The 1,113,903-nt window shown below is 36.6% G+C and overlaps 23 protein-coding genes and 10 long non-coding RNA genes across 73 annotated transcripts; 17 read left to right on the top strand and 16 right to left on the bottom strand.

Annotated features, from left to right (window-relative positions):
* The first annotated feature begins 8,621 nt into the window (after positions 1-8,621).
* On the top strand, positions 8,622-10,683 carry LOC129745953 (protein male-specific lethal-1-like). Its single transcript, XM_055739352.1, has one exon. The coding sequence runs from the start codon at positions 8,835-8,837 to the stop codon at positions 10,476-10,478; it is 1,644 nt and encodes a 547-aa protein (XP_055595327.1). The 5' UTR covers positions 8,622-8,834; the 3' UTR covers positions 10,479-10,683.
* A 19,535-nt stretch (positions 10,684-30,218) lies between these two features.
* LOC129746223 (voltage-dependent calcium channel subunit alpha-2/delta-3) lies at positions 30,219-57,928 on the bottom strand. Its single transcript, XM_055739784.1, has 13 exons — positions 57,521-57,928; positions 39,474-39,555; positions 39,202-39,408; positions 38,599-39,132; positions 38,391-38,516; positions 34,160-35,169; positions 33,940-34,097; positions 33,374-33,876; positions 33,062-33,304; positions 32,892-33,003; positions 32,607-32,829; positions 32,335-32,548; positions 30,219-31,640 (listed from the first exon to the last, which is right to left on the bottom strand). Exons 1-13 carry the CDS (start codon positions 57,637-57,639, stop codon positions 31,521-31,523), a joined length of 3,651 nt encoding a protein of 1,216 aa, XP_055595759.1. The 5' UTR covers positions 57,640-57,928; the 3' UTR covers positions 30,219-31,520.
* Positions 57,929-91,979: 34,051 nt separating this feature from the next.
* LOC129746978 (protein rolling stone-like) lies at positions 91,980-278,727 on the top strand. Of its 11 annotated transcripts, none has more exons than XM_055740966.1 (8): positions 91,984-92,484; positions 120,881-120,981; positions 144,509-144,948; positions 219,281-219,371; positions 233,583-233,826; positions 244,987-245,109; positions 245,483-245,663; positions 276,081-278,727. In XM_055740966.1, the coding sequence occupies exons 4-8, from the start codon at positions 219,285-219,287 to the stop codon at positions 276,403-276,405; spliced, it is 960 nt and encodes a 319-aa protein (XP_055596941.1). In that variant the 5' UTR covers positions 91,984-92,484; positions 120,881-120,981; positions 144,509-144,948; positions 219,281-219,284; the 3' UTR covers positions 276,406-278,727. The 11 variants fall into 11 exon arrangements, with proteins under 11 accessions (XP_055596950.1, XP_055596951.1, XP_055596949.1 ...); XM_055740970.1 differs by having other exon boundaries at positions 91,984-92,206; XM_055740971.1 differs by lacking the exon at positions 91,984-92,484 and adding an exon at positions 119,962-120,517.
* Positions 278,728-290,514: 11,787 nt separating this feature from the next.
* Positions 290,515-291,339, bottom strand: LOC129749970 (uncharacterized). The gene is made up of 3 exons (XR_008738231.1): positions 291,118-291,339; positions 290,820-291,054; positions 290,515-290,741 (listed from the first exon to the last, which is right to left on the bottom strand). It is a non-coding gene; the product is annotated as an uncharacterized LOC129749970 (long non-coding RNA).
* A 2,156-nt stretch (positions 291,340-293,495) lies between these two features.
* On the bottom strand, positions 293,496-296,666 carry LOC129745571 (protein adenylyltransferase Fic). Its single transcript, XM_055738714.1, has 4 exons — positions 296,112-296,666; positions 295,177-295,765; positions 294,519-295,112; positions 293,496-294,459 (listed from the first exon to the last, which is right to left on the bottom strand). Coding segments are annotated over exons 1-4 (1,542 nt in total). The 5' UTR covers positions 296,470-296,666; the 3' UTR covers positions 293,496-294,458.
* Positions 296,667-308,912: 12,246 nt separating this feature from the next.
* Positions 308,913-625,413, top strand: LOC129748896 (serine-rich adhesin for platelets). 7 transcript variants are annotated; one of them, XM_055743680.1, is made up of 12 exons: positions 308,913-310,077; positions 422,574-423,442; positions 555,740-555,887; positions 555,953-556,116; positions 557,806-558,098; positions 558,168-558,478; positions 558,703-558,785; positions 595,250-596,572; positions 615,111-615,212; positions 621,251-621,661; positions 622,349-622,563; positions 623,543-625,413. In XM_055743680.1, exons 2-12 carry the CDS (start codon positions 423,267-423,269, stop codon positions 623,662-623,664), a joined length of 3,348 nt encoding a protein of 1,115 aa, XP_055599655.1. In that variant the 5' UTR covers positions 308,913-310,077; positions 422,574-423,266; the 3' UTR covers positions 623,665-625,413. The 7 variants fall into 7 exon arrangements, with proteins under 7 accessions (XP_055599655.1, XP_055599653.1, XP_055599656.1 ...); XM_055743678.1 differs by lacking the exon at positions 308,913-310,077 and adding an exon at positions 381,603-382,483; XM_055743681.1 differs by lacking the exon at positions 308,913-310,077 and adding an exon at positions 381,603-382,483 and having other exon boundaries at positions 595,253-596,572.
* LOC129748898 (uncharacterized) lies at positions 454,490-455,422 on the bottom strand. The gene is made up of 4 exons (XR_008737862.1): positions 455,351-455,422; positions 455,036-455,285; positions 454,691-454,979; positions 454,490-454,596 (listed from the first exon to the last, which is right to left on the bottom strand). It is a non-coding gene; the product is annotated as an uncharacterized LOC129748898 (long non-coding RNA).
* Positions 625,414-646,360: 20,947 nt separating the features above from the next.
* Positions 646,361-647,071, top strand: LOC129750108 (uncharacterized). The gene is made up of 3 exons (XR_008738291.1): positions 646,361-646,509; positions 646,568-646,748; positions 646,863-647,071. It is a non-coding gene; the product is annotated as an uncharacterized LOC129750108 (long non-coding RNA).
* A 13,383-nt stretch (positions 647,072-660,454) lies between these two features.
* On the top strand, positions 660,455-661,323 carry LOC129743585 (uncharacterized). The gene is made up of 3 exons (XR_008736621.1): positions 660,455-660,568; positions 660,637-660,767; positions 660,845-661,323. It is a non-coding gene; the product is annotated as an uncharacterized LOC129743585 (long non-coding RNA).
* Positions 661,324-671,348: 10,025 nt separating this feature from the next.
* On the bottom strand, positions 671,349-691,597 carry LOC129745681 (uncharacterized). 4 transcript variants are annotated; one of them, XM_055738954.1, is made up of 3 exons: positions 690,741-691,597; positions 675,097-675,678; positions 671,349-674,096 (listed from the first exon to the last, which is right to left on the bottom strand). In XM_055738954.1, exons 1-3 carry the CDS (start codon positions 690,829-690,831, stop codon positions 673,174-673,176), a joined length of 1,596 nt encoding a protein of 531 aa, XP_055594929.1. In that variant the 5' UTR covers positions 690,832-691,597; the 3' UTR covers positions 671,349-673,173. The 4 variants fall into 4 exon arrangements, with proteins under 4 accessions (XP_055594929.1, XP_055594930.1, XP_055594932.1 ...); XM_055738955.1 differs by lacking the exon at positions 690,741-691,597 and adding an exon at positions 676,174-676,604; XM_055738957.1 differs by lacking the exon at positions 690,741-691,597 and adding an exon at positions 675,812-676,037.
* Positions 691,598-708,408: 16,811 nt separating this feature from the next.
* Positions 708,409-714,468, bottom strand: LOC129743487 (uncharacterized). Of its 2 annotated transcripts, none has more exons than XR_008736612.1 (4): positions 714,422-714,468; positions 714,284-714,350; positions 713,567-713,769; positions 708,409-708,813 (listed from the first exon to the last, which is right to left on the bottom strand). It is a non-coding gene; the product is annotated as an uncharacterized LOC129743487 (long non-coding RNA). The 2 variants fall into 2 exon arrangements; XR_008736611.1 differs by having other exon boundaries at positions 708,409-708,816.
* Positions 714,469-733,335: 18,867 nt separating this feature from the next.
* Positions 733,336-736,269, bottom strand: LOC129745507 (uncharacterized). The gene is made up of 10 exons (XM_055738611.1): positions 736,051-736,269; positions 735,886-735,947; positions 735,710-735,780; positions 735,529-735,641; positions 735,008-735,469; positions 734,739-734,947; positions 734,034-734,260; positions 733,854-733,964; positions 733,549-733,785; positions 733,336-733,482 (listed from the first exon to the last, which is right to left on the bottom strand). Exons 1-10 carry the CDS (start codon positions 736,201-736,203, stop codon positions 733,346-733,348), a joined length of 1,782 nt encoding a protein of 593 aa, XP_055594586.1. The 5' UTR covers positions 736,204-736,269; the 3' UTR covers positions 733,336-733,345.
* A 1,670-nt stretch (positions 736,270-737,939) lies between these two features.
* On the top strand, positions 737,940-740,570 carry LOC129746112 (protein SDA1 homolog). Its single transcript, XM_055739574.1, has 3 exons — positions 737,940-738,256; positions 738,325-739,154; positions 739,287-740,570. The coding sequence occupies exons 1-3, from the start codon at positions 738,065-738,067 to the stop codon at positions 740,527-740,529; spliced, it is 2,265 nt and encodes a 754-aa protein (XP_055595549.1). The 5' UTR covers positions 737,940-738,064; the 3' UTR covers positions 740,530-740,570.
* A 28-nt stretch (positions 740,571-740,598) lies between these two features.
* On the bottom strand, positions 740,599-747,978 carry LOC129746111 (RING finger protein 10). The gene is made up of 6 exons (XM_055739572.1): positions 747,430-747,978; positions 742,192-743,355; positions 741,733-742,134; positions 741,517-741,671; positions 741,333-741,452; positions 740,599-741,273 (listed from the first exon to the last, which is right to left on the bottom strand). Exons 1-6 carry the CDS (start codon positions 747,503-747,505, stop codon positions 740,851-740,853), a joined length of 2,340 nt encoding a protein of 779 aa, XP_055595547.1. The 5' UTR covers positions 747,506-747,978; the 3' UTR covers positions 740,599-740,850.
* A 7,850-nt stretch (positions 747,979-755,828) lies between these two features.
* On the top strand, positions 755,829-772,528 carry LOC129742326 (uncharacterized). Its single transcript, XM_055734216.1, has 9 exons — positions 755,829-756,114; positions 757,791-757,924; positions 758,022-759,515; positions 764,193-764,253; positions 764,498-764,653; positions 764,706-764,824; positions 766,979-767,171; positions 770,421-770,573; positions 770,637-772,528. The coding sequence occupies exons 1-9, from the start codon at positions 755,989-755,991 to the stop codon at positions 772,494-772,496; spliced, it is 4,296 nt and encodes a 1,431-aa protein (XP_055590191.1). The 5' UTR covers positions 755,829-755,988; the 3' UTR covers positions 772,497-772,528.
* LOC129749541 (nucleolin) lies at positions 759,694-762,367 on the bottom strand. Its single transcript, XM_055744534.1, has 5 exons — positions 761,946-762,367; positions 761,745-761,868; positions 761,493-761,678; positions 761,124-761,429; positions 759,694-760,878 (listed from the first exon to the last, which is right to left on the bottom strand). Exons 2-5 carry the CDS (start codon positions 761,853-761,855, stop codon positions 760,501-760,503), a joined length of 981 nt encoding a protein of 326 aa, XP_055600509.1. The 5' UTR covers positions 761,856-761,868; positions 761,946-762,367; the 3' UTR covers positions 759,694-760,500.
* On the top strand, positions 763,719-766,483 carry LOC129749545 (uncharacterized). 4 transcript variants are annotated; one of them, XR_008738077.1, is made up of 4 exons: positions 763,719-764,088; positions 764,193-764,998; positions 765,379-765,474; positions 765,540-766,483. It is a non-coding gene; the product is annotated as an uncharacterized LOC129749545 (long non-coding RNA). The 4 variants fall into 4 exon arrangements; XR_008738076.1 differs by having other exon boundaries at positions 764,193-764,648; positions 764,706-764,998; positions 765,379-766,483; XR_008738075.1 differs by having other exon boundaries at positions 764,193-764,638; positions 764,706-764,998; positions 765,379-766,483.
* Positions 772,529-772,818: 290 nt separating the features above from the next.
* Positions 772,819-818,482, top strand: LOC129749540 (choline/ethanolamine kinase). 11 transcript variants are annotated; one of them, XM_055744528.1, is made up of 10 exons: positions 772,859-772,873; positions 773,154-773,409; positions 792,084-792,116; positions 800,987-801,244; positions 805,922-806,074; positions 806,137-806,510; positions 806,616-806,771; positions 816,183-816,444; positions 817,019-817,195; positions 817,263-818,482. In XM_055744528.1, exons 2-10 carry the CDS (start codon positions 773,389-773,391, stop codon positions 817,365-817,367), a joined length of 1,539 nt encoding a protein of 512 aa, XP_055600503.1. In that variant the 5' UTR covers positions 772,859-772,873; positions 773,154-773,388; the 3' UTR covers positions 817,368-818,482. The 11 variants fall into 11 exon arrangements, with proteins under 11 accessions (XP_055600504.1, XP_055600503.1, XP_055600501.1 ...); XM_055744526.1 differs by having other exon boundaries at positions 772,870-772,903; positions 773,127-773,409; XM_055744523.1 differs by lacking the exon at positions 772,859-772,873 and adding an exon at positions 772,884-772,903 and having other exon boundaries at positions 772,982-773,409.
* A 999-nt stretch (positions 818,483-819,481) lies between these two features.
* Positions 819,482-831,642, top strand: LOC129749538 (peroxisomal acyl-coenzyme A oxidase 3). Of its 2 annotated transcripts, XM_055744521.1 has the most exons (6): positions 819,482-819,769; positions 820,185-820,255; positions 828,782-829,722; positions 829,778-830,368; positions 830,911-831,065; positions 831,119-831,642. In XM_055744521.1, the coding sequence occupies exons 2-6, from the start codon at positions 820,230-820,232 to the stop codon at positions 831,515-831,517; spliced, it is 2,112 nt and encodes a 703-aa protein (XP_055600496.1). In that variant the 5' UTR covers positions 819,482-819,769; positions 820,185-820,229; the 3' UTR covers positions 831,518-831,642. The 2 variants fall into 2 exon arrangements, with proteins under 2 accessions (XP_055600496.1, XP_055600495.1); XM_055744520.1 differs by lacking the exon at positions 819,482-819,769 and having other exon boundaries at positions 819,915-820,255.
* Positions 831,643-872,823: 41,181 nt separating this feature from the next.
* Positions 872,824-904,538, bottom strand: LOC129749537 (bridge-like lipid transfer protein family member 1). Of its 6 annotated transcripts, XM_055744515.1 has the most exons (23): positions 904,406-904,538; positions 903,265-903,430; positions 901,118-903,205; positions 899,591-901,059; positions 898,849-899,406; positions 898,197-898,788; positions 897,743-897,844; positions 893,164-893,762; positions 886,728-888,411; positions 886,514-886,636; positions 884,860-885,028; positions 884,255-884,613; positions 880,693-881,323; positions 880,210-880,623; positions 880,010-880,148; positions 879,688-879,947; positions 879,573-879,597; positions 877,354-879,508; positions 874,264-877,162; positions 874,004-874,207; positions 873,817-873,947; positions 873,408-873,745; positions 872,824-873,342 (listed from the first exon to the last, which is right to left on the bottom strand). In XM_055744515.1, the coding sequence occupies exons 2-23, from the start codon at positions 903,370-903,372 to the stop codon at positions 873,126-873,128; spliced, it is 15,264 nt and encodes a 5,087-aa protein (XP_055600490.1). In that variant the 5' UTR covers positions 903,373-903,430; positions 904,406-904,538; the 3' UTR covers positions 872,824-873,125. The 6 variants fall into 6 exon arrangements, with proteins under 6 accessions (XP_055600490.1, XP_055600492.1, XP_055600489.1 ...); XM_055744517.1 differs by having other exon boundaries at positions 879,573-879,947; positions 884,255-884,478; XM_055744514.1 differs by having other exon boundaries at positions 879,573-879,947.
* Positions 889,468-893,828, top strand: LOC129749542 (uncharacterized). The gene is made up of 2 exons (XM_055744535.1): positions 889,468-890,205; positions 892,928-893,828. The coding sequence occupies exons 1-2, from the start codon at positions 889,512-889,514 to the stop codon at positions 893,116-893,118; spliced, it is 885 nt and encodes a 294-aa protein (XP_055600510.1). The 5' UTR covers positions 889,468-889,511; the 3' UTR covers positions 893,119-893,828.
* Positions 904,539-935,262: 30,724 nt separating the features above from the next.
* LOC129742327 (uncharacterized) lies at positions 935,263-941,382 on the bottom strand. Its single transcript, XM_055734218.1, has one exon. The coding sequence runs from the start codon at positions 941,380-941,382 to the stop codon at positions 935,263-935,265; it is 6,120 nt and encodes a 2,039-aa protein (XP_055590193.1).
* A 9,379-nt stretch (positions 941,383-950,761) lies between these two features.
* LOC129749544 (sarcoplasmic calcium-binding protein 1) lies at positions 950,762-978,088 on the top strand. The gene is made up of 6 exons (XM_055744536.1): positions 950,762-950,829; positions 951,301-951,389; positions 967,080-967,246; positions 968,865-968,945; positions 977,029-977,181; positions 977,572-978,088. The coding sequence occupies exons 2-6, from the start codon at positions 951,338-951,340 to the stop codon at positions 977,692-977,694; spliced, it is 576 nt and encodes a 191-aa protein (XP_055600511.1). The 5' UTR covers positions 950,762-950,829; positions 951,301-951,337; the 3' UTR covers positions 977,695-978,088.
* A 10,110-nt stretch (positions 978,089-988,198) lies between these two features.
* LOC129742328 (uncharacterized) lies at positions 988,199-990,114 on the bottom strand. The gene is made up of 2 exons (XM_055734219.1): positions 988,876-990,114; positions 988,199-988,369 (listed from the first exon to the last, which is right to left on the bottom strand). Exons 1-2 carry the CDS (start codon positions 990,112-990,114, stop codon positions 988,199-988,201), a joined length of 1,410 nt encoding a protein of 469 aa, XP_055590194.1.
* Positions 990,115-998,421: 8,307 nt separating this feature from the next.
* On the bottom strand, positions 998,422-1,000,379 carry LOC129747821 (uncharacterized). The gene is made up of 4 exons (XR_008737582.1): positions 999,469-1,000,379; positions 999,329-999,392; positions 999,194-999,264; positions 998,422-999,133 (listed from the first exon to the last, which is right to left on the bottom strand). It is a non-coding gene; the product is annotated as an uncharacterized LOC129747821 (long non-coding RNA).
* A 5,950-nt stretch (positions 1,000,380-1,006,329) lies between these two features.
* LOC129747957 (uncharacterized) lies at positions 1,006,330-1,008,635 on the bottom strand. Its single transcript, XR_008737613.1, has 4 exons — positions 1,008,188-1,008,635; positions 1,008,048-1,008,111; positions 1,007,913-1,007,983; positions 1,006,330-1,007,852 (listed from the first exon to the last, which is right to left on the bottom strand). It is a non-coding gene; the product is annotated as an uncharacterized LOC129747957 (long non-coding RNA).
* A 588-nt stretch (positions 1,008,636-1,009,223) lies between these two features.
* LOC129745876 (tudor domain-containing protein 5-like) lies at positions 1,009,224-1,024,292 on the bottom strand. 2 transcript variants are annotated; one of them, XM_055739246.1, is made up of 6 exons: positions 1,023,900-1,024,292; positions 1,023,680-1,023,819; positions 1,022,757-1,023,612; positions 1,022,571-1,022,693; positions 1,009,868-1,009,917; positions 1,009,224-1,009,806 (listed from the first exon to the last, which is right to left on the bottom strand). In XM_055739246.1, the coding sequence occupies exons 1-6, from the start codon at positions 1,024,089-1,024,091 to the stop codon at positions 1,009,410-1,009,412; spliced, it is 1,758 nt and encodes a 585-aa protein (XP_055595221.1). In that variant the 5' UTR covers positions 1,024,092-1,024,292; the 3' UTR covers positions 1,009,224-1,009,409. The 2 variants fall into 2 exon arrangements, with proteins under 2 accessions (XP_055595221.1, XP_055595223.1); XM_055739248.1 differs by lacking the exons at positions 1,009,224-1,009,806; positions 1,009,868-1,009,917 and adding an exon at positions 1,014,821-1,015,372 and having other exon boundaries at positions 1,023,900-1,024,291.
* Positions 1,024,293-1,039,023: 14,731 nt separating this feature from the next.
* LOC129745877 (ATP synthase subunit gamma, mitochondrial) lies at positions 1,039,024-1,041,318 on the top strand. The gene is made up of 4 exons (XM_055739249.1): positions 1,039,024-1,039,184; positions 1,039,394-1,039,568; positions 1,039,654-1,039,790; positions 1,040,592-1,041,318. Exons 2-4 carry the CDS (start codon positions 1,039,405-1,039,407, stop codon positions 1,041,182-1,041,184), a joined length of 894 nt encoding a protein of 297 aa, XP_055595224.1. The 5' UTR covers positions 1,039,024-1,039,184; positions 1,039,394-1,039,404; the 3' UTR covers positions 1,041,185-1,041,318.
* Positions 1,041,319-1,044,000: 2,682 nt separating this feature from the next.
* On the bottom strand, positions 1,044,001-1,046,992 carry LOC129744792 (inactive selenide, water dikinase-like protein). Its single transcript, XM_055737495.1, has 2 exons — positions 1,046,123-1,046,992; positions 1,044,001-1,045,195 (listed from the first exon to the last, which is right to left on the bottom strand). The coding sequence occupies exons 1-2, from the start codon at positions 1,046,633-1,046,635 to the stop codon at positions 1,044,512-1,044,514; spliced, it is 1,197 nt and encodes a 398-aa protein (XP_055593470.1). The 5' UTR covers positions 1,046,636-1,046,992; the 3' UTR covers positions 1,044,001-1,044,511.
* A 5,474-nt stretch (positions 1,046,993-1,052,466) lies between these two features.
* On the top strand, positions 1,052,467-1,053,951 carry LOC129747091 (CDK-activating kinase assembly factor MAT1). The gene is made up of 4 exons (XM_055741106.1): positions 1,052,467-1,052,516; positions 1,052,595-1,052,710; positions 1,052,774-1,053,628; positions 1,053,770-1,053,951. The coding sequence occupies exons 3-4, from the start codon at positions 1,052,790-1,052,792 to the stop codon at positions 1,053,867-1,053,869; spliced, it is 939 nt and encodes a 312-aa protein (XP_055597081.1). The 5' UTR covers positions 1,052,467-1,052,516; positions 1,052,595-1,052,710; positions 1,052,774-1,052,789; the 3' UTR covers positions 1,053,870-1,053,951.
* Positions 1,053,952-1,057,624: 3,673 nt separating this feature from the next.
* LOC129748899 (Bardet-Biedl syndrome 2 protein homolog) lies at positions 1,057,625-1,088,026 on the top strand. The gene is made up of 11 exons (XM_055743686.1): positions 1,057,625-1,058,044; positions 1,058,468-1,058,651; positions 1,058,761-1,058,880; positions 1,066,418-1,066,527; positions 1,067,206-1,067,611; positions 1,067,674-1,068,225; positions 1,071,809-1,071,912; positions 1,072,176-1,072,388; positions 1,072,527-1,072,690; positions 1,073,746-1,073,894; positions 1,087,692-1,088,026. The coding sequence occupies exons 1-11, from the start codon at positions 1,057,919-1,057,921 to the stop codon at positions 1,087,790-1,087,792; spliced, it is 2,229 nt and encodes a 742-aa protein (XP_055599661.1). The 5' UTR covers positions 1,057,625-1,057,918; the 3' UTR covers positions 1,087,793-1,088,026.
* A 5,166-nt stretch (positions 1,088,027-1,093,192) lies between these two features.
* On the top strand, positions 1,093,193-1,095,423 carry LOC129747501 (uncharacterized). The gene is made up of 4 exons (XR_008737514.1): positions 1,093,193-1,093,640; positions 1,093,717-1,093,780; positions 1,093,846-1,093,916; positions 1,093,977-1,095,423. It is a non-coding gene; the product is annotated as an uncharacterized LOC129747501 (long non-coding RNA).
* A 9,343-nt stretch (positions 1,095,424-1,104,766) lies between these two features.
* LOC129747572 (uncharacterized) lies at positions 1,104,767-1,106,908 on the top strand. Its single transcript, XR_008737534.1, has 4 exons — positions 1,104,767-1,105,524; positions 1,105,601-1,105,664; positions 1,105,730-1,105,800; positions 1,105,861-1,106,908. It is a non-coding gene; the product is annotated as an uncharacterized LOC129747572 (long non-coding RNA).
* The last annotated feature ends 6,995 nt before the right edge of the window (positions 1,106,909-1,113,903 follow it).

Raw genomic sequence — 1,113,903 nt, forward strand, 5'->3', positions numbered from 1 at the left:
CGATGATAAAATACATCCTTGCCTCACACCAGCAGTTACCGGGATTGGATCGGACAAGACACCGTCGCGCAAAATTGACTAGATTCTCTAGGACTCCTCGTCGTCTAAGAGCAGCCCAGATGTTTTCGTGGTTCACTCGATCTAATGCATGTTAGAATTCAATGAACACCAGCAAATTAGAGTCCTGGAATTCGTTGATTTGTTCCAGTATAACTCGTAGCTTTGTGATATGGTCCACACATGATCGTCCGGATCGGAATTAGGGTGGTCTAACCGGTTTTACCGAAACCGGTAAAACCGGTAAAACCGTCCATTTTTCAATACCGGAAATACCGTCGTTTGGGACGGTAAAAAACCGGGATTTCCGGTAAATTTTTCATCAACTTTTCATCATCTTTTCATCAACGGCACTGTAATAAAATTGACACAGATGAATGTTTTTTTTACCAAATATGTATGAGTACTAATACTTATATTTTGTTCAATCAGTTTCAAACTCTAAGCTCAATAAACCTTGCTACAAGGTTTAAGTATGTGAGATATGATTGTTGCTGAAACTTGCCGATGTACTTTTTGAATTAAAGCTAGAGCTGAAAAGCTGCCATCTCTCACTCAGATGAAATATTTTCATGAAACTTTAAACATTCCTGTTCAGCTATCGAACTAACGCTTCACAACATTTCAAGACTGTACGAGTGAACAATGACTGAAAAAAGAAACAGCCATAAGAAATTTAAGATTGCTTGATTATTATATCACAGTAGATTTAATTGAAAAACTGGAATTTGGTCAAGAGATGCGAACATGTTTTATCTATAAACAGGCCAAGTTTTTCAAAATCGTTCTAAACGGTGGAGGGCTTTCAAAAATTAAAAACCAAGAATGTTGATTAGAAACTTCCTACTTTGTTTTAAAAATTAAAATGTTTCAATAAAGCCAGCATTTAAACTAAGGTTGCCAGAATTTTTTCCACTCCCATCCGGGCCTAGCAATTCCGGGCATTTTTTCAAAAAAACCTGGCAAAATCCGGGCATGAATTTCAATTTTTCAAATCCAATAACCGGGCAAAAACCGGGCCAAATTTAGGTGTTATTATATATAAAAGCACAGAAAAAATGCAAAAAAAACATGAAATTAATATTTTATTAATGTAATTGCAGACTTCCAAAAACTTTTTGGAACACTTAAATATTTAAAGGTTTACAAAAGTAAATCAGCGAAATTATTTGAAACAACCGTTGAAAATTTCCATACCGTTAATCGATTTTGCTGAAACTTACTCAAAAACTTTGATTTTTTTTGGTTTCTTTGTGAAAATTGTGAAAAAATCCTGGCAATATCCGGACTTTTTTCACGATATCCGGGCAACCGGGCCGGACCGGACTTTCTCGAAATTTTGCATCAAATATCCGGGCAAACCCGGATAAAACCGGGAAATCTGGCAAGCTTAATTTAAACACATGTTGAAATATTTGTATGAAATTTCTCTATCGATATTTTCAAGTTAATTGATGAAACTCTGTTGTTTTTATTTTTAATGCTGTTGAAGCATTTTCTTTTTCCGACAAAGCAGTAAAAAAGTTTTTATAAATTTGCAACAGTTTTATAGCAATAAAAAGCGTATGGATCAGATTCAAACAACTATATTTATTGCTGAATTTTGACTGATTTTTTAGAAGATTTTCTTTTCTATTTGTTTGCTTTAATTTTGGAAAGGCAAACATAATGCTATCACGACCTAGGTTGCGAGGAAAACATCCGTATTCAAGACAACAATAATCTGTAATTTTGTGAGTCAACCAAAAACTTTGTGACAGTGTTTGAGTTTTGTTTGGTAATTGATTAAGTCAAATTTTGTATCATTTTCATGAAAGACTATAAAAACTTTTACTAAATCTGTAAAATCTATTCTTCAATACTGTTCTACAGAGTTTAGGACAAAAATTCGTCGCAAACTGTATGAAACTTCTATTATTTCTGCATCCTAGTGAACCTTCATATAGGAGAAGCGACATCTGATCCCTCTTAAAATAAAATATGTGGCAACATCGTCGAAATCTTGGACAAAAAAATCCCCAGCACTGTTTTCTGGCTCGATGTTCAAGCTCTGAAGTGAACGCTCCTTCAATCCAACAAAACAACATTGAACTCGATGCCCGAAGGATCGCGATAAACGGTATGAATGACTTGAATTTCGTTAATAATCAGTTAGTTTTCTAACTAGAAACACGATTCACCAAAACATTGAAACAAATTGCACCGTATCATAAATTCATATGACCAGCTAAAAAATTATCTGTTTGAACTATAACAACAATCACAATACCTTCCTTGGTTGAGTTTTCAATAAGAAAGGTAAAAGCTCTGCGACAAAATGCTCGGATCGATTGGAATCGATTTTGACAGTTCTTGTGCTCGATTGGAATTTTGTGTTTCAGATGTCACTTCTCTTATATACAGGTTCACTACTGCATCCTCAATGTGTAATTAAAATAATAAAATGACGACGATAAATATCATGATTATCATGAGGGTGATGATAGATTTATTACAAAGTGATAATTTTAAGGCTTAATGCAATATTTTTCAATTGAAAATGATGCAAAATCTATTGCGTTATAAATTCTGCGCTTTTTATGCCATTACTACTGCAATTAAACGAAACCTTTTCATGAATTCGAAATATTTTGAAAAATACCGGTTTTACCGGTTTTATCGGTTTTGAAAATTCCAAATACCGAAATACCGGATTTGAAAAAAAACCGGTAAATCCGACCACCCTAACTTTTTCGTATGTGGAACAAAACTCCAACTCAATATTTTTGTGCCCTATCAATCCAAATGAAGATAAAAATATTATTATGGAATTAAAAATAAGAAAAGTTGTGGACCTGATAAGATACCTACAGCACGTCTTAAATCTAACATTGATTTTTTTTGGAAATATACTCTTACAATGCTTCAATTTCATAATAGAAAATGGAGAATATCCCGATTGTCTGAAAACCGCGAAGGTCCCCAGCAAACATTTAAGAGGGTATATCGCAGGAACAACAGAATTATTCAAACGAATATACCAGATGAAAAGATTGTATTAAACTTACCAAAATAGCATATAGCTACAAAAGTGGAGGTGATATATCTACAATGACAAGATTTCAACGATTCGATTTCCCCACAAAAAGCAAAATATACGATTTGAAATAATTTGAGTAAAACGAAAAAAAATTTCCCCGACCGAGATTTGAACTCCAGCTTTCGAGTTGTCTGTCCGGTATCTTACCACGATGCCAAATCATCAGTTGAAATGATTCGAGCTATAGCTCTATATGTAAGATTTTCTGTTCACGAACCGGTCAAAGGAAGAAAGAAGGAAGGATCGCCCATGTATCGTAAATCAGTTCACTCAAATCGTAAATGTCGAATTTGCGTATTCTCAACTATTTGGAGACATATTTATGAATTGACTAAACTGCTACTCGATTCAACTTTTTTTGGGCAAAGTTTGTCGTAAATGAATGATAGAAAATCACTCAATACCAACTTGTTTACGATGGTTATTGAAAATGTCCAAATATTCGATTTGTATTATCATTTCTATTACGATTTCATGTTAGCTGGGTCATACCAGTTTTTAAGTCAGGAGATACTGCCAACGTTAATAACTATCGACCGATATCTACTTTGAGTGTTTTTAACAAATTTTTTGAAAAACTATTAACAGTGAGGTTGAATAATTTCTTCAATGACAATAATATACTTTATTGTAGACAGTATGGTTTTAAATCTGGGTCCAGTACTTTGATTGCTATATGCTAATTAGTTGACTCAATTATCGAAAATATTGATTCCAAGAATATCATTTGTGGTCTGTTTCTGAACTTAAAAAATGCATTTGAAACTTTAGATCATGAAATACTGCTGACCAAACTAGAGTACTACGGTATACGAGGTGTAGCCAATGACTTAATTCGTAGCTACTTATCAAATCGAAAGCAATTCGTGTCCATTGACAACACCAGCAGTGCACTTGAAAAAATTGATATATACACAGGGAAGTAATATTGGACCATTACTGTTCCTGATATACATCAACGACTTAAGTAAGCTTCCCTTACATGGAACTCCTCGTCTATTTGCCGACGATACTGCACTTTTTACCCTGACATAAATCTTAATACAATAATAAGGAAAATGAAGTAAGACCTTGAATTGCTATTTAACTATTTCAACAGCAACCTTTTGTCATTGAATTTTTCAAAAACTAAATATGTAATGTTCCACTCAGCACGAAAAATTGTGAAATTCTGTGGAAAATTAAACAATTTGTTCCACGCCACGTTCTTTTCAAGCTTTACTATGCGTTCATACATTCCCATCTAAATTGTTTGATATCTGTTAGGGCAGGGCCTCTATATCGTCTTTATCTCGGCTTCAGACCTTACAAAACAGATGCCTGGAAACTATTTTAAATTTGCCTTTGCTTTATTCGACATCAGCACTATACTCAGACGCGTCGCACAATATATTGCCTTTATCTCAGCTTTGTGACTTGCAAACAATGATTTTTGTGTTCGATAATCTCCGTTTCACTGATACCTCTCGTAATTTGAAATTCACTGTAGTATCGCGCACCAATAATACCCGACAATCAAACTATTTACAATGCAGTAGATCTAGCTCGGCCTTTGGTCAACGTAGAATATCTTTTACCGGACCTACTATATATAATTCTTTGCCGCTGGAAATAAAAAATTCTCAAAACCTTAACATATTTAAAATAAAACTAATACAACGTCTTCAGGCTGAACCTACAACTACCAATCATCATGCCAATTTTTTTTATTTGTAATATTTTTAATTTGTATTTCTCATTTTGATTTGTAATTTTTTTGACAAACATAATAATCAAGCAGTAGTGTTATGTTATTAAATATATTTTTTCTGTTATTTGTTATATTTACTAAGTAAGCAAGAAGGATCTCATAAAAGGAAATCATTTTCCACTGAGATCCCTTCTCTAGAATAATACTTTAATCTTAATATACATTTCCTTGCAATAAATATATTTGTGTTCTCAACATGCTTAAATTTTTGCTCGCGTTCATTTGTAAATTTTTGCTGCCAGACATGTTGAGAACTGAAGTGTCCATTACCAGGGGACTCAGTTGAGTTTTTTGGTGTGGGGGAGTGTGGCGGATCAATAAAAAAAAAGTTTTCCTTAACAGTCATTATCATATCATTGTGATCTTTCTGATTGGTAAGATTGAGTTGATGTTTTTGATGAGAACGCTTAATATATTTGTATACTAAAATATATTAATGTTTTGTTTACTTTTCAGTATGCTGACCGGCAAAAAACGCAAGGTCGAAGAATCGGATGCGGCAAAAAAAACTTCGTTGGAACCGGGGTGTTAATGTGCTGCTGATAACACTATGAATAATTTTATTTGAAACAAATTCGGAAAACAATAAAGTGAATGTTTTCAACGTAAAATATCTTAAATTATTCTTATTATCAAAAATGTCATGCCGACAGTCAGAGGACCAACAGAATCTTCACACATCTTGTCACAAGTCAAAAATGTTATCGAGAGGAATAATTCGATGACATTTTTCTGAGCGACTGTCATTGCAAAACTGAATAACATTTTCTCCAGTCGTTTAACAATTTTTCGGATGACCGTCAATGTCTTTGAGTAATTTTCGAATGACATTGGAAAATGTTATGCGACTGTCACGATCCCGTCTTATATACATGACATTCGTATCACTGGTCGAAAGTGTTTGTGCCAAAAAATAGTGACAATAAATTCAATTTTCTATAAAATATTGTATCATTTTCATTTTTATACCAACAACCATATAATGAAAAAATAAATAGTGTAAACGATTCAAATTTAATTTCGATTCTAAACACATTTATTGTAGCTTCCTTCGTCGAATCACGTTGAACTCATTGAACATTCATGTAAATTGTAAGTGATATTCCTAATGCAGCCATTCTAATTAGGGGAGTGATTACTTACATTTCGTACAATTTACGTGAAAATCAATTGAATAAAAATAATATAGTTTTTCACGTAGCTACTACGTGCAGATTTTTTTGTGTGGAGGTTTTTTTCTTTCGAAACGCATTTCAACATGACTACAAATTGATGAGAGTTCCAAATACCTAAATTTCAGGAAAACATATATCCCATAGCAATCATGTGATGATACATAGGCAAAAATAAACCTACCAAAATATTTCCTCAAGGACTATCGTTCCCATTCATTGAACCTGCCATTTCATTGTTTAGTATCGAACAAAATAAAAAAAAATTCTCATACCCCTCGCTGCACACAAAATGTGCTACCTGCATATATTGCGGAAATTGCACCTATTTAGACTCCTGTGCAAATAATTTCCACGCAGAAATATTTTCGCACTGACGCACACATAGACAACCCGTGTCAGTTTTTCAAACCAGCCGTTGCTCGCTTCTGATTTTCGAATCACATTTCCAAACGGCATAATCGTTATTGTTTTGGCGAAAATTATTATGAAATGCGATTCAATAACGAAAATTGACCGATCAACAAATGAAAAGAAACGAGCAGAAAACAGAATGCATTCTGTACATTCGGGTACAGAATGTAAGTGGAACAAATAAATCATGCATTATTCGGGCTATTACCAATTACTGAAAAATTAGCCAAAAAATTATGGATTCACTGACCTTTTTTACTGACACACCAGCTAGTCGCAATTGTTTTTAATTCAATTTTATCCAAAGCTGTAAAGAATATCAATATGTGTCATTGTCTATCCGTACCCTGGGTTCCCATGGGTCACGGCGGCGGTGTGCATGCTTGTGATAATGATGGTTTACTATCATTGTCCTGAGAGGGTCGTTGCACACATCTTGTCAAGCATGGATCATAATATGACTCAAATTAGAAGGCGTGCTGGACACCTTTATTTAAATTAATTTAGCGGTAGGTTCAATGGTGTCCCAATTTTTCATGATCCATGCTGATAAGATGAATGGGAGTTGAAACACTTGCCATCCCTTCCGTTGAACAATGGGAAAATTTTGTAGTGAAAATATCACATTTTGCCGACATAAAGTGATACTTTTCAATAGGGCAGAATCTGTTTGGTAAGGTAGTTAGCTAGTTGAGTTTCATAGAATTAGGATGTTTCAAGTATTGCTAGGTTAGGTATAGGTAATGGTATTCGCCTCCCCAATGCTCTAGAAAGTGTGCATTTGCGGTTTATGAATTTCGTTGGCTTATTCTTAAATCAAGCATTTTACAAGAACTAGGGGCTCATTGGACGGGAATGCTGTTTTGACAAATATAATATTTTAGTTTGTAATACACTTTCGACATTTGTTTTTATTTATTTATTTCGGTAAGGATTGAAATTCATAAATCGAAGTTTAAAATAGAAAATATGATTTCGATAAGCAAGAATGAGTAGATAGTTCAGATAATTTATTTCGGGCATTTAAACACAGGCACACGGTTTATTTGAATTGAACCCCTATCGTGTAGATTGAGTATTAAAGTTTGTTTGAGAAGTTGACCACAATTAGTGATAAGGTTTTAAAGAACAGCACTGTTATTTTCCTGTTCCATTGATAAGTTGACGATATTAATAAAGCTATTGCTATTTAAGCTTATAGTTCATTGTTGATGAGTTTAAGAGACACCTTTTCTAGATTCTGTTTTTATGATATCCTAATTGAGTTATCGAATAACCGTGTAGTCGCGTAGAATCAATCACTTGAATATATATTTTTTACTTAGCAAATCTATGATTATTTCTAAATCAAACTAGGAAGAATCCAAATTTATGGAAACGAGTATGGTAGATGACAGGTAGGGAAAATTCAACTACGGTAAGATAGTGAACCCTTCTGACAATGATATCGAGGCGTTAGCATATGATATCATATTATTTGATACCATACTGCTATTGCTCGGTTGAATTGAAGGTTGGGTTAACTCGAAGTTCATATGGGGCCCACCAACCGTCCTAGTCCGTCGAGCACTATCTTAACGCTTCCCCTAAACTGGTGCTTCAGAACCCTCGGGCTCTGTTGCCGCTATCCTTTTCTAAGCTATACTACTCTCATTTAAAATTTTCCTCTTCTGTCCCCCGTTCTGTTTTTCCTTTCCGGGTCAGCCAGGCGCTCATAAACCCATAAACAAAAAAAAAAAAAAAAAATTTTATCCAAAGCTGTAAAGAATATCAATATGTGTCATTGTCTATGTATAGGTCTGTGAGCAGATTTTACTGCGCGCAAATTATTTGCACGGGGGTCTAAATAGGTGCAATCTACGCAGTTTGTTGAAGACGGCAACGGTGCGTATGAAAGTTGATTTTTTGGTAGAAATAATTTGAAGTAACTGAACTCTGATGTTGGTCCTTTTTTTTCATATAGTCCCTTTTCAACTTTTAGCACATGGTAGTTTATATATAGAATGTGATTGTGTTAGTGAGTGCGGAATTGTTACCTGTCAAATCAGATTCTCTCAATAGTCTAAAAATTCATGCAATTGACAATACCTTTGCTCGAAACTGAACTGTCAGCCAGTAGAAAGCCACAGTTGATCGGGACAGACGCTTTTCTCCCTTTCGCTGACAGTCAACGGCTTTTGTTACTGCGTTGTTTTCGGCTTTCTGGAGTGGAAGAAAAAAAAAGATTAATTGCGGCGTTTTCAGACATTTGTAAATCAATTTTAAGTCAAATTTCGCGCATAGATAAGTGCCGATCAGTTTCGCGTTATTGTGCATTTAGTGGAAAACGTCGTTAACTCGGCTGCCGGACCGGAAAATAACCATGATGATGGAAAATTTAGACCACGTCTACTGCAACACGGCGTCTACTGATGTCGGGGGCAAGGATACTTCGGAGCAAATGAGCCTTTTTAAGGAGGTTAAGCAACTGCAATCGATTCTATTGCTGCATTTGGATTTGATACAGGAGCAAAGTGATCAGATATTGGCCAAAGATAAATTGATTATTAAACTAAAGGATGAGAATGAAATGCTGAAACATCAATTGGAACTAGTCAACAAGCAACTCCAACAAATGAAGCAGAGAGAACAGCAGCGGGAAATCAGCAACCCAATAAGGAACATAACATTCGACAAAATTTATGATTACGAAAATTCGATTGCTTCTCGAATGGTTTCGGAACAAATAGGCAGGGCAAGAGAGCCGTCGGTTAGCGGGAGTGTTGCAAATATCAAGAAGGAAGTTATTTCCAGTGACTATGATCATTTTGATTCTATGTGCGCCGATTTTGATGGCGACTTGGAGTCTGATATCAAGATTGAAAATAATGAAATCGAGGAGGAAATCTTCCTCAATTATTCCAAATCAGACGACGAATCTGTACCCTCGAATGACGTGCCGGTAATTGATATACGATCGGCCGTAGAGCTGCGTCCGCCTAGTTCCAGCACGCCGATCAGCTGTGGCGTCGGTATTTCGCAACCTTTGGATGAAATGGTAAACAACGCACCTAGCGACAACTATGGAGCGTGCACAACTACAAACACAAACAACAAAAACAACTCGAGCGCTAATGGTGTGAGTATCAGCAGCGATAATATTGAAAAGGCTCGGTCCTCTTCTGTTGACTGTGAACCGGCTAAAGATGTAATATTTATCAGTGAAGAAGTTGGAAAAGCCGGCTCTTACAATCCAACATGTTCATCTGGAAATTCGTCGGATGGAAGTTTTATGAAAAAATCTTATAAAGCAAAATACATAACCACTAATAAGGAGTATATAACGTGCAATTGGAAAGATGAGGCAATTACAAACGATATTGAGAGATTGATGGAAAATGAAGCTGCAGAATTGGAAATTCCATGTTGGACCGTGATCGATGAAAACCTCGAGGCGTCCCGAAGTTCTAGTGATCTCGTTACGGAGAACATCAGCGATGAAGCGTACATGAAACGACATGCCAAGCTTGAACTGGATGAGAGACGACGGAAAAAGTGGGATGTGCAAAGAATAAGGGAACAAAAAATGGTCGAACGACTCAAAAAACGTCACCTCAAAGCGGAAGCCGAGGAACAGAAAATTATTTCCTCATTCTATCCGTCAATCGACTCCATCAAGTACGTGCAAATTATCGAAGACATTCCGGTTCAGGCATTTGGTGAGCTGATTCCAGATCTACATCCGAGCAACTTTAGTCTTCCGTGGATGAGAATGAGCATCGAAACAACAGAAACGATCACACCGCCAGAATTCGGTCCCGGGCCCCTGTTTAACTCGTCTACTAATGACGGTCTATCGGCAACACCTTCCTCCTCCTCTTCCTCTTTGCTAAACACTCAACCGTCAGCCGGCAACAGCAGCAGTTCATCTTCGCAAGAGCAGAAAACAAAGTTCCTCCACCGGCTGGCACCGAATCTCATCGCTCAAAAGCAGCGGTTTACGAAGCGAATCAAGAAGGAAAACTAAAAACAAACCACAACATATAGAAATCCCATCTTATCTAGGTAATAGTGCTTTAAAAGTGACGAGACCACTGCAAGTGGAAACGATTTTTTTCTTTTGTATGACAAATGTGTAAATCTGGCTAGAGCATGTCTATCTTTGCAGTTAGTGTTAAGGCGCGTGTTGTAAATGTTGAATGTAGAGTGGAATAAACAGATATATTAGATTAGTTGGTGGTGTAATTTATTGATCCGAAAAACATTTTTGTACATCTGAGATAACTCTCTTCAGGTTTCTGATTCTTGTGCCCATCACTTGGCTTTCGATTACAGTCGTTTCTTAAACAGTTTTATTGATCCTAGAGATCCTCAATCAACTTTGAAACGGTTCCGGAAACAATAAATTACGAAAATAAACCATAATACAGAACTTTGTAAATAAAGGACAATAAAATCTCCATAATTTCAATTTATGGTTTGTGGTAAAGTGTGTGGAAAAGTTTCATCTAAGTCATGAATCAAGTTTCAAACTTTTTTTTGAGGTAAACGTCTAGTCTGGGATAACGAACTAATTTTAGACCGGGTGCATATTTTGGATCACCTTGCGAATATTTTCCAATACTTCACTTAAAAATCGAGTTAATCATGAATAATTTGAAAAATTATAGTTCAAACTCCTTTATATCATTCAAATCATATCTAACATTCCACTTAAATAAACTGATAAGGAATAGAAAATTGTAAATAAAGTTTTTATTTTTCAAAGTTGAGCCGAATCATCCCATTTCAGGAGGACATGCTATTGGAGTCAACTTTTAAGAGGTTTTCTGCATTGCTGTGATGAATTTAACAATTACAATCATGTTCATAGCTATGATGAAACACTCAAAAACCTGGCAGAGGCAAATAGAAATTTTCTGCAGCATTTTTTTTACTTTTCAACAAAAAACTGAGCAGTTTTCGCAGTGCATCAAAAGTTTGAGTACCTAAATCGTTTAAGATAAAAATTCATGCCGGAAACAAACAAACTCAAAAAAAAACTTTTGTTTTATGTATAAGGCATGCTCAAATTGATGAAATGAAATGAAATTTTCAATGAAAAACCCTCTCAAAGACTTAAATAAAGTATTTATTACGATCATTTTCTTCTTCTTCTTCTTCTTCTTCCTCTATTTGTGGCTGCGATTTGCGAGTCCACGATTGGATCGGCGACTAAGACCATATATCCACGATCATTTTCAAGAAGCAAACTTTGTTACCCATGCACTGGTCGGTGCTTTAATCAGACCAATTTGACACTTGAGCGTTTTTTTTATTTTTTTGTTTTCCAGCCCTGATTCAAAACTAGTTTGCAAGCTCGAAGAACCTAAAAAACTTGTTTCAATGTCAATTTGACCCATGTCGAAAATAGGTGCTACTTAATTTATTAATTTAACTTATTTTTTGCGCAGATTAAACATGTTAATCCTTCAATTCATACCAACGGCAGCTGTTTGACAGGTGCAGTTCACAAAAGCTATAGCTTAAAGAAACTGAAAACATGAGGAATCTGGGAATGGACATATTTTTTGATTTTTTTTTTATTTTGGTAGCTTCTTAACAAAAAAAGAGAGTTGTTTAAGAGTAACAACCATTCAGACTTGATATTTATCGAAAAACATTGTCATAACTGAGGTTGAAATGATGAAATATAAACCAAAACACGACGGTTGGGAAAACACGACAAAAATCAACAAATATTTATGTACCTAGTTAAATTTTGGTATAAACTATCTTAATTAATATCTTAGTAATAGAAATTATTTAACAAAAACTATACAAAATTAAAGCTTTGATGCAATCTTTATATGTTTCGAATTATGGAAAAACGGATGAAATGTTTAAAAACTGAAACCAGGAATACTGAAAATATAATTCTTCAGCCCCTGTAGTTATGCAATTATTGTTGTTTTTCAAATTTTCCCCAACTTCAGGGATTTTTGTAAAACAAAAGTTGTTTGTTATTATAAAAGAAAACTTCTGTAACTTTTAAGCGTTAAACAATCTCGATTTAAGATGGTTAAAAGGGTTTAAGTTGCTTGAATCTTTATTGGTATGCTGCAGTACAAAAGCCAAACAAATCCACTGAGGTTGTGGAAGAAAAGATATGATTGAGTCGCCTGAAAGTAAGTTGTGTTGCCTTTTGAAATTTTATCCTGAAGTTAAGTCAACTGGCCACAGAAAACTGATCAGTATTTTACAATGCACAACAAGTTTATTCGAGATTGCGATGTGTTTTCGGAATTTTAAATACATTTTAAACGAAGGTCCAAAATACGTCTCGAGGAGGGTACATACATGGTGGTCCAAAATACAAACCAGAATAACTATCGAATTAACGATTTTAAATGCTTAAATCTTGTTGCATTGCAACAATAGACTGTGTCGATTTGGGGTCATTCTTGAATTTCTCAAACCCTGGGCTCTAACAAACTTCGTTTTGGTTCATAACTCATCCATGATTTTTTGCAGAATTTTTAAGTTACGTTTACATGAATAAATTTGAACTTTTAGGTTTATATGGGAAAATGAATATTTTGTACTGAAAAATCAACATGATTTTTGTTTCTTCTGTGGAACCGAGCCTGCTAATGGTTTTTGAGCCAATTTATAAATTCTCTTAAGGAAATTTTCCGTTGAACAACTTTGCGAAAGACCGTAACTTCGTATTTTATTAGACAAAAAGTTGTTAGCTGTTAAACAGTGGTATGTGTTTTGGCATTGATAAACAATAAATTCAATTGAAACCACATTGCTGGGCAGGGACCGAAAACAACACGAACACAGTAAATGCAACACAATTTGTTGGCACGACACATCCAGATCACTGCAACGTTACACGATTTGTCTATGTATCGTGTGACCAACATCTTTTTAATATGTGCTCGTGAATCTCGTTTTTAAGCTTTTTTCCTCAGATTTAAGCTTTTTTGCCTTGAGAGCATAGGAGACGAAAGCTTAAATCTGAGAACAAAAAGCTTAAATCTGTCAAAACGAGGGGAAAAAGGGGAAATCTGATAGATGTGCTCCATACGGTTTGAATAGCGTTGCCGCCGCCTGGACACATCCGAAACGAAGCTGTGCTGTGTCTGTGTTGATCTACTTTTTTTGCGTGTCGGCAGTGATGTCAACCTTCCAGATTTTTTCTGGATCTTCCAGAGTTTTTGGATTTTTGCCAGACATTTTTTTAGGTTTCTAGACTTCCAAACTTTTGTCGTTTCTTCCAGACTTTTACAGACTTTTGAGTTCCGACATGAATTTTCTGACAAAACAATCAAAATTCACTATTTTCGTTGCAAAATGGCAGGAAATGATTCGAATTAGTAATTGAATAGTGAGAAATGCCACGAAGATGGTAGTAAAAAAGGAAGTAAAGCCTAAAACGTAGTACCGCCGACATCACCACAATAGTCTCATATGAAGTAATGAGTGTTATTCCCTAGACAGCAATATTGCGATCTGGCGACCAAAAAAATAAAAAGGTCATCACCTGTAAAGAGTTCGCCATCTAAACTTTTCCAGATATTTTTTCAAAATCTTCCAGACTTTTCTGAAAAACAGTTGGCATCACTGCGTGTCGGCCGCAACACATCACAGTACTGTGTACGACACAAAATCTGACACAGTTGACGACACAGTGTTTTTGTGTGCCTGTCCCGAAATGACGACTTGATTATCATTGTTGCTCCTACCTGCCAGCAGTCGAACTAGAAAGAATTTTTTACGTTTGCTTTCAAGGTTCTTCCTCAAAACAAAGTGAGCAAGGTTGCCGAAATCACAGAAAAATCTATAATTTCACAGAACTTTGAGCCAAATTTTATCACCGAATCTGTGTCACAAAACACAGAATTTTAGAAACATTCACAGATTTCACAGAATTTTTAAATGTTGGACATTTTTCAAAATTTAATTTTTTATGTCAGTATAAAATTGTGGATGAATATCTTTAAATTGGAAAATTATTATTAATTTTAGATTGATTATACTTAAGTAAAATATAGAAAACACGCAATTTGACATGACTTTTGAATAAAAATAATGGAGAAAGCATCACAGAAAACCGTCACAGAATTTTTAGGTAAGATCACAGAATGTCAGAATTTTTTTTCGTCATAAAGCCCGGTTTACAGTTCTTGTGAACTCGGACGCGAACGTGAACGTGAACTCACCACAGTGAAAAAATATTCCGCAGTGAAATGTCAAATCGGTCAAATCTCCCAAATTGGCAACTAGTTTGTTCAATGACAGACCGAAATTGGTTTCGATCGGTAAATGATAGATCATTCAACCAATGTTTTGATCGATACTAGTCGAACCGATGCACACAGGGGTAAAACATGAAATAGGCGACAAAACTGTTTTCTGCCGAAACTGTACGTTTTAGATCTATAGTGCCTTCGAGACAATTGACCAACATCACAAGGGCTAAAAAATTAGTTCTTTGAAAAAATGATTAATCCACCTAGTAGTGAGTTAGAAAAACTAACTTTTTTAATATCCATTTTAGAGCTATATTGTCCGAGAAAAGTTTTTAGCCTGTACCAATTCTTGCAACTTTGCTAAAGAAGTCATAGCTGTGACATTAATCGTTTTAAAGTTATGACAATTTAAAAAAAAAATAACATCAATTTTCAGTTTTTTCAACATAACTCTTTTGCGCGTGTTTTTTCATATAAAATATGTTCTAGAGAGTTTTGAAGACAAAAAAGTTGTACACTTTGCTGAATATATTGTATAAAAATTTTGAGGTTTAAACGAGATATTTTAAAAATACTTAACAAAAATAGTCATTTTGAACTGATTATATCTCCTGAGTTCGGACGAGTTCGGTTACATATTTTACAGTTTTGCAATCAGAAAAGTATCGCCTTTCAAACAATATACAACTCAAAGTGGCCAATTGTGACCTTCATAGCGTAAATGCCAATAGAAGTGAGATAAAAATGAAGTTTTTATACTAATTTGAGTGCATCTACCATCTCAAGTCCAAGTGGTTCAAGACAGGTCCGTGCGAAGGACCCGTCCATGGGGGGGGTTTTCGAATTTCAAATTTAGCTAAAAATAATAGCAATGCCAATAATAAACAATAAAAAAATTAAAGAAACTTCTAACACCGTTTTTCACATATGATTCACCACACAAACTAAAAATAAATCGGACTGATAAAAAAAAAACAAATTTTCAAATCATACCAGAATGAAAGTTTTCAATTTTTGGTAAGTCATTGATAATTTTTTTCTTAAAATTATGCTCTTTATTTTGAACTATAAATTAGTTTTAAAAGAATTTCTAAGCTAATTTAAAATAAACGTTTTCAAAACACAGAGCTTAAAAAATCTGGATTCTAAAATAAATATCCAATCAGGTAAAAAACTAACCATGATTAGTTTTTAGGAAAATGATAATAATTGTTAATTTTTATTCATCTTAATTAAAATTTTGTTCTTTATTTTCAACTGGAAGGTGATTGAAAAATTTCCACTGTAGTGTTTTCAATTTTAACCAAAAATATTCAATCGCGATTAAAAATGGGAATTTTCGATTACTAAAAAAACCAGTTTGAACTTTGGAGAATTTATTCAATGAATGATGGTTTAATTTAATTCGATAAAAGGAAGAATAGAAAACCTATTTATAGCAAAAATAAAAGGCTTAAATTGTTCATTTTGGAAGTTCAAAATAATAACTTCATGTTCATTTGTTGCTTACTAGGAAATGTATTGATAAAAATTGAAAGATAAGGAGTTCCAAGTTACAACAATACAAAGTTGGTTAAAATTTTGCATTGAAATTAAGTTTAAAGTTGCTACCTACTTCAAATCATGTTTCAAACTTTTAAAGATTAATGTAAAAATCATGATTGATTCATAAAAGACGATTTTATCTAAAAAAAAATTATGAATAGTTTTTAAATTTTCAATCACCAGTTTTAAAGTTTAAAATTACATGTTTTGAGTATTTGGTCACTTTTGATTGAAATATTGGGTCCTGGAAAGAACAGAAGATTGAAACTTTGTTTTTCTTACTAAGAATTAAGCCTTAAGGGCTAATGTGTCAAGTACACAAAAATTCAGAATTAAAAAAAAAAAATTGTACAAATTTTTTCTAAAATTTAAATATTTCGACTAAAAAATTCGGCAAGTTAAAAAAAGAATTGGAAAAAACTATACTTTTAAATTCCGTTAATTTATTTGAAAATTTGAACAAAATATAAATTGAATAAGATAAGTTTTTTAAACATTTCAGGAGGTATTTTTTAATAAACACGTTTCACCATAAGAATTTACATAATTTTTTTTGATGACTCAAAGCAACAGCATTTTGGTGCTTTTTTAATGATTGATTTGGTAGATTTTAGCGTTATGAACTCGAATTTTTTTATCAAATTTGGTCGAACACTTTGAGTTTTGGTGTTAAGGAGTTTTAAAATGTATCAGTTTGAAGTAAAATCAAACATAGAAAACTGATATACTAACAAACCTACATATACGAAAAAATCTGATTCTGATTCTGTTTATCATACTTCATCCAATTAAGGGATATTATTATGATGAAAATGATGCATGATCTAAATATCAAGTTCTTTTGACATAACTGTACTGCCGTTCTAAGCAAGAATGTCCCATGTGACTTTTGGGTCATTTTCACTTTTTTGCTGGAAACGGTCTTTTTTAGTGTTAACTTTCGAATAAAAATACAAACAAGTATACTTTGTTCTGAACTTATACGAAATTTTCATCAAGGTGGTTGTCTCTATATTGGTAGTTCTACGCAAGAATGTCACACTAGAGAAAATTCTATGAAAAATGCAAATTTTATCAAAAAATTGTCTTAAGATGAGTTCAAACTGTTGAATTTAATGTTATTCACTGAAAAGAACACTAAAATAGAGGGCAGAGGAGGAGCGAGAAGACTTGAGTGTTTTATTCAGAGAAATTTTCACTTTTCGGTAGGCACTACTTACAGGATCCATACTAAACTATACATTTTTATTAACAAAGAGAAACGTATTACTCAAATTACGGTTTAGCATGTTTTTGGGAAAAAAATAAACTACGCAAGCTTTTAAAATGATAGAAAAATTGTAGCCGTGTGACAGTTTTTCGTAGAACTAGCATCGGCATGCGTTCTGATTCTACGCAAAAGAGTCACACGGAGCATTTTTGGCTCTAATTCGCTGTTTTTTCGTAGGAAATGTAATTTTATTGGCAGAAAACATTGTAAAATGATTAACTTGAACTGTTCACTACAAAAAAATTGTCGGTGAATTTTTAGTTTGAGAGAAAAGTTGGAAATATAGCTGATATTTCAATCACGTTTTTCTCGTTTGCACGTTTTTCCACATGGGACAATCTTGCTTAGAACGGCAGTGTAGAAAGTGTAAAAAAAACTTGATTTTATTTAACACATTTGTTGAAACCTGCAAAAAAATTACATGTTTTCTGAAAAATGTCTAAAATTTAGTTTAGTTTACTTCTTTAAAAATTGATAAATGAAAAAAAGTAAAAAAAAAATTAAACTTCTTTAACTTTTTGCAGAACTCAAAAATACTTGAATTCTTGAGGAAAGTTGATAGTTCATTAAAAACTTTTATTTTTTATTGATAGATTTTTGATATGAGTTTTTGTATAAACAATGCAGAAAATTCTCAAATACTTTTTACTAATTTAAAAGTCATTTTAATAATAAGCTGATAGAAATATTGCATATTCAGATTCAAGGTACCCAAATTAGTCGAAATGGCCTTTTTAATTCATTGCACCTCCGAAAAATGTAAATTTTGTGGCCTTGTGTAAATTATGTGTTGTGTTGAGCATTTAGGAAACCAAAAAACACTTAATAATTTTTCATATCAGCATAACATTTGAAATTAAAATAACGATTTAAGAAAAATGGTTCGTTTCAAAGTCTGTTCTTATTCAGTTACACTTCTTAATAAAAACCAATTCTGAAGACGAGGTAGGGTTTTTGTATGTCAAGTTTTGAGTTCCTATATAAAAGATTAATTGAATTGCTATTTAGAACCAAAGTTATTTTCAATTCGTAAACGTCGAATAGTATCGTAGATCGAAATGTCTCAAGCCAAGGGTGATTGAAGACTAAAATCCGCCGGAGGCGAGAAAAATTTCTGACTTTCTTGTTAACACTCATTTTCAAATACATTTTAACATCAAGTAATTTTCCGTTAATCCGGTGAAAATTTTACTTGGAAAAAATCTTCATGGGGGGGGTTTAACCCCTAAACCCCCCCCCCGTTCGCACGGCCTTGGTTCAAGAGGCCTACACTCAGAGGAAATCTTATTATAATTTCCATAAGACACGTCTTATGAACCGCTTTTTTGTGTCCAAAATAATCTTTCATAAGAGTCTTATGAAATTCTTTCAGTTTTTATAAGAAGTTCTTATGAAAAATAGAAGAAGTGACATTGTGAAAAAACAATGAACACGTTCATTCCTTCAGTCAATTTTTCACCGTCTTACCAAGCACTAACCCGTTGTGGAGCCATTTGTTTTTTTAAAGTTAAAAGTGATTTTGTTATTTTAATTGGTAAGTTCATTTTGTGTAAACGTTTAAATTATTTGTTAACTTATAGGTACACATTGTTTTTGTTCTCTATTTAGCATGATGACCGTTGGAAAGGACGGCGGAACGGCGGAACGGCGGGGTGCGGCGGGGTGCGGCGGAATAACTGTTGGAATCTGGCGTTGATGTGCTGCTCATAGTGACCATAAAATATGTTTAAACAAATTACGCAGAAAATAAACTGAAAGTCTTTAACATCAATTATCTCGATATTTTCTCATCACAGGTAAAATTTTCTGTTTCCATAAGACCCTCTTATGAAAAGCAACAACCTCTCATTGAAGCAGGTGTTCATCTGAAGAATTCATTCGCTTCATAAGACAATCTTATGAATTTCATAGAATTTTCTTATGGCGCCACTTCATAAGAGAATCTTATGGTAGACATAATAGTATTTTTCTGAGTGTACTGTTAAGGCGCCCGCACAATAGCCCGTCAGACGTCGCGTCGCGTCAGCGTCACGTTGACATTTCATTTTGGGGATACCATTTTCAGTTTGAGCCACCACAATGGTGCGTCGCGTCATTGACAGCATTGTACTAAAACGCAAAACATATTCTAAACAACAGCGTTCTTCGGCGTCGACGATTTGGTTTTGGAAAAAATCAAAACTGTCTCGCCTCAGCCAGCGTTTTGAGTACTCCGTATTTATGTTTTATGCCAAATTTTGATACAAACAGACCCAAAATTTAAATAAAAGTCAACATTCTCGTTTACGTAGAAATTATCAAATTTTATCATTCAAATTATTTTTCAACATTTAAATGTTCTTTTTTTTTTTTTTTTTAAATATGTCTTTATTTGTATCAAATCATGATTACACTTATATTACATTATTGCATTAAACTAGGTGTTCAGCTCAATAATGAACTGTTCATAGCCCTATAAGTAACTAGATTATAAAAATTTATTTATAAGATTTAAATTTGCTGAGCGCAATCAAGTTTTTAATGTAGGAGAACATCCTGTAATAGCAAAAATATTTTATACTTAAAACTAAACACTATCTTAAAATTAAACTAAACATAAAGAGAACGAATCTCTGCGATGGAAGACTGCATCGATTTGCCTCTGAAGTTGGAGATGATTTTGTTGGCCATCTCTTCGATCGATTCAATGCCCGCAATCCGATGAAGATCTTCGGTGCTGTGCCAAGGTGGAAGCCGCAAAATCATTTTCAGAACTTTGTTCTGAATCCTCTGGATGACTTTCTTCCTCGTCGCGCAGCAGCTAGACCAAATCGGAACTGCATACATGATCGCTGGTCGGAAAACTTGTTTGTAGATGAGCATCTTATTTCGCAGACACAACCGGGATTTCCTGTTGATGAGAGAATAAAGAGATTTAGTGTATTTATTACATTTAGATTGAATATCTTCAATGTGATTTTTAAAAGTAAGATTCCGATCAAGTGTAAGTCCCAAGTACTTCACGTGATCGGACCATTCTAATGAAACCCCATTAAAAGGTATTGAATGATTTTCATTAGGTTTTAAAAAATTTGCTCTTGGCTTATGGGGAAATAAAATAAGTTGAGTTTTGGAAGCGTTAGGAGAAATTTTCCACATTTTCAAGTAATTCAAAAAGGAATTTAAATTTTGTTGCAATCTACTGCGTACCACCCGTAAATTTCGACCTTTTGCTGAAAGCAAAGTATCATCAGCAAATAATCTTCTACCTTTTCCTTCTGGTACATCAGGAAGATCAGAAGTAAAAATATTGTATAAAATTGGCCCAAGTATACTGCCTTGAGGGACACCAGCTCTAATGGGTGTCCTTTCAGAGCATGAATTTTGATAGCTTACTTGTAAGGTTCGGCTAGTCAAATAATTTTGAATAATTTTGGTGAGATATACAGGAAAATCAAATCGAGCTAATTTAGCTACTAAACCTTTGTGCCAAACACTGTCAAAAGCTTTTTCAATATCAAGAAGAGCAACACCAGTTGAATAACCTTCAGATTTGCTAGCGTTAATCATATTAGTTACACTCAAAAGTTGATGTGTAGTAGAATGTCCATGACGAAAACCAAATTGTTCATCAGGGAAAATAGAATTCTGATTAATGTGAATCATCATTCTATTCAAAATAACTCTCTCAAATAGTTTACTTAAAGATGGAAGCAAACTAATTGGTCGATAACTTGAAGGCTCTGAAGCACTTTTTCCAGGTTTCAAAATTGGAGTTACTTTGGCATTTTTCCATTTATTGGGAAAATAGGCCAAGTGAAAACATTTGTTGAAAATTTTAACTAAAAAATTTAAAGTGCTTTCAGGCAACTTTTTAAGAAGAATATAGAAAATCCCATCTTCCCCTGGAGCTTTCATATTTTTAAATTTTTTGAAAATCAATTTAAGTTCATCAATATTTGTCTCACAAGAACTTTCAAACACATTTTGCTTAGAAAGAATATCATCAAATTCAAGGGAAATTTGAGCATCAATTGGACTTACAACGTTTAAATTAAAATCATGAGCAGACTCAAATTGTTGGGCTAATTTTTGAGCCTTTTCTGAATTAGTTAAAAGAAGTTTATCCCCATCTTTCAAAGTAGGAATTGGCTTCTGGGGCTTTTTCAAAATTTTAGTTAATTTCCAAAATGGCTTTGAGTAGGGTTTTATGTCCTCTACTGCTTTAGCAAAATTTTCATTACGAATGAAATTTAAACGACGTTTGATCTCTTTTTGAAGGTCGCAATAAATAAATTTCAAATAAGGATCCCTAGTACGTTGATATTGGCGTCGACGAATGTTTTTCAGTCGTATCAAAAACTGAAGATCATCATCAATTAAAGGTTGATTGAATTTATGTTTAACTTTAGGTATTGAAGCGGCTTTAGCATTGACTATTGCAGTTGTCAAATTTTCTACAGCCAAATCAATATCTTCTATTGAATTCAGTGGAACGTTTACATCTAAATTACGTTCAATAAAATTCATATATCGCTCCCAGTTAACCTTTTGAAAGTTAAAAGTTGATTTTAAAGGGTTTTCAATGGGACTTTGGGATAAAGAAAATGTTACTGGAAGGTGGTCTGAATCGAGGTCCGCATGAGTAACTAATTGACTACAATGCTCGCCTAAATCCGTTAGAACCAAATCAATAGTGGAGGGATTTCTAATTGAAGAAAAACAAGTATGCCCATTAGGATATTCAACAGTATAATAACCTGCAGAGCAGTCATTAAACAAAATATTCCCATTTGAATTTGATGAAATATTATTCCAAGATCGGTGTTTTGCATTAAAGTCACCAATAATAAAAAATTTAGATTTATTTCTGGTGAGTTTTTGTAAATCTCCCTTCAAAAAATTTTTCTGTTCACCGCTACATTGAAAAGGCAAATATGCGGCAACAATTATAATTTTCCCCATAGAAGTTTCTAATTCAATTCCAATTGTTTCTAAGACTTTTGTATTGAAAGAAGGAAGAAGTCTAAATTTGAGACGACTATTGATGACAATAGCTACACCCCCACCTTGTCGATCAAGTCGATCATTTCGTAAAATTTTAAAGAAAGCATTGCTTTTCAAGTTATTGTCTGGCTTTAAAAAAGTTTCAGTGATGGCAGCAATATGTATGTTTTGAGTTTTCAAAAATAAAAAGAACTCGTCTTGGTTAGCCAGCAAAGATCTAGCGTTCCAATTCATAATATTTAAACATCTATTTGGATCCATGAGGGAATCGTAAAGTCATAATAATTTTGTTAGCATAATTAAAAGAAGTTTGGAAAGCTTCAAACATTGAATTTGCTTTCAACATAAGTTGCATCATTTCCATTAAATTTTGATGCAAAAATTTTAATTTTTCCTCAGTAATCTCACCCAAATCAACAAAATTGTTAGAATCAGAAGAGAAAGGAGAAGAAAAAGTATTTGAATTTCGGGGATTTTCCCAAGCCTTCGCATGAACGTTGAGACTTGGTTTTTTCCCATTTTTATTAGTTAAACCTGAAGAGGGCAACCCATTTTCAACCACCTCTGAGAACGATAAACAACGAGTCTGGGGCGCAGAATCAGCCCAGGTAACATTAAAATCACTTCGGGTATTACCCAGCCGTGATTCCAATGTAGGCCGAGGCTGAATGCGAACAGGCAGGTTGTTTGCCGGCCCGACGTGTGAAGACGAAAAAGAGGAAGGAGGAGAAGAAACTTTTCTGGAAACTTTGGGATTTTTCCTAGAAGCAACAATTTTTGTCCTAACAGTCTAGAGAATTCGAGGAATGATTACCTGCGCAATTCGCACACTTGAAAAATTCTGTTTTTGGCTTATCACCACCAAAAAGGCATTTAGATTTTTCATGATCGAATGAGCCGCAAAACATGCATCTGGCATTCATTCTACAATTTTTAGTGCCATGACAAAAAGCTTGACAACGACGACATTGCGTAATATTTTGAAGAAAATTGGTAGAAGATTTACGAAAAGGTTCGAATTTGACTCGACAATGAAACATAAGACGAGCCTTTTCAAGAATTTGCAAATTATTAACCTGATCCTTTTTAAAATGGATCAAATAAAGTTCAGGAGCAAAACCAACACTACTGATATTATTCGTGTTGGTTCTTTTCCTCATTTGAATTACTTGAATTGGAGAAAAACCTAACAAAGAATTTAATTCAGCTGTGATCTCATCCGGTGTCTGATCGCCAGTGAGACCACGAAGTACAACTTTAAATGGACGATCACTTCTAGTGTCGTACGTAAAAAATTGGTGTTTTTTATTATTCAAATAATTTAAAACCTTTTGAAAATCATTAAAGGATTCCGCCAATATACGAGCAGTTCCCCTTCGACCGATCTGAAAAGAAATCTTCACATCCTTGACGGAAGTGACGATTTCTTTTCGAAAGGCATTGAAGTCAGGAATCGTGACCGTTATTGGTGGAATCTTTTCGTTTTTAAGAGTATAAGAAGAAGAAGAAAGTTTCTTAGTACTCTTATCAGAATTAAATATGAATATTTCCTCATCACCGATGTTATGAAGGACATCGAATGAATTGGAAATTTCAACTTTTTTGGCAGATGGCCCTGGATTAGGTTCAGCAATCCGTTTTCTTCCGGCCCTTGAGCCGGCCAAAGACTTCCCCATGCTGGAAAGATAAGAGAAAATATGAATAAAAGAAAATGAAAATAATTTTAGCACTGAAAAGTGCTGATTGAAAGACAGGTAAGGAAAAAATAAATAATGTAAAATGTTCCTGCAGGTACACAGCAACGATACGATGCTCCGGCGTACGTGTTGACGGCTCAACGGTACAGATGGAAGTAATTTAAATGTTCTTTGATACCTTGGGTAACCAATGGTATGGAGCCGTCTCATGAAAATATTGTGGTTGTGCCAATGGATTTTCGGATATTTAGTTTTTCTATAACAATAGTTTGAGTCAATACATTTATTTAACTTTACCAATCAGATGATAATTTGTGCCAACCTTTATCCTGCCTTTCCGTGCAGTTGAATAGTTGAACTAACCTGGTCCGTTCCACAGTTTAATCTTTCCACCGACGCGACGGCTACCCATCGGCTACCGAATATGCTTTAAAATAGCTGGAGGCCGTTTCCTATGATGTGTATTTTAACCTGAAACAGAAAAGAAATAGTTATTTTGCTTTTAAAATAAATTGGTTTCAATATTTCAGTAGTATTTCAGATCCCTTACCTGCTGTATCTCTTGATGATGACCCAATTTTCCAAGAAGAACCTTCCTCTTGTGAGGCAGCAGCCGTCCTTCAAGCAGCGTAAATACCGGGGAAACAAAACTTATTGGTATCTTTTTCCGCAAAAACGACGAAAACAAATCAGACACAAAAACCAACTTCGTCCCGAAGCAAATCAAAACAAACTTTTGGTTGCTATGATTCTTGACGCTGTATTGTGATGCAAATTTTTTCGGTTGCGTCGCGTCGTCGTTTTAGTACTCGACGACGGCGTTGACAGCTGACGTGACGCGACGTTCGACGCGGTATTGTGTTCCTGCCTTTAGGAATCCTACATGTTGCAGCCTAATAGTAATAGCTATGCTCAAATTAGTACAAAAACTTCACTTTCGTCTCACTTCTATTGACTATGAAGGTCACAATTGGTCACTTTGAATTGTACATTGTTTGAAAGACGATCCTTTTCTGATTGCAAAACTGTAAAATATGTAACCGAACTCGTCCGAACTCAGGAGATATAACCAGTTCAAAATGGCAATTTTTGTTAAGTATTTTCAAGATATCTCGTTTAAACTTCAAAATTTGTATACAATATATTCAGCAAAAGTCTTTTTTGTCTTCAAAACTCTCTAGAACATATTTTATATAAAAAAACACGCGCAAAAAAGTTATGTTGAAAAAACTGAAAATTGATGTTATTTTTTTTTTAAATTGTCATAACTTTGAAACGATTAATGTTACAGCTATGACTTCTTTAGCAAAGTTGCTAGAATTGGTACAGGCTAAAAACTTTTCTCGGACAATATAGCTCTAAAATGGATATTAAAAAAGTTAGTTTTTCTAACTCACTACTAGGTGGATTAATCATTTTTTCAAAGAACTAATTTTTTAGCCCTTGTGATGTTGGTCAATTGTCTCGAAGACACTATAGGTCTAAAATGTACAGTTTCGGCAGGAAAAAGTTTTGATCGCCTATTTCATGTTTTACCCCTGTGTGCGGTGTTCAAATTTAAATTCAAATTTCTTAAAACCAAAAATAAAAATCTATTCTTCTTCAAGCCATATTCATCTTTGAAAACGATTGATTAAAAAAAAATAATCCAAAAGTCTTTATCCTAGAATACAATGAATTTAAATTTGAATTATGAATTTTGAGTACTCTCAAAAAGTATTTATCGATCAAAGAGTAACTAGCTTAAGCGATTTGTTTCTTATTGAACTTATTGAAAAAAACGTTATGAATAACTTATGCAAAATAGCAATTTTTTGGTTCTTGATTAAAAATTTGCTTAAAAAAAGGTTTCTAAAATAGCTTTTTAATAAAATGAAACAATCGAAAAGTTTTTATGTAATTCAAATGCGTCGGTTTTCTTTTGCTCATGATTTTACTTCTTTTAAGTTCTTTTTAAAAAACATTATTTTTGAAACATTTCAAGAGTTTTCCAATTATTTCCGTATCTTTCTGAAGAACACATTTGAACAGAGCTGATTCTACTTTTTTTTTTATTTCAATAGACTCTGGCCATTCGCATGGTTCTTGTTTACATTTCTTCGTTAAGAAACTCTCCCAACAGGTACAATTAAATGGTGCCCAAGCGAGTTTTTAACATGAAAAAAAATAATCTAATGCGGTCATTTAAAACTCGTAATATTTTTAAGCTTTTCATTGCCTTCAGATGTGCCTGCAATTAAAAAACTAATTTTTATGGAGCAAAAAAAATTTTCCGTCATCGGTGAAATTTTTTTCAGAATGCACATTGCCATTTTTTTTTATTGATTAAATTTTTTTTAACCATTCGGACGTGAAAATGAACGCGGAATTTATATTCACCCCTTTTGTTCGTTTTCCGTTTTCACGTTCACTCAGTGCGTTTACACTTTGAGCGGAATGTTAGTGAACGCGGAAAAAATATTCCGCAGTGAAAGTCGGGGGAATTGAAATAAAACCAATTTTAAAGGGTTTTGAACAAAAAAATCAAATCAAAAATAATCATTCAACTATTCCGCATCTATTCCACATAATTTCGCAGCCATGAAATGCAGCATAGTCGAGTTTTTCAAGAATATAAGAATTTTCATTTTCACGTTCGAAAGAACTGTAAGTGCACCTTAACACAGATTTTTTTCGGCAACCTTGAATGTGAGTGAAGAGCTTTGTCATTGAAAATACGGAGAGATGCTTTCCAGTAAAGCGCGACGGGTGAAAAAATAGCCTTGCTCATAACAACACTGTGTTGCGTGCTGAGCACAACAGTTTTTTTTTTCGACACGACACAACTGGATACTGTGTCGTGTTGATTTGATGTCACACAACACAATTGAAGTGCGTGCTGTACCCAGGCGGCGGCAACGCTATTCAAACCGTATGGAGCACATCTATCAGATTTCCCCTTTTTTCCCCTCGTTTTGACAGATTTAAGCTTTTTGTTCTCAGATTTAAGCTTTCGTCTCCTATGCTCTCAAGGCAAAAAAGCTTAAATCTGAGGAAAAAAGCTTAAAAACGAGATTCACGAGCACATATTAAAAAGATGTTGGTCACACGATACATAGACAAATCGTGTAACGTTGCAGGGATCTGGCTGTACCAAACCGAAGTGTCGCACACAGAAAAAAATAATGCGTCAACACTCCAGGTTTTGTGTTGCTCGATATGTTTTGTGTTGTGTTTGTGTTTTTTGTCGGTCTCTGCTGCAGGGTGCCTTGCGAGATACCTGTTTCATTACTATTTTTTATGCAATACTTCTCGGGGCACAAGCAGTGGTGTCAATTGAATTTATTGTTTTTCAATGCCAAAAGATATACCCCTGCTAAACACCTAATAACTTTTTTTGCCCCATATAATACGAAGTAACGGTCTTCTACAAAGTTGTTCAGCGGAAAATTTCCTTTGGAGAATTTATAAATTGGCACAAAAACCATAAACAGGCTCGGTTCCACAGAGGAAACAAATATGATGTTGATTTTTCAGTACAATTTATTCAATTTTCTCATACAAACAGATTCGTGGGAAGTCAGGTCAGCTTCATGAAAAGACTGTCTACTATGAACCAGATATTCACACTACGGCAAATCCCCAAAAAATACTATGAACACCAATTCCTTTCGCACCATCTTTTCATCGACTTCAAAGCTGCATATGGCACGATCGACCGTAACGAGCTATCGAAAATCATAGACGAGAACGGCTTCTCTGGAAGCTGATCAGACTGAACAATGCGACGATGGATGAAACGCTGTGCTGTGAGCGGATTTCGCATAAATTGTTGAGTTCATTCGAATCGCGCAGGTGGCTTCGACAAGGTGATGGTCTATCCTGCATGATGTTCAACGTGGCGCTAGAAGGTGTTATTCGACGAATGGTGGACGTAATGCGGGACACAATTTTCTACGGATCCAGTCAACTTATCTGCTTTGCCTACTACATTGACATAGTCGGCAGATCATCTGCGGTGGTGGAAGAGTTCTACCGTAAACTGAAGTACGAAGCAGGAAGGAATGGGTTAATGATTAATACGTCCTAGACGAAGTGTACATCCAGTAATAACAAGGTCGCGATCGACGGCGACGAGCTGGAGATAGTCAAAGACTTTGTCTATCTCGGCTCACTGTTGACCGCAGACAATGACACCGTGAGATCCGGCGGTGAATGATCAGTAGAAGTTGTATCACTTTGTACTCCACAAGCAACTGCGGTCGAGAAGACTCAGTCCTCGTACGAATTGTAAACTGTACATTACGCTTATTAGACCGGTTGTCGTCTACAGGCACGAGACGTGGATATTGCTAGAGGAGGACCTGGGAACATTCGGAGTATTCGAGCGGCGAATGTTAAGAACCATCTTTGGTGGCGTGCATGAGAACGAAGTGTGGAGACGATGGATGAATTATGAGCTCGCGCGAATCTACGGTGAACCCAGCATCCAGAAGGTGATGAAGACTGGACAGACACGCTGGGCAAGATATGTTGCGAGAATGCCAGACAACTGTCCTTCACATCAGGTGTTCGCTACAAATCCGGTAGGAACAAGACGATCAGGGGTGCAACGAGCGAGGTGATTGGACCAAATGAAGCGTTATCTGGCGTATGTAGGATGTCCAAGGAATTGGAGAACGGTTGCCATGGACCGAGTGATTTGGAGGTATATGTTTATCAGGTTATGCCGTGAGACGGAACACTATGTAATAAAATAAACAACTGGTTGAATATCGGATGTACCCAAAGAACATTACCGCGTTCTATTGATGAAGAAAATTACCCTCGGTCAGCTAGATTTCTTTGTTGTTCACAACATACTTCGCAGCAGAAGACAACGCACTAGCTGAGGTTAAATATAGGATGGAGCTGGTCCAGAGCCTTGCAGTTGATGTCCTTCGTTGTTCATCCATGAGACATTATTCTTCGGTCTTACACACAGTGGTGTTCTGTCGAAAAGCAAATCCAATCGACTTATCGATTCAGCCGATGACATTGATATTGTCGGCAAATTATCTATAAGTAATAGAGGTGAGATTCCGCCCGTGAAATATAATCAACGGAAGTAGTACTTACTACTGAAACAACTATGATCGAGAAGAACAAGACATCGCCGAAAGTGTTACCTGTGCAAGACGGTTGTCATTCAGAACCACGAGACGAAGATGTTGTTCAAAAAGGACCTGTGTATACTAGAGTGCCCCAAATTACCCGACATTTGAAAAAGTTATGCGCTGCAGGCTTAAATTAATCCTATGCCTAGTACAAGATCTCATGCCAAAATTGGGTCAGATCGGATCACGGGAAAGGGCCGTTAAAATGCAGTCTTCGGATGAAATATTTGTCATAGTTAAGGCTTCAAGAAAAATCTTATTCAAAAGAAATCATCCGAAGAGATCCGAAGTTATTAATGACAAACTGGTTTTCATGTTTCTCCCGAACAAAAAGTCAATACAAACTTCAGGTTCGTTGAGCTTCCCCTTCCCGTGATTCGTTCTGGCCCACATTTGGCATGAGATCTTGTACTAGGCCTAGGATCAGTTTTAGCATGCAGCGCATAACATTTCACAGGTTTTGAATTTCCCATTCAAATTTGGGACAGTCTAGTGTACACTCGGAGTATTTGAGCATCAAATGTTTGGAACCATCTTTGGCGGCGTGCAGGAGGGTAGGATGGAGTATTCAGATGTAAATATTGGACGGATATGATGGACACCAAATGTTGCAAGAAAGCCCTTCCGGCAAATGAGTTATGGCAATGAATCCAGTATGCATCAGAGATCAGGGGCTCAACGAGCTATGTGGTTAAACCAGATGGAGAAATGTAGGATGCCCGAAGGATTGGAGAGCGGTTGCCACATACCGTGTGATTCGGAGAAATTATTATCAGCAAGTTCTGTAGGAAGTTGAAACACACAAAAAATAGATATCTTATTGAAATTAACTTATCCAGCACATCATTCATCAAGGCAAGGTGATATTTTTCACTATCAATAACAGGCACAAACTATCAACATGGTTATATTTCAAATATTTGGGCATTCCGTTATACATCGTTCAGTTACACACACGTGTCCCTAACACATGCAGCAACAGTAAATAAAAAACGCATCCTTCTAAATATTCTTTTTATATGCAAGTGTGTGTGTTTTGAGTCATGTTTCGATTGCGTTAACTGATTAAAATTCCATTACAAAGTGACGGCACGAGTTGGAAACAGGTTTATGTAGTTATACAGTGAGTTTTTTTTTACTTTGGTTTCGATCTACAAACAGTTTTAATTTAGCCTACATTTCAAGTATAACGGGCGCTTAGCTCTTTTTTTTTATTCTCGTGGTATTTGGTGCACATCGAGTTTTCTATTCGGTAAAGAAGTTTTAAAAATAAACCTGAAATTTTTAATATTCACTAGTAACAAAATCTTTTTTTTTTATTATTGCCACTTCTATGGCTTTATTGTTTTAATATACAATTTTTCACCTGTGTCTGCAGTTCACAACTGGTGTTAAAAAATATTTAAATTTTCGAATAATAGGTCTAAAACTTGAAGATTACACAAAAATATATACCTATTCTTAAATTGTTCACTTAACATAGAGTAACAACTGTTTAATATTAACAGAATTGAAGAGTGTAATCAACTGAGTTTCGGAATATCAGCATTTTTTTTCTATAAAATCGTTTCAAACCTAACAGCAATGAAATACGTCACTTCAGAGTGCTTTTATCGATGAAAGGAATGATGTGATTGAGTTTTTTTAGTTATTCAAATGAATTCAATCGTCAATAAAACAATGTGTTTGAGGAGGACAATCTTTGATGTTTGCTTTTATAACGTGGATGATGTCAATAACGGTAATGGCACAGTATGGAAATGGAAGTCAGTGTATAATCGAATTGATTGTAGATAATTGTTGATTGTAAATAAAGCTGTACACAGATCTCAATCAACAAGAAAAATTCAAAATCGTTGGCTCATTTTGATTGTAAAGTTTCAAGGGTCCTCTCACGTGGTGAATGTGCGTACAAAAACAGTGCTACACACTAGTTTCAGAGCTTCCAATAAATGTGTTTGTTCCGCTATTGTAAGATCTTTACAAAAAAAAACTTTCAATTTGACTAGTTTTCTCTACAGATATATGCCTTTTCGAAAAATGTTGTTTCTCACTAAATCTACGTTTAAGATTTTTCCCGATTTCATCAAAGATTTTCGGATTTGCTGCCAATGTACGTCACGTGTAGATTGCACAGCAGCGGCATAGTTGTGTCTTTCATGTTTACTTATTCTCCCGTCGGCTTCAGAATCATTTTTAAAATTGGACTAATGTTTGGGCACATCGATATAACAACAGTGATACTAGAGACGATATCACCACAGTCAGTTGGATAAGCGGCCTGGAGGCGTCGCCACATTGAGCAACCAGTTTTTCCTGGAAAGAAGCAGACAAAAATGAATACCTACATGAGAAACGATCTGAATTCATTGCTACATTAATCAATCATTGGAACAACGCCGGTACCATGTTCATCCCAAAAGGAATCTTCATAAATTCATATTGACCGCTTAGTATATAAATAACTCAGAATGAAATATTGATTGATGAGAATCGATTTTTCTGATTATCCATTATTCAGCGATGTGTTTTTAGAAAATTTGAACTTCGTACATTGTATGTTATGTTTGTATATTGGTTATCCACCATGGGTGCACGGATACACCGCTGTTTCTGTAAAAGTATGTACTCACATGCATTCTTGGATTATTAAGTTGGACAAATCTCCAAAGCAGTGCGTACACCATGCCCGGACTCCGTGGCTTCGTATGAACTATTATGGAGTTGATGTATTGCGTGTGTCGGTGTAGGCATATTTTGGAAGAACGAGTCAATCAGGTGGGCTAGTTTTCTTATAGGTATTCCGGCATCCGTCTAAAAACCTTGCCAGCGGGCCACTTATGAGATTCGAACCCAAAAGTTTTCTTGCCGATACCGGGACTCAAACCCGGTATGCCGGGCATACCAAAACCAGACTCGCGCCAGCCTATTCGCTAGACCACATCGGCGCTTAATTTAAACCTTGTACAACGTGGGTACAAACCCTAAAAAATAGATGGACTTTACTCACGTTCGCATGCTCAGTGAAGCACTCCTCCAGCCGTCGGCGGGGCAAAAAGTTGAGCCGCGTTTTGACGCACGGCAACCCCTCGGTGATGTTGTGGTTGATAACCTGTGGCGCCGCTGACAGGATCACCCGATCCGAGGGATACTCATTCTCCACGATAATCATCAATAGATTCGATCGGGGAATGCGCTTCGCAAAGTACGGCCGGTGCAGCAACCTGAAAAGAACGATAGCTTTAGAACCTTCTGAGGAGAAATTCTAAAAGAAACTCGTACTCCATTGGATTCGCAGGCATCGATTCATAGATAAATCCATCGCCCTTGATGAATTTATCCTGCTGCATCACATAAAGGTTGGATTTTTTATCACAGGTTTTGTAGACAATTTCCGTTTTGATTTCTTTCGGACGACTGAAGTATTCTTCTTCCTCGTCGACCATTGGCTTCTTTGGTTTTCGTGGACGTCCCAAATCCTCGTAATCAGGATCGTCGTAATCGGCTGAAAATAAATGAATCTTTGAGTTAGGATTTGTTCCTCAGTTTTCAAGCAAAAATACTCACAGTCGTAAAAATCAGAACTTGGAATTCCGTGAACCCAGAAGTCGAATTTTGATAACGTTATCAAAAATTCCGTCATCAACCATTCGATACCAAGCAACAACAGTTTCAGTGGCTGTGAAAAAGAATTTTTCGATCATTTTGATCATTGTCAGCACATCACAAATACTTACATGCATGATTGAGAGAGCAGCGTTTTCTACAACCTTCTCTTCATCGCAAAGACCCTGGAGATCAAATACCGTTATCATGTAAAACAGTTCATTGTCAACCATGGACTGCATGACGGCTCCCTCAACTTCTCCGAAGAATCTACCCGTATCGTTTGATGATTCGGACAGCACGACATACCCGTTATTGTCTATCACATAACAGTCGCGAGATTCCGAGGCACACGTTTCGATGCAGCCGTCACACTTTTAGGAGAAAACCAATGTTAGTTTAATATAGTTAGGGTACTTAATCTTCTGAAAAAGATAACTAACCGTTGTTTTCGAGGTAATCTCCATGAATCGCTCAAACATCAGTTCCTGGGAGAATTGGAATCCTGTCACGCAACCCGGAGCCTCCAGACCCCCATCCCTAGGGAAGATAGCCATCGAAGCGGTAACCTTCAGTTCCGTATCTTCAGGATCATCCGTAGCATGAGGAACCGAATAAACGAAACTTTTTGGATCGATCTTGTGCTGCAAAATCGCCGAACGATACCAAGTCTCGTCAATGGCCTTCTTGTGGAAATCACCAAACTCGTTATCCGATTCAACTTCCACTTCACCGAAGATGAACTGCCATCTCGTCAACCCACTCATGGTTGCCACGAATCTTAACGTAGCATTGTACATATCGATGATCTTACGTTCGCGATCGTTCTTGAACTCCCACTCTCGGTAGCTGTTATTAGTAACTTTCGCATCGAACACCAACAGTTGAACTAATTCTTTGTTGCAGTAATAGGCATCGTCGTCGAGCGTCTTTCTTCCACAATTCGCTGAAAATGTTTTAAAATATGATTGAATATTTGAATTGAAGATTATCTAAATTAGTAACTTACGTTCATCGAGACCGTCCTTTTCCATATCGTCCGGCTCCGGTTCGTATTGCTGGGACCACTTCCAGTTGGGTTCATACAGACGAACCAAAAAGTGGCGGAGCTCGTCTTCAGGTGTTTTGAACTCATGACCTTCGAGGTAGTGATACTTGCAATAGACCCTGAGGGAATTCATATCAATTAGTTAAGCAGTTCTATCTTATAACAAAATTAGCTTAAGTACCATTCGGGATGAACCTTCCAGTTTTCTCCAACGAAGAAGTCAGAAATGTTCTGTCCCATGTGCTGGTTTCGTTTGATTTCATCTCCCACCTTGATCCAAGTATTGCCGTAATCGTGAGGAAGCGCGAGGCCCAACGAGAATGGGGTAGTATTCAGAGGAGCGAAATAGTAGTCTTGGTATTCCAGCGATACTCTTCGCATCTGATCGTAATGGAATCTCACCGGAACCTTAAGCATCTTTCCGAAATTTGACAATACCAGCTCTTGACGCAGTTCTTCCATCAAAGGGTTCTCCTCTCGACCAGTCAAAGACTCGTCGTTTGCATCGGTCAAATTATTCAACACTTGCTCGATTTCAGTCAGATCTACACTGTTGTAGTTCTCTTTGAGACGACCTTTGTAAACTGGTCGTAAATCGGGATGCATTAGCACATAGCCGTTGTTACTTACAATGAACGAATACCCGTTAACACCCAGCTTATACGGAAGCGTGAGCTCGTCCAAATCTTCAACCGGAATATCCGTACCAGCAACCCCAAGTAACCTCGCCGTGACCGTGTCGTTATTGTTTTGGGCTTTCCTATCGAATGCCGGCGCCCCCACAGCTATCATCAACCGTGGAGGCTCATCGTCGTCAAGATCCGTTAAAAGATTTTCCGCCGTATCCGTGAAAGCGTGCGTCCACGTGGGAGGATGTTCTTCTTTCTGTAGTACCAAAGGCATGGCTATCACAGTGACGTACTTCAGCACCTCTTCCTGAACCTCATCCAGCGATTGGATGTGCGAATAGTGACCGCGATTCAGGCAAGCCATCCACTGGATCTCACGTACCTTGGTCACTTCACGACCCAGCAGATAGGTGAAAACTCGCACCGGGATCTTGGTTCCGTTCTCGTACCAATTGTACTGCTCGAATACCTCGGTTATATTGCTTGGGACGCCATCCGTGATTAGCATGATGGCCTGGTTGCAACCACTTCTCGACTCGTTACAGCGACGTAGCTCTCGGTACTGAAAAAAAGGTTAAAATTCTTACTTCAACTAAAACAGTAAGGGTTGAACATGTTAAAAAATAAAAAGTCCCATCTTTTCATGAATTAAAAAAAAACGTGTGATGTGGACCACATCACAACGCTACGAATAATACTGAAACAAATCAACGAATTCCAGGACTCTCTTCTGCTGGTGTTCGTTGATTTCGAGCAGCTGAACGACCTTGACCTGGCAGACGATATTGTTTTGCTCGCCCAAAGACAACAAGACTTGCCGAGTCCGTCGATGGACCTAGTCGATGGAAATCAACACAGTAAATCCTTCCAATTTAGTGGTAGCTGGGCAACAAGTTGAGAAAGTGGAGTTCTTCCAGTATCTTGGTAGCCACATAACGTCTGATGGTGGTACCAAGAAAGACATCAAAACTCGGATCAGAAAGGCCCGATTTGCGTTTGTGAGTCTCCGAAACATCTGGTGGCAGCGCCAGATCTCTGTACGAACTAGAATCTGAATCTTCAACTAAAACGTCAAATCCGTATTGTTGTACAGGTGTGAAGGTTGGTGCATATATGCGATGACGACGCGAAAGCTGTAAGTATTTGTGAATCGCTGCCTGCGGAGGGCACTAGAAATCGAGAACCAGGAACTAGATTTTCAGAGAGCTGCTTGAATGGAATCCGGAAGGACATCGAAGGAGAGGCCGACCCAGAAACTCTTGGCGGCGAAGCCTAGCCGCCAAAATCCGATCTGTCGGCGGATATCTTGACTGGGATCAAGTACGGACGCTGGCTCCAGATCGTCAACAGTGGAGGTCTTTTGCCACGCCCCTATGCGCCAGGGAATCGACGCTGGACCATTAAGTAAGTAAGTAGGTGGGGTGTGCGCTCCACGGCCATACTCAACTGCGAATCCCCGTCCAACTTATGCTCTCTTTTCGGATTCAAGGCCTGATTACTCCTCTAACAATTGAATGTCCAACGTTTTTAACGATTAGGACCAAACCCACCAAGCGTTGCTATTTCGGTCGGTATTTTAGATGTTTTGATTGGTTGCGTTTTTATCTACTTTCTGATTTTCGCACCCATTGTTGCCATCCAGGTTGGAATTTGTGTTTGTTTATTTTCTTATAGCGACGACCGGCTGTGTTGCTACCGGGTTGCTACATAAACGCATTCTGTAACAACCTACTGCTCGAATGCTTTTTCTCGAATCAAGTTAGCGACTGTTGGTGCGATGATGGGTTGATGAATATGTTGCTGAATGTACTTGATTCAAGGTTTAGCAACCATTGGTGGGCTTGGTCTAAGAGCGTGACCTTTGTTCCTAAAGACTCCACAAACGGACTTTTGTCCGTCGTAACTCGCTTCCGACTCATTCTACATCGCCTGAAGTGGTACTTCTGGCATTAAAAGCTTGTACTTTCCGTGAGTAACAGCCGAGATAGACAAAGTCTTCGACTATCTCCAGCTCGTCGCCGTCGACTGTGACCTTGTTATTGCTGGACAAGTGGGCTCGGATCCGCAGGCCAGCATACACTTCGTCTTGGACGTATTAATCAGTAACCCAATCCTTCCTTCGCGTTACAGTTTGCAGTAGATCTATTTCACCGCCGCAGATGATCTGCCGACTATGTCAAAGCAGTAGGCAAAGCAGATAAGTTGACTGGATCTGTTGAAAATCGTACCCCGCATCGCCTCGATCAGTGTGTTCAGCTTCCCGGAAAAGTCGTTCTCGTCCATAATTTTCAATAGCTCGTCACGGTCGATTGTGTCGTATGTGGCTTTGAAGTCAATCGATAGATGGTGCGTAGGGATTTGGTGTTCACAGCATTTTTGGAGGATTCGCCGTAATGTGAAGATCTGGTCCGTCGTTGACTGTCCTACCATGCAGACGGCCTGATGACTTCCCACGAATCTGTTTGCTTGTGGCGTTAGGTGGCGGAGTAAGACTCGGGACAACAGTTTGTAGGCGGCATTGGAGACATTGATCGCTCGGTAGTTCTCACAGTCCAATTTGTCGCCCTTTTTGTAGATAAGACCCTCTCCTTCCATTCTTCCGGTAGCTGTTCTGTGTCTAAGATCCGGACTATCAACCGATGTAGGCAATCACTCAACTTGTCCAGGGCCATTTTGATGAGTTCAGCTGCGACGCCATCCTTCCCAGCCGACTTGTTGCTATTCAGCTGTCGAATGGCTTCCTTAACTTCACTCATCGTTGGGAGTGGCTCCTCTACGTCATTGGCTACGCTGGCGATGTTCCTGCCCTCACAGTTTTGATCTCATGCATCCACGCTTTTGATGTCTGTCTTGATGGTATCCCAACAGTCCTTGAGAGGGGCTTCGTCAAGCTCCGCCCTTGGCCGGCAACGCTGCTTCAGGTAGTCTGCCGCGACCTCATTTTGCTTCTGTCGTGCGATATTTAACCGAGGCGAGCGTCGGTTTCGTATTTTGTTCACTGCGGAGAGTTTTAGGTGCATCCTCATCATCACCAGATAGTGGTCTGACTCGATGTTGGCGCCTCGACAGGATCTGACGTCGATGATGTTCGAGAAGTGCCGATCTGTGATAGCGTTTCTTACGGTAATTTCCAAGTGTACTTGTGTGGGAGGTCGTGCTGGAAAAAAGTACAACGTACGGCCATTCGTTTGTTGGCGGCGAATTTATTAGTCTGAGGCCGTTTTCGTTGGTCAGCTGGTGCGCACTGAACCTTCCAATTTTCGGTTTGAATTCTTCCTGAACGATCTTGATATCATGTTTTGGGCAACGCGTTGCAACGGTCGTATTCGCGTTCCAGCTGCGTGTAGAATTCGTCTTTGTCATGACCGGACTTCTGAGGTGAGGGCTGTGCACGATGATGATGCTGATCTTGATTTTCAACCGGAAAATTCGTGGGGCCCGATCACGCGCTTCTATATCATCCCCATCACTATAAAAGCTGTCCCAAGCACGTGTGTGTTGTCTCAGCTCTGGTAGATGGCATGACCATATTGATACGTTCGTACCGTGAAGCCCTTCCGTAGGTATGTTGGACAGCGCTGCGATGTCGAATTTGCGGCTCTTCAGTTCGTTGGAGAGCACGTGAGTACTGCCCATGACATTCAGAGATCGGCAGTTACATGTCCCAAGTTCCAATCGCTGATCCTTTTTCATCTTGTGGGTCTTTGTCGAATTCCATCCGAAATTTCTTGATCTTGATAATTTATCCATTAATGAGCATATTTTTTTTTTATCTATACTTACATATTGCAGCAGCTCGAACGCCTTTATAAACCCCTTTTTCACATTTGCATAACCATCCGGTTGCAATTCCTTTACGTAGTCGTTGAAGAACCGAATGTTCTCCGGAGTAGCTTGTACCAAAATGTCCTATTTTGAAAGAGAAAAAAACGGTTATATTATTTCTGATCTCACACTAATCATTTCATAATTCAAATTTTCTCCAGCTTACCGAAAAACAAGGAATCAGCGGCTCCACGTCATTGGAGTACTTGTAAATGTTAATAAAATCGTTGTTGGAAAACGTATCCAGCACGCTTTTAACGGTCAATTGAGCTATATAGTTTCGATAACCGGTCATCGACCCAGAATTATCGAGCAGAATAACAATATCCTTGGAGCAGGTTGCCGTCTCGATGTACCAGGACCGCTTGCGGCAATCGAACGTATCGACAACATCTCGGTTCCACTCCAAGGCCGGATAATGCCTCAGCAGCCCGGTCGAGGAACCGAAATATTGCCAAGACAGTGCCGGGTCGGATTTATAGTTCTGCTTGAAAACATCATCCAGTTCTTCGGACCACTGCAGCGCCTCCAGAACCCACGGATAACGATCGTACACATTCTGCGGCACGTGGACCGAGCTGTACGATGTATTCACTGAGATGTCGAAGAAGTGGGTGTCCGGGTTAAGAGACATATTTCGATACATCCAGATGTTTTCCAGCAGGGTTTCCGGAATTTCCGGCTCGGGACGACCATCGATCTATAAAAGGTAAAATAGATAATTTGAGGCATTTGCGACATAATAACTCAATTCAAAAATACAGCTTACATTAGAATATTTACTCGAATAATAAGTAAAGTTATCGGCAATGGTGTCGTTGAACTCGAACTGTTCCGAAAGCGTTTCCGCTTGGTTTATGATACATTTGATGGCGTCCATTTTGCGTGTCAACATCCGGCTCGCATTTTCGACGATCGATTTGATCAAGCTGGTACCGTCCTTGTGCTCGACGCGGGCGTTGTGGGCTTTGTATTTCTAGAAGAATATGAAAATTTGCATCCAGTGATCATCGCTCGAAGTATACTGCTTTTGAAGTGTACCTGAGTAATTTCGCTAGCTTTGGTCATCGTTTCGGCTAATTCCCACAGTTCTTCGCCAAAGTGGTCACCCCATTTCGACATACTGAAAAAAAAACATCATTAACATTATTAAAGTTATAACAACTACGAGTCAATATTTTGCCAAATAAATATTAATGTTTTCAGAAATCTCTTGAAACAGGATACTGATTTTTAAATGTTTTCTTTTTCACGAATTACACGAGTTTTTTTTTTCAATATTCTCAAAAATTTGTATGGTGGCCCTCCTTTCTACGAGGGTGAGGGGCTTCATACTTTGTAGGAATAATTCCCGGTGTCAAAAACTTCCCTACGCCAATATTCACGCCCGTCTGTTCATTAGTTTCCGCGTCGCTTTAAAATATTAAATTCCTCGAGAAATTCATTTGCCTGAACTATTTTTTGCCAGCGAAAATCTATTTGGAGATTTTTTAATACGTAAAAGAAAAATTATGTTTTCTGTCTACTGCTCAACAGACAAACCACCTACCCACCTACTCACTTATGGTTTTGAAATGAGATTTAGCAGAATTTTCGGTGCTCTTTTTACACGTTGTATAAAATAATAATGTTGATTCTTAAAATTCGTATTGAGTTAAGTACAACCCCTTCTGGTTCCTAATCATCAAAATCGAAATTGTATTTCTGTTTTCATATGTCGCGTTCTGTATCTAGTTTAGCATTCTTGATTTTCTTGAATTCTAGAATTTCATTTAACATTTTTTACATGATTTTTGAAACTCAGCTTATGGGCGTAAAACGCTTGTTCATAATTACCCCCTTGTCTATGGGGTAGTTATGAATACTGTAACCACAAACAAACTGTAACGATTCTTGTTATGTTATGACTTTTAACATTTGCTTTATTTCTGGGTTGTAACACATCTAAACAGTGCATTGTAGTGAGACCTGTTGATTTTCAAAATTTACTGTTGAGAAATTATGGATTATTTTCAGTTTAACATAGGTAGGAGGCATCCTTTCGTATAATCACAGATTCACAATTCTAAAAAAATAATAATATAATGTTTTAGGCTTATTTTCAAGATTTGAATTGTTAGCATAGCATACTATTGGGTGACTACACACATCTTGAATTGGCTGATACACTAGGTACAACTAACAATCAAGCTCAACACTACACTCAGAAAAATACTATTATGTATGCCATAAGATTCTCTTATGAAGTGGCGCCATAAGAAAAATTAATGAAATTCATAAGATTGCCTTATGACGCGAATGAATTCTGAAGATGAACGCCTACTTCAATGAGAGGTTGTTGCTTTTCATAAGAGATTCTTATGGAAACAGTAAATCACTTTCTAATAAGAAAAATTCTCGATATTTCATGCTGAAAACATTCACTTTATTGTTTGCCAAATTTGTTTAAAATTAAATCCACCATGGTCACCATCAGCAGTGCATCAACAGACGGCTCCATCAAAGTTTTTTCTTGCCGCATCTTAATCTTCGATTCTTCGTTTTTTTGCCGATCAGCTTGCTGAAAAGCAAACAAATAATGTATTTTAGTTTACTAATGTATTCAACGATCACATCAAAAACATCAAATCGAACTTACCATTCCGGAGATAACAATAACATTTAACATTTAAGAAAAACTATAATAACTTTGAACTGGCGATTGCTTCGTACTGTTAGATAATGAAAAAAAACTGATGCTATATGAATGAATGTGTTCATCATTTTTTCACAATGCCATTTCTTCTATTTTTCATAAGAACATCGTACGAAAATTGAAAGAATTTCATAAGACTCTTATGAAAAATTAGTTTGGACGCAAAAAAGTGGTTCATAAGATGTATCTTATGAAATTTATAATAAGATTTCCTCTGAGTGTAGATGCCAAAATGAGTATCTGGATTCAATACTCATTTCAAGTGTTGCTATTGAGAGTCAGTGTGGTTAGCACACCGTGACAAGTCAATGTAATCATACAGGGATAATCTGAACAGCGAAATGAACTTTTCAGGTGAAAGAGAACTCATGCGACTCTACAAACAAGGATATAGGAAATCCTACTTGGCAGGTACACTCAGAAAAATACTATTATGTATGCCATAAGATTCTCTTATGAAGTGGCGCCATAAGAAAAATTAATGAAATTCATAAGATTGTCTTATGACGCGAATGAATTCTGAAGATGAACGCCTACTTCAATGAGAGGTTGTTGCTTTTCATAAGAGATTCCTATGGAAACAGTAAATCACTTTCTAATAAGAAAAATTCTCGATATTTCATGCTGAAAACATTCACTTTTGTAGAGAATATTGGAGATAGGTAAATAATAATTGAATAATTTGAAGATATTATTGAGTAACTTTTGAATATACTTATAAATATATATTTATAGATAATACGAAATTCAATGTGTCCCACAGTGAGCGACTTGCTCAAAGAGCAACAAATAATCAAGGAGAGTATATACATGCAGGAGAGAGTTTTTGGTGAGTTTGATTGTGGTGAGTGAGAGGAGGTTGAAAGGAAAGGCAGTTGATAAAGAGTAGTAAAGGAATGCAGTTGAAAATAGGTTAGATAGGATAGATTAGTGAATAAAGAAAATATGATGGTTGTGTTTAAATATTCACAATCTCTTCTGGATAATAACCGGCCAGACACGACAACTTTATTGTTTGCCAAATTCGTTTAAAATTAAATTCTTTATTGTCACCATCAGCAGCGCATCAACAGACGGCTCCATCGAAGTTTTTTTTTGCCGCATCTTAATCCTTGACCTTTCGTTTTTTGCCGATCAGCTTACCATTCCGGAAATAACAATAACATTTAACATTGAAGGAAAACTATAATAACTATGAACTGGCGATTGCTTCTGAGTCGCCACCAGCGCTCAGAGCTGTCAAACCTCATGATCAAAGTAACAGAGAAAACACAGAAAAATCAACAAATCATGGCACTGTGCTGTATTATAAGAAATCACGCGGACAGAAATCGGAAAAAAATTTCAATTAAATTTTTGTTAGGAAGAAGACACTTTGTTTGAAAAAAAAGCTCGCATTTCATTCTTAAGATATTGAAAAATGAGGAAAAATTGCAAAGATATATGTTTTATAGAAAAGTAACAAGGCAAATTTACGATCACTGATTACAAAAAAATACTTCTACGTACAATACATTGATGTAAACGTAATCTCTATGAAAATACAGTGTTGAGAGGCTTCAGAACCACTAATAAGAAGATGAAGTATTAGTAAATGAAGGAAGTCAGAAAAAATGAAATAATTAAAGTTTTCGAACGAGGTCATTTAGATTATGCTGATTTTCTTCATGTTTTACATGGATATTTAACAAGTTCTGAAAAGTTCAGTTCCGATTTTAAGATTTGAAGTTTTTTTAGAATTTCACCAGTGTCAGTTATTTGGACCTGTTCAGATTGACTTTGAAACTAAATATCCTAACGGGCTACCTTTATTGTCCTTACTTTTCAAACGTGTTTTTTTTTACAAATTACAGCTTGCTAGAAGTGTTTGAAAAATAAAAGGACAGCCACTGAAAGGCCTGAGTTCCGCTCAAATACATGTATAATTTTTCCCATTTTTTATTAAACAATTAATTTAAATTTTACTATTTAATTTCCAAAATGTGATCGTGAAATATAACCTTATGATCTTGCGATCGTAACCAAAAGAAATGACAGTCAAATTGTTGAAAACAATTCAATATATGTTTGTATTTCGAAATAATCGAAATTTTTCGGTGAGTTTTAATAATAATCATACAAAAGCTACTCTTCGAGTAGCTCGAAACGTATAAACAACTAGTAAATTTTGTTTGATTGTTATTCAAACTAACCGGAAATCGTCGATAATTTCGAAGTACAAACAAAAGCGGTGATAAAACCAAAACTCCAGTTAATGTAAGTTTGTCCACTTGCTTGTATGACTATCTCTCATAGTGCGTTACCATAGTTGCCATTGTTACCACAGGAATTGTTTTATTTTCATAATACACAAAAATGAGCGCCAAGGATAGGCATGAAGTAAACATGAAAAGTTAGGCTGGCAGATATTGATTCATATTAAATTATTTTTTTTAAACAATGTAAAAATAATTATCTGATTGAGCGATTCTATGTAAGTGCTTGTTTTAATGAAACGAGTGCGAGTGGTGCGAGAAACAATGCTTTCCAGAACTTTTCAGTGCGTTTTCGAGCCTGGCCATATTTTTAAACGGGTGAAAACCCGTGCATTCCATTTGAAATTTTTTAGTTCAAAAACCGGATATTTAAACCCGGACAAATCAGAGCAAAATTTATCCATTATTCGAACAAAATCAGGAAAAGATAGGAGAGACTTGTACCTTTATTTTTTCGTCGAAACACATCAAATGAGTTCAATGCTTCGAAAAAAATTCTTATAAATTTTGATGATGAACTAATTATGAAATATCCGTTTTCGGATCAGAAGTTAAAACAAATCATTACTCAACCGGACCATTGTAATAAAATCCGAAAATCCGAAAATCTAATATGGATTCGCCTCGATATTATTCTTGAATATTTGGGCACACCCGGATAAGACCGGAAAATCTGGAATGCTATACGTTCTAAAAACCGACTAAAAAATATATTAAATTGATTGCTAAACATAAGATAAAAAAAGCTAAATTGAGAATCATTATCATTGTTTTGAGAGTAAAGGTAAAAATGGACACTTGTTAAAAAAAAACATTTGAATAGATTATCTAGCTTAATTTCAATATAGCTGAATGGCAGTTGAAACATCTGAGAAGTTTTTTTTATATTATTAAAAATAATCTTTTTCATTCCATTGAAGTAATCCAAAGGTTTTTTATTCAACAGTTGAGAAATGAAAATGATATTGCTAGTCATTTGATAAATTTACTAGCATTCAGTTTACAGTTGAATTTATCTAAAATTTGAATGATTTCATGTCACCCTAACCTGATTTGCTTCAGTACCGCCATCTGATAAAAATAAAAAGGTATTTAATAAACACGACAAATGGCAGATTTGTATCTCTCTAGCGGAAAACTACACAGGAGGTGCTTAAAGAGATCCATTTGCGGGGGACCTAATGTTGCGAATGATGCTGCAATGCATTAACATTCCGCTCTGGAATCGTTAACCAAGTTCCTATTTCTTGCAATTTCCGGTACGTCCAAATGAATTCTTGTACTTATATGACCTTTTCTCAAATTTCTTATCATCCGGAACCGAATTTCGTGTGTAGCCAGCTAATCTTGTTCGAGACTTGACGACATTTAATGACGCTGCGGCGCAAAAACTATCCGCTCTGCTATCGGAAACCAGAACTGCGCGGTTTCCTGTTTCCGGGATTCGAAGATTCCAACACGATAAAAATGCACTAATTCCTTCTCTAATTTCTTGCTTTTCGGAACTTTTTCGACAGCTTGAAAACCAAACACGTCACAACGCAACAAAGGATTGCTTCGATCCTCTCTTATCTCAAGATTTGAATGGTTATCGTAAAATTGACTGTTAAAAAATAAATTTTAATCATCAACCAATGCTCAGAAAATAAGTGTTCGTAACCACCCCGTATCTTAAAAAATATGGGGTACATATGATCACTTCTTTGTGCGGGGGGGAATTTTTTTTTTCAACAGGAGATAAAATCACACCTTCATGAAGCAATTGATTAGTTACGTCTCAAAACGATTTTCGTTTCTCAGAAACATAAATTTTGTTAATAACTGTAACTACTAAATTTTTATAGTTAGGTTTTCAAGTTATAACTGTCATGTTATCTTATGAATAGCATGATGTTTAGACTATCATATTTGATCAGTTTTGAGACAATACTATGACCCTTAAATAAAAGCGTTTGTTCGGAATCACCCCACTTAGCCCTACTTGATTACTTTTGTGACGTGAATTCACGATAGAATTGATCATTTTTGACTTCAGCACACATCAGCTCAATTTCCTTCTCTTCCTGAAGAAATAGAATATCAATATCTTTGAATAAGTTGTAAGCGAATTATTTACCCATAAATTGATATACGTAACTTTCCGATTGAACTACGACAAACAAAGTTATGTTTCTTATAAGTTGTGACGTGAAATCATTCAGTTTAAAAACAGCAGGGTTGTGGACTGAATTTACGTCACGAAATTTCAGGCTATTCTGAACCATTCATTACAGGCTTCAAATTTTGTAGACACTTTTAAAGTGATATTTTGTTATTCCGACTTGTTCAATCTTAAATTGTCAGTATCTTTTTCTAACTTCTTCCTTGTTTTGACTCGCAATTGACTATGACTACTGTTTTTCACAATCCATTTTTGAATACTCGCCTAAAAATCATTTTAGCACAGACAAACAGACTCCGTTTTCATTCTTCGCAAAACTGCTAAAAAATTTGATGAAGCTAGGTAATGTTGACACTAGAGGCGCTGGTATCATTAAAATGAAAAATCTAAATATTTCATCATGGTAGCTGTGTATTTTTGCATCTCCATGGTTCTTATGTTATGGTTATCGTTTGTTTTCATTCAGTTCTAATTCAGGAAGCTTTGTGTTCAAGATTTTGGTCATAAGTTCCCACGATCTGGCCTTATTAGAAGACCTACCAGCCGAACCGAGCAACAAGAGCTGCTTGAATCAGTGTATGTAAGGCATTCCTTTGAATCCTTCCGTTATTCTATTAATGAACTGAAGTTCAGACCAATGGTCCTATTTTCATTTCAGAACACGCGATGGTTACGATGCGGATAAGTTGGTCACATCTCGTTTTTAAAGCGATGGAGATTTGGAAAATACCCTAGCTTGTGGAGAGCTCAACTGGAGCAAAATGAAAACTGTTTGTTGAAGACCAGTTAAATGGCAAAAAGGCTCTTCGCAGTTATTTCCTTTGAATTGGTCCGGAACATACAATTCTTAAATTGCGCTCATTCGAAACTATACACCCATAGCAGAGGTAACAGAAATCCAATGCCTTTTTAGCAAATCTCTGTGCCGATAATGCTCAGAAATGTGCACTGTGCCGAAGACGGTATGTTTGAATCCCCGTAACTGGCATAAGGACTCGGCTTCCAACCAAAATTATGCATGTACACTACATTCAAGCGAAACAAGAAAAACATTTTATGGGATTTCGTTCCTATTGGATAATCCATCCCAGAAACAAGAAAATAAAAATAACAACCACAGCGCCGTGGGGAGATTCGAACTCAATTCACCATTCAAATCGTCTTACCAGTCCGACATCTTAACCAGTGTACTATTTGAGCTTCATGCAGGATGAGGGATATTTGTCATAGGCTTTCTGTCACCGATCAATCACAAAAAAACGCACAACGGCGGCTTCCCGGCGTTTGGCCTCCTTTCAATGCATTCCTTTGTCTTTTGATGGAAACGGGAAAGGGAACGGGAGTGAAGGAAACGGGAAACCCATTGAATGAGAACTGTGTTTGCTTACTGCCTGCTATTACATACACACGCTACATATACACAGCTGCTAAAGCTGGGCGGCTTGGCCGGCGATTGTTTGCCGGTGAATTGAAGGAATGTTTTTGTTGTTGCTTCTGCTACATACACACGCACAGCTTAGACGTGGTTGTTTGCCGGTGGATTGAATTGAAGCAATGTTTTTTTTTTGTGATTTTGCTGCATACACACGCACAGCTTGGCCGTGGTTTGTCGGTGCCGGTGGATTGAATTAGAAGGATATTTTTGTTGTTGCTTTTGCTACATTCACATGCACAGTGCTCGGTTCGCTGGCTGCCTGGTGTTGGCCGGTATTTATTTCCATCCTTCTTCGTCTTGTGATGCGATAGGGAGGGACGTGCAAACGTTTTTAATTTGTTTCTTTCAGACATACGCAATTCGGATAACTTGGGAGATTAATGCCAGTGGGAGCAAATCGAATCAGCACCGGTCGCGTTATCTTCTTGTACCAATGATGCCGTCATTGGCACAGAGGCTGAATTGTGGGTGTATAAAATCAAACCTCACTTGAAATAATACAAATACTCTCGCATTACCGGTGACGACAAAGACGAATTCTACGCGCAGCTGGAGCGTGAATACGACCGTTGCCCAAAACATGATATCAAGATCGTCATCGGGGATTTCAATGCTCAGGTCGGCCAGGAGGAGGAATTTAAACCGACAATTGGAAGGTTCAGCGCGCACCAGCTGACCAACGAAAACGGCCTCAGACTCATTGATTTCGCCGCCTCCAAACGAATGGCCGTACGTAGTACCTTTTTTCAGCACCGCCTCCCACACAAGTACACCTGGAGATCACCGTACCAAACGGAATCACAGATCGACCACGTTTTGATCGACAGCCGGCACTTTTCGGACATCATCGACGTCAGATCCTGTCGGGGCGCCAACATCGAGTCGGATCATTATCTGGTGATGGTGAAGATGCGCCCAAAACTCTCCGTAGTGAACAACACGCGAAACCGGCGCCCGCCTCGGTTAAATATCGCGCGACTGAAGCAACCTGAGGTCGCGGCAGACTACGCGCAATCGGTCGAAGCAGCGCTGCCGGCAGAGGGCGAGCTTGACGAAGCCCCTCTCGAGGACTGTTGGGATACCATCAAAACAGCCATCAACAGTGCTGCGGAGAACGTCATCGGTTATGTGGAGCGATCTCGACGGAACGACTGGTTCGACGAGGAGTGTAGGAGGGTGATGGACGAAGAGAATGCCGCGCGGGCGGCAGTAGTGCAAAGAGGCACCCGTCGAAATGTGGAAAATCACCGACAGCGGAAGAGGCAGCGAGTTCGACTTTTCCAGGAGAAAAAGCGCCGCCTGGAGGAGGAGGAGCTCGAGGAGCTGGAGCAGCTGCATCGTTCCCAAGAAACACGAAAGTTCTATCAGAAACTCAACGCATCCCGCAAAGGCTTCGTGCCGCAAGCCGAAATGTGCCGGGATAAGGACGGGGGTATCCTGACGGACAATCGTGAGGTGATCAAAAGGTGGAAGCAGCACTTCGATGAACACCTGAACGGCGCACATGCAGGAGATCAAGACGGTGGGGGAAGGTACATCGCCGGCGTAGCCAACGACGAAGAGGAGCCACTCCCAACGATGAGTGAAGTTAAGGAAGCCATTCGCCAGCTGAATAGAAACAAGTCGGCTGGGAAGGATGGCATCGCAGCTGAACTCATCAAAATGGGCCCGGACAGGTTGGCCGATTGCCTACACCGGTTGATAATCCGGATCTGGGACATAGAACAGCTACCGGAGGAGTGGAAGGAAGGGGTAATATGCCCCATCTACAAGAAGGGCGACAAATTGGACTGTGAGAACTACCGAGCGATCACTGTCCTCAATGCCGCCTACAAAGTGTTGTCCCGAATCCTACTCCGCCGCCTCACGCCACAAGCAAACAGATTCGTGGGAAGTCATCAGGCCGGCTTCATGGAGGGACGGTCTACGACGGACCAGATATTCACATTACGGCAAATCCTCCAAAAATGCCGTGAACACCAAGTCCCTACGCATCATCTATTCATCGACTTCAAAGCCGCATACGACACGATCGACCGTAACGAACTATGGAAAATCATGGACGAGAACGGCTTTTCCGGGAAGCTGATCAGACTGATCAAGGCGACGATGGATGGAACGCAGTGCTGTGTGCGGATTTCGGGTGAATTGTCGAGTTCATTCGAATCGCGCAGGGGGCTTCGACAAGGTGATGGTCTATCCTGCATGATGTTCAACGTGGCGCTAGAAGGTGTTATTCGACGAGCGGTGGGCGAAATGCGGGGCACGATTTTCAACAGATCCAGTCAACTTATCTGCTTTGCCGATGACATTGATATAGTCGGCAGATCATCTGCGGCGGTGGAGGAGATCTACCGCAAACTGAAACGCGAAGCAGGAAGGATTGGGTTGATGATTAATACGTCCAAGACGAAGTACATGCTGGCCTGCGGATCCGAGACCGACCGAACCCGCTTGTCCAGTAATAACAAGGTCACGATCGACGGCGACGAGCTGGAGATAGTCGAAGACTTTGTCTATCTCGGCTCACTGGTGACCGCAGACAATGACACCAGCCGTGAGATCCGGAGGCGAATTATCAGCGGAAGTCGTGCCTACTATGGACTCCACAAGCAACTGCGGTCGAGAAGACTTTGCCCTCGCACGAAGTGTAACCTGTATATGACGCTTATTAGACCGGTTGTTCTCTACGGGCACGAGACATGGATATTGCTCGAGGAGGACCTGCGTACACTCGGGGTATTCGAGCGACGAGTGTTAAGAACCATCTTTGGCGGCGTACAGGAGAACGGAGTGTGGAGGCGAAGGATGAACCACGAGCTCGCGCGACTCTACGGCGAACCCAGTATCCAGAAGGTGGTGAAAGCTGGCCGGATACGCTGGGCGGGACATGTTGCGAGAATGCCGGACGACTGTCCTGCAAAACAAGTGTTCGCTACGAATCCGGTAGGAACAAGACGAGCGGGGGCGCAACGAGCGAGGTGGTTAGACCAAGTGGAGCGTGATCTGGCGAACGTGGGGTGCCCGAGAAATTGGAGAACGGTTGCCATGGACCGAGTGAATTTTAGGAATTATGTTCGTCAAGTTATGTCGTGAGACGGAATACTATGTAAATAAAATAAAATAAAAATAAAAACTCTCGCATTACGGTGTTTAGCATGGAAATATTCTTTGTCAAAAATAAATTATTTGAATATGTATTAGAAATTACCACTGATTTTTTTTTATATACTGTTTTGGAACTTAAGGAAAAGTGCGAAAATAACTGGAATATCCTTTATTTTAAAAATAAATAGCAACTTTTTGCAAATGGCTTTTTTATTTTAAATTCTTTATTCGTTTTCAATAAAACCGGAACATTTGAGGTAACAATACTTCAAGTCCTGATCTGGTAAGTTGTTGATTTTTCTGGTTAGAGTGTTGCTGTCACTGGTCGGCAATCCGTTTCTATAGAACACAACTGATCAACATACGTAATGTTCTTCCCTCTGAGGGGCGCATACCTGGAAGGACAAGGTCGTTTTTATCACTTTCGGAAACCTAATCTCAACTAAAAGTATAAAACTTTTCTTAAAACCCTTCTTATTGCAACAGCTTAAAGAAGAAAATTCCAAACTGCTTGCTTACGGTTTCAGTAAAGATTGTCAAGATTTCATGGCTACCTTCAATGGAATATTCTACTATCTCGATATTGGTAGGCAATATCGCCAATAGATGGCAATGTAATCGCTTTGCGAAGAAATGACCAGATTTCCTTAAGAGTGTCCTGTCTGTTTATCTGTGATTTTAGTTTCTCCAAAATTATATTCTTTTTCAGTTACCAATTATTTAAAAATTATTACAAATTCTCCTACCTACAAATCCCCAGGTGCAAATTATCATCTCAATCAGATGCAAAATTAAGTAACTGTACACACAACGAAAAAAATCTGTAAAATCACATCACATGTGATGTAAATAAAAAGAAGCATCATATATGCCGGAGTTTTCAGTGCTAGTTGGAAATTACACTCCAGTGAAATGTTGCAACGTGTAAAATAAAAAATGATGTAAAATATGGCAACATGTAAAATAAAAATGATGTAAATTATAAAACCACTGAATATTGGAAGAAAAACTTTCCAATTGGAATCTGTTTTGTTTTATTTATTGGTATTTATGATTCAATAATGGAATTATCTCATGTCTTAATAAAAATAAAACCTTTTTGTAATTGATTTAGTTTATTTCATTTGGTGACAATGATGTTTTTAATCTCACAATTTTTTTATATTAGGAGTCACATTCACACTTTTATTTTTTCTCGAAGACCGGATCCAAAGTTGAATAACTTGGAGCTGCTTCTAGAACCGCTTCCTGCTTCACGAAGATCTCGGGATCGCGGGAAAACTGCTTAAAAAATACTTTTTGGTGCACGACTTTGACTTGACACTTTGTTTAAATTTGTCTGGTCCTATTAAATTGAAATTCAATGTCCTCATCACATTCCATGTCGTGTAATTTTAAGAAATTTCTATTTCCATTACATCACATATGATATAACAAAAACGAAGCATCACATATGATGGGATTTTCAGTGCGAGTTGAATATTCCACGTCTGTAAACTTCAAAAGACGTGTAAAATTTAAAGACATGTAAAATATTAAAGACGTGTAATATTTAATTCGCATTCGCAAAATTCCGTCGTATGTGATGCTTCTTTTTATTTACATCATATGTGATGTAAATTTACATCAAATAATCGCGTTCCGTGTCAAGTAATATTTGTGTCATACGAATTCAGTGCTGTTAAGGATTCAACTTTTTTTAATTTGTAAATTTACATCAATAAATCGAGTTCCATGTCATGTAATGATACAGGTTTTCAACTTCAGTGTTGTTAAGGATTCAGATTTTTTTTTCTGTGTATATATACACAGTGAACAATTATTATGGACCACGTTTTAGCCGACCTTTGACACTCAAAATAGAGTGCTCGTCCCTCAAAACTAAGAGATGCCAATTTTCATATCAATCCTATGCATTGTATGCATGCAATGTATGGTAACGTCAATATCGCGAAAACAGTGAACAGCTAATATGGAAGACTCCTTTGGCCGACCCTTAACTCAACATTTGATAGTTGGAATCAATTGTTTGTTCTTAAAAACTCTCATGCACAAATTTTCATCTCAATCCGATGTATAACAACGTCAAAATTGCTGGACCAACATTTGCTTTGTATGGACGACCTCCTTCAAAAGGAGTCATACAAAAATCAAATTAAGGTACACCAGGGTAAGTGTGGACGATGGTTATTAAAACAATACTGTGCACTATTTATTCTAACTTTTAGTGCAGAATGTTCAATTTACTTGTAATCTATCCAATCACTGTGGAAAAGGTACGATTCCAACAATAACGGATGTTTACAGCGACTTTTTGCGAATTCTCTATTTTCAACTACGATGTCGAGGTGATGTGCATCTTCTTAAATTGCAAATTTCTCGTAAACTAGCAGGCTCTTGACGAAAAACTCTACATCGAAACAATCCTTACATTCGGAACAACCAGTTAGGAAAAGAAACGGCGATTAAAAATGAAGAAAAAAGAGTTTATTCACAAAAAAACTAAAATTTTGTCTCCAAACCGTACATGGGGTAAGTGTGGACGGCTTTATACAGGCTTAATATTTACATATATTTTCAATTTTCTGTCCTTCGTCCAATACAATTAAGCTATATTTAGCATGCGGATCATGAAACGTTGGGTTGTTCTGGAATAATTACATATTTTCGATTAAATCGGATCTCGTGTGTTGCAACATAAATTACACACAATAATCATTGAAAGATGCCTTACTAATAGCACCATGAACTTTTTTCAACATTTTGGACGGTTCGAGCAATAAAGTAACGTATTCAACCAAGAAAACACAAATTTGATGAAAATTTCCTGAAAAACCAAAGGGAAAATCTACCGTCCACACTTACCCCATAAACGGGGTAAGTGAAGACACCAGCAGTCCATAACAATTTACGTGAAAACTTTTCTCGCTTTGCTTCTTTCAAGCTCATCTCTTCAGCGTTTGTAAAAAACATGTTCTGCATCATATTGAACGTAATTTTATCAAAATTGATCAACTGCTGATTTTTTAATGATTTTTTAAAGTTAACCTATACGAAAAACCGTCCCCACTTACCCCGGTGTACCTTATATTTTTCATCCTTTCTGGTCCTAATGAGCACATATGTCAAATTTCAGCTCTCTAGGTCTTAAGACACCTGAGTCGATTGAAGATAAACAAACCACAAACAAATAGAAATTTCTTCATATAAATAGGACAGAATGAGGATACTTGATCTCTGGGGATACTTGATTTCTCATCTGTATCTCGAAACTGGAATGTCTTACATAGATAAAATGTTCTAGAAAAAATGCCAAATAAAAGAAACAACAAACCTGTTATCGAAAAAAAAATTAAAATATATTTTTTTGAATTATTGCCTTTTGTTTGAAAAGTCTAACAAACTGTGACTTTAAGATCTTTTTTCATCATTTTAAAAAGTTTCCCACACGAAAAAAACAAAAAAAATGATTCCTATAAGTCAATCGTTATAATTTAAAATGAACTTCTCAATGCAACATTTTCAAATCAATAGTAAACACATTCAAGACACGAACGCTACAAACGTGGTAAAGTGTCTATAAAGCTGGAACAAATATCAATTTCTAAAATAAATAAAGGGTGAAGTTTTTTTTTTGTTTCGGTTATAGTCGTTTACCATCTTTATGGCCTTCGTGACTTTATCAACGTTGCAGTTGGCGGATTGTTATTGAAAAACTATCCGGTACAAAAGTGTTCGATGTTTACTCTTGGGCTCGAACTCATGGACATCGGCTCAGGAGACAACAGACTTGCCAACTGAGCTATATCACAAGCCCTCAAAGGATGAAGTATTTTATGTAAATTTCGAAAAAAAACTCGGAAGATCACAAGACCAAAAAACTAAATTTCAGAAGATAAGAGTTATTTCACCTTTTGTATTCTTGATTTTATTGAATTTTTCGATAAAAAATTACTCGATTTGTATATTTTTTGCAATGATAGAGTAAGCAATTTTGTTGCATACAAGACTTTGTGCAATTTATTCCAATTTATTTGTATTTCGCATTATTTTTTATTGTCCCCCTCCCCCGCGATGCTGCAACTCCAAGTGACAAAAGAAGGATTTGAAATTTGTTCCGGCCTAATTAGAAAAGAAAAGTAAACACTGATTTCGAGTCCAAATAGATGTTATTTTCTTCTGAATTGATGATCATTAATATATATATCCAAAGACATATATCTATATGTATTCAATTATTTCTTCATAAAAAAAGGACTAAAAAAACTGCTTTTATCTAAAAATTAGAAAATTGGGCTTTAAGTATGCAATGATTATAGGGTAGTAGACCAACTTATAGAATTCTTCTTGTCCGACACTTATAAACTGTGAAATGAGAACTAATTTGTTCAAAAAATCAATAAAACTATTATCTTTAGATTTTTCATGATTTTTGCCAAAGCTTAGGGCACCCTGATTAAAGGATCAAGTCTCCTTTAACTTTCAAAATATCACAATTTTGTTAGTCATTTGAAAACGCTTCTAGTTCATGTATCGATCTAACTTTTGCTGCATATAACCTTGAAATTAAACGCTGTCAGAAAATGCAAAAGATAGCGATCTACAAAATTTTTCCAAAAAGATTTGATGACAATATGAAAAAGGGATCAAGTATCCCCATTCTCTCCTATAAAAAGCTAAAAATCGTACAATATTTCTTGAAAGTGCCATTTTTTGTTCGATATTGTAGCTTAATTGAGTTTTTTTTTCCTGTATTATGATTGCTATGCGTTATTTTTTTAAGTAATTTCATCCAAAAAAATGCTTCTCTTAAATTTAAGAAGCTAACTTCATCTTTATTCCGGTTTACTGTTCTCTTTTTCCTTTCACATCGAAAGATCGACAAAAAATTTTGTTTTCTAAAATTCTTAGTGATTTTAAACACCAAAAGCTTCGCATCCTTCGAAATAATTACGAATTTATGGAATAACCACTTTTCAGCACATCATTTGTGCAAGATTTATTCGCCTAACGATGAGTTTTCTCTAACTTTGCCAGATTTATTTCAACTTTGTTTCATTTCGCTCTTGGTTGATATTTTTTCACTAAATTTTCGAACAAATTAGTTCAACTATTCAACCAACGCTCCACAAAATGTTAAGTCTTTACAACGACTGAAAACAAAGATACAGCTAATCCCGTAAAGTTGGAAATTTAGAGATGCTTCACTTAACTCGCTATATCTTTGACCATTTCCATTGAAAAATCTTGAAATTTTGTCCAAAGATGTAAAAATGTATGATCTCGCACTTGGCCAAGTTTCATCACCATTGAAACACGCAATCAAAAGTAGTACCGGTTTGAAAATGAGGTTCATTACCGCTTTTTCGGACGGATGTTTGTGTAGAAAAAATCGATATTAATTTATAATTTTCCTGATTTTATCTTTCACAAAGTTAAAGTTCTTATTTAATTTTTGGCATTTCGGCGAGTTGTGAAAATTCAAGGTAGAATATTTAGAAAGAACATGAAAGTATTATAGGTGGAAAGATCAAAGCTAGAGCGCTTTGGGTAGAAGAAATTGAATAGTTGGTGAAAATGTGAGCAGGGCTTTTTGTTTTGTGAACAGCTTTTGAACTACTTGCTTGATTCTTTCCGCGCGCCGTTTCAATGTTGATAGGAAGCGATGAAGAAACCCATCGCATTCCTACCCACATTGAAACACGGACGGGTCGAACACATGAGATTGTGTCCGACCGGGCAAAAAATCACCCAAGCAGCGCTCACATGTGCTGTTCTATTGCTAAGCCAATTCTATCGATGCGTGCTACTTTTTTAGGTACATCAGATGGTTGCTACTTTTTGTTTCGCATATTATCCATCCGATGCCTTACTTTTTTGCCAAATGCATCGTGGTGAATTGTGTTGTAATTTTTGTTATCCCATTTGTTCGACCCGTCCGTGTTTCAATGTGGGTAGGAATGCGATGGGTTTCTTCATCGCTTCCTATCAACATTGAAACGGCGCGCGGCAAAGAATCACGCAAGTAGTTCAAAAGCTGTTCACAAAACAAAAAGCCCTGCTCACATTTTCACCAACTATTCAATTTCTTCTACCCAAAGCGCTCTAGCTTTGATCTTTCCACCTATACCTAATACTTTCATGTTCTTTCTAAATATTCTACCTTGAATTTTCACAACTCGCCGAAATGCCAAAAATTAAATAAGAATATATCCCGACGGCGATTAAAATAAGATAACAAAGTTAAAGTTAAGCACAAAAATTGTTGTAAATTGATAGAAATTTCTTCCGTTCTTTTTCAGAATAGAAAATGTTTCCACAGAGTTCAGAGTTTCAGAAATGACCTGCTGAATATACTGATTAACAAATAAATGAGTTTTTTATTCGCTCTTGTGTTTAAGTACCAGTTCTGTTGGAACAATTTCTTTCTAAAAAAAAGCAGGAATGAAGAAAACTTTGTTTAGGATGTTTTCCATACAAACATCCGTCCGAAAAAGAATCGTCTGTTTGGCGATAATGCACCTCATTTTCAAACCGGTACCATATTTGATCACGTGAATCAATGTGGATAAAACTTGGCCAACTGCGGGACAATATATTTTTACATCTTTGGACCACATTTCAAGATTTTCCAATGGAAATTGTCAAAGATACAGCGAATTTAGTGAAGCAAATTGAAATTTCCCTTTTTTACGTGAACAGCTGTATTTCTGTTTCCAGTCGTTGTAAAGACTTCAAATTTTGTGGAGCGTAAGTTGGATAGTTGATCTAAATTTTGTAAAATTTCATGAAAACATATCAACCAGGAGAGAAATGGCAGCTTGTCAAAATTCGAAGAATGTTCGCAGCTTCATGCGACTTCATTCTTTTCTTAAAGCAACTGTACATGAAAGTAAACTTTGTGACGCAGGCCTGCTTTACTATTCGTTTCAATGAAATTCTGTATCCAACGTAAATTCTGAATGAAAAAAAAAACAAAACAATGACTGTTACACAAGAAAGCAAAGCAACCATACCATAACATCGAAATTGTTTATAAACATAACGCAGTTGTGAGTACGCAAGTCTCGCGTTTCTGTATGTAAACCATTTTTTTCTTATCCAAGAACGCCCGCACTGTTTACTAACAAGTGGCCCCAAACGGACGACTCAAAACAAAACTGCTAGCAAAACATCTCACCAACTCACGTTGCCGGCAGACGCAACAAGTTCTTTAGATGAGCGCCGAGAAAACCGACACGAGCCGTGAGCGGGAAAATTCTCACGCGTCCCAAAATAACTCCGTTTCGTTAAGTTTTCATTTTTCCCTCCATGGTTGATTTTCCGCCCAACTGACAGCTGTCATTGGGGGAAAAATTAATGAAATTTAGATGGGAAATCGCCTATAAAACCACATTTTGGACTAATTTACGATTTTCGGGGTGCTCTACTTACATTTCAGTCTGTACAGTTGCATTTGCGCTTTGGTCCGGCAATTTCATCCATAAAAGGAAAAGTGCGATGCTCAGCATCAGCCATTTCCGGATGCTCGGATTTCCTACTCTGGCACCCATGGCCGGACGAAAAATTTCTTCCTTGCACTGGTCCGAATATTAACTAACACTCATATTTCCTGGTGAAAATTCTGTTGGCTCCTCCCGTCGAACTCGATCCCGATGGTTGTTGAATGAAATTTTCCTAATCGATCATGAACAACGACGAAATAAAAAGCAAGAACGAAAAAGAAATATGGATGAAAAATGGTGCCCTGGCAATGATGGGATGATTGGCTGGCTCCTTGCTTTCCCGGTGTGGCGAGAAAAAAACCCGTTCGCGACCGCGGCTCAAACGACACTGGGGACTGCCTCGGTGAGGAAAGCTATTTTCGGGTCCAATTGTCCCAATCCCTCTAGGAAAGGAGGGATGCGAGCATGTGAGCGATTGCGTCGCCTCGGATGGGCGGGCAATTTGTTGTGGTTCAGTTTTCCTTTTTCCAACAACAAACTTGACGAATGGTCAATTGTTGATGGGGACTGTAAAAAAATTCCAACGATTTTATCAGGACGAAAATGTCTCAACGTATGTTGTCTTGTCAATATGAAAGTTTAAGATTGGTTTTAAAATATTCAATCGAACTCAAAAAAATGATAACAAAACATCATTCTTTATATTTAATGTTTAAATAATAAGTCTATCAGGGGAGGTTTGATTTTTCGAGAATTAGAAGAAACAGATATAAATTGTGTGAAAAATGTTACCAAAATGCATTGAGTAAACCAGTGCTACATTGAGTGAAACCGACACTTAGGTAACGATCGGCTGACCTATCCGACTGAATGTTCTTCGCCCAAATATTTAGGGACATAGACCAACTGTAGCCTAATTAACGGTTGGCTAAATCAAAATAAAACCATACCAAAGAATTCCGCTCCGTGATCAAAACTAATTAAGTATTCAAAGTTTAATAAATTTAAATGAAATAGAAATATCAATGTGCAGATCAAATAGAATCAGTATCCGATGATCAATACAAAGTCAAAATCACCATTCGATGTGTTGTGTTGTGAGACTACTTGGTTGAATGACTCAACTGAATCAAAGCAATCGAAAGATTCACCATTCGATGTTTATATTTGAGCTGCTACGGATAATTAACTTCCAAGACTCTCACTAATACTTTTAAGAAACAATAGATATACTCATTACCTAAACAGTAAGGATTTCATATGACTGTGAAAAATATAAAGTAACTTTTTTCTGATGATTTTTTCTCTTACCTTCTGATTCGGGCTCTAAAAGGTTACATCAGACTAAGTGAAGAACTTGAACTTATTCCTTAATATTTTCTTGGCTTCGAACTGGCGTCAGTGGAGTGCTTTTGACAAGACTATTGATAAGCTGTTAATTTGCTCTATAGTTGTTCATTTAAATAGTCCTTTTTTCCTGGGAACACTGACATAAAGGAAAACTTATTTTGTGTCTTTAGGATTTAGGGTATTTTCAAAATTTTCACGCATTGGGCTAAAAAGCCGCTCCATAACACCCAAATAGCCGCTGCTATAGCATATTGGAATTAGTTGAAAGCTTTATATATCGATATGAATACTACTTAAAACTATAAAGAATACAAAAGACTTCAGAAGATGTACGAAAGGGTGGAAAAATTTACATTATTAAGATTATTGAAAATCAACCTCTATTTGATACTTGGTGCATGAGACGCCCATATGGCGGTAATTCAAAAATTATTGTTCTCAGTGCAATTGAATCGATTTTTTAGTAAAAGACTTTTTTGACACTTTCATTCAAATAAAATTCTCAAATCATTAAATTGTAGGAAACATGTATTTACTTACCTACTTAATGTTCCCGGGCCGTGGTAAAAGACCTCTACTGTTGACGATTCGGAGCGTCTTCAATTGGTCCCAGTCAAGATTCTGAGTTAAAGATTCGGATTTTCGTTCGTAGAGATATCTGATGTGACCGCTAGATGTTCCGGAGACTCGCCAAAGCTAATCGGGCTTTTCTGATCCGGGTTTCGATATCTTTTTGGTACCACCATCAGGCGTAATCTGGCTGCCAAGATACTGGAAGCACTCCACTTTCTCAACTTGTTGCCCAGCTACTATGAAACTGAAGGTATGTCCTGTGTAGATCTCTATCGACTTGATCTTTCCGACATTGCATTGGCTTTGAGACCTGCTGCCTTGGAGCTTTCGGTGAGGTCGTCGAGTTTGCTCTGCATATCCGGTTGTGTTTGGGCGAGCAAAACAATATCGTCTGCCAGGTTGTCTAGTTGCTCCATTGTTGAAGGATTCCAGGGGCAGACCTGACCAATCATAACTTTTTAAAATGAAATCCTACTGGTTTGAAGTCTTCTGAAAAGTTGTTCATCTGATCAAAATCTTTAATTTGATGTAATTTTTTTTCATCTAGAATATCCAACTAACAATCCCTCCTTCATTCCTCATTGATTACTAGGACGTGGCCGGCGCCGTTATTGATCATTTTCAAAGGGAGAGCATGAGTTTTGTGCATTGAGAATGAACCGTTAGTCCCAAGCACCATTCTTTTGGCCCTTGCACAAAGCTGATGGCCTCGATCAATCACGGAGTAGTAACCATTTGCGAGGTAGAACTTGTTCTGCTTAGCCACGCCAGCGATCATGGAATATGAAGTGCGTAAGTTGAATACATTCTTATTAAATATGTTATCTGAAGTTTTAAATGAATTATCATATCTAAGTCTTTCAAGTTCAATGATTTAAGGTGGATATGAGTAGTCAACTAAGCTAAGCTAAGCTAATTTTTTTCATCTAGATCTTGTGAAATTTGATCTAGATAACTTTGTTTAGTAGATTTTCCTTATCAACTTGAAGGTTACTCAGTCAATCGGCGTGAAAATGATCATGTAAGGGTTTTTAGGACATTTAATAAGTTAAATGATGCTTTAAGATCCCTCCCCTCACAAGAATGGGGGGTCCCCATGCATAAGTTACCTGAATATCTATAAAACTCTTGAATAAATAATGCAAATGGACCCAAATTTGTTAAGATAGAAAAGCATGTTATTTAAACGCTAGTTTGAGACCAATCTCTTTTCTGAAAGAAGGAGATTTAATAGAAATGGTACCAAATTTCTACATTTCAAAAAACGAACCAAGCAACCACAAAAGATCTAACAACTGGTAGGAACCAAATTGAACCGAATTTGACCTCTGAGGATTTCGGGGTACGACAAATCGTTTATTATGATGGCTTAAAACTTATTCCATCTATGAAACGAATGCTTCCATACAAATTAAATTTGAAAAATATGAACGGAATTTTGTTCTAAGTGTCATGGCAGTGTGATCAGTGGTAACAGAACAAATAAGTACAGATAATAAAGCCATAAACTCATATTGGTACCATATATAAGTAGCTAATGGATAAAGCAGGCTGTTACTCAATATGACAGCAAAAACATGGTTGCATTGTTTTTTTTAAATATCCAAACATTCAGTGTGTAAATAATTTCTATTTTATTTTTGAGTAAAACTTTAAGATCTCTACATTTTATAGAAAAAAATGTTGAATAGAAATCTAAGTTAGTAAACAGATAGGTACTTAACATCTGACCGAAAAGGATTTGAGAAGGTTATAGAAAGTTCATATTCCAAAGAATGTTATCTGCTTGTCTGTAGATAAATATAACTTTTAAAAACCGAAAAAGTATTATCAAACTAAGAGGAAAATAAATTTTGAAAAAATATTAAATTTAAATTTTTTAAATTCGATTGAGCTCAAGTTTTTCTAGCAAAAACCATTATCAAAAGCAATTCCACGAGTACGAAAATTGTCCAAAAACATGTTTTACCAAAACGTGAATAACTTTTGAATAGGCAAAAAGTGGCAACAAGTTTTTGTTGGATACCTGAGACTACCATTTAAATGTTCGAGTAGAAGTGGGGTAACGTGGGGTAACATGTTTTCCAGATGTCCCAATATGATGAACATTCGTAATTTTTTAACGTTATACGTTTATGCTCGTAAAAAAAAAATTACGATTTTTTTTTCAATTCTTCAACCTCAAATAAATAAATTTCATATTATTCTGAACACATCCATGTTAATTTTTTTTTTCAAGAAATAAAATTTTATTGGAGTATTGAAAATATTTTTTTGTTTTTGCGATAAAATGCAACAGCATCAAACCTCAACTTCACGTACGTAGATAATTGTATGAAACAACGAATTTTAAGTTTTGTTTGACAGATTTGTGATCGGTGTAATGTCCAGTTTCTGAAAAGCACAAATTTATGATGATTTTTCGAAATTTACAAAAAAGGGTTTTTGCCATTGCAAGCTTTCACAGGTCCTGCCCCACTGTGCGGCGTACTTATTGACGGCTCAACGGTACAGATGGAAGTGAGAAATATCTATGTTGTTGTTTTTGCTCAAAGAGAACAAACGGCTATTTGTCATAAATTTTACGAAATATTAAATTTTGAATAATTTTGAAGGTGAAGCTTCAGGAAACAGAAAACGTTATAGTTATCAAAAATAACTTCCATGTTGAAAAAGGGTGGTTCTTAGTATATATAAAGTTGAAAAACCTCTTCCTTAGACACTATTTTGGGAACCGCTTGACAGAACGTCACTAAAATGTCACATGTCAACATTATACTACTAAGCAGCTTTGCTGAAAATTTCATCAAATTTCATCAATGCATTCAAAAGTTATTCACAAAACAAAGTGTTGCATTTTTTTTTCGAATACACTCCTCCTTGGAATCTTGGTTGTAGAAATCACAGAAAAATCTGTGCCACAGAACACAGCATTTTAGAAAAATCACAGATTTCACAGGATTTTTCAATTTTGCATGTATTTACAAAATTGTTTTCGTAGGTGATGGAAAGAATTAAAGAAACATAAGCTATCAAAGAACGTAAGAACATAAGCCGATAATATCATGAATTTTTCGAAAAAGATACAACAACTCTTTTTCGAAAAATTTATGATATTTACGGCTTATGTTCTTTCGTTCTTTGATAGCTTATGTTTCTTTAATTCTTTCCATCACCTACGAAAATGTGATTATTTTCAGGTACAAAGATGTACCAAAGCGATTTCATAACATCAGTATTGATTACAAAATTGTTATTTTTTATGGCAACATAAATTTTGGATTTTAAACTTTGATTTGGAAAAACATGATTAGATTGATAATGTTCAGGCCCGTGCGAAGGGCACGTCCATGGCGGGGGTTTTCAAAATTCAAATTTAGCTAAAAATAATAACAATACCAAAAATAAACAATAGAAAAGTAAAGGAATTTCTAACACCGCTTCTCACTCATGATTACCACACAAACTAATAAAAATGGACTGATACAAAAAAAATCATTTCATATCACAATGGAAGTTTAAAATTTTCGGTAAGTCATTGATATGATTTTTTTTTAAAGTGATGTTCTTTAATCCGAACTAGAAATTTGTTTCAAAAATTTAAAAAAATCGTTTCCAAAACACAGAGTTTAAAACAAATCTGAATTTTAAAAATTAATGTCCAATCAGGTAAAAAACTTACCATGATTAGTTGTTTGAAAAATGATAATTATTGTTAATTTTTATTCATCCTTATTAAAAATATTAATCGCGATTTCAAATGTGTATTTGAAAAACAAATGAATTTAAATTTTAGAAAATTTATTCAATGGTTGATGGTTTATTTCAATTTGATAAAAAGAAGAATATATTTATTATTATTTGAAAAATGCCTGTGATTGAAGTCAGAGATAAAACCGTTTAATACAAAAATTTCTTTCAGTTATCAGAATAAACGGCTTTAAAAGTTCATTTTTGAAGTTCAAAATAGGAACTTCATGTTCAATTATACTGACAAGGAAATGTTGGAAAATGAGTAATTTCGTGAATTATCAATAAAAACTGATAAAAAAAAGAAGCTCCAAGTTTTGTTGTAAATATTGAAAGAACAAAGCAAATAGAAAATTAGTTTACATTTCGCAATTAAATTAAGTTTAAAGCTTCTATTTCGAATCGTTTTTCAAACTTTTAAAGATCAATTTCAATTGATTCATAAACACAATTTTGTATAAAAAAAATTAATGAAAAGTTTTCAAATTTTCAATCGCAGGTTTAAAAGTTTCAAATAACAAGCTCTAAGTATTTTGTCACTTTTGATTGAAATATTCGGTCCTGGAAAGAAAAGAAACTTGAAACTGTGTTTTTCTTATTCAAAATTTAAACTTCAGGGCTTATGTGTCAAATACACAAAAATTCAGAATAAAAACACAAAAATAAAATTATTACTAAAGTTTAAATAGTTTGACTAAAAAATTCTGCAAGTCAATTAAAGATTTGAAAAAAAACTGTTCTTTTTAATTCGGTAAACTGATTTGAAAATTTAAACAAAATATGATAATGAAAAATATAAGTGTTTAAAAACATTTCAGAAGATTTTTTTTAATGAACACGTTTTACCATAAGCTTTTACAAAAATCAATTGATGACTCGAGGCAATAGCATTTTGGTGTTTTTTAATTATTGATTTGGTAGATTTAAGCGTCCTGAACTCGATTTTTTTTATCAAATTTGCTCAAACAGTTTTAGTTTTGGTGTTAAGGAGTTTTAAAATGTATCAGTACAATCAAACATTGATAACTGATTAACTAACAAACCTACGTACATAAATGAAAACATCTGATTATGTTTGTCATACTTAAGGTTGCCAGATTGCCAGGTTTTGCCCGGATATTTGATAGCAAATTTGGGAACAGTCCGGTCTGGCTCGGTTTCCCGGATTTCTTTGAAAAATGCTCGGATTTTTTCACTTTATTTGGCAAATCAAAAAAAAAATTGTATAGTATTTTTTTTATTGAGTCACAAAAACAAAATTTATTGAGCAAATTTTGCAAAAATAATCATGAAAGGTTTTTTTGAGGCCTTTAATTAAATTACGATAATTACGATAAAATATCTGTTAATGAACTTTGATGAAAAAAATATTTGTTTTCACTTTTTTTATCTTGATTTTTGTTGAGGAATTTCTGGGTTTTGACAAGATTTGAAAGAATATTGCCGGATTATTGGTCCTCAATTTAGAAATGAAATGCCCGGATTTTTATAGGTTTTTATATAAAATTGTCCGGTTTGTCTGGCCCGGATACGTGCTGAAAAAATTTCAATTAAGGAATAATATTATGATGAAAATGATTTAAAAAAGTAAAATTCAACAATTAAAAAAAATTAAAAGATATCAACAAGTATTTTTGACATTGCTGCAGAAAGTGTAAAAAAACTTTATTTCATTTATCATATTTGTTGGACCCCGACGTTGTGTAATTCCTAAACGTTCCAGGTTTACGACGTGCAATGGTATTTTACGTTAAACTTCCGTACCAGATGGCGGGCTAACTCAGCTGAGGCGACAACCAAACTTGGTTGTGAACACTTTTCGAGGGGCTCAGAAAAAAACACACCGGTAATGGGGCCGTTCAGATACCACGTGGACAGAAAAATGAGATTTTTGACCCCCTCCTCCCCCTCCGTGGACAAGCGTGGACATTTTGCAAACTCCTGCCCCCCTCCCCGAATGTCCACGTGGGCAGATTTGAATAAGTTTTTATTTTAAATACCTATATTTTTACAGTTAGAAAACACCACTTTTTGCCTTTTTGTTATAGAAATGGCTGATTATGTAATACCGAATATGAATTTAAAAAATTAAAATTTCTTAGTTATTATTTTTATCTACTTATTGTTACTTATTGTTTAGCTACTTATTGTTTAAACTTGAACTGGAAAGGTATGCCATTTTAAGATTTTGATTTAAACATCTTAATATTTATTCACCTTTAGAAAATATTTTGAATGTAAGTATGTCCACGTGGACATGACCCAAACCCCTACGCCCCTCTCCGTGGACAAGCGTGGACATTTCCATACCCCCCTCCAAGCATGGAAAAAATCGGATCGAAGTACATTCAATCTGCAATCCGTGGTGAACTCATTCAATTCTAACTGCCAATCGAAGCAATCGGGAAAGGAAAAAGTTCACACACCAGAATGAACACTATCGATTGCAATCCCGAATGAATGAACTTTTAATACGTTTGGATGAACGAAACGAAGCCCGAAACATTCACCGCGTTCAATTGGATCGTTTTTTATTTTCACCACGACGTTCGCAAATGATTGTCGAAACACAATCGCCAAACGATTGTAAGATTGCATTCGCGAATTTTTCCGTAACCGGTAAAGGATTGCGCCATCAGGTGCTTGTTTTTCGGCTAATTTTGTGCGTGTTATAGCACGTTATAGCCCCCGCGCTCGTTGATGGTTTGTTTTCTCATAATGTCATTTTTAATTTATGTTCGAATAGGAACTTTCAACATATAATTAGTAAAAGAGTGAACTTTTGCACATTGCGTAGAAAACTAAACTGACAATGGGGGGTTTGAAAATAGGAGGCAAGGACGTCGGCCTGGTGTCGATCAAAGCCGTCGATATTGTTTCAGTCGAATAAACGTCGTCTTAGCTGCTGATTTTCCGGTGCGGAATTCGCTTTTATGTCCCAATGGGATACGAACGCGAAACATACGTATTAGGATTAGCATTTTTATAGTTAGGTATTTCAATTAACAATAAAAATTTAAAAAACATTTCGAGCCAATACCTCACAATTTTTTATTTCCTTCCGAAAACCAATTCGAACAAAACAAAACGCCTTCAAGTAGGCAAGCATGTAATCGCCTAGATGTAGGCAGATGCCTGTCGGCTTACAATATTTATGTGTGGGATTTTATAACTTTTATATGACGCATATAAAAGTAATAATTTTGTATTCTGTATTCTTGCAATCTCAACATAATTAAATGATTATTTGGCAATTTTGTTTAAAAAATGTCCCAGTAGCCAAAAGCTAAATCCCTAGGCTTCGTAAACAAGAGTGGACATTTTCAAACCCCCCATTGTCAGTTTAGTTATCTACGCAATGTGCAAAAGTGCTGAATGTTCTTATTCGAACAGAAATTAATATAAAATCATGAGAAAACAAACCGACAGCGAGCGCGGGGGTTATAACACGCACCAAATTAGCCGAAAAACAAGCACCTGATGGTGTAATCCTTTACCGGTTACAGAAACATTCGCGAATGCAATCGTGCAATCGTTTGGCGATTGTGTTTCGACAATCATTTGCGAATCAATTCACCCAACGAACGTCGTGGTGAAAATAAAAAACAATCCAGTTGTGGTTCACCCGAACGTATTTAAAAGTTCATTCATTCGGATTGCCAATCCGACCAATCAGCGGTCGTCTGTTCACGCTCGCATCGCCGATGCTATCATCGTGAACGGAGCGGTGATTGAGAATCAGTAGCGTTCATGCTGGTGAACGAATTTTTCCATCCTTGCCCCCCTCCCCCCCCCCTAAGTAGTCAACGTGGTATGTGAACGGCCCCTAATTGGAAACGAACTTTATTACTTGGAAACGAACCTTACTGAGTAAAGGCGGCCGCACAATACCGCGTCCGTCGTCGCGTCGCGTTGACAGTTGATTTTGGGGATGCCATTTTCTGTTTGAGTCACCACAATTGTGCGTCGCGTCAGTGAAGTCATTGTACTAAAACGCTAAACTTGTTCTAAACGGCAGCGTTCTCCAGCGTCGACGTTTTGGTTTTGAAATAATTCAAAATGTTAGCGCGTCAAAAAGGTTTGAACTATTCCTTATAAATGTTTTTCGTCAATGTTTGACTCAAATGGATTCGAAAATCATATCATTGTCATTTTGTCTTCTCGATTATACAAATTTGTTGAATAACGTCATTGATATTTATTTTTAACATTCAAATACATTTGACATAATGATGAAATAATAAAGGATTAATTATAAATATGAGCTTGATTTTTATGTTCCTGTTTTTCAAAAATAAAAATAAATTCAATGCAACATTTTGTGTTGGAGTATGCCGAGATTTGCCTCAAAATTTCTCTGTCAGCCCTCTCAGTAGACGCTGTATTGTGGTGCGAAAATTGTAGAGTGCGTCGCGTCAGCGTTTTAGTACTCAACGACGGCGTTGACAGCTGACTCGACGCGACGTCCGACGCGGTATTGTGTGGCAGCCTTAACGATTGCGTCCTAACTAACTTTATTGAAATCATTCTTACTCTCTATACATGACAGCTGGCGTTGATCTGTACCGTGTGTATGTGGTTGTTTTGATATAATTATGGTTAACAATACTTGGGATGTCAGTGCTTTCTTGAGAGATAAACTGCTCGAATCCTAACATGTATGCCTAAATAATATCTAAAATTCGATTTGGTTTAGAACTTCTAAAAATTTGATAATGAGAAAAAGTAAAAAAAAACATAAAACGTACATAACTTTTATCGCAGAATTAAAAATTACATGAAGTCTTAAAGGAAAGCTGATAATACATTTTAAACTTTAATTTTAAAATAATACGTTATTGTAAAAAAGTGCAGAAATTTTCAAATACTTTTTACTTATTTTCAAAAGTCATTTTAATAACGGAAACTGATAGAAATTACTTTTGAATTCAATGCACCTCAGAAAAATGTAAATATTGAGGCCATGTTTAAATTATATGTTGTATTGAGCATTTAGAGGAACAAAAACATGAAATAAAATTAAGTCGGAAATTGGTTTCTTGAAGAATATTTCATATCAGCATAATATTTGAAATGGAATAAACAATTTTTTTTTAAATGAAAAAAGTGGATCGTCTCAAACTTTGTTATTATTTAGTTAGATACACTTCTTAACAAACACCAATTTTGAAGGGGTCGGGTTTTTGTATGTCAAGTTTTGAGTTCCTATACAAAAGATTAATTGCAATTAAGAATCTAAGTTAGTTTCATTTCGTAAACATCGAATAGTGTCGTATATCGAAATGTCTCAAACCAAGGGTGATTTAAGATTAAACTTCTTAAAATTTCTGACTTGTTTGCTAACACATACTTTCAAATAAATTTAAAATCATGTAATTTTCCGTTACTACGGTGAAAATTCTACTTGGAAAAAATCTTCATGGGGGGGGGGGGGGGGGTTAAACCGCTAAAAACTCCCCCGTTCGTACGGCCTTGATAATGTTAATTGATTTTTCTCAAGTAAAAAGTTAAAAAACACTCAATTTTTCAAGACATCACAGGTTTTTTGGATTAAATCACAAAAATTCAGAATTTGTTTTTGCAAAAACACAGATTTTTCTCGGAAACCTTGCTTAGAAGTCGCGACACGTCAAGTGACAAACTTGTTATGGTACAACAAAAAAGTCCAGTAGTTTGACATGATTCTTTCTGGTGATTCAAGAAACGATTAAAAGATGTTAAAGTTAATTAATTGCTTTGTTATTTAATTATAAGCTTATCTCAAACATTCAGTCTGTTTGCCAATAGCCAAAGACTCCAAAAATAAATAAAAAAAAAAGTTTGTTATCATCGTCATCACAATAAGAATAAATTCTTGGCACAAATTTTAAATTGGAAATTTTTCACACTTTGAAAAATAGGTCCTATGATTTTTTAACACTTGAAAGCAGATCTACAGCCTGTTTCCAAAGCAAGTTTCTATGATTTTTCTATGATTTTACTTTCAATAGCTAGAAATGAACAACGGTAGCTGAACAATGCTTGAAATCATACTTGAATTACATTAAAAAGTTTTTATAATTTTCGGAAGTATAATTTTTTTTTAAATGGGTTCTGGAACAATAAAGATATGACGATTTTTTGAGAGGAGTGTTTCATTAGGGATTTTCGTTTGGGCTTTAGGGAGCGGCCATAAAAAAGTAATAAGGTTATTAGGGTTCCAGATTTTATTTTCATTTGGATGTGATTGAAAAAAGTATTGTATTGATTCTTTAAAACGGATTAGGGTTAAGTTAGGAAAACCGATAAAAAAAACCTTTTTTTCAAAAACCAAATCAGTGCCATCTCTGAACTTCATTTTTCTGAGTCGGTGCTACATAAAATTTACGTTCTGAAAAGCTTAGCATTCATTTGGAGGATGAGCCCAGGCCCCCTGAATTAAGAAACGTAACGCAATTTGGGGCCACCTTGTATATAGAAAGTGATTGCGAAAAGGTATGCTACTACATTTCACAATATACAAGTAAACAGGTTACATCAATGTTATAAACTGGAAACGGTACCTCAATCAATAAAACATAAGATCAATTTCCTACCATCTATGGAACCAAAAATTGGCTTGTTACTAGAACATTGAATCTGAATGTCAAGTTCAGGAACGGAACACACAGTACATAACGCGTCGACCACACGAACTTCAACCAATCGATTAGCGGAGCATAAATTGGCAATACATGACTTGGTACATACGCTGCTGTGCTAAATTATAACAGCAGAAGGAAGAAAACGATACAGATCGGCATAATTCCAGTCCGGCAAACAGAAGCAGTCCCTTCCGAAAAACGCGGGAGAGCATGAAATGGTTGGCTCCATTCCGTTCCAGAATCGCCAAGCGTGATATCGATTTGAGTCCAATTTAAAGTATCACACCACCCATCGTACGATTCACCAGTTAATTATTACTAACAGCAGCGCCTTTTTTCCATGAATCAGCTGTTCTACCAACAACGGCCAGCAATTTCGATTGCATGACCTACATGTGTGGTGGTGGAAAAAAAACTGAATGGTTGTTAGTGGGGTGGCTCAACCAAAACAAATGATAAACGGTTGGTAATCGGATGATCAGATAATAATTTTGCAGAACTCTTCTAGAAAATTATAATATGGTACAGAAAAAGATTAAGCATCAAATAGTTTTTAAAAAATGATCAGTTTAAACGCGTTTTCAAAACAGAACGAAAATTGATTTTAACTAAACATTGGAATATAATCAAAACACGTTAAAATCATTTAAGTAAAAGATAGCGAAATAACTTTCTCTGGAAATAAAATTTGGAAGGAAACATTTTACGTTTAAATAGCGTCGGGAAATTCCAGATCAGTTCATGCGAAAATCATCTGACCAGCTTTTCCTCTCGAATTTCCAGCAAATGATGGATGGCTGTCGAACGCTTGCAAAAAATTCTATTCTCCAGCCAGAAATCTCCCCCAACCGACGACCGATTCGATGGCTTGGTTTATTTTGCGTGAAAGACAACTTAGCTAGCAGCAGGTTATAAGTAAAAGCAAATGAAGGAAGAGGGAGTTTGGTTAGAAAGGAAATTTCAACTAAAGTGAAATGGGAAAAGGTGAAACAGCACAGCACAACTCTCTGCTTGGCTGCCAATCAGTTGTCTGTCTTTCGTAGATAGGGAATTGATTTTTGTTTCAATGTTGCTTTTCCGAAGTAAGAATTGAAGTTTTTTGTAAAATCTATGTAGGAAACACAAAAGTCTGTTTTTCTATAAATTCATTTGAGCTGAAACAGCATTTAACAGCAAAAAATATTTGAAAACAGTTTTATTGCAAAAGAAAAAAACTGCCTTCGACAAAATGACTAACATGACCACAATGACAAAATACAAAATTGACCAAATCAGACGACAAAATTGCAAATTTCAAAATTTAAGTGTATTTTGATTACGAGTTCAGCTTTCAATCGAACCGGTTTCAAAAATTGAAGCTGAAGCCCCATTTAGAACAGTTCATAATGATGATTCCATCAAGGGATTGTACGTCCTCGGTGGTCGAGTGGTTAGCGTGGTATCACGGTAATCGCTGATCCACTGATGGCATGGGTTCGATTCCCATCTCGGTACTGGGTGTTTAAATGTTAATCTTAAGTTGTCCACGTCATTTATTCAGTTTGTAAAGCCTAAGTCGGCTAAGACGGTGTATGTCTTTTCAAAGGGATACTATCCGATTTTTTTAATAATAATCACATAATAGCGTCACCAAGTCCTCTATAGTAGAATTTAGAGCAAATCAGAAGGTTTTGGGAGCATGCAAATAATTAAAAGGAAATAGAATCAAAATGACAAAAATGACAAAATTGACAAAAATGACTAAAATGACAAAATTAACAAAAATAACAAAAATGACAAAAAAGACAAAAATGACAATAATGACAAGAATGACAAAAATGACAAAATTGACAAAAATGACAAAAATTACAAAAATGACAAAAATGACAAAAATGACAAAAATGACAAAAATGACAAAAATGACAAAAATGACAAAAATGACAAAAATGACAAAAATGACAAAAATGACAAAAATGACAAAAATGACAAAAATGACAAAAATGACAAAAATGACAAAAATGACAAAAATGACAAAAATGACAAAAATGACAAAAATGACAAAAATGACAAAAATGACAAAAATGACAAAAATGACAAAAATGACAAAAATGACAAAAATGACAAAAATGACAAAAATGACAAAAATGACAAAAATGACAAAAATGACAAAAATGACAAAAATGACAAAAATGACAAAAATGACAAAAATGACAAAAATGACAAAAATGACAAAAATGACAAAAATGACAAAAATGACAAAAATGACAAAAATGACAAAAATGACAAAAATGACAAAAATGACAAAAATGACAAAAATGACAAAAATGACAAAAATGACAAAAATGACAAAAATGACAAAAATGACAAAAATGACAAAAATGACAAAAATGACAAAAATGACAAAAATGACAAAAATGACAAAAATGACAAAAATGACAAAAATGACAAAAATGACAAAAATGACAAAAATGACAAAAATGACAAAAATGACAAAAATGACAAAAATGACAAAAATGACAAAAATGACAAAAATGACAAAAATGACAAAAATGACAAAAATGACAAAAATGACAAGAATGACAAAAATTACAAAAATTACAAAAATTACAAAAATTACAAAAATTACAAAAATTACAAAAATTACAAAAATGACAAAAATGACAAAAATGACAAAAATGACAAAAATGACAAAAATGACAAAAATGACAAAAATGACAAAAATGACAAAAATGACAAAAATGACAAAAATGACAAAAATGACAAAAATGACAAAAATGACAAAAATGACAAAAATGACAAAAATGACAAAAATGACAAAAATGACAAAAATGACAAAAATGACAAAAATGACAAAAATGACAAAAATGACAAAAATGACAAAAATGACAAAAATGACAAAAATGACAAAAATGACAAAAATGACAAAAATGACAAAAATGACAAAAATGACAAAAATGACAAAAATGACAAGAATGACAAAAATTACAAAAATTACAAAAATTACAAAAATTACAAAAATTACAAAAATTACAAAAATTACAAAAATTACAAAAATTACAAAAATTACAAAAATTACAAAAATTACAAAAATTACAAAAATTACAAAAATTACAAAAATTACAAAAAATACAAAAATTACAAAAATTACAAAAATTACAAAAATTACAAAAATTACAAAAATTACAAAAATGACAAAAATTACAAAAATTACAAAAATTACAAAAATTACAAAAATTACAAAAATTACAAAAATTACAAAAATTACAAAAATTACAAAAATTACAAAAATTACAAAAATTACAAAAGTTACAAAAATTACAAAAGTTACAAAAATTACAAAAATTACAAAAATTACAAAAATTACAAAAATTACAAAAATTACAAAAATTACAAAAATTACAAAAATTACAAAAATTACAAAAATTACAAAAAATACAAAAATGACAAAAAAAATTACAAAAATATCAAAAATCACAAAAACGACAAAAATTACAAAAATTATAAAAAAGCAAAAATTACAAAATTTACAGCGATTGTCATTTTATCCAATTCTGTTCTCAATAATCTCGTTTTCGTCACTTCAGAGGTCAATCCGGACAAACGTTTAATTTTTTTTTATACTGTTTTCTTAATTTTTACATTTAAGTTTTCATATGCTATAACTCCAAAAAGAGTACTATACTTAAGAGATTGTACTTATTTAAAAAAAAATTATAGAAACGGGATCATACAGCGTATTCCAGTATCTAGTTTTATTTTTTAAAAAGTTCTGGATTTACCGTGTTAGAAATTCTCTGATTATTATATGATTAAGGTTGCCAGAATTATTCCCACTCCCATCCGGGCCTAGCAATTCCGGGCATTTTTTCAAAAAAAAACCTGGCAAAATCCGAGCATGGATTTCAATTTTTCATATCCAAAAACCGGGCAAAATTTTGGTGTTATTAAATATAAAAGCAAAGAGAAAATGCAAAAAAAAAATGAAATTAATAATTTATTAATATAATTGCAGACTTCCAAAAACTTTTTGGAACAATTAAATATTTAGAAGTTTATAAAAGTAAATCAGCGAAATTATTTGAAACAACCGTTGAAAATTTCCATACCGTTAATCGATTTTGCTGAAACTTTGATTTTTTTTTGGTTTCTTTGCATCAAATATCCGGGCAAACCCGGATCAAACCGAGCAATCTGGCAAGCTTATATATGATGATTCAAAATTATAAAAAAAAAAAATTACACTAGTTTAAAGCATTTTTGAACTAAGAAACAGTTTTTGAGTTACATATGTCCAAATATAAAATTTTAGAAAAATAAAAAATAGTACTTGTGCTTGGATTCAAATATCTCGGACTGCGTAACATTAACTTGAAATCTCATTTAAGCATATTTAAGGTGTATAAATTTGCTATCGATTATTTCAACATCATTTTTGCGTATGATCAACAGTATTGTTAATATTAGTGACTTTATGATCGAAAAAAATTATTAAAAAAACGCATTTTTTTAGAGAAAATTTTGTTTCAGCGGAAGTTTTAGACTCGATGGTAACATTTAAAAAATCTGATTTTCTCTTGACCTTAGATTTCAACTCAAATCGAAGATTTCAAGTGGTTATTAGGCAAAATCAGTTGAAAATTAATTATGGTTACTTTACCATAACAGTATTTTTTGCATTTCTGAATAATTTAACGAATCGCAGTGTACTAATAAAGTTTACTATGTAAAAAATAAAAAATAATAAAGTTTATGAAGAATTGAACATGGTAAATTTTACTTGCTAAAAATTAAAATTAATTATTAACTTACCCGAATGTCACATGTCAAATTTCAGAAAGATCTGATCACGGGGCTGCTGGAGTCCTAAACGTGAAAAGGATTTTAAGGTATGTTGCTCGAGAATGCGGAAATACGTTTTTTTTAATTTTTCTCGATCATAAAGTCAGCAATATCAACAATTTTTTAGATCATACACAACAATGAAGTTCAGATGATCGATAGAAAATTTATTCACCTTAAATTTGCTAAAAGTAGATTTCAAGTTTATGTTTTGCAGCCCGAGATATTTAAATATAAGTACAAGTACTTTTTTTATTTTTTTTTCGAAATTTCATATTTGGAGCATAACTCAAAAACTGTTCTACTGGGATTTTTTTGAATTTCATTTTCGGATTAAACGCCCGATTTTACATTATAAATGTCGGCTAATAGAAGTCAAGATTTTTTATGAATTTTGTAAACTAGTGATATTAAAGAACGTAATTAAAATTTTTTTGGCTAACTATGGATATTCTTCAAGAAACAAATTTAACTTCATCTTTATCTGTTGTTTCTTGTTCTTTTGAATACTCAACTCCACATTCAAAAAGGTTTTCATAAATTATACAAGGCCACAAAATTTATACTTTTCCGAGGTGCAAAGAACTTTAGAGCTGATTTTCATAAGATCCACTAAGTTCAAAAATGCATTTTTTTTATCAAAACAAAAAAAATAAGAAAGGATTTCATTTGATTATCAGCTTTCTATAAGACGGCAAGTAATTAAGACTTCTGCGAAAAAAGTAAGACACATTTTCTTTTTGTTTACTTTTCCCCATTCTGTTTACTATTAATTTCCAACGAATTTTCAAAGAAGTTTAAACCAATTATAAGTTTTAGATATTTTTTAAAAGCAAACATTTAATTAATTTTGCAGCCTTCATCGAAAAGGCTTTATTAAATTAAATCTTTTTTCTTAAACTTTCTTCGGTTATGTCAGCAATATTTGTTATAATATATTTCCAATTTTTAAATACTGTAGAATTTTTTATTTGAGTTTTTTCTTCCATGTAGATTTTTTTAGTTCATCAGTTTTCATTGATTGATTTCACTCAATGCTGATTTATTTTTTTACTTGTAAACTCTATATCACCAAAACTAGCGACGATAGACAAAATCTGTGTAAAGATTCGAGTTCTGGAAATTTCGGGAAAAATTCTAAATCTACCAAACTATCATAGGCACCAATATGCTGTTATCAATTGGATTCTATGGATGAACTTTCAAAATGGAAAGAAGTTAGAAGATAAAAAAAAATCGTTTAAAAACATATCTGTTTGATTTTTATATTTTATTTTTTTTTTCAAATTAATTTGCCTAAGCTCATTCTATAGTTTTTGAAATTTTCAAATTTTTTGACCTCATATCTTGTTAAACTGTTTGAATTAAGCGATATGTTTTATCAAAAGTTTGTCTTTGATTTTGAATTCTGAATTTTATTTTCTGAAAACAAAATCTTCTTTAAATTTTAATAAGAAAAACACAGTTTCTACCTTTTGTCCTTGACAGCATTCAATATTTTTATTGGCAGCGGAAAAGTATTCAGAGCTTGACATTTTAAACTATACGATAAGCATTGGAAAGTTTATAATCGTTTCCCTTAAGTTAAAATTATTTTAAATCATGTCTTATTTATCGATCATGATTTCTTAGTTAATCTATGGAAAGTTTAAAAAATGATTAAAAGTAGCAACATGAAATTACATTATTTTGCATTTTTTTCTTAATGATTTACCGGATTTGATTGTACATTTTTGGTATTCTTATGATTCTGCACTTAATTGAATTTTATAACCCACCGCAACCTTAATATAATACAATATATGGTAAGCAATTTTTATCCTCTATAAATAGACCAATCAATCAATCAATTTTTATCCACTTATCTTGAAATCTATTACCTACGATGCTTGCTTGTCGGACCTCAGTTTAGCCTTGGGGTGGTCCGGAAAGCGTAGTTCAAAACTAAGTCAATTTTTCAGATTACGTCCGATCACTTTTAACTGATTAATGTTACATTTCTTCATCTTGTTACGATAAACAATAATGTGTAATTTCAAAAAGGAAACTTTTCTCAAGACAATGATTTCGACACAAGCGAGAAAAAAAAACTTCGTCCTATTCTATCCAGTTCAATGAATATCTGCATCGTATTGCAGATAAAATAATGATAGCTCTGAATTTACCGTTTCCTTTTCCCCAAGGCCGGATTAAAGGGGGGCAAAAGGGGCAAATGCCCCGGGCCCCCCGGCTCAGGGGGTCCCCCGAGGGAAAAAAAAGATTTAACTTTACTTTAATCATACTACTACAAATTAATACTTGAAATATCAAAACTAAAGAGCCCTCGTGAAATAATATCTAGTTAGACTAGTCTATGTCTTAAAAAAAGTTAAGGGGCAGTGAAGGAGCTCTCCAACATTTTGCGAGCTGAGAATATCAAAATCTTCTGGACAAATCCAAATTCGAAAAAAATAAGAAAAATATGAGGCAAAGCACCTCAAATTTTGATTTTTTTCGAAACTTATCAGTTACGATATTCTGTACAGAACAGGTAAAATAAAGAAAAAACATCTCTTCATTTTCATAACATTCAAACGTCTTCAACAACAATTATTTCCAAGTTATTATTTACTGCACTTAAATAGCAGATAATTTCGCCTAATGAAAAACATTTCAGAATTTTACCCGGGCTGTATCAGGGCAGTATCCGGGTTAAAACCGCGCATTATGATAACTTTTCACCTTTCAATCATAATTATTGAAATTTTCATTGGTTTATAAATTCTAAGCCCTTTTCCTCCCTATTTTTGAAAGTAAAATATTTGAAAAAAAAAACTGTAGTTTCTTAAATTGGGCCAATTGACAGTACAGGGTTTCTGTATTGAATTTCCGTCCCAATTTCTGTCTTAGACTTGAAATTTGTATTAGAACATTTTTAACTGATTCAACAAAAATTTTATCATCTACTGAAGTGAATATCCTGAATTCAGTATATCATTTTCCAAATGATCATTCTCAAATTATCATAAAACGATCTGATAGTTGAGTTGCTAGTATCATTGAGTGATTCTCTGAATATGAATATTTCTATAATCTTAATCTTATCATTTTCTAGATTAAATTCATTGAGATTTTCAAGTCTTGTGTTGTTTCTTCAGTTACTGAAGTTCAGTTTCATCATTTTTCTGAATTTAAAACATTCAGGATCTTTGTTTAAGGTACTAAACTCATTTGGATTCCTTATCTGATTTTTTCAATGATAACTGATTCTGTGTTTCAAACATTTGTTATGAAACTTCGTCACCTTTAAAATAACATTTTAATAAAAAAAAGTTTTTAACTGATGAGAATTATAATCAAAAACATCTCAAGAAAGGTTTTTTTTTGTGTTTCAAAGACATAGAATTAAAATTATTATTTGGTGCAATTTCTGCTTTTGCTCTGATTGTAACTTTGTATCTTTTTTTAAATTTAATTCATATTTTGTTTCTTAAAACTTGATTTGAAATTAAGATGCATTTGAAACACTGAATTTTGATTCTGAATATTACGTTTTAAAAGTTTTGAATTCTTAAACTCTTATATCTGAATCTCTATGGAATGTGGATTTAATTATTTTGTTTTTTTTTTAATTTTGTTTTCTATGTTTCAAATCTTCATGATACTTCCTTATTGCCACTAGGTAAATATTTTTCGAATGAGTACAAACCAAACGATCAATGATTATATGAAAATCATTTATAATATCTATCCGGTTATTTTTTTTTTAATTGAAGTATTTTAGTTGGTGATAAGGTTTAAAAAAAAAAAGAAAATTTAAATTTGGATTTTGCAGCTTAAATCAGAGTTTTCATTTCTAAGAAATCTCTAAACTGTTCCCCAATGCTTGCACGTGATTGATTACCAATTTTTATTTGAAGATACCAAAAACTATGTTTTACGCAGACAACAACATGGCTATTTTAAGATAGTATACTGCACTAATCTCCAGTTTTTTTACACGTTTGAAAGGTTTTGTGTTTTCTAGGTAGCATTTGAAAAAAAAATCGAATTATAGGGGCCTCCCGAGAAAAATTGCCCCGGGCCTCCCGATGGTTTAATCCGGCCCTGCATTTCCCTTTTTACTTTTTTTAAGTGATAAGAAGTTTTTGTTTGGATGGTAAGTAATTTAGATGCATTTTTATAATAACGTTAATGTGGACCATCTATGACTTTTTTGGGAGTGCTGGGTTTAAATATGAAATTAGTATTTTTTTCAACAACTCTTGTATTTTGAAATTCAAGGGTTAACTTTTCGAAAAAGGAAAACAGTCATAAGAAATTTGTATATATATATATATATATATATATATACTTTTTGGCAAAACTGTAGACTGTTACAAAGATATTGAAAATAATCATTTCAAATAAAAATTTAACTTTCTCGCGAGAGAAAAGATACAGAAGTTTTCTTTTTGTAATATTTCCTCGGATCGGTAAAATACAAGAGTTTCGACCAAAATTTGAAAAAGTTCTTAACTAAAAAATATAAGATGCTTTTTTAACCATAAGTCACAACGTTTTGTATTCTTCAACAGAATTTCAAATAAACTAAAATCTTTAATATCAAAAACTTAAAACCGTCCTTTATCCTTGTTATATGAAGTTTTATGTGTTGAATTTTGTAAGAATTGTGGAATTCCAGTGTATTGTATTTTTTTATAATTTTATAGAATATTGAATAAAAACCTGAATCATTAATATCTTGTTTTTCACCATTTATTAGTTGGAAAACTGTAGTCTATTTTAATTTGATGTTTCATTTATGTATGAAACCTCTACATTAAGGCATAGGAGCATTTTAAATTAACTCAAGAATCTTTTATGAGCAAATTATGTTTCAAAGAACCTTGTATGTAACGTAACATGCCCACAAATCGCTTGACCTTGACAAACGTCGATGTCGGGTTGTACCCAAATTGATTGACACGTGGAGACGAATCAATTTCGCAAAATAATTGAATGAACTCACATAAACCTGAATACGCTGGGGAACATAATGCTAAACCCAAACACCTTTTCGTCCGAATTCCGGTCAAAGATTCTTCCCCCCAACAACTCACCCCGGTTGTCGAATCGTGGATACAGAAGCTCCAGTCGGAGTTGCCTTATTCAGTGTGTCGGGTAGTTGTTTTTTCGCTTCTTCTGTTGCCATACCCTTTGGTAGTTTGCAAAAATTCAGTCCGAAATTCTCGGGTGGGTCGAGCCTTCTGGAGCTCTCCGGAAAATTTTCGCTCGAGTGCTCTCCATATAAACACCGTTGCTGCTGCTCAGTTGCAGTGGTGGAATTTTCGATGGCAGCAGAATTTCGAGAGGGAAAACCGCAAAAGATCATTAGCATCAGCAAACAAACAGAACCAAGTGGCGGAGAAAATTTCGGGTATTTGCCCGTGTTGCTGTTTTGGCTATTTTTCTTCAGCATGGGGTGATTAGTGATTGTGTGGGGCAGTTGAGAAACCATTGGTTTCTGAAAAATACAGTAGGGGAGGAGCGGGCTATATGCGCCTATTAAGCAGAACACTGATTTTCTCAAATATCACGTCGAATATGTGTACAAAAACTATATACACCTGTGCAGGCATCTGATTTCTATACAATGGAGTAATTTTTATGTTAAAATTTTCTTCTGTTTCCAAGAAAACGATTTTATTGTAAATGTTGTCTAAAATGCCGAACCTCAAACCGTGCGGGCTAAATGCGCCTATTTATGTTTTGAACAAAATTTCTGTTTTTTGGCAATATTTCCATATAATTTCATTGAAACTGCTAGAAATTTATAATTTCCGTACGACAAAGCTGAAGTTTTATAAAAATCTATGTATATTATAATTTTATGGAATAAAACAAAAGTTAGGGTTGTCATACTATGGAGGCAGTTCATCCATGAGAAAAACTTTATCAAATCTGTCTTTAGATCTTCAATTCTTCCTTAAGATGTTATTCAGAGCTTAGATTTGAAGGTTCAGTGATAAAAATCATTTATTTATTCTATTTAACCTGTTATTTTAGGATGGAGGCATTTTACAAACATGATGGGGGCATACAAAAACACTCTATTATTCCCATATATAATCATTATTTAACCTCCACAAAAGCTGAAATATGTTGAATTTCTTAAGTTCATTTGAGTAAGAAACAAAAACCATCCTAAATTTTGTTATAAACTTCTTTACGTATAATTTTTAAAAGTCGAAATATTACATCAAAATGTATCAAAACATTGTATGATTTTTTAATTTTTTTTTAAGTTTATAAATTCATAAAATTCTTTCTTGCCTTATGTTCTAAGCGTAGCACCCTCAAAATGCATTGGTCAGATAAGCTGTCTAGTCAGCCATTTCGCCAAACAGCCGTAGGGTCATTTAACCCGATAGGCCCATTTAGGAAACCTTTCCCCTACTCTTTTCTTTCATGAAATTTCTTCTGTAGATTGATTGAAGCAAAAAAAAAGTAAAAAAAAAATAAGTATTTTGCTTTATTTTAATTTTACGATACGAAACAAACATTCTCATACATAGTGAACAATAATAAAAATAAAATTTATTAATGAGCCTTTAACCTTGTATCCTACATAATTACTTAAGTTACGAAAACAAATCATTTTCAATGTACCGTTTATTATACGAACGATGCTGCTGTTTACCATTGAGCTGCGAGAATTTTTAGCGATCTCAGTATTTAGTCGTAATAATGTTTATTTCTAAGCCTATCAAAACACATTTCCAGGCATGAGAGTTGTTAAGGTAAACACGGCCATTTGTATAAACCCGACCACAGATGCTATCTCCGATTTCGAAGATTCTCGTGTCAAACGATTTCCCGTTGATGGTTTCCATCTTGATGTAGGGCAGATGTGCCAAAACACAGGTGGCCCGCCGAAAACATTTATGTCAATAATACCATCTCTTTACCGATTGTATCACATTTACCCGAAAACCATTGCCCAGAATGAATTTTTCCCAGAATGGCAAATACCCGAAATTAAACCCCAGAGTGAACCATTTCCCAGAAAAAAATTCCCCAGAATGCACCATTTACCAGAATTTTTTTTCCCAGAATGGACCATTTCCCAGAATTTTTTTTCCCCAGAATGGAACATTTCCCAGAATGGCACAAATCCCAGATTTTTTCCTCTAGTATTTTTTTTGTTTTTTTTTTTTTCTAAGGAATTCTTGTAAATTTCATATGATTCGAAATTCATTTCTTCAAAATTATTTTTGAAATAAAACTTCAACTTTAAAATTTACCAACTGAATTTATTTAAGAACCAATATTGTGCTGCTTTGTTTATGGTTTGAGTACTTTAATTGATTCAATGCTTACCATAGTCCTTTAAAATACCGTTTTGGTATCCGACTCCTCACGCTGCGCGTTCGAACTTGAAAGACGTTTTGTCCTTCACGCTTTCGCGTGGCGGACGGGGCTAAGGGATCACCACTAGCTTTCACGCAGACCTAGGAAGCCCCGGCAGACCTAGACCAATGTCTTAGGGCCGCCGCTTCCGACGGCGGGTCAGCGGCCACCTCGGATTTGGGAGCTTCGGCGGCTTTGTGCCGCCTCGGTCCCTTCATCCTCGTTGGCTGCGGCTTTGCCGCAAAAGAATAAAGTTATGAAATCCCATTTTTTGTAACAATTCCTTTTTTTTAAATAATTTCTATTAAGGATAAATGATTTCAATTTTCTGGGAAATGGATCTTCTGGCGAAAAAATTTCTGGTAAATGATTCATTATGGTGAAAAAATTTCTGGGTAATGGTACATTCTGGCGAAAATTTTTCTGGGGAGTGGTTCGCCTGGGGAAAAAAATTCTGGGGAATGGTTCTTTCTGGGGATTTTTCATTCTGGGCAATGGTTTTCGGGTAAATGGAGTACAACCCTCTTTACCTCATTAGTTTTAACCCTCATCCGTCCTCGTTTTTACCCGTCACAGTCCCTGGAGGATTGTATCCCATTTACCCGAAAACCATTGCCCAGAATGACTTTTCTCCAGAATGACAAATACCCGAAATGAAACCCCAGAATGAACCATTTCCCAGAAAAAAAATCCCCAGAATGCACCATTGACCAGAATTTTTTTTTCCAGAATGGAACATTTCCCAGAATTTTTTTCCCCAGAATAGAACATTTCCCAGAATGACACAAATCCCAGATTATTTCCTCTTGTATGTATTTTTTTTGTGCTGTTAAATCTAATGAATTCTTGTAAATTTCATAAGATTCGAAATTAAATTTTTCAAAATGGTTTTTCAAATGAAACCAATTGTTTGAAAGTTTCCAACTAAAATTATTTCAGAACCGATATTATGTTTTGTGGTTTGGGTACTTGAATTAATTCAATGCCAACCATGGTCCTTTGAAAACCGTTTTGGTATCCGACTCCTCACGCTGCGCGTTCGAACTTTAAAGAAATATTGTCCATCACGCTGGCGCGTGGCGGACGGTCACCCCTAGTTTTCACGCAGACCTAGGAAGCCCCGGCAGACCTAGACCAATGTAATGGGGCCGCCGCTTCCGACGGCGGGTCGGCGGTTACCTCGGATTTGGGAGCTTCGGCGGCTTTGTGCAGCCTCAGCCCCTTCATCCTCGTTTATTGCGGCTTTGCCGCAAAAGAATAAAGTTATGAAACCCCATTTTTTGTAACATTTCCTTTTTTTTTTAATAGTTTCTGGTAAGGATAAATGTTTTCAATTTTCTGGGAAATGGTTCATCTGGCGAAAAAATTCTAGTAAATGGTTCATTCTTTTAAAAAAATTTCTGGGAAATGGTGCATTCTGGCGAAAATTTTTCTGGGGAATGGTTCGTCTGGGAAAAAAAAATTCTGGGGAATGGTCCTTTCTGGCGATTGGAATTCTGGGGATTTTTCATTCTGGGCAATGGTTTTCGGGTAAATGGAATACAACCCCCTGGAGTGTCAATTTGACACTCCTGACTTAAACCAACATATCTCTTGTTTTCCAACCGATTATACAAAATTTATAGTTTTGGAAACCTCGTAATGTATCTCAAATACGCAATATTCAGCTACAACACTTCAGTTTTCCATTATTCAAAATCCAAGAAAAACATCCGGAAAACAGGGAAAGAATCAGCTTCAGAATGCTCAAAAGTGGGGTGAGTGCTCCTACTTTGGACCTAGAGCCTATTTTAGTCCTAAAATGCCGAAAGTTGTAAATAATTCATTTTGCTGGCATAGAATAAAGATTATCCTCTGCACACAATGAACTCTTATTCTTCCTGAGCCCCACCATACCGTTTTTTGCCATCAAAAGTCTTTCTAATAAAATTTTCAACGTTTTTAAAAATGCACTTCCTCATCAGTGGTAAATCAGACAGCTCATTTAGTGGGGCGCGTTTTTATAAATTAGAGTGTTTAAGGAAAAATCACGATTTTCTACTGTCCAAGCCAAAGTTTAAAGGAAAATTACTTTCACTGGGAAGAATATCAACCATACTACCTATTTTTGCTAAAATTCATGATAATCAATGGAAAACTCGGAAAATTTGTAATGGGTCCAAATATAGGAAACTTTCGACTTTGATGTTCCATGTTTGGACCTGACATCACCAATACTTTGTATCAATACCAACAAATCAACAAAGGTGCGAATTTTCAATTGGGGCATAATTCTGAACCAACCAACATATTTCTAACATTTTTTGCCAGCTTTACGCAAATAAACTACAAGTAAGTAAACACAAACAAGCTTCAGCTATTGTTCTACTGATAGAGCTGACGGGGACTGAAAGTGTTTGTGATATTCATAACAGAAATTTTAACTTTTTAAATTTAGCTGTAATATTTTTTTATGATAATATTTAATTGAACATTACATTATCAATTTATTTGTTCATTTATTTTCGAAAAATCATACTTTTCATAGGAATTTTAGTTCTAGGTCCAATAAAAGGAACCGGTCCAGTACCAAAATAGGAACAGTAGGGGCAATGTTGGAAATTTTGATCATCCATATCTTTGCAAATTTCTCTATAACGGCGAAGCCTATGTTGAAAATTTTCATTGAAACTTGCAGATAAGATCATGACTTTTAAATAAATTTCCAAAAGGATATAAATTTCCCGTCCATTTATGAGAAAATCATGATTATTTAAAAACCACAGCTTAAAGGGTCTAAAGTAGGGCAACTAACCCTAACTAAGTGTCCAAAAAAGCTAAAGTTAGAAGCTATCCGTTGCACATGACGAAATATTTTTTTTTTCAAATTTCTAAAGCTCATGACCACAAAAATTGTAAAAAAGTAGTGTAAAAACCGTACTTTTCAATCAATGAATCGTCAAAATTGTTATAGTCACACCGGATATATTTCGAAGAGACGATTGAAAGTTGACGTAACTCGGCACATTTTTGCATTTTTAGATTTTTAAAATACGAAACACAGATGACCCATTCCAGCGTGACGTCACAACATTCACACATTCAAAAAAATTTTACCTGTAAGTTCAGAATTTAAATCGCCACAATTTGGAATCAAACGTATTTTAATTGAAACAATTTTTTTAGAGATATAAGCAAAAGAAATCGTGACGTCACAACGCTTCATTTTTACACTTTACTGATTGTTTTTTACCAATCCGTGTTTTTCTGCTCTTCTATTTGATCAAATTTCATGAAAATTTCAGAAAAGTATCAGTTAATAACCACCAACAAATCGCGGTTTTTGACTTTTTTCAATTTTGATTTCAATTGATTCTAGAGCGATTTAGTTTGTGACGTCACGAAATTTTATGGTCAGCTACATGAAATGAATCAAACTATAACATTAAAATTAATGCTTGATTGACTAAAAATGCTTTGAAACTCAACAAAGAATGTGATTCGGTGATGGAATAGATCAGGGATGAGCAACCCGCGGCCCTCGAGACATCTTTGTGCGGCCCGCGAAGCCTTTCTAAAATTGAATTTATTCCATTTTTTTCTAAGATTAATTATTAATCATCACTGAGACGATTATTATTTTTCGTTCCAAGCCAAGATAAATTTGCATCATAAATATGCACAGCAGATTTTTTTTGAAAATTATTTCATTAAGGGGGGGGGTAGGGTCTAACGGGTATAAAAAAAACATTATTTTCACGATTTTTTTCTAGAGCTATCGTTCAAACAAATGTATTCAAATTTTTTGCATTATACAAAGCATTGTTAAAAGATCATTTAGTAATTTTTTCGTAGAAAAATATTGAAAAATGAGCCGGTGACGGAGCACTTTCGAGGATGCCTTTTAGAAAACAGGATTTGCGGTGGACACTGTATCTCAGCACAGAATCATCCGAAGTCAAAAAATCAGAGCAAAATATTTTTAATAGATGTTTTTCTAGACCCCAACGTTTTTATTTAACTTAAAAAAATTTTTATGAAATTTTTGTGGCTGTTTGAAGTAAAAACTACGATTTTTCACGAAAAAATCCGCCATTTTTCACCTGTAAAATCTCCCCAAAGTATAAAAAACAAAAAAGAAAAACGTTGGGGTCTGGTATTTTATATGTAGAAAATATGTTCAAAATTTGAAAAGAATCGGATAAGTAGTTTTCAAATGACGATGTCCACGGACTTTAAAAATGTGCTTTCGAGAAAAACGCGTTTGAAGTTTCTGCTCTTGCTTTCTTGCAGTATTAGACAGGAGGAGATAAAGGCCTATAATTTCTACAGTTTTGCTTCAATTGACTTGAAAATTTGACACAACATTCTTGAAATGTTTTACAATAAGAAAATAAAAAAATAAAAAAATCGATTTTTCGAAAGTGTTAGACCCTACCCCCCCCCTTTAAATAAGGAAAAAGGCTAGTTCCGGAAGAAAAAAAAAACATTAACAAGTGAAATGTTTTCGTTCTTGAATATTGGCGGCAATAAGGAAAATGCAATAAGAAAGACTGGATGAACGATTTTAGATTTCTTATAAACATGACCCAGCTTCAAAGTCTTCGACAAAATTTCTAAATTTTCAACAAAAAGAACATCTATAATTCTGTAAATCAACCCGTTTCCAAAACTTTTCTAAGGTTTGTGACGACTATCGGGGATGCTTTTTTCAATAATTTCTACGTAAAATCATCCCAAGCATCGTTAATTTGTGTGATATTACTTGAAAACAATCAATTCCCATTACCAAAGTCAAAAGATTTTAATGAATCAGCTTTAGAAAGCCTATCAAAGTGGTTTCAAATTTAAATTAGATTAATTTGGACGAAGTTTGCATAAAAATCTGTAAAATTAGGAATTTTTCACCGTTTGTAGAAAAAACGTCGGGTCTTTGAGGGCAAAATTTAAATTGTGAAAATACTTTTCAAAAATGTTCACAGGAAAAAGGATCCAAGTCTAAAAATTTCTATACGATTGAACTTCTAATGCCGAGAAGGCATTTTTTTTTGTTTCGATTATAGTCGTTTTACCATCTTTATGGCATTCGCGACTTTATCAGCGTAACAGTTGGCGCGGACATCGGCTCAGGAGACAACAGACTTGCCAACTGAACTTTATCATAAGTCACCGAGAAGGCAGTGATTTTCTAAAATATATATATTTTTCATTTTAAGTTATAATGTTGTGCCTATTTAATTTCTGCTATTATTCTTCTGTATTTGAAAAAACGGTATTAAATTCGAGTTTAGTTTTATTTTCCATTTCAGTAACTTTGTTGTCTAAAATTGGCCACTTAGAAAAATTACGTTAAAAATTGTTAAAAATTTTATATAAAGTGCGGCCCGCCGACAATATTTCGAATTCAATTTGGCCCGTTGCTTCAAAAGGTTGCTCACTCCTGGAATAGATCCATTCATTCAATTTAAGTGCTTTGAATCTAAAAGGTCCATATATAAGCGGATAAGGTTTTCTGCACTGCGCACATCAATTTTATTAGAAATTTTTTGTGCGATCAAGTGAATATTATTCAAAAAAACTAAATCTAGGAAAAACTTATTCGTAAAATTTTCTGAATCTTTTTTGAATATTTAATTACAAAAATTAAACAATATGTATATGATAATTTCAAAAGCTTTCGTTCTATTGAAAGTAAATTAAGAGTGCAAAAATCAGCCGACTTATGAAAATCTTATAAGTTGCTAGCTATTTTGTAATTTGTATGGAATTATGAGAAATTTGGTTTGATAGGAACATGAAAACCCAGTTTCGCATCAATTTCTTAAGTATCTCTCGGCCGATTTGTTTTCATTTTTACTATTCACGAAGCTTTAAGTATGACAAATAATTCATCCCATTTCCTATTCCTATTTAGATAAGGGTTATGGTAAAAAAAAAGATATTGAGTTTCAAAAATAAGCTTCTGAAGGGTCAATACCGAAAAATACATGAATGGTCGTTAATCGACGATTATATACCCGTTTTTTGATGCTTAATTACTGTTCTATGATAAATCAAATCGAAATGCTTTCTTCAGATGAAATATTGTCATAATTAATGCTTTAAAACACTCAAATGAAAAGAAAAATCGGTTGATGAAAACCTGAATTATTAGCGAAAACTGATTTTTTTTATATCGAATAAAATCCACAAAAGTCCATACAAACTTCAGGTGCATTGCGCGACCTCTTCTGTAGTATGATCTGGCCCAAATTTTTCATGGGACCTTGTGCTAGTACATATTAAAATTTGTTTAATTTTGCAATTCAGTCAAATGTCTCTTTAGTGAGATTTTATGTGAACACGGTTTTCGATTTGGATTTTCTAGAAACATTTTTATAGGTAAAAATTTCAATAACTGAATAAATGTTTTTTTTAAATTATTTTATTAGAAATTTATGTTCTATAATTGCCTTATGATTTTTTATTTAAAAATCAATCTATTAAGTTTATCAGGTTCAAAGATTTTTTGAATCTCATTACATTCATATCATGGAACTTATTTTGATTGAACGAAATGTCAGCAAGTAATAGAAGCTACTAGCAGTATATTTCATTCTAAGATATATGAAGAACTTGATCTTTTTGCAAGATTTTTATTCAAATCACAAATGACTAACTGCTTTATGGTTCACAAAAATATTCTTTTAAAAAATCGACTTTCATTTTTATGATAGTTTGTTTAAAGGGTGATACGGTCAAAATTTGGTCAATATCAACATGACGTGTTTCTTTCAATTTTGCATGTGTGTGTGTGTGTGTGTGTGTGTGTGTGTGTGTGTGTGTGTGTGTGTGTGTGTGTGTGTGTGTGTGTGTGTGTGTGTGTGTGTGTGTGTGTGAGTGTGTGTGTGTGTGTGTGTGTGTGTGTGTGTGTGTGTGTGTGTGTGTATATGTGTGTGTGTATGTGTGTGTGTGTTTGTGTGTGTGTGTGTGTTTGTGTGTGTGTGTGTGTGTGTGTGTGTGTGTGTCTGTGTGTGTGTGTGTGTGTGTGTGTGTGTGTGTGTGTGTGTGTGTGTGTGTGTGTGTGTGTGTGTGTGTGTGTGTGTGTGTGTGTGTGTGTGTGTGTGTGTGTGTGTGTGTGTGTGTGTGTAGAATGTTGCTCCTATTTTAATTTTGGAAAACACTCTTCAGTAGTCAACATGCCGTCCAAGGCAGAAGAGTTATTAAAGTGTTTGGGAAACGTTTGTCGGCAGCAAGGAAGTCTGGATCGGAGGGAAAACGAAAACCGGAAGCCACTGAGGCGACAAACACAATTGCCGGTAGTTTCAAGCGAAACCCTAACCTCTCTCTCCGAGATGCCGCAAATAAGCTGGGTGTATCGTCTACAACCGTGCATCGAGCCAAAAAACGAGCCGGACTATCGACTTACAAGAAGGTAGTGACTCCAAATCGCGATGATAAACTACTATTACGGCCAAAGCGCGATCCCGAAGGCTGTACACGACGATGCTGACGAAGTGATACTGCGTGGTAATGGACGACGAAACCTACGTCAAAGCCGACTAGGAGCCGTTCAAATATGACGCAACGCAATTGTCGAGCATTTTCAATCCCCCCTCCCCCTACGTAACACTTTCGTCTCTAAATTTCTAAGCTAAATCCACAATGCGTAACGAACTGCTATACCCCCTCCCCCCCCCCCCCCCTAAAAGCGTTACGTAATATTTGAATGGTCCCCTAGAAGCAGCTTCCGGGACAGGAATTTTATACGGCAAAAGGAAGGGGAAAAGGTAGCAGATATTTTCAAGCACATGAAACTGGTTTGGCAAGCCATCTGTACCTGTGGCTTGAAAAGCAGCATTTTCATAGCTTCCGGGACTGTCAACCAAGAAATTTACGTGAAAGAGTGTTTGAATAAACGTCTGCTGCCTTTACTGAAGAAACACGGTTGTTCATTACTGTTTTGGCCGGATTTGGCATCTTGCCATTACGGTAAAAAGGCCATGGAGTGGTACGCCGCCAACAACGTGCAGGTGGACAAGAACCCTCCCAACACGCCAGAGCTCCGCCCAATTGAGAAATACTGGGCTATTGTCAAGCGGAACCTAAAGATGACCAAAAAACCGCTAAGGACGAGCAGCAGTTCATGGCAAACTGGCTTTCTGCGGCGAAGAAGGTGGACAAGGTGGCTGTACAAAATCTGATGGCAGGGGTTAAGCGTAAGGCCCGAATTGCCGGGATTTGGAAAAGCGGAAGCCTAGCTGAATATTTTTCCTGAATTTTATATTATCTAAACTTGAAAAAGAAATTTAATTTGATTTTTTAAATAAACAATTTCACCGATTTACACGCGTTTTCCCTTGACCAAATTTTGACTTTATCACCCGGGTATATTTGTGCATTGAATGTTCGAAGACCAGCCTTAGTTTTGGCCTTCTAGACAAAGCTTCGGCTTAAGTGCAGCTTCTTAGCCACATCACGAGCGGCAGCGTTCGGGTTTCGGTTGAAGGTCCCAACTACGCTGTTGTGGTTTTTGGTGCTGTACGGAATATTTTTTCAATCACCTCTGAGCTTCCGATCGGTGGCCAATCGTCCCTCGAACCGCTCAGTTACTCGCGACACCGTGGAATTCGCGATTCCAAATGTTTAAGCGATGGAATGATGCGAGAGATCCTTGTTCTCGTGATGAATGCGCAAGATTTTATCATGCGAGAGCTTTTCTTCCGACTCCATTTCCGCGAGTTTTGATCACAGGACTTTAAAACTTGCATGATGTAAACAATGCACTATGAACTTAAACCACCCAAATTTTCATTAAATTGTACCCAACGGTTAAAAAGTAAGAGCAATTTCATAGTGTGGCAATTTCATCGTGGACACCCTTTGTGGGTGTAAAGAACGCATGAAGCTATAAAAACAGATTAAAAATATCTGATCTTGAAAATCAAATTTAGAGATAAAACATTCAGCAAATAATATGAAATCATTTTTGTTTTGTAATTTGAAACTCCAGCTGCATCCCTAATATTAAAGTTTTTGCTTTTCAGTTATATTAAGATTTGATTAAAAAATAAAAAAAAGTTTTTCTATACTTCAATACAAAAAAAAGCATTTTCCTAATATTTGGGATTCATAATGGAATCTCATCTTTAAAATAAGTAACTTTTGTGACTTTTGGTGAGTAAACAATGCGGCAACAAAAATTAAAAATGGATATAATGGTGAATCTTGCCGGGTAAAATTTGTCATCAAGAATCTCTTTTTACAGCCACCCCTAGTCGAATGCATCGAGAACACACCACTGACCACACCAGCAAGAGACGACCGGCAGTCCCAGAACTGAGAGAGAACAACGAAAACCACCTTTTTTGCACAATAGGAAAAATGGAGAGCGAGAAATTCAATGTCGCTTCACTCACAAAATGCTCCAAAACGCCACCCAACATTGCTGGCAATAAACCAAAACATTCAATCGAACCGTTCAGCAGCGCCCAACGCAACGGAGCCGGTCTACGCCTAGCGGTTCGCTAACCAGCATGCTCCAAAAGCTTCCAACCACCCAACCCAGCCCAGTCTGCTCGCCATCAGAGGTATTTTTCCTTCTCAGAAAAACGATAGCACACATCAACGGCGTGGCGCTAGCAAAAAACGGCCGGGAGACAGCAGAATCAAACAAACATTCGACGGTAGCGGTTCTTCCCGATCGGATTTCGTCTAACTTTGCAGGAGAAGAACAAACAAACTCACGTGAGTTCCCGGCCAACCAAACGCCATCGTTCCCATCGTTCACCGGCTATTACTAAGTAGGAATCCTACCTTCTCGGTTCGTGAAGTTTCGCTCTCTGCAATCTCCGATTCCAATTCCGACTCCGACAGCAGAGTTTTTCACGGTCAACGGGCGGCGTTGTTGTTGTTGTTGTATCGAGCACTAACTGGGTGTTCTCTCGCACTTTTCCCGGTCTTGGGAGTCGACCACCCCTCAGAGCTCGAATGGGAGGCAGGATATAGCCCAATTGGGTCGGCCAGGCTGCTACAGTCAGACTTTGATCCGCGTGTCGTACGGCTGGATTCCCTTGAATCGTCAAGCGGCCTCGTGAGGTTGTTCCGGAACACACCAACCAAGAGCAGCAAAAAAACAAGAAGAAAAATAAGGATTAGTGCGTGGATTACCAGCCCTGTTTTTGTGGGAGAGCCACTGCATTCCCATCGTGCTTTGATCCCGTCCCCTTTCGGTTTGTGTGCTTGCTGTCGTTTGTCATACCTACCTATTAGTTTCGCCAGGTTTTCCGTTCGGCCGGGCTAATTCCCTGCCTTTGGTGAATGTCTGTTTTTCTTCTGGCCCTGTGTTGTCGGAATGGAAAATAAGGGAAGGCAAAAAATCGTTCAATAGTGCAAAACCCGGGCGTTGACGGGAAAGAAAGTCAATAAGCACAGCTCCAGTTATATCATCGGCTACCGGAAAACGAATCTTCACAATTCAGACCATCTTTTTAAGGGGCGAAATTTCAAGGTGAAGAAGGAGTCAAATGTCATAGCGGATTTTTCTGGTCACATAGCTGATGTGGTGGGCTCTCCGAGAATCGGTTTTGGATACGTTTTGTGGTGAACTCCACCCGGAATAGGGGATTGTGACAGAAAAGGAAACAAAAGTGTCACAAACACGTGCCAACGATATCAGAAGTGATTGATCCGTTTACAATTCTGCCTCAACACCCGTGCCCTTTTTCCATCCCGTGAAACACCCATATATTAATTCATACGTCAATAGCTGGGTATCGGTGAAGTAAATTCTCGCCAGCGCACAACAAAAAAAAAGTGTAAAGTGTGGTGGCAGCTGGATAGTGACGAAATTTATCTATACCATGTAGTCCACAGCATCCAAAATTTCGGGGTGATGCTCTAAAAAGAGAGCTTACTACACTGGTGGGGCAGAAAGAAAAAAAAAAGTCGCAAGCAGTCGTGTGAATAAAGTCCGCCGATGCAGTGCAGCAGCAGCAGCAGCAGTCTTTTCGATCCGAAACCTACATATTTTGGGAGATTTTTGACGCAGAATACGAACACATACATTCACACAAACTTGAGCAAACTGGAACCGGAACTGAGTGGATTAGAAAAAAAAATCATAAACAAGGCTTCTATTCAATGAAAAGTTGTTCTAAAGAAGGATGGGCTTGTTAAGTGCGCTCGCTTATTGAAAACTCAATATTATAGCATCCAGTCTAAAAAAAGAATAAAAGTATAAAACATCTTAAACCAACATTACAAAAAATCCTTTACAAAACCTTAAATTGAAAAAACTTCTGAAATTCATAAACGAATAAATAATCAAATAAAACCATTATTCTATAAATTTATGTATCTAAATACAAAAATCGTAAAAAATTGACAAGTTTTAATTTAAAAAAAAATGTTAATATCCAGAAAAAGGATTAAAAAAAACCATTACTGTACATCAGAGATGAGCAACTCGCGGGCCACATGCGGCCCTCGAGACATGTTTGTTCAGCCCGCTAAGATTTTCTCAATTTTTTTTTTTAATTTTTTACGATAGATTGTAAATTATCATTAGTACTGGTTCATACCAATAAAATGAAAATCAAATGTCAGAATCATATATGCATTTCACTAGTATGCAGGTGCATTTGCCCTAAATTCAGTCAGATTGTTAACTTTTTCAATAATTTCAAGCATGTATTGTGTCATGTGTTGTAAAAGCAAAGATGTCATTGTCAAAAGTTAGTGAGATCATATTTTTTTCGTTTTAACTAGGCAAAGATAAAGTTTTTATTAAGAATATGCTCAGCAGATCTTTTTTCCATAATTTTATTATTTATTTTAATTCGGAAAAACTGCTTGTTTTGTTAAAACAAAAACCCGAAAATTTAAAATACAACCATATAAAAGTGTGTTTTTTTTTATTTTGAATAATAAAAACTGGGAGAACGATTTCAGATAACTTATCGACATTACTAATCATTAAAGTCTCCTACAAAAGTTCCGACGAAGTTTGCTTGAAAATCTGAAAAATTATTACCTAAATTACCAATTATTAAAAAAATTGGACTTCGCGGACAAAATTTTAATTTCGAAAAAACTTTTAAAAACTGGGCACAGGAAAAGGATTCCACCGTAACGTGAAAACCGCTTTTCCGGAATTTTCGGAACTGTTATCATTCTAGAAGTCAGCCAGTTTACTTGAAAATTTAAAAAATAGTAGCAAACGGTCGAAAATAGAATTTCTTTCAAAATGGATATAATTTGGTCAATCGAAAGTTTAAGTTGTTTGTGTTGTGATCGATTACTTTAGTGACATGAATTCACGCTAGAATTAGAATTGACTATTTTTCACTTCAGTACATACCACTACAACTCCTGTTCTCGCTGTGAAAATAGGATATTGGTGTTTTCACATAAGTTGTAGAGGAAATAATTTCCCACAATTTGAAGTTCATTGCTTCTCCATTGAATAACAACTGACGAAGATATGCCTTTTTAAATTTGTGACGTGAATTCACCCAGCTTAAGCAGAATAGGGTGGTGTACTGAATTTACGTCACGAAATTTCAAGTTATTCTGAACAATTCTTTAGAGCCTTCAAATGTTATTTACTATTTCAAAAGTGATATTTTGTTGTTCCGACTTGTACAATCATTAATTTTCAGAATCTTTTCCTTACTTTTTTCTTATTTTGACTGTTTTACTACTGTTTCTCACAGTCTTTATTTAAAGATTCAATAAAACAAAAAAAAATATTTTTTCCTCAATACTTTTTTTTAAATACCGAATAAATGAAAAATAAACTAAATTGTGTTCAATTTGTAAAAATCCGACCATTTAGAAGATAAAACAACTTTCAGAGCAAATTTCCCTAATAAAATTTAAAAAAAAGTAACATTTTTTGACGTAAATTCACTCATTTGCGCTGTTTAAACTCAACTGGATTCCAACTGGTTTCAGAATCGTTTCATCACTTTTAAAGAAGATCTTATTTTTTATTGCTATACAATGTTAACGTTTGCTCTTGAATTTATAAAGTTTCCTTTCTTGTGACGTTAATTTTACCATTTGCGATTGTTTTTGTTCGCTTTTTAAAACAACCTCATTGGATTTTGAAAAGAAAAAAAATCTACACAATGGAGCAGTATTTGTTAGCTTCAAAATTAAATTAGTTAAAAAATTAAACAAAAAATGAATCCATATGTTTTAATTCATTTTTTGTTAAAAGTTGTCAACATTTACATTTTTTCCAACCAAAAAATTGACTTTCAAAATTATATAAAACATGTAAAAAAAATTGTCCTCTTTTTCCATTGGTTTTGTGTGATTTGAATTATCGAAACTATTGACAAGTTTGGTTTTTTTGATATGCTAACGGATAAAAATCACTTGTGAGCGGTACAGCACATGGAATGTGTCTAAACCTACTAATTTCAATAACGATTCAACGTCAAACGAGCTTTCCTAGAAAAAAAGGGATTGAAAGAGCTTTCCTAGAGAAGGCTTCAAACCTTTTTCGAACCACAAAAAGACTTTTTAAATTATCGTTTCTAATAAAAAATAAGGGAAACAAACAATGATTCTGTTTGTAAGGAAGATCAGCAAAACAGTGCAATTGAAAAAGTACGATAAAAAAAAATTTAAGTTTTAAAAAAATGATCATGATTTTGTTATGAAATTTCTGTTTTCGTTAAAAACTTGGATTTATTTAATTTTCCCTTTTAACAAATTAATTTTTATAAAAACATGACAAAAGTTCAGTAACTGCTAACTAATAATAAATATTATTTTGATTGCGGTCCGCCTTAAAGATTTCCAATTCAATTTTGCCCGTTGCTTCAAAAGGTTGCTTCAAAAGGTTGCTTCAAAAGGTTGCTCACCCTTTCTGTACATAAAGAAAACAACCCAAAGAATCAAAGGCTCCAAAAAACGGCCTCTGAATTTGAAAAAAATTATTATTGATTATTGATGTTTCTGTCACACTTCTGAAATTTTGTGTGCCCTCAAGTCTTCATATCTTGGGGTAAAACCATAAAAATGGTTTTAATAAAATAGCCTTGAACCATGCTCTATTCTTAGATAGCAGTCTATTTTTCTAAATTTCAGAATACCTACTGATAGTAACAATACCTTCCAAAATGTCAAGGGTAAAATTTTCAAAGCAAAAAAAGTATTGATTTTAGTTTTACTAAGGCAAAATAACTTGCATAGATTACAAATTTTTGAATGGCAGTTCAAAAGAGAAAAAATGGAAATAACATTCATGAAGAAATTTTTAACTTGAGCCTCAACATGAACCTAAACTTATTGAAGAAGTTGTGAGAGCGCCACAGTATAAGAAATCAAACGATGTTGCACACTAAAAGTGGGCTCAAAATGACAAAAAAAAATCGGGAAAATGCAGATTATAGGAAGCCTTAAAAAGGCTTGAATAAAAAAATCACTCATTTCTATCTGTTTTACATTTAAGAAATATAACAATAACAAATTTTGTCAACAATGATTTTTGTTGAGTAATTTCTGGGTTTTGACAAAATTTGCCGGATATTGCCCGGATTTTTGGTCGTTCATTTTGAAATCAAATACTTTTATGAATGGATTGACTGTTTTGGTAGATTTTTTAAGTATTTTTAACGGCTATCAATCTCGGATTTTTAAGTAAAAACGCTTTTTTTCACTCCAACGTTTCGATCCTTATTAGATCTTCATCAGGGGCGATAAAGTTTCGTTTTCTTGTTTAGTTTGATTCGGCTTATCGAAACATTATCACTCCTGATGAAGATCCAATAAGAATAGAAACGTTGGAGTAAAAAACAGTCGTTTTTATTTAAAAATCCGAGATTGATAGCCGTTAAAAATACTCAAAGAAATCAAATGCCTGAATTTTGTCAGGGTTTCTATATTAAGTTGCCAGGATACATGCCGAGAATAATCTGGCAACCTTAATACAGACTGCTGTTGATTCAAAAGGAAGGCTTTCACATTTTGCATCATCAGCATTGGATAGCTGTTCTATAGTAAGGTTGCCAGATTTCCCGGTATTATCCGGTTTTGCCCTGATATTTAAAACAAAATTTGAAAAAGTCCGGTCTGGCCCGGTTGGCCGAATATCATTAAAAAAAAAGCCCGGATTTATTCAATTTGCGTGGATTTTGCCCGGATTTAGGTAACCAAATTTGAAATCAAATGGCTTTGCGCCAAAGTATGTTTAGTCGGATTTTTTATTAGAATTTTAAACATTTTAAAATGAATAGTTGTAGCCATGGCCGTAGGAAGGGGGGGGGGGGGGGGGGGTTTGGGGGTTAAACCCAACTCATGAGGGACAAAAAAGCAAGCGAGGTATTCTACTCTACACTCAAAATTTTAAATTCAAAATGAAATTATGATAAGAGAGCAAAGATATTCAAGAGTTACTATCTGAACTAAAAACTAATACAGAAACCTCAAAAACCCATTTCAAGTTCTAAATTCTGGTACAGTTTTTCAAAATTGTCTCACTTGTTCATAGAATAAGGTTGTCAGATTTTTTTCAGCACGTATCTGGGCCGGACAAATACGGGCTGTTTTTTTTTATAAAAACTTGGCAAAATCCGGGTATTTGACTTCAAATTTGTCGACCAAATCCAGGCAAAACCGGACAATTTTGGTCAAAACCTAGGAATTGCTTATCAAAAAAAAAAAACTTAAAAAACCTTTCATTTTAATTTTTTGAAACTTGCTCAAAAATGTTGGACGCATAAATAAAAAAACTACAACACATTTTTTTTTTAAATTTGATTTAAGAATGAGAATGAGAACAAACCCGGGCAAAATCCGGGCTTTTCCAATGAAATCTGGGCAACCGGGTCGGACCGGACTTTTCCCAAATTTTATATTAAATATCCGGGTCAAACCGGTTAAAACCGGGCAATTTGGCAACCTTATCATAGAAATTCAGGTCTGGATATTATCTGGATATTTTAAATTAAACCCATTTTAGATGTTCTGGTTCCATATTTCCATAAACAAAATAGTATTTTTACATATTTTCGTATTCCTGATTTTGTATCATGTTTAGGATTCTTGATTTTCAGTTCGAATAATCATAAGAAATTACGGAAAGCTGCTTTGAAATCCTTGTTCAAATTTGGTTTTGCATTTCATATCAAATTTGAATCATGTTTTTCGAAAATCAAATGCATTTCAAATATTTTGATAATAGTTTTCCGAATATGGAAAAGAAGACATTTGTTTTATATTCAAATTCGATTTTCTTGAACTTTATTCAAACACAAACTTAAACATTTAAAGCTTCTAAGTGACGATCCTAAATTGAAAAAAAGATTCTGATTCATCCTTCGAAATTCTCATTTTAAATCAGATTCACAAAACAGATTAAAAATAAATAATTGTAATGATGAATTAAGATTTAAACTGCACTAAAGAATTCAAATAATAGATTCATGAATGAGGGCTCTGAAATTTGTCTCATGAAACTCTGATCTGGAATTAAGATTCGGAAATCGTATTTTTTGTACATTTCGGAAAACGCATAGAAATTCGGAAACAGATGAAAAGTTCAATTTTTGAATTCAGGTTTAAAATTCAGAAAAGGCAAACATAAAATAGTTGAGAAATTCAAAAGAAGATAAACTTAAAAATTTGCTTGTAAATTCAATTTCCAGATTTCAAAGTTGTTAATAAGAATAAGTTTGTACACACAATTCAGCTGAAAGTCAAAAAACTAAAGTAGAATTTGAGTTAATTTTCTTAGTTTTAATTCAAGCAAAAATCCCAAATTATGTATGTTGATAATCCACCATGGGTGCACGGATTCACCGCAGTTTTGCCAAAGTATGGTTTCGTACGCATTGTTCTGGTAATTCGACAAATCTCCAATGCTGCCACCACCATACCCGGTACCATGGCTTCGTGTGAACTGATATGTGATGAATGTTTTTCGTGTATATGTCAGTATATATTGGAGAAATGACTCAAACAGGTACACAACCAGTTCAAAATTTATAACATCTTCTGTTATAAATTTAGCACAGGTATTCCGGCATCCGTGTATATACCTGGCTAGCTGGCAACTGATTGAACATTCTAATATATTCAGTAATATGGAGAGACACATCTTACCCATCGGCCGATATAATAAATCGAGCCTAATACCAACTGCTGATATCGGGATTTAAATCCCATACACAAGACAATCTGAACATCACACTCGTTTCATGATTTTTTGTCAATCTTCATGCACGTGTACAGCTCTCATTTGCAAACATGGCTCTTTTCTCTCACAGATTGCACACAACGCCGATTACATTAAACGACACATAGTAGGCGATGCCTTGACTCAATTTTTCTTCTTTATATCTTCTCTTCGCTCTTTTGCTCACGCAACCCACTCAAACTCTGGGATTATTTCGGCCGTAAGCCGTGAACAGATTTTCAAATCAACAAATACCTAAATTATAATCTGCAAACCCAATCAACATAAAACAGTAATCAACTGCTTGAAAAGCGCTTTCCAACTATTTCACTTCTTCCAAAATGCTCTTCCGTTAAAATATCACACTAGCTCTTGCGGTAGTGGCAAAAACAATTGCAAATTTTCTCGAAATTCATCTATTTCACAACCATCATCCCCCGTCACTATTAATATTGGAATAACTTTTGAGTTTCATTTTGCCTCCTTCTATTTTATTCCGGATTTTCATCCTAACATTTCGCGCTGAATTTATCAGCTCCCATTTCACACGAACCGAAATTATTTGCAATAAACGCAGCGCTTTTCAACAAGAACGCAAACTACGGCATCACTTAATTCGTCAATATTCGATAGAAATTCTGCTTGATTGAGCTTTTCTTCAAATTTTTATCATCATTTTGCACTTTTTTGGCGGAATCTTTTTCAGATAGACTGGTAAATAAGCATCATTTCTATAGCTACCAAATTAATGTCCATTCAAACCATGTAGAATGTCCGCTTTTTGCACCACGAGAAACTTTCACCCCACGCCATTGGAAATCAATTCTTTTTCCACAAGCCACTCATTTTCGAAAGGTTTTTGGTGCGATTAAAACCAATTATATTCGAGTTTGAATAAATAACTTTTATAATGCTGTTCGGAAGGGTAATATTTTCCGTTTTTCAAACATCGTCAATGGTTTTTTCACCAGCCTCCAAACAAACACGGAGAAAGTAGAAAACAAACCGAATACCTGATTTTCGCCTAAAAAATCTGCATAATTTTTTTTTCGATGTATTATTTAACATTATTAGTATCCAGCTTTATTTAAAGTCAAATTTCAAACAGAAATCATAAATTTAGTTCAAGTTGGCATCAACCAAATTTGATTCGAAATTTTTTTTATCTCAAACTGTTTCTTTTTGGAAAATTTTAATTATTTTCATCAAAGGTTAGAATCTTGGAATTTGCCAAAGAGTTTAAAAGATTGGGCTTGTTTGATTTGAGTATAGAATAAGTTTTTTTTAAGAAATTGAAGGCTACCCTGAACTTTGATCTACCAAACTTTGAAACAAATCCAAAAATTTAAACCATCATAAAAGCAAATTTCATAATGTGTTTCTAGAGGTTTTATTAAAAAACAATTAGCTCACCTTCTAGGCTAAGGACCACTTTTCTAAAGTTACTTTTTTAAGGTTTTATTAATGACACTTTACCATCCTTGTGGCATTCGTGTCTTCTCTTAAGTTACAAATTCCCCCCCCCCCCCCCCCCCCCCCCCCCCCCCATGTGACGGTTCTTCCTACGGCGCTGGTTGTAGCTAAATATGGATCAATGACACATTGAAATCACATTACGAGTTTTTAAGAACTATAAATTGTGTAAAAATCGGTTGCACAATTTTAGCGATGTTTAGCTAGGAGTGTCGAATTCACACTCAAGGTCTGGTTAGGGAGTTTTTTTTTGTCTGGGATTTCGGGGAGCGTCGATAATTATAAAAAAGTAGTGATGCAAAATGTAAGCTTTTATGCATTCAAATGTGGTCCCTGAAAATTTTTTTATTCGGATGCACCTGAATAAATATAGAATCCGCCAAACTTTCAATAGTGTCATATTGACACTCAAGAGATAACAGTTTTATCATAAAACTAACCCGAGCAGACTTCGATGTCTGAATCGATACTAAAATGCGACCAAATTGAGCCATCGTCGCCAAAACGATAGCAGTTTTCAGTATTTTTTGCAGGCGATATCGAAAGAGGGTAAGGTATTGAAATCTGGTAAGGTATTGAATAGCAAAATGAAACGTAAATGATGTATCAACAGCAAAATAATAGCATTATTTAGTGTTGTTTTCCACAAAATAAAAGCTAGGTATCGTTTAGGTTTCAATGATTATTCATGGATAGCAAAGTAAGACCAAATTGAGGTTCCAATAACAAGGCGACACTTTCAGAATTTAGTTTGGGAGCAGAAGCAGGTATATGTGGTAATTCCAACCTGAGCCAGAAAAAATAAAGCCTTCCAAACAACGATGCCAAATTTTAGTAGTGAATAATACCTAAAAGTGGTATCATTATGTCCCCAAAACTTGTTCGAAAACGTCATTAGGGCTTCGGTGAAACCTACACTTGGGATATTCGAGGTATCCGTATATGAAAAGTGAGACTCAAACTTGGCATCAAACCACACTAATTTGTGCAAAATGATACAAAATTTTGCTTTCAAGACATGTTAGCAAAATAAGGTATGGTTTTTCCTTATAAAGTCTGCCTGGGAATACAATAAAACCGTTCAAAAATATGGCTTATTCTGCCCTATAAACGCTTTTATCGTTGAATTGAAAAAAAGGAAAATATAACCATATTGCTAAATTTCCTAATAAATTCTAATTTGTTCTTCAAAAGCCACTCACCAGTCTTAGACGATTTCGGCTTTTCAGATTGAACAAACGTTGACAACTTAAGATTAACATAAAGCATCCAAGTACCGAGACGGAAATCAAACCCACGTGACCAGTGGATCAGCGATAACCATCTAATCACGGCCACCGAGAAGTAGATTTTGAGGAGTCACCAAGATTTTCAAAGATTTTTGTTTTTGATTTCACTCCAAAACATATGAAAAATTATGGAATTTGGATACTCAGAATCCACGTAGAGCTCATTCTTTATTAAGAAACCGTTACCACTAGAATCAAACATGAAAAAAAGCACAAACCACTCGGAAAAAGCTTTAACGCTTCAATTTTAAGTAACATTACATCGTCTATTAAGTTCGTAGCCTTTAGTCTGTTTGAAATCTTCAAATCTATTGATTTTGATTGAATTACCACAGGTACAGTATACACCTTATTCCGGTTGGTTCAGTGTGTGTGATTTTGTTTTACTTTTTGATGGCCGTTTTTTTTCCTTTGAGTGTCGTTGATTAGATTTCGATTGATTTTTTTTTGGGGAAAAGCGAGGGTGCATTTTAGATTAGCTTTCTCGAACGTGTTCTGATATGATGAGGCCCCTAAAGCCAAAGAAGTATAAGTGCAAATATTTGAGAAAATAATGTCTACCATTTTTTTTAATTAATATTTTCGTGTGATAAAATTAACCGATTTTTTCGATTCAATTTTATTTTGAATTTACTTAGTTGAACAACAGCCATAACTAAAAAAATCATTTAATATCGCCCAACACAGAGTTTTTATAGAATAATTTCTCGAAAGTACCCTTTTGAAACTGAGGATTTTACATCATACTGAAAGTTTCGTAGGCTCTAATGTGTTCTGTTAGCGACTACTAGCTACCAGGTTGAATATTCCACTGATTCATCGCAATCGAAAGATTTTTTCAATTTAACCTACGAAATCGTGGTTGGATTAAATTGAATCTTTTGACTGCTTAGATTCCGCTTTAGAGGGTCTAGGACCCTATTCTGTTTGACCATTTTAACAGTTTCATCATTAAGTATTGTAAATTAACCAGAATTTTATTATTATGGGATTTAATAATGATAGTGAGTCAATATTGATAAGCAACCACGTGCTGCGCATGTACAGTATTGACCTAGATAAGTGTGTTATCTTTCATATTTGCATAATTTCCAATTGGATTTTCCCTATCTGCATCATGCTTTGAGCCTATCTTCTATATTATATTCCACTTAATCTCTCTATCGTGTACATACTTTTCCACTATTGGAAAAAAATACCCAGTTTTGGGGAAAACGTTTTGTTTTGATTTCTAGTGCTGTAGATATGTTGTATAATATTCTGACCAGCTGATTCACGCTGAAGGTTTACTCACCTCCTATTCGTACCGGGCATACGGTATCGATGAGTGGTTTTTGCGATAGCCAATTAAGATCAATTAGCCATCGTTCCCGGTACCTACTCAAACTGCTAATCATCAGCAGAACGGTATCGACGAATTCGATTCTGGTCTAGAACCAGATAAATCCACTCGCTCAATGCCAAAACTGCAGAAATTTAGAGCCAACCTAGACCAGGTTATCTATTTAGTATAACACAGCCTATCAAATATTTATTATTATCAAAACATTTATTTTTATTTGACAAACAAAGTTGCATCTTGAGATTATTGCAGACTATTTTTCTATTACTGCTTACGAGAAGATTATTTATAACAAATTATCTACAGTTTATTTATCCTTTGATTCTCCAGAGATGATTCGCTAGAAAAAGTCAGCTGTTTTAATACAGTTATCTAAGGCTGCAGACATCTATTCGCTCGAGTAAAAACAACAAATAAATACAGCTGAATATGGTAACCAACCTGCGCGCAATACGTTTGATATACAAACATTTCAGTAACAACGTTGTTTTTTTTCTAAAACTGTTTTTTCAGACTGTTTTCAAAGCGATGCAACATTTTAACAACAATTGATCCGTTCATGACATTTTTTTTTCTTTCAATGCATGTTATTTGTTAAGAAAAAACTGCAAAATTGTGATAACCTAGACAACTTGTAGGCCCGATAAAGGTATTACTTAGTAAACAGATGGTTGTGGACCGGAATCTTAAATTTTACTTTGGAAGGTACAATTTATGGTACGAGCTTTTATAAACAACATTGTTTTTAAAGAAGTTAGAACTCTGAAGAAAATACGGAAACATAAAAATTTATGTATGAACTGTTAATCTTACATGTTATTCTAGTTTGTAATAGCCATGCTACTCCCCAATTTTCTGCAAGTTTTTGAGCCAATATAACAATGAATTAAAAAAAAGTTTAATTAAGTCCTAATGCTTTCAACTTACGAGTTCGTTTATATATTATAATACAGATATTTTTATATGCTTGAGGGAGTTAGAATCCCGAGCAGTCTTTGTATGTACATACAACCGCTGCAAGCTTTGTATGGAAATTCTTAAGTTTTTACAACTCCCATAACATGTTTTGGATTTTTGGCTGCCATAAAAAGCAATAAAATTTTTGGAAGCGATCCATCCAGTCCTGAATAAGCACAATGAGTTTCAATTATGCATGGAAATTTGTATGTGTTTACAAAATTCTTCACTCAAAAATCGCCCGAGAGATACAAAAAGTTCCAAAAAGTATAACTTCGGATTACAAATATTCCTTGATTCTTGAGTATAATTCATGTAAACAAATCTCAAAACAAACTTTTATTTGCATAAAGATATTTGATGTTATGCAAAATAAAGTTTTAAAAAATCTTTTTTTTTTTCAATTTTAGTGTTTTTGACTGCTATTTAGCTGTTTAATCGTAGGATGAAAATAAAAAACCGGAAAAAAAATCAGTGCATAGCCAACGAGTTTGTTGATTCATTCAATCAACCATAACAAAAAAATTTCATGAAATAATTGTATGCTCTAGCAAGCAAAGCCTGCCATGTTGAAAGATTTTTCAAAAAATTCAGTTTTTTTTTAAATGGTAATAACTTTTTTCAAGAAAAACTTAGCTTCTTCTTATGTAATCAAAAATTGAGATTTGAAAAAAGCAAAACTATTAATTGAGGACAAGCTTCATTTTAAGCAGCACGTATTCACCGCAGTTTCTGCCTAAGTATGTGCTCACATTCATTCTTAGATTATTAAGTTCGACAAATCTCCAATGCAACGCGAACACCATACCCGGACCTCATGGCTTCGTATGAACTATTATGGAATGAATGTATTGCGTGTGTTGATATAGGTCTATTTTGGAAGAACGAGTCAATCAGATGGGATAGATTACTTAAAGGTATTCCGGCATTTGTGTATATACCTGGCCAGCTGACAACTGATTGAACATCGGCCACTTATGGGATTCGAACCTAAAAGCTTTCTTGTCGATACCGAGAATCGAACCCAATACGCCTAGCATACCAAAATCAGACTCACACCAGCCTATCCGCTAGACCACATCGGCGCTAGAATGTTAAGCATTTGTTGTGTTCTGGTAAAGGCAAAGATGCAGAAAAAAAAAACTTTTCGAAAATAGGCATAAAAAATTTCAAGCCTAAGAATGTAATAACGATTCAACGTCGAACGCTGGGAGGACAGTGATTTGCTTAAAAATATTTTTCTGACTAAAAGTTTTCGCTGTGATTTAGCTCCATAGATTTTACACCTTTTTTAATCCACAGAAAGTTGAAGGTCCTTTTGTGGTTCAAAAAAGGTTAAAATTTTTTTTCTTATAAAAAATAGGGACAAGTGATGTTTTTGTTTGCAAGAAAGATCAGTGAAAAAGTTCAAATCGATTAAAAAATTACAATTATCAATAAATGATCAAGATTCAGTTAGAAAGGTAACTTCTTGTTCTATTTTGGCTGATAAAGGGTGATACGGTAAAAATTTGGTCAATATCAACTTGACGTATTGCTTTCAATTTTGCATTCAAAAAACCTGAACACCCCTAATTTTGAAGGTGTGTGTGTGTGTGTGTGTGTGTGTGTGTGTGTGTGTGTGTGTGTGTGTGTGTGTGTGTGCATTGCTCGCGCATCGCGAAAATCCGAGCCACTCGCACGAAAAAGCTGGCAAAATCGCTAAAAGTTGCCAAATCAACCGTTACAAATGTAATTAAAGTGTTTGGGGAACGTTTATCGACAGCCAGGAAGTCTGGATCGGGGGGAAATCGAAAACCGGAAGCCGCTGAGACGACAAAGAGAGTTGCCGGTAGTTTCAAGCTAAACCCTAACCTCTCTCTCTTCGAGATGCCACAAATAAGCTGGGAGTATCATCTACAACCGTGCATCGAGCGGGACTATCGACTTACAAGAAGGTAGTGACTCCAAATCGCGATGATAAACAAAATACGACGGCCAAAGCGCGATCCCGGAGGCTGTACACGACGATGCTGACGAAGTTTGACTGCATGGTAATGGACGACGAAACCTACGTCAAAGCCGACTACAAGCAGCTTTCGTGACAGGATTTTTATACGGCAAAAGGAAGGGGAAAGCTAGCAGATATTTTCAAGCACATGAAACTGTCAAAGTTCGCGAAGAAATATCTGGATTGGCAAGTCATTTGTACCTGTGGCTTGAAAAGCAGCATTTTCATAGCTTCCGGGACTGTCAACCAAGAAATTTACGTGAAAGAGTGTTTGAATAAACGTCTGCTGCCTTTCTTAAAGAAACACGGTTGTTCCGTACTGTTTTGGCCGGATTTGGCATCTTGCCATTACGGTAAAAAGGCCATGGAGTGGTACGCCGCCAACAACGTGCAGGTGGTTCCCTAAGACAAGAACCCTCCCAACACGCCAGAGCTCCGCCCAATTGAGAAATACTGGGCTATTGTCAAACGGAACCTAAAGAAGACCAAAAATACTGCTAAGGACGAGCAGCAGTTCAAGGCAAACTAAATTTCTGCGGCGAAGAAGGTGGACAAAGTGACTGTACAAAATCTGATGGCAGGGGTTGAGCGTAAGGCCCGGCAATTCGAATTTGAAAAGGGAAAGCCTAACTGAATATTTTTCCTGAATTTTATACTAATTAAACTTGAAAAAGAAATTTAATTTATTTTTTTTAAATAAACGATTTCACCTATTTACACGCGTTTTCCCTTGACCAAATTTTGACCGTATCACCATTTATTATACATCTTTCAAAAAACTATGTGGTCGTATAAAGAAATGCCTCATGGGGGAGGGGGTGGGGGGTTTGCAAAATTTTACCCAGTGTTCTGAATATCACTCAATTTCAATGAATGTTGCTGATTGCACTTCGCAACTGAACGTACAGGGATCGGGTTTTGTTATTGATTGCTACTGGACTTATCCGATCATCGATCGTTCTATTCATCGCTAAAATACAGATCACCTCGCACGATGTTTGCTGTCAAAACAGTGCAGCACTATCATCAAATTGGAATCTCACCATTGAGCGATGCATACGGCAAATTATGTTGGGCTAGGATCAGGAGTGAATGGTTCAGGCAGTGAGCGAGTGATACATGTAACCGGTCATTAGCAAATGTTGTTTGATTTTAAACATAGCCAATTAATAAATTTATTTGATTTTACAGCTTTTTTTACTACAGTAAGAATAAAATCAAACTGTAGTTGTGTTTGTGATGGAAAGAGGGTCACTTCCACCGTCTTTTCAATTTCTAATCAGCCAGGCGGATACTGAGTGAGTGACATTCGGAATGGATCAGTTTGTATCTCCCTCATCTCCGATATGCGATGTTTGCTAAACCGATGATTCTGAATGATGCGACTCGGTTTGCATAGCTGATAGGAGCGCTGATCGAGATTGCATACCAGCCAGGCGAATCAGTTGCGAGAGGCGCTATCCCATTATACAATCAGAATGTATCCAACAGGAAACGCATCCTGATTGTTTATTTTGATTGATCTTCGGAACATTGATTTTACCTATAACATTTTTGGTCGAAAAATGAATACATACATGCATAAATGCGTAGGAAAAAATGTATTCCCTAGAGTTTCTCATTTTTCGGGTTATAGTTCCTTTATATTAGTCTTCCCAAAATCAATCATTTTCACCGAGTCATGCTTGACTACATTCAGAGCCAAAAAATCAAAGCAGTCAAATTTTCCTTCTTCAACCAAATCATACAAACAATCATGCATGACAACGACGCTTCCGTATTTGAAACACTTTTGCGATACATGATGAGGTAAAAAAGGACGCAGACTATCAGCAACGAACGTCTCTATGCTGATTTCTTTCCCTTGACGACGTTCAACCTTTAGGATCATAACTGATATGTATCCGTTCTGAGCGATCTATGTAGGCTATCAGATGATTTTTTATTTTTCGTTTTGCCTAGAAGGACAAAAACATGACTAGGTAACCGCAATGAACTGTCCAGCATGTGCTACAGCTTTTTTGAACATGTAGTCCTGGTATTTATTCAGATTTTTCCTTTTGAAACATTAATGATCGTCTATCAATAACGAGCATTATCAACAATGATGCGAGGATAGACGTTCGGGAATGATTGAGGGAGCGACGTTCAAAATGTATCACCAAGTATGTCGATCACCGTCGATAAGCCACGTGACGAATAGCAACGGTAGCCTCCGATGGGGCATGGTATATCTTCTTGTATCAAGTTAGTGTTGATTTTCGACATATGTTCAATGGGTACTTTTACCACGTGCGTATCACAGCACTCGGAGGAAGCATCATTCTAGCTAGAAACCATTCCTGATTGCTTTTCTTGAGCGATTTTCCAACCATTGCTTTATATCAAAAATTATTAATTTCAAAACATAATCTACTTTCGAAAATAGGTCCAAAAAGTGCCAAGTTTTTCAGAAGTTTCAAAACTAAATGAGGAATCTTGAAGGCTTCATTTGAAAGAAAAACTTTGGTCTGGATGTATCAAATATCAAGGAATAAAAGGAAAAGAATAAGTTTGGGATTCAAATCAGATTTATTTTCAACTCTTGTTAACTCGATGTCTTCTGATTTCAGATTTTTTTAGTTTAGTTTTGATGTATCTACAATATTAACTACAAACCAATAAAATATAATTTCAGCTAAATTTTTCTAAACTCGAAGATCAAATGCAAATTATTTTAGAAACAAAAATTATCATTAACAATTTATTTCATTATCAAAATCCTGTGAAAAAGTTTAAAATTAAAATAGAGATTTTTCAAACAACGCTATCTTAAAAATTAAGTCAGATCTCATTTTATCTCTGCATATCTGGTTGTGTTTGGGCGAGCAAAACAATATCGTCAGCCAGGTCAAGGTCGTTCAGTTGCTCCATTGTTGAAGGATTCCACGGCAATCCTCGGTTTGGTGCACAGTCAATCGATCCAATCAGAATCTCATCCATTACGATTAGAAATTGTAGCAGTGATAGAATACATCCTTGTCTCACTCCAGCAGTTACCGGGGTTGGTTCGGACAAGACAACGGCGTGCAAGACCTTGCACGAAAATGCCTCGTACTGTGCTTCGATGAGATGGACTAGTTTCTCTGGGACCCCTCGTCGCCTTAGAGCCGCCCAGATGTTTTCATGGTTAAGTCGGTCGAATGCTTTTTCGAAATCAACGAACACCAGCAGAAGAGAGTCCTGGAATTCGTTGATTTGTTCCAATATGATTCGTAGCGTTGTGATGTGGTCCACACATGATCGTCGAGATCGGAATCCAGCTTGTTGCCGTCGGAGTGTAGCGTCTATTTTCTCCTGGATCCTGTTCAGGATCACTTTGCAGAGTACTTTGAGGGTTGTACAGATCAACGTTATGCCTCGCCAGTTACCGCACTCTGTCAGGTCTCCTTTCTTGGGGACCTTTACGAGGATATCCTGCATCCAGTCGGCCGGGAATGTTGCAGTATCCCAGATTTCAGTGAAAAGACGGTGCAACATTTGTGCTGACAGGGCAGGGTCGGCTTTCAGCATTTCAACAGGGATGCAATCGATCCCAGGTGCTTTGTTGGCTTTCATGTTTTTGATTGCCGCTTCTATTTCAGCCAGCGAGGGCGCTTCTGAGTTGACGCCATTTATGCGACTCACTGTTGGCGCTTCGAGCTGCGGGTTCTGTTGGCCATCGCTATTCGTGACTCGGAAGAGTTGTTCGAAGTGCTCAGTCCATTGTTTGAGCTGATCTGATCTGTTCGATCGGTTAATTGCTGACCTGCTCGGTCTTTTGCGGCATTCTTGCGTTAGTCCTTGCACCACTGAGGCGGCGAGAAATGTCATAAAGTAATCGGATATCTCCATTGGCGGCGGCTCTTTCTCCCTCTTCGGCTAGGGAGTTTGTCCAGGCTCTCTTGTCTCGTCTACAAGCTCGTTTAACTGCCTTTTCCAGCTCCGCATATCGTAAGCGGGCGGCTGCTTTGGCTGACCCGGTACATGCCTGCTCAATTCCGACTTTCGCCTTTCTCCGATCATCGACCATCCTCCAAGTTTCATCCGACATCCATTCACTCCTTCTTCCACAAACTTTACCGAGAGTACCATGGCTCGTCGTGATAAAGGCATTCTTGATTCCACACCACTGTTCTTCGACTGTTCCGTCTGCCGGCAGCTCCGAGGCTCGGGATTCTAGCTGTTCAACGTATGCCCTTTTCACCTCTGGATTCTCCAACCGGCGGACGTCGTATCGACACCCGACTTTCTCCTCGCGCCGTTGGACACGCGCAACTCTCAGTCGTATCTCGCCAAGGACGAGGTGATGGTCAGATGCAATGTCTGCGCTTCGTTTGTTGCGGACATCCAGAAGGCTCCATCTCCATTTTCGGCTGGTGCAGATGTGGTCAATTTGATTTTCTGTTCGGCCACCTCGGGATACCCAAGAGACCTTATGTGCTGGTCGATGGGGGAAGAGCGATCCACCGATCACCATGTTGTTGTTGCCACAAAATTCTACAAACAGCTGGGGCCATGGCGTCCCATGATGCGCTCAAGGTCCTGATTGTCGGAGCCTATCTTTGCGTTGAAGTCGCCCAAATGGATTTGAATGTCACCCTTCGGAATTCTCTCTACCACGCTGTTCAGTTGACTGTAAAGCTGCTCTTTCTCCTGCAAGTCGGCAACGTCAGTTGGCGCATAACACTGGACCATTGTAAGGTTTCTAACCCGTGTTCTGAATCTGGCTACGATTATTCTTTCGTTTATCGGTTCCCATCTAATGAGGGCCGCGTAGGCCTGCGGGCTTAACAGGAAACCAACTCCTCGTTCCCGAGTAGCATGTTCTCCTCGTATGCCAGAGTAAAGCAGGACTTGCCCGGATTGTGTCTTGTGTTCTCCAGAGTTAGGCCAACGGACTTCGCTCAGTCCAAGAATTTCAAGCTTGAGGCGGCTAGCCTCTCTAGCAAGTTGTTCTTAGTAGTTTGCCTTGTTGGGCAAGGGTTAAAACATTCAAACCCAAGCTTACCAGATACTTTTCCGCACTTATCCGGGTAGGGCAAATCCGGGCAATTTTATCTAGAAACCATTCATTCAAAGAACATTCGATTTCAAAGTTTACAACTTAAATTCTGGGCAATATCCAGCCAAATTAGGTTATTCTTCAAATCAAGAAGAAGAAAACTCGAAAAATAGTTTTTGTTTTCATCGAAACACATCCACCAGTTTATTTGGATAAAAGTCGCTCAAAAAATTGTTTTGGACGCAAAATACATAATTGTGATCAAGCAATTTTAATTTTTGATAGCCTAATCTTATAATCTTACTGAAAATTCGATATTCTGAACTAAGGAATATACCCACCCACTTCTTTTGTGAATTACTTTTGAAAGCGATTTTCGAGTACAGTCTTTAAATATCTATCAACATGTGAGAAAAATAACTGTAGTAGTATTGTGAACCTGGGATAAGATTTAGAGGTTTTGGCCTTATTATGAATCGAGATTGTTACTTTTGATTCACTTTAGTCGTTCATCAAAATTTGAATAAGAATTTTAAATTTGGAGTTGAGAGAAGAACATTTTGCTTGTCATTTTCAAACTTTCATAGGGGGGAGGGGGGGTTTTTAACCCCCAAAACACCCCCCATCGTTATGGCCATGAGCTTTTGGTACCCATGCCTTAGAGACCATTGAAGTTGAAAGCTGTTGCATGTGACCTCAGTTGGCGGTACTCTTACTAAGGCACTTTTGACGACGTCTCAAATGACCTCTTCAAAACTGACATTTTTAAACATGTACTGAGATAATGAAATGATTGTAGATACTCGTTCAAGATGGCTATTTAATTTGTAGCACAATCAAAGAAAAGAATCGCTTTAAATTAACACATTCAGTAAATATAGTGTAAACTTTTTTAATCCTGATGAAAACATTAATGTTAACTGTACAGAATAATGTTTATGGACTAACGGTTTCATTTGGAAGAGTTTATTCGACACATGAAACTTTCATTAAAAGTCGATTTTGACACCGTGTGACGCATAGAAATATACCATATGTACATATATGTGATACAAATGTGCACGAAAATGCCCGTCAAAACAAAATTAACGAACGTGACCCTTTAGGCAATGAAATTTCCGCTTATTGCGTAAATATTATTTTATGTCGTTCAGTCGTTGTGCTTTAGCAAACAAACGATTATCATAATTATGGGATCAGTCAGTTAATAAACGCCCACAGCATTTTGCAAAACGGTATCATTTTGATCACCGTTTCGGTCGATTTTATCACCCATGAAAAAAGTGGGATTATGAGATTGGCACTCAATAAAAATACTTGAAACGCTGTTCACAAACAGCAAGTTTTGGTTGATTTTTTGTTAAAGTCAAACTAAATGATGCTCAGATAAGATGACTAAACGTCTGAGATTAAGTGCCCTTTTGTAATAGTCGCACCAGAATCTAACACAGCACACAATATCTCCACGTGGATGCTGAATCTTGAACACCCTAAGCACGTGATAACTTAGCACTTAATTCCCAAAACGCCATTATTCAATGTTAGGTTTTCTCAACACATTTGCTCCCAATGGATTTCCGCTGCATTCAAAACGCGTCTTTCACTTGTCTCGAGAAACCAAACAATCGCGCTGAAATAGGATGCTCCAACAATATTGATCATGACGCCACGGCTTCAACACAGACAGACTTGGACGACAATCCATTAGCCCGCATTTAGGGAGAAGTCCAACGGAATGCTCACTCACTCGTTGGGCTAGTCTTTTGTATAGCTTTATATGCGCTTTGAAATGCTCAATAAGTAGTCTCCTGTATAGCTTCATATGTAACCGCTCACTGAAACGGTGCAGCAGCAAAAGTACCATTCAAGGGAAGAAAAACTAAAATAAAAAATAATAGCTGTCCTGTCAGCCGACGAAAGTTCTGTCTCGATTGGGCAAAGAAGTCTAGAAAATCGAAGCTACGGCCAGGCGAAAACTTGCCAACAGAAATCCTTGAAAATTGCAGTTTAAATTCGAAGGAGAGCGCCATATTCCTGGCAAAGTGGTGTCTGAATAATGGGGGTCCTGCATCCTGGCGGCGCCTTACATTCGGGAGTAATAGCTTTGGTTCGGAAGCTTCGAGGTGCAACATTTCGGTTTCAGCTATGAGGGAAGTATAATTTTCCAATCCATTCCAGGCGAAACTTTTTTCCGAACCAAAGTCCGCATGGGGCTGCTCAGGAGAGAGTTCTCAGCTGCTGTGGCGATTTTCGCCAGCTAGTGGTGCAATCAGTGTAAGGAAAAGTTTTGCCAAAAGATACGCCTTGCCTTGCTTGAGGTGCAAAGGTATTACGAACGGCTCATAAATTTTAATCAGCTTAAACGAATGTAATAATACAGTTTCCTGGGCAGGATCGCTCCCACCGAAGCCGGCTGAATACTGACTGGCTGGTGGGAACTGAGAATTGGTAATTAACACCAGTGAAGCCCATGCAGCGCCACCCTACCCATCAGGAGTTGTTGGTATTGGATGAGAGTAAACCCGGGGCGGAAAAAAACAAATTGATCAAGCTTAATTTTGTGCATATCGTCCGTAAAATGCTTTAATTAAATGTTGATCGCAACCCGATTTTAAAGCTTCGTAAATAGGTAACTGTAAATATTCATGTTCATGGAAAATCTCATTTTAAATTTAAAATTATTCCATTTTCATAGCACAGATAGTTTAAAAAACTAAAGTTTTTTTTTGAAAAGTCATAGGATATTCGAGTCTGATTGCACTCCTAGAAAAGTTCCAATATCTTGTATAAACTTCTTTTATAAGGATTGGACTCGCCATATTTAGTATCTACAAAGTTCGAAAGAAGCCGCCGGAAAGCTTTAACGCGAGTGGTATGTTTTATGTCAGTTTTCCAATTATGTACCTAAGCAGTTCTAGAAGAAAGTTTTAATAATTTTCTAATAAGTATTTATATAACCCAATTGACACCTCTTGTAAATTGTTCTATCAAGTGTATGTGAGCTTTGATATAAATAAGTCTGTATAATATTGAGTTTTTTAAGACCGTGATTAGGCAACATACATAAATATTGAAACGGAAATGCACTTTTTGACCCCCTTTTCTTAGCAGTCAATAACGATTACTTCCTATTCACACTTGTTGATCGCCTTATTACGAGTTTATCTATGCCTGTTAATTGAAGGTCTTGCGAATTTATTTGATTATCCTCATAATTCGTGGTGCAAAATATATTTTTCTTCATTCCGTTTTTCAAAGATTAATTCACAGAAATGTTCATAAAGAGTGATACGGTCAAAATTTGGTCAAGGGAAAACGCGTGTAAATCGTTGAAATCGTTTATTTAAAAAATCAAATTAAATTTTTTTTTTTTCAAGTTTAATTAGTATAAAATTCAGGAAAAATATTCAGTTAGGCTTCCGCTTTTCCAAATCCGAATTGCCGGGTCTTACGCTTAACCCTGCCATCAGATTTTGTAGAGCCACCTTGTCCACCTTCTTCGCCGCAGAAAGCCAGTTTGCCTTGAACTGCTGGTCGTCCTTAGCAGTTTTTTTGGTCTTTTTTAGGTTCCACTTGACAATAGCCCAGTATTTCTCAATTGGGCGGAGATCTGGCGTATTGGGAGGGTTCTTGTTCTCGGGGAACCACCTGCACATTGTTGGCGGCGTACCACTCCATGGCCTTTTTACCGTAATGGCAAGATTCCAAATCCGGCCAAAACAGTACGGAACAACCTTGATTCTTCAGGAAAGGCAGCAGACGTTTATTCAAACACTCTTTCACGTATATTTGTTAGTTGACAGTCCCGGAAGCTATGAAAATGCTGCTTTTCAAGCCACAGGTACAGATGGCTTGCCAAACCAGATATTTCTTCGCGAACTTTGACAGTTTCATGCGCTTGAAAATATCTGCTACCTTTTCCCTTCCTTTTGCCATATAAAACTCCTGTCCGGAAGCTGCTTGTAGTCGGCTTTAACGTAGGTTTCGTCGTCCATTACCACGCAGTCAAACTTTGTCAGCATCGTCGTGTACAGCCTCCGGGATCGTGCTTTGGCCGTCGTATTTTGTTTATCATCGCGATTTGGAGTCACTACCTTCTTGTAAGTCGATAGTCCGGCTCGTTTTTTGGTTCGATGCACGGTTGTAGACAATACACCCAGCTTATTTGCGGCATCTCGGAGAGAGAGGTTAGGGTTTCGCTTAAAACTACCGGCAACTCTCTTTGTCGTCTCAGCGGCTTCCGGTTTTCGATTTCCCCCCGATCCAGACCTCTTGGCTCTCGACAAACGTTCCCCAAACACTTTAATTACATTTGTAACGGTTGATTTGGCAACTTTTAGCAATTTTCGCGATGCGCGAGCAAAATTGTGATACGCTGCTCTTCTTCCTTGGACGGCATTTTGACAACTGAAGAGTGAATTCCAAAATCAAAATAGGAGCAACATTCTACACACACACACCTCCAAAATGAGGGATGTTCAGGTTTTTTAAATACAAAATTGAAAGAAATACGTCAAGTTGATATTGACCAAATTTTGATCGTATCACCCTTTAGTAAACTGAAATAACCGAGTTCGGCAATTTATTAAACGAACCATTTCTGCAATTTGGAAAAAAAATCGGAAGTTGATGATTTCTACCGAACTTCGTTGATCGGTTCTTGAGTAACCGAACATCGTTAAGATACATATAAACAAATCGGTTTATCATCAATTGCTCGGTAAAAACCGCATGCAAACTGTAAAACAATCCTGCTGTCAAAAAAAACTTCGAACATGTCTCACTCCCGCATCCGTAATTAGCTAATCACATCTCGCTTTCGCTAAAGAAAAGCAACGAATATTTTCATTTTTTTAAAGCTTACCGGTATTTCATTAAGAATTTCAATTTATCGATCAACCAGGAATAATTTATATGTTATGTATTGGCTTTTCGGTCTTATCAGGTCAATTATAACACTTTTTATATGTGCCTCATCTAACGTTTCGAATTATATTAACTCTTTATCAAGGAACTAAAATTAATTACTTACTCGGACATTCGTGTTCTTGTCCAAAGCAGATGAACTCCTGAAACGTTCATAAATCGTCGAAATTCTTGCTATAAATTTTGAATTTGACTTCTCATTTCATGTCGGAAGTGAGGAGGAAAGCTTGCGTGTGACTTACGTGCCAAATATTCTGGTATCGGCCAGGGCGTCGGCGCCTACTCCGTCGTTTTGGAATACGTCCGTGGTAAAACTTCTATCACTCGACTCACTGTTTGTTATTATTGTTTGGGTTTTCATAGCGTTTGCGAGAGAGTGAAACACCCCACCGTACGAGATTGCTCTCCCGTCTGTGTCGCTCTGGATGTTGACGGTGTTCGGAGTACTTTGTGTGTAGCACATTTCCAGTACCCTTAGGTGCCTACGGTGTTTACTGGAGCTGTCTAGGACGGTGGATTTATTGAAGTCAAACATGTGCTCCTGTTTAAAGCAATGTTCGACGACGGCTGATTGTCGCAGTTCTGTCGCAGTGATGCTGGGATTTGACGCTGTGGCCCCTGTTGCTAATATGCGTTTTAATTTGGTGACATCACATCTATGTTTCGACATTATAGTCCGTAGCTTATAGCTGGTCTGCCCAACATAGCATTTGGAGCATTACTCGTCTCGTTCGGAAGCGCCTTTTTTTATTAGTTGATCACCCAGGTGGTAAATCCTTTTTACGGATTGCATTCCAAGGCACGGCGAGCGACCGAGTCTCCCAGTATGCTACTCTGGGTCCATAGGTGCAATTGGACGACTCATGATACTATGTACCCCTACGCCATAAAGTCCAGCTGGGGCCTCTGGCCATAATTCCCATGCGGACCTGCATCGAAGGCTATACCCGAGATGGGAGACCAAGTCCGCGCTTAAGCGCTCATCGGCAACTCTAGTTCGAGTCAAAACTCCAGCATGTATACCCTGCCTCTTGCTACGGTTCAAGACTAAGGACCTTTCCTCTGACGACTCGAGGTCCGGCCTTTACTCGCAACTCGAGACTCGCTTAGTTCCCACGACTATCGTGCGCTCCGCCTTTCTTTGAGACCACTGCAAGAGACCAATGACCTCTCCTCTAACGACTCGAGATCTTGGCTCCGTTTGGCTTGGCTCGAGGATCTCTCCTCTTTGCCCGTCCGTGTGCCGATCGAGAGCAGCTTATCCTGGACACGCGCTTATCACAGCACACGTCCGGGGCTTTACGAAAGACTACTCGGATGATTCCCGGCGAAAAATTCATCCTACACCGACTCAGGTGACTCGCCCGCCGACGACGTGAAGTCACCCTACCCGAGAGTATTTCGCGGCCTAAATACTCTTTCCCCTATAAAAGTTACAAAATCCAAAAAGTTCCTCAAATAGCCTTTTATGTGACAAGTCAATCACATCCATTCAGTATAAAAGTTCCAAATTGGGTGTCGATTAGCCTTCTTCGGACTTGGAATTTCAAAAAGTTCCTTAAATAAGCTTTTTGTGACATGTCAACCGCATACATTCAGTATAAAAGTAACAAAATGGGTCTCTAATAGCCTTTCATGGACTCGAAGTTCCAAAAAGTTCCTTAAATTTCCTTTTTGTGACATGTCAATCGCATACATTCAGTATAAAAGTTACAAATTAGGTCTCAAATAGCCTTTTATGGGATCAAAGTTCCTAAAAGTTCCTCAAATAGCCTTCTTTGAGACATGTTCGCCATTTCATGAATATGAATGTGAACGGACATCACAAAAGGGCATAAAATCAATAAATTATTTTTATAGCTTGCAAATTTTTGAAATGTATAATTTATATTGAAATTGAAACTCTTGAAACTAACTCGCAAAGTATTGTTGTAATTCTGGTTTTCTCAAAAGTTATCAGCATTCAAAATTTGAGCGTGAAACACGTGGTCTTGCGGGCATTATGTCCCAATTTTTATACAGTGAGCGAAATAAGAATAGCACCACTATGTGTTTTGCTTGTAAAAATATGAATGATTGAAAATTAAGAAAATTTTCTTCCACGGTTTGTTCTGAATTGCTTAACGGATAAATAGGATAAGTTTACTTTTTTTGGACGTAGCAATTGGCGTTGAGAACCAAAAATGTGAAAAAAGGGTGCGAAATAAGAATAGCACCACTTGAGTTTTTCAACAAAAACAAGATTATTTTTAAAAATTTACGGTGTAAAAGTGAATAATAATGCTTCTACGATTTATTTGAATAGATAACTGCATTCTAAGGAGTTTTCCAGGATTCCAAAGGTTTTCAAAGGTATTAAAAGGGGGTTTTAAGATATGCTTCATTAGCGTTCAGGAATTTGATATTTTAATCCTCAACGCCAATTGCTACGTCCAAAAAAAGTAAACTTATGCATGATTTATCCGTTAAGCAATTCAGAACAAACCGTGGAAGAAAATTTTCGTAGTTTTCAATCATTCATATTTTTACAAGCAAAACACATAGTGGTGCTATTCTTATTTCGCTCACTGTATGATTGTTTTAAGTGAAAATTTTCGGGAAGTTCAACTAAATATTTATAGTCCTACGAAAGTGCATACGAGTGGAAAACGATAAGTTGTAGTTTTATAAGATTGCGCAGGCTGGTTGATCATAAAACCTTATATGTTAAACATGAAAAATAACAAGATTCACGCAGAATCGATTAATCTTTCTGTTTCAAAGAAATAAAGTCGTTTCAGTGACTTTTTAAACGAGACTTTTAGTTGGTTGTGTTATAGCTCAAGTGTTGAATTGCTTGGTGCGAGAGGAAAATCTATAAAAAACCTCTTCAAAAATTTTGGATTACTAGAAAACGCCTCAAAATGCAGTTATCTATTCAAATAAGTTATAGCAGCGTTATTATTAACTTTTCCACAGAAAATTTTAAGAAATAATATTGATTTTTTTGTAAAAATAAACATAATTGATACTATTCTTATAACGCACAATTTTTATATATTTCGGGTCCTCAATTCATCCGTTGAACAATTTGAAACCAATGGTAGAAAAAAAATTGACGATTTCAATCATTCAGATTTCAACTAGCAAAACACACAGTGGTAATATTCTTATTTAGCAAACTGTATCTCCGCAGTGCATTTCAGAAAACCTCTAGGTACAGCCAATCGAAAACCGAGCTCTTCGGCAATTCTCGTTTGAGAAATTGCACGTCTGTGTAAAAATTTAAAATGCAATAAAAAACATGCAATAGTCAAAACCGACGCGAATCAATATTTTGAACAACGAAGGTATTGATTTGTTGATATAATGATTTTAAAAAATCTAATTTTTGTCAATGATATAGCCCTGTAAATGATTTGATTGAACTTATTCAAGTTTTTGTTTATTTATTTGATTCATTATTTTCTTTTGAAAACTTATTTCGTAAAAATCTAGTTTAAATTTAATAAACTTTAAAAAAAAAGTCGCTTTAATTCTCTTGAAGTCCTAATCATCACCATAATTCATATACTCAATTTACGAGTTGATAAGTGACTTTTGATAAATAAAGGCTAAAAAGATTTAAGTTCTCAAAATAAATTCTATACGAAAACCAAAAACTAATGAAGTAATTCAACAAAAACACATAATAAATCACAATTAAAATGGATAAATGCGCTTAAAAGTGAAAATTCACACCGATAAGCAATAACCTGAAAAACACATCAAAGTAATAAAGTTCTTTCAGCAGAGTTTTCCACTCCAACGAGCAGCAGCAGCTAAATTCCGCTATAGGAAACGGATTCATCCATCAGTTCCTACTTCCATGCCATGTACCTAGCACTTGGAACTCGGTTTGTTTAATAGTGCACCATAGAATGATGGAATCCGCAAACCGTACTCGGAGAGCCCAAATTTCTTCGCCTAAAAACTAACTAACAAGAGCCAGAGCCAGCAGCAGCGGATTCTGCACTCGTCGTCCATCCACCGAAATCCATTGGTTGGTTGCTCGCTGGACCATCGGCTGATATCTCGGTCCAATGAGAGCCCACTAACTCGGGGAAAAAAAAACTTCCCAAACCAAAAAAGAAAGAACCTACCGAATCGTACAGAGGCAAAGCCTATAGTTTAATGTGTGGGCTCTGCCGTTTGCGAATTGTTGGTTGAAGTCTGGCTGCCCGGCAGAGGGAGAGAGTTAGTGCCAATTTAGCCGGCTCACTAATCGGGTGCTCTGCAGTGCAGTCAGTGTGATATGATGAAGAATAAATATCGGTGAAATTTGTGCGACGACCTCTAAGAGTGCTGTGTGGTGAATTTGGTCAAAATTTTGGGTTGGTGCTACAAATTGAGTGGTTTTCTGGTATGCGTAACTAAAAGGGGCCGCCCACACGTGTCGGTGATCTTCGGGAAAACAAATTGCTCCTCGGGGGGGTTATTTTATCAATCGGTTTTGCCGGGCTAGAAGTGAGCAACCGCAGGCAGTGACAAATATCAGAACTACTCAGCTAGAGTAATACGGTGATTCCTATACGATTTCTTAGCAGCAGTGTTGGGTTAGCGGCTTCCAAAATAGGAATAATCTGCCCCAGCTGGATAATAACTTTCTAGCGAGAAGAAGAGTTTACGCAAATTGATCATCCTTATTATTAGTTCATTCTGTGATAGTTTTTTGTTCTATTCTCTTACTTTGGCAGCATCCGTTCGTTCTTTTTTTTGCCAATCGCCAATTTTTCGTACTCCACATTTTCGCAACCACAAAAAAACACCCATCCGCTTCAATTGCTGTTTGTTAAAGGTATGTATGTTAATTTGATTTCGTTTTTTATGTATCCTCATCTCTTCCATTTGCGTCTGTTTTGCTCATTTTATCCGGAGTATTTTTTTTTTCTCTGCATTTCAAATTTTTCAATTTGATGTACCATCGTTTTTTCATTCGCATTCACAACCATTTACCTCCCTCAATTCACAAACCAACATCGGACCCCAGGTGGGCACACACAGCAGGTGAGATGTTAAGGTGCACCCATCTCGTCTCGTGGTTGAGTTTTGCACATTTTTGTGCCACCGGAAAATTACACTGATTTTTTGCGCTTCTTTCTGCATGCCTTCCGCAAAATTTCGGTCCAAAGCGGATCTGCAGCCAATTTGCCGCAACAGCTGATCGGAGGCTGTCTGGCGAAGGCACAATGAATCAGTAGCCAGAATAAGCAAAGCAAAAAGGGATTAAGCTAAAGCCTTTTTTGTTCAGTATACCTTTTCGAAAAAAAAAAATTAAAAAAAAAATCTTCTTCGTAACAATACATAAGCTTGAAAACTGAAAACATTAAATATACAACAGAAAAAAAATTAATTTGAAGACTTTAAGTTTTTTTTATAATCAAGCCTCTATGATTTTGAGAAGTTATTCCATTTGTCGTAAACTTCTAAATTTAGGAAAAACAAATCGTTCAAAAAGAAAGCCATTTTAAAATTTTGAGATCCTATCATATTTGATTGAATTTTTTTTTAAGTTTTAATAGATAATATTTTTCAAGCAAATCGACTCAAACTCTTATAGCTAAACTGACTCGAATTCCAAATAAAAATCGAAACTTTCCTTTCATTTAAGTTAAGTAAAATTTTGTAGGTTCAACGACCAACCTTATATTAACATCGTAAGACATTTCGTACCAAATAAGAGATATCTCCTTGCTGCGGGTGTGGTTCATTTAGAGGTATAATTCGAATGCTTTAAATTTGACAATTAAATTATTTTCTACAAAATTAAACCCCATACTTTAGGTAACAAATTTCCTGGTCATGAGTGTGTCAATTAAAATACTGAAATTGTTCGCAAGTGAAAGTTGAAAAGCATGGAACGCTTTATACTTTTGTTATGAAGTTGAGTTTTACAAACTTATTTACAAATAGCTTTTAGTATAAAAAAAATCTGTTACAAAGAGTTTGAGAAAAAAAAACATTTGAAATTAATTTAATTATTTCGCGATTAAAACAGCTTGCATTGAGAGCTGATTCTTGTATACCTTCATAATTTTTTTTTATCCGTTTATTACACCAACCAGTTGGCAAAGCTTCAAGTAATGTAGAGAGTTTTTTTTAAACAGATTGCACTGAAGTTTGATATTTTGAAAATATTTTCGTTTTTAAATGAATAATATATTGTCTAATTGTGTTATTTATTATCTGTAGTGTAGTGTAAATGTAGTTTTATATAAAAAAATATATAAAAAAATACGCCCGGGAGACAATATCGAATTTATGTTTTTCTTAATTGAATAAGAATGAACATGTTGTAGGTCAAACGAAGTCATAAAAAAAGTCATCCTTTGATTATAAGATACTGAAACATTAAAAAAAATTCTTACCTTTTTTGCTAACAATTACAATTTCTTTAACATTTGATTAGTTTGAAGGCTCTCAAACCTAATTTCTCACAGATAACAATCCGTTTATTTGTCAATATCATTTTATACACTTTTAATGAAGATCAATGAAGATTTTAAAATAACAGTTAAGTGACCTAATTTTTTTACGACATACGAATTGATTCTAATGAAATTATTTTTAGAATATTCTGTGGGCATGCGAATCGGTTTATATCGAATAAAAACAACACAAAGTCCCATCAATTGTTCGTAATTATTAAATTTGTAGTTTTTTGAATCAAATAAAAGTCATGGCTTCCATTTCCCGAGATTTTCTTTCGCTTGGGCGCCGGGCGGTTTGTTTTTCGTCTCCATGGTCGAGGCGTCGCGAGCAAACGTCGAAAAAGGATAGTAACCATTGCATAGCATACTGATTAGTTGGAATATTTGGGCGCGCATTTCTTAACCAAGCACAATTCAATACATGTGGTGGCGCTATGAAGCCTGGATGTGATTTTTTTTTATTACCAGCTCATTTGTACAGCACATATTAATGAATGAGGTCTACCTGTGACCCAGTTTGAAATTTTGCCGATCGAATCAGAAACATATAAACGATTTTAAAAATTCAAACTATTTTGATTTCGTGTTAATTAAAGCAGCAATTTTTATCTAAAAAATATGAAGTTCGTACTAATGCATATGACATAATGATTCTTCATGGACGTACGAAAAAAAGAAAGTTTTTCGAACATGTACAAATGTACTTGATTGAAGATGTATCAAGCGCTTTTAAATTTTTAGAACAACAACAAAATCCGATGAAAATGAACAGACACATGAACTGAACAAGAGCCTGTCCTTCAAAGTGGATTATATAAGATTGATGTTTATTTAAAGGCCGAATGCAAAGAACTTTTCGATTTTTTGCAAGCATAAGAGAAACTTATCAATAAAATAAACCACTTTTTCATAACAAAAAGTGAGTGAGGATATGCATATTTCGGAAGAATTTTCAATTAAAAATGTACACCAGACCAAATGCAAACGTTCAACATTTACAAAAAATGTATAAACTGTTTCTTCACTAATAAATGGTTGGGTCAAACGAAAATTTTTTTAAGAATCATTCACCGAAAAACTGTATACAGGTTCACTGTTGGTTTACACACAATTCAAGTGCGTACTTAACATGAAAGTGTGTTTTTGTTTTGCATATTTTGGCTACATAGAAAAGACTTTAGATCCGCTTTTTTGTTGAAAAGTTTTTTGTGATTGATATTCCAGAAGCAGAGTGTTTTTTATAAGATTTTATTATTACTTGAAAGAGAATGTTGTAGATAATATCAACTTCTGTCATTTCATACGGTGAATCAAGTGCAACGCGCTTTTTAGCCATAAAACATCTACCTTTTGAAAATTTTATCTTTTTTTTTCTGGTCAAGAAGAGTATTCCGAGTGATGAATATGAATCAAATATTCAAAACTATTAAACGTTTTTGTTAATGAAGGTCTTTTGGTTAAACAGTATTTAGTGAAATTCAATCATAAAGTATAATTTTATTCTGGAGAAAAACTGCAGATATATCAATGAAAGTTGATAAAAAAGACAAACAGGAACAAGAAATAAATTCAATTGAAAGTTTTTATACTGACGCATCTGAAAAAGACCTATGTGTTTTCACATGCACCAATAAATGGGACAAATGTATACTAAGACATTTCTTTTTGAAATAATATGGAAGTTGAACTATTAAAATATCACATAATCTTAAATGGAATCGCAGATCACCTCCAACACTGTTCAGGGAATTTTGAAATCATAACACCCCAGTGCTTCACTTAGAATTTTCAAAAACAATGGGCTGAATTGGGCATATATGTCCTATAGGATCAAAAAGAAAATGAATGCTGTGATTCAGTTGAATAACAAAAAATCTAAACATATTTTCTACCTCCTTTCAAAATATTATGGAGCACGGCACCCTTCCAAATAAACGAATTTCAAATCAAATCAAAACCAATCGATTGCTTGATTAATTGGATTAAAATTCAAAGGAATTTAATTAGCATTTTTTGCTTGAAAAATAAAAAAAACGGCGTTTTTTGGACATGATTTTGGTGAAAATATGTAGCTCAAACTGCTTCTATAGGTGAGCATGGTGAACAAAAGGCTGCTTGAAAATAGTTAGTAAAAATCTTCTCTACTGTTTTTTATTTCTTCAGATCCAGAAAATATACCATCCAAAGCTAATCGGGAGGTAAAGTGCTGCGTTAGGCAGAATATTAGGCAAATACTCCAAAAATTGTCCCGATATTCAAAATTCTTAGTCAAATCTAAATTCCAAATAATGAGAAACTGTTGAATTCGATTTAAACCTTAACCATTTAATGCATAGTGTTGTTTTAAAACAACATTAATCAAAATCCAAACATCTCTAAAACGCGTGGATATTTTTGAGTGATGTATTCACAAAAAATATTCTATATATTTAATGAAAATAGCCATGGTATTTTTATCACGATATTTTAATGTATGTATGAGATATTGAACAATCCATGCGGAAAAATTGCAAAAATCAATTTTTTCAATTTTTTTTTAAGTTGTTTTTGGAAAACTGCTGTTATTTCTTAATATTTGCAAATTCTAACAATTTTTTTATTCTCAATCAATCACAATCACCTTCCTGCATGCAATTAACAAAGTTTTTAAGAAATTAGCAAAATCGTATTGAAATGAACTAAGAATTTCAAAAATAATTTTTCATCTTTGATGGGCCATAATTTTTATAATACTCAAAATAACGACTTCAAACCTGTTGAGTTTTGTTTTTCGAGTTAAAATATTATTATTTCACTGAATCAATAACTGAAATTAAAAAAAAATTAAAAAAAGTCATGCATTAAAGGGTTAAAGTGAACTCGAGCAAGGCGGAGTAAATCAATTAAATGGTATTCAATAAATGAAACAAAGATATTATCAACATGTCGTTACACATGGAACAAGTTACAAAAACGTGGATTTAGCTGTAGGCTTTTTAAGTTTGATGGTTACGTTTAGTGCTGAAAAAAGCTATTTTGCAACGGGAAGCTGAGAGCTGATACCATTAAGCAGAACATCCAAATTAAAGAAAAGTAAAAAAAGTTTTATTGTAAGATGCATGTGAGATTTATTTGAGGTAATTTTATGATAATTTAAGTAAAGACCCGTAGAATTTGAGTAAACGAAAAGGAGGGAAATGTAAAAAAAAACTAGGACATGTCCACGAAAGTGAAACGATCAAAAACTCAACATTTGATGCTTTTTTAAAGTGAAACAGCAAAGAAAAAATGGAAAATGGATGCCAAATTAAAAATGGTAAGACGAAGTTTACCGGGTCTGCTAGTATACATATATGTATATTTAAATAAAGGCTTTGAAAGTTACATATTGGCTGACAAAGAAAATAGTAAATAATCAAGAGAAATTGATATGAACCGATAGCTCACAAATTAGTTAAAAAAATCAAGATTTCTTTTTATGATATTTTAATTTTGGATCTTTTCCGAGTTTCAATACGATTTCTGAAATGTAAAAAAACGATTTCTGAATTCAGATTTTAGATCAAAATTTCTAAATGAGCAAAGAATTGAAACTTGTTTCAGAGCCCCCAATCACGTATCTTGTATTATATTTGGTGTTTTGGGTTTCAATTTGAATTCATTATTTCATTTTTTTCATTTTGAATCTGAATTAAAATATGAATTTCGAATGATATATCTAATTTTAACTTTTCTATTCTGGATCGTCATTAAGAAGTTTTGAACTCTCAAAAGAATAAGTTTAAGAACTTCGGATAAGAATATGAAACAAAACTCAGGCTGATTTGTAAAACTATGTCATTTATAGTCCGGGCACTTCATTTCGTCAATAACTACATTCCTAGAGTTCTGATATGCAAAATTTAGGCAGCGTTGTGTTGGTAATGAAAAGGACTATCCTGCCTTTTATTTCAGATGTATAAGTTTACGTGATTTTGGGAAATTTACGATGCAAAATGACGTGGTAAAAATGTTTTTGTACAATCATCTCGAAAATCTTTCATTGTCGACTTGAAAGCTCATGAACTGTTGATTTTTTCTGAATTTTTTTTTGCCGAAAAAAAGGAGGAACTAGGAGACTTACTAGAATGCTCACGTTTTTTGATCAAACGAACAGTTTCTAAAATACACGCGTTTGTAACTACCAAGTTTCTAAATGATCAAAGCTTTAAAGTTATGTTTTCTTTTTCATATTCGGAAAATAATTTTTTAATGCATATGAGTTAGAAAATTATGGATAAAATTATGAACGAAAAGCAAAAAAAAAATTGTGTAACAATTTCAAAACTTCTTTCATTTCTATTTTCTGATAATAATGCGAACTGAAAATCAAGAATCCTAAAAAAGATACATAATGTGAAGTACGAAAACAGAAATACAATTTAGGTTATGATAATAGGGATCAAAAACCCTGAAATGAGTTTAATCTGTAAAAATTTAGTATTCAGAAATGAATTTCTAACATCAAGTGAGACAATTTTGGAAATCTGTAGCAGAATTCCGAACCTGGGTTTAGTTTTCAAGGTATTGGCATTAGTTCTGAGTAAAGATTGATAATCTTAAATAACCTTACTCAATCATCAAAATTTGACAAAAAATTAAAAAATATGAGTTTAGAGAAGAACACCTCGCTCGCTTTTCCAAAACCCTCGAGGAGAGCGGGGGTGTAACCCCCAAACCCCCCTCCCCTTCCTACGGCCATGAATACCATATCAGTTATAACCATTTTAAAAATAAAAAGAAAATCTGTGTTACTATTTAAAAATTTGTAAAAATGCTTTCCGGTCTTCAGCCAAGTTATCAAGTTCCGTAAACTGGGGAAACTTTGATCACTATTTTTTTTTGTTTTCATTTTTAAATATTTTGGAAAGGATTGCTTTTTCGATACACTTAAAATTTTTAAAACACTTACTGGGGAAAGGGGTATAAATCATAATCGTTGATTGCAGAATAAGTAAACGACATAAGTGGCTCAAGTTTATTTATTTATTTATTTACTTGTCTTCGAATTACACTTATTCGCACAGACTGCTTATGACCTACTTATTCTAAGTCTAAATGCATATTTGGAAATGTTAAAATCAAAGCGATCACTGATTTCATTGAGTTCAATGTTTATTGAAAACCAGAACTCATGTTTCTGAACAACTTTGATCAGATTTTTTTCTTTTAATCTTATTAGATAGGATATCAACTTAGTGTTCATTCAAGTCTTGATCAGTAAGGTTTTATCGTATTCCATCATTTTCAGTTGGTTTTGGTGCCATCCACCAAAGAAGGCATAAAAACCTCAATATCAGTAATTTTTGTTGAGACCAAACTGCTTTTTACGTTTTCTAAGGAAGACAATTATAATTGCTAAATGAAAAATAGTGCTGCATACATTTAGGGGCACAAATTATAAATATGGCTAAATATTTTTAGCTAAAAAAATCTAATGAGATTTGACCTTCATACAATTTCCCCCCATTTTCTTTCTTTTTTTTAAATTTTACCATTTCATGGGCTTTTTGTCGTTTGTCCTATGCAGGCTGACTCTTGGAGAATGTCCCGATTTCTTAAATATCATAAATTTATCACAAAATGACAATTAAAAAACAACACTAAAACCTTACATATACAAAGGAAAAAGTACAACTTTCAAATAAAACAACTGGTTTGCTTCTCAATTCATCTTTTTTATTGGGAGAAATTTCTGTTTGCAAGCCTTAGAAAAAATAGATATTGAAGATATGAGCGGAGAACATAAGCCGTGAAATATCATATATTTTTTGGAAAAGATACTACTGCTCACCCAGGGGTCTTGAACCCACAAGTTCCGATTTAGTACAACGGTGAGTCATCCAATAACACTACGGTGATCGAGACGGAACAGGCGAAACAGATATTTTCAGATTAAGAAATTGCATTCTTATTAACTGAAGTAAACACTAGACTGAGACGATATGGGGTCATTTTTGAATTTCTCAAACTCTGGGGTCTATAAAGCTTTGTGTTGGTTCAAAACTCATCCATGATTTTTTGCAGAATTTTTAAGTAACGTTTACATGAGTAAATTTGCACTTATATGTTTGTATGGGAAAATTGAATATTTTGTACTGAAAAATCAACATCATTTTTTATCTTCTGTGCAGCTCAGTCTGCTTATTGTTTATATGCCAATTTATAAATTCTCCAAAAAAAATTTTCTGCTGAACAACTTTTGCGAAGATCTTAACTTTATATCTTATTAGGCAAAAAAAGATATTAGCTGTTTAAAAGGGATATGTCTTTTAGCATTGATAAACAATAAATTTAATTGACATCACTGCTTGTGCCTCGCAAAGCATTGTTTGAAAAGTAGTAATACAATACCTCGTTAAGCCAATTGAATTTATTGCTTATCAATTCCAAAAACCATACCCCTGTTAAACAGCGAATAACTTTTTTGCCTTATAAAATACAAATTTAAGGCCTTCGACAAAGCTATTCACATACAAACCTAAAATTTCAAATTTACTCATGTAAATGTTACGTAAAAATTCTGCAAAAAATCATGGATGAGTTTTGAACCAAAACGATTTTTTTTAGAACCCAGGGTTTGAAAAATTCAAAAATGACCCCAAATTCAGTCAGTCTATTAAACAAAAACAAACCAAATTTTGCCTATTTGAAGTTCAAGTTATAGGCTTTCAAACAAAGCAAACAGTTTTCAAATATTTTAACTTTAGAATTAGTTATTGATGATTTATTAATGTGGAACAATTTCAAGTTGATTAAAGTTTCCCTTGTGATCAAAGCGACCCAAATTTACGGTAATAATCTTTACAGTTAGTTTTGCTGATTTTTCAAAAAGTGTGTATTTGCTTCAAGGGTTTAATTTTTGAACTTTAGGAACTAGAAAGGAATTACTATTTTGTTATTTTGATATTTAAAATAAATTTACAATGTGTGAGCTATTTCGAGAATGTTTCATTATTTCAATAAAAACTCATTAGTTATCCTGAATTGATAATTTTTTTTTTTCGATTATAGTCGTTTTACCATCTTTATGGCATTCGCGACTTTATCAACAGTGCAGTTGGCGGATCGTTATTGAAAAACTTATCCGGTACAACTGTGTTCGATGTCTGCTCTTGGGCTCGGACTCGCGGACATCGGCTTAGGAGACAACAGACTTGCCAACTGAGCTATATCACAAGCCCTGAATTGATAATCATTTCTGTTACTGATTTAAAAATTGAATAAAAAAACGATCTAACCAAGTTTTTTTCATTATATTTTGTCCTTAAACCAATTGTCAGCTTCCTCATGAATGTATTGCTCAGGTAAAACTTTCCAGTTTGCTTACTGTACTTTCCTTTGTAAAGCAAACCTAACTTAAAAACTTTCGAAATTTTTCAAATCCTTGTTTCATTAAAAAAAAAAATTATCTTCCAAAATAAATGATTTTTTTTCCCTTTTTTGTACTCAGTACACCAAAAGTACACGCTTCATTGAGCCACTTTGAGTAAAAATAACTAATAAAAATACTATCAAGATTCTTAAAAGTCTTGTTTCTTTGAAAAACGAGTCAAAAAATTATCCATGCCGTTTTTCAAGCTTTTTGGATTGTCAGGTTGAGAAAACAGTATCAATCAAAAATCATCAGTATAAAATTAAGTCTTGTTTTCCTTGAATTGGATGTTGGTGTACTTTTGATGTTTTGAGGACTCAGGTCACCAGAGTCTTCTTGAAGCTGGCAGCACTGGCATGAAAAAAAGCTGGAATAATCGCATGACCAGGGGTCGGTAATCTTCTGTCTCAAAGATGTGATTTTTTGGTTGTAGAGATTTTTTTTTTCAAATTTGAAAATTGGCAAAATCTTTAGTTTGAACATACACGACCCTAGTTTCCCATCTTAGTCAAGCGTATGATTTCCTCAATTCAAAAAAGAACTTATAGGATCACTAAAGAACAGCTTCAGTGATTGATGAATTAAATAAAAGAGCCTGATGATCGCCAAACTTTGTTTTTCGCGTTCAAAATGTTTTTTAAAGTTCATTCACATTCCTGTGTTCAAATTTTAAATGTTATTGTTGAATTGTAAAGGTTGAAAAACTAATAAAAAATTTATAACAAATCTGAATTATAACAGAACGGAAATAATAAAAAAAACGATGGAAATCCTGATTCAATTCAAAATTCTACGAGTCTAATTAAAATTTATAATAAATTCATCGAATATCCATCGAGGACCAATGAATAATCTTGGAAAACTCAAAATTACAAAATTAACATTACAATTCATATGACTTTCAATTTTTCCCAGCGATTCCACTGGATTATAAAATTGCAATTTACAAATGAGTCGTGTTTATTTAAAAAAGCTATCATCAACCTCAAAATTAAGTTGATTCTTAATTCAAATTCTGAACCTTTCATCGGATCGAGAATAACGTAAAGTTTTAAAAATTGAATGTGTTGAATAGCACAAGTAAAAAAAATAACGTTTTTAAGAGGTGCAAAGAATCTCAAGGCTAATTTTGAATTAAAGGACGCTGAATCGAAATATGTTATTAGTTGTTTTTATAAGCTCTACCTAAGCAACCAAAAGGGGGCATCCATAAATTACGTAACGCTCCTAGGGGGGGGGGGGGGGAGGTGGTTAGCTCAAACGTTACGAATTGTGACATAGGGGAGGGGGGGAGGTATGCTCATCGTTACGTAACGATTTTATGTCATGCAAATTTTGGCAGAATGATATGCAAACCAATATCAGTTTACAACTTATATGCTTCAACATTATTGAAACTGGTTTAAACTCTTTAAAGATTATGAAATAGACTTCTTGAAAGGTGTATTAAATATCCGGGAAATAACCGTTGAAAAAAACCTACATTTAGGTACATTTACCTCCTAGAACTCAATTCAACCTTAAGACGTAAATTTTACTATTTTTTCTCAATTTATTCAAAATATGCAATTTTGATTCTTGCGACGAATATTACTTAGTGGAATATATTTCGCATAACAAGTTAGGCTTCTTGAACAAATGAAAGTAAACAAGGTAGATCATCAGTTTACAAGCAAAGAGCAACTCATAACAAGACAATCAATTTATTTTATGAGAGAGTTATCATCAATGAGTACTAAGAAGCGATTTGGATAGATCGATATTAATTCCGTTTTTAAGACCGTTAAAAAAATTATGTTGAAATATTGTTTTACCTTCGAAAATCAGTATTCAAAATCATGAGAAGATGAGGGGGTGGGGTAATTATCAGCGTTACGTAATTTTCATAGGGGGGTACGTCGAAGCGTTACAATTTTATTATTATTATTATTATTAACATTTATTCATCTGACATCCTTGTCTTCATGAAGCTTAAAACTAACACTCCCTTTCGCTATGCTTATACTATTAAAATGCTTGATTTTTTAAAAAGATTCACTAGATTTGAAAGCGATTCTGACGATCTTATTGAAGTCTTGAAGACGCCGGTAGAAACGTTAAAGTCGTTTAACTCGGAAAACCAGTTGAATATTTTGCACATAGCACGCAGCGGCTCGTTTTGACCATAATTGGTTCGTTGGTATTCGATCTGAAGAAACTCGTACCTCCTTAATACCCTGGGTCGGATATTCAGATTTATGAGACGTAGAAGTTCTGGGGAATCGATATCGCCATCGATGATTTTCTTAATAAAAATGGCGCGGGCGGTCAGTCTTCTTTCCAAGAGTGTTTCCATTCCAAGCAGGCGGCACCGGTGGTGGTAGTCAGTGAGCTCTTGTGGCTGGTTCCACGGGAGGAAACGGAGTGCGTATTTGACAAATCTAGATTGAACGGCTTCAATTCTTTTGGACCAATAGGCAGTATGTGGGCTCCAGACTATCGATGCAGTTTCTAGGATTGATCTCACTAAAGAAAAATACAGAGATCTGAGGCAGTAGCAATCCCGAAATTCTTTTGAGATCCGTGTCATGAATCCAAGGTTCCTATTCGCTTTCGAGATTATGTAACTGTAGTGATCACGAAAAGTGAGTGGTTCGTCGAGTATAACTCCCAGATCTTTGAAACTAGAGACCCTCACAATGGGTGTACCGCTGATGTTATAGTTCCATGTTATAGGGTTGACTCTTCTGATAAACGAAATAACAGCACATTTCTTCACGCTTATGCAAAGATTGTTGTTCTGACACCAGTTATTGAAGAGGTCGATGAAGTTCTGCAATCGTAAACAGTCGTGTTCTTTCTCAATCGGGGCAAAGATTTTTAGGTCATCAGCGTATGCTAATCTGGAATCAGCAGGTAGCGCTATTAGCACGTCGTTGAAAAATATTGAGAATAGTAGAGGGCCAAGATTGCTGCCTTGGGGTACGCCTGAACAGTTGCTGAATACTGATGATTCGCTGAAACCCAGTCTCACCGACACGTTCCTCTGAGTGAGATAAGATTCCATCCAATTGACGAAAGAAGTTGCTAGTCCCAGTCGATCCAATTTTGCAAGTAGTATCATGAAGTTCACACGATCAAAAGCTGCCTTTAGATCTGTATATACAGTATCAATTTGAAGTCCCCGTTCTATTAATTTTAAGCAACTGGACGTAAACAGAGTGAGGTTGGTACTGATCGAGCGTCCCGGAAAGAAACCGTGCTGATCAAATGACAAATATACGATTTCGCTACAGTCATTATTTGTGACAAACGGGGGGGAGAGGGTCAAAAAAGTGCAATTTTTGCGTTACGTAATTTATGGATGCCGCCAAAGTCACATATTAACTTGAATGAAGGCTTTGAAAGTTACATATTGGCTGACAAAGAGAATCAACTGCCCAATTCCCTGGAGTGAACTTTATGTACTCATTAATGAACTTGAAAGTTGCAAAAGTGATTATTATGTGCGTTGTATTTGACTTATTTTGCCCAATTCCCATGAGTGAGCTCTATGTACACATTGATGAACTTGAATGTTTCAAAAGTGATTTATATGTACGTTGTAAGGGGCTTAAGTCACATAAAGGGTACAAACGTGCTTAAATCAATCCGAGCAAGTTTTTTTAATATGTAATTTAGTACTTGAGTGACCATTCTGTTGCGATATAAGAAATGAAGGAAAAAAGCATTTGAGCAATTTGTCGAGTGGCATCAAGGCGGCACCATGTACTGAACATAGTAAATAATCAAGAGAAGGTGATATGAACCGATGCCAAGGTTTGCAATTGAGAAGGAGAGAGAACTTTCTTGCTCATTTCACATTTTTTTTGGAAGCAGAATTAAAAAGCCGCTGGAAGTTGAATTCAAGATCATTGAGACTTTTTTTTGGACATTGAAAGTATCAATAAGAACTTACATTGTGAGCTGCATAGAACGTACTTCAAATCAATGATGGGACTGAGTAAACTTTTTTGGAATCATGAGAATTTTGGTTGCCTGGGTTATAAATTCAAATCGTTATTTGCAAAACCCCTAAAATAATCTTTTCTTTACGTCATTCAAACGAAAAAAAAATGTCAATCGTTTTAATTTTTTTTATGAGTCAAGAATCTAGAGTTTTTTACAATTTGTCCTCGAAATCTTTATTTTTTATTCACGCATTTGCAGTTGAACTAATCTATAGCAGCAGTTAGGAATGATCATGCGGGCAAACTCGAAATGGTGAGTCTATTCGGATTGACAGTCACTAATGTGTGCAATCAGACATTAAATCAATGGTCACCTGGGGCAGGCAATAATTTAAACCATTTTTTTCCCTTTACGGTGAAACGAATGGAGTTCTTGTCAGCTTCTCCAATGTTAAATGTATATTTGCACAAATTAAAGCCACTTACTCCTCTGAAAGAGACATTTCTTGAAAGATTCAAAACTAAAATAGGCAGGACATAAAAACATTTGATCTTCCATTCAGATCTCAGAATGCTTCCTAGACACTATAGAAGACAGACAGTTCAGTATTTAGCAACACCTTTTCAGATGCTGGAAACAAGCAGCAGCAACATCCGAAATGCCAGGAAAAGCTCATCTTGATACTTAATAGTCGGATATATAGGTACCTACCCGGTTTAGTTCTTTTATGTTCGAATGACTCCGTCTCTCTTCAGTCATCGTTCTTCGTTTTAATCCAGAATGGCTGTTTTCATTCCAGAATGGCTGAATGGATGAATAGGAAGAAAGTAGGTGTGTTCAAGCGCCACCTTCATCTGTTCTTGATTTGGTGCTTCTTCGTTTTCGATTTGAGAATACTCGCCTTTTTGGAAGGGGTAAGCCATCCTCAACATTATGGATTACGTGTGTTTTTTTCTAAAATTTTCCATCATTTAACATTTTTTTAAACCATCTACGAACATCGTTTCGTGGAAACAAGAATTCGTTCCGAAACACTTGATTAATGGAATTTCTGAGAGTCCCAATCGCCCAGGTAGTTCCAGGAATCAGCTGCCAGTTGGTGCCACTTCCATCATGTCCTTGACACTGGCATCTATTTTTTCCCTGAAAACGAGAGAGACACATCCTGACATGAACAAAGCTCTATTCTCGTATCCGGTCGGAATGTCGCAGAGCCTTGTCGGTTTTTTCTTTCGTCCACCCAGGCAGGGAGTTTGCAATTATGAACAATTCCGAATGAGCGCGGCTCCACAACACGGAGAGGCAAGCAGGGAGAGATAGCTGAAAAAAGAAATCCGGAAATTCCGGTTGCTAGCTATACTATTATCAGCAACAGCAGCAGCAGCGAAAAATGACAAACAATGATTCCGGGCTTACGAAAAGAACATCGCTCGTAGAAGGGAGTTTAACGAACCGAGTTTTCATCTGGTTGATGAATGAACATTTGAAATAGTTTGCTAGCTCTAATGAATAACAACATAATGTATAACAAAAAAAAATAAGGATGAACATTTCGTTATTCTAAATAAGCAAACTATTCAACTTTTAAGCGGAATATCACTGGCTTAAACCTTGAAAGGATATGAAACCATTTTAGGCCAAAAATACACTCCTATCTCAATACCACTGATTGCAGAGCTGTAATTTCATCAATTTTCTACTGAAAGCCGCATTAATAAAGCTTTGCAAATTCATCCGGTGAATCCATTTGGTGTCTTTACAGCAGACACATGGCAGAACGTTCGGATAGATAGATAGTTAGGAAAGCAGTTTCTGCTTTTTGTTCTTTTTGAGTGGGTGGTCACTATAAATTGCAAAAATAGCAAGCAACCGCAGGACTATCAGAAGGGAAACCTTATGCCGTCGGAAGGTTTTTGGGGTTTCTTGCTTTGCATTGGCTGCCACCGCTCTCATAAATCTGTTTTATGGGCGGAAGCAAACAACCAAAATTTGCAGAAAAGGTTTCCCTTTCGCAGTCCCGGTCGAAAATTGCACTGGTTGGTACCTCTACTGTAACCACAATCGTACTTTTTGACTGTTTGGGCTAAATTGGGGCAAAGAAAGAAACACACGAAAAAAAACTAGCACGAAAAGGTGGACGAAAACGTTAGCTGAAGATTGTGCTGCTAGCAACTTTTATTAGATTAGTTTGTGTTTTTATTTGTGTTGACGGAACATGTTGGGAAACAACATTTACACAGGTTCGTATTTGAAAAACAGCGCATAGTTGATGCGAGAGTTTCGCGCAAAGTTGCAAATTACATGTACTGGGTGTGCTTCGAGGGCTTTGACAGACTCCTACATATGTTGGCTTCCTCAAAAGTTAAACTTACGTAACTAGTTCTGGAATTCTCGTACTATAGGAAAAGGCACTCAACATTTTCGACAATTTTTCGATATGGTCTAGTGGCGAATGAGAAAATTTTTGCTGATCGTATAGAAAATTAAAAGGCCAACTAAACGAATGATTTTCTATGTACGCTTTAATAAAACAAATTTCGAGGTGATTTTATACTTTCTGTTCGAAAATATTCTGAACCCAACTTTTCGGAGAATTTTGTACAGAGGGTATTTTTTCTTATAATTATGTTTAAACACAAAGAGCAACAACTGTCAAATGTTGATCAAATAACAGTGGATCAATAAACTTTAATTAGTTTCTGTAATACTACACTTTTAGAAGATTTATTTTGCAATCCTTCATTCCGACCATTAACTAAAAATTTTAAATTCTGCAAAACCACTGTTTCTTAAATTTCGAGATGAGTTGTTGCATCTACAAAAAGAATTCTGAAAAAATTTGGACCAAAAATTTCCAAAAATTCAAAGTCGCAGGTTTTCCGAACTCAATATCAGCATATTTAAAACAACCTGTTTTTTACTATGCTCCTTCTCTATCGTTATACTTGGAAAAAGCTGAGCATTTTTTTTTATTAATGAAAATTATTGATGAATTTCAGTTTGGATGTTAGTGATTTTTTAAAAGAATAACTCAATTAATTAATTAATTAATTAATTAATGTTTCGATTATAGTCGTTTTACCATCTTTGTGGCATTCGCGACTTTATCAACGTTACAGTTGGCGGAAAGTTATTGAAAAACTTATCCGGTACAACTGTGTTCGATGTCTACTCTTGGGCTCGAACTCACGGACATCTGCTCAGGAAGCAACCGACTTGCCAACTGAGCTATATCTCAAGCCCTAGAATAACTCAAGATTTTGAAAAATTATTCCCCTTTAGACTAAGCATTTCAGATCGCCTAGATTTACCCGAGCCTGCCAGAAATGCAATTCAAAATTCTGGAAAACTGCAGTCCAGCCTAGTTGCCTGAGTATTGTTTGAAAATTCAAAGATCATGCCCGATTTTATCTTGATTTTTTGAATAACGTTATGGGTTGTTTTCAGTGGTTTCAGTCTGTTATTTAAGTGATAAAAAACGGTTTCAATCACAACATCCAACGATTCGGCTTATATTAAGCCTTTATCAAGGAATCTAGCAAGTGTGTAGAAAGTGTGGGAGAGAAGTTAGATGATTCCACATTATTAAATACCGTCGCTATAATAAAAATAGTGTTTGTGTACTTACAATGATGATTCGTTTTTTTTTTTCGTCCAGTTGTTTCGATAATCTATGAATTTGTCATTAAGTCAAACTGTGTATTTTTGTTCATATTTTCAACTATAGTTGTATGATTGATTTTATGCATTCAACTATAGATAATCGCGTGACAGATGTTGTGCTTCCAGCAATAAACATAGTAAATTCAACTATACCGGTATTGTTGATTTAAATGTTAATATAATAGACTATAATTCTATGATGATTCTATGATTGATTATGGTCGTTCAACTATATAGATTATGTTTAAGTGTACTTTAGAGGTTATCATATTTAAGAAGTTGGTTTTGGATCAATCTTTATTTGTTTTTCGTTTGTTTTTTATTTACATTTTTATTACATTTATTCAGAAGAGCTTTTCACTTTTTTCACTTCCTAATTTTCCCGTTTTTTGTCTTCTTGTCAATTGACGACTCTCAAGAGGGGACCGCCGTCAGCATTGAGTGGTTCGCTTTGATAATGGTGATGATGCCTTGGAAATTTGATGAAAGTGCTACAAAGCTTGGAACGGGATAGTCGGGTTAAACCAGCCACCAGTATCAGTTTCTTGTACACAAAGGACTATATTATCAAATAGATTAAGAAATAAAAAAGAAGGAAACTTACAAACAAAATTTTGAATGTCGGCATCCGGCGGATGAAAACTTGTTCTTTGAAGCAAGTGTCCGGCTTTTTACATGAGCAGTCAATAGTCCGAACTTTGTGCCAGGCAGAGGCAACCCATAATCCATCTGCCGAAAGATTGATTGGTAATCGGATGGCGAGGACTGACCGCTTCCGGTTTAGTCTGCTGCACAACCAGAACGTCCCCCGACCACTGCTATTCATTATGTCTTGCCCAGCTGGCGTAAATCAACCTTAAAGAGTGAACAATTTGAAGAAACATAAAAAAATAAATCGAAAAAACAAACAAACATTTTCACAATTTTACCTGTTGCCATCGCTATTTAGCTTAGGATTTTTTTTCTTTTTTCGTTGCTGAAGATTTTATACACTCATATGAAAGGATACCCAGATTTCTATGAAAATCTACCTGATAGAGAAAAAAATCAGGTCGGCTTTATTCTCCGCAATGCAATCAATCGTAAAAATATAGTAGAATATATGATATTTAGAGTTTATGCCTAATATCAATCATACAATTGTAGTTCAATCATATTCACAGTTGAATCAATTATACCATTACAGTTGAATCTATTATATTTATAGTTGATTGCGTAAGTTGAATCTATTATATTAATAGTTAACTGCGAAAATTTGATGATTGGTATAACTAGCTGAAATAATTGGAAAAACAGTCGTCTTTTTTCTCCCTGCACGTTCACTTCTTGCATGTTGAAAAAATTATCCTGTTTCATGCAGTGATGAACGACTGCTGTTGTTTTCTTTAATTTATCATATCGCCCGTCGTTTTTTCCGATTCCTTACTTCCGTTATTTCTCCAATGCATTTGTGTTAGATTTGTGTCCGCTCTTTCGTTCCTTAATGGTGTTTGTTGTTATTCCGATGTATTGTGATTTACAATCTTTGCACGGAATGCTGTAGATAACTTTTGACGTGTAGCGCTAAAGTGATCTATTTAGCAGATAGGTTGGTACGAGTCTGGTTTTTATGTGCCAGGCGTACTGGGCTTGATTCCCGGTATCGGCATGAAAACTTTTGGGTTCGAATCCCATAAGTTACCGAGAAGTAAGATGCGTTTCCTCATATAACTGACTATATAATAAAAATGTTTGATCAGTTGGTTGCCAGCTTTCCAGGTATGTACACGGACGGATGCCGGAATACCTGTGAATAAGCTAGTCCACCTTATTGACTCGTTATTCTAAAATAGACCTACATCAACACACGAGACACATTGACTACACAACAGATCGCCCAAAGCCATGGGGTTGGGGTATTTTTTTTTATTAGTTGATCACCCAGGTGGTAATTCCTTTTTATGGATTGCATTCCAAGGCACGGCGAGCCACCGCGTCCCCCCAGTTTGCTACTCTGGGTCTATGGGAGCAATTGGTGACTCATGGTCCTATGTACCCCTGCACCATAAAGTCTACCTGGGGCCTCTGGCCATAATTCCCATCAGACCTGCAACGAAGGCTATACCCGTGATGGGAGACCATACTCGCGCAAAGCGCTCCACGGCAATACTCGTTTATTCGTGCTACACCAGCAATCATCATCCCCTCTACTGTCACGATTCACGACTCACGGGACAGCCATCCGTTCGCCACTACTCGTGACTCGAGGCCCACATTCGGCCTCTTGTCACAATTTGAGGCACAATGGCCTATGCCTCTCCTCGTGACTCGAGACCCCCTCACGCTCATCCCTCTTGACACAATTCGAGACGAGAACAACTCGCCTCTCCTCGTGTCTTGAGGGCCCTATTTCGCTCCGTCTCGTGACCCACTTCGAAAAGAGAACAACTCGTCTCTCCTCGGGTCTGAAGATACTCGATCACCTCCCCAAAAGGCAGGTCGATCAAAACCCGCTCGAACATTTGGTCGTCCCGCATATCGGGGTCGTGACTACCCGATACGCGTTACATCCCCTCCCTCTTGCAACTGAGCACTGGTACCAAGGTACCCAGTCGCACCACGTTTGTGCCACACTCGGCACGCAGCTCGTCGGTGGGCTGGCTGCACCTAGTGTGACGTGTAGTTCTCTTGGCCGCACGCCTACAGGTGACGAGTCTGTAGACACGTTTCCACTCTGGACCACGGGGAGGTTGAACTACTTCGCAGAGCCTGAGGTTCGGGTATCTTTTTTTATTAGTTGTTAACCCAGGTGGTAAATCCGTTTTACGGATTGCATTCCAAAGCACGGCGAGCCACCGCGTCCCCCCAATTTGTTACTCTGGGTCCATGGGTGCAATTGGACGACACATGATACAATGCTAAGGAACACTGTACCCCCTACCCTACGCCATAAAGTCCATCTGGGGCCACTGACCTTTGTTCCCACCTCGAACTGTTTGACATACTTTGCTTCAATAGTGGGAGGTCAAATCACGCTAGTGCGCTTCTCGTTTCCAAATCCTCTGTCAGCAATACCTCATTCTAACACAACTTGATGCGCAACCCCTCCTCTGATGAGTTAGGACCCGACATCTCATTGTGTGAATGAGGTCCCCATGTAGCGCAACTACTAGCTTTGTAGAACGAGTCCAGGAAGTCCAGAAACACAAAGCGAGTTGTCGACGACACTTTCTCTGTTCGAACACGCGGGTCAGGGGGAGTAAGCCTCCTAAGCCACGTGTGGGACTCAGACTCCTCCGAACTCACAAGTAGTGTTGACTTAAGTTACCACTCAGCCCAACTACTCAATCTTTAAGTGGGGTGCTTTACTCCCCGAAGCGCAGATCGAGCTGTAGACCGCCCTCATCAGGTCGCACTCGCGGTTCAAGCGCAATACCTCCTGAAACGCGTGTCTAACCCTGACACCTCCGGCATACTATGCTTCTCTGACACTGACGTTTAAAGCACGTCCCTAGGTGATCGGCCCACCATTGGTCACCACTTTGCGCATCTACTCGTTTTGCGAGTCGGGTCTATACCCACCGAAACGCAAAACGAGTTGGCGATCGTTCTCCCTCCGGTCACATCCGCATTTCAGGGCCATGATCCCCCGAACGCGTGTTGGACCCTCACCCTCACACCCAAGTACTGGTACCTACAGGGTGACACAAAAGTCCGGTCACACTTTTTTGGGGTTGTCTGTTGCCTACACGTTGCATCTCTCTGGTGCCTTCTATATGTCAAATGAAAGGGCTAACTCTGCTGCCCAAAGTGGCAGAGTTTCGTTTCTGTGCAGTTTGTTTACATTGAGTTGTGAGCCATGGCAGAGTTAAGGGCAGCTGTTATCGCTGCTCGGTTTGGCGCGCAGATAATGAGATTATTTTTTCGGTTTAGAAGCTATTCGTTTTGGAGCAAACAGTCAATCGCCAAAATGATCGAGTTTGGAGTGTGAGCCTCCAGCAAGCTCCTGACGACAAACTGAACGTTTCCCGGTTCCAAAATAAGACGTCAGTCTTGCTTCCAGACAGATGGCGCCCCATCCCACACCGCAAAGGTTGTTCAGGCGTGGTGTGAGGAAAACTTGACCGATTTCATTTCGAAGAATGAATGGCATCCGTTGTCTCCGGATCTGTATCCACTGGATAATTTCGTGTGGGTATACATGATGTCGAAGCTGAACGACTTTAAAATAACACATTTGGAGGAATTCAAGCGAGTTATCACGAAAATCTGGGACGAGATGCGGATGGAGTACGTGCGCGCCGCTTGCGACGACTTTCCGAGACGTCTGAAGCTGGTTCGATCAGATAAAGGTGGTGTAATTCCGAGATATCATCTGTGAAGTATCTTTATGAGTTACTGAAAGCCAGATTTAGATTTTCTTCTTATTCTTTGAAATTTAGAGAGTTTCCTGTGTGACCGGACTTTTTTGTTACCCTGTAAGTGCCCAGGTGCACCACTTCTTCCGCGCGGTTTTGGCAGACCCGTCGACGGCCTCTAGTGGGTTTAATGATAGTTCTCTTGGCCGTACATCTGCAATACGCCGGACTTGCAGACACGTTTCCACCCTGGACCACGAGGAGGTGGAACTACCAGCCCAGAGCAATGGAGAGGGGGTTTGGGTATGGTGGCTCCCCAAGCAACCAAAAGTCACATATTTACTTGAACGAAGGCATTGAAAGTTACATATTGGCTGACAAAGAGAATCAACTGCCCAATTCCCTTTAGTGAACTTTATGTACTCATTAATGAACTTGAAAGTTGCAAAAGTGATTAATATGTACGTTGTATGTGACTTGTTTTGCCCAATTCCCATTAGTGAACTATATGTGCTCATTAACGAACTTGAAAGCTGCAAAAGTGATCTATACGTACGTTATACGGGACTTAAGTCACATAAAGGGCACAAAAGTGCCCAATACGGGATTTGGTAAGTCACATAATGGGCACAAAAGTGCTCAAACGGGTTTTGATAAGTCACAAAAAGTGCATTGATGTGCTTTCAAAATCAAATCACCTCTTCGAGTTTTAGTATCAGTTAGAACAACATCTAGGCATGGTCTCGTGGTAGCGTGTTCGATTCTCATTGCGATATATGTAGGAAATGTAGGAAAGAAGCAATTAAGCAATTTGTCGAGTTTGAAATCCGGCGCGTGGCATCATGGCGGCACCGGTACAGAACACAGTAAATAATCAAGAGAAGGTGATATAAACCGAAGCCAACGGTTCAGTTGAGATAGAGAGAATTTTTTTGCTCATTTTGCGATTTTTTGGAAGCTGAATTAAGAGGCCGCTGGAAGCTAAATAGAAGATCATTAAACTTGTTTTGGAACTTGAAAGTATTAATAAGAACTTAAATTTTGAGCTGCATAGAGCGTACTTCATATCAATGATGGGGCTGAGTAAGCGTTTTTGTACCTGTTTTATGAGACTTTTGGTTGCTTGGGTCTGCATTGTAAAGTTGTCGAACTAATCAATCTAAAGAATGCATTTAAGCACATACTTTGGCAGAAACTGCGGTGAATCCATGCACCCATGGTGGATAACCAACAACAATAACAATAAGAGTTACAAACAACAAAATTGATTGAGCAAGTTCCATAAATGCACATCAGTAAATCCGAGATATAATAAACGCTGCAATGAAAAATTAATATTTTCATTTAGCTCTCTTATTGATTTTTTTCATGAAACCGGTATATGACCGGATTTTTCACCGGTTTTTGTGTTGTGTTGTCGTAAAAAAATCTGGAATATTTATAATAGACGGAAATGCAAAGTGATTTCTTCTAAACCTTCTATTTTATAAGTGTCGAAACTGTAAATGGTTCTTATAAGAAGTATACTCAAGAAACATAACATTCCCAGCTAATTGAAAAATTATAAACAATCTCAGTATAATTTGTATTCGGTTTTTTTTTCAGTACGAGGTAGATTATAATTCATAAAATATTAGACTTTATTTTTACGCTTCAAATTGAGCATTTGGTAATCGACAGATCCAGAAAGACTATACCTAACAATAAACCTTCGTTTGCTAACCGACTCAGATGGTCCACTGGGTAAGATATCTGACTGGTAAGCCGAGAATGTTGCTGTGAGTTCGAATCACGCCATTTTTTTTGGGATTAATTATCCAATAGGATGAAAATTTCTTGTTCGGCTTGAATGTGGTGGTCGTGCATCATTTAGCTTGGGAGCTCGAGTCTTTATGCCAGTAGTGTTTTTCCAATCATATCATCTTTGGTACAGTACACTTTTCAGCGCAGTTTCGGCACAAAGTTTTGCTAAATAGGCATTGGATTTTTGCAACTTCTTCTATGGGTGTACTAAGGTTGACGCCACTCGTGTAATCTCCTTTTTTTAAATAGTACGCATCTGAAAAGCTTCGTTTTATTTATTCTTGTCTAAAATTTAGTATTTAAAATGCGCACAACGCAATTGGATAGAAATCCTCCTTAGAATCCATAATGAAAATATGGGACATTGAAAACATTTAAGTGCTTTCGGAACTTGTAGCTGATTGGGTAAACTTCTGTAAATCTATTCGATAAACTTAAAACGTTTTTTTAAGTTTTTTTGTTTTTTTTTTATTGAAATGACTTCATTTTCTTCCAACTTCTGTTGGAATCATAAGATTTTAAAAACAAAAGCAATAATCTTGTTTTTCCTGAAATGCAAAACACTCAAGATCACTCACCATCAACACATTGTTTTGTTTATTAAACATTGATGATTATTTTTAAATTATGTTGGTTTTTCGTATTAGTTTTGTATCGATATTATTTTGGTTTTATTTTATTGCTTCCAAAAATGGAAAATAGTTTACAGGAACAAACAAAATGCTCGATACCAATTTGTTCACGTCATAAAGTGTATTAATCTTGCAGAGTCCACAGCACAAAATAGCATACGAAAACGTAAACAAAACAAGTTATTTATGCTTCGACCGGAAATCAATCGGAACACGATAAATGCATCCAATAACGTTCGCCATCGATGAGATGAGAGTGAGTGCTACCGGTGGCGACAGGATTGTCCAAAGTATCCATCTTGGTGTGGGAGGTGCAGTGATGGTGTGAGTGAATCGGTTTGTTTGTATACAGGAAAGAAAGTTTGGGTAACGTGAAAAATCGGAAAAAAAGTCGACCTCAAGCTGTGTTTCTGGCCCTTGGAATCAGGATTCACATCGTCAGCAAAACCAATAAAAAGTGGCCCGCCAAAACGGAATTTTGTGAGCACCAGTACAACAACAATCCTTCACAGTGGAATACCAGGAGCAACAGAGCTGTGCGTGTTCGCACAGCGAAATCAAACCTTCTTGTTTAAGGTAAATTTTTCACATTGAATTTTTGTATGACTTTTCCCCATTTAAGAGTGACTTTTTAAGTTGTTTTTGTTGTCAGTAGTGAGCAAACGCCGACACTCTTGCGCGATCAGCTTTCTAGCCCCGATTATTTTAGCAGACACTTGAACAATACTTCAGAAATAATTCAAATTATTTTCTTCACATTTTATGATGTAACGATATTAGATGCCATTGTCGTTCTTCCTAGATAGCGATTTAATTTGAGTGTCAAATTATCTAAACTGCTGATAAATATGAAATACGTGTTTGAGTCCAACAAAGAAAAAAATCGCTTCAGGTTCATTTTTCGTTCGTTCGAAAAGCTTAATCCTGGCAAGTGTATTTCGTCTAGGCGCCTAGCAAGCGTCCCTAATCCGCACGCCACATCCACCATTTTCCCAGAGTTAGGTTCCCTTGGAAAGTTGTCTGAAGTTGAAAGTCAAGGGCACCGAAGCGAATGTCTGCTTTGAATGACTGCCGCCTTTAGCTCGCTGCTGCTGCCTGGAGCATTTGGCCCCTGAATGGCGGCAATCAGCACCAGGAAAAGCTCCATCATAACTTCTGCATTGGATATGAATGAAAGCCCTCTTGAGCACCTGATGATGATGTTGTTGCTGTTCGGTTTGGGTGAAAATGATGATGATGAGGGGCTAGGTTGGAGTGAGTTGTCTAATGGTTGGAAAAATGGTGTCAGTTTAAGGAAGACAGTTGTTAAGGGATGGCACTAAAAGGTTAATTTAAATTTATTTTGTTCGTGGACCTACACACCTAATGCAGGGAAATAGTAATGAATACTAAAGGAATAGCAAATTGTGAATGCCCATTTAGCAATCTAAGAGTGACAGTCTAGTTAAATATGAGCTCTGATTTGGAATTCGCCAAAAAAAAAACCTTTAAGCGAGTCAAATAGCAATAACCGAATCTAACTCAATTAGTGACAGCTTCTAGTCGGCGAAACACGTGATCTCCGATTGATTGACACAATTGTAGTAGGCATTCTAGCAAGATCACACGCCCAGAACCGATGACATTTGGCCGATGTTGTTGTTTTTTATTGGCCATACACTCCCTAAATGACAACGGCAACAAACGACGCGAAATGTCACGCGAGGCCAATTGAATAACGACAATCTCATCGACATAATTTAATTGATCCAATCTAACTATCTGGTTTGGCCACCGACACCACATTGCCGGCCATTGGCTGATCGGAACCGGCACGATTTACAGTGTCGTTATGTTTGAATTGCAACTTATTTACCGGCACCGGAAAGTTCCAGACCCGTGGGAGTCGGAAGAAAGTTGCATTCCTGTTCATTAGACTGAGTCGAATTGGGGTCCATTTTGAATTTCTCAAACCCTGGGGTCTTAAAAGCTTCGTTTTGGTTCAAAAAAGACCCATGATTTTTTTTGCAGGATTTTGTAGTAACGTTTACATGAGTAAATTTGAACTTTTAGGTTTGTATGGGAAAATTAAATATTTTGTACTAAAAATCAACATAATTTTTGATTCTTCTGTGAAACTGAGCCTGCTAATGGTATTTGTGTCAATTTACAAAAATTTTGATGGAAATTTCCACTGAACAACTTTATCCAAGACCGCAACTTCGTATCTTTTTAGGCAAAAAAGTTGTTAGCTGTCCAACAGGGGTATGTCTTTTGGCATTGAAAAACAATCAATTCAATTGACATCACTGCTGGACGTCTAGCGAGGTATTGCATGAGTATTTTTCATGCAATACTTCGCGAGGCACTAGCAGTGATGTCACTTGAATTTATTTTTTATCAATGCCAAAAGACATACCCCTGTTAAACAGCTAACAACTTTTTTGCCTAATAAGATACGAAGCTACGGTCTTCAATAAAGTTGTTCAGCGGAAAATTTGCTTTAAAAATTTATTAATTGGTACAAATACCACTATCAGGCTCGGTTCCCCGGAAATGACCTTGATTTTTTAGTACAAAATATTAAATTTTCCCATAGAAACCAAAAAGTTCAAATTTTCTCATGTAAACGTATCTTCAAAATTTTGCAAAAAATCATGGATGAATTTTGAACCAAAACGAAGCTTTTAAGACCCCAGGGTTTGAGAAATTCATAAATGACCATAAATCGACTCAGTTTATTGTCCATTGCAAGAAAAAAACTCTTAATTGAGTTAATCAGAAGATTGGCCAAGCAAAATCTTTCGGAGTCTTATTTCAATCCAAAAGTTAAACGTAAGAATTCGTTTTCAAATAAGTTTTTTCCTTAGCTCAGCTGACATAACCTCCCAGGAACGCCACATCCAGCTGATTTCTAATGAGCTGTGTTGAATTATCTTCCACAAAAAGAGTCCTTCTGGTATGAAGATTTATCGACTTACCGCGATTTATTATTATCGTTCTTTTGAATCGACAAATATATAGAAACTTCTGTTAAAAAAAATACACACCCAACAACCTGCAACATCAACCGTTTATGCTACCGCACCGTGCTCACATTTTTTCTCGAGAAGAGACTGTTTCGCCAGATCTGCCAAGCGCATCGATGCAAGATGCAAGCGAGCAAAGTGGCATCAGTTTGTTTGTAGGATTGTTATTTTTCCCTCGTGCTTTCGTTCCACGCGATAGCGTCTTCAACTTTTTAGTAGCACTTCATTTCTTCCGAATCGGATGACTTTTATGATCAATGATTCAGCGAGGTTTTTTTTCCGCTCGCCAAATATTCACGCAGTTGAAGTGAAGAGCTTTTGGGGAGTAGAGTAGAGAGAAACCGTTGAAAAGGAGTAAATCTTACAGATAGCCAAACTTGATAAGTTCTAACTTTCAACGACATTTTTTAACTATTTAATAGCAATAAGTTTAATAGATTGAGAACCGGTTTCAGATCATTAAACTATGTGGAATGACAGAAATAGCATCCCTAACGACTTGGAACCAACACAGATTTGATTTCACGTTGAGCGAAAGAGAATAAGCAAAGTCGAACATGGTCCCAAATAAGGGCATTAATTACCGCATTCCGTGGACTTTGATGATAATTAAAGCATGTTTTTGACGTTTTCGACCATTTTTTTCCTTTTAAGGATCGGATTTTTTTTGCTATACAGGGTGACAATAATGTTCCCATACTTTTAAAAAATGATTCAAAAACGTTACGTTGCTCGCTAATTAACAATGTTCGGCATAGCTTACTGAAGAACTAGCGCTGCTAACTGTTTATATTGTTTTGAAGTTCATGTTGTTAGAATTTTCATGATTATTGTCAATTGCTCAAGCCAGAAATTCAACAGATGTGTATGTGAAAAACACTTTTCGCCGCAAAATTAAAATACAGATCTGTAAAATTCCTTATACCAGCAACACAAAAATTATCGTTGCAACTCAATTCTTTTGACTCAATTACTTCACAAACATATGCCATATTGTTTATTTTGCCCAGTCCTATGCAAAATTGTTAATCAGTTTTCACCTTTTGCAGATTTACTTATTGACAAACGAAGACATTTATACAATTTCTATTCAAACCTAGGCTAAAATGAACAATTAACATTATAACAATGCAAATTTATTCAATGATGATTTATTCTCATACTTATATGAACTGCTTTGTAAAATCAGTAAAAAAAAAAGCTCATTAAAGGACGTTAAAAGTAGTTCAGTATTCTTCTCCTGTAAATGTTGCAAAAATAAGTGCTCAAAAAGAGAAAAACTCTCATCCAGCAGACAATTCGAAGTAACAATTTTCGCCTGGAACGCACATTGGAGTCAGATTGATTCCCAATGTCATCTTTAACATGATAAATGACAAAAAGTTAGCTTCTAACAGTAATATATTGTCAATGCAGTGTCATATCAATTCAACAAACACCTCGGCAATCGCCAACCCTTTCTTATTCCCCTATGACGAAGTTTCTATGTATACATACATATAAGAATCAATGTAGAATTAGATCTCTTGGGTTCACTTAAAAACGTTCACACACACATAGGATCTCAGAGAAACTTCATGTTTCTTTGAAGAGATCTTCTTTCCTTATATCTAAGCGTACATTTTTCGAAGTAGCATCTTAGCAGTAGCGGCTAGCATCTTACAAATGCTAAAACCACCAGACCACGGAAAGTGTACTATGTATGCCATGACCGGGATTCGATCTCATGAACTTTAGCGTAGATGACTTGAACTCTAACCACTACGCCAAAGCCGCTAGCACCGGAATCTTTCTGGCTAGGACACGGATGATTCTTGAGCGTTCTACACGGAATCAACGTCAAAAGTGACTCTGAAGCAGTGATTGAATTTTGCTGAGCATGAGTTGATCAACCATCTCTCGCTCAACGCTCTACTCGGAAGCAAAGGTTGCTTTGAGGCAGCGAAAACGACAAAACCGATGATGTATACGCTCTCAACATGGCCCGCCTTCATGAAGCAATATACATTCGAGGCAGCGAATCCAAAAAACCAAACGAATGGCTCTCACTCATCTCCTGTTACATTCTTGATGGAACCGAATACAAAAGGCAGAGCGAACCCGAGTCTCCTCGTTTGCGCCTGGATCGAATGCGTGAGGTTTTTCTGCTATTGCTATTATTGCACAGCAACCGCACGCCGGCAGCTAGTTTTTTCGTTTCTTTTTCCTCCCCTCTCTTTGCATCATACGTTGCGGGCCTGTGCAATGCAATAAGTTCGGTTGTTTTTGTTGTTGCCTCAACCTTTGCGGCGAGGTTGAAGATGTTCTCCTCAACGACAGCTATCGGCTTGAGTCCATCAAATTCAATAACGTAAATGAGTATGTGTGCCTCGTCTTCTTCATGCATCATGTAGCAACCGAACGTTGAGAGAGTTCGTTCGGGGCAGCAAACGAATAGTGTCTCTCAGAGCAGATCCTCCTCATGGGGGGAGGTTTGAATGAATGTATATGTATCGTCTCCTGTATAGCTATGCGAGGGCTCAGAGCGTGTATTTTGAATGCCTCTGATGAGAAAATTGGTGAGGATTTCAATCACTGCTCTGAAGTGATGGTATCGCCGACAGTAATTACCTATTCCAGTAAATTCCACAGCAGAGAAGATCATAAGTCTTATTCCTGCAACTTTGTCAGTAGGAAACGACTCTTCTTGGATATATCCATGGCAGAGATATTCGACCACACATGCAAAGTATAAGTAAAGCCTTATTTTTGCGGTTTCACCCGAATGATCAGCAATCTCCTCTCATGAATCAGGTGAACCCATCGCGGACGACCATCTCAGTGACTTCGTTATTTTTGGGATCAAACTATGAGATCACTTTTCTGCCAGAGAGTTGCCCCACAGCTGCTGCCAGTTGGTAATGGTGAGTCCTCTGGCTTTCCTTATCACGTTAGTTATGTATCTCGTTACGTCTGACGAGACGGTGCGATTCATCCATATTTGTGTAGTGCCAGGCTTTCGCTGGTGACACTGCTGCTTGCCGAGCCGCTTCTCCGTATCAGATAATAATCGCAACTATGCTCGAAAATACTTTGAAAAATTGATATTATCTGCGGTTATGCTTGGCTTTTGAAATTTTTCCAGTAGCGGATTATCACGTCCACCATCATTCAAGTCAAAAGGGCTTGGGATCGAGTTCTCTCCAGAGAAAACGGAGATGGTGGTTTTCTCTAAGAAGCGTAGACCAGCTCAGCCTAGGTAGAACGATCACTCAATCGAGGTGTTTTAAGTATCTTGGGGTTTGGTTTGATTCCAAGTGTACTTGGAGAGCTCATGTTGAATATTTGAAAGGAAAATGCCAGCAAAGAATTAATTTTCTCCGATCAATCACTGGCACCTGGTGGGGAGCCCATCCTGAAGATCTCATAAAATTGTATCGAACAACGATCCTCTCAGTGATGGAGTATGGTAGTTTATGTTTCCAATCAGCTGCCAAAACACATCTCATTAAACTCGAGCGTATTCAGTACTGCTGTCTTCGAATCGCTTTGGGTTGTATGCCCTCAACGCATAATATGAGTCTCGAGGTTTTGGCAGGCATCCTCCCACTGAAGGATCGGTTCTATTCATTATCACTTCGATTCCTCATCAGGTGTGAGGTCATGAACCCTTTGGTGATTGCAAATTTTGATCAGCTTCTTGAGCAAAATCTTCAATCAAGATATATGACCATATATCATGAATTCATGTCTATGCAGGTTAATCCTTCGTCGTATTCTCCTATTCGTGTTTGTCACCCTGACTACGACAACTCTTCTGTCCAGTTTGATTTGTTCATGCAGCATGAAATTCGTGGAATTCCAGAACAACATCGTTCTCTAATTGTTCCTAGGCTTATTGATGCAAAGTATGGACACGTCAATACTGATAAAATGTACTTTACTGTTGGATCCGTTATCGATGAATGTATCGGGTTTGGAGTGTTCAACCAAATTTGCAGTGCTTCCTTCAGTCCTCAATCTCCGTGTTCAGTGTATATCGCGGAGCTGGCAGCTTTACATTGTGCACTAGACATCATAGCATCAAGACCCGCTGATCACTACTTTATTGTAACAGATAGCCTCAGCTCCGTTGAGGCTATTCGTTCAATAAGACCAGGGAAACACTCCCCATACTTTCTCGAGAAGATACGGGTAGTGTTGAGTGCTTTATATAGACGTCACTTTTTTATCACGTTTGTGTGGGTTCCTTCACATTGCTCAGTAATGGGCAATGAGAAGGCAGACTCACTGGCGAAAATGGGAGCTGTAGAAGGCGACATCTATCAAAGACAAATCGCTTTTAGCGAATTCTACTTTGTAATTCGAAGAAATGCTCTTGTCAACTGGCAGCGAAAATGGAACGAAGATGAGTTGGGCCGGTGGCTCTACTCGATTATCCCAAAGGTAAGCCTTAAACCATGGTTCAATAGGTTGAACTTGAGTCGAGATTTTATTAGTATATTTTCCCGTCTCATGTCCAATCATTGTTCCTTAAACGCGTTACTCTATCGTTTTAATCTTGCTGGCAGCAGTTTATGTGGTTGTGGTCAAGGTTACCATACATCGAGCATATTGTTTGGTCGCCAGGGCGAATTTAATAGACTCCCTTCGGGCCCGAGGAAAACCACCCAGCACCCCAGTGATAGATGTATTAGCTGCGGTAGACATTGAATACATGCTCGAAATCTACCTCTTGCTCAAAGCTATTGATCTCCGTTTATAATTTTTACTTTCTTCTTCACTGTATCTATATCTATCGAAAAACTATGAAATATAATTACACAAATCAGACATTGGCTCTTTAAAACCTACGGTACGAGCCGTTTCAAATAAACGAATTGTAAAAAAAAATCGGAACAAAAAAAAACATTCATGTCCTTCTATGTGGTTAATTTCGGTAGGTTAGCCACTAATTTTCAATCCGGCTTGCCAGGGCTATCAAAAGACATTCTCCTCTGGCGTTTGTAAAGATCTAACCACGTGTTAAAATCCTCTAAAATGACTACTAAATTTCGTCATATCAACGCTACCTTCAAAATTTTACCTTACAACCGTCTACTGCATAGGTTTTTTGGTGTCACATGGTTGGAGCCCTTCGAAGTACTACCAACAGGAAGCCTAACTATGCCGTTTTGTGTCTTGCTTTAGGAAGGACCGTCCCTCGTCGTGATTCCATCCAGATTTTTATACGGATTTTCTCTTTCTGCTAAGTGCTTGCAGTTCTGGCTTTTTCCCATAGATTTCCGCAATCAAACTCTTAAAAATTTTGTTTCTTTCTACCCAACTACTCTACAGTTCGACGATCGTCTTACGGGAACTAGTCCAGTGATTACTCTTGACTGCTTTCTCAACTACAATAAGGACAGAATAAATATCAATTTTTTCTTTTGTCAAATCCCCCCCCCCCCCTTTTATTCTGGGAAAATCCCGAGGGGGAGGAGGAGGGGGTGTAGATAAATAAATTTTAAGGTTTTTTTTAATCTGATAATTACTTCGAAAATCCAAACAATTAAAAGAGTGAAAGTCAAACTGTAGAAGATTGAAAGTGTATAATCTTTTGGATTCGAAATTTTTTCGAATTATCGATCTAAAATAACAAGATATTTAGATTTTGTGCACTGTAGATTGTATGCAAGTTTGTTGCATGTAAGCATTTGTCCAATTTAATCCAAACTATTGAAAATTTGGATTTTTTCTACTATCCTCCCCCTCGTGATGTTTTAACTCCAAGTGACGAAAGAAGGATTTGAAATTTGTTCCGGCCTAATGGTAGAAATTCAGATAAGCGCACACACATTTTTTAGATTTATTCTCATCAACAATCGAATATCACCAAAATAAAATATACCAATTGATTGATCTTTCAAAAATACACTTATTTTATCAAAACACAACTCAATTCTATCCTCATTAGCTGAGTTAATTAAAAAATAAACATTTTTGGGGTAAAAATTCCTATAAGCGCACTTCATGTTGTGTTAAGAGAACATTGAAATTAATGATTGAAAAACCAAAAACTGGTTGCAATAAATATCGTTAAACATTTGGTTTAGCATTGAGTCAAATGGATTATCCAAGGCTTTTGAGACTTTTTGTTCTAGCCGACTTAAAAATTGTTAATCTGAGTTCCTTCGTATCTTTCACATGTTTGCAACTGTTCCTATCTTCTGATAATCACTTGAAACACATAAAATCTATTCTTAAGTGTAGGAAAATAGATTGGTGGTTGAAATCATAAAGAAAACAAATAAAATAATTTGCGAATTTAAATAAGAGAATTTCTAGTAGCACTGGTAGGTGATTTGATTTGTGAAGAAAAGTAAACAAAAAAGGGGACATAAACGGCTGAGGAAGAGAGTGCCTATCCTGCCGTTAGTAGGAAGGGATATTTAACGGAACGAAAAACGGTGGTGGATAGAAAGTAAAGAGAAATAAAGCAGCTTGTACAACGTTGTTGACAGGAACGGTTGTGTTTTGAGTGGTATCCGAAAATCCAAAAGTCGAGAATCTGAAATTGTTTCAGCTGGTGAATTTGTGGTTAAAATGGAGTGCGAAAATCACGACATTAAGATTTTAAAAAGGTTTCAGAGCTAGTATTAGACCTAGCAAATCCGAAAAAATATTATTTCTCCAGGAGATCACTTCTGATTTTTAAAAGTTAGAATCCATAACCTCCTTAAACAGTCATGGGATCAGTACACGGTTAAGCAGTTCATTTTGAAATGGGGTAGTTTCTTTTGCTTATAGCTAAGTTTTGACAGCCTGTATAAAGAATATTTACAATTCAAGAATACCTCACGGTGTCTTTCAAGGTTGGTCGGCTCCTCTCAAACAACAAAAAGCCGGGAAAAAACAACACTGTTTTTAGTACGGCTTCCGTCCGAGTATAATACTCTTTCGCTGATCGTGCTCCATTCGTCATCCGAGTTAACACGAGCTGTAAGCAGGGATGCCAGGTGTTGAGCAGTAAAAATCTGAGCAATTTTGAAAAAAAAATCAGTGTGTGTCTGTGCATAGGGAAGATCACAAAATTGGTACTAGGGTAAATGTACCCGACCTTGGCACCTAAGGCACGGTTTACCCTTTTTTTCAAGATTCCAACCTTCCTGTTGAGTGCACCATAGAACATCCTTTGAAGAATTTACTTGCTAACTTGCTTAGAGTTCAACAAAAATATGTTTTCTCTATGGAACTTTCATTAATGTGAGCAAAATGCATGCAAAGTACTCACTGCGGTGCTCCAATTACTTGGCCGCCGTACCAATTGTTTGCCGTTTCGATGATCCGATTCTTGGCCACCAGCAATGTACAATAGATCTTTACCAACAATGCTCAATTGACAGTTAACAGAATCGTTGGCTATTCTGAATATAAGGCCACTGAGAGAATGACGTCAGCAGAGCGTAAAGTTCTATGCGACGATGGAACACCGGGCTTCACTCATACAACAAAAAGGCTTTTGAAAACATTGATGAAATTTGGTTGGAAGGGAAGCACAAAATAAGCTTTCATTTCAAAAAGTCGGAAATCCAGAATTTTCGCAATTTTTTTTTTAATTTTTAAAACTTTTAAACTTTTTACTCATTTAAACAAAGTGATTATTATAAACACTTCAGGTTGTTTCAGAATATTTGTGTATGAACCAGGGGCGGTCCTAGAGCTGGCTCTTGGGGGGGGGTGATTTTCCAAATTTCAAAAATTAGTCAATAACGTAAATATAGGGCGAAAAAAAGTTCATTTGGAGAGAGCGAGTGGGAGAGAGGGAGAGCGTGCAGTTTCAAATGAGACTTTAATATTTGCTCCACACCAGACCCGTGCGATGGACACGTCCATGGGTGAGGGGTTTCGAATTTCAAATTTTGTTAGAAATTATAACGATACCAAAAAAGGACAATAAATAAGTAAATTGAATTCTAAAACCATATTCAAACCCATAATCATCACACAAACTCGAAAAAATGATACTGATACGAATCAAAATAAATCAGAATCAAAATTTCAAATCAAGTTTATTTCCGGTTAGTCATTAATAAATCAATCGAAATGTTGATTCTTTTTCTGAACAAAAAAAATCAAGCAAGTATTTTTAAAACATTAGAAACAGAATGCGAATTAAAAATTGGAATAGAGCCAGAATTTGAAGCTTCGGACATAACAATCAGTGCACAGAAGAAGAATAGATCGAATATAACACCAGGTTTGTGAGAAATTAAACTCGAATTCTTACCAAAATCAGATCTGGTCAGAATAATTGATAACAATTTAAATTATCAATCATATTAATTTACATTTCTTTTCTTCAATTTCAATTGAAGTTTTGTTTGAAAAGTTCCTTTGTAATGTTCCATTTGAAATAATATTCAATCACAATTTGAAATGTGAATTATCGTTGAGGAAAATATATCCGTTTTGAACTTCAGAGAATTTATTCGAAATTAGTAGATGATTAATTTAAAAATGAAAATAATTAATTCTATCAAGTTATTAAGTTATCAAAGATAAAATCCCTAACTTATATACAAATTCTACCAGTTATTATTATAAAAGGCAAGGAAAGTTAATTTTAGATTGTGGTCGCAGTTATAACTTTATGGATTTAAAAAAAAAACGATAATTAATCATCACTGAGTACAAAGTAGAATTTGGGAAATAGAAGAGTTCTTGAATGATCAAACACGAAACTGTTCCCTTTTATTTGGGTATATATTCATTTATTTATTTGTTTATTTGTTTATTTGTTTATCCATGAAGAATGAATTGATGACATGTGATTTAAATGCTTCTTATAAAATTTTACTCTCTCATTTTCAACATCCATACATTTCTAACTTTCTATTTGCAAGAATTTTTATAATGTTGAATTGTTCTTAGTTATGTTATTTTAATTTCCATCGATAAGGTCGATAAATAAAATTTACAAACAAAATCACGGTGATTAACTCTTCATAAATTTTAATATAATATGAAGATGAAAAAGGTTAGTTTTCACATATGGAATGTTTTTTTCTAATAAAAAGGTCTTACCAAAATAATGCAAGATCGCATTTTGGTGTTTAATTTTTGATGATTGATTTAGTAGATTTTGGTGCGCTGAACTCGAATCTTCAACTAGATTTTGATTATCACCTTTCGTTTTGGTGATATGCAGTTTACGTGGAGTTTTAAAAACAATCAGTTTTGAGTGAAATCAATCATTGATAACTGATGAACTTACAAGTTAACATGAAAAAAAAAACTGATTCTGAACTTGTTTATTATACTTTATTCAATTAAGGAATACTACTTTCATGATGATGAATAACCGAAAAAAATCTACAGTGTTTAATAATTCTGGAAGACCGGAATTTCTGACATAACTAAAGAAAGTATTAAAAACAAATATTTTATTTCATTTAAGAAAATTGCTGAAGTCTGAAAAACGATTAAGTTTATGCTTTGAGAAATATCTTAAATTCTATGTAGTCATTACATCCTTAAACATTCCTTAAAAGTCTATTATTTTACAAAATAGGGAACAGTTAATGAACAGAAAACTTCAATAAAAAAAATTTCACAGAAGTCAAAATTACTTGTTTTCTTACGGAAAGAAATGTGATATGAACCTTTATTCCGAATTTTAATTGTAATGTTTTAAAGTTGTCAGAAAAGTGCAGAATTTCCTTGAATAACTTGTAACCTATTTGAAAATAATTTAGGCCCCAACATAAATCAAGATTAGCTCTTAAATTCATTTCATCTAAAAAAGTATAAATTCTGTAGCCATGTGAATTTAGAAAAACCCTTTTGAATGTGGAGTTGAACATTTAGGTAAAAAATAGAGGCTGAAATTGGGTTCTTTAAAAAATTCATATCAGCATAAAATTTGTAATGATTCAAAAAAATTTTTTTAAGTGATTAATCATCAAAGTAATGAATGAATTTGATTAGATATACTTCTTTAAAAAAAACAATATTTCAAGATCATGGTGCACACTGCTTCTCCACTTCCCTTTAAATTTCATTAAAATTAATTAGAGTTTTATATTTAAAAAAAATGAAATGAGAGAAGTTTAACCAACTTTCTCTACATTCTTATTTGATATCCTTTTAAACAGCTTATACATCCTTTTATAAAACAATCTGCGAATCTTTAATATTCACGGCGAACAATTGTTGACAAAAAGATAATTTTCGTCATTTGTATATTGAGTAGTTTAAAAATTATCAATTTAAGAACTCTTTAAAGAATCTTCCGATGTAAATGTTATTTTACAAATGAAAAAATACACACATGTGAAAAAATTCTCAGGTTATCTTATATTTTTATATCACCGCAAAACTCTCACAAAAATTTTAGAGATTCTCGTTTTCCAACAATACTTTTGGAAATTCAAGCATTTATTTGAGAATGTGTTAACAATTTCTATGAATTAAAAACTGAATGTTTTATTATTTTTCTGGAGTATATTGCTGAATCGTGATTCGAAAACACTAATTAATATAAACTCTTGTTTCGATTCTTCAATTTCTAAATATAAATTTAACTCTAAAACAAAATCATTAAAATCAAACTCTTAGGTATGCAGCTTTTGGAACTTTTTTTATAAATTGTTTTCTCTTAAACTTCGAGCACTCATAGATTTGAAAATTACAAATTTGAAACAAATGATTTAGTAAAAAAGTGAAAAATTGTATTTTTTCTTCATGCATTCAATACTTTCAAACATAATGTATGTATAATTTAAAATGAAAAAAAAAAAATAATAAAGGGTAATTTCTTAAAGCTTATACATTTTTTCAATGAAAACTCCTTGTGCCCGAGAAAATAGTCGAGTTATGACGGGATATTATTATCACTGGTTTTATCTCATCTGGGAAAACTTAATACATAGGCAAGTTTTTGAAGCCTTTGTTCAAAAACCTTTTTTTGGAGGTACACCCTGAACTCAATTTTCGTTCATCACCTCTAATTTAAGATGTTGTATTTTTGGTATTTTTAGAAAATTGTATGGATATGATTGTATAAAAATGTATAAAAGATGCATATATGGTCAGCAATTTCGAATTAAACACTGTAAGTGCCTTAACAAAAGTAATTTGGTGAAAATAAGTCTAGAGAATTGCAAAGTACAGCTAGTTAGTTTGACGTACGTATTACAATTTAAAGAATTTACGAAATTAATAAAAACTTTTACTTAACAATCACCCCCACGGAGTGGAAAATTTTGAAAATTCCAAAGAAGACTCACTAGGAAATGTTCGAACTTTTCATAGAAATTCCAGCTTTTGCGAGTATTTTGTAACGGTTTTTTGCCGCTTGGGGGGGGTGATCACCCCGATCACCCCCCCCCATAGGACCGCGCATGGTATGAACAAGAATCATTGGTTTATGAATGACAACCAAACCTTCATCAGAGGGACCGATTCTGAAACGAATTATGTCCGCGAGTGGTTTGAACTTTCTCTTCTTTATGAACATTAAATCCCTTTGATGAAATCTAAACCAACATTTTATGTAAGCAAACTTTTTAAACTAAACCCTTCAAAAAATTTCTCCAATATGTATACAGTAAGTTACTTATGAAGGACTTATAAAATCTTAATAAAGCCAATCAATCTAGGAAAAGTATTTCAGATGGCATGGGCTTATCTAGACTAGTCCAGGTTTTCAACGTAGAGTTTAAAAAAAAGTAAGTGTGGTCCAGCTACCAGAATATTGAGGAAAATTATCCGTATCTGACGCCGATTGATTCACATTCCTCATTCCACATTCCTTTTTTTAAAAAGATTTCACAGTTCATCATTTTTGCGAAGTTTGTTGAGACAATTTTATCAAAATAAAAATCAAATACTACTTCAACGGGAGTAATACTGAAAGGTTTGAGCCGTGTCAAATAAACGAGTTATTAAATAAAACGACTTGAACGTGGTTGTTGTGAAAGTGGTAATGTAACGTTGAATTGAAATATCTTATTTTTAAATTCAGGAATTCTAAATCATTGTTTAAATTATTTCTTATGATTTTTTATAGACCATAAGGTTATAAGGGTTATTTTCACTACCAAATAACTATCTTCATATTGTGGAGTTTGGCATCATAAAGTGAGAAATTGAAAAATTATTTGAATGGTATTTTAAAGTTTTGCCCTTTTGAATTTGTTAGCTGAGATTATGAGATTCTAGCAAGCTCCATCTCGAACGCCCGGGGCGTTGCGCAGTGGTTTGACACGCTAAATAGATGTTAGAATGTAAACCTTGCTAAAACATTTTTTAATTCGACTTACATCAAATATTTTAAGGAATAATTGGAAACGATATTTTCCCGAACTTCCAACTTCTGTTTCCAAGAAAAAAGCTAGAACGAAAATCCAAAAAAATTAAATCTGAGTATATGGTTTCCAAGCAATAGAAAACGATTCCAAAACTCAATTAATTATGTATTAATTAGGTATTATGTATTATGTATTATGTATTATGTATTATGTAAAGTCATAAGTTTAGATCGATCTTACAGTTTTTGATAAGAAAAACATCTAAAATCTTGTGAGTTGCTTAATTTCACCAAGTGTTTTTTTTATATTTCGAACCACTGTGTTCTGTAGGAGACCACGTGGTCTCTGTTCGGCAGACTGCAATGCAAATGCTGTTGGCACGCATACCAATGTACCTTCGATTCATGGTTCCCAAATAGCGATTTTTGCATTTAAAATGCTTGGATATGACTTTTAGTTAGTCGAATCACTTATGTTCTCCAACTTATTTCAAAGCTTAAGTTGATAGAAACGATCTTATCATACAACCCAATTAGTATAAAAACATTTGTGCGTAGTTTTAAATGAATTTTTAGGGAAAACATCAGCCCAAAAATACCTCTTTAATGAACATGTATTTTTATCCAGCTTCCAACACTGGTGGTGTATTTCGATTGAAGTTGCATGCCAAGAAAAGGAACAAAATTAGTTTTAAATTTTTATTCAAAACCTAAATAAATATTCATTTTTTTGTCTTTCTAGTATTTTTTTATTTTTTGCCGAGTTTAACTGTAGGCTTCAGTATTTATTGCAAATTTTTCAAATGAATGCCCGCGTTTGAAATCGCATGTGAATTTAACAGTTGCACTAGAAAGGTGAGTTCTTCTGATTTTCATACGGTGGTTTCCAACATAATTGCCTCGGATGCAGATCGAAAAAAATTAACTACTTTAATAAAGTACAAACAATTAAAAAAAATCGGTATGCAAAGATTTGAAACAAATTATTCTCTTCGCAATTAAAATGTATTCAAAATTTTTTAGCTCAATTTGGACCTGAAAAACACGAAAAGGCATGTTGGCATGCCAAGATAAGGACCATGCCAAAATAGGGCTCACTTACCCTAAACAAGAACTTTCACGATGCGTGTGAGCAAGGGGTGGGGGGGGGGGTGTTGGAGGTTTCCTGTGGTATTCGGGTTACTTTCGAATTGAGAACTATACCACGTGCCAAACCGATCTTATTTAAAAAAAAAAAAGGTTTAGGTGCGCTTTAAGGTAATATTTATTAGCGTCAAATCTCCTTCAATGATTTTTTCTCTTTAGTGCGTAAAAAAGCTCTCGCCAATTGGCAGCGCAAATGGAATGCAGATGAGTTGGGCCGATGGCTCCATTCTATCATCCCAAAGGTGAAGCTTAAACCTTGGTTCAAGGGTTTGAACTTGAGCCGGGATTTTATTAAAACATTCTCCCGACTCATGTCCAATTACTGTTCCTTAAACGCGTTACTGTATCGTGTGAATCTGTCTAGCACCAATCTTTGTAGCAGCGGCCATGGCTATTACGACATTGACCATGATGTTTGGTCGTGCGAGGTCCACTTGATCGCCAGAGGGAAATTAACAGATTCGCTTCGGGCCCAAGGAAGGCAACCTTATGTACCTGTAAGAGATGTGTTGGCTGCCCTAGATCTAACTTACCTTTCCGAACTCTATCTATTCTTCAAAGCTATCGATCTTATTCTGTAAACTTTTTCTTGAACTTTTACTAACTTTAGCTTTAGCTATGAAATGTAAACAGTGCAAATAAAAAAAAATTGGTTCCTTTAACCTAATGGATTGAGCCGTTGCAAATAAACGAATTATAAAAAAAGGTTAATGAATTATTGCTCCAATACCAATGAATACAAGTGAGATTTCAGTCCACTTACGGATCAAATCCGATGCAGGAATATTAATTTCATCGCTCAATTTTGAAAGTCTGTCAAATCTGGGCACTCTTAGCAAAAATCTGGGCAAAATCTGTGTCTGGCCAATATCTGGACGAAGGGTCAAAAGTCTTGGTTTTACAGACAAACCTGGGCATCTGGCGACCCAGACTGTAAGTGACTCGGACGACAAGTGTGAGAGCTTCCGCATCTGAGTGGGAGAATGAGCCCTAGATGAAATCAACTTCTTAGCTGGCTTGCAGTTTATATCGAAAAACACCGTTTAAATATCATATGAACCGAATATTACCATCGGTTTGAGAGTTTTATTACATATTCGTTTGATGTTCTCATCATTTAACTACAAATTCAATGTTCTTCTCCTTCATTTTCTGATCCTAACAATTTTGTTGATTTGGGTGAGATTACTGAGGAAAAATTAAAATGTTTGCATCAAAATTTAATGGAAATGATGCAACTTATGTTGAAAGCAAATTCAATGTTTGAAGCTTTCCAAACTTCTTTTAATTATGCTAATAAAATTATTATGACTTTACGATTCCCTCATGGATCCAAATAGATGTTTAAATATCATGAATTGGAACGCTAGATCTTTGCTGGCTAACCAAGATGAATTCTTTTTATTTTTGAAAACTCAAACCATACATATTGCTGCCATCACTGAAACTTTTTTAAAGCCGGACAATAACTTGAAAAGCATTGCTTTCTTTAAAATTTTGCGAAATGATCGACTTGATCGACAAGGTGGGGGTGTAGCTATTGTCATCAATAGTCGTCTCAAATTTAGACTTCTTCCTTCTTTCAATACCAAAGTCTTAGAAACAATTGGAATTGAATTAGAAACGTCTATGGGGAAAATTATAATTATTGCCGCATATTTGCCTTTTCAATGCAGCGGTGAACAGACAAATTTTTTGAAGGGAGATTTACAAAAACTCCCCAGAAACAAATCTAAATTTTTTATTATTGTTGACTTTAATGCAAAACACCGATCTTGGAATAATATTTCATCAAATTCTAATGGGAATATTTTATTTAATGACTGCTCTGCAGGTTCTTATACTGTTGAATATCCTAATGGGCATACTTGTTTCTCTTCGATTAGAAATCCTTCCACAATTGATTTGGTTCTAACGGATTTAGGCGAGCATTGTAGTCAATTAGTTACTCATGCGGACCTCGATTCAGACCACCTTCCAGTAACTTTTTCTTTATCCCAAAGTCCCATTGAAAACCCTTTAAAATCAACTTTTAACTTTCAAAAAGCTGACTGGGAGCGATATAGGAATTTTATTGAACGTAATTTAGATGTAAACGTTCCACTGAATTCAATTGAAGATATTGATTTGGCTGTAGAAAATTTTACAACTTCAATAGTCAATGCTAAAGCCGCTTCAATACCCAAAGTTAAACATAAATTTAATCAACCTTTAATTGATGATGATCTTCAGTTTTTGATACGACTGAAAAACATTCGTCGACGCCAATATCAACGTACTAGGGATCCTTATTTGAAATTTATTTATTGCGACCTTCAAAAAGAGATCAAACGTCGTTTAAATTTCATCCGTAATGAAAATTTTGCTAAAGCAGTAGAGGACATCAAACCCTACTCAAAGCCGTTTTGGAAATTAACTAAAATTCTGAAAAAGCCCCAGAAGCCAATTCCTACTTTGAAAGACGGAGATAAACTTCTTTTTACTAATGCAGAAAAAGCTCAAAAATTGGCCCAGCAATTTGAGTCTGCTCATGATTTTAATTTAAACGTTGTTAGTCCAATTGATGCTCAAATTTCCCTTGAATTTGATGATATTCTTTCTAAACAAAATGTATTTGAAAGTTCTTGTGAGACAAATATTGATGAACTTAAATTGATTCTCAAAAAATTTAAAAATATGAAAGCCCCGGGGGAAGATGGGATTTTCTATATTCTTATAAAAAAGTTGCCTGAAAGCACTTTAAATTTTTTAGTTAAAATCTTCAATAAATGTTTTCACTTGGCTTATTTTCCCAATAAATGGAAAAATGCCAAAGTAACTCCAATTTTAAAACCTGGAAAAAGTGCTTCAGAGCCTTCAAGTTATCGACCAATTAGTTTGCTTCATTCTTTAAGTAAACTATTTGAGAGAGTTATTTTGAATAGAATGATGATTCACATTAATCAGAATTCTATTTTCCCTGATGAACAATTTGGTTTTCGTCATGGACATTCTACTACACATCAACTTTTGAGTGTAACTAATATGATTAACGCTAGCAAATCTGAAGGTTATTCAACTGGTGTTGCTCTTCTTGATATTGAAAAAGCTTTTGACAGTGTATGGCACAAGGGTTTAGTAGCTAAATTAGCTCGATTTGATTTTCCTGTATATCTCACCAAAATTATTCAAAATTATTTGACTAGCCGAACCTTACAAGTAAGCTATCAAAATTCATGCTCTGAAAGGACACCCATTAGAGCTGGTGTCCCTCAGGGTAGTATACTTGGGCCAATTTTATACAATATTTTTACTTCTGATCTTCCTGATGTACCAGAAGGAAAGGGTAGAAGATTATTTGCTGATGATACTTTGCTTTCAGCCAAAGGTCGGAATTTACGGGTGGTACGCCGTAGATTGCAACAAAATTTAAATTCCTTTTTGAATTACTTGAAAATGTGGAAAATTTCTCCTAACGCTTCCAAAACTCAACTTATTTTATTTCCCCATAAGCCAAGAGCTAAATTTTTAAAACCTAATGAAAATCATTCCATAACTTTTAATGGGGTTTCATTAGAATGGTCTGATCACGTGAAGTACTTGGGACTCACACTTGATCGGAATCTTACTTTTAAAAATCACATTGAAGATATTCAATCTAAATGTAATAAATACACTAAATCTCTTTATTCTCTCATCAACAGGAAATCAAAGTTGCGTCTGCGAAATAAGATGCTTATTTATAAGCAAGTTTTTCGACCAGCGATAATGTATGCAGTTCCGATTTGGTCTAGCTGCTGCGCGACGAGGAAGAAAGCCATCCAGAGGATTCAGAACAAGGTTTTGAAAATGATTTTGCGGCTTCCACCTTGGCACAGCACCGAAGATCTTCATCGGATTGCGGGCATTGAATCGATCGAAGAGATGGCCAACAAAATCATCTACAACTTCAGAGGCAAATCGATGCAGTCTTCCATCGCAGAGATTCGTTCTCTTTATAATTAGTTTTATTTTAAGATAGTGTTTAGTTTTAAGTTTAAAATATTTTTACCATTACAGGATGTTCTCCTACATTAAATACTTGATTGCGCTCAGCAAGTTTAAATCTTATAAATAAATTTTATTATCTAGTTATGTTCAGTCCGACGAGTGGACTGAAAGTTGGAAAGAGAGCGCGAGAGAAGAGAGAACACAGTCGTGGGCCAATCAGCGAGCAGCAGCCGACAAACCGAAGGTATAAAAAACGCGCGCTGCCGCGCGTATGTCGTCATTCGTTATTAAACCGCCAAACCGTCAAGATCGGCGGAAGTGAAAAGTGTAAATAGAAATTGTAAATAGAAGTGAAGAGAAAATAAATAGTATATAAGTTGAGAAATAGTGCCTTCTTTCTTCGCTGCTTCGTTCCGACGCCTTGCTCCCGAGTCCAGCTGCCACAATCGGCTCTTTTCAGAGCCCCTCCATCTGAAAGAGTTTTGGATATCGGTCAACCAGGCGATCGAGATCCCTCCGAGCCTTGGCCGCCAGGCAGCGTCAAGAGGACCTGCCTCCACTGATGGGACAACCATGCGTGGTTGTCTCTTAAGGTCCAATCCCACGAGGGGAGCGGACCATCAGTGGTTGTTTTCCCAAGCGCTCACGTTGACGCGGCCTTGGCCTCCAGGTACAGTCCGAGGACTTGCCTCCACTGGTGAGACAGCCACCAGGGGTTGTCTAGGAGAGGCTCACTCCCACGAGGGGAATGAGTCCCACCAGTGGTCGTTTTTCCAAGCGCCGCACCCACAGTCCACCAATGGCTTTTCATGGCCACAACAAGTTAACTATAGGGCTTTGAACAGTTCATTATTGAGCTGAACACCTAATTTAATGTAATAATGTAATATAAATGTAATGATGAATTGATACAAATAAAGACATATTTAAAAAAAAAAACTACAAATTCAATTTTAATTCAAATATTTTTCTTAAATCAGGACAATTCGATAGTTTTTGAAAAAAACTAGGGCGGCTTTTCCAAAATCAGGACAAATCCTGAAAAATCAGGACATCTCTAGCACCTGTGGTTGGAAAAGCAGCGTCTTTTCTCGTTAATTCACCAAAAAAAACTGTGTTAGCTATCAGATTTCTCCTCAAGACAGTGCGCAATAGATTTTTCCGGAGAAGGGAATTCTCTTCATCAGCAGATGTGAATGCTCTCGTTCAATCTTATGTGTTGACATTCTCACACTAGATTGCAGTGCGATTTATCTCTCCCCGCACAGCTTGGGGGGAGTAGACGAAAAAAAATGCACTTTCTTTCACTGGACAAGCCGATCTGAGGAGTTTTGCCATCCATGGGCAAGGAATGTTTAAAAATAAGGTAATGCCGTGAGCCGTATTGGGTTTTTTGTGATGTCACAAAAACGAATGTATCGAAAATTGATATGCGAATGGCAGAAATTTTAAAGGAAAACAAATTTTAGAAAAAAAAAATGAATTCAGGTGGAACGGATGAAAGGTGTTTAAGAAACGGTGTCTTTATTAGAAGAACTTCAAGATTAAGAATTAAGGCTTCGAGGAAAATATTCATATAAAGCAAACACCCTAGAATCCTATTCACGCTTGAGCCTCTAGTAACCCCTCCTTATGGTTAGATCTTACTGAAATTTGTCATGTGACTTTTTGGAAAGCTAATGATAAATTTTGGCTTGGATCGAGGGAGATTCATAATGTTTCCTTCTTCCTGTATTAATTAATTAATTAATTAGTACACTGCGGTTCGTTAAGTCATTCATTCATTCATTCATTGATTTAGTAGAATAACCATAACTTCTTAAATTTTCAACCAATTTTGATAAATAACCACCTGAAATCTTTGTTTTGAATCGTTGTTTAAGATCCATAGAATATCAGATTTTTAAGATGCTAGAATCGAATCTAAAACTGTCGATTAACCAAAATATTCTCTGAAAAATTCATTCTTTTTTTTTATTTCTGTCATAAATTCACCAATATCAACAATACTGTTTCTTAGTACAAGTATGTTTCCTCAATTCCATATTTGGAACATAACTCATAAACTGTTCTAATAGATTTTAAGAATCCCATTTTCTCGATTTCACATTAAAAGTGATCGTCGACTTATTTAGTTCAAAAATGCTGTAAACAAGTGTAATTGTTCCAATTAACTTTCGATATCATTTCGATAAAAATTCAATCTTTATAAAACATTTTGGCAAAAATGTTAGATGGTCTTAAAAATAGCTGGCAACATTGTGGAAAACTAACAAAAGCACGGTTATAAAGGTGTAATCTCAATAATCAACTTCATCGAAAACAGAATACATTTTCAGAGATTTTTTAATGATATAAAAAAAGACACCGTAAAGCGTTTATGATTCGTATAATTTTATTATTTTTTTTGTATGGAGCTGGAATAATAACGACCAACACTATTGAAAATTTTCGAAAACAATGTTCCAAAACCTTTTTTGATTGTGGTACTATTTTTTTAAAGAGCATTACGTTACATTGTCAATTTTGTTCTACTGTTACACTCGTTTACTAAAAAGATTGTTGAACAATCTACTCATTTGTTGGATCCATTACTAGAAGATTTTAAGTAGGGCACGTTTGACTTTTCTAATGCAACGCTCATAATTTCCTTCCCTAGCGAAGCACGAAAAACCAAGACGCCGGAAGGTCTCTGCAGCAGTGTTGAGTGCACTCATAATTTAAGTGACAAATTCTTTTCTCCAGAATGATTAACCGTGTGCCATGAGTAAGAAGAAAGTTAAACTAGATCCGGCGCCTGGGAAAATTTATAGCACCCCCAACCGGCTCACGTTCTCGTAGTCGCCGTCATTTTCGTCTTTCGGCTTTTGTTTAGCAGTTGAAAACGAGAATTCTTGCACGGTTTGAGAAAATTGGTATCCTGTGAACTGGAATGGCGCTTGTTGTTTTTATGTAAACGACTTGCCGGCGATGTCCGTAATCCCGTTCAATGGGCCAAATGTTGTAAAAACTGTGCAGCTGACATTGAATAAAATGTTCGCGACATTGAAAATTTGTGACCCCCATAAAAGGGAGGAAATTTTTCAATTCTGTTCATAAAACGGGCTTCGATCCTAAGCCCAAAGTCATACTGAGTAGTGCTATCTACACAGTTCATCCGCAACTGTGTTTGCCCTCCCGGAATCAAATCAAAGTCCTGGCTGGGCTGGATTCGACCGAACGATATCATTCAAACAGCACACGGGAGCTGCCGGAGGATACACTAAAACTTTTGTGGCCGATCATGAACCGGAACATAAATTTATTTTACTCGCATAATCGGCCACCGACAGGCTCCAGCGGTCATTCCCAGTATCCTTTTTACGACTTTAATATGGCTCATTTTTTTTCGGAGACAAACTGTTTTTATCGCAGCTTCGGCCGTGTTGCCCGAGGAGGACTTCAGACTACATCAAAGCTAACGTTAATATTGGAGGTATACATTTCCAGAGGGAGGGTGATACGAGTAGTTTAATCGAAAAGGATGGTGGAAATATCAAAATGGTTCTTGTTCATTTGTTTGTCTTCCGTTACAGCGTTAAAGCGATTAAATTTTCGCTGCTCAATTGCGAGCTTATGTGAATGAACATAACTATGATCAGACCTTTTTTGATAAAGGGCACATTGCGAATATTGACATATTTCTCTAGATATTTGTTATGTTATGTTATGGCTCATGATTTTCCTCAAACTATGATTTGCTCTGAGTGGCTTTCGAGTTACTTGTTGATATTTTATAGGAAAATCTTCCTTCTATAGGAGAACGATAAAGAAAAAAAATGAATCATTAGAGCAAGTTCACTGGTGTTGGGAAAAAGTGGTAGAAATTTTGACACTTGTGGCACATATTGAAAATTTTACCATGCAAAAACATTTTCAAGATTCTCAATTCAGTTCGACCTTCATTTTTTTCTACAAAACGTGTTCTATTTTCGCATGCTGTGATGTAAAAATAGCTCAATTTCTATCACATACGGCTGAAATAGAAACAGTGCTGTAAAAAATACAACGCCCAAAAATCTTGAAAACATTTTTGCATGGTAAAATTTTCAAAATGTGCTACAAGTGTAGAAATTTCTACCACTTTTTCCCAACACCAGTGCTTGCTATTAGTACAGTTATGTTTAAACATGGGTTTGTTAACAATTAACACTGATCCAAGTTAGCCTTGTTGAATTACATGAAGTTTCTAATTTAAGTTTGTAGAACTTTCTCCATAATCAAAGAATTTTAAGATATTGGTTTGTTTATCATCTGGCACTTTGCACCGGGGGTCTTCAAATCTTTCCCAAAATTGATAATTTGGATCATTTTTCACGACTCACAACACAAAACACATTTTTTCAGATTTTCGAAAATATTGTTTTTCGAGTTAGTTCGGATCGATTTTTTAATATAAAATAAAACCATACCTATTTGAAAGCTTCAGAACTCTGTTATTTTTCAACAAAAATCGTAAAATCACACATCAAAATGCATTGAAATTTTATCAGCTTTCCAAATAAAATATTTAAAACTATTTAGGCTTCATCATGGAAAAACTGTAAAAAAGCGTTGTCATATTTGTCATTTTTGTCATTTCATTCTTGTCTTTTCATTGTTGCCATTTTTGTCATTTTTATCAATTTTGTAATTTTTGTCATTTTTGTCATTTTTGTCATTTTTGTCAATTTTGTCATTTTTGTCATTTTTGTCATTTTTGTCATTTTTGACATTTTTGTCATTTTTGTCATTTTTGTCATTTTTGTCATTTTTGTCATTTTTGTCATTTTTGTCATTTTTGTCATTTTTGTCATTTTTGTCATTTTTGCCATTTTTGTCATTTTTGTCATTTTTGTCATTTTTGTCATTTTTGTCATTTTTGTCATTTTTGTCATTTTTGTCATTTTTGTCATTTTTGTCATTTTTGTCATTTTTGTCATTTTTGTCATTTTTGTCATTTTTGTCATTTTTGTGATTTTTGTCATTTTTGTCATTTTTGTCATTTTTGTCATTTTAGTCATTTCTGTTATTTTTATCATTTTTGCCATTTTTGCCATTTTTGTCATTTTTGTCATTTTTGTCATTTTTGTCATTTTTGTCATTTTTGTCATTTTTGTCATTTTTGTCTTTTTGTCATTTTTGTCATTTTTGTCATTTTTGTCATTTTTGTCATTTTTGTCATTTTTGCCATTTATGTCATTTTTGTCATTTTTGTCATTTTTGTCATTTTTGTCATTTTTGTCATTTTTGTCATTTTTGTCATTTTTGTCATTTTTGTCATTTTTGTCATTTTTGTCATTTTTGTCATTTTTGTCATTATTGTCATTTTTGTCATTTTTGTCATTTTTGTCATTTTTGTCATTTTTGTCATTTTTGTCATTTTTGTCATTTTTGTCATTTTTGTCATTTTTGTGATTTTTGTCATTTTTGTCATTTTTGTCATTTTTGTCATTTTTGTCATTTTTGTCATTTTTGTCATTTTTGTCATTTTTGTCATTTTTGTTATTTTTGTAATTTTTGTCATTTTTGTCATTTTTGTCATTTTTGGCATTTTTGTCATTTTTGTCATTTTTGTCATTTTTGTCATTTTTGTCATTTTTGTCATTTTTGTCATTTTTGTCATTTTTGTCATTTTTGTCATTTTTGTCATTTTTGTCATTTTTGTCATTTTTGTCATTTTTGTCATTTTTGTCATTTTAGTCATTTTTGTCATTTTAGTCATTTTAGTCATTTTAGTCATTTTTGTCATTTTTGTCATTTTTGTCTTTTTTGTCATTTTTGTCATTTTTGTCATTTTTGTCATTTTTGTCATTTTTGTCATTTTTGTCATTTTTGTCATTTTTGTCATTTTTGTCATTTTTGTCATTTTTGTCATTTTTGTCATTTTTGTCATTTTTGTCATTTTTGTCATTTTTGTCATTTTTGTCATTTTTGTCATTTTTGTCATTTTTGTCATTTTTGTCATTTTTGTCATTTTTGTCATTTTTGTCATTTTTGTCATTTTTGTCATTTTTGTCATTTTTGTCATTTTTGTCATTTTTGTCATTTTTGTCATTTTTGTCATTTCTGTCATTTTTGTCATTTTTATCATTTTTGTCATTTTTGTCATTTTTGTCATTTTTGTCATTTTTGTCATTTTTGTCATTTTGGTCATTTTTGTCATTTTGGTCATTTTTGTCATTTTTGTCATTTTTGTCATTTTTGTCATTTTCGTCATTTTTGTTATTTTTGTCATTTTTGTCATTTTTGTCATTTTTGTCATTTTTGTCATTTTTGTCATTTTTGTCATTTTTGTCATTTTTGTCATTTTTGTCATTTTTGTCATTTTTGTCATTTTTGTCATTTTTGTCATTTTTGTCATTTTTGTCATTTTTGTCATTTTTGTCATTTTTGTCATTTTTGTCATTTTTGTCATTTTTGTCATTTTTGTCATTTTTGTCATTTTTGTCATTTTTGTCATTTTTGTCATTTTTGTCATTTTTGTCATTTTTGTCATTTTTGTCATTTTTGTCATTTTTGTCATTTTTGTCATTTTTGTCATTTTTGTAATTTTTGTCATTTTTGTCATTTTTGTCATTTTTGTCATTTTTGTCATTTTTGTCATTTTTGTCATTTTTGTCATTTTTGTCATTTTTGTCATTTTTGTCATTTTTGTCATTTTTGTCATTTTTGTCATTTTTGTCATTTTTGTCATTTTTGTCATTTTTGTCATTTTTGTCATTTTTGTCATTTTTGTCATTTTTGTCATTTTTGTCATTTTTGTCATTTTTGTCATTTTTGTCATTTTTGTCATTTTCGTCATTTTTGTCATTTTTGCCAATCTAGATCATCGGTTAAAATATACTCGTTTTGTTAATGTGCAGAGAAACGTTCAATGTAAATTATTCAATTTCTATAATGGCAAAATAAACTTGTTGTGCCAATTTTCGGTTCATAAAACATGAATGTTGGAATCTGGTTCAAGAGGTATGCATCTAGTCAAGCTAGGTTCTATGTAAGCCACCCACAACTGACTAGAAAACAAAAGACGCACAAGGTTTGCGGAAATGCTACTCGAATGCATCTGAGCGACAGCCGTTCCTAATGAAAGTCCCTGAAATAATTACGCAGAATGTGTACAGTACTGTGGCTAATATTATTTATTCTTAAAAATACATATTTTCAAAAATGTTACATAGACATATTTCTTTGTCGACAAGAACAACATAGTTTCGAAAATACAATAGAAAATCAAAACAAATTTTAAAATGAATCTTAAAATTCCCATGACGTTGCCACCCATTAAACTTTAATACCATTGAACTTAATTATACATCCGTATCGCACGATGTGAGAATCGTTCTTCCTTCTGCTTGGGGTTCCGGTTCTGGAAGATTCTTGCATCGAAAAACAACGCTCCTTCTCGTGGTGACGTCGTTCCGCTCCAGTTGATTCCTACCAGGCGAGGCGTGGGTGGGCTGAATTGTTGTGGGTGGCATGCCGGAAGTTTTTGTGTGTAGTTTTCGGGTCTCTCCTCCTGCTCCTTACCCTAAACGTGCTCTGTTCTGCCTGCGTTCGGCCCTGTCGCTCCCCACAACGACCAAAAAATAACGGCGGATATTATTAGCTAACTGCAATTTCTCACACGTACCGAGAACCAACATGTCTTGAAGCGAGTGAAAAACACAGAGAGAGAAAGTGGTGGCGCAACCCCATCATCATGTGATGACTACGTGGCGACCGAATGTGGGCGATTCAATATTAGCTAGGGTGGAGCTTTTTTTAAGTGACATCGATTTGTTTCCTTAAAAAAATGAAAAAATTACTGAATTTACGAGTTTGATGAAACTTACACAAGTTAACTAAACTTATAAATTGAGATTGCCCCACAAAATCAGCTGTAACTTCGCAAAAATTCGCGTTTTCATCTCAAAATTTTGTGAGATAATGAAAAAATTACATTCTAGTATCAGGCCATTGACATTGTCGAAAATGAGACGTGTGGTATGTTATTTTATTAATTTTTTTGACCGTGCCTAGTCATACAGTATGACCCATAAAAAATGCGAATATCTGTCATCAAGTTTCAAAACACTTTTCTTGATATCAAAATTTAATCATTTTATTCATTCAGGCTTGTATAAGAAACAATAATCCGATGTGTCCACTTTTCCAGCAAACATTTTTGTAGGTATATTTCTTAACAACTTTGTTATACGTTTCATATACATTATAGAATGGTCGCATTAAACTCGAAAAAACAGCTTTTACCTACCAAAGCGGAGGCAATATACACACATAGAAAGAATGCAAGATAGTACAAGTTTGTTTTCTCAGCGCATGCGAAGCGTTGCCAGCGATAATATTTGCTGCTTCTGTCATTGGGCAATTCTTGCAAATACACCATCTGATTTTTATCAATCTGGTTGCACTGCTGGTCGCTGAGAGAACATCAAAGCTGTTCTCTCACTTGACTCAGGCGGGAGAAAAAAAGGAACGAAATCGTCTTAAAAATTTGCAAACATGGCGGACTTTTTATCATATCCGATTAAAACCATTTAATCCGAGTTCGAGTAACGATTTTCACGACCTTTTACTTGCGTTAGTTGGAATTAGGATTCGCAGTAACATTTTTAATGACTTGAGTTATCATTTTTAATGCGATTTTATGTTTGCTTGGTTCGCTCTTAACTACTCCCTCCAGGCGAGATCTGCATTGGAAGCAAACATTTAAAATATAAGCCTCTGACATTGAAACCCATGCCTCAGATATGGAAGCCTTGAGAGAATCGAGACTTGGGTGAAAGGGTTCACAGGCCTTCACTTGAACTATGAGTCTAAAGATCCTTCGGTCGAAACTTCATAGTCTACTCCTGTCAGGTTTGGGCCTGTTTCGAGGTATGGCATGGGCTCCAACTTGTTGGAGAACATCATTCTCGGGTTCACCGAAGTTTGCCCGAATTCACGGAAGCGCCTGATTATTCAAAATGTCTGTTGACATGAGTAATTCACCGCAGGTTTCAGTGGTGGAATAGAGTTTTATATATTCATATTTCGTCAGTCTAGCCATTACATAACTACACAATTCATAAGCGATTGCTATTGTCGCACTTTCCACTTATCATATTCCCTATTCGGGAAAGTGCTTATTTCTTAGAGTACATGAGAAACCACTCATTCCTGTATGAATATTCTGTGGTATCCCCTCAGAATATCTGGCATCACTGCTGAGTTACCACGAACTCAGTTTGAGTCGTTCAGATTTACCGTGTGATGATGTAAACATTTGTACCGTGTTTATCATCATAACCTGTCATCAAGAATCATCGATCTATTTCTCAATTGCGATTTGACCAAAGTATGTGGAGAACCAAAATACTGCTCGGTGGATTAGATTATCTCTGCTGGTGGATCGTTCCGATCCACTAAACGTTGCCCTGTCGGAGGATCCGAACGGTGAGTTTCAACATCTACTCTCAATTCACAGATTGAACAATGCACGCCTCGCCCTTGGTTACGCCCTCATGAACGCATCAGCTGGCTTGTCCCTTAGAGATGTGTCGCAAAGAGAGCTGACCGCTTCTTAAGATCTCCCTGAAGAACTATTCATACATTATCCAAGTGTTTTATCCGCTGATTGATCCGCTCCTCTTCTAAGACTGCATGCAAAGGATGTTGTCACCGGTTAATGCGATAGAGGTGTTAACCACACCTAATTCACTGCACAAAAATTTCAAGCTTGCACGAAGCAAGTAGGTTAAATAAAGTCTTAGCCAAATCAAAAGATTATCAGGATTCATACCTTAAAACCCCTAGTGGTGATTATACATCAAACGACGAAGAAACATTAAGTTGTCTATTCAATACTCACTTTCCAGGATGTGTTGATCAAGATTCATCGATAGAGCCTGAGTTCTTTTCTGGAAGTCTAGATTCTTTGCATTTTGCTCGGAGAATAGTTACTACAGAATCAATCAAATGGGCAATCGATGGTTTTGCTCAATACAAATCTCCTGGAAGTGACGGTTTATTTCCAGTTTTGCTTCAAAAAGGTTTCGATCATTTCAAACACATATTAAGAAAAATAATGATAAGCAGTTTTGCTCATGGATATATTCCTAAACTTTGGCAGCAGATAGCCGTGAAATTCATCATTATACGACGAAGCCAAAAGCTTTCGTCCTATTAGTCTAAGTTCATTTCTATTAAAAGCACTTGAACGTTTAATTGATTATCATATCAGGCAAGAATGCCTTGTCCAACATCCGCTTAATACGACACAACATGCATACCAAACAGGAAAATCAACATGAACTCTTCTGCACAACGTAGTACATAATATTGAAAATAGTTTTTCACAGAAAGAATCATGTCTAGGAGCGTTTCTAGACATAGAAGGAGCATTTGATAATGTCTCGTTTACATCAATAATGGATGCGGCACTACTTCATGGAGTGCCTAGTGTTATAACTAACTGGATTAGCGCAATGCTAAGTAACAGGAATCTTCATTCGTCTTTAAGACAGGCTTCAATTACAAAAGTTAGCACACGTGGTTGCCCACAGGGAGGTGTACTATCACCTCTTTTGTGGAACCTAGTTGCAGACGGCTTGTTGAGAAAACTCAATGACCGTGGAATACCAACCTATGGATTCGCAGATGATTATCTTCTGCTGGTAAGAGGTTTGTGCATAAGCACATTATTTGATATAATGCAACAAGCTCTGCGCTCTGTTGAACGATGGTGTTCTCATGTAGAACTTTCAGTTAATCCTCTAAAATATAATATTGTTTTATTTACTAAAAAACGTGGTTCTCTAGTGTGGTGGCAGAAAGGAGAAGTTGCAACAGTTCGGACTAAACTAAATCACCTTCAAAGAATGTGTCTTTTGGGGATGTCCGTATCGTTCACTACAACTCCTACTGCAGCACTAGAAGCTCTGTTTTCTATCAAACCTCTACACTTGTTCCTAAAACAGGAAGCCTTCTCATGTGCTTTTCGTCTACAGGCAGTTGGTCTCTGGCTGTCAGGAAATATCGAAAGATCATCGAGTCATACAGATGTGTGGCCTGAATTAGTTAGATTAAACAAGTTCAATCTAGCGCCAAACGATTTAACACTCTCGAGTAGTTTTCCCTACATGGGGTTTAAAGTCAAATTTCCTTCTCCTCAAGAATGGTTATCAGGTTTCGTAGAGGACCAAATGTCCTCTCATATTGTATTCTATACTGACGGTTCATTATCAAACGGCCGTGCAGGTGCAGGAATTTACTGTCACGAGTTGAACATAGAACATGCTCAACCTCTAGGAAAATATTGTACAGTCTTTCAGGCTGAGCTATATGCTATTATGTATGGAGTGCAAATTGCACTTCAAAAGAAGATTATGTTCAGAACAATTTACTTCTGTTCAGATAGCCAAGCAGCTATCAAATCACTCAGTGCTTCCAGTTCTAGATCAAAACTGGTAATCGCATGCCGGAAAGCAATCGAAGAACTTGCTGAAGGCAATGGATTAAACCTTCTATGGGTACCCGGACATAAGGGAATTTTTGGAAACGAATGCTCCGACGAACTCGCTAGAGCTGGTTCGGAAAAGGAATTTTACGGACCAGAGCCGGCTGTCCCAATATCGCCATGTTGGTTCAGAAACCAAATTCAAACTTGGTCCTCTAACCAGCATGAACGATACTGGGAAGAGTTGGACACTTGTCGTCAAACTAAATTATTTTTAGAAAAACCATCTCCAATCATATCGAGTTACTTATTAACTTTAAATAAATCTCATTGCAGCATCTTGATCAGAGCACTCTCCGGTCATTGTAAACTCAACTATCACATGCACAACATTCAGCGTGCTGAATCTCCAGTATGTGGTAGTTGTGAATCAGATGTGGAAGATCCCTTCCATCTTATATGTAACTGTCCCTCATTTGCCAGACTACGTTTTTGTACTCTGGGATCTTACGCTATAAGCGAATCTGATTTAAAAAAATTAAACTTAAAAAACATTCTATCATTCCTTACCGAATGTAGAAAAGAGCTTTAATGCTAATAATCCCTAGTGGAAAGGCTTTATGCCATCTTAAATAGATTGAATTTATTTCTTCCTTTTATAGGTTTTTCAGGTTTCTCAGGTAAATGATGAAATCTTGGATAAAAAAAGGCTAGGCACAATTTTCCCGTATGTTTGGATAACGTGCCGCTATTAAGCCTACCCCCATTCTGATACCTGAAGACTGCATGCAAAGGATGTTGTCACCGGTTAATGCGATAGAGGTGTTAACCACACCTAATTCACCTAAAAAGTATGTCGTCGATGATACACTGACCGTATGCTGACATTTCTTTAACCACGAAATTAGATTCTGTATATCCAGATCTGTATGTGGATATCCGCAGAGTATTTTCGTTTTTGCGTTTCTGAGAAATACCAGCGAGATATCGGTCATACCTCGAAGGTATCGCAGAACACGCTTCAGGCATTGCGAGTGGCTATCCGCCGGGCTGACCTGGTTTATAATTGGTGCGCAAACCTCAGCACTGATGTTCGGCTTCGAAGATAACTGCAAACTACCGATCAATTCATTGAACGGCTGCTCGGTGGTAACCTCCCCATAATTCAGATTCGTCCAGCCCAAATCTTGTTCCTCTCCAGGGTTCCGGCATCCATTTCCTTGTTGTTAACCATGGAGCCCTAAATAGCTTATTCGCTGTCTTTGTCTCAAAGCCGATCAGGATTGACGATATCTTGACTATCACCGTCATTGTCATCTTCGCTACTCTCGTAGTCGCTCTCGTCTTGCATCATATGTTGGCTTGATTCTGGCTGATAACCACAGCATACGTCAACACTTTGACCATTTCGGCAAACTGGAAGGCTAAATTCAGCAGCATGCGACCCATCTGGATCTAATACATTGCTGAAGTTGCTGGCAACTAACCGTCGCACAAAATATCTCCACCAAAGCCACAGAAAAATCATACTGTAGGCTTGGATCAGCTAAGGCGCACTATCTGCAGCGAAGCTCCACATCCCGAGAGTAACCCTCTCGACATCCAGTTTCTTTCAACCGATACGGACAAATCCTCTATCTGGAGCATTCGGAACTGGTCAATCCTAGTTACAGATCCCGAGATCCCATCTCCCGGCCGTCGGAAATAAACTCACGTGACTCGTGACGACATCGAGAGTAACCCTATCGAAACCCGACTCGGCCTCGAACTCCAGTAACACCTTCTGGCCGATCTGGAGCATCTTGTGGCTCCGCACTGGCGATCCTCTACGCTGGTGGTCGCTCTGTGCTTTGATCATCACCCAATTAATCCAGGGTGTTGCTCCAGCTAGACCTGTCGACTTCTGCGCTGCCTGGTTGCGGATCCTGGGTCTCCTCCCGGCCGTCGGACGTGGGCTCACGCATGTTGACCGCTACGTGACGACATCGAGAGAAACCCTCTCGGTCCTCGAACCTCTCCAAACGTGCTGACCTGGAACATCTCGCTGACTGGTGACTGACCTCGACCCGAGCTGTTCTTTCTTCACTGGTAGCTGGAGCATTAGCTAACCGTAAGTTTAATGAACATGAGAGTACCCCTCTCACCAAATCGCAAGACTTCGGTATAAACTTTTACTACAGCTTTTACGAAAACAGGAGGCATCTTCTATCGATTCGAAGCAACCGCTTCAAATACCATGACTCCAGCGGGATGCTTGTTACATTATTTGGAACATCATTAGCCTTCCGGGGTGAAATATACCGATCCGTACATGAATTGGACGCCGAATCCTTCGAAAAAAAGTTTCTCGTCTGAGAACACGACGATCAGCTGCTTCTTGAACTTAAACAGAAATCGCTTCAAGCGCTCAAGTCGCCGTGGTTGTTCTGTTGACAAAATGGCGCTGTCATCTTGTCTTTGATGAGGCATTGAAGTCATCTCTAACCAATCTTTGCTTGAGGGAGTTCGAGATATTCGCTTCTTCAGTTAGCCTCCGAATTGATCTTACTGGATTCCGTTTCATTTTCGACTTGGAAAATTTTCCACTTTTACAGTGCCTGCAGACCGTGGCCTTCCGCTACCCGGCTTCCGTGGACATGGTCCATCAAGGAGAGAACGTTTCACGCGGTTTGTATTCGCTAGATGCGTTCGTACAGCCGCTGCAATTTGCTTGGAAGATTTTTGGGCGAGAAGCAAACTGGTCACTATCTCCTTTGTGTACATCTTGCCAACATACCGTGTGTGTACTGTACTGTACTGTACTATATCAAAGAAGTAATGATGCTGGACAATAATATCGATCAATCGAAAACGCTCACTGAAGAAGATAGTAAGTTGCTATCGAAATACCGGTATCTGAACTTTTTTTTACCGTGGTTGAATTAAAGGGAATCTTTCGATTGCTGTGATTCAGCAATATTGAGTTTTTTTTTGCTTTTAAATAAATAATGAGGCAAAATCGGGACAAAAAAAGGGGTAGGCAAAATTGAGGACACACAAAATCGCTTCATTGTATAAGTAATGTAAGTTTAAAACGTAAATTAATAATCAACCTGTGTGATATTGAGAAAAAAAACATTCAAAGCTTAAACTTAAAGGGTGAACACGAAATTTTTGCGACACTTTCAACAGGGCATAACTTTTTTACCATTGGGTAAAAATCAATAAAATTTTGCACACTTTTTCATTGATGTGTATTGTTTACATGCTGTCAAACTCGAAGTCGAGTTTTTCGATTCAACGAAAATGGAGGTGATCCAACGCGAGTCGAGAGAATAAATTCTGTCCAAACACTCCTGGAATTTCCTGATTTGTCGCACCGCTAATTGGGATAAATGTTGAACATTCATTTTTTAATTGTCTCCAGAGTGTTGAAGCTGTTCTAGGAGCGGTTGACGTTGGATCACGGCAAAGAATCAGGAAGAAAACCGGGACCGGAGTTCAAAAAGACGAAGGGAAAGGTGAAGCGGATGACTAAAGCAAATCTAAACGTCTCAAGCCGTGATTTGGCTAAAAAGATCGGCATGTCGCAGAGCTACGTCCAGAGTGCAAAGAAGAGAGCTGGACTACATATATAGAAGGTACAGAACTTCCCAACAAACTCGGGCACGGAAGCTCTACGAGAAGATGCTGACAAAATATGACTGCTGTGTGATGGACGACGAAACGTATATGAAAGCCGATTTTATGCAAATTCCGGGGTTGGAGTTTGTCACCGGCAAGAGTAAGTTTGATGTGGACGACATATTTAAGAAGACGAAAATGTCGAAGTTCGCCTCCAAATATCTCGTTTGACAGCCCATCTGCTCTTACGGACAGAGGAGTGACAAAGGGCACAGTAAATGGCGAGATTTACAAATCTGAGTGCTTCGAGAAGCGCCTTTTGCCGTTCTTGCAGCAGTACGACGATGCTCCGCTATTTTGATCAGATTAGGCAAAAAAAAATCATAAGAAAGACCTCAATGTATATTTATTTTTTTATTTGAATGATTCGATTACATATATATCTTCTAGACTGTTTGCTGAGCCAAAATGTCAAATTGACACTTTTTCGTAAGGGTGAATGAAAGTATTTCAATGTATCGATTGGATAGCAAAAATTTTAGTCCGGCACAATAATGCTAGTAACAAGGTTAAATGGCACACAACCACTAGTAGTTCTTTGTAGCTTAGGCACTCCAGAAGTGCTGACTTCGTTTGACCCTAATCTGCTTGTTGATTCTCAACAATTTGGTCACTCTATGAACGAAAGTCACACTTTTGTTGTTCAACTTGGTGAAGCGTTTGTCTTTGTTGTTATTCATTAAGTGTTGCCTGTTTTATGATTTTATACAATTTTTACGCGGGAAAAATTGTAATAATTAGTCGATGGCCAATAAAATCCTTCTTTAAGTTTTAGACGGTAACAAGACTAGATGTCTTTTTCATCCGAAAATAGCCCATCTTTGGTCTGGACATAACACTGATCCTGCTCTTGTTTATTTTTCATCTTGATATGACACACGGAAGCATCCAAATGAAAAAAAAATCTTCGGGGGCCCTCAATGAATTCTTGTAATCTTTAATTTTGCATCATTACTTTTTTATGGACGCACCCTGAAAGCCCAGGAAAAAACTCCCTAATCAGACTTATGCCGTATTCGTTTTCAGCTGGTGGCCAACCGGTTGTGCACCAACTACAGTCATCTTCATATAAAAAAAGACGCTTTGACAGCACTTGGTGCACAACCGGTGGACCACCACGGTGAAAACGAATACGGCATTAGAGTGTCAGTTTGACACTCCACCCTTAAAATTAAAATATGTATCTCTTTTGTTTCTCAACAGATTTTTACAACTAACTCAAATATCCGACATTATTCACCTACATTTCTTCAGTTTTCCGTTATTCAAAGTCTAAGAAAAAAAAAACCGAAAAACATGCATTGGAAAAAATATAGTAGATCAGCTACGAAAGGCTTATGGAAAATCACTTAGTTTCCAAGAAAGCTGAAGTTAGAAGCTATACGTTGTACATAAGGATATATTTTTTTTGAAATTTTCAAAGATCAAGACCACAAAAAATGTAAAAAAGTGGTGTTGAATTTAATCCTTAGAAAATCTAAGAAATTGTAAATTGACAAATTTGTCAAAAGTTCTATGTTTCGTATTTTGAAAATCTAAAAATGAAAATGTGCCAAATTACGTCATCTGATCAATCCCTTTTTCAAAATTCATTGTTTAAGTCACAAACAATTTTTACGATTTATTGATCGAAAAGTACGCTTTTACACCACTTTATAACATTTTTTGTGATCATGATCTTTGAAAATTTCAAAAAAAAAAATCCTTATGTACAACGTATAGCTGAAATTTCAAAAAATGTATCCTTATGTATAGCTTCTAGTTTCAGCTTTTTTGGAAACTAAGTAATATTTTATTTGAGCATCCCGTAGCTGATCTACAGTCTTTTTTCGAAGCATGTTTTTTCAGATTTTTTTTCTCAGACTTTGAATAACGGAAAACTGAGATGATTTAGCTGAATATTGTCTAACATTTTTGTATGCCTTTTTTCCGACAGAGCATTTGAAGCCAACTTTTCATGGTGAATTGTTATAGCGCAATTTCGACGCTAGGTGCCTTTTTTAGATAAAAATTGAATCGATTTTTTTCTAAGAATTATGTAAGTATAGTCAGTGATTATATGATGATCCACTCTTTTTCCAAAGATCTTTACAAAACTCGATTTTTTGGGCATCCATCGTTGGATAATTGTACGACTACTGCTGGCAAAATTTTCATTTTGCAACTTGTTCCACTAATAAACCTATGAAAAATAATGTCAGAAATTATAAAAAATCCACGTTAAAAGGCACAATTTTTCCGTATGCAAGAATATCGCGCCACCTCTTTTCTGATACCTGAACCAGGTAAATTGTTGAAAATGTTAGAAGGTTTTGTTAAAACTTGTTCAATGTTATATTTGAATTCCTGTTCTTAATACTCTCTAAGTATAAATTGTCCGCCTTGTGTGAAATAATCCCATAGGTACCTCCGGACAATTTGAATATTTCACAACGGAAAAAAGTTAACCAAAAACAAAATAAATATAATTTATTACCCATGATCCTGCCGGGCAGGTCGAAAAAACTCGGAAAGTTATTTACAATGCTCTTTACGCATTTTCATACTTTTTTTGGGACTGTCCTCACTTCCGTCAGTCAGCCGTACTGATTGGCCTTCACGGAGTGAGTCTTTTTTTCGGCACCAGACCAGACTGATGGGGACATTTTCCAAGCGGAACACGTTTGCCTTTTATGCATTTTTGATTAGCAAAATAATACAAATGCAAGCAAACCAGCAAACAACAAACCACACAGAGGAAGACGAAATGGATTGAAAGTCACGTGATAGGGTACTTTTTTTGCTCGTCCTTGTTTTATGACTCTGTAACATATAATTCGGTTTTGACCAAATTGTTATTCGTAAACTTTTTGTGAATGGATAATTTTTTGGCACAGTTTTGGATGAAGAACCACACCGGGAAATGAAAAATTTACAATTGATGTTCGCTAACTGCTCTGGAGACAATTAAAGTCATGGCGAATTTGTTTTACAACAAAATGTTATTGAGTTTAACTCAATTACTTTTTTAACTAACTTTTTTCTTTAAAAAAAATGTCAAAAGTTGGTGACGAGTTTTCAAATAATCGGACCTCCTTGGTAACTTTTGTTTGCCAAAGACCAACAGTTACACACATATGGAAAAGTCTTGTTCCACTCAATTGAATTTGGAACTAGGATATGGAATGTTTCCGGGATTGGTTGAAAAGCATTTCAATGCCCAGCTCGAAAACTGTCAAATCAAATCGACTGAGATAATCTGAAACATAATCGACAAGCACGTGCCAAAAAACGAAACTATACGATGACCGTTGTGGTGTTTTGCCCAAATAGTGGAGTAGATATTAGAAAATTCTCGAAACCCATCTCGATCCGGAATGGTTTAAGACTCCCGCTAGGTTGGAGCTACCAGATTTTTTTATAATTCACTATGTATATTCAGATATCCATAACATCGCCAGCAATGAAGTTAGATGGATTCTAATTTCAATCAATCCTGAATTTAAATTTTCAAATTTATTAATTTAATTCGATTCCAGAATCCTAAGTAAACCCTAGGAGATTTATTTTGACATTTCAGAGTTAAGTTGTTAATATTGTTAAAAAAAAAGTTAAAAGTTTAACATGATTCTTCTCAAAAATTCTTTTTATTTTAATTTAATATTAAAATTTCCCAATTCAAATTTCCAATCATCATTTGGTCACCCCTTGTCATCACAGTTTCTGTTTCTCGATCACGTCCTCGCCTTCGCTCCAACAGCATATAGTGGAGCGCCACGTACGGGATCTAAATTTTCCGACACGGAACTAATTTTTCGACGTTGCCCTTCGATTGGACTGAGAAAATGCTCCCTTTCTCCAGATGGAGCGGAAGCAGCATCACAAAGGTTTGCACCCTATTTCTCCGGATTTTCCGGTGCGAAAAGCACATCGGTTGGCCGGGTTGGATGGTTGACAATTTAAATATGTATGCATGCATGCATTCTTGTGATGTTTTCCGTGCATAGTTTGGTAACGTTTTGCAGCACGACAGTCACCTGTCGGTAAGGAAGATTATAAGAATATTTTCAATTATGCTTGCCTTTTTCACGGGAAAGCAAGGATTGCTGAAAAAAGCTTGAAGTTTTAAACTTTTCCTCATTCAATTTTTTAAGACATCCACTGTCTTAGCCGGTTTAGGCATTACAGAATGATTAAAAGCGGACAACTTAAGATTAACATTTAACACCCAGTGCCGAAATGGGAATCGAACCCATGCAAGCAGTGGGCCGCGGACTACCATATCTCGCTGACCACTTGACCACCGCGACGTATGTAGACTAGGGTGTCCCAAAATTGCATAACTTCTGGGAATCTGGGGGCTCACCCTCCAAATGGTAGATTAGGATGTGCAGAACAAACTTTTGTATAGGGCCGACTAAAAAAAAATCATGTTTAGAGGTTCCGCAAGCGCGATCTTTGAAAAAAGTCCACTTTCAAAAGATTTGATTTAAAATAAATTCTGGGTCCAAAAATTTTCATATAATTTATATATTTTATATTTTTTAAATTTTTTTTTGAGCTACACGTTAAAAAAGAAAAATGAACCGAATTTGTATCAAAATGTAAAACAAGCAAGCTTTTTCCATGAAAAAAAATATTTTTGGTCCAAAAATTTTGTATTCAACTGACCAAAATGTGTACCAAGCGTAAAATATTTTTGATACCAATGCCATCAAAAGATGCGGATTTTTGTGCACTTAAACTTTGCTCAACAAAACATGTTGTTTGTATCATCGTGTGAAGAGCTATTCACGGTTTAATCCCTAATAAAAATCACAATTTAGGATATTTTTTGTTTAATTTATCAAATTTGTCTCAATAAATACCTACTTTTAAATCAAAATACCGTCAACTGGGGCAACATGCAACAATTTTCAACTTCAATGGCCTCTAAAAAACTTATGTTCACAATAAATCCTACCCCTTATGCATCAAAAGTTTTTAGGATGCTGGGGTATCAAATTGGCGTAGCTAGAAATATTATAGGTTTCTTCAGTTATTCTTAATTTTCTAAAAACATGCGATTTTCACCCTCCTTAGAAAATGGGGTAACTTGCAACAAACTTTGTTTTTAATGAAAAATCTTATGAACACGTACGAAAATTTATGGTTTTTAATATATTAGCGATGCCTTAAAAATCATTACGCATGACAACACCAATTGCAGTAGTTTTTGGGTCTGTAATAACTAATTTTCACATTTTTTCTGAAAATGAAGATGCTGCATACATTTAGGGGTTAAATAATACTACGAAAAATTCTAGAAGCTGAAATCATTAAAACAAATGTTTGGATCAATGAAATTCCAATGTTTACAAACGCGTGATGCAAGACATTCATATTCCAACACATGGAAACGAGATTTACAAGGGGTTGCGATTTGTATAGACTTAATTCAACTTTCGGATGGATTCGAGAAGCGCGAGTTGTTTTTAAGAACACTTTATTTTGTCTTCAAATGTTGGCCACTTTATTCTGATTAGAAAAAACTTCACTTAGCGATTTAGACTTAATATTTATTCTGGCTGTATGGAACTATGTCCGACCACTTTGACTGTTGGTTTAGAATGATCTTGTTTGTCAGCTGATCGGATGTGGAACAGCTGGGTGGTAAGAGAATGTGAGCAAATAACAGCACACATACTATTATATGGCTAGATTACTAGCGTGGCTTGAAGTTATGCGTTAACATAAGGTATTTCTTTGATTTGCATTTTGTTGCATTTAACCCCAGACACCTAACGGAATTTTAAAAATATTTATTTAGAAAAATTGGGTGATTGTTCGAAAAATATTTTTACACCAACAATGTTGGTATAACATGAGGAAACCAGTAAAAAGTTTGTAGGTAATATTATCAAGCCGATCCGTCATACTGGGTAAAGTTTTTTTTCGGCATAAAAACATGTTTTTTTTTTTTAAATAAGTCTTTATTAGCCTTTTAATCATTACATTCAAGTTATATTATTACAGTATATTAAGTGTTCAGATCAATTATGATCAGTTCAACTCTTTAATTAAGTAGATATTAAACATTATTTATTTGATTTAAATTTGCTAGAGCAATAAATTATTTGATTTATAGGAGAATATCCTGTATAGAAAAAAATATTTATATATAAACTTAAGCCTAAACTATATCCTAAAAACTAACTTAATTGTAAAGAGAACGAATCTCTGCGATGGAAGACTGCATCGATTTGCCTCTGAAGTTGGAGATGATTTTGTTGGCCATCTCTTCGATAGACTCCATGCCCGCAATCCGATGAAGATCTTCGGTGCTGTGCCAAGGTGGAAACCGCAAAATCATTTTCAGAACCTTGTTCTGAATCCTCTGGATGGCTTTCTTCCTCGTCGCGCAGCAGCTAGACCAAATCGGAACTGCATACATTATCGCTGGTCGGAACACCTGTTTGTAGATAAGAATCTTATTTCGCAGACACAACTTCGATTTCCTGTTGATGAGAGAATAAAGAGATTTAGTATATTTATTACATTTAGATTGAATATCTTCAATGTGATTTTTAAAAGTAAGATTCCGATCAAGTGTGAGTCCCAAGTACTTCACGTGATCAGACCATTCTAAAGAAACCCCATTGAAAGTTATGGAATGATTTTCATTAGGTTTTAAAAAATTTGCTCTTGGCTTATGGGGAAATAAAATAAGTTGAGTTTTGGAAGCGTTAGGAGAAATTTTCCACATTTTCAAGTAATTCAAAAAGGAATTTAAATTTTGTTGCAATCTACTGCGTACCACCCGTAAATTTCGACCTTTGGCTGAAAGCAAAGTATCATCAGCAAATAATCTTCTACCCTTTCCTTCTGGTACATCAGGAAGATCAGAAGTAAAAATATTGTATAAAATTGGCCCAAGTATACTACCCTGAGGGACACCAGCTCTAATGGGTGTCCTTTCAGAGCATGAATTTTGATAGCTTACTTGTAAGGTTCGGCTAGTCAAATAATTTTGAATAATTTTGGTGAGATATACAGGAAAATCAAATCGAGCTAATTTAGCTACTAAACCCTTGTGCCATACACTGTCAAAAGCTTTTTCAATATCAAGAAGAGCAACACCAGTTGAATAACCTTCAGATTTGCTAGCGTTAATCATATTAGTTACACTCAAAAGTTGATGTGTAGTAGAATGTCCATGACGAAAACCAAATTGTTCATCAGGGAAAATAGAATTCTGATTAATGTGAATCATCATTCTATTCAAAATAACTCTCTCAAATAGTTTACTTAAAGAAGGGAGCAAACTAATTGGTCGATAACTTGAAGGCTCTGAAGCACTTTTTCCAGGTTTTAAAATTGGAGTTACTTTGGCATTTTTCCATTTATTGGGAAAATAAGCCAAGTGAAAACATTTATTGAAGATTTTAACTAAAAAATTTAAAGTGCTTTCAGGCAACTTTTTTATAAGAATATAGAAAATCCCATCTTCCCCCGGGGCTTTCATATTTTTAAATTTTTTGAGAATCAATTTAAGTTCATCAATATTTGTCTCACAAGAACTTTCAAATACATTTTGTTTAGAAAGAATATCATCAAATTCAAGGGAAATTTGAGCATCAATTGGACTAACAACGTTTAAATTAAAATCATGAGCAGACTCAAATTGCTGGGCCAATTTTTGAGCTTTTTCTGCATTAGTAAAAAGAAGTTTATCTCCGTCTTTCAAAGTAGGAATTGGCTTCTGGGGCTTTTTCAGAATTTTAGTTAATTTCCAAAATGGCTTTGAGTAGGGTTTTATGTCCTCTACTGCTTTGGCAAAATTTTCATTACGAATGAAATTTAAACGACGTTTGATCTCTTTTTGAAGGTCGCAATAAATAAATTTCAAATAAGGATCCCTAGTACGTTGATATTGGCGTCGACGAATGTTTTTCAGTCGTATCAAAAACTGAAGATCATCATCAATTAAAGGTTGATTAAATTTATGTTTAACTTTGGGTATTGAAGCGGCTTTAGCATTGACTATTGAAGTTGTCAAATTTTCTACAGCCAAATCAGTATCTTCTATTGAATTAAGTGGAACGTTTACATCTAAATTACGTTCAATAAAATTCCTATATCGCTCCCAGTCAGCTTTTTGAAAGTTAAAAGTTGATTTTAAAGGGTTTTCAATGGGACTTTGGGATAAAGAAAAAGTTACTGGAAGGTGGTCTGAATCGAGGTCCGCATGAGTAACTAATTGACTACAATGCTCGCCTAAATCCGTTAGAACCAAATCAATTGTGGAAGGATTTCTAATCGAAGAGAAACAAGTATGCCCATTAGGATATTCAACAGTGTAATAACCTGCAGAGCAGTCATTAAATTTTTTTTTTTTGTCTTTATTATAGATATTTTCAACTTTTGTTGGTTCGTCTCTTTGAAAAATGATGATAGTATTTTACAATTCATTAAACAAATAACTCTCTTTCAGGAAAAGTCATTAAATAAAATATTCCCATTTGAATTTGATGAAATATTATTCCAAGATCGGTGTTTTGCATTAAAGTCACCAATAATAAAAAATTTAGATTTATTTCTGGTGAGTTTTTGTAAATCTCCCTTCAAAAAATTTTTCTGTTCACCGCTGCATTGAAAGGCAAATATGCGGCAATAAATATAATTTTCCCCATAGAAGTTTCTAATTCAATTCCAATTGTTTCTAAGACTTTTGTATTGAAAGAAGGAAGAAGTCTAAATTTGAGACGACTATTGATGACAATAGCTACACCCCCACCTTGTCGATCAAGTCGATCATTTCGTAAAATTTTAAAGAAAGCATTGCTTTTCAAGTTATTGTCTGGCTTTAAAAAAGTTTCAGTGATGGCAGCAATATGTATGTTTTGAGTTTTCAAAAATAAAAAGAATTCATCTTGGTTAGCCAGCAAAGATCTAGCATTCCAATTCATTATATTTAAACATCTATTTGGATCCATGAGGGAATCGTTAAGTCATAATAATTTTGTTAGCATAATTAAAAGAAGATTGGAAAGCTTCAAACATTGAATTTGCTTTCAACATAAGTTGCATTATTTCCATTAAATTTTGATGCAAAAATTTTAATTTTTCCTCAGTAAATAAAAACATGTTAAAATTTGTACATTTATTGCTCCTTAAGAAAACTAGCTTAAGATGTGAGAAATTATGTCATCATCATTTTTAGATCATTAAAAGATAACTTTATTACAATACATTAAATTAAAAATTGATTTAATGTAGTGTTATATAAATGTTGCATCGAACCCCGCTGTTGCATGATGCCCCGTTTGACGGTACTTGCAAAAAAGACTTGGATGGTTTAAGGGAGTCATCAGAAGGTCATATGCCAAATTTGAGCGGAATCGGACAACAGGAAGGGGTTGCACTGAATCTCAAGTGGGAAATGAATTCTGAGACATAGTGTTTTAAAGAAGCATAAAAAACTGGTTTTTCATCATACAGTTTTTTTCTTCACCAATCGATTGCTTGATTATGTTGATTTTATTAAAATTTCAATTAAGACTAATATTTCACCTGAAGACTGCAACTCGATTGGACTTAAAACAAAAAAAATATGGCTGTTCAAAGGTTGTATTTTTGTAGTAAATTGTCGTTTAACACACAATGAGTACATTTTGCTCATTGCGTTTTACAGGCCATGCTTTAAGTTTAACCCAAGTCTACGCTAAACAGTCTGTTAAACATCTTAAAATACATATCACAAGGAAACAGGCTTTAAAATTTGTGATATTCTTCAAGTTCAAGTACTGATTGTTTAAGTTAGGTACTCCGATCCTTTCCATCTGATTCCAATGGGATGTTAGCCAACAGTCTTCCAGAGGTCCATGCGATTTACTCTTGCGCGGAAATTTGTTTGAAGAAAATGTATAGGCACGCTAATACATGCATATTCTCAGACATTCAAGCAGAGTTACAAGCTCTAAAAGCTCCAATGTGCAGCTCAAAACTAGTATGGCTAATTCTAATTCTAATTTGATTTATTTAGAGAGGATTTTAACAGCAGCTGTCATTCGTCCTCTGTACGTGTTTCTTACATTTCAACTTAATATTAAATTTTTCGAATTAAACTTGCACTGTTCAAAAATTTTATGAGGTTTTCTTCATTTGCTGGGTTTAATGCTGCTTCCACGTTGTATCCAATACCGCTGGTTCGTCTTTCAGTTTCATGTTCTCTGCATTCTCCAATAATATGTTGAACAGTGAGTGGCTCGTTACAGGTAGCGCAAGTTTGTATCCCTTTTGAAAAGAATTCGGCATGGGTGATTGCAGTGTGACCAATCCGCAGTCTGGTCAATGCTCGTCGCTCCATTGGGTTTCTCCTGTCATTCCAAGCTAACGTACTACTTTTGACTCTTCGAAGGAACAGTTGTCTGTTATCATTCCAGTCTACCTCCCATTTCATTCGTACTTCATCTCTCACCCAGTTTATGATATCTTGAGCTGGAATATCCGTTGAGATCATAGGTCCAATTCTGCCTTGCGCAGCTAATTCATCCGCTTTGGAATTTCCATCAATCCCAACATGGCCAGGTATCCAACATAAAGTACCTTTTAGTTTGCGCAACTCTTGCTCTATACTTTGAACCCATGGATGTGTTGATTTTCCCGATTCCACTGCAGCCAACACGCTGGCAGAGTCAGAAAAAATTACACTTTTGTACCGAGATTTACTTGAAAGATTTTTCAGTGCGTAGAGTATCGCCATTGCTTCAGCCGAAAAGATAGTACATACGTTCGGAAGTTGGAAGTAAAAATCTCGCGAATGGCTAGTAATGCCAATTCCGACCTGGCTGTTTGCTACAGAGCCATCAGTATAAACAGCTAGATAGTTCTGGTACCGATCTTCAACATGATTTTTGAATATTTGGACTGCTTTGTTGTTATTTTCGCCAACTTTAAATCGTTTTTTGATTGTCCAGTCTATACTTGGGGTTCCTGAGTTCCATGCTCTCGTACCAATGGTGTTAAAACAGCAAATGGGAGGGATTGGTTTTCCAATTACTGATCGGAAAATTTCGAGTGATCTCTCTGTAGTAGAAGTGATTTTTCGGTGTGGCTTTTCCAAGAGTCGTATTGCATTGCAAGTCAAGCGTTCTGTGAGACGATAATTCCATGGCAAAGTACCGCTTTCAGCATGGATGGAAAGTACAGGGCTGCTACGCATCGCGCCAGCTGATATGCGCACTCCTGCATTGTAGCAAGCCATTAGTGGTTTAACTGAGTTTAAGCCTTTTCTAGACATTGTGCTAATGGCGTAAAACATTTTCGATTCGATAATGCTCTTGAAGAGATTTAATAAGCATTTTCTTTCACCGCCATATGGATGACCAGCTATAGCTCTAAGAAGATTTATTCTGGATTCGAGGGCTGATTTAAGGGCGAAGATTTGGGGGGAAAAATTCATGATTTTGGTGAACATTACTCCAAGGATGCATGCTTTTTTAACTAGTGGAACTCGGTTGCTGTGTATAGTTAATTCAGGAATCGTTTTATGTTTTCTCCTCGTACAGACGTGTAGGATACTTGACTTTTCAGAAGATATCATGAATTTGATTTGGTCAGCCCAATCGGAAACTGCAGAGACGGCATTTTGAAGTTTTTTTCTGATACTTTTTGCTTGTGATCCCGATACCATCAGGACGATGTCATCAGCATACACGAAAACTTGTATTCCACGGGGAATCCGTTCAAATAATGGTTCCATTGCAACAAGGAATAAGGTTACTGCTAGAACCGATCCTTGGGGTACGCCGTTTCGTTGGTATTTTGCTTCAGATAATTTCCCACCCACAAGAACTTTGAAGGATCTATTAGTTAAAAAATCTTCTATGAATTTGTACAATTTTCCGTTTATCTGCCATTTAGCTAGCGTTTCTAAAATCGGTGCCCTTTGAGCCGTGTCATAGGCTTTACTCAAATCAAGAAGGGCCAATTCTGAATGTTGCTTTTTCTTGAGGGGTGTTTCTAAAGCATCTTCCAATTCAGACAGATATTGTTCAACTCCCCTACCTTTGCGAAAAGCGTACTGTTTTGGGCTCCATAGCTTCCGTTCTTCTATCCACTGTACTAATCTACGATTGACCATGCGTTCCATAGTTTTGCCAATGCAGCTAGTTAAGGAGATAGGTCTTTGGTTTCCTAAAACCTTTGGGTCTTTTCCTACTTTTGGAATAGGGATCACGATTGCTTCTTTCCATTCTGAGGGAAAAGTACCATTTTCCCACAGCTCGTTGAAACAGGTCAGTAGTTGCGTTTTTTGTAGCAATTGGCATTCGGCGTATCATTTCATTGCTTATAAAGTCTGGTCCTACAGCTTTTCCTTTTTTGGACTCCGTGGCAACGAAAAATTCTTGCATGGAAAACTTCTGTTCTAATTCTGTGATGGCGTTCCGACCTCGCCGGGTGGTTTTCGGAGCAGCTGGGAAGGGTAGTTGGGGTTGATCGGAAATTGACTGAAAGAAGTCTCCAAGACAATCGGCTATTTTTTTCGGCTCATTTATGATACCATCATGAGTTTGAAGTATTATTCTAGAAGATTTTCTTTTTCCAGAGAAACGGTTAAAATTTTGCCACATGGTTGAGATAGGTGTTTCAGAGTTGAATGAGGAGACAAAACTTTCCCAACTTTGTTTTTTAGCTTCAGCTATTTTAAAACGACAGGTGTTTCGTGCTTCTCGAAAATTTTTGAAAGCCTCCTCACGTAAAGGGTCGGTATATGAGAGCTTGCGCAGCCGTCTTAACTTTTTCCGCCGGTCTTTGATTGCTTCTTCTACATCTTCGTTCCACCAAGGTACGCATTTGTGATGTGAATTGCCTTTGGTACGAGGAATACTTAGTTCAGCTGCCTTGTATATTGCGCCTGTTAAGGAAGCTAGATTTGGGGTAGCATTATGAGGGACTTGTTCGAGAATTTTATTTTCGAAGAGCTCCCAATTAGCTCTGTTCTCCAACCACCGAGGGCGATTGATGCCAGGGGGTGAAAGCGCGTTTACCATAACTCTAATTGGGAAATGGTCACTGCCACACAAATCATCTTCTACTTGCCACGAAAGACGGTTACAGATGAATATGGAAGCCATGGAGAGATCTATTGCACTAGTTGTGCCATTTGGGAGGTGGAAGTAAGTGTGTTCTACCGAGTTCAGCAGTATAAGAGCATTCTGACTAATGAATTGTTCAATGAACCGTCCGCGGTTGTCGGTGCGATTTCCACCCCAGGTGGTACTGTGTGAATTAAAGTCTCCAACAATTAGAAATGGGTGAGAGATTGTTGACAGTACGTTTTCGAGTTCTTCCTTGAACGTAGGGAGTGTAATGCCATGTGGGATATAAACAGAAAGGATGGTAACTTTGATCGGAATTTCGATGGTGACGGCGCAGACAGGGAGGGTTGTATTAAGGGTGATTAGACAGTGCGGGATGTCATCTCGAATACCGAGACCAGCACTTGATGTATGGGGATATGAACTGGGTGTTGAGTACCAGGTGAAGTTGTTTACGTACCCTTGAAGATTTGGTGTTCTCAGCTCTTGGAGTGCGAGGGCTACTGGGTCGTATCGGCTTATCAAGTTTTGCAGCTCAGCTTTACGTGGGCGGGCACCGCACACGTTCCATTGTAATACAAGTGTTTCAGACTGAGGCTGATTTCTGCTGTTTGTTGTATGCTGTCTACGATGATTTCTTGCTGGTGATGTTGATATGTTGTTGGAGTCAGTGGTTGGCTGGAGTTCTTCAGACGGACGAGGTTCTGTTACGTCCGGTACAGATAACGATTGTGGTATAGTTGACGTTGATGGGTTTTCTGGGCTCGATGTGTTCACGATGGTTGTTGGATTTTTTGGAGGGTCGGTCATTTTGATGTCATTAATTTTGTGAGAACAAGTCCTGGCTGGCGTGCGTCGTACTAATTTCCATTTCGATTCCAATTTCTGCAGGGCAGTCGGATTCTAAGCCTGGACGTGTTTTGGCGTATCTTTTCTCTGGGGGATGGGCTCGTTTCGGGGAGTCGCTTTGGGTTCTTTTGTTCGGAGTTATCGATCGGTCAGTTAACATTTGATTCGGTGCTAGGGATCTACTATGACGATTGGAGGATTTCGATTGGGTGTCGGAAGGGGTGGATGATTTTTCATCTGTTTCTTTTGCAGGGTGAACGGCTATTCTGACGGAATTGGTAGGTGTTGGTCGATTTCTGTCCTGTGTTCGATTTCGTTCCTGACTTTGGGATCGCTGGATCCATGACTTCGCCTTCTGGAAGTTATTTTGTAGTATTTTGCATGTTTCTTCTAAATCCGAGATTTTTTTCTCTAACTTTTCAATCAGAAGATCTTTTTCGTCGATTTGGTTCTGTAATGGCAGTTGTGTTGAACTTATTTCGGCATACGTAGGCTGATTTTGTTTCGATTGATAGATTCGTTGGGCTTCTGGAAAGCTTATTTTCAACTCAACTTGCATTGGACAAATCTTTTCTTCTTTTTCGAAGCGTGGGCACTTTCGATTTATGGCTGAGTGTCCACTTTTGCAATGCTTGCAAAACGAGGGATTTTCACACTGTCCGTCGTGTTCTTGGGAGCAATTTTGACACACTTGATTTTCAGCATTACATCTGGCTTTTGTGTGTCCGTAGGCAAGGCATTTGTAGCAGAGCATTGGCGAAGGATAGTAGGGCCTCGTTGGTATGCGTAGTAGGCCAAAATTTATGTAGTCAGGTTTTTCAGTACCAGCTACGGTCAGGATAAGGGTTGCGGTTTTTACTGGTTTATTATCAATCTTTCTGGTGATTCGACGAATGTTGGTGACGTTTTCCTGTTTCAATTCTTTCAACAGCTCATCATCGTCGAGATCCATTACTTCATAGCAGGAGACAACGCAGCGAACAAAATTTAATTGCGGATGAGGGGTTATGTGAATTGGTGTGCCGTCGATAAGGTTTTCCAATTTCATCAGTTTTTCGGCTAGTTTTCTCCCACGCACCTTAATTGCATATTTTGTACCTTTGGATTCCGTTTTCGCATATTCTATGTCACCTCCATCGAGTTTCAGGGATTTGCTAATTGTAAACGGGTTCTTAGGTAATATGTTTCCTTCAGTCGGGCTTAGTTGCAGTATTATAAAATCGCACTGGGGTCCGAACCACTCGGGAAGATTTCTATTATATTTTACAACCAGGGGAGGTTTGTCAGACCCCCCTGGGGGGTCCTCCGTACTGGCCATTAGGCCAGCTGGGGCTTAGATTGCAACGGAATTTTGTTTAACAATAGTCTATCCTTACAAATAAATCCAAAGGAACTTCAGTTCTCCTTGCCTTTTAACCTGCCGCCAATCGTAGTAGCAAGAGGCTAAGGTACTACTACTACGACACGACTTGAAAATAAACCCACTCAATAGATGAGTAGTGCAGCCCTTTACCCTAGGCGGCAACGAAGACGTGAAGGGCGAAGGTACCGCGTCTCGTTTTAGTTTCGGTTGCAGTAATATTATATCCCAAAAACGTTGCGATTTAATTTGCCAGTTGATCTTTGAACTTCAAAGATTGGCGGAGATGTGGTGAACGCTCCAACTTGGGAAACGCCTGAAGATAGACACGGCTTCAGCACGGGATAGCGCCCAAAGGTATGTAAGGCTACGTAGCGTCTTCAGGAAGGTTTTATGGCACCAGAAAAATTATAGCAAGCCACAGCCAAAACAACTAAACAATAACAATGCTTTCCAATAGTCTATTCGTTGAATAACGTTGGATGGTTGTTAACGTTATGTTTCAAGTTGGAATCGATATAACTTCACCACTATGAGTTACTTCCGTCCACTCCCTGACAGGAAATCGATAAATCGCACTTTTTAGGGTATGATAACGTCCAAAAAAAGTAAGATAAAAAACCGCTTATTCACACTTGCCGTATTGCTCGTAATGATATACTCGGAATGACTAGTATGGCATTGTATTAATGCTTTAATTCAATTATCAATACAAAATCAGGTGAACCTTTATTGGGTTCCAGGTCACCGCGGCGTAGAAGGAAATGAAAAAGCGGATATACTGGCTAGGAGAGGATCGGTAGGGCCAATGACCGGACCGGAACCTTTTTGTGGAGTATCAACTTGTGCACTTAACAATGAATTAACTTGGGAAAATTTAAAAATAAAATTCAAATGGCTTATGGCTATTGATGCTAGGCAATCAAAAACATTCATAAAGCCCGATTCAAAGAAAACTCGCGACCTTTTAAGCCTGTCGAAAAGTGATCTGAAAACATTTACAGACCTTGTAACAGGGCAAAGTCCCATGCAATTACCACCTTAAAAAAATTGGCAAACTTAGTAATGATATGTGCTGGTTCTGTAAAACTGAAGTAGAAACTGCAGAGCACTTAATGTGTGACTGAGGATATCTTATGACACATCGACTAAAAGTTCTTGGTAAGCGAATCCTAACGCCCGATGATATTTGGAAGATGAAGCCCAGTAAGGTGGTGGGATTCATAAGAATAACCATCCATGGAATTATGTCTCTATTTCGTCTACAACTGACATTTCAATTACTGATGACAGTACGACGTAATCAGACAAATATTACATTGGGTTATTCCACAATAGATCAAATAAATTGGTCGCAGTGGATTTGCTCATACAAAAATAAGAAAGTTAGGTACTAAACAACCAAAATAAATGCTAATGCGTGTTGCAAATGTCTGTCCTTTTGCTTGCTTTTTTGGATGTCAGGTGTTTTGGATGTGTTATGTAAATTGTAAAATGTATCAGTTTTTTAAAAAGTCACTTTTTAAGCTTAGCTTAGTTTGCTTTTATTAGTCTTCAACAATACCACCATTTTCTCATAGTTTCAATAACAATATAATACTATATTGGGTCAAATCATCCAATGCATTTCGAATTTCATGATCGCTGGCGTGCCTAAGTAGAACGAGCTCCACATCGCCAATGTTTGCTACTCCGCGATTGATCGAGGCCATCAATTTTGTACAAGGGCCAAAAGCTTGGGATTAGCAACTCATTTTCAATGCAAAAAACTCATGCTCCTATTTAAAAAATATGGATCATTCCATACCAATTGACCATGAAAATGCAACGACCCTCTTCGATTTCGCTCAATATCAGTAGGGTTACATATTATAACGTTTATAAGAAAAATCCAAAGTTTTGGGGGAATCGGACCACCCTACCTCAAATGGCAGCCCCCCCTTTTTTGAAAATTTGGCAATGTTTGCCAAAAAAACTGTTTTTGTTTTTTTAATATCTCAAAAACGGTAGAAGCTACAGATAAGATAAGACCATCCCTATAAAGAATATGTTATAAACTATCAAATGAATTGATAGAAAATTTTCGGCAGTGTTGCCAAACTAGAAAATTTTGCATTTTAAAACTTAAATGGCGATTATCTCAAAATGCCCCCACTTTAATTTTTTATTTAATAGCGCCAATGGATTTAGCATGAAATTTTACATAAAAATAACTCATTCACTCAAAACAATATGAGCCGTTTCGGAGATATCAAGTTTTTAAGATGGGAAGTTCGTGAAATTTCACCGTTACGCCAATACATCTTATAAATACGCCTTCGAAGGATGGAGCTGCTTCCGCATATACTACAGAGTCCGGCAATTGAACTGCTACATTACTTCAACAGTAATTATTTCGTTGCACACGAAACAGTATTGAACGACCCTTCGTAGCTTTGTTTACATAGTCTTAGCTATCATTGCACAGTGCGTGGTGCAGAACATCAATCTAGCTGTACGAAATTAATAGATTGTTCAATTTTACATGGAACATATTCTTGCATCAAAATTTTTGCCGAGGGGTCCACCGATAGCGATATAAAAATGCTATCTTTTTAATTTTTCAAATTAGCGCTTTGATGTCTTGGACAAAGTTGTTTATCTGATCAAAATTCATAAGTTTGATGAATATGTCAAAGTCCTATCACATCACTCTCTGGAGTTACAGTCAAAGTAAAAAAAAATCTCTTGAAAAAACAGATTTTTAAACCTGACACGTTGAAGATTGGATAAAATGGTTCGCTGTCTTCGAAACAAAGTTGTAACATACCACGATCTATAATTGTCTCATATATTATAATGGTTTTAGAAGTAGCTGAAGCCCTACAGAAAGCATTCAGTGTATTTTATTGGCAATTTTGGAAGGCTCGAAAAGTGCACGTTTTCACAACACCCCCTTTTTGTGGTTATTGTTGAGGATAAGCGAAACCATTTCCATTTGAAATGAGCGGGGGAATCGGTGGAACTAATATAGATTTGAACGATTGAAAATACACTTTTTATATAAAAATTACCTATTTTACTTATAGAAAAACGTTGAAAACATTTAATTTATTTATAATGTGTTGCAGATTTTTTAAATATTTTTTGTTTTTTTAAAAGACATTAAAATTCGATTTTTCAAATAATTTAAACTCCAAAAACAATTAATGGAACTAATCTATTAAATTTGGCAGAGCACTACTGTGTACTGGCAAAACCGGTTCTATTATTCATTTATGTGGTATCAAATACGAATTTAGTGCTCTACCAAATTTAAGGATTAGTTCCATTTTTTTTTATTTAAATCATTTGCAAAAACGAATTTGAATGCTGTGAAAATGTGCACTTTTCGATGGACGAGCCTTCCAAAATTGCCAATAAAATAAACTAAATGCTTTCTGTAGGGCTTCAGCTACTTCTAAAACCATTATAATATATGAGACAATTATAGATCGTGGTATGTTACAACTTTGTTTCGAAGACAGCGAACCATTTTATCCAATCTTCAACGTGTCAGGTTTAAAAATCTGTTTTTTCAAGAGATTTTTTTTTACTTTGACTGTAACTCCAGAGAGTGATGTGATAGGACTTTGACATATTCATCAAACTTATGTATTTTGATCAGATAAACAACTTTGTCCAAGACATCAAAGCGCTAATTTGAAAAATTAAAAAGATAGCATTTTTTTATCGCTATCGGTGGACCCCTCGGCAAAAATTTGTATGAAAGAATATGTTCCATGTAAAATTGAACAATCTTGCTGAAGACTTCAAACGTATATTTCTTCATCTCTGGGCGCTATTAATTTCGTACAGCTAGATTGATGTTCTGCACAACGCACTGTGCAATGATAGCTAAGACTATGTAAACAAAGATACGAAGGGTCGTTCAATACTGTTTCGTGTGCAACGAAATAATTACTGTTGAAGTAATGTAGCAGTTCAATTGCAGGACTCTGTAGTATATGCGGAAGCAGCTCCATCCTTCGAAGGCGTATTTATAAGATGTATTGGCGTAACGGTGAAATTCCACGAACTTCCCATCTTGAAAACTTGATATCTCCGAAACGGCTCATATTGTTTTGAGTGAATGAGTGATTCTTATATAAAATTTCACGCTAAATCCATTGGCGCTATCAAATCAAAAATTAAAGTGGGGACATTTTGAGATAATCGCCATTTAAGTTTTAAAATGCAAAATTTTCTAGTTTGGCAACACTGCCTAAAATTTTCTATCAATTCATTAAATAGCTTATAACATATTCTTTATAGGGATGGTCTTATCTTATCTGTAGCTTCTACCGTTTTTGAGATATTAAAAAAACAAAAACAGTTTTTTTGGCAAACATTGCCAAATTTTCAAAAAAGGGGGGACTGCCATTTGAGGGAGGGTCGTCCGATTCCCCCAAAACTTTGGATTTTTCTTATTAACGTTATAATATGTAACCCTACTGATTTTGAGCGAAATCTAAGAGGGTCGTTGCATTTTCATGGTCACTTGGTATGGAATGACCCATATATATATATATATATACTAGCTGACCCGGTGTGCTTTGCTACACCTTTCAAAATCAAATGATATTTTCAGAAATTATTCAAATTTTTATTGTTTTATTGGCATTACTTTAAATCAAATTATAACATAATTTATAAGCAATCGCTATAAAATGAGAGCTGCAGCTGGAGTTTCGAATTTCAACACAAAGATAACTTAAACGAATATTCAAAATCTCGCTCTATAAACTTGTGTTAAAGATCTGATAATTTGAAGCTGTCTAGACGGTCTCAAATTAATCGCAAACCATCTAACTTATAAAATATGGTTGTTTTTTCTTGATATGTTCTGGATTTATGCTGAAAAACTGAAAAAAGAGAGTCCTCCCCTGTCCTTACCTTCACCCCCTGCTGAATGCAGGTCGTGATTTTTATTGTCAATTGCATGTATTTTTAGACTATTGAGAGAATCTGATTTGACAGGTAACAATTCCGCACTCACTAACACCATCACATTCTTTATATAAACTATCATGTGCTAAAAGTTGAAAAGGGACTATATGAAAAAAGGACCAACATCAGAGTTCAGTTACTTCAAATTATTTCTACCAAAAAATCAACTTTTAGACGCACCGTTGCCGTCTTCAACAAACTGCGCAGATTGCACCTATTTAGACCCCCGTGTAAATAATTTGCGCGCAGTAAAATCTGCTTACAGACCTATACATAGACAATGACACATATCGAATTTCTTTACATCTTTGGATAAAATTTAATTAAAAACAATTGCGACTGGTGTGTCAGTAAAAATTGTAAGTGAATCCATAATTTTTTGGCTAATTTTCAGTTATTCGAAAAGCCCGAATGATTTATTTGTTCTGTACATTCTTGTACCCGAATGTACAGGATACATTCTGTTTTCTGTTCGTTTCTTTTCATTTGTTGATCGGTCAATTTTCGTTATTCAACTTCTTGGTTCGCATGCATTTCATAATAATTTTCGCCAAAACAATAACGATTATGCCGTTTGGAAATGTGATTCGAAAATCAGAAGCGAGCAACGGCTGATTTGAAAAACTGACATGGGTTGTCTATGTGTGCGTCAGTGCGAAAATATTTCTGCGTGGAAATTATTTGCACAGGAGTCTAAATAGGTGCAACTTCCGCAATAATTATCATACCTAATTTTTTCGTTCCCAAAAATCCTCTTATATCAAATATAGTTCCATTGGTTGATAAGTTTTTAAGCTTTACAACAAAAATTTATATGGACCCTTCTACTTTCTTCCCCTCTCTACACTGTAAAGCGTAAGGATCTATAACAATCGTAGAAAGATATCTCGTAACCAAGTACCTTTCCATGCCATATTTGTTTCCATTTGTTGGCTTCGTTAGCATAAATTGAGAACATATGCTAACACAATTGTATTGGGCTCACCTCCCTCCTCCTATGTACCTACTCACTGAAAGGAGGATGGTGTGTCAGATAATCATAGAATCATACCAAAATGATTGTCCATGTTAAGTTTTGTCCATTTCTCGGATTTTGTAAAAAAAGAGTTAAATGTAAGCCTCCTCTTCCCTTCCTATATTCCCAATTCTATCATCTTACTGCAAGAAAGGAATTGTTTCACATAGAAAAAGTATTTTTCGTACTCAAAAACTTTTTGATGCCAAATTTGGTTTCATTTGCTCGATAAATTCTCGAGTTATGCAAAAAAAATTACATGGAAGCTCTCCTTCCCTTTTAATATCTTTCCGCTGAAAAAAAGGTGGAGCTTCAATTTATGACAGAAACATTTCTCGAATCCAAATACCCTCATATGCCAAATATGGTTAAATTTTCTCGATCAACTCTCTAGTTATACTGAAAATTGTAAGGGAGACTTTTCCTCCCCCTTTTCATCCACCTCTTTGAAGGAGTGAGGGATACCAAATATTCATAGAAGCACATCTCGTACCCAAATATGGTTCCATGCCAAATTTGGTTCCATTTGCTGTTGTAGTTTTTTAGTTATGATGTAAAAATTGTATGAAACTCCCCTCCCTCTTTCCTTTCTCCCCACTGGAAAAAAGAAGGGTTCTCAAACAATCATTAGAACATGTCACGTTCCCAAATACCCGCCCATGCCAAATTTGGTTCCATTTGCTTAATTAGTTTTTGAGTTGTGTAAAAAATTATAAAAGAGGCCCCCCCTTGTTTATTTTTCCTCACTGGAAAGAGCGAGGGGTCTCAAATAATCATAGAAATATTTTTCATATCCAAATACCCTCCCATGCCAAATTTGGTTCCATTTGCTTTATTAGTTTTTGAGTTATGTAAAAAAATATGAAAGAGGCCCTCGCCCCCTTTCTACAAAAAAGGGGGAGGGGTCTCAAATAATCATTGAAATATTGTTCGTATCCCAATACCTTCCCGTGCCAAATTTGGTTCCAATATCTTGATTAGTTTTCGAGTTATATGAAAAATTGTAAGGTAGCTCCCCTCCCCCCTTCCTATCACCCCACTGAGAGGAGGGAGGGGTACCTAATATTCATAGGAATATTCTTCGTACTCAAATACCACCCCATGTCAATTTCGATACCATTTGCTTGATGGGTGCTCAAGTTATGCAAAAAATTGTCTTTTGTTTGGGAGGCCCCTCCCTCCCTTATTGAGAGAGGGAGGGGTCTCAAACCATAATAGGAACCTTCCCCGGCCTCCAATACCCCCACCTGCCAAGTTTCACGCAAATAGGTTCAGTAGTTTTCGAGTCTATAGGGAACAGACAGACAGACAGACAGACAGACAGACAGACAGACAGACAGAAATTCATTTTTATATATATAGATATAAAAAAACAATAACGGCGCCAGCCACGTCCTAGTTGTCAAAGAGGGATGAAGAAAGGATTGTTAGTAAGATACTTATTAGGATCAACCATAAATCTGTTGTTTCCGTTTTCTTGAAAAGCTTGTTTTGAAAAACTATGAAACAATAATATTTAAGTCCGCTATAGAAACCATCTATACGTCTGTGCATCTATATTCATGTATCTCAGGGAGGGTTGTGTTAGTAAGGTAGAGGTTTGGATCAGGAGTCATTTTTGGAAAGTGGTGCGATTTTTGATTTACCTACACCTCCTATGCTCCTAGACATTTCTTGAGGAAACTTCTGTTAACATCTACGAGGCGTTATTAGTTTTAAATTTAAAAAGAATGATGAACACTCAAATAATTACAAAATCATCTCTAACATATCACTGATTTTCAAAACGACTCTTCAACCAAGGAATGGGTTGTGATAGTTAGGGAAAGGTAAATATCCATTTTGGTATGGTGCGATCTTTATTTATTCCTACACCTACTATTCTCCTAGATATGAGTGAACATCATTTAAAACTTTATTAAAAATTTCTAGCTTTTTCCCTTTTCTGTTATCTCTGTGCAATTCTCTAATTTATAGAGCGGCTTTAAAAAAAATTATTTAGCTCGCCAACTATTTAAATATACCTACTAAGTCTTCAAGAAGATTTTTGTATTTAAAAATTATTTAACACTTTTATATGATAAACATTTTTTTTTTTTTGTTTCGATTACAGTCGTTTTACCATCATTATGGCATTCGCGACTTTATCAACGTTACAGTTGGCGGATCGTTATTGAAAAACTTATCCGGTACAACTGTGTTCGATGTTTACTCTTGGGCTCGAACTCGCGGACATCTGCTCAGGAGGCAACAGACTTGCCAACTGAGCTATATCACAAGCCACATATGATAAACACGGTTTGAAGCTTTTATATGAAACTTTCAACAATTTGCTAATTCTGAATATTAACCTCCTGTGTTAAGGATAGAACCGTTCTATAAATTATCGAATTTTTAAAAAAAATCATTTTAATAAACATACAATTAAAAATAAATATTTTATTAGACAATTTAAAAAGGCGGTATCTTCAGACCTTATTGATTCATATAATTATGTAATGCACTATTTTTTCTGTAATAGCTTCATTTAAACCAAATTTAAATTATCACAAAATTCCCTACTACACAGAAGTACGCTGGCTTTCCTGCCACAAAATATAAAAAAAAATTTTTTTGCTACTAGAGAAAATAATATTATTTTTTGGAAATGAAAGATTTTTAATGCGGCCCGCACACTTAAACGAGTTTGACATGCCTGATTTAAACCTTAAACCTAAGTGTTTTAAAGATAGAGCCGACTAGAAAACTAGGCTGATTTATTAGCTTAAAATATCAAAAGAAGCGGAAAGATCAATGGGTAATTTGGTTTTCGGATGTACACAGATGAGCAATATTCGGATGTTGTGTTTTCGAAAAAAGAGTGTAAAAATGTTCAGCTGTTACTTGATTTTCAATTCGAATCATTATTTAAAGTATGTAGAAGAGAAGCTCTTATGGAATTCTGGTTCAAATTTTGGTTTGCATTTCATTCAACATTTTAATCATGATTGGACCATCCTGAATATTTTCATAATCAGATTCAAAGTTCTTATACTTTATTCTAAAATATGCAGAATTCTAACATATCATAACATATTCTAAATTATCAAGTTGGAAATGTGAATTCTCAATTATAATTCTCATTTTGTGCTTAAGAAATAATATTCAAATCCATCCAGTTATCAAAATAAAAGGCTAAATAATTTCATTTGAAGTTTTCTCAATAATAGCTTTATATATTTATACTAAAACATGATGAAATCATCATTGAAAGCTTATACTAAAAAAGATTTAAAATATTAAAAATAAATTAAACATTACATACCTAATAAATTTTTAAACTTAATTTGTAGAACTATAAATTTCGGTAAATTTGCATGAAAATTTGAACAAAATATGAAAATCAAAAAGGTTTGTTAACATTTTAAAAGATTTTTTTTCAATCGAAACGTCTTGCCATTTGAAAAACATATTTAAAAGACAACTCAAGGATGCAGCATTTTTTATGCCTATGTTTTAATGATTGATTTAGAAAATTTAAGCGTCCTAAACTCAAATCTTTTGTCAGATTTTGTCTATCACCTCTAATACTTATAAGTTCAAAAATGAATCAGTTTTGAGTGAAATCAATCATTGAAAACTGATGAATCAACAAACCTACATGAAAGACAAAAACAGTTTTTTTATTATCATCTATTCAATCAAACAATAGTATTTAGCCTAGAAATTCAAATTCCAGATATACAATGATCTTAAAATAGTTGGGATCTTAATAGCTTCATTTTTGTTTAAAATTCATCCATGATATTTGATAAATCTAAGTAACGTTTACATGAGTAAATTTGAACTTTTATGTTTGTATGAGAAAATTTAGTATTTTGTACTGAAAAATCAACATCTTTTTCAGTTTTTTTCTGTGGAATCGAGCCTGTTAATAATGGTTTTTGTACCAATTTATAATTCCTCTAAAGGAAATTTTTCGTTGAACAACTTTGTCGAAGACTGAAACTTCGTATCTTATTAGACAAAAAAGTTGTTAGTTGATTAATAGGGGCACGAAAAAGAAGACTTTATCCTTTACTAAAGAAGACTTGATCCTTAATGCAGGATGCCCTGACCCTAGACAAATCAATCTCTGGATATGCTAAATATTTTTGAACTATGCCAGTACATATACAAAGTTTTAAACAATCTTATCAAACATCAACTAGATTTTTCCCTTACATCTGAATCTCATAGTCATAATACTAGAAGTTCGGCACACATAAATCTGTTAACAAGAAGACTACGAACCACTTCCGCCCAAAAAAGTGTTGTGAATAGAGGAGTTAGCATGTTCAACTCACTTCCAAGTGAACTAAAAAGTTTACACAGTTTTTTGATTTTTAAAAAAGAAGTGAAATTATTCTTAAACCTTAATCAAAACAATTACCCGTTTAACGAAAATCAGCACAGTAGAGTTCTCCCGCTCTTACGAAACCACACTGTACATAGATAGTATGGCTAGTGGAGGGGTGTGATTTCACTATGCTTCTACAACCAAATACCAAAATCTATACTGCACGGACATCCCAAGAAACAGTTTGCCACAAAAGTAACGCGTGACAAGCGCGGTAAACCTTGTCATAACCATTGGCTCTTGGGAGGAGAGGACAGGAAATGGTCTTCACAACCGTGTGCAACCTGGCGTGGGAAATTAAAGTATCACCCCAAATCCATCCTTTACCTTTCCTTTTCCAAACATTTATCCTAAGCCCCATCCCCTATTCCTTCCTTCTCTTTCCCTTAGAGGCAGTTAAGAGAGTTTTAAACTTAAGTAGTATTTAAGGAAAAGCAAACACACACTGCACTAAAAATGGTATCACCGTTTAGAGACCGTCAACAGTTTTTCAAACTTCTTCGGTCGTAATAAAGTCGAATAAAGTAAAAAAAAAAAAAAAAAGTCTAGCGAAATCCAAAAATGAAAGGTTCGATGACTATTTTTTGCCACATTATTTTCATTTCAAAGTTTGTAAGTATCGGACAAAGAGAATTCTTAAAGTTTGTCTACTACCCTAATGTCATTGCATACTTTAAGGCGCATTTTTTTTATTTCAGATAAATACAGTATTTTGAGTCCTTTTTAACAGATAATTAACAGGACAAATATTACCAATAATAACCAATGATCACTGTCCATTCAGAAGAAAAATGTATCTTTCTGGACTCCAGGGATCAATTAATCCCTTAAATACATTTTGGGGAAATTTTATTTTTAAAAATAATAGAGTTTACTATTGCTTTGAAAATATTTTTTAAAAACAGGAATCTAGGAATCAAAAATTAATTATTTGTGTCTGTCACTTAAATCATCGAGTGTTATTTCTTCTTCGGTTTTGCTAAATAAAATATTCCATCCATTTTTTTTTTGTTGTTGCTAGGTAAAGACAAAGATTTTTGTACGAAAAGTGTTCACAGTAGATTCTATAAACTTACATAACATCATGGATGAAAAGCAAGTTTTACCATGAGTTAGGACTTTTAAAAAGAACTTGACAAAATGAATTTCGCTGTTTCGCGTTCAATACAAGACTTCTACTAAAAGAAATAAAAAGTACCTTATCTACCTATAGATTCAAACGATTATTCATCCGTGTCGCTATTGTTTTCAAACTAACTTGTATACCTCCATATTGGATGCGCTATATCCGGTTCGCCAGAAGCGGCCCATTCGTGGTTTAACCTCTCAATATCTATCCGTTTAGATATATGTAGGTATCAACTTATGTAGGATACCGTTTGCTATGTACCTGTTCCATAAAGCGCAGGATGATAGGGGAGAAAATCAATGTTTCCGGGTATTATTCCGCTTCCGGGAATTTTAATCATCTCTTTTCCTGGAGTTTCCCGATTTGCGGAACAACTGATGAAATAAATAATGTGATTCGAACAGAAACAAAATCCATTGTATTAAGTTTTTCACAGCTCTGATTTTGTATTAGACTACAGAAATTTGATACAAATTTATTGAAATTATTTATATCTTTAGTTACCGAAAATTGTGAAATACTAGGGCAATCCAAGAAGATACAATTAAAAAAAAATTCATTCAAACCGCCTTCAAGAACAGCCTTTCGAACCCCGAGAGAGTCCGATGATTAAATATTCCCGGGATTAACCCGGACGGGAACTCACCTGATAACTCTCACTTCGGCTGGCTTCAGCAGCCAACCACAAAGAAGACGGCAAGGAAAATCAATTTCCTCGCCACAAAAGACCATAATGAAATTCGCATCAGAGTCCTGGAAAAATGGCCAACGGAAGCGGCACGAAACGGCGACGACGACAACGACGACGGAGTTATTCGGATAATAAATTTTCAAGGAACTCTTCCTGTGCGGAAGGATTTCAATATTGTTCCAGATTTCGGGGAGCCGGCTTCTGGCGCGGATGCTTTAAAGCGTTTTGGGAGTTGCTTTCTGTTAGCAATGGAGCTAGTGGAGTTAGCTTGCCAAAAATATTAGGAGTATCGCGAGCGGAGAATATAAGTGGGTACTTATATTCTCCGCTCGCAAATTGATGGTTCAATGTCTATTTCTGGAAGCATTTGAAACACTACTAAAAATCATTAAAAAGCATTTTTGATTTATTGGCTAGAATTTTTTTTAAATCAAAGTATGTTAAGTTACTATTGATGTGACAGTTCTAAACAGTTCTAAAATTTTGCACAGGGTAAAAAAATGGCATAATGGCATAATTAAAACACAAAATGTCATGTTTGTAATTTTTTGTTGAACAGGTTCAGTCAGTCTATCTACTTTATGAAAACCTTACTGCTAGAAGCATTATTGGATTCTGTGTGTAAATTTATAACAAAAGATAGCCTCATTCTCATTTTTGAACTAGATCAATCCTCCAAACAAAAGGTTTCACTTCATTCATCCAGCCCATCAAGCCATGGGAAAATCAGAAATCTCCTTCCTATCAGGTCGGGGAATTTTGTCACTATCCGGAAACTATCGAACGTACTTCCGGGCACCGAACGAGGATACGACCTATCCATGGGCTCTTCACCAAAACGGGAACAAGGATGCCTCTAGAGGTGAATGTCGATAGGAGCAAATTCGCGGAAAGAGCTCTACAGGAGCCACCGTTTTGGGTTCTGAAGTGAAGTGTCAAATATTCCACCCTTTTTTCCAAGGCAATATGCAAACAGGAAAAAAAATTCAGCCTATTTTTTCAGGTATTTTCATCCCTGGTATCTAATGAAGAATTTACTAGAAATGGATGAAATGTTGCAAGTCAAATAAATGAATAAATTCTTTTTTCTTCTATTCTATTGGGTTGAATAATAAGCTCAGAGCGATTTTAAAACTTTGTTTTGTTCACAACGGACGGTTCATTTTTCTACAAAGCGATAACATTCATTCGATCGATTTTAATCTGTTCTACAAAACTATGCTAGTTGGATTTTAAAAATAGTCGACTTTTTATAAGTTTGGAGGCTTAGAAATTGAAAAATCAGGAGTCGTTAATCAACATTTCAGACAACTGCTTATTTTTACAACACAACGTCTTCATTTTTTAACATTGTCAAAATCTTCAAATAAGTTTTTTTTTGTGTATTAAGAAGAATGTTAATTTTTTTTCGAGCCTTCAAAAATCAAAATTTTGAAAAAGGCATGGAAGGAAGAAGATTTTTTTTAGCGTTACGTTATTTCCAAGGGGGGTACGTAGCAACGTTACAATTTGTAACATGCGGGGGGAGGGGGAAAAAATGCATATTTTTCGTCATGAAATTTATGGATGCCGCATTAACGACAACGAAATGATGTTGAGTTTAAGGTCTAGCTGTGAATAAAAAACCTTTGTTGAATAATGTGAAACAATCAAGGCCGTGCGAACGGGGGGGGGGGGGGGGGTTTAGGGGTTTAACCCCCCCCCCCCCTGAAGATTTTTCCAAATAAAATTTTCGATGAAGTAAAGAGAAATTACTTGATCTTAAAAGGTGTTAAATAAGTGTTAACAAGAAAGTCAGAAATTTTTCTCGCCTCCGGTGGAAAGCAGTCCTAAATCACCCAAGCCTGGAGACATTTTATTTTACGACATTCCATAGTGATACGACATCACTATTGAATTGAATTGAAACTAGTTTAAAAATGGAAATTTCGATTTGCCATCCAATCAACCTTTAGCATTGAAACTCTAAACTTGACATACAAAAACCCTACCTCGTCTTTGGAATCGGTTTTCATTCAGAAAAAATAAGAATTTGAAACATTTTAAATGCAAATTAATTCATCGAATACTAATATTATGCATCAACAAGTTGGAAGCAATGTATGACTCACGATGGTCATCAGAATTAGTAAATTAAAATTTTAAACCTTGTATTCTCTACTTTTTTATAAAAAATTTTGATTTACAAAAAATGTGCTGATATGAAATATTCTTCAAGAAACCAATTATAGTCTCAATTTTATTTTGTGCTTTTTGTTCTTCTAAGTGCTCAACATCATATTCAAAAACGTTTTGATAAATTACACACGGTCACGAAATTAACATCCTTCGAAGTGCAAATAATTAAAAAGCTAATCTAGACTAATTTAGGTGCCTTGGATCTAAAGATGCAGTTTTACTATCAGCTTTTGTTTTTTGATTAAATAGCTTTTGCAAATATTTTAAAATCATTTTAAAAATTTCTGCATTATTTTGACAAAACCTTTAAAACAAAAACACAAGATTTAAAAATAAAGATATAAATCAATTTTCAACTTCCTCAATACTTGAAGTGATTTTGATTTCTGCGAAAAAGTTATAGAGGTTTTCAATTTATGTACTTTTCCCCATTTTTAATGAAATTTTAAACGAAATTGAATTTTAAATATTTTTTAATCAAAAATCTAAATGTTTTACAGGTTTGAACAAATTTTTTTAAATGTATTAAATTTTTAAAAAACTTGAATTAGTAATGTTAGAAATACTTGTAATAAATCTTCCCAAACTTTTATAATCTTTGGAATTCCTTATATGAATTGATTGGGTATGATAAAAAAATCTGAATTAGTTTTTTTTCTGTAACCGTAATTTGTTACTTCATCAGTTATCAACGATTGATTTCGCTGAAAACTGATACATTTTAGAGCTTATAAACTCCATACCACCAAAACGGAAGGTGATAGACAAAATTTAACAAAATATTCGAGTTCAGGACGCTTAAATCTACCAAATCAATCATTCAATCATAGGCATCGAAATGCAGTTCCTTTAAGTCATCAATTAAATTCTTTTTTTAAATCTTCTTCAAATGGTTGAACGAATTTAATGAAAAAAATCCTTCTAAAATTAAAAAAAAAACTCATCTTTTTCTTTTTCATATTTTGTTTAAATTAAGAAAAAAAAAAAAATTTTCTAGTAAAAATCTTCTTAAGTTTGTCTTCGTTTTTCAAATATGAATTTTTGTGTTCTGAAAACATAATCTTAACTTAAGATTCTTAAGCCTTTGAAACTAAATTTTCAATAAGAAAAACTTAATTTCCACTTTCTTTCCTTTTCAGGACCCAATTTTCCAATTGATAGCGACAAAATATACAGATCTTAAAATTTTAAACTTCAAAACGGTTGATTGAAAATTTTTAAAAGTTTCTCTTTTTCTTCATTATATTAAATAATGTTTTTTTAATCGACCATGATTTTTAATTTATCTTATCTAGAGTAGATTTGATTCGAAGTACCAATTTCAAAGTTAAATTTTAATGCGCAATTTTAACCAATTTTTTTTTATTATCTTTGTTCTTTGAATATTTACAACAAAACTTGGAATTCATTATTATTATTTCATCAGTTACTTATTGATAATTTCTCAATCTGTAATTTGTGAGTATAATTGAACATGTTTTATTATGAATATACGTATAAAGTTATTATTTTGAACTTCATAAGCTTGTTTGCCTTTTATTTTAATTACTGGACAAATTTTTATATAGAAAAGGGATTTATCTTTGACTTTGATCACTGGCAGTCTCGAAAAAAATTCAAATATATTCTTCTTTTTATCAAATAATATTTAATTATCAATTATTAAAGTTCAAAATGTTTTTTTCCTAATCGAGATTTCACATTTCTAATCGTGATATTTTTTTCCAAATTCAAGATACTACAGTGTTTTTTTTTTAATTTATCCTTCAATTGAAAATGAAGAAATATTGATTCCAAATTTGGTATCTCGACTGCTTAGAATTCATTTTCAGTCAAATTTCTAGTTCAGAATAAGGAACATAATTTTTAATGATTTATCAATAACTTACGGGAAATAGCATTGGTTTGGTTTGGAACATTCATTTTGATTCGTTTTGAAAATGTTGATTGATTTTATTAGTAAAATGTATCATTTTTTGAGTTTGTGTGATAATTATTACACAGAAAGAAAAATGTAAATTTACTTTACACGTTTTCGCATCGCCGCCGACAAAAAATGAAAAAGACTATAGCATCTTGGCGACTGCGAAGAAATTCTCTTGCTATTTCATGTAAATCTCAGCGTTGGCAACGTTCGTCCGTTTTTGTACCTGTTCGTGTGCTGCTGCTGTTTGCTTCTGTTCGAGTTGGAGGTGGTGCGAGCAATATTTTTAGCCAGCCACGTTCGTGGAAAACTAAAAGCAATCCTATTTATGAAGGTATGTGTGTGGAAAGGTAGGTTCAACCACAACTTGTTTTAATTGTTAATTTGTTATTTTGCAGAAAATCACTACGATGGATTCAATGTTTTCCAGCACCTGTCGTGGTTTCCGTCGCTGGGGGCAAAGTGAATGCTGACAAAGTGAATAAGATCAGTGTAGTATATGTAAACAAACTGAATAAAGGTTCTTTATTAATCAATATTGCTGATTTATTTATTATTTTCAATCTCTCCTTTAAACAAAACATCAATAAAAAGAGGTTGAGCATGTAAATCTACAGTAGACAATCAAAATCAATGGGACTGGGAATTTACGTGTAACGAACAGTATTGATACATGTAATAACCCGATTCCCTTCTACCCATGCAGTTGCATGTAAATCTACGTGGATTTTTCTAACTGTGTAGTAAAAAAAGGCCCCCCCTCCCCCCACCCCCCCCCCCAAGGACGGGTCGTTCGCACGGGCCTGAGAACAATACGCAATTTCTCGTTTTTGACTTTCATGCTGACTGTAACACTCAGAAGGCTCACTGAAAGCTTACAGTTTCAACAACGAAAAAATATTCTTAAAAACAAACATGACACATTGAGGAACTCAAAAATACTTAATTTGTAAAAATGTAGAGGCAAATAATACAATGATACAATTTCTATAATGGAAACATAAAATTTTTGTACCAATTATCGGTTCATGAAACATTGATTTTCCTTTGGAAAGGTTTTTTCCCGATTTTTAATGTGTCAACACCCAACCAAAAAAAAAAGTAATTTTGGGAAGCTTTTATTAGGCTTATATCTAGCGCCATGGCCCATGAGTTTAAATTTTGCACAGACTTTACTACTGGAATCGCATATATTTATTTAAAAATTACTAAAAATAATCTGAAGATCGAGAAAAAAAAATATAAATGCCTACTTGTTAATTTTCCCAATCCAATATATGTAAATAAATAAACCTTTGTATTTTAAAAAAATTTACTTTCAAGCTGATTAAACACTTTAACGTATTGTTTTCATCAGTTTTTCAATCAACTTCCCCTTTTGCTTTGGGTTGAATCATCCCGTAGGATTAATTCTTTTGCTTACCGCAAGATCGTTGAAAACAACTCATTTTTTTGTTTCACTGTTCACAGTTAGTAATTAAGTCAACAGTTCTTACAATGTACTAAAAGGCAGAAAAATTCAAATTCTACTTATTTCAATTCCACCCAATTTGTTTCTAAAATCCCCAAAGAGAGGAATAAATCAATTTAAAAATGCTCTATTTAAAACTCGAAAAATTAATCGAATATTCTTACAGTTACAAGAGCAAAACTAGACTTTGGGAAAGGAGAAATTTATTACCTTTTGTTTTTCAGATTTTAACAAATTTTGGAAACTAAATAATTGGATTGTGTTTATATGCAATTTGTAACATAATGCTTTAAATCAATTTTTTCCAAATATTTTTTTCCGGAATTTAAAATCACTATCCAACCCCACATTCCTCGTGATGACCTCGTGACTTTTAACATTTTAGTTTTACTATGGAATAAATTTTTCATTGAACTTCAATATGGCAATGACACATGGGTTTTATTTTTTCCCAAGTATGAAATAAATGAGTTGCATCTTCATTGATTCGGCCATCAAATAAGCGACTAGATTGTGAATCCCTGCTCATGTCTGGCTCCTCACTTTTATATCACACTTTGAGTTTCGCGTCTTAAATCTCATATTCACGCATTGAACTTCTCTGGATTCTCGTTTTCAAATCTCATTTCTTCCGCGTCTCACCTCTCGCGTCTTACCTTTCAAGACTTATGTACGCCTCTCAAATCTCAGGTATCATGTTCACTTTTTGCTGCCTAAGTTTCACCTTGCTTTTTCACGTTTCAATGCACAGTGGTGCAGAACAGCAATCTAGCTGTACGAAATTAACAGCGCCCAGGGATGAAGAGATGAAGAGAAGACTTGATGTCTTCTGCAAGATTGTTCAGTTTTACAAGGAGCATATTCTAGTATCAAAATTTTTGCCGAGGGGTCCACCGATAGCGAGATAAAAATGCTAACTTTTTTGTTTTTCAAAATTTGATGTCTTCGACAAAGTTGTTTATCTGATCAAAATACATAAGTTTGTTGAATATGTCAAAGTCCTATCACATCACCCCCAGGAGTTACAGTCAAAGTAAAAAAAATATCTTGAAAAAACAGTTTTTTGAACCTGACACGTTGTAGATTGGAGAAAATGGTTCGCTGTCTTTGAAACAAAGTTGTAACAAGTCACGATCTACATTTGTCTCATACATTATGATGGGTTTAGAAGTTGCTGAAGCTCTATAGAAAGCATTTAGTGTATTTTATTGGCAATTTTGGACGGCTCGTCCATCAAAAAGTGCACATTTTCGCAACACCCCCGTTTTTGTGATTATTTTTGATAATTAGCGGAACCATTTCCATTTGGAATTATCGCGGAAATCGGTGGAAATAGTAGAGATTTGAATGATTGAAAATACACATTTTATGTAAAAATTACCTATTTACTTATAGAAAAAACGGTAAAACATTTAATTGATTAATAAAATTTTGCAGTTTTCTTTTATATATTTTGTTTTCTTAAAAGGCATTTAAATTCGGCTCATCTCACGCTCCACGTCACTTTAGAACACGACATTCGATTTTTACATTTTTATCTGATACCCATATCGTAGGAGTTAAATACTACTTATAGAGGGCTTGTGATATCGCTCAGTTGGCAAGTCAGTTGCCTCCTGAGCCGATGTCCGCGTGTTCGAGCACAAGGGCAAACATCGAATACAGTTGATTAGGATTATTTGTTCAATGACGAAACAAAAGAAACTACTTATAGATATACAGTCCTCCCACAATCATGGGTCACACGCAATTGTTAGTCAGCGACCATTTGAACTGCTTATATCTACTAAACTAAAAGAAAAATTTTCATACTACAATTTGTAGTTTATCGATAATATCATCAAAATGCATTAAAAATATTATGTGTGCGCTTAATACCAGTAAAATTGCTGTTTGAATAGTTTTTGTCATACGTTAATAATTATCTGTTGAACTATCGCAAAAATTTCTAATGTTATAAGGTTGACATCTCAAACCGTAAAGCCCCTTATGCGTGTATTTGGAAAAATCCAACAAAATAAATAGGTCTCATATAAGCAAAAAGGATAAGTTTACGTTTTCCAAAAGAAACTGAGCGAATAAAACGCGAAATTTAAAAATTATTTACAAAACAAAATTGACCCATAATGGTTACAACTTCTACCAAATTTCACACAATCATGGGTCACTTTTTTTGCTAGCAAAGCAAAATATTTCTTGGTTGCTATAGCTCTACCCAAATGCCCCTTAAATTTATACTTTAAAAGAATGCCCCTGAATGTTTGCCAGAATCGCGATGATTTCCATGTTTATATTCGGGTGTTGCCATGGACTTCTATGTGACTAATAATTGTGAGCAATTTGACTAATAATTGTTACGTGCTACAATTTTGACCCAGTATTGTGGTTTTGAAAAACGCTTATTGTTTCGGTAAATTATGATATTTAAAAAAAACACTGAAAACAAAAACACATTTGAACTCAAAGAGGAAGCATTTTATGACTGAAATTCATGCAAAGCTTGGTATTTGGTCAACTAACACCCGAATAAACAAGCATTTTGTGGTGAAAAGATACGTTAAGTGATTAATGATTGTGGGGGGACTGTACATATTTAAAAGCTGTTTAAAGAACACTTCTACCTGTCTTATAACTATATTGTTTTGTATTTTTTGTCAAAATTGTACCACTAAGAAATTAAATATTTCAAATCATTCTTATTGTATCGATATTATAGTCCTTTAACCATAGAAAATTTAAGAAAATACAAGTTAGGTAGGTAGCCGAAATGAAACATAAACCTCGTCTAAAGGCGGGGTTGAAAACAATAACAACTCAAAAATATGTTAATATTATTTTTTTTAAAGGGTGATACGGTCCAAATTTGGTCAATATCAACTTGACGTATTTCTTTCAATTTTGCATTAAAAAAAACCTGAACATCCGAGCTACTCGCACGCAAAGTTGGCAAAATCGTTAAAAGTTGCCAAATCAACCGTTACAAATGTAATTAAAGTGTTTGGGGAACGTTTGTCGACAGCCAGGAAGTCTGGATCGGGGGGAAATCGAAACCGAAAGCCGCTGAGACGACAAAGAGAGTTGCCGGTAGTTTCAAGCGAAACCCTAACCTCTCTCTCCGAGATGCCGCAAATAAGCTGGGTGTTGAAACGGTCGGCTAGCTCAATCGGACTTTTTTTTCTCAGGGTCGGCTCTTGCTTGTGTGGAATACTCACCAATACACGACGCAGTGGAGGAGGACTAGCAAACCAAAGGGAATGTAATTAGGTGGAACCCTTCCCAAAATATATCGGCTCTTACTTTGATTAAAGATTGAAAGTTCGAAATCTACATTTTTAAGTTTTTATATTTTTTTTTCTACCAGACAAACACTCAACAGAAGGAAAGGAATTTGTTGCGGCCGATCAGCTACCTGGACATCTTGGACACGTGGCTCACCTTCGGACTTGGGCTTTAGGATCAGCAATAGGATCGGGCTAGAGGCACGTGTTTGAGGTACAGCTTCGGATCTAGGTTTGAGATTCGGCTCCCGAACGGGTCTTGAGGTACAGCTTCGGATCTGGGCTTGAGATTCGGCTCCCGAACGAGTCTTGAGGTTCAGCTTCGAGGGTGGGCTTGAGTTTCGGACGCCTGATCTTGGCTTGGAGCTCGAGCTTGAGACTTGGGCTAGAGGCTCGAGCATGGGCTTGAGACTTGGGCTTTTTACCTTTGTTTTTCGAGGTTCCGGCAGCCTTCTCCAAAGCCTAGCACCACGTGGTCGAAGTCTAATCCCGCTGATGAAACGCAGAGCACGTTTGAGTCGGACCTGCGATCAATAGCAACGATGCGCCCGCGTTGCGATCGACAGCCGATGCTGGACCTGGTCCCTGGGTTCGGCGTGTATGGCGGTTGCCTTCGTGGGTCAGAGGCACCACCGATCAGCCGAAATGCTTCCTTCCAATCAGGTCGTCCTTGGACGAACGTTGTCGCGACCGGTGTGTATTGTCGACACTGGATCGGAGGGATATTGACTCCCCAGCAGTGGTCCTCCTGGAGTCGAGGAACCCCTGCCGATTTGGTGTGGTGTGTGTTGTGGCCTTGGATCGCACCGATGGATGCTTGCACAGTGCGAATTTGGGAATCTGATAATACCCGACTTTCGGGCCACTTTTCACACGCGGTCTTGTTTAATTTTTTTCGTATCACAATTTACGTCCGATCACCAGGACGGTTACGACAACTCCCCCCGATCTTGCCCGCCTAAAGTTGTACGATCCCTCTGATCCTCTCTCCTTCTCGCTTCCTCTCTCAGATCTCCCGGATGTAGAATTCTCTGACGAAACGCAAACTCGATTATGCGATCCAGCTTATCGTTTCGCAAAGTTTAGACGAGGTAGGGATTGGACAATAGGGTGACCACGGACTCAGTCACACGTTCATGCATTCCTCCCGGGCACGGAAGCAGGCCCGCATCACGTAACCGGTCCGGGTGGAGTGTATCACAGGGCATCGCGCTCTGTAATACCCCGAACAAGCTATCTTCCGTTGCAATGCTTAAATGAACGTGTTACTGCTAATCAAGTACCTTCCTATCAGACAACACAACTTATTTTACAATATACCTAACTATAAAGAAACAAAATGAGCCTATACAAATTGACAATAATTTTAATTTAAACTAATAAATATATTGTGAAATGGGTTCGAATACAAAAATAAACTACAAACTAAATATGGTTACCATGATCGGTAACAGTGTATCGTCTACAACCGTGCATCGAGCCAAAAAACGAGCCGGACTATCGACTTACAAGAAGGTAGTGACTCCAAATCGCGATGATAAACAAAATACGACGGCCAACGCGCGATCCCGGAGGCTGTACACGACGATGCTGACGAAGTTCGACTGCGTGGTAATGGACGACGAAACGTACAGGGTTTCAGGGTCAGGGACAGGAGTTTTATACGGCAAAAGGAAGGGGAAAGGCGATTGTTCCGTACTGTTTTGGCCGGATTTGGCATCTTTCCCTTACGTTAAAAAGGCCATGGAGTGGTACGCTGCCAAAAACGTGCAGGTGGTTCCCAAGGACAAGAACCCTCCCAACACGCCAGAGCTCCGCCCAATTGAGAAATACTGGGCTATTGTCAAGTGGAACCTAAAGAAGACCAAAAAAACTGCTAAGGACAAGCAGCAGTTTAAGGCAAACTGGTTTTCTGCGGCAAAGAAGGTGGACAAGGTGGCTGTACAAAATCTGATGGCAGGGGTTAAGCGTAAGGCCTGGCAATTCAGATTTGGAAAAGCGGAAGCCCAACTGAATATTTTCCTGAATTTTTTTCTAATTAAACTTGAAAAAGACATTTGATTTGATTTTTTAAATAAATGATTTACACGCGTTTTCCGTTAACCAAATTTTAACCGTATCACCCTTTATGACTTTCTAACACATTTTAAAATGATCCGCTTTTTTGGCTGTGTCATGCTTTTTTTTCAAAATACCCCGCTGTTTTTTTTTATCAACCATCTGGTAAGCTTGCGATATAATTAGTCATATTTAAAGGCTGTGTAAAGAATATCGGAAACTGCCTTTTACACTTTTAATCTCTTAGTCAAATTCTACTAGTACTAGCCGCAAAGGCATTAAAATAATATTTACATTTTGAATTTCAAGATGGCCTCTAATTTAGGATTTCAGTCTTTTTCATCACATCACTTTAAGTATTTTCGCGGTTTTTATTTATTTCGACGGTTTTTAGCACAATATTTTTAAATAATAGTATGCATGTTTTCGTATTCATATGTCGGACAATATTTTAAGCATAACCCACATACCAGAGAGAGAGAAAAATTACTCAACGAGATTAAACACCTGAACTTTAACCTGAATGTATGTTTTTTTTCCAAATCCAACCATATCATGAACATCACACACCATATAACTTTCAAGGTGTTGATAAACTTCCTCATCGAAGCTCGCATTGAACATAATTCCTTCCTGTCTGGGAAAAACTTTTCTCACCAACGACGGACCGATTTCCCCATAGATTTCGGTATTTTACTTTCGGTGTAGCTTACATAGCTTGGCCTTCGTTTGAACTGTATACTGGGCTGGACTACCAAAGTTTAATTAGATTTTCTCACCATCGTAATGGCAAATTTATGGTTAAGGTGTTTCGAAAATTAGCGAAACACTCAAAGTTGGAAAATGTATAACTATGAACGGGTGTTAGCGTACAATCTCTTCAAAATGGAAAAGCTGTTGATTTCAAGCAAATGCAAAAAAATGCACTTCCTAACACTTGGCCAATATTTACTCCGTAAACACCATAAAAGGCTTACATTATTTAAATTCATTCTTTTATCCATCTCATCTTTCTCTTTCTCTTTCGTTTCAGGATCATGGTTACCAAAATATGGCGAAGTTGTTTTCCCGAGCCGAGCAATTCTCCAAACCGCGTCGAGCGGCATCACTTTTACCTGTGCCAGGTGAGATTTTTTTTTCGCTTCCGTTTACCTTTACCTTCAACAACTGGACTGATGAACTAACACTCCTAACCAACAGGAGAAGCAGAAAAAATACCCAAGCTACCTACTTGAACATCAAAGTTAAAGAACACGAAGTGAGCCGAATTATTTTTCCACTCTTAGGATTGTAGTCTGGTTGGGTTTGTAAATGGCTAACATTGTTGAGCTGAAATTGAACACTCGGTCTACTGTTTACAGAGAAGTAGTGGTTATTATTTATCTTTCGAAAAAAAAACCAACAAAAATTAAACTACTTTTGTTGCTGAAACAAAAAGAACTTGCAAAGGTGTATACGTTGGACATGCTCGACAATTTGAATAGAAACAAGGTTTTGTTGTGGCACATTATCTCCATGCACTGATATTTAAATTTCAATTTTTGATAAAAATGATACTTGAATTTTTGCGCAAAATTGAGACTCACTATGCAGACATTTTATGTCTGCATTTAAGTCATGAAAATATCCTTCTGGGGGGATATAACTTTTCACGAGATCCGTTTTTTAACACTAGAAAGACCGCACCAGTCAAAATGACTGGTTGGACACTTTGTTTGTTGAATATCTTTTGCATACTTCGCTTTAAAAATTCGCAAAAAATACGACTTTTCATGAATTTTGAATCTCTACAAAACTGTGTATTTTTTATTTCACTAGCTCTTTTAGTAAGCGAGAAAAATTTCGCCATGGACACTCGGACCGTGACCAGTCAAAATGACTGGTAAAATTCACAACCCTATAACTCAAACAAGATAAATTTTTTTCGCTTGCTTTTGGTTTCATTTGCAAGCTACATTCAAGACAAAGAGTCCTAGTTGATTTATGGTGGGCAGAAGTGTGTCATTCGTTATGAAATTATTGATTTTCGATGCGAAGTCGTGGAGATTTGAAGAAAAAGTTCTCGAATTGGCCACTGTGTGGCCCTCCATGCACTTGACTCCCAATTTTTTTGGTCTGTTTTGTTGCTCAACTATAATCGAACTTTCTGTCAAAATTTGGCGAAATTTCATCAAGATTTGTAAAAGTTATGTTAGATTTAACACATGTCCATTCGAGTAATCGAGTAATTTAAGGTGATAAATATGTTTTATACAAAACTAGAATGAGTAAAATTATTATGAATTGAGTGCTTATTTATTCAAATTTGAAGACATAAACTATGAAACTGAACAATTTAAATGATTTTTTTATATATGATTATTTTTCATGTGTTGGTTATCCACCATGGGTGCACGGATTCACCGCAGTTTCTGCCCAAGAATGTATTCACATGCATTCTTAGATTGTTAGGTTCGACAAATTTCCAACGCAAGTTCACTTACAGGTATTCCGGCACCCGTGTATAAAGCTGGCAACTGATTGAACATTCTTATTGAACATTCCTATTATAAGAGGAAACACATCTTACCTGTCGGCAACTTATGGGGTTTGAACCCCAGAGTTTTCTTGCCGATACCGGGAATCGAACCCAGTACACCTGGCATACCTAGACTAGACTCACGCCAGTCTATCTGATAGACCACATCGGCGCTAAGATATTTCAACATAGGTGCACGGAATGGCTGTAAATTCGCCGTTGTTAATTATATAAAAATAAATAGTTTTCAACTTGTTTCAGAACCCAAAATACTTTTGAGTTAGATATGATACGTATTTGAAATGCAATATTAGTCAATCGAAAAACTTTTAAGGAAAAACAAATCAATGTGTACATTTGACAATGTTGATTCATTATTTTTATATCCACTGTTTTCCGTCGCACGACATAACTTGATGCATATAATTCCTAAAATTCACTCGATCCATGATTAACGTTTTCCAATTTCTTGGATGTTGATCAGATCTTATCAGATAAATATACGATTGCAAAAACCTGTTTTTTTTAATAATAAATAAATAAATTTATCATTTCAAGATATAATTGAAATTTTTTTTTCCCAGGAATGAAAAAAACGGAACTTAAAATAAAAGTCGTTATTTAAATCATTATGTCTCAACATGAAAGACATGGTTTCGACTTTGGTTTAGTTAAGATTTGTAATAATTTAAGATTTATAAAATTGCAAAAAGTCCAATATTTTCTAAAAACGCGGTGAATCTGTGCACCCATAGTGAAAAACAATGTATATAATACAAATTTTCATTTGAATCTTTAAAAGTCTTTATTCTTTACCTTTAACATGCAAAAAAAATGATTTTGGATGAATAGCAGTGAATCTGTGCACCCATGGTAAATTGCTCTACTTATATAAAAAATATGCTTTAAAACCTACACTATCAGGTAAAATTTACAGGCATCGGGTTGAAAATTTTCAGGGCGATGGATGCTAGAAAATATCTACTAAAACAAAACTGAAGTGAAACCGTGCACCCTTGGTCAATACCCATAGCCATCTAACATGTTTTTATTATTAGATTGATAATGTGTTTTAGTTTTTTGATAATTATTTGACATATTCATTTTATGACATACACGCATTCGTCAACTATACCAAAATGAGGTGATTCCGGGCACCCATGGTGAAAAAATATTTCCATTTTATAAGAAAAATGTTATTGAATAAATAACAAAATAATTTCAAAAGAAAAAAGTTAAAACTATTTTGATAGAAAAAATTTCCCCTTTACCAGTCATTTTGACTGGTCACGGTCCGAATAGGTATATTCAATTTGCCGGTCTTTCTAGTGTTAAGAATCCTTTCCAAAACATTAGGATTTTTTTTAAAAACACAATTCTAATCTAAATGAAAATTTAGTTTCGAGATAAAAAAAACTTAAACTCACTTTCAAGTTTGATAAACTGAAAGACAATTCATCTTTAAATTCATAATCCAGTACTTCCAGAACAAACTTTAAATAAATATTTGGAGTCAATCTTAAAATTAAAATAATTATCCAGGTGCGGATTTGAGCATCAAAATTCAAAACATCCAAATGAAAATCATTTTTTTGTTTGTTAAAGCCAAACTTTATTCATATAAGCAGCAAATAGGTTCTTGGAAAAAACTTGAAATCAGATGAATTTCTACTTTTGGCATTTGAATCTTGTTGTGAAACACAACGTAATGTTTTGAAACAGTATTCAAATATTTTCATCTCGTCAAAAGCTTGAAGTCAATAATGGAATATATGCAATAAAATAAATTTCATATACACATGTTGCCCGAACTTTGAGATTTGACTAGAAGATTCGAATCGATTTAAATTTTTCGATTTTAAATTTATGTCCAACTTCTAATTAACAAAATAAACCGTTCGATTATGAAATTTATCCAAACCTCCATAAAATGTTGTAAGTCACTGACATAATTGAATTGTTTTGTACAAAAAAAATTTCTATCATACAATATCATTAAAATAGATAACACATTTTGGAGCTTTTTTTCACTTTATTTTCAAATCAAAATTACTAATTTTGTGGTACAGCGATTTCAGAACCTCAACAAATGTTTTACTAATTCATAATTTTACCTGAAAGGTAATACAGTTTTTCGATTTTATTACTGTTCGATTTTTCAACACTCGCTAAATTCACGCTCGATTTTATCACGGTAAGGTATAGTTTCGATTTTATCACGTTGTTTTAGGAAATCATTCAGAAATCATTTGCCATTTTTCTATTTTTATTTCAAGTTTCGCCAAATTCTCGATTTTGCCATTATCACGGTAAATTAAGCGTGATTAATTCGAAAAACTACTGTAATTAGAACGGATATGGTTTGTTTTTTTAATTCGTATATATATCAGACATGTCTTCCAGAAAACATCTATAACTAACTATTTTTTAATCTTTTAAAACCTTACGGTTCTGGGGATTATTTCCCGGCTTCCATTTGATGAGTTGATGTTTCGTTAAAAATCCATAGGGATTTTTTTTTTCAAACGAACTTATTTCCGATAAAATTTTCAGAATATATGTTATTAAACCAAAAAACGTAGCTTTGAAAATAAAATCACTTTTCCCTTTTTTTCTGCTGTCAGATTTTGCTAAATATCATTCCCTCCATAATTCCCTCAAAACTTGCTCATAGAAGCAAAAACAGCTCTCGTTTCTGTCAGAAGTGAATTCTAATCGGCCCAAAATTTGAGTTCTTGATCAGACTTTAAAGTTTACCCAGCAAACATTTTAGGAGGTATATCGCAGGAATAACAGAATTATTCAAACAATTGTACCAGATGAAAAGATTGTATTCAACTTACCAAAATAGCATATCGCTACAAAAGTGGAGGCGATATATCTACAATGGCAAGTTTCCAACGATTCGATTTCCCCACAAAATGCATTATTTTGCATTTTAAGTAAAACAAAAAAATTTCCCCGACCAAGATTTGAACTCCAGTCTTCCGAGTTCGCAGTCCGGTATCTTACCACGATGCCAACTCATCAGTTGATATGATCCATGTTATAGCGCTAATTATAGGTGAGATTTTCTTTTCACGAACCGGTCAAAGGAAGAAAGGGAGAGATCGGATAGAGTTTCAATCGATGGACCGCACATTTATCGTAAATCAGTTCACTCGAATCGTAAATGTCGAATTAGCATATTCCCAACTTTTTGGAGACATATTTACGAATTGACTAAACTGCTATACGACCCAACAATTTTTGGCAAAGCTTGTCGTAAATGAATGACAGAAAATCACTCAATACCAACTTGTTTACGATGGTTATTGAAAATGTCTTAATATTCGATTTGGAATATCATTTCTATTACGATTTCATGTTAGCTGGATATTTCAATGGTTGAAGATAATGCTATTCAGCCACTTAGGAAATATTTTGAACCCTCTACGCGCTGAAAACATTCCGGTTGATAGATCGCTCTGAGAACCGGATGACAGATTGCTAGATTGCCGGTCTATCATAGTCTTTCTCATTGATTTTAATATTCATTATAATTTTGATTACAAAAGCTACTTACGCTTTGAGAGTTGAACCGCTGCTCTCTGGGTTGTAATGAGACTCACCATCCTCTCGACCAATGCAGCAAAAGTCCATTGCCACTGTCATAATAAGTATTTAAACTTAATTTCATTTTGTTGAAACTTACGGTTTCCTCCGACGTCCGGATCAGCAGCAGACTTCTGCTGCCACGATCAGAACCAAAACATTATTTGTTTTGGTTCCTCCCGCTATGTCCAATTCGCAATCGAGAACAATAGATCAATGATTGCTGATGGCAGGTGATGATGATAAACACGGTATAAATGTTTACATCATCACACGGTTAAGCGAGACTACTCAAATTGGGTTCGTGGTAACACAATAGTGTTGCCAGATATTCTGGGTAAGCGTATCAAAGTACTCATTAGGAAATGAGAACTTTCCCGGTTAGGGAATATGAGAAGTGGAAAGTGACAAATAACTATCGCTAATGTAATGGGTAGTTGTTTAAGGACTTGTTGAACAAACCTGAATAAAGATAACTCTATTCCACCTGCGTCGTAACTTAGTTTTCAACACATTTGAAAATGGGTATTAAAAATGATTGAATGGATTGGTCAAGAAATTATACATTTAGGTTTTTATGGAATTTCAGTACACTTAGGTAATAAACAATTATAGAGTTTTTCGTCGAAAAAGTTTATTCAAACAAATGTTTATGAGCATTATCTATTACACAAAAAAAAATTCAATCTTTAAGTAAGAATGCGACTTTTGGTCGCTTGGAAATAAGGTAATTGAAATTTTTTTAATACAAGACATGAAATTATAAAACACCTTCGACACAACATTGAAATGACATCTATAAAGAGCGTCATCAGGATTTTGAAGAACGGCATTTAATGATATCAATATAATAAACAAGATAAACAAGATAAACAAGAAAACGTTCATGTTATCGTTTTCTTTTCAACAAATTGTACAGTGAGGGGCAAAATAAAGTGTCCAAATTATTTTTTTTTTCCATTTCTTTTATTTTTCTGGTTAAAATTCAACGAAAAGACATCGTAAACATTTTTAAAATATTATTTATTATGTTCTTTTCAAGTTTTGTTATTGTTGCACTGATTGAAAAGAAATTCTTTTTCTGATAGAAAAAAAAACAGTTGATATTCCAAAAAAAACAGGGGCAAAATAAAGTGTCTAGAACAGTACAGCTTCAAATAATTCAAACTGAAGGCAAACAAGAACGATTTAATAATGGGTATGGCCTCCTTTAGCCTGCAACACCCCCTGCAAGCGCTTCGGCATACTTTCAACAAAGTTGTGCAAGTGTTGTGGGTCTAGTTCTTCCCACGCAGGCTCCAGGGCATCAAAATAAGTATTTTTATTTGTCACACCAGTCCTATAAATCCGAGCATCGAGGATGGCCCACAGATTTTCGATGGGGTTCAGATCAAGACTTTGTGGGGGACATTCAAGGGGTTTGATGCGGCAGGAACGGAAAAATGACTTCATCAGACCCGTCTTGATTAGGGATACTTCGAGGTTTTCCCGCAGGATATTGCAATATGACTCAGCTGTCATGATTCCGTCAATTTTTACCAAACTGCCCACCACATCCCAAGAAAGCAGCCCCACACCATCACGTTACCTCCTCCGTGCTTGACTGTTCCTTGGATATGGCGGTCTTGGAGCTCCTCATCCGACTTGCGCCACATATGATCCCGCTTCTTCCGGTTGAATAGCTCGAATTTGGATTCGTCGGCCCACAACAATGTTTTCCAGTACTCGAGCCGTTTATCGGCGTGTTACTTGGCGAACTTGGACCGCTTTAGCCTTGTTCAGCTGGCTGATGAAAGGCCTTCTCACTGCGATCTTGCAATGATACTCCTTTGCATGGATGCGGCGACGGACAGTACGACGCAATACAGAAAATTGGAGCTGTTCCTTTATCTGCCGGATCGTTATTATTACGTTTTTCTTCACTTTAAAAATGATTTTCTTGTCCGTTCTGGCATCTGTCTTGGGCTTAAGTCTTCTTCATGATTTTTGATACCGCTGTCTTACTGATTTCGTAGTGCTTGGCCACTTCCCGGTGCGTTTGACCGTTATTCATATCACGAACAACCAGTTTCCGGATGGACAACGGAATGGAACCAGAAATTTATGTGTTCTCCATATTTTACAACTTATTTGATAGTAGACATCTGTTTGAACACTCCAGAGCCAGGCCAGTTGTTTATGAAACGTCAAACAAATTCGAAGGGCCTCGCGATGGAAACTTATCGAAATTATATTGATTTTTGAGTTGGACATTTATTTTGCCCATTATTTTTATTTAATGTGAATTGTTTTTTTTTTCTATTTGAAAAACTTTCTTTTTTACCAGCGTAACATTCACAAAAATTGAAAAAAAACATAATAAACAATATTTGAAAAATCACTACGATGTCGTTGAATTACAACCAGAAAAATAAAAGAAATGATAAAAAAATAATTTGGAAACTTTATTTTGCCCCTTACTTTATATACGTTGTTGAATTTTATCGACGTTTTTCGGCGAGTTTAACAAATTAAAAACTGTTTTTTACCAGTTGTCCAGACGTTTCGAGCTACTTTGGCGTTCGCTCCTCTTCAGTGGACACTAAAATATATTTTAAATTACAATTTAATACTACAATTACAATTTTTGATTTCAAACTTACAAATTACTGGCTTTCGTCCATACTAATTTGTTGTGGCTCAGTTTGTTTTGTTTTTTGTTTACATTTGTGTGTCAGTGTCTGTGTTAATTTGGAAATGACGGGGTCGTATGCTGTTTTAAAATTACATGAATCTCGTTGTCTGTTTACAACATTGTTGTCCCCTCTTAGTTTTATGTAAAAGGTTTCTGTAGTTATTCTTGCGTTGTATCCTGCTACTCTTTCTAAAATTTTGGTGTTTTCAAAATCAAAAATATGACCGGTTTCTAAGCTGTGTTGTGCTAAACCAGTGCTCATTTGTTTAGTTGATACATTTGTTTGATGTTGTTTGTATCAACGAAACAAATGAGCACTGGTTTAGCACAACACAGCTTAGAAACTGGTCATATTTTTGATTTTGAAAACACCAAAATTTTAGAAAGAGTAGCAGGATACAACGCAAGAATAACTACAGAAACCTTTTACATAAAACTAAGAGGGGACAACAATGTTGTAAACAGACAACGAGATTCATGTAATTTTAAAACAGCATACGACCCCGTCATTTCCAAATTAACACAGACACTGACACACAAATGTAAACGAAATACAAAACAAACTGAGCCAGAACAAATTAGTATGGATGAAAGCCAGTAATTTGTAAGTTTGAAATCAAAAATTGTAATTGTAGTATTAAATTGTAATTTAAAATATATTTTAGTGTCCACTGAAGAGGAGCGAACGCCAAAGTAGCTCGAAACGTCTGGGCAACTGGTAAAAAACAGTTTTTAATTTGTAAAACTCGCCGAAAAACGTCGATAAAATTCAACAACAATACATCGCGGCGATTAACCAACATTCATTACTGTATATACATACATACGAACACCATTGAAAAATAGGTTTAACTTGGAAAGAAAAATAATCAGAGATGTTAAAGGAACACTAAAAAACATCAAAAAATTGTTTTATTGTTTGACACCGTGCAAATCTCGGTATCGCAATTTCTAAGTTTCTAAGGCAAAGCCTTTCCTAAGTCTTAGAATCTCATGGCAAAGACAGAAAACCGGAGATCAAATGAGCTCATTGTAAAATTGATGAAAAATCAAGGAAGAAAGAGTTTAAAAAGTCTCTCAGCTACTTTTATTTTTTTTAAATTAGTATACAATCAGGTGTCTCCTAGTATGTTGTCTTTCTTCTGACAAAAAGATATCCTGCTTTTTAGGCTGTAAACAGTTTAGCTCGGTTAAGCTCTGAAATTTCATGTCAAGAATAGGCGAAAAAATAGTTTTAAACATTCGTCAATCATTAAATGAAATGGTTCATTGTTTTGCATGGATTATAATGTTATATTTGTTGCCATGTTTGAATGTAGCCGGTACTTTTAGTGATTTTTCCAAAAAATAGCAGGTGCACTAGCAAGGTAGATTCGATTTGCGAAGATTTTAGTATCTTAAGAATGCCGTTTTTAGAATTCAATTTCAATCTTCAATGTATGATTTTTTTTTCTACACTACACCTAAATTTGACGAGTAAATCCTCAGAATGTATTTTGACATGCAATGCAAAGAAGCATGCCAATTAATGGCTCACTTTTCCTAATCTCAAATGTTTTTCATTCAGGTCGGCGATTCAAGATAAAAGTTTTAAAATGTATATTTCCAAATTGGAAAATCGAAATGAAATATCCTTTTTTTGCTTTATTTCGAGCAATTAAATAAATAATCAAACAAAACGATCCTTTCGTTTATTATCGAGAATTGAACCTCCTTTGAGAAAGTTCATTATGGGTCTCGATCTGCCCTAAAAGCATTGAATGGATTTTAAGTTTTATCACCGCGATTGTTTATACTTTGAAGTTATCGACGTTTTTCCGTGAGTTTTAAAAATAATCAAAACAAATTACCAGTACCACACGTTTCGAGCTACTATGGCATTCGTTCCTCTTCAGTGGACACTAAAATTATATTTTACGTTTTAAAATTACACATTAAATCTTAATTTTTATTTAAACTTACAATTGACTGGCCATCGTCTAAACTATTTTGGTTTTAGACAGTTTGTTTTGTTTTGCGTTTACATTTGTTTGTCAGTGTCTGTGTTAACTTGGATATTATTGGGTCACAAGCGGTCTTAAAATTTAGGGAATCTCCTGCCTATTAACGACATTATCGTCTCCTCTCAATTTTATATAGAACGTTTCGGCAGTTATCCTAGCGTTGTATCCAGTAACTCTCTCTAAAATTTTTGTATTTTCAAAATCGAAAATGTGGCCAGTTTCTAGACAATGCTGAGCTAGACCTGTGCTTATTTGTTTTGTGGATACATTTGTTTTATGTTGTTTTAATCATTTTTCTAAAAATTGGCTGGTTTCTCCTATATACGATTTTTTACATCCTCCGAACGTACCAGTTGATTTTACTTTGGAATAAATTGTGCTACGTTGGGAGGAATTAGAACCGCACACAAAAATTCAAAAAGAGGATTTCCTGAATTTATTGAAACTCGCGTTGGAATCAACTTTTTTCCAATATTGCGGATAATTCTACGCGCAGAAGTTTGGGGTTCCGATGGGCTCTCCATTCTGGCTCTTTCGATGTCGCCAGGAGCCAGGATTATCGACAGGGGAAACAACCAGGAAAAATTGAAGATTTTGGAAAGCTGCCACATTAAAACAACTAAAAACACAGTAAACATTAAGAAAGACACTGAAAACATCCACTCTTCATACGCCAACAGATTGTATCCCATTTACCCGAAAACCATTGCCCAGAATGAATTTTTCCCAGAATGACAAATACCCGAAATCAAACCCCAGAATGAACAATTTCCCAGAAAAAAATTCCCCAGATTGCACCATTTACCAGAATTTTTTTCCCAGAATGAACCATTTCCCAGAATTTTTTTTCCCCAGAATGGAACATTTCCCAGAATGGCAAAAATCCCAGATTTTTTCCTCTTGTATTTTTATTTGCTTTTTTTTTCTAATGAATTCTTGTAAATTTCATATGATTCGAAATTCATTTTTTCAAAATTATTTTTTTAAATGAAACTACAACTTTGAAATTTTCCAACTAAATTTATTTTAGAACCAATATTGTGCTTTGTTTATGGTTTATGGTACTTTAATTGATTCAATGCTTACCATGGTCCTTTAAAAAACCGTTTTGGTATCCGACTCCTCACGCTGCGCGTTCGAACTTGAAAGACATTTTGTCCTTCACGCTATCGCGTGGCGGACGGGGCTAAGGGATCACCCCTAGCTTTCACGCAAACCTAGGAAGCCCCGGCAGACCTAGACCAATGTTATGGGGCCGCCGCTTCCGACGGCGGGTCGGCGGCCACCTCGGATTAGGGAGCTTCGGCGGCTTTGTGCCGCCTCAGCCCCTTCATCCTCGTTGGTTGCGGCTTTGCCGCAAAAGAATTAAGTTATGAAACCCCATTTTTTTCTAACAATTCCTATTTTTTTATTAATTTCTTGTCAGGATAAATGGTTTCAATTTTCTGGGAAATGGTTCTTCCGGCGAAAAAATTTCTGGTAAATGGTTCATTCTGGTGAAAGAATTTATGGGAAATGGTACATTCTGGCGAAAATTTTTCTGGGGAATGGTTCGTCTGGGGAAAAAAATTCTGGGGAATGGTTCTTTCTGGCGATTGAAATTCTAGGGATTTTTCATTCTGGGCAATGGTTTTCGGGTAAATGGAGTACAACCCACCAACATTTTCCAACTACTCGGAAAAATAAGCGAACTGCCAGATAATCAAAAAAAAATACACACACAAAAAACTACACCATCAATACACATACACAACAACTGATTTTTGATAAAAACAAAAATTAGTGAAAAGTGAAGACTGTGCTAAAAGTTCGATGCTGTGGAAAATTAATCCCAAAATCACTAGACAAACGGATTTTTATCCGCAAACATCTGTACGCAGGAGGTCGATACACTACACTTATATCTAAAAACACGAATTAAATTAAATTATTCGGAAAACAAATCAAAAGACAGCTATACACGACCAGCCGAGTCGACACTCACGAGAAAACGGCAACTAACTAAATAAACACTATTTTAGTCCCTGAAGAAGATCCAATAAGGATCGAAACGTTGGAAATGTAAATCAAGCCGAAAAAACTCCCCGAAAAAACATATTTCCAGTCAAATTTTTCTACCACAAAAACGTAAAATATAATTTTAGTGTCCACTGAAGAGTAGCGAATGCCATAGTAGCTCGAAACGTATGGACAACTGGTAATTTGTTTTGATTATTTTTAAAACTCGCCGAAAATCGTCAATAACTTCAAAGTATAAAAAGCATTGAATATACATTTTAAATTCAAGATATAAGTTTAAGGTTCCAGTTCGTTCATAAACTGATCCTGAATGTCGTTTAATTTAACTCGGAATTTGTTTGTATCATACTTGTGTAACAGAGCTTGAGTAAATAGGGTGAGTGGCCCTTTTTTGTATGTACCTAGAGCCTAATTTGGTCCTAAAATGCCGAAAATTTTAAATAATTAATTTCACGATTTGAGATTCTCTTATGCTAATAATGAAGTTTAAACCTTTTCACATGCTATCGCACTGCTATTTGCCATAAAAAGTAGCTCTTATGAAATTTTCAACGTTCTAAAAAATGCACCTCTGCTCTATTGGTAAAACAGACAGCTGAATTAGTGAGGACATTTTAATAAATAAGAGTGAATGAGAAAAAATTAAGTAATTCAACAATCTATCACTGTAAAGAAAATGAACTATTCTTGATATTTTACCTAAAATAATGGAAATTGTTTGGAAAATCCGGAAAATTTGTATAAGGTCCAACAATAGGAATCTTTCAACCATGGCGTTCCATTTTCAAACCCGACAATACCAAATCATTTGTGTCAATATAAACCAATCAAATAAGGTACAAACTGTAAGCAAATAAGCTACAGGTAGTCACGAAAAAGTTCTTATGATCGTGCTTCTGACAATACTGACAAGGGTATTTTTTTTTAAATATTCATAACGTTTTTTTCTGAGTTCATTTGAACCGTTAACAAGCTATAAAACTATTTCAATTTAATTTGTTGACTAAATTAAATATTTATTTTGTTTTTTTTTTGTGTATTTTTGAACAATCTTATTTTTTCGATATTTTACCATTACTTCCAGGTCCAATGAAGGGCACCTGTCCAGTACTAAAGCAGGAACAGTAGGTTCATAGTTGAAAATTTTGGTCATCCTCTTTTTTTGTAAATCTACCAATAACGGCAAATCCAAAGCACAAAACTAGCAGATATGATCTTGACCTATAAAATCATTTGCTGAAAAACACAAAACTCCCTTCCATTTGTAAGAAATACGTGGATTCAGTAAAAACCACTGCTTAAAGGTCCAAAGTAGGAAAAAAAAACCCCTCTTATAACCTACTGTATGATTCAATCAATTCAAAACTTATCAGCTAAACATTGGCAAACAATGAAATCAATCTTTATTGACCGATATCCCGATAATCTCAAACATATGTAAGCTCATATCCGCAACGCACATTTTCTTATGAATATAGACCAGAGCACTGCGAAAGCATTTAGCTATTTAGTAATATTTACAGTCGAACTAAGCTACAACCCTCTTTAAGTGAGAGAAATCGCCAGGTCCCGTGCTCGTTAAGGCCCAAAACCTCTATAAATGAGAATGTAAAACCTCTATAAGCGAGAGTTTTTTTCCTGGCTAGACTAAGGAAATTCAATAAGATAACGATTCCGAACTCAATTTTTTTTTGGTAAAGCTCTGATATCGTGGTGCGAAGGGAAACTGAAATTAGCAAAAAACCATAAGAATAATTATAACTTGTGCATCTTTAATAAGTTTGAATGGATTTTTTTTTTTCAAATCCAGTAAATATTGAATGTGTTTGTTTTTCGTCATTTCTAAGAATTAATCAGCATTTATATGCTTCAAACCCTCTATAGTAGCGAACCTGGATAAGTGAGAAACCTCTTTAAGCGAGAAAAAAGTGTTTGATGGAGCAGAGCACAATCCGAAATATGATTATATCTATTTGTTTTGTATCTTTAGTTTTTCCAACACGAAAAACTCGGTACCGAAATTAATAAGAATAGAATGTGGACTTTTCTCAGGTTCTCTGCTAAATCAAATGTTGGAGGTATGTACGTACATATTCGAAAAAAAACAAAAAAAAACATGACAAACCATCACATAGTGTTTGAACTTTACCTGCGGCATATTTTGTCAATTGATCTATATCTTTCTCCATTCCATACACATTTGTCACTGTATATAATATGACCTTTCCATATTGTTCCCACATAAATCGAAATGGCCCCTCGACTTTAAACCGCAAAGCTATCGTGTAATCTCATGTGAATTTCCAAACTGCATTCATGTCATCAATAAATCAACCACCTGTACTTCGACACTGTACCTACTGGTGGAATGCCATTCCTCACTTCGCTCAGAGGCTTCAGCTTGGTCTCAAAACAACAGCCTTTAAAGGACCAAGGACCAAAGCAAAGCGTCAACCGAATCGATCGTTCCACATCCGTTCTCATCCTTCTTCCGTTTCATCTCTTCTCTTCTCTTCTCTCTTTTCAGTGGCAAAGCAACACCCAGGTCGGAATATGCTACCTGATGTATCGGTTAATCGTGGCCATCATGTTCCTGGCGGTGTTGGCTTGCTCACTGCTGGACATCGGCCGATCCGAACCAATGCTGGAGCATCACTACGCCAAGTGGTGGATCTACCTGACGCACTGGGCCCTCATAGCATGTGCAGTCCAGGCCTGGCTGGCGGCCATCATCGTGACCAAGGGCCTCATGATTGACCGGAACGAGTTTGGTAAATGTCTTCTTCCGTTTTCGGAATGTGTTCTGTCCTTTCCAGTTCGGTTCCTATACCTACATTCATCTACATAGTTACATGATTCAAGGCACACCACCATCATGATGACGATGATGCCGCCTTTCCCCGACTCGTGTGGTGTGTTCGATGCATGGAAAGTGGTCAGCATATCACACAATGTAATTTCATGCAGCTTGACCGCAAGGTTGCAGCATCCAATCAACCTAACAGGGCTGCCAATCATGTCAATATTTGGTTACGTCAATGCAATCAAGGATACTCTACTAGCTACACATGATCGCATTGACGGTGCCTTCAGAGGCGGAAATTGAAATACAAATATCAAAGCACTGCGAGCAATAAGTGCGACCGTTTGAGAATAGAAACCAATTTACTTACCCTCAACCAATCATAGGATGTTGCCATCGGATTTCAACAAAGGAAGGTTTTTCAATCGAAAAATCATGTGTAATTTTTTATGAGTTTTTGAAAAATGGATTACATTCAATTATGTCGAAGACGCGTTTTTAATTATAACGAAACCAAAATCTGTTGAAAGAAAACAAATCAATTGAACCATATATCAGTTTTGAAAAAAAAAACTACAATGAAGAATTTCAAAATTTTCAATTGTAATTGAGTTTAAACTTACATTCATTCCATCCTAGTAGCATTGGAAACACACTGTGAACAATTGCAATTACAGTGTCGGACAATAGAATAGGACCACAGCTCAATCCAAAACAGAAAGTGACAAAACTTTGAGAAAAAAATTCCCATTTAAGTGCATCAAACCATTTACAAATTGTAAATTCCATTCTTCAAAAAAATTAAAATCATTCGTAGTTAAAACAATTGTCCTTTATTTGAAAATGCGTTTTAAGCATCTTACTGACTAAAATAACGCGACATAAAATAGGACCGCTTTAGAATTCATAGTAAAAAAAATTTAAAAAAAAGGAAATTCATACCGTGATCGATTTGCAGGGTTAGTACTTGGTGGTATAACCCTTATTACGCATCACTTCTCGCACCCGGTTCGGCATCGACTCCACCAGCTTTTGGCAAGTTCTCACCGGGATAGCATACCACACCGCCTGGATTCCCTCCCACAGCTGCTGCTTGTTTTTTGATTTTTCGGTGTACACCTTACTTAGAGATGCTGGTACAAGGGACCCACCCCGTACCAAGAAAAGCACCCCCACACCATGATGTTACCTCATCCATGTTTGAATGTTTTATTTGTATACTGGGGCATATACGCACAGGTTGTACTCCATTTACCCGAAAACCATTGCCCACAATGAAAAATCCGCGTGGGCGATGGACCCAACTCTTTCCGTCCGAGCCGATGAGGTTTACTTTGGTCTCATCCGACCACAGCACATTTCTCTATAGTTTCTCCTTTTCCGGGCCGACCCAATTGAAGGGGTCCTTCGCATTCTTCAGCCACGCCTTCAAGTTCTTCGGTGTCAGCATCGGCACCTTCCGGGGACTTTTTCCTCCTAGTCTCCGCCAACCGTCGCTGAACCGTCCGGGAACTCACAGATGAGTTCAGCTCGTCTCTGATCTGCTTGGATGCTATGAAAGGGTCCTTTTGCAAGGCCCGCTTGATTGCCGAATCGTCCTTCGGCGTCGTTTTGCGGGGGCGGCCGGTCAGTTCCCATTTGCCGGTGCTGTGAAGCGCGTTGAAAACGAAAGTTTTCGACCTTCCTAAGTAGTCGGCAATCTCGCGTTGGCTTTTGCCAGCCTTGTACAGATTCCGGATGATCGCTCGCTGGACCTCCCTGCAGTGCTGTGCCCGACCCATCGCTTTTTCGCTGAGAACAGAGCTGGAGGAAGGAAATCTTTATTTTTTGTTTGTTTTCATGATTTACATGATTAATTTTATGGGAAATACTTACCAGGACACGAAAATGGACAAACAACACCGAAAACAACACCTTTTCTTCAAATTTAGAGCACTGAAAATGCCGGAACAGCCGAACCGATGAGCTGGTCTTATTTTATGACGCGACTTTTTTCCCCTCTGACAGCTTTCTGGTCGAGTAGAACAAACGGGATGCTTTGATTGCAACAAACGTGCAGTATACAAATACGTGCAGTATACAATAAGTGCTTGCCCCTAGGTGTCGCATATTATTATATTTGAATTTGCAGTTTAAAGGTGATTTGAATATTTTGCATTAGAGCGGTCCTATTCTATTGTCCGACACTGTATATACAACTTTTTTTTAGTATGTTCAAATAGTATTGTAGATTTTTTATATGATCCTACGGATTAGGGTCTCAGCAAACCCCCGTTTTATAAACGTTTTTTCAATGGTTTTGGATTATGTGTTTTTGAAAACAGTTACAAGTTTTCGAAAAAAAAAATTATTTAAGTTTTTATCGTTATCTTCAAGATAGTTATGTTCAGTAGACTTAGTCCATTTGGGGTTATTTTTGAAATTCTCAAACCCTGGGGTCTTTAAATCTTTGTGTTGCTTCAAAACTCATCCCTGATTTTTTACTGAATTTTTAAGTAACGTTTAGGGTAAATGTATCCAAAATTGTCCCCTAAAACTTGGTTCACTTTATCTCCCATGATTGTAGACTTCCTGTAATATGCACCTTAGAATATCCTTCGACAAATACGATTGCTTACTAACCTGAAATACAGAAACAAATATGTCCTAGCTTTGAAGCTGTGGATAATTTTAGATCAATCTGATCAAACTATAAAACGAAATGCTCCTTATTGTATCCCCCGATCCAATTTATGACCCTTTTCCTAAAATTGGCCGTCTCTAGACAAAAAAAACTCGCCTTACTAATACAACAACGGCCCCTTAGAATTCGTTGACAGTATCCTGGAAGGTAGCAGAACAATGTAGGGTGTCATCATTTGAACTTTGTAACAATTTACAAAGCGACACATATGCAGCAAATCTTCATCTTCAACACAAATTGATTTAAATCAAAATACGATCAGCCCTTAAAAAAACGAACAAACACCTATGTATAGGTCTCAGTGAACTTCATGTTTCTTTGAAGAGATTTTAATCCAAACTTAACATTAAAGCGTACATCTTCAAGGACATGATGGCCAGCATCTGACGAATGCTAAAACCATCAGCCCACAGAAAGAGTACTATATATGCCGTGACCGATATTCGATCTCATGACCTCTGGCTTAGAAGACTTGAATGCTATCCTCTAGACCACGGTCGGCGGCAAAGCCTTTTTTCAAAATGTAGAATTTTTAGTATCACGGAGAAAAAAGAGCACAGTTGTTCCAATAATTTCAGCTGTTTCTACCAATCATCAAAGCGTAGTTGATTTTTTCGCATCCTACTATAAATAAAATAGATTCAACTACAAACTGCTAATTGACCTTACACAATCAACTATGAATATAATAAAATCCACTGTAATGGTATAATTGATTCAATTGTCTGAATGATTTTTGGCATTCAACTATAAATATACTAGATTCAACTATACATTCCTGGTTGATGTCTCACATTTAACTATAAATACGATGGATTCAATTGTAGAGGTATAATTGATTCAACTGTAAATATGATTAAATCAACTACAATTGTATGATTGATTTAATTTTTCAACTATAAATATAATAGATTCAACTATACATTTCTATAAACAATAAACTATAAATATGAAAGATTCAACTGTAGTGGAATAATTGATTCAACTGAAAATATGGTAGATTCAACTACAAATGTATGATTGATTCTAGGTATTGAACTATAAATATAGTAAATTAAACTATATTGTAATGATTTATTGAGTGATACTTGAGTACTATAATGTTCATCCGTGTTCATCAGCAAAAATTAAAAAAATCGTAAATGTGAGACCAGTACGTGTTCCCTGCAGCGATCGTAGTGCTGTTTTAGGGCTCAGCCGGCAGTGCCTAACATCGGTGGTAAAGCGCAAGCGCTCTCCGGCGATGAGGAAAAATTTTTCTCTACCATTTCCTGGCAGCGGTCGTGTAGTAGGCCGACAGTTCCTGGATTTTTTTTTTCATGAGAATTAATATGTGATCTGTTGATGAACAATAAATAATAATAATATCAGATTTGGTTCCATTGCACAATGTGGAAAAAGGGTATAGACCGCGGAGGAATCCAATATCTTCCCTCCTACATGAACCAACTCTATGAAAACATACTTTCCTTTAGTGAAAATGTCCGTAGAATCGGTTAAACATAGCTTCAGACGCCGCATCGCTTACGCTTACGATCGGAGATATAGTGCCTTTTTAAGTCCTAATTCCCCTTTTTTATAAACAATCCAAAAAAACATTGACTTGGACTAGAAAATTTTGAACAAAAATAGAGGCATTTATTGTGTGATGTAAGTAAGTTTGAACTTGAAAATTTGGAACCAAATAAGACTCATCTTATGTGGTTTTTTTCAGCCACCGCACGCATTGTAAAATGAAGTTATGGCTGTGTTTACCCTCAATTACCTCAAAGTATGCTCGGACTTGAAAATTTTGAATTAAATGAGACCAGTAATTTTTTCCGAGAAATCGAATGAAGGCTGTTTACGCAGTTATGGTCGTTTTACTCTCCAATGGCCAACATTTTTAATATAAACAGTTCAGAAAAAGCATGTTCGGACTAACCATAACTCCATTTTCCGATGACTCAAACATCTTTCATTCGACTCCTCGGAAAAATCACACAAGATAGGTCTCATTTGATTCAAAATTTTCAAGTCCTAACATGCTTTTTTCTTAACACATTGAAAAATGTAGGGGACTTAAAGATAAAACGGTTATAACTCCATTTTTCGATGTGTGCGGTTGCTCAAATAGCCTTCATTCGATCTCTCGAAAAAGATAACGCAAGATAGGTTATTTTTTGTTCAAAATTTTTAATTCCAAGTCAGTGTTTTCCTGTATTGTTTACAAAATATAGCGGAATTAGGGGTAAAAAGACAACAATCACATATGGAACCCCCTCTTTCCCTCCCCTTTCCTCCATGCAAAGCGAAAGGCTTTATAACACCCTTAGAAACATATATCGTACCCAAAAAAAACTTTCCACGCAAAATTTTATACCATTCGCTTAGTTAATTCTCAAGTAATGCCAACAAAATTGGCCATTTCTTTGTACTTATTGGTAGAAGAGTGGTTTCTCAAATAATAATAAAACATAAAACCATTTCTTGTACCCTATTCCTTTTCCATGTGAAACTTGATACCATTTCTTGGATAAGTTCTCGAGGTGTGCAAAAATTATATGGGAGCCTTACTTCTCCCTTCTTGTATCCCCAATGCACAATGGTCCAGAAATGAAATTTAGCGGGTAACAACTGTCTGCGTCCTTCCCTGAAGTTTGATGCATTTAATGTCTTAGACAAACTTTCACAACATCTAAAGGCGGTCATTTTGAACGAAATAATTTTAGGGTGGTTCATTAAATTCTAAGATATGAAAATTGTTTTCTAACTGTGATAAGGTAGAGCCCTACATTGTTCTACAATATTGAAGAACCTTATAATTCATAAAACTTTGTCGAAGACATCATACATCTAAATATCTCTTGAAATAAAAGTTTTATGGCAATTTGCTTTCATATGGTTAGGGTGATCTACACAAACAGTTTTTCCGTTATATCTTTCAGGGTGATATTCAATCAAAACTATTTGATAGGCCAGATTTTAGATAATCATCATGCGCATATTTTGCGGAAAACGGATTACCAAAATTTGCTTTGTTTTGAAGTTATTAGGCAATTGAAAAATGACTCTTTTTGAAATACGATAATTCCAAGGAGCAAGTCAAAAATGTTATCGTTGAATACATTTGAAAGTTTAGACAGATAAAAATTATAGAGAAAATTTGTATCTGTGTTCTTCAAGAAGTCAGAAACTACTGGACCGATTGATGTGAAATTTGGCATGAAGTGATTTTTCGAGTGAACAATTGTTCCAGTGAAGTTTAGAATCCCTCCCAGCAAACATTGAAGATTTTACTAAACTTACCAAAATAGCATATAACTACAAAAGTGGAGGCGATATATCTGAAATGACAAGGTTAAAACGTTTCGATATTCCCCCAAAAAGCAAAATCTACGATTCTAAGTTATTTGATTAAAACGAAAAAAAAAACCCTGACCGAGATTTGAATTCCAGTCCTGCGAGTCCGCCGTCCGATATCTTACCACAATGCCAATACATCAATAGATACCATCCACGCTATAGCTCTATAGGTGGGATTTGCTTTCTACAAACCGGTCAAAAGAAGAAAGGAAGAGACCGAATAGAGTGTCAATTGAAGGACCGCCCATTTATCGTAAATCAGTTCACTCAAATCGTTTATGTCGAATTTGCATATTCTCAACTTTTTCAAGGCATATTTACGAGTTGACTCAACTGCTATCCGATTCAACTTTTTTGGGGCAGAGCTTGTCGTGAATGAACGATAGAAAATCACTCAATACCAACGTGTTTACGATCGTTATTGAAAATGTCTCAATATTCGATTTGGATCATCATTTCTATTACGATTTCATGTTTTCTGAGCTCTCATGTAGGAGAGGGAGGGCGCCCATACATAATAATTGGAAAATACGATGAAATTCATTCAAATTCAATCGATAGACAAGCGATTCTTATCAAGTTTTATGAAAATGTAGGGGAGAATGAGGATACTTGATCCCTGGGGATACTTGATTCCTTAGCTATATCTCGAAACTGGAATGTCTTACAAAGATCAAATGTACTAGAAAAATGTGCCAAAATGAACAAAATAACAATGCTTGTAGTTTAAAAATTTTAACAAAATAATTGTTTGAGTAATTGAACTTTGATTGAAAAATTTCACAAAATGTAACTTGAAGATCTTTTTTCCTCACTTTAAAATGTTCCTTACATGGGAAAATTATGAAAAAAATATTTGTTCCAATGTATCAATCGTTCGAGCGTAGATTGAACTTCATAATGCCATATTTTCAAAGCAATGGAAAACTCTCAACTTTTTTCAGAAAAAGTTTTCTAAAATGTTGATTATGGGTATAATTGATCCCCTAAAGTTGGGTACAATTGATCTCCCTTCCAAACGGCATATTCTTCTTCTGAATTGATCGTTATGATTGCTGATCACGAAATTACTAATATTTATCCAAAAACTAATATTTATCAAACAATTGTCTGAAGATAAGACCAAAAATAATTAATTTTCTCTTAATTATAAAAAATAGCGCCTTTAAGTATGCAATGTTATAAGCGTTGAGACAAAGTTATAGAATTTTCTATTTTTATAGAATTGTGAAATGAGAACAAACATGACCAAAATAGTAAATTAACATTCTATCTTGGGGTTTGGTTTGATTTTTATACGAGGATTAGGGCTTCCTGAATAAAAGATCAAGTCTCCTTCAATAGGGGATCAAGTCTCCCCTAACTTCAGAAATATTGTAATTTTTTAACTCCCACGAAAATGCTTCTTGTTCATTAACGGGTTTAAGTATCGTTCTAATTTTTTGAGCACAGAAACTTGAAGTTACAAGCTGTCAGAAAATGTCAAAGACAGCGAGTTGCTAAATTTTTCTAAAAAGATATGGTGAAAATAAGAAAAGGGGATCAAGTATCCCCACTCTCCCCTATACATTTGCATGTTAGAATAATTTATAGTACACAAAAGCCCTCCTCATCAAAGAAAGGGGGCCTCATTCAATATAAAGAAAACATGAAAGAAAATTTGCCTGAAAACACCCAGGGTAATTTTCATTGAGTAATAAATTAAGAATATGTGATTATTTTATTACATATAATGAACACTCCCACTTTAATATTGGGTGCATGGGGTGCTTCACTCTATAATTTTTTTTATACCTTATAAACATATTGATTTCTTGCAAATGCAAGGAACTGACGATTTTTAAACGGTACTTGGTTGAATTTATTTTATTAGATTTTGAGTTATGTAAAAAAAGTTGTATGAAAGTTATTCATCATATTTCCCTACTGGAAAAAATGAGGGGGTTGATGGGAGGGGCTTTTGTGTACTATAGATGATCTTTAAATGCAAAAGAATAAATTTTCACTAAACTTAATGAGAATCACTTGTCAATTGATTGAATTTGAATGAATTTTTTATAGTGTTTTTCGATTATTATGATGGAATGACTCAAAACTTCGCTGGAACAATTGTCTACACAAAAAAACCACTTCATGCCAAATTTAACATAGATCGGTCCAGTAGTTTCTGAGTTCTTGAAGAACACAGATACAAACAACGATTAAATGTTTTAAACAAAAAACTTATCTTCAGTTTTTTTATATTGTGAAGACTGTAATATGAACTATTAAATGCAAGCAACGATGAAATTTTTGACTTGCGCCATTTGGAGTTATTGTAGCTCATAAAGAGTCGTTTTCAAAACAAATTGCCTAAAAAATTCAAGACAGAAAACAATTTTGGTAACCCGTTTTAAAACTGTTTTTGTAGGACCACCTTAACCTTAAGAAGACAAATTGCCTAAAACTTTAGATAAATGAATAAATTGATTTTCGGCGATTTCAGTCACGAAAAAATCATAAAACGATTTTTATTTCTTCATCCGACGTTTTGGCATTTATTATGCCTTTTTCAAGGAGTTGAAATTTCTCGTTTTAATTGTCCAAAAAGTTTTTTGAATCTGCTAAACTGTCTAATTGTAAACGGTAATTGTAAAATACAACAAACATCAGTAGTGGCTAGGTGGAAAACAACATCCAAAACAGTGAAAATTGTTTTTATATCCATTTTCGTTTTCAAAACTTTCAAAGTGTTATATCCATCGCAACCAGATCAATAACAACTGGACTTACATTTCCCGATTAGACAGTTTAGCAGATTCAAAAAACTTTTTGGATAATTAAAACGAGAAATATCAACTCCTTGAAAAAGGCATAATAAATGCCGAAACGTCGGATGAAGAAATAAAAATCGTTTTATGATTTTTTCGTGACTGAAATCGCCGAAAATCAATTTATTCATTATCCATCCAGTCGATAGAATTTTAATATTCATTAGATAAATGTTTAATGTCTTAGACAAAGTTTTACGAATTATAAGGTTCTTCAATATTGTGATGTAGGCCTCTACCTTATCATAATTTTAAAAAAACACATCTCAGAAATTTAATGAACCACCCTAAAATTGTTTCATTCAAAATGACCGCCTTGTTGTAAAAGTTTGTCCAGGACATTAGATGCATCAAACTTATGAGAAAGACGCAAACAATTGTCACCCACTGAATTTCATTTCTGGGCCACTGAGCAAAGGAAAAATGGAAGGATTTTTAATAATAATATAACCATTTCTCGTATCACATGCTCTTCCGTTCCAAATTTGGTTCCATTTGATTGATAAGTTCTCAAATAATGCAAAAAAAATTGTAAAGGAACCCCTTCCCGTTTCCTATCTCCTAACTGAATGGGTACCAAATATCAATAGAAACTATTTTTGTTCTCAAATACCCTTTCATTCCATATTTGGTTCCATTAGCTTTAATTGTTCTCGAGATATGCAATGAAAATTGTATGGGAGCCTAACGCCTCCCTTTCTTTCTTCCCAATTGAAGAAGAGAGAAGTTTCAAATAAGGCCGGAACAAATTTCAAATCCTTCTTTTGTCACTCGGAGTTGGAACACCACGAGGGGGGGAGGACAATAAAAAATAATGCTAAAACAAATTAATAGGAATAAATTGCACCGAAGCTTGTATGCAACAATATTGCATACTATATCGTTGCATAAAACCTATGAAACAAGTAATTTTTATCGAATAATTCAATGAAATCAAGAAAACAAAAGGTGAAATAACTCCCATCTTCTTAAATTGTTTTTTTGGTCTTGTTCAGTCCACCAAGCGGACTGAAGAATGGGAGAAACCGAGAGAATGGAGAAAACCCGTTGCGCGACGCCCGAGTAGCGAGCGCTATAAAAACAAGCGGTCGCGCTCCGGTCGAGTGAGTTTTGATCCAACCGTCGAGCGAGCAACATCATCGTGGGAGAACCGAGAGCGGCTTAAGAGAGCCAGCCAGCAGTGGGCTGCATCAAGGCCACCGGAAGAAATCAGCAGCAAATGTTGCTCGTCGAATAAGAAGAAGTGAAGTGCATTTGTGTAAATAGTTCTCAAGAGAAAATAAAGATGAATCAACACCAGCAGTCAGAGATGCCAATATGCCTGATTTTCCAGGGATTGCCTGATTTTTACAAAAGAAGAAATTGATATTTGTTCCAGCCTTATTATAGATTTATTTCTCGTATAAAAATATCTTCTCATGCTTAATTTGGTCTTAACTTGAATGGCTCTCGAATTATGGAGAAAAATGTACAGGAGCCCCCCTTTCCCCTATCTCCTCAGTGGAAGGTGAGATGGATAACAATGAAACAGGGAAACATGTTTCGCACCTCTATCGTAATACTTACACCATCCCATGCCAAATTTGGTTCAATTTGCTTGATTTGTTCTTCAGTTTTACAAAAAAAAATGCCTCGTTTGCCAAATTTGGCTGAATTTACTTTATTAGATTTTGAGTTATGTAAAAAAACATGTCAGAAAGGCCCCTTGTCCTCTTTAAAATATCTTCAGAAATATCTTTCGTACCCAAATATTTTCTCATGCCAAATTTGGTACCATTTGCTTTATCGGCTCTCGAGTTATGTAAGCATTTGCCTTTTATTTGCCTCCCTCCTTCCTGTGAGCGAGAGGAGTCTCAAACCATAATAGGAACCTTCCCCGGCCTCCAATACCCGCACCTTCCAGGTTTCATGTAAAACGGTTCATTTGTTTCCGAGTCTATAGAGAACAGACAGACAGACAGAAATTCATTTTTATACACACTTAAATAGATTTACAAAGTCGGAAGGAGTATTTTACGATTCTAATTTCAACGACTGGCAGCCCTAGCAAACCAAATAGCTTATGCAACTTCTCTTTTCCGACACGACGACGAGTGCAGGGGGGCGGCTGCTCTGCTCATGAATGGTTCCTTTTGATAAAATTGATGGCCCGTTATCTGCACCACTATTTCCGTGTGTGCCTTCGTTGCTTTTCGCAATGGCGTTCGTTTTTCGTTTCCCAACCCAATGCCAAACTAACCCCACCTGTAGCAGCAAAAGAGGAAACTAATGAGCTATGTACACATTTCAGAATGGAACATCCACGTGGCCCGGGGAAGCCACCTGAACGCCATCTACTGGGTGGTCTACACAATCGCAACCGTCTACTCGTTCATAGTAACACTCGTCTATTGGACGTTCGTGTACGATCCGGGTAAGTATTTATTATTTGTCTAGTTTCCTGGGAGAGGGAGTGTGCAGACTGCATTGTCGAATGACCGAATGGCCAAAATGATACTCCATCGTACCAGCATCATCAAAACGTTAATGTCTTATTCTGGGACCACATAAATGGCCACTAGACTGGCGGACAACTTTATTTGCTACCTTTGAGGCATATTTTGGAACATTTATCAAAACATGAATAAATCCAGGATGACTTTTCTCATCTTGTCTCAATTTGAAGAAAGTTTGGCCCCAAACAGTTTCCAATACCTAGTGGTCGTTCAAGACGAATAACTTTCTAATGATTGCCGATGGCAATTGAAAACATAATTAATCCACCTGACTGCAACTCTTAATTGCAGAAATTCACCGAATCGATGCTGTCAACCTGATGGTGCACGTGCTCAACTCGGTCGTGATGATGATTGATCTCACCATCGTAGGCCACCCGATTAGGCTCAACCATGCCTACTGGACAACCGGAATCGGGGTGGTTTACGCAGTCTTCTCGGTCATCTACTACTTGGCCGGCGGAACTGACAGGTAATGTACCCATCTCTAATGCCAGCTTAAATTGTCCTTTATCGAATTTCAAACGAATACCCACCTACAGTGATATTTGATTGAGAATGAAACCTATAACAGAAAGAATTCCAACCATTTTCAATACTGTAAAACTAATACTGATAAAAAGTGTAACTTCTACCCTAAAGCAACCGGTTCGTATACTTTTTTCCAGAACTTTGACTTTTGTTCTAGAATCTCAATGGATTCCATCCGTGTTTTCCATTCTTAGAAAACACTTTTCTCGAAATTTGTGATCCTCCATTGGAAAATTCCGTAGAAACGCCTGTTGAGATGATGCGGCAAAAAATCCGCTCATTAACTCCTTCTGTTCACCAAGATTGTGTTCACCTGAGCTGCTTTACCGCTAAACTGGGGCACTTAAATCTCAAAAGGAACATTGAGAGCTTCTCGGAGCTTCCTGGAAAAGGGGATTTATTTAATCAAAAAAGGAACCAGACCAGTTTCTCGAAGAAAGTGATAGCCTTTAAAGTTTAAAAAAAAGTCACCAAAAAAAAACAAAAAGATATAACTAGGAGGAATTTTAGAATGTAATGTATGAGTTCACAAATAAAAGGCGTTATTCATTATTGATATGTATTCTAAGTTGTAAAGAAAAGTGTATCGAATGTTCCATGAAAACAATCCAGCAGTGTTTTTAGGTTAACTTGAGAGGAGAGGAGAAGAGCATTGTCATTTATATTTCTTCTATATGTTTCTAAAGGGTGATACGGTCAAAATTTGGTCAAAATCAACTTGACGTTTTTTTTTTCAATTTTGCAACCTGAATACCCCTCATTTTAAAGGTGTGTGTGTGTGTGTGTGTGTGTGTGTGTGTGTGTGTGTGTGTGTGTGTGTGTGTGTGTGTGTGTGTGTGTGTGTGTGTGTGTGTGTGTGTGTGTGTGTGTGTGTGTGTGTGTGTGTGTGTGTGTGTGTGTGTGTGTGTGTGTGTGTGTGTGTGTGTGTGTGTGTGTGTGTGTGTGTGTGTGTGTGTGTGTGTGTGTGTGTGTGTGTGTGTGTGTGTGTGTGTGTCGAATGTTGCTCCTTTTTTGATTTTGGAATTTCTTCTTCAGTTGTCAAAATACCGTCCAAGGAAGAAGAGCAGCGTATCCAAATTTTGGTCGCGCATCGCGAAAATCCGAGCTACTCGCACGCAAAGCTGGCAACATCGCTAAAAGTTGCCAAATCAACCGTTACAAATGTAATTTAAGTGTTTGGGGAACGTTTGTCGACAGCCAGGAACTCTGGATCGGGGGGAAATCGAAAACCGGAAGCCGCTGAGACGACAAAGAGAGTTGCCGGTAGTTTCAAGCGAAACCCTAACCTCTCTCTCATAGATGCTGCAAATAAGCTGGGCGTATCGTCTACAACCGTGCATCGAGCCAAAAAACGAGCCGGACTATCGACTTACAAGAAGGTAGTAACTCCAAATCGCGATGATAAACAAAATACGACGGCCAAAGCGCGATCCCGGGGTTGTACACGACGATGCTGACGAAATTTGACTGCGTGGTAATGGACGACGAAACCTACGTCAAAGCCGACTACAAGCAGCTTCCGGGAAAGGAGTTTTATACGGCAAAAGGAAGGGGAAAGGTAGCAAATATTTTCAAGCACATGAAACTGTCAAAGTTCGCGAAGAAATATCTGGTTTGGCAAGCCATCTGTACCTGTGGCTTGAAAAGCAGCATTTTCATAGCTTCCGGGACTGTCAACAAAGAAATTTACGTGAAAGAGTGTTTGAATAAACGTCTGCTGCCTTTCCTGAAGAAACGCGGTTGTTCCGTACTGTTTTGGCCGGATTTGGCATCTTGCCATTACGGTAAAAAGCCCATGGAGTGGTACGCCGTCAACAACGTGCAGGTGGTTCCCAAGGACAAGAACCCTCCCAACATGCCAGAGCTCCGCCCAATTGAGAAATACTGGGCTATTGTCAAGCGGGACCTAAAGAAGACCAAAAAAACTGCTTAGGACGATCATCAGTTTAAAGCAAACTGGCTTTCTGCGGCGAAGAAGGTGGTGGACAAGGTGGCTGTACAAAATCTGATGGCAGGGGTTAAGTGTAAGGCCCGGCTATTCGGATTTGGAAAAGCGGAAGCCTAACTGAATATTTTTCCTGAATTTTATACTAATAAAACTTGAAAAAGAAATTTAATTTGATTTTTTAAATAAACGACTTCACCGATTTACACGCGTTTTCTCTTGACCAAATTTTGACCGTATCACCCTTTATAAGATAAAATTTGGATTCCTTTTGAAGATCCCATTCTTTGAAAAAAAATTTATTGGTTATCATATTGCAAATTAAAAACATACACCGTCTTAGACGATTGAAAGATTTTATATTTATCACTGTTAATCGATTTTTGAACCTTGGACACATTTACTACAAGGATGTTAAAGTGTCATATATAAAATTTAATATGGTTCAACCTTTTGTTGATATTCGATTGCAAAATCAATCCTTTTAGAGGTATTCGAGTATGTAAAAATGTGGTCGAATTTGAAAGTGAAAATTCAAGATTGTTCATTTTTGTCAAAATTTCACGAAGTGAACCTTATGTTTCTTCTTGATTTTTTCGACAAAAAGAAAAAAAGAAGGTAAAACAATTTCAACTTTGTTTTCATCAATGTTTCAGTGGTTGATTTGATTTTATATAATTATTTGAAATCTCTTGGTAGACTGGACTTTAATTTATCCGTTTTTTTTTGCGAATTCTTAAATTTAATTTTTAAAAGTCTTGTATTTGTTCATTTTTTTTCCTAGATGAAAAAAACGCTGGTTTTTATCTGGTAGAGTTCTATATGAAACACTTCATACCATTTTTCACCTCCCTGGAATGTCATTTGCTAATTTTCATAAAAAAAAAAACACTCCTAAGAGCTGATCGTGTCATGAACAGAATCTATTGGAGTGGCTTGAAATGCTTAGAAAGGTTTATAGAGTTAGTTGTGGGTTTAGTTGATCCCCACAGTTGAAAAATATATTTAAAGTTTTTTCTTCTGCATTGATCATGATAATTGTTTATCACGAGATTGTATATAATTACCCAAAAACTGATATTTATCCAATTGCCTTGTAAAAATACCCAAAAAATGATTTTCTTTTAAAAATAAGAAAAGAGCACCTTTAAGTATTCAATGACTTTAGGGTTGTAGACTAACTTTAAGAATTCTCATTGTCTAAAACTAATAAACTGTGAAACAAGCACTAATATGGCCAAATTTAGTAAACGGACATTTTATCTTTCAATTTTGCTTGATTTTGCCAAGGTTTAGATTCACCTGAATAAAGGATCAAGTCAGGGACGTAGGAAGAACCGACTCATGGGGAGGGGGGGTTTGGTGACTTAATTTTACCTATGATTTTGGACCAACAATGCACAAATAAAGAAAAAATAAAACAAATTATGTTTGGAACTATATATGTATATGATTATTCATTAATAAATACACATTATTTGTTTCGTACTAAATCGAAACTTTATAAAAGTGGTTCCTAACCTAAAGGCCTTAATTTTTATAATGAAACCTTAAGAAATAAAATATGGAATTTTCTTTCATCGACGGTAAAAATCTTTGAATTTGTTTAAGCGTCTAGTAAATTTGAAGCATAAAATAAGTTCATTTTAAATAGAGTAGCCTTCGATTTTTTAAAAAAAACTTTTTCTTAATATACTCAAATCAAGTCCAATCTTCCAAACTCTTTTGCAAATTCCTAGATTGTATCCTTCGATGAAAATAAATGAAATTTTCCAAAAATAAAAAGTAAGCGATTAAAAAATTTTTGGATCAAATTTGCTTGATGCAAACTTGAACTAAATTTATAACCATAGTTTGAAATTTGGCTTTTAAAAACTGAAATATTATAAATGTTAGACAATACACCGAGAATATATAGGAATTTCATGCAGATTTTTAGGTGATGATCGGATGTATGTTTCTTTAACAAAAAATATTTTTCATTAAAAAAATCAATTCCATAATGAAAATCCCATGAATGATTTTTTAATTTTGAGCATAAAATAAAACCTAGAAAATTAACCCAATTCTGCTCTCTGAATCTGAGATCTGAACTTGAATTCAAAAATTGAACTTTGAATCTGTTTCCTAATTTTTATACAATTTCTGAAATGTACAAAAAATATGATTCCCAAATCCTAATTCCAGATCATAATTTTATGAGGCAAGTTTTAGAGCCTTCATTCATGAAGGTATAATTTAAATTCTGTAGTTCTGGTTTAATCTTAATTCATTATTATTTCAATTATTTATTTTTTTATCTGTATTATGAATCTAAATTGAAATGTGAATTTCAAATGATGAATATGAATCTGAGTTTTCAATTTTCGATCACCATTTCGAAGCTTTCAATGTATAAATATTGTGTAAGAATAAAGTTTATGAACTTAAGAACTTCGAATTTGAATATAAAACCAAATTTTTCTTTTTTCATATTTGGAAAATTATTATCAAAATATTGAAACTGCATATTTACGAATAACATGATCCAAATTTCATATGAAACGCAAATCCAAATTTGGACCAGGATTTCAAAGCAGCTTTTCATATCTAATTTATTATGATTATTTGAACTAGAAATCAAGATCCTTAACTGGATACAGAATCAGAAATACGAAATTAGAAATACAGTTATGGTTACAGGAAAATGGAACCAGAACCTCCGAAATGGGTTTAATTTAAAATTTAATATTCAAACCTGCATTTCTATGAACAAGTGAGAAAATTTTCAAGAACTGTAGCAGAATTTTGAACTTAAGATGGGTTTTTAAGGTTTTGGCATTAGATTTTAGTCTAGATTGTTACACTTGAATAACTTCACTCTATTATCATAATTTGATTATGAATTTAAAATTTTGAGTGTAGAGTATATAATACCTCTCTTGCTTTTTTTGGACCCTCATGGGGGGGGGGGTTTAACCTTTCCCTTTGCCTCATAAATTTTCGTGCAAAAACAAATTCAAATTTGGCTGGAACATCCCCCCGAACATTCACCAAGTAAAATTTTTGCCCAGGGAATTGCCTGAAGTCAGCCTTGACATAGGTTTCATCGTCCATCAGAAGACACCCGTCGAACTTGGTCAGCACCTGGTCGTATCTAGCACGGATTTTGTTTTATGGTCCGATTTGGCTGTTTCCTAGCTCGATACGACTTGATTCCTTCCCGGAGTCGAATTCTCCTCCTGAGTGGTGGCTCCAGAGAGTCAATACCATATCTGTTCAGTACTATATCTCAAAGCAAACATGTATGGCCGTGTGGCCGTTCGACGTTGCTATCAATCATTTGTTTCTAACAACCAAAAAGGCCATTACATAAATTTTAACTTTAAGGCTTCATTTGTATTCAACTACTAAAAGACTTCCTCCTGAGCTTAGGTTTCGAAGTATGGATTGAAAACTCAAACAACAGAATTTCACTTATCCCATATTAGTCTCCACTCTGTCCACTCGGATGTCAACAGTTGGTTCATTAGTGGTTGACCACAGAACAAAAACCGAAACTTTTCCTCCACTCAAAGATAATCGAATTAGATGTAACAGGTTTAGTTAATTCAACCTCATCCGAGCCATGAAACGTTGCCTGCCTGCCTGCCTGTCCGGAATATTTAAGCTTCACTTTCACCATATCGGCCCCCATTTCCCATATCCGACACCCATGTATGAACTTGGTGACATTGGGTCACATTTCTGAAATCCACTGTACATAATTGCACTCTGTGGTATTGGAATTGGAAGGTACTCGAATATTGTGGCCTTCATCCGGATGGTCATTTGTGGAAACCCGAGTGCAAATTGTATTGCAAATCATGTGGGTTGAATGTCGAACGTCCCATGCCTGCTCCCGGGAAAGAATTCGAAACACCTAATTAGGCGGAAGCCAAGGTAATCACCTGCTATTGAAAACGTAGATCGCTTTACAATTCGGAATCAATCGATTCGAATCGAATCGAACGTGACTTTTCGATAAATTAAAGCTTTCATTTGAATTTGATGGTCCAGTTTTTGAAAATTACACTTTTTGTTGGAGAACATTTGCATGAACCGTTAAAAAAATATGATGATGAACAAATCCAAAAGATAATTTTCTAGCATTCGGGTTCATACTGCATGGTTTAAATTGTCTTAATTTTAATAAATGTAAATGTAATCAAATAAATCATCATATCAAATTGAGGTGTCTAGGAAAATAAATAATCATAAATAGTGGTTTCAAAAGTGCTTAACGGTTTCCCAGAAGATTGCGTAAATTATCCTGTGACTGATGGGCAAAGCTTGCCTCAACACAAAATAATGCTAATTAATTAGTCTTAAGGATATCATAACAGAGCCACGTGCTCTTCTCATATCAACTAAATACTGACGGTGGTCTTCGCCGGAAAACGGAACACCGATGCGCCTTACGAGTTGGGACGCTTCCAGATACGTTTCCAAGTAATTATTTAAAGTTTTCCATCGTTCTCGAATCGGCTGCTTCCGAGTTTGACAGACTTTTATATTCTGCTTGAGCGAATGAAGAATGTTGTGGTTTCAAAGCTCCTTTGCATTTCCTGATGTGAATTATGCAAACGAATAATCCCATCGCATAATGGATCGACATCGTGAGTAGAGAGATAAACAACAGCCGAACTCAAGTTCAGAACTGCGAGTTTATATTTATGCCAAAAAAAACTTGATACAGAGTATATGCAGAAAATATTCTTATTTTTGGACAATAAATGTTACGGTACAAAATATTTTAATGACACAATTTTAAGATAGCCATTTTTTGGAATATAGACACACAAAATGGATTATTTTCAGCACAAGATCAGCGACAGGGTGAAAAAACACTTGTTCTGTTATTGATCGGATGTTCAAATATACCATAGAATTACCTCCAACAATTAACAATGCTGTTGGAACGCGTATCGCCCAACTAATGCAATTTTGTTGATGAACGAGCAATCAGAATTTTAAAAAATTACTTGAAAATTTTCTTGACATATTCTAAATATTTCCTTGAGAATTAGAATTAAATTGTTCTTATTTTGAACATAAAAGTTTGTTGAAGATACGAACCCAAATTTACCAAAGGTTTACGATGTATAAAACTATTTTATTTTCGAAATTTCTTGAACAATGTGTCATTTTTTGTCAGTTCAACATTTTAAGAATCCAAATGAAATTTGGCATAATCCTGGAAATTCTACATAGAATTGACATACAAACATTACCACATTAAATTGTCATGTAGGAACAAATACAAAATTTTTTTTTTAAAGAATCGGTTGATAATATCATAAGTTATTCCAACTTTTGGAACACTGTTCAAAATATGTTAAATGGTTGTGACTATGGGTCAATCAAATGTTATAATGTACACAACTTTAAACAACTTTTCAAAAACAACACAGATTACAAATGTTACCGTTTACAGTAGGGGCATTGCATATAACATTGCATATTAACATTTAAAAATATTTTGATTGGGGATTTACCAAGTTCAACAAACGGATTTTTATAATTATTGAGCAATTATTTGTCTAATGGTGAATTCTCACTCCAAGCATTGTCGTTTCGGGCATTGTCAGTCCTTGTGTATTCCTTTCAAATTCTCATTTCGTGTATAACACTTCTGTAGTTCATAGATGTCTTGATTTTACGATTCTTATGAATCTCAGTTCAGAGACTCACTCAGACACGTCTTTCACTCACAAGAATAGATCAATAACTTTGTTATGTTTGTTTTGCCTAGTGTTTCCAAAATAACAAACGTTTCCGTAGACATTTATTTTATTTTATTTATCTTCAGTGTTGCTGAATACAACTATTATTTTATTTATTTTTAATTAAATGGTCAAATCAAAACAATCGGCAGTAGCAGCTTCAAAAATCTGCGCTTCTAAAGCCAATTCCTTCTTACTCTACCGAAAGGCTGATTCAAAACAATCAGCAGCAGCAGCCTTAAAATTTGCGCTTCTAAAGCCAATTCCGTCTTATTCCACCGGAAGGCCAAAACAAAACAATCAGAAGCAGCAGCCTTAAAAATCTGCGCTTCTAAAGTCAATTCCGTCTTATTCCACCGGAAGGCCAAATCAAAACAATCAACAGCAGCAGCCTTCAAACATGCTCTTCTAAAGCCAATCCGTCTTATTCCATCGGAAGGCCAAATCAAAACAATCAGCATCAGCAGCCTTAAAAATCTGCGCTTCTAAAGTCAATTCCGTCTTATTCCGCCGAAAGGCCAAAAAAAATAGAAACAGCAGTCTTAAAAATCTACGCTTCTAAAGCCAATTCCGTCTTATTCTACCGGAAAGCCAAATCAAAACAATCAGCAGTAGCAGGCTTAAAAATCTGCGCTTCTAAAGCCAATTCCGTCTCAATCCACCGGAAGGCCAAATCAAAACAATCAGAAGAAGCAGCCTTAAAAATCTGCGGTATTTGTGCTTATTCTACCAACAACGCCATTGTCGTGATTTTACGAATCTCAATTCAGAGATTTACTAAAGCACGTCTGTCACTTACAAGAATAGATCAATGACTGACTTGGTTTGGTTTGTTTTGCCTAGTGTTGCCTAAATAAAAAATGTTGCCATAGCAATTAATTTTATTTTATTTATATACAGTGATGCTAAATACAACCAATACTTTTTTTTATTGGATTTATCTCCTGCCTTTCCTTCATCTCAATTATTTTGATTCAATATTGAAAACTTGAGAGAACAGAAAAGTTATCAACAGTCAAACAAAATTAAAAAAAAAATGCAAACTTTACTAATAGTTTCCACTGAGGACCCGAACTGAAAACAGTGTTGATTTCTCCCGGCTCTTTGTTGTTTGGGAGGAGCCGACCAACCATGCGTGTTTATTCTGAGTAAAAATAAAAAATATATATATAAATTGTTGAAAAACTTCAAATCACCGGAAGGGACATGAATATCCCTACAATATGAGTATTGAATTAAAGGGCCCAACTAGTAGGAAAAAAAAATTGCTAGACGCCATCATTAACCCAAAATGGCGGCTTCCGCTTTTATTTTCAAAGCTGTAAATTACTGAAAATCTCATGAAGCATCCACAATATAGGTTTTAAGTGAAAGGGCTAAACGAGTAGACTTCGTATTTCACTGTCCGACTCCATCTTGAATTCTAAGATGGCTGCTATCACTCAACTTGGAAATACTGTAAATGACTGAAAATCGCATAAAACCCTCACAATATGGATATTATTTGAAGAAAGTATTATTTGAAAAGAATAGCGAAAGCCGCCATTTAGAATTAATGATGGCGTCATATAGAGAAATTCGAATTCTTCTAGTTTAGTCCTTCCACCCAATACCCATATTGTGAGAATTTCATGTGATTTTCAGTGATTAAAATCAAATTCATGTTCAGCGAAAGCCGCCATCTTGGATCTCATTATGGCGTCTGATAGCGGAATTCGACTTCTTCTAGTTTAACTCTTTACCCAGTACTCATTTTTATTTTGGGGTTTCATGCGATTTTAAGTCATTTACTGCATTTAAAGTTCAGCGGAAGCCGCCATCTTGGATATCAAGATTGCGTCACATATTGAAATACAACTTCTTCCAGTTTAGCCCCTTCACCCAATTCCCATTTTGTGGGAGTTTCATGCGATTTTAAGTCATTTAAAACATTTTAAAGTTTAACAAAATCTGCCATCTTGGATTTCTAGATGGCGTCAGACAACGAAATTCGACTCCAAATCATGGTTTCATTCCATCGACTATTCACAACCATTCATTTTATTTAAAAAGTCGGTCCTCATTTACTGTACTAGTGATTAACAATTCAGAAACGATGAACTTATCCTACGCGTGTTATTGGTTAGCTTGCGAAAGGAACGTCAAAATTTAGCTATTTGTATGACTCTCATAAAACTTTTACAAATCTAATAAGCCATCTTGCCGACCATAATAAAGCTATTAAGCATGGGATTATTTATTGCACAATCGATGAGCACAAAATGACGCTATGTTGATGAATTTACTATGACAAGTTTTGGAAAATATTTTTTTCAGGCTTATTTTCAATAAACTCCATTGTGTTTGCGATGTCATAATGTCGTACATTAAAATTATTTATTTTAAAAAGCGTTTTTCGCTCGATGAAGCGCATTATACTCTAATCAAAGCACCACAAAAATAATGTATGTGTGTGTAAAACGCTTGTATGTGTAAATATGTGCCGTGATAGTGTAATGCATGAATTTTTCTCGAACGTGACTCATAAGCTTCTGCACAGTTGCATTATTCACCATTTTCACCACTTTTGGCCAATCCTTTTTCCAGATGTCATCAGTTGGTTTTATGTATTTCCGTTGCTTTGCTTTGGTCAAAGCCAAAAAAATCTCGATTGGCCGTGCCCGTGCCGTACCAAAACAAACATTTTAGCTTTTCTACCACCCTAGTGTGTAATTACATGATGCCAAATCGGGCCAAAATATAAGGGGTCCATCATGCTGCTTGATCATCGGCGCCTCTGGAGGCATTCCTTGATATAGTTTCTGGGTGTTCATTGTTGCCGATGTGACGAACGGGCTAGATTTTCTGCAGCACTTGCAAATTGCCTACCACACTATCATCTTCTTGCCAAATTTTTCGGTGAAAAAGGCCTTCTCCGACAAATATATCGGGGATATCCTTGTCCTTCCGTACAGTGAAGTATTGTGGCCCAGGAATGGTTTTGTAGTCCAATTTCACATACGTTTCATCGTCCATGATAACCCAAACAACCAGAATTCTCTTAAAAAGGTTCCATAGAAGCTTAATCAGCTCTCGTTTGTGTCTGAAGAGAATGCTAATCAGCCCAAAATTTAAGTTCTTAAAGCTACTTTCAAGTTCGTTTAGGTGGCTGTAGAGAACGCTATTCAGCTTCTAAGAGAATGTCAAGAAACTTCTACGCGCCGAAAAAAAAAATCCGATTGACAGATTGCTTTGACAACCACATGTCAGATTGCTAGGTTGCCGGTCTATCGTGGTCTATCTCATTGATTTTTTTTTATTGTTATTTACAAGTAGTTTTATTAAGGCATTTAACTCATAAAGTTTTTTCCTGAGTAACTTTTACGTGACAAGAGTCACTTGAAGTACCCGTAATACATTTTTTCAGCCAAATTTTAACTTCGGAGTTCGGAGTTAAGTAAAAACGCGACTTTTGGTTGCTTGGGAATGCACCCAGAATTTTTGCAAAATATTGAATCATACAGTTTTCGGGCTCTTGGTTTGACAAAAGCGGCTTGATTTTGGTTTCTATAAGGTTTTTTCTGCTTCCGGTACGTCTTGATCCCAAGTCGCACTTTAGCAGGCATCACGTTAGACGTCGAGGTTCCGACTTTTCTCACCACATCCCGAACGGAAGCCGATGGTTTCTGTTTGTAGGCATCCCTGACTTTTTTGTCGATAGCAGGACTTACAGGATCAGATTTTCTACCACCCCTCGGTTCATCTTCAAATGTACAATGTTCACCATATTTTTTTGTAGCTGTCCGTATCGCTCCGACGTTCACATCCTCTTCGTTGGCCAATTTTCTCAATGAGATTCCACTCACAGTACACCACTTGTGCACGATACATTTTTTCTTCTCCGGAGTAAGACCAAGAAATTTTGAAATGTAATCACAAGCTAAATGTTTTTTAAGGTTATCACGTACAGAAATGTGTCAACAAAAGGACGCAGACAGTAGAATTTGAAAAAAATATTCGATTTAAAATTACCGTTAACATAAGGTGTGCTTATAATTTCTGGAACAGTCTATATAAATGTTTTGAATGGTTGAATAAACGTTTTCCTTAAAGTGCCCATTATGCCCTTATCTCCCCTAAAAAGAACAACCTTCTTGTGGTTTATATTTAAAATAATTTTTTTCAATGATTGATTCTCGATTATGGAATAGAACGTACTTAAATGTGCGAAACATTTTACTCGCCCAGGATCTGCACCGCACAAACATTTTACAGTGACAAATGAAAGTTTACTAACTATGCTATGCAGTACTATCTGTATGTCAGGATAGTCTCTATATGTATCTTCTATCTGTGCCACCATCATCATCGGTCTCAACCCATTGGCAGAATCACCATGTTTATAAATTATTACGTTGTGCTCAGAATTGATGCCAGAAACAACAACTAACTCGAGCAACTACATGTTTTACGGTAATTGAATAATAGTCTCATATCACAGATTTAATACTCAGCAACCAAATTAAAAGTATCCTTTATGCTTATCCCATGACACAGGACAACTCTGCCACCACCAGCATGGTTTAGAATTTTCGAGACACAAAAAGTTTCCCGCATGGCAAAGACCGCGCCCGGCGATATTTATTCATGGTCGCAAATAAAATTGTGCCATCCTGTTTGTCATCCGTGTTCTCTCTATGTATGAAGATATGTGTGTATGTGAAAATTTATCTGGTTGCCTAAAATCCGGCCGGATTATATTGACGTCTTCTTTGCATAAACGCATAAACCACGAAATTGACGCTCGACTCTCGACGACAAACGGAAAAGCTGGCTGCTGCCTCACGTCATTCGACCGTATAAGCGAGATCATCCTTGTTTTGAGCGTTGATATGATTACAAACTGTATAATTTTATGCACCAAAAGTCAATTTCCACCCGAAACGACTTTTTTGACGGTTGGAAAATTTCCGATTGAGCCTGCCTCCGGCTATATGGATTGCGATGGATGGTTTGTTGGAAAATGCATAGGAAGTCATGTGGCTGGCGGGCAGAGTGTAAATAATCGAAGGCCAGAAGTTGTCAACAAGCTACGGGACCTATAAACTCTATAACAGCCTCTCGCATTAAAGATAATTGCATTGATGGAATGACATTCGAAGATACATTCGATTTAAATACCTGTATTTTGGGGGGGGGGGGGGGGGGGAAACAAGCTCAATTTTATGTTTGTTGATCGGAGACATAATCGTCTATTTTTTTACTTTTCTCAATCAATATGGTCCTTAGCGTTTGTAGTACCTTATTGTCACAATAAAGCAGTTCTAAGAGCTATATTGGAACGGAAAATAAAATTGAAATAAGTAGTTGAATACTTATTTATCTTCATTCACAGATCCAAAAATCGGTCCTGCTGTGTGTGACTGTATCACACTAAGTTTGCCATTATTCCGCTCGGGATAATGATTCTTTGAATTACAGGGGCCTGTCATCATTTTTACAAAATTCGTATGAAACCCACCCTAATCTCGCGACTCTCCATTTTCCCTGTGATTTTGAAAGAAACTCCTACGAGTCTACAGGAACTTCAATAAACGTCAATAATTCAGGACAGTGTTTTCCGAATCACAGTGTTTTCTGATTGCTCTTTTTCACCAGTGCAGAAAATTTAACCGCCAAATAAATTCTCCAGGTCCGAGCGTTTGTTCTCCAGGTCAGGTGCAACTCAAACAGCCTCTGTCTCGCAGCGAGCGGCTGAATTTATAAAATGCGGCTTCCGCCAGCTACGTCTAAGATGGCAGCCTCATCGCGGAATAGGGACCTTAGGCTAACAACCTACTGCTCCCGATTTATGCATTAAACCCCAACGTGGAACATTGGCGACGATTTTTAGCATGAAATCACGGACACAGATTGGAACTTGGAACGTTTCGACTCTTGCCCGACAAGGCAAGCTGGCGTGGTTCTGAAAATCACCCTTCGGAACATTCAAATCCACTAAGGTGGCTTCAACGCAAAAATTGGCTTCGACAATCAGGACCTTTAGCGCATCATGGGGCGCCATGGTCTAGGACAGATGAGCGAAAACGGAGAGCTGTTTGTAGAATTTTGTGAAAACAACAACATGGTGATCGGTGGATCGTTCTTCCCTCATAAGGTCACTTGGGTATCCCGAGATGGCCGAACAGAAAATTGAAATTGACCACATCTGCATCAGCCAACAATCTAGAAGGAGGCTTCTTGATGTCAGCAACAAACGAAGCGCAGACATTGTATCTGACCATCACCTTGTCCTTGGTGAGATACGACTGAGAGTGGCGCGTGTCTAACGGCGAGACAAGAAAGTCGGATATTATACGACGTCCGCCGGTTGGAGAATTCAGAGGTGAAAAGAACATAAGTTGAACAGCTTGAATCCCGAGCTTGCCTTGAAACTGCCGACAGACGGAACAGTCAAAGAACAGTGGTGTGGAATCAAGAATGCCTTTGCAATGTGTGTGGGAGACAAAGTGAATGGATGTCCGATGAAACTAGTAGAGAATTCGTTTTCGTGTGGTGGTGCACCGGGGCACTACCGGTAGTGCACTTTTTGCTGTTTTCATGCTCGTTTTCACGATGAGTAGTCCACTGGTAGTGCACCATAAAGTGGAGGGTGGAACACTCTGAAAATATTCGGTGTTGCTTGCGCTCTCACCAATACTATCATGAATTTTGACAGCACGTGCTTCCCGATGTAAACAAATATCAGCTGGTTGGTTTATTTCTATACCGCGAAAATTGCGTTCGAGCTGATTTTTCTCTTTATTATCCCGAAGAACGGAAACTTGTTCCGGATTCAATACCAGTGCCGTTTCCAACAGAGGCGGAGAATTTCACCTGGATGGCACGTTCCAAAGCAAACAACGCTCCCAAGAAGAAATGTGCCCAGAAGGCTTGCTGCAATCGGTTCCGGGCGATGCTGAAAAAGGGCAGCAAATCCGAGTGCAAAAAGGCCAACCCAAAGATCTGGTGTTGTTCGGGAGGGTCCTATAAGTTGGTCTCCACAGCAAGAAGCGTTCAGCTGCGCCAAGTCCCGGATTCCCACCCGTTGCCCTTCAAAAACGGTAGTTCGAGACTACACCCGCATTGGGAGCTTGAATTTCGTTCGTTTCGGTCTGTTAGCAAAATTTTCTCCCCCGATTTCCGCGATCTGAGTTCGCCAATTTGACTTCCAAGAATTTTCTTTTGTCATCTGAAAACGGAAATAGGTACTCGAGGTATTTGCGAGGAATAAACGTTCAAAATACCGGAACCCTCAAGCTGGGGTAACTGCAGTCTAGCAGCAGTAAACATAGACCACCCAGAATCAGCCGGTATTGCAGTTATCATCAGAGCCAGAGGCGAATCTATCAAGCAAAATAAATCTGAAATCTTCACAATTCAACATAGTATATAAATTCATGCTAAAATTTTCATATTATTTAAAAGATAATGATCAACTAAAGTAAATTTCATTTCAATTTTCGAAGTCAAACGAAAACAAATACCAGCTGTAATGGATTGTTGACAGCTTGATGTTTTCTGTTGACACTGTCGATTTCACGTACACCAACAAAGGTGGGTGCAACACTCGATTCATGCTCGTTTTCAGCGTGGAAGGTGCAACACTTTCGGGTGGTGAAAACAAATACGGTATAGGAGTATGGTCGATGATCGGAGAAAGGCGAAAGTCGGAATTGAGCAGGCACGTACCGGGTCAGCCAAAGCAGCCGCCCGCTTTCGATATGCGGAGTTGGAAAAGACAGTTAAACGAGCTTGTAGACAAGACAAGAGAGCCTGGACAAACTCTCTAGCCGAAGAGGGAGAAAGAGCCACATCCAATGGATATATCCGATTACTTTATGACATTTCTCGCAGCCTTAGTGGTGCAAGGACTAATGCAAGAATGCCGCTGAAAGACCGATCAGGTCAGCTATCGACCAACTCAAGATCTCAAACTCAAGATCAGCTCAAACGATGGACTTGCGAGTCACGAATAGCAATGGCCAAAAGAACCCGCAGCTCAAAGCGCCAACAGTAAGTCGCATTAATATGGCGTCAACTCGGAAGCGTCCTCGCTTGACATTCAACAATGAAATCCAACAAAGCGTTTGGGATCATTTTCATCCCTGCTGAATTACTCAAAGCCGACCCTGCCTTGTCAGTCCAAATGTTGCACCGTCTATTCGCTGACATCTGAGATACTACAACATTCCCGGCCGACTGGATGCAGGGTATCCTAGTAAAGGTTCCGCAAAAAGGAGACCTGGCAGAGTGCGGTAACTGGCGAGGCATAACGTTGATCTGTACAACCCTCAAAGCACTCTGCATGGTGATCCTAAACACGCTACACTCCGACAGCAACAAGCTGGATTCTAATCCCAACGATCATGTGTGGACCACATTACAACGCTACGAATAATACTGGAACATACAGTGAGCGAAATAAGAATAGCACCACTATGTGTTTTGCTTGTAAAAATATGAATGATTGAAAATTACGAAAATTTTCTTCCACAGTTTGTTCTGAATTGCTTAAATGATAAATCAAGCATAAGTTTACTTTTTTTGAACGTAGCAATTGGCGTTGAGGACCAAAAATGTGAAAAAAGGGTGCGAAATAAGAATAGCACCACTTGAGTTTTTCAACAAAAACATGATTATTTTTCAAAATTTACTGTGTAAAAGTTAATAATAATGCTTCTACGAATTATTTGAATCGATAACTGCATTTTAAGAAGTTTTCCAGAATTCCAAAGGTTTTCAAAGGTTTTAAAAGGGGATTTTAAGAGATGCTCCTTTAGCGTTAAGGAATTTGATATTTGAGCTGTAATTCTTTACCAAACTACTTACTTTCTTCATTAAAATGACGTGAAATGATGAAACAAACATTCGGAATTAATTTTGAATTAGAAAAAATAGGTTGGAAATCAAAAACTTTGATTTTGTTCAGTAAACCACACTTTTTTCCAGTTTCAAGTCGTAGATGGCAGCACTATCTTGCAGTTAAAACCAAATTTAGTCTCAATATTGATTTTACAGGTTTATTTAGGCCCATATTCATCATTTTGAGATATTTTCGCATCACATTTTTGTGGAAGTTCACGCTGCAGAAAGCTTTTCCGGATTTGCAAAAGAATCACTAGCACAAAAATGAACAACCGCCAAAATTTCTGCTCATTTCAACTTCCGATTCAATTGCAAATCATACCAATAATACTGCTAGCCGTCTGGTCCATCAAGCTCCATCGCAAAGTATAGCTTTATTCTGATAATCGGTCCAAAAAATTCACTTTTAGCGACCTTGATGCAATTCTATTTTTTTTTGGATTTAATGATCTTAGAATTCCCAAAGCGTTCACACGGTACATGTATTTATTTCTTGACCAAAATCATCCAGCACTCACTAATTAATTAAAGATAGTCGAAGATGGGCATGAATTTGGTGAAATGGTAAGATAGTGCTGCCATCTATGACTTAAAACTAGAGAAATAGTGATTGACTATTAAAAAACATTAGTATTTTTGAATTCCAACCTGCTTTTTGGATTCAAACTCAGCCTCAAATCTATGTTTCATCATTTTGCATCATACTTATGAATGTTAATGAAAAAAATCAAGCATCTTGATAAAATTTTATAACTCAAATGTCAAATTCCTTAACGCTAGAGGAGCATCTCTTAAAACCCCCTTTAATACCTTTGAAAACCTTTGGAATTCTGAAAAACTTCTTAAAATGCTGTTATCTATTCAAATAATTCGTAGAAGCATTATTATTCACTTTTACTCAGGGTATTTTTAAAAATAATATTGTTTTTTGTTGAAAAACTCAAGTGGTGCTATTCCTATTTCGCACCCTTTCTTCACATTTTTGGTCCTCAACGCCAATTGCTACGTCCAAAAAAAGTAAACTTATGCTTGATTTATCCGTTAAGCAATTCAGAACAAACTGTGGAAGAAAATTTTCGTAATTTTCAATCATTCATATTTTTACAAGCAAAACACATAGTGGTGCTATTCTTATTTCGCTCACTGTATCAGCGAATTCTAGGACTCTCTTCTGCTGGTATTCGTTAATTTCGAAAAAGCATTCGACCGACTGAACCACGAAAACGTCTGGGCTGCTCCCGAAGAAACTTGTCCATCTCATCAAAGAACAGTATGAGGCATTTTCGATACGACGCCTTGTCCGATATCTGGTCACCGCTGCTTTTTCTCATCGTAATGGATGAGATCATGACTGGTTCGATTGACTGTAGATCAGGCATGTCAAACTCGTTTAGGTGTGCGGGCCGCATTAAAAAATTTCTATGACGTAGAGGGCCGCACCCAAAATCAGTTAAATCGGTACATTCAGCTTTAGTTTTTTTGCAGTAATATTTTACATAAAATTCAGTGGTGTTTTTTTGTGACAATTTAAGACGGGGCTCCGCGGGCCGCATCGACCTTGGCCAAGTCCAAGTCAATGGAAATCAACGCAAAAAAAATCTACCAATTTCGTGGTAGCTAAGCAACAAGTTGAAAAAGTGGAATGCTTCCAGTATCTTGGTAGCCAAATAACGCTTAATGGTGGTACCAAGAAAGACATCAAAACCCGGATCAGAAAAGCCTGATTTGTGTTTGCGCGTCTCCGAAACATCTGGCGCTCACACTAGATCTCTCTACGAACTAAAATCCGAATCTTCCACTCAAGCGTCAAATCCGTATTGTTGTACGAGTGAGAAACTTAGTACACATATGCGGTGACGACGCGAAAACTGCAAGTATTTGTGAATGGCTGCCTGCGGAATATCATCCGCGCTAAGGGGCCTGGCAACTGGATCTCAAACGAGGAACTACATCGCCGGTGTGATTGCAGATAGACGCTTGAATGAAACCCAGCAGGACATCGATGGAGAGGCAGACCAAGAAACTCGTGCAGCGAAGCTTAGCCGCCGAAATCCGAACTGTAGACGAGAATCTTGACTAGGACCAAGTTAAGACGCTGGCTCCAGATCGTCAAAAGTGGAGGTCTTTTACCACGGTCCTATGCGCCCGAGAATCGGCGCGGGGCCATTAGTAAGTAAGTTAAATAATGAAATGTGTCACAAAAACGAAACACAAGAAGCGAAAATTGTAAACTCTATAGAGTTGTTAAAGAATGTAAAGTATCTCTACAGAGTATAAAAGATTGTAAACTCTACGGAGTATAAACGAATACGTTGGTAGGTAATAGGGTTTTCAGTAACAGGAGCTAGCCGATAAAGCATTTCCGAGTCGTGCTAAAATAGCATCGACGAGTAGAAATAAGAAGAAGAAGAGATTCTAGCTGCTCAACATAAGCAAATGTACCATTTTAACTCCTAAACTCTCAAACCGAGGGACGTACAGTCGTTTCTAATAATACATCCTTCATTATGTACTAAACGCTTCACCAATCACAATGCAGTTGTTGCCACAGAACTGCAACCTGATCTCGCTCATCCATCTTTCTAAGACCCTGGCTCCCCATGATGTAAACAAAGTCCTGATTACCAATATCAATCTCTGCGTTGAAGCTCGATTTTTTATCTAATAAGAACTTCATACGCATAACAGAAAACCAACTCCTCGCTTCGAGTCGCATTTTCTTCTCTTACACTTACTTACTTAATGGTTCTGCGTCGATTCTACGGCGCATAGGGCCGTGGTAAAAGACCTTCACTGTTGACGATCCGGAGCCAGTGTTTCTCTTGGTCCCAGTCAAGATTCTCGTCGACGAATTTCTGGGTCTTCCTCTCCTTCGATGTCCCTCTTGATTCCATTCCAAGCGCCTCTCTGCAAATCTGGTTCTCATCTTTTCGCAGCGTGTGCCCTGTCCAGCTCTACATAAATACCATCCTGAATCTCGATTTCTAGTGCCGGGCGATGTAGTTCCCCATTTGTGATACAGTTGCCAGGCCACCAAGCGTGGATACGTGGATACTCCGCAGGCAGCGATTCACAAATATTTGTAAAGTCTGTTTCACATATAATCTGGTCGCATCTTTTCATTTACTGCAGCGCCCCTAGTTGTCACATCGCGAATCTATTGACAGTGTTTTGATCCGGATGGTTTGTTTACTTAGTGGTGAAAATTTCATCAAGATTGAAGCAGTCAGTCAAAAGTTATCGACGATGGAACGCGAAAGGCGAGAGAAAATTCTGCACACTCACGTAGAGAAACCGACGTAAAGATCGCGAAGTTCCTGAAATATCCTAAATCGACTGTGAATTCGGTGCTGCAACGTTACTGGGAGACCCTTGCGGTGGATCGAGAAAAAAAAACCAGGCGTAAAAGTGGAACATATGACCGAAGCTGCGAGCAAAGGTAATTCGATCACAATAATCCTTGAATCTCCTTGCGTGATTTGGCGAAAAAGATCAAGACGAACCACAGTACAGCTCGACGAATTTGTTTGCGAGAAGGCTTGCGGTCGTATCATGCAAGCAAACACCCCAACAGGACGCTGAAACAAAACCTGGTTGCCAAAACGAGACAGTGTTGACCAAGTACAACGGATGCATTTTGATGGACGACGAAACTTACGTCAAAATCGATTTTGGACAAATACCCGGTAACAAATTTTACTTTGCGAAGCGTAAAGGGAAAGTTTCGGGTAGATTCAAGTTTGTTTTCGCCGATAAATTTGCTCGTAAGTTGATGATTTGGCAAGGGATCTGTAGTTGTGAGAAGAAGACTAAGATTTTAATCACTGGGGACACAATGAATGGAAATGTTTACAAAGAAGAATGTCTCCAGAAGAGGGTTTTGCCATTCATTCGGTCCCACAAAGGTCCGGTGAAGTTCTGACCGGACCTGGCAACTGCCACTACAGCCGGGATGTCGTTAAGTGGTATAAGGAGAACAAGATCGATTTTGTTGAAAAAAGTATCAATCCACCAAACTGTCCGGATTTTCGTCCCATCGGGGGCAATAGTTAAGGGCAAACTGAAGAAATGTGGCAGAACCATGAAAAAACCAAATGGAAAAGTGGTGGAACAAGATGGCGAATGAGGTTACCAGCAGCACTGTGCAGAAAATGATGGGTGGTATCACAAAAAAGTTCGAAAATTCATCGTCAGCGCATATATGCACCAAATTTCTCACCCGTTGAAAGTAACGGCCATGGCCAATACTCCCAGCTAGCTCTGTCGATACTTACGGTTCTCTCAGGGTCGCTATTCCGCCCTAGAGAGAACCAATCGACAACAACCAATCGAATGAACAAAGCGGACAAATCTTTGGCGGACAAAACAAATACAACCTATGGCTCGACAAATATTACAAAATGATACGGTAATTATAGGGTTTATTTTTTAAATTCCCGTTTGGTGTCAGTCTTTGGGGTCGGCGAACGTGATGGTCATTAACAGGGTAGCGGTCGGATTCAGAACCAGCGTCGTGCTTGAACGATCCAGGTTGCGGGAACGTTTCGATGGACGTCTTCGGAGCTTATTTACATCCACCAACCGGTTCGGAAAAGGGATGTTGGCCGTCGGCGGGTTGGCGGATTCTGGTGCCTCGGATAATTTCACCAGGTGTGTCGATTGCCAGTGGTATCGTTCGGGTCCGCTGTAGGCTGTCTCAGCGGGTGCGGTCGAGACTGTAGTAATCCGACGAAGCGCTGGAAAGCAGCGTGGTGCCTCCTCGGATAGGGCGGGAAGGCACGGGGTTCAGCCTGTTGTACCAACGTTGACGGTGGTCGCAACAGCTCTTAACAGGGTCCCGGGATACGGGGATAGCTCACCAGAACGGACTCAACTAACCACTAACTGACTGCGCGCGGTTACTGTGCAATAATAGCAATAGCAAAATCCTCGGGCATTCGATCCAGGAGCGAACAGAGAGGCTTGACGTATGCTATGCCTTGTGAATTCGGTTCCCTCAAGTTTGTAACAGAGATGAGTGAGAGCCATTCGTTTGGTTTTTCGGATTTGCTGCCTCGAATGTATATTGCTTCGTGAAGCCGGGCCATGTTGAGAGCGCATGTATCATTGGTTTTGCTGTTTTCGCTGCCTCGAAGCATTCTTTGCTTTCGAGTAAAGCGTTGAGCGAGAGAAGGTTGCTCAATTCATTCTCAGCCAAATGCAACCACTGGTACATTTACAACAAAAATTTAAATAGACTTCAACGGATCGAGCTATTATATCGAGAAAAAAAGAGGTAAATTAACGCGAACAAAAGAACAAAAATATTTGTGTCATCCGTAGGACTTGTTGCCGACTTTGATCATCAGATTAAAGTGACACCGTACAATAATACGGATTTGACCTTTCAGCTGAAGATTCGGATTTTTGTTCGTAGAAAGATCTGGTGTGCCCGACAGATGTTACGGAGACTCGCAAACGCAAACCGGGCTTATCTGATCTGGGTTTCGACATCTTTCTTGGTACCACCATCATGTGTTATCTGATTACTAGGATACTGGAAGCACTCCACTTTTTCAGGATTTTCTGTGTTGATTTCCATTGACTTGGTCTTTTCGACATTGATTCTCTTATACCAAAATTAAACCCGGACTTCATATAGTGTTCTCTAGTGTCAGGCCTATGGGCTCGCTCAGTTCCAAATTCTCTAGCGTTAGGTGCTTGCCTTGTTGGGCCTTGTCAAATCATCCCAAGTTCAAATTCTATTCCGTGTTTTGAGGCTTGAAGTCGTTGCTAAAGTTCCAGTTCGATTATTTACAGTGAACTACAAACTTTCTAATCGTTCTAATATTTCAATCTTAACTGTTTTCCTCTCATCCAGAACTAAAAGAAACGTTAATAGGATTCTCGGATTACTCATGACGTTCCATTACCGAACATCATCCCTTCTGAGAAGTGAGCGTTTGTTTTTCATTATAATCCCCGGCAATTTCTGCACAAAGATTAAGAGTGTCCCGAGTAATTGCTAACAAGTTTTGTGGAAGCTTCCCCGTGCAGCTAATCGATAGAGCACACGCAACGCAACACATGCCAACGTCAGTATTGGAATCCATTTTTACCCCAAGTTCTGTTTGTGGTTGGAAGTTGTGAACTCACTTTCCTGGAGAAAATCATTGTGTCCTCCTAACAACAAGATATATGGGTATATGTCTAACTATTGGCCGAGGGAACTTGCTTCAGGGATTATGTCAGTTGGCACATGCATGTTCCAGTTCTATGTTACTTTTCTCCGATGCTCGGATGTTTATCGTTGGGCTGTGTCTGTTTTTTCGAGATTCATAAATGATGCACATTATCAGTGGATTTTCGTTAATTGTTGTTATTTTTGTACTTTTCCATTATTTTAAGTAAAATTTTCTCTATTCAATTAATCTGTCGAATGTAACTAGGTTTTAGTTTAACTTTTATTGTCCAAAATTCCCCAGAGGCTTCGAATTGACCTATCCTAGTGGGAACATCCAGAAGTAAATCCGTTCCAATGTATGAACAATTTCTTGGAACCATTTCTCCCCGTTTATAGTTTACATGTGTACTCAAAAAGCTGACTATAATCCTATTATATAACTTAGAGCCAGACCAGAAGAAGCTAGCTGGATGGAACATCGCCCTTACATGGGAACATTCTGTACATCATCATTCATCTGTGCTTGGCTAAAGGGTCTTGTTTTTATTGAATTTATGACACTTTTTCTTCGTCTTAGATACACAGGCACAGGACTAAACCCCGTTCGTCCTAGCTCCATCGATATGTGTAAAATAAGGCGAAATTTTAGCACTGACAAGCACTTACAGCGAACAGAGCGGCGAGGTGAATGGGAAATCATTAAGGCTTTACTTGTCATTGTTGGGCTGATATTACAAGATTAACCCTCATTTGCGAGATAATATTTCCAGAGTATGGGACCGGCTATGATCCAATTTGGATGGTTACATTAGCAGCATGTTTAATTGGTCCCTTCAGTGAAGGATTTAATCTTAATTAAGATCTCCCGCGAAAAACTCGTTTGTTGGCTAGCCAGGTCCTTAAAAGGAGCGAAATTTTAAAGCTTATTAACCTATCATCGCTTCATAGGAAGCCCACGTTGAAAACATTTCTAGAAACTTTCCACTAACTTTAGGTATTCTATAAACTAAAACAAACAGTTCGGTTTAGATGCCCTGAATATTACACATGCAATAAGTTAATAATCATCATCACGATAATCATCTCAACATTTATAAAAGGGTAATTATACAAAAATCTGTCTTTCTTTCTGGTTATATTGTGTAATTTGGTTTACAATCTGAAAGGCCTCAAATCAGAATGCTACATTTTCAAGTTAATTCCAATAATGAAGATAATGGCTAATCATATGATGTTTCATGAATTTTTAATGATGAAGGTGCCAAAACGGGGGTTATTTTGATCACATGGGTAGACCACAGTCAAAAATTATCAAAACATCATCAATTACTATTTCTAAAGTTTATGTATCTCAGCTGATACTGAACATTTACTGTACGCTAAGTTTTTCCATTTCTTTCTGCGTGAAGTAAACGGATAAAAAAGACCACAGTTGTTCTTATTATTTCAGTTGATTAGACCAATCATCAAAGTGTAGTTGATTCGCATCCAACTACAAATATAATAGACTCCACTACAAACTGATGATTGACTTCATGCAATCAACTATGAATATAGTGGATTCAACTGTAATGGTATAATTAATTCAACTGAAAATATGATAGATTCAACTACAATTGTATAATTGATTTTAGGCATTCAACTATAAACATATTTGATTCAACTACAAACTGCTTATTGACCTTACAAAGTCAACTATGATTATAATAGAATCAACTGTAATGGTATAATGGTTCAATTGTTAATATGATAGATTCAACAACAGTGAGGGGCAATATAAAGAGTCCAAATTTTATTTTTCAATTTCTTTTATTTTTCTGGTTTAAATTCAACAAAAACACATCGTAATCATTTTCAAGATATTGTTTATTATGTTCTTTTCAATTTTTGTTAATGTTGCGCTGGTAAAAAAAGAAAGTTTTTCTGATAGAAAAAAATCAGTTAATGTTCCAAAAAAAAAAACAGGGGCAAAATAAAGTGTCCAGATCAGTACAGCTTCAAATAATACAAACTGAAGGCAAACAAAAACGATTTAATAATGGGTATGGCCTCCTTCAGAATTCAACACCTCCTGCCAGCGCTTCGGCATACTTTCAACAAGGTTGTGCAAGTGTTATGGGTCGAGTTCTTCCCACGTATGCTCCAGGACTTCAAAATAAGTATTTTTATTTGTCACACCAGTCTTATAAATCAGAGCATCGAGGATGGCCCACAGATTTTCGATGGGGTTCAAATCAGGACTTTGTGGGGGCCATTCAAGGGCGGCAGGAACGGAAAAATGACTTCGTCAGCTTGGCCGTATGTTTCGGATCGTTATCCTGCTGGAAAACGAAGCGCTCTTCGAGGCCCGTCTTGATGAGGAATACCTCGAGGTTTTCCCGCAGGATATTGCAACATGACTCAGCTGTTATGATTTCGTAAATTTTTACCAAATTGCCCACCCCACCCCAAGAAAGCACCCCCACACCATCACGTTACCTCCTCCGTGCTTGACTGTTCCTTGGATAAGGCGGTCTTGGAGCTCCTCACCCGACTTGCGCCACATATGATCCCACTTCTTCCGGTTGAATAGTTCGAATTTGGATTCGTCGGCCCACAACAATGTTTTCCAGTACTCGAGCCGTTTATCGAGGTGTTACTTGGCGAACTTGAGCCGCTTAGCCTTGTTCACCTGGCTGATGACTCCTTTGCATGGATGCGGCGACGGACAGTACGACGCAATACCGAAAATTGGAGCTCTTCCAGCGTAATTATTGCGTTTTTCTTCCAGATCAGTACAGCTTCAAATAATACAAACTGAAGGCAAACAAAAACGATTTAATAATGGGTATGGCCTCCTTCAGAATTCAACACCTCCTGCCAGCGCTTCGGCATACTTTCAACAAGGTTGTGCAAGTGTTATGGGTCGAGTTCTTCCCACGTATGCTCCAGGACTTCAAAATAAGTATTTTTATTTGTCACACCAGTCTTATAAATCAGAGCATCGAGGATGGCCCACAGATTTTCGATGGGGTTCAAATCAGGACTTTGTGGGGGCCATTCAAGGGCGGCAGGAACGGAAAAATGACTTCGTCAGCTTGGCCGTATGTTTCGGATCGTTATCCTGCTGGAAAACGAAGCGCTCTTCGAGGCCCGTCTTGATGAGGAATACCTCGAGGTTTTCCCGCAGGATATTGCAACATGACTCAGCTGTTATGATTTCGTAAATTTTTACCAAATTGCCCACCCCACCCCAAGAAAGCACCCCCACACCATCACGTTACCTCCTCCGTGCTTGACTGTTCCTTGGATAAGGCGGTCTTGGAGCTCCTCACCCGACTTGCGCCACATATGATCCCACTTCTTCCGGTTGAATAGTTCGAATTTGGATTCGTCGGCCCACAACAATGTTTTCCAGTACTCGAGCCGTTTATCGAGGTGTTACTTGGCGAACTTGAGCCGCTTAGCCTTGTTCACCTGGCTGATGACTCCTTTGCATGGATGCGGCGACGGACAGTACGACGCAATACCGAAAATTGGAGCTCTTCCAGCGTAATTATTGCGTTTTTCTTCACTTCAAGATTGATTTTTTTGTCCGTTCTGGCATCTGTCTTGGGCTTAAGTCCTCTTCCCGGGCGATCCACCACCGATCCGAACGTTTTCATCTTCTTCATGATTTTTGATTCCGCTGTCTTGCTGATTTCGTAGTGCTTGGCCACTTCCCGGTGCATTTGACTGTTATTCACATCACGAACAACCAGTTTCCGGATGGAGAACGGAATAGAAACAGAAATTTATGTGTTCTCCATATTTTACAACTTATTCGAATGTAGACTCCTGTTTGAATACTCCAGAACCAAGCCAGTTGTTTATGAAACGTCAAAATACACTAAACAAACAAATTCGATGGGCCTCGCGATGGAAACTTATCGAAATTCTATTGATTTTTGAGTTGGACACTAAATTTTGCCCAAAATATAAAATGTAATAAACAATATTTTAAAAATGATTACGATGTGTTTTCGTTGAATTATAACCAGAAAAATAAAAGAAATTGAAAAAAATAATTTGGACACTTTATTTTGCCCCTCACTGTACATTTGTGTGATTAATTTTAACCATTCAACTATAAATATAATTGATTCAACTATACATTTCTGGGTGACCCCTTACACTCAGAGAAATCTTGGTGTTTGAATCAAAAAGAATTGATTTCAATTCAAAAAAATACTCTATCGAAACAAACAATTTTTTATTTGATACAATGTATTATGAGTATGATTCTAAAGAAATTTTTTTGAAACAATTTATTTATTCTTTGAATTAAAAAAATACTTTGAATCAAAAAATTTGTTTAATTTCAAAGGTAAAAAATTCTTTGAAATAAAGTAAAACAGATTAGAAACAAAGGATTTTTTATTTGTCGCAGAATCAAAGTTATTTACCTTTGTTTGGCCATTAAACATAGAAAAATTCCTTTGTCCTAAAAAATTTTTTCGCGGCGTGTATAAATATAATAGATTCTATTGTAATGGTATAATTGATTCAACTTTCAACTTTCATCAGTTTTCATCAGCAAAAATAAAAAAAAATCGTAAATGTGAGACCAGTACGTGTTCCCTGCACCGGCGATGGTGGTGCTGTTTTAAGGGCTCAGCCGGAAGTTCCTGACATCAGTGGCAAAGCGCAAGCGCGCTCCGGCGATGGGGAAACATTTTCCTCCTCCAGCTCCTGGCAGCGGTCGTGTAGCAGGCCGACAGTTCCAGGAATTGGAAAGATACACCTACGATCGACCAAGGGTATGGCATCCCTATGCTTTGTCATTGAATTTGACAACCATCAAGACTACGGGCCCACGATTTTCTGGGCCCATAACAAACCTGACGTTTTGCTGTCAAGTGATCGGACTAAATGTCAAATCCTAGAGAATTATGAATGATTAAACACTACACGGTAATTTTGAAATATTCAGAGACTGATTTGATTCGATTCAAGAGTCGCACCATGTATGAAGACGAAAACAACTGAGTGGAAAACCTTCAAAATTCTGAGTTGTTTTCATCTAGCGAGTTCGAAATCCTGGGACTTAGCAAAGACGCACACTTTTTCGAGAAAAATAGATGAAAACAACTCAGAGAGGTCCAAAACACAAAATGATTGTTTGGGTGCGATGCTCGGAACGTAGTTGACGAAAAAATAATGGTAAGTGTAGCTGTGTATTTAAAATTCAGATAATTATGATGTGATTTCAAATGAAAAATTCAACAAATTAATCTTTTCTTAAAGGAATCGTTACGGAAGCAGGTGCAACGAGTAAGATTTTAAAATTCACAAATTTTGTTTATTTTCAGCCATACTTAATCTAGGTTTTTCTCTCCAGGTCTATTCCAGCCGGATACCGCAGGGGAATCTTGTTCCCATCCGCAGCAATTCTCATTCGAGCCAGATCGACTATTTCAATGGTGGCAATAATGGAGACGATAGCAGCGGCAGGCTCCCTTCCCTCCGAGGGAAAACAGTCGAGATGGAGGAACATTTACCGCGAAAATATTATAAACCGGGTCGCCTATGACAGCAAGTGGCGGCGACAAAAGTTGGGAGTCCCGGCTGACCAACAGACCAATACGGACGTTCTCCAGGATACGCAATCGGAAAATTTGTCTGTTGGCAGGAGGACAATGTTGGCTGCCACTCACCAATTTGTGCAAAAAAAAAGCGACGGAAAATAAACTTATTTCACGCATTAAATTGAATTTAATTTATTCCGAAATTTCAATTAATTTCTTAAAAAATCGAAATTTTAAAAATTTTGAGTTGTTATGGCTCAGATCGTTCAGACGCTCATTAAAAATGCCTGATTGAAAACAACTCATAATTCGCGAAAACCCCTATTATTCATTTCTGAGTTGTGCCGTTCTAATCAAAATTTGAGTTTTCCCAGTTTTGGCGCATTTTGAATTGTTTTCCTTCAAATCTGAGTCAAGGAGAATTAGAGTGTAACACAACAATCATTCTGGTTCCTCATTGGTTGAAATTATGACTTTTTCAACTCCGTACTGCTTTGAGATGAAAAAACCATAAACGTTTCTCCCGATAGATGCCATCCCCCTGCTATATACAGATATATGTTTAACTTCTGGTTTAAGCGATAAGAGTTATGTATACAAATTGGACGCTATTCAACACCTTATTCGTACATCCTGAAAGTACGCGAGAAGGCGAAAGTTTTGCTCTCAATGTATGCAAACCGCTGCCAGCGACAATATTTGCTGCTTCTCTCATTGGACCTTTTTTTTCAAATGAACCATCTGATGTTTAGCAATCAGGTTGGACTGCTTATCGCAGAGAGAACAACAAGCTTGTTTTCTTACTTGAATCCCTCGCAGGAAAACAAATTTGCAACCATGGCGGACTTTTTATCATATCCGATTTACACCGATCTTAAGTAATCATTTTTACGATTGTTTACTTATTTGATAGGAATTGCGACCCGCTATGTGCTGTTTTGCTTCCGCAATTTATTCTACTCTCTATGTGCTGCAGTGACGATATTCTGGCCTGGCCTTAGTGGCTTTTGCCCAGGTGCACAGCTATTCGTAACAATCGTCACCCGCTTTTCGTGGCTTCTCTCAACCTGCTATGCGCGGTCTCTCTCGACCCGCTATGCGCAATTCACCCAATTTGTTCATAAGAAAAACTAATGTGATGACTGCCTTGGGGAACGCTGAACAATGTCAAAAAGTGATCCTAATAGAAGGAGTTAAATATAACGAAGGCTAAGCAGAAGTTCAAGTAGGAGACACGCCACTTCCTTATTCATATAGGATCTGCCTGATCTAGATACAGTGTCCATTTGCTTCCGCTTTTCAAATTCAGGTATCATCTGCCTAAAAAAATTTCATACGGGATTTTAACCCCTCTAGAGGCGTTCGTTCCTACGGAGCGCCGATGTGGTCTAGTGGATAGGCTGGCGCGAGTCTGGTTTTGGTATGCCAGGCGTACTGGGTTCGGTTCCCGATATCGGCAAGAAAACTTTTGGGTTCGATTCCCATCAGTGGCCGACAGGTAAGATGTGTACCCTTCTGTAACTGACTATATAATAAGAATGTTTAATCAGTTGCCAGCTGGCCAGGTATATACACGGATGCCGGAATACCTGTAAGTAAACTAGCCCACCTGATTGACTCGTTCTTCCAAAATATACCTACATCAATACGATACATTCATCCATAACAGTTCATACGAAGCCCTGGGGTCCGGGTATGGTGTACGCGTTGCATTGGAGATATTTCGAACCTAATAATCTAAAAATGCTTGTGAGCACATACTTAGGCAGAAACTGCGGTGAATCCGTGCACCCATGGTGGATATCCAACATACAAAATCTAGAGGCGTTCGTTCCTACGTGTTTATGTATCTGATTGAAAGACTAAGGACAGATTAGATCAATCCTTTTAAAGTAAGTTTTATAACATACAAATTAGAATTGTCGGCAATACTGTTTTTAAAGCTGATAAAACTCACTACAGTTGTGTATTATCTTGATGACTTAAGATTTATTGAAATTACTGGTTATTTACAAAAATAAAAACGATGTTTCTCCTACTGAACAATACCCATCTCATTCTTGTCCAATTCTAGGAGAGACGAACCGAGCATCTACAAAATGCTGGACTGGCAGAAGCCGGGCAAATCGATCGTCGTCTGTGCCCTCGGCGTTTTCTTCGTCTTCGTCGTGCACTTCCTGTGCTACTGCATGTACTGCTTACGGGTGTGGCTCTACACTCGGATATGCCTGCCACAGTCGCTGGCCCTGTCCGATTCCGAGAGTGGCCGATCCTCCCGGAGGCATGGGGCAAGCGAAAGCCGGGAGAAGATCACCTCCATCACCCGGTCCCTGTCGGCCATGGAGGAAACCCAGCGCGAACACTTCCTCAATCCGTCGACCGTCGTTGATCTCAAGTGATGCGAGACTTCCGCCAAGGATGGCGGTGGTTGCCGGCAACCCCAGCCGGGCAGTTCCAGAGGTCCGCAGTTGCTGTTGTGTCGTTAGGGTGGGACTGGTCCTGTTAATGGCCGGAGTGCGCTGATTTGGAATTGAAGTTTTGGAAGAGGTTGCCACAGATTTGTAGCTAGTATACGAAAATTGTTTGGAATTTTTTTCCTATATTTTGGGAAGTTATTAAGTTTTGTTATTCAGAAATACTCTGAAAAAAGTTATTTTGAAGTTTTTTTTGGGAATATTCTTTGATTAGGTGCAACCTTTAATTTGTAATTATAACTTTAGGATAAACACACTTGAATTTAAGAAGAGAAAAATTCAGTTTATTAATTTCTAAAATAAAATAGATCGACTAATTAGTTCTTAATTGGGTTTAATGGGTTGCATAAACAAAGGCGATATATATATTGGGGTGTGTCGATTTGCAACCTTTGAAATTTTGTTTCTATTTTCTCGCTACTTCTACCGCTTTGCCATCTTCGACAAAGTTGTAGCCAGAGAATTTTCCAGTAAGCTCCATATATTTGAATTTCAGTTGCATTGCGTGAGAACAAAATATGCATACAAAAACAAAAGAAGTGACATTTTATCCGAACAAATTTTAGTGTTTTTCCATACAAAATTTCAAATAAAAAACCGGATACCTAAATCTGATTTTGAAAATCTACAAAAATTCTGTCATGTGTTTTGATAAAAAAGGAAACTATTTAGACTACAGGGTTTCTGAAATTCGAGAAAAATTGCTATTCGACACACCCTAATACACAAGATTGACGTTGACTTAATGCGTTTGTATGTGAACGTCTAATCTTATGTAATCCAATGCAACAATGTAAAGTCAATATCCTGGTTGAGTGAGTTTTTTTAAGAAAACGATCGTTTTTTTTCAATTATATCAGCATTGTGATACTTCTCCTGTTTTTGGTCTACAAATCTGTGAGAGCAAACTTTTAAGTTATTCCAAATTCAGATGTTAACCCTCACGACTCACAACAACAACTGGAATGAAATTGAAGAAAAGTTATTTCATGTATAATTTGTTCATATTCAGTTGTTCAGCAGTTTTGAAATAAAGTATTCACAAATTTGCCTTGTGTTGCTGAAGAGATAAGTTCAGTTTAAATTTAAGAACATACGAAGCAGATTCACAATGATTCAAACACAAATATTGCAGTATTTTCGTCGCAGAAAAAATAGAAAACAAATGTTGCTCAACTGAATATGAATAAACTCAAAATCGAATCAACAATTTATGAGTGGACGATTCCAGTAGTATTCCATTCTTGAAAATCAAATTAGAACTGTGTGAAACTTTATGTAAGAGAAAGTTAAAGGCCAAATTTTAGTGAAAATAGAGCAATACTGGAATCGTCCGTTAGAAAATTGTATCGAACGATCCCAACTAAGAACGGGTGTCGTTCCTCACGTGTCCTTTTCGTTTGCTCAAGTTTTTTGTAAGAAAGCCGGGCGTGAATTTTTGTCCGGCTCCTCGAATAGTCATTAATTGTACTGGATTGGAATTATTGATCAACAAAGAAGTAAACAGCAAAACAAAATAGTAAACACAAACTAACAGTGTGCATTGTTTCGAAATAAGTAACTGTACGATGAAGATTACTATAAAACTAGCAAACCAATTTTCGTAGGATGTTAACAGAAAAAGAGGAAGTCAAACAGTCAAAATTTTTGTATACATAGCTTGTAAGTTCAACAATCGGAGAATCAGAAAATCTTCGAATAATTTTGAGTAATGCTACACGTTTGTTTCGGGACATAAACAAAAGTATGTACAAGACGTAGACCAGTGATATTATGATAACCATATAATGTTTGAATTGTTCTAACCATTTAGCAGAAACCATACAGAAAAATTGAAAAAAAAACAAAATCGTAAATCGCAACAACTCAATTCGAAATGGTTTTGGTGAACAGAAGATCTCACTAAAAATTAGTGACGAAAACTACACTTCCATCTCAGCGAAACAGTTGAAAAATTGGTGTAAAAAATGAGGGAATGGAAGATTCGAAACATTGAAAAAACAAAATCAACAAAAAAAAAATAGGTTTAAAAAGGTTGAGTGCATGAATCTATCCTTTCCCAATTTTCAACGCCTGAAGCCACAATTCAGATAAAAAAAAACTTTCATAAATTCAGCAATTTGTCAAGCTTCAAGCAGAAAATCATATATTGAGGTTAACGACATTTTGATTATTCTACTCAGCGATGATTCAGAACTCATTTTCATCAATAATGAAATAATTTGGAATACTGATTCTTAATTCTTAATGGGAATTCTGATTCTAGAAATTCTGAAATTCTAAATTCTGATTTCTGATTCTTATTCTAAATCTGAATTCTGATTCTGAACCTGAATTCTGATTCTGAATTCTGATTCTGAATTCTGATTCTGAATTCTGATTCTGAATTCTGATTCTGAATTCTGATTCTGAATTCTGATTCTGAATTCGGATTCTGAATTCTGATTCTGAATTCTGATTCTGAATTCTGATTCTGAATTCTGATTCTGAATTCTGATTCTGAATTCTGATTCTGAATTCTGATTCTGAATTCTGATTCTGAATTCTGATTCTGAATTCTGATTCTGAATTCTGATTCTGAATTCTGATTCTGAATTCTGATTCTGAATTCTGATTCTGAATTCTGATTCTGAATTCTGATTCTGAATTCTGATTCTGAATTCTGATTCTGAATTCTGATTCTGAATTCTGATTCTGAATTCTGATTCTGAATTCTGATTCTGAATTCTGATTCTGAATTCTGATTCTGAATTCTGATTCTGAATTCTGATTCTGAATTCTGATTCTGAATTCTGATTCTGAATTCTGATTCTGAATTCTGATTCTGAATTCTGATTCTGAATTCTGATTCTGAATTCTGATTCTAAATTCTGATTCTGAATTCTGATTCTGAATTCTGATTCTGAATTCTGATTCTGAATTCTGATTCTGAATTCTGATTCTGAATTCTGATTCTGAATTCTGATTCTGAATTCTGATTCTGAATTCTGATTCTGAATTCTGATTCTGAATTCTGATTCTGAATTCTGATTCTGAATTCTGATTCTGAGTTCTGATTCTGAATTCTGATTCTGAATTCTGATTCTGAATTCTGATTCTGAATTCTGATTCTGAATTCTGATTCTGAATTCTGATTCTGAATTCTGATTCTGAATTCTGATTCTGAATTCTGATTCTGAATTCTAATTCTGAATTCTGATTCTGAATTCTGATTCTGAATTCTGATTCTGAGTTCTGATTCTGAATTCTGATTCTGAATTCTGATTCTGAATTCTGATTCTGAATTCTGATTCTGAATTCTGAATTCTGATTCTGAATTCTGATTCTGAATTCTGATTCTGAATTCTGATTCTGAATTCTGATTCTGAATTCTGATTCTGAATTCTGATTCTGAATTCTGATTTTTAAATCTGATTCTAAATTCTGATTCTGAATTCTGATTCTGAATTCTGATTTTTAAATCTGATTCTAAATTCTGATTTCTACATTCTGGAATTCTGATCCTGATTTCTATTTTAAAATACCAAAACGTGAATCTCTTTTTTGGTACTGAATTTTTATGATGAATTCGGGATTTCAATGATGTATCCATATTCTTAGCATGAATTTCTACTGTGGAATTCAGTTGTCCTTTCTTGAATCATAGCTAAAATAATTTATTTATACAATCAATTTAATAAATTTTCATTTTTTGAATGTTTAGTTTTCATGTATCGCAAGCATTATCCATCGATTACCATCGAAAAATGAACCTAATGAAACATAAAAAAAACAGCAACATTTCACTCGTAACATCTCGCATCGGACCAAATGAGATAAGAAATGCATTACTAACACTCATCGATTCAAAAACGATATAAAACATGAAAACCAAAGAGTTTAACATTCCATTAGCAAACAACAACAAAAAATTAAAGATTGACAATTAGAACTCAATCGATTAAGCACTCTTAACCTATTTCAAAACATCACCTAGACTTATCCGGTCGATAGAATGTTCAAAATAATTATACCCAAGAAATTTACCTTTCAACGGTTAATAAACAAAAGCCAGCAGTGTTACAGACTCAATATTTGTTGCACGTGCCACCACATCGAGGGACACGTGTGACACTAAGAAAGCAAAATTCTAACTTATCCCAACCTTAACACACATACGAAGAATCCATTGTTTCATTCGAATTTTTCCGAACTTTTATGAAACAAAATGAAGGAAATAGATTTGTCAATCAACATAGAATAGCACATGCATGCCCCATAGGGTCGTGATACGATTTAGCGTTTCCAACTTTTCCCTCCAAATACAGAAGATCTCATTTTAAACCTTCTACGCTTCAACTTAGTTTATATTTTAACAGTATTAAATATTCTACCGTTCTTTGAAAACCTCAAATCGTGATTAAAGATCGGATAAAATCGAATGAACAAATTCACAATTCCCATCCCCTAAAGGTAGAAGAGCTCATCTTGGATTCTAATGTATGATAAACAAAATGACTAGCAAACGTTTTATCTTACAATCACACAAAATGTGAGAAAAGTTTACATTCCATTTGCTAAGGACTGCAGAGAATTGTAGATGAATTATTTATTATACCTACTATATTACTCAAAACGTAATAAGACTTGTTCGAATAATAGTCCAACTAAAGAAACACAAAAGCAAATGAATTGGGAGAAGCAATAAGAAGAGAGATGAAAACGTATTCTCAATAGTGGAACGGAAATTATTCCTTCAGTAGTAAATTAAAGTTTTTAAAATAGATCTGCATTTATCAGTATCGACAGCATTATTTTCATTCCATTAGTAAACTTCTTGGTATCATTAAAAAAAACAAGCTCCAATTTTTCCGAAAAAAAAATAAAACTTTTAAATCCACCTTTTTACAGGCAGCTCCTGCTAGAGCATTACTAAATAAAAACATTTTATTACGAAGTTCGCAGAAGCAAAGTTACACATACATACTTTAATGAAAACTCAAAACTGTTATACACATACACACACACAAAGTTCAGAAATAAAACATCATATCATTCAGTTTCATTGGCATAGAGAAATATTAACATAAAAATATATATAATCAAAAAAAAACTCTATACTTGTTTCAAATAACTTTGATCTATTTTAAGTAACACGACGTAAAGCAAAACAAATGTAAACAAGCACCCGGAGAGTTTCCTTATAAAGTTGAAACAATCCGAACAAAGAAAATGATAAACACGTAAAAGCCAACGGAGATTGAACAAAATTTAAAAAAATACAGTTTTATTGTAGAGTATAAAGAAAAATCAGTATGAAACAGAAGGAATGATTAAAACAAACAAACAAAAGAGAAAAAACTTACAAACAAACAACAAACTGTCAATAAATATAGATTTTAAATGGTTAACAAACAAGTGGATAAAAGAAAAAAACACAAAATGCTACTATATTGATAGAAGAGAGTGGAGAAGAAGATGCGTTTAAAAAAAACAGAGAACTCAACAAACCTAAATAGACAACAACGTTTGAATTAAACTTCAGTGCAGAAACAACAGCAAACAGAACACAAACAGTAAACGTTTCATGAACAAATAATATTGTTGAGTCTTTTTATTGTATTCATTTTAATATCACGTTTCCCACATTTTATGAAGGATTATGCCTCTTCTGCATTGATTCAAGAATAAGTTCTTTGTTAGTCAAAATAAAAATTTGTCCTCGGGATCGCAATTAGTACAATAGAGCTTCGAGTAGAGTGGTTCTTACTAAAAAGGACATCACTTTTCACCGATAAAGCCGATAATTTATTTAACAAAAATAACTATCAGAAAAATTAAAAATAAGACTACATAAAGTACACTGTTTTAAACGAAATTCCAATTTTACTTCGGAATAAATCCCTCGAGACATCCTAATCAAAGTGTTCCGTATAACGGTTGAACGTCCTGAATCAGGACTCCTGATATTAGTGCCGCAGTTGTTCTAACGAAGGGAATGAAGAGCTGTAAATTAGTTCTTGCGATATGTACTGATTAATCACCATTATTTTTTTTACACTTTAATTTATCGGCCTTATCCGTGAAAAGTTATGTCCTTTTAAGTAGGGACATCTTGAAAGCACCTTCACAACTTAGAAGCGCGTTTTCTCAAAACTATCATTTAGGCACTTGCACTCATCTGATCCCAAGTACCTCAAATGAAATATTGTAAAAATGAGCAAGTAGAATTTATTTAGAACTAGAAGCATTATCATCACATATCAAATTTTTGTTACGCACGGGCCAACTACTATGAAGTGGCAGATACAGAGAGTGTTGCGTCTACCACCACATTTAGTAGGCCAAGCATGGTTCGCCCCACACATGTCCTTTTTTCTACTAAAAAGGACATCACTTTTCACCGATAAGGCCGATGAATTAAAGTAACAAACATAAATTACGGTGATTAATCTCTTCATAAAATTAATATCAGTTTTAATGGAAATCAGTAGAAAAGTTGAATGCATCTATCAAATTCTACACAAACCGCTGGATTTCGCTACGCCTTTAGGATTCATCACGGACATCACTAATAACGGGTGTTAAATAAAAAATGAGAATTTTTTCAATCACATATAAAAAAATTGTTATTTTTTTCATCGATTTTAGTATTTTTATTAATAACATAATGTATTTTCTTCAAAAAAATGTCAGTGAATGTTTGAGTAAGGGCCGTGGTCTGATGTTCGACGCAACTTTGTCGCGATGCTCTCACAATAACGTTGTACGGCACTTACGTCCATTTTCCGGATTCTTGTAGTCAGTTGCTTCGTGTCCTAGGCCCTCCAATTGTTTTTATACACTAGGGCACTGAGTGAGCCAAAGAAATCCTCTATTGGGCGGCACTGGGGTTTGTTGGGTTACGATCTTTCGGCAGACAGCGGAAAATAGCTTTCGTCATCCAGAACGAATGACGTCCTGCGGTATTTTTTGGTCATCCACCGACACTGTGATTTAACCGTCTCAATCTGCTCCTCCGTATACTCCGGCGACCTCGTCTTCTTCCTGCAGACGATTCCTTCCATCTTGAGGGTACGATGGATCAATACGGGGGAGCAGCCATATTTCCGACCTCCTTCCGCTCTACGTTCAGGGAACCCAGGATACGATATACTGTACTGACAGGTATATTTTCTTCCTTAAAATGTGCCACCGTGAACATTTTTCCTTGCTGGAAATACGTTTCGTAGAACCGTACAATGCGTTCGCGGAGCACGTGCTGTTTCGACGCCATATTTGCTTTGACTAAATTCAAACTAGCAAAACTAAACACGCCTACTGTTTCTAGGGAGCCCAAAGAGCAATTTTCTTGGAGAAAGAAAATTTTACGCTCTTTATTTGGCTGGTAAACGGTGGATAATGTGTAACACGAGACCCCATAGTGGTCATATCACCTCTTATTCACAACTCCTATCTCTACCTCCCCGTGGTACCGGCTGGGATGCGAGTAACCTAAGCGGAGATCGGGTACCCAATCCTGGTGGATGCTTTGGTCGCATGCAGACTGAGAAGGTGGCCACACGCGTCTGTTTCCCAGGTCAGGGGCGGCGTGCAACAACAACCGAGCGTCTGTTCTCCAGGTCAGGGGCGGCTCAAACAGCGTCTGTCTTGCAGCAAGCGGCTGAATTTATGAAATGCGGCTCCCGCCAGCTAAGTCCAAGATGGCAGCCCCATCGCGGGATAGGGACTTTAGGCTAACAACCTACTGCTCCTGATATCTTGTATTGTTACAGAAACTGAGAGAAGAAATAACCGAATTGGAACTTTGGCAACGACTTTTAGCATGAAAACACGGACTAGAATTGGAACTTGGAATGTTTTGACCCTTGCCCAGCCAGGAAAGCTGGCTCAACTTGCTAGAGAAGCTAGCCGCCTCAAGCTTGAAATTCTGGGACTGAGCGAAGTCCGCTGGCCTAACACTGGAGAACACAAGACACAGTCCGGGCAAGTCCTGCTTTACTCTGGCATACGAGGAGAACATGCTACTCGGGAACGAGGAGTTGGTTTCCTGTTAAGCCCGCAGGCCTACGCGGCCCTCATAAGATGGGAACCGATAAACGAAAGAATAATCGTAGCCAGATTTAGAACACGGGTTAGAAACCTTACAATGGTCCAGTGTTATGCGCCAACTGACGTTGCCGACTTGCAGGAGAAAGAGCAGTTTTACAATCAACTGAACAGCGTGGTAGAGAAAATTCCGAAGGGTGACATTCAAATCCATTTGGGCGACTTCAACGCAAAGATTGGCTCCGACAATCAGGACCTTGAGCGCATCATGGGGCGCCATGGTCTAGGACAGATGAGCGAAAACGGAGAGCTGTTTGTAGAATTTGGTGGCAATAACAACATGGTGATCGGTGGATCGCTCTTCCCCCATCGACCAGCACATAAGGTCACTTGGGTATCCCGAGATGGCCGAACAGAAAATCAAATTGACCACATTTGCATCAGCCGAAAATGGAGAATGGAGATGTCCGCAACAAGCGAAGCGCAGACATTGCATCTGACCATCGCCTCGTCCTTGGCGAGATACGACTGAGAGTTGCGCGTGTCCAACGGCGCGAGGAGAAAGTCGGGTGTCGATACGACGTCCGCCGGTTGGAGAATCCAGAGATGAAAAGGGCATACGTTGAACAGCTAGAATCCCGAGCCTCGGAGCTGCCGACAGACGGAACAGTCGAAGAACAGTGGTGTGGAATCAAGAATGCCTTTATCACGACGAGCCATGGTACTCTCGGTAAAGTTTGTGGAAGAAGAATTGAATGGATGTCGGATGAAACTTGGAGGATGGTCGATGATCTGAGAAAGGCGAAAGTCGGAATTGAGCAGGCATGTACCGGCCCAGACAACCATTTCATGGGTATTTCGAATTTGCAACGCAAATATACATGTAAATATACGTGTAAACATATCGTATATAATGTTTCAAAACCAGTATATACGTATCATTTTGGAGGCCATATAGGTACATTAGCAAACATATTCTTGATTTGGATTGTATTAAATTACGATTTGCACGACTTGTCATGCGCATCATTTACGACTACCCTGATTCTTTTTGGAATATACTATGACAATTTACATCATCATATAGATGATTGATGTTGTAATATACGACATTTTTCGTAACAATATGGAAAGTTTGACGACTTATTTGGTCTTCTTTTGCGACTTGAGTGCAGGGCTCCCATTTTCCGTCAGTTGAAATAAAATAAGATTATTATTTTTTTTTTGTACTTTAAACCAATTGGTTTATTCATCCCCAAAAATAATAAAAATAAGATTGTTTCAAAGAAATGCGTTTTTTGCTGTCAAGTTTATATCATACAAATTTATTATTTGCCTGATTGCTGATTTTTTTCAACGTACATGAAGTTATTGTCAGTACCTGGACTTGATCCCCTGACCATACGATCTGCAGCTCATGACGGTTCCTCGACGCTATCTGGAATATATAATTTCGAGAGGATTTGCTTCAAAGGCATTAAACCAAAAGTAAATCGTATATTTCTATAACTTGAATCTTTTAAATCGTAGAACACGTTATCGATGATCTAAAAATAGACCAACATTTTTAAGCCTCCTTTAATACGATTCCAATCATCGATGTCCCATTATCATAAACGATATTATTGAACTTTTTTGTATTCTTTTACGATTGCCAGCAAATACGTTTTACGAAAATCAGACATGCGAATTAATTTGCAAAGGTATACGATTGCATGCACATTATTACGAATCAATGCAGTTATAGGTATACGTTTTTTATTTCGAATTATTTTAAGCAAAGCACGACAAAATCTCTCAATCACGGCTAATCACCGTATATCGGTCGTTTCAAGGATTTTTTGCGAATTGTCGTACACAAAGGTCGAGTTCATATGTACATAAATACGAGTCTCTCTTCTTGTCGTAATAAAATCATGCAATGCTTTTAAATACGATAAAGAATATGCATGGACCGCACATTGTGAGTGCAGATATACGAAAATGAGTATAAATAACATTCTATACGATGTAATCTGTAAAAGAAAATACGACTTCTGGTTGTCTGGGGGGTCAGCCAAAGCAGCCGCCCGCTTACGATGTGCGGAGCTGGAAAAGGCAGTTAAACGAGCTTGTAGAGGAGACAAGAGAGCCTGGACAAACTCCCTAGCTGAAGAGGGGGAAGAGCCGCCGCCAATGGAGATATCCGATTACTTTATGACATTTCTCGCCGCCTCAGTGGTGCAAGGACTAATGCGAGAATGCCGCTGAAAGACCGAGCAGGTCAGTTATTGACCGATCAAACAGATCAGCTCAAAAGATGGACTGAGCACTTCGAACAACTCTTCCGAGTCACGAATAGCGATGGCCAACAGAACCCGCAGCTTGAAGCGCCAACAGTAAGTCGCATAAATGGCGTCAACTCGGAAGCGCCCTCGCTGGCTGAAATAGAAGCGGCAATCAAAAACATGAAATCCAACAAAGCACCTGGGATCGATTGCATCCCTGCTGAAATGCTGAAAGCCGACCCTGCCTTGTCAGCACAAATGTTGCACCGTCTTTTCGCTGACATCTGGGATACTGCAACATTCCCGGCCGACTGGATGCAGGGTATCCTCGTAAAGGTCCCGAAGAAAGGAGACCTGACAGAGTGCGGTAACTGGCGAGGCATAACGTTGATCTGTACAACCCTCAAAGTACTCTGCAAAGTGATCCTGAACAGGATCCAGGAGAAAATCGACGCTACACTCCGACGGCAACAAGCTGGATTCCGATCCGGACGATCATGTGTGGACCACATCACAACGCTACGAATCATACTGGAGCAAATCAACGAATTCTGCTGGTGTTCGTTGATTTCGAAAAAGCGTTCGACCAAGTCGGTCGAACGCTCGGTTAAGTCAACCATGAAAACATCTGGGCGGCTCTAAGGCGACGAGGGGTCCCAGAGAAACTAGTCCATCTCATCGAAGCACAATACGAGGCATTTTCGTGCAAGGTCTTGCACGACGGTGTCTTGTCCGAACCAATCCCGGTAACTGCTGGAGTGAGACAAGGATGTATTTTATCACCGCTACTTTTTCTAATCGTAATGGATGAGATTCTGACTGGATCGATCGACTGTGCACCGAACCGAGGATTGCCGTGGAATCCTTCAACAATGGAGCATCTGAACGACCTTGACTTGGCTGACGATATTGTTTTGCTCGCCCAAACGCAACCGGATATGCAGAGCAAACTCGACGACCTCACCGAAAGTTCCAAGGCAGCAGGTCTCAAAGTCAATGTCGGAAGGACCAAGTCGATGGAGATCAACACAGGAAATCCCTCCAGTTTCATGGTAGCTGGGCAACAAGTTGAGAAAGTGGAATGCTTCCAGTATCTTGGTAGTCAGATAACGCCTGATGGTGGTACCAGGAAAGACTTCGAAACCCGGATCAGAAAGGATCGATTTGCATTTGCGAGCTTCCGAAACATCTGGCGGTCACGCCAGATCTCTCTACGAACAAAAATCCGAATCCTTAACTCAAACGTCAAATCCGTATTGCTGTACGGGTGCGAAACTTGGTACACATATGCGGTGACGACGCAAAAACTGCAAGTATTTGTAAACCGCTGCCTGCGGAACGAATGAGGCAAAGGGCGCTAGAAATCGAGATTCGGGAACGTAAGTGGAGATGGATTGGGCACACGCTGCGAAAAGATGAAAACGAGATTTGCAGAGAGGCGCTAGATTGGAATCCAGAAGGTCATCGAAGAAGAGGCAGACCCAAAAACTCGTGGCGGCGAAGCCTAGCCGCTGAAATCCGAACTGTCGACGAGAATCTTGACTGGGACCAGGTGAAGACGCTGGCTCCGGATCGTCAACAGTGGAGGTCTTTTACCACGGCCCTATGCACCGGAGGATCGGCGCGGGATCATTGAGTAAGTAAGTAAGTAAGTTTATTTGAGTTACTGAAAGGTATTGAAAACATTCTCATTTTTTATTTGACACCCGTTATAGTACGTACCAGTGAACGAATTGATAAAATATTAAGCAATCTGAGGGTATCATCAGTTTATTGGCTAAATCAGTTTCATCTCTTATGTATTCGAAGGCGCTCCTGACCCATCAGGATTCTTGGGAGCAACTATAGCTATCTGACTACACCCAGACGGTGGGCAGGTGGTCATCACTGCAACAATATGTGGATGAGAGAGTCTTCCCAGACATGTGGAAGCGGCAGCGATTGATGCTCCTGCCATAACCGCGTGTAAGCCACCAGGTGACATGTAGGATAATGTACAAGAGCTAGAAGTAATAAAATAAGAAATGCAAAATAAAAAATAAAATAAAATGAATTTAAATAAAAAAAAGTAAAATTTAATGCACATATTGCATTAAATTTTACTTTTTTTTTTAATTTATTTTTTTTTATTTCTCATTTTATTACTTCTAGTTCTAGTACATTATCCTACAGTGACCCATCAGTTTTTCGCCCGATATGTCTCCTGAATACTGCTGAAAATGTGCTAAAGAAGGTCGTCAAGAGCAGGATACAGTCAATGTTCCGAAAATCACTGATTTTCACTAAGCCATGCCTGACTGCATTCGGAGGCAAAAAATCGTAGCAGTCAATTTTCTCCTACCAAAGCATACAAACAATTATACATGACAACGCTTCCATATTTGGATGGAAGGCAGCCTTGAGCAGGCAGTGTAACCTGCAAAAGCTCTGCAGTGTGCAGCGGCTGATAAACCTGCGAGTAATCAGCGCATACCGAACGGTGTCCTCGGTAGCTGCTGATGTTGTGGCGGGGGTCATGTCCATCTCGGTCTTGCTAGAGGAAGATATCTTCTGCTACGAGCACAAGGATATGCCCGATGTGCGGAACATGCCAGAGAGGCCTCGATGTCCAGCTGGCAACACCAGTGTTATAGCTCGGAACGCGGCCGGTGGACCCATCGCTTGATCTTTAACGATGGATCGAAGACATGGAGAGGTAGATTTCTACATGACACAGTTCTTGACTGGTCACGGATACTTCATGCAGTGCCACCATCGGTTTGAACACGTGGCCTCGCCATTCTGCCCGTCCTGCGGTGACACAATCGAGACACCAGAACACTTAGTGTTCGACTATCCGAATTTCGAAGGGGAAGGCGCTAACATGCTTGCCGCCTGCGGACCATACACGACAGCCGACAACATCGTGCGGAGGATGTGTGAGGATGCCAACACTTGGCGCGTGGTTAGCGATGGGTTCACCCGGATCATGACTGCCCTGCAGAGGAGTTGGAACCAGCTCCAGTCCGCGATCGGTGTAGGGTGACTCCTTCGTCGGGGAGCATCTGAGTAGTTTGCGTCCGACCCTGGCAGTAAAGCATACAAAGGTAAGACTATACCTTCTGCGGATGCCGAGCTGCCTGGTACGTCGCGCGTCTGTGTGTAGGATACCTCCAACGTTACCGTTGCGAGTATCCGAGTCGAACGCGCCCTCTGCGACGGAGGCTGTGGGGATATTTAACACAAGACCATCTCCGCAGTCGAACTCGTAGGAGAAGAGTATTCACGTCGCGGAGTACACGGAGAAAAAAGTATAGTATTTCCAACAATAATCCACTTATATTCTATCATATTTCTGATTAATTCTCGGCTAACTATAAATATTAAATTTTCTACTATATATATAATAGACAATTTGAGTGAATTTTTGCATTTAACCAAACCTATAATAGATTCAACTATACTTCTATGATTGATTTTATGCATTCAACTATAAATATAATAGATTCAACTATAATAGTATGATTGATGTAGTGCATGTAACAATAATTATAGTAAATTTAATTATATTGGTATGATTGATTTAACTGTAAATACAATAGATTCAATTATATTTCTATGATTGATTTTTTAAAAATCAACTATAGATATTGTAGATTCAATATTTGTTTATTTAAGAAGTCATCGTATTTATTGTTAATTACTTTCTTTCTTGTAGGAAGAAACTATTCATAATTTTCAAATTTTGTATTTCATTTCGATTATTTTTTTAAACTCTACTATAAACACTATCCTATCCCCGGTTCCGGTTGATTGCTCGGGGTCTCACGGCAAAGGAACTCTCGCCTAGATTGTCCAGGTGATCCAGTTTGGCTTCGGCAGCACCACCAGTTCCGCCCCGATAACGAACACCTTGACATTTGTTTACGGGCCATGTCTAGCAATATGTGCTCTCGGAAGAAGGAGGAAGGGAGGTCTTCGACTCTGCTACCGGGGGTTGGTTTAGAAAAGAAAAAAAAAGTTGAGTTACTGATAGATTTATTTTTATAAATTCCACAATTTTACCTGTCGATTCATGACGTCACCAGCCGATCCTCGGTTCCTTTTGATTGATCGGGGTCTCACGGCAAAGGAACTCCCGCCTAGATTGTCCAGGTGATCCAGTTTGGCTTCGGCAGCACCACCAGTTCCGCCCGGATATCGAACACCCTGATATTTGTTTACGGGCCATGTCCAGCAACATGTGCTCTCGGAAGAAGTAGGCAGGAAAGTCTTCGGGACTCTGCTACCGGGGGTTGACCTAGAAAAGAAAGAAAGTTGAGTTAATGATACATTTATTTTTTGTAAAGTTCTACAATGTTACCTTGCTGATTCATGTCGTCGTTTTTTTTTTCTTTTTTCCCGCCGGGAAAGTTCGCTACACGCATACCTGGATATACTCAATGTTTTGTTAAAATATAATTCGTTGGAGAAAATCAGTCAAATCTTTCACAATTCATTAATGAATGATAGATATATAACAATATTTACTATATTTATAGTTCAATGGCTAGAATCAATCATACATTTGTAGTTGAATCTATTATATTTACAATTGAATCAATTATACCACTACAGTTGAGTCTATCATATTTACAGTTGAATCAATTATACCACTACAGTTGAATCTATTATATTTACAGTTGAATGCCTAAAATCAATCATACAATTGCAGTTGAATCTATCATATCTACAGTTGAATCAATTATACCATTACAATTGATTCAATTATACCATTACAATCGAATCTATTATGCTATTATATTCATAGTTGATTGCATAAGGTCAATCAGCAGTTTGTAGTTAAATCTATTGTATTTATAGTTGAATGCATAAAATAAATCATACAATTGAATGTATCATATTGATAGTTGATTGCGTAAGGACAATTAGAAGTTTGTAGTTGAATCTATTATATAAGTAGTTTAATGCGAAAAAATCAACTGCATTTCGATTATTGGTATAACAAGCTGAAATAATTGGAACAACTTTCGTCTTTTTTCTCCGTGTATTCTCGGGAGAGTGGTCTCACGTTGCCGTCGGATGAGCCACTCAAGTCGGGTAGGATGACATCACCGTCGAGATTCATCTGAGCCGCAAGCGTTAAAGACCCGTACGTGTGCTGTGACAGGCGCGAGTCCAGGATAAGCCTAGGGTTGCAAGCCAAAGGAAGGAGGAAGACCGGACCACGATCGGAGTAGAATGCCATTTCGGTGGGGGGCATTCGAGTAGTGTGCGTCCGATCCTAGCAGTAAAGCATACAAAGATAAGACTCTACTTTCTGCGTGCCGAGCTGTTAGGTATGTCGCGAAAGTTTCTGTAGGATACCTCCACCGCCGCGGAGTATCTGAGTAGAACGCGCTCCCTACGACGGAAGCTGCGGGGATAAGATAGACCTTCTTCACAGTCGAACTCGTAGGAGAAAGAGTATTCACGCCGCGGAATACTCTCGGGTAGAGTGCCTTCACGTCGTCGATGGGTGAGTCACTCGAGTCGGTGTAGGATTACGTCTTCGCCGGGAATCTCACGAGTAGTTTCGTAAAGCTCCGTACGTGTGCTGTGATAGGCGCGTGTCCAGGATAAGCTGCTCTCGATTCGGCACACGGACGGGCAAAGAGAAGACGGCCTCGCGCAAAACCAAGCGAAGCCAAGATCTCGAGTTGTCTCTAGCAGAGATCTCGAACAGAGGCGGAGCGCACGATAATCGTGGAAACCAAGATAGCCTCGAGTTAGAGTAAAGGCCGGACCTCGAGTCTTCCGAGGAGTTTTGAATCGTAACAAGAGGCAGGGTATATATGCTGGAGTAGCACGTATAAACGAGTATTGCCGTTGAGCGCTTTGCGCGAGTATGGTCTCCCATCGCGGGTACAGCCTTCGTTGCAGATCCAAATGGGAATTATGGCCAGAAGTCTCAGGTGAACTTTATGGCGTAGGGGTACATAGTATCTATAGTCGACCAATTGCTCCCATGGACCCAGAGTAGCATACTCGGGAGACGCGATGGCTCGTCGTGCCTTGGAATGCAATCCGTAAAAAGGATTTACCACCTGGGTGGACGGTGGGCAGCTGCCATTACATTTATGGAGTATGCATGGATGTTAATAAGAATTTAATTTTGGATTCGATAACCTTGACATGTTATATTTTTTTCTGTTAACGGTTACAAAATCATTCAAATTTTCGATTCCTGAATGCTCAAGGAATGACCGAATAGGCTGCATTCCATATTTGCTGATGAAACTTCTTTTGTGTCTCCACTGATAACCTTTTTACGGCATTTGCGAGTCTTGTTACAATATTGTGAGTATTGCACAGTGCATCCGAAAAAAACTGTGCCGAATGTAGCAGGTTCTACTTGCCACAACCTCTAAAACGTTCATCGTTTTTGTTCTTCTCTTGGAACTGCCCTTTCCAAACTTAAGAGCAGATATTCCAGCGCCAGTGCATGCAGTCGACGCTAACTGGAAATCTTCTTGTTTGAGGCTTCCAGCTGTTTAATTTTAGAAGGATTTGGAAAATAGCATAGCTCGGAAATACCTTTATAAAATTAGCGGACAATTTCCAAGCTATTAGTGGAGTTTCTCCACAGTGAAAGAAGATTGCATTCTATTCTTCTTGAGTCTTAAATCCAAACTTTTTTCTCTGAACTGTTTGTTTTGTTTTGAGGGTGAATGACATCCAGGTGTTCAAATCCTAAGGACCAAATAAATTAAAAAAAAAGAAAAAAGAAATCTGAACCGTTTTGATGTTTTTTCTTCTTTTGTCCTTAAAACAGGCTGATTCTCGTGAAAGAAGTCAGTTTTGTAGCTTTCCTTCGTTTTTAGGATCTTTGTTGGAGAATCAACCTTTAACTAAATAGCTTTCTCGTTTAGAATGAATCTAATGTTTTGTGTGCAGACACGCTTGATTGTAGTTTTATTAATTTAAAAACCATCGTAACAAAAACTTTTTACACATTGTTCATATTACAAATCACAGATGCTGGTAGTTTTATACACTGTTTACAATATCAAATGTTAAGGCAAAACATTGCAATAAATAACGTTTTATAATTTTAGCTTTACTAGATCATTCGCTTCGTTAAATCAAACCAATACTACGTATACTATACTCATTGGATCGTCATTAACGAAATTGTGTGCGTTTGATTTTTCTTAAATTTCATTCCACTCCACACGTTAAACAAAACTCGCTTTAACAACGGTAAATGCTACTTTTTATTGGAAATCTGTGGTGTGCGTCTGGTATGATTGGAACAACTGTTAAACATTATAGTTTATTGGATATTTGTAACTATTTCAATACTAGCATTTTAATGTTGTTTATTGAAGCTAATTTGTTAAAACTTCGAAGTCAGTTTGAGTTAACTACAGGTAACTTTTCCTATGTACACTTCGTGACTCTATCTAATACAAAGGGTTGTAAATGTGTGTTTACATAAAATGATAATAATATCTACAAGCATAAAAAGCGTTTTACTGACGACAACGCGCGTTCATCCGAGTGGATCTTTTTTTATAAAAAAATATCTACAAGATTTTGGCTTCGAGTGAGGAACATTTTTTTGGTAAACAATTAGACTGTAACCAGCATCACGACTGGCTGTGTACTTTTTATCAACATCAAAATGACTATTGCTATCAAAAGTACCGATGCCAGTAGATATCTAAAATTAAAAAAAATATCGTTATAAAATTTTTAATTTTACCCGATCAATTGTCTTACCAAATGGCTCCTATTCGAATGGTTTCACCAGTTTCACGATCGTCCAGCCGATTTGCTTTTTCAAACTGCTGAATTAGAGGTGTTTCGCCTCCGATGTTTTCCTGTGCTAGCAGCGGAATCGGATTGGACAGTTCACTCGTTGCCCACAGGTACAAATCCAACGTTCGTTCCGTACAGTCTGCTATGAACCGAACGAACGGTCGGATGTCTCCTTCATTGGCAATCTGCAGATAGTCGTAGTATTTGTGCCGGTGTTGCTTTTGAATGATCACCGGTGGATAACCGGCTCGCATGAGCAAAGTATTCATGAGCAACCGCGAAGTTCTACCATTGCCATCACTAAATGGATGAATGTGGACCAGTTTGTAATGCGCGATGGCTGCGTATCTAACCGGATGTAACAGAAAAGCTTGCTCCGAGTTCAACCAATGCTCGAATCGACTCATTAAAATTGACAAATCACCTGGCCCTGGTGGAATGTGACCACCTACGTAGACCTGGGTACGTCGGAACTCACCACCCTCGATAGGGTCAACGTGACCCAGAACTCGTCGATGGATCTCCAGGATGTCCTTAAGGGTTATGAAGTCGTTTCTGAAAATAATTTGGCCAGTAGTTACATTTAACTGACGATGAAAACTATAAATTAAACACTCACTTATTAACCAAAGATGCATTTATATATTTCATGGCAGCATCCAATCCCAAAATTTCGTTATGCTCATCAATGCTCTTCCCATCGACTGCCATTTTAGTTTCCAGAATCGATCGAGTCTGCGCGAGACTCATCGTATTTCCCTCAATGCCCACCGAATGATAAATGTGCTGTATGTAAGCTTCCTTCTCCGCCCGTTTAAGTGCAGCATTCGAAGCATGAACCGAAGATAGTGCATCTCTCTTGGTGTCCAACCTTTCGAAACGTTTCTGATCCAACAGCTCCACAATCTGCGCCGTTCTTTGACGATTGGCCAGCGCTTCCGAATTTCCGGGACTCACTGTTAGTGCCTGGTAGTAGTAGTGATCAGCCGTAACCACATCCTGTTGATTGTGCTCCAGGAATTCACCATATTTTACCAGAATTTCCGGATGTTTTGGGGACAGAGCTAGGGCGTGCTGAAATAGTCGCAGAGCCTTGTCATCTTTTCCCATCTGTTTCATCTCCAGAGCTACTTTCAAGGAGCTAAGCGCTTCCTGTTCGTTGCTGTCATGCAGGGTATCAGCTTTGGTGTGTCTCGAAGCGTCCAATACTGTAATCGATAAATTTCGCAGATAAAATAATGTCGATTTTTTTTAAGTGATAAATGTGATTCTACATAAACCTCAAAGAATGTTTAAATTTTTTCCGAATTTTTGTAAAGTTTTTATTCTACTTTGTTATTTTTTTAAATTAAATCGTTTTTTTTTAAATTGTTGTCTAACTTTTAACAATTTTCTGTTTCATTACACACAATTGACAAAAATTATTGAAAATAAAATAAAATCTATTATATTAAAAATTCTGAAGAGAAAAACAAAATTAATAAAAACGCAAATTTTAGTGATTTCATTTTCGAATCCAGTTGTTAACTTATATAATCTAAGTCCGGAGCTTACCTCCCGGAAGTTTAACGGCCGCCATGTAAGGTTCCATGACCCGGGCTTCGTCGGCAATTTGCAGGAACCCAGAATCCGGTAAATGATGAGGCGCCACCCGTCCTCCACTTCCAGCCACCGGGAGGGATCGATAGTTGGGAATATAGTTCAGCAGCGCAAACATCAACCCGGACAGCAATGATCCGCTCAGGAAAACCACAAAACATTGACATCCTCCCAATCGTTTTCCCCATTTGCGACTGGATCTCCTCTGCTGCTGTTGAGCTGTGCCGTTTCCCGAAGCTCCGGTTCGAATCCGTTTCCGCATTCCATTGTTTAGGTCTTTTTTCTGCGATGTTTCATCACACACGCAACACATTTTTGCGAAGTTTAATCCCGTTTCGAGAGCTTCTTACTCGGGGTACATCGCCAAATAACGTTGAAACTGATGATAACGGACGCGCTGATTGCAACTTCCAGCAAATTTACTGATAAAACGTTTCTTAAACCATCAAAAAAACATTCACTTTTCGGTTCTTGACGTGGTACTATCCGATTGTTGATGTTTATTTTCCATTTCTGTCTCTCGCCTTTGCTTTGACTTTTCGTTTGTTTACATTCTCACATCAAACAAAAAATATCGATTTCGCATGCACTGAGCAAAATTGCTTGACGAAACATCAAAAGTCATCACAGAATGCTCTTTTTCATTTGCCCACAAAAAAATTCAAAAATATTTCACCTCTGCAGTTAATCTGAAAAAGCTGGCCATGCAAAAAATAAGAACAAAAAGAAAGAAAAAAGAAATGACAGTAAACTTTACTGCATCATTTAAAAACTGCAATTGGAAGCTATGTCACACCTTTGTTAAATTTGGAAATTTTTTGTGACATTTTTTACAATTGTTACACTTTGTATGGGGGCCATTCAAATATTACGTAAGGCAATTTTCAATAATTTCGACACCCCTTTTTCTATACAAAATCACAGACCGTAGCTGTTATAAAATTCCAAAAATGACAAACATAGCAAAAATGACAAAAAATTTTAAAATGACAAAAATTTCAGAAATTCTAAAATTACAAAAATTAAAATATGAAATTTAAACAACAATGAAAAAATTGACAAAAATGATCAAAATTTAAAATATATAAAAAATTACAAAAATATCAAAATAACATTTCTAACAATAACAGTCATTTTATGAAAACAAAAATGAAACAAATAACAGAAAATAACATTGATCACAAAGACGATAAAAAGACAAAATAGGCAAAAATGACAAAAAAGACAAAAATGACAAAAATGACAAAAATGACAAAAATGAGAGCAATGACAAAAATTACAATAATGGCAAAAATGACAAAGATGACAAAAATGACAAAAATGACAAAAATGACAAAAATGACAAAAATGACAAAAATGACAAAAATGACAAAAATGACAAAAATAACAAAACTGACAAAAATGACAAAAATAACAAAAATGACAAAAATGACAAAAATGACAAAAATGACAAAAATGACAAAAATGACAAAAATGACGAAAATGACGAAAATGACAAAAATGACAAAAATGACAAAAATGACAAAAATGACAAAAATGACAAAAATGACAAAAATGACAAAAATGACAAAAATGACAAAAATGACAAAAATGACAAAAATGACAAAAATGACAAAAATGACAAAAATGACAAAAATGACAAAAATGACAAAAATGACAAAAATGACAAAAATGACAAAAATGACAAAAATTACAAAAATGACAAAAATGACAAAAATGACAAAAATGACAAAAATGACAAAAATGACAAAAATGACAAAAATGACAAAAATGACAAAAATGACAAAAATGACAAAAATGACAAAAATGACAAAAATGACAAAAATGACAAAAATGACAAAAATGACAAAAATGACAAAAATGACAAAAATGACAAAAATGACAAAAATGACAAAAATGACAAAAATGACAAACATGACAAAAATGACAAAAATGACAAAAATGACAAAAATGACAAAAATGACAAAAATGACAAAAATGACAAAAATGACAAAAATGACAAAATGACAAAAATAACAAATTGACAAAAATAACAAATTGACAAAAATGACAAAATTGAGAGAAACGGCAAAAATTACAAAAATGGAAAAAATAACAAAATTACAAAAAGACCAAAATAACAAAAATGACAAAAATGACAAAAATGACAAAAATGCCAAAAATGACAAAAATGACAAAAATGACAAAAATGACAAAAATGACAAAAATGACAAAAATGACAAAAATGACAAAAATGACAAAAATGACAAAAATGACAAAAATGACAAAAATGACAAAAATGACAAAAATGACAAAAATGAGAAAAATGAGAAAAATGACAAAAATGACAAAAATGACAAAAATGACAAAAATGACAAAAATGACAAAAATGACAAAAATGACAAAAATGACAAAAATGACAAAAATGACAAAAATGACAAAAATGACAAAAATGACAAAAATGACAAAAATGACAAAAATGACAAAAATGACAAAAATGACAAAAATGACAAAAATGACAAAAATGACAAAAATGACAAAAATGACAAAAATGACAAAAATGACAAAAATGACAAAAATGACAAAAATGACAAAAATGACAAAAATGACAAAAATGACAAAAATGACAAAAATGACAAAAATGACAAAAATGACAAAAATGACAAAAATGACAAAAATGACAAAAATGACAAAAATGACAAAAATGACAAAAATGTCAAAAATGTCAAAAATGACAAAAATGACAAAAATGACAAAAATGACAAAAATGACAAAAATGACAAAAATGACAAAAATGACAAAAATGACAAAAATGACAAAAATGACAAAAATGACAAAAATGACAAAAATGACAAAAATGACAAAAATGACAAAAAATGACAAAAATGACAAAAATGACAAAAATGACAAAAATGACAAAAATGACAAAAATGACAAAAATGACAAAAATGACAAAAATGACAAAAATGACAAAAATGACAAAAATGACAAAAATGACAAAAATGACAAAAATGACAAAAATGACAAAAATGACAAAATTGACAAAAATGACAAAAATGACAAAAATGTCAAAAATGACAAAAATGACAAAAATGACAAAAATGACAAAAATGACAAAATTGACAAAAATGACAAAAATGACAAAAATGACAAAAATGACAAAAATGACAAAAATGACAAAAATGACAAAAATGACAAAAATGACAAAAATGACAAAAATGACAAAAATGACAAAAATGACAAAAATTACAAAAATTACAAAAATGACAAAAATGACAAAAATGACAAAAATGACAAAAATGACAAAAATGACAAAAATGACAAAAATGACAAAAATGACAAAAATGACAAAAATAACAAAAATGACAAAAATGACAAAAATGACAAAAATGACAAAAATGACAAAAATGACAAAAATGACAAAAATGACAAAAATGACAAAAATGACAAAAATGACAAAAATGACAAAAATGACAAAAATGACAAAAATGACAAAAATGACAAAAATGACAAAAACGACAAAAATGACAAAAATGACAAAAATGACAAAAATGACAAAAATGACAAAAATGACAAAAATGACAAAAATGACAAAAATGACAAAAATGACAAAAATGACAAAAATGACAAAAATGACAAAAATGACAAAAATGACAAAAATGAAAAAAATGACAAAAATGACAAAAATGACAAAAATGACAAAAATGACAAAAATGACAAAAATGACTAAAATGACAAAAATGACTAAAATGACAAAAATGACAAAAATGACAAAAATGACAATAATGACAAATTAACAAAAATGAGAGAAATGGCAAAAATTACAAAAATGGCAAAAATAAAAAAAAATTACAAAAATGACAAAAATGACAAAAAAAGACAAAAAGACAAAAATGACAATAATGACAAAAATTGCAAAAATGACAAAAATGACAAAAATGACAAAAATGACAAAAATGACAAAAATGACAAAAATGACAAAAATGACAAAAATGACAAAAATGACAAAAATGACAAAAATGACAAAAATGACAAAAATGACAAAAATGACAAAAATGACAAAAATGACAAAAATGACAAAAATGACAAAAATGACAAAAATGACAAAAATGACAAAAATGACAAAAATGACAAAAATGACAAAAATGACAAAAATGACAAAAATGACAAAAATGACAAAAATGACAAAAATGACAAAAATGACAAAAATGACAAAAATGACAAAAATGACAAAAATGACAAAAATGACAAAAATGACAAAAATGACAAAAATGACAAAAATGACAAAAATGACAAAAATGACAAAAATGACAAAAATGACAAAAATGACAAAAATGACAAAAATGACAAAAATGACAAAAATGACAAAAATGACAAAAATGACAAAAATGACAAAAATGACAAAAATGACAAAAATGACAAAAATGACAAAAATGACAAAAATGACAAAAATGACAAAAATGACAAAAATGACAAAAATGACAAAAATGACAAAAATGACAAAAATGACAAAAATGACAAAAATGACAAAAATGACAAAAATGACAAAAATGACAAAAATGACAAAAATGACAAAAATGACAAAAATGACAAAAATGACAAAAATGACAAAAATGACAAAAATGACAAAAATGACAAAAATGACAAAAATGACAAAAATGACAAAAATGACAAAAATGACAAAAATGACAAAAATGACAAAAATGACAAAAATGACAAAAATGACAAAAATGACAAAAATGACAAAAATGACAAAAATGACAAAAATGACAAAAATGACAAAAATGACAAAAATGACAAAAATGACAAAAATGACAAAAATGACAAAAATGACAAAAATGACAAAAATGACAAAAATGACAAAAATGACAAAAATGACAAAAATGACAAAAATGACAAAAATGACAAAAATGACAAAAATGACAAAAATGACAAAAATGACAAAAATGACAAAAATGACAAAAATGACAAAAATGACAAAAATGACAAAAATGACAAAAATGACAAAAATGACAAAAATGACAAAAATGACAAAAATGACAAAAATGACAAAAATGACAAAAATGACAAAAATGACAAAAATGACAAAAATGACAAAAATGACAAAAATGACAAAAATGACAAAAATGACAAAAATGACAAAAATGACAAAAATGACAAAAATGACAAAAATGACAAAAATGACAAAAATGACAAAAATGACAAAAATGACAAAAATGACAAAAATGACAAAAATGACAAAAATGACAAAAATGACAAAAATGACAAAAATGACAAAAAATGACAAAAATGACAAAAATGACAAAAATGACAAAAATGACAAAAATGACAAAAATGACAAAAATGACAAAAATGACAAAAATGACAAAAATGACAAAAATGACAAAAATGACAAAAATGACAAAAATGACAAAAATGACAATAATGACAAAAATGACAAAAAATGACAAAAATGACAAAAATGACAAAAATGACAAAAATGACAAAAATGACAAAAATGACAAAAATGACAAAAATGACAAAAATGACAAAAATGACAAAAATGACAAAAATGACAAAAATGACAAAAATGACAAAAATGACAAAAATGACAAAAATGACAAAAATGACAAAAATGACAAAAATGACAAAAATGACAAAAATGACAAAAATGACAAAAATGACAAAAATGACAAAAATGACAAAAATGACAAAAATGACAAAAATGACAAAAATGACAAAAATGACAAAAATGACAAAAATGACAAAAATGACAAAAATGACAAAAATGACAAAAATGACAAAAATGACAAAAATGACAAAAATGACAAAAATGACAAAAATGACAAAAATGACAAAAATGACAAAAATGACAAAAATGACAAAAATGACAAAAATGACAAAAATGACAAAAATGACAAAAATGACAAAAATGACAAAAATGACAAAAATGACAAAAATGACAAAAATGACAAAAATGACAAAAATGACAAAAATGACAAAAAAGACAAAAATGACAAAAATGACAAAAATGACAAAAATTACAAAAATTACAAAAATTGCAATAATGACAAAAATGACAAAAATGACAAAAATGACAAAAATGACAAAAATGACAAAAATGACAAAAGTGACGAAAATGACAAAAATGACAAAAATGACAAAAATGACAAAAATGACAAAAATGACAAAAATGACAAAAATGACAAAAATGACAAAAATGACAAAAATGACAAAAATGACAAAAATGACAAAAATGACAAAAATGACAAAAATGACAAAAATGACAAAAATGACAAAAATGACAAAAATGACAAAAATGACAAAAATGACAAAAATGACAAAAATGACAAAAATGACAAAAATGACAAAAATGACAAAAATGACAAAAATGACAAAAATGACAAAAATGACAAAAATGACAAAAATGACAAAAATGACAAAAATGACAAAAATGACAAAAATGACAAAAATGACAAAAATGACAAAAATGACAAAAATGACAAAAATGACAAAAATGACAAAAATGACAAAAATGACAAAAATGACAAAAATGACAAAAATGACAAAAAATGACAAAAATGACAAAAATGACAAAAATGACAAAAATGACAAAAATGACAAAAATGACAAAAATGACAAAAATGACAAAAATGACAAAAATGACAAAAATGACAAAAATGACAAAAATGACAAAAATGACAATAATGACAAAAATGACAAAAAATGACAAAAATGACAAAAATGACAAAAATGACAAAAATGACAAAAATGACAAAAATGACAAAAATGACAAAAATGACAAAAATGACAAAAATGACAAAAATGACAAAAATGACAAAAATGACAAAAATGACAAAAATGACAAAAATGACAAAAATGACAAAAATGACAAAAATGACAAAAATGACAAAAATGACAAAAATGACAAAAATGACAAAAATGACAAAAATGACAAAAATGACAAAAATGACAAAAATGACAAAAATGACAAAAATGACAAAAATGACAAAAATGACAAAAATGACAAAAATGACAAAAATGACAAAAATGACAAAAATGACAAAAATGACAAAAATGACAAAAATGACAAAAATGACAAAAATGACAAAAATGACAAAAATGACAAAAATGACAAAAATGACAAAAATGACAAAAATGACAAAAATGACAAAAATGACAAAAATGACAAAAATGACAAAAATGACAAAAATGACAAAAATGACAAAAATGACAAAAATGACAAAAATGACAAAAATGACAAAAATGACAAAAATGACAAAAATGACAAAAATGACAAAAATGACAAAAATGACAAAAATGACAAAAATGACAAAAATGACAAAAATGACAAAAATGACAAAAATGACAAAAATGACAAAAATGACAAAAATGACAAAAATGACAAAAATGACAAAAATGACAAAAATGACAAAAAATGACAAAAATGACAAAAATGACAAAAATGACAAAAATGACAAAAATGACAAAAATGACAAAAATGACAAAAATGACAAAAATGACAAAAATGACAAAAATGACAAAAATGACAAAAATGACAAAAATGACAAAAATGACAAAAATGACAAAAATGACAATAATGACAAAAATGACAAAAAATGACAAAAATGACAAAAATGACAAAAATGACAAAAATGACAAAAATGACAAAAATGACAAAAATGACAAAAATGACAAAAATGACAAAAATGACAAAAATGACAAAAATGACAAAAATGACAAAAATGACAAAAATGACAAAAATGACAAAAATGACAAAAATGACAAAAATGACAAAAATGACAAAAATGACAAAAATGACAAAAATGACAAAAATGACAAAAATGACAAAAATGACAAAAATGACAAAAATGACAAAAATGACAAAAATGACAAAAATGACAAAAATGACAAAAATGACAAAAATGACAAAAATGACAAAAATGACAAAAATGACAAAAATGACAAAAATGACAAAAATGACAAAAATGACAAAAATGACAAAAATGACAAAAATGACAAAAATGACAAAAATGACAAAAATGACAAAAATGACAAAAATGACAAAAATGACAAAAATGACAAAAATGACAAAAAATGACAAAAATGACAAAAATGACAAAAATGACAAAAATGACAAAAATGACAAAAATGACAAAAATGACAAAAATGACAAAAATGACAAAAATGACAAAAATGACAAAAATGACAAAAATGACAAAAATGACAAAAATGACAAAAATGACAAAAATGACAAAAAATGACAAAAATGACAAAAATGACAAAAATGACAAAAATGACAAAAATGACAAAAATGACAAAAATGACAAAAATGACAAAAATGACAAAAATGACAAAAATGACAAAAATGACAAAAATGACAAAAATGACAAAAATGACAAAAATGACAAAAATGACAAAAATGACAAAAATGACAAAAATGACAAAAATGACAAAAATGACAAAAATGACAAAAATGACAAAAATGACAAAAATGACAAAAATGACAAAAATGACAAAAATGACAAAAATGACAAAAATGACAAAAATGACAAAAATGACAAAAATGACAAAAATGACAAAAATGACAAAAATGACAAAAATGACAAAAATGACAAAAATGACAAAAATGACAAAAATGACAAAAATGACAAAAATGACAAAAATGACAAAAATGACAAAAATGACAAAAATGACAAAAATGACAAAAATGACAAAAATGACAAAAATGACAAAAATGACAAAAATGACAAAAATGACAAAAAAGACAAAAATGACAAAAATGACAAAAATGACAAAAATTACAAAAATTACAAAAATTGCAATAATGACAAAAATGACAAAAATGACAAAAATGACAAAAATGACAAAAATGACAAAAATGACAAAAGTGACGAAAATGACAAAAATGACAAAAATGACAAAAATGACAAAAATGACAAAAATGACAAAAATGACAAAAATGACAAAAATGACAAAAATGACAAAAATGACAAAAATGACAAAAATGACAAAAATGACAAAAATGACAAAAATGACAAAAATGACAAAAATGACAAAAATGACAAAAATGACAAAAATGACAAAAATGACAAAAATGACAAAAATGACAAAAATGACAAAAATGACAAAAATGACAAAAATGACAAAAATGACAAAATGACAAAAATGACAAAAATGACAAAAATGACAAAAATGACAAAAATGACAAAAATGACAAAAATGACAAAAATGACAAAAATGACAAAAATGACAAAAATGACAAAAATGACAAAAATGACAAAAATGACAAAAATGACAAAAATGACAAAAAATGACAAAAATGACAAAAATGACAAAAATGACAAAAATGACAAAAATGACAAAAATGACAAAAATGACAAAAATGACAAAAATGACAAAAATGACAAAAATGACAAAAATGACAAAAATGACAAAAATGACAAAAATGACAAAAATGACAATAATGACAAAAATGACAAAAAATGACAAAAATGACAAAAATGACAAAAATGACAAAAATGACAAAAATGACAAAAATGACAAAAATGACAAAAATGACAAAAATGACAAAAATGACAAAAATGACAAAAATGACAAAAATGACAAAAATGACAAAAATGACAAAAATGACAAAAATGACAAAAATGACAAAAATGACAAAAATGACAAAAATGACAAAAATGACAAAAATGACAAAAATGACAAAAATGACAAAAATGACAAAAATGACAAAAATGACAAAAATGACAAAAATGACAAAAATGACAAAAATGACAAAAATGACAAAAATGACAAAAATGACAAAAATGACAAAAATGACAAAAATGACAAAAATGACAAAAATGACAAAAATGACAAAAATGACAAAAATGACAAAAATGACAAAAATGACAAAAATGACAAAAATGACAAAAATGACAAAAATGACAAAAATGACAAAAATGACAAAAATGACAAAAATGACAAAAATGACAAAAATGACAAAAATGACAAAAATGACAAAAAAGACAAAAATGACAAAAATGACAAAAATGACAAAAATTACAAAAATTACAAAAATTGCAATAATGACAAAAATGACAAAAATGACAAAAATGACAAAAATGACAAAAATGACAAAAATGACAAAAGTGACGAAAATGACAAAAATGACAAAAATGACAAAAATGACAAAAATGACAAAAATGACAAAAATGACAAAAATGACAAAAATGACAAAAATGACAAAAATGACAAAAATGACAAAAATGACAAAAATGACAAAAATGACAAAAATGACAAAAATGACAAAAATGACAAAAATGACAAAAATGACAAAAATGACAAAAATGACAAAAATGACAAAAATGACAAAAATGACAAAAATGACAAAAATGACAAAAATGACAAAAATGACAAAAATGACAAAAATGACAAAAAATGACAAAAATGACAAAAATGACAAAAATGACAAAAATGACAAAAATGACAAAAATGACAAAAATGACAAAAATGACAAAAATGACAAAAATGACAAAAATGACAAAAATGACAAAAATGACAAAAATGACAAAAATGACAAAAATGACAAAAATGACAAAAATGACAATAATGACAAAGATGACAAAAATGACAAAAATGACAAAAATAAAAAACATAACAAAAATGAAAAAAATGACAAATATGACAAAAATTACAAAAATGACAAAAATGACAAAAATGACAAAAATGACAAAAATGACAAAAATGACAAAAATGACAAAAATGACAAAAATGACAAAAATGACAAAAATGACAAAAATGACAAAAATGACACAAATGACAAAAATGACAAAAATGACAAAAATGAGAAAAATGACAAAAATGACGAAAATGACAAAAATGACAAAAATGACAAAAATGACAAAAATGACAAAAATGACAAAAATGACAAAAATGACAAAAATGACAAAAATGACAAAAATGACAAAAATGACAAAAATGACAAAAATGACAAAAATGACAAAAATGACAAAAATGACAAAAATGACAAAAATGACAAAAATGACAAAAATGACAAAAATGACAAAAATGACAAAAATGACAAAAATGACAAAAATGACAAAAATGACAAAAATGACAAAAATGACAAAAATGACAAAAATGACAAAAATGACAAAAATGACAAAAATGACAAAAATGACAAAAATGACAAAAATGACAAAAATGACAAAAATGACAAAAATGACAAAAATGACAAAAATGACAAAAATGACAAAAATGACAAAAATGACAAAAATGACAAAAATGACAAAAATGACAAAAATGACAAAAATGACAAAAATGACAAAAATGACAAAAATGACAAAAATGACAAAAATGACAAAAATGACAAAAATGACAAAAATGTCAAAAATGACAAAAATGACAAAAATGACAAAAATGACAAAAATGACAAAAATGACAAAAATGACAAAAATTACTAAAATTACAAAAATTGCAATAATGACAAAAATGACAAAAATGACAAAAATGACAAAAATGACAAAAATGACAAAAATGACAAAAATGACAAAAAATGACAAAAATGACAAAAATGACAAAAATGACAAAAATGACAAAAATGACAAAAATGACAAAAATGACAAAAATGACAAAAATGACAAAAATGACAAAAATGACAAAAATGACAAAAATGACGAAAATGACAAAAAATGACAAAAATGACAAAAATGACAAAAATGACAAAAATGACAAAAATGACAAAAATGACAAAAATGACAAAAATGACAAAAATGACAAAAATGACAAAAATGACAAAAATGACCAAAATGACAAAAAATGACAAAACATGACAAAACATTACAGAACGAGGAAGAACGACCTTAATGGGTTAAATTTCCATAAAAATGAGAAAAACATAACAAAAATGACATAATATTAATAATTTTACAAAATTTTCAAAAAAAATAAAATAACAAAAATATCAAAAATTACAAAATATATAAAAAAAAATTTGGAAATTTTAAAAAGACTTTCAATTGCAAAATTCACGAACTTAAAAAAATTATAAAAATTCCAAATTTTATAAATAATAAAAATATAAATTCTATTTTAATGGTACACTTAAATGTAATGATAACGAAAATTTTAAAAATATCGACAAAATTAATGCAACGAAAACGTTAAAATAAGAATGATTTGGTTTTTGATTTCAAAACCGTGTTCTTTATTTATTAAGAACCGTGAATTTTTTGTTTGAAATTAATTTTTACGGCCTTATCGATGGATGTTAAGTTCTCATAGTGAGAACATTTCAAATTTTGAAAATTATAGATGGATAGAAGAAGATTATAAGAGAATTTGAGGTGTCAATTATCAAAATGTTGAATTTTGAATTGGAAATCGGTTTGTGCATGAAATCAAACTTGAATTACGAGTTCTAAAAATAAATGTTTTATATTTTCCCTGAATTTGAAATGCAAACCAATTTTTGAGCGTATTTGTTCATTACTTTACCGTCTCAGAATTCTATTTAGTAAACTGAATGCAAGTTTTGAATCATAACATTTTAAAATTTTAACCCGCTGGTAAATTACAAAAATTACATCTTGGATCTGTGGTATCGTGCTCGCAGCAAACAAGAAAATTTATTAATCATGTTTCCATTTCAAGAAAACATTTTGACAGCAAAGCGATAACTCAGCTGTCAGTGTCAAATCGAACTGATCGTTGTTTTGTCATCATCATCATTTTCGGGTGAACACACGCACACCAACGCAAAAACTCCGAAAAATCGTCGTCGCTTTTCAACGAACAAACTGCTGTGATGATTTTCTTTGCTACAGTCGCAGTCAGTGTTAGCGCAAACGACGACGACGGGAAAATTCTGTGTGCAGCCAGTCAGCTTTTTCGGGACAGAGTGAAAATTATTATCATTCATTCAGTTTTAAACTTTGGTGGATAGGTCGCTCCCTTCCCGTGGAATATTCTGGGTAAACGGAAGATTTGTTTTCTCGTTGGTAGGGAATCCGGAATAGTTGGTGAATCTGTGAATCGATGCAAGTTTGGAAGATTGGGCGATTTGGCCAATAAATAATTGCTCGAGCAAATTTGGTTTCTGTGTGTGCTGTGGCGGGAGGAAAAGAGCAAAAAAAGTTGGTGCGTTGGAGCTGTCGAATGGTTTCGCGAATTCGCAACCGAAAGAGGAAGATAAAAGGCCAAATTTACTGAGAAACAAAAAAACGAGATCGAGTTGAATCGTTTCTTTCTGCGGAAGGATTTTGGGGCTACGCCACCGCAGGTTTTTTTTCGAGGAAAATCGTGAAGAACGAAGAAAAATATGTAGATGGTGATAATCATGGGGAAAACCTTTGCCAGTCGCTTGTGTCCCGAGTTTATGAAATCCATTGAAGCTTCTTTGTGGCAAACGGCCCACCACTGAATGTCCACAGAATATTATCATTAAAATTTATTGCCATTATCTGTCTGCCCCAACTGAAGAGCTACTCTAGCTAGATAGCATCCGGGACATCCAGAAGGTGTTCTGTCTGGAAGCGGGATTAAAAAATTTCTGTCCAATAAAGTGTTCTGGACTGTTACCAACTGGTAGTTATCAAAATTGAACTGTGGAAGCCAGAATAAGTGAAGTTAGAGTGATTAATCGGAATACAAAATAATTTGGTACCTAGTATCTGTGAGGGAGTGTATGGTAGATTGTGGAAAAAAGAGGAAAACCCCCTACGTTGGTCTGTCTGGTCGATTTCCATTCATGCATTGAGCTGAGTGGGTTTCGGTTCTGTTTAGAAGGAGTGAACAAATATAACATAAACGGCACCAGCCATTCAGTCATTTGGAGACCTAACAGTGTATAATCCATTTGGTGCAACGTTCAAACAATAACAAGTAAGGCCACCTTGTGCAGCAAACAGTTCGCTGGGAGTTGGATCCGAGTAATAAAAAAGCGACTAAGAAGTAAACCCTCGGTTCGGAATTAATTAAGGTAGGTTCTGTTTTTTTGTTTATTTGTTACCCAGACTCTAAGATCAGAGTTTGTTCCGGCTGACGATACTTAATCGCTGAAGAAAAAAACAAACAAACCATACATAATTCTAGTTTGAAAACATTTACAGCTTTTGTTAAGTAAGATTCGCCACTCGTAACAAGTCAACCAAAACTTGTTTCTGGTTTTTGTAGAGATGAGATGAAGGATATGCAGAAGATCCATCAAATTTAATAAAAATAGTTGTATTCGACATCTCTTCACTGAAGATAAATAAAATGAAATAAATTTCTTTTTCAACGTTTGTTATTTTGGCAATACTAGGCCAAACAAACAAAACAAAGTCAGTCATTGATCTAATCTTGTGAGCGACAGACGTGGCTGAGTGAAACTATGAATTGAGAATCGTAAAATTACGACAGTTTTATAAATTTAAAATTTCAGCAGATATGGAAAATACCTTGGATACTTTGAAATCTGATTTTTTAATTCCGATCTCAAATTACAGATATCTGATTTTTTTTTATTTTGATTCCTGATTCTGAATTCTGATATTCCATTTTAGGATTTCAAATTAAGATTTAAAATTTTTGATTTCTGATTTCCGATTTCTGATTTCGATTTTTTTTTCTGATTTCTGAATCGTGGTTTCTGATTTCAGACTTTGTTTCGTTTTTGCTTCATTGTTTTTTTTTTTTGTAATTCTTATTTCTACTTTTATCTCGGAATTTTAATTCCGACTGTTGATTTCAATTTTTGATTCTTAATTATCATTTTGATTTCAACATCTATTTTTTTTCAATTTTTCAGTTTACAATTTCATGTTTCCGATTCTTGATATATGACTTTTGATTTTTGATCTATAAATCTAATTCTTGTTCCTGTTTTTTTTTGTTTTCCTTTTCTTTACATTTTGAAAACTGTTTTTTTTATTTATGTTTCCTGTTTTTCTCAAGTTTTGTTCTTTCATTTTTTCTTTTTTCAATATAATTTTTTTTTAAATTTCTTTTTTATTTGATTTAAAATTTTCAAATTTGTTGTTTACGATTTTTTAATTTTTTATTTTCTTCAATTTTTGCCTTTTGATTCAATTTCAATTTTTCAATTTCAATTTGATATTTTTGCTTCCTCGATTATTTATGTTAGATTTTCAATTTTTTTTTAAGTATTCATTTTTTATCTTTGATTTTTAGTTTAAATTTTAAATTTTGATTTTCCGTACCCTAAGTTGCAATGGGTTAACGGCTGCGGTGTGTATGTTTGTGAAAATGATGGATCAACCCATCATTTTCCTGACAGTGTCGTTACACACAATCTTGTTAAACATGGTGTCATAATATGGCCTAAATTAGAAGAGGAGCTGGACATCTTTATTTAGTTTAAATTCAGCAGTAGGTTCAAAGATGTCTATTTTTTTTTTCATGATCCATGTTGATAAGATGAATGGGAGTTGAAACACTTGCCCTCCCTTCCGCAGAACAATCGCAACATTTGGTAGTGAAAGTATCACAATTTACCACAATAAAAGTGGATACTTTCAATAGGGCATAATTCGTTTGGTTAGGTAGTTAGATGGTTTAGTCTTGTAGAATTAAAAATAGAGAAAACGTGTGAAAAGTATTACGATATTAGGTAAAGGTTATGGTATTCGCCTCCCCAATGCTCTAGTAAGTGTGTATTTGCGGTTTATGAATTTCGTTGGCTTATTCTTAAATCAAGCATTTTACAAGAACTAGAGGCTCATTGGATGGGAATGCTGTTGTTGGAAAATGTTATATTTCATTTGGTAAGACGTTCTTTTGCTTTTTATTTAATTATTAATATTTAGCAAATCTTTACGTTTTTCGGTTTAGTTTGAAATTCATCTATGGAAGTATATATTAGAATGTACGGTTTTGAAGAATAACAATGAGTAGGTAGTCCTAATTACTGATTTCGGGCATTTTACAATAGGCATGCGGTATATTTTAATAGAACCCCTATGTAGATTTTTTGTAAATTATGATGGATTTTAACATTCAACTATGTGAGGTAGGTAGGGTACGGTAAGATGTGCTCTTATATCCATATTCTGGTAAATTTTCATGATTTTGTGATGTTGTGATAGGAATAAGGTAGCTTACTTCTACTATTAATTTGAGCTAGAATTTTTATTAGTTTGAAATAGGCTTGCTCCAAAAAGCAAAACAAACTCTCACATCCATATTTTGGTAAAATAGTATGATTAGCAATGAAATGGAAAAACTCTAAAAAGAAAAACAAAAATTTCAAAATTTAGAAAATGAAAGGCAAAAAATTAGGGAAAACAGCAAATAACACTTCAATTACTTCATGCAAGAACTAATTCCTTCCTTTATATTTCTCTTTCCTCTCCTTTTCTCTTTCTTTTATTTTCATATACCCCTGCGCATACGATTCGGAGTCATATGATGACTGGACCCCGAGACAACTATCACGAAACCCATCACACATACCAGTGGAATTGGGGCGGAGACACGAAGCAGACGTTCAACAGACGACGACGAAGGAAGGAAAAACATATAAGATAAGTCAAAATGATTCCTTTAATAACACAAAAATTAAATGTAGTTAGATGCGTGGGGAGTATGCAGAGGCCAGTCTCGAACCCGCCCATGTCCTTCCTCCAACTGGTATCGGGAGGGGTTGGTTTATTATCTTGAACTGCATTTTATCCATATTCCATGGATATAATGAAGTGCTTGATGGTTTAACCAACGTCTCAAGATCGCTTACTATTCTACGCTGCCTTCTCTAAACTTTAAATTTTCTTCTCCAAACTATTCTAATTTTCATTTCCAGCGTCAGCTCCCCGAGCTATTTAAACGCCATAAAAAAAAAAAAAAAAAAAATTTAAATTTTGATTTTTGATTTTATGGAGCGCTGCTGATGTGGTCTAATGGATAGGCTGGCGAGAGTCTGGTAACCCAGGCGATGGGTTCGATTCCCGGTATCGGCAAGAAAAACTTTTGGGTTCGAATCCCATAAGTTGCCGACAGGTGAGATGCTTGGGGAGTAAGTAGAGGCCAGTCTCGAACCCACCCTTGTCCTTCCTTCAACTGGTATCAGGAGGGGTTGGTTTATTATCTTGAACTGCATTCTGACCATATCCAGCCGGAATGAATATAATGAAGTGCATGATGATCTAACCAACGTCTCATGATCGCTTACTATTCTACTCTACTTTAAAATTTTCTTCTCCAAACTATCTCTAATTTTCATTTCCAGCGTCAGCTCCCCGAGCTATTTAAACGCCACAAAAAAAAAACAATGTCACTTAAATTTTTGGAACAATCTTTGAAAATATCATATTTGTTTCTTTTCTTAGTATTTGGGACGTAAGATCAGTTTTTTAATAGAAAAACAAATCGATAACAGTCGACAAGAACCGCTAAAAACATAAGTTTGTTAGTTAATATCTGTTTTATTTAAAATAAAAATTAAGCGAAAAAAATCTGACAAATCGTTAAAATGTCACTCATCATTTTATTATAAACTTTGTTATTTTGTTTTAATGAAAAAAAGTATCAAATATACCATCAAATACACTGCCGTTGGAAGCATAATTGCCACATATATGTTACAAAAAGGCAAAACGAGAAAAACGCGATCAAAGTTTCATAAAAAGATTTTGTTGTTAATACACATTTTCGCAATATACTTTTTTGACTTCAATACCGAAGATCACTAAAGTATACTTCTATCATTTGAGAATCGATTAAACTTTTTCGAAAATGATCTATTTTTTCAATGAAAAACCGTGTGTCACAATTTTGCCGCGAAATTCTACGAATAGTCGAAAAATGGAGGCATAATTGTCACACCACCAACATTTTCCAGTAGTCGTTTGGTTTGAAATTTTTTGAGCGGCGCTTGTGTTTGATTCATGAATGGTACACGGTGTGCCAAAATACGTTATTAAAAAATAAAAATGACCACCAAAACGGCATTCGGCATTCGAAAGATATAGTATTCAGGCATCCATCCTGAAAATTTGGAAATGTTTCATTGGGCTTTTTTGAAATTAGAGCGATTTTAAAATTTTAAGTCAATTTGCATTAGATTTCCAATGGGGTTTTTCGACCTTATGTTCTATGACCATGGATTATTCTGACTACATATTTTATGACAATCACCCAGTTCAATGACTTTATAGAAAATTTCATGCCCGACAACTTTTTCGAATAATGGAAAAAAATTGAGATGATCCTGAAAAGTTATTGGCAATTTTTTAAAACTTTATTAGACTGATTGAAATTTTTCCATGTTTTTGAAGATTTTTTTTTCAATTCAGCTTCACTAAAAAGCGAATATCTTTCCAGGCGTAGTTTGAATCGTTTTTGGGTCTTCGATAAAGTTGTTTTGGATAGAATTTTCAGCACAAATGTGTATGTTATAGTAGATGTATGGGTAATAGTCATCATACGAGCAAGCTTCTACTGTTTAACAAAAAGAGAAAAGGTTTTGACAGCTAGATTAGTTCTATTTTTTGTTGTTGTTGACGTAGGAACTACAAACTGATGCCTGACATTATTGAAAGCGCATTTTTTTTATTTAGGATCTCATAGGCAGACGCATCCAGGTAAGGTGAAAATGTGTTCACAAACTTTATATAGATCACATAACGCTAATCGCCACGTCGTATGTGCATTATGCATTTCAAAATAAAGTTGTATGCGAAAGATAACAGAAGGTCAAAAGGAGGTCATCAGTGCTAGCTTAATAAGTCGTTTTAAAAGTCGTGAAGCATATTACCCTGACGTTCTTTGCAATACTTGTCGAGTTGTCTGCAATCAATACGCTGCAGGCAATTTTAAACGAAAAAAAAAACAATGCATACATATTTTAAATATGATATTTATGATATTTAACAGTGATAAATATCACCGTAGAAAAAGTTAGCCCATTTTTGAAGCCTTATAACTTCTTTATCTTAACTCTTATCGATATGCAGTCTTGGGATGAAATATTTTTCATAGTTTAGACTTTAAAAAACCCGGTTTTGAAAGAAATCGGTCGACGGGAACCAAAGTTATTGATAAAAAAAATGGTTTTTCATGTTTCTCCCGAACAATATGTCTAAAAATCTCATACAAACTTCAGGCTCGATGAGCGGTCCCTTCCCGTGATCCGATCTGGCCCAAATTTGGCATGAGGTCTTGTACTATGCCTAGGATCAATTTTAGCCTGCAGCGCATAACATTTCACAGGTTTTAAATTTTCCATACAAATTTGGGGCAGTCTAAGCAACACCTTTTGTTTGCTTTTCTTATGGCAGGTCTTTTATGTGAATATGTATGCACTGATATTTTTCGTTCAAAATTGCCTGCAGCGTATTGATTGCAGACAACTCGACAAGTATTGCAAAGAACGTCAGGGTAATATGCTTCACGACTTTTAAAAGGACTTATTAAGCTAGCACTGAAGACCTCCTTTTGACTTTCTGTTATCTTTTGCATACAACTTTATTTTGAAATGCATAATGCACATACGACGTGCACGGTAACCAAAGTTACTCTAATCTGTATAAAAATCCATACAGATTCGAGAAAAGTGTCTCCACTTAGTTTTATGTTTGGGCACTTTACACAGAGCGTGAGCAAAAAGCTTTTACACATTCGAAAGCTTTCAGCCAGTTAGTCAATTCTGTATATTTTGACATGCTTGTTAATAATTCGTTCAAAAAAGTAAAATATAATGAAATTTCTCAAAAAAAAATACAAAAATGATTTCTCATGCGTAGCAATTAATACTTTATTGTCTATTCAATATATAATAGCGGTCATCCTTGTGCCGGAACTTTGTTTTTTTTTTTCATTTTGTTTAGATATAGCCAACTTTTTTTCTGCCAGCACACTTAATACATGACAATGGCTCAACAGATATCGTCTCCTTTTTTCCAGTTTGGTTCCGGAGTTTCTGAAACCCAACACCATTGGTGTCAGGCACATTACGATTTCGGGTTCAAGTGACACCAGAGTTCCGTTAATACCGTCGAATAGTTTGGTCTTTCCTGAAAAATAAACTAATTAATATGATAAGGAAAAACTGGATGCAATAGAGCTACTTATTTTGGCAGAATTGGTCGATGCCGGTCCGTCGAAGTTAGCACTGGGTGACGATGCGGATTGACTTCAAAAAATTTCCGGACAAATCTATAGTCCCTTCTGGATCGTTTCCAGCTTTACCTGCGATTTCTCTCTTCGTTTTCTTACGAATAGCTTCCTCGGCACTGGTGCACCCCATCAAACATCTATGCTGCAGGTCGAAAAAAACAAATTGGAAAGTCAGAACAAATGGAAGCAACTAATTTGAAGTGTCTTACCTTTTTTAACTAGCTGATTACGCCACCGTCAGAAAACCACCAAATCCATCACTGATGGCATCATCCGAATCACCTGCATAATCATAAACTGCCGAACCTACTGTTTCCGGATCTTGCCGGCTCTCTTTTGTCATGTACGGATCTCAATATTCTAAAATTATTCTTTGATATTTCGGTTCCGGAGAGTTTGCCAGCTGAACATCTAAAAAGAAAACTATTTAGAGGCGGAACAGTTTGAATACTTTTGTATATGTTTTCCTCCGCATACGATTGATGTTTTCAATTTTACTTACCACAATTTCGTTAACAATTTTCGATGCAAACACGAACAAGGGCCCGAAATAAATTATTAAGCCAACGAATAAATCATCCAAACAATGATTTTTCCGGCTATCAATTGCCAAATTTAAAAAAAAAATTAGCAGCTAACTTTTCGATGGCGCCGCGCGAATAGTTTTGACATCCAACACTTTCTACATAATTCCAACAACAGCTAACTTTTTATACAGAGCTGAATAAACGAGTTTTAGCTCAGATTTGTATATCGGCAATCCAAAGTTACCCAAAATTGAATTGGGAATATACAAATTTTGAACAACAACCGATAAGTTATTCTGAAGGTGTAATCGCAATACATTTTATGCATAACTCGATTTTTCCGTGTGGCGATTAGCGTTATGCGATCTATATAAAGTTTGTGAACACATTTTCACCTCACCCGGATGCGTCTGCCGATGAGATCCAAAAAAAAGCACTTTCAATAATGTCAGGCATCAGTTTATAGTTCCTACGTCAACAACAACAAAAAATAGAACTAATCTAGCTGTCAAAATCTTTTCTCTTTTTGCTAAACTCACGAAGATTGTCACAGATACTTGCTTGCTTGCTTGCTTGAAGCTTGCTCGTATGATGACTATTACCCATACATTTACTATAACAGACATATATGTATGTGCTGAAAATTTTATCCCAAACAACTTTATCGAAGACCCAAAGACGATTCAAACTACGCCTGGAAAGATATTCGCTTTTTAGTGAAGCTGAATTGAAAAAAAATCTTCAAAAACATGGAAAAATTTCAATCATCTAATTAAGTTTTAGAAAATTGCCAATAACTTTTCAGGATCAACTCAAATTTTTTTCCATTATTCGAAAAAGTTGTCGGGCATGAAATTGTTTATAAAGTCATTGAACTGGGTGATTGTCAAAAAATATGTAGTCAGAAAAATCCATGGTCATAGAACATAAGGTCGAAAAACCCCATTGGAAATCTAATGCAAATTGACTTAAAATTTTAAAATCGCTCTAATTTCAAAAAAGCCCGATGAAACATTTCCAAATTTTCAGGATGGATGCCTGAATACTATATCTTTCGAATGCCGAATGCCGTTTTGGTGGTCATTTTTATTTTTTAATAACGTATTTTGGCACACCGTGGGTAGTTTAAATTGATAGAATAAGGTCTGAATCGAATTAATCGGAAGTTTATTAACAATCGAGTGACAAAAATTAAGTCATTTACGAGTTCGATCAATAAAACGGCTTGGGGTAGCAATTTTCGGCTGCGCCAACAGTTTACAGTGAAGAAGAATTCTTCAACTCATTGTCAGCCGCCATGATGAAAATATCGCAACAACGAGAGAAGCAATAGAAGAAGAGGCCCTTCCCCATTTTATATCTCCGTGAAGCCCTCCCTACTATCGGGGACACGTATTCCAAGTTTGGTAAAAATCTATTTAGACGTTCGGAATTTATAAAACATTCATTTCTTGAGTGTGACAGTTATGCGTCCATTTGTCCCAGTGTGACAAATTGACTTGGAATTTTTCTAGAAATTTCTAGAATAAACCTTATGTTTTGACAAAGAATTTCAAAAATACGTATCAAATTATAACAATTGGCATCAAAAACTAAAAATCGTCGAAATGTCACATGTGACGATTATGCGTCGAACGGCAGTTTACAACTGAGCTAATTTTTATACATTTTTCTTATTATTTAAAAATTCCGTTTTATCATCTCACTCGTTACTCGTTTCAAGACACTTAGTAAGTATTTATCAAGTTTTACACTAGAGTTACGTCAATTTGACGTGCTCCTTTTTTCCCTTTCGTTTGTGAAAACTTCACACAATCCTTATTGGATAAATGATTCAGATCCAGTAAGCAAATTGATTGTTTTGCCTTGATATATGGCTGAAACTTGAACTTTTTTTTTGTTGAAAAAAGTTAAAGAGGTTGTATATAAGACACAACCACAAGAATTACGTAGAATTACGACTTTTTTCATACCTTTTCACGAAAACCTAATATTTTTTTACTACAAGTTGGTCGTTTTTTTAATCATTTTGACTTTAATCAGATATACTAGAACCGATATACACCACTTAACGAGAAATCGGGAGACACGAATAGCGCTATCTGGCGACAGAAATGGAAGTATTACACTGTGAATTTTTTCGGAGCTTTGATCAGAGATGCCAGGTGTCCTAATTTTTCAATTGAAAAAAAATGAGTACTTTTTGAATAAATATGAATTATTAACAGTGCATATTCTTACAATTCTTAAAACGTTATACAAACCCTTAAAGCATCGGCAGCGGTAAGTGCTATCGAAGGTGTTAACCCGGGACACATACTAATACTAGGTCCTTTTTTGGCTTTAGCAGCTCATTTGCGCACCGGTAAGTGCTCAACTGGTTTCCATTTTTGCCACTGGTGACGCTCCGATAGGTGTTGTTGTTTTATGTTGCTATTTTCTTTTGTAAATTTTTCCTAAACACTTTAGCACCTGTCAAATCAGGACCTTGTCGGTATTCAGACCAGGAGCCATAGGCTTGCTTTTTCAATACATACCAAAGAGCAAGTGTCAAAAATGAGTGTTATTATAGCTTTGACACCTGACAGCTGCTGATACTCTTAAACATCGTGATTGTAATATTACTATCGATTTGACGCAAAGTTTAAAAAAGAAAGAATGAAATGGGAATGTTATTAGACTCTAAAACTTTTAGGTTAAGCATTCGTTATAAATGACTAATTTATTATGCAATTGCAAATTTCCGCCAGCACTTTACGAGTAAACAAACAAACTACGTATTCTCAATCAAACATTTGCGCCTTTTAGTTTCATTAAATCGAATTCCATAAAATTTATTTCATCTTTGTCTTCATTTCGAGTTTTTAACACCAATCCGTTAGCTAGAATATGTCATACAAAACGGCAAATCAAAATAAGCGGAAGCTTAATACAAATTTTAAAAGCTTAGCTAAGAGACGAAAATTAAATATAGATAAATAAATAAAAAATAGAAATTCAAAAATTCAAATTATTATAAATTTTTCCTAGTTATATTTAAATAGTTTTTTTTTTGTGTTTTGGATTATCATTTGTTTTGTAATAGTAAAAAATAATAAATGTTTCATTTCAAAACCAATATAAATGCCATTCGGAACCTGAGATGAATTTTCATTTAATTTCGTCACATTCCATGGCGGGAACAGAATTTTTCCTTCTTGGGAATAACAAATGACTTGATGCTTAATGTGCACACAATTTTCGTGTTAATTAAAAAAAGTGCTTAAATTTTGTTTTCTCCTTGATAATCGTTTCTGTAAAACTTTTTCAGCTTTGATTTTTTTATTTTTTTAGATTTTTGTTTTGCGTTCACGTGCACAAATAAATGATAGAAAAACATTGAGAAATATATCGCATTCCGATTATTAATTGAGAATCGAAAGAGTTTTTTCTTATTTATTTCAGTACAATTGGTTTAAATATGAAAGAAAAAACAATTCTGTTGTACACATTTGTTTCATTATTAAAAAAATCAATTTGTGCCCTTTCAAAATGTTAATCTGGAACTGTCCAAATGCTGATCAGGGATGCCATCCGAACATATTTTCATCACTTTCATGTTTAGTTTAGGAACACATAAAAAAAATCCGTTTATTCAAGAAATGAATTCAAAATTCGCACCACCAGCCTTCTCTTCTTTCATGTTTTTCAGAAGATATGTCACAAGTTTCTTAGGCATAATTTCAAGTCCATTATCAGAAAACATGGATATTAGTTGTTAGCCATTTTTTTGGAGCACTGGCATTTCGGAAACGATTTGTTAGAATTGATTTTTTTTATCAATTAATTAATTATGAACATTTAAAGGAGATTATTGTCATGATATTGCTGGATAAAAGCTCGGTATTATATCCTTTGACCTGAGATCTAGATTTGATAAATGTTCTAACAAACTTTATAGTTTGATGATGATAAACCAATTTGTTTGAAAATGTTCAAATATCAACAAGAAGCATCCAGCATGAGACAATTACAGTACCATCTTTTTTTTGGAAATTCTTTATTTTAAACGGCTCATACCATCTTTAAATACGAATCGTTTAAAAAACCCATTTTTTGCCAAATTGAAAACCGACACCCGTCATCTAGTTAAGAGAAAATAACGATATTTCTACGTAAATATTTTTTTCTTTAACTATTATTAGTTAGCAAAATTTTTATAAACAGTTAAGCAGTATTTTACTATTCTGACCAATTGAATTTAAAATCCTTTTCTTAAAAAAGACTTTATGCGCACCCAAATCTATGTATCTTTTGAAACAATTAAATAAGGAAGGTGATTGAAAGTAATTTCTCCGCTCCATATTTTGTTCAGAAATATTTACAAGTATGGAATGGAGATATTATCTTAAATTCCTTTTTGTTTGTTTGTTGATATACTGAAATTTTTATGGTGCACACTGAACCCAAATTCACTCTTAAAATACACATGATTTTTCACTTAAAAACAAGGATCCAGTGATTTTCTTTCAATCAAGTGCGACATAAACATTTCACTTGGCAGTCACTTAAATTTCAAGTGAATTCATCCACATTCACTTCAGTCGTCACTTAAATGTGAAGTGAGAAAAAATATTCACTTCCCCATCACTTGAATTTCAATTGAATGTCGGGTTGTAATTGTGTTTATTTTCAGAGTTCCAAATGGCAAATTCTGAAGAGCAGCGTTTAAAGCTTATGCTGGATTTGGAGTTTCCCATCAATTCTTCTCTAGGCGATTTTGGTGGTAGTTTGTGTTAAACGTGATGTAAGAAAAAGTTATTTAAAGGTGTTATCATAGGGTTGTCATCCGTCCCGCAAAAGCGGGACATGTCCCGCTTTTTTGTTGAATGTCCCGCTGTCCCGCTTTTTCCTCAAAATGTCCCGCTTTTTTTCTTGGAAAAATTTTACAAAGTTAACTGACTGACACCGAATAAAATCATACTTTTGTCTCGATTTGAATTGTATGATGAACACAGAATCTTTCAAATAAACTTTTTCTCAAAATAAGCAGCATTTTTCATAGCTTATATAAGAAAATACAGAATAAATCTAAAGCTCTTAGCATTACAGTAAGATTCTGATTCAGTTAAGTGTTCCTGCAGCACGTAAGCCAATGTTTGAATAAATATATTGTTGAAGTTGCCTCCACATAATAATAAATTAAAGAATTTTAGAGAAAAACTTTTTCGCCGGAATCTTAGTTGAATTTCCAAATATTAAACACCACCTTTTTCGACTCAATTGTCCAAAGTATATAAATATGGAAGTTTTCTTGATGTTTTCAAATTTTTGAACAGATTACCAAAAATACTAATTTCTATAAAAATTACACAATGGTTTTTAACACGGTGATAAATCTGCCGTTCACATGTAGGACTTCAAAAATTTTTTCTCAAATTACGTGTTAATTTGCGAGAACCATGGAAAAAAACGGTGCAAATGGCAAAAATCACTGTAAATAGAAATCATGTAAGAAAAACTGAGCAAAATCAATCTGCGTTAAAAAAATCCTTAGTGTACTTTCTATGAACAAATTAGGCTGATGGTAAACGTATCAGTTTAGCTACACAATTCAGCTTTTTTAAATTTTTTTAAATGTCCCGCTTTTTTCCGCTGTGTCCCGCTTTTTATCGTGAAATGTCCCGCTTTTTTCTGAAAGTATCTGGCAAGCCTATGTTATCATTTTGCAGCTTGTGGGTTGAACGGGACAGATTTTCTGGTTTGCAGCCGGGAAGATTTAGAAGTCGCACTATCCGCAGTAACCGCAGTAATTCACTTGACCGGTCACTTAAGTGAATTTCACTTGACCCATCACTTAAAATTCAAATGAAATTACGTATGGCGAGAATTTACGTAAGATGTCACTTATTATTTAAGTGAAAATTAATTTGCGTGCAAGAATAGAAACAAACAATTTCATTTATCATAACTGGCATCCCTGATCAAGTCGAGTCGGAATACACGCTATTCACAAGTTAGACGAATTTCTCGAATTAGTGATTCCATTTTGTCCGCTAGAGGATGCTGATGGTGTCGCCTTCTCATTATATGAAGAAAATAAGTGTGGTGAATATTGATTTCAATTATATTTGCTTTAATATACAATTTTTTGTAAGATTGTATAAAAGAGAACTTTATGAATTCACAATGAATAAATCATTTGTTCTTTTAATTTTTAATTGTTATCGCAAGTGGCGTTTCTAGTCCGCCTAAACACCTTAAAGCCTAATCCATACTTGCAACTTGAAATGCGATTTTTTATGTGAGAAGAGCTTTTTTGTCAGTTGTTGTTGGAAACTTGAGACAATCTCAGTGCCTCCCGAATAAAATGGGAGACATTTAGACCAACTGTCTCCTAGTGGGGACTAGCCTTAACATTGCAACATGTAAAAGCGCCAGCTCCAGCGTCAATCTCATAAGCATAGCTTCACTATCGCAAAAGCGATAACGCCTAGTTCGAGTTGAACTTGGATGTTTTTAGTTCAAAAGTTCGCTCAATTTTGTATTTTATATGCCGAAAATATCATAGTGTACGCAAAATATAGGCATGGTGCAAAGCATAATAACGAAAAAAAGGTGGACACACCTGCAGAATATCGAAGAACAAAAGCTTGCTTTGATCCGTTGGTTTTTCTTCCAGGTCAATTGAAAGTATACTGCCGGCCAAAAGTTTTTGTTCTCCCCTTCTTATAAAAAAAAATTGTTAAATTTTGAGCAATAAATTGAATTGTACTTCAAATTATCAATCCGCTACCTAAGTTATCGATCAAAAGTTGGGGATCACCCTGCAGTATGGTGTATCGGCCAAAAGTTTGAAATCGGTCTTCGAAAGCTTATAATTTAATTTCACCTGTATCTTATTTTTTTGTTATTTAGTTATGTTTAATCTAGTCATGTTTCATGAAAACTTCAACTAAAGATTGATTATTTTTAACCAAAATGCCTGACCTTAAAATACCTGGACATTTTTTTTGATCATAACTTTTCCGTATTACGGGTTATTGAGGGTCTGTTGAGCTAAATATTTACTTGTTGAAAAATACATATGAAGAAATGATATGCAATGTATCATAAGTTGGCTAAGATATGGCCGCAAAAAAAATGTTTTTGAAGGGGTGATTCCAAACTTTTAGCCAGCAGTGTAGGTAGTAGGTACACCTACTATTCTAGGGAAGAATGCCTCTCAATGCTGGAAAAAAGTATACCGTAAGTTGTCATTAAATTATTTAAAAAAAATACAACTGTTGCTAGTGTCGCCAGCGTTTTGCATTTTTTGTGTTGTCGGCTATATCATTTTAATTTTTTTCAGAGTATATAGTCTCAGCTCAAGAAGGACTGGTTTTGATTTTTGTGGCATTTTAACTAGAAATTTGCAACGTGACCATTATGCGTACCCCACTACTAGGTTGCTTTCACCGGGGTAGATTTGCTGACTTGAAAGCTTTCTACATGGAGGGTAATGGCCATGGTAAAAATCCTGAAAAAAAAGTTCATACGGAGAGACGACTCGTTGCGCTTCTACAAAGTCTTATCGTGATGGCTGCCAACATCATTTTCCTTATCTCCGTGAGAGCCTTTGGATTCTTGCTCTCGGCTGGGCAAGCAGCACCGGCCGCACAAGTAATTTCGGTAACACACATTCGCAACTCTGAAATGTTTAAACACAACTGGCCAATTGATTTTCGCGGCAGGTATATTTTTCTTAGCCCGATTCGTATTTGCGCTTTAATGGTATTGGTGTACCACACACAACCATCCCGAAATGGTGTTTGGAAGAGATGTCCGTTAAAGAGGCTTTTTTCGCGGTTCGCGAATTTTAATTTGTACCCCTATGGTGTTGCCGTAAGACGTAATTCTACGTAAAAAAAATGTATTTAAACAAAAATGGGTTTGTTCTTCCGTAAACCTAGTGTTAATAATTGCTAAATACGAAGCACACCTGCGCAACGTCGATGCTGTGAACTTCGCAAAGCAACGAGCACTATGAAAACTTATTAATGAATATGTCATATACTATGGTGAAAACGAGTGCTTTGTCGGAAAACTGCAAAAAGTATTAGAACTTTTAAAAATGGCATGGCAGCATTTGCCATGCTATGAATGCTCTTTGTTGAATTGAATATGGGGTAAACTTGTGAAAAGTGACTCAACCGAATCGAAAAAATCAGTTGATTTATTTCAAAGTTTGCATATCTATAGACATTAACCTTTGAAAGATAGCTTAGTTTCAATTGATAATTTCAGTACATATTTCAGTTGTCTCTCCACCTTTTTGGAGGTTGGCTCCTGAATTTTCTACAGAATTCTGAGGAACTTCTGAAATGTTTCCAATAACAATTTTAGGCGCTTTTGTCAAAATTTACGAAGCATTCTAAAACTTCATAAAACCTTTCAAATAGTTTGGTGATTTTTTTCTTCTCAATTCTGCTGGATGTTTCATTATTATTAGCAAATGTTCTTTGAGTTAGTTTTGAAATAATAAATTATATTATACGTAAAACATTATTCTAGTGAAATTTCTACGATATTTTGTTTGAATACCTGGAACCTTTCGTTATTTTTTTACTATACTTCTGTAAGACATTTGTCAATCTTCTGTCAATATACTGTTGTAAAGCTATTTTTAATCTTGTATCAATGTGTTGTCACATTTTTTGAGGATCTTCCAGTTTTTACGTCATGACTTTCTTTAATTATCTGTCAATTTTTTTTTCAATATTGAGCCAATTTTAACTTAACCCCGTGTCTTTTTGTATGTTTGTAGGTTGGTTTTTTTTTGTGTGGATAAACTCGAAGTTCCTATCGAACTCAGTTGACGTAGTACGGGTACGATCTTTCACTTCTCTCCTACTGGTGTTTCAGAACTTTAAGATTCTGTAGTCGCTATTCCTAAATCATCAAAACTCATTTTGGTAAAATGTTCTTTTTTGTCCAAAATATGAATGAAATCACCACTGAGTTCATTTTCGATTGATCTAGCCACTATTTTTACTCTAATTTTACTTAAAAGCAACTATTTTGCCCTACTTTTTTGCTTCATGATCGCTTCGAGCCCTGGTATTGCCTCGGTGGCTGCTTGGCGTTTTTTCCATCCTCCTTTACCTTGAGATGGTATAGGGAGGGACATGAAAACGTTTTTATTCTGTTTTCTTCAATTATACGCCATGCGGTTGCGCTGGGAGGTTAATGCCGGCGTTTTCAAATCGAATTATCGTCGCTGGTGTTCACATCTTATGCCAATGACGTTAAAATATTGGGAAATCGTGAGTGGAGCGAAGGCTGTATTTTGGATGTAGCCATCACTGCCTGGGCACCAAAACCACAATTTGATCGGTATTTTGAAAAAAAAAACTGGAGTCTTTTCCTCTAAAATATGACGTCTATTCTGCATTGGAATCATTGTTCTGGCATCACTTTATTATGCTAACGATTACCAGAAATAAAATATTTTGTTTTTCGTTTGGGTCAAATTGTAGAATTCTTAGTTCATAAAGGGTTTTTGTGTATGTACTAGATAGTACATATTTGACCTAAAATATGTAAATTTTTTTTGTTTTTGTCGCATATTATGTGTCAAATGTGTTAGTTATAAGTAGTATTTAGTTTGATTATGTCAGAAAATGATGTTTTATCGCTTAAAGTAATCTGAAAGCGTACGTTTTTCGCATTCCAAAAATTTTCTTCAATTAAAAGTAGAACAGTTTTGAAAAAGAAAGTGAATAAAAAATCGGACATCGTTTGTTTGAAGTTGAAAAACCTCTTAAATGGTCGGCGGATATGGTGACTTGATAGTACCAATTTTGTAATACGAATTTGGAAAAGCTGTTCGCAACGTTATCTACTTGCGAAGGATATCTGAGCACTTTGCTGGTATGCTTCAGTGAGGTGTCCATTTTGACAAATCGTTAAACCTCGTGAGATTTTAATTTTGATTACAATGCTTTTAAAAATAGATTGTAGACCTTTTTTAATTGAATTTATGGACTTATGCCTTTATCGAATTTTAATAATTATTAAAATTTCATATCATATAAGACTTTTAGCAGGAATTTGAATGTCTAATAAAAATTGTATATTAAAGTACTTTGTACATTGCAACACAAGAGTTTTAATTTAATTCGTGCAATTAAAAATCATTCTTTTGGTATGTTGTCTACATTAACCACAAAATTTATATCTGTTGAAAATAATCATAAGAGTTGAAATGATATGTAAGAAAAATAATATTACTGAGCGTGATAGAGTCAAAAGAAAGGACATTAAGTTAAATTTCATGGTAAGTTTTGCTTTCAAATAAATAGTATTTTGAAGCTTTGAAACTTTGGAGAACATTTTGGACGTTTAAAAATCACTTTTGAGAAGAAAGATATTCAGTAATACAAATGATGATGTTATTTGTATGTAAATGAATATATTTAATAAATAGTGTATATTTTATAAAAAGTGGAGTAAAAGAAGACATTCGCCATCCGAAAAATTGGAGAACGTTCGCCACGGACCGAGTAAATTTTAAGAATTATTCTCATCAAGTGATGTCGTGAGAAAGAAAACAATGTAAATCAAATAAATAAATTAGTAAATATATTTGATGATGAGATTTAACTAGAACCTTCTGTTAGCTGTAAACTTGTTACATAAAATTAACAAATTTGCGGTAAAAAAAATTGGTGAGGGTCAAATGGAGAGTGATAAATTTTTTCAGATCTTTCTGAATTTTTTGACTACTTATATAATGCACGTGCCCTTAGGATGCGAACAGCAACATTTCAGGGCCTGGTTCATTCCCTTCCTTTTTCTTCAGAATGATGCCATTAAATACAATTTCATTTTGTAGTAGATACCGAGATACAAAACGAGTTGATAGTAGCAGAGTACGGTGGGGTAAAAGTGTGTTTTCAGATTTCCAATAACTGAGAACAATAAAATTCAAAACTCTGACGTGGATTAAAAGTGAGTTTAAAAGCTTGTATTTTGGCATAGGTTTTATTTATTCATATAGGCTGCATAATTTTCGAAAAATGAGCTTAAGATGATTTTTAGCATTAATGATGTAATATTTGAAAATCGGCAAATGTGTTTTAGTAGTCGAAATTTTTTTTTCTTTAAAAAGTGCAAACTTTTAATTCTAGTAGTTTATAATCACTTTGAAATTTCGGAAAACGAATTTCATTATTGTATCTTCACTTTGCACAAAATACTGTTGAGTACAAGGAATCATTATGAGGCACAAGTACGACCCGCGAATGGGGTAAAAATACGAATAATGTGCAGGTTCGACCGATGGTAATCCGAACGGAAAGTTTGAACTTTTTTAAAAGATACTGATGATGTACTGAGATGATACTGAGATGTTTGCAAACATACAAGCTGATAAATAATTCTACGGACCTCTATTTTCGCAACACATAACTCATACAATGGGAGCTCCAAAAATGTCGAATATGGAATGAGCCACAAGAAATTCTGTAAGGTCGTACTTTTGCCCCACTTTACTATGATATAGTTAGTGATGATACACTTTACACCATTTGGGATAGTTTCGAAAATATGAGCTCAAGGTTGTCATAGTGCTCGATTTTTCATTTATTTTTGGAATTTGAGTAGTTTCTTTAAATAATAATAAAAAATTCTTTGATCCTGAGACAAAATCAGAGATTGTGTTAACAGATTATGATTTTTCATTAAATTATTAATGGCAATATAATATAATTTTTCTTATTTTATGTCTGTAGAAATTTCAAACATTGCTGATATTTTAATAAATCACTCCACTTAATATATATGAGTACCAACGTTCCAAAAGTTCAATCATGCAGGTACTTGAAAAATAATTAGATTACCTTACCGCTTTCAACGATCGATTTCAAGTGGCTTTTATAGGGGTCCAAAACTATCCATAGATACCGATAAGTTTCTAAAGCAACGGAACGCGCTATAAACTACCTACCCGGCATATTTGCACCACTTATCCCATCCATTCCTTCTGGAATTTCTTCGGTTCAGTATCCATAAGACACTCACTCCACTTTCGATTCAAATCAGCAGCAGCCGAAAATGCAAATGAATGATCCCCGGTAAGAAAACGAATCCAAAAGGGGGATATTTAGAAACGATAGGGGAAAAAACAAAACACAAATTCATTCAACTCGAAAATGGGAACTTGGGCAGCCGAAAATCCAACAAGATTTTTTTTCTGATTCAAAACCACTCCCATTGGAATGATGGAAGGAATAAGAAAAAAAGGTTAAAAAACACAAAACATGGAAAGGAAAAACACTCAACCTGTTCCCCATCTCTTTCAATTGATTCGGCAATTGAAACGAGAAAAAAAACGAAACAACTAAGGAAAAGGTGTAGATCCGATGAGAAAATTCAAACTCAATATTCACGGTGGATCGTTTAACTGTTGTTTTGTTTATTTTTTTTAACGTTCTGTTTTGAGTGGTCTGGTGGTCGACCGATCTGATACGAGCCCAATCTGGCCCAGAAAGATACCCCATTTAGTGGAATCCGCGCGCGATTCACAAGAAAACGTTCGCTCAATGATTGACGCATAAAGATAAAGCTGAAGTGCATTTTCTTTCCTCTGATTATTCATTCTGAAGTATAAATTACACCGAGTGGAAATAAAAGTATAATTTAATGAAATGGAGTATGATGTTTCTATCCTTTCACTTTTGTTCTTTATACTACTAGGATGACAACAAACTGATGATTTGTTACAAAGATTCTTAGATATTCAACATTCAGAAATCAATCTAACAGTTCAGTTGTAATTTATAACTAATTTGCCCGTGAATGATAATGTTTTACAGAAAAATTTTATTTCAAAATGCAATCAAAGTTCAAACTACCACAACCGCGTCATGTTTATCTTTGAAATTCACCAAAAAAAACGAACCAATGACCTCGTCTCTTTCGGCTTTGGATGCTGATGTCCGAAAATATTTCAACGCTCAAAGTGCCGAATACGAGAGGTGTATTCGAAGAGGTCAATAACGAAAAAGCAAAAATAAATAAAAGGAATAAAAAATATTAATGAAGTAAACAACGGAGGTAAAACGCACAGACTCCTCCCAAATATGCACTTGAATGTTTGCTAAATTCGTTAAATACGACAGCTCAAAACCGAGATGAAGATGGTCGAAATAAACAAGAAGGTTACAGTGAAGGTGTCAATTTAGTGTTCATTGGCTTTATCTATATGTAGTAAACAAATTCCATGTAATGATTGATAAGCTTGTGACCTGAACGGGATAAATACATTTTTAATGTTTATTTTCTAATTTTCTGATGGGAAATCGTCAAATACGGGCATCCACCCTAGAGCGCTGCTTCGTCTGTCAATAAATAGACTTAATGGCTTTTCCCAAGCTTTGCAAAGCGCTGAAAACAAATTGAATTGTATACAATGAATTGCGATAAAAATCTGCTCGATAGAACAAGATGTTCGTCGATGGTTTGATTCGAGGAAATCCAGATGTGGACTGGGGCAGATGATTCTGAGAAGTGTCTGTTCATAGAAAAAAAATGTTAAAAATATTAGTTACAGTACAAAATGTTGGAAAGATCAGAATTTCATTTAATGGCTGACTTACTTGTCAATAGACAGTCTGATTGATTTACTGGATTACTAATTTGAGACCTTCCTACCTTCTTAAGATAGACTTTAGAATGGTTTCATTCTGTTGATACTGTCTTGAGACTGATAAACTGATTGTTGCTGATTTGAAACTGACTTGAGAGTCAATCGGAACTGACTAACGACTGCCTTGAGACTGACTCGAGCCGACATGAGACTGACTTAGAACTGCCTTGACACTAATTCGAGACTGTTCAGAGATTTTAAGACTGATTCAAGACTGTTTTGAGACTGCCTTAAAACTATCTGGAAATTAATTCTGTAGACTTAAACTGCCAGGAACTTATTCGAGACTGCCTCGAGACTGACTCGAACTGACTCGAGGCTGACTAGAGACTGATTAGAAGCTGCCTTGTGTTGAGAATGTATTGAAACTGACTCGCGATTGCCTTGATACTACCTTAAGACATCAGGACATAAGACTGACTTGACTGTTTGGAAAATGCCTTGCTTGAAATTGAATTTAAACTGATTCATGGAGACTGATTTTAAACTGACTTACGACTTCTTAAGACTTCCTTCGGACTGACGGGAAACTGACTTGAGACTGCTTTAAAAACTGCTTTGAGACTGCTTTCAAACTGCCTTGAGACTTTCTCGAGATTGCCTTCAAACTGCCTTCGAGTAGACTTGAGGCTGACTCGAGACTGCCTTGAGACTGACTTGAGAAGTTGAGACTGACTTTAAACTGACTTGACTACATCAAGAATGTCTTAAAATTGAATTTAAACTGATTGGAGGCTACTTTAAGGCTGACTGAAGACTGATTACCCAAGCAAACAGAATTCCCTTCAAAACGGTGCATAGAAGCTTATTCAGTTCTGAAGAGAATGCAAATCAGCCCAAAATTTAAGTTTTTAAGTAGACTTTAAAGTTCATTTCAATGGCTGAAGAGAACGCTATTCAGCCTCTAAAGGAATATGTTGAACCTTCTGCGCCCTTAAAAATAAAAAATCCGGTTGAAAGATCACTCTGAAAACCAGATGACAGATTGCTAGATTGCCGGTATATCACGGTCTATCTCATTGATTTTAATGTTATGTTTTGATTACAAAAGCTACTTACGCTTTGAGGATTGAACCGCTGCTCTCTAGGTTGCAATGAAATTCACCAACCTCTCGACCAATCCAGCAATAGTTCATTGCTACTGTCATAATAGTTTTTAAATTTAATTTCATTTGAGAATTCATATGAGCGACGATTGAATGGGTTGGTCATTGACCAGGAAAACCTCTTGTTTTTGACAGTTCACGTGTCATTTTGAGTTGTTTTCCTGTAGTTCAAAGGGTTATGGTCCCGAGCAGAATAATTGCAAACTTAGTGTGTACTTATTTTTCCATGGGCAACATCCAGAGATTTAAGTTAGCAGATCAATAATTGTAATTTTCTTTTCCGCAGTTTCTTCCGTTCCGGGAAAAACTACGCATTCATTTACCTAGGTATTCCTTCATTTAAAGTAGAAATAAAGCCTCCGAGGAGTGACTTTCAATTTTCAACTCCTGTTTGCTGGAACTAGCAGCCGGGGAGGATACGTCGAAATGGAAAATCAATACTTCCATCACTTTCAACGACGATGAAGGAGGATAAGGGGGCGGATATTCAGCTTTGTAGTTGGGGATGATGGGTGGATAGCAGGCAGGGTGGCCAGCGAACCGGGAAAACCGAGAAAAAAACCGGGAATTGAAAATAGCACCGGGAAAACCGGGAAATAACCGGGAATTTGACATTCAAACCGGAAGAAATCTTATGCAGTGCAAATCACTTTTACTATATAAATCCTACGTATAGTAAAAGAATTTATTCAAGATTAATTTTTATCAAAAATTTGACATAAAAGTTGTAGTTGTAGTTCTTTGATGAAAACACGAAATGAGAAAAGTTTATGCGTGTTTCCATTCTTCAATGTTCGCTTTTCCACCGAATGTTAGAAATGAAATTATTATTCAAATTCTAATTTCAGAATCCAAATTGTGGATTCAGAATTGATATAGAAATTTTGATTAAAAATTCAGGCTCAGTATGATATTTGAAAGTGAGATTCTAAATACAAACACAAATTCTGAATACAGATTTCTTTCAGAACTCAGAGAAGGGCGAATTAAGTTCTCTTTGTTAAGACTTGAATCAAGCGTTGAGTAAGAAGCTAGACAGAAAATGCAGATGAATTTTCAAAAAGATTCTGTTACAAGTTTGACAATTCAAGTTTCGAAATCGATCTCAAATTTAAATTTTAAAATGTAAAAATTATCGAAGCGGTGATCGAAAATCGTCCCCATCAAAATGTGAAAATATAACTTAGCTTGAGATTCTTAATTTTCACTCATTATCTGGATTTAAATTCTAATTTTAGAACAGAAATAAAACTAAAAACTAAAATCTATTCATCTAAATTCAAAAATATACAATACTATTATTTCAGAAATTATTGTTCAAATAAAATTCGAAAATCATGTACCCATATTCAGAATACAAATAAACAAAACAATGGTAATGGTATTTATTGATGATTGATCTAAATTTCTGAATTTAAATCCTAGGATTAGAATTCAAAATTTAAACTCAAAGTTCGAATTGGCAATTCAATTTTGAAACTAATATCGACATTTAGAGTAAGGTGGGGTAAAAGTACGAGTCGGGTGATAGTACGTTTTTTGATTATCACAAACCGAGAACAGTAAAATTCAAAACTCTGGCATGGATTGATAGTGATTTGGACTGCCAACAACCAGCCATAACTTTATTTGTAGAAATTGAAAATACTCCGAAAAATGAGGTAAAGTAGCTTTTTTGCTTGAATGATGTAATATTTCAAATAACGGCAAACATGTTTGTGCAATCAAAAGTCTGGCTTTCAATGCAAGTTTTAATGTGTCTTTTTAGTTGTTTTTAACAACTATCAAATGCCGAAAAAAGTATTTGATTACTTTGTGTCTGTTCTGCACAATAAACTGTGAACAATAAGAAACCTTGGAGGGGCAAAAGTACAAACTGCAAATGGGGCAAAAGTACGAAGGGTCTACTCAAATAAATCTGAATGGACAATGTTAACTTCTTTTTTAAATGCTCTGGAAACATCAGCGCATATTTTTGTTTCTACAAGACTTGCTCGCGCGAAAAATCGCTCAAATACGATGACAACTGGATTTCGAAAACCTGCTGAATATGGACAGTTAGTGGAGAACTCCGAATTCGCGCATGTTATATGACCATGTTTTGGATTTGTATCAGAAGCAAACAAAAAAGCTGCTGCTGTAAGCAGAGATTAATACAAAATAATTATCCTGTTGACTTCATGCAGCATTGTAGAATTTTGAAAGGTCGTACTTTTACCCCACATCATTCGAACTTTTGCCCCAGAGGTGGGGTAAAAGTACGTTTCGATAGCAGTTAGGCATTTTCACTACTGCTATCAAATGCGTCGATCGATTATCTTCGTAATTTTTTAGAAGAGAGATAAAAGTCTAAAGAATCAAATGCTGTTCTTGTTTTTTTGGAAAACAACCGGCAAAATTTTTAAAAATAGGATAGCACTAAGGTCGTACTTTTACCCCACCATACTCTATGGATCATAAATGTTTTAAGTCTGAGTATAAAAGTAAAATACATGAACAGCACAAACTAAGCTTGTATATTAATCTGAATATACTGATATATCAAAATTATTTAAAATTTTTAAATCTGGTTCATTCTAGCGATTTTTATAAATTTTAGATTTTGAAATTTTTGAGATTGATGAATTTAAATGCACATTACTTTATAACTATATAACTTCCCAAGTGAAATCAAATAATAGCTTTGAAATTTCTTCAAGTTTTGAATTGAAATATGGCAAACTTCTATATAGAAATGAGAAATCTACAAAAAAGTATCATCTGTATCATCAAATATTCGGCAAAATACATCATTTTCCTGCCCTTATAATGTTGCAGATATCATTTTAAGACACCGCTTTTCATTCCTTTTAGAGTTATGGTGGAAATAATGACAACAAATCTCTATTTTTGCGTCCAATTCTTATAAATCCAACATGATTTTTCTAAGAATCCATAAAGTTTTTCAATAATATACCTTAAACATTATTAATTCCCCTCGCAGTTTAAAAATCACAAAATATTTGCATTTCAAATATTGTTTGATTATTTTCACGAAAAAATCTTACCTTCAATGTCTCGGAAAATACATTTTAATCACAATAATTCTAAAGATTTTAGAAGCATTTGAATCCCAATGTTGTTTTATTGACAAGTGAAAGTTTCAATTCTGATTAGTTGAACGAACTTTGAAATCTCCCAGAGAATTTGAGATCCGGAACGTCAACGACATGATATCATAATGTGGTTTTAAAATGATACAATCGGTGTTTCAAGAATCCAAGATGACGTCCAAAAAATTCAAATTATAAAAATAAAGAAGTTTCCGTTAAAAAAAGTTGGAAAAAGGTTGTTGTCAAAACTAAGACGATGGTGAAATTTTTCGTTGAACAAATGGAACACTGGAATTATCCCTTTTACATTTCAACATTTAAATAGTTTATTATCGGTACGAAATCCAACAAGTCTCACCGCTGTTTTTGCAGTTGTGAATAAGTTTTAAATCACATAGATGATTCACTGAAAATTTTCAGTTTTCACGCACTTTCACTTACAAATATCATAAAATATCTATTTGTTCGGTCAAAAAAATCTTGTAAAAAGCCATAAAAAGATAAAATCTCACAAGGGAAAACCGGGAATAACCGGGAATTTGAAAATGGAAACTCGCTGGCCACCCTGGTCAAGCAAAAGATTATACATTTCGTTTTTCAAGGACTTTCAGTACACTTGGGTTATAAACAGTTACAAAAATTTCCATCGAAAATGTTTATTTAAACAAATCTCTTTGAAAATTATTATTTACACAAAAGACTTACTCTATTTAAATTCCCAAATAAGTTCTTCAAACACCAAGAAGTATCTTAAAGGTTCGTTAGAAAGTGCTTAGCGAACGCAATCGACTTTCTTAAAAAAGTTCCTTTAAAGGCGCTTAGAAGTTCCGTTAACGATATTTTAACCTTTCAAAAGGCGATAGAAGTTTCTGAGTAACTTTAACGTGACATAAGTCACCTGAAGCTCCCGTAAAACATCTTTTCAGCCAAGTGTGAACTTCAGAGTTCCATCTTTAAGTAAGAACGCGACTTTTGGTTGCTTGTGCTCTAAGCCATTTCGCTTATCATCATCGTGAAAATTATCATCGTTTCATGGAAGTTTATCCAATTTATCACAGTTTTATCAATGTTTTGTGAAATCTGTAGGAAATGCTAGAAATTTGTCGTTTATTTGTCTTGTTAAATTTAAAACAGTGTAAAAAGTTCTGCTAATGCTCGGATAAAACATAATCATATATGTGTTTTACGAGTTACGAAAGCTCTCTTAAAGCTACCATTAACACATACTTTTCTGTTTGCTTCAAAGCTTTATCGCCCGTTTTATCATAGCACTCCATGTTGTAATTAAAACCATTAAGCACTATTACAAGCTGCATTTTGGCTGTATTTTAGCATTTCAGTGCATATAAGCTGTTGAGAATATTTTCAAATGCCAAAAGGCTCCGTGACATTCAAACGTCAAATAAGCCCTGTATGAGCTAAGAGAACAAATCTCAGTGCCAAGAACCGGCTTGTGTATGACATTTTGAAAAATTAAACAAAATTCAAGTGATAGTTTAAGTAAAATGCGAAAAAAATTTCCTATCGAGAGAATTTTTGAATTAGAGGATTCTATCGACGATCAAAATTGGATTCGATTTCCGTTGGACTGAGAAGTCTTGAATGCCAAGAAAGTAAAACAGCAGAAATTCTTTGAAGAGATGATTATGCAGCGGATCTTCCGAATAATACCACCCGATTTATCCTGAAGGAGCAGAAAAAAACAAGCCATCAATGAAATTTATTGATGTTAGTTTTCCTGCTAGAAAAGTTGTACAAAAGAAAATAAAGAAAAAAGTGAAAAATGAAATTTGAACACTGTGAGTGATATAAAATTATGTACCTATATTCGAAAAAATTGTTTTGGGTCATGAAAAATAGTTAAGATAATGTTTCTGTCGAGGGCTCAGGGTTGCAGTGGGTGATTCCCAGACATTAATGATGCGGACACTAGCTCCCAAATTTTCGGGTGAGTTTTTCTATTCACTTTTGCGACTGTTTTGTCAAATGATGACACAATTCCACTTAGAGTTCAAACAGTTTTATTGTGAACAATTAACACACTTTTATTTAAACTTTAACTAAAACTTTAACGACTTATATTTAACTTTATTTCTAACACTTAACAATTAGTAGAACATTAATTATTGGGACACCTTTCGGCCTGGCCGTCTAGTCGTCGCGCTGGAACAAATCGAACTGAAGGAAAATGGTGATTCGAAATCCAAGCCAAGCTTTCTTTTTCGCTGGTGAAGAAAGCGTCCTTTCTTCCGCCAAACAATTCGCTGCTTGCATAACAATCATTTGAAAGGAGATGAAATATTTCACGCGCCACGCGCCTTCGCGTACTGCGCCGTGTCGAATCTCGATGCCTCGCTCGCTGCTCGATTACCATGCCGGAACAGTTTCTTTGTTTAAATTGATAAGTGTTAAAATAAGTTTCTACTTTATCGGACTTCTTGATTTTTTTTCGAATCATATAACAATTTATCAAGGAAACGAACTTCGCACTATTCACAATCAAATAAAAACTACATTTGCCAAGTCAATCGTTTCAGATTCTCATAAATCATTTGAACTAATGAATACGCAACCTTGCCGTCAGCAAAAAAGCTAATCAAAACAACATTCGCACCTCCAAGTGCATCAGTGCCATATCAAAATGTTACCCAGTTTCGTTCCTCTCATTGTGATGTCGTCATTCAGTTTCTGTGAGCAACAAGCGATTGGTCGGTCGATCTCGTCATCTTATATTTTTTTCCTTCGTTCGTCCGAATCGCCATCCATCCCGACTTTGGCTTATACGAGAATTCAATGATTCGCCAATTGACTTTATCCGCAAAATACCACCGCAATGCCATTCGGTCGTCAGTGGTTTAACGTCCGAATGAGGAATCCGGCGAAAAACACCTAGAAGAAGAACAAAAATGAATCTCAATCCTGAGTGTTGTTTTTGTTTTTTTGTACTGCTGAGCTGTTCATAAAATCGCAAATTGTGAACCATAAAATAACACTTGAAGTTGTGCGATAAAACAAGGTCGTGACCTTTTGCTAATTGACTGGGATCTTTTCCTAGAACCTGAGATTTTTTTTCAAAATTCATCGAGCTTTATCCAGTGCATTTCCTATCAAATCATTCGAAAAAAAAACAAACAAACATTATCTCACAGATATTTATTGTTACATCTATTTTTACCTCACATGTTCAGTGTTAATCAAACCAAAATTTTAAAATGTGTTAATTCATTTTCGACGTTCGGATTCGATCACTTCGATTAAAAGCAAGCAGCAATCATTAGTAGTCAGCTTCAAAACGAAAAAAAATCATTCAATTGTCACGACATAATGACAGGGTAGTGTTAAGGCGAAAAACGTGGTTCAGAGCAAAAGAGAACCAATCACCTCCACACACAGATGGACGAACTCGCTTGGCAGGAAATCAATGTCGCGCTTGATGGCGACAGCAATTTCGGCGTTAGGTGCCGCCGGTTGAACTTGTGCGTTATGATGACTGATATAATTCGAAATTCATAACATCATTATCAGTTGAATAACCATGGCTTGTGTGTTATCACATTGCGGCGGTGTAGGTTCGTCCAAATTCGTCCAACCACTTATTACGACTGACATCTAAACACGTGCTTAATCGGAGTTTTTTTTTGTTTGAAGCAGCAATATTGATAGTTCAATTGAACACATCAGGTAGAACTTGTAGTTGCTCTCTATCTCTTGAAAATCCAAAATCAAAGGATGGGTTAGTTTGGATCCGCGAATATTTTTGCGATTGGGAACGGGATTAGCTCTGAGGCATGACACCTGACGCATGTTTAATGAGACCTGAGACGTGAAACATGAAACATCCATAAGATACATGAGACGTGAGACCTAAGACATGAGATCTGAGACAGAATATCTAAGACCAGAGACCTGAGACCTGCGAATAAAAAAAAATAACAGGCCAGATGAAAAAAATGACAAACCGACCGAGCTGATTTTGCAGCAAAATCAGGCGGCAAAGGATGTCCGGTTTACCTCCCTTTAAGGTACCTATAGGACTGCTCGATCTTCAGGAAAAGAGATCTCAAGGTTCAATTCAGATAAAAGGTCGTATGATTGATGCACCTAAAAATCGGAGCCTTAGAGTCGATCTTTGAGAGATCGATTTTTTTCTATTTTGTACAAGAAAGACCTTATTTAAAAAAAATGCCTGTCGATGCTAGTTCTACGAAAAACTGTCACAGTTCCTGTAGTTCCTATTTCAAGTTAACCGTAATTTGTGAAATCCTCGTTCCTCTTTGTTTATAAAAATGTTTAGTTGAGTATCAATCTTGTAAGTACTGCCTACCGAAAATTGTTGGTGAAAATTTCTCTAAGTAATTCACTCAAGGCCCCTCGCTCTTCCTCCACCCTCCATTTTAATACTCTCTTTGGTGATTAACATTATTATATTCAACAGTTAAAACTCATCTTAAGAGATTTTTTTGATTAAATTTGCATTTTTCATAGAATTTTCTCTAGTGTAATATTCTTGCGTAGAAATATCAACATCGAGACAACCACCTTGATGTAATTTTCGTAGAAGTACAGAACCAAGTGTACTTGTTTGAGTTTTTTTTTCGAAAGTTAACACTGAAAGAGACTATTTCCAGCAAATAAGTGAAAATGACCCTAAGTCACATAGGACAATTTTGCTTGGAACGTCAGTAAACTCGATTAAAATTGAAGATTTTTGTTTGAAACTTTGTTTAAGAAGAATCTGTAATATAAATCATGTTTAACCAAAAAACCAGTAAACATGTTTACCCTTTAATTTTTTAAATATAAAATCTAGGTTTTCTGGTTTGGAATAAGGTGGGTTACATCTGGAGGTAAGCTTTGTTAGTCTTGAGGTAAGTTGGGTATTAGAGTAGGGTTATTTTGTTGTATATTTATTTCATTTATTGATTATATTATATAAAAACGGTCAATCAGTTGCCAGCTGGGCAGGTATCTACACTAGGGTGTCCCAAAATTGCATTACTTCTGGGAATCTGGGGGCTCACCCTCCAAATGGTAGATTAGGAAGTGCAGAACAAACTTTTGTATGGAGCCGACTAAAAAAAAATCATGTTTAGAGGTTCCGCAAGCGCGATCTTTAAAAAAACTCCACTTTCAAAAGATTTGATTTTAAATAAAATCTGGGTCCAAAAATTTTCATAAAATTTATATATTTTATATTTTTTTAATTTTGTTCGAGTTAAAAACTACACGTAAAAAATACAAAATGAACCTAATTTGTATCGAAATGTAAAACTAGTAAGCTATTTTCAAGAAAAAAAAATTTTTTGGTTCAAAAATTTTGAATTCAACTGACCAAAAAGTGTACCAAGCGTAGAATATTTTTGATAACAATGCCATCAAAAGATGCGGATTTTTGTGCACTTAAACTTTGCTGAACAAAACATGTGGTTTGTATCAACATGTGAACAGCTATTCACGATTTAATGCTTAACAAAAATCACAATTTAGGATATTTTTTATTTAATTTATTAAATTTGTCTTAATAAATACCTACATTAAAATCAAAATACTTGCAAAAAAAGACTTTGATGGTTTAAAAGAAGTCATCAGAAGGCCATATGCCGAATTTGAGCAGAATCGGACAACAGGAAGGGGTTGCACTGAATCTCATGTGTGAAAGGGATTCTGAGACATAGTGTTCTAAAGAAGCATAAAAAACTGGTTTTTCATCATACATTTTTGTCTTTACCAATCTTTAATTGCTTGATTATGAAGGATTTATTAAAATTTCAATTAAGACTAACATTTCACTTGAAGACTGCAACTCGATTGGACTTAAAACAAAAAAGTTATGGCTGTTCAAAGATTGTATTTTGGTTACAAATTGTCCTGTAAAACGCAATGAGTAAAAAGTACACAGTCACTTGAAGAGGTTTTGTGCTTTAAAAAGCTTGGGATTTCGCATTTTCTCTCACTTATAGAGGTTTCTCGTTTCAGTTTTGTTAAAATAAATTTATGCAAAGAGCAAATAATTTGACAGCCTAAGACGTTTTCAAGCAGAGTTACACCTTTTTATACCCGAAAAAAAAAAGATTTTTCAATGTTGTTGTTGTTGTGCATTTCGTTTAAATTGGCCTGAAGAACGAAGCATTTTATCGCAAGTGTTTAGTTTTTAATGCATCCTACGTTAAACTTTTGCTTAAAGTTTCCTATGTATTATGTAAAAATTATATTGAAAAAGCTCCTGTCAAAATCCATCTTTAATCCAAGGTCTTTACCCTTTTACAAAATGATAGCTTATATTCAAACGATTAAAGTTCAGACCTGTGTTATATGCGATTTTCTATATTTTCACGAATATTTAGTTCAAATGACTAGAGCACTTCTAAAGTTACTCATTGTTTTTTTTTGTATTGGAACGAAAAACTTTTCTAAAACATGTCTTAGTATTTTTACAAAAAAAAATATAACTGCATGCAGAAAATAACTAAATATTTCCTGCAACCTGATGATTTGAAGTTCTGTTAGACAAATTCCCATTCAAGTTGATAAGCTGATTTGAAAATATGTTTCGATGTATTTTTTTTACATATTTCTATACAAACTAAACAATTTTTTTCTATAACTCTATTAAAATTCTAGAAAATTTCACAGTTGGGGATTTTTTTTTATTATCTGACAATTTGCGCCGGGGGTCTTCAGATTTTCCCCAAAATTGAAAATTTGGTTCATTTTTGAGACTTAAAAACACATGTAGTAGGGAACACAAACGAATTCATGTCCAAATTCTTCCAAAAATGTCAAAAATTGGCGATGATTCAAGCCACGGGAACGGATAAAATTTATAATATCTGAAACTGGTTTTAGCACATATTGGAACTTTAATTGCTTTGCGCATAATGCCTCTTGGTGAATAATATATTGAAAATGAGCAAATTTGAAATTGCTGCGGTCTCCCTTATTTTCGCAAGCAGTTTTGCATCATTAGTTGTATTAAAATCTTGATTCAGTGCTTATTTCAGATTTTTATAACTTTAACTTCATACTTTTTTGAACGAACAAACACAACTTCTCAAACACTATATATAGAAAATAGCACAAAAAAGAAACTTTGAAGCGGCTATCTCGAAAGTAGCTTTTGTGCGTTCCTTTGGCTCTGAGAGCCTCATATGATGTGATAGCAATTGTTTACAAAACTTCATTTATTGACATCAAGTTTCAAATTTAAAATCTAGCTCTGAATCCGAATAGAAGTCAAAAAAATATCTGTGAAGAGCAGTTTATTGGTCAGATTACAGAAAAAGATAATTTTATGAACAATAGCTGGTATTTTTTAAAAAACACGATTATTTTTATCATTTTACAAAATTTCAAAAACTGCTCTAATCAGATTTTTTTTCTATTCAGTGACTGATATGGTATTAAAAATGACTCTCAATTTACGAATAAAACATATTGTTTACTAGTGTTATTATAAATGTATGCTGTTTATACTCACGTATTTGGATAGATTTGAGACAATGAGAAGACTCCAGCGGTGGGATATGTTATGGTTCAATTCCGGTGCAACCAACACAATTACCACGAAATTAACTGAACGTCAGACAAGTGGTCACTAAAATACGCGTGTTTTTTTGAGAGAAATGTTGAACATCGAAAAACATTTGCATTCAGGTGAAAACGTTACATTGAACTTTAGTTTTTTACAGTAATACTTTACACAAAAATCAGTGGTGTTTTTTTTGTGACAATTGAAGACGGGGCTACGCGGGCTGCATTGACCAAGACCGCGGGCCGCATGCGGCCCGCAGACCCCCAGTTTGACATGCCTGATCTAAGGCAATTTGGTATTAATGTTGCTTTCCAGCCATTAGACAAAATAAAAAAACGTAATTTTCACAAAAACCAAAGATAAAATTCCAAAAAATAAAAACATTAATGTGGTTTACGAAATAAAATGTGGAAAGTGTAAAAAATCATACGTTGGTGAAGCGAGCCAGTTTTTAGAAAAACGAATCAAACAACATCAAACAAATGTATCAACGAAACAAATGAGCACTGGTTTAGCACAACATAGCTTAGAAACTGGTCATAATTTCGAATTTGAAAACACCAAAATTTTAGAGAGAGTAGCAGGATACAACGCAAGAATAACTACAGAAACCTTTTACATTAAACTAATAGGGGACAACAATGTTGTAAACAGACAACGAGATTCATGTAATTTTAAAACAGCATACGACCCCGTCATTTCCAAATTAACACAGACACTGACACACAAATGTAAACGCAAAACAAAACAAACTGAGCCAGAACAAATTAGTATAGACGAAAGCCAGTAATTCGTAAGTTTGAAAACAAAAATTGTAATTTTAGTAATTATTAGTAATTTAAAATAAATTTTAGTGTCCACTGAAGAGGAGCGAATACCAGAGTAGCTCGAAACGTCTGGACAAATGGTATAAAAACGTTTTTTAATTTGTAAAACTCGCCGAAAAACGTCGATAAAATTCAACAACGATAATGAAAAGGATAAAACTTGCCATAAAAAAACCGTTTTGGACGTAAGAATGAAAAATTATTAAAAACTCATCTTGAATTTTTTGTCTGTTTTTTTTTTTGCGAATTGTGTTTTTGATTCAGTGGTTTGCTTAAATCATTTTGTAAGGCTAATTATATTAGTATTGAATACTGTAAAAATTATATTTATGAATTATTTTATGATCAATCTAATGAAATGCCATCGAAAAACGCAAAAAATAAATAAATTGAAAAATATTTTTTTGTCAAAACTTTTTAAGGAGTTGCTCTGCAGTTTGTTTATTTGTGACACTTTACCAACGCTTTGGGATTCGTGGGTTGCTCTGTAGTTTTCTGATCGAAGTACAGAGATTCCCTCTAAAACTGTACTCACTCGCTTGTAGGTCTTTACCACTAATAAAGCAACCATTTAATTTGATTTGATTCTCAGAGCAGTTTAGTAACGTTTAATCACAAAACTCGCAGTTGCAGCACGACTACAAGTTGTTTCCAAACATCCCGTTGAAATAACTGAGTATTTTTCTGAAGTTTGCGCGGAATAAATTTTCACTATTGCTCTGTATTTTTTTACAACTTTCAAAATACAGGAAAAATAAAAAAATACGCTGTAAACCATACACTTTCAGCTATTCATATGCAAATTTTCAAGAAAAAATACCAAATGGGTGGTTTTATAGAACGTTTGCAAATGATGCAATTTGATGTGGCAAAATAATGCATATTAATTTGTTAATTTTTTTTATGGAAATCTCTAAGAATTGTTCAAGTTTTGTTGTAGTTTAGTTCATTCTCTGGCTTAGGAAACGTATGGTACTGGTTTCTACGTTTCTTCCTCCCTAAGTTCCAGTTGTCTTGGCGCCCAATACAGCACAGTGGGCCGGCCGAGTTATGATGTGTAGTAAATGTACTTTTACTAATCACCGGAATGCTGACAAGATATGGCTGTGTAGAGTATGGTGGGGTAAAAGTACGACCTTAGTGCTATCATATTTTTAGAAAATTTTGCATTTATTTTTCCAAAAAACCAAGAACAGCATTTGATTCCTTGGACTTTTATCTCTCTTCTTAAAAATTACGAAGATAGATGATCAACGCATTTGATAGCAGTAGTGGAAATGCCTAACTTCTATCGAAACGTACTCTTACCCCACCTCTGGGGCAGAAGTTCGAATGATGTGGGGTAAAGTACTTTTACCTTTTTAGCTTTTAAAATTCCACATTTCTGTATAAAGTCAAGAGGAACATTATTTTATATCAATCTTTGCTTACAGCAACAGTTTCTGTGTTCGCTTATGTATCGTAAGCATAACCATGATCAAGTTAAGTTCTTTCTCTGGCTTCAAAAAGTAGAACGTTATTCAGAAAAAAAATTCTTATTTCAAAACTTGTTTTTGAATTGATTGAATTTAATTGAAATCTGTTCGAGTTTTTTCGGGGAGGACTTCTAACTACTATACAAAATACTTGGCCCAAAAAAAAAACCTTCGAATAAAAATCTTCACATTATTCTGATGATCCGTTCAAAGGTTTTAAGATCCGTAAAATATATCAACAAAAATAATAATTTAATTGAGTCATAACGGTGCTGTAGAAAGCACTCAATTCCTACAACAGCAGTTACAATTTAATAGCAATTAAATTACAAGTGTGCTCCATTGGACTCACCTACCTGGATTGCATGTTCAAAGTTTGACTCACACTTTTCCAAATGGATTTGTCCAGTACCCTTGACAGGAAAAGTTCTCATATGCCCCCGGTGTGTACACGAATAACAGTTACTCTGACTTCGAATTGGATCTGGAGATGCAGTTCACAAGTGCATTTATTTGCGTTTTGGGTTGCAATCGAAAACTGGAAAACGACTTGGTATTATAAGTTGACATAAATTATTTTCACGGACACAAGCTCAAACTTTGTTTTAGGAACGTATTCAATTTTCTTTGCATGAATGCCGTGAGTTTTTTATCCAGTCATTTTAATGGACCCTAAATGCTTTAAATTCGGGCCATTCCAGGTGTTTTCTTCTAACAATCGTCATTTAGAACATTTTTTAAACAGCTTGTGTTCAAGAAAGCATTTCTACTTCAAGCAGAATCTCTGGAGCCACCAGAAAATCTGCCAAAATTTGGCATTTATCAATTCCAAACTAATCGAGATACACATACCTACCAGCAGTTCAACTTAACCTCGAACAGGCCGCTGCATGCTGACAGGGGGAACTTGGAAGCCTGTCCGTCAACAATGGCCTGATTTGGTTTTCATTATCATCCATCCATTTATCAATGTCACCAATCAGGAGGCAAACACTTTGATCAGCAGCAGTGTCGTTTATCGATCGCAAAAATTGTGCCGCACCCGTCGTATTGCTCTTTTCCCGGATGGACTGCGCCACCATTTGTGGATAAGCAAATGTGCACAACAGTGACATTGCACATGAAAAGCGAAATAGGTCACTACCGGTCTTATATTCGTATAGGTACATACTAACTGCTGATGATGATGGCTCCTAGTGGATCTCCTATACAGGTGCATGTTTTTTTTTAAATTAATATTTGTTGGCCGATTCTCGCAAGGTTCGGCTTTGTTTTTATCTGGTGTTATTAATCTCTTTAGGGTGTGCACACATTCTTGCGAAGCTTATCGTGATGGAAGCGGCGACCTCGGTTCCTAGGTTCCCGATGGCTCCTAGCCAATAAGTACCTATTCGTTGCAGAAGTACGTAGTACTATGGCATTTTAGTATTTATGTCCGTAAATTGATAACAAACCAACCCGGACGTTTCATTGTAGAGAACCTTGCCACAAACACAATCCACTGGACCTTCAATACCTTATCTAAGTGACATCATTAGTTATTCTGCTGAGGATAATAATACTGTGATCAGTAGGTAAATCCTAGCAGGTATAATGTTTGTTTTTGTTTTTCATTATAACATCATGTTGAAGAAGATTTGGTGAAAAAAAAATCGGAATTTGAAATTTTTCCGGAATGTACGGAATGGAAAGCGGGAATTCTTTCAAATAGTCGGGAATTTTAGGCTGAAAATTTTAGACAGTAATATAAAAACTATCAAACAACTTTTGGCATTTTCTTTTTATTCATACTTCGAGCCCGAGCCCGTATGCTCGCACCTTCCTCTTCACCCCGTCCATAAGGTTCTGTACAACGTCAGGTTGTAGTTTTTTTTAACAGAAATTCAAACGCATTGCCTAGTAATGGACGACGAAACCTACGTCAAAGCAGACTTTCGTCAGCTGCCGAGCCTGTTGTTCTTCGCCGCAGAGGACAAATTCAGCGTTCCGGAGGAGATTCGCAAGCAGTAGCTATCCAAGTTTGCCAAAAAGTACATGGTGTGGCAAGCGATTTGCTTTTTCGGAAAGCAGAGCACCCCCTTCGGCACGGTAAACGGGCAGGTTTACCTTAAAGGGTGAAGCAGCACGAGGGCTTGACCATCTTCTGGCTGGATTTCGTTTCGTACCACTATTCAAAGGACGTGTTGGAGTGGTACGAAGCCAACGGGGTCACCTTCGGTAAGAAAGCATAAATTACGATCAGCAGAACTAACTAAATAAAAACTGTTTGAGTCCCTGAAGAAGATCCAATAAGGTTCGTAACGTTGGATTGAGTTGCAAGTTTTCAGATAATCATTAGAAATTGATACTCACCGCAATGAGTATCAATTAAGCAGCACAATTAATTTCATTGTGACGCTCAAAGCTTTCGATGTCAAACGAAATTCGCTGAACATCACATCAAGAAAAAAAAGCTTTCGATGTCAAACGAAATTCGCTGAACATCACATCAAGAAAAAAATTCACAAACCCAGAATCCCACGAGAGAAATCTTCAGCGAAATGCCCCACTTTTTCCCCTACTATTTTTTGATGACAATTTTATTTGTAAAGAATCATTCCGAGAGAGTTCGTGAGCAAGTGCACACGCGTTTTTCTGGCGGCGATAGAAATTTGTTTGCGAGTGCTATTTCGGGCTACGATCGGGGCGTTTACGATACAAGTGGTTAACCAGTGGATAAAGTTGGTGATTTGGGAAGTGTGGTGCTGTTCTAAGAGCAGGAATTAGCGTTACGCGAAAATAGTGGTGCGGTTGTCGCGTGGAGGGCATTTTCGGTGGCCATTTTTGCTATCAGTTCTGTGGGAGCGGGGATTGTGTGAAGAGTGTTGGGTTACAGAAAAGAAGAAGAAAAACAAAAGCAAACAGCTTTACAGCTATTAACGACTCACTGTAGTATTGAGAAGCCTAATTGAGTCTAAAGAGTGTAGCGAAAGGCTCTCTGTGTTAGGAGAGGGCGGGGGCGGCTGATTGAGCTGGGAGAGGACGGCTGCTGTCGTTCGTTAGCGTATAGGTGTACTTCTTGGATCGGTCGGTTGCTTAAGTACGGTGGTGTGAACGCGATATTAAAAAGCGTATTCGAAAAGCGGTTGGTTATTGGTTGGGTGCTGGTGGCGGTCTTGAATGTGTGTTTTTAAAGGGGGAAGAAACAAGCAGTTAGCTTTCAGTTAGCTGTGGTTGACAAGCTCGTCAATCCTAGTGTTGGTGGAAGCTAAGTTGGGTGGAAAGCTAAAGTTGACCGTTTGCCAATTTGGGTGGTGGTGACCGGGGCTAACCAACCTGAAGCGGGCCCAATTGAAGTACGGTAGTGTATGTGTGAAACTCATAGGCTGCTTTGCGCAAGAGTGGGAACATAACTGTTGTGAGAGAGCGATAATTTATATCATATTCGAATAACTACAAATAAAAGGTTTGGGTGTGTTCTATTTTGAATGAAAGTGCGTGTAACGGTACCAGCTTTACGTTATTGGTGTCGATAGAGGTGAGGCAGGCGTAAACGGGTAAGTCAATCATCTTAAGGTACAGCAATATGAGTCAGCCAGCGATGGATTTCATGTCACAGAAGAGATTTATCTCTCTAAGCAATATTTTTATAATGACTCGTGTATGTGCCAATAATGACTTTGCAATAACAATTTTGGATCATGTCTCACTAAAAATCGGAGGAAATTTTAATGATGAGAACATATCTGAGCTAAAATCTATCATTTTAAATGTTTATAAAATCAAAAGTTGGATTGATGATTCTTTTAGCTTAATTTTAAGAAATTCAAATAAAGCAGACGATCAGGTTCTAGTGTTGCGTAGTTCAACTAAAGGCTATAAGCTAATGGAGGCTCTGGCATTAATTTTTGAATGCGAAGTGTCGTTATATTCTGAAAGTGAAGAAATAAGATATTTAGGAAAGGGAATGAAAAACCCTATTTATGGTTTTGATCTAAAATTTTTCATCGACAATTCAGAAATGCTAGAAACTGTTTTAAGGGTGGTTAAGATTTTGTTTGGAGGAACGAAAGAAAAAAATCCTTTAGATTTGTGGAATCTTATTGATCGTAACGAGAAAATGGAGTTCGTATCCGAAAGACAGGGCAATGGGCAGATAGAATTCAAAACACCAACTGAAGAAGTGAGTCTAGATGTTCGTAAACATACATTGGAAAAATAAAAAAAAGTGTAAAAGTACAATAAAGATGATTGACATTAAACCGTTGGTGTGAGCGAGAGAGTGTATCCTATCTACTTCCATTACATCATAAATCGAATTAATCAAAAAGTTTTTTTTCAGCTCGATAACCAGGTAATTAAGTAAAACTGTATCTACATAGAACATTATAAATCTGTATATTTTCTTAAAATTGGGGTTCGGGGGATCCATCCGGGCATCTGATTGAAGCGATTCTTTGAGGAGAGCATTGGGCTACCTCATTTTATGGAATCGTGGATTGAGGACGGGCTCGTCTCCACACCCAGTGGAGCGCTCTTCATTATGACGGCTCGACTCAAAGATTTTTTGTTTTCAATATGTTCTTTCGATGGAGAAAACTTTATCCTATCCCTAACTAGAAGTTCAAGTGCCTCTGCTTGCACTTCTTATCCTTTGGAACAGTCCATTCGAAGGCATATTGGTTCATTTGATCTTTGAATCTTGAACAAGTTATAAGGAAAAAGTTGCTCGCTGCTACTGGCTGCGCCTTGCTAGCTGGGTGGTAGATATACATACATACATACACTGCCGGCCAAAAGTTTGGGATCACCTGCTAAAAAATATGCAAATTTTGACCGTTCATATCTCAGCCGTCTCAGGACATATTGCAAATCTTCTGATCTCATTTGAAAGATAATGAGCAATAGCTTTTTCGGAGCCCATAAATAATGTTTTAGTTTTGCACCTAAAACTTAACCTAAAGTAAGAACATTTTCAAAAAATCGCACTCAATAATCAAAGCCAATCATCTCGCGATAGGGTGAACCAAATTTCAAAATTTGAGTTGCATTAGAATCCTTATTCTATACTTCTCAAAATACAATCAAAAAATTTTGTGCAAAAATTTAAGAATGTACTTTTAATTAATAAAATAGACACTTGGGTTATCGTCCAAAAGTTGGGGATCACCCCTCAGTATGGTGTATCGGCCAAAAACATGCAAATTTATCTCATTCATATCTTTCTCATCTAACATCGTATTGCAGATCTGAAGGGTGCATTTGGAAGCTTAGGAACTGTTGTTTTTCCATAAATTCATACAAAAATTATATTTCAAAGTTATAACCATAAACAATTTACTTGAAATTAATTGTTTTTTGAAAATTCACACTTATGATTGTGAATTTTTTATGGTTATGGAATTAAAATATATTTTTTTAAGAATTTATAAAAAACAACAATTCCTAAGCTTTCAAATTCACCCTTCAGATCTGCAATACGATGTTAGATGAGAAAGATATGAATGAGATAAATTTGCATGTTTTTGAAAAAATGATCCCAAACTTTTGGTCGATACACCATACTAGGGGTGATCCCAAACTTTTAGACGATAACCCAAGTGTCTATTTTATTAATTAATAGCACATTCCTAAATTTTTGCACAAAATTTTTTGATTGTGTTTAGAGAAGTATAGAATAAGGATTCTAATGCAACTCAGATTTTGAAATTTGGTCCACCCTATCGCGAGATGATCGGCTTTGAATATTGAGTGCGTTTTTTTGAAAATGCTCTAACTTTAGGTTAAGTTTTAGATGCAAAACTAAAACATTATTTCTGGGCAAAATAACTCCAAAATAGCTATTGCTCATTATCTTTCAAATGAGTTCAGAAGATTTGCAATATGCCCTAAGACGGCTGAGATATGAACGATCAAAATTTGCATGTTTTTTTAGCGGGTGATCCCAAACTTTTGGCCGGCAGTGTACATACATACAATTTTATTTGTAAAGAATCTATGGAATATTTTAATGTATCATATAATGTGATTTACTTCTCACACTAGCGACACGCCAAGTTGAACGACTCCAAACGCTTCGATATAAAAAAAATACGAAAGCGCTTTAATGATTGGAGTTTATGGAAACTTTCTTGAACTGGAACTGGAAACTTATTTGATCTATCTTAATATTCAATGGCACATGATTATTTTCGTCATATTCTTTTTTTTTCTATTTAAAATTCTATAAATCTTCTAGAAGCGCTCTTAATAGAATAAGTGGATTTATCGGACATTAGGATAGGCTGGTATGAATTATATCCTACTTTTTGGTGCAACGATCATGTTTTCTACTTCAGAAATTTCCCACAGGGAATTGCAAACATCACGCGAGTCGAGATAATATTTGGAAAAGATTTGTGAGCCGGCGCAAATAAAACCGGCTTTCGTTCTTTTGAAAAAAAAATCATTAAAATGCATAGAAAATAAATAAATGTCTTTTTTAAATTGAAATAAAAAAAGTTTAACCGTTATGATACCAGCTACAAACCGCCGCTTCCATTTAAAAGGGAAAATTTTGATATTTCTTTATGACATTTTATTTGGTTGATAATTTCTTTTCACATGTTGCCGATTCCAGCCGGTTGCATAAGCTGGGATAAGCGTTTTAATTGGAATGGTTTTTTCGTTGGTTATAATCTTTTTTTATTTTAAAATGCTATAAATCTGTTTCTTAACTCAATAATTTATTTAAGATTAAGAAACTATTTTCTTCATTTATATTAAAACTCTACATAGCTTTCTAAGAATTTCAACTTCGTTATTGAGGTTGCTGCTACAAGTAGAAGCAAAGCATAGCTCGAATGCTACAAATAACATAATGAAACTTTTTTCTGCAAAATTGACAAAACACTTTCGGTAATTCAAAGATACTAAATTCGTAAATTTAGGCCCATTGGATCCTGAAAATGTTAATGCTGAATTTGTGTGTTTCCCAGCTTAGGTGTCTTTGCGGTATTTATAATATTTATAATAATCAAATATGTAGCTATTCAGATTTTGATAATTTTGTTTCTAGTTTCTTAGACATTAGTCCAGGAGATTTGAGATGTTTTTTTTCTGGCAAGCACATTAAGTCATTGGGGTTTTATTTGAAAAATTTTGAGCTTGGGTATTTCAATGTTTGCGTTTCTTTGTCCATGATGAAATTGCAAAAACTTTGCATCAATGTCTGAATACAAGCGAGACTTATCACATCAGAATAACATATTTCAGTGCTAAGTTTGGTCATAAATACCTTTTGCTCATCCTGTAAAACTTTCATTAACCTAAGACAGAAATATTATAAACAAATTCTTACAAGTCATGATAATACATTCATCAGAAAGATGTTTTAAGATGAAAACTTTCATTCACAATCAACGTTAACGTTTCACACTGAGATTCAAAATGGAAAAACCTCACTCGATAAAATCTCAATCTAATGAGATTTCGCAACCTTGCTTAAGACAGAAATAAAATAAACAAATTCTTATTATTAACCTGATTAAACTGAACTTTTAACAGTATGTTCTCTAAAAAATGTTTTAAAAATGTAAAACTGTCCTTTAACATTCATCAGGTGTATCTGACAGTGTTTTAAAAGTGGTATATTCAGATTTTTCTTAACTAGAAAACTTGTTTTATTGTTCAAAAGTTTGCACAAACATTATTCCATGGCATCACTGCCCTCAAAAAAGTAGTTTTTCTGCTTGTGACTCTCAGGCTGAGAAGGCGTCGACATTCAAGACAAGAACCGTTTGTGATGCTTACGATGAGGTTACCTAACATCATACTGAGATTCAAAAAGGGAAAATCTCACTCAAAAAAATCTCAATCTCATGAGATTTCGCAACCTTGCGGTTGAAAACGTAAATCAATACGTGGTTTTTGCTTAAAACAAGTATGAAAACCGAAAAAACTCCCCGAAATAACATTTTTCCAGTCGAATTTTCTACCACAAAAACCAAAAAAAAAAATATAGTGAGAATCGAACTTACAGCAACATCTCATCTCGGCTTGCCAGTCCGGTATCTTACCCAGTGCACCAACTGGGTCGGTTAGCAAAACAAAAAACGCACTGCATTGGCCGTCTGCAGTTTGACCGGTGGATTTTTTTCATCCTCCTTTGTCTGTTGGTGGGTCGAATGGAAGGGGAATGGGAAACTTGAAACTGTTTTCTATTGCCGGCCGGTTTACAAACACACACAGATCATCTTGGCTGGTGTTTTTTTTTTGCCGTCGGTTGGAAACGAAGATTTTTTTTTCTAATGCCGGTTAACATATACACACAGTGATCTCGTTTGACAATATCCTTGCCGGCTGAGTCTTGTGATAGGATATGGGATAGGTTTTTTTTTATTTTCTTTCAGACATATGCAATGCTATTGTGCTGGGAGGACAATATCGGTTATTAGAAAGCTTGTTAATGCCAGTTCGGCATAGAATCTTATACCGATAATTCCACCTCTAAGGAAGTTCATTATTGGAGTAGAATCTGATTTCTGGATGTAGCAAGTAGATAGCATCATACTACTCGCAAGATAATCTGCACTTAGCTGCTACGTGAAAAACTACATATTTTTTATCCAATTTATTTTCATGTAGCTTATAAGAATAAAACAAGTAAACATTCTTTTTTTGCTTTTGGAACACCACGTACAAATAACGTGAATTTCTAGTGTGTTCGACGTGATACGAGGATGAATGCTACCTGAAATGTTTTTAGTAACGGAATTATTTTTGGATCTTTTCTATAATTTTTTTCGTCTTTTCTTTTAGTAATGAAATGAAAATCAACACAATTTCATCGTAAATAAAATTTATTCTTACTATTGTTAGACACACTGTCACAACACTTCACTTGTAAATCAATTCCGGCACCTCCAACGAATTGGTTTGTGAAATTCTGTAGAAAAAATATTTAATAATAAAATTAAAATCATCTAAACGATAAATAATTTACCTTGTTAGGACTCCAAAATGAGTAGCTGTAGCACTGGCTGTGAACAACAATCTTCTATCTGGGGCCACTTGACTGCATTTATCCCTGACAACTCCAAAATCTTCCTGGTTGGAATCGTGTCCCCGTTTTCTTTCGTGGTGCTCCGAAGGTGGAAACAAACAAACAAACCATTAATTCCTAACTGTAAATCAAATTTTGACAGGGAAACCAATACAACATCACTTACCTTCACGCTCCCTTGGGCCTTGTAGGACGTCCAGAGGGATTATCCCTTTGAAATATAATTTTTTAATGAATTTATGAAAGAAAAAACAACAATTTCTAAGCTTCCAAATGAACCCTTCAGATCTGCAATACGATCTCAGATAAGAAAGATATGAATGAGATAAATTTGCATGTTTTTAAAAGAATGATCCCAAACTTTTGGCCGATACACCATACTAAGGGGTGATCCGAAACTTTTAGACGATAACTTAATTGTATATTTTATTAATTATTTTAATTTTTTTTTAATGTTTTAAGGTTAAGTTTAAGGTACAAAACTTAAACATTATTTCCGGGCAAAATACCTCCGAAATAGCTATTGCTCATTATCTTTCAAATGAGATCGGAAGATTTGCAATATGTCCTAAGACGGCTGAGATATGAACGATCAAAATTTACATATTTTTTAGCGGATGATCTCAAACTTTTGGCCGGCAGTGTAAATCGTCCGAAAAGGTAAGATGGCCCGGTTTCACAGTAGAAATAAAAATCATGTTGATTTATTAGACGAAAATATCAAATTTTCCTTTGCGTATCCTCTGATAAAAAAATTTGAGTGTGTTAATAATGGTTAAATTTTCTTATCCACTGCCACATGGAGATTTAAAATTTTAATTTTTTTAAATGGAATGTTGGTCTTCATAGATCAATGTTGCGAAAAGAAAGTAAAATCTGATAGTGTCAACATAAAATATTACCAATTGAATCGGGGTGGGGTCACTGTTTCTTTCGATTTAGAAAGAAAAGTCCATTGTGATTATCCGGAGCAGCAAACCAATATTGGAAAACGATTGACTTTATCTGTACAGCAAAGTCATCGAAAAAAAAACAACATTTTTTTCAGTTGGTTTATTCAGAGTTAAGATTAACTGCGTCTCTTTTTGTTGTGTTTCAATTTTTTCCCTTTCGAGACGTTTCAGAAAAGGAATTGCTGACACGACACGGTTTTCTCGAAAAATTGGGGTGAAAAATTATGAGAACTTCGTAGTGGCAAAGACCCCTGCCCAATAGACAAAGCCGTTTCTGGCAAATGGGTGTGCACGAGATTTAGTTCCAGCAATCAGTTGCTGCTGCCAGAAAGTGAAATACACTATTCGTCATTTGGGGGTAAAAAGCAGAAGCTGAAGTGTCAGAGCGTAAATAACGAAAGCATCGTTGCGTCGACGGTCGTTGTCATAGAAAAGTGCCATGCCAACTCGGAAGGTGATAGATGTCCAAAGTTGTTTCTGGAGCAAAGGGAATTGCGAAGCAATTGTGGTGACATCCTTGCCGTTCGTTTTGTGGATTGTTCGAGAAAAGTTTTCTTGGAAATTCAGCACAAATTTTAATGATTTATGTGTCTCCTTCACATAGTTTTGTTTGATTAAAACGAAAACGCCCATTACACTTCATCACTCTGGAGACTGCAGCTGAATATGTACAATTTTACTAAATATATAGTAGTATTCAAAAGAATGTGATACTGGAATAAAAATGGTTGTAAATATCAAAGGTTCTGCACATTTCTTCACGATTATGATTAAACATTACGATTTCAATAGGATTATGTTATCTTACGTATTTCATACGGTTGTTCTATTTTAAAAACCTCTTTACAATAAAAATTGATTGGAAATCTGATGCAGCCGATCAACGTTAACCATTTGTAATTTTGTTACGGTGCTAAACCGGTAAGTGCAGGGATACAAACTTTGAATAGCTAGACAGTAATAAGCACCGGAAATTTGAAATGCTGACGTTTTTTTCGTGTCCCCACCTCGTGTGTCAATCGATTTGGAGTGGCGTTCTGCGTAATCTTTGGCTTTAGCGATTATCTGTTATTTTTTCGTTTTTTTTGTATTGTCCCATCAATCTATCTATATATTTATAAAAAGCAATTTTTGCTTGTTTGTTTGTTGTTTGAGAACTGAAATTTGTCATGGGTGCTCATTAGGACCAGGAATGATGAAAAATGTTTTTAGATTTTCGGATGATAACTTTCGAAGGGGGTCGTCCAAACAAGACAAATATTGTTTTAGAGATATTGACATTATTCTACATTAGATTGAGGTGAAAATTTGTACATAGGTGTTTCGAAGGATTGATAATAGATTTCAGGCATACAATTTTGTGTCAGAGGTCGGCAAAAGAGGTCGTCCATATTACCTGTTCACTGTTTTTGCTATTTTTAAGTTATTGTACCTCGGATTGAAATGAAAATGTGCACATGTGGGTTTAAAAGGGACGAGCAACTAATTTGAGGTGTCAAATAAAGTGTTAAGGCTGGCCAAAAGGGTCGTCCATATTAACACATTGCGGATCAAATACGAGATATCTCGTTTTTTCGCTCGTTGCAAGTGTGCTAAATACACTTAGAAGCATAACTCAAATGTTCTATTTATTCATTAAACTATCTTCGATAAAATTGAACACAACACTTTCCGTGACTCAAAGAAGCTTAAGTTGTAGGATTTGGTTCAATGATTTCTGAGACATAGAGTGACGAATTTCGGTGTATCTCGGATTAGATTTTTTCGCAGTCTGTAATGTGTTCACTGTTTATGGATTTTGAGATATTGACGTAAAGCTTAGTGCATTTAGAAATGGGCCAGTTACAAATGCGTGTATTAAAAAAACCTTTCGTTTGATCGAATTACTTTCTTTGAAGGCAATGAAGGTAATCTTATGGTTATTCATAAAAAAAAAATTAATAAAAAATTTTTATCGTTTTTTGTGAGAAATATTTGTACTATATTCTTGGTATCTCCCATCGGTCAGCGCACACTTTTTTCCGTCATGATATTGATCAGTTTTTCCAACTTATACTTTGTCACATCTGTATATTAGGTAGCTGCATCCTACTCCTTCCATTCCTGCTAGTTTTCGGTCTAATATTTTTTTTTAAGAAACTAAGGGCAATTTAGTGGATTCAGCTGTTTCAAACTTAATGGAATTTCTGCTGCAAAAATCTGTCAATAACGAAGCAAAACCATCATGAGATTGAACTTAAAGTATAATCGGTTAGTATAGATTAGGGCGGTCTAACCGGTTTTACCGAAACCGGTAAAACCGGTAAAACCGTCCATTTTTACAATACCGAAATACCGAATTTTGGGACGGTAAAAAACCGGTATTTCCGGTTAATTTTTCATCATTCTTTGTTACTGTAATGAAATTTACACAGCTTAATTTTTTTTACCAAAAATGTATGTGTACAAATACTCATATTATGTTCAATCAGCTTCAAAATCTAAGCTCAATAAACCTTTCTTCAAAGTTTATGTGAGATTTGATTATTGCTTGTCGATGTAGCTTTTTTGAATTATAGCTATAGTGGCGTTTAAAAGAGCATTGACAAGCTGCCATCTCTCTCTCAGAGGATATTTTTTTCATGAAACATCACATTTCAGTTCAGTTATCGAACTAACGCTCCACAATGTTTGAAGACTGTACAGTGTACAATGAACGAAAAAAGGTACAGCTACAAAAAATTTAAGATTGCTTCATAATAATCACTGCATTTTTCATTGAAAAACTCGAATTTCGTTAAAAGATGCATAAATGTTTTATCTATAAACAGGCCAAGTTTATCAAAATCGTTCTAAGAGGTGCCTGGCTTTCAGAAATTTACAATTTAAACCCAAAACTGTTGAAAACTGAATATGAAATTTCTACTTTGTTTTAAAACATAAAAGGTTTCAACAGAGTCAGCAATGAAACACATGTGAGAATGTTTTTTTTTTAATTTTTCTATCAATATTTTCAAGGTAATGATTAGAACTCTGTTGCTTTATTTTTAACGATGTTGGAACATTTTCTTTCTCCAAACAAAGCACTTACAAAGTTTTTATAAATTTTCAACAGTATCATAGCAATAAAGAGGGTATGGATCAGATCCACACAACTATATTTATTGCTGAATTTTGACTGGTTTTTTGATAGATTTTTATTTCTATTCGTTCGTTCTAGAGGGAAACTTAATGCGATCACGACCTAGGTTGCGGGGAAAACATCTGTATTTTAGACAATAATAATGTTTAGTTTTGTGAGTGAACCAAAAACTTTGTGACGATGTTTCGAGTATTGTTTAGTAATTAATTAAGTCATTTTTTTAACGAAAAATCATTTTGTTTATCTAATTTTATATCATTTAATTTTTTGAAAGACTATAGAAACTTTTACCAAATCTGTAAAACCTGTTCTTCAATCTGAATACTGTATTACAGAATTTAGGACAAAAATTCATTTAAATTATATGAAACTTCTATAATTTCTGCAACCACAGTGCGAAGTTATAATAATAAAATGACGATGATAAATATTATGATTATCATAAAGGTGATGAAAGATTTACGACACAGGGATAGTTTACAGGCACAATACCATCTTTTTCAATTGAACATGTTGCAAAATCTATATGGTTATAAATTCTGAGCATTGTATGCCATTACTACAACAATTAGACGAATCCTTTTCATGAATTTGATAAACTTTGAAAATACCGGTTTTACCGGTTTTATCGGTTTTATAAATTACAAATACCGAAATACCGGATTTGAAAAAAACCGGTAAATCCGACCACCCTAGTATAGATCGTAGGTTGCGAAGGGTACATACAAGATTACTCTTTTTCGGCTTTAAAAAACAGCGAAAATCAAAGTTTTCTTTTTGATTTTTTTTTGTTTTTTTCCACAAGAGCGGAATCTTGACAAATCATTATATTTTATACAAAACAACCAGCAAATGCATAATGCTAGGGACCTAGCCAAGAGCGTACATGGTATAGGATTCAAACGCTGGAATATGTTTGAAATAGGGTTTTTCATAAGTTTTGTCGTTCATCCTAAATCATCTGTCATATAGCCTCGGTACCACTCTACAGCTTACGAGCTCTGAAAGAGGCAAATTTTTTTTTTTTAAGTTAGGTTTGAATGGCTCATAACTAAGCAACACTTTCCAGTTACCAGGTTATTTTTTTTTCGACATTTCAGCGATCTACACTTACTTTTCGCTTATTAAAAATTAAAAACTCTGTTTATGACACTTGTCTTCCCTGATGACCCTTATTCGTAGTTGCCGATCATTTGCTGTACTCTCATACTTGATTTGAACTTTGTGGAACATTTTTGACAGTATTTGCATACTTTTCCACCACTCAAACACAGTAATTCTTTGAATAATCTCAACGGTTTTGTCAGCTTTCAATTGATGGGTTTTGAAAGATACTGTGCAATTTTTTTTTCTTTTTCTTTTGCATCGTAAACGTCTCAACAACGCGTAAATTTAAAATTTGAAAAAAAAAATAGGTCTGAGAGAACTTTTTACAGGCTGCAAAACGGTGTCAAAATTTTGAATGCCCGATTACTAGTAAATGAGCTATCAGCAAAAGAAAGTGTCCCATTTCTAAAAGAACTAAGCTTTAATTATGCAACTGATTGGGATTAAAAGTTGCATATCGGATTTTAAGAGACGTATCCAAATGTGCTTAAAAAAATAACAATAAAAAATAAAAATGTAAAGAAAATAAAAATGAAAAATATAAAAATTAAATTAAGAGTTCACTATTCTGACAAATAAAAAATAGAGAATGCATAGCATCGATGTGGAAATTTGTGCCTTTATATTTTTTGGGAGCTTTTAGTATTTAATGTCGGGTAATCATGCCATGAAAAAGGGTCATTCTCATAAACCATTCACCGTTTTCGGGACATTTTTGTGGAAAGATGCTGGTAAATGTGCGAATGAAAGAACGGGTTTTGGAAAGAAGCAGTTACGTCATCGTTTATTGGGGTACATTTTCAGCTTTTTAAGAAGAATTTTTCATTCAGTGTGAGAAATATCGTGATTTTATATGTTTGAAAAACATCACCTTATTTTATTACATTTTCCTTTCATTCTATTTGTTGAGGCTGTTTCGGATGTTCTTTAAGCAGCAACGTTTTTGATTGGCGTAGCTAAAGGTTAATTATTCAATTTATTAGTTTTGTTTTACAATTCAATTTTTTAGAAGGAATTTCATTGTTTAATTATTCCAAATAGTTAAAGAAAACTGGTCGTTTATATGAAATTTACCTTGAAAATTCACCGATTATCACTGATCATGATAGATGAGAATATGACGAAACAATTTTCGATCCTATCTAAGAGCACAAGGGAGTGGCCAAAGATGCGGCAACACTATTCTATTTTATTTATTTAGAGAAGATTTTAACCAACATTGTCATTCTTCCTCTTGGAATTACATTTTTATAGTTGCTAGCGAAACGAAATTCTTACGGGATCAGCTAATAATATTGTGATACTTATTAAAATTTACAACCAAAAGTTGCAAAATAGTTAGAAAACACTCATCTTGCATCACCCCAATCCGCTTCTTCGGGGACCCTCAATAAATTCTTAGAATCTTCAATTTTGCATCATTACTTTTTTTATGGACGCAACCTGAAAGCCCAAGAAAAAATACTCCCTAATCATACCTTGAGTCTCAATTTGACACTCCTCGCTTTAAACCGCTATATCTCTCATGTTTTTCAACCGATTTTCACTTAATTTATAGTTTTGGAAACTTCGTAATGTAATTCAAATGCGTTTTACAGGCGATATTCACCTACAACACTTCAGTTTTCCATTATTCAAAGTTTAAGAAAAAAAAAACGAAAAACATGCTTCGGGAAAAAAAACTGTAGATCTGATACGGAATACTTAAAAAACATTTCACTTAGTGTTCAAAAATTCTGAAGATAGAAGCTATACGTTGCACATAAGGATATTTCTTTTTAATTTTTTAAGATCATGAGTAAAAGTAAAAATAGAAAATTGATGTAAAAGCCGTACTTCTCAATAAATGATTCGTCAAAATTGTTTAAGTTATACCAGATAAATTTTGAAAAAAGGGTTTGGAAAGTTGACATAGGTTGGCACATTCTCGCATCTTTAGATTTTCAAAATACGAAGCACAGAATTTTTGAAGAATTTTCAAAAGTAGCTGTTTTTGTCAATTTGCAATTTTTCGGAATTTTTAAGACTTACTTTGCACTGGATTTTCCGTAGCTGATCTACAGATTGTTTCCGAAGCATGTTTTTCTTATTTTTTTTAGACTTTGAATAACCGACAACTAAAGTGTTGTAGCTGAATAAACTATAAATTTGTAAAAAAAACGGTTGAGAAACAAGAGAGATATATTGGTTTTAGTCTGGAGTGTCAAATTGACACTCCAGGAACTGTAACGGGTAATAATTCCTGGGACGGATGAGGGTTAAATGTTGATTTTATTTTGAGAGAAAGAATACATTTGCAAAAAGTTAAGAAAAATTAGTCGCACCATAACATTGATCTTTTTTAACATATAGGAGTAAGACGTCTACTATGTCACTTTCCAGCAAGCTGCCAACATAATTCAAATCATAAGAACTACTGATTAAAATTGACTAAATTCACTGGGTACGGGGCATTCTGGAAGTTCAAGAAGCAATTTTAATCCCCAAAGTTTTGATGGCTTAATACACTTTTTTAAACTCATATACACAGTTATGTAATTAGATTTCTCTTACAATCCATTCTATATCTGACTAATTTCTGTTTTCTTTCTATTTCAGTGAGTATACGGTCCGGTTAAATAAAACATGATGATCGATTCAACTGTTTTGAGTAAGCCTTTTTTATTTCGTTATTCAAAAATAACATATTTACGTATAATCAAATTGGTCCAAATTAATAGAAAAATGACTAAAATTACTTAACAATAATTATTGAGTTCTTTAGGGTTTCGGTTCACTTTCATAAAAAGTGTATGTGCAACATAAGATACAGTTCTTTTGCGTTCATTAGATGCATCCAGATAAGTATAATTTTTTAAGAAGTCCTTGGAAAAGTTGCAGCTTCCAACAAAACTTCAGAGCCAAAGGACTCTCCCTACAAAAAAAAAACACAAGTTTTATTTCAAAAAAGCGTATGTTTTAGAAAGAGTAAATTAGGGGAAAAAATGAGAACAGCTAAAACATAGAACTAAAAAAAATAAACAAAGCCAAATAAGACGCAATTGAAATTTCTAAATTTTGTTAGTAAGGTATAACTTTCTTAGTTAGAGGTCAGGGATGAATCATCCTTCGGGATGAAAATCCCGAGAAAAAGAAAAAAAATAGTTAGAGGTCAATAAATTTATTTCGATTCGTTGATCCTTCTGTTTTCAACGGCATTCTTATGCTCTTTGAGCCGAACTTTAAATTTACGGCGAGTTTGGCCGATATAAATCGCTGGACAACTCATACAATTTGTTAGTCTCAGATGAAATGGTATACTACCTCTGTAAGATTCTTTTTTTCCGGTCTGAAGGTAGTTGTATCACTTCTATGCTTTTTTCGAATGTGTTTGTGAAGGATTTTTCTAATGATGGCTGAAACGAAGCAAACGCACTCGTCAAACGAATTGTTTAAATTTGATTTCATATTCACCTGAAAACATAAACCCAAAATCTAACAATATTGTCCAAGTGTAATCCCAACCTGGATAACAATTTAAGCCAGTTAGTTTTACACAGAATGCTTTAGAATAATTTCAATCAAATTTAAAGTTTTGAAGTTTCAAAGTTAGGTGTCATTTAAAACCCTTTTTATATTGCTTTTTCTTTTGATTAGTTGGTTTGAATCTGATAAACAGAAATTTGTTTTCAAATGAATAATTCTAAGCCGTTTACTTTACTAAGTACAAATATATTAAAAATATCCAATTAAGCAAACTGTTATGTACAATCAAATACCAACATGCAACTTAGCAACTCCGCAATTCATTATGCACTGTAGTCAAAATTCCATTCGATAAAGAATGATATTTAATTAACTTAATGACGCCACTTTGTCAATGGCCTATATTCTGTGTGGCTTCACTCCCGTAGACACGAAACTTTGGCAGTGTCCTTCCTCTATAATTGTCACTTGACGACGACGGGAAAAAAAACTTCGAATGACACTTGTTATAATGACACCGGGAATATCCTACGTCATAGAGCGTTGCTACTGGCGGCACCAGATAAAAATGGTGATGTGCTGCTCCGCACAACATTTTTTTGGGCACACAACACCAAGGTGCCGCTCCTCATGGTGATGGTTCTCTGTGAAGATGAATGTCGCCTCGCTCGCTTATGCCATTTGCTGTGCACTGATGTCAAAACGATTCGGAACTGGAAAGGAAATGGAATTCTGCCATTGCATTGTGCAATTAAATTGAAGACACACCACCGAAATAACGTTGGCCATGTTTGCCCGGAGAACATTCGGGTATAGAAGTTTTAAGGTTCTTTGCCGGAACCAACAGGGTTGATCTCAAACTGGAGGTACCATTTTTGTAATCACAATCTTTTAAACAAATTATTGTACAAGCAAGGATTGAAATATTCGAAATTCAGATAATAAATTGGATTTGTTCACAAGAATTTCTTCCATTATCCTCCTTTATCCATCTTCAGTAAAAAATTTCTAAAGACTCGTTAATCTGATTCTCATAAATAATTGTAAAACCCAAAAGTTTTTAAATCAAGGTTTCGAAAGTTTGAGACCGACCCTGCGGCTTCCAAAGTGAAGGAAAGATAGAACAGCTAGCTAGATAATGGACATATAACTAGGTAAGGGTCATGGTTTCGGTAAAATTGTTATTTTTCCTTCCTGTGGCTGCATCAGCAAGGCCACAGCCTTGTTTGTTGATGTTGTTACCACTTCTTGGTTGTTGTTTCGTGTTCCGGAAGGACTAAAACGATTTACCCCCCTGCTAGAAATGGGACGCCGTCATTTCCACCGAAGCACCCATTCATTCTCGTCGTCGTTAGTCCTCGGAAAGTCACTAGGCCGAGTCGCGAAAACTTTCCTCAGAAACCGACCGACGGCGACGCCTGAACCTGTAGGCTGTAGCTAAAGCGTGAAAAGTATTAGGTCGGATTTCATTCAAACAACCAATCGTCATGGCGATATGGCTGTGATGTGAATATGTGGAGTCCTATGAATTTCCTTGCTTCGCTCGGCTGAATGGCACCATATCCATCTGACCACCACCAGCACCAGTTGTTGTCTTTCGGTCGTCTTCGTTCGGTCCTCAGGGCGCATGAGCATTGTTTTGATTGAAAAATTCACTTGCTCCGTTTGTTTGACTTCGTTTTCTTGCTATAGGAGTGCCTTTATGTAATACTGCATAGCATACGGTAACAAACTATGAAAATTGTGATCCTGATGGCATGGTTGCCATCGGGGTGTTTTATGTTTCCTTTCCTGAAATCAAATCTGTTTGTTTTAGCTCAAGACACTCTTCACTTAACATTGGTATAAACAATATTACTCGTTCAATTTTATAATTTCCATCCTCGGAACAAGATTCCGGAAGAGTTATAAATACTTCTGAACTAGAGTCCTTTTCCCGGGAATTCCCAGGAATTCCCAGGATTTCCCGGGTTTTCGGGAAAAATTGAATAAGGAAATTTCAACCCCCTACGGAAACAAATGAAACCAAACATATGTATATATTTGTTTTTTTCACATGTTTTCCATTCAAATATTAAAAATATTTATTATGATTTCTTTTTTGGCATAAACTTCTCAGCTTAGCTTAGCTCAGCTTAGTTGACTACTTATATCCACCTTAAATCATTGAATATATTTGATAAGATTGTTCAACTTACGAAAAACTTTCTATGGAGAAAAAGAAGGTGTTAATATGACATTAAATGTAAAAATATAAAAAAAAAATTATCATTGATTGCAAGAAATATTCTTACGTTATCATAAAATCCCTTTTTTATCTTTGCACACTTTTTTCAGTCATGTATTGATCTATTATTTTAACATTAGAAGCAAAATCATGATATTTTACACAAACTCACCTGGAAAAAAGCAATTGGAATCTGGTTGGAATCTCTCCATGAGTAGGCATCTCGAAGAACTTGACCTCTTAAATCCGGTTTTAAAATTAATTTTTTTTGTCCATCCGAACACATCTGTCACATTGCGTAAAACCCGGTTGCACATATTGTGAACTATGGAACTGCTCATTATTAGTTATTTGGTGGGTGTCTACTAGTCAAGAAACACTTTTTACCTGCCGGAGACGGATTTACTGCATACAGTGAGCAAAATAATAATAGCACCACTATGTGTTTTGCTTGTTAAAATATGAATGTTTGAAAATTACGAAAATTTTCTTCCACAGTTTGTTCTGAATTGCTTAACAAATAAATCAAGCATAAGTTTACTTTTTTTGGACGTAGCAATTGGCGTTGAGGACCAAAAATGTGAAAAAGGGGTGCGAAATAAGAATAGCACCACTTTAGTTTTTCAACAAAAACAAGATTATTTTTAAAAATTTACTGTGTAAAAGTGATTAATAATGCTTCTACGAATTATTGAATAGATAACTGCATTTTAAGGAGTTTTCCAGAATTTAAAAGGTTTTCAAAGGTATTAAAAGGGGTTTTAAGAAATGCTCCTTTAGCGTTAAGGAATTTGATCCTTTACAATTTGGGCCATAAAAAAATTGAGAAAAAATTAACAGTTCATGAGGTTTCAAGCTGAGAATGAAGAATTTCCGAAATTATTGTGCAAAATTATTTTTACCATGTCTTTGAATACCTGCAATTTTTTTTCAGTAACAAATTTAAAATATAATTTCAGTTGATTTGCTATCTTTTCAATGAAAACCCTGTTTTTTAAATCATCATCAGGATTTTAAATATGGAATTCATTTTCAATGAAAAATATTTTCGATAATCTTCCTATAAAACAAATTTCAGAGAATTCTATGTTTTTGGTGTATGTATTGTTTAACATTATAAATATTGCAGTTTTTTTTAAAGCTAAAATTCATACTAAAATGTGTACCAGCATATTATAAAAAAATACTCTAATTCAAAATATTGTCCCTCTTTAAAAAGATAAACCTTTTGCAAATTCTTTGATTAAACAGGGATCACTGTTAGGGAAAAAGCTAGTTTGTCATGGTTGAAATGTGGGTGGTATTAATTTTCCTTCAACACTTCACTCAATATATAGTTTTTTAACATTTATCGAATGCCTCATAGAAATAGGAGTTTCCTTATGAAATGTATAGGAGCATAGGAGGTGTAGGCAGGGCCGGATTAAGCCATCGGGGGGCCCGGGGCAATTTTTCTCGGGGGGCCCCTTTGATTCGATTTTTTTTCAAATGCTATCCCGGAGAATACAAAACATTTTTAAACGTGTAAAAGAACTGGGGATGAGCTCAGTATATTTTCTTCAAATAGCCATGTTTACTGCGTAGAAGATAGTTTCTAGTATCTTCAACCCTTATATCCCCAACTACAATTCTCTGATTCATGAAAATTCCCGGATAGATTTGAAACATAGAATAAAAAAATCAAAAAATAAACAAAATAATTGAATTCAAATTTTATAGATATACAGATATGAGAGTTTAAGAATTCAAAACTTAAAATCAGGTTATATTTACAAATACAATTCAGTGTCTCAAATCTAAATCATAAATTCAAATCAAGTTTTGAGAAACAAATTAAGAATTAAATTTAAAAAAAATCTAAGTTACAATCAGAGTCAAAGTAAAAATTGTATCAAATGTGAATTTTAATTCTTTGAAACACGAAAAAACGTTTTCATGAAATGTTTGATAACAATTTTTTTCATCTGATGAGAATCATATTCATTCTCATCAGATAACAAAAAAATAATTTTACAAATTGTTATTCTACACGTAACAAAATTTTTATTCCATACCCTCAAAGCCAAAGGAGTATAAGTGCAAAAATGATCGATTGAAATAAAATTCAGAATAGATATTAAATATTTAATACACAGAATGAGTAATAGTTGAAAACGTCAGATAAGGCATCCAAATAAGTGTAGTACCTTAAAAAAAGATCCTGAGTTCTCAAAATTTAGAAATACTATGAAACTGAACTTCAGTTTCTGAAGAAACAACACAAGACTTGACAATCTCTATTTATTGACTCTGGAAAAAAAAAGATTAAAAACATAAAAATATTCATGTTAAGAGAATCACTCAATAATATAAAAAACTCAACTGTTAGATCATTTTTATGATAATTTGAGAATAATCAGTTGGAAAATGATATGCTGAATTCAGTATATTTACTTAAGTTGATGATAAAATTTTTGATGCATCAGTTTAAAATGTTATCAATCGAATTTCAAGTCAAGGACAGAAAAGAGAGAAATTCAATAAAAAAAAACTCTGTATTATCGATTGGTGCAATTTAGGCAACTACAGTTTTTTTAAATTTTATTTTCACAAATAGGGAGAGAAAAGTGTATAGAATTTATAAACCAACGGAAGTTTCAATAATAATGATTGAAAAGTGAAAAGTTATAATGATACCGTAATCCGGGGGTATATTGATCACTTTTTCAATATTTTTCGATTATTTTTCTTGTTAAGCAGAATGTGGCATGTTTCATATTTTTAAAACCAGTTCTGGACTCTTATGAACGTAAAACATGGTTGCGGAAATTTATTTGACTGCTTTAAATTTGGTTTAAAAATCGATTTCGTCGCTGTTCAGGAATTAACGCTTTGGGGTTCTATGATCAGTCTTCATTTTGACGGTTTTAACGAATTTTCTTGATCATAAAGGATACAAAACACCTTCAACATTATTTACAAATACTAATTTCTCAATTTCACCTTGATTTTTATCGTTTTCTTTTAAAACATTTATAATGGAAAAAAGAACAATGATGCTGCATACATCTAGGGGCAAAAATTATAACGATTGCTTAATAGTTTTTCACATATTGCCCATATTGCCCATATTGCATTTGCATTTTTTTCTTCAAAGTCAATGATTTGATAGAATTCCTATCCCTTTGTCCAATAGGGGCTTACTCTTGGAAAATGTCCATCCTTTTAAAATATCAAAAATTTATCATTAAATGACTAAAAAAATAGCACTATAACTATACATATACAAAGAATAAAAGTTGATCTTTCACATTCAACCTGATAGTGTCCGGGTAAAATTCTGAAATGTCAATCATAAAGCTTCTCTGCTCTCTCTTAGCACTGTTGTCCAGTTTTGGCGACATTATTTGCTATCGAAGTGCAGTAACCATTACTTGGAATGTTGAAGTAATAATTAAGATTATTATTGTGTATGTAATGAAAATGAGAAGATTTTTTTTATTTGTTTTTCCTTTTCTGTACAGAATATCCTGACTGATAAATTTCGAAAAAAAAAATGAAAATTTTATGTTTTTTTAACTCTAATTTTTTTTCGAATTCAGTTTACATTATTTTTGTCCAGATTTTGGGTTGAAAATTTTGAAATTCAATATCACGTTTTTGATATTTTCAGCACGCGAAATGCGGGAGAACTCCTTCACTGCTTACTCTAGGGGGCCCCCTCAACTTATGTAAGAGAATAATTATTCTCGATATTATTTCACGGGTGCCCCTTTAGTTGTTATATTTCAAGTTTTCATTTCGATTTTCTAGTGTTGATTTCTTTTCATAGATTTTCAGAAATTAAACTAGTATGATTAAAGTTATGTTAAAACATTTTTTCCCTCGGGGGGCCCCCCTGAGCCGGGGGGCCCGGGGGCAATTGCCCCTTTTGCCCCCCCCCTTAATCCGGCCTTGGGTGTAGGAAAACATGATCGCACCATTTACCAAAATGGATCCTGATCTTTACCTTTCTCTTACTAACACAACCCCTTCCTTGGATACTTGAATATAGATTCGCAGACGTACAGACGGTTTCCATAGTTAGTGACACTAACTATTTCTGGTTCTGACTATTTCAAAATTATTATTGGATTATGCAGGAGCAAGAGGTTGCTAGTTGAACCTAAAGAGTATCAAACTAATATTCCTTCCTTTTCCCCAATTGACTACTAGGACGTGGCCGGCGCCGTTATTAATCATTAAATAAAGTGGAGAGCATCAGTTTTAAACATTGAGAATGCACTACTAATCCCAAGCGACATTCTTTTGGACTTTGTTCAAAATTGATGGCCTCGATTAATCACGGAGTAGCAACCATTGGCGATGTGGAACTTGTTCTGCTTAGCCACGCCAGCGATCGTGGAATTCGAAGTGCATGAATGAAAGATAGTTATGAAAAATTTCTCAATTAATTATTATTATAAGTGAAATTGTATTTTGTAGTACTTCGGGTTCAATGATTTAAGGTGAATATGAGTAGTCAAACAAGCTAAGCTAAGCTAAAACTAAAATTCATACTAAAATTGATTTGTTTTGACGGCTTTCTTAAAAAAAACTTATTCTTTGTTTAGATCAAATAAACTAATCCCACCAGGTTTTTTATTTACTAGTTAACTAGTTTCTTATTTTGTTACAAAATAAATTCTTATATAAATTTCTTAATTTTCCATTCTATATGAAAAACTTTAATGTAAAAGAACTTAAAAATGAGTATTCAAGTAGGTACATATATAGTAGATATAAAAAATCTTTTTAATGTGGATTATTCATGCGTTGTTTGAGCAAAAATATCATTGGAGAAAATTGGTCACCAACCCCCCATGAGGTGGTTCTTCCTACGGCCCTGGTTGTTGCTCACATAATTCAAAGTTTGAAATGATATTTATGTAGGAATTTAAAAACGTATGAAAAGTGTAAAAGTTCAAATATAGAAAAATATTGAATTGAACAATTGGAAAATATTAGTTTCAAATTGAACGATTAATCATTGTTTTCAAGGGAAATGGAGAAAATGTGATCACTCATAAAAACTGTTATTTTTTTCGCCAATTTTATTTGAAAGATTCATGTAACGACTTCCCGCACTTGATCAGAAAGATTAATGTTTAACTTGTGCCCTGTTTATGATTTAATCATGATATAAATAAATATTGATTGCTTTATAGTTTTGAAAATTTGAATAAGGAAAAATTGAAGAGAAATTTATAAATTATAAAGAGCTATTGAGTCAATCCTTGTTCATATTTGATACAAGAAAAAAATATTTTTTATGCCAGAAAAGGTGAAATTTTGTAAAACTGATTCACATAGACCCGTATTATTGTTTTGAATAGCTATTTAATCGATTTACATAAATTCTAACACTTTGAAATCGTCCACTGTCTACTATCAGATGCTTCCATTTTGGTTATGATTTTTGTGGTCTTCATAAATCGACCTTAAATTAGAAAAAGTCCTCAAAAATTACTGTTTCGCATCAAATATAACTCATCGTTTTGAATTCTCATTGAGAAGCTTTTGATTGATATGAATTCAGATATATTTATTGAAACAATAAAAATGCTTGGTTTTACAGACAACAACTGGTTCTGTGAAAAGTTCATAAAAAAAATTTCTAATAATTTCATGATTCTAATTTGATGAGAATCAATGAATATTTATTTTTAAAAATTATTTTCTGCTTGATTACTTTCATTTGCAATAGTAAGTGATAAATTAATTATAATGATACTGATAGGGTGACAAATTTAAATCATAGATTCCAATATATTGAGGACCAAATGTGAATTATATCGATATTTGCTTTAAGATGTTCGCCACACTAAATAAAATCATCAATTTTAGTATTAATATAACTAACCTAGAGGAATTTTGGGGCCCATACTTAATTTCAACAAAAATATTCATAAATAATTGAAATCTCTTCAGTTTTCCAGTATAAAGCTAAAACCCCGTTTTGGAAATTATGGAAAAAAAATAGAAAACTTAAAAAAATCGAATTTTTTTTAACTGTATGCCTATAATCTATAACAAAAAAGCTTTTCAATAATTTTTCCAACTTTTTTTGATTATTAACCAGCGTGTAGTGTTTTTGTGCAGGAAGAAAGCTTTTCTGCCTCGTAGAAATAAAGCGCGCCTGTTTATTAGTTAGTGGTTCATTTGTTAGTTAGATGAACCTGTCAGAAAAAAATATTTTTTATGACTTTATTAAAATTTTCGGATTGCGCTCTCACATTCATTACTTTCATGGAAACCCTTATCTTCACTTTTTTCAAATTCCAGATGGTCACTAAATTGTGTATACGATCACATTACATTACTAGGTAGCTTAACTGAAAATATCATCAATTTCCATCCATGCATTCAAAAGCTATTCACTAAATAAAGTTTTTCATTTGTTCGAATGCACTCCTTAGTAAACATGCGAAAATTTTAGTAAACATGTTGAAATCTTGTTGGTGGGCTGCACTTTTTTTTGGCGAAAACAAATCTGAGAAAGGAAAGAAAAAACGAATTTACGTGTTTAAAAACAGAATTCAACACGACTTTTTTAAATTCCCGATATTGAGAAGGTACATCACTAAATCTTTGTCATTTTTTAATTCTCTCAATTGTACTTCTTGGTGAACATTCGTTCTTAAAACTTTCCTGTTAAAACCGATGGCAATATTCGTCATCTCTACCATTTAAAAATCTTCTTACCTCAGTGATAAGTAAGAGTGTGAATAATATATATTCACAGAAATCACCGTTTTCTAAGCGTTGCACGTTGAATCGCTAGTTTACTTACTGTTATTTTTCCCCACAATTAAAACTTGTCCTAAAAACCTAGTTTTTTCTCCTACAAACGGTAAAAACTTTGTTTTTGAAATTGAAGTACTGCATTGGATCATTGCATTGAGATGTTGAGCAAGGTTGTCGAAATGACAGAAAAATCTTACGTTTCACATATTTCTAAGCAACTATCTTCAATGTAACATTCTTAATTCTAGATTTTTTTTTTCTAATTTTCATAATTTGAATTTTTATCTTATCTAGATATCATTGGGATAGGATTTCCAATGCTGTATTATGACTTATGCAATGTGGAATACGAATTATAAGTGAAATAACTCAAGTTATCGATGTTTGTTATAAATTTTCAAATTACTGAAAAAAGCATCAAAGAAAATCGTCCAAGACCTTTTGGGTTGAATCACAGAATTTTAGATATCTTTTGTTTTTATCAAGAACTAAAATTTTTGTCGTCATCTTTGTTGCATGCTGAGTGCTGTTCATGCTGATAGAAAATCTAAAATCGTTCACCTAGGCTTTATTATTAAACCATTGAAGAAAAGTATTATACATTGTAGAAAAAGTTAAGGCATACAAATTTGAAAAGGGCTTCGCAGTTCAATAGTTTAGAATATATACTGTATGTATATAACAAAAACCATTTTTGAAAGAAATCGACCGAAGGGGACCAAAGTTATTCATAAAAAACTGGATTTCATTGTTCCTCCCGAAAAAAATGTCTCAAAATCCCATACAAACTTTAGGCTCGTTGAGCGACCCCTTCCCGTGATCCGATCTGGCCCAAATTTGGCATGAAACCCTGTACTAGGCCTATGATCAATTTAAGCCCGCAGCGCATAACTTTTTCAAATGTTGGATCATTTGGGGCACTCTAATTTACAGCCATATAGTAATCCGGATCTATACGACTCTAAACTAGGGTTGCCATCCGTCCCGCAAAAGCGGGACATGTCTCGCTTTTTTGTTGAATGTCCCGCTGTCCCGCTTTTTTCTCAAAATGTCCCGCTTTTTTTCTTGCATAATTCATTACAGTAAGATTCTGATTTAGTTTAGGGTGCTTGGAGCACGATTTCAAAAATTTTCTCACTTGATGATAGAAATATGAAAATTGTTGTTTTCATATTTCGCACTATGTATCTGGTTTAGGATTCTTGAATTTCAGTTCGTATTTCATTAAAAATTTGATTCATAATATTTGTAACTCATATGCAATACATTTTTTTCCGAATGTGAAAAAAAACATACAATTAAGGCCATGATCATCTGGAATCCAGGCAGTTACAAACGTGTGTTTTTTAAAACCTTTTGAAAACCTTTGATCGAAAAACGTGAAAATTCTAGTGTGTCTCCTCATAATTCTGATCTAATTGAGCCAAAAAAAAATCAGAAAAAGTCACTGTTCATGAGTTTTCAAGCCGACAAAGAAAGATTTTCGAGGTGGTTGTGTAAAAATATTTTTACCATATCCTTTTTCATTGTAAATTTCTCAAATACACGTAATTCAGACATCTGAAAAAAATAAGCCAAGTAGTCCTTTTCATAACCAACACATCGCTGCCAAAATTTTGCATATCCGAAATCTAGGAATGTAGGTATTGCTGAAATGAAGTTCCCCTACTCTAAATGATCATAGCTTTAGAAATTATCCTGAGTTTTTGTTTCATGTTCAGATTCGAAATTCTTAAACTTAATTCTTTTGCAGAATCCAAAACTTCAAAATGGCAATCCAGAATTGAAAACTTTAAATTAAATTCATCATTCGAAGTTCATATTTTTATTCAGATTAAAAATATAAAAATGACATAATGAATTCAGATTGAAACCTAAAACATCAAATATAAAATACTGGATTAAAGATTGAGGGCTCTGAAAAAAGCTTCAATTCTTGGCTCGTATCAAAACATTCATCTGTAATCTGAATTCAAAATTCGTTTTTTAACATTCCAGAAATCGTATTGGAAACTCGGAAAAAAAAATCCCGAATTCAATTTCATAATTAGTAAACTTGATAATGTTTACTCATTCATGAGCTTAATATTAATTATGAATATTAATTCTGAATCCTGAACCTGAATTCATATTCCGGTTCAGAATTCAGATACAAAATAAACATTCAAAACTCAGATTACAAATTGCAAGAGATTGCACACTTATAATTTTGAGTGTTATTTCAATTTTAAAAATTTCAAGCTTTTAACCAAAGTCAGTTAGTTTTTATTTTAGAAAAAAAAACAACATCCACAGGATTTAATTTAGGGAATTCATTTTCACGAAAAGTATTTGCGGATGAAGAAAAATGTATCTTATATCCCGTAAAAAAATCTATTAGAACTAAATATTATTGCAGTTTTAGCAAAATTTCAAACTTAAACTTGAATTTGGATCGAGATTGCAAGTAGATTTAGATTGTTTTAGGAATAGAGTAAGATTTTTTTTAACAAATCGAATGTTTTCTTTTCTTAGGTTTTCAAATTATGGAACAAATTACCAAACATACAAATTTTTATACAAATTACACAAAGGTTTTTTACGCGGTATCAAATCTGCCGTTGACACGTACGACTCGAAGTATTTTATCTCAAATAACGAGTTAATCCGTGAGAACCATCTTCTAATATATAAAGATGAGTTGGACTATATATGTTTGTTTGTTTGTATGCACCTTATACAAATCCACACCGCTTAACCGATCAGCCTGAAATTTGGTACAGTTATGTATTTGAACCATGGTAAGGTTTTAGTAATAGTTTTGAGCCCCTCCCATCTAAGAAAAGGGACCCTCCCATACAACTTTCGTTTTTTCTCCCACGAACCAAAAGTCATGGCACCATTTTGGCGACCGATTTTCGTTTCCTTTGGCGGGGTTGTTTTCACCATCACCATGGGCTGGACATTAGCAGCAACCATCCAGCAGCTCATGTGCACTGGACAGCAAATCAAAGCTTGCTCAGAATTAAAAATTTGAAAAAGGAAATTTTGGCGGGTGTTTTTTCCTCATACTGTTCAAAGTACGTGGTACCGGTGGTATTAGATTGCAATAAATGAGCTTTCATTAAGGATTAAAAAAAACTAATTGCCCGTTAGAAATATATTGATAAGAACAGTGGTTTTCAAATCGGTCTCAACCGTCGCTGGGGGGCGTTGAGAATCTACTACAATATGCAGTGTGTAAAGTATGGATACAATAATTCATTTTCATTATGAATTGACTTCTTCAGTTGAATAACTATTTGGACTGAAAACTAATGTTCCATCTTTGATTTTTTTACATGTTACAGCTTTTCAAAGCCAACCATTTTCATATTTTTGGAATTCCTCATAGGGAATGAAAAATTTATTAAGCTGATGCTGGGATCTCAATACTTTGATTGAAGTGTAGGAATTTAATTTACAATAGGGATAAGACAGTTACACTTTCATTTTAAGGAAAAAGTTAAAACCAAAATTCAAGCTTCCTAAAAACGACACAGACAATTTATTCTAAAAACCTGGCAAAATCCAGCATTTGATGTCAAAATGTTCAACTCAATATCCGGGCAATATCCGGGCAAACTTGGCCAAAACCGCGGAATTACTCAGTAAAAATCAAAAAGAATACACTAGAATTTTTTTCATCAAACCACATCAGCAGGTTTTAAATTGTACATCAAGTTTTCAAACACAAATAATGATTATTTAGATAAAACTTGCTATTAAAAATTTCTTTTTGGACGTTAAAATGAAAAATTAAAATAATTCAATTTAAGTTTTATGTTACATTCTAAAAATGAAGTGAATAAATCTGGGCTTTTTCCAACGAAATTCGGGCAACTGGGCCAGACCGGACTTACCTGAAAGCTTGAGTCATATGTGCAGGCAAGTCCAGATAAATCCGGGCAACCTCTTAACCTTAGATTAAAATGTTTTTCGTGATAGAATGAATAAGCATTCAAGCAAACATAATCGTATAATGTAATAAACCTAATAAATAATCTAATAATCTAATAGATCATTTTTGTTTCAAGGGAAATTGTTTCAATTTTTTATCAGCAAACCTATTAACTATTATTTATTTAAAATATGAAAACGATGAACTTTTCTCCCCCTTTCTCCCAATTAAAACTTTAAGGAGACATGGCCAAACATGGTAAAATTTGTTATGATGATAAACAAAAATCCAAAATTTCAAAAAGTCAAACGAATCGTTTTGATTTATATTTTATGTGAACCCGAGCAAGGCCGGGTAAAATCAGCTAGTCTAATATATAAAGATGAGTTGGACTATATATGTTTGTTTGTATGCACCTTATGCAAATCCACACCGCTTGACCGATCAGCCTGAAATTTGGTACAGTTATGTGTTTGGACCATGGGAAGGTTTTAGTAATAGTTTCGAGCCCCTCCCACCTGAGAAAAGGGACCCTCCCAAAGAACTTTCGTTTTTATTCCCACGAACCAAAAGTCATGGCACCTGTTTTGCCAACCGATTTTCGTTTCCTTTGGCGGGGTTATTTTCACCATCACCATGGGCCGGGCATTAGAAACGACCATCCAGAGCTCACGTGTACTGGAAAGCAAATCAAAGCCTGCTAGCGATTTAAAAATTCATAGCGAAGTTTTTGGCGGGTTTTTTTCCTTCTACTGTTCAAAGCACGTGGTACTGGTACGAGGTATTTGATTGCAATAATGAGCCTTAATTAAGGATTAAAAAATACAATTACCCTGTTAGGAATATATTGACTAGAATTTCAGTGGTTTTCAAAGTGCTCTCTACCGCCACCCGGGGGCTTTGAGAGTCTAAAAGGATACACAGTGAGCTGAAAAGTGAACAGTGAATAACTATTTCAACTGGAGGCTGAAAAACTAATGAACAGCGTTTTCATAGACTCCAGCTTTTAAGAACCAACCATTTTCATATTTTAGGATTCCTTATAAAGAAAGAAAAAATAATAAGATTCAGAGTTATACTTTGAAGGCTGCAATTTCAATGCTTTGATAGCCGCCGGGAAATTTAAACGGGGGAGTAGAAATTTTATTAGATAATAAAATCTGAGGTTATAAGCTTTATACAGTTCTATTTCATTGACCAATTTATAACTTTTGATTTATTTTTGGCCATCAATGTGTTCAATTCTACCATCCAATTTGGAAAAAAATCGTTTGGTAATGCGAGTTCAAACAAATGATTAAAAAGAATTTTAACATTGATCATTCTTCAAAATAATAAACAGAATGATAGTGTCCGAGGATAAAAAACTTAAAAAGAACTCAAATAAGACCATTTCAATAACATTTAAATGGTAATTTCGGTTCAGAGATGATTTATTTTCGATAACTCAAAGAAACTTTTAGTAAAACATTCTACATTTAAGAAAAACTAATCATAAAACAGTGTTCAATTAAAAAGCGAAAAAAGCACACATACAATTGAAAACATGCAAAATGAGTCTAAAACATAGTTCCACAAGGTTCGGAAGTGTTTTCTGAAAATTTTTAAGTGAATAAAACTTAAATATACCATTTTACAAGTAGATCATCCATCTTGAAAAGTGGAATAATCTCCAAAAGAGATTTTCATCGAATGGAGGATGGGAAAGATAGAAAATTATTTTATCATTTGCATTTAAAAAATTAAAGGGCAAATCTATTCGAGCTTCTTAGAAAAAAACTGGGTTAAAAAAAAAGTTTTTCGTGATAGGGAAAGGGAAAGAAAATTATTTTGAAAATCTATTGATAATCCTCAAAACTATATGCTTCTTCAAAAAAAAAATTAAATCGATAAACACAGTGAAACAAAACATACGTGGCCAAACATGAGCCAAATTTCTTTAAATGACGAATATAAAGCTTCCAACATTTCAAAAAATCAAACAACTCATTTTGATTTATATTTTTTGTGAACCCGAGCAAGGCCGGGTAAAATAAGCTAGTAGAAAATAACGGTGGATATGGCAAAAAATTATGTAAATAGAAGTCATATAAATGGGCAAAAATTGGTTGGGCAAAATAATATCCCCAACCCTTCCGCGATCAAAATTGTTAAATATGCCCAAAATGTTAAGTTTAACACGAACCAAATGTTTGCCGTGCTGGAGCCAGATGCCCTTAACTTTGAAACGCTTCTCAAATACAAGAATGTCAACATCGGATGGGAACGGTGTAGGGTCACCGAATTCGTAAATGTTCGTCGTTGTTTTCAATGCTCTGAATATGGTCACATCGCATCCGCCTGCAGAAAACCAAAATGCTGTCCTAAGTGCAGTGAAGCCCACGACGTAACCGAATGCCAGTCAACGTTTGAAAAGTGCATAAATTGTGTACTTTTCAACACTCAGAACCACGAAAAACGAAACGTGATGCCTATCGACCACTCCGCATGGAGTGCTGCCTGCCCTACGTACCAGAGACAACTGAAATGGACGAAGCAGAAAACGGACTACTCAATGTAGCAACTAGCAGTACCAGTCGAATCTCCTGGTCTCCCAGGTAATGTGAGAACGAGTATATGTTTAGTCGAAGCCTCAGATTCCGCACCTTCCCTAAATGACCCTCAATTGCAGCTGCGAGGTTCAAGTGCGAGCAAATCCACCCGAGCCAGCACTCACTCTCCAACAACTAACGACCACGATACCCCAGCCCCGGACACTCCATCCTCGCCGAAATCTGCACCATCCGCTAACGGCCGAATCCAATCGGGTTCCATCAGTTTCTATTACCAGAATGTACGAGGACTCCGAACGAAGGTAGAAGAGTTCCTGTTGGCAATCGGTGACGATGAATATGACGTCATCGTTCTGACCGAAACGTGGCTTTGTGACTACATCAGCTCGCAACAACTCTTCGGTCACGAATATTCTGTTTTTCGCAACGATAGAGACGCAATATCCACCGGGAAGAAACTTGGTGGAGGAGTTTTGATAGCTGTCTCCAATAGGCTGATCTCACAACTTGTAGTAACTCACACGACCGGTCTCGAACAGCTGTGGGTGAAAATCGACGGCGAGCAACAGAACATCTGGGTAGGTGTCGTTTACTTAAGTCCTGATATTTCTAACTTAGAATCTCCTATGAGTTTGCACTTAGACACGCTGACGTCTGTAGTGAATTCCATGAATGAACACGATGCTCACGTTATGTTTGGTGATTATAACCAGCCTAACCTAGTATGGAATGCACATCCCGATGGGTTTATGTACTCAGATTCAACTAAATCTTCATTTTCGCAAGCAAGTACTCTTTTGCTTGACAGTATTTCGATGATTGATTTTCTACAAGTTAACTCGATCAGAAACTACAGTGGTCGCATTTTAGATCTGATTTTTGCTAATTGTATCGCATCTCAAAACTTGCAATTGTGGCGCGCTGCAGAATCACTGGTACCGGAAGATAAATACCACCCCGCTATTTCCGGGAAAATTGCCATTGCCCTCCTGTCACTTTCTACGAGCCGACGCTGGACCTTCCACTGAATTTTAAAAAGGCAGATTTTATTTCGTTGAATAATCTACTTCAGTCAATCGATTGGGACTTTTTACAAAACGCCGACTGCATCGACTCTGCGGTTTTGTGGTTCACGACGGTAATTAATGAATTCTTCCGTGACACAGTTCCCACCCGCCGCCCTCGTCCTAAGCCACCCTGGTCGAACCACCATCTTAGGACACTCAAACGCATGCGCGCTTCCGCTTTGAGACTTTTTTCGAACCATCGTAACCTGGAAACAAAACGTGCTTTCTCAAGAGCAAGCAATGAGTACAGAAGATACAATCGGGTGCTCTACGCGAAATATTTGACTTTTAAGCAACAAAGTCTGAGGGAAAATCCTAAGAGTTTCTGGAGCTTCGTTAACGAAAAAAAGAAAGAATCTGGGCTCCCATCGAAAATGCACCTTAATAACCAAATAGCCGATTCTGCCTTTGCTCAATGTGAGCTTTTTGCTGAGCATTTTTCTAGTGTCTTTGTTGAATCTTACATCGGACATGCGCAACTAGAAAAAGTGCTTGAAACTGTTCCTTCTGGAGTCGTTAACATGACGCTACCCGTTTACACTGAAAATGATATCTGCACTGCAATCGCCAAAATGAAATCCTCTGCATCACCGGGCCCGGATGGAATACCAACTCTGGTGCTTAAAAGATGTGCAAACAATTTATGCAGACCACTGACTTACTTAATCAATCTATCTCTGTCGACTGCCTGTTGCCCGACCCTTTGGAAAAAATCAGTCATGTTTCCCGCATTCAAAAAAGGAAACAAGCAGGATATAACGAACTACAGGGGAGTAACTTCGTTATGTGCAGGATCAAAACTCCTTGAAATTCTTGTATCGAAGGACTTAATGTACAGAGCAAAGACCTACATATCAGTAGACCAGCATGGGTTTTTCCCCGGAAGATCTATTAGCACAAATCTGACGCACTTTATATCTTTTTCTCTTAAATGCATCGAAAAAGGTTATCAAATCGATACCATTTACACCGATTTGAAAGCAGCCTTCGACCGCGTCAACCACAAGATTTTGCTAGCTAAGCTAGACAAATTAGGTGTAGCAGACGTTATAGTAAAGTGGATGAAATCATACCTAACCGGTAGAAGAGTATCAGTGAAAATTGGGTCTCATGAATCTAAGGAATTCCAGAACAACTCAGGTGTCCCACAGGGGAGCAACCTTGGTCCGCTTCTTTTCTCTATTTTTTTCAACGATATCCTGTTAGCACTTCCCGAAGAGTGTCGGCTGGCATATGCTGATGACCTAAAAATTTATTGCAAGATAAAAACGAGCACCGACTGTCAGGACTTACAACGATATATTAACAAATTCAGCGATTGGTGTAACATGAACTGCCTAGCTATCAGTATTCCAAAATGTGCTATCATTTCCTTCAGCCGCAAGACTAATACCATTAGCTGGCCCTACAACATATGCGAGTCACCCATTGAACGCTGCACGTCTTTCAAGGATTTAGGAGTTATTCTGGACGATAAACTCACATTTCGTGAACATTATTCGACCATCATTGCGAAAGCCAATAGAAACCTCGGCTTCATCACAAGAATTTCTAAGCAATTTCGTGACCCCTACTGTTTGCGATCCCTCTACTGTTCGTTAGTCCGTTCTATTCTGGAAACGGCCTCTGTCGTTTGGAGTCCAAATTCCAAGTTTTGGTCTAATAGAATCGAAGCCGTCCAACGCAGATTTATTAAATACGCTTTAAGATTTCTGCCATGGAATAACCCGTACGATCTCCCCAAGTATCATCAGAGATGCCAATTGCTTGGCATGGAAACCCTTCAGGAACGCCGTATAATAGCACGAGCCGTATTTGTGAAGAAAATTCTGGATTGCGAAGCCGATTGCCCCGCTTTGCTCCGACGAATAAACATCAACGTCAGTCCTCGGATATTAAGAGGCCGAGAGTTCATCCGTATTGATTTCCAACGAACGAATTATGGTCAAGGAGAACCGCTTCGAATGATGTGCAGAATCTTTAATTGGTTTTATGAAGATTATGATTTTGACACATCCACTGCTGCATATAAATCAAAAATTAGAAAATCTGTAAGATTACGAGAACTTATCTCTTTGATGAATAGTCTGATTTTTTGAATTGTTTAAACTATTTTCAATTGCTGTCATGGAGACATTAATGTCAGATGATTAAACTACAAATAAATAAATAAATAAATATAAGAAAATTTGAATTTAGTGTACTTTCTATGAACAACTTTGGCTAATGGTATACATACGTAAATATAAGTTTGCTATACAATCAAGCTTTTCTAAGAGTTTCTAAAATGTCCCGCTTTTTTCGGCTATGTCCCGCTTTTTTGTCGTGAAATGTCCCGCTTTTTTCTGAAAGCATCTGGCAAGCCTACTCTAAACGGCTAATTGTCCTTTGTTTTAATCGAGGGATTGCAGTGGAGAGAAAATTCTTTGCATTTGGAATGGTAATGATCAAAATTCCACAACTGCTTAACAAATTGCAACAATTTGCAACAATTAGCACATTTTCACTCTTTCTGAGCACCGGTTTCTCTCATTTTAACTTGAACCTTCTAATTCTCTTGCAACAATTACCACAAATTACCATAAATTCTATCATTGGCTGCAAAATTTGTTTGATCATTGACGATGATTCTCCGTTTATCTCAGTCCCCTGGTTTTAATCGTAAAGGAAGGTTAAGCAACTAATCATGAAATTTTTTAGCAAATATAGTTGAAGCTCGGGCTCTAAATGTATATATTTTTCATGATTCATTGCTTTATAAGAGGGATATGCAAGGTGGTCTAAAATAATTCCCCTGGTCTAAAATAGGTCTGTTACCCATACAATTAAGTAGGATTTCACAATTTTCTAGTTTTTTTTTCCATCGTCCTACAGTTCTGGCAACGCGGAAAATTCAGTGTATTCTCCTGCTAAGGTTGGAGCCGCCGAATGTCCGTGGGCTCAGTATCGTCAGTCTTGTGGTTCCAGTGTGGCGCATCGGGTCGGCATCGGTACCGGTTCCACGCACGACGACGGCAGTCGTCTGTTTGGTTGTTGGTTAGGTCGCGGTCGTTCAGCTAAATCCTGCTAGAGCTCTGCTGGATTACAAGTGTTACAGTCTCGGTTGATCGCAGGGACGAACGAACGGACGATAGGACGGAAGGTTTGCTCCTCCAAGTCCACTCATCGTGTAAACACATTCTGGAGGAAATATGTGGGTCGATCCCTCCGAATAACTTTCAATGATGATGATGATGGATGTGATGATGCTACCCGAGCAACAGTAGCTTTACAATCAATGCTGGAATAAGTAGAAGGATATAGAGCAGCAACTAGGACGAGCCGACTTTCTGGCCCTGGTTATGAATGAACTTAATCACTCCAAGAGCAAACTTTGCTGCTCCTGTGTCTTTGGTTTATCAAACATGTATTTACACTCGGCGGCAGCATGTTTGTTTGTGTGTGGGTAGACAACCATGTGCGGGGGCGATTGGACAAAGGCAGCAAACGTGTGTGAGGTCGCGATTGCTGGAAGGATTATGTAAGAGAGCTGAAAGGCTTTGTCGCGGTTCCTGGCAGGATATTACCCTAAAGAGGTGAAGAGACCCCTTACGTGTCTATTTATCTCCGTCACGGGACGTTGTGCTGCTTGCTCCCTTTCCGTGATTCATTTCGCGGTTGTGGGCGTTGTTTATATACAACCGATACCACGCAAACGATGATGGTGAACTTAAACCAGGACAGGTGGTGATCCATACTAAATATTGGAGGGCGCGCGGACGGAACTTGCATGGTGTGCTGTCAAATGAACGTAAATAACGTGAAAAGTTCGCCTTGGGTCACCGGCTCTGCCAGAATAAGTGAGAAGGTAGGCAATTGTGCGCTCCCTGTCTTACACATATTTGGTTTTTTTTTCGTATGTTTACTGAATGTTTAACGAGGGTTCCCTTCTGAAGTACGTGCTATTCCCTGGAGTGACCTGCTTATCATCGCTATCATCACTGTCAAACGATTGTTGAATGGCTAGGTACATGAATGTTAGATATTAATCAGCTATGTGTTTTCTTCGTTATTTTTCCTGTTGTCGAAAACACGTAGTAGGTGGTCCCCGTAGTCATTCTCATTATTTTTGTATTAGTTTTTTCTTGCTTAGAAGACAGTTTCAGCAGCAGTGCAGTGCATTTTTTTTTTGTGGTACCCTGCTTGGACACAACAAAAGCCCACTTGTTAGACATAAGAGGTGGTGCCCAGAATACGCCAACGCAAGCACCACTTTACCTTTTCTTTTCGGGAACGGAAGTACTTCTTTTTGGCAAGTTTCCCAAGAATGACTACGGGGCAGCAAATTTGTTTGCAGAAGTGGATCCAGCTTGTTGATTCATTTTTTATTCAGCGCTCTCAGACAGAAAAGTTTTATGGTAAAACATTTGCATTTTGTATCACTTTAAGGCCGTCGTTTAAATACTTTTGCTTGAATGCATTCCGAAAAACTCCGGAAACAAGCGAAATAAACTACTTTTTTGAATAGTTTCAATAAAAATGAAACAAATCGATTAGAATACCTTATAATTTGGAAAATCACTACAACCCTTAATGTTTTATCCTAGTATTGACCTTTAAAAAAATGAACTTACATATTATACAGGCGCCTAGCTCTAAACTAACGAAAAAATTGATGGAAAAAATTAAAATTCTGAAATTTTCTCCAGTTACAAACATACATTACTGGAAAAGTCGAAAAACGCAAATTTTTAAATTTTTGCACTTCTATGGCTGTCTCATTGCCCATGTCTCATTGCTCATGATGTTATCTAATGAACGCCAAAATTTATGAATTCCAACGTTTGAATCCTACACCATGTCTGCTCGTGGCAAGGTCCCTAGTATATTATAGTATGTATTTGCTGGTTGTTTTATATCGAATATAATGATTTGCCAAGATTCTGCTCCTGTGAAAAAACAACAATTTTCAAAACGAAAACCTTGGTTTTCGCTGTTTTTAAAGCCTTAAAGGAGTAATCTTGAATGTACCCTTCGCAAGCTACGATCTATAGTAATCGATTTTACTTTAAGTTCAATCTATGGATGGTTTAACTTCGTTATTGTCAAATTAAGCCAGCAGAAATTCCATTAAAAACTATTTAAAGTGGTTCAAAAATAATCAAGTTTTGTTAATTTGCAAAAGCTGTATCAACTAAATTGCCCTCAGCTTCTTTTAAACGAGAAGTATTAAACCAAAAAGTAGCAAAAATTGAAGGAGGAGGATGCAGCCAGGCGAAGTATAAATTTAAAAAACTGGTCAAACTCATGACTCAGAAAAGTGTGTGCCAGCCTATGGGAAGTACCAAGAATAAAGTAGATATATTTCTTATAAAAAATGATAAATAATTTTTTTTAATTTTTTTTATGAATTATCATAAGATTATACCTTCATTTTCTTCATAGAAAGTATTTCGATCAAATGATTGGTTTCAGAGATACACGCGTTCATAACTGTCCCATTTATAAAAGAACTAAGCTTTACACAAGCAAAACATTTTCTTTTAAAAAATTTCCTTATTGAATTTTCCTATTAATAGCCTGATCCATATTATGTGATTCTATTGGTTTTCTCTCGTTTCAATTTTCAAGCTGATTGCGTTTGTGTAAGTTTCCTTCATTTTCTCAGTGATAGGATGAAAATCTCCTTGTATTAGAATGAATAGGAGGTATGAAAAAAATAGCTTGTATAGTAGAAAACTCATTTATAAGAAAAATGAAACAGAGATGAAGAGAGAAAAATTAAGAGAGAAACATCAAAGAAAGAAGAAGATACGCCTGAAGATAATGAAAAAGCGCAGAATGATAGAAATAGATAAACCAATTCATAATGGAAGAGAGGTCTATGTTTATACATACATGTATTATTCTATTTTTGTTTGTCGTCTGTTTATTATTCTCAAAGGCACAGCTATCAACATTCCAAATGTATCAATCAGAAGATAGGTAAGTAATAGGCGCAAAACAGAAATAGGGAATGGGAAAAAATGAGATGGAAGGAACAAGAAATAAGGAGAGAGACAGAGAGACAGAGAGACAGAGAGACAGAGAGACAGAGAGACAGAGAGACAGAGAGACAGAGAGACAGAGAGACAGAGAGACAGAGAGACAGAGAGACAGAGAGACAGAGAGCCAGAGAGCCAGAGAGCCAGAGAGCCAGAGAGCCAGAGAGCCAGAGAGCCAGAGAGCCAGAGAGCCAGAGAGCCAGAGAGCCAGAGAGCCAGAGAGCCAGAGAGCCAGAGAGCCAGAGAGCCAGAGAGACAGAGAGAGAGAGAGAGAGAGAGAGAGAGAGAGAGAGAGAGAGAGAGAGAGAGAGAGAGAGAGAGAGAGAGAGAGAGAGAGAGAGAGAGAGAGAGAGAGAGAGAGAGAGAGAGAGAGAGAGAGAGAGAGAGAGAGAGAGAGAGAGAGAGAGAGAGAGAGAGAGAGAGAGAGAGAGAGAGAGAGAGAGAGAGAAATAGAAGAAAAAAATTATAGGGGAGAGTGGGGATACTTGATCCCTTTTTCTTATTTTCACCATATCTTTTTGGAAAAACTTAGCAACTCGCCGTCTTTGACATTTTCTAACAGCTTGTAACTTCAAGTTTCTATGCTCCAAAAATTAGAACGATACTTGAACCCATTGATGAACTAGAAGCATTTTCGTGGGAGTAAAAAAACTGCGATTTTTCTGATGTTAGGGGAGACTTGATCCCCTATTGAAGGAGACTTGATCTTTTATTCAGGAAGCCCTAATCCTTGTATAAAAATCAAACAAAACCCCAAGATAGAATGTTAATTGACTATTTTGGTCATGTTTGTTCTCATTTCACAATTTATAGCAGACATAAGAAGAAAATTCTATAACTTTGTTTCAACGCTAAAAACATTGCATACTTAAAGGCGCTATTTTTTATAATTAAGAGAAAATTAATTATTTTTGATCTTTTCTTCAGACAATTGTTTGATAAATATTAGTTTTTGGATAAATATTAGTAATTTCGTAATCAGCAATCATAACGATCAATTCAGAAGAAGAATATGCCGTTTGGAAGGGGGATCAATTGTACCCAAATCTAGGGGATCAATTGTACCCATAATCAACATTTTAGAAAACTTTTTCTGAAAAAAGTTGAGAATTTTCCATTGCTTTGAAAATATGGCATTATGAAGTTCATTTTACGCTCGAACGATTGATACATTGGACCAAATATTTTTTTCATAATTTTCCCATGTAAGGAACATTTTAAAGTGATGAAAAAAGATCCTCAAGTTACATTTTGTGAAATTTTTCAAACAAAGTTCAATTACTCAAACAATTATTTTGTTAAAAACTTTAAAACTACAAGCATTGTTATTTTGCTCATTTTGGCACATTTTTCTAGAACATTTGATCTTTGTAAAACATTCCAGTTTCTAGATATAGCTAAGGAATCAAGTATCCCCAGGGATCAAGTATCCTCATTCTCCCCTATACAAAAAGAAACCATATACTTGTCTACCTAAAGGTTACGAGATTGCCGGTTCTATCCGGGTTCGCTCGAATTTTAACTAAAAAATTTGGAAAAACTCCGGTCCGGATTTTACCTGGTTTTATTCACATTATTTGCCAAATCAAACCAAAAAAACAAAACAAATTCAATTGTAATTTTTTTATTTACACTGCCGGCCAAAAGTTTGGAATCACTCATTAAAAAACATGCAAATTTTTATCGTTCATATCTCAGCCGTCTTAGGACATATTGAAAATCTTCTGATCTCATTTGAAAGATAATGAACAATAGCTATCTCGGAGATATTTTGCCCAAATATAATGTTTTAGTTTTGAACTTAAAACTTAACCTAAAGTTATAACATTTTCAAAAAATCGCACTCAATATTCAAAGCCGATCATCTCGGGATAGGGTGGACCAAATCTCAAAATTTGAGTGGCATTAGAATTCTTGTTCTTTACTTCTCAAAACACAATCAAAAAATTTTGTGAAAAAATTCAAAAACGTATTTTTAATTAATAAAATAGACACTTGAGTTATCGTCCAAAAGTTTGGGATCACCTCTTTGTATGGAGAGTTTTGGCTCATTCTTTTAAAAACATGCAAATTTATTTTATTCATATCTTTCTCATCTAACATCGTATTGCAGATCTGAAGGGTTCATTTGGAAGCTTAGGAACTGTTGTTTTTTAATAAATTCATTCAAAAATTATATTTTGAAGTGATAACCATAAAAAAATCACCTGAAATTAATTGTTTTTTTGAAAGTTCCCAGATTTTTTTTATAGTTCTCACCTTAAAATATAATTTTTGAATGAATTTATTAAAAAACAACAATTCCTAAGCTTCCAAATGAACCCTTCAGATCTGCAAAACGATGTTAGATGAGAAATGTCCAAAGTGTCCAAAGCAACTTTTACAAAAAATATTATGGATGGTTTTTTGGAAGCCTAAATACAATTTAAAATCAGCTGCCAGATTTGATGGATTTTTTTTCATTTCCTTTTTCTTGATTTCTGTTGAGTGGCTCTTGGGTTTTTCACCTTATTTGCCCGGATATTGCCTGGATCTTGGTCGACAATTTTCAAATCAAATGCCCGAATTTTAACAGGTTTTTAAATAAAATAGCCTTGATTTGTCCAGTCCGGATACGTGCTGAAAAATTTCTCGCAACCTTAGTCTAACTATCTGCTTAGCATCAGTTTTCTCTGATTTAGAATTAAAAACGATATTTACTGTTTTTTTTGTTTTTTTTTTGTTTATCAAAATTGAATGTATTAAAAAAATCACTTTTTTATTTTTCTAGCCATTAGTCGTATACGGATTTACTTTTGGAAAATAACCGTATAGGTTTTATGTAGATTTATATCATATATTAGATTTTATAGAACTGATTTTTTTTATTTGTATGCGCTTATATTACACGACTTATTTCTAAGACCAATGAGATCCAACTTGGCTCTGTATGTGTTCTATATTACAATGGTATTGTATTTTGGTATTGTTTGTTGTGATCAATCTATTTTTTGAATTCGAGTCTACTTTATCGGTAGCTATTATCTGTAGTCTATTTGGCTATGTGCTCGATCTTCTTCTGATTACTCCGTGGAGTTTACAATTTTGTCCTTCGAGATCATTATGTATCATGATTATATTTTTTCTTCTGGTTATTATGGGCGAGGACCTATTGCTTTTCTTGTGTTTATACTCCAAGAGATTTCTGGTTTTTTTGCCGAAACCTTCAGCTTATTCTGTTTTACTCATAAGAGTTTACAACAAGTCTGGAAGATCCAGACAAAATCTGGAAGGTTCACATTACAGCTTAAGAGTTGACAAAAAAAGTAGTAGTAGTAGAGTAAAAACTAAAGAGAGCAAAATAGTAAGAAGAGCTAAGAAGTTTTTAAAAACGTAGAAAGAAAAAGAGTTAAACAGTGTAGAAAGTTTAAAGATCAAGAAAAGCTAAAGAATAGAGAAAGAGAGAGAGTTTAAGAATAGATTGAATAAGTTGAAATGTAGAAAGAGTTTAATTGCAAGAAGAGTTATAGAGTGAGGATAGTCAAAGAGTCGAAAGAGTTAAAGTGCAGAATGAGTTGAAGTACAGAGAGTTTGAAGTTCAGACAGTTTTAGAGAAGAGAAAATTAAAGAGTGGAATAGTCAAACAATAAATGTGGAAATGAAGAGGAAAAACTTCAACGTTTTGATCATTTATAATTTTTGTTAATTTTCAGAATTCTGCATTCTTCAAGGATAATTTTTCCTCTTTTACTTTACAATCCAGGTATGGAAATTCTACTTTTCAGGGTGAAGGAATGTAAAATGTAAAATTAAAAATTATTCAGAATTCTGAAATTCAACAAAAAAATGCAATGATCATAACGTTAAAGTTTCCTATTTAAGATGAGACGGTCCCACGTTTAGATCTGAACTAATTTGAAGTTGGTTAATTGATCTACATTACTTCAAAATCATAAGCCCAAGTCATAATACAATTTCACGTAGGCACTTCACGTTCCATGCGTCTCTCTCATCACAGCGGAAACCAAAAATTTTGAAATTTCTCAACACTGACCGACCATGAAGCTTTGTTTAGGCTAGATGAAAATTTTGTTTATCAAATGCAGGAAATATGCCTGCAGTACGGCTGAAATTCGTGACCCAATATGTACTCATTCATGTTACGAAGTTTATTTATTTTCTTGCTCAATGCTCTCTAGACTGACTGCAATATACAGGTACGTGGTACATGCAACTTTGTTTAAATTAGTCGGCAGGTTGCGGTTCGTTGATGGTATGGAATTGACTTTGAAAAAAAGATTAAAAAGGGATAATCAAAACGAATGGCGATTCGGAACCCCGGTTAAAAATTGTAAACATGCTTGCTCGTTTGAATCAATCGAAACATGGCTGCAGATGCAAACGTTTTCAGCCGATTGTAATCGAACCAACCGAAACGGGATGGTGGGTGAATCACACTAAACAGACATTGACCATAACAAATTAATTGAAGGTCGTTCGTTTGTTGGAGCGTTGTTTGAAAATGGTCAATGAATGGAATTTCTTTGTGGCCCGGGAGACAAGAAACAGAATTTGAAAAACCAAAACCTTCACAACTCCCGTGTATGTAAACAAAAAGATCCCCCATTGATCGGAACACCACCGCGAATTTTCAACACGTTGTCGTGTACACAGTAGAAAAAAGTATAACATACAACATGGATCATTATGAACGAACTTATTTAAAACGGATAAGTAACATGACAGGCTTTTTTTTTAATTGTACATTATACTTATGTGAAGTGTTCATGTGTTGTTTATAGTGTTTTTATTTTATTTTATAAACAACTTTAATGATCTCTTGTTCATGGCAGCACGCGATGAAACCTTGATATTGCATGTTTGGAAATCTGTGAATTGAAAAGCAGTTAGGGAAACAATCTGATATATTGAAAAGAAGTTTTCACTGCCATGGAAAACTTTTGTACCTATACCGCACAAAGGAGAAAAGTTGAAGGGGAAACCACACAAACTCCATTCAATTAGGATAATTAATGTATGCGTGCTGGACCCAACCGAACCTCTGCCCACACTTGATGCCACAGAAATCTCTGTCTGAAATATAAACTGACTTCCCTTTCAATGTCAAATGTTACCAGGCAGCCATGCCTAATTGTTTCATTATTAGTATTATTAGATTTTGCCATTAGAGCTCAGCTTCAATTGCTCTGCAACAAATAACGATTCCGCTAAACAGAGAATGCTTGCTTACTGACCCTGACCGGACACAAACGACGACACTATGTAGCAGTAGCAAAGCGAACCACAAGAATGGTCATTAAAAGTGTTCGAAAAGAAAACGCTGGACGCAGAGCGAGCGCAAATTATGACAAATTGCTTTTTCTGAAGCGCTGCTGTTCATTACTCTTTCCAGTTTGGCTGCAACACTGTTTTTGAAATTGGGTTTCTTTGCTGTTCATTTAAGAAACAAACCGACAATTTCATAACATTTTCCTTGTTTTTTTTCTCCTAATAAAGATTTCAAACTTAGTAATTGTTAGGGCAGCTCGAACGCTGAAAAAACCACAGCTCCACCAGATAAAAAGTTCAATAACTCTTCGAGTTAAACACCGTATTTATTTAGTAGGTAGTAAAATCAACAAACATAATACAATAATCCCTCCACGTTTCTTTCCAATCGATGGGGTGGGATCGATGCCCGGACAAATCGTTCCCAAATTACCTTTCCCCTAGATTCGTTTAATTGACATGTTTGACAAAAGTACCTGACTGCACGGTGACAGCTACTCGAGGCTATCAAACTAGCTCGTTGCCTTCTTTTTGCGCCTCGAAACCCACCCAAAGCTCCATCCGACTCCGACAGACCATTGAATCCGGCGTTTGGTGTTGTAGATAAGGTGAACGACGGAACCGTGTTGGCTTCCGATTGGATTTACTCGGTTTACTTTTACAGTGTCGTACGATAATACGAAATATCTTTCTTTTAAAAAATATCGCGCAAACGATTTAAATTTGTTGAAACTGCATCCAGAGTTCTTATACAGGAAAATATTCTTTACGAAGCCTCTTTCAGGCAAATAAACTTGTTCTATACCGGGTGTGTAACCTTTTAAACGACGCTGTAAATGCCGGGAAAATTCTAGTAACAGCAAAAACGCTGCATCCACACCATACCATCATCATCCAATCGATCAACCGGATAATCGATGGCCAGTTCATTCCGGTTTGTGGAGAGGAAACATCAAACCTTCTTCGGTTCGATGGTGCGTATCAATAGCTAGATCTATTGAGTATGCTTTTAGGTCAGAAGGTGTAACTAATGGACAAATTGTGAGCCAAATTTGCTTGTTGAAGAATCAATCATTTTGTCTAACTTTTTACATATTGCGTTTGGAAGCATGGGCAAGTAGGTTCAAGAGTTTAATTATTATTTGTAAATATCTGCCTAACTTCAAAGTTGTAGTGATTTTTTCATCATAGATTTTTACTTAAAACAGTGATGTGGCCTAATTTTTCAAATTTTTTAATTCATTTAGCAAAATGTTAAAAAAACGTGTGTTTTCAGTGTGCCTAGTTTTATCAGGGCTGGCTCGGATATTTAAGGAAAAATTCTAGGCGAGTCCAATCCGGATTTCATGAAAAACTGTCCGGACAATTTGAATCCGAATATCCGGTTTTTGTTGTGTTAAAAAAAGCCCGGAATTGCCCTATCCGGATACGTGCAAGAAAAATTCTGAAATGCTTATTTGAAATTGCGAACACACTCTGTACTATACCTTCTCATGTGAATAAACTTATAAACCATTGTAGCTTTTTTGGAAAAAATTCAAGAAAAAAATCGGCATCTATGAAAATTTGCCACATTATAGAGGAAACGTTCCCCTACATCCTTAGAAGAGGTTGCAAAAATTCAATGCCTATTTAGCAAATCTCTGTGCCGAAAATGCGCTGGAAAGTTTACTGTACCAAAGATGACATGATTGGAAAAGCACTACTGCCATCAAGACTCGAACTCCCAAGTAATATGATGCATGGCCACTATATCCAGGCGAAGCAAGAAAAACAATTTATGGAATTTTCATCCTATTGGATAATTCATCCAACAAAAAAAAATATAGTGAGAATTGAACTCACTGCAACATCGCATCTCGGCTTGCCAGCCCGATATCTTGCCCAGTGCACCATCTGAGTCGGTTTGCAAACAAACGTCTTCCTGCCATCGCCGATTGTCAGAAAAGCAGGTATTTTTTTATCACTCTTTCTCTTTGATGGGAGAGGGATGAAAATGGGAGAGTAATAAGGTGGGAATGGGAAATTAGAAATTTTTCTATTGCCGGCCAATAAAACATACACACGCACAGCTCATCTTGGCTGGTGGTTTTTTGCCTTCGGTTTGAAACAAAGAATGTTCGTTTTATAATTACGGTTTATATACACACGCAACCGAGCGCTGTGTATAGTATGCGAAAATATCATTGATAGCTGATTGTTTCGAAAGCAAAAAGCAGGAGTCTTGTGATAGGATATGGAATATGTTCTATTTGGTTTCTCCCAAACATATGCAATGCGGTTGCACTGGAAGGTCAATGCCAATTGTTCGAAAGCTTGTTAATGCCGATGCGGCATAGAATCTTTTACCGTTAATTCCACCTCCTAGGAAGTTCATTATTGGATTAGAGTCTGATTTGTGGGTGTATCCTTCGCACTATTCACGAAAAATAATAAATCGTAAGGGCCTAGAAAAATCTTTTCTTTTTTGAATTTGCGAATAAAAACTCGAGAAAATGTTTAAAACTTTCACTAGTTATTTTTTCCAAAAAATCCAAATTTAACTTTTCCAAGCTTAGATGTATCAAGATTTTTTTCAAAAATAAATAATATGTATGTATGTATGTAAGGGGCCCCCATCGGTAGCAAGGTCCTGCCTATGTCTGTGTGGTTGGCCCGAAGGCTTCCACGGCCGATGGTTCGTCGAAGGAAGGCATCCAACCCTCAGAAACCTACAATGGTTGGCTACCACTCCGCTTGTAAAAGTTTCTTTGGGCTATCCCCAGATGCATTCCCTCTGGTTAATATATAAATACAAAGAAATAATATTATTATACATATGTGATGCAAATAATATGAAATATAATCAATATGAAATGTGAATAAATGTAATAGTATGAATTTAGATATAATAATCAAGATAAATTAAAAAATTATAATCAATAACAATATCACATTTAAGTAAAAGTATCATACAATAAAACAAATTAAAGTGATTAAAAAAATAATAAAATATTAAACATGTATAAAAGCAATAATCTAAACAAATTTCACAATACGATACAATTTTCAAAATAATATAGGCACTGCAATAATTCGCGCATCGCAAAAACATTAACTTTTTTTGTTGAATGAACTGAATGAATCGAATATTGAACGAATGAACATTTGCTAACTCTTATTAGGACTCACTTCTCATCAACTAAACTATTTTTCATATTATATATTACACTTCGACACAAAACAAAAATAGAAATAAGGGAATTCAATATTACAATATTACAATTTGAAACAACTTTATTTGAAAACATTTTTATAATATTCGTAGAAATTCCAAATAAAATAAGTCTTTTGTTTACCTATAATTTGTATATTTGAAACGGCTTCAGAATAAAAACGGGGTTTAAATCAGATAAAAATTTCAAACGACGAACGAAATAAGGCTGTATATTTAATAATGTGTTGCCTTTTACATCAATACATAATAGAAATACAAATTTAAAGCTAAATTTTAACGACATAAATTAGAAATAAACATTGAGCAGTAAATGACAATTTTTGTACGCAATAACAAATAATAAATATGATTATAATTTTTGCCGTTAATTAATGCTCTTGTTAATTCTGATCATGTCAAAACTAGTAAAAACAATAAGTGTTTCCAATAAAGTTTGATGTTTTCAGTCAATTAAACATTTACTGCATGAACTGGAAAAGCAAACAGTGATTAAATAATATAAATTTAGAAACTTCCAAAGTGAACCAATCTAACAGAAAGCACGAAAACATAAAACAGCGCTAGTAGCGATGACACGAACCTGCACAAACGCAAGCACATAAACGACGCTGATCAGAAACTTTCACCTGTCAAAGGTTACTGCGATTGAAATACTTAAATGCGTCCTTTTGTCCGACTACGTCTTGCACAGAGAAAAAAAGAACAAAGGCAACTTCTATTCTCCTGCAATGATCTGTTCCATGATTAAGAACACAGCATGAAAAAATTGTTAAAATATGAAAAATAAATAGAATCGCTTAGCTACATATAATGGAAACTTCTCACCGGGATTGCATTTTATATCGCTGCTCGCCAGGCACGTCTCCGGGGAACATGTACCAACATGTTTCGGCGTCTGCCAAACCACAGCACTAAACAGAACTTTCAGCAAAATCTTGTTCACTATCATCCTGATATCAAATCTAGCACTTTGGAACAATCACACTCGACAAAGAGAAATCCATTCGAAATGAATATACGTAAATTTCTTTTTTGGTTTCATCACTTTAAATCACTGAAACATCTATCGGTACTTATTGCGATCGAATCGGAGCAAAATCAAACCGAACCGTTCACGTCGAAAGCTCAACGAAGACTGATTTTTTTCAAAAATAAATAATAGCTCCAAAAATTGTTATGGAAAAGACTGACCAAATAATTTTGGCAAAAAAAGTATAAAGTGCGAAGATAATTTTTCAGTTGCCACTAAAAAATGTCTACAGCTATACAAATTTCTGGCAACACTGGTAACACTTTAGGTAAATTTACAAAATACACTATTATGAAGGTGTATAAGGATATGTATATTTTAAGATAATCCAGGTGTTCTTAATTTCTTAAAGTTGTATTACTTGTTTTAAGTACGACACTGTTTACATTTTAAACATTCCCCAAAATCATGTAAAAAACTTTATTTTGGAAAACAATTGGTTAGATAAACTTAAAATTTGCTCAGTAGCTTGTTCCATATTTAGGGACACTTAGCTATATTTCTTTCCCACAATAATTTGAATATAATACTTCAATCAGATAAGGAGTTATTTGCATAAATTTAATAGCTGGTTATAAATCGCGTAATTTCATCATCATCATTTCATTTCAAGTGGATACTTTTCTGCATTCCTGGTAGGTACTTTTATGGCATTCGATTATCTGAAAATTTTTATGCATTTTAACTGATAAAGGCTTTTTTGGTAATATTCTTAATGATTTAAAATGTGTCAACCTAAAAGCATCTCAACTTCTCTAAACAAATCGATAGAGTAAAACAAATTAATACACTCAAAATATCCAGTCTGCATTAAATTAATTCTGAAATTTTTCAAGTTATTCGAAGCAAACTAAATTTTATTTCTGGCATACTACATGGCACAAATTCGATGCTCGAAAGTAGCACTTTTCGATACTATTTTCAGTGTCGAAATTTTCGTTTTCAACCCTGAATTGCATAAAATGAATTTTATGGTTCGTTTTTTTTGAGGAGAGACAATTTAATGCTGAATGATTAAATTGTAACTTTCTCCCCTCATCATAAACGTGTATTGTGATTTCGAAACAAATGAGCGTAGATACTACACCTTTATAACAGTGGTTTATTATTTTTTACAGTGTTGCCAGTAATTTATTATTTATTGTTAATTATTTATAATTGATAATTTAAAAATTTTCTCTGTAATTTAAACCATGGTTGAAAATATTATTCATCAACATGTTTTGGCTTGAAAATGTAAAAATTGGAACAATTACTTATGAAATTTTTCAAAATGTTCTCGTGTATAATATTGTTTGCAAATCTTTATAAAAAATTGTTCTAGACTAGGGTTACCATATCTTGAAACGCCAGAACGAGTACATTGAGATCAATTTTCAGAAAAGTTAGAAGAAATACCAAATGGATAAGAAAAAGGATATATTAAGCCATTCAGATACCGAAAATGAATTGGTGATTACATGACAATTATGAATTGTTCTTTGAAATACTTTTATTTTATTTTTTTATTCACGATCTCAGATTTTGTTTATTTCAAGGCTCAATTCTGTTGGATTTCTCGAAGGGATAAATGAAAGTTGTGGATTTTATGCCGAGAAAACATACCAGAATATTTTTGCTATTCATACGTTTTTGATTTGTGTCTTGTGTACGAGTATTTTAAGCAAATTTTTGTTGTGTTTGCTACTGTTCGAGGACTATTATAGGGTTACCATATCATGCATGCAACGATAAAAAGAGAGCTTTGAAATCATATTTCAAGAGATTTATAAGGAATGGGAGAAACCAGAATACTTTTAGCCATGGAAATCCAGTCAATAATTTGCCAGTATTTGCCTCACTTGGCAATTAGGATTGTTTAGAATACTTTTATCCAAATATTTCCTATTTCAGTTATTGTCATTTCCTTGTAGTTTTTTTTTAATGAATAGTAAAAAGCACTTTCTATTTGGCACGATTATTTGAAGCAATTTGCGGAGGTGTATATTGACTACTGTTTGGGCGTTTTTTGTATATTCCAAGACGCTGTTTGCATTCACAGTTTAGTCGACGTCTGCAATAAGTCTTTCTTAACACATTAAGGACCGCGAAGAAATCTAAGCTGGGAAACACCGAAATTCTGCATATTATACCTGAGAAACCAAATTCTAAAAAGTTTAGTATCTTTGAGCTACCAAAACTGGAATGTTTAATTTAGTTGAATGTAGTTTCATAGGTAAATTTCCAACATTTGAGTTATGCTTCTAAGTGCAGCACATTTGCGGGAAGCGAAAAACGAGATATCTCATACTTGGCCTGCAATGTATTAAAACAGGATTTATTACTACCCTAGATTGATGTATTTGACTAATAGAAAAGTAATGTTTACCAAAAAGCAAACTTGTTTTGAACAAAATTCCGATTTAAAACGATTTGTGGTGCTTTCCATTTTTATCCATCGTAAAGAGAATTCAAAAAGGAGAGAAAATTAAAGTATGCATAACATTTTTAAAAAAAATTCGGAATTCTTGTAGAACCAACAACACAAACTTCTTGAATTGGGAGAAATACGTTCTTTTCTCTGGAAAAATATCTTTCAACAAAAAAAGAGTACATTTCGTAAAATTTCACAAAAAGAAAAGACTACATGAACTTTTAAAAGAGTACGTATGGTAACCCTAGACTAGTAGCTTATTTAAAGGCGCTGATTGCTTTTACAGATAAGTACAACGCCTTTTCTTGAAACTAGATATTTCAGAAATAACTTATCTTTTTTTAAAGAAATTGTAATGCAGAATGAATGCATAAGAGCTAGGAATTCTTTTATCTTCATGAATTGAAAGAAATTAGTAGGTTTCTCTAATAAATAGTCTTTCACCAAAAAAAAAGAGTACATTTAAAAAAAAATTCACAAAAAAAAGATTACGCTCATTTCTCAATCGAAAAAAGTAAATGTACCTACTTTTAAAAGAGTACAGTACCGTTCATAATTGTATAGAAATTGGAAGCACGCGCACTGTCACTTCGACTTTGAACTTCCATAACTTTTGACTCTGATGATATTTTATGATCAAATTTTCTGCGTTACATAGATCAACTATCACACTATTATATCACAAAATTTGAGCTTTCTGGAGTTTGTGTGGCCTGAGATAAAGTAATTCTACGAAAATCGGACTTTTTGGACTTTTCTCATTTAAACTGTAATATCTCAAAAACTACGCTACATTTTTTTGTTGAAATTTTGCAGAGTGACTGTTGAAATGTAAAGCTATCATGTCTGAAGTTTTTAAAAAGTTTTATCGACGGGAACAAAAGTTACACGAGGTACAATTTTTCAGGCATGAACCTTAAAATGCGATTTCTATAGAATTATGGACGATTGTTTTCATAGGAAACTTCTATTTTATGTTTAACAACCAGTAAATCTATTTCAACCAAAAAATCAAAACAATATTGCGAGATTCTGATTTCAAAACACAAATAGTTATTTAATTTCATTTTTTCATTTCATCATTGCTTTTGCCAGACATTTTTTGACTTATTTGTGGATGGAAACGATTATGTTCTCATGAATCGTCCAAAATTCTATAGAAATCGCATTTTTAGGTTCATGCCTTAAAAATTGTACCACCCGTAACTTTTGATCCCATCAATAAAACTTTCCAAAAACTTCAGACATGCTTACTTTATATTACAACAATCACTCTGCAAAATTTTAACAAAAAATGTAGTTTAGTTCCTGAGATATTGCAGTATGAATGAGAATAGTCCAAAAAGTCCGATTTTCGTAGAATTACTTTATCTCAGGCCACACAAACTCCAGAAAGCTCAAATTTTGTGGTATAACAGTGTGATAGTTGATCTATCTAACTCAGAAAATTTGATCAAAAAATATCATCAGAGTCAAAAGTTATGGAAGTTCAAAGTCGAAGTGGCAGTGCGCGTGCTTCCAATTTCTATACAATTATGAACGGTACTGTATATCCCTACTCTAGACCTCCCGATTGTTTTTTTTTCTCAAAATAAGTCGCTCAGCGAGAATAAACTGTGTATTGCATTTGGAAACGAAAGTTGTGAAAGGAGTGCCGAACTCACCAAATTTACTGAGGAGTTATTTTCATAAATTTCACATTATTTGTCTAGCTAAAATCCAAAACCCATTTTCTTGACTCTTCCCCCATACACATGCATCGATAGCTTAGATTTTTTTTATTTTAAACGTAATTTGCTACATTTTCTTCAAACACGATAAAAAAGTTTTTAAGATAAGAAGCGAGCTAGGTTAATCTCAAGGGTAAGCGCCTTGTTGTTCCACATTCGAGGAGCAATGAGGCTATTCGGTGTTGGTGTGGCATACCCTTGAGATGGACATATTTTTTTCTTCTTTATAACTTTTTATCGTTACTCGTATTATCTTACTGTCTTTGAAGGAAATGTGTACATTTCGAAAAAACAGACCTAAATTTCTAGAACAACTTTTGCCAACCAAATAAGCTGAAATTTGGCATTGGGCCTTCTGGCATGCCCAGGGGCGATTCCAGCCCTTATGGTCTTAATTCCGGAACATACCTCCATTTTTGAACCACCCTTATACTGGTGTTCTGTTGACCACGAATTAAAATTCTCATAAATCATCTATGCGATACTGATCTTAAATGATTGAACTCGTTGGAAACATCTGCAGTTACATATCCGTTAAGTTACTACGTTTGTTTCTGTGATATACTTACGCAACCGTGTATGTCGTTCCTTTAAGGCATCGTAGAATATTTACGTTCTAAGATACGTCTGTGCCTTTTGGGCTTACCTGGCATTTCCTGTAGTCGCTAACCCCAGCGTTGAAGGTTTTCACCTCCAGCAGATTTTTGATCCTGGTAATCTCTATACCTTTTTTCCGTCAATCAGGATGTTAACTACGTAAAGGATAAGAATGAATCCTGTGGTTCCAAAAGGTACAAGAGTCTCATATAATAAAACCTCTTCGCCCCAAATTCCACCTAAAGCATGTGAATTTTTATACCGCCTAGAATCGTGATGAAACTTTTGCAGATAAGAGGTCGTGCTAGTGCGCTGCACGGAAATGCTCATGATTTATTCATCAGACCTTGCCCTAAATTTTAGCTTTAAATATGGAATCGAACGCACTCTTCTTGAAAATCCTCAGTCATTGAGGTCAATCTACTCCGACAGTGTTCCGGTCTTCTATTTCTTCAATGACGTCATCCATCACCGACCTAAGTGACAGACCCGAAATCGAGAGCTTCTTTACTCCGAGGGTATCTCCCGGCAGTGGAATACCCCTTTCAAACGAAATTTACTGTGAGGAAGATCATATGTCATATCAAACTACGGGTTTAGACGACATTTTCAACGTTTCAGTGAAGACAGCAATCATTCTGGTACTGATTACTGATATAGAAACCTCTTACACATTCGCCATCTACATTGTGTATATGGACCACAAGATTTTTGACCGTTTTAGACCTCCGAAGAAGCTCACATTTTTCTCTTTTGAGGGACACAAACAGCCTTCAAGTGGATCCATGATGTGAAATTATCCAGAAGAAATTCATAGTCTGCTGTTCGCAGGCTTCAGAATAAGACTTTTTCGGTGGAAATATTGGCCATCCGTGCACTTGACTAAAGCTTTTACTCACATCCAATGTGCCAGAACAACAATATTTGCACACAAATACTTATTTACCAAAACAAATGCGGTTGCCCCAACTCCGAAATAAAAATAATATAATAAAATTATAATAATGTTATAACTAATACTGTATTTGTTTTCTCCACTCGTGGAGTGTTCCACCGTACCCGATAAAAACAAACACAAATCGTCGCCAGTGTATTGCTATCTCATTCACTCACACGCTCTCTCGCAACACTGGCAAAATTATCGGTGGGCCACCGTCCGTAAGCAGAACTCCGACAGGTCAAAACCAGTGCAACACCGTCCGAATAAACAAACAGTTTGACAGCACCTAGTGGTGCACCAGTGCAACACTAGTGCAACACTCGGCATAAACAAATACGGTATAAGACAAATTAGGTAAAATAAATGTTCGCATACACCACACAAACCTTTTTTTTTAATTTTTCCTTATTAATGGTTAAGTTGATACACATCTACTTATTCAGAGGCTTAGGGAAAATGTTTAACAAAAATAATCTCCTTCACCTAAATCTTTCGCTTAGTTAAGATAAGAACATCCTATTGAAATCTGCCGAGCATATCATAATTTTTTTTTTGTTTTTATTTGATTAATATAATTTAAGATGGTCTTTCTATTCTCAAAAACCTTGAATGCCAAATTTATACATCCGCTGGAAGCACACATTAGAGCTCGCAACCTCCTCAGTTCTATGAACATAAACGGATACGCTACATAAACCTCGTCGTCCTCGCGATAATCTTCTCCCAACGACGCTTAGCCTATCTTATATTAGATTTTATTTAGACTTCTGAAATGCACTCAAACGAACCAAAACATAAAAAAAACTTCTTATCAAATGCTGCGATTGCCTGCCTTCAGCACTACATCAACATAGACTGGTGGAGGAGTAGCTCCTTCGCGCTTCTGCTTTTATTAGCGCCGATGTGTGACCATAAACGGTAGAGCTGTTATGAATAATTCAACTCTAGGAAAACAACAGCGATGCAGCTGCTAGGTATAGAGTTGGTCGCTCAATTTACCGTATAATGGAGTGGCTTTATATGTGGGATTATGGTGCTGTATCTTAGATATTGTGTTTTCTTATTAAATAAATTTGAATTAAAAGTATTATGAAGCTGTGGTTTTTTTTTTTGAAGTACTTCATTGTGTGTGTTTTTTTAAATTTTTGTCCATTAGACGGTTTTTACTAAACCGCATTTATGTATGTACGCATGTTTCCAGACAACTGCCATTAACATGCATTTAATCATATTCAACACCATTTGTATGATTCCACAACACATATTTTAATCGGAAAACGAACCGGTTCCAGCTGTTTTTATTCCAGCAAACTCAAACAATCTTTCGAGAGTAACTTTTTTCTTCACCGAACGAAAACATTACCTTTCACATTCTCCGAAAGTAGAAAGAAAAAGACCGCCAGTACCAATTTTCCATTCAACACTTAGTTTTGCACGTGATTTGGGCAAAATGAAATCGCCAATTTCTGTTCGGCCGGCATCGAGCGCCGGAAGGAAGTTTCTAGAGAGACAAACACGTTCCATCTTGGTGTGTCGAAGAAGTGTTGATAGTCTCTTGTCGGTCGGCGATACCGATTTGTGGATGTGCTTGTTGCCCAAAAGAAAATTCGACTTGTGCCATCCGAAACCCCAGGGCCAGGAGCTTTTCCGAGAGCCGGCAAATGGTAAACAATCAGGGTCACGTGTCTTTTTTGCCGGGGGACGGGGCTTTCGAACCCAACTTCTTCGAAAAAAAAAAAAAAAACACGGGACCTTCACGTTGAAAAATTGTTTACGTGTTGTTTTGCGAAGTTTTTTTTTTTTATTTTTCTTTCTAATGTTAATTAGTTCTGAATGTTTCTCTGATTGAAACTTGGTGTGTCCAGTGAAAATGAACATTTAAATCTGAAAGTTTTTCGATTTGAGTTGAGTCATCTATTTTGTTCAACAAATTTCTAATTGAATTGAAGGCGTCCACTCCTTTGAAGTTTCAACCTAATGGAATGTAATAAAAAAAATCTTATACATACCCGGGATCATGTTTTTTTAATTTTGTTTCGTCGTCAGTGTTTTTCCTTTCGGTATCGATTGGAATTGGAATGTTTTGCTGCTTCTGTTATCTGAACCTCTTCCTATTTGCCAATCACATTTACCAAAAAGTAGGTACATATCTACCTAGGAAGCATTTTGCTGCACATGGCCTGGTTTTATTTCAAAAGAGGCCCGTGATTAGCTTTAGGCTCAGCTGGAGCATTTGGCGGTAAACGAAAAAAGCTAAGCTTAGTACCATACCATAGATACCGTTCGGTATGGAAAGTTTTGCTTCGCCTATATTGTTGTGTTTTGTTCCCTCTCAAATCGATCATAATCTTGCTGCAGGTTGAACAATGTTCGGTCGGGAAAGTATGAGCTTTCAACAGTTTTTTTTTTGCTTCCCTGAATCTGAACAGCTATACTTTTGACCCCATGGGCGGAATTGGGTTGCGTTGCATATACAACTTCACTTTCAGCAATGGCCGGAAAATTAATCATGCCAAATTTAAATTGCTTTTGCAAATAAAACCAAATGTTTACGATACTTTCAACTTCATCCCAGATAAACTATTTTTTTGATTGACTTCCTTTGTTTAGTTTTTTGTTTAATAATCCTTATCCGAATAGACGAAGTGTGAATTTGATAATTATTTAAGACTGAAATCACTGTGTGACTCCTAATTCTCTACTGATCTTAATGATCTTTACCATAAATAGGTGTACAGTTAGGATGGGGAAAATTTCATGATCGAATTTTGAAAACCGACCATATACATTTTGTAGACTGGCCCAAAAAACTGACCTGTGCAAAATTTCAGCTCAATCGGACTTGATTGAATGAATTGAATGAATTGAACAACGCGCTCAAAGTTTCGGTTTTTTACCCTCAAAAATCACCAAAAGGGGGACCAAAAGAAATCGGAAAAATTGAAATTTTCATTTTGATGCCAAATGACTAAGAAATGCATGAAACTGGTGTTATCTCGAAAAAAAATTGTGGCCAGAAATCGACTTTCTGGGACTGGGGAAACGGTCGATTCAGCTTAGCTTAGCTATATTGACTACTCATATCCACCTTGAACCATTGAACCCGAAATGGTCCTTAAGATGTCTAGATGAAAAATTTAAAATAAATCTAGTATACTCTGTGATTGATTTCTAAATTTGGTTTAAATACAAGTCAATACATTCCGGATTCCAAGATCGCAGGTGTGGCTCAGTAGAACAAGTTCCTTGACCTGATTTCTATCTTCATATCTCTAATATTTGTTGCTCACATAATTCAAGATTTGAAATGATATTCGAACTGCTGTTCTGAATCATATTTATGAGGCATGCTGGCATGCTGGCAAAAATGTATCAAAAGTGTAAAATATTTTGGAGAAAAATTCAGAAATAGATTCAAATTTAAAAAAATAGTGAATTGAACCTTTGGAAAAAAAAAACTAGACCAAATAGAACGTTTTATCTTTTTTTCAAGAGAAATGTAGAGAATTTGATCACATATAAAAACTATGATGATTTTTTTCAGCAGTTTTGATTGAAAAATTCATGTAACGACTTTCCGCTTATGACCAGCAACATAAGGATTTAACTTGCGCCCTGTTTATGATTTTATCATCATGATATAAATGAATATCGATTGCTTTGAAGTTGTAAACTTATGAATAAGGAAAAATTGAAGAGAAAATTTGGATATTCTTAAAAAGTTATTGAATAAGTCAATGCATGTTTAAGTTTGATACAAGGAAAAAAATTTCTCATCCCAAAAAAAGGCAAATTTTGTAATAAAACATTTTCAATTTATAATTTGGTTATAAAACATTAGAAATCATTCTATCGAAACTATGTACTCATGCTGATTTCTCAAAGGCATTCGACCGAGTTTCACATGTAAAACTTATCAAAAAGCTATTGGATCAATTTATGTTTTCTCGAAGTTCTGTTTGATTACTTGAAAAATCGAACACAATTTGTTAATTTTGGTAGTTTTCCATCGCGACTCATGCTTATGTTTTCAGGGATTCCTCAAGGATCCATTTTGGGACCTATTCTCTTCACAATTTTTTTAAATGACTTGCCAACGGTTTGTAGAAGTTGCAAAATCCATATGTTTGCTGATGACGTTCAATTATATTTTTCGGTAGCTAGATCAAATTCAGATAACATCAGTGAGGCTCCAACCTAGTGAACATACATAGATAGATCAGTAAGTTTATTTATAACAAAAACATAAGAGAATTTTAGTGTAAGAAAAGTCCTGTTTTTTATCTCAGAAATACTAAATGTAGTGAATTTGAACGGGAATAAAATGGAAATAACATGAACATGGAAATAAAATAAATCTTGCGTGAGCTTTCATTACGTCGTATGAAACAAAATGCAAACAAACACTTTTATTGCGAAAAATTACAAAAACTGACATGAACTAGTCGGAATTTCTTTCCATTTAGAATATTTGTAGCCTGGACAATATATTCTATATGTGAAATACAAACTTTTGCAGCAGTTTTCTGTGAATTCTTTGGATGCTTCATCCCAAGTAACAATTTTAGCTTAATTATAGTCAGCAAATTTTCGTTAGGACTATAGCATTAATCTTCTGAATCAAAGCAATCGAAAGATTCCTTTTAATTCAACCACGGTACCGTGGTTGAATTAAAAGGAATCTTTCGATTGCTTTGATTCAGTTGAATCATTCAACCAAGTAGGCTCATACCACAACAGAGCATTAATCTTCATAAAAAGCTATTCTCCAGAACTCTAATAAAGCCAAAATCTGGCTATTTGGCCCTATCCTAGAAACGTCATCATGACCGACCATTCTGGTCACCAAAGCATTTAAAAAGCTATTATTAAACATGTTAGCTTTTTTTTCGATTCTGTGAGTTTTTTTTATTTTTCCAGCAAGCATGATGGTTGATGAATGATAATTGCGTTATTGAGATATGATCTGGTAAAATTAATAGGCGAAACACCAATGTTTTAACCATATTATGAGCATCTTTTCTACTGCCATTCGAGATTTTAGGATAAATGTGTAAGCAATAGTATTTTAAAACAAATGCGCTTCGTCAAATCTGAATATCAATCAGGTGTTGATGAAAAATAGGCCTGAAAAAATATTTTCAAATACTTGCATTGTGAATCCATCAACATGGCGTCATTTTGTGCCCTTCGGTTTTGCAACCAACATGGCGTTAGTCAATTCAATGCTTAGTGGCTTTTTTATGGTCAGATAAATGGCGAATTAGTTGTATAATGGTTTAATGATTACCACATAAAGAGCTAAAATTTGACGTTTCTCTCGCAAGCCAACCAATTACACGCTTAGGGTAAGTTGTTTATATCTCAGATGTTAATCATTAGTAAAGCAAATGAGGACAGACTTTTTGAATGAAAAGGGATTGGTTGTGAATGACCCGTGGAATAAACCATGAGTTGAAGTCAAATATCGTTATCTGACGCCATCTTGAAATTCAAGATGGCAGCTTCCGCTAAACTTTAAAATGATGTAAATGACTTAAAATCGCATGATGCCCCAAAACAATTGGTATTAGGTGAAAGAGCTAAACGAGTAGAAGACGAATTTTGCTATCTGACGCCATCTTGAAATCCATGATGGCGACATTCGCTTAACTTTAAAAGCTGTAAATGGCAAATAGTCGCGGCTTCTGCTGAACTTTAAAGTGCTGTGGATGACTTAAAATCTCCACAATATAAGTATTGGGTAAAGGGCTAAACCAAGAGAATCCGAATTTCGCTACCAGACGTCATCTTGAAATACAAGATGGCGGCTTCCGCTTAGCTTTAAAAAATTTCATCCCAATACCAATGTCATAATAAAACCATAATAAAACATCCAAATGCTAGTTAGTTTAATTTGTGTTACTTGAGTTACGACGTAATGAAAACTCACGCGAAAAATATAGATTTGTTTCAATCATATTTCTCTTTTTTTCATACATTAATTGTTGCAAATTTGTTACTTCATGAAACCACTTCATGAAAATTATTTACCGACATTTGGCATTTTTATAGGAAACTAGCTGACCCGGTAAACTTCGTTTTACCCGTTGCTTAATAAATTGTTGGGAAAAGTTTACAGCTCTTCAACTTCTTCGTGCTCGTGAATCAGTTTTCTTGAAAATCGTCTGGAAGTTGTTCGAGATTTGTTCCGTTTCTAGTTGATTTTGTATAGAAGCCCCCTTCCATAAAGAGTTATAATCTCGAAACTGTTATACAAACCATCTCTGACCCGAAAAACCATCGGATACCAAATTTCACTTCATTTCGACCGATCATTTATACGTGATGGTGTTACAAAAAAAAAATGCCTCGATTTTAATATATAAGATGAAAAAAGAGATAATATTGTATGGGGACCCCTCTTCCATAAAAAGTGAGATTCTTGAAACTATTACACAAACCATCTCTGACCCGAAAAACCCTAGCATACTTTTTTTTTTTTTTTTTTTTTAAATATGTCTTTATTTGTATCAAATCATGATTACACTTATATTACATTATAGCATTAAACTAGGTGTTCAGCTCAATAATGAACTGTTCATAGCCCTATAAGTAACTAGATTATAAAAATTTATTTATAAGATTTAAATTTGCTGAGCGCAATCAAGTTTTTAATGTAGGAGAACATCCTGTAATAGCAAAAATATTTTATACTTAAAACTAAACACTATCTTAAAATTAAACTAAACATAAAGAGAACGAATCTCTGCGATGGAAGACTGCATCGATTTGCCTCTGAAGTTGGAGATGATTTTGTTGGCCATCTCTTCGATAGATTCAATGCCTGCAATCCGATGAAGATCTTCGGTGCTGTGCCAAGGTGGAAGCCGCAAAATCATTTTCAGAACTTTGTTCTGAATCCTCTGGATGACTTTCTTCCTCGTCGCGCAGCAGCTAGACCAAATCGGAACTGCATACATGATCGCTGGTCGGAAAACTTGTTTGTAGATGAGCATCTTATTTCGCAGACACAACCGGGATTTCCTGTTGATGAGAGAATAAAGAGATTTAGTGTATTTATTACATTTAGATTGAATATCTTCAATGTGATTTTTAAAAGTAAGATTCCGATCAAGTGTAAGTCCCAAGTACTTCACGTGATCAGACCATTCTAATGAAACCCCATTAAAAGTTATGGAATGAATTTCATTAGGTTTTAAAAAATTTGCTCTTGGCTTATGGGGAAATAAAATAAGTTGAGTTTTGGAAGCGTTAGGAGAAATTATCCACATTTTCAAGTAATTCAAAAAGGAATTTAAATTTTGTTGCAATCTACTGCGTACCACCCGTAAATTTCGACCTTTTGCTGAAAGCAAAGTATCATCAGCAAATAATCTTCTACCTTTTCCTTCTGGTACATCAGGAAGATCAGAAGTAAAAATATTGTATAAAATTGGCCCAAGTATACTGCCTTGAGGGACACCAGCTCTAATGGGTGTCCTTTCAGAGCATGAATTTTGATAGCTTACTTGTAAGGTTCGGCTAGTCAAATAATTTTGAATAATTTTGGTGAGATATACAGGAAAATCAAATCGAGCTAATTTAGCTACTAAACCTTTGTGCCAAACACTGTCAAAAGCTTTTTCAATATCAAGAAGAGCAACACCAGTTGAATAACCTTCAGATTTGCTAGCGTTAATCATATTAGTTACACTCAAAAGTTGATGTGTAGTAGAATGTCCATGACGAAAACCAAATTGTTCATCAGGGAAAATGGAATTCTGATTAATGTGAATCATCATTCTATTCAAAATAACTCTCTCAAATAGTTTACTTAAAGATGGAAGCAAACTAATTGGTCGATAACTTGAAGGCTCTGAAGCACTTTTTCCAGGTTTCAAAATTGGAGTTACTTTGGCATTTTTCCATTTATTGGGAAAATAGGCCAAGTGAAAACATTTGTTGAAAATTTTAACTAAAAAATTTAAAGTGCTTTCAGGCAACTTTTTAATAAGAATATAGAAAATCCCATCTTCCCCTGGAGCTTTCATATTTTTAAATTTTTTGAAAATCAATTTAAGTTCATCAATATTTGTCTCACAAGAACTTTCAAACACATTTTGCTTAGAAAGAATATCATCAAATTCTAGGGAAATTTGAGCATCAATTGGACTTACAACGTTTAAATTAAAATCATGAGCAGACTCAAATTGTTGGGCTAATTTTTGAGCCTTTTCTGAATTAGTTAAAAGAAGTTTATCCCCATCTTTCAAAGTAGGAATTGGCTTCTGGGGCTTTTTCAAAATTTTAGTTAATTTCCAAAATGGCTTTGAGTAGGGTTTAATGTCCTCTACTGCTTTAGCAAAATTTTCATTACGAATGAAATTTAAACGACGTTTGATCTCTTTTTGAAGGTCGCAATAAATTAATTTCAAATAAGGATCTCTAGTACGTTGATATTGGCGTCGACGAATGTTTTTCAGTCGTATCAAAAACTGAAGATCATCATCAATTAAAGGTTGATTGAATTTATGTTTAACTTTAGGTATTGAAGCGGCTTTAGCATTGACTATTGAAGTTGTCAAATTTTCTACAGCCAAATCAATATCTTCTATTGAATTCAGTGGAACGTTCAAGTTATTGTCTGGCTTTAAAAAAGTTTCAGTGATGGCAGCAATATGTATGTTTTGAGTTTTCAAAAATAAAAAGAACTCGTCTTGGTTAGCCAGCAAAGATCTAGCGTTCCAATTCATAATATTTAAACATCTATTTGGATCCATGAGGGAATCGTAAAGTCATAATAATTTTGTTAGCATAATTAAAAGAAGTTTGGAAAGCTTCAAACATTGAATTTGCTTTCAACATAAGTTGCATCATTTCCATTAAATTTTGATGCAAAAATTTTAATTTTTCCTCAGTAATCTCACCCAAATCAACAAAATTGTTAGAATCAGAAGAGGAAGGAGAAGAAAAAGTATTTGAATTTCGGGGATTTTCCCAAGCCTTCGCATGAACGTTGAGACTTGGTTTTTTCCCATTTTTATTAGTTAAACCTGAAGAGGGCAACCCATTTTCAACCACCTCTGAGAACGATAAACAACGAGTCTGGGGCGCAGAATCAGCCCAGGTAACATTAAAATCACTTCGGGTATTACCCAGCCGTGATTCCAATGTAGACCGAGGCTGAATGCGAACAGGCAGGTTGTTTGCCGGCCCGACGTGTGAAGACGAAAAAGAGGAAGGAGGAGAAGAAACTTTTCTGGAAACTTTGGGATTTTTCCTAGAAGCAATAATTTTTGCCCTGATGGGGCAGTCTAGCGAATTCGAGGAATGATTACCTGCGCAATTTGCACACTTAAAAAATTCTGTTTTTGGATTATCACCACCAAAAAGGCATTTAGATTTTTCATGATCGAATGAGCCGCAAAACATGCATCTGGCATTCATTCTACAATTTTTAGTACCATGACAAAAAGCTTGACAACGACGACATTGCGTAATATTTTGAAGAAAATTGGTAGAAGATTTACGAAAAGGTTCGAATTTGACTCGACAATGAAACATAAGACGAGCCTTTTCAAGAATTTGCAAATTATTAACCTGATCCTTTTTAAAATGGATCAAATAAAGTTCAGGAGCAAAACCAGCACTACTGATATTATTCGTGTTGGTTCTTTTCCTCATTTGAATTACTTGAATTGGAGAAAAACCTAACAAAGAATTTAATTCAGCTGTGATCTCATCCGGTGTCTGATCGCCAGTGAGACCACGAAGTACAACTTTAAATGGACGATCACTTCTAGTGTCGTACGTAAAAAATTGGTGTTTTTTATTATTCAAATAATTTAAAACCTTTTGAAAATCATTAAAAGATTCCGCCAATATACGAGCAGTTCCCCTTCGACCGATCTGAAAAGAAATCTTCACATCCTTGACGGAAGTGACGATTTCTTTTCGAAAGGCATTGAAGTCAGGAATCGTGACCGTTATTGGTGGAATCTTTTCGTTTTTAAGAGTATAAGAAGAAGAAGAAGGTTTCTTAGTACTCTTATCAGAATTAAATATGAATATTTCCTCATCACCGATGTTATGAAGGACATCGAATGAATTGGAAATTTCAACTTTTTTGGCAGATGGCCCTGGATTAGGTTCAGCAATCCGTTTTCTTCCGGCCCTTGAGCCAGCCGAAGACTTCCCCATGCTGGAAAGAAAAGAGAAAATATGAATAAAAGAAAATGAAAATAATTTTAGCACTGAAAAGTGCTGATTGAAATACAGGTAAGGAAAAAATAAATAATGTAAAATGTTCCTGCAGGTACACAGCAACGATACGATGCTCCGGCGTACGTGTTGACGGCTCAACGGTACAGATGGAAGTGACCCTCGCATACTAAATTTCACCTCATTCCGACCGTCCGTTTCTACGTGATGGCGTTACAAAGAAAACGCCTCCATTTTTATATATAAGATCTGAAGAAGAAATAATTTTGTATGGAGACCCCCTTCCATCAAAAGTGAGATTTTTGAAACTTTTATACAAACCATCTCTGACCCGAAAAACCCTCGGATACCAAATTTAACTTCATTACGACCGACAGAGATAATTTTGTATGGGAACCCTCCTTTCATAAAAAGTGAGATTCTTGAAACTATTATACAAACCATCTCCGACCCGAAAAACCCTCGGATACCAAATTTCACTGCATTACGACCGTCCGTTTATACGTGATGGTGTTATAAAGAAAACGCCTCCATTTTTATATATAAGATTTGAAGAATCGGAATTACTAACAAGTTTACTAATTGAAGTTTCAACTTGCTTGTGCTGAGTTTTGAATTCAGAACAGATTATTATTTTTTTATGTGTTGACTGCACATTAGCACATTATGATCCATCTTGTTAAAAAAAGTCGATCTAAAATTAAACCTGTTCTAAGTAAAAGTTAAAATTTTTTAATCTAAAGCAAGTTAAAAAAATAATTACCTTAATATCCCTTCAAATCATCTATAGAACATTCATCTGTTCCTATATATTTGACTAAAAAGTTTCCAGAGTTGAAACCAACTTGAAAAATTGGGTTTACATTTACGAAACATTAAACATAGTAGATTTCGGCTAAATCTTGTCATTTGATTAATCCATTTATTTAGCGACATGAATAAGGCTAAATAAAGATAAACCGAATAAAATTGCAAAGGAAAATAAGCTGTATGAGGTTATGAAATATTGGTAATTTAGGTTGAAACGCAACAGTGCTAACAATTTTGTTTGGTACTTTCCTTTGTGTTTTGATAGATACAAGTTCCTCAAACACAGGATGTTGTTCGCTAAAATTACAAATGTTGCAGTAGAACAAAATTTCCATTTCATTTTATGAAGGTTATTCAAAGAGTTTTTCAACTTTATCATTACTTACAAGAAGTAATTGTTCATTTAATTTCTCATGCTTAAATTTTAAAACAAGTGTACGATAAGTAAAATATGAATATTGTCAAGCTTAAATATGTAATCAACTCAAGAGAGAGTTCTACTTACGTGGTTTTGAAAAATAGCTTCAAAAAATGTAAAGCGCTTCTGGTACCATAATCATGGCTTTTCATCGAAAAACGCCAAACCAAATCGAAACTCCAAACCGCAAGGCTACACTACCAAGAGGTCAAAAGTGAAACCATGGCATTGAACACTGTACTGCGGCTTAATTTTGCCGAGATACACATATATTTATTCGGCGGCAACTGGTCCAGTTGCTGGATATCAAGAGAAAAACACAGCCAAAAACACAGCAAACCGAAACCATAAACCGGAGCGAGTATGATTATCTGTTCACAACCGCTGAAAGAGCGTGCCAAAACTTCCGCTCCATGATGTTATCGGCTGTAGCGGTCCCAGCACGGTCGTTAAATTCGGTTCCAATATAACCTTTCCCCTGAAGCACACGCCCTTGATTAACTTTGGTCTCGTTTTTTTTTTCTTCAATCATTTGCAACTGCCGCCGTTTTTGCGGTCTTTTTGTAGTTGCCCAAAATTTTTGGCACAGTCACACTCACAACTCAGCAAGATTAGATAGATAAGCGAGTTCGAACCTGACAGTGAATGGTTGGTTTTGTTGTTTATCTGTTTGTTTTCTGAGAAAACAAAAGTTTCTAACCCCACCAAGTTTCAAATTGGTGTCAACAAATTCAACAAATATCTGTTTACGTGTTTCATAAATTATAATTACTTTATAATGATATCTATTCATACCGAACGTTGACAAAAACGGGAACATAATGGTTCCGATAATGAACCGGAGACAGAACTTCAAGTTCAATACCGCCATTTGGAGGAAACGCAAACAGCCTGCGCAATATTTTACCACATTGCACTGCGAGCATTTTAAACATTGGGCGATAAGATAAGCGATGGTATTTTATTTTTCGAGTGCTCTGATACCAAGTGCATGGTGAATCATTTCCAGTTTGGCAAATTATAGCTTAATTACTGGTCTTTGAAATGATCCGCTTCAATATTTTTATTTTTTTTTTTTACTTTTTTTTTAATGGTTCTTTACTTTCAATTTAGAATTGATTCTGCAAACAAGAAAAGAACCAATTTAAAAATATGCTTACAAGAGAGACTACAAAGACAGTTAGATTGATATCTTTATCTTGACACTCGATCGGAATTGGCCAACCTTAACCCATGGTCGCTGATCTCCAACTTACACCTTTAAAACCATAGTTAAACATTCAACCGATAGTTAAAAAGATAAAAGTATTGAACAGAGAGTTAATAAAAACCATATCCAATATTTGGTAAAGGACACTGAGCAAGCATTTATGAAATTTGGTTGTCTGGTGTACATGGTTGACCAATATACCTTTCAAAAGATCTTGACTTAAGGAGGGGGTAGGGTCTAACGGGTATAAAAAAATACCATTTTCACGATTTTTTTTCTAGAGCTATCGTTCAAACAAATGTATTCAAATTTTTTGCATTATACAAAGCATTGTTAAAAGAACATTTAGTAATTTTTTCGTAGAAAAATATTGAAAAATGAGCCGGTGACGGAGCACTTTCGAGGATGCTTTTTAGAAAACAGGATTTGCGGTGGACACTGTATCTCAGCACTGAATCATCTGAAGTCAAAAAATCAGAGCAAAATATTTATAAAAGATGTTTTTCTGGACCCCAACGTTTTTATTTAACTTAAAAAAAAAATTATGAAATTTTTGTGGCTGTTTGAAGTAAAAACTACGATTTTTCACGAAACAATCCGCCATTTTTCATCTGTAAAATCTCCCCAAAGTAAAAAAAAAAACAAAAAAGAAAAACGTTGGGGTCTGGTATTTTATATGTAGAAAATATGTTCCAAATTTGAAAAGAATCGTATAAGTAGTTTTCAAATGACGATGTCCACGGACTTTAAAAATGTGCTTTCGAGAAAAACGCGTTTGAAGTTTCTGCTCTTGCTTTCTTGCAGTATAAGATAGGAGGAGATAAAGGCCTATAACTTCTACAGTTTTGCTTCAATTGACTTGAAAATTTGACACAACATTCTTGAAATGTTTTACAATAAGAAAATAAAAAAATCGATTTTTTGAACGTGTTAGACCCTACCCCCCCCCCCCCCCCCCTTAAAAAGAAAAAAACACTATGGAGACAAATTTAACCAAAAATGGGAGAAAAATTTTATGAAACAGAAGTTTTCTTCCTCTTTCATTGTAGCCGGGAAAACTGACTAACAGGAGCTAAAATTACTTTAGAACAGATAGATTCTAAAATTCACTTTAAAATGTTGAGCACTAATTCAGAATCTTGTAGGTTACAAGTATGAAACTTAGCTTAGCTTAGCTTGATTGACTACTCACATCCACCGTGAATCATTGAACCCGAGAATTGTTATTCAAACTAAACGCATTTAGGATTCCATGATCGCAGGCGTGGCTCAGTAGAACAAGTTCCACATCGCCAATGGTTGCTACTCCGTGATTGACCGAGGCCATCAATTTTGTTCAAAGGTCAAAAGAATGGTGTCTGGGATTGACAACACATTCACATTGCTCAAAATTGATGCTCTCTCTTTAATCATCAATAACGGCGCCGGCCACGTCCTAGTAGTCAATAGATAGTTTGGAAAAGAGAGAAAGGGAAAAAAGAATAATGTTGTGCCTTAGGACCGAGGTCACCTCTGCATCCTAGCAAAAAAAATGTTTTTGGAAGTATGGGTGAAAGGATACGATATGGAAGCACTTTTGACTAGTGCAACTGATAACTTTCCTCTTAATTTCATGTGGATAACTAGTTCAGCATTTAAATTTATAGTTGAGACTCATTTCAATGCTATTTGAATGAAAATATTTAACCGAATAATAGTAACGCAGAAAAGAACACAATAATAATAACAATAAGATTTTCGTCGTTTATTAAAATTCTTCAACTGCTTGTTTTAGACATTCTTATCATAATATCTCACAATTATAAAAACTTTTTTTTTTCACTTTTATGGCTTCCTATATGTCTAAGCAAGTTTAAAGCAGAATGCCCTGGAATTGGAATTAGCTTTGCTTAAATTTTATTTATCTTTTTATTAAAACGCTAATGAAATTCAACTTTTTCCAAACTTGTCTAGGAAAATTGAAAATAATATCCATAAAAGAAATTTTATTCAAACGAAATTCATATCCGATATTATTTGATATTCATTGTTTTAAGGTAAGCTGTATATTCTTGTTTACTAAATCTCTGGTATAATGAAATGTATTTGAAAAACTTAATATTTTCTTCAAACCCTATTCAATTCTGTTATAAATATTTGCGTTTACAAGGTTTGTATTGCCACATGTCAAATATGTTGTCTTTTTCGAAACTATAGTTTTTCTTAAAATAAACCCGTTAAGAAATCATGAATTGCGCATAAGGGATATTAAATTATTTTTTATCTTTCTCATGAGGAAAAATTACAATGTACAATTTTATCACAAGACAACAATTATTTTAATGTACAAAAAAATAAATTAGAAAACATTATTACCATTGTTTATTTCTTAGATAAATGAGCCTAGACAGAATAACGGCAAAGAGAAACAAACATTAAGCTGAAATATTAGAAATTGAATCCATGTATTGTGGTTTCTCAATTGCTCTTCTTTTATACACAATCAAATATTGGAGATATCAAAATTTAATTAACTAAACACTGAAAACAATTGTCTCTTCTTCAATTAAATTTGTTGGATTGTAAATGCTTTTAATCGGTATCAATTACTGTTCATGGAACTTTTTTCAAAGCATGATACGCAATAAAAATTCAATCTGACTATCAATATTTTTATGAGGAATAAATACTTGTGTTTGAATTATCATTATTTTTAGTTAGTAATAATTAGATATATTATTTATCTTTCGAAGAATCTCATATCAATGTAACTGAATACTGGATAACGAGAATGTTGATCCTTAACTACGCAAAGCTGAATCCATAATTTATTTAGTGAGATTATTACTGGATACGCATAGTTATTGTTTCAAGAAAAAAAACAGTACTAGAATTTTCGTTTCAAACCTGCTTTAATATTTTAGTAGCTTATCAAATAGTCAAAACTTTTATTCGGCGTGTCCATGTTACCTAAATACTTACAAAAAAAATATGGAGTGAAAACATTTTTCATTCATACATTTGAAAAAAAAAAACCACAAAAAAATGAACACAAATTTTAACAACCTAAACTAAGCCCGTCTTTTCTTCTCCCTAGTAGTGCAAAGTTTCTGTTCGAAAAGTGCTTTGGATGGCGCCTGAAGATATACTTGTTTTCGAATGTATAATAGAAGCGTTAATACGAAACTCTAATACGTAACGCTCATACTGAACGCTAATGCTAGTCGTGACACTATTCATCTGATTCCTAGCGCCATCTTCATTTATTTTTAGCTTCGATATTGTATTTTTACATCAGAAAATAAATTGGGAAAAACATTTAAGCGATCCATCGTAATAAATGAAATTCGCTTTTCAGTCGATATTTATAATACTCAATTTAAATTAATTTGTATTTTTCCCAAATTTAAAAAAAATATTTGAAAAAAAAATATTAACTAAAAAACAAAACATATGAGAATTGTTTTTGCTAGAGTAGTGTGTTACGAGTATTGAAACGTATTTATTATTTTTCCCTGTAAGGCGGACATTCAAATACTGATGATAAGATAAAAAGGTAAAGGATACTTAGCTTGCTGGTATTATTATAATGGAGCATTGGACTCCTTCCAGCTTCCGTTCTTAGCTTGTTGTCACACGCGTCAAAATATACTCAAACCGTTACGCTAACGCTAGCCAAGATTCGGTTCTTTTTAAAGCGCCATCTCTACCCATTTTTATTATTTTCTCGAAGCGCTAAAATTCTGTCACCAGCGCGTCATCCAACAACCAAATCGCACGAACCCAAAATACAATTTTCTCCGAATATACCGAACTATTTCACTAAACATCACGAGTAATACAATTCTTAACACTTCTTTCAGCCGTTTCACGAAAAATTTCAAATTTTACGATGCTAAAACCTCTGAAAATAAACTTATAAATCTCCTCAAAACACCTCGCGTTCATCCGAAAGCAGTGTTACCAGTCTCTTGTAGGTTACAAGTATGAAACTTCGTTTAAACATCTTATGGAGACTGAAAACGTCGAAAATACTTACATCATTACCTTACCAGTCAATAGGAAAATTAACCATTTTATGGGATTTTCATCGTATTCACTTATCTTAAATGATATGCGCTCACGTAAGAACTTCTTCTTGACACAAAACACACGATGTATTACAGGACACGACGCTTAACGTTCTTACTTAACGGTAAAAGAGTTTAAAATTACCTTTTTTGTCGAACGGTTTCGGGCTTGATGCCATCTACAGGACGATGTCCGACTGATTACTTGAAGACAATTAACGTAACCAATTTCCTACGTTGCTGATGTATTCGTCGAAAGAGTGTCGCATCATGCGAACTTTTTGTTGATCAGGTTGAAAAGTGGGGATATAATCGGCGGGTCATCTTCGTCCATCAACGGTTTTTGATGTGCTGATGAATATAGGCTCCCAAGAATTAAGGTTTCCAGGTTTGCATAAGCATTTTTTAAATTTAACTTTTTCCCAGTCAATGGAATGGTAAAATTCTGTTGTAAGGGCGGCCACGCTTTATCGTATTCACCCTAAAAAAATATAGTATGAATCGAACTCACTGCAACATCTCATCTCGGCTTGCCAGTCGGATATCTTACCCAGTACACTATCTGAGTCGGTTAGCAAACGAAAGTTAATTATCATAGTCTTTCTGCCACTGGCAAAAACCAAAAAAGGCACATATATACACAAGCACAGCTCATGTTGGCTGGTGGTTTTTTGCCGTCGGTTGGAAAAAAAGATTTGGTTTTTCTAATGCCGATTTACATAACACACAGTGCATGCTAATGCCTATCCGGCATAGAATCTTACACCGATAATTCCACCTCCAAGGAAGTTCATTATTGGATTAGAGTCTGATTTGCGGATCTATGTATATTGTATCAGGTTTATGCAAAAGCAGTTACCCTCGTGAAAATTGGGGTTCAACAACTCAAGCTTGCGTTCTGAAGCTAAGAACTTACATGGTGTTTGAAAGGCCTCGTAACTCGTAAGCAATGTTTCTTAACATTTGTATGTACTTTTTTTTAAATTATCCTATTTTATTGATTGAGCTGATTGAGAAGTGTTTCCTCTAACGACTCTCATGTCCGTTTTATCATCTTTAAGTTTCACCCAGCGCCATGCTTTACGAAAGAGAGTCGCTTATCTTGGGCTCTCAACCGAAGATGTTTGACCGCACGTAGAGAGTAACGAATCTACTCGGATGATTCCCGGAGAATGCCTCATTCTACATCGACTTCAACGATTTATATTCATACTTCGAGGTCATTCTCACATAGCGAACTACCTTTTTCCCTAAAATGTCCAATATAGAGAAAGAGTCTTATCTACACGGCTTCAATCGTAGAAAACGACACTAGTTACGCAAATACTCCCCAGAGTTAGGGTTAATTTACCCAAGCACATGACATACCCACTCAATCCACCACCCAGTGTTCCCTGAACTTTGTAGTTTCGCGCGGATTCGTCCGTATCACCGTAAGTCAGACACAGATGTGAGGCCACGTTTTCTTTCTTTTCAATTCATGACGTTCGGTATCAGGCGATCGACATATTTACATATCATATCAAAGCTGTCGTCCAGCAGCTGCTGTTACTGGTCACCAAAACCTCCAAAGTGTATTTCTGGTTCTACACTGTCCATTTTGCCCTAGCAATAGACATCCTTTTCCCGCAGAACCGAAATAGACATGACGCTCACTATCGAACAATCGGCTTCTGAATGGACAAAATTTTGTACTGAAAAGGTTGCTTGTAAGGCCACTCTACCGTGTCGCGAGTTGGGTAAAGTCTCAAACGGCCATATTCTCCGATCGCCGAGGTGTTCGAAATGATCCGCATAAGATGTAGCCGTTGGTACTCTTTTGGTTTTTGAAGGTACATTCAGATACTTAAAGCACGGAAACCAATCTTCAATTGTACCTGTTTGATGAACAGCACCACTTCGGCTTTGAAGTTAGTAACTGCCTTAATACCTACAGTGACATCGGTTTTGAATCCTTACGAAGTCGTTGGAGGAGAGAACAGGCCTCGATTCGTCAAGAGAAGAGGTATTGCTGGAAGGGGCTTTATTGAAAAGTATCGCCGCGCCTCTTCTCTTGATGACTCGAGGCCTGTTCTCTCCTCTTGACAACTCATTCTCTCATCCAACGACTTCAAATTACCTGGGTAATCCTCATTTTTTAAAACCCTTTTCGATCTACAATTTTCAATTTTCAATATTCTCTTCTACCACTACGCCTCCGGTACTGCATCTGCTTCGATAGCTAACTTTAAACGTAACTGAAAAAGCCGCGTCAAAAACCCTCTATGGCCTGACTATTTCGGCTTGCCGTATTGTTGAAGCTAGAGTTCTTGTAGTTACCAGACTACATGAGTATGCGGGAGTGTCAGTAGCCAAGCGAAGACACGAACGCTTAACTGCTGACACTGTTGAAGAAGTTCCGTATAACTCAAGCAGCTGACGCACAAAACTAGCCTTATCTGATTATCGTAAGCATTCCCTCGGTCCGCTGGCTCTGTTTCAAGATCAGTTTCTTAAGCACTTTCAATGCTGTGCCAAAAAGGCTGTATACTCACTTACATATCCCTTTGCATGTTTTCCTATTTGACCAGGAAGAACCAGTATTTCAATGCTCGACGAATCCAAAGGATGTGACCCAGATGGAATCCCGAACTCACTCCTTAAAAAATGCGTGAATGCGCTCGAAAAGCCCTTACTGTTTTTTTTTACTGCCTCGATCCATGAAGGACTTTTTCGTAAGTTCTGGAAGACTTCATGCTCTGTACACCGATATGTCCAAAGCCTTCGATGTGATCAACATAGAGGCTCTTCTATCGGCGCTGTACAACAATGGAATAAGCGGTACTTGCCTACAATGGATTCGCTCATACTTATTCGAAAGAAAGCTGGAGAACATGAGATCCAGGATTTACTCGGTCAAAAGATGTCTACCACAAGGGTAGAACATGAGATCCAGGATTTACTCGGTCAAAAGATGTCTACCACAAGGGAGTCACTTGGGACCCCTTTTTTCATCACTGTTATAAACGAGTTTCCTGAAGGGCTTGTTTATGCCGATGATTTAAAGATGTTTCTGCCAATTCGTCACCCAAAAGATTGCACGACTCTGCAAAATGCATAGGTTTGCAGAATGCTGCAGCAGGTTAGGTTTAAAAGTCAACGACTCTAAATGCAATGTGTGACTTTTTCTCGGAAAATGAGCAACATCATGTACGAATACCGCCTGGGAAATGAGTTGATTGTTGCACGGCAGGCTTCAATAAAAGATTTGGGAGTAAAGTTGAACTCAGAGCTAAACTTTTCGAAGCATATAGAAAAACTTGTAACAAAGGCTAATTCAATGTTCGGAATGGTTAGCAGAATTAGTCTAGAGTTGAGTGATCCCTATACGATTATATCAATTTACGTCGGGTTGGTTCGGACCGCAATAGAGTATTGTTTGGCGTAAATACTATAGCATTCATATCAACAGACTAGAGAGAGTTCAAATTAAGTTCCTGAGATACGCCTTGAGAAACCTTGGATGGCAAGCAGAAATGCCGGAGTATTGAGTGTTGTGCATGTTGGTAGGATTGGACACCCTGGAAACCTGTAGAAATCGTTTGACGCACTTTTTTTTAAAGATCTGACCAGTTGAAGATATTATTCACCGTATTTAACATCTCAAATATGTTATAACAATGGCAGCAGTAGTCTGAGTAGCGTAAGGCCATTTCAGTTAGCTTATCGGATTCAAAATTATGCTAGGAATGAGGCGAATCATGTACCGAATCGGGAACCTTTATAATGCAAACGTTGATATTATCAAATGAAATATGGCCAGAGAACAAATTAAAATTAGAAGTATGCAGTGTTAATTCATATTCATTATTCGTGTTGTTCATAATATTACATAATTAAACTCTAAAATAAGATAAAGGGCTGAAGCCTAGAACCTAAATAAATAAATATATAAATGGAGAATAACTTTTTCATTTGAACACTTCCACCGATACGCTCCTTTAGAGTTAAGCTACGTAAATAGTTCTGGAATGTGAACCCCCGACTATTTAAGCGCATTTTTATAAAATAAAGGTTCCATAATGCACCGTCTTACTCTCGGGAATACTTGGTAGGATGTTTATGATTATAATTTTGATGGCATGTGCGGCGGAATGAAAACTAGAGAGAATTTATTTTATAGAAGTTTGAAAGAAAGGTGGATAGACAGGCATTAGTGCGCCAATAGGAGAAAGCTTGATAGGTGTTGAAATTTTAGGCTAGAGGGCATGTTGATGAAAAATGAAGATGTTTAACGTAAATGTCATCAAAATATAAGGAGTACAGTGATTATATGTGATATTCGACTGAGTCGATTTGGGGTTATTTTTTTAATTTTTCAAACCCTGGGGTCCCGAAAGCTGCGTTTTGGATCAAAACTCAGCCATGATTTTTTGTAGAATTTTTCAAGTAACGTAAGTTAATTTGAAAATTTAGGTTTGTATAAGAAAAATGGAAATTTTGGTCTGAAAAATCAAAATCATGCACTGCCATCGGGCGGTAGTACCCCGAAAATTTTGTCTGCGTTGCAAGAGAGCGTGTGAGTGAATTAGGTAGCAACACTGGCGACGATTTGTGTTTGTTTTTCTCGGGTACGGTGGAACACTGAACGAGGGGAGAAAACAAATACGGATAAGAGTGGGCGAGAGCATTCATATCCAACGATGAAGAGAATTCCCTTCTCCAGAAAAATCTATTGCACAAAGTGTTGAGGAAAAACCTAAGAGCAATCACAGTTTTTAGTACGTTAACGAGAAAATACGCTGCTCTCAAAGAACGCTACCTTATGAGGTGCCAGGTGTCACGATTTTTCAGGATTTGTCCAGATTTTCGAGAGATCGTCCTGATTTCCAAAAACTCTTGAATTGTCCTGATTTTTAAAAAAAAGTTCTTTAAAATGTCCTAAATTGTCCTCATTTTGCAACAAAACAACTCAATTATAATCGATTAAATGATGAGAACATCGAACTAATCTGTAATAAAATAGTTTAGCTAATTTAGATTACCGGTGGTAATCTTCGCTTCATACGATATTTGTTTGGTGTTTTTCTGTCCGCACATAAGATAGATTTTTAGGATTTTGTTCAAATTAGTTCTGATTTCAATTAAAAAAAACCTTTTGAAATAGGAAATAAAAACCAAATCGATTGAACAATTTATTAAGAAAAAACAGATTTCAGGTTTGTGTGAAGGTGCGCAATTATGAGAAAAATATCACAGTTGAAAAAAGCATCCGGATCTTTAAACACCTTTTAGGTAATTAATTAATTTTGAAATGGGTAATCTAAATAATAAAAAAAAGGTTTCTTGAATATTTCCACTGATGACCTTTTCGGTTGTTGGTGCACATTTCGGTGCAGAATTTTGACTATTTTTTTCCTCTGAGAACGCTGGCAACGCTGAGCTTGAGGAAGAAATTGTTGTTTTTTTTGCACGTTGACTGGTTGGAGTCGAAATATTTTTTTTTCTCCACTTACACTGAGGTGTATGACTGAAACACTAGGGCGCTTTTTGCTAAAATTCTCTTCCTTTCTCTCAGATGTGAGCTAACAGCTCGTGTAAACAACTCGGATAACAAGTGGAGCATGACCAGCGAAAGAGGATTGCACTCGGGAGCCGAATTGAAAACAGTGCTGTTTTCTCCCGGCTCTTTGTTTTTCGGGAGGAGCCGACCAACCATGCACATTGATATCAAAGATAAATAAATGATTTTATTAACACATTTGAAGAAAAATGACTTTAACTTGCAAAAACCCAAACAAAACCGAAAAATGTCTCTAAAAAATATTTGATCCATCCACAGCCGTTATTAATCGCGTGTAAGCATCTTCCATCAGCAAAAATAGATTCGATGACCGCAGACCGAATCGTGCTAATAAAAATTTCGAAGCTACACGATAATTTGTTGTTTACGCCTCAACCCAACCCTAGCCTTATCGAAACGAACCGTCTGTCTGTCGGTACTAACTAATGCTTATCTACGTTTATTTTTTCTTTCTTTCTATTTCCAGACTAAATTGCCGAGTATCCATTTCCAGTTTCCTGTGTGGAATGTTCAACGAATGCCGTAGCTCGTAATTAAGTCCCCGGTGGATTTGCAAAGTGCGTTTTGTTTTGCCTACGTTCGATTGGAGAAAAAAAATTGGCGCAAATCCGTATGATTTGACGTTTTCCCCTATCAGCGATTAAGGTTCGTGAAAATGTGCCACAATTGTGAAGCTTAGAGATATGGTAGCGGAGTTAGCTCTTTTGGGTCCGGGGATGGCTTATTTCGGTGGCTGAGTGAAGGTTTGAGCGAGGTGAATTTTTGATGAAGATAAGCAAAGGCCGAGGTTACGCGATAGCAACGGAGTTGTGAATTTAGTATCGCCGTTGTGACGGCCCCGGGAAGCCAACTCGTCATGACTGCTTTGCAAGTGCTGCTGAATTTATGAGAGTGATAATCGTCGAGCATCTGCATCCCATAGAAGAGCAAAAGTTTGCAATCGTTTGACGTAGCCTCCGGTTGTTGTGACGTGTGCCTAGAGGGAGATTAGTTCGTTGAATCACTTCCAGCAGTGCTAGTTTTGAGAAAAAAAGAAGTGATTGATCGACGTTCAACGTTTGGCAGCCGAAATTTTTTGTCCCAGGCAAACTTTGTCAAATTCGCTGCCAGTTTCCAGTGAATTGCCGCGACAGCCAGTAGTAGTGGGTCTAATCAGTGAATGACACTGATCGGGCCGGGTGCCCCAGGAATGGCATTTATGATGAAGAAGAAGAAGTACAAGTTCACGGTCGAGCTGCACCTGGAAGAGCTGGTTGAGGTGCCGTTCCTTAATGCCGTACTGTTTGCAAAGATTCGACTGCTGGACGGTGGATCTTTCCAGGAGCACAGCAATAGGTGAGTTTAAGTTGATTGCATTCCCTGCCTAATGAGGTATAAGAGATTGCATTTTTTGATATACACATCTTGAAGGTTAGCATTGATATTTGCAACATTTTTTCATGTCGCTTGTTTGAAAACATTCCTGTTTTACAAGATGATTTGAAATATTGTTCTTGTACACATCCACTGTATTTCGAATGATATTTTTCACGTTGGAAAGAGTTAGTTTATTTAATATCAACGAATTTCAGAATTCCAGAAATAGGCATTAGAATTAAACCTGTTTGCCATAACCAACAACCATAAACCTCGAATTCAAATGGTTATTAAACCTCGTTCAAGTAATTATATTCAAGCATATTACGTTCGAAAGGGTGCAAAAATCTGCATCAAATCAACATCTGCCCCACAAATGTGATGGATGACAGCTAATCGTATCCATTAGGCGCGATCCGTGACGATGTGAGGCAGGCAGCAGTGGCATTTTATTGCGCTGGAGAAGGATCATTGAGCTCCCACTCGCACATCAGCATGCCTAGTTAATAGACAAATAATCGGCCCAATTTGACGGCCTAATGAATGGGTGGTTTGTTCCGCCCTGTAAATCGTAACCCGATGAAAGCTAGTTTAAGATCTAATGAGCTGGATCGAAATAAAGCGCGCCCCTGTTTGGTACTGTTTTCTGCGACTGAGCCTTGTCTCAATTTAAATTCAAATCAATGTGATCAAAATTCTAGAAACTTCCGTTGACCTTTCTCGATGGCAGAGCAAACAACCAGTGTTCGTCAATAAATTCAAAACCCCATTCGAGAAAGTGGAACCCATAATGTTTGTTACTTCACGCTAAACAGTACACAATTATGCGAACCCAAGAGAAGGTGTCCGAGACGAAACATCTGCTCAGTTAACCGATGCCAATTTCATTTGATTGTCCAATCATTAATATCAAATCAATTTCGATGCCGGGTGTCGATGAGATGTACTTTTAATTGAATTATTACTCAAGTAACCTCTGAGACATTGAACGACTTTTGATACATTGCAAACATCCAGACTTCCAATTTAAGCATTTTTTATTTCTTTTAGGGGGCATCCATAAATTACGTAACGCTCCTAGGGGGGGAGGGAGTAAGCTCGAGCGTTACGAATTGTGACATAGGAGAGGGGGGGAGGTATGCTCATCGTTACGTAACGATTTTTTCCTTTAAAATTTCAGTTTTGATATCATGCAATTTTTGCAGAATGATAAGCAAACCCAAATCAGCTTAAAATATGTAAGCTTCAACATGATTGAAACTGGTTTGTAACCTTTCCTCTTTATAGATTAAGAGGTAGACTGTATTGAATATCCGTGAAAAAACCGTTGTAAAAACGAATATTATGTACATTTACCCCCAAGAACTCAATTGAACCTTAAGACGGAAATTTCACAATTTTTTCTCAATTGATTTAAAAAAAAGCAATTTTGATTCTTGAGACGAATAATACTAAAGGGAGTATATTTTTTGCATGCTCCTTGAACAAAATAAAGTAAACAAGGTCGATCATCAGATAACAAGCTCAGAGCAGCTCTTAATGAGACAATCAATTTATTTTATCGGAGAGTTATCATCAATGAAAACTAAGAAGCGATTGGATAGATATCAATTCTGTTCAGAAGAACATTGAAAATTTTTATTTAATTTTTTTTTATCTTCGAAAATCAGCATTTAAAAAAATGATAAGATGGGGAGGGGGGGGTAATTATCATCGTTACGTAATTTTCATAGGGGTGTACATCGAAGCGTTACGATATGTGACATACGGGGGGGAGGGGGTCAAAAAAGTGCATTTTTTGCGTTACGTAATTTATGGATGCCGCCTTATCGAACAAATTGTATTATTTTACAGAACTGCACAATTTCGAATTTCTATACTTTATCTTTCCAGTGAGAACATATATTTTATTGTATTTCATTTACCTGGAATTTATGTGTGTTTGGAAAACGTTTTAATTTACACAGTTGCTTTCATTGCTTTGTTTGATTATTGAGTCAAAGTTTTTGAAAATATTTTCGAATTTTGCAATTTAGCAAGGTGGAAAATTTTCTTCTCTGAAATGAGTCTTTTTTTAAGAGTGTCATAAACGATGTCTTTACTTGTTCAAACTGTGCAAACATAAAACAGTTGTACAATTGAATTAAATATTTTTAAGTCTGCTTCTTTCAAAGAACTTTTGCGACTGTTGTTTGTTAATTTTGGAAAACTTTTGGCTTTCCAAAGCTGATCGAACAAGGATACACAGCCCAAGACGAGAAAATGCAGGCGATGAAAACTACATCTACTGCTCTCATTGCACATTGTATCGACCACCAACATAAATTCGATTTAAGTTCGGTAAAAATACTCGACCACACATACAAACAGAAAAGTTTACCCATCCTTGAGATGATACACATTTTCAACGAACCTAAATCTGTTAACAAACGCACTGATGTAGCGAATTTAAACTCAACTTACGCAGGAGTTTTACATTCCATACACAGACATACAAAAAAAGAACATCATAATAAACAAGATAACCAGGAAACCAACAATTCTACATCCAGTATACAAAGCACAGTTGACAGTGACACAGTGTAACTACCGATAGCAGTTGAAAACAAATTCAAATTTACGCTGATGTGGACAATTAAGAAAACAGGACGGAGAGAAGTTGAGACACTACATTTTTTGACAAGAAATAGCACCCTAGTAAGTAAAACCAAAATCATATTACACAACACCTTTCATTGTTACACTCACAAATTACAGTAAAACCCTGAAGAAGGCGAAATACATTACCCCGAAACGTCGGATGAAATAGGAAAACGCTGTTTTTCTTAAACAATTTGACTGAAAGTCAAAAGTTTTCCAAAATTAACAAACAAAAGAACTTTTATTGTGAATAATCATTCGAAAATATATATGTAGGTATTTTATTTTCAAAGAATGTTCTTTCAACCTTTATTTCGTGTGTTATTTTTTACATCACCTGTATTCAAATGCATTTTGCGCGATTATAATACATTCAAAATAGTCATTTTTAGAAAACGCTTTTAAAATTATTTTGCAGTGCCAACTAGGGGAACTTGACGAGCAACTTAAGCTTACGCGTTGTGTAGGCGTAGAAATTATATAAAAACTTACTAAAATGGGATGACACCTTCTGAAAATTTTAGTAAGCACAAAACAATCCGATAGTTTTCAGACGCACGGGGTAAAATAGTCTCTGGATTGGTGTACTTCGTTTGATTGATGTTTCTCTTGCTCAAAAATGGCCTTTTCTGCTGTCAAGGCTTCTATTTAGTATTAGGTCTGAGTCCTAGCGATTATACAAAGTAGGGATTGCAAAACAAAAAAGTACAATTCGCTCATATCCTTAAGAGAATATTTGGTTTATTTTTCAATTTTTTTTTCATCACATAAATTCATTTTTTTTTCATTTACGCATTTACCAAATGAAACTCAAGTAACCCAATTACAAAGATATAAGAGTAAAAGAGCCCCCTGGCTTCGAAAAAAAAACACTCAAAAACCCTCAAAGTTCTCAAAAACTTGAAGTGCCCATTAGACCGCTGCAAAAATGGACTTTTTGCTCCCATATCTTTTTTCGATGCCTTTTGTGTCACGAGGCAGCGATGTAATATTTGAGATGGTTTATGTAATTTCTGAATTAGTGCATCGTGCTCCGATTTCGTATGGACATTTGTAAGGAAGAAGAAATTTTCGCATTTTAAATCATTGAGGAAAGTGAAATAAGCTTCAAATGTAGTAACCCCCTCCTTCCATGAGTGTCCAAAAAAGTCAAGCAACATGTTCTTTTCTAAACTCAAAATTTTATATTCCTAATCATATTTTGATGAACGACTAAACCGAGGTTAACAACTATACTGCAGTTTTTCAAAAAAAATCTCAAGTGTCCTATTTAAGAACTGTACTTGAAATTCATGCTTCAAATTATATTGTGAATAACTTTTGGAATTGAATGACGCTAGTGATGTATTGCTTACGTATGCACAATTTGGTGGCAATCTGTCGGCTCGAGATTTTTCCAGCTCGGGTAAGTGCAGAAAAATATCTGGTTAGCTAAAGCTGGAATCATTCCAAATGGTCTGGTTCCAAATTTGGTTATAAAAATAGAAATTCATTGTCTGTGATCGGATTTTGGATCCTGTAAGCAGTTTATAACTCTTGAAATACAATTAGGATGATCATTGGGACAAAATCATAATACTCATCATTTCGGAATATGTAAAAGGAAACATTTAAAACTACAAACCATTTTCAAGATTTCGGTTTAAAATTAACTCTTAACTTTAATGCACAATTGAAACTTGGAAAAGTTCCACACTGGTGATCCCAAATGGAAATATCAGAAACAGTTCCTTCATTCGGAACTTTCATTCAGATTCACGATTCAACTCGTGAACGAACGAACGTGAACGAATAAATAATTCAAAAAGAATGTTGAAATATATTGGAAACCAAAAATTCAAATTAGAGATTTCAGGTTTAGGATTCTGATACAAAACTCGGTGTTTCTGCTATGAATTTCCGGGAATGTTCATCAGGAATTAAGATTCTGAAATCGATTTTAATTCAGTAATTCAACATTTTAAATAAGGTTCACAATGCAGAATTCAGATTGGAATTAAAATTTAAAATTCAGATTCAGATTCAGCTCGAAGTATTTTTAATCAAGATTAAAATATCAAACTGTGATTTGAATCATCGACGTTTTTCGGCGGATTTTAGAATCAAAACGTTATTACCAGTTGTCCAGACGTTTCGAGCTACTATGGCTTTCGCTCCTCTTCAGTGGACACTAAAATTATATTTTAACAATGAATTTTTATCTAAATTTACAATATTTAAAATCTTACAAACTACTGGCCTTCGTCTATACTAGTTTGATTCGGGACATTTTGTTTTGATTTTCGTTTACATTTGTATGTTAGTGTTTGTGACAATTTTTTGATTACAGAGTCGTAAGCTGTCTTAAAATTACAGGAGTCTATCTGCCTATTGACTACATTGTTGTCACCTCTAATCTTAATGTAAAAAGTTTCAGCTGTGATTCTTGCATTATAGTATTATAGTATTATATAATGCAAGAATCACAGCTGAAACTTTTTACATTAAGATTAGAGGGGACAACAATGTAGTCAATAGGCAGATAGACTCCTGTAATTTTAAGACAGCTTACGACTCTGTAATCAAAAAATTGTCACAAACACTAACATACAAATGTAAACGAAAATCAAAACAAAATGTCCCGAATCAAACTAGTATAGACGAAGGCCAGTAGTTTGTAAGATTTTAAATATTGTAAATTTAGATAAAAATTCATTGTTAAAATATAATTTTAGTGTCCACTGAAGAGGAGCGAAAGCCATAGTAGCTCGAAACGTCTGGACAACTGGTAATAACGTTTTGATTCTAAAATCCGCCGAAAAACGTCGATGATTCAAATCACATTAAAGCGCGGCGATAAACAAAATTTCAATATCAAATTGTAAGAGATTGCAGGTTCAAAATTTTGATTGTTTATTCATTGTTCATTTTATATTCAATCAGAGTCAGTTTGAAACACAAAACATCATTATAAAATACTAGCTGACCCGGTAAACTTCGTTTTACCTTTAAATAAATAAATCGTTATAAATCTTTTATTTTATCTACACGACTTTAACTTCATCGTGCTCACGAAATGATTTTTAAAAAAATTATAAAACAATTTTACGGCTTACGTCCCATTGATTTTGTATGGAGACCTCCCTTCCATAAAAAGTGAGATTCTTGAAACTATTATACAAACCATCTCTGACCAAAAAAAACCCTCGGATACCAAATTTCACTTCATTCCGACCGACCGTTTATACGTGATGGTGTTATAAAGAAAACGCCTACATTTTTATATATCTTCTTCTTCTTCTTAATATATAAAGATGAGTTGGACTTTTTTTTTTATTAGTTGTTAACCCAGGTGGTAAATCCATTTTACGGATTGCATTCCAAGGCACGGCGAGCCACCGCGTCCCCCCAGTTTGCTACTCTGGGTCCATGGGTGCAATTGGACGACTCATGATACAATGCTAAGGAACACTATACCCCCTACGCCATAAAGTCCACCTGGGGCCACTGACCTTTGTTCCCACCTCGAACTGTTTGACACACTTTGCTTCAATAGTGGGAGGTCATTTCGCGCTAGTGCGCTCCAAGGCAATACTCGTTTCCGAACCCTCTGATAGCATAGCCTCATTCTAACACAACTCGATGCGCGACCCCTCCTCTGACGAGTTAGGACCCGACATCTCATCGTGTGAATGAGGTCCCCACGTAGCGCAACTACTAACTTTGTGAATCCAGTCCAAGATCCAGAAACACAAAGCGAGTTGTCGACGGCACTTTCTCTGTTCAAACACGCGGGTAGGGGGGGTAAGCCCCCTAGGCCACGTGTAGGACTCAGACTCCTCCGAACTCACAAATAGTGTTGACTTAAGTCACCACTCAGCGCAACTACCCGATCTTCAAGTCGGGCGCTTGACCACCCGAAGCGCAGATCGGGCTATAGAACGCCCTCATCAGGTCACACTCGCGGTTCGGGCGCATCAATTCCCGAAACGCGTGTCGAACCCTGACACCTCCGGCAGAATGTGCCTCTCGGACACTGACGTGTAAACACGTCCCTAAGTGATCGGCCCACCATTGGCCACCACTTTGCGCATCTACTCATTTTGCGAGACGGGTCTATACCCACCGAAGCGCAAAACAAGTTGGCGATCGCTCTCCCTCCGGTCGCATCCGCATATCAGGGTCATGACCCCCCGACAGCGTGTTGGACCATCACACTCACACCCAAGTACTGGTACCTAAGTACCCGGGTGCACCACTTCTTCCGCGCGGGTTTGGCGGGACCCGTCGACGGCCTCTAGTGGGTTTGGTGTAGTTCTCTTGGCCGTACATCTGCAATACGCCGGACTTGCAGACACGTTTCCACTCTGCACCACGGGGAGGTGGAACTACGTCGCAGAGCAAGATGAGTTGGACTATATATGTTTGTTTGTATGCACCTTATACAAATCCACACCGCTTAACCGATCAGCTTGAAATTTGGTACAGTTATGTGTTTGGACCATGGTAAGGTTTTAGTAATAGTTTTGAGCCCCTCCCACCTAATAAAAGGGACCCTCCCATATAACTTTCGTTTTTATTCCCACGAACCAAAAGTCATGGCACACATTTTTCCAACCGATTTTCGTTTATTTTGGCGGGGTTATTTTCACCATCACTATGGGCCGGGCATTAGAAACGACCATCCAGAGTTCACGTGTACTGGAAAGCAAATCAAAGCCTTCTTCTAATGATCAAAAATTTAATGGCGACACTTTTGGCTGGCTTTTTTCGTCTACTGTGCCTAGCACAGGGCACAAGCACGTGGTTCTTGGATGAAATAATAAGTCTTCTTTTGGAATAAGAAAAACTTATCACATGTTAGGAATAAATTGATTAGAACAGTGGTTTTCAAAGTGGTCCCAACCGCCGCTGGGGGGCGTTGAGAGTCAATAAGAATATGCAGTAGGTGAAGTATAAATACAATGCATGATTCAGCTTCATTATGGAATTGACTTCTTCAGTTGAATTACTTTTTTGAATGAAAACTTATGTCCCAGCTTTAAGAAACCAACAATTTCCATATTTTTGGAATTCCTTATAGGGAAAGAAACTATATTAAGGGATGTGAATTTAAGGCTGCGATCTCAATGCTTTGAATTCCATGTGGGAATTTATTCAAAAGGCAGGTTAGACAATTAAACGAGCATATTCTGGAAAAAATTGAAACAAAATCCAACGCATAAAACTTTATAGTAATTAAATCTGAGGTTGTTATTTCATACAATTTAATTTCAGTGGTCACTTTATAAATTTTGAGTTATTGTTGGTCATCAATGTGTTCAATTCTACCATTCCATTATAAAAAAAAACTAGAGCCTTTAGTAGTGCAAATTCATACGAATGATTTCTAAGGATTTTTACATTGATCACTCTTAGTGATAATCCATGGAATCAAGGGCGTGCGAACGGGGGGGGTTTTAGGGGTTTAACCCCCCCCCCATGGAGATTTTTTCCAAGTAAAATTTTCAGTACAAGAAATGAATTTATGGGAAACTACTTGATCCCAAAAGGTGTTTAAAAATTAGTGTTGACAAACATGTTAGAAATTCGGCTCGCCTCCGGCAGAATTTCGTCTTAAATCATTCTCAAGGCCTAAAACTTTTCGTTTAACGTCTCTATATGACGTTCACAAATTTAAACTAATCAATTGTAGATTTAGATTTGCAATTCAGTTAATACCTTTTGTATTGAAACTCAAATCTTTACTCACAAAAACCCTAACTCGTGTTTAAAATGGGTTTTTACTAAGAAGTGTAACTAAACAAGTATAACATTTGAAACCAACTATTTGAACTTAAAAATTCATTCATAGAATACTAATTTTACACGATAGTCAATATCCTAGTTTCGATGACTTTATAACTAACCACTTTGATTGTAAAAAAAGGTAAATGTCATTCTTAATTTTATGCTGTTATGAAATATTCCTCATGAAACCAATTTCAGCCTCAATTGTTTTATTGTTTCGCAGTCGGCAGTCGCAGTCGGACATGCTTGTAATGATATATTCCAAGTTTATAAAAACTGTAGAATTTAACTTTTTTAGATCATGCTTTATCATCATCATCAACATTATTATTCCTGAATAAATTAAATGTAATAAGCAAATAAGGAATCATTATTTTTTTCAATTTCATGAAGATTTGTGAGAACATCAGTTATTAATGTTTGATTTCACTTAAAACTGATTCATGTTTTAATTTATAAACTCCATATCATCGATACTAGAAATGTATTATTTTAACGTCTTATTATGTTTTTATATGTTTTTGTAAATTATCAAATTTTATAGTTCTTTTTTTTTATTTTAAATTTTTACATGAGTTTTCTAATTTTTATAGTAAAACATTTTTCATTTCTTTCAATATAATTTAAATAATGTTCTCAATGTTTTTTCAAGTCTGAATTTTTGTTTTCTGAAAACATAATAAGCCTAATAATCTTATTTTTTTAAAAGAAAAACTTAGTTTTCTCAAAATATATGAAGTGATGTTGTAAACTTCAGAAATGCACAGGTTGATAACTGGACGAAATAAAAAATGATGTTATCTCTGATTTTGATCACTGGTACTCTTGAATTAAATTGATATTCTTCTTTGTATCAAATTAATTTTAATCATCAAGTAGGTATGTGTTTCTGATAAATTCTCTCAAGTTCAAAATGGATTTTTTCCTTATCAATATTTCACAATTCAAATGGCGATTAAATATTTCTTCGAATTTAAAATATTACAGCGAAAATTTTCAATCAAACCATCAATTGAAAATGAAGGAAAGGGATGTTAACTAAGACGATTAATAAATAAAAGTTATTATAGTTTTGCTGAACAATTTTAAATCATGATTAAATTCTTATCTTTTCTGAAATTTATTTTAGAATTTGGATTTAGTTTCTTTTTAAATCTGGGTTAAATTGATGAATTTTATTTCTTTTATTCTTATGCCCGAAGCTTTAAACTCTATTTTAATTCAAAATTTTAAATCGCATTCGTTTTCTGTGTTTTTTTGAAATATTGATGTTAGATTTGTCAACTTGATTGCTTCGTATATATTTTCAAGCAAATGTCTAGTTCAGAATAAGGAACATCATTTTCAATAATTTATTGATGATTTGCCGGACACAAACTTTGAAAATCTGGATTTTTAATTTTGGATTTTGAAAACCCCCCCCATAAGCGGGTCCTTCGCACGGGCCTGCATGGAATAGTTCTGTCAAAAAATAATAAAAATTGAAATGTAACTCAAATAAATTTTTCATTATATGATAAAATGGGTGAAATCTAAGATTATGTGTTTTGATAACTTAAAAAACTATTAATGAAACTTTTAACATAACAACCTCGTTTGTTGTGGGAGGCGAGTGATGCAGGTGCTAAACTCTTAAATGTTACACCGATCAGTGCTGCCGCCAGCTCCTTGATAGATGGAATGAATTCGCTCAATCTGAATCAATTCAACGCTATCAGTAATCATCTCGGACGAATACTTGATCTCGTTTTTGGCTCTTGTGAGGAACAAATCGTAATAAGAAATGCTCCCGATATTCTCGTACCGATAGACTTGCATCACCCGCCCATCGTTTTTGATTTACCCGCTGCTCTGTCAACAAATTACGGTTCTCCAAATACCTCCGAACCCAGGAACAGGCCTTTAAATTTCCGAAAGACGGACTTTGCGTTGCTCATTGAGTACTTGAACTGTGTTGACTGGGATGCAATTTTTGGAGACTTGTCAGTTGATGCAATGACAGATTCGTTCTGCAATTTGATCTGTACCTGGTTGAATTCGCACGTTCCGAAGTTTAAAGCACCTATGTCGCCGGCTTGGAGTACGCCCACCTTGCGGCAACTACGACGCGAAAAAAATGCTTGTCTACGGAGACTTAGAAAAAATCGAACTGAGGATTTTCAACGACAGTTCAAAGCAGCAAGCGTTGCTTACCGTAGACTGAATGAATCCTTGTATAAGTTCCACGTCTTACGCTTACAGTCTAGTTTACGCAGTAATCCGCGAAGTTTTTGGACTTTCGTAAACTCAAAACGCAAAACGAGCCCCTTACCGACCTCCGTTTTTTACCATGATGCTGTTGCTAGCTCTCCAGATACCTGTTGCAATTTATTTGCTGAGCATTTCCGATCGGTTTTCTCGGACACTGTTTCCTCCGAATCTGAGTGCAGCGTAGCCAACTCTTATGTTCCAGTTGATGCAATAGAGCTTAACATTTTTGTAATTAACCAAGAGCTAATTGTAAATGCTGCGAAGAAATTGAAAGCCTCATTCGCTCCCGGACCTGATGGAATTCCAGCTGTGATTTACTGCCGCTGCATCGAAGCTCTTTCAATGCCTCTAGCACGAATCTACAACAGATCTCTTCAGCAACGTAAATTTCCTGAAAAATGGAAAAATTCATTTATGGTTCCAATATTTAAAAATGGTGACCGAAGAAATGTCAAGCAGTATCGAGGTATTACTAGTTTGTCGGCAGGTTCTAAACTTTTCGAAATCATCGTGAGTGGCGCTCTATTACGAGCTTCATCCCAATATATTGCGGCTGAACAGCACGGGTTTATGCCTGGTAGATCGGTGAGTACAAACCTTTTGCAATACACATCGTTTTGCCTGAACCAGATGGAGTGTAAAAAGCAAGTAGATGCTGTTTACACCGACATCAAGGCTGCATTTGACAGGATTGATCACAGAATATTGCTTGCCAAACTATCTAAACTTGGTGTTCATGAGAACATGGTTGTTTGGTTGGAATCCTTTCTCACAGATCGGTGTATCAGAATTAAATTTGGTGACAGCATATCCTTTCCTTTCATAAATCGGTCTGGTGTGCCTCAGGGAAGCAATCTTGGACCTCTGCTGTTTGTATTGTTTTTCAACGATCTGATAATCAGTTTGGATGATGGAACTAAGATTGCATACGCTGATGATTTGAAAATATTTGTCCCAATAGAATGCTCCGAGGATTGTGTTCACCTCCAATCGCTGCTCGATCGGTTTAGTGAATGGTGTAGACTGAATAAGTTATCTGTCAGTGTCCCTAAATGCTATGTAATTACCTTCCATCGAAAAAAATCACCCATTCTATACGAATATAGCATCGATCATCAGCATCTTAAAAGGGTATTGGAAGTTGACGATCTAGGTGTTACCCTTGATGCACAGCTCACGTTCAACAGCCATCGAACAACCGTCATAAATAAAGCCAATCGACAACTTGGTTTCATTTCAAAAATAGCACGAGAATTTACTGATCCGCTGTGCTTGAAGTCGCTGTACTGTGCACTCGTCCGGTCCATAATAGAACATGCTGCAATCGTCTGGGCCCCCTACCAGCTGTGTTGGATCCTACGAATTGAGCGCATACAAAAGCGTTTTCTAAGATTCGCCCTACGACATCTGCCATGGCACCATCCTGAGGATCTTCCCGCTTATCCCAACCGCTGTCAGCTTTTGGGTATTGAAACACTGGAACGCCGCCGAAGGATTCAACAAGCAACATTCGTCGCTAAAGTATTGAACGGTGAGGTCCAGTCACCACACTTGCTGGAAATGATATGCTTTAGTGCGCCATTAAGGACCTTACGATCTCACTCGTTGCTATCAACTCGAGTCCACCGAACATCCTACGGCTATAATGAGCCATTGAGTGCGATGATGCGAGTATTCCAGGACGCTGAACATCTGCACCAGTTCAATGAACCAGCTAGTCGATTTATTCGTCGTGTTCGTCAGTCCAGTCTATTTAATTCTATCTGATCTGTTTTTTTTTTATATATATTAGAATTCATTTAAACAAATATGTTCGATGAATAAATGAAATAATAATAATAATAATAAAACATCTAAAACAACTTATCATTCTCATCATAAGTACAAATTAAATTTAAATATACTACTCTACGATAGATCATTCATTTTGGTAAGTGAGATAATTTTCAAAAGAGGTCGTGTACACATGTTTACAAGACTAAGATATTGAATTTTCATTAGATAACACATGGAAAAGATGAAAAATACAATATTATCATTTAAAGGTTATATAAAAGACTAAATCTATTCAAGTTTCCCAAAAAATGTAAGGTTAATAAGGGTGCCAGAATTTTTCCGGACGTATCTGAACCGAAAAAATGTGGTCAATTTTCTGGCACAATCCGCGTAGTTGATTTCAAAATGTTTAACCCAAAATCCGGGCAATATCCGAGCAAATTTAACTTAATTTAATTTTATGCTTTGTTTTACTAATAAAGTGAATTAATCCGGGTGAAATCCAGGCTTTCAAATTTTGTGTCAAATATTCGGGCAAATCCGAATAAATCCGGGCAATCTGGAAACCTTAGTTTAAAATGTTGTTCTTGATTCGATGAATAGGCATTCAAGGGACATTATTTTAGCAAACCAAATAACTATTAGTTTTTCAAGAATCTTAAAACGATGAACTTTGTCAAAAATCCAATCAAAATTTTAAAAAGGCTAACAAAACTTACAGAGCTTACATGGCAAAACATGGTCATATTTGTTAAAATGACGAATAAAAAGCTTTCAAAATTTCGAAAAGTCATGTTAATTTTTATTTATCTTTTAACTGAGCCCGAGCAAGGCCGGGTAAATTTGCTAGTAAGATCTAAATTTATTTTGGATATTGCGTTCTTTTGATAATCTAGATTAAAATAAATTATTTTTACAGGATTATCATACAGAAATAAATGAATGATGATAATTTTTGTTGATAAAAGAACTTGTACTTCAGGTGATAATTCAGCTGGAAATATATTTAGGTAAACTTGTAAACAATGTTTTAAACTAGAAACTCAAATTTTAATAAATCTGATTTGAACCGCAAACTTAATTTCTTTTTTATTTTTAAATTTTTGATACATTTTCATCGATGTTTTTCTCTCAAATAATGTCTTCAAGAAATCTCATTTATTTCTAAAAGCTTCATAACTGGAAAATTTTAGGATCTAAATGTTTTAGAAAGTTATTATTTTAAATGAATAACTGATAATTTAAAATCACTTAAGTGGTGGGGTGTTGACTCACGCGGACGTCATCATTTTTACGATACGAATTTACGGTCTTCGACAAAGTTGTTCAGCGGAAAATTTCCTTTGAAAAATGTATTAATGTATGTAGATAATCCACCATGGGTGCACGGATTCACCGCAGTTTCGCCAACGTATGCGCTAAATTGCATTCTTTAGATTATAAGTTCGGCCAATCTTCGATGCAAATTAGCACATACCCGACACCATGGCTTCGTGTGAACTGTCATGTAATGAATGTATTTCGTGTATGTGTGTGTCTTATTTGTAGAACGAGCAAACAGTTTCGCAACCGTATTAAATTCATAACATTCTCAGTGTTATGAATCTACGACAGGTATTCCGCATGCGTGTAGATATCTGCCCAGCTGGCAACTGGTTGGTCGTTCTGATAAATATATTTTAAAGGCATATAGTTGGTTAATAAAGCAATCTTACCTTCGTACCAATCTTACCTCATGTCACTTAAAGTTTACCTGTAGCTGTATTTTTTACCGACCAAATTAAATATAAAAACAATTTTTATTTCGACCAACTGCGACTTGAGATCCGACCAGTACCCCCAGCAATCCAAACTGCTTAGCGCTTTCACTTCCATTTGTTGTATCAACACTCCGCTCTAGCTCCAAGGTTAGCACCAACGGCAACCAATTAATTATTTTCCTACATACACCCCCCATTACGTACCCCCACCCCCTCCCAGCTTCCACCCCAAAAAAATTTTCCCCCGCTTCAGGAATGATTTATTTTCATTATTGCGTGACTCTTGAAACTATATGGATATAATGCAACATTTTAACCTTCCTAAGCCGTTCGCAAAATTTTGAACAAATTAGCTACATAAACAAACCTTATATCCATTAAAACTTTCAATATTTCATTTAACAAATAAACTTTCTAAACAATAAAAGAAACTGATTCTAAATTTTTCCATTACTGAATTATTAAGAATATATGTGCATCCCTACCAATTTCGATCATTTCATCTGTAGAAGAAAAAATACGTCTGATGATGATATAGGGGAACAGGGGGTATAATGCCCAGTGTGGGCAAAATGCCCCACTGCGATATCTAGCTCGAAATACACTTATTTTAAGAATTCTGTACGTCATTCCCTTCTAATTAACAGTAGAAACCTGTTGTACAAAAAATTAGCATCAAATATGCGATAAATACCTGCAAAAATCTTCCTTTGAAAAATGTATTAATGGACACAAAAACAATAAGCAGGCTCGTTTTCAGAGAAGAAACAAAAATGATGTTGATTTTTCAGTACCGTCAAACGGGGCATCATGCAAAAACAGGGTTAGATGCAACATTTGTATACCACAACACTCATTCAATTTTTATTTCAATGTACTGTTATAAAGTTATCATTGAATGATAACAAATTGATGATAACATAGTTTTTAACATCCTGAAAGAGTTTTTAAAGTTTCTGATTTTCATAAACAATTTAAAAAATCGAGCAATAAATGTACAAATTTTTGCATTTTTCGATGCCGTAGAAAACTTTACCCAGTATGACGGATTGGCTTAATGACCTACAAACTTCATATTGCTTTCATTATCCTATACCAACATTGTTGGAATAAAAATATTTGACGGACAATCACCAATTTTTTTAAAATAAATACTTTTATAAGGCAGCAAAATGAAAATCAGAACTAAACCTCATAAATCTCGTTTCTATATGCTGGGATATAATTATTTTGCATTATGTGTTTGTTAACATTCAAATTTCATCCATCCTAAGATTTATTTTCATGATTTTAGCTAATAGAATATTTGTAATATTTTTTACCCCTAAATGTATGCAGCAAATTTTCACTTTTTCCTTAAAAACATTTTTGATAGCAAAATCTAAAATTTAATTCGAACAAAACAAAAAAAAATCCTGCAATTGGTACTTTATGCGTTATGACATCACAAATGTATCAAAAACTGTAAATTTTCAAACGTTTTCATTTGATTTTTCATTAAAAACTAAGTTTGTTGCAACTTACCCCCTTTTCTAGGTAGGGTGAAAATCGCATGTTTTTGAAATTTTAAAAATAACTGGTAAAACCAACAATTTTTCTGACTACGTCAATTTGGTGTCCCATCAACCTTAAAACTTTTGATGTACAAGAGGAATGATTATCTGTAGGCATTAAGATTTTAGAAGCCATTGAAGTTGAAAAATGTTGCATGTTGCCCCAGTTGACGGTACCAAATATTCAATATTTCCATACAAACCTAAAAGTTGTAAACGTTACTTAAAACCTCTGCAAAAAATCATTGATCAGATTTCATCCAAAATGAAGCTTTTTAGATCCCAGGATTTGAGAAATTCAAAAATGACCCCAAATCTACTCAACCAAGTGCCCGAAGACGCTTTTTCATCCCTTTGAAATCTCATGTTTGATGTTGATGTATCAAATGTAAGATGCATTTTCAGGTTTCTAGGATTTTTTCAGCATGTATCCGGGCCGGAAAAACCGGGGATTTTATATAAAAACCTATAAAAACCCGGGCATTTGATTTCAAAAGTGGCGACCATAAATCCGGGCAATATCCGGGCATATTTTCTCGAAACCCCTCGATCGATTTTGAATCCGCAGCCCGTGGCGTTGACGAGACGTACCCTCGAAAGATGTACGCTTAGAGTTAAGAAAAAGGAATCTCTTCAAGGAAACATTAAGTTTCATTGAGATCCTGTATGTGTTTGTGTTCGTTTAAATCGTATTTTAGGTTCCAAAAAACTTCCAAACTTAAATAAAAAAAACTAGTAATGATTATTTTTAGAAAACTTGCTCAAAAAATTTCATTTTGGAGACGGTTGTTGTTTTTTTTATTGATTTGTCAAATAAAGTGAATAAATCCGGGCAAAATCCGGGAATTTTTCAATGAAATCCGGGCAACCGGGCCGGGCTGGACTGTTCTCAAATTTTTAATTGAATATCAGGGCAAACCCGGATAAAACCGGATAATCTGGCAACCTTTTAAGCATTAGATTAATAAGATCCTAATACAGATCAAAATGAGGGATGAATTGACCCCATAGATGTTAAAATCCCAATGATCAAATAAATAAAAAAAAAATCAAAATTTAGATTTTTTTTCTGTTGATCCTTATGATGAAGCTTGTTTTATACACAGCGCGAATTATACACCGAAAAGCAGTTATCGAATTTGATGAACTCCGTAGACATAATCCTATTTCAATTATACAGCTTCTCTTTATTAGATCCCCATTAAATCTATTACAACTAGGTCATTCGCTAAAATTCGAAACCGTGTCCGTCGAACCCGGGTCATTTAAAATGTGGAAAACACCTTTTTCCGTGAACCAGCATCTTCTATCATCTTCCCCCAATACGCAACCTGAACGGGTCATTAAATGGTTTCGCTGAAACATTTCACTTTCGTTTTCTGCGGAGAAATTCCTTTGCCACCGTCATGGGGAGAGTGAAAATCCGGATCCTCCTCCTCCTTCAAACAAGGAGGGGACACAGATGTTGTATAAACATTGCGTACATGCCAACCTCCGGAGTCTGGCTCTGGAAGTGCAGAAGAAGGCAGTTTTCCCATCTGCCATCGACATTATGTGATGACCGATCCGGCTAATAGGAAAGTAGTGCGAATATGAACGTTTTTATGTTTATGGGCAAATCCCATCTGGGGGTTTGAATTTTATGGAGCTTTTCTCTGGACGGCAAGAAGCAGCAGCTCCACACAATTTCGTACGTGATTGAAATCGCATTCATTATGGCGCGAACGTTACGAAAGTGCACATCATCTTACGTGGCCACGTTTACATCTTCTGCGGATTTATGGGACTGTAAAATGGGGTTCTTGTTGTTCTTGTGTGCCCTGAATTTCTGGCGATTATCTCCGGTGAAAGATGAAACACATTGCCACCTGAAGCGCGAAAAGATTTAATGGTTACGTGCAATTTAGCAAACAAAGACGAAGGAGGAACATGTTTAATCGCTCCGAAAATGCTTATTTTGAATTAATAAAACCGAGCTGAGATTGATCGAAATGTCACATAAACACAGGACAACTTACTTAGAAAAAAATAATGACTATCTGATAATTTGGGTCTGATTCATTTTCGGAGATATTATCCTAGTAACGCTTAAGCCTCTAAAATTAAAAATAAAGAACTCAAATGCTAAGTGTTCTAGGTATGTGAAAACCAAACAAACATAACACATAACCCAGTTTCGATCGCTTTCTAAATCATTCAGTCATCGCAAGTAGAAAAATCCATCAATCTTTCGTCTTCAGGAGGGGGAAAAACTATATTTGGGCCGAAATAGCCAAGTGACGTTCTCTTCAAACTTAAAAAGCACCTTCGAGAACCATTGAGAATATTCCCTTCTTACTTCATAGGGCATCAACCATCCGACGAATGAAGCAAGTTTTTTGTTTTGATGCTTGGGGGGAAACCGAAAATCGCATCTTGTATGCCGAGACCACCCGGAAAATATACAACTAATTTGACACTGATTGTCATTTTCTTTCGGTGTGGATTAGCTGGTGGAATGCATTCCTGCATTCCCTAGTGTCGAATAATATCAACAGACTTAGGCGGACTCATATGTTTAGTCTCTCAGAATTGCCTTCGATAATCAACTAGTTCCTAACAAAAAAAATAAACCGTCTATAACATTTTGATACGGTACGACTGACGTAGTATAGCTTCCCGGTGAATGTCGACGCTAGCAGAAAGCAGATGAAATGAATGGCTCTTGTTGGTTTCGAAGAAAAACATGCGTATTTTTAGAATCACTCATATTACAGCGTTCCCCGAAGAAGGAAGCGAGCATCAGAATATTCGTCATGGTAACACTGAGCTCGCGCATATGCTGCCGCCGGTCGTTTATGACATTTTCCTGTTTTTTTTTGCGTTGTTTTTAATTCACATTATGCTGATCATGTTATTCTAGGTCTTCTTTGAAAGAAAAAAAAACATCACTGCTCCATTACAGATACAAATAACCTTCACACTTCAAAATTTCCAGAGAGATTATTGCGCAAAATGCCATATCCAGGTTATTTTCGTTCGTGATATTTAAACTAGTTTGAAATGGCACTGTTATGTAGAAGGGATATCAATATGCTGCTATTTACAAATAAAATTATTGATGATTTTCGTTTCATCATTCTTGATTTGGGTAATGATACTGATTTTCAATTCACAGATACAATTGCAATATGTTTTGATTTGAGAAATTGAATTCAAATGCAATTACTTCAGAAATATAAGATTTGTCGGTCTACTTTTGAGAGCATACTTAAAAAATTGACATTGTAAGTTGTCTGCAGTTTTCACTTTTTCAGTCTTAAAGTCTTCAATATTCTGTGCTAAAATTTTCGAAGAACCAGCTCCGAAGTTTTTCTTCCGATTTACACTTTCTTGGCGTTTTTCTCGGATCCGAAATCTCTGACGCCTTTTTCTCGGAACGGCCTTTCTTATTTTGGAGATTCGTAATTTGGATACATTCCTGGTATTACACTGGTTGTTTCGATTCTTCCGAAGCCTAGATTTTTCTTCTTCTGAAAAAATTACGATAGCCGGATGAATGAACGTGAAACCAAATTTGGTTCGTTAAAATAAAATAACTACTTCGATCTTACCGTTTATGCGAGCTTCCCGATCAGGAGGGAAAAACAAAATTATATCAAGATGAGATATTTTGATACTAATTTTGTTCTATCTAAATGAGTTATAATTCAGTACTCGTAGGATGTTAAAATATCTCAAATTATATCAAAAAATCTATACGATCATAGCTAAATTATATCAGTTTTTGATATGCTCCTATCAAGATTATATCTAGTTCAGATAGCATAGTTTGATATTAAGCAGAACAAATCCTATCAAAATTATAACTTATCAAGATATGAATGCTTCGAGAAAAATTTCTAGTGGAATGTCAGTAACCCACACTATTTGCTAAAATCATGCTCCATTTTTGGTATCCCAAAAATTTGATTCAATTTTATGAATCTGCTGAGCGAAACTAATTAAAGAACGGTTTGGGCCGTTGACTTCGATGGCCGTGTTTCATGGAAAGTTATATGCATATCAAAATAAGATACGGTTATAATATATTATAACAATTTGAAACAAATTCTTTATCGTTGAAAGTGAGTTCGATCCTATTCAAGAATGCCAATCAAAATAAGATATAACCAAGATTCAAGAAACTAAGAGTCGAAAATTATGAGAACAATATTCTAACTGAAAAAGATATAAATATCTCGTTGAGATATGTTTAAGTTCTTATTTTAATATGCTCTCCTGATCGGGTTGACTTCGATGTCCGTGTTTCAAGAAAATTATATGCATATTAAAATAAGACACGATTATAATATATTATAACAATTTGAAACAAATTTTTTATCGTTGAAAGTGAGTTCAATCCTATTCAAGAATGCCGATCAAAATAAGATATAACCAAGATTCAAGAAACTAAGAGTCGAAAATTATGAGAACAATATTCTAACTGAAAAAGATATACCTAAATATCTCGTTGAGATATGTTTAAGTTCTTATTTTAATATGCTCTCCTGGTCGTGTTCCTAAGTGGATTTGTAATAGATTCTCAGAAAATCCAGTTCCGTTTTCCCTTCGAAATAAGACACAAATTTGGTAATGAATTGGTAAAATTGGTTGCGTTCTAAATGTTTATTTATTTTTGTAAAGTTAGCTCAAATATCTTTTAACACTTCGCTTCTTTTTATTTTATAATCCATTTAGGCATCTCTATCATAATTAGTTTGGATAAACCAAAAAAATCGGAAACTCCTAATTTTAACCCTTTAATGCATAGTGTTGTTTTAAAACAACACTTATCAAAATCCAAATATCTCGAAAACGCGTGAACATTTTTAACCCTTTAATGCATGACTTTTTTTTAAATGGGAATATCAGTTATTGATTCAGTGAAATAATAACATTTTAATTCGAATAACACAACTAAAGAGGTTTGAAGTCGTTCTTTTGAGTATTGTAAAAGTTATGGCCCATCAAACTTGAAAAATATTTTTTAAAATTCTTAATTCATTTCAATACGATTTTGCAAATTTCTTCAAAACCTTCTCAATTGGGTGCAGGAAGGTGTTTGTGATTGATTGAGGTTAAAAAATTTGATAGAATTTGCGAATCTGAAGAAATCTCAGCAATTTTCCAAAAACTACTTTTTTTGAAAAAATAAATAAATTTGAATTTTGCATTTTTTCCGCCTACTTTGTTTGATATCTCACAAAAACAATAAAATACCGTAATAAAAAATACCATGGGCTTATTCCTTTTAATCTCAAGAACTTTTTTTGTCCATACATCTACAAAAAATTTCCGCGCGTTTCCGAGATATTTGGATTTAGATTAGTGTTGTTTTAAAACAACACTATGCATTAAAGGGTTAAGTAACGTATTCACAAAAAATATTCAAGAGATTAAAAGAAATTAGCTCATGGTATTTTTGTTTCGATATGTTTATGAATGTGTGGGATATCGAACAAACTATGCGGGAAAATTGCAAAAATCAAATTTATTTATTTTTTTGAAAAAAAGTAGTTTTTGAAAAATTGCTGTTATTTCTTCAGATTTGCAAATTCTAACAAATTTTTTAATCTCAATCAATCACATACACTTCCCTACACTCAATAAACAAAGTTTTGAAGAAATTAGCAAAATCGTATTGAAATAAACTGAGAATTTCAAAAAAATATTTTTCAACTATGATGGGCTATAACTTTTACAATACTCAAAATAACGACTTCAAACCGATTGAGTTTTGTTTATTAACGATTGCTGCTATCTCACTCTCCACTTATCATCTTCTCTAACCGGGAAAAATCATTCCTGAATGAGTAAATGAGAAACTTCTCATTTCTGTGCGTATATTCTGAATTGTTCGCTCAGAATATCTGGATATACTGCTGAGTTACCACGAACTCAGTTTGAGCAGTTCGACTTAACCGTGTGATGATGTAAACATTTATACTGTCATCATCATCACTATCCTATTGTTCGGCAATCATCAATTGCGAATTGCTTAAAGCAAGTTTGGAACCAAAACAAATATTATTTTGGTTCTGTTTCAATCGACAGCAATGTGAGAGCGGCGGATCGGAATGATCCGATATATTTCTTACAAGGACCCGAAATAGGCCAAAACCGTGAGAATCAACACCTCTCCTCAATTAGTAGATTGAAAATGCTGAACAGCTTCGCCTGCTTCGCCCTTGGTAAAGCCTTCGTGAACGCATCAGCTGGCTGATCTTTAGTGGAAATGTGTCGCGAATCGCTTCTTATGATGTCCCTGATGAACGCATACTTAAAGTCTAGATGCTTCATCCGCTGATGGGTTCGTGACTTTTCCGGATGCTGGATGCAAGGGATGTTGTCCTCCATTAAGGTGAACCATATTCACTTAGGAAGTTTGTTAACCACAAACCTTCCTCAGGGTTGCTAGCGAACCGGGAAAACCGGGAAAACCGGGAAAAACTTTGGAATTTCATCACGTCACCGGGAAACCGGGAAAAAACCGGGAATTTCGGCACCTCACCGGGAAAATTGACATTTTTGAAATTTTTTCACGAAGTTTCAAAAATATGTTTAGAATTATTTCAAAATTTAAGAGTATTTTTGAGAGTCTCGATATAGATTTATCTCATAACCGCTTATTTTCGTTCATTAGTAAAATAAGCGTTTATGTTATCACTAATTGCGGAGAAATATGAGTTATGTTGTTTTTTCGCTCTCCGCAAGTGTGCTACACTTACAGCAATAACTCAAATGATATTAATTTAATAATGAAACTATTATCGACAAAACTAAACACAAAACTGTACTTTTTTCCTCCCTTAAATAGGTTTCTAACTTAACCAGGTTCTCTTTTATAGAGGGTCAGCAACATACAAATGAATTAAAGTGATCTAGGAATTCAACTATTCAATATGTATTTGATAAAAATCCACCTTACACGAGTTGATGCATCAGTTAGAAGTTTTCTGAGTAAGTTTTAATATGGTACAAAAGTAATTTTCTCTAACTTCCTTGGTCTAGTCAGGAAAACGACTCTAGCTTATGGGGGTATTACACTCTCACTTGAAGAGGTTTAATAAAATTATTTTATGTAAAAAGCTAATAATTTGGCAGCGTGAGACGTTTTTAAGCAGAGTTACACCTCTTTTTCATCAGAAAAAATATTGGTTTTTCAATGTTGTTGTTGTTGTGTATTTCGTTTTAATTGGTTTGAGGAAGGAAGCATTACATCGCAAGTGTTAAGTTTTTAATCCATTCTACGTTTAGCTGTTGCTTATAGTTTCCGAAATCTAAGGTCTTAACCCTGTTAAAAATTAATATCTTGCACTCAAACAATTAAACCTCAGCCCTGTTTTATACATGGTTTCTATATTTTAACGGATCTTTAGTTCAAATGACTATTACTACAGTTATTCATTGTTTTGTTAAAAAAAAATTATTTTTTTGAAAACATTTGTTTAGATTTGTACAAAAAAAACTGGATTCAGAAAATAACTAAATATTTTCCGGCAATCTGATGATTTTAAGTTTTGTAAGACAAATCCCCTTTCAAGTTGATTTTATAGTATGTTTCGATGTATTGTTAACATATTTCTATAGAAATTATACTTTTAGAACTCTATAGAAATTCTAGAAAATTTATATAGGCTGAAAAGTACTTACATTCTTATTTCAAGATCAATTTAACCGGACTTGTTTTTGCAAAATTGTTGAAATTGTGGAGCAAAACAACGAATAGATGCCCAGTTCGTTAGATTTGTTTTCAAAAAATCATGAAATCCTGTAAATTTGAAACGAAAAGACTACGTGTTACAAGACGCCGAAGTGTTTGCCATGATTTCTTATCGGTTAACAAGTTTTGGGATACAATTATTAGAAATTTGAAGCCTTTTATATTGATGTTTTTTATTTGTCATGATTTTAAATGAAAAAACGAGTATAATAAATATCGGAAAAATCATCATTTATAACCGGGAAAAAACCTGGAAAAAACCGGGAAAAACTTTGGAATTTCAAAACAAAAAATCGCTAGCAACCCTGCTTCCTTGACTGCATGGCAAAGGGCTCCTATCTCAGCTTCGGTCGACGGCAGACTGGCCGTCTGCTGACGTTTCGTTGACCACGAAACTAGATTCCCGATGTGAATCCGTGTTCGCGTTTCTGCGGTATACCAACGGCATATCGGTCATACGTTGAAGGTATCTCAGAACACGCTTCAGGCCTGGCCAATGCCTATCCGCTGGGCTTGCCTGGTATTTGCTAAATGCGCTAACCGCAGCACTGATGTTTGATCTCTAAGATTACTGCAAACAACCGATCAAATCGTAATAACCTCACCGATTCGAACATTCGTGTCAGAAACAGAATGGGTTTCCGGTTACTTGAGTTAAGCTAACCGCTTTCCAAATCTCGTTCTCATCCGGGTATCTGGCACCCAACTCCTTGTTGGTCCTTCATCTTACTAATGATTTGAGTAGCTCTTCATCTGCCCTGAGTAGCTTTGAATCGCCGCCCGCGTCTCAGATCCGGTTCAGGATTGGCGGAATCTTGGCCATCATCGTCATCGTCGTCATCGCTAACCTTGAAGTCGCTCTCGTCTCGCACCACACGCTAACGGGCACCAGACTCGCGAATCTTTCGTTGGCTCTGGTAGCTGATGACCTCAGCATGCGATCGTACAACATATCTTGAATGTTGTGTTCTGGTAACCCCAGAAAAGCATCCTCTTGTAGCTAACAAATCTCTTTCTCGGTTGCGCCGAAAATTAGCCAGACTTCGGTCGGCAGCACTCGTGCAAAATGGCGTATAAATCAAGAAGTGTTTGAAAGCGCTGGCAACTAATTGTCGCCTGAACCACCTCCTCCGCAGCACTTGGAACAGCTTCCAAACATCGAAGACAAGCTCGCGCATTCTAACTACAGCGCAGATAAAAAGCACGAAAATGATTTTCTCGACTTGCAGCTCATAGACTTTCGTCCAGTTGCGTCAACTCTTTGACATTTCCTGGAAGCCGAAGAGCAACATTCAGCAGCATGAGTCCAATCTGGCTGTGGTAAGTTGCTGAAGTTGCTGGTAGCTAACCGTCGCCCAAAACACCTTCTCCAAAGCCGCTGAAAAATCGTAGTGCAGGCTTGGATCACCTTACACGTAGCTCCCTATCACGAGAGAAGCCCTCTCAACAAACAGTCTCTTCCACCCTCTTATCCGGGCTGGATCTGAAGATTTAGACGTTGACTCTTCGTTGCAGATTCCGCGAGTCCTCGTCTCGGCCGTCGAAAATGATGTCGTGACGGCATCGAGATCTACCCTCTTGGTCCACAAACCTCCCCAGACTCGACATCTGGCGAAAGCACCTGGCTGGCCTGGGACATCTCGCTGGCTGGTCTCTGCGCTGGCGATCCATTGGCTGCTGGCTGGCTCTCTCCGGTGGTCCTCTGGCTCGGCTCTGGGCTGATTTGTCCCTCTGCGCTCTGGCTGCTCCGAACCGCAAGTCTAATATACTTGAGAGTACCCCTCACTTACTCGTTTTTCAATTTTCCAGACGTATCTGGGCTCATAACCTGTTGAAAACGCAGGTTTCAGTGGTGGCATAGAGTTATCTTTTTATTATTTTTTGCCAGGAATTTACCACTTCGTGGCATTCTTCCCCAGAATTACCTTTATTCAGTTTTGTCTGTGAGGTCATTACAATACAACTATATTTATTAGCGATAGCTAATTGTCACTTCCCACTTCTCATATTCCCTAACCGGGAAAGAACTTATTTGTGAATGAGTACCTTGATACTCTTACCCAGAATATCTGGCAACACTATTGTGTTACCACAAACCCAATTTGAGTAGTCTCGCTCAACCGTGTGATGATGTAAACTTTTGTACCGCGTTTATCATCATCACCGGTCATCAGCAATCATTTATCTATTGTTCTCGATTGCGATTGGATATAGCAAGAGGAACCAAAACAAACAATGTTTTGATTCTGCTCGTGGCAGCAGAAATCGATTGCTGCTGTTCCGGATGTCATAAGAAAACCGTAAGTGTCAACAAATATAAATTTGGTACAGATTAGGCACAAGCGAGATACAGCAGTTTAAGCCAGAATGTTTAAATTGACATTTCGGGAACTTCTTAACTGCTAAGGCTATGATCATTTAGTATCCGGGCAGTTACAAACGTGTGTATTTTAAAAACTATTCATTTGATAGAAAAACTTTCTATTGAAGAAATGAAGGTATTAATATGACATTTAATGTAAAAATATAAATAAAAATATTTATCAATGATTTCAAGAAATACTCTATTTTTTTCATAAAATCTCTTTTTTATCTTTGCACACTTTTTTCAGTCATGTATTGATTTATTTTTTTAGCACAGAAGCAAAACGTTCGCAAAACCATGATATTTTACACAAACTCCTCTGGAAAAAGCAATTGGAATCTGGTTGGAACCTTTTCATGAGTAGGTATCTCTAAGAATTTGATCTCTTAAATCCGGTTTTAACATAATTTTTTTTTTGTCCATCGGAACACATCTGTCATATTGCGTAAAAACCGGATGCACAGATTGCGATCTTTGGAACTGATCATTATTAGTTATTTACTTGGTGTCTACTAGTCAGGCAACACTTTTCGCCTGCCGGAAATGGATTTTTTGCATTATTGAGGGACTCTGCATTCAGTTATCCCCAATAACCATAGACTTTTTACCATATTTAAGATCATGGGTTGCACTCCGATGGTTGGTTTGAACTTCGTGTGGATCCTAAAGTGGATCGTCATACTTCTTAACCATTTGGTCCGAAAAAAAAAATCAGAAAAAATCGACAGTTCATGAGCTTTCAAGTCAACAATGCAGAATTTTCGAGGCGCAAAATGCGTAAAAGGAGCAAATTTGTGCAAAATTATTTTTACCATGTCTTTTTGCATCGTAAATATATCAAACACACGTTAACTTAAAAATCTATCAAAAATAGGCAAGATAGTCTTTTTATAACCAACACAACGCTACTAAATTTTTTCATATCCGAGCGCTTTTAACGTAGCTATCACCGAAATAAATTGCCCGGATACTAAATGATCATAGCCTTAATAGCTTTTACGTTAAATATTCTTTGATGAACGTTAGAGTTCTTATGTAAAATCTGAACAGTTGTAATCTGAAACCTTTTAAATTAACTTTTAAATATGAAATTTTGGGGTGAAAATAGTGTTTCTGCAGTTGCATTTGGCGGACAGTTATTGAACATTTATCCGGTACAACTCTGTATTCGATACTCTTGGGCTCCAAGTCATGTACATCGGTTCAGGTGGCAACTGCTTTGCCAACTGAGCCATATCACAAGTCAACTGATACGGTGACACATGGTAAACAAAGACTTTAATGACTTTTCATTGGATGCATGTTTAATCCATAAATTTTGGCTCATCAATTCCACAAGATAAAGGTGGGAGAAAAAAATTAGCACCGTTTCACTCGGAAATATCACTTAATTCAACAACTACCACGCGGAGCAATTATATTCGCGCTAGTGGGTTCATTTTTTATCTCTACCCAGCTACGTCTGACGTTTCGTCGCATCCTCTTTAGTTGAAGTGCTGCTGCTGCTACTACTTTCGGAGAACGTGATTCAAACAGCACGTGACTTTCATTATCTTCATGGCTTGAATTGTGGGTGAAATGTTGGTTTTTTTCTCTACTATTTATTTAACATGTGGATTATCACGATTGGAAGCTCTGTGGTTTTTTAGGAGGGTAGTGGGTGTTTCAGAGCTCTCTTGTGCTATCTTATAATTCATACTCCTTGGCAATACGTCACGTACCTAGCAAACTTTAGCGTACGGATGATACTGATGATTTATTCTTTAAAAAAACATAGCCAAAGTGAACCAAATTTTGGCCAAGGAGTAACTACACTGAACGTGAAACGTTTTTAGTAGCCAATGACAGAGGCAAATTGTCTTTGTGTAAAACACTGCAGTGTTTTCAGCTTAAATTAAATTAGATGACACATAATACTGGGTGGATTCACCCTCAGAGGACATTGATCTGCGTGCAGTCAGCAAAGTGGCCATTCGGGTCGATACAACCAATCAAGCGAGACACGCTAATCACTATTTAAATACCGCCAGTTTCGCCTCCCCCGCCTTTTCGCTAGACTCTCCGATTAAACTCTGTGTAGCCCTCTGTGAAGCTTCTCAAGCTAGTCTATAGTAAGTAATAGTAGTCGAAAATCCAACACAGGCACATGACGTTGATGCTAATCGATTAGAGCACGAGGCGGTGTGTTTTTTATATGCCTTTTATACTCGGAAGAGAAGAAAACCTCCTTCGAAACACCTCCAACAACCAAGACACTTACATCGTAAACGAAATACCAGGGCAAAACAGGTGAATATAATCGTAGCCGTAAATTACTGTGTACTATTATTGGCGAATGATAGCTATTTCGGTAAGTGTGTAATCACGCGGAAACAGTACCGAAAACATACTTGGCTTCTACACTATTTACTTTTCACCGTAGGTTAAGCGTAGCCTGTAGCCTAGGCACATTAGCAAAACGGTGATAACATTTCGAAAGGTCACAAGTGCTAAACTTTTTCCTTAACGCCCCAAATTGTTTCTGACAAATTCTTCAAAGCAGCTACAACTTCAATCGTTTCATATTCAAACAGTCATAACCATTTGGTTATTTAGATATGCTCAGCCAGCGGAAAAATGTTGGGATTGTGTTTCCAATTTATGCAGGAAAACATAAACCATCACTCTTTGCCAGGCAGGGTGTCGGAATGCTCCGGCAGGTTGCTGAACTTAACTATTGAAGTCGGCTAGCTATCCATCTATGAGCCGAGGAGGTAAACATGAAAAAGAACGTTGCTGCACGCGTCTCACCTTTGAAGCGAGCAAGACATGGGAAACGGGAAAATGAAACGAAACAATCGCAGAAATAAACTGAACAAACCATCAAACCGAAAATGTCGATAATAGCTTTCGGAAGTCGTTTTTAGTTTCCTGGTCAAACGAAACGATATCCAGCGGCAAATAGTTTCCAATTTTAACGTCTTAAATAGTACAGAAGTACGACTTCAAATTTAAACGGACAAAACGCTGTTTTAAATTTAGCTGAGCTTTTACATTAGACTGAGTCGGAACTAAAACTATAATGATTTTTTAGAAGAAATTAATATTCAATTTTTCCATACAAACATAAATGTAAAAATTCACTCATTCAAACGTTCCTGAAAAAATCTGCAAAAAATCATGGATGAGTTTTGAACCAAAACGAAGCTTTTTAAGAGGGGGCTCCTATAGAATTTGCAGTATTAATAAAAAAAAATAATCAAGCAAACGGAACCAAATTTATTTTGGGAAGGAATTTGAATACTAAAAATGTTACTATTATACTTTAAGAACTCGCTGTTCTTCCAGTGAGAAAATTTTAAGGGGAGAGGAAGCTCCCATACATTTTTTACATTACTCGAGAACTTATCCAGCGAATGGAACCAAATTTAGCATGGGAGGGTATTTGAATTCGAGGAATGTTTCTATGAACATTTAGCACCACTGCATCCTCTCAGTGAGGTGAGCAAGGAGAGATGGAGGGATCCTCAACAACTGTTTGCATAACTTTAAAGCTTATAGAGGAAACGTAACAAATTTGGCATGGGAGGGTATTTGGATACGAGAAAAGGTTATATGCTTATTTGAGACTCCTTTCTCCTTCAATTGGGGTTAAAGTTAGGTAAGAGATAAGCTCCCATACAATTGTTTTGCATAAACCAAGAATTTATCTAACAAATGGAACCAAATATGACGTGGGAAATCATTTGGGTACGAGAAATGGTTCTATGATTATTTGAAATACCACTCTTTTTCCAGGGAGTACACAGAAAGTTTGTAGGTATAACTGAAGAAGTAAGTAAGCCAATAGATCAAGTTTGATCAAATGTTACAGACCCTTTTGCCTTGCAATGTGGAAAGGGGAGGGACGGAGGTGTTGTATTCAGTGTTCCGAAAATCCCTCAATTGTCATGAGAGACACTGAAACGTTTTCAACAGCGAAAGCAAAACCTAAATTATCGGTTGGTTTATCTCCCAGCGGGGCAAATATTGTGTTCGACAGCGCTGCTTCGAGAATCAAAGATATAAAATTTGAAAGAGAGACGTTTCTTTTCCAGTTGGAATTCTCAACTGAGTGAGGAGCTACCTGATTTTCAGATTCTTCTTTCAGTCAATAATTTTTCTTGCTCAATCACTCACTGACTTGTTTACTGATCGATGATCGAATGCTGTCTGCCTGATACATCTTGCTTTGGTGTTGCTGTTGTTGGGGAGGACCAAAATAGCCATTCAAACACGCAGGCAGTATGTATGTTCAAATGAATCTGCTGCTTTGTCAGAAAGAACGCAGGCAGTGTGAACCGATGCAAGGCCGCATTGATTGAGTTTGAGTGAGTTAGTGAGTGGATTTTCGAATTGGATCTTGTATCAGTAAGTGTCTCAATCACTTCTGATACACCAGGTAGTGAGCTTCAGAGATCAACTTTGATGCGCATCCGCTCTCGCTTTTGAATCTTGTTTACATTGACTTCGCATTGTGGCTCTGCCGACTCTCTAGAGAACTACAGGCAGCAACATTCGGCTTTGAATTTTTCCAAATAGAAACCTATCATGAGCGTTTCTTCCGAGTGATTTTCGTAACACTGGTTGTATTGCTAAAGAAATTATCATCCAATCGAACCAATTTTGATATGATAGGGTTTTTGATTACGAATAAATGGGATCCCTATCTCTCTCCAGCAGTTGCAGATCGAAAGGGTTTACAATTTTGTTTTGGCATAAATTGAGTACCTATTAACAAGGCTGTTAAATTTCAGTAAATATCGTTTCCTCCTGACCAACGTCTAGTACACACTACCAAAAAAATCTGTGAAATTACATCATATATGATGTAAAGAAAAAGAAGCATCATATGTGACGGAATATTCAGTGAGAGTTAAATATTACATGTCTGTAAAAAAGAAGACGTGTAAAATTTAACAGACGTGTAATAATCAAACCCGCACTGAATATTCCGTCATATGTAATGTTCCATTTACATTACATCATAAATGATGTAATTTTACAAATTTGTTTAGTTTTGTGATATGAATTAAAAACAAAATATTTATTTTAATAAATTGCTTTATTCTTCATCGCGACATTACTCTTAATTTTTCGCATTACAATTCTATACATATTTTAAAAGAAACTCACCAGAAATTTCTTGTACCAGAGAGTAGATCATAATAATATTTATATGCTGCCGTATGAATCGACCATTCGGATTAGTCTTCAGGATGATATTGCAAGCAGATTGTCATGGCGAACACTAACACCTGAAATTATTAATAAAAAACGTATTAGAGTACTTCTTTTATCATAATAAAGAACAGAATCGACCCGTTTATGAAAACAAACTGAGGTACCTACCAAAATTTCCTCCCACTACTTTAGGAAATGCAAAAATCCAGAGTCCTTCAGCTGGATAATTACTCATTTTGAATATGTACCGCATTGACCGTATCCTGGTAGCCAGCGGCGGCTTTCAAATTTGCCTCAGTGAATGCTTGTCAGAGTCAAAAACTTCCACTTTCTTGTTAGCACTTCCGGAAGAACCGTTGTTTTCACAATTTGTACTTAATGCTACATTCATCTTTGAAGGAAGCTCCTGCTGCCGTTTCAAATGGATCTTCGGAAGATGTCATTCTACCGATTTGAACTGAAAATAAGAAAAGTATTACCCTCCGGTTCTGTAGTCTTCGGTGTATTTCTTACCAGCGCAGGAATGCAAGAGAATCTTTTCTTTCCACGAATCGTTGCTCTCACTTGTTGTTCTCGATTTTCGTCAACACGACCTTGTTTTGCCGCCCGTAGGCAGAACAGATACGATTCGAACAATCGAACGCAGCAGTCTGCATGGACCGGATCGCTTGGCAAGTTCCTACCAGAATCTCTACTTCTCACAGACACGGCACTGCTCAGAGGGTTTAATCTCTGGTGCTCCTGGGAAGAAGTTTTTGGGTGCCTATGAGACGGAATAAACGGTTATTATCAAAGATTTTTAATAATCACTTAAAATTTGATACTTACGACATATTTGGTTTCTTAGCGGTGTGATTTTGTCTGTAATTAATACAGATTACTAACCGCTGCGTAGTTTTTTGTCCGATAGAAATTTTTGTTTTAGTGTGTTGAAATTTTGGAAAACAAAACTTTTGTTTTGTTTTGTTTGTACGGTTTGTACCGTACAAAAGCTATATGTGCCCAGTGCACTGCAGTGATATTCACATAGATTAAATTCAAGCCCTGACTATAGTTGAAATTGCTGAAAACTAAACAAATAAACTTCTGAACGGAATACCGATGCACGACACAGAAACAGTTTTTGACATAACATTTCTTTTTATTCATTTGCGAAATTTTACATGCGGTTAGATTATTCCACCGCGTGTAATTTTATGTAACTTCGTAATTCCATGTTTTTGAGAATTCAGATTTATGTCCATGACATGTAATTTTAAGAAAAATTTTTATTCAGTGCTGTTAATAATTCATATGTTTGGTGCATACGGAAAAAGTCGTAAAATTACATCACATATGATGTAAATAAAAAGAAGCATCATAAATGACGGAATTTTACATTAGGAAATCGTGTTCTGCGTCATGTAATATTAATGTGATTCAATTTCAGTGCGATTAATGGTTCAATTTATTTTTATTTTGCAAATTTACATTACGAAACCGCATTCTATGTCATGTAATGTTGTGGGTTTTCATTTTCAATGCTTTTAAGGATTCAGATTTTTTTGCTGTGTAGTTAATGTTATCGAAAGAATATCAAAGTCGTCTACCAGTTGAATGACCAAACTACAATGTCAGTCAGACAGCAATGCGAATATTGAATGACATTTTTGCACTCCACTCGCATAACACATACAATCGTCTTTCTATTTCATTTTTCGGTTGTGTTGGGAGGGATTTTACGTTATAAGTTGTGCAACAGTTGAAAAAAAGATAGTTGTTAGCTGTAAGAATGATGTCGTTCATTCAACTTGGTCATAACATTTTAAGCTTATGTCGCTAACCAAAAATCAGTATCACATGACATGGACATGCTAAGCAGTATCAAAGTCAGCTGATATTGGCCGTCTGACATTGATAATTTGCAGCTCTGCCTATAAAAAATATGATAGTTGTTGTTTGCGTACGAATTATTTGAGACCCTCACTTTAAACTCGAAAATTTATCAGAAAAATTGAGTAAAATGAGACGTTAGTAACGATACTAAAAATGTGTTTGCAGTTCGTAAGCCCTTCCCGCATAATTTGGCATAATTGAAGAATCAATTTGAAGCTTATAAAACAGTTCAAAAATTGCAGATCTTTGAAAACTAATTTAGAAATCAAGTTTCAGAAAATTAGATTAAATCATCTTTGCAGTGCAATTCTAAACTCCAGTTGAAGCTCTCATTTTAAAACAGCTGCTTTTGAATTATGTTGAAATTTAGATTTTTTAGATTGATTTAGAATAATGTCAACAAAAAAAAAACAAATTCGAATAATTTCCTAAAATTTAATTATTTTTGGAAGGTGTAGCAAAGCACACCGGGTCAGCTAGTATGCTAAAAACCTTGGGTGGAAAGTCTGGATGAAGAATTAAGTTAAAGAAATCCAAGTTTTGATAACATTGCATTCATACGTTGATACTTTTTTCTAAATTCTTATTTCGAAACTTGATGCTTAACACCTTTCTTAAAACTGACTAAGAATTCATTATATTCAAAATTTCATGAGAGACAAGCTATGCTGAATCAAATCTCAAAATAAGCGGAACTGTAGAAAAAATATTTCAAATGAACGGAAAACATTTTTATAGAGTCCGGCCCTTAAAATCGAATGACTATATTGAACAAATGAGGATGAAATGAAATTGACTAATTTTCGGCTATTTTTAATTGGAAATACGAAAGCACCATACTTCAAGTTTCCATTTTATTAATAATATATTTAGAAAAAAATCGGATAACACTGTTTTTTTTGTTTGTGTTATTTATAAATGTTGCGATTTAACTGAGATCCGCATTCTTTATTAGGATAGAAATGAGAAAAATACTAATCATATGTGTACGAGTTTCGGAATCATATTTATTAAGAATTAATTTAAATAATCCAGAATTTTAAAATTTCACCCTTAGCACGGTTTTGAAAATTTGGATAAAAATTTGAAATTTCAAGTTTTCATTAATATATTCAATATTCATACGTTTTTGGGACCGAATTGAAAATTCTTAGATTTCTCATTAATTTCCAGAATTCCAGAAGTCATCATCCAGAGCTCAGACTCTAGATACCGTCAAACAAGGCATCATGCAAAAGCAGGGTTAGATGAAACATTTGTATACCACAACACTCATTTAATTTTTATTTCAATATACTGTAATAAAGTTATCATTGAATGTTAACAAGTTGATGATGACATAGTTTTTAACACCGTATAAGAGTTTTTTAAAGTTTTTGATTCTCATAAAAAATTAAAAAATCGAGCAATAGATGTACAAATTATTACATTTTTCGATGACGTAAAACACTTTACCTAGTATGACTAAGGTTGCCAGATTTTTTTAAAGTACCTATCCGGGCCGGACAAATCTGGGCAATTTTTTATAAAAACCTGGCAAAATCCGGGCATTAGATTTCAAAATTGACGACCGAAATCCGGGCAAATTTTGTCAAAACTCAAAATTTTTTGAACAAATATCAAGAACAAAAAATATTGAAAAAAAAAAGTTTTTTCATCAAAGTACATCGACAGATTGTAAATCGTATTAGAGGCTTTCAAAAATCCTTTCATGATTATTTGTTTATAAAATTTGCTCAAAAAATTCGTTTTGGAGGCATAAATTATCAATTTTTAAAACACAATTTGTTTTTTTTTTTGTTTTATTTGCCAAATAAAGTGAATAAATCCGGGCAACATCCGGGCATTTTCCAATTAAATCCGGGCAACCGGGCCGGGCCGGACTGTTTCGAAATTTTGTATGAAATATCCGAACAAACCCGGATGAAACCGGGCAATCTGGCAACCTTAGCTATGACGGATTGGCTTAATAACATCACCTACAAACTTTATATTGCTTTCATTATCCTATACCAACACTGTTGATGTATAAATATTTTTCGGACTCATGATCATGGATTCATGATCATATTACAAATATCAGGAGCCAGAGCTCAATAGTAATATTCAGTAAATGGACAGCAAAAAATAAACGAATTTTTCATTGAAACTTGAACTTGAAACTTTCAGATCACATGGCGTTATATTAAAGCAATATTTTATCAAATCCAAACCATGAAAATAAATTTTACATTTTTTTTGTAGAGAAATGAATCCAACTTAGATGAAATTTCAAGGACTAGATAAGAGAAAATCGATGTTGAAAAACATGCGAAAAAAAATTCGCCTTGTGTCCCGGTGAGACTTGAACCCACATCTCGCGCCTCTCCGGGGCCCATGTATTAACATTCTACTACAGGAGACCAACCTGGCGTATGAATATTATACTGGTTGAGTGTCGATGTCTATCGGAATGAAGGGAATAGTTCTCCCATGTGATCATAATCATTTTTCTTGGTCTATTTCTATTCCCATCATTTCATCTTATGGTAGTTGGAATCAAGTTTGGACATTTTTAAGCACGGCAAGATTTGCATTGCCTTCTCATATCCTGCACGGGTTGTCAGTTATGATGAGAAATGATGCGTTTGGCGTATTTGAATATCCAGCCAATTTCGGTGTTTGGCACCGCCTTATTTCTATTTTTAAAACTGCGACCCAGAGATGGGTCTTGACTCAAACATTCAGTCAGCGAAACTTTTTTTGTAGAGAAATGAATCCAACTTAGATGAAATTTCAGGGACTAGATAAGAGAAAATCGATGCGAAAAACATGCGAAAAAAATTCGCCTTGTCTCCCGGTGAGACTTGAACGCACATCTTGCGCCTCTAGAAATAGACCAAGAAAAATGATTATGATCACATGGGAGAACTATTCCCTTCATTCCGATAGACATCGACACTCAACCAGACTTGTAAACCATCGACATTTTCTCTGACAGTCGCACAGCCTGCTTTTATCAGTATCATTGTTCGTGCCATTAAACGAATGCGACCGAAAACTTGCCGAACAGTCGACTACCATCAAACGAAACGACATTCATTCTTCTTTGTGTGATTGTCGAACAAAATTTCGTGTCTTGGTACACGAGAGGGATAATTTGATGGTCAAACGACCATCATTCCCGACAGTTTACGACATCGCCTATCTCTTTCACGCAGCAGAACTTACAGACTCAATAAGCAAATGCAATCTTTTCTATTCACTCCCTCCTGTTGAAAAAAAAATTCGTCACTCTGCAGCGCCGGGTGATGTTTGGATGTGTTGGTCGAACAATGTGGAATGATTATCTCGATTATCTACGCAAGAGGGATGACAGTCAAACGACTAATCACAAAAAAGATCAAAATTTCGTTTTACATTTTTTTGCTCTCCGATCAAACGATTGCGCTCTCCACGATTGTCACGAACGATGTGTGGTGGTTGTCTCCGGAAAAATTCAAACGATGGTGACCAATTACAAGCCTGCACTCAACCAGTAGAATATTCATACGCCAGGTTGGTCTCCTGTAGTAGAATGTTAATAGGGGAGAGGCGGGCTATATGCGCATATTAAGGAAAGCCCTCATTTTCTCCCATATACCAATAGATAGAAGTCTGAAAACGATATGCACATGAGCGGACATCTGTTTTCTATACATAAGAGCAATTTTTCTGTTAAAATCTCTTACAGTTTTTGAGAAAATAATTTTATAATAAAAGAAGTGAAAATAGCCGATTTCCGAAACCGGCGGGCTAAATGCGCATATTTATGTTTTAAGCTATATTTCATTTACAATTGCAATATTTTGAAATTATTTAATTGAAAATGGTAGAAACGGATGTTAAGCATACGTCAAGGCTGAAATTTTGGTGGAATTTTTCACATCACTAGTTCTTTTGCATGAAACATAGTTAAGAATGCCATATGGCCATATTTCAGGGTAATATTTTGTTCATATAGTATTTTTATCGGATCAGTAGGAAGTTCTTTTTTTTTCGCTGTAAGATCGTGATTTGAGCGTAGATTTAATGTTTAAATGATAGAAAGTAAAAAATTTATAATACTAATCTATTTTTCTTGATATAGGCATTTAACCTGCCTTGATATGTGCATTCAGAACCTGTCTATTATTCCAAAATCTTTTCATTTACAACTTTGCCAAAAGCTTTAATTTGTTGAATTTCCTATTTCCAGATGAATAAGAAAGAAAAACCACTAAAATTGTTGTTCACAGAATCTGTACACACAATAATTAAAGTTCAATATATTATAACAAAACTGACAAAAATCTTGTTTGAATTTTTAAATTTTTTTGACTTTATATAACAATTTAATTGTTTAATGCCGTGTGTTAAAAGCGTATTACCCTCAAACTGCACTGATTAGATATGATGAATCTCTAGTCATATCGTCAATCGGCTGTATGCGCATATTACCCAACATGCGCATTTAGGAACACTTCCCCCTACATGGGCCCCGGAGAGGCGCAAGATGTGGGTTCAAGTCTCACCGGGAGACAAGGCGAATTTTTTTCGCATGTTTTTCAACATCGATTTTCTCTTATCTAGTCCCTGAAATTTCATCTAAGTTGGATTCATTTCTTTACAAAAAAAATTTCGCTGACTGAATGTTTGAGTCAAGACCCATCTCTGGGGCGCAGTTTTAAAAATAAATTTTACAGTAAAGCCAAATTGTTGTCAAAGACTGAGAAGAAGGTGGAAATATTCGTGGAGATTTCGCAGGATACTAAAATTACTTTATATTAAAACTATTTTCTCGAAGCTTTACATTTAAATTTGTTAATATTTTATTTTCTGTAAAATATTCCTAAAAAAATTCATACATATAAATGTCTACTTCTTTGGCAAAAAACGATGTACAGATTGCTTTATGTTATTTAAAACCAAGGAAATCATAAAATATCTTACGGAAAAACCGGGGAAAAAACTGGTTGAAAATGGAAACGCGCTGGCCACTCTGGCCATAAAATTTGAATTCAATGCTTTTATTTAATTTTTTTTAAATTTTATATTCTTAGTCTGAAATCTTCATGTTACTTCCCAATTATAATAAGGGATATATTATTAATGCTTTCGATGAAGCACATGCCAGGCGATCAATGAATCAATGAAACACATATTAAATATCTATCCTTGAATATTTCTAAACCAGAGAATTTTAGTTGGTGAGGTATTAAATAAATTGTGAATTTAATTTTGCATTTAACAGCTTTAATCATAATTAATGATGAATTACTTAACTGTGTCGTAATGTTTGCACGTGATGAATTACCTATTTTTATTTGAAGATACCAGAAACTACCTTCTATGCACGCACACATAATGGTTATTCGAATGTAACTCATTTCCAGTTACTTTGCTCATTTAAAGTTATATGTATCTATTGAGATGGTATTAACAAAAATCGAATCATAGGGCCCTCCATAGACTTAATCCTACCCTGCCCCTTACACTCTGAGGACCCAAATGATCAGAACGTTAAAGTGCAGGTTAGTGTTTGGAAACCATACAAAACTGCATTTTTATTCGCTTACTGTGTACACTGTAGATCAGTTATTGTGTAATCAATTATTCAATCAAATCTATTGATTTATTCGATTGCCGCAAAATGTACCCTTGAACGTTTGACCTATCGTTTCGCTTTACGTTTAATTTCGAGCCAACAAACTCGTTCGATTAACACTTATGACCGAATGCGAACCAACAGGCAAAGAGTGAGTAGGTATTACATGTAAAACCGCAACAGCCTTGAAGTCAACCTTGCGTCATACATACTCACATGTGTAAGGCGCATAATGTTTGGGGCCCGGTAGCATTATTGTGATACTTGTTGGTTAAACGAGCCTCCATTGACTGACTGCACACAACACTCAGCAATGCATTTGACTGATCGAGTTGCACCCAAGTTCAAACCTGTTTGAATCGAGTCGCCCCAGCCATGTCATACCATGCCATGGCGATGTGCGTGCCGATGCCTTCTCAACTCGAGCAAGAGTATGGCTTCACAGCAAGCACCACAGCTGTTACAGATTAACGCGTCGCTAGCTGGTGTGGTTTGTCTTGTGGGAAACACACATCATAATTTGCGTTTTGCGTTGTTGCAAAGAGTTCAATGCGACCGGGTGCTGAACATTTGCTTGCGGTGTCGCCAATGTGTTGATGTGTGTCTGTCCTCTGGTGCGTGCCGCAAGGTTTAAGCTCGAAAAAAGCGTGCTCGAATTCTTCGCACTCTGAAGGCAAACGTATGGGTTACATTTTTTCGTCATTGACCATTTGTGTCGCCTTGGCCAAGTCAGACTAGTGACTAGGACTCGAAATGACTTTGTCAAATATCACCTCGCTCGTATTCGTAGAAAACATCGCACTGTATAATTATCGATTGTCCTAGTATCTATTGCTCGTATAATTCCACAGAAAGCAAGCATGAAAATAGTAATCAAATTTAAAGCACTGCTGAATACTTGACTTTAATGGCACTGCGTAGAAAAACATCGATACCTCAAAGTTCGACTGGTAATTCGGATTAGAAGAATAAAAGTATCGTAGCTGAATTAAGAGGAAGCAAAAAACTGAACCTCTAAATTGACCTTCCGTCATCGGTGCTAATACAAACGATGGTTTCGTCAAGCATCTCGTCGTTTCTACGCTATAAGACCGGCGATTGGCTTAGCCAGTTTCACGGCACAAATTGGTACTGCTACAAAAGTTCCAATAAAACATCAACCCAAATTTCCGTGAAACCACTCAGATTCACACAGTTTCCTTTTGCCTTCAGCTGCTGCAGCGTTTGTTTACTTTTTCGTGGATCGTTTTCGCGATGGTTGGTAACCTTGAAATTCGCACCGGAGTAGGTTTTTTTTGGCGTTAAACGTTCCCAAAACCTGCTGTTCGATATACTAAACTCCGACTAAAAACCTGTACCATTGACGGATGGGTGGCCATAAAATTCGGAAGTGTTTTTCGTTGGTAGTTCACCTTACTCTGTGAATGATTATTGTTTTTCTTTGTGTTCGGTTATTGAATGTTAAATCATGTAAGTTGAAGTGAATAAAGATAAAAAAATTCTTCCCAGTTTGTACCATTGTAATGGAATGAAGTCTTCATTTAACTATGCAAAATATGATCCAAACAAATGCATCATTCAAATAATTATAATTTCAGTACAGCTGGTTGAGAAGGTATAATGATCACAAAACACCACTACACTAAAAAAATACTAAAATGTTTACCAAAAGATATTCTAATGGAGTGACGCCGTTTGAAAAATCATTTGAATTCTGAAGATGAACAACTACTGCATTAAGGGGTTGTTGCATGGCCGTAGAAACGGGAGTTTTGGGGGTTAAACCCCCCTCGCCACATGAGGGTCCATCAAAAGCAAAAAATATTCTACTCTACATTCAATATTTGTTATTCTTATGCAAATTTTGATGATGGAGTAAGATAATTCGATAGTAGCAATCTTGACTCAGAACTCTTGTCAAAACCTCGAAAACTAATCTAAGGTTCAGAATTCAGCTTTAGTTTGTCTAAATTTTCTCACTTATTGATAGTAATTCATTTCTGAATATTAAATTTCAAATAAAATTTAACTCATTTTAGAGGTTCTGATTCCATACTATCAAAATCGAATTTTGTTTGTGTTGCATATTTCGTATTAGGATTCTTGATTTTCGGTTCGAATCATCATAAAAAATGGAAAAGAAAAGCGGTGTTTGAAATCATCGTTCAAATTTAAACATTTTTCATTTCCTTCAAAATTTAATTCATGAATTTCGAAACTCACACGCATTTTCTAAAGTTAGTTAATATTTTCCCGAATTTAAAAAAAAACTTTGAAATCATTTTGAGTTTCTGTTCCATATCGGTATTGATTTTGTAAAAGGGCATACACGCCAAGAGCTTTGTTTTGAGAAAAAACGCATTCTAAGTTTCAGAAAATAAAATCAATTTCCTATTTAGCTGCGTACAATCATTTTCCTAATAAGTCGCTAAAATGCTTTCAAATTGATTAAATTTCATCACCCGATCGATAAATATAGTTTTTCGTATTAATTACTTAAAAAATAATTAAATATAACTGTGGGCCCTTTTACCACAGCTTTTACTTTCTTATTTTGTTCATTCGCCAAATTGGAGCGCCCTTTTGAATTGCAGAATAACTGTTCGCCTTTTGAACCACTCCTTTAAGAAGCAATATTCAAGCAAATTTCGGCTTGAAAGCGGGTCCAAATGATCACATTAACACATAAGCACATTAAACTATCTTCTAAATACTGATTTATGTATCTCCTCGTCCTGGAAAACAAATTTCAAAAACTTCAATGCCCTTTTTCCATCTCGAAATAACGATTCGCCTTTTTGTTCGCGACGAAATTTTGAAGTGAAAAAACCTTGATAGAAGTAAACAAACGAAATTTACTTTTTGCCCCCGGGATGAAATGAGCGAATGAACTGTGGGATTACACACTCATCAAAAGCTATTCGCCTTATTTGAAATATTAAATTTAACTTCACTAAAATCAGAAAAATAAAAAGAAAATCATATTTTCGGATGTAAAATAAAGAGTTAAACGCATTTATGTGATTATCTGTGTTCGTATACACGAAATTGAGTGCAGTGGCGCAACCTAGTTCTGAAACCGATTTGAAGTTGAGTTTTGGCCGATGAGGCGTGCTGTCATATTGGCGCGGATGACATAAACCAAAGCTGCGAAAGGCAGTTTCCGCCAGGCCCCGATATAAAAGGCCCTTCGGGAAAGGCGTGTTGCTTTTTCATTTGCTGGCAGTGGAAGACGTCACCCGAGCAAAACAATCTGTGATAGAGTGCGTGTTGAAAGTCTAGAATGTTTATTTAATTTGTGAAAAGTTGTTGTTATTAGATTGTTAAAAAGTGGAAGAACTTACCTGGCCGCTTTTAATACTTACCTGCATACCTACCTGTCTGGAAACTTACTCTTCTGGAGAACTTACCTGCAACTGGATCCCGGAACTCTGGAACATCAAAATTCTTAACCGACGAGGCGCTGAAAGTTTAAGGTACTTACCATATGGTCCTTCGAACCGGATGCCCGTCGAACTCCGAGCGTCCGGAACCCTACGTCTTTGAACTTCATCGTTGGTGTGGATTCCTGTTGAAATTATACAAGGCATTCTAACTGCCTTAAGAAGATAGCCGACCGAGTGATGGCTTCGGAACGCCGAATCAAGTCGCTGAAACTGCGATTGCGTAGCATCGAGACGTCGTTCAACCTCATCAAAGTGTTTGTGGACAATTTTGATGAAGAAACCCAGTCGATGGAAGTCCCTGTGCGACTGGAGAATCTTGGTGTCCTATGGGCGGATTTCGGCAAAACTCAAGCCGAGCTTGAAGCTGCTGATGTCGAAGATTCCGCTGTAATCGATCAGCAACTCAAACAGCGAGCACAGTTCGAGACGGATTACTATCGTGTCAAGGGTTTTCTGCTGTCCGTGAATAAAATAACAACAACAAGTTCACAATTTTGTCAGTCCAGTTCGCATTTCCCTGCTTCTTCCCAGATTCGACTTCCAGATGTGAAACTCCCCGTATTTAATGGAACGCTCGAACACTGGCTAAACTTTCATGATCTGTTTATTTCACTGGTACACTCCTCCAGTGAATTATCCAATATTCAGAAGTTCTATTACCTTCGATCGTCGTTGGCTGGGGATGCGTTGAAACTTATACAAACGATTGCGATCAGCGCCAACAACTACCCCGTGGCTTGGAACTTACTCATCGATCACTTTCAAAATCCGGCACGACTAAAGCAAACTTACGTTGACTCTCTGTTTGAGTTTGCTCCGTTGAAGAAAGAATCCGCCGCTGATCTTCATTCGCTAGTTGAACGTTTTGAAGCCAATGTTCGTATTTTGAAGCAGCTGGGAGAAAAAACGGAATTCTGGGATGTCTTGCTCATTCGCATGCTTAGTATTCGTCTCGACTCTACCACACGAAGAGACTGGGAAGAATTTTCATCATCACATGAAGCCACCACCTTTCAAGATCTGGTCAGCTTTCTCCAACGACGGGTCACCGTTTTGCAGAGCGTCAGCAACATGCCTCTGGAAACTTCTTCGGCTCCGGCTCCCAAAAGGCAGGTTCAACGTACATCGATCATAAGTAATGGTGCTACGCAATATTCGTCCCGTCAATGCTATGCCTGTTGTGAACATCATCCCCTCTATATGTGCTCCACCTTCTCAAAGATGTCAGTCGAAGACAAGGATAAGCTCGTGCGTCGCCAACAACTGTGCAGAAATTGTTTACGCAAGGGTCATCAAGCCAAAGCCTGCCAATCGAAAAACTCCTGCCGCAAATGTAGAGGGCGCCATCACAGTCAACTGTGCAGTCAAGAAACCTCTTCTGCCGAATCCAGCCAACCTAGAGCGGATGCGATCGTTCCCAAGGATCCTGTTCATGTCAGCGGAGAATGTTCTTCTCTATCAGCAGCAGTTGGAAAGCCTCTCAATAAGGGTCACCCCCACCAGGTGCTCCTTGCAACGGCCGTGATCAAACTTATCGACGATCATGGCAACACTCATCTCGCGAGAGCACTTCTCGACTCGGGCAGTGAATGCAGTTTCGTTACCGAGTCATTTTCGCAGCAGCTGAAGTCTCGTCGAACTAAGGTTCACCTATCAATCTCTGGAATCGGCCTGTCTTCCACTCACGCTCGTTGTAAACTTCGCACCACCATACAGTCTCGAGTTACGCAATTTTCCACCATCGTAGAGTTTTTAGTGCTGCCGAAACTCACTCTCAATTTGCCGTCCGCAACACTAGACATTTCAAAATGGAATCTAACGAAGGAAATAGAGCTTGCAGATCCCACCTTTTACCAAAATTCCCCCATTGACATCATCTTAGGTGCAGAAGTGTTCTTCGACCTGTTTCAGCCTTCTGGAAGAATTCCTCTAGGAGAATCACTACCTGTTCTGATAAATTCCGTCCTGGGATGGGTCGTGTCTGGCAAGGTTACAAGCTTCAATACAGTCAGCCCAGTTGTTTCCAATCTTGCAACAGTAGCTGACCTTTACCAACTTATGCAGCGTTTTTGGGTAATTGAAGAAGAAGATTCTACTCCTTGTGTGTCGGTGGAAGAAGCAGCCTGTGAGCAACACTTTGTTCGCACTGTTCAACGCAACTCGGAAGGTCGATACGTTGTTCGACTGCCCCTGAAGGAGCCAGTATTCGCCATTGGTGACAATCGCAGCATCGCCCTACGACGGTTTCACATGATCGAGTCCCGTTTGCAACGAAACAAGGATCTACGAGCTGAATACCAAGAGTTCATGTCTCAATACGCTGCCCTAGGTCACATGCAACGAGTGGATCACACAACGCACTCAAGCCCGCAGTACTATCTTCCACATCACGCAGTCATTAGAGAAGAAAGTTCCACGACCAAGGTGCGAGTCGTCTTTGACGCTTCCTGCAAGTCGGTAACTGGGAAATCGTTGAACGATGTACTCATGGTCGGCGCAGTCATCCAAGACGATCTTCGAGCCATCATATTGCGAACCCGAATCAACGCAATTTTGCTCATCGCAGACATCAAGCAGATGTATCGCCAGATCCTAGTAGACGAACGTGACACACCTCTTCAAAGAATTCTATGGCGGAACTCACCCGATGAACCCATCAGCACATTCGAGTTGAGAACCGTCACCTACGGTACGGCTAGCGCACCTTTTCTAGCCACTCGAACACTTCAACAACTCGCCGAAGACGAACAAGCAGATTTCCCGCTGGGCTCAAAGGTTCTCAAACGTGATGTGTATGTAGACGATCTTGTGACCAGCGGAAGGACGGCCGAAGAATTGCTGGAGGTACGGAAGCAGCTTGACCAGATGTGCAGACGAGGTGGATTCGAATTTCGCAAATTTGCTTCGAATTTGGATTCAGTATTGGAAGGGGTTCCTGCTGAAAGACGTGCGCTCCAATCTTCTGTTGAACTCGCTACCGATCAGTGTATCAAGACCCTGGGATTGCATTGGGAACCAACTTCGGACCACTTTCGTTTCAAAATTCATCTACCCGAACAATCCCAGTCCACCCTCATGAGCAAAAGAATGGCCCTTTCTCAGATTGCTCAGCTCTTCGACCCGTTAGGATTGGTAGGTCCAGTCATCGTTACAGCGAAGGTGTTCATGCAGACTCTGTGGAGTCTCAAAGCAGACGACGGCAAAGCCTGGGGATGGGATCAACCTTTACCACCCTCACTTACAACGTACTGGCAAAACTACTACTCGCAGTTACCTCTTCTGGAGCACCTTCGAGTTCCTCGTTGCATTGTGCTACCCCAATTCGATACGATACAACTGCATCTGTTCTCTGACGCATCGGAACACGCTTATGGTGCTTGTGCATACTTCCGGTCAACAGATTCCTCTGGCGCCATTTCTGTCGGTCTCCTAACAGCCAAATCTAAAGTTGCCCCACTGAAGAAGCGTAGCATACCAAGGCTTGAGCTTTGCGGAGCACTCGAAGCAGCTCAATTATACCACAAAATATCCTCAGCATTCGGGCAAAAGTTTCAGACGTTTTTCTGGGTCGATTCAACTACTGTGCTCGCTTGGCTGAAGGCAAGCCCTTCAGTTTGGACAACATTTGTCGCAAACCGCGTTTCCAAAATCCAGCTTTCGACAGAGGGTACATCCTGGAATCACGTCTCTGGTCAGCAAAACCCAGCTGATCATATCTCGAGGGGTATCGATGCTCAAACGTTGATTTCATGTGAGCTATGGTGGCAAGGACCAGATTGGCTTCGCTCGAATCAGTGGCAACCATCATCGTCGACATCCTCCTTTGAAACCCAGTTAGAATTCCGTACATCGAGGCCCGCAGGTCTGATGACCACAACCACAAAGACATTCCTCGACTCTTACATAGAACGATTTTCAAAATATCAAACCATGCTGCGCGTGACAGCATTCTGCATGCGGTTTTGCCACAATTCTCGGAAGGGGGCGACTCGGAAGTGCCAGGCTTTTCTATCAACCACAGAAATCCGTGATGCTGAAACAACTCTCATTCGGTGGGTTCAAGCTCAAGAGTTTCCAGAGTGCATTGAAGCTCTGCGAGCTTCAAAATCGATCCCCGCCAAATCCCGCCTTAGATGGTTTACACCGTTTCTGGATCCGAGCCAAATAATGCGCATAGGAGGACGAATTGACAGATCGCCGCTAAACTACGACGCTAGGCATCAAATTTTGCTTCCCTACAATCATCGTTTTTCCGCATTATTGGTCGAGTGTCTTCACGAAAGAAATCTGCATGCTGCTCCGCAATTGCTCGTGGGATTACTCCGCCTGAAGTACTGGATCATAGGGGCCAGAAACCTGGCCAAAACCATTGTCCATCGCTGCCTAATCTGCGTCCGAGCTCGCCCTAAATTGGTGGAACAATTTATGGCGGAGCTGCCAAAGGAACGCATAAGCGCAAGCCGTCCTTTTACGATAACGGGAGTGGATTACTGGGGCCCTATTTTCCTGAAACCTCCGCATCGTCGTTCAGCACCCATCAAATCGTTCGTAGCCGTTTTCGTTTGCTTCAGCACAAAGGCCGTGCACATTGAAATGGTTTCGGACTTAACTACAGCGAAATTCGTTCAGGCTCTGAGACGCTTCGTCTCGCGTCGGGGTCCACCCTTCGATCTACATAGCGACAATGGCAGAAACTTTCTCGGTGCTAAAAACGAGTTGCACCGTCTTCTTCGCAATCCAGAGTACAACGAGAAAGTAGCAATTGAATGTGCCGATTGCAACATCCGTTGGCATTTCAATCCACCGAGGGCATCGCATTTCAGCGGGCTGTGGGAGTCTGCCATCAATTCCGCACAAAAACACTTCGTCCGTGTGGTCCGGGACCGCGCTCTGGCATACGACGACATGTACACCCTATTATGCCAGATAGAATGCTGCCTTAATTCACGGCCAATCGTTGCCTTGAGTGACGATCCTTCCGATTTCGAACCGCTGACACCTGGTCACTTCCTGGTTGGTACATCTCTTAAGGCGGTACCAGACGAAAATCTATCCGCAGACACGGTTCATTATCTGAAGAAGTGGCAACTCGTTCAGAAACTCTTCCAAGATGTGTGGCGACGCTGGCACCTGGAATATTTGACAACGTTACAACACAGAGTTAAATGGTGCAACCCACCTGTTACGATACGGGAGAACCAGCTTGTCCTATTGAAGGAAGAAGGAATTCCACCGATTCGTTGGCCGACAGCTAGGATCACAAACATCCATCCAGGGGCTGATGGAATCACTAGAGTGGTAACACTTAAAACTCCCAAGGGCTCGTGCACTAGACCGGTGGCGAAAATTTGCCTGTTGCCGATTACATCAGCATCGGAGGAATCAAAATTAACTGTCGACGCTGAGCAATCAACATCAGACAGAATTTGGAAGAAATCATAGAGCCTCCTTCAACACTTGCACGCGTAATGGTTCCAGCTAAAATGTACAATACAAGGCACATTTTAGTTTGGAACAGGTGAGTACCTTTCCAAACTGCACCACATTCAAAAGAATCCGCTACCGGGTCTATTTTTCTAGGCACTTTCGCACGACAAATTACACTCCAGCAGCAACAATTCATCAGTGTTCCAGCATCGGTTCACATCGTCAAAATATTCGGGTTCCAGCCAATAGATCCTTTCCAAGGCACATGATTTATTTGGACTAGGTGAGTTCCTGTCCAAAGCGACTATTTTTCTCCGAAAACCGCTACCGGGTCTTAATTTGCAGGCACTTTCGAAAAATTTCCGGACTCCGCGGCGACAACAAACAACGAAAGGTAAACAACATCTACACGCTCCGGGGGAAACAACTCATCTCGTACAAAATTTGGTCCAGTCGGATGCTGTCAGAAAGGTATCTTTCTGAAGGGGCCAGGATGTTCGTATACACGAAATTGAGTGCAGTGGCGCAACCTAGTTCTGAAACCGATTTGAAGTTGAGTTTTGGCCGATGAGGCGTGCTGTCATATTGGCGCGGATGACATAAACCAAAGCTGCGAAAGGCAGTTTCCGCCAGGCCCCGATATAAAAGGCCCTTCGGGAAAGGCGTGTTGCTTTTTCATTTGCTGGCAGTGGAAGACGTCACCCGAGCAAAACAATCTGTGATAGAGTGCGTGTTGAAAGTCTAGAATGTTTATTTAATTTGTGAAAAGTTGTTGTTATTAGATTGTTAAAAAGTGGAAGAACTTACCTGGCCGCTTTTAATACTTACCTGCATACCTACCTGTCTGGAAACTTACTCTTCTGGAGAACTTACCTGCAACTGGATCCCGGAACTCTGGAACATCAAAATTCTTAACCGACGAGGCGCTGAAAGTTTAAGGTACTTACCAATCTGGATTTGTTTACAGTTGGCGCATTCGCCGTATTCAAAAATCGATACCGATATGCAGATTCGAAGATCATGAACTTTATTCTTAAGCAAAATTCAAACATAACAAAGCTTCCAAATGGCGATAAAATTTTCATTTTTATTTAGATTTGCAGGTCGGATTTTAAGTATTTGAGTAATTGAAATCAAGAATTATCTTTGAAACCCGATTTCATTTCTTTGCTCATATTTCTAAATTCAGAAACAGTTTCTATGTTCATTTCAGAAAACGTAATTAAATTCCGAAACAGATTAACAACTCAAATTTTGAATTCAGGTTCAAGATCAACATGCAGCTCGTAAATGAGTTCCACAATCAAAATAAAATTAACAAGATGACTATTTCGGTAAACAATTTAAATTACAAAATATTAGTTCGATTCTTAAAATTAACCAAAGGCAGTTCGTTTGCATAATATAGCTCAAAATGACATAAATGAAGTAGAATTTGGGTTTATTTTACAAGTTTTGTCTGCTGAGAAACTTATTTAAAAAAAAACCATCCACAGTAATTGATATGATGAAAAGTTATTGCTGATAAAGAAACATGTATCTTCTCTTAAAGAAATTGCAGGGAATTCCGTATGTTTTGGTATATCGTTCAACATAACTAATATTGCAGTATTTTCAAGAAACATACTCAAATCTTTAACTAGGATCGAGTTTGCCTAAACCCGATTTGAACCGCAAAATTTTAATCTTTTATTTCTACTTTTGAAAATTGGATTTATTTTTTAATTTTTTTTTTCAGAAATTGAACTCTTTCTTTAAAAAAAAACTTATTGTAAGTTGAAATCAAATAAGCAAAGTTATGCTGGCCAGTTTTTATCAAATTTTCTCGGATATTGCCCGGATTTTGATTTTAATTCTTTGAATAGAATGCCCGAATATTGCCAGGTTTTAAATGAAATAGCCCGCCCAGCCCGGATACGTGCGAACTTCTGGCTCTTGAGAACTTCTGGCAATCTCAAGCTAAGTTCACCAGATTTTGATACAAATTTTAAAATTTCAGTCATTGATGAAGGTTTTCTTATTTTTTTTACTAAAGGATTCTTTATACAAATCCTGATCATTCGATGTATGGTTTTTTTTTTTTTTTTTTTTTTTTTTTTTTTTTTTTTTTTTTTTTTTTTTTTTTTTTTTTTGGTTTTTTGGTTTTTTGGTTTTTTGATGACGTCGAGTGGCGAATTTTCACCCGATACCGTTGCCCACAGAAAAAATGCCTTTCAACAGGATACTAAGATAAGTATATTTTTCATTTCAATTCAAATTTGCTTAATGTATGTGAACCTTACCTTTATCAAGTTTTAATTAGCTTGCCAAAAATTCGAAAGAAAAAAAGTTCGTTTGTTGTTAGTAGTGAGTTTTTTGGCTACCCGCCGAGAAATCGAAGGCTTGTACAGTGTTCGGTGATGAATAAATTTCCCGCGTTTGGACGTGTTTTCTCTTGGTTTACTGCGCGCGATAAAAGTGTTTTGTACGTGTATGATAATTCCAATTTTAAATATTTCTAATGAGGTTAAATTCGGTTAGTTTTTTCTCTCTCTCCCTCTCCCTTTCTCTCGTTCTTGCTCTTCTCGTTTTAAACGCGTGATAAAATTCGGTGAGTTGCACCGGTGCCAAGTGCATTGTACTTGTATGACAATGCCACGTTAGGACGTTTTTGCTCTAAATAAAAACGCGATGTACTCGACAGTGTGCGACGCGACGATCATTAAATATTTAACTTTGCTTTGATCACATCCCTTCCCAAAGGGAATCCAGATCTTACATATTTACCTTCCCCACTAACAAACCACCCTTCCTGTGACGACCGTGGAGATTTAGAGGTGTATTCGGTCTCTAGTAGCAACGGAAGTCGAACTAACAATCCTTCCCTTTCCCCGATGAACCGTAAGGACGTGGCCGGCGCCGTTATTGACCATATAAGATAAGGAACCTTCGAAACGTGTACACAGAAAATGGTAAGCTAATCCCAAGCCCCATTTATTTGGATCTATGTACAATTTTGATGGTTCTTGTCAATCACGGAGTAGCAACTACTGAAATGTACGGTTTATCTAAGCTCAAGCTCAAGCTCAAAGGATTCTTTATACAAATCCTGATCATCATTTGAAAAATGTATTTTCAAAAGTTTCTATTTAACACGAAAAACTATTTATGTAAAAGAACTTAAAAATGAACAATCAAATAGTATTTGAAAATAATATTCATGCATTGTTTTAGCAAAAATGTCAGAAATTAATAGGTCACCAAACACCCCTCCTCCCCCATGAGCCAGTTCTTCCTAAGGCCCTGGGTTGTTGCTTTTCACAAGAGGCTCTTATGAAATCAGGAAATCACTTCTAATAACAATAATTTAAGATATTTGATGCTGAAAACATTTACTCAATTTTTTACTTAATTTGTTCGAAATTAAATCATTCATGGTCACCATCATCAGCCTATCAACACCCGATTTCAACATGATTTTTTGCGAAATCCGATCCTTCGACCTTGCGTTTTTTTACCGATAAGCTAGCTGAAAAGTAAAAAAAAAATATGTTTCAGTTTACTAATAAATTCACGTTAACAGCAAAAATATAAAATACTATTATAAAAATACTATACTTTTGAGGAAAACTAATAACTATCAACTGGGGAGTACTTTGTACTGTTAGAAGATGAAAAAACTGCTGGCATGAATCAGGGTGGATAAAAATCAATGATTTTTTCAAAAAAATCAGATTTTTTTATTTAAAACAGATTTTTTTGATTTAAATAGGATTTGTTTTATAAATTGGATTTGAGGGAAACATTTTAGCATCCGAAGGTTCTTCAGTCATGTGATAAAGCTGAGTTGTTACACTCAGCTTTATAAAAGCTGTATAAGTGTAACATTATGATTCATGATTTTCAACATTCATCAAAGACCAAAGCTTTTCAAATTAAATCCACATCGATTCGACTTTGTATCTAACGACTCGAAACAATTGACGGTTGTCTTGGAAAATGTTGTTAAATTCCTTCGTAAGCTGTCTCCTTTGTTATGCATGTTTTCCACTGTCCTCGTTTAATTTTATAGTTTGAATAAAATTTTTAAAAGTTTTTTTTTTATTAAAATGGTTCATTTCATTAACAAATGAGCAATTCCTTTACTGAATGAAAATATTATCGTAATTCACCAAACACTTTTTATAGACGGACTACACGAGTTAGAATTTAGCACTCAATCAGCCTTCTTGCTTCAGAGAAATCAAAATAATCAAATATGTAAATAGAATAAATTCTTATTCATAACTTTTAAAAACGTTGAGCGTTGAAATATAAGCAAAAACATAAAAAAATCAGATGATTTTATAAGAATAAGAAAAAAAAAATGATTTCAGTTTTCTTGAAAGAAATGAACAAACATTATTTTGAGCAGACTTAAGCGGACATTGTTTGTCAATGCGAACTTCATATTAAATTATATTCATTGAATTAAATTTGAGTGATATTTATGAAGTATGTCCACGAGGACATTATCCAAACTCCAACCGCCTTATACGTGGACAAGCATTCGGCATTCTCATCAATCACGGAATATCACAAGGAGCAAGAAAAAAAACAGTTCTAAATTCCCGAGGGGATGCTTCGATTCTTTAAATCGTGGAAAAATGAAATAAAAACCATTCCATATTCGCTAAATTTCAGGTATTTTATTCACTGGGGAACTTTGATTTAAATCACTGATCAAAAACAAGTAATTTAAATTGTGATTTAAATCATGATTTAAAACACTTTGATTTAAATCAAATTCACCCTGGCATGAATGAATGTGTTCATAACTTTTTCACAATGCCGTTTCTTCTATTTTTCATAAGATTTTCCTATGAAAAATGAAAGAATTTCATAAGACTCTCATGAGCAATAAGGTTGCACTCTTAAAAGCGGTCCATAAGACCAGGATGGCCAGCGAACCGGGAAAACAGGGAAAACCGGGAAAAAACCGGGAATTGAAAACGGGACCGGAAAACCGTGAAAAAACCTGGAATTTCAAATTAAAACCGGGAAAAATCTTTATGGATCATTTTTCCCTTATATAAACCAATTGAATTCTAAAGTTAAATCATATTATCATTTTTTTCTCAAAAGCGATATAAAATTGGGATCCAAATTCCATGAAGAAAATGTAGACAAAAGTCGATCATTTCTTGAAAAATCGTGATTTTTCAGGTCAGCACATACCTTTTAGTGCTCTGAAGTGTTCGAGTTCCAAAATAATTGAGTTTTTTTTTGTTAATTTACTTATTTTTGACATTTACAAATTTTTGAAAAGCCTCAAAAGCGCGAAAAACTTATCTCTCTTATGTTCGAAAAATTTGTTTTTCACATATAAATTCAAATTTTATAAGATACTAGCTTACCCGGTAAACTTCGTTTTACCTTTTTATAAATAAATCGTAATAAATGTTTTATTTCATCTACATGTCCTTTATATCATCGTGCTCACGAATTGCTTTTTATGAAAATCGTAATAAAATTACACTGTACGACTTGTGTTCCATTTAAAGTTGATTTTGTATGGGAACCTTCCTTCCATAAAAAGTGAGACTCTTAAAACTATTATACAAACCATCTCTGACACCAAAAACCCTCGGATACCAAATTTTACTTTATTCCGACCAACCGTTTATACGTGATGTTATTACAAAGAAAACGCTTCCATTTTTATATATAAGATAAGATAGCTGATCCCATACGAACTACGTTTCGCTTTCAACTTGGAATATGTCATGAACAGCCAAGCATTTTCCAGATGCACTTCTGAATTCATTGTTAAGTTATAATTGCCACTGCTACTACATTGGAAATCAGGAATCCTTTGACCGTGCCAAAAAAAACCACGTGTATAAATTTCGATTCGATCATTGCATAACAACGCAATTATTGCCAAAAAGCTAAACCCCTTTCGGGGGCTCTTATACAATCTTTGATGACTGAAATCGATTGCCCTTCCCTCAAAACTCCCGTGTGCAAATTTCCAAAGCAATCCATTGTATAATAACGTCAATATTGTTAAAAATAGTTTTAAATTTATATGGACGACCGTGTGCAAATTTTCATCCCAATCCGATGTAAAATAACGACGATATTGCAAAAATATTGAAAGGTTTATATGGACGACCCCCTTTGCCGGTCCCTTACATTGAATTTAATACCTGAAATCCATTGCTCATCTCTCAAAACTCTTGTGTACCGATTTTCGTCTGAATCCGATGTATAATAACGACAATATTGCATGAACAGTGAATAATTGATATGGACGATCCCTTTGGCCGACCCCTGATTTTAGTTTGGATAAGTGAAATCAGTTGTTTGTCCCTAATAACTCCTATGCGCAAATTTTCACCCCAATCCGATGTATAAAAACGTCAATATCACTAAGATATTGAAAATTTAATATGGACGACCCCTTCTGCCGGCCCCTTACACTGAATTTAATACCTCAAATCGATTGCACGTTTCTCAAAACTATCGTGTACCAATTTTCATCTGAATACGATGTATAATAACGTCGATATCGCAAAAACAGCGAACAGTTAATATGGACGACCCCTTTGGCTGACCCCTTACACAAAATATGACACCTGAAATCGATTGCTCGTCTTTCAAAACACTCAAGTGCAAATTTTCAACACGATCCGACGAAAATTAACGTCAATATCGCAAAAACAATATTTGTCTTCTATGGACGACCCCCTTCAGAAGGGGTCATCCGAAAATCTAAAAACATTTTTCATCCTTCCTGGTCCTAATGAGCATCCATGCCAAATTTAAGCTCTCTAGCCCTTAAGACGGCTGAGTCTATAGGGGACAAACAAACAAACAAACAAACATACAGAAATTGCTTTTTATATATATAGATATTCATAAGATTATGCGGGGAAAAATGCGAGAAAACAGAAAAGTTCGAAATGAGTGGCCACCATGTTACATGGTTCTTTGATAAAATACCCTAAAAGTAGAACGAGATACAAAATGTTTATGTGATTCTATTTAACATTTTGCGCTTTTATTGGTAATCGCATTCTTTATTGATTTAAATTCAAAAAATACAGATCGTAAAATTTATGAGCTGTTTATCACTATGGGATATTATCTTAATAAAAAAGTGAATTTGAAAAGCAGATAAAATCCTTAGAATAATTTTCAAAATTTGTGTTAGAACTTCAAATTTGAAGTTTGAATAACGATATTCAAATTTTCTGGTTGGATGGCAAATTCAGACTCAGAGTTTCCAGAGTCAAGCTCTTAGAAATCAGCCTCAAGCTCACTCAGTATTTAAGACGAGAAAAAAAATCAAAATTTTAGAATAATAGGAGTAATAGAATTTAGCGGATTCTGTTCTCAAAATTGCAGAGAAAAAATTAAATAACAATATCAATCAGTACTAATTAGTTAAAATTTGAATCATGAATCAAACTTAAAATTGTTTAATTTGATTTTATAGATCCGTATGTCACCCAAAATTCATCGTTGATGATTATACTTCAAATTTTATAATTCAGAAACCAGAGCTGCGATGAAGTAATTTTTAATTGGAACATCATCGTTTTAATTAAATCAAAAAGTGTTGAATAAATAAGTAGATCGAGATATGAAGAATCGATTGGTATTTATACTTAACCTAAAATTGGTCATCCGTCTGATTCTAAGGGCCCCAATTATTTTTTTCATCCTTTGTTTAAACTTTTTTCTAAAAATAATCAAAAAAAAATCATCGTTATCAGAAAATTCTTACTTTAAAATTGAAAAAAGGCTTATTTTGGTTTAAAAAAAACCCTGATTATCACATTCATGTATTTAAAAACTGGGAAAATCATAAAATCTTGATCGAAAAACCGGGAAAAATCGGGAATTTGAAAATGGAAACTCGCTGGCCACCCTGATAAGACGAATCTTATAAATGTCGTTATCAGAATTTGCCTGAGTGTAGAATCGGGAAAACCGTTAATTGAAAATGGCACCGGGAAAACTGGGGAAAACCCTGAAATTTCTAATCAAAATTGGGAAAATTCTTTATAGATTGATTTTCTGATACAAAGAGCTATTTTGTATCCTCTAAACTTCATTTATTTCATCATGATGACATTTTTTTCTGAATTTTTTAACCTATTGAGTATTGGTACACGTTTTTCCGAGAAATAAGCGAAATCTCTATTTCATGAGTAGAGTATGGTGGGGTAAAAGTACGACCTTAGTGCTATCCTATTTTTAGAAAATTTTGCCAGTTGTTTTCCTAAAAACCAAGAACAGCATTAGATTCTTTAGGCTTTTATCTCTCTTCTACAAAATTACGAAGATAATCGATCGACGCATTTGATAGCAGTAGTGAAAACGTTTAACTGCTATCGAAACGTACTCTTACCCCACCTCTGGGGCAAAAGTTCGAATGATGTGGGGTAAAAGTACGACCATTAAAAATTCCACAATTCTGCATGAAGTCAACAGGAAAATAATTTTGTATTAATCTCTGATTATAGCAGCAGCTTCTTTGTTCGCTTTTGATACAAATCCTATACATGAGCAAATAACCTGCGCAAATTTGGAGCTCTCCACTAACTGTCCATATTCAGCAGGTTTTCGAAATCCAGTTCTCATCGTATTTGAGCAATTTTTCGCGCGAGCAAGTCTTATAGTAACAAAAATATGCGCTGATGTTTCCAGAGCATTTAAAAAAGAAGTTAAAATTTTCCGTTCAGGTTTACTTCAGTAGACCCTTCGTACTTTTGCCCCATTTGCAGTTCGTACTTTTGCCCCTTCAAGGTTTCTTATGATTCACAGTTTATTGTGCAGAACAGAGACATAGTAACTAAATTTTTTCTTCTGCATTTGATAGTGATTGAAAACAACTAAAAAGACACATTAAAACTTTCATTGAAAGCCAGACTTTTATTTGCACAAACATGTTTGCCGTTATTTGAAATATTACATCATTCAAGCGAAAAAGCAACTTTACCTCATTTTTCGGAGTATTTTCAATTTCTACGAAAAAAAAGTTATGGCTGGTTGTTGGCAGTCCAAATCACTATCAGTCCACGCCAGAGTTTTGAATTTTACTGTTCTCGGTTTGTGATAATCCCCAAACGTACTTTTACCCGACTCGTACTTTTACCCCACCTTACTCTATAATGCGGGGAAAGTTGGGAATTTCTTAAAAATCGGCATTTTTGAGCTCAGCGAATACATTTCAGGGCTCTGAGTTGTTCCAGTTCCTGTTCGAAAATATTTCAAATGTATGTGTTTTAAATTACCGAAAAGTTGTAGAAAAATATATCGAACATATATCTACTATTTTTAGACTCAATTTCCTTGAAAAATAAAATTTTACGATGGGAATTTGTCTACGTTACTGTACTTATTTTAAGCTGTTTTGATTTGAGTTCACAAAATGGGGTGGGAAATTGTTCTCAGAATTTAGATTAATATACAAATTCAAATTCCCGCACTGAACACTCAGGTTCTTAAAACGTATTTTTTCAAGAAACGAACACAAACACATACAGGATCTCAATGAAACTTGCTGTTTCCTTAAAGAGATTCTTTTTTACTTAACTTTAAGCGTACAACTTTCGAGAATATGATGGCTAGCATCTTACAAATGCTAAAACCACCAACCCATAGAAAGTGTACTATGTATGCCGTGACCGGGATTCGATCTCATAACCGTTGGCTTGGAAGACTTGAAGGCTATCCTCTACGCCACGGGCTGCGGCAAAAAAAAATTTAATTGTTATTTAACCGAAAAACCTGTTTCATTTTTTAGGTTACAACATTTAAAAATCTTAGTAAGAATAAGATTCAGTGGAATACGTCTCCAGAAGTAAGTATAAGAAGCAAAGTTGGTGTGAAAGACTGAAAAGAAATTAACAATTTTTGACAAGATTTCGCAGGATAAAGTTAAGGTTATGATAACTAGAGTTATTTGCTTATTATTTTTGATTTCATTCTGGAAATACTACAATTTTTTGTAGAAATCCCAACGAACATCACTGTAATCTGAAGTAGTTTTTCAACTTTAAAATTTATTTACTGAAACTGACTACTTTTTTGGTTAAAAAACCTGATAACTAATTTATCTATGTATTTTAAAGCTGGAAAAAACAATGGATCGGAAATGTTGCGTTAATATACTCAAAATCCAGTCCAAAGTTGAGATTTAGCGCAAGAAAATCTGAATAAAAATTGACAAAAATTTGAAAAATTGACCATATTTTGACCATTTAAAAATGTAAAATGTGAAAAATTACGTCAATTTTTCTTTCATTCCTCTTTTCAAAATTTATCTGGTGTGACTTGAACAATTTTGACGGTTTATTGATTAAAAAGTGCGGGTTTTTAAACCTAATTTTGGCCATAATTTTAAAAATTTCAAAAAAATATATTTTTATGTGCAACGTAAAGCTTCTAACTTCAACTTTCTTGGACACTAAATATTTTTTTTAGCATTCCGTAGCTAATCTACAGTCTTTTTACCAAAGCATGTTTTTTCGGATTATTTTTCTTAGACTTTAAATCACGGAAAACTGAAGTGTTGTAGGCAGGGACCGACAAAAAACACAAACACAGCACAGTACATATCGTGCAACACAAATCCTGGAGTGCTTACACATAAATTTTCGTGTGCGACACTTCGGTTTGGCACAACACTTCAATTGTGTTGTGCTGCGTCAAATCAACACGACACAGTTCCCAGTTGTGTAGTGTCGAGAAGAACACAGTTGTGCTAAGCACGCAACACAGTGTGTTTTACGAGCAAGGCTATTTTAACCCGTCGCGCTTGATTGGACAGCATTTCTCCGTATTTTACATGGCGAAGTTCTTCACTCACATTGTGTCGAGTAAGAAGCTTGAAAGCAAACGAAAAAAATCTATCCAGTTCGCCTGCTGGCAGATTTGCAACAATTAAAATCTCATCGTTTCGGGACCGGCACACGAACACACTGTGTCGTCAACTGTGTCGGATTTTGTGTCGCATGCAGTACTGTGCTGTGTTGCGCCCGACACGCAACAAAAGAAGATCAACACAGACACAGCACAGTTTCGTTTCGAATGTGCCGTGTCATCAAATTGTGTTGCACTTACTGTGTTCGTGCTGTTTTCGGTCCCTGGTTGTAGGTGAATAATGTCTGAGTTGCATGACGTTAAGTTCGTCTCGGTGGTCGAGTGGTTAGCGTGGTAAGACGGTAATTGCTGGCCTAGTGATGACATGGTTTCGATTCCCATCTCGGTACTGGGTGTTAAATGTTAATCTTAAGTTGTCCACGTCATTTACTCAGTATGTAAAGCCTAAATCGGCTAAGGCGGTGTATGTCTTAAAAAAAGTTAGGTTTTTAAGCGAGTAGTATTAAATTGACTTTTAAGGTCTGATTAGGGAGTTTTCAGGGTGCGTCCATTAAAAAGTAATGTTGCAAAATTAATGATTTTAAGAATTCATTGAGGGTCGCCGAGGATTTTGTTTCTAGATACACCTGAATAAAGTTACAAGCTGCCAAACTTCCTATAGTGTCATTTTGACACTCAATAGCGGATTAGGGTTAACCCATCGAACGAAAGAAAACTATTTGATTTTTCGAGAAGTGCCACAGTACAGAAGTGCTAAAGTAAATTGTAATATTGTCTTTGCATTGTTTTTTTTTTGTCTTCTTCCCAGAGGATGAAGGACTATTTCAATTAAAATCCTTTTAAATAAATCTAATAACATAATTATTACGAACAAAAAAGTTCTTCTACCATTTGGCATCAGCTTGTATTGGATCAGTTTCGCTACAGTGCAATTGGTACACTACTATTTGCTGTTTCAAGCCTTCTTTCGGCTTCATCATTGTTGAGTGTTTACCATTCGGATCTGTCTAAATATTCACTCCTACAGTGCACATTGCATATTGGCCAAACTGAAAATTAGACCAAGTAAAATGGCAACATATGTACGCTGTACGTTCGTCGTACATACTACTCTCATCTGCAGATATGTAGCGTGTTGTGTTTCGGTTCATTTCACACCCACCCATCTACTTAGAAGGGCGGCGGCAGCCACTCGGTTTGTTATGATTACCATTATTTGGGTTGAACCAACAACGAACGGCACCCTAAATTGGAGGAACGTGCTCGTATATAGATGGATTAATAATGCTTGCGCTTATGTATCGTGAAACTTTTCTACAACGGTGCCAGAGTGATGACGACGGGAGACAATTTTGTTGTTAGCCGAAAGAGCCAATCATTGGGTTTATCAACAACGTGTTCGAGTACCCTATAACTACAGAAATTCGTGTTCGACCAACCTACTTAATTTACAAAAAAATGGTTGTTGGTGAACTTTTTAATTGCGATGAAAATGAGTAGTGTAAAATTATACTTCTGACCATGCACCAACTTTTTTAAATTAGTGCTCCGCCGCTTATTGTACTTGTAAATCGTTTTCATTTCAATATTTTGCCATTTTCCATCACCTACTCGTGATTAGTTTCAATCGTTTTATATGAACAACCGGGCTTCGACCGGCGAATTATGCGTTATCACGGAACGGAAGTCTCAACTTACAATATCACTCTCTACTCTATGTGGGTCGGAAAGTCTACGAATGTATGGTTGCCGTGCTGTTCGGCTGTAAAACGCCCACACGTAGGTTTTTTTTTCCTCAGGCGGAGGAAGCACATAAACAATTTATCAGAATCAGAATAATGAGAAAACTTTGACCGGTATGATAATCCTCCAAGAGAGGGTAAAAACACTCCGTTGAGCGCACTCGTTCATCAGATTGTTTTGATGCGGAGGAATTGTTTTCGAAATGTTTGCTCCAGCACGCACAATAATTGTAACTGCTGCCTCTCCTGCTCCTTAGTAGAGCAGTAGCAATGACTTTAGTACCTTCTGCTTGAGCGTGCCGTTGATGCCCCGGTTTATCGTTGTGATTTGCATCGGCTCCGTCCGGGAAGATAGCATTCATTAATTGTTCGTGGATTCCAGTAATAATCCCGTGGGAGGATAATTTCTTAAGCCGGTGCTCACACCATTAGCGTCGTGGTATTGTTAAGCCGTGATCCGGAACCATCGGGGAAATGTTGTTCCGCCCGAGGGCTGACAAGGTCAATGATAATCGGAAAAAAGGCGAACTAAAATGGAGCAAGAGCAGGGCGTGTTTAGCGCCAATTATATGGCTAAGGAAATACTGGTAGAAAAATGTGCAGAATATCTACAGGTCGATATTGTGTTTTAAAATAAACGAAAAGGTTGGATTATTCGTTTCGATGAAAATGATAGTTTGAAGTTTTTTTTTCAAATAAATGATTGGCCGAGATCACATTTCATGTTTTTCCCCTGATCACAACTTGACTTATGAGGATTGATTCTCATTCTTTTTTAAGTATTCTGGCCAAATTTCAGCACATTTGTTGAAGCTTCCAGTGCACTGCAATATGTGCTAATGGTTTTAGTGAAAAAAATCCGTTTTTCTAGATTTTTTTTCTGTAGAAATATTTTAACAAGACGTTGTCAATGTAAAGCGATGCTTTTATTATGCACGGTGGTTGCAAGGTTTCCGAAATCACAGAAAACTATAATTTCACAGAATTTAGAGCAACTTTTCATCACAGAATGTTTTATTCAAAATCAAATTTAAATATGAATATAAATTTAGGATAAATATATTTGAATTAAAAAAAATATGGTAAAATTGGTAATGTCCAAAACTTTTTCGTTAGGGGAAGTAGGGTCTAACCCTTTCCATTAAAAATTGATTCTTTTTGGTTTTATTTTCCTAAAGTAGAGCATTTCAAGAATGTTGTTTCAAATTTTCAAGACAATCGAAGCAAAACTGTAGAAATTATAGGGCTTTATCTACTGTGAGGTAATACCGGAAAAAAGAGAGAGAGAGCAAAAACTTCAACCGCGTTTTTCTCGAAAGCACATTTAAAAAGCCAATGGATATCGTCATTTGAATACTATTTCACCGATTCTTTTCAAATTTGGAACATATTTTCTACATATAAAATATCAAACCCCAACGATTTTCTTTTTTTAACTTTGTGGAGATTTGGAGATTTACTTCAAACAGCCACAACAATTTCATACATTTTTTTAAGTTAAATAAAAACGTTGGGGTCCAGAAAAACTTCTATTAAAAATATTTTGCTCTGATTTTTTGACTTCAGGTGAATCTGTGCTGAGATACTGTGTCCACCGCAAATCCTGTTTTCTAAAAGGCATCCTCGAAAGTGCTCCGTCACCGGCTCATTTTCCAATATTTTTCTACGAAAAAATTATTAAATGTTCTTTTAACAATGCTTTGTATAATGTAAAAAATTTGAATACATTTGTTTGAACGATAGCATCACGGAAAACCGTCACAGAATTTTAGGGTAAAATTACAGAATGTCAGAATTTTGTTTGGTCAAAACACAGAATTTTTTTCGGCAACCTTGGGTAGTTGGTAGTGCATGCATCTATATGAATTTGTTTTGAATATACGTTCAAATCAATGGTGTGCGTGTATCTTTGTATGTAAACTTTAAACTTAGGAATTTGGAATCAGCTCAATATATCCACGCAACCGTCCATTTGGCCCAACTCTATCCACAAGATTTTGCGCAACATCTGAAAGCATCTTCTTCGAAACAGAATATTGTTCGTCATTTTTTCCTCGAATTTGATATATTTGAGATTCTCACTGATTGTCTGCTTCGAAATAGCTCAGTATTTTGCAATGGGTCTTAGTTCCGGTGCGTTGAGAAATTTTATGTTCTTGGATAGAACTTCTTTGGCTTCGTATAATTTTAGAGCATCCTTTGAATAGTGGAACAAATAAAAATAGGCTGAAATGATGCAGAAGTCAGCCCTTCAGCTTAGTTTGGACTTTTAACTGACCAAAGAATTCAAAGCCAGCTGATAAGAGCTTTAAAAGCTATTTCTACGATGCGTCGGGATTTTGTAAAAACTCAACATAATTATTGAACCATTTTACATTTATCATTTATTTTACGATGCCAAAAATTTGATAACCTTAGAGCAGCTATTAAAACGATTGCAAAACGGTATATTGATTAAAATCGGTCTAGTTTTGTAGTTAAAGCAAAAACTGTAAACCGCAATCGAGCAAATTGTGTTTTTCGTCCAGAACTTAGCTTAAATAACTTTTAAATTATAGTTACACGTACTGAATTCTGTAAAAATTATATTTAATTTTTTTTCATCATTAACTTTATAAAACATTTAGGTATTTGATTGCAAAATCATTGAAAAATAGTTTTGTATATGTTGTCGATCTAAAGTTTCCTGATAGAAGTATAGAGATTCCGCCCAAAATTGTATTCACACACTTGTGGGTCCTAACCTCTAATATAAGGTAACTATTTTATCTTAAAACCTGGCAAAATCTGGGCATTTAATTTAAAAATTGTCAACCCTAAACCCGGGGAATATCCGGGCAAATTTGGTAAAACCCGAGAATTGCCCAACAAAAATCGAGAAATTTTTTTTTCATCATAACAGGGTGGCTATCGAACCGGGAAAACCGGGAATACCGGGAAAAACTTTGGAATTTCATCTCGTCATCGGGAAACCGGGAAAAAACCGGGAATTTCAGCACCTCACCGATAAAATTGTCATGTTTGAGATATTTTCACGGAAATTCAAAAATATTTTCAAAATTATTTCTAAATTTAAGAATAGTTTTTGGCAGTCTTGATATAGATTTATCTCATAAACGCTTATTTTCGTTCATTAGTAAACAAACAAAGTTTGACAATTTCGGGGCAATATGAAATATCTATTTTTTTCGCTCTCCGCAAGTGTGCTATACTTACAAGCATAACTACAGTCGAACCTGGATAAGTGAGAGTCCAAGGAACTGCACCTTTTTTCTCGTTTACATGTTTTATGTAAAAATTGTATCGAAAACAAGCTCATGCCGAAATCTAATGTCTTGATGTCCCTGATACAGAATAATATCTCACATTCAAACGATTAAAGTTCAGCCCTGTCTTATACACGATTTTTTATATTTTCACGAATCTTTAGTTCAAATGAATAGGGCACTACTCAAGTTATTAATTATTTTGTATTGAGGAAAAATAAAACAATTTGTTTTTCAAACATGTCTTTGGATGTGCACAAAAAATTTAACCGCATTCAGATAATAACTAAATATTTTCCTGCAATGTAATGATTTTAAGTTTTGTAAGACAAATCCCCATTCAAGTTGAAAAGCTGATTTGATTTTATGTTTCGATGTATTTCTTTACATATTTTTATACAAACTATTCATTTTTTTCTAGAACTCTATGAAAATTCTAGAAAATTTCACAGTGGCTCAAAAGTCCTACATAACAGTTTCAAGATCAATTGACCTCATTTTTTTTGCAAAACTATTGAAATTTTGGAGCAAAACAACGAATAGAGGCCAATTTCTTTAGATTCGTTTAAAAAAAATCATGAAAAAATTTGACGCGAAAAGACTACGTGCTAGAAGACGCCAAAGTATTTGTCATGAATTCTAACCGTTAAACAAGTTGTGGGATACAATTGTAAGAAATTTGAGGCCCTTTACAGTAATTTTTTTAATTCACGATGTTTTTTTTATTAAAAAAACCAGTATTTTTAAATTGCGACCCAGAGATGGGTCTTGACTCAAACATTCAGTCAGCGAAACTTTTTTTGTAGAGAAATGAATCCAACTTAGATGAAATTTCAGGGACTAGATAAGAGAAAATTGATGTTGAAAAAAAAACATGCGAAAAAAAATTCGCCTTGTCTCCCGGTGAGACTTGAACCCACATCTTGCGCCTCTCGGGGCCCATGTATTAACATTCTACTACAGGAGACCAACCTGGCGTATGAATATTATACTGGTTGAGTGTCAATGTCTATCGGAATGAAGGGAATAGTTCTCCCATGTGAAATTTCTTCTAAGTTGGATTCATTTCTCTACAAAAAAAAGTTTCGCTGACTGAATGTTTGAGTCAAGACCCATCTCTGGGTCGCAATTTAAAAATAGAAAATAAGGCGGTGCCAAACACCGAAATTGGCTGGATATCCAAATACGGCAAACGCATCATTTCTCATCATAACTGACAACCCGTGCAGGATATAAGAAGGCAATGCAAATCTTGCCGTGCTTAAAAATGTCCAAACTTGATTCCAACTACCGTAAGATGAAATGATGGGAATAGAAATAGACCAAGAAAAATGATTATGATCACATGGGAGAACTATTCCCTTCATTCCGATAGACATCGACACTCAACCAGTATAATATTCATACGCCAGGTTGGTCTCCTGTAGTAGAATGTTAATACATGGGCCCCGGAGAGGCGCAAGATGTGGGTTCAAGTCTCACCGGGACACAAGGCGAATTTTTTTCGCATGTTTTTTCAACATCAATTTTCTCTTATCTAGTCCCTGAAATTTCATCTAAGTTGGATTCATTTCTCTACAAAAACCAGTATATTAAATGGGAAAATCATCATTTATAACCGGAAAAAAGGAATAAAAAAATTTGGAATTTCAAAACGAAAAATCGCTAGCAACCCTGTCATAAATTTCAGCAGATTATAAATAGTATTATAGGCTTCCATAAACGCTTCATGATTATTTTTATAAAACTTGCTCAAAAATATTCGTTTTGAACGCAAAAAAATCAAAATTTGTTTTTTTTTTTGTTCGATTTGGCAAATAAGGTGAATAAATCCGGGAAAAATACGGGTTTTTGTTTTCAATGAAATCCGGGCAACCGGACCGGATTTTTCCAAAATTTTGTATCAATTATCCGGGCAAACCCGGATAAAATCGGGCAACCTAGCAAGCTTATCTCAATAGTACAATTATATGGACCACAAATCTTCTTCATTTGATTCGCACAATTGCGTAGTAATGTTTTATCACAAAACTCAAAGTTGTCGCACTGATACAAGTTGTTTTCCAACGTCCAGTTGAATGAATTGAGTATTTTTCCAAAGTTTTTTTCAACTTTAGAAATTAAGAAAACATGAAAGAAACATTGGTCACACTTTCAGCTATCTGTATGCAAATTTCGATGCAAAAATGCGCAATGGGAATTTTTCTACAGCGTGTGCAAAGTGATGCTATTTGATGTGGGACCACCGTATTTGACAGTGAATAATACTGAATAACTTGGCAAGATTAAGGTCAATACCATATTATTAACGCATTATACTAGGTTTGCTGAGTTATCCTATGAGAAATTAAGACTTATGAAAATTATTCTATTGATTATATTAAAAGTGATAGAGAGCTTAGATCCTAGGAAAAAATTCCAAAAAAATTAAATACCAATAAAAACTGAAATTTTTAATCAACGAGAAATCGAGGAAATGAATTGAAAAATAAATAAATCAGAAGTTGTTGAGCAAATAGGCACCTGTTTTTTATTGTAAATTTAAATATATAAAAAATTCAAAAACTTTGAGTGAAATTTCGTAAAATAGTGTATATTTCAACAGATGCATGCCATAATGCATGCCAAATTTAGAGCCATAAAAGATTTTGTAAAATTTTGCACAACTTTGATTGTGACTTTAAGTGTCAGACTGAAATTTCCTCAAGTTTTTCTTATTGTTTGTCTTCTTTACCATATTTCTCAAAACATATATCGATAATAGGCCAGTGCTTTTCATTACGTCGCAGTTTAGGACACATTGGTAAATTTCGGTATTTCTCGATAAAATATTCTTTTAACTGGTGAAGCCGTTTAACGAAATAGGTAGTCAAGTGATTAGACCACAAATCAGGGTATTGCAATGTCACCAATGTAGAAACAATCAGAGCTCTTCAAGCCGTAAATACAATTTTCGTATCACACTTACTTTTATTTTTATTATTTTGTCGATTCAATGCATTGTAGGTCATCAGAACATCCCATATTCAAACAACGTTGAAAAACAGTTAACTACATACAGTGCTAACTCGTGTCAAATTTGGTAAAGTTTTATCGTCCTCCAGAATGCTTGGTCTCACATCAAAAATAAAGTCTGTTTTAACATTGTGATCTTAATTTTTTTTTAAAATATTTCTTTGAAGTGCATATTGTTTACCTAATTATTCAAGCTCAAACTATCTTTTTTTAATTTTTTTGTTTGGAATTTCGTTGAAAAAAACACGCTTTTCTGAAATTTGAGAAGTGAGTTTTCCATTCAGCTTTTGGTGGATTTTCAAGAAAATAAATTTTACCAAACATCCTAATTACTTTGAACATCGAATCCGTCGAGAATTTAACCAACTTATGGAGTAACAACTTTTTCACACATCATTTTTGCTGAAACAATTCGCCAAACCATGAATTTACCCCACCTATGCCAGCATCAATCCGAATTTTTCAACATTTTTTCACATGTATTGCTTAAAGCCGAGTTAAACGAACAATTTAACATAATTTTCACAATTTTAGCTAGGGTACTCTACCAAATTAAATACCCAGTGTCCACTTTCTTTCGTGAACAGTCCTTTTTAATGTCAAATATTACTAAAAATGTAGAATACCCTACAATTTTTTGCCATTTTCATTGCATTATTTATTGTACAGTATAGTATTGTGGAGTACATGAAAAGGTGGCTCAAAACACCTCACATGCCTCTATTTTATAATAGCTCGCCAATTTTTCATCAAAATTGATCCACGCAATCTACGGATTTCAAAATGGGGCTCAATATCAACAAACGATTGTTTTTGTTCTGGACGGATGTTTGTATCGGAATCATTAAAATCAACGTTCATTTGCGATCTTTTCTTTGCGGTGTTTCTTACTTCACATTCAAAATGCTTTGAATTCGGGCGGATTTAAATTTCACAATGTTTTAAGTTGACATAAATAACTGCGTAGAATTTGATTTACTAACAATTTAAAATCAGCGACGTTTTCGACAAATAGTCATAACACTGAATGTAACTAAACTAAAAAAAAGAATTGAAAAACATGAAATGACAAACCAAACCAAAAATAACATTTCAGCATCAACTTTTTTTACTCCACAACAAGGCAAACGGTTCAGATACGAAACATTGAAATGTGAAAAATGCGAAATGCTATTCACTCACTCCTAAATGAGACTCATAAGCGTTTGTCAAAAAATAGAGCAAATTTTATCTTCATCTCGCTCACACAAATGAGACATACAGTACAAAGAAAAGGGTGTATTAACATTTAGACGAAATTCATACACCAGCTAGGTGCTAAAAGCAATTTCCAGCATTTTTTCCATGAAAATACATTTTAATCCATAAAAACATATATTAAGAATGATCCTACGCATCGTTTGGGTTATATAAACTTGAAAGATTTTACGCGAATTTCAATAAGCGGTTTAAACAAGGTTACAAAATTTTCAAACGCATTTTTCTCGAAACGTTACAAATGAACGTAGAGTCAAAGACCCATGAATTTGAACAATTTTTTAAAGTATTTTTAGTATGAAACCTTTACTAAAATCCATCTGCAGAACCCCAAAAATCCATATTTTAGGTAGCTCCAAAACACAAGAAAGCAGGAATGGCTTCGCTCGAAATGCTCCAGACAAAACAGATAACGATCCGGGCAATGTGTTGGATAACATTTCAATATATTTTAAACGCCGGGCTATCAACAATCATCCAAAGAAGATAAACCTTTCTCAAGTGCCATCTTCATTCCGTTTTCCACACCAAAGGATTGTTCCGACTGATAAAAGGAAAAAAAACTCTTAAGGGTAGTTTCCTCGGGGCAATAAGGTTTTCCTTTCTAGTCAACCTTTTTAAACCGTTACGAAGAACAGATTTCTAAACGATTGAGGGAAAAAATCTCAAACAAATTTAAATACAGTTCTCTCTTCGGGGGAAATGGTTGTTTCCTTTAAAGGCTCTTGTAACTCTTCTAACTAACTTCAAATGGTAGGAAAATTTAAAAGGTCTTCCTGAGTGCAACAGAAAGACGAAATTTGCATAAAATTCTGCCGGCACCATACTTTGTTTTCGTGCAAGTAATCTGATTTGTTTTTTTTTTCTTGCCGGCATCCCAAAGACAACCAAAGGAAGAACGCGATAGGAGTGAACTATTTCTATTTATGTTTCGAGCTATTTTTACGTTGGTCACAGCGAAGGAAACAACGAGTTGGCTGGAATGCAAACATTTTCAAACAAACCAACTCTCCGGAAGACATTTCCAAACTAATTTCCGTTTGACCTTTGACGGAGTCGACTTTCGTTTTGGAAAAGTTCACCTTCAACGCCGGGATACGGTGAGACTTGATTCGTAGCCTTGAGAAATTGCATAATTTTCGCAATTACAAAAAGATTTGAAACAAACGTTGGTAATTGTTGCGATTTTTCTGTTAAATCTCCGATTGATGAAACTATCATTTGAACAGAATTGCTCATCGGTTCAATATATTGAATTTCTATTTCAACCAAATATGCATTTTTGTGTTGGCAATTTGTTTTGACGGCCAAACCAAACAATTCTCCATAAGTGTCGAGCATTCCATGTTAAAGTTTTTTACAGGAATTTAGCTGTTCACAGCTCGCGTCAATCGTTGATATACATTATACATGCTTCTAGTTCGCAGTTTTTTTAAGCATTTGGTATGTCTTCCACCACCACCTCCAGCAGCAAACATTCTCCGTCTAACAAAACCAAAATAAGACAACTTTGGCGAACACTTCGGGGCTGGTTATTATTATTTTTTATTATTGCTCCGCCGATTTCTGTTGATTCGCGGCCGGTGTGGCGGTGCTGTAATCGCGTTTTCGTTGTATCCACTACTAGTAATTCTTTTTTTTTCTTCGTTGTGATGATTCGTCGTTTATGGGCCATGTTTTTCTGACACCAAATGTGTTTTGACTTGGCGGTCGCCATGCCGCCGGTTTAGTCCATGGAGCAGAAGAGCAAAAAATTTATCTATAAGCTGGAATCCGTGGTATTTATTAATAACACATAAACAACAGTGTGCAAAATGCTGCTGCTCTTCATCCAACAACCGTATTGATTCCCTTCAAGATTAATGGCCAGTGTTCGCCCCGAACAGATTTTAGTGGGAATTACTATTTTGGTGGGATGTGCTTGGGGTGATGATGGGGAAACTTTTCTTTGAAATATGCTAACAATTTTGGGTTGAACATTAAACATGTGGAAGCTTGCCCACCCGGGTTTGTTTAGTGTTTCGCAAAATCTAAAGGACTCAAATCTGGGGCGAACGTAGCGTTTAAATAAACAATGTTCTGAGCTGCAGATGGATATTAAAAATTTTATTACGAAATAGTCGAACCAGCGCAAACATTCTTGAGGAGTTCTTCAAAGCTACCAGTATTTTGAAAACCAACTTATAGTTACGTCTGTATGTTTTAGATTTTACAAGTGTTTTTACTATGTAATGACATAACGTTGAATATTTATTACATTGTAAACACTACTAAACTCATTTTCGAAATTCATATTTAGCTAGAAATAATAATAATACCAAAAATGTACAATAAATCCGATACGCCATTAATTTTTTTTTTTAATTCTGTTCCTCATTCTGAGCTAGCAATTTTGTTGAAAATTAATCAATAAAGCCGTCTAGTTTACAAGTTCATATTTCGAATAATATTATAATTAAATTTTTCGGACGTAAAAATCAGTGCATAGAAATGAGGCCTTAAAAAAAAGTGCGAAAATTATCGATTTTGAGTTAATAATGGCAAAAAAATTTCATATATCAAACTATGTTTGGTAAGTTTTCAAAATTTTTAGATTTTTATATACATACTTTTACACTCAAATACAAAATGTCGAAAAATATATGCAAAATGGCCAAACACAACAATTTAAAAGCGTAACTTTCTCAAAATCAGATTTTTTTTCTTTAATAACCCCCTCCCCTTTGGCTTCAAAGACCTCAAAAATAACGCAAAAATATAAAACCAGATTACAGAAGAAATGAAATCCGAATCCTCAAATGAATTTCAGATCAGATCCAAAATTAATCACGATTATAAATTGTTTAGCAAAATGATAATATTTGTTAATTTTTAATCATGTTAATTTACATTCCTTTTTTTATTTTTAATAGAAGGGTTGCTTGAAAAATTCCGCTGTAATGAACGGAATTTGAAAAAGTATTTAATCATGATTTGAAATGCGAATTCCCCAAAAAAATACATTTTTAACTTAAGAGAAAACAAATACTTAGATAGTAATTAAATTCAATATGATAACAAATTTAATTTATTTCAATATCGCCAGTGATTAAAGTCTTAGATAAATTCTTTTTTATATTCAAATTCCTACTATAAAAATTGATTTTTAAATTTCATAATAATAACATTTTGTTGTAAATATTGAAATAACGAAGCACTTCAAAGGCATTGAAATTAAGCTTCAAAGTCACTACTTGTAACCATTTTGGAACCTTCATAAATTAACTAAAAAATCATGATTGATTAAAAACAGATGATTTAAAATAATCAAAATAAGCGAAACGTTTATAAACTTTCAAGGGCAGATTATATAGTTTTAAATTTCAAGCTCTGAATATTTTTCCGCTGCCAATCGCAAAATTGGGCCTTGGCAAGGACACAGGATAGAAACTTTGTTTTTCTTATTAAAATTTAAAGAAGATTATGTTTTCAGAAAACAAAAGTTCAGAATTAAAAAAAATATTGAAAAACTTATTAAAAATATTTCAACAAAATAAAATAGTTTGACTATAATATACGGTCAATTTATTTGAAAATCTCATAAAAATATGCTATGAAATTCGGTAAATTTATTTTAAAAACAAACAAAATACAAAAATTGAAAAGATAAGTTTTGATAAATTTTAGTAGAAAACTTTTTCAATAGTTTGTTTACCGTTTTAAAAACTCATTTATAGGATTTAATTGATAACTCAAAAAAAAAAACTGCATTTTGGTAGAAAACATGATAATTTGGTAGATTTTGGCGTCTTAAACTCGAATCTTCACACAGATTTTGTCTATTACTTCTTGTTTTAGTGATATAGAGTTAATAAGTTTCAAAATGAATCAGTGTTTGTTAATTATATTTCATTTATTTAAGAAAAAATATTTTGTGCATGATTCTGACGAATGGTATAAAAATTAAATTCTACAGTTTTTAAATTTTTAAGGATATCGTAACAAGTAGTTCTGACGTTCCTGAAGAGAGTTTTAAATCAAGGTTTTATTTAATTTAACCTATTTTTTAAAGACTGCAAAATTTAATTAATTTTTGCTTTAAGCAATATTGAAAACTGAATTTTGGGTTGAAAGTCGATTCATTTATGCACATTAGAAAACCGTTAAAATTCCTTAATTTAACAGAATGGGGAAAAGCAAACTAATAGAAAACTTTTCAAACTTTTTGTCACTGATTTTTACCTATGAGTTTTTGCTCAACAATGCACAAATACAATGAAAAATGGAACAAATTATGCTTGTAACTATATTATTATTCATTTTTAAGTACTTCTACTTTAAAAGTTTTAGAATTAAAATCATAACTTTAGAAAATTGGTCCAAACCCTTAAAGGTGAGCTAAATTTACTTTCATCGATGGTTGAAATCTTTGAATTTTTTCTAAGAGTCTGGTAGATCAAACTTGTTTTGAGCATAAAACAAGCTTTATAGAGCCTTCCATTTATTTAAAAAAAAAACTGATTCTATACTCAAATCAAACAAGTACAATCTTCCAAACTATTTTGCACGTTCAAAGATTTTAACCTTTGATGAAAATAAATCAAATTTCAAAAAAACAGTAAGAGATAAAAATCATCAGATTATTAGATCAAATTTGCTTGATGCAAACTTGAACCAAAATAGATGATTTCAATTTGAAATCTGGCTAACAAACAAGTTCAATATTTACACATTGCGGATCAAATACGAGATGTCTCGTTTTTTCGCTTGCCGCTAGTATGCTCAAAAGCATAGTTCAAATGTTATAAATCTTATAGTAAGTTCTTAATAAAGAATTTTGTAAAGATTTAACAGGTGAAATTCGGTTACATGTTTCTTTAACAACAAATATTTTTCATAAATAATCAATTCGATAATGAAAATCCTGTGGATCATTTTTCTAAATAAAATTAGGGTTTTTCGCATAAAACGAAAAACTCTAATTTTACTTTTTATTTTTGGTTTTCAGATGAATCGTGTTTTTTTCACATCTATTTTGATCAAAAATATGAAAGCTGGAAATTGAATTGACAAGCAATCTTACGTTCACGATCTCATGAATTCCTCATCAATTTATGTTGATTGTAAATTTTTTTTTGCATTCTGAATCTGAATCATGGACCTCAATTCAAACGTTGTGCTTTGAATCTGTTCAAAATTTCCATATGACTTCTGAAATGTACAATAAATACGATTTTTGAATCTTATTTAATTATGATCTGTATTGTCAATCTGAATTAAGATATGAATTTCAAATAATTTGAATCTGAGTTTTCAATTTTGGATTGCTATTTCGAAGCTTTAAATGTTTGAATTTTGTTCAAGAACTAAGTTCAAGAACTTCGAATCCGAATGTAAAACAATTTTTTTCTTTTTTTTCATATTCGGAAAACTTTCATCAAAATTTTAAAATTGCATGTGATCTACATGATTCAAATTTGATATTAAATGCAAAACCAAATTTTAACAAGAATTTCAAAGCAGCATTTCATTTCTAATTTCCTATGATTATTTGAACTGAAAATCTAGAATCCTGAACTGGATACAGAATCCGAAGTACTAAATTTTATACTTAAATTCAGTTCTCGATCTTAATTTGAATCAAGGTTGAGTTCAGAATCAGGAGCAAAATCAATATCAGGATATGGATCTGGATAATATTTCAAATCAAGATTCGGATTTGCATCAGGACCTATATCAGAGTCAGTATCAGGATCTGGATAAGGAACAGAATTTAGTTCTGGATCATATAAGAATCAGCAAGATTAAGGTCAAAATCAGGATCAGAATTCTTATCAGGAATCGGGTCTTACTTATTCTAGATCAATATCAGAATCAAGATATCAAGAATATCTGAATCTGTATCAGGAACAAGATCAGAATAAGGATCTGAATCAGAATCTTGAAATGATTGAAATTATAATGTAGTTCTGTGTAGTTCATTGAAATGAGAAAGTTTAAAAAGGTTCTGTATCAAAATTCGCAATGTGAAGGTAGAAACAATATTTGATTTGGCCCAAAACATCATACAATTGTTCAACTTGAATCGAGTGTACTAATTTCAGGGCTTGGTCACTTTTTAGTAACTTTGTCACTTTTTTCAGGCTGGTAACTCAAAAGTTACTTTTTTCGAAATTTGGTCCCTAAAGTCACTTTTTTTATAATTTCCTTAGCTTATTTTTTAATTTTTTTCTTCTTTTCTTTCTTTACGAGTCCTGTGCTGTCCTGTCCTGTCGTGAATTTAAACAAAAATCGTTTTTCACCTTAAAAAATATGTATTTTTTGTTTATTTGTGTCACTTTACAAACGTTTTAGAATTTCGTGTCAAGAAAAAAAAGTATTATTAATAAATTTATTACATAGAATATTTCCTAAAGAGTCACTCTTACCTAGATGTTTCACCAAGATTAAAAGTGTTATGACTGTTAAAGCTTGAATTTGTTAAAATATAATTCTCAACTTAATTTTAAAAAATCAATCAAAATCTCTTCAGTACACTTAATCACATGGCAGGAAATTTCCATGCTATTAATGCTCTTGTTTGTATTGAATGGAAGGTAAACTTGTGAAAAGTGACTCAAATGAATCGTAAATATCAGATATTTAATTTCTAAGTTCCTTTATTTCTAGACATTTTTGAATCATTTGAAAAATTGGTAGATATACATAGATATCAATTTAAGAGTTCAAACCCTATTTGAAGTTTTCGATAACTTCCAGTAATTTCTGTACCTTTTTAGAGATTTACTGATAATAAATTTCATAAAATATTTTAAGAAATTTCTGAGGTGTTTCTTGGATCTGTTATTGTTGTCGTGTTAAATCCTTTGTGAATATTTTTTCAAATTCCTTCCTTTTGAACCTGATTTTTTTTAGTAAATCTTTCTCAGTAATCATGCAATAAAGTCTGCAGTGAATCTCTTTGAAAATGATTGATTTTTGACGGTAAATTCTCCTTGAGTTAGTTTTAAATTTCAAAAATTTTATTTTACCTTGAAGATTAGTTTCGTAAAATTGATTAGACTTTTTTTGTGTTATTTTCTTGAATTCTCAGTCAATTTTTCGCTAAACTTGTCAATCTTCTGACAACGTTATGTCGTTTATCTATTTTCAATCTTCTATGATTATTTTATCACTTTTTCATGAGGACCTACTAATTTTTAATTTCATGACTCTTTCATGAAATGAAATTTCTGTAAATGTAAATCTTAACTCAATTTCAAGTATATTTTTTAAACTTGAACATGAGCTGGTTTTTCATTTGAATTTGAAGACTTCTCACATATAAACATTTTGTATAAAACTTTTGGTTTCTGTTAATTTATTTCGATTTGTTAACTTGTTTTATTTAATTTTAGACATTTTCAATTGTTTTAGTTACATTGAAAAAAAAATCGAATTTGGGTGTAAACACTATAGAGTGAAGTCTCAAAATTTGTGGGTTTTTTCAATGAAAATCGATAAACTCGAAGTTCTTGTGGGACTTAGTTGTCCTAGTCTTTCGGCTACGATCTTCTGGTTCCCTCCGATTGTTTCCTTAGAACTTAAGGATTCTGCGGTTGCTATTCTTAAATTATCTAAGCTAATTTAAAATGTTCCTCTTCTGTCCAGCGTATTGCTTTTCTACTAGTAAGACCAAGAGCCTTTCAAAAAACGTTTTTCAATTAACCGAATTGTCTTTGAAGCGTTTTATTTTTCGGTTTTCGTCTTGACCTGGTCATTAATTTTACCCTAATTTCACTTCAAAGTCACTATTTTGCCCTACTTTTTTACCGCATGGTCGCTTCTAGCCCTGTAATTTATTATTGACATAAGACAAATTCTGTTAATACTACATTTACAGTACTCATCTGTAAATCGGACGATTTTTAATCCGAAATTCTCTGTACTGGAAAGGTACTGTACTTTATATCTTGTCTTATATATAACTTCTTCAACTTTTACTACAAGCTTGGCTCGTGATTTATTCATACGTCTCCTTCATATGTGATTCTAGCAAATACAAACTTATGTTACTGGCTTCGGATAGTACCATTTAAAGCTTATTATATTGAAAATAACTGCTTCATTTGATTTCGGCGATCTTGTAGTTATTTTCCATATGTATACATAAGCCAAATTGGTCATGGACATTATGTAGATTGGCCCAAAAAACTGCCCTGTGCAAAATGTCAGCTCAATATGACTTGATCTAGGGATACCCCAAAGGAAATCGAAAAAAAAATTTAATTTGATGTCAAATGACTTGGAAATGCATGAAACTTCAAGATCTGGTATTATCTCAAAATAGTAATGTTGGTCAAAAATCTACTTTCTGGGACTAAGTCAGTTTTTCGAAAACCGGCCTATACCAGAAAGTCGATTTTTGACGAAAAAATCAGATCTCGACGTTTTGTGCATTTTCAAGCCATTTGGCATAAAAATAAGGTGATTTTTGAGGGCGAAACCGAAACTTTGAGCGCTTTGCGGCACCCCTAAATCAAGTCTGATTGAGCTGAAATTTTTCACAGGTCAGTTTTCAGGGCCAATCTACAAAATGTTTATGGTGGGTTTTCAAAACTCAATCAAGAAATTTTTTCTATACATCCATTGTATAGTATATAGTATAGGCTACAAGAAATTTTAGCTTTACAACGTTGGTAAAAGATTTGTATCTCTAATTGTTACCCACAGGTTACTTGGTAGGATCATAACCAAAGTCTATGAACTTAAAGTTTCAAACACATATATTGACATTGAACCCTTACGAGGTTCCCCCTTATTTTTCCTGATTGTGTGTAGGGTCGTTACGAGACGGTTCAAAATACCAAATTTTGTGGTACGCTGCTTAAGGCATGCCAATGCTTAAGTGCTTAAGGCCAAGCAAAACAAGCTGTTGATCCTTCGAACCGGATTGCGGTGAAGTTCTGAAGTATAAGGCAAAAGGCAAAAACTAACTGCTAGGAGCGTCAGGCGGTGACCACTCTGCATACTTGTTGATCAATACAAACAATATATAAATTAAATAATAAGCGACAAAATGAAAACTCACTGTTAACTTTGGTCAATCTATTCTAAATCTTTTCAACCGTGTAGCAAAGTAGCTGTATGTATATAAGACTGGTCCATAACAAGAAAAAACTCTTATTTTCGACGTAACTTTCTTCAGATTTGTGCCTTTCAGTGAAAAAAATGACTTTCTGAAGGTTCAGTTCAATTGATAGAAGCAAAAGCTGACCCAATCGATTTCAGATTTTTATGGAGATTCTCGGCAAAATGTGTGAAGAATCGTCATACTTTCAGAATTTCAGTATTAATAGTTCAAACAGTGAGGAACAAGTTTGTAGAAGATTTCAAAGCGATACGAGTTTACTGGGGTGAGACATCCGCAATTGAATATGTGAGTTGGTCGCATTTCGTTGATATTTCGTATACGGGGTAGGGGTAGACTGAGTCGATTTGCGGTCATTTTTAAATTTTTCAAACCCTGGGGTCTTCAAAGCTTCGTTCTGGTTTGAAGCACATCCATGATTTTTGCAGAATTTTTAAGTAACGTTTACATGAATAAATTTAAACTTTTGGGTTTGTATGGGAAAGTTGAAAATTTTGTTATGAAAAATCAACATAATTTTTTTTTCAGTGGAGCCTGGTAACAGGTTTGTGCCAATTTTTAAATTATTTGAAGAAAGTTTTCCGTTGAACAACTTTGTCGAATCTTATTAGGCAAAACAATTGTTAGCATTCTGAATGTCTTTTGGCATTTAAAATCAGTCAATTCAACTGAAACATTTTTCATCAAAGTTCACCAACCCGTGGGGGGTGCCGCGTTGAAAAAATGTAAACAATTCGTCCCATACAAATATGGGTCAGTCTAATGTATGTTTATCGCTTATACAATTGTGAAGAAGAAAAAAACATTTGTCCATATTTTCAATCTTTTGAAAACTATTCAGCTTTTGATAATATAACTTAAGTTTGAAAAATTCACGTCAAAAGCATTACTAAAAACAATGCTTGAAACAATTAAAATTCCTTAGGTAATAGCACCTTTGTGACATATTTTTAAAGAGCTTCACATCCGCTTATACCCTTATAAACGACAATCAAACCTGTTTCTATCGGCTTCGGTTTTCAACCGAAATCAAAACAGAGAAGAGACTTGCGATAAGTAGACAAAACGTGCGTGTCACTCCACAAGCCACTTATCATTCCCGGTAATTGTAATTTATCTGTGCTGACATTGAAAACACTCGGCCCAGCCAGACTTCGTCTTGACATTCAACACAATTTTGTCGGCAACCTGTCAGTATATGTGTATAAATGTGTGTGTGTTCGAGTGCTGGCACACCAATATCTAAGAACAACTAACGATGAACAACCTTTTTTTCTCACCACCCTCTATCTCTTTGTCTCTTTCCAGGTAAATTTACACTTCAAGCTTCTCTACCTACTATAAACCGGCAAATCAGCGGTAAAACGTCGCTAACTTGTGAGTAAGTACACGCGAAACTTCTACTCCACTTCTAATCACCATAATACGCGGATAGGGCCGCGAGAAGCATCTCGTTTTCTGCTGCCCCCGTGAATCTCGGTGTAATGTGATGTGTGTCGTGTTCCGATCCGATATGCAAAAAAAAAGAACAGCAATAAGATGCGTGTTAGTAAATGATTTCGGGGGAAACCGGTAGCAAGCTGTCCGTACTGCAATCAGGCCTGAAAACTGGTCGTTCAAGTTCAAGGTGCTACGGTGATATCCGGCCCAAGTATGTTATTATTGGCAGTGGCGTCGATGCTTAGAGGGGACTTGTTTGTATGGAGAATTAACTTTGTAGTAAGGTACACCGGGGTAAGTGGGGACGGTTTTTCGTATAGTTCAACTTTAAAAAATCATTAAAAAATCAGCAGTGGGTCAATTTTGATAAAATCGCGTTCAATGTGATGCAGAACATGTTGTTCACAAATTCTGAAGAGATGAGCTTGATAGACGCAAAGCGAAAAAAGTTATCACGTAAATTGTTATGGACTGCTGGTGTCTTCACTTACCCCGCTTTATGGGGTAAGTGGGGACGGTAGATTTTCCCTTTGATTTCTCAGGAAATTTCTTGTTATATTGGCAAAAGTAACATAGTATACTTTTTTAAGGCTAGAACTGTAACAAATAATGCGATTTGGTTAACCCTATGCTTATTTTTCACTATTCTGTTGAACATGAGGTCGAATAGTTAAGAGAATAACATGCGCTTTTTTTTTAATTTACCGGTATCTCCATTAAGGTTTTCTTAAAAGTGTTTGTGTAGGTTTTTTTCAAAAGCAGCCAAAAATTTGAACCGAAAAAATACAAAGTAGCCCAAAATACCAAAATACCAAGTGTTGAAGGTGGTCATTTTCGACGCAGCGGATTACCATTATTTAGAAGCGTACGCTTCTAAACGGAATAGCTTCAGGTAGAGCTGTCAATTTTTCCTGCTGATTTTTTTTTTGTGATGGCCCCGTAGGCCCATTTGGGTCCTTCCTCCACCACATACGCTTCTTTAGAAGTGTGAGGGATATTTTATCCTTAGGATAATTTTATATTACATTGAATTTTCTTATTCTGTACGACTTTTTTCGTCTTACTCCCGCGTATGTCCATCACCGTACAATTCTTTATCTGAATCCTCGTCAGATTTCCATCACTTTCATCATATGATCCTTGTCAGGATTTGTCATATTTTTAGACAGTCTGTTTGATGTATTTTATTGTCATTTTCTTAAAAGTGTTTATGTTCACAATATTTTTTATGCTTGTCGGTAGGTTGTTGAACATTTTGAATCCGTTGTAGAAAAGAGAGCGTTTGCTCATCTCTTTTTTAATATTCGGCAGTCTGAAGTCTTGTGCTCTTCTTGTGTTGTATCTGTGAATGTCGATTCCGTAATGCAGGCCATCCATTAAATAATATGGTAACATTCCATTTTTCATCTTATATATAAATATTAGACTGTTATATGCAATTCTTTGTTTCACTGACAACCATTGAAGAATATCGAGCATTAAAACACTGGGAGTGTATCGATTACATCGAATCACTACTCGCATAATTTTATTTTGTATTCTTTGTAGTCGATTCGTTTGTGTGTCAGATGCGTGAAGCAATATTGTAGCGCAATAATCAAAATGTGGCATGATCCCAGATTTAACATAAATTACTTTTGACCAGAAAGTCATATAACGGCTAATTCGGCTCAGTATGCCATATTTTTTGGCGATTTTCTTGATTGTATAGTCAATATGTGCTATGAAATTCAGCTTCTCGTCAACTTGTATTCCCAAGTATTTGACCTAGCGCACTCTTTCGATAGCATGACCCTAAATCAGCAATTCTGAGCAGACTCTTATTCTTCGATTACCAATAACCATCCAGTTCGTTTTATTAAGATTCAGACACAATTTTTGATGTTTAAAAAACTTAGAAATATTTTTCAAATCGGCATTTGCTTTTTGGATAACTAGTTCAAAGTCATTACCACTCCAGTAAGAGACTGAATCATCTGCAAACAGTTTGAGACGACCATGACGTAGACAGTTTTTCATGTCGTTGATGTACAATATGAATAACAAGGGACCCAGAACACTTCCTTGGGGGACATCTAGATTATTTTCTCTATATCGGGAATACGATGTTCCATATTTTGTTCTTTGCATTCTACTATTCAAATAGTCTTTAAACCAGTTCAATACCGTTCCGTTGATACCTATTCTTTCCAATACGTTTACCAACTTTAATCGATAAATCGTTTCAAAAGCTCTCTTGAAATCCAGAAACACAGCAACTGTGTAACTATCGTTTTCAATATTGATCTTCCAATTTCTGAGTATCAAGTTCACTGCAGACTCCGTTGAATACTGTTTTCTGAATCCAGGTTGCTCGTTAATCAATATTCCTTCTGATTCAATAAAACGTAGAAACTGGTTTTTAACTGCTAACTGCTAACTTGTAATTCCAACATGTTTATCGGACGATATAATCTAGCCTCTCGTGCATTTTTCTCTTTTTCAATCGGAATAACAGTCGAATGCTTCCATGTAGAAGGTATCATTCCTAATCTTAGACTCGTATTTATAATTTGTGTCAACTGATCACCTAGTACCGGTAGAGCATCTTTAAAGACTTTGAAAGAGACGTTGTCGATACCAGTCGTAGATTTCATATTATTCACGATTTCGTCAAATTCTTGACAACTTATTGTTTCAAATGAACTGAAACTTCCACTATTGCAGCCAATATAATCCTCGAACACGTTAGAACTTGCCGGAATGCTGTCATGGATTTCCATGACACTGTCAATAAAGAAGTCATTAAAATTCTCTGCAATTTCAGTTTCATCTGTGATTTCAACCCCGTCAAAAGAGACCGAATCTACTTTTGCAGCATTTGGACTCACTAATCGTTTAATAGTTTTCCATAGCAGTTTTCCATTATTTTTATTTCTTACCAGCTCATCTTGAATTGATCGATTTTTAGCCAGCTTTATTTCACGCGAATATTCATTGCTTGCCAATTTGTATTTTAGCCAACTTCGTTCGCATTTCGTTCTTAGAAACTTTCTATAAAGATTGTCTCTTCGATTTTTCGTTTGCTTAAGGCTACTGGAGTACCATTTAGTACCCCAACCTGTACCATTTAGTACCGGCTTAACCTTTTTTGAACCACAAGTACATTCACACTATCTTTCAATAATTAGTCGAAGCGTCTTACTAACTCATTTAAGTCTGCGCATCTCAAGGTTGGTAATCCTACCTCCAGAAGCTGACTAAATACGTTGTTATTATATCTACTCCAATCCTTCACTATGCAATCGTTTTTGGAAACCCATTCGTTATCTCCAAAACCAGCATAAATATTTATTGTCTCATGATCTGATATGCGACATTCTGGAATGATAACTGCTTCAGCTCTGTCCACATTAGTGAAAACAAGATCAATTCTAGTACTGCTGGTTACTGTTATTCGAGTGTCATCTGTAACAATTTGTCGAAACCCGTATGCCTCCATAACACGTTTCAAGTCTCTGCATTCTGCTTCTTTATTAAAGTTAATATTGAAATCGCCACAAAAAAGGTTGTCTATTTCATCAACTACAATATCAGATCCACCCAAAGATTTTCAAGGGTATCCATAAAACGAGCGTCATTTGCGCTTGGCGAATGGTAAATTCCACCAACGATGAAACTTTTCTTTCGATACCTTAATTTTAAGGCCAACTTCTAGCTCATATCCAGATAGGCATTCAATAAAACATCTATCTTAAATAAATTTTGCACAAACATAGTAACACCACCAGTGTGTTTCGAATGCGAAAAACAATATTTCATTGTATAACCTTCAATATCGAGTGTGTTTAAATTTGCGTCTACTGTTAAATGGGTTTCAACTAAGACTATAAGAATTGGATTTAGTTCCTCTAAAACAATAACAATTTCTTCGAAATTGTTTATCAATCCACAGATATTGAGATACAAAATCTCTGGCGTGTTTTGCTATTTGCCGTAATCTATAAATTTTATGAAGAGATTAACCACCGTAATTTTTGTTTGTTACTTTGATTTATCGGCCTAGCGGTGAAAAGTGATGTCCTTTTTAGTAGGGACATCTAAAGATTATGAAATTTTTATATAGATGGATAGAAGGTTAGAAGAAATGAAAGATGGTGAAAATGAGCGGGTAGAATTTGTCTAGAAGCATTACCATCACATACCAAATTTTTGTTCCTCACGAGCCTACTACTATGAAGTGGTAGATACTATCTGTATCTACCACTTCATAGTAGTAGGCTCGTGAGGAACAAAAATTTGGTATGTGATGGTAATGCTTCTAGACAAATTCTACCCGCTCATTTTCACCATCTTTCATTTCTTCTAACCTTCTATCCATCTATATAAAAATTTCATAATCTTTAGATGTCCCTACTAAAAAGGACATCACTTTTCACCGCTAGGCCGATAAATCAAAGTAACAAAGTAATCTATAAACTGATTCATGGTTTACTTACTTACTTATGCCGCAAGAGTAGTTCGTGAGTGCATGTTAAGATAGACCCTTGAAAAATCGGCAGCATGAACCCAACCTCGTGTAGTCCACCAGAAAGGAGAAATTTTCAGCTACACGTTGTGGTACGGGAGATGCTCTAAAAATTGTACTGAAATAGATCCGGAACGACATTACGGTTTAAAGGTTTACTAGCATTGTTGGAGGCATTCGCAAGTGGCTAAATGAATGTATTGATGTCGTATCTTAGGGGACGATAGAGCATACTAACTAGCTAGATAATTAGCTTAACACTGGTTTATTGGTCATTACCATTTCTGTGGAGTATCGAGGAATGCCTTAAATTTGAAACTAGAAAACTGGCAAAGAACTGTTATTGTTTTCCAACAGAAGAGCAGCGACGGAAAAAGTTCAAGCAAATAGTTCTATAGAACCAAGTACACGACTCGCTAAACACCTTTTGAAGTTTAGTTAAAGTAAGAGAAAAATCAGGTCGTTCCACGGTATTTGATAAGTCTACATCGTCACTGTTCTAGTCACTTTGTTTCTGACCGCTTCCCGTAGCACGGAAATGGGAGAGTATTTTTAATTTAGGCCTTTTTTATTTATTGGTTATCCAGTTGTTAAATTCTTGTCTACTACAGATTGCATTCCAAGGCACGGCGAGCTATCGCGTCTCCCCAGTTTGCTAGTCTAGGACCTAGGTCCATGGGTGCAATGAGGCGAATCATGATATACTCCACGTATAACTCCTACTCCATAAACTCCACCTGGAACTGCAGACCTGGGTTCTCACCTCGAACTTAGAACTATCCTTTGACAGAGGAAGGTCTAGTCGTGCAAGTGCTCTTCATGGCATACTCGGTACGAATCTACTCGACAGCAACGACTTCAACTCAACATGATTCGAGGCCTAAACCTATCATCTAACGACTCAAGATCCGACCTCTCCACTTGTTGACTTAAGTCGCCTCTTTGTGCAACTTCTCGCATCGCGGATCGAAACCCTGACATCTTTAACATCATACTGTTCCTTGTCTGACACCTCTTGTCCCTGACACATCTCCAAGTGTTGACTTGAAGTCAGCACTTTGCGTAACTACTCGTTTTACGAATCGGGTCTAGGAGGTCCCGAAAACGCAAATCAAGTTTTCTTGACCTCCTGAAACGCGTACCTAGTTCCCATCTCGAACTGTTTATCACACTATCCTTCAATAGTGGGAGGTCTATTCGCGCTAGTGCGCTCCCTGGCAATTCTCATAGTCAAGACCACTTTCAGCAAAATCTCTCATGATGACGACTTGAAAACATTCCCACATAAACCTCTCCTCTTCGCAACTCGAGGCCTGATCTCTTCCCTTACGACTCGAGAGCCGACCACTCCTCGCATCGACTCGAGGTTGACGTACACATACCTCTCCTCTGCACGACTCAAGGCCCGATCTCTCCTCTAGCGACTGACCTTTCCTCGTAATGACTCGAGGTAATCACTTATACCCCTCCTTTTGTTGATAAAAGGCCTGATCTCTCCTCTTGCGACTCGAGACCCACCCGACCTCTTTTCGTGAAGACTCGGGGTTGACCACACAAACCTATCTTCCTGAAAATTCAAGGCCTGACCTCTCCTCCAACGACTTGAGACCTGATCTCTTATCTTCAGGATTCGAGGTTTGCCACCTTTATGCCTGTCGTGTTCCGATCGAGAGCAGCTTATCCTAGACTTGCACCTTTCATAGCACACGTGCGGGACTTAACGCAACTAATCGGATGATTCCCGAGGAAGACGTCATCCTCCTCCCCGGCGTCAAGATCCACTCTACCCGTGGGTATTCCCCGATCGTGGAATAACCTTTTCCGAAGGATTTCCGCTGCAAAGAAAGTCAAATCTTATAACGCGGCATACCCACGGCATTCGCAGAAGATGTTGCCTTATCTTTGTAGCTTCAAACCGTGGGGTCGGACGCACTCTACTCAACAGCCCCCCGTCGATGGGGTCAGTCTCGACTTGAAATCAGCACTTTGCGTAACTACTCGTTTTACGAATCGGGTCTAGGAGGTCCCGAAAACGCAAATCAAGTTGTCTTTACCTCCCGAAACGCGTACGTATCGAACCCTCACACCTCTGAAACCTCTTGTGTCTAGCGACTGAAACCTGGATATTGATACGCGGAACCCAGGTGCATCACTTCTTCTGCGCATATTTGGCGAAGATCTGTCGACGACCTCTAGTGGGTATTGGCAGGCACGTTTCCACTCTGGACCACGGAAGGGTTGAACTACGTCCTAAAACCTTAAAACAACGAACCAGCTTGACGAAAGGTAGTAGAAATAATTTTTCTAGGCACTCTTACGCCTCGCTGTCAACAATTTTTTTTGAACATATAGAGTTGTTGAAGTTTCAGACACGTTATATGTACAACATTCAACGTTGCCGTGATTTCTAATACCGTATTCGCTTTCGTTTAGTTTTGCACCGGTTCACTACTCGTACTGTCTTGCTGTGTTGCTGTCTTCGTGCTCGTTTTCACTATGAGCGGTCCACTAGTAGTGCACCATAATGTGGACGGTGGTACACTCTGAAAATATTCAGTGTTGCTTGTGCCCTCACCAATACTATAGTCAATTTTGACAGGTTGTGCTTTCCGTTGTAAACATATTGTATGGACGCGAAAACATATATCAGCTGGTGATAGATTTTCACAGCTCGATGTTTACATCTGGCACTATCGATATCACACACACCAACTAAGATTGAGGGCAAAACTTAATTTATGCTGCTATCGAGTAGTATACGGTATAAGCATAGTTTCGATTGGTTGTTTCTTTTGATCCTATTTCAGATTTTAAAATGCCATCCGTCAAAATTGGACTGCTGAATCAAGCAAAACTTCAAAATTTAGCGAAAAATCTAACATTTTTTTTAAGTTAAAAAAAACTTGTTCAGCTCACTCACCCGAGAGCGATGAAAAAGTCGTGCTGAAAGAACAAATTTTAAGTTTAACTTTCTTAGAATTTTAAAGATTCTTTCTTGTGTGCTGTTTGGGTGTTGAGTGTTCCACAAACCGTAACGCAGTACAACGAAGCCATCGCAACATAAATCATTGAACATCAATTTCTTACTGGGTGTCTCAAATGTCAGCTGCACGTTTGGCAACAACTTCAAGTTCACTGTTGTAGAAACCCAAACCCCCCTTTATCGATTACCAAAATCTCTGCCAATGAATTCACCCTATCCTACATACATATGAGCCACCTAAACGCCGAGCAGCGTTACTGGTTCCGGTTCGCGAATCGTGTATAAGCGTGTGTGCTCAGCGTTTATGTCCGCGAAATATGCAAAACTATTCAAGAACACCGCACGACCTTATACGAGAGGCACCCGGCGTCCCATGGCGTCCCATGACGTCTGCCCTGCTGTGAGCGAACATACATGCATATTCGACAAATGCCTCGGCGGAATGTCGACGAGCCCATCAGCTGCTCTAAGGCTATAAGGCCAACTGAACGAACGAACGAACGATGGCTGCTAAGCTCCCCGAGCCAAGAGATGAATGAACTTTGAACGATTTTACTTCTGACGGCAGTGTTGTTGATCGTGAACTAGTTCCTTCTCTGTTGTCGTAGCGATATTCGAGAGCTAGTACGTTATTTGCATATAGAAAGGATAACAAAGTTTTCCTATTCAATTCGGAAAACGAATTGTTTGTGCCCTAGACTTTTAGACTTTGGGAGCTGGATAGAACACTTGGAACGCAGTAGAGGCAGTGAAAGATTAACCTAGTTTGACTTCCTGGAATGCTAATTTCTAACGTGACTTGCTGCCTACATGCGAATTCGTTTCGAAGCGCGTTACATCTACAGATGTTGGTGAGATATTTGCCATTGTTAAGGGCGTTCTAACGCCTGCCATGCACGACATATGCATGCATCATCGTTTGATGCAGTTTCCCGGCTAGAATTAACGATGACAGTGTAGGAAGTATATTTGCATCAACAAACTGTCAGTTATACGAGGGAACCAATCATGGCCCAAAGAAGGTTTTTTGTTTCAATTTTAGCCCCAGCACAAAGCATTCATTCACTTTCGTGTTCCGGTGAGGCTGCAAATAAAAAAAAAGGAGGGCCGGGTGCTGTGAGGTTTTGTGTTTATTGATGGTTCCAAACAAAAGCTGATGTCATTGGCAAAAGTTGCATCAGCAGAGTGTCGTAAACATCTGTACTTGTAACGCTGATTGGTCCGAGGTCGGTACGTACTCGTGACATTGTTTATCGAGAAGAGATCTTAGATGCATTGTTGACCTTTTGTTCTGTAAATGTAGATATAAACAAATAATATGATCATTTTATTTCTGTACCGATACAGCAGCGAGTAACTGTTAGGAGTCATGTTTATACTTATTATTTCTCAAATTTACTTAAGTCGTGTTTCACCCAAAGAAATGCTCTATACATAAATAGATACATACATTTCTTACAACTGTGGCCCTAGGAGGGCCGCCCAGCTAAACCATGCTCATAAAAATCACAGTTATCCTAAATCTTTTTAATGTAATGGTCCTACTGCGGGGTTTTTTGCCTCTAAAGCGGCGTAAAATCATTATAAAATACACGAAAATGCTCAAATGACTTTAAAACTCAGAACTTTTCCTAGTCGGCATACCTTTGAGTTTTCAAAATTTTCTAAACACCTAAAACCCATGCTGAAAAAATCACAGAAGTTTAGTTTTATGATTACATACCACTTTAGTTCTCAATAACTTTGTCGTTCAGGAAACATTTTTACTTTTTTTCAATAATTGCTTAACCACGCGTGCTACATAACTTAACATCAGTAATTCTTGGGTACCAAACATTGAATGTTTGTTAATTGAATATTTTCCAATTTGCTGTCGTTTTTCCAAATCCCGCCTTGAGGCGGGTTTTATATTTCTTCTTTTCTACCTTACATAGGATCATTATTTTTTCTAAAAATAATATTGATTGGAGGTTACTTTCAGACCTAACAGTCAAAAGCTATTTTAGCTCAGAAAAGACATTAAGCAATGATTTCTGACGCTACCAAAATGATAATTTTTCAACAAATAGGTTCATTTCCACTTTTCTCATGTTTTTAAACGTTTCTGAGATGTAGCTTTTGGCAACTGCTTGTCAAATAAGGAATGTATTCGAAAAAAGCAACACTTTGTTATGTCAATAACTCTTGAATGCATGGATGGAAATTGATGAGATTTTCAGTGAAGCTTCTTATGTAATGTTTACTTGTACAAAATGTGGTGAAATCTACCTTGTGGTTTTTGAGATAGCGTACAATACTGGAGTTAATTGAAAAATATTTTTGGGCACAATCGAGAAAAATCCAGAAAAGTTCCAGTGGGAGAGCCAAAAACAGCTGGAAATAAACTATTTGACCAAAATTTACATGGTAAATCGTTTAAGAAGTCCAAGAGTATCCAATAATGATCTAAAATTTTAATATAAGTGTAGATGATTGTTGCCATGAAGTGAGAAGAATGTAAGAGGTTTCTTCAAACTCAATCCGAAAATATCAATAGACGAAGCTATAAAAAGTCAAAATTTTTTGACTGGTTCGTCTAGCTGGCTTATGAATAGGCCTGACTGCATTTCTACAAGATAGAAAAGCTGGTCACCAGTAAAATAAATAAAATACGGTGGTCAAATCGTGCGCAAAATATTAGGACTGCTTGTAGGGAGATATTTTGAAAAATTTCGTAATAGACAGCAAAACGAACTCTTTAGTGGTTTCGCTTGTATTTCCCGGTTATAAACAAGGAAAAAAATTAATGTCTAGGAGGAGGCTAACGATCTGTGAAAACGGCAAATAACTCAGTCTTTCATAACGATTGACACGATGAATGGCTAAAAATCAAAAGAAGACTGTCTCCAAATTCAACAGTTTTCTCTGAAAAGCATTTCAATAGATCCCACAAAGTGTTTACACTTTGTGTAAGTTGAATCTGAAATGTTGTCATTACGCAAAAACGGTGGTGGAGCGATAAATAGTCAAATATGTTGTTTTTGTCTGAAGGAGGACAATCGGCAAAATTTGTTATAGCTTCACCAAATTCAAAATTTTGAGTTATTTTGAAGGTCAAGCATCAGGAAACAGAAAATAGCCTCAAAAACCACTTATAGAACTTCACGATAATTTGCACATGTAAACATAACATTACCAGGTAACTTCGCTGATAATTTTATCAATTTACATCCATGCATTCAAAAGTTATTCACAAAGAAAGTGTTGCATTTTTTTTCGAATACACTCCTTATTTGCCGTTAGTATTGAATGATAGATTAACATATTTTGAAAAATTCTGCAAGTAAATTAAAATAATGATTAGTTTTGGTTTTATTCTGGTTTAAGTAAATCCCGTCTAAAGACGGTGTTTTTAGATGGGTAGTAAAATAAAAATTTTAATTTTTTTTTTTTTCATAAAGTAACAAATTTAAAACAGACATGTATAACATTGAAAGGCAACAGCAGTTTTCTTTATCATGTTTCCATTAAAGCATATATGGTTTTAATGGAACTGTTAAAATTTTCGAAATGAAGGATTGATTTTTTTTGATAACCTTTAAACAAATAAAATTCAAAATTAATGTATACACTTTAAATTAAGTCCCGCAATGCATTTCAAAATCCCATTCTATTTTTTTAAATAAAAGACAATAAAACTTACTAGACAATTTCAATTTGGATGATGTATTGAAATTTTAGAATCACACATGTAGTTAAAATGTGCACAACACAAAAGCCCTGGTGAACATTTTTCCCCAACTATTTGATTTTTTCTTTCCATCGATCGATTCTTTCAATTCCGTCTAACAATTCTAATTTGAATTTCAAATACAATAAAAGAGAATTTCAAAAAAGAATAATTTAAAATCATTAAAAATTAGCACAGATCGAACGAGTATGACTTTAAAAACTGGTAAAACATATTTCGGGGAACATGCGAATACGGAAGTGAGCGCAAACAAGGCTTCCCGCACACAAAAAAAACACAATTTTTATGGTTGAGATTTTTATTTTGAAACTCTTTTAAATGGAGAAAAAGAGCTGTGTTTGCATTTTCCGATAAATGCTCTGGTGTGCTTGTTTTAAGTATATTTTGTTTGAGCCAATCAAAGCAGACAACAACAAAAAATTATCATGGCTTCCAATTTTTATCATAGTTGCTTGCCTACAAGTTTTTTTTGTTGTTTACAATATCATGAAAATCATGAAGCCAAAGTAAAAATCAAAATATTGCAGCAAAACTTTGGTTTCAGATTTAAAGGGAATACATGAATTCGAAAAAAGAATTGAATTTTCATTTAAGTATCATAACTCAGATTATGAATTCATAATCAGCTATCATTCAATTGAAAAATTAGGTATGAAACTGGAAAATTAACGACCATTTTAAATCACCGCTAGATATAATTTTTCGGGTTTGCTTTTGTTGATTTTGTTCGGTGATGTTTTCGATAAAAAAAATCCCTTGTTTAACGTTTCAGTCTTCTTTTATTCGACCATCCTCAGAAACTGTGTTGAAAAAGATATAATTTTTTTAACAACAACAACAATTTGAAAATTTAAATGAAATTATTATAAAACGCAGATTGGGAACACTAAAAAAAGGATTTTTCCGCCTGCTAGGGTCGTGTCCATGATACCATATCATCAAATTCATGTGTTTGTTCGGTTTGAATTCAATTGATTGTTACTTCACGTTAAAGAATAGTATTCACTACACAAGACAACTAACATTTTTGGAGCAACTATTTTAACAACTGATTTTGAAAGATTTCTACGTCATGCATTCGAATATTCTGTCAGATTTTGACTAGCACTTCTCGTTTCGGTGCTATGGCTCGTGGGAATTTAAAAACTAACCTTGTTTTACTGAAATCATTCATTGATAGCTGATTAACCAATAAACGTAGATTAAAACTAAAAACTGATTTGAAATCCTTCAATTTCCTTTATTTAGGGAAGAATGAGGATACTTGATCCCTGGGGATACTTGATTCCTTCGTTATATCTTGAAACAGGAATGTCTTACAAATATCAAATGTTCTAGAAAAATGTGCCAAATAGAACAAAACACAAATGCTCTTTTCTCACTAAAAATTGAAAATTTTATTTTTTGTGTTATTGAACTTTGTTTGAAAAATTAAACAAAATGTGATTTGGAAATATTTTTTTACCAATTTAAAAGTTTCTCACATGTAAAAATTATAATATTTTTTTCTATTCCAGTATGTTAATCAATAGAGTATAATATGAACTTTATAATGCCATATTTTCAAAGCAATAGTAAACTCTCAATTTTTTTAAGAAGAATTTTTCTAAAATGTATGTCATGGGTATAATTGATCCCTAGAGCTCAAGAGCATTTTTCTTCTGAATGGATCGTGATCATTGATTATCACGGAGTTACTAATATATGTCTAATAACTTATGTTTATCCAGTAATCCAGTAATCTGATAAAAAGGACTAAAGGAGCATACATATAAACTTGAAATTAAACGCTGCCAGAAAATGCAAAAGACGGCGAGTTGCTAAATTTTCCCAAAAATGTATGATGAAAATAAGAAAAGGGGATCAAGTATCCCCATTCTCCCCTTATGAACGTTCTTATTTTTGTCTTAATGTTATAGTTTCAGAACGCCATCACTAACGTTTTTGCTATTAAAGATTATCGGAAGCGGAAATTGCGGGTTCAAGTCCCTAACAGTGAGCCGTTCTATCTTTTTTTTTCTTGATATTCACGGCTTATGCTTTTTCTTTCTTTGATATCTCATGTTTTTCTAATACTTATCATCGCCTTTGAACAGATTTTAATGTATTAAACAACTTTTGTAAAGACTACAAACCGTTCTGGTTTCAAAAATTTTAAAATTCATTTTGGTTTTTGGTTTGTTAAATTCCTAGATTTCCGTAGAACTGAAAAAAAAAATTTAAAAAAAAATTAAGTAAATTTTTCTTAGAAGTCGAAATTACTCTCAGTCATCGAGGAAGTTGATCATTGATTCAAAACTTTACAAAACTTTATTTTCAAAATATTTGTATTTTACACAAATGTATTAAATGAATTTTTAATTATTTTAGAATTTTGGCCTCAGAATTTCAGAATCAAGAGCTGATTGAATAAATTTTTGGTTGCAGCACTCCCGAATCAGTCAAAATCAGCTCTTAAATTTTTTGCACCTTGGAAAAATATGTAAATTGTTTCCTTATGGTATCAAAAATTGATCCTTTATTTCATGATTTTTTAATTTTTTTTTTAAATTGTTTGAAAAAGTTCTGAATAATGTGTCCTTTAAGAAATAAACAACAATTTTTCGATTTGTTCATACATTCTTTGTTCAAATTTGTTACAATTCGAAATGATGGGATGAAATTTTACTTCATTTGTTTCAGTTTAAATAAAGTTAGGATGGTATCTTCGAAATGCAATAGCAGATCACTAAAAATATTCCGAAAGCTCCAGGACTCAGAATCAAGGCCGTGCGAACGGGGGGGGTTTTTGGGGTTTAACCCCCCCCCCCCCCATGAAAATTTATTCCAAGTAAAATTTTCACCGTAGTAACGGAAAATAACTTGACCTCAAATGTATTTGAAAATAAGTGTTAACAAGCAAGTCAGAATTTTTTCTCGCCTCCGGCGGAATTTAGTCTTAAATAACCCTTGGCTTGAGATATTTCGATCTACGACATTATTCGACGTTTACGAATTTAAACTTACTTTGATTCTAAATTGCAATTCTATTAATCTTTTGTACAGGAACTCAAAACTTGACAAACAAAAACCCTACCTCTTCAGAATGGGTTTTTATGAGGAATTGTAACTAAATAAGAACAGAGTTTGAGGCGAGCCATTTTTTTGTATTTAAAAAAATCGTTTGTTTCATTACAAATGTTATTCTGATTTGAAATATTCTTCAAGAAACCAATTTTAGACTAAATTCTTTTTCGAGTTTTTTGTTCCTTTAAATACATAATTTACACAAGGCCACAAAATTTACATTTTTCTGAGGTGCAATGAATTCAAAAGGTAAATTCGACAAATTTGGGTACCCTGAATCTTAATATACAATATTTCTATCAGCTTAGTTATTGAAATGACTATTGAAAATAAGTAAAAAAAAAAATCGAGAAATTTCTGCACTTTTTTTACAAAAAACTCAAATCAAAAACATATAATTTAAAAATAAAAGTTTTAAATACATTGTCAACTTTCTTCAAGACTTCAATTAATTTTGAGTTCTGCAGAAAAAAGTTATGGAAGTTTTATGTTTTTTTTACTTTCTCTCATTTATGAAATTTTTAGGAAGTTTTAAACCAAACTGATTTTGAGTTATTGTTTAAGCATTCATGTTATCTTTTTGCGGGTTTAAACGAATATGATAAATTTAATCAAGTTTTTTTTACACGTTTTTTTTTGTAGAGAAATGAATCCAACTTAGATGAAATTTCAGGGACTAGATAAGGGAAAATTGATGTTGAAAAACATGCGAAAAAAATTCGCCTTGTCTCCCGGTGAGACTTGAACCCACATCTTGCGCCTCTCCGGGGCCCATGTATTAACATTCTACTACAGGAGACCAACCTGGCGTATGAATATTATACTGGTTGAGTGTCGATGTCTATCGGAATGAAGTGAATAGTTCTCCCATGTGATCATAATCATTTTTCCTGGTCTATTTCTATTCCCATCTTTTCATCTTACGGTAGTTGGACTCAAATTTGGATATTTTAGGCACGGCAAGATTTGCATTGCCTTCTCATATACTGCACGGGTTGTCAGTTATGATGAGAAATGATGCGTTTGCCGTATTTGGATATCCAACCAAATTCGGTGTTTGGCACCGCCTTATTTTCTATTTTTAAACTGTGACCCAAAGATGGGTCTTGACTCAAACATTCAGTCAGCGAAACTTTTTTTGTAGAGAAATGAATCCAACTTAGATGAAATTTCAGGGACTAGATAAGGGAAAATTGATGTTGAAAAACATGCGAAAAAAATTCGCCTTGTCTCCCGGTGAGACTTGAACCCACATCTTGCGCCTCTCCGGGGCCCATGTATTAACATTCTACTACAGGAGACCAACCTGGCGTATGAATATTATACTGGTTGAGTGTCGATGTCTATCGGAATGAAGTGAATAGTTCTCCCATGTGATCATAATCATTTTTCCTGGTCTATTTCTATTCCCATCTTTTCATCTTACGGTAGTTGGACTCAAATTTGGATATTTTAGGCACGGCAAGATTTGCATTGCCTTCTCATATACTGCACGGGTTGTCAGTTATGATGAGAAATGATGCGTTTGCCGTATTTGGATATCCAACCAAATTCGGTGTTTGGCACCGCCTTATTTTCTATTTTTAAACTGTGACCCAAAGATGGGTCTTGACTCAAACATTCAGTCAGCGAAACTTTTTTTGTAGAGAAATGAATCCAACTTAGATGAAATTTCAGGGACTAGATAAGGGAAAATTGATGTTGAAAAACATGCGAAAAAAATTCGCCTTGTCTCCCGGTGAGACTTGAACCCACATCTTGCGCCTCTCCGGGGCCCATGTATTAACATTCTACTACAGGAGACCAACCTGGCGTATGAATATTATACTGGTTGAGTGTCGATGTCTATCGGAATGAAGTGAATAGTTCTCCCATGTGATCATAATCATTTTTCCTGGTCTATTTCTATTCCCATCTTTTCATCTTACGGTAGTTGGACTCAAATTTGGATATTTTAGGCACGGCAAGATTTGCATTGCCTTCTCATATACTGCACGGGTTGTCAGTTATGATGAGAAATGATGCGTTTGCCGTATTTGGATATCCAACCAAATTCGGTGTTTGGCACCGCCTTATTTTCTATTTTTAAACTGTGACCCAAAGATGGGTCTTGACTCAAACATTCAGTCAGCGAAACTTTTTTTGTAGAGAAATGAATCCAACTTAGATGAAATTTCAGGGACTAGATTTTTTTTCGCATTTTTTTCGCATGTTTTTCAACATCAATTTTCCCTTATCTAGTCCCTGAAATTTCATCTAAGTTGTATTCATTTCTCTACAAAAAAAGTTTCGCTGACTGAATGTTTGAGTCAAGACCCATCTTTGGGTCACAGTTTAAAAATAGAAAATAAGGCGGTGCCAAACACCGAATTTGGTTGGATATCCAAATACGGCAAACGCATCATTTCTCATCATAACTGACAACCCGTGCAGTATATGAGAAGGCAATGCAAATCTTGCCGTGCCTAAAATATCCAAATTTGAGTCCAACTACCGTAAGATGAAAAGATGGGAATAGAAATAGACCAGGAAAAATGATTATGATCACATGGGAGAACTATTCACTTCATTCCGATAGACATCGACACTCAACCAGTATAATATTCATACGCCAGGTTGGTCTCCTGTAGTAGAATGTTAATACATGGGCCCCGGAGAGGCGCAAGATGTGGGTTCAAGTCTCACCGGGAGACAAGGCGAATTTTTTTCGCATGTTTTTCAACATCAATTTTCCCTTATCTAGTCCCTGAAATTTCATCTAAGTTGGATTCATTTCTCTACAAAAAAAGTTTCGCTGACTGAATGTTTGAGTCAAGACCCATCTTTGGGTCACAGTTTAAAAATTTTTTTTACACTTTCAGCAGTAATGTCAAATATACTTGTGATGATATCTTTCTTTTTTTCTAACTTTTTGACTTTTCCTTTTTTAGATCATGCATCATTTTTATCAATGAAGTTTGATGAAGTATTTTTTTTTTTTTGTTTCGATTATAGTCGTTTTACCATCTTTATGGCATTCGCGACTTTATCAACGTTACAGTTGGCGGAACGTTATTGAGAAACTATCCGGTACAACTGTGTTCGATGTTTACTCTTGGGCTCGAACTCGCGGACATCGGCTCAGGAGACAATAGACTTGCCAACTGAGCTATATCACAAGCCCTTTTGATGAAGTATGATAAACAGAATAAGAATCAGATTTTTTAATATATGTAGGTTTGTAAGTTAATCAGTTATCAATGTTTGATTTTACTTAAAACTGATACATTTTAAAACTCCTCCTCCAAAACTAAAAGTGTTCGACCAAATAGCACCAAAGGCACAAAAATGCTGTTGCCTTGAGTCAATTTTATTATATAAAGGCTCATGGTGAAACATGTTTATTAAAGAAAAGCCATCTGAAAAGTTTTAAAACACTTTTATTTTTGATTTTCATATTTTGTTTAAATTTTCAAATAAATTTTCCGAATTTTAAAGTACAATTTTTTTTCAATTCTTTATTTACTTGCCGAATTTTTAAGTCAAACTATTTAAATTTAAGAAATAATTTTGACAAATTTGTCTTTGTTTTTTTTTTTCTTAATTTTTGTGTACTTGACACAGAAGCCCTTAAATCTAAATTTTTAATAAGAAAAACATAGTTTCAACCTTCTATTCTTTCCAGGACCCAATATTTCAATCAAAAGTGACAAAATACTTCGAGCTAGCAAATTTCAAACTTTTAAACCTACGATTGAAAATTTAAAAACTTTTCTTTGATTTTTTTAAATCAAATTGTGTTTTATGAATCGAACATGATTTTTATTTATTGAAAAAATAAAAAAAAACATTCGAAGAAGCAACTTTTAACTTAATTTTAATGCAAAATGTTAACTAGTTTTGTATTTGCTTTGTTCTTTCAATATTTACTACAAAACTTGGAACTCCTAGTTATTAATTTTTTTATCAGTTTTCATAGATTATTCACGAAATTACTCATTTCCCAATATTTCCTAGTCAGTATAATTGAACATGAATTTATTATATTGAACTTCAATTTTTGAAGTTGAACTTTTTAAGCCGTTTAATTTGACAACTGGAGGATTTTTTTTTATAAAAAGGTTTTATCTCTGAAATCTATCACTGCTACTTTTTAAATAATAATTTATTTATTCTTCTTTTTATCAAATTAAATTAAACCATCAACATTTGAATAAATTCTCCAAAACTCGAAATTGATATTTTTTTTCAGTATCAAAAATTCACATTTTAAATCGCGATTAAAGTTTTTTGTTCAAATTCAAAATACTATAGCGGAATTTTTCTATCAACCTTCAGTTGAAAATGAAGAAAAAAATTTAAATAAAGATGAATAAAAAATGACAATTCCTATCATTTTCCTATTTAGATTATTTTCAATTTGCTTATTGAAAAAAAAATTCTAGTTCAGAATAAAGCACATCATTTTGAAAAAAAAATCAATGACTTATTTTGTTTTTTTTTCTTAATCAGTCCAGTTTGTGTGGTAATCATGAGTGAGAAACAGTGTTAAAAATTCCTTTCATTTCTATTGTTTATTTTTGGTATTGATATTATTTTTTGCTAAATTTGAATTTCGAAAACCCCCCCCCATGGACAGGCCCTTCGCACGGGCCTGCTCAGAATCATATTTCATTATTTTATATCAGAATAAAATTTAGATTCACAGCTAAAATTCTTAGACCACAATTCAAAATAAGAAATAAATTTCAGAATTTATTTTATTTCGTGTGTATCTCTGTCGTCAAACAACGTATTGTTTATTTGGTAATCTGATTTAAAAGCTTTTGAGTTGTACATGGTTTGTAGATAGGGGAGAAGCGTAAGCATATTAAGGAAAGGACTCATTTTCTCCCATATTCCAATGAAGAGGAGTCTGAAACCTATATGCACATGAGCGGACATCTGTTTTATACACGTTACAGCAATTTTTCTGTTAAAATCTCTTACAGTTTTTGCGAATATAATTTTAAAGTCAAAATAGCTGATTTCCAAAACCGGTGGACTAAATGCGCATATTTATGTTTTAGCTTTATTTCATTAACACTTGCAATATTTTGATATTATTTAATTGAAAATGGTAGAAACGGATGCTAAGCATACGTCAAGGTTGAAATATTGTCGAAATTTTAGTTATCACTAGTTCTTTTGCATGAAACATAGTTAGATACGCCATATGGCCATATTTCATGGTAATATTTTGTTCATATCGTATTTTTATCGGATTAGCATTAAGCTCTTTTATTTTCACTCTAAGATCGTGATTTGGGCGTAGATTTAACCACTGACCATACTGACTGGACACTCGATTTCGTTTTCTGGATAATTTTTCCAACAGTGCGCAGTGTCGATTCCAGAGTGCGCATCGATCGATTTGAAGAAATGCTATCCCAGTTTGGAATTGCCACCCAACTTTAAAAATAAAACACACAATTTCTACGATAAAATCGGGCTAAACAGGACCGTTTTTCTTACAGGGCATTTTTTGTCAAATTTTTCAGGTTCGCCACCTGCCGTCGGTATTGCGAACCTGCAAAATCTGACAACGAAAAATTAGACAGAAAATTGTTGAATTTTTGTTCTAAGTGTCATGTCAGTGTGGTCAGTGATTTAACGTTTCAATGATAAAAAGCAAAAAATGTATAAGACTTATCTGTTTTTTCTTGATATTGGCATTTAACCTGCCTGATATGGGCATTCAAAGCTTGTCTCTTATTCCAATATCTGATCATTTACAACTTTGTCAAAAGCTTCAACATGTTGATTCCAAAATTATGACCGGCAGTGTAATAGTCAGCAGAGTTTGATTAGCGATTTTAAAATGACCTTCATATGTCAAATAATAAGAGAACACGCAAAGTAAAAGACTAATACCAGTTCGTGCCTTGCCACGTTGAATCTTGATCTAGCGCTAGAACGTTGACTAATCAAATCACCTGCTTTCAAATGCAGAAAGTACAGTTAGCTTTTAACACAATCATGATGTGCCGCTGCAGCACTGATGCAGTTCGCTGTAAAAAGCAAACATGGAACATCTATGTAAGTAATGATAAATAAGTTGCAGTGATCTGTAACTGCTGATAACTGCTGATGCGATGCATAACTATCCTACACGGAGTAGCGTGCCATCATTCATCAATTTCTTATGCTAATATTCTAAACTTAGGAAATTACATTACCATGGTGCTACAACTGGCTAGATATACAAATGCCGTATAATATATATTTATCAACATTTTTACAACTTATTAAACAAATTTATTTCCGTAAAAATGTAAAAGAAATTTATAAAAATCAGTTCAGTTTAATGTTTCAGTACCGTCACTAACGTATTTTTCCTCAAAAAATGCCATGCCCTCGAAAATCATCTACCGAATTTAGGTCACCAGTCAAGGCTTACCACAGCCGAACATTTCATGAACCTACTTCCCCAAAAAAACCAGAACAGACTGCCGATCAATGTTCATATGGCCAAAAAAAAAAAGACTTCTGCTCAAGTGAATGGCCAGCAGCTGGAATAAAAATCACAAAAGGGCCCCTAATTTGACCGTCATCGTCGTCGTGGTCTCCATTCGGTCATTGTGCCAGCCAGCCAACCAGTCTTCCGCTGACGACCGGCCAAATTCATTCAGTCAGTCAGTAACTTTTACGACTTCGAACTATGGGGGGCCATGTGACTGCGGCATATAGACTTCAATGACTTCCATCAGAAGCGGCGTTGGTGACTTGTCCCATTGACATCTAGAAACTGTCGCCGCCGTGATTGCTTGCGGTAGTTTTGTTTCAGGTTGATTGGATATCGATACTTTCGATACTGTCATTTTTTATGACGCTTTTGTATGACGTCATTAGTGAGTTTAAGAAGCGTAAATTTCTAGACGTTTACAAATTCATGCAAAGGAACAGCTTTTCTATATTGTATTATGATCTTGATACGAGAAGATCCAATCTCTTGAATATCCGTAATTCGCATTTGATTCCGATGTTCATCACTCGAAACCGGTTCCATTCCAGGCTGATGCCTAGCCCTATGAGGAACAACCTTTCACGTGCTTTCCTTGCTAAGTGATTGGAGATTGGATAACCGCATGAAAGTTTGCACCAATGTATCTTATTTTGCACGAACCTCGGTGAAATTGAACCAGATATCGGCTCCGGTTACATTGAACTTCTGGAGACATTGAACTTGTTCCCCGGAGTCACAACTCGAAAGTCATTGCTGCTGCTGCTGCAATTTGTGAACGTATTCGTTCGGTTATTATTAGCATTGGCACTCGGGTGGACCTAAGAGGTTGACTCCACCGTTTATTTATAGAGGATTGCAAAACTGTGAGCTCACGCGTGCTATCGATTTGCTGCTGCTGGTAAGTTGTCTCAATCTGTCTGAGTCAAGTCGAACGAAAGTAGCCACACTGAATGTTGTGGAACACGGGACAAATTCACCCGAAAACAGTTCAATGAACGATTCCAAAGTTGGTACGTTCGTCGGACAAAGTTAACGTTGTGACGTGCAGCACACGTATCTATCAATCGACCAGCTGGGCGAAATCCCATTAAAGCGTAGCCGACTGTCGGCGACCCCATCGCGTCGTCGTGTAGTACCTCTAGTAGTAGTCGGTCAGTCACGTGATTTAGCAATTAAATAGTACCTGCTATGCGATTAAATCGCTGCTGTTTTACTGCTGCACTAACTACACTGGATTAAGTACACGCTTGCTGTCGCACTCCCCAACAGGGCAGGTGTTGTTTAATAACTGGCGATTGATTGTTGCTTTGAAAGTGCTGGACGTTGGAGCCTGACATTTGATCAATGACATGTTGTTTGAAAAATTTAGAATTTAAATTTTATCAAATACTGGGCCGGCTGATCTGGCGTTATCTAAAAATTTCTCTACGAGATAACACCAGATAACGGCGTTTTATGCATTTTGAAATCATTTGGCATGGAAATTGAAATTTGGATTTTCCCGATTTTTAAAGTCCTAAAAGCCCCAGAAAGTCGTTTTTTAACCAAAAGTTTTTTTTTCGAGATAGTACCAGATTTCAATATGTTATGCATTTTTTAGTCATTTGGCATCAAAATTAAATTTTCGTTTTTTTCCAATTTGCTTTGGTTCCCCGCTATATAGTGTCCCATTAGACTGAGTCGATTTTGGGTCATGATTTTTAGCAGAATTTTTGAATAAAGTTTATATGAGTAAATTTGAACTTTTCGGTTTGTATTAGAAAAATAATGCTTGTGCCCAGTAGTCATACAATACTTCACTAGGTACCCAGTAGTGGTGTCAATTGAATTTATTGTTTATCAATGCCAAAAGACATTTCCCTGTTAAACAGCTTATAACTTTTTTGTCTAATAAGATACGAAGTTACGGTCTTCAACAAAGTTGTTCAGCGAAAAATTTCCGTGAGCTCCATTTCTCATAATTTTCGTGAAAAGGAGAAGCATTTGTATTTTGTATTTTGGTTATTTTTAAGTTGAAAACTACATTTAAAAAAACTATTTTCTACCACGTACCACACGTACTATACCGATCTATTTAAAAAAATTAAGTTTTAATGAATGACATACCAGTGCACAGTCAATCTGGTGCAGAACATCAATCTAGATGTACGAAATTAATAGCGCTCAGGGATGAAGAGATAGACATTTGATGTCTTCAGCAACATTGTTCAGTTTTACATGGAGCATATTCTAGCATCAAAATTTCTACCGAGGGGTCCACCGATAGCGAGATAAAAATGCTAACTTTGTTGTTTTTCAAATAAGTGCTTTGATGTCTTCGACAAAGTTGTTTATCTGATCAAAATACATAAGTTTGTTGAACACACACTATTGAATTTTTGGTGTAAATTTATGTCAAATTGGATGCACAAAACTGAAGCATCACTTATGACATAAAATTACAATAGAACAGATGCAAACGCTTGAAGCCATAAATTCTCGAAGACCTAAATTCAGATCATAATTGATGTATATTTACAATAAAAAAATTACAATATATTTGACATAAATCTATAGAGCCATATATCAAGGAAGACATAAATTGATAAGACTTAAAATAAGGAATTTTTCTTAGAGAAATAACAATGAAGGCCACATAAAATAGATTTTTTTGTCTATTTGGGATCTAAACTTTCATCACTTCAATCAATTAAAGTTATACACTTAATCACTTATAAAATGGATCATTTCTGAGCTGAATTTAAACAATTCTGATGTGCCATATTTCGGTCGCATGGAAGCTTTTCCTCCCAGAAAATAATCGATCTGATGGTGGTAACATGATAAAATGTATATTAGGCGATGTTTTCCTTGAATTCGTTCGGGCAGAACATCCATACGACCCAATTTAAAAACAATGATGCCTGTGCGTCCTGTATGCGAAAAAAGCAGCAGCCGTTTGGGTAAGTATTGCGATACGGCTTGATACATGTTTGTAAATTTTGTCATGACTGGATTCCGGGATAAAGTCGGTAGGCTTTCTAAATTATCGTTCCACTTTACAAAAACATCTTAAATAACAATCAATCGTTTATTATCACGAATGAGACAAATAATATAAAAACAATTAACTACCCGAACAACATTGTAGCCGATGTGCTGCGATTATCGATTATGTCATGCAGACGAATAAGGATGAAATGGTTCGTTTTCGACTATCAGCATCGTATCACCTGGAATGATTGAACAGAACACTGGATTAAGATGTGATAAAATTACTACTGGACATTATGATGACCACTAAAAGTACTCACTATTTGCAAGATTAATTCAGGAGCAACGTCGAAAATTCCACCGTGAATGTGATCAGTCCTCTACTGTTAAATGGTCCCGTATCGTTTCTGGAAAATCTGGGTAGATTCGAAGTTTTAGCGACTGCCAAAACCATCAGAAACTGTTAAAAACTACAATCCACTCACTAAAATATAAAAACCAAAACAAACAAACTGAAAATGAAATTGGGTGGAGTGGGAGAAACATATAGATGCTTTTTCTCCATGGGCGTACTGTTATGGGAGAAAAATGGGCCCGACACTTTCATATGATGTTCCATTTTTTGCTGAAATTAGAAAATCATTATTTTATTTACGAATGTTAGAAGCTATTTTTAAAATCTAACTGTATTAAAATTGTTAATGCTTAGTTTTTAATTAAAATGAAATGATTTAGAATATTCAGATATATGGAATAGCCCACTGTTCGTTTAAACAGCTCCATACATGAGACGAAAATGTGCTCAACTTCTCTCAACCTCTCCGTTTGCTCCTTATCGGCATGCAGTCGGCAACTGCATTTAAAAAGAGAGAAGAAAGGATGATGTAAACAAAAAATGGCAATAACTCGAGTTAGATGATCAGATCAATATTAAATTTTACAAGATAACAAGTTTAAATAGTTCAGTCAGGAAACAGTGTCGCCGCGTTTATCAACTCTATTCAGAAAGTCTTATTGGCAGGTCAAACGAATTATTTCTCCCGTTGTGTTGTGGCCAGGCTTGTAAGTGGTCACCATCGTTTGAATTTTTCCGGAGACAACGACCACACATCGTTCGTGACAATCGTGGAGAGCGCAATCGTTTGATCGGAGAGCAAAAAAAATGTAAAATGAAATTTTGATCTTTGGTGTGGTTAGTCGTTTGACTTTCATCCCTCTTGCGTAGATAATCGAGATAATCATTCCACATTGTTCGACCAACACATCCAAACATCACCCGGCGCTGCAGAGTGGCGAATATATTTTCAACAGGAGGGAGTGAATAGAAAAGATTGCATTTGCTTATTGAGTCTGTAAGTTCTGCTGCGTGAAAGAGATAGGCGATGTCGTCAACTGTCGGGAATTATGGTCGTTTGACCATCAAATTATACCTCTCGTGTACCAAGACACGAAATTTCGTTCGACAATCACACAGAGAAGAATGAATGTCGTTTCGTTTGATGGTAGTCGACTGCTCGGCAAGTTTTCGGTCGCATTCGTTTGATGGCACGAACAATGAAACTGATAAAAGCAGGCTGTGCGACTGTCAGAGAAAATGTCGATGGTTTACAAGTCTGGTTGTGGCTAAGTGTCTCATAGGTAAAGTGTAGTGCTGTGTTTATGGATATTGTTTTTTTTATTTTCTTTGCTAATTGCTCAATTTAAGCACTCAACTGACCGAAATTGCCTAATCGATGACATATTTTCCCTGCAGGGAATGACCGTCATACTTTGAAGGCTCCATCCATTTGAATAGGTTCGTACAAAATTAACTCCGATCTCTTAAAAAAGATACTAAGTTTTTCCCCTTTTATTAACATAGTTTTAAATGTTTCAGGTAATTGATCGGTCTTTGATTACTCTTCAAAACCTCTACACGATTCTGTTCTATTCAACAGTTAGGGGTTTGCGATGCACAAACATATTTGAATCGTGCGAGATTATTGTTAGTTGCAAACAATATACAGCAGACATACCAAATTAATTTTGAAGACGTTTTTTTCCTCCAAATGATCTAACAAAGATTTGTTTAATTTTCTGTCTGGACTTGTGCAACATTAATTTTTCTTACATCTTTCTTCATTAGTTTAAAAAAATCATTCTAGTTGGATAAATTATTTTGCTATAATGATAGGTACCTGCTACCGCAAGTGACTGCAACTCACTCGTCCACTGGACCAAAATAATTCAAAATTTTAACAAAAATAGTATAAATATTAAGTTATTCCCGCGCAATGTAATGGATAACACCTACCAGTGACGGTTTTAGTGTCCTCAGTTTAACTGTCAACTGCGAACCTATCTTCCGGAACGATAATTTTGTTCGTTGTATGGATTGTTGCCGCATAAGTAGTGGTGTTTCTTCTTTCAAATCCGTACGCGAGATGCGTACGTGTCAAAGGAATAGGGACAGCCACTGTCGCTTTTACCAAGCTGGAGAATAATAGCTGTAGGACAATATACCAATTTGCGTTGTCAATTTCAAAAACAAAGAAATGACAGAAATTTGCCGAATATAACAGACGGTATGCCCAGGCATATTTTTGATGGTATTACTCACTTAATTATTGGCCTCAAATTTCGACTATTTATAAAATTTGTCACGATAACAATGACACCACTCCAAGCTGCTATATTTCTCGCAACAACTGTCAAAAATTTTGCAGGAACAATCACATAATTTTATGTTTCCATGTTCAAAATTTTACATCATTTCGCACATACTTGGGGAGTTTAGGTTGAAAATCATGTAAAATTAGATTTTTCTACAGATGGATCGAGTCATACTCGGCAATTGTGTCAAAGTGTTTTTGATTTAGATTATAAATGATGTAAAATTAGAAGTAGATTTGTTTATATCGAAAAAAATTAGGTCTTTAAGCGTTTCCGTCTCATTTAATTTTATAAAATTTTTGGTGTATATGTCAAAGTCCTATCACATCACCCTCTGGAGTTACAGTCAAAGTAAAAAAAAATATCTTGAAAAAGTTTAGAAGTTTCTGAAGCCCTATAGAAAACATTTAGTGTATTTTATTGGCAATTTTGGAAGGTTTGTTCATCGAAAAGTGCACATTTTCGCAACATCCCCTTTTTTGTGATTATTTTTGATGATAAGCGGAACCATTTCCATTAGAAATTAGCGGGGAAATCGGTGGAACTAGTAGAGATTTGAATGAAAAAAATTGAAATTCATTTTGGAAAAACGTCAATTGAATTAATCAGTTTGAAAAATCCGATCCATACAAATATAGTGTAAAATTGTATAATTTTTGTTCTAAAAATTCTACCGAAACCTATTTTTTTAATATTCGCTCTGAACACCGATATTTTGCGAATTTAGTTTTGATTTGGAAAAGCCACATAGTTAAATTAAAGGTGTCTGAATTTTTCGCGCACGTGTATAAAAACCTGACAAAATCCGGGCTATGAGTTCAAAATTTTCAAACCAAAAACCGGGCAACATCCGGGGGCTTACTTGGTCAAAGCTCAGGAATTATTGAACATAAATCAAGAAGAATATCACTTGAAACTTTTTTATTCTCATAAAAACACAGATTACAAATCTTTGCTTCCAGAAACCCGGTCATTATTATTTTGATAAAACTCATTAAAAAAATCGTCTTGAAGCAAAAAACAAATAATTCTCTTCGATTTTTGTGTCTGTCTTTGGGGAATCCGGGTAACCGGACCGGATCGGACCGACCTTTGATAAATTTTGTTTCAAATATCCGGACAAGTCCGAACAATTTGGCAATAGACTGAGTTGATTAGGGGTTGTTTTCTAATTTCTCAAACCCTGGGGTCTAAAATGCCTTGCAACCAACATCATTTTGTTTCTTCTGAGAAACCAAACCAGTTTATAAATTTTCAAGAAAATTTCGCTAAAAATTTGTCTAAGAACGTTATTTCGTATCTTTTAAAACAAAAAAAGTTATTAGCTGTTGAAAAGGATTCAACCAATTGACATCACTGCTCATGCCAAGCGAAGTATTTCTTGAAATGTAGTGATACAATACCTCGCTAGGCACCAGCAGTGATGTCTATTGAATTATTTGTTTTCAAAGCCAAAAGTCCCACCCCTGTTCAACAGCTAATAACTTTTTTTCTAATAAGATACGAAGTTTTGATCTTCGACAAACATGTTCACCGGGAAATTTCCTTAAAAGAATTAACAAATTGGCACAAAAACCATTAGCTGGCTCGGTCCCACAGAAGAAACAAAAATCATGTTGATTTTTCAGAACAAAATATTCAATTTCCCATACAAACATAAAAGTTGAAATTTACTCATGAAAACATTTTTTTTTTAAATTCGGCAAAAAATCATAGATTAGTTTGAATCAAAACAAAGCCCCAGGGTTTTAAAAATTCAAAAATGACCTCAAACCGATTGAGCTTAAGTTGGAGCTGCAAATCGACAACATTGGCAGTTCATAGAATTCGCTTTTCGTTTCAATATTAGATACGTACTTTACTTATCCTAATTTTGGATTAAATATAAAAATTTAGCAAATTCTTGATTTGAAAATCTTTCATCTTCTTGTTCAGAGTTATTTTCTAATCTGGTTTAAATCGAGTAAACGCTTATTGATGTTTATAATTTCCATTCACTAGAATGGCTTGCCATCATTATCTTCTTCACACTCGCCATGTCTGTGATCTCCAAAAATAGCAACTGGTTTTCAAATTACTCGTTAACCGCATCGATTTGAATCGCAGATGTTGGAATGGATTGCCTAGTAGCTTCCGAGAACGTGGAAACTTTTGTAGCCAATTAATTCGGTGTCAAATTCACGATTGAAATGATGCTCCATCAACACTTCAGTTTCCAAATTTGTCACTTGATTGAACGTTATTCATGATGTCTAATAAGTAAATGTGTTCTGTATGCATCAGACTGAAGAATGATTAATATTTTACATTCTATCAACATCAGTAATAATCAAGCAACTGTCAACAGAACCAATGTGTTGTCGTTCCTAAAATATAAGGTTTACATTTTGAATAAAGTTTTACCTAAACAAAAATGTGACATGTAACTTCCTCAACACACATTAGCTTATCGAAAAACCACAAATTCTGCAGAAATGGTAACTCAATGCACGCTCCCCAGAAGCACGGAAACATCGAACATTCATTACAGATCACTAAAACACAAACGCGCATCAAAGATAGGTCACGTTATTCCCCTTCATGCTTATACAGTACTGGACAAAATAAAGTACACACTGGCTGCTATCAAAATTTTTAAAATCCTTTATCTATTGTCACATAAAGAATATCAACTCGAAATATTCTGATGAATTGTAGATTTTTTCCCTTTTTTCTAAGGGATTATTGTAGAATTTTATTAACACTATCGACTGATGAATAAATTCATATATATGCTGCAGTACTTCCGGATATAGAACATGAAGTAAGAAGGAGAATCTCTTTATGTACTTACATCATGATTTAAATCACTAGTCAGAAAGACTTGATTTAAATCAATGATTTAAACAAAAGTTTCTACTCAAACTCAGTTAATAAAAAAACTCACCTACAAAACTACGTGATTCTGTTTGTTGCGCGAGCTCCGTTTCCTGCGTAAAATTCGAATAGTTTTCACATATTTTTTTGAGTGTATGAAGGAATTTAACATAATTCTTCAAACGATCGTCAACTCGCTGATCAGAACTAGGCGTGTCTTTTTGTTTCGAGGTGTTGGATGTAATTTCGTTTGGAAAGCATTGGCTTTCTCTGCCTTTGGTGAATGTATAAAATCATGAATCTGGAATGTTACACATATACAGCCTTTATTCTATATCTCAGCTGTGTTCATGCTGGAAGAAACTTTGGTAGGTAGATTGGCTTTTCCTTAAATAGCAGTTTATTGAAAAAAACTTTTATTTGAATAAAAAAAAAACTGATTTAAATAAAAAAAAATCCGATTTAAATCAAATAAATCCAATTAATTTAAAAAAAAATCATTGATATTTATCCACCTTCATATTTGATGATTTTTTCATATTTTGAGAATTTTTTCACATATTTTTACGCTCGAAAGAAAAATTTAAAAAAAAAAATCTAAAAATATATGGAAAATGACCAAACACAACAACTTAAATGCGTGTTTTCTTGTGTTTCATGTTCTTTATGTGACAATGGATTCCGGAATTTTAAAATTTTAATAGAAAGTGCATATCTTATTTTGTTCAGTACTGTAAGTGAATATCACACCATACATACGGGGGATATTACCCCGGGACATGGCTTGCACGACCGAGTGATAAATAATTGAAACTGGCTGATGCCCGATGGCAACCTACTTTCGAGTTCTCGCAAGGATTCAACAAATAAATTCATATGAACATCGTTGTTCCGGCTGGCACGCGAGTTGGTTGCTTTGGTACGCATCAGCACAGCACCATACGCCTGGAGAAGCAAGGCGACCGAACCGGGGCCAAGTATTTACGTATTAGCATTAGGTCGGAATGTTAGAACTGATGACACGCACCGACCATAATGCGTTGGTAATATTTTTGTTGCAATAAAGCTCGTTTCAATGGCGAATGGTGAAGGCGGCGATTGTCATATGACCCAGTCGAGAGAAATCGGTGGGTGGATCTTTCAATTTCCTGTAATAAAATTTGCTTCAGGAAGGGCTTCTCATTTCCTTGTTTTAGACTTGTTTCAATGATTTTAAACGGAAGATTGGGGGAAGTTTTGTGGATTTAAGTTGAAATAGATTTAAACTTTCTCTTATGGTAGAAAACCATTTCGGGAAAATATTACAATTGGAAGAAACCAATAATAATTATTGATAATTTGTACAGTTTGGAGATATAGCAGCAAGTTTCTTGTTTGATAGCAATTTTCAAATAGTCTCTCAAGTGAAAAATTTCGTTTCAAAATAACATTCACTCCGTTCTCCGTTTATCTATTCCAACCATCATTTGCTATGGAGCATTGAGGATTAATATATTCTCCGTTATCCTTGTTGCATGGCACTAGATTTGTATCGCTCGACCCCTGGGAGCTTTAAATCAACCTTTATTTCCTAACGAGTACCATCATTTGGTATTAAAACAAAGAACATTTTTAGAACTCATGGGAATCATTTGGAGATCATCTGGATGAATAAATTGAAAGAGTTTATCATTCCTGGTTGAATGAATATAGATTAGGGTGGTAGCCAGATGGCTCATGTCGAATTTTGAAAACCAACCATATATATTTCGTAGATTTTCCCAAAAACTAACCTGTGCAAAATTTCAGCTCAATCGGTCTTGATTTATAGGTGCCTCAACTCGCCCAACTTTTCGGTTTTTTACCCTCAAGAATCACCGAAACAAATCGGAAAAGTCGAAATTTTAATATGATGCAAAATGACTTGAAGATGCATAAAACTTCGAATTCTAGTGTTATTTTAAAATCGACTAAAATTTAAAAAATCACGTAGGAGGTTCGGAAAATCTGAATTTTAATGTTTATGCCAAATAACTTAAAAATACGTGAAACGTCTAGATCTTGTGGCTTATCGAAAAAATTATTTTCCAAAAATCGACTTTGGAAAAATTGTCCAACAAAGTCGATATTCGGCAATTTTTTTTTTCAAGATTATACCAGTAGACTGAGTCGATTTGGGGTCATTTTTGAATTTCTCAAACCCTGGGGTCTAAATAGTTTCGTCTTGGTCCAAAACTCATCCATGATTTTTGTAGAATTTTTAAGTAACGTTTACATGAGTAAATTTGAACTTTTAGGTTTGTATGAAAAATCAACATCGTTTTTGTTTCTTCTGTGGAACCGAGCAAGCTCCGCTGAACATCTTTGTCGAAGACTTTAAATTCGTTTCTACAAAAAATCATGGATGAGTTGTGGACCAAGACGAAGCTTTTTAGACCCCAGGGTTTGAGAAATTCAAAAATGACCCCAAATCGACTCAGTCTATTATACCAGTTCTGGACGTTTCATGCATTTTAAGTTGCTTGGCACTAACATAAAAATTTTGCAATTTTAGAAAGTCGATTATGGACAATAAAAAATCGAAATAACACCAGATTTCCACGTTTTATGCAGTCATTTGGAATCAAAGTTGGAATTTCGATTTTTCCGATTTCCTTTGGTCCCCCCTGAGGGTAAAAAATCGAAACTTTGAGCGCTTTGAGGCACCTCTAAATCAAGTCCGATTGAGCTGAAATTTTGCACAAGTCAGTTTTTTGGGACAAAATGTATAAGGTCGGTTTTCAAAATACGATCATGAAATTTTTCCAATAAATCCATTGCCACCCTAATGTAGCTACAAAGTTGGTTTCATCAGTGAAAGTTTGTATAGATATGTAGGGGAGTGCGGGGTATCAGGGGCCACTTTTTTTTCCTTTGCTTCATAACTTTTTTATTATAAAAGAGAAAAACAAAAGGGAAGGGAAGATTTTCTACTTTTCTAAGGTATCATTAGGTTTTTTTTTTTTTAAACTAATTTCCCCGGGTTCTATCTATTTAAAAAAAGGTATTTTTTTTGGGTTTTGGAAAACAGTGGGGAATTGTGGTCCATCAAATAAAAATTGACTAGATAACGTTTATGAGTTGACCCAAAACTGGAATTTCATAATTCATCCAGTTATTTTAAAGCCATTTTAGATGAGGAAATAAAAAAGAGAGTTGTGTATAATCGAATAATTCCTAAAACTTGGCTCGCAAACGTTTGAACAAAATATTTTTCATAACTCTTCATTTGGCATAATAAAACATTACAGATAGGAAAAACGTATTTTAAGTTCTGGATGTGTATAAAAACATTAAAATATAAGTGGCCTAAGATATCCCACAAAATGTGGCCCACGATTCCCCACAAGCTATGATTTGCAAATTGGTTGCGTTTATGTGACTTCTTGATGTTTCATCAAAAATTCCTTTTTCACGTGAAAGAACATGACGAAACTGAGATCATAAGCGTATGAGCATATTTTTGTTATGAACTTTATGTTCCCCGTCGATGCAATCAGCGGGTGCTTGTTTAATTATGCAAGTAAATTTTTTTAAGCTTAAGCATTCTAGTTCGCCTGGACATTCATGAAGATTTCGAACACAAGTTCGCCCCGCCCAAGATTGTTCGTTTTTTGGGTGAAAACTATCCGCATATTGCCCGAATTTATTAGCATCATTTTCAAAACTTGGCAAAGTACTTAAATTTCGTGAGTTTTGATTTTTGGGTCCAAGGACGATTTTTAGAGTAATTTGTATTAAAATAAATAACAAAAATATTGGAGCTTTCATTATGATTTGAACACTGCTGATGTGCTTCGATGAATAATTGAAATTTGAAGTGATTTTCTTTCATGATTCATTAGATTTTTTTTTTCAAATAATGTATCGATTTTACTCAGATTTGCCTGGATTGAAAAATTGGAAATCAAATTCCCAATTTTTGTCAAGTTTAAAAAAAAAATACCCGGAATTGCCTGGCCTGGGAACGTGCATGAATAATTCTGGAATTCTTAGTGTAACATCCGGCCTGGTTTCTATCAAGTCTATCATCCATCCAAACGGCCTGGCTTTCTAACGTCGGCCTAAAGCAGATTTTTATCGAAGTATTTTACCACCTATTTGGAGCAAGGATGCCATAAAAAATTGTGTTTTTGACTAAATAAATTCTAGAGTAAAAGCTGTTAAAAATTCTGTGATTTTTAGTAGAATTTCGTAAGAGTAATCTTTAATGCTATTTTATATAAAATCCATTTTTAAAATTACTGAATCCATTTTAATGAATTTCTACTCTGTGAAATCTGTGACACAGATTTTGTTTTGAAAATTTGCTCAAAATTCAGTGAAATCACAGATTATTCTGCTTCCATGGGTTGAATGGAAACCTTTTATGAGTGAAACATTCTTTTCTTGTCCCTAAAAGATAATTCTGGTCTGTTGATCAGTTTAAACTAAGGGTTGCCAGATTGCCCGGTTTTATCCGGTTGCCCGAATTTTATTGAAAAAAGCCCGGATTTCGCCCGCATTTATTCACTTTAATTACCAAAAAAAAAAAAGAAATTGTGTTGAAATTTTTTGAGCAAGTTTTATAAAAATAATCATGAAAAGTTTTTTGAATGCCCAAAATACTATTTTAGAAACTGCTGATGAAAAAAAAATTTTTTTTTCAAGTTTTTTTAATGATTTGTGTTAAGTTATTCCTGGGTTTTGACCGAATTTGCCCGGATTTTTGGTCGACATTTTGGAATCAAATGCTCGGATTTTGACAGGTTTTTAGATAAAATAGCCTGGATTTGTCCGGCCCGGGTACGTGCTGAAAAAATTCTGGCAACCTTAGTTTAAACCTTGATTGTGACTCGTGATTGGTAAGATTCTGTTGTTCAAAATTCTACTTTTCTGTCGCGTTTAACGTATAAACTATATTAGACAAATAGTGACTGGGTCATAAGTAGCGGGAATGAAGTTATTATACGGTTTCGGCCTTATTCACTCGAAAACCACCCGTAACTATGTGTGTGTTATTTTGTTGTCTTTTTTGTGGGTGCATTTCTTATACTGATTCCAATTTATTTCGAACAACACAATCTGTATACCTACTTTAGTAGTAAAAAAAACAACCTAGTTTTTTGGAAAAATGTTTTTCTGAAACACCTTTCACTGATGTAGCCAACAAAAATGTCCATAATCTTCCCCAAATTTGACTTAGGGTGTTCCCGTGCGTCCAGAGACGACCCGCCAAACGCGCCAATCCCAAATAGCTGCTTTGAAACCATTTCGAAGCATATGCAAATGAGGGTTCACCCTTGCAGCTATCCGGACCGTGCAAGAATCGACAGAAGATCCAAAGCAAGGCCAGACGCGGTGAACGGCTGCAGGCAAGGTACAAAAGTGGGAAAAATGATGCCCAAAGTAAACGAATTCAAACGAAACCATAAATTGAATCAACCTTGATTAACGGTGAATCCAATTAATCTGCGCTGATACAAAAAATGTGTAAAACCATCAAAGCACAGGTTAGTACGGGGGTGGAGGAAACGGTGGACGAAGGTTCATTGAAAGGTTGATTTCGGTGGTTTGATCTCGTTATGGAAAGGTCATCAATCATATTTTTTAAAGCTTGATAAGATGGCAATGAAATGACCCATTCAAAACGGTGCCCTAATATTTTTTTTATTTCTTCTGGTTATTTTTTAACAAATTTTGCTTCAAATACTTTTTTTGATTCATTTTGTGTAGAAAAACATTTTAAACTAAAAGCTTAACGCTTAACAGCCATTGCATAGTCTGTATAGCCGTTTATAGCTGTTGAAAGTAATTTGAAAGAATTTACCCAATCAGTGGCTCGTTTTGTTTCTAGAAGCTCGGAAACGAACAATTTATGATTCCTGGGAAGGTAAACGACCATCTTGAAACTGCTGATATGAAACTCCTGCAAACCAATCTCTTCTAGAAAAGTTCGGAATCAAACGATTTGCATACACTCTAAATTGATGAGACCGGGCCGTGCATAAACCTATGTATACCTACTCTTAATTTGATGATACTGCCGGCATTCGAGTCAAATGTGAGCTCCTACAGCAGGCTTACTTGCCCATTCTTTTATCTGTACGTATGTAGAAACTTGAGTTGATCATGAGGAGCCTGCACACTGCACATCTGTATAGAAGCCTTTTTCCCTCCACCTTCACACATGACTTTACAGTTCTTGGAAAATGATTTCCTCAGCTTTGAAGCGCTGTAACAACGTTCAACTGCATTGAACGACGCTTTGAAAAAGCCACATACGAGTACCTACATAATTGCACCTCTCGAAAACTTGTTCAGTGGGTTGGGAAACAAGGTTGTCCGGATGATGACAATAAAAACCGAAGAGCTGATGTTTGCTAAGCTGTTCGATTATGGAAGCTCAATCAGATAAATGGAAAGAGTTAGCTTGCAAATCCCGGGCTTAAGGCGTTCTCAACTATGTTGACACATGCCAGCTGGAGTAATTGAAAGTGGCCGTAATGTATGCTTTTGTCGGTTGATTGGGTGTTATGGGTTTGCTGAAGATACATTCATATACTGAAACAGGGATCGCTATGATGGATTTTAAATCGACCTGATTCTGATGGTTTTCCAACAGGCAATACTTTTTTCTAGAAAGTCTGGTCTGGAATTCCTAAGCATCTTAACTTTTCTATTAAATCATGATTCTTGGGTTTGACCCGAATTACAAAATAGTTAAAAGGTCTCTAATAAATATTAATAATAATAATATCAATAATAATGGTTTTTGATAAGTTTTAATCGCCGATAATTTTATTAATTTTAATATGTTCATTGTCACGTGCGGCGAGATGAAATGCTAGGTAGAAGAATTTGTTAAGGAATTAAGAACAGGCGGATAGGCAAGCATCAGATGAGCTTCGTAGGATAAAGTTTTGGATAGGTGTTGAAACTGTAAGGTAAGTCTAGGGCATTTTTGTATTGGAAAGCATGAAAGTGTGGTGGTACGCCTTTGCCGTACAACAGACTACTCTGCATAGGGGAAGCGTGATCGACTTTTGACTTGGGAATGTGTTGATCAAAGGCGATCACGCTTCCTATGCAGAGTAGTCTGTTGTACGGCAAAGGCGTACCACCACACTATCCATTAATATTGAAGATATTGATTTGAAATTTTTACACATGATAGCTGGCAAACAACTTCATCTATAAGTTCAAAAGCTACTTCTAAAAATATTCAATTTTAATTTAATTCATAAAAGTTCTGTATAGAATTGACATACAAACAACACCAAAAAAATTGTCATTGCGAAACATTACAAAGTAATTTTTCTGTCAGATAGGGAAGATAAGGGCATAAAGAGCACCCGGGACATAGTAAGCACTTCTCTTTTCTACAAAAGTACGCCTTTTCTAGAATAAATTTTCATGAGGAATAGTTTCGTACTTCCTATTGATTTTTCACCAAAAAAAAAATCTTCTTATCTTCTTAACAGAAATATTTAAACAAAAATATCTAGGTTCTCAAGTGAAGAAGATATTATAATTTTCAAGCACCAGGAAATAAGCTTTTATGATCATTGAATCATCTTGATGCAACATGATGCAACATGATATACACATTGTTCCTTAATTTTCACCATAATTATTTTTTTTCACTAAAATAAATTTTAAAACGCGTTTTTACTATAATTTGTTGACTCGGGGCGAACAGAGCACAATTTATCGGGGTACGATAAGCATATACTGCCGTTGAATGTAGCAGGGAATTCAATTCGATGTAGTCAACTGAGTGATAGAGCCGCAACCTCACCAGTTTACATCTGACGATTTGGCCTATTGGTTTGATGTCGAAGAGGTAAGCTCGGGTTCGATTCCTGATCGGGGAGATTTTTTTTCATTTACCGTTCATGATCTATTATTATAATTATTGCTGTTTTATGACTAATAGCATCTTGGCGGGTGACGCAAAGCACCAAAAACACAATATATGAGTGTGTGTGAATTGCTTGTATTCTACAAAAAGTCATACATTATTTTAGTATTGCTTTCTTTGATGGATCTACGTCTCACCGTTTAGTGTAAAATGCATCGATCATGAATGACAAATGAAAAAAAAAATCACCTCGAACAGGAATATCGAACTCGAGCCTACAGATTACCTCCCCGACATCTAACCAATAGGCCAAATCGTCAGATGTTAACTGGTGAAGCTGTAGCTCTATTATTCTGTTGACTTCATCGAGTGTAATTTGCTGCTAGATTTCACGGCAGAATAAACTCATCGTGCCCCGATCAGGGAAAATGTTCCCGAACTTGGCCCCTAAGGCATGGTTGACTACATTTTCCATGATTGTAGTCTTCCTGTATCATGTACCTTCAAATTCCATCGACAAATATGATTGCTTAATAGCCTGAAATGCAGTAAAAATATGTCCTTGCTTTAAAGCTGTGGACAACTTGAGATAAATCGGATCAAACTATTGATTGAAATGCTCCTTATTGTAGCCCACGTTCCGAATTGTTGTCCTTTATGAGTTCCTTAAATTGGTCGTCTCTAGAAAAAACTTGCCTCACCAATACAACAACAGCCCCCACGAATTCGTTGATAATATCCTGGAAGGAAGCACAACAATGTTCTGTATTGTTTTCAAAAAGTCGGAAGTACGAAATGTCAATCAACTTTTAGAAATGATATTTGCGTGTAGACAGAATTATAATCTGTTAATGTTCCTTTCCTACGGCAAACAAACGTTGTCACTTCTGCTGATGCACAGTGGTCCAGGGCCGTAGGAAGAGCTGATTCATGGGGGGGGGGGGTTTTGGTGACCTATTTTTTCTATAACATTTTTGCCCAAACAAAGCGTGATTTAAAAAAATTAAAAATACTCTTCATTTTTCAATACTCTTTAATTATTCATTTCAAAGTTCGTTTTTCTAGATAAATTGAAACTAGTATTTGGTGTTAAATAGAAACTTTTGAAAAAAAAAACATCTGAGAAATCTTTGAAATGATGATTTAAGCACAGCAGATGATAATCCTTAAGCACCAAAATATGATACCTACTTTCATAGATGGTTGAAATCTTAAGTATGCATCAAAATCTGGTGAGCTTAGCTTAATATTGCCAGAAGTTTTCCCGCACGCATCCGGGCCGGACAAATCCGGGCTATTTTATTTGAAACATGGCAAAATTTGGAAATTCTATTTCCAAATTTTCAAACCAAAATCTGGTCAATATTCGGGAAAATTTACAAAAATTCAAGAACTATTAAACAAAAATCAAGTGAAAAAAAATTGAATAATTCTTCTTTTTTCGAGATTTTGAATCGTATTTCAGTCCCCCAAAAAATCGTTAATATTTATTTTAATAAATCAAGCAAGTAAAATTCAGTTTTGGGCGAAAAAATTGAAAATCATAATGATGCAGTGATTTTTTTTTAATTTTTCCAATAATATTTGAAAGAATCTGGACAAAAACAGGTTTTTTTATTAACAATATTTGGGCAGCCGAACCTTTCCCTATTTTTTTAAATAAATTTCCCGGACAAGTTCGTGTAAAACCGGGTGATCTGGCCAGCTTAATTTTGCTTATTGTATTTGAACTTTCAATATTTTTTTTAAAAGAAAGCCTTCAATTTCAATTTTAAGAAAATTCCAAAAATACATCCAATTTTCAAAGATAAAAGAAAAAGATTCCAATTTTGCATAACAAATCTGATTTATGCAAACTCGATTTCAATTAAAGATTGTAGCCTGCAATTTGATTCTTGAAAATACTGCAATATTAATAATGTTGATTATTTTATTTTGATTGCGGAACTCATTTACGAGCTGAATCTGAATTTGAATTTTTAACTTGAATTAAAAATTTGAAAATCTGTTTCGGAATTTCAATACGTTTTCTGAAATGAACATAAAAACGGTTTCTGAATTTGGAAATATGAGCCAAGCATTTAAATCAGTTTCGGAGTCCTCAATCAGGGATCCATAATAATAATTGGATGTTTCGAATTTCATTTCAATTAGGATGTATTTCCAATCCGACTTACAAATCTAAACAAAAAATAAAAATTTGAAATGATGAATCTATATCGCTATTTTGAAGCTTTTTTATGTTCAAATTCAGCATAAGAATAAAGTTCATGAACTTCGAATCTGAAACTCTATTTTTTCATATTCGGAAAACCATTAACTAAATGTAAAAAATGCATATGAGTTTCGAAAATCATGTATCAAATTTTAAAGGAAATGTTAAGCCAAATTGCAACAACGATTTCAAACACAGCTTTTTATTTAAATTTTTCATAATGATTCATACCGGAAACAAAAATCCTAAACTGGATACAAAATCCGAAATTTGAAAACACAAATACAATCTCTATTTTGATTGTAAGGAGCCAGAATCAAACATAGTATTAAGAAATGAATTACTATCCATAAATGAAAAAAAATTGAAAATCTGTAGCTGAATTCTGAGCCTGAGATTAGTTTTCGAGGTTTTGCAGTCAATTTGGAGTCAAGATTGTTACTATCAAAAAACCTTACTCCATCACTAAAAATTGATTGAAAATTTAAAATTTTGATTAGAAAACCTCGCTTGCTTTTGATGGACCCTCATGGGGGGGTTTAACCCCCAAAACCCCCCCGTTCCTACGGCCATGCAGTGGTCCATAATCTAAAACAAAGTAGGTCAAAATATTATTTTTGATTTCACATGAAATTGTAAACAATAAAAATTCAAGCTCGTAATAACATAATATTTCAACAATGTAATGCAATTTTTTTTTTAAATAAACATCATATTTAGAGTATCATAATTTGCACTTTGTAACCATCCCTTTCAAAGCGACACATATGCAACAAATGTTTATTTTTATCACAAATTAAATGATATCAAAATACGTTGAACCTTATTACCAAACGTTTAATGTTTTGGTTATGGATATAGGAACTTCAACATTGAGATCCAAGATATCGGAACGGATCTGGATGCGGTTGATTTAGTGCTCACAGGTAAAAGGGCAGTTCAAATTGTAGCATTCCAACTAAGATGCCAAATAAGCTTGAGAGATATATAAAATTGCTTTAACCAATAATACATTCACGACATTTTTAAGTTATTTCAATCATTTTTTTTTTACTTTCGACCAGCTTCCAATTACCAGACCACTGTGCACTAACGGCCGCCGAATGACTGCCGGCTGCCGACTGCCTGTTAATGTCGTTCTCACACATACATACAAACTTCAGTTAGTGGAATTTCAGGCCAAGATTAGGCAAAAAAGATGTTTATTTTTTCTTCAATTTAAGATAGAAAATGTACGTTGTTTGGAGTAGGTTAAAAGTAACACAATCTAAGGAAACAAAATATTCAATTCAAGAATGGAATTCCTTTTAAATTCTCACATTTTTCCAAATAAAGATAAGGAATTGAAAAAAAAACTTTCATGATTTTCTCTACAAATCCAAAATAATTTGCATTCTACGAAAGAGCTGCTGACTGATTGAAAAACCAATAATCATAAACATACGAGTCTTAATACTAAGAGAAAACAATTCCGACTAAGGTATTTTCTAAATTCCTAATCCAAAAATCTAATGTTTGCTCACTAATTAGCATGCAGGAGCTTCTTTTTTCTCCCTCCCTGTTTGTGCTCATAAATAATTTTTTGTTGATGTATCTTCGTAAATAAATCAATTAGGTCAATCTTATTGATACTATAGATAGAATAAAATTACATTGAAATGTTAAGACTATTCAAGGCAAGTTACATATCAAACAGTGAAGAATGAATTTCCATACCTGAAACAATTTCTGTACACTTAGTATTGCTTAAGCAAGCGTCTTTTATGAGATACGAAATTACATAATTCAATTCCGGGACGTATGCTTTGATAACACCTTATCCGTTACACAAGTAACATCGTGGCATCGGCATCATCCTTTCAAGAGTTCCACACTTGATCCAGAGAACCGAGCCGAGGTCCCACACGTAACATTCATTCAAATCATCCGATTGAAGATTCCGTTCTCGTGTGTTACTCGCCGTCGCCGTGGCCGCTGCTTACATGTGCTACTCAAGCTACTCAATTCCAGAGAGCAAGCTATGCAACTATCTAGACCACGAAATGCTCCAGTTCACATAAGTGAAGTGAAGTGCCGTTTTACACACTAAACGACCGACCCGGCTAGTTTACATTCCACTGAGATATTCACCCCGATTATAAAGATGTCTCCCCAGTCGTCCGTCGTAAGCAGGTCGCGTTTTTTTATTGATCCAAGTAAATGCGTAACTTAGCGGCTTGGCGTTGGCAGGGTGTTGTAGTCGGTCACCACCTTTGTTCCACAGCTGACTGGGCCTTTGGCCGAGATTGCTTGCTGAAGTACCTCGCCGCGGTAATAGGTTGACACATAAACTGGATTGCTCGATTCAAAGAAAAGCTTTTATTATGTCTTTTTTTCTTCGAATTACAACAGTTTGGTTCATTTCCTATCCTCATTAATTTTTCCCATAGTTTATTTGTTGCCTTCATGCGTTTATTTTACATGGATCAAAGCGAACTGAAGTTCAGTATGGCATTTTTTTCTATATTGTAGACGTTTCAAATATGTAATCAAATGACTAGTGATTGTTGTTGCAGTTCGAAGAATTCAGCCAAGGCTTTGCAAATGCGAATTTCACATCTTTACCACGCTTTCATGATTGGCTAAAAAAAATATTCAGTTTTTTTTGTTTATCTTCATATTCTTAGAAACTACTGGTCCGATTTGCGTGAAAAATTGAATTTGGGAGTTATTAGAGCCGAGTAAGGTTCTTCTTGGGGTTTGGGACTCCTTACAATGAGGTACTGGAAGGAAGAGAAGTTGTGATCTTGTAACATATGATGAATTAAAATTACTCACAGCAAATTTCCCAGGAAGAAGAATCGATTAAAGGCGAATGCTTTTCGGAAAGGAAGTGTCTTAGAAAACGAATCGTTATATTTAATGTTGTCCTTAAGCTTAAGGGATGTAAATAATTTTTCCACACCTGTTTGAATGTCATAGTAAGCCACTAGACTATACTAAATGCAACACTTTCATTTGTGCATAACTTTTGAGCGGATGGATAGAAATTGATGAAATTTTCAGAACTACTACCTAGTAATGTAATGTTTACATGTGCAATATTTGGTGGCGATCTGTCTAGTAGTTTTTGAGATAGCTTCTAATGAATAAGTTTACTGGCCAAAATGTTCGGGCAACATATGTGCCATCTATATTGCATACTGTGAACCAAGCCAATGTTATTTTTGTTGACGTTTTTATTTTATTTCCTGGAGCTTGTTCTTCTAAAGAACTCATTTTTTTTATATTTTATCAAAGTTCTGGAAAATTAAGCAGATTTTCTACCTTTTGCAGAATGGCACGATGTCGGATCCAACCAAAATAGAGTTTAAGCTTTTAGTAACCTTTGAAAGTGCTATGGAAGGAAAACTGTCGCTTTTGTATGCTTTTTTGTACATTTGGCCGTTAATTGTGCAATCGTTATATACCATCTACCGATTTGCATCTTCCACAGAACGTCAGCCAAATTTATTACCTACTAGATATATATATACACTCAAAGAAGAGGTTGCAAAAATCCAATGCCTATTTATTTAGCAAACCTCTGTGCCGATAATGTGCTGAAATGTGCACTGTGTAATGTTCGAAAAACCGTAACTGGCATAAGGACTCGGCTCCCAACCAAAATGATGCATGGTCACTACACTCAAGAGAAACAAGAAAAACATTTTATGGCATTTCTTTCCTATTGGATAATTCATACCAGAAACAAGTACATAAATAAAACCACGGCGCCGTAAGGGAGTCGAACTCAAATCACTAATTATACCGTCTTGCAAGTCCGACATTTTAACCAGTGAACTATTTTAGCCTTATGCGGGATGAGGGATGTGTCATAGGCTTTCTGCCACCGATCAATCACAAAAAAAAACGCACAACGGTGGCTTCCCGGCGTTTGGCCTTCTTTCAAGGTAGTCTTTTGTCTTGTGATGGAAACGGGAAAGGGAACGGGAGTGAAGGAAACGGGAAACCCATTGAATGAGAACTGTGCTTCGCTTACTGCCTGCTATTAGGCTGATGTCAAGCTGAGGCGACAAGCATCGCTTTGCGTTATAAATTCCAATAAGAAAGCAATGCAACGCATTGGTATGTCATGCTGGCGCGCCATGGCGCTTTCTTAATTCACTACAAATTATCACTTCTCTACATCTGATAATGCTTGGAATCGTCTCCTATCTTTCGGGAGCAACTAAAAACTCATCAGATCATGATCCGGATTGTGAAAATGCCGAAATTTCAACCGACAAAATTCTTTGTTTTTTTTTGCGGGAACTAAGAATTTATGAAAATTTTCTCGTCGATTAAGATATTATTTAGTTTATTATCACAAATTTGGACGGATCTACGAACTATTGTGGTTAAAACCCGAAATCACTGCTTTAAACCGAGAAAAAACAACATTCCCATTGGATATTCTACTTGTCGCGCTACAAAACACCCTGGCATCAGCTTTGTCGCGCTTTCCAAAGCGCTCAGCATGACAGGTCTGCGCTTTTTCCATGGAGATCAAATGAGAGCAGGTATGTCGTGTGAAAGTGTTGCGCTGCTTGTCGCCTCAGCTTGACATCAGCCTTACATACACATGCTACATATACACAGCTGCTAAAGCCGGGCAGCTTGGCCGGTGGTTGTTTGCCGGTGGATTGAAGGAATGTTTTTGTTGTTGCTTTTGCTACATACAAATGCACAGCTTAGCCGTGGTTGTTTGCCGGTGGATTGAATTGAAGGAATATATCAGCACCAACACGAGAAAAGGGTCTATGTTCATTTATGACATTTCGAGAAAAACGCGTTTGAAAATTTTGCAATCTGTTTTAAATCGCTAATTTAAATTCACGAGGAATTTGTCAAGTCTATATGGTCAAAAAGGTGCGTAGGATAATTCTAAATATGTTTGTATCGATACGACGGTGTTATCATGGAAAAATAGCTCGCAATTGTTTATAGACCCTAGCTGGAGTATGAAATTTGTCTAAATGATTTATACACCCTTTGCTTTGTACTGTATGTCTCATATGTGTGAGTGAGATGGAGATAAAATTTCCCCTATTTTTTGACAAAGGCTTATGGTTCTAGCTACAGGAGTGAGTGAATAGCTTTCCGCATTCTTCCCCATTTAATTTTTTGCATCTAGACCGTTTGCTTTGTTGTGGAGTACAATCTGTGTGAGGATAATGTCATTTTATAGCTCTAAATTTTTTAGATCCTTTACTCAAACTGCATAATAAATCTTACGAAAACTGAAAAGCTAAAAACAGTTTTTGTGTTAAGTGGAGCTCATATTGGGCTATTTGAATCCCCTGAAAACGGGTTTTGTTTACTTTGTCTTTTATACCCTTTTCACATGTTGATGCTGATATATATTTTTTTGCTTTTGCTACACACGCACAATGCTCGGTTCACTGGCTGCCTGGTGTAGGCCGGTATTTATTTCCATCCTTCTTCGTCTTGTGATGCGATAGGGAGGGACGTGAAAACGTTTTTAATTTGTTTCTTTCAGACATACGCAATTCGGTTGCGCTGGGAGACTAATGCCGGTGGACGCAAATCGAATCAGCACCGGTCGCGTAATCTTCTTATACCAATGATGCTATGTAATTGATAACACGCCATTGGCACAGAGGCTGAATTTTGGGTGTATATATATATATTTAATTTTTCTTCTCGTTCTTCTCCGGAACATTCAGGCGAAAATTTCCAACGAAAAATTCTGACAGGAGATTCGCCAGATGCCCGCTAGAAAATTTGTTTCAATTTCCTTTACGATATTATTCAAAATTTGACCCCGCTAACGGGTCCATTATTTTGCTCATGATTTAGCCACCGTATTCTGTTTATTTACTTTTTATGATTAAAACACGATGCTTCGTATGATTTTTTGTCCGTAGGGCGAATCAGACAGAAAAATTGACCAGCTCTACCACATCCAGAATTTGAAGGTTTGGATTACGTTTTATTAAACCCCTCACTTTAGAGTTTAGCTCACTGTTAGATCCTCTAGGACTTCTAGAACGATTTAGCATCTGAATTTTGGTCGCATAGTTGATTTCCAGCTGTTTTGGGGTCTCTCAATGGGAATTTCCTATATTTTTCACGATCCTGCCCAAAAAATTTGGTTGATGAATTTATTCATTAGACTCTATCTCAAAAACTACCTGACAGATCGCCATAAAATTTGGCACGTGTGAACTTCACATTACTAGGTAGGTAGTGTCACTGAAAATTTCATCGATTTCCATATATTCGTTCAAAAGTTATTCACAAAGGAAAATGTTGCATTTTTTTCGAATACAGTTCTTAACCCTTTAATGCATGATGTTGTTTTTGAAACAACACTAATCAAAATCCAAATATCTCGCAAACCCGTGGATATTTTTAAGTGATTCACAAAAAATATTTCAAAGATTAAAAGAAATTAGTCCATGGTATTTTTGTAATGATATATCGTTACAAAAATACCACGTTGATTTATGAAAGTTGATTTCTGTTTTAAGTTTTTATCTTGGATTTTTATTTTATGATTTCTGATTTCTTCTCTTTTCAGAATTCAGGATTTAAATTTCTGCTTTCTAATATGGTCACTGAACCGACCTGAACGCCAAATTGAAAAAAATGGGGTTATCTATTATATATGATGAAAAACATGTTAAACTACCTACTCTGTGAAGATCAGAACATTTTTCCTATTTTTGAAGGTTTTATTAAAAAAAAAAAATGTTGCTTGCAGTGGAAATGGCAAAAATGCGTTGTGCCAAAGTGAATTGAGAGCCACCTTAAAATGAAAAATAAAAAGCACGTTTTGCTCAAGAAAATTGGTTTTGTACAGAATTATTATAATTTGTTCGGTTTTCCAATTGGAAACTGCTCTTCGGCTCGGTAAAATCTGAAAACTAATTGTTTTAATGATAAATTACGCTCTCGTGGCCTAAAATTTCATGCTGCGGATCGTCAGCATTTGACCGAACTGAGTTCTTTTAATTTTATTTTTCATTTCTCCTAATGGATTGGTGAGATTTTTAACTTTTAATAATAAAAGAAGCTTATTTTCATTGCTTACCATCGTTAAAAACACAACCGATAAGTTAAAATCTAAAATATTTCTTATTTAAAAAGTGGGAAATTTGTATGGCTCTGTTCACTCTGGCTCAATGAAAAAAATCATTTTTTTAAGCCATAATCCATGCTCTTTGGATGCCGCTTTAAAAGCGCCTATTAGTAGGCTCTTAAGTTTAGAACAAATTGCCCAGTCAAATAATATAGCATGGCAGGTTTTTAACATTTTGGTTCAACTAGGAGGAACTGAGTGCAAACATATCAGCACCAACATGTGAAAAGGGTATAAAAGACAAAGTAAACAAAACCGGTTTTCAGTGGATTTAAATAGCCCAATATAAGCTCTACTTAACACAAAAACCGTTTTTAGTTTTTCAGTTTTCGTAAGATTTATAATGCAGTTTGAGTAAAGGATCTAAAAAATTTAGAGCCATAAAATGACATTATCCTCACACAGATTGTTTTATACACCCTTTACTCCACAACAACGCAAACGGTCTAGATGCAAAACACTAAAGGGGAAGAATGCGGAAAGCTATTCACTCAATCCTATAGCGAGAACCATAAGCCTTTGTCAAAAAAAAGGGGAAATTTTATCTCCATCTCACTCACATATATGAGACATACAGTACAAAGCGAAGGGTGTATAAAATATTTAGACGAATTTCATACTTCAGGTGGGTCGAATTATCAGCGGAAGTCGTGCCTACTAATGGACTCCACAAGCAACTGCGGTCGAGAAGACTTAGCCCTCGCACGAAGTGTAACCTGTATATGACGCTCATTAGACCGGTTGTTCTCTACGGGCACGAGACATGGATATTGATCGAGGAGGACCTGCGTACACTCGGAGTATTCGAGCGACGAGTGTTAAGAACCATCTTTGGTGGCGTACAGGAGAACGGAGTGTGGAGGCGAAGGATGAACCACGAGCTCGCGCGCCTCTACGGCGAACCCAGTATCCAGAAGGTGGTGAAGGCTGGCCGGATACGCTGGGCGGGACATGTTGCGAGAATGCCGGACGACTGTCCTGCAAAACAGGTGTTCGCTACGAATCCGGTAGGAACAAGACGAGCGGGAGCGCAACGAGCGAGGTGGTTAGACCAAGTGGAGCGTGATCTGGCGAACGTGGGGTGCCCGAGAAATTGGAGAACGGTTGCTATGAACCGAGTGAATTTTAGGAATTATGTTCGTCAAGTTATGTCGTGAGACGGAATACTATGTAAATAAAAAATAAAATAAGGTGGGTCTATATACAATTGCGAGCTTTTTTTACATGATAAAACCGTCGAATCGATAAGCACATATTTAGAATAATCCTACACACCGTTTTGACCATAAAGACTTGAGAGATTCCTCATGAATTTGAATTAGCGATTTAAGAAAGATTGCAAAATTTTCAAACGCGTTTTTCTCGAAACGTCATAAATGAACATAGACCCTTTTCACGTGTTGGTGCTGATATGTATGTATGTATGTATGGGTCCCCCATCGGTTGCAAGGTCCAGCCTATGTCTGTGTGGCTTGGCCTTCGAATTGCTTCTCAGGCTTCCACGGCCGATGGTTCGTCGAGAGAAGGCATCGAACCTTCAGAGACCTACAATGGTTGGCAATCCACTCCGCTTGCAATAGTCTCTTCAGTTTTACCCCAGATGCATTCCCTCTGAAATATATAATTATTTGTACAATGAAACACATCTTACCTGTCGGAAACTTATGGGATTCGAACCCAAAAGTTTTTCTTGTCGATACCGGGAATCGAACCCAGTACGCCTGGGTTACTAGACTTGCGCCAGCCTATCCACTAGACCCAGGGTGGCCACAGAACCGGGAAAACCGGGAAAACCGGGAAAAAACCGGGAATTGAAAATCGAACCGGGAAAACCGGGAAAAAACCGGGAATTTAGACCCAAAACCGGGAAAATTGACTAAAGGAAACCGAAATTCAGTTTTGGTACCATGATCAAGGATTCAACCCAAAATTCAAAATTCAGAATTATAATATAAATTTCCCACACAGAATTGAACAGTTAAAAAATGTGTTAGAGGAATATCATGAGTTTTGAAATTTATTAACTACTCTGATCTCTCTTCAATTAACTCTTCAAGTAACCCAGAGTTTAAAACTGCTTCGAAGCACAAGATGAGAAATTCAAAAAGTCTCCTTATTTTTTTTTTAAAGTATCGCACATCATACATCATTGAAAAAAACTATCAATCATGTAAACACAAACGAATCTAAGTTAAATTTTTTTTGTTTCAAGTTTGGAAAATTTAAAAAGATGCTAGTATTTTAACTTTCGAGTGATAATGCTTAATTCGAGAGTTAAACACAAGACAATCTTCTTTACGCCCGGCATGGTGTTTTTTGTAGCTAAATAATAATACATTTGACATTGCTGAGTTAAAAAGGAAATCATCTCTTATCAAACGCACTGTTTGAAAAGAAAAACCATCACGGGGTCCAAACCAATTTTTTTTAATTTGTGCTTTCAAAATTTACATTTTTAGATAACTGGTCATAATTTAGGATATATTGAGTTTCTTTTGAGAAATTGCTCAGAATTGAATTTTTACGAGCTTTTTAATGGGGGTCGTTTATATCGGTAGAAGACACTAAGTAAATTCTTTAAAAAATTTAAAATTATTAAAAATTGTATGGTAATTCACTTAAAATATGCATATTTGTGTTTCGAGTAAAGTGTTAAAACAAAATATTGCGATAAAATTGATTATTTTAACTTTTTTTTCTTTTCGATGGCAACAAAATTTACGTTTTTCCGTTTGAAGAGGGTTTAACAGCTGATTTTGACTGATTTAAGGGCGACATATCCAAATATGCAGTTTGGTTTTTTTCTGCTAGCTCTAGTTTTTGAAATTCAAGGGTTTATTTTTGAATTTTTCTAAGATTCTTAAATCGAAAGTTTCGAATCAATGATCAACTTCTGAGAAAACTGAGGCGTCCTTTAAGTTTATCCATCACAGTATTGTAAAATATGAGAATTAAAAGATGTTTTGGATTTTTCTTAAATCAAAATCAATCAAATATTTTTTTCCAAAGCATAAGTTATATTATTTCTATTGTATTTTAAACACTTCAGGATTTTTTTTCAAGTATTGTTTCTTTGAAACTAGAAATGCTAGGTAGTATATTAATCCTCTATCAAATGAAGGATAATAAATAGACTTTCAATCAGTTTTGTTTTTTTTTTTTGAAGAGGGTTGTCGGTTTATAAGTTATCATTGATTAATTTAGCTCAAAATTTAGTAAAACCAAATATCACTAGATTTGATAGAATCTGACAAATGATTCGAATTCAAGACGGCAAAGTCAATTTTTAAAACAATGGCTTTATTTATTGTAATCTGCATTTTATAACTAAGCTTATAGACAAACAAATTTTTAAGTACACTGTTGAGCAACTTTGATTTCCAAAACTTTATTCGTATACTTTTCCAATTTGTTTAAGCATAATTCTTTAGAGTTAGCTTAGCATGTGTTTGCAAAAACTTATAAGATTTTTCTCCCTGATACAGGGGTTGTTTCCAATTAAACACTTCAAAATATTTTATAACTTTATCATTAACCGCAACAGTTCTTTGTTCAAAATTTAAGCCCAATAAACTGACTCAAAATAAAAATATATGTTGATCAATTAATTGTAACTTTTTCACTGAAATCAAATCCACATTTTTCAGCATAACAAATATAACTGTCTACTGAATGAACCATAAAAACGTTGAGAATTTTTTATTAATAAAATAATTTTATTTTGCGAAAAAAAAGATCTTTTTTTTTCATTTTAATTGTGTAAATAATGTATGAAATCACTTTTTTTTAAATTATAAATATATTTTTCAATTATCTACAGAACTGAATCATGCTAAAAATATTTGTAAAAAAGTTCGAGTCCATATATGCAGTAGAGGAACAAAGTTTTTTTGAACATTAATGGCTGCTACAAAAAATTACATTGTTCCTTTTTAACTTCTTTCGAAATTTGCAATTTCAATTTTAAATCAAAATTTTATCTTGACCTTAAAATTCATGGGTTCTAAAGTTCTTTTTTTTTTTTTTAAATAGTAGAGGTAGTTTAATTCAAGTTTTAGTCAATTTGAACTGCAAAATTATAAATTACAATTTTTCTATGCTTTGAAAATAAAAAAAAAAAGATTTACGATAATAAATTTGAATATTCATTTCCAAATTGAAATTCCTTAATTTGAAATACATAAATACAATAAGTGAAACTGAATTGATTAAAAGATTTTAATTTTTCTTTTATCTGAAAGATTGATATGCTGTTAAACAATGCTTAAAACTGTTAAATCAAAACTAAGTAACACGTTGTCCATATATTTTTTTAAAACATTTTAAGTCAGAATTCAAAATAGAGATCATGATTCCCATGTTCTGCATTAAGAACTTAGAAAGGGTGCAAAAACAATGTTTGTAATTAGTTTCTTATTAGTTATTTATTTCAACAAGTTGCAAGTATTGATTTCTTTAGCACGAGTTATAAATTTAGCCAACGGGGCTTGAAGAGTTTAATAATTACGTCGAATACTGAAAATGTCGAATCTTTTGTGAGTGGCATACACAATTTATGCAAATTCAGAAATTCCTTTGAAAAAATATTGATTGACCTACAAGACTCTCATCCTTACAAATAACCACATGTGACTAACCATGCAAAACTGTAAGTTTCTGATCAAAGAGATCGTGGACTGCAGGCAAAAAATAGCAGGTATCGCTTTTCGATACAGTTTTCAGTGTCTGAAAGTTAATTGTGCTAATACTCAATTGCATAAAAAGCAATTATAACAACGATACAAAAATTTAATTTTTTAGCTTTTAATGATTGGCCTGTTCAATATAAAAAATCTTCATTGAATAATAAAGAAAATCTTTTTAAAACTTGGCTGAAAAAAGAAGACAAATTTTTCGAAAAACGGTAGGGTCAACTGAGGTTATTATGTACAAATATTATTCTTTTTTTATCTTATATCTGTTCATAATTATCCAGGTGAACATGGGGTAATAATGAACACTGTTAAGATACATATTACGTAATAATTTTTAGTGTTGGCAATATTTTTAGATGAATCTAAACACTGCGACTAGATAGGATTAGTGGTTTTTCGAAGTTTACCTTCAATTATTCATGGGCAATTTTTGAAGGAACAGGGGATCATGTCCTACAATCTCATAATTAAAAATTTTCAGAAACTGATAAAATTATGTATAACGGTTTATTTTCAAAATCTTGATGATTATTGGTACAAATTTCAACATTAAAGATAAGTTTTGATAATCAAACAATGCCTCAAAACTAGTGTTCATATTTACCCCGTATTTTGAAAAACATGGGGAAATTTCAAACAATCCAATGTAAATCAGTAAGATAAATTTCCTATTACTTAGCAGGCGGAAAGATAGCTTTCTTTTTCTGAAGATGGTTGAAATAAATAGTGAACCGAAACGTTAAAACTAAAGCGAGTCTTTTCATCTAAACATCACCGAACAACATCAACAAGCGCCCTCAAAGATAAATTTTTAGTAAAAATTTATATTACACTTGAAGATGCATTTATTACTGAATGTAAAACTTCTGAAAACAACATTATAACTGTATTTACTGTGACGAGAGATTTACATGATTGAAGGCCCTCAGAACAATTTTGAATACTCTCAGACACGAGGATTTAGTATTACACTTGGTATCTGTAACTTATGAAAAAAATGATTGAATGTCACATGACAATTGATTGAAAAGTCCTGACACACCATTTTCAAATTTTTTGTAAACATGATTTAAAAAACCATAACGATTTTGTGTAGGATGTTTTTTCTATCCTTTTAAGAAAATGTAATGAAAACCTATAAATAGAATCGAGAATCATTATTCGAGTGTTATGAAACAACTAAATTAATGAAATATGTTGAAAATTTTGCTATATTCCGACGAAAATGGATAACCAAAGTCTGGAAAACCTTGTTTTTTTGACCGGGAAAACCGGGAAAAAACCGGGAATTTGAAAATGAAAATGTTGTGGCCACCCTGACTAGACCACATCGGCGCTCACAAGGAACTGAGTGCAAACATATCGGTATTGAAATCCAATCTGCTGCTAAACTGGGTATGATTTTTCAACCATTATAGCCTCAATGCCTTCAAAAGAGTCTAAATGTGTTGATAAAATGATCTTATAAGATATCTTATGAAATGGGGCATACTGTAGTACTGTGAACTTTGAAAACAATTATCTCGAAATCAAGTTCATGGCGACCATATATGATCTTTTATTTCTGATTTTTAGGTGTGATTAGTATCTTGTAGTTTTTAATTTATGATTACCGATTACTGATTTCTGACTTATAATTTCTTGTTTGTAATAATCTGAATTTTTTCATTTTCATTTCTGGTTTCGGATTACAGGGTTATTTTATTTCTTATTTCTTTTTTATGAGTATGTTTTTTTTATCCATTTCGGGTTTCTGCTCTTCGCTCTAAACCAAAGTAAAGAAGAAGTTTTTAGTTTTTTTTTATTTCTATTTACAGTTTTCGGTTTTTGTTCTATACTTTTGAATTCCGACCTCTTATATTCTAAATTCTGAAGTTTTATTAGTTTTATGTAAAAAGTCGATTATTTTTATTTCTTTTCTGTTGATTTGAGTTTTTTATAAACTTTTTTTAAGGTTTTTAATTGATGATCTTTTATACTGATTTGGATAATTATGGACTGATATTGTGACTTGCTATTCAAAGATACACAAAATAATTTAACTCAGTGGTTGATTATTTTTATTTCTTTTCTGTTGATTTGAGTTTTTTATAAACTTTTTTTAAGGTTTTTAATTGATGATCTTTTATACTGATTTGGATAATTATGGACTGATATTGTGACTTGCTATTCAAAGATACACAAAATAATTTAACTCAGTGGTTGATAAAAGTTTCAACCACAAACAATTTTTATTTATACAAAAATTAGTTAGAGGCATTTGAAATTCAAAGATATGACTAAGATGACAATCAATTTAAAAATCTGTCCAAAAATATGAAAATGAAAAACAAAACGAGAATTATGATGATGCATTGAGCAAACTGTCCTTCTTGTTTGGGACACAGGTTCACGATCAGTTTTGATTAATATTGTCATCATAATTATATCACTGTTTCAAACACTCAAAGTAGTGATTTCTTGACCGTTTTACAAGAAAAGGGTGTGTTTCCAGTAACTACTGAAGTGCAATTTGAATTCTTCTTCTCTTATTTCCTCTAGTAAAAGTGAATAATGATGCAACAATTGGAAACAGTTGATTCAATGGAAAGGCAGCTGAAAGACACGCGACCTCTAGGTAACTCGATGGAAAGCAAAGAAAACTCGTGGAAAAACGTGCTTACGTTTTTTCCTGTGGCCTCACTCCATACAGATGTCAAATTGCATTAGTTAGCCCACCAGTGCACTAAACTAGTTTTCAAGAAAAGTGCAATCCCATCTCGCGCAGCATAAGATTGGCGTTAGCTAATGGCAGACGCGTATTTTTATGCTTTCGTTTGCCCACAAAGTGCATCCAAGCTTTCACTTTCGCTCCATACGCTTTCCGTTTGCGCAAAAAAACGGGAAAGGCAGCGCTGTAAGACGATCATCAATCAATTGCCCCCAGTGTTTTTACCGGTTTTACTCTTTTGCCGGAGTTACCAGAAAAAAAAAAACTATATGGATCTAATGAAATACTAACGCTTTCCCTTCGTTTTCTTTCAATTTCCAGGGAAGAGGTGAAAAACCATACCGTCAAATGGGGCCAGAAGTTCGAGTTTCCCTGCAAGATGACGTCGAATGCGTCGACTGGAGTGCTGGATCCTTGCACGGTTCGCGTTTCGGTGAGGAAGGAGATCAAGGGAGGTCGGAGTTATCAGGTATGATTTTTTACGCCATTTTTGTTAGATCTGAAATTAATTTTGACCTTTTATTTCGTCAACAGAAACTAGGATTTATAGATTTAAATTTAGCCGAATTTGCGGGATCCGGACTGACGTCGAGGAAGTGCCTGCTGGAGGGCTACGACACCCGGCATCGGCAGGACAACTCCATGCTGAACGTCTCGATCCGGATGCACATGATCCAGGGTGATATTTTGTTCAAAGTGTGAGTACGACTTCATATTTTTATCAGGGAAAGTTCCTCCGACTTTAAAGCAAAATTTTCGACCAAAATTCGACTTTCTGGAACTTAGCGGTTTTGAAAAACCGGTGACTTTATATGGAAAGTTTCAGAGTTGTTTTTGAAATAAATCACAAATTGATTTCATCAAGCTGTTAACCATTCGAATGTTTATAAGGCAGTTAACATTAGGCTATTTGAGCCTTGAGCCATGTTTCATTATAGTGGCCCTAAGAACCATTGAAAAACTTTGAAAAAAGTAAAAATAAAACCGTAGACAAAACGAAAAAAATTAAAACAACAATTACAAAAATGTTCAGTAGGAACCGTGGAGTATAGTGAGGTACAGTAAATACTGGAGTTGAGTAGAGAGTATTTAGAGCAGAGCAGAGCAGAGCAGAGTAGAGTAGAGTAGATGAAAGAGTAAAGTAAAGTATAGATAGGGTAAATAGTAGTGTACAGTAGTGGAAATAGAGTAGAGTAGATAAGAATAGAAGTAAAGTAGTGTAATGTGCAGTCAGGTATTGTAGAGTGTAGTATAATAGAGTGAAGAGTACAGTAGAGTTAAGGAGAAGAGAGTAGAGTAAAGTAAGGTTGAGTAGAGTAGACTAGAGTTGAGTTGCGTAGATAAGTAAACTGTTGAGAGGAATAGTGTAATTAGTATACTCTATAGAGTTGAGTTGGGTTGTGTTGAATTCAGTAGAGGAGAAAATAGGGCCAAAAAACTGAAATGAAGTGGAAATGGAAGGAACGAAAAGGTGAAGAGAGAAAGGTAGAAAATGATATGATGAACTTTTTCAAAAAGCTGAAAAGCTAAAATTTTTCATGAACTGAACATTAGACCGCTGCAAAAAATGACTTTTTGCTCCCATATGTTTTTTCGAATTTGAGATGATTTGGTTGATTCCTGAGTTAGCGCAACGCGTTTCAATTTTGTATGGAAATTTGTATGGAAGAAGAAATTTTTGCACATTAAATCACCAGAAAATTCAAATAAGCTTGAAATGAAGTCGGTCTTTAATTTTTGGTTTTGACTATTCGTAAGCTTCATTTTTTGCAGCTCAGAATTTCATGGAAAAAGTTATAACAATTTCAAAATAAAAAATCTGAATCCATTGAAAAGTATTCAAAAATGGCAGACTTTGCTTGCTAGAGCTGATAATAATTTCATGAAATGTTATGGCAAAGGTTATATTAATCAATAAATTCTCTGGCAATGCAAAGCAGTTTTTTGAGATTTTTTATATCCATCCTACTGTTACACAGCTTTCAAACAAGCAGTCAAAAACGATATAATTAAAATAATGATTTTCGAAAACATAAATTTTATATAACATTGAATATCTTTTCTGGGGTACAATTTAGGTTTGTGCTTTGTTCGCAAGAAATGTACTGCAAGAATCAAGGAACATTTTTCATCCAAAGTTATATTTTTTGGAACTTTCAGAAAATCTCTGGCGATTTTAGAATGAAAAATTTTGTTTTCCCATACAAATTTCCATACAAAATTAAAGCTCGTTGCGCTAATTCAGGACTGGATGGCAAAAACAACCAAAAAAAGTTACGGGAGGTGTAAAAATTTAAGAATTTGAAGTTTTCATACAAAGCTTGCAGCGGTCTACTGAACATAGAGAAAATATCTAAAAATTTAAAATTCATTTTTGTTATTTGCAGTCCTTCGCCAAGCCCAAAGTCGAAAACGACCCTGCCGCCGGATAACCTTGGGGTCGGCCTAGGGGGGCTGCAGCCATCGAACGCATCGTCCGTCACCCCGGTGGCTCCCGGAGTGATACCGCCTTCGATGGTTGCCATTCCACCTCCGGTCGGGGCCGGTGGTACCGGATCTATCACCGTCGTCACCGTCGTTCCCGCTGCCAATCGCATTTCTACCAAAGACGATTCATCGATAGCTTCCGGCTCGTCCGGGTTCGATTCGTTGACGAAGAAGAAAAACCCGATGCTGGCTGGTAAATAAATTTAATTTGAGTTCAGTCCGACATTGTTACTGATTTTGCTTTCTTTTGACTTTTTTTCAGAACACCAGCAATCAATCGAGATGGATCCGCAATCTTTCCTGATAACCGACTCCGGGATATCTGAATCTTCCGAACCGCCATCGTCCATGCTGGATTCCATCGCATCCCAGACGACGCTTCCTTCCCTGTCCACGCACCTCGTGACGGTGAATAGTGTGGGTGGTGGTGGCAGCAGCGTAACGACGCATTGTGCATTGACCGGCAGTCAAACCGGCACCGGAAGCAATGCAGCAGCCCAGCAAACGGTCACCGGAACAGTGCCCGGTGGAATCGAAATGGGCCATTCCCGCAATTCGAGTAATACTAGTCAAGTAAGTGTACTGTTCCGTTAAGGTAGAATACTGAAAACCAAAGAATGTAGATGGTACTTACAACTTTTGTTGGATTTTTGAACTCCTACTGAGTTTGTAAGCGATAAAAAATACAATGAACCTGAACTGGGTCTTGGCAAGCTAGCCAGTGCTGTCGAAGTTTAAACCAGCTAGATGATTGTTTTAACAAGTTTATTTAAACCTTCAATTTCTCACATTCCCAGATGTCCAAAGGCTCCGGTTACAGTAGCTTTTCCCACAGTCAACATTCGCGGCAAAGTTCTGAGGGTGACTCCGGCCACCAAAGGTAAGTCATTCAGTCCACTTTCCTACTCCGGCTCCTGGTCAGTGTGTTAACACCTTTCGTCAAACTTTTTATAAACTTACTTTTTACTCTCTTATAAACTTAGACACTGCAATCAATATTCCGTTTTCCTTTGGTTTCGTTTTTTTGTACTCTTTTTTCTAATTCGTAAAGATTGGCATAGTTTTGTTTCACCAGTCTTGTATCTATACTTTCGTTGTTGTTTACTTTACTCTTCTTAAAACATCATAAAGAAACTTGAAACTCTTTAGTGTCAGTTGTGTGCCATATTGGAACGCTGGCCGTAGCATTGCCCAAAAAACTAAAACAAGGTCAGATAGTGCCAATGCAAAGTACTTTCAAGCGCCGAAATGATGCTTTTATGATCCAACATTTTACTACCGGTTAATCCCGAAGCAGAACAACAGCCCGTAATGTATCATATGTCGCTAAAAGCGGGACCGAGCTTGTTTGCAGATTGTAACTATAGTTTAGGAGCATCGATTGCCGCAGATACCAGCTGCTTTAGACGATGTTTTGATTTATCCATAAAACTTTACAGTAGTGAAGTAGCGAGAAAATTTCTGTTGCGCTAATCTTATACTATGTTTGCCACTCCAATAACGTGAGGCACATACAAACAAGTCGAAAATTTAATGGCCGTAGGACGAATCTTTTACAATTAATATTGGACCGTAAATCGATCTCATCAATTGCTTCTGTAGATACATTTTCTTTTTTGTTCTGACATTCCTAAATTTTTGTTTAATTTTAAAGAAATAAACATCAATCGGCAGCTTCCTTCCATTAACAGCATCCGAAGGTAATACACCTTTTTCTTATTAGCAACAACCCAAGAAAGAACCGAAACCCTTGAAAAGCGGAAATTGTATCCCTATCCCCGTGTAGTTCTTCCTTGTAACAGCTTCCCATACCTACAAACATTTTCATGCATTTCGAAATCACTCCCTACAGGAAATGGTGTTCTATTTTTTTTCTCCATTATACCACTTTGCTAATACATGTTATTTAACAATGGGCTCCCCGTTCGGGCACTTTCAACTTCTCTTTTTTATTCTTGAAAGGTGTATGTGCGTGTGTTCTAACATTTTCTGCATATTTCTAATATACATATGTACAGGTGTACTAATGAACACATTTACTAACCGACGAATCGGGGCAAAACAAAATGCTCGCTCAACATACGATAACAAGTAAAAACTTCTATCCTCAACGATTTTTATTTTTTGTGTAATCTTATCCAGATAAGACTTTTATTAATGATGGCTTATACTTTTTGTGAATGGGTTTTGGAGTGATCCTTACGGTGACTTCCAAAAGTCTTAAATTTATCCTTTTTTTTAAATAAGACACAACAAAATTTCACGTAATTGATCAATCAACTTGTAAGATAATAAAATTGCAATTTCCATTGAAAAAATCCTAATGATTACCGACAATATGGTGAAAATGTTCAAACATGGTTAAAGTAAAGATGTTATGTCTAGAAAATTAAAAGTAGTTTTGAAATCAGCCAAAAATGATTGAAAAAAAAAACTTCATCGGAGCTACCTTAGCTAGAATTAGCATCAACAATTTTTTATCTATTCCTACATTGACTTTGTTAAAAGTACATTTAAATGACTTATGATTTTATTTCAAATGACAAATTTTTACCAAAAAAAGTTCATTCTTCATTGAAAATCCTAAATGCCAGTAGAAAAACACATTGTATGTTATCAGCAACACAAATGATTTTTCCTGTGTATCTTCTGTGAAAATAATATTGTATTTCTGACTAAGCTCGTTGTGTTTATTCTCTCCTCAGCCTTACATTTTAGCGTACAACTATGTTCTGTTTTTGACGTCGCTGTAAAGCAACATAAAAAAACAATTTGAAACAAGCTGCAAGTCACCAATAGATGGTTCAAACTACAGCATAATAATGAACACCAAAAAATAGTGTAAAAAAAAAATGCAACACTTTGTGCTTTGGATAAGGTTTGAAAGCATGGATGGAAAGTGATGAAATTTTAGGTAAATCTTCCTCCCAATGTAATTTTTACATATGCAAAATGTGACGATCTGTCAAGTGGTTTTTGAGACAGCATCCAATTAAGAAGTGCATCGGCTTTCACACTATATTTCACACTATGAGCCAACCCTTTTACAAATCAAGGATTTTTTAGTTGATTTTCTCTACTTCTTGGAGCTCGAAGGACTCTAAACTCGTTTATTTTTATTGATCGAAGCTATGTAAAGTTAAGCACATCCATCCGTTTCCAAATCCAACCAAAATAGGATATCAACTTTGTGAGACCTGTGGAAGTGCTATGGCTAATGGGTGATACGGTCAAAATTTGGTCAAGGGAAAACGCGTGTAAATCGGTGAAATCGTTTATTTAAAAACTCAAATTAAATTTCTTTTTCAAGTTTATTTAGTATCAAATTCAGGAAAAATATTCAGTTAGGCTTCAGCTTTTCCAAATCCGAATTGCCGGGCCTTACGCTTAACCCCTGCCATCAGATTTTGTACAGCCACCTTGTCCACCTTCTTCGCCGCAGAAAGCCAGTTTGCCTTGAACTGCTGCTCGTCCTTAGCAGTTTTTTGGTCTTCTTTAGGTTCCGCTTGACAATAGCCCAGTATTTCTCAATTGGGCGGAGCTCTGGCGTGTTGGGGTTCTTTTCCATGGGAACCACATGCACGTTATTGGTGGCGTACCACTCCATGGCCTTTTTACCGTAATTGCAAGATGCCAAATCCGGCCAAAACAGTACGGAACAACTGTGTTTCTTCAGGAAAGGCAGCAGACGTTTATTCAAACACATTTATTGGTTGACAGTCCCGGAAGCTATGAAAATGCTGCTTTTCAAGCCATAGGTACAGATGGCTTGCCAAACCAGATATTTCTTCGCAAACTTTGACAGTTTCATGTGCTTGAAAATATCTGCTACCTTTCCCCTTCCTTTTACCGTATCAAACTCCTGTCCCTGAAGCTGGTTGTAGTCGGCTTTGACGTAGGTTTCGTCGTCCATTACCACGCAGTCGAACTTCGTCAGCATCGTCGTGTACAGCCTCCGGGATCGCGCGTTGGCCGTCGTATTTTGTTTATCATCGCGATTTGGAGTCACTATCTTCTAGTAAGTCGATAGCCCGGCTCGTTTTTTGGCTCGATGCACGGTTGTAGACGATACACCCAGCTTATTTGCGGCATCTCGGAGAGAGAGGTAAGGGTTTCGCTTGAAACTACCGGCAACTCTCTTTGTCGTCTCAGCGGCTTCCAGTTTTCGATTTCCCCCCGATCCAGACTTCCTGGCTGTCGACAAACGTTCCTCAAACACTTTAATTACATTTGTAACGGTTGATTTGGCAACTTTTGGCGATTTTGCCAGCTTTGCGTGCGAGTAGCTCGGATTTTCGCGATGCGCGAGCAAAATTTTGATACGCTGCTCTTCTTCCTTGGACGGCATTTTGACAATTGAAGAGTCCAAAATCAATATAGGAGCAACATTCTACACACACACACACTTTCAAAATGAGGGGTGTTCAGATTTTTTAAATGCAAAATTGAAAGAAATACGTCAAGTTGATATTAACCAAATTTTTATCGTATCACCCTTTATACACCATTTACTGATTTGATGCTACCACGAATTGTCAGCTTTATCATAACAAGATGAAAAAAATTTAAAGTTTTCATCTTGTTTTTTCCGGAACATCCAGCTGAGACAAAAATTACTGGCTGCAAGATATTTGCTAAAAAATTCGTTTTGCAGTCGATTTCGATATTTTTTTTAAATTAGATTTTTTTTAAATCCATCTCGCAAACTGCTTAACTGCTTAGGTGGCATCCATGATTCACGTAACGCATAAAATACCCACGGAAAATAAAAAAAAAAAGATTTAATTTTCCGAAAAGCAGATGTAATTTTTTTCCACCCAGTTTTTTTTTTGGTAAATTTTACTATTTTTTCATTCACCTAGCAAAAAGGTAAATTTAACCTTTTTTAATTCACCTACCAAAAAGGTAAATTTTACGTTGATTTGAAGATGTTGACTGGATGATTTTAATGTGAATATTTTTCGGCAAAGCAGTCCAAATTGTTTTTTTCTTAACAAACGAAGTTTATTTTTAATCCGACGTTTCGATATCGTATGTTTGTATCGTAAATTCATCGTTTTTTTTTGTAGCGGCCCACCACACTCCCCCACACCAAAAGGCTCAATTGAGCCCCCTGGTAATGGACGCTACTATTCTCAGCACGTCTGACAGCAAAACAAAGAAACTTCAACGCGAACAAAATTTTAATCATGCTGAAAACACAAAAGTTTATTATCATCGTTGTTTCTGCTTTTGTAAAAGCGTACTGTTTAGATTTCTTCGTCACTATAGTTTACTTTTACAAAAGCAGAAACAACGATGAATTTTCAATCCCTGAAGATGATATCATACGATATCGAAACGTTGGTTTAAAAATAAACTTCGTTTGTTAAGAAAAAAAATTGGACTTCTTTGCCGAAAATTATTCACGGTAAATTTGACCTTTTTCGCATTCACCAGGTGATAAAAATAGTGAATAATAGTAAATAATAGGTTTACTCACTGATTTAAAAGGTAAATGCCACCTGGGTTTGTTGGTATCTACAATGAAAATAAAACAAAATTCATTCTATAATTGATATTCATTTAAATTAAATAGGGACTTCTACCTTACAATTAATGTTGAAATGTACCACCTTGTATAAAAGAAAATGTTGAGGCAAGTGCAGGCTAACTTTCTTCACTAGGCTCGTGGCAACTCGGTATGGTGATCTTCGTTTCGCATCATTGCCGGGCAAATACTTCTGCTTCCTCACGGTCACCTTTTTCACGTTCTTCTGGCGTGAACACACTCATGCCCTTCTCCGTTCGACTAATTCGGTCAGGTCCGGCTTATCCGGATTGATATCTGAGGGATGTTCCGGAATGACGTGGAAAACACTTCTAAGCTCTGTTGGTCAATCTGTAACAAAAGCTAAGTTTTATGACGAGAACTAGTAACACTAAATGAAATTTAAGAAAACATTCACTTTTCTGTTCCGATTTTCACATATTGAGCATGAAGCAAAACTTGTTCTTGAATGACAAAACAGCTTAACCTCAATAAACGGATTCGGCAAATAGTTACCTTTTTTCGGAATGAATTTTACCGTTTTAATTAATTCAATCCAGGTCAATTTCGCCTCGCTTCGAGGTAAGTTCAACCTTTTTTTGGCTTAACCTTTTTCTAAATAGGTAAATTGTACCTAATTATTCAGCTCTATTCAGATGAACTTTACCTCGCTACGAGGTAAGATTTACCTTTTTTGGATTCACCTTTTTTTAGGTGAATTGTACCTTTTTCCAGCTCGACTCAGCTAAACTTTACCTCGCTGTGAGGTAAGTTTCATCTCGAAAAGGTAGAAGTTAAATTTAATACTTCCACGAGCATTCACCTATATCGGTGAATTTTACCTTTTTATAACGTGCACCATTTTTACCCGTTACGCTGCAACGTAAATTACGTAAGCTGATAAATCCTCCCCCCCCCCCCCTCTTTTTTGTTTTTGTTTTTTTTTTGTCGGAGTAAAAAGGGAACATCCATGAATGACGTAGCTTTTTTTTAGAGTTTTTATACCCCCCCTCTCCCCCCTCGTAGCATTTCGTCACAAAGTCATAGACCCTCTCTATAATAACGTAGCTTTAATAAACCCCCCCCCCCCTCATTTTCAAAAATCGGATTTAAATTTTTCTTTTATTATCAGCATTTTGCAAGAATGATAACAAAAAAAGGGAAAAAAGTTATAAATGGAATTTTAAAAAAGCATATCAATCAGTCCAAAACAATCAAGCTACCTTTCAACAAACCGGATAGCTAGTATTTAAGTATTCAATTAGTTGCGTCGGTCCAAATTATCTCCATTCTGGATTCCAATGAAATCGTTGGGCAGCTTTCCCCCATCGTCTGTTCGGCTGGAATAATTGCATCTGCGATGTCAGCTGCCTCCACCCACTCTCTATCGTCCTCCGGAGAGATGACCAGCACTTCGTGTCCTGTTTAAATTACTCAAAACAATTTTGATTTTTTTTCGATATTTAATTAAAGCTACGTAGCTTTACTTGAACCCCTACCCCCCCTCTCGTCTCACATCGTCACACAAAGTCAAACCCCCCCCCCCCCCCCCCCTCCCCCCAAAATGCTACGTCATTTATGGATGTTCCCAAATAGGCTATTAACATGGTATTTTTTCAAAATACATAAAACAAAAATAAATGGAATAAATATCAGTCCAGATTGCTTCGCAGTACTCAATAATGATCTTTCCCTGCAACACTTATTAGTTGTTTTATCACAAGTTGCCTTGTGCTTGAAACTAATTGTTTACATTTTTTTGCTCAAGGAGCATAACTCGTTACGCAAAATATACTTCACTTAGTAATATTTGTCAGAACATTTTTTTCAATCCATAGAGAAGAAAAAATAGTAATATTCCTGACTTAGGAATTGAGTTCTATAGGGTAAATGTACTAATTTCGGTTTTCCAACGATATTTTTTACATATATTCAATAGAGATCTTAACCCTAATCCGCGCTTGATTGTCAATATGACACTTTTGGAAGTTTGGCAGCGTGTATCTTTATTCAGGCCCATCCAAAAAACATCGTCTCGACCCTCCATGTATTCCTGAAATCTTTCATTTTGCATCATTACTCCTTTTTATGGAAGCACCCTGAAAGCCCAAACAAAAAACTCCCTAAACAGACATTGAGTGTCAATTTGACACTTCTCGCTTAAAATCGCGGTATCTTTCTTAATTTTTAACCGATTTGTAAAAAAAAAATAATAGTTTTACGAACCTCGTAATATAACTCAGATGTGTTTTTTCAGACATTATTTAGCTACACAACTTTTTCGTTAATTAAAGTCTATGAAATATTTTTCAAAGAACATGCTTCTCAAAAAAGACTACATCGGTCACGAAATGTTAAAAATTTTTACTTAGATAATGTTCAAAAAATCTAAAGTTAGAAGCTGTACGTTCGCATGAGGATATATATTTTATTATTTTTTTAAGATCATGACCACAAAAATGTAAAAGGTGGGGTAAAAAACGTGCTTTTCAGTCAGTGAACCGTTAAAATTGTTTTAGTCACAGTAGATAAATTTTGAAAAGTTTAGATTCTTTAAATACAAATGGGTAGTTTCACTGAAAATTCCATCGATTTGCATTCATGCATTTTAAAGCTAGTCACAGTGTTGCTTTTTTCTAATTCACTTTTTACAGCAGTCTGTAAAATGTTTAACAGCAACAAACTAAGAAGCCATCTGAATTCAGCTGAACGATAAATTAATCAACATCCTCGAAAGAATGACGTCTTTGCTAGCGTATGACGTCACACAATCGCGCCGCCTGCATGTCTGAATAACCATAAAAAATCGCCTGCCAATGAGCCTGGCTCCCTAACGTCCCACGGTTAAAAACTGCAAAATTTTCCAAAGGACCTAACGTGACGTCAATAATGTAAATCTTGACAAATTTTCAGAAGTGTCCTGTGTGCCTATTGCTGAACTTATCTTTTTTTGCGGTTGTTCTATCATTCCTTCCGCTTCGGTGGAGCAAATAAATGGAGGTGGTTTGTTCATTTGAAACGCTCTAAAATTTTTTTTTGAAACTATCCGGGATCTCGTTGCAATTTCTCACACAGTTATCTTTCCTATGTTACTACCGACCAAGGGTAGTTGACCAAACAAGAGTGGTACCATTTAGTTTTCTTCAAAAAAAATTACCCACAGTTCTGTACCAATGACATAAATCGAAACACCATCAAGGTCTGAAAAAAAAATTAAATATCGATACGTTAGAACAATCACGCTTTAACAAATTACTCCTGCTGCTGCTCCCAGCTTCCAGTAAAAAAAAAGAATGTGAACCAAACAACTCCGCAAGGGCAGAGGAATTTGAACTTTTCGCTATGCAGGAAATGCTTCGGTTCCCGGGAAAAAAAATTACTTCAACATGGTGTACCAACCAGCTAGGCAGGCAGCTTCACCACGTGCGCTTGGGAAATTTTCCCTGTTTTTTTTTTGCAACTGATAGTTTAATATTTATGTGGCCTACGTCAGCAATGACGTATTTGATGATTTTTTTTTGCATAAATGTTTGCAAAAAAGTTGCCTAGAATGTTATCGTGAGTAAAGCGAAATTTAAAAGTTTCAGGGTTGGGGTCAGGGTGCCACTTCTCAAATAAAAATGAAACTTCCTTGAAACAATTGTATGCTTTAAGAGTTGAAATTGAGCCCTCCAGATAAAAGCTGAACGTTATTTACATAGCTGAACGTGTATTTTTGTACCATGCCCTATGGCTGGATTGATGGTATTAAGAATACCAACTAAAACAATTTCTTTAGCCTTTGGTTGAATTTATTCAATCAGCAGGGCCGGATTCCGAACGAACATTTTTGCTGCTTTAAAACGCCAAATCTCTGAACATAGTTGTGTTAAGGTAGGCTTGCCAGATACTTTCAGAAAAAAGCAGGACATTTCACGATAAAAAAGCGGGACACAGCCGAAAAAAGCGGGACATTTAAAAAACTCTCTAAAACATCTTTTTTTCCTTTAAAAAAAAATAAAAACAGCTTAATTGTATAACCAAGCATCATCCAAAGTTGTTCATTGTACACTGAGGTTTTTTTTTCACGCGGATTGATTTTGTTCAGTTTTTTTTCTTACATGACTTCTGTTTTCCCTGGTTTTTGTCATAAACACGTTTAATTTTCACGTTTCTCGCGAATTAACACGTTATTCAAGAGAAAATATGTATAAATATTAAATATAAGCCCTACAAGTCAATGGCGTATTTGATACCGTGTATAAAACCATTGTGTAGTTACAAAAATATTTCAAATTTGTTTTAAACATTTGAAAACTCAAGAAAACTTCCATCATTGCATACTAATTATTAAAATCCGGCGAAAAATCTTCAATCATTTGAAAGCAACCTTCACAATATTTTCTCCATACTGAATCAGAATCTTTCTGTAATGCTAAGAACATTAGATTTATTCAGTAATGCCTTATATGAAATATGAAAAATGCTGCCTATTTTGAGAAAAAAAAAGTTTTTGAAACCGTTTCTGTGTTGAACCAATGAATTAAAATTGAGGCTAAAGTTTGATTTTTTCAAGTGTAAGTTAGTGAACTTTTTAAAAATTTTCCAAGAAAAAAAGCGGGACATTTTGAGGAAAAAGCGGGACAGCGAGACATTCAACCAAAAAGCGGGACATGTCCCGCTTTTGCGGGACGGATGGCAACCCTATGTTAAGGTGCTGATTGCTGTTTCAGCTTGCTGGCTGAAGAAAGAAATAATTCAGCACTGTTTCAGCGTGTATAGGGAAGTTTTATTTCAGCCAATAGAAAGTAGGGAAAAATTGGCTAAAGAATAACTTGTTCAGCCTTTGTTCAACCATTTTTGACATTATTAAGTTTTATCAAACAATAACTATTCATTTATTTATTAGTGGGTGACGGATGTGTTTTTTTTTGCTGCTGGAAAAAAATTATTTTCAAACTGTTTTTTCTGTGTGTTGAAGAAATTGTTCAGAAGTTTGATGCTTTGATTTCTTGTTTGGTTGATGTTTCGAGGTGAGCCTAGTTCATTGCCAAAATTGGTGGATAATGTCTAGTGACCGCTGCGACAGCTGAATCAGGTGCCAGAGCTGATTGGAAATTACGAAGAAGCTTGTAACTAGAGCATCGAGCATCTACACATAACGACCGATGAATCGTACTAAAAGCTCAAGCGATGTACTCGGGAAAAAAATTTGCATGAGGTACAAAGTGAACAGTGGCCAGGAATCGCCGGTTCAAAAATGTTAGCAATTGTAATACAAAATTAATAAACTGAAGGAAGAGATCATCTTCCCAGGCCTGTCTGGATAAGCGTCAACCCAAGAAGTTTCTGGTGAGATCAACCCATTTTTTATTGTTTTTATTTCTGATTTAAACTGAACATTTTAAACATAATCATTTTATAAACTAACCCTATATAATCATAAGAAGCGTTTGGTAGGGATCTCCACGCTTCATCTCCCCCTTGTTCCTGTATCTTTTGCGTTTTCATGACATGGTTGGCCTGGCCGTAGTAGTATCTGCAATGCATGTATCAGATACAATGTTGAAAAGAAAAATGAGGAACGCAAGTTTTTCATTTTCCAGGATGCATTCAAGTTTTGGCCATGTTGGTGTTAGAAGAAGAAGAAGAAGAAGAAGAAGAAGAAGAAGAAGAAGACAATAACTATTCATTTATTTATTAATCATGATAGCTAGTTGATCGAAATAAAGATTTTTTATCTTCTAAATTCACAATTTCTTACTCTACTTCATAAGATGGCCTAGTCAAAAAATTCACTTTTTATTCTAAAAGCATTTCAACCTTGGTTGGAAGATATTTCGGTCGCTTAAGAACGACACTTTTCTCATGCTCCACAGAATTCATAGTTGGTTCTGCGTTCTGCGGCATGAGACCTACAAGTCGAAGGTTCGAAATTCAAGACAAGTTTCAATGAAGGAAAAACGACAAGAGAAGGGAAAATACGCTGGCAAACATCTGACAGACATCGGATATCATCTTCGCTGATTGATTTCTCCAAATCCAGATGTCTTCAACGATGTGTCACACTTGTTTGACTTCAATGTATCCAAATCAATGTTTAAATGTGCAATCCGTGACGTTCCCTAGCCTTAACATAACTTTAATATAATCATAAGTTAATTTTAATACTCGGTCTGTATGACGGCAGTCAAAGACTTAAATAAATAAATATGTTTAAGAGCTGAAAAGGCGCTTCGCTGTGGATTTTTATTTCCTTATTTCAGCCAGATAGCTGATTAAAAATTATATCTAGATATTGTTTCAGCGGGTTGTCGGTAAAAAATATTTGTTGGGTTAATTCTTCGGGGAGCCCGGAGAAATTTTTCTCAGGGAGGGAAATAGGGGGTCTATGATTCGATTTTTTTCTTTCATGTGCTAACTGCGTAGAAGTTAGTTTCTCTGGTATCTTCAAATAACAATGGTCAATCACGTACCGTCAACTGGAGCAACATGCAACAATTTTCAACTTCAATGGCTTCTGAAAAACTTATGTCCACAATTAATCCTACCCTTTATGCATCAAAAGTTTTAAGGATGCTGGGGTATCAAATTGGCATAGTTAGAAAAATTATAGGTTTCTTCAGTTATTTTTAATTTTCTAAAAACATGCGATCTTCACCCTCCTTAGAAAATGGGGTAACTTGCAACAAACTTTGTTTTTAATGAAAAATCTTAGAACACGTACGAAAATTTATAGTTTTTAATATAATAGCGATGCCTTAAAGACCATTACGCATGCCAACACCAATTGCAGTAGTTTTTGGGTCTGTAAAAACTAATTTTCACATTTTTTTCTGAAAATGAAGATGCTGCATACTTTTAGGGGTTAAATAATACTACGAAAAATTCTAAAAGCTGAAATCATTGAAATAAATGTTTGGATGAATGAAATTCCAATGTTTACAAACGCGTGATGCAAAACATTCATATTCCAACACATGGAAACGAGATTTACAAGGTATTTCTTTGATTTGCATTTTGTTGCATTTAACCCCAGACACCTAACGGAATTTTAAAAATATTTATTTAAAAACATTGGGTGATTGTTCGAAAAATATTTTTTTACCAACAATGTTGGTATAACATGAGGAAACCAGTAAAAAGTTTGTAGGTAATATTATTAAGCCGATCCGTCATACTGGGTAAAGTTTTTTTCGGCATAAAAAAATGTTAAAATTTGTACATTTATTGCTCGATTTTTCAAATTTTACATAAAAATAAAAAATTTAAGAAAACTAGCTTAAGATGTGAGAAATTATGTCATCATCATTTTGTGATCATTAAAAGATAACTTCATTACAATACATTAAATTAAAAATTGATTTAATGTAGTGTTATATAAATGTTGCATCGAACCCCGCTGTTGCATGATGCCTCGTTTCACGGTACATTAAAGCAACTTATAAAAAATTAAAGCTTTAAGCCTTTAAATGCAAAATGAAATTCGTTTTTTATATTATACCTCTTTTATAAACTAGAATTATCTGGTTTAGAAAAAATCAAGGATAGATTCTTAATAAGTTTTTAGTTTAATCATTGATCGCCAGGTACAAATTTCATATAATTTTATATTATTAATAATCATCATTATCTCATCAGACAAAAAAACGGATAATTTGGTCATATTGTTTTTCTAAATTTGACAAAAAAAAACATTTACAGTCCTTAGATCCAAAGAGGTATGTATAGTAAGTGCAGCTGATCGATTTTGAGAATGCCAGAACAATTTTTCATATCTTAAACTTTTTTTTAGTAATTTCGGCTGATTGTTTGAAACTTTTTACATAATTTTACGCCTTAATAAATTTAAAAAAAAATGAATGGAAAATGGCAAAATACTTTGTTTTGCGAATAACTTTTAAATGCATGGATTGAAATTTATGAAATTTTCAGCAAAGCTGCCTAGTAATGTAATGTTTACATGTGAAAATTTTTGTGACGATCTGTCAACAACATAAATATTTTCTATGCAGGAAAAATCTTCGCCTTTGGAGGCCGCCTTCTTTGTATATTAGGTCATTAATCAAGTCAATCGTTATGAAACATTGACTGATTTGCAGCTTCCACAGATAGTCAGCCTTCTCAAGTACTAGACATCCTTTTTTCCAATTTTTCTCCTTGTTGAACTCCGTATCATACAGGCGATACCTGCCAGGTGCTTACAAGAGAGTTCGTTTTGCCGTCCATTACGATTTTTTTTTAAGTAAAAGGCGAACACAAAATTATTGTGACACCGAAAATGTCATGCCAATTTTCTTATAATGTTTAGAATCAAACCAAAGTTTCAAGGTAGTTTTATACATACATTTACTTCAAAAATCAAAGAAAAATTAGTCGATGGAGCCTTGAGTGCAAAATTGAACGCATTTTCGCTCGATGTCCTCCATCAAAGTCTTTACAGTGACATTCGGTACCAGTTTTTCAGTTTTTTTTTTCATTATCTTAACATGTTGTTCTGGTCTTTGAATGTCTTCTTGCTCTTCCGAAGTTACCGCTATATTATTGCCCAGTACTGCTCCGGGCACAGTTCCGGACGGTTTGACAGGTTTATGTCCTTTGGAACTAAATCGACAGAATTTTCCTCATACCACTCCAGGACAATTTTAGAATAGTGGCATGATTCCAAATCTGCCCAAAATAGCAGAGCTTCGTCGTGCTGCTGCAAGAACGGAAAAAGGCGCTTCTCGAGGAACTCAGATTTGAAGATCTCGCCATTTACTGTGCCCTTTGTCACGAAAGGCTCACTCCTCAGTCCGCAAGAGCAGATGGCCTACCAAACGAGATATTTAGAGGCAAACTTCGACAATTCATTCTTCTTAAGTTTGTCCACCACATCGAACTTGCTCTTGCCGGTGAAAAACTCCAACCCCGGAATTTGCTTAAAATCGGCTTTTATATACGTTTCGTCGTCCATCACACAGCAGCCATATTTTGTCAGCATCTTCTCGTAGAGCTTCCATGCCCGAGTTTCAGCCGTAGATTGTTGCCGCTCATCGCGATTTGGGAAGTTCTCTACCTTGTATGTATGTATGTAGTCCAGATCTCTTCTTTGCATTCTGGACGTAGTTTTGCGACATGCCGATCTCTTTAGCCAAATCACGGCTTGAGACTTTGGGATTTGCTTTCATCATCCGCTTCACCTTTGCCTCCGTCTTTTTGTTCTCCGGTCCCGGTTTTCTTCCAGCTTCTTTTTTAGGTCTCCCACTGGGACTTTTCTGGGACTCTTGGGACAAAGTATTGGATTTTTTTTTTCGAATATACTCCTTAATACGTAACACGATACGAGACGAGATTCTTACGATTTTGATCAAATGTCTATGGATTTTATTTCGAAACTAACGTAATGTGGATGTGTCAGTAAATTGATACAAATCAAGTCGTATCAAATGGATGATACGAGTGTCGGAATGTGTAACTAAATGTTGTCCAGACAAAAAGCTCCTTCCGTATGAAAAGGCGTCAAAGAAGCTTTTCTACAGAAACATCGTTCAATTCAATATCCATCCCTACTGGCGTGAGGTGGTGTGATCACATGTCGCCGCCCATTACAGGACGACAAAATTACAACAATGGAATCAGCCATGCAACAAATGAAACGAGCATGAATGAAAAGCTTTTCCATTGAGTTTTCATCACCCACCACACACAAGTTAAGTGTCATTTGCTAATTCCGTTTATTCCACGTTGTCTGTGGCGTTCCTGAGAGATGGTTTCTGCACGATGGTAAGGGTAAAAGAACATTTTTTTTACCAAAAAATAAAACAGGTTAACAGCTTTCTTAATCAAAATATCACACCGCTTAAGTTGAAATCTTTGCGCCAACTATGAATCGTTGCTATAAACCTATGTCTTTAAGGCAGATTCAGTCGAAAATTTTCAGTTTTAATTTTCCAAAGATGGTACCTTCACCTTAGCTCATTCTTGTTTCATGATGTCGCATTCTTCCATTTGCCTTAATCGAATTTGCCGAAGTCTTTTACTTTCCAGTCTTCACAAGACCGACACATGTCGCAAATATTAACCTACCACACATTCGTCTGACACACATACACACACACACCCACGCACGCACACACAAACTCCTCACACTCAAAATATGCTTAAAAGACACGCACAAATTTCCCCGAAAAGTGATTCCTTGGGAAAGGCGGAAATTTTGGTATCTTCGTTGTCAAGATTTAACAAGCAGCACACGTGTTTGCTCTCTCGTCTTCTTGTGGGTAGGGTTCAGGTGTGTATGTGTGTGTGGGTGTTTGTGTGCTTCTGCACACACAGTATTGTAAGGTTATGTTTAGACGATTCACGTGAAAGATTGCGGGCTTGTAAATATTAAAAGTCGTTTAATTTCTTGGCATCGAAAAATCCCTTATCTAACCTTTTTTTAAAGACTTGCGATTTGTTTTCCATCAGACTTAAGCTCCTTGCAAGTCTGCTAAAGTTACCACCTCGGATGAGTGAGGAGTTGATCTTGAGCAAGAGAGCCTAGATTGTTGATTTCATTTTGATTCAGCTCTGTCCGTGTTAGCTTGAGCGGATTCTCCACGCAGCTCAGGCATTCAAAGGAAAAATTGACTCGGCCAAAAATAAAATAAAAAATTCGCAAGCTTTGTCAGGACTCCTAACTTAGGAGTGTTAAGGGGTGGTTAAGCCATGTTTGAATCATGAGGTCCTTAAGTAACAAATCAATACAGCAAAATGGAAATTAGAGTCGTATTGGAACTTATTGTCAACATTTGATTAATCTCTAGTATTAATCAAGAGCATAGAGAGAGTGATATACCATTTGATGTCTATAATCTCTTGCATTTGAATGAGGTTTTTTAACCTTCACGATTCAAAATTGCAAAAAATTCTTATAAATAAAATACCTAAAAAAAAACAATTCAGCTACCAGAAAGCGTGAAACTGTAGATGATTGCGAAGTGTTTCTCGTTTTCTATAAGAACAAGTAATTAATTATTATTGCCCTATCTGCATGGAGATAATGTATAATTTGTGCAAATTTAGTTGCCGTATTACTTCTTTTTAACGAAAGATATCGTTCATGTTTCGGCCCAGGAAGAAAAATCAACAAATCCTGGAGTTAAAAATTTTAATTCATGAACCCTACCCAATCTTTGAGCTGAGAGTTCCTTTTCAATGTAAGAAATTCCCTAGGTAAATCATTACATTTTTAATAACTTCGGTGAGATACTTTGTAGAAGAGCCAAACCTGTGGGCATAAAATATGGATTACTATTGGCACTTTGCCTATTAGCACAAGAAACTGGCACCCCCTCTTTCTTCGCCGTCTGTTGGTCCAAGACGATCCGGGAAAATGGGGCAATCTCCTCTATATATTTATATCCGCAATACGTTTCGGCATCCGGCAGCAGCCAAGCGATAAGATGACGAGACGAGTAGGACAATACCGACTTCGGAACGGGAATTCTGCTGGTGCAGCTGTTGTCTAGCGTGGGTGGGTCCTTTGTGTGCCGCCATTTATTTATAATACAGAATTCTCCTAGTTTGCAGTTTTTTTTTCTGTCTGAGAAAATTTGTTCGGAAGCTCTAGCAGTTCTTTTGCCGTCCAACGTGGGGTTTTATCACCAATAATCCATTTCAGAAAAAAAGTGCTGAAAGACTGTTTTTGAAAAACGGTGAAAAAGGTAGGCCCCCTCTTAGGCTGTTTGCCAAATGCTGGAGGGTTTCATTGATCCAAATGCTACGTTAAACATCGAAGTTTTTTCATGAGATAAAAATTAAGTTTATTCATAGAAATTAGAGTTATTTTTGGCCATCTTTCCAAAAACAATATATTTTATTTCTCTCAATTGGCAATAATCATTAACTTTTAAAGAACATACATTAATTTACAATCACTCAAGGATAACAATTAAACACCCTTTTTTGTGTCACTGTTTCTCGTTTACTCGAAAACTTTGGATAAGGAACTTCGACGACACTTATTGGCTAAATTAGAAACTTATAACTTAACCTTATAATCTTGGTACTTTCTTTTTCATTCCTAAGTAAGCAGTTTTAACTTCTTGTATATTGCTTTCTAAGGTGCTGTACTCAAAACTGAACTCTAAGATACTTCTTCTGTAACCATCGCAGTGTATTTAAAAAAGTACTCCTAGAACAGTTTGCGAACCGAGTTCTAAAAACATCGGGGATGAGAAAAAAACAAATGTGCCAAATAAAATCTATCAGATAATTTTTCGATGCTTTCCGGATTTTTTTTTTTCGAACAATATAAACTGAAGCATTTCACAGTTCAACATTTCCCTTCTTTTCTAATCATTGAAGACTCGACTTCTTCATTCTCAGATTATTTAAGTTGTATTAGTGTTCAGACTTTTGTCAACTGTTAAAGCCGGTTATACAGATGTGTTGATGAATAACATTTTAAGCACACTGTTATTTCGGAACTTCATTATTGTACTTCTCTACTCAACATTCTACAATCACCGAAGCGGCTTTGGCGTAGTGGTTAGAGTTCAAGTCATCCATGTCGAGGTTCACCATAACTTCGAAAGATGTACGCTTAGAGTTAAGTAAAGAAGATCTCTTCAAAGAAACATAAAGTTTCACTGAGATCCTACCCAAGTAACCAAAAGTTCCATAAAACAGGTTCTTAAAAGCTTACTCAGCTTTGTTAAACGAATGAGTAGCATTCTACTCAGCCTCAAATTTAAGTTCTTATCGATACTTCTAAAGTCCATAATAGAAGCTGAGTAGAAGGCTATTCAGCCGCCACATGAGACCTAAAAAAAGATTAATGAAAAAAGAAAAAATCCTTTTCTTGCTATGGTTTTTTATACCTTTTAATATTAATCTGATGTTGCTTTGAATGTGAATGAGTTTCATACTTACTTTAAAAATTTTCATGCTTGGAGATTTGAACCTGAACCAGCGGGGTGAAAACTGAACACGCTACCTCTGTACCATGGCCAATGCTTAGATTGCTGTTATTTTAAACATCAATATGAAATAAACTTTGAATTATCGACTTTTCAAAGCAGGCGATAATTAAAAATGTAAACATTCGTACTTGATCACCAAAGGATGTTTCAACTTTTTCCAAAACAAACTAGGAGGAATTGAAATTGAACGTGAGTATTTTTATGTTTTAAGTTGTTTTTTTGTGATTAATTTTCTTTCTATCTGTTTTCTATTTTAGTTTCAAAAATGGAGAGCGTTTGATTCCTCATCAAGAGTTCTCCCAACCACGATAATGAAACTTTGCGGACCTTGTTCAACTATAAAAAAGGCATACAGAAATTTCGAACCCTGCTTATCCTATCTGTTTGAGTGTAATCTCGCACATTTCGCACCGCTCACTAGTGGTAGTAGGACAGCTGAAAACATCGCAAATGTCAAAGTCAGATCCATCCGAAAGTGATCTAAAAAGACTTTCGGATGGATAATAAGCTCTGTTCACTGCTCGAATAGAAGCTTTTAGAAACATGAGAATCAACACTTATATAAAATGAAGTTGTGTGAATCGTATGCAAATAGGAAAGTTTTATTGTATTCTTTTCTACCATATTCTCCACTTTTTACACAACACAGCTGACTCGACACAGTTCAAACCAATCCGCCGTGTTGATAAGATCACCCCAATAAAACGCTCATTATTCGCTAATCGGAAAATAAAGTGTTTCGATTTTGAAGTTAAGTTTAAATTCGCGAGTTCTTAATTCGGTCCGAAATAGTGTTCCGGTGCCTAAACATTTGGTCCTTCGAACCGGATGACCGTCCGGAATAGTGGTTCTGGAACAAATATCGGACTTTAAGTGAAGACCACCGATCGCTCAAGAAGTCAAAGTGTGAACCATTTTATGTTCACAAATTCGCCATAGCACTCGAAGACAATTGAACTGAAGTGATTGTGCAGAACAATAAAAGTGCATCTAATTGGACGCTAACCAAGCTTGGCTTGAGTGCAATAAAGTGCATCGGACTATATTGTCAGCCATCGCGAATTCGGAGCAGTTGTTACCGGATACCAGAAACCAAGAAGAGGAGTGAAGCTGAATTCTGATTGCCATCCGTGAAGCAGCATACTATCCCCCCACAGCTGAACATAATCGGGACTCATCAGGAAGCAGTTTACAACCAGCAAACGGCTTCAGCAGTTTAAAAAGCAGTTTTCGTAACTGAGCAAGGAAGTATTATTCTGGCTTGTTGCATGTGGCCAAAAGAAAGTGCTTTTAATAAAGAATTGATTGTGAATTGAAATCTTTTAGTTGCATGAAGTGTGTGCCCTGTCCGTAACTCTAAATTGGTCTTGGTATTCTTTTGGCAGTTTGCTTTGCAATTTTTCACTGGTTGTGCCCACTCGCTGCTGTCAATATTGGGTTGCTAGTCTCGGTAATTCGCGTCGCGATCGGATGGAACGTTGAGTTGATCATTGTTAAGTGCAAATATCCTAAGTCAGAAGCACATTAAGGTGCAAGTCAGAAGCACAGAAGGTGCAAGTCAGATATTTTGGTCAGAATAATTCAGTACTGGACGGATTGGGTCCAAGGTGTTAGAATTTGTCGGAAAATCACAAGTTTGTTTAAGATTTTAAGACTGTGTCAGAATTGGAAACTGAGTCTAAGTTTGAGTTTGAAACTTGTCAGAATTAAGTCTGAATCAGAAATTAAGTTTGTGTCGAAAAAATTGTCAGAATCAAGTCTGAATTTGTCAGAAAATAGCAGTTGTTGAAGTTTGAGTCGGAAAACTTGTCAGAATTAAGTCTGAATCAGTTTGTGTCGGAATTCTTAAGTGAATATTGTCTAAAATTTTGTCTGAAACTTATCAGAATTGAGCCTGAGTCTGAAAATAAGCTTGCGTCAAAAGTCTTGTCTGAATATTGTCAGAAATCTTGTCTGAAATATTGTCAGAAATCAAATCAGAAGAAATCTTGTCAGAAATCGAGTCTGAATTCAAATCGTTTGAAATATTGTCAGATATTAAGTTTGTGTCAGAAACAACGTTTCAGTTTTAGAGCTTGTCTTAAGGTACAAGTCTGAATTCTTCAAAATTTTGAAGCCTGTGTCAGATTACAAAAAGTGTTGCAATGTCGAGAAGTACGCTGAAGGCTTTGCAAAAACGTGAGCGGCAGTTATATGTGATTTTTGATGGTACTGATAGATTCATCCAAACCTATCAGATTGATAGTGATCGGTGCCAGTTAAGCTCAAGGTTGCAAGTGATTGATACTGTGTACAGTGAATTTTTCGAAGTACGGAGCAAGATTGAAATGTTGCTGGATGAAGCGGCCGAGAAAGAGCAGAAAGATGCTGACAGCGAAGTCAAAGGAGAGATTGCAAAACAGCGCGAAGAAGAGAACGACAAAATTCTGCAGCAGTTTGATGACCGATACTTTGCAATTCGAGGTGACCTCCTAAGACTTCAAGGCGATAAGGATGCCTTAGGGGTAAACACAATCAGCAACAGCCAGAGTCAGTCTGCGTCAGGGAATACGTCCAGAGTAAAGCTGCCAGAGATTCGTTTGCCGTCCTTCAGCGGAAGTATCAGAGAATGGGTTACCTTTAGAGATTCTTTCCGTAGTCTCATTCACGAAAACGAGCATCTGACGAAAATGGACAAGTTCACGTACCTCCGGTCCTCTCTGCAAGGTGATGCACTGAAGGAAGTAAACAACATCGAGCTGTCAGAGGCAAACTACGACGTCGCCTGGAAAATGTTAGAAGTCCGCTATGAAAACAAAAAGCTGATTGTCAAGGCTCATCTCGACGCTCTCTTCGCCCTCGAACCGCTTAAAAAAGAGAACTACGACGGTCTGAACTTCCTCATCAGCGAATTTGAGAAAAATTTGATGATGTTGCAGAAAATCGGTGAGCCAACGGAGTCTTGGAGTACAATACTAGTGTACATGTTGTGCGCTAGACTAGATTCTGCAACATTGCGCCAATGGGAGACGCATTACGGGTCTAAGGAGGTCCCAACGTACGAAGAGCTGTTACTGTTCTTGCAAGGTCACTGCTCAGTTCTCCAATCAATCACCTCTGCAAGAAGTCCACCATCCGAAACACGTCAGACAAGATCAACAGTTTGCCATACAACCATCCGATCGGATTCACGATGCCCGTTCTGTACCGAAGCATGGCACTCACCGTTTCACTGCCAGAGATTCCTTCGATTGAAGATATCGGAACGAGTGAAGCAGCCAATCGAAGTCGAGTCTGTCGAAATTGTCTACAGCCAGGACATTTTGCGACGAACTGCACTCGTAGCAGTTGCCGACTATGTCAACAAAAGCATCACACTATGTTGCATGCTACGCGATCCTCCGTTCCATATCCGTCGAATCCGAGACTCAGTCAACAGTCAATTGCACAACCCTCTAATCAAGAAAACACCCATATTTATCCACAGCAAGCCTATCAACAGCAAAGTCACACCATGCCAATAGTTACGGAAACACACACTCAAACACAAAATGCAACACACAATTCACCAAATACAAGCACACGAAACGATTCACCAACGCCAAGCACAAGCCATAACTACGTCGCACTACCTGTTAAGTCTGCTTCGAATATTCTGCTCCCTACCGCTCTTGTTAAGATTAAGGACCGTTACGGTAACGCTCAGATTGCTACAGCCTTGTTAGATTCTTGTTCGCAGCACTGCCTAATGTCCCAAGAGTTTTCGAACAAGCTGAAGTTGATAGAAGCGCCTACATATTTGTCAGTTCAGGGTATTGGGTCATCTGAGTCAGTTTCAACGAAAACCATACGTGCTGAAGTCTGTTCACGTTCGCCAAAAATATCGGGTTTCCGAGAAACTATGCAGTTCTTCGTTTTGCCAAAACTTACAATACAAGTACCCACAACATCGTTTGATCCTTTGTCCATGTCGATTCCCGATTCCTCTTTGCTAGCTGATCCTTACTTCCACGAATCAAAGCGGATCGATGTCATCATTGGCGCCGAGTACTTCACAGATTTGTTGAAGGATGAACGAAGAAAAGAGGTCACGAAGAATGGTCCCACGCTTCACGATTCTGTTCTTGGTTGGATTGTGTCAGGTCGAATGGTTGAATCTCCTCAAAAAGTTTCCCACACCTTTGTTTGTTCCACAAGCAACTACAGAAGTAGCGAACAATGTTTTGGGAGCTGGAAACATGCCGCGTTTAACGCACAAATTGAATTTAAGAACCCACAGTCAGAAATGAGGCGAGTTTTTGTCAGATACCCTACCAAGAATGAGTCAGTTTGTATCAGTAATGATTGTCGAATGAGTAAGAAACGCTTACTGAAGTCGATCTACAGTTTTGGGAGAAGAAAATGGGTCAGCAGTGACCATTAAGCGTAATATTCTGTCAGATGTTTTAATACTAATTGATCATTTAGGCCTTATCGGGCCATCATTGCTCAGTAGATGAATTCAAATAAGTTGGAAAATTCTCAAGCCTTTAAGTTTTTCTCGATCCCCTGAAGCCCTAACCATTTCCAGCACTCGGAATTGAAGTACAGTTTGATTTATACTCAAAATCGGTTTAAATTGATTGCGCATTAAGTATTCTCACATGAGAGTATGAAGGCTAAGGTATACATGTTGGAGTTAAGTCCGCTCTTCACAACCTATTGCCTGAAGAATCATACATCCCTATCGCTTGAAGTCATCATTTCGTTTAAAATATCCAGATCGTTTTAAGAAAATATTAGTCCCATCTCTTGAAGCTCCCATCTTACTTACTGAAACACTTAATCAAAATTTTCGAAATTTAATATCGTATGAAAAATTGTCTTGCATGGAGTCTTCCTGAACAATTTGATTTGACGAAAACCCTAAAAGGCTTCGCTATGTCTCAAAGAGACTCCCCAAGGTTTGCGAGGATGTCATCAATATAACAAGGGTCATCAGATGTTTGTAGCAGCTCCGGCGGAGGCCCTGGCCTCCGCAAGCAGGGAAGTTCAATGTATATTAAGCCATAAAGCAAATGCTAAGCACCGTCCCTTTAACACTTAGGTGCTTCCATCGGTCGATTCATGCTTATCGAGCATCCACCCACCCCAGCAGGTGATCGAACAACACTCAGCTTTGGGCAACTGCACATCACCGGGTCAACTTGGACGAAACCATCCCATCGGACTCGCAGCGCTATCATCGCTAAGGATTCATCCATCCATCGAGCACTTCAAGAATCGAACAGGCAATTCAACTAATTGTCAGCATCACCGTTGTGCACCGTTGTGCTTGAGTCCCACAGCGTACCACCAAACTAAGCCGGAACAACGTCCATCCACTTTGACGCCAACCGGTAGTCAGTCAGACCATCGCAGCGCATCAACCCATTGTCGTCCAAGAGCCTATCCCTATCAACAGCAAAACCTACGGTTGGACAAGAATGATAGAGTGAAAACTACGAAATCTCGTCGAATAGGTTTTCGCTACTCACCTGGTAACTCCGATTGCACCCGATTTTCGTCAATCTTGTACACTTCCGTAGCCGAGTTGATCGATTCCATTACACCAAGTACATTGGTTCGATTTAGGCAGCCAAATCAACATCGAGGCAGCAACAGCACCAGCGGGTCTGGAAGACAAATTCTAATCAGATCGTATCAGATCTCACCGACATGTTGTTGTCACTTACCTTGGCAATTTCGTTAAAACGGCGATTCTGTTCAGTGGGTAGTGGCTGGCAGCAACACCCAGGTACCTTCAGGCCACGAAATACATCATCTAGTTAGTCCAAAATCAGCAGTGAACATCGCAGTTTCCACACCAGCCAACCGTCGGTTCGAGAACCACCATCGAACAAGAGCTGTAAGCAAAAAAAAAAAAAACACATCACACACCACCATTAACATTTCGCCGACGGAAACTTAAGATTGCCGATGCAGTATGCAGATTGCCGATGCAGTATGATCTTCGAGAAAAACAATAGATATACTCCTTACCTTGGTAGTTCCTGGTCCAAAACATCCAGCAGCAGCTCCAGTTTCTCCAAATTGCTGGTGTATCATCCGTCCCCAGCAAGCGGCTCCAGTTTGATGTTCACCCAGCAAAAAACAACACTACTCAGACTATACAACACATACCTACAAGATAGGAGAAAATTATTATACGAAACAGTGAGCAAAGCAAAACAGAAGTTCAATATTTACCGTTAGGAAATTTGCACAGTTTCATTCCAACACACTTCTAACTTTTGCAAACAAGTACCGTTAAACTTGTTTTGAAATAATATTTCAAGGCGGGCGGCGTATGTTTGAGTGTAATCTCGCACATTTCGCACCGCTCACTAGTGGTAGTAGGACAGCTGAAAACATCGCAAATGTCAAAGTCAGATCCATCCGAAAGTGATCTAAAAAGACTTTCGGATGGATAATAAGCTCTGTTCACGCTCATTTTTTTCTAACCATTTTTGCCTGTTTTTGAACCGTTTTATGGTTTTGCTTGAAGAACTTCTAAAATTGTTATTTTTCAACCATAACCAATTGTTGAATTTTAACCATTTTTGAAGTTCTAATCGAAATCGCAGAAAACGGTTAAACTCGAACGGGAAAAAGTTTCACTATTGTTGTTTTCCAAACATTTCAAAAGAGTTTGTACATTTGATAGCGTATGAAATATTCAGGCTTGATTATTTTCCTTCTTTTAATCTACCCGCCGCTGATACCGAAAAAGTTCGCAATCGAGAAGTAAATCCGAGAGCCCATCAGATCCGGCGGAACAAATGTTAAGAAAAATTAATGCTGTTAACATAACCTGTCATATCCGATTTAATCATTTAGGTCAAACATTCCCGTTCAGATCGCAATACAAACCGTGTGGTAACAGGAAATAAAAATCTCCGAGAACAAAATATACACCAACTTCTGAACCATTGGCTCCACCAGTCCAGCTGTGGAAAAATGCTGCTCAAATCGAGGCTACAGGGTTCCGGTCGGTATACCGATGGCAGCGAAGAGGCCCACAAATTCGAATCCTTGACAATTATGATAGAGGTGGGGTTCCAGGAATACATTTGCTGAGGTAATTCGCTAATTAATAATTTCTGGTCTCAAATTCTAACCCCGTTCTAAATTCCAGATGACCCGTTCCGATAAAGTCGATAAGCGTCAGCTTATATTAAACCTGGATTCCATGAACCGGCAGTTACGTAGTATGATACATTGGTGTCGTAATATTATTTATACTTATGTTATTCCCTACAATTGGGAATAGCTGTTCCGGAAAATTTACAACGTAAAGGCGAGTGCAAAGCGAGTTTTGATGATTTGCCGACACCCGGATCGGCCTGGATGGTGCACAGGAAGTCATTCTGGACGTCTGTAGTGTAATCATCGATGCATATTTTCGTCGACACCTTTCCTAGATCTCAGAGCAAGCCGGATACGAAAGACTTCATTTCGGATCCTCATTTTATTACATTTAATTATGAATTACCGGAAAAATAATATTTCTCATACTAATACTACGAAGTAACTAATAAATTTGATAACATTTATATGACAGATTTTCGTCTAAGATTGAAATTCAATTGAAAAACTTTCGTTATATTGCTTGAAAATTGAATCTGGTTCCCTTTTTTCTGAAAACGGTTGTTTTTCAACCATTATTGCCTGCGAGAGCATGTTTGAAAAATAACCATAATGCAAGTTCTCCTTGAAATCCCATTTTATGAGTTTTCAGGGAAAACTCATAAAATGACTTAACCCACAAAACTGCCATTATGGTTATTTTTCAAACATTAATGGTTCAACATAGCAGAGCGTGTTCACTGCTCGAATAGAAGCTTTTAGAAACATGAGAATCAACACTTATATAAAATGAAGTTGTGTGAATCGTATGCAAATAGGAAAGTTTTATTGTATTCTTTTCTACCATATTCTCCACTTTTTACACAACACAGCTGACTCGACACAGTTCAAACTAGAGGTGGGCAAAACGGCTCATTTCAATGAGCGGCTCAGAGCCGTTCGCTCAATTCAATGAGCCGGTTCATTTGAACGGCTCAAAAATGAACCGTGTCACGTGGCTAACACTGGAGCCGTTCACATACCACGTGGTCAACCTAAGGGAAGGTGGTGGGGGGGGGGGGGGGGGGGGTGGTTTGGAAATTTCCATGTAGAGGGGGGTAGGAGTTTGAGTCATGTCCACGTGGACATACTCACTCCATAAATATTTTTGAACAATGAATAAATATTATGAAATTGTAATTAATATTTTAAAATATCTAGCATTTTAATTGAAAATTATAAATAACTTTTTTTTAAAGTGCTAAATTCAAAGCAGCATTACGTATTAAACTTCTACTACGAATATAAACTCGGGATTAATGTTATAAAAAAACATGTTCAATTACACAGAAACATGTTCGCTGGAGTCCTCAATTTTCGTTCATTTATCTCTAGCACACTTTAGCAGCTTTCTCACATTATCCAAATTAAAGTTAAAATTACATTATAGGCTCACATTTTTCAAGTGTCTGAATTTTGTTAATTTTGTATACGAATACGTATACGGAACACGAGATATGGCTGAAAAATCAAAGAATCCAGCGCATCCCTCTTTTGTGTGTTGATCTGCTTTTGCTTCAAATTAGCAGCTTTTGGTTCTTCGCCCATCAAATCACAGGTAACATAGACTGAGGAGCGGAGAACAGCAGAAAGCCGTTCAATCGTTCTCTCGAACCAAAGGAACCGTGCTGGGTGGTGGTTCAAAAAAGAGTCGAAAAACGGCTCGCAAAAGAACGGCTCGAAAAAGAACGGCTCAAAAAAGAACCGCTCAAAAAAGAACCGCTCAAAAAAGAACCGCGACTCGCTCAACTCTGGTTCACAATCAATGTTGCCACATCCAAATCTGTACCGCTCATCGAAAAAATCTTTTTCATCTGTACCGAAAACTCAAAAATCTGTACCGAAGAAAACGAAGTGCTCCATTCAGTTTGTTGATATGTGAAGATTTTGTTTCCTTTTTTAATTAAAAAGAAGGTAGATACTTTATTGCACATACTACAGTTTTTTAGTTAAACACTGTTTGTGAATCTCATTTAATCATTTTTATTTTCTCTCTTTGAAAAACTGACATTGAAAAATATTTTTCATAATAAACACTTCCTGATGTTCATAATTTTAATACATAGTTTTATTAAAACGATTTTTGAGCGTCATATTTAATACGACATTTTTAGATCCACCGTTTAATCTTAAATACTAACTTTTCGTTCTAAAGATAGCGTGTTAACACTCAGACGCCTACGAATTTTGGTTTAATTGGCATTTACTTATGAGAAAATGCGCTCAACCACTGCTGACGAGTGGGGGATTATAATCAGATATTTAATTATGTCTGTCAGCGTTACAGTTTGATTTTTAACATCCTTTATATGAGCGTGTACTTCCCAGTAAGGAACTCCTATCGTCAAAATAATAAAAGCAAACTTTTGACTTTTTTTTTATAAAGATTTCAATAAAATGGATGAAAGCAAAGTGTAGATACTTTTTTCAATTTTGAAAAGTCAAAAATCTGTACAAATCTGTACCAAATTTTGAAAATCTGCCATCTGTACGTACAGATTCTGTACCAAAAATGAGCTCAAAAATCTGTACCTGTCTAGATAAATCTGTACATGTGGCAACCATGTTCACAATGTGAACGGCAAGAGCGGAGTATGGAGAGCCGTTCAATTTGATCAAATAAACGGCTCGGCTCGGATGCTCTGTTCGGTTTTTTTTTTCGAGCCGTCCTGTAGCTCTTTTTTAACCACCCACCACCCACCTCGGTTCTTTTGGTTCGGGAGAGCGAACGAACGGATTTCTGCTGTTCTCCGCTCTTCAGTTTGTGTTGCTTGTTTGGTGATGGGAGAGCAACCAAGAGCTGTTTATTTGAACCGGCTCTTTTGGAAAAAAAACGAACGAACCGTACTCGTTTGATTCGAAGAACGGACGGCTCTCCACTTTCCGCTCTTGCATATTGTAGCGGTTAAATATTTCAATCGGTGTTGAGCGGCGGGTCACGGTTCATTTTTGAACCGCGGCTCTTTTTTTAAGAGCCACGGGTCGTTCGTTCTTTTTGAAGAACCGGTTCAAATGAGCGGCTCTTGAGCGCTCGCGCATTACTAGTTCAAACCAATCCGCCGTGTTGATAAGATCACCCCAATAAAACGCTCATTATTCGCTAATCGGAAAATAAAGTGTTTCGATTTTGAAGTTAAGTTTAAATTCGCGAGTTCTTAATTCGGTCCGAAATAGTGTTCCGGTGCCTAAACACTATCAAAGAATAAATTGCCGCTAGTTGCAAGAGGCTACCGTCGATACAAGCCGGTAATTACGTTGCTCCAGGTGCAAGGAGAAAAATCGAATTGTAAACGAAAAGATGTGTTTTTCGGTTAGTTAAATATGAATATTCCTTAAAATTCAAAACAATGTGAAAAATATATAAGATTTATGTCATTTTTCCATTTTGATTAAAATAGTTGATTTATTTGTGGGTTAAATTCGTTGTTCTTGTAGAGACGAACCAGCTAAAGGCTGAATAATAAAGACAAAAAAAATCGTTGCTCGTACATTCGAAGTTCTGATATTCTGTTATTCACTCTTGTGAAAAATCTCAACGCTAACGTTTGTATTGAAGTTCTATATAAGTTCCTCATGGAACCAAAAAGCTCGTAACAAGTTCTGTTTGGAACCAAAAAGTTCGTAAGAAGTTCTGCATTGAACCAACAAATTCGTAAGAAGTTCGTAACGAAGCACGATGAGCCTTATTGAATTCTAGATTTTTTAAGGTACTTGGAACGCACAAAAATGTTCTATGCTACTTGTTCAGACTTTTTATGTTCGGTCAGAAGTCCAAATAAAGCACCTATTTTCATTTCTCTTGAGTACCTTTTACTCAGCCAAATGTGAACTTCTAATGCACAGGGTTAAGTATCTATGTGACTTTTGGTTACTTGGGTATGTATGTATGTGTGTGTGTTCTACTTGAGATTGTATGAGAGAAGGCGAAGCCTATTGGTATGGTTTAGGGATTGCAAAGCTTATGGATAATTTTTCTATCCCCTTTGCTAAGCTTTCTCGACTTTCAAACACTTTCTTCTACATTTTTTTTCAGTCGTCTCAATGATCAAATCGGAATTAGGAATGCGCGAGCGCTCAAGAGCCGTTGATTTGAATCGGTTCTTCAAAGAGAACGAACACGTTCGTCTTTCTTTAAAAATGAAAAATAGCCATATTTTATATTTTCTTGCATTATGTTATTATGACTTCTTTAGGCGATTTTTATCGATTTAGAAGGATGCTTGCAGATTGATAGAAAGTGGTGTGCTCCGTTTGGATAGTAGCCTAAAACTAAAACTGTCTTCTTTATTACAAACTACTTTGGATACAATGTATGTTTCTATTGTTTGTTTTTGCATGTGTATTGATTTACAAATCATTATTTTAATCGGGTGCCCAAGTGTGACAACGATGACGATTGTGATGATGATTGTAGCAATAGTGATGATGTGCTACATAGCTCCCCTCCTAGACGATTAAAATCCGTTTAGCGATAGCGAAGAGGAATAACAACTCTTCGACCAGAACGTGTAACCCTAGTCGGAGAATTTGAGGTGGTTGAAGTAGTTGATGGAACAGGATTACTCGTTGATTGTTGCTCATCCGCGGAGTAAGCGGGTTTCAGTCGATCAACGGAAACATTCACAATCCGCCCTTTGAGGTTCACCTTGAAAAACTTTTCGTTTCTGTCCATCACCTCAAATGGTCCCTCGTACGGAGGCGATAACGATGGTCGCACAGAATCGTTACGCACGAACACGTTTTTGCACGTTTGCAGGTCTTGATGAACAAAGACTTTCCGTTCACCATGCCAGGCAGGCTCCTTCGGGCGCAAGTTACGCATCGCTTTGCGAAGATTAGCGACGAATTCCGCTTCGTTCGATTTATCCGAATTGTCGACGAAAAACTCGGATGGTATTCGCAGAGTCGTACCGTAAACCATCTCTGCCGGCGACGCTTTGATGTCTTCTTTGTAGGCCGTCCGCAGCCCAAGGAGGATCATCGGTAGGTGTTCGTTCCAGTGATCGGGAGCGTGGCATAGAATTGAGGCTTTCAATGTTCTGTGCCACCGTTCTATGATACCATTCGATTGGGGATGGTAAGCTGTTGTGCGGAGATGTGTGGTTCCAAGCAAACGAGTTAGCTCGGAAAACAAAGAAGACTCGAATTGCCGACCTTGATCAGTCGTGATGCAGATGGGAACACCGAAACGAGCAATCCACCCGGTTACTAGGGCTTCGGCTATCGTTGGAGCTGTCATATCTGGGATAGGGAAAGCTTCGGGCCAGCGACTGAACCGATCGATGACAGTTAGGCAATATCGGTTCCCTTTACTCGGTGGAAAAGGTCCAACAATGTCAGCGAGTTACAGTGAGTAGCGAGTTACAGGTGATTGTGTGTGGCGATTGACCTTCGACTGTTGACATTTCAAACAGTTTCTGGCAAAAGCAATACTTTCCTTGCGGATGCTTGGCCAAACCAATCTCTCCGTCATTAACTTGGCCGTTGCGCGAGTTCCTGGGTGAGACAGTTGGTGCGTTGCTTGAAGTGCTGCCTTGCGGAAACTTTTTGTAACAAATGGGCGAATGCGTTCGCCGAAGCAATCACAAAATAACTGTTTTGCGCTGCCTGGAACGGTAAAAAGTTTTAGCTGAAGAGAAGATTTCGATTTACCTTTCAATATATTTTGAAGTTCCTCATCGGTTTTTTGGTCATCGGCAAGAGCGTCAAAATCGAGCGGCTGAATACCTTCGATGGAAGCGATGCGAGAGAGCAAATCAGCCACAATATTTTCCCTGCCAACAATGTGCCGAATATCAGTCGTTATTTGACCAATAAAATCCAAGTGACGAGCTTGTCGATTGGAAGCTTTATCGAGCTTTTGACGGAAAGCAAAAATGATCGGTTTGTGATCGGTATAGATGTGGCAGCGCCTTCCTTCTAACATAAACTTGAAGTGACGAACTGCGAGGTAGATCGCGGTCAGCTCACGATCATAAGTGCTGTAACGGAGCTGAGCTTTATCGAACTTTTTCGAGAAAAATCCCAGCGGTTGAATTTCCCCATCGACAATTTGGTGTAGGACAGCACCTGCGGCAATGTCAGAAGCGTCAACCCATAGGGAAAGTTCAGCTGTTTTCGCGGGATGTGCTAGAAGAGCGGCCTGCGCAAGTTGTTGCTTACACCGATCGAAAGCTTTCGTGGTTTCCTCGTTCCAAATTAACGGCGTACGATCGTTGCGTTTGTTCCCTGGGATCATTTGAAGCAAGGGAATTTGTGCTTCGATGGCCTTAGGGACGAACCTTCGATAAAAGTTAATCATGGCCAAAAAACTTTTCAAATCTTTGACCGTGGTTGGTTGTTTGAAATTTTGCACTGTCTCTACACGTTCCGGTAACGGACTAATGCCCTGGTGAGAAACAGAGTGTCCCAGAAAATTGAGCTTTTCGCGACCAAATTCGCATTTGGCAACATTTATTGCCAATTTGTGATGCTGGAGTCTTCCAAAAAGCAGTCGAAGGTGCTCTCGATGTTCTTCGGGCGACGAGGAGGCGATGAATAAATCATCGATATACGGAAACACGAAATCGAACCCTCGGACGACCTCGTGAATGAGCCGTTGGAAGGTTTGAGCAGCGTTTCTTAAACCAAAGGTCATGAATGAAAATTCGAATAACCCAAATGGCGTCGTGATTGTCGTTTTTGGAATGTCGTTGGGATGAATCGGCACTTGATGAAACGCTTTCTGCAGGTCAACCTTTGAAAAAATGGATTTACCCTGAAGAATGGTCGTGAAGTCCTGTAAATACGGCAAGGGGTACCGATCAGGTATAGTCTGGGCGTTCAGGGCTCGATAGTCTCCACATGGACGCCAAGAGCCATCGGCTTTTTTGACCATGTGGAGAGGGCTGGCCCAATTGCTGCTGGACGGTCGACAGATACCCAATTTCATGAGGTTCTCAAATTCGGTTCGAGCTGCTTCGAGTTTATCCGGCGCAAGGCGTCGTGGCCGGGAATAGACAGGCTGCCCGGTTGTCTCAATGCGATGGACAATCGAAGACTGACTAATAGTTCCTGGAGGAGCAAGCCGAGTAATACCCGGGAATTCTGCTAGTATTTCAGCATAGGGTGACACTGCGTTAAAGGTCTTCAAAGAATACTCACTAGTGACGGCGAGGGATCCCACTGATTCGAGACGAGTCATATTGTCAATAAGGCGGTTTCTTTTCAAATCGATTAATAGATCAAAGTTGCGTATGAAGTCTGCACCGATTATGCCCGAAGTAACATTGGCAATAAGGAAAGACGACAAAAACTCACGACGCAGACCGAGATTTACTTTTAGTAACACTTCACCGTACACTTTGATTTGAGTTCCATTTGCGGCGAACAATTTTATTGTTGTTGGTTTCACTTTTGCTGATTGCAATCCTTTCGGCACTACTGACACGTCGGCACCAGTGTCGATTAAAAACTGCATGGAAGTAGTAGTGTCCGAAATCTTTAGACGGTAGATTGCAGCTGTGTTGGAATGCTCGCCCGTTTCCACCACAGATTCAGCAGAGATATGTCATTGTTGGTTTGAAGAAACTTGGTGCTCACTTGAGCAAGGTTGAAGGCATCTTCGGGCATTGCTCCCGAACGTGCGATGATACCAACATAGCCCAATCGATGGCTCTCTTGAGTGTCGAGAGTGCTGCTGTTCATTTCCCCGAGAACGAGAACGTGGACGGCTACGTGAATTCCACTGGCTTGGTAGCACCTTCTCGAGCCTTCTGGATAGTTCAGCAATCTCTCGTTTAAGCTCTTGGATCGGATCGCTAGCTGATGTCTCTGCAAAATGTGGAGCCGCCATTGCTGAATTATGCCCATTGTATTCGACGGCGTGGATTTTACGTAGTCCCATCGAATCCACAATGGCATCGGCGATGGTGATTTTATCGTTCGTGTCACCTCTTGAGGCAATAACTGCGGCTTGAGCATGTGGAGGGAGTCGAGTTGCCCACAAGTCGATCAATACCATGTCAGCTAGAGAATTACCCGCAACGCGTTTCATCTCGTTGAAGAGTTGACTGGGCTTTAGATCCCCTAACGGCATGTCTGACAACACACGCTGAAGGCGCCGCTGTTGGCTGTCGGCGAAATACTCAATGAGCTTTGTTTTGATGTAGGTGTACTTTTCGTTTGGAGGAGTGGCCTCGATAATCGATCTCAGCTCGGTCAATTTATTCGGCGGCACCTGTGCCATAACAATGTTGAATTTACGGGTGTCATGCTGCGATCCGATTCCAGAGGCTGCGAACCAGAACTCCAACGACATGAAGTAGGTTTCGATATTCGCGTCGGCCATACTTGGAGGGTTTAGTCGCGGCGCGTGTATTGTTTCAACGACGGGCTGCAGGTTAGAAGTACTGCTGGATTTATTATCTTCCATTTCTCGCACGCGTTATCGGCCGTAAAACTACTTGAAGATTAGCGAAACGCGATACCGGTTTTTGTCTGGGGTCACCAATCTTTAGGCGATTTTTATCGTTTTAGAGGGATGCTTGCAGATTGATAGAAAGTGGTGTGCTCCGTTTGGATAGTAGCCTAAAACTAAAACTGTCTTCTTTATTACAAACTACTTTGGATACAATGTGTGTTTCTATTGTTTGTTTTTGCATGTGTATTGATTTACAAATCATTATTTTAATCGGGTGCCCAAGTGTGACAACGATGACGATTGTGATGATGATTGTAGCAATAGTGATGATGTGCTACACTTCTATATGTCTAGACATAAGTAAAAATTGTAAACTTTTTAAGAGGACTAAAGACCGAGTTGTTTAAAATCCTCTATAAATAAAAAATAAGGAATATAAATATAGAATGGACTTCTATATGAGAACCAATAAAATGACTTGGGAGGAAGTTCAAATTTTGTTTATTTTCCAACCGTGTGAAATTTTGGCAGAAATGCTGGAAAAATTGTTATTTTCAACCGGATCCTGAAAAAAATATATTTACATGAATCGCAGGAATTGAGCAGTTTTCGGAGATAAAATAAAATAAATCCGAAAAATCTTCCTTTTAAGAGTTATTTGTATATTTCATCGCGAATCAAACAGGCAACATCACTGTGAACAGCACCGCACAGACGGCAGTACACAGGATCAGAAACCTTTTGTTTGATTGCATCAACGAGAATGTCCGTCATCTCAGTGCGCCCATTTGGAGTGCTCTAACCCGATCCCTGGTGCAAACCCGGTATTTTTCCTCGAAGGCCTGTTTAAGATATAGCAGAAGATGGAATAATCGATCTCAATTTTGTGATTTCAGATTTCACTTACTGAATCAATTTGTTTGTGCCTACCTTTTTGAGAGCTGTCTGCAATTCGTCCTGTCCAGTGGCCTGAATTTGAACCGATCCATGCAATGAGAAGCAAGATTAAAGGTATTGCGACTAAGCAACTACGAATACCTGCAGGCATTAGGGGCTGGTATCAAAACAATTTTTGGGTGGAATCGGATTTAGTCGGTTTACAGTACAGTACAGTACAGTCGCTAAAATGGCGGACATGAAAAAGCTCTTTCGTTTGTTGATCAAATTTCTAATTATTTCTTGGTTATTGCATGGGAACTAAAAATATGGTTAAAAATGCACTTTAAAATACTATTAAAAAGTAACCATGTTGGCTGTTCTGCATCGAAAACCATAAACTGGTTATTTTTTAACAATAAATGGTTAAATAAAAATGAGCGTGAACGAACCGAGGCTATTACACGCAAAACAATCTGCACGTAGCGGGTACGTGAAAAACTTCATAATTTTAATCCATTTGATTTTCACGTAGATGCTACGAAATAAACATGATGTGATAATAAAAGATTAGTGAAATTCGTTTCCACTTGTTTCATTTGATTTTCTTTTTATTTTGATTACACAAAACAATAAATTTCATTTAAAATAAATGTTATTCAAAACTTTTCCGCCCAACACAAACAGAACACCATCTCTTTATCCGCATAAATCCGCATTCTGAGCCTGGTTGAATTGTGTGAAATGAATTTTATGAATAGTAAGTAAGTTACCTTGCTCGGATAAGTCAAGAATTCGTCGTGAAAGGTATTCGGTTCCGTCAGCATGTCCGGAAACCAAACACCAACCTTCCGCAAAAGAATGTTCCGTGGCATAAAAAAAAACAATTTATTTGATTAGGAATTTAAATTTCTCGGTTCAAATCAACAGTAAATCTATTCGGCTACGAATGCCGAATATTGTGACAACTCACCTTCCAAATAATCTTGAGGCAACTGACAGAAGTTACGGTTCTAGGTGTGGTCCTAGCGAAAAAAATAAACCTATCTTTCATAAACATTTTTCCCCAGAACGAAAAAAGTCAGCTGAATGACCTTTTCTTATAAGCATTTGAGAAAAAATAATACTCGAAACCGGTTTAAAGCATCCACTTAAATTTTACGTGAAATTCAAGAGGCAATTATGTGGAAGTAAAGTAGTTACTACCAGGGCGCACTTGAAAAACTCTAATTACTACAAGATTAACGTAGAATCGATGTGATGCAACAAAATTTCATTTTACGTGAAAAATCCCAAAAAAAAAATTCTTAGTTATTTTTGATAAAAAAAGAACTGCGGTTTGAAAACGAGCCGCACGCTCCTTTTTTTCAACTTAAAATTAAGTAGTTTTGGTTCAAAACAGCACTCAGTGGCAGCCCTCAACTTTGAGTTCGGTTGGGCAATCGCAAAACTAAGCTCTGATAGGCATACTCAATACTAAGTTCGGCAGCCGAACTCAAATTTATCCATTTTATTTGAGGGTTGCTTATTTTCAGGGAATTAAAGGATGGTTAAAATTTTTTGCCCGGATGTTGCTGTCCCTGTACATTGCATTGCAATTACAGAGCGGTGGAAAATTTTGACACTCCCGGTCAAAGAAAACTTCCGGATGTTACTTCCTACTTCCTCGATTGATGGCACGTCCTCATTCTTGTTGAACCGACATTGATCATAGAATCAAATCGACAGAATAATAAACCAAATCGACACCGTAAAACCTTATTCTTAACCTGTTTAAATCTTCTTAGTAATTATCTACCAGTTTAAATCTTCTAGAATCTTACATCTTGCTGCCGAAATCATTGATTAACTCCGGTTTCGTTAAGATAAATTAAAAAAAGCTGTAAAAAAAAGTTGATACCAAAACTTATCTTATTTTCAGATAGAATGTATGAATTGGTGCAGTTTTTTATAATTAAACAAACAAAGAGATCGTTTAAACTATCTATGGTGCTACTCTATTTGTGTCTAACAATCTAGAAATTTTAGTAATAATTCTTCAAACTGATATTTAATAACATTTTTGGTTGAACATGCGACGCTGCTTTCAATCTACGGATACCACTCGAACAACTCTCAAATGTTTTCGATTTTTTAAAGAACACCTTTCCTTCATGCCAAAATCATCCCGGTATTTTTACGAACCCATACTTCCCTTTAGTTTTTGGACTTCCCGTGTAGCTTTTTTTACCTACCGCTTTAGTTGTTTTCCGTTAGTTTATCAATATTTTGCTCGTTTTCTTTTATTTTATTTATTTCTTTTCTTTTTTGTTTCAATTTTACCCTTTCCTCCCCCCATGAAGGTTGCGTTCGACATTGCAAACGAAAGGCTTAGAGACCTCGAAGAGACCGAAATTTACCACCACTTCTAGCTTTCCCCCCATAGTGGTAGTCGCTGCTAATGGTCCTAGTCGTTTTGCTAATGCGAATAAAAAATTCACCAGCAGTGTCACCACCGGTCCGGCCACCGCCACTTCCGTATCGGTGTCCAACGGAAGTAGCACCGGAAGCAGTAGCGAGGGAACGCCTACCAAGATTATAACGGCTAACCGGTTGCTGTCCAGGCTGCGGATGCCCCAGAGTCCATGCTCGGACTCCGGGGACGAAGTGTTTGCCACACCGGATGTTACTGTCATGTCGGACGAGGGCGCTTCGAGCGAGGATCGCACAGATTCGGGTTTGGATGAGTTCGGTACACCCACCTCGGATATCCCGTTGGCCACTTTGGTTAAGATCAAGAGTATGAATAACCTATCAATGGGTAAAAATGGGTCGTTCTTCCCGGATGATCAAGGCGATAGTGGAGTGGATGAGAAAGATAGATACTACGGAACTCCGGGTCAGCAGATGAATTTGAGTCGAATGAAATCGCTGGGTAATTTGAGCGCCTACGAGCGAGAATTCGGTGCCACACCAATTGATTTGCTCAAATTGAAGAAAGATTTCGAGTTCAAAAGGTTCAGTTTCGCTAAGATGAAATCATTATCGGATTTGAACGATGATAGCGAAGATGTTATGGTGCAACGTCGGAAGGAAGTAACTAAAGAAAGCGAGCAGATCAAAGTGCCTCCAACTCCGATTGAGGAGAAGAAAATGGCTTTCCAGCGGAATGGAATCGACTTCCCAAATCGGCACCATCCATTTCAGGTACGGAATTCTTTCCATGGTGGTATCTACCGGAAGAAAGCTGGCGTTGGTTATACCCGTTACATAGGTATAGAGGACGAAACACCATCACCGCTCACAAAGATGAACTCCATTCCCACTTTGAGTGCCATGGATCGTGTTGATCACAATCCATTCCTTACGCCCAACATCGGTCGTAAACGATTTTCCTCCTCGAGTAACAGTCCGGACGAGAACGACCAATCGCCGGTAGAACTGAGAATGTCCCGCAAACTTGCCGAAGACGTAGTCGATTCCGCCAATTTACTCCGCACTCCATTCGAACGTAACTTCCGCAAAAGCTCGCCTACCGAAGATTTACGATCCTCGCAAACGATGGCCCCCTTCCGGCAGTCTGACAGTAACTTTTACAATATAATCCGAAATTACCCCATCGGGAAGTCATCCTCCACCAACCTGGAGTGGCTAAAACATCGCTCTTCCTACAATAATTTCCCTCTCAGTGTAAAATCGTCAACGGCCACCTCTCCCACGGCACCCGTTAGACTACCGGTAGCTTCCACAGGATCCGCCACCGAAGGGGCCGGCACAGCACCCAGTTCGCCGTCTTCGAATCAGTACAGTTCTCGCGTCTATCATAGGTAATGAACGCTCTCGGCCCAGAGAGTGATTTTCAGAAAAGAAAAAAATCAAACCGCTTTTCACCCGATCCAATAACTAATCGCAAGTTCATACTTACTATCTGTGGTTTCGTTCTGTTCATTCGAATTTCATTAAAATCGTCCGCATTCGCTTTCGAGCCACATTTCTGGGCAAATGCTTGTTTGTGCATTGCGATTCATTAGTGCGAAAAAAAAAATTAGCATTTGTTACGTTATGATTGGAGCTTAGATGATGCAAAAATCGAGTGAATTTTCGCTTTGTTAAAAACAAATCCACCAAGGTAGTTTTTGTTTTTGTTGATTTTCGATATGATATACCTACTTATTGGAAGAAGACTCTAAAAAGCAGTCGATATTGTAAAAAAAATGTAAATTGAACTTAATCGTTTATTTCATGGAAAAATGCTTATTTTTTATTGCAAAATATTTACCTAGTGAGTTTTGTTCATATTTTCTCTCTATGTTGATTAGTTCAAGGGGAAGCTTTGTTTCTTGCTACAATGTTATATTGGGTTCTTAAAAGCTTACATTTTTAAACTGCGTTCTAAGTTTGCACTTTGTGTGATCTTGTTAAGCAAATTCTTCTCGATTGCTACCACTTTCACTGATGTGTCATTGCTTGTTTTGTTAGACGTGTTTTTCTTAAAACAGAACAGAGGAGGTTTCTGCTAGCTAACTCTTCATTATTTTCTTTATTTTTTTTTATGAACTCACAGACTTTTGATCTGAACTTTTTTATTCAACTGTGCCTATGGATTCCAAATTTCAGAGATTATTGAATTTTTCTTTGGGTTTGGTTCAATTTTACAAAATACATCATCTTCTCTGATTTTTTGTTTAAGTTTAACAGAGCTGAATTGGACCTAAATATCACGAATTCCTACAGAAACTACATCACCTCTTTCATCTAATTTTACCAGACCGTTTATTATAATATGTAATTAGTATTTCAATAAACGTAAACGTGTTCTCCTATCTTTCTGTTTTCGTGTTCTTTCTTTGTGAACATGTATTCACAGACACAAATGTTTGCTTCGTGTGTAAGAGAATAGTTTTTTTTTGTTTTCGATCTCGAACATTTGATGATTTTTTAAAATTTTAAGTTTTTAAAATTAATCACACATTTTAACCTGGAGCCTGTGATATAGCTCAGTTGACAAGTCAGTTGCCTCCGCTAGTTCAAGCTTAAGATTAAACATCGAACACAGTTGTCCCGGGTTTTTTTAGATTCGTCGTTTTTTTTTTAATAATAAACGTTATGTTTAAAAAAAAAGCTCATAGCTGTAATACAACGACGTTACAAAAGAGTTAGCTGTATCTAAATTCGATTCTTGTTCGAGAGGATTTTTTTTGCACATACCATTCATGATTGATTTTTTTTATTGTTACATTATACGGCTAATAGCATCAAAGCATCATCCGTCAAACAAAACACCAGAAACATAATGTATGAGCATGTGTTAATTCTTTGAATTCTACAAACAGACCTTGATTATTTTGTTATTGCTTTATTTGATGAATCTACACCTTACCGTTTAGTGCAATCATGATCATGAATGATAAATGAAAAAAAAAATTACCTTCACCAGGAATCGAACTCGAGCCTACTGATTACCTCTCCGATATCTAACCAATTGGCCAAATCGTCAGACGATACAAGTTAAGCTGTAGCTCTATTACTCAGTGGACTTCATCGAGTCGAATTTGCTGCTAGAATTCTCGGCAGAAAACGCTCATTATGCGTTCATTAATGGTGCTCATACTGCCTCGGGGGGTTTCTCATTATGCCTCTACAGTGATTTGTTTTCAGCTTTCGGCAAAATTTTTTAAAATGCATTTTAAAAACGTGTTTATCTACTTTTTCAAGTTTCGTCCAATTAGGCAATAGACTATTTGAGTGTCTGAACACGAAACAATGATGTAATTCACATATTACAACTATTCTCTATGGTTAAATAAGCGTTTTCCTTAAGGTGGCCATTATGCCCCCATCTCCCCTAAAGCATTTTGGAACGTCAACATGCAAGCTACAAATGATCCTCGAACTTTGTAAATAAACTTCACAACAGACATAGATCATAGAACTTTTATTCTTGTTTCAGTGTACATAGTTTGTTGATATTTTTTTTTCTTAAGTTTAATAGTTTATAAATTTCTGAAATCTCAATTGTAAATAATCCGTTGTAATTTGGAAAATTTACAAAACCACTCCGTTAAAAAAACGTCTCAATAGTTGTTGAAATTTTTGGGATAAGTCCTACCGGCGCAAATTTACCTACATTTTTTAATCATTTTTGATTGGTTTTGATCGTGTTTATATAAAAAAAACTGTAGAAAACAAAACACATGTATTTTTTCAGATTTCAAAAAATTTTATTTTTCGAGTTAGATTCGGTTAGATTTTTTGTAAATATATTAAAATTTTATTTCAGAGCTACATAACTCTGTTATTTTTCAACGGAAATCATAAATTAGCACATCAAAATGCATTGAAATTTTATCTTTTCAAACAAAATATTAAAAAAAGTAATGGTGTTTAACACGAAAATTTGTAAATGAGCTTTAAATGGTGTCTTAAAGTACCTTCTGCATCACCGAATATTCTGAAAAAAATATCATTTGTATATGAAGTCAGTTTTGCTGCAAACACAAAAATAGTGTTGTTCGTTTTAGATGCCCAAAAAAAATGTTCTGTCATTATTTCTTTCATAACTCCTAAAGGAGTTGTTGGCCCACTGGTGTCTTCAGATGAAAGTTGCATCATAAATTGGGCTACACAATGGTATTTTTTAGAATATTCGGAGATGCAGACGGTACTTTTAGACACTATTTAAAGCTCATTTTCAATTTTTACTGTTTAAAGCCTCGGCTTAATTTAAATATAATTATTTAAATACTTTATTTGGAAAGCTGATAAAATTTCAATGCGTTTTGATGTGCTATTTTATGATTTCCGTTGAAAAATGACAGACACGGTGGCCAGCAAACCGGGAAAAAACCTTATGCTGTGAAAATCATTTTTTCTATATGGATCGTTCGTATAGAAATGGTTGAATTTAATCAAGAGTAAATTTTTATTAAAAATTTGGCATAGACGTAAATTGTATTTCTTTGATGAAAATACGACATGGGAAAGTTTATGCTTGTTTCCATACTTCAATGTTAGCTTTTCCACCGAATGTTAGAAATTAAATCCAGAATTGTTTGCAATTATAATTTCAGAATCCAAATTTTGGATTCAGAATTGATATGGAAAAATTTGATAAAAAATTCATGCTCAGTATGATATTTCAAATTTTGATTCTGAATACAGATTTGATTCAGAACTTAGAATTAAGAAAGTCGATTTTAGTTCCTTATGTTAAGACTTTAATCATGCATTCAGAAATTAGACTGAAAATGCAGATGAATTTGAAAAAGATTCTAGTATAAGTTTGAAGTTTCTAGTTTTGGAATCGCACTCAAAATTGAAATTCAAAATGTAAAAATATAACTAAACTTAAGATTCTAAATGCAGCCTCATTATCTGGATTTAACATACTCATTTTAGAACAGAAATAAAACCAAAACTAAGAAACTAGTAGCCTAAATTCATAATTTATTTCTCCTAATGCTAATTTATTAGTAGTATTATGAATTCAGAAATAATTATTCAAATAACACTCAAAAATCATATATCCATATTCAGAATAAAACAAAAAAAAAACAATAGTAATGTTATTCATGCATGCATGGGTTGGAATTCAAAATTTAAATTAAAAGTTAGAATTGGCAATAAAATTTTGAAACTAATATAGACATTTATGGATTAGAATTTCATTACCAAGTTGGTATTTCAGAATCTGAGTTCAACTTATCAAGTCCGAGTTTAAAAGTAAAATACATTTACAGCACAAAATAAGCTTATTTATTTATTTATCTAAAAAAACTGATTTTTCTAAATTATTTCAAATTTTAAAAATGGTTTTAAAATTGGTTTATTGTAACGATTTTCATAAATTTCATTTTTTGAGATTTTTGAGATTGATGAACCCCTTTTTAAAAGCACATTCAAGCATTGAAATTTCACCAGGTTTTGAATTAAAATATATTAAACTTCCACATGAGTAATCCATAAAAAGTATTTTTTTATTGATTTGGTGCAAATCTATAAAAAAGAAACACCTTTATCATCAAATATTCGGCAAAATATATCATTTTCCAGCCCTTTTAGTGCTGCAGCTTCAATTTAAGACATCATTATGGGCTTTTAGTTCATTTTAGAGTTTTGGAGAAAATAATGACTAAAAATCTCTATTTTTGCGTCCAATTCTAACAAATCTAACTTGATTTTTCGAAGAATTCATAAATTTTTCACCTTAATTTTATTAATTCTTTCCGCAGTTTAAAAATGACGAAATATTTGTATTCCAAATATTGGTTAATAATTTTCTTTAAAAAATCTAACCTTAAATATGTCGGAAAATATATTTGCCATCACCATAAATTTAATTATTTAAGAAACCTTTGAACCCAAAAATGGTTTGGCGTTAAAATTGTTTTATTGACAAAAAGAAGTTTCGATTCTGATTAGTTGAACAAACTTTTAATTCTCCCTCAGAAAAACGAGAAAAATTTAAAAATATTATAAAAATAAATTTTTCGTAAAAGAAAACAGTTGCCAAAGTTGGAAAAAGTTTTTGTCAAAGACTACGACGAAGGTGAAAATTTTCGTTGAACAAATGGAATACTGGAAATATTTTCTTACCCTTTTACATTTCAACATTTAAATACTTTATTATCGGTACTAAATCCAACAAGTCTTACCGCAATTTTTGCAGTTATGTTATGAATAGGAAACTTTCGAATAACAAAATTGATTCACTGCAAATTTTTATTTTTGACACACTTTCACTTACAAATATCAAGCGCTGTTGTGGTCTAGTGGATAGGCTGGCGCGAGTCTGGATGCCTTCCCTCGACGAACCATCGGCCGTGGAAGCCTGAGTAGCAATTCGAAGGCCAAGCCACTCAGACATAGGCTGGACCTTGCTACCGATGGGGGAATCATATATACATACATACATACATACTTTCACTCAAAAATATCTTAAAATGTCTATTGGTTCGGTCAGTAAATGTTGTAAAAGGTATTAAACAGTTTATTCTGAAACCATGAAAAACATAAAATCTCACAAGGGAAAACCGGGAATTCGAAAATGGAAACCCGCTGGCCACCCTGAACAGAGTTATGTAGCTTTGATACATGGTTTTATTTTATTTGAAAAAAAATTCTAACCGAATCTAACTCGAAAAATAAAAATGTTAGAAATCTGAAAAAATACATGTGTTGTAAAAATGAACGAATGGACGCATAAGTTGTAAAAAAGAACCAAATTTTCAATTTAAGGAAGAATCTGGAGACCCCCGGCGCAAATTGTCAGATAATAGAAAAAATACTCATCATTTCGTGACTGGTCCAAAGTTAACAGCATTCAAAACTTGAGCGTAAAACACGTGGTCTTGCGTGAACTGCCCCAATTTTGATATGATTGGTTTCAGTTAAAGTTTGTGGGAAGTTAGTTAAATTCAACAAAACAATTATAGTCTTCCGAAAGTGCATACAAGTGGTTGTCTCCTGAGCCGATGTTCGCGAGTTCGAGCCTAATAGTAAACATCGGACACAGTTGTACCGGATAGTTTTTCAATAACGATCCGCCAACTGCATCGTTGATAAAGTCGCGAATGCCATAAAGATGGTAAAACGACTATAATCGAAACAAAAAAAAAATAATAAGCTGTAGTTTCATCAGATTGCGCCGACTGGTTTAACCTCATATGTTACCCAAGTTTCACATTGATTCCATTAATCATTCTGTTGCTAAGAACTAAAGTCGTTTTTTGTGAACTCTTCTTATAATAAATGATGAAAAAGCTTGTTTGCTACAATAAAAAATGAAGAAAAACATTATTCGAAGCCAAAGGTTACTGAAATTTTAAGAAAGAATAGCATGGACCATCTTACCCCGCGCTGGTGCGTCTTGTACAGTTTCCCCTACATTTGGATGTCGAAGTACAATTTTGACCTTTTAAAATCTTCAAATATGATTTTCAATTACCGTAGAAACGATTGATAGGAATCATACAGACAACGAAAAGGATGATGATCACATGGGAATAAATAACTCTCTTCCTTCTGAGTGACATCGAAACTCGACCATTACCAATCATATAGGGTACTTCTGTCCACAATGCCCTTGCGGGGTAAAACGCCAGCGACTATATTTTTATGAATTTTTGGAGATTTGCGATGTTTTTAGTGGATTCTTTTTACACAAATGTGTTCTTAAAACCAATACCTTGTAATTTTGATAAAAATGGTTACCAGATATTCGTTAAAACACGAATAGCAATTAAATTAAATTTTGAGGTGGCTATACATCAATTAAGTTGTAAAAAGTGATCAAATGAAATAGGCTTTTACACCAAGATGATTGCTTAAAACATCCTCACCATTAATTTTACTGATAGTTCAATTAATATATTTGAATCATCAATTAGCTTAGCTTAGCTTAGCTTAGCTTAGCTTAGCTTAGCTTAGCTTAGCTTAGCTTGATTGACTGCTCACATCCACCTTAAATCGTTGAACCTGAAATGCTTTATCAACAAAACTCAATTTATAATGCATGTAATTTTCTCCCTCTTTTCAAAACCTTACTCGATTTTAAATAAATTCCTTTTATAAAATCATCATTACAAGCTTTGCATTTCAAATCCCACGATCGCTGGCGTGGCTCAATAGAACAAGTTCCACATCGCTAATGGTTGCTACTCCGTGATTGACCGAGGCCACCAATTTTGTTCAAAGGTCAAATGAATGGTGTCTGGGACTGACAGCTCATTCAAATTGCCCAAAACTGATGCTCTCTCTTTTAACATCAATAACGGCGCCGGCCACGTCCTAGCAGTCAATAGATAGATTGGAAGAAAGAGAAAGGGATGACAGAATGATTTCGTGCTTTAGGACCGAGGTCACCTCTGCATCCTAGCAAAATATTTTTGGTTTGGAGTATGGGTATAAGGATTTGATCAGGAAACACTTTTGACTAGTGCAATAATTAAAAAAAAGATATATAATCTAGTAAAATGGAAAATTGTACTGAAAATAAATTCTATTTAAGATCCACTGAAGAGGAGTGAACAGCCAAAAGTAGCTCGAAACGTTTGGACCAACTGGCAAGTAATTTTGTTTCATTCCTCGCCGAAAAAAGTCGATGAAAACAACAAACAATTCATCGCGGCGATTGAACCAGTTAATCAATAATTTTGGTTGTAAACCTTATCTTATATGCTTCTGTTGTTTCATATAATTGAACGAATAACGAGATCTAGAACTTTTAATTTCTTACTGTTTATTTATTTTGATAGAAGAAGATTTTATAGGTATTTTTAACTCTGTTAAAGTTTAAAAAATAATAAATTCAAACCTGATCGAATTCAATGGTACTTTATTTAAACTTTGACTAAAATAATATATTTGAATCATCAATTGATGAAAAACTGTAGTAAATTGTTGTTTAATAGTAAACTGAAGACATATTAAATTTCAAATATCCGATCAAAATGCCCCCATGAATTTATGGACAAATCGCCCTCCTCTCAAGGTGCTGTTTAGTAAGATATAAACAAAACCACGTGTTTTATTCTAAATTTTGGAGTGCAGTTTTTCATGAATACAGACCGATTATCGAAATAATATATCGATCTTCTTCTTTGCTTAGTCTTAAATTATTATTAGGATGCATAATGATTTTAACTTTCGATCGGATTTGAGTAAAAAACGTGCACAGAAAATCGAACCGGTTCACTAAATTTGTCGCCAAAAGCAGCAGAAAAATTTGGTTGAAACTGACACAGTTCAAAATAAAGTCAAGAATTTCAAAATTTTCCATTTTTTCATTGAGAAATGTTCACAAACCACTTGTTTTTGTGTGTAGATAATCTTGGAAAAAAATATTTTTTGCAATTTATTCCGAATCAAATAACAGAATTAATTCATTTTCACTGTGAATATTGTGTTGTTTTCGAGTCGTTTTGATCCAATGTTTTGGAGCATCATTTGCCTACACAGGGGCGTTTAACATCCAATGATTTAAAAGGTTGCTTTTAAAGGCGTTTGTAAAAAATCGAATATTTTCATAGTTCTTACAATAAAATGTAATATTTTTGACAGAATATGAGTATAAGATAGAAATACGAAGCAAATGCTGCAATGTATACGCGTTTTCAGCTTATGTATTCCGCATACTCGGTCATTTCCCTTAGCAGGTGCATATTCCCCCGAAATACCCTAGGTATACCAGGTCGTCTCCTATCGTAGAATTCAGTACATGGGCCCTAGAGAAACGCAAGATGTGTGTTCGAATTCCTCTACGGGACGGTGAATGATTTTTTCTGCATGTTTTTCAACATTAATTTTCGCCTGTTCTGTTTCCAAAAGTTGCAAATTACTTATATAGATTTAATTTAATATTGATACAAACTTTAGCGTCATCTAGTGAATAAAATAACTTGTTCGACAAACTTTTAAAAAACATCATTAAATTCCTGAGGTGAAAACATTTAAAGATTGATATAATTCGCTTGTGGTGGAAATTTGGGTCGACATATATTATCCTTTTTTATTCTCTGGTTAGTGGCAATTGGGTAAAAGTTACCACAAATACTTGAAGGAAAAATGTAGAATCGAAATGAAAATGGCAGATAGATCGAAGTGTTGAAAATTTGTAGCATATTTTATGGAAAGCTTCAAAGGTGCGTTAGAACCTCTGTCCCGCATCAATTTACTGACATCTGCGTTTTTCATGAAATTTGTTTAAAATCATTCGCAGTCTGTAAACCTGGTGGAACTTTTAGCATCGCGATTATTCACTTGAATCTGTGTCATCACACGAGACGAATGTGTAGCCTATGAAAAAAAAACTAACATTAGTTCATAACAACCGCATAACGATAGACTAATCGTAGCTCGGTATGAGAATAACATTTGGAAATGTCGGGACTTTCTCAAATATAGCCAAAGTAGTGCAATGATAATGTTTACTAGCATCTAAGGTAGTGTGATGTAGGTATCTATATAAAGTGCATCTCTTGTGAATTCGGTATCAAAAAGAAGGAAGAAAGGTGAAATAAACGTCTAACTTATTCATGAGCTGCTGAGAAATATGCGACATAAATCAACAGCAACCGTTGGGGAAAATTTTGCACGTGTATTTGCCGATAATGTCATCATTGGTATGACGTAAGAAACGTCCTACACTTTCTAGAAATAAACCGAAGCAAATCATCAGCGTTGGTCTCGAATTTCAACAATCTCCATGTCAGGCTACAGGACATAAACACATATTCCCATAAATAATTTTTCCTATGATCAGAGTTCAATACAAATAAATTCAAACGGTTTATTTTATTGAGTCAATATGGTCGTTAACATTGCACGATATGTTACAGCGTGGGAAAAGTCATGCCACATGAATACATCCAACAATTTTTTGTGCAGCAGTAATCGGATCAAAACAAAGTAAAGGAATCGCTCACTCAAAAATATTTTGCACCACTTGTCCAAATCTTGACACAAAAAATGGCCCGCAGAAACGAGCTGTTGTGTACAGAAAAAAGCGAATATGACAGAAAATGGAGAAACCATATGTGCAAATTTTATTGCTTGGAAACCCGATGCATCATTCATTTGTAATACCATTCAGAACTGCCGCTGCTGTTGCTGTACAGATGAGCCCAGTTGTGTTGTGTGTGTTTAGAGGATTTGAAAACGTGTTGTAGAATCTGCTGTGCGTTTTGATTCCGGTCAATGTGCTCTCCCAGCATAGCTCTTTCGTTCGTTGTCGTCCATTTGTAATTTTTTTTTGTTTTTAATTTTTTGAGTCCCTTCTTGTTGTGATGTTCCTCGTCCGAATTTCCAACATTTTGATGATGTCCAATGTTCCTTTCGTGAAAAACATTGCTGTAACTGGGAGCGAAAAATAATGACGTTTTTAATTATGACAAATACAAATTAAATCCAATTACCTTACTTGTATATTTACTCTCTGGAGCCACTTCTACCTGGACTTGACTAAGAAATAAGGTAATAAGGTAACAGGAGGGTTGCCACTTGATTTTTCTTTCTTCAAAATATTCAATAATAATTGCTCTTATACAGTGGCATTCTTGTCATCAGATTATACGGATTTGGTAAAATCATGCTTCTAATATCAGAGTTGTTGAGTTTTTAACACGATTTTTTACCTATCGAAAGTTCTCATATTAAATTAAAAATCCATAACACCGTAAGAGTTCATTGGCGCGGAACAAAAAAAAAATCATGAACTTATTCACATTTGAGAGTTGTCAATCTCAAATGTGAATAGGTTTATGAAATTTTTCGTTTCGCGCCACAAGTTTTTATATTCACTATCTCGACTAGTCTTCGAAGAAAAAAAGGCTTAGTCAACTTAATGTTCCCTGTATTGTGTATTCAATTTTTCTTAACCCTAATCCGCTCTCGAGTGTCAAAATGACAATATTGAAAGTTTGGCGGCTTTTAGCTTTATTTGGGTGCATTTAAATAAACAAATTTCTTCTGGAACTCTCAATAAATTCTTGAAATCTTTAAATTTGCATCATTAATTTTTTATGGACGCACCCTGAAAGTCCAGGAAAAAATCCTAAGCAGACCTTGAGTGTCAATTTAACACTCCTAGCTTTAAACCGCTATATCCCTCTTGTTTCTCAATCGATTTTTACAAAAATTTATAGTTTTCGAAACCTCGTAATGTAACTCAAATATGTTTCTCAGACAATATTCAACTAAAATATTGCAGTTATCCGTTATTCAAAGTCTAAAAAAAATCCGAAAAACATGCTTCGAAAATATGTCGGTAGATCAGCTACGAAATGCTCAAAAAATTTTAAACTTAGTTTCCAAAACAATCAAAGTTTTTTTTTTTTTTTTTTTTTTCCTTTATTAGCTAAAAATACAATATATAGGCTCATTGGTATTTACCATTACGAAGCCGGGAGTCTGAGTTACTATTTACATATAAAAGGTTAAATGCTATTCGAATAAAATGTTGAGTTTTTCATAATATTTCAATAAGTTATCCGTATATCCGACTTGATAGGATAAATAAAACAGCGGCGGGTTTCCCTCCATCGTCTCGGTTTCAGATCATCTCGTTTCAGGAAAATCGTTTGATGCTACAACTGTAATTTAGTTGCAATGATGAATCTGTTAATAGCTGTCATCGTTGTAATATCCTGGTTGGCGATGATATCGCGAAGAGGGACGTCACTCGGTTTTCCAAATCTCCCAAGTTCTGCTAATAATTCTTGACGGTGTGTACTAAAACGTTCGCAATTCCAAATAAGGTGATCGATTTCTCCGTAATCTTCGCCACACTCGCATAGGTTAGAAGTGATAAGTTGGATTCTGAACAGATGTGCATTCTGAGTAATATGATTCGATATAATGCGCGACATATTTTTGATGAATAATCGTTCTACGTTAAATTTTGCGAACCAAGGAGCTTTACTGACAGCAGGCAAGATACTATAACAATATCTACCAAGATTACTACTGTTCCATATTGACTGCCACGAATCAACCAACCGATTTCTCAACATAGGATAAAAGTCTCGAATTTCTTGTTCCCGATGATAAACCTCTCCATTCAAAGCACCATTCTTAGCTAGGGTGTCAGCCATCTCATTACCAAAAACTCCGTAATGAGAGGGAACCCATAAGAACGAAATGGAGTAATCTAAATTGTTCAAATTAGCAATTACATCCCTGGTTTTCAAAACCATCTGTCCAGTTTTACCAGAAATCTTGAGTTTCTTCAATGCTTCTAAAGCACTAGCCGAATCTGAGCAAATGAGATAAGAGTCAACAGGAAGACTACTGATATATACACATGTGTAATATATTGCCATAAGTTCCGCAACAAAAATAGAACATGGAGATTTGAGAGAAAAACTAGCTTCATGATCAACATTAAAAACCCCAAATCCTACACAATCCTGATAGGCTGAGCCATCCGTGAAAAAAACTTTTCGTGTTGGATATATTGATATTTTTTCCAAGCATAAATTCCGTAAAAATATTATATCAGAGGGAGGGGGAAGATTCAAGTTTTGATGAATGAGGGATAGATCAATTGATGAATTTAAATTCAATACTAGAGTATTTGATTCATAATAATGTGAAAGATTTGAATACGAGGAATTGATTGTTAAACAATCTCTATAGGAGGTCAACAATTTACATTCCGGATTACATTCAAATAGTGTATCTAAGCGATCCATTAATAATGAATTAGTTATGTGACCATTTATCAGAAACCTACAGTTCAATTCATTAAATCGAAGCTGCAGTGGAGGAACTCCAGCAAGAACTTCAACTGCTAATGTATGAGTTGATGTCATTAATCCCAAGCAAATGCGTAAGCATCGAAATTGAATACGTTGCAACTTAATAATGTGACATTTTGCTGCTGATTCAAATAAAAAACAACCATACTCCATGACCGACAAAATTGTTGTTTTGTATAATTTAATCATATCGGTTGGATGCGCTCCCCACCAAGTACTAGATATTGTTCTCAAAAAGTTTATCCTTCTTTGACATTTTCTTACAAGATATCGAATATGACATCCCCAAGTGCATTTTGGGTCATAAAAAACTCCTAGATATTTGAAACCATCCGCCTTTATTATTTCAGATCCATATAAATTAAGTTTTATTTGAGATGGATTGTGTTTACGAGAGAAGACAACTAATTCAGTTTTAGTTACTGATAGTTCTAAACCAATTTCTGTAGCCCAAGAAACTAGATTATCTAAAGATAGTTGTAAATCAGATTGGACTTTTTTCGATACTTTACCCGAGGACCAAATACATGCATCGTCAGCATATTGGACCAATGAACAGTTGCTTGTTAAACATGAATCTATGTTTGATACATATAAATTATAGAAAAGGGGACTGAGGGATGAACCTTGAGTGAGACCGATCATGCTGTGTCTAACTATTTTAACTTCATGATTCTGAGAAAAATGTAAAATTTTCAACGATAACAAATTTGAGAGAAAACTTAGCATTGTTTTTGGAACCCCAAGACACGATAATTTTTCACAGAGAATATCAATCCGAACTGTATCATATGCACCTTTTACGTCGAGAAATACAGCAACCAATTCTTCGTGTCGAGTGAAAGCAATTTGTATGTCAGAAGCAAGTAATGCTTGACAGTCTCGTGTGCTCCGATTCTGTCGGAATCCGTATTGAGAAGGTGAAAGAATTTTATATTTCTCAGCCCAGCAATCTAAACGAAAATGAATCATTTTTTCAAAGGTTTTCCGGAGGCATGGCAATAAACCAATTGGTCTATAAGAGTCTGGTTTGGATGAATTTTTTCCAGGCTTTAAAATGGGTACTATTTTGACAAATCGCCAGTCATCGGGAATAGAATTATTTTTGAACATCCAATTTAAAGAAACAATGAGTAGTTGCTTAGCGTTTGTCGGAAGATTTTTGATTAGTGAAAATTTAATACCGTCTATTCCTGGAGCTGTATTATTGCAATCTGATAAAGCCATTTCCATTTCATTTAAAGTGAAATCATTTTCAAGATATTCGAATGTTGTTGAGGAATGTTCAAATGTTGGTATATTTGGGGGTACAAAAGGTGGACAAATAATGTTCGAAAAATCTTCTAACCAGTCTGCATTATACTGTTGTTCATTATTTATACTTGGTTCAAAATTTCGAAGACGACGGGCTGTATTCCATAGAACTGACATAGCTGTTTCTCTATTCAATGATTCAACAAATTTTTTCCAATATTCCCTTTTTTTAGTTTTAAAGATTCTTCTACTCATCGCTTCTAATCGTTTATAATTCAGATAGTCGTTTATACTACCGGAAGACCTAAAGAGCTTAAAAGCTTCTGACCGCTGGGAGACAATTTTATTACAATCACTATCCCACCAAATATTCGGAGGTTTACGTCTAGTTTGATTCTCACAGAATGGTTTCGTTTGAGCTTGATGTGCTGCAACCAAAATCAACTTTGATAGATAACCATAAATATTGGAGGCAAGGAGCCCCTCTGTATTATCTACTGCATCTGAAATAATAGAATTATATTTGTTCCAATCAATGTTTTTGCAAATGTCCATGGGAATCAAAAAAGAACTGTTTGCTCTTTCTACAAATTTAATGACAATAGGTAGATGGTCGCTACCAGCTGGATCAGATAAAACTGACCATGAAAAATTAAAAGCAATTGATGATGAACATAGGGAAAGATCAACACGACTGCATCTGGAGGGGGGTGAAGCTACACGTGTAATTTCTCCCGTGTTAAGAATGGTTAATCTGAATTCATCTAAAATATCGTATATTATTCTTGCTCGAGCATCATCGTCAGGCTCACCCCAAGCACAACCATGGGCATTGAAATCACCAAGTAAAAGATATGGGCTTGGAATACTGTTTAACAGGGTTTGAAAAAAATTGACTGAAATATTACAGGATGGAGGGATGTATAAGGAAACAATCGATAGTTTTTCATTATCTAACTGAACGGAACAAGCCACAGCTTCAATAGGATGGATATCAGGTAAATTTATTCTATGGAACGAGTAGTTATTTTTAATAGCTAATAATACACCTCCAGCTCTGGTTAATCTATTACTGCATATAACATTAAAAGACGGAATATTTAAAGTGAGGTCATCTGTTAGGAATGTTTCTGAAAGAGCAATGCAATCCGCGGAAGTCTGATTAATAAAAAATCTAAGGTTTGATTGCTTTTGAAGAATACTTCTGCAGTTCCATTGTAGGAACGAAATTTTTTTTAATTGATTTGATCTAGCCATCGATATTAACAAACATTCCAATGGGTGGCCAGTAAGAGATGATCTTCTTAACTATTATTTTCAAAATGGGTGTCAGGTTAAGTAAAAATTCTTTCCAAAAATTATCCAAATTCAAAAAATTTGAAAGTAATTCTATTATTTGTGTGAGTGAAAACTTTTGTGAATGCTCCTCGGATTTTTTTTCTTTAGCTTTTTCTGGAATTAACGGAGGGAATTCAGTATCATTCAATGGGAAACCTGGTGGATTGATTACAGCATTGTTTCTTGGAATAGGTTTCGGATTTTCAACTGGTTTTGTCTTCTTCTGGTGGTTTGAAGGGTGAGATCTTTTTCGTCTTGGAGGCTCATAAGAGCAGTGAGCTATCTCACTATCTTCTTCTGAAAGATCTTCCAATGAACTAAACGCATTACTGTCAGCAAAACTCTCTAATCCAACAGATTGAACAATCTCGGCGTATGAAAGCTTTGAATTTTGATGTAGTCTAGCTTTAGCAACTTTGACTCTCTGCTTGTAGCTCGGGCAATCTTTTTTGGACTCATGAGTTCCTTTGCAATGCAAACACAAATTCTCAACAATCTGACACTCACTCTCATCATGTAAATTCCCACATTTCCCACATCGTGGTTTGTTAGCACATAACTTCTCTGTGTGACCAAATCTTTTGCATTTGATGCATAACATAACTTTCGGGGTGTACAAACGTACCGGAATGAGAACCCCGTCAATTTCTAGATTACTAGGGAGTATAGTACCTGCGAAAGTAACTCTTATCGCATGGGACGATGGAACAAAGCTTTTGACTCCATCTTTGATTTGCGCTTCTAATAGTTGGTTGCATTCTAGAACTGGAACACTAGCAACACGTGGATCCTTAAATCTTCCCCGACCCCTCTCCATAATATCTTTTAGAGCAAGTTCATCTTGGTTAATCACGCAATTTATTTCCACTTTAAGGCTAGGGATGTAAACTCTATATAGATCAGACAATTTTTTATTGGACACCACGTTGTTGGCATCTGCTCGTCTGGCAAACACCATGCGAACCTTACCATAAGACACTTTCTTAATTTCTTTAATGGATGAAAACAAACTGTACACTTCAGCTGAGATTAATAGGACATTGATAGGTTTTGTAGGATGTTTCTGACGGACAAATACTTCAAATGGACCTGTTACAGATTCTGGGTATTGTCGAGAACGATCTTCGATTGGAAGAGACATGACTTTCAAAGATGGAAGTGAAGATTGAGATGGACTATCAATTTGGATATCTGTATCTTGAGAGGCAACAGTATCCTCACGGACCTGTTCCTCCATGCTTTGGCCTTTAGGGCCAAGCCCTCTGGTTCGCACTTATTGAAACTCAAATCTATTTATTTTTATTTGGGATACTTCTTGAAAATCGAATCGAATACTTAGCTTGATTGAATGCGGGAACAAACAATAGGGGCACAATCTGTTAAACTTATCACCACACAACTACCACACGAGGCGCTCGATGAGAAAAAAACGACCGTTACCCACGAGTGATGCGAAACGAATGAAAAAAAAACAATCAAAGTTAGAAGCTATAAATTGCGACCACACGAATATAAAAAAGTTGTGTAAAAACCGCACTTTTCAATCAAAGAATCGTCAAAATATTTTAAGTCACACACCAGATAAATTTTGAAACAAGGATTGGAAAGTTGACGTTATTTGGCATATTTTCGCATCTTTAGATTTTCGAATTACGAAATACAGAGTTTTGGACAAGTTTTCAAAAATAGCTATTTTTGAAGTTTTTTTTCAATTTGTTGATTTTTCAGATTTTCTAACGCTTGAATTCAATTTTGCACTGGATTTATAAATATATTATAAGCGCTGCAATACGCTGCAAAATATGATAAATAAAAAATGTAAAGTATTTCATGGTTTTACACAACTTTTTTTACTTTATGTTGAGGTCATGATATTTAAAAAATCAAAAAAAAAATATCGTTGTGCGCGATTTGTAGCTTCTAGCTTCAGTTTATTGGACACCAAGAGAAAAAAAAATTTGTGCATGCCGTAGCTGATCTAAAGTCTTTTTTCCAAAGCATGTTTTTTCGATTTTTTTCTTACACATTGAATGACGGAAAACTGAAGTCTTTTAGCTGAATATTGTCTGAGAAACACATTTGAGTTACATTGAGAGGTTTCCAAAACTATAAATTTAGTAGGTATAAATCGGTTGAGAGATATAGTGGTTTTAGGTTGTGTCTTGTGTTGTTTTTGAATTGAAATTCCAAGTTTTGATTTGTTTTTTTCATTTAAATTTCTGAATTTTTATTAATATTTCATTTTAGTCAAATTTCAGTTTTCAGAGTCAAGTTGTATATATTTTTGAATCCTAATATGAGTTCTGGATTGAAAATAAACCTCAACACCAGTAGTTCTACATTTTTAAGATAGTTATTGGTCCTGCGATTCAATTTGACTGGTCTGAATAAAAAAATATATTACGAAATTTGCAACATTTTATAACAAAAATCCTATTTTGTTGCAGTTACCGAGAACGTTATTTATTAAAACCCTTAATTTAAAACACTTTGTGGTAGACAACAGTTTTGTCAAAATATTAATAAATTTTAAAATGGGTTTCTAACTCTACCTTCTTTTTAAATCAACCATTTTATTCGAAAAACTACAGCTGTATTAGAAAAATACATGGCTTGTTTCAATGTTTACAGCATGATTATTCTAATGCAATCGACTTGAAACAAAAACAACATCCTTATCGAAACTGTAGGTTTATTACAAAAATAATTAAATGGATGTAATAAGAATCTGTGCAAAATATTTGGATTGAATTCGTCTAATCCGCATTGAACAATTGTTTTTTTTTTATCGAGAGGTCAATTCAGGTTTCAGTTGAAAATTTTGTTTTGACGTGGAATTAAATTCCATTGAAATTAATCGTACCAAAAACAGAGGCTCCAGAGAATAGCTACACGGACACTGGAAAATGAAAATTTTACTCCTAGATGGTGGCTCCAGAGAGTAAACTCTTTTTTTTAAATATGGCTAAGACTTTAGTCACTGCTATTTTGCCGACTTCTCCTCTTACTTAAAATCGGATTAACCTGACCTATATCTTATTCAGATAAAAAGCGGTAAAAGCATTTCTCTCATCCCTTTGCTCCTGAGACTAAAAATGACTCCGTTTCGCATCGGTTGAACGCATAAAATCATCCTCTCCTCTTTTTTTGTGTCTATTCATTGGTTCACGGTTGATGTCAATCTTACTTTTTAGTTCCTTTGGTTTTACCCCGATTCCATTTTGCCAGATTCCAAGATTAATCGAACGTTCGTTGATCTACTTTTGAAGCTTTATTTCACTTCAAATCACCCAAACATCGATAGACAGTGCTAAGAGCCGTTAACTTTGCTCCAACAAACCAAACTTGATTATCTCATGTGTGCGCTACTGTGTTGCTCCCACCCTCCAAACTGCACGATTGGTTGCGTTGTTGTTCCTGTGAAGAGTAACTAAATAAAAAAACAAAATCAACGGAACCTCCATATTTGATGATCTTTTTCTTTCTTTCTCTTCTTCGTTTTATTTTCTTTATTTAGATTCCGATCACTAGTACGGGTGATCCTTAAAGTAGTTATAAAAAGACAAACCAATCAGTCGTCAACAAGCGTTAGCAATAGCAATAGTGCGACCAAATTGAAGTAAGAAATCAAAGCGTATACTTTCTATTGTTGTAGGAAATCAACCTGTTAAAATTTTGTGTGTTTCAAAATTTTGCAAATCTCCATTTTTTTGTTTCCTCAAACACCCCCTATCCCTTTTCCTTCCCTATCCTTATGAACAATTCGTTTTTTTTTATCTTTCCACATACTCACAGCAACCTTATTATGCAATGAATTAATTACCGATATGTGGAGTGTGTGGTTGATTTTCGCTCAAATAGAAACACGTAAAGGTCAACACTGATAGTTGAAGTGAGCTAATAACAAAAAAAAAAATCATACCTTCATTCTGGCGATAAAATAACATTTGATATCACCATACGATAGCGCTCCCCGATGTTTCCCTTCAACAGTTGTAAATACAAAACAGCAGTTTATAAACCGAAATCACAATTGTCGCACATAGCTCACCGAATTTTGTACCTTAGAATAAGTAAGCTGGAACTGATGTCCAACTAAATCATGTAGTAGACTACTCAACATCGTTTCTAACATTCACCACGAAAATTGTAGAGTAACATAAAAGTCCAGTTCTTTCTGGTTAATTAGATGTCGAAAAATCTACATTATGTATTTTTCAGATGGTAAGCAATCATCGAAATTCAATATTTTCAAGCGATATTGGAAGGGATATTAGATTCTCGAGTTCCCTCTTGTGGTCGTTTTTTTGTAATTAAATCATTTGTATAAAAATTTGAATATCTTTTCTCCCAAGGCTCGAAACTGTACCTTTTTCAAAACAAAGTTTCTTATTTCAAATTGTTTTAACTTCCAAAATTTCATTCGAAAGTAAATTTCTAATAATTTAATTGAAAAGGAAAAAATGCGAAATTAAATCTGGGAAATTCTTTCGAATAATATAAAAAATCATAGGTTTATCACGACACTTGATATCTGGGTTTTTTGAATTTCTCAAACCCTGGGGTCTAAAAAGCTTCATTTTGTTTCGAAACTCATCCATGATTTTTTGCAGAATTTTTTAGTTAAATTTACATGGGTAAATTTGAACTTTTAGGTTTGTATGTGAAAAATTAATATTTTGTAACTGAAAAACCCACCTCATTTTTGTTTCTTTTGTGGAACCGGGCCTGTTGATAGGTTTTGTGCCAATCAATAAATTCTCTAGAGGAAATTTTCCGCTGAACAACTTTGTCCAAGACCTTTACTTCGTATTTTATTAGACAAACAAGTCATTAGGTGTTGAATAGGGGCCTGTCTTTTGGTAATGAAAAACAATAAATTCAATTGACATCACTGCTGGGTGCCTAGCGAGGTATTGCATGACTACTTTTCATACAATACTTGTTTTTCTTTGCCAGAAAACATACGCCTGTTAAACAGTTAATCACTTTTTGCCTAATTATATACTAAAAACTGTCTTCAACAAAGTTGTTCGGCGGAAAATTTTCCTTAGAGAAATTATAAATTGGCACAAAAACCATAAGCAGGCTCCGTTCCACAGAAGAAACAAATATGATGTTGATTTTTCAGTACAAAATAGTCAATTTTCCCATAAAAACCAAAAAATTCCAATTTACTCTTGTTTTTTTTACCCATTGTTAACGTTACCTAAAAATTCTGCAAAAATTCTTGGATGAGTTCTGGATCAAAACGAAGCTTTTTAAACCCCAAGGTTCGATAAACTCAAAAACGACCCCAAATCGACTCAGTCTACCATGATATATCCCCTACTCACAAAAATCCATGTGGGACCTCTGATCCCACATCGAATTGTGGCTAAGCTTTTCTTCGATTGTGGAAGGGAACCTCAACGGCAATGCTCATAGAAGAATTCTCTACAGCTTCTTCCTTCAATGACTCAAAGCCTCATCTCCATCTTAACAAGGTCTTATCTCTCCTCGAGCACCTTTAAGTCCCCTCCTGCTTGTCTACGGCTACGACTCAGATCATTTCCGACGAAAACTTCAACCTAAACTCACTCGTCTGGTCTCGAGAGTCACTCTTCTCTGAGGGTATTCCCCTCTAATGAGGTTTTCTACGACGTCTATTGAGGCGAAATTCAAGTTTCATCCTAACAGCTTTAATCGTATCAAAACATCATTTCTCAGATACTCCCCGGAGCTGTAGTTATTCTACCAGACAGTTTCATTCGTAGGATCGGAGGCGCCGTTTCCATATTACAGGTGTTTGCGTCCTCACACATCTTCTGTACCAAGTATTCGACTGTTATATCCGGTTCGCAAGAAGTGAGTTCTATTTCTAGTCTTGGTGATGTTTCATGAAAAATTCATGATTCATGAGTCGATTATTCAGAATCTACAAAATTTAAAAGTTTATTTCATCATGCTTTCTCCTCTCTACTTTTTTCCGTCCCGATTTTCGGGATTAGACAATGCGTCCACCCACCTCTCCTTAAGCTACCCCACTACAGCTACTAATCAACTAATCAGGCCGCCGTAGCATATTTTCTCAAGCAGAACCAAGAAGAGTATGACCTCGGTCACTAATAGCTGTACTGACCCTTGACAGCATCTTCGTTTCAGTTTGGAATCCTCACTGAACCGGACTGTAACATCTTCGGAAGAATGCCTACACGCTTCTTTTTTTTAACTCAAAATTAAGTTTAACCGAGGTTCACAATATAGTTCGATTCTATGAACTTGAAGTTTAAAGGGTGATACGGTCAAAATTTGGTCAAGGGAAAACGCGTGTTAATCGGTCAAATCGTTTATTTAAAAAATCTAATTTATTCAGTTAGGCTTCCGCTTTTCTAAATTCGAATTGACGGGCCTTACGCTTAACCCCTGCCATCAGATTTTGTACAGCCACCTTGTCCACCTTCTTCGCAGAAAGCCAGTTTGCCTTGAACTGCTGCTCGACCTTAGCAGTTTTTTTTGGTCTTCTTTAGGTTCCGCTTGACAATAGCCCAGTATTTCTCATTGGGCGCACAATAATAGCCCAGTATTTCTCTGGCGTGTTGGGAGGGTTCTTGTCCTTGGGAACCACCTGCACGTTTTTGGCGGCGTACTACTTCATGGCCTTTTTACTGTAATGGCAAGATGCCAAATCCGGCCAAAACAGTACGGAACAACCGTGTTTTTTCAGGAAAAGCAGCAGACGTTTATTCAAACACTCTTTCGCGTAAATTTCTTGGTTGACAGTTCCGGAAGCTATGAAAATGCTGCTTTTCAAGCTACAGGTACAGATGGCTTGCCAAACCAGATATTTATTCGCGAACTTTGACTGTTTCAAGTGCTTGAAAATATCTGCTACCATTCCCCTTTCTTTTGCCGTATAAAACTCCTGTCCCGGAAGCTGCTTGTAGTCGGCTTTGACGTAGGTTTCGTCGTCCATTACCACGCAGTCAAACTTCGTCAGCATCGTCGTATACAGCCTCCGGGATCGCGCTTTGGCCGTCGTATTTTGTTTATCATCGCGATTTGGAGTCACTACCTTCTTGTAAGTCGATAGTCCGGCTCGTTTTTTGGCTCGATGCACGATGTAGGGTTGAAACTACCGGCAATTCTCTTTGTCGTCTCAACGGCTTCCGGTTTTTGATTTCCCCCCGATCCAGACTTCCTGGCTGTCGATAAACGTTCCCTTTAAATTCCATTTGTAACGGTTGATTTGCGTGCGAGTAGCTCGGATTTTCGCGATGCGCGAGCAAAATTTTGATACGATGCTCTTCTTCCTTGGAAGGCATTTCGACAACTGAAGAGTGAATTCCAAAATCAAAATAGGAGCAACATTCTACACACACACACCTTCAAAATGAGGGGTGTTCAGGTTTTTTAAATGCAAAATTGAAAGAAATACGTAAAGTTGATATTGACCAAATTTTGACCGTATCACCCTTTAGTTTCCTTTTTCCTCCTTGCGATGGTTCAAAACGGAGTTCGAATTGCGAACTAAAACTAATCCCATTTTTTCTTCGGCGAAGTAGCAAAACTGAGATCGATCTCATAAACTAAAAATTGAACCTTCCTTGTGTATGTTGAACTGAAAGCACTCAGCGAGTTCGGCTGCCGAACTGCATTTTGAGTAGCTACGAATAAAGGCAAGAAGAAAGTTCGAATTGGAGTTCGGCTGTCGAGCTTAGGTTTGAGTATGCCAGTCAGAACTAAGTTTTACGATTGCCCTATCGAACTCAAAGTTGAGGGCTGGATTCGATGTTTCTTTACACTGTTTTCTTACTTCTTACTTACTTACTTAATGGTCCCGCGTCGATGCTCCGGCGCATAGGGCCGTGGTGAAAGACCCCCACTGTTGACGATCCAGAGCCAGCGTCTTCACTTGGTCCTAGTCAAGATTGTCGTCGACAGTTCGGATTTCGGCGGCTTCACCGCCATGTTTCTGAGTCTACCTCTGCTTCGATGTCCTTCTGGATTCCATTCAAGCGCCTCTCTGCAAATCTCGCTATGATCTTTTCGCCGCGTGTGTCCAATGCATCTCCACTTGGGAACTTAAGTGGAGATGGATTGGACACACGCGGCGCGAAGATCATATCTCGATTTCTAGCGCCCTTTGATGACACCGGCGATGTAGTTCCTTATTTGAGATCCAGTTGCCAGGCCACCAAGCGCGGAGGATATTCCGCAGACAGCGGTTTACAAATACTTGCAGTTTTCGCGTCGTTACCGCATATGTGCACCAAGTTTCACACTTGTACAGTAATACGGATTTGACGTTTGAGTTAAAGATTCGACTTTTTTTTTCAGAGAGATATCTGACGTGAGCGCCAGATGTTGCGGAGACTCGCAAATGCAAATCGGGCTTTTCTGACCCGGGTTTCGATTTCGATGTCCACCATCAGGCATTATCTGGCTACCAAGATACTGGAAGCACTCCACTTTCTCAACTTGTTGCCAAGCTACCACGAAATTGGAAGGATTTTCTGTGCTGATTTCCATCGAATTGGTCTTACCGACATTGACTTTGAGACCTGCTGCCTTGGAGCTTCGGGTGAGGTCGTCGAGCTCTGCATATTCGGTTGTGTTTGGGCGCTTGTGTTACTTCAGAAAAAACTTGTTAAACGGAACGAAAGTTTTGACATCCTTACAAGGCAACGCCTACTTGGAGAGGTTCCATTTAAACAAGTTTAGAGTTTTCCTCGCCTAACATAAACTGTGTCTGCCTAGGTTTCTTCTTTAGATCCTTTCTTCTTGCTTTCTGTACAACTACAGGAATCTCTAACTTCTGTTTATACTCTTCAATTTCTCTTCCGTCGATTCTATACACCTCTGAAGGTTCAAATTTGTCTACAAATGTTAGGACACTTTGCCTGCCTATCCTCAAGGTCCCTTCATGACATACAGGTGCAATGCATAGACCGTACTACAATTCGATGCAGATTCATGCAGTTTATTGACCGGAAATTTACAACATTTCCGTATTAGGTATAAACCTGCAAACAGTTTGTAATCTTTAAATAGTTGACATGAAGCAGGAAGTTGTGACGCATTTATACGATCGTCTTGTTGACAGTAGTAATCCAGTAGCAGGAACATTTTTTTCGTTCGAAAACAGAATTTTACAATCAACGTTCTTAGACACAAATACCACAAGGACGGTAAAGTGTTGTAAATTAAGAAAAAAAACAATCACTGTCCTGCTCTAGCAGACTCATCACCAGTTCCCTTTTTGCGGTCATGATTGTCATGAAACAATGACACGAAAGAAAATAAAAACCTGAACTTGCAAGCTGTACTGGTATTTGAAAACACTGTAAACGAAAAAAAAATTCATTCAAATTTGGGATCCACCCATCTTGATTCAAATATGTCCAAAACATTAACAGCTATTACTACTCCCCTGTATTTTCAACTTCAGTTTCAAATAATATGTCATCAGTTTCCCCAAGTTTTGTACTTTCGTTTTATTCATCTGTTGATAAATTTTTTTTTTAAATTTTTTATCCAATCAAACCAGAAATCAACCCAACGACTCATTTGCTAGTGTCGAAACTTTAATTCAGATATCAACCCGTTCGAGAACTACCGTGTCCGACACTATGTTTCTACTGTTGTCTGTTATGTCCTTCCATTCATTTTCTGTAGGAATATTTGCGGTTTGCACCGCCGCTTGCTGGACGGAAGTACCCGTCAATTAACCTCACTAACATTCGCCTCAACGACACAGCCATCGTCGCAAGCTTGTGGTGGTGGATCATCCGTTGCATCGTCCATTGCTAGTACCAGCCCTCAGTCATACACGGTGTCGGCCTCGACGTCGGATCAACTGGCCGGCTCCACCGGAACCGTTTCGACGACGGCCATTGCCGAGATACCGTGCTCGGCCCAGTACTGTGATTTCGCTACCAATACAACCAATGCCACCAACAATAACATCAACAATACCATCAACAATAACAATGGCTGCGCCGCCAGTAGCATTACTAACACGATCGGTGGTGGCAGTTGTCTTGTGGCTCCCTCGTCGCTTGCCTTGAGACGGCCCAGTGCTAACATGTTGGTCCCCTTTCTTCTAGCAGCTAACTGCTACACTATTCTTCTTTAACCCTCTATGTTCCAATAGTCAATAGATGTCCTTTTTCTCTCTTGGTCTGTTTCTGTTTGTGTAACATCTGAGAACAATTTTATCTTCCTTTCCTGTGCCTTGATAGCAATAGATGAATAAATAACACTCCTTAAATTTTATACTTGTGATGTTTATTCGTCTATTCTATCGACTACTCTCTTGTTAACCTTTTGTGGGAACGCCTCAGTTTCCATCAACTCCAATAGAATAGAAGCTGTCTTCCCTCGCCTTTCATGATGTTTGCCATTCTCCAAACGAGTGCTGCACGAATTTCGCCGATTAATCCATCGGAAACCTCTAACGATGGAAACTGGAATCGATCATCGATATTGAACTCGATTATGCATGTGTGCTTCAACGGCTTTTTCTCTGTGTACATATGTAGTTAACTATTTGCATGTTTAGTAACAACTTTAAATTTTTCATAATAGCACTTTTAACATTTCATCACCAATTTTTGTAAATTTATGTAGAGGGTTGTTAGATGTCCATTCGAATGTTACCGTAGAAAATGTATTTGTTATTCTGATTTTGTACCACTTTTAACACAATAGATAAACTCTATACTTATCGACAAACCGTTCTTCCATTCTCTTTTAATTCCCACCCCCTCTAAGAAATCCAAGTTCCAGCTCAATTCCGATGAGCGAAACGGGTTCGCTAGATCGGATGAAGTCGGCAGCCGAGAGACGGAAGAAGGGTGCGCTCGAAAGTGACAGCGGGACGGCGCCTACGGTATCTGGACGAGTCGAGGGAACCCGGGTCAATGCGGGCCTGTTTATCGATGAACTGTTGAAGAACACAAAGCTGGACCACCTGGAGGAATCCGACAGTAAGTGCCATGTTTGTCATCTAATCAATAAACACCAATCCAAATAAAAAATGGCCTCGGTAGAGTTGTTCGTTGCCAGTATGACCCTTTGTCATATTCCCATTCAGTTCAAAAAAGTGCAGGGAATGCTACATTATAAATTTACGTGAAAAATCCCTTAGAAATAATTTCTAAATTATTTTGCGTGTAGAGGTTGTTCAAGCTATAACTTAAACTCGAAGTGATGATAAGTTTTTGCAGCATACCTGTTGACGCAACCAGCCAGAAAGAAAGCATCTCCCGTTTTGAGTACTTTTGTGAACTTTTCGTATCTTAAGTTACTTAGAACGTACATATAAATCACTTTTGAGCTGGGTGGAGTCCGTCTTCAACCTAGACATACCATACAATGTAACTATCGACTATAGGGATGTGTGGAAGTCAGGTGGGCCTGTGTTTCCTTTCGGTCCGATCCAATTCTTTACTGATGGATAAATAATAGAACTAGGACAGAGGTGTTCGGACCTAGACACAGGATCTCTACTGACGTTACTAGGTACTTTGAAGAAAAAATACATATGTTAAACCAAACTCTTCTGTCCCAATTTTTAAGTTCATGTTTCAGGTTGCTCTTCAAGATGCATACTAGAACATGTGGCTTACCATTCGAGATGCGAACCTCAATATAACTATTGATTCGGAAACCTTCCAGGTCTCTCCTGTTATCCTGTTCCATGTGGAGCATCTGTTTAAATTTCGGAAGTCTGCCTTGATGGAGCTTTCAACATCCTGTTCTATATTAAGTCGCGAATGCCATAAAGATGGTAAAACGGCCATAATTTCCAAGAATTCCAAAGGTCCGGATAACCGTATAGGCTTACGACGGGCAATGTCATCGTGCATGCGTTTCTCATTTTTGAATCCAGATAGACATTCTGAATCCTTCTTCACCGGATTATTGTTTCTATTATAACAACTCTATTTTTGTATCACATTTCAGCCACTCCGGGTTTGGCGCTGTACATCAGCAGCGATGGCACCACGACGCTCGGCAGTCACGAGGTCAAATCCCGAATGCCAGCCGGCGTGTTTAAGCAGGTGGTCATGGAGAATCCAAGATAGTAGCACCAGAAACCGAATCAGCCGAATTAGTTGCAGTATGAGAAGCAGACAGTGTGTAGGTGTAGCAATACAGCAGCATTAGTAGGAAAATAACTAGCCGTATTAGAAGGTACTCTACCGATTATTTAGGACTGGGGAGAGCACGGGGTCTTTAACAGTAACGCAACTACACTGCGGTCATAATGAACTGATTTAAAAACAAAAGAAAACAAACCTATCCCTAGGAAACTGATAGCGATGACTGATATCGAGAAAACTGTCGCCGCGCAATATTCCTACAGAAGTAAGAAAGAAAAAGTCTTCGCATTCGTCGTGTTTTATATTCTACATGTAGGGTCTACAAAATTGTCGCTGCTTTAGCGTTTAAAACATGCTTCCAACAAATCAACAGTAGGAAAGTAAAATTCGTTCCGGAGCTACGCGCATAACTGAGATTTTAAAAAGTAGCTGTATGATTTATATCAGTTTTTTTTTCGTTTTGTTTCGGAAAGCATTGCTGGCAAGAGATTGGAATCATCGCTAGTTTTACTTTTCCAATTAGTAGGGATTACTAAAAATTTTCAAATTCGACACTTTTGGAGAAAATATTGTCCTTAGGAACAGAAAAAACCAAACCATATAAAATCGTACATGAAATTCAACTTCCTTGAGTCACTGTTATCTAGCATTCAAACAATTTCATTAGTATTTATTTGGCTTATTTTCTTACGTTTTGTCAAAATACACAATTAAGAGTGTATTTCTAATATATTGAAAATACAATAAACACTACAGAGGAAGGATCTTTAACCTGGGATTAACAAATTAGATAAACAAGCTGTGACTATTGAAAAGCGCGGATCGCACGCGTTCCGCTGCTATTCATCCGATAAAACCGTACATCTGTGAATAGTTATCCGAGATAGGGTGAAACCAATTTAACTTTTTCTATAGTTTTCATCAACGGTTATTTGTTTAGGTTTTCGAGATTTATTTTGTTTTAAATATCCTTTTTTAAACTAATTTTCAAATTGTGTACAGTCTGAAGGAAGCGATAAGAATAACTAAAGTTAGCATTCGCAATAAACAAAAATTCGTAGACATTTACGAACGAAAACAATTTAAGTTATTACTCGTTCTAGCTTTGTATATAAGTACAGTGTAAAGTATTTAATAATGATATTTTTAAATACACTCTAGGATATAAGCCAGAATAATTGTTGTGATTTTTAGAAACTAGTATGTATTATATCAAATCAATGCAGTTCTTGTTGCAACAACACATCGGAACAATAAAGCAAAAGGCAATGGAGTGATCAATAATAAACAAAATATTTAAAACGAGCAAGAAAAAGTATCATGACATTGTTTTATCGTGAAAAATAAAATTGGATCGTCGTCTAGCGCAAATAAATTTGATAAAAATAACTGTTGCGCTTGAAGTTCACCCTCCCTAAATCCACAAAACTGAATTGCGCGTATAGTTTGAGCTTAAAATCCGATAGCAAAACTTCAATAACCTTATCTGTCCTTTGAATACAGTAAATCAAATTCCAGAAAAAACAACAACAGAAAATACAGAAACGCTCCGCGTGCAGCTTGGCACGAAAAGTGCAAATTTCACATGATGCGTAAAATTATGAAAAAAAATAGTTGCGGCTGAAAGAAACACACAAAAATGAACGAAATCATCCCTGGTAACAAAACATCTAACACAATAAACTGCAAATGAAGTAATAAAACAGAAATAATACGAGGCTCAATCGAAAAGTAGAGTTTTTTTTCTTTAAAAAAAGAGAAACTTTGTCCTTTATACGAAAAAGCTGCAGGTATTTGTTCCCCTTGGTTCATTGTGATGCAGGCATTCATAGTTCAAAACCAGTGGTCGTTGAACATCTCAGCTTCAGCTTTCTTTCCGTTGGTAAGTACTTGATCCAAACATAACTCGTATTAACACAACCTAACAATTTGAAGTTTTATAGCTAGCTACTAGACCAAGGTTAGATCTAATAAGAGGCTTAAAGAGTCTTACAAAACAATTGGTGTTACTTGGGAATATTACCTTCAAGTCTGACGTTTATTTGTATCTTATTCTCAAATGTTGCAACCAAAGTTACATCATTCAATAAGATACTTCCTGGCAAAAAAAATCAATAAGATTTCAAGAACTTCTACTTAAATCTATCAGGTATCAGGTATCAGGTATCTTTCAGATCTCGAGGCAGATGACGTGACATTCCGGACATTCTGAACTACATCATTGACGCTATGTGCAGGAACGCAGCATAGTTACTGGTCAACGGGAACACCGTTTTACTAAAAAAAAAAATAGACAACTGAAGACGGGTCCATTTGTTCAGAGCAACTGACTAGGATTGTGAAAAATGCATTTGGCGCCAGAAGGAGCTATAAATGACAAAATTACTGAATCCGTGTTAAGTACTACATGGAACAAATCCTTGAGTACCAAACATCATTTTTAAATAAGAATTTTATTTCATTGTTTTATACAGTTTTATACTGCCGTTCCAATGAAGATTGTCCCGTATGAAAAAAAAACGTGCAGTCGAGAAAAACGCGATTTATTACTGATAGGTCCTACACCCAAAATAATCCGCACGTCGGGGCTACGTGAAAAACTACATAATTTTTATCCAATTGATTTTCACGTAAAATGAACGAAAAAAATAAGTAAACGCTTCCCTAATAGGAATTTTTGCTTGGTGAATATCGCGTGCAACTTACGTGAATTTCAAGTGAGTTCAACGCGATGTGATGATGGAAGCTTCGTGAAATGTGTTTAGTATTGAAATGATGTTTGAATCTTTTCTATTGATATTTTTTCGTCTCTACTTTCGGTAATAATAAAAAAAATTAATTTTATCGCAAACAAAATTTATTTCAACTACCATCACTGTTCATACCATAGGGGAGATGGGGGCATAATGGCCACCTTAAGGAAAACGCTTATTTAACCATAGAAAATAGCTATAATATGGAGGTTACATTATTGTTTCGTGTTCAGACACTTGAAAAGCCTATTCCCTAACGGGCTGAAACGTGAAAAACTAGATGAAAACGTTAAAAAATGCATTTTAAAAAATTTTGCCAAAAGCTGAAAACCAGCCACTGTGGAGGCATAATGAGAACCCCCCCTGAGGCAGTATGAGCACCATTAATCAGAGCAAGATGTGCGTTTTTGCCGGGGAATCTAGCAGCGAATTCAATTCGATGAAGTCAGGTGAGTCGTAGATTCATCAAACAAAGCAATAACAAAATAATCTAGATCTGTTTGTAGAATACAAACAATTCACGCACGCTCATACATTAAGTGCTACTAGCCGTATAATGTAACAATAAAAAAATCGATCATGAATTGTGAATGGAAAAAAATCACCTCGAACAGAAATCTAACTCTAGTCTTTTGATTACCTCTCCGACACCTTACCAATAGGCTAAATTGTCGGATGAAAACTAGTCAAGGGGTGGCGCTATAAATCAATTTTAATTCGCTGCTAGATTCTACGGCAGAAAATGCTCATTATGCCTCGATAATATGGTGCTCTATATGCCCCTAGTCAACAAATTTAAGTAAAAACGTGTTTTAAAATTGATAAAAGTGAAAAATCAAAAAAATTTTGATGGTAAAAATTGAGAAACAATGTGTACATCATGTTGCAGTGCGTACATTATAGATCAAGGTTATTTTAAGATCATAAGAGCTTATTTCGTGGTGCTCAAAAATTATAATATTTTCGTAACTTGAGAACCAAGCTAGTTTTTTTAAAATATCTCTGTAAAGCTGATAAGGAGATTCCTTTTTTGTGAAAAATTAATACTATAGGAAGTACGAAACAAATCCTCATGAAAATTTATTTAAGAAAATACGCACTTTTGTAGAAAGCGTAGTTCTCATTATGCCTCGGGTGCTCGTTATGCCCTCATTTCCCCTACACTTAGAAAACTCAATACCAGGACCTCTTGCTATGTGGAATCCTGTGGAACGAAAAAATTTTTTAAGTAAAAATGAAACTGCTTAATTGATGAATAATTTACCTTGTGCGCCATTCCATTGCCACTTGAAATACACCTCCAACACCTGCGATATCTACTTGACTGGGATCGTCTCCTCGATGCCGACGGCTCCTTCTCTTGGTCGTTCGTTTTCTACTCGGTGGAGCTTCCAGAAGCATTCTCCGAAGCTGGAAACAAACACAAATCTCAGCGTAGAATTAATTAATTTCCGACGGGGAAATCAATATACACTTACCTCCACGCTGTCAACGCTCGAATTTACATTGCTTGTGCTAAGGCTTGTGTGGTCTTCTGGTCGACTTCCGATGACAAAAAAAAAACAAGTAAGCTGACTGACAAGAAGTCCCTTTCGAATAAGAATTTATTATCACTATCACCCGCTTGGAATTTACGTGAAATTCATGTGTAAGTTATGTGAAAGTAAAGTAACTTTTACGAGAGCATCCTTGATACTCTGTGGTTACACAAAACTCACGTAGAATCGATAGGATGCCACAAAATCTAAAATTACGTGAAAAATCCCGTAGAAAAAATTTCAAAATTATTTTGGGTGTAGGCTTCAGCCTTTTATCATTAATGGTTTTAACCAGGCTTGACAAATATCATCGTCATGAGGCGTGAAGCTGTGACTGTGAAGCCTCTTGGTCCGTCAAACTCAATTGACTGTTCCTTAACGACCAGTCACTTCGTTTGCCAGTCATTCATTCCCCATTCATTTGAAGCTAAAATAATAACCTAGTCAAGGAATCGCATTCAAACGACCGATGACGAAAAAGAAACGCATTTATTATTATTGTTGCTCCTGCCAGCAAGCCGAAGACGACCAAAGAGGAACAAGAAAAGCATTTATTATTATTGTTGCTCCTGCCAGCAAGCTCGTTTTCAGTTTTTTATTGCTATTGTTGCTCTCTGCCAGCAAGTCGTTCAATTAGTTGTACCTGCCGTCAGCAGCCGATCGAAGTGTGAAGAGATTTGCCAGTCACTCTCATGAGAAATTTTGACCATGTGTAGGAGCTTCGCCAGTCGATGATGGAGAAATGTTGATTGTTGTCGTGCTTTGTCCGTCATGCGAGTAGTGAGGCTCCGTCAATTGAGAACAGTGCCAGTCGTTTGATGAAACAAAACTAATCGGGTCAAGCGTGACGGGCGAAATTTACCATCACTGGTTTTAACAATATTTTTATGAAAAAACTAATTAATGTCTTTTTTTGATTTGTTCTCTGGACATTTTCAGTTTTATATATGCAGTACTGCGAAGATAACCTAAACCGATGATCAACCAACAACTTATTTCAGTCCTTTTTTCAATTTTCTTAGCGATTAATTTAATTTAAATTATTTAGTTTTAGTCGTATTCTTAGTTTCTTTTTTATATATAAATAATTCTATTAAATCTTAGTTATCTCATAAGATCTCTTAAAAGGAATATTCTTCCACAGAGATTCAAGTTTTAACAAATATTGTTATATTCCCTCATTACATTTCCTCGCATTTAATAATCACTTTGAAAGTTCTCAGCATTATTAAAATTTTGCTCGCGTTTTCAAGCGCGAAAATCCGAGCTACTCGCACGCAAAGCTGGCAAAATCGCTAAAAGTTGCCAAATCAACCGTTACAAATGTAATTAAAGTGTTTGGGGAACGTTTGTCGACAGCCAGGAAGTCTGGATCGAGGGGAAATCGAAAACCGGAAGCCGCTGAGACGACAAAGAGAGTTGCCGGTAGTTTCAACCCTACATCGTGCATCGAGCCAAAAAACGAGCCGAACTATCGACTTACAAGAAGGTAAAAAAAAAATACGACGGCCAAAGCGCGACTCCGAAAGCTGTACACGACGATGCTGACGAAGTTTGACTGCGTGGTAATGGACGACGAAACCTACGTCAAAGCCGACTACAAGCAGCTTCCGGGACAGGAGTTTTATACGGCAAAAGGAAGGGGAAAGGTAGCAGATATTTTCAAGCACATGAAACAGTCATAGTTCGCGAAGAAATATCTGGTTTGGCAAGTCATCTGTACCTGTGGCTTGAAAACCAGCATTTTCATAGCTTGCGGGACTGTCAACCAAGAAATTTACGCGAAAGAGTGTTTGAATAAAAGTCTGCTGCCTTTCCTGAAGAAACACGGTTGTTCCGTACTGTTTTGGCCGGATCTTTTCATCTTGCCATTACGGTAAAAAGGCCATGGAGTGGTACGCCGCCAACAACGTGCAGGTGGTTCCCAAGGACAAGAACTCTCCCAACACGCCAGAGCTCCGCCCAATTGAGAAATAACGGGCTATTGTCAAGCGGAACCTAAAGAAGATCGAAAAAAAACTGCTAAGGACGAGCAGCAGTTCAAGGCAAACTGGCTTTCTGCGGCGAAGAAGGTGGACAAGGTGGCTGTACAAAATCTGATGGCAGGGGTTAAGCGCAGGGGTGCCAGGTCCTTTCGGTGAAAATCAGGACACAGGCATTTTAAAAATCAGGATTTTTCAGGACGCCTTCTGTTTAATATTTTTTTAATAATTTCATACCATAGAGTTGTTTTATCCAAATCAAGGCCCATTCAACTAAACAAAAAAACCAATGATGGCCTATCTGAGGTGACAAACATCTTATTGTTTATTATAAATACCTTACCAGCAAGTATTTTCAGTTTGAGTTTTCGTTGATGAAAATAATATAGGTTTGTTGTTAGTATTTTGATATTTGAAACATCATTGGAACCCATTTATTGGCAAATTAATAGATTAACTTTTTTTTTAAATTCGTTTAGAATCCATGAATTTGCTTGTATTAAATTTCGGTGGATTACCTTCAAGTTGCTTTTTACATTTAATAAAAAAAATCACTTATTAAATAAATCGATTGCCTTCAAAACATTGATGGTCTTCAGAATATTATATGATAAAAACTAATGTAAATTTATGATCCACGAGCTTAAACTAATAAACGTACCTGCAATTAAAAAGGATAATAAGCTTTTGTTTTATTATGGAATTTGTTCAAATTACCTTTACGTTGTGTTATAAATTTCTTGTGTAAAGCTCTTTTTGGCTGTGTTTGTTAAAACAAGATTTCCTCCATCGTCTGTATGCATTCTCACATAATCTTTCGTAGCAAGGATACCCTCCATGTTATCCACTGTTAACCGGCTCCGCAACTTTGTCTTGTTATAGTTGTACTGGGAAAAGAGCCTTTCGACAGCGGCCGAGGAGTGGGGTAAAACCAATAATGCTGGGATAATTTTCCTCAGATGTGGGAAAACATGTTCGCCGTCACCTCTCACCATGCTTAATGTCTTTCCCCAGAACTGCACCGCATTTTCTTTTTCAATTACAGAAAACATTTCAAAATTGAAGTTTCTCAATAATCTAAACTCGTCGTCTACTCGTTGATATTGATCTCTTGAGATCAATTTTGGGAATCCTTTAAGAAGTGGAACGATTGACTCATTTTTTCGGTTGAGTATATTGAGTGGATCAATTATAGTCATTTTCTTCAAAATTGGACTGTTAAAGTCAATTCGTTTTTTTATTTGATCACATAGAGAAACGTAAAACTCTAACAGATTAAATAAAAATATTTTCTGATCTTCCATGGAAATCTGTTTGTTTTCCAGGAGCTCAGTAACGTATTCTTTTGTGAGTGATCCAATATACATTTCTTCTGGGTCTTTAAAGTTTCTGCGTTCGAATGAGACTGAATCCAAATCGGTGATACACATTAAATATTCAATTTTGATGAAATTGTCTAGCAAGCTTCTGTATAAATTATTCACTTCACTATGAAGTTTATACAATTCTGGCGTTTCTGATTGGAAAAGTCTATTCATCTTATTTATCACCGGTAATATATACGCCAGGAATAGCAGGTACGCTTTCACTAGCGGATTTTGTAGCCCGTTGTGTATTGCTTCTTGTTTGATCTTGGTTGTCTTATCAGCTTTCACGTCCATATATCCGAAAAATAGTTTCAATATTTCAAAACGATCCAACATGCGGCAAACCACTGCTTCCAGGGAAAGCCACCGTGTGGCCGATGGATGCAGCATTCGTAGTGGCTTCAGATCAGCAATTTCTTGCAGCTCATGGAACCGTGCATTCCGCAGTCCATATTTCAAAAAATTATAAACGTCTCGGCACAGCTGTTCGACTTCTTGAGGTATGTGCTTACAAGCGTATGATGCACAAAGCGCAAATGAATGGCAAACACACTTCATTATATACATGTCAGGACGAATGTCCAATAATTTTGAAGCAACGGAATTGTGCTTCCCCACCATAACGTTGACACCATCAGATCCAAATCCAATCATATTGGATTGATAATCAATTTCATCTTGCTCAAATTTGGAAATTATGTGATTGAAAAGTGTTATTGCATCAGCATCGGCGATGGTAATGATGTGGTAGAAAAAATCGTGAATTACTAATTGATTACAGTTCCATAAGTAACTCCTCACAATCATCGCTAGTGACTTTTGTCCTGATACATCAGTAGTAGATTCATCAATCAAAAGACTCCAAACATTTTCTTTCATAATTTTGACAAGCTCAAGTTTTTGAGCTTTGCCAAACACATTTCTTTGGATTGCTGTTACTTTGGTTTTGCCAAGTCTAATTTCTTTTGCTGTTTGAGAGTCTTGAAATATAGTTTTGGACAATTTGACAAAGCTTTCAACAGTTGTTGCAGCCAAATTATGTTGAGCACCCCAAGCGGCCAACTTAAGTTCAGCCTCTTTAGTTTTGTTTTTTTGAGTTAGAAATTTTTCCAGTTTAGGGCTCGGTGCTGGTAACGTAATTTTTTTTTGCATTTTCACGATGCTTGGATGTAAGTCCATGCTTTTCTACATCAGCAAAGCCAGCAGTGATTTTAATATTTGAGAAACAAATTTTGCAATATGCATGAAAATCGTCAGTGTTGCTACCAGTTAACCAACTTAATTTACTTTCCCATTGCCGCGAATACTTCTGAATACGTTTTTTCAGTTTCTTTTTCATGGGAGATGTGTCTGTAGTGAAAAGCAAAAATATTGTACTTGAAAACAAAAATTTTCATTTATAATTGTTTTAATGAAAATATCTAAAAATATATAAATTGAAAAAAAAGTTGTATGTTTAAACTTAAATAAGGTACACCGGGGCAAGTGCAAACGAATTTCACTACAATTCAACTTTCGTACGTCCAAAAAAAAAATGAAGATATATCTTAAAAATTATCAGATGTTTCGTTGCATCACTCGATTAGTTTTCAACAAATCCCAATTGAAAGTAAAAAGTTCAAAAATATTGGTAAAAAGATATGGCAATTTTGTAAAAACAATTTTCTTTATACAGCAACGGGAGGCAGTTGGGCGTGGGAGTAATCGAGGGTGCTAAGCGGATGATTTAGATGCGCCACTCCGAAGAGACCATCCCCCTGTTTAGTGCTTGCCCGGCCAAGAGACCCATCAATAGGGTGGGTGTATTTTGTATGGCCCTGGATTACCGATCACCCCACTGTTCCTCAAACCGTCGACTCCAACCAAAGACCTCTGAACAAGCTACTTGGAAAATAATAACAACTTCGAAGATAAGGTCTTTGTTGGTCACAAAAATACCAACGCAAAAAGAAAATCAATTTTCTCAAAAATCCTCATTCGACCCACTTTACCCGAACAACTTCCTTAGGACCGCTTAGGAGGGAGAATTGGGGGCTGAAAATTATCGGAAGTCAACCCAATCTTCCAGTAAAAAAACGAAACCCGAAAAAAAACGAAATCTTCAACTCATAAATAAAAGCTACTGCAACAAAGTTTCATTTGACTTGTAGATCTATGTATTATATTACGCCATCAGAATAGTTTGGTGGTTAGTGGGTGGGTTTACATTTCAAATTTTCAATTTTCCAACTGCTAGCTGCTACATTTTATTTGGGTGTTTCCCCCTAACTCTAAGCGCTCGCAAGCGCTTCCTGGCTTAGTTTATTTCCCTCAGAATTAACGGTGGTAGAGTGCTATTTTCAGAATGGCCAATCTAAGAATTTTTCCTAGGAAATTCTCATAGTGCGATTTTGGGGTTTGGTTATTGGTGGTTCAATTAATTAACGATCGTTATGTCATCATCAAATTTACATCCGGATCGATCTCAGATCCGCTCAACGAGTTTGGTGGAGTTGCAAAGCAACACAAAAAAAATTGTAAATTCAACGGGATTCGAACTCGTGATCTCACGATTGCTGGGTTCGAATACTGCAGCGACCCAACCGACTGAGCTATCGCAGTTGGTTAATCACTTGATGACCTAGATAGGTAGAAGAAAATGCTGCGGTTGATTTGGATCATGAGTACTCACTCGTTTGTCAGTTGCTCAAACCTTATTTTTACCCGGAAGAAGCTCGGTTTCCGGGAAAATCCTGGTCGTGGGTTCTCCTGGTGATGGATTCTCTAAGCTGCTCAGCTGCCGTCTCGCGTATGCCGCTTCGCCGAACCTACGGTGTTCTTGTCGGTCGAAACGTACCACGTGTTGTTGGGTGGCTCTCGCAAGTCGGTATCGCTTTCCTATGGACTTGTCGTACGGAATTGCAGGACAATCGGCACCTCCAGTGATCTGAGAATACAATTAATTGAACCACTACGCACTTTCATCTCAATTAAAAACCAATTACCCTTTCTTCAAATTCTGATCGCACTTGAAAAACTAGCACTAATATGGGATGCACTCGGAGGGACAACTGAGGGAAAAAAGTAACTTTTAATACTTGTTGAAGACCTAGTTTTTAAATTAGTACCTTTTTGTACTAATGCACGCGCGAAACTTCAAATTATTTCCGATCCTTCCTGCTTCACAGTCCAAAGAAAAGTGAACGAGAAAAGAATCAGCCCTCAGATCAAACTGGTTATTGATCTTCGTGACCGGAACTACGTAATTATTAGCGAACTAATAATTACGAAATTCCCCGAAGAAAATATCTTCTTATTAGAATTGTTTTCCTTTCACCCATCCGAAATCAAACCTCCTATCTCGGGTCTAAGTTCGGGTGGAGCGATATCGACAAGCAGGTTCACCACTACATTCATACTATCCCCGTGCTGGGGTTGTTGACCGGGCGCCTACCAAAACAGCTGGTGATAACTGGCTTCACCTAAATCCTACGCTAAGCGATCACATCCCAGTTGCAAAAATATCTCATTATGGAATTCCTCCATGACGTCATAGGTGGAATTCCCTCGGAAGGAGGGTTGACGCCGTTGAGTGCCTCGGTAGGCAGCACTCTCGTGAGTTCCTGGAGTAGGAGACCTCTCTCGGAAGCAGAACTCGCAATCTAATTTTAGATTGAGTAAAACGGGGATGGTCAAGTGAAATATGTTCTTTGAAGTCGATATTTATCGAAATGAAATCGGGATGTTCAAGAAGAATATTTTCAGCAAAGTCGATACTGTTACATCATTCCTCACTAAATTTTCGAAAATTTGATTGGAAAATACAGAGTATTTTTCCAATCAAATTTTCGAAGGTCAAATGCAAAATAGTGTCCAATAAAATATTTTAGTTTCCGGGGTCATATAGGTTCATCACCAATAAATTGGCTCCTTCTCAATTTGCAGGAAGTAAAAGAATTACCATCATGTCACCATCTACCGCCCAGTTAAGCGGTTTTTCAATTTCAAACATGTGTAATAAAAAAACGATGGCAGATTTTTTTTCGCTTTCTTTTCCAATACATCTCAAAACTGCTCTACTATCAATAAAAAATCTAGTGGAATGCGAAAAATGTACGCTTTTCAAAATAATTAACTAAATTTGGGGGAGTTCAACTGGCCCTATTACCGCCCACTCGACTTTTTCCGTTACCGATACTGTTTTCTTAAGGAAAAACTATCGTAACAACACGGAAATGGTTCTTTTTAGTATTTTTCATGTAAGGAACTGTCAAAACCATATTTTGGATCTTGAGAGAATACATTTTGTGAAAAATTTTCCGTAAATTTTTTTACAAATTTAACAAAGTACGTTGACTGACAAAATGATGATTACCGGCAAACAGCCTCAACTAACGGTTTACTTTCAGCGATAAAACATCATTTTCTAACATAATCAAACTAAATGCTACTTAAAGTTTACACATTTGACACAATATATGCGTTAAAAACAAAGAAATTGTGCGTGACCGGTCATTAGGAGCAAACACTTTTGTTTACATACCAATTACCGCCCAACACTAAACGCTCCAAAAAACAACAACTATTGAAAAAATCGAGAATTTTCCAATGCAAATCTATTCTACGAAAATGAAACTATCGTTTCAAGTCGCTTTTAGATCAAATGTGTACTTTTTAGGCAACAAAAACCCTTTTTGCATCAGGAGCACATGAATGCTCAGTTCGCTAACAGGCGTCGATTTTAATAATTTGACCGGAAACGAAAAACCAAATATTTTATTTCTGGCTAGCGTTAGCATAATTAAGTGATGTTTTTTCAGTGAAATGGTCGAAAACTGATGCCAACACAGAATAGAAGTCTTATTTTTGGGAAAAACATTCCACTTTTTTCGAAATACACATAAAAGGGTGATTTTGGGCGGTATATGGTGACTGGGCGGTAAATGGCTACTTGATGGTATTACTCCTGTTACTGACCGTCAACGTATATTTCAACTCTGGTCTCCAGCGGATCTAAAATATTTAAAGAACCATTTTCCCATTCGAACAAAATCCGAAAAAGGTGTTATAGAGTACGCAAACGGTTGTCGATGACATTTGGTGACGCGAATTCAACTGATGAACGGAACTACGGTTTCTATAAACAACGAGAGAAAAAAAAAAACTACTTATCACTGACAACCCTAGTTGAAGCAGAAATTAACTCTAACCTCAAAAAAAATGTCGAGAAAAACCGAATTGTACCCCTTCAACTAGACACCGATCAGTGACAAAAAATTAAAATTAAACGCTGGCGGAGATTTTAACATCAAATATTTATTTGATAAACAAAAAAAAAACCTACGTTCATTCAACGAAAAAAAAAACCGTTTCTAATTACAATCTCGAATTCTTATTCGAGCAACGCTCATCGAAACTTGGTTTCCCTGCAAAAGAAATATCGATAACATCCCTAACTTTCTTCTCTCTTTTCCGTTCAACAGTAGATCTCATGCACTCATCTGGCACCAACACCGGAGAGGTGAGAGCGGTTCGTTCAAAAGTAAACAAACCGGCCAGCAAAATCTATCGCGTGTGATTTTCAGTTTGTAAAATATGTTAAAAAGTGACGAAATCGGTGTTAAAGTATCGTGGTGGCATCTGAATTTTAAAAGGATAGTTGTTTTACGTCGTTCCTACCAATCAGTTTAAGTGAAAAGAGCTTTTCTCCCTTTATTTTCAGCGATAAACACTTCAGGTGGGTGGTGACGTCACGTCGGCTGGGAAGAATCGAACCTTTGAAATTTACATAACTGACTGGATCGAAGAAAAAAAAACTATTGCGCTGGATGTTGGACTAAGTGGATGGAAGTGAAACTAGAGGGAATTTATCTATTGGACCTAATCTTGAAGACATAATATGGAAATTCAAGCATGAAAAGGTAATTATAAACTAATTTATCAAAAAAAAATTACACTGTGGCTATCAAAAAACTAATCCTAGACTCCAGTCTTTTAGCTCTCCGATGGCCAAGACCAGCAGGACCAAGGAACTAAACTGAAGACGGAAAAAGGAAATGGAAAAAAAAGGACCCAAAAACCAATTTACAAACGACCATGGAGGTTCATCCCCAAGAATCGTGAGTTTTTCTTACTCTTATTACTAATCCTAGAGCGTAAAAACAACTAATACTAAGCTTAAGTTTAGGACCGATTGTAGGAATCAAAATATGAAGAAAAACTAACTACTAACTAACGATAAATATTTACAATAGCTATTTACACGCCTGTTGGATAGGCTTAACGAATTGTTTTGAAGTTGAATTCGGGTTTTTCCGAATGTTAAGCTGTTGCTAGTCCGCTTTTTCGAATCATTGACGCGTTTAGTATCTCATCCTCGCTTCAATCATTTACTCATTTTCTCCTGGGATCGACGCTCGCTTTTCACCGTCGTGGGCAGTCCCACTACTTTGTTCAGGTCATAGCTTGATCCCATTCAATTTTGAGAAGCGTTTAGTTATTTCGGAATCAACGATATCCAACCGGTCGACTGATTGATTGCGTCCTAACGTGAGCTCCCTAACGTTTTGGTTACCTAAGAAGGATCTAATTTGGTTAACGAGTTCTGGGAAAAAAATCGGCCCTTTAATTCAAAAAATCTACTGCAGTTGAAGGTGTTATTTGATTGCCTGCCAGATAGCTTCTCCTCCTTTCTTCTCTTCTCAGTAGAGTCTATCCATGGTTAAGCTCGCTCTTTAGTTTTAGAAGATCACTTTCCAAAACACATCAATTTAGTAGAAGATAACGAAAGTGCTCTAATACTAAATCGACAAATTTTAGACAGCTCTCCTCAGACTTTGCATATCCCTATTCGTCTAGATTCGTCGGATTTCGCGGCGTGATTTTTCATGCAAGCAGAGGAGCTCTTTCACCCTGAAATCGTCGATCCTAGGGAAGGTGATTCTACGTTCGTGCTTGTCGCATTACTGTGTCTGTTAGGTCATCACTTAAACCACTTCAATATCTACCAGAAACCTACTTGCACCGGAATCAATGAAGATTATCTAGTGAACATTCATAATGTTGTCAACTGAGTTGATTAATTGACCCTGAGGTATTTCAATGATCTCGAAGATTCTTTGTCCTTTTTTTTAAATTGAAACTACATAGCTGAATAAGAAATTGAGATTTAAGAGTCAGTATGCAACTTTTTGATTTGGTTCGCAAAAAAGACACCGAGACGTTTCCCCTGGCAATCTTCCAGTTCATACGTGTGAGTACCCAATACTTTCCGAACTACACATGGCTCGAATTTTGGAGCAAGCTTTTTACAGAACCCTTTTGCTTTATCCGAGAGTTCGAAGGTTTTCTTCAGGACTTTTTCTCCAGCAGCGTATCGGGGACAGTTTTCATTGGAACGTAAATTGTATGTTTTTTCGTGGCGTTTGTATGCAGCAGTAAGGTTTTCCCTAACTTCCTCGAACAGTTTTTGGCGGTCTTTCGACACACTTTCTTCAGTGCGTTCTTCACTCTGGACCTTGTCCCTTATTTGTGCGTATTCCCTCCCATCAGAAACCTGATTTCGACCAAAGACTATAAAATACGGACTGTATTTCGTTGAATTATGGACCGCGGTCCGAATGGCATTGGCTATCGCCTGAATGTCATCCGCCCAGTGCTTGTGTTCCTTTTTCAGAGTCGCTCTAATCGCTGTTGTTATTACACGATTAACTCGCTCTGTGTTATTCACCTGTGGGTGGTATGCGGGTGTTAACCAGTGATTAACGTGATAGCTTTTCAGTAAATCCGTGAACATTTTCGACGTGAACTGTGTTCCATTATCTGTCAGGATAATCTCAGGAACCCCAAATAATCGGAAAATCATATTTTCCACGAATTCCGAAAGAGGACCAGCTTTCGCTTCTCGAAATGGTTGCACTAATACAAATTTTGAAAAAACGTCGGTCGCAACTAGCAGGCATGTTGCTCTATTTTTGCCGGAAGCCGGAAGTGGTCCAACAAAATCAAGCGTGACAAACTGCCACGGATATTCGACTGGCTTCTGCGAGCCCATGGGTGGAGTGGTGTTGATGTTCACTGCTTTGCTCGTCTGGCACGCCAAGCACTGCCTACAGAATTTCCGGACCTCTGCGTTCATTTTAGGCCAGTGGTAGCGTTCCTTGAGCGCAGCCAGTGTTTTCTCGTAGCCGAAGTGTCCTTTTTCGTGCTCCTGTTGGATCAGCTGCTTTCTTTCCGAACCTGGTGGGTAACGTTTCCAAACGAATCGTGGATCAGTCTGATGGTTTGACGTCTTTGCGTACTTCCAAATTTCCCCGTTAATGATACGAAAGTCATGGTATTTTCCTGAATTTAACGTGATGTCTTCAACCAACTCCTGGTAATCTATGTCGATGGATTCCAATGATACAGCTTCAATCGACCGCGACAAGCAATCGGCTGTAATATTATTTTTCCCTTTTCGATATTCAAGCTCGATGTCGTATGATTGAATACGAAGAGCCCATCGAAGAAGTTTTGAATTTCCCGATTCCGCGCCAATTTTAAACAGCCAGAGGAGACTCCGTGCATCGGTAACTACTTTGAACCGCGAGCCTTCCACATAGTGTTTAAAGTTGTCGATCGCAAGCAGGACACCCAAACACTCCTTCTCGACCGCCGAATATTTCCGCTGAGTTGCGCTAAGTTTTTTGCTAAAATACCCAATAACCCGTGTCTCACCATCCTGGACCTGAACTAACGCAGCTCCCACTGCGTTATCCGAAGCATCAGACTCGATTGTAAAAGGCTTTTCAAAATCGGGGTTGGCGAGTATTGGTGCTGAAGTAAGAACTGCTTTCAGTTCTTGAAACGAGTTTTCCGCCTCAGGCGTCCAGGAAAACTTCTTCTCTTTTTTCAAAAGGTCGGTTATGTTGGCGGTTATCCTACTATAATTTGGGATAAATCTTTGGTAAAATCCGGCAAGTCCCATCAAGCGACGAACGTCTTTTACCGATTTCGGTCTGGCGTAATTTAGGATAGGCTGAATCCTAGACTGGTCGATACGGATCCCGTGTTCTGTAAGCAGGTACCCTAAGTACATAACCTGCTTACGACAAAATCTTGATTTTTCAAGGGAAATGGTTAATCCTGCGTTTTTAAGTCTTTTTGCGACTTCCCGCAAAAGTCGGAAATGTTCATCTAGGTTCTTCGTGGCAATCACTATGTCATCTAAATAGACAAACACTTGTGGCTGTAAGTCGAACCCTAGTGCTTTGCCCATAAGACGACACATCGTAAATGGTGCGTTTGTTACCCCAAATGGACACACCTTGAAGCGAAACAACCCTTTAGACGTCCGGAAGGCTGTGTAGTTCCGACTTTCCTCCTTGAGGGGTATCTGGAAATACGCATCCTTCAAGTCAATTATTGAAAAAAATTTTGCGGATTCCAGTCGGTGGAAAATGTCCTGCATATTTTGCATCGGATAAGAGTCCTTTACAGTCATCGAATTGATCCTTCTTGAATCCAGGCATACTCGGATTTTCCCATTCGATTTTCGAACAGGAACCAAAGGATTGGTCCACTCGCTGTAACACTCCTCAATCGCTCCCAGCTCCTTGAATCGATCAATCTCTGCGTCTATTTCGCGTTGAATGTATGGAGAGCATTTGTAGATTGGCTGGTTCCTCGGCTTCGCGTCATCTTTCAGGATGATCTCGTGCTCGATGAGATGAGTTCGTCCGAGTTTCCCCGGGGCCGTAAATACAAAATCCTTAACTGCTTCAATAAGCTCGCCTCTCTCGTGATCTGAAAGATCATGTTCCGTCTCAATATTCTCCGGTACAGGTTCTTCTGGCGGATCAAACGTCGGCACGTCTAGTGTTCCATCCGGTTCATTCTGGGTGAGTTTTGGAATTTCACCCGATGGTTCAATATTGAAACAGATCAGAGCGTCTGTCACCGCATTTAGGGTTTCAATCGACTCCGGTCCGTTCCCAATATCAATCATTGGACGAATTCCAAAACTTTCCCAGAAATCCGCTCCTAGGATGAGTTTTCTCGAAATTTGTGGTACGATAAGCGTTGGTATGATTTTGGTAACTTCTTTGTAACGAAATGGTAGGTTGAGGTATCCTAAACACCGATACTCTGTCCCATCTGCTGTGCTGACTCTAACGGCTGCTGGAAGAATTTTCAGACCGTATTTTTCTGCCATTTCCGCCGAATTTGTTACGCTGATGGCAGCCCCTGAGTCCAACAAAGCATCGATTTCCGTTTCGAAAACATGTACGCGGATGTGAGGACATTTGCTTGGATTTATACGGATGTGGTGGATTTTAAAGAGTGGGTCAAATTCGTGTATTTTGGGAATGACTTTATTTTTAGGAGTGCTAACATTCCCATTTCGACACCCCTGACTTAGTTTCCCTGTTGAAATTTACTATTGGCATATCCTGTTCTTGAACAACGTTCACAAGAACGGATGGTACGGCCAAGGTTTCCACAACCGTAGCAAAAAATAACCCTTGATTTGGTACAATCCCTCCAACCATGACCTTCTTGGTGGCAATTCCAACAGGCCGATGCCGAGGGTAAATTGTAGTTCGAAAATTGCTGTTGTCGCGGTAGCTGTTGTTGTTGGTTCGATTGCTGATTGGATTTTGATTGATCCTGGCCCTTATCGGATGATGTTGTTGCTCGTTGATGACTTGAATAGTTAGAGTGGGGTTGAGCTGAATTTGCACTCTGTTTGAAAGGACGACCATTCAATGTATTAACACCCGCTGACTCCCCGTCTTCCGAAAACTCCTCTCCGGAATCTTCCCCGACTTCTGCATTGTTAATCGCTCGTTTCGATTGTGGTTCCCACGAATTTTGTAAGGAAAGATCCGTAGCGTCAATTTTACGGTTGATCCTTATCAACTCTTCCAGCGAATTGATGTCTACAACAGAAACCTTTGATTGGTAATGATGTCTCATGTTGTCCCAAATTGCCTCAAACTTCGCTCTTCTAGACATAGGTCTAGTAAGCATTCGATTGAGTTTCTCAATTTCTGTCACAAAGGATGCAAACGACTCCCCTCGATGCTGTTTTCTATCTTTGATCTTTTGGCGGATGCCTTGATCCTTATTAGGGTTCCCGAACCTATTTTTAATTTGTTTTTCGAACTGTTCCCACGTCTCAAAATTATCCACGTAGGTGAAGAACCAATCGGACGCCGAATCTTCCAACAGAAGATGAATATCTCCTAACAACCTTTCTTTCGAAATCCCTTCTCTCTCTGCTAATTTATTAGCTTTGTAGAGGAAGTCTTCCACACTTAGAGAACGAGGATCCCCCGAAAACTTAATCTTCCATTTCTCTACCCTGTAGAAATGATCTCCCCTTTCCCTAACTTGGGTTCGTCGCCTGCCATTTCGATGCGTTTCTGGTTCCGAACCAGTGGGTCTACCCCTCCTAACTAAATCGCTGACCCTGCTGTCCGCGTCGCTATCCATCATCGACTGCTCCTCCTCGCTGTCGCCGTCGCTGTCACTATGGTGCGCTCGTCTACGGTTGAATCGATCGTCGTTCCGCTGTCGTTGCTTAAGCTTAGTAGGAGTAGATGCACTGTCGGAATTTCCCCCATTTAGGCCACCTTCTTGATCGGCCATTAACGCTAACATCGCCTTCATCATGTCCTCCATCTGTTCCAACCTCTCAGTGACCGCATCGCTTGGTTTGGTTTCTGCTGAAGGCCTGATTTCCTTCTGGATTGCTCCAAGACTATTGCGTTGATTTCCTGTCTGAATTTGGGTCATGCTAGTATTCCCGGAAGGCCCCCCATTCTGTGTTAACAGATCCCGTATCTGTTCTTTCACCGGTGTTGCTGGAAGTACTACCCTATTGGCACTCATAACGCTTTCAATCCTACGAACCAAGTCCCTTCTCATTTTCTTCTGATCCTCAGATGTTGCCTGAAGTCTCTTTGAGCGATACCAATAATGTAGTAAGCGTGATTCGCTCTTGGCATCCATTTTCTTACGTTGAATCGACCTTTCGATACTTGACAACTGTTCCCCAATATAACAGAAAAAGTCCGAAACTGAATCATTGGATTGATAGTTTCGCCTTTGTGCCAAATCTTCCCGAAAAATTGTCCGTAGAATTCGTTGTTTGCTCGGCAATTCTAGCTTACGAGCAACATCTCCTAAACGATCTCGAATTGCGAGCTCATAATCGACCTCTTCTAGACTCAAATATTCAGCGCATGGAAAACGATCCATTTTAACAATAGTAGTATTAATTTATCTTAAAATGTAATAATAATGCAACAGATTTAATTGCGAAAATAATAATAAAATAAATAGATAAATAATAATATGATCTGTAAATGAGCACAGAAACAATGTAAAAATAAAAAAATTATAATCTAGCCATGAGTATTGAAAGAGCATCAAAATTCATTATGTTTGTAGAAAAAGAGTTCGACGAAGGAAAAAGAAATAAAAATATAAAAAATGAGATGCAACTGTTCTTTTTTTTTAATAATTTAATGAAGGAAAAAAAATTAATGATAAGTAAGTTTTTCGAGCCACTCTAAAAGTTGGGCGCCACTGCAACGGGAGGCAGTTGGGCGTGGGAGTAATCGAGGGTGCTAAGCGGATGATTTAGATGCGCCACTCCGAAGAGACCATCCCCCTGTTTAGTGCTTGCCCGGCCAAGAGACCCATCAATAGGGTGGGTGTATTTTGTATGGCCCTGGATTACCGATCACCCCACTGTTCCTCAAACCGTCGACTCCAACCAAAGACCTCTGAACAAGCTACTTGGAAAATAATAACAACTTCGAAGATAAGGTCTTTGTTGGTCACAAAAATACCAACGCAAAAAGAAAATCAATTTTCTCAAAAATCCTCATTCGACCCACTTTACCCGAACAACTTCCTTAGGACCGCTTAGGAGGGAGAATTGGGGGCTGAAAATTATCGGAAGTCAACCCAATCTTCCAGTAAAAAAACGAAACCCGAAAAAAAACGAAATCTTCAACTCATAAATAAAAGCTACTGCAACAAAGTTTCATTTGACTTGTAGATCTATGTATTATATTACGCCATCAGAATAGTTTGGTGGTTAGTGGGTGGGTTTACATTTCAAATTTTCAATTTTCCAACTGCTAGCTGCTACATTTTATTTGGGTGTTTCCCCCTAACTCTAAGCGCTCGCAAGCGCTTCCTGGCTTAGTTTATTTCCCTCAGAATTAACGGTGGTAGAGTGCTATTTTCAGAATGGCCAATCTAAGAATTTTTCCTAGGAAATTCTCATAGTGCGATTTTGGGGTTTGGTTATTGGTGGTTCAATTAATTAACGATCGTTATGTCATCATCAAATTTACATCCGGATCGATCTCAGATCCGCTCAACGAGTTTGGTGGAGTTGCAAAGCAACACAAAAAAAATTGTAAATTCAACGGGATTCGAACTCGTGATCTCACGATTGCTGGGTTCGAATACTGCAGCGACCCAACCGACTGAGCTATCGCAGTTGGTTAATCACTTGATGACCTAGATAGGTAGAAGAAAATGCTGCGGTTGATTTGGATCATGAGTACTCACTCGTTTGTCAGTTGCTCAAACCTTATTTTTACCCGGAAGAAGCTCGGTTTCCGGGAAAATCCTGGTCGTGGGTTCTCCTGGTGATGGATTCTCTAAGCTGCTCAGCTGCCGTCTCGCGTATGCCGCTTCGCCGAACCTACGGTGTTCTTGTCGGTCGAAACGTACCACGTGTTGTTGGGTGGCTCTCGCAAGTCGGTATCGCTTTCCTATGGACTTGTCGTACGGAATTGCAGGACAATCGGCACCTCCAGTGATCTGAGAATACAATTAATTGAACCACTACGCACTTTCATCTCAATTAAAAACCAATTACCCTTTCTTCAAATTCTGATCGCACTTGAAAAACTAGCACTAATATGGGATGCACTCGGAGGGACAACTGAGGGAAAAAAGTAACTTTTAATACTTGTTGAAGACCTAGTTTTTAAATTAGTACCTTTTTGTACTAATGCACGCGCGAAACTTCAAATTATTTCCGATCCTTCCTGCTTCACAGTCCAAAGAAAAGTGAACGAGAAAAGAATCAGCCCTCAGATCAAACTGGTTATTGATCTTCGTGACCGGAACTACGTAATTATTAGCGAACTAATAATTACGAAATTCCCCGAAGAAAATATCTTCTTATTAGAATTGTTTTCCTTTCACCCATCCGAAATCAAACCTCCTATCTCGGGTCTAAGTTCGGGTGGAGCGATATCGACAAGCAGGTTCACCACTACATTCATACTATCCCCGTGCTGGGGTTGTTGACCGGGCGCCTACCAAAACAGCTGGTGATAACTGGCTTCACCTAAATCCTACGCTAAGCGATCACATCCCAGTTGCAAAAATATCTCATTATGGAATTCCTGCATGACGTCATAGGTGGAATTCCCTCGGAAGGAGGGTTGACGCCGTTGAGTGCCTCGGTAGGCAGCACTCTCGTGAGTTCCTGGAGTAGGAGACCTCTCTCGGAAGCAGAACTCGCAATCTAATTTTAGATTGAGTAAAACGGGGATGGTCAAGTGAAATATGTTCTTTGAAGTCGATATTTATCGAAATGAAATCGGGATGTTCAAGAAGAATATTTTCAGCAAAGTCGATACTGTTACAATACTTGCCCCGTTTATGGGGGCCAGTGCGGCAGGTATACGTTCGTTGTTTCTCCGGCAGTGTTATTTGCACTTGCCCCATAGTTTCAATACACAAGAGTGGATGTTTTCACCACTTTCAGGATGAAAAAAAATCTGTACCTTTTTTATTTCCAGCCTTAACACCAAAATATGTTCTCAATTTTTTGTATTAAGTGTACATAGACCGAAAATTCAATCATATATTAGAACTTACCCTGACTATTCTCGTCACTGGATGATTTCTCTCCAGAATCATTAGGTTCACGCTCGTTTTTTTATAACCATTTTCGAGTTTTATTTAACCGTTTTATGGTTTTTCTCTGAAAACTTCGAAAATTGTTATTTTTCAACCAGAATGAATTGTTAAAATTCAAGCATATTCAAAGTTTTGGTGGAAAACCAAAAAAATGGTTAAAATTTCAATAACAAGCGAAAATTTTCGTTCCGCCATTGTTTTTTTCAGCGACTCAAAGGATCGGGCTCCGTTTTTCTTCCTTAAATTTCGCAACACAGTTTCAAAGGTAAATTATTTTCTGTTTGCATTGTGTTCATTATAATGTTTACGATCCACATCTCTAGTTTCATTTTAGGCAGTCGCTGTTAGAGCGCGGAGGAACGCGGAGCAATCGAGTCGAGGAACATGCTGAGAAAATTTGTCATCAACTGCAGCGGAAAAAATGCACCAAAAAGACCACCCGATAAGAACAAAAAAGTTCCGGATTTGGAACTCAAGTTTGAAGCGCTATTCGAAGAGTAAAAGGTGAGTTTATTTTAAATACTATTGGGCATCTGCAGGAAATTTTAGGAATTAGAAAATGTATTGAGAAGGCGGATAGATTATTTATAACCTAAAACGTCTTATGCTTCTCCGCAGGAATATGAATCAGCTCAACCGAAAATCGATTTGAACCCAGGAACCTACAGAAAATTGGAAATCGATTTTATGATCTACATACAGAAAGAGACAGCTTCTTCCGGCAACCCAAAAACACTCCCGGAAATGTCCATAGTACTAATCGGAGGATCAACACCTACTGAAAATTGAACAACATCATCTTCAAGAACTGATGAATGTTATTCTATATTAACTTGTTCAAATTAAATAACAATAAAAAACTATGTGTTTCGCAGAAAACTCATAAAATGACTTAACCCACAAAACTTCGATTATGGTTATTTTTCAAGCGTTAATGGTTTAACACGGCCCAGCGTGTTCATCATGAAAATCAGGATCGTTCAACCGTTGTTTACAAGATGGTCCAGGGCTAACTACCGTGACCGGCCCTAATTCTGCGCAGTCCCAAACTCTGCGCATTTTCATATTCAAACAGAAATATCTCAAGATGTGATGAACAAAATATCCATGAAACAAGCTGAAACTCTTCAGTTACTGTTTATCTTCAAAATGCTTCCAATTATTTTGAAATCTGATGAATTGTTCGTGAGAAATGGAAAAAATCAAAATAAATGTAGTAAGCAAACGTTGAAAATGGCCGCCGTTAGCAGTCCAGCTTAAGTGTTAGGAAAACAAAAAGATCAAATGAAACAGTGTTAAGCAGAATTTTCTCATTGGAAATGCCTCTACGGGGAAGATAAAATCATTCTGAACATGACTTCTGAAATAATTTGAGAAAAAAATGGTTTTTCAAATCAAAACAATGATTTTACCAATGCGCAGAATTTGACACCATTTGTTTACTTATGTTCCTAATGCGCAGAATTAAAAGCACGGAATTAACTGATGTTAAAGCTGCAAGGAATTGAACGCAGAGAGTTAGGAGACTTTCAATTACAGTTTTCTAATAAGTTTTTATGAAGATTAGGTATCCGTAAAGTTGTTGGGAGTTTCTTAAGAATCTCTACGAAACTTTTGTTGACAAAAAAAAGAAAATCACGATTTGCGTTCTCTATCGTGTTCGCGTGTTAATCGTTTAGTCCCAACTGTACAGACTGTTCCGACGTATGGAAGTAGTTCCGGCAAGCCACAAAATCACCCCAGCTGGGGGAACTACGCGAAGCTTCTCTCGGTTCACCCGCTCACTCGCACTCGTTGACTAACTGATACTGACTGATAGTAAACCAAATGAAGCAGCGCGTAGTTCCCCCAGCTGGGGCGATTTTGTGGCCCGCCGGAAATTCTTCTGTATGTCGGAATAGTGTGCACTGCACACCAACGAAACAAGTTAATTTGACCAGATCCGGCGAAGAACGTGATCGGTCAACAAATAGGTATTGGGTAAGCGAGCAGCAGGAAAAAGCATCTGCAAGTAACATATAGCAAGTGTAAGAAATAGTGAAAGAAAGTGTCACATAAGGTTCAAAGATCCAAGGCTTGAATTGGCCCCTTTTCATCATTTGCAATAGTTTACTAAGCGTAAAACATGTTTTTAAGACTTTTTAATTAAATTCAATGTTTGTCTTACAAGTACGGAATGGTATACTGGTTTTATTTGGGTGCGCAGAATATGGGACATATGCGCAGAATTAGGAACAAATAGAAAATAGTGCAGAATAAGGGCCACTTGCATTTTTTTCCAAATGTTGTAAATAATCCACATTTTTGCTCCGAAATTGAGCTCTCATTATTTTTGCCGTTAAATTTGTTAGTTAACCCAACTGTACACGAAATTTTGAGGAAATTCATTGAAAGGTAAATTTTTTATAACTTAAAACATTTGAAAAATCCTTAACTGCGCAGAATTAGGGCCGTTCACGGTATATCCTGTTCTAGGTTTTCAACAGCCAATACTGGCTGTGATATTGATGGATCTGGTAATTCAACCGGTTCCGGTTGTTTATCAGATGATCCTGGGAAAACGAATTCTCGTTCATTGTTTCCAACAGCTAATGATGGCTGTGATGGATCCGGACAAACAGTCGGTTCCTAGAAAATAATAACGTTAACCATTCGTCTAATTACGTCCATTCATCAACTTACCTTACGGAACTGATCAGTTCGAGAGAAAAAGCTTAAAAGATTTTTTTGCCTTGGTGCTGCTCTTTTCATTTTGATTTTGAATTCAACGCTTCCGGTTCTCACTGCACACTTGAAATAGATTTAATGGCGCTGAAAATTACTCCACACTTTTTCAAAACGTTCCGTTAATGGCGTTCAAACGATTCAAACTCACTGGCTTTCACGCTCGATTTTAATTAACCATTTTTGTTTAAAATGTAACCATTTTTTGGTTTTCGATGGAGAACTATCAATTTGGTTACTTTTTAACGATATTTTTCGCATAAATTTTAACCATAGTAGAAGTTCTTCAGCATTCAACCAAATTTGGTTAAAAATTCATCCATAAAATAAACGAACACCGCCATTTTGGAAGTTTGACCGGTCGCGATTTCCTATTTCAGTGAACGAAAAATCAAATTTAAAGCATTTTCACACATTGAAAACCTTCAAGACACGATGGCCTAATCCTGAAATTTGCAGTCTTTTTAAAGGGAGGTGTTTTTTTTTCTGTGAATTCAGTAGAAATGTTGCAATTGAATTTATATTTTTCTTTGATAGTCCCTAAATTGATATGATACGAGCAATTGGCATTATTAACTCAATAAAAACCCATCCCCATGTAGATTTTTGGAAGCGTGCACAAAAATAAAATAAAAACCCCAAAAATAAGTGAAATATACTCCGCATGTAAAAGGAGTGAGTAAATTAAAATCAGCGTGCAGAAACCGAAAGAAAAAACAAAACAAAACAAAACGACCGAAAACCGCTTTGTCGTTTTCCGGTGAGGAGAGATCACCACACCACACAAGTTCGTGGTTGGAAAAAATAGTTCTGTCGCCCGGGGGAGAACCGCGTGGGAAGTGCGCCGTAAAAATCCGAATTAAGCCACTACACGGCGAAAAGCCAGGCCAGGCCACGTGCAGCCACTGCACCGATCTATTCGAGGAGGAAAAGGCCTCGAGCCTAAAAAAGGGTAGCCCCAGCTGGGAATCCCGGTCCGGGAGAAGCAAAGGAAGAACGGCAAAAGGGTCGCACAGGCGGCCCTTTTTTCCACATCTGCATTCCCTATCTACCATCACTATCGGGACCTCGGTGGCAAACTCCCAGGGTTGGCTAGCGACATCAGTGCTCCAGGAAAAGAGCAACCGACAAGGAGAAGTTGCACCAGCAGTGTTGTTCCTCTTCGGTGCGCCAGGGCGGTCGGTTTTGAAGAAGAGCATCTTCAGTGGTTCGCGATAGGAGCTCCCGGTGACAAGCAACTGCAGTCGGAAGGAAGACGAGCAGGAGAAGTTCAACCAGCGCTAGCAGATTGTCGCTCCGTGCGAAGAGCGGCAGGAAAAGGGGAAGAAGCAGCTACTACTGGACCCCAGACGGCGCTGCAGGTAGGAGGGCGTCCGAGAACGGAAGCAACAGCACCAGCGGTGCTATTCCATCAGTGCGCCAGGTGGCGCAGAGTGGCTATAAGCAAAACAGCACCAGTTGTGCTATTCAGGTGGCGGCGGAGGTGGCCGAAACCGAAACAACCGCCGTGCGTATCCATCGGTGCGCCAGGAGAAGGAGATCCTAAGGGAGAATCGGCATCTGTTGTGCTTCACTGTCGAAGCGAAGGGCGTCAAGCGGTCAAAAGGAGGACGCAGTACCACTAGTGCCCACAGGTGGCACTCTCGAGCGAAGATCGGAGGAGCCGCTCGCAGGCAATCTTCAGATCCAGTTCCAGCTGGAAAATTGCCGGCGCACATCAGCAAGTGTTCTGGGCGAATATCAAGCGGAAGGGAAGCAGCTACGCGAAGACACATCCACATCGTTGCAAGGGCGACGTGTCGTCGAGCAGGCGTGATCAACACGGGGCGAATGCCCACAGTGGGACCGGCGAGGCCGAGGCGGAGGAGATCCCTCCAGGGACGACGATATGAAAAGCGGTAAGTGCACGCAAAGCGGGGAAAAGTGGGAGAGTTGAAAACAAAATGCCATAATATGAGCAAAAATTTAAAGAAAATTCATCTTCTAATTTAAGTGGCATCGACCACAATTAGCCTCCATTACAAATGGCGCCCAACTAAATCGAACCTTATGATTTAGTTAGATAAATTTCAATATCATTAGTAATTGCAATGATATGAGTATGATTTTTGAAACAGTTTATTAGTTAAAGGAACTGTTATGCTTATTTTGTTTATTATCGCTCGAATTATTCAATCGTATCAATTTTGTAATCTGTAAGTCCACTTATTGTTAAATTATCTGGTTTTTTGGATCCAAATAAATAATCATGAACAAACTAATTGAATTGTATCATCTTAATGATGAGGAGATGGAATATGAATTGGCCTTGCGCCATGTTACAAATCTAGCCCCATCTAGAAGAGCTAGGGTGGTCAAGTTGAAAGCCCTTGTCCAAGAGGACACCCTTAGAGACACCATTTATGTTAATTCGGAACACGTAATGTCGCCGGAGTTGAACATCGAGGTCTGCCAGAGGGCAGTTGTAGAATTGAGAAATCATGTTGATTTAGCCACGCAGAATAGAAACGCCGATCAAATGGCTTGCGCGAAATCGAGATTGCTTCATTACCGGCAAAGATTATCACTGATTCCAGTGGTCGCGAGTTTAGAGGAAACGCGTAGGGTCGTGTGCGAGCTTGTAGAGACGCTGCTAGCTCAGATAGAGTGCGTGAACAGTGCAGTCAATATGGTGCTAAGTGAAACAGAAAACACTAGCCTTTCAACTAGTGTCCCAACCATCCAGGCAGAGAACAGTAGCAGTAGGGATGCCTGCGATGCGTTGACGACTCCACCGAGGCCACAAGCAACCGGAAATGATGAAGGAGCACGAGCACGGATGCAAGAAGCGGATGTCGAGCCGTCTTCTCTTCCATTCCAAGGAGGCAGACAAGGACAGAGGGACTCGGAGGAAGTAATCATCCGGAGGTCGGGTAGTTCGGCTGGTCTGGCTGCTGTGAACGTTCTGGACGAACTGCGGTTCGACATTCAACAACGACAAAGGAGGCAGCAGCAGTTGAACGACAGCTTTACAAACCGAAGTGGTAGCAATTACGACAGGCGGATGCAGAAGGCGATTCACAATTGGCCTTTCAAGTTTCGAGGCGAAAAGGACACCACGTCCCTCAACATTTTCCTAGACCGAGTGGAGACGTTTGCCAGATCAGAGGGAATCGACGATCAGACACTTCTGGCTTCCATAAAGCACCTGTTGCTTGAAGACGCCCTCGACTGGTACTCCAGAGCACTTGCCCAACGTCGTCTGTATTCCTGGCAAGCATTCAAGCAAGAAATTCGACGGGAGTTTCTGCCAAGCGGGTATGCGCAGATCCTGAGGCTGGAAGCCAGCTTCCGTTTTCAAGGTGCCAACGAAACGTTCGATAAGTTCTTCCGTGACATCTCTACCCTATTCCGCTTCATCGATCCACCACTTACGGAAGAGGAGAAGTTGTTCATAGTCAAGAAAAATATGAACATGGACTATGCAACAATAGTAACAGCAGCTCAGCCTAAGACACTGATGGACCTGGTCAACGTCTGCAGCAACTTCGACGAGACAAGGCTATTACTGAACCAGCAGCGCAGGATTCCGATTCCGCACAACAGCTTACTAGAACCGAATTTCGCAACACCAGCAACAACAAGTCGATCTCAGCCACATCAGCAGCAGCGCTTCGGGAGATTGCAAGCAGTGGAGGCGGACGAGCAGTTGTACGGAGCCACGTCATACTCAGCACCATCGCATCGGCTTCCAATACAACAGCCACGCTTCAACAGAGTACACGCGGTGGAGAACGAGGCCCAGCAAGGTGCGGCTTCAACGTCAGCTATCCAAACTGAAGCAGATCTAGTGGATCCAGAAGAAGCAAACGGTTTGCAAGGGGACTTCAACCAGCTGTACGAGCAAGTTTGTGCCATGAAGCTTCAACTGGAGCGCAGATCGAATCGTTTCAATACAGGACTACAGCAGCAGCACTCTGTACAACGACCGGAACAGCGTCAACAACCGCCTACAACTTCGGCAGGTCAGAGCAATTTGGTGAATCGGCAAGGCAGTCAAGCGGAGAACTATCGAATACAACATCCGTTGCAACAGCAAGCTAAATGGGCGCCGCGGCAGCAGCTTCAACAACAGCAGCAGCCTCAACAGCAGCCTCAAGAGCAGCAGCTTCAACAACAGCAGCCTCAACGGCAATTCCAACAGCACTATCAACCACAGCTCCAGAACCAGCAGCTTCAGCAAGCAGGCAGCAATATGTACGATCTAGATCCTGTTCAGCATGCAGCGTACCGTCCAGCGCTTTGCTGGAACTGCGATGAGGAGGGGCATAGGTTTCCGGATTGCACAAAGGCACAAGCAATTCTTTTTTGCTACAGATGCGGTCGAAAAGGTTACACGTTACGCAGCTGTCTTGTTTGTAACAGTGAAGCGGAAAACGCCGCAGCGAGGAGGTGGTAGATGAAGGGCCAGATTCTTCGCAACACAGCTATCAACCTTCAATACCTCCCGACTTACTAGACATCAACTCTATCATTATCAATCCCGGACATGACAATCGTCCACACGCCGTTTTGGACGTTCTTGGAAAGAAAGTTACAGCTTTGTTGGACAGTGGTGCAAACTGTTCTTTGTTAGGTGGCAGTAAAGCACAGATTGTAGAAGAGCTTGGACTACGAAAAGAAGCACTGAGCGGTGGGATCAAGACAGCGGACGGAACGCCACACCAGATCAATCACTTCACACGTCTGCCAATATCGTACAACAACCGAAGCGAAATTTTGCCGGTTCTACTCGTGCCTAGCCTGCCAGATTGCGCTATCATGGGCATGAACTTCTGGCAAACGTTTGGCGTCAAGGCAGTGTGCTTCTCGATAATGAGCAGTGAAATTGAACAAGATGCAGAACCTATGAAGGCGCTTTCACCAGAACAGCAAAAGCGACTAGACCAAGTGGTACACATATTTCCGAAGGCAGAAGATGGTAAACTAGGTAGGACGCAGATCTACGAACATCAAATCGACGTCGGGAATGCGCCACCAAGGAAACAACGGTACTACCCAATGTCGCAGTACGTCCTAGCGGAAGTTAATAAAGAAGTCGACCGAATGCTATCCCTAGACGTGATCGAAGAAGCAGTGTTCTCACCGTGGAACAATCCACTGGTAGCGGTGAAGAAGAAAGATGGCAGATACCGGGTATGTTTAGACGCAAGACACCTGAACTCAATCATGGTGAACGAAGGTTATCCGATACCGCAGATCTCCGCAATCATCAATAACCTCGGAGGATGCTCGTACATATCTTCAATTGACTTGAAGGATGCCTTCTGGCAAATGCCGCTCCAACAAAAGTCACGACCCTTAACAGCATTCACGGTACCATCCCGTGGTCACTACCAATTTAAGGTTGTTCCTTTTGGCATCTGTACGGCAAGTCAAGGACTCGCAAGACTAATGACACATCTTTTCGCGGACATGGAGCCATTCGTCTTTCATTATTTGGACGACATCATTATCTGCTCCAAAACGTTTGACGAACACGTAGCAGTTCTTCAGGAAGTGGCAACCAGACTACGTCAGGCGAATCTCACCATTTCTCCGGAAAAATCCAAGTTCTGTCGCCAACGCATAAAATATTTGGGCTACGTCCTCAGTGAAGGAGGATGGAGGGTCGACGAGGAAAAGGTGGAGAGCATCGTCAAATTTCCAGTTCCAAATACACGAAAGGAGGTTCAAAGATTCCTAGGCTTATGCGGATGGTATCGACGCTTCATTCCGGAGTTTTCACGAATTGCTGCACCAATCACGGAACTCACGAAAGCCAAGATCAAATTTCGATGGACAACAGCAGCAGAAGAAGCTTTTCTCAAACTCAAGTCAGCTCTAGTCACCGCGCCAGTACTTGCGATGCCGGACTATACAAAACCGTTCTCAATAGCATGCGACGCTAGCGATGTCGCGATTGGTGCTGTATTGACGCAGGACATCGAGGGAGAAGAACACCCGATCAGTTATTTTTCCCAGAAGCTATCTTCGTCGGAGCGAAAATACACAGTTACAGAAAAGGAGTGCTTAGCAGTTATTCGTGCTATAGAAAAGTTTCGTGGGTATATAGAAGGGGTACGCTTCGTCGTCTATTGTGACCATTCCGCCCTCAGCTACCTGAAAACTTTAAAGAACCCCACAGCCTTGATGAGCAGATGGCTTTTGAGACTCAACGCGTTCGACTTCGAAATCAGGTACCGGAAGGGCAGCTGCAACACCGTACCAGATGCGCTATCCAGAGTAGTCTGTTCGCTAGTGTTTTCGATTTCCGAGGAAAATGATCCATGGTACAAGAACATCGTCAAGCAGGTGGAAAGGAAAGGCGACAAATATCCCGATTTCCGTATCGCGAACAACGAGCTCTACAAAAATTGTCATTGTAAGGATGAGGCTGGTTTAATCACGCATCGATGGAAGAAAGTAGTTCCGGAAAACCACCGAGCAGAACTCATTCGGCGATACCACGACGCACCATCAGCAGCGCATCTAGGCTTCCAGAAGACGTGGCACAAACTACAGCAGCACTATTACTGGCCGAAGATGCAGGACAACGTCGCCCGTTACGTCAAAGCATGCAGTACGTGCAAGGCTAGTAAAGCGCCCAATATAAGAATGATGCCGCAGATGGGGAAGCTCAAGCCAGCGAAGGTCCCGTGGGAGCTAATTTCTATCGATTTCGTCGGACCATTAACCAGATCCAAGAAAGGCAACACTGTGCTGCTAGTAATTGTCGACTGGATCACGAAATACGTCATCGCTCACCCGATGCGAGCCGCTGATTCGAGCAAGATGGTCGAGTTTTTGGAAGAAAAGGTGTTCCTCAAGTTCTCCAGACCAAGGATTATTTTATCAGATAACGGCAAGCAGTTCGAGTCGCAGGTGTTTCGAGCGCTGCTAAGCCGTCACAACATCATCCACATGAAGACCGCTTTTTACGCACCACAGGTCAACAACGCCGAGCGAGTGAACAGAGTTCTAATCACTTGTGTTCGATCGTTGTTGGAAGAAGATCATCGAGAGTGGGACAAGAACCTGGCCGCCATCACCGCAGCCATCAACAGTGCGAAGCACGAATCAACCGGAGTCAGCCCGCACTTCGCCAACTTCGGAAGGGAACTTCTGTTGCACACGGACCTCTACACTCTGCAGGACTTAAACGTGTCAGACGATCCAAAGGTCGCGCAGGAGATGCGGTTATCCACGATCAACAGGATTCACAAATTCATCCAACAGCGGATCAAGAAGACCCACGAGAAGGCAAAGAAGCGCTACGATCTACAGAAACGTACTGTGTCCTTTCAACCGGGCGAACTAGTATGGCGCCGCTCGTTTGTTCTTTCTTCGAAGGCGGACCACATCAACAAGAAACTGGACCCCAAATTCATTCCGGCTATCGTTAAAGAAAAGCTGGGAGCCAATCTTTACACTCTGGAGGATGTCCTCACCGGAAAGCGAGGTCGCTACCATGTGAAGGACATCAAACCAGACTAGTATTCAAGCTATGTAAGCAACAACGCTGACCACAAGCTCACTCGGAGCACAAAACACGAAATGGAGAAGGCTGAAGGACCAACATCATCTTTGAAACCTCGCCCCCAACAACTCGGAATAAATTATGCAGAACTCTTCTATTCGAACAACTCGATGGAGCACAGCTGATGCAAATTCGTCGCTAGGACACCGACGAACACAACTAAGCAGGCGTGTATGAAGGAGACAACGGCCTTGCGCGGGACCAGCGTCGGCTGAATGGACTCTGAGAACTCTGCCAGGAAGTTCGTCAGAATTTGGAGAGGGCTGGCAACCTTGCGTGGGATTGCCGCCACTCATTGTCCAGAATGCAATCCTGTCATCTGAAGCAGCGTAGCAGCGCTGGGGATAGTAGTACTGGTGAGCCACCGTAACCAGGCGCTACACACCATCGCAGAGAACCTATCCAGGTTCGGGATATTGGAATGTTCGGAAATTCAAGTACAGCAGCTCCAAACACCACGTCGCTGCAATTGAAAGGATTGTCAGGACATCAAGAAGAGGATTCAGCACCAGAGAACACAGTTATGCGAAGAAGTTGTGAGGAGTAGACATCATGACGGCCGCTACTACCATATCGACTCTCTCTCGCTAACTGTCAAAAGCCACACGCCCATAATCCAGCTATGACCGCTACCCAAGGTAGTCAACAAGAGCCTAACGAGGTCAAAACACGCCAGTCGTTACTACCACAAACAGGAGATCATCCACCAACCCCAAAAATCTCCGAATCAATACAAAAACCCTTCAGCTATGACCACAGCCAAAGCCTGTCAACCAAGCGCAACAGCGCAGGAAATACCGTTAGGCCGATCGGGAAAAATCGTGCATCTGGAAAACGCAGTGAGCAATATCTCTTATCTACCTCCTCGTGAGTATAGTAACAAGTCTAGCTATGTCCGCTACCCAAGGTTGCCAACAAAAGCATCGCCGATGCGAAAAACACGTTCATCGTCAGCACCACAACCATCTGCTTTGCTCGACGACTCCGGAAGAAGGGCCCGTCTGAGGGAGCTCATTCGCAGCAGCAGCAATATCCGATTTTGTCCCGCTAACACGAACCCTGCTTATTCAGCACAGTATCAACAGGACGAATCAGGACAACGCCCAGGGTAGCTTGAAAGAGGTTGCAAGATTCCTGCTGACTTTCTCCTAGTCCGGAGGACCATAGCTGACCAGGCTTCCCAGAAATAAGAAAACCGAACAAGTACATCCACAAGGACCTCCCGATTAAGACTACCCGATTAAGACCTCCCGATTAAGACTACCCGATAAAGACTACCCGATAAAGACTACCCGATCATGACTACCAGATCAAGACCATCTTCAATCAACCATGACAACTCCCGATTAAGACTTCCCGATCAAGACTATCTTCAACCAGCCATGTCAACTCCCGATTAAGACTTCCCGATCAAGAACATCTTCAACCAACCATGTCAACTTCCGATTACGACTTCCCGATCTAGACGAAATTATCAAAAGCTATCTACCAACTTTGTCAAGACCACAAGCTATGAGAACACCATCTACCACGGTCCACACCCCAAAATACGCGCAGCGGAACCACAAATTACCCTCGCCTGAAATGGTGTCGACAGTTCAACTGTCCGATTCAGACTTGACCACAAATCACCAACCTCATAGAATGATACATAATGGATCATGCACAGTTGTCAAGGGGGTTGCCAAGGAAACATCAAAAGGAACGCGATCTGGAGGCGCGGTATAACCTCTATTCCGGGCCCTTGGTAATTAAGAGGATTAAATCCCTCTTTTCCTTAGACTTCTGTTGCTCTTAGTATAAACCAGTTAAGTTCCCACCTAAATTTCGTTTGTTAAGTTCTATTTGTAAGATCTAGGTTATTATCTCTATCAATAACCATTTGATTTTGGATTTTTGTATGCTGCTGAGGTGGATGTTATTAAGTAGATTGTTTTAAGGATTCGAAGGAGTTTCTTTCTGCCAGATATACTGGTAATTATCGACACATTTGCCATAACTCGTTGGCTTTGATTTTGTTATAGATTTTGCCAAGACTCGTTGGCGTAGAGATCTAGTTTATTGATTCGTCTTTAGTTTTGAAGAAGCTCACCACTGCAGGGTGAATACAAGTGCGAAGTTTTCTCGACACAGCCGTCGATTTTCATGTCTCCTTCGAACTCCTAGTGGCGTGATTATGAATTTTTCATGGATCCTTGTCATGATCCATGAAAAATTCTACCAAAGCAGCAATGTTGTGTTGCAATTGAATTTATATTTTTCTTTGATAGTCCCTAAATTGATATGATACGAGCAATTGGCATTATTAACTCAATAAAAACCCATCCCCATGTAGATTTTTGGAAGCGTGCACAAAAATAAAATAAAAACCCCAAAAATAAGTGAAATATACTCCGCATGTAAAAGGAGTGAGTAAATTAAAATCAGCGTGCAGAAACCGAAAGAAAAAACAAAACAAAACAAAACGACCGAAAACCGCTTTGTCGTTTTCCGGTGAGGAGAGATCACCACACCACACAAGTTCGTGGTTGGAAAAAATAGTTCTGTCGCCCGGGGGAGAACCGCGTGGGAAGTGCGCCGTAAAAATCCGAATTAAGCCACTACACGGCGAAAAGCCAGGCCAGGCCACGTGCAGCCACTGCACCGATCTATTCGAGGAGGAAAAGGCCTCGAGCCTAAAAAAGGGTAGCCCCAGCTGGGAATCCCGGTCCGGGAGAAGCAAAGGAAGAACGGCAAAAGGGTCGCACAGGCGGCCCTTTTTTCCACATCTGCATTCCCTATCTACCATCACTATCGGGACCTCGGTGGCAAACTCCCAGGGTTGGCTAGCGACATCAGTGCTCCAGGAAAAGAGCAACCGACAAGGAGAAGTTGCACCAGCAGTGTTGTTCCTCTTCGGTGCGCCAGGGCGGTCGGTTTTGAAGAAGAGCATCTTCAGTGGTTCGCGATAGGAGCTCCCGGTGACAAGCAACTGCAGTCGGAAGGAAGACGAGCAGGAGAAGTTCAACCAGCGCTAGCAGATTGTCGCTCCGTGCGAAGAGCGGCAGGAAAAGGGGAAGAAGCAGCTACTACTGGACCCCAGACGGCGCTGCAGGTAGGAGGGCGTCCGAGAACGGAAGCAACAGCACCAGCGGTGCTATTCCATCAGTGCGCCAGGTGGCGCAGAGTGGCTATAAGCAAAACAGCACCAGTTGTGCTATTCAGGTGGCGGCGGAGGTGGCCGAAACCGAAACAACCGCCGTGCGTATCCATCGGTGCGCCAGGAGAAGGAGATCCTAAGGGAGAATCGGCATCTGTTGTGCTTCACTGTCGAAGCGAAGGGCGTCAAGCGGTCAAAAGGAGGACGCAGTACCACTAGTGCCCACAGGTGGCACTCTCGAGCGAAGATCGGAGGAGCCGCTCGCAGGCAATCTTCAGATCCAGTTCCAGCTGGAAAATTGCCGGCGCACATCAGCAAGTGTTCTGGGCGAATATCAAGCGGAAGGGAAGCAGCTACGCGAAGACACATCCACATCGTTGCAAGGGCGACGTGTCGTCGAGCAGGCGTGATCAACACGGGGCGAATGCCCACAGTGGGACCGGCGAGGCCGAGGCGGAGGAGATCCCTCCAGGGACGACGATATGAAAAGCGGTAAGTGCACGCAAAGCGGGGAAAAGTGGGAGAGTTGAAAACAAAATGCCATAATATGAGCAAAAATTTAAAGAAAATTCATCTTCTAATTTAAGTGGCATCGACCACAATTAGCCTCCATTACAGAAATAGCTGTTGAATGCTTTTTTTGGTGTTGAAAATTTTGTTTACGTTTTAGCAAAAATATATTGGAAACTTTCATTTGAATAGTTTGAAATAGTTTTCTCACTGCTACTTTCAATCCTTTAGGTATATAGGCCTATAGGCTTAAATCACGGAGCCTGGGGTTGGCCTGGAGCGACCGTAAGAATGAGATCGGGAAAAATCTTCAGATGCAGAAAGCAACCGGAGGTGGCTGGCAACGTAGAGGATTCGAATTTGGGTTTCGATCCGGGTTCGCCCGGCGGTTCGGTAAGTTGAAATAAATCCAATAAGTACAAACAGTGAAGATCAATTTATTTATTCCAACTCCCCCACAGGGTTTGCCTGCAATCTTGGCCTGGTCACGTTTGGTTGGGTTTGTAAAACATCGAAATGTGCAGTAAAATCACAATGTCCGCCGACGATTCGATGGTGCTAGATGTGCCCCGCAACGAAAATCATCAGACAGGTAAATATTTGCTTTTCAAACCCTTTTTTGATCATTTTTTTTATAAAAATCTAAAATTTTCCTCTCTTTGTTTACAGTTGCGAGCGTATTTCTTGCAAACAATTAGCTGATAGCCAATCAACACATTTGCCAGTTCGGTCACTTTGATCTTCCCAAGGCCTGAGAGTTTTGGTGCAGCATCCCGTACAAATGCCAGCAAGCGGCGGAAGCTACTCTGTTCCGCGGAAATGTTTTTCTTCTGAACTGACGATGTGATTGAGGGTGGAGGTATCAATGGTAACAGCATCGTTTTTTATTTATTTTTTACATAGTAACAGCATCGATGGTTATTGAATCCTATCTAAAGAAACGAATTTCGAAGAGGTTCACAAATTTTCGGTTTCCCCACACAATAAATCATCTCTTCAATTTGTTCCTTTGAAGATGATGGCACCGATCGGTATCGAGTTCTGGATGTGCGAGATAAATACGCGCGTTCGATAAACGCATCAGAAAAAAACAGCAATGTCCGTTGTGGCCAGTGTGCTTTCGCATGAATAGGCAGTTTTTTATAAAAATGTACACAAAAATAAAATAAAAACGTCTTTAAAATCCGAAATGTATTTTCATTTATGTAAAACTTTCTAATTCCAGCATTTTTAATAATAAATTCACCCGCTTTCTTTCCATTTTGTGATATGGTTCAAAATTAACCGTTTTTCAGCTTCTTCGCAATAATTTCTTGCGGTTAAAAAGTAACCATATTTCCACTTCTCAAGAGAAGTCAAAAAATGACTTCTATGGAAGAAACCAAAAAATCACTTAACGCGGAAAGGTGTGAAAATGGTTACTTTTTAACGATAATTGGTTAATTAATTTCGAGCGTGAAAGTTTCATCAACTTTTGACAGATCATACGGGTTTTTCTTAAGGAGAGAATGAATAATCAAGGAATATTTAAATATTTATATATTTAAATATATATATTTAAATATTCCTTGATGAATAATGGCCCTTATTCTGCGCCTCGAGTGACGTGACGATAGTCGAGTCACCCAAGTCACTCTATTCCCGTAGTCGGTTTAGGTGAGGATTGTCACTTCGGATGAACTTTGTGAGTTCTTACCCTATTCTCGTAGTGACCGTGGGTGAGAATCGTCGCATTCGGGTGACGATTTTAGGTGACAATTGTCGGTACCTTTTCAGGTGGTGACAAGATAGAAATTCAATGAAAATTTTTCATAAAGCAAACTTAGTTAGGCTTTAAATAGTTCACCACAGACAACAATGGCAATTTTTAGAAAACCCAGATAAACTTATTTACCTTTTTAAAGAAAATCAATTTTTTCACCCCGTGAAAAAAAAAATTGTAATGAAAAAGATGATTTGTAAAAAGATGATTGTAATGAAGATGATTTAAAGAGCTGATTTTCAAATCCAAATCTAAAGTTTGTTTCTGCATGTATAAAGTTATTTATTTTAGAAATCAAAATCCAAATTTTAATTTTACAATAATAGCACAATATTGGTATGAAGGTGTTGATGATAATATAATCCTTTCAACGAGTGATCATCTCCAGTTTTGCCCATCTCCAATTGGATCCATAGAAGCCTGGAACTGAGGCTTTCTGACGAACATGTTTCCTGGATCACATCCGCATCTGATAGCCGATAGGTTGTCCGGTTGCTTCCAATTTTCGGCGGCATTCCATTATGCTGACAAAACCTGCCACCTTCAATTCACCCCTACGAAAAGTGCAAGAAAATATATCCGGATTAGCTCGGATCATTTCTGTTTTTTTTTTAAACTTACTTGTTGTTAAATCCTTTCTTATCCAGGGACAATACAATACCGGTTTGTCGGGACAGCAGCCGACGACTCCTGCATTCGTTTTGCATATTTTCCTCTGGGTATCATCGTATCAGCCAACTACATGGTTATGTTTTCACACCATCCGCTGCACTTCTGAACTTCTTATCTAGCTTGAATGCCTTGCTTAGATCGTGCAATTCGACGGTAGCCTTTTTCGAACCGAAAATCTTACTAGTTGAATTAAAAACTAATTTAAAAGTTTGAAAGCGCTTACAAAACAAAACAAACCAAGCCGGTTAGACACATAAGTTCATTTGGTCACTCACCCACAAATGAGCACCTGTCACTTCACCCACACAGACTCCGGGAATAAGGTGACAAATCTCACGGTGACTCGAGGTGAGGTGACAATCGTCACCTCATGCGCGGCGCAGAATAAGGGCCAATAACTTTTTGCTTCCATCGGCCCCGTGGGCTTGCGCTTCGTTTGAGTTGGTATCTGTCATACTCATACTGTTTTTCAGTTTCATGCACGGTTAGATGAAAATCAGGACAAATCAGGACATTTTAACCAATGTTTTTCAAAAATCAGGACATTTCAACCATTTGAAAAAAAAAATCAGGACGGCACCCCAAAAATCAGGACAAATCCTGATAAATCAGGACACCTGACACCTCTGGTTAAGCGTAAGGCCCGGCTATTCGGATTTGGAAAAGCGGAGGCCTAACTGAATATTTGTCCTAAATTTTATACTAATTAAATCGAAAAAGAAATTTAATTTGATTCTTTAAATAAAAGATTTCACCGATTTACACGCGTTTTCCCTTGACCAAATTTTGACCGTTTCACCCTTTAATTAAGATGATAGAGTTTTCGTGGAACTTCAAACGAGTCTGTGGACTTGACTCAGCGGTTTTGAACTGACTAGACGTGTGTTGCCAATTTTAGTAGATTTAAGCTGTGACTGTGCTATTTATTACTAGAATTAACCAATTTTGATCCGTACTATCTTTTGTTCGTCATCATATTTATAAGAGTGCTGTTAAAAAATATATTTTATTGAGTGGTATGAACATAAACAAAGCTGCCCCCGTGGGGGCAGCGGCTACAGGTGAGAATGTTAACCTCAAACCAAAGCATATCCCAGACGACCAAGAGATGGTAGATAATTCCAATAAACCAAATGAACAACCAGAACAAGTAAGTCAAAATAAACCAGAACCAAAGAGAATATACCAAAGATTTAGTTATTGTGACGACGATAGTAGACCTTACAGAGTAATCATAGAAAATACTGACTTAGACAACAGAAAATACGTCAATAGATTACAAATAGGAATACTACTTAACCAAATAGGATTTGATAAATGTATCGACGATATTAAAAAGACCGGACGCAACAAAGCTACTGTATATGTTGGAAACATGAAAGATGCCAACAGACTGGCTGACTGTCAAAGTTTACATCTAAAAGGTTATAAAGCTTACATTCCTAAAAAATTCGTCACCGTAACGGGAGTTCTTCGTGATATTCCAATAGAATTGGAAATAAATGAAATTTTTGAGAACGTGATAAGTGATGTCAAAGTGGAATCTGTGTTTAGAATGACAAGGAAATTCAACGAAGAAAAAATCAAAACCAACAGAGTAGGTATAGTGTTCAGGAGCAATGTATTGCCAAGGTTTGTACGTATGTTTTCTGTGATTAATCGAGTCGAACCATTTATACCACGTCCCGTTATCTGTTTTAAATGTCTTAGGTACAACCATATGTCTAAAAACTGTAAGAGTTCCGTACTAAGATGTAAGAATTGCACTGCCGAAGCAACAGAAGACCACGAGCCTTGCTCAAGGAAATCATATTGCTTCCATTGTAAACAAGAGGGCCACATTACGACGGACAGGAATTGTCCCCGTAGGAAAAAGGAGTCGGAAACGCAAATACTTATGGCAAGACGAAACATCACATATCAAGAGGCGAAAGAATACTTCAACATCCCAACAGTCAACCAATTTGATGTACTCAGGAATGCAGAAGAATACCCGGTGCTACCGGAAACCTTTGCTCAGGTGTTAGTTAAAGGGACTCAGGGCCGATCAACAAAAAAAAAAATAGTGAAGCTTCTTTAATCACAAAACCAAATTACCAAAAACACAACAAAATATTCACAAATAGTAGAAAAAATAAACCAAACGAAACAGTAGAAGAAGAAGCTGGAGTAGCTAGCTTGTTAGGGTTATCTAGACGAGATTTTTTGAAAAAGAGGAGGCTTGAGGAAGAAGAGGAAGAACACAATAACAAAAGGACTGTAAATAATCATCGTACTTCGGAAGCAGAAAAACTTAGACACGAAATACAATCACAATCAGTGTTAAAGCAAAACTACGAAGTCATGATCGCAGGTATAATACAAAAGATTGCAAAGATTCTTCAGAATCACGGCATAGCAGGAGAAGAGATTACAGCCAGCATTGTTGGGGAGTTGAAAAACATTGCTGAAAGCCATAGTGATGGCACATAAACAAACACAAACATGGATACAAAATTTAAAATTCTACAATCAAACATTCAAAGTTTATCAAAAAACAAAAATGAACTCATCCACGAACTAAATACAAATAAATTTGAAGCCGTACTTTTAACAGAGATATGGGTAGATCCAAACCATCTTACAACAAAACGATATTCCATTTCAGGATATCATAATATTTTAGCACCACGTGAAGATTCTTATGGAGGAGTGGGAATTTATTTGCGTGATCAATTTCACTTTACTAGACTGAATTTAACTACAACAGAAAAGTTTGAAACATTAGGCATAACATTGACCAAGTTAGACCTTGTGTTGGTAGTTGTCTATGTAAATCCTCGCATAAACGTACAAGAACTTAAAACTTGCATGACAATTCTCCTACAAGAACTCAGCAATTACAGTAAAGTTGTCATAGGTGGAGACTTTAATAGCCACCATGAGCTATGGGGATGTGAAACAACCCAAGGAAAAGGTAGAGTAGTACATGAAGCTATCGTTGACTCAAACCTCGTGTTGCTTAACACAGGTGATAAAACTTATATCCCTGGAATAATCAATCAAAATTTCAGTGCAATTGATCTTTCTTTATGTTCAGCAAACTTGTACAACCTCACAAAATGGTCAACTCAACCAAAATCCTTTGGAGGAAGCGGACATCTTTTTGTAGTAATATTACTTGAACTCCAATGGAGTAGAAAAATTAAAACTTATTATGACAGAAAATCGATTAGAGAACAAATTGCCAAAATACAACATTGGGAATTTGAAAATCTTCAAGAACTCTCAGGAAAAGCCAAAATGATATTAAAAAATAATAAAAAAACAAGTGATTATACTGCAAAATATTACTGGAGTGCTGAATTATCCACTCTATATGCAGAAAAACAAAGCGCATTAAAGAAATACCACGAATGTTGCAACAGCATAAATTTAATTGAGTGGAAAAAAAGCGCAGCCAAGTTCCAAAAAGCTAAATTAAAGCATATAAGAGAGAAATTGCAAGAACTAGCAGGTTCAATAGATCCACTTAACATGAAACAAAACTGGAAACTTGTGAGAGGTTTAAAAGCTACACCAGTAGTTAATATAAAAAACAATCCTATCAAAGAACAAAAACAACTGGCTAGCGAATTTTTACTGATTAATTTCGGAGAAAGTAGTAGAGAAGCGACAGCACAACCACATGAAAGTACCAGACATTGCATAATAGACTTAGCTAAATGGACTTCCATAATAAATAAAAAACCGAAAAGATCTTCCCCGGGAACTGATCAACTAACATATGATATGCTTCGAATGTTAGATTGGAAAAGTACGACAAAAATCATAGAATGTTTGAATGAGATGTGGAGAAAAGGATGTCTCCAAGACCATCTCAAAGAGATAAAGATCATTCCTATACTCAAACCAGATAAACCAGCAAACGAAGTTACTTCCTTCAGACCGATAGCGTTACTTTCTACCATCACAAAAACACTAAACACAGCAGTGCTAGAGGATATCAATAAAACTCTTCATTCCTCCAAAATACTACCTGATACTTCCTTCGGTTTTAGAAAAAATATGTCCACAGAAAACTGCGTGACATATGCCACAAATTTTATAATGGAAAGCAAAAGAAAGGGAATGACGGTAATTGGAGTATTTTTTGACTTCAAAAATGCTTTCAATTCAATAAACGTCAGCAAACTGAGAAATATAATGACGACAAATAACTTCAGTCCCGATAGTATCACGTGGATCTACAATTTTCTAGTAAATAGAAAAACTATTATCCACACAGAAGAAGGACTAGTGGAACATGTAGTTTCAAGTGGACTACCACAAGGTGATGTTCTATCCCCCACTCTATTCAACATCTACACCTCAAGCCTCCATGAGACTAATCTAGACCCTAACGAAGCAACACTTCAATTTGCGGACGATTTTCTCAAATTGGTTAGACTTAAGAACGAAAATCAAGCAATACTGAAAATGCAAGAAAAAATTGAAGTATTTGTAAGAAAAGCCACAAACCTTGGACTCGTCATAAACTGCACCAAAACAAAAGCTATGATCTTCAAAAACAGTGCGAAGGTTCTTAATCTTAGAATAAACGGAGAAATATTAGAAACAGTTAGAAGTTATAAGTACCTGGGTATAACCCTAGACCAAACACTAAGATACGGCATGCATATAAAAACAATGATCGACAAAATACACGATAGACAGAAAATGCTCAAGGTCATCGGAAGCATAAAAAGTGGAGCAAACCCCCAGGTTATGATGCTATACTACAAAGCTCTGTATGGAGGTTTTCTCAATTACGGTTCAATATTCTATGGAGGAGCTAGCAAGACTTACATTGAAAAACTGGAAGTAACTAATAGACAATGTCTTAGAATAGCTACAGGTTGTTCAAAATCAACACCTTTGAACACACTAGCAGCAATAGCAGGAGAAGGTCCCCTATACCTTAAAAGGATCTATTTAACAAAAAATCGTATACTAAAACACATATTTAGAAACGACTTGATTGCTCAACAATTACAAAGCCTAGACCAAAGTAATGTAAACTACAAAAAACAAAATACCTTCTTGGAACAAATATACCTAGAAAACAAGAATGAGTTTCAACAGCTATACTTACAACACACTACAGAGGTTCAAATCTCCAACGTTTCAATTTTGGATCAGATACCAGAAACACAAATAAGGAAAAAACAACAGTCACCAGAAGTAATGCGAAAAGAAGTCATGCACATGTTAAACACTCAATACCCAACCTTTACACAAATCTATACGGATGCATCAAAATATGCGAATAAATGCGGAATTGGAATATTCGAAGCAGACAATAGCAGAGAAATTAGCATGCATCTTGAAAATGAAGTTTCTATAACCACAGCAGAACTCATCGCTATAAAAACAGCGCTGGAAAACATCAACACTGAAACAACAGTCAGAACATTAATCCTCACAGATTCTCAAGCATCTTGTTGCATTCTAAAACAACAACAGGAAACAAACGAATTTGACGAATTGACTTTCCAAATTCTCAAATTAGCTGATACAAAGAAGACCACCATACAATGGATACCTGCCCATATAAACATCCCAGGAAACGAGAAAGCGGATACCGCGGCCAAACATGGATTATCGAATCCGTGTATATTAGTAAATAAAACGAGATTCAGTGACAAAACGCTGAAGGCGAAAAAGGAATGGATGAATTCTATCGATAGATGGTATAAAGAATATACAAACACAGCACAAAAAGGATCAAAATTTTATAGATTCCAGTCATCGTTCAACAAAAAACCCTGGTACTGGAATAGTAAACTGAAAAACACACAAATTCGAACCATGAATCGTATATTAAGTGGACATGATTATTCCCCTTACTGGCTCGGAATAATGAGAATTCGCGACACAACATATTGCGATCTCTGTGAAGAACCCTTTACAAGCGAACATATCATCTTATATTGTATTAAATTCAATCATCTACGCAATTACTACGATTGGGATAAATTTACTAATCTTCTCGAGCTATTTCGAGATTTCGATGAAAATCGTATGAAAGAGGTCCTATCTTTCCTTGAAAAAACGAAACTTAAAATCTAAAAATAATTGGCAACATTAAACACGAAAAAATAGTCATATAGTGTCAAGTTAGTGGTGTTATAGAGTAACGTTCTCTGGCCAAAACATTAAAACGAAGAAGAAGAAGAAGAAGAATTAAGATGATAGGTTGCGAAATAAACATAAAGGTGTTATTTTGAGCTTCTGAAAACACAAATCCAAAGTTTTTGTTTTAAAAATTGTTGTTTTTTCAAACAGAAGCAGAGTCTTGTCGTCAGAGTCAGAGTCGTCATTTTTACAAAATAACCAGCAAATACATACTATATTCTGTAAGCGACTTTGCCACGATCAGAAATGTTATATAGGATTCATCCGCTGGAATTTGTTTGAAATATAATATTTTGTTGTCGATCAAAATCACATGTCTCACTGCCTCGGTACCAGATATACAGCTTACAAGCTCTGGAATCTGCAAAATTTGTTGTTTGAAGTAAGGTTATAATGACTTTAAGCTAGGCAACACTTTCATCTTATGGAAGAAAAAATTTGCTGGACATTTCATCGATCTACACTTAGTTTTTTGCATATCAAAAATTAAAAATTCTGGTATGAGCCTTGGCTTACCTGATGACCCTTAACCGTAGTTGCCGATCATGTGCTTCACTCCAACACGCATGATTCGAACATTTTGAACATTTTCGACAGTGTTTGCATACTTTTCCACCATTCAAGCACAGATTTTTTTAAATTAATCAACGGTTTGCCGGCTATCGATTTAATAATGATGGATTTTGAAGGAAACTGCAAAAAAAAAATTCTTTTTCTGTTTCATCGTACATATCTCTAAAACGAGTAAATTTCAAAAATTGAAAAAAATAGGTCGGATAGAACCATCAAGTCACCATTCACCGCCCAGACACCATTTACCGCCCAAAATCACACTTTTGTTTGCATTTTGAAAAAAACTGGGATGTTTTCTCCAAAAATAAGACCTGTGTTCTGTGTCGGCATCATTGTTAGACCATTTCACAGAAAAAAACATCACTTAATTATATGCTAACTATAGACAGGAATAAAATGTTTGGTTTTTGGTTTCCGGTCAAATTGTTGAATTCGACGCCTGTTAGCGAACTAAGCATTACTGTACTCCTAGGGCAAAAAGGGTTTTTGTTTACTAGATAGTCACCCTTATTCTCATTTTCGATCGAATGACTCGTTCGAAAGTTTTGCCATATCGCATTCTTGTTTTCGTTCGAACGAATGAGAACAGTTCGATTTTTCGAACATCGTTCGTACGAATAAAACATGGCATTCCCGTTTTCGATCGAAAGTATTTTTTCTATGGGATGTCAAACGCGAGCCTGTTGCTGCGAACCATGTCCGTTTTAAAGCAGTTGGCGAATTTGGACACCGATATTGCCACTCAGAGTCAATGCTACCAAATTAATTTTTTTTAAATTAAATGGACGGAACATTCTAATTATTCTTAGTTTTATAACAAACAAAAAACACGATTCTGATGTTGCGAATCTCAAACGTTCAAAGAAAAAGTCAGTGAAGTTGGCCGGTCGGGGACAGATAAGTGATTCAAAATAATAAAAACTTTTTTACATATATTTCACCCTAATTTTGGGAATTGAATAAATTAGATTTTTCTTTGGTACTTCTTGTCTATCAAATGTTCCCTCTTCCTCATAGCAACGGGTGGGATTTTAAGGATTGGCAGCGAATGCAGTATCACCATCACTGGTGATTGGTGTATTAATAAAAAATATGGGTTCCTAATGACCGGTCACGCACAATTTCTTTGTTTTTAACGCAAGTATTGTGTCAAATGAGTAAATTGTAAGAAGCATTTAGTTGGATTATGTTATGAAATGATGTTTTATCGCTGAAAGCAACCGGTTACTTGAGGCTGTATGCCGGGAATCGTCATTTTGTCTGTCAACGCACTTTGTTAAAATTTGTACAAAATTTCACAAAATGTATTCTCTCAAGATCCAAAATATGGCTTTGACAGCTCGCTACATGGAACATACTCAAAAGAACAGTTTCCGTGTTGTTAGATAGTTTTTCCTTAAGAAAACATTATCGATACCCGAAAAAGTCGAGTGGGCGGTAATAGGGCCAGTGGAACACCCCAAAGTTTAGTTATTTATTTTGAAAAGCGTACATTTTTCGCATTCCACTAAATTTTTAATGAAATTAGAGCAGTTTTAAGATGTATTGCAAAAGAAAGCAAATAAAAATCTGCCGTCGTTTTTAAATTATACATGTTTGAATTTGAAAAACCGCTTAACTGGGCGGTAGATGGGGACATAATGGTACTTTTTACAGGCAACAAAATGCTGTCAAAATTTTGCACGTACGATAAATAAGAAATGAGCTATCAGCAAAAGAAAGTGTCCGATTTCTAAAAGAACTAAACTTTTTTATTTATGTATTTTTATTTTATGTACTTATTTTTTTTTAAGAACATGACCATAGAAAAATGTTAGAAAGTGGTGTAGAAACAGTACTTTTCAATCATTTATAAATCATCACCACTTTGCTGAAAAGTCGAATTTTAAATTTGAAAATCGTTATTGCGTTTGGCTGAGAATTCGGCAAAAAGGTTTAGAAAGTAGGTTACCTAGATATAGATTGAAATGACAGGTCTTTTTCTTTCGGCAAACAATAAAACCATCTACGTTCATTTATTGGTATCGCATTTCTATTTCAACAAAAATAAAATTAACTTATCAAACTACAGGTCCGTTGACGGTATGTTCCTTATCACAATTATAATTTCCGTTCTGTCCGATTTATATATTGTACAGATTCTTCGAACGGACTACTTTAGCACAGTTACTTATTTATTTGTCCTTTCATTACGGAGCCTCAATCAGACTATTTTTACCTGTGGTTTTATGGTTTCGTTAACCCTTTATTAAAACGGCGAACGTCTGTATAGAACGATCGCCGCTGATATTAAAATCTGCTGTTAGTAGAATATAATAATGGTAATTTAATCGCTAAAACTACTTGTAATGCCACTCGTTGTTGTACCAGTTTGTTGAAGACTAGTATTGGTTACCCAATCGGTTAAGATATGTCGTTGAGAAACGAGCTACTCAATATTGTTAATTGTAACGTTAGAGTCAAATAAATGGTATGTTAAATCAAGTTGGGTTTTAATCGTTAAGGTTTCAGCACAAATTAAATCTACTGCTGATATGTGTTTGTCTTACAATTCTCACTCTACAAAGGTAGTCATAGGACTTTTTTCCTTAGCTTTATTGCATGTTTATGAGTCGAAAAGAGTTTTGCCATCTACATTTCCTGATATTGAACAACTGTCCCGACACCCCATTTAGCTCGACTGACACAATGGGTCCTTTTTAACGTACAAGAACCTCAATTTCTACGAAACAATCTACTGTAAGCTTTTGTTCGAATATTTTTAGTACATTCTAAATGCAGATTCAAAAGAGCACTCCTCTTGCAAAAAATGTTTCAATGAAATTTTCCACTAGTAAGTCCAAACAAAGGGACGATGCTAATTTGGTAAACTTGTTTTCGAACAGTTAACAATCTTCATTTTTTAAATACTACGTGTCTGAGCACTACAATTACATAGCTTTTATTGAGCAAGTGGATAATTAATTTAATCCTTGGTTAGATTTGCATACTGTTTACAATATATCTAAACTACATATTAGATTAATGGCACGTGTGACGAATATTGTAACTTGGTAGCACTATTTTAAAATTTGAATAAATAATTAAATTTTTTTTTGCAAGTTTTATTTTTAACCGCGAACTCATATTGTTTAGTTGAGAAACGTTTTTTGATAATTGAATAATCTTTTGATCTTACGTTGTCAAATTCACTTTTGATTACGTTGTTCCCGCATTAGTAAAATGTTAAGATTCCGTTCACTCTTGCATTATGGTAACAATAATCTAACAGGATTCATATGTGCTAGGTTTTTAGACCTGAGAGGATCATTATGTCTATGGAATAACCAATATCTACCATACGGAAGATTACATTTATTGAAACACCTCTAACTTTCCGACCCAACACTTTGTTTTTTAATTAAAATCAACACATGAAAGATTTTAATGAAAAGAAAAGGGTTTACTATTCAATTGGATCGCATGTCTATTTATAAAACAACTAACTTTTCAAAAATTATTGATTCTCTCGATTCGATCATGAATTTAAAAAAAATATTACAAAAGTATATAAAAAACATATTTTCCGAGTCTTTGAAACCCTGAAGTGAGTCATACAAATGTTCAAAACCCTGTCAAAAGTATTTCGAGCCAAAAAAATGAAAGAATTTTGTCAAAAATACTAGCATACTTACAGTGTACTGTTGTCATACAGTGTTACGTGTGAAGAATAAAAAGTGCAAAGGAATCGTTGTTAGTTTCGTACACCACATAGACTTTGTAACCATTGTTGGAATTCTATGCACTTTAGGTCAAGTCAAGTATTAGTTTAAAAACTCTCACTATGAGCAACTTTCTACAAGAAAGCGCACGTGAGCACTAGAAATAAAACAGATATCGGGAATACAATGTAGATGGCCATCCGCGGTTGACAGGTAGATATCAGATTTGAGATGTCGTCTTCCTCGTGTTCGATTCCGTCCCTCGTAGGCACTTCCACGATCACGTGCTCATCAGACCAGAATGGAATCGGAAAGGAACAATTTGTACTGTTCACACAGTTTTTGGATTCCGAGATGTTCGAGTATTGGAAGGTCGGTTTGTAGATGTCAAACACGGCGTGTATGTCGTTCTGCACGTAGTCGTTGTCGCTGTAGAATATGTAGTAGTAATAGCCGTCGGATGCGACTTCGTGTTTCGTTATCATGTGGACTCCACTGTCCAGATACTGTACATCTTTACAGTTCTGGCTGGGCGGAAAACTCTGTGCCAGCAGAATGTCACCATTGTAGCATGCTAGCAAGCTGTTTTCGAAGCTGGACACTGAATCCGATGTGTTGTTGGAAAAGTTAAGCGCATTGCCGCCATGGTTTATCGCTCGATCGTAGATGGCATCACGTTTAGCTCTCGTGCCTTGCGATTCCGTAGGCGTGTCATCTCGCGTGAGCGTTTCCTGCAAAGTGCTCGTGCCCTGATTTACTTTATCATGGTGCCCATGCTTTCCATGGTGACGTCGTTTGCGATGATTCTGCACATTTTCCTCGTCAGTTATGCTGTCCGATACGTTATTTCGTCTGGTTGCGTTAATTTCAGCCAAATCGGATGGCTCCGTTGGCTTATGGGAGGAGTGTGCGGTTGATTGCTCACTTTTTCGTTGTCTGGGATCTACTGAATTCCTCGTCGCAGAAACTCGTTTCGAATGCTTTGTCGGATAAGATTGCGCGTTGATGTTCGCACTTTCGGCTGTTGTCATCATCTCGTCGGTTAAGTCTTCTCCTCCTGAAAAAAAGAGTAAACATACGTAAGTATTCATATGAATGAAAAAACCACTCCATAGCATAGGATGTGCAATTATCTGATAATAAGACCCTGTAGCTTAATTTGTAGTGTCAATCAGCGGGAAGCGTTCTAAATAAATTAATTCGCTTAAACCATCCGCTCTTTCTTTAAAAAAAAAATTAAAGTTACATGCAGTCTTCTAGTAAGTTGATCCATGATTTAAAACCCTAAAACTGGTCAATAATTTTGTAGTAGCATTGCCAAAATCATTCATACCTGTGTTAATGGATTCTCAACCGTTAGTTGTTTTTAACCATTACTAAACCCTTCAAAATATTTTTACTGCGCAAAAAAAACATTCAAAACTATCCAGCTTTTTTGTTCAGCAATATAATTTTTTTTATTCATCAAAATAGGTTTCAGGACAATTTGACATCATGAATTCGAAAATTTTGTCAAATTCCTTTTTATCGTCATAATACGTTTAAATGATATGGCGCTAATAAACACTTCGATTCAACGTCGATTCTGAATTTTCTTAAATACCTATTAGTACCATACTTTTAAGAAATAATTCTGGCATCACTGAATGTTCTTGATTTTGAAGATTCTTTTTTACTTAATTACTTTATTTTGTTGGAGAATGCAAAATGTTTTTTTTTTTGCATGCTTTATGAAATACCTAAATTTCTTCAAATTTTTCCTATTTTATCGAATGCACAAGAAAAAATATCTTAGTAAGAAATGTTATGTTTTTTTTAGAAATCAAAATTAACCGTTGTATTCGAGAGTGTTCATCATTGTTTTAAAACCTTCCGTATTTAGTAAAATTAGTAACATTCTTAAATTTAGACAACATGTTTTAATGTATTTTGGTCTATTTTCAAAAGGTTTTTTCAAAGCTCAAAATTAGAGCTTTCAGAAATTAAATCGCTAATTTGGAATCAGGGCCTCCAAATAAGTTAGAATGGTGAAACACCTGTAATTGTCCGATACGTACCGTGATTGCCTACATCAGGAGCTAAGTATTCATCGTTCTGTTTCGCCTGCAGGTCCCTAGAATTGACTATTTCAGCCGCCGACTCGAACGTTACGACTACGGCGCCATGATTCCGATTGACGTTGGCGCCTATTTTGTTTTTGTTGTGTTCCAACAGGCCACACGTTCTCAGATTGCGTTCTCCCTTGACCACCAGTATGCGAGATCCATCATAACGGGAGCAAACCTTCAGTGCCACTGTCGCCCCCCTGAGCAAATAAAAGCCCCAGTACTCGAGAGTATCATCCGGCAGGGACATTGATTTCTTCAGTCTAATGTGTTTGAGATTTTTCGATATTTCCGGCTTGTGGTTCAACTGGAACGCATTAAAACTGGTATTCATCTGTAGAATATGGCGCTGACAGAAAACGGATGATATTCCATCACGAATTTCTATGATGTCTGATTCGGCTATTTGGTAGGTTACATCGGCGAAAACCGTGTGCCTCAGGTAGAGCGGAAGAATAATGAGGCATGCCGGTAGCACTGCGGTTAGTATGCAGAATGCTATAACACGCTTAACCCCATGCATGCTTTTCGGTTCTGAAATGATAAAGAGAACATTATTTCGATTAATAAGTAAAATAAATTAGGCAAACACATGAACCTCAAACAATCGAACTGCTTTAGCTGCTCTAATTTGCATGCAATCTTCGTCGCCTCAGAGACAAATTACCGGTTTTTATTTTTCCACAATTATTCAAAACAACATTGTTGGACCTGTTTGAACGGGATATCACCCGTATCTAAACATGTTTCAAAATGATACTGTTTATTCAAAATATTTTTATTTTTAGAAAATCTCAAACAACACGATTCAGGGGGAGACATTTGAAACTATACAATTTGGTCTGTTGCTGCGGCCTCATTCGGTCGAGATTAATTGCGCAACAAAGGCACTGTGACTCTAATCAGAATGACAATGTTATTAAAACCGGAATCACAAACTTGCACCAAGAACAAGTTCCTCGAAAGGATGCAGTAGCCAACCACAATATAAATTTGGTGTTAAAGATTCACTATCCTGATGATGCTTACCTGTGAGGTTTGTATTTTCAAATGGACAGATTTTATGACTTCAAACTTTTGATGCAACGATATCAGTGTTTTCGACGCAGTCTGCCTTATCATATTTTAGTATGGTCCTCCACTTGAAAGTATATACTACTGCTTAAGTTGCTCGAAGACGGCCAATAGCTCAGCACGTACCTATGCACATCACCCTTACTGAAGCTGAATTCCAGTCAAACCATACCACGTCCGCGTCCGAGGAATAAATATAACAACAGCAGCGCAGAACATTACTGACTGATTTTTCTTGGAGCTGCTGCTAGCATTACACTGATTTGATTTAATTTGGTTACGCGACAGAGGAATAATGATATCACTTTTCCACAATTCATTATCTGAATACTCTGCTCTTTCTTAAGGTATTTTGGTGTTTGTTCGACGCGAAAAAACAACGTTATTCCTTTTAAAACCAGAACAAAAGTATGTGGCATTTCTTCTTCTTCTTCTTCTTTTCTTTTTATGGCGAGTTCGTGTGTTTACGTTACGAACTATGTTGCCAAGTCTTGTCAATTTCGTAAAAGGGGAAGTTTATGTTGGGCCTTTTCGCCTCTTTTATGTTATTATCGCGAAAGTTGTCAAATTTTTCAGACTTGAACTGGCAGTTGCATATTTATTTAAATTTTAGATATTGGATCCATATCAGATAGAGTGACTCAGAGCGAAATGTTGTTGAGCATAACAAATCTGGCTACTTCATTGTAAGTTTTCTTGTTAGCGTTGGTTAGAAGGGTAATTAGGTCGTCGTTTAGAATGAGACTGGGAAAGTTGTTTCTAGAAAGTGTATATTTGTAACACCTGAATAATATGTGTTCTGTGTTTTCTGTCGTGTTGCAAATTTCGCATTTGTCGGTGTCTGTTAATTTCCATAGGAAAAGCCTTTGTTTGTCTAGTGTGTGGAAAGTTCTAAGTCTTCCAATTATTGTTATTTGTTGTGTTCCCAAATCAATATTTGAAAACCAGGGTTTAAGTGTTGGAATTTGTAGTATCTTAAAATGTTGTTTGCCTTTGTTTAAAGATAAATATGAGTATTCTTCTTGCCATTCTTGTAAGGTTTCGTGTTTTGCTAAATTTAGCGCGTCTTTAATGGGAATTTTTGTATATATGATTTGCTGCGAAATACATCCTTGTTTTGAAAGGTGATCCGCGATTTCATTTCCGTTAATGTTCGAGTGACCAGGGACCCACTGAAGTTTTATAACTTTTTCGGAGTTAGATAATTTATTTAGTATCTCGTCAATGATAAAATTATCTTTGATTTTTGACTTTTTTAGTGATTGTAGGCCTGATTTCGAATCCGTACATATTAAGAAATTATTACCTGATTTGTTCATTATCATATCTATAGCTATATTAATTGCGATTAATTCTATGTTCATAATTGAGAGTTCTTTGTTAACTTTATAGCTTAATTTTTCCTGTTCCTTTTCAAAATATATTCCAATTCCACATCCTTGGGTTGATTTTGACCCATCTGTGAAAATTTTTTCATAATTTTCGTAATTATTGTTGAGAACTTCATTTACTATCATTTTGATAGTATTTTTGTTTAGTTCATTTTTATTTAGATTTTTGATGTTTTCGTCTATGTTCATAAGTATTTTTGTTTTTGAATTTTCGTCAATGTAATTTTGATTATTTACGGCTGTTTGAACTATTAGATAATTGTTTTGATATGTTATTAATTCTAATAAGGTAACTTTTTTTGGTAATGTGTCTAGCTCTAAAAACTTATATAGTAATTTAACTATTGGCTTGTTGTTAGTAAACGCTTTGAGGGCTTCTTTCTTAGCTAGCCATTGTGCTCTCTTTTTAATTGGTAATTCACCTGCTTCTGCAAATAGGGCATTTATGGGGGTGGATTTCAAGAGTCTGAGGCATGTTCTAAGGGCGTCATTGAAGGAGGTGTTTAATTTGATCAAATTAGATTTAGCTGTGTTTCCGTATATTGTAATTCCGTAATCGATTTGCGATCTAATAATGGCTTTAGTTATATTAAGGGCTGTTTTAGGGTGAGCTCCGTTGTTCTTCTTACAGATTATTTTCAATACATTGTTCCTTTTTTTGATTTTATTATTAAGATAATTGATGTGGGTTTTATTTGAAAGTTTGTAATCTATCATATATCCCAAATATTTGTGATTGTTTACTTGTTGAATGGGAATATTGTTAATTTTAAGATTTATTTGCTCGTCAATTCTTGCATCGAATAGTATTGCTGCTGTTTTTTCAATGCTTATATCAATTTTAAGGGTTTTTAGTTTGTTTGATAATTCAGTTAGCACAATATTGCTTTCTTCTTCAGCTGCTTCTTTAGATTTGTTTGTGACGATAATTACAAAATCGTCTGCAAATTGCAGGATTTTTTTGTTTGTTTCATTGATATTGTGCAAATCTTTTGTATATAAGTTGAATAAGATTGGGGATAATGGGCAGCCCTGAGGAAGACCATGATTGTTTTCTTTTGATATAGTTTCGTTACCTATTTGGAGAATAACTTTTCTGGAGGTAAGATATTGTTCCAACCATAGTAGGATTTTTTTTGGTAATTTAACGTCATCTAAAATTCTGAGTAATGTTTGAGTTTCCACTGAGTCGAATGCTTTCGATAAGTCAAGAAATATTGCAATTGATCTCATTTTATTTCTTTTTGCTTCCATAATCGTTGAATTAAGATGATTAATGCAGTCAATCGATGAGTATCCTGAACGAAATCCATAGGAATATTCAGGTATGAGATTGTTTTCATTAATAAATTTTTCAATTCTGTGTTTTATTTCTGAGTTAATAATTTTTAAGTTAGTATTGATTAAGGCTATCGGTCTATATGAAGTTTCTAATTCTTTATTTTTATTAGTTTTGTATATTGGAATTATTTTGATTTTCAACCAATCTTCTGGAATTGTACCTTTCATCCAGACATCATTAGTGATTTCGAGTATTCTTATTAGTAATGTTATATTGATTTTTTTAAGGAAAAAATAAGAAAGTTTATTTTCTCCCGCTGCTGATCGATCTTTCTTTTTCCTAATATTTCCAATCATATTAGCTATCGGAATGTTTCCTGAATATTTTTCTTCGTCAGGTTCAAAATTGTTGGAATAGAATCTTTCAATGTTTGTTTTCTTGAAGTTAAGATCCATAAATTTGTTTGCGAGTAATTCATTAGTCATTATTTCTGTGTTTTCCTTATGTTTAAAGTTTCCTTCAATTGCTTTAACTATCTTCCACATTTCGTTCACTGGAGTATCGTTGTTAATTTTTTCTAGCATATCTTTTCTATAATTTTTTATTTCTTTTTTTAACTCTTTCTTAAAATTGTATTCCGCGGTTTTATACTCTTTTTTATTCTCTAAAGTTAAATTATTTCGAAAGATAATGTGTTTTTTGTTTTTAGTTTCGTAAAGTTCCTTAATTTTATCGTTCCAGTATGGCTTTATTTTTCTCTTATTGTCTAATTTAAAACTGTATGTGGAGTTAGCTATTGCCTCTGTGATTTTGATGTTCATGTCATCTACGTCTCTAATGTTATTTGGATTTATATTATCTAAGTTGCTGATAGCTTTCTTTTTGTTTACTAAAGTAATTGTTTTGTTTTCTTCAAATTTATTGTAATCAATCAACGTACATTCAATCAATTTGTGGTCCGAATCAAAGTTTTTATTGCTTATTTCCCAATTAATTTTCCCTGCTAAGTTTATAGTGGTTAGAGTCAGATCGATGGCCGAAGCTGTATGATTCAAATCTGCCCACGTAGTAGCTTGTCCGTTGTTAAGAAAAATTAAATCCGTATTTGCTAATAAATCGCTTATTATAGTTCCTCTTCTATTTATTTTATTTGTAATTCTGTCCCATATGGGGTGGTGAGCGTTAAGGTCTCCTCCCATTAGGACTGGTGTTGAGCAATTTTGTATGAAGTGGAAAAGGTTTTTCATCTGTTGTTCAAAATGGCTTGTTGCAACCTCTGGAGGTACATATATTGAAATAAAAATTGTGGGAGTTTTAATGTTTTTGATTTTGACAGCAATTATTTCCAAGTCTACATTATTTATAATAATTTCTTCTAGGATCAGCGTAGGGTGGATGAGTATTCCTACTCCTCCATATCCTTCACCTCGACATTTCTTGACAAATTTATAGTTAAAAAATCTAAAATTTTCAGTATCTTTGATCCAGGTTTCTTGCATCATAAGAATATGAATTTGGTTTTCTATAAGGTATTTTTTAATGATTTCTCTTTTGTTAGTTGGCCTTATACTACGAATGTTAATTTGAGAGATATTTAAGTTATATTTGAACATAGCCATTTTTAAGTGAATGAAAGTGTAAAAAAGTTTTGTTTTGAAAAAATAGACTTAAATAATACCTTAGTTATTTCGAAGTGTTTTTCTTTTTCAATTTTTATTTTTTGTAATGTGATTTGGATAAGATGATGAGTTCTTGTAGTTTTGATAGATTATTTCTTTTATAATCGTTCCAATTTCAATTTCTAAAATATCGGAATCAGAATTAGTTATGTTTTTATTGATGGATGTCAAAGCATTCATCATTTGTTTGGTAGCTTGTTGAATCATTTCAGCTGTAGTTTTCTCTAGCTCAGTAGTTTTATATGGGTTCGATGTTATTGGTTTCGTTGGGTATTCCACGTTTGCAGTTGTTGTTAATTTTTGTGTTTGTATTTCAGAGAATTTAGGCCTTTGTTTCTGGGTATTGAAGTTTTTAATTACGTTTCGGTATTGAATAACTTGATTTTCTGCTGGTCTAAAACCTTTCATTGTCGTACTTGGACGTTCCATTTCCGGGAATGCGTCGGTAGACTGGAGAAGAGAGAATTTGTTGGATGTTCTGGGGTAATATTCATTTGCTTCTAAGAAGGTCATTTTGTTAAGAGCCATGATTTTGTTAATGTTTTGTCTTCTTTTCTTTTCAGGGCAGTCTTTGGAGTTTGGGAGATGTTCTCCTCTACAATTTTTACATTTCGGTGTGTTATTTTTACAATCTTTGTGGTTTTCATCAAGTGTATTCCCGCAATTTTCACAATTTTTCTTGCTTTTGCAAGCTTTTTCATTGTGGCCTATACGCCAACAGTTTTTACAAATTCGGATTGGGTAGATATATAATTCCACTTTACTGTTTACACCATAGATTTGAATTGATCTTGGCAAATCTGATCCTTCGAAGGTAAGTTTTATGGATTGAGTATTAATTAACTGTTGTTTTTCATCTTTTCTTTTAATACGTTCTACTTTTATTATTTGTTTTTCTGATATTGCGAAATTTAGAATTTCTTCTTCTGAAATAGTGGTTGGGATATTTTTAATAATACCAATAGTTTCTCTGAGCATCATTGGAATCGAAGCTCGATAATTATTAGCTTTAAGTATTTCTGTAGAATTTAATATTTTCTCAGTATCTTTAGGGGTTTTATATGATAACTTAAATCTATGTTTGCCAGCTTTTTTAATTTCGCTGAATTGATTTAATTTCAAGTCGAAGAGGAATTTTCCTACTTCTATCGCAGCAAGTAACTTATCATCAGAATTGGTGGAAATTGGATCAATAAAAATAATTCTATATTGATCGTTTTTAATCCATGTTTTGTTTAATTGTTTGTTGTTTGATGAATCCATATTCATTTGGTTTTCATCCAGTGTTGTGTTTAATTTTGTATTTTGATGTTCATTATGTGTATGTGTGTTAGATGTTGAGTCTTCTGATTGTTCAATTGTTTTATTATTTTTGGGTTTGATGTTCATTTCTTCATTTATATTGATTTGTCTTTTTCTAGGATTATTTATGGTGTTTTGTTGATAGGAATCTTGAAAGCCGTGAAAATCTTGTTCTTCGTCACTTGAGGATAAGTCAGGTAATGTATTAGACTGTTTTTTGTCTGGAGGTAAGTTTGATTTCTGTTCGTCTTCGTCCATTTTGTTTGGTCATACGTAATTACGCTTCTAACCTCACTTTCGCTTACCTTCGCCTAATCTATTATTCTCCGCAAATTCCTTCCTTTTCCTTTCTCCAACACTTCACTTTTATCTATCTCTACTCTTTATTTTCTTTTAAAAAGCTATTTCTGGCTCTGCCACTTCATTTGTACTGAGAAATCCGAAAACTTTATATTTTTTAATCCGCGTCGTTTTAATGAAAAAAAAAACTTCCCGCTTCCACTATATCAACCGGCTGGCTTCACGGTATGGCGTCGAGTGTGTATGTGGCATTTAAACCTTTGTAAATACGACGCCTCTTTGGAGGTTTGTTTTTTAAATTCACGCCAAACAGATGAAACTCAAATGTTGAGTTTCCGCAAGCTAATTTCGGACAAGGGCGTCGTCAGTCTGCATTTTTAAATAATGTGTTTTTAAACTGTGATAAATCAAAGATAACAATTCTTTTTATCAGACCACCGATTGTATTGAATGAAAATAAATCAAATCACTATAAAAATTATTAAAATAAATCAAATTATAATGAAAGTTTCAAATCAATTATATTTTCGGTAAGTCATTGCTTCATTTTTAAAAACTATTTTTCTTATTCTGAACTAGAAATATTCTTCAAAATAACATCAAAACAGTCTAACAATAAAATTTGAAATAAATATTCTAAAAACACAGATTTAGAAAAAAAAAAATGAATTCTAAAATAAATATCAGATCAGGTAAAACATTAATCAAGATTATTGTTGGGAAAATTTTAATAAATGATATTCATTATTCATCTTAATATACATTTATTTTCTTATTTTTTTTACTGAAGGGTTGATTTAAAAATTCTGCTGTAGAGTTTTGAACTAAAAAAATCAATCGCGATTTGAAATGTGAATTTTTGGTGAGGAAAAAAATTAAAGGTTTATGTTTTTAGATCAACAAAAATTACGAATCGAAAAACCTAGACAAACTTATCGAAAATATTTCAAAAAATTGAAATACCTAATCTGACTTTAAAATTCGGTTAATTTATTTAAAAATTGAAAAGAAAGCTATACTATAAAATTCGGTAAATTCATTTGAAAATTTAAACAAAATATGAAGATCAAAAAGATATTTTTTTACCATTTAAGAAAGTTTTTTTTTTCAATAAACACCATTATAAAATTTAATTTATAACTCCAGGGAAAAGCATTTTGGGCTTCTGATCTTTAAACGATTGATTTGATCAGGGCCGGATAAAATAGTCGCGGGAGGAGGGGGGGGCATTTTTTCTAGGGGGTCTATATGGTTTTCTTATCATTTTAATTAAAAATATATCTGTAGCAGTTAGTAAAAAATATCCAGTTTATTTATTCTAAAAACATGTTATATTTCTGCTTATGAAATGCAAAATAAAACTGCAGATCGTTTATTTAAACTGGAGAGATCAACTTCATATTCATCCTCACAATAAAGTTTCAGTTGAAATATCAAAATTCTCCTTCATAAATATTCTCGTGAACTACACAAAACTTGAGAGTTCAAGTCTCAAATCATTGTGCAGAGTGAAAATTAAAAAAAGCAAGTGGCGCCAGCATTTAAAATTCAAAATTTGAATTAGAAAATCTCAGTTCAAATTCCGCATTAAAAATTAATCTGATAAAAATTCAAAATCTAAAATAAAACCATAAATTGGAAGTCAGTTTAATTGAACGAAATTCAGTATTGGAGAGAAAAATCTTAATTACGTTCGAAGGAATGATTCAAATTCAAATCACAAGTTAATAATTAGGATGTAGAACATGATTCCAATATTAGAATTCAAATCGATTCAGTTAAACGATAAAATAGAAAAAAAAATCAACAATGAAGAGTTTCTAATAAAAATTCAGTGCTAGAGCTAGATTCAGTCAGTAAGATTCAGATAAGAATTCAAAATCAGTCTATTATTTTGAAAACTTACTCAAAACGCACTTTAGAAAATGAATGGACAATTTGAATAAAGAGCATTTTGTCGTTTCCTTATCAACAACGGCTGAAACTTTAGGAAAATTAAAGAGCATTGTATTTTATCAAATCATTGATTGAGCAAACAAGCAAAACCATACTTCAAAATCCAGTTATCGAATGTTGGCAGATATTAATTTAATAATTGAAGAATGAAAGACCGTATTCGTTGATGAATTTAAAAAAAAGAAAAATTATGAATTAGGATTATTGATAAAATGCAGAATGAAATTTGGAATTTATCTCATAACAGTGAAAAAAAATTCTTTTCAAAATCAAAGGAATTTTGATCCGTGCCTCATAAAAATTATGATTTGTAAATATTTGTCAAAAGTTTGAAGGTATGAAACGTAACTTTACCATTTTACCGTTAACAAAGGGGTGCAAAAATGGTGTATTTTGAGTTTATAATACACAACGATTTTTCATGTTGCAAATTATATCAGATGTAATTTTTGGATTTATAAATTTTTTCCTTCATCCTTTCATAATGTATGATTGAAAACCGATAACAAGAACTGCTTAGAGCTAAACTTTTTTTTTCTTCCCGGAGGGCCCCCTTGAGTCGGTGGGCCGGCGCAATGCCCCCCCCCCCCCCCCTTAATACAGCCTCGGATCAAGTTAATTTTAGCGCCCTGAACTGGAATCATTAGACAAATTTATAGTCCAAATTTAGTTTTGGTGGTATGGAATTTAAAATGTGTCAGTCATTGATAACTGATAAACTGTCAAACCTACATTTAAGAAACAATCTGAATCTGATTTTGTTTTGTTAAAAAAGTGCATATATTTCTCAAATGGTTTTCACCTGTTTTCAAAAGTTATTTCAATAACAAAAGCTGATATGAAAATTTGCATATTTAGTCAGGTCAGGGCGTCAAAATTAATCAAAATTACTTCATAAATTCGTTGTTTCCAGAATGATGAAAACTGTAAGGTTTTGTGTAATTTATCAAAACTTTTTTGAATGTGATGTTGAGCATTTAGAAAAACAAAAAACACAAAATCAAATTGAAACTGAAATTAGTTTCTAGATGAAAACATATCAGCATAACATTTGTAACGGCATAAACGATCAAAATTTTTAGTAATAAAGTAGAGGATATTAGATTTTGGTTTTTATTTCTTGCTAGTTCTGTTAACCATCGTGAGAGGTGAACGTCTGTTAAATGGCTTCCAACTTTTGATGTTTAAAAAAAGTGTTCGATTAAATAATTTGGAAGTTGAAGTTTAATTACACTGCATAATAAAAACCCTTTCTTAAGACAAAGTAGGGTTTTGGTATGTCTAGTACTGAGTTTCAATAAAAAGATTGTTTGAATTGCAAATTGAAATTTACAAATAAAAATTAGTTTCATATAGGTAGTGTCGTGAAATAGAATGTCTCAATTGGTGATTTAAGACCAATTCCGAGCCAAATTTCGAACTTGCTTTTTAATCCTTCATTTCATGATTTTTAACAGTTGACAACAGTTAAAAAAAAAAAAAAATGAAATACTATTTTTCACTTTTTCCATACATTTATTATTGCAAATTTGTTACTTTATGAAACGAAGGGTGTACACTTATTTTTAAACACCTTTTAAGAGCAAGTTACTTCCCTTTTACTACGGTAAAAATGTTACTAAGGAAAAACCTCCAGGGGAATTAACCCCCCCCCCCCCTTCGTACGGCCTTGGACCCTGGTGCTTATTATGATCCAACTTCCCCTACAAAAATTGTTTTACTTTTCCCGATTTCAGAAAAGATAACACTACATTGTGCACAGTCACGTTTGAATTTGATCTTTACCTATAGTGATCCTAGCCAAAACAACGTTAAAATATATGTAAATAAATTATCTTCATCAGTACTTTATTGGACGTGCTAATACATATACGATGCGAGAGAAAGAAATCCGATTAGGGTACAAAAAAACAACAACAAACATGCATTTTACACCGAATTTCCGTTTGCTGCTTGAACAGATAAGGTTAGATAATGTTCACAAATGCGACATCCGATGTCCAACAAAAACGTAGAAGAATTTTGTGTATGCATGTGTATTCAATCAAACCATGATCTGTTAAAATCAGTTTTTTTGAAATGGTATAGGGTAAGTGAGCCTTAACTTGGCATGCTCCTAATCTTGGCATGCCAAAATGCATTTTGGTGATTTTCATGTCAAACATACGCCTAAAAATGAAACAAAAATTAAACATAAAAGGAAATCGCATATGCCAACATTCTGCATAGCATTTGTCTACGATTGAATCCAAATGACTGCGTAATAATTTTTTTTTTCGCATGACAAACTGCAAATAAAATTATGATCTTCGGAAAAAATCTAAAATGAACCTACCTTGCTAGTGCATCTGCCATCTTCGGATTGAGTTTAAAAACACACTTCTTTATGGAAAAATCACTAAAAATTACCGTTGGTTGCATCAAAACATGGCAAAAAATATAAAATAATAACTTACTCCAAACAATGTACATTTTCTATCTAGAATTCAAGAAAACATAAATATATTTTTTGCCTAATCTTGGCATGCAATTCCACAAATAGAAGTATTTATGCATGTATGTGTGAAAACGACATCAGCAGGCAGTCGGCAGCCGGCGGCAGTTCGTCGGCCGACGGTACACAGTGGTCTGGAAATTGAAAAGCCGGGCGAAAGTAAAATGAATGATTGAAATAAATTAAAAATATCATGAATGTATTTTGGACTATAATCAATTTATTTATCTTTCAAGCCGACTCAAGCGTATTTGGCATCTTAGTTGGAACCATGATGCCTCTAGATATGGTGGTCTCTCTTTGGCAAAAAGTAGACGAGGGTTGGATGCGGAGGAGGAGCCGAAATTTGACAGCTGGCTGTTCGGCTGGCTGCTGGCTGGCTGGGATGCCAGGTGCTCTGATTTTTTGTAAAACACGAAGTTTTGCCAATCACCAAGATATTGCTTAGACAAAGATTTCGCCTTGATTTTTGCAAATATAATTCATAGAATCGAAACAAAATCTTCCGGCTGAGCTCCGGGCTGGTAAGCAAAGCTGGAAGAAGTTGGACCTATAAACGACGGTGCCAGCTTTGTCGGTAGCAGTGAGTAACATTAATTTTGCATGACAAATTTATGCTTATTCAACACTTTTTTCTTTCAAGAGCTATCTAGAAGCAGCAGAAAGTCATCGAATCGGATGGTAACATGGCGAGGCGTTACATTCCATCGTCCGAGAAGCGCCCTCCTGCAGGAACATCCGATCTTCATCGAGATGAAAAAGCTGCTTCAGGAGGACCCCCGTCTGTTGCCATCGCTGCTCCAGAAGATCCAATCGAGTAATCCGGATCTGATGGGTAGCATTTGGGAAAATCAGATGAAGTTTTTGGCACTTTTGAATGATGGGACCGATGAGCTGAAATAGGAAAATAGGCGCAACGTTAGGCGCCTGAGCAGCATGACGATAAGTCCGATGAGTGGGTTGGGGAATCAGTTCGATCCACTGCAGACTGTTGATTTTCATCCAACACTTTTCGATTGGAGGGAAACAAAATAGCTCTTTGGATAAGGTAACAAGAATAAGGAACAAGCAACACCCGGTTTAGGGTTTTGGTTATTTGTTCCACCCTTTAAGATCCTTTCGATCATAACGGTCAATGAAAAGTTTTTCTTTTTCGGAACATACGGATAGACCGAACTGTATTGTAATTTTATTATAAAAAAGTGTTTAGAATACAAATTAATTCATTGAATATACTCATATCATTGCTTTTTTTCCGAAAACTCAATTTAAATATAATAAAATAAACTAAACCCCAGTACGGTTTTGAATCTTTTGATCTTTCGTTTACGATTGGCTTGTGCACATACACACTTTTTTGCCATCTGATTTTTTATCTCCAATACCTGGCATCCCTGGACCCCCTTTTTCGTAAACACTACAGCCAGCTGTCAAAACTTTTTTCAATATGGCGGAATGGCGATTTGGCATATGAGATCACCATACTAGAGGCATCATGGTTGGAACTATAATGCTACAATTTGAGCTGCTCTTTCATGGTAAATTTCGAGAACTTTTCTTCTCAATAGAATTTACCTCTCAAAAAATTAATTTACCGGATCCGAATCCGAATTGATATCTTGGATCTCAATGTTGAAGTAACTATATCCATACCCAAAAAATTCCACATTTGGAAATGAAGTTTAACGTATTTTGATTTAATTTGATTTGTATTGAAGATGAACATTTGCTGCATATGTGTCGCTTTGAAAGAAATTGTTATAAAGCTCAAATTATGACACTCTATATATTATGTTTACTTAAAAAAAATAATTGCACTGCAATGTTGAAATACTATGTTGTAACGAACTTGAATATTTATTGTTTACAATTTCATGTTAAATCAAAAATAGTATTTTGACCAAGTTTGTTTTTCATTATAGATCACTGTGCATCAGCATGAGGTGATGACGTTTATTCTCTGTACGAAAGGAATATGCGAAAGAAGCGCTGCCGAGGTTGGGTGATGATTTTGCATGAGTGCGAGGGAGATGCAGCTTGAATTTCACCCAGCTTTTGAATTTGCTTTTCGCTTCTATTGCCCATAGTTTCCAAACGAATGAGTGAGATGCAATCTATTTCTTTCAGGCTGGCTGGAGTGAGCGAAAGTTTGTCTTGTTTTGCTATAGAGTGTTTCCTGAGACAGATTGTGGTAGGGTAACTTTTTGTTTTTGTTTTGAAAAATGTAAACACCAACTGGTCGCCATTTTGATCTTTGATGATAAGCACTGCTCAATGCTTTCTTTTAAAAACTTCTTCAATTAAAATTATTAACATACCTTCATGTCTTAACTTCTTATGAATTTACAATTGATTAGAAGAATTTATATTCTTCTCATCAAGGTGCACTTGCAAAATCACTACACTTGCATTGCCCATTTAATTTCGTTACTATCTGGTCATTGAACATGCGTAATGTTGTTGTTATGTTTACCCTACCACGATATGCCGAGAAAATGTAAACATGAGAAATCAGCTGTTCGCTTGACAAGTGGGGAAATGCCTTATCCCGGTGTACGCAAACGATTGCTAGAAAATTCCTAAGGGCGTCATTTTAAATATGTATGATTCAAAAAATCGTTCGCTGACTTAAGTTTTGGCTTTATTTAGCTTGCTTCTTGCCTCGATCATAATGGTTTTTAAAATGTCGGTCCTCCTTTCATGGGAGTGGAATAAAAAAAGAACATTTACCATCTTATGTTAACCTGTTAACTTCAATGGAAACAGATCTATCATGATTGCATCTTAAAGATTTAGCAAACGATTTGTTTGTTTGATTAATGAACATATTTATGTTAACCAATGCAATAGTTTGGAACTTATAATAGAAATTATAAGCACACAAAAACTGAATTAAACAAGTAAAGGTTTTGTACGTAAGATTATAATTCTACATGCAAACATCAATTATGAAAATTGATTGACATTTCGTACTTCCGACTTTTTGAAAACAATACAGAACATTGATGTACTTCCTTCCGGGATATTTGCAATGAATTCGTGGGGGCTGTTGTTGTATTAGTGAGGCAAGTTTTTCCTAGAGACGGCCAATTTAAGGAACTCATAAAGGGCCAAAATTCGGCGCGGGGGCTACAATAAGGAGCATTTCAATCAATAGTTTGATCAGGTTTATCTCAAATTATCAACCGCTTTCAAGCAAGGACATATTTTTACTGCATTTCAGGCTAGTAAGCAATCATATTTGTCGAAGGAATTTTGAAAGTACACATTACAGGAAGACTACAATTATAGGAAATCTAGTCAACCATGCCTTAGGGGCCAAGATTGGGTACATTTACCCTATTAAAGTCAGTAATCATGGTCAAATTAAGCAAGAAAAAAAACCTAAATAAAATATAATCTTTCCCTTCTTTTTTCAATTTACGCCTTCTAGTCTGGTACACCTGTAAGCGAACTCATGCTTCTGATTTTCCACATCATAATCACAAAAGCTTTTCGTTTCGATAGTCCTTTGCTTGTTCCAATATTGTTTGCTACGAACCAATTTATCAAGTTCCATAAATATGAAGATTTTTTTTTTTCAAACAATCTTCGTTCTGTCATTAAGTGGACACTGATCGCTGTCATCATCACGAGATTGAAGAATAAACAGCTACCTGAGCATGTATACATAGCCTGTCGAACTTGGCTTTATCAGTTGCACCATGTGAAATTAATAACTGAACCACGCTTAAGCGTCATGTCAAACATCTTGTTGATCGATTGCCTACCTAGGCTTGCCTGTAGGTTGGGTTTGATGATAGCGAGAACGTCATATCACAATCTCAGCACAACAATACCGTTCCCAACCGACTGCAATTCCTGTTTTGTTCGGTCAACAACAAGATATTTGATCGCAACAGTCGTTAAATTTAAGTTAAAAAGAACTGTAAAAAAATTGGACAGTTATACTTGGTTCTAACAACTTATCTCTTTTGTCTAGGTCAGAAGCGGGCGGATCTGACCGTTGGACAAAACTTCGTATTGAGAAAAGTTATGCATTGATCCTTAACATACTTCTAATTATGGCTACCTGAACATATAAATTTGTAACATAATTACACTGTACACATACTTACTGTTGAGTCTTTGTAGCGAGTTATACTTGTAGGTGTGATAATACGCCACATGGTCCACGTGGACGCCTTGCCTGTTCCTTTTATCCACCATGATGATAATCCGCTGTTAGTTACTGATGTATTCGTCCAGCAAAACAATTTCAAAATTTCAACTCTAACGTTTCACTTTAGCAGATAGATTGGTTCTGACAATAGAAGCTGCGAAGACAATTTTTGCATTTTGTTTTGCCAAGATTTGTTCCCGTTAAGAGCTCGGTACACTGACGTTAAGCCACAGATAGATCACCTGATAACGCGCGGTTCCTTCAGTTGTCTCTTGTAACTGTCGCACCAATATTGACTATTTGAACAAACTCTGACGACGAACCTTTCTCGGCCAAGTACAGAACATGTTGCTCTCCTCGGCAATAAAGATTTATTTCACTCCGACTGTTGGTAAAAGTAATGTACCGTTGCTGTGTTACTACACTTGAGGATAGCAAGGGCCGAATTGATATATTCCGTTCAAAATTTTGTCATTGCTCGACAAATCGTTTGCGAAGATTGAACCATCAATGACCACCTTTTTGCCACAACAGCCAACCAAATGGTAAAGATTATCTTCAAAAAGATTCTCATACATCTAAGGTGATGCAGTTTTGGCGGTAGGTACTGGTTTTTGTTGATAAAATTATTTCAAACAACAATAAGTCTCATACGAAGCGTCTGGGCGGTGCTGATAATAATTTATTGCTGCCATTTAGCTGCGAACTACACCCACAATTAAAGAAAAAACTGTGTTACAAACAATAATTCTGTCGATGTTTGATTGAATGACTCGAGTGGCCCTTGTGAGTTTGGAACGAACGTCTCATTCGCGCTCCCAAAATCAGACTGTTCTCATCAAGGCAATCCTTCTTAAATACTGTTTCTATTGAGCGATTCCGAGCGCACGAAATAGTTTGTAACAACCTTGATAGGAAGTGGATGGACCAGTGAGATTTTCCCAACTTAAGCGCGTTGTCTAGCCGACCAACAACGGTCAAAACCGTTTGAGCTCTGTTGACACCGAACGATTAAAACCGGACTTCAAACACCACTAAAACCAAAGCGTAACGTAATGGATTCATCTTACAACGCACACAAAACTGGCTTCTTCCATCGATTTAGAAAGGATGACTAAATATATAGGGTAGGTGCGTTGATTCTCGTTTCCTTATACATCTACGCCTGGGGAAGATCCTACGCTGTGGCGTATGCAGGAGATTGAATATGCTTCATATTAGTTCCAAGACAAAAATATATATTTTTTCTATTCACACAGTGATATCACAAACCTTGAGCTTACTAAAGTTTGTGTGGTCTGAGACACAGTAATTCTACGAAAATCGGACTTTTACTATTCAAACTTCAATATCTCAGAAACTACGCTACACTTTTTATTGAAATCTTGCAGAATGATTGTTGAAATATAAGGTTTGTATGGCTGAAGTTTTTGAAAAGTTCTATCGATGGGATCAAAAGTTACACGAGATACAGTATTTCAGGCATGACCGTAAAATGCGATTTCTATAGAATTTTGAACGATTCTTGAGAACTAAAGCTTATTTCTTTTAGAAAAGGGACACTTTCTTTTGCCAATAGCTCGTTTACTAGTAATCGGACATTCAAAATTTTGACAGCATTTTGCTGTCAAAATGGTACTATCTGACCTATTTTATTTTTTCAAAATGTAAAATTCCCACTGAATCAAAGCAATCGAAAGATTCCTTTTAATTCAACCACAGTAAATGAAAAGTTCATATACCAGTATTTCGATAGCAACTTACTACCTTCTTCAGTGAACGTTTTCGATTGATTATCAATCGAAAACGTTCACTGAAGAAGGTAGTAAGTTGCTATCGAAATACTGGTAGAGTAAGGTGGGGTAAAAGTACGAGTCGGGTAAAAGTACGTTTTGGGATTATCACAAACCGAGAACAGTAAAATTCAAAACTCTGGCGTGGTTTGATAGTGATTTGGACTACCAACAACCAGCCATAATTTTTTTTCGTAGAAATTGAAAATGCTCCAAAAAATGAGGTAAAGTAGCTTTTTTGCTTGAATGATGTAATATTTCAAATAACGGCAAACATGTTAGAGCAATCAAAAGTCTGGCTTTCAATGAAAGTCTAAATGTGTCTTTTTAGTTGTTTTTAATCACTATCAAATGCCGAAGAAATAATTTAATTACTATGTCTCTATTCATCACAATAATCTGTGAATCATAAGAAACCTTGAAGGGGCAAAAGTACGAACTGCAAATGGGGAAAAAGTACGAAGCGTCTACTGAAGTAAATCTGAACGGAAAATTTTAACTTTTTTTTTAAATGCTCTGGAAACATCAGCGCATATTTTTGTTTCCACAAGACTTGCTCGTGCGAAAAATTGCTGGAATACAATGAGAACTGGATTTCGAAACCTGCTGAATATGGATAGTTAGTGGAGAATTCCAAATTCGAGCAGGTTATTTGCCCATGTATAGGATTTGTATCAGAAGCGAACAAAGAAGCTGCTGCTGTGAGCAGAGATTAGTAAAAAATAATTTTCCTGTTGACTTCGTGCAGAATTGTGGAATTTTGAATGGTCGTACTTTTACCCCACATCATTCGAACTTTTGCCCCAGAGGTGGGGTAAGAGTACGTTTCGATAGCAGTTAGACATTTTTACTACTGCTATCAAATGCGTCGATCGATTATCTTCGTAATTTTGTAGAAGAGAGATAAAAGTCTAAAGAATCAAATGCTGTTTTTGGTTTTTTGGAAAATATCCGGAAAATTTTTCTAAAAATAGTATGGCACTAAGGTCGTACTTTTACCCCACCATACTCTATATAAACTTTTTATTTACCGTGGTTGAATTAAAAGGAATCTTTCGATTGCTTTGATTCAGTTGAATCATTCAATCAAGTAGGCTCATACCACAACAGAGAAAATTCCCACGTTTTTGAGATATTAACGATGCAAGAAAAAAAGAAAAAAAATAATTTTGCACAATTTTCTTCAAAATCCACCATTATCTGATTAGCTGCAAAACCGTTGATTATTCAAAGAATTACAGAGTGTGAGTGGTGGAAAAGTATGCAAACACTGTCAAAAGCTTATACCTACCAAAAGTGGAGGCGATATACGTACATGTTTTGATAAATTTATGATTTACGACTTTGACAATATCATATACGATGTTATTACGATGATTAATTTACTTTGTTACGTTATGTTGCATTGGTGGTATGTTGTACGTTACATTATACAATTCGATTCATACAAATTTACGACGAAGGGATGATTGACAGTTCCGACCGCACTTTATGTGATAGCTAAGGGTAGATTGCTCGAATGGCCAAAAAAATTTTCTCCGATAAGCTGAAAGTGTTGCCTAGTCATTCAAACCTAACCTCAAACAACAATTTTTTGCTAGTTCCATAGCTCGTAGGCTGTATAGCCGGTACCGAGGCTATGGGACAGATGATTTCTGATGAACGACAAAATTTATGAATACCCTATTTCAAGCAAATTCCAGCGTTCGAATCCTATAACATGTCTTCTCGTGGCAAGGTCCCGAGCGTATTTAAGTGAAGGGTGATACGGTCTAAATTTGTTAAAAGTTGCCGATTCAACCGTTACAAATGTAATTAAAGTGTTTGGGAAACGTTTGTCAACAGCCAGGAAGTCTGGATCGGGGAGAAATCGAAAACCGGAAGCCACTGAGACGACAAAGAGAGTTGCGTGTAGTTGCAAGCGAAAGCCTAACCTCTCTCTCCGAGATGCCGCAAATAAGCTGAGTGTATCGTCCATCGAGCCAAAAAACGAGCCGGACTATCGACTTAAAAGAAGGTAGTGACTCCAAATCGCGATGATAAACAAAATACGACGGCCAAAGCGCGATCCCGGAGGCTGTACACGACGATGCTGACGAAGTTTGACTGCGTGGTAATGGACGACGAAACCTACGTTAAAGCCGACTACAAGCAGCTTCCGGGGCAGGAGTTTTATACGGCAAAAGGAAGGGGAAAGGTAGCAGATATTTTCAAGCACATGAAACTGTCAAAGTTCGCGAAGAAATATCTGGTTTGGCAAGCCATCTGTACCTGTGGCTTGAAAAGCAACATTTTCATAGCTTCTCGGACTGTCAACCAAGAAATTTACGTGAAAGAGTGTTTGAATAAACGTCTGCTGCCTTTCCTGAAGAAACATGGTTGTTCCGTACTGGTTTGGCTGGATTTGGCATCTTGCCATTACGGTAAAAAGGCCATGGAGTGATACGCCGACAACAACGTGCAGGTGGTTCCCAAGGACAAGAACCCTCCCAACACGCCAGAGCTCCGCCCAATTGAGAAATACTGGGCTATTGTCAAGCGGAACCTAAAGAAGACCAAAAGCAACTGTCAAGGACGAGCAGCAGTTCAAAGCAAACTGGCTTTCTGCGGCGAAGAAGGTGGACAAGATGGCTGTACAAAATCTGATGGCAGGGGTTAAGCGTAAGGCCCGGCAATTCGGATTTGGAAAAGCGGAAGCCTAACTGAATATTTTTCCTGAATTTTATACTAATTAAACTTGAAAAAGAAATTAAATTTTTTAAATAAACGATTTACACACGTTTTCCTTTGACCAAATTTTGACCGTATCACCCTTTATGTATTTGCTGGTTGTTTTGTATAAAATATAATGATTTGTCAAAATTCTGCTCGAAAAAAAACAACAATTTTTAAAGCGAAAACTTTGGTTTTCGCTGTTTTTAAAAGCCCAAAAAGAGTAATCTTATAGGTACTCTTCGCAACCTACGATCTATACTAACCGATTATACTTTGAGTTCAATCTCATGATGGTTTTACTTCGTTATTGTCAGATTTTGCCAGCAGAAATTCCAGCTTTAAATTGACTAAAAAATAATCAAGTTTTGTTAATTTCGAAACAGCTGTATCCACTAAATTGCTCTAAGTTTCTTTTAAAAGAGAAGTATTGAACCGAAAAGTAGCAGAAGTTGAAGGAGGAGGATGTAACAACCTAAAACACAGATTAGACGAAGTATAAGTTTAAAAAAATGATCAATAAATATCACGATTGAAAAAAGTGTGCGCTGGACGATAGGAGGTACCATGAATAAAGTAGAATTTTTTCTTACAAAAAACGATAACATTTTTTTTTTAATTTTTTCATGAATTATCATAAAATTACCTTCATTTTCTTCATAGAAAGTATTTAGATCAAACGAATGGTTTTTGAGATACAAACATTCGTAACGGTTCCATTTCTAAAAGAACTAAGCTTTATATAGTTTCCATCCACAAATCAGTCAAAAAATATCTGGCAAAAGCAATAAGAAATAAAAAATGGAATTAATGTACCATTTGTGTTTTGAAATCGGAATCTCACGATATTGTTTTAAGTTTTTGATTGAAATACATCTACTGGTTGTTGAACATAAAATATAATTTTCCTATGAAAGCATTCTGCAAAATTTCAATAAAGCAGCGAAGCGTAGTTTCTGAGATATTAAAGTTTGAGTGGTAAAAGTCCAAAAAGTCCGATTTTCGTAGAATTACTGTATCTCAGGCTATATACACAAACTATAGAAAGCTCAAATTTTGTGATATAATAGTGTGATAGTAGACTGAGTCGATTTGGGGTCATTTTTGAATTTCTCAAACCCTGGGGTCTTAAAAGCTTCGTTTTGGTCCAAAACTCATCCATGATTTTTTGCAGAATTTTTAAGTAAGGTTTACATAAGTAAATTTGAACTTTTAGGTTTGTATGGGAAAATTGAATATTTTGTACTGAAAAATCAACATCATTTTTGTTTCTTCTGTGGAACCGAGCCAGCTGATGCATTTTGTGCCAATTTATAAATTTCTTACAGGAAATTTTCCGCTGAACAACTTTTTTTTTTTTTTGTAAATTCTTTATTTGAAACGGCTCATACCTTTAGGCTTTGAGGAGCCAAACTCATTTTGTTTGATTACAATTGTGTGCTTATATCTAGTTCACTTTTTGAAGAAAAGATAGAAGATAGAAAGGGAAATGTGAAAATAAAAAGAACTATAGACGAAGATCAATAGCTTTTAGGAAAAGATATATTTCGAACATGTAGTCCAAGTCTATCACAGCCAGCACATCTCTCACTGGAACATAGGGTGGTTTTCCTCGGGCCCTAAGGGAGTCTATAAAATTCGTTCTGGCGACAAGATGGTCCTCGCACGACCAAACAATATGCTCGATGTCATGGTAACCTTGGCCGCAAGCACATAGATTGCTGCCAGCAATATCAAAACGATAGAGTACCGCGTCTGAGGAATAATGATTCGACATGAGACGGGAAAATATACGAATAAAATCCCGACTCAAGTCCAATCTATTAAACCATGGTTTAAGGCTTACCTTTGGGATAATCGAGTGGAGCCACCGACCCAACTCATCCTCGTCCCATTTGCGCTGCCAGTTGACAAGAGAGTTTCTTCGAACCAAATAGTAAAATTCGCTGAAGACGATTTCACGTGGATACGTGTCGCCTTCCATCGCCCCCACCTTTGCCAGAGAGTCTGCCTTCTCATTGCCCATTATCGAGCAATGAGAGGGAACCCAAACAAAGGTAATGGTAAAGCGACGTTTTGATAAAGCACTCAAATTATTACGTATCTTCTCGAGGAAGTACGGCGAGTGCTTTCCCGGTTTTATCGAATGGATTGCTTCAACAGAGCTCAGACTATCCGTTACAATATAGTAGTGTTCTGCTGGCCGTGAAGCGACACTGTCCAAAGCCCAATGAATAGCTGCTAACTCCGCTACATATACAGAGCATGGTGACTGAAGACTGTGAGAGGCGCTATATATTTCGTTGAACACTCCAAATCCTGTTGTTTCCTCTATAAGTGATCCATCGGTAAAGTACATTTTATCAGCATCGACGTGTCTATATTTAGCTTCGAAAATTCTTGGAATCAGAAGAGGACGATGCGAGACCGGGATTCCACGAATTTCCTGCTGCATAGACAAATCAAACTGGACAGAAGAATGATCGTAGTCTGGGCTACAAACACGAGTTGGAGAATACGAAGAAGGGTTTACCTGTAATGACATGAGGACATGGTATATAGACATAAATCTAGTTTGAAGATTTTGCTCAAGTAACCATTCAAAATTCACAATCACCAATGGGTTCATGACCTCACACCTGATGAGGAACCGGAGTGATAGTAAATTGAATCGATCTTTAAGAGGAAGTATTCCTGCCAAAACTTCGAGACTCATGTTATGCGTTGAGGGCATACAGCCCAGAGCAATGCGGAGACAACGGTATAGAGTTGTTTTTGACATTTCTTACGCACACTTGCTGAGCGTGTACAGATGAGACGGGACAATTAACCTCCAAAACTCTCGGTACAAAAAACGGACAGCCGGTCGACAAACATGGTCGTTTTTGAGGTTGATTGTCCCAAAACTAAAAAGTGTTGGTGAAACAACCAGCATAATATCACCAACACTATCAGCGGCAAATAGGACTATTGGATACGCTCAAGTTTGATAAGGTGAGATTTGGCAGCTGACTGGAAACAGAAGCTACCATATTCCATCACTGAGAGAATGGTTGTTCGATACAATTTTAAAAGATCTTCTGGATGGGCTCCCCACCAGGTGCCAGTGATTGATCGGAGAAAATTGATTCTTTGTTGGCATTTTCCTTTCAGGTACTCAATGTGGGCTCTCCAAGTACACTTGGAATCAAACCAAACCCCAAGATACTTAAAACACCTCGATTGAGTGATCGTCCTGCCTAGGAGTTGAAGCCTAGGTTGAGCAGGTCTACGTTTCTTAGTGAAAACAACCATTTCCGTTTTCTGTGGAGAAAACTCAATCCCAAGCCCCAAAGCCCAGGAAGACAATCTGTCTAAAGTATCTTGTAAAGGTCTGTGCAGATGAGACTCAGTATTACCTGTTACAGATACTACGCCATCATCTGCAAGTTGTCTTAGAGTGCAGCCTTCAGAGAGACAACTGTCGATGTCACTTACGTAAAAGTTGTACAAAAGTGGACTCAAACATGAACCCTGCGGGAGGCCCATGTAAGAGGTTCTTCTAACTGCAATATCTCCGTGAGCAAAGTTCAAATGTTTCTCACAAAGCAAGCTGTATAAGATGTTGTTCAACAAAGGAGGCAGACCCCGGGAGTGCAACTTGTCTGACAAAACCTCTATTGAGACTGCATCAAAAGCTCCCTTTATGTCTAGAAACACTGAAGCCATTTGCTCACGGTTTGCGTACGCCATTTGTATCTCTGAAGACAGCAAAGCAAGACAATCGTTTGTTCCTTTGCCCCTTCGAAACCCAAATTGAGTATCTGAAAGGAGACCATTTGTTTCCATCCATTTATCCAATCGGAACAAAATCATTTTCTCCATCAATTTCCGAATACAAGACAACATCGCTATTGGACGGTACGAATTGGGGTCAGACGCTGGTTTTCCGGGCTTTTGGATAGCAATGACTCTCACTTGTCTCCACTCTTGGGGAACAATGTTGTGCTCCAAGAATTGATTAAATAAATTTAACAAGCGAAATTTTGCGTCATCCGGAAGGTTTTTCAACAAGTTAAACTTAATTTTATCAATTCCCGGAGCTGAATTGTTGCAAGAGAGGAGAGCAAGTGAGAATTCAACCATCGAAAAGCTGGAATCCAGATCGCACCTGTCTAGGGACACATTCCGGACAATTTTTTGGTTCGGTGTGGAATCGGCACAGACTTTCCGTGCAAAGTTGAATATCCATCTATGTGAATGTTCCTCACTTTCATTTGTTGAAGATCGATTACGCATGTTTCGTGCTATTTTCCACAAGGTATTCAAGGAAGTTTCTCGTGATAAACCCTCCACGAATGTACGCCAATATGCCAGTTTTTTCCCTTTAATCAATTTTTTGAATTGATTTTCAAGGGTTAGATATGTCTGAAAATGATCGAGGGTTCCATGTTTTCTAAAATCTTTGAATGCTTTTGATTTGTCCTTATAAAGCTTGGAACACTGGTTGTCCCACCATGGATTAGGAGGCCTTCGACGTACAGATGAATCTGGGATGGGTTTCGTTTGAGCACAAATCGCACTATCATGAATCAAACAAGCGAGAAAGTTATACTCTTCCAAAGGAGGTAAAACATTCATAGAATTGATGGTTGTTGTAATCGTGTCCGCATATTTTTTCCAATCGATGTGTCTTGTAAGGTCATATGCCATATTTGTTTGATTTGAAGTGCTGGCCCCATTGGTGATTGTAATTTTGATTGGTAAGTGGTCACTACCATTGGGATCAGGGATTAACTTCCACTGGCAATCCAATGATAGTGAATTTGAGCAGAGTGAGAGGTCAATTGCACTTTGTCTTGCAGGAGGTTTAGGCACCCGTGTTTTTTCACCCGTATTCAAAATTGTTAAATTGAGACTGTCACAAATGTCATAAATAAGAGTAGAACGACTATCGTCAGTTTGTTCTCCCCAGACAGTTCCATGTGAATTAAAGTCAACCAGGATCAACCTTGGCTCAGGGAGCACTGAGCATAGGTCCTCTAGGTGACTTCGATCCACTGCAACTCTATGAGGCCAGTACAAACTGACAACACATAAGTCCTTACCTCTTATAGTTGTATGACATGCAACAGCTTCAATTCCTCCTGATAAAGGGAGGTGGATTCTATAAAAGGAGTGGCGCTTATTGATCCCCAAAAGCACCCCTCCATAAGAATCGTTGCGATCCAAACGGATAATATTAAAATCGTGGAAAGTGATGTTTGATTGAGAAGAAAGCCATGTTTCAGAAAGGGCAAAAATATTGCAACTAGTTTCATGAATAAGAAATTTGAACGGATCCAGTTTAGGAATGAGACTACGACAATTCCACTGTAAAACAGTGATATCTCCGACCTCTGGGCGTAAATTAGCCATCGAGAGAGATAAACACTGAAATGAGGGGCCAAGTTTGCATCAATTGCTTTAAAAATGTCTTTACTATAGGAAGCATTGAGATTACAATGCCTCTTATGGATTCTGATACGTTGAAAAACGAAAAAACCCCATTCAGAATATCCGACAGCTTGAAAAGTCCAGGTTGGGAGGTTGATTCTGGTGAAACTACGTTGGGGTTGAAGCTACTAGAAGTTCCCGCTACTTCGGGTTTATACTGAGGTGTAATATTCATTTGGAATCCAGGAGGAGATGGTTTTTCTTTCTGTACAGTTGGCGCTTTTTGTCTTTCGACGACTGGAGGGTTCAACGTGACTATTTTTTTGGGGATTCTGGTGTTCTTAGGAGCTGGTTTTGGACGTTTCCGGGAATTAGCAGTAAACACAACTGGAAGTTCTTCGTCGGCTGTGTCCGTGTCTACATTGTCAACTGGCAATACAGCAAAAATATTACTCGAATGAGTTTGGATCGGAGGCGCCGCGCCCTTTAAAATGGCGGCATAAGACCGCCTTGACCGTTCCTTTAAAGAGCGCTTTTGGTTATCCCAGAGACTCTTAAATGCCTCACACGAAGAGATTTCATGAGGTGAGCCCCCGCAATAGACACATTTCTGTTCTATTGCTGAGCACGCTCCATCCCCATGATTCTCCCCGCATTTGGGGCACCGCGGCTTGTTGCAGCAGTGCGACGCAGTGTGCCCCAACTTAATGCAATTTTTGCAATCCATTGGGCGAGGCACAAAGAGTCGCACGGGTAATCTTAAAACTCCGTCAATCAAAACGTAGTGAGGGAGGGCGGTACCCGCAAAGGTCACACGAAATGAGGCCGAAGGGGAGTACTTTTTAACTCCATTCACGACGGTGGCAGTTTGGAGTTGGCGACAATCCAAGATATCGACCGAAGTCGAATCAAGGCTCCTAAACTTACCAACGCCGTTGGATTTAACGTACTCCGCCTGTAGGCTCATTTCAGTGATCACGCCCTCGATCTCTACGTTTCGAGACGGGATATAGACGTGATACTCTAGGTTTACGAATTTGCTGGCCACAATCTCATTTGCGGCTTTCCAGTTAGCCACAACAACGCGCAGCTTGTTCGGACGCAGTTTCGTAACACTGGTTACAGAGGGCCACCTCGCCAGATCTTTGGTGATCTGAACCACATTAAGCTGTTTACCGTTCGCTTTGGGCCGGATGAAAACCACCCATGGCCCAGAGGAAGATGAGCCCTCTGTATATTGTCGGAGCCGGGTGACTCTACTCTCAACTGGGGATGAATCGACATTGTCATCCATCCGAGAACGATTTGCATCTGAAGGACCAGCATTCGCCGAATCCTCCAGATGCTCCTCATCTTCATAGGTGACATCCGCATCATCCCCAGTTGGAGGGTATAATCCCCCGCCTTCGCTCATATTTCTCAACGGGAACACGAATGCCCTCCGTGTTCAAAATATAAGCGAAGCACAGAATTTTCGAAATATATATAAAGGGAAGTATGATAGAAAAAGAAAAAGTGAAAAATGAAATAAAAAAGAACTTACAAATTATTTTAGCACTTTTTGGAATAATATTTTTTCCAGTGTATATGGACTGATCCAACCACGTGGTTCTGCGTTGATCCTCAAGGATGACGTCAACCGAAGAACCCAACCAAACGAGCGCTGGCCCCTCCTCGTTGGTTAAAGATGACCGCAACGTCTCGACTAGGTCTCGGACGAGAACGACCAATTCGATGATGATGATGATGATAATGAAGCACTTGGTTCGCCAAACAATGGCGGCGGACCTCGTGGCGATTGATCGACCCTTCTTTGAGCTGGGATTAATCTTCTTGACCTGATTTTGGCAGGAAACGAATGTCACGGAACAAAACACCGCTGTAACCGTCCGAACGGCACAAATACCCGGATTTACTGGACGAGATCACACTCACTTTTAGTTCGCGAAAATCGGGACGTTTGAAAACGCGACTGTTTGATACGAGTGGTGCGATACGAATGATCCGCTGAACAACTTTGTCGAACATCATAAGTTCGTTTCTTTTTAGACAAAAAAGTTATCAGTTTATCAGTGCTTCCGTCACATTTTTTTTCTGTTGGACTCCCTGTCTCAACGATTATTCAAACTGGTGATTCTGAACAGACGTTTTTTGGCTTTCTTACAGAAAGGCATAGCGAACGGTAAGTTGGGGCTATCATTAATTGGGGGTCCAAGACCCCACCTTATATATACCAATCGACTCAGCTCGACGAGTTACAAAGATGTCCGTTAATTCGTATGTTCCAATTGAAATGGTCTTACAACCCTTTCTCCTATTCTGGGCTTTACATTTTTTTATACCTGCAGACCATCTTTCTTCAGACAAACTTTAATCTACCGCGAAGGCTACAACATCCCAAGAAGCTCTTGCCCAAGGTCGTGGTGAAGATGCGAATTGAGCACCGATGGATGGCGAAGTTCAACTGGAGATGCATAGGGGAGATGAGGGCATAACGAGCACCCGTGGCATAATGAGAACTACGCTTTTCTACGAAAGTGCGTATTTTCTTAAATAAATTTTCATGAGGATTTGTTTCGTACTTCCTATAGTATTAATTTTTCACAAAAAAAAGGAATCTCCTTATCATCTTTACAGAGATAATTAAAAAAATCTAGCTTGGTTCTCAAGTTACGAAAATATTATAATTTTTGAGCACCACGAAATAAGCTCTTATGATCTTAAAATAACCTTGATCTATAATGTACGCACTGCAACATGATGTGCACATTGTTTCTCAATTTTTACCATTATAAAATTTTTGATTTTTCACTAGCGCCACACCTTGACTAGTTTTCATCCGACAATTTAGCCTATTGGTAAGGTGTCGGAGAGGTAATCAAAAGACTAGAGTTAGATTTCTGTTCGAGGTGATTTTTTTCCATTCACAATTCATGATCGATTTTTTTATTGTTACATTATTCGGCTAGTAGCATCATCCTCCGAACAAAGCACTTAATGTATGAGCGTGCGTGAATTGTTTGTATTCTACAAACAGACCTACATTATTTTGTTATTGCTTTGTTTGATGAATCTACGACTCACCTGACTTCATCGAATTGAATTCGCTGCTAGATTCCCCGGCAAAAACGCACATCTTGCTCTGATTAATGGTGCTCATACTGCCTCAGGGGGGGTTCTCATTATGCCTCCACAGTGGCTGGTTTTCAGCTTTTGGCAAAATTTTTTAAAATGCATTTTTTAACGTTTTCATCTAGTTTTTCACGTTTCAGCCCGTTAGGGAATAGGCTTTTCAAGTGTCTGAACACGAAACAATAATGTAACCTCCATATTATAGCTATTTTCTATGGTTAAATAACCGTTTTCCTTAAGGTGGCCATTATGCCCCCATCTCCCCTACTTTGGTTGAACCGTTTCATTTATCTTTTATATTGAATTATATTCAAATGACCCAAGTATATAGATGCTTGGGGGTACCATGAGGGTTTAGTTCATTATCTTGTACTGCATTCTGTTCATATTCATCCGTAGTGGATTTAAAGCAATACATGATGGTCTAACGTGTCATGATCGCTTACTATTTTAAACTATAAATTTAGCTTCAACCATCCACCTACATTTTCTGTCAAGCATTTTGTCCGAGCTTTTAAGCGCTAAAAAAAGATTTTTTAACTCAAAAACTGCTTTGCACGTTTATCAATTTATGAACTTTTTAAAATTCAAAAGTAATATCAAAAGGTTGAAATTTCGAGGCATACCCAGCAAGTTTTTACAATAAGTAAGACAAGAAATACGAGGGTAAAGTAGTGATCATTTTTTAAACACAAGTTGCCTTGCCATTTTAATTGTGAATCGCCGAAGAATGAATGAAGAGTCCTTGTCCGAGTTTTTAATAAACAGTGTATTAAAAATTTCCTGCAATTATTCTAGATATAACTTTTGTTGTTGGTTTTACAATATGTTTTACTTACGTTTACTAATTTTTCCTCTTCTAAAGTAATCCTTCTTCAATTCAGTTCAACGTACTAACTTCGGACGTTCCTGGAGTGTTTGTACAATAATATTGGGTAAGTATTTTGTTTATATAAAAGTTTCAGGTAACCTCACTTTTCAACGGTGGATAGGTAAGTATGTTAACCTTTTACGAACCGGCGCAAAGATGCCGTTTGGGCCCTACGGGATGCTCAACTTGCAACTGTTCTACGCGTTGGATGTCTGTTGTAATTTTACATGTTAGAAATAGTTTGCATTCTACTATGACATTTAACGTGCTTAACAACTTACATGCACAGCTCGAGAATTCTCAACGAGACGTTGTGGTGATATCACTACGGCGTTGAAGTGTTTCAGTTTCCTAATAATATTATAAATTAACTGGTTTACTAATTCTCTTTTTTTTTATCTTTTCAGATGCGGTTACCTGATAACTTCCACTTAGTTATAAGTTTAATAAATTTTAGACTTCACAATGTGCCACGCTTTTCAATAAATTCCTAGATGGCTTCTCCTAACTATTCTTCTTTTCTTTTTCTGAAATGTTCTCTCCAAACTATTTCCTCACACAAGTAAAAGGTCTTTTTCAGCTGGCCTTTATATGTTGATTCAAAATTTCCCTTCCTACTCTACAAATTTTTGAAAATGATTTTGATGGAGGCGCGCCGTCACACTCCCCCGGGTACACCAGTTCCTGGTTTACTTATACATCGCGTCGAACATCGAGTACAGCAAGCTTCACTGCGGGTCGCTCATAAATTCCTTTCGCAGTTTGAACTACCACCTCTCTGACTTCACCGTCTTTGCCTGGGATAGCCGAAATTACTCTACCGAGTGGCCAGCAGTTTCGCGGAAGGTTGGGGTCAACAATCACAGCAACATCATCTACCTTGATCGATGCGTTTGGAGTGATCCATTTCGATCGCTTAGTGAGGTCGGGAAGATAATCACGAATCCATCGTTTCCAAAATACGTTTGCTTCGATTTGAGAAGTTCGCCATGTATTTCTCAAAGCTTGATTGCTATCATTGAATAGAGTCGTTGGCTTCAGTCCGTTTGAAGAACCCAATAGAAAATGGTTGGGAGTCAAAACAGGAGACGATTCGGTTTCCAAAGCCAAGTGTGTCAATGGTCTGGAGTTTACGACGTTTTCTATCTCAATTAAAAGATTCTGAAGAACTTCATCAGTAAGTTGATGACGTGGTTTAATTTGATTGAGATTTCTTTTCACTGTCTGAATCATCCTTTCCCATGAACCACCCATATGCGGCGAAGTTGGAGGGATGAATGACCAGGTAGTATTAGGACTTGCTATCTCTTTAATGACGGTGTTTTGATCCATTGACTTCAAAGCCGCTAAAAGTTCTTTACTAGCCCCCACCATGTTAGTACCACGATCGCTGTATATTTCTATGGGAACGCCTCTTCTTGCCATGAAATTTCTTAAGGCCATGATGCAAGATTGTGCTGATAGTGAATATGCTATTTCGATATGGATCGCCCGCACCGTTAGACAAGTTATTAATACCCCCCATCGCTTCTCTGAGCTGCGTCTTACCGTCACGTTTATTGGTCCGAAATAATCAATCCCAACAAATGAGAATGGTCTTGAAAAGGCTGCTAATCTTGCCGAAGGAAGTTCGCTAATCGGAGGGGGTAATGGAACTGTTCGCTGATTTTTACAAATTTGACATTCTTTACGTACCTGCCAGAGGAGGCTGGCAAGGCGGGGTACTATGCAAAAACGTTGTCTAATTTCGTTCAACACGGTGCGATGGTTTCGATGGTAAAATCTTACATGGTAATGTTGAACAATGAGGATCGATATGTGACTGGTTTTCGGTAATATAATTGGGTTTTTGGCGTCCATACTAGTCATCACGCAAGCGCCAATACGAGTTTTTTCTCTTAATACTCTTTCGTTATCTATGAACGGCCAGAGTTTGTAGATAGAGCTAGATTTGGGTAACAGTTTGTGAGAAGCATTATCGTCTGATAGAATTTCAATTTCCGCTGCAAACCTTTCGTTTTGTGCCTGGCGAAACAAGACCATTTCTGCTCGGTGGATTTCTTGACCAGAAAGCGGACCTCTAACAAATGGTTTTCTCTGCCATCGGTTTCTGAAGTTAGTACAGTATCGTTGAACCCAAGCTGATGTTCTTCTTAGATGATTCCAACTCCTAAATCTCTTTGTGTCAAACAAAACGACTGGCGCCCGGTGGACGAGTTTGTGGTAATAAACAGTTGCCCTGAGTTCTTCGTTTGTCGGTTTTAAGATCACTCGCTCGATTGGCCATGTCACCTCGTCTTCTTTAAGAAATTCAGGTCCGTTTAGCCAGCGACTGTGTAACCATGTGAAAGTTACTGTTCAAGATTACTAGGATTCGTCGCGGTAACGTTAAATCTAACGCTAATATTTAAATGTCGAAGAAGTGCTAGTGATTCAGTGGAGAGTGAAACGGACCAGCCTTTAGACCTCAAACATCCCGGATGCAGCCCAGCAGCATAAAAGTGACAGGCAGGAGCTAGCATGCAACAGAGGGCAGCATGAGCGTGCTATAATGGAGCAGGGCCGCAGTAAGGATGAAAGGATCACGAAGCAGGATGCGAGAGAAAGGGTCAGCGACGCAGGGAGGGGCGGTCATCGGTCGGGTATGAGGGGCATTGTACTGGTCCAAAATGGCCATTTCATGGTGCAACGCGGAGAAAGACAGGTTCAATGCTAAAAGTTTTCTCTCGGCAAATAAAACCATCGCTGACGCTGTTCTAAAAGTTGAAGTTAAGGCGCGTTAAGCCAAACAGCAGTTCGCACCGTGAAAACCGATTTTAAGTGTGCGTGAAAAACCGGCCAGGTAACCGTACAACCCCGTGGATACCTATATACCCGACCTGACGCCATTTTGCTTCCTTCCACTGTTCACCAGGACCCCGAGGTTTTAATTCGGAGTTTGCACCGCTCGTGTTCCTCCAAACTCCTCTAGAGGCCTACCAGAAGTGCCTCCGAGGAACCCTAGCAGCCCGCCGTAGCTACTTGGTAAGCTCCACCCCACCGTGCCGGAGTCTGGCGCTACGAACCCACCTAAGCCACGAGTGTACCTCCTTCAACAACTACGAGGAGACACGGGACATCCGACGGCGTGAGAAGGGGTAAACCAAAGACGAAGGGCCCGAAGCAGAAGAGTAAGGTAGGAGCGTTTATGCACAGTCACTTGGGGATAGTTGGAAAATTTGTCGACAAGTCGGAATAAAGGTTGGCGAGCGAAGCTCGAAATTGTATTGCTAGCGTTTCCTTGCAGTTGTTAATTTGCGAAAAGCCGACCCTGGGGCTCATTGAAGGGGGGGTCTTAGTAGTGCTGGGCAGTAGCCAACCCTTGGTTACACTTTGGCGTCCATCTAAAGTAGTTTCGAACTTTTGATGTGCGAGGGAACGCTTGGAACTTCCAATTACTGATTCCGCTGCAGAATTCTCTGGGAAAACATCCGAGGCAATTCTGAACCCTTAACTTGTGTTCAAAAAACGATAATCGAAAACTTGTCGACGATTTTCTTCAACCAAAGAGGGGTCTTGGTTCGTTCTTAACAAAGAAAGTGTCTTACCATCCAACAAAGGAGATTCATCATTATTACCTAGAAAAATTTTCACGCAAAAGATCAATTTTAAATACCGGAATACTTTTCAAAACCTAATGTTGATTTTCGAATAGGGGCAGATCAAAAAACAAACAAATACAAAACCTTTATTTTACACTGTGATACTTATGATTAGCTAATAGATTTTAAACTGTTTAATTATATAGTTGTGTTTTCATTCGTGTCGGTTTTATCTATTTTTTATTTTGTGTATCAGTAGTGTAAATTCAGTGTTGCGTTTGTTAATTATAGTATATAGGTTTCCTGTTAATTAATTGCTTCCTGATCAATCATAGTGTATGCTTAGATTTTAATTCAGTTTAACTTATTGTTGCATCACACAAGATGGAAATGTCACACCTAACCTTACAGTACTATGGTATGAATGTAGCACATCTAACCGTAGATGAGCTAGAATACGAGTTGCGTATTCGGAACGTGTCGCTATCGCCTCAGAGAAAACAGCAAGAAAGGTCTTTGCGCATGCTGCTGAAAGAAGAAAAACATAAAAGCATTACTCATCAGTTTGAAGGTTCATGGGAAGAAGAGCTCAGCACCTGTGAAGATAAAATTGCGAGCATCAAACTTCACCTGGAAGGTAGGAGATCAAAGAAAGCACCAGAACAATCTTACAAAACTAGGTTGGTTCATTTTTTCTTCCGGCTAAATAGACTCCGCAGCATAGGTACCAATGAAACTGATTTACAAAACATAGCCGAAGTGGCAGCAGGTATTGTAAACTTGTTCAGTGTTTACTTTTCTTTGACCTCCCACCTCCCAGAAGTGAGGAGAGCAGAGATGGACATTGTAAATGCTAGTCTCAATAATCTGCTTCAAACTGATGAGGGTGCTGAAGCGCATCCTGAAACACCTATCGACCTAGAGGGGGAGTTGCAGAATGAACCAACTGATGGGACTTTGGCAAGTCCACGTCAGGAGGTGAATAATCCTAACCCAAATAATTTCGCCTTAGAAGAAGGGGCAGTGGGTGGTCCTTCTGTGGGGGTTTCATTGACCGACCATCAAGAACTTGTTAGACAAAACCAGCAAATGATGGTCATTTTAGGAAAAGTTTTAGAACGTCTACAAGTCCTTGAGGTGGCCCAAAATGAAACTCGCTACAAAACGGCCAACAGCACAGGGATTGAAAAACCGAAAAATGCGATGAGCTCGGAGAAAGCCTCCAAATCCTGATTTCCTAGACTGGATAAAACAGAAAAACGAATCGCTTAGTAGTGTTAGGACTCAGGATGAAAATATTAAGAAATCTGAGTTAGTACCCGAAAGTAACAGAGAACCCATTCACACAAATATGAATGGAAGACGTTGGCCCATTCATAAATGGAAGATCGTTTATGATGGCATGGACAACGGCCGCAGACTGAATGAGTTTCTTAAGGACGTGGAGTTCAACGCCAGGTCCGAAGGATTTTCGGCTGAGGAGTTGTTCCATAACGCCCACCACCTTTTCATTCATAAAGCAAGATCGTGGTTAATGGAAGTCAATTCCAATGAAGAATTGGGTTCGTGGGAAAATTTGGTAAAGGAATTGAAAACGGAATTTTTACCGTACGACGTCGATTTTGTCCATGAACGACAAGCAGTGGCCAGAAAACAAGGCCCAAGAGAAAAGTTCCAAGACTTTTACTTGGACATGGTCAGGATCTTTAGGAGCATGTCTCACTCTTGGGATGAAAAAAGAAAGTTTGATGCACTCTTCCGCAACACGCGCGAAGATTGTCGAATAGCCATGCTTGCCGCGAATGTAGACAATATTGCCAAAATGAAAGAGTTCGGCAAAAAGTTCGACTCAATCAATTGGCAATTATACAAACGTCGTGAAATCCGGTCCGGTACAAATATGATCGAGGAACTTGGTGAAAATAGGCGCCACTTCCAGGCCAATAATAGAACCTCAAATGCTCACCAAAATAAGCCTCCTAATAAACATTTCAATTCCGGTTTCGATAAGCAGCCTCCTAAAAGAGAATGGAAAGGAAAACAGTATGATAAAGAACCATTACCACAAATTAAAATCTTCCCAAAAGAAAACCCAAAACCAAAAACAAATGACTTCCAAAACCCTGGTCCTAGTGGTGTAAACAACACGAACGCGCTTCGACGCATCGTGCAAGCCTACATCCCAGTTAAAAGGAACACATGCTTCAATTGTCACGAGCCTGGGCACAACCATAACGATTGCCGGCAGGAGAAGAACATCTTTTGCATGAGATGTGGTTTTCCAGGATTCGTCCTTTCAGAATGTCCGTATTGTGAAATAAAAAACGGGCCGGGGACTTCTCAGTGAGGCGAGATAGTCAGCAACACTCCACAAGACCTCACCCAGTCGCCAGCGCGGCGGAAATACTCAGCAATCTAGGCTATTCGCAGGTGATCGAGGAATGCACCGAGGAGGAAGAGATAGCTTCGATGCTCATCACCCTCAGTGACGATCCTAGGCCATTTGCGAAAGTCGAGATCCTGGGTGTTTCTGTTGTTGGGCTTCTGGACAGCGGAGCAGCCAAAACGGTATTTGGTGCAGGCGGAAGAAGAATTGTAGAGTCTCTAAAATTACAAATAAAACCCACGAAATTATCACTTAAAACAGCTTCCGGTCAAACGTTAAACGTCTTGGGGTACTGCGATGTCCCGCTTACTTTCAACAACGTTACAAAGATCTTGCCGGTAATAATAGCTCCAGACCTTAACCGAAAATGTATTCTCGGATACGACTTCTGGCAACGTTTTGGCATTCGGCCAACAGTTACCCAAGAAATCGAATCATTAGAAAGAACTATAGAAAATGAGAATCAGAAAGAAGTAATCAATGAAGAACAAAAGGTCAGATTGGAGGAAGTTAAAAAGCTTTTTCTGGCGGCTGTGCCAGATCGGCTAGGCCAAACGGACCTCCTTGAACACAAAATTGAAATTAAAGAAGAATTTCTGTCAGCTAACCCGGTGCGAAAGAATCCGTATCCGTGGAGCCCGGAAATTCAGAAAAAAATCCACACAGCCGTCAGAAAAATGCTAGAAGAGGGGGTGATAGAACCTTCCAATTCTGAATGGGCACTTCCGGTGGTACCTGTGAGTAAGCGCAATAGTGAGGAAATCAGGTTATGCCTAGATGCGCGAAAACTTAATGAGCGAACAAAAAGAGACGCGTATCCGCTTCCGCATCAAAATAGAATTTTGAGCCATCTAGGACCGTTTACCTTTTTATCTACGGTCGACCTCACGCAAGCATTTCTGCAAATTCCCCTGGAAAAAGAATCTAGGAAATATACAGCGTTCTCGATTCCAGGCCTCGGATTGTTCCAGTTTTGCAGGCTACCATTCGGACTGGTCAACTCAACAGCGACCCTTTCCAAAGTACTCGACCGCGTGTTAGGTTATGGCGCCCTAGAACCTTCGGTTTTCGTGTACATAGACGATATTGTGGTGGCCAGCCACACGTTCGAAGAACACCTGGAAAAACTTACCGATTTGGCAATTCGATTAAGAAATGCCAACCTACAAATAAACGTTGAAAAATCAAACTTCTGTTGCTCTGAGCTACCTTATCTAGGCTATGTCTTAACCAGAGAAGGCTTACGACCTAACCCGGATCGAGTCCAAGCGATCCTGGGTTATGAGGTCCCTACTTCAGTGAGAGCACTTCGTCGATTCCTCGGTATGATTAATTACTACCGCAGGTTCATCGACAAGTTCAGCCAACTCACTGGACCGCTCACTGATCTACTTAAAAGTAAACCAAAAAAAGTCCAGTGGAACAGAGCAGCAGAAGAGGCGTTCACAGCCATCAAAGAACGGCTTATTTCAGCACCAGTCATGGCAAACCCCGATTTTGCGTTACCATTCTCAGTGCAAACCGATGCCAGCGACATCGCTATTGCAGGAGTGTTAACGCAAATTCAGGGCGGAGAGGAGCGTGTGATTGCATACCACTCTGAGAAGCTTAGAGGGGCGGAATTAAACTACCACGCAGCCGAGAAGGAGGGATTAGCGGCGCTCCGCTGCATCGAAAAGTTCCGAGGGTACATCGAGGGAACTCGATTTACTCTCGTCACTGACTCATCAGCTTTGACCTTCATCATGAAGGCAAAGTGGAAATCGTCCTCTAGGCTTAGCAGGTGGAGCATCACCCTCCAACAATACGACATGGAGGTGAGGCACAGAAAAGGGAAAGACAACATCGTGCCGGACGCGTTGTCACGCTCCATCGAAACCATTGACATTAATCAAGACAAGTGGTACACTCACCTTCGAAAATCTGTGGAATCAGATCCAGAAAATTTTATGGATTTTAAAATCGATAGTGGAAAGCTGTACAAGTTTGTTTCAGCAAGGTCTGATATACTAGATTATAGATTTGAATGGAAGGAGTGCCTTCCAGAATCATCTCGCCTAAGGGTTATAAGGGAAGAACATGATGATAATCTACATATTGGCTTTGAGAAATGTGTGGATAAAATAAAAAGGCGTTACTATTGGCCACGGATGTCGGCTGACATCAAAAAGTACATCGCTAATTGCGAACCATGCAAAGAGAATAAACATTCAACAGTCTCTACAGCTCCGATGATGGGAAAACAACGAGTCGCAACCAAGCCCTTCCAAATTGTTGCAATGGATTATATTCAGTCACTTCCCCGGTCCAAGCAAGGTAATGCTCACTTACTGGTAATAATGGACTTGTTTTCCAAGTATTGCCTGCTTGTACCGGTGAAGAAGATTGCTAGCAGTAGTCTTTGCAACATTTTGGAAGAGCAGTGGTTTCGTCGACTCGCTGTTCCACAAATTATAATCTCGGACAATGCGTCCACCTTTTTATCAAAAGATTTTCAGCATTTACTAAAAAGATATGAAATACAGCATTGGGCCAATGCCAGGCATCGCAGTCAAGCAAATCCGGCAGAGCGCCTTAATAGAACAATAAATAGTATGATTCGTTCTTATGTACGCCTCGATCAACGCCTCTGGGATACAAAGGTTTCAGAAATGGAATGTGTACTTAACAACACCGTACATAGTTCTACAAAATTCACACCCCACCGCATAATTTTCGGCCACGAAATGGTGACCCGAGGGAGCGATCATCGTTTAGAATTCGACGACGAAAATCAACAGAACGAAATGGAAAGGATGGAAAAAATTAAGTCCATCAGCAAAAAAACGTTCGACATCGTCAAGAACAATTTAGAAAAAAACTATAAAAACGTACAAAAACAATACAACTTACGTCACAAAAGATATGCTCCGACCTTCGACATAGGGCAACGGGTCTTCAAAAGGTCCTTTAGGCAGTCGGCTGCAGGTTCGTCCTTCAACGCCAAGCTGGGGCCGCAATATACCCCGGTCGTCATCACAGCCAAAAGAGGAACGAGCTCATACCAGGTCGCGAATATGCACGGCAAGGACCTCGGTATATTCTCAGCATCAGACCTAAAAGCATAAAAAAAAAACAATATTAGTAAATAAACAAGAATTCTGCGTCAGAAGTAAACAATATTGTTCGCAAGCTGCGGGCTATTGAGATTCTCAACAAATACTTTCGTAAACAAAACAGTCAAAACAGTCCAAAAAAAAAGGCCAACGAGTTGCACAATAAACTTTTTCTGGCAGCAAAAATATTCTTCAGGTAATCGGTCACAAAAAAAGATAACGATGGTGCAATTTCAGTAGAATCCAATTGGATTCGGCACCAGCTATCAGCCCAGGTTGATTGAGCTGCATCTGAAGCATATGTTCGTAAATTCTAATAAGAATTCTCAACATAAGCTTTTGGGTGATCGATACAATCAAATGGAAGTAGCACATATATAAATTCGATTAACCACTACTACTTCAAGGCACTGACCTTGACCTAGATAAAAAGAAAAGGCAGCTGACCTTGACAAAAAAAAACCACATGGCACAAGGATAGCACCGTTCACACTGCATATTTGAATGCACTTACCTGTCTGAATCCATCGTTTATGTTGGTATGCACCCGGGGATTTATCGACTGAACATGTCAGCGACAACTGTGGAGAAAGAAAAATAACGAAAAAGCCATTAAAATTGTAGGATCAGACTTCCCACGGTTAGTACTTACGAGTTCAGTCCGTAAATTCCTGGTCCGTTGCATGATTGTCACAAATTTTCTCACAATGACAGTTCTTCAAAGCAGTGTTCCCATTCGAAAATCTTCGTTAATCATTTTAGCTCAAATAGGGCTGGGCGAAACGTCGATAGAGTAACGTACTATTTTGCGTGTAATGTTTGTCACGGTTTAGTTACGGTGGTGCGTTTTTGATGTTTATTATTAAAATTTTTTTTTAACGCGTTTAGTTTTAATCATTTTTTAATTTGTTTATTTATGTATTCCGGAATAAAACTAGTGCACTAGGTAACAGAGTAAAGTTTTAAGAATTAGTTTGTAAATTTTAAAGAATAATAATTAGGATAGGTCGTTATATTGTGGTATAAAGTAGTTTAAAGGTAAATAATTTTGCAATGCTTCCCGAATCTCTTAATGTTGGTTAGTAACTAGTTGCCGTGGATACGCTGGAGACCGGAGTCGAAAGACGTTGATGGTCAGTAGAGGCCTGGCCTTGAAATAGAGAGGAGTTGGCTCGCCAACGATGATAACTTATGACCCCGTTCCACAACAGGCACTATGAATTGGTTTCACTTCCTTAATGAACCTATCTCGATCTTTTCGGAGGTTGGAGGAATTCCGAAGCGGGTTTTTTGGTTAAAAAAAATAGAACGCAGTCAAGTTCGGTTTAGAGTCCGTCTGGTTCAGAGCTATGTGTTTTAGTATGGCGGTTTCTTGCGTGGTAATATGAAAAAAAATATTAGCTTGCTAATATTTTTTTTTACCCGAGCTGGAGGAGAGTGTAACCATGTGAAAGTTACTGTTCAAGATTACTAGGATTCGTCGCGGTAACGTTAAATCTAACGCTAATATTTAAATGTCGAAGAAGTGCTAGTGATTCAGTGGAGAGTGAAACGGACCAGCCTTTAGACCTCAAACATCCCGGATGCAGCCCAGCAGCATAAAAGTGACAGGCAGGAGCTAGCATGCAACAGAGGGCAGCATGAGCGTGCTATAATGGAGCAGGGCCGCAGTAAGGATGAAAGGATCACGAAGCAGGATGCGAGAGAAAGGGTCAGCGACGCAGGGAGGGGCGGTCATCGGTCGGGTATGAGGGGCATTGTACTGGTCCAAAATGGCCATTTCATGGTGCAACGCGGAGAAAGACAGGTTCAATGCTAAAAGTTTTCTCTCGGCAAATAAAACCATCGCTGACGCTGTTCTAAAAGTTGAAGTTAAGGCGCGTTAAGCCAAACAGCAGTTCGCACCGTGAAAACCGATTTTAAGTGTGCGTGAAAAACCGGCCAGGTAACCGTACAACCCCGTGGATACCTATATACCCGACCTGACGCCATTTTGCTTCCTTCCACTGTTCACCAGGACCCCGAGGTTTTAATTCGGAGTTTGCACCGCTCGTGTTCCTCCAAACTCCTCTAGAGGCCTACCAGAAGTGCCTCCGAGGAACCCTAGCAGCCCGCCGTAGCTACTTGGTAAGCTCCACCCCACCGTGCCGGAGTCTGGCGCTACGAACCCACCTAAGCCACGAGTGTACCTCCTTCAACAACTACGAGGAGACACGGGACATCCGACGGCGTGAGAAGGGGTAAACCAAAGACGAAGGGCCCGAAGCAGAAGAGTAAGGTAGGAGCGTTTATGCACAGTCACTTGGGGATAGTTGGAAAATTTGTCGACAAGTCGGAATAAAGGTTGGCGAGCGAAGCTCGAAATTGTATTGCTAGCGTTTCCTTGCAGTTGTTAATTTGCGAAAAGCCGACCCTGGGGCTCATTGAAGGGGGGGTCTTAGTAGTGCTGGGCAGTAGCCAACCCTTGGTTACAACTGTTGTTCGTCAGTACCGATGATCTATGCCATTTGGTGCCTTCGTCCGCAACATTTTCGTCGGTTGGTATCCACCTCCACTCCGGAATTTGAGTTAGCGCAAGGATCTCACTAACGCGATGTCCTACGTAGTGTGAGTAGCGGCGATGATCTGACCGGATCCAACAAAGGACATCTCTAGAGTCGCTCCAAAAAATCGCTGATCAACATTTAGGCTCCATGCTTGGCATACAGAATTTGCAAGTCTTGCTCCAATTAATGCAGCCTCAAGTTCCATTCTCGGAATTGACAAGAACTTAAGTGGGGCTACTCGAGATTTTGCAACAACAATCGTACATTCAACCCTCTCATACTGCTTTAAACGTAAATATAATACTGCTGCGTAACCAAGCTCACTTGCGTCGACAAACGTGTGCAATTGAACATTTGTATTTGGTCCAATTGATACATCTGAGCGGAAACATCTCGGGATTTGTACGTCTTTGACTTTTGGTAGAACAGCTACCCACTCCAGCCAACGATCGAAGATGCCTTTTGGGATTTGTTCATCCCATCCTAGCGAAGTTCTCCATATTTCTTGTAGAATAATTTTCAATTGTATCAGTAAATTCGATAAAAATCCTAGGGGATCGAAAACGGACATGAGTGTTCGAAGCACCTCTCTTTTCGTCGGAATACGCCTCCCTGCTAAAAGATCATCGTCGTGCCTTTGGGATAGCCGGTAAGTAAAGCTGTCGGTTGCAGTACACCACCACATGCCTAAAACCTTCTCGGTGGAAAGCTCTGAATCAAGGTTTAGACTTTTTTCTGCGATGTTTGGTTGATTTAAAGCGGCCAACACTTCTGTAGAGTTGGAAATCCAATTTCGCATTTCGAATCCAGCTCTTCCGTGAATAAAACGCACCTCTTCAGCCAAGCGAATGGCTTCCGCCTCGCTCTCAACGCTCAGCAACATATCGTCAACGTAATGGTTGTTGATGATTGCTGTTGCTGCTTTTGGGAACCGTCCTGCGTAGTCTCTTGCGTTCATGTTTTTTGCGTACTGTGCAATGCTCGGAGAGCAGCATGCGCCGAAGGTGAGAACCTGCATCACATAGGTGCTAGGTGTTTGATCGCTACGATTTTCCTTCCACGTCCACAAAAATCTCTGGTAGTGTTGATCCTCTTCAGAAACCATAACCTGGTGGAACATTTCCCGCAAATCACCACAAACTGCAATCCTGAATTCCCGAAATCTGATAAGAACGTCAATTAGTGGAGTATTTTGGTCCGGACCCTTCAGGAGGAGTGAGTTGAGTGCTATTCCGTGACTTTTTGCTGCCGCGTCTCATACGATGCGAATTTTGTTGGGTTTGTTCGGATTGACTACTGGGAAAATCGGAAGATACCACGCTCGTTGACTGTTCTTTTCAATTTCGTCATCATCCAGTTTTCGTATGTATCCTTTCGATATATAATCCTGCATTTTTGTATGAAGAACGATTGCTAGTGAGTTGTCCTTCCTCATTCTGGCTTCTAAGCATTCATACCGGCGCATAGCATGCGGTTTACTATTTGGAAGCCGAAACTTGTCGTATTTCCAGAGTAGTCGACCTTCGAAGCGTCCGTCATCTCTTCGCCTGAAACGTTCAAGGATCTCCCGAGCTCGACGATCATCGTTAGATTCCAAAAGCGCTGTGGATTTAGTGATGCCTAGCCCGTCTATTGAGAAATACTCGTGCATCGCCTGATGAAGCGCGTCATCTTGAGTGCCGTTGCAATTGCACTTATGAACACCGTGATAGCTTGAGAATTGTTGGTTATGTAAATTGCATCCACCGTAGACGATCCAACCAAGACGAGTCTTAGTCGCTACTGGCTCGTGTATTTTTCCCTCGCGGCCTTTAAGGACATACCCTAGGTTTGCATAGTTACATCCAATCAATATACGAGGTTGTACATTATGGTATGACTCGACAGGGATCCCTTTCAAATGATTGTAATTTTCAGTTAAATTCTGCATATCCAGTGATTGATGAAATAGTCCAAGATTGGCTACGGTGTGCACTTCCGGTAAACAATACCTTTTATGTCCAGCCCCTGTTCCGGAGATATCGACTGCCAGGTTTTGTGAATCGAGTTCATTGCGAGTGTTGTGGCCGGTCCATCGAAGACACAATGGTTCCGCCTTTCCGCTCACTCCTAATTCTTCCGCTAGAGCACTTTCCATTAATGTCAATGATGAGCCGTCATCCAGGAACGCGTAGGTTTTTACCGTCTTGCTTGGTCCGTACAGAAATATGGGTATCACACGAAAAACAGCTTGGTTCGAGTTTTGATAATGTGCGTTGCAATCCGCAGTGACTACCTGACCGTCTTCTCCATCAACGCGACTGTCGCTTCGAAATTTATGGACTAGCGGATGGTGTTTATATGAGCATCCGTTTTGACCACAAAGCTTTTGTGACTTGCATGGTGTTCTGGGGTGTCTTCCCAAACATCTCTTACATAAACCATACTCGTTGATAACAGCCCAGCGACCGTTATATGTGAGCTCTCCGAAACGCTTACACCTCTCCAGCGAAGTGCAGTTGCCTTTGCAAACTTTACACGGTCTGTTCACCTCAGCAGGTGCCTGAAAGTGTTGTTTCTGCTTCTCCTTCAGCTCGGTATTCTGATGATAATGTAGCATGTGATCCTTAGAATCTATCCATTGATCATCGTCGTATTCGGAATGAGTATTCAAAAATGCTGGTCCTTTCCTCGAAGATTTAACCGTTTTGGATTCGGCTTCTGTGAAAGATGTTATCGGTAAAATAGTCTCCGCGAAATCGTACAACCAATCCGAAAATGTTGTGAGTTTCGCTTCGCCTATCGATCTCCGATATTTAGCCCATTCAACCCTATATTGCATAGGTAACTTCGCAACTAATTCTCGAATCAAAGCAACGTTATACGTATATTCATCCAATCTGCATGCATAAATGGTGGCACACAAATTTTTCACCTTAAGTGCAAATTCTACCATAGTTTCCAATCGATCTTCTCTTGGGGAAGGGGGGGAATGAATTTTCGAAATCAAATTATGCACTATCACCTCGGGACTGCCAAATAGCATCTTCAGTGTTGATATTATACATGCTACATTCGATGGGTGCATCAACATGCATTTCACAGCTTCATATGCTTTCCCTCGTAAGCATTTCTGAAGCCTTATCAAATTTTCTTCCGGCGTGAACCTACACATAGTTGTTGTAGTGTCGTATGTCGACAAGAATAACGGCCATTCTTCCGGCACACCACTGAAGGTCGGCAATTCTTGGGACACTGCTTTTCGGGCGGCTACTTGACTGTTAGTCAGATCACTTTCGAAATCAGCTTCACCATAAACGTTTCCTGTCATAAAGCGATGTGCAGGATACTGCGGCGTAGATCGATGTCTGGGAGTGAATTGTCCATGAACGGAATACACTGGTGGTCGAAAATCATCCTGTTTACTTTGACAATCGGCTACGGCTGGATTAAGACCTGAATCCCCTGCGATCCTACGTGGATGTCTTCTCTCGAAAGGTGGCTGAGAAAAGTGAGACTGCGATTGAGGCAAATGACTACTTATTGTTGGTTGAGTTGTGGGGTAACGTTTTTCTACAGCATCGAGTTGGTACATTTGACGATCGTTCGATGGGTTTCGTAGCCCTACGCCCGATTCCATACGACGCAGTCGTCCTCTCGCCCTAGTGTCAGGTTCGATATCAACTTGCTCTTCCTCCATTTCTAGCATCAATTGGTAGCGCCTCTGAAGTAGTTCCTTCTTCCTAGCATATTCTTCTTCGTTCAACCGTTGTTCTTCTTCTAATTTCTGCAATTCCAATCGTACGTTTCGTTTCACCGGAGGCCGTGGGAAAACAGGTACGTCCAGCTTTCTCGGTTGATCCACAACTTCAAAATGTAGATGACTGTGACGATCTAATGAGGGCATTGCGCGAAAGTTTTTCATGGTGGCGGTGGTGTGAACTGGTTGGGTTGTGGCTGCAGCCTCTGCTCGAAAGGAAGTAGGAGAGCCTGCCAGAGGCACAGCGCGTTCGCGCACTTCACTGAACACAGCACTCGGGAGCGAGCTATTTACCTGGTAAGCATTTGTCGCACTAGACAAATAGCTTTGAGAATTCATAGTAGCCAAGGGAGCGAGCGTATAAGTCAAAGCGAGGGTGGATGCAGGGGTAACCGATAGTTGAAGCTTTGCATGAGGGTTTGTATTTGTTGGAAAAACCGTCGAATTTGCGGTAGTAGTTTGATCGCCGATTGACAACAATGAAACTCTAGCTTCTAATTGAGGATTTGATTGGGGTACAACGAATTCACTTCTAGTACTTACAATATGTTCCGTAATATTCTCATGTTGACAACCAGCGCACTTCCAACTCATGTCAGCAATTTCCTCTGAGACACCTACGCATTGAAAATGGTACCAGAGGTCGCAAAAATCGCATTGCACCATTTCTTCCGTTTCCGGACCACCGCAGGCTTGACACTGGCTTGATAATGCATCCCTAATTAGTGCAGATAGATTTCCAGGCGCCGCAAAGACGGTACGAACGCAGGACTTGCACGTCCAGGCTCTCTTGATAGCATCATTCGAAGCCCCGACACATTTCAGATGAAACCAGATTGAACATTTGTTGCACTGTAACATTTCGGCGGTTGATCCGGGGAAACTGCAGGAAGCACCGATGCACGATAGGTTTGAAGCACCTTGGACTACCTTCGGAGTTGTTCCAGTTTTTCGATTGGCATCCTTTGCAATAGTTGCAGCTTCCGACATCATCGTGATAAACGAAATTTTTAATGTGAATCGCCGAAGAATGAATGAAGAGTCCTTGTCCGAGTTTTTAATAAACAGTGTATTCAAGGATGGAAAAATTCGTTCACCAGCATGAACGCTACTGATTCTCAATCACCGCTCCGTTCACGATGATAGCATCGGCGATGCGAGCGTGAACAGACGACCGCTGATTGGTCGGATTGGCAATCCGAATGAATGAACTTTTAAATACGTTCGGGTGAACGAACCGATGGCCGAAACGTTCGCCGCAGTTAACTGGATCGTTTTTTATTTTCACCACGACGTTCGTTGGGTGAATTGATTCGCAAATGATTGTCGAAACACAATCGCCAAACGATTGCACGATTGCATTCGCGAATGTTTCTGTAACCGGTAAAGGATTGCAGCATCAGGTGCTTGTTTTTCGGCTAATTTTGTGCGTGTTATAACCCCCGCGCTCGCTGTCGGTTTGTTTTCTCATGATTTTATTTTAATTTCTGTTCGAATAAGAACATTCAGCACTTTTGCACATTGCGTAGATAACTAAACTGACAATGGGGGGTTTGAAAATGTCCACTCTTGTTTACGAAGCCTAGGGATTTAGCTTTTGGCTACTGGGACATTTTTTTAAACAAAATTGCCAAATAATCATTTAATTATGTTGAGATTGCAAGAATACAGAATACAAAATTATTACTTTTATATGCGTCATATAAAAGTTATAAAATCCCACACATAAATATTGTAAGCCGACATAGCACTCAAATATCTGCCTACATCTAGGCGATTACGTGCTAGCCTACTTGAAGGCGTTTTGTTTTGTTCGAATTGGTTTTCGGAAGGAAATAAAAAATTGTGAGGTATTGGCTCGAAATGTTTTTTAAATTTTTATTGTTAATTGAAATATCTAACTTTAAAAATGCTAAGCCTAATACGTATGTTTCGCGTTCGTATCCCATTGGGACATAAAAGCGAATTCCGCACCGGAAAATCAGCTGCTAGGACGACTTTTATTCGACTGAAACAATATCGACGGCTTTGATCGACACCAGGCCGACGTCCTTGCCTCCTATTTTCAAACCCCCCAGTGTCAGTTTAGTTATCTACGCAATGTGCAAAAGTCCACTCTTTTACTAATTATATGTTGAATGTTCCTATTCGAACATAAATTAAAATAACATCATGAGAAAACAAACCATCAACGAGCGCGGGGGCTAAAACACGCACAAAATTAGCCAAAAAACAAGCACCTGATGGCGCAATCCTTTACCGGTTACGGAAACATTCGCGAATGCAATCTTACAATCGTTTGGCGATTGTGTTTCGACAATCATTTGCGAACGTCGTGGTGAAAATAAAAAACGATCCAATTGAACGCGGCGAATGTTTCGGGCTTCGTTTCGTTCACCCGAACGTATTAAAAGTTCATTCATTCGGGATTGCAATCGTTAGTGTTCATTCTGGTGTGTGAACTTTTTCCTTTCCCGATTGCTTCGATTGGCAGTTAGAATCAGCGATGCCACACATACCGATTTTCCGGTATTTATACCGATTTTTGAGCAAAATTTTGACCAAGAATCGGTATATACCGATTACCGATTTTTGGCAAAACATACCGATTTCATACCGATTTTTAAGATTTTAACTCAAACTACATTCCACTTCCACATTCCCACTTAATTCAAGCTATCCTCGTGAAGATCCCGTAAAAAGGAGACAAAGTGCGGGCGTGGCGTAAGTTGACCTGTACAACTTTTAAAGTACCCTGCAAAGATCTCCACGGCTCACTTTCATAATTCGTTCAGTTGTTCGCGTTGTTTTGTTCCTATGTTCTGTCAAATGATGCACTATTATAGTGCTCAACCTCAAAGCCATTGGACTCAGCTCAAGGCTGATATTTGACCTTCTGCGACTGCCAGCAAAGGTAGAAGTTTCTAAAGACATTGACCGTTGACAATGCTCTTGTCTCCTGAGATGCTAACTTTTCTAGGGAAAATATACATCGTTCGAATATAATCCTTGTTCAACTTGTCGCCAGATGTGGTATGTCAAGATTTGAAGTGTAATCAGATACACGGTTTGTCATATCATCGGTATAATCTTCAATCCTTCTCCATCTTGTTAGCCAAATAAATGATATCACATGTACCTTACTGAAGAGATCGCCAGGCCACGCCAGGCAAAATGGGTATTTTCAGTTTTAGAAAAACTATGTGTTTTAAAATATTTTTCTTGTGAACAACTACTTTTAGAACACATTTATTTTCGCATAAAACTCTTGGGTTTTCATATGACTAATGCGTGATTTAAAAAAAATAAAATTAATTTTACATCGGCTGAAAAAAAAAATTGAAGCAACAACTCTTTCAACTTTCTGCAATCATTTCTTTTATTAATCGCTAGAACTCTTATCTAATACTTAAGGCTGAAATGGTCAGTGTGGCAAAAAAACCATCAACCAAACAAAGAACATCAACTTGGGCCCATATTTACCTAGAACATCAAAAAGCCATTGGATTTTTAAGTGCTTATACTAAATTAAAATATACTTTAGGTTGACCTGGTTCTATTGCCTTATCTAATTTATCAAATTACCATCCCACTTTAGCTAAACATCAATTAAAATATCAAGTTTTTACTTCATTAATATGCCTGAACCACATGTAACCTGAAGGTGATCGCCATGCCCTTATTTTTTTATCGAACTGTAACTTATAAATTAGATTTCCATTCAATTATGAGTACGGGAAAGAAATATTTTCATTTATGATTTTTACTTTTCGTCTACAAAAGTAGATAGTTTAAAAATAAAAAAAAATATAAGTCCTTACAAACATAAAGTTCTGTTAGAATTTCAAAACTGTCTTTTTATGTAAACTTGCATTACATAGAACCAAGTTACGGAAAAAATGGAATAATGTATGCTAGTTAGCTAGTTTTATATTATAAATTAACATTCCTAAGAGTTCTTAGACTTGCTTTTGATTGCAAGCTTCCATTTATAATAATAATACGTAAGGAAGTTGAAAATATAAACATTTTTGAGTAGCCACCTCAAATACCGATTTTCATACCGATTTTTGGGATTTTCATACCGATAAAAGATTTTTTGGGTTCCAAAATACCGATAAAAATGTGGCATCACTGGTTAGAATTGAATGAGTTCACCACGGATTGCAGATTGAATGTACTTCGATCCGATTTTTTCCATGCTTGAGTGTATTAAAAATTTCCTGCAATTATTCTAGATATAACTTTTGTTGTTGGTTTTACAATATGTTTTACTTACGTTTACTAATTTTTCCTCTTCTAAAGTAATCCTTCTTCAATTCAGTTCAACGTACTAACTTCGGACGTTCCTGGAGTGTTTGTACAATAATATTGGGTAAGTATTTTGTTTATATAAAAGTTTCAGGTAACCTCACTTTTCAACGGTGGATAGGTAAGTATGTTAACCTTTTACGAACCGGCGCAAAGATGCCGTTTGGGCCCTACGGGATGCTCAACTTGCAACTGTTCTACGCGTTGGATGTCTGTTGTAATTTTACATGTTAGAAATAGTTTGCATTCTACTATGACATTTAACGTGCTTAACAACTTACATGCACAGCTCGAGAATTCTCAACGAGACGTTGTGGTGATATCACTACGGCGTTGAAGTGTTTCAGTTTCCTAATAATATTATAAATTAACTGGTTTACTAATTCTCTTTTTTTTTATCTTTTCAGATGCGGTTACCTGATAACTTCCACTTAGTTATAAGTTTAATAAATTTTAGACTTCACAATGTGCCACGCTTTTCAATAAATTCCTAGATGGCTTCTCCTAACTATTCTTCTTTTCTTTTTCTGAAATGTTCTCTCCAAACTATTTCCTCACACAAGTAAAAGGTCTTTTTCAGCTGGCCTTTATATGTTGATTCAAAATTTCCCTTCCTACTCTACAAATTTTTGAAAATGATTTTGATGGAGGCGCGCCGTCACATTAATAATTATCTCAAAATCCTTCGAACTTAATTAAGGGGATTTTTTTTATTAGCTGACGGGTTTGCGCCGGGGGTCTTCAGATTTTTCCCAAAATTGAAAATTTGGTTCATTTTTGCGACTTAAAAACACATGTATTTTTTCAGATTTCTAACATTTTTATTTTTTGAGTTACCTTCGGTTAGATTTTTCTGTCAATAAAAAATAACCATTTTTCAAAGCTACATAACTCTGTTATTTTTCAACGGAAATTATAAAATAGCACATCAAAATGCATTGAAATTTTATCAGCTTTCCAAATAAAATAGTTGAAAAATATTAAATAATTACCTTCAACATGAAAAGTTGTAAATAAACTTTAAATGGCGTCTAAAAGTACCGTCTACACCACCGAATATTTAGCAAAAAATACCATTGAATAGCTCAATTTATGACGCAACTTTCATCTGAAAACACCAAAGTGAGCCATCAACTCCTTGAAGAGTTATGAAAGAAATAATGACGATAAATCTCTTTTTTGCGACGAAAACAAACAATGGTCTAACAACTGCACTCACATATGGAGGTAGCGCGCACTTCTAACAACATGGAAACAAAAGAACTTAACAAACCAGGTAAAAAACACTACTTATTCGTGCTTTGTAGACTGCCCCTACTCGCATGACAGTCTCATATGAGTTTTCGTCATTTTAGGTCAACATAGGGATTCAAAATAAAACACTAAAAAATGAGGTTTTGTTCTACAAATTTCGAAAAAAATATCAACTTATGGCTGTCCTATATGAAATATACCCGAATAACAGTTCCAAATTTGAAATACCGCGGATTTGGTTACTTTTCAATGCTTCTTTCGGCGAAATAGTCTTTGATTTATTGCTTTAAATCATTTAAAAAAATTTAACTCACTTGATGTCAAATGATGCACACGAGTTTTCGAAGGCAGGTCTAACTTCCTTAGGAATGACTTCCTGAGCGAAAAACTATCGGATGCAATCAAAAATCGTAAAAAGATTCAACTTACAATGTGGAATTTACGATATTTTGTATGTTTCTTTTTCTGAAAATTGCATTTAGAAGTTCAAAAATGATCAAATTTAAGTCTTAGAAAGTAGCTTGGTGAGAAAAAAATGTTCTGTATGGGACTGTTATGCGAGTAGATTTGAAAAAGGTTTTAAATATGGTCGATTAACATTCCCATAATGAATAAAAATGGTGCTCTCGACCTTACCAATAACCCAATTTCGAAAATTTGAGGTCTTACGATTTATTATGACAACCTAGAAACGATTTTCATGTATGACGAAGGTGGTGATCACAATTTAAGAATGTATTCCAAAACAGGAAAAGCTGATTTTCTCGCTTGCTTGTTTTTGCATATGGGACTGTTATGAAAGTAGGGGCGGTAGAGTGTTGCAGCTAAACTGACTTCATGTTATATCCCAAAATTTTATAACGTATTCGTTTATACCCAGTTTTGCACCAGGTCACAACAAGTTTTACAAATTTTGCTGTCAATTTTAGAAGTTTATGCGCTCAGTTTTGCATCCGTAATTCTCCAGATTTGATTTAAATGGACAGTGAAACACTGAAGATTCGTTTGTGAGCGATCGAGGTAGCAAAACACTGACGACGAATTATGTTCGTTCTAGTATGGTAAACCTCAAAACTGGACGAATGGAGAAAACGAATACGGTAAAAGTATTATATTTTCAATGTCATATTACCTAAAATGGGAATGATGCTTTTACAGCCTCGGCTGGCCATACTGAGCTTTTCGATTATTTCTACATTTGTGCAACACTCTTTGTTTTTGATCAATGGGAAAGGATTTTGGTGTCCAGTGCTTAGCTTCCGATATAAAAACTATACCAAGCACGTCTATATTTCATTTTTTAAACACATTTTTGTGATCCCAAACACAGGGACTGAACCTTATACTGGGCATTGGCATTGATTATGCTTCACAATGATCTTTGATCGAAAAGTTAATAAGTTATATAGCATATAACCAGGTTGTAAAAGCAACATTTCCATTATTTGTTATATCACATTAACAATACGATACCAAGAATTTTGGTTAAAATTTAAAGTCAGTTATGCTGTAAATAATCCACAAAGCACGAAAAAGTAGTGTTTTTTACCTGCTTTGGTAAGTTCTTATGTTTCCATGTTGTTAGAAGTGCGCGCTACCTCCATATGTGAGTGCAGTTGTTCGACCATTGTTTTTTTTTTTTATTTCCTACATCTATTTGGCTTAACCTCTGTTACATAGCTGGCCAAGTGGGTATTGGAAGCAGAGAAAATTACAGATCTATTTTACATTCTACGAAAAATTTTGCTACTGTTTTATAAATTTCAATATCACGTTTCTTCAACAAAATTTGTGTATCAGGAACAACGCTTTTGTTCACAAGAATCCTCCATAAAGCATTTCTTTTCGCACTGAAGTTCGAACAAGCAAACAGGAAGTGATCAGGGTCTGCGTTTATCGCGCCACAGTTGCAAACATCACTGGGGATTATCCTATTCCTAAACAAATGTGCAGGTCGTCCTAAATAACGGAAGTCCAACTAGATTCGATGTAAACCGGTCGTGGAGCGCAATCGATATCACGCTGGTTTCACCTGATTTTAGTTTGGATTGTGATTGGAACGTTTTGGAATCCCTGAATGGCAGTGATCACTTTCCAATCATCTTTGGTACCGATTCTACACCGATAGAACTCCGCAATGCGAATTTGAATTTAAAAAAAACCGATTGGCAAAAGTTTTCTGATAAAATAGAAGAATCTTTACCTGATACTCACGACACCCAATCCTTCGACACTTTCTTTCGGAAAATTTGGTCTGCTTTAGAGTTTTCGACTCCGGTTCCAAAACGTAGTACTCATCTGCACAAATGCCCTCAACCATATTGGGATGAAGAGTTGACTGCTGCTAAGGATGCAACCCCAGGGTGTCGACTACCTGAAAAAACCTGGAAAATCAGGGAATTAAATTTGTATCAGGGAAAATCAGGGAATTTCAGGGAATTTTTCCACCAATCAGGGAAAAATAATGATCCTGATTTTATTTGAAGAAATTGAAACGTCATAGTATCGATGCAAGTATCGATGGATGGGCAAAATTCTTATAACTGACTTATAACGACTGGCAAAATAGTTTATAACTGACAGGCTCACGTACTCCTAACAATAAACATTAAACATTAAACATTAAAATGTAAATTGAGCCTTTTTACGTGTGTTAACACGTTCGTCGCCAAGAGTGGGTGACGCAAAATACGTCTAAATTTGAAAAGTCAAAACACAAAATTGGAGATATATTCTTTATCCAAAATTATCTCGGATTCTAACTATATTCTTCTCCGTTCTCTAGCCAAAATTCGGAGCCGAAACGATATTTCCTGTTGATGATATGGCCTTTCAAAGTTGGACATTTTTTGAGTGGGTGACGCTTGGCGACGAACGTGTTAAAGCAGGATACCCAAAATAATGACGAGAAGCTTCTGGACTTGGGAAGTTGCGGATTACATATTTTACATGGCGCATTCAAAGATGGTATTCGCGCTACTGGCTGAAATATTCTCAAATATCTGAGAGGAAGCTGCAACCTGATGAAGGATGTACCTACATCCATACGCGTTGGTTAGAGAACGTGAGCACTCTACACATGAAAAAGTTTGTTGAAGGTGTTCAAATTGACAAGATAGAGCCGACATCCGATTCATATCGAGACGTTGTTGCATGCCCCAAGAATCCGCTTCTTCTGGTCAAATTGGATTTCTTCGTATCCGTTGGGGGCGAAGTGGAACCACTTACAAGAATTTCAGTCGGACAGCCCGATAGTACCTTTTCTGTACAACTCGTTGAATCAAATGGTTCGAGGGATAATGAAAGATGAAGGTTGAGCAGCTAAAGAATATTAACCAGGTTCGTTTAACATATATTTTTATTTTTTCTGTAATACCGTAATCCGAGGTGAGATTGTTTTTTTTTCCTTCCAAAACATCTGATTTTCAACATGTTTGACATGCAGTGTATGCAGTGAATGAAATAAAAAAATCATCTACCATCGAAAGACATTGTTCTCGGATATGACGCTAGGAATGCTAGTAAAAAATATCTTAAGCTCAGCGAAAAGTAAGTTCTGAATTTTCGTATCGAATGCAAAGGAATGCTGATGGCAATTGTACTTAAGTTAATGAAGCGATCGCTATTAATTTATCCTCTGACCAAGGCCGCCTCTTGCCTTGATCCGGCAGTTATCAGCAGCGATACCAAATTGGCCAAAAAACGATTTGATAAGACTTTGACTATATTGACAGATACTGGACGCGTTAGTGAATCCTCGGCAGATTTAGCAGTACGGCAGTATTCCGAAGTGATTGCCAGAGGCGATAAATTTGATAATTATGACCGTAGCAAAGAAAGGCTGGATCATTTTTGGAGTGGAGTGCTAGCAAATGCCAAGTGTCTAGAGTTCTTCAACATCGTCAAAATGATCTGCTGTCTTTCATATGGCAACGCGAATGTTGAACGTGGTTTTTCTGTAAATTCCGAATGCCTCTTCGAAAATATGCTTGAAGAATCAGTGGTGGCTAAACGACAAATCTATGATGCTGTTTTTTATGCTGGAGGGATAAAATCAGTCCAAATTTCCAACAAACTTGTTCAGAGAGTTCGAAATTCACATGCTCCGTATTTGGAAGACAAAAATTGCCTCAAAAAGGAAGTTCTTGAATCAGATCAAACAAAGCTGATGAAGCGTCATCAAGAAGCGGAAGCAAAATCGCTTGAGGTGAAACGGAGGAAAATTTTGGAAGACGCACAGAAGAAGGCTGATAGCTTGCAAGAGAAAATTGTTATGTTGAAATCATAGAAATTTCTACAAGTGGATCCGAACTGGCTGACTTATCTTAAAATGTTTAATATCACCAATAATACTTCCATTAAAATGATCGTAATAAATTAGTGTTCTCTACTCAAAGCTTCCTGTGCGTTTATTTTCGGGGGAAATATATTTTTTATAACTTTAAGTTGCTCCCTCAGGTTGTTTTTCAAACCTGGAATTTTCTGGAAAAACGACTGGAAAATCAGGGAATTTTATTACCAGATATGAGTCGACACCCTGAACCCGCAGAGCTTTTCGCGTCTGGAAAAGAACTCTGTCCGCTGATGCATATGATCACTATGCAATCAAGGAAAGATTGTTTCGAAATTTGGTAAGAAAGAAAAAATCCGAATCATGGCAGTCTTTCTGCAACAATTTCGACAATACAACAACATTACAAACATCGTGGAAACTCGCCAAAAAGTTTAAAAATGGTACCTCATCTGCAAATCGAACTGTTGATGACAAAACTCTAAATATGATGTTGAACAAAATAGCCCCTCAATCAGCGAAAAGACCAGGATTGACCTTTTCACAATGCGAATGTGATGATCATTCCAGCAATCTGTCATTCAATGTTTGTGATATTAAATCGGTGATGAAAACCGGTAAAGACTCGGCGCCAGGATTGGATATGATACCATACTCTGTTATCAAAAATCTCCCCTTAGTCGCTATTCGATGTTTAGCCAGAATTTACAGTGATATCTTCTCCAATGGAATGATTCCTCCCACCTGGAAGGTTTTCAAAATAGTAGCAATTCCTAAACCGAATCACGATTTACCTACAGTGTCCAGTGTTCGCCCAATAGCATTAGCATCATGCTTCCGCAAAATCTACGAGATGATGGTTAAGGAAAAATTAGAATGGTTCATTGAAAGCAACAACTTGTTTCCTAATGAAATTTGTGGTTTCAGGAAAAACAAAGGCACTATGGACGCGTTGCTTCCACTCATAGAAGAGTCATCAAAAGCTCTGAACATGCAACAACACGTTGTCGTGTGCGCTGTGGACATCAAAAGTACCTACGACGATGTTGAAATTGGAATACTTGTTCAAGAATTGAGAGCACTAGGGACCCCTGAATGCTTAACTCAAAGTATCTACAAACTTTTTGAAGAACGAATTTTGTCAATCACTGGGAATTCTGGTTTGATAGAAAGGACTACCTGGAAAGGCCTCCCGCAAGGATCACCCCTCAGCCCTATCTGCTTCAACGTCGTTTTGACAAGACTTCTGCGAGATTTACCAGATGATGTTATTAAAATAAACTACGCCGATGATACAACGCTTGCTGTCAGAGGAAATATTTTAAATAATAGCTGCCGAGCACTTCAATCAGGGATCGACACGTTGGCTCACGGTTTAACGCTTCTTGGGTTTGAAATTTCTCAAACTAAGAGTAAGTGCCTCCTTATTTCGAAACGACAAACTGAACTTGTACCGGATATAATAATTCATGGCGAACCTGTAGAATTCGTTAATTCTATAAAACTTTTGGGAATGAATCTATCGACAAATCTCTCCTGGTCACATCATATTCTACAGATCAAAAAACGCACAGCACCGTATCTCAATTTCCTTCGCAGTATTGCCGGCCAATATTGGGGAGCCCACCCTTCTACAATGATACACATATATAAAGCATGTATTCGGTCGATCATTGAGTATGGTTCAATATTTATGACACAACTGAATTATAAGGATGGTCTAATGCTAGACAGAATTCAGTGGGCATGTATCCGTGTATGTTTACGGTCAACCAAAACTACTCATACAGGATCGCTAGATGTCTTAGCTGGTTTATGTCCTCTAAGCATAAGAAGAGATTCCTCGGCGCTGCGGTTCGTTAACAGAAGAGCATGTTTGAACACATGGCATCAACAGTTTGTAAATCGAAATTTGGAAACAAGATCCTTCACCACCGGTTTGCTACGAGCTCTCCACCACGTCAACGATTTTTTTCCTCTACAAAACACGCTGGAACAACTGCCCTGTTTTTTGTACAAACCGAACGTACGGAAAACAGTGCTTTCTATCGATCTTTCGGTGATGGACTTACGATCACAAGAAGCTTCTACCGCTGCTTTAATAGACACTTTGCTAGAGGAAAAATACTCAGAAAGTTCTATTATAGCAACAGACGGTTCCAAGGATCTACTAGGTACTGGTTATGCAGTCGTCAACAATTTTGGTGCTCCAACATGTAGTATCAAACTCCCTTCCACAATGAGTGTCTACACGGCGGAACTGCTTGCTATCAGGAAGGCAGTTTCCATCATCTCTGATCTGCCAGCAGGTAAATATGTGATTATCACTGATAGTATGAGTTGTCTTTCTAGCCTTCAAAACAACAAAATGAGTCCATCGAACCCCGTTGCATGGTACGATATTAAAAAGATGACTACAATGGCTCAACAACAAGGTTCTGAAATCCATTTTCTTTGGGTACCATCACATCGAGGAATCCAGATGATTGAATGGGCTGATCAAGAAGCAAAACTGGCCTGCAGACATGGTTTGCCGGACGATTACACGTTCACTGTGCATGATGTCTCCTTCCCAACTGTTCAACACGCTAGACAACGGTGGCAAAGTGCTTGGAACGCTGGAGTTAAAGGCCGTGTCTGCCATAGTATCCTTACCAGCGTTACAAGTCATCCATGGTTCCATCAACTGCAACTCGATAGGAGAGAAATAGTTATTTTGTCAAAACTTATAAGCAACCGTTCGACCATTGTTTGTTTTCGTCGAAAAAAAAGAGATTTATCGTCATTATTTCTTTCATAACTCTTCAAGGAGTTGATGACCCACTTTGGTGTCTTCAGATGAAAGTAGTCATAAATTGAGCTATTCAATGGTATTTTTTGCTAAATATTCGGTGGTGCAGACGGTACTTTTAGACACCATTTAAAGTTTATTTACAACTTTTCATGTTGAAGGTCTTTATTTATTTTATTTCAACCATTTTATTTGAAAAGCTGATAAAATTTCAATACATTTTGATATGCTATTTTATAATTTCCGTTGAAAAATAACAAAGTTATGTAGCTTTAAAAAATGGTTATTTTTAATTGACAGAAAAATCTAACCGAAGGTAACTCAAAAAATACAAATGTTAGAAACCTGGAAAAATACATGTTTTTAAGTCGCAAAAATGAACCAAATTTTCAATTTTGGGGAAAATCTGAAGACCCCCGGCGCAAATTGTCAGATAATAAAAAAAAATCCCCTTAACATAAAGTGGTACTAACAAAATCAAGACAATTCAAACATTCCACAAGGACAAGCTCGGCTCAGTGGATAGCAGACGTCGAGAATTGATAGCAGAGTTGAAATAGATATTTTTATACATTTTCTAATATTAATTTCTTTTGTTCAAATCGAATAAAAATATATCAGCTTCTTCAATTACCTTGGTTTATTCATCTACAAATTTGAATAAATTTTGATTTCAGTCCTACGAACAATCCATAGCCCGGTAGAGTTGCCCATTTTATACAATTAATTTCCTTGTAATTGAATGAATCAATGGGAAGACATGCTTCGAGACCAACACGCTCTGTGAACAAACAATATTGGTAATAGACTGATATGTTTTTTTCCCAACTCGAAAATGAAAATTTACCATTTAGTAACGATCGATCTGTATCGTCAGAGGGTATGAGATTTGTGTTATAATTGACACCTATTTTCCATTTGGTATCCTTATCAAGTATGTACGCAAACTTGAGCCGTTTCTTACATCGCAGTCCGATTACTATATGTTTGCTGGATGGTGAAAATGATAGCGATACAAAATTGGCAGTGAATCTGAATACAAAAAGACATTCCCCAAAATTTGCCCGGTTTAAGCTGCGAACCTCTGAAAGAAGGGAAAAATAATACGATATTTCAAGTCATTGATGTAAAATTTCTTGAGACAAAGCTTACCCATTTCTTTTACCGCTTTCAATCGAACGGATGCAATGAAGTTTTCGCACTGCGAAATAGCCACATTGGAATCGTTGTTGATTAAACAAATAGCGATTACATTTTTCCAATCTAAAAAAAAAAAAACAATCGTAACAACATGATGAGAAAGGTAAACAAATATAGATTGAAGGTAAGTACCCTCTTTAAAATCTGGCAGTTCTGAGGATTCCCTAAAGTGGGCCAGCTCCCAAGCTTGGAGGATAAATTCATTTTTTTGCGCGGTATTGCGAGAAGTTCGATATGCATCTATTTGGAGATCACTTAGCAGGAACCTGCCGGTTCTATTTTCTTGATGGTCATAATTCAGGAAAAGCTGGAACATTTTGTTTAGAATATTTTTCACTAATGACGTGTCGAAAAGATACCTGAAAATATAATGGTAAAAAGGTTGATTACCAGTATGATTTAGATTAGATCATTTGTGTTATACCTATGTAAAAATGTTATCTTATTCTAATGCTATTTTCAACGGTTCATATTCAGCCTTAGTCTAGACTCTATAAAGTTGAAGACAAATTTGTGCATAAAGTAGGCTACATTACGTTAAAATTTCCTTTCACTGATAATTAAAATAATCATGGGAATTTTTTTTTTGCTCCACTCACGATATGGTAACGTAAGTTGGAAAAAAAAATAATGCGGATTTATTGATGTTCATAGAACATCAGTATAACATTGCATAACTGTAGGCGCTATAAAAGTATTATGCGATGTCAATGACATGAGTTTGTAGATTTCACTTATACAACCTCAACAGTTCATCGAGATAGATCGAGATCATTTGTAACAGATTTGAATTTTAGATACTTTTTCTTAAATTACATGAAGCATCAAAAAACATACCGCAAGTATCCCCGGTGTCTATGTTCCACAAAATTGTTACTTATACGTTCGAAGTAGATCATCATTTCTCGACAGTGATTCTCAATCGTGTCTGCATCAACAGACGATGATCCCATTTCAGGTGGTAACCGATGTATCCGTTCCACACCGGTAAGTACATTACTGATCCTTCTGTTGAGTATCGTCAAAGTGGTATTCAGGTGAGATATCTGTAATATAAATTGATATAGTTGAAGTTCTCTTGATATTCTCAAAACTTTAACACTAACCGTATATTTTTCGTCTGGTTTAAGCGTTGCAAAACATTGCATTTCATCTTTTCTTCTAATAATAGTAACTGCTAAGTGGTTCCAGAAATGAGCCTGTTTTTTAATAACGGCTGTAAAACTATTGCCAATGGTGAAACCTTGCTCTAAATCATTAAGCATAAAATTAAGCGTTCGTAGAAAGGAACATATCAAATACTGGGGTTCTACGATGCTAAGATTTATTCCAATAGCAACGGAGGAAAAAAGTGTGGTTTGTGTGATACCAGTAATGAGCATTGAGTTGGATGTTATCTGTAGAAAGCGACACTTGCAGTCGCTGAATGTGCCAGTTGACATAACACGATTATTCTGCCAATCCCAGAAGATAACCTCATTTCCACTGGTAACAACGAGGTAATGTTCGATTGGATGGAAACACAAAGATCCTATCGGTTCTTGTTCATCCAGCCAAGCTACTTCCTTCTACGGAGATAAGAAAATATCTGTATCTAGCAAGAAACAAAGTTCCTAAGCCATCTTACGTTGTCGACGTAGACAAAGACTTTTCCGCCTAATGTTCCGAATGCCAAGATATTAGGATTCGATGGATGGAATGATAACGTCCATACCGATCTTTCGTTTGTGTGGTACTCAGCTAAAATAATTTAAAAAAATATATTAACCTGAGACGTTCTATTGCTCAAGCAAGTTTGTAACACTTACCAACTTTTTTCATGCATGTTACTTGGAATATGTTCACACTTTTGTTCGTTTGAACTGTGGCAGCGTAACACCTAAAATGTTTGGAAAACTTCATTTTAAAATCAATAGCTTATGCAATTATAACGATTAGTCTCCTTTTAATATAGTTCTTAATCATAATATGGATATTATCTTACCCATTGTGGCTTTGTTCAACATTGAAAACGGAATCGGTTTCATTCGATAAATCATCCAAAGGCTGCAAAGAAAACATCGTTTTTATTAACTTTTGATAAACCAAAAAAATAATACCTAATTATTCGCGAATACGGCCTTTAACTAACAGGTTGAAAAATACTTACCTCGAACAAATCCTCTGACTTGAGCCGCTCTAAAAGGCTGTATTCAGCAAACTCTAAAGCTGTTTGTCGAAACGACCCGAAACAATTCTGTCGTACACCAGATTCCCTACTTATTAAAGCACTTATTATGTTGATTCTCTTTTTGTTAGCCATATTGCTGCTGCATTTTTCACCGCGAAACTTTGCGCGTCCAGAAACTGGATGGTTCCAAAGTTTTGTTTACGAATTTATAACAATAATGACGTCATAATCTAGCGCGGTGTAATGAAAAAAAGGTGTGTTCAACGAAACTCAATTGAAATCAATTGAAATGGATTGACATTTGATCAGCTGTTTTTCCAATTGACTTCGATTGACTTCTACCAGGCCGTTGATTGAACAGCCATTCACTAATACTAACACGCAGCCGCAGTGTTTTCAGATGTCATTTTCTTTATCAGCTTTGGAATTTGAAAAAGCGGTTTCCTCAAGGCAATTTGTAAGAGTAAAATAAATCAATTCTTTGACAAAAACGGATTTTTTTTTCAAACATGCAATTGTGATATTATGAAATAAAACTCAGTGGTTTATTTTTATACTTTATTTGACATTTTACCGTATTTTACAAGTCAGAAAAATTCTTCCGTGTCCCTGGGGGTCTTGAATTTCACTTCTTTATTTGATTATTATATAATCATTAGCGCATATTTTTTCTCCTGTTTTTGGATGTCCTTCATCGGGTCATATGTTTTTCTTCTTCATCGGTTAGGAATTGGTCGACGGACAGATGCATGATCAACATCTAGTCCAAATTCGTATATATTTGCTTCACAATTCTTGCGCAACTGAGGCAAGGTGCGGCAAGTGCATCGACTGATACCGATACCTATACGCAGCAACATCGACACAGCATCGACTGATACCACTAGCACCGCACTACCGACACAACACGCACTCCTGACACCACTTTCATTTTCACATGTTCAAGAGCAGCTACAGCAACTGATTCGACTAACACCTATCACACCACTATAACACTGCACCACCGGCACAGCACCACCGGCACAGCACCACCGGCACAGCACCACCGGCACAGCACCACAGGCACACCACCGACGCTGTGCCGATTGACTACATTTTCATTTGCACTGCAGTTAGTAAAAACAAACCAAATCAGCTGTTTTTGACAGTAAACAACTGCATTTGTGTTAGTGCGATAGAAACCGATAGAAACTAATCCTGCTCTCGGGCTTGATCGATTTCGATTGGTTTCGATCGATTCCGATTGGCTTCATTGAACGTCAATTGGATTAGTTTCGACCAAAACATTGGCTGAGTGAACAACCATTTACCAATCGAAATCGATTGAAACCAATTTCAATTGGCTATTGAACGGGCCCATGGCCCTCTGCATTCGAGTAGTACAACTATTCAATGTAAACAGTGTTTTACACTTTATACTGAAAAAACAAAGAATGGTTAGTATAAAATTTTTGTACATTTTATTAAATTAATTTTCGAACAAAAATTTTGAAATTGACCTAGTTAGTTATGCTTCTATAATGTAAACCTTTTTTTCTATATGACAGCACAGATGATCCAGGTATCATGATCACGGCTTGTACAAAAGAACAAAATCGACGTTTCCTGAATACTTAGGAGACTTAAGTAAAGTCTGTGTATCCAGTCCAGACTTAACTCTTTTAGTTGCTGCAACAAGTTGAATGTAGACTATGAAATTAAATGTAAAGCATAACAAAAAAGCATTGTGGAATCTAAAATGACTGAAATTGAATTTTGGCTATTTTAGAAGTCTTCTATTTATGTGTGAAACTGTGTAAATTAAATTCGAACAGTTGGACAACACCATTTTATAAAAAAAATGACAGATTGAAAATATTCTTCTTCTTTTTCTCTCCGTGGTGTTGATGGTCGAAAATATTCAGAACATGTGGATATTTTGGTCATATTTACTGCGTATTCTATCGTAATAACGTTTCTATTTAGTTGTTAACTCTTCGTTTTACGGAAAAACATGGTTCGTCACAATAATCAATTGCCGGACAATCTTCCGCAACTGCAGAACTTGATAAAACGGGATGCGGAATCATATAAGGATGAATTCCTGCAACAATATCAGCATTTCCTCAGCGTGTTGGAAATCTTTCGTCTGGAGCCGGACAAGGAAAACAAAAGCCTCTGTGAATCTATCATGTTTCTGGCTCAGGTTTGTAGAATAAAAGACCAATTATTTTGATTTTCAGGTTAAATGTTTTTTTTAATCCTCGTTCCTAGGTGGCTCAATGTTATATAGAGGAGTTGAAAACTTTTCCCCAAACGATTGTTGACCTTCTTAAAACGCACTCCACAACTCTCGATCCGGAAATGAGGAACACGTTTTGCAGAGCTTTGATTCTACTGAGAAACAAAAATTTGATTTCGCCCTTGGATTTGCTCGAATTATTCTTTCAACTTCTTCGATGTCCGGACAAGGCACTGCGAACATTTTTAGAGAACCACATAATAACGGACATAAAAAATATGAACGCCAAGCACAAGGATATGAAACTCAACTCCACCTTACAGAACTTTATGTACACCATGCTCAAGGACGCCAATCCCAAGGCAGCCAAAATGTCCATTGATATAATGATCGAGCTCTATAAGAAACGGATCTGGAACGATGCCAAAACTGTTAATGTCATCGGTTCCGTTGGATGTTTTTCAAAGATTACCAAAGTTATGGTAGCGTCTTTGAAGTTCTTTCTGGGAACTGACGACCAGGAAGAAAAAGATTCTGATGAAGACAGCGATAAAGAGGTTGACCTGAAGGGTATCATGATGGCAAACAAGGTTAACAAAAAGACCAAAAAACGCAAGAAACAGTTGGAAGCTGCTAAGAAGTTGTACAATCAGGCCCAAAAAAAGAAAACCAAAGCGGTTGCCTTCAACTTTTCGGCCGTTCACCTTATTCACAATCCCCAAGGAATGGCAGAAACCCTATTCAAACAATTGCAGAACGGAAACGAACGATTCGAGGTCAAGTTAATGCATTTGGATGTTATTTCTCGGCTAATAGGAATTCACGAACTTTTCCTGTTCAGCTTTTATCCGTATATAACAAGGTAAGTTCGATTTATCACCATATTTAATTGATTTTTTTTTATCGATGTTAAGTTCAGACCTCATCTTTTATTGTGTTACAAAAACGAAAATTTCTTCGGAATAACCATTCCTAATTGGTTTGTCTGTTTCAGATTCATTCAACCACATCAGCGACAGGTTACGAGAATTCTTCAGTTTGCTGCCCAGGCCTCACACGAACTGGTGCCACCGGAGCTCATAGAACCGGTCATCAAAGCTCTGGTTAACAATTTCGTCACCGAACGGAACTCCAGCGACGTAATGGCCATTGGACTGAATGCTGTTCGTGAAATTTGCGTACGCTGTCCGTTGGCCATGAACGAAGACCTGTTGCGAGATTTGACGATGTACAAAAATTATAAGGAACGCTCGGTGATGATGGCAGCCAAATCATTGATTTTACTGTATCGTGAACAAATTCCGACGCTTCTTGCTAAGAAGGATCGTGGCCGCCCGACGGAGGCGAGCGTCGAAATCAAGCCGAAAAAGTACGGCGAAGTGCAAGCTTTAGACCACGTGCCTGGTACAGAAGCGTTGTTAAATGCTGCTCCCGATTTGAATGTTGACGAAGGTGATTCGGATGGTGGTGATTCCGATTCAGATGGTAGCTGGGTCGATATTGATAGTGATGAAGAAAATCTGGCGGAGCCCAAGAACAAGAAAATCACTATGGTCAATACTAAGCAACAGGATGGTTCTGCCGAAGAAGAAGTGGAGGAAGGCGATGAAGAGGAACAAGAAGACGAAGAGGACGATGGAGAATGGGAAACAGATTCGGAAGCTGACAGTGAAGAAATAAGTGATGATGAAGAAGAAGAAAAATCCAAGGAAGAAATTGAAAAAGTCCGTTCTAAAAAAGGTAAAAAACCTAAAAAATCAATCCCCTTGAAGCAAGATACTAAAGAAGAGCAAACTGATCGCAATTTGACCACTCTAACGTCCAAGGAAGCAGTTCAAGATCTTGCATTGAATAAAATTTTCACCGACGAAGATTTTGCACGCATTGAGCAGGAACAGATAAGGAAAAAAATGACTCACAATAATCGAAAACGTCAGCTGGAAAAGGAAAAGAGCGAATTTGTTAAATTGGATGATATCGAAATGATTTACAAGAAAAGAAAGACGGACAAGGCATCCCGTATCGAGAGTATGCAAAAAGGTCGGGAGGGAAGAGAAAAATTCGGCTATAAAGATAACAGACATGATCCGTTCTGTTCGAAAACGAATCGCGAAAAGAACAAAAATAAAAACTTTAACATGGTCCGGCACAAGGCTCGCGGTAAGGTCAAGAAGTCGTTCCGCGAAAAGCAACTTGCCTTAAGAAAACATCTGTTGAATCAGAAAAAAATGAAATAAGTTTTTTGTATAGAAAATATACAGTTTTATTACAATCGAAATATGTTTGTGATCATAGAAAGAAAAAACTTATTCTCGTTGTCTATATAATGGTAGATATATTATCCGATTAAGATACATTTTGAATGCGTTGCGACTTGTTCTCTGAATTCATCGAACTTATTTGTTTAAATTAACAAAACCAACCGTGCTTAAAAGTATACGTTAATTAGATAGAACAATTGGAAAAGAACTTGTATTTTTTCTAACATTTTCAGTGTTTTTCGTAAAATCAATTTTCCTGTGAACAAACCCAAATCAGTTGTAAGGCAAAATAGGTTTTCAATTAAGGGTCATGCCGGAAGCAAACAGCAATGTTTTTTTGTTTTTCTTTTTCTTCGCACTCTGGTTCATTCCGGATCCGTTTCCACTAGCCGATTTCGTTTTCTTGGTGCATCCGTCCATCGTGGAGGAATTTCCAGAATCGCAATTTAGCGTAGCCCGTTCTAAAGCTGCTTCGATGGCGAAACTTAGATCGTTCCTGAATTCCGGCACACGAGCTTCGTCCAACAAGTTTTCGGGATCTTCCTCAGCATCGCTATCTGTTGCAAGTTTTCGTCCTGCAGAGTATGTGGCCCCCATTTTGGATCCGGTTATTTGCAACAACTTAGGTGGAGGCGTTGCTAGCGGGGCAAAAGTGTTCATCGATCCACTACCTGATGGGAGCGAAGGCCAGCGAGATCCAGCAGATGTAGCTGACAGCATCTACAAAAAGGTTTTAAATAACATTATCAATTGATTGCGTAATATGTTTTGAACATTACTTTTGACCAAGAAGGTCCCACACTGGATGAGCCGGGCGAAGCAGACGATATATCGCTCACTGGAGGACTAGCAGCCGAAGACGGTTCATACCGGAAATCAAACCCGTCGCCGGCTCCACACTGGAAAAAAGAAAAATTTTTTATGGATAAATGATGGGAATAAGGAACTATAAAAGCCTATTACCGAAGGAAATTGTTTCGTCGAACCGATATTGATTTTGGCTGAACGAGCCAAGGATTTTCCCAATTGCCTTTCGTTGAACTCAAATATTTGCTTCTCACGAATTCTTTCTGCTCTGGCACGCTTTTGGCGATCTTTGTGACGACGGTTCAATTCATCTTTAAAAAAAAAATATTAATTTGAGTGGCCTCAAGTCCATGTCTATAATGATACGCTTACCTTTGAATTCACACAAAATTTCCGGCGCAATTATGTCTTCACCAAACTCGATTTCAGCCACTTCAAATTGAGTACAAACAGGCAAATGCTGCAAATACTTCAACTTTTTGCGTAACATTTCCGACATGGAGCAACTATCCTTTTGAACGATTTTTCCTGTAAGCTTCGGAGGGGCTCGGTCCAAACCCCCATACATGGCCTGTAACATGCGAGTATTGATTGAATGCAAAAACAGCGGTTGCCCGTCCATAGATTGGTAAAAGTATAAGTAATCCGAGGAAGCACACTGTGTAGTTTGGACAATCTCAATGTCGCTTAAAGAAAAGTTACTATCTTCATCAATTAGATAATCGATGGCTGAGGCTGGATTTCTTTCCTGTTGTTTCATGGTACAATCGACAGCTGTGAAAAAAAATTATTATAACATAAAAAATATTTAAAAAAAAGGACTCAAATTACCTTCTGTGTTTATTTCTTCAACCATTCTCGGCTTGTTGATGCTTGAAGCTTCCTGCTGTTTTTTCTTATCAGAAAAAAAGATGGGCTTAGCTCCTAGAATTGTTTCCTTCCTCTCCTTCAGCTGATCAAGGGCTTGCTGAACAAATACATTTTCCGGGCAATGTATTCCATCGGTAACGATTTGATTTTCCAATTCCTGTTGTTCGCGCGCAACAATATTCAGTATTTGTTCAGTATCGGCCAGCAAAAGTTTGGAAAGAATTGTGTTTCCAGTTTGAGCTTGAAAATGCGGAATTTCTGTTTTATGCTCTTGAACAACAGTGCCGATGGCCACACCCATCGAAGCCTTTTCGCGCCGCATTAACTGAAAGGTCACGAATTCATCCAGTGCGTAGCAATGGAAAGGTTTAGAAACAGCGCTCCTTAAATCTGGAATATGAATAGCATCATAGCAGATGGGACATTTGCGCCAAGTTTTATCCGAAAGAGCCAAATAATGCAATATGCAAGGCCAACAGTAGACATGACCACATTTAGTCATCTTTGCAGCAACCGGAGGGTACAAACATATGGGACATTGCGGTTCCTCAGAGCTAAGAATGTGAATCTGTTCAATCTTGGCCCAGTCGACTAGTAGATCCGGTGAAGCAAGAAAGGCTCCGTAGTCTTCATTGGCGCGTACAACAAATTGACAATTAGCTTGCAAAAACTGCTCCTTGTTGTAACTCATCTTTTTGATGTGGCTCCGATTGTTGCCGGTCTTGGTGAACCGAACCGGTTGATCACGCTCTCGGGGAGCATAGTGGAAGTTCAGAAGATGGTTCAAACTTTGTTTTTTCGAACCAGAGCTGAACACCGAATGTAGTTCATGCCTGACGGGGATCGAACCCCGAGCATCGTAAGCCGACACTAGTCCGGCTCCCTCAAACTGCTCGTCGAATGGATCACTCGACTCCAGCAGCGATGTCTCAGCGTCCAGAGGTGGTGAAGGACGTTGTTGCTGCTTCGTGCGCTTGTCATTGCTGTTGTAACTGTAGTTGGTTTGATTGCGAGCCTTTCCCGATGCGCTCGCTTTGCCGTTGCCGCCTCGATAAGTATCTGCCTTGGAGTCACTGAAGTTGGGTTGTTCACGTCGCTTTGAGTGGCGAGGCCACTTGGCTGTTTCTGCGGGAGAAGAGACACATTAGAATGTATTCCGTCATCTGTTGTTGGTATTTATAAATTTGGTGATTGTAATTCGGTAAATGGTTTGGATTTAAGGATTTATTGGTTTGTGATGTTCCGTACTTAATTGTTATTTTTATTTAATTAACGTTTATTGAACTAATAAAAGTAATAATGTGCCGAGGATCATCTTTAATTAAATAACTAGGAAAGTGGTAAGGAGGAAGTAGGAAGTTGAAGGATATGAGGGGAAGGGGTTATTTAGGTATCTCTGGTGGTCGCACCTGCTGCATTCTACGTGTCACGCAAGGTTGCCGAAATCACAGAAAAATCTATAATTTCACAGAATTTTGAGCCAAATTTCATCACAGAATCTGTGTCACAGAACACAGAATTTTTGGAACATTCACAGATTTCACAGAATTTTTAAATTTTTGACGTTTTTTCGAAATTATTTTTTTTTATGTCAATTCAAATTTTCGATAATTATCTTTGAATTCAAGAAATATGATAATATTTATAATGTTGATTTTTCTTAAGTAAAATGTAAAAAAGACGCAATTTGACATCACTTTCGAATGAAATTAATGGAAAAAAGCAGAAAATCGTCACAGAAATTTTGGGAAAAATGACAGAAAGTATACTATAGGAATTTTTTTTCGTCAAAACACAGAGTTTTTTTCGGCAATCTTGGTCACGATTGATCGGAAAGAGGTTTTTTTTTAAACCATATCTTCACCCAAGGTGTGTATATATACAGGAGGTGTTACCGAATATCGAATTCCCGATTCAGCCATTTTGGCTATGTAGGCTATGCAACTATGCGGAACTCATGAAGTTTGTTTACCAACAAACCACAGAAAAGCTGAGCAAAAAATAAACAAACTCATTGAGAGCCCCGCTCACTCCTCGCCAACTTACTGTGAAAGTCGGAGAACCTAGTGTATCTAAAGACCTTGATCTTCACCGACAGTTTTTTTAAGGCCGCACGCTCTTTTTTTTAAACTCAAAATTAAGTAGTTTTGGTTCAAAACAGCACTTCGGTGGCTTCCCTCAACTTTGAGTTTGACTGGGCAATAGCAAAACTGAGTTCTGATAGGCATACTCATTACTAAGTTCGGCAGCCGAACTCGGATTTATCCTTTTTTTCGAGGGTAGTTGATTTTCAGGGAATTAAAGGATGATTAAAATTGGTTGTACCCGGATATTGCTGTTCCGGTACATTGCATTGCAATTATAGAGCGGTGGAAAGTTTTGACACTTCCGGTCAAAGAAAACTTCCGGATATTACTTCCTAAGGGAAGTAAACAACATCCGGAAGTTTCCGGACATTCCAAGCCGCTCACCATATGATGACAATGACGGACAGAGTTTTACGCTGACACGGTGAACATGCATTTCATTATTCATAGTCTTCCGGTAATTGTTCCGGAACAACAAAATTTTGCGACGTGTTCGTTGGTTGCTGTTCCGGTTCGAACTGAACTCGCTAAGTGTTTTCAGTCCAACAAAGAGAGTTCAATTTTTAGTTCATAAGGTCGAACTCAGCTTTGATCCCTCGCCGAAGGAAAAAAAAGGGATCAATTTTGAGTTCGCAGTTCGAACTCCGTTTTGATCCATCGCAAGGAGGAAAAAAGGGTACTTAACTTTAAGTTCATAGAATCGAACTATGTTTTTAACCTCGGTCATACTTAATTTTGAGTTTAAAAAAAAGAGCGTGCGTCAATCTACTTTTTGACCTCCACCAATGTCTTTAACGCAGTTCCGTACGTATTTCCAAAAATTAGGGAAAACAGAGGCTTATAAGGTTAGGCCTCTAAAAACCAGGCAATGCAGATGAGTGAAGTTACGCTTGACTTTCAAAGTATTAATGTGATGATGTGCTTGAATGCAAAGCTGCAATGCTTGAGTGGAAAGCTGCAAAGCTTGGATCCCATCTCGCAGGGCGGCAGCACCATAAACATTGTTTAGGTGACGCCAACGATTTGTCCGAAAAAAACAACAGCCCGACTTTCTTGATACTTGGAGATCTTTTTTTTCAGGATTTTCATCCTTTAGGATGATTCATCCCTTCATTGGAGATCTTTGCACTGAGTCAAGCGTTTAGATCAAAGCAGTCTTCGTAAGCATTTCTCGCACGCGTTTGATATAAAGCATCGCGTCCGTTGCATAACTGTCGGGCGCCAACATTTCGACTACATGGCCTTGAAACCGTTTATGTTTATACTTATAATTAATTCGCCTTTTGTTATGCAGCTGTAAAGAGTTGAAACTATTTTCATTAGCTTAGACCACCAAAAGGTATTATTAAATCGACAATCTATGAAAGAGTGGTTTTGCTTGAAGTTCAATTCCTGGCAAAAAATTGACAGTTTATTCGAGTAAGCTAATTAAATACGAAGCACATTGACACAAGATAAACTATCGTAATTCTACGTTAACTCGGTCGTTTGTTATATACCGGAAGTCCGGATTTTCGACTACCGACAAAGAAAAGTGAAATACTAGATTGTCGAAAGTCTGCAACTTCATCAGCGACGTTTCTAAAAATTTGATTTAAATGCACAATATCTACTGTAGTTGAAAGATAACCAACTATAAAGTTTAGAGCAAGTTCACTGATGTTGGAAAAAGTGGTAGAAATTTTGACACTTGTAGCACATTTTGAAAATTTCACCATGCAAAAGTGTTTTCAAGATTTTTGGGCGTTTTTTTAAAGCACAGTTTCTTTTTCAGCCGTATGTGATAGAAATCGAGCTATTTTTGCTTCACAGCATGCGAAAATATAACACGTGTTGTACAAAAACTTAAGAGGCCGCAGATCTTGAAAATGCTTTGCATGGTAAAGTTTTCAAAATGTGCTGGAAGTGTAAATTTCTACAACTTTTTCCCAACACAAATTAACTTGCTCTTACGTGCAATTTCCATTTTAAAATCCGAAAAAACTGACATTGGTTTACCTTTACAGGTTGGATTACCATATTTCAAACACCATATCAGGCTGCTATTTACTTTATTTCCCTGATGTTGATAATCAATGTTGTTCGGCCTTAGACAAGTAAATTCCCCCTAGTTGTTATTTTAGTGAGATCAATCAGAAACTATTTTGATGAAGTACATTGATTAGATTAGGTCCTAGGCCGTTTGGCCTAAAGTCATTTGGCATAACGCCATTTGGCATAACGCCATTTGGCATAAAATCATTTGGCATAATGGTCATTTGGCATAATAGCCGTTTGGCATAATGTCCGTTTGGCATAATGGTCGTTTGGCATAAAAATATCAAAACTCATAAGGTAACATAAAATGTTGCTTAAAATTAAAATACATTAATTTTTTTCACTTAACCGAGTTTTTAGGTTTATTCAAAGCCCTAGGAAGGCCCCGTGTTTCTAGGTTTACCCAAAGCTAGGGACAATCCCCTAGCCCGGTCCGCAACGCGAAGCGTAAGGACCATACATCATTTTAGTTCGAACGCGAAGCGTGAGGAGGCTTTCTCGAAAATTTGATCCATTATTCAAGGACAGTCCCGTCTTTCCAGTTGTATTCTTTATTGCCCATAGAAAATGCATTATTTTATGCCAAACGACCGTTATGCCAAACGGCCATTATGCCAAATGACCATTATGCCAAACGGCCGTTATACCAAACGGCATTATGCCAAACGACTTTTATGCCAAACGGTTTTATGCCAAATGACTTTATGCCAATCGGTATACAATCATTAGATTATGTTCATATTTGAGGTTTTTGGAAGCTTAAATTGCATAAATAAAGGAGTTAAACGTATCAACCAGAGGCTAAGTACTCGTATAATGCCTTTATTTATGCAACCATTGCCGAATTTCTTTTATATAATAGTGAACTGAAAATTACTGATTTTAGCAATCTAATAGTTTCAGAAGCTTTACCTAAAATTCAAAAAAAGTACTTCGATACGGAGAATCTCCGAAATCTTGTGAATTCATATTGGGTAATGAGAAAAATTACCGTAAATCAAAATTCTTTAATATTAATTTTAACAATACATAATTTACAAAACAAGATGATCAATTTTTAAAACTAACAACTAACCTTGAGTTTTTTTCGGCTCAGTGTTCGCCCCCTTCGAGGAGAGACTCTGGTTCGAAAAGCGATGATTCTTCTCCATCTGGGGAGATGTTTCTTAAAACTAAGTTAAACGAAGGATAGAAAGCAAAGGCAAATTGATCCGGAACAGGGTCCACGAGAAGGAAGCGCCCTGTTTTCTCCCGGGGCACGTATGCTCCCGACAACGAAGCACTGCTGCTGTTGCTGCTGTCAACGACAACGAACGGTGACACTCTTCGATCAGACATCTTTTTAATTGGCCATGGTTGTACAAGTACGATGAAAAAAACAGAAAAATCTCACTAGATTTTTCTCTACTGGTACAAAAAAAACTGGACTTTGATCGCGTTCAGAATAAAACGAACCGGAACCGGGTTCGTATGGGTCTACTTTTGCAGTTGGGGTTGGTGGCCACACGATGCACCTAGATTGGGCCTGGAACCGACCGTCGGTACTACGGAATTTTAAAGAAAAACACTGCAGAAAAATCGCACACGGACCGTCGCTTTGCAAATGGCGACGAATGAAATGACGTTTCAACATAAAAGGAAATTCAGGAGTGTTCATTAAAATTTCAGGTCCACATTTGGCAGACAGAACCAGCCTTTTCCAACAGGGTTAAAAGGGAAACTGTAAGAGACATCTGCCGGTGACTAGCCAAACTGTTATGGTGCTGGCCCGAAAGTCGAAAAGGGTTTTACACCGCTACAATTAATATCAGCTGATAGCCATTTTTAAAGAAAATGAAGATAAAAGAAATTCAAAATTAAAGAGAATTTTCAACGTTTGTCAAGTATTTATTAACAATTTGTATAAACATTATACGTTTTTTGTTATCGCTTTCTCATTTTTTTTTTTTTTTAAACATAGGGTAAATGTACCCAATCTTGGCCCCTAAGGCATGGTTGACTAGATTTCCCATGATTGTAGTCTTCCTGTAATGTGTACCTTCAAAAGTCCTTCGACAAATATGATTGCTAACTAGCCTGAAATGCAGTAAAAATATGTCCTTGCTTGAAAGCGGTTGATAATTTGAGATAAACCTGATCAAACTTTTGATTGAAATGCTCCTTATTGTGGCCCCCGCGCCGTATTTTGGCCCTTTATGAGTTCCTTAAATTGGCCGTCTCTAGGAAAAACTTGCCTCACTAATACAACAACAGCCCCCACGATTTCATTGAAAATATCCCGGAAGGAAACACATCAATGTTCTGTATTGTTTTCAAAAAGTCGGAAGTACGAAATGTCAAACAATTTTTTTAACTGATATTTCCATGTAGAATTATAATCTTACGTGAAAACGCTTTACTTGTTTATTTTAGTTTTTGTGTGTTTATAATTTCTATTATAAGTTCCAAACTATTGCATTGGTTAACATAAATATGTTCATTTATCCAGCAAACAAATCGTTTGCTAAATCTTTAACATGCAATTATGATAGATCTGTTTCCATTGAAGTCAACAGGTTAACATAAGATGGTAAATGTTCATATTTTTTTTATTCCACTCCCATAAAAGGAAGACCGACATTTTAAAAACCATTATGATCGAGGCAAGAAGCAAGCTCAAGCTAAAACTTAAGTCAGCGAACGATTCTTTGAATCATACATATTTAAAATGTCGCCCTTAGGAATTTTCTAGCAATCGTTTGCGTACACCGGGATAGCAAAACAAGACAAACTTTCGCTCGCTCCAGCCAGCCTGATAGAAAAAGATTGCATCTCACTCATTGGTTTGGAAACTATAGGCAATGGAAGCGAACAGCAAATTCAAAAGCTAGGTGAAATTCAAGCTGCATCCCACTCGCACTCATGCAAAATCGTCACCCAAACTCGGCAGCGCTTCTTTCGTATATTCCTTTCCTACAGAGAACAAACGTGATCACCTCGTGCTGATGCACAGTGATCTATAATAAAAAACAAACTTGGTCAAAATATTATTTTTGATTTCACATGAAATTGCAAACAATAAAAATTCAAGTTCGTTACAACGTAGTATTTCAACATTGCAGTGCAATTATTTTTTTAAATAAACATAATATTTAGAGTGTCATAATTTGAGCTTTATAACATTTCCTTTCAAACACACATATGCAGCAAATGTTCATCTTCAATACAAATGAAATTAAATAAAAATACGTTAAACCTCATTTCCAAATGTGGAATTTTTTGGGAATGGATATAGTAACTTCAACATTGAGATCCAAGATATCAATTCGAATTTGGATCCGGTAAATTAATTTATTGAGAGGTAAATTTTATTGAGTAGAAAAGTTCTCGAAATGTACCATGAAAGAGCAGCTCAAACTGTAGCATTATAATTCCAACTAAAATGCCAAATACGCTTGAGTCGGCTTGAGAGATAAATAAATTGATTATAGTCCAAAATACATTCATCATATTTTTAATTAATTTCAATCACTTCATGACTTTAGACCGGCTTTTCAATTTCCAGACCACTGTGCACCGTCGGCCGACGAACGGCCGCCGGCTGCCGACTGCCTGCTGATGTCGTTTTCACACATACATGCATATTTCTATCTGTGGAATTGCATGCCAAGATAAGGCGAAAAATATGTTTATATTTTCTTAAATTTTAGATAGAAAATGTACGTTGTTTGGAGTAAGTTATAATTTTATATTTTTTGCCATGTTTTGCTGCAACCAACGGTAATTTTTAGTGATTTTTCCATACGGAACTGTGTTTTTAAAATCAATCTGAAGATGGCAGATGCACTAGCAAGGTAGGTTCATTTGAGATTTTTTCCGAAGACAATCATTTTATCTGCAGTTTGCCATGCGAAAAAAAAAATATTACGCAGTCATTTGGATTCAATTGTGGACAAATGTTATGCAGAATGTTGCCATATGCGGTTTCCTTTAATGTTTAATTTTTTTTCATGTTTAGGCGTATGTTTGACATGAAAATCACCAAAATGCATTTTGGCATGCCAAGATTAGGAGCATGCCAAGTTAAGGCTCACTTACCCTATTAGGTACTTGACTCAAAAATGCCAAAAGAGAATCAATTTTCTTCGAACGATTACTGGAACCTGGTGGGGTGCTCATCCACAGGACCTCATCAGGTTATACCAAACAACGATACTGTCGGTCATAGAATACGGAAGCTTTTGCTTTGGGTCCGCCGCGGATACCCACTTGATTAAACTAGAACGAATACAGTATCGTTGTTTGCGTATTGCCATGGGTTGTATGCAGTCGACACATACGATGTGTCTCGAAGTACTGGCGGGAGTAATGCCGTTGAAAAATCGATTCTTCGATTTATCGCTACGTTTCCTAATTCGAAGTGAAACTATGAATCCTTTGGTGATAGAAAATTTGAAAAGGCTTATGAATATTAATTCGCAAGTAAAATATGTAAATGATTATAAAACTTTTAGTCAATTAGAAATAAATCCTTCTTTATTAAATTCGGACACGAGTCACTTTTACCCGAGTAGCAGTTCCTTGATAAGATTCGATCTGTCCATGACCGCTGACATCCGTGGAATACCAGATCACGTCCGACCCAACATCATTTCTTCAATCTTTGCTTCAAAAGTTCGTGAAATTGATCCTTTAAAAATGTTCTTTACTGATGGTTCTAGAATCGACAACGCGACTGGCTTCGCAGTGTATAATGAGGGAGGGCTTTGAAGCTTCGTTCAAGCTTCGAGAGCCATGCTCCGTTTACACTGCTGAGCTAGCCGCTATTTACTGCACCTTGGAACACATTCGCACACTGCCCGTAGACCACTATTTCATCTACTCGGATAGTCTCAGCTCCGTTGAGGCAATTCGATCGATGAAACTGATGAAGCGCTCTTCCCATTTCTTGCTGGAAATTTCAGGGTTATTGGGCGCTTTGATCGAAAATTCGTATAGGATTACCTTAGCTTGGATCCCGTCTCATTGTCTTATACAAGGCAATGAGAAGGCGGACTCATTGGCTAAGGTGGGCGCGTTACAAGGTGAAATCTTTGAGAGGATTATAACTTACAATGAATATTTTTCAATACCTCGCACTTTAGCGATTAACGCTTGGCAGTCTAGCTGGGATGTATAGTGCGCCGAGGAGCACTACAGGAATTGTACACTGTTCAGTTTCGCGTTCGTTAAACGAGCGGCTTTAGCGCCACCTCTTTTAGTCGAGGACCGCTCGTCGAGTCCAAATTGCCCGGCGAGAACTTTGACCTCAGGGCAGGTCGTTCCTAAAAGGATCCAAGAATGGATACGAAAGATCAGGTTTTATACAATCAGCCTGAGTAGGAACTACTCGTATCGGCCACCTTTGCCAATTAAGTAAAAACGTTATGGATACAGCGTTCTATCCCCTTAGAAACACTCGCTTGTGCTTCTCATCACTGGCTTAAAAAGACCAAATCACCCTAGCTTAACACGTGATACGAAGCAGAAGCGAGCAGACTGATTTCCCGGGCAGTCCTCCCAGAGTAAAAGAAAAACTAATCGGGGAAGAACACGTGAACCACCTTTTAACCCAAGAGCTCAATGTTCGGGGAAGCACAAAATAACAACTTAGAACATTTTGTTGGAAGAAAACATAATAATAACTTTGTATTTAACGTTCATTTACATATATTCGGAGAAACGATTATTCTATTTTCTGCATGCTTAATTTTGGTTTTTATTTTTCTTATCCTAGGATTACATAAGTTCGATTTGAATAGTTCCTTCCCTAACTTCCCCTATTCGTGTGCGGTTTACATGTTCTGAATAACTTTCTGGCGAGTTTTCAGAAGTGGAACCCTTCAATGGTTGGCGGTTCCGAAATAAACTGTGTGTGTTTTTATGTTAGTTTTACATGAGGAGTTTGCTGAGTGTAATTCTATTTTTATATGCGCATATTTTTAACTCTCACTCATGCGGTACCGATTTAGATTCCGGCCGATAAAGTAGGCCTGCTTGCGATAGTAAGACGGTGTTACTTTGAGACCGTATTAATGACGATGATAAAGATTTCAGCAACAACGAGCCGAAGAATTCAACGGCCGGAATGATGTTTTCTGGAGGTTGGAAAAAACATATTGTGCATACTCGCACTACATATTCCTGTAGAAATTTTCAAATGGGTACATACCTTCGGTGGAGTGATTACCAAGCACGTGGTTACTCGACACCGTATCGGGTCCAACGTTTACTGTAGGTGGCGCTTCAAGGAGAATGGTGGTGGCTTGATGCAAAAGGAAATAGGTCATCCAAGTGACGGCTGACGACCTCGTCCGACTCTCAGTGGCCGGGGTCCGAATCCTCACCGTGGTGTTGTACCGGAACTGCTGGGCTGTAGCGGTGTTAGCAATCGCTAGATGTGCGTCGGCTTTTGAGCTGTATATAATTGCCAGATTACGGCAACAATTAATTACACACAGAACCAGGGATGCCAGGTGTTAAGGATTAAAAATCTGGGCAATTTTGAAAAAAAGTCTGTGTGTGTCTGTGCATAAGAAAAATCACAAATTGGTACTAAACAAGAAATCAAATTTGGTGAATCGTGTGAGCGGGGGGGCGGTTGGTTCTGTTTGTGCTATGGTGTTCGGGTTATTTTCTAGTTAATAACTATATATATATAAATAACACTGTTTCCACGTACCATGCCGATCTTATTTAAAAAAAAAAAGTTTAATGATTGATTGGTCATACCAAAGAATACAAGCCAGATTTTAGTCTAAGCAGCCACTTTCATATTAAATCTGATACATTAATATTAATTTTATCTGCCAATTTTGAAAATCTGTAAAATCTGGGCACTCTCAGTAAAAATCTGGGCAAAATCTGTGTCTGACCAATATCTGGACGAAGGATCAAAAGTCTTGGTTTTACAGACAAATCTGGGCACCTGGCAACCCAGCACAGAACACACATTTTGGGCAATTGGGGTTTACCTTTTATTTTTGGTAGCAACGCACACGACTATCATCTGACCGCACACAATTTCTAGTTGGCTGGCTAACTGGAGGGACTTAATTAATTTCCTGGGAAGGAACATGGAACATTAAAACACTCAAATCAAAAGGCACTTAACGTGTTCTTACGGTACAAAGACGCGGAACAAGAACAATCTCGCTGCTGATTTTTACCACGGTTAAATTCGGAATAACCCAGTGGATTCAAGGGATTCCTCAGATTCGCACAAGGATCATCGGTGTTCATTGGGGAGTCGAAGATTTCCCGAAGGAAGTCGTTGACCTTTGGACACAATAACCAATGGGCTTCGACCCAATTGAAAAAGGTGGCTTCTCTTTCCCTCCTACCCCGTCTAATCGTTCCATCTCATAACGATCCACCCTTGGAATCCCGATTCCTTAAAATAATGGGGTCAACTCGAGAGATGACGCTGAGCGCGCAATTCTCATTGAGATAATTTCTGTAGAGCGCAAGCTTCCTCCACTTCCTTTTAAACACGTGCATTATCAAATGCATTACATAAATACAGGCGTTTCTAAGTTGTAAGTTCTAAGTATGAGTTTACATATTATAGCATGCAATTGACTACAGTAATGAACGATTTAATTGTACTAACGAAACTATATATGAAAATGATAATTAGACAAAAACGAAAATGTAACCCTGTTACAGATGATGGCACAAAGGGACGTTGGCTCCATACGATTATCCCTAAGGTTCCGACGAAGGCATGGTTTAAGCATTTCAACATGAGTCGCGATTTCATTCGCGTGGTTTCTCGGCTCATGTCAAATCACTGCCGGCTTGACGCGCATTTGTTTCGTATACAACTAGTTACAAGCAATGTTTGTGTTTGTGGGGATGGCTACCACGACATTGATCATGTTGTGTGGACGTGTGAACGGTTTGATCGATCGAGGACTTGGCTACTGGATACCCTTAGGGCCCGACGTAAACCACCCGATGTTCCAATTCGAGACATCTTGGTAAAACTTGATCTGGAGTATTTGTACCCTATCTACAAATACCTTAAAATGTCTGACTTGGTCGTTTAGTCCTCTTTCCTTCGTAACTTTTTCCCTGTATATGTACCCTTTTAATGTTCATTTATCTATTCAATAGAGCAACCTACCATCTAATGGGTTCCACAATCTCTACCAGAAGTCTGGCCAGAAAGACGACAATCAAGAGTAGCTACAGTATCCACAGCTACAGGAAGCCACCACCGAGTCCAGATGGAAAAACGTTTTCAAAAGTGAACCATAAATGCTCCCCTTCCCTTCCTTAAATTAGTATACAACTAACAGTTGAGTCGCCGCGACTATTACGGCTCCCCTTTCTACTAACATAGATTAATTAAGTGATACACTCGGCAAAATTAAACTTTATCAGTAAAATGCCTTAATAAACAAACCTATGATTATTAAAAATTATTATTCTCATTTTTTTTTATTATAGCTTGTAGAAAAATTACATGCTGGGTAGGTGTGTGTTTGAAAAAAAAAATGTGTTTGAAAGTTCAATGTGCTTTTTTTTTAAGTCTTTCATATAACGACCATAGTTTTAGATTATAAAATTAATTTATATTTGATGGTAGAGGGTGCGTAAAGCCTATAGTCCACAGTAGGCATCATGAACTGTGATTTTTGTTACGAGACGAACTTTGTTGTCTGTTGTTGTTGTTGGGAACCTGAGACGGTCTCACTGTCTTCCGAAGAAAATGGGAGACCGTCTCGAGACGAGTTTGGACTAGGCTTAAGAGCGTAATAATAATATACAGGGGGGTGACATCCCTATCCTTTGTCATTGATTTTGCCGATTTGGGCCCATAACAAACCTGACGTTTTGCTGTCAAGGAACCGGACTAGATGTAAAAACCTAGAGAATTATGAATGATTGCACACTAACACAACAATCATTCTGGTTCCTCATTGGTTAAAATTTTTACCGTATTTGTTTATGTCGAGTGTTGCACTAGTGTTGCACTGGTGCACCACTAGGTGCTGTCAAACTGTTTGTTTATTCGGACGGTGTTGCACTGGTTTTGACCTGGCGGAGTTCTGCTTACGGACGATGGCCCACCGATAATTTTGCTAGTGTTGCGAAAGAGCGTGTGAGTGAGTGAGGAAGCAATACACTGGCGACGATTTGTGTTTGTTTTTGTCGGGTACGGTGGAACACTGATCGAGGGGAGAAAACAAATACGGTATTTGACTTTTTCAACTCTGTACTGCTTTGAGAGAAAAACACCATAAACGTTTCTCCCGATGGATAGAAAAAAAGAAAAAGATTCTTGTTTGCAAGAAGAACCAGATTACCACCCCCCTGGTAATATACGCATATATGTATACGCTCAACACCGAACACAAATCAAAAAGCACAAAATTGAGTTTCTGTAGTTATTTCTAGAATAACCATGTAATAAGCACTTTCCAAGTATATTCATCGTAGAGTGTTTAAATTCGTCGATGTTGTTTTATATACAAATAAGAATAAGATCGTAATTTTTAATTTAAAAATTTTCCGCTGTATGTTACCTGTTTTGTGAAAGCTATTTAGAAATAAGTTTCAAAATAGTGTAAAAATTTGAGGTTTGTATTGCAATAACCGAGTCAGAGCGATGTCCCTTGATCTCCGAAATGTCTGCAGAGTGTGTGTACAATCGTCAGAAAACTTCGTTCCGTTGTTCGATACCAGCTACGGGTTTAGCGTCCCAGAGTTGATGCTGAGGGTCACACATGTTGAGGTAAAACATAATGAATAATTAATTCTTCATTGATTGTATAATCATCAGTAAACTTCTATACAGCAAAAGACAATTTGGTATGGTTTCTTTTACCTGCGGGTAATTCGAAAATCTGGAGATTCTTCCATGCTACCGCGAAACTCGGATGATGATGAAACCAGGCTAGGAAACGACAATGAATTTTTGAATGTCAGGTTTGTGTCCCGAAAAACATGCGCTCTGGTGGTAAACTTGTTTGGCGAATCAGTTCCATCACTGCCCACTAAAGCGCTAGAGTCCACGTAGGCATGAGCAGGTAGCGATCCGTCAGCGTCATGAGGCATGAAGCTGTGACTGTGAAGTCTTGGTTCGCCACACTCAATTCAGTTTTCCTTAAACGGGTTCCTCTTCGTTTGCCGGTCACTCATCCCCAAGTCGTCAGGACTCTCCCGTATGCCATGCCTGTGATATGCCACTAACAGTTTAATCACATCTTAACGCATGCCTAATTCACCAACAAGCCCAAACAGCTGGGCAACTTGCAACCAGCCTACGAGAAATTCTTTAAAAAGACTCAGATGAGAGGAAAATGTGCTGTCATTCCTTCGTAAATGCAATCTTTTTGCAAAATTGTAATGTTACTTCCAAAATATTAAAAACAAAACAACTGGAAGGAAGAGGGATGATTCATCCTTCGGAATGAAAATCCCCAGTAAAAAGAAAAAAATCCCCCATTTGTGTGAAGCTAAAAGAATGTCAGTCAAAGCCAAGCATTCACCTATCGCATTCAAACGACCGAAGACCGAAACGCCTACCAGAAGACGAACTGGAAAGGTTTTGCCACTGACCACTGGTCAGTGGTTTTGCTTTCAAGGTCATTTCTTCATTCGAAATGTATTAGAGCTCTGCAAGTCACAAGCCGGACAAGTGCTTTTTCCGTCATGTGAGTGGAAACACAGGGAAAGGTTCCGTCAATCGATTACGGAGCCGTTTTGTTGAGGGAATATTGCTAGTTCAGTCAAGCGTGACGGGCGAATTATCGTAACTGTGAACATGAGCATTCTTCATTGGCAATGAATTTGCTTTATAGGGACTTCAGTTTAGCACATGTCGAATTACAACCAGTTTTACACTTTTTCAAATAGTCATAATTTTTAACTTGAAGGACAAGAACTAAAACACTGAACTGATTTGAAAATTCAAAGCACTGATCACATCCAAAGCCTGTCAACGATTGTTCGAGTCCGTATGCGATTCTGGACCGAACACGTGATGGCGCTCGGAACGGTTTATTAGAAAGATTTCCTTTCAGGTCGGTTGTAGCGCCATCTGATCTCTGTTGCCAAAACTATAAAAACGTATTTTTTTAGAAATTTTATCGAAATACAGTACACGCTCGTTAATTGGGCAAACCCATATACGGATGAAACAAACATGAAATTTTGTGAAAAATATAGTAAAACAACAGTGCTGCCTGAAACATAACCGAGCCCCAAAAATTGATCGATAAGTGAATATTAAAACGTCTAATTATAAAACAAAATTGAACTTGGTCTGAGCTCCCAAAAATATCAGATTACCGAGCGTGTCCGATTAACGAGCGAGTACTGTATTGTAATTATAAGCACTGTTATTAGGATACTATTTTTTGTACACTAAAAAAAAAAAATCATGTGTTATCTCTCCTTTTTTTGTAGGTCCTCAGCGATGATCCATATCCACAAATGATATGTGAAAGATGCATCAAACAGTTCGAAATCATGAATATTTTGATAGAAAATTGTCAAACTGCTGATAGATACTTCAAAAGTACAATCCGACAATTTGATGTGTAAGTTGATTTATAAGATGAATGGGATATATGTATTCATGTATATGTATGAAATTAACAACCAACAAACAAATTAAGTTTTTCCTTCCAATTCTAGAAAACATTTTGATATCCCCGTTGTGACCACAGAGTGCCCTCCAGAAGTCACCAATGGATCTGCTGAGGCAAATTGTGATGCATCACAACAAAAACTAAACGTAGCAAATGAACACCCTCCGACCGAAGATGTATTTAGCACAAGATTAGATTCCAACGTGGAAGACTTGGTTCAAGTAGATCCAATCGGCGCGGTTGATATTAATCGTGAACCAAACTACACTCAATGTTGTGGTTGCGTTGAACATTTTGAGAACTTCGATACGCTTCAAAAACATTCCCAGATGACTCATTTGAATGAGAAAGGTATTTGTGGTCCTGTGGCAGTAAATTTGATAGAATGTAGCATCTGCTTCAAAATGTTTTCGGGAATTTCCTATTTGGACTCCATGCATCGCCTGAATGCTTTTAAGCATCGCTTGGTTTCCGTTGGCGTACCCTCAGTCATGCAATGTTGTTCGTGTGAAGTAGTTGTCTCGAATCACGACCAAATGCTCGAACATGCAAGACAACACGAAATAAACAAGACGCAAGATGATGGATCTCAACCATACGAATGCCGGTATTGTTTTAAACGTTACAACAAGCGTCAAACGTTAAGCTTCCATCAAAAGTTTAGCTCGAGCTATAAAAAACACTTGATCGCAAAACAAAGAGGCTGCAGGGCTATCAAAAAGCGAACCGACATTGAATCTACCAATGAGAGTCGCATTTGTTGTGGCTGTTCAGCAGAATTTCCTTCGGTAGACTCGCTGACTCAACATTCTCAAATGCACCACGAACTATATAAACGAGAACCGGATACTGAAAACCCTTTCGAGTGTGAAATTTGCTTCAAACAGTTTCCAACATTAATACGTTTAGAACAGCATCGCTTGGTTCCGTACATGCGATCTCACAAATGCACGGTTTGTAATAAATCATTTCCTAACCAGACCCTGCACAAAAAGCATATGGAAATGCATAAAAAACAGGATATAGCAGGTCCTTCGCAGGATAATAGACAGTCACAGCAATCTTACTCTTGTGAGGAGTGTGGAAAACTATTCAATAGTAAGTATGTTCTACAATCGCATTTAAAATCGAAGCATTCAGAAATCAAACCCTATGGATGCAGCTTGTGCCCACGTCGGTTCAAAGGCAAACAAATGCTTCAAACTCATTTACGAGTGCACACAAAGGAAGAACCATATACGTGTGCTTTTTGCCCGAAAACCTTCATTCAGCTAACAGATAAAAAGCGCCACGAAGTCAATACTCACAGCAAACAGTACCCGTTGCGTTGTTCGGTGTGCGACAAAGGTTTCCCCACTGGGCGTCGAAAGGAGCTGGAAAAACACGAACGACTTCACCAGAACGGCGAGGAATACCCATTGACTTGTCAGTTTTGTGATCGCACGTTCACCCGGATAGCACAACGGAATCGACACCAAGCGAGGCACGTGGCCGAGAGAGATCGGAATATGAAACAAAAGCTAGAGGAGATTGGATTGGTGTGAACATAATAAGCGATCGTTACTTTAATTACTGGCACCCAAGATGCAGACTTACTGATTCCAAGTTGTTGGGAAAAGGAACGAATGCCTTCTGAAGAATTAATCCTAGTTGGGTAGGTCCATGCGTCGGTTTGAGTTATTCGGTTGAAAAAAAACTAAGAAATAAAATAAAATACATTTACATAGTACTCACATTTGGAATAATATAAGGATTTATTTGAGAAGTCATTTTCTAGTTGCAGGTTTCATTTAGAACAATGAATATTAATTTGGCCGCAGAAATTATTTGAAATTATGTATTATGATTTTTCACTTGTCATGCCATTTCCATGCTCGACTTCGTTTATTTGCACGTGTTAGAAGACTATCGAAAATATTACATATTACGCTGTTTCATTTTCACTTAGGATATGCCACGTGATTACTACCACCGCATCCCAATTAGAAGGATAAAACTTTCAAAGTCATATATTATCAAATCATATATCATCGAATTCATAAATAGTCTTATATACCGGACTTTGATAGGTAGTTGAATAGACGTTTACCTAATATTATTCTAAAACATTACTGGTAAAAAGATCGATGTGTGTCGTTAGTCTCATAGTAAGATAACCTCGAAATATAAGATAAATTCAAGCACTTTATCGTTCAGATAATTGTAGGTCATTTACAGGGACAAATCTTAATCTTTTGATAAGATTTCAGCAAATATAAGGTTTTCTATCAGTTTTAAATACACATCAATAATAAAGTCCAGAATCTTTTTTTAATTTTAACTTTTACAGTTCGTGTTTGTTTAATGTCAAGCATTTTGAGTTTGTTTACCATGAATTCGAACTAGAATTCAAAATACAACTTATGATTTTTCAATTTAAAAAATATCTCTTTTCAACGTGACTTTGAAATATCCTTCTGATCGGAACTTTACTGGATGCGCAGATCTGCGGCGATGTCTTATCAAATTTAAATTATATCTTCATTTCACTCTTCTTGCACGTCGTCTTCACTTTCTTCATCTTCATCATCATTACCTTGACCATCAGCTCCGGTTCCTTCGCCGTCTTCGTCATCTTCATCCTCCTCGTCATCGTCATCCTCGTCATTGTCATCGTCGCCATCCTCTTCATCATCCGCGCTATTGGCTCCTTTTTTGCGTTTGTTATTGCTGCCCGAAGATCCTGCTGAAGAACGAGGTTGTACTTCTCCGTGTACAGCAACGAAGCTCTCATACTCGCCCCTGGCTCTCGCCTCCAACTCTTCAACGTTCGTGAGCTCCACCCGGATTTGCTTCGCTTGCTCTACACAGCGCACCTTGACCTCAAGGTATTCGTCGGAACGTTTGTCTTCCCAACATGAATACTATGAAAAATAAACAAACCCATTAATAGAAGTTTAAAAGCTGAATGAAAGTACTTTTTGCGTTAGAAAGAACATCTACTGAAGAACGTTAAGCATTCATTTAAATTTTGTTCGCTATATATTCTCGAATCGGGCACTGATGTCTCTATCGTGAAAACAATTAATCGAGACGTATCACTGTTAAAATTTGGAATATGATTGAATTATACTGTTAGCCGATAAAAACTACAATAACTGATACTTACAACCATGCTCGAATTATAGTGGGGTACGTCGCCGGTAATTGTTTTGTCGCGAAGATACTTCTGAAGCAAACTAGAACCATCTCGGCGCCACAGACAAACTTGATGATTGTTTATGATTCCCTCCTTGAGATCGCCCTTGAACAAATACAATGTTAGGAAACCGCCCTTGTCCGGGAAACTCTTCACGGGAGTCGGGGCCACTTTGCGTTGAAGCGGTTCTGGTTTAGAAACAGCTGACGATGAACTTCCGGATGTGCTAGCTTCGACTTTGGTATTGGGTGCCGTTCCAGGCTCTTTTTTGACAGACTTTGAAAATAAAGAGAGTTTATAGTGCTCGTCGTAAGTTTTTAATCATATAGGATCACTTACAAGTTTCCTAGCTTTCGGTGGTGGGATTGTTTCCTCAGATTCCGAAAAATCATCATCATCTTCCTCGTCAGATGATTCCTTGCGCTTGGTTCGTTTAGCCGGTTTTCGACCAGGTTTTTTCTTCCCATTTTTGCCAGCAGCTGGTGCTTTCTTAGCGCGCGTTGGAGATTTAACCTTTTTTGGTTTCTGTGGGACGAAAATAATTTAAATTTCAGGGACAAATTGACCTATTCTATTATTTTTATACACTACCATATCATCCTTGGTTGGCTTCCAGTCTTCTTCAGAAGCTTCGAAATCCGATTCTTCGTCAAAGTCTGAGCCCTCGAGTTGGGTTGTTACCATTTCAGTTCGGCTGCGCATTATGAAAACTTTTCTGAAGCAAAACAATCATAATTTAGCATCGATAAGGTGATGTTAAGTGCAAGCTTGCGGTACTTTTTTGATACTCACCTTTCTAGAAATATGAGGTTAATGGCGGAGAACCTGACCGGTTGTCAGAAAGTTCAATGAGCGATCAAGAATAATACAAAATATTTAGGAGTTTTGCGGTTCCGATACAACTGGCACTGTTAGTTGCAGCTTTTATGAGGTAGAAAAATTTTTCACTTTTCTACTTCGAATTCTATTTGCAAAGGCGTGCATGCAGAGAGCAACGCGCAGAACCGGACTGAATGGATATAAAGCCGAAAATTGTTTCTGGCAGTGTGTTTATCTACTGTTCTTATTTGTTCAGAATGATTTTTTTTTATTTTAGAATAAAAATTTTGACTTTCAAGAAATATAAAAAAATGTTAATGGATACTGTGCATGTGTCGTTTAAAAAATATGTTTTAAGATTTAGCCAAATAACTAGGTTAAGACAATTGAGAATTCATAAAATTAGTTTCCTTTTAGCTGAAAATTTCAAAAATTGCTTTTAACACTGATAGGTATATACACTGAACCCAAATTCACTCTTAAAATACACATGATTTTTCACTTAAAAACAAGGATCCAGTGATTTTCTTCCATTCAAGTGCGACATATACATTTCACTTGGCAGTCACTTAAATTTCAAGTGAATTCATCCACATTCACTTCAGTGGTCACTTGAATTTGAAGTGAGAAAAAAATATTCACTTCCCCATCACTTGAATTTCAAGTGGATGTCGGGTTGTAATTTGTTTATTTTCAGAGTTCAAAATGGCAAATTCTAAAGAGCAGCGTTTAAAGCTTATGCTGGATTTGGATTTTCCCAATTCTTTAATAGGCGATTTTGGCGGTAGTTTGTGTTAAACGTGATGTGAGAAAAAGTTATTTAAAGGTGTTATCATGTTTCAGCTTGTGGGTTGAACTGGACAGATTTTCTGGTTTGCAGCAGGGAAGATTTAGAAGTCGCACTATCCGCAGTAACCGATCTGCCTTGGGATTACGATGAAATTTTCCAACCAATAAATTTATGGCGAAAGCGTAATGTAAGTATTTGAAATCGAAGTGCTGTTCTACAAATGTTATTTTATTTAAAAATGTGAGAGATAATTAACTAGAAACTTACTTAGAAATTCAGATAAATTTCACTCGAACGTCATAGTGTAATTCACTTGACCGGTCACTTAAGTGAATTCACTTGACCCATCACTTAAAATTCAAATGAAATTACGTATGGCGAGAATTTACTACAGATGTCACTTATTTTTTAAGTGAAAATTATTTTGGGTGTAGAGTTCTCCAGCAAATTCCAAATTTTGACAAACCGGCAGGAAAAGGGAACTTAACAGATAAATAAACAAAAAGTGAGAACAAGAACACGCTCAAACAATTTTCACTGTTTCAATGCGGTATTGATAAAGCCCTACACGCTCATTTTCATTTAATCATTTTCGAATGAAAAATAACCATTTTTTAGTTTTTTCTGCAGAACTTCCAATAGAGTTGTTTTTGACATTTCTTACGCACACTTGCTGAGCGTGTGCAGATGAGACGGGACAATTAACCTCAAAAACTCTCGGTACAAAAAACGGGCAGCTGGTCGACACACATGGTCGTTTTTGAGGTTAATTGTCCCAAAACTGAAAAGTGTTGGTGAAACAACCAGCAAAAAATCATGAACACTACCAGCGGCAAATAGGACTATATGGTTATTTTTCATAAATAATTCATGTTACAATTTTAACCATATTCCAACTTTTGGATTATTAACCAAAAAAAGAATGAAAATTTAACCTCAATCGAAAAAGACATTGTATACCCGCATAATCAAATATCATACACTGAATCGTCAATATCATTCATTTATGATTACCATAATAGTGACTATACAAGTTATCGTCTTTAAATCATCTAATTTTTTAAGAAATTTTCATTCTTGATGCGCCTCCGCTTGTAATGATAACTAATTATTGCTGGAAGATACAGTTTGTGATCCGTGAAATCTGATTCGTGTCTTAACTATATTTGCATCATTCGCAAAGAAAATAGAAAATGGCGTTTTTGAGCTAGCTCTCCGACATCCGATTGGAAGAAAAATCGTTTCCTCGTGAAATATTTAACACTCAAGTAAAATCGAACTGTCTAAAGGAAGCAGTATTGGAAACCGCAAATATTCGTACTGGTGGTAAGTACTACGATTTCGCACTAAAGGCACAAAGTTCGTAATACTTTTTTGTAACATGCCTAATTTTTCATTTTATTGTTTCTTTTCTTTTTATCAAATTTCAGATACTTTGCCGTTCACAATCTTCCGGCTGGAGGTGAACTGGAAAGGCCGGGAATTTGTTTGGTGTGAATGTGTACAATATTAAGCGTACCAGTGCCGTTATCCCCCAGCGGAGGTGGAAAATATCTCCGAGGGAAGATTAACATCCAACATCAGTATAAAAAGGTACAAAACTTTAAGATGAAAGAACCTTCCGAAGAAAAGGAACTGTCTAGAAGTGTCTGGATGTCTTCCCTGTACTTCAATTTATGGATGGCATTATTAGACCTAGTATTGAAGACTACCGCAGGTGATTCAAAATTAATAGGAAGAAAAAATCCCAATGAACCCCTTCACCGTGCACATGTCCAAAGGAGTCACAGGGTCCAGTTACGGTGGCAACGCACAGGATCCAGTTCCGGTGGTTTGTTCCAGTGTCACGCGAAAGATTGTTCCGGATTTTCCCTATGTATTGATGTGTAATGTAAATAGAAATATGTATTCTTTACATATTTATTGTTTTTTTTTCATGCTAGGTTAACATTCAATCAGCATCATCCGGTTCTCGGCACTGGCTTGTTTCGAAGGCCAAAAATAATTACCTGCAGCTGGAGAGCAACATAGTCGATGGAATGGCACAGGAATCCAAAGACAGGTTTGATTTTGTTCGGTGGGAACAGTAACTGGATTCTGAAGCTGTACAAATCGAATACCACCAAGCTACCCTGTCCCTGCAAGCTTTGCCTTTGGCTCACCATTCATCCCATGTACGTTGGATATACAGAATACATACACAGATGGATTTCGAAGGAGCATCTTTTACAGCAAGGTAAACGTTACATTTTATACATGATCAAAATCAAAATTGGACTTGAGAATGAGATTTGATTTTTGCAAATAATAAATTAACAAAAAAAAATCTGTAAGAAGAACAAAATAGTAACACATAAGAATGTTAAACTAAAATTAAAAGCTCAACATCCATTTAAGAATTCCAAATACAATTCAAAATATATTTTAAAATTTTAATGAGGAGTGAATTATCGTGATTGTCATGGTATCACTAACCTCATTTGCTACAAGATATTTAATGCAAAGCTTTAAATACAAAATTCCGTTAATTTTTTTTCTCATGCGTGACGGAAATCCAGCTTGAAATTACGACTATAATTTCCAATTTTCATTATTGTTTATTTTATTTTGTTTCAGCTCTTCAGTAGAAATCTAGGACTTTCTTCGTATTAATGTAGGCCACACTATTAAATTTTATGTATGAATTCGAGAAACAGGGTCGATTTATATCAGGTGTGATTTTTTTTATTTTCATATTAGTATTGAAAACATAAGTAATTTTCTATTACCTTTCCAAGAATCCTCATTATCAATTTAAATAGAACAGCATAGAGCTAATATTTGTTAAATGGCCTAATAACAATGATGATGAGAGCGACAGCGATTTTCATATGTTTTCATGACACATACAGGCAAGGTGACGAATGATTTTATGATGGCTGGATTTGGATTTGGATTTCAATACTCAAAAAGTTCCCGTTTTGATATACTGGCGTGTCTTCGAACAACAAGAGTGCGAACCAATTTGAACAGCCATTGATGCTCAAAAGTGTCCAGTAACCCAAGTACATTAAAACTATTCTAATAGAAAGACGATTGCAACTCTATTGGTTCGTTAGCCTACCCATAGAAAATGGACTCTTATTGAGATTCTTTCGTGGCAAGAAAAACAATGAATTTTTGTAATTAACAACGTAATGTCTTTTTAATATTTATCATTGTAGGTAATGTTGCTGAAAAAATATCAGTGATCTTTTATAGAAAAAACAAAATTTAATTCAGTGTCGAGATCAATGTATATATAAGAATGTATCAGTTGAAAATGTTACTATTGAAATAAAATTGATAAAAACTAACAAATTTTTAGTTTAAGATGTGTTTAATTTATGATTAATTATCAATCATAACCCGAATCGTCCAACCTAGGTGGTTGTGTATCTTTTTATTATTATTCAGCGATACGTTCGATCATCAACATTTTCTAAATGGATCATTAGGAAAAGATTACACGTATCATATATCCCGGGTTGCGTCCGATTTGAAAAAAGAAAAAAGCAAAAAAAATGAATGGTTACTCTACTTAACGACCCGTTCGCTGTATCGTAAAGTGCGTCCAAACGATTCCATTCCATGGAAAAAAGACTAGCTTAATCGTACATTAATAATCCCAAACTATATAGCTTATCTTTCGTGTGTCTTGGGAAGAAGATAATGGAAATCGTTATTGTATAATACTGATTTATGCGGGTAATGGCAAAGTTGTACGCGTTGTTCAGAAGTTTTTTATTCGATATCTGATGGATTTCTGTAAGTGTTAAAAGTATTTCAATTGTAGGATCAAAAAACATAGCACACCCGCTGCTGGAAGGTAATTCAATGCTAATATTATCGTCGAATTCGACAGGTAACGAAATTTATTTGTAGGAAACTGCTATGATCATCCTGTGTAGGATCACAAAAATGCCCACAGGTACATCCTACAGCGGGCTATCGCTGGCAGGCGATATGTGGATCGTCAGCAGTTACGCTTGTAACGGAAGTAAACTCCGCGGTCAGTCGGAAAGAAAAACTGGCATTGCTTATGCCATTTCAGGATGGCAAATCAGAATAACTTCCGGACGGAGATCTATTGCGACTATCATGTTTATCAAAAATCTCTAAAAATTTGGCCTCAGGAACAGTAAATGTACCTTATGACAAGATAAACATGTTTTGGTATCCCGTACGCTACTTCCAGGAGCCGAATCATCAACTACAAGCTACTTCCTCTTGCGTCACGTTCACCGATGATGGCTTCACCTCCTGTACCAGCTACTGGTGCCAACAATCATCCGGCCCAAATAAATTTGAAAGCACCTAAAAAGAACGTCCTCCAGTCAGCCAATCCGTTTGAAGGCTTCCATTTGTCTAGGCCCAACAGCAACCTTCAGGTAACAGTTTGTAGTGAGCCTATTCTACAACCGATGGCACAAAATCAATGTACCGTCCCAGAAGGACTTTGATTCCTGTCGTCAAAAAGCTATTTAGAATAAAAATATGCTAAATACCATCACTAATCTTTTCTTTGATTTTGCTATTGAACGTAAAATGACGATTTTTATCGAAAATTGTATAACAAATCCTCATGAATCTAAATAAGCAGCTCATTTGAATTTCGGTTGAAAAATAACCATTTTTCAACTTCTCCTCCAGAATCGCATTCGGTTGAAAAATAACCATATTCGAACTTCTCCCCTAGAAGTCATTTTATGACTTCTCATGGAGAACTCATAAAATGACATTTCCCGGGAAAAGGTCAAAAATGGTTATTTTTGAAACATAAATGGTTTAATAGTTTCTAGCGTGTACAGTAAAAGTGCGGCAGACTGAATTTCTCACCGATTCGGCAGCACTGAAAAAGCTTCTGTAATCCTTCAACACTGCCAATAACGAAAACATTCGCATGACTTCTTGTTGATGTGCAACTGTGTCGCAGATTGTGAAGTTGATTTTCGTTTTGTGAATATTATTTAATTTGTTCTCCTTTGTGTCGATTGCTAAAATAAAAATTAAGTGCTTCTTTCCGTTTTGCTCCAATGAATTTTCTCTGCATTCTTGATTAATTTCAATTAAAAAATTGAAAGTCACAGTCACACAGATTGCAATACTTGCCACGAACTTGAAATGGTAAAAATGGTTATGCTCGATTGGAACACTCTAGGCCATCCTAACCCAAAACTAAGTTGAAATGCCGCAAAATCGGATGAAACTGGCTCCCGACGAAAATAAGTTTGGAGGTGTTTTCCCAAACTTGAGAATCGAGCTCTTTCGCACACCCCAAAATCGAGAAAGCCATTTTGACGAGAAAACGATATTAATTTTATTATCATAGCATTTAAAATGGACATATAATAATTAAAAAAACAAAAGCGGTGTTGGTAACGTTTTTATTTTTAAATTAATTTTAAATTAGATGTGTTATATTCGGTTGCTATTTATTATACTCGTGGTGCCGCAATTCAAGCTCTGTAATGAAAAAAAGAAAACAAAAAAAATTAATATTCAGAGGACATCTTGAAGTGTAAAACAAGGCAATTTCCAATAATTAATTTAATAAAATTTTGGAAATAATTTAAAACGATAATAGTAAACTTTAAAATTAACTCTATAGTCAAAAATCTATTTTCAATAAGTTAATCTTTCTTGCTGTCATCTCACCTTTTCATTGGTTCCCCGTTTAATTTGTGAGTCCATATTCCTCCAAGTTAATGTTTTTTTTTTCATTTGATAGTGCCTAAAAATAAAAATATAGTGTTTTGATTATCACACATGACTTATAAAATGACTAATAATTTATGTTTTAAGAAGTACTTACGATTTTTCACCAAATTTTCCTTGAAGAAAATTGACCACAATTGACTTCCAACAAATATAACAGCATGGCGACAACCAGGGACCGAAAACAGCACGAACACAGTAAGTGCAACACAATTTGATGACACGGCACATCCGAAACGAAACTGTGCTGTGTCTGTGTTGATCTTCTTTTGTTGCGTGTCGGCCGCAACACAGCACAGTACTGCATGCGACACAAAATCCGACACAGTTGACGACACAGTGTGTTCGTGTGCCGGTCCCGAAACGATGAGATTTTAATTGTTGCAAATCTGCCAGCAGGCGAACTGGATAGATTTTTTTCGTTTGCTTTCAAGCTTCTTTCTCGACACAATGTGAGTGAAGAACTTCGCCATGTAAAATACGGAGAAATGCTGTCCAATCAAGCGCGACGGGTTAAAATAGCCTTGCTCGTAAAACACACTGTGTTGCGTGCTAAGCACAACTGTGTTCTTCTCGACACGACACAACTGGGAACTGTGTCGTGTTGATTTGATGCAACACAACACAATTGAAGTGCTGTGCCAAACCGAAGTGTCGCACACGAAAATTTATGTGTCAGCACTCCAGGATTTGTGTTGCACGATATGTACTGTGCTGTGTTTGTGTTTTTTGTCGGTCCCTGGCGACAACAAACGAAACAATTTCCGAACGATAAAATTTTGGGGCAGTCAGTTCAAGCTGCGAACTTTGTTTTTGGGGTGTTGACAGCAACCCAAAATTAAGAACGTCAGACGAACTTTGTTTTGATGCCTTGCCGTTCTTAATTTTGGGTTGTTTCGTTTCTGAGTGAACGACTTTTGACAGTTCGATTGGAACTCCGCGGTGACAGTCTGCCGCACTTTTATTTTAGGGCTTTAGGTATTGAGCGGTGGGTAAAATTGCATTGAAACTTAGACAAAAAACCTGCAGGCTCGCGAAAAAAAATCCCAGAAAATGTCAAGTAGTTCATTCAAGCCAATTAAACCAAACACCAACAACAAAAACAACAACAAGAAATTCGTATTAAATTCCCAGTAAAAACTACCTATACCTAAGGGGGCCTATGGATAACGATTGTTTGACGCATAGGGCCGAGATTAAAGAATATTTTGAATAAAAGGCATGATTACTAAACTAAATTTCAAAGGTTCTCAGTCAATATATTGCACACAAATATCAGTTCAAGGAGATTTTAAGGTCAGTCAATTTATCAACTGTTTTGAATTTATTGTAAATGATTGGAAAAAAGAGCATCAAAATACTTCATAAATATTTGATTACAACTCAATCTCAGATTATATTTATAAATTTCGAAGACATAAAAAAATTAAAAACCATGAAGTGATTACTTTTTTCTTCTGAAGGTTGCAGTACATACACTTCAGGTAAAAATCAAAAATCTTATATTGTCAATAACTCAAAAAAGCGACACATATTGACTTTTTAACATGGGAATCGAAGAGGAATAGTTCAAAGTTGAATTTTAAACCGGTCTCACAGTGTTGAAATTTCTTTAAAAAACAATATTCCCTCCCCCCTTCCCCACTTAGACTAATTCAAAATTCATCTTTAACTATTCTCCATCGATTCTACCCATTGTTACAAAACCAACTTATGTCGCTTTTTTGAGTTTTTGGCGAAATAAGATTTTTCATTTTCACCCGAGATGTACCGCGACGTTATGAAAATAAAGCTGTTGAAGTAAAAAAAAATTGAACACCCCTTGCTAGCCAATATTGGCAAACATAAACAGATAAACAACAACAAAAATCAAGTTCAAAAACGATTGTTTTTCACGTTTTTCCTCAAGTTATTAATTAAAGTTTAACATTAACGTAGGTGAAAGAATGGACATCTGCAGGGCTTGCATGGAAGATGACGGGGTAACATATAGCCAGTTATTCACAGCACCTGAAGATAGTAACTGTGAAAAACTGTGCCCAGCTGAAATGATGGCCGATTGTACCGGAATCACGGTAAGTTCTTTATGCTATTAATCCTTTTTGATTAACGCTAACGGGTTTATTTTGATATCGAAGATACGAAAATCCGACGGACTTCCAGAAGTGATTTGCGGGGATTGCTTCAATGCGATAAAGATCGCCTACACCATTCGATCAAAATGCAGGAACTCGGATCGCAAGCTGAGAAAAATACTAAACATTATCAGTAAAGCCGACGGTGGCTTGGAATCTGCGGAACTAGAAAACAATGTCATGAATGTTGCGATCACAGACATAAACTACGAGAGTTCTTATCAACAGGAAATTGTACCGGAAAATTCTGCGGTTGAAAATGTTTCGTCTAAAAACACCGAATTATTTCAGAATGATCTGATTTTGAAAACGGAGACATTTGTTGGATCAGTTGAGAGTAGCCATGAGTGTGTGGAAAGGGAATCTGTAAGCCCCATATTTATGAAACTCGAAATACTACCAGAAGAAAAAAATTGTATCAAGGAACAATATATTGTGGAACAGTTTGATGAAATAGATAATGAAACCCAGTTTCAACAAAGTGTTGATCGGGATGACCAAATGTCATTGAAATCAATCAACGAAGCTGATACTGAGACAGGAGAAGAAAACTTTGAAAAGCAAACGATACCAGATGAAAACGAATCGGTTCTGATGCAAATAGAAATGCTAGAAGATGATGAAACAGAAGAAGAAGAAGATCATTACGAAGATTATGAGGCAATAGAAGAAGAGCTAGCAGTTGAAACCATCAGTAATTTACAGTCGTGTGGTACAGTTTGTTGCTGTGGGTGTCCTTTGGAGTTTGCAAATGAAGAGCAACTAGTTGATCATGCTCAATTGATTCATTTACAGGATAAAAAACCAGAGCTTTTAGAAAATAGTGTATTTTGCGAAATTTGTTTTAAGATATTTGGGTCGTTGAACGCACTAAAAATGCATAAAACTCATCGTTTTAACAAAATCTCAAGAACCTGTAAATGTTGTACTCTGGTTTTAAGCAGTATACAAAAACGGAAACAGCACGAAAAAATGCATGAATTCATACCAGAAACTTTTGAAATTAAATGCTGCGGATGTAATGAAATGATTACTCTCGAAGAACTAGGAAATCACATTGATGAGGCTCACAAGAGAAATGATCAATTTAGTACAAAATTCATATGTCCCTTTTGTTATGAAGGGTTCGAAGAGAAGAAAAATCTGGAAAATCATTTATATTGGCAAGAGATTACTAAACTTTTCAAAATGTCTAATAAACAAGAAATGCCTGTTGTAAAACTAACATCAGATGTCGACGGAAAGGAAAGATTTGTTTGCGATTTATGCGGGAAGGACTTCTCCACCAAGGGGAATCTTAAATCACATCGGAATCTGCACGATTCTGCTCAAAGGCAATTCAAATGTGAACACTGTGAGAAAGATTTCACTAAAAAAAGCAACTTAAACGTCCACATCCTCCGAGCCCATACGGTGGAAAGTATGTTTCCGTGTGCAGTTTGCAACAAAAGTTTTAAATATTCATCCAATCTGAAAATCCACATGCGTGTTCACACCAAAGAACGGCCCTACTCTTGTGAACATTGTTCCAAAACTTTTATTCACTTGTCTGACAAACGAAGACATGAAATATTGCACTCTGGGGATTATCCTTTCAAGTGTCAAAACTGTGGAAAACCGTTTGCTAGGAAAACGTTATTTGATCGTCATTCGACTGGATGTGGCAAACGAGGGAGAAGATCTGAATCCGGAAATGTTAGAAGTGAAAAACATAGGCTACAGCCGGCTGAACTGACCAAAGTGAGGTGTGATCTTTGCAACAGCTGGTTTACATCTGTGCAAAATCTGGCTGATCACCGTGCAGATATGCACATTCAATCGCTGGATGAAGGTTTGTATGATACTGAAATCGAAGTGGAATAGTGAGTTTAAAAACAATAAATTTTTAACTATAACCAGAAAATTTTCAGTGAATCCGAAAATCTGAGTCTATTTCTTAACCAATTTTTAAATATGTACCTTTTTCCGATATAAACGTGCGTGGTAAAAATGCAACACAGACACGTCCTATTGAGAAGGCTGGTTTTCCGGAGAGAGGAAATGTGGGCAATGTAGTAGTGTTCTTTAACCTTTGTAACGCACCAGCAGCGTATTTTGTTGGTTGAAGAAACCCCCTATCCGCTCTATTTGTATGCGGCATGCGACCGGTCGTCATCACTCGCCCGTCGTAGGAAATGCTAGCTTTCATATGGTTCGACCAGCAGTTGGTCCAAAGCAGTCGACAAAATAACACATCATCGGTATTTTCTTTGCACCCATCCGCCTGGCTGGTAGACGGTTTTTTTTGTATATGTGTTAAACCAGGAGTCTAAAAACAGACTGTGCTTATCGGAAGGTTTGGTCTTCAGGTATTTTCCTCGATCGTTCCATGATCGGACCATACTGTGTACTTACGAAGAAACTGAACAACTGAGATTGTTGCTGGCTGATATTCGATTACGTACCATACGCGCTACTTCAGTATTACAATTCAACAGTGACTGTTTTCTACAGTATAAACTTGAATGAAATTATTATTAGAAAAATATCCAACGAAAGCTGCGAGAAGGAATTAGAAATTTTATAAATATATCAAGCATTGAACTACAGAGAAAACTGCAAACCCATTTTTTTTTCTTGTTGAGTGTTGGTGAAAAGATTCAGTGTGCAAAGAAATATTCAGACAAGGCAACGTGCAACTTTTGATTATCGGCATACGCTGGTTGGTGATAGATTAGATTTTACTGTCTCGGAGGTCTATCAACGGAAATCAATCATGCACTCTATGATGATAAAGGTAAGTTTAATAATCGTAATATTTAAACACTTGATTGCGATTGAAGATAACGAATCAACTTGCAAAAAATCCAATCATTATCATTCACCTGACACGATACTTGAATAGATACGAGCGTCATATTTTTCTTTATTGCTAGAGGATCACCTTTCAGAAGAAAAAAAACACGACTAACGTGTCCTTGTGGTCGCTGTTGGTGCAGTTGCTATATTGCGTATTGGTTTTTTTCTCTGCTATTCTCAATAGTTCTATGGCGCGGTAAATACAATGTTAGATATAGGGGGTTTTGGCATTTTGCGGTAAATGTTATCTGATCAACTCATAATCTTATCTTGCGTCTGGCGTTCCAAGAAGTATAAGTATTCCTATTGGTGCCCCATAATTTGCAAAGTATGTAAGACGGCTGCTGTTTGAAGGCATGTCAGTATACTTCTTGAGCATTCCGATATGTTATAATCAGATGCCTCAGATAAGAAGACAATTGACACAACCACTACTAGGCTATAACGGATGAGCTTATCAGATTTTGTAAGATTTTGAAAAAAATTTAAATTTGAAATGTTTTTTCCTTGAGGTTTTTTGACCATTTCATTGTTATTGCCACTAATTTCTCTGGTTCTGACAAAAACATTGTAGAAACGATAATCTTAACATGGAGGATGTGCTCCAGGTGAGCAGCATTAGTGTTTACACGTGTTTCGGTATTTTGAAATGAGTTAGGCAGAATCAGTTGACACCAGATATTTGGTTGATACCAAATATTTCGGTTACTGGGCTACTGCCTCGAAATGGACTTAGAATAATACAATCTGTTGGGACCCCCCGTCATCATCGTCATCAACCAACTTACCCAGACGTTTTCCTCGGTAAATTTCACCTTTTTTTCAATTACCTAGCAAAAATGAGCAATTTCATGCATTTTCTTAGAACTCTTTTTCAAAATCGACATAAAAGATAACGACTGTTAAATTTTCATAAAAACTAAATAATACACTTTTATTAGATGTAGACTGTCAAATTGATAATCTACATGGGTTTATTTCAAGAAAGAATCTTAGAATTGCTATAGAGAAGAATAACTTGAACTAAATTCGATCCTTTGTGTTAAGTAATCTTTGATAATTACATTTTATGATCAAAATTTATTGATATGATATGTTTTCAATACTGAAAACATGATAAATTATTGATTAAAGACAATAAAAATACTTTTTTTAACTTTAATTTTTAGTTTCGCCAAATTCACGGTGAATTTTTTTTTGACCGTGATAAAATCGAAAAACTACTGTATCCAGGGCTGCAAATTATCAGTGTCAGACAGCCAATGTCAGCCGACTTTGATACTGCTTTACATGTCTATGTCATGCGATACTGATTTTTGGTCAGCGACATATGCTTACAATGTCATGACCAAGTTGAATGAACGACATAGTGCTTACTATGACTTTTTCCTTTTTACAGCCAACAACTACATTTTTTCAACTGTTTCTCAACTTATAACGTAAAATCGCTCCCAACACAGCCAGAAAATGAAATAGAAAGACGACCGTATGTGTGATGCGAGTGGAGCGTAAAAATGTCATTCAATATTGACATTGCTAAATGACTGACATTGTAGCTTGGTCATTCAACTAGTAGACGACATTGATATTCTTTCGATGACATTGACTACTAGACGATGGTCGGGTCGAACGAAATTGACTGAAAATCCCCGATTTTGTCACGCACCGATTATGTCTGCACCCGATTTTGTCTACCCCAGATTTTGTCCCCTTTTTTGACCCGATTTTGTCACTATGTTTGATTTAATGTAAAAATACTCAGATTTACAAATTCTCCTTTTGGGATGATTATTAATTGATATCGCGTCAAATGACAACATGGTTATACAACATGATAACATCAATAGCGATAGTGAAGATGACTTACAAATGACATTAAGAAAAGATGTCCGATTTCAAGTAAGAATTTTTTAATCACATTTGAACAGTTATAAAGTTGGTAAATACAATCAAAACAAAAAATATAGCGATACAACAAATCGTTGATATGATCAAAAAGCTTGTTTAAGGACCCTTGGAGCCAAAGGGTTATTAAAGCGTAAAAGCTTATTTCGAGAAAACATGCTTTCAAGTGGTTGTGCTATCCCGATTTCCAAATAATTTTTCGAAAACCTGTATTTTTCTTTTGAGTGCAAAAGTACGTGAGTTATGTTCTGAAAATCTGAATAAAATCAACTAATCAAAGTTTGAAAAATGAAATATCGGATGGCATTATAAACAAAATCGACCATTTTTACTCTTATACTAAGGGTGATAGAAAATTTTCAGTGCGTGTCTAGGCCGGACAAATCCAGGCTATTTGATACAATCCGGGTAATATCCGTGCAAATATTTCAAAATTCAGAAATCATTCAACAAAAATCAAGAAAAAAAATGAAAATTTTTTTTTCTAAATTTTCATCAAAACTTTTCGACAGATTTTAAATTCTAATTTGGTGTGGTTTTGGAGGCACAAATAAAGAAAAATACAACACAATTTGTTTTTTTCTGTTCGATTTGCCAAATAAAGTGAATAAATCCGTTCAAATCCGGGCATTCTTCAATGAAATCCGGGCAACCGGGCCGAACTGTTCCCACATTTTGTATTAAACATCCGGTTAAACATCCTTACAGTTTCATTCGAAATAAGCAGATGAAATGTTCCTCAGTTGTCAGTGTTGATGTTTTTTTCATTTGAAGTATTTGGAACAATAAATTTGTTACTTTTATGTTAGGACCTATTGTTATTTTATTAAGTCATCGGGATATTACCACTGGGGGTCATTCGTTTTTCTTGATAAAACCGGTCGAAAAAAAGAGTTTTATGAAACATAGAAACAAAATTTTGTGATTGTTCTTTGAAAAAAAAAAACCTAACTTAATAATTATTAACTAAAAGCGCACAAATACACCGAACACTGTTTTAAATGATGCAGTTATTATATTTTCTGACTAATTTCAATAAAATTATTTAAAAAGTGCCTTTTAAAAAACGACCCGATTTTGTCACTGTCCCCAACTTGTCACCCTACACAGCAAGAAAAATTCGTGTAATTTTAGATTGAAAACGATGCACGAAAACGGAACATCGATTTTGACCTAAAATTCTATCACAGTGTATTTTTGCAATGATGTAATTTTGGGAGCATGCACGCTAGAAATAATTAAACCGTTTATGTTTCAAAAATAACCATTTTTGACCTTTTCCCGGGAAATGTCATTTTATGAGTTCTCCATGAGAAGTCATAAAATGACTTCTAGGGGAGAAGTTCGAATATGGTTATTTTTCAACCGAATGAGATTCTAGCGGAGAAGTTGAAAAAAAGGTTATTCTTTATCCGTTTTCAAGGAGCTCCTGGATAATTTGCAGATTTAGAAGAGTTTGCCAGTAAAATTTTCATTAAAATCTCCGGTTTCTATTTAGTATTATTATTAATTGAAACCAATACACTATATTAAAACAGTTATCGCTATTAATCGAAAATGCAAATTAAAATGATAAAAAAAAACTAATATAACGCCGGTGCTGGACAACGTCGGAAGTGGCGATATACCTTGGTGACATTTTGAAGAAGAAAATGGTCAAAATATCATTGACTCCAGTACTGTTCGTTCACGAGGGGTGAGGTATTAATTTTTGACTGGCGGGTGATGTTTTTAAAGGAGTCCAGCCCATTCCCGCTTCTTTCGGATGGTGAAAAAACAGTCGGAAGAGTAGCTCGCATTTTCGCACCAATACCTAAAACAAAAATACTTTATTAGGTACCCAACCCTTCCATCCTTGGAAGGATTCAAAAGTATTTTAAGGAATGTTAAAGCTTACCGGAAGTGTAATCCGAGTTCTCCTTTTCGTACGGGGTCATATTTCATCGATGTCCTGAAATTTAATTTCATTTGTTTATTGTAAGGTTGCAATTTTTAGATAACGAATATTAAAATATTTACCTTTGATCACCACCAACAGATTCGATGTGTTCCGAAATTACAAGGACCGATTTAATCTGGAAATCGATCCAGTTACGCGGAATAATGGAGTTTCGAAAAACGCGTTTGTCTGCAAATTGGCAATTTTCAAAATGGCTACGATAGGAAAACCAAAGTATTCAAACATTTTGTGGTTAATGCTCAAGAACTACAAAAAAGGTTAAAATTTGAGAAGTAAAAATTCTTTAAAAATAACCATATAGGCAGTTTTTGGGCCAAAGCTATAAAATGGTTATTTTTGAACCGAAAATGTTTGAATGAAAATGAGCGTGTGTAAATTTAGATCGAAGTCGATGCACGAAATCCGACGAAGAAAGCTCTCGTGTAAAAATACACAGGGATGTAAATTAAAATTCTTTTCATCGTTAATATTAAAAAATTAAGGTTTTCGGTGTTACGACTCTGATTATTGAAAAAAAAATCATGGGATTTAATTTTCGTGTGGTATATATTTACAAAATAGCACCTAACAAAAAAACGGTCATCCAGGGTTAGGTTGGAGATGTTGTATGTGATGATTCCTTTATTATTAGTATTTTTACGGGTCAGTGTTTTCAGCATGCTCGGATTGTACCTGACTACTATGATAATTGAAGGAAATTTCACATCATTCCCCTGGTCGATTCTCAATAATTGGCCGTTTCTATAAATAAAAAAGAATTTTAGTAATTTCATATTAAAATACTTTTATTCAATTTCATATACCTACCACTTTGTAATACATCTATCCGACAGAAGCCTGGGCGGATAACCGATACTTCCGAGACTTCCGAGCAACAGTTTTGGGCTAGTCGTGCAAGAACCACCATCTCGAGTCAAATTAATAAACATTTATGCCGCAAAAAAACATTGCATCTGTTATGTTTCAAATAGTTATTGATGTAATTTTAGATCAACCTTGTGATATCTCATTCAACAAATGTAAATTTACACTATTTGTTATATATAAATTTCATCGATCGCTTGAACTTTGCATTCCGGAATGTAAAATTAAACCAAAACAGTTTATTTCTATTCACTTTTTGAAAAAAGACTAATAACATCAAAAGGAGTTGAAAATTACATCTTTTTAATTACACTTGCGAAAAAATAGATCACCCGTGTTTTAGATTCCGTATACTTTTAGAAATTTTTTGCTGTGTAAAGTGCATCATGGGGGTGACAAAATCGGGGATTCACTGTAGTTGAAGAAACTTTAAAAATATAATTTTGATTATGATGTGAATGTGGTTCGGAGAATTTTTAAAGTTTGATATGATCTGTTATCCTCAGGCTCTCCAAACTCCCCAAAATTAAAGGTACACACTTAATCTTTTTGCCTGTGGTCGGGACGATTTCGTCCTGTATTTTCAACAGCTGAAATTACAGGACGATTTCAGGACAGCAAAACAGCTCAGGAAAACAACTGTCAAAACGTCCTGTGAATTCGAAACGCGTTCTTCCTGAGAGTTATAGGGAATTCGTAATTAGTTTCCTGTACATTCGGGACTGTTTTTTTTCCAAAATGTTATCGTGCAAGAAAATTAAAGAAACGCAACACAGACTATGAATGAATTTAAAGTATTTATTTCCAAACACTCCAAGCTATGTTAAAAATTTTCACATAAGGCCACACAACAACTGAAAGATTTGATAAAAAAAATCCACACGGAACACTGATGACGAAAACGCGGATTATGGGACCTGTTCCGGAAATCCGTCTCCTCTTGCGATTTGGAAGCGTTCTTTTTTCAAAATTTTCACTGGTAGTTGAACCGTCCCTTTTCGGAGAACTTGCTAGTGGACTTGCGTTTGCCAGATGAATTGTCTGCGTGGTACCTCTCATGATGGTTTGTGCTCCGTTTGCCTCCTTTGAACCATTTGCTGCAGCTGCTCGACTATACCGAGTTGAAGGAAGTCGCTGTTTTCGTTGCCTCCACTTTTGACTTGATCCTTTCGATGAAAAAAAAAACAGATTTCAAAATCAAGGTTTAAGAAACAAAAATTACAACTTACTTGCAGATTAATGTGCTTTTCCCCTTTTCGTTCGAAAACTTACACTTACAGTCCGAAACTAACCTTGACTACTGAACGTTGCAATGTCACACGATAGAAAAGGATAGAGGACAGTTGTATAATCATACATCGGCAAAAACGCGCGAAATCGGATGAGCCAGAGGTGATACAGGAGATAACTGTCCTGAATTCAGGACGATTGATCAAGTACCTGTGCATTCATAAACGTTTTCTCCTGGATTTCAGGAAAAGTGAGTCGTCACGAGATTCGGTCGGGTTTTCATTCGAATTTCGTGTATATGAAGTATGTCCCCTGTGATTCGTGAAGTCGTTATCCCGAGTGAAATAATTTCAATCTTAGTGTATAGAGTCCTATTGAAAGCTCATAACGTTCAAAAAACTGTGGAGACCACTTCAAAAACCAATAATGGTATGAAATAACTAAAAACAGTTGTAAAAAACTGCCTAATATGTGATGAAAAGTACAGGCAACAAAGCAACAAAACTTACATTTTTCCGAGGTACAAAGACTTCAAGAGCTAATTTTCACTAATACAGTGAGCGAAATAAGAATAGTACCACTATGTGTTTTGCTTGTTAAAATATGAATTATTGAAAATCACGAAATTTACGACGTAGCAATTGGCGTTGAGGACCAAACATGTGAAAAAGGGGTGCGAAATAAGAATAGTACCATTTAAGTTTTTCAACAAAAACAAGATTATTGTCAAAAATTTACTGTGTAAAAGTGAATAATAATGCTTCAACGAATTAATTGAATAGATAACTGCATTTTAAGGAGTTTTCCAGAATTCCAAAGGTTTTCAAAGGAAGGGAGGGCAATTGTTTCAACTCCCATCAGGCGAAGGACCCGCTCAAGGGGGGGGGGGTGCTTTTTCAAAATTCAAAATTCAAAATCAAGATTGTCAAAGTTTTGAATCAGTGCTCTGTCCGCAAATCATCAATACATTATTGAAAATTATGTTCCTTGTTCTGAACTAGACATTTGCTTAAAAATAAATACGAAGCAATCAAGTTGACAAATCTAACACCAATGTTTCAGAAAACACAGAAAACGAATGAGATTTAAAATTTTGAAGAAAAACAGAGTTTAAAGCTTCGGGCATAAGAATAATAGAAATAGAATTCATCAATTTAACCCAGATTTAAAAATAAACTAAATCTGAATTCTAAAATAAATTTCAGATAAGATAAATAAGAATTTTATCATGATTTAAAATTAGCTTAGCTTAGCTTAGCTTAGCTGAGCTTGATTGACTACTCACATCCACCTCAAATCATTGAACTCGAAATGCTCTATGAAATATATATGTTAAAACTCAATTTTTCTTATCGGTTCATCAGCATATAACTTTGAAATGTTTTTTTTTTGAATTTTTGTATGATCGGAACGTGACTAAAACATACACATTTCGAATTCCATGATCGTAGGCGTGGCTCAGTAGAACGAATTCCACATCGCCAATGGTTGCTACTCCGTGATTGACCGAGGCCATCAATTTTGCCCAGAGGTCAAAAGAATGGTGTCTGGGATTAACAACACATTCACAATGAACAAATTTGATGCTCTCTCTTTAAACATCAATAACGGCGCCGGCCACGTCCTAGTAGTCAATAGATAGAGAGGAAAATAAGAGAAAAGGATGATAGAAAACAAATTCATGCTTTAGGACCGAGGTCACCTCTGCATCCTAGCAAAACAATTTTTTTGTGGATGGGGGAAAAGGATATGATCAGGAGACACTTTTGACCAGTGTTATGCGATCTGGATAAAAAAAAACTATTCTCCTTAGCTTTGGTGATTTCCTAGTGAAACTTTTCATTTTATAGATGGTGTACCAAGTTGTATTAAAAATATTTACCAAACAAAAGAGCTGTAAATTTGCTACACTACTGGTACATGCACTATTTCAACTAGATTTTTTTTTCAATTTTATTAACCATTTTATGTTAACTGCAGTGACAATTCGTGACAACTATGCAATGAAATAGATAACTTGTTACACTGTGAGTTATGTCAATAAATTTAATACATTCTCTTTAACTATTCATGAGGTTGATATCCTCCAATGTTTTAATTTAATTGTTCTCATCATCCAATCATCCAGACTCGAATGAACTGTGCGACGAGAAGGGCACTGGTAAATATAGTTAACATCGAATTTTTGATAAATGACGTGCTAGTTTCAAATTATATTCAAGGTTATTCCATACATTTGTGATAAACGAAGTGAATGTGTTCTGAGTTGTAACTTTGAAATCGATATAAAATTTGAAAACTAAATAGTAAACCTCTAATCAATTGAACTGTCATTAAAAATAAAGGAAATTTATCTTTCCCAAAAACGCAAAAAAAAACCAAACTTTGTGAAAAAGTTTGATGTGGTTTGTTCTTTATGCAATTTTTTCTTATGCAAATCAAAATATTCCCTTCCAACAGTTTAAATATTTTTTTATCTTTGTATCATGGCTATTTTTAAGAACTTTTTCAAATTTCGAGGTTTAACAGTTTTATTTTAATGTTTATGTCGTGACATGTCCTTTATGATATAAATTTCAAACTAAATTTTCAAATTACATGAAACCAGAATTTGTTCAAACTTTACGAGTAAACTTTCTAACATTGTTGGGCTGGGAAAAAAATATTGCAGAACTTATTATTCACGAAACGACTTCTTTTTTTTGAATATTTTGAAAGATTAAGTTAGTTAAATTTATAAATTAAAATAAGTCGTTCTTTAAAAAAAAAAAATCTAGGAAAAAAATACAGGCTACTGTTTAATATCACGAATACAAGTACAAGTATACTACGAAAACATCAATACGCACCCACATAAAGAAAGATTAAAAAAGATGCAAATTTCTAAAAATTTCAGCTTGTTTAACCTCCCATTGATTTGTCATTTCTTGTTTTAGTAATATCAACATATAAAATGAAAAAAAAGGTGTAATAACATAATCATATAATCCTTTATGAAATTGAATATATCAACAAACTCTATTTGAACCGCATATTTAATATTTAAACTCCACCTTCTTTAATGCGCTGATTGTGCAAAACCATCACTACGTGCTACTACAAAAAAGATACATTGCATCAAACATACATGAATTCGGTATCAAATTTTGAATACGGCGAATGCGCCAAGACCTTTGTTTTGAGAAAAACGCATTCCAAGTTTCAGAAAATAAAATCAATTTCCTATTTAGCTGCGTACAATCATTTTCCTAAAGAAGTCGCTAAAATGCTTTCAAATTGGTTTAATTTCAACACCCGATCGATAAATTTAGCTTTTCCGTACTAATTACCACAAAAAATTAATAAATATAACTGTGGGCCCTTTTACCACAGACTGGTGCTCTCATTTTGTTCATTCGCCAAATTGGAGTGCCCTTTTGAATTGCAGAATGACTATTCGCCTTTTGGATCACTCATTAAAGAAGCAATATTCAAGCAAATTTCGGCTTTAAAGCGGGTCCAAATGATCACGTTAACACATTAGCACATTCAACGATCTGATTTGTGCATCTCCTCGTCCTGGATTTTTTTTTTTCGAAAACTTCAATGCCCTTTTTCCATCTCGAGATAACTATTGGCCCTTTTGTTCGCGACAAAATTTCGAGGGGAAATGGGCGAATGAACTGTGGGATTACACACTCATAAAAAAAAGCTATTCGCCTTATTTAAAAAATTAAATTTAACTTCACTAAAATAAGAAAAATTGAAAGGAGATCATATTTTCGGATGTAAAATGAATAGTTTAACGCATTTATGTGATTATCTGGATTTGTTTACAGTTGGCGCATTCGCCGTATTCAAAATTCGATACCGAATTGTTTTGGATTTCTAGTTTCATTCAGACATTTTTAGTCTTTAGACAGCTAAAAGACTTGTATTTTTAAGGGAAAGGGGACATTAAATTACTTTTGATAAAAACAATACTAGATTGCGTTAAATGTTTCTTAAAATGTTTAAAAAAATCAATTCACTCAATTAATAAAAAAACAAATGAAAATTTAAAAAAAAAAATCTACATGTCAGGCAAAGACTTGCGAGGTTTGGCGTATCTAAATAAAACTTATTACTACGATAGTTCCATGACACTGAAACATTTGCAACTAAATCTAACATAAATTACATCTATAATTTAGAATGTACAATTTTTGAAAGAGTAGCTATCGTAAAGAATACAGTTAAAACTTTCCTAACGCTTTCTTGCTCCAACTCAGGCAATTTTAAGCTATCTACAGAGCAGCAAAAGATAACATAAACTCAATCCGAAGTACGAAAATACACAGTTAAAATGTTAAAAAAAATGGTTTTTTGAAAATGATAGCTTGGTTGAAAATTTAAATAAAATTTCAGTTCCTCATTCAATATGTTATTGTTTTTTACCAAATTTGTTTTGGATAAAAATGTACTTAGCTTGCTTGGGGATTTGATGATGAAAATAACTCGACCGATAGATCAACCGGATTTCCTCCTGAGTCCTGGTCTGGTAAACTTTCATAACAGGTCGTGTCACTTAGAAAGATGTTTTCCAAGCGTAACGCTAACGTTAGCTTTGACCCGAACCTTTTATCAGCGCCATCTCTATTTATTTTTCGCGAGCATTATCCAAAAATTTGGAGACATTTTTCGCTACCGCGTCATCCAAAGACCAAATTAGGAAAATAAAATTTTAAATTTATGCCGAATGTACAGAACATTTTTTCCATATTTTGCACTGAATGAAATCCCGCACACTTCATTTAGCGATATCACGTAACTTTTCAAATTTCTTTCTTCTAAAACTCGCACAAATTCACAAAGAAATTCCTACAAGAAGAATCGCGTCAAGTTTAAAACAGTGTTCCCAAAAACTCTCCAATTTTATCATGATTTAAAATTAATAAGCAAAACTATAAAAACTTTTGTTTATTAATCGTCTTAATTATCATTCCTTTCCTTCATTTTCAATTGATGGCTTGATTGAAAAATGCCGCTGTAATATTTTAAATTCGAAGAAATATTTAATCACCATTTGAATTGTGAAACCTGGATTAGAAAAAAAATTAGTTGTGATCTAGGGGAAAGTGGATAATTGATTTGAAGCCTTTAATTTTCTTTTTATGTTTCACAGATTTGTCAAAAAAGTCAAAAAAAGAAATTCTTACTCGATTTTCACCTATTGTGATAAAAGTGATTTCAAAAACAAAGTTGTTAGACAAAAACCTAATCGCATATTTGGATTTTTGGCACCTAAATTGTATAAAATTATCTTCTCAATTTTTTGCGCCTAGGAAAAATGTTAAATTTGATGCCTTGAGTAATTTGTCAAAAACTTTTTGGATATGGAGTTGAGGATTCAAAAGAATGAGAAACACAAAATACATACGTCATTTAGAGCCGTAAAACGAAATGTCTTAATAGGCCTTGAGAATGATTTGAGACGAAATTCCGCCGGAGGCGAAGCGAATTTCTGACATACAGTGAGCGAAATAAGAATAGCACCACTATGTGTTTTGCTTGTAAAAATATGAATGATTGAAAATTACGAAAATTTTCTTCCACGGTTTGTTCTGAATCACTTAACGGATAAATCAAGCATAAGTTTACTTTTTTTGGACGTAGCAATTGGCGTTGAAGACCAAAAATGTGAAAAAAGGGTGCGAAATAAGAATAGCACCACTTGAGTTTTTCAACAAAAACAAGATTATTTTTTCAAAATTTACTGTGTAAAAGTGAATAGTATTGCTTCTACGAATTATTTGAATAGATAACTGCATTTTAAGGAGTTTTCCATCATTCCAAAGGTTTTCAAAGGTACTAAAAGGGGGTTTTAAGAGATGCTCCTTTAGCTTCAAGGAATTTGATATCTGAGCAATAAAACTTTATCAAACTGCTTTATTTCTTCATTAACACTCATAAGTATGATGCAAAATGATGAAACATAAATTTGAGGCTGAGTTTAAATCCAAAAAGCAGGTTGGAATTCAAAAATACTAATGTTTTTTAATAGTCAAACAGTATTTCTCTAGTTTTAAGTCATAGATGGCAGCACTATCTTGCCATTTAACCAAATTCATGCCCATTTTCGAATATCCGGGATTAATTTAGGAGTGCTGGATGATTTTGGTCAAGAAATAAATACATGTACCTTGTTAACGCTCTGGAAATTCTAAGATCACTAAATCTAAAAAAATATGAATTGCATAAAGGTCACTAAAAGTGAATTTTTTGGACCGATTATCAGAATAAAGTTATACTTTTCGACGGAACTTGATAGACCAGACGGCTATCAGTATTCTTGGTATTATTTGCAATTAAATCGGAAGTTGAGATGAGCAGGAATTTTGGCGGTTGAACATTTGTTGTGCTGGTGATTCTTTTGCAAATCCGGAAAAGCTTTCTGCAGCGTGAACTTCCACAAAACTGTGATGCGAAAATACCTCAAAATGATGAATATGGGCCTAAATAAACCTGGAAAATCAATATTGAGACTAAATTTGGTTTTAACTGCAAGATTGTGCTGTCATCTACGACTTGAAACTGGAAAAAGTGTGGCTCACTTAACAAAATCTAAGTTTTTTATTTCCAACCTATTTTTTTTCTGATTTAAAGTTAATCCCGAATGTTTGTTTCATCATTTCACATCATTTTAATGAAGGAAGTAAGTAGTTTGGAAAAGAATTACAGCTCAAATATCAAATTCCTTTACGCTAGAGGAGCATCTCTTAAAACCCCCTTTTAATACCTTTGAAAACCTTTGAAATTCTGGAAAACTCCTTAAAATGCAGTTATCTATTCAAATAATTCGTAGAAGCATTATTATTCACTTTTACACAGTAAACTTTTAAAAATAATCTTGTTTTTGTTGAAAAACTCAAGTGGTGCTATTCTTATTTCGCACCCTTTTTCACATTTTTGGTCCTCAACGGCAATTGCTTCGTCCAAAAAAAGTAAACTTATGCTTGATTTATCCGTTAAGCAACTCAGAACAAACTGTGGAAGAAAGTTTTCGTAATTTTCAATCATTCATATTTTTACAAGCAAAACACATAGTGGTGCTATTCTTATTTCGCTCACTGTATTTATCAACACTAATTTTCAAACACCTTTTATGATCAAGTAATTTTCGGTAAATTCATTTCTTGTACTGAAAATTTTACTTGGAAAAAATCTCCATGGGGGGGGGGGTTAAACCCCTAAACCCCCCCCCCCCCCCCGTTCGCGCGGCCTTGACTCCCATCCATCTTATCAACATGGATCATGAAAAATTGGGACACCACTGAACCGCTAAATTTTATTAAAATAAATATGTCCATCGCGCCTTCTAATTTGAGTCATATTTTGAATCCATGCTTGAGTGACAAGATGTGTGCAAAGACCCTCTTAGGCAGGACAATGCGCAATGATAGTTAACTATCATCATTGCAAACATGCACACCGCCGCCGTGGCCCATGGGAACCCAGGGTACGGAGTGTTAAAATTGAAAGTGTTGTATTATTGTTCTACTAATTCTTTAGCCTTAATTCACGTACCACACGTTATCACTGAATCAACCAAACCAGGAAATCTAGCACGTTTTCTCAACGCTACGGAGGCGGTCTCTCTGTAGCAGCGAGTCGTTCTCCTTGCGTGATTCACCGGTTACCCTAGGCACCTGCATAGCCTACCGGGCGGATGATATATACGACTTTAGGTATTAGCTGATGCAGCTGATAAGATGTTGTTTTTAATTTTTAAAGAAAAAAAAAGTAAAGCACGTTTGTCTATATAACTATTGCTAGATGAAATTTTTGTAGTATGAATAATAAATTTTCCTAGATTCAAGTTCAAGCTACGTTAAGTTACAGAAAATATTCAAATGGTTGTGGTAATCGGATTATCAACTGATATAAGCAAAAGAGAGTTTTTCAGAATTTGTTTCTTGAATCATTTATTTGAATTTCTCATTGTCTGATGTTGATAGAAAATCTTAGCCATCGGATAAAGAGTTTAAAATGAGGCACTTTCTCATTTATTCAATATGATGGAAAGCAAGTGTCAATCAGGATAATTGCATTAGATTTAGAATGGCATTATTTTAAACTGACTGATGTTTCTAGTAACGGAGAACGGGGTAACATTGATCACTGGGGTAACTTTGATCAACATTAAATTTTCCCACATAATCATCAATAACTAAGTCTAAAAATAAAATATCTCAAAACTGTTTTGTACGTTTAAAAACCTATAAGTTGAGTTCCAAATTGGGAAATACTTGGTTTGTCTTAGAAAATTTCAAATGTAAATAAAAATGTAATTTATATGAGAGTTCAACTTAAGCGGGCCACAGACTACAAAACATTTGTACAAATGCGATGAAATTCGATGAAATTTTGTCGCTGTAAACACGATTTGCATAGTGTATGGCACTGCTTGAATGAGCGCGCAAACGGTTGGAGTAAAATCGGTCGGGATCGAAATATTTTGTACAAAACATCCTCCCAGCCGGGGTGGAGATGGTTTTTTTTTGTTGCTGTTGCTGTTTTCGCCAGCAATCGTTTGCGTTCCATTTTTTTCATAATTGCCTTTGTCAGACATTATTTGGCTGGTTTCAATGGAAAAAAGATTGTCCCTATGAATCGTCCAAAATTCTATATATGTAGATCATATTTTTCGATTCAACTCTAAAATATTTACCTCTTTAAATTTTTACTATATCGATAGAACTTTTAAAAATCGTCAGATATGCTAGTTTAGAATTTCATTTTCTGCTTAATTTCAATAATAGGCGTTGTGTAGTTAATTGCAGTTTGAATGGCAAAAGTTCAAAAAGATTTTCGTAGTCTTACTGTGTCTCAGGCCATACAAACTCTAGAAAGCACTTTTTTATTAAATAATAGTGTGATAAATGATCAATCTTACGCAGAAAATATGATAGAAAAATATCATCATAGCGAAAAGTTATGGAAGTTCAAAGTCGTAGTGACAGTGCGCGTGCTTCCCATTTCTATCCAATTATGAACTGTACTGTAGATTCGTTTTTGCTATATAATGTCTGTATAATTTCAAAGCGATTTCTAATTTATCCACAAGGCGTAGAAAACGGTTAAAATACATAATTCTCGCGTGAGCTTTCATTACGTCGTATGAAACGAAATGTAAACAATTGTTCAAAGCACAAATGCTAAAGACCGGTTTACAGTTCAAGTGAAAATGAACGCGAAAAATCTTATTTTGTCAATAACTCAAAAACACGACACAACAAGCATGTGTAACATGGTGGAATCGATAGGGAATGGTTTAAAGATGAAATTCCAGCCGTTCCTTAAAACCAACAACTGTTTTTATTTCGATTCCCTCGGTTTTCGCCGCAGAAATTTCATTATGATGGGGGAACCGGAATAAAAAAGTTCAATCCGGTTTTAAGGAACGAGTCCGGCTGGAATTTCATCTTTCTACCATTCCTCATCGATTCCACTATGCACTCTTTCCACTATCCACTATTCAAAGGAATGAAGATTCTACTACTTTGAAAACATAATTTCATTCAGCTAAGAGGTTCCTTTTTTTCCAAACCTTTGAATATAAGTAGCCATGGGTCATAATTTGGAGTGTGCAGTGTTTGAGAAAGTAGTTGATACACCGTTTTTTATTTTAGTTTGTCACTTACTTGATTTATCAACCAAGTATCATTCGTGTTCAAGGATCAATACATAGTTGTTGGTCAAGAATGGCATCAAAATTGAATGTTTGTTAGTGATAAAAACGAAAATGTCTTGATTATTCTGACGATCACAAATAGAATATCCCTCCATTCTGCACATTCGTGAGGTATTAAAACTTAAAATTTTTAAATCACCTTCAACCACGCACCAGATTATAATTGACTCTAACTCTATACCGTGGTTGGTATTTGCTTAGTAGGATGAACTTGGTGAAACGGATTGCTAAATAGGCAATCGTGACAAGTAAGCTTCAATACATTGAAAACGACATCATTATAGAGTTGATAGCACAAGGAAACAAGTAAATCCGTTCCATGGAATATCACAATAATAATGTGCTTCTCGGTAAACACAAGGATGCTCAATTATCTGTTGATTACACTAAGCAGCAAGAAAGCAAAGATGGTCAATAATCAATACTGATAACTTGAGTCCAATTGTGTTTCTGTATGTCAATAACAGCGGCAACATTCGACAGTTATATTTAGTTATCAACTAACGTTTTGATGATCGCCATTTGGTCAATTTTTAATTTTGCTTAGACATTAGACTAGTTCACTTTTCGGCTTTTTTCGCTGATCACAACGCCACTTACAGGGTTTGTTCCTCATTCATTTTCAAGTACTCTGGCCAAATTTTAGCTCGTTTGAGTAAGTTTCCAGCGTGCGCTAGGAGTTTTATTGAAAAAAGTCCATTTTTCTAGAAAATTTTCGTAGATGTGTTCCTAGCAAGCTGTTGTTAATATACAATGATAGTTCTATAGTGCACGGTGATTGGTATGATAAGCATCTGTGAGGACCTGTTTTAGATAATTGACTAAATCGAACCGAAAAAATTTAAAAATTCATAAACTACCAACTTTTACAGATAATTTACTTACAAGTTAAGAGCTTAAAATCAGTAGTAAATAGAAAAAAAATATTTTCGATATTAACTTTTCATTAAAAGATAGCTTTATTTATAACCTTTAATTTGATGTATAACACTTAATGATCGCAATATTACAAGCAAAGATATTCAAACATTCACATCACATTCTTTGAATCATAATGATGTCTCCATTCAAGTTTTAGCATCATGCAACCTGCAAAACGTGGCATCAAGAGGACTTGCTTACAACTTGATCAAAGTGCGCGCTTTTTTTAACTCCTGGCCCCGTCATGGGGTACTTGATTGAATAAAATATCCTTTCTTGTGCACAAGTTGGTGTGAAGCAAACTTGAATGAAAAATATTTTATCAAATCAAATTTGTTGCATAGATATTTGAATAACTTTGCTAGCACTCTTGCGATCATTAAGTGTTATACATCAAATTAAAGGTTATAAATAAGGCTATCTTTTTATAAAAAGTTTATATCGAAAATATTTTTTTTCTATTTACTACTGATTTTAAGCTCTCAACTTGTAAGCAAATTTTCTGTAAAAGTTTGTAGTTTATGAATTTTTAAATTTTTTCGGTTTGATTTAGTCAATTATCTAAAACAGGTCCATACGAATGCTTGTCATACCAATCACCGAGCACTATAAAATTATCATTTTATATTTACAACAGCTTGCTAGGAACACATCTACGAAAATTTTCCAGAAAAATGGACTTTTTTCAATAAAACTCCTAGCGCACGCCGGAAACTTACTCAAATAAGCTCAAATTTGGCCAGAGTACTTGAAAATGAATGAGGATCAAACCCTGTAAGTGGCGTTGCGATCAGCGAAAAAAGCCGAAAAGTGAACTAGTCTATTAGACATTCACGCAACGAAAAGGTTTTTTATTTCAAATGAAAATGCCGCAAAACGAAGGAAAAAATCCTTTGATTATGGGATAAATAAAAATTACTTTGATTCAAATATATTTTCCTTTCTTTCAAAGAAATGTCTTTCTTTGAATCAAAGAATGTTCTTTTTCCACGGTTTTGAAATATTTCCATCACAATTTTTTTCATCTTAGCCATGATGGTTTCAAAGAAAATGTAATCAAAATCAGAAGAATTTTCATGGCGGCAAAGTTTTTTTTTGATTTTAAGTACGGAACATTATTTCAATATTCGTTTACATTGACTTAAAATAATGTTCTTTTCATTCGATAAAAAAATTAAATCAAAGAAATAAGATTTATATTTAAGAACACCAGAAACTTGATTCAAATGTGTGTTTCTTTTGTTTCAATGGCACAAGTTTTCTCTGCGTGTATGTTTAACACGTTTGTCGCCACGGCACCCATATTCGGGTGACCGGTGTATTTCCTAGGGGGGCCCGTCACATCAAAAAGCGTGTGACGCTCTCTTACTAGAGTTACCGCTCAGCTTCGCCACACGTTTCAAATATGGGAGTTCTCCCTCTTTGCTTTCTCTCTCTGAAAATTTCTTTGGGCCCGGCTAGTGAAACTACCCAAATGAGCGTGGCGATGAACGTGTTAAGATGGTTTAAATTGACGGCTAAGCGACGAACTTGAATGGACTCCGATATTCTAAACCTCAAGTGATTTGTACGAATTATTTACGTTTCTATCGACTTATCCGTAAAATCAATTTATCGTCAATAACCAAAATTCAGAATACGAACCGAAAGTTTGTACGAACATATTTTTTCTGAAGTAGGTAAATATGTAGGTACTGTACAAAATACGCTAACTCACTTTTTAACATTATAAAAACCTCTCAACCATTTAAAGGGAATTCAAATTATACAAACGCAGCTGCTATTCGAGGAAACAATGAGTTGTCTGTCCGGCTAATCATCGTCATTACCACACAATATCAAATTACTGGGAATGTGCATCATTCAGGCTTTTTATATTTTCACAACAGCTACAGTACATTATGCTGTCAGTTTAAGCTACGACGATCAATTATAATGATTTGAATTGCAATTTAATAAACGAAACTTTGTTTGCCTATCTCGAACTCTTTTCAACTTGGTGAATACTTCTATCTACCAGCAAATGGAACAAACACAGGATCATTTCGTTCAGGTAAGTTTGTTATTATTCAGAAAATGCAACAACTGATTTACCCTTCGTTGCTTCTAAATTATTTATCAAAAAATCCCCACTGACGCTTCCTGCTAGAACCAAGCTTTTAAGACTGCTTTTAAGCAATGCGCACATGTTATGGCTATCTGAGTTCGAAGGTTAGCACTAATGCATATCATACTTATCCGAGACATTTTTTCGTTTCACAAGCGAATTAATAGAGTGAATGCAATAATTATTAGTTGTTAGTAACAAAAAAAAAAAGTTTTAATGAAAGCTACTTATGTAAAGGGCCGTAAAATGCTAGATAGTCAATAAAATTGATACCGTTGCAACTGGTAGACAATTTTACAGTCTGTGACTGAAACTTTGTTGCTGTCGTACGATCGCTGAAAACGGCTTATCTGATCTGGAAAAGTAGTGCCTTATACACCCACACACCGAGTAATACAAATATTTGTGTTAGCCTTCCAGAACCGAGCCGGCCTAATCGGTGTCAAAAAAACATCGGCAGTATCGTTCGACAAAATAGAGTTCTGTCGAATGCTTCTTGGAATATGTATTAAAAACATATGGAAGAGAAATGGGATGTATTGATCAAACAATTTCATCAGCAACAGGTGATTGAGTGGGTGTGTTGAAAAGTTTTTTTTCGTTATTTGGCAACGGTAGTTGAAATCGGATGCGTTGGCTACATCATTAACCGTTTCGATTTATAACTCGATCGAAAAAATACAATACATAAATCCGTTTTATGTAAGGCTAAAGAACCTATGCTTTTATATCACTTGAAAATTCTGTTAAAATTAACAACCAAGTATTAAAAATATATTCCCAAATTTACCATTTTTTAATAAATTTTTATTACCTTTACCTTTGATAAATTTCATGTGTCTTTAGTAAGAGCAAACTCTTTCATGCACGTGCTGTTGTTTACGTCTGCGGCTTACGTCATCAACGGATAAGCTAGCCATCACACCGCATGGTAGAAGTAGAAAGATCCTGTTTGGACAGCTGCTGCTTATCAGTCGGTTATTTTTTCCGCTTTGTTTTGACCATCGACTTCATTCGCGATTCGTAACGTCATCAACGCTGTTGAAAATCAACCAGGCAGCAGCCGAACCGGGAATCGAAAAGACACGACGAAGTTTATCTCGTGTGTTTGTGTTGTTGTGCAGTAGAAATAGCCATTCGCTCGGCGGGAGCATAAAAGTCTGCTGTTGTACCTACATTTTCCTAGGGAGCGCATGCGTCGAATTTTCCGCTTTTCGCCAGTCCTGAAAGAGATTGGGGGCCACCCGAAAAGGGGAAACTATCGTGCTTGTTGCAGATGGTTTTATTGACCTATCTACCCATCAGTATTAAATGTTTGAAATTTTCAAACAGTTAGTTAAGTATCCGAAATAAACAGTCGGTATAAAAGCTTTTCAAAATCAACCCCAAACAAAAATGGCGCTACCATCCGCCCAAAATGGGATCAAGCAAATCAAAAGCAGCGGAAAAACATATACCACCCCGTGATAAAAACCGAGCATCAGGACAGAATACAACGGATAACAAAAACCTTAAACTGACCTAATAGAAACGGAATGATGAACAACAACTACGATACAAAACAACCAAAACCCAATCGAAATGGATAAATAGATTAGCACCCTTCTTCCTTTTAAATTCTTCAAATCAATAAAGATAAAAATGTGTTCTGGCTGTTTGTCTGTCTGTTCCCTACACTGAACGAAATCGGGCGATTAATTTTATAGGGTCATTTCAATAATTTCAATCATTCAGCTTATATGCGGACCTATAAGCTAACGATTTACTCACTAAAAAACTCCGGAAAATTCAATAAATTTTACAGTTGAATCCTAAAAGAGATTAACCCATTAAAATTTATAGGAAAATCCAATGAATCTTATGAGCCACACTCGATCGGTAGAACGTATAAGAAAATCTGATAAATAATACAGTTTCGATTAATGATACATTATAAATTTGCTGAAAAATTTTATTCATTTTTTGTGCTGAACGGAAATTGAAGTTGATTAATGTCAGCTCATCCGTACAAAAAAGTGAAGCTCAACAAATCCAACGGTATGTATTCTGTGTATTTTTAAAAGATGCGTGCGAATTTTTCTAATGATCACAATAGTTTTATATTTCTTTTGTGGTTTTCAGGATATACAATTGAGAGCGAACAGTACCAAGATGAAAATGGACGCCTCAGATCCCCAAATGAAGGAGATGATCTATTATTGGTTTATTGGAAATGGGAATTCACGGAACCAACTCACCCATCAATGGTATTGACCGCGAAATTTCGATTCTCTGTGCTAAAGAGGTGAGATAATGTAAAACTTTGTTGTTAATATCTGAAATTAAATCATTCCTCTTGATTTCAGGTTTGTTTTGTACCAACTTTCCTACGCTGAGAACCTAAGCCGGAAGTTTGGGTTTCGGATCATCACCATTCTATAACGTTAGCACTGGCGACTGTGCCATAGTAATTGCTAAGTGTTTAATAATTCGAAATTTGATAGCGACTAGACAAGAAACAATAAAATTTTCAAAGTAAACAAAAATTAGTTGCAAGTTTTCGGAAAGAAAATACGAATAGAAATCATAAAAATGAAAACCATAACACAAGCCACCCCATGTATTTGTATTCCATCATTTCGAACTGAAATCATTATAAACTTGACGTTCTAGAACATTCATTGGAATTTCCGATAAATTTTATCAAAAACTAAAACCTTGCATTGCATTCGATGAGCAAACTTGTAAAAAGTATTAGATTTTCTATTAGTGCAAAAACACTAGAATTTCCGATATTGTTCATAGCCCGATTTCGTTCAGTGTAAAGGCTCGGAAACTTCAGAACTGATTTGCTTGAAATGGATGCTTCTGAGGCTTGGGAAGGTTCCTATTATAGTTTGAGACCCCTCACTCTTACTGGAAGCGGGGAGTGGGTCTCTCAAGCAAAAGAGAAATGTTTGCATAACTTGGGAACCATTCAAGCAAATGGTACCAAATTTGGCATCCTTCTTCAAATGGGGAGATAGGAATGGGGGAGGCTGGCTTTCTAACAATTTTTTAAATAACTCGAGACATAATCAAGCAAATGGAACAAGATTTGACATGCGTGGGTATTTAGATACGAGAAATGTTTCAAAGCATATTTAACCCGTTCGAGACCGATTGCACACCGTGTGTGCAATGGAATTTTTGTGCCTTTGTCAGAACAATCTTTCATTGTGAGTTAACTATTGCTCGGAAAAATAATATTCTTATACCAATGGAATCCGCAAATGTTAGGCAAAATGTATTGGGAAATGGTTTTGATGACAATCAAACGACGAAAAAGTTATCTAAGAGTAAAGTACTATGAGTACGAATGTCGTGAAAAGGCCTCCGTCTCGAATGAGTTAAGTTAAGACCTCTCCTTTTTCCAGTGGGGAGAAAGAAAGGGGGAGAGGGGCTTCCATACAAAATATTCTATAATTCGATAACTATTCGAGCAAATGGTACTAAATTGGCATTGTGGGATATGGTTCTATGATCGTTTGAGACCCCTCCCTACTCTGATTGTTAGGATAGAAAGAGGAGAAGAGGCCCATACAATTTTTTTTTGCAATAGTCGATAACTGATCAAACGGGGGAATAAAATTTAGAATGCGAGGATATTTGGATAAACGAAATGTTATCAAGATGGTTTGAAGCCCTTTCCACCTTCTGTTGGGGAAACAGAAAGAGGGGAGCGGGGCTCTCATACTTTTTTTTTTTCTTATCTGGAGAAATAATCGAGAAAATGGAACTAAATTTGGAGCATATTTGAATACGGAAAAATACTCTATGGTTGTTTGAGACCCCTCCTTAATCCCAATGAACAAAGGGGCCGTTCACATACCACGTGGACAACTTAGAGGAGGGGGGGGGGGGGTATGGAAATGTCCACGCTTGTCCACGGAGAGGGGGGTAGGGGTTTGGGTCATGTCCACGTGGACATACTTACTTTCAAAATATTTTCTAAATATGAATAAATATTAAGATGTTTAAATCAAAATCTTGAAATAGCAAAGCTAGAACTAGAAAACTAGAAAGCAAGTGATAAATATGATAATCTAGAAATAATATATTTATATCTGGAAATTCTTATTCTTTTTCTTTCAAAATCAGCCATTTTAATAACATAGAGGCAAAAAGTGGTGTTTTGTAACATTCAAATTAGGCTGGAACAAATATCAATTTCTTCTTTTGTCACCCCCCCCCCCCCCCCCTCTTCTAAATTTCCAAAATCCCGAAGGGGGGAATAAATAAAGTTTGAAGTATTTTAAGTAAATTTCAAATAAAAATTCAAATATCCGAAAGATTACAAGACAAAGAACCAACTTTTGGAAGATGCAAGTTAATTCACATTTTGTATTCTTGATTTTATTGAATTTTTCGATAAAAAAATACTTGATTTATAGGTTTTATGCAACAATATAGTATGAAATTTGGTTGCATACAAGCTTTCGTGCAATTTATTCCAATTTATTTGTTTTTGGCATTATTTTTTATTGTCCCCCCCCCTCGCGATGTTCCAACTCCGAGTGACAAAAGAAGGATTTTAAATTTGTTCCGGCCTTATTGGTATTTAAAAAAAAAAAAACTATTTCAAATCTGTCCACGTGGACATCCGGGGAGGGGGGTAGGGGTTTGCCAAATGTCCACGCTTGTCCACGGAGGGGGAGGAGGGGGTCAAATATCTCATTTTTCTGTCCACGTGGTATCTGAACGGCCCCAAATAGGAAGAGGAGAGGTGGCCACCACAATTTTTTTTTAGATCTTGACATCTTTAGTTTAAATACACCGAATTTGGTGTGGGAATGTATGTTGATACGAGCAATGTTACTTTAATTATTTGAGACCCTTCCCTTTTCCCATTGAGTTAAATAGGAAGAGACGGGAGCCCCATACATTATATCTATAGAATAATTCACAGTAAAGAAACCGACTTTAGTAGGAAGAATATTTGGGATGGAGAAATGTTTCTTTGCTTATTCGACAACCCTTCCTCATCCTCGTGGGGGCTGAATAGGGAAAAGGGGGCTCCCAAACGATTTTTTGAAAAACTCGATAACATTTCAAGCAACTGAGGTCAAATTTATCATAGGAAAGTATATGGAAATTAGAATTTTAGAATCTTTCTTTCTTAACAGGGGGAGAAAGAAAGGAAGAGGAGTGCACCCATACTGTTTTTTTTTTCAAATTATCTCGAGAAATTATCGAGCAAATTTTACATAGCAGGGATTTGGGTACGAGAAATGTTTTTTTTTATTTTAAAACAGGAGGACTTTCATACTTTTTTTCATGCCTCGGAAACTGATTAACACTAGAAAGACCGCACCAGTCAAAATGACTGGTTGGACACTTTGTTTGTTGAATATCTTCTGCATACTTGGCTTAAAAAATTCGCAGAAAATACGACTTTTCATGAATTTTGAATCTCTACAAAACTGTGTATTTTTTATTTCACTAGCTCTTTTATTTCGCCATGGACACTCGAACCGTGACCAGTCAAAATGACTGGTAAAATTCACAACCCTATAACTCAAACAAGATAAAATTTTTTCGCTTGCTTTTGGTTTCATTTGCAAGCTACATTCAAGACAATGAGTCCTAGTTGATTTATGGTGGGCAGAAGTGTGTCATTCGTTATGAAATTATTGATTTTCGATACGAAGTCGTGAAGATTTGAAGAAAAAGTTATCGGATTGGCCGCTGTGTGGCGCTTCAAGCACTTGACTCCCATTTTTTTTGGTCTGTTTTGTTGCTCAACTATAATCGAACTTTCTGTCAAAATTTGGCCAAATTTCATCAAGATTTGTAAAAGTTATGTTACATTTAATACGTGTCCATTCGAGTAATCGAGTAGTTTTAGGAGATAAATATGTTTTATACTAAACTAGAATGAGTAAAATTATTATGAATTGAGTACTTATTTATGCAAATTTGAAGACGTCAGCTGTGAAACTGAATAATTAAAAGGATATTTCAACATGGGTGCACGATATATTCTTATATGTTGGTTATACACCATGGGTGCACGGAATCGCCGCAGTTTCTGCCCAAGTATGTATTTACTTGCATTCTTAGATTATTAGGCTCGACAAATTTCCAATGCAAGTTCACTTACAGGTATTCCGGCACCCGTGTATATACCTGGCCAGCTGGCAACTGATTGAACATTCTTATTATAAGAGGAAACACATCTTACCTGTCGGCAACTTATGGGGTTTGAACCCAAGAATTTTCTTGAAGATACAAGCAATCGAACCCAGTTCGCCTGGCATACCTACACCAGACTCGCGCCAGCCTATCTGATAGACCACATCGGATGCGGATATTTCAACATGGGTGCACGGAATGGCTGCAAATTCACCGTTGTAAATTATATAGAGTGAAATAGTTTTCAACTTGCTTCAGAAAACAACATATCTTTGAGTTAGACATGATAGGTATTTGAAATGCAATATTGGTCAATTTAAAACTTTTAAGGAAAAACAAATCAACGTGTACATTTGACAATGTTGATTAATTATTTTTATTTTAACTGTTTTCCGTCGCACGACATAACTTGATGCATATAATCCCTAAAACTCACTCGGTCCATGGTAAGCGTTTTCCAATTTCTTGGAAGTTGATCAGATCTTATCAGATAAATGTACGATCGCAAAAACCTGCTTTGTAATAAAAAATAAATAAATTTATTATTTCAAGATAAAATTGAAATATTTCTTTTCGAGGAATGAAAAAAACGGAACTTTAAATTAAAATCGTTATTTAAATCATTATGTCTGAACATGAAAGACATGGTATCGACTTCGGTTTAGTTAAGATTTATAAAAATGCTTTTTAAAAATTTGCATAAAGTCCAATATTTGATTAAAACGCGGTGAATCCGTGCACCCATAGTGAAAAACCATGTATATAACACAAATTATTATTTAAATCTATAAAAATCTTTATTCTTTACCTTTAGCATGCTAAAAAAATGGATTTTGGATGAAAAGCGGTGAATCCGTGCACCCATGGTAAATTGCTCTATTTATTGAAAAAATATGCTTCAAAACCTACAATATCAGGTATAATTTATAGGCAATGTATTGAATAATTTCAGAGCGATGGATGCTAGAAAACATCTACTAAACAAAATTGAAGTGAAACCGTGCACCCATGGTCAATATCCATAGCCGTCTAACATGATTTTATAATTAGATTGATAATGTGTTTTAATTTTTTGGTTATTATTTGAAATATTCATTTTATGATATACACGCATTCGTCAACTATGCCAAAATGAGGTGATTCCGTGCACCCATGGTGAAAAAATATTTCCATTTTAAATATAACAAAAATGATATCGAATAAATAACAAAACAATTTCAGAAGAAAAAAGTTTAAAATATTATGATAGAAAAAATTTCCCTTTTACCAGTCATTTTGAATGGTCACGGTCCGAATAGGTATATTCAATTTGCCGGTCCTTCTAGTGTTAAGCAAATTGAACCAAATTTGGCATGGGACAGAAATTTTCATACTTTTTTTTGTTTTGATTATAGACGTTTTACCACCTTTGTGGCATTCGCGACATTATATCAACGCTGCAGTTGGCAGATAGTTATTGAAAAACTTATCTGGTACAACTGTGTTCGATGTTTACTCTTGGACTCGAACTCGCTGACATCGGTTTAGGAAGCAACTGACTTGCCAACTGAGCTATATCATAAGCCGAAATTTTCATACGATAAACATATATTTTGGTAGAAATTGAAAAGTAATGAAAAAATTAATACAGAGGCCTAATTTAAGACACAAACAAATGGAAAACAAATTCAAGTAAGGTTTTGAGAACAGAAAATTAGAATTAATCTTTTTTGTATTGCAATTGTTTTCGCTCAATTTAAAACTTTCATTTCAAAGGGTTGATATACAATGACGTTGAAATTTAATTATAAAACAATTAAACAACAAATTGAAATTTAAATTATTTATCAAATTTCCATCAATTTTAAAAAGTGTAGCAAAGCACACCGGGTCAGCTAATATCATCTAAAAGTGTGATTTACAATGCCTTAGTAGTCAGAAGAGTTTCAGAGAAAATAAAATAAGGAATACCTAGCATAACTAATATCTTCAAAACGAGTCTGGCACCATTCCGTTGACCTGTGCTTGCATGATGCCCCGTTTGACGGTACTGTATGAATATTATATTCATTTCATTTTCAAATAGATTAGTTATTAATTGTTTGCTGACCAAAAACTATATTTCGTATGGTGAATTTGTCATATTTTCAATATTTTATTTTTATATATTTAAAAAAAATGTAAGGAAAATCACGCAAAACGTAAATTTCAAAACGCGTTTTCTTGAAAGTAGATTTTATTCACTTATACCTTTTTTGGCTTTCGGGGACTGCGCTGTTATCGAAAACTTGATAAATGACGCAAGATTGGCATACAGAAACCCCGGGAAAATAATTTCACAGAACACAATACTAGCTGGTTGTTGCAAAATAAAACGAATAATGGTTCGTATTGATTTTCGCTCACTGGGTGGTGTTTTTCACGTTCGAATCATGCATCGAGAAAACAAACGTTTACATCAAAGAGTTTTAGCAGTACATTAGAAAATAAAACCCGTTTGAAACCTAAGTTCCTCTGCCATCGCTTGGACAAACTGCTTAGATATTCGATAATTAATTCGTAGAACCTAAGGCAATTCTCGAGCACCAGTTTTCCCCGATTCGCACAGGTCTAGGAGTTTTCCATTGAAAATCGCAATACTCTATGCAAATCTAACGATAGAATTTTCTTTAATCCATCCCCAGGCATCAAAATCGCCCACTGAAATGCGGGACATTGCGGCCAGGATTTGTCGGGACTACCTAACCGGAGCATGGAAGACTATTCCGGCTGAAGAGCTGCAGCTCAAACGGATCAGCGGGGGGCTTTCCAATTTTCTCTACTATGTCAGCCTTCCCGATTCCCTGGGTGGTCACAGCTCGCCGAAGGTAGGATACCCTAGCACGGGCAGTTCCAAAAGGCCACGCAAGGATAGCTACAACAACATGCTGGAGCCTAAAGAGGTAAATAAAATCGCTGAAGGTGGTTTCGTTTAGGTGTTTTCGGTTCGATTCATTTGCTTTAAAGAAAAACATTTTTAACTACGAAGTGCACAACTGTGACCATGACACAAAGAAAATAGCCATGCATGAGCGTTTTCTGTGCCAAAGGGTAGATGCATGAGCGTTAGGACCACATTTTAGCATTTTTTACAATCGGTGGATAATGTTGTGATTTTTAGGCTCATTTTATTTTTCTTGAGAACTTGGGGATTTCTTTCATTGGGGTAATTTATTAACCGATAATGCACCGTTTACCGTTTTCTCAAGTGCGTCCGGTCGCCGTCGTGTCTCAATCGAAGTATTTCGATTCACGTGTGTAAAATATATGAATTTAGTTTGGACTATAAATAGCTTAATAGTGATTCTGTATTTGAATACCTTTAATCGAACGACCGTTTGAAATGGCATGTGGAAAGTTGCGCTTATTATGCATTTTAAAAACATTAACATGACAAAATTTTTCTTCAAATCTGAAACAAAGTAAGACTATACTTTAAACTTGATTATTAAATTGATCTTTTTTGTTAACGAAAAAACAGCACTTCTGAAAAAGAGAGGCAGTTGAAGTTATCTCGACCCAGCATCGACCAGCATAAATTTGATATGTTTTGCGTGTTTCCATACAAAAATTGATTTCCATGCTACGCAATAAGAGCGCGTGGAGACAAATGGCGCCAACACCAATTTGTTGCACTTAGTGCAAGCTTCAACGCGATTTATTAGTTTTAAAAATCCACTTGCACGTTTTTGCAATAAACACTCGTGATGTTGAGAAAAAATAAAACTTAAAATTGCAATAAGTTGGCTAGGAAACGTCTTAGAATTGTTGGAATCTTGTGCAATACGTGTGATTTGAATGCCCCAACAAGTTATTAGATCATTTCATTAATGTTAATCCTCATTAAACTATAGTTAAGTTTAAAAACCTAACTTTTAAATAACTTTTAAAATGCTTTTAAAATAACTGCTCTGAAAAGAGATAGAGTTTTGAAGTTCCCAACAAAGTTTCATATTTTAACGTACTCTACAACTTTGTAGTATAAAGTGAAGCTATATCTATTGAAATAAAAAAAGTTAGAAATTTCAATTTTTTTATAGAAGACTTGGACTAATTTTGAATACTTTCAAGTTATGAAACATGTTTGAAGGAGCAAATGTTCTAAAGACACTCAAGAGATTAGATGAAACACAGAGGCGCTAGTAAAAAAGTTCATTTTTTATCCCTTTCGGAACACTGTGCATTGGTATCGACTGGTAGAGGAAGGGAAAATCCCCTTTTTCATGTGTTTTCTGAACAAACTATCTAGCAATTTCTTAAAAACTTTGAGTATTCTCTCTGTTGGACTGGTCTCGTTTAAATTTCGACGTGCTGGCTTATGCTTGTTCTGCCATCAATCGTGGAACTTGCCGTTAAAATCTCACATTTATCCATTCCCTAAGTGATGAATAAGTCCAGTAAATTAAATTGAAACTATGCGGTCATGTCGACATAACACATACAGTTCTAAAAACAGTGAGTCAAAAGCAGCGGGATTTTTTTTTATTATGGAACAGAATTTTCCGTGAGTGCATCAAACCTCCGAATGCTCGACAGTTGTGCCGTTGTCTGTGTTTTGGGTCTACCTACCCTATTTTGTATGTTTTCTATAATAATATAAGGGATGATACACATTCATCAATCGAAAACGATCCCTGAAGAAGATAGTAAGCTGCTATCGAAATACCGGTATCTGAACTGTTCTTTTACCGTGGTTGAATTAAAGGGAATCTTTCGGTTGCTTTAATTCAGTAGATTTATTCAAATTGTCAAAATTGTCAAAATTTTAAAATTTTTCATTTTTTTAAATAATTGAGTATATCAAGAAAATTATCAAAATTATGGATAAAGATTGATAGTTTGGTTTATTGGTAACATGCCCTTTTGTGATGTTCGTTCACATTTCATATTCAAGAAATGGCGGACATGTCTCAAAGAAGGCTATTCGAGCAACTTTTTGGAACTTCGAGTCCATAGAAGGCTGTTTGAGACCTAATTTTAACTTTTATACTGAATGGATGCGATTGACATGTCACAAAAAGGCTATTTAAGGAACTTTTTGGAACTTCAAGATTGAGACCTAATTTGGAACTTTTATACTGAATGGATGCGATTGACATGTCACAAAAAAGGCTATTTGAGAAATTTTTTGGAACTTAAAGTCCATAGAAGGCTATTTGAGACCCAATTTGTAACTTTCAAACTGAATGGATGCGATTGACATGTCACAAAAAGGTTATTCAAGGAATTTTTTTGAACTTCAAGTCCAAAGAAGGCTATTGTAGACCCAATTTGGAAATTTTATACTGAACGGATGCGATTGACATGTCATAAAAAAGCTATTTGAGGAATTTTCTGGATTTCCCAAGTCTATAGAAGGCTATTTGAGACCCAATTTGTAACTTTTATACTGAATGGATGCGATTGTCATGTCACAAAGAAGGCTATTCAAGGAACTTTTTGGAACTTCGAGTCCAAAGAAGGCTATTTGAGACCCAATTTGGAACTTTTATACTGAATGGATGCGATTGACATGTCACAAAAAGGCTATTTGAGGAACTTTTTGGAACTTCAAATCCATAGAAGGCTAGGCTATTTGAGGCCCTATTTGTAACTTTAATACTAAGGGATGCAATTGCCGTATCAGAAAAAGGCTATTTGAGGAACATTTTGTAACTTTCATGCTCACATTCGAGAAAATTCGGAACCTATTCCCTTTGGAACCTTTGTTCAGCGAAACTCGAACTTTGGAGGCACGAGTTTAAGTAGATTTGGGACTTTTTGTTGCTTGGGAAATGCTTAAAACCAGTGCTCAAAACTGTTGACATTCTTGGATGAAAGTGAAATAATTTTCCTTTTAATGTCTACGTTTCACGTTTCCATCATTGCGCCCAATTAGTCAAAATAGCAATCTGTGACTTACTGTCAAAAAAAAGTCACTTCAATTTCTTACTCGTGAATGTGAACTTTTGAAAAACCCAGTCATCTAAATTTGGAGATCATAACAGAGTTGGAATTGCAAACAACGCAGGATTTTAACGCCTGGGCGTTTTTATCCCTTACAAACATTGCATGACGGGGATCTCCATTGTTTTTCATCCAGGTCATAGTCTATTAAGAAATTATTAAGCCAACCAATTAAAATCATCGTTTTTAGAGGCATTTTATCATTTAGACACGCCTATTCGTGCTGGGGAAGAGTAGTCACGTTGAAATGATTTCGCAAACGTCCAGACGGCATTGCTAAGAGTTCGGAAGAGAAAATTTTTAGTTTTCTGGCAGTATAAAAAGTACATCCAATCATAAAAAATCCAATTGACATGATTGAATATTTGTTGACTGTCACGACTTTGTGTATTGAATGACTATGGAGTAAATGACGAAAAAAAATTGTTTTCACTGTCATTATGAAGTTCGTCTATGCTAATATGGTTTTATTTCATCGTCTATCGAAATACTTGGGGATGAAATTTATTTTCTCTCATTCGTCCCCTCCTGCGGTCAACGAATACGATTTCTTCGAGTTCTGCTTAAAACATTGAAATCTGGTGTTATTTCGAAACATTTAATTTGACAAAAATCGACTTTAAATTTTAAAAGGAAATTCGGCAAATCTAAATTTTAACTTTGGTACGCAATGACTTAGAAATACATGAAACGTCGAGATATTGTGTTATCTCGAAAAAAATTTTTGCTCAAAAATCAACTTTCTGGAATTGTTTTCTGGAAAATCAGTCTTTGTGAGCGCCTTGAGGCACCCCTAAATAAAATCCGAATGAGCTGAGGTTAGTTTTTGGAGGCCAATCTACTAAATGTATGTGGTCGGTTTTCGAAATTCTCGTGACCCATTTGACTGCCACCCTAATGTTCATATTCCAAGCCTTCAGAGCTAGCGCCCTAACACCCTAGCTAGGTTCGGTGAAAAGATGGATCTCACACGACCAAGCAATCTGCTCGATGACATGAAAACTTAGGAAACCCCCACATAAATTGTTGCCAGCAAGATCAAAGCTATAGAGTATCGAGACAGGAAAATACCTATTTAAAAAAAATACCGCCACAACCTTTCAAACCATAGTTTAAAGCATTTCGGATAGTTGAGTGAAGCCACCAACTCAACTCATCTTTATTCTTTGCGCTGTCAGTTGACAAGAGCGTTTTTTGAACCAACGAACATTCGTTGAAGACGATTGCTCTCGCAAAACGCATATCCTGTTACTTATGACTATGAATCAAGTTTTTTTTGCTGTTCGAAAGAGAGAAAGAGAGTCAACTGCGATCATTAACGCTAATCTATTGTGGTATTACCCCGGATTACATTCAGATGCAGTTGTTTACTAGCACTACTAGCACTCAAATATCAAGGTTCCGAAGCGTAATCTAAGTTTCCTTCAATAGATCCATCCACATGTATGTTTCTGCATCAATAATGATTCAAGTATATTCGTACCAGATTTTTAGTTTGTCAATTGTTGAAAATAGTATTTCGTACATTTAGTGTATTCATAGATGAATAATATGATCTTTCTTGAATTTACATTTAGATATGAACTACGTATAACGAAAAAATGGAATGAATGACGGATTCCGCTTATTCACAGGTATTGCTGCGAATCTACGGACAAACCCATGGGGAACATGCTCTAGAAACAATGCTCACTGAATCGGTTGTATTCACGCTCCTGAGTGAGCGTAAACTGGGACCAAAACTGCACGGAATATTTCCCGGTGGAAGAATCGAGCAGTACATTCCGGTAAGCAAAAACCTAGTACGGTGGAAGAAATATGCTTTAACTTATGTTTGCGATGATTTCAGGCCCGTCCGTTACAAACGTCAGAACTTAGCGATGAGAAGATCTCTCTAAAAGTAGCCTGCAAAATGGCAGCAATTCATAGCTTGGACATTCCGGTGTCCAAGGAACCGGATTGGTTGTGGAATACTATGAACCGTTGGTTGAAGAGTGTCGATAAAACGTTGGAAACGTTTAGGAAAGATAGCGCCAATGGCAACAAACGCATTGAAGGGGATGACATTCTTATGGAACTTGACCTAAGGGCAGAAGTTGGGTGGCTCAGATCTATCGTGGACAAAGAGGATCATCCTGTCGTGTTTTCGCATAACGATCTGCAGGAGGGCAACATTTTGCTGCGACAAGACTACACCGTGGCATTCACCGGCAACAGTTTCTGGTAAGTGAATCATTCCTTGCATATCGTTCGCCTAGCTATGCATAACAATAAGTACAATGAATCGCACCAGCCATTTAGCTATAATACGCTGCTCAAAATTTTCAGCACCATGGACCAATTTGACGAATCCGCGCAGTTAGACTCACACTTTAGTTCAATTCTAATTTCAAATTCTAATAGCAGTAACAACACGACGGCTTCATCAGCTTCCTTCGCCACAGGAAGTGACAATTCGAGCAATGACTGCAGCAAAAATTCAAGGTAAATATGCAACTTTTGAAAACGACATTCTTTTCCAAACCTCAAAAATCTTGTGAGGAAAACGTTTTTCATCAAATGATGAGATTCAAGCCAGGGAGATTATGTTTTTACTCATTTAGATGTTTCAATGTTCAGGATGTCATACGAAATTTAAAATAAAGGTTATTGGGACCGGTTATGAAAAAAATGAAAATTTACCCACACCCTTAAAGTTTTGAACAAATTCATATCCATTCGCTTTTAGCATATTTTAGTATTTAATTTTGAGCTTGATTTAGCATTTACTACGATTCTTGAACGGCGTTGCTTTTCCTTTTCCTAATTTAAGAAGGTTTGGAATTCATATAGAGCTAGCAGCCTTAAGAAAAAAAAATGAAAATGGCGAAGAATAAATGGCGTGATATGCCAAAGCAGTAGATAATAAAAAATCTCACGTTTCACCCATGAATGTACCATTAGCAATTTTTATTGACGGCAGCAGAATAACAATACAATGTTGCTAGCTATTTAGAGCTGTAAGACTTAGTTATCAGCTTGCCAAACAATTGTCTCAATTGAACTGATAACCATTGAAAAAGCAGCTATCAAACGGGAAAAAGAAAGGATGGCGATAATTATGTTTTTGTGTATGAAGAATGTATTGCATGCTATTGAATAATATCTGGTAGAATAAACTCAAACATCTTTTGATTGACATAATACACACATTCACAATCTACTGTAGAAAAAAAAGAATCATAACACTCGTCGTATTAATCCGGGCAAATTTAGTCAAAACCTAGAAATTCTTAACAAAAATCAATAAAAAAAAATTTTTTTTTCATTAAAACTTATCGACATATTTTAAATCGTACAATAGGCATCCAAAAAACGTTTCATTTTTATTTTAGCGAAACATGCTGAAAGTTGGATCAGGAGTATTTAATTGACCTTCCTAACATGCTCCCTCCAACTGGAATCATGAGAAGATAATTTCTCAAAATCGCTTACTAAGCTGTCTTCCTTAACAGTAAATTTCTCTTGAAATGTGAACCCTTTTTCAGCATCAGCATCTCACAGCTATTTTAAACGCTAAAAAAAGTCATTTAATGAAAACTTTTTTTAAACTTGTTACCAGGACATCTACACGCGGATCAAACTTTTTCCTTTGATTTTCATTTTTTATATTTGAAAACATAAAACATTTGAAAACTTTGTAGTTCTATTGGTTGAGTTGCAGTTATTTACCAATAGCACTACGAGCACACACATATCTAGGTAGGATCTCCAACAATTTAAGTTCCCTTGAGAAGATCCGTCCACATGCATGTGCTTCATAATTGAGGAGCTCAACTGGTACAAAAGACCTTGAGACGTGTGCCGATTAGATAACGCTTTCAAAATATGTAAAATATTGGATGCCCGTCACAGCATCCACTTCCGTAGGATTTCTAACCACCAAGGCATGGATGATTGAGAAACTGCCAAGCTAGAATCCCGTCACGTCACGATCACCCCTTGATAGGGTTATAACGCTCCTTAAGATCGCGTTACTTTTGAATTGTGGTTTCATACGAGGCCCAAGACCTTCCTTTGGCTTGTCAAGTTTGGTTGACTATCTCTCTCTCCGTTCATTATCTCTCTTGATTCGTGGTAGATCGGGCATGATTTGCGAGATTTCGTCGACTAACGCCACGAATGTTCGTCGCGACACATCTCATTCACAAAATTTTCAGCGTTCAAATTTAGAAGTTGATGACGCCTTTAAACGAACCTGGAGCATAAAAAAGATAGCATGTTCTGCCGATTCCTCCGTATCCACGCATTGCGGGCAGTATGGTGAACTGATAAGCTTAAACGGATGAAGGTATTGCTTAAAGCACCCATGACCCGAAAGGAACTGAGTCAAAGAGAAGTTGACCTCTCCATACTTCCGATTTATCCGGTCTAAAATTAGACTATGCGTCCATCTTGCGCTGTTCGATGCGTTCAATTGCTCCTGCCACTTGAGCTTTGACGCTACTCGCACTCCTCTAACAGTTCTTACTTCGTAATATTCCTTATCCTCTGTAAGAGTTATGTCAATGGAAATCATGCCCGCTGTTCGGGCTCGGCCGATGGGGGGGGGGTTCGGATTTCGGGGTATTTCTTCCCGTCTCTCGTCGACGGCATCCACCAGCAGCAAGAATGTCCAGGTAAGTCGTCTCCACTTAGCACACAGCTGATTCACCCACGGGGGAGAGAATTTGTTTTCACAGTTTCGGGTTGATTAACGAGTTAGCATCACTCAGTATGTACGATGATCGATTATATGCCACAATTACTTTCAGCCCGATTTCGGATTCACTAGAGAAAGTCGCTTAGTTGGACTTAAACTTATTAATTTATTAGGAACGAAGTGAAATTTCGTGCTTCTAATTCAACGTTTTCTAACTTATATCTAAAATGGCTTACTACACTATTATGTGAGAACTCTCTCGGCGTTATGTTTGGTGTTGCGAGAGAGTTAATGTTATTCTAGGGTACATGTACAGATATTGATGTTTTCGAACAAATTGATTACAGTGTCAAGTGAACATAGAGGACACATATTACAAACAGAAACAATTCAGATTTCCTGATCGGTGTAGTATCGATCATTCCGGCCACCTTGAAACAGCTGTTTCAACCATCTTTGCGTCCGATAGGCTGCTGCATTCTTCTCGATTTGGGCAGAAAGGCACCTCGCACTGGGCACGTCGCACATCGAAGAACCTGCTTTGTCTCAGCGTTGGAACTGGTGCAGAAGCTGTGAACGATAATGGGACCCGGTAGATCGAACGGAGTATGATAAAGTTATAGGAACGCTAATCACCTGGTAGCGCTCCTTCAGCGCGTTGAGACACGTTCGGCGTGCTCTACCGATCTTTGCAGAATCTGCTAACGCCGTAGATAGAGTTGACCATTCTCGAAGTGGGCGTGGGGAATTGGCTATGATGTACAATGGGCATTCTGGAATCGAGAAAAGACCCGGTAGATCGAACGGCGAAGGATAATAATATAGGAACGCTAATCACCTGTTAGCGCTCCGTAAGCGCGTTGAGCAACGTTCGGCGTGCTCTACCGATCTTGGACGATTCTGCGTTGTGGTGGCTTGGTATATTTTGACGAATACTCGATGAAAATGTTGGATAGTTGTAGGAGAGGATCTGCAATCGACAAAGAACCGGTAGATCGAACAAGAAAATGTGACAACTTGGAACGCTAATCACCTATTAGCGCTCGACATGCGCAGTGAGTCACATTCGGCGTGCTCTGCCGGTCTTTGTAGAAGGATCTCGATGATGGCGGGTACAAAAGGACGTCTAAGGAACTGTAAGCAACAAAGACCCGGTAGATCGAACGATATGGATGGAATGATAGGAACGCTAATCACCTGTTAGCGCTCCAATAGCGCGTTGAGCACGTTCGGCGTGCTCTACCGGTCTTTGTAGCTTTCTAGTTGTCGGGGTTGTCGCGTTGACCTGTTGACTGCTGGCGGTGAGTTAGATGACAATCTCGCTTGGCTGGCTTAATGACTCCATCTCGACCTGGATGAAGCCGCGAGGCGACGGAATAAGGCCAGCTTTCCAAGGATGAGGATTGCCATGCATGGTCGTAATACCAACCAGGGTTTTCGGGAAAGTTGGAGGAATGTAGATTCCTGGACAGTTCACTAGCTGTGATGTGCACTTCCGGAACGCGACTCCTACTGAGCCCATCAGTATCCTCCTCTGGCAGAACAGGTGCGCATAACTCCAGACAGGTAACAGACGGCTGCTTGACCAAAGGGGCAACGTAGCAGCAGGATCCACAGGCAGCGTCTTCTCGTTCATCGTTGACCTTAGCGGCGCTTGAAGGAGTGTTAGACAGTCGACTTTGTTGAGCGACGGGACCGACGAGCAGCGTATCGTTGAGCGCGTACCCTGAATTGGGCTCACAGGATGCGTCGAATACCACGCGTTCATTGGTGGTTTTGCTGGCTTCCTTGAGCACCGGGTGATGTGGCCGATAGCAGTGTGGATTGTTGTCAACAGGATCGATGTCGTGCTTTTTTCCGGGTTGAACGTGACTTCCAGGGATTTTGTGGTGTGCATTTCTGGTGGAGTTTCGTTGTGTGGCCTTCGTGTTCGAATCTCCAAGGGTGGTTTTGGGATTATTGGACCGGGAATGGCGGGCGATGCATCCTTTTTTGTGGATTTGAGTGGTGGAGGGTTCAACGTCCATCCTTTGGCTCCCATCGGTGGTGTCCATTGGCCGGAACTCCCCAGGGATCGTTTCTCGGGTTTGATCAACGGTGGAGAGGAAGCACGCTCGCGGTGCGGTGGTGGAGCTGGAATCCACTTTGCCAGAAACTGTCCAGCCAAAGAGGGTGTCCACCAAAAACGGGAGACCGTTACCAAGGGAGTGGCGTACGCCTGTGTGAAACTCATGGTAACATTCTCCACCGATGATCATGTCGATTGTTGCTGGAACGTTGAACTGAGGATCCGCCAATGGAACCTTCGGCATTCTCCAGGCAATTGAAGCGATCGGGGATGTGGGGAGATATGATGTTGGTTTCTTCATGACGAGGAAATCGAGTGTGGTGGAGAAGTCGCTGTTCCTGGATATGATCTTGGCAGCTAACTTGTGCTTGATACGCTTGACTGACTCTCCAATTCCGGCAACTGCGATGTCCACGGGGCTTTGACGGGTGGCGAGCTCGTTCGCCAGCTTCTTGGTGATGAAATTTGACATCGCTGCAGAATCAAGTAGAGCTCGTGCTTGGATCTTTCTGCCGTATCGGTCGACTACTAACAGCGAGACTGTCTCCAAGAGAACGGTTGAATCAGAATGCACGGAAAGATTTACTGTTGGGGGGCTAAGCAATCTACTGGGGCCTGGATTCGCTTGTACGGGATGTGGTTCCTCAGTAGAGAGTTGCTCTAGATGTGATATTTGGTGGTCGTGCAACATGGTGTGGTGTTTTGCTTGACAAATCCTGCACAGAAACTTAGATTTGCAGGATGTTGCCCGGTGGTTTGCGCGAAAGCAATTCCAGCAAAGACTGTGCTGTGTCACAAACTCTCGCCGTTGGGAGCTTGACAGGTTCGAAAATGCTGGACATTGGTGAAGCGGATGTGTTCTCAAACAACAGTGGCATGGCGAAGTACTGGATTGAGTTTCGGACGTAGCTGTGTTCACGACAGATCGGATGGGAACTGGTTTCTTCGTGATTTGTCCGGCCACCTTGGAAACGGTGGGCACTGAGGAACGATGCTGGAGATCGCTGTCCACGGATTTCAACATCCGGACCTGGTGGATGAGAAACTCGATGAGCTCGTCGTATTTCACCTCGTCCTTCTGTCGAGTATCTTGCTCCCATGCACGAATCGTCGCCGAATCCAACTTGTTTGACAGGATGAAGATGAGCGGAGTGTCCCAATGCTCGATCGGTTCGCCTAACTTCCCCAGAGCCTTAACGTGTCGCTGGAAATCATCAACCAGTGTGTTGAGGTCTTGGGCTGACTCATACTGGATCGGTGGAAGGTTGTACAGGCCTCGAAACAGCTCCTTTCTGAGGAATCGCTTGTTATCGTAACGCTTCTTAAGCGCGTCCCACGTCGACGAATAATTATCGGCTTGGATATCCACCGACTCGAACGGTTTCTTGGCTTCTCCTTCAAGCGACTGTAACAGGTACTGCAGCTTGTTGACAATCGGTATGTCCTCGTTGCAGTGAATAATCGAAATGAAATTGTCGCGGAATGATATCCATCGCGATTCATCCCCGCTAAACTTCGGTAGATCGATTTTCGGCAACCGATGATGGAAACTGGAAGACATGCTATGAGAAGTCGATGCGTGCATGATCGTCGAACTCAGAAGATGCTCCCTGTTTTCCAGTTTAGACAGCAAAAAACCTTTCGCTCTGCAAAATCGATCCTCGAAATCCGCCCGGAACTCCAGATGTGTCTCGAACCGTTCTTCGCTGTCACCCATCTCGATGTCGTTCTGCACGTTCAAGAAGAGTTCGTTGCACTTGTTGAGCGCCTCTAAACGTACCGCAACCTGACAACAATCCCGTTCATAGGTGAAATCCGCTACGAACTTCTCCACCACATCTCGTTCGGCACACGCTCGTCGTCTCGTTAGAAGGTCCGCTGCTAACTTTTTCTCCGCCTTGCTAGTCATCACTCAACACCACTCAAATCACACGTAATTGTACCAATAAAGACCGTAAATGCCACCAACGATTGACTTTTCGGATGCGATTTGTAAATAAAAATCTCCAAAATATTCTTATTTTATTCGAGTTGCTATCTTTTTGGACGGTACTGTAGTCAGCAACTTGTATAAACGCCACCCAGCAATGCTACAATCGCCTCAAAATTAACAGGTAAAGCGATTTTGAAATTTTCCAAAAATCCACCAGTGTCGCTATACCTTTGTACGGTACTGTTGTCTGGCCACTTGCCCCAATGCGTATCAGCAATGCTTCACAGTGTCTCAGAGACCACTGGAAGTGAATTCCAATTTTTCCAAAAAACTTTCAATTTTTCAAGTGTCGGTGTATTTTTGAACGACACTGTAGAGTGCACCACCCTCAATGCACTTGCACTTCCGCCTTGAATCGACTTTTGGCCACAAAATGCAATTTTGTTTAAAAAGTTATTAAATTTTTCCTTGTTGCAAAAGTTTTGCGCTGTACTGTGTTGCAAAATACTTGTACTGTAGTGTAATTCTCAGTTTGTTTTGATTCGACAACAAATCTAGCGTAACATTTAAAAAGGGCGAAACTAGCAGTTAGCTCGAAACGAGAAAAACGCGTTTGAAAATTCGGAACACCTATTCAAATCCTATTTATAAAATCGACCACTTTTTGTTCAACAAAATCAAAAAATGTGCATTATATTCACTTATTGTTCGATGGTTATCAAGAACTTCAACTTTTTTCGCGTAATTTCAGAGATTTTCGAGTTTCGCCCTATTATTGTTTTCGATTTCAGTTACGCCTGCAAGTTTCGCCCAATTGATCGGCCGTTTTTGTTTTGGTTTTGAAGTTACGCCCATAGAGTATTTCCTGAGACAGATTGTGGTAGGGTAGCTTTTTGTTTTTGTTTTGAAAAATGTGAACACCGACTGGTCGCCATTTTGATCTTTGATGATAAGCACTGTTCAATGCTTTCTTTTAAAAATTTCTTGCATTAAAAGCATCAACATACCTTCATGTCTCAACTTGTTATGAATTTTTCAATAAATTAAATAACGAATTTATATTCTCCTCACCAAGGTGCGCTTGCAAAACGACTACAATTGCATTGCCAATTGTATTTTGTTATTATCTGGCCATTGAACATGCGTAATGTTGTTGTTATGTTTACCCTACCACGATATGCCGAGAAAATGTAAACATGAGAAATCAGCTGTTCGTCTGACAAGTGGGGAAATGCCTTATTCATCCTACACGCAAAAACTAATTAGGCCGTTTTGTCACACACGGTCAACTCAGTTACGCCTTTTGGCCCTACACGAATAGAAAAATTCACTCCATTTTGAATAGGCGTAACTTCACGTTCCAACGAAAATGCATCAACAGGAAGTTTCGCCCAATTGAATTTTATCAATTTTTTGAAAGTTTTAAGTAATTTTAAGATGAAACCGCGTTTGATAGGTGAAGTGCAACCGCGTGCATCCGGAATGACCGTTAACTCGATTTGTTTACATTTGGCAGTTTCGCCCTTTTGAAATGTTACGCTAGAAATCATCAATCAAGTGATGAACTATTCGTGTCGGTTAGTTTAGAGCGCAAAATTTGCGGAATATTCCGTTGGCCAAGTGAAAATAGGCCACAATAGTGTTTCAAAGTGAGAAAATCACAAAGCTGGCCTACCTTGGTGTTGATTTCGTACAAACCACAACTGCTATGGCGCTCGGAAGATGGCGATTGATGATTCCTCTGCTGGTCCAGATGAGCTTCCTGTCCTCGAATCCGGCTTCGAAGGACCAAATGTTCGGGCTCGGCCGATGGGGGGGGTTCGGATTTCGGGGTATTTCTTCCCGTCTCTCGTCGACGGCATCCACCAGCAGCAAGAATGTCCAGGTAAGTCGTCTCCACTTAGCACACAGCTGATTCACCCACGGGGGAGAGAATTTGTTTTCACAGTTTCGGGTTGATTAACGAGTTAGCATCACTCAGTATGTACGATGATCGATTATATGCCACAATTACTTTCAGCCCGATTTCGGATTCACTAGAGAAAGTCGCTTAGTTGGACTTAAACTTATTAATTTATTAGGAACGAAGTGAAATTTCGTGCTTCTAATTCAACGTTATATTCTATTCTAACTTATATCTAAAATGGCTTACTACACTATTATGTGAGAACTCTCTCGGCGTTATGTTTGGTGTTGCGAGAGAGTTAATGTTATTCTAGGGTACATGTACAGATATTGATGTTTTCGAACAAATTGATTACAGTGTCAAGTGAACATAGAGGACACATATTACAAACAGAAACAATTCAGATTTCCTGATCGGTGTAGTATCGATCACCCGCGATGTCTAATGCTGCATCTGCTGATATGGTCCTGTATGCACAGAAAACTCGCCGATGTGCACTCCATAATTTGGATCTGTTGCGCCCTCCACTCCAGGTCGTTCCTCCGTATCGTAGTTTCGACAGTGCCATGCTCGCAAGAAGACGTCTCTTGCTACTCTTTGGACCATGGCTGTTGGTCATGATCCAGGCCAATGAATCGATGACTTTCGATGCACTTTCACAACAGTATTTGACATGCGCACCCAAACTGAAGCAATTGTCGAGCATTACTCCGAGGTATTTCAGCTGCTGTTTCGAAGGTGACTCTCCACATGCGGCACAACTCTTTTGTTGGTCACGAGCAGAACTTCGGTTTATGGTGAGCTATCTGAAGCTAAACTCCTTCCTTCCAGATGCCAACCCTTTCTACGGACACCGTTGCAAGGTCTTCTACCTCCTCGATTGTTTCGCCGGTGATCATGAGCACGATATTGTCTGCAAATCCGACTATCTGCGCGCCTGCTGGTAGTTTCAGTGTTAACACTTCATTATACGTGGCATTTCAAAGCACAGGTCCTAGTATAGAACCCTGTGGAACATCCGCTGTTAGGGCAGTAGATCGTAGCCCGGTTTCGGTCATAGGGTATTGAGAACACGCATCCTGTGAGGTGCTTTGGCAATAGCTTCCCAACTGGCATTGTTGAAGGCATTTTCAAAGTCGATCTTTTTATATGTGCCTCTTGCAATTGACCAAAATGAAAATATTTGGTTGGAAGTAAGTCCAGAGCGTTTATAAGATTTTGTAGTGTTCACAACGAATGATTCTTCGATAGATTTCAATGTGCTGCTATAGCTATTTTGCTCTACTAAACGGATAACTATTTTACAGAAAACGATCGCGAGATGAAAACATTGACCATGAGCTGGACAACACTCGTGACTCAGTTCTCAGTGGAAACTCACAGACACTCTCGGAACAACAAGGTGATGGCGAGCCGGAACTGATGATTATCGATTTTGAATACTGTGCCTACAACTACCGAGGATTTGACCTAGCAAACCATTTCCTCGAGTGGACCTTCGACTACACAAACCCGGAAGCGCCTTACTTCTACCACAGGCCGGAACAGTACCCCGATCAGCAACAACAGGTATGTATTTCTTGATTCTCGAGGTAAAAGAACAAATTTACGCTATAGGGTTTACGTTATTTTTAAGTTATTTTACAAAATTTGTTCTCTTACAAAACAAGTTGAATCAAGAGTCATGAAAAATCATTGAACCATACCCAATACCCTCATCAAAATGCCTTTTACAATGCAGATTACTATTAGTCGCACTGAGCATGTCAAACTGTGCCCTCCAACGGCTGGTCCCGTCCGCTGAGGTCTGTATCTGTTCTTGGCCACAAGTGGCGTTGGTTTGCCCCTATAGAGCAGATCGTCTCACAGTGCAAGAAGGCTTCTGTCCATTGGCAGGAGTCGACCGGATGCTACTAGGTTTTTTTTCTTGTCTTTGACCTAACTCCACCCATTATATTTTGTTTGACCCATCAGTGATCCAACATTCGTCTAGCAAGAGTAATTATTTTTATTTTCTTTCTAGAGCAGCTGAATTGCGTCTGTGTAAACTGTTTCATTATTTTTTCAATCTTCTGTGTAAAAGTACTACACTTTGGAATATCACTAATATCTATTCTATCTTTTGATTATCAACTCCCTGAAGGAAAAGTTCATTGCAGCTTATCTAACCAACTCGATGTGTGAGGATGGATTTGAGCCATCTCCGGAAGACATTGCTGGCATGCGACGTGAAGTCCAATGCTTCACTATGGCGTCGCATCTGTTTTGGAGCCTCTGGGGTATCGTTAACATTTATCAGGAGATCGAGTTTGGATATTGGGTAGGTTTACTGAGCCCTAGACTTCCATTCTTATACACTTAAGTTAAAACTACAACAATCTTCACAGGAATACGCCATTTGTCGGTTGAACCAATACACCCAATGCAAGAAGCGATACTCCGAACTAACATCCAATGCTGAAAATCTCCCTGATGCCGATCGCGAAACGTAAGCATGCTGATGCAGGACTCATTGCATTCCGGTATTATCGCAAGTTTGCACTCAAAAAGGTGTGCGGTTGCACTGAATCGGCCTGGGCGTTAGCTATTGATCGTTTAAGCTAAGTCGGTCATCGAATGACTCTGGATATAACACTTTTGAGCCGCCAGCTTGCTGTCTTTCAATCTTAGCGATACACATCTTACACTGACACTTTTGTTTAGCAATCGAGACAGAAAGTCTTGCAGGTTTCGACAACATGACTTTAACAGTATTAGGAGTCATTATTTCCTGTTGAATGAATTGTATATGTTACTTAGTATATTGATAGCGAACGTTTCAGATTTGAAAAGTGTTTATGATTTATGTTTTTTTTTATCCAGCTTAAACATTACCAAAAACTTGTAATATCATTGTGATTTACCTATTTTTTATTTTCTTTGTATCAGTTAAGAATGGAAAAAAAATATATTTATATGTCGTGATAGCCATCCCAGGATACTGAGACTTAAAAATGATCAAAATGTACGACTGAGCGTAGCTATGTAGTTTACAAGTATCGATACGCACTGTGAATCAGCAGAAGAATCTTAATGACCAGTTTAACAACCTTTTGCATTAAAGCTTCTAGTTCCACCTCAAGCAAAAACAAACTTGATGCTCTTAACAATGAAAAATGAACAAACAAATTGTGCTCTTTAGCTGTTAGCCAACACACGAATACATATCGGCCACTCGACCTTAAATATTAAATTGTAGATTTTTTAGATATATATCAATTTAACTGCATGTGATGAACGAACAGTGAAAGCCAAATAGTAATCGGATTATGAGCCGCGAATGCAGGAAACGCAATACACAGATTGTAATTGTCATTTTAACGTTTGAACTGTCAAAATATTTGATTTCGGTTATAAAGAGAGTTCATTGAACTGCAATCATATTTGACATACAAATGTGGTGATATTGCAAACACTAAGCTAGACTAAGTATGATGAAGCTCCATTTTTAAGTAACTATATTCGACGCTGTACGGAAATGAAAATCTTTGAGATATTATAAATTCACGCAATTTCTTCAGAGTAATTTTGATGTTTATTCAATAAAGAAAATCGGAGAGTAACAATGTTTCGAGTTTTTTTTTTGGTAAAATATCACAATAATCACACGCAATGTGTTTGGAGGTGTTTTTGGTTTTCCGAAACTAGATGCATTTACCAACATATGTAGAGCCCAATGCTAGAAAGTTATTAAAAATGAAAAAGAGGTATTTCTCATGAAAAGTTAATTAGAAGTACTGTCAATACAAAAAATCTGGAATTTACATGATGCGAGAGTTTAAAGATGTACAACCTTGACGTAAAGCTTAAAAGAAGCGAAATCCAGCATTGAATATGGCGAATGCGCCAACATCACTGTCTCGAGAAAACCGCGTTCAATGTTTGACAGCTCTAAAAGGTCCCAGCAAAAATATTATTTTCTTTTTTTATTTCTCGGAAACCAAATATCCTTCTGTAGGTCTCTGGGCGTACTTTTTCACCCAACTGAAAACTCCGTTTGTTCACCCTTTTCAAAATTGATTTGCTGGGTTCTATATGGTGAGTTCTTAACTGCTTTGAAACTGAAACTTCTTCAAGAATTGAGTCTTATGATCATCAACTTAATGCTTACCATTTAAAAACTCTTTTCAGCTCAAAGAAATTTAAGCCATTGAACTACGTTTACAATGCAGTGTCGTAACAGAAAGAAAATCGAACGAACGATTTGGCTCGCTGGTTTTAAAGGCATTGAAAGAAATTAGCTAGTTAAAGTTCATAGCGGTCAAGTCCAAATGTTATAAAGAAGAAATGTTTTAAGCGAATGATCGTAAAACTTGCATGCAAGGTTAATGAGTGAACTACCGAAAAAGTTCATCGATTCCATTTCAAATTCTCTTTCTCTCTCTCTCTCTCTCTATTCATTTTGCTGAGAGTAAACATTTCGTTGCTTCAGATGAACTTGGTCTAACTAGCAAGCAGGGCAGCAGCTGTACCAGAGCAATGTACGGAAATATGAACCAACACACTTCGTTCCATTTGAAACAAGCCACAAGTTACGAATTTAATAACTCTCAAGTACATTCACAGATTGCATCGGAGAGGAACACTTTTTGCATTGATTAAATCCGTTTAAATAATTCAGTCGGGGTTAACCGGTCGCCCGGAGAAGAGGTTGAAGTGCACCTGACAGTATTTTGAAACAAAGTTTCGTGGCTACAGTTAAACCCAATTTTAGTACCACCTACTTTCTATTTACTTTTTAATATTTTTTTGGTAGTGAAACAAAATTATTCTTAACTAAAAAAAATTAGTTTGTTGTTGTCAACGTTAAAATTCGAACGAGCGATAGTGATTTTAAAAATAACTCCATATCAAGGTAATAAATGTTATCAGTAGCTTATCGTTCTATTATGTTCCTTAGAAACGTTTAAGCTTTTTTTTCGATTTGCTTTAATATTAGCGTTATAACATTCGAACAGAAGTAGTCCAATTTTTAAGTTGATTATAGGGTAGCATACCTCCAATGGTTCATTCATAGCGTATTACATTCAGTCCACTAGATGGACAAGTCGGGCACAAAGTGTTATTATCAATGATATTCTCAAAACCCTATTATACGTAATATTCAAACCATCTTCGATCGAATCAGTGTAGTTCTGGTGGAATAAATGATTCTGAAACGGTTGACAATAAATGTATTCACAAGCAGGAGCTTAGCTGTCGAAAAAATTGCTTATGATAGAATAATCACTAACCCATTAAGTCTTGAATTTGGAACCATACGCAAACAGTGTTCATCGGTCAACCTTCACTGGCGGTTCAAAACGGGAGAGAAGATGAATGAATTCAATACAATAAACAGGTAAGTAGAAGTACCAATACATAACGAAAGTGAACTTGGAACATTGATAAGGAGAACTGCATTTTTAATTTCCACAATTTGGCTGACCGAAAAATGGAAAATAATCTTGCACGCCTCAGTTGTCTATAAAGACCGATTTAGTAAATTCCATGCACTGGATATGGTGTTCGTAGGACTTGTTTTTACCTTTGAACTTGTGTTTAATGAAATGCTTGTCATTGGTCAGTTATCTCTATACATGGTTAATGTAATCAATGTGTGTTTGATAATAGTAAGCATAAATACATATATAGAAAATTGAACCAGTTACAAATTAAATAGCTCACTGTGGATAATAATAAGGATAATATAATTAAATAATAACACTAGTTTACACCATTTTTGAACTTAGTAAACAGAAGGTCATTTTAAATGTAAAATCGGGCGCTGAATCCGAAAATGAAATTCAAAAAGATCTCAGTAGAACAGTTTTTGAGTTATGCTCCAAATATGAAAGTTTGGTAAACTAAAAAAAGTACTTGTACTTAGATTAAAATATCTCGAACTGCATAGCAGTAATTCGAAATCTCTTTTTTGCATATTAAAGGCAGACAAAGTACTTGTACTTTGATTGATATAGCTCGGACTATACAACAGTAAATTGAAATCTCTTTTTTGCGTATTAAAGGTGAACAAGTTTTCTATCGATCATCTGAATATCATTTTTGCGCATTACATTATTAGAGACTTTATGATAGAAATAAAAATATAAAATACGCAACTTTTAGAGAAAATTTTGTTTCAGCGAAAGTTTTAGACTCGATGGTAACATTTAAAAAATCTTATTTTTAATTAGCCTTAATTGTCAATTCAAAACAAACATTTGAAGTGGTTATTTATCAAAATCGGTTGAAAATTGAAGAAGTCACGGTTATTTTACCATAACTGAAATTCTTGCGTTTTTTAATAATTTAACGAACCGCAGTATACTAATCATAGTATAGGAAGAATCAAACATGGTAAATCTCATTTGCTCCAAGTCAAAATTATTTATTAGCTCACCATAAGGTCATATGCCAAATTTCAGAATGATATGACCATGGGGAGAGGTTGCTTGAGTCTCAAACGTGGAAAGAATTTTAAGGTATTCTCGGGAAGAACCAAAAATACTGGTTTTTCGTTAATAACTTTTTTCTTCAATAGCCGATTGTTTTTTATGATTGACTTTATTAGAACCTCAACTGAGACAAATATTTCACCCGGAGACTGTAACACGATTGGACTTGAAACAAAAAAGTTCAAAGATATACAATCTTCGGCCGAAAATTATCGTATAAACCACAATGCGTAAAAAGTACTCATTGCGTGTTAGACAAAATTTGCGGCCTTTGAACTGCAATAACTTTTTTGTTTCAAGTCCAATCGTGTTACAGTCTTCGAGTGAAATGTTTGTCTTTACTTAGGCTTCTATAAAATTAACCAGAAAAAACAATCGGCTAGTGGATAAAAAAGCTATTAATGAAAAACCAGTATTTTTTGCTTCTCCCAAGCATAATACCTTAAAATCCTATTCACGTTTGAGACTCAAGCAACCCACCCCCCCCTATGCATGGTCAGATCTTTCTGAAATTAAGCATGTGATCTTTTGGTAAGCCAATAAATAATTTTGATTTGAAGCGAGTGAGATTTACCATTTTTAACTCTTTACATACTATGATTAGTATACTGCGGTTCGTTAAATTACACTAGTTTACAAAATTTAAAAAAAAACGTGAACTTGATTAACTGACCAACATTTTTAATGTAAAATCGGGCGCTGAATCCGAAAATGAAATTCAAAAAAATCTCAGTAGAACCGTTTTTGAATTATGCTCCAAATATGATATTTCGGAAAAAATTAAAAAAATTCTTGTACTTAGATTAAAATATCTCGGACGGCATAACAGTAATTTGAAATCTCTTTTTTGCATATTAAAGGTGAATAAATTTTCTATCGATCATTTGAACACTGTTTTTGCGTTTGACCAACAGTATTGTTGATATTAGTGACTTTATGAGGGAGAAAATTATAAAAAACGAATTTTTTTAGAGATAATTCTGTTTCAACGAAAGTTTTTGACTCGATGGTAGCATTTAAAAAATCTAATTTTCTTTTGCGCTTAAATGTCAATTTAAAACAAAGATTTCAAGTGGTTATTTAGCCAAATAGGTTGAAATTTGAAGAAGTTATGGCTACTTTACCATAACTGTATTTTTTGTAGTTTTTCATAATTTAACGAACCGCAGTACATTGATCATAGTATAGGAAGAATGAAACATGATAAATCTCACTCGCTCCAAGTCAAAATTATTTATTAGCTTACCAAAAGGTCACATGCCAAGTTTCAGGAAGATCTGCCCATAGGGAGGGGTTGCTTGAGTCTCAAACGTGAATAAAATTTTGAGGTATTTTGCCCGGAAGGAACGAAAAATACTGGTTTTTCATCAATAACTTTTTTCATCACTAGCTGATTGTTTTTTATGGTTAATTTTCTTAAAGCCTAAAATGAGACAAATATTTCACCCGAAGACTGTAACTCGATTGGATTTGAAACAGAAAAGTTATTGCGGTTCAAAGGCCGCAAATTTTGTCCAACACGCAATGAGTACTTTTTACGCATTGCGTTTTATACGACAATTTTCGACCAAAATACAATCTTTGAACCGCAATAACTTATCTGTTTCAAATCCAATCGAGTAACAGTTTTCGGGTGAAATATTTGTCTCATTTTAGGCTTTAAGAAAATTAACCATAAAAAATAATCAACTAGTGATGAAAAAAGTTATTGATGAAAAACCAGTATTTTTTGTTCCTTCCGGGCAAAATACATCAAAATTTTATTCACGTTTGAGACTCAAGCAACCCCTCCCTATAGTCAGATCTTCCTGAAAGTTGGCATGAGACCTTCTGGTAAGCTAATAAATAATTTTGACTTGGTGCGAGTGAGATTTATCATGTTTCATTCTTCCTATACTATGATAAGTGTACTGCGGTTCGTTAAATTATGAAAAACTACAAAAAATACGATTATGGTAAAGTAGCCATAACTTCTTCAAATTTCAACCGATTTTGATAAATAACCACTTGAAATCTTTGTATTGAATTGACATTTAAGCGTAAAAGAAAATCAGATTTTTTAAATGCTACCATCGAGTCAAAAACTTTCGTTGAAACAAAATTTTCTCAAAAAAAATGCGTTTTTTATAATTTTTTTTCCTCATAAAGTCACTAATATCAACAATACTGTTGGTCAAACGCAAAAACAGTGTTCAGATGATCGATAGAAAATTTATTCACCTTCAATATGCAAAAAAGAGATTTAAAATTACTGTTATGCCGTCCGAGATATTTTAATCTAAGTACAAGAACTTTTTTAATTTTTCCGAAATTTCATATTTGGAGCATAACTCAAAAACGGTTCTACTAAGATTTTTTTGAATTTTTATTTTCGGATTCAGCGCTCGATTTTACATTGGAAATGACCTTCAGTTTACTGAGTTCAAAAATGCTGTAAACTAGTGTTATTAAAAATGCAAAAAATTACTGTTATGGTAAAGTAACCGTGACTTCTTCAATTTTCAACCGATTTTGGTAAATAACTACTTGAAATCTTTGTTTTGAACTCACATTGAGAGCCAACTACCAAAATCAGATTTTTTAAATGTTACCAAGTCTAAAACTTTCGCTGAAACAAAATTTCTCTAAAAAAATGCGTTTTTAACATTTTTTTATCATAAAGCCACTAATATCAAAAATACTGTTGATGATGCGCAAAAATAATGTTCAGATGATCGATAGAAAATTTATTCACCTTCAATATGCAAAAAAGAGATTTAAAATTACTGTTATGCCGTCCGAGATATTTTAATCTAAGTACAAGAACTTTTTTAATTTTTCCGAAATTTCATATTTGGAGCATAACTCAAAAACGGTTCTACTAAGATTTTTTTGAATTTTTATTTTCGGATTCAGCGCTCGATTTTACATTGGAAATGACCTTCAGTTTACTGAGTTCAAAAATGCTGTAAACTAGTGTTATTAAAAATGCAAAAAATTACTGTTATGGTAAAGTAACCGTGACTTCTTCAATTTTCAACCGATTTTGGTAAATAACTACTTGAAATCTTTGTTTTGAACTCACATTGAGAGCCAACTACCAAAATCAGATTTTTAAAATGTTACCAAGTCTAAAACTTTCGCTGAAACAAAATTTCTCTAAAAAAATGCGTTTTTAACATTTTTTTATCATAAAGCCACTAATATCAAAAATACTGTTGATGATGCGCAAAAATAATGTTCAGATGATCGATAGAAAATTTGTTCACCTTTAATACGCAAAAAAGAGATTTCAATTTACTGTTGTATAGTCCGAGCTATATCAATCAAAGTACAAGTACTTTTTTTTATTTTTCCAAAATTTTATATTCGGAGAATTACTCAAAAACTGTTCTACTGAGATTTTTATAAATTTTATTTTCGGATTCAGCACCCGATTTTACATGAAAAATATTGGTCAGTCAATAAAGTTCACGTTTTTTTAAATTTTGTACACTAGTGTAATTAAAAACTATACAAATACACAAAAAAAAAGTTATACTTAATAGTAAAATAGGTCATGAGTTTTTTAATTTTCAAGAAATTTTAAAAGTCTTGTAAGACAGGAAGGAAATACGCAAATTTTTTTGGGTTCTTCCCAAGTAACACTTTATCCTTGTCCAAACCTGCCTTAAAATCTTAAAAACGAGAAAATGGCTCATTTTACTAAGAATAATCATTTTTTGAGAAAAACATAGTATTATATAGTTTTTCTTTTTGAAAAAAAAAAAAAATAAATATGTAGCCTCAAATGTAAAAATCATGCTGGATTGATTTTTCGAAAAAAAAACAACCGGAGTTGGTTAAACACGATAAAATAAAAAAAACTTGATTAAATAATTTTGTTTGATAAATTAAATATTTTCCATCAATAAGTTTTTTTTGTGGAACAAAAGTTGTTTGTAATCATAAAATACAACTTCTGTGATTTTTTTTCAGCGAAAAACAAATTAGATTTAAGCCATTTGGTTTTATTGAAATTTTAACATTGTTTTATAAAGGTGTATTCAATGTATCACAGTTTTATCATTGTTTTCTAAAGATTCACTCCCAAAAATGTTTGAAATATTTCATTAATGTTTTTTTCAACAATGCTCAATGTTCTATAAAAGCTTGGATAAAACATTTGTTGTTACGTAAGCTCTGCTAAAGCTAAAATTAAACACTTACTTTTCTGTTTGCTTTACGTTTTGTTGTCTGTTTTATCAAAGAAATCTATGCTGAATAATTAATAGACATCGTAAAACCGAGAGATAGGTTTCAATCGTGACAATGGAGTGTTTTTGTTTGCTTTTAGAGCAGCTCCAAACAAATAGGTGACTAATCTGTGATAAAACTCTGATAAAGTTTGTTAGAAAGAGAGAGGGTAGATGCACAGGCAGAGAGATTTTCGTTTTTTTTTTTCTTTTGAGAGAAACGTCTAACAAAGCTGTGATGAAACTCTGATAAAGTTGGTTGGAGAGAGAAAGTATACTCGATGAGAGTATTGGGAGAATGTTTCATCCCTGTAATGGCTCTGCTGGCATAAAACTAGGATAAAGCAAAGATACATTTTTTTAAACTTGCTTAAAAATTATCAGTTGTTGGTCATCTTGCTGAATTTACAACTTTGTTAACTGAAACTATACTCACTTCAAACAAATATCTCAATGTTCGCCATGCCATGTTTGGATATAACCAACCAGTGTCAAACCGAAAGTTATTTTCGCGTCGTTAATCGAGATTATCTTTTTCTCTGAAAATAATATTATTGGATTTTTCAAGTCAAAACTCGTATATTGTGGTTTTTTTTCGAGGGGCGATTATTTCTATACTACATTTTCATATACAGACCCCGTTCGATTTTGGCAACATTCGATTTTGGCAACATCCGAGCAAAAACCGTTCGATTTTGGCAACATCCAAAAAATAAGGTTTTTTTTTGTAACTTTTTAATTTTTTATTTTCATTTCAAATTTATCAAATTTAATGTAAAACGTAATATTAGCATGAAATTTTTCAATTTGGCTAACGTATAAGAGTTTTAAACTGTAAAAACACGAATTTTTCCATGTTTTACTGCTTAAAACTAATATAATTGAACCAAATTAAAAAAAATTATGCTAATATAAGGTTTTACATCAATTTTAAATAATTTGAAGTAAAAATTTGAAATAAAAAAGTGACAAAAAAAACCGTTCGATTTTGGCAACATTCGATTTTGGCAACATAAAATTTACGGGCGTGTTGCCAAAAACGAACGGGGTCTGTACCGTCAAACGGGGCATCATGCAACAGCGGGGTTCGATGCAACATTTATATAACACTACATTAAATCAATTTTTAATTTAATGTACTGTAATAAAGTTATCTTTTAATGATCACAAAATGATGATGACATAATTTCTCACATCTTAAGCTAGTTTTCTTAAGTTTTTCATTTTTATGTAAAATTTGAAAAATCGAGCAATAAATGTACAATTTTTAACATTTTTTGATGCCGAAAAAAACTTTACCCAGTATGACGGATCGGCTTGATAATTTTACCTACAAACTTTTTACTGGTTTTCTCATGTTATAGCAACATTGTTGGTGTAAAAATATTTTTCGAACAATCACCCAATTTTTAAAAAAAAATATTTTTATAATTCCGTTTGGTGTCTGGGGTTAAATGCAACAAAATGCAAATCAAAGAAATACCTTGTTTATCTCGTTTCCATGTGTTGGAATATGAATGTTTTACATCACGCGTTTGTAAACATTGGAATTTCATTCATCCAAACATTTATTTTAATAATTTCTGCTTTTAGATTTTTTTGTAGCATTATTTAACCCCTAAATGTATGCAGCATCTTCATTTTCAGAAAAAATGTGAAAATTAGTTATTACAGACCCAAAAACTACTGCAATTGGTGTTTTCATGCGTAATGATCTTTAAGGTATCGCTAATATATTAAAAACTATAAATTTTCGTACGTGTTCATAAGATTTTTCATTAAAAACAAAGTTTGTTGCAAGTTACCCCATTTTCTAAGAAGGGTGAAAATCGCATGTTTTTAGAAAATTAAAAATAACTGAAGAAACCTATAATTTTTCTAACTACGCCAATTTGATACCCCAGCATCCTTAAAACTTTTGATGCATAAGGGGTAGGATTAATTGTGAACATAAGCTTTTTAGAAGCCATTGAAGTTGAAAATTGTTGCATGTTGCCCCAGTTGACGGTACACTTCACCAAAAATCTTTGCTAAACAAATTTGCTTTCAAAGTTGATTTCGTAGTTTTAAGCAAGCTTTGACTCTGAAGGTTAGTTTATAAGCCCCCATAAAACAACATAAGGAAGCTTTACTCAAGCATATAATGCGATGTGGCTTTCAAAATGGCTTAAAGTAATATTTTTAAGGAAGTTGTGCAAGCTGGCATGGAATAAAAATTGTTCATTGTTGGTACTGAAGGATCTACAACAGAGATGAATATTTGACATTTTTCTTTCAATTTTAGCCTTTATCGTATATAAATGGTTTTAAGGCCAAATACAGAAAAATTGATTTTTTTAGAAACTATGTATGAGTTCAACATCATCTGGATTAGTTGCGTTTATGGCAAAACTGATAATTTATAGTGAATTTGTATGTCCATCGAAATATGCAATGCATACAATGTGACCTGTGCCAAATTAAAGCTCAATCGGACTTGTTTAAGGGGTTTCTCAAAGAGCTCATAGTTACAATTTTTAAACCCTACAAAATTGCCTAAAGGGGAATCAAAGGAAATTGTCAACATGTTAATTTTGATGCCAAATGACTTAAAAAAAGCATTTTCCAACAGGTCAGTTTTTAGGTTAATCTACAAAATGAATAAATTCAGCCCGTTTTAAAAATTCGATTATGAAATTTTTCCCATACATCTATTGCAACCCTAATGCACAGGGTGTTTTCTAAGTTGGAATACAAATCAAAAGCGCGTTAGTCCTGAACCAAGTGATCATAATTAATATTTTTTTTTTCGATTTGTAAGGTTTATTGATAATGATACCATCGTATGCGTTGAAAACATACCATATGCTGTACCCTTATCTGTTATCCCATTTACGAATGATAACACTTTTGAATGCAGCCAAAATAGGTATCCTGTAATTGTTTATTCTCGAAAAATTTCTGATTTTACTAGTTAAATCAAGAAAGTCAGATGTTGAGGTCTGAGGCAAGATTGCCGGAATCATTGAATAATCTATAACTTCACAGAATTTTGAGCTAATTTTCGTTATGTTTCTTGATCTGATAACTCTAGTTTATGAGAGATAACTCCTGTTTAACATCGTCAATCAATTTCGATATTATTGAGTTTATTTAAGCGATAATTATACTTCAATGTTTTATTGTCGTTATAAATGTATACAAATTCACTGTAATTGAATTATTTTATCCCGAAAGGCCATCCCAGCAAACGGCACTGCTGAACAACGTGAACTACTTCCCAGAACTGCCCAAATCCGGTCCGCTCACGCACTACCGCCAGAAAAGTTCAGTAGATTGGCGTAAGTTGCGACTAGCACTGCATGATGCCGATTCATTGGAGTTGCAGCACCAAACATGGAGCTTTCTCAAAGGCCATCCTGTCTTCGCTCATCCAGATCGAACGCTCACGATGGACGAAAGTCGTCACTTGGCCGTGAAGCGAATGCATGTCATCAGGGAGGCGAACCTTTTCGGCATCGAGAGATTCATCGAGAGACCTGACCTGATGGGATTCTTCCACAACATGCTGATGGCTTTCGATGCAAGTTTTGCCATGAAATTCTCACTGGGATACGGTATGTTCCCTTCAGTTATCCAAACACTCGATGTAGGTCGGCTTTCACACTTGGTGGACGCAAACCAAAGGGGAGAATTTCTAGGGGCATTTGCACTTACGGAGTTTTCCCACGGAACCAATGCCAAAGGAATGCGCACTACAGCGACGTACGACGTAAAGAGCAGAGAATACGTCTTAAATACTCCGGATTTTGAAGCTGCCAAATGTTGGATCGGTAATTTGGGAAAGACCTGTTCGTATGCTATATGTTACGCCCAGCTTTACACTGGTGATGGTAAACATCATGGGTTAAACGCATTTGTGGTTCCCATCAGAGATCCGAAGACACTGAAAGCGTACCCTGGTGTTATCGTAGGCGACATGGGTGAAAAGTCGGGAGTTCACGGTATGGACAATGGTTTTGTAATGTTCAAAAACTATCGTATTCCACGGGATAACTTGCTGGCTAAAACTGGCGACGTTAACGAAGAAGGAGTTTTTGTTTCGCCATATAAAGACCCAAGTAAAAGATTTGGTGCTTCACTGGGTGCTCTATCTGGTGGACGAGTTAATATTTGCGGTAAGGGTTTCGCATACTTTCAATGATCATCAATAACTATCCCTTAACATTTCAGGTATTGCCAACGCTTATTTGACCAAAGCCATAACGATTGCTGTTCGATATTCTGCCAGCAGGAAGCAGTTCGGTCCATCGGATGACTCAGAAGAGTTACCGGTGTTGGAATATCAATCACAGCAGTTCAGATTGTTTCCGCACCTTGCAAATGCCTTCACGATCACCATTTTCAACAGATGGTTTGCGAAGGTATACGGCGATGTGATACTGAAAACTTTGATGGGAGAAAAAACCGGAAACGTTGGAATGGAAATACATGGCCTATCGTCAGCTGCCAAGCCTGTGTGTGCGTGGGCTGCCCGGGATGGAATTCAGGAAAGCCGCGAAGCTTGTGGTGGACACGGATTTTTGAAACTTTCGACACTCGGCGATATACGAGGCGATAACGATCCCAACTGTACCTATGAAGGAGAAAACAATGTCTTGATCCAACAGGCATCCAATTGGTTACTCAGCATGAGAGCCCGAGGATATGAAAGCTTTGAGAGTGATTCACCTCTAGGATCGGCAGCTTTTCTCAAGCACACTACGCTGCTACTGAAAGCGAGGGCAAACTGGAAGACCCCATGTGATGCAACGCAAATTGATGGTAAATATTTTCCTGGTTATGATCATTTGGTATTGGCAGATTATAAATATCGAAAATGGTTTTCACAAATATACTTAACTACATAGAAAAAGGCAATCGCGGAAATAAGAAGTTCTTTACCGAATTTAAAAAATACGGAGTACATCTATCACTTTGGTTGTTTTTTTTTATAACTCACGTACTGTAATTTTTCACAGAGGCTATTGTCTATGCAGCAAAAAAGACTCAATGAGTAATTAGTCAGAATAACTGTTGCTAAGTAGTTATTACCGAAAAATCGCATTATTTACCAAACAACTGTATAAATTCGGTGTTTTTTTTATAACCGAGCGTTCCATAATTTTTTACAAATGTTCGGTAATTTTAACCGAACAACAAAAAATGTGAAAAGTCGGTAACCAACAAGTTCATGTTTACACTTCAATTCTTGTAGAAGTATATATACAAGTATCTGAGAAAGTGATTCAGGGATTGAATAGAGCTTTAGCAAAATTTCCCTGTAGGTTTAAAGTCCTAATAATTGTTTATCTAACATCCCACAGCTTTACTGAACGCGCTCGAATGGTTGGTGGCCTATTTGCTGGAAGAAACACATGCAAAATTCGTCCAACTTAAAAAGGAGGGGAAATCATCATTTGAGGCACGAAATGATTCCCAATCGTTCTATGCTAGAACGTTGTCCATCGCCTATGGAGAGGTACTTTGAAAATTTCGTTGATTTTACAAAAAATAAACTTAATCGTTTTTCAGAGAATGTTACTGGCTGTAGCAGGCAAGTTTTTGCGAAACTTGGAAGAGGGTCCGGAAAAAATTGCTATTGGTCGCTTGGTGTCTTTCTACGGAACCAATGTCGTTTTGAAGCACATTGGATGTTTCTATCAGGGTGGATACTTTGGAAATATTCCCAATGCTCTAGGCCTGTTGCAACAATCGCAGCTGAACTTGTTGTCGCTGATCAAACAAGACGCCATGGCGATAATAGATGCGATTGCACCACCTGATTTCGTTCTTAATTCTCCGCTAGGAATGAGTGACGGCGAGGTTTATAAACACATGGAAACTGCTATTTTACAGGCTCCGGAGGCCCTCCAGAGACCCAGCTGGTGGCGCGACATGGTATTCACGGACTATGTCAAAGCTAAGCTGTAGATTGCTTGCTCGAAGAGCGTTGGTGTAGGATTACAAAATACAGGTCAAAACTGTGAAGGTGATTAAGAAATTCTATTAACGTATGTGATATGAGGTGTAATGGTAAATAAAAAGCTATACTTTGATATTAATACTTTAATTTTTGAGTATGTTTATAAAGGCCAGGTTCATATATCAAGAGCTAATAAAGCTGAAAAAATATTGTCGTGTTTTGATAAACTCGTTGAACGAGTATGGACGACACATCGTTTGAAAATAATACCACCGGAAGAAGAATTGAAATTCAAATAAAAGGCAGTTGGAATTACGCTGTCTAGCAAGCAACATCTCGACTTACATTTATTTTAATCCGAATCTTAAGAGTAATTGTTAAAACACTAAAGTGGCGACGAGGCTGTTAAGAACCCGTGCCTCAGGGATAGTTTTTGATTTTAGAGCATAACAGTTAGAAGTCATAAATCGTTATCGTGGACTTCTGTGCCGGTTGTAGGTGAAATAAAACTTGAGCGGATTCCAATGTTTACATTGAAAGAGTGTGGATGCTCGTTTTTTAAATTTGGATTTTTGGCTATTTTAAACTGTTGTATTGTCATTATTATTAAGAAGAACTGTGATAATTTTAGCGATAAATTCACAAGTATACCTTCTGTGATAAATAAGTGACCGTACTAAGATGAGTGGCGAGGATGCTGCTCCAGATGGAGCAGCATCAGTACTTAACCTCAATCAACCGACACTAAATCCAGGACAAGAAAGGATGGAAGAAGACATGGAAACAACTAGCAGAGGAAAGGATCACGTCGACGCAGCAAGTAGAAAAACATTTAAAAACTACAATTACCAAAATGGGGATTGCCGTCCGTATCGCGTAATAGTAGAGAACACAGATGTAGAAAAACGAAAAGTTGTTAACAGGTTACAAATAGGAATAATGCTACACCAAAATGGTTTTGACAAATGTATCGATGATATCAGGAAGACAGCTAGAAACAAAGTAACAGTGTACGTAGGGAATATTAAAGATGCCAATAGATTGGCAAATTGCCAGAATCTAAATCTACAGGGATTCAAATCTTATGTTCCAAAACAATTCGTCACGGTGACAGGAGTTATTTCTGGTATACCACTTGAAATGAAAGACGAAGAAGTAAAACACTTTATCAAGGCCAAAGCAGAAATAGATTCCGTTTTTCGTATGCATCGCTATAAAGACAAGAAAAAGGAACCCACGTATAAAATGGGTGTAGTTTTCCGTACTAATACTTTGCCAAATAACATCAGTATATATTCTGTGATACACAAAGTCCAACCGTACATTAGAAAACCGATAATCTGTTTTAAATGTCTTCGTTATAACCACTTGTCCAAAAATTGTAAAGCGTTGATTGAAAAATGTATGTCATGTGCTGTAGAACACTCGACAGAAAATTCTTGTAACGTTTTAAAATGTTTGTACTGTCCAAATTCTAATCATAAGACGACTGATAGAGTGTGTCCTAGATGGAAGAAAGAAAACGACTTACAGGCAATAATGGCTAAGAAATGCATGACTTACCAGGAGGCAAGGCAGTACTACGAGGTTCCAACTGAAAATATGTTTGACGTTTTGAGGACTACAGAAGATTTTCCAACAATTGCAGAATCATACTCCAGAGTTGCAGCTAGCGGGCGTAGTTTTCCACAACAACTCCAACCAAAGCGAAGTGAGTGGAGTTCAAACGACAAGAGAAATAGATCTAAAAAAGAAAATAAAGAACCAAACAAACTTAATGTAGAAACAGATAGTGTACCAGGAGTGGCTAGTATTTTGGGATTAAATCAAAACGAATTCGCCAAAAAACGTAAAATGGAAGAAGAAAAAGAGGAAACAAGAGGCATAGGGATGTTCAATAAGTATAAAACAGGAGAGCTAGAGAGGTTTAAAAATGAAATTGAGGAAACAATTAAAAAACAATCACAAGAAGAACTGAAACAAATAATTTCAACAATTAGCATGAAATTAGAAACTATTATGAAACCACATGGCACAAAAGGAGGAGAAATATCAGCTTGCATCTTGGGTGAATTAAATAAAATGCTAGGATCTGCAGGAGACAAATAATGTTCACCGGCGATTTCAAGGTGTTACAGGCAAATATTCAAAGTTTATTTCGAAACAAAAACGAACTAACACACGAACTGTATACCCAAAACTATGATGCAGCATTGCTTTCGGAAATCTGGGTCAAACCAGAACAGATTTCTACTTTACGATGGAATATTCAAGGCTATCATCGACATCTGGCACCCCGTGCTGACGGGTATGGAGGAGTAGCAATATTCTTGAAGGAGGAATTTAAATTTGACAACATTCAATTACAAACAACAGACGATTTTGAAACGCTGGGAATATTCATACCTAAATTAGATCTGGCTCTAGTAGTCGTCTATGTGAACCCAAGAATATCAAACGATAATTTAGAAACCGCCATAACAACACTCTTTAACGAAACAGCTAGATTCGGTAAAGTAGTAGTAGGAGGTGACTTTAACAGTCATAATGTAATATGGGGATGCCAAGAATCAAACGGTAAAGGAACAATTGTACATGATGCCATAATAGGAGCTAATTTATTATTATTGAACACTGGAGCTGTAACTTACATTCCTCCAGTTTCCAATCAAAGATCTAGTGCTATAGATCTAACGTTGTGTTCCCTAAATTTATTTAATGTGGTTCAATGGAAAGTTGTTGATAAAAATTTCGGAGGAAGTGGACACTTATTTATTGAGATCTGTCTGGATTTAAGGATAAACCGTAAACAAAAATACTACTACGATAAACAAAAAATATCGGAGGAAATGGCACAGGTTGAGCACTGGGAATTCGAAGACTTGAAAGATCTGTCTAAACTTTCCCAGAATATAACTAAAAAACACAAAAAAATAAGCAAACATACACCAAAATATTACTGGAGCTCGGAGTTGTCACAGCTCTATGAACAAAAACAAAACGCACTACGCAGTTACAATCAATGCTGTAGTAGTGAAAACCTAGTTTTTTGGAAAAGATCTTCTGCTATTTTTTTGAAATCCAAACTTGAACACATTAAAAACAAAATGATAGAACTCTCCAGCTCCATTGATCCTAGAAATTCACATGAAAATTGGAAACTCGTTAGACGATTAAAATTCCTCCCTGTTACCAACCCTAAAAACAATCCTATAAACACCTGCAAGGATATGGCTTCACAGTTTCTCACCAGCAACTTTGGCCCATCAAATTACAGAGAACCTCTCCCACCAGCAAACAATACAAGAACATCCATATTAACCTATCGACATTGGAAAAACTTCATAAGAAACAAATCCCCAACATCATCACCAGGTACAGACTATATAAACTATAATGCATTAAAAAATTTAGATCTACATTCAGTTACAAAAATAATAGAATTGTTAAACGGAATGTGGCAAAAAGCAACTCTAGACGATCACCTAAAGGAAATAAAAATTATCCCTATATTGAAGCCCAACAAACCACCAAACGAAATAAGTTCCAGCCGACCTATAGCGCTTTTACCAACCGTTGTAAAAATATTAAATGCAGCAGTATTAGTAGACATCCAACAAACGTGTGAAAAGAACAATGTCATCCCAGATTTATCTTTTGGTTTTCGCAAAGGTATGTCTACTGAACATTGTATTACATATGCAACAAACCTAATCAAAGCAGCACGAAGAGCCAACTATACCACAATTGGTGTCTTCTTTGATTTTTCAAATGCTTTTAACACAGTCGACATTGATAAATTATACAGTATCATGATACAAAATGGTTTCAATGAAGATACATGTACATGGATCTACAACTTTTTAAACAACCGGAAAACCCTCATTCACACCGATCAAGGAATTATCAGCCAAACTATTTGTACTGGAGTACCACAGGGCGATGTATTGTCACCTGTTTTATTCAATATTTACACAGCTTCTTTGCATAATACAAACCTTGACCCAGATATAACAACTTTACAGTTTGCAGATGATTTTTTAAAAATTGTCAAAGCAAAATCTTTAGAAAAAGCCATTAAAAAGATGCAATCAGAAATAAACCGATTTATGACAAAAGCTACGGAGTTAGGATTACGTCTTAATAGCTCAAAAACAAAGGCAATGCTATTTAAAGAAAGTGATAAACAACTCCACTTAAGAATGGGAGGAGAAATCCTAGAAACTGTGAGGAGCTACAAATATTTAGGTATAACACTTGATCAGGCACTCAGATACGGTATACATGTTAAAACGCTTAAACAAAATGTGTTGGACAGACAAAACATGCTAAAAATAATCAGTGGTATAAGATATGGTGGCACACCAAGAGTGATGATGCTGTACCATAAAGCTTTGTACGGGAATTATCTGAACTACGGCGCAGTAATCTACGGAGGAACAGCTAAGAAATATTGTGACATGTTAGAAGTAACGAATAGACAATGTCTGAGAATTGCTACAGGATGTACTAAAACTACACCAATTAACACACTAGCAGCAATAGCTGGAGAAGAACCGCTGACATTCAAACGCACCTATTTAGCAAAAAAACGTATTGCATTGCATATCCATCGTAACGATCTAATTGCACAACAACTACACTCTTTAGATTTGGACAACGTTCAAAGTGAAGTAAAGTACACTTTTCTAGAAAGAATCTACATTAAAAACGTACAAGAATTTCAAACGATATACACAGAAACAAAACCAGAAATAGAAATAAGAGTCGAGATAGAAGATCAAATGATAGGCTCAACAATGAAAAAGAATGAAACATCTCCAATCGTTATGAAAAAACTGGCCCTAGAAATGATAAATAACCATTATAGTCACCGTGACCAATGGTACACTGATGCTTCTAAAAGTACGAACAAATGTGGCATTGGAATTTATGACGCTTCTTCCGATACAAAGATAAGCATTTCCTTAGTAAATAATGTTAACATTGCAACTGCAGAACTTTTAGCTATAAGAGTAGCTTTAGAACAAATACACAACGAAGAAAGAACTGGAGTTGTAATTTTCACCGATTCCCAGTCGGCCTGTAAAATTTTAAAAAGGGACATAACAAACAAAAAATTTGATCAAGTCACGCACGACATATGCTCACTAGCTACAACAAAAAATGTAAAAATACAATGGATACCATCACATGTCGGAATAGAGGGAAATGAACATGCAGACGTTCTAGCGAAACAAGGATTAGACGGACCAATATTACTCGAGAACAAACTGAGACTCGATGATGCATACATGAGATACAAATCAGAATCACTCGAATCCACGAATTTATGGTACAGGAACATGGTGCACAATGAAAGTAAAGGAATCAAATTTTATGAACTACAATCAAATTTCTCTACCAAACCCTGGTATTGGGATATCGAACTAAGCAACATTCAAATTCGCACTTTGAATCGCTTACTAAGTGGCCATGACTATTCACCCTATTATTTAGGAGTGATGAAAATTCGAGACACAAAATTGTGCGAACTATGCAACACGAATTTTACCACCGAGCATGCACTCCTCAAATGCATTCAGTTCAATCATATAAGGAATCACTATGATTGGGATCGATATTCCAATCTGATCGAAATTATTCAAAATTTTGAAGTAACAAGACTAAAGGAAATCCTCAGTTTCCTAGAGAAAGCTCGCATGAAAATTTAAAAAACAGAAAGTATGATCGAAAATTATGGAAAAAAGGAGCATCCCTACGAAAAAACGAAAATCAACATATAAACAAGTAGTGGTGATATAGAGTATAAAACTCTCTGCCAGTCAAACAGATCCATACATACATACATACATAAAACTTGAGCAATAGTGAAGTGCTGAACAAACATTGTAGGATTGGCTCAAAGAAATCAGTTGCGATATCGAAGTGGAAAACTGTGAACGGGTGATATTCCGGATAGTTTGGCAAGATCAGCAAAAAAAAATAGTTGTTAAAAGCTGGTAACAGAAGGCTTCGCAGACATTAATTGTTTCAATTATCTGCCGACGTAGCCATTCTTTTTTTTTCGCGGCTAGGACAATAACCAGCATCTCTTCTGATCAAGAAGCTGTAAATCGAGAAGGTATCTCGTGAGCATAAAAGAGGTGAGTGTATTGCTATTTTACTGTGTTCACTCTTAAGATTTGCTATAAAACGCTGTTGAGTGTGTGCAACAAAGAGGTGCAACATATAGCCGCAACAAAATAGAAACGCGTGACACAAAAATTCGTATTGGTTTCACCCGTTCCACCCATCATCATCATCATCATCAGTAGAATCACTGATTGTTTACATTTGGTTGCTATTGCAGTGTACGAAACGAAGTGACGAATTTTTCCGAGAAAATGTCCACTTTCATCGGATCGGTGGAGCCGTACGTTCCAGGAACATCGTTCAGCGATTATGCGGAAAGGTTGCAGTATGTATTCAACTATAATAATGTACCGGCTGGAAACCGAAAATCGCTTTTTATAACCGTGGGAGGTGCATCAGTGTTTGGCGAAATTAAGAAGTTGTATCCAGGAGTGGATCTTGATTCTCTGGAGTATGATGACATCATCAATCGACTGAAGAATCGGTTCGACAAAACAAGAGGCCTGATGCAAAAACGAGATGCTTTTTACGGTCGTAACCAAGCAAAAGATGAACCTGTGGAGGACTTCATCTTAGATGTAAAATTGCTGGCTGAGAGTTGTGCTTTTGGGGCGATTAAAAGCAGTTTGATTCGTGATCGCGTAGTTTTCGGTGCAGTTGACAAAAAAGCTTTTGAAAAGCTTTATGAGATGGAGGATCCGAGTCTGGAAGAGGTGGAACGCATTTTAATAGCCAGGGAACATGCTGTAAAAAATGCCTTGCGAGTTGAGCAACAATCCGAAATGCGCGTGAATTTAATTGATCGTCTTGGTCCTCGACAGAATTCTGGACGTTACACAGAGCCTTTCAATGGTAGGAGGGAAAGATACCCTGCTCCTGCTCGTGGTCGCTATGATCAGAATCAATCCGCATACAGGAATCGCAGTCGCAGCCGTTCTCGTAGTGATAGGAACAATCGTTTGGGGGTGTTATGCAGCTATTGTAATATGCGAGGACACACCAGACGTAATTGCTACGAACGTCAGCGTTCTCGTCAATCAATTCGATTTTTGAATGATTCACCTGATAAAATTGCTTCGACTTCTAATTTTAAACGAGTTGAAAAAGATTCTGATCATTCGGATGAAGATTTCATGTGCATGAGTATCACGGAAGGCATTAAGGTAAATAAACCTGTGTTTGTTTTAGCTAAAATAAATGGGATTGGTTTCCGAATGGAAATAGATACAGGGTCTGCAGTTACAGCTATAAGCAAAACGATTTTTATGCAAAATTTTGCTCATTTGAAACTAAATCCATGCCACCGAAAGCTTTCGGTTGTTGATGGTAATAAATTGACGATTCTAGGTAGCATTCCTGTGAAGGTTTCTTTGAATGGTTTGATTAAAAATGTCGTGTTGATTGTATTAAATGTTTCTAAAATGATAGTTCCGCTAATTGGTCGAGATTGGCTGGACATATTTTACGATGATTGGAGGACACAATTTTCGTGTACTGAAATTGTTAATAACCTGGAAGAAAGAGTTTCAAATGATATGATAGTTACCGAATTGAAACAAAAGTTTGAAAGCGTGTTTAACAGTGATTTTTCCATTCCCATAAAAGGATTCAAGGGAGACCTCATTCTTAAAGATAACACACCCATTTTCAAAAAAGCTTATACTGTACCTCTGCGGTTGAGGGAAAAAGTCATCGAACATTTAGATTCACTAGAGGAAAATGGAATAATTACGCCCATTAAAGCTAGTGAATGGGCGTCGCCAGTCATGGCTGTAGTTAAGAAGGACAACGATATTCGTCTCGTTATTGACTGCAAAGTATCAGTGAATAAAGTTATTGTACCAAATACCTATCCAATTCCGCTAGCGCAAGACATATTTGCCACCTTATCAAATTCTAAAGTGTTTTGCTCACTGGATCTCGCTGGAGCATACACTCAGCTAGAACTGACCAATCGTTCAAAGAAGATTATGACTATAAATACCATTAAAGGTCTTTACACCTACAATCGTCTTCCACAAGGAAGCTCTTCTTCAACGGCGATTTTCCAGTCTGTTATGGAAAGAGTGCTTCATGGTCTTGAAGGTGTATCTGTTTATTTGGACGATGTCTTGATTTCAGGTAGAAATAGAGACGAATGTAAAACCAGGTTGTTTTTGGTGCTGGATAGGCTTAAGGAAGCAAATATTAAGGTAAAACTTAATAAATGTAAATTTTTTGTGGACCAGCTTAAATTTCTTGGACACATTATAAGTTCAGAAGGTTTGAAACCATGCCCAGAAAAAATCGAAACTATTGCTGTGGCAAAACCTCCTAAAAATACTAGCGAATTGAAAGCCTTTCTAGGGTTGATCAATTTTTATGCAAAATTTATTCCTAATCTTTCCTCGAAATTAAATTGTTTTTATAAACTACTCAAAAAGGATGTAAAGTATGTGTGGGATGAAATTTGCAAATCACAATTCGAAAAATGTAAAAAATATTTGCTGAAATCACAAGTTCTCGAATATTTTGATCCTAAGAAACCACTGGTTCTGGTGACTGATGCTTGCAGCTATGGACTAGGAGGAGTGCTAGCTCATGAGATAGATGGTCAAGAAAAACCAGTATGTTTTACATCTTTTAGTTTGAATGATTCGCAAAAAAAATATCCTATCTTACACCTTGAAGCGCTAGCAGTAGTAAGCTGTATAAAAAAATTTCATAGATATTTATATGGACAGCATTTTGTCGTTTACACTGATCACAAACCGCTTATAGGAGTTTTTGGCAAAGAAGGGAAAAACCCAATCATCGTGACGCGGCTACAGAGGTATATAATGGAATTATCCATTTACAATTTTGAAATTCGCTATCGACCTTCTAATAAGATGGGAAATGCAGATTTCTGCTCCCGATTTCCACTTCCCATTGAAGTACCAAAGAATCTTGACAGAGACTTTATAAAAAGTTTGAATTTTTCTAACGATCTTCCAGTTGATTTCAATCTAATGGCTTCAGAAACAAAAAAAGACGTCTTTTTAGCCCAAATTATTAAATATCTTCAGGATGGATGGCCGGATCGAGTTGAACATGGTTTCAAAGATGTTAAGGCCCAGGCTCATGATTTTGAGTTATTATCTGGTTGTCTCTTGTTTCAAAATAGAGTAGTTGTGCCAAAATCATTACAATTAAAAACATTGCAGTTGCTACATGCAAATCACTCGGGAATTGTAAAAATAAAACAATTGGCCCGAAGAACTGTTTTCTGGTTCGGTATCAATTCTGATGTGGAAAAGCACGTAAAGAACTGTGATGTTTGTAATCGCACCTTGATTGTTCCAAAAAATCAATCGATAACATCGTGGACTCCTACCACGCGTCCTTTTAGCCGCGTCCACGCGGATTTCTTTCATTTCAAAGAGAAGGTGTTTTTACTTATTGTAGACAGCTATTCTAAATGGGTAGAACTGGAGCATATGAAATATGGAACAGACGCGAAGAAAGTAATAAAAAAATTCCTAAATGTTTTTGCTCGATTTGGTTTACCAGATGTATTAGTGACGGACGGTGGTCCTCCATTCAATTCGAGCGAGTTTTCTTCATTTATGTCTAAACAGGGAATATTGGTATTAAAAAGTCCTCCATACCACCCTCAAAGTAATGGACAGGCAGAAAGGACAGTTCGTACAGTTAAAGAAGTTTTTAAAAAATTTCTATTAGATTCGCATACAAAGAGTCTGGAAATGGATGATCAAATTAATTATTTTCTAATAAACTACAGAAACAGTTGTTTAACAAAGAGTGGCATTTTCCCTTCTGAACATGTTTTTCGATATAAGCCAAAGGTGCTTTTGGACTTGATAAACCCTAAAAATGATTACAAATATTATTTGGATTCTCCGCGAAAGGTAAAAGGTTTTGAAAAACTTCCGGTTGTTGAACGAATTGATAAGGCGTTCGATTGTTTGAAACCTGGTGATTCTTTGTGGTATCGAAACCATAGAAAAGATACTGAAAGGTGGTTGGATGCCGTTTTTGTAAGGCGCTGCTCGCTTAATGTGTTTCAGATTTCAATCAATGGTCATGTTTTATCGGCACACAGAGATCAATTGAGAATACGATCCAACAATAAACACATGAATTCTTTGACCAAAGTTGTTAATTTGAAAAGACGCTGTGAAGACGATGACGAGCCAGACTTTTTGGGATTTCCTGAAGAAACCAAGCCCGACACTCGAAACTCGAGGTTCAATCAATCGCAAAATAATAATTTCGTTGCAGGCATTAGAAGGTCCGAGCGCATAAAAAGGAGACGTCAACAAACTGAAACAACGGATATACCAACGGATACACCAGGCTACCGATAACAAATATATAAATATTAAAACAAAATAAACTTTGAACTCGAAGGGTGGAGAACTGTCGTGTTTTGATAAACTCGTTGAACGAGTATGGACGACACATCGTTTGAAAATAATACCACCGGAAGAAGAATTGAAATTCAAATAAAAGGCAGTTGGAATTACGCTGTCTAGCAAGCAACATCTCGACTTACATTTATTTTAATCCGAATCTTAAGAGTAATTGTTAAAACACTAAAAATATTACATTCAATCAACAGTTTACGTTTTGTTTTCTAATTTATGAATTTCATCCATGACGGGAATATATAAAATACAACCCCCCCCCCCCCCTTTACTTGCAATAAAATTTCTAACTTCTCTGTTATTGGTCTTTAGAAAACTTACAATGATCCAGTGTTATGCGCCAACTGACGTTGCCAATTTGCAGGAGAAAGAGCAGTTTTACAGTGAACTTAGCAGCATGGTTGTGAAAATTCCGAAGGGTAACATTCAAACCCACTCAGGTGACTTCAACGCAAAAACTGGCTCCGACAATCATCATGGGGCGCCATGGGCTAGGACAGATGAGCGGAAACGGAGAGCTGTTTGTAGAATTTTGTGGCAACAATAATCGCTATTCCCCCATCGACCATAAGATCACTTGGGTATCCCGAGATGGCCAAACAGAAAATCAAATTGACCATATCTGCATCAGCCGAAAATGGAGAAGGAGCCTCCTTGATGTCCGCAACAAACTAAGGGCAGACATTGCATCCGACCACCACCTCGCGCTTGGTGAGATACGACTGAGAGTTTTACGAAACAAGTTTAGCACCACTGACTTTCAGTGCGTGCTGCACGGCTATTACTCAAAACACAAACACGCAAAACCCACATCTTGTAAAAGTTATAATTATTTACTAACACATGACAATTTTAGAATTTAAGCTAGCTTAATATTATTCACTCACGGGCCCGTTACTGCTGGAGTCATTTATTAGTAAACAGAGGAACTTGGAGTGAAACAATAATGAAATGAATTTAGTGGTTTATCATGACCAACGGACAGTTTCTGGCAGCCCAACGCCGCGGCTCGAGGAAATGGTCGGGTGTTGATAAGACGTCCGCCGGTTGGAGAATCCAGAGGTGAAAAGAGCTTACGTTGAACAACTAGAATCCCGAGCCGGAATTGCCGACAGACGGAACAGTGGAAGAACAGTAATGTGAAATCAAGAATGCGTTTATCACGACGAGCCATGGTACTCTCGGTAAAGTTTGTGGAAGAACTGAATGGATGACCGACGAAATCTAGGTGATGGTCGATGATCGGAGAAAGGCGAATGTCGGAATTGAGCAGGCATGAACTTGGCCAGCTCGCTTCGATATGCGGAGCTGGAAAAGGTAGTTAAACGAGCTTGTTAACGAGACAAGAGAGCCTGGACAAACACCTTAGCCGAAGAGGGAGAAAGAGCAACCGATTTTGGAAATATCCTGTTACTTTATGACATTTTCCGCCACCGCCGTGTTGCAAGGACTGATGATAGAATGCCGCTGAAAAACCGAGCATGTCAGTAAGCTGTTGACAGATTGAACAGATTAGCTCAAACGTTGGACTGAGTATTTCAAACAACTCTTCCGAGTCACAAATAGCAATGGCCAAAAACCCTCATAGTACTCTGCAAAGTTATCCTGAACTGGATCCCCGAGAAGATTGACGTTAAACTCCGACGGCACCAAGCTGGATTCCGATACGAATGATCATGTGTTGACCACATCAGAATGCTACGAATCATACTGGAGCAAATCAACGAATTTCAGGATTCTAGTCTGTTGATGTTCGTTGATTTTGAAAAGCATTCGACCGACTGAACCATGAAAACATCTTGGCGGCTACAAGACGACGAGGAGGGCCAGACATACTAGTCCATTTCATCAAAGCACAGTACGAGGCATTTTTGCGCAAGATCCTGCACGACGGTGTCTTGTCTGATCCAATCCAAGTAACTGCTGGAGTGAGACAAGGATCTATCTAATCACCGCTACTTTTTCTTATTGTAATAGATAAATCTTGACTGGATTGGCTGACTGTAGACCAAACCGAGAATTGGCGTGGAATGCTTCGACAATGGACCAACTGAACGACCTTGACCTGGCTGACGGTATTGTTTTGCTCGTTCAAAGACAATAAGACATGCAGAGCAAACTCTACGACCTCACCGAAAGCTTCAAGACAGCAGGTCTCAAAGTCAATGTCGGTAAGATCGAGTCGATGAAAATCAACATAGAAAATCCTTCCAATTTCGTGGTAGCGTGGCACCTAGTAGAAAAGGTTTAGTGCTTCCAATATTTTGGCACCTAGCTAACGTATGATGATTGTTTATTGTTTATTGTTTAAAACATCAACGGATCACATGTTGATCCTAATGATTACTAACTAACAAATTAAAATTAATATCAACATAAGACTACACAATACTTCTTACACTTAAATTTTTCTTCGGAATACGTTCCTTGAGACGTCGAAGTCGAAATGTTCGGAAAACCGATTAAAAGATTTTAGAATGCCGATGAAAGCGCTGTTAGCCCCGTAATTGTTCAGGCGAATCGGAACGTAGAGCTGCAGGTTCTGGTTTCGTAATCCTCGGGGTCGTACGCTGAGAGGTATGGCCTCCAACAGTTCGGGGCAGTCGATTCTAGATGTTAGAAGGTCCGCTACAACTAGAACACGTGTAGCATTTCGGCGTGCTTGAAGCGTATCTAAGCCTATGAGACGGCAGCGGCTTTCATAGCTTGGTAAACGAAACGGATCCTGCCAGTTTAAGTGTCGTAGAGCGTACCGCAAGAAACGCCGCTGGACAGCCTCGATTCTTTCAGCTCCGTTCTGGTAGAAAGGGCACCAAACAGCTGAAGCAGTTGATATCACACCAGTGAGCAAAAGCGGTGAATTGCTGTTGGAGGAAGTTGATGTCGTCTTGGCCGTTTATAGTGTGAAAAAGTTTCAGGTCATCGGCATAAGCGAGCTTTGTGCCACCGAGGAGCGAGAGTACATCATTAAAATAGATCACGAAAATGATCGGTCCCAAATGACTTCCTTGAGCCACTCCTGAAGAAGCAACGAACTGCCTAGAAAAGGATTCACCAGTACGAACGGATAACTTTCGTCCCATTTAGTAACTCCGGAACCAATCCAGTAGGGAACCACAGAAGCCTAAACGTTCGAGCTTTGCGATTGCAATTTCGTGGTTCACCTTATCGAACGCAGCAGAGAGATCTGTGTAAATGGCGTCTGTTTGACTTTTCTTGGCAAAGCTGTCCTGCACGAACGATGTAAAGCTCAGTAGGTTTGTAGTCGTGGATCTTTTAGGCATGAACCCGTGCTGATCGTTAGAGAAGTGATGCTTGCAAAATGAGAAAATGGGATCCAAAACAACTAGTTCAAACAATTTGGCGATCGCGCATAGAGCGGAGATTCCACGATAGTTGCTCACGATGATGGTACCAAATACGAAATCCGGAAATCAGAAATGCCCGATTTGCGTTTGCGAGTCTCCGAAGCATCTGGCGATCTCACCAGATCTTGCTGTCTCTACGAACGAAAATCCGAATCTTCAACTCGAACGTCAAATCCGTATTCTTGTACGGGTGCAAAACATGGTGTACATATGCGACGACGCGAAAACTGCAAGTATTTGTGAATCGCTGCCTGCGGAATATTATAAGTGGCCTGGCAACTGGATATCAAACGTGGAAATACATCAACAATATCATTAAAAGGCGCTAGAAATCGAGATTAAGGCACGTAAGTGAATATATTGTTTGGGCCCACGCTGCGCTGCGAAGAAATGAAAACGAGATTTGCAAATAGGCGCTTGACAAGAATCCAGATGGTTATCGAAGAAGAGGCATACCCAGTAGCTCGTGGGGACGTAGTCTAGCCGCTGAAATCCGTACAGTTGGCGAAAGCCTTGGCTTGCAGCAAGTGAGGTCACTGAGTGCGGATCGCCAACAGTGAAAATCTTTTATCACAATTCGGACAATCGGCACCAGTTGCTTAGGTAGGTAGGTAAAGGTCTGGCTGTCAAAATCGACCAGCACATTCTGGTGGAGTCATCTATTAGTAAATAGGGGAACTTGGCAACAATAATAAAATGAATTTAGTGGCATGTCACGACCAACGGACAGTTTCTGGCAGCCTAAATTAGGTATATATTCAATATTAAGATTAAATGGAGATGTGGGAAAGCGTTATCTACTAATGTGGCTTAACACTCAGAAAAGCTTTATATAAGCAAAAACGGTTCATAACGCCGTTCCCGACATTTTCACGTTGAATCAACCATCGGAAACGCACAAGATAACCATCAAACCGCATAAATTTCTTTCTATTATTATGATGATGAAGAATAAAGGGAACAAATATATTTTTAATTTGATTTTGAATTTATTAAATTAATTATTAAAATAGTCTCCAATTGTTATTTACAAATTTACAAACGGTATAATATAAGGAACAATTCACAGCTCCTCGTAGAGGAGCTCTTACACCAACAATCACGGATCACCTAGTTTTGCCGGCAGTTGATTGAACTTTGGGCCAACAGTTCAATACTGCGGAAAATCGACTGCTTCGGGACCGGCGACGAGGGTACGACATTATGGGTTTTGTGTTGTTTGTTCATCTGTACGTACTCTTCGGAGCCAGAGCTGCTGTCGGTGAAAGTGCTTAACTTCCGTTTAAGGCTTTCGGGTGATGCCGGTTCCAATCCTGATGGCGACGGCGAGGGAGATTTGGCGGTTTTCTTCTTGTAAGGTCCTCGCTGCTTCCGACGCTTGGTTTTCGGCATCGGTTGGTCGGTCATTCCAGGTAGGAGCGATTTCTCCAATATTTTGGCTTGCTGGTTCAGAACGTACAATGCCGGGGTCATTTGATAATCCAGGGTGTTGTTCGATTGGGTTGGCTGGTACATGGCAGGATTAGGATGAACAGGCTGATAGTTTTGGTACTGCGGGCTGCCGTAATACATTGAAGGATCTTGCTGGTACTGATAGTTCATAGGAACACTCTGTGGTTGTTGTAGGTACAAATCCTGAAAGTATCCGCCGTATCCTTGAGAACACTCCATAACTTGGCCGTACATGTTGGTTTTCACTTCAAACTTGAAACTAGATAAGCTAGCAGAGCACACGATGTGACTTAAAAGGATCTCAAAATGCTAATGAATACCTCCAGATGCGTGCGAGCTTTTTATACCAGAGACTTTAGTTTTGCCTGTCCGAGGATCGAACGGTGTGGAGTTAGGCACTACCTAAAAAGTTTTTCCGTTAGGAGGTCCCACAGGTACAAGTGGGTGTGTTTTGAAGCGCTTGACTTTTGTGAGCTATGCCTTAAGCAGGCTTTTAAATTCCGGGCAGGCATCCGGCTAGCTTTGCTCCGATATCTCCAATATCAAAGAAATTTGAAAAGATATTTGTCTTTTCTATATTACGAGGAAATATGAGCAGACTATTTGTGTGAAGATAATTAAAATTTCATTAAATATTTCAGAGCTTTTAGAACTTGAAACAAAGCGAAACTGTTTAAATTTTTGATTCAAATTTAAAACGTAACTACATTTTATGAGGTGAATAAATGTACCGATAGACTTTCAGCACATAAATTTTCCGATAGTCTGTGACGTTCTCTACCCTCAAACGCCCTGAAAGGATGCCGGCTAGCCGCTAAGCAAACACGAGACGGATTAGATCCCTGCAAAACCGGCGACCAATGTTTACAGGAAAAATTAACTCTTTAAACCGAAAGGATAACATCTCGATAGCAATTGCCCCTTGCAATTAGTCTGCTATCGAGGCTAGTTCGATCCTTCGGGTAACGCCTCCCATGCCTTTAACTTTTCCCAATTCTATTGTCTCCGCTTCTGACCGAGTGGACATCAGGTAGATCCCGGCCAGACTCTTAGGGCAAGCTAGGCTAAATAGAGGACTGCCATAAAATTTGACTCTCAGGGGAAAGTACTCAAATGTAAGGGAAAAAACGACGACTGAACAAATAATATAATTTCCTAGCGGATGGAAATTCCATCCCTTAAAATCTAGAATCTAGCCTTGATTGGTCACGATTGTCTGGGGTGTACGCCTCAAACGGAATAGCTTACAGGGCTATACTTAAATTTGCTGTTAGTGTCTGGGGGTATACCTAGACTTATTTTAGATTGTAAGACATGTGAACAGTGATTTTGATATATAGAATGCGTTACCTGTGCTCTGATCAAGTCAGCATTCAAAATGTAAGAGAAAGTTTGGTACTCGTTTCATGTTTTCAAGTAAGTTTGTTGCAATGGTCGAACGAGACATGTAATTCGTCAAACCCGTAGAATAGATTCGTTTTATTAGAAATTCATACATGCACATTTGAAATTTTCTTCTCAGGTAAATATTGATCTCTTTTCACACAGTAATTTTAAGTAATCGAAAATCATCTCAAATTTAAAAGTTTATCAATGCTTATTATTATACAGTAAATCTTTGACGATTCAAGAACAATTGTTTGAAGAAAAGATGGGATGAAAGTTTGAGGCTTTGATTACTCCGATTACTTTTAATAGCTTGCAGGATTGGATTTGATTAACAACACCTCGGCAGAGTTTTTTGACGAAATTATTTTTAATTAAAAAAGAAGCTTATTTTTGAAAGAGATGCAGGTTCATATCGTGGTTTTCTTTTCATAATAAGTAACTTACAATCAAGTAAATAAAACATCTCGGCAATGATATTTTGAATTGAATTGGATAATAAATATAAGATCTTCTAGCTAAAGGGCTCCTAATACCTTTCATACTTGAACATATATTTTTTAAACCGACAACTGAGGCATAGCTCAGTTGGCAGAACACAAGCTTTTCCATTCAACGTACTTGAAATTAAACTAGGATTGAACTTCAAAGAAAGTTGAAGGTAGTAGTAATTTCGTGCTTAGCAATGATCACGATCCATTCACAAGAAAAAATATATCTTCTAGCTAGACTCTAGGGATCAATTGAACTCATATCATACATTTTGGAAAACTTTTTCTTAACAAAAATTGAGAATTGACTATGGCATGGTTAAGTTCATATAATACATTAACGATTGTCGTATTGGAATAAATATTCTTAACATAATTTTCTCATGTGGGAAACATTTTAAAGTGATCAAAAAAGATCTTCAAGTGATATTTTGTTAAAATTTCCAAACAAGGTCCAATAGCTCAAAAATCAAATGTATGAACATTTGTTGAGATAACAGCATTGTTGTTTTGTTCTGTTTAGAACATTTTTCTAAAACATTTGATCTTAGTAAGACATTCCGGTTTCGAGATATAGCGAAGGAATCAAGTATGGGAGAGTGGGGAATCATGGGCCACTTTTTTTCGTTGTTCCATAATTTCTTTATTATCTATATCTATATATATACTAGCTGATCCCATACGAACTCCGTTTCGCTATCAACTTGGAATATGTTATGAACAGTTTGTATGAAAGTCAATAGCCAAATATTTTCCAGATGCATTTCCGAAATAATTGCAAAGTTATAATTGCAAAAATATTTGACGAACACCTCTTCTGTCGTCAGCTACTTCATTTGAAATCAGGAATTGATAGCCCGTGCCAAAAAAAAAACCCCGTGTTATTGCCAAAAAGCAATTATTGCCCAAAAGTTAAACTTTTTTTGGTGGCCTCTTATACAATCTTTGATATCTGAAGTCGATTGTCCGTCTCTGAAAACTACCGTGTGCAAATTTTCATCCCAATCCGATGTATAATAACGACGATATTTCAAAAATATTGTAAGGTTAATATGGACGACCCCATTGCCGGCCCCTTACGCTGAATTCAATACCTGAAATCGATTGATCGTCCTTCAAAACTCTCGTGTGCCAATTTTCATCTAAATCCGATGTATAATAACGACAATATCGCAAAAAACAATGAATAGTTAATATGGACGACCCCTTAGGCCGACCCCTGACTTTAATTTGGATAAGTTTATTCAATTGTTTGTCCCAAATAACTCCTATGTGCCAATTTTCAACCCTTTCCGATGTATAAAAACGGCAAGATGACTAAGATATTGAAAACTTTATATAGACGACCCCTTTAGCCTGCCCCTTATTTTGAATTTGATACCTCAATTTTTTACAAACATCATTTCTTAGGAAGCTTAAATAGATTTGGCCTAATAGTTTTATCTTCAAAAGATTAAACTGCTTTTTTATCTTTTCCATCCATTATCTAATGAAAATATCTGTTGAGATTATACCACTTTTCAATATGGATGATTTTTTTGAGCATGTTGAAAACTCACTTTGCATGTTTTCAACTGCATGTGTGTATTTTTTTCGCTTTTCAATTTCGCACTGTTTTATTATTAGTTTACCTTAAATGTTGGAATTTCTACTAATAGTTTTTTGATGTTATCTAAAACAAATCATCTCGAAAACACAATTTTTATATTATGAAAAAGTTTTTTTTTTAGTTCTGTTTTTTTCATGGGCACAAACATCCGTTTAATAGATGGTAGAATCGACCACATTTTTCATCAATGGTAACTTAAAAGTTAGAAATTGGTCAGTAAAATCGAATTGTATAAAACTCAAAACCTCAAATTTTATTATCTTATCAATTTTCTAATCCCCCATCAAAATTCCAATTGAAGCGTTAAAATCGCAGCCTTGAACTTATAACTTCAAATCTAAAAAAAATTCCTTTTTTGAGGAATTCCAAAAATATAAAAATGGTTGACCCTCGAAGCCCCCAGCGGCGGTAAAGAGCACTTAGAAAGTCACTACTATTCTAGTCAATATATTCCTAACAGGCTAGTTGTATTTTTCAATCAAAATGTTGGCTTATAATTGTATCCAAATATCTCGTACCGGTAGCATGTGCTTTGAACAGTAGAAGGTACAAAAAACACCCGCCAAAATTTTCACTTTCAAATTTTTAATGCTCAGCAAGCTTTGTTTTGCTTTCCAGTACATGTGAGCTCTGGATGGTCGTTTCTAATAGCCTGCCCATGGTGATGGTGAAAATAATCCCGCCAACGAAACGAACGGAAACGAAAGTCGGTTCACAAAATGGGTGCCATGACTTTTGGTTCGGGGGAATAAAACCGTTGTTGTATGGACGACCGCCTTCAAAAGGGGTCATCCGAAAATCTAAAAACATTTTTCATCATTCCTGGTCCTAATGAGCACCCATGCCAAATTTCAGCTCTCTAGCTCTTAAGGCAGCTGAGCCTATTGAAGACAAACATACAAACAAACAAACGGAAATTACTTTTTATATATATAGATAGATAGATAGATAGATAAAGCAATTATCTGTATGTTTGTTTGTTTGTTTGTTTGTCCTCTATAGACTCAGCCGTCTTAAGAGCTAGAGGTCTGAAATTTGGCATGGATACTCAATAGGTCCAGGAAGGATGAAAAATGTTTTCAGATTTTTGGATGACCCCTTCTGAAAGGGGTCGTCCATACAAGACAAATAATGTTTTCGCGATATTGACGTTATTTTTCGTCTGATTGTGTTGAAAATTTGCACATGAGAGTTTTAAAAGACGAGCAATCGATTGCAGTTATCAAATTTAGGGTCAGGAGTCGGCCAAAGGGGTCGTCCATATTCACTGATTAATGTTTTTGCGATATTGGCGTTATTATACACCGGATTGTGACGAAAATTTGCACATTAGTGTTTTGAGAGACGAGCAATCGATTACAGTTATCAAATTTAGGGTCAGGGGTCAGCCAAAGGGGTCGTCCATATTCACTGATTAATGTATTGGCGGTATTATAGTTCGTTTTGTGATGAAAATTAGCACATGAGTGTTTTGAGGGACGAGCAATCGATTTCAAGTTTTGAATTGTGGATCAGAAGTCGGCTGAAGGAGTCGTCCATAAGCAACTTTGATGTTTTTACGATTTTGACGTTATTCTACATTGGATTGAGATGGAAATTTCCGCATAGGAGTTTTGAGGGACGCTCTTTTGCTTTCAGGTTTCAAATCTTGACTCAGGGGTCGGCAAAAGGGGTTATTATCTGTTCACTGTTTTTACGATATTCTCTTGGTTGAGTATAGAATTGTAATGAAAATTGACACATGGTAGTTTAACAGAAAAGATAATTGATTTCAGGTGTCAAGTTTTGAATCGTGGTCAAAAAAAAGGCCGCCCATGTTAGTTGCTCACTGTTTTCGCGATATTGTCATGATCATGCATCGGATTGAGATGAAAATGTTCAGATGAGGGTTATAAACTATGAACAATTGACTCCACGTAGCATGTTCCGTGTCAAGGGTCGGCGAAAAGGGCGTCTATATTCACTGTTCACTGTTTTCAAGTTCCTGACGTTATTTTACACATAATTTGAAAAGAAAAAATGGCACAAGGGAGTTTTGAGGAACGTAAAATTGGTTTCAATTATCGAATTTCGGGCCATGGGACAGAAAAAAAAAGGTTTCATTGAAAGTTCAGTGTTTTGTGCAATAATTTTGTTGGAGGCAGTTAATTGATACCAATTTAAGTGTGAAGGTCAAGCAAAAGAGTCGTGCACATAAACAAATAGTACACGTTTCTGTCATAATGTCTAGATTTTGCAACCGATCGAGAAGAAAACACTCTCACATAAATTTTAATAAAAAGCCAATCAACCGTTTAATTTGAATTTCAAGTAATAGTAATAGTAGCGACTTTAAACACTGTTGATTTTTTTTTTTCCCCAAAACTGTCGAAAGAATGTTTTGAATTCATTTTCCTAACTCATTTTGACGTACCAATGATTTAAAGCAAAACGTAGTTCGTACGGGATCAGCTAGTAAAAGATAAAATGAAAATAAAAAATGGTATGGTTTTCTACATTTTCTAGGTATCATAAGGTATTTTTATAAAAAAATTTATATGTTATTTTCCCCAAATTCTGACTGTTTGAAGAAAATATTTTTTGGATTTTGAAAAATGGTGGGGAATCGTGGGCCACCAAATCCAAATTGACCAAATAAAATGCAAAATTTATGAGTTGACCCAAAACTGTGATTTCCTAATTCATTTCGTTTTTTTAAAGCAATTTCAGATGCTGAAATAAACAAGAGAGCCGTGTATGATCGCATAGATTCCAAAAGCTTTGGCAAAATTTCTTATATAGGATGGACAAAATTTTTTTCATAACTCGTCATTTGGCTTAAGAAAACTTTACAGATAGGTAAAACGTATTTTAAGTTCTGAATGTGTATAAAAACTTAAAAATATAGGTGATTCAAGATGTGTGGCCCACGATTCCCCACAAGCTATGATTTGCTAATTAGTTGCGTTTGTGTGACTTATTGATGTTTCATCAAAAATTCCTTTTCCACGTGAAAGATCATGACAAAACCAGTGCTGCAAATTTTCTTAAAGCACAAATGATACTGACTGTGATTTTCTATCAGTGTAAAAAGCTTCAACTGAAATGAACGGAATAGAAAAGTCAACAAATATAAAAGCTTCTGATCGGCTCGGTCATCCTCGTGCTCACAGGAACCTGTGTGAGTATGTCTATCAGTCAGTAGAAAGCTCACTCGTAAACACGAACTAACTTGTTTCACTCGAAAGCTACGAAAGCGTCTTTCGCTTAGGCATTTCTGTCACTCACTGTTTTTGATCAGTGGCTGCAGTTTAAGCATTCAATCAGTGTCAGCGAAAGTTGCTGATAATTTCAGTAAGCATTTGTTTTTGCCATTTTTGCAAATTATGAATTGGGATTCAAAAAGAATACGCGAATTGAAAATCTCTGAGACTATACGATTATTTGAAGGGGGGACAAGAGGATGGATGAATATAAAATTCATGAGAATTGAATTTATGGTAATTAATAATGACAAAAATATGACAAAATGTAGTCAAAAAATGACAAAATTATTACACAATGTGATAAATATGTTGAAAACATGATAAAATTTTGACAAAAGTATGAGAAAAATCTGACAATTATGACTAAAATTTGACAATAAAATGACATCAATCAAACAATTATGTCATAAATATGACAAAAAATTGACAACAAAATGACAAAACATAACAAAAATAAGACAAATATCCGACAAATGAGACAAAAATTTGACGAATGTGATTAAAATATGAAAAATAACACAAAAATGAAGCAAATTATTTACAATTCAGTGACAAAACATGACAACAAAATTACAAAATTATGACAAAGTCTGACAAATACGACATAAATTTAACAATAAGATGAATAAACTTCGAGAAACCTTTGTCAAAAACATGTCTGATGTGATGAAAATAAGACAACATTATGACATAAATCTTATTATTAAAACAAAACTATCACAAAAAATTGACAATAAAATGATATATGTGGTTAAAAAATGACAAAAATATGCAAGATACCACATTTGCAATATTTAATCATTTTGTAAAATTTTTACATAGTTTGACAACATAGTCGTATTTTTGTTCTTTTGATATCAAATTTTCAAATATATAAATTTGACTGATTTTATCACAATTTCATGTCATGATTTTGTCAATTTATTGTCATATTTTTACCACGCTTGTCATAATTTTGTTATATTTGTCATATTTTTGTCAATTGTTTATGACATTTATCATTTTTTATGCCATGATTTTGTCTTTTTTTGTCATATTTTTGTTAAAATATTATCATATTTTAATCAGATTTAACATATTTTCGACAGAGTTGTGTTAGTAAATATTTTTCCATTGTATTGTAAATTTCAGTCCTATTTGTCAGATTTTTTTTGTCATAATTTTGTCATACTTTAACCACATTTGTCATGTTTTGTCATTTTATTGCCAACTTTTTGTCATAATTTTGTTCCCCACATTCGTCTACACGCTCCCTCGCCAGCGTTCGTCTCGCCAACCCGAACACTCATTTCTAAACCTTCCCACCTCTTCACACCATTTGAAAAAGACGTATTTTTTATCAGAATCCTTCAAAAATAGCGATCTCAGCAGTAATTCTGAAATTTGCGCATATCTAGCGAGTCGAACAATCTTTGTCACCATTCAACTAAACTTAATGATAATAGAAGGAAGCTTTTTTCACTTTCAGCAATGTTCGCTTGAAACTGAAAATGAAGATTGGATAACCTCATGAACCTGCAAAGAGCCTGAATGTATACTAAGCACCGATGTTGCCGATTGGTGAATGAGTGTGCAGAGAGCTTTCAGGACTGAGCTTTCTGTTCATTCTCTTATGAATCTAGTTGGAATTGAACTGACCGATACACTGCAATAAAGTCAGCTGATAATTTCTCACTGACACTGAAAATTTGCAGCACTGGACAAAACTAAGATCATAAGCGTATGAGCATATTTTTGTTATGCACTTTAGGTTCCCCATCGATGAAATTAGCGGGTGTTTTTTTAATTATGTAAGTAAATTTTCCTAACTTTTTTTAGCTTGATAAATAAGAGAAGCATATGATGCGTATTTCAGTCAACAACATATAGGAATACATGCTCACGCAAAACGACGACGATGACAGTTGGTTTGAGATTTTTATCTCAACACACATCTGAGATATTAAAAGTGGCCCACGTTTCCCCATGGCCCACGATACCCCACTCTCCCCTATCTCTATTCTTCCTATAGATAAAATGAGGTGCATTCTTGAAGAGTGAATATTATTTACAAAATTAAATCCCGTGAGGTTTCGTGAAAAATTTGTTAGAAAACACCGATGAACAGACAAAAAAAATATCGAGCTGGTGTATTTTTTTATCCATGATCTCGCTTTTTCCTTTTTGATTTTCTCACATTTCTCTCAATTTTTCCCATCACCTTTGAAATTTTTAAAGCCTTACTGTAAAGAGATATAGATAAACATATTAGGACACAATACTCGATGTGTCCACCTTCGTTCCTCTCTCCAGGCGAGATCTGAATCGGGTTAAACGTAAACCCCCCATGAGGTTCCAAAAAGCCAAGCGAAATGTTCTTCTCTTAACTTCAAGTTTTAAATTCTCAATCAAATTTTGTTAAACGATTTAAATTATTCAAGTGTAATATTCTCGACTTAGAACTAAAGTCAAAACCTAGAAATCTTATTCCAGGTCCACCATTCTACTACAGTTCTTCAAAAATTTCTCGCTCGTTGATGGAAATTGAGTCCCGAATATCGGATTTGAATCTGGCAATCCCGAGATGTTGCCCGATTTTGTTCATTTAATAGCAAAATCTAACTAAAATTTGTATGGATTCATTAGAAATGTGATTTCGTATTTTGCGTTCAAATTTTTTCACCAAATTTCATAAAAATTTACATGAACGATTTTTTAGAAACATAGAGTTAAAATTGATTGATGTGTTTTGTTATGAAAAAAGGTGTTTAAGTGCTTTTCTTCATGATTTTTATTAAATAATTTTAATATATCGGCGGATATTGGGGAAAATAACCCGAAATTGCACGGCTCCGAATACAGGGTAGCCACAACCTTTTCATTTTGAAATTCCCGGTTTTTACCGGTTTTCCCGGTCAAAAATTCAAGGTTTTTCAGCCTTTTATTGTCCATTTTCGTCACAATATAGCAAAATTTTCAACATATTCCATTGAATTGCTTGTTTCATAACATTTTTTTTCGATTATAGTCGTTTTACCATCTTTATGGCATTCGCGACTTATATCAACGTTGCAGTTGGCGGACAGTTATTGAAAAACTTATCCGGTACAACTCTGCCGCTCATAGCAAGTCCGTCCCATTTGCGTTTTTGTTGAAATGAGAAAAACGGCATTGAAAAATCGTAAAAAGTCCAACGGTAAATCAGCACTTGGATGCGTTTGTATACGAAATAATCAACAGAATCTGTCACTGCAACGGCCAATGAAAGATTTTCACTTTATGATGATATTTTTTTTGTTTTGATTCTGTTGAAAATCATTTGCTGGGCCCTTATGGCTGTGGGACTGACATGCTATGATTTATGCCATATGGGACCGACTTGCGATCATTTGTTCAATGGGACAAAATTACTTGAGGTTTTTTTCAATGTTCATCAGAACAAAGTACTGAAAACAAAGTTTTCTCTTGAAACTATAGATAAAATTAAAGTGATTCCAGTGATAAACTGAAAAATGATGAAAATGCAAATGGGACGGACTTGCTATGAGCGGCAGAACTGTGTTCGATGTTTACTCTTGGGCTCGAACTCACGGACATCGGCTCGGGAGGCAACTGGCTTGCCAACTGAGCTATATCAGAAGCTCTGTTTCATAACATGATTTGAGCATTGAACACTCGATTCTATTTTAAGGATTTTCACATTTTCTAAAAATGATAAAAAAAAACATCCTACACAAATCGTTATGGGTTTTTAAGCCATATTTACAAAAAAATTAAAAAAGGGTGATAGTCAGGACTTTTCAATCAATCATTTGTCATGCGACAATCTATCAGTTACAGTTCATAAGTTGCAGATACCCAGTGTGTTACTATAGCTCACAAAATCCACGTCTCTGAGAATATTTATAATTGTTCTGAGGGCGTTCAATCATGTAACTCCCTTCATTTTCTAAACTTATCTTTATTGTTTAAAATACCAATAATCATTAAGATCTTGAAAATAAACCTTTACCTATACATAACTTCATCAGTTTCTAAAATCTGTGAATATATGATTGTAAGACAAGATTTCCTGTTCCTTTGTGAATGCAGAAAAATCCCCATGACTAATTAACGGTAAATTTTGAAAAACCACTCATCCTATCTAGACGCAGTGTTTAGATTCCTCTAAAAATATTGTCAACACTAAAAATTACACACGTAAAAAGAATCTTAACAGTGTTCATTATTACCCCATGTTTAATGGGTAATTATGAACAGATAAAAGAACAACAAAGAATGATCTGAAAAAGATTTAGATTGCTTATACTGAAAAAGTAAATATTTGCTTAAAATAAAATTTTGAATGTTTATTATGATTGTTTTTTTTATGCAATTCAGTGCTACAAAGTTAACTTTTAGACACTGAAACCACTGACCATACTGACTGGACACTCGATTTCGTTTTCTGGATAATTTTTCCAGAAAAAAAAACAAAAAAAATCATTTTTCCAACAGTACGCAATGTCGATTCCAGAGTGCGCTTCGATCGATTTGAAGAAATGCTATCCCAGTTAGGAAATGCCACCCAACTTTAAAAACAAAACACGCAATTTCTACGATAAAATCGGGCTAAACAGGACCATTTTTCCTACAGGGCATTTTTTGTCAAACTTTTCAGGTTCGCCACCTGCAGTCGGTATTGCGAACCTACAAAATCTGACAACAAAAAATTAGACAGAAAATGGTTGAATTTTTGTTCTAAGAGTCAAGTCAGTGTGGTCAGTGCTGAAACGGTATCGAAAAGCGATAGTTTTCGAAACCTACAGTTTTTTGCCTGCGAAAGTACAGTTCATGATCGACTTGATCAGTAATTTTGAGACATTTGGAAAGGTCGTTAACATGTGGTTATTTGTTAAGATGCACTTCTTGTAGGTCAATTAATAGATTCTCAAAGGAATTTTTCAAAATTGCGTAAAATTTTGTATGCCACTCGTGGCAAGATTCGACTTGTTGAGCACTCGACATAATTATCCAACTCGGCAAGCCCCGGTCAATGAATTTACGACTCGCGTTAAGGAGAACCATTTTTGCAACTTGTTGGAATAATTAACTAATTAGAAACCATTCTTCAAATATTGTTTTTGCATCGTTTCAAAGTTCTAATTGCAGAACTTGAAAATCACGATCTCTATTTTGAATTCTGACTTCAAAAGTTGAATTCAGATTCCCCCGAGTATTTTTTATTTTAAATTTAAAAATTTCAATTTCGAAACGAATAATAAAAAAAATGCAAAAGGAATTCAAAATTATGATTCTATATAACAAAATCAAAAGTTTTGCAAATGAATTAAAATGGGAACCATTCATTTTTGTCAGATTACAATTTCTAATTTTGCAGTTAAAATTCATCAAAACTTGAATTTAAACTTAATTAAAAAAAAAAACATTAATTTCAAGTTCAAGATAAAATTTTGATTTATAATAGAAATCGCAAATTTTGAAAGAGTTTTTAAAAGGAACAATGTAATATTTTGTAGCAGCCATAAAAGTTTTAAAGAAAACATTTCTAAATTCTCTATTGCATATGACTCCATATATGGTCTCAAATATTTTCTTAAATGTGTTTAGCATGATTCTGTTTATACTGTAAAATGTTCAATATTTAAAGTCACAAGTTAAAAACCTAAGTTTTATAAAACTTGTTGTTTTTATAACAACTTGTTTCATGAAGTTGGGGTGGTCCTATAAAAATCAGTTTTTTCTTGATATCCTTTCATGGTTATATTTTATCAAAATCATTTAATCAGCAACATTTTAGATAATTATAATGCGCATCTTTTGTTGAAAATGGATTACCAAAGTTTGTTTTTTTAAAGTTATGAGGCAATATGTGTTCAAAAATGATTCTTTTAGAGCTTCAATACCTCCAAATAGAGCAAGCGGAAAATTTTATTTTTGATTGCATTTGAAAGTTCATGTTATAATATAAAAAAAAAATTGGAAATGTGTTTTTGATTAATGCGTTTAATCGTTGTATGAAATTTACTAAAAATCGTCAAAATCTCTATACAAATAGAGAGAATTTGTACATTTGTTCTTCAAGAACTCAGAAACTACTGGACCGATTGATGTAAAATTCGGCATGGAGTAGTTTTTTGAGTAAAGAATGATATCCGTGGCGTTTTGAGTCGGTCGCACTTAAGGGAGGGAGGACTCCCATACAAAATAACCGTAAAGTACGCTAAAAAGCAGTAAAATTCAATCTATTGACAAGTGAATTGCATCAAATGTTGTAAAAATGCTTACATTTACATGTTCAAAAAAAAAGTACACAAAGGCCCCTCCCGTCAAAGAAATGGGGGGTCTCAATCCAATATAAAGAAAACACGAAAAAACCTAATCAGAAAATAGAATAAAAACAGAAAAATAAAAAAAAATATATATATATATATATATATATATATATATATATATATATATATATATATATAAATCGACAACTGAGGCATAGCAGTTGAATTAACGTCCAAGATTTAAATTGTTTTAGTCAATTTAGGCTTTGCTGACTGAATAACACTCAGTACCTAGATGGGAATCGAACCCATGCTGCCAGTAGACCAGATTACCGTCTTATTACACTAACCGCTCGGCCACTGGACCGTACTCATCAAAGCTCTCATTTTCATTATATTTGCCAGCATGAATAGAGTAATTAGGTTTACTGTAAGAGTCACATAAGATTTGTTTTAGGATTGAGCACATTTCAAAACTATAGAAATTTATATACCAATCAAATAAATTAATTTAAGTGCAAAATAATCAGCAGTCTTCCACTAGCATTACAAAAAATCTTCAAATCGAAATCTTATTGGTAATGTTTTTTTTTAATTTACTGAACAGGTAGAAATTTTGCCATGTCTCAAAAATTGAAAGTTGCCATCGAAGAGGCTCTAAAATTGAATCAAGTAGAATATGTACATTATATGATGTAGAGATGAGTCATGATGCATTCTTAAAGAAGAATTAATATTTCATAATATCATTTTCATATTTCAAAGAAATCAAATCAAATTAAAGAAGGAAAAGATATTTTTTTTTGATTGAAAACTTTCTAGAAAAAGAAGCGGAATATTCCGAGTAAAAAGCGGGACGGCGCACACAGGGGTAAAACATAAAAAAGGCGATCAAAACTGTTTTCTGCCGAAACTATTCGTTTTAGACCTATAGTGTCTTCGAGACAAATGACCAGCATTACAAGGGCTAAATAATTAGTTTTTTGAAAAATTGATGAATCCCCCTAGTAGTGAGTTAGAAAAAAATAACTTTTTTATTATTCATTTTAGAGCTGTATTGTCTGAGAAAAGTTTTTAGCTTGTACCAATTCTAGCAACTTTGCTAAAGAAGCTATAGCTGTAACATTAATCGTTTCAAAGTTATGACAATTTTTAGAAAAATAACACCAATTTTCAGTTTTTTCAACATAACTTTTTTGCGCGTGATTTTTCATATAAAATATGTTCTAGAGAGTTTTGAAGACAAAAAAGTTGTACACTTTTGCTGAATATACTGTATAAAAATTTTGAAGTTTAAACGAGATATCTTAAAAATACTTAACAAAAATAGTCATATTGAACGGGTTATATCTGCTGAGTTCGGTTACATATTTTACAGTTATGCAATCAGAAAAGTTTCACCTTTCAAACAATATACAATTCAAAGTGGCCAATTTTGATCTTCATTGTGTAAATGTGAATAGGAGTGAGATAAAAATGAAGTTTTTATACTAATTTGAGCCCATCTACCATCTCAAGTCCGAGTGGTTCAAGTAGGCCTACTGTTAGGAATCCTACATGTGCCAGCCTAATAGTAATAGTTAAGCTCAAATTAGTATAAAAACTTCACTTTCGGCTCACTTCTATTGACATTTACACTATGAAGGTCACAATTGGCCACTTTTAATTGTACATTTTTTGAAAGGCGTTACTTTTCTTATTTGAAAACTGTAAAATATGTAACCGAATTCGTCCGAACTCAGCAGATATAACCAGTTCAAAATGACTATTTTTGTTAAGTATTTTTAAGATATCTCGTTTAAACTTCAAAATTTCTATACAGTATATTCAGCAAAAGTGTACAACTTTTTTGTCTTCAAAACTCTCTAGAACATATTTTACATGAAAAATCACGCGCAAAAAAGTTATGTTGAAAAAACTGAAAATTGGTGTTATTTTTCTAAAAGTTGTCATAACTTTGAAACGATTAATGTTACAGCTATGGCTTCTTTAGCAAAGTTGCTAGAATTGGTACTAGCTAAAAACTTTTCTCAGACAATACAGCTCTAAAATGAATAATGAAAAAGTTAGTTTTTCTAACTCACTACTAGGTGGATTAATCAATTTTTCAAAAAGCTAATTATTTAGTCCTTGTAATGTTGGTCATTTGTCTCGAAAACACTATAGATCTAAAACGAACAGTTTCGGCGGAAAATAGTTTTGATCGCCTTTTTTATATTTTACCCCTGTGTGCGGCGGGACATTTACTAAAAAATGGGACATGACCCGCTTCTGCGGGACTGATGGCAACCCTACATAGAGGTATCACACGATTGACTTAAGGACTACTCGTTAACCTTCGAACGCGTTACACCTGGAGTCACATGTAAATATCTCCAAACAAAAACGTGACAAAATTGGAGCTTAGAAAAATTTCAATCAAATCCATGGATCTGAAAATAGAGCGTTATGAAGTTCCAACGATGTCCAACGATCGACGTATTGGGATAAAGTTGCTAGTTGCTAGTATTTGAAAATTATGAAAACAGATTTTTAAGTCACATATGTTGATATTTTTTAACTACAGCCAAATAAATCAAAATAATATGTTTTTGGAAAAAAAACTTAGGTGTACAGCGTATTAAAAAAGATCTTCGTAAGAGATTCCTACTACAAAATAGGTCTGAGAAATCAAATCGAGTTTCAAGTGTCCTCACTTTCCTCTTTTTAATTCACTCGCTATCCTTGTTACGACAAGGTCTATTGTTTCAAGTCAGGCTTTTATGGCTTCTGTTGGTTTATAGTTCGTAGGTAATTATTGCATTGTAATTATATTTAGGTACCGAATTCACCCCTGCTAGTGAGCTTTCTGCTATTTACCCGGCGCACACTGGGGTAAAACATGAAAAAGGCGATCAAAACTGTTTTCTGCCGAAACTGTTCGTTTTAGACCTATAGTGTCTTCGAGACAAATGACCAGCATTACAAGGGCTAAAAAATAAGTTTTTTAAAAAATTGATTAATCCACCTAGTAGTGAGTTAGAAAAACTAACTTTTTTAATATCCATTTTAGAGCTGTACTGTCTGAGAAAAGTTTTTAGCTTGTACCAATTCTAGCAACTTTGCTAAAGAAGTCATAGCTGTAACATTAATCGTTTCAAAGTTATGACAATTTTTAGAAAAATAACACCAATTTTCAGTTTTTTCAACATAACTTTTTTGCGCGTGATTTTTCATATAAAATATGTTCTAGAGAGTTTTGAAGACAGAAAAGTTGTACACTTTTGCTGAATATACTGTATAGAAATTTTGAAGTTTAAACGATATATCTTAAAAATACTTAACAAAAATAGTCATTTTGAACTGGTTATATCTCCTGAGTTCGGACGAGTTCGGTTACATATTTTACAGTTTTGCAATTAGAAAAGTATCGCCTTTCAAACAATGTACAATTAAAAGTGGCCAATTGTGACCTTCATAGTGTAAATGTCAATAGAAGTGAGCCGAAAGTGAAGTTTTTATACTAATTTGAGCATAACTATTACTATTTGGCTGCAACATGTAGGATTCCTATAAGTAGGCCTACTTGAACCACCTGGACTTGAGATGGTAGATGGGCTCAAATTAGTATAAAAACTACATTTTTATCTCACTTCTATTGACATTTACACAATGAGGATCAAAATTGGCCACTTTTAATTGTATATTGTTTGAAAGGCGATACTTTTTTGATTGCAAAACTGTAAAATATGTAACCGAACTCGTCCGAACTCAGGAGATATAACCAGTTCAAAATGACTATTTTTGTTAAGTATTTTTAAGATATCTCGTTTAAACTTCAAAATTTCTATACAGTATATTCAGCAAAAGTGTACAACTTTTCTGTCTTCAAAACTCTCTAGAACATATTTTAAATGAAAAATCACGCGCAAAAAAGTTATGTTGAAAAAACTGAAAATTGGTGTTATTTTTCTAAAAATTGTCATAACTTTGAAACGATTAATGTTACAGCTATGACTTCTTTAGCAAAGTTGCTAGAATTGGTACAAGCTAAAAACTTTTCTCAGACAGTACAGCTCTAAAATGGATATTAAAAAAGTTAGTTTTTCTAACTCACTACTAGGTGGATTAATCAATTTTTTAAAAAACTTATTTTTTAGCCCTTGTAATGCTGGTCATTTGTCTCGAAGACACTATAGGTCTAAAACGAACAGTTTCGGCAGAAAACAGTTTTGATCGCCTTTTTCATGTTTTACCCCTGTGTGCGGCGTGTGAAAAGATGCACAATTCTGAACAGTTAGCGGACAACGATAATCAATGTTTCTATCACATATCCAACGGCATTTGTAAAATAGATTTCAATCAGTTAATCCGGCATAGATTACTGATTCAACAATCCCCTCGTGGTTCCAGAAGTGTGCTGAAACGAAAAATCTGTACAAATGCATCGGGCAGCAGTCCTCGAATCGATTTTAGGCAATTACTTCATGAAAGGCTACAGAAGCTCCAAGACTCGCCAGAATCGAGCTGCGATGGGAATACGCAGGCACTCAAGTTCTCCATCTTTCGTAGCGTTGAGCTGATGGCTCAAAGTTGTTACAGTGAAAGTGGTGTGAATTGAAACGAAGTAGAGAAACTGATTGGTATCGTCACTAATGATGGTTTACTATTCAGAAATAATTTTATATTTAATTGTAAATCGTTTTAAAAGGAATACATTATGTAATACAGTAAAAAGTGCCTACAATTAAAAAAATTCGAATGGTAAGGAACATTTTTGATGATACATTATTTTTATTCCGGTGATATTTTGTTATAGTCTGTGAAGCGTTTAGAGTATTGTTTGTAAATGATAATCAAGGCCAACATTTGATCAAATCTTTCAATAGGGGAAATGAGGGCATGATGGCCACACGAGGCAAGATGGCACTTTAATTTTTAGCTGTGTTTTAGAGATTTTTTTTCTAAGCACATCTTATTTAACAGTTCATTCCTTTGTTTTACTGCCGTATGAAATACTTGGATTTTCATTTGGTAAATTCATGTTTTCTTGAATAACATTTTCATGCGATTTCGATGTGATGAAAAATAATTAATTTTGAAGCAACTCCAGAAAAAAAATAACAAACAAAAAAGCACATCAACTTAGGGATCATCTTACTCCGTACGTCGGAAAACCGTCAGGTTTGTGAGTGTTAAATGACAGTTTGACCAGATAGTTTGGGTACTGATCATCTAGCTTAAGTTTACTTTTTTTTGGGCGTAGCAATTGGCGTTGAGGACCAAAAATGTGAAAAAAGGGGTGCGAAATAAGAATAGTACCACTTGAGTTTTACAACAAAAACAAGATTATTTAAAAAAAATTACTGTGTAAAAGTGAATAATAATGCTTCTACGAATTATTTGAATAGATAACTGCATTTTAAAAGAGTTTTCTAGAATCCCAAAGGTTTTTAAAGGGGGTTTTAAGAGATGCTCTTCTAGCGTTAAGGAATTCGTTATTTGAGCTGTAATTTTTTACCAAACTATTTACTTTCTTCATTAAAATGATGTAAAATGATGAAACAAACATTCGGGATTTATTTTGAATCAAAAAAAGTAGGTTGGAAATCAAAAACTTAGATTTTTTTTCAGTAAACTACATTTTTTCCAGTTTCAAGTCGTAGAAGGCAGCACTATCTTGCAGTTAAAACCAAATTAAGTCTCAATATTTATTTTATAGGTTTATTTAGGCCCTTATTCAGCAATTTTAAGGTATTTTCCCATCACAGTTTTGTGGAAGTTCACGCTGCAGAAAGCTTTTCCGGATTTGCAAAATAATCAACAGCACAAAAATGTTCAACCGCCAAAATTCCTGCTCATCTAAACTTCCGATTCAATTGCAAATCATACCAATATTACTGCTAACCATCTGATCCATCAAGTTCCATCGCAAAGTACAACTTTATTCCTATAATCGGTCCAAAATATTTACTTTCAGTGACTTTGATGCAATTCTAATTTTTTTTTTTTTATTTAGTGATCTTAGAATTTCCAAGGCGTTCACACGGTACCATGTACTTATTTTTTAATCAAAATCATCCAGCACACCCTAATTAATCCTGGATATTCGAAAATGGGTATGAATTTTTTCACATTTTCGTAGGTGATGGAAAGAATTAAAGAAACATAAGCTATCAAAGAACGAAAGAACATAAGCCGTAAATATCATGAATTTTTCGAAAAAGATACAACGGCTCACCGGCAGGACATGAAAGAAAAAAAGCAATACGAGAAACATTCCACTTGAGGCCCTTTTTAACCACTGTGCTTTGGTCAGAGAAGTGGGGTAAAGTTGTGTATTTTTGTCATAAATAATGTAATATTTAGCTTAACGGTAAACGGAAGGCGCATTTGAAAAAAAAAAACAAGAATTGTCGCGATTTGATTGCCGAGCTATGAAGCATTTGAGAGGCAAGTACATAGGTTGCAGCAAAAACCGAAAATCGAAAAACATAAATTATTCTACTTGTCTTCATGTTTAGTTTACCGCACTTGTAGAGCAAAGGCACATTTAGAGTAAGGTTGCCAGATTTTTTTCATCACGTATCTGGGCCGGACATATCCGGGCAATTTTTACTGAAAATCTGGCAAAATCCGGGCATTTGATTTCGAAATTGTCGACCAAGAATCCGGGCATTATTCGGGCGAATTTGGTCAGGACCCAAGAATAACTCAACAATTTGTTTCCTAAGATTTCTATCAACATCTATTAGCAGAACAATCAATTCAACTGACTTCACTGCTGGTGCCTAGCAGGGTATTGCATGACTACTTTTCAAGCAATATTTGCAAACGATCTTGCACAAAGTTGTTCGGCGGAGAATTTCTTTCGAAGAATTTAAAAATTTGCGTAAAACAATAAGAGCAAGTTCACTTGTGTTGGAAAAAAGTGGTTGAAATTTTTATACTAAACATTTTGAAAAGTTTCAAGATCTGCGGCCGTCAAGTTTCTTTAGAACACTTGTTCTATTTTCGCATGTTGTAATGCAAAAATAGTTGAATTTCTTTAACATACCGGTAAAATTTCTATCACTTTTTCCAATACGAGTAAACTTGCTTATAGTAGACTGTATTCCACAAAAGAAAAAAAAAATAATGTTGATTTTTCTGAACAAAATATTCAATTTTCCCAAACAAACTTAAAAGTTAAAATTTACTCTTATTGTCGTTATTTAAAAATTCTGCAAAAAATGATGCATAAGTTTTTTGAACCCAGGGTTTGAGAGATAAAAAAAAAATCCTATACCGACTCAGTCTAATGTGCCATACTCGCAACGATGAAAGCCCTATCCACATATTCTTTAAGCTCCAAGGTCATAAGAATTATTTTTTAAGGAAAACGATACTTGCATTCCACAAGAGCTGCAATTTTGAGGATTTACCTGGACACTATACGCATCCCGTAAAAATTTTATTGCTTGCCTGTGAGAGCCGTGCTCGACAAAAAAACGAAGACTTTTTTAAGTCGACGTAAACAAACCATAAATCAATAAAAGTGTTCAATTGCGACAAGAATGCTTTACAGTTTTTTCGTGGGCGGTCTGTTTATGAAAATGATTAAGCCTCCTCAAGGTAATAAAAACAAAGTTCTAAATTGGTCTGTTTCACTGAAATCCAACGTCGAACTTCGTCCTGATGTTTCATGTTTAAATGTTCTTTGCTAGAGAAAATTGAGAATTGTATTTCTACAGACTGCGTTACAGGACATAACTATTTATATGCGTAGAGAACAGGAAAAAACCCGACATTTAATTTGTCAAAATGTCATCATTTATTTATACTCTAATATGTGTTGTGAGCCTACTTGGTTGAATAATGCTACTGAATCAAAGCGATCGAAAAATTCAATCACGGTATAAGAAAAATTCAGATACCGGTATTTCGATAGCAACTTCTTCAGTGAGCGTTTTCGATTGATTTGAAGAGAATCTTTCGATTGCCTTGATTCAGAGTACTTATTTATAGTTTTACTGTAAAATACTTTGTTGTATTGCAACTTTGAAAACCTGGACACAACCTTTTTTAGTTTAATAATTTTGAAATTAATCATATGCAAAAAATCGTTAAAAATAAAGCACCTTTTACACCTAAAGTGAAAATGAACAATCACGAATCTTAAACTCAACAAAGCGACTTAATACAGTTATTTGACATGATGGAATCAATGTGGAATAGTTTGAACATGAAACCGATCTCAATGTCTAAATTTTGTTTAAAAAACTTAAAAGTTTTCCAACTTGTCAAAGAAGTCTAATCATACGGTGTTTTAAAACAGTTGTAAGAGGTTTTCAACGCGGTATTTTTCTCCCTAGGTCTTATCGAAGCTTAAAGATTTTGAAGCTCGCCAACGATTCTGCGTAATGTTTCATCTAACGCAGGCACTTTCGAGTCCAAAAACTTACAATAGAAGAAAAGAGGCGTGTTTGTTTACGGAAATCATAATCGAGGTTTGAATAACGGTCAATTTGCTGATGCAGTAACCGACATACGGTAATAAACTTTTGCATACATTTTCTGCACAGGTAATACCCCAAAGATATTTCAGCAATTTAAAAAGTAGAGCACCGGTAAGCCCAGCTCGATTGCTGGTCATTTGGGAAAATCTTGTTCGGATCTGAGATTTGAGACAAGAAAAATCAGTGGGCGTTATTGGTCGCATGCTGGATAAAGTAATTTTTATGCTCTGTTTACGTTGGGATCTGACCCCTGGCGACGCCCAGTCAGTAAAAGGAGCATAATTTGCCTGGAATTTACAGCAAAGTACTTGCCGGCAGTTTGTATACCATGTCTATACATACGTATAGACGCTACCATAAATCCGTTTATGACTTGCCGGGGATAACTGAGACGATTGTCGGACACATCAATCTGCTACCTATGGTACCGCATATGGTTTTACAGGAACATAACTATATTTTCGTCCGTATCGTCCCGTCAAATTGGAACCTAATAAATGTAGCACAAACCAGGTGCCTGACTGCTCTGTATAAGGATATATCAAAATTACGTATTGTTGCCTGTTCATTGCTTTTTTCAATTACGTGACGGAGTGCCGTTATTTTTTTTATCCCACATGTCGTTCAGGTAAAACAAACGATTCAAACTTGAGGGACTTTTTTAAGTCGACGTAAACAAACCATAAAATAATTAAATTTTTGAATGGTCGCTGGTATCATCTGAGCAAAAGTGGGCGGTTTGTTTTGGGAAATAATTATTCCCCTATGGTAAAAAAATTATTCTCACACAATTCATCTTTTTGAACAAGGTTCGGCAATAAAACTCTATACAAACTTCAAGCTAGTTCAACGAAAACTTAGCACAGATGGTTTACAGTAACAGATACATATACATATGTGTACGAATTAAAATTAATATCTTGGCATAAGATTGTTTGAATTACATTTTTTTTTAAATCTCGTTAAACTTAATACAATGCGGACTAAATACGAGAATTCTCGTTGTATCGCTTGCCGCGAATGTGCTACTGCTTAAAAGCATAACTCGAATGTTAAAAATTCAATCATAAAACTCTATTCTCCAAAACTAATTGAAACACTTTCGGTATCTCAAAAATATTACATAAGTAAGTTGTTAATCCAGTGAGTTTTGAGATATAGAATGCCGAACTTCGATGTTTTATGGCTTAGATTTTTTTGTGGTCCCTAATGTTTTAAGTGAAAATTTATAAAAACTATGCGAATTGTTGCTTGCGATTACTTTAAGAAAAAGGTTGCCAGTTTACCCGGCTTTATCCGGGTTTGCCCGGATATTTAATATAAAATTTGTGAAAAGTCCTGTTTCCACGATCGGTCCATGGCACGGTTGTGGATTTTATTTGCTGAAGAAAGTGATCCTGGAGATTTGCCCAGTCTCTTTTTTTTTCTCTTTGGTTTGCTTAAAGTTTCTTGTTGCGTCTTGAGCTTTTGAACTTTTGAAAAACGTGGGAAGAGTGTCTGGCTTCATTGGCTAAGCAATCAGTAAATTCATCCCGGGAATTCCGGCGTGCCCCGGGAAGCATGTGTAAAGGAGCAAATAATCTGAAGACACTTAAGAGATATATGAAAACCAGAGGCTCTAGGAAAAAAGTTCCACTTTTAGTCCGTACGGACCACTGTGCAGTAGATTGACATCAAGAATGCTTATATATTGTGAATTTTAATAAAAATTTTAGAAACGTCGTTGGTGAACAGGCAATAAAACACCGACTTCCGAAAATTTAGTACTTTACTTTTCTTTGTCGGAAGTCTTTCGGAAGTCCGTACTTCCGAAGTAAAATTTAGTGCTGGCGCGTTAATATGCAGAAGTGAATGGATTTTCGATGAATCCTGGAGGATATACGGAATATACTACAATACCGCTAAATGACCGAGCAGGTCAGCTAATGACAGATCGAATTGATCAGCTCAAACGTATTTATAATAGGACAGAGCTTTTCGAATATCTTATTCCGATAATAGTTGAAGTGAACCAACGATTTTTATCAATTCTACTTTTTCTCAATGCAATGAGATGACAAGATGACTGGATTGATCGTCTGCAGATCCGAATACCAGGGGTTTCTTCGACAATGGGGAAGAAACATGATCTTTAACAAGCTGTTTTTTTTTGTATTTTTCGCTCAAAGGCAACTAGAAAACCTCACCGATTGCTTCAAAGCAGCTGATCTCAGCAGGAGTGCCGGTTGTGGGACCAAAGAAGACATCGAACACCGGTTCAGATAGGCTCGATATGTCTTTGCAGGTCTCCGAAACATCTGGCGGTCACGTCAGATCACTTTACCCACAACAAAAATTTGAATCATTAACTCAAACGTCAAATCCCCGCTGTTGTAGGGACAACAACGCCGCCACGAGCTTCTGGGCCTGCCTCTTCTTCGATCTTCATCTGGATTCCAGTCAAGCGCCTCTTTAAAAATCTCGTTGTCATCTCTTCGCAGCGTGTGCCTAATCCATCTCCACTTATGTTCCCGAATCCCGATTTCTAGCACCTTTTGATCACACCGGCGATGAAGTTCCACGTTTGAGATCCAGTTGCCACCAAGAGCAGATGATGTTTCGCAGGCAGTGATTCACAAAAACTTGCAGTTTTCGCTTTGTCACCGCATATGTGCACCAAGTTTCATACCCGTACAGCAATACGGATTTGACGTTCGAGTAGAAGATTCGGATCTTAGTTTGTAGAGATCTGGCGTGAGCGCCAGATGTTTCGAAGACTCGCAAACGCAAATCGGGCTTTTCAGATCCGTCTTTCCTGGTACACCACCATCAGGCGTAATCTGGCTACCAAGGTACTGGAAGCTCTCCACTTTCTCAACCTGTTGTCTAGCTACCACGAAATCGGAACGATTGTCTGTGTTGATTTTCATCGACTTGGTCTTTCCGACATTGATTTTGAGACCTGCTGCCTTAGAGCTTTCGGTGAGGTCGTCGAGTTTGCTCTGCATGTCTTGTTGTTCTTGGGCGAGCAAAACAATATCGTCTGCCAGGTCAAGGTCGTTTAGCACGGCAATCCTCGGTTTGGTCTACAGTCAATTGATCCAGATCTTATCCATTACGATGGGAAAGAGTATCGGTGATAAAATACATCCTTGTCTCACTCCAGCAGTTACCGAGATTGGATCAAACAAGACACCGTCGTGCAGGACCTTGCACGAATATGCCTCGTATATTGTGCTTCGATGAGATGGACTAGTTTCTCTGGGACTCCTCGTCGCCTTAGAGCCGCCCAAATGTTTTCATGGTTAGGTCGGTCGAATGCTTTTCCTGGAGTCCTCGGAGTCGGTCGGAGTCCTGGAATTCGTTGATTTGTTGCAGTATGATTCCGGATCGGAATCCAGCTTGTTGCCGTCGGAGTGTAGCGTTGATTTTCTTCTGGATCCTGTTCAGGATCACTTTGCAGAGTTGTACAGATAAAAGTTATGCCAGGCCAGTTACTGCATTCGGTCAGATCTCCTTTCTTCGCGACCTTCACAAGGGTATCCTGCATCCAGTCGGCCGGGAATGTTGCAGTATCCCAAATGTCAGCGAAAAGACGGTGCAACATTTGTGCTGACAAGGCAGGGTCGGCTTTAAGCATCTCAGCAGGAATGCAATAGATTCCAGGCGCTTTGTTGGACTTCATGTCTTTGAATGCCGCTTCTATATTAGCCAGCGAGGTCGATTCTGAGTTGACGCTATTAATGCGACTTACTGATGGCGCTTCGAGCTGCAGGTTTTGTTAGCCATCGCTATTTGTGACTCGGAAGAGTTGTTCAAAATGCTCAGTCCAACGCTTGAGCTGATCTGTTCGATCTGCCAACAGCTGACCTGCTCGGTCTTTCAGCGGCATCTTGGAAGCGAGAAATGTCATAAAGTAATCGGATATCTCCAACGGCGGCGGCTCTTTCTCCCTCTTCGGCTAGGGAGTTTGTCCAGGCTCTTTTGTCTCATCTACAATCTCGTTTTTCTGGTTGACTGACGATACACATTGATAAAGGGGCAAACCTAGAAACTTGTGGCGTGGAAGCCAAGCCGCAGAAATGATGACAAGAATCTTGAGCAGCGGCAAGTAAAGACGCTGACTAAGGATCCTAAACAGATGAGATTTTTTCTTGGTTTAACCCTATGCGTCGGTCAATAATTGGTAGATCTTTAAGAAATTAGATACATAATTTAATAGTTTCATTACTCATGCAATGAAGAGTTCATGAACTCCAATAATCCATAGATGTTTCTAGTCTGGAGCGCCAACTGCAATCGTGCGACGCAATTATGACGATTTGTCATTCATATAACTGGTAAACCATTCACTGGTGTCGTCGTATATTGGCAAAACGTGACTTTACATTTGTATTCCGAATAAAATGCAACAAATTGTTGAGTAGCTAAAACCCAGAACCAAAACAATGAAACTCTAGTTCTTCAAAACACGTCGAACGGGTAACTTTCGAAGCAAGGAAAAGTATATTGACATTTTGTAAATTTATTTAGACACGGGAACTGGCTATTATATGTATATTACTACACATTAGGCTGTGTGTAAACGGTTTATAATAATATATTAATGCATTCATATTGCTCAAAGCAAAGACTAGAGAAGGAACAATTTATATAGCAGGTTTCCTTATACCATAACACATGAGTACCATAAATGTAACTTTCGCATTGTTTGACTATTGCATGATTATCGTTTGATTAAGATATTATAAATATATAACACATGGCCAGAGAGAAAATATTTTAACATTATCATTATGAAGAGTAAACTATTACTTTTCCCTAGAGCCTTCCCTATCATTTGTTCCATTCTCTTGTGCCATGAGCAATAATTGTAGCATTAATAGAGCCTCTACTTTGTCGAGCGGATCCATCACTCCACGCTGCAACCACTTGGGAATGGTTGTTCGGGCGTGACTGAATCCTAGCTTATTCAGAATGTAATCGATGCCATAAGGTTCGATAGACTTACCTGCCCATGATAGTAATCTGCAATTAACGAATCGCAAGTTAAAATATATCTTACATTAGACCGCATTTGAATTATTGCTTACCGAACTGTCGGTTCAAGATGCCACGTTTTGCAGTCGAAGTGCCTCCAATCAGTCCGTAAAAGAGAATCTAAATCCGAGCTGTCCACTTTTATGTGCTTGATGCTTGGAGATTTTTCTTCGGTTCGGTTTTTGTTGTTTGCTGGTGTATCTGACAGATTATGGGAACTTCCAATAGGGTTAGGGGATGATGATAAATCTTGTGAAGATGAAGCTGCCCCAAGATTATTACTGCTTCGTCCTGGTTTTAAGGACGATTGACTCGACAGAGTAGGAGATGGTGATGGTGGTATAATAACCGGGTTTGGTGAAGAAGCGCGAATATTGCCATAGGTACCAAGCTTTAGAAAGATATGGAAGAAAATATACGTAAGTAGGTAATTGTATTCAAACACATGAGAAAATAACGTACCACTCTATCTTTCTCTTTTAAATAAGAAGTAATGAGATCATGTAGAAAGAAGAAAGCATCGGCATCCACGGTCACAAAAATGTGGTCCTCAAATTCGGTTATGAAACTGCATTCGACTAATGGTTTCTCTTCTGCAAAAAAAAACGAATTAGTTTCACTCATAAAGTTCATATTCATAGTCACTTACGAGACACATCAGGAGTAGTGATTCCTTGCAAATGTTCAGTTTTGAAGTGAAGCTGTAAGCTGGGTAACGCGAAGATTACTTCCCGATTGTGATTGTGGTCTTGCAATTTTGGATGCGTTGAAGCTGCCGTTGAACCTCTTGCACGCTCTATTGAATTGGTGTGATGTTCTCGATCGCGTTCCAAAACTGGGAATCGATCCACCGCTGAAAGAGTAATAATTAAATAAAATTATAAATGACATTAGGAAATCAAAACTCACCGTCTATTTCACTACTAGCGAATGCGTAGTGGAACCACTCATGGAGAGTTTTGAACTGCGGTGGAAAAATCACGTTACGACTCATTCTTACAACGGTTGCATTGGAATGATGCTGAGGCGGTTGTGGAGTATTCATCCCTAGGCCAAATGTAAGAGTCTGAATAACGTGCACTTGCTCAGACGATTCCACATGCTGTGCTTCGGTTGCAAAATTTATGCAGGGTTCCTTCAAACTGAACAAAGCCCACGATTTAGATTTGAAATTGATTCCGTGGAAGCATGCCAAAGATATATTCTTGCCATGTAGTTCCATGGTTCCTCCCAAAACCGTTCCAATGTTAGATAAAGGCAATCCCAAGGTAGAAAGCCATAGACCCTTTGTCTGTTTCAGAGGTCGCTGCCAATGTCTATGATGACGAGCGTCATGTATGCTGATTTCTGGTTCCGGGATTGGTTGAACTTGATTGACAGCATATTTTCTCGATGATTCTTTTCTCCGCATACTCGAACGACTATTGGCTGACAATCGCGGTTCTAGGCTCGAAAATACACGTTTAGACGACTTGAACTGCTGCGAAAAGAATTCCTCTAACTTGTAGAACATTTTCAATATGTCAGCAGTAGTAGATTTTGAAATCATCATCTGTAGTTGATCCCAAGATAAATCACCATGGATAAGAATAATAGCCGGAATGTTTGTGGGCAATTTGTTTGTGAAATCGTGTTCTTTAGAAAATTTCCATTCGTCTCGTAGCTGCGCACTCAAAGAACTGATTCTAGTCATCAACACACTTGTTCCCATATAATCAAATTTCAATTCCAAGGCAAACAACTTGATGCCGACTTTATGGTCAGGTTCTCGCCCCGGATCTTCTCTGATATGAATGAATGTATCAATTTTACTTAGTTCAACAGTTCCTCCTACAATTCCTCCTTTAGCATCCAGTGATGATCCGCCCAATCCTACTCCAATATACATATTTTTGTGACCAGTGCTGCCTATACTCAATCGTCCATCACTCTGAAACGCCTTTGTCAACCAAACGATATTACCCATCACATTGCCCATATTCATTTGAACATTTAGCTTAGTAAAATTTACAGCAAAGAGAACCAGTGTTTCCCAAGATCTAGTTTGATTGACATCTGATGGTGAGGTGTCAGAATCTAAACTTAAAGATTTCTGATGTTTTACTCTGGTTTTCAAAGAGGATGAACTAGTGCTGCTGATGCTGTGACTTGGCAGATCCCCTTCAAGGCTCAGTTTAAGTTTCTCGCGACATAGTATTTCCGCTCGCTCGTCGTTAGGCAATTCGGAGTCTGTTACTTTCAAACTACTGATCTCCGACACGCTTTCCAGATCACACATACTAACTTGCTGGTGTACACCCATATCTCCCAAGAACATTCTCCGCACAATACTTCTTCGATACCAAGCTTTAGGAAAAGCCAAAATTTCTGTAAGCCGTCGCATATCGTACTTAAATGAAGCAGATCCAATATCTACAATTGTTGAAAACCGGATTACTGCTTTGGACTGTTCAGTTAGTTTTTTGGAGATTCCAGATTCATAGTTCACTTTTTTGGATCGTGTTATGTGAAATTTGACAAACTCCACATTGATACTGAGCGAGTCCTTTCGTTCGCTGTCTGCCAATGGGCTGAACTGATTCGAATCTTTTAAATTGGTTTTCTTCCCACCATACGGATGAAAAATATACACATTGAAATCTGCTAAACATCCGGTTACACTCAATCCACCAGCAGATTTTCCCTCACACTCGTTGCCGTGTGCTGCTGGATCATCATCCTGTCGGTTTGAGCTGAATATTATGTCCAAAGAAGGTAGTTGAAGCATACATTCCACCCGTGATACTGGCAAGCAAGAGAAACGGAATGTTGATGGTTGCATGTGGAAATACACCACAACATCAACAGGAAAACTAGCGTAAGCTGCGTAATTATTTTCCAACATCTGTAGGTTAACAGGATTCGAAGGTACTGAGAGAGCTTTTGATGGAATGGGTTCCAGCGTTTGTTCCAGGAACTCGAGTATGTGCGGTGATATGATGGTTTCCTCTGGAATGCTCTGCAGAGTCATCCAGGCGAATAAAGTCGCTCGTTTTAGGCCATGTTTTCGAGCCACACCGAAAGGATCTCCTGTGCTAAGCCTTGGCGATATATCTTCGTCTATAATTCGCGATTGATACTGAAGTTTAACATCTAATCCGGGAATGTGGAAAATTGTTAAATCAACCACAGTATAAGGGGAACTATATTTTAGCTTGGTTTTTTCTTTGCTTCTTCTGGGAGGGATTGGGCTACCCCAGTCAGTTCCGATGCTTCTTTCTCTTTTATGCTGCTTCACACTTGCTCCTCCGGCCACACTTCCAGACAATTTGTCATCCTGTACGTCTTTGGTATGTAATACGCATTTTCCTGAATTAACCAATACTTTTATATCTAGCTCGAAGTCAATGTTGGGCTCCTGTTGTTTCTGTGGATGACTGGGACTCTTTTTCCTAAGCTCAACATGTTCACCATCGATCTCCAACAAATTCGGCCCATCGGAAGCGAGTGAAGATGAGTCATATGTAGGCCAATCCGGATAACCCTCATCCAAATCGGCACTAGGAAGCGACGATTGTCTCATTGCCTCTGTAAACGTAACTCTTGTAGTTTGGGGAATTTTTACCTTCAGCGAAGCAGTTCGAGATGGACCGGAATTGGGTGATTCCTGTAAGCTGTTTAGTAAACTGTTGTTGGCGACCCTGTCGGTAGCGGTGGACAATTCTCCAGATTCCCCGAGATCATCACGTGTTGGTGATGGAGCGATAAATGATCTCGACCGGTTAGTAGATCGAAGCATTGTCTTTCTGACTGTGGGTCTTTTCCATTTCTATTAAAAAAAGAAGATATCATTCACTGTAGTTGCCAAAGGCAAAGGTAAAAAATTATAATAAATCAAAAATAAAAATATTGCATAAAAAAGGCAAAATAGTCGGTGAAACAGTTTAAGTTGAGAACCTAGTGTCCTTGTAAATAAGCAACAACTTGAAATAAAAATAAAAAATAACAGGAATATTTTACCTGGAGCATATCCCTACGGAAGTATCTATAGCAAAGAGCTTGCAATTCTTGTAAACGCCGTTCTTCGTTTTCAATGGTTTTAGACGACGCTCCGAGCGTACGCAGATCGTTAACAGTTTTGGTTTGTTCAGCGATTTCGTTTTCCATTAACAACGAACGTTTTTTCGGGTCCAACGTTGCATCGAATAGGAAAGACGGTAGTGAATCCGCTGACTTCCTCTTCTTTGTAGCAAAATCTTGCGAAACTCGCGTTCCTCGATCTGTTTGATCAGCATCCTCACTATCTTGAGTATCAGAGGAAATAGGTTCATCTTCTTCCGATCCAGTCAACATGGTAAGTGTATGACCCAAAGCTGAAAGCTGTTTGCCGATATTGACATCAAGGTGAATATCAACACCTTCCATTTGCCATGTAACATTAAGAAACCACTTGGCATTGTCCGGATGTTTGGCAGCTATTGTACGGGAGCAAACTTCGTACGTTCCCTCTGATACCACACAAAGATTCATGATACCTGAATCGTTCATGTTAGGTTTCCAATCATCCAAAGAGGAATCGAAATCTTCTGCAAACCGTAAACATAGGCCAACAAACTTTCCTTTGGACACCAGCGACCCACAGCTGCAAGCGGATATAATAGTGTTTTCTAATGTGATGACCACGGCTCCTCTTTGTTCAAAGTCACCAACCGAGCGATTGCCTCCCCAGTTTTGGGGTGATTGATTTAGAGGGACACAAATACCCATGTCCTCTACTGTGAGCTGCAGATACAGAGTAGACAAATTTGCGGTGGCCAAATGTTGGCTTAGTTTTTCAAATGGAACTTTTTCAAATACTTGCTGGGTAGCCATTAATACTTCTTTATTCAAATTAGCTCTTTTTTCTGTCCAGTATTCGTAGGCATTTTTGTAGTTCAACCAAACCAAAATTGCTTTATCTACTGCAATAGGTTGAACATAAATAAGAGGCCTTTTAAGAGTGATGAGCACAAGTTCCTTATCATCATTCATCATTTCATCTTGGAAAGCATTTCGTAGACCGATCGTGGTATTGAAGAAAGCATATTGTTGGAACTCCGGCTCGGCTTCGTCGAATATCACATTTTTAATAATTTGGCCTAAAGAAAGGTTAAGATCAATTTGAGCTCTGCCAAAAAGTTTGGTATTTGATCCTTCTGCTAAATTTTTCACACGATTTGATAGCTCAAACTCAAGCCTTCCTGTCTCGAATCGGACCGCTGAGTTACAGGGCGTAGTGGCTGTCAACTGAATTCTTTTAACTCGTATTTTGAGATCGAATAATATACGCTTGATCTGGGATCCATTATCTTCAACATCCTCAAGCCAAATTGGAACTGGCTTTTCACCACCATATACTTTCTGAACAACTTCGTTTACTTCTTTCATAAATACCTTCTGAACGAAAACCAAATGGTTTAGTAGATCGGTAGAAAGACATCGTTCAAACACTCCTATTTCGGCTGAGGCTAGCAGATAACCACCTCGTCGTAGAACAACTCCATCGATTGGCGCTTCTTCCGTTGCACTTTCCGGAACGTACTCAGCACTAACGTGGACCGGAGGCAAAGCGATACAGGCCTCAGAAGGTAAATTCGTTTCAGTAGTTTGTACCTTCGTGGTAAAACTAAGAGAATGGTTCGGTAAATCGATGGTAAACTTAGCTTTGCCCCCCGTCACACCGTTGGACGTTACGTGATCCATTTTGTATTGAGCTTGAAGAGACGGCAGCAGTGCGGCAGAGACAGAAAGACTCTGCAGAATTATATTGAACTGCATAACAAGAGGTTGCAACAATCCACTTGGGTTATTCACAGCCATTTTAGCGGTTGCCGTACTTTGCTTTCGAGCGGTTGGTACTCGATCACGTGATTCCCGGTGGTTATGAAGTGGAGAATCTGGTTCTTCATTTTGTCGTGAAAGTCGAGTGGACGTACGAGTCACGCGCAGTTCCTGTAACGTGGAAGATATCTGCTTCGAACCACGTGTCATCATTCCGTGTAGTGCAACCGGATGTTGTGGAATGTCTATATTTACGATACCAATCGATAAAAGGCCATTGTTTTTATCTTTTCCTTTGCGAGTTATGCTTGAGTAAAGTGTTTGGCTTTTACCGATTGATACTTTTACCACAGTTCTGAAAACAAAAAAAAAACCTTTAATTTCATCTGACTGAGGTGTACGTAAAAAACTTCACTTACTGTTGATTTGGGGGAACCCCTTCAAGCAGCACAATCATAGCGCGACCCACCTGGCCAGTCAAGGAACACTCCAATGACGCCGGACGAGACTTTTTGCGCCAGGTTGTGCTGCTATGCAGGGCAGTTATTTCGGCCTCCAGTTTCAACCCACTGAGAGTAGCTAGCAATCGTGTTCGGTGTATTTTTGCAACACCGAAAACAATCAATCTTGTACGTTCCTGAGCCACTATTCCAACATCTCTTGGTAGCGGTGTTCCAGACCCAACGTCATCATCTTCGACGACTCGATTTGAACCAGCACTATTTTTAGTTTCATTCAGAATATTATATCTCCGGGCTTTGATTTGGCCAACGGCATCCGGTGATAGTGAAACGCTGAGAAAACAAATAAATGTTATGTTAAAGCTAAAAATACTTATCAATGGCTCTTATTTTACCGATGAGCAATAGTTCTGTTCTCTGGCATGGCAGAATATAAATCTAGTAGGTGATAGATTGTTTTCCAACATTTCGGAGTATCCAGTATGCTGTGAATCGGGCCAGTAAAAGTAGAACGTTCAAATGGAGCAGTAAAGTCTGGAATAAAAATGGCAAAACTGTAGTTTGGATATAGAAAATAACTTAATACTCAACCGACCTCCGTATGTGCTGGATAACCCACCGGTAATGGAGTTTTTGGCTTCCAATGATGTTCTCGAAATTGCTTCAGCAAAGGTCAGCGCCGTAGGACTAGCTTTCACTGGTGTGGTGACGGTTTCATTTAAATTTGTATAACCCAGCTTTCCTTTGACCGATTTACTCGTACTGCGTAGTTTCTGTGCGAAACTGTGGGGTCGATTACGCGCGCTCGGTGACGGCGTCAAGGGTATCAGCGGTCCCAGACTGGGCATTTTGGAGCGACTCGATGAATGGCGCAACTCATGCCGAACTGGAATGTCTTCGTTGAACTTGTCGTACATTTCGTCTGCGTAGTCGAAAATGGTGTTTTCAATATGTGACATCAACGGTTCATTTAACGAACCCATCAACGTTGGATCATTCATTTCGGAAGCTGAGGAGAGAAGTGTTTCAAGATTTAAAAATATATTTGAAAATTGTGCAAGAGGTTTTAGATACAAACCTAAACTAGATTCATCTTTTAGTGGAGCGCTTCTTTTACCGTGTTCAGGTTGTTCTCTCAATTCATTTTGTGCAGCCTTAACGTTTTGGTACATGTTAGAAATCTGATGAAGAAGCCTTAAAAGCGGCATATTGACTTGTTGCGAAAGATATCGCACATCAAGGCTAAAGTTGATAACGGTGCTGGTGTGCTTCTTCAGTTGACCCCTTGATACGTACAGCATATGATGTTTAGCATCATCTGGAAATCCATCTGTCATTTTCAACAGTTCGAGCTCTACTCCGACGTGTTCGCACAAGAAAGCTGGCTGCTCGGTTGGCATGATCAACGAGAATTTTCCGTTTCCCTTTTTGCTCATCTTGGGTTTAGGTTTTTTGGCATCACCTGCCTCACTGACTACAATGTCTATCCGCATTGTGTCGAAGGAACAAACGAGTGAGAGATTAGTACCCAAACTATCCAGCGAGGAGACGTCGGGATTAGAAACGTTATTTATCATTTGCTGTGGCATCACCCCCAAGTATGTGAGCATTGGCTCAAAAATAAGATGAGCATCCAGAATCCTGTTGTTGTCCTGCATATAGCGAATGGAATGCACTTCAGGGCGATTCTTTGGAAGCTGTCTGACGTTCTGTTAAAATTAAAAGTAGAATTAAATTGGTGAAAATCCAGAAGATATTACAGCAATGTTCAAATAATATTGTTTATTCAGAGGTGAAGAATTGATTGCCCCGTTTCGATTCTGTAGTAAGTAGTTAAAAGCACTATGGCCTGGGTGCACAGATTTTCTGCAATGCTGCCTAAGTATACACCTTAATCAATGTCTTTTTATACCTCGACTCAATGGCTTCGTGTGAAGACCAAATGTATCTGGCTGTCGTAGCAACATAAAGGATAGCCCGAGTGGTTTTTGAAACTATCACGAATGAATAATGAATGACATTTGACATAAATCCATTTGGCATACAAGTCATTTAGCATAATTTCAACTTACCGCGTGGTGACTATGTATAATTTGTAAGATGTCTTTTAAATTTTCTTTAAACATCAATGATTCAGGGGGCCGAAGTTCCCCAATCCGAAAAGGCCGCCGACCCGCCATCGCAAGCGGTGGCCTTATTACATTGGTCTATAGGTATACTGGGGCCTCCTAGGTTTACGTGGAAGCAATGAGTGATCACTTAGCCCAGTCCGCCGCGCTACAACACGAAGGACAATATTTCATTAAAGTTCGAATGCGCAGCATGAGGAGTCGTCAACACAATGCAAACAAATAACAAAACCTCACGCTGCGCGTTCGAACAATGCCGCGAAACTACAGAAAATTCGCAACTTTGCTTGAAAAGTTAGTCTCGACATGACTACACGAAAAAATGAAATTATTCCAAACGGTTTTTATGCCAAATGGCCTCTACACCAAATGGAAGTTTTGCCGAATGACCTTTATGCCAAATGGCTTTAATGACAAATGGCTTCATGCCAAATGTCATACTCCTCACAAAAACAACGGCACAGTAGCAATGTACAACGTATGCCAGCTTCGTCGTTGAGCACTAAAACTTTGCATTTTTAAGCTTTAGGTATACTAGCATTTAAGTTCTAAATTACACTATATCAGCACATCAAGTGCTAATTTTGCATTATAACCCTTCGAGATCTATGCTGCGTCATATTAAAATTATACAACTCTTTTAAAATGCAACTAGCATTTAATCAGCTCTGCACAATGCTTTTGAAATGCAACATAGCTCTAAATCTGAATAACAAATGCAATATTTTCGAAGCATTAAATTGGCATCACATAATCTTGCTTTAATGCTGTTTAGCACTATGTAAGCACTACAGTGGCATTAGGCCAAATCACATTTGCACACATGATGTTGAAATAATGAAAACTTGAGGCACCGATTGCTAGGAATTTGATTCAAATAGGGACAAATTTAGTATCATGGCAGAAAAATGAACCCAAACAAAAATCGAAAAAATAAATGTTTTTTCCCGCATGGTCGTACCTCAAATGAACGCCAAATTTTGCGTTTTCCCAGAATATTGCCCGCCAACGCGGTAAAATCAATAAACCAATGCTAATACAGTGTGCTTTTATAGGGTTATACAAGCTTCCGCACTAAAGCAGCAGTGGATTTCGACAAACGTGGCTCACAGAGCTAATATGATGCACAGATTTGAGCTCTAAAGCTGTCGTTAGAGCACAATTGGTGCTTGTTTTTAGTGCTTATGGTTACTTGGGAGACTATCGTGGATACACATGTGCCCATGCCACAAGAAGGTCGCACGCTGCGGAACATTTGGAAAGCCATATGATTCTAATTCATGTAGAGCAAATTAAACTAAACTATACCCAAGCAACCAAAAGTCGCGTTTTTACTTAAAGATGCAACTCCGAAGTTCACATTTGGCTGACAAAATGTTTTACGGGAACTTCAGGTGACTCTTGTCGCGTAAAAGTTACTCAGGAACTTCCATCGCCCTTTGACTAAACTATCGCCCTTTGGTTAAACTATCGATAACGGAACTTCTAGGCGCTTTCAATGGAACTTCTTTCAAGAAGGTCGATAACGTTCGCGTAACATTCCAAAACGCACCATTATGATACTTGAAGGTGTTTTAAAGAACCTATATGGGAAATCTAAGCGACATGTCAAAAATGTTTTTCAAGAAGGTCGATAACGTTCGCGTAACATTCTAAAGCGCACCATTAAGATACTTGAAGGTGTTTTAAAGAACCTATATCGGAATTCTAAGCGACATGTCAAAAATGTTTTTCAAGAAGGTCGATAACGTTCGCGTAACATTCTATAAGGCGCACCATTAGGATACTTGAAGGTGTTTTAAAGAACCTATATGTGAATTCTAAGCGACATGTCACAAATGTCTGTCAATTTTTTGTCATGGTATTTGTTTTGTTTATATCTGTACTGATATTTACAAATGGAATTCAAGATTTTTTCGATTTTTTCTTATAAATGTTAAATAAGATATTCGAATAAATTTTGATGATGCGAATTCTTGTGATGATTCATATTGTGTACTGAAAGTCCTTTGAACGAAATAAAGTACCTTCTATTGACCAACCCACTCAATCATCTCAAATGACATTAAGTTTAAATACTAATCATTACAGTGGCAATTAGCTATTGCTGGATTGGTCGAGAGGCTGATGAGTTTCACTGCAACCTAGAGAGCAGCGGTTCAATTCTCTAGGCGTGTAAGCAGCTTTTGTAATCAAAACAATATAATTAAAATCAATGAGATAGACCATGATAGATCGGCAACCTAGCAATCTGACATGTGGTTGTCAGAGCAATCTGTCAATCGGATTTTTTTTTTCAGCGCGTAGAAGTTTCTTGACATTCTCTTAGAAGCGGAATAGCGTTCTCTACAGCCACCTAAACGAACTTGAAAGTAGCTTTAAGAACTTAAATTTTGGGCTGATTAGCATTCTCTTCAGATACAAACGAGAGCTGATTAAGCTTCTATGGAACCTTTTTAATGGAATTCTGGTTGCTTGGGTACCCTCTGTCTATATACATTTGGTCCTTACCTCCTTATTACGCGCGTTCTTGGCATTCCCATTCTGTTGTTTGGCCATCCACGAGTAGAGATCTTCCTTTTGGTTGACCGGTGGTGTCCAGGCCTTATCCATCGAGTCCGACGAGCTGCAAACCGAGGGCAGAGAGCCCTCCTTCAAAGCACCATACTCGATTTGCGGATCGTGCTTATCGAAAATGATCGGAAACATTTGCATGCTAGATCGCGAGGAAGGTGCTGCCGGAGGAATAAAACTCTTTACCGAGGACTTTTTTCGCTGTTTGTTGGAGTTGTTAGTACTGGGAGAGGTGTTAAGGGAGTCTCCTAATTTGGTTACGTGGATCTGTACCGGTTCCTCAGGTATTTTGATAACTGTTTAAAACGAATATGGTGATACCAAAAGTTGTAATACGTTTTTTTTGTTCAAGTTTCAAAAATGGTTCAACCAAAACCAAACAAATTGCAGCTTTTCAAAAGCTCAACATAAAGCAAACACACATAGAACAGGTAATCGACACAGATCAGAGAGATTTCCACACATATTATGTAAAATTACATATAGATACATGAAGGACATTGAGAATATACACGCAAAACTATGAGGAAGAACTAAGTTACCATGATGCTGATGAGCGTTGGCAGTCGACTGTGAATGATTGTGATGCTGCGCCTGAACGCTCTGCCCCAGTAACATTGTGCGCTCGTTTTCTTCGTCGATCAGTGGATGGCTTTCGACGATACCCACCGGATAGTTTTCTGCATCGATGTCATCCGTGTCCTCAGCGTCCTGCGGGGTTTGTAGATAGAGAAGAAGCGATAGTGGTATTTTGGTGATAATGGATAGGCGATGATCACGGCGTGTATGTTAGTTCGATGAAATGGGAGCTGATTATGGGTATTATCCTGTTTGTTAAATCAAGAAAGACGTCCTAATGAGATATTACTTGTAAAGTCCTGTTCATAAATCTGTCAGGATCACTGTAAGCAGCGCATCTGATGGTTGGAATTGAAAACTTTTGACAGCAGTTTGTGCGGGAAATAACCTTTTTTAGCATTTGAAGTTCTTTGTGGCAATCAATCAGTTTTCAGAAGAGTTGCACTTCCTCGGATGATCGTTGAGCTCGGAATACAGTTGAAAGGTCCCCGAGTGTGGAATCCAAGGAAGAGCAACGAGTCAAAAACCATTGGTTGAACCAGGAATCAGAAACATTGGAAGATCATAGAGCCGGAGCCATTGGGAGGTTGTCAGACTAGAATCCACTGAAAGGTCCATTGAACGGTTTTCGGAGTGCTAGAGAGGTTTCTAGCCGGAAGAAGGGCGAAGAGTCACAAGAGATCGTTGAGGAATTCCTTGGAAGATCGACGAGCCGAAGATCGACAATCAGTAATCATAGCCACTGAAAGGTCGTTTTACTGATGCCTGATTTGGCAGACATTGGAAGTCGTCGGACCGAAAGCCGACGGAAAGTTTTAGATCATAAACCAGGTATGATAACCGTCGCAAGCTATGGGATGACGTCGAATCGAATTCCCTAGAAGGTCGAGAAAGCTCATCAGGAAAAAGACGACGTTTATGGTCTGGTGCGTTGTAGAATTATAAACAGCATTTGTTGGTAAGGAGTATTCGTTGATCATAACACCCAAAATCGCTGAATGAAAACTGGAACTTTTAACTAGTTTCCACGCTTCAACACTATTTGTCAAACTTATCGTCGCAGACTTTGCACGCAAACTGATATCTAGATAATTAGATGAAATATACACCTTCAGTCGGGAAAACTCCGAACCAATTTTGAACAAGTCGTTTGATAGGGATTAGTAACATAGACTACAAGCCTCTCCGATCTCCCAAAACTACACGCAACGCACAACGCAGACACGGTCATTTTTGTTAGAGAAATGCTAAACTAGTTTAGTCAAACTGCTTATACTCTAAGAACTGAACAAACAGAGAGCTGTGCGCGCCTCGCCTGGAGAAGGTTCAAGAAGATTGAACTTACCCCAAATAGGTTTGTATCTCTGAAAGTGGAGATATTTAGTGCAGGTTTTAGATCATTTAGTTATGATTAGTTTAGGGTTGAATGAGATTGAAAGTAATATGATTTGTTCACTTAGTGCGAGATATGTTTAGTCTGAAGATATATAATGTACGTTATTTTGATGCGTTAAAAATTGCCAAATTTTGAATTAGTAATTTTATTGGTTCAATTTCGATGAGGTCAGATGAGAATTTTGGCAACGTTTGATAATTGTAGATACATGAAAAAATTACCTCATCTTGCGGCAAAGCGAAGGTGACGCTAATAGGGTTGTTCAATTTCCCTTTATACTGGTGCTCAAACAACATAGGATTATAGAGAACATTCTTCCACTGACGACTGAGGACGATAATTGCCTGTATTGAGAGAAAAAAAGGTTATAGATACATTTTTCAAATGAGATCTAAGCGTATTGTTCGCCACAACTCGACTCTTTTTGTTACTCACCTGCCTTAGTGTACTCAGTGGTGGAACGAACTGCTGTTTCAAATCGGCTTCGATTTTATTGACCGTTTCTTCTAGGACGTACTTTTGTAGCATAGTACAAAGCGAACAACTGGGGTCCTCCTGTAGCGTCTTGGCTAGCGGAGTAAACATACCGGGATAGCGACTCTTCATCGGTCGGTGTAACGTTTGTCTTTCCCAGGCATCGGCCATCAGAGCCACCGTAACGGCAGTCCGACGTACATACATAGCCCGAATCAGTGCGACTATCTTGATGGCGAAACGATTGCTAGGGTTCATCCAGGCTGTAATAGCCGGGGAAGCCGTACTGAGCAGATTCCAATCCAGCCGGGAATAATCAATTTTCCTAGTTATAGGGCTTCTTGGTGGTGCTGCAAAGTTGAACCAGACCGTTTTGAAGTTAATTACGCAGGACGATGTTTTTCCGTTATCGTTTCTGGCCTGCATTGCGGAACTCGCAGCTGGTTTCTCATTAGTGGTTCCATTCGTTCCTGGAGAAGGTTCTTTGCCCTCATCGACCTCATCAGTCTGTGATAGGTCGATTATTTTGTGAGAAATGCGATCCTTTGTTGATTTTTGATCGCTGTTTTTGTCTTTTGATCGTATTTCAAACCCTGCTGTTATTTTGTCTTTGGCCATACCCGTTTTTGGAGTTGAAGGTTTTTTCATACCGATTTTAGCTAAGGCTTCTGCAGCCATACTTCCACCTGCTTCGTTCAGTAGAGTAACTAAGTTCAAAGGATTGTTGGTAGTAACACTTGATTGATTAGCCTCCGAGTTGGCTGCTTCTTGCGATGGTTTGAGGGCTTCTTCTGCGTTTTCTGATTTTTCAAACTGAGACCTTTTGACTATTTTCACACTGACTCCCTCTAAACCACATTCGAACATAATATATCCCATTCCAGAATGTCCATCTACAATAGGGTCCTCAGGAATCCTCGAACAATCAAACATTACTCGGCTCCGATGAGACGGTATGGCAGTTATCACGATTTGGGAGTCTTGAACCACGATCGGTTCATTCTTTAGTCGTCTCAACTGCGCATGTGCTTTTCCTACATCCAAGGTGATGATAAGCTCTTCTAGTTGCTTCTCAGAGGTTTCCAAAAGCACCGGTTCGCCAGGAACATTGTCGGGTCGTGTTTGCGAAGAAATATGAGCCCACAAAGCCCTAGTTCCCCTGATCAAACCACTCTTTTTCAAACCACCTGTGCGAACGGTTGGTTGCGTATACACCGTGTGCATCGAAGCTTTGGTTGTTTTACCCAAATGAAACCTCGTCGAAACCCCTTCGAAACAAACGGCCAAAAGCGAAGCACAACTCAGCTCCTGTACGTTATCCAACGCGGCAAACGATATAACCTCCTCGATGACTGAGCTCTGTATCAAGGTTACGTTCATCTTCGGCAGTACAATCAAACCCTGCATCTGGGTTGATATGCTTTCCTCGTAGACATCCGTCAGCACTGGGCCTCCGGGACCCTGCAGGTTTCGCTCGGCTGTTGAACGTTTAGAATTCGAATGCACCTGGGACCAGTAGCTGAGCGATTGGTCTCTCTTCAAAATGTTAACCGCTTCGACCTTGCGCACACAAGACCCATGGATGTCGTTTATTATGGTTAACGGGTGAAGCGTCGAAAGTGTTGGAATAAGCGACTCGATCATACTATAAAACACAAAGAAATGCCTGTTACACCATGTCCGCCTATATTAGACTATAAATTATACTATAGACATACAAATATAGGAGGAACACGTCTTTGGCCGGACGATAACGATTTTTCGAAAACGCATTATCCTAATAACGTTTTAACACTATGGATATAAAGTAAATAGCAGCCTGATATGGTGTTTGAAATATGGTAATCCACTCTGCAAGGGTAAACCAATGATAGGCATCGAAGGCTTTTGCCTTTGCACCTATGAGAAACTTTAAAGTTGGCTGTCCGGTCATAGACAATTTTTCTTAAGTTTTTTTTTAGACAAATGTTTCATTCGGGTTTGTCATAAAAAAAAACTTTTATAAAAGGCTTCCTAGAATGTTCAGTATTCAAAAACTCATACTCACAAGACTTGAGCAAGTGATTTGAGTCGTTTGGTACGTTTTTGTGCCATTGGAGACAGCTTTGGTGAAGTCATTTGTAAGGTCCGAGTCGGACCGTCCGACCATAGATAACACTTTTGGAAATGAGGCGAAATAATTTCTCTTACCACATGAATATGTTGTAAATAAATTTTATTTCTACTTATTAATCATAATATTGACACTCTTCAAATCAGTAGAAAAAAAAAATTTGTGAAAATGTATTTATGAAGTTATTGCTAAAAAACTTTGTGTCCGATAGTAGACAAGTTTCCCATATCAAATAAAAAAATACAAGTAATTTAATAGAGTTTATGGCACGCAGGCAGTGGCAAACTAAATCGTCGCCTGGGACGATATACATTATATGCGTCGTCCCGGGTGAGGATTTGGTTTGTTAATGAGGAAAAAGTGTGCCCCGTGCCAGTGGAAAATAAACGAAAACGCTATAATTCATTTTTTTACGCCATTTTTTCTATTAGAAGCTTGGCAATACCGGAGTTCGTTTCAAATCTTCTGCGAAATTCAACGTTTAGAGAAACGTGGTGCGATCGGATATATCAAATCTCGATCGCTTGATGTAGATAGGTCGCAAAACCTGTTACGTCAATAATTTAAAATCTTTCAAACCTAGTACGCTTTGGAAAACATTATGGACCTGTCATTGGAACGGAACCTTTAGAATGACAATATTTAAACTTGTTTCCATTCTATATCTGATACTGTGCAATTTAATCAATAATATCCAGTCCTCAAAGCAACAGGAAATTCATCGTGATCTGGATAATCAAAAGTTAGTATACGATGATGATGCTGCTAACTTGGGAGAGTCGATATATGATGACAACGAATATCAATTCTACGATTCCCTACAAAACAGGAATACCCCGATAAATCACGAAACACAGTTGAAGCAACTTAGCAGCTATACTGATGATGAATTTGCAGCAGCTTTGTCAAAATTATCTGAAGCAGAATTAGATCTGTTGTCACGGTTGATTGACCAGGAGGAACTATCCGAGAAGGTCGAAAAACGGGAAAACTCTCAATTAAAACGAGAGTGTCAATATTCCTGTAACGATGCCGCCGCTGGGATTGAGGATGACCATCAGAACGACGAAACTTCATCACGAGGCATAAATCAAGCGTCCGCTTTACGCAATTTTTTCACTCGTTATGGAAAGAAAAAAACAACTTCAATACCTACCACAACGACACGACCAAACATCAAACAAGCAACAAAGTATACCACCATGAAAACTTTTAACAAGAAGTTGGTCTACGAATACGGCACAAATCGCCAGGCGAGAGATCATGTCGAACGAGAAGTTTTATCCAGAATAAACGTTTTGAAAAGCCGCATCAAGCCGAAGCAAGGTAAAAGACAATAATAACATCCACATAAAATAAACTTAAAGTCACACAATAAAGACAAAGTGATCGAATTGAATATGTTGTCTATAGGAAGACAAGATTAAAAACATTCTGCCTGATGAATAAAGCGTAACGCCTTCAAAACCAGGCAAGTGGATTTTTTATGAAAGTATTGACTGTTGAATAAATATTACACAAGCTGTGAAGTTCGCTTTTGAATCATTCGATTTACTTTAGATTAAAGGGTGATACGGTCAAAATTTGGTCAAGGAAAACGCGTGTAAATCGGTGAAATCGTTTATTTAAAAAATCAAATTAAATATCTTTTTCAAGTTTAATTAGTATAAAACTCAGGAAAAATATTCAGTTAGGCTTCCGCTTTTCCAAAACCGAATTGTCGGACTTTACGCTTAACCCCTGCCATCAGATTTTGTACAGCCACCTTGTCCACCTTCTTCGCCGCAGAAAGCCAGTTTGCCGTGAACTGCTGCTCGTCCTTAGCAGTTTTTTTTGTCTTCTTTAGGTTCCGCTTGACAATAGCCCAGTATTTCTCAATTGGGCGGAGCTTTGGCGTGTTGGGAGGGTTCTTGTCCTTGGGAACCACCTGGACGTTGTTAGCGGCGTACCACTCCATGGCCTTTTTACCGTAATGGCAAGATGCCAAATCCGGCCAAAACAGTACGGAATAACCGTGTTTCTTTAGGAAAGGCAGCAGACGTTTATTCAAACACTCTTTCACGTAAATTTCTTGGTTGACAGTCCCGGTAGCTATGAAAATGCTGCTTTTCAAGCCACAGGTACAGATGGCTTGCCAACCAGATATTTTTTCGCGAACTTTGACAGTTTCATGTGCTTGAAAATATCTGCAACCTTTCCCCTTCCTTTTGCCATATAAAGCTCCTGCCCTGGAATCTGCTTGTAGTCGACTTTGACGTAGGTTTCGTCGTCAATTACCACGCAGTCAAACTTCGTCAGCATCGTCGTGTACAGCCTCCGGGATTGCGCTTTAGCCGTTGTATTTTGTTTATCATCGCGATTTGGAGTCACTACCTTCTTGTAAGTCGATAGTCCGGCTCAGCTTTTTTGGCTCGATGCTCGGTTGTAGACGATGCACCCAGCTTATTTGTGGCATCTCGGAGAGAGAGATTAGGGTTTCGCTTGAAACTACCGGCAACTCTCTTTGTCGTCTTAGCGGCTTAGCACTTTAATTACATTTGTAACGGTAGATTTGGCAACTTTTAGCGATTTTGCCAGCTGTGCGTGCGAGTAGTTCTGATTTTCGCGATGCGCGAGCAAAATTTTGAAACGCTGCTCTTCTTCCTTGGACGGCGTTTTGACAACTGAAGAGTGAATTCCAAAATCAAAATAGGAGCAAACACACACACACACACACACACACACACACACACACACACACACACACACACACACACACACACACACACACACACCCACACACACACACACACCCACACCCACACCCACACCCACACCCACACCCACACCCACACCCACACCCACACCCACACCCACACCCACACCCACACCCACACCCACACCCACACCCACACCCACACCCACACCCACACCCACACCCACACCCACACCCACACCCACACCCACACCCACACCCACACCCACACCCACACCCACACCCACACCCACACCCACACCCACACCCACACCCACACCCACACCCACACCCACACCCACACCCACACCCACACCCACACCCACACCCACACCCACACCCACACCCACACCCACACCCACACCCACACCCACACCCACACCCACACCCACACCCACACCACACACACACACACACACACACACACACACACACACACACACACACACACACACACACACACACACACACACACACACACACACACACACACACACACACACACACACACACACACCCACACACATACCCACACCCACACCCACACACACACACACACACACACACACACACACACACACACACACACACACACACACACACACACACACACACACACACACACACACACACACACACACACACACACACACACACACACACACACACACACATACACACACACACACCCACACACATACCCACACCCACACCCACACCCACACACACACACACACACACACACACACACACACCCACACCCACCCACACACACACACACACACACACACACACACACACACACACACACACACACACACACACACACACACACACACACACACACACACACACACACACACACACTACACAAATGAGGGGTGTTCAGGTTTTTTAAATGCAAAATTGAAAGAAATACGTCAAGTTGATATTGACCAAATTTTGACCGTATCACCCTTTATGCCGAATTTCTCAATTTTGTTCATCTTTCAAAATCGCTGTAAATAAAATTTAATCATAGCGAAAGGGTTTTTAAATCAACGAGCATAAATGAAAAATTAACCGGAATAAAAAACGCTTCGGACTTCAAGTTTTCGTTCCCTTGTTATAAATTGGTATTTGATAAAGGTCGTTAATATGTATCAATGATCATGAAATTGAATTTAATTTTTGGGTTTTGTATATTTAATTTCCCTTTTTGAAGTATGCTTTTGTAGGTTGATTGATTCAGCAGTGCAACGTTCAAAGTTGAACCACTAGCACTGTTGACATTGCTTCCTTTCGTGGTTGATTGTGATTTTGTTTCTATTCCAGTTAAATTTGTCAAGAAAAAAGGACAAACCCGTAGAACATTGCCATACATTAACAATCAACAGCGTTCTTTAGGAAAAAGCGTGACCCACAACGAAAAAGATATTTCAATCCTTGAAGATTCCTTCCCAAGGGCATATCAAGAATCTGATTCGCAGGAAATACATATTCGAGTGAAAAGAGTTGGTTCTTAACGAGTTCTTACATCGAAATTTATATAAAGTTATTGAATTACTTACCGTTGCAATCCTTCCAATAGCAAAGGAGTGAACATTACATCGACCTGTCCTTTGAAACGCATTACAACAGAATTTCGGGTGGCAGTTTCTCCCTGGCAGCTGAGAAATTCGTGTTCCCCTTCCTTGCCATCTTGTTTCTCGAAGCTGCCCCTAACCATAACACTTGGATCCCATGGGTGTGGTTTGGGTAGCGTCGACATACCCGAAGAAGCAGCAGCTGCTGCTGCCGATCCGCTTGCTGAGCTTCCAGATTGTTGGTCGTACCGAGGTATAACTTTAACTTCTCGCCAGTGTGAGTAGTTGTCGAAATGGGGTACCAACTTGCTACCAATGTACACCAATCCACCATCGTCGTTTTGTTGGAACAGAGGCATCGAAAATGCATCAGCTGCGTATGGCAACGAGCAGTGTGTCCAATTGGAGCATCGTACCTGTGCCAAGTGAGTCACGTAGCTGGCCATTAGCAGCGGTGAATCGACTATCGGTCGATTTATCTGCATGTGTAAGTTGACCAACGTAATATCTTCTTGTGAAGAAAGGGCCGAAATGAACGAACTCGAGGACAGTGAATGCGACTCGGATGAGTCGTGTGGATCGACCTGCAAGATTTATATGCTTTTAGAAACAATATAAATATAAAATAGTTAAACCAAGAGCAGATTCTCATGAATACCGATTTTTAAAATATGTTTGTACATCATTGTTTTATAAGGAAGAAAGGAAGAAAAAAAAGCAACGCAATTTTGAGTTTTATTTCATAAGGTTCAACTTTTTGAGGGTAAATGAGCTTGAGCTTTCAGTTACAAAATAACTATAGTTAATTTAAAAAATCATCGCCTTTGTTATAATAACCAGGAGAGGGTTGAGAATATTTCAAATTTGATTATAGGAATTAGAAGTTGAAAAAAAAAAGAAGTTAAATTTATAGGTCAGTTGCACTAAGCTTAACTTATAGAAATATATTGTCAAATATTTTGCTACTTTTCTCAATATTTTTGCCTTCCTGCAAAGAAGCGCTTTTAGTCCTTATAGCTCGAAATTTACCTTTGTCGATTATCTTAAGTCTGTCGTGCGACATTCAGTTTAAATGATTCAGAAATGGTATGTGGCAAAATTAAACGTAGGTATCATAACAATTCGCAACGAATGCTCCCAGTAGCAGCGAGCGTTTCCAACAAACGACGCCGATGCCCAGCAACGACGCCCTGGATATTCATAGAGAGGCGAGCGAAGCGCTCATTAGACGCTAAGAGAGCAAAGTAGTTACTCTCACTCTCACCGACTGAAAAAGCGAGGCCACATCTAATTCAGGCGTTTCATCTGGCGGCGCAAGCACGCGATTTTGTGCTTGTGCCTCAGCCTATTTAAAGGGGCTTGTTGGGGCATCCATAAATTAAGTAACGCTCCTAGGGGGGTAAGCTCGAGCGTTACGAATTGTGACATAGGGGAGGGGGGGGGGGGGATATGCTCATTTTTCCTAAAAAAAATTCAGTTTAATCGTATTTTTGCAGAATGATATGCAAACAAAAATCAGTTTAAAATTTGTATGCTTCAACATGAATGAAACTTGGTTTGTTCCCTCTTTGAAGATTCTGAAATCGACACCTTAAATGGTGTATTGAATATCAGTGAAATAACCGTTGGAAAAACCGAATATTAGGTACATTGACCTGCGCTCAAAACTCCCCGTAGTGAACAACATTCGAAGCCGATGATCGCCTCGGTTAAATGTCGCACGACTGAAGCAACCTGAGGTCGCAGCAGACTACGCACCATCGCTCCAAGCAGCGATGCAGGCGCTCGAGAACTGTTGGGATACCATCAAGACAGCGTTACGGATACTATTAACAGCGTTACGGAGAACGTCATCAGGCATGGGGAACGAACTCGACGAAACTACTGGTTCGACGAAGAGTGCAGGAGGGTAATGGACGAAAGAAAACGCCGCGCGGGCGGCAGTAGTGCAAAGAAGCATCCGTCGAAACGTGGAAAATCACCGACAGCGAAAGAGGCAGTCCGTATTTTCCAGGAAAAATGCGCCGCCTGTAGGAGGAGGAGCTCGAAAAACTGGAGCAGCTGCATCGTTTCCAGGAAACACGAAAGTTCTATCCGAAACTCAACGCATCCCAAAAAGGCTTCGTGCCGTAAGCCGTATTGTGCCATGATAAGAATGAGTGCATCCTGGCGATGCAATCTTGAGGTGTTCAAAAGGTGGAAGTAGCACTTCGGCTCAAACGCAGGACGTAGAGGAGCCATTCCCAATGATGAGTGAAATTAAGTAAGCCGAATGCCCAGCTGAATAGCAACAAGTCGGCTAAGACGAATGGCATCGCAGCTAAACTCATCAAAATGGGCCCGGCCACGTTGGCCGATTGCCTACACCGGTTGATGGTCCGGATCTAGGACACAGAACAGCTACTGGAGGAGTGGAAGGGGAGTGTAAGATGCCCCATATACAAGAAGGACGACAAATTGGACTGTGAGAACTACCGAGCGATTACTGTCCTCAATGTTGCCTGCAAAGTGTTGTCCCGAATCCTACTCCGCCATCTAACGCCACGAGCAAAGAGATACGTGAGAAGTTATCAGGTCGACTTCATGGAGGGACGGTCTAAGACGGACCAGATCTTCACACTACGGCAAATCTTCCAAAAATGCTGTAAACACCAAGTCCCATCTATCCATCTACTTCAAAGCCGCATACGACACGATCGACCGTGACGAACTATGGAAAAGCATGGGCGAGACCGGATTTTCCGGGAAGCTGATCAGACTGATCAAGGCGACAATGGATGGAACGCAGTGCTGTGTGCGGATTTCAGGTGAATTGTCGAGTTCATTCGAATCGCGCAGGGGGCCTCGACAAGACGATGGTCTATTCTGCTTGATGTTCAACGTGGAGCTAGAAGGCGTTATTCGAGTGATGGGCGAAATGCGGGCATCAACAGACCGAATCAACTTATCAGCTGTGCCGACGACATTGACATAGTCGGCAGATCATCTGCGGCGGTAGATGAGATCTACCGTAGTTTGGATTAAAACGTCCAAATCTTATATTATGGCCTGCAGATCCGAGACCGACCGAGCCCGCTTGTCTAGTAATAACAAGGTCACGATCGACGGCGACGAGCTGGAGATAGTCGAAGACTTTGTCTATCTCGGCTCACTGATGACCGCAGACAATGATACCAGCCGTGAGATCCGGCGGCGAGTAATCAGCGTAAGTCGTGCCTACTATGGACTTCTAAGCAACTGCGGTTGAGAAGACATAGCCTTCGCACAAAGTGTAACCTGTACATTACGCTGATTAGACCGGTTGTCCTCTAAAGGCACTAGACGTGGATATTTCTCGAGAGGACCTGCGCACACACTCGGAGTATTCGAGCGACGAGTGTTAAGAACCATCTTTGACGGCGTGCAGGAGAACGGAGTGTGCACACTGTGGAGGCGAAGGATGAACCACGAGCTCGTGCGACTCTACACGGCGAACCCAGAATCCAAAAGGCTGGACGGATACGCTGGGTAAGACATGTTGTGAGAATGCCGGACGACTGTTCTATAACACAGGTGTTCACTGCGAATCTGAAAGGCACCAGACGAGCATGGTGCAACTAGCGAAGAGGTTAAACCAAGAAGAGCGCCATTTGGCAAATGAGAGAATTTCAGGATTCAGAAGTTTTTTTCATCAAATGACTTCGTGAGACGATAATAAATCTATGTAAATAACTCTGCATCTTCTGTGGAATGAAATTGAAATCCCAGCTTAATATGTGTTAGAACTACACATTTTCAAAATCTATTATATTTATATAGGTATATCCTGGAAACTCAAACATTAGATTAGATATCTTGTAGGTAAGTTATCGAACAAGCTTTAAATATTTTAAATTGAATTCGGTTTCAAACATTAAAATACTGCTTGTAGTTTAAGAATTATCCAAGAAAATTATTTTCAAATCAGTCTTCAGTTTCATTTTATGATTGTGGAAAAAATCGCGTACATTTTTAGCATTCCACTTTTTTTTTATTGAAAGTAGAGCAACTTTGAGATGTTTTGAAAAAGAAAGTGAATAAAAATCTGCCATCGTTTTTTAATTTCACACGATGACTTGATGGTAGATAGAATAATTATTGTGCTTATGATACATCGTTTTATTTAGTTGTGCATGTTTAAAGACGTGTTCGGACTCTGAATATTGTTACCTTTACACTTATTTACAAATATATGCCTAAGCTGAAGCCATAGTACAACTATAAACTACTGCTTTAAGCTTGCACATAATTCATACGAACCTTTCAATTCAAATCATTTTGTTCCAATTCAATTTGAACACAAAAAAAACAAACTAAACACACTAACAATAAGGAATACAAATCTGATTTTTAATTTAGAATGATAATGTCAGGGTATGAAGCTAATAATCTAAATTAAGAAGAAAAAAAAATCACAAACAGAACAAAAAAAAAACGTTTAAATAGATGAAACAACATCCAGGACTTACAGTATTCTACAACAAGTACACACTGTGTTTAGTATGTTGGTAGAGGAAAAATGGAAGTTTTTGAAGGGGCTACTCACGTCATACACCGGCTTAAAATGACGAAACTCGGGACGCGGAGAGATGTTACTGAATTTGCGTAACGGTGTGGCCAAACCGTGAATGCGACGTTCCTCATCGTTCTTTTTTCGTTATTTGGAGATGAATTTGAGTACGTAGCATATTTAGAACGAGATATGATTTGCATATAACAAAATTGCAACAGATGATTTTGCGATTATTAGATTCAAACATTTGGATGAGTGAACGATTGTCAGGTGATTTTGTTCAGTTTGATAAACATATTGCATTATTGGTGGTTGAATTTTGTTTGCATAAAAATAAAAAGAATCAACTATTATTAGATTGTTCTACTCTAACGCTAGAATATCTACTAAAAAACGATTGTTTGCATGAAACATGCAGTAACATAATTGTAACGATCTTTCAACAGAAAAATAAAGCAAAATTGAAAACAGTAATTGCAATACTTACTAATTCAGCTGTAGATTGTGGCCTAAGGGGCAAGCTCCTGTGTTCTGGAGTATGAATTTCGTAGTCGCTTCTATGGGTGGACAGTCGTCCTTCCAATTCAATTGGCTCGACAATACTAAGATCCGAAGCAAAACGTTTTTTTGGTATGGCAATAGGGACATCTGTTGCCTTTAGACTTGAGCTTCGTGATGCATGGAGATCCTCGTCGGCTGAAAAGAATGCTTCCGAAGGGTTTTCAGACGTAAGAGAAACCGTTCGTTGAACGTCTCGAATAACTACTGAATCTAATTCTGTCACTTTCGGACCGAGCGAATGCTCAGAATCGGACTCCAGAGGGTGAGGTTGCGGTGCCGAGTGTGACAACTCGGTGTGATCATCCGACATACTATGACTATCATCACATTGGAAATATTCCATTGTAAGACGTGAATCAGAAGCACTTGTCTTTGGAGTCTGTACTTTGATGCCCTTTGGTGTGAGCAACCTGGATTCAGAGTCCTGACGTGTAGGAGTTGGTGTCATGATTTTACCTGTTTTGGGACTTGATTCTAAAAGCCGATAGTACGGAACATCATGTGAAACAGTATTTTGCCTTAAAATCAATAAAATGAATTGAAGTTTAAGTGGAGATAAACATTGAAAGCACACTCACCTAGCATTACTGTATGAGAAACGTCTTCCTCGACTGCGGTCAGCGCTCAATGGGGAGCCAGTATCTTTTTCCTTAACTCGTTCCAGCGATGATTTACTAGACTTACTTTCGACGCTTCTAATCATAGTACTGTTCGGGGAGATTTCACTCTGTTGATGCTGCTTCTGTTGGTTCAGAATAGTTTCGTGCTTTGGTGGTAGAGGAGATTTTGAATCTGGACAGTATCGAGTGGTTCGGAGATTCGGTTTTCCAACATACTCGTAGCACTCTTGTAAGGATACTGATTGTAAACTGTACGGTGGCGTATGAAAAACTAGTTGCCCTTCATGCAGTAAACTCTGGCCAAATCCGTACTCTCTGTTGTTCGGATAGATGTGGTACCGAGCTATGTTGATAAAATCTTGCAAATCCTGAGACGATGGTTTAAAGAACCGAGGCCCATTCCGATTAGTGCCGAAGAAGGCACAACCCCCGACGCAGCCACATCGAATCGGATCACTGCTATTGGACCATAAAAACCATAGCTTTTTGCCACGTTCATCATGCATTTTGAGATAGCTGTTGACGACAACATGATTTATTTATTAGATATTGAGACTTTCTAAGCACCATCTGGGTGTCTTATAGAGGTATTCAGTGCAATTACTAGATCGAGAAATTGTTATTACCTAATTGCTTTTTTTAATTGAATGTTGGAATAAAATGTATTAAAAAGTCTTTAATCAGAAGATTAAATACTCACTTATGCTGCACCAAATGTAGACAGTGCTCCGGAATGGGCAGAGCTGAGGCCGCCTCTATAATTACCGGTCCGAGCGATAAACAACCCACCTCCAACCACGGTTCGCTGGAATCTATATCACGGGTGCTGTTACGATTGGAATGAACCGAACCGTAAATTTCTTCCTTCTCACGTCTGAAGTGATCGGACGACGATTCGTGATTCCGTCGATTGGGAAGCGAACCGTACGGATCGTCACGTACCTGGTGTTCTTTAGAATCTCGCCGATATGAATGGGACGATGTTGACTGTTGATATTGGTCGGTGACCTTCTTCTGCTTGAAGCTGGTGCTACTTGTTTCGTCGGCTCGTTTGTAGATTGGGTCATCTTTACGCTCGGTAACGGAATTTTGGTGATGCAACTTGGCCGATCGGCTGCTTCCAGTTGTGTTGGTGTTGCTGTGAGAGTTCCCATTACTGTGACTGAAATGCCCCCCTGTGGATACGAACTGTCGGAGGAGAATAGTGGGAATTAGTCCCGTTATTCCTGATTTAACCTGTTGGCCATGTAGGTTGCATGTTGCGATTCGGATTGGTGAGATCCAGGTGTGTAAGGCCGTTCCATTTTCGATGAGATAGAAATCGACAGCATCAATTGCGACCCGCGTCATTCTATATTTTATATCTTCCGTTGAGGGGCAGCGATATTTCGTATCCTCTTTGGTGTGAGGACAGATATTGGTTGGCACCCCATGGTGACAATATCTTATGGTTTTAGGTGACTTCAGGTTGTTTTCGGAATCTAGAGTGAGATAAGCTAATGTTTCCAGCCCAGTTATGACATTAGCCAATTGAGGAAGAGTCATTTTACCGGACAGCTTTCCAAGCTGAACTTCCAGTAGCCAAGAATATTCGAGTGTTTCTTCTTCTAGCTGTCGACCTTCATTGCTGAACATTGCATGACCGCGAACTTGGACTGCCGATAGAAGCAAGTGACCTTGACGAAGATGTTTATCTTTTGATGGTCGAATAATGTTATCTGAAGATATAAGGAACGATGGGCTAACGAGAACTTGTAGCTCAGTCTCATGAAATCTTTTTTTCATTTCAAATCCCAGCCTTTCGATAAGAACAATAGGGCAAGGTGGATCATTTTCATTACAGTTTTTCATCACATGTGCCTGAAGATCATGGATAGTTACACTCACAGTCACTTCCAGTGGACGATACAGCCTTGGATCGAAGCGTTTCGGCTTTTCTTCGGCATTCATGCTGGCTTCCGAGATGGATTTGTTAGGATCGTCTTTGGAGCTTGTGGATTTGGCTGCGGAACCATTGGCACCAGAAGAGTGTTGCTTGGAATTTGATTTTTCCATGTCGGTGAATGATTGATCCTCACCAAAAATGTTTTCTTTCAGATGGATGAAGTTACGCAGAATTGCACCATAGGCCAGCATAATCGAAGATCCAATCTCCAGCTCTACCGATACCTGTTTGAAAGAAAACATAACATTGGATCGAATTGACAAACAGCAAAACGGTCCTTACCTGGTCAGGAGGCAGCGTGGTAGGATCAAATCGTGGCTGTCCAGCATCGTTCCAGGTGATGGCTGGTGATTTTCGCATTTTCGGTATTCGCATCGGACTGAGCAGTATTTCTTCCTTCTCTGGAGTAGTGATGTCGGCCTGAGGATCAGGCCCAAGTGGTGGCATAGGATGGTATATATATTTGATAGAAAGAGCAACTATAGGAACGGTCCAACAATCAATCCATCCGGTCGACCGTTGGCACACTCGGCGCCATTTTTTGGATATCAATTCAGGGCGTTTTTTAACACTACCATCGCGTGTAAGAATCCGCGCATTTTTATCTAGAGCTACTATTATCGGTTTGGTGCTGGATTGCTCTGGGAGATACATACTGAGGTCTAGTCCTTCGCCGTGGATCCAGAATACAATTGGAATTTTAAGGGGTAGGAAATCATCAAATGGGAGAGTGAAACTCAGGTCGAAAAGGTCTCCACAGAAGGCGAGATGATGGTTTTCTTGGTTAGTGCTAGAGCAGTCTATCCAATTAAATTCATTGCTCAATGTGATAATTTCGAACTCTTTTAAGATCACACCGAACTTCCAAGTGTACGGTACAAAACTGAGAATATCAGGTCGGGCTTTGGATGCCCAATCTTCAACCAGATCCTGGAAGAATTCTTTATGGGAGAACACTATGTAGGCCGTAGCTTTGCTGCCGGTTAGGTTGATTGTCCACTCTTGGTGATCATTCCAGCGGGTTGGGTAGTGGATTTTGACGTTGAATTGTAGTGTTTCACATTCGGCTAGACTTCGATATTGCAGGCTGGTGGAAGCTTCTACATGTAAAAGTTGACCGGTAACTTTAGTGGTGAAACCGTCTTGAAGGGTTATCCACGGCAGAGTGACTTCTAGATAAGATCCTGCCCCAATGTTTACGTGGACAGCATTCGTTTCTTTATTTTTGGAGAATAGAATATCGATTGTCGCTTCATTAAGAGTACATAGACTGATGTCAAATGATTGCATTTCGCGCTGATCTCCAGGTTTTGGAGGATGTGTGACTTGCAGCGTTTGATAATCCGGCGGAAAGAAAAATTTAAATAGGTGATCTCTTTGTCGATCAGCCCAAGGACCGTAACTGAAGTCTGTTCCTTTTCCACACTTGATATCGATCCCCCACACTGGTGGAGAAGCTTCAACGACATCTCCGTTTGCTAAGGTCAGCGTTACTGGTTCTTCTGGAACTACTCCTGCTTCATCCATGTAGAAGTACAGTTCCATATTATTGGAGCTCATGACGACAAAACCTTCACCCATATACCTGGGTGGTTCATCTCCTAAACCTGTGTACTTAGGGCTAGGGGCCAACAGAACCTTCGAATTTTCCAGCTTTGCTTTGACAAAATGCATAAAATGATCAAGTTTAGACACTGCCGGTTTAGTACTGTAAACACAATGCGCTTCTTCAACACAGATGGACAGTGTCGTTGGTATCAATCGATTGCCAAACACAAAACGACCAGAGCAAATGTCAATCTTGATCACCGGTATTAAATCTCGCCATGTGGTTGCAGCCATTGCTTCTGGTCGTGGTTTTTTTATGACCTTGCCTTGCTGTTCGTCAGTATGCCGCTGATTTTCGAAATTCATTGCTTGTTCTTTGAATCTAGCAACTTCTTCTGCACTCATTGTGTCGGTAGGAATTAAAATTGACGGCTTCAAACCAAACGTGCGTTCAAGTTTCGTATACAGATCTGATCGATTGTAAACGTGTAGCTCAAATCCATTCAACATTACAGACAAACGCGTATCAGAATGAGACAAATCTTCCGAAACGTCCTTGGGTACATATGACCGCCACCAGCGAAATATAAAGTAACCATCTTGAACCCGTACAGTGTAGTCATAGGTTACGTATACCACATCCCGAAACATTATCTTCCCGGCCAGCGGGTTTACATTCAGCGAACCTATTTTAAAATAGGCTCCTCGAATAAACAACCGGTTCACCAGCTTAGTGACACAGTATCCAAACAAACGTGAATTGTAGAACGTTATATAGACGACCCATATTAAAGATGAGAGTAAAGAGAGGATTAACCATACCTAAAAATAGAAAAAAAAATATATTATCACTTATATTTTGCTACCCTATTTTACGTTACCATATTTTTGTCCAACTTCATCTCTTCCAGCGACTGGGTCGTGTTGAACTGCCCCATAATCAGCTCATCCAGTATGTTGACGGAATCCTCCGTCACTTCGTCAGTCATTTTGCGTGTTCTTACTTTTCTTCACGCAACGATTAGTTCAAATGTATTAGTAACAATCCTGCGAAGAAAAGAGAAAAAACGAAGACACACTGATTAGACAAAAAAAAACAACTGTGCTATGCATTAGACGGCAATAAAAGCAAAATCGTCCCCCTGTAATATGTGTAGGTTGTTATTTCCAAACACAGTCATACTGATTAGAAGTAGGTAGTAGTCTAGCTGATGGCGCATAAAACCTGTTTTTAGAAGCGTCCCTCAGCAACTCATTAAAGGGGAAGAACCGTACACAAAAACAAAAAAAGTAATTATATTCCATTCTGACAGAAAAGAGATCAGAGGTCATAAAAGGTGTACATGAAGCTTACGGAATATGAAATGAATACAGCGCTTATACTCCTGCAAAAATTGTAATTTTATAAACAGAATAGACTCAAATTAAAAATATTCTTCAGCAAAAAAAACAAACAAAACTTATATTCAAGTAATAAAAAAAAATTGCAAGGGCATTCAACTTCGGCATTTACGGAGAACGTCAAAACAGAAGACCTTTCCAAAAAAAAACGAATAGCGTAAAACCCCAAACACCACCCACCACCCACAAAAACCCAAACAAACTGGCAGTTTTCGAAAGTTTGTCGATCAAAACCACCAAAACAAACGTGTTTGACAGCATAACAAACTGCCACCCACTGACTTCATCTTTACCACCCCCTAAAAACTATCGATCGAATTCCTGCCGCAGGAAAATTTGGAAAATCGATACAGGAAATGTGATGGAATTTTTTCCAAAGCAAAATGCGCGCTCCGGATGTGATTAATTTACTGATTATACTTGTATGATTCATCATTGAACTTTGTCTTCCTGGAGCACTTGCATTCAGCTGTTATCACGACAAAATCACTGCTTTAGCAATTGGTTGAAATAAATTGCCCCACCTTAAATGGGAGGCCATTGTTGTGCAATTTTAAATCCATTTTTTCTCCACTCCGACAACAAAATTCCACTGAACTCCAGTATTAATCAGAAACTTACCTTTTCCGGATTAACTTAAACATTAATTAGTAACATAGTTCGAACTTAAAATCACAAATTTTCACAAAAAACTGAACATCACAGACAATTTTGCAGCAGCAATCGCCATCTTGATTTTTCTGATCGATTTTCCGATAACGGTTGCCAAACAGAATTTATTTTTCCAAAATTTATCAAAACAATGCAGTTTACCACCGGGGTTGTACTAAAAACACTTCTGTTCAAACGCATTTGGCTCATTAAAAAGTTCGAGGTTAAAAAAACGCGAAATAATCTTATTTTTCATCAATAACTCATCATTGCGTCGTAATTTACTGTTGTGACTTAATTGGTAGACCATATTTGGATCCTGCGTATCCAACCGAATACGGCCATACGATAACCGAGTGAACGCAAAATTTCAAACGTAGAGGAAGTGCACAATCCTTTTGAATCGCGCCACAGAAAAAGCCGTGAATAGGAAAAAATTTATTTTGATAAATAAATAGTAAATAAGGAAAATAGAGAAAAGTTAAATCATAGTGTTCAATTAGAGAATAAAGTGAAATAGCTCGGTAAGTTTCCTCTAAAATTTTTATCAGATTTAATTTATGACTTAAACACGACATGACTGAAGGCAAAGAAAAAAAAACAGACGACAATTTTAATAACGACCACTGGACAAAAATATAGATCCGGTTTCGGCTTGATAAAAGTTCGGACGACGACATCCCCAAGTAACCATAAAAGCTCCCGCACAATAATAGCACGTCGAACGTCGCGTCGCGTCAGCTGTCAACGCCGACGTTCAGTTCTAAAACGCTGACGCGACGATTTGAGGATCACAATACAGCGTCAAGAATCATAGCAACGAAAACGTTTGTTTTGAATTGTTGCCTGTAATAGTATCGAGTTTTGTTTTAACAATAAACTTTTTAGAAATTGAAAAGATATAAATTTGATTTCTGGTGAAAATTGAAACAAATCATTCCTAAAAATTATCATTGACGCGCTACAATTTCGAAATTTTTTAGAAACAGCATCGACTTTGGAGAACGCTGCTGTTTAGAACAATTTTTGCGTTTTAGTACAATGCCTACGCTGACGCGACGCATCATTGTGGGAGCTCATGCGAAAAAATATATGCACAAAATGAACTGTCAACGCGACGCTGACACGATGCGACGCCCGACGGGCTATTGTGCGGTCGCCTTAAGCATTAATCCATAACCCTGAATCAGCATTAAATCAACATTTCTAATGCAAGTTAGCATTATATCAATATTCATAATGCCTTTGAGTTTTAAATCAGCATTATTAATGCATAGAAGCAATAAAAAAGTGGTGTGACCCAGAGCCCTACGTTCTTTTGCGTATACTTTCTACATAGTGGTACGTACAACCTTTGCTACATAATTTTTCGTACCATCATTGTCACATATACTATAGTGACTTCCTGCACTTGCGGTTTGTTTTGACTTCTTTTCACTTACTTTTGTGTAGGATTTTCTAATGGTTAAGGGAATCTTTTAAGTGTCTTGAGAAGAAGATAATAGGAATAGTTAATTTATGATACTGCTCCATGTGGGAAGACGACAACTAAAAGAAAATAAAAATTAGGCTTTTTTCATAATTTCGGTAAGTCATGCACCTGTAGAGGGTTAATTGAATAGAAATCTTAGTACATTGACGAATCAAAATAGATGACCAACACCCCAAATAATCGGCTACGCTAAAAACTACATAATTTTTATCCAATTGATTTTCACGTAAATACTACGAAATCATTACGTAAACGCGTCCCTATGAGAATTCGTGCTTCATAGAGCACACCTACAATTTACGTGAATTTCAAGTAAGTTCAACGCGATGTGGCCATGAATGCTACGGGGAATGTTTTTAATATCCGAATTAAATTAAGGTTGATTTTTCTTTCGTATTTTTATTTTTGTAAAAAATGTTCAAAACAAAACAAGTTAACAAAATGGCATAAACTTTATTTTCACAATATTTACACTTACACTACACTTTTTGAGAAATTAATACACTTCAATTCCTGCACCGTTATTTTGGTTTGTTGAATCAGGGATAAGAAAGTATACATAAACGAAAAATTAATAATTTAAATTCAAAATACTTCACCTTGTTCGCTGTTGCGTGATCGGTGCGCTGTTGAACCCAGACAGTCATATGTAGTCCGTATATATACGGTTGGACTCCTAACAAAGAACGATGATGATGATGATGAAACGGATGTTGAAAAAACAAAACATTTAAAAAAATATAATTTGGCATCATTATCGCTTATCAGGAGATAAAGTTAAATCCAATAAAATCCTCTTTGGCATGCATTTTCTCTTCTAGGGAAGATTGGGAACGATTGAAAAATCTGCTTACCTTCACAACAGCTAAGAAAATCAACTGAATGTCAATTCCCTTTTCTAATAAGAGTTTACAACATCACGCTCTGGAAATATGAAAAGAAATTAATTCCCTTAGATTTTACGTGAAATTCTTGCGTTAGTTACGTATAAGTAAAGGAGTTACTACAGGCACACGTAGAATCGATGCGATGCAACAAAATCTTAGTTTACGTGAAAAATCCCGTAGATTAAATTTCTAAATTATTTTGGGTGAACAGTTATTTTGAGACCGCATTGAACATTTTAACCCATTCAAACGAATAAATTGAAATCTGGTCAAATTTGGTTTGGGTCATCATTTTTCTGCTCTTGTCGCGTAGCATAAAAAGCTATGAGCAAAAAGAATGTAAAAAACTAAAAGGCACTTTTCATTGTACTAAAACGACTTACAGGTTTCGAACAAAAACTTGATTGCTACGTTTTTCCTTAAAGGCAACTCTGCCAGGAATACCAAAATATAAAAAAACGCGGCATCACTGCTGGCAAATGGGCTGTCAATCTAAATTTGCCACAGGGGGAGTTTTTCTCAATTTTTAATGTGATCACTCACACATCCACATATTGTTTACAAACAATTCGGTCACGAATTTCACATCGACCTTTTTTAGAATCAAAAAATATCAGTTATTGATGCCTTATTTGATAGTCCGAACAATAAACTTGCTTAAAATAGACTCAAATGTAGCTAAAGATATGAATTTCATTCATAAAACGGTTATCTTACTTCTCACTTTTTGTGACGTCATGTGTTTTCATTCGTATGGTGTATGTGTTTGTATTAAGACGAAACTAAATGCTGTCAAAATTTTTAGTCAGCTTTACCTAGTGACCACTAGGTTTATGTAGATTTACCTACGAGATGGCGCTTTTTCTAACGGAATCAAAATTTAATTCTCCGATTCAGCTGAAACCCGATAGCAGGAAGAATATCGGATTGAATGTTTAAAATGTTTAAGAATATCAAATTCTCTGATGTTTATTTTGATTCATATAGTTATTTATGCAATAAGTTGCAAAAAGTTGATGTTTTCAGCATGTCTCGTAAATTTATTCAACAAGGCTTGCCGTATCCTATCTACCGTATCCTATTTGCAAATTCGGAAAAATTCCTTAACCCTAATCCGCTATTGAGAGTAGTAATGACACTATTGGAAGCTCGGTGGCTTGTAGCTTTAATCAGGCGCAAAGAGTAACGGACTTATTTTTGACCAGAGGACCAATTTTGGACCACCTTGTCCACCACCACCACAAATAATCAGCAAATATTGTTGAGGCCCGCGCACTTAATGTAATGCACTATTTCTTTCATTATTTGCTTTATAAAAAAGCTAGACAAGGTGGTCCAAAATAGGTCTCTTGGTCCAAAGTCCGTTACCGAATACAATTTAAATGCATGGCCTGGGCGACTTTGATTGAAATTTGCCACTGTTTCTGTGCCAGTGGAAAATAAACGAAAACGCTATTAGTGTCCAAGAAAGCTGAAGGTGGTCTGGGCTCCAAACACGAGTTGGAGAGTACGAAGAAGTGTTTACTTGCATTGATATGAGGACATGGCATACAGGCATAAATCTGGTTTGAAGATTTTGCTCAAGTACCTATAGCCTTTCAAAACTTAGGATCATCAATGGGTTCATGACCTGATGAGGAATCGAAGGGATAGTAAATTGCTTAGCGTCCGCTTTAAAGTACGTTTTATTTTGCTTTTTTTTCACTGTAAATGTATACATTGTGTAAATAATTCCTCCAATCTGTCACTGTTCAAATCTGTTTTCGAATAGTTTTGTTCACATACAAGACCGGAGATTGATTTATGTTTTAAATTGAATTTTGACGTTGATGGGTTAAGAACGAAATTTTACCTCAAGCTTTGTTGTAACGAGTCGCACACATTCTATCAAGTTGAGATTCGTCTTGCAGTCTCTCAAACTCTATTTGCAGCAAGTTGCTGCCAGCAACTAAATAAAATAGCGCAAACGCAACCTCCTAGTGTGGACAAGGCGTATGTTTGGAGTTGGAGGAGAGAAATATAAACAAATATAACATATTGCCTGCCACCTACCGTCACATATGAGTGTCGGACATAATTGAATGGTAGAACCTAAACATTAATTTGAAAAATGTAAGCTGAATATACCAGCATAATCCTGTCATAAATTCGCAAACCATATCCGGGAAAATTACAAGAGTTCACTACTTGAACGGAGTTAGAAGCAATGATCATCGCTGACAATTGTTCACTTTTGTTTGTACCTACATTTTGAATGTGTCAGTGATCTTTGTTCTGCGGATATAAATGATCCGGATCGAGATTCCATCCACCAATTGGCTTGACAAGATAGTCAGCGCACGGCCAGTGACCGTCTAACGCGTCAAGGCGCTAAGCCAACCCTAAACCGCACGTCGGATCCGGCCAACTCGTTTGGCGGTGAGCGGCCTGTGATGCCAGCTAGGTATAAAGCGATTGTAATGCTATTGTCAAGCACTACGGTTGGCTGGTAGGGCGAATAAATTCTTCTCCTCAGACCAAGACGTGACACCACCCGGCTCAAACAGCTCAAGGCGCTGAGTGTGAAGTATTATTACGGCTGTTAATTTTATTTTATTGTCACTAAATTTAAATTGAAAATATCACTTTTCCGAACGCCCCGGGAAAGGACGTAGTAATTGAAAGATGCAAGCAGATTGAGATACAACAATTGAGCAGTAAATGGGCACTAAAGCACTTCTTTTAAAGTGCTCTTAAAACTACATTTAATAATTGTCAAAATTACTATCCAGCATATGAACTGTGAGCTCAGTTCTAAGTCGTCAACAGTGCCAACAGAAATCTTTTAGAAAATTGATCTTCAGCCTGAAGGATTCAATTCTCAAGGGGATACAAAAGTAAAACAACAATGTGTATTGGCAGCTTGGAGCACATGAATTTTTATGTAAATTTTCTAGAATATACATTTCCATTGATTTTTTTTCATTTAAATATCTTTGCAATTGCAAAGATGCTATACCCTTTTTCATATATTTTTTTTCAGAAATGATGCGGAAACGTAAATTCACTTGTAAAGTAGGATAACTGTGCTTTCAATCAATGATTGGTTTCGGTACAAATGGTATTTGAAAAATGTTTTGCGACATATGTAGATTGTAAGTCATTGAGATTTCTGCTCACATATGTTCATCGCATCAGTTGCATACATAAGGGCGCTTATGCATGCCTACATGTTTGCACAATATCATTGTTTCACCTTCTCTTACGCAACCTTAAAAAAAATGATCCAGTTGTGTAAAAAATTTATCAATTTCCTTCAGCGTCAAATTTTTTATATCATCTGTGATCAATATTCAGCAGTGTTCGGCATCGCTAACTGACAAATTAGCGCCGCTAATTAAATCGATAACTCATACAAAGTTAGCGATCGCTAATTAAATTCGCTAAATGGGCCGAAAAAGTTATCGCTCTAAGCTTAAAGCGCTAACCGTTAATCGCTAACTGTTGAGTGTTGACCAACACTAAGGCTGGAACAAATATCAAATAATTCTCCAATCACACACTTCCTCTCTTCGTTTTTTAAAACTTCCCAAGGGGGAATAAATAAAGTTTCAAGTTTCAAGTTTGAAGTTCAGTTCCAGTTCAAGTTCAGTTCAAGTTTAAATTGATAATTAGATAAATTGATCGAATTTTCATAAAATTATATGAACGAAGACAAAACTGTCAACGATAGGAATTTTAACAAGTCTTTGTGTTCTACAAATAAAAACAACCGAATTTTCGAACAATTACAAAAGCAAAAGAACAGAATGTGAAAGATGGGAGCTCTATTTCTTTTTTTGTAATTTAAATTTTGGTTAAAAACTTACACCATTTATCGGTTTAGTGTAAAGCAGATAAAATGCATTTTTTTTTGCATACAATCGTTTGTGTAATTCATTCCATTTTGTTGTTTTTGGCATTATTTTACATTATCACTTAAAATCTTTGACCTGTTTTCCCCTTTTCCAAACTTGCTGGAGCATTGTCAAACGTGAACATTTATGCGATTTCTATTTAAACTTAAGCCGAAGGTTACAATGGTGATTTTATCGATTTTTTATAAGAACTGATCTGTAATATCTTCAAGAAACTGTATTGTGAAAAGTAAATATAAATATATATAACCACTTGAAAGCAAATGCTGATGAAGAGATGTTAAAAATAGTTGTATATTGTTAAACACCTTTTATTGTTATCTTCTTCTACAAATTTTGCGAAAAAAAAGAGAGAAAAATGACACTCAATACATATTTTCTCAGACTCGAGCACGCATTCCTCCAATGAATCCAATTAAGCAATCAGAATGATGCCCAATGTCACCTTAACTTGATTAAAGAAAAATGTTTATTCTATGACTAATAATTCGAGAGATTGATACAAATATATGTGAGTTAGCGGTCTTTAATTAGCGGAATCAAAAGATAGCGGAATTTTGTAATTCGCTAAATCAATCAAAACTTAGCGGCAAAATCAAACCGCTAACGAAAAGTTAGCGGACTAACTAGCGAATAGCGGATTAGCGCTTTTGTGCCGAACACTGATATTCAGATTTTAAGCTGATTTTTTTTACTTAGATTACATTTTTATATTTATCAATTTCCACTTTTTAAGCTTTGGCAACTTTAAACTCGTGACATTTTATAAATAATACTGACCATCTTAATTTTCTTGTTGTTGAATTGTTGGATAATTTAAACTTTCATCCATTCGGCTCTATGATTTACAGACTTTTTTCTATTGTCATCAGACTGTTTAAAAAGGGTAACGAATATCTATAGTTTTTAACATACCGTCAACTGGGGTAACATGCGCAACACTTTTCTCTGATCTATTTTCCCCCTCCCAAATACAACCTCATTGATTTCCAATAGACAGAAATATGAACCAAAATATATCTGGGAAGTACTGAATAAGTCGCTTCATACGACATGATTCAGTATCCTAGTGGCAGCAATCTTTATGCCACTGCAAAACAGCCTGTTAAAACGTTTTACCATTTGGGGTAATTAATTTTTCCCTTTTTTCAAATAATTTTTCACAGTATACTGAACTTTTAAACATGGTGTTATGGTATGAGATTTGATAGTTTTGATGCTATAAACCACTTGTTTTTTTAACCTTATAACAAAACTCAAAGCTAAAGTCACACCTAGTTTTACGTAATGGATTTATGAATTTTTATGAACACTTTTATGAAAATAAATTCATTATTGTCTATTTGAAAATGAATTGACAACAATATTCTCTACTCTATCCCATCCCCTTTTATAGTATGACATAAGTGAACTGATAAACTATTTGTATAGGATTTTTTTGATATTTTGTTCGAAAGGAGCATGGAAAATAAATTTTCTGTAAACCTTGATCAAGAGGTGTTGTTTGTTAGTTTTTTGGCTCTCCACGGTGTGTTCGATTTCATTACGTTTCCGGAGGATGTGAGATATAGATACAAGGTATTTAAGATTTAAAATCCGAATTTAACGTATGATTTTCATTAACTGTTATAGTTCAATGCTTGTTTTAAGTTTTTACTATCAACTGACGGAAATAAATTAATCGGATACTGAGCTCTCAAGGCGCCGAATTGTCGGTATAATATCGGCGGGGAAATGTTTCTGTTCTTTTGCTCTTGGATCAGTACATTTGACAACAGCTCAGACATTGTTCAACAACGCTCGAAATGCCACGAGATCAATCGAATGCAATATTTTATCGGGTGAAAAATCGCCTGCAACAAAGCTTTAACTTTTCATATGCAATCACTGCCGCACAATCTAGACATAATCAAAAAGTTCATCTTTTCTATTGCGAAAGTTTCAAATAGGTTACTACTAGAAGAAGCTATGTAATTTAGGGGCGGTTACCGCACAAACAATGAGCTAATGTGTCCGGCAAGACATAGCTGTAGTTTTCTAATTGAATCGACTTGGCAACAGCGTTCTTGCAGCTGTTAGGGTACATTCTGATGTCTACGAGAGTAAAAAAAATATTTACAATTTAACCCGAAAAATGATAATTTATTAGCAAGGAACGTATCTCGGGCGTCTAAAAGGGACGCTGGGTTGTCGCTCGGCGGATTTGGCAAGGTTATAATCTCAACAGGTCCGGTGTATTGTATTTTCTCTCTAGTTCATCCCATCACGTTCAATTTTCCTACTACTTTTATAATGAATCTCTGCTAAAGATACACATCTCACTTTCAGCGAGAAAAATGTAACTAAGTACTAGGAAACGTAAAGACTAGCACGAGCAGTGTTGGATCGCTTTATTTTTTTAACCCCAGCCGACAAGATACGTGAAATTAAAGAAAGACAATCCTATTTGCTTTCAGGCGCGTATTCTTTCTTGCCACTTCCCGTGTGGCTGTTGAATAAAAACGGCGCAATGAGAAGAGCTTCTATAATAAATTATAACGAAAATCTAAACATAGAACATTAGCAACCTGTAATGTTTTGTTATGACGTTTAGCTGTCATTTTTAACTTTCGAACTAGCCGGGTGACCATTTTTTTACAGCCTGGTCGGCACTTGCCCTGCCACTTTACTACATTGCAAGATGGATCAAGGAAGTTCCAAGTCTAATGAGATGAAATAATTTCTTCAGCTAGTAGTACACGAAAGGCGACATCGGAAAACGGCTACACAAAACACGGAAAACGATTCTCGCACATACTTCTTGTAAATTCCTATCATTAATTAGAACCAACTGGCCGGCCGATTAAAAACATTCGTCAACATGCTGTTGTGCTGCAGCATAAGCGGGGAATTCTAATTAAGTTTTCTGTTTTGGTAGTGACCTCGCTTAGCGTTAATCGCTTTCTCTTACCGCGCCCTGGCTGGGTCCTTTATGCGAATAGCGTATCACATTTAGAAGGTTTTAAAAGCTTAAGTGATTAATAAAATTTTAACCAATCTTTGGCGGTATGATCTATGCTTGTGTTTTCTTCTTGTTTGCAGCTTAGAAAATAAATCAAATCTCTATAAAAAACCTAATAACATGAAAAAATATGTTTTTTTTTAACCAGTAGTGGCTCCAGAGAAGAACAAACAGGCTGTGATATCTTTTAAGACAACGAATCATAAAGTTTGAGATATAATGGTATATATTAACTTGGTTCGAATTATGAAATGGATAAGTTTTGTGAAAACTATGACTATGTTTTCATTTTTCAATTCAAACTGAAAAAAATGGTTTTTAACGTGCTACATATTTGGTTTTAATTTATGATAATTATATGTGGGTTGCAAATTCCAAGCATTTTATAACTGGGTATTCGTAAACCTGTCAAAAAAAACTATTCCTGATGAAATGGGTGTACTAGGAAGGAAAAGGTTAGCTTAAGGTTAAATTTTAGCTTTCAAGCTTTGCATACATATAACTTTTCTGTTGTTATTATTTAAGCTAAATTTGTGTTATTTTTTTAAACATATGAAACATTCTACCAATCCGTGAATTAACTTTTCCATATTATGTTGCACTGTTGTCATTCCTGAATACTTTCTATTAACGTTTGTTACCTGCTTAATTTATCGACCTTATCGGTGAAAAGTGATGCCCTTTTAAGAAAAAACATCTGAAGATTATGAAACGTTTAATAGAAAGAAAGTTAGAAGGAATGAAAGATGGTGAAAATGAGCGGGTAGAATATATTTAGAAGCATTATCATTACATACCAGTGGCAGTGGCTCCAGAGAGTCTTTGCATAGGTCATCAAACAGTCATCCACCTCATTTCAATCGGTACTTAGAGCCATTTTAGAAATTTTACTTAATTATAGTAAGATCATGGCATTAAGGGTCATAGACAACCACAAATTTGCATAGGTATGTTACTAAATAGGTTACTTTTTTCAATTTTTTCTAAATTTGTTTCCTATCAGAATCGTAGCCTGTAGTGGAAAATTATTCCATAGGCAATGGAAGCTCTGCCGAATTTAGGTGATGGTTTTGCATTAGTGCAAGTGGGATGCAGCTAAATTCTCACTCATTTTTTGACAGATCTTACGGGGTTTTCTTAAGGAGAGAAAGAATAAAGTTGATCAAAATTCTATTACTTCATTACTGCTCGTCATTTACTTTGTTTGAAATTGATAAGAAAAAATTTAGCAATGATTTGCTTATCTACTTTGTTAACGTTAGCCTTAATAACTGACCCATTTTTTTCATTCAAATAATAACCATACTTCTCCTTTTGCAATTCCAAAATTTTAAGTTTTACAAGTCTTTTGCTCGATTGGAATAACACTGACAGAAAATCGATAATTCCAATCTTGACATTTCGTCTCTTTGTTTATTATAGGCTTGTTAATGCCAGTGAATAGTACGGGCGATCATCTTTATGCCACAAACAAACTTGTGTGCTCGGTTAGCCGTGTTAACAACCTTGGGGTAAGCATGGGGGTTATTAAGCAAACACTAGTGACACCATGTCCTCCATAGGAAAGTTAAGATTAGTTAGGAACATTTTAAAAAGCTTTAGAAAACGGCCAAACATTTGTCCTAACTACAAAACGTCAAACAATAACCTTGTATCGCGTATTAATTAATCAATTTAATACTCATTCAACTGAAGATTAAACATTGGTAGGGGTTATCAATTGAGATCCGGAAAAAGGGTCGGACAATGTCGTGGTATAAAGGCCCGTGTTGAATTTCCTGATAAAAGTTGTAGAATCAGTAATACCTATATAACAAAATGTTCAAACAATTTATTTGTGGATGCATGATGATATTTACTGCAAACGATAGATAAATAATATGCTAAATGTCGCGCCCGAACAATACGCAAGTTGAATTTTTTAAATTGGCATATTCGGTGAATTAAATGGAAAAGATTACTTTGATTTCGAAACACTAGAAGCTCGGGATGTTCCTTAAGAGGAAGATTATCACTGAGATCAAATTTTCTCAAATTTCATTTCAAAGTTTTATAATATTTTAAACTCTTGTTGATTTTCTACTTTATATTTAATAAAGTGTGTTCAACAATTTGAGAAAAAAAAGGCTCAGCTTAAGACTTAGGGAAATGAAATTTGGCATGAATGCTCAGTAGGACCAGGAATGATGAAAAATGTTTTAAGATTTTCGGATGATCCCTTTTAAAGCGAGTCGTCCATACAACACAAATACTGTCTAAGCGGTATTGATGTTATTTTCATCGGATTGTGATGGAAATATGCACAAAGGGGTTTTGAGGGACGGGCAATTGATGTCAGGTATGGAATTTTTTGTCAGGGGTCGGCAAAAGGGGTCGTCCATATGAACTGTTAAATGTTTTCGCGATATTAACGCTGTTAATCATTAGAATAAGATTGAAATTTGCACATGGGAGTTCGGAGACTCGAGCAACCGATTTCAAGAGTCAGAATTTGGGTCAGAAGATGGCGAAAGGGGTCGTCCATATTATCTATCCACTGTTTTTTTTTTTTGCGATATTGACGTTATTATACATTGGATTAAAATGAAAATTTGCTTATTGGAGTTTTGAAGGACGAAAAATTTGGGTCAGGGGTCGGCGCCCTTTGGCCAATTCCACCATATCAATTTTTCACTTTTTTGTGATTTTGTCGTTATTATACATTGGATTCATTAAAAATTTGCACAAAAGAGTTTTGAAAGACGAGCAATTGATTTCAGAAGTCAAATTTTGGGTCAGGGGTCGTCCATATTAGTTGTTCACTGATATTGCGATATTGTCGTTATTATGCATTAGATTAAGATAAAATTTTTGTACATACACTGTCAGCCAAAAGTTTGGGATCACCCGCTAAAAAACATGCAAATTTTGATCGTTCATATCTCAGCCGTCTTAGGACATATTGCAAATCTTCTGATCTCATTTGAAAGATAATGAGCAATAGCTATTTCGGAGGTATTTTGCCCATAAATAATGTTTTAGTTTTGCCCCTAAAACTTAACCTAAAGTTAGAACATTTTCAAAAAATCGCACTCAATATTCAAAGCCAATCATCTCGGGATAGGGCAAACCAAATTTCAAAATTTGAGTTGCATTAGAATCCTTATTCTATACTTCTCAAAACACAATCAAAAAAATTTGTGCAAAAATTTAAGAATGTACTTCTCATCAATAAAATAGACACTTAAGTTATCGTCCAAAAGTTTGGGATCACCCCTCAGTATGGTGTATCGGCCAAAAGTTTGGGATCATTCTTTTAAAAACATGCAAATTTATCTCATTCATATCTTTCTCATCTAACGTCGTATTGCAGATCTGAAGGGTGCATTTGAAAGCTTAGGAATTGTTGTTTTTTCATAAATTCATTAAAAAATTATATTTTAAATCCATAACCATAAAAAATTTAGAATCATAAGTGTGAATTTTCAAAAAAACTATTAATTTTAGGTATTTTTTTATGGTTATCACTTTTAAATATAATTTTTGTTTGAACTTATAAAAAAAACAACAATTCCTAAGCTTTCAAATGCACCCTTCAGATCTGCAATACGACGTTAGATGAGAAAGATATGAATGAGATAAATTTGCATGTTTTTAAAAGAATGATCCCAAACTTTTGGCCGATACACCATACTGAGGGATGATCCCAAACTTTTGGACGATAACTTAAGTGTCTATTTTATTAATTAAAAGTATATTCTTAAATTTTTGCACAAAATTTTTTGATTGTGTTTTGAGAAGTATAGAATAAGGATTCTAATGCAACTCAGATTTTGAAATTTGGTTCGCCCTATCCCGAGATGATCGGTTTTGAATATTGAGTGCGATTTTTTGAAAATGTTCTAACTTTAGGTTAAGTTTTAGGGGCAAAACTAAAACATTATTTATGGGCAAAATACCTCCGAAATAGCTATTGCTCATTATCTTTCAAATGAGATCATAATATTTGCAATATGTCCGAGGACGGCTGAGATATGAACGATCAAAATTTGCATGTTTTTTAGCGGGTGATCCCAAACTTTTGGCCAGCAGTGTAGAAGTTTTGAGGGACGACCATTGATTTCAGGTATCCAATTTTGGATCGGAAGTAGAAACAAAGGGATCGTCTTTAATAATTGTTTCCTTTTTTGTGATATTGACGTCATTAGGCAGAATAAAATTTCTTAATAAAATGTATCGCATTTGAGCTATACTTCTCAGTGAAGCGCACGCACGTTTATCGGAAAAAAAAAGTATTCGGTTCGCAATGTGTAAACAAATTGGGGTTTTTTAACCATCCAACCATAAATTTGACGACTTAAGACACATTTATTTTTTCAGATTTCTAAAATTTTATTTTTCGATTCAGATTCGGTTAGATTTCTTTGTAAATAGAATAAAACCATATTTCAAAGTTACATAACTCTGTTATTTTTTAACGGAAATCATAAAGCACATCAAAACGCATTGAAATTGTATCAGCTTTTCAAATAAAATATTTTAAAAAATTAAGTCATGATCTTAAACATGAAAATTGTAAATAAGCTTTAAATCAGGCATGTCAAACTCGCTTAGGTGTGCGGGCCGCATTATAAATTTTCTATGACGTAGAGGGCCGCAGCCAGAATCAGTAAGAAAACATAACATATTAGTTTCGCGGAGATTAGATACAATACAATGGAATATAGTTAAAAGGAAACTTGGAATGAAATTTTGCGTTAAATATTAATAAAAGCTTTTAATGTTTAACATTCTTTTATTTTAATGCATTATATATATTGTCCTGATGCTCGACATCTTTTCTGAGTTACTAGTTTACTTATATCTGGTTGAAGTTTATTTGTAACTAACCCATTTATTATTGATGATAAATTTTATCAGATAATTTCGAACGATGAGCATAGCATTGCAAGAATTCTGGCAACAAATTTCCGTAACTCAACGTAGCTTTCAGGCAAAAAGCTGTAAAATTTTGGTACAGCCACTTCAATGTATTTCGCTTTTAATTATGAATTGCACTGCAGCTCTATCAAATCTAGTTGCAAATTATCAGCAGCATTTTCAGGAGCAAACGAAAACGGAGGTACAAACAACGAAATTTTTTGCTCGTATGAATTAAAGTCACGAAAACGGCTTTTAAATGCATCTAGTAACGATTCTAGGTGAAGTACGTATTTACCAAATGATGCAGCCTCATTTGATTTTTTCAGTTCTTGACACTTAGGGAAGTGCACAAGGTTTTCTTTGGAAATTTGGTTGATCCATAACCATAACTTCGCTTGAAAGTTTTTTACATTATCACAAGCAGCTATGATATTTTTTTATCCTTGAAGTTTTAAGTTCAAATCTAGCAGGTGGCCAGTGAGATCAACGGCAAATGCCAAATCCTGAACCCAGTCATCTGCTTGAAAATGTTCAACAGGTGAACCTTCACTCATTTTAGTGGTTTTGTGCCAACGTAAGAACTTATACTACACATATAATATACGGCGTATTACAGGACACGACTCTTGACGTTCTTACTAACATAAAAGGATTTAAAATTACCTTTCTTGTCGACCGGTTTCGAGCTCGATGTTGCCCATCTACAGGTCGATGTCCGAAGTCGAACATCTTCCTGTAGATGGGCAACATCTAGCCCGAAACCGGTCGACAATAAAGGTAAATTTAAATCCTTTTATGTCAGTAAGAACGTCAAGTGTCGTGCCCTGTATTACGCCGTATATTATATGTTTAGGTTCACCTTTCATTTCTAAAAATAATATTATTTCCTCTCGTATCAGGAAAGCCAGCGTACTTCTGTGTAGTAGGAAGCACAGTCGAATTCATGTCTAATGTCTTCCAAAAATGTCGATTATTGGCGATGCTTCAAGCCACGGGAACGAATAAAATTTATAGTATCTGAAACTGTTTGCACATGTTGGAACTTTAATTAAGTTGAAAACGTTATATTCAACTTTAGATTTTTGCAGTAATATATTACATAAAAATCAGTGGTGTTTTTTTTGTGACAATTCAAGACGTGGATACGCGGGCCGCATTGACGAAGACCGCGGGCCGCATGCGGCCCGCAAACCCCCAGTTTGACATGCCTGCTTTAAATGGAGTCTAAAAGTACCGTCTACATCACCAAATATTTGTATAGTCCAATTTATAAAAAATATTGGTTAATCGCCCCGATGTATTGTTGTTGAATTTATGATGCAACTTTTATCCGAAGACATCAAAGTGGGTCAACAACTCCTTCAAAAGCAATGAAAGAAGAATAGTCGAAGAACTGCCCTCACATATTTATGTACCTACGCATGCAGTACTTGTTTGCAGCAAAACTACCTTCAAGTTTCAACCAATAATCTAATAGCGTATACTAACTGATATTAATCAACGCGCCAAATGTGCTGATGTAAGTACACTTTACCCCTTATTCTGCGCCGCGCGTGAGGTGACGATAGTCGAGTCGAGTCGGAGTCTTTTCACCTTATTCCCGAAGCCGATGTGACAGAGCATACGATTTGTGTCGCACGGTGACTACTAGATTAGGATAAGAACTCAAAAAGTTCATGCTTACAGACGTTTCTCACCTAAAGCGACTACTGGAATCGGGTGACTCGACTATCGTCACCTCACGCGCGGCGCAGAATAAGGGGGTTTATTATACGAAAATTATTTCTCCAGTGAAGGCATGCTTAGTTAGGCATTTCGAAAAACAAACGCGTGCCTGTCAGGGGTCACTGTTTTGTTGCAAACAGGAACCTGTTTAATATACATGGAGTCATGTATCATTCCATGTTGAACCAAAGCAATCAAAAGATTACCTTTAATTCAACCACGGTATAGGAAAAGTTTAGATACCGGCATTTCGATAACAACTTATTATGTTCTTCAGTGAGCGTTTTCGTGATGCATTCGAAAATGCTCACTGAAGAAGATAGTAAGTTGCTATTGAAATACTAAAGGGTGATACGGTCAAAATTTAGTCAAGGGAAATCGCGTGTAAATCGGTGAAATCGTTTATTTAAAATTCAAATTAAATTTCTTTTTCAAGTTTAATGAGTATAAAATTCAGGAAAAATATTCAGTTAGGCTTCCGCTTTTCCAAATCCGAATTGCCGGGCCTTACGCTTAACCCCTGCCATCAGATTTTGTACAGCCACCTTCTTCGCCGCAGAAAGCCAGTTTGCCTTGAACTGCTGCTCGGCCTTAGCAGTTTTTTTGGTCTTCTTTAGGTTCCGCTTGACAATAGCCCAGTATTTCTCAATTGGGCGGAGCTCTGGCGTGTTGGGAGGGTTCTTGTCCTTGGGAACCACCTGGACGTTGTTGGCGGCGTACCACTCCATGGCCTTTTTACCGTAATGGCAAGATGCCTAATCCGGCCAAAACAGTACGGAACAACCGTGTTTCTTCAGGAAAGGCAGTAGACGTTTATTCAAACACTCTTTCAATGCTATGAAAATGCTGCTTTTCAAGCCACAGGTACAGATGGCTTGCCAAACCAGATATTTCTTCGCGAACTTTGACAGTTTCATGTGCTTGAAAATATCTGCTATCTTTCCCCTTCCTTTTGCCGTATAAAACTCCTGCCCCGGAAGCTGCTTGTAGTCGGCTTTGACGTAGGTTTCGTCGTTCATTACCACGCAGTCAAACTTAGTCAGCATCGTCGTGTACAGCCTCCGGGATCGCGCTTTGGCCGTCGTATTTTGTTTATCATCGCGATTTGTAGTCAGTACTTTCTTGTAAGTCGATAGTCCGGCTCGTTTTTGGCTCGATGCACGGTTGTAGACGATACACCCAGCTTATTTGCGGCATCTCGGAGAGAGAGGATAAGGTTTCGCTTGAAACTACCGGCAACTCTCTTTGTCGTCTCAGCGGCTTCCGATTTTCGATTTCCCCCCCATCCAGACTTCTTGGCTGTCGACAAACGTTCCCCAAACAGTTTAATTACATTTGTAACGGTTGATTTGGCAACTTTTAGCGATTTTGCCAGCTTTGCGTGTGAGTAGCTCGGATTTTCGCGATGCGCGAGCAAAATTTTGATACGCTGCTCTTCTTCCTTGGACGGCATTTTGACAACTGATGAATGAATTCCAAAATCAAAATAGGAGCAACATTCTACACACTCACCCCTTCAAAATGAGGGGTGTTCAGGTTTTTGAAATGCAAAATTGAAAGAAATACGTCAAGTTGTTATTGACCAAATTTTGACCGTATCATTCTTTAGTATCTAAACTTTTCTCATACCGTGGTTGAATTAAAGGGAATCTTTCGATTGCTTTGATTCAGAAGAATTATTCAACCAAGTAGGCTCACAACACAGATTAGGGCATTCCATGTTTTTATTTGAAACCATTCTAACGATGTTGCAAAGATCAAGGGGTATAAATAATGAAAAAAAGCAATCATTTTGTGTTAGGAATCTGAAATACGCTGGCAGTCATCATTTTACGGAGTCAACCTAAACAAATATCTTCAAAATTGTTTCGTACCTGCCTGAATGTATAACGAAAACTAAAGAAATACCAAAATATTGTAACACAATTTAAAGCTAATTTTAATTCAATTATTTTGGTTTCATGAGATACTTTGGTTGTACGTAATTGAACAAGAATGAAGAATCAAAAATCCAGAATCTAATTACGGTCAAAAATATTTGCTTTTGAGGATTTGAGGTCTTGCATAAGAATTGCAATTTGATGTTTAAAGTTTGCAAGGTTCATTTGTAGTCTTTCAAAGACAAATTTGTAATTCGACAAAGAAAGAGAATATATTTAAAAAAAAATATACTAAACTCGAAGTCGAATTACAAATTTATGTTTCAAATTTTTTTTCTATTCATTCTCTGGATTACATTTGCACCATCCGGGAAGAACACGTCCGAAATTGTGCATTATCGGCAATGTGTTTTCACATTCCCAAAAAAAAAAATCCCATGAAGAGAATGTTTTCAAGAAACCTTATCCAATGTACGATTTATAAATCTTAGAAAAAGTTGTTAGCTAAGGTTTTGATACAAACTAATTTTAGATAAAGCTCATAGATTTCGTATATTAAATCCTAATTTATCTCCTGCTTTTTAGAAGTGGGAAGTTTTGTAACAGAAGGAAGTTTAAAACGAAGAACTGGGATATCCGATTTTTACTAGACAAACTGTCTGACTATAAATTTTTTGGGTGTAAAGTGTATTTTACTTACAAGAAAACATTTCCAACGTATTGCTTCCACTTTATAACAGAAAAAAAAAATTGAAAAACAGTTTCAGGAGAGTAGACAAAAACTTTATTTAAGAAGACTTTCTCAAAAATATAATTTTAGTTTGGCTGAGTTGTAACGCACACAGGGGTTAAGCTTGTTCGTTATAAAAATCATAAAGAAATATAAGATAGAATTTTTAAAATAGGATCCTAGCTTTTTTGCCGAGCGTTGGCCCTTCATTCAGTTATGCTTAAAAGATCGTTAAAATAATAATTCTGCTGTTATGTACATTAGATCCCTGCAAAAATGACTTTTTGCTTCCATATGTTTTTTTCGATGCCTTTTGGGTCACCAAGCATCAGTGTAAAATTTTAGATGATTTGGTTGATTTCTGGACTCGGCTAGCTGATTCGGTGTGCTTCTTCCGCTAGAGAATGAGAGATGTAGCTAGAGTCTCGAATTGCAATACAAAGTAGATTTACTAATTGTTTAAAACTTGATATCTTAATTTGTTTCCAAGATTTGAAATTTGAAATATGTTTTTATGAGCTTAATAAAATAATTTGATGTAAATTACACACTCTCCCCCTTCCAATGCGGGAAGGGCTCACGAACCAAACCATAGAAAAATCTTGAGTATCTGAAATATGTCAAATGCCACATTTGGCTCCATTTGTTTGAAAAAAGTTTTCGAATTTTGTCAAAATATGAATAAAGCCTGCCTCTTTCTTCCTGACTCCGCCCTGAAAAAGGAGGATCTCAAGTTATTCAAACAACCTATCTTATAACATATGGTCCCATTGCTTGTTATATTCTTGATTTTTGCCAAAAAAAAACTGGTAAGAAGGGCTGTCCTTTACACCCTCCACTGCTGGAATGTAGTCGGGGTCTCTTATAATCATACTCATTTTTTCGTACCCGAAACCCTCTCACATCAAATTTAATCCCATTGGTTGATAAGTTTTAAGCTTTACAACAATATTTTATGGAACCCGCCTTTCTTTCCTACCCTCTTCACACTGCAAGGCGTAAGGATCTATAATAACATAAATTGAGAACTTTTGTTAACATATTTGTATGTGCCATCCTCCCCTCTCCCTATGTTCCTGTTCACTGGAAGAAGGGTGGTCTCTCTAATAATCATAGAACCATATCAAACTAATTTCCCATGTCAAATTTGGTCCATTTGTAAGACAAATTCTCGGGTTATGCAAAAAAATTGTATGGAATCTATGGAACTGCTCAATATTAGTTATTTACTTGGTCTCTACTAGTCAGGCAACACATTTTGCTGCCGGAAACGGATTTACTGCATAGTTAAGAGATCTGCATTAAGTTATCCCCAATAACCATAGACTTTTTACCATAGTTGAGGTCAAGGATTCCACTACGATGCTTGGTTTGAGCTTCGTGAGCATCCTAAGGTGGCCTCTTATACTTCTTAACCATTTGGGCCAAAAAAAATCTCAGAAAAAATCTGCAGTTCATAAGTTTTCAAGTCGACAATGAAGAATTTCCGAGGCGATTGTGCAAAATAATTTTTATCATGTTTTTTTACATCGCAAACATCTCAAACAAACGTAAATTAAAAAATGTGAAATAATAGGCAAGATAGTCTTTTTCATAACCAACAAAGAGTTGCTTTTCATACCCGAGCTCTAGTAACGTAGCCATCACTGAAATGAAGTGCACGTATACTAAATGACCATAGCCTTAGATGGAAATTTGAATGGAAGAAGACATTTTTGCATATTAAATCATCCAGAAAATTCAAATAAGCTTGAAATGAAGTTGGTCTTTGATTTTTGGTTTTGAATATTCTTAGGCTTCATTTTTTGCTAGCATGAGAAAGAGCTAAGTTATATTTTTTGAAACTCTCAGTACATCTCTGGCGATTTTTGGATGAAAAATTTTGTTTTCCCATAAAAATTTCCATACAAAATTAAAACTTGTTGCGCTTATTTAGGATGGATCGCTTTCAAATTTTTTATTGCTACGTATTTCTGGTAGCAAAAACAGCCAGAAAACGTTATGGGAGGTGTAAAAATTCAAGAATATGAAATTTCCATACGAAGCTTATTTATTTATTTATTTGTCGTCAATCATTTGCATAGACCGTTTTACATGTTTGCCTTGAATCTATATAAGTATATTGTTATGATAGAAGCACTCTCTTCAGTTCATTTTTGTTCATTGTTATATCAATTATGGTGCAGTATTTGTTATAGCAGATCATGATCTTATTTATAGGTCAATTTTGGGCATAGTTTGTTCTTTGTTTATTTATGTAGAATAGATTCCTGTTTCTTAAATACCGAGTGGGAGAATAAAAGTTTAGTTTTTCTAAAATGTTTGCATCATTTACTCTTTGCCCAATAACATCATTTATAAAAGCTAACATTGCAAACTCACGTCGTTTATCAAGACTATCTATTTTAATTAACATACATCGAGATTCATACGAAGGTAGCTGCAACGAGCTCCAACCTAACCTGCGTAAAGCATATAATAAACACTGTTTTTGCACTGACTCAATGCGGTTTTTATGTGTACCTTGATATGGTGCCCAGACAACACTGCAGTACTCAAGAAGGGGCCTAACATATGTTACATACAGTGTTTTAATTGTATAGGGATCATTGAATTGAAAACTAAACCTTTTTATAAACCCGAGCATATTACTTGCCTTGTAAATTATGTTATTGTAGTGTTCTACAAAGGTCAGTTCAGAATCAAGTATGACTCCTAGTCTCTGACTTGATTGCATCTTTCAACAGATTTTTGACCAATGGTGATGGTGTCCTGTCTTACATTTCGCTTTTTGGTAAATGAGATTGAGATGCATTTTTTTTACGTTTATCTCTAGCAAGCTTTTTGTACACCATATATAAAAATTATCAACTTCTCTTTGGAAGGATTCAATTTCAGATGGTTTACGTACAGTTGCGTTCAAAAAAGAATGAAATCGCGTGAAGCTGCGCACCTACTTCCAACTTTGACAAGCTGCCATTTCTCTCTCGGTTGATATTTTTTCATGAAAATTTCATACAATCTAGTTCAACTATCCAACAAACACTCCGCAAAATTTGAAGTCTTTACAATGACGGAAAACAAAGATACAGATATTCCCGTAAAAAAGGGAAATTTGGAGTTGCTTCACTAAATTTTTTGTATCTTTGACAATTTTCATTCAAAAATCTTGAAATTTGGTGCAAAGATGTAAAAATGTTTGATCTAACACCAGGTCAAGTTTTGTCAAAATCGATGAACGTGATCAAAAATGGTGCCGGGTTGAAAATGAGGTTCATCATCGCCCAGCAGACGATTTCATTCTTTTTTGGACGGATGTTTATATGGAAAACATCGTAATCCATGTATTCTTGGTATTTTCTTTCACAAAACCAAAATTTATCACAAAGAATGTTGTAAATTGCTAAAAACTTCATTCGTACTTTGTTTCGAAAGAGAAAATGTTTCAACAGAGTTCAAAATAAGATAAACAGAGTTTCAGAAATGACCTGCTAATTATACCGATAAACAAATTTTATCCACAATTAAAGCGAATATTCTATTCGTTCTTGTGTTTCAATACCACTTCTGTTAGAACAATTTCTGTTTCTAAACAATGCAAGAATAAAGTTCCTATCAATTTACAACATTCTTTGTGATAAATTTTGGTTTTGTGATAGAAAATACCAAGAATACATGGATTACGATGTTTTCCATATAAACATCCGTCCAAAAAAGAATGAAATCGTCTGCTGAGCAATAATGAACCTCATTTTCAACCCGGCACCATTTTTGATCACGTTCATCGATTTTGACGAAACTTGGCCTGGTATTAGATCAAACATTTTTACATCTTTGCACCAAATTTCAAGATTTTTGAATGAAAATTGTCAAATATACAGCAAATTTATTGAAGCAACTCCAAATTTCCCTTTTTTACGGGAATATCTGTATCTCTGTTTTCCGTCATTGTAAAGACTTCAAATTTTGCGGAGTGTTTGTTGGATAGCTGAACTAGATTGTATGAAATTTTCATGAAAAAATATCAACCGAGAGAGAAATAGCAGCTTGTCAAAGTTGGAAGTGGGTGTTCAGCTTCACGCGATTTCATTCTTTTTTGAACGCAACTGTATTTCCATGAAAAGTTTCATGTCGTCTGCATACATTAAAACAATTAAATGATTTCAAATGTGTTCAACATCATTGACAAATAAAATAAATAGTAAAGGACCCAGATGGGATCCCTGTGGCACTCCTGATGTAACATGCACAACAGACGACAAATTTCCTTCAAATCTTACTTGTTGCGTTCTTCCGTGCAGGTATGACTGAACCCAATTTAATAATTTATGATTGAAACCTATTTTAGGTCATTTGAAAAGCAATAAAGGAATATCAACTCTATCAAATGCTTTGCTAAAATCAGTTTATAATGTTTCAACATAATTCCCTTCATCCATGGCATTTATCGAGAAATTTACAAAATTTAGTAAATTGGTGGAAGTAGAACGTCCTCTCATAAAACCATGTTGTTTGGTAGTGATTACATTTTTAACTTGGGAAAAAATGTGTTGATTAATTATTGATTCAAATAACTTAGGGATGCAAGATAATATAGCAATTCCACGATAATTTTTAACATCTCACTTTTTGCCGGTTTTGAAAATCGGAACCAAATACGATTCTTTCCAAATGGGGGGGTAGTATGCCGCTTTTTAAAGATGAATTGAACAACCAAAACAAGGGTTTCACTAACTCATTTGATAATGATTTCAAAAATTCTGGCGGCAATCCATCAGGACCTGCCCCTTTAGAGGCGTCTTAGGGCATATAGTCAAAGTCACTGGCTCTTAACCCGAGCTGCCCGTGAAGCAGCTCAAGTAGAAGAAGAAGAAGAAGAAGAGGCGTCTAAGGTGTTTAAAGAATTCAAAATTTCGTTGGGTGATACATTATCAACAGTGATATTTCATGAAGATTCAGGGAGATACGAGAAATAATCATTATCTCGATTCTCTTCATTACGGGTTGTGTAAACATCTTGAAAAAAATTAGCAAATAAGTTACTGATTTCCGCAGGATTTTTACTGATTTCCGCAGGATTTTTACCGATTTAGTCGTTGAACTGCATTTTTGTTGAAAAATTGCTAGACTTCTGTATATCTTTAACTAGGCTGAAAAAATGATTTTGGGTCTGATTTGATATTACTTTCATTTCTATATTTAGTTGATCACAGATAGTCAAATATATTGTGAAGTTCATATCATTTGCATCTTTTTTATAATTTTTATGGGCTTTCTGCTTTCTATTTTTAAGATTAACTATCTTCTTACTATACCACTTCGGATTTCTATTCGGCTTTTTTCGTTTTTTGGGTACTGCAGACTCTAATATATCGAATATGTTTTGGTAGAAAAAAGTTACAGCCTGATGTGTTGATAAACTACGAATTCTACTTTGCCAATCAATCGAGTTTAATTTGTTTTTAATTAGTTCGTAGTTTGCATGTTTGAAGTCAAAATAAGGTTCAGATAAATTGTCATCCGACATTGTGGCGTTGTCATGAATGAAAATGGAATATTCAATAGCAGAGTAAAATACTTCATTTTTCCAAAGTGAATTTGGTGCCTCAATCACACAGAAATCATCCGTCATATTAGTAAACAATAAATCAAGGTAGTAGTTATTCTGATTTTGTACGTGATTTATTTGATTAAGTCCAATCTCCGAACTCTTTTCAAATAATGTTAGAAGTGTTGAGTCTTCCCCAATTATTGGAATCAAAAAAGATTCGTTTTGGTCATGTACAATAAAATCAGCAGCACTTTGATTAAAGTCGCCATATATAAGAACATTGGCGTCAGACTCGAATTTTGAAATTATATTATCAGCAATACTAAAAAACATTTTATAGGACTCAGTTTTGGCACCTTCAGGGGGAAAATACACAGATCCAAAAATGTGAACTTGATTTGCCATCAAGGATTTAACCCAAACATGGTCAAATTCCTTGTGTTTATTAGATGGGATTTCTTCAGATTCATAATCCGAAGAAATTGCAATTAAAACGCCACCACCGGATTTCTTGTCGGGTATGTAAACCATATGTAAATATGTAAAACATGATCCAATTTAACATTTTCATAATACTTGAATCCATTTTTCATCTCAGAGTTTTGTTTTTTTTTCTTCTCCAGAATGTGTCAATTTCCTTTTAATGATCTTTAGTAAAGCTGATTATTGTCACGCTAACATCCGGGTTAGTTGAATATTTTTAATCATTTTTTCTCATGTGCTTATGTCCAAATTATGAATCACATTAAGAAACAAGATCCCTCGCAATAAAAACTGAGTGTAAATTATGACTTTAGCTATTTTGAACTACAAATAGCTGTTCCGCAGCGTACTTTTTAATTTGACATAAAAAGCCGAAATAAATGTTCATGAAATTCTATACGTTTTGGCAGCCCTCGCACAGAAACATAATGGGTTCTTAAAAACGATTGTAACTTTTGAAATCTCTCTTTACGAACTATAATGATCGAATGCTCCACTGACATATTAACACATTGAACATAACGAACGGGATCAAAAATCTAATAAACCTACTCAAAACATCGCTCTCACACGACGGAAGCCGGAGCTGTCCACTGATCTTAGCCAACTAATAATTGTTATGAAATTTATTCCAAAGGTTATTAACACCATTAATCATCATTCCGATGACTCGGACGTCATGAATTGTCGCGAAAGTAAGTTGAACTTAAATTGCCGTTTCACTATAGGGATGTCCCCAACTTTGCAATAAATGTAGTTGCATCTGGATACCGGCCAATAAATGTGATTGCACGCGTAGTTCATCGAACTATACCGCAGCTTTCCGCAAATCTACGCCAATCGGTTTTACAAATTACAAAATGGCGTACTGCAGCCACAATCGTCTGCAGTCAGCACAATTGTGTCTCAATCGCAAATTCCTCGAGCAACAAATGCATATCATATACTGTTCAGCTGATTATCCGATTATTAGGGATGGGTCGTACGATTGCCACGTGAGTTTTGACCGACCTCGCAGACGTTGTTTTAAAAATAAAATTATAGAATAGCTCAATCTCGTTTCCGCAAAAATAAATCAAAAAGGAGCGGCGTCTTCTTTCGCGCAAAACTGCTCTAAATCAATATGACGAGTTCGTGCTAGCCAGCCTTTTGTTTTCTCTATTTCGTGCGCTTTGTTCGCACATAATAATTCAACGGGATTTGCAGAAGTTTTCCCCGAATAAACCACCGACGACCGGCTGAAGAATATTGTAATTGGGTGGCAATTGGCTCAACGACGAGGGCCCAGCGTTCTATTACAGGACGCATGCGTTTGAAGCTTTGCGGCTTTGTGTCGCGACTTGGCAATCCCTAAATTAGGATAACAGCACCATCTTCGAGCTGAACCTTTTATCACGCTACTTATCGACCGTGGAACCCGGTTTGTTTAAGTGAAGATTTATCACTTGAACAAAAAATAATGTCATGACGTAAATGAACAATTAAAATTCTCTGTGTCTTTTGTATGTACTAGCCATGAGATTAAATTTAGGACTAAAGATTTGAACTTTGATGAAACCTTAACAACTAATTAGAGAAAATTAGCCAGTTTGGGATAATGTAAAAAAATAACCTCGGGTGGCTCCAGAGTGTCTTTGCGTGGATTGTATAAACCATCTTTGTTTAATTGTTGCCAACAGCTTATTCAGCGTTACTCATTGATTGTTTTTCTTTTTTGTTTCAATTGGCATAGGTATTCTTCTATGCATCAGTTTAAACAGGACCAATTTGACGCATAGTAACATATGACCAACTTCGAACGTCGATGTTTCGTTGCTTTTGTTTTCTATGGAAAGTTGCCAAAATAGTATGCGAAATACACTCAATCAATTGAACCGAAATAAAAAGGGCTTGGCCGATTGATCATTTAATAACAATCGGCACCAGCCATCAGATATCACGAGAAATTATTAAATTAAATTATTAAATTTAAATTTTCACCAAGTTCGGAAACAAACTATAGATTCGGTTAGTAAAAATATATTTTATGTATTTATTCAGTAACAAATTTGAAAACCGAAAAGTGAAAAATCAGCCAAAAAAAAACATTTGATCATTAAATTATTTTTTTCCAATTTCGTACATTTATTAAGATTAGCATCATTTCCTTCATAGGAAGAATTTCGATCAAACGAATGGTTTTTTCATAACTGTCCCACCTAATCTTTAAATAATCTTACCTCACGTTACCATTAATCCAGTTTATTTTTTGGAAATTTGAATGAATCACTTCAAGCACCTCCTGCGTAGTTTTCCGCTAGAGAAATACAAATCTGCCATCTGTCGTATTTATTTAAAACCTTTTTATTTTTATCAGATGGCAGTACTGAAGCGAAATCAGGTAAGGGTGACATGAAATCATTTAGATTCAGGTTAATTGAACTGTAAATTGAATGCTAGTATAATGATCAAATGACTGGCCAAAACATTTTCATTCCTCAGCTTTTGAATAAACAAACATTTGAATTACTTTAATGGAATGAAAAGATTATTTTTAATAATATAAAAACCAAAAAAGATGTTCAAACTGACATTCAGCTTTATTGAAATTAAGCTATATCAAATCCAATGTTTTTTTTAACATATGTCCAATTTTGCCTTAACCTTCATAGCAATGATAATAATTTTCAATTTAGCCATTTTTTCTTCAATTTCATAATTTCATTAACATCAACGGTTTTTAGAATGTACAGATAAGCATTCCAGATTTCCCGGTTTTATCCGGGCGTGCCCAAATATTCAAGGAAAACATCGAGGCGAGTCCGTATTAGCCCGAATTCCCGGATTTTATTAAAATTATCCGTTTTTTGTCCGAATGTAATTGCTGAATTTACCAAAAAAAAATCAAATTCAGCAATAATTTGTTTTAATTTCATATTCTGATTTTCATAATTATTGTCATCAAAATGAATACGAATTTTTTAAAGCATTGAACACAATTTGATGTGCTTCGACGAAAAAATAAAGGTTCAAGTTTCTCCTATCTTTTCCTGATTTTGTTCGAATAATGGATAAATTTTGCTCTGATTTGTCCGGATAATGCCTCATGCACATAGAATCGCTCGATCAGATAATTATTTTTACTTTGTTGAAAAAAAAAATCAATATCAATATGAATTAAAACCTTATAAAATCTGCCAGCCTAACTTTTCATGTATCACTATCCTTGGCGCTCATTCTTGTTTATTATGAAAATAAAACTATTCATGTGGTAACTATGGCAACTATGGTAATGCACTATGAGAGATAGTCATACACGTAAGCGGACATACTTATATTAATTGGAGATTTGGTTTTATCACCGCTATTGTTTGTACTTCGAAATTAGCGACGTTTTCCGGTGAGTTTTAATAATAAATCAAACAAAATTTACTAGTCATCTCCCAACAAACATTTTTGCTGATTAAAAACGCCAATTTTCTGATCGTATGCTGTTTTGAGGTGCTGATTGCTGTTTCAGCTTTCTGGCTGAAGAAAGAAATATTTCAGCGCAGTTTCAGCGTATAAAGAAGTTTTATTTCAGCCAATAGAAAGTAGGGAAAAATTGGCTGAAGAATAACTCGTTTAGCCTTTGTCCAACCATTTTTGACACCTTCAAATTTGACAGCCGTCAGCTGTACAAAGGTAGCTTCGAAAGCGTCTTTCAGCAATATCAAACTTTTTGCTATTCATGACAAATCAAAATAATTATCTTTTGAATCGTCTAATGATTCGAAATTTCTTATTTTGCATGATAAAATGCCCTTGCCGGGAAATTTACATTTTATTCTCGTAGCAATTTCAATTTCTTCATATGAAATTGACCTTAGTTGAGAAATATTTTGGTCGCTTAAGAGCGACACTTTTCTGTTCCTTCGCAGACTGCATGGTTGGTTCTGCCTTCTGCGGCATGAGACCAACAAGTCGTAGGTTCAAAGTTCGAGACAAGTTCAAATGAAGAAAAAATAACACGGGAGGGGAAAAGTTGCTGGCAAACATCGGGCATACATCGGTCAACATTTTTTTCGTTTTTTTTTTTTGTTGCTCCGTCAATTGACGTTTCATGTGGTTTCACGTCATTTTAATTAATTTCTCCAGATCTCGATGTTTAAGGGCTGAACAGCAGCTTCTCTCTGAATTTGGGTTGCCTTCTTTCAGCAAGATAGCTGATTTAAAATTAGAACTAAACAATGTTTCAGCGGTTGTTCAGCAAAAAATGTTTGTTGGGCTATACGTTTCGAGCTACTCGAGGAGTAGCTTTTGCTTGATTATTATTAACACTCACCGATAAACTTCGATAATTTCGAAATTCTTACATATATTGAAATGTTTTCAACAACTCGACTGTCATTTCTTTTGGTCATGATCGTAAGATCATAAGTAAAATATTTCACGATCGCATTTTGTAAATGCGTATATGTAAATGTTTATAAACAATGGGGACAAATATATATGTATTTGAACGGAACTCAGGCCCTATCCTTTTAGTGACTGCCCTTTAATTTCTTAAACCTTTCTAGCCAGCTCTAGTTAAAAAAACACGGTTGAAAAGTTAGTTCAGTATAGGTTGCCCAGTTTCAAAGTCAAAGACGGGTGACGTGGAAAGCTGATCTGCTCGTTTTATTTTTTTCATAGAAGGTCCAAAAAACTGACACTGGGGAAATTCTCAAAAAGTTCCAAATCTTGAGTTCGGAACTTAGCTTTTAGAACTTGTTAGAATATCCAAGAAAAACATGAAAAAAATCAGCCAGACTTAAATGGTCTCGTTCAAAAACTTTGATTATTTTTTTTCTGATTTCCTTCATTTTCTCTAGCTTTATCTTCTTATTAGTGGCTCTGAAGCCTCTAAATACTGTATTTTCATAGAGACTATTGTTTACATCAATGTGTTGTACGTAGAAGTTTTTTTTGTAATCAGTGATCGTAAGTTTGCCTTATTACTTTTTTTTCAAGCATATATATCTTTGCAATTTTTCCTTATTTTTCAATAACATTGAACTCGATGACCGAAGGATCGCGATAAACGGTATGAATGACTTGAATTTCGTTAATAATCAGTTTACTTTCTAACTAGAAACATGATTCACCAAAGCATTAAAAAAATTGCACCTAATCATAAATTCATATGACCAGCAAAAAAATTGTCTGTTTGAACTATAACAACAATCACAATACCTTCCTTGGTTGAGTTTTCAATAAGAAAGGTAAAAGCTCTGCGACAAAATGCTCGGATCGATTGGAATCGATTTTGACAGTTCTTTTGCTCGATTGGAATTTTGTGTTTCAGATGTCACTTCTCTTATATACAGGTTCACTAATGTTTTGTTGATTTTTCTGTGTTCCGGGTTGCGGAGGAGTAATCTAACGCCGATCTTTTTAGCAGCTTTACAGACAGCTTTAAGCTGTAATTTTATTCAAAAAATTAGTTTAGGGATATAATATAATATAAATTGTGACTTACATAATTCGGTGCAATTCTTATTGTTATAATTCCGACAACCTGAACTCTTTGAATGGGACTTGCCAAATGCTGTGAACGGAAAAGGAAAGTTTGAGCGCATCCGTCTTTGCATGCGACGTTGCTTTAGCAAACCTGATTGCCTCAAAGGCGATATTTTAGGCGGCACTGTCCACTAATGAATTCCTTGCTCTTCTGATAATGCCGACAACCGTAACGCGCTTAATTGGATTTGCCAAATGCTGGGAACAGAAAAGAAATAGCTCAACACCCGTCTTTGCATGCGACGTGGATTTCTTCAAACCTGAGTGCCTCAAAGGCGATATTTTAAGCGGCACTGTATACTATGGTATAGCCTAGCACTACTAATAGTTCCGTCAACTGGAACTCGCGTAAAAGGACAGGCCAATTGCTGTGGACGGAAAGGAAATGATTGAGCATGCGTCTTTGCATGTGACGTGGATTTGGCAAACCTGAATTACGCGAAAGGCAGTATTTTAAACGGCACTGTCTACAACAGAACTTTATAGCACTATAGTTTTAAGTAGTTCACTAGGTAGGTATCAAATTAATAGGCTAATATTACAATTTTTAGGTAGGGTAAATAACTAATAATCTAGCATGGGGAAACAGTCTGGATTCTGCAAACTTTTAACCGGATGTGGTCCTGTCATCCGTCGTTGATCAAGCTACGTCAACCAGCTCGCCGCTGAACTGCAGTTGAAGGCGCCGACGTATAATGGCGCGACGCTTGAGCTGGACCAGTGCACCCAGTTGCCAACATCCCCTCCCCCGTAACACAGGTCAGAATGATCCTGGGTTACCTCCTACTGCGACGTCTAGTAATGCAAGTTTTGAGACCGACTGCCTTGTGAGCCCCTTTTGAGTTTGAATGATCGCCTTTCTAATTCGCCCGTCTTGCCCAGGAATGACCTCGTTAACCCTGCCTCGCACCCAGCCGTTTCTTCGTGCCTCATCTACAATGATAACGAGATCTCCAACGCCAACCGGTCGCGTTTCACCAAGCCATTTAGAGCGACGTGTAAGCTCCGGCATGTACTCTCTAACCCATCGACGCCAAAACATATCCGCTTGATGCTGAATCTGGTTCCAAGCGTTCTTCAACGCAAACGCTTCTCCAATCGGTTCAATTGATGGCTGCTTCACACCGTTGGAGCTTCCCAGCAGCAGATGGTTAGGAGTGATCGCCTCATTTTCTTCAGCTTCCAAAGGTAGGTATGTCAGAGGTCTAGAATTGACGATGCTTTCAGCCTCAATCACAAGTGTCCACAAACCTTCGTCGTTTAATTTCCGATTTGCACTGATGCTGCTTTCCATGGCCGTTTTTACGGAACGCACCATTCTTTCCCAGGCGCCTCCCATATGGGGGGTACCGGGAGGAATGAATATCCATTTGGTAGTCGTATTAGTGAATGTTGAACTGAGTCCCTCTTGAATATTTCGCACCTGTTCCTGCAGCACGTTGTCCGCCCCTCTAAAGTTGGTACCGTTGTCGGAATAAAACTCCAGTGGGGATCCACGCCGATCGATGAAACGACGAATTGCCATGATGCAGGACTCCGTGCTCAGGCTGAACACCACTTCAACGTGAACGGCGCGCAATGTCAGGCACGTAAAGAGTGCGATCCACCTTTTCGCTGAACTCCTTCCGACTTTGACGAAAATTGGGCCAAAGAGATCAAGCCCAACGTAGGTAAACGGCCGTGTGTACGAGGCCAATCTTGCTGCTGGTAAGGGGGCCATCCTAGGGACCTGTGGTCGGGATTTATACACTCTACAGTATTGGCAGCATTTTATCACCTGCTTGACGCGAGAGCGAACTTGAGGAATGTAAACAATCTGGCGAAGCTCGTTAACGACTGTCTCGAAATTAGCATGTTTGAATTTACGATGGTAGAAGTCGATTAGCAGTACTGTTACTCGATGCGTCTTGGGTAGTATAACGGGAAATTTGACGTTGTCTCCTACGTTAGCGGCAGCACCGATTCGTCCATCTACTCGCATGACGCTGCGCTCATCCATGTAAGGACAAAGCTTGTACAGTTTGCTTCCTTTCTCCATTGGAATGTGGGTCGAACTCGACTTCTGACGGTGATAACTGAGCGTAGACATTTCTTCTAGGAAGCCCGACCATTGAGCTGTCCGGAACAGGTAGTTTTCTGCTTTCTGTAATTCAGTTTGATTGAGACGAACTCTTTTCAAGCTGGATTGTAGTTCAGCTTGATTGAGACGAGCTCCTTTCCACCGAGGTTGACGCTTCTCACAGAGGTCGACGTATCGAAAAACGTAGGCCATCGTCCTCAGCATTCGTTCCCATTTGGAAAACTTGGATGAATCAATTATTGATTCTGGGATGGCTACAGATTCGTGGATTAAGCAATGTTTTTGTTCTTCCTCGGTCGGTTGAATGGATCTCGGCTGCGGCCAATTCTCTTCTCTCTGCAGTAGAAATCCTGGTCCTTTGAACCAGAAACTATCCGTATTCAATTGATCTCCTTGTCCCTGCTTTGTAGCCATGTCCGCAACGTTTTGTTTTGTAGGTACCCATCGCCAATCAGCAATGGAAGTCGTCGACAAGATCTCCGATACCCGGCAAGCTACAAATTGCGAGTAGCGTCGATGGTCTGACCGGATCCACGCCAAAACAGTGCTTGAGTCTGACCAGAATATTGTTCGTGTTACGTTCACCTTGTGTCCTTCCTTGATAAAAGTTTCCAAGCGTGCTGCCAAAACCGCAGATTGCAACTCCAGCCGGGGAATAGACCAGTGGCGTAAAGGAGCCACTTTGGTCTTGGCTGCAACGAGGGCACACCGGAAACCGTCTGCCGAAATAGGGATTCTAAAATAGGCCACCGCTGCATACGCGTCTTCGCTGGCGTCGGCAAATATGTGGAGTTCTAGCTGACGATAGGAAGACTTATTGGCGCTTGGGAAGTAGCACCTTGGAACACGAACATCGGCTACCATCGGGAATTGCTCGATCCATTTTACCCACTTCTCGTTAGTTCGATCGCTTATTTCCTCATCCCACTGCGTGCCTGCACGCCAAATGTCTTGCAGCAGAACCTTTCCTTGGATTACGAAGGCCGCTAACAAGCCCAGCGGATCAAAGACGCTCATCAGGATTCTGAGTACTTGGCGCTTCGTAGGACGTTGTTTGCTTGCTATGAGATCACACAATTGTGGTTGAAAACTTGTTGAAAATGCCAGGAAATCATCTTTAGGCAGCCAATGCATTCCCAAAACTCTTTCGATGTTCGTATGTTCAAGATTCAGGGATCTTGGATCGGCAGATATTGGTTCTCCCAGACCTTCTAGCACCTTCGAACTGTTAGATCTCCATCCTCGAATATTGAAGCCTCCTTGAGCATGTACGGTTTTCACTTCTTTGGCGATTTCTTCAGTTTCTCTCTCCGTTCCAAAGCTGCTGAGGTAGTCGTCCATATAATGACAATCGAATATCTCTTCTACAGCCCGGGGGTAAACATTCTCATAATCTAGGGCATTTTTTCGTTTTACGAATAGCGCTGAAGCTGGGGAACACGTTGCACCGAAAGTGGCCACTTGCATAACAAAAACTTCCGGTTCTTTGAAGGGGTCTGTCCTCCATAGGAACCTCTGAGCGTGTTGGTCCTCTGGGCGAATACGGATTTGGTGGAACATCTCCGCAATGTCACCAGACACAGCCACTGAGATTTGTCGGAACCGGAAAAGGACCCATGGTAGCTTAGCAAGTTGATCAGGACCTTTGAGTAGCATAGCATTCAAGGAGACTCCATTTACAGTTGCAGCTGCATCCCAAATCATGCGGACTTTGTTTGGTTTCTTTGGGTTCACCACTACTCCCAGTGGAAGGTACCATACTTTTCGACAATCCTCTTTCTGCAATTCTGTCTCAGTAGCGCGGCGAGCGTATCCTTTTACCTGATATTCTTCAATCTGTTTCGTAACACATTCCAGCATCTCCGGGTTTCGCTTGAGCTTACGCTCGAGACATTCATGGCGCTTCAATGCCATTGGGCGACTGTCAGGGAATTCGAAGTGATCAAATCTCCAAAGAAGGCCTGTTTCGAACCGGTCACCTTTCCGGATTGTCGTTTCTTCTAAAATCTGTTTGGCTCGCTTGTCACTCTTGGATTCCAAAACTATTCGGCCCGCTACTCCTACGTCCTCTAAGGCGAAATAGTCCCGCACTGCAGTGTGCAGAGTGTTGTCGCATGAACAATCGTTGCTGTGAATATTCACGGACAGTTTCGATCGGTCTTCTGTGGTTCCTCCATAAATACACCACCCGAGCCTCGTTTTAGTAGCTACTGGTTCTTGCGGTCGACCTTCTTTAATAGAGAGCGGAACTGTTAAGCGTAAGTTGTTCAAACCTATAAGAACTCGTGGAACCGCTTCCTGGTAACTGGTAATGGGAAGACCCCGTAGATGAGAGAATGAACTAGAAAGAGCTCGATAATTCATGGATTGATGGGGAAGCGATAGTGCTTTCACTGTTCGAGTATCTCGCAGTTTGAATCTCGGTCGATCAATACCAGAAACACTAAGTTCCACCACCTTTGAATCCCGTTCCGTACGCATTACGTTGCCTGTCCATCGTAGACAGAGCGTCTGACGCTCACCCTGCAGGCCAAGCTCACCGACCAACGCTTCTTCCACAAGCGTAAGTGAAGATCCCTCGTCAAGAAAGGCAAAAGTTTGAATTTTTCGATTCCCACTTCCATGAACAACTATTGGTACAATCCGGAAAAGACAAAGCTGCGAAACACTACGGTGAACATGGTTTTCATAGACAGGCGGACCACGAACAGTTGGTTTCGACCGTTGATTTGTAGGGAATCTGGAACTAGGCTGGGCCTGCTGAGAACGGACGAAGTGAAGGAGAGGGTGGTGGCGAACATGACAACCATTCACGTTACACTTTCCACTAACACGGCAGGAACGATGTCCATGAAAGTTGAGACAGTTCCGGCAAAGTCCCTCTCTTTCCACGACCTGCCAGCGTTCATCGACGTTGAGGGATTTGAATTGCTCACACTCATTCAGACGATGGTTATGACCGCATACAATACACGTACGTTCTCTCGTTTCATCTCCTGTATAATCTGCATGTGCATGGAGCACTCCCCGTTTCGGTTTGCCGCGTTCTTCAGTTCTATTCGAAGTTCCGACGTAAGATGTTACAAGTCTGGCTGATTTCATGAGGGCGGACATGAACTCTCCAAACTGTTTAAGGTTTACTTCACCAATCATTTCACTATAACATGCCCACTGCATCTGATATGAAATGGGCAAACGATCAACAAGTTCGGCGAGCAAGGATGGGTTGAAAAAATGGGCAGTTTGATTGGCAGCTTCTAAAGTGTCGCAGAAGCTTTGGACGGCCAAGCCGTAATCAATTAAGGTTTCCAGCTTTTCGGCTTTTGGGGCGGGAATAGTTTTAATTTTGTTCAAAAGGACCTTGATTAATTGCTCAGGTCGACCGTAATGGCTGCGGAGGGTGTCGATAATTCCTGGCACTGAATTAGGGATAAGAATGCGACTGCGAACAGATTCCAGAGCATCGCCTTTCAGACAACGCTGGAGGCGTAGTAAATTTTCAGCTTGATTGTACCCGCATGCTAGCGTAGTAGTAGTAAAAGTGCTGATGAAAACAGGCCAGTCAGCTGGGTTCCCAGTAAAGGTAGGGAGGTCTCGAGCCATGACCTGGCGGGCAGCTAACTGCGATGGTGTGGGCGTATAATCTGCCATAACTTGAGCAAAATTAATGTATTCATTTGGGCAACTCCCCAGCTGTTTAATCAGTGACTCGTGGGGCTCATAGAGTTGTTCAGCTGGCAAGCATTTATTAGGAGTGGTCTTACCTGTTTTCTCGGGGAGAGGGGGTAGAAGTGGCAAAAATGCACCCACCAAACTGGACGGGTGGGGTTTATTCTCACGATTTGCTGGATTCTCCGGGTTGTCGGTTGTCGTGGTGGGAATGGGAGTAGGCGAGTTTTGACGGGCTGATTCCAAAACATGATCTTGTTTCGGACGTTGGTTTAGAGCCAAACATTCTGTGAGTAGCTGACACAAGACTTCTACGTCCGGTTTTGAATTCGACGATCCACATTCTTCTGCTTCCGGAATCCTGGTTGAGCGCTGCTGGGCGTCGCTTTCTGCGGCAACGGGTTTCTGCTTCTTGATGGCACCACCTACTGGTGCTGGCTGTTGCTTTGGCGCTGGGTTCGATTGTAGAACATTCTCCAGATTGGGGGTTGAAATCTTTTCGGCACAATCCTTCGGCTTGTTAGTGTCAAAACTATTCCGTGGAGTTAGCTTCCCTTTCCAGTTGAATTCTTTCCTTGGTACTTCAGTTGATGACAATCCTTGAAAGACGGAAGCAATTTCGGGGCTGGGAAGGATTGGACCGTCGGGCGAGTTTTCAGTTGATGAGATTTGATCCAGCCATTCCGCGGTAATTTGACGACTGATTCGGCGGCTCAATCGACTTCGGACACTTGATTCGTCTTCTTCACTGATCGTAGATTGTAGGAGTTTATATCGTGTGTCAACTAGATTCTTTTCGGCCTGAATAGCTTCTAGACGGATATCTAGCGCTCTCTGCTCAAGTTCTCGATTCTCAGCTAGATGTTGCAGTTGCAGTTGAATTCTTTTTGAGCGCGTACCCGATGATGTTGCACCACTCCGAACGCTAATAGCTGGAAGACACTTTCGACAGGTCCAAGGGCGATTTTCTATTGACCCTGTGACTCCCGCACAAGTCTGGTGCCACCAATCATCGCACACGTCACACTGCACTAGATTAGCAACGGAATCCGGTCGGTCGCAGGCGACACAGTTAAATTCCTCTTCCGGGATGGTAACTGGCGTTGGCGCGTCGTTTCCCGCGGTTGCCATGTCGTGGCAGAAGAACGAATTATCTTAAAGTTTGTTCCGGGTTGCGGAGGAGTAATCTAACGCCGATCTTTTTAGCAGCTTTACAGACAGCTTTAAGCTGTAATTTTATTCAAAAAATTAGTTTAGGGATATAATATAATATAAATTGTGACTTACATAATTCGGTGCAATTCTTATTGTTATAATTCCGACAACCTGAACTCTTTGAATGGGACTTGCCAAATGCTGTGAACGGAAAAGGAAAGTTTGAGCGCATCCGTCTTTGCATGCGACGTTGCTTTAGCAAACCTGATTGCCTCAAAGGCGATATTTTAGGCGGCACTGTCCACTAATGAATTCCTTGCTCTTCTGATAATGCCGACAACCGTAACGCGCTTAATTGGATTTGCCAAATGCTGGGAACAGAAAAGAAATAGCTCAACACCCGTCTTTGCATGCGACGTGGATTTCTTCAAACCTGAGTGCCTCAAAGGCGATATTTTAAGCGGCACTGTATACTATGGTATAGCCTAGCACTACTAATAGTTCCGTCAACTGGAACTCGCGTAAAAGGACAGGCCAATTGCTGTGGACGGAAAGGAAATGATTGAGCATGCGTCTTTGCATGTGACGTGGATTTGGCAAACCTGAATTACGCGAAAGGCAGTATTTTAAACGGCACTGTCTACAACAGAACTTTATAGCACTATAGTTTTAAGTAGTTCACTAGGTAGGTATCAAATTAATAGGCTAATATTACAATTTTTAGGTAGGGTAAATAACTAATAATCTAGCATGGGGAAACAGTCTGGATTCTGCAAACTTTTAACCGGATGTGGTCCTGTCATCCGTCGTTGATCAAGCTACGTCAACCAGCTCGCCGCTGAACTGCAGTTGAAGGCGCCGACGTATAATGGCGCGACGCTTGAGCTGGACCAGTGCACCCAGTTGCCAACATTCTGTGTTTTCACTGCTACTTAGATCATGAGGTTTGACAACTCTGTGTGCTAGTGGCGACTCCTAAAATTAGCTTTTCCCAGTGATCCATTCGAATCTTTTTTCATGAAATCGTTCTAAAAAAGCAGTCACCCATGGAACTATTTTTCAAGATTGGGAAAAATAAACAATTCCAGACATTAAACGCCTAGAGTAAGCTTGCCAGATTGCCCGGTTTTATCCGCGTTTGCCCGGATATTTGATGTAAAGTTTCGAGAAAGTCCGGTCCGGCCCGGTTGCCCGGATATCGTGAAAAAAGTCCGGATATTGCCCGGATTTTTTCACAATTTTCACAAAGAAACCAAAAAAATCAAAGTTTTTGAGTAAGTTTCAGCAAAATCGATTAACGGTTTGGAAATTTTCAACGGTTCTTTCAAATAATTTCGCTGATTTACTTTTATAAACCTTTAAATATTTAAGTGTTCCAAAAAGTTTTTGGAAGTCTGCAATTACATTAATAAAATATTAATTTCATTTTTTTTCCATTTTTTCTTTGCTTTTTTATATTATAACACCTAAATTTTGCCCGGCTTTTGCCCGGTTTTTGGATTTGAAAAATTGAAATCCATGCCCGGATTTTGCCAGGTTTTTTTGAAAAAATGCCCGGAATTGCTAGGCCCGGATGGGAGTGGAAAAAATTCTGGCAACCTTTGCACAGGGCATTAGTATAATGGAAAATACATGGACAGATATGAACATGGACATGGAAATACAGTACATGGAAAATATCAGGTTGGCCATTGCGCTTAACCTCACTCGAAAGCTCCGTGTATGTACACAGCATGCTTGCATGCCAACAAAAATAGTTATGAAAATTTGACAGGTTAATATGGAACACGGTGTACAATATAATAAGGTGATATCTTCCCGATAATGTCGTCATTACTATTCATCTAGTGATCTACGCGCCGAAACTTTTTGCCTTGCACGCTATAGGCAGATAGTAATGACGTCACTAGTTTGCGTTCAAACGAGTTGTTTACTCGTGTTAGTAGCCTACCTTGTATACTTATACCGTGAATATGGAATAGCAATCAAAATTATTAAATTCTCTGTCGATAGCCATTCGATTCTTTTGAAAAAGGCTTCAGATTAAAGATTGATTATTCAGGCTCATCGGAAACTATTTTTTTGCATTGGATTTTCGGATCTGAACTATAAATAATGAGCATTCTAAAGTAATTTTCATCGTCGTCCCTCTTTTTTTGAAAGAAGCAATGTAATATTTTCTTTTGTCTATGTTAAACATTTGATAAATAATATAAAATACTTCGCATTTCTGTGATGAAAAGTTAATTTGTTTGAATTTTTTTATCAAATAACATAAGAAAAGGGGGTGCCTAGGGGGTAATTATGAACACGGATTACGAACTTGGTATAAAATTTTTGAAAAGTAACAGTAGTAATACGTTACATTTACCCATAATGAGCAGTGTATGGTGATTTTTTACTTAAAAAATTATGTTCATAATTACCCCAAAACCTGTTCATTATTACCCTGAACTATGTTCATATTTACCCCGAAACTGGTCCAATATGATTTATATGGTGTCAGAAAATCTCAATTCAACACCAAATAATGCAAATAATTAGCATTAATAAGAAAATGGGTTGTTTCATAAAAACTCAATTCAATTAATGTATAAAACTTGTAAAATAAACAAATTTAAGCGAAAATAAGATGTAAAGCAACAGCAAAAATAGCTATTTAGTGTTTTTTTTATTGATTTTTTCTATCTTTTGTTTCGGTAGTTTCATTTTTTGTTGTATCTTTTACGTTTTAGTTGGTTTATTTTTTTCCGTTTCTTTATGTCTTTGCAGAAAACTTTTATTTGATAGGATCTCTCCATTCGAGTGAAAATTAAGGCGAGTTAGGCTACTCGATAATTTTTACATCCGTTTAAAATGTTCTGCGCAGAAAACATCAACATTCACCTTAATGTCGTGAGCTAAGTTTTTATAAGAAATTTACAAGAGGAGGGGGGGGGGGGGAAGGGTCTGGAAATGCTTGGGTAATTAGTTAATGGCCCTAAGATGATGTATAAAACATTAGATCATCAAAATGCCAAAGAAATGTCAGGTAATGAATAAGAAAATGTGTTCATAATTACCCCTTAGGACGAAAACTATGGGGTAAATATGAACACTAATCTGTAAATCAGTGCGAATAAAATTTTTCAAAATTTCTTCAAAATCTAGACAAAGCATCATAAACTCGATGTAAAACAGGTGATAACAATATTCCAGCTGGATTTCCTCTGATCAGGTACACAAAACATTGAACATTATCGAAAACGATTTCCGTTTCATGGGGTAATGGTTTTTTTTAATCATCTGAAATGATATCATTAGGATTTGAAAACAGATCGGAAATAGCTTATAGCTATCAATTGGTGTTAAACTACCACTTTTGGAACTTTTTGTGTTCATTCATCCCCCACAGCAGCGCGTATGGCACTTGTTCGGAATTACCCCACTTGACCCTATTCAGTCGCATTCTTTGAAGTAACATGTGTGGCAATTAGTAAAATTTACGTTGATATGCTTTCAATATTCTGACTACGAGGCAGTTTTTCTTTGGAAATTTAGCAGTATTTCTGCAAAATATTCGAATTTCGGAAAGCATTTTTTCAAATGAATGAATGCTAGGGTGAGTGCTCCTACTTTGGACCTAGAGCCTACTTTAGTCCTAAAATGCCGAAAATTGTAAATAATTAAATTTGCTTGCATAGAATAAAGATGCTGCTATGTGCACAATGAACTCTTAATCTTCCTGAATCCTTGCATACCGCTTTTTGCCATAAAAAGTCTTTTTGGAAATTTTTTCAAGGTTTTTAAAAATGTACCTTCTATTCAGTGGTAAATAAGACAGCTCAATTAGTGGGGCGCGTTTTGAGAAATGAGAGAGAATAAGGAAAAATCACGTTTTTAAGTGTCCAAGCCAAACTTTAAAGGGTAATTATTTTCACAGTGAATAATATGAACCAGGCTACCTATTTTTCCTTTTATAAATGAAAATCAATGGAAAACCCGGAAAATTTGTAGAGGGTCCAAATAAAGGAGACCTTCGCCTTTGATGTTCCATTTTTGGACCTGATATCACTAAAACTTGGTTTCAATACCAAAAAAATCAACAAAGGTGCGAATATTTAATTGAAGCATAATTCAGAACCAATATTGAAAACTCCTAACATTTTTGGTTAGCTTTACGTTAATAAACTACAAGTTAGTAAACATAAAAAGTTTCAGCTATTGTTCCAAGGAATATTTAAATAAGGTAGTGTCGAGAGCCATATTGGTTTTTTTTTTGTGACGTCACAAAAACGAATGTATCGATAATTTATATGCGATTGGCAGAAATTTCAAAGAAAAACATGTTTTAGAACGATAATGAATTCCAATTTCGTTTGGATCGTGTTGTAAGACCTCTATTTCACTATGTTATGAAATTTTCTGGTAATTTGAAGATTGCATTATTTTTTTTTTCTCATTTTATTAATGGACTCAATGTAATCTTGAAACTAAAACGTTCAAAAACGAAGAGAAAAACTTCTTTAAAAAGGTCTAGCTGGTAGTTATTGAGTGTTCAACAGATTGTCATGATTTTTATCCAATCGGTTTACCATATTCAATTCTTATGTAGAACTTTTAACATTAATTGATGGTTGTTAACTCGATTTACTAAAATGCCAATAAATAATTATGGTTTTGTATAAAAGTTTGTTTTTTGATAAATTTTTTATAATAAGGACCTTAAACTGCACTAACTTGATCATTTTCATGGAAGACTTTGAACTAATTTTAAAGTTTTGCAAATTTGAGTAAGGAAAATCCACCATTTTTTCGAACTTCGATGGTCTATTTCATACTAAAATTACTCGAAAATCCAACTTTTTTCGTACCGATCTTGAAGAGCAAGAATCCTTCTAAAATAACAGGTATTAAAAGTGGAACATTTCCATCAAATTCTTCAAATTATCTACGAAAAACGCAAATTTCCTAGTAAATTAACAGATTTTTCGTGATTGTGACGTCGCAGTATGTACTAATACTAAAGCAGGGCTGCCTCGACACTACCTTCTTTAAATATTCCTTGCTATTGTTCTGCTGATAGAGCTGACGGGGAGTAAAAACGTTTAAAATATTCATCACAGAAATGTAAGATCTTTTGGTCGTTAACAAACTGTAATACTTTTTTATGATATTATTGGACTAAAGATTACACTTTTAATGAATTTGTTTATTTATTTTCGGAAAAACATACTTTTTATAAGAATTTTAGTGATAGATCTAATTAAAGGTACCAGTACAGTACCAAAATTGGAACAGTAGGTTCAAAGATGAAAATTTTGATCATAAATATCTTTGCAAATCATTCAATAATGGCGAAACCTATGCTGAAAATTCATATTGAAACTTGTAGATAAGATCATGAACTATAAATAAATTCCTTGTAAGATATAATAGCTCCCGTTTGTTTATGAGAAAAGCATGATTATTTAAAAACCACCGCTTAATGGGTCCAAAGTAGGGCAACTAACCCTACCCAAGTAACCATAAGCATTAAGCTAAAACCCTGAATCAGCATTAAATCAACATTTCTAATGCAAGTTAGCATGAAATCACCATTTCTAATGCAAGTTGGCATTAAATCAACATTCATAATGCTTTTTTGTTTTATATAAGTATTATTTATGCATAGAAGCAATAAAGAAAATTAGCACTAATGATAGCACTATATGCACATATAGAGTAGCTCTAAAGTTAATAAGCATTAGGAGTGGTGTGACCCGAACAGTACTTGAAGTACGCATTTTTTCACCCACCTTATCAGCATCAAGAGTGGTCGAAATGGTAAAGGCGCAAGGAGAGATAAAGGCTGCTACGGGATCCTCGATTCGAGACTCAGAAGAATTCATTAAGCAGGCATAATTCTCCTTCATTCAGCAGGTTGATTGATGTTGCAGATAATAATTATTTATTTATTTTTTGTTCATTTTAATTATTCAAAAAATAATAATTAAATAAACAAAAGGTGTTCTAAGTATGCATTGTTAATGCTTATATACGGCTTGCGAAAAATGACGTTTTGATGGTGCTCTAATTCAGCATTTGTAATGCTTTTTAAAGGCTATGTTGTGATAGCATTTAATCAGCCCGCTATTTTGCCTTTTTAGCATTAAATCTGCATTATATACGCATATAGTGCAAAACAAGCATTAATACAGAGTTATATATGGGAATATAGTGTTGATTAAGGGCTATGTTTTAGTGCTTATGGTTACTTGGGTACTTTATTCTAGATCCTACAAAATAAAAAAAAAACAATAATAACGCATTAAGCAAAAAGCATTTTTTCAACTCAATAAAAAATCCATGTAAAAATTATATTTTTCAACAGCACAAGCGCTTAATGGATTGTTAATACTTTCATTCACATTTTTATAATTTTTGTAGAATTTTAAAATCACAAATTTTTATATAAAACTATTTTTTTTTAAATTTTTCCATACATGTCTGTGGAATTTCTATGAATATGTTTTGGTTGGCCTACTAAAACATATGCAAGCAACGGAGTAATAGGGGAAAGTCGGGTAAGACGGACACAGCGGGTAAAACGGACACTTCCAATATTTCGAGAATTACAATATTTGGCACAAATCTAATGATGGGAATATGTTCGCCTAAGTGTTTCAACACTTTCGAGAACCTTTGTTTATTTATATTTATAGCAAGCAAGCTCCCATTATAGAAAACAAAACAAACAAAAACTTTGAGGATCCATTATTTGATGTAATTTTCTCTCATCATAAAATAGTTCATAACTCGCAAAATTTTCAAAAATTTCAACCGTTTTCGAAGGTGGAGTGTTTATTAGGCTTCTTTCTAATCATCCGGAGGAAAATCAGCGAATTTCCGTCAAAGGGCTTGAACAGCAATCGTTTTGAAAAAAAAGTTGCTAAGGCGGGTAAGACGGACACCTCAAGGTCGGTTAAAACGGACACATAAGTTTCTCCAGGTATTCAAAATTTTTCACCGGTTTGATCCTCCATATGCCTTCAAAAGACCACGGCAAAACAATTGTCGGTCGAAAAGCACTCACCATCTCAAACAGGCCATAAAAACTGTAAAAATAGGATCTCCCGCGAAGAAAGCGCCTATAAAATACGAAATTCCGGAGGCACACTGTTTCGCTTCTGGACTCCAACCAGTTGGTTCCATTTTGGTTAAAAAACGTTTTCAAATACTTAACTCGTAAAAATATCTACTTTTACAGCAATTTTTGCGGCAAAATGTACCTTTTCTGAGCAGTGTCCGTTTTACCCGACCATTTTTGAAAAGTGTAATTTGCAAGCATGTTTTAGATTGCTATAAAAACAGTCTTGATGAAGGAAATTTACTATTTCTAATGGTTGATACGATTGCAAACAACCTGAACTGCACATCTGCAAGAAAACTGCGATGAAAAAAGGAATATCTGAATTAATATTGCGATTCTACCTTAGGGTGTCCGTCTTACCCGACTTTCCCCTATATCTATAAATCTAGCTATCCTTAGTAAAGATAAGAATTTGGATTGGGTTGAATTTATCTTGTCAACATATTGATTTCATATATATATTTGCAGCACTGGTGTCAGAGAAGGTGCATGCAAAATAATCTGCACGTCGAGGCTACGTGAAAAACTACATAATTTTTTTCAAATTCCATTTCGAGCACGCGCCCCTTTATGAATTGGTGCTTTATGAAAATCACCTACAACTTATGTGAATATTTGATTACTTCAACGCTATTTGAAGACGAGGGCTACATCAAATGTGTTCAGTATTGACATGATATTTGCGTTTAATTTCTTTTAATTTTTTTTTCAAAGTAATGCTAGTTAAATTCAATTTCTTCATAAATAATATTTATTTTCTTTTTCTTTCACTATACACACTATACTTATTTTGCTGTGAAAAAAAATCTCAATTTCGGGAGACTCGGCCAGCAGATTGATTCACGAAATTCTGTAAAAGGCCAATAAAAATATTATTATAAAAAATAAATCTAAATGTAAATTAAATAAATTACCTCCACCCAATCCAGAAAGAGCCGCCATAGGAAGGTTGATCGTGACCGGTACCAGCACCTTTTTCGTAAGGAAAAGCAAACATTGACGCAGCCCTCAACCAGCAACATGACCTTGATACAATAAAAGAAATTCGTTAATAGGTTCCGTGTTTCAAAAAATAATTTAAAATATTATTTTAAAATTTCAACACTTACATCATCAGTCAACGAATTGACCTCAGGTACACGGAATAACCACCAAGCTAGAAAAAAAAACGAATACAACGCCTTCAGAAATTTTCACACAAGTCAAAATAGTTGGCTCACTAATGACAATTCGTTTTTTTAATAAAATTAACTTACTCGAGAAAAAATACAAAAAATGCTTTCAATTAAACTGAACATGAAATTCATGAGCTATTTAAGTGGAAAAGAAGGAATTATTACAAGGCACACGTAAAATCGTGCCTAGAACAACATAATTGTAAAACTTTTAATACGGAATTCACGAAGAAGCTGAGGATGGATTAACACCCCCGTGGCTCGATTTTCTATAAGTTAGCTCACAAAATTTATGCATTATCCAGGGGTCTTCCAAAATTCCAGATTAATAATAACAAGAAATTTTAAAAAATGTACTGTCTCCATGATAAATCGATCTTACCTGTAATTTTTTTCTAACTGAAATTTTAACCCATTTCCACCAGATAGTTTACAATAATTAAATCCATACATGACATAAAAGACGAGCCAAACACACCACCGCCAATTATTATTATCGGACTAGACTTGCTGGAGCTTTTTTGGAGCAAAAAAAAAACCAAAAATAACGTGTCAATATCCACACCCGCAGCAACAGGTGGCTCGATTGGTAGGAAGCGTATCTGTTTGACGATTCTGGCAATGCAACAGGAGCCGGGAAGAAGGGGGTCAAACGCATGCCTAGGCCAACAACAACGACACGACACGATCGTCGCGAATGTGAATCTTCAGGAGGGCGATTTCCGGTTCTCTATAGCCCGTTCCCGCCGGGTCGGTTGGCCGCGCTGCATTCCGTAAATTATGCGTGTCTCTCTGAGGCGGTGTCTGTCTGCGTGGCTGTGGTTGTGGGTGTACCCTGCCATGTGCCCGGTAACCGCTGTCTAACCTAAGCCCGGTGATGTCCCTTTCACTGAGCGGGTGAGGGAGGATGGCGGAGTGAATGAAGACCAGTCTGTTTGGGAGGTCGAATCGATTGCGCACACTCGGCGTACGATCGGGGCACTCGGTTTCGGGTCCGGCCATGCTCGATGCCTATTTCGGGCCGGTCCGGGTCGGGATTTTTATCAGTTGGTACCCTTTCAAAGTTTTTAAAACAGAGCACCAATAAACTGAACTCTCAAGATTGTTTTAGTCTTCGACGGGAGTTGGTTTAGACAAGTAATAAGCTCTTGCATTGTACCTAGCTAGTAACAGATTTTGTGTTTGAGTTTTGGTAGATTTTTGAAATTAAACAGTTTGAATATTTTATTCGATTCGGTGCTTTGCTTGTTTGGGCAGTTGGGGCACAGTTAGGCGGACGTTTTGTGTACTTTGGCAAATGGCCGTTGGGATTTCTGGATAGTGTTGTGAATTGTTGCATCTGAAAACCCACATCTGTGAAAGACGTTAAAGCTAATAAGCATTGGAAAAGTTAAACAATTGTCAGAATGGCTCTGGAATAAAGCTGCTCGTTAGAAAATCATTAGCCTAAAGGATTTACTATTGGATGTGAACAATTGACAACAGCTCGAAAAGCTTGCTTGAAAAACTGTTTGAATTTTTTAAAGTGTTATCGTGTGAAAACTACAAGTTTATAATTTAGAAAAAATAACTTATCGGTTGTTTTTTTTTTCATTTTCTGTCCAACAGTTAGTTCTCTTAAAACCCAAAAAAACAAATCATCATCATGAGCTACTCGTGGGATCAGCGTGTCGAATTCATCGTTCGTCATATGTACGGTATGTATCCCTTTGGAAAGGAGGCGAATCAACAACAGAAAAAAATACCAGACAAGGCATTTTAGGCCAATCACGATCGTAAACCTCTCACCAAAACATAAGTGCACGTGTCAAGTGAAAAATTTACCACCGCCGAAAGCCAGCAGGGCACATGATTAACGACCAATCGGAAACTCGACCGTTCAGTGATCGTAAATCTCGTTAAAAAAAATCCCGCCAAACGGAGCGAAAAGGCCATCGATTGGTTCTACTTAGATTTTTATTCAACCAAAGCAAAAGCATTGTGCGAAAAAATGACTGAGCAATTGTCGCGGGGCGGCAGATTTGAATCAGTCAGTCTGAATAAAAAGTAGCTAATTTTATTTTAGAGCTGCCCCGGTACCAGAAATATTAATACCACCCAAACCTATTTCGGTGTCGACAAATTCTTCACTTCAGAACAACAAGGTGGCAATATGCTAATAAAAATAATTAGCAGCAGAAATATTCCCGCACCAGTCGCTAAATTGAATTTTCTTCGGTTTAGAAAGAGTCCCCGGTTTCTTGATTTCCCTTACGAACTTTTCATTACTGAGGGACACCAACAATGATCGCTATTTTTAACTACAACAATGCGAAATCAAGGCAGCTCGCACAGGTTTGAGATTATGTTGCAATAGCAGGACAGGTGACAGATTTTCGGATCACAGTCAGTTGAAGAGAGCCCATGCGAAGAACTGTCAACGACAGTTTAATTTGAAAACTCTAACTTTCTCCTACGACGTTCATCCTCCCCCAAAAACATCACTTCTGCTGTTGGGCGGGATGACAATTTGTAAGGCAACGTACCTACCTTGGTTGAAATTATTCTCAGAAGAAAAAAAAACAGAAGTCTCCCTCGTTGACAGGGGCATGACACAAAAGGTAGCGCGCCGTAAATCAACCCGCGGAAATGATGATTTGATGTTTGTTTTTTTTTTATTGCCCCACTGTTGTTTTTCAACATGTGCACCAAGCCAAGGGAAAGGTTGGTGTTTGTTTCGAATTCGAAGCATCCGGGGTGTCGATACTTTAGGATTCATTTTTTTTTTGTATAAATTTAAACAAAGATTCGCTGCTTAAATGCTTAAATCGAAGTTAGCAAAACTCCTACAAAAGTGTAACAAATTTCTGAATCAACTTTCAGGGGCATATTATTGAACATCAATGAGGCGTTTTAGTTACCTCAGTCCTGAGTTCAAAATTCTGAGTTCAAAATTTTGAATCTGAATCCGAATCTAAATTTTGAATTTTTATTCTGAATTCTTAAATCTCAATCTGAATACTGAATCTGAACTCTGAATTCTGAATCTCAATTCTGATTCTGAATTCTGAATTCTGAATCTGAAATCTGAATCTGAAATCTGAATCTGAATTCTGAATCTGAAATCTGAATCTGAAATCTGAATCTGAAATCTGAATCTGAAATCTGAATCTGAAATCTGAATCTGAAATCTGAATCTGAAATCTGAATCTGAAATCTGAATCTGAAATCTGAATCTGAAATCTGAATCTGAATTCTGAATCTGAATTCTGAGTCTGAATTTTGAATCTGAATTCTGAATCTGAATTCTGAATCTGTATTCTGAATCTGAATTCTGAATCTGAATTCTGAATCTGAATTCTGAATCTGAATTCTGAATCTGAATTCTGAATCTGAATTCTGAATCTGAATTCTGAATCTGAATTCTGAATCTGAATTCTGAATCTGAATTCTGAATCTGAATTCTGAATCTGAATTCTGAATCTGAATTCTGAATCTGAATTCTGAATCTGAATTCTGAATCTGAATTCTGAATCTGAATTCTGAATCTGAATTCTGAATCTGAATTCTGAATCTGAATTCTGAATCTGAATTCTGAATCTGAATTCTGAATCTGAATTCTGAATCTGAATTCTGAATCTGAATTCTGAATCTGAATTCTGAATCTGAATTCTGAATCTGAATTCTGAATCTGAATTCTGAATCTGAATTCTGAATCTGAATTCTGAATCTGAATTCTGAATCTGAATTCTGAATCTGAATTCTGAATCTGAATTCTGAATCTGAATTCTGAATCTGAATTCTGAATCTGAATTCTGAATCTGAATTCTGAATCTGAATTTTGAATCTGAATTCTGAATCTGAATTCTGAATCTGAATTCTGAATCTGAATTCTGAATCTGAATTCTGAATCTGAATTCTGAATCTGAATTCTGAATCTGAATTCTGAATCTGAATTCTGAATCTGAATTCTGAATCTGAATTCTTAATCTGAATTCTGAATCTGAATTCTGAATCTGAATTCTGAATCTGAATTCTGAATCTGAATTCTGAATCTGAATTCTAAGATAAGTTAACCACCGTTAATTAATTTTGTAAATTTATTTTTCGGCATATCGGTGAAAAGTAGTTATGAAATTGATAAAGATGGATAGAGAAGTGAGAAGAAAATTAACAGATGTTGAAGAGAGCGAAAGAGCATTTTTGCGAGGAAACTTATTAACGTACACCATACTTTACCCTGCAACATTTCATTATTTAGGAGAAGTAGTACCGGGATAGAGGTGGCACTACCTTAACCTATACAATGAAATCTGGTTGGTCCGAAGTCTACATGTGGTGAACACGTATACTCCGGACGTATAGCCCGTCCGGAGTATACGTGTTCACCACATGTAGACTTCGGACCAACCAGATTTCATTGTATAGGTTAAGGTAGTGCCACCTCTATCCCGGTACTACTTCTCCTAAATAATGAAATGTTGCAGGGTAAAGTATGGTGTACGTTAATAAGTTTCCTCGCAAAAATGCTCTTTCGCTCTCTTCAACATCTGTTAATTTTCTTCTCACTTCTCTATCCATCTTTATCAATTTCATAACTACTTTTCACCGATATGCCGAAAAATAAATTTACAGAATCTGAATTCTGAATCTGAATTCTGAATCTGAATTCTGAATCTGAATTCTGAATCTGAATTCTGAATCTGAATTCTGAATCTGAATTCTGAATCTGAATTCTGAATCTGAATTCTGAATCTGAATTCTGAATCTGAATTCTGAATCTGAATTCTGAATCTGAATTCTGAATCTGAATTCTGAATCTGAATTCTGAATCTGAATTCTGAATCTGAATTCTGAATCTGAATTCTGAATCTGAATTCTGAATCTGAATTCTGAATCTGAATTCTGAATCTGAATTCTGAATCTGAATTCTGAATCTGAATTCTGAATCTGAATTCTGAATCTGAATTCTGAATCTGAATTCTGAATCTGAATTCTGAATCTGAATTCTGAATCTGAATTCTGAATCTGAATTCTGAATCTGAATTCTGAATTCTGAATCTGAATTCTGAATCTGAATTCTGAATCTGAATTCTCAATCTGAATTCTCAATCTAAATTCTGAATCTGAATTCGGAATCTGAATTCTGAATCTGAATTCTGAATCTGAATTCTGAATCTGAATTCTGAATCTGAATTCTGAATCTGAATTCTGAATCTGAATTCTGAATCTGAATTCTGAATCTGAATTCTGAATCTGAATTCTGAATCTGAATTTTGAATCTGAATTCTGAATCTGAATTCTGAATCTGAATTCTGATTCTGAATTCTGAATCTGAATTCTGAATTTCAATTCAGAATTCTGAATCTGAATTTTGAATTTGAATTCTGAATCTGAGTTCTGATTTTGAATTCTGAATCTGAATTCCAAATCTGATTTTTGCAGTCTGAATCTGAATTCATGAACAGAATTCTGAATCTGAGTTCTGAATCTGAGTTCTGAATCTGAGTTCTGAGGCATGATCTGTCTAAATCGATCTTTTCATTTCCTGAAAATGGCTTCAAGTAGACCACTTTTGTCGGAATTCTCCATTCGAAATGTTATGGGCTTGAATATAAGTCTTGATTTTTATTGATGAAGACTGATGTCAAAGTTTTTTGCACGAACTTATGAAATCTCTCGAGTTTCACCCATTTTTTGTTGGAAATTTAGGGCTTATTATGATAGTATAACAAAAGGCGCTTTTTTGTTAAGCTCTGTTCTGAACAAAGAATCGAACTAAGTAGGCAATCAAAATTCTGAGTCTGATTTATGATTATTTCTTTTTAGTTTCTTAGTCTTCAAAATAAGTACTGGCTCCAGAGAGTGAAACGGCTTTTTTCATTCTTTCTGTAATCCTTCGCGTTCTTCGTAGAGCAAGGCAAGGAACAAGGCCATAAACCCCATTTCGACTTACAACTTACTGCCATCTTCAGTGAGTGTTTTCGATTGTTTTTCAGGTTTTAAACAGAATTTTCAAGACGTTTTTAAATATTTTTAGAAATATTAGATAGAGCAATCACAATAAAATTACCCTCTTAGCTCTTATTCAAAAGAACATAACAAAAAAAAAACAAGAAAAACTTACTAAATCACGCCACAAGTGGATCGGCAACGGATAATTTAATCACCCACCTGTTGCATTGACACGGTAGAGGAAATTTTTCCGACATTGTGTCGACCGACGACAGCGGCGATGAGCGAAAAAAAAATGTGAGGAAAAACCAAACAAGACCCGACCTGTAGGTACCGAAACAAACGCTTGGTGGATGTCGTTGTCGGTTTTGCTTTACTGTTTCAAAAGCGAATGGTGAGATACTGGGGGCGCATCCCACATGACTGACTGACTGACTGACAAACACTCGACTCGAGAAGAGTGTAGATTGCAAAGGTCATGTTTTGCCTTAAGAATTAACAGCAGCAGGAGGAGGATATGTTTGTCGGACTTTTTTTTTGAGTTTTTGACATATGACTGATCGCTTTACGCTTACCAAAGTTTGGTTTGGTAGGTCAAAATTCAAGCGATTAGTAAAAAAATCTTCTAAGAATCTGAGAGGCAAAGCCCGGGAATTCAGACGATGGTAAAATGTCATAGGTCGTCGAAAGTTTTCTACCCAATTTCCCCCAGCTGGGATTGGTCACTTGTTCCGTCTTTAGCCGAAAAACGGAGCTCGTGATAAAAGAACAAACTCTGGTAGTACACCTTCTGAAAGCTCTGGAAAAATTTTGCCGCTTCCACACCGCCCTATAAATGGTTGTAAATTGAAACAAAATACAGCCTCTGATGGTTTCCGGCTATTTCGAGGCCAGCGGTGTGGGTTGTGTTGATCTTTTTTTGCGCTATCCCGGATGATTTGCTAAAGCTGGAGTACACCGAAGGTCTAAAGTCTGGCGAGATGAGGATTTCGTTCTTCATAATTTCCCAGAATGGCCCAGAGCATTATGACGAGTTGAGCTTTCTTCCCCTCCCTCGAATGGCGTCTTCCGTTTTCGAAACACCACTCCACGATCTGCACGTGTCTCTGGGTGGTTTAATATTGCAAACGCTTGACCCACAAACCGGTCAGTCATGCTGGTTCAGATGATGGAGAAACACTCCTCTGGAAATAAGACGAACATTAAACCGAGCTCGTTTAGTTTAATCTTTCCAATTACACGGAAGAGCATCCGAAGGAAAAGCCAAACGTCGAGTGAGTTGTTTAAAACGGAGATTAATAATCCGAACGCTCTAAACTTATTGAAACTTAAGAATTTGCAACAGTTTTCGAGGAAAGCTAGCATTAGTAAATTTAATCAAACTTTTTTTTTCTAAAAACAATTTAATCTTCATTCATCTGGCGGCCTCCTAGAAAGGTTAGAATACATAATTTAGCATGTTTCTAAGCTACTGAAGGCACGCATCCAACATCATTGGCATTAGCATCAGCAACAGCATCACTTAGCCATGTAGGTACCTACACTAAATTGTGCTATGAAAGCAATAGGTTAAAGGTCGCCACATTAATGGAATGGAAACCTTGCTTGTCACATTCGTCGGATATGGAAGAGTTTAGCATCCGAAAGACGAAAAAAAAACTCATCTCGTTGTTTTGCGCTTTCACCTGGGGAACCTGGGGATTTTTTTAGCCACCACCCAAAAACATTGCGTGACTATTGCGTGAGAGTTGGCTGGGTAAATTGGAGGAAACCGGAGCCAGAAGCGTCTATTTTCGATGCAACGCAAAAACAAGAGTTTGAGAGGAATTGAATGTACATATTCGAAAGAAAAAACAATTCGTCAAATATTTTTCTTCATTTCCTTAAATGACTTCAAGTAGAGAATTTGAATCAAATTCACTAGACAAAGGTTTTAGATTTTGACTGTGAAACAGGATTTGAAACCCAAGATTTGAGTCAATTTTTCTAAAACAGCAAGCGAGCCATGAAAATGTGAAAAATTTGTTGCCTAATCACAGGCGTTTAATTCAACCAACATGTGGGATCTTTTGGGCACGATAAAATAGTGCAACTTGAGCCGCTTTTTTGATAGCCCATTGATGAACTGTTAGATTTTAAAATTTTCAGTTTAGGTTCCTAGTAGTAAAAATCAGTAGTGGCTCCAGAGACTGAAACGATTTTTCCCTCGTTAAAGTGATACGCTACTGACCTCCTTCTGGATTCTAATTTCTCCAACGATTCGCCCTCTCAGAAGCAGGGCAAGAAACAAGGCAAAATTTTCCATTATCAAACTGAAACCAGGTGAAAATTAGCGCCTTGAACGGTGTGGTGCTGATGCCCAACAGCGAACGCGGGAGCCAATCATTAGCGCTAGCCGGAGGAAAGATTTAAATGTGGGTGGGTAACCTTCCCACACAATCAGTTGTCGAAGAAGCTGGCTGCCTTTCTTCGAAATCGCCTTCAGTGGGGAGAATGGTTGCACGGGATTTTCGAATGAAGTTATGATTAAAATCGTTTTGTGTTAGTAACCGTGTCGTAGGTTTTGAAGCAGCCTTCAAGGTTTGGGTGTTTGAAATTTTGAATTCATTGTTTTTGCCCTTTGCCCTTCTCACTGAATCTGATGATGAGGCAGATGAGGGTTGATGAAATGCTGTTATGATAGCCTATCTTATGTTTTATGAACGAGACGCACTTTCGGACGGTACCTGTACCCGTACATCTGGGAATGGTGGAGTGGAAATGAGGCTATGTACATAAAAGGATGAGTGTGTACCACCCGAATTTCAAAGACGGAAAGGGGCCACCGAAAGTGAAATCAAGCCGAATCCGGGCTACCTACCTTATTATGCTGAGCATAAAATTGATTTATGACAAATCTGAATATGGATATTAATGTCAGTTGATGGCATGCTTCAACCTGGCACATATTTATTAGTCGATTCTGTTGTTCGGAACCAACGAAGGAAGGAAAAAAAAGTTCCCATCCATTTTGGATTGACATTTTAAGCGATTTTTGCTGTACCTGACACGCAACGCAACGCGGCGAAGAAAATTCCAACCATTTCGAGGTTGCATCCAGAGCCAGGCAGCTCCGAATGTTTCGAATGTAAAATTTCGGCTAAACAAAACAAGTATCTCTTTCATGCGTTTTTTTTCGGTTGCTTTCTTCACCTTTTTTTGGGAGTGAGGAAAGACGACGAAGGTGGTCTCGTGCGAGATGTGTCGGTCGAGTCGAGTCGAGTATAAGGGTACACAGTTCACATATTGTTTCAGCGTGCTGTTTTCTTGCTTTTATTGTTTGGCTGCTATTGCTCCTTACTTACTTGGGGCACGCAGGCTCTTTGCTGTTTTTCGGTCGGCTCCGGTGTGTATCATTCGAAGATTAAATTTCAAAGGAATAGAAAATCGTTTCATGGCAAATTTGTGATTTTTTCTCTCTGTTATATTTTTATGTGTTCTGGGGTTTGCTTCTTCCACTTTGAGCCCGGCAGCAACTGCTTTTGACAGAATGAATAGCAGTATCAGCCGGAAATTGGCATTATTTTATGTGAACGAAGCCAGTAGCAGCGTGTTTCAGGAAAATGACATGTCGACTTCTTTAAGTTCTACTCTTAAAATTGAAAAAGATTTTTAGTTTTCAATTGAGAATTTCAATATTTTTCAGGATTCCTCGAAACTTCAAAAAGCAAATGTAAAGTTTTGTAAGGTTCATAAGTATCATCACAGATACGATGATATTCAAACTTATTTGCCCAAAATTCGTTTATTGCATACATACAGGCGTTTAATGTCATCGATTTACCTCATGAAATATACGGAATAAACTTAAGAGTGAAAAAGCAAGGAACCCTACCCACAGACAAAATACAATCAAATAGAAGGTGGCTCCAGAGAGCTAATATCAATCTTTCTAAGACTCATACTAGCTTACAAACAGGCATTTAAAGTCCTTTTCTTATATCTCCGAAACCAAATCCAATTGTGGAATCAGAAAAAAGATTCATAATACTTAAATCTGAATCCAACTGTCTTGACCATTACCAAAACAACTGGCCATTTAAATTCACTGGCAAACTGCTCGGAAAGGGCACGGTAGTGCGTGGTCCTAAATCACGTATTCAATCGGTGAAAATGGAGCCATTTCAATTAACTCGTCCCGTGGGATGACTCGCGCCAGCAATCCATCACGGACGGAGGCAGCGGTTTTCTCATCCTTCAGAGCCGCACACCGAAGATGAATGTAGTGCTATCATGTGCTCTGCTGTACCCAATACACTCCGACTTGGGTACGTGTAACGTAACCGATCGTTGTCGCTTCCAGTTTCTTCCCACCCACGCAAGGCCTGGCGCGCTAGGCAAGGGAGAGGACACGCAGAAACCATTAGCACGGTACCCCCGACACGAGCTGGAGCTGGGCGCAACCTAACCTAACTTGTAACCTTTGGTGGTCCACGAGTTCTAACAAATTTCATGTTCTACGAAGGATTTTTTCCATCTAATGAACAGAAAACCTTACACTTGCATATTTAGTCCTGCTGATAAAATAATTAACCCCATCATTCCGGTGCTGGGTCAAAAAAGTTTACAACCACTGCTGCTGTCGGAGCGTGTTTTTACTCTACTTGAGCAAATGATGGATAAATCTAATTACTCGGAGAAGTGCAGTTGTCAGCGCTCGGTTTTCTGGCTTCAGGGAACACATTTAAAGTTTCTCCTGCTGCTTCGAATGTATGTAGTTAGCATATTATTGGGCAGTGACTGGATTTGGTCCGTTCTCGGTGCTAATCCTGGGATGAGCATAAACCCGGATTTGACTCGGACAAACCTGGTCTTTGTCGGTGAACTGTAAAAGATTTAAATCTTTCTCCAGCTGTAGCTGGATTTTATTTGGCTTTTGTTTTGGCTCGATGCTTGGGGCGAAATATTCTCGGAATTTTCCCTGCACGATCGATATCGTATGCTAGTGGATACTTTCTACTAGCAATACGATAGCTAATCTATTGAAGAGACGAGACCGCTATTGAACAAATATTTTCGAAAGCATATTTTGTGGCCGTGTCACAAAATATAACTGAAGCCACGACGAAAAAAAAAACTAAACCACCAAGCACAAGGCACTTACAAGGACAAAAACGATTTGTAGCAGCCATGCCGGTGTACCTATTATGTAAATTTCGAACGCGAGAGACCTATTGGTCTTTGGCAAATGGTTATATATATATTTTTTATTATGATTGCATTGTTAACCTCCACTTTTTTCGAGTTACTTTGGCAAAATTTACGGTGGCCCTAGAGCTAGAGCCAGAGCAAGAACCTCTCTTCGTGTGCTGTTTTGTTTGTGACGAAATAATTAAAACGAAATGTACACACCCGATGAAAAAATACATTAAATGTGTTGGAAAAAAACTTTTTTTCTCTGCGCTTGAATGAAAATAATATTTTTATTCAGTTTCAAACATTTAAAGTTTAATTTACAATAAGAATAAGGTAGATGTGTCGATGGAACTTTAAGCTATTTCGTCACTTCTCCCTTAAATCATATAAAGATCTCTGGAGCCACCCGATGTTTTTTTTATCAAAGGTAACTAAGACCAAACTAAATTAAAGAAAAAAAATCAATATGGAACAGGCGCTCATTAAACGCCTTTGGTTAGGCAACAAAATTTCTCAAAATACAAATTGTTACTTTCTCTTTAAGAATTTTTTGAAATCTATCATTTTCACCCCTGACCTTAACCCATCGAATGAAGGCGTTCATTTCAATTAGCACCCAATGTTTTCTCACAGCTCGCAGCCACTCGCAGAACCATATAGCCATCAAATGAGCAATTAAACAGGGGCCCGACTTTAAAGGTATTAGAGGCAGCAACTCGGTTCTCGTTTGATTTAAAATTCAAATTATTTCGCTGGCGCGCGCGCCTTCCAAAAGATTCGGCTAATGGGACAGCCACGCTCCAAGCCAGTCATCTGATTAACCAAACATCAACGAGAAAAGACGCTTACACCGATTTAGGCGGCGCTCATTTGCTGAAAAGCACTCCAAACAAATTGATCCAGTCTTTGGTCCAGCTTTTCGGCTGCGAAGAATTAATATTCAAAGTAGTCGCCGAGAAAATCCGGACCAACTTCTTTCTGTTCTAAAGTGGCGGCTGTAGAAGCTGACTGACTGACCATATTATTGTCTCGAGAATCTCGAATGGTGATTCGAAGTTGAGCCCCGAAAGACAACTCTCTCTGGAAATGAAGCAACATCAAACTCTCGTTAAAATTTCATTAGTTCCGATGAAGTGTGTATCACCCGATTATTGCGGCCACACTTCTCATCTCATCTCAAGTTGGTCCAATCGAGGCCAAAGTATCGACAGTAGTCGAAGAAAGCAAAAAAAAAAAATCGCTCAACTTAAGAACTCAATTTTATCGTCCGTTTTTTGATGCTTTCTTATTTTCCGCTTCGCAAGTGTTGCGGTGTAGTTTCCCCAAAACAAACGAGCAACGGAAAAGTTTTTCCCTCTCGATCCTGTTTATCATTTGGTACTGAAGTTTTACGCAAAAATGCATTAAAATATATAGAGGCTGGAATCGAAACACTTAGCGCGTGAAATCGGCCTCGTTGATCGACGGACTATGAAATTTTAATATGGAAACAATTTTTTGTGTGGGTAAAATTGTCTCTGTTAGGGCCATCGCGAGAGTAATAAACATCAAAACGGAACGAATGTGTCCGTTTTTACTCAGTTTGATAAGCTGTGAGAATCTTTAACGTTCATCAAATAAGAAACCATATCTTAGCCTGATTAGCCTGAACAATTTCAAAACATTTTTTAAGTCATTTAGTCTAATTTTAGGGAGTTAGAACAACTTTTAGTCATTTCATGAATTTCAAATAATTCGTCGCAGTGAAGCATCTTAAACATAAAAAATAACAATCAGAAACAAACAACAGACAACAAACAGCAGTTAGAGTCCACTGAAGAGGAGCGAATAGCTAAAAGTAGCTCGAAACGTTTGGACCAATTGGCAAGTAATTAGTTTTATTTCTCTCCGAAAAAAGTCGATGAAAACAACAAACATAAAATACAACATTCCTCCAGTAATCCGTATTATTAACTGAAGGAAGAACAATTTCCAAACATTTCTCCAATTACTCCTTCTTATTTGACAAAGCCAGAACAATTTTGAAACATTCTTATTGTGAGTGTGACTCCCACTTACATACTGGAGCTGGAACAATTTCGAATCATTATTCCCTGACAAAAAAAATCATCTTATTTGTGAGAGCCAGAACCATTTCCCCAACTACTCCGTCATATTAACACATTGAGGACCGCGAAGAAATCTAAGCCCGAAAACGCCAAAAATTTGGCATTTTATATCTCAGAAATGACTGGACCGAATTCTACAAATTTAGAACCTTGGAGTTTTCGAAAGTGTTGTATACATTTTTGTAGAATCAAGATTCTTTATCAAATGTACATATCACATTTGCGTTATGTTTCCCAGTGAAGCGCACACGCGTCAAGCGATAAACGAGATAAATCGTATTTGGTCCGCAATATGTAAACACTCTTGAACCCAATTTTTTTCGCTGAAAAATTCACAGAAGCTCAGTTTTATGATCACTAACAACTTTTGTTTGACGAAGAACTTGATAGTTGAGGAATTTTTTTGACAAATTCTTCAGAAATTGCATAACCACAGGGGCAAACAAACTCGACTTTCAGTACTTTTTCGGTTGTAGTTTTTACGCGCTTCAATCATTTTTTTTTAATTTAGCAACATATTATGACAGACTCATAGTCATAGCTTTATTTTTATATATTTTTAGTTAAAAAATTTCCACATATGACTGAGATATTTTAACTTATATGAAAAGTGAATATTCTACATATTTTCGAATTGTTTTCATTGTTTCTAAATCCCGCCTTTAGACAGGGTCTATGTTTCATCTCTCCTACTTAATTTAGGGTATTTTTTCCTCAAAACATCAATCCAGGATGGTTGTAACTGTTAGACTTAACTGACAATCAGTTGTTTAGATTGAAAAACAAATGCATCATGGGATTTCTGAGGCTACCAAATTAATAGTTTTTCGAAAAATTTGCAGTTTTTTTTCATGATTTTAAGCTTTTCTTAGCTTCTTAGCTTCTTCTTGTGATCCCTTCTTATACATCGGAACCGGAATAATTTTAAAACATTCCCTCAGCAACACCTTATGCTATTTATCGGAGCCAGAACCATTATAAAATATTCCCCAGGTTCTATTTTATTTTCAAAACGCAGAAAGATTTTTCAATATTTCGGCCACCACTTCGTTTTATTAAACGGAGCCAACAAATTTTTCTTCCCATTCTCTCAGCCCTTCGTTTTTTTTTCAGACAGAAGTCAAGAGAGTTTTAAATTATTCTTCCAGTCTTTCTGTCTACCGGAAGGCCAGAAAAATTTCGAAACTAACCCCAGTCACTCCGTACATCGGAGCCTGAATTATTTTGAAACATTTCTCCGTTACTTAGCCACACTTTGTCTTATTTATAGGAGCCGGAATAATTTGTTTTAAATATGTGCAGAGCAAAAATGATATCAAAACTCCAGGAGATTCTTCGTGTTGACTGGAGCCAAACGGACTAATGTTTTTTAAATCTGCTTACTTACAGCCCCTCCACCTTATTACACAAGGCCGGAACATCAGTTTGGAATATTAGGGAAACTTTTGGAAACAGTATACTGTTCTCAGGCATAAAAATTGAGGGGAATAACTTCTATTTTAATTCCTTTTATATTGATTACTAGCTGACCCGGTAAACTTCGTTTTACCTTTTACTAAATAAATCGTTGGAAAATGTTTAAATGCATCTACATGTTTTTAACTTCTTCGTGCTCGTGAATCAATTTCCTTAAAAATCGTCATAAAATTGTTCGAGCTGTATCCCATTTCAAGTTGATTTTGTTTGGGAGCCACTCTTCCATAAAAAGGATAGCAAATTTCACTTCATTCCCACCATCCGTTTATACGCGATGGTGTGACAAAGAAAATCCTTTCATTTTTATATATAAGAGATCTATTGTAGAGACTAATATTTTGTTATGAGAAAGTGCTTGCAATATATGCTGATTTAGAAACGTTGAATCGTTAAAAAAATTACATTAAAAATGTATAAATATCTGTCACATAAAAAAGACATTTCAGGATTGCATTTTTTGAAAATTTAAAAGGTTCAATGAGTTTTACCGTCTAAGCCTGTAAAATTTTTGTATTTCTTTTTTATCAAGTTCATGCTAATTTCAGCTTAGGTATGCTAAACCTAAAAAATGGGTAGGGGAAAACTGAACAAGACCAGCGGGGTAAGATGGCCCATGCCATTATTTTTCAAAAATACGCCAACTTATGGCTACGAATGATGTTTTTCTTCATTTTTGTTGCGGCAAACAAGCTTCTCTATCATTTCTTGGGTGAAAATTTCATTAAAACACCTTAAATTCTTAGGAACAGAAGGATAAATCGAATCTACGCGAAACTTGTAATTTTTCATGATAAACATCTAAGGGCAAACCAGACTGCGCGACAGACTGATAAAATTTCAGCTTTTTTCCATTCTTATGCCTCTTCAGATGACTTTAAATATTTTTTTGAATTTCATTCAATTCTTACAAATTTTAACTAAAAACAATCATAACAAAATTGGGACAGAATGCGCGTCAGACCACGTGTTTTACGCTCAAATTTAGAATGCTGTTAACTTTTGAGAAAAATCGATTATCAAAGCGAAATATCATTCTGTTTTATTTGCTGACTCCCAAATTACGACAAGAATTCATAATTATATCAAATGTCGTCCTTTTTCAAGTTTAAAAGGTGTACCAATATTTAATTCGAAAAAATCATCTCCGCCATTTTTGCCGCGATATCAGCCAAGGAATTGAATTTCGTTGCCTACTTGAAGGCGTTTTACCTATAAGGATTTTAAAAAGTGTATTTCATAACCGCGAAATTTCCAATACGTTTAGCAATATAAACTTAGTTTTGGCCAAAGTATGCTTAGTTTAAATAAATGCGATGAACATTTGATGTAACAATCATTATATACCATATAATCGTTATTCTATTTCTGACCACAATGGTGCGTTCTGTCCACTAGTTTCGGCGTTCTACCCCACGGCGTGTTCTCTAGCTGGTTGAGTTTTTAACAAAAAAAAATCATCATAATTTAGTTTTTATCGTTATTTTTCTTTCTAGTTAGACGTTAAATAAATCCTTGAATCGCCATAAACGTTCAATTCGGTTCTTACACGATTTTTAGCGCAATAAATAGCGTTAATGCTTGACTGCGTTCTGTACAGTTTTCCCGTACATATATCAGTCTCCTTCAGTGCAAACAAATAGTTTAAAAATTTCTTTGTTTTCAAAAAGATTCCATGAATTATTATCATTCATTTGTTGAATTGTTATCAATCATTTAATCTATTTTCGCTACCAAACTACCAAAACACTAAGCTAGAAGAGGGTACAAAACCAATCCTTTTAAGATGCATTTTTACTGTACAACCCTCCTTTTGACGCCAATCAATTGAATTTTTTCTAGAAACATTCAGTTCAAATCAAACTACTCTCTGGAGCCACCACAATTTCTAGGTCAGGCAGCAATACAAGTGACTTGAGTAACAGCTAGAGCGAAATTCGGTTTGAAAAATACCCGCATCAAAATTCTGTTCTAGTCTTCTATTTTTTCAAAGTAATTACTGAAAACTATTGAAAACAATAAACGTGTTTCACAATGGAAGTAAACGTATCGTTTGAGGTTTTTAAGCTGTGTGAATTTCACAATAGTATTCGAATTAATAACACGATTTCTTCCAAGTTCACTTATAAAAAAGCTCGCAACTTTTGAGCTTTCTACTGACCTGCCACAAGTTGTTTGTCGTTTGGAAATCACTTATTAAATTATTAATTTTTACTACGAGACACTCCCTTAGAATCCCTGTTGACAGTATCAATCTAGAAATTAAAACTCACGGCACCAAACAGATTTAAAGACCCGGGGCAACAATAATTACCGGCTACCTGTCTCAGTGTGTTAAGGTTTTCCGATACAATGAGTTCCGAAGTTAATTATACGGTACAGGTTGGTGGTAAAGTTTTCACACATCAAACCAAAGGCCCTGCTGGTTTGATTACAGCTTGCGTGTAATTTGAACCTCCGAGCTGGCGGCAACAGTGGTAATGGCACATCCGCTCGATCACACTTTCATAAAAATACAAACGCAGACACAAGCACACACACACGTGGCAACATCTGTGTCCCCACATGAATGTGCCATATTCAACATCAAACTTTGGCCATCGCCCCAAGCTGTGTGGGTGTGGGTCGGTGTCAATTCAGCAGCACTTGTATTAATTTCAATCCTTTTTTCTCTCCCTTCCCCGCCGCCCCATTCAGATATTGACAACAATGGCTTCCTGGATAACAATGACTTCCAGTGCATGGCTCTGCGCGCCACTGTCGTCGAAGGCAAGGGCACCATCAACCCAGCCCGCCTGACTGAATACAAGACCATTATGAAGGCTCTGTGGGACGAAATCTCTGCCCTTGCCGATTTCGATAAGGTAGGTTCTAGGTTCAATGGGAGAAAAAATAAAAATAACAAATCTCCCCCTCAAATCACCGATCCATCTCATTAGGATTTATCGTTTGCATAAAATTGTACCGCCAATTAAACGGTCAGCAGCAGCACCACTTTCGATTGGGTTTCACGGTTTTTTGGTTCTCCCACGATTACAATAACAAAACGCTCGACCTCCGGGCACCGATTGAAATACCGGATAATTGTTTCGAATACCTACTGTTGAATAGAAATTTTACACGTCGCGTCGCGACGATGGACGCTTTTTAGCAGAACGCTAATGGATTGTTCAAACCTTTCTTAAAAATTCATGAAGAACATTTAGATTCGAGTCCGTGAAAATTACAAATTTAGCAATTGATTCTATATTCAATTCTATGTTTCTTTCTATGTTCCATTTATATCCTGTAAAAATATATTGAGATCGAAACAATGAACTAATTTCAAAATAGTATCTCATTGAACCAACTTTAACGAAAAAATTAATAAAGATTCAAAATTTTCCCAAAAATATTGAGGTATACATTCAGGCGCATTCCAGACAACATTTTGTCATTTTAATCGACTCCGGAGAATTTTGTAAACATAAATCACTCCTTTCGTGAATTCTGATTTTAAATTCTGAATCTGAATTCTGAATCTTGATTCTGAATCTGAATTCTGAATCTGAATTCTGAATCTGAATTCTGAATCTGAATTCTGAATCTGAATTCTGAATCTGAATTCTGAATCTGAATTCTGAATCTGAATTCTGAATCTGAATTCTGAATCTGAATTCTGAATCTGAATTCTGAATCTGAATTCTGAATCTGAATTCTGAATCTGAATTCTGAATCTGAATTCTGAATCTGAATTCTGAATCTGAATTCTGAATCTGAACTTTGAATCTGAATTCTAAATCTGAATTCTTTATCGGAATTCTGAATTCTGAGTTCTTTCAATCAAATTGTATTACATTCTTTCGATCAATTTTGATGAACTGATAAAAGCAACGTGGGTGTAAAAATAGCCACGAGTTTCCAGTAAAACCCCGTGTTTATTTTCCATTACGTATTCCGTGTGCCGTTTTTCAACTCTCAACAGACGGAAAGAACGAAACGGTCATTTTTAGCGGAAAACTTTGCTACAAATTGCTACCAATTTACACCGCGGGGACAATGTTTGTTTGATTTTTGGTTTTATTTTCCGTTCGAAAGTTGTGACGAGTTCCAAATGAGATCAAAGAGTAGGTAATTTGCAAATATTAAACAGTCCGCGTACGACCAGCCAATCCATTAACACTTTCCGATAAATTTCGCTTTTCTACCCCCCGCTGGTGGGTTTTCGATTGAATCCAGGTGTTTGATGATGGTGGTCGCTCAAATCTCACTTCTGGTGGTCCAAAGTACAGATTTCGTTCAAGAGAAATTCAGTCGCCATTTGCTGGGAATCCAATCAGAAGTGGGGTTATCGAATTCCGAGAAATCATCAATCATAACATTTTTGTTCCGCCAATCCAACAAATGACCATCATCGAAAACGTAAACACGTGAATCGAAACAAAATTTTAACGAACTTTTCCGTTTTTTTTCCCTCTATCTTCCTCAAAAACAAAACAACAGGACGGTAAAATCACCACCGATGAATTCAAGGCCGCCGTCAAGCAGACCTGCGTTGGCAAGGCTTACGCCGATTTCCCCAAGGTAAGTCACGTTCTTTTTCCGGGTTGTTTCCGGTAACCTAGCTGAGCTCACATTCACTCATCCCGAGCCCACCGAGATGGATCCCTGGAGGATTTCCCGATGGAGATCCGGTCGATGAGTGTGTGCAAATGTGATTGATAAGTGTTTCTGGGAAAAGTTTTTCTTCTCATTGATATTCGGCTTCGATACTTGTATAAATTAAAGATAGTCTTTGCTTACACACAGGTACTATTTTTAAGAGCTTTTTTATGGAAGGTCTTCAAAGTCTGAATTTCCGAGTATAACTTCTGGCGTTTTTCTTAGCAGTCTTTTGACAGCAATCAAAGGTCATCACTAATGATGATATGATTGTACAGTATCTTCTATTGAAATTCCAAAAAATACGTTTCAGATATTATGATAAATTTTCAACACTTTTTTCTAAATTTAAGGTAGAAACTGAAATGTTGAAAAATCAAAATATTCCAAACGGAAGCTCTTCACTTAGTATACTTTTGACAGCAATTAAAGGTCATCGCCAATGATGATAATGATTATACAGTACCTTCTACTCAAATTCCAAACGCATTTTAGAAATTTTGATAAATTTTCAACACTTTAATCTCAACTTAAAGTTGAAATTGAAATGTTAAAAAATCAAGTTCTTCCAAACGGAAGCTCTTAGTCAAATGTAGGCTCAGCCATTCGACTGTGTTTATCTCTGCCCCGCAGCAGCAATGGCAACAGAGCCACACAGGTTTCACAAGTCAATTAGATTCAATTTTATTAGCCACTCCTGAGCTCGGGAAGGATATTTCCTCAAGCCAGTGTCTATCTCGAACGGTGGAATGGAAGAAAACAGCCAAAGACATCAGTACAAGACGATAACAATTTCCGCCGCTTCATTGGGGAATACAGGATCAAGTTTTCCTCACTTCTTCGCGTCGTATTGACTCAAGAAAAAGAGTAGTGTATCGCCCCTGGTGGCTCAAACTCAAACAAGTAATAATTTGTTGAAGGTGCAGAACCGATAAGAGACATTCGCCAACTATGAGGTACTATAGCCTGCCTGCAGCCCTTTTTCTATGAGGGAGGTAATATTCCCCAGGGGTTGGTTGAGTTTATCTTTCCTACAAGTTGCGTTCAGTGCGAATAAAGTTTGCAGTTTTATTACAATTACTGGCGCATAACACGTGGGCAAAAGTTGGGCCCACCAAGAAATAGCTTCCTAACTTACGGTCGACCTTCTGGGAAAATTACTAGTTGGGAGTCATAGAATATACATCGAAACCCAGAAAACGGTTCCCCGGTTGAGCCGGTTTGCCGATTAAAAATAACCTGACTGCGCTAAGTGGGGAAATTTTATAGTATGTTGTTGCCACCGAAATGATATGGCCCCGCGCGTGGAATGTTTTTAATGATCCGCCAAGAACAATCGGAAAATTGCGTGCGCAAATTGAAGTTCATCGTCGACAGCTTTAAGGGGACATTGTCGGGACGGGGTTTCCCTTTGGCCGTTTTTCATAAATAGCGAGCTGGTAGGCAAAAAAGATGGGATACAGGTCGTCGCCGTCGTCGTAATTTGAATCGTGTTGTTGTGTAATCTATTTTTAATATCATTTACGCGCCACTTTTAATTAGCTCTCAGCTAGCGGTCGCAGAAAAACCACATTCTTTCGCTCTAATAATGTGCGTAGCGTTCTGCTTCTGATACGCAAGGAGGAACTGACAGTAAATTGCCACCTCAACCGGGCTTGATTAAATTCGTTTCGAGCAGTGTCTTGATTAAGATTCTCAGCTCCTCAGAAAAGTTGAAGACACAAATTAGCAAGTCTGTTGTTGTTCGAATCAAAAAGTATGATCCCGTACTTTTTGACAAGTTACTCGAAATCACACACAGAGTCCAGAACGGTCTGTTTATTTTTCTCCCAGACCTGTGCTCAGCTCACATTCTCGCTTTCCTTGCCAATAACAAACGAGTGGACAAGTTAAAGTTGGCGCGCGAGCGCACGCGGCCAAATATGAATTATGGGACGGATTAGTGGATGCCCTCCTCTCTGTGTTGATATTCTCTAAATAGGTAAGGAGTATACAGATCACAACGCCCGTTACCACATTATTTATTGACAATAAGCGTTTCTGGATCAGAGAGTTCGGTTTGTTTGAATTATTAGTTGAGTTGATTTAAGCTGCCGCAACCCCCGCACATTGTAAACGATAATCCGGTTGACTTAGCTCTGATTGACAGAACCTGTGTTTGTGTCCGGTTTTGAAAGTGACGTTTGGAAATCCGAACATGACTTTTAAACCATTTTGACATAATTGGAGAATTTTTCACGAACTCTTCCTCAAAAATTCAACGTTGGTTTAAAGATTTTACTCAGGTTCAGAAACTCAAGATTGACGAACTCTAAACTGAAACACAACTGATTGAGCTGGATTAAGACTGAAATCGTTAAAAGTCTGACCAAAAACCAAGTGAAATATTACTAGGTACATAGTTTTTTTAAGAGCTCCACCATTGTTGTTGCATACACAAAGGCGTTTAATTTGCCTGGCTTGCTAGGAATATTTTATAAAATGGGAAAGCCAAATAACGGCAGAAGATCAAAAAATTACAAAATTTTTGATTGGATGGTCAAAAAGAAATTTTTGACGGTTTTAGCCAAATCAATAAATTAATATGATGGAGACAAGCACAGCAAATTAACCACAAAAAAAACTACAAAATTAACCGAGCTGACCCCTCTCTGTTTATCAACGAATGTAAGAAAAAAAAACTCAAATTTTCTTCGATTAGAACAACCATGACCAGGTTAACCACTTCCCTAGAAACAAACATCGGTCGGTCGAACCACCAAAGAAAGAGCAACAGTAAAAAAAAACCTAAACAACAGATACAAACCACCGTCGAAGATTTATCTACTCTAGACAAATCGCACTGCCCTGGACCGTGACCATTCGATTTTTTTTCCATTAACATATTTATTTACGCCTATAGTGCGTGTGATTCTTTTGTTTTTTTTTTCTTACTTTCCCTTCGCGTTTTGAAACGCCCAACGCCGAAAGTCGTTCTCGGCAAAACAGATTTTTGACCAGTTATAAATTCTTCAAAGTAATTCGACACAAATTAGTCGGATCTCATTACAAGACGGGGTGGCCAGCGGCCGGCGGCGTGCGAGAGAGAAATCCGGAGGCCGGACATTGAGAGATTCAATTTCGACGATGCTTTGGCTCGGCTCGTGTTAACAATGTTAATCGGACGGTATAAATCAGGACGTACGCAGCAGAACATCTTCACCACCCCAACATTCATCTAAATTTAATTTGAAGGCCAAACTTAAACAACAACGACTCAGGCCAGGAACAACACCGGACGCATATGGTCCCGGTCAGATACGTTTATTTAGAATGGGCGGTCTTCGGCTTGACCGCAGATTCCAATTGCGACACTATTCTCGTGGCGTACTGTTGTTGAGAGTCTCTTTGTGGGTGAGTGGGTAGTTATCGTCACCAAACATAACCTAGAACAAAGCCATTCAGTGTTGTTGTTTAATTGCTAAACCGTGGCTCGGTGGCTTTGAATTGTCCCGTTTGAATGGACTGAACCAGATGATTGGTATTGTTATAGGCGCGGTTCATAAATCTGCCGGAAGTACGCAGTTCGCTTAACAGGACTTACGGCGTGCTCTTCCAAGATAAGAACATGAAACCAATATGAATTTATTGTTCAAAACTCTCTACCATCGACGGGATCTTTAACCGGAATAATTGCACTCGAAAAGCAATCATTCCCCGTTGAAAGTCAAAAAGTTTCATCCCGATTTAAACACGCCGGTCGGCCGCAACAATCGGTTAACTCGTTTAAACCAATAATCCTCAATATCATCCCCTCCTTCTTCTCGTGTTACAAAACAGCACCGGGGCTCAATTTTAATGAGTCGCTAAACGCTCTCATCCACAAAAGTTTCCGGCGAGTTTTGTATCTTGCCTGAACAAAGTTCACGGCAGCAGCAGCAGCTTTACTTTCCCACCACCACCACAACGACCCAACGGCACGGTAAAACTCACGGCTGATTGACGTTAAACGGAGCCGGAAAATTCCACCCGTTTTATCCGTGTTCCGGCGCATTTCTGATACCTATACCTACTCTTGTAGCAAAAAGTATTCTACCGAAAGCTACGGTAACAAAAAAAAACAACAAGGGCCAAACATTCCCAGTCAGTTTTTTTTTCTCCAAGCCTTTCTAATGCATCTTTGAGCGGAGCGCGGGAATCCTTTTCACTACCTGGAAAAGGACGGGTTAGGAAGGATGCCTCCGGTCAATCCCTCGATAGGACCAACCGTTCCCCTCTGGCTACGCTCCAGCTGAACTTACGCGAATATTTTGAAGGGATATTAGCCCATTTCTGTTTTGATCTGTAATCAAGCGATGATGATGGTGGATGATCTTCATTATAATTTTCTGAAGAACCTTGCCTGCCTTTACTTTAACTGGTGTCCCTTTCAAGTCAGTTTTTTTCTCAACGAACTTGAAAAGGGGAAAAGCTGGTTGTAATTGTTGAAGTCTGTCTGCTGTCTAACTACAGGAAGGTATTTCAGATGTTCCAAATGTGAAAATCTGTAAAACCTTTTCGAATAAGGCACTCTCTGGAGCCACCATTCAAGATCAGATCAAAATAAAGATTCGTTATATCAATTCGAGGATACTAAAGTCCCACCAAACCATAATATTTTCTCAAATATATTTACTGATTGTTGTATACAACGCCAGTTCTTCAAATGTATCCATTGCTTAAGTGTTTAAAAGATACATGATAAAAATCTTCTTATGTTAACTGATTTTCATCATAAAGAAACTCACTAAAAACAATCATTCAATCAATATTCAAACCACGAACTCAAAAATTTCATACTATGAACTTCTGTTAAGTTGATATCTTCCCAATTGATGAGATCAAATATATCTCGGATTTGAAGAATACCCGAATTGCGATATTTTTCAATAATTTCCGTTAAGAATATTTTTAGAAAAAAAAAAACATTCCCCGAAAGCTGCTGAACTTGAGCCTTTCGCCATTAGTTATTTCGGCAGTCCTGACTTCCAAATTTTCGTATTGAAATCCAGGTTGGAAAAAAAACGTTTAAATACCGAAGATTTTTCCAGAAATCGGAATTCGAAAAAAATTTCATTCAACGTCAATCCTGCTGACAATTTTTCGAGAATGGTCCCAAAAGTTTAATTTAAGGTTTGAAGCTGATTTTAAAGTATTTAAAAAAATATATACTTAGTTTGTGGTACTTCATTTGATATCATAAAAACAATTGCAAAGGCTTGTGATATAGCTCAGTTGGCAAGTCTGTTGTCTGCTGAGCAGATGTCCGCGAGTTCGAGCCCAAGAGTAACATCGAACACAGTTGTACCGGATAAGTTTTTCAATAACGATCCGCCAACTGTAACGTTGATAAAGTCGCGAATGCCATAATGATGGTAAAACGACTATAATCGAAACAAAAAATAAAAAATAAAAACAATTGCTGAAAAATTGTTTACCAGACAGTTTATCGAAATTCCATGTGAGAAAATCCTAAAGCCTGATTTGAACCCAAAAAGTTGGTGAAAATTTCTTCAATGACGTCCTACTTGTTTCTGCTGTTAGTAGGACTAGAAAAGTTAATCCGCGAGGAAAATTTCTGCAAAACGCGGGAAATATGAGATTTGGTATAGCTTTGTTGAACTCGGTTTGTGCACAACAGTCACTAATATTTGAATATTTCTGCTAAAAAGGCAGTTAAAACTACTGTCAAATTGATACTGAAATATTATAAGCTCATTTTCGATTCGATGGACTTTTGATTGGACGATTTTCAGTGGAAAGATGTCTTTTAACGACATACTACAGGTACCTATCAAAATTATCACACAGATGCCTTAAACGGATCCTAAAGCAAAGGGTTAATTGGGTTGTTTTTTAAAAAATTTTTTGGTATCCGATTATTATTATTATAATTTATTGGAGACCTTTTAACCACCCGGGTCATTCGGGTCTGTTTGGTTTCCGATGGTATTCGAAAATGATTCCTGCAGCTTTGTTTTTTTTTAAACTCTCACTGTAAATTTGATAGGTAGAATCAAAAAAGCAGGCTTGAAAACGCCGTAAAGTAGACTAAACATTTTCACTATCAATATAATTGTAGAAATGTCAAACTGACTTTTAAATAAGTTTATGAAAATTCAGTAGAATGAAAAGTTTAACCAATGTCTCATTCGAGAGTTGTTCAGAATCAACAACAAACAGTATTTTGATGCTTCTGTCTGTCATTAAGAATAATGAACAACAAACGCGTAGGATTTTCAGGCCCAATTTGCCAGAACGTTCGGGAAACCTCCTGACTTTACATTGCCCCACGCTGGTCCGGTCCCTCGAGAAAAGTCGCGAGCACATCGAACACGCCACAAAGAGGAAAGGAAAGCCATTAAAGATATCAGTTTCCGCAATTCTACCAGTACAAACCAAAATAAAATTTAATATCTCGCTGGGCGCGCGAAAAAAGGCAAAAGCTTCTTTTTCCGCTTCACTAAATCAAGCAGAAGCAAGTTTGCTTGCTACTGCTTTTGCGTTTTCTCAAACGAAACGCACCACGTGGACAATGCTCCAGGCGCGTGCGATCGCCAAACCAAACCACTGTCGAATTCACGGAAACGAAGTGTGGGAAGGAAAATTCTTACTCTAGAACAGCATCACCAACTTCAGACAGCAGAGATGCTGTGGTGCGCGCGAAGAGTTTGCATATTAAATTTTCATTATGCTACCCGAGCCACTGACTGAGCCGAGCCGGTGGGCTCCCTGGATGCCTCCTTGCTTGTTTCTTGGAAGTTACCTACTTCAGAATCATATCCCGCTACCTTCTTTTCGGAAACATCGCTCATCTACAAATTGAACGACTTGCCTCTGGATGCTGACTGTTGTAACTCGCATGTTTCCAAATGTACCTACGTGTGCGAGTGTGCGATTTGATGAGCCCCGGCTAGGTTCTTTGCTTGATGAGAAGTCAACAGAACGTAAAATTTTGTGGGACCAACAACAACGTCGGAATAATTGCACATGGTGTGCTGAAAATTATTGCGTGGCCATCGCTCGGCAAATTATGGTGAAAATGCTTAGCGAAAATGGGTGGAAAAAGTCTGTGTTGGCATTTTTTGAAATCTGCTGTGCGGGTTGGTTGATTTCTAGGATCGCCCACACTCCAGGCGAATGGGACCGAATCTTCAAGAGCTTTTGACGGTTGACGGTGTAAAGTGCTAATTTCATGCAACGCCCTTTAATTGATCAATATTTGAGGATACGCTGAAACGAGCTTCAAAATTGAAGGTACAATAAATTTTGAATATCTGTTCACGGATGGCTAGAATATATAAAAAAATCTAAACTTCCGATGACTAACGACAAAGCAACAATCGAGCATGAATGTCGCTATATATGAATATTGTACAAGGGACACCTATGGGAACAGAATCACATGTTTGTCCTCGGGCACAGTACATAACATGTTGTGACGTTCTTGTGATTGACCTATTATTACATTTTTACCCAAAAAAAAGCCAGATAGATAAACCAGCGCGGAACCTTCAAACAGTGACGCCAAATTTAAAGACTCCCAAAACGACAAAACAACTTATCTCTGGAGCCACCAAATCGCTAAGCTCTGTTACCCTGTCATCTGTTTATTGTTGCCATCTGATAACAATTTGATACGTCCCGACAAAGGAAAATGAGTTGAGTGAAAGGTTTGCTTTCACCGGTGCACTGACTGGTATTGTATATTAAATGGTGCTAAAATGATTGCATTTCTGTGCGCTTTGACGTTTACCATCGATAGCGGATATGATCGGACAGATTGATAACGGAAAAACCATCTATTTTAGGACACGCGCAATCAAATGCTTTCAGATTTGTAAATTGAGATTTTCACCAGTTTGGTTGTTTAAAGTATCTGAAGCCGAACATCCAATCGAAAATACTTGTTTTTCCTGCTGACTATTTTTAAGTATAATTTCTAACGATTGTTTTCTTTCTCCTCTTCTCAAACCCCCACTTGCAGGCCATGAAGGCTTTCATCGATGCTCACTACCAGATGATGGACATCAACAACGACGGTCTGGTCAGCATAGAAGAGTACCGTTACAACTGCATCACCAGAATCGCCGTTGATGACATCAAGACCATCGATGAATCCTACAACCAGCTCGTCAGTGTAAGTATCGTCTCCTGTTTCTGAAACATCGATCACCACTTGGAAAGTTTAGTCCCTATTTACCTTCAGAAAGATGCACAGATACTCTCTCAAAATTAACTTTGATTTAAAAGAATGTCGATTTCATGCTTAGTTTCTCAGAAGTTGCAAAATTCTCATCCAATTTTAATACGCTGCCTACACACTGGTGTCAATTTCACTCCTTTTAATGTTTGAAATCAATAGTATACATTCAGGCGCTTTCGAGTCGCACGTTTTTTTATTCAAAATCCAACTTTTAAAACGTTTTATGATTCTAAAAAAAGTGAAGAACGGCTGATTTTAACCTTCAAGCTTTGCATCACATCTAATGTGTACCTTTTCTCTTTGTTCACTCGAACGCCAAAACAGGATGAAGACAACAAGCGCGGTGGAATCACCCTGCAGCGGTACCAGGAACTGTACGCTCAGTTCATGGGTAACGAGAGCGACAAGTGCTCCGCCATCTTCCTGTACGGCCCAATCCCAGAATAAGCTGTATATACCAACATTCGAAGATTCACCAACCAATCTAATGTTAGACAACAAAATCTAAAATGATCAAAAAACAACAAAAAAAAATAACATCACCAACAACCATCAAACACCATATTGGCGCTTTTGCCCGGGCCAAGCAAACCCAAACGCTGCCATCAGTTGTGGTTTCAATCCAGGGGCAAAAGCTGACCAACACATTGAAGAAGAAGATATGATGCTAAAAGTGTGAAAGAGGAAAAGATCTAAATCAACTTCTTAATCAGAGAACATCCTGATTCGAATACTAAAACATCCCAAACTGACTAAACAACCACATACATCCAAACGTAACAAAAGTCTTTGTTTATTGTATGGAAAATTTAATAAAAAAGACCAAAAACTACCAAAAACAGCAACTCTAGCAATCATATAATGAACAATTCAAACAACATCCCGAATCGTACCTCTTTTTCAATTGAAAAAAAAAATACAAGCAAACTAAACCAAAAAAAAAGGTAGTTGAATCGGTGATCATCGGTTCGGTTCTATTTGCACTAGAACCAAACCGTCATAGAGAATTTCGAGCTCAACCCACCATTCCACCAGACGCGTGACCCTCCCTGAAAGGGGTAATAGTGTAGTCATACCAGTGCTAGTATGATCACCGATTCCCAGCCGACTTTAGACACGATCGAGCTCGAATGGAGTTTGGGTCCATCCCAAAAGCTAACAACAACAACAACAACTGGGGGGACCCAACCAATCCAAAACCATAAACGCGTGAGTCCGACGTTGTCCGGAATGGGTCCCGAACTCTTCCGTGACACGTTGGCATTTACGAAGTTCTTTTTCGTTTCGATTTTATTCTCCTAATTTTTCAAAGTTTTGAACATTTTTATTTGCAAATTTTGGTTTTTTATTTCTACGGCCGGCGACCAGAATGACGTTTCGAGCGATCAAACGGTCTCCGCAATGGCTGGGCACATTTTTTCTTTACTTTTACCATTTGACTTTTGATTTTTTTGTTATTTGCTTCGATTTGTAAATATGAAATAAAAAACCAAGTGAGAATCAATATCAACTTTGTTAAACTTTCTTAACACTAAAAGTTTACTTTGTGAATGATTTGTTATTCGATCATACTAACTAATAGCGATAATGAAACAACATTTAGTGTTAACGATTTTTTTTTTCTAGTGAAACTACTATATTACTCTAATTATTATTGTTCATACATATATGTTAACTATTACGGTGTTTTTTAAATGTTAGCCTTTAAAGTGTAAGAAATATTTCTCGCCTCCTTCTTTGAAAGTTTGAAAATCTGTAACAACATCAACAGCAAAACGCACACTACCATCGTGCGGTAATTGAGGTTATGTCATAATGTTCGTTTGTAATAATACCATCAAGATCAAGAGTTTAACATCAAGCAAATAACTTAATAAAGCAAAAGAAGGTTTGTTAGTTTTTAGTTACGTTTAATTACTAGTCAATCTACCCGTTAAGTGAATGAAAAGACAGAAAAAATGTTTTTAAAAACTAGCTAAGTTAGATTTTTTTAATGTTACTCAGTGTAGGAATCTATCTTGAAAAAAAAAACACAGACATTTGAACACAGCACAACTGCTATTATTTGTATGTTCTTACTTACTCTATTGTAATGTTATCAAAATGTACTTACTACAAGCTTATTGCAGCAAAAAGCAGTGATTATTTCCTGACAAATCGTTTCGACAACATCTTCGTTCAAAGTCAACCAACATCCGGAACTTTGTTCTAGACAAAATGACAACTAACTAGAGAGAATTAGTTTGACCAATTTAACATCCATCTTTTGAACAAAACATACACATATATTTATATAGTTGCGAGGTAGTTTGTCCCATTAGTAGTTATCCTTTAATTGCGTGTGTCGTAGTGATCCCTAAAGAGAAAACGAAAAACAACAAAAACAACAAACAACAACTACAACTACTTAATGAAAAGGTGAAGCTGAAATCTTTTAAGCTTTGTAGAGAACTCATTTTTAAAAGATTTTTTAGTTTATTTTTGCTTAAATAATCACTGTTTTTTTCTTCACTCTAACTTAAACATTTTTATCCCTTAAATCAATGTAAAGAAAAACTTTGCTTAGTTGTATGGAAAAAAACATGTCAGAATAATTAATAATAACTTAGAACCACGGTCAAATAACATGAATTATTTATTATACTCTTTACTTTAGGAACAAGATAGTATACACTTTAGAACACTCCACCCATCTAAAGCCGTGTGTATAATGTTTTATCCCTAAAAGAAAAAAAACTTTCCGATCGTGTCCAGCCAACATCGTCAGGACGCGCGAAAGTAGTGGTGCGAAAACAAAGAAATAATAAATAATTTGTCTTATTAAAAAAAAAAAGATTATTCGTAGTAACAACATCTTTTTATACAGAAAACCAACAAATTCGCATAAATATAAAATCAACATCTTATAATTTTTTGTGAACAAGATCTGCAAAAAATATACTGAAGCCTTTGAAAAAACGAAAAAATAACTACAACTTAATTTGCCAGACAAGGAAAACTCCCAAAAGAACAAAAAAAAACAACAAAAATTGTTTCACAAGCAAATCCAAAAAAATAGAAATTAACACCAATGCAAACAAAGAAAACTAAGTTAGAAAAAAAAATGGAAACTGGATGAAAATATGATACCACCCAGAAACGACAAAAGTTTTCAAGTTTGTTTTATTCGTTTGTATAATTTTAGCTGCAACTTTATTGTTTTAAGAACAACCTTTTGCTTTTGTACAGGAGGAAGGCGGAAATGATTTCTTGACTATTTAGCTTGTATGATGTGCATTTCGGTTAAAACAACTGACAGATTTTGAATTTAAGTAGTAGCTTAAACTCGTGGCGTTACGATGAAAAATTGATATGTTATTTCAATTTTCTACATTGAAACCTGCAACAAATTATCAACGTCAAACAGTTAACCGATTTTGCGGAACTTTTGAACTTTGAACGTATTGTATCTCATTGCAAAGTTTAAGCAAATCTTTAAATCCATTTGACAACACCGTCAAATCGATGATTTAATGCCGATTGACGGAGTTTGCTAACTGACATTTCGATTTCATTCATTGAGTTTTGAAATGTTATAATAATTTTTTTTAAATAATTTCATCTTTAACTATTCTTCAACAAAGGATAGAGTTTCATGTCAAAATTATCTTATTTTTCGAAAAATAAGATCAATATTAGAAATTTGAGCTGTTGAATTGTTTTGAATAAAATTCTCAGAAGCATTCTGACCCTTCAATTTGAGTTCTTATCAAGGTGATGAATGTATGATTTAAAATCTTTAAGCTCTTAATAGCCAAACTTATCGGTGCAAACTTCATGTACAACTTGGTAAAAAAAATCTTGAAAATTAAATTGATTGGGTCAGTCTCGGGTTGAATCAACAATCTTCGGTTCGGAACGATTCCCCACTTGTTGCTTGTACTAAAACGGCGTTGTTTGTAGAGTCCACCTTGCTCGGCCCTGATCGGCGTTGCATTTTCGGAAGCTACATTCAAAGAGACTAAGAAAGATTGAAGGTAAGTTCAATGCTTTTCATTGATTTTTTTTTGTAGTTGTCTCTGTAACTGTTGAAAAGAGTTGATAGCCGAAAATTCTTTTAGAACCTTACAATGGTCCAGTGTTATGCGCCAACTGACGTTGCCGATTTGCAGGAGAAAGAGCAGTTTTACAGTCAATTGAACAGCGTGGTTGAGAGAATTCCGAAAGGTGACATTCAAATCCACTTAGGCGACTTCAACGCAAAGATTGGCTCCGATAATCAGGAGTTTGAGCGCATCATGGGGCGCCATGGCCTAGGACAGATGAGCGAAACCGGAGAGCTGTTTGTAGAATTTTGTGGCAACAACAACATGGTGATCGGAGGATCGCTCTTCCCCCATCGACCAGTACATAAGGTCACTTGGGTATCCCGAGATGGCCGAACAGAAAATCAAATTGACCACATCTGCATCAGCCGAAAATGGAGAAGGAGCCTTCTTCATGTCCGCAACAAACGAAGCGCAGACATTGCATCTGACCATTACCTCGTCCTTGGCGAGATACGACTGAGAGTTGCGCGTGTCCAACGGCGCGAGGAGAAAGTCGGGTGTCGATACGACGTCCGCCGGTTGGAGAATCCAGAGGTGAAAAGGGCATACGTTGAACAGCTTAAATCCCGAGCCTCGGAGTTGCCGACAGACGGAACAGTCGAAGAACAGTGGTGTGGAATCAAGAATGCCTTTATCACGATGAGCCATGGTACTCTCGGTAAAGTTTGTGGAAGACGAAGTGAATGGATGTCGGATGAAACCTGGAGGATGATCGATGATCGGAGAAAGGCGAAAGTCGGAATTGAGCAGGCATGTACCGGGTCAGCCAAAGCAGCCGCGCGCTTGCGTTATGCGGAGCTGGAAAAGGCAGTTAAACGAGCTTGTAGACGAGACAAGAGAGCCTGGACAAACTCCCTAGCCGAAGAGGGAAAAAGAGCCGCCGCCATTGGAGATATCCTATTATTATATGATATATCTCGCCGCCTTAATGGTGCAAGGACTAATGCAAGAATGCCGCTGAAAGACCGAGCAGGTCAGCTGCTGACAGATCGAACAGATCAGCTCAAGCGTTGGACTGAGCATTTTGAACAACTCTTCCGAGTTACAAATAGCATTGGCCAACAGAACCTGCAGCTCGAGGCGCCAACAGTAAGTCGCATTAATGGCGTAAACTCGGAAGCGCCCTCGCTGGCTGAAATAGAAGCGGCAATCAAGGACATGAAATGGTGAATCGCAGACTTGTAACTATTTTGGAAGAGAATGATCTGTTGGACAAACGACAGCATGCATTTCGCCGAGGATATGGGACAAGTACATACCTTGCAGATCTTGGAGAAATAATTAACGATGCATTTTCTAACAATCACCACGTCGATATCGCATCGCTCGACCTATCAAAAGCATACAACCGTACATGGAAAGAAGGGATCTTGAAAAAATTTGATCTTATGGGGATTGGCGGAAAACTAGGTAAATTTGTACAAAATTTTTTATCTGATCGCACATTTCGAGTCGTCATAGGAACATCATACTCTTCAATTAAAAAAGAAGAAAATGGAGTTCCTCAGGGGTCGGTACTCGCTGTGACATTATTCTTGATAGCAATGAACACTATTTTCAAAAACCTTAACAAAGGAATCAACATCTTAGTATATGCTGATGACATCTTGATTGTCGTAACGGGTCGTAGTATCAAAATTAATAGAAGGAAGCTACAAACAGCTGTAAGCAAGATATCAAAATGGGCCAAATCTATGGGTTTTACGATGGCTCCAGAGAAATGTCTCAGGAGCCACTTTTGCCTTGAAAATCATATTCCCTGGAAGCTTAAAATCGAGCTGGATGGAGTACCAATCTATATATATAAAAATGAATTTCTGTCTGTCTGTCTGTCTGTCTGTCTGTTCCCTATAGACTCGGAAACTACTGAACCGACTTGCGTGAAACTTGGCAGGTGGGGGTAGTGGAGGCCGGGGAAGGTTCCTATTATGGTTTGAGACCCCTCGCTCTCTCATGAAAGGGGGGAGGGGCCTCCCAAACAAAAGACAATTTTTCGCATAACTCGAGAACCAATCAAGTAAATGGTATGAAATTTGGCATGGGGTGGTATTTGGGAGCGAGGAATATTTCTAAGAATATAAGGTACCCCTTCCTCCTTTCAGTGTGGTGATACGAAGGGGGCTACCCTACAATTTTTCATATAACTCGAAATCTAATCAAGATATTGGAACCAAATTTGGCATATGAAGGCATTTGGATACGAAAAGTATTTCTATGATTATTTGAGGTCTCTCTCTCTTTCCAGTAGAAAGAGGGAGGGGCTTCTTTTAATTTTTTTTACATAAATCAAAAACTAATAAAGCAAATGGAACCAAATTTGGCATGGGAGGGTATTTGAATACGAACAATATTTCTATGATTGTTTGAGACCCCTCCCTCTTTCCAGTGAGGAGATAATAAGGAGGGGGGCCTCTTTTATAATTTTTTACATAACTCAAAACCTAATTAAGCCAATGAAACCAAATTAGGCATGGGCGGGTATTTGGGAATGTTACATGTTCTAATGATTATTTGAGATCCCTTCCTTCTTCCAGCGGGGAGAAAGGAAAGGGGGAGGGGAGTTTCATACAATTTTAACTGCATAACTCGACAACTACAACAGCAACTGTAACCAAATTTGGCATGGAACGATATTTTGGTACGAGAAATGCTTCTATGAAAATCCGGTATCCCTGACTCCTTCAAAGAGGAGAATGAAAACGGGGAGGAAAGGTCTCCTTTACAATTTTCAGTATAACTGGAGAACTGATCGAACAATTGGAAACATATTTGGCATGTGAGGTTATTTGGATACGAGAAATGTTTCTATTATAAATGAAAGCCCCACCTTTTGTCAGCGGAAAGATATAAAAGAGGAAAGGGGGGATTCCATACAATTTTTTAGCATAACTCTAGAATTAATCGAGCAAATCAAACCAAATTTGGTTTCATTAAGTATTTGAGTACGAAAAATACTATTATGAATATAAAGTTCTCCTCCATCCAGTCAATGGGGAGAACGGAAGGGGGATGGTACTTAATTTCAAGTTTATGCATAACTCAAGAATTTACTAGGCAAATAAATCCAAATATGGCATGGGATGGTATTTTAATACGAGAAATTTTTCTATGTGAAACGAGGGAAGGGAAGAGGAAAGCTTGCATTTAACTTTTTTTTTTACAAAATCCAAGAAATGAACAAAACTTAACATGGAAAATCATTTTGGTATGATTCTATGATTATCTGACACACCATCCTCCTTTAAGTGAGTAGGTACATAGGATGAGGGAGGTTAGCCCAACACAATTTTGTTAGCATCAGTTCTTAATTTATGCTCACAAAGCCAATAAATGGAAACAAATATGGCATGGAAAGGTACTTGGTTATGAGATATGTTTCTACGATTGTTATAGACCCTTACGCTTTAAAGTAGAGAGAGAAGGGGAGGTGTTTGGAAAAATGGGTATGATTATTAAAGACCACGACCTTCATTCAGCAGTGGATGATGAGAAGGACAGGGGGGAGGGGCTCTCTTATCAGTTTTTAGCATAAATCCAGAACATATCAAGCAAAAACAACCATATTTTAGCGTAAGACTAATTGGAGACCCTCCTTTTTCAGGGCAATGCTAAAAGAAACAGATTAAAATTATCAGAACTAATTAGAAAATTAGTTTAAGTCATCTTTGTATTGCAATTCGAAACTCCAGCTGCAGCTCTCATTTCATAGCGGTTGCTTTTGAATTATGTTATAATTTGATTCAAAATAACACCAATAAAACAATAAAATTTTGAATAATTTCATTTGTTTTTAAAAGGTGTAGCAAAGCACACCGGGTCAGCTAGTTCCATATAAAAAAGAACCTAAAATCCTAGGCATAACCTTTGACAGACGTTTCAACTTTGACTCACATTGCAGAAAGGTTAAACAGGACATAAAAACCCGTGTACGTCTCATTGAAATGATTAGTAAAAAGCGTACTGTATCCAACCGCAACACTATTTTAAATGTTGGAAATAGCATTGTCACCAGCAAACTTCTTTACGGACTAGAAATAACTTGCCATTCCTTCGAAAAAGTTATATCTATATTAGGCCCGACCTATAACAAAATCATACGACATGCTAGCGGGCTGCTTCCAAGTTCCCCCGCTTTAGCTAGTTGCGCAGAAGCTGGAGTCCTTCCATTCCATTTAATAGCTGCTCTTTCTACTGTTAAAAAAGCTATAAACATAGCTGAAAAGACGAACAAAAATGTATCGCTCTACAGTATGGCAAGAAATATATTTAGAAAATACACTAAACTTCACTTACCCAACACTGAGCAGGTAATTAGATTAGGGGACCGGAGATGGAACAGTTATATACCGAAAGTGAACTGGGAAATAAAGAAAAACGTTCGTGCTGGAGACAACCAAATGAAAATATTAGCATGTTTCAATGCGATTGTGGCCACAAAATTTCGAAATCATGAAAAACTTTATACAGATGGGTCTAAACTAGCGGACAAAGTTGGTGCTGGTCTCTTTGGTGGCTCACTAGAAATTGCGCGGAGTCTCCCACAACAAATATCAGTTTTTTCAGCAGAAGCTGCAGCGATAGCGTTGGCTTTACACCACAGTAGTTCTACAGGGAGCTTCGTGATTTTTTCAGACTCAGCAAGTGTGTTACTTGCCATACAAAATCTTCGAAATCGTCACCCCTGGATACAACATATTCAACAGACAGCATCCGACAATTTCATATTTTGTTGGATTCCCGGACACTCCGGAATCCATGGAAATACTGAAGCGGACAAATTAGCAGCCATAGGACGCAACGAAGAGCAATACGACGTTGGAATTCCGAAGACAGATCTTTCTTACTGGGTTAAGTCCAAAATTTGGGACGCATGGATATCGGAATGGAGAACGCATAGGTGCCTGAACTTAGCGAAAATCAAAGGGGATCCAAGGAAATGGAAAGATCGAGCTAGTAGGAAAGAACAAGTATTGTTATCGAGGCTTCGGGTTGGGCACACGAGGTATACTCATCGGCATTATGTCTCCGGGGAACCAGCAAGGATATGTGACTTATGCAACGAAAGGCAAACAGTGGAACACATACTCATCGAATGTCCTGAACTCCAAGGACCCAGAGAGGCGTACCAGATTGGCGTGTCCATAAGCAATATCCTTTCAAACGACGAAGTAGAAGAGGAAAAGCTAATTTGTTTCCTTAAAGAATCTTATTTGTTTGATGATATGTAAACTAGAATAAACTTCTTACAGAGACAAACCAGCCGAAGGCTGAAAGTCTCTTAAAATAAAGACAAAAAAAAAGGACATGAAATCCAACAAAGCGCCCGGAATCGATTGCATTCCTGCTGAAATGCTCAAAGCCGACCCTCCCTTGTCAGCACCGCATAACTTTGATCTGTACAACCCTCAAGGTCCATCAAGGTACTCTGTAAAGTGATCCTGAACAGGATCCAGGAGAAAATTGACGCTACACTCCGAAGGCAATGAGCTGGACTCCGATCCGGACGATCATGTGGACCACATCACAACGCTACGAATAATACTGGAACAAATTAACGAATTCCAGGACTCTCTTCTGCTGGTGTTCGTTGATTTCGAAAAGCATTTGACCGACTTAACTACGAAAACATCTGTGCTGCTCTTAGACGACGAGGAGTCCCAGAGAAACTAGTCCATCTAATCGAACCACAGTACGAGGCATTTTCGTGCAAAGTCTTGCACGACGGTGTCTTGTCCGAACCAATCCCGGTAACTGCTGGAGTGAGACAGGGATGTATTTTGTCACCGCTGCTTTTTCTCATCGTAATGGATGAGATCTTGACTGGATCGATTGGAAAATCAACATTAACTCTTCTGCACAACGTAGTACATAATATTGAAAATAGTTTTTCACAGAAAGAATCATGTCTAGGAGCATTTCTAGACATAGAAGGAGCATTTGATAATGTCTCGTTTACATCAATAATGGATGCGGCACTACTTCATGGAGTGCCTAGTGTTATAACTAACTGGATTAGCGCAATGCTAAGTAACAGGAATCTTCATTCGTCTTTAAGACAGGCTTCAATAACAAAAGTTAGCACACGTGGTTGCCCACAGGGAGGTGTACTATCACCTCTTTTGTGGAACCTAGTTGCAGACGGCTTGTTGAGAAAACTCAATGACCGTGGAATACCAACCTATGGATTCGCAGATGATTATCTTCTGCTGGTAAGAGGTATGTGCATAAGCACATTATTTGATATAATGCAACAAGCTCTGCGCTCTGTTGAACGATGGTGTTCTCATGTAAAAATTCAGTTAATCCTCTAAAAACTAATATTGTTTTATTTACTGAAAAACGTATCACCCGCGGGGTGCGCCCTCTGCTGTTTTATGGTTCCGAAATCACCGTGTTTAATCAAGTTAAATATTTGGGTGTCATTCTTGACTCCAAATTAAACTGGTCTGATCACATCGAATTCAGAATCAAAAAAGCATGCATGGCCTTCGGACAATGCCGACGTGCAATCGGAAAAACTGGGGACTCAAACCCAAACATATTCACTGGATTTACTCCACAATAGTAAGACCAATTCTGGCCTATGGGTGTCTAGTGTGGTGGCAGAAAGGAGAAGTTGGGGACGATTTTCGATCACCGCTAATTGTTATTATCGATTTTGGTTGATATTTTTTTGAAAATTAAGTCAAATCCAAACAACTTCTTTACGTTTCGGCTTACTGTTTTGTTTCGGCCATCTTCAGAAAAACTGTATTTCAAAAATATAATATAATACAAAAAATGTTTTGTTAGAATAATCACACAATTTTCCGTCACTTTTAACTACACTAGAAGCACTTACAATTGTTTCGCCGTGTGCTTTCCTAACGGCTGTCTAACTTACTTTGAGTCAGATTTTGAATCGCTTCTAGTAGCTTGCGTTTTGCGTTCTTGGTGACGTCGTGCAGTCGGTTGTTGTCGTCGTGTTTGGGGTCGTCGTTTTCGAATTCTTTCTTGAGAACTGTGGCGTCGCTCTTAGTTTTTTGATTATTGAGCTGTATATTTTAGAGATCTCGATAGCGTCTTGTTTTATGTTTACTGTATTTCCTTTTTTCAGTTTTATATGTAATGTTTCAGCAGTCTTTCTTTTTCCTTCTTGGTTCACTCTATCTAAAATATAAGCCTTTTCAAAATCAAATTTGTGGTTTTGCTCAAGAGCATGTTGTGTCAATCCTGTGGCCCTGGAGTTTTGTTTAAGACTTGTTTTATGGTTTTTTATACGTTTTTCCAGTGTTTGCGATGTTTGACCACAGTATTCCTTTCCACATTCACAGGGAATCGAGTAAACTACATTTGTTTGTTTAAGTTTTGGGATCTGGTCTTTCGTTTTGGTGAACAAACAGTTTTTTATTTTATTTATTGGTTTTGAAGATGCAATGATATCATGTTTTCTCAATAGTTTACTGACTTTTTCGCTGAGCCCTGGGATATATGTTAGTGAGACATATTTGCCGTTATTTTCAGTGGGTTTGTTACTTAGCGAATTGTAAATGACATCTACCCTCTTTTTTAGAACGTAGTTGATGAATTCATCCGGGTAATTATTTTGGTGCAATATTCTTTTAACTTTTTTGATGCTCATTTGCCGTTTGTCTATGTCACTAAGTTTAAGCGCTCGATCAATTAGCGCAATTGCGGTGTTCTTTTTATGTACGTATGGACTTTCTGAGTAAAAATCTAAGTATCTCCCATTTTCTTGTTTTGTGTACCAATTTTTCTCAACTTTTCCTTGATTTCTGAAGAGTTTGAGATCTAAGAATCGCAATGTATTATCTATTTCTTTTTCAAGAGTGAATTTTATGCTGCTGCATTGGTTGTTGAATTCAGCTAGCACGTGATCTATGTCACTCTCCTTGCCAATGATCAAGCAGTCATCAACATAACGTTTGTACATCACGAGATTGACGTCTTTATCTCGTAGATTTTGGATGGCTCTTTCCTCGAGTTGTTCCATTAGGAGAGACGCTACTACAGGAGATAGAGGAGAGCCCATCGGTGTACCAAACGTTTGTTCAAATATTTTACCATTGTACTGAAAAAACGACGCTCCTAGAATTGTTTGAAGGGCGCGTTTGAATTCAGTCCATGGTATCGGCGTGTATTCGCTAATTTCCCGCCACTTTTGCTCTATTATTTCATACACATTTTGGACTGGCACGTTCGTGTAGAGCGACACGACGTCCAATGAGTAAATGATATAACCTTCGGGGACCCGAATGTTGGTAATTTCCGACGCGAAGTCGAAACTACTGCGCACGTGGTGTTCAGTTTTGCCGACGACGTTTTGCAGTACGTTGGCTAAAAACTGAGCCATGCGGTACGTAGCTGACCCGACTGTTGACACCACAGGTCGAAGTGGACGATCTTCTTTATGGATTTTGGGGAGACCGTAAATCCTCGGCGGTGGGCAGTTGAATAGTTTTAATTTATTTTTTGTGTAAGTGGTAATGTACTTGTTTTCGTGCCACAAATCCAACATCGTGTTAATACGTTTAAGTATTTTTTCCGTTGGATCTGCGGTTAGTGGTGTGTACGTTGTTGTATCACTTACCATTGCTGTCATTTTTTCGCTGTACTCAGTCGCTAGCATCACGACGGTTTTATTCCCTTTGTCTGCTTTCGTGATGATCAGTTCGTTGTGTTCTCGGAGAAACTTTCGGCTGCGGATGACGTCCTTATGAATCCAATAGTTTTCTACGATCCTTCCGTACTTTCTTGCAATCTCGTTGATTATGAACATTTTAAACGGATGTTCTTTTCTTGATCAAATGATTTGATGGGGACGAGAAAGTACGGAAGGATCGTAGAAAACTATTCAGGAGAATTCTTAAAAACATAATCAAAAAACTAAGAGCGACCAGTCTCGCCTGTGCTACGGTACGTATCGCATCATTTTTTTCATTGGCTGTTATCAAAATACTTACCTCCTTTTTTTTCGTTCGATTTTCATACTTCTATCTCGGAGAATGGCCCAAGAGGATAATCCGGAGAACCAAGTTAAGGTTCAACGGATAAGGAAGTATCCTGAAAAGCACCCAGGACCATACTTAGTGATCGCCGAATCAAATGAAAATCATTTGGCTTGTGCAAAACTTGCCAAATCGTTGATTAAAAAGTATGGCAATGCATACATTCGTGCAACACCGATGTCTAAGAAGAAGATGAAAATATTGATGCGAACAAAGGAAGCTGCAAACAGTCTTGCTGAGAAAAAGGGTGATGACCTTCGCTTTATGATACCACAGCGCTTAGTCGAGTGTCTTGGAGTGGCATATATTGAAACGAGTGTTGAGGATGATGAATTAGCTACGGCTGTTTCATATGATAAACGCAAGTTAATGCAAAATGAAAATGCTGAGATTCTTGAATTTCGTCGGATTATTAGGAATAAGAATGATGAAAGCACCAAAACACCGCTCTACACAGTGATCTTTACCTTTTCGGGAACTGAATTACCGACACACGTTGAGTTGAGTAAGGTGCTTTACCCCGTGAAAAAATACGTTTTTCCTGTACGTCAATGTGGACAATGTTGGCGTATTGGTCACTCTAAAATCCAATGCAAAAGCCAGGTGCGGTGCAACAACTGCCTCAATGGAACTGGTGATGCTGAACACGTTTGCTCTGCTGACGAGCCTCAGTGCGTGAACTGTGGAGGGCCGCACAGAGCAAATAATCACAAACAATGCCCAAAGCTGATTTTGAAAAAACAGAAGGACCAAGAACGTAACGATACTTTTTCACAAGGCCAAACGGATTGGTTTTGTGACCCAGGAACAACAAATACAAATCGCATCCAAGAAAATCAACAACAAAAGCAACAAAATTTATCCATCTCTCCAGTATCAACATCATGTATTCGAGTAAGTGCAAAACGACGATGTGGTGATGATGATGACCTAATAGAAGAACTTCCCCAACTTGAAGTAAATATTTCAGAAGGGGTTTGTGACTCTATTCAGGCAGGCATCGGATCCGATGAGGTGATGAGGATTTTAGGCGAAATAGAGGATGAAGAGCTGAGGGACAAATTCATGGAGAAAATAACTACCGTTTTGATGCAGAATGTGAGAGGATATCTAGGTTCATTGCGTTTATGATAGACGCTCACATCGATTGAAGAAAGTTCTGCTATTCCACTACGTTGCATTCAATGGAACTGTAGAGGAATTTTAACCAAAAAACCGTCGCTTATTAACATGATTAATTCAATGGAATCTAACGTAATTTTGTTGAATGAAACGCATTTGGACCGCTCCAAGAAATTTATTATTCCTCAGTTTGATGTATTTAGAACCGATTATAGGAGCAATTCTATGGGAGTGGCACTTGCCATTAGAAAAGAACTGAGGGCGGTAGCATTTACTGTCCCTGGTATCTTCGATATCCAGCACACCGCATGTCAAATCAAAAGCAGTTTTGGAATTGTAACGGTGGTTTCATTATATATTCATCATCAAGCGGTAGTGGCCAAAACAAAATTTGAGGAATTTTTTGCTGCGATCCCTACACCGTGTATCATCGGAGGAGATTTTAATGCCAAACACATGCTATGGGGCAATGAAACGGATAACACTCGTGGCTTAAACTTAGCTGAGACTTTGGAATGCAGTAATCTTGTTGTGCTGAACACTGGCAGTCCAACTAGATATGATGTAAACCGGACGTGGAGTGCTATTGACGTCACTCTGGTTTCATCTGATCTAAGTCTGGACTTTGATTGGAACGTTATGGATTCGCCAAATGGTAGTGACCATTTCCCCATTACTTTTGGATCTAATAGCATAGTAATCCACCGCATGAATTCGAGATTAAATGTTAGGAGAACTGATTGGCAGATGTTCTCTGACAAATTGGAAGATGATATATCTGGCCTCAACATCTCAACATTCGAAGACTTCTTTCAAAAAATCTGGGAAGCTTTGGAGTACGCAACTCCAACTTCAAGACGAGGTTCAAATCTCAACAAGTGTCCACAGCCATATTGGGATCAAGAGTTGACTGCAGCTAAAAAAGCAACCCGCTTAGCTTTTCGAAGTTGGAAAAGAAGTCTTTCTCTTGAGTCTTATGAACGGTATGCGATTAAAGAAAGAATATTTAGAAGTCTGGTAAGACGGAAGAAAACTGAGTCATGGCATTCTTTCTGCAACGATTTCGATTCAACGACAACACTGCATTCTCTGTGGAGATTAGCTAGGAATTTTAGAAATGGTGCGACATCTTCGGCTCAAGCAATTGGAGAGGACACTTTGAACAGCTTGTTGGACAAAATAGCACCGCAATCTTCGATAGGTCCTGAATTGGTTTTTTCAACTTGCCAATGTGATGAACATTTGGAAAATTCTTCTTTCACGGTTCGGGATATCGAATCAGTTATGAAAACTGGGAAAGATTCAGCTCCAGGAGTAGATCTGATCCCATACTCAGTCATCAAAAATCTTCCACCTGTTGCCTTACGCTGCTTAGCTAAAATTTACAACGACGTTTTTTCCAATGGAGTGGTACCATGCGCTTGGAAAATTTTCAAAATTGTGGCAATCCCTAAACCAAACCAAGATACCCTCGTAGCTTCCGGTATTCGTCCAATAGCATTAGCCTCGTGCTTTCGCAAAATTTACGAAATGCTAATCAAAGAAAAATTAGAAAGCAACAACATATTTCCTAGTGAAATTTGCGGATTCAGGAAAAATAAAGGAACCATGGACGCCCTTTTTCCTCTTTTGGAGGAAGCTACAGATGCCTTAGAAAACCAAGAACATGTTGTTGTTTGCAGCGTGGACATCAAAAGCGCTTACGATGATGTTGAAATTGGATTACTCGTTGAAGAACTAAGAGCACTAGAAGTACCAGAATGTCTCACTCGCAGTATCTATGTACTTTTTAGGGAAAGGATTTTATCAACAAGTCGAAATGATCTTAGTATGATAAAAAGAACAACCTGGAAAGGCCTCCCTCAAGGATCACCCCTCAGCCCGATTTGTTTCAACGTCATAATGACAAGACTGTTGCGTAATTTACCGTCAGGAGTGATCAAGGTTAACTATGCTGACGATACCACACTTGCTGTCAGGGGAAACAATTTGGACAACAGTTGCAGAGCACTTCAGTCGGGGATAGATATTCTGATTCATGGTCTTACGCTCCTTGGATTGGAAATCTCCAGAACAAAAAGTAAATGCCTTCTAATCACAAATCGGCAACCTCGTACAGTGCCTAATATCGTGATGCATAATGAACCGTTGCAATTTGTTAGTTCGATGAAACTTCTAGGCATGCACTTGACTAGAAATCTTTCTTGGACAGGCCATATTCAGCTAATCAAAAAACGCACAACCCTCTATATTAATTTTCTTCGAAGTATCGCTGGACAGTACTGGGGAGCGCACCCATCAGCAATGATTCACATCTACAAAACGTGCATTCGGTCGATCATTGAGTATGGTTCCGTGCTGATGACAAACTTGACTTCTAAGGATAGCCTAACACTAGACAGAATCCAGTGGGCATGCATCCGAGTATGTTTAGGGTCTACAAAAACTACACATACAGGATCGCTTGATGTCCTGGCTGGCCTCTGTCCACTAAGTATAAGAAGAGACTCATCGGCAATACGCTTCGTCAACAGAAGAGCATTTTTGAAATCATGGCATCAGCAGTTTGTAGAACCAACTCTGGAAACGAGATCCTTCGCCACTGGCATTCGACGGGCTCTACAGCACCTGAACGACTTTTTTCCCTTGCAAAATACTCTGGATAATCTTCCATGTTTCCTGTACAACTCGGGTGTAAGAAAAACGGCACTTTCGATTGATTTGTCTGTTGCCAATCTACAACAACAGGAAACTCCAACTGTTACATTAGTCGACAATTTACTGGAACAGAAATATGCGGGACACTACGTTTTGGCCACAGACGGATCAAAGGATTTACTGGGTGTTGGTTACGCAGTAGTCAATAATTTTAATGCTGCAATATGTAGCATCAAACTCCATCCTTCAATGAATGTCTACTCAGCGGAATTACTTGCCATTCGGAAAGCGGTTTCTATTATTTCCGAACTTCCAACAGGTAAATATGTTATCATCACTGATAGCATGAGCAGTCTTCGTAGCCTTCAAAGCAACAAATTTCGATCGTCGAACTCCATGGCATGGTATGATATCAAAAAGATGACCTCTTCAGCTCAACGTCAGGGTACTGAAATTAATTTTGTATGGGTTCCCTCACATCGAGGCATCCAGATAAATGAATGGGCTGATCAAGAAGCAAAACTGGCGTGTAGAGATGGCATACCAGAGGAATACACGATCACAAGTCATGATCTCTCTTTTCCGATTTTACAAAACGCCAAGCATCGATGGCAAAGTGCGTGGAACGCTGGACTCAAAGGTCGATTTTGTCATAGTATTTTGACTAAAGTTAACACATTCCCATGGTTTCATCAGCTGCAACTCGACAGAAGAGAAATAATAATTTTATCAAAACTGATCAGTAATCACTCCCGTTTACCTGCGCACTTGCATAGAAATAGGATTATACCAAACGCTATGTGCAACTGTGGAGCAACACATGCAGATCCTGATCATTTCCTTTTCCTATGCCCTAACTTCGATGCAAAACGGAGCATCATCTGGAGGATACTTTTGGACAAACGCGTGGTTCCTGACATCCAAATCCTGTTGAAAAAATGTGACATCCAAATTTATAAAACAATAGCTCAGTTTTTTATAGATTGTGAAATCGATTTGTAATCAGTAGTATCATAGATTAATAGATAGATTAATAGCATTTTCGATACCCACTTGGCCAGCTATGTATCAGAGGTTAAGCCAAATAGTTGTAAAAAAAAAAAAAAAAACTAAGAGCGACGCCACAGTTCTCAAGAAAGAATTCGAAAACGACGACCCCAAACACGACGACAACAACCGACTGCACGACGTCACCAAGAACGCAAAACGCAAGCTACTAGAAGCGATTCAAAATCTGACTCAAAGTAAGTTAGACAGCCGTTAGGAAAGCACACGGCGAAACAATTGTAAGTGCTTCTAGTGTAGTTAAAAGTGACGGAAAATTGTGTGATTATTCTAACAAAACATTTTTTGTATTATATTATATTTTTGAAATACAGTTTTTCTGAAGATGGCCGAAACAAAACAGTAAGCCGAAACGTAAAGAAGTTGTTTGGATTTGACTTAATTTTCACCGAAAAATATCAACCAAAATCGATAATAAGAAAGGAGAAGTTGCAACAGTTCGGACTAAACTAAATCACCTTCAAAGAATGTGTCTTTTGGGGATGTCCGGATCGTTCACTACAACTACTACTGCAGCACTAGAGGCTCTGTTTTCTATCAAACCTCTACACTTGTTCCTAAAACAGGAAGCCTTCTCATGTGCTTTTCGTCTACAGCCAGTTGGTCTCTGGCTGTCAGGAAATATCGAAAGATCATCGAGTCATACAAATGTGTAGCCTGAATAAGTTAGATTAAACAAGTTTAATCTAGTGCCAAACGATTTAACACTCTCGAGTAGTTTTCCCTACATGGGGTTTAAAGTCAAATTTCCTTCTCCTCAAGAATGGTTATCAGGTTTCGTAGAGGACCAAATGTCCTCTCATATTGTATTCTATACTGACGGTTCATTATCAAACGGCCGTGCAGGTGCAGGAATTTACTGTCACGAGTTGAACATAGAATATGCTCAACCTCTAGGAAAATATTGTACAATCTTTCAGGCTGAGCTATATGCTATTATGTATGTAGTGCAAATTGCACTTCAAAAGAAGATTATGTTCAGAACAATTTATTTCTGTTCAGATAGCCAAACAGCTATCAAATCACTCAGTGCTTCCAGTTCTAGATCAAAACTGGTAATCGCATGCCGGAAAGCAATCGAAGAACTTGCTGAAGGCAATGGATTGAACCCTCTATGGGTATCCGGACATAAGGGAATTTTTGGAAACGAATGCGCCGACGAACTCGCTAGAGCTGGATCGGAAAAGGAATTTTGCGGACCTAAGCCGGCTGTCCCAATATCACCATGTTGGTTCAGAAACCAAATTCAAGCTTGGTCCTCTAACCAGTATGAACGATACTGGGAAGAGTTGGACACTTGTCGTCAAACTAAATTATTTTTAGAAAAACCATCTCCAATCATATCGAGTTACTTATTAACATTAAATAAATCTCATTGCAGCATCTTGATCAGAGCACTCTCCGGTCATTGTAAACTCAACTATCACATGCACAACATTCAGCGTGTTGAATCTCCAGTATGTGGTAGTTGTTAATCAGATGTGGAAGATCCCTTCCATCTTATATGTAACTGTCCCTCATTTGCCAGACTACGTTTTCGTACTCTGGGATCTTACGCTTTAAGCGAATCTGAGTTTAAGAAATTCAACTTAAAAAACATTCTATCATTCCTTACCAAATGTAGAAAAGAGCTTTAATGCTAATAATCCCTAGTGGAAAGGCTTTATGCCATCTTAAATAGATTGAATTAATTTCTTCCTTTTATAGGTTTTACAGGTTTCTCAGGTAAATGATGAAATCTTGGATTAAAAAAAAAAAGGCTAGGCACAATTTTCCCGTATGTTTGGATAACGTGCCGCTATTAAGCCTACCCCCATTCTGATACCAGAGAAACTAGTCCATCTCATCGAAGCACAGTACGAGGCATTTTCGTGCAAAGTCTTGCACGACGGTGTCTTGTCCGAACCAATCCCAGTAACTGCTGGAGTGAGACAAGGATGTATTTATCACCGATACTCACACTCCTTTTTTTAAACTCAAAATTAAGTATGACCGAGGATCAAAACATAGTTCGATTCTATGAACTTAAAGTTAAGTACCCTTTTTCCTCCTCGCGATTGTTCAAAATGGAGTTCGAACTGCGAACTCAAAACTAATCCCATTCGTGGCATTTTTGCCGAGCCGCATTTCAAGTAGCTACGAACAAGGGCATAAAAAACAGTTCAAAAAATGGTACTCGCTTGTGAACTTAGTTTTGAGTATGCTTGTCAGAACTTAGTTTTGCTATTGCCCAGTCAAACTGAAAGCTGAGGGCTGCCACTGAAGTGCTGTTTGACCGTGGTCAAATCATATTTCGATTGTATGAACTAAAGTTGAGTTCCCTTTTTCCTCCTTGCGATGGTTCAAAACGGAGTTCGAACTGCGAACTCAAACTAATCCCATTTTTCCTTCGTCGAAGGAGCAAAACTGAGATCGATCTAATGAACTAAAAATTGAACCCTCCTCGCGTATGTTGAACTGAAAGCACTTAGCGAGTTCGGCTGCGAGAACTGCATTTTGGGTAGCTACGAATAAAGGCATAAAGAAAGTTCAAAAAATGGAACTCGCTTTCAAACTTAGGTTTGAGTATGCCAGTCAGAACTTAGTTTTTGCGTTTACCCAGTCTTACTCAAAGTTGAGGGCTGCAACTGAAGTGCTGTTTTGAACCAAAACTACTTAATTTTGAGTTTAAAACAAGGAGCGTGCTCTTTCCCATTATAATGGATGAGATTTTGACTGGATCAATTGACTGTAGACCAAACCGATGATTACCGTGGAATCTTTCGACAATGGAGCAGCTAAACGACCTTAACCTGGCAGACGATATTGTTTTGCTCGCCCAAAAACAACAAAATATGCACAGCAAACTCGACGACCTCACCGAAAGCTCCAAGGCTGTAGTTCTCAAAGTCAATGTTGGAAAGACCAAGTCGATGGAGATCAACACAGGAAAATCCTTCAGTTTCATTTCATGGTAGCTGGGCAACAGGTTGAGAAAGTGAAGTGCTCCCAGTATCTTGGTAGCCACACAACGCCTGCTGGTGGTACCAGGGAAGACATCGAAACCCGGATCAGAGAAGTCTGATTTGCATTTGCGAGTCTCCGCAACATCTGGCGCTCACGTCAAATATCTCTACAAACGAAAATTCGAATCTGTAACGAATGTTTTAGTTCCCGAAACAGCCAACAGCTTATAGCGCCACTCCCGGAAACCGAGAGGCTGTTGGTGCGCGATTTGTGTCCCGGCTAGAGACTCTGATTCAAGGCGGGCTAACAGTTTTAACACTCAGTCCCACTTAATCTTCCCAACTTACCAATCGAGTTGCGGCCCTAACTTTTCTAAACAAGTATGAGATGAATTGCACAACCCACAACTATGCGGACAAATCAAAATCTTACTCCCACGCAAACCAAATCAATGAAACCGTCAACGCTTCCCACCAATTTCAACACACGACTTTCAATTGAGCTAACACAATATGTTTAATTGTAGCGTTCATTGTGTTCCTGTAGCCCTGAGTGACGTCACTAATCATAATAGCTCTTAAGATTATTCACAAGTGTCTTAATCTAATCTGACCTTTTCGATTCAGCAAACCAAATTACGCATCGGTAGATTCCAACCTCCAACTAATAACCAGAGGCGACCATGTGGTTGGTGTCTCAGCTAACGCGCCAAAACACGACTCGTACTTAACTAGTACGATGGCTTTTCCAACACGTGGCAGTGGTTGATTCTCGGATGGCTTAGCGGTGGTGAAGCCTTCAATCGACGGGCTCGGCGGAACCGTATGGAGACCGGTGTGTTGATCGTACACCGTGTTCGAGCTCTCCTAATATTGGCAACAATACTACGGTTGTAGCACGTGTTCCACTCCAAACCACCGTTGTGGATACCGTCTTCTTGGCCCCGAGATTGGCAGCGAAATAAGCCCCAACAAACACCCACGTTGAACAGTGGGTTGCCTATGTTCAACGAGATTGTTTAGAACCACATATTGTCAGATTTGGTGTTACCGATCTTACCTGCTGAGTTAGCTTAAATTGCTCACAGCGAATAAAAAACCTCACTCGACTTAGGGTCAATGCAAGTTTGCCTAGATTTGTTCACATTAAAACAATTTATTAGATCACGCTAACACTTTTACAACTTTTACTTACTAGTGCAATTTTCGAAGCCACACTAACTGTGCACTAGAGTAGCCTTATAGCTCTATTGCTGATTCTGAATTAACAAAAAGAAATTAGCAAATTAGATTAGGTAGGCTTCTAACTATAGCTTGGCACGTTTTTACACTTACGAGCCTTCAAGTGCGGTCGAGCTCGATGTTATTCGCTGAACGGATTTCACCAAAGTGACTTACGATAGCCGACTAGACTAGCTACGATCCCCCCAATCTAACCCGCGCCAAATGATGGCTTAGCCACCGGCAGTTGTGTGTGTTGCACCCCATCTCATACACCCTAGCTGGTGGGCTTTTGTGCAAAATTTCAAGGACAAGGTAACATTTTTTTATACGCCTCTTTTTGCAACCCCGATCAGCTTATTGCAAAAATTAAATGAGTTCAAGTGTGGATCTCATCACGATGCAAAATCGTAAGAAGCCTAACTGTTGTGAATACCGACCAGAAGATGGCGCGTCGAGCGGATAATTTAGCTTTCTATTTCTAAGCACGGTTTTGAGCTTTAGCTTTTTTATGGCAACTGAAATGCAGTGGCTCACTACTAATCGACAGGGCGTAAACTAAATCATTACATATTCGCCGATGCAAACAAAATAAAAATTTTGAAATAAAATTTCAAAATTTTTATAACAATGAACAAACTAATTTATAGATTACTTCATCTAGCATTACATAAGATAAAACTACTGTATTTGACTATCGCGGTGTCGTTTTAACCAATTTACAGTCGCATTAGAACCAATTCACTTCGAATGTACTCGAAAATTTAACCAATTATCATTATTACCACGGGTCATGGTACCAAGTTACTCCGAAAATTTCGAAAATTTACCCATTTCCAAACCTATAAACTCCAGAATACTGGAAACTAATTTTATCCTACATGATCCGATTAACTCCAATAATTACTTGAAAAACAGTATAGATCTGAATTCACAATAACACCGCGAAATATATAATACTAAAACCTATATTTATCCTAGTGTATGGATTCCAAATTAAACGTCAAAGGAGCCATAAAAGCTCATTTCATTTGTAAACAACAACTTTCTGAAAACTGAGAACATTTCTACATTGAGTTTTGGATTTTGGAACAAATTACTGCAAAAAAAAAAAGGATTTGGATGCTGATTACTGAAAAGAATTGCAAAGAAAACAAAACCGGACTATTGGATTGACGAATTGGTGAAACAAAAAGGAAATCTGAAAAACTGTAAGTAGCAATAATATTGATTGAATTTCTGTAACTAATTATTTTACTGTGACTATTTTAGACGTGCGGAGCAATGTTGAATGATATTGGAGCGTTTGAACAAAGACGTAATCTGGCAAGAAGAAGATCGTCTTACCGTACATTACGCAACAAAGGTCGACGAAGGAAACAAAAAATGACATCTTGACGCCTACGCTTCTAGGATTCCTCAATAGAGTGTTTCCAACAAATTGTTTTTTTGTTTAGCTGCATATGGCAAACTAACATAGCTGAGAAAGAAATGATGCAAATATAATTGATGCAACAGATCACTGCCTTTTTAAAAATGAACCATGATAGGTTCCCGGAATTCTTCGACCATCCAAGTCTTCTAAGACGTAAGTGCTAGTACCTAATTTTTGACGTATTCGAACTTTTGTGAATTTGGGAGCTAGTTTTCCTACAAAATTTTTCGCTTTGTCCGATAAGTGAACATTTTTCTTGTACACGATCTCACCACACGCAAAGGTGTGTTTTTGGTTTGCACGAAGATTATAGGGCATAGAATAGCGCTTATAGGCTTTCAATAGATTTTCGCGAACTGTCTCCCATAATCGTTTTTGATCAGGACTAAAACACGATTCCTGTTTGTCAGGATCTAGAACTAAATCTCGTAGGTGTTCATATTCTTTGCCAGAACTAACCATGTTGCGACCAAAATTCAAAAAGTACGGCGTAAAGCCAGTGCTGTCATGCACGTTGGTTCTGATGGCCATTGCGATTTGCGGAATCGATTCGTCCCATGTCTTATGGTTCGAACAGCGGTTTAAAGCACAACGTATAGCGGTGACAATAACGCGATTCACACGCTCTGTCGGGTTCGGACTGGGGTGGTAAACCGAAAGGTTCCAGTGCGTCACCCCGTATTTGAGTAGTAATTTTTCAAACGGTTCGGATAAGAAGACTTTTGCATTATCCGTGATACAAATTGAAGGAGCACCAAATAGAGTGAAAACTTGATTCTCGACGAATGTGCAAACACCGATTGCAGTCGCCGATCTCATACATTGGACCATTATAAACTTGGTGAAGAAGTCTGTAACGACTAAGAGCCACACGTTTCCCTTTTTGGAACGTGGGTATGGTCCCAAAAAATCCATAGAAATTAGTTCCCACGGACGAGAACACATTTTCGGACTCCCACAAGTAGGAGTTACATTCACGTTTGGAATTTTTGACTCTTTGCAAACCATACAGGAGAAACAAAATCGTTTTATCTCGGAAGACATCCGTGGCCAGTAGAACTTTTCGCGGATCTTGGCCAGGGTTTTTAAGAAACCCAAGTGGGCCTTCTCATGAATTGCTTGAATAATCGGTTTTCGCTCTGCTAACGGAACAACGTACTTCCACTTCATACCGGGATCTTCAACTAACGAAGTGTTGGTGACAAACTTGAAAAGCTTGTCATCAACGATTTTAAAATCTTTGTACCTGTCAGGAAATTGTTCTGCCTGTCTTTTTAATTGAGTTATGTACAAATCCGGCAAAGGGGTATCGATAACGCATAAGCTACGGGATAGTGCATCGGCAGATATATTTTCGGATCCTTTTTTGTATTCCAATACCATGTCGTACTTGGATAATTTAAGTGCCCATCGAGCGATCCTTGGGGACTTCGACTCAATGGACATCGTTTTTAGAAAGGTGAGCGAGATCGCGTCCGTTTGTATCACAAATTGGCTACCTTCGATAAAATGTCGAAAATGCTCGATGCTGAGCAAAACTGCGAGACATTCACGCTCGGTGGCGCTATATTTTCGTTGAGTACTTGATAATTTCTTCGAGTAGTATGCTATACATCGACGCTCGCCATCCTGGATTTGTGTAAGGACTGATCCTATCGCGAGGTCAGAACTATCTGTCTCGATGATGAATGGGATGGAGAAGTCGGGGTTGGACAAAATTGGGGCAGATACTAAAGCAGATTTTAACTTCCCTAAGGCCTCATCGGCTTCTTCGGTCCAAGTAAACGTTTTACGACCTTTCTTCAGCAAATTGCTAATTGGAGTTGTGATCTCGGAATAATTCCTGATGAACTTTTGGTAGAAGCCCGCGAGTCCCAAAAGTCTTCGAACATCCTTAACGGATTTTGGAGTACAATAATCGAGAACGGGTTGAATTTTCGCGACATCCATGGATAAACCATCTTCGGAAAGCACATATCCTAAGTAACGGACCTGTTTTTGGCAGAAACGAGATTTGGTGATATTAATGGTAAGCCCTGCTCGTTTTAGACGAACAGCGACTTCCTTGATCAGACGGAAGTGTTCTTCCAACGATAGCGACGTGATGATAATATCATCCAAATAAACGTACACTCGTGGTTCGAGGTCGTGACCAATCACTTTGGACATGAGGCGCACCATGGTGGCCGGACTATTTGCTAATCCGTAAGGCATAACGGTGAAACGAAACATAGATTTTGTAGTTCGGAATGCAGTTTTGTCTTTAGCGGACGGCTCTAAGCCTACCTGGTAATAGGCCTCCGAGAGGTCTATAACCGAGAAGAAACGGGATTTCTGAATACGTTGCAGTATTCCTAACATACTCGGAAATGGAAAATCGTCTTTACGCGTGGCTGCATTCAGGCGTCGCGAATCTAGGCAGATACGCCACTTGCCATTGGCCTTTTTAACCGGTAATAAAGGATTCAAAAAATCAACGGGGCCATCGCATTCCTCAATCACACCAAGTTTCAGCATTCTCTCGATCTCGACGTCTAACACGGATTCTATTTTAGGTGACCATCTGTAGGTGGCAAATTTAATCGATTTTGCACCGGGAAGCAGTTCAATCGAATGCTTTAAGACATGAGTTCGTCCCAAACGTCCATGAACCGTGACGGGTAATTCTGAAATTGCTTCGAAAAGACACGATCGCTGTTGGACTGTAAGGTCATGTTCAGTTATTATATCTTCGGGTTTTTCAATTACTCTATCTGGAATCTCAATCGTAGGCATATCTAAACTGTCATCCTCTACTTGAACGGGGTCTTGAGAAGGGATTTCGGATTTCTGTTCCGGAGAAAGTTGGAAACAGAACTTTTCTGGTTTATCACTGAAGTAATCTTCAATCAACGTTAGCTGGTTTACTGAGTTAGGTTCCTCAGTTTTAGACGGCCCTAAATCCACGAACGACTTATCGGAACGCGTTAATTCAAATCCAAATTTTCGAAGGAAATCCATCCCAAGGATCAACTGTTTTGTAACCTCTGGTACTACGACCGTTGGAATCACGTGTGTAGTGTTCTGATAAGTGAATGGAAGATTCACAAAACCAAGACAACGATAGGCGGTCCCATCAGCTGTCGATACTTTAAGATTCAAGGGATTGATTTTCAAGCCGAGCTTGTCAATTAAAGGCAACGAACTGATCACCGAAACACTGGCTCCGGTGTCAGCGAGTCCTACAACCTTTTCGGTCATGATTTTCAAGGTAATATGGGGACATTTATGAGACATAGTATTGATATGAAAGGTACGTTCGAAGTAGTGAAAATTCTGGTTAGGAACCTGAGCGAAATTATGGTCAGGAGTTAGGTTCCCAATACCTCCCGTCCTTATTCGTTTTTTGAGTCGCTATTTCCTGTATAGCGCAGATTATGTCGATTTGGACACTGAAACGCAGTAGTATCAGCCTGCCCACACATATGGCAAAATATTTTTTTCGTCTTGTCACATTCCCGCCACATGTGCCCTACTTTTCTACAGTTCCAGCATACGATACCATCTCTGGCCTGGTTTTCTGCTTCATTTTTCTTCAAACGATCATTATTAACTTTTCTTTCGGCTTGGGTCTTCATGACAAGAACTTCTTCATTCTCTAAACGGCTACCAGAATCTTCGTTTTCGTCTACCTCTTCCTCGTCTAGATAATTTAGTAACGCGTTTCGATTTAATGGTTTTAAACCGAACAAGTTTGTCTCAAGAGCATCAAATTTGTAGCAAAGTTGAGCCAAGTGCTCGATTGAGTAGATCGGCTCCAGGGCAAGCCTACGTTTATACCCTAGTTTCATGTTCTCAAATATGATATCGAATTTTTCTTGTTCCGTCATTTTCTTCGTCATTCTTCTCGCAAGGGTCTCAATTTCTGTAAGGAACGCACTAAATTTTTCATTTGGTTTTTGTTTCCTAGCCCGCATTTCTTCACGAAACGATCGATCACGATTGGGATCATCGTACCTCATCATTAAATTTTCGACTAACTTACCCCAAGAAGTAAAACGTTCTTCATAGGTAGTGTACCAAATGAAAGCCTCATCGCGAAACAGAAGGTGGGCATGAATTCGTAAATCGTCTTGGTCGATGCCATATGAACGACACAGGAGGTCAATTTGCCTCAGGAAATCTACAACAGGTACAGGGTTTGAATCTCCACTAAATTTGGGCCATTTTTCGATAATGTTACATTGTTGATACGGGAGTCGTCTTGGCTGAACTATATTCCCTACAGCACCGTATGGTCCTGATAAAGCTTCCCCTGATCTCCGCTGAGGAGCCTGAATAAACCTTGCACCATGGTATGGTGATGGAGGCGCTGATTGTGAATTTTGAGGAAAAGATAATTGTGGAGGATTAAGCGAATCGAGTCTATCACCAGAAGCAACAGGATTCATATATTCACGCGTAAATGGTACTGTACACGGAGGTACCATTGGATTCGAAAGACTCGAGGCATTCAAAGGGTTCAAATTACCTGGATCTACGCGTTGAGACAAGCTCGAAATCTTAGCTTGCGGAGTTTGATAATTTCTCGGATTTTGTAAAGTTACATTCGCGATATTCTCGACTAATTGATCGATAGTCCTCCGATCTACCGCTCGATCAAACCGTACCGGTCCTTGATCAACAAGGCTGTTAACATACACCCGAATGTAGTTTTCGACTTCTGATACGTGAAGATATTCGTAATCGCCTGATCTAGGAAAATCCGGATTTCTTGCAAGTCCCAAATTGGACACGTTGTTAGCCGTCGAGTGGTTGAGCGCGTAATCTGGGAGAAACGGTTCCCCATCATTCGTCAATTGAGAGACATTAAGTCTATTACCCGCCGAGGCCACCGGCTGACCATTTATTTCACGATCCAGACTCGAAAACGGTAATCGATTCAATTGGGTTCTGTTACGCATCGCGATATTTTCTTGTGCACGCAACGACATGAGATCATATCCCAAAAACGGAGATTGATCATCCAACGAATTTCGCTGCGAAACCGCGTGACCGCGTGACGTACTAGGCATGTTCATTTGCATTTCCGACGCGTTTAATCTCGCACCCGATTCGTTTGCCTGTGTGCCGAAAATCTGTGCCTCCGTAGCCGAAGTGTTGACTCGCGTACCCGAAACTTGTACTCGCGAGCCTGGAATATATCCTGGCGGAACGGAGAAATATGTTTGCGAACCGACGATATTTGGTTGCGTACCGGAAATAGAGATTTGAGGTTCGACGAAGTTAGTTTGATTATCAGACATGACATTTTGCGCACCGGAAGGATTCTCTATTACACCTGAAACGTTTGCTTGCGACCCGGACATATCCCTAACTGATGCAGTCGGAATATCGAGCATCGACTCCGATACCCGAGGAGTGGTCATAATCGTATCGGAAGTATTCTGGTCCGGACCAGCAACAGGAGTTTCCGTTGTTTTCGTTGTATCCCTACAGGTTATTTGGATCTTTGAAAAACTTTTGGCTAATAAATTTAGATCTATCTTGAAAAATCTCTCTGCCAAACCGCTTACAAGGTTTTTCAAAACTATTTGGTTTTGTTGCTCCAATTCGTTTTTCGGTGTGTATCTCCCTAACCGTCTGTGGTAATGTACTAATCGAGAGTACAAGCTACCATGAGGTCGTCCAATGCTCAAAGTTTGCTCAATTTCTTTCAATTTACTTGTTATACGAACAAAGTCGTCTGTCAATGCTTGAGGCGTTGTGTAAACAATCGTCGCAGGATCTTCTTGATCACGCAACAAAATTCGCAAAGTTCTTCTTTTTGATTGTACAGGCTCATTAACATTGGCTCCTCTTAAAGCAAGCTCATAATTCAATTCCTCTTCCTCGAGGTGATCTGCGTTAATGTGGTAATGCTCCATTTTGCACGTAATTGGAAACTAAAGATATAATTAAATAATTCAAATATATGTGACAAAAAATAACAAACTAATCCAATCCAATCCAAAATTAAAAAAAAATGCAATAATAAACTTTGTCTAATACTATTACCAAATAATCCAAACCAATTAATTAACGAATTCAATAATATATCATACGAATAACTTTACAAACGAATTTATGATTCTTACGATTGCGATGGTCTGATCAACGTAAGCGAATTTGGTTCTAATGTGTCCAAGTTTTGTGGTTATGAAATCAATATTTTTAGGTTAACTGTATTTAACTCAACTGTTTTACGAGCCCCACACGTTGGGCGCCAGATTTGTAACGAATGTTTTAGTTCCCGAAACAGCCAACAGCTTATAGCGCCACTCCCGGAAACCGAGAGGCTGTTGGTGCGCGATTTGTGTCCCGGCTAGAGACTCTGATTCAAGGCGGGCTAACAGTTTTAACACTCAGTCCCACTTAATCTTCCCAACTTACCAATCGAGTTGCGGCCCTAACTTTTCTAAACAAGTATGAGATGAATTGCACAACCCACAACTATGCGGACAAATCAAAATCTTACTCCCACGCAAACCAAATCAATGAAACCGTCAACGCTTCCCACCAATTTCAACACACGACTTTCAATTGAGCTAACACAATATGTTTAATTGTAGCGTTCATTGTGTTCCTGTAGCCCTGAGTGACGTCACTAATCATAATAGCTCTTAAGATTATTCACAAGTGTCTTAATCTAATCTGACCTTTTCGATTCAGCAAACCAAATTACGCATCGGTAGATTCCAACCTCCAACTAATAACCAGAGGCGACCATGTGGTTGGTGTCTCAGCTAACGCGCCAAAACACGACTCGTACTTAACTAGTACGATGGCTTTTCCAACACGTGGCAGTGGTTGATTCTCGGATGGCTTAGCGGTGGTGAAGCCTTCAATCGACGGGCTCGGCGGAACCGTATGGAGACCGGTGTGTTGATCGTACACCGTGTTCGAGCTCTCCTAATATTGGCAACAATACTACGGTTGTAGCACGTGTTCCACTCCAAACCACCGTTGTGGATACCGTCTTCTTGGCCCCGAGATTGGCAGCGAAATAAGCCCCAACAAACACCCACGTTGAACAGTGGGTTGCCTATGTTCAACGAGATTGTTTAGAACCACATATTGTCAGATTTGGTGTTACCGATCTTACCTGCTGAGTTAGCTTAAATTGCTCACAGCGAATAAAAAACCTCACTCGACTTAGGGTCAATGCAAGTTTGCCTAGATTTGTTCACATTAAAACAATTTATTAGATCACGCTAACACTTTTACAACTTTTACTTACTAGTGCAATTTTCGAAGCCACACTAACTGTGCACTAGAGTAGCCTTATAGCTCTATTGCTGATTCTGAATTAACAAAAAGAAATTAGCAAATTAGATTAGGTAGGCTTCTAACTATAGCTTGGCACGTTTTTACACTTACGAGCCTTCAAGTGCGGTCGAGCTCGATGTTATTCGCTGAACGGATTTCACCAAAGTGACTTACGATAGCCGACTAGACTAGCTACGATCCCCCCAATCTAACCCGCGCCAAATGATGGCTTAGCCACCGGCAGTTGTGTGTGTTGCACCCCATCTCATACACCCTAGCTGGTGGGCTTTTGTGCAAAATTTCAAGGACAAGGTAACATTTTTTTATACGCCTCTTTTTGCAACCCCGATCAGCTTATTGCAAAAATTAAATGAGTTCAAGTGTGGATCTCATCACGATGCAAAATCGTAAGAAGCCTAACTGTTGTGAATACCGACCAGAAGATGGCGCGTCGAGCGGATAATTTAGCTTTCTATTTCTAAGCACGGTTTTGAGCTTTAGCTTTTTTATGGCAACTGAAATGCAGTGGCTCACTACTAATCGACAGGGCGTAAACTAAATCATTACAAATCTTCAACTCAAACGTCAAATCCGCATTGCTGTTCGGATGCGAAACTTGGCAAACATAACAAGATGAACATATGCGGAAACAACGCGAAAAATGCAAGTATTTGTAAACCGCTGGAATACCGCGGAATATCATCCGCGCTAGGTTGCCTAGCAACTGGATCTCAAATGAGGAACTACATCGCCGGTGTCGGATCGGTGGAGAATCAGCGTGGGACATTAAGTAAGTTAAGTAAGCACGTTTTTTCACATGGGACAATTTTGCTAAGAACGACAGTACTCTACAAATTAAATAAAACGAAATCTTAAAATAGGGGGGAAACGCGACGTAGGGGTTGCAAAACGAAGTGGAAGCTAGATTTCGACTCACAATTCTTTCTTTTTTCGTTGCTATCCTAGTGGATTTTTATTATTTTACCTCAATATCACTTGGGGTCTTTACATAATTTGTAATATTCCACTTTCTCTCATGAAGCAGAAAGTTTGAGCATACCATGAAAATTAAAGATCATTGGAAACTAAATTCGTAACAAAAAAACGTGGATTAAAAATACTTAAACATTCAGATTTTATCATTGGCTCAGAAAAAAAAACAAAGACATAACTAATCTAACTAATTCAAATAATCATTGTGACTTTTTGTAGAAAAACATAAAAATCATTAGAAAAAAATTCCTTCCAAACACTTTTCGGAAGCAACATTTCCGTCAAATTATAACAAACTTTCATCGAATATTATAGAACATCAGCATACCAAGGGTATTCATCAATCGCAATCGCGAAACCGAACTTGTTTCTTCACCAGGGTGACCACTGATTCGTCCATTTTGGTCATATCTGTTCGGTTATTCTGTGCATTGCCATTGCTTAGTGACTCTTCGGACGACAGAATCTGATACATCTTCTGGTCCACGTAATCAAGCTCCTCTGCCGGTTGCTCCAACATGTATTCTTCTAGGTACGATTCGCTTTCCGGCAGCGATTCGTTTAAATCCAAAACGTACTTTGGATGAACTGTATAGATTCTGGACATTACAATATTATAGTAAACGCTATCCCTACGCATGCATTGCGTATAGTAATGATTGAAATCGAAATTATTGGACTGCATTTTCCCTATTTCGTTTAACGTCGGGTAGTCCCCGTTTTCGATTTCCTCGAACCTGAAAAAATGGTAAAAGGAGTTTAAAAAACTTTCGACGAAATTCAAGTGCTCACACTTACCGTGGATATAGCTCGTTAAATGTTTTCGTACGCATTCGATAGCTTTCGGTCTGGAAAAAGCAAAGACAGTACTTAAAAAGTATATATTTTATAAAGTTACGTTATATCTAGTAAAATTAATGTGATAAAAGTGTTTTGAGGCCATAGGCCCAAAATTCAGTCTTTGCTCCAATCATGAGTTCTCATTATGTCAACGCCATTGGCATAAGATGTAAATGCCAGCGGCGCTAATTCGATTTGAGACTACCGGCATTAAACTCCCAGCGCAACCGCATTGCGTATGACTTGAGGGAAACAAAATAAAAACGTTTTCATGTCCCAATTCCATCACAAGATAAAGGAGCCTGGCAGCCAGACACTAATGAATTGATCCGCTCGGTCAATGTTGTGCGAGAGTATGTTAAAACATTTCTTTGTTTCAAACCACTTCAAACAACCACGGCCAAGCTGCCCGATTGTAAGCAACTGTGCGTGAGTATGCAAGCAGGCATTGCTCTGGGCCGTAGTTCCACCTCTCCGTGGTCCAGAGTGGAAACGTGCCTGCAGACTTGTCACCTGCAAATGTACGGCCAAGAGAACTACATGTCACCCTTGATACAGTCAGCTTGCTGACAGCCTGCGTACCGGGTGTGGCACAAACGTGATGCGAATGGGTGCCTTGGTACCAGTGCTCAGTTGCAAGCAGAGGAAGGGGTCGTCATGTGTATCGGGAAGTCGCGAATCCGATATGCGGGGCAACCAAAAGTGTTCGCGCAGGTGTTGATCGATCTGCTGTCGTGAGCGGTTCCTGGCCCCGATTACCGGCCCTCTTCTCTACACGACGGGTAGAGAAGAGGGCCTTGTGTGGTGCTCAAACCTCAAGTCTTATAAGGAGAGGTCGGGCCACAGATTGAGTCTCAAAAAGTTGAGACGGAAAACACGTTTAGTAGAAAAGATGTGGATCTCCAGACACGAGGAGAGGTGATTTGTTCTCGCCTCGTATTAGGTCAAGAGACGGAGTGAAAGAGATCTTTTAAGGACAAGAGGAGAGGCAAGTCGTTTTCTTCTCGAATTGGGACTTTTCCCCGTGTGATTAGTGATTTTTGTCATTACAGAGGCAGCCTAAATAGTTGAAAGCGATGGATGTTTTATTTGCATTCCCGAAAGTCCAGTGGCGCCTCAGGTTGTAGCCAGAAATGTCCAGGTGGGTTGCAAATGGTCACTCATTATCTGTGGTCATTCCCAGAAGAAAGCAATAATTCCAGGTTTCCTTGAAAGGTAATTACCGCGGATAGGAAGATTATTGTCTAAAGCTTTTCTACAATCACGTCGAGAAAACAAATTCTTTCCAAACACCTGGAATTTCCTGACCTGTCGCACGTGACGAAGGGAACAGCAAATGGCGAGATCTACAAATCTGAGTGCCTCGAGAAGCGCCTGAGGAATTCCTGAGTCCAAGTGGATCTTACAGGAGCGTTAAACGGAAGTAACGACAACAATTCTGGACAGTCCACATTATTATGTATAATATCAAAGATAAAGAGCCGTTGTAGAAGAATGCGCCTTGATGCCGTCGGTAGATTCAGCAACAAGCAGCGCTATTCGTAGGGCGGGAGGTTCGAGGCGTCGTTCCACGGTATCTGGCCGCTGGCGCAGAGCGTATCTGAGGAAGCATCGTTGTACTCTTTCGATCCGGTTTGCCTGTACAACCTGGTATGGAGCCCAGATTTGCACTCCGTATTCGACAATGCTGCGTACAAGAGCACAATAAAGTGCTTTTAGGCTGTAGTAGTCGTTGAAGAATTGCGTGTTCCGTCGTATGAAGCCAAGAACCGCAAAGCCCTTAGCTGTTGCAGTCGAGATATGCTGCGAGAAAGTGAGCTTAGTGTCCAAAATTATGCCAAGGTCCTTGACGATGGAATTGCGGCTAAAAGTAGTCGATGACATTTTGTACTCGAAGTTCAAAAGTTGACGTTTACGAGTAAAACATATGGCACTACATTTGGAAATATTAGGAGCCCTACCATTCTGATGAAACCACGTTAGAATTGAATCGATGTCTTTTTGGAGAGCACAGCAATCAACTAGTGAAGCTATGGTACCAAATTTTTTTTTAGATCGTCGGCGTACAACAACTTATCCGATTCAATGATAGCGCATAGATCGTTGATAAAAAGAACAAAGATGACTTCCTTGTGGAACTCCAGAGGTGATTCGAAGAGACGTCGAGTTTACGTTGTTACGTCGTACGTAAGCAGTGCGGTCTACGAGATAAGAGTTGATCCATTTGCAAAGCCAATCAGGTAGTCTTATCCGACGCATTTTTTCGATGACAAATTTGTGCGGTACTCTATCAAAAGCCTTGCTCAAGTCTACATAAGCTGCATCGACTTGTTGACGTTTATCCAGCCTAGTAACCAATTTCGAAACGTACGTCATAAGGTGATCGTAGATCTACGTTTCATGAATCCATGTTGATCTTCAGAAATACAGTGATGTACCGATTGATAAAGTACGTCATAAATAAGGCTCTCGAATAACTTAGGCAAACAGCTTAGAACTGAAATCCCTCGGTAGTTTTCCACTCGATGCAAGTCGCCGGATTTGAGGATTGGAGTGATCGATGCGATTTTCCATGCGGTGGGAAAAGTACCTTCCGTTAACGATTGGTCAAAGATGATCGAAATAGGTACGGATAACGGATGGGCGCATTTCTTAACCAAAATTGGAGGAATGCCATCTGGTCCAGGTCCCTTATTATGAAAGTGTCCTGGAGTGATGTGAGGTCAATTCTGTACTTTTTTCCAAAGGACATGAACCCGCCAAACTGTCCGGAGCTGCGCTCGGTGGAGCAGTACTGGACAATAATGACATTAGTGTGCCTCAAATGACCCGACTTTTGAAAAAGTTATGCGCTGCAGGCTAAAATTGATCCTAGTCCTAGTACAAGATCTCATGCCAAATTTGGTCCAGATCGGATGAAGTTTGTATGGGATTTAGAGACATTTGGTTCGGGAGAAACATGAAAAACCAGATTTTCATTAATAACTTTGGTTCCCGTCGGCCGATTTCTCTCTGAAACGGTTTTTCTTAAAGCCTAAATTATAAAAAATATTTCATCCGAAGACTGCATGAGTTAAGATAGAAAAGTTGTTAGGTTTCAAAAATGGGCTAACATTTTTTACGGTGGTATTCATTACTATTAATGAGGCGTCAATATGTTCGACCGCCCCGACTCATTAACAGTGATGAATACCATCCTTAAAAAAGTTAGCCCATTTTAGAAGCCTAATAACTTTTTTATCTTAACTCTTATCAAAATGCAGTCTTCTGATGAAATATTTTTCATAATTAAGGCTTTGAGAAAAGCCGTTTTTGAGAAAAATCGGCAGACGGGAACCAAAATTATTGATGAAAAACTAGTTGTTCATGTTTCTTCCGAACAAAATGTCTCAAAATCCCATACAAACTTCAGACTCGTTGAGCGACCCCTTCCCGTGATCCGATCTGGCCCAAATTTGGCATGAGATCTACAATTTTAGCCTGCAGCGCATAACATTTCACAGGTTTTTAATTTCCCATACAAATTTGAGGCAGTCTAGTGGACATTCAACTAAAAGTATTTATCTTAATAATTTCAACTAGTTTGGATAACTTTTGGAAGATGAAGAAAAGCACACAGGGTCAAATAGTTTTTTTTACAATAATAAAATGTACCTACATAAATTTTCTCATTCTTTTTTCAGTTGATTAAAAAAATTGACTGCCAATTTTAACTTTATAATGGTTGTATAACAGTTTTTTTACAGCCAATTTATATTCCGTTGAAATTAACAAGTGTCGTCAAAACCTTCTTTCTTCAAACAAATTTATATTTCATATGAACAATTATAATTTTTTAGTTGACAATCAAGATTTTATAAAGAAGTATTGTAATTGCTTCGTAGTTCTCTAGAACACCTTTACAAGGAATTAAAACAAAAAACAATGAAAGTTTTACAAAGGAACTTTATTGTATAAGTATGGTCAAAAGAAAAAAATAAGGTTGAGTTTAATTGGTGTGATCTTGACGGAAAAAAAGTGTATTTATTATTTGTTGAAGAAGTTAGTAATATTAATATTATAGGCGATGGAGGCGCTGTCGAGTTTGGGTAATGGTTTTCCATCAGTGCAAGTGGGATGCAACTAAACTTACGTGTTTTCTTAAGGACAGAAAAAATAGCTTTTCGCTTCCATCGCCTGTTATCCGTTGCATTGAATGTTGGATTTTGCGCAATAATTTGCGGGCGCATTTCTTCGTACAAACTTTCACAACAAAAAGGTTAGCGTCTAGAAAAATGATACATTTTACACTCGTTTGACAGATCGCACTTAGGTCGCAATGTGCGCATCGTTTCCTATCATGTAAAAACATTTTTCGAATTCTTCATTTATGATTAATCACTGTCGTCTTGAGTCAGCAGTCCTTCGTCCGGCATTGATGATTTTTCCTTTTGTTTTGCTAGTAATATTTCATTCTGGTTTTCAATATAGTTCTTTGCCTTTTTCAGCAATATTTTTGGATCGGAACCACACAACTATATTTATCGTTGAATCGTCCACTTATGCTTACTGATGTATCCATATTTTTTTCTCTGATTGATTATAATATTGATTTATTACTCCAACGCACACAATTTTTTCCAAATTATTAAACCTCTTGTGCTTATCCATTCTGATAGTAGGAGCTTACAGTTAGCAGTTGGAGTCTCGTCCTTATTACAAGAAACCATGCCATCACAACCATTCGCTTGATAATTTATAAGCCATTATAAAGTAAAGTTTTGAAATCATTTTTCCTCCACCCATTAACACATTCGTCGCCATGGGACCCATATTCGGGTGACGGGTGTATTTCCTGGGAGGCGTCGTCACATCAAAAACGTGTGACGCTGTCTTACTCAAGTTAGCCGCTCAGTTAAGCCACACGTTGTAAACCTTGGAGTTCTCCTTCTTTACTTCCTCGCTCCGAGAATTTCTTTGCGCCCGGCTAGTAAAACTACCAAAATGAGCGTGGCACCGAACGTGTTAAACTAGATTCTGTTTCGAGATATTTTTACCTGCGTCAATTGGTTCTATTTTTCCAGTTGTTAGAATATTGAATTCAAAAAAGCCAGTTTCCAGGCATCTAGTTCAAAAGGATTAGTGGTTAATGTGTTTGAGTATTCTTATCTCCTGTATGAAGCTCGAGATATTTGTCCGGTAATATGATGTGTGTGCTTCCATTTGCATGTTTAACTAAAGAAGTGATGGATATTTTTCTCTTATGAAAATAAGATCTGTGCCAAAAGGTTTGAAAAAAGCACAAGTTAGCATTAATAACTGGAACCTTCCTTCTTCTCATTGTAGGTTTCGAAAAAAAAAACGGTTTTCGAAAGCACACGGCTAAAAGAGGTTACGTGCTCCTTGATGGTATTTCTGTGCAATTTTTGCAAGATACTTCGGATTTGCCATCCAGGACGAATCGGTTACGAGCTTTTTGGTAAACTGGAAAGTGAAAGACAATTGTTTGGGATAGTCAAAGCTTTGCGGTTAAGACTTCATTTGAATCGACTTTATAAATCTATTTTTATCGTTGCTGGTTGACTCTGCACGGAACTTCACTTTTAAAAAACTAAATAAACATCATTCCCACACCCAAAATTCATAAAGCTTAGTTCATCTTAAATCTGGACGCACTGTATATTATACCACAGCGCTCCTAGTACTTTGTTTTGGAATATTTCCTCTATCAGTGCTGGAAATTTCATTACGATTTGTTTTATTTCAAAAAAGTTACACGTGATGGAAGAAATATAAGCAGAAACAAAAATAAATTCGGACACCCACTTAAAAAACCCGACGTGGTTAGGTTTAAAACAAGCGAAATCGTTGAAAACGATCAAATCGACCGTGTGCAGCGTTCGCAAACGTTTCCGTGAGATGCATATCATCGATCGGCAGTTTTGTACGGGATTTTCATCCTCTGGGATGATTCATCCCTAATAGTGGAACTAACGTTAGGATTGGTCGATCTTTTTAACTTGAATATCCGATTTTTTGGATCGATCCTCAGCCTTGAAAAAATCGGTTAAATCGGTTTATTTTCGATCCGATCTTTCGATCTTTTAAAGGCTCTTTTTCTAATAATTCTGTAGATTTTGAGATTCTGTTTCGTTTCTTATCGAAAGCATTTTAATCAGCTCAAGATTTAAGTTCTTATCGAAACATTCAAGTTTCATAGTCGAAGCTGGGTAGAAGGCTGTTTTCATTCTACATTTGAATTATTACATTCCTTAAATTAAAATTTTAATATTGCGTCTATACTCTTAATGAAAATACATTACTCGCTCCTTAATCGGACGATTTTTAATCGGATACGTTCAGTAATCAGACGTTTTTGGTGGCTGTGTCCAAAGCCAGTTCTACACAAGAATCGGAAGTAAATTAACTTCAATATTACACATTTTTAAAACACTGATCGGACGCTTTCCTATCGGTATTTTTGTGCTCGTCTATGTTCAGACAATACTGTTGTCATCATATATTTATTATCAAATGTGTGTAGCTTTTAAAACTCATTCGATCCGGGTTTTCTCTCTACAGGCTGGAATAAATGTCAATTTCTTCTTTTGTCATCTCCTCCCCCTTTTTATGTAAATTTCGAAAAAAAATGGAATACCCGAAAGAGTACAAAACCAAAAAACAAACTGTGGAAGATGGGAATTATTTCACCTTTTGTATTTTGGATTTTATTGATTTTTTCAAAAAAAAAAAATTATTTGATCTATAGGTTTTATGCAATGTGTTCCAATTTATTTGTTTTTCGCATTATTTTTAAATATCCCCTCTCGCGATGTTCCAATTCTGAGTGACAAAAGGATTTGAAATTTGTTCAACTTTCAATAAAATATCGCACCTTTCGATGAGATCAGCGTCTGATTAACGAGCGAGTAATGTTATTCTTAAAAAAAAGGGTTGCTTTGAAGAATTGAACTTGAGCCTTGTAGATGATAGCTTAAACTTGTCAGATTGCCCGGATATTTCATGCAACATTTGGAAACCGTCCGGATTCGATCCTTTTTTTTGCATAATCAAACAAAAAAAAATCATAGGAGTTATTAAAATAAAGGATTTTTTCGTCCAAAATAAAATTTTTGGATCAACTTTTATCAAAATAGTCACGAGCGGTATTTTGGTAGTCTAATAAACGATTTAAATTTGCTGATGTGTTTCTATGAAAAAAAAAAGTATGTCATGTTGTTTTCTTCTTCATTTTTTATGAATAATTTCTTGGTTTTGATTTAATTTGTCCGGATATTGCCCGGATTTTAAGTTGAAAATTATGCGAATAGGGGCACTGGGCAGCATAACGATTTTAAGCAAAGAGTGACAAATTGACACTCCAAGGTCTGATTAGAGAGATTTTTGTCAGGGCTTTCATTGAGTGTCCATAGCAAAAATAATTTTGCATAAATTAAAGATTTCTTGAATTCATTGAGGGTCCCAGAAAATTTTTTTTTATTCGGATGCACCCGAATAAAGTTACAAGCCGCCAAACTACCGTAAGTGTCATATTGACACTCAAGATCGGACGAGAGTTAAAAAAAATGTATGCATAGTGAAATTAGACTCGTTTGGTTGTTCCGAGATAGGGGGGAACTTGTCTTTGACCGGACACCTCCTATGGCCGTACAACATTGATTTTAGGAAAACGCGTTATTCTAATGTTTTAAAATCATGGAAATAAAGTAAATAGCATGTAGTGTCATAATAAAGTTTTTGTGGTTGTTTAATTTTGAGGGTGTAGTGATTGGGTTAAATTGAGCAAAACTCGAGTATTTATAGTTTAGAGTGTAAGATGTCAAACAAAAACACGCGTAACAACGTAAACCAAATTTCAGAGAGACAACAACAAATAGAGCGACAAACGAAATTCGTCATTCCGTTGATGTACCAGACGTTCTTCTATAGCTGATTCGGAGCAGCAGCAGCAGATTCTGGAGGCTTCTGGAAGGTGAGATAAAAGACAAAATAAACAAGTTACGTACTCCCCGAAGGCAGAACTCTGGTGCCTAGAAGAATGTTTGGCGTCATATAAACCCAGCTTATTGGATGCGGAAGGCTCACGACAAGGACCGGTAGACGAAATAAATAGAAGAAGACAACAAAAGAAAACGTCAAAAGAGCGAGGTTGAGTGAAACCAATCAGAACTTCCCTTCAGAATGTGCTTCATCATGACTTTGGATTTGCAGGAACCAGCATAGAGGCGCAGCTCCGCCGAGATCCGTGAAATAGACGGTGGCAAATAAACCGGATCGAAATCAACGACCCCATTGGGTGAGTTATTGTTTGTAATACTGCTCGAAACGATAATTATGTCACGCTTGATGATCGACAGGGTCGTTTTTTTGTGGCTCAATCGTTGTTGGAGAGCCGAGTGTTATTGTTTGGGATCTGGAATCACCTTTTCGCGAACCGATCAGCCGTCGCATGGCCATGCCGGAAGCAGACGTTGGAGCTTGGCCGGGTCAATTAGTGGTATGAATAAGGTTTAGCAATTGCTTCGGTAGCTTTTACTTTGCTCGAAATCAAGCAAAGCAAAAGCCCAAAGCATTTGCTTAGTTTGGTATGAATAAACGTTTGCTTAGCAGATGTGTACTAAAGTCTTAGAACATAGCTTTTGCTTCGAAAAAAAGAGCTATCCAACCAGCAGAATCTGAAATTTTCTAAAGTAAAATGAAAGAAGACGATCAAAAAATTGAAAAGTACGGCTAAAATAGCCATGAAATCGACGGTGCGGGTGGTGGGTGTAAGAACGATCGGAAAAATTTAAGTCAATACATGCTCGCATGTTGATGTTTAAAGAAAATTGAATATTGTCAAACAAAAATTGGCCTAGCTTTTTAACATTTATCATAAGCTCTCCCACACGTTTTCAGATCGGGATAATCCGATATATAAAAAAATAGGCAATAGGCGCGCACCTTAACTTAGATGTTTTTTTTAATCTTTGAATTATAAAAAAAATCATATAAATTTGGGAGATCTGAATTATGTTTAAAATTATTACAACTTTCTTCCAACTTCAAGCCGATTGGGACTTCTTCCACTGTAGCCGGATTTTTTTTTATTTGAAATATTTACTAATTGATTTGTTTTGTTTCATCTTAGACGAATCATTTCATACAACAACAGGAATATGAAAAAAGTTGGGTTATCACTTCGACTGTTCTTTATCTATGTTGAAAATGCCTTTTTAAATTGTATTGCAGTGTAATATTGCTAATTTTATAAATTCATGACGTTGTTGAAGAATTTGTTTATTGGAAAAGTCTGCTACCAAGCATGCTTAGAAAATAAAGTAATTACTAGGAGATTTCTCGAGCGATTGCTTCAGATTTGGGCTTTATTCATACCGAACTAGCTTGTTCTAAAAGTAAAAGCTCCTGACTGAGAAAACAGCTGTCAGAAAAAACTTTATTCATACCAACCGAAGCAATTGCTTTCTGCGACTGCTCGAATGCTCGATTTAGTTTAGCAAAAGCAATTGCTAGGGGTTTTTCATACCACCTAATTAGTGGTATGAATAAGGTTTAGCAATTGCTTCGGTAGCTTTTACTTAGCTCGAAATCAATCAAAGCAAAAGTCCAAAGCATTTGCTTAGTTTGGTATGAATAAACATTTGCTTAGCGGATGTGTACTAAAGTCTTAGAACATAGCTTTTGCTTCGAAAAATAGAGCTATCCAACCAGCAGAATCTGAAGTTTTCTACAGTAAAATGAAAGAAGACGATCAGAAAATTGAAAAGTACGGCTAAAGTAGCCTTGAAGTCGACGAAGCGGGTGGTGCGTGTAAGAACGGCCGGATTTTTTTGTTAATGCGTGCTCGTATGTTGATGTTTAAAGAAAAATGAATACATATTCGAATATTGTCAAACAAAAAATGGCCTAGCTCTAATATTTATCATAAGCTCTCCCACATGTATTCGGATCGGGATAATCCGATATATAAAAAAAATATGCAATAGGCGCGCATTTGAATTTAGATTTTTTTTAATCTTAGGATTATAAAAAATTATATAAAAATGAGAGATCTGTATAATGTTTTAAATTATTACAATTTATTTCTTACTTTGAGTCAATTGGGACTTCTTCCACTATAGCCGGATTTTTTTTAATTTGAAATATTTACTAATTGATTTGTTTATTGTCATCTTACACGAATGATTTTATACAACGACATGAATATGAAAAAAGTTGGGTTATCACTTCGACTTTTCTTTATCCATGTTGAAAATACCTTTTTGAATTGTTTTGAAGTGAAATATTGCTAATTTGATAAGTTCATGACGTTATTAAAGAATTTTTTATAGGAAAAGTCTGCTACCGAGCATGCTTAGAAAATAAAGCAATTGCTATGAGATTTGTCGAGCAATTGCTTCAGATTTGAGCTTTATTCATACCAAACTAGCTTGTTCTAAAAGTAAAAGCTCCTGACCGAGAAAACAGCTGTCAAAAAAAACTTTATTCATAACAACCGAAGCAATTGCTTTAAGCGACTGCTCGACTGCTCGATTCAGTTTAGCAAAAGCAATTACTAAGTTTTTTTCATACCACCCAATGTCATGCACCCGTAGAGCAGTGCAGCCAGAAGGGTTGCCAGAATACCAGATGTTCCTGTGATACCTGAGGAAACCGAACTGTGATATTATTGTTGCTTGTGTTGGCTGTCAGATGTTTGTCTTAAAAGTTGGATACGGGTCTGTGAGTAGATATTATGTTAAGCTAACATAGGTGTTAAATGTTTCGTAAGAGTAAATTGTGATTATTGCTACAAAGTTTTGGGTTTTGCGTATTTGTGTTGTGGTAAGAGTTAGCCGTGTAGCACACGCTGAAAGATATTGGTTTCAAGTAGCCTAATGTGGTGTTTGAAAGTTGGTAATTCAATCTGTAAAGGTAAACCAATGATAGGCATCGAAAGCTTTTGCCTAGTAGTACGGAGAGGATCGCCTAATCTTTGCATTTGTATTGTGGTCAGCTTTTCGTCGGTTGCTCATCTTTCGAATACAGTAGATATTGAATAACAAAACGATAGTCCAAACAAAATATTAGGAATATTGAAAAAAAAATGTAATTTTTCTACGACCGGACCAGAAAATATTCAAAATTAAACATTATTTCAACTTGAAAAATTCAGTTTTTCATCTCAATAACACCCTTAAATGGTTAGCAGAAGATAAGGACTCAAAATATGTTGATCCTCCTTTTGCTGTCCGGTCATAGACCATTTTTCTCTAGTTTTTTTTCGAAGCAAATGTTTTATTCTGATAAACTATTATGAAAGGCTTCATAGAATGTTCAGTATTCGAAAGACGAAAACCTGGACTCACAAAACCTGTGCAAGTGATTTGAGTTATTTTGTTAATTCGTAATTCGTAGTGTTCGGCCATAGACAACACTTTTGCAAATGAATGAAAACTAACATAAAATGATTTGTCTTACCACATGAATATGTTGTAAGTTAATTTGTTTCTAATATAGTTTAGTAATTATAATATTGATACTCTTCAAATCAGTGAAAGAACGATTATTTATAAAAATATATTTTAGAAGTTATTGCTAAAAAACCTGAAGTATCCGGTAGTAGACAAGTTCCCCCTACCATATTATGTTTTTTTTTTTTTTCGTACGTGCGCGTAGTCATTTTGAACAGAAAATTGTCACGATAACCACTTGTACGTCTCGGTGGTCGAGTGGTTATCGTGGTAAGACGGTAATCGCTGGTCCACTGATGGCATGGGATTGATTCCCATCTCGGTATTGGGTATTAAATGTTAATCTTATGTTGTCTACGTCATTTATTTAGTCTGTAAAGTCTAAATCGGCTAAGACGGTGTATGTCTTTTAAAAAAATACAATTTTAGCGTATGGTAGGATTTAAAAAAATACACTAAGGTTTTTTAAGCAGTTTAATTTTGCTCAATTTTTCTAAAACGGTTCTAAGGCACGGCTCTCACGAATCAATACGTTTTTTGAGCGAAATATTGATATATAGATAGCATGTAATTTTTGTGTGTATAACTTTACAGGGTGAGAATATCTTGAGGCGGGTGGGGATTAAGGTACAGGTTGTTGAAACATAACATGTAAAAAATACAACTATGAATAAAACAAGTGAATAAATGCTAAATCAACACAAACTATTATTTATACAGAACAATTTAAAAATGGTTGTAACATGGAACTGCGGATCTCTAAATTAAAAAATGGTATTATTGCTTAAAATTCACAGTATTCATAAAGAACACTAACGCTTTACACACTCCATCGAATTGGTATGTCAATGGATTTGTTGTAAAGAGGAAAAACAAATCATTTGCATAACCTTGAATCATTTTCATCTGTGTATAATGAAACTTAAGGTGATCAGTCTTATTATTTAATCAAGCTCCAAGTTTCACTATGATAAAATTTAAATGAGTTTTTGAATTAGGTGGAAACATAATATAAAATTTATAAAATATTTTATGCATTGTAAAGTTTTAACTTAAAAACGGTAATTCAATAAAATGGAATATTTCTTTTTTGCTCTACGGCACATTAACACAAATTATTTTCATTGTTAAATTTGTTCCTAATTTCAATTGTAAAATCTATGAAATATATGACGACATAACAACATAAAAATACAACTTTAACTTACACTTTCTTCTTTGTACGACACATCATCCTCCCAGATAGCATGTCCTTTAACGAACAATTGTTTGTTTATTATTTTGTCCTTCGAGCCGTTTGTATCGATGAGGACAACGTCCATAAATTCACGCTAAATAATAAATAAAAAAAACAGCGTTAACAAAAAAAACCATTGTTTGTGTTAACACTTTACCTCATCAGAAACGTCCACAACATAAGCATAAAGTATCTTGTCGTAGACGAACGAAAGTAGTGTTAAAGCAGCCTCCCTAGACCACTTTTTGTTCAACGGACTAACGTAAGCCATCGAGGCCCGCATTGCTTGCGCTGGCAATTCGGCAAAACACTTGGCCATAAACTTGGTATCCCTCAACTCAAGATCAGCTACGGTTCCGTAGTCGATGTAGAAAACTTTCACCTTGCCATTCATCAGGTTGCTGACAACCCGGGCCCGATGCCAAACTCCCATGTATCTTGCTATGCAGTACAAGCCAACCATGACATTGGACGGCTGAAGGCGCCATTCATTCCAGTCCATACCCGAATAGAACAAGTCGATTTCCGACATAAGCTCGTCAATTTTCTCGGCATTATCCGCTAGATGAAACCACATACGGTTTGGATTGTGAACTTCAGTGATAAAAATGCGGACCGATTGTTTTGGCTGGATATCATTCGGTATAAGTGGTTCAGGGACTTTGTCTCCAAGTCCCAAGGCATCATTAGGAACCTCCAACATGTTAACTATGGTTAATATAGCATTATCCGGAATGGCTTCCGATGAGCGAGAGATCTCAGCGTTTTGAGTCGGTGGTTCAGGTTTCACTGCCACCTGTTCAAGAGTTTTGTTCTCATTCAATTTAAACTTCGGTAAACTATCCGAACTATCCGAATCGGAACCATTCGATTCTAGGGATCCGGTGAAATCAAATTCACGGTTGTAAACCTTTCGAGGTTGGTCATCATTAGAGGAATTGCCATAACGCTGAACCGTTTGATTATTATGCATGTTTCTCGAGTAGTTATTAGAGATATTATTTTGGCGATATCTGAAATCAAGAATTGAAACGCTTTCCAAAACATCTGTTAGAAACACATATTTTTTTCTTTACAAACCGAGAATGGGGGTTTTTATAATTTTTATCAGTACGATATCGGCGAGCATTGTTTTTCGAAGCCTGAACAAATTCCCGGATGTGTTTGTTACTTTCCGTTACAATCGGTTTCACTGTCGCAGAAGGTCCATAGCCATCTAACTGCAAATGCAATATCGATTTGAATTTTAACTTTTATTTTAGTAAAAAACACTCCCATAATTGAATTACGACCGACTTACCCTAACAACATCCGGCATCGTGAGCAGAAACGTATCTACCGAATTGAATCCCATCCGCTTGTATGGCAAATCGAAACCTTCGATATTTTTAAAATCTCGGGCCAATTCTGAGACCGAGAGACCATGTGCCGGTGCCGATATCGCAATCGACCGGATGATTTTTTTCAATGCATCCATCGAATATGTTTCCATCGTTTTAAGTCGGCTCAGCTTTGAATTAAGTCAAATTAATCAGTTTATAAGAATACGGTGCACTTTGCTTGGCGAATGAGTCACACGGATCACTGTATTCTAATGTTTTCAGATACTTTTTTTCGATTAAATTCCGATTTTCGGCTAGTATTTATTTACATTTTCCACAAAACTTTTTGAATGCCTAAAACGTGTGAAGGGATGCCAGATAGCACTATTAATTCAATATCGTCGAAATTTAAACTTTTTTATTTGCTTGTGCAAATAAAAACCACGGTGAACACGAGTGGAGACGGGAATTCGGCGTACTGCTTCGTTTCAAATATTCAAGTGAAATACCCATCCAACGTTACGCATTGTAATGGGATCATAAATTCCCTAAGAATCCATTTATAAAATTCGCTTTTTTTATATTTTTTCGTAGTTTTATGTGATGAAATTTCAAAAAACTATCTGGCATTTCTGTAGAGATGTAAGCAGTGGAAATTATATCGACAATTTGGTGCACACTCATTTTGCGAAACACTTGAAAGTTGTAAAATTGACCTGTTTTCGTAAACCAGCATTGTCAAATAACGAGTCAATTTGTCGGGTCAATATTACACATTATTTCGAACAGCCTGGCTACGCATCAAGACGGCCGGTGATACTGTCATCGTTTTGTTGCAAGTCCGGTGTACTGTTTGGAAGAGGGTTATTGTAAACATTTTAAAATTATCGTCAAAATAGTTCTGTTTCTTATAAATACGTATGATTCTCTTCACCGACTGCGTGGAATTAAAAGACCCACATAAGGAGGGTTCAAATTTTGAACTACAATATAACTTTTCTGGTAAAATGGTAAGTATTTTATTAAAAATGAATCTTTAAAATTAATCCATCCTCGCGTGAGCTTTCATTGCGTCGAATGACACAAAATTTGAAAAAACTGATATTTTCTCTTATAATTCTATATTATTTCATTATTTATACCTGTATGATGAAACAATCAATTTAAACTCTTTGAATGTTTAAAAATAATTCTAGAGTTTGTTTTGATTAGGTCGTATGAGCCACCTGATGTGTTTCGAGAAATTCGCTAATGAAGTTTTGAAACACATTTTTAATTCTAGTATTTTTAATTTCATCAAAGATTATTTGAATTTTTCAAAGTGGAAGTAGAAATGTATTAAGAATATGCGAGTGTATTCGATAAAGTCATCAGTTTACTTATTTTCACTGAAAATGTTCTTAAGACCTTTTGCATCTTCCACTTCGCGCTAACGTCGTTTTGAAACCGCATAAATTTAATCATTAAATAAGATTGTATTTACCTGAAACTCCGTTACTCCATTTGAAATTGCTTGTAATACTCAAGTAAAACGCAATCGGAAGCAGAGGTAATATGTAGAGGAACCCATTCAATGATGCTAGGAATCGGATCTGCGGCGGACTATAGATTAGTAATGTTTTGAGTAGACTGGACATTGCTGGCTACTTGAAGTTACTCCGATGACCATTTGACAACTGAAGAAACTTATCCAAAGCTATTAGTTGTTTTGACTGTCTCTGTAGAGGAAAAGAAATGAACATAATATTTTTCCCAGTCTAAAGTAACGTTTTTTAACTTACTTAGCGAAATATTGAAGCCCTCTTTTATATTGAGACAGCTAGAATATCTATTGTTGACGATTTCTTTTGAACTTCTAGAGTTTTATCGCTTTTACCGAAGCATTTTCTAAGAAAATGCATTAGGTCGCAACAACCAACACGCCGAACAGTTATTTTACGACCTTTGTTTTGCACGCCAATTCAGAGCAGTGCAAAACGTCGCAAAAACCAAATTACACTCAAAAATAAGAAAGTCATCATACGTCATAAATTCAAATCATTTTGTAAAATTTATTCATTGATGTAATGAAACCAAGTTTTTTCCTAACATAGACTACATATTTATAAATCGTTTGCAGCCAATAACTCAATTTTGTTTATATTGGTTCATACGACGTAATCAAAACAAACTCTAGAATTACTTTCGTATAACAGCCCAAGTAACCAATAAGCCATGTTAAATGGCTCTAAGTTGGCATTATAGCGGGATATAGAAAAAGCTTAACTGAGTCAAATAGTTCTGTGTACCACTCAAAGGCTGATCAAAAGCCGATTTTGGCCTGCAATTCGACCGATATACGGCTAATAGGGAAATGTCAAAATATTTTTCCAGTGGGTACAACCCACTGGCTAAAAATAAAGGAAAAAAACTGTTGATGTTTTCTGTCTTTTTCCCTCCCATGCTCTTTTGTTTTCCTATCTCCCTCAATCCTTCTGGGCTTAGTTGTTGTTTTTTTCTACCGAGTGGAATATTTACTACAGAAACAGGAACCGAACTCTTATCTTAGCTCGTGGTTGACGTTTATCAGCGCCTTTGCCTCTTCTGCTATTTCACCCATGCATCTTTGTTAGGAAATTTGACCTATTTAAATTAACTTGCTCCAAGACTGTCTAAGATGATCTCATCAATATTCCATTCTAAAAAAATGTAATTTTCTTAAGTTCTATACAAATGCAGAAAGAAAACAAACAGAAAGATTGATTTATTTTTAAGAATTTATTTCCATTCTTTCCGGCTATTCCGGATTGTTTTGAACTTCACATAAATTAACACTTGTTGTTTCTTAATCGAGAAAAGCACAAAACTCACAGCACAGCATAACAGCAGATGATTTACACCTAGGGGACTCCAGCTTGTATTTTTCCTGAGGCCGCACCTTTCGGGAACAGGGATTTGGCCGCTGGTGGTTTTTCCGGCTCGATTGCTGCTTCGAAGTTACAATCCTTCGGCAGGAGATTGCTTCGCAGGGTCGGCACGGATATTCCGATGTTCCGGATAAATCCTACAGTATCTTCTACAGGATTGAGCCTCTTAATCTTCAGCTTCCAGAACCACTTACCCTTTGTTCTCATTTCTAATCAATATTTGCCTGCCAGTAGAAAAATCAGCAACTGCTTTGAAAATTATTAGGATATTATAATAGAAACATACCATTTGTTTATTTTACTGAAAATGTCATGCACAAAGCCGGTTAAAGGCACTGACAATAGGTCTCATATAGCTCTTTTAGTGCTTGTTCGCCGTTTGAATGTCAGCGGGCTTATTGGCATTTGAAAACATTCTATTCGGCTATAAGGCACTGAAATGCTGATATACTTGCCAAATGCGGCTTATTTAAGTGCTTAATGGTTACTTGGGAGTGCCTTAAGCTTAATCGTTTTTTTTTTCGTTTTGGGGGGCTTTTGGCACGGACCAGTGTGATCCATAAAGCCAGTGGTGTTAAGTTATTATAGTGTCAAGTGACTAAACGTTACGCGATCAAATTAACCGAAGTTTAGTTTTTTAAAAGGACTATTAAATTTTTACTTTAAAGCTCAAACATCCAGCTTTATTTTACCTATATAATCTGCCAAAAGGGAATACTCATTATATTGTTTTCTTTGCAGCATATCGACAAAACTGTTTTTGTTATCTAGGAAGGAGTATAATCTACGTTGAGTAGTGTGTTTTGTACATTCAAGTAAAATGTGCTCAAGATCTTCAGTTACTCCACAATCATCACATAAATTGGAGCTGATGAGACCCCAGCTTTGGAGACGTTCTTTTGTGGCTGTATGAAATGTCCTTATCCTGGAGATTTGTACTGTTTTATGCGTATCGAAAATCATGTTATTAAACCACGGTTTGGTGAGTACGGTCGGCATTATTGAAAAGTGTTTAATTCCTTTGTTTTCAGATATAGTTCGGTATTCTGTGTTCCATTCATTCAGGATCTCTTTTTTCTGTACTAGTAGTGCGTCACCTAGGGTAAGTCCGTATGGTTCTATCACTGTTTTCAATTTGCTCTGTTTAGCTGCCAGGTCAGCTCTGTCGTTTCCTAGTATATTTGTATGTCCTGGGATCCACTGAATTGTGATATTTTCCAAAGTTGTTTTGTTTGTAAAGTTTCGAATTTCGTTTATAATATAGTTGTCAATTTGGTTGTTCCTTAACATTTCACAACTGCTTCTTGAATCTGTGAGAATGCATACTCTTTTCATTTGTTTCTTTTCAGCATATTTAATGGCTTCTAATATTGCCAGCAGTTCTGCATTCGTAATTGTAAAATTAGGGTTTAGTTTAAAACTTATGGATATTTTTTCGGACTCGTCATAGAAACCGTATCCTGTATTTTCTTCTGTTTTTGATCCATCTGTGTATAGTAAATCATGATTTTTGTACTTTTCCTTGATCAAGTTTAATGTTACCTGTTTCATTACTGATGTGTTAGTGGTTCCTTTTTTAATTTTGTCAATACAGGTAAAAATTTCTAGTTTTGAGGGGCTATTTAGGATTATGTTGTTTATTGTGCAAATTTGGTTGATCAATGTATAGTTGTCATGGGCAATTTTTTCTAGATATGAGGTGTGCTTAAAGTGTTGGTTGGAATTAATAAAGGGTAGTATTGTTTCTTCTATTGGGCTATTTCTATAGTAAAAGGTTTTTGTTATTTCCTTAAGTGCTAGGTAATTAGCCCTAAGTTTAATAGGTAATTCTCCTGTTTCGCTGAGAAGTACTTGGTTGGGTGTCGATTTCAAATATCTCATTGCTATCTTCAGTGATGTGTTATAAGCTGCTTGCAATTTGTTCATCTCTGTTTTATTAGCAGCTGCGTATATGGTGATAGCGTAGTCAATTTGTGATCTTATTAATGATTGTGTGATTTGTAATAGACTTCTAGGGTGAGCTCCATGGGATTTCCTACTCAACATTTTAATAATATTTGTTTTGTTTTTTACTTTTTGTATTGTTTCTTTGATGTGTCGTTTAAATGAAAGTTTGTGGTCAATATGAAGTCCTAAATACTTCTGATAAGCTTCGTTAGGGATACTTTTGTTATCTATAGATATGCTTAAGTTATGAATTTTGTTCGTGAAACATACTGTAGCTGATTTATCAGGGTTAATTGTTAATTTTAGTTGGGTGAAAATTGTGTGGATGTTATCTAGGATACTGTTCATCTTTTCTGAAGCTAGAGTGGGGTTTTTAGCAATTACTAGTATAGCAAAGTCATCTGCATATTGATAACAGTAGCCCTCATTTTTTATTGATTCGTGCACACTAGCCGTATAAACGTTGAACAAAATGGGGGACAACGGACATCCCTGAGGTAGTCCTTTATTAGTTTTTCTAAACATTTCTTTTCCATCGTTGAGTGTTAAAATAGTTGTTCTATATTTTAGGTATTCATAAATCCAATTGCATATTTCGGCTGGAAATCTATATTGATCTAATATTTCTAAAAGTTTTTCAATATCCACATTATCGAACGCTTTGCTTAGGTCAATAAAAGTTACTATTGAACATTCATTGCTGCGTTTTGTCATCTGTACTCGAGATATCAGTGCATTAATACAATTTACAGCAGAGGTCTTTTTTTTGAAGCCAAAAGAGTATTTGGGTATTATGTTATTGTTTTCAATGAATTTGACAAGCGGATCTTTAATGAATATGTTGATTGTTTTAAGAAATATTTGTATCAGAGAGATTGGTCTGTAACCTGCTGGATCTAATTGGTTTTTTCCCGGTTTATTGATAGGTATTATTTTCACGTTCCTCCATGATTCTGGTATGGAGTTTTCGAGTAAAACTTTGTTAAGAATTTCTGTAATTTTGATAGTTTTGTTGATATCAAGCTGTTTAAGTATTTGATAGGAAACTTTGTCAAATCCAGGGGATGAGCTATCTTTTTTTGTATGTATTATTTTTTTGAAATCCATCCACGTTAATGTTATTATATTTTGTGTAGGTTTTATTTGATACTTGATGTTGTGTGTGATTTCTGGAAAATTAATATCAATGAATTTTTGACTAATTTCATTGTTATTCAATAGATGGATATTCTCTTTCTTACTAAAACCTCCACTAATCATTTTGACCGTGTTCCAAAGTTGTTTGGAGGGTAAATCGGGTGTCAATGTATTGATAAGTTCTTTATATGATTTTCGTTTTTCTCTTCTAATTGAATATTTAAGTTTTGCTCTACTCTTTTTGAATTCTAAATAGTTATCTAATGTTAGGTTACGATAATATGCTTTAAGTTTTTCTGTTTTTTCTTCTAGTAAATTTTTTATTTCGTTTGTCCACCATGGCTTCGGTGTATTTTTGTCTGCCTTAGGAATAAATTCGGATTCGTTAATGGTATGTTCTAGAATGGTTTGTAAATTTTCCGCTGTTTTGATACTATCGAAGTTTGTGTTATTGAGTTTTTTGATAACTTTTGTTTTATTTATTTGTTTATTTAAATATTTAAATTTAGGGGTGAAATTATGTAGTTCCATATAGATCATTTTATGGTTTCCTGAAATCTCTTCGTTCAGAACTTTCCAGTTGACTTTATGTGCAATGTCTTTAGATACTAATGTAAGATCAATTGCTGATGGTATCTTATTTGGAGGTTTGATCAGAGTTGCTGATCCATCGTTTATAACTACTAAATCAGAGTTTTCAAGCAAGTTGACTATCATTTCTCCTCTGGGGCAGTTATGGTCTGCATAATTCCATAGGGAGCTATGTGCGTTGAAATCTCCTGCTAAGATTATATTTGTATTCTGTAATTCTATGTATCTGAGGAGTTGAGATAATGGATTTCTAATTTGGTTATTGTTAATTGGAAGGGGGGGAATGTAAATAGATAGTAATAAGATGGGTTCGACGGTATTGATTAATTTAATTGGAGCAGTTTCGATAGGGGTAAAATCTGGTATATTTAGTTCAATAAAAGGTATTTCATTTTTAATCAAAAATCCTACACCACCATATCCGTTAGTTCTGGTTACCCTAGGGAACTTGTAGCCTGGAATGTTACATGGTTCTTGGTCTTTCAACCATATTTCAGAAAGAATTGTTATATCGATGTCATTAGTTTTTAGAAATTGTGTCAAAAGCGCTCGTTTTTCAGATGGACGAATACTATTGATATTATATTGAATAATTTTTAAGTCTCTCGTTCATTCGTCTCGTATCGCTCATAGTAAACAGTCGCGTTTCGAGATTTCGTCCAATATATCCGGGTGTTTCGTTCCGTTCGGGCGTTTAATACGGTGTTTTGTACCGCGCTATACGTTTTTCTGCCAAAGGCAGACCCCAGCTCGCCAAAGTGGTGCTATTATAGTGTTGGTCGACAAAAAAAAAGGTTTTTTTCTGGCTAGCTGACTGCCCTCAACTGGTCACCACGAGGGCCGCCGCCATTGTTTGACTCATCATCATCATCAATCTGGTCGTTCTTGCTCGAGCCGAGACTTGACGTGGCAGCCATCTTCGAAGAAGGACCACGTGGTTGGGATCACCACTGAAGGAGCCAATCAAAACAAAAATCAAGTTTGTTATACTTTTCTTACTTTTCTCTATTTCTAATTCTATTTTTTCTCTATTATATATTTCGATCAAATTGAGCTTCGCTTTTATTTTCATGAAATATGAGCGAAGGCGGGGGGTCGGACCCGCCAGAGGTGGATGGTGAGCAAATCATCTATGAGGATGAGGAGCATCTGGAGGATTCAGCTGTAGCTGGTTCTTCGAATGCTCATCCTTCTCCGCCAGTTGATATTGCTACTCCATCTGCAGCTGCGGGAAAAACAACCCGACTCCGAGTTTATCCTGATAATTCATCCTCTTCTGGGCCGGGGGTGGTTTTCATCCGGCCCAAAACTAACGGAAAACCATTAAATTTAGTGCAGATCACGAAAGATCTGGCTAGGTGGCCCTCCGTTACCAGTGTTTCCAAAGTACGTCCGAACAAATTGCGCGTTGTTGTGGCCGACCGGAAGGCCGCAAACGGAATTCTTGCCAGTAATTTTTTTAATTTAGAGTATCAGCTCTATATTCCATCTCGAGACGTAGAGATCGAGGGTGTGATCACCGAATCGAGTTTGGAGGCTGAGTACGTTAAGTCTCACGGCGTAGGTAAGTTCAAGAGCCTTGATTCGACTTCGGTCGGAATCTTGGATTGTCGCCAACTCATGACTGCCTCCGTCGTTGATGGCGTTACCAAGTATTCGCCTTCAGCCTCGATTCGGGTTACATTTGCAGGAACAGCCCTCCCTCATTACGTCTTGATTGACGGAATTTTAAGGCTTCCAGTACGCCTTTATGTGCCTCGCCCAATGCAATGCAAGAATTGCATCAAGTTGGGGCATACTGCTTCGCATTGCTGCAACAAGAAGCGATGCTTGCATTGTGGGGAGAATCATGGGGAAGGAGCATGCTCAGCAGTTGAGCAAAAATGCGTCTATTGCGGGGGCTCACCCCATGATATCTCCTCCTGCGAGGCATTTCAGGCAAGCTGGGATAAACAGAGGCGCTCTTTAAAAGAACGCTCCAAGCGTTCTTATGCCGCCATATTAAAGAGCGCCTCTCCACCGGTCCAACCTCAGACCAGTAACATTTTTTCTGTGCTGTCAGTTGACAATGAAGACACAGATACGGCTGATAAAGTTCAGCCAGTCTTCGTTGCAGGAGGCTCTCGGAAGCGAACAAAGGCGCCTTCTCCGAAAATACCAGCTAAAATAGCTACGGTTGTCTCTTCAAATAGAAACGAGAAAAAGTCGACTGCTGCTGAAAAGGAAAAACAAGTTCCTCCAGGTTTCCGCGGAAATGCACCACTGCAGAATAAACCAACAGCTGCGGGAGCTTCGCAAACCCAAACCCCAAACGTGATGCCAGAATCAACGACTCAGTCTGGGCTCTTTAAGTTGACTGACATTTTGAACGGATTGTTTTCGTGTTTTAATGTATCAGAACCCGTGAAAGACATTGTATTTGCAATGCTTCCTGTATTAAAGACATTTTTAAAGCAATTGATGCAAACTTGGCCCCTCCTTTCAGTGTTTGTATCTCTCGATGGCTAATTTACGCCGAGAGGTCGGAGATATCACTGTACTACAGTGGAATTGTCGTAGTCTTATTCCAAAATTGGATTCATTGAATTATTTACTTCATAAAACAAACTGTGATATCTTTGCATTGTCCGAAACTTGGCTATCTTCTCAATCTAACATCTCATTCCACAATTTTAATATTATCCGTCTGGATCGTGACGATTCTTATGGAGGGGTGCTTTTGGGGATCAATAAGTGCCACTCTTTTTATAGAATTCACCTTCCTTTATCAGGCGGAATTGAAGCTGTTGCATGTCATACAACAATAAGAGGTAAGGACTTATGTGTTGTCAGTTTGTACTGGCCTCAGAGAGTTGCAGTGGATCGAAATCACCTAGAGGACCTGTGCTCAGTGCTCCCTGAGCCAAGGTTGATCCTGGGTGACTTCAATTCACATGGAACTGTCTGGGGAGAACAAATTGACGATAGTCGTTCTACTCTTATCTATGACATTTGCGACAGTTTCAATTTAACAGTATTGAACACGGGTGAAAAAACACGGGTACCTAAACCTCCTGCAAGACAAAGTGCAATTGACCTCTCACTCTGCTCAAATTCACTATCATTTGATTGCCAGTGGAAGGTAGTCCATGATCCGAATGGTAGTGATCACTTACCTATCGAAATTACTATCACCAATGGGGTCAGCTCTTCGAACACAATAAATATGACATATGACCTTACAAGACACATCGACTGGAAAAAGTACTCGGACACAATTAAAACCGCCATCGACTCTATGCACGTTTTACCTCCTTTGGAGGAGTACCACTTTCTTTCTTGTCTGATACACGATAGTGCAGTTGACGCTCAAACAAAACCCATCCCAGAATCATCTATTCATCGAAGGCCTCCTAATCCATGGTGGGACCCTCAGTGTTCTAAGCTTTATAAGGACAAATCAACAGCATTTAAAGAATTTCGAAAACATGGAACTCTTGTCCATTTTGAAGCTTACGTTTCCCTTGAAAATCAGTTTAAAAAGTTAACCAAGGGGAAGAAAAAGGCGTATTGGAGGAATTTTGTTAGTGGGTTATCGCGTGAAACATCCTTAAGTACTTTGTGGAAAGTGGCACGAAGCATGCGTAATCGATCATCTACAAATGAAAGTGAGGAATATTCACATAGGTGGATATTTAAATTCGCACGGAAAGTCTGTCCAGATTCTACACCTGTGCAAAAAATAATCCGGAACGTGCCTCCTGATAGGTCTGATAGTGGTCTAGACTCAAGCTTTTCGATGGTCGAATTCTCACTTGCCCTCCTCTCTTGCAACAATTCAGCTCCGGGAATTGATGAAATCAAATTTAACTTGTTGAAAAACCTTCCGGATGCTGCAAAATTTCGCTTGTTAAATTTATTTAACCAATTCTTGGAGCATAACATTGTTCCCCAAGATTGGAGACAAGTGAGAGTCATTGCTATCCAAAAGCCCGGAAAACCAGCGTCTGATCCCAACTCTTACCGTCCAATAGCGATGTTGTCTTGTATACGCAAATTGATGGAGAAAATGATATTGTTTCGTTTAGACAAATGGGTAGAAACAAATGGTCTCCTTTCAGATACTCAATTTGGGTTTCGAAGGGGCAAAGGGACAAACGATTGCCTCGCTTTGCTGTCTTCAGAGATACAAATGGCGTACGCAAAACGTGAGCAAATGGCTTCAGTGTTTCTAGACATAAAGGGAGCTTTTGATGCAGTCTCAATAGAGGTTTTGTCAGACAAGTTGCACTCCCGGGGTCTGCCTCCTCTATTGAACAACATCTTATACAGCTTACTTTGTGAGAAACATTTGAACTTTGCTCACGGAGATTTTGCAGTTAGAAGAACATCTTACATGGGCCTCCCACAGGGTTCATGTTTGAGTCCACTTTTGTACAACTTTTATGTGAGTGACATCGACAGCTGTCTCTCTGAAGGCTGCACTCTAAGACAACTTGCAGATGACGGAGTAGTGTCTGTCACAGGATCTACTGAGTCTCATCTGCACAGGCCTTTACAAGATACTTATTTAGACAGATTGTCTTCCTGGGCTTTGGGGCTTGGGATTGAGTTTTCCCCTCAGAAAACGGAAATGGTTGTTTTCTCTAAGAAACGTAGACCTGCTCAACCTAAGCTTCAACTCCTAGGCAGAACGATCACTCAATCGAGGAGTTTCAAGTATCTTGGGGTTTGGTTTGATTCCAAGTGTACCTGGAGAGCCCACATTGAGTATCTGAAAGGAAAATGCCAACAAAGAATCAATTTTCTCCGATCAATTACTGGCACCTGGTGGGGAGCCCATCCAGAAGATCTTATCAAATTGTATCGAACAACTATTCTATCCGTTATGGAATATGGTAGCTTCTGTTTCCAGTCAGCTGCCAAAACTCACCTCATCAAACTAGAGCGTATCCAATACCGTTGTCTCCGTATCGCTTTGGGCTGTATGCCCTCAACACACAACATGAGTCTTGAAGTTTTGGCAGGAATACTCCCTTTGAAAGATCGATTCAATTTACTATCACTTCGGTTCCTCATCAGGTGTGAGGTCATGAACCCATTGGTGATTGTAAATTTCGAAAGGTTACTTGAGCAAAATGTTCAAACCAGATTTATGTCTATATACCATATCCTCATGTCAATGCAGGTAAACCCTTCTTCGTATTCTCCAACTCGTGTTTGTAACCCAGACTACGATCATTCTTCTGTCCAGTTTGATTTGTCTATGCAGCAGGAAATTCGTGGAATCCCGGATCCGCATCGTCCTCTTCTGATTCCAAGAATTTTCGAAGCTAAATATAGACACGTCGATGCTGATAAAATGTACTTTACCGATGGATCACTTATAGAGGAAACAACAGGATTTGGAGTGTTCAACGAAATATCCAGCGCATCTCACAGTCTCCAGTCACCATGCTCTGTATATGTTGCAGAGTTAGCAGCTATTCACTGGGCTTTGAATAGTATCGCCACACGACCTATTGAACACTACTATATTATAACTGATAGTCTCAGCTCTGTTGAAGCAATCCGCTCTATAAAACCAGGAAAATTCACGCCGTACTTCCTCGAAATGATACGAGATATATTGACCACTTTATCAAGACGTTGCTTTTCTATCACCTTTATCTGGGTCCCCTCACATTGCTCAATAGCAGGCAATGAGAGGGCAGATTCCCTTGCAAAAGTGGGTGCGATGGAAGGCAACATTTACCAGCGTGAAATCGTATTCAACGAATTTTACTTCATGGCTCGAAGAAACTCTCTTGTCAACTGGCAGCGTAGATGGGACGAGGATGAGTTGGGTCGGTGGTTCCACTCGATTATCCCAAAGGTAAGCCTTAAACCCTGGTTTAATAGATTGAACCTGACTCGGGATTTTATTCGTATATTTTCCCGTCTCATGTCCAATCATTATTCCATGAATGCGGTACTCTATCGTTTAAATATTGCTGGCAGCAATTTATGCGGATGTGGTCTAGGTTACCATGACATCGAGCATATTGTTTGGTCGTGTGAGGACCACCTATTCGCCAGAGCGAACTTTATAGATTCCCTTCGGGCCCGAGGAAAACCACCCGACGTTCCAGTGAGGGATGTATTAGGTATGATGGACTTGGACTATATGTTCGAGATATACCTTTTCCTAAAAGCTATCGATCTTCGACTATAATTCTCTTTATTTTCATATTTCCCTTTCTATCTTTCTTTTTCTTCAAAAAAAAAAAGTGAACTAGATCTAAGTACACAATTGTAATCAAACAAAACGAGTTTGGCTCCTTAAAGCCTGGTATGAGCCGTTTCAAATAAATAATTTACAAAAAAAAAAAAAAAAGTCTCTCGTTAAAGTGTTCATTTTAAATAGCTTAGTTCTTATATCATGTTTATCTTGTTTGCTTTTGACGGAATTAGTTTTTTTAAATTGTTTGAATGCTGTTTTTAAGTATTATCTGTGGTTAAATTGATGGCTGTTGGCTCTATAATATGTTGCTGTAACGGCTGACTGAACAAAGTGTTTGTTGTGTAATATATTCCGAAAGAAAAGTGTTAAGTGTAAAGTAGATGAGTGCAAATAAAAGAAAGGGTTACGACAAATGGCGCAGTCGGTAGGATATTAACAGTGTTTAACGTCATTGATTTTTATCAGTAAGAGGTCGGAATTCCAGTCACCAGTTTTCTTTTTGGTTTGATCGTTGATTTCGGATTGTATCATTTTAATCTTATCATATACTTTATTCATTTTCAGTTCTTTCATAATTTCTGTTTTAAGGTACATTGCTAGTGTTTCTATTTCTGTTACTTTTGTTGTTTTTGTTGTCGGATTATTTTTGTTCGAATTAGTATTTTTAGAATAATTGTGATTTGAAGTTGTTGGTTGGAGGATTGGAAACTCTGTTTGTGAGGTTAGTTGTAATCTGAATTGTTGTGGTTGCTTAGGGTATAGTTTGATGGCTTCAATAAATGTCAACTTTTGAGTTGTCATAACTAAGTTGATATTATGTTGTCTAGTTCTTTCTGGGCATTGTCTATCATTTGATTCATGATTGCCTTGGCAATGTATACATTGAGGTTCGTGAGATTGGCAAACTTTAGTGTCATGTTCCTGACCGCATCGTCTACATCTTATTTTTGATTTGCAGGATTTGATCTTGTGACCAAACCTCCAGCAGTTTTGGCACTGTTTAATAGGGAAAATATATGGATCAACTTTTGCTAAAACGCCATAAATTTTTACATTTTCGGGTAATATTTCGCCGGATATTTGAATTTTTAATGCAAGGGTAGGTATTGGGTCTCCGATAGGTTTTCCGTTATCAAATTTCATTCTGGTTATTCGTTCAATCTTTTCTACTTTTTTCGAGCATTCAATGTTTTCTAGTATTTCCTGGTTAGTCAGTGATAATGGGATTCCTTTAATTACCCCATACGATGTCTGGTACATTTTGGGGGTATAAACTTTATAGTTGTATATTTCTTTGAGCAGTTTTGAGTTTAGAAGTTGTTCTGCATGGGAAGGTTTTTCGAAGGTGATTTTGAATCTACCTCTATAGAGGTATACCTGCCTGTGTTAGTTCTTTGTATGTCTTGATTTCGATGTTTTTGAGCATTTTTGCAATTTCCATTACGTGAATGAACCGTGCCTTAGTCTTATCAACATTAGTGTTATCAGAATTTGTGTTTTTAGAATTTGTGTTGTTAGAATTTGTGGTATTGGAATTTGTGTTATCTGTGTCATTTGATTCCGTATCGGGTTCGATAAAAAAGGTTTTGAAAACTGTATTTTTAATCCAATTAGAAGTTTTGTTATTCTTACGGTTTTTCTTGTTCTTCCTTTTTGTCCTTTCTTCTTCAAGATCATTCGTTGAGTCATTCGTTAAGTCGTCGGTTGGATGGTCTCTTTTTGTTTTTTTCTTCTCACTTATCATGTCTCTATCGCTATTCTGTCTTTTCAGGTTTGAAGATTTTTCGTCGAAAGATTCAAAATTAACGTCGGAATCGGAATCATCCCTTCCGCCGCGGTCATCATCAGGATCCCTTCTACTCATCTTGGCTTCATGCCAAACCTAACCTATTTTTTCTCTTGAAAATTTAACCTAACCTTAAATAAAATCTTAATTAACGGTATAATAAATATTTACAGTTGGCAGTTATTAGATATAATAAAGAAATTGATGGAACTACACTTACTTTTATGTTTCTACCTTTTAACTCACTGAACTTCGGTATTTTAATAAAAGCACATTTCTCAATTAAAACTATTTCGCACGCGAACTTAACTCTCCACTGGACTTTACTTCACACACGTCTGCACAGGCGAGCGTTTTGAAGCTTAATCGTGTTGTCCTTTCCCAGTTGGTGTAAAATAAACCTATTTTAGGCATTTTGAATTAATCGTGAATCGATATATTTGACATTTCTTAAAATGACAAATAATTATTTGTAACGCGGCCCATGCAGCATAACGAGAAAAATATCGAGCGGGAGCGACAGAGATAGAGTGTGACTGCAAACGGGAGTGCGAGCGAGCCAGCGAAAATTGTTCGACCATCTTTTTTGACATCCGCGAAAACTCGGACCGCAAAGTACCGACCGATCGACGAACCGATTTTAGCTCACATCCGGATCCTATTTCGAACTCTTTCCGTTGTATATCCTTCAGAGGTAGGTTTCCGCACCAGGGGAAATCAAACGATTGTGATTTGCTTATCTTAAGAACCGTCTTTGTGAATTATTATTGCATATTATTTTCTTACATAACACCATTTTTAATGTCATACTGATTTTTGTTATAATCGGCTGAATGCCGTGTCAGAACGCATAGGGTTGTGTAACCAAAGTACTGAGCCGTATTTTTCTTCCACTCGTTCCAGGGAGACGCAAAATGTTCAAATCCGTCGTTCCGGTTCTCGGCCAGGTGCCAGCGGAGATGCTGTTCGGACAGCAGAACCGTGGCATGGCCACCCTGAAGGCTATCTCGATCCGTCTAAAGTCGGTCAAGAACATCCAAAAGATCACCCAGTCCATGAAGATGGTGTCCGCTGCCAAGTGAGCTTCCAGCAAAGGATGGATATTGATGGATAAAGTTTGCTATTGTATTTGGTTTTCCCTTTTCGCTTTACCACCCCTATAGGTACTCCCGAGCGGAACGTGATCTAAAGCAGGCCAGGCCGTACGGTGTCGGAGCACAGCAGTTCTACGAGAAGGCCGAAGTCGCACCGAAGGAGGAGGAGCAGAAAAAGCTGTACATTGCCATCACCTCGGATAGAGGTCAGTATAATTCAGAACTTTCCTGTTCCTCTTCCCGAAACCGTTTTCTATTGTAAAATGGTTGTAATTGTGATTTGGATTTCAATTTCCTTCCAATAATGACAGATTATAAACAATTTTGGAACATTAAATTGAAGAATCTTGGATCAAACATAAGCTTAAAAATCATTTTTATCCACGTTTAATCATTACTGGGTACGATCCAAGGTTCCGATAAAAAAAAGGTTCAAAACCTTAATGCTGCAAAATTTGTTTATGTGTTATAAAAATGTCAAGTATTCGGGCGCACATTTTTGTCTGTAAACCCTCTTAAACTAATTTTTTTCGCAAAAAATTTACAGAAGTTTAGTTTTATGGTTACAACCACTCTTGTTCTACAAAAAAAAACCTCATTGGAAAGAAAACCGTTCTTTCCTAAATTTGGAAACATATCAAGACTGCCTTATATGTACAAATCTATATTTTAATGAAGTTTTTTGTCGACATTTTTCCTCAAATAACTGAGATGTTTCAACTTAAACCAAAAAATAAATGTACATATTGGTCGCTTTGTTGTCGTTTATTCATGCTTCCAAGATAGGATTAACTTTGACCTTTTGATTGATCACGACTTTCAATTTTTTTGGAAAAAGATTCTTGTTTTACGAATGTGCCTTTCAATCATTTTAAAGAAAGGTTTGAGATCAATCCATCACTGATAATTTTGAAATCTACAGTTGCAATTCTTATTAAAAACCAAATAAGTATAACATAACCGAATAACATTATTCACAAAGCCTAAAACATATGTCTCGGTTTCAGGTCTGTGCGGTGCTGTTCACACTGGTGTTGCCCGTTTCATTCGCGGTGATCTGGCCAATGATCCCAGCATCCAGGTCATCTGCGTCGGCGACAAGTCCCGTGCCATCTTGCAGCGCCTGTACAGCAAGAACATCGCCATGGTGTGCAACGAGGTTGGCCGTTTGCCACCCACCTTCCTGGATGCTGCCAAGCTGACGAACGCAATCATCAACTTGGGTTACGAGTATACCGATGGTAAAATCATCTACAACAAGTTCAAGTCGGTCGTGTCGTATGGCGTAGCCGATTTGCCCATTTTCAGCTTGAAGTGCGTGGAGTCGGCCGCCAAGCTGCCCGTGTACGATTCGCTCGATGCCGATGTGATCCAGAACTATCTGGAATTCTCGATGGCCTCGCTGCTGTTCTACTCGATGAAGGAGGGTGCCTGCTCAGAACAGTCCTCCCGTATGACGGCTATGGACAACGCTTCCAAGAACGCCGGCGAGATGATTGACAAACTGACACTGACCTTCAACCGAACCAGACAGGCTGTCATTACCCGTGAGCTGATTGAAATCATCTCTGGTGCTGCCGCTCTGGAAAGCAAGGATTAAGCTGCCATTTGATGGGGCATTGCTCTATATTATTATTGGGAAACTGTATTTTGTGTATTGAGTTGTGTTCTGCAACAATTCGATTGAATAACATCTCTAAAAATGGAAGGTAAATAGTACACAGTAAACGTTAACAGAGGTGTTTGGCCTAATTAGTGGAAAGAAATTACCATTATGCAAGTGCAAATTCTTCGGCATACTTATTTCGAAAATTTCGCGTGGTTATCCAAATCTCTCAATTTTAGATTTTATCAAAATATTTAGCCTGTGCAGTCGACTGTTTTCCCAGGGTAGACAGATAATAGTATACCGTTTGGCATAAAGTCATTTGACATAAAGCCGTTTGGCATAAAAGTCGTTTGGCAGAACGGTTGTTCGAACTAAAATTATGTATGGTCCTTAAGCTTCGCGTTGCGGACCGGGCTAGAGGTTTTTCCCTAGCTTTGGGTAAACCTAGAAACACGGGCCTTTCCTAGGGCTTTGAATAAACCTATAGAAACTCGGTAAATTGAAAAAAAACTAATGTATTTTAAAATTTAGCAACATTTAATGTTATCTTATGAGTTTTTATATTTTTATGCCAAATGGTGGAAGTTTTTTTTTGTGATTATCAACGAGTGGCTGGATTTCAAGATTCACACAAATTACATCGTCTATAACTCTGCCAGAGGTCTGGGTCTACCATTCCGTATGACAAAAGATTAAGGATATTTACTGTCTGAATAGTCTCAACTGTAGATTGGTTCGACCGATATTTTAATATGCCTCTGCTGTTTCGTGCTCCTACAATCAAAATTGCTTCTAGCGTATCGAGGCGATCCGGCCTTCGACACCTGAATCGGCAAGACCTTAACACGCTGGTAGTCCGCAGCACCGCCACAGGGGCCTCTATCGTTGCTTATCTGCATTCATCAATACAAACAAAAAGCTGAAGATCTGATTCCTCAAAACTCGAGGTCTTACGCTGAATAAAAGTGCTCCTAACAGTGCGGGAGAGTCGATTCTTGATGAAAGCAGATCAGTGACGAAAGACGCACGAGGGTTGCCCTGCAGGCTTGCAGCGTGTCGATTTCGATCAGGCGGCAGCGGCTTTCGTAGCTGGAAACTTGAAAAGGGTCTTGTCAGTTTAAGTGTCGAAGGACATACCTTAAAAAACGTCGGCTTCGATGCGATCAGAACAGTTTAGATAATTTGGGCACCAATTGAATTGAATGGTGTATTTATTTATAAGTGTACTATTTACATGATTGCTTTAACACTCCATTGGTCAAGCCGCTTGAGGAGTGCCTAAATCCTATATATCTATACCTAAACTTATTTCACTACATTCTAACAAAATTTAAATAACAAAACACCAAACCGCAGAAGCACAGTAAAGACTCTTCAGGCAGTATATGTTTTTAAAGTCCTTTGTTATGCGGAAAAGAAGACCCAGGCTTCTGGAGGCCTTGTCAACGATATAGTTGGTATGAGTCTTAAAATCCAGCCGCATGTCAAGAATCACATCAGGATCTCTCCCGTGTTGAGCTCGTGAGATTGCATCGTTTCCAAGGAAATAAACGGCTGAGAACGGGCGTCGTTTGCGGGAAAATGATATTATGTACCGCGTATTTACTACGGATTAAAGGTAGGCGATTGGCATCACACCAGGTGGCAAAGAGGTGAAACTGGTTCTGCAGGAAGTTCAAATCTTCGGGACCGTTGATGGAGTAGAACAGTTTCAAGTCGTCGGCGTACGCTGATTTTGGTACATCGGAAGTTGCAGCACGTCATTGGAGTAGATCAGCAATACTATTGGCCCTAGATGACTTCCCTGAGGCACGCCTGATGAAGTTGAGAACTGCCTGAAAAACAGGTACCCGTACGAACTGTCAATTGACGTCCAGTTAAGTAACTGCGGAACCGGCCAAGAAAAGATCCACAAAATAATAAACGTTTGAGCTTTCCGATGGCAATATCATGGTTCACCTTGTCGAATGCGGCAGACAGATCGGTATAGATGGCATCAGTTTGAGATTTCTTTGCAAAACTTTCATGCCCGATCGAGGTAAAGGTCAGTAAGTTAGTTGTAGTTGAGCGTTGAAGCATAAATCCAAGCTGGTCATTGGAGAAGTTATGCTTGCAGAACAGGAAAATGGGATTTAAAACCACCAATTAGAAAGTTTGGCTATAGCACACAAAGCTGAAATTTTTACGGTAATTATTGACATCTCCCTTTTTATGAACCGGCTTTTTTGTGAAACTGGCTTTTTTATAAGCAGAGTTGCTTTTGCGATATTCTTCCTTGGTATGCGGGGATTTGTGCTTGTTGTTATATCGAAGGGCACGCCTTTTTGTCGCTTTCAGTTGTCGTAGAGCTCATGTAGCCCATGGAGTCCAAGGATTAGGTTTTGCTAGTTCGAGCTCGGATTACCAATCTATGGTGGCCAGTACGCGAGAAATGATATAGAAATCGGCGTTCTTGTAGTCCAAGTAGAAGGGTATGAGTTTATCAGCGGGGGTACACAATCTAGAGAAATCGAATGTAACCAGTAAAGCCGGGTGATGTTTGATTACTTTAACTTTCGTTGCTGGTGCTGAATCGATAGTTGGGAAACGGAACCCGTCATTGGCGACGCAAAGCTCAAGGATCCGGTCGTTCTGGGTTTGAAACACTGTTGATCTGACGTAAAGTTGCTGTACTGAAAGGGTCAAGAATAATGTTCGAAGGAGCCAAAGGCGAAGATTTTGTTGTAGGTCCGACCTCATGTGTAACGTAGAATAAGGTGGATAAGTTTAAAACAACGATTTCGGATGAATACACAACACAGAAGGCATCAAATTTATACTCGTTTTATTCTCCTCTTTTAATCATCTACAAAACTATGTTACGAATATCTTAACTGCTTTATAATTGTTAATTTTGAAGCGTTTTTCATAAAACGAAAAAGTCTTAATGTTATAATCCTTTCCGGTTTTCTGTTCAGTTTAACTTCGTCTTTTTTTTTGTCCGCATCTAAGCAATTGGCATTGAAACAAAATCGATTCGGCATCCGATGGCCACCGATTAAAATGTGTAGAGTAGGAAATAATAAAAACTGTTCTTAATCACTATTAACACATCTTTTATCTATTTCCATATTGTTGGTTATTCTTCTTACGTGAATGTAGTTTAGTTTTATTTCCTGGAAGGATATTCCTTATACTGGCAAAAAAACGCCGCAAGATCTTTTTCATTGAATTGTGGAAATGTTCTGAGGTGTTAAGAAATGTGCATTTGGGAAATCAGTTTAAAAGCGAAAATCGAAGAATGTTGCTTATCGTAAGTTGTTTTTTTAGTTGGATTTCTTATTCCTTGGCAGGAACTTCGATGACTCGTGGTTTATCGATAATACGAGCGGTGCGGTTACCCTTCTCCACAATGCCGATGATCCACGCTTGGCAACCTTCTTGTTTCTCGATATCCTTGCAGTAAGCGGCAGCTTGCTCTCGAGGTAAGCAAATCAGCAGTCCTCCAGATGTTTCAGCGGAATGTCCCTGAAGAAGCTGGAACATGTTACCACAAGCCTTGGCCACGGCAGCCATCTTTGCAATCACCGGTAGATTGTGGATAACAAAAGAAACTTCATTCTTTTGATGCGATGCCAGAGTCTGGGCATGTCCGAGCAACCCGAAGCCGGTGATGTCGGTGGCACCATGCGCGTTGTATTTGTGCATTAACCGGGCAGCAATTCGGTTCAACCGGGACATGGAATCCATCGATCGGTGATAGGCTTTGCGAACATCTTCCTCCGAGACGACTAGTTTGATGCGGTTCCAACGTTCGGACTGATCCAACCATTGATGAGCATTGACTGCCACCTGCGTTCCCAGGGCTTTGGTCAGAACTAGTACGTCACCCACAACGGCATTATCCGGCACAATAAATTCGTTCTGCTGACAGATGGTCGTGGCCACCCCTCCGATGGTACACCAGGGATTGACCACACTCTGACCACCGGTAACCGAAGTGCCAGCTTCCAACGCCGAGTCCTGCGAGCAAAGAAAGCGCCAACATGAAAAAACAAACGTACTGTGCAAAATTTTTGGTGAATTTATTCTGAGTTGATTGTTTGAAAACATCAAGTCAGAATAAATGATAGTCTCCTCGAGTATAAAGATTTATAAGAATTTCTCCCTTTGAATTTCTTCTTATTTTCATGTTAACCTCTCTATCTCCATTTTTTGAATTGAAAGAATGTCCAAGCCTCGAAACGTATTCGAAAAAAAAAAAAAGAATGCAGTGTAATTATTAGATGAATAATAAGGTTGGAACAAATATCAATTTCTGTTTTGTCCACCACCCCTCTCCCCTTCTTGGAAATTTCCAAAAAAACCCGAAGGGGGGAATAAACAAAGTTTGAAGTATTTAATGTTGATTTAAAAAAAAATCAAATATCCGAAAGATTACAAGACCAAAACCTCCCCCCCCCCCCCCTCTCGCATGTACCAACTCCGAGTGATAGAAAAAGGATTTAAAATTGGTTCCGATTAGTCAATAACGTTCTGATAATTTCTCCGAGAATTGTCCCCAGTTTTAGCAGAACAAAGTTGTTGGTGGATTTTCAGCAAATAAAAAATTATCAGGAGTTTATGTGAAGCGATGTGCTTCAATCTAAACCGAGTTTCAAGTGAATATTTTGTAGGAATTCAAAGTTCAAAATAGTCAGGTCGCAAGATAATAAATAAGATGCTCAACTTTGAACAGAAGTGTTGTGTCATATTAGAATTTATACTTCGATTTCTTCTGATAAGTGTTATGTAAATTTATGCTCATAAAAAAAACTTCCTACATAAACCCCTCATGCGTGAGCCACTGGTAATTAGAAATAACAATCAATTTTGCCGGCAAAGCAAGCCGGTATATTTTTTAAAACTGAAATTTCAAGGTAAATATGCATTAATTAGTTTCTGGCCTACCTTGAATCCTCGCATAATGAGGGGAATTACAACATCCCGCTCCTTTTCGGTCATTTTGGTACTGACCGCCAGCAGCATCAGCATATTGTCGCACTCCGTGACTCCCATGGCGTACAAATCGCTCAGGACATTGGCGCATGCAATTTTTCCCATCATGTAGGGGTCGTCCACGATCGGGTAGAAGAAATCTGTTGTCTGCACCATACAGAGACCACCGTGCCGCAATGGAATCACGGAACAATCCAAACCGATGCCGATGCGCGGTGACGACATAGACATGTACTGTGATTCCGGATCTTGGGTGTAGTCCTGCTGCAGGGATGAGACCAGCTTTTCCAGCACATCTTTGGGTACTTTGCAGCCTCGACCTTTCAGATCGGCAAATCGTGTCAACCGGAAGGAAACCTCCAAATCGTGTGCAGTCGGATCGAAGGCACGCCGCAGCACCAGGCCCGGATTTCCACCAAGCTCGAGCTGACCGGCACCAAGCGAATCGTGATGATAATCACCCATTTTCACCAAGCTTCCTCTATACGCCTGTGTCCCGCCAAATGAATAGCACTCGCTCGATTTTATTGCGCTCGAATATCGGTTCCGAGATGCCGCTTCTTTTTGATCCACACCAATTTCAAACCAATGCCGCCTCACTAATTTACTTTTTCACTTTCCGCTCTTTGGGCGCACTGGATGGCTGCCACACACTTAACTTTTTCACAACCCAAGATGGCTGCCGAATCGTTTGATAATTTGCCCTTGTTGCTAGCAGCAAAGCCGTGGAACGGCGTAGCGTCTGTTATGTCCAAGCTCTAAAATGTGTCTGTCGGTAACCCGAAGGGGAAATCAGAAAATTTGCCTCCCTGCGCTGATGCTTTTCTGCTGCGGTGGTCGCGCTTCGGGAGAAACTTCGAGAAAATTATGTCGACCAATGTAAGGGAGCTTCCACTGTATTTGATCGACTACGGCGTTTATTGTGTAGACTTTTGTGTCAACAAAAGCGTACACGCTCTTTTTTTTAAACTCAAAATTAAGTATGACCGAGGTTCAAAACATAGTTCGATTCTATGAACTTAAAGTTAAGTACGTTTTTTTCCTCCTTGTGATGGATCAAAACGGAGTTCGAATTGCGAACTCAAAATTGATCCCTTTTTTTTTTGTAATGGAAAATCTTGATGGTCATCGCCACAAAATAAATGATTGATTTAATTATGTTAATTTTCTATATCGGCAACATTTTATTATCTCCCACCCATCGCCCGATTACTCCGGTCATTTTTTGGCTGGAGTGTAGTAGCGTAAAATTTTCACTTACGGCTCACGTTCAACAGCTGCTGGCTCCGAAGCCGGCGATGATGGAGTGGCCATCTGTGCCACGATCGCCGCTTCTGTTGGCTTTTCGGTGGAACAGCGGGTACATCAGGTGTGCAGCGCCTGCTGTCCATGTGGATGCGGAGCAAAAATCCCGAGTTCTCCTTCCCCGGATGCAGACGGTGGGTGTCAGTCCAGTGCTGTTCAAACGTCGCGACAATCGTTCTCGTCAATGGCTTCATTTTACCGCGATCAAAAGTCTCGACCCCAGCGCGTGATCCAAGCCAGGAATGGCTCATTCAACAGAGGATGGGCGGCGATTCGATCCTGTGTTTCGATGGACAATGCTGTGATCCGGACCGTGGACGAAACGAAGTTAAAAAAATCTCTGTCTAGTATGTGGTTGAAAACACAGATGGCGCTGTCTGTGCCGTGCAGTTTCGGAAGAGTTCGGAGCTCGTTTTGTGCCGGAAAGAAAAAAGGTTGGAGCCGATACCAATGGGTGCGCAGCAACATGAACACGTGCCGAGATGTGGAGCAAAATATGCCGGAACCAAAAAAGGGGCCTGAAGAAAAATCTCGTTAGGTATTTTGCCACCTTGATTTTCATAGAAACTCACGCTTTGGGCGACCCTTTTCGAGTTGACTTTCCTCGTGGCTTCGTTTCTTCCGACCTGATGTTGCTGGCGCTGGTCCGGTCTTGTTTGGGATCTTGGCACGTGCCTCGGATTTGTTGTCCGTGCCTTTGTGGCCTGAGCCTGAGAATATCCGTTCTCCGCACTATCCGGATCCGTCACCTTTAAAAGGCTTTTAGCCCGACGAGCACTGTTCTGGTGCGTCCGGTTTCGAGCACCACACTTGACTATTGTGCGGAAACTGCAGTGACGTTTACCGCTCATTTGCACGCTTAGTAAAGTTTCCCCCAAAATGGGTTTTTACTTTGCACATTTTTTATTGATTCTCAGTTTTGGTTAAAAACCAACACGCTCGTATTGTTTTATGCAACGGGTGGGTTATTGAATCAAACTTGTTGCCTAAATTGCTCTCTCATATCATTGCTCAAAATTAATCAAAATTCAAATGTAACACAACATTGCTGCTTTGGTAGAATTTTTCATGGATCATGACAAGGATCCATGAAAAATTCATAATCACGCCACTAGGAGTTCGAAGGAAGAAAAAAATGATCGACTACATTCCGAGCATACCTCAGAAGCGTAACACCTACTGCAGAGGTGTCTTAAACTTAATATATAAAACATAAACACATCATAATAAACTCAAAGCCAACGAATCTTGGCAAAAATATCTTCACGCCAACGAATTATGGCAAAGATTAAACTAAAACTAAAGACGAAACTCAACGCCAACATATCTTGGCAAATGATGTCAATCTATTCCAGCAGACCCGGTAAAATTCCTTCGACTCCTGAAACCAAACTATTAAGACTTCCTCCTAAGCAGCAAAACAATCAATTAAAATCTTGTAGTCATTGAAAAAAAATGACTCTGATCTTACAGTGAGGACTAAACACAATTACTGGTTTTTCTAGAAGCAACGGATGTCTTAGGAAAAGAGGGATTTAATCCTCTTAATTGCCAAGGGCCCGGAATAGAGGTTATACCGCGCCTCCAGATCGCATTCCTTTTGATGTTTCCTTAGCAACCCCCTTGACATCTGTGCCCGAATGTTCATGATCTTGAAACGGATTAAAACCAGCTAAATATGAAATACAGTATTGAACAAACAAAACAATACTGATGATAATACAGCAAAATGATATGATAAACAAGAAGAGCAATAATTAAGTAATCGCAATAATAATCAATTATCTAATACTAATAACAATGATAATTGTAACTAGACGCTAAGTTTCAAAAATTTGTCGAACTAATAATCAAAAGTGGTTCGATTCAGTTGGGCGCCATTTTGTAATGGAAAATCTTGATGGTCATCGCCACAAAATAAATGATTGATTTAATTATGTTAATTTTCTATATCGGCAACATTTTATTATCTCCCACCCATCGCCCGATTACTCCGGTCATTTTTTGGCTGGAGTGTAGTAGCGTAAAATTTTCACTTACGGCTCACGTTCAACAGCTGCTGGCTCCGAAGCCGGCGATGATGGAGTGGCCATCTGTGCCACGATCGCCGCTTCTGTTGGCTTTTCGGTGGAACAGCGGGTACATCAGGTGTGCAGCGCCTGCTGTCCATGTGGATGCGGAGCAAAAATCCCGAGTTCTCCTTCCCCGGATGCAGACGGTGGGTGTCAGTCCAGTGCTGTTCAAACGTCGCGACAATCGTTCTCGTCAATGGCTTCATTTTACCGCGATCAAAAGTCTCGACCCCAGCGCGTGATCCAAGCCAGGAATGGCTCATTCAACAGAGGATGGGCGGCGATTCGATCCTGTGTTTCGATGGACAATGCTGTGATCCGGACCGTGGACGAAACGAAGTTAAAAAAATCTCTGTCTAGTATGTGGTTGAAAACACAGATGGCGCTGTCTGTGCCGTGCAGTTTCGGAAGAGTTCGGAGCTCGTTTTGTGCCGGAAAGAAAAAAGGTTGGAGCCGATACCAATGGGTGCGCAGCAACATGAACACGTGCCGAGATGTGGAGCAAAATATGCCGGAACCAAAAAAGGGGCCTGAAGAAAAATCTCGTTAGGTATTTTGCCACCTTGATTTTCATAGAAACTCACGCTTTGGGCGACCCTTTTCGAGTTGACTTTCCTCGTGGCTTCGTTTCTTCCGACCTGATGTTGCTGGCGCTGGTCCGGTCTTGTTTGGGATCTTGGCACGTGCCTCGGATTTGTTGTCCGTGCCTTTGTGGCCTGAGCCTGAGAATATCCGTTCTCCGCACTATCCGGATCCGTCACCTTTAAAAGGCTTTTAGCCCGACGAGCACTGTTCTGGTGCGTCCGGTTTCGAGCACCACACTTGACTATTGTGCGGAAACTGCAGTGACGTTTACCGCTCATTTGCACGCTTAGTAAAGTTTCCCCCAAAATGGGTTTTTACTTTGCACATTTTTTATTGATTCTCAGTTTTGGTTAAAAACCAACACGCTCGTATTGTTTTATGCAACGGGTGGGTTATTGAATCAAACTTGTTGCCTAAATTGCTCTCTCATATCATTGCTCAAAATTAATCAAAATTCAAATGTAACATTTTTCCTTCGGCGAGGGATCAAAGCTGAGTTCGACCTTATGAACTAAAAATTGAACTCTCTTTGTTGGACTGAAAACACTTAGCGAGTTCAGTCCGAACCGGAACAGCAACCAACGAACACGTCGCAAAATTATGTCGTTCCGGAACAATTACCGGAAGACTATGAAGGAACTTCATAATGGAATGCATGTTCACCGTGTCAGCGTAAAATTCTGTCCATCATTGTCATCATATGGTGAGCGGCTTGGAATGTCCGGAAACTTCCGGATGTTGTTTACTTCCCGTGGGAGGTAACATCCGGAAGTTTTCTTTGACCGGGAATGTCAAAACTTTCCACCGCTCCGTAATTGCAATGCAATGTACCGGAACAGCAACATCCGGGTACAACAAATTTTAATCATCCTTTAATTCCCTGAAAATCAGCTACCCTCGAAAAAAAGGATAAATCCTAGTTCGGCTGCCGAACTTAGTATTGAGTATGCCTATCAGAACTTAGTTTTGCTATTGCCCAGTCAAACTCAAAGTTGAGGGAAGCCACCGAAGTGCTGTTTTGAGCCAAAACTACTTAATTTTGAGTTTAAAAAAAAGAGCGTGTACACTGTGATTTTTTTGCAGAATAATTTAATGCTGGAATTTTGGAATTTTAATTTTTAATATTTTACCGATGGTCTATACCCGATGAGTATTTTTTTAAGGGTTATCGGCGAAGAAAAAAAAAAAGGTTTTGAAAAATACTGTTCAAATTTCAGAAGTTTTTTTTCGGTTCAGTGTTTCTGTTTCATTCGACGTGATGAAAGCTCGCGAGATTTTGTTAAAACTGATCTCAAATTTAAGCTAACTTAAAGCATACATTCGTTTGCTTCAGGAGACACAGACTGAAATTAATATTATTTCAACATTTTTTTAGCTTATCAAAAAATAACCACTTCAGTAAAAATGCTGTTTTGCTAGAAATAAGAAGGGTGCTAGACTAGCACTGCTAGTAATAACTTTTACAACATGTTTCTTCAACATGAAAGACATTGTAATATAATAAATTTATCTTACTAGGAATATCATCCGTATGATCGTTATCCTCGTCCATCCGTAATGTGTTTAGTCAGAATCGATGTTTACATAATTGGAATTGAAAATCACATAGGATTCCTTATTGTATAATACATATTTAAGAAGTTGTTTTTTGACAATGAATCATTCAAACAAATTGATTCGGTGTATGCTTGCGGAAGTTTTTTTCATATTTTTATGAAGCCTTCGATATTCGATCTGAGAAAATCTCAAACTTTATATATAATTTTAAAAACAATGTGAAAAATTCTTTAAAAAATAAATGTAACTAAAGAGATCTTAGAGTAAGTTCATTGGTGTTAGGAAAAAGTGGTAGAAATTTTGATATTTTGAAAATTTTGCCATTCAAAAATGTTTTCAAGATCTTTGGGCGATGTATTTTTTTACAGCGCTGTTTCTATTTTGTATCACAGCATGCGAAACTACAACACGTGTTGTTAAAAAACTTGGAGGGTACAGATTTTGAAAATGTAGGTATTGTATGTCAAAATTTTCAGAATGTGCAAAAAGTGACCAAAATTCTGCCACTTTTTCCTAACACCAGTGAACTTGCTCTTAGCGTGTATATGTTCAAATGTGGAGAGTTTGGCGTCACTTTACACGCGAAAACATTTGCAAGCAGTCGACATACGAATAACGGAAGTTCCCCTTAATCTTCTTGCGAGGCACCCTGTGCGGTGAAATGCAAAATGATATGCGGGGGCGATTTTATATAGCTCACAGTAGCCAGAAAGAGCTGGAAACAATAATATAAACATATCAATGCCTGTCTAAATACTGATGATTATAAACGGAATTAAATTTTAATTGATTTATTCGTCAAATAATATAAGGTTTTCCTTAATAATGTTAGTATTTCAAACAATTTTCCAATTATAAATTTCAACTTCATGGATGATCATTCGAGAAAAAAAATTGAAATTCAGGTTCCACTTATCCACGGCTGTACATCGCCACGTCTTCCTACTTATTCGCAAAAATTGCAGTCGAATGTTTACCTTATTTTGAATTGAAACAAATCGGACAACTACGCACAAAAAAGGTATAAATTTTTTTATTTATAGTAGGAATTAAGGAATTGAGCTTGAGCTTTAAATTCTTTCAGCAATTTGTTTCTGAGAATGGATGATCAAGGATGTCCCCGGTGCAAGACAACCAAATACCGCAATCCTTCGCTCAAGCTGATGGTCAATGTTTGTGGCCATACCTTGTGCGAAAGTTGTGTCGAGTTGCTGTTCCTTAAAGGATCCGGTTCATGTCCTGAATGTAACGTTGCTCTACGGCGAAGCAACTTTCGGGTGCAGCTGTTCGAAGATTCAAATGTTGACAAAGAGGTTCAGATAAGGAAACGTATACTGAAGGATTTCAACAAAAAGGAAGATGACTTCCCCACCCTGGATGAATATAACAATTACCTGGAAATGATTGAGGAACTTGTGTTCAATCTTTGCAACAATATCGACATTATCAACACGAACAAACGGATTGAGCAGTACAAGAAAGAAAATAGGGAATTAATCCTTAGAAATAAGGTGAAGCTGAGCAAAGATGAACTAGAACTAGAACAGCTGATCGAGGTAGAAAAGGAACAAACCGAGCAACGGAAGAAAGAATTAGCTATGATCGAGGCTGAAAATCGTAAACAGAAGGCCAAAAATAAGGAAGAGCTTATTGATTCGCTAATGGCCAGCTACGAAGATGCCAGTGCAATTGTGGACAAATTTGCACAGCGTGCCGAGCAACAGCAGATTCCGCTTCCCAAGCCATTGGCTCCGCCTCAAGCGGCACCAAAGCAGTTTTCCACCGGTATCAAGTTCCAGTCGCAGCACGGTTTTCTGCCGGTGCCGAAAATCGAGGAAGGACCAACCTACGTGTATGAGCCGCAGATCTTCCCCAAAGAAGGGCCAATGCCTCCGGCTTTGATTGACATTGATGCCAACGGCTACATCAAACACATCAGGTAAAAATTGATGACACTTTCTAAGAAATATTAGCGTTAACACATTTTTTGTGTTACCTGTGATGATTTCATTCAGCTCTCTATGTTACAAAACTGAAGAAAACTTGTTCCTAATTCTTACATTTTTGTTTATCTTTGCAGATGCGAAACTCAGGCTGAGCGAGCAGGTGGTTTCCGGACTAACATTTCATGTTTGCGAGCGATTCAGGAAGCCCTCGTTGGCCTTTATCACGGTTGTTGATGTAGTCTTAAAATACTGATAATAACTATATTAAAGTCATAAGATAGTTTCTACAAATGTTCCGCCTTAAAAATAAGTATTTGTTCCATAAAATATATCTTTTTGAAAAAGAATTCAAATTTGACCATACTTTTCTTCTTTCCTAAAAACCATCAATCTTCTCCATAATTTGTATACATGCCATTATTTAGATAGTGGATTTTGTAGAAAATTCAGATTGACATTTGAGAAACAGATTGCCGATTCGATGATATTTCATATTCTTGATTATACTATGTACTTTTATTTTTCAAAGGGTTTTTTTAGGATTCTTTGGCAAACAAATCAATAACACCTACATAAGGTACACCGGGGCAAGTGCAAACTCGGGGCAAGTGCAAACGTTCATCTTTTCTCTGTTACAAAAAAAGTAAAAAATATTTCTTCTTCTAGAAATTGTTGTTTAGACCCAAACAAACAATCTGACATAGATAAACAAAACTTTCTTTGAATTTTTCACTAAAAACACGGCACTGTTTGATCACACACGAATTCAAGTTCGTACTAGACATGAACAGTGTGTTTTTGTTTTGCATATTTTGGCTACAAAAAAGGGCATTCAAATCCGAATTTTCGTTAAAAGGTGAGTGTTTGAGATCGATATTCAAGTGAAAGCAGAAAATTTATAATAAATTTTCATTACACCCCGAAAGTTGTGAAAATAATATTTGTTCTTGTCAACCCACACTGTGGGGCAAGTGCAAACGACACTACCGGGGTAAGTGCAAACGCACCTTTAAGCCATGCAACATAAGCCATTTCAGAAAATTCATCACCAAAATGGTTCAGCATTATATTAAAATGGTCAGGAGGGGTATCCAAAGTGTTGTATCTGAAGCGGATGTTCGAAACTCCTTAATGCATTAGTAAATGAAGGTCTTTTGCTTAAAACAACAGTCACCAAAAATGGAGTTCCAAAAAGTTATCAATATTGCAAGAAAACAGCAAACATATCAATCAAAGTTGATAAAACGTACCGGAACATGTATTCAATTCATTTTAAGACCGATACACTGACTCATCTGTGAATTAGTTTGGAAAAAGTATTGCGTTTGCACTTGCCCCCATAAACGGGGCAAGTGCAAATTTTGAAATTTTTTCACAAAAGCACCGTTACTTTTTACCAACATTTTTTAATTTTTCACTTCCAACAAGAATTTGTTGAGAACTATTTTAGTGATGCAACGAACGATAATTGATAATTTTTGAACATATACATATTTTTCTAGGACATGTGAAAGTTGAACTATGGTGAAAACCGTTTGCACTTGCCCCGGTGTACCTTATTTGAATTTCAAATGTCATTTGAAGTTTCAACTGCCCAATTTAAAGCTAAGGGAGTGCTTATTGAGATTCTTTTCTGTGGTCTGTGGGTTTCTGCAAGAAAACGCCTTAAATTATACAAGAACGCCTGTGTGTATGTCATGTCATGGCCATGATGCATCACATAAATTCATGTGTAAAGGTGTTTTTTTTATTATATTTGACGCAGGAATCAAAATCTAAACGAAGATATTCGGCGAAGAATTGCAAATTTAGCATGAAAATTCTGATTCAGTTTTCATAAATTTTTAAAAGTTTTCGACAGAATCAAAATAAGAAACATGGGAAACACATACACAATAAATAGTTTTGGTTATATCATTCAAGTTTCAACTACTAAAAGTTAAGTGGAAGATAGCGATTTCTTAATCACTAAGTAAAAAAAAAATTGAAAGTTAAACACAATTTTTTTAATACGTTTGTAAAAACTATATGAAAAATGCAAAGTTTTAGTGCAGCAGATGTTCCTATTCGGTCTAAAATATTTTTTCAGCTTCCCCGTCATCCATGCTCGAGGAAGATTTTAAGATGAGGGAATTATTATCTTGTAGAATAAATCTTTTCGAAAGCCTGATCGGATTTGTTTGAAGCGGAATAAATGATCTATTTCATTTCTGGCCAAACCACTTTGAAGATTACGCTAATTCGCTAATCGCTTATTAGTTAACTAACTTTTAAGCTTTTAATTTCCGGAATAATTTCCTCATTAAAATGTTAGAGAACTAGTGAATAAGAAAGTTGAGCTAAATTTTAGTTTTGCTGCTAACTGCAGAATGCCAAATCTTTCTATTGTTGATTTGAACATAAACGAAACATATCAGCAATTCGTCATCATTCTGGTTTAAAACTTCTACCCAAAATATTTTAGAGATTGATTTTGGAAGATAATGGACCTCAATTTCTACTGGAATCATATAGTTTTTTTTAGATTTTTCTCGAATTGACTTTACCCCTTAGTTTATGCACCATCTTGAAACCTTCCTTGAGAATGGATGCAATTGGCTCTTGGAAAAAAATGCCTCTTGGAAAAATTTGGCTCTGACTAATATGGTCATCTGCTTAAGGAAAAACTTTATATTGATTGATGGAAAAGATAGATTTTTTTTAAGTTTTATTTATGACACTTTTATGGCAAATCTAATCGTAGATTTGAGGAGCTTATGGTTACCAATCCTGCAATACCAAAAAGAGTACACTGAAATAATATTTCAAAAGATTTAAGAGAAACGGAAGAAACCAGGATATTGTAATAAAAGAAACAAATGTAATGATGTTTCTTGCTCTTTATGCCTAAAGAGTTAGATTTGCTTCGCAATTCTTCGACATATAAGAACACAAACTCCATAAATTTTCAAAAAAAAAAATAGAAAGTTCGTTTCTCTGACAAATTTTTACCCAAAAAATAAAAAATAATACTCATTTCTTGATCGAAAAAGAGTACCTACATGTATACTCTTAAAAGCTGAGTACGCATGGTATCCCTCATAGCTAGTCAGAAATATTGCAAAAACTAATCGAAAACTGCCTGTATACATCATATTTCACAGAACATCTGTAATAACCAATGTAACGTTTTGAAAAGCTTTCGAAATTTGTATTCTACTTATGTTTTTTGAATTTTCAGTTATCAATTAGTGGTTAGCGCTTTAAATGAAGTTTGCTTAGCGTTTAAGTTAACCCCGTTAACTTTTTAGTTAGCGAAGCCGAACACTGAATTTGACATTCTTCAGTTAGCGGAACTTTCTTTCCGCTAGGTAAATTAAAAATAAGTGATAAGAATTAATTTTTCTCTATCCAAAAAGTAACATTTAAACTAACCCAAACTGACGAACCATCATTTTTGTGTTAAATATATGCCAATAACCCATTTGTTAAGATAAATTTACAATCTGATCTGAATTTACAATTTACAATAGTGAAATTGTACAAAGTTCTTAGAATTGGGCAAACCTTTTGAAAATGAATCTGTTCAATTATTGCTTTTCAAGTTAAAAAAATTTCAGGAATGTGGATGGAGCTTAAAAATGAAAAAAAAAAACCCTTGGTTGATAAAAGAAAGGGGTTGCTGTGTAACTTCTTCTCTGGAAGTACTGTAAGAAAACGCCTTATATTATACTTTACAGATTTTGAATTTTGGTTTCAATATCGAGGAACATTAAACGCCTGTGTATAGGCAATGAATTAATAATCATCGTCATGAAACTTGCGATGTCCGTTATGAAAAAACTAAAATCTTCGGCATATTGAGTTAATTTTTTCTCTAAAAGATAATCCCATTTCTTTTTCATCTCATCAGGCAAAGTGTCATAGTCAAGTTTATAACTAAGAGATATATGCTTAACTTAAATGTTGAATATTTCCATCAATTTTATTTAAAAGTTGCGTTTTTGCTGCAATCGCATCAACAGTTGATTTTAGAGGTGCGCATGTTTTTTTTTCAACTCTACGTATCCATGACTCCAGGGTTGCAAACACAACAAGCATTCAAGTTTGGCTGGGAGCAGCATACCTCGACAATTTATTCGATCTATACGTTTTACTCAGGCAGGAGTGACAACATATACGCAACGCATTGATTCAACAAAAACAGTAAACGCCTTATTGGTGGTCAGCAAAGTTTTGCTCGGATTGCCAATGCGACGAGAATTCTTTTCTTAAAATTTAGCATTGAAAAACGGCACCCAAAAATGGACATCTCGATAAAGCCGGTTTTTTCCTTCTCGCTAAACTACAAAGTATTCGAGAAGTTGGTCACTTGTGGCAAGTACGATGGCATACATTCCTGCCTGACGGTAGTTACTAATGCGGATAAGGTGAGTTTTCCCAAAACGATGGAGCTCAAAAGCGTTAATTGTGCTCGATATACACATGCAATTTAGATCGACGCGAATAAATAGTTTTTAAAGGTGTTTACAACGTACAAAAGATTTTAATGACTTCGTTTGAAATAGATTCTGATTTCAGATTCTGAATCCTGATCCTGAGTTTTAAATACTATTTCTGATTCTGATTTCTGCATTCCGATTACGAATTTTGATTCCAAATTCAGATTCTGCATTTCGAATTCAGATTCAGAATTCCGATTCAGATATCTTATTTAGAATTTTGATTCTTAATTGTGATTCTGAATTCTGATTTTGAATTCTGATTCGGAATTCTGATTCTGAATCTTCATTTCCATTTCTGATAATTAACTAAATGTCTCAAATTTCCCCCCTTGTTGAAACCATTAACAGATTCTGATCCACACGCCCCACAAGCGATATGGGCTGCAAAACTCGAAGCTATCAGTGTCGGAAATCAAAAACGACATCGCCATGTTGAACATGAATTTTCCTATTCGGGCGATCATAGCGGGAAAACTGAAGAAAGACGACGATCGTGATGTACTTGTTATTGGCAGTTCGACGCATTTTCTAGGTATAGTGACGGAGACATTTTGTAACAATTTTAACGGAAGTCAACCCCTGCATCCTACTCGTGAAATACCTAAACAGTTGAGTTTAATTCACGTGTCTTGTTGTTGCAGCTTACCATGTCGACGAGAACTATAACCTGTTTCAACGAGACTTCCACGAGGGCGTGCGGACAATGCTGATAGGAACGTTTGGCAACTTTGCGGGGCAGACGTTGATCGTGGGTGGAAATGGTACGTGTACTTTATTAGAATTCTTAAAATCTTAAAAGCTGGTTTTCATTTGTTTGTAAATGATACAACAAATCTAAAGGAAATCGATTGATATTTCACTATAGTGACAACAAGTGAATCAAATATAAATTATTGTACTCGTTATGCTCATTAAGTTTAAGCCAAGATACAGTCGTAAAAGCTCTGTGTTAAAAATGAGGTTACATATTAGTCCATAAGGGCCTAAAGCCTTGAAGTGCATGAAAACGTAGTGAAATTTTCATACATTTTCTCGCTTTCTGCATAATGTGTAAAACGCACACATTTCGATTCGAAAACGCGAACAGCGTTTTCGATCGGAAACGATCACTGAAGAAGATAGGGAAGAATGCCACGAAGTGGTAAATTCCTGGCAAAAATGAAGAAAATAGTTGTGAGAGCGAATCAAAACTGTTTTATAGAACTCTGAAAGCTTGAACGTGAACTAAACTTTACCTCTTCTCGAACCTAATAAATAAAGGACAGTTGAATTCTGAAGTCAAAAGAACAAGACGTGTTTCTCCACTATCCGCACCTCACTGTGCCCGAATAAGGTCTAGAGCACATTTTCCAGGGTTAGGGACATAACATACTGGCGACGAGGATATAAGCGGTTCGTAACACAGGAAAATGCCAAATAGCTCGGAAAACGATGGTAGAAGTGAAGTTAAGCCAACGTTGGTTTCCGAGACTCGAGTGAAGGGAAAATTTCCGGTTTTTGTCCCAGGACTGAACGTCAACTCGTATTTGCAAACTGTGGAAATATATTTTGCCCTCAACAAAACTCCGGACGATGAAAAAGCCTTTGAATTCATTACCAGTATCGGTCAAGAAACGGCAGATCGAATTATCGGCAGTTTCAAGCCAGCTAGAATCGTTACGAAAAGTTACGGGGAAATAGTGGCCAAGTTTAAGCAGTTGCATGAGGTGAAAAAAAACGTGTTTGCAGAAAGGTATAAAGTTATTACCCGCAAACAAGAAGAAGGTGAATCGCTAGACGACTACGCGATCGGATTGCAGAATATAATAGAACATTGTGGAGTGAGTACAGAGACGGAGGCAACGCTGGTGCAAACGGTGTTCGTGGCGGGTATCAGGAATGATAGAACCCGTGAAGCAATGATTAAAGAGAGTAGCACGGAGTTAGATCTCTCTCAGTTGCTGGAAAAAGCAAAGACACTAGAAGTGGCGGTAGCGGAGGCGCGGAAAATGGCTCGATCGGAGATCGACACCGTCCACTACGTTGGGCCAAGTCGAGCTTTCGCCACCCATCCTGGAAGCTTTCTACGACCGAGCAAATTGAGTAACTCCAATCGACAGAGCGACGTCAACACTCACCGTGGGCATGACAGAGATGGCAATGCTGGTCAAATGGTGTGCTACAACTGCTACGGAAAGGGCCACATTTCGTACAATTGTCCGTATCCAAAGGCGAAGAAACCACGTACCAGCAAACCACCCAGGGGGCGTTCGGGCAGGAGAGTTTTTTTTCAAGAGCGGATCAACCAGCTAACTTCGGCTATGGAGGAGCTGCGTTCGAATCTGGAAGCCGAGGATTCCTATGAGGAACTGTCGGCAGATGAGCCAGAGCTTCAAGTTGAGGAAAATAATTTGATTAATAATGTCTTAATAGGTGAGTCAAAAAATAATATTGCGCCAGTTTTCGTTGAATTAATTGTTAATAACCAAAATCTGTTGATGGAGTGCGATACGGGCGCATGCGCGTCTATTTGTTCTAAAGAAACACATAGAGAAAAATTTAAACAATCCAAAATTCATCCATTGAACAAACATTTTTTCGTTGTTTCAGGGGGAAAAGTTTCGGTTTTGGGGAAAATTATAGTACAAGTAAAATTAAAAAACAAAATCATCGAGTTACCGCTAGTAATTATAGATTCTACCAAGCCATTTACACCTCTTCTAGGTAGGGATTGGTTAAGTATTATTTGGCCGCACTGGAGAGACCTATTCTCTCTCAATAGTATTGAGAATAGGAGCTCAAGAGAGCTATGGGTGAAAAGCACAGTTGACAAACTTATTAGGAAGTATAGCAAAGCTTTTGATGACAATCTCTCTATGATATCTCATCCAGATGAGAGAAAATGCAGTTCCAATAGTACACAAACCCTATACGGTCGCTTATAAACACAGAGAGAAGGTAGAAAAACACTTGGAAACTCTAGTTAACATAGGCATATTAGAAAAAACTGAATACACAGAATGGGCTTCCCCCATAGTTGTGGTCATTAAGCAGAACAAATCTGATATTCGTATCTGCATGGACGGATCTAAAACGATCAATCCTTTCATTAAAACACACCATTATCCTTTACCCACAATAGAAGACCTCATTACAAATAAATGTAAAGCTAAATCATTTGCCGTGATCGTTTTAAGGGGAGCTTACCAGCAATTGGTCGTTTCAGAACGTACTCAAAAACTTTTAGCTATCAATACACACGTGGGAGTGTACACCTACAAGCGGTTACCATTTGGTGTCAAGCCAGCAGCCAGTCTTTTTCAATCCGCTATAGACAAAATTCTAGCAGGAATTTCTAATTGTCAAAGCTATATCGACGATATATTGATTTGGGCGGAGTCAGATATGGAGTTATTGAGTAAGATCGAAATCGTATTAGGAAAGCTCGTACAACATGATGTCAAAATCAATGCCGAGAAGTGCCAGTGGTTCGTCCCGGAAGTGAAATATTTGGGTCACATTCTCTCGGAGGCGGGGGTGTCGCCAAATCCAGAGAAGGTGAGAGCAATTACGGCCGTGCCAGAGCCAAATTGCCAGAAACAACTAAAGGCATTTCTGGGAATGATTACATTTTACATGAAGTTTATCCCAAAACTAAACGTAGTTTTAGCTCCCTTACACAATTTGCTTCGCAAAGATCAAAACTGGAATTGGAATAGCGCTTGCCAAGAAGCTTTTGAAAAGAGCAAGAAGGCTATTTGTAGTGCTAAAATTTTAACTCATTTCGATCCCTCAAAGCCCATAACCGTGACTTGCGACGCCAGTGATGAAGGAATCTCTGGAGTGCTTAGCCATAAAATCAATGGTCGTGAATTTCCTGTTTTCTTTACATCTCGAAGGCTCACTAAAACCGAAAGAAATTACCCAATTTTGCATAGAGAAGCTTTGGCGATAGTTTTTGCAATGGAAAAGTTTTACAAATACGTATTAGGACAACCAATAACAATTTTTACTGACCACAAACCTCTTATGGGAGTTTTTTGCAACAAAAAAGGTGGACCCATGGTGATCGCTAATAGGTTACAACGATATTTCATTAGATTATCGATTTTCAACTACACAATCAATTACAAACCGGGATCAGAAAATTTTGTTGCTGATTGTCTGTCAAGGCTTCCATTAGATTAGGATCTTAGCAAAAACGATTTAGATGAAAATAATCTCAGTACAATGAACAGCATCCATTATTTAATCAGTGAAAGCACTGCTAAAATTAACACAAGTCTTATAGGCGAAAAATCAATCCAAGATCCTTTACTCTCTGTAGTTATCCGACATACCCTAAATGGATGGCCCAGTCATGTAACAGGAAAATTACTGAAGAATTATCACGGAAAAAGACACGAACTTAATTTAGAGGCCGGTTGTCTGCTTTTTGGTGAACGCATAGCCATTCCCGCAACTTCAAAACTTCCAGCTTTGCAATTGTTGCATGAAAATCACCGGGGAATTTTAAAAATGAAACAACTTTCTCGCATGTATCTTTATTGGGAAGGAATGGGTTCTGACATCGAAAGCTATGTTTCCAACTGTGCTAAATGTCAAATTTTAAATGTTGACAGAAGTCCAAAAAATTTTCGGTAACTGGCCAGAAACAACAAGACCATTAGAAAGAGTTCACGTGGATTTTTTTCATAAATTTAATAAAACTTTTTTGATTTTAATTGATGCCTACTCTCGGTGGGTGGAAATTAAAAGAATGACCCAAACTACGGTCGAATTCGTGGCACAAGCACTAGATGATATTTTTTCTGTTTTTGGTTTTGCAAATTCCATTGTTAGTGACAATGGACCTCCTTTCAATAGTTATCAATTTGAAAATTTTTGTAAAAATCGAAACATCATTCATATAACATCGCAGCCATACCATCCAGCTAGTAATGGACTTGCTGAAAGAGCGGTTCAAACAACAAAACAAGTTTTGAATAAATTAATAACCGAAACCGAAAATCTTTCCTCATTACAGATAGACAATAGAATTCGTAGTTTTCTGCACAACCATCATCAAACTCCAACAACAGAGGATAAAATCGTCCCAAATAATAAATTTTTTGCATTTCTTCCACGGACATTTTTATCAGGACTCAACCCGAAAAATCATTGCGCATTAAATGAAATTATTCAACACAAAAAAATTAAGTAGCAATTTGAAATAAATGAAAAAGTTATCTATTCACAAGCAGTTAATGGCAGGGTCAGTAGTAGCGAAGCAAAAATTGTAAAAAAAACTGTCTACAAAGACTTACATAATACAGGTACACACAACCAAAAAAATCTGGAAAATTACATCACATATGATGTAAATAAAAAGAAGCATCATATATGACGGAATTTTCAGTGCGAGTTGAATATTACACGCCTGTAAAATTATGCAACGTGTAATATGAAAGTGATGTAAATTTTAAAGCCACTGAATTTAGGAAAAATATCCTATTGGAATTTGTTTTGTTTACTTTTTTATTGATCCGATTCAATGGAGTTTTTTCATCTTTTATGACAAAAACAATCTCTTAATGATGCAATTCATTGTTTTATTTATCGACAAGCAAATTTATGGTTTTACACATTTTTTTTTAAAATCACTTTCACTTTCTTCCTAAGTACCGAATCTTATGTATACTTAAGTACTCTATGGAGTAGCGTGGGGCCGCTTTCAGAACCACTTCCGCTGCCGCTTCTTTTCGGAGATACCCGGAACCAACCATATTGACGGACTTAGAAGCTAAGTGCTTCAATAAATGACTTTGGTTCACGACTTGACTGAACACTTTGTTTACATTTTTGTGTTCCTGTTTTTGACAGTTTTATTTTTACATGACATTATCACGTTCAGTGTAATTTAATATTAATTTGACTTCATGTCTTTATGATATTCCGTGTCGTGTAATTTTCAGAAATTTCTTATTCAGTGTTGTGAAGAGTTTGTGTGACAAAAAAATTGTAAAAATACATCATATGTGATGTAACGAAAAAGAAGCATCATATATGATTGAGTTTTCAGTGCGAGTTGAATATTAAACGTCTGTAAACTTCGAAAGACGTGTAAAATTTGAAAACATGTAAAATATTCAAGTCGTGTAATATTTTATTCGCACTGAAAGTTCCGTCATATGTGATGCTTCTTTTTCTTTACATCATATGTGATGTAAATTTACATCAAATAATCGCGTTCTGTGTCAAGTAATGTTTGTGTCATTGGAATTCCGTGCTTTTAAGGATTCAAGTCTGTAAATTTACATTAATTAATCGCGTTCTACGTCATGTAATATTAAAGGCTTTCAATTTCAGTGTTGTTAAGGATTCAGATTTTTTTTCTGTGTACAAGAATCTACTAAGAAAGCACATGTAAACCAACTTAAAAAGATTTCTAAAACACCTTTTGTACTAAAAAACACTAATGACAATTTTGTAGAAAATCAAGAAAAAGAGAGCGATCATAACGTTAATTTCAAAAACTGCGCAAAAGAAAGTAATCAGAACGATTTAGCACCTACTACTTTGAGACGTTCAAACAGAACAACAGGCAAGAAGCACGAAAATTTAAATCTCGAATTATTGTTTAAGAAGGCATCTAGTAGATAATAAGGAAAATGAAAAAAAAAATATTTTTATATACTTAAAGGGAAAGATGTGAGAGCGAATCAAAACTGTTTTATAGAACTCTGAAAGCTTGAACGTGAACTAAACTTTACCTCTTCTCGAACCTAATAAATAAAGGACAGTTGAATTCTGAAGTCAAAAGATGTAACCAGTAAGTTTACTTACTGCTTGGTGGGAAAAGGATCAGCAATGACGCGTGTTGGAACGCGTGTCAAGGAAGTGCCTTAGTGAGTAAGGAAGGAGGACCACCCTAAAATTCCCGTGCACGGAGGTAGCCAAACACATAGGTCAACTCACCAAAATATAGCAAGAGATGGCGCTAGTAGTCGTGCGCATCGGAAACGCACTAAGAACGCAGCAACGAATACAATAGGGCATGGTGGGAAGAACGGAAAGACAACTACAAAGCCGCTAGCTTGCGTATGGGGTCAAAGATCTTGCTCTGAAACGGCCTCACTTTGCATGGATATCTTGAGCCGACCACAGCCTTGCTTTAGTTCAACTGATAAAGCAATCGAACTACCAGGTAATAGCCATTTTGAACCCCATACCAGGCAACACACTAAAATGGCAAATATTTCTCCCATCATGTCCCTACAGGACCCCGAATTCCTAGTTAGGAAAACCTAACCTGCGGTGTTGTGCTCAACGATCCGGCCCAACCGACGAGCGGTGCCGGTTATCCCAATTTCTGCCTGACAAGCGCCTTACGACCGGACATTATCCTCGCGTGAGTTTGTATACCGACGAACACATACTACGTCGATAGACTCACCTTCGTGCCTGGTTCAGCACCCAAGGTGGGACCAGGTACGCCGGTCACCGAGCTGATTATATAGCTAGTGCTAGTCAGGGGAGTAAGCTACCTGATCCGGAGCCGACCAACGTAAATGCTACCCCGCCGCAGACTTCACAACACGTAAGAGCTGCAGACCGACGATCCCCTACGGCTTCGATATACTTATCTTCGTGCCTGGTTCAGCACCCAAGGTGGGACCAGGTACGCGGGGTACAACGTTGCCGCCTAAACCAGAACCAAGCCCCGTTATTCCAATCCTGCTGGGGCCTTCGGTGTTCTGGAGGCCAGATCCGAGCGCCACCGGTCGGAAATAGACCACAACCCACGAGACACCTGGATCTGACCCTCGCCTCGTGGACTAACGTACCATCTCCGGACCGAGCCTAGTTCACGCCGTATACGCCACTGGCCATCTCACATAACTCTAAGGTAGGACCACAACAACTCTTGAGGGGGGGAAGAATAGTGTTCCATAAGCCGTGTTCGGGAAATAATAAAGTGGGAATTCAACTGAGCGCATTGAGGTGTTTCCTTGACTCCGAATTTGAGTGTTGCCGACCCTGAGGCTTGAGAGGGGGGGTTCTTGTTCGACTGAGCAGTTTGGGAGAACCGATGGTTACAAAGAACAAGACGTGTTTCTCCACTATCCGCACCTCACTGTGCCCGAATAAGGTCTAGAGCACATTGTCCAGGGTTAGGGACATAACATACTTTAGGGACATAACAATAGTAAGTTGCTATCGAAATATTCAGCATTTAAAAAGTTTTTCCATATGATGTTACGCAACGCTGGAATGTGTCAAATAATAATCAAAAACGTGCATATTCCACATTCCTATTTTTTGCACCGTTTCATGCAGCTGTTGTTAAAGGATTCGATTTCGAAGGCAACGAAATTCTCTGGTTGATAACGGCCGGGGGAGTTAATGCGCTGCTGCTTATGGATGTAGATAAAGATGGCCAAAACGAGGTAAGGTGTTTGAATCATCCTGTGCATTCTCAAACCGAACAAAAAAAAAAAAAAGAATATGGTAGGAAAACTCTTGTCAACATTAAGCGACTGATGAACAATTTTGTTTGCTGTGACAAAAACTGTCTTGATTATCGTTTTTTTTTTCGGGATATTTTTCACATATAGTTGCATCCAGATATGGCTCGACTTTTAAATAATGTTGTGAACACATGAATGTCAGTTTAGTCAGCTCGATTTTCATTGACTTAAGCCAACAGAATAATTTGAGGTGTTAGTAATCTATTAAGTATATCGGGGTATCAGTTGATGAATCGCCATCAGGAGGAGAGTTTACTTTCCGCGTTTTGTGTACTGAAAATCTGTGATTCATTTCGTTATTGATACAAATGCCATCAATTCAGAGGATGAGTAAGATAACTTTTTCTTCAACTTGCACAACTATTGCATCTTAACCAACGCAAAGCAACACTGATGATGTGTAATACAAAAATAAATCCTTTATTCAAAATTAGAAACTTTCATTAAATTCCGAGTCTCAATCCTGATCATAATAAATAATTCGAAATGTTTTTTTTTATAAAGTTTTTCATAGAGATGATCTATATGAATTTTTATAAGATCCCTGAGTCCAATAAATTATGCCTAGTTATCTCGGTTTGTTTTTAAAACTTCTAGCTGATCGTCGGTACCGATGATGGTTGCATAAAAATTTTCAAAATGACCACGCTGCTGCACGAGTTTACCGAGGGTAACGAAATCCAGAACCTGCTGCTGATAGGCGTCAACCAGTTTATGTTCAGCGTCAAGAATGGAACCATCGGAGTTTTCGACGAGAGTGTCCGTATGTGGCGGATCAAGTCCAAAACCAGGGTCACCGCGATGGCCATGTATGACATTTTGGGCTGCGAAACGAAACAGATCATCGTCGGGTGGAAGAGCGGCAAAATCGACGTTCGCGATTCCCGGAATGGCGATGTGCTGTTCAAAATGAAGCTGAATGATTTTGTGTGTGGGATCGCGTGTAACGATTACCGGGGCATCGGGGCGCTCGATTTGGTGATCGTAACAGCAGATGGCGAAAGTAGGGGTTGATTTGAAATTGAAGAGAAATCGAATACATATTCAATTTATGTTATTTTTCAGTTCGAGGATATACAACGCCTAGTGTGAATCTGATGAATTTGCATAATTTGGCGGACGAAGAAATGAACGGTCTCTTGGCACAGAAACAGAAACTTTTACTGGAGCTGAAACATTATGAAAATAATATTAAATTCAACAAAGAACTGCTGTCCAGTAACGATTCCCAGCTGGTCCAAAGTGTTCCGGATAATGTGGGAGTGATCCCTTCGAACACACGGCTACAGATAGGAATTTCAACCAGCTATGATAGCTCAGATATGAATATTGACATCACGGTTTCCACCAATAACTCGACAACCATAAGAGCAGTGCTCATCTTTGCCGATCAGCTTTTCAAGGAGGAAACATTGATAGCTCATCTGACTAAGGATGTGTCCAGGATACTGATCCCGTTGAAAACTTTGAAAGACAACGCCCAGGACATTCACATCAAAGCGTTTGTGGGCTATCCAACTAGTGTTCAGTTTCATGTTTTCGAGCTTACCAGACAGTTGCCGAAATTCGCAATGTACACGATACCGCGTAATCTCACGGGATCGCCCAAAAGCATATGTAAGTAATATTTGCATATGTATCAAAGTGACGGAAAGTGTAGAATATTAACAGTTAAAGACCTAATTTGTGCTTTGGTCACACTAAGGCTCATGTTCAGTAAAAATGTGGGAACCCCAGAACAAGCTACTTATAACATATTATGTTAAAAACTACTGAACTGATTTCTACAAACTATACGTCATTGAATTACTGGAAGTCTTTTTTTTTGTCAAATTTAGCTACCGTAAAACGGGGTAACTTTGATCACCGGGGTTTGACCAACCATAAATTTTTGCACATTATCATCAATAACTCAGTCTATAGTTTGGTATGAATTTGATTTTTTTTCTGTGAGTAAAATAGTAATTTCAAAATCTTAAAATATCTACTTTTTCCAAGGCTTGCAAACAAACAGCTATCCTGATGAAACCAAAAAGCATATAGAAGCAAACGGGTTGTTGAATGTGAAAGAACTACTTTTTTTCTTTGTATATGTATAGTTATAGTATATGTATAGTGCTACTTTTATAGTCTTTTAGAGATAAATTTTTGATATTAAAAAAAAAGGACATATTCCAAGAGTAAGCCCGTATTGGACAAATGGGTGGAAATCCTATCAAATGGTTAACTTTGAAGAAAAAATGAAAATGGAAATAGTGAGTGGGCCTAGAGGAATGTGTTAAGGTAAAATTTTATTTATATTTTTAAACTCATGCTATTTAGCGATTGTTTTAATTGTTGCCCCTAAAAGTATTCAACATAATAGTACTTTTTTCAATTATAAATGTTTTTTTAAAGAAAACGTTAAAAAGCAAGATAAAATTTAAAAACTAGCATTTGTAAATATTATGAAGGTGTTATGTTTCCTTTATGATCGAGAAAACTCGTTAAAACCGTCAAAATAGAGACTGATCAATGTAACCCCAAAGCATCAAATTCAAAACAGAGACGAAATCAATTTTTAATCAAATTCAAAGTGGTCTAATAAATTTCTGCAACCATGTTTTACTTTCATTGGGGTCCAGTACTGATTTAAAAAAAAAAAGAAACATGTCACATTCCCCTTAAAAGAAAAAATAATCGAAAAATATTGAAAAAAGTGATCCCCGGTTTACGGTACAGAACTTTTTAAACAGACCTAAACTTTTTTTTTTAATAATTAAAACTCTGTAAGATGATTTTAATAGAATTTTTGTAATTTGTGATTGTATGTTATAAAAATTCTAGAAAAAATTATCGAGAGAATTCCTTCAAAAAATGCCTACATAATATTCTGGAATGAACTTATAGATTTGTTCATTCATCTTTATTTGCGTCGGTTGTAGGAGTTAAGGGGGGGGGGGGGGTGTTGTCTACATTATTTTAGAAAATGTTGCACTTTTCCGATAAAAATAAATAAATAAAGTTTTTTTAACCAACACCTTAAGTTATTTTGACTTCTTTGAAAAAACTTATTAAAGTTTTCTATTGGTTCTTTATTCCCAATTTTGTAAAATAATAGATTTTGAACGAACTTTTAAAGATGTATTAAATAAATTGCATTTGAAATATTTTTTTTTGAATAAATTTACCGAATTTTATGTCAAAATATAGAAAAACTTTGAACATTTTTTTATGAGTTTGTCTTTGTTTTTCAAGTGTAAATTTTTGAGTTTTGAAATCATAATCTAAATCTAAATCTAATCTGAATCATAATCGAAATCAAATGTTCAATAAGAATAACTTTGTTTTTAGCTTTTGTCGAAGAAAAGTTCGAAAAATGATTCAAAGTAGCAACTTCAAAGCTTAACTTTAATGCGCAATGTTGACGCAATTATTATTTGATTATCATAGTTTTCCTAAAGCTTAAATTATGACAAACGTTTGAACTCCAGATCGCATCACGATAAGCGTTATCACAAAAAAGTTAAAGTGGTTTCAAGTATCAGGTGATCTTTAAAATAGTTTATTAATAATTTCACCAATGTTTTCACAATCAGAAAATCAAAAGAGAATGGATTCAAATGAAGTCATTTATAGATTCATATTTAGATTCAGATAATTTTTATGATTTCAGATAATTCAACCCTCCAAGACTGCTTACAAGATTTGCCAGCTGATTTTTAATGTTGAGTCAACCAGTACCATTGAAAGTTAAAATTAAAGAATTAGCACCACTGAAACTGTAAAATACCTGAAATATATATATTTTTAATTTTTTCGAATTTCAAAATTTCAAAAAAATATTTTCTATGAGTGTCACTGACCAAATATTTTAACTTTTGGTGGAAATGAATCGGAAAAAGCTCTACTTTCCAGCCTATGCAAAATTTTGCGTGACAGGTTTTTTTCTTTAAGTCCTTCTACGAAACCACCGCACAATGTGGAAAAAAGTGTACAAACCGCGAAGAAATTCAATATCTTTCGTCACACATGAACCAAATCTATGAGAATATACTTTTCTTTTATGAAAATTTCCGGAGAATCGATTAGACCTAGTTTCAAACGCCGCACAAGCTTACGAACGGAGATATAGTGCCTTTTTAACTCCTAGTTCTCCTATATTTTGTAAACATTCCGAAACAAAAACAGATCTATCGTATGTAATTTTTTCTGAGGAATCGAATGAAGGCTGTTTGAGCCACCGCACGTTTCAGAAAATGGAGTAGCGGTGGCTCAAATAGCCTTCATTCGATTTCTCGGAAAAAACACACTAGATACAACCCATTTGGTTCACAATTTTCAAGTCCGAACAAGCTTTTTTCTGAAATAATTGAAAAATATAATTCCCCTATATTTTTCAATTATTTCAGAAAAAAGCTTGTTCGGACTTGAGTGTAAAAACAGCCATAACTCCATTTTCTGAAACGTGCGGTGGCTCAAACAGTCTTCATTCGATTCGTCAGAAAAAATGACATACGATTGGTCTGCTTTCGTTCATAATTCTCTAGTTCAAATCAGTGTTTTTCTAGAATGTTTACCAAATATAGGGGAACTAGGGGTTAAAAAGGCACTATATCTCCGTTCGTAAGCTTGTGCTGCATTTGAAACTATCTCCAACTGATTCTCCGGAAATTTTCACATAAGAAAAGTATATTTTCATAGATTTGGTTCATGTATAGGACGAAAGATATTGAATTTCTTCGCGGTTTGTACACTTTTTCCCCATTGTGCACCGTGCCTTATTTACTGTGTATTTTGGTATTTCGAGCTAAATTTCAATTTCAAACCCCATGGGGGGGGGGGGGGGGGTGGGGGGTCGTTAGCATGGACGAGTCCTTCGCACGGGCCTGTATACTTCTTCGTCAAACTTTGTGAATATCACATAGTTTAGTTCTTTCATAGATAAATTCCTTAGCGAATGCTTGACAGATGGTCCAATAATTTGGTAATTAACATTGACGTGATAATTTCCCTATCATCCATCTTGATGTTTTGGCATCGAAGCTGATCGATCGGATGAAACTCTTTTATCTACATATATTTCAACGGCATTTTGGCGTCCAATTAAATAAGAAATTAGCACTTTGCGGTTCTACCCTTTGAATTGATGATCTTATAACAAGATGATGGTTTTGGTTTTTTTTTTTCTAATTATACATATTTTACATACAAATTCTAGCCTACATAAACAACCTCGTCGACGAAAAGGAAACATTTGGCAACAGCTATGTCGATTTCAGGATCTCTGAGCGTCTGAAGCGCATCTGTATTTGGATCAATCAGGTAAAGATCAGCTTGAGTATGTTTATTGATGCCCTACTTAACGGGTTTCTTTCGCCCATTTATTGTTCGAGCAGGTTTGATTTCTGACTCAGAACTTTTCCAAAACAGCTACCATTTAGCCATTATTTTGTTTGATTTTATTGCTCCACTGTCTGTTGTACATGGTTTTGTTGTTTCCGTGAGGCACTTTAAAGTTTTTTAACGATTCTCTCTTTTGGGTTCTACTTTTCGGGGTTTGCCTTCGGAAATAAAAACAAAAACAGAACTTCCTGCTACCGTCGGACATCGAATACATGACATCATCGGACTCTGACGCAACGGAGTTGAAGTTGAACTTAATCAGTCTGCGCACCGGCAAAAACGTGTGCCTACACTTCAACAACGATGGCAAAACTCGTTTCTACACCGAAGACATTGGGCTGGCCGGTGACCTCATTCAGTCGCTGGTGCAGTTTCTGAATGTGGAAAATATGAATGTGAGTATAGATTATTGTCCCTTTATGGGAGCTGACCGGTTTTAATTCTCTGGCAAGGACCTCGAATGGCGAAGACGCCGACGATGATGAGCTTGGTGTGCTGTATCCATTAAATTCCGTTTTTTTATGCCGCTGCAGTCCACTGCATGTTTCCCAATGGTGACCGATGAAATTAAAGAGCTGTTCAGCAAACTGCAGGGCCTGCAAGAAACGGAGAAGCAAATCAATTCCGAGATTATAGATAATGTCAATCAAATCAAGAGTCATCTCATTCGAGCCGAAGACGCCCGCTACTACAATGGGTAAGATTGTCAGACGAACTTTCCATTTTTTATGATACAGCTACAAATCAGTTGGGCTTAATCCAACTTTTAGTAGTGATTTACTGAGGAGAAAGCCCAAACCAGATCTTCAGTTTGTAAATTGGGATTTATACAATATTAAAGCTTGCAAGTGATTTTTAGTTTTCAAGTTTGCCCGGGTAATAATGAAGATTTTCCCGGTTTGAATATGTATTAAAATGTTTTCTGAATCTAAAAACAGGACTGATCAATTTTTTTTATGAAAAGCCTTCAATTTCTAACAACTGTTAACCGAAACCTCTTAAATAGTATAAACATTTGAATAATACCTTAACGTCTTTTAACACGTTATCAGTTTACAGAGGTTGTAGTTAAGAGAAAGAATGATCGTGTTGGTTGAAATCCCTCTAGATATCTAAATAAAAATTAAATACCAAAAAGAAGATTTTTTTTTAAACTGGATGAATTAGTCTTCAATTCAATTCAATAAAGATCAGTCGATATGCTTTGATAAGTAATAAACAAGTAATGAAACTTTTTGAACATGTATAAAATCGTGAGTAAGATAACGTTGAACTAACTGTTTGAATAAGGAAAATAAGATGAATGAAATATTTTACATAATTTAAATGTATTTAATATATTTGAATACTTTTTAAATTTCAAATCAAATTTTAAAACATGACATATTTCCCGGTCATGTGCTGAAATTTTTCCAAGTTCTCCGGAAATTCCAAAGATTTTCCATGTATTCTCAGTTTTCCCAGTTTGCCAGCATATATTATAAAAGCTTATAAAGCTAATGGATTTATTTTTATTTCAAACACCTACTAAAGTTGTTAACAGTGAAAATCTTTGTTCCGATATTTTTGTTTGCCTTTTTTCTCTGCTTCACTGCAAAGAATCCGTTACCCAAAAGCACTTAAAGCCCGTCCCTCATTTGAAACGGCAAATCATCGATAAGCCATCCAGCTAAGCAAACTAACTATATAGCCGAACGTGTCCGTTGCTCGTTTCGTGTGCACATTAACAAGTGTTTTCTATTTGCAAAACAGCGACGACGTCATCAAATACCACAACGAGATGATGAACACCAACGAAGATCTGGTGAAGAACTACAAAATACGGCTGGTCAACACCGGCGAGGTCCAGCTGGCACTCAAGCGTATCCACAACATACTCTACAGTGCATCGAAGCTGCGAGGTCAGTATGAAAAATGGGTCCCAAATCTACTTTAGCAACTATAATAAACATTAGAAGAGATGCGAAGATGACGGTTTGGAGTTGCCGGTGTCAGTTTTACCCATTCTCATTAAATTTTTGCTACCCTTTTTGATTTCAATCTCAACCGCAACGTTCCTTAGAAAAACATTAATTCATCTCTAAGCCAAAATAAACCAACGACGATGAGCAACCGGCTTATGTAGCTGGTCTGCTATTGGTGGCTTGTACCAAATCGAATCATACTCGAGTTGAATAATTCATGATGCTGAGTGTGGTAATAATGTTTGTCATTGTTAATTTTTTTTATTAGATACATTTTTTTTTCATTTCGAAGTTCATTCTCGTTGAGAGTTTTATTTAACCGTTATAGCTTAAGGGGCAGTACCTACTTAAAATGTCAGGGCCATCCATCGGTTTGCCCCAGATGGTTAGTTTGTTTTAGGAATTGAATTCACAAATTAATGATTCAATTGTTAACTTCTGGGTAGCTATGGATCAGATGGTTTGTGGAAATTATCAGGCCAGCTGCTCGTCCGAATTATTATTATTATTATTTATTTGAGACCTTTTAACCACCCGGGTTATTCGGGTCTACGCTCGTCCGAATGATGTTCAGGAAAACTGTACCGATTCGTCCAATTTTACAGTTTATCGAAAAAATGCAATATATTTTTTATCAGTTTATATTTGTTTGATCTATATGAATTTCAGCATGTCTGTCTGTTCCCTATAGACTCGAAAACTGCTGCACCGATTTGCGTGAAACTTGGCAGATGGAGGCTTCTTAGGCCGGAGAAAGTTCCTGTAATAGTTTTGGGCCCCTCCCTCTCACTGGAAGGGGGTCTCTCAAATAAAAGTATTTAATCTTCATAACTCAAGAACTGACCATGCAAATGGATCCAAATTTAGCATGGGATTGTATTTTGGTCCGAGGAATGTTTCTATGATGGTTTGAGACCCCTCCTTTTCTCCAGTGGGGAGATAAGAAGGGGAGAGGATGCCTCTCTTACAATTTTTTACATAAATCGAGAACTAATCAAGCAAATGAAATCAAATTTGGCATTTTAGGGTATTTGAATACGAGAAAAGTTTCTATAGTTATTTAAGACACCACCCTTCTTCCAGCGGAGAGGATGGAAAGGAGGGGGGGGGGGGGGGAGGTGAGAGCTTCCATACAATTGTTCTACATAACTTGAAAACTTATCTAGCAAATGGAACCCAATTTCTCATGGGAGGGTTTTAGAATTCCAGATATGATTAAATGAAAAATGGAGGCCCCTCCTTTCTTTAGCGGGGAGATATAATGTGGAAAGGGTGCTTCCATACAAATATCGCATAACTTGAAAATTCAACGTGCAAATTAAACCAAATTTGGCATCAAAGGGTATTTGAGCACAAGAAATGTTCCAATAAATAAAAAGTATTCACCCCTCCATCCAATGGAGAGTTAGGAAGAGTAGGTAAATGGGACTCTCTAACATGCGTTTGCATAACTCAACTAACCAAATAACCAAGCGAATGAAACCAAATTAGGAATGTGATGGTATTTCAATAGAAATTTTTTAGTAGGGGAGAGTGGGGTATCATGGGCCACTTTTTTTCTTTGTTTCATAACTTCTTTATTAGAAAAGATAAAATGAAAAAAATAAATGGAAAGGTTTTCTATATTTTTGAGGTATCATAAGGCATTTTTTGTTATTTTTTAAATACATTACTTTCCCAAGTTTTGACTGTTTTAAAAAAAGTTTTTTTTTTATTTTGAAAAAACTGTAGGGAAACGTGGACGACCAAATCCAAATTGACTAGATAACGTGCAAAGTTTATGAGTTGACCCAAAACTGAAATTTCATAATTCATTTAGTTATTTTAAAGCGATTTCAGATGAGGAAACTAAAAAGAGTGTTGTGTATAATCGAATAGATCCTGAAACCTGGCTCGCGAACGTTTCGGCAAAATTCCATATATAAGATTTTTGTTCGTCTCTATCGCATTAGAAAACATGGACAAAACATTTTTCATAATTATTCATTTGGCATAAGAAAACTTTACAACTAGTAATAACGTATTTTGAGTTCTGAACGTGTATAAAAACACCAAAATATAGGTGGCCCAAGATACCCCACAAAATGTGGCCCACGATTCCCCACAAGAAATGATTTGGAAATTGGTTGCGTTTGTGTGACCTATTTATTTATGTTTCATCAAAAATTCCTTTTCCACGTGAAAGAACATGACAAAACCAAGATCATAAGCGTATGAGCATATTTTTGTTATGTACTTGAGGTCTCGCACGGATGCAATTTTTCGGGTGCTTGTTTAATTATGTAAGTACATTTTTCTAGGCTAGTTTCATAAAAGAAGCATATGATACGTACATAAGTCAACAACATATAGAAAAACATGCTTACGCAAAGCGACGACAATGACAGTTGGATTTTTATCTTAACACACAGCTGAGATATTTGAAGTGGCCCACGTTTCCCCATGGCCCACGTTACCCCACTCTCCCCTAATTATTTGAAACCATTCCATTTTTGCAGTAGGAGCATTGGATTGACGATATAGGAAGGGAGGAGGAGGGCTTCCATACATTTTTTTTCTGCACTACCCTTGAATTTATCTAACAAATGAACAAAAATTTATATGGAAAATTATTTTGATATGGTTCTATGATTATTTGAGATACCACCCTTTTTCCAGTTAGTAGAAACATAGGAAGAGGAGAGGATGGCCCAATACAATTTGTTTGCATAATTTTCAATTTGTGTTGACGAAACTAGCAAATGGAATCAAGTAGGTATGGCGTTTTAAGGTATTTGAGTACGAGATATGTTTCTATGATTGTTATAGATCCGATACGCATTGCAGTGTGAAGAGGGTAAGGGCAGTGTGAAAGAAGGGGTTTCATATAAATTTTGTTGTTAAGCTTTAAACTTATCAACCAATGGGATGAGATGAGAGGGTTTTTGGGTACGAAATGGGTGGGATTATAAGAGACCCCAAGTTCATTCCAGCAGTGGGGAATGGGACAAATATTATATAAGATACGTTGTTTGCGTATGAATAATTTGAGACTATCCCTTTTCAAGGCGGAGTCGAGTAGAAAGAGGCAGGTTTTATTCATATTTTATTTGACATAACTCGAAAACTCTTAGGCGGCATCCATAAATTACGTAACGCAAAATATGCACTTTTTTTACCCCCTCCCCCCCGTATGTCACAAATCGTAACGCTTCGACGTACCCCCCTATGAAAATTCTCTTCTCATTTTTTTGAATACTTATATTTGAAAATCAAAAAATAAATTTTAACATAAATTTTTTTTTATCGTTCTTCAAAACAAAATTTATATCCATCAAAATTGCTACTTAGTACTCATTGATGATAGCTCTCTGATAAAATAAATTGATTGTCCTATTACGAGTTGATCTGTGATTGTTCACTGAAGATCTACCTTGTTTAATTTATTTTGATGAAGGAGCATAACTTGTTATGCAAAATATACTCCACTTAGTAATATTCGTCAAAATAATCAAAATTGTATTTTTAAATCAATTGAGAAAAAATAGTAAAAATTCCGTTTTAAGGTTGAGTTGAGTTCTTGGGGGTAAATGTACCTAATATAAGGTTTTCTAACGGTTATTTTACCTATATGCAATACACTTTTTTATGAGTCTATCTCAGAATCTTTAAAGCGGAATGGTTACAAACCAGTTTCAATCATGTTGAAGCTTACAAATTTTAAGCCTTTTGTGGTTTGTTTTTCATTCTGCGAAAATTGCTTGACATCAAAATAGCTGCGATGAAGTATACTAATTTTTTTAAGGAAGAAGTCGTTACGTAACGATGAGCTTACCTCCCCCCCTCCCCTATGTCACAATTAGTAACGCTTGAGCTTACTCCCTCCCCCCCCCCCTAGGAGCGTTACGTAATTTATGTATGCCCCTTATCAATAAAATGGAGTCAAATGTGACGTGTAACATTTTCCAATCCTGCATTGGATTGGGAGAGGGTGGGGAATTCATATCAATGAAGCTTTTAAAAACATAAAAGTTCTTCTTCTCTTAAAATTAGTTCATGTTATTTTTGGAATGCAAAACTTCAGCTGCATCTCTCATTGTATAGCGATGATTTATTTTGTAATTTGATTTTGAATCATTTTTTATTTTCATTTTAAATTTTCATTACGTAAAACTTTGCAGGTTGGGGTATTGGAGGCCGGGGAAGGTTCCTATTACGATTTGACCCCAAACAAAAGACAAATGTTTGCATAACTCGAGAACCGATCAAGCAAATGGTACCAAAGTTGGCATGGGAGGGTATTTGGATACGAAAAATATTTCTTTGATTATTTGAGACCCCTTCCTCCTTCCAGTAGGGAGATAGAAAGGGAGGAGGGGCCTTTTTTATAATTTTTTACATAACTTTAAATCTTATTTAGCAAATGAAACCAAATTTGGCATGGGATGGTATTTGGGTACTGTGTGGGCCTTGCTTATATAGTGTGGGCAATGCTAAAATAGTGTAAAGTGAGATGAACATATTATGACAACCACCGCCGGCAATCTTGCTCCGGGCTCTCGGTAACAGCCGCTATCATACACCACGCCATTCAGTTCGCGGTCTTTACCCATGCTATACGCATGTCCATCAATCGCCTATCAGGGTGCTTCCGACGACCCCCTTCAAAAGGGGTCAACCGAAATTCTGAAAACATTTTCCATCGTTCCTGGTTCAAATGAGTATCCATGTCAAATTTCAGCTCTCTATCTCTTAAGACGGCTGAGCCTATAGAGGACAAATAAACAAACAAACCCACAGAAATTGCTTTTTATATATATAGACTAACTGATCCCATACGAACTCCGTTTCGCTTTCAATTTAGAATATGTCATGAACAGTTTGAATAATTGTCAATTGTCAGGCATTTTCAAGACGCATTTCCGAATGCATTGTTGAGCAATCATTGAAAAAATGTGGAACACGTTATATGTTCGATCACTTTTTCTGTTGTTTGACACTAAATTTGAAATCAGGAACCAATTTACTGTGCCTAAAACCTCCCGTAACTATATGAATTTTCGTCCTGATGCGATACAAACTCACGTAGGGTAAATGAGCCTAATTTCGCTATATTTTGTCAGAGGTTTTAAGATTTGATATTATTGCGCCGAATCTTTAATACTTAGATATACAATTTTTTGGTAACTATATCCAAATTTTTTTTCTGAACTCTTTTTTGGTTTGAAATAATCATTTCAAACCTTAATTTTCGAAAAATATTATGTTTTATAAAGTGTGTCGATGTTCCTAATATGGCACTAATTGTTCCTAATGTTAACATATGGGTGTTCCTAATGTTAACATATGAGGAAAAATGTATCCGCGTACCCAAATATTACACTTTTTGTTCCTGATTTTGCATATGGGTCTGTTTTTTTAATACTTAAAAAGAAAAATCTTAAAACTCACATTTTTATAAATATAACAACATTTTTGGAATATAAATAGGGAAATAAGAACTATTTAAATCCTACACAATATTCCTTTACGCTAGTTTTGAAGAAAATAGTGAATATTGAGCTCATTTAAATTCAAACTTTACCTTTTCGAATGGATACATTATTATATTTCAAAAAGTAGAAAATTCATTGTAATGGATACAAATAAGTACAGTCAAATAGAGCATCATGCTACACCATGGTTCGATGCAACATTTGTGTACCACAACACTTATTTAACTTTTATTTTAATATAATTGATTAAAATTATCATTTAATGATAAAAAAAAATCGATGATGCCATAATTTCTCACATCGTGAGAGAGTTTTATGAAGTTTTTGAATCTTATAGAAAATTCGAAACATCGAAATTTTTACATTTTTGATGCCGTAGAAAACTTTACACAATGGGACGGATTGACTTAGTGATATTACCTACAAACTTTATATGGAACCTATTATCCTACATCAACACTGTTGGTGTATGAATATTTTTTGGACAATCATTTAATTTTTAAAATAAATATTTTTAAAATTCCGTTACCAGTCTGGGCTAAAATGCATCGACATGCAAATCAATGATTCACAGTTTAAATCTTGTTTCCATATGCTAGAATATGATGTAAAATTTTTGTAGTATTATTTATCCTAAGGTTGCCAGAATTTTTTCCACTCCCATCCGGGCCTAGCAATTCCGGGCATTTTTTCAAAAAAACCTGGCAAAATCCGGGCATGGATTTAAATTTTTCAAATCCAAAATCCAGGCAAAAACCGGGCAAAATTTAGGTGTATTTATACATAAAAGCAAAGAAGCAATGCAAAAAAAAATTAAAATTAATATTTTATTAATGTAATAGCAGACTTCCAAAAACCTTTTGGAACATTTAAATATTTAAAGGTTTATAAAAGTAAATCAGCGAAATTGTTTGAAACAACCGTTGAAAATTTCCATACCGTTAATCGATTTTGCTGAAACTTACACAAAAACTTTGATTTTTTTTGGTTTCTTTGTGAAAATTGTGAAAAAATCCGGGCAATATCCGGACTTTTTTCACGATATCCGGGCAACCGGGCCGGACCGGACTTTATCGAAATTTTGCATCAAATATCCGGGCAAACCCGGATAAAACCGGGCAATCTGGCAAGCTTAATTTATCCCTATATGTATCAGCACCCTTCTGCATTCTTTAAAGAAAAAATATAAACTTTAATTCTAACAAAATCTTAAATAACTGCAGATCGTGCTTTATGCGTAACGACATCACAAATACGTCAAAAACTTTTCAAAATTTTTTGTTTGATTTTTCATTAAGAACAAAGGTTTGCAACTTAAATACCCCTTTTTCTTAGTAGGGTGAAAATCGCATGTTATGTAAATTTAAAAATAACTGGTAAAACCAATTATTTTTCTGACTACGTTAATTTGATGTCCCATTAACCTTAAAACTTTTGATGTACAAACGGTAGGATTATCAGTGGACATTAGGGTTTAAGAAGCAATTGAAGTTGAAAAGTGTTGCATGATTCCCCAAAAGACGGTATACAACGTATTTTATTGAGGTTTTTTTAAATTTTTCCTTTCGATTCTGTTCTCGTTAAAAAGCTCTCTGTAACTTGATGGTTTCCTTCTCTGTCGCGAAAGGTGCGTTCCTTACAACCTGGCGAAAATATTTTTTCAACATTTTAAGCTTTGAGATATACTGAAGTAAAAACAATGATGTTTTGTTTGCTCAAAACAGTTTATTTTAACAGATCGTTGAAAGTTAAGTTAAAACACAATTCAATCAATCAAATACATTCTATGACTTTGATATTGTTTGGAAAACTTTGACTATGTCCATAATTAGGAACACATTGAAAATAGTGTTCCTAATTGTGGGCATATGCTTTTTTTAGTTTTTACACGAAAAAAAGATCGTTCTAACATACTTATTACTTAAATCATGATAAAAATCAATCCGACAAAAAATTTCAAAAAATTCGGTTGACAAATTCAGCTTTAATCATCTATTTCTAAACAGGTGTTTTTTAAGAAATTTGCTAACAATTCCATTCAATTTGGACATACTTGGAAACAATCCGGATTTTACGAAAAATCTTGTGAATTAGCTAATTTGTTTGTAAAATGAAAGTTCACCTGATCCTTCACATTATAATTTTTTTTGATAATTGTGATAAGTGAAAAATAACGTCAAAAACAGGCAAAATCGAACAGTATGTTAACATTAGGTACACATGCCACATTAGGAACACTTACCCTAATTGTTGCAAAAACAAATTTAACTGTTAATATGGAAGACCTCCTTTTTTTGTCCTTTGATACAAATATTGAAATCAGAAATCAATTGACCATCCCAACCCCCGTGTATAAATTTCGAATCGATGATTGCAGGTCGGTGGCCACTTTTACGAACTTTGATTTCTGAAATTTATTGCCTTTTCCTCAAAACTCCCGTGTGAAAATTTTCAAACCAATCTATTCAATGGATTCAATAACGTCAATATCACAGAAAAACAGTGAATAGTTAATATGATGGACGACCCCTTTGGACGACTCCTGACCGAAAATTGGATAGTTGGAATCGATTGTTCGTCCTTAATAATTCCTGTGTAAAAATTTTCACCTCAATCCGATATCACAAAAAAATTTAAAAGGTTATATGGATGACCCCTTTTTCCGGTCCCTTAGATACAGGTTTGATACATGAAATCGTTTGCACGTCATTAAAAATTCTTGTGTACCAATTTTGATCTGAATCCGATATAAAATAACGTCAATATAGCAATAATAGCGAACAGTGAATACGGACGACCCCTTTGGCTGGCCCCTTACACAAAATTTGATACCAGCAATCGATTGCCTGTCCTTTAAAACATCCAAGCGCAAATTTTCATCTAAATCCGATGTACACTAACGTCCATATCACGAAAATATTGAAAAGTTAATATGGACGACCTCTTTTGCCGACCCCTGATCCAAAATTCAATACCTGAAATCGATTTCTTATCCCCTATGTGCAAATTTGCATCACAATCCGACGAAAAATAACGTCAATAACACGAAAACAATATTTGTCTTGTATGGATGACCCCCTTCAGAAGGAGTCAACCGAAGTTCTAAACACTTTTTTCATCATTGAGTATCCATGCCAAATTTCAGTTCTCTAGCTCTTAAGACGGCTGAGCATATAGTGGAAAAACAAACAAACAAACAAACAAACAAACAAACAAACAAACAAACAAACAAACAAACAAACAAACAAACAAACAAACAAACAAACAAACAAACAAACAAACAAACAAACAAACAAACAAACAAACAAACAAACAAACAAACAAACAAACAAACAAACAAACAAACAAACAAACAAACAAACAAACAAACAAACAAACAAACAAACAAACAAACAAACAAACAAACAAACAAACAAACAAACAAACAAACAAACCTACAGAAATTGCTTTATATAAATATAGATATATTTCTGAAAGTAAAACTCAGAAAATTCAGAAACTACTTCACTGTTTTATTTATCATATTTTTATCAAGTATTGCACCGCCAATGCAGTTACATCACTAGAACCGGTATGAAATGTGCTTTCTTTTGCATAAGTATAGCTTTATTGCCTAAACCTTACGTTAACGTACTCGAAATCTCAGAAAATCCAAATTGATAAAAAGTTCGAAAAACAGCTACCTTCGAAAATTCGTCATAAATTTTGTAATTCGTATTTCAAAAATCTGAAGATGTCAAAATGTGAAAAATTACGTCAACATTCCATTTCGCTTTTTAAAATTTTTCGACTGTAACAGGAAGGATTGATTTCAAAGTAAGAGTTTTATATAACTTTTTTACATTTTTTGTGGGCATGATCTTAAAAAAAATTTGATTTTTTCCATATTTGCAACATATAGCTTCTGACCTCAGCTTTCTCAGGCACTAAGTGAAATTTCCCTGAAGCATGTTTTCTTCATACAAAATTTCTTGGACTTTAAATAACTTTTAAATTATTGATTGTAGCTAAACATTGTCTGAGAAACATATTTGAACCACGTTATAAGCTTTTCAAAACTATAAATTTTGTAGAAATCGGTTGATAAACAAGAGAGTTTTAGCGAAAATGGCGTAAGTCGTCATTTGACCGATCGCGTTATGAATGGGTATACCACATGAGTTATTCGAAGAGCAAACACTTAGAAAAAATTAAAAAATACAAAAAAAAACTTACATTTAAAAAATAAAAATAGTCCTGCCGTAAAATTTGCGAAAAAAAATTATATTAGGCGTGAAGTTCAAAAATTGTCATTTGACCGCCTCCGGACCCGGTACGTTTAGTGTTAAGTAAATGGAACCAAATTTGGCGTGGGTTGGTATTTGGGTACGAGAAATATTTCTATGATTAATTGAGATCCCTCCCTTCTTCGATTGGGAAGATAGGAAGGAAGGAGTGAGGCTCCCATACTATTATTATTGCTTATCTCGAGAACAATTAGAGCAAATGGAACCGATTTTTTTTTATGGGAGAGTTTTTGAAAACAAATAACGGTTTCTATTGATATGTACATATATTGTACCACCATTAATCATACCGACTGGCCACTCGATTTCGTTTGTTGGATAATTTTTCCAGCAGTACGCAATATCTATTCCAGAGTCGGATTTATGTTCTAAGTGTCATGTCAGTGTGATCAGTGACTCAGAGACTCCTTTACAATTTCTGCCAAAACTTGAGAACAGCAAATGGAACCAAATTTGATATGGGAGAGCATATGATACGAGAAATAGTTATATAATTATTTGAAACTCCTCTATTCTTCCATTGGGGATATAGAAAACGCTCGAGAATTTAACTAAGAAATGGAGTCAAATTTCACATAGAAAAGGACTAGGGCACGAGAAATGGTTCTATTTCTTCCCTAATACAATTTTGTAGGCATAACTTAGAAATTTATCAAGTGAAGGAGTAGTCCATGACTTTCGCGAACCGCACGCGTTTTTTCTTCGTCCGCGAAATTTTTAATAAAATAATAGTTTTTAAAGAGTTGTTTATAGTGAAACTGAAGTGATTCAGTTAAATTATTTCAGTATAATGATTTAAGTGAAGATTTGTGATTCGGCGTTGTCAGTTTTTGTGGAAAAGTTTCTCTAATCTGGAATGGTTTACGGACATGTCAGGATGAAAAATGTTCTTGTTACCAACTGGGTGAAAGCGTTCCAATTGTTTACGTTAATTATCGTTGTTTTATTTTCTCTACAATATTAAAAAGCTGGACAAGTATTGATGCTCTAAAGTTTTCAAACACGTGCACGAGCCTTTGATTAGTTTTTTTTTTTGGAGACTCAGGCCGGGTGTCTGAGAAGGAAGTTCATGAGGCTGTTGTAAACATCTATGAGGACCCAAGGAATGTGCGTGATGGTCGTGTTAGAAAGTTTATCAATTAGTGGAGTCTGATTGAAAATTGGTTGAATTTCGTATTACCACGTTATGATGCAAATGTATATTTTGAGATTGTCATTATTTTCAATGATTGCTTAGATTGAAATTATTTTTAAAAAAAGCAACCAGATGGATAGTTTCAGCATTTATCAATCAAAAAGTTTAAAAATTTTTATAATGTCAAACTTAAGGGGGGGGTAGGGTCTAACGGGTATAAAAAAACACCATTTTCACGATTTTTTTCTGGAGCTATCGTTCAAACAAATGTATTCAAATTTTTTGCATTATAGAAAGCATTGTTAAAAGAACATTTAGTAATTTTTTCGTAGAAAAAGATTGAAAAATGAGCCGGTGACGGAGCATTTTCGAGGATGCCTTTTAGAAAACAGGATTTGCGGTGGACACTGTATCTCAGCACAGGATCATCTGAATTTAAAAAATCAGAGCAAAATATTTTTAATAGATGTTTTTCTGGACCCCAACGTTTTTATTTAACTTAAAAATATTTTTATGAAATTTTTGTGGCTGTTTGAAGTAAAAACTACGATTTTTCACGAAAAAATCCGCCATTTTTCACCTGTAAAATCTCCCCAAATTAAAAAAATCAAAAAAGAAAAACGTTGGGGTCTGGTATTATATATTTAGAAAACATGTTCCAAATTTGAAAAGAATCGGATAAGTAGTTTTCAAATGACGATGTCCACGGACTTTAAAAATGTGCTTTCGAGAAAAACGCGTTTGAAGTTTCTGCTCTTGCTTTCTTGCAGTATTACAAAGGAGGAGATAAAGGCCTATAACTTCTACAGTTTTGCTTCAATTGACTTGAAAATTTGACACAACATTCTTGAAATGTTTTACAATAAGAAAATAAAAAAATAAAAAAAACGATTTTTCGAAAATGTTAGACCCTACCCCCCCCTTAAAGTAAATTCTCTATTTTCACATCTCAATCTGTGTCTGGTGCAAAATTAAAATTTTGATCTATTTGAAAAAAAAAACTTATACATATAAGACTAAAAATTTTTATCTAATGAGTTTCAATATCCCAATCCTAAGCTCTAAAATTCAGAATTTTCATTTTAAAACCCAGAAACTCATGAACCGCATTATCATCATTTCGGGGATTTTCAAAGCAAATAAAAGTCTTTCCTTCATTTTTAGAGCCAAAACGGTTTTCAAAATGTTGGTAAATAAATCGCTAAGATCGAAGGTTCAGAAATGTCCTTTAGGGAAGCCAGATTTTTTTTTTTAATAGTAGCAGTAATAGTTGAATATTAGGCCGAATATTCGGCTCACCGAATAGGCCAAATATTTATTTTTTAAATTTATACAATTACAGACTTTCCAAATTTATCAAATAATTTTGGAAAATTTATAAAATATCCAAAAGTAAAATTGAAAATGCTACACATCCACTAAAAACTTCTGGATTTAAGTAAACATCTGAGGTGTATCGGTGTATTTTTCACTGTTAATAACTTTATTTTTTGAGTATCGTTATTCCCGATTTTTTATATATATATCCAGGCTAGCCCGTTCATGCCTTTTAAATATTTCCAGAAAATTTTGTTGTATGAAGACAAGTATCCTTTTCAAATGAAAAAGAGGTAAGATGTAAAAAGTGTTATTATTTTTTTCATATGTTCAAAATAGCTTAACTCTATATGGGGTTTAGTGGGGGGATTGGACAGGACATCAAACGATCGGAAGACTGATATACAATGGATTGTGGGTTCAAGCCAGCCGGAGTATCTCGACAAATTTAGAGTAATGAGTAGGTTACTTTTGAACCTTTTCAGAATTTTTCATTTGTTTCGAACAGTTGGAAGGGAGTGAGATGAGTCAAACCTGTCCCAAGCCAGTGGTAACGGACCCCTTGGTTGTGCTGCAAATATTGTTTATGAGTTAAGCTTGAACAATATTTGAATATACGATCGAGACTTCCCGTACCGCCTCGGGTCGAAAGACCTATCAGCCACTGGTGGGTTTTCATACATACATACATACATACATAACTTAGAAATTTATCAATCAAATGGAATCAAATATGGCATGGGAAGGTGTTTGGGTACGAGTTGTGATTCTAAGATTGTAAGGAAACTTTCCGCATTGCAGAAAAGATAGGGAATGAGGGGGTTCCATATTATTTGGATTTTATCATCCGATTTTATCATCCGATGGAATCGAATTTGACATAAGAGGGTTTTTGGGTACGAAAAAATAAATAAGATTATAAGAAACGCCTGCCTCCTTCAAGTAGTAGGGGTGGAAAGAGGAAAGGGCATTTAAGGGAAATTTAATTTAAAATGTTACCTACAAAAAAAAACTAAAATCTTAGATAATTTTAACAAATTTTATTTATTTTTGAAAGGTGCAGCCAAGCACACCAGGTCAGCTAGTTCCATATAATTTTGATGTATCGCTCAAGTTCTCATTATCCAATAAGACCAAATTTGATATGGGAGCGTTTTTGTTAACGAAAAAATGGATATGTGTACAAGAAACGCCTGCCTCCTTCAAGTAGTGGGGGTGGAAAGAGGGAAGAGCATTTTTAGCATTAATCGAGCACTTATCAATCAAAAGAGAACATACTTTATGAGAGAGAATGTTTGCATACGAATAAATTGAGGCACTACGAAGAAGGAAAGAAGACGAGTTTTTTAAGTTACTGTTCTACATTTACCTAATCATTCATCTAACCTATAATTAATACCCCTATTCTTAAAGTTGTTAACTAAAAAAATGCATAATACAAAAAGTTGAAACAAACCTGCTATTAATCATAGATTTTCAAGTAGGTACCTAACTTAATACATTGTTGAATGTCTCATTGCAGTCGGCACGTTCGCCGCTTCCGTGATCAGCAAGTTCAAAGATGCACTGAAATCGAACAATATTGAAGCTGTGCTGAAAATCATTGAGCTCGGCGAGATGTAGATGTATGTACCTAAATATGTAGGTATGGAGAATAAATGAAAGGTTGATCGGCCCTGGGCGCCCCCAAATATGAAGTTCCCTCCCCGTGTAGCTAGTATGTCTGCTGCAGGCTAGCCGGAGCTGATTCATTCCATGTGCGTAGGTGACGAATCGACGACGGGGTCTGTACAAAAAACGCCATCAAGGGGAACCGGAAAGCTGTTTACTAGTGGATAATGTGATCTTGTTTTATGAGACTAGACAAATTTGAATAAATACTTACATTGTGCCTTAAAACCAGTAGAACTTTTGTTTGAAACCTATTTGAAGAATTTAGAATATTTAGCTGTTTTAAGGATTTCTCCTGCTGCCATATTCTAAAAACTATATTTTCATCAAATCCATCCCGCATCCATGGCACAATCACAAAACAATTTATCTCTGTTCAAGTAGCCTTCTGACAGCGCTTCTGAATTGCTCTAGCATTAAGATAGGACGAGCCACTTCATCATAATTCAAATCAAATTATCACCGCTCGTTACTATATTATCAGATCGTAAAAGCCACCAATTATCTAATTCTCCGATATGAAAACCACGGTGCTCTACTGCACTGGCAATACGTTTGTAAACCAATACATAGCTATAGCAACCAATAGATTGTGACGTTATCACACCTTGAAAAGCGTGAGGCTTGTCAAAAAATTCATGTTTACACACTGCCCCGATATCAGAAACTCAACCCAGTTTGTAGTGTTATCAGCAGAAAATTCTTCGATTAATACCGCATACTTTGGAAAGTATGAGGTTCTTTCACCTTCCACTTAACTCTGGCGGGGTTCTTATTGATAAGAGATAAGCCGATTGATTGGTAAGTTGCATGACAGACACAGCCGCTGATAAAAAGTTTAAGCCCCGGTATGTAGCAGCAGTATTCGGTCGAACTATTTTTATATTCACCAGAAGCACGAAGCGAAATATTCTCGAATGCAGCTTATCGCTCCCAGGCTGGTGAGAAATATACTTGAAAAGAACTTAATTACCGAACACGTGCATAGAAATAGCCTATAACGATAGATAGTTTGTAGCGTTTTGTTTCCAATGCGCTTCTGATTAAAAATTGAGATACTCAAGAGAAGAGACTCTTGAATGAACGAGTTGTTTGAGAAAACTTGAACCAAGGTTGATAAAAGATAAATCTCAGAGTTTAAACCATTGTCGAATATAAACATGTAATATTACTGTGAAGGGTATGTACTTTTAGCTTTATCTTCATTTGAATTGAATCGAGTTTAAAAGAGTTTTTTTTAAATCTAAACAACAAACTAAAAACAAGATTTTGGAATGAAAATAGCTGAATCTAAATCTTGAATCTGCATCTTGAATCTGAATCTTGAATCTTGAATCTGAATCTTGAATCCGAATTTTGAATCTGAATTTTGAATCTGAATCTTGAATCTGAGTCTTGAATCTGAATCTTGAATCCGAATTTGAATCTGAATTTTGAATCTGAATCTTGAATCTGAATCTTGAATCTGAATCTTGAATCTGAATCGTGAATCTGAATCTTGAATCTGAATCTTGAATCTGAATCTTGAATCTGAATCTTGAATCTGAATCTTGAATCTGAATCTTGAATCTGAATCTTGAATCTGAATCTTGAATCTGAATCTTGAATCTTGAATCTTGAATCTGAATCTTGAATCTGAATCTTGAATCTGAATCTTGAATCTGAATCTTGAATCTGAATCTTGAATCAGAATCTTGAATCTGAATCTTGAATCTGAATCTTGAACCTGAATCTTGAATCTGCATCTTGAATCTGCATCTTGAATCTGAATCTTGAATCTGAATCTTGAATCTGAATCTTGAATCTGAATGTTGAATCAGAATCTTGAATCTGAATCTTGAATCTGAATCTTGAATTTGAATCTCGAATTCTTCCATCGAGTTCCACACATTCGCTTAAATAAAATCATCTCTAAAAAAAGCTTTTTTTTTGTATCATTAGGTCACTAATATCCACAATACTGTTGGTCATACGTAAAAATTTTGTTCCAATGATCGATAGAAAATTTATTCACCTTCAATATGCAAAAAAAGGAATTCAAATCACTGTTATTCAGTCCGAGATATTTTAATCTTAGTACAAGTACTTTTTTTTTTTTTTATTTTTCCCAATATTCATATTTGGAGAATAGCTCTCAAATTGTTCTACTGAGATTTTTTTGAATATCATGTTCGGATTCAGCGCCCGATTTAACATTAAAAATAACCTTCATTTTGTTAAGTTTAAAAATGCTGTAAAGTAGTGTAATTTATGATAATTTATGTTAAGACCCGTAGAATTGGGTTAAAATTCTTAGATTTGACTCCGATAGAAAAAAGCGGGACATTCCGAGTAAACGGAAAGAAGGAAAATGAAAAAAAAATGGAGATGTTCACAAAAATGAGACGACTGACAACTCGACATTTATTACTTTTTCATAGTTGATCGAAGAAAAAAAAAATTGGACGTCAAGTTCAACATGGTAAGACGAAGTCTACCAGGTCTGCTAGTATTTTAATGTTTTTTTTTGACAAATTCATGAGTTAAAAATAAGTTTTCTCTATCTGTGAAGTTTTCCTATGTCAAATGAAGAGTTATGAACAATATTCTATCAATTATATTGAATGCTATAGAGACGAATATACATCCTATATAAGGAATTTTGTCAAAACGTTCGCGAGCCAGGTGAAACTATTCCATTATACACAACTATCTTATTTATTTGCTCACCTAAAATTGCTTTGATTGATATTGATAAATGAATTTCGAACTAAAAATTTTGGGTCAAATCATAAACTTTGCTTCTTATTAGGTCATTTTGTGTTTGGTGACCCTCAATTCCTCACAATTTTTATTAATACAAAAAATATCTTTTCTTTTATAAAAGTAATAATAATAATAATAATAATAATAATAATCAATTTTATTCGTGTAACATAAGATATGTACAATCTTTTTGAAGTGTTACATTTGGGTTTCCATTGTTTCGATTTCAATTTAATTGTTTCTGATGAACTTGGGGGAAAAAAGTTATCTATCTTCTATCTATATATATAAAAATGGATTTCTGTCTGTCTGTCTGTCTGTTCCCTATAGACTCGGAAACTACTGAACCGATTTGTGTGATACTTGGCAGGTGTGGGTATTGGAGGCAGGGGAAGGTTCTTATTATGGTTTGAGACCCCTCCAAATGACAATTTTTTGCATAACTCGACAACCAATCAAGCAAATGGTATCAAATTTGGCATGGGGGGAATTTGAGAACGAGAAATATTTCTATGAATATAAGGTACCCCTCCCTCCTCTCAGGGGTGTGATAGGAAGGGGGGAGGGGGCTACCTTACAATTTTTCATATAACTTGAAAACTAATCAAGATATTGGAACCAAATTTGGCATAGGAAGGTATTTAGATACGAAAAATATTTCAATGATTATTTGAGACCACTCCCTCTTTCTAGTAGAAAGGGGGAGGGGGCCTCTTTCATATTTTTTACATAATTCAAAAACTAATACAGCAAATGGAACCAAATTTGGCATGGGAGGGTATTTGGATACGAAAAATATTTCCATGATTATTTGAGAAACCTCCCTCTTTCCAGTAGGGACATACAAAGGGGGGGGGGGGGCTCTTTTATATTTTTTTACATAACTTAAAACTAATCAAGCAAATGGAACCAAACATGGCATGGGTGGTTTTTTGGGAACGTGACATGTTTTAATTATTGTTTGAGAACCCTTCCTTCTTTTAGCGAGGAGAAATGAAAGAAGGAGGGGAGTTTCATACAATTTTTACTGCATAACTCAAGAACTACAACAGCAAATGCTACCAAATTTGGCACGGAACGATATTTGGGTACGAGAAATGCTTCTATGAATATTTGGTATCCCTCACTCCTTCAAAGAGGTGGATGAAAAGGGGGAGTAGAGGTCTCCCTTACAATTTTCAGTTTAACTAGAGAGCTGATCGAGCGAACCATATTTGGAATGTGAGAGTATTTGGATACGAGAAATGTTTCTATTATAAATTGAAGCCCCACATTTTCAGCGGAAAGATATAAAGGGGGAAAGGAGGGCTTACATACATTTTTTTTGCATAACTCGAGAATTAATCGAGCAAATGAAACCAAATTTGGCACCATAAAGTATTTGAGTACGAAAAATACTTTTATGAATATTAAGTTGTCACCCCTCCAATCAATGGGGGGAACGGAAGGGGGTATGGTACTCCCTTTCAAGTTTATGCATAACTCAAGAATTTACTACGCAATTAAAACCAAATATGGCATGGGATGGAATTTTAATACGAGAAATTTTTCTATGTGAAACAATTCCTTTCTTGCAGTAGGATGATAGAATTTGGAATACAGGAAGGGAAGAGGAAAGCTTACATTTAACTTTTTTTACACGAGAGATTGACAAAATTTAACATGGAAAATCATTTTGGTATGATTCTATGATTATTTGACACACCATCCTCCTTTCAGTGAGTAGGTACATGGGTGGAGGGAGGTGAGCCCAATACAATTTTGTTAGCATAAGTTCTCAATTTCTGCTAACGAAGCCAACAAATGGAAACAAATATGGCATGGAAAAGTACTTGGTTACAAGATATGTTTCTACGATTGTTATAGACCCTCACGCTTTACAGTGTAGAGAGAGAGAAAGAAAGGATTTAAGTCATATTTGTGTTGCAATTCGAAACTCCAGCTGCAGCTCTCATTGTATAACGGTTGGTTTTGAATTATGTAATAATTTGGTTTAAAATAATACTAACAAAACCATAAAAATTTGAATTATTTCTGAAAATATCATTTATTTTTTAAGGGTGTAGCAAAGCACACCGGGTCAGCTAGTAAATAGATAAATATTTTAGCCAAATGACACGTTAGAAATGTAGAAAAGCTTACCATTTATGTATCTTTTGATTAGATCTCAAATAATAAGAAAGTTGTGAAACAAAGAAAAAAGTGGCCCGCGATACCCCACTCTCCTCTACACAGAAAAAAAATCTGAATCCTTAACAACACTGAAATTGAAAACCTGTATCATTACATGACGTGGAACGCGATTTATTGATGTAAATTTACAAATTAAAAAAAGGTGAATCCTTAACAGCACTGAATTCGTATGACACAAATATTACTTGACACGGAACGCGATTATTTAATGTAAATTTACATCACATATGATGTAAATAAAAAGAAGCATCACATACGACGGAATTTTCAGTGCGAATTAAATATTACACGTCTTAATATTTTACATGTCTTTCAAATTTTACACGTCTGTTGAAGATTACAGACGTGTAATATTCAACTCGCACTGAAAATTCCATCATATGTGATGCTTCTTTTTCGTTACATTGTAATGATTTAGTTTACGCCCTGTCGATTAGTAGTGAGCCACTGCATTTCAGTTGCCATAAAAAAGCTAAAGCTCAAAACCGTGCTTAGAAATAGAAAGCTAAATTATCCGCTCGACGCGCCATCTTCTGGTCGGTATTCACAACAGTTAGGCTTCTTACGATTTTGCATCGTGATGAGATCCACACTTGAACTCATTTAATTTTTGCAATAAGCTGATCGGGGTTGCAAAAAGAGGCGTATAAAAAAATGTTACCTTGTCCTTGAAATTTTGCACAAAAGCCCACCAGCTAGGGTGTATGAGATGGGGTGCAACACACACAACTGCCGGTGGCTAAGCCATCATTTGGCGCGGGTTAGATTGGGGGGATCGTAGCTAGTCTAGTCGGCTATCGTAAGTCACTTTGGTGAAATCCGTTCAGCGAATAACATCGAGCTCGACCGCACTTGAAGGCTCGTAAGTGTAAAAACGTGCCAAGCTATAGTTAGAAGCCTACCTAATCTAATTTGCTAATTTCTTTTTGTTAATTCAGAATCAGCAATAGAGCTATAAGGCTACTCTAGTGCACAGTTAGTGTGGCTTCGAAAATTGCACTAGTAAGTAAAAAGTTGTAAAAGTGTTAGCGTGATCTAATAAATTGTTTTAATGTGAACAAATCTAGGCAAACTTGCATTGACCCTAAGTCGAGTGAGGTTTTTTATTCGCTGTGAGCAATTTAAGCTAACTCAGCAGGTAAGATCGGTAACACCAAATCTGACAATATGTGGTTCTAAACAATCTCGTTGAACATAGGCAACCCACTGTTCAACGTGGGTGTTTGTTGGGGCTTATTTCGCTGCCAATCTCGGGGCCAAGAAGACGGTATCCACAACGGTGGTTTGGAGTGGAACACGTGCTACAACCGTAGTATTGTTGCCAATATTAGGAGAGCTCGAACACGGTGTACGATCAACACACCGGTCTCCATACGGTTCCGCCGAGCCCGTCGATTGAAGGCCTCACCACCGATAAGCCATCCGAGAATCAACCACTGCCACGTGTTGAAAAAGCCATCGTACTAGTTAAGTACGAGTCGTGTCTTGGTGCGTTAGCTGAGACACCAACCACATGGTCGCCTCTGGTTATTAGTTGGAGGTTGGAATCTACCGATGCGTAAATTGGTTTGCTGAATCGAAAAGGTCAGATTAGATTAAGACACTTGTGAATATTCTTAAGAGCTATTATGATTAGTGACGTCACTCAGGGCTACAGGAACACAATGAACGCTACAATTAAACATATTGTGTTAGCTCAATTGAAAGTCGTGTGTTGAAATTGGTGGGAAGCGTTGACGGTTTCATTGATTTGGTTTGCGTGGGAGTAAGATTTTGATTTGTCCGCATAGTTGTGGGTTGTGCAATTCATCTCATACTTGTTTAAAAAAAGTTAGGGCCGCAACTCGATTGGTAAGTTGGGAAGATTAAGTGGGACTGAGTGTTAAAACTGTTAGCCCGCCTTGAATCAGAGTCTCTAGCCGGGACGCAAATCGCGCACCAACAGCCTCTCGGTTTCCGGGAGTGGCGCTATAAGCTGTTGGCTGTTTCGGGAACTAAAACATTCGTTACAAATCTGGCGCCCAACGTGGGGCTCGTAAAACAGTTGAGTTAAATACAGTTAACCTAAAAAAATATTGATTTCATAACCACAAAACTTGGACACATTAGAACCAAATTCGCTTACGTTGATCAGACCATCGCAATCGTAAGAATCATAAATTCGTTTGTAAAGTTATTCGTATGATATATTATTGAATTCGTTAATTAATTGGTTTGGATTATTTGGTAATAGTATTAGACAAAGTTTATTATTGCATTTTTTTTAAATTTTGGATTGGATTGGATTAGTTTGTTATTTTTTGTCACATATATTTGAATTATTTAATTATATCTTTAGTTTCCAATTACGTGCAAAATGGAGCATTACCACATTAACGCAGATCACCTCGAGGAAGAGGAATTGAATTATGAGCTTGCTTTAAGAGGAGCCAATGTTAATGAGCCTGTACAATCAAAAAGAAGAACTTTGCGAATTTTGTTGCGTGATCAAGAAGATCCTGCGACGATTGTTTACACAACGCCTCAAGCATTGACAGACGACTTTGTTCGTATAACAAGTAAATTGAAAGAAATTGAGCAAACTTTGAGCATTGGACGACCTCATTGTAGCTTGTACTCTCGATTAGTACATTACCACAGACGGTTAGGGAGATACACACCGAAAAACGAATTGGAGCAACAAAACCAAATAGTTTTGAAAAACCTTGTAAGCGGTTTGGCAGAGAGATTTTTCAAGATAGATCTAAATTTATTAGCCAAAAGTTTTTCAAAGATCCAAATAACTTGTAGGGATACACCGAAAACAACGGAAACTCCTGTTGCTGGTCCGGACCAGAATACTTCCGATACGATTATGACCACTCCTCGGGTATCGGAGTCGATGCTCGATATTCCGACTGCATCAGTCAGGGATATGTCCGGGTCGCAAGCAAACGTTTCAGGTGTAATAGAGAATCCTTCCGGTGCGCAAAATGTCATGTCTGATAATCAAACTAACTTCGTCGAACCTCAAATCTCTATTTCCGGTACGCAACCAAATATCGTCGGTTCGCAAACATATTTCTCCGTTCCGCCAGGATATATTCCAGGCTCGCGAGTACAAGTTTCGGGTACGCGAGTCAACACTTCGGCTACGGAGGCACAGATTTTCGGCACACAGGCAAACGAATCGGGTGCGAGATTAAACGCGTCGGAAATGCAAATGAACATGCCTAGTACGTCACGCGGTCACGCGGTTTCGCAGCGAAATTCGTTGGATGATCAATCTCCGTTTTTGGGATATGATCTCATGTCGTTGCGTGCACAAGAAAATATCGCGATGCGTAACAGAACCCAATTGAATCGATTACCGTTTTCGAGTCTGGATCGTGAAATAAATGGTCAGCCGGTGGCCTCGGCGGATAATAGACTTAATGTCTCTCAATTGACGAATGATGGGGAACCGTTTCTCCCAGATTACGCGCTCAACCACTCGACGGCTAACAACGTGTCCAATTTGGGACTTGCAAGAAATCCGGATTTTCCTAGATCAGGCGATTACGAATATCTTCACGTATCAGAAGTCGAAAACTACATTCGGGTGTATGTTAACAGCCTTGTTGATCAAGGACCGGTACGGTTTGATCGAGCGGTAGATCGGAGGACTATCGATCAATTAGTCGAGAATATCGCGAATGTAACTTTACAAAATCCGAGAAATTATCAAACTCCGCAAGCTAAGATTTCGAGCTTGTCTCAACGCGTAGATCCAGGTAATTTGAACCCTTTGAATGCCTCGAGTCTTTCGAATCCAATGGTACCTCCGTGTACAGTACCATTTACGCGTGAATATATGAATCCTGTTGCTTCTGGTGATAGACTCGATTCGCTTAATCCTCCACAATTATCTTTTCCTCAAAATTCACAATCAGCGCCTCCATCACCATACCATGGTGCAAGGTTTATTCAGGCTCCTCAGCGGAGATCAGGGGAAGCTTTATCAGGACCATACGGTGCTGTAGGGAATATAGTTCAGCCAAGACGACTCCCGTATCAACAATGTAACATTATCGAAAAATGGCCCAAATTTAGTGGAGACTCAAACCCTGTGCCTGTTGTAGATTTCCTGAGGCAAATTGACCTCCTTTGTCGTTCATATGGCATCGACCAAGACGATTTACGAATTCATGCCCATCTTCTGTTTCGCGATGAGGCTTTCATTTGGTACACTACCTATGAAGAACGTTTTACTTCTTGGGGTAAGTTAGTCGAAAATTTAATGATGAGGTACGATGATCCCAATCGTGATCGATCGTTTCGTGAAGAAATGCGGGCTAGGAAACAAAAACCAAATGAAAAATTTAGTGCGTTCCTTACAGAAATTGAGACCCTTGCGAGAAGAATGACGAAGAAAATGACGGAACAAGAAAAATTCGATATCATATTTGAGAACATGAAACTAGGGTATAAACGTAGGCTTGCCCTGGAGCCGATCTACTCAATCGAGCACTTGGCTCAACTTTGCTACAAATTTGATGCTCTTGAGACAAACTTGTTCGGTTTAAAACCATTAAATCGAAACGCGTTACTAAATTATCTAGACGAGGAAGAGGTAGACGAAAACGAAGATTCTGGTAGCCGTTTAGAGAATGAAGAAGTTCTTGTCATGAAGACCCAAGCCGAAAGAAAAGTTAATAATGATCGTTTGAAGAAAAATGAAGCAGAAAACCAGGCCAGAGATGGTATCGTATGCTGGAACTGTAGAAAAGTAGGGCACATGTGGCGGGAATGTGACAAGACGAAAAAAATATTTTGCCATATGTGTGGGCAGGCTGATACTACTGCGTTTCAGTGTCCAAATCGACATAATCTGCGCTATTCAGGAAATAGCGACTCAAAAAACGAATAAGGACGGGAGGTATTGGGAACCTAACTCCTGACCATAATTTCGCTCAGGTTCCTAACCAGAATTTTCACTACTTCGAACGTACCTTTCATATCAATACTATGTCTCATAAATGTCCCCATATTACCTTGAAAATCATGACCGAAAAGGTTGTAGGACTCGCTGACACCGGAGCCAGTGTTTCGGTGATCAGTTCGTTGCCTTTAATTGACAAGCTCGGCTTGAAAATCAATCCCTTGAATCTTAAAGTATCGACAGCTGATGGGACCGCCTATCGTTGTCTTGGTTTTGTGAATCTTCCATTCACTTATCAGAACACTACACACGTGATTCCAACGGTCGTAGTACCAGAGGTTACAAAACAGTTGATCCTTGGGATGGATTTCCTTCGAAAATTTGGATTTGAATTAACGCGTTCCGATAAGTCGTTCGTGGATTTAGGGCCGTCTAAAACTGAGGAACCTAACTCAGTAAACCAGCTAACGTTGATTGAAGATTACTTCAGTGATAAACCAGAAAAGTTCTGTTTCCAACTTTCTCCGGAACAGAAATCCGAAATCCCTTCTCAAGACCCCGTTCAAGTAGAGGATGACAGTTTAGATATGCCTACGATTGAGATTCCAGATAGAGTAATTGAAAAACCCGAAGATATAATAACTGAACATGACCTTACAGTCCAACAGCGATCGTGTCTTTTCGAAGCAATTTCAGAATTACCCGTCACGGTTCATGGACGTTTGGGACGAACTCATGTCTTGAAGCATTCGATTGAACTGCTTCCCGGTGCAAAATCGATTAAATTTGCCACCTACAGATGGTCACCTAAAATAGAATCCGTGTTAGACGTCGAGATCGAGAGAATGCTGAAACTTGGTGTGATTGAGGAATGCGATGGCCCCGTTGATTTTTTGAATCCTTTATTACCGGTTAAAAAGGCCAATGGCAAGTGGCGTATCTGCCTAGATTCGCGACGCCTGAATGCAGCCACGCGTAAAGACGATTTTCCATTTCCGAGTATGTTAGGAATACTGCAACGTATTCAAAAATCCCGTTTTTTCTCGGTTATAGACCTCTCGGAGGCCTATTACCAGGTAGGCTTAGAGCCGTCCGCTAAAGACAAAACTGCATTCCGAACTACAAAATCTATGTTTCGTTTCACCGTTATGCCTTACGGATTAGCAAATAGTCCGGCCACCATGGTGCGCCTCATGTCCAAAGTGATTGGTCGCGACCTCGAACCACGAGTGTACGTTTATTTGGATGATATTATCATCACGTCGCTATCGTTGGAAGAACACTTCCGTCTGATCAAGGAAGTCGCTGTTCGTCTAAAACGAGCAGGGCTTACCATTAATATCACCAAATCTCGTTTCTGCCAAAAACAGGTCCGTTACTTAGGATATGTGCTTTCCGAAGATGGTTTATCCATGGATGTCGCGAAAATTCAACCCGTGCTCGATTATTGTACTCCAAAATCCGTTAAGGATGTTCGAAGACTTTTGGGACTCGCGGGCTTCTACCAAAAGTTCATCAGGAATTATTCCGAGATCACAACTCCAATTAGCAATTTGCTGAAGAAAGGTCGTAAAACGTTTACTTGGACCGAAGAAGCCGATGAGGCCTTAGGGAAGTTAAAATCTGCTTTAGTATCTGCCCCAATTTTGTCCAACCCCGACTTCTCCATCCCATTCATCATCGAGACAGATAGTTCTGACCTCGCGATAGGATCAGTCCTTACACAAATCCAGGATGGCGAGCGTCGATGTATAGCATACTACTCGAAGAAATTATCAAGTACTCAACGAAAATATAGCGCCACCGAGCGTGAATGTCTCGCAGTTTTGCTCAGCATCGAGAATTTTCGACATTTTATCGAAGGTAGTCAATTTGTGATACAAACGGACGCGATGTCGCTCACCTTTCTACGAACGATGTCCATTGAGTCGAAGTCCCCAAGGATCGCTCGATGGGCACTTAAATTATCCAAGTACGACATGGTATTAGAATACAAAAAGGGATCCGAAAATATATCTGCCGATGCACTATCCCGTAGCTTATGCGTTATCGATACCCCTTTGCCGGATTTGTACATAACTCAATTAAAAAGACAGGCAGAACAATTTCCTGACAGGTACAAAGATTTTAAAATCGTAGATGACAAGCTTTTCAAATTTGTCACCAACACTTCTCTTGTTGAAGATCCCGGTATGAAGTGGAAGTACGTTGTTCCGTTAGCAGAGCGAAAACCGCTTATTCAAGCGATTCATGAGGAGGCCCACTTGGGTTTCTTAAAAACCCTGGCCAAGATCCGCGAAAAGTTCTACTGGCCACGGATGTCTTCCGAGATAAAACGATTTTGTTTCTCCTGTATGGTTTGCAAAGAGTCAAAAATTCCAAACGTGAATGTAACTCCTACTTGTGGGAGTCCGAAAATGTGTTCTCGTCCGTGGGAACTAATTTCTATGGATTTTTTGGGACCATACCCACGTTCCAAAAAGGGAAACGTGTGGCTCTTAGTCGTTACAGACTTCTTCACCAAGTTTATAATGGTCCAATGTATGAGATCGGCGACTGCAATCGGTGTTTGCACATTCGTCGAGAATCAAGTTTTCACTCTATTTGGTGCTCCTTCAATTTGTATCACGGATAATGCAAAAGTCTTCTTATCCGAACCGTTTGAAAAATTACTACTCAAATACGGGGTGACGCACTGGAACCTTTCGGTTTACCACCCCAGTCCGAACCCGACAGAGCGTGTGAATCGCGTTATTGTCACCGCTATACGTTGTGCTTTAAACCGCTGTTCGAACCATAAGACATGGGACGAATCGATTCCGCAAATCGCAATGGCCATCAGAACCAACGTGCATGACAGCACTGGCTTTACGCCGTACTTTTTGAATTTTGGTCGCAACGTGGTTAGTTCTGGCAAAGAATATGAACACCTACGAGATTTAGTTCTAGATCCTGACAAACAGGAATCGTGTTTTAGTCCTGATCAAAAACGATTATGGGAGACAGTTCGCGAAAATCTATTGAAAGCCTATAAGCGCTATTCTATGCCCTATAATCTTCGCGCAAACCAAAAACACACCTTTGCGTGTGGTGAGATCGTGTACAAGAAAAATGTCCATTTATCGGACAAAGCGAAAAACTTTGTAGGAAAACTAGCTCCCAAATTCACGAAAGTTCGAATACGTCAAAAATTAGGTACTAGCACTTACGTCTTAGAAGACTTGGATGGTCGAAGAATTCCGGGAACCTATCATGGTTCATTTTTAAAAAGGCAGTAATCTGTTGCATCAATTATATTTGCATCATTTGTTTCTCAGCTATGTTAGTTTGCCATATGCAGCTAAACAAAAATCATTTTGTTGGAAACACTCTATTGAGGAATCCTAGAAGCGTAGGCGTCAAGATGTCATTTTTTGTTTCCTTCTGTTCGAGCCAAACTCGAAGAATTGGCAACGTCGCAATTTTGCCACCAACGAAAAAATCATCACCGATCACCGCCTGTGTGTTGTTTGTCCATTCAAGGCCATGAATTCATACGTGCGCATAAAAAACGCCGGCCGGCGTACAACAACAATTGCATGCAGTTGCGTCAGCCAGCCGCCAGTGGAAATTTCCGTTGCGCACACAGATGTGTGTATGTGTATGAATAAAACAATCATCCAATCCAAGCAACCGGCGTGTTCGCCACTCGATTCAGATCCTTTCAAGTTTCCGGCCAGTTAAGACGTGGCTCTTTAAGAAGAAGTTCCTGCTGAGTTAAGTTCCTCCTTAAGATTCCTTCCCACAAGTTGAAGTTAATTCCTTCCAAGTTTTCAAGTTAAGTTAAGTTAAGTTTTCCTTCCTCCTTGAGTTATGATTCCTACAAATAAGTCCAAGTGTAAATAGTGTAAATAAAACTGTACATAGAGAATATTTCAGTGATTCATTATTCAAGTTCCCCCCCTCTCAACACATCCGGTAAATTGTGTCTTCGGACTTTCGAACGGTCCCCAAATCGAGCAAAAATACAGTCCACGGCTCTTTCATTGGTCCGATTCGAACCGGATAAGAACTTTGACTGTTTCGAAAGTCTGCTGCGCTCCGGGTGCAAAGTTTTAAGTGAAAAAAGCCCTCAAAAAACTTAAGTGTAAAAGCTTTACCGTAAAAGTGATTGGACTAAATTTTCCTGCCAGTGAATCGGATTCAGCTGCTCCGATTTTTAAGTGAATTGTGCTGATTTTCCCAAAATTTCACCACCACAAACAATATGAATTCCCCGACCCAGAAAATGAAGAAAATAGATGCTCTGATTCTCCGCAGGGAGTATGAGCTCCAAAAAGTGCAAAAAATTGCAAGTGCGCTACATCAGTATGACGGCTTAAGTTTCCAGATTTCCGTAGGAAGAATAAGAGCCTACTTTAATTTTATCGGCCAAGCCCAAGAAGAATATTTTGCCGCTCATAAACAAATTCTAGATCTTGCTTCCTTCAAAGATCTTGAAGCCCACTTTGAGCATCTAAGTGCCTTTGAATTGCTCTGTTCCGAAGTTTTGAATGCTCTCCAGAAACTGTCTTCTGAGATTTCCATAAAATATGTGAGAACAACTTCCGCCTTAAGTCATGCACCATTTGTTAAATGTGAAGTTCCGAATAACACGTTAAGTGAAAGTTTCGCAATCCAAGAAGAACATATCTGTCAAAATTTTGAACAATCCTCACATCAGAATTCAAAATGTGAAGAAATAAGTGAAGATGAAACCTATATTATTCCCGAAGAAATCAAATCCAATCCCGAAAAAATTAATTCCTCCAAAAATAGTGAAGAAAAGTCCAACTCTGAAGAAGATAAATTTTCCCAAGAAAGTGAATTGAAGTTTCCTCCAAAAAAGGATCCAATTAAGAAGCAACTTCCGGTTCTGCTTCAGAATGAAGTTCCGTCATCTGCCAACAAGAAAATTCCCAAGGATCTAGTGTTCCCTTCCAACAAATCCTTCCACTTTAAGTGTAAACCAATCCGAAAAGGGAAATTTAAGCATCATATAAAGAAGAAAAATTTTCCTGCCGTCCGCGTCGCTGAAAAGGCTCCGGAAAAAATTCCAATTTTTGAATGTAACAAACAATCCAAGAAAAAGAGTGCCATAAGAAATTTTCCAATAATCGTGGAAAATTTTCCAAATCATCCTTCAAAGTTAAGCAAACCTCCCGAAAGATCTAAGATCATAACAATGTTCCCACATTTCCAACCGAATGGCTATCCTTTGATGCAATCTCCTGATGGCATTTTGCTTCGTCGTCATCCTCAAGCAGATCCCTTGGCACTCTTGGAAAATTACTTGTGCCAGTCCTGGTTCATGAGTGCGAGGTCGACAGTGCGCAAAAAACTTGGTATTGCGTGCACTACTCCGAGGTTCCCAGCGTACCGGACAGCCCGACGACGAGGAAGATTGAAAATCCGAAGATTCCCCGGGGGAGTATGTTCGAGCCAAACTCGAAGAATTGGCAACGTCGCAATTTTGCCACCAACGAAAAAATCATCACCGATCACCGCCTGTGTGTTGTTTGTCCATTCAAGGCCATGAATTCATACGTGCGCATAAAAAACGCCGGCCGGCGTACAACAACAATTGCATGCAGTTGCGTCAGCCAGCCGCCAGTGGAAATTTCCGTTGCGCACACAGATGTGTGTATGTGTATGAATAAAACAATCATCCAATCCAAGCAACCGGCGTGTTCGCCACTCGATTCAGATCCTTTCAAGTTTCCGGCCAGTTAAGACGTGGCTCTTTAAGAAGAAGTTCCTGCTGAGTTAAGTTCCTCCTTAAGATTCCTTCCCACAAGTTGAAGTTAATTCCTTCCAAGTTTTCAAGTTAAGTTAACCCTTTAATGCATAGTGTTGTTTTAAAACAACACTAATCAAAATCCAAATATCTCGAAAACGTGTGGAAATTTTTGAGTGATGTACTCACAAAAAATATTCTTGAGATTAAAAGAAATCAGTCCATGGTATTTTTATTACGATATTCTTATGTATGTGTGAGATATCGGCCAAAGTATGCGGAAAAATTGCAAAAATCAAATTTATTTATTTTTTTGAAAAAAGTTGTTTTTGGAAAATCGTTGTTATTTCTTCAGATTTGCAAATTCTTACAAATTTTTTAATCTCAATCAATCAGAAACACTTTCCTGCACCCAATTATCAAGGTTTGAAAGAAATTGGCATAATCGTATTGTAATAAATTAAGAATTTCAAAAAATATTTTTCAACTTCGATGGGCCATAACTTTCATAATACTCAAAATAACGACTTCAAACGTGTTGTGTTGTGTTATTCGAATTAAAATGTTATTATTTCAATAAACCAATAGCTGATATTCTCATTTAAAAAAAGTCATGCATTAAAGGGTTAAGTTAAGTTTTCCTTCCTCCTTGAGTTATGATTCCTACAAATAAGTCCAAGTGTAAATAGTGTAAATAAAACTGTACATAGAGAATATTTCAGTGATTCATTATTCAAGTTCCCCCCCTCTCAACACATCCGGTAAATTGTGTCTTCGGACTTTCGAACGGTCCCCAAATCGAGCAAAAATACAGTCCACGGCTCTTTCACCTTCGTCGACCTTTGTTGCGTAATGTACGGCAAGACGATCTTCTTCTTGCCAGATTACGTCTTGGTTCAAACGCTCCAATATCATTCAACATTGCTCCGCACGTCTAAAATAGTCGCAGTAAAATAATTAGTTACAGAAATTCAATCAATATTTTTGCTACTTACAGTTTGTTAGATTTCCTTTTTGTTTCACCAATTCGTCAATCCAATAGTCCGGTTTTGTTTTCTTTGCAATTCTTTTCATTAATCAGCATCCAAATCCTTTTTTTTGCAGTAATTTGTTCCAAAAATCCAAAACTCAATGTAGAAATTTTCTCAGTTTTTCCGAAAGTTGTTGTTTACAAATAAGATGAGCTTTTATGGCTCCTTTGACGTTTAATTTGGAATCCATACACTAGGATAAATATAGGTTTTAGTATTATATATTTCGCGGTGTTATTTTGAATTCAGATCTATACTGTTTATCAAGTAATTATTGGAGTTAATCGGATCATGTAGGATAAAATTAGTTTCCAGTATTCTGGAGTTTATAGGTTTGGAAATGGGTAAATTTTCGAAATTTTCGGAGTAACTTGGTACCATGACCCGTGGTAATAATGATAATTGGTTAAATTTTCGAGTACATTCGAAGTGAATTGGTTCTAATGCGACTGTAAATTGGTTAAAACGACACCGCGATAGTCAAATACAGTAGTTTTATCTTATGTAATGCTAGATGAAGTAATCTATAAATTAGTTTGTTCATTGTTATAAAAATTTTGAAATTTTATTTCAAAATTTTTATTTTGTTTGCATCGGCGAATATGTAATGATTTAGTTTACGCCCTGTCGATTAGTAGTGAGCCACTGCATTTCAGTTGCCATAAAAAAGCTAAAGCTCAAAACCGTGCTTAGAAATAGAAAGCTAAATTATCCGCTCGACGCGCCATCTTCTGGTCGGTATTCACAACAGTTAGGCTTCTTACGATTTTGCATCGTGATGAGATCCACACTTGAACTCATTTAATTTTTGCAATAAGCTGATCGGGGTTGCAAAAAGAGGCGTATAAAAAAATGTTACCTTGTCCTTGAAATTTTGCACAAAAGCCCACCAGCTAGGGTGTATGAGATGGGGTGCAACACACACAACTGCCGGTGGCTAAGCCATCATTTGGCGCGGGTTAGATTGGGGGGATCGTAGCTAGTCTAGTCGGCTATCGTAAGTCACTTTGGTGAAATCCGTTCAGCGAATAACATCGAGCTCGACCGCACTTGAAGGCTCGTAAGTGTAAAAACGTGCCAAGCTATAGTTAGAAGCCTACCTAATCTAATTTGCTAATTTCTTTTTGTTAATTCAGAATCAGCAATAGAGCTATAAGGCTACTCTAGTGCACAGTTAGTGTGGCTTCGAAAATTGCACTAGTAAGTAAAAAGTTGTAAAAGTGTTAGCGTGATCTAATAAATTGTTTTAATGTGAACAAATCTAGGCAAACTTGCATTGACCCTAAGTCGAGTGAGGTTTTTTATTCGCTGTGAGCAATTTAAGCTAACTCAGCAGGTAAGATCGGTAACACCAAATCTGACAATATGTGGTTCTAAACAATCTCGTTGAACATAGGCAACCCACTGTTCAACGTGGGTGTTTGTTGGGGCTTATTTCGCTGCCAATCTCGGGGCCAAGAAGACGGTATCCACAACGGTGGTTTGGAGTGGAACACGTGCTACAACCGTAGTATTGTTGCCAATATTAGGAGAGCTCGAACACGGTGTACGATCAACACACCGGTCTCCATACGGTTCCGCCGAGCCCGTCGATTGAAGGCCTCACCACCGATAAGCCATCCGAGAATCAACCACTGCCACGTGTTGAAAAAGCCATCGTACTAGTTAAGTACGAGTCGTGTCTTGGTGCGTTAGCTGAGACACCAACCACATGGTCGCCTCTGGTTATTAGTTGGAGGTTGGAATCTACCGATGCGTAAATTGGTTTGCTGAATCGAAAAGGTCAGATTAGATTAAGACACTTGTGAATAATCTTAAGAGCTATTATGATTAGTGACGTCACTCAGGGCTACAGGAACACAATGAACGCTACAATTAAACATATTGTGTTAGCTCAATTGAAAGTCGTGTGTTGAAATTGGTGGGAAGCGTTGACGGTTTCATTGATTTGGTTTGCGTGGGAGTAAGATTTTGATTTGTCCGCATAGTTGTGGGTTGTGCAATTCATCTCATACTTGTTTAAAAAAAGTTAGGGCCGCAACTCGATTGGTAAGTTGGGAAGATTAAGTGGGACTGAGTGTTAAAACTGTTAGCCCGCCTTGAATCAGAGTCTCTAGCCGGGACGCAAATCGCGCACCAACAGCCTCTCGGTTTCCGGGAGTGGCGCTATAAGCTGTTGGCTGTTTCGGGAACTAAAACATTCGTTACAACATCATATGTGATGTAATTTTACAATTTTTTTCGGGCCACACGAAATTCTCAACAACACTGAATTGGAAATTTCTCAAAATTACACGACATGAAATATTACAATACACACGTGATAATGTCATGTAAAAGTTTAAACTGTGAAGAACAGGACCAGACAAACGTGACAAAAACTGTTTAGTTAAGTCGTGCGCCAAACTATTTTTCCCGCGCGCGAGTAATCGGTGTTGATGGTTCCCGGAGATACCCGAGAAGCAGGGATGCGGTTTTGGAAGCGGATCCACGGTACCTATTCAACTTTGGATCCGGTACTTCGAGGAAAAAATAAAAGAAATAAAATGTGTGTTAAAAAAGATTTTGCCGCTTAATAAAATGAATCATATTAATTATAGATTAGTTTTATTTTTATTAAGAGACGTGAAAATTCCAGTATTGAATCATATTAACAATAAATAAAACAAAACAAATTCCAATTGGAAAGTTTTTCTTCCAACATTCAGTGATTTTAAAATTTACATCATTTTTATTTTACACGTTGTTAAATTTTACATCATTTTTTATTTGACACGTTACAAAATTTTACTGGCGTGTAATTTCCAACTAGCACTCAATATTCCGTCATATATGAAGCTTCTTTTTATTTACATCATATGTGATGTAATTTTACAGATTTTTTTGGTAGTGTGTAGTAGACATTTTCTAGTTCAGTTTGAATTTATATTTAAGAGTTAATAACACACTTCAATTTCAATTCAGCTACCAATCGAATAAAAGTATCGGATCCAATCCAATGATCTCGGGTAGGTACTTGGTATGAAATCATCATCAACTCCATTCCAACGCAAAGTGGTAGACATTATTCAATAGTGGGTTTGAATTTCAACACATATATGGAAGTTTAGCACGTTTGAACTCGATTCACCCTGCCTTCAGCAGCAAACCAGTGTACGACGATTTTATGTCATTTTCGCGACTGTTTCAAAATGTGAATAAAAAATGAAGCTCACATTGCTCAGTAATTGAAGCACTGAAAGCTGTTCGTAGACTAAATATATTACCCTCGGTGCATGTTTCTTCCAGAGTGCGAGTCTGGTCACTTGTTCCATGTTCCGAGCGCGTTGTCTTGTTTTTCGAAACCCCTTCGATTGTGTGGGCGATCGCAAACTCACGGACGCAACTTTGAGCGTTTCCTTCGTATTGAAGCTGTTACATTTGTCTGATGAATAGAAATAAAAATTCAGACAAAATATTCAGAATCAAAATATGAGGAAAGGGTTTTAAAAACTAAAATAAGAATCAGTATACGGAAACAAGAGTTTTGTTAGTGGTTCAAAGCTTCGATGGAAATTGAAGCAACCAATTGATTACGTTATGCCATTTTTAGTTTTTTTTTTACAAACCTTTGTTTTATTTCATCAACATTTATGAACGTTTAAGCATTTTATGGTGTTTGTTTGATTTCTGTATGTTGTTTTTGATCTTGTAAAAGTGAAAATTTTAGGTAATTTGGTTAAAAACTCCGCTCGATTTTAACACGTGGATATATTTACATCGTTTTCAAAACTAAACAAAAAAATATATTTTTATGTTTAAATGTTTTTACTCTATTACAATGAAATTTTTTTTAACTAGTTTTATAAAAATAAGCATTTTGAAAATCGCACACACAATTTGAACGCTGATCAGGAACTTTTTGGATTAAGGTGTTTTTCTACACTTTTTCCTAGATTTTTTTCAACAATATGCAGAACCCATAAATTTGACGGATATTGTTAAGACTCTGTGTTGAAAAATGACCGATTTTTGACCGTTATTTAAAAAAATACAAGTTAAAATTCTTAAACTAAACTAAACTAAAAATATTGTTATGCGATTCAACAAATAGCCTTAAAAAACAGACTTGAATAAGTGTTTCCAAATTAACATTTTAGCAAAGTAAAGGATTTTTAAGAGAACAATTCTCTTAAGTGCTTAAATGTGTGCAATATAAGAACTTGAAAGGTAAGAAAGGGACTAACAAGTCGTTTTGAACCTAAGTAATACATATCCTGTGCAATTTTATTTTCAATAATTCTGCTCAAAGTAGCTGAAAATGGAAAATAAGGAATAATTTGCAATGCACGCAGAAATAAAGCAACGCCAATAGTCAAATTTTACACAGTAATTTCTGAAAAAAACAGGTCACGTTTTCGCTTTATCCTAGATCCAAGATTATTGGAAAACTTTCATGTTTATAATGCTTAATTAAATGAATGAATAAATGAATGAATAAATGAATGAATAAATTGACAAAATTGACAAAAATGACAAAAATGACAAAAATGACAAAAATGACAAAAATGACAAAAATGACAAAAATGACAAAAATGACAAAAATGACAAAAATGACAAAAATGACAAAAATGACAAAAATGACAAAAATGACAAAAATGACAAAAATGACAAAAATGACAAAAATGACAAAAATGACAAAAATGACAAAAATGACAAAAATGACAAAAATGACAAAAATGACAAAAATGACAAAAATGACAAAAATGACAAAAATGACAAAAATGACAAAAATGACAAAAATGCCAAAAATGACAAAAATGACAAAAATGACAAAAATGACAAAAATGACAAAAATGACAAAAATGACAAAAATGACAAAAATGACAAAAATGACAAAAATGACAAAAATGACAAAAATGACAAAAATGACAAAAATGACAAAAATGACAAAAATGACAAAAATGACAAAAATGACAAAAATGACAAAAATGACAAAAATGACAAAAATGACAAAAATGACAAAAATGACAAAAATGACAAAAATGACAAAAATGACAAAAATGACAAAAATGACAAAAATGACAAAAATGACAAAAATGACAAAAATGACAAAAATGACAAAAATGACAAAAATGACAAAAATGACAAAAATGACAAAAATGACAAAATGACAAAAATGACAAAAATGACAAAAATGACAAAAATGACAAAAATGACAAAAATGACAAAAATGACAAAAATGACAAAAATGACAAAAATGACAAAAATGACAAAAATGACAAAAATGACAAAAATGACAAAAATGACAAAAATGACAAAAATGACAAAAATGACAAAATTGACAAAAATGACAAAAATGACAAAAATGACAAAAATGACAAAAATGACAAAAATGACAAAAATGACAAAAATGACAAAAATGACAAAAATGACAAAAATGACAAAAATGAAAAAAATGACAAAAATGACAAAAATGACAAAAATGACAAAAATGACAAAAATGACAAAAATGACAAAAATGACAAAAATGACAAAAATGACAAAAATGACAAAAATGACAAAAATGACAAAAATGACAAAAATGACAAAAATGACAAAAATGACAAAAATGACAAAAATGACAAAAATGACAAAAATGACAAAAATGACAAAAATGACAAAAATGACAAAAATGACAAAAATGACAAAAATGACAAAAATGACAAAAATGACAAAAATGACAAAAATGACAAAAATGACAAAAATGACAAAAATGACAAAAATGACAAAAATGACAAAAATGACAAAAATGACAAAAATGACAAAAATGACAAAAATGACAAAAATGACAAAAATGACAAAAATGACAAAAATGACAAAAATGACAAAAATGACAAAAATGACAAAAATGACAAAAATGACAATGACAAAAATGACAAAAATGACAAAAATGACAAAAATGACAAAAATGACAAAAATGACAAAAATGACAAAAATGACAAAAATGACAAAAATGACAAAATGACAAAAATGACAAAAATGACAAAAATGACAAAAATGACAAAAATGACAAAAATGACAAAAATGACAAAAATGACAAAAATGACAAAAATGACAAAAATGACAAAAATGACAAAAATGACAAAAATGACAAAAATGACAAAAATGACAAAAATGACAAAAATGACAAAAATGACAAAAATGACAAAAATGACAAAAATGACAAAAATGACAAAAATGACAAAAATGACAAAAATGACAAAAATGACAAAATGACAAAAATGACAAAAATGACAAAAATGACAAAAATGACAAAAATGACAAAAATGACAAAAATGACAAAAATGACAAAAATGACAAAAATGACAAAAATGACAAAAATGACAAAAATGACAAAAATGACAAAAATGACAAAAATGACAAAAATGACAAAAATGACAAAAATGACAAAAATGACAAAAATGACAAAAATGACAAAAATGACAAAAATGACAAAAATGACAAAAATGACAAAAATGACAAAAATGACAAAAATGACAAAAATGACAAAAATGACAAAAATGACAAAAATGACAAAAATGACAAAAATGACAAAAATGACAAAAATGACAAAAATGACAAAAATGACAAAAATGACAAAAATGACAAAAATGACAAAAATGACAAAAATGACAAAAATGACAAAAATGACAAAAATGACAAAAATGACAAAAATGACAAAAATGACAAAAATGACAAAAATAACAAAAATGGCAAAAATGACAAAAATGACAAAAATGACAAAAATGACAAAAATGACAAAAATGACAAAAATGACAAAAATGACAAAAATGACAAAAATGACAAAAATGACAAAAATGACAAAAATGACAAAAATGACAAAAATGACAAAAATGACAAAAATGACAAAAATGACAAAAATGACAAAAATGACAAAAATGACAAAAATGACAAAAATGACAAAAATGACAAAAATGACAAAAATGACAAAAATGACAAAAATGACAAAAATGACAAAAATGACAAAAATGGCAAAAATGACAAAAATGACAAAAATGACAAAAATGACAAAAATGACAAAAATGACAAAAATGACAAAAATGACAAAAATGACAAAAATGACAAAAATGACAAAAATGACAAAAATGACAAAAATGACAAAAATGACAAAAATGACAAAAATGACAAAAATGACAAAAATGACAAAAATGACAAAAATGACAAAAATGACAAAAATGACAAAAATGACAAAAATGACAAAAATGACAAAAATGACAAAAATGACAAAAATGACAAAAATGACAAAAAATGACAAAAATGACAAAAATGACAAAAATGACAAAAATGACAAAAATGACAAAAATGACAAAAATGACAAAAATGACAAAAATGACAAAAATGACAAAAATGACAAAAATGACAAAATGACAAAAATGACAAAAATGACAAAAATGACAAAAATGACAAAAATGACAAAAATGACAAAAATGACAAAAATGACAAAAATGACAAAAATGACAAAAATGACAAAAATGACAAAAATGACAAAAATGACAAAAATGACAAAAATGACAAAAATGACAAAAATGACAAAAATAACAAAAATGACAAAAATGACAAAAATGACAAAAATGACAAAAATGACAAAAATGACAAAAATGACAAAAATGACAAAAATGACAAAAATGACAAAAATGACAAAAATGACAAAAATGACAAAAATGACAAAAATGACAAAAATGACAAAAATGACAAAAATGACAAAAATGACAAAAATGACAAAAATGACAAAAATGACAAAAATGACAAAAATGACAAAAATGACAAAAATGACAAAAATGACAAAAATGATAAAAATGACAAAAATGACAAAAATGACAAAAATGACAAAAATGACAAAAATGACAAAAATGACAAAAATGACAAAAATGACAAAAATGACAAAAATGACAAAAATGACAAAAATGACAAAAATGACAAAAATGACAAAAATGACAAAAATGACAAAAATGACAAAAATGACAAAAATGACAAAAATGACAAAAATGACAAAAATGACAAAAATGACAAAAATGACAAAAATGACAAAAATGACAAAAATGACAAAAATGACAAAAATGACAAAAATGACAAAAATGACAAAAATGACAAAAATGACAAAAATGACAAAAATGACAAAAATTACAAAAATTACAAAAATTACAAAAATTACAAAAATTACAAACATTACAAAAATTACAAAAATTACAAACATTACAAAAATTACAAAAATTACAAAAATTACAAAAATTACAAAAATTACAAAAATTACAAAAATTACAAAAATTACAAACATTACAAAAATTACAAAAATTACAAAAATTACAAAAATTACAAAAATTACAAAAATTACAAAAATTACAAAAATTACAAAAATTACAAAAATTACAAAAATTACAAAAATTACAAAAATTACAAAAATTACAAAAATTACAAACATTACAAAAATTACAAAAAATACAAAAATTACAAAAATGACAAAAATTACAAAAATTACAAAAATTACAAAAATTATAAACATTACAAAAATTACAAAAATTACAAAAATTACAAAAATTAAAAAATTACAAAAATTACAAAAATTACAAAAATTACAAAAATTACAAAAATTACAAAAATTACAAAAATTACAAAAATTACAAAAATTACAAAAATTACAAAAATTACAAAAATTACAAAAATTACAAAAATTACAAAAATTACAAAAATTACAAAAATTACAAAAATTATAAAAATTACAAAAATTACAAAAATTGCAAAAATCACAAAAATTACATAAATTGGAAAAATTGCAAAAATTACAAAAATTACAAAAATAACAAAGATAACAAAAATTACAAAAATTACAAAAATTACAAAAATTACAAAAATGACAAAAATAGCAAAAATTACAAAAATTATAAAAATTAAAATAATTACAAAAATGATCAAAATGACAAATATGACAATGAATGATGAATGAATAAATCAATAATAACACTAGTTTACAGCATTTTTGAACTCAGTAAACTGAAGGTCATTTCCAATGTAATTCAAAAAAATCTCAGTAGAACCGTTTTTGAATTATGCTCCAAATATGAAATTTCGAAAAAATTAAAAAAGTTCTTGTACTTAGATTAAAATATCTCGGACGGCATAACAGGCGAAAGTCGGAATTGAGCAGGCATGTACCGGGTCAGCCAAAGCAGCCGCCCGCTTACGATATGCGGAACTGGAAAAGGCAGTTAAACGAGCTTGTAGACGAGACAAGAGAGCCTGGACAAACTCCCTAGCCGAAGAGGGAGAAAGAGCCGCCGCCATTGGAGATATCGAGATTAGTGGGAGTGGGGTTTGTTGGCATTGTATGTAACTCGGAAAGTTGATCAAAATGCTCAGTCCAACGATTGAGTGATATGATATTTCTCGCTGCCTTAGTGGTGCAAGGACTAATGCAAGAATG

This window comes from Uranotaenia lowii, chromosome 2 (genome assembly GCF_029784155.1).
Source record: "Uranotaenia lowii strain MFRU-FL chromosome 2, ASM2978415v1, whole genome shotgun sequence".
Classification (NCBI taxonomy): Eukaryota; Metazoa; Arthropoda; class Insecta; order Diptera; family Culicidae; genus Uranotaenia; species Uranotaenia lowii.

Excerpts from the sequence above, each read along its gene's own strand:
- LOC129749540 (XM_055744528.1), top strand. The coding sequence starts at position 773,389 with ATGCACTCTATGATGATAAAG. Across the intron at positions 801,245-805,921 it reads ACATGCTGGAGCCTAAAGAG|GTATTGCTGCGAATCTACGG; the intron begins GTAAATAAAATC and ends GCTTATTCACAG. Across the intron at positions 806,075-806,136 it reads GAATCGAGCAGTACATTCCG|GCCCGTCCGTTACAAACGTC; the intron begins GTAAGCAAAAAC and ends CGATGATTTCAG.
- LOC129742326 (XM_055734216.1), top strand. The coding sequence starts at position 755,989 with ATGTCCCTTGATCTCCGAAATGTCTGCAGAGTGTGTGTACAATCGTCA. Across the intron at positions 764,825-766,978 it reads GCACAGGAATCCAAAGACAG|GAGCCGAATCATCAACTACA; the intron begins GTTTGATTTTGT and ends CGCTACTTCCAG. Across the intron at positions 770,574-770,636 it reads CCGATTGTACCGGAATCACG|ATACGAAAATCCGACGGACT; the intron begins GTAAGTTCTTTA and ends TTGATATCGAAG.
- LOC129746223 (XM_055739784.1), bottom strand. The coding sequence starts at position 57,639 with ATGGGTGCCAGAGTAGGAAATCCGAGCATCCGGAAATGGCTGATGCTG. Across the intron at positions 33,877-33,939 it reads AAAGGACGGTCTCGATGAAC|CGAATTGTGGAAGAAAGACG; the intron begins GTAAGTTACTAA and ends AAACATTTTCAG. Across the intron at positions 31,641-32,334 it reads GCTTCACTGAGCATGCGAAC|GAAAAACTGGTTGCTCAATG; the intron begins GTGAGTAAAGTC and ends GCTTCTTTCCAG.
- LOC129745681 (XM_055738954.1), bottom strand. The coding sequence starts at position 690,831 with ATGGTGGATAAAAGGAACAGGCAAGGCGTCCACGTGGACCATGTGGCG. Across the intron at positions 675,679-690,740 it reads CTCGCTACAAAGACTCAACA|AACCGAAAAGCATGCATGGG; the intron begins GTAAGTATGTGT and ends TTATCATTTCAG. Across the intron at positions 674,097-675,096 it reads TCCTGATGTAGGCAATCACG|GAGGAGAAGACTTAACCGAC; the intron begins GTACGTATCGGA and ends TCTTTTTTTCAG.
- LOC129746111 (XM_055739572.1), bottom strand. The coding sequence starts at position 747,505 with ATGGAGAAGAATCATCGCTTTTCGAACCAGAGTCTCTCCTCGAAGGGG. Across the intron at positions 742,135-742,191 it reads TGAAGAAATAAACACAGAAG|CTGTCGATTGTACCATGAAA; the intron begins GTAATTTGAGTC and ends TTTTTTTCACAG. Across the intron at positions 741,453-741,516 it reads CGACGAAACAATTTCCTTCG|TGTGGAGCCGGCGACGGGTT; the intron begins GTAATAGGCTTT and ends TCTTTTTTCCAG.
- LOC129742327 (XM_055734218.1), bottom strand. The coding sequence starts at position 941,382 with ATGGCAACCGCGGGAAACGACGCGCCAACGCCAGTTACCATCCCGGAA.
- LOC129746978 (XM_055740975.1), top strand. The coding sequence starts at position 219,285 with ATGGTTACCAAAATATGGCGAAGTTGTTTTCCCGAGCCGAGCAATTCT. Across the intron at positions 233,827-244,986 it reads GATTGACCGGAACGAGTTTG|AATGGAACATCCACGTGGCC; the intron begins GTAAATGTCTTC and ends TACACATTTCAG. Across the intron at positions 245,664-276,080 it reads TTGGCCGGCGGAACTGACAG|GAGAGACGAACCGAGCATCT; the intron begins GTAATGTACCCA and ends GTCCAATTCTAG.
- LOC129749538 (XM_055744520.1), top strand. The coding sequence starts at position 820,062 with ATGATTCTGAAACGGTTGACAATAAATGTATTCACAAGCAGGAGCTTA. Across the intron at positions 820,256-828,781 it reads GAATTCAATACAATAAACAG|GCCATCCCAGCAAACGGCAC; the intron begins GTAAGTAGAAGT and ends TTATCCCGAAAG. Across the intron at positions 830,369-830,910 it reads TGATGCAACGCAAATTGATG|CTTTACTGAACGCGCTCGAA; the intron begins GTAAATATTTTC and ends AACATCCCACAG.
- LOC129749542 (XM_055744535.1), top strand. The coding sequence starts at position 889,512 with ATGACAATATTTAAACTTGTTTCCATTCTATATCTGATACTGTGCAAT. Across the intron at positions 890,206-892,927 it reads CCGCATCAAGCCGAAGCAAG|TTAAATTTGTCAAGAAAAAA; the intron begins GTAAAAGACAAT and ends TTTCTATTCCAG.
- LOC129744792 (XM_055737495.1), bottom strand. The coding sequence starts at position 1,046,635 with ATGGGTGATTATCATCACGATTCGCTTGGTGCCGGTCAGCTCGAGCTT. Across the intron at positions 1,045,196-1,046,122 it reads TCATTATGCGAGGATTCAAG|GACTCGGCGTTGGAAGCTGG; the intron begins GTAGGCCAGAAA and ends CTTTGCTCGCAG.
- LOC129748899 (XM_055743686.1), top strand. The coding sequence starts at position 1,057,919 with ATGGACATCTCGATAAAGCCGGTTTTTTCCTTCTCGCTAAACTACAAA. Across the intron at positions 1,072,691-1,073,745 it reads GACGCCCGCTACTACAATGG|CGACGACGTCATCAAATACC; the intron begins GTAAGATTGTCA and ends TTTGCAAAACAG. Across the intron at positions 1,073,895-1,087,691 it reads CAGTGCATCGAAGCTGCGAG|TCGGCACGTTCGCCGCTTCC; the intron begins GTCAGTATGAAA and ends GTCTCATTGCAG.
- LOC129745953 (XM_055739352.1), top strand. The coding sequence starts at position 8,835 with ATGATGATGGAAAATTTAGACCACGTCTACTGCAACACGGCGTCTACT.
- LOC129748896 (XM_055743680.1), top strand. The coding sequence starts at position 423,267 with ATGACACTGATCGGGCCGGGTGCCCCAGGAATGGCATTTATGATGAAG. Across the intron at positions 423,443-555,739 it reads TTCCAGGAGCACAGCAATAG|GGAAGAGGTGAAAAACCATA; the intron begins GTGAGTTTAAGT and ends TTCAATTTCCAG. Across the intron at positions 555,888-555,952 it reads AGGGAGGTCGGAGTTATCAG|AAACTAGGATTTATAGATTT; the intron begins GTATGATTTTTT and ends TTTCGTCAACAG.
- LOC129745876 (XM_055739246.1), bottom strand. The coding sequence starts at position 1,024,091 with ATGGAAACATATTCGATGGATGCATTGAAAAAAATCATCCGGTCGATT. Across the intron at positions 1,022,694-1,022,756 it reads TTGTGGACGTTTCTGATGAG|CGTGAATTTATGGACGTTGT; the intron begins GTAAAGTGTTAA and ends TTTATTATTTAG. Across the intron at positions 1,009,807-1,009,867 it reads TTTAACGAGCTATATCCACG|GTTCGAGGAAATCGAAAACG; the intron begins GTAAGTGTGAGC and ends CCATTTTTTCAG.
- LOC129747091 (XM_055741106.1), top strand. The coding sequence starts at position 1,052,790 with ATGGATGATCAAGGATGTCCCCGGTGCAAGACAACCAAATACCGCAAT. Across the intron at positions 1,053,629-1,053,769 it reads GGCTACATCAAACACATCAG|ATGCGAAACTCAGGCTGAGC; the intron begins GTAAAAATTGAT and ends TTATCTTTGCAG.
- LOC129749537 (XM_055744514.1), bottom strand. The coding sequence starts at position 903,372 with ATGACTGACGAAGTGACGGAGGATTCCGTCAACATACTGGATGAGCTG. Across the intron at positions 899,407-899,590 it reads CTACATTTGGTGCAGCATAA|CTATCTCAAAATGCATGATG; the intron begins GTGAGTATTTAA and ends TGTCGTCAACAG. Across the intron at positions 873,343-873,407 it reads CATCTTGAACCGACAGTTCG|ATTACTATCATGGGCAGGTA; the intron begins GTAAGCAATAAT and ends CGTTAATTGCAG.
- LOC129746112 (XM_055739574.1), top strand. The coding sequence starts at position 738,065 with ATGGTTCGTCACAATAATCAATTGCCGGACAATCTTCCGCAACTGCAG. Across the intron at positions 738,257-738,324 it reads CTATCATGTTTCTGGCTCAG|GTGGCTCAATGTTATATAGA; the intron begins GTTTGTAGAATA and ends CCTCGTTCCTAG. Across the intron at positions 739,155-739,286 it reads TTTTATCCGTATATAACAAG|ATTCATTCAACCACATCAGC; the intron begins GTAAGTTCGATT and ends TGTCTGTTTCAG.
- LOC129745877 (XM_055739249.1), top strand. The coding sequence starts at position 1,039,405 with ATGTTCAAATCCGTCGTTCCGGTTCTCGGCCAGGTGCCAGCGGAGATG. Across the intron at positions 1,039,569-1,039,653 it reads AAGATGGTGTCCGCTGCCAA|GTACTCCCGAGCGGAACGTG; the intron begins GTGAGCTTCCAG and ends CCACCCCTATAG. Across the intron at positions 1,039,791-1,040,591 it reads TGCCATCACCTCGGATAGAG|GTCTGTGCGGTGCTGTTCAC; the intron begins GTCAGTATAATT and ends TCTCGGTTTCAG.
- LOC129749544 (XM_055744536.1), top strand. The coding sequence starts at position 951,338 with ATGAGCTACTCGTGGGATCAGCGTGTCGAATTCATCGTTCGTCATATG. Across the intron at positions 968,946-977,028 it reads CTTACGCCGATTTCCCCAAG|GCCATGAAGGCTTTCATCGA; the intron begins GTAAGTCACGTT and ends CCCCACTTGCAG. Across the intron at positions 977,182-977,571 it reads CCTACAACCAGCTCGTCAGT|GATGAAGACAACAAGCGCGG; the intron begins GTAAGTATCGTC and ends ACGCCAAAACAG.
- LOC129749541 (XM_055744534.1), bottom strand. The coding sequence starts at position 761,855 with ATGCGCAGCCGAACTGAAATGGTAACAACCCAACTCGAGGGCTCAGAC. Across the intron at positions 761,679-761,744 it reads AGCCAACCAAGGATGATATG|AAACCAAAAAAGGTTAAATC; the intron begins GTAGTGTATAAA and ends TTCGTCCCACAG. Across the intron at positions 760,879-761,123 it reads ACTATAATTCGAGCATGGTT|TATTCATGTTGGGAAGACAA; the intron begins GTAAGTATCAGT and ends TATTTTTCATAG.
- LOC129742328 (XM_055734219.1), bottom strand. The coding sequence starts at position 990,114 with ATGTTCATAATCAACGAGATTGCAAGAAAGTACGGAAGGATCGTAGAA. Across the intron at positions 988,370-988,875 it reads ACTACGTTCTAAAAAAGAGG|CTCAATAATCAAAAAACTAA; the intron begins GTAGATGTCATT and ends TAAAATATACAG.
- LOC129745571 (XM_055738714.1), bottom strand. The coding sequence starts at position 296,469 with ATGTGTTGCGTGTGTGATGAAACATCGCAGAAAAAAGACCTAAACAAT. Across the intron at positions 295,766-296,111 it reads GGCCGTTAAACTTCCGGGAG|TATTGGACGCTTCGAGACAC; the intron begins GTAAGCTCCGGA and ends TATCGATTACAG. Across the intron at positions 295,113-295,176 it reads AATGCATCTTTGGTTAATAA|AAACGACTTCATAACCCTTA; the intron begins GTGAGTGTTTAA and ends AATTATTTTCAG.
- LOC129745507 (XM_055738611.1), bottom strand. The coding sequence starts at position 736,203 with ATGGCTAACAAAAAGAGAATCAACATAATAAGTGCTTTAATAAGTAGG. Across the intron at positions 735,781-735,885 it reads GTTGAACAAAGCCACAATGG|GTGTTACGCTGCCACAGTTC; the intron begins GTAAGATAATAT and ends CAAACATTTTAG. Across the intron at positions 733,483-733,548 it reads AGATCGATCGTTACTAAATG|AGCGTGTTGGTCTCGAAGCA; the intron begins GTAAATTTTCAT and ends GTTTGTTCACAG.